This window comes from Ictidomys tridecemlineatus, chromosome 7 (assembly GCF_052094955.1).
Source record: "Ictidomys tridecemlineatus isolate mIctTri1 chromosome 7, mIctTri1.hap1, whole genome shotgun sequence".
Taxonomy (NCBI): Eukaryota; Metazoa; Chordata; class Mammalia; order Rodentia; family Sciuridae; genus Ictidomys; species Ictidomys tridecemlineatus.
In genome coordinates, this window is record NC_135483.1 from 128,099,227 (window position 1) to 128,977,357 (window position 878,131).

Below are 878,131 nucleotides of genomic sequence, written 5' to 3' on the forward strand. Positions count from 1 at the left end.
AGAGATGGTTAGGTGGTTTCAGTGGCCTGGAATCTGTTTAGGTGAAGCTTGACTTCTAAGATAAAAAAAGGGTTATTGAGGACCACAGTAAACTAGAATATGCATGGCTTTCCTTAAAGAATTCACATTCAAAATTGTACAATTATTTGCTGTCACAGGTTTGGTCAGTAGACCTCTGGCTTTCTGCCTCTGGAATGAATGATTATCAAGATATGATTAGACACAGTCCATGAATCCAGATCTTTTCTTTTAGGGAACTGCTTTTGATGTCCATCAGTGCAAGGTATTGATTTAGTGCCTCTCAACTCCAAGTTTACCCTTTTTGTTTGCTCTGGGAAAATTAAGCTGGGCCCTTTACTTTTCCTTTGCCAGTTGACACAATGTTAATCCAAGCCAATAGATGGTGATGTGGAGACATTGAAGGAGAAAGGGGTTTGTTCTCTGATTTGAGGGAGTTCTTGCAGTATGGGCAGCTTCTGTAGTGCTTAGCTCCTATAAGTGACCAGCTTTTCCAGCATCCAGCTCCTACAACCAGGATGACTTCTGAAACATCCAGCTCCCACCATGTGCCCAGTTTGCCTAGTGCCTAGCTCTTAACAGTGCACTGTGGACAGCAGCTTCCCTGGAACTCTTGGGACACCTACATAAGGAATTCTCTCTTGAGATATCTTTCTTTGCATAGCTTTCCCTGACACCCTACACAAAAGGTTTCCAACAAGTTCAGTGACAGGCATTAGTGACTTCTTTGTCATTCTGTAAGCTAGAGCCATACCCTCCAACAATGTCTTAGTTAGTTCAGGCTGCTATAAATAAGTATCATAGACACGTTGGCTTATAATCAACAGAAATTTATTTCTCACAGTTCTGGAGGCTAGAAGTCAAGATCAGGGTGCCTGCAAGATAGGATTCTGGTAAGGGCCCTCTTCCAGGTTGAGCACTGCTGGCTTTTGCTGCATCCTCACAGGGAAAAAAGAGTTGGAGAGCTTTTGGGGGATTAATCTCAATCCTGATGATTCCACTTTTATTACCTAATTACCTCCCAAAGGCCCTCCAAACAATGTCTTGATCTCAGTTTGGGGGAAGGAGCTCTGTCTCAAATGCTCTCTGTCAGCCTGAGGAGGAGTGGCTATATTCTTATATTTCTATTTCTATATTTAGAGTTCTCTTCATTTATTGCTAGCCAATTCCTTGTTACTCAAATCTATTCTTACAGTTAGATTTCACTATATTAAACTTTTTCCTATTCAAATCACCATGTGGGTTCTGTCTCATGAATGGATTCAAAATGAATTATCCTGGAGCTTTCAAATGTTTCCCCATTTATGTTGGTGTCATTTAGATGGAACATCCCCCACCCATTGCAGATAAGCCACCTCTACCCACCCTTACTCAGAAATCACACAAATTTTACAATATATGTTTATTCGCCTTCACTGAATAAACGTGATACCTGGGAACACAAAAAAAGTTACATGGTTTCCTCAGGATTGAAAAACTAGTTAATTATGGATCTAGAACCAGAACCCTGGTATCCTGACCCCCAGTCCAGACTTCTTTCTTCTCTGCCACATTAACATTATTTACTAAAATAATTAAGCAATTATTTAGATATGGCCTTACAAGATACTCTAAATATAAACATTTGACCTCAGGTTTGCTTCTCAGGTAGAGTGAGCAGGGGTTGGGGAAAGTGTGGAATTCAACATCAGAGAGAGATGGACTATTTACAAACTGGGTTATATGGGTTAAATGGACTAACATTGTAAAATTAAAGTATCTACATTATAAGGTTGCTATGAAGAAGAAACAGGATCACATACACGAAGACCCTATCATCATTAGGTAGACTGGGGGAATAAGCCCAAAAGGTTATTGAATCACACTAAATCTACTTGGTTTCACTCAATTATTTCCCCCCACTCACACTTTCCTGCCATACACATTTTAAGGAAAAAGTTGTGGTTTTTTTTTGTTCATTTTGCTTTTTTGTTGTTGTTTTTAAAGATCTCCCCACCCCCACCCAGTATTTTTTTTCCTTACCTCTCACTACTTCTATTTTCTACCAGCAAGTTTGGGTTTTGCAGAGTAATGTAGAATGAGTTTGAGTGAATCAGTCATCAAGAGAGGGTGACTTCCATGCTATCTTATTCATTCTTAGATCACATTACCAATGTGGACAGATGGAAAGCTAGATGTACTCGGAACATATCACAAGAGCCCATTTTCCTGTCTGTCAGGCACCAATGGCACAGGAACATACAGTCATCTCCTGTGATTAAAGTCTGAATCCCTGGGGCATAGATCCACACAGTCACGTGAATGTCCCTGGCCTTAGTCCATCAACTCTCCGGGAATCTCCCTTTTGGAACTCTATTATTGGATTAAGAGATTTGGGTTCAATGAACCTTAGTTACACAGTGTTTCACATTTATTTATTTGCATGTTTCATGAAGTGTGCAAAGATAATAAATGATATTAAGATAGTAATTGACATCCTTTATTGTATACTTATAAACCAGGTAGTTAATATATATTGTCTTATTTTATCTTCCCAACTCTCCTTGGCAGAAATTAAGGTTATTTCCATTTTACATGAAAAAAAAAACAAAAACAAAATTAAAGTGTATAAAGATGATGAGGTAGCCCAATGATACATGGTCTGGTTGGCTTAAAACACATTGCTGCTTTTAAGTGTGATTTGTTAGTCTGCCATTTTGAAACAAAACAGCATTCCCATTCTGTGGTAGAATTTTGCTTACTGTTTCCTACTGCTTCCAGAGCCAGGAATATGGCCTTTCTCTGAACACAGCTTACTTTCCATTTCTCCACATGCTGATTACACTCCAGAACAATGCATCATTTGCTATATTGTTGGCCTATCTTTCTATCTTGATGCTGTACTCTCTTATTAAAACTTATTAAAGCCATACTTCTCTTTGTTAGATGGCTCAGCTCAGCTCAGAACTGGCTAAACATTGAAAATAGTTTTTCTTTCAATAAACAGAATTATGACTTTTACCAAAAAACCAGCCTCTCTATTTTGCCCATCAGACTGTGCCCTCATTAGTGTGGGAATGAAGAAAGGATTAAGGCAAAAGTAGAGGATTAGAATTAGTTTGGAACATCTCTATTCCTTGTTCCCCTGACCTTCTTTTCACCCCAACTGACTCTGAAGAGAGGGGGGGGGGAAATGTCCAAAAATTCACATTTTTAAAAAAGAAAATCTTGTAGCATTTAAAAAGAATTCATTTGATGACAATTATGTTAGGATATTACAAAATAAAATTTAATGTTTAAAATTGTAGTGTGTCAAGACTGTGTCCGGTTCTAAATGGTGATTTGCAGTGTTGTTATATAACCAGATGAGTTACAGACATAAGATTCAAGAGTTATCAGCAAATAAAAGAATAGACACATTCTCATAAATTAAATCACAGAATATAGCAGAAATGTATGAAATGCTGAGTTTGGAAAAACATGATCATAAGTTCAAAAACTGCTCTTGTCAATGCTTTAGGGCTTAACCACAATATAGGCTATTTTAAATGCTTAACAAGGCTATTTTCAAGAAGATTTTGTGCCCCAGACCATATTCTTTGTATTGAATATTATTCTTTTCTCTCAGAATCAGGTCAGTTTAAAATATTCCCTTTCTAACTTTTTTGTAGTATTATTTTTGCTTATTAAACAGAGCACTTGCCAGCAACATGTACATTGAGCCACATGGACAACTTTCCTAACAAGCAGAAGGAGTATTTTGTAAAGATCAATATATGTGAGCTTTAAGGAATGAAAGGAGAGCAGGTTTCAGAAATGATGACTGTACACTCATGAGTCAATGTTATCGCAATCTGAAGGGGATCAGACTTGGACTAGGCCTTCCGGCCAAGGTGCTGGGGTTTTGCAAGACATGTACACATGACTCTGGCCTGCAGAAGGTGGTGGTTGAACTTTAAATCCCTGCCTTAAGCTAGGACCTTGGAAATTCTGTACCTTCAATGAAAGAGGATTAACTATCCCAATGATCTTAAAGTACAAAGAAAATCTGGTTTCATCAGGCAATGTGGGTAGAATAACAGTTTTTAGTGAGTAACTGATATAAAGTTGTCATGTGTGGTTGTAAAATGACAAGTTTGCTGCCCACACGGTGATGAAAAGTTGAGGACAAGACATCAGTGCAAAGCTGATCAGATACTTGCAGATATACTTGGAGCCTCTGGCAGAAGCAAATATAAAAGCACTGACTAGGGACAGTTTTATAAACTAGTGTATACTAGCTATAAAAACATATATGAGCTTGAAAATCAAAGTATACGTAAAATAAGGAAAGCATTCCTAATAAGAAAAATCAGAAGAAACAGGAAGACTGGCAACCCCAAGAACTTGGCATAACTAACCAATCTTGAAAAAAGTTATAAAATATTTATGTTTATGATGGTAACAGAGAGACAATGGAATAGAAACATGTACAAGAAATAGGGCACAACTTAAAAAGAATATGCACATTTGAGAAATTGACAACATATCTAAAAATGAGAAAAAAACAATATTGAAATAAAAATCTCAAAGTGTTGTTACATAACCAGATGAGTTATAGATGTAAGATTGAAGAGTTATCAGCAAAATAAAAGAATAGACACATTCTCATAAATTAAATCACAGAATATAGCAGAAGTGTTGGAAATGCTGAGTTTGGAAAAACATGGTCATAAGTTCAACAACTGCTCTTGTATAAGTTTCTTTTTTTAAAATACTTTTATTTTATTTATTCATTTTTTTTAATGTGGTGCTGAGGATTGAACCTAGTGCCCCGCATGTGCTAGACCAGCACTCTACTGCTGAGCCAAAGCTCTAGTCCCTCTTGTATAAGTTTCTATTGTTACTATAGTGCTGCTTCCATAGGACCCCAAGCATTTCTAACCCACATACCTGGGGTCAGCTGCAGCTGGCTAGATGGATTTGCTGTCCTTGGCTGGGCTTGCTCCCTTATTGGGGCTCTGATGGTTGTTGGCTGATCTAGGCTGGCTTCAGCTGGTGTGATTCTAGTACTCGACTCTGTTTCAGATGTTTCTCATTCTTCAGCAGACTGGCCTGGGCACATTATTATGATGACAGTTGAAGCATTTGAATATGGAGTCTCCCCCAAAGTATCATGTGTTAAAGGCTTGGTCCTCAGGCTGTGGCTCTACTGGGAGGAAGTGGAAACATTAGGAGGTGGGGCTTAGAGGAGGGGGCATGGCCTTGAAGTATTGGGACCCTGGTCCCTTTCTCTCTATTTGCTCCCCAGCTGCCATGAGGTAAGCAGCTTTGTCTGCTGTGTGTTCCTTGATACAGTGTTCTGTCCCGCTAGTGCGAGGCATGGGGCCAATCACCCATAGACTGAAACCTCTGAAACTGTGGGTCAAAGTAAACTTTTCCTCCTTTTAAGTTGTTGATCTCTGGTATTTTATCAAAGCTAATGAAAAGCTGACTAACACAAAGTGCAAGTGTATGAACAACAGTCAACGTACTCACATCTGTCTCATTTTCTTGATCAAAATAATAACATGGCTGAGCCAGACAGAAGGGGTAGGACAGGTTACCCAATTTATGACCATAGGGTCTTGTTCCATTGCATAGTTATATGGAATAAGACATGGATACAGAGAAGAGTGAAGAGTGAGGACATTTCTGTAATTTACCACAGATTAGTTAAGGAGGTGATAATCACACCTAGAAAAAGGGAGGAAAAGGATCTTGGAAAATGTCTTAGTTTGTAGCAAAGAGTCAGATAAAATATATGAAAGAGAAGTGGAGACATTGAAAAGAGGGACTGAAGTAGCCTGACAAACATCTAAGAGAAGTGCCAGAAGAAGATGGCATATTTAAGGAAGAAACAGAGTTTTCCAGAATTAACAACAGACATGATTTCTCATAATGTGGATTCACAAAGATTCCTAAGAAGACTCTATGTTTTTTTTTTAAAAGTTCACACCTCAACCAACATACTTAAGTACAATTTCAGAATATGAAGAGAAAATCTAAAAGCTACTAGGGGTAGAAGGCAGATTATTTACTACGATACATACAGGTAAATTAAAGCAAGATTTTCATCAGTAAGAATAGGTACCAGAAGTCAAGGAACGAACATGAGGAGTGAGAGAAAATAGTTGTCAATCCAGAACTCTATACCATGCCAAATAACCATTCAAAAAAAAAAAAAGACAAATTTTAGAGAAATTTTAGTTTCATGCTAAAGAATTATGATATGATATGCTTTAGCAAGAAAGAAGTTAAACCTAGGAGGAAAGAAGGAGATTTGAGAAACAATGCTAATCAAACATATTGGCAGATGTAGACAAATAAAATTATTATTAACTGTAAACAAAACAATAACCATAACAACTAATGGAAGGAAGCATTAAAACAGGATAGAGTTTCAAGTGTTCCAAACTCCTTTTGTTATGCAGGAGAAGAGTATAGATACTAATTGACCTTCAATTTTATATCAAGTATGCTTGCTAAAAATGTAAGGGTAACCATCAAAAGAATAGAAATAGAATATATAACATCCAAAATAACAAGGGGACGTGGGGTCTATATAGAACATAATCATTTTTGTAGAAGGTAGGAAAGAAGTGAAAAGAAGCAAAATAAGAATAAATGATTATATATATACTATATAATCACATTATTTATAAATATATTAAATGTAGATAAAAGACAGGTTTTTAAAAATCCACATATATTGTTTATCTGAAACATAGCAACATGGAAAATTTGGAGGAAAAGAACAATATATTCAATCAATGAAGGATCAATATCCAGCATATTTAATATGTAAATGAGCAAGATAAAGATGAAAGATCAAAAAGGAAAAATGGACAAATAATAGGAATATGTAAATCAGGAGAAGTAACCTGAAAAACTACCAAACAGATGTAAAAATTTCACTAGTAATCAGGGAAATGTAAAATATTCCATTAGTAATCAGGGATATGTAAAATAAGGCAAAGATGTACCATTTTGCAGCTACCACATTGACAAAATAATTATACAGATAATAATGCTAGATCTATTGGCAAGAATATGGGAAAATGGCATGTCGGGTGCTGTTGGCACAAGAGTAACTTGGTAAATTATTTTGTAGGGTACTGTAATAATACCTAATAAAATTGATTACATTTAAATGTATGACCATATGTTAGACAAAGTCATGTCCATACACAAGGCGAAATACATAACGAAATTTATAAGAACAAAAAAACTAGAAACAACATTTAAAAGGCAAGTTTTAAAAGATCACACACACACACTCACATACATATCAAGCATATCTAGTTAAAAACCTGAAATTTGACGTGTTCAAAGTCTGAACTTTTTTGAGCACTGATACAACAGTCTGCAAATGGAAAATTCTACATCTGACCTCTGATGGTTCAAGCTACACATACTTTTTATTAAGAATATGGTATAAAATTCCTTTCAGGCTAGGTGCATATGAAACATAAATAAGTTTTTTGTTCATCCTTGGGTCTCATACCCAAGATATCCCAAATATTCCACAATCTGAAGTGATTCTTGTACATTTTGAACAAGCAATAATCAATCTATAGTATGACATGTACATATGTTTTATTTAATGTATGTTATGTATTATCATAATATTATATGTATTGTCATATTTAATATATAATGTTATATTCCTAAATCTGCTTATGAATTATAAGTAGATATTTATAAGTAAATATTTTAAAATGTGCCCCAGAAAGATATCTACTAAATTTCTACTTTCAAAACAGTGATTTGCTTCAGGGACAAAATAAAGGTAATCTAAGGTAAGGAAGGTCAACAGGGCTTTAATGAAATCTTTCTTTAAAAAAAAATCTGTATTAAATGTGGTTAACAATTGTTAAATTTGTGTGGCTATTACTTAAACACTGACTATATCTGTACATTTCTTTGTGTTTGAAGTATTTAATAATTCAACATTTAAAATATAACAACTAACAAAAAGAAATCAGAGACAAGGACACCAACAATGAGCCCAAACAACAGAAAATAAAATGCAAACTCAAGAAGAATTCAGAAGAATCACACTGATGAAGAGTCATGACATAATTCAGGTGAAGCATGAACAGGAATGTGAAAGTGGCCCTGATTGTATAACCAAGGTTTCCTGCTTCTTTAGAAAGAAATTAATGTTTAACCAACATATTGTACTTCTTAGTGGTAAGAGAGCGCCATAAAACACACTCTTCTCTTTCACTCAGCTAAACACAAATTAGACTCAATCAGCTTTGAAATTTCATGATCTTGGGGCCCAGAATTCACCACTTCCACGAAGCATGAGTTATACTTCTGAGCCCCTCTTGGGCAGCAGTAATAATCCGGGTTGATTGTGAAAGGTTAGGACTGAACACTCCTTGAGTTCTAAGAAAATCTGCCCCCCTCCTTTCAGTGTGGGGTTTGCAGACTCACAGTGCTTCTTTCCAACAGTGGAGATGGATTTCCCCAATGTACTTCATATTCTGACTGGGGCACTTGCACCTTGTGCTGGGCTTCAGTCAAACAGGGGCTTCCATCAGCATGCCTGAGGTCACTGGAAGGTGAGCTGTAGGCAGTGAGGAAGCCAAGTGAGGCCTGCAGATGCAGCCTCCAGCCCTGTGCCTTTCCACTCTCTTTGCAGGGACTGCCCAGGAGCAGTCACATCTTCCTACAGGTAGCATGTTGAATTGGATCTAGTGTTTTGGGTAAAATCATAGAGAAATGGTAAGCCTGACAAGAATTAATCAGAAAGTGTGTGTAAGGAACATTTTAAAGGTCACTTTAAAATTTGGCAACAAGATGTTCTTGAAATCAGTTTGAGGACTTGACTGTTTTTTAATGGACCATTTTATTTATTGCCAGGGAACATACCCCCCCACCCCCGTGTGGCACAGCCATGCCCTCTTTTCCCATAAATGGATTAAATCACCAGGTAAAAATGTTGCAGAGGGATGCTCCTTTACCTGGGATACTACTTCGCCTTCCAGACCCAGATCAAACTCCCTTCTCTTGTGGACGCCATTCCTCTTGGATTCTTGTCTTCTTTATCAGACTCTAATATTCACCAGCGGTAGCAGTGGTGAAGTGGGAAAAATTGTCATGGCTTTGTAGCTGGGCACACCTGAATCTGTATTCCATTCTCATTGCAAGATCTCAGGCACTTCATTTAGTCTCTCCAGACTTCAATATCATCATCTGGAAATCAAAAAAAAATAATAACACTCCATCTTGCAGGGTTGTTGTGAAGATTAAATGAGATATAGTATGTGTACTGCTCAGTCCAAAGTCTGGTTCAGAGTAATTGTGAATTGATCACTTATGTTACTGACATTCTTCTCGCTCTTTCAATTACTTTTATTTGTCCTTCAGATTTCTTTTTTTTCCATGTTGTTTTTTTAATTTGGTGCATTATTGTTTACCTAATGATGAGATTTGTTGTTCAGATTTTTTATTCTAAGTTGGATATGTTTATATGGTTTCAAACTTATATGAATGTCTTTAATTTTTATTCCCTACTGGTATTGATTTAAAATATCGTGCTTTATTACCAATAAAGTAGCTTTCCTTGAAATTTTGTTTGCTACCCTATGCCTAATATTTCCTTTCACTACACAGCAAGGACAGAAAAATTCTCAAAATTGAAGTCAAGTATACTCAGAAGTCTAGCATTTTTTTTCTTGAGCTTCTCTGTTGACCAGGCCACTTGAGGCCCTACTGATCATTACTGGCATCTCAAAGTTGTCTGCTGACTCTGAATCACTGATGTTGGTGTTAAGATCAGTCATTAGGGAAGAGTAAACTTAAGATTTGGTCACACTATGGAGTCTCATTTTCAGTAAGAAGAGCAGCCAGAGGCCAGGGTAGTTTTAATTTAAGTTCTTTTCATTTGGATGTTGCCAGAAGAACAAATGTGAGAATACAGACTGTTCATGTCATTACTCAACTCTGAGCATTAACATTTGGCAATTACCAGATGCTTAACAATCACTGAGTGAAATGTATGGTGCCTCCCATGTGGAATCTGTCTGGAAACAGACTCCTGCAGGGATTGACAATAGTCAAGACCTCCCTATAAATACATTTTCACACAACTGGTAACTTGTTCTTTTATTTTTAACCATTGTCCAAAGATAAATTCCTGGTTATATATACTTTAGATTTTAGAAAACAGAATTCAGAAAAAAAATTAGTAAAATTTTGTAAATCAAGTAGTTATTTTCCTAAAGCAGATTTCCAGATTATAAAGATTTCAAATGACAGTGTGTCTTGGGAAAAAATGTCATTGCTTTGTATTTTTGAATCTTAGACACAGTTATAAAAACTTTTGCAACATGATTACAGTGTCTCACATATCCCTTGGGACTAAAAACCAAAGGTATCAGTCCTATGTGAGGATTGGGGGATGCTGGAGTCTTCCCCATGGCCTTAGGGTGAGTCAACCTTCCCTAGACCAACCCTTGAAGGAATTCACTCATGGCAAAGGCTCCACCTGCTGACCCTCTGCATGGCCCTGTTCAACGGTCTGACAGAGCATTGCATTTCAATAGAATGATGGATGAAAAAGTACCCAAAGAACAATACAAACACTGTGTCATAATGTTTGTACCAAGGGTACAACTCTTTATTGCTTACAATAGTAATGATGGAGATAATGCTTTTGAAATATATTACTAAACATCTTTTTCTTTCTGTATACTTGGCCTTTTTCATAGTCCACATTTCCACCTTCTGCTGGGGGATGGGAGTGGGAATCAGGAATCAGAATTCTTTGAATAGGAATTTGGATTCTTTGAATGGGAATTTTTAGTCCCTCATGAGGCAATATGAAGAAATATAAAGATTTTAAATAAGTTAATGCTTCTGTCAAAACCTAAGTCTCTGGTAGATTTGAACATGCAGATTGTTAGAAGGCATAGGGAATTCAGAATATGATATAAGGGAAGTTCATGGAAGGCAGGAGGAAAAGTACAAAGAGGATCTTACCTTCTAGCTGTGTGAGTGAGGGAGCAGGAGGACAGGGAGAAGTAAGCCAAGGCTTTGGTCACCATCTGCCTTGGGAGGTGAATTCAAGGGAGTGGTTTAGATGAGAACACAGGAGCTAGTGGCTGTAGCCTTCCATGCAGCCTAGGAGAGGCTGAATTAAGAGAACTCCATATTCACCTTTGGCCCACATCCAGCATGGTGGCTGTGAGGAGGAGTGCCAGTATCATGCTCCATTAAGACTAGATGGGTCTAACTACTTCTCAGAGGGGCCATTCAGAAACCCATAGACCATGCCCAGAGAGCCACAAATCACTCACAAAATACAGTGGACAATTCCTCAGCTGCTGCCTCACAATAGAGCCAAAGGATGGCAAAGGAACTGAGTTCAAGGACCCAAGGACTCAGAAGCCCTCCTCTTTGTCATTACCAAGAAATCAAGTAAGCCCTCCTTTCCCACCCCATTCAGTACATGTCACTCAGAGAGGAGTAGTGGACTGAAATAGGAAATTGGATAGATTGAGCATGTGTCTAAAAGAAAATGAGTGGTCTAGTGAGACTATTCAGTCAAGTAAAAAGATGCTATGAATTAGAAAATTTAAAGCTACCACCCTCTGCCTCGACATCCAATAGTGAGAAAGATTAAATAAATAATAGAAAATGAGATACATTTTCTTTACACTTGTGTGTAATAATGTCAAATTGAAACATGTCTGCACCATAAAGGAAAGAATTGTGTATTTTTTAGTAGTTCTCCTCTTCCATAAAGGATTTGAGGCAGCTTCAATCTGTATATCAGAAAACAAACACTTAAGGAAACAGAAAAGTTTTAGTTATTTGACATGAAGAAGAGAGTACTGAAGACATGCCTAATGCATTGGTTTCAACTGGAAGGTCAGTGTGGTAGGCGTGGCAACTTGTATCTTCTCTGTTCAAGGAATACCAATGCATTTGTAGAAGAAACCAGAGAAGTGAAAACTGTCTTATTTATGCCTTTATCCCTAGCATTTCTTATACTTCCTGGAGTATAGTGTATGATCAGGTAATATTTATTGGATGAATAAATGAAATCATAAATAAACTGCATAATGTCAGAATGGATAGCCTAAGACATTTTTAGAGCTGTTTTTCATAGTAATAGCATGAAAATGGCAAATCAGGAGACTCTGCTGTGGAAGGGGTAGGACCCTTTGTTTCTCCATCCATCCTGAAAGACCTAGAGTGCATTGCTACTTTGCTTCCCATGGGTTTTGAGGTTGGAGTAGGGATGCTTGCTGCATCCTCAGGTGAATCAGTACAATCTTTGCTGGGAGGCTTATGGAGAGATGTCCCAAGAGTTGAGACTCTGGTCTCAGGGAAGAACATGTTGGTCTGGGAGAAAGAGAAATATCCCCAAGACCTAGTTTCCAGGAGACAGGCCTATCCCTGTGGACTGAAGAAGAGGGTGATTGACATTTAGCCTGGAACTAGACTTTATATGCTTAAGTGTATACATTCACTGAGTGGGCTAAATGAAGTGGGAATCATTAAGCCACCTTTAAACTTGTGTTCCATTAACAACTTACTGTGTATGATGAATTAAGGATTTAAAAGATAAGCTCAGCAATGTCTCATGAGTCACATGATCAAACTACATTATTAAAAAGAGTTGAGATATCTATTCATTAAATGTAAAATTTTAAAATATATAGTAATTAGTAGAATCTTTATTGGGCCTTCTTAAACTTTTATTTTAATGATAGAAATCTCAAAATCTGAAAGCCACCAAGGTTCTATCTGAGATGTTCTGGTACAAATACTAGGAAACATAAACCATGCTGAGCTACTAATCATTCTCTAAATGCAATGATTTCTGTCAACTCTGTATTTTACACATTGTTCCCTGGGCCAGGAGCATGGGTCTCCCATATATGCCTCAGCCTTATGAGCAACAGTTTACATCTTTCCTCAAGATACACCCCAGGTGTCACACCTTCCCAGAAGCCTCCTGAATCCCCGGTCTTGCTTTGATGGCTCTGAGAGTTCACTGTGCCTGCTATTATTCTTTTTTTTTTGACAAAACAAACTTAAATTTTACTTTTTGTCAATGAGGAAATTGTTTCTTTGCTGACGAAACTAACTCTGAGTTAATTTGTTTTCCTTGATTTTTTTTATTCGTTTTTCAAAACATTACAAAGCTCATGATATATCATCTTTCATACATTTGACTCAATTGGGTTATGAACTCCCATTTTTACCCCAAATACAAATTGCAGAATCACATCGGTTACACACTCACATTTTTACATAATGGCATATTAGTGACTGTTGTATTCTGCTACCTTTCCTATCCCCTACTATCCTCCCTCCCCTCCCCTCCCATCTTCCCTCTCTACCTCCTCTGCTGTTGTTCAATTCTCTCCCCTTTTTTTCCCTCCCCCTTGCCCCTCATAACCTCTTATAATTTTGTGTATCATTGAAGGTCTCCTACCATTTCCATATGCTTTCCCTTCTCTCTCCCCGCATTCGTCTTTGTTTACTGTTAGTCTTTTCCTCATGCTCTTCCTTCCTGTTCTGTTCTTAGTTGCTCTCTTCATATCAAAGAAGACATTTGGCATTTGTTTTCTAGGGATTGGCTAGCTTCACTTAGCATAATCTGCTCTAATGCCATCCATTTCCCTGCAAATTCTATGATTTTGTCATTTCTTAGTGCTGCATAATACTCCATTGTGTATAGATGCCACATTTGTTTATCCATTTATCTATTGAAGGGCATCTAGGTTGGTTCCACAGTCTAGCTATTTTGAAATGTGCCGCTATAATCATTGTTGTAGCCGTATCCCTATAGTGCGCTCTTTTAAGGTCCTCAGGGAATAATCTGAGAAGGGCGATAGCTGGGTCAAGTGGTGGATCCATTCCCAGCTTTCCCAGGAATCTCCATACTGCTTTCCAAATTGGCCTCACCAATTTTGCAGTCCCACCAGCAATGTACAAGAGTACCCTTTTCCCCACATCCTCGCCAACACTTATTGTTGTTTGACTTCATAATGGCTGCCAATCTTACTGGAGTGAGATAGTATCTTAGGGTGGTTTTGATTTGCATTTCTCTGACTGCTAGAGATGGTGAGCATTTTTTCATGTACTTGTTGATTGATTGTATGTCCTCCTCTGAGAAGTGTCTGTTCAGGTCCTTGGCTGGGCACAAATCACGAGCCACTGAAGCAGGAACAAACTTTATTTTTTAACTGCAGGAAAAAACCTCACACATGCTCCTGGGGAATCCTCCCGAAAAGCCACGAGGCTCCTGCAGGAACCCCCAGCCGGAAATAGTTCCCCGGGAAATCACTCCTCCTGCACTTCGCAACCAACGGGAACACAAGGGGAATCCCGTGAGAACTCAAAATAGCGCAAGAAGTCCAAAAATAGCGCGAGAACGCAAACGTAGCGGCAGAGGCGGATAACGCCTCGCCTGTCAATCAATACTGTTGGCAAAATGCCCAGGAGCCATACAGACTCAGCTGTGGCTCTCAGCACCTTGGCCCATTTGTTGATTGGGTTATTTGTTATCTTATTGTTTATTTTTTTGAGTTCTTTGTATTTCTGGATATTAGGGCTCTATCTGAAGTGTGAGGGGTAAAAATTTGTTCCCAGGATGTAGGCTCTCTATTTACCTCTCTTATTGTTTCTCTTGCTGAGAAAAAACTTTTTAGCTTAAGTAAGTCCCATTTGTTTTTTCTTGTTATTAACTCTTGGGCTACGGGCGTCCTATTAAGGAATTTGGAGCCCGACTCCACAGTATGTAGATCGGAGCCAACTTTTTCTTCTATCAGATGCAGTGTCTCTGATTTGATATCTAGCTCCTTGATCCATTTTGAGTTAACTTTTGTGCATGGCGAGAAAAAGGGATTCAGTTTCATTTTGTTACATATGGATTTCCAATTTTCCCAGCATCATTTGTTGAAGATGCTATCCTTCCTCCATTGCATGTTTTTAGCCCCTTTATCAAATATAAGAAAGTTGTAATTTTGTGGATTGGTTTCTGTGTCCTCTATTCTGTACCATTGGTCCACCTGCCTGTTTTGGTACAAGTACCATGCTGTTTTTGTTACTATTGCTTTGTAGTACAGTTTGAACTCTGGTATTGCTATACCTCCAGATTCACACTTCCTGCTTAGAATTGCTCTTGCTATTCTGGGTCTTTTGTTTTTCCATATGAATTTCATGATTGCTTTATCTAATTCTACAAGAAATGCCATTGGGATTTTGATTGGCATGACATTAAACCTATAGAGAACTTTGGGTAATATCACCATTTTGATGATGTTAGATCTGCCTATCCATGAACAGGGTACATTTTTCCATCTTCTGAGATCTTCTATCTCTCTCTTTAGGGTTCTGTAGTTTTCATTGTATATATCTTTCACCTCTTTTGTTAGGTTGATTCCCAAGTATCTTATTTTCTCTGAGGATATTGTGAATGGAGTGGTTTTCCTCATTTCCATTTCTGAAGTTTTGTTGCTGATATACAGGAATGCCTTTGATTTATGCGTGTTGATTTTATATCCTGCCACTTTGCTGAATTCATTTATTAACTCTAGCAGTTTCTTTGTAGACCCTTTTGGGTCTGTTAAATATATTATCATCTCATCCGCAAATAGTGATAATTTAAGTTCTTCTTTTCCTATTTTTATGCCTTTAATTTCTTTTGTCTGTCTAATTGCTCTGGCTAGTATTTCAAGAACTAAATTGAATAGAAGTGGTGATACAGGGCATCCCTGTCTTGTCCCAGATTTTAGAGGGAATGTCTTCAGTTTTTCTCCATTTAGGATGATGCTAGCCTGAGGTCTAGCATATATAGTTTTTACAATGTTGAGGTAAGATCCTGTTATCCCTAGTTTTTCTAGTGTTTTGAACATAACGGGATGCTGTACTTTGTCAAATGCTTTTTCTGCATCTATCGAGATGATCATATGGTTCTTGTCTTTAAGTCTATTGATGTGGTGAAGAGCATTTATTGATTTCCGTATATTGAACCAGCCTTGCATCCCAGGGATGAATCCTACTTGATCATGGTGCAAATTTTTTTTGATATGCTTTTGTATTTGATTCGCCAGGATTTTATTGAGAATTTTTGCATCCAAGTTCATTTGAGATATTGGTCTGTAGTTTTCTTTCTTTGAAGTGTCTTTGTCTGGTTTCGGGATCAGGGTGATGTTGGCCTCATAGAATGAATATGGAAGAACTCCTTCTTTTTCTATTTCTTGAAATAGCTTGAAAAATATTGGTATTAATTCTTCTTTGAAGGTTTTGTAGAACTCCACTGTATACCCATCAGGTCTAGGGCTTTTTTTGGTTGGTAGTCTTTTGATGGCTTCTTCAATTTCTTCCTTTGTTATTGGTCTGTTTAAATTGTGTGTGTCTTCCTGACTCAATCTGGGCAGATCGTATGACTTAAGAAATTTATCAATATCTTCACTATCTTCTATTTTATTGGAATATAAGGTTTCAAAATACTTTCTAATTATCTTTGTATTTCTGTAGTGTCTGTTGTGATATTGCCTTTTTCATCCCGAATGTTAGTAATTTGAGTTCTCTCTCTTCTTCTCTTCATTAGCATGGGTAAGGGCCTGTCGATCTTATTTATTTTTTCAAAGAACCAACTTTTAGTTTTATCAATTTTTTCAATAGTTTTTTTTGTTTCAATTTTGTTGATTTCTGCTCTAATTTTAATTATTTCTCGTCTTCTGCTACAATTTGCTGTTGTTTTGCTCTTCCTTTTCTAGGTTTTTGAGGTGTAGTGTGAGTTCATTTATTTGTTGGTTTTTTCTTTTTTTGAGGAAAGAACTCCAAGAAATGAATTTCTCTCTTAAAACTGCTTTCATTGTGTCCCATAGATTCCGGTATGTTGTGTCTGTATTCTCATTTGTCTCTAAGAATTTTTTTTTATCTTCTCCTTTATGTCTTCTGAAACCCATTGATCATTCAGTAACATATTGTTCATTTTCCATGTGATGTAGGATTTTTCCTTCCTTCTTTTATCATTGATTTCCAGTTTCATTCCATTATGATCAGATATGGTGCATGGTATTATCTCCACGCCTTTATATTTACTAAGAGTTGCCCTATGGCATAATATATGGTCTATCTTTGAGTAGGATCCATGTGCTGCTGAGAAGAACGTGTATCCACTTGATGATGGTTGATATATTCTATATATGTCAGTTAAGTCTAGGTTATTGATTGTGCTGTTGAGTTCTATAGTTTCTTTATTCAGTTTTTGTCTAGAGGATCTGTCTAATGGCAAGAGCGGTGTGTTGAAGTCACCCATAATTATTGTGTTGTAGTCTATTTGACTCTTGAACTTGAGGAGAGTTTGTTTTATGAACATTGCAGCTCCATTGTTTGGTGCATACAAATTGATAATTGTTATGTCTTGTTGGTGGATGGTTCCTTTTAACAGTATATAGTGTCCTTTTTAATCCCTTTTGATTAACTTAGGTTTGAAGTTGATTTTATTTGATATGAGTATGGCCACTCCTGCTTGCTTCCGAGGGCCATGTGAGTGGTATGATTTTTTCCAACCTTTTACCTTCAGCCTGTGTATGTCTTTTCCCATCATGTGAGTCTCCTGAAGGCAGCATATTGTTGGATTTGTTTTTTTGATCCAGGTTACTAGCCTATGTCTCTTGATTGGTGAGTTTAAGCCATTAACATTTAAGGTTACACTTGAAATATGATTTGTACTTCCAGTCATGTTTATTTATTTATTTATTTTAGTTTGGCTAGTTTTTGCTTTTTGGTTATATCCTCCCTCTTTACTGAGATACCTCCCACTGTCAGGTGTGGGCACTATTTTTCAATTCCTCTTCTTGTAGTATTTTGCTCAAAATGCTTTGCAGTGCTGGTTTTCTGGCTGCAAATTCTTTTAGCTTTTGTTTATCGTGAAAGATTTTAATTTCATTGTCAAATCTGAAGGTTAATTTTGCTGGATACAGTATTCTTGGTTGGAATCCATTATTTTTCAGCATTTGAAATACATTGTTCCAGGATCTTCTCCCTTTCAAAGTCCGTGATGAAAAATCAGTCGTTAACCTAATTGGTTTACCCCTGAATGTAATCTGCCTCCTTTCTCTCGTAGCTTTTAATATTTTCTCCTTGTTCTGTATATTGTCTATCTTCATAATTATATGTTTTGGAGTTGGTCTATTATGGTTTTGTATGTTTGGGGTCCTGTAGGCTTCCAGGATTTGGCAATCCTTTCCATCTTTCATCTCTGGGAAGTTTTCTAGAATTATTTCATTTAATATGTTGTCCATTCCTTTGGTTTGAATCTCTATGCCTTCTTCTATCCTGATGACTCTCTAATTTGGTTTTTTTATGACATCCCATATCTCTTGAGTAGATTGCTCGTGGGATTTAAGCATCTTTTCTGTGTTGACTATATTCTTTTCAAGTTGATAAACTTTGTCTTCATTATCTGATGTTCTGACTTCTACTTGATCTGGTCTATTTGTGATATTCTCATTTGAGTTTTTAATTTGGTTTATAGTTTCCTGCATTTCTAGGATTACTGTTTGATTTTTTAAAGATCTCTATCTCCTGGTAAAGCTCGTTCTTTGCCATTTGAATTTGTTTAATTCATTTTCAAAATATACTTTTATTGCTTGGACTTGCTGTCTCATGTCTTCTCTAATATTTCTTTCCATCTGAGTTAGGTTTGCCTTGAGTTCTTTCCCTATCCATGTTTCTGATGCTTCTAGGTCCTCCTGTAGAATTAAGTTGTCCTGCATTGTTTGTACTCCTTTTTTCCCTTGTTTTTTTTTCATGATATTCACGTTACTTTCCAGCTCTATTTGATTGCTGTGTTTCTGCTCTCTTCTATAGATTTGTTTTGGTTTTGTATATCTCTGTTTTCTCTCCTTTGTGTTGGTAGACTATGCCTGCTAAAGTGGATTCCGCTGGGAAGAAATTCCGACGGCCGAGCTCCAGCTCTCTGCTGTGGCGGGCCCCAGGCTCCTTGCTGGGGTGTCCGAATGGGAGGGTGGAACTGGACTATCTCTGGCTGGTTTCAGCTCCCAGTCGCCAGCAGGCGGGCGGTCTCCAGCCGACCAGTCGCACAGGCAGCGGGCGGGTGATTGGTTGCCAGCGGGCGTGTGGTCTTCAGCTGCCCAGTCGCATGGGCAGGGGTCTGGCTGTCGCTGGCGGGCGGGCGATCTCTAGCCACCTAGTCGCGCGGTCAGTCGCTGGCGGGCGGGCTGTCTCCAGTCGCCCAGTCGGGCGGGCAGCCGGTGGGGGATTGGTTGCCGGAGGGCGTGTGGTCTCCAGCCACCCAGTCGCAGGGGCAGCTGGTGGGCTGTTGCCGGTGGGCGGGTGATCTCTAGCCTCCCAGTCGCCTGGTCGGTCACTGGTGGGCCGGCGTTCTCCAGCCGCCGAGTCACGCGGGCAGTGGGTGGACTTTCGCCTGAGGGTGTGTGGTCTCCAGCCGCCCAGTCTCGAGGGCCTGGCCTCTAGTCTCCTGGTTTCTCCTGCTAGTCCTGGTTTCTCCTGCTAGACCAGATTTCCCCTGAGTGATGCCTCTCGGCAGTTCAAACTGCACTCTGGGCCTGCCGTTAATTGGGTGTGGAGGGTGGCTATTGGGAACCCCGGTACTCTATTGTTTTGATTTTTTCCGCTTGCCTCTCCCCCAGCGCTGGCTAGACAGGTTTAGTTTTCGCTGCTGATGGGAGGGGAAGTTGAAGGTCAGGTGTCTCTAGTTTTCCGCGAGTCTTTATGTAGCCTCACTCTGATAATCCCTCCCCAGGAAGCCTGGGAGAGATTTTATGTGAATTCCCCGCTGTATGGGAGATGAGCTGAGTAACACACACCTGTTTTATTGTTGCAATCTGTCGAAGAGTGGCGATGGTTACTTTAGCTCTTCAAGATGGTGGCCGCTGGTTTCCTTGGTGGAGTTTCCGTTGTGGGGGATAGAACTATACTGCTTCCTTCCCCATCCCGAACTCAGCCCGGGGGTCAGTGAGGGCTCAGCCAGCAGGATTCCACAGAATCTGCAGCAACGTTTCTCCCTGCTTGCTGGTCGCTTCTTGGCGACGCCCCACCGTCTGCAGCCACGGGCCCTGCTATATTCTTTACTGCTCATCTTTCTTCCTTAATAGAATGTCAATTCCTTTAGAGCAGACACCACCCACCTCTTCTTATCCCAGGATTGGCACAGTTTGTCACATGGCAGATGCCCAGGCCCTTACATTAATATTCTGGGAAGTTCAAATTCCTAGTTCTGTCCCTCCTCAGAGTGGTAGGATCATTTTTTTAGGGGGTAAGTACAGTTCTAAGTCCATACGTGTAAGTCTCGCAGGCTCAGCAGAAATCATGCCACCTGGGGACAGACCTAGCACACCAGGACTCCAACATCAGAGCGGCAGAGGTGGAACTAAGTCAGATAGAAAATTGTCATGGAGCAAGAATACGAACATGCCGGCACAGTGGACGGAGGTGGTAAGTGAAGTGTCTCATCACAGGCCAGATGTGGCTCAGCATGGGTCACATGGGGCTGATGCAGGACCCTTCTGATCACAGGGCTGTTTTGAGTCATGGGTCTCTGCTGGCATAAGGATGTTTGTTTGCAAAATACCCAGAGGCTGGACCTGCATTGGCCTTGTGCACTCTTCTGTGCATTCTTTCTGAAAATAAAATCTTTCACCATTCCCATTAGGGTGACAGGCCTTTTGCAATAGAGTCAATTAAAAAAAATTGTCAAGAAACAAAATGCCACAAGAGTAAGATTGACTCTTCAGAAGATTGGGAACTGAGCTGGGTGCAGTAGCACACCCCTGTAATCTCAGCCAAAGGATAAGGCAGGAGGAGACTGCAAATTTGAGCCCTGCCTCAGCAATTTAGACCCTCTCTAAAAGAGAGAGAGAGAGAGAGAGAGAGAGAGAGAGAGAGAGAGAGAGAGAGAGAGAGAGAGAGAAAGAAAGGTGAGAAGGTTAAAGAAAATACTTTTAGACTCAGAAGACATTAATACTTGACTTTTACAGATTCTGCAAAACTGTTGTGAACGTCTTTCAAATGATGACCACTTTCAGGCCCAGGACAGTCTACACATCTTAGATATAGCATTACTTGGCACTGTCAGTGACCAAGGTTATCGGCCCAGAATCTGCACTGGAAACAGACATGTTAATTAGTCTAATTAGTTCACTGGGGTAATTAATTGCTTAACACTTACCTAATTATCTAACGTTTTCACCTGTCAGAGGCAGAGGCAAAATGCCAAATTGGAATTTGGTGGTCTTCCTCATTGCCCTAAAAATAACTGCAGAGATGTAGCCTGGAATACAAATGAAAGTGTACAGGTCCCAGTGGTAGTCAGTGGGCACAAGACTCAAAAATTGCCAGAGATTCTTGGGAAAGAGCAGCAGGTAGACCAGCTCGAGGTGATCCTGAGATAAGAGACAGGTATTATTATAAATGACAAAAAGGAATAAACTGTCCAGGCTACAAAGGCAAGATACATGTTCAGGCTTCATTTCCATTGTATTTGTCATTTCCTTTTCCAAGATAGGTTTCCTTAGGGACTTTTGGATATCCAGGGCAAAGTTAAAAAATGTCGATTTGGTAATGGCAGTGGCAAGATTTAGGCTACATTCATTATTCCCCAATATAGACTTCTCTATTCTCTTTCCTTCTCATTCTGAAAACTTTGTTGGCTAGCCAAGATGGACTGAAATAGGCTACCACAGAACTGGAGGAGTTTGCTAAGAAGGATTGTTATCAGGAAGTGGAGCAACATATAACTGGAGATCCCAGTTAGGGTGCAAGCATTCGGCTCCGGGTTGCTATGGGCATTCTTCAAGAGAAATTCAGGCATATTATGAAATGCCTCATACCTACTGCTATTTGGCATTTATAAACATTTTAGGTTTTGATTTGTTTGAAAGCCAAGAGACCTGTGTTCTTGAAGCTCTCACCAGCATAGAACTTGAGCTGACAGCCATGGGAGCCAAGAGAGAAAAAAACATCAGGATGAAGTTCTTCTATAGCCTTCCAGATTCCCTCATCCCAAGGAAAAGTGAGAAGCATCAACAGAGGTAGTGAATTCATAGGTTTCTTAACAGAGACTCTCTTTTCTGAAAATATTAGGCTATAATTTATTCGCCTGGATTGTCAGAGAACTGGTTTAGTGGATTTTAGAGACAACCTAGGATTTAACTAAGTGAGGAGGAACTGAGAAGCAAGTTTTGTTTAATTATCAGAACTTCTGTGTGAACTTGAATGGGCAAAGTTCAGATAAAGGGAGATTCTGAGGTCCCGACCTTGAATGTTTTCCCTGTGATCACCAAGAATGAAAACACATTGGCAAGGGGTAGGATGGGGATGGGAAAATGAAATGCTTGAGAATTGAAAGTTCTCACATGTACTGGACACATTTTAAAGATAATGTGGTGGGATTTTCATGAAAACTGAAAGAGGACTTGTATCTATATACAGTTATCTCAAAGTAAATAAGTCTGTGTACTATCCCAGACCCGTGTAGAGACCAAGGTCAGATGTAGTGGAAAGGTGCTCTGGTCAATAGTTAACAAACTAACCAAAAAGATAGGATGCTAAACCTTCGAAGGGAGCCTATCTTCTTGGGGAAGTGATATAGAACTGGACTATAGTATAAAAGGCTGTGTTAGGGAGGTTATTTTTTAATTAGTAAGAAAGTAAAATTCTAAGGGAAGAACTCATCAACAATTTCAGAAGGAACATAAGTTTTAAGGAACGACATTATCCTTACTTGGAGCTGAATAATTATCATTAGACCTATAATTTAAAAGCAAATCACACTCTTTCTCTTTCCTGATATCCATATAATACAAAGTATGGCTTCCATTTTACCTGCTTCCAATAGATCTATGGGACCTGACAGGAATACATATAATGGGTAAGTAATTTTTATTTTCTACTTATTTTGATCAGAGGGATATTCCTTGCATTTTATTTTAAACGCTCAGATGATGAATTATACAAATTATAATTATATAATTATAAATATATAATTATGTAAATTATATAAATATATAATTATATTCATTTCTTAAGTTTAGGCAATATATAGTTGGAATATAGCTCATAATACAAATCTAAATAAAAACCATGTAAATGTTCCTCACAGTGACATTTTCATTCCTTGGTTCTTGGTTGGGAGGAGGGAGGTCTAGATGGACAGAGAAATGCAGGTCATAAATGAAAAATATAAGTACATGCTGTCATAGGCAGTCACTGTGTTCAAAAACTTTCCCATGGGCACCTTGGTTTTGAAACCAGGCAGTGGCTTTGACTTGGGAATACTGCAGTTATGTTTCTAAGACTCACGAAGACACTTAAAGGAGGCATCTTGGAGGGAGAGCAAGAACTGCTAATCAAATTAAACTTTTGCAATAACTTTCTCACTCCTACTCCATAGACAGATTCTATAACCTCAGCCCATCACAGTGGTAGGAAGAGTAGATGCTTCCTCCTGTTGCCAAGATTTGGGGTGTCCATATATGCCCACATATGATTCATGGACTGATGATGCTTTGATTGAACCTGGGGTGTTTTACCAGTGAGCTACATCCCCAGCCCTTCCTATTTTTTGAGGCAGGTTGCTTGGGGCTTCTCACTTGTGATCCTCCTTTCTCAGCCATCTGACTTGCTAGGATTATAGGCTTATGGCACAGGGCCCAGCTCATGTATGAATATTAGGAGGTAATTCTAAATCATCGTGTCTTCTCTTTTACCTGAAATTTTCATTCTAATGTTTTCCTTACTCGTGCAAAAGCCATATCCTTATGAATACAAGAATAAACTAGGTATACATAAAAAAAGAGAGAGAAGGGCCGGGAGGGGGGAGAAAAAGAAAGAGAAAGTGGGGAGGAAGGAGTTACAGAAATATTCAGGAGTGAACGAATTCTAAGTTCTGCCTAGAATTCACTACAGAGTTCAGCCTTTAATTCCAGGACCATGTGCTGGATCTGAGATATAATTAAAGGGGCCTCCCTGTGCCTAAGGGTGATTTAACTGTGTGGCAGCACATTATGAAGTGATTTCATGTGCTTTGTGATGGACTTTACATAGAATTCACCTCTAAAATACCATGGATGTTATTCATCTGAAGGGTAGACATAAATCTGCCAAAGCTGCCTGCAAATTTAGCGCCAATTTCTGCCCCAGGTTAACAGAACATAATAGAGCATTAATCTTCATGAGGCTTAAGGAATTTTTGCAAGTTCCCTCTGATTTGCTGAGAGTTGTGTGCAATGTTTTGCCATCATGTCGGCATTTCAGAAAACAATCTACTTACTTAGCCCAAACAGCTCCTCCTGCCATCTTTATTTCCTCAGGGAAGCCATGGAGAGAGAGAAAAGGAAAAATTAGGAAGATGAAGGTAACAGAAAATGGAAAATTTCTTCCCAGCTAGCAGTTTTCTTTGGTGAACAATATTTAATACTGACCATGCTGTGTACTTGCCATGGTTTGCTAGTTTCATGTGTTATAACAACAACAACCAAAAATAAGAAAAGAAAAGAAAAGAAAAGAAAGGAAAAAAATTGAAGAGGAAATAGTACATGTAAGTGTACTTAGTAACAATTATATATTCTAAAGTATTGCAAAAGCCAGATTCATACTGGGTTGAATTTGACATGAAATCCCAAACAACTCTTTCTTTTAAAAATGTTTAAAAATTTATTTTTAATTAACAAACAAATAATAATTGCATAAAGTTATGGAGTACAATGTGAACTTTTAAAAGGTTTTTTTTTGTAGCTGTAGATGGACAGACTGCCTTTATTTTATTTATGTTTTATCTGGTGCTGAGGATCGAACCCAGTGCCTCACACATGCTAGGCAAGCACACCACAGAGCCACAACCCCAGCTCCATAGAGTTTTGATCTATATATTGTAGAAAAACTCAAGCTAGTTAACATATTCATCACCTCACCAACTCTGCAGTGAGAATGCTAAAAATCTATTTTAAAAGCAATTTTAATATATACATTATTATGAACTCTGATTACCATGTAGTGCAGTAGATAACTAAAACTTATTATACCATTCTGAAACTTTGTTCCCATGGATCAATATTTTTTCTTTTATCATCCTTCTCCCTACCCTCCAGTCTCTGGTAACCATCGTTTTCCTCTCTATTTCTATGAGTTAAAAATTTTTAGATTCCACATGTAAGAGAGATCAGATAGTATTTTTTCCCGTGTCTGTCCTCCGTTTCCATTCATGTTGTCACTAATGATAGAATTCCCTTCTTCTTAAAGGCTGACTAGTCTTTGTGGGTACGTGTGTACACTATATTTTCTTTATCCATGCATCCACCAAAGAACACTTAGGAAGATTCTCTAATTTGGTGGTTGTGAATAATGCTGAAATAAATATGAGTGTACAGATATCTCTTTGATATATTAAATTCATTTCCTTTAGACATACACTCAGTAGTATGATTGCTGGATCATATGGTAGTTCTATTTTTATTTTTTTGAGGCACCCCTCCCATACTGTTTTCCACAATGACTATACTAATTTACATTCCCACCAACAGCGTGTAAGGGTACCCTTTCCTCCACATCCTTTCCAACACTTGTTATCTTTGCTCTTTTGGAAGATAGCCAGAATTCTAACAGGTGTGAAGCAATATCTTGTTGTGACTTGACTTTGTATTTCCCCGATGATTAGTGGTTTGTTAACCATTTTTAAATGTACCTATTGGCCATTTGTATCTCTTTGGTAAATGTCTCCTGATGTCTAGTTTTATTGGGGCTCCCAGAAAAATTTCCAGAGTCTCACCTAGGGTCCACCTCTTGACTTTTAACTGATAGTACTGAAACTATGTGGATCACCTCCAAGAGAGGATGGTTTGCTGCTCAGAGTTAGGAATTTTTAGGAAATTGAGTCCCCTTAGTTTTGCCTCAATATTCTGCTCCCTTAACTTGTTTGAGTAGCTCTCAGCAAGCTTTCTTGTGAGGGTGTTGATGTTTTAGTGGCCAGGATGATTGGAGATTGTTTGTGCTACCTATAAGGTGTGACATCATCTTGAAATAGTAGTTTTTCTCAGGAGGATGTGATTATGGCTGGGGAGGCTTTAACATAGCAAACCTCCATCTTCTAGGTGATTTCCGTTAGATAGGCTCCCTGTGGTTTTCGGTCCTCCACTATCCTTTCCCTGCTCACCCCTTCATGGCTGACTGGCTACCTAACAAAAATCATAAGTGTTTCTACACACTGAAGACCTATCTGAAAAAAAAATAGAGGAAAATTATCCTATTTATGATTCTATCAAAACAAACAAAATAATTAGGAATAAATTTAACCAAGGATGTGAAAGACCTGTACACTGAAAACAATATCAAAGAAAGAAATGGAAGAAGACACAAATCCATGGAAGATATTCCATGTTTGTGGGTTGGAAGAATTAATATTGTTGAAATGTCCGTACTACCCAAAGTGATCTACAGATTCAGCGTAATTCCTATCAAAATTTCAATGTCATTTTTCACTGAAATATAACCAAGTATCCTAAAACTAACCTGTAATCAGAAGACACCAAAAAGTCAACAAGACTTTCCCTTTTTTGCTGATAGAGTGATTGATCATCTTAGAAGTGCTTTTCCATGAGCAAATGGAACAACAACAACAAAAAAATCTTCCATAGGACTCCCCCACCCTTGCCTCACCTGCCACCAAATTTTTTGATTGAGGAGTGATTACTGTTAGGAAGAACTTGACGTAAGCAACACCATTTTGAAACATATTCTCCATCTTGGAACAAGGGTCCTCTGACTCAGCCTGTGCTAAACCCCAAACAAAATCATAATAAAGGAAATTGTTATCTGGGGACAGAAATTCTGAAAAATACCTGGTTCCTTATGAAGGTGACACCACAAGGACCCTTCCTGAACAATCTCCTAGTAATGCAAAAATTTCTCCCCTTCCTCTTTGCCCTCTATCTACTCCAGGCTTTAAGTGAAGGAGGGGTCTCAGTCTCTACTGCCCCCCCCCATGGGTTTGTCCCAAATAAACCTGTGTTACTGTTGAGCTGCCTTCCCTTTCTATTTCCTTCATTTGGTTCTTTTCTTACAGTTAGATGTTAGATGTTGGGACCAATCATCAAAGAAATTAAAAGAATATCTAAATGAATGATCAATAGCATTATACTTATAGTATAAGAGAATATCATTAGTAACTGTGCTTGTTTAAGAATTTCTTCTTGAAGAAGGAAATATGGAGTAGGTCATGTATCTTTTAAAACACAAAAGCCCAGTTCTCTTTGATCAACTGAGTCAAAGATTCTAGAGATGGTGTTCAGATGTCAGTATTCCTTGGAGTTGCCCCAGTGATTCTGATAAGTAGCTAGAATTTAGAAGCATTAGGGTAGATGAATGCAAGTAATGATTTGTAGATTCATTTGGGAATCCAAAAGAAAATCTCTAGATCATGAAAATAGTTTTGGCGGAGTGAAATAGAAAGTGTAGTGGAATTTGGAAGAGAAAGTGGATGGCAGAGTTTCTCAAGTTTTAATGTGCATGTGAATAACTAGAGTTTGTTAAAATGCAGATTTTGATTGAGTAGGTCTAGGGTGGAATTTGAGCTTTTACATTTCTCACAAGCTCCTAGGCCATGATGCCCCTGCTGCTTTGTAGAACACACTTAGCATGAGGAGGGACTGTGCAAATGTTCTCTTGCCTCTCGAAAGAGAAGAAAAGAGGTGTCCTGTTTTGAGATTACAGGCTTGTCCTGAAGTAGTATAGCAATATCCTGGAATACTTCATTTTTCAAACAAGGAATGACCCACTAACTACTTAGGAATCTGTTACTTCTAACTTTTTGAGGAGAAAATTAATAGTATTTTGTTTCACTTCCTGAACAGTCAAATTTAAATTAATAAATAGGATTTGTTAAGACTTAGGGTTAAAGAAAGACATATAAGTCCATTTGTATCAAGGAATTTAGAATCTTTCTGGGAAAATAAAAAATTAACTATTACAACATGAAATGTCATCTAACAGCATTAGAATAAGCAAAAGCCTTAGTAGCACAACAAGGGAATAAAATACTGTTGATTGGGGAGGGAAGATACTTGGAAAAACCTTCATGGAAGAAATCATATTTCAATTGGAGTTTGAAGAATTATTAGTATTTTTTAAAATATTTATTTTTTAGTTGTAGTTGGACACAATACCTTTATTTCACTTATTTAGTTTTATGTGGTACTGAGGATCAAACCCTGGGTCTCGCACATGCAAGGTGAGTGCTCAACAGCTGAGCCACAACCCCCAGCCCCTGATTAGTATTTTGATAAGTGAAAAATGCAAGGGAAGGGAATAGGATGTTTCAGGAAGCAAGACTTACAAGATGAGTCTACATCCCATCATATGGCAAGACTTAAAATTACTTTCAGATCATCTAAATTAATTTCACCTTGTGAGCAGTGATTTTTAAAAAATCTCATTGGTGCTTTTAATGCACAATCAGGCTAAGAGTCACTGGAGGTGTGTAAAGTTGTAAGACTTGTTAAGGTATTTTAAAGTATTTGGAGAGAAATGGGAGGGAAAACCAGAGAAGTCTTAGTTAATTCTTGGCAAAAATGTCTTGATATGAGGTAGATAATTTGTCACGAATAATTAGAGTGGTATGTAATTATTACCCAAATAACCAAAGACTGTGAAGAGTGTGCTTTGTAAGTATGGATTAGACTGAATTAAGGTTCTTTCCATAGCAGCAGCTACTGTCTGGCATTCTGTGGTTTTTACCAAACAAGAGATGAAGGATTAGTGTGATAGGGGAAGGACTTTTGTGTTGGGGACCTGGCCTGAGGATGGCGTTGGTTGGAAAGGAATGGATGTCCTCAGCATGGTCAGTGGGGTTCTCAATGACGGTAATATTCAGGGTGTGTCCTTCAGACCAGGAACACAAGTGCCAATAAGGAGCTTGTTAGAAATGATGCATACATCCCAAACGTACTGCCATGAATTTCTGAAAGAGGCGATTTTTAGGCACGCTAAATTTTTAGAAGTACTGGTGTATGGAGCTAAAATAGGCTACGAGATTCATAGCTTACATACCTAAATATACTCAGACCCAGATATACACAAACTCTCCATGGAGAGTTGAGAAGGAGGCAAAGAAGGGTGCAGAGGTTAGAGACATAGCAGTAAGGATCAGCCCTCATCAGGGAAGATAGAAAGGTGGCCATGGGAGCATAGGTTACTGGCCTATGTGGAATGGGGTAATAATCATGCACAGGGAAGAAGCAGGGGCCTGGCAGCGACAGCTGGCTAGGAAGGATGGTGTAGGCAAAGCTGAGGCTGGGGTGTCACACTAGGAGTAGTGGGAATGAATAAGTAGCCACTGAGCCACACGCAGTAGTGAAATGATTGGTGGACACTAGGCCCTCCAGTACCGGTCCTTCCTGTAATGGTCCTTCTTTTATGGCAAGCTTGCCTTCCCAATGGCTCTTTTGTACCCTCTCCCATACTCTTTTTTGGGAAAATACTACTGGACAAATTGAATTTCTACATTGAAATGTTCTTCTTGTCTTACCTTTTGTCTTAAAGTTTCATTTACCTTCTTACAATATATTTATATTCTTTAGGGGTTTAAAACTTAGTATTTCACTTTTTCACTCCTATTTTTTCAAGAACTTTAGCCACACTTCTCCTGCATGCTTATCCTGAACATTCTTTTCTCAGTCAGCTCTAAGTCCTATTTTTCCAGAGTTATGTGCCTAGGCATTCTTTCTTTTACATCTGTGTTCAGTCTCTCCAAGAGCCTATTCATTTCTGTTTCCACCCATCATCCTACTACATTTATTTCTCTCTTAAATTGTCTAATGGGCAAAATACATTGACCCAAAATTAATAACCTCTCATGGGTCAGGCAGCTTAATGCTGCTTGGAGATCAGTAGCTTCTTTCTTAATCCAGAACAAGTTGATGGAGTAGCAACTGGGGATGTAGCTCAGTGGTAGGGACCTTGTCCGGCATGCCCAAGGCCCTGGGTTCAATCACCCAGCACCAATGAATAAATAAAATGAAAATGCAACAGGTTAATGGGGTAAAGAGGGGTGTCTATTCCACATGGCCATTGAGAGACCCATGGTTTCCACCTGAGCCAGGCCTGGAAATAGGGAAGTCACATCCACACACATTTCCTAGGTCAGAACAGTCTGGTGACTTATCTTACTGAGAAGGAAACTGAGAATATAATCTAATTTTCTTCTGTTTCCAGAAGGAAAAAGAATTGAGGTTTGACAAATGCATAGCATTCTTTGATAAATCTTTTCCTGATAGTTCTCACTAAAGCTGCTACCTTTTAGGTTCTCAACGTGAGAGGTTTAACACTGAGAGCTATGTTCATGCCTATCAGCTGTGTTGCAAATATTTAATTCAGGGCTCACATTAAGCTTACAAAGCAGTAATTTTCACTACCCATTTCATGGATGAGATAATGAAAGGACAAAGATAACTTACCCAAGTTTACACAATTAGTATGTTCAAGGTTGAGCTGGTACTGGGCCCAGGCAATCTGATTCCAGAGCCCAGTAGCTTATGTGACATATCCCCCAGAGAGAAAGAAGACCTAGAGGGTCAGAGTGAATGGAGCAGAGATGATTGTTTTATAATCCACCAGGTGTGTCAACTTCCACAATTATCTCATCATCTGTAAGTCTTGGCTTCTTCATTTGTAAATCTAATTACTAATTCACTTACCTACAGAGTAGTTATAGGATTAAATGAGTTAACTCATCTGTTATAGGCAGTCTTCATGCCATTGTACAATTTTAACACTTAGTTCTATGCCTGGCACATAGTAAGTGTAAGGCAAATACTAGCCATTGTTATTACTATTATTATACCACATTTTATTATAAAAGAAAGTCTGGGTCCAGCATTTGGGCTAGTGGCAATCTTAGATATAGTCTGAGATCCTTCTTTCTTTGTGTGCTTTTTCTCACCAATTTGTTTTACATCCTCTTTGTATATATGTGCTTTTTTTTTCTTACAGAAAAAGGTTGAAGAATCCTTAAACCTTTAAGAATCCTTATCTGGATTCTACGGATGAAGACATTCACTATCACCTGGATTTAGGAACAAAAACACACAATCTACCAGCAATGTGTGGGGGATGTAAAGGTAAACATATTTCTAATTCCTGAAAAAATGATTGAGTTTCCTCTGCTAATTTTTGTTGCTTTACCAAAATAAACTTTATCCCCTTGGCTAGAGAAATGTCAGAGGTCCCAATAGGAACCAAATCTGCACTGATTCTCTAAAACAGTTCAGAATGTGAACATCATGAATAATAATTTCCACCCCAATAAGGCATAAAGATTTTCAAACCCAATTTAATGAAAACATGACTATTTGGCTGCTCTGGTCTCTGGAGATAAATACAATTTTATTGATAATACTGTTGGGTGTTTAGAATTCATTATGTTTTAAAGGAGTCAGTTCACTTCTTAATGTCTACATTTATTGGTGAACCTCACTAATTCTTATTTTATTAAATTGAAAAGGAACTCACAAAAACTAACAGTACTGTATTACTCCACTTCATGAAAATAATCATTACTCAATATTTTATATTAAGATTTTTATTATTTCATAATAAAATTTTTCTTATACTACTGCCAGAAAAAATTATATTTCTGAAGTATTTGTTTTACCTTATGTACATTTTGATTATAAAGCAATTCATGTTTATTATTTTAAATTAGAAAATGTAAAAAAAATGATTTTTAAAAAAAACTATTCATAGTCCTACTACCTCAACACAGAAACCATCAACCCATTTTCTTTTCTTCCAATGCTTTTTAATGAGTATACTTTAAAATAGTTGTAATGACATAACCTTGCATCCTACAATTTTCATTTAATTTTGTCATTAATGTTTTCCTTTATTACATTTTCTTTGAAACACATTGTTCATGGAGGTGAAGTGGCTGTGCCACAAATTACATAACTTATTACCAACTTCTATGTTATTTTCCATTATAAAAAGAATCCAAATGGATATTTTTGTTTCTAAGAATTTTTCACACTTAAGATTGTTTAGAATGAGTCACAGAAATGGTCAAAGGGAATCAACTTTTAAAGAACATTTAACAATCCACCAGCAGAGAATTTTGTAGCTGTCAACTGATTTGTTTTCCACTCTTTTAGAAGTTAGAGCAATAAAAATAAGAGTTTTCACATCCTCTGTCTCACTAAATCTTCACATTAGCTCTTTGAGACAGGGTTTGCAGTTACTAACTAGCCTTATAGAACAAAGTAATTGAGTGCAGAGGGTTCAGAGGAGGTTAAAGTTAGACTATGGACCAGCTTCTTCTAGGTCCTGCTTTCGGGGTTCTTGCTCATCACACCAGAAGGACTTCTTAAGTTACAGTAAGTCAGAGAAGTCCATTCACTGGATCTGGAGGAAGGAGAGTAAGAGGAGGAGGAGGTTGGGTAGTAGAAGAAACAGAGGAGGAGGAGGTGGGAAGAAAAACTGTGAAGGAAGGAAAGAATAAAAGAAGGGAAGGCCCAGAATTACTATGCTTGTTATCAGAAGGTGCTAAGTAGCTTCCTCCCTTCATTTCTGCTAGGGAGTAAGATGTGAGCTTGTGGGTTGATTTATTGGTAGGGACTTGACCCTCCCTTTCTCCATTCCTCTTTAGAATGCTGTTCCTAGCCTTTGCATGGCCTCTGTTAATCTCTGCTTCATCTCTTCTTTCCCTATGGTTGTTTCTGATGTTCATGCTTTAAGAGTCACTGATGGAGCCTGCCCTTGGTTCTCCATAGCTGGATTTCACCTGAATTTAAATGTTAGGTTTAAGGTCTGTGCTTCACAATTGTTGTCCCGGGTGCTTATCGAGGGATGACTGATGAATAGAAAGCTCATCATAATTAATAAACTAAGGCACACATCTATTTAGCAAATTCAAGAGACTTAGGGTATGTTTTTGAGACAGAATGATCTATATGTACACACACAGGTTCCATCTCTGCTCTATCGCTTATGGAGTGAATTTCTGTGTCTCCAACTCTGCACAGATATACAAATGGTATACCATCCAATGCTCACAGCAACCGAGGTAATTATAGTTTCCATCTTACAGATGAGGAAACTGGGGCCCAAGCATCTTTGTAGTGTTATTCCTAATTATATTGATCTGTCAGTAATAGGCACAGCACAGCTGGTGAGTGAAAGAGCTGGATTAAATCCTAGGTTTCTCTCATAAAAAAGGAATTGTTCTTCCCATATTTTTTAAAGCCCTATTCTGTTACTTTCTAGAAAATCAGTGGGAGTCACAGTCTTATTTTAGACATGAAAATAAGGAGACTACCACACATTCACATGCATGTGCTCAGACAGGCAAAAGAAGTCTCATCTCTGTCACAATCCCAGGCATCAGGCCTTCCTTTCTCCAGCTCAGTAGCTTACTGGGTTCTCATCAGTACCTATTCTCACACTGTCAGAACTACCATCCAACCTTACATCTCTCCATCCACCTGATTGACGAACCTTCTATAGATGCTCTTTTGGATAAAATACATGCTCTTTTCAGAATCTTGTTTGTCCCTAGTGAGGGCAACTCTACCCATTGGGCCATTTTAACGGATAGGAGGCATGCATGCGCGTGTGTGTGTGTGTGTGTGTGTGTGTGTGTGTGTGTGTGTGTGTATGCATGTGTGTTTGGGGGAGATTGAGGAACAGGAAACAGTTCTAATGATCAAAACTTGCTATTGAACTGAAACCAGAATTTTGAGAAGTGGCAGGTGAAGTGAAGTCTGATTTATTTCCACAGATGCATTTCTCAGGAACTTGCCTTCTACCAGCTACATTCTTATCTTTAAATGAGGACATCCTGAGTTCAATTTCTTGACTCTCTTAGGTCCCAGGGAAGCAATCTTGGCTGAGAATAATCCATCAGTACCTGGAAACTCAGCCTTGTCCTCACAAAGATGACAATAATTATTAATAACATTGTCTTTAAAGGAAAGGAGAACTCTGGGTGTGTAACGTTTAAACAAAAGACTCTGACAATCACCCTACCTACTTCTTTCCTAGCCTCACTATATATATATATATATATATATATATTGAGAGAGAGAGAGAGAGAGAGAAAGAGAAAATATAGATATATATATTTTTTGGTATCAGGGATTGAACTCAGGAGCACTCAACCACTGGGCCACATGCCCAGTCCTATTTTGTATTTTATTTAGAGACAGGGTCTCTCTGAGTTACTTAGCACCTTGGCTTTTGCTGAGGCTAGCTTTGAACTTGAGATCCTCCTGCCTCAGCCTCCTGAGCCACTGGGATTATAGGTGTGCACCATCTCACCCCACTTTCTTTTCTTTTTTTTTTTCTGAAGGTTTGATAGTCCACAATCTCACCTGGCACAATTAATCTTACTTCTCACCCAGATTATGGTGCTTCTGGCTGTTGGATGGCCTTCCTCAAACTAGTGATTCTGGGACCCAGGCTCCTCCCCCCATCTATTGCTCTGTCATCTTCAAGGAGTGGCTTGCAGCCTCCCTGAGTGTCAACTCCCATCAGGCAGATGTCAGGAGGTGATATGTAGCATCACCTGTAGGATTTCTATGGGCTGGAGCTGGAAGTGACACTTATCACTTCTATTCATATCCTAGTGCCTGGAACTCAGGCAGCTTCTAATTGGAAAAGAGCCTAAAAAGTTAAAATCCAATGTGTGTCCAGGACGGAAGGAAAACAGTTTTGGTGATAGCTCTTTTAGTTTCTACCATATTCACTGGAAATAATCAAACAATTGAAAAATGTGATGGGGGGAACTTAGAAGTTATTTTTCAAACTCAACATCCAAATATATATTTTATAATGTCTTTGCAAATGTCTTTTATAAAACCACTAATTGGCACCCTTTACTGTATCCCTAGAAATTTCAAGTAATGTGGGAAATCTTTATTTTATAAGATTCTGAAATATGCATTTGGAAGGGATTTTATAGCCCTTTGTTAACATACAGAATATATAAACTACATTTATGTACTAGATTAATACAACATGACAAAATTAAGATACTGGGGATATTTGAAAGTGGGTTTGTCCTGGCAGTCATCAGGCAAAGAACTTGACATGCTTTTGCAATGCCTCTGATTTGCAATGCATTTCCATCTTCTTTGATAAAACCGGGACAAAATCATTTTGTTTATAACATAAATCACTGGAGGTCAATGTTGGTGGTCTTCAGCCACATTTTACTTCTCATTAAAGCAGACAGTCTGAAAATTGTGTCTAGAGGTAATGTTTAGTAAGTCTGATTTAGGAGTAAGGCTTCAAGAGCTAAGCTGCTTCTGTCTACGCGTATCATCTTTATGTCTCCAGAAATGTTCAGAAATCCCTGTTGATTGCAGCAGTATCTACAGTTCAAAGAAGAGCTCAAACCACAAGCTATTTTAACATCTGTTTCAGTTTTATGGTCAGTCTGAATAACTGTAATTTACATTCACAGGCACCACACAATGAAGTTATTTTCAAACTACGGTATCTTCTTCTTTTTAAAAAAATTTTAATGAGTCTTCTTATACTTAGATCTTCAGCCAACTCTTAGCTACCCATACCAACAGAGGACAAAATCCATGAATAATCAATAATAATTGAAAAAAACCCCAACAACTTAAACACTGGTTTTTATCCTCTTGCTACACTGTCCTGATGGCTGACTTCCATTGAAGTTCATTACTAGCTAAAGACCCCATCTGAAAAACTACTGAGAAGCCACAGAAAAGACAATAAGTATAGATAAGAAGCAGAGGGCTTAAATAAAAGGATAATTACATCCTGTAATTGAAAATGAGTGTATGTGGCCCAGGAATTATTGCTAAATGCAAACAGAATACATCATGCAATCAGACCACCCAATAGTTATAGACAATTGTCTCTACAGGCGGTGCCCACTGCATAACCTCAGTTAGGTATTTCATTAGACAGATCTTCTTTATCCCTAGAATGGATCTCCCCAGCCCTTCTTCAGTTCCTCTGCCCAATGCTGCCCACATCAGTCAGACATCACCAAATGCTTTTTCTTTACTAGAGAACTTGAAAAAGCTTCATTTGTACTAAACTCTGCAATACAGAAACAATGAACAAGCTCAAAAAGGAGGTCCAGGAAATTATTATATGATTTAAAAAATGATAGTAAGCATTTGTGGAACACTGAGAAGGTGCCTGGATTTGTGCAGTGTCCTTTGCAATATGCAATCCCATTTTCTCCTGACAAGCCCTGTGAGAGGTACTGTTTTTCCTATTTTGATGATGGTCTAAAGCGCAGAGAGAATACATACGTGACATTGACCAAATTATTTATTCAGTGATGGGCTGTGGTTCAAAGCAAGGTTTACCTAACCTTGAAGAGCAAGGCCTTGACCACCATGTTGCTTTCATTGTGTTCAAGTTTCTCAACATTGCACCACTGGGTGACGGTGTGCCTGATGCCCTCTATGGGCTCTCTGCTTTTGCCAGTCCTCTCTATTGCTGACCCTGGTACTGACTCAGCCAGCTGTTCATCCATACCACCAGCAAGCCACTCTGCTCCTCTCTCTGGCATCTACTGCTCCCATCCCTCAGGCTGAAGTATTTCTATCAGGTTATTGCAGAAGTAACTGAAGATTTCTTATTTTTTTTCTTAGAAACAACAAATTTATTTTGCACAGCTCTGGAACCTAAAAATTCAAGATTAAGGTGCTGGCAAATTCAGTATCTAGTGATAGCCCACTTCCTGATTACTAGATGGTGCTTTCTCATAATGTTCTATTTTTTTTCATTTTTAAAAATTTATTTGTTCCAATCAGTTATACATGACAGCAGAATGCTCTTCAATCCATTGTACACAAATGAAGCATAAATTTTCACCTTTCTGGTTGTACACAAAGTAGGGTCACACCATTTATGCAATCATACATGTACCTAGGGTAATTATGTCTGTTTCATTCCAACATCTTTCCTAACCCCATTCCCACTTCCCTCCTCCCTCCCCTTTAGCCAATCCAAAGTTCTTTCACTCAACCCATGCCCTCCCCACATTATGGATTAGCATCTACTTATGATTTTGTTAGCATATTTTACTAGATGTGACACCTTCAGTTTCAACCCATACCTAATTGAGAGACTGAAAAGTGAACAAAACAAAAACAGAATCACATCACTAGGGCAGAAGAGATACTGCAGTAATTTATAATAAGAAAGCTTATTCCATGATAACTCCTTCTCAATGAGAAGTTGAAAAATCTTGACGTGATTTGTTTAAAGCTTTAAGTTATCATAGTATATTTTATAATAAAAGCTTACGAATGGGGTTGTGGAATCAGAACACATGTAAAACTGGTAGTTCTCTTGTTGCCCTTTTACTACTTGTATTTCATGTCAACAGTACTTACCTAATAAGCATAAATCATGCTAATGTTCATCACTAGGATGTTTGCATAAACCTAACATGCATGTTGATGTTACTCTAAACAAAAACACCAGGAAATACCTCCTTAAACAATATCAACACTTACTTTAATTTTCTTTAATTTAGTACATAAAACTTTGCAACTGATTGCCTTCTTTACAGGTTAATGACACAAATTAATTCATAAGCATAACCCATGACATCTACACATGCTTTTAAGTAAATTAACTAAACAATAAATTTAAAACATTAGAGTTGAAAGAACCCATGGTTCTTATCCCAGTTACTATGGCAAGTATTTATTTTTATTAACAGTTTGTTTGCGTTGGTGGAAGCCCCAACAGGATGAGAGCATTTGCAATGTTTATGCACAAGGAGCTCAGACTGCAGGGAGATGGAGAAGACGTTAAAGACATCTGCACTGGAACAGACAGATATTGCATGTTCAAAACTGGTCCTGTGCTCTTCATCAGCCTAAGTGTGCAGTGGCTACCTGACACCAGGTCTCCCCAGGCTAGAGAACAATGTAGGAACTTTCTGAATATAGTTCTTTGCCCTCTGCTTTTCAGTATTGCACAATCAGCCAGGTGTCCAGGTATAACATTCTCTTCTGCCTTGGAAAAAGTCCTCAGGGCGGAGCAGAGCATTTAGTATCACTTCAGTTTATAATTATATTATTAGTTAATGAAGTTAAGGGAGGAAAAACCCCTCAAAGCACACATTTACCTCCTCTATTTTGTAACTAATACCCTTCCCTCCCCATCATTTTTTTCTCCTCTATTTCTTTTCCAGCTTTGCAAATGTTGAGTTTTCAGTGCATAGGAGCTAATTTTCAGGGTTGCTAAAGCAGGAATGCTTCATGCTATAGTAAGCGTGCTGAAAAGCTGCTGTTGCATTTCCACCGAGCTCTTGTGATGCTGTCCCCTCATTTAGAATATGTTAACAGATCTGGACAAACAAAATGTCCTAAGGCAAAATGACAGTGGAGTGATTTGAAGTTTTAGGGGATACACAGATCATTTCCCCTAAGTGGCCCATACTTAGGTGGGTGGCTCTACATGGGCACCCAGCCTACTTTTCTCAACTAGTCTGTCCCCATAGAGCTAAGTCCATCACTTCACTGAACATTGAAGTCCTCCTTAGGAGAAAGAAGGCGGTGCAGGGAGTAGGGGGAGAGTTATGCAGAGGTATGTCAGTTCTAAGGAGCTGAATTGTAAACATGTCTGCACCAAGGGACAGTCACATCCATTATCACTCAAAATACTCGTTGGTGCAGTGTGGGTGATCATGAATGGAAGTCCGGGGTAACAAAGAAGTATTTAATGAGAAAGGGGCAGCCAAGTTGATCTTCCCTGTAGGCAATAATGCCTGAAACCTGCTTCAGGCTCAAATGGCAGAATCCATTCATTTATTCACTTGTTCATTCAATAGACAATCATAGAATATCTGCATTCAAAGAAAGCCAAATATCCTTTAATCTTGGCAAATCTCATCTTGCTAATTTTTGCTGGTCTTTTAGATCAAAACTGTTCTTTTCTGGTACAGTAAATGGGGAAGGACAAAAAAGTAAGGTTTATTTAAAAATGTCAGTAAAGCTTCAGAATAAAGCATGAAAATAGCAAGAGACGAACTCTGCTTGCCTGTCAAAGAAAAAGATCTGAAATATGTATCACACCAAGGTCAGCCAATTAGAAATGAGTCTTACTAGGCAGGTAGGGGATTTTCAATAGAGACCCCTTTGAAAATTCCTCCTTTCCAGTAGCTGCTGAGGAGTGTGTGTGTGTGTGTGTGTGTGTGTGTGTGTGTGTGTGTGTGTGAGAGAGAGAGAGAGAGAGAGAGAGAGAGAGAGAGAGAGAGAGAGAGAACAACTTTAAGAGAAACACATAAGTACATTTGTCATTTTATCACCATGTTGCAAAATAAGTGATAATTATAAACTTACCAAGTGCTGGATTTAGAAGGAAACTAATAGATCAAACAACAATTTATATTCATAATTTATTTTTGAGGAAGATGATATTTAGACAATTTATTTATTAGTGACAAAACCCCCAAAGTGTTAATCTTTTTTTGTGGTTTTTTATTTTTTTATTGGTTGTTCAAAACATTACAAAGCTCTTGACATATCATATTTCATATGTTAGATTCAAGTGGGTTATGAACTCCCATTTTTACCCCAATTACAGATTGCAGAATCCCATCGATTACACATCCACATTTTTACATGATGTCATATTAGTGACTGTTGTATTCTGCTACCTTTCCTATCCTCTACTATCCCCCTCCCCTCCCATCTTCTCTCTCTACCCCATCTACTGTAATTCATTTCTCTCTTTGATTTTTTCCCCATTCCCCTCACCACCTCTTATATGTAATTTTGTATAACAATGAGGGTCTCCTTCAATTTCCATGCAATTTCCCTTTTCTCTCCCTTTCCCTCCCACCTCATGTCTCTGTTTAATGTTAGTCTTTTCCTCCTGCTCTTGCTCTCTGCTCTGTTCTTAGTTGCTCTCTTTATATCAAAGAAGACATTTGGCATTTGTTTTTTAGGGATTGGCTAGCTTCACTTAGCATATTCTGCTCTAATGCCATCCATTTCCCTGCAAATTCCATGATTTTGTCATTTTTTAGTGCTGAGTAATACTCCATTGTGTATAAATGACACATTTTTTTTTTATCCATTCATTTATTGAAGGGCATCTGGGTTGGTTCCACAGTCTAGCTATTGTGAATTGTGCTGCTATGAACATCGATGTGGTAGTATCCCTGTAGTACGCTCTTTTAAGGTCCTCAGGGAATAGTCCGAGAAGGGCAATAGCTGGGTCAAATGGTGGTTCCATTCTCAGCTTTCCCAGGAATCTCCATACAGCTTTCCAAGTTGGCTGCACCAATTTGCAGTCCCCCCAGCAATGTACAAGAGTACCCTTTCACCACATCCTCGGCAGCACTTGTTGTTGTTTGATTTCAAAATGGCTGCCAATCTTACTGGAGTGAGATGGTATCTTAGGGTGGTTTTGATTTGCATTTCTCTGACTGCTAGAGATGGTGAGCTTTATTTCATGTACTTGTTGATTGACTGTATATCCTCCTCTGAGAAGTGTCTGTTCAGGTCTTTGGCCCATTTGTTGATTGGGTTATTTGTTTTCTTATTGTTTAATATTTTGAGTTCTTTGTATACTCTGGATATTAGGGCTCTATCTGAAGTGTGAGGGATAAAAATTTGTTCCCAGGATGTAGGCTCCCTATTTACCTCTCTTATTGTTTCTCTTGCTGAGAAAAACTTTTTAGTTTGAGTAAGTCCCATTTGTTGATTCTAGTTATTAACTCTTGTGCTATGGGTGTCCTATTAAGGAATTTGGAGCCCAACCCAACAATATGTAGATCAGAGCCAACTTTTTCTTCTATCAGGTGCAGTGTCTCTGATTTGATATCAAGCTCCTTGATCCATTTTGAGTTAACTTTTGTGCATGGCGAGAGGAAGGGATTCAGTTTCATTTTGTTGCATATGGATTTCCAGTTTTCCCAGCACCTTTTGTTGAAGATGCTATCCTTCCTCCATTGCATGCTTTTAGCCCCTTTATCAAATATAAGATAGTTGTAATTTTGTGGATTGGACTCTGTGTCCTCAATTCTGTACCATTGGTCCACCTGCCTGTTTTGGTACCAGTACCATGCTGTTTTTGTTACTATTGTTCTGTAGTATAGTTCGAAATCTGACTCACACTTCCTGCTTAGAATTGCTTTTGCTATTCTGGGTCTTTTGTTTTCCCATATGAATTTCATAATTGCTTTATCTATTTCTACAAGAAATTCCCTTGGGATTTTGATTGGCATTGCATTGAACCTAAAGAGGACTTTGGGTAATATTGCCATTTTGATGATGTTAGTTCTTCCTATCCATGAACAGGGTATGTTTTTCCATCTTCTAAGGTCTTCTTCTATTTCTCTCTTTAGGGTTCTGTAGTTTTTATTGTATAAATCTTTAACCTCTTTTGTTAGGTTGATTCCCAAGTATTTTTTTTTTTTGAGGATATTGTGAATGGGGTGGTTGTCCTCATTTCCATTTCAGAAGATTTGTCGCTGATACACAGGAATGCCTTTGATTTATGTGTGTTGATTTTGTATCCTGCCACTTTGCTGAATTAATTTATTAACTCTAGTAGTTTCTTTGTAGACCCTTTTGGGTCTGTTAGATATAATATCATATCATCTGCAAATAGTGATAATTTAAGTTCTTCTTTTCCTATTTTTATGCCTTTAATTTCTTTCGTCTGTCTAATTGCTCTGGCCAGTGTTTCGAGAACTATATTGAATAGAAGTGGTGATAGAGGGCATCCCTGTCTTGTTCCAGATTTTAGAGGGAATGCCTTCGGTTTTTCTCCATTCAGAATAATGCTAGCCTGAGGCTTAGCATATATAGCTTTTACGATGTTGAGGTAAGATCCTGTTATCCCTAGTTTTTCTAGTATTTTGAACATAAAGGGATGTTGTACTTTGTCAAATGCTTTTTCTGCATCTATCGAGATGATCATGTGGTTCTTATTTTAAGTCTATTGATGTGGTGAATAACATTTATTGATTTCCATATATTGAACCAGCCTTGCATCCCAGGGATGAATCCTACTTGATCATGGTGCACAATTTTTTTGATATGCTTTTGTATTCGATTCGCCAGGATTTTATTGAGGATTTTTGCATCTATGTTCATTAGAGATATTGGTCTGTAGTTTTCTTCCTTTGAGGTGTCTTTGTCTGGTTTCGGGATCAGGGTGATGTTGGCCTCATAGAATGAATTTGGAAGATCTCCTTCTTTTTCTATTTCTTGAAATAACTTGAAAAGTATTGGTATTAATTCTTCTTTGAAGGTTTTGTAAAACTCTACTGTATATCCATCTGGCCCAGGGCTTTTCTTGGTTGGTAGTCTTTTGATGCCTTCTTCTATTTCCTCCTTTGTTATTGGTCTGTTTAAATTGTGTGTATCTTCCTGACTCAATCTGGGCAAATCATATGACTTAAGAAATTTATCAATATTTTCCCTATCTTCTATTTTATTGGAATATAGGGTTTCAAAATACTTTCTAATTATCTTCTGTATTTCTGTAGTGTCCGTTGTGATATTGCCTTTTTCATCCCATAAGTTAGAAATTTGAGTTCTCTCTCTTCTTCTCTTCGTTAGCATGGCTAAGGGTCTGTCAATCATTTATTTTTTCAAAGAACCAACTTTTAGTTTTATCAATTTTTTTAATTTTTTTTGTTTCAATTTCATTGATTTCCACTCTGATTTTAATTATTTCTTGCCTTCTACTACATTTGCTATTGTTTTGCTCTTCCTTTTCTAGGGTTTTGAGATGAAGTGTGAGTTCATTTATTTGCTGGTTTTTTCTTTTGTTGAGGAATGAACTCCAGGAAATGAATTTCCCTCTTAAAACTGCTTTCATTGTGTCCCATAGATTCCGATATGTTGTGTCTGTATTTTCATTTATCTCTAAGAATTTTTTGATTTCCTCCTTTATGTCTTCTGTAACCCATTGATCATTCAGTAACGTATTGTTCCTTTTCCAGGTGATGCAGGATTTTTCCTTCCTTCTTTTATCATTGATTTCCAGTTTCATTCCATTATGATCAGATAAGATGCATGGTATTATCTCCACCCCTTTATATTTACTAAAAGTTGCCCTATGGCATAATATATGATCTATCTTAGAAGGATCCATGTGCTGCTGAGAAGAACATGTATCCACTTGATAATGGTTGATATATTCTATATATGTCGGTTAAGTCTAGGTTATTAATTGTGTTATTGAGCTCTATAGTTTCTTTATTCAGCTTATGTCTGGTGGATCTGTCCAATGGAGAGAGCAGTGTGTTGAAGTCACCGATAATTATTGTGTTGTGGTCTATTTGACTCTTGAACTTGAGGAGAGTTTGTTTTATGAATGTTGCAGCACAATTGTTTGGTGCATACATATTGATAATTGTTATGTCTTGTTGGTGGATGGTTCCTTTTAACAGTATATAGTGGCCTTCTTTATCCCTTTTGATTAACTTAGGTTTGAAGTTGATTTTATTCGATATGAGTATGGCCACTCCTGCTTGCTTCCAAGGACTATGTGAGTGGTATGATTTTTCCCAGCCTTTCACTTTCAGCCTGTGTATGTTTTTTCCTATCATATGAGTCTCCTGAAGGCAGCATATTGTTGGATCTGTTTTTTGAATCCAGGTTACTAGCCTATGTCTCTTTATTGGTGAATTTAAGCCATTAACATTTAAGGTTACTATTGAAATATGATTTGTGCTTCCAGTCATGTTTATTTATTTATTTATTTTAGTTTGGCTCGTTTTTGCCTTTTTGGTTATATTTTTTGTTCTTCCTTTTACTGTGTTACCTCCCAATATTATTTTTGGGTGCTGTTTTTCAATTCCTCTTCTTGTAGTATTTTGCTCAGAATGCCTTGCAGAGCTGGTTTTCTGGTTGCGAATTCTTTTAACTTTTGTTTATCATGAAATATTTTAATTTCATTGTCAAATCTGAAGCTTAATTTTGCTCAATACAGTATTCTTGGTTGGAATCCATTATTTTTCAGTGTTTGAAATATGTTGTTCCAGGATCTTCTTGCTTTCAATGTCTGTGATGAAAAATCAGCCGTTTACCTAATTGGTTTACCCCTGAATGTAATCTGCCTTCTTTCTCTCATAGCTTTTAATATTCTCTCCTTGTTCTGTATGTTGGATATCTTCATAATTATGTGCCTTAGAGTTGGTCTATTTCGGTTTTGTATGTTTGGGGTCCTGTAGGCTTCCAGGATTTGGCAATCCATTCCATCTTTTATCTCTGGGAAGTTTTCTAGGATTATTTCATTCAATAGGTTGTTCATTCCTTTGGTTTGAACCTCTATCCCTTCTTCTATCCCAATGACTCTCAAGTTTGGTTTGTTTATGACATCCCATATTTCTTTGATAGATTGCTCGTGAGTTTTAAGCATCCTTTCTTTGGTGACTATATTCTTTTCAAGTTGATACACTTTGTCTTCATTATCTGATGTTCTGACTTCTATTTGATCTAGTCTATTTGTAATATTCTCGTTTGAGTTTTTAATTTGGTTTATGGTCTCCTGCATTTCTAGGATTACTGTTTGATTTTTTTTTTTAATCTCTATCTCCTGGTATAGCTCGTTCTTTGCCATTTGAATTTGCCTATTTAATTTGTTTTCAAAATATACTTTCATTGTTTGGACTTGCTGTCTAATGTCTTCTCAAAGATTCCGTTCCATCTGAGTTAGGTATGCCTTGAGTTCTTTCTCTCACCATTTTTCTGAGGCCTCTGGGTTCTCCTGAGAATTTAAGTTGCCCTGCATTGTTTGTAATCCTTTTTTCCCTTGTTTTTTCATGGTGCTCACGTTGCTTTCCAACTCTGTTTGACTGTTGTGTTTCTGTTTTCTTCTTTAAATTTGTTTTGGTTTTTATAGTTCCAATATCTCTCCTTTGTGTTCGGAGACAATGTTTAGAGATGTTGGATTTAATTGTGATTTAAGGTAAATTCATTAGTTTCATTAAAGGCCTACAGAATTTGATGACATGTATAGAATTGAGGTTTGAACTTAGGATTTTATGTTGAGGACGGGCGCTTTGATGGTATGGAGGTTAGTGTATGTTAGCTTCTTTGGGGGGTTGCTCAGATGGAGGCGGATATTAACAAGAGAATAGACTGAAGTACTTGGGGGTAGTTAAGGGCTTAGGCAGATTATGGACCGATTTGTAGAATTCATCTATTTGCATTTAGTAAGTTTTATGTAATCTGGGTGGTCATGCTTAAGAGGAAAGATGGGGAAAAGGTAAGGAAGCAAACCAAGAAAGAGAGAGGAAGAGAGGAAAGAAAGAGAAAAGAATAGAAAAGAAAAGAAATGGAAATGATAATAAAAAAATAATAATAAAATGCAGTAAAATAGAAATTACATTTAAAAAATAATAGTATAACTGTAGAAAAGAAAAAAAATAAAATTAGAAAAATAATAATAATAATTTTTAAAAAAGTGACACTGTTAGGCTTCTATTTTCTTCGCTTCCAGTAGGCGGTGCTGAGTCTTCCGGGCCAACATTTTGCCCTCTGGCTGTAGGAAACAGTCCATGTGAGGCCGCTCCCTCCTCCCCCCAATGGTGTCTCTCAAAATCTGTTAGCTTAGGTTAATTCCTGGTTTCTAGTCCTCTGGCTTCTCCTGTCAGCCAGGCCTTTCCCAGTGTGATACCTCTCAGCAGTTCAAACTGCACTCTGTGCCTGCAGTTTCCAGGACGTGGGGTGGCGGCTTTTGGGAACCAGCACCTTATTGTTTTGACTCCTTCCGCTAGCCCCTCCTCCTAGAGCTGGCGAAACAGGTTTCGTTTTCACCGCTGATGAAAGGGAGGAGTTGGGGGTCGGGTGCCCTTGCCTTTCCCCCACGCCTCTACTCACTCTCACTCTGTTAATCCGGCCCCCGGGAAGCCGGGGAGAGATTTTATGTGATTTCCTGGCTGTATGGGAGATAGACTAAATGTCACAGACCTGTTCTATCGCTAAATGAGCTGCGATCAGTCGAAAACAGGCGATGGTGACATCAGCTCTCCAAGATGGTGGCCACTGGCTTCCTCCGTGGTCTGACCGGTGTGGAGAACCGAACTAGACCACTTCCTTCCCCTGTCTCAAACCCAGAATTCAGCACTGAGCACAGTGAGGGCACAGCCAGCAGAAGCCCGCAGAATCCACAGCGCTGTATCTTTGTGTTGCTAGCTCACCATTTCCCGGCGCACGCCGCAGTCTCTAGCAGCGGGGCAATTTGCTGAATAAGCAGCTTGACCCTCCATGCGGACAAATGGCTCGCAGTTGAGCCCCAGTAACCGATCCTCGGGTGATGGAAATCCTTCCTCTAGGTTTTGGAGCACCCCAATCTTGCTGGAGATTCCTAACAAGATAGCTTTTAACTGTTCTAACTTGTCATTCTCCCACACAGTGACACGGTACACAGGGGTGATGCACTCCATTCGCTGCCATCTTTTCCTCCAATCTTTTTTTTTTAAAGAGAGAGAGAGAAAGAGAGAGAATTTTTTTTAATATTTAATTTTTTTTTTTAGTTTTTCGGCGGACATAACATCTTTATTTGTATGTGGTGCTGAGGATGGAACCTGGGCTGCATGCATGCCAGGCGAGCGTGCTACCGCTTGAGCCACATCCCCAGCCCCTGTGTTAATCTTGAATATTCAAATTGGTACAGAGTTGATTCCTGATCCGTCCTAGGAGGCTAATAAGCATTTTGAAGTTGGGGGCATATTGGGTGGATAACAAAAAATGGTGAACCCAGAGGTTCAAACTTCCCATAGTTTAATATTCTTGATGGTGAGAAGGAAGGAAGCCAAGTGAAAACACCGTAGACCTGGCTTCATTGGTTTTCCAAAGTCTTTGTGCCTCAGAGTAGAATACATAGAGGAATACATTTGACTCTCTGCTGTTATATTAGGAATAAAGTAGCCATCAAAATACAACTGTTTCAGTTTCTACAAATTACTAAATGGAAAATCTTTCTGGGGAGTTATTAGAGCACAGTATAACCATCAAGAGGCACTAAATCCTCTAGACTGTGTTAACCCTTATTCTAGTGACATTAATTCTACCACTCTAAATACTGAAGAAAACCAGGGCTTTGGTCATGATCTACAGCAATTTAAGCTCACCCACATGTTCAGAATAAGTTTCAGATTCTTAGGTGGGAATTAAATTCACAGCTCTCCCCAGGAACCCCTCAGAACTCAAACAGAATTGTGCCAAGTAAACGAGGCCACATGAGAACCATGAAATGGATTTCCTATTTCACTTACTGTGGTGGAGAAGGGCATGAACCCAAATTATGTTTCTTCTATATTAAGTCAATTGTGCAAAAAGCTCCTTACATAGGCTTATCAGAAAGCACTCAAGGGGGAGACGAGAAATTACAATGCCCTGACACACCTGTACACCACACCATTTCCCACTTCTGCTCTTGACAAGCAGGACTGGGCTCAGTTTAACTGGCAACAAGATGCCTCTCTCTGATCCTCACAGATGGACACATCCATCAGCATGTCAAGTAGGTGTCAGAGATGACTTACGTTTTCTTTAGCATTGGCAAAGTCTTAATGATTATGTAAGTTTATCTGAGGGTTGTTAACTTGTAATGAAGGAAGAAAATATGTCCTGTTCACGTATCCATTTGTGAGATGTATAACGACTTCCTCTTTTCTCTTAACAGTATGGCATTGGCATTCCCTCCATTTCTATTATGCTTCACGAATTCATCAAATTATTACATCATGCACGGTGCTGTGATGTCATCATTATCAGAATTGGTACATCAGGGGGAATAGGTGAGTTGGATTGATTTTTTTACCATTAAAACTGAGAGACTTTTATGTACATTCTCCCGTTCATTCAAAATACACCCACAAACTCAGATCCCAACAGAAACCCAGGTGGGACAAAAAGTGTCAGGAGACTGGGCTTGAGGTAATTGAAGGAAATTTATTGCATTTTTTTTTTCTCCATGGAAACCTGGAAAGAGAGATCCTATTGTTCACTGCCAAAATGATCTCTGATGTTCATATGGGAAAGAATGGAAGAATAGCTCACAATATGTGTTGAGGGTAGAGAGCAAGTTTTGAGACTGGCTCAGAAATTTTCTAAGTGACAGAAATAAGTGTTCTCCATTTTAAAAATTTCAAAGATATGCCTGTTTTATCAGCTAAATAAGCAGTAGGAAACAATGCATCTGGGATAACATTGTTCCTAAGGTCGCTCATAATTCTTGTGGGATACAAGGATCTGTCTGCATTATACCATCGTGACTATTGCAGTTGCTGTTTGATATTAATGAGTGTCTGTCTTGGACAAGACACTCTGGTGACCATCCAGCTCATAATCATGGTCATTTGTTCCATGGCAACATGACATGTACTGCAGACATTACCAAAATCTCAATGAAGGTTTATGAATGCTGTCAAATTAAACCAGTGCATTGGTGTGAACACCTTCATTTGGGAGTTATATCTTCATTAAGCACTCTTAGATTATAAATAACATCTATTTGTTTGTTTTATTTTAGGCAACATTGCATTTGGAGATGAAAGAGATATAGCTTATCTCTTTGCTGACATGATCACCCCTTAAGTGGGTGAACTCACCTTGGCAAGAAAAAGTACTTGGTTAAATAGTATTTTTTTTACCTTCTAGAGACTTTTACCATGACATAGATATTTTAGTGCATCTAAGCATTGAGTTGGCATGTGAATAACATCATTTTGGGTGTACACATTTCAATCTCCTTCTCAATTGCTTTCCTATTCTTAGGACATTGTAAACAAATCAAGAAACCACTTGTTTGTCTTATTTAAAAAGGATATGACCCATGAAAGCTCTATCTTCAGAGGCCACCTTGGGTTTGTAGCTGTGACTGCTACAGTGTTCTATAATTAATTCTACTTTGATTGATGTGGAATTTATACCACCCAGGACCAGGCTATGCTTCATAGTAGGGGCTGGAAAATTTTTTCTATAAATGTCTAGGTAATAAATATTTCAGACTTTCCACACAGAGTGGTTTCTATTGCAACTTCTGTGATCCATGTAATAGCTTGAAAACAGTGGAGGCCATTATGTAAATGAATGGGTCTGACCATGTTGTAACAAAACTTTATTTACAAAGACAGGTAGAATTCGGCCTGTAGACTAGAGTTTGCAGACCCTGTGCTCTATAACATCTCTATGGAAGCATTTACTCATGCAATAAATTTCAGCTGAGTACCAATAGTGTGATAAATTCAGTGTGAGACCTGGGGGACAGCAATGAACTGATATTATTCGTGTCTTTATAGACTTTATGTTCTATCAGAGAAACAGATAAACAAGTAGCTGTAAAAATGTGATGAGTGTTAAGACAGAGAGAGTTTAGGGCAGACTCAAGATGTCTCCTTATTCGAGCTCTAAATAGCAATCAGAATGAATCAAGAGCTGCGTCACATCTGGGCCTGGGAAATTCAATGTAATGTAACCTATAGTGTTGCCTCTTAGTTATTTATATTTATTTATTTTTTTATTTTCCTGCATGGATTCAGACCTGTTGAAGGACTTGAAGAATGAATTGGTGTCAGTGTGGTGAAAAGGTGTCAGGGAGGACATGAGTGCAGGGAGAGCAGTGGCTGGCAGAAACTGTTCCTGCAGTAAGCCCAAGTCCCCTGAACAAGCCAGATTGTAGCAATGTAAGGTCAGCCAAGTGGCCTAATTTACATGGAGTCAGGGAGGAGAGGGAGCGAATGTGATGAGAATCAGAAGGAAAAGAGGAGGGAGATGCCAAGAAATTATAGTAATCAAGGAGTTGCAGAGGAGATTAAATATCAAGTAGTCACATCACTTTATGAAAGCTACTTGCTGGCAGTCTCATTTAGTTTATTCCTGACCTAATTTATTCAAATTTTAGCCTGAAGGCTGGTACTAATTTGCATGTCCAAGAGTCATGTTTGTCTTGAAATCTAAACCCCATCACATTGTAAATGTGAATCTGGAAAGACAGCAAATGGAAATGCCTATTCTGAATGTTACTTAATTGCATTTGGAAAAGAAAATAATTTTAAAGATGAAAACAGGGAGGATCATTAGCCACCAACATTAATTAATGTTGGCAGAATAGGTTACATACTGTGTGTCACAAAAGTAAAAGCTAAATGGTATTCTTCTGTAATCACTTATTTATTCCCATATTTTAGGGATTGCACCAGGGTCTGTTGTCATAACAGATACAGCTGTAGATTCCTTCTTCCAGCCCCGGTTTGAGCAGGTTATTTTGGACAATGTTGTCACTCGGAGTACTGAACTTGACAAGGAATTGGCTGAAGAACTGTTCAACCGTAGCAAAGAAATTCCCAACTTCCCAACCCTCATTGGACATACAATGTGTACATGATTTTTATGAAGGTGAGAAGAATTTATAAACTGTGAAGGCAACAGGAAAATGTTAGCAACTTTTTGTTATTCAAGTCCATAATTTATATTAAAAATCCCACTTTATAAAATTAATAGCTGTGGATTTAAAAAGGAATGAAAACAGCCTTTTAACTTACCAAAGCATAGCAACATAAGGGCCTAATAAGCAGCAGAGAAATATGCAGAATTAATTTATACTGAGAGTGGGTTTAATCCTCCAAGAACAAATTGAATACTAAAATGCAATTAGTGATGTTCACAGAATCTTATCTCTTGTTCATGTCTTTAAGTTAAATTGGTGCCTCTAGGAGAAGGGAGATAGTCTGCTGCTTCTATGTTTCTGCCATTCACCCTTATCTCAAAAGGGATCTGGTATCTAGGCAAGAGTGGGGACCAAGAAATGGAAAGAAATGTCTGAGGGAACAAATCTTACAGGGATGGGGTGGTCTCACAGTGGTGCCTTTATCTCTCAGCCATGAGTAAAGGGTTCTCTCACCAAGTTTAGAGACAAATTGAAGGTCATTGCTAAGTAGCAGCTCTTGGTCTAAGGGGTGAAGGGTTAGGCAGAAGTCCTTTAAGGACAGACTTTGTTCATTCCAGAAGAAGGAATCTACAGGGTTGGTACCATGATGTGGAACGCATTCAAGAAATCTTGCAGTATAGTTAAATTTGTATCAACATCTTATGATTTCATTCTGAACCAGTTTTCCTTCTGTATTAGACCTCATACTGAATTTTTAAAAATCATTAATGGACATAGGTTGCATTGTTTATACATTTTTCTTCAGGTTATTAAAGGTGTTTCACTACATATTGGTTATAAATAGGAGTGGTGTTGGATCTGATAAGATTAAAGCCCTCTATCCTAAGCCTCTGGCTCACAGACCCTTCATCTGGAGGGTTATCCAGCAGTGTGTTTAAAACAGAGCTTGCAAATTGTGGCCTGTTGGAGTCAATGTTGTTTTTTTTTGGGGGGGGGAGGGGGCGGCTATGCAGTATTTTTTTAATGAATTTTAAATGAATTATTTTTCCAACATTTCTTCTTTCTAGAGATTTTATATGAGAATCCAGATGTTTAGCTTTTTGAAATAACATAAGATGGGGCTGGGGTTGTGGCTCAGCAGTAGAGTACTCACCTGGCATGTACAAGGCCCTGGGTACAATCCTCAGCACCACATAAAAATAAACAAATAAAATAAAGGTATTGTGTCCAACTACAACTAAGAAAAAAATTTTAAAAAGAAATAATATAAGGTAATAGAAAATAATATATGCATGGCAGCCCAAGCAAGCCCTGGCCCACATCTGGGGCCACGTGGACTGGTGACACTTCTGCCTTTGGACTAGGCAAACCGTCTCATTGACATTACCTGCCTGGCTTTTGTGGTGGATGAGTCTGAATCAGCTTAAAGAACGCTGTTAGAAGTGTTGTCAGCAGTGCTAGAGAGAAGAGAACAGGGAGAAGCAGACTTCCAGAGTGAAAGTGACATGAAAGAGAGAGAAGAGAGGGGGTAAAGAAAGCAAAGGGAGCCCAAAAGAAGACTGTGCAAATGATAGATGATGACAAAATATTATTAAGCTAGGCCTCCTGAGGAGTGTAGAGGGGAGAAGAGCTCTGTTTTGGGGGTATATCTACTTCCTTCTGTTCCCACTAGTTGACCCCAGTGAAACAAAGTGATCCATGAACACTGAGAGCAATCTGGAGCAGAAAAAGTGAGTGTAGAGGGGTAGCATGCAACCCAAGGGGAGTGTGAAGGGAGGAAAGTGGACCCCTAATTGCCTGCATCTGGCTGCTGCTGTCCCAATGGCCATATGGAGTGCTGCCGTATCCAAATCCCATCCAGGTCCTTGGGAGTCTCACTGAGGCATGAAGCCTCTTCTCTCCCAGCTCTTCTACCTGGCCATCTCCCCATCACTGGGGAAGCCTGAGACTTCTCTGGAAGGGCAGCTCTCTCAGCAAGACCCCAGTTCCTGAAGTCTCTAGGCCCGATGCTGGGTGCTAGGTCACTCAGGGGTTACTGGCCCCAGAACTGGGCACAGCTCTGGATGCTGTGTTCTTCATATGAGACTCAAGAGTCTCATATGAAGACACAGCCTTGCTCCATGGTGTCTTCTGTTGGGAAGACTCAGCAGCCAGGTTTATTGCACCTGGGGAGCAGGCTCAAGGGGTGGAGATACCTGAAGATGCTGTGGCCAACACCTCCTGACCATATTACTGCTCTGCTGGGCTATCAGGTCACTAAATGTTCTCCATTTTCTTTCAGGCCAAGGTCGACTAGACAGAGCACTGTGCTCCTTTTCTAAGGAAAAGAAGTTAGATTACTTGAAAAGAGCATAAAAAGCTGGTGTGAGGAACATTGAAATGGAATCTACAGTGTTTGCAGCCATGTGTGGTGTGTGTGCTCTAAAAGGTAAACTTTTCATTAATACTGAGGGTCCCAATCTTTTCTACTAAAGCTATTCTCATTCTTCAGAAGAAGAAACAGGGATCCAGCCATATATTATTTTGGGTTGAAAGGATGCCCTATAATTGTTTATAACTTATCTCAGAATGTTTTATGAGTGCACAGGACATTAATCTGATTATGCATCTGAGGAAACACCTCAAGGGTCAAAAAAAAACAAGTTGCCCCAAGGCATCAGCTCATTGGTGATAAAGCAGAAGTTTTGACAGTAAGTTCAGACTTTTTTTTTAATCTTGGAGGTGGATGCTGTTTCCTATTACAATTGAATCTATTGAGAGAGGATGCAAAATAAGTTATTCCTAAAATAATCCATCCATCATAATTTTAATTAGCATAGTCAGGGAAGGGTAGGAGAAGGTGACACTTTAGAAAATGTCACATGGACCTCACATGGGAAGCACATTCTGGTAAACATAAATCTAAGATCATAAGGAGCAGGCAGAGCATGCTGGAGGAACAAATTGGAGACCAGAGGGCCTGGAGGGGTGAGATCATGGAGAGTGAGTGGTAGTTTTTACTATGAGTGACACTGGAGCCACTGGAGGGCTTTGAATAGAGGAGTGAGCAGATCTGACCTGTGTTTTAGAAGGATCACCCTGGCTGCTGAGATAAAGACATACCAGAACCCAGCACAGAGCAGGGGCAGGAATGAGAAGACTGATGCTACAGGCTAGTGAGAGGTGACAGGTCAGGATGAAAGCTGTAGAGCAGGGAAGATGCAGTTAGGTTTTGGAAACATTTTGAAGATAAATCCAACAAGACGTGTTGATAATTTGATGCAAATTTTGGGAGAAAGGCAAGAACCAAGAATGTCCCCTAGGTTTATGACCTAAACACTAGGCTATAAACTATGGACAAAGTTACTATAATTTGGAAAGAAAATCAAGGTGAAGATGTGGGAGTAGTGACATCTAAATGGAGGCCAAGTAAGCAAAGGTACCTGTGAATCTAATGTTCAGGTGAGGGGTTTGACTGGAGGAATAAAAGTACAAGTTGACAAACAGCATATAAGTGGCACTAAAAGCCATGCAATGGATGAGATGACAAGGAGAACAACTGCAGACACAGCTGAGAGGGAGAGTCTCTATTAGAACATTAGAAATTGGCTGGGGAGTGTCCATAATGTTGGCAGTACATTGAAAGCACATGAAAGAGAATACAACAAGAAAAAGAAAATGGAAGCTGACCTCAAACCATTCATGGGAGGAGTTTTGGTGGTGAGCCATTTAGGGTGGGGCAGGTGGGCAGGTAGTGGAACAGTTGTGTATAAGGGAAATTTGCTGGGGGCTATTATCTATATATTTTATTCCAGGCTCTGATAGGGGTATCATGAGTTGGGGTGACATTATCATATATGGCTACTTCCTGCTGAGAAGGGGCAGAGTAGGATATCCTCCTGTCAGAGAGCTAGAAGAGGATAAGGAGGTGGGAGGTATGTTAGGCTCCTATACAGTCCTGGTGGTTGTGGCTTAAAGGGAGTGTAGAGGGAGGGAACTTTGACATTGTTGTGGGTGACTTCTTCATTATGGGGCTCAGGAGAATGACATTGTGAATGAAGGAGGAGAATGGTTTCTGCATGTTGTGGGGAGGTGGTCTGGGCTAGACAGGTCACCTTATCAAAAAGTTGCTTCAGTGTTAACAAAGCAGGGGAAAAGGTTATTACAAGAAAAATGAGTGTTAACAGGTTAAGAGGGAAAGAAGCCAGGCTGTTCACTGTTTTAGGTATTGGCTTCTTCTCATCTCTGTTGTTCATACTGATCCTGTAGTTGTTTAACCTTATCCCTTACCAGTCCTGATGGTTGACTTGGAAGCAAAATTCTTCCTCAAGGAAGAGGCAAAGGATACCTCATTCAGCAGTAATGAGATCTAGACCCTGATGGTGATTCTGCATGACCACAGATGCCAGGGAATTCAAGTGAATTTGTAAAGTTAGTACCAAATCAGCAACCTGTTCGATGTCTTCAATAAACTGTACTGACAGTTTTTTATAGTAATAAATAGAAGTTCCCAATCCTGCTGCTCCTGTGCCAATCTTGGCAGATATTTCTAGCCTTATGAGTAAGGGAATAAACTGAAGGGCTCTCTTGTGTCTGGTGTGCACTGTTATCAGGATAGGCAAACTTTGGTTGTTAGGTAAAACATCAATTTGAGGAGTAAGGAAGACCAACGTGCAGAGGCCAGTCTGAATTTTGGTAGGCAGGGGTAAATGTTAGCCTCATAAAGAAATTCCTCAGTATTTGAACAGTACCAGTTCTGTGGGGCTGACACAAGTATATGTCTTAAGTTCTATTACAAAAGATCATCGTCTTTTCTTTTAAATGATCAGGTATGACTATACTTTGGTTATAACTATTTTTCCTAGGTGTTTAAGACCAAGCTGATCAAATTGACCTTGTTCCTATCTCTTGTTAAGATTCAGCTGAGATCCCTCAGGGGGTCACTCTTGGGAACTTGTGAGTAGCCCCTTAGCTCCTTTAGTACCACCTGCCAGGTTGTGTCAGGGTCTCCTTGACCATATGGCTTCCCTTGGAAGCATTATCAAGGTCTCCCTTTTCCAATGACCCTCCTGTCTGCAGCATGTGCACTGGTTGGCTTTCTGTTCTCCAGAGTCTCATGGATGCCCTGATCAGGAGGTCACGTGGCTCAGAGTTGAAGAACCCTTAGAGAAGTTCCCTTGTTCTCTGGGTTCAAGTTGACTCAGAGGGCAAGAGCCAAATATTGGTTGTTTTTTTTCTTTCTTGGCCTTTTTACTTTCTTAACTTTAATATCCAAGCTTTATTCTTAAACTTCCAGCAAGCCAGTTTCAGCATAAAGTAAGAGTACTGGGTTTTAATTTTAATATCTATAACTTTACAGTCATTCAACCCTTTTATTTAATTGGGGTCAGTATTAGTACTGGAAGTTAGCCTTTCAACCTGTTTATCTATAGATGATGGCCTGCTATCTCAAATTAACTAAGGTTGTTATATTGAAAGTTGTATTTCTGTAAGGCACTAATGGACAACAGTTAAACAGTTTGTTACAAGGAAAATACAAAATGAAATTAACAAGAGTAAAAACATATTGAGTTTGTATAATAGCTAAGAACTAAGAAACATAATTTTTATAATCCCAAATCTTTACTTTAAACCTTAGTTTGAAGAAAAGCAGCTCAGTAAAATGCTCATCTAAATCTTCTACTTTATATACTTATGTACTTGGAATATATGAATACATTTAATATAGGGAGGACAGTAATAGCAGCATAATTACACTAATGTTTTTATATTGACCAAGTTTAGCTTTTAAAGAAAGATCCAGAATCTGTAATGTAATATAATACTGTAAAATAACAGTTGTTGTTTAGCTAGAATCTTACAAACCCTAATTACTTTAAGGCCAATTGCTCTAATGAATAAAACTTAACAAACATTAGCAATTATCCTGATAGGTAAGAGCAGATTAATATTTTATAAAATCTTTGTTACTTTAACCCATAGAGGATGACACAAGAAATTATCTTGATAGATAATAGCAGATTAATGTTTTTGTTACTTTAAACCATAGAGGATCAAACTTTGGTTTATATCAGTACATTAATAATTGACCTTAGGAAAAAGCCTTAAATGACTTTGTGCTAATTATACATATCTAACATAGTTACACAAACTTTTTGAAATTTACCCTCCACAAACCTTCTGCAACTTACTTAGACATTTTACAACTTTTTACTCTACCACACAAAGACTTTCTTATCCAGAAACATTAATTTTTCCTTCTACTTTCTATATTAAAATATATTTCCATGCCTAGAACATTCTTGTATCTATTTCCTAGCTTGTTCCCTTTTCTTAATTCACACTCTGAAACAACCCTTATGAAATTTCTAAATTTAGACAAATTATTCCACTTTGATAAGATGAAATACTTTGTTTTTATGGTACTTTAATTGAAGCCCAACTGGCTGAATCTTAACTCTTAGTAACCTTGTTTTCGGTGAAGAAGACAAAGCAATCTTAAACATTTTTCTATTTACCAATTTATGAAAACATACATAAAGTTTCAATATATCCCCTTATAGAATTTAAGAAGAGCACTTGATTTTATATTTAGTAGTTAGCACTTTAACTTCGTAAAGACTTGCATTACTAATTTTAAAGACATCTTTATTTTTATCTGTTTACCTAATTTAAATTGAACTTTTTAAGCCATGTGAACTCAAAGATATTTGGATCCATTTCTCATTTAAATTATAATTTCTGAGTGCTCATTTTTCTATAGCAATTTTGATACCATGTACATGATATGTGGACACAAGCATATATGTAGACAAAACAATACAACACACAAGTGTGCATATATAGACACAATAGACAGGAGATAGAGATCTTGTAGCTGTTTGTTGTAAGATGAAATTTTCCCAATGTTATTTGAGAGCTTATCCTTGAAAATTGTCCTCTGGGAAAAATCCTCTATAGTTAGATAAAATAAGACTGATCAGAAAATATATATTAATTTAGGCATACAGGATCAAATGTGAATTCACCATAAAATCATGAGCTCGAAAATATACAATTTTTTTTTAAAAATAAGAGATTTTAAAGAGAGAGAGAGAGAGAGAAAGAGACAGCTGTTATAAGATCAGGGTTCAGTTTTTGTCTCAGATTAGAGTTAGTTTAGATATTGGAAAGATGAGAGAGCCCTGAAATATGTAGGTAAAGAGTCTCAAGGTAAAAAAGACTTGACCATTTTATTTTGCTTCACTGTGTGGTCATGTTTAGGGAGGAACTTGTTAAGGAAGCATCATGGTAAGACAGCCAGCCATTTGGGTTCCACAAGTGGCCTGGATTTAAAAGAGACACTTTTGTTTTTTTCTTCAGTTTCTACCTTTCCTTCCTTGACCTCTGGCTGGGGCTTCACTCAGAATGGAGGATATTAACTTTTCGATAACTATTTTAATTTAAGGGAGGACATTTGCCAGCTAGTTTTGGCCTTAAATTTTCTTACATATTCCATTTTTCCCTTTGGTTTCTCTTACTCACAGGACCATTATTTCATATGATGCTCCTCAATTTGAAGTGGAAGGCAGGGCTATTAGTGCTCTTGTGATGTCTCCACTAGAGAAAATGAATCATTTGGATTCCTGAACTAGGATAGATGAGGGGTAGTTTTACTTTAATTACCTGAGACAGATTTTTCTGGTCTTGTTCCTGCCAGATGAGGGGAATACAGAAGAAAATGTGCTTTATGAGAGTCTAGAGAAGGCAGTCTAATTTTAAAGCTAGGGGAGCTCTATCTTGAGAATCTCCCAGTTTCAGGATCTAGTCACAAACGTCTCCTCCTTTAGGGAAACTTGGATTCCTCTTAGCAACATTATTTTGGGTCTGCATTTTTTTCTGCAGTGAACAGGTAGTTTGTTAAGGAATGTGACATATCCTGACCTCAGAGACCAGACAAGGCTGCAGGTAAATTACTTCTTTGAAAAGAAAGCATATGGGGGTCAACACAGTGGACCTATTTGATAGACTCATTATATATAACATTTAGCATGTTTTCTCCTCCCCACATCCTGTCTCTCTCTTCACCCCATCCTGCATATGTGATTAGTGGCCAAAAGGTGGGAAAGAACCTTCCCAGAGGTATCTCTCCACTTTTGTCCAAATGGGCAGGAAAGGAGCCACCCAGGAGGTACTTCATTAACAACAGTTCCCTGGAGGCAAGTATCCTTGGCAACAGGTGAAAGAGGAGGGGGAAGGGCCTTGGAGATATTAGCATTTTATTTCCTTCTGAATTAGCCCCCATCTTTCTGACCCAACCACTTATTATTAGCATTGGCTGTCTTTTTGTCCCTCAGCTTCAATCCCCCTTTTGAAAATGGAAATATTACTTTAAGAGAAAATGGACAACAACCGCTCTGGCTGCTTCAAGCTGGGAGAGGGTGATGTGAGGCAAGCTATTTGGGTTTTTCTTTTAGGAATGTCTGGATCAGTCAAGGGGTTCATGGAAAAAGTCTGGTTCATAAAGAACAGTTTGTAATGTTATCAACAGTTTGTAATGCTCCTATGAGAAAAACAAAAAGACATAAGTACTGGAATGAAATTAATACAAAATAAATGTTGCAGCATCTGGAACATGTCAATGAATATCATGAAGATAATAGAAACCATTAATCTCTCACTAGGAGGTGCAAGATCTAAGAAGTTGTTCCCAAAACAAGGCCAGTGAGGACAAAGCATTTATTGGGGAGTGTAAATCTTTAACATCGCTGGAGTTATCACAGCACTTAGTTTAATAATGTCATAGATGCCCCCTCATAAGATACAGTTAAGCTATCTAATGTCACCTGATTTTTACAAAATACCATTTTATTGGCATAATCTCTGTGGTTAGTATAGATTCCTTTATTTCTGTTATTTAGGCATTTCTTAGTAAAGTTAGTTAGGACTTTTATGTGCCACATTACATCTTTTAGGCCACTATGAGGGATAAATATTGGTGCTAGATAATCATACTAGAAGATACAGAAACACAGATAAAGTCTGCCTGTATAGGAGGTTAGGAAGATTTGTGGGTCTCAAATTGACTCAGAAAAAAATTTTGACTCTTGACAGTCTCTTTTGGTAGTTATCAGGAATCACTGTCTATGAAACTTTCCTTTATAGCCTCTAGCTTTACTTACTTTTGGTGGGAGTTCATCTGCTATTTCAGGGGTGGTAAATGAAGAAGGATGCTTAGGGTCCGAACCTGATCTAGGGGGCTCATGGAGTGGAGCATGTGTGAGAATTAATTGTAGAGGAGAGCAAGTTTGGTATAATGAGGGCCTTGAGCAAAGGTAAAAGAAACCTTGGAGGTAAGGAACCTCAGGCCATTGCCATTTCATTGGAGGAAATTGTCTAAGTCCTAGAGGATTTGGAGGCCAAGGGTCCTGAATTTCAAATTCAGGCCATTGACTTAGGTTGCCTAATTTAGATTGTGGCCAGATTGGTGGAGAACCCTAGGATCCAGATGAGCAGTGAGACAACCTAAGGGGGAGTCCTGTGGGAGCCCCCTTATTGGATAGGTTTGATTGGGGAGGCAGTCAAGATCAAGGCATCTCTTGATGTCTTCTGTCACCAGACAGAGTTCCACCAGAGAATGAGAGGTGTTCCCTCCTTCAGTTTCATTGGTGAAGGACCCCCAGGGTCTGGATGAGCCAAAAGGCTAGCATCTTGGGCAGGTTACCTTTGCAAGAGACTAGAAGGGATCTTACCTCTCCAAAGAATGAGAAGGCTGGTGTTGCATATGGGAACAAAATGGCAGAAAGTGGTCTCTGATCTGGAAGTCTGAATACATAAGAGGAGGAAGGAATTGGAGAGGGTAGGGTTAGAAGGAGGATGCCTCTAATATCAATAAAGGGTCCGAGACAGGTCCTTGCTCCATCCACGTGGCAGCAAGTCAGCAAAAATCTAGCCCAGGACTCGTGAAGGGCCTTCTTCTTTGAGCATAAGGTGGAAAGAGAAGGAGAGAAAAAAAAAGTCAGTATGAGAATTCAGCCATGCTAGCCATGACTAGGAGCTTCCCTGGACTCAGAGAGCCAGAGAAGTGCCAGACTGAGTATAAAGTGAAGAGGCGGTGGCAGAGGAAGAGGGAGAGGGAGGGAGGGAGTGGGGGATATATGAGAGGGAAATATGAAAAAGTGGTAGAGTTTCCTTAAGACAGGGAAGGGTAAAGACCCCCAAACTCTGGTTCCTGTGTTTCAGCACCAAAGAAAAGCACATGAAAGAGAATACAAAAAGAAAAAGAAAAGGGGAGGCAGAGCTCAGTGGACCAGAGATGCTTTATTAAGCAACAGAGGGGCACATTTCCTAAGGGAAAATGGTGATGGGCTCCAACAAGAGTCTGGGTTTCATAGGGTTTATCAGGGCTAGGTCATGGGAAGAGTTTTGGTGGTGGGCTCATTTAGGGTAGGGGAGCAGTTGAAGGGAAGTTTGCTGGGGCCTATTGTCCATATCCTTCATAAACCACAAGAGTGTACGTAGCCTTTGCTCCCCTGAGAATAAAATCTTTGAAGAAGTGAAGAATCACTGCAAAATAATGCTTCATTTTATCACAAGTGGATTTGAATTCTGATATAGACTATCAATTTTAATATAGACTTTATATGCAAAGTATGATAATATTTTTGGAATATATATTTTTAAAGTTATGGTTCATAAGAAGAGATTAGTTGTAAAACAATATATTTTACTCTTATCTCAGCATACATGTGCATGTAAATCCCTGTGCTATCTGCATGAAGAACAGCAAATGCAACTTTGTGCTCTTTGGAAGGTCATTGTTAATACCCCTTTTTGGGTAAGAGTGGAACAGCTTGATCTTGCCCGAGCTGCACTTCAATCAGCACACAGCCTGCAGGGACATGTGTATTTGGATATTTCTGCTTTCTATAGTGTAGAAAAGAGTGATCACTTGAGTCACATCTGTCTCCAACTAATATGTAAATGAGCCAAATCTGGTAACTGATTTAGTTAAAAATAAAATGCTAAATTACCAAATGTGGCCCAAGGCCTAAGTGTGGTGAGAACCATCAGTTCTTTCTTAGAAGGCATCTATTGGCAGCTAGGGAGAATTCAGGGCTTGTGAGCTCAAGGTGCGAGTCTTTTTCTCTTCAGAATGTTGCAGAAACTGGAGAGAAGTTATTCTGTTATGAGATTTGCTGCAAATTCTGTTTTTTGTTTGCTGCAAATCTTTGTGACCTCACTCTCCCTACCACCTGCCACCTGCAGGTGGCCCTCCTGGCTACTTTCCTCTACCTTTCAGTGGTTCCTGGCCTCCTGCTGCATTTTCTTTTTTGTTGCAACAGAAGCTGCTGGTAGCTGATTTCATCTCTCAAATAGCTCTCTTCCAGGCCACTGCTGCAGGCTTTTCATCCAGCAGACCCCTCTGGGCTGCCAACATTCACATTAAAGGTTGCATCTGCAACTCTGTAATTCGGTCATTCTTGGCAATATTTCTATCCGAATTTCTTCCTAGTGACAGGGGCTCTTTATCTCCCTCAGACATCACTGTTTTAAAAGGTGGATTCCTGGTAAGCTGCCCCTTGGAAGATCAGCCATCAAGTACACAGACAAAAGCCTCACGCATAAGTTACAATCATGTTCCCATCTTTCATTACCACTTCATAACATCCTTCCCCCACAGCAGTGAAGCTTGGAGCTGGCACCTGGCACCTTTTCATTTTAACCCATTTACAACCTACTCTGTGTGAGTCAGAAAATCTTACATTCACAAGCAGCTGCTAACACAGAGGAAGTTAGGGAGGGTGTATAGCAATGATAAGCAACATGGGAAGAGATATTTCACCTGGCACAAAAAAAGCCCAGAACCTGTGACTGCCTTTAACCTCCCAGGACACCCACCTACAACCTCCTCCTTGCCACTATTAGCAGTGGCCCACCCCAGACTGACTCTTTCAGCCTTCTCAGATGACCTTTTTATTTCTGTCTCTTTAATACGACCAAATGACTGCATAAACAAACAGAACTTGTACCAAGGTTCAAGCTATTAGTTTTAGCTTATCAATAACATTAAATATAAACAAGGGACTCCTAGGGACCCATAGTCCTAATTCAGAGGAATCACTCACAGAGCTTGGACCCATGGAGAAAAAAAGATCTTTCTGCACCCAGCATGGCGAGGTCTCAGGTGTGTGTGGATTGCCACTTTTTCTCTATACAGTTAACGTCAGACCTCGCCCCCTTGGGAAGCTTTGCGTCACTGCACAAACCCACTAACACTGTCATCCTGCTTCACTTCTGGGCATCACATTTACTATTACTGACTATATTTCTGATCTGTTTATATATTAACTTATACATTGCTTTTCGTATATTAATGCAGAAGGCTACGTATTTATTATCTCTCTCCATTGGGATGTAAGTGCCATAGAACAGGGACTTTGCTTGTCATTGCTATATTCTCAGCACTTAGAATAATGTCTTTCATATGTGCATTCAAAAACTCTTTGCTGAATGAATGAAAAGAAGTGCTATTAGATGCTCTTGGCCATACCAAATGTCTATAACAAACTGTATCCCTCATTGCCCAGATATATTAGTAGCTTGGCATTGTCTGAAACAGGAGTGCCTTCTAGTTTCCCCAAAGGTCAAGGTTTCCCTTTTCTATGAGGTCTACACAAATACCTCCTATGTTATATCTATGGGGTCTCTTGATAGGTGAGCAAACTCCCTGGAATAGGGCTACTAACATTGTAAGTCACTGTTGCTCTACTGATGTCATTATTCTGGACAAGAGAATTAGGAATCCAGTGCTCCCTTCACAAAGATTTGGGTGAAGAGAAATAGTGGAAATCACCGATGTTCTATGTCCGAAAGCTTACCCTACAGAATAATGTCAGAATATACAATGGAAACACTGTATAATGTGGAATAAATATATTATCATTTAATAAGATGCACAATCTGGTCCCTCTCTTAAAATAAAATGTACATTAATTAAGCCCCTAACATTCTGATTAAAGATAATAATCCTTTTGCATTGTGAATTTGAGATAGATATGATTTGTATCTGTTTTTCAAAGACATTGCTGCCTTTTGACACTTCCTTGTGTTTCATATAAAAAAATTATATGAAACCTAATATTTGTCTAAGATTGGGTTTTGCTTGAAATCCTCTTCAATCTCTTCAGTTGTTTGTAACTCACAGTGGCTTTCTTTAGTGTAAAAGAAGAATTCAGCGTTATTTCTTCTGACAGATACTTGTAACATTGGGGGATATATTCAGTCTCCATTATATTACTTTATAACTGTTCAATAAAAGGTAGAAGAAGCTGGACATTAATTTTGCTTTTAAATTCTTCTGTTGTTCCCAGCAGTGAAGGGTACTGAGCTCAGGAAACTGCACCATGATCATTGATAAAGTCAAAAAAGAGATATTAGAACAAAAATTAAAGATTCTAGTCAACTTGGAGCTAGAGTATTTTTAACCCTAAAATGGAGATAAATCAGGACTTTAAAAAATCATTCCACAAGGCAACCAACTGCAGCTCTTTTCACCTTCCCAAGAGAGAAGGAAACTGGCTGAGAGGTTAAATAACTTTCTAGCCTTCTCACCGCTGAGAAGCAGCTGAACTGAAATTTGAACACTGCCCCTGACGACTCAAACCTCTCTGCACTATGCTGTGCTCTTCTTGCCAGCAGCCTCCCAGGAGACCCAAGGTCCGTGGTCTCTGGACAGAAGAACCAAAATGTGCACCATTAAATACAATGGAAGTTTTTCTATTTTAAATGTTTTGAGCAGACATTTGTGATACTTCAGCAAGCAAACCCTTAGGGCTGAGCATATCCCAAGATTTAGTGTTGGAATCAAAATGTCAAACAGATATTTATCAAATAGTATGTATAGCCATTACTTTGCCAAGAAAATCAGTCTCTGTATCTGGAAAATCAAGTGTAAATAACAAGTAATTCACTTATTACTTTATTTGTGTTTTTAATTGACACAACAATTATACAAATTATGGGATACATGTGAAGTTTCCATGCATGTATCGTTGGTTTGATGATCAAATCAGCATAAATAGCATATCCATCAACTCAGATATTTAACATTTTTTGTGTGACACATTCAAAATCCTGTCTTTCAGGTATTTTTTTTACTTATCACTTTTTATAAAGATGAGATTTGAAAAATAACTTGCTTCTGCTTGTTTTGTAAGTTTGTATGTATTTTTCATCCTTGTCTATGGTTTGTTTGATTCACTTTAATTGTACTCTCCTATGTTATATCTTGTCCCCCTCTCCCGCCACTGCCAGCATATCACATGTTAGAGGCATCAGGGATGAAACCTAGGGGCACTTCACCACTGAGCCACATCTCCAGCCCTTTTAAAAAATTTATTTGGAGATAGGGTCTCGCTGAGTTGCTTAGGGCCTTGCTATGTTGCTGAGGCTGGCTTTGAACTTGCAATCCTCCTGTCACAGCCTCCAGATCTGCTGGGATTGCAGGTGATTACTTCTGTGCCTGGTTTACAGGTCCTTTAATGGTCATTGCTTCAACCTTCTGTTTGGCTGGTTTCACCTGTATCTAGCCTCTTCTCTGCTGTGACTCCCTTGTGGCTTCCTGGATTCCCCCTGCCAGGGGCCACCCCCACCCCCAGCACAACAGACTTCAATCACTGCCATCTTGAGTCATCTCTGGTTGAAAGTCCAGCATCCAGCAGAAACTCAAGGCCCCAAGGTTGCAGCTGGATCTCCTGGAGAAGACAGCATGGTCTTTGTACTGGCAAGATGTTGTGAAGTACATTAAGCAGAGTACGTGGACTTGTGTGAGACCTCTGAGGCCTAACCTCCTCCTTTCTCAGAGAATGAGATCAGACCTAGTGGATATAATTGAACTTCTTAATGAAACACAGTTAAACTGGAACAGAGATGAACTAGAACTGAGGTCTCTTGTCTATTTTCTGCCGTTCCCTCCATTAATCCATTGGATGTAAAAAGGTAGCATTAATTTACTGAAAGATGATTGATATCCACCTTTATCTGAGAAAGCATTAGTGGCAATTTTCAATTAAAGAAGAATATATAATAATCATTTAAACAATGGCAAAAGAATAAGAGACATTTACTTAAGGGAGCAGATGAGAGAGCATTGATACTAAAGATGCTACCTAGGAATATAATACGAAACTTAAATACTTAGATTTAGCTTTGAGTTTCCTAAAGGCCAAGGTTAAAATGAAAACATTCTGAGTTACACATGCTTCATTATATAAAGAAAGCACTTGAAGTCTCACAAAAATATTATCCAAATGTTAAATTTATGAAAATATTAAACGGTGAAATAATCAGCTATATTATAATAGGCAGTGTCCTTAGTAATACTTTTATAAAAATATAGGAAAATTCTTTATAGAGTAAATTGCAAAATTTTGCTTGTAACTAATTCAGTGATTCTTTGGGAACCTAAGGAATTAGGGTTCAGGTATGTACATTTATGATGACTTGATTTGGTTCAGGGTTAGAGTTTAAAGTCTTTAAAGCAGTAGTTTAAAAATGACAATGTATAAATAATTTATCTTGGGGAGATCTTCTTTTTATGTAGATTTACTGTCCCCTCCCAACCCAGCCCCTAATTCTGATTATTTATGTCTGGGAGGGAATCTCTACGATGAGTAATCTCTGGTTCTGAAGCAGGTGGCCAGTGGACTTCATTTTTTAAAATATATATTTTTTAGTTGTAGATGGATACAATACCTTTTATTTATTTTTATGTGGTGCTGAAGATCAAACCCAGTGCCTCACACATGCTAGGTGAGCGCTCTACCACTGAGCCACAACTCCAGCCCCAGTGGACTGCATTTTGAGAAGCACCAATGTAGAAGAGTTGTTGGTGTGTCCTTAGCATTGACCAGCCCATTTGAATATCAGTTTTCTCCACCTGGTTTGTGATAAGCAGCCAACAGCCTGAGATGATGTCTCAAGAGAGATCCAGGAAGTGCAAAGGCCATGGGTTGTTGATTCAACAATGATTCTGTGCTTTCTATGCCAGGAACAGAGGAAGTAAAGAATTCAAAGCCATGAGGAGCAGGAGGTGTGTGTGTGTTGTCCGGGTGAGAAGGGACTAGGGAGAGATCAGAAGAAGAGAAGCAGATAGAAAGGCCAGGCTGGGAGCTCCAATGTCAACCATTGCTGTTTTCTCATTTTTCCAAGTCCAACTCATTTGGCTTCTGCTGTATACACAGCTATCGGTGCCTGGCTCTGCTATCTTTGGTCATTATTTATGGGAAGACGTTCCTGGAAATCTGTTCTGAATCAGAGAAGTGGGGTGGAAGTAGCAGTTCATAGGGCTCTATGATTCCTAAGGCTTTTGTGGGGCCCCGGATACCCTGAAGCAATACATACAAATGTGTGTATAAGCATATGAATATTTTGTGTGGGGGAGGGGGAGGAAAGAGGTTCCAATTGAAACTTTAATTGGAGTTACAAAGACGCTATATATGATCTTAAAGTGGGCGTCCTGGGATCCCTGGCCCAGCTCAGGACTCATGAAGCTCTGAGTTCAGATCTGTGTACTCTTATTACATTCCATCCTCAGGTCAGTTACATGACAACCCTCTGGGTGACAGCTGGGTCATTAAGTGTCCCTTTCTCTCCAAGAAACACCCTTCACACCTAATCTGAGGATTATGGTAGCAAACCTGTCAGGAATAATTTTGATAAATTGTTTTGGATAATTAGTCCCTTTTAATTTCTCATGGAAATAGTAATTTTAGGTGACAAGATTATTATATGCTGCTTGTTAGCAGGCTCTCCAGGGTCAAGAAAACATCACCGAGACGGCTATTACGTGTTCTTTCCCATCTTTGGCATTACCCTTGAAATACAGAAAAGACATTCAGTAAAGTCTGCTCCCACTCTGTGGAAAGCACAGAGCACTGGTTTCCTTTTATCCTTCTGCCAAGTGAAGGATTAAAACAGGACTTTCAACTTTTCTCTGCTACTGCCAGCCCATGTCAGGCTTCACAGACTTGCTGATCATTAACTTGAAAAGCTGGGGGAAGTTTCTAACTCTTCCATTTGCTTGTTTACCTGTTCAGCCAAGTTGCTTTACAACTGAGTGGGTTTTGAATAAACAGGGTCCTGGGCGGTCAAATATTTGACTCAGCTCAAGTGGAATATTTTCATTGCTTTTCACTTCATTGAACATGAGGGTCAGTTTGACAGGTCAACGTGGGTTTGCCTAATGGTTCACCTTGTACCAATCCAGGAGAGCAGTAGATGGAAGGGAGAGAACTCTTCTCAGCAGTTTAGGAACCTGGGAACTGATTGGCTAATTATTTACCAGTTTCGTCGTAATGGGCCATTTGTCTGACCTTTCTAAATCCTCATTTCATCATCTGTCAAAAGAGTGAAAGAATACTGCCTAGCTCATGGCACAGCTGAGTGAATTACATGATAAATAAAAACTCAGTGCATAGCAAGAATTGAACCAAACAAAAGATACAGGGGTTGGGAGAAAATATCTGCACACCATGTATTTGAGAAGGGGTTAAGATCCAAAACACTTAAGGAATTCATACAACTTAATAGCAAGAAAACAAATAGCCTGATTTAAAAAATAGGCAAAAGGTCTGAATAGATATTTCTCAAAAGAAATTATACAAATCCTTAGCAAATCAATGAAAAAACAATGCTCAACACTTACTAATCACCCAGGAAATGTAAAATCAAACCACAAAGATAGGTCACTTTACACCCATTAGAATGGCTATTATCAAAAAGACAAAAGCTAAGAGTTGGTGAGGATGTGGAAAGAGGGGAGCCCTTGTATACTGTTGATTAAAATGTAAATTAATACATCCTCATTTTGAAAACCTTCATTAAGTTCTCCCAAAAAACTAAAAACAAAATTACCATATGATCTAGCAATCCTACACCTGAGTATATAACCAAAATAATTCAAATCAGTATGTGAAAGAGACATCTTCACTCCCAGGCATGCAGCATCTCTCACAATAGCAAAGATAGAGACTTGACCTAACTGTTCATCAACAGACTACTGGATGAAAAAAAATGTGGTAAAAATACAAAATAGAATACTATTCAGCCTTAGTAAAGAAGGAAATTTAGTTATTTGGGACAATATGAATGAACCTGGGAGATAGCATGTTAAGTGAAACAAGCCAGGCACAGAAAGACAAATACTGCATGATTTCATTTAAGGGGAAATTTAAATATTCAAACTCATAGTGGTGGATATTAGAATGGTGCTTATCAGAGGCTAAGAGTCTGATGGCAGGGGTGGTAAATGGCTAGCTATTGGTCAAAGGGTATGAAGTTTCAATTAGAGGAATACATTTTAGAGATCTCTTGCACAACATGTGAGTGCAGTTAACTAAAATATATTTGAAAATCTCCGAAAGAAATTTTAACTGTTCTCATCATGAAAAGAGATAAGTATATGTGAGGTAATGGGTATGTTAGCTTGATTGAATCTTTCTACAATGTATACATATATCAAAATATCACATCATATTCCTTAAATATGTATGATGATTTGTCAAATAAAAGTAAAATTCAAAAGATAGCATGTCCTATTATGATCCTGATATACTTCTCCCCAAATCAAATCTTACAAAGATGTCTTAAGTAGTAGAAGGGTAAGGAATAAATATCACACTCATGCCCAATTGTATCTTTACATCCTTAAAACTTGTTAATGTAGATATGTCTAATCCCATATATGCTGACATCATTTAAAAATGATCAGAGGCAAGAGGCAGATAGAAATTATTTCAATGTTATCAATTATGAGTGCTTAACATGGATGTCAATGTAGGTAACCACATTCCTTGAAATCAAGGAATTCCTTGATGTGAAACTGGAAGTAAGGAATTTTTATGCCTCCCATTATTTTTTTTCTCTCTAACTTTCCAATGAAACAAACCAAAGATACTGTTCTTGTGCCAACTTTAAAAAAATGAGAATTTTGTTCTTTTTGGAAAGTTTTTTTTGTTCTTTCTCTCCTAGTTTCTTATCTATCATAGAATTTTATTCCCATTCTTTAGAAATTAAATACTAATAAATTTGCTCTTTTATGGAGCTCTTATGTTTAAATGTTTCATTTTTCAAATTTCATAAGATTTTCTCAAATTTCATAAGGCCTACAGGCTGCACCTTGCTGTCTGTGAATTCATCTTCCCTTGCGGTCCTTCTGAATTTGACACTCACCTTTATTGACATTTCGTAGGTCGATGTTCTATATCTCTTCTCTATTTATTTTACTGTCCAGTAAGGGCTGAGGGAGAAAAAAATCAAACATTTCTTTAAGGTATAAGGGCTAGCTCTCCAGGTATATCCTCAAAGAAGAAATCTTCTCTAAGAACTGGAAATAGGTTCAAAAACTAGAGCCTATGTTATAGATGGCAAAGATCTCTCCTTGTTTTAACTTAAACCTGAAGCTTTCTGAGCTTTATCTAACTGTGAGGGAAAGCGGAAAGAGGAGTTTGCATGATATTTTCAATTAGCTTATGTAAATGAACTCTTTGGTGAGATTCCATAGAAATATGAACTATAAATATGAATTATATAGAAAACTAGAGGGTTTATCAGATTGTGTCTAATTACAGAGAAAACAACACAAACTCCATATACTCTGGATGGTGGCTTGCTAGGCTAATATTCCTGTAGAAAAGGTCAAATCATTCACTTCAGTAATCCTGTTACTTTCTCTACTAGCTGCTGAAGTGTCTGAGTGACCCTTCTTGACCGCTTGAATATGACCAGGTCAACTTGTCTCATGATGTTCTGATGGGATACCAGCAACGGCTTCAGCTCCTAATCTCAAACTTCATCAAAAAGCAACTTGGACTTTGTGACCAGATGTCATAAATTGCCAGTCCAACCCTCCCCAACTTTCAGTTGGTAGATCATGATTTTGAAGCCATGTTTTATTTGTAGCATTTTCCTACAGTTCTCATCCACACACTAAAATCATAATAGAGAGGTTTCATGATATCCCTTTATCTTAAAAATGAATTTATAGGAAGAGAAGTTAATACCACATTAAATGAAATTCAAATTCCATTTTAGAATAAGCTAACTAGATCAATCTAATAATTCAAATTTTTAAAAAATTCCTGGATTGTGACATTTGGAGTTTTATATGCAGCATTAATTAAGCTCACATCAAAATAGATCAGCCATTTGTAGATACAGTTACCAGTCACTCTGTTGCTGAATCTAATCCAGAAATTCATGTGAGAAAGTTGTCAGGCACTTCTAGGTGTTGGACCAGTGACAGAAATTTGATCATGCACATTCAAAATATTTACAGAAAAAAAGTATCAGTGTACTGTAGGTCTACACATACGAGTTATCCCTAAGGAAATATAACCATACTTCTTTTTTACCCCCGCACAATTTCAGTGCACCACAGAATAGGATTAGAGGTCCATATGTGCCTGCATTTGTGATTTATCACAGAACAACTCTGAATTACACATTTATTTTCAAATGAAATTTCTTGGTGATGCAAAGAAAGATCTTTTTTGTTCAGAAATCACAAGTGACTAAATTGCCTTCCAGCAATCTTTTTTTCTTTGAACGAAATGTGCTTTGAGGAGGCTGTGTGTGTATGTGTGTGTGTGTGTGTGTGTGTGTTTTGTTCATTTCAATATGAACCTGAGAAATTACTAACAACTAAATTTAAAGTTGAGTTTAAAATGTTAAAGTAATCCTTTTGTGTGGTTTTGAAGCAGGTCTTTTCTAGACCTCGAATAGACTTCCAACCCATTTGATCCTCTGGGATGCTCTGTGGGTCTCTATGAATTGAGACTCTCAGGCTGCACCTTGCTCTCTGTGAATTGATCCTGTCTGGGGCCTTTCTGAATTTGACATACTGGGGAGTTGGAAAGAATGGGTGGCGGATAGGTGGGGAATGGCTGGCAAACTTGTATAGAATGTAATGTTGTGTACATATATTTATATGGTTGAGACTAAAATAAATCTTAATTCCAACCACGGTATCTGGCTCCTGTAATCATTGTCCATCATTTGTAGCTGAATGGAGGTGTAGAGTGTGATTCCCTGTTGATAGTCAACAGGTTCTGGGCTGGTGGAGTTTGAATCGGTCTGATCCTGCAGGTGAAACAGTTTTCTCTCCTTAGCAACAACAATAAGCAAACCCCTAAAGGGTGCTTTGGTTTGTGAACTTCCTTTGGCAGTAGAGACTTTTGGAGTCCAACTTTTCCATATCCAAACAATTGACCGTCAAATACAAAGATCTAACTTTTATCTATCTGTTCCTGGGAAATCTTTACTGGGACAAGGGGAAGCTATGAGAGACGGGGGGAGGGACAGGCATGAAATATATTTTTCTTTTTAATTCTTTGTTAGGTGTGTGTGTGTGTGTGTGTGTGTGTGTGTGTGTGTGTGTGTGTGCATGTTTTAATCATTACAATCTCGTATCTCAGTAGAAACCTGAGACTCATTTGATAATTCTTTCTTCGTCATTCCCTATCAATCACCAAGTCCTACAAACTGGTTCTCCTAAGTCATTCCCCAGCCTCTCCACATTTTCCAGTTCCCTTGCACCTGCCCTGGTCCAGCCACAACGCTCTCTCTTCCACACCACTGAGGTGGCCTCACCCTGGAAAGCTATGTCTCCATTTGTAAAGTTCAGTTGATCTGCCATCTTGCTTCAAAGCCTTCACACTGGACTAACAAGAAATGCAAGGCTCTCAGCATAGCCCATGAGCTCTGTGCTCAGTGCTGGGCCCAGCTGGGCGCTCAGGCTCACACCTTCTTCTTCTCCTCCCTCTCCTTCTTTCTTCTCCTCTTCCTCCTCCTCCTCCTCCTCCTCCTCCTCCTCCCCCTCCTCCTCCTCCTCCTCCTCCTCCTCCTCCTTATCCTCCTCCTCCTTCTTCCTCTTTTTTTTTTTTGGCAACCCCTGACTCCTCAGTTGTGCTCAAGGCACAAAAGTAAAAGGGCACAGTCCTTCACAAAGGATTGCCCACAGAACCCTCAAATGGGAATATTCAGCTAAGGGGACAAGTGGAACTTGTTCATCTAGCTGTGAGCACTGGTTCAGCCACATCCAAGGAGAGAGAGGTCTTTTCCTGATTTGTCCAGCAATATTATATAGGATAATGAGGACTAGTTGTCAACATCCCTTCCCATATCAGAGTCTTTTGCTGTCTACTCTCCCTGCAGGGCCTCCCCTGAGCTCATGCACATGGTTGAATTATGTCGTGATTTAATCAATGCCTGATGCCTAGACTATAAAGGTCTTGAGGGCAAAGACTGCACCTGTTTTATTGACTGCTGTTCCCCCAAGAACCAACAGTGCCTGTGATATACTAGATGCTCAGTAAATACTTGTTAAATGATATTTCAGAGCACTTCCCTACTTCCCTTGTGAACCTCCCTTCATTATGAGCTGGGTGCAGGTGTCAATGGATTTGCTCCACAACACTGCGCTGTGGTTCTCAACACTGGGGCCCATTGGGATCACCAGAGAAGGCTTTCAAAAACATCTTTTGAGGCTTCACTTCAGACCAACTCAACAAGAGCCTCTGAGAGTGGGACTAGGAAGCTCTATTCTAAAATATATCTCAGGCTGGACTGAGAGCTGCTGATGCAGAAGAATAAATCCAGCAGATGGTCTTCCAGCTGAGCTGGATGAAAGTCTTCAGATGGTCCCTCCACTGGAATAGTTACAGAGAGGGAGAGCTTTCACTTCACTCTAATGCCTAATGCCAGGAATAGCATCTTCAGCATTTTATGTTCCCAGAAGCATGCACAGAGCCCAGCACATAGTAAGACTGGGGGGATTGATATATCTCACTATAATATACTCTATATCATATGGGATAAAGAGGACTTGTCCTCATTATCATATGGACATATGACATATATCCATGTATACGTATATATATCCATATATAGTTATATATACAGATATAGGGTCGTACATAATTTATATATAATGTTAATATTATAATAATTATCATATATATATATATATATAGGTTAGTGCTCTGAGATTTAAAAAAAACTAGAATGCCTTGAAGAAGACTTCTATACAAGAATGTGTTCTTCTGTTTGTAAATTCTTATGAACTTTCCAGTGCTTGCAACTTGAGAAACCCAGTGCTCATCCTATTTTGCTATCTGGCTGCTGGGCATCACATGTTTGATAGAATTGAAACTTGAATAAAAGACAGATAAATGGCCTCTGTTGCTTCCCTCCAAGCTATAAGTCCTGTCATCCTGTCATGAAAGGAAATTAGAATTGTCTGACACATACTGAGCTTCATAAAGCCACACTGTTTCACTTCAGGCTCCTGCACGCCCCTAGACACACCACGAGTGGATTTTTTTTTTTTTTTTTAAGATCTGATCTGCAATTTTCATCTCATGGTGAGAACTAAGTAAACTAATCTTTAATTGTTAAGGTCCCCCTTCAACTCTTTTAAAAACAAATGAACTATAATAGATCTATTTTTTCTTTCTTTGATTCTCTGATTTTCTCCATCTTTTAAGAATCCTAAAATGAGAGCAGTGACTCTGCAAAGTCTCCTAAAATGAATAATCTGAAAACCTTGTAATTTGCAATCTGCTTCATTATTCAGTCCACAATGATTTCCTCCTTTTCTGATGTGCTTTTCTATTCCTTCCAAACAGACGTCATTCAATCCAGAATCAATTTAACATTTATTTTTCTAAAAAGTGAGCATACCAATTTTCCCTTGAGAACAAAAGCCCACCATTAAACCACCTTTTCCCTGAAACTTTAATTATGCTTTAATAATTATTCTTGTAAGTATAGTTAAAAATTCATTAGGCAAACAACCTAGAAACCAATATCATATATTCTGTAAGGTATTGATCTAGAATCACCTTGCCAAAAGGCAGTAATTTCGGGTTGTGTCTATTTTCCTAAATATCTAAAAGTCCTTAGAAAATCTATTGCTTTCTATAATAGCTTAATTGTTAACATCTTAAACTCTGTCCCAGAGTTGCAGGAATTATCTGGGTCTTCTGATTTTTCTTCAACCCATTAGAACAAGAATAGATTCTTAAAAATCTAGATCATTCTTTTTATTTCCAAATAACTTTATTTTTTTATCTGTTTAAGTTCCTTTGCATTCACAATTCCTCCCAACATTACAGCTAACAAGAACAAATGATGAGGTGAAACACAGTGGAGCTCGGGTTCCACTCTGGGTAAATGATCAGCCATGAGCACCAGTTTCCTATTCAGACCTGCTGCCTTCACTAGGTCTTTGTACCTTCAGGGCTGTTGAAGGTTGGCAGAGGACTCAGGTCGTTTAGAACTGATTCCACGATTGGTTTCAGGTTGCAATACCACAGACCTAGTCCAAGTAAACAAGGAAATGATGGAACAAATATTCAGAAAGAACGTTTTATTTTTGTTTGTTTGTTTGATTTTTAAACTGGGAATTGAACCCAGGGGCACTTTACCACTGACATGCATCCCCAAACCCTTTTAACTTTTTGAGACCGAGTTTCATTAAGCTGCTCAAGGCCTCACTGAATTGCTGAGTGAAGTAGGCCATGAACTTGTGATCCTCCTGACTCAGCCTCCTGAGTTGCTGGGATTAACAGGTGTGCATCACCACAACCAACAAGAACCTATTTTCTGTAACTCACAAGGCTAGGTGTTGTGAGAGAGCAAGACAAAGTCACTTCCTTTAAGCGATTTATAGCCTAATAAAGTTGAGGCAATAAGACAAATATGTGAATGAGTACAATTCAAAAGACAATCTACGTTGGGTGCAGTGGCTCATACCTGTGATTCCAGAAACTTTGGGAGGCTGAGGAAGGAGGATTACAAGTTTGAAGGCAGGCTTGAGAACTTAATGAGACCCTGTCTCAAAATAAAAAATAAAAAGGGCTGAGTATGTAATTCAGTGGTAGAGCATCCCTGGGTTCAATCCCCAGTGCTGCAAAAACAACAAAAACAAAAGAAAACAGAATAATTTGATAGGCTTCAGAAGAAAGGTCGTGGAAGTAAAGGTGTTTTTTGGGGTTCAACAGAGAGAGGGTTCATATAGAGCTGGGAGGATGTGAAAGTGGTTTTGGACAGGTAGGTACTTGGAATGAGCTTAATTTAAGGGGCATAATTTTGATAAGACTCTGGGGAAGGTGTTGCCATCAAAGAAAAAGCACACACACACACACACACACACACACAAAAACAGAAATGAGAAAAACTGGGAACATGACAAGAATAGCAAAGAATCTTGGTTGGCTGGATCTGGAAAGGCCATTTGATTCCTAAAATCAGGTGAAGAACACTGGACCTTATTTGCAGGCAGTGGGAAGTCAGTGTGAGTGGAGAACAGGACAATTCAGAAAACTGTGGGGACTACACAGTGGACAGCTGAAAAGAGGATCAGTGGTAAGAGACGATGCCCCGGTATGGACCACCAAGATTGAACAGGCTGCCTCTCACAAGGTCCAAGGGGGTTGTGGGTGGAGGCGGATTCAAGATAAGAGGAGGCCTTCAAGTTCCTTACCCTTCAGTCAGCTCTCCGACTTGAGAAGGTCAATGGCTTCAAATTTTTGAATAAGTCAAGTGCTTACGCATTTCAGAATAAAAAATTCCTTCTCATGTGAGAATGAGGTATTTCCAAAATCTTTCTTTTGCGAAAAGGCTAAGGAGAGTCCACATGTGGCAGAGCTGGAGCAGAAGCTGTGGGAGACAGTGCCATGGAGGGATGCCAGCCATGAGCACAGCATAAATGCAGATAAAAAGTTCTTCAGCTCTGTGGTTAACACAAAATTATAGTTCTAAAAAAGAGTATGGGGGGGCTGGGGATGTGGCTCAAGCGGTAGCGCGCTCGCCTGGCATGCGTGTGGCCCGGGTTCGATCCTCAGCACCACATACCAACAAAGATGTTGTGTCCGCCGAGAACTAAAAAATAAATATTAAAAATTCTCTCTCTCTCTCTCTCTCTCTCTCTCTCTCTCTCTCTCTCTCTCTCTCTCTCTCCCCTCTCTCACTCTCTCTTTAAAAAAAAAAGAGTATGGGGGTAAAAGGCAATTCGTTAAAAATTCTGATATATGCTACCACTTGGGTGAACCTTGAGGACATTTTGTTAAGTGCAGTAAGCCAGACACAAAAGGACAAATGTCATGAAATTCCACTTCTATGAGACTCTAAGCACTATTGAATTCAGAGAGAAAGAAGGTAGATTAGTGGAACCAGGGGCCAAGGGGAAGAAGAATGGGGAGTTATTGTTGAATGAAGACAAATTTTCAGTGTGGAATGGTGAAAAAAAGTTCTGGAGATGCAAAGTAGTAACAATTGAGCGATATTGTGAATGTATTTAATGTCACTGAATTGTAATGTAAAAAGGCTTAAAATAGTTCAAGTTATGTACATTTTACTACAATAAAAAATAAAGGCCCAATATGGTCTTATTGTAGGTTTCACAGTATCAAATTCTAATTTATTTGTTTTTAGAGAGAAGAAGGGTTGCACCGTGTCCTGATCCTCATCCCTGTGGGTTGGCATTTCTACAAGGAGTAGTCACATGATCTGAGAGGGTTGCTTGGTGAGTGAGGAATCAGAGCAGAGGGTTGGGTACCAGCAGGGAGACTGTTTAGCCTACTGTTCTTTGTACAATATAGGAATACATCTGCCATGGAGGCTTCAGTGTTGGCAGCAGCCTGGCTGGGTATTCTCGTTCAAAGTAATGTAGCTGACTAAAGTTATCTGTCAAAGCAAAATTTATCAGAGTCAGGAATGCAGTGAGAAGATGTGACTACCACATCAGCAGCTATCAGAAAGAATGATTATATCTAAAATACTATAAAGGACAGAAGAAGAAAGCTGCCAGGGAATATTTCCACAGGACAAAGTCTGTGGGTTTAAAATGAAATTTTCCTGCATCAACTCACTAGGCATTACCCTTGGTATAAATGCTTTGGTGTCTCAATGACACTAGGAGGCCAAGTAATAATGCTATTTATCTTTCCAAGTTGTCATTTCATATGGGACTCTGTGGGATCAAATATACCTCCAGAGAAGAAAAGAAACTGGTGTGAGGTGGAGGAAGACAATAAGAAAAGGAATGGAAGGAAATATTGAGAGGTAAGGGAGACTCATAAGGAAGTTGTGAAATAGTATGATGAAAAGAAGGAAAAAAATGGACTGAGGTTTCTGCAAGATGGAGAGCTAACATACCCCTGAGTACTGCAAACATCAAGAAAAGCCGCATGAAATACTTTTGGAAGAGAATCAAAACTTACTAGAAAAAAAAAAAATAGGAAACTTAAAGCCAGAGTTGTGGTCTGAGCTTATCTCTGCTAGTTGGAAGCTTAGATTTAAAGCTCACGTAGTCACCAGGCCTCATGTTAGATGAGCTGCAGTGTTGGAACTGAGGCCCAACAGAAAAACTCTGCCCATCTGCACAGGCTACTCTAGTGAAATCAGCTTGTCTCTACCTGGCAATCAATTGTTTTTTTTTTTTTTAAATAATTCCCTAAGAATCCAAACTCTATGCCTTGATTCAGACTTAGTGTTTGAATTTTCATTAGGCTTTAGGAACCCTACTTTTATATAAATGCAGATAGGTAGAAATGACCCTGGTACTCCTGGATTAATAAATGCAAATCATATGGGGGGAACGACACATCCAAGGGGCCTGGATTCTCACAAAATCAGGAGTTTCGCTGAAGATAAGCTCATTATAGAAAATCATGGAATAAGCAGATAATTATTTTTGAGTGAGGCATAGTCAGGGGACACAAGATATAGGAGGATTAGATCAAATAACATGAATTACTAGAATGAGACTGTTATGGTTTACATATGAGGTGTCCCCCAAAGCTCACGGGTGAGATAATGTAAGAAAGTTTAGAGGTGAAATTATTGGGTTATAAAGTCTTGACCTAATCAGTGGATTAATCCCCTTATAGGGATTAACTGAGTGGTAACTGTAGGCAGGTTGGTTGTGGCTGGAGAAGGTAGGTCTTTGTTTTTTTTCTTTTTTTTCTTTTTTTTATTTAATTTTTTATTTTTTTATTGGTTGTTCACAACATTACAAAGCTCTTGACATATCATATTTCATACATTAGATTGAAGTGGGTTATGAACTCCCAATTTTACCCCAAATGTAGATTGCAGAATCACGTCGGTTACACATCCACAATTTTACATAGTGCCCAATCAGTAATTGTTGTATTCTGCTACCTTTCCTATCCCCTACTATCCCCCCTCCCCTCCCCTCCCATCTTCTCTCTCTACCCCATCTACTGTAATTCATTACTCTCCTTATATGTAATTTTGTATAGCAATGAGGGTCTCCCTTCATTTCCATGCAATTTCCCTTTACTCTTCCTTTCCCTCCCATCTCATGACTCTGTTTAATGTTAGTCTTTTCTTCCTGCTCTTCCTCCTTGCTCTGTTCATAGTTGCTCTCATTATATCAAAGAAGACATTTGGTATTTGTTTTTTAGGGATTGACTAGCTTCACTAAGCATAATCTGCTCTAGTGCCATCCATTTCCCTGCAAATTCTATGATTTTGTCATTTTTTATTGCTGCATAGTACTCCATTGTGTATAGATGCCACATTTTTTTTATCCATTCATCTATTGAAGGGCATCTGGGTTGGTTCCACAGTCTAGCTATTGTGAATTGTGCTGCTATGAACATCGATGTGGCAGCGTCCCTGTAGCATGCTCTTTTAAGGTCTTCAGGGAATAGCCCGAGAAGGGCAATAGCAGGGTCAAATGGTGGTTCCATTCCCAGCTTTCCCAGGAATCTCCAAACTGCTTTCCAAATTGGCCGCACCAATTTGCAGTCCCACCAGCAATGTACAAGAGTACCCTTTTCTCCACATCCTCGCCAGCACTTGTTGTTGTTTGACTTCATAGTGGCTGCCAATCTTACTGGAGTGAGATGGTATCTTAGGGTGGTTTTGATTTGCATTTCTCTGACCGCTAGAGATGGTGAGCATTTTTTCATGTACTTGTTGATTGATTGTATGTCCTCCTCTGAGAAGTGTCTGTTCAGATCCTTGGCCCATTTGTTGATTGGGTTGTTTGTTATCTTATTGTCTAATTTTTTGAGTTCTTTGTATACTCTGGATATTAGGGCTCTATCTGAAGTGTGAGGAGTAAAAATTTGTTCCCAGGATGTAGGCTCCCTATTTACCTCTCTTATTGTTTCTCTTGCTGAGAAAAAACTTTTTAGTTTAAGTAAATCCCATTTGTTGATTCTTGTTATTAATTCTTGTGCTATGGGTGTCCTATTAAGGAATTTGGAGCCCGATCCCACAATATGTAGATCGGAGCCAACTTTTTCTTCTATCAGACGCAGAGTCTCTGATTTGATATCAAGCTCCTTGATCCATTTAGAGTTAACTTTTGTGCATGGCGAGAGGAAGGGATTCAGTTTCATTTTTTTGCATATGGATTTCCAGTTTTCTCAACACCATTTGTTGAAGATGCTATCCTTCCTCCATTGCATGCTTTTAGCCCCTTTATCAAATATAAGATAGTTGTAGCTTTGTGGATTAGTCTCTGTGTCCTCTATTCTATACCATTGGTCCACCTGCCTGTTTTGGTACCAGTACCATGCTGTTTTTGTCACTATTGCTCTGTAATATAGTTTGAAATCTGGTATCGCTATACCGCCTGATTCACACTTCCTGCTTAAAATTGCTTTTGCTATTCTGGGTCTTTTATTTTTCCATATGAATTTCATTATTGCTTTATCTATTTCTACAAGAAATGCCATTGGGATTTTGATTGGCATTGCATTAAACCTATAGAGAACTTTTGGTAATATCGCCATTTTGATAATGTTAGTTCTGCCTATCCATGAACAGGGTATATTTTTCCATCTTCTAAGATCTTCTTCTACTTCTCTTTTTAGGGTTCTGTAGTTTTCATTGTATAAATCCTTCACCTCTTTTGTTAGGTTGATTCCCAAGTATTTTATTTTTTTGGAGGATATTGTGAATGGAGTGTTTTTCCTCATTTCCGTTTCAGAAGTTTTGTCGCTGATATACAGAAATGCCTTTGATTTGTGCATGTTAATTTTATATCCTGCCACTTTGCTGAATTCATTTATTAGTTCTAGTAGTTTCTTTGTAGACCCTTTTGGGTCTTCTAAGTATAGAATCATGTCATCTGCAAATAGTGATAATTTAAGTTCTTTTTTTCCTATTTTTATGCCTTTAATTTCTTTTGTCTGTCTAGTTGCTCTGGCAAGTGTTTCAAGAACTATATTGAATAGAAGTGGTGATAGAGGGCATCCCTGTCTTGTTCCAGATTTTAGAGGGAATGCCTTCAACTTTTGTCCATTCAGAATGATGCTAGCCTGAGGCTTAGCATAGATAGCTTTTACAATGTCAAGGTACTTTCCTGTTATCCCTAGTTTTTCAAGTGTTTTGAACATAAAGGGATGCTGTACTTTGTCGAATGCTTTCTCTGCGTCTATTGAGATGATCATATGGTTCTTATCTTTAAGTCTATTGATGTGGTGAATAACATTTATTGATTTCCGTATATTGAACCAGCCTTGCATACCAGGGATGAATCCTACTTGATCATGGTGCACAATTTTTTTGATGTGTTTTTGTATTCGATTCGCCAGAATTTTATTGAGGATTTTTGCATCTAGGTTCATTAGAGATATTGGTCTGTAGTTTTCTTTCTTTGAGGTGTCTTTGTCTGGTTTTGGAATCAGGGTGATGTTGGCCTCATAGAATGAATTTGGAAGGACTCCCTCTTTTTCTATTTCCTGAAATAACTTGAAAAGTATTGGTATTAATTCTTCTTTAAAGGTTTTGTAAAACTCCGCTGTATACCCATCCGGTCCTGGGCTTTTCTTGGTTGGTAGTCTTTTGATGGCTTCTTCAATTTCATCCATTGATATTGGTCTGTTCAAATTGTGTATATCCTCCTGACTCAGTCTGGGCAAATCATATGACTTAAGAAATTTATCGATGTCTTCACTATCTTCTATTTTATTGGAATATAGGTTTTCAAAATAATTTCTAATTGTCTTCTGTATTTCTGTAGCGTCTGTTGTGATATTGCCTTTTTCATCCCGTATGTTAGTAATTTGAGTTCTCTCTCTTCTTCTCTTTGTTAGCATGGCTAAGGGTCTGTTGATCTTATTTATTTTTTCAAAGAACCAACTTTTAGTTTTGTTAATTTTTTCAATAGTTTCTTTTGTTTCAATTTCATTAATTTCTGCTCTGATTTTAATAATTTCTTGCCTTCTGCTACATTTGCTGTTGTTTTGCTCTTCCTTTTCTAGGGCTTTGAGATGAAGTGTGAGCTCATTTATTTGTTGGTTTTTTCTTTTTTTGAGGAATGACCACCAGGCGATGAATTTTCCTCTTAAAACTGCTTTCATTGTGTCCCATAGATTCCGATATGTTGTGTCTGTATTTTCATTTATCTCTAAGAATTTTTTGATTTCCTCCTTTATGTCTTCTGTAACCCATTGATCATTCAGTAACATATTGTTCATTTTCCATGTGATGTAGGATTTTTCCTTCCTTCTTTTATCATTGATTTCCAGTTTCATTCCATTATGATCAGATAAAATGCATGGTATTATCTCCACCCCTTTATATTTACTGAGGGTTGCCCTGTGGCATAATATATGGTCTATTTTTGAGAAGGATCCATGTGCTGCTGAGAAAAAAGTATATCCATTTGATGATGGTTGATATATTCTATATATGTCAGTTAAGTCTAGGTTATTGATTGTGGTATTGAGTTCTATAGTTTCCTTATTCAACTTTTGTTTGGAGGATCTGTCCAATGGTGAGAGAGGTGTGTTGAAGTCACCCATAATTATTGTGTTGTGGTCTATTTGATTCTTGAACTTGAGGAGAATTTGTTTTATGAATGTCGCAGCGCCATTATTTGGTGCATAAATATTGATAATTGTTATGTCTTGTTGGTGAATGGTTCCTTTCAACAGTATATAATGTCCTTCTTTATCCCTTTTGATTAACTTAGTCTTGAAGTCGATTTTATTCTATAGGAGGATGGCCACCCCTGCTTGCTTACGAGGACTGTGTGCGTGGTATATTTTTTCCCATCCTTTCACCTTCAGCCTGTGTATGTCTTTTCCAATCAGATGTGTCTCCTGGAGGCAGCATATTGTTGGATTTGTTTTTTTAATCCATGATATCAGCCTATGTCGCTTTATTGGAGAGTTTAAGCCATTAACATTCAGAGTTACTATTGATATATGGTTTGTGCTTCCATCCATGTTTGATTATTTATCCTTTTTTTAAAAAAAAATTTAGTTTGTTTCTCCATGATTTTTTTCCCCTCTCCCTCTGTCTTTACCGAGGCAGTTCCCTCTGATGGTTTTGGTTATTGTTTTTCATTTCTTCCTCATGTAGTGTTTTGCTCAAAATGCTTTGCAATGCTGGTTTTCTGGCTGCAAATTCTTTTAACTTTTGTTTATCATGAAAGATTTTTATTTCGTTGTCATACCTGAAGCTTAATTTTGCTGGATACAGAATTCTTGGTTGGCATCCATTGTCTTTCAGTGTTTGAAATACATTGTTCCATGACCTTCTTGCTTTCAGTGTCTGTGATGAAAAATCCGTTGTTAACCTTATTGGTTTACCCCTGAATGTAATCTGTCTCCTTTCTCTTGTAGCTTTTAATATTTTCTCTCTGTTCTGTATATTGGATATCTTCATAACAATGTGTCTTGGCGTTGGTCTACTGTGATTTGGTGTGCTTGGTGTCCTGTATGCATCTTCAATTTGTATATCTGTTTCCTTTTTTATTTCTGGAAAGTTTTCTGTAATTATTTCATTCAGCAGGTTACTCATTCCCTTGGTTTGAATTTCTGTACCTTCTTCTATCCCGATGACTCGTAAGTTTGGTTTTTTTATGTTATCCCATAACTCTTGGATGTTTTTCTCGTGATTTTTTACCAGCCTTTCTGAGTTGGCTAGACTCTTTTCAAGATGAAATATTTTGTCTTCATTATCTGACATTCTGGCTTCTACTTGCTCCACTCTGTTAGTGATACTCTCAATTGAGTTTTTAATTTGGTTGATAGTTTCCTTTATTTCTAAGATTATGTTTTGATTCTTTTTTATAATCTCTATCTCCTCATAAAGGTGCTTAACTTCTTCTTTTATCTGTTTGTGTAATACATTCTCAATGTGTTCTTTCGCTGCTTGAATTTGCTGTCTCGTATCCTCTTTAAGGTTCCATTTCATCTGTCTAAGGTGTTCCTTGAGTTCTTTATATGACCATTTTTCTGATGACTCTAGGTCCTCCTGAATATTTAGGCTGTCCTGCATTGTTTGTACTCCTTTTCTTCCTTGCTTTTTGAAGCTGCTCATGTTACTTCTTGTTCTGTTTGACTGCTGAGTTACTGTTTACTCCTATAAATTTATTTGATGCTTGGGAGGAAAGGTATTAGAAGGGAAGAAGTCACTAAAGAGAATGAGAGTAAGCAGGTAGAATTCAAGGAAGGGGGGGTAAGATAATTGAAAAGAAATGAAAAGACAAAAGAAGAAAAAAATAGGAAATAAAAAAAGAAAAAAAATTTTTTAACTAATAAAAAAAATTAAAATTAAAATTGGAAGAAAAAAATTGTAAAAAAAATTAAAAAAACAAGAAAGAAAAATAAAAATGAAAGAAAACCCGAAATCAAAATTAAAAAAAAAAAAAAAACAATAAATGCAGTCTTAGAGTTTGATTAACTTCTCTTCCAGTAGGTGGCGCTGTGACCACCAGGCCAAGTTTCTCCTATCAATACGCGGAAACCAATCACTGTGCAGCAGCTCCTCCTCCCAGACTGGGCGAGTCTCCAATCCTGGGTGCCTAGGGCGTCCTCTTGTGTCTAGTCACTTCCCCACTTTTCCTCAAGTCAGGCCCCTCTCACGGGTGCCGCTCACCACAATACTGGGTACACGCCAGGTCTGCTGCTCCCGGGAGCCCTGTTGTCATGAATGACTGGGCACACTCTTCCAGTTTGCCAATCCCTCAGACCCTAAGTTTGTAGAGCTTGGGGCTGAGAATCCTCAGCGAATTTTACTGCCCCTCCGGTAGCCACACCCCCGGTAGCTGGTGCAAGAGACCTCAGCTGTCAGCACTGGTGGGAGCGGTAGTCCCGCGCTGCGGGTCCCGCGCCACCTCTAATTCCCTCGGTCTGGCTACCATGCTCACGGGAGAGCTGGGAGAGGCCCTTACAGGAGAGCTGGGATTGGCCCTTAAGGTTTCCCCGATGTGTGGAGAGGGAAGGGTAGCGAATTACACACCTGTAGCCGCAGGTTTCAATGAAGTAATCTCCTCCGCCGCAGTCTGATGATGTCAGTTGTCTGCCATGGTGGTATCTCTTGCAAATGGCGACAGTTCGTTTCCCTTTGCCGGGTGACCGATGCAACGGGTGGGTCCTTACTGTCTCTCCCAAGCCCCGTTTGAAACCTGTGGCCACTACCTATGAAGGCTCGGTTGACATTTACCTCCATAGGATCAGAAGGGCTGACCAGTTGTTTCAGCCGGATGGATTAGTGCTGAGTCACAGCTGTTTGTCTGCGGGAAGCAGGTGAACGGGAGCTTGAATTCAGCCGATCCAGGTTCAGTGTGTGTTCTGAGAGGCCCAGACTGCTCGTCCCAGATCCACGTCAGCTCAGCATTGCCTAGTGATCCTTGCCCTGAGGACACCAACATCTGCGCGCACCCTGCCAGTCCTTCCTTCTCACACCCTCTCTCTGCTTCTCGCTCGGGTTCCCTCGCCTCCTCTGGCGGCTGATTCTTTTCCCCACTACGAGGTCAGAAGGAGGGCTCCATCCTCCTCCCACTTCTCAAGGTAGGTCTTTGGATAGTACTGTCGGGATGTGTATTTTGTCAGTGGTGAGGGGAGCTCACTCTCTGCTTCCTTGTGATGCCATGTCCAGAACTGTTTTCCTCTGCCATACCTATCTGCCCTGATGCTCTACCTCACCTAAGGCTCAGAGCAATGGAACTGGCTGTCTATGGACTGAGACATTTCAAACCATTAGCACCAAATCAATTTTTTCTCCTCTAAAATTGTTCTTGCCAGGTATTTCAATTGTAGCAATGAAAAGCTGACTCAAACAGAGACTTAGAAGATGACTGCCAGAGAAAAACTTTAAAATTATCAAAATTGTAACAGAAGTAATTGAAACAAAAAAATATTGAAAAGACAAGGCTGCTATAGATGATGTTGATGATAATGAACACACAGTCTAACTACAGTACTGACCTCATGCCGAGAACTCTTCTGAATGCTTTGCAGATATTAAAGCATTTAATCTTCACAATAATGTTAGTCTTCATATATAATGATATATTACTATTTTCCTATTTTATAGATGAGGAAACTTGGGCACAGGTTAATTTATCTCCAAGTCACAGATATAATAAGTGACAGAGCTGGCATTTTACAAGGGCATTCTTCATCCAGAGTACAAGGTCTTAAGCACGTTACTAAACCAAGAATCAAATTTTATTTCCAATGGCACTTTGAATTTCAAAAGAATTTCAAATTTTAAAGTTAAAAAAATTAAAAAATTTGTAACTGTAAAGAAAACTGGCAGGTGAATTAAATAAGGCTAAAGAAAGAATTACTGGAGTGTATAATAGAACTAAAAGATATAATAGCACAAAAGAGAGAAATGGAAAGTATGAAAACAATAGTGAAAAACATAAAAAATAAAATGAGAAGATCCACCATATTCCTACGTTTCAGAGGAAAGATTAGAGAGAACTATAAAGAGGCAATAATCTAGATATAATGACTCAGAAATTTCCATAATTGGTAAAGACATGAATATCTAAGTCATATATGGAAATAGTATAGTGAAACTAAGAAAATTAAGAGAAAATGTTAAGAGTAAGCAAATGAGGAAAGGGAAAAATTCCCTACAAATGAACACTTTAATTGATAGCACAAATCTCAATAGCAAACATAGAATCTCAAATATTTTAAATCATGTAGAAGATAAGCCATTAGAGTCCTAATTAAAAATACTGCCAAGTTAAAATTATATAAACAGGGAGAATATCATTTAATGAGAGGTCAAAATAAGTTTTTTGAATAAACATAGAGTCCCCTACACTTAGATTCTCGCTGAAAGAATAACTGGTTGATGCATGAACTTCAGGAGCTGGAAATTGACTCAGAAGGATGAGTAGGGTGCAACAAGCAATGGTGAAAAAAAAAATTGGTAAACACTGAATAATCATTTTGGAGGATTAAAAACAAGTACCAGAAGACTTAAAAATGAAAAACTGAAGAGCAATCAGAGTTGAAGGATCCTAAGGATTCACCATCAACAGGAAGGAGTGCAAAGGTTTAGACTTGAGCATTTGTGTGTATGTCTTCATACAAAAAGAATTAAAGTTTACTTCACTAAAAGAAATAAAATTGAGGGGGCTGGGGATGTGGCTCAAGTGGTAGCGTGCTTGCCTGGCATGCATGCGGCCCGGGTTCGATCCTCAGCACCACATACAAAGATGTTGTGTCCGCCGAGAACTAAAAAAAAAAAAAAAAATATATATATATATATATATATATATATATATATATATATATATAAATTCTCTCTCTCTCTCTCTCTCTCTCTCTCTCTCTCTCTCTCTTTCTCTCCCCCACTCTCTCTTAAAAAAAAATAAAATAAAATTGAGCACTGAATTTCCTGGGGGAAGTGGGGGCAGGGAGAAGCTACAGGAAAACTTCATTAATATAATAAAAGAAAGAAAGAAAACAGAAGAAAGAGAAAGATTGGGAGTGGCATGGTCACTAAGAAATAGAACATAAGGTGGGTAGAAATAAATCTAAATGTACTGATAATCGCAGTAAAGGCAAATTGATGTAACTTATCAGCAAAAAGATTATTTCCAGCTATAATATATTTTTGGGAGAACTTCTAAAACGTGACAAAACAGAAGACTGACATTTAAGAGATAAAAAAAAGAGACCAAAAAGAGATAAAAACAAAAAGAGACTTATATTTAAAAAGAGTAGAGAAATCCTTCTGCCTCCCCCAAACAACTGGATTGGGGCAAATTACTCAATAATATTTAAAATGCCTTGTTAAAAGAAAAGTGATGTTGGCATCATCACAACACCTGATCTTAAATTACACTATAGAGCTATAGTAATAAAAATCAAAACAGACAATGGAGAAGACCACTGGAATAGAATAATAAAACCAAGAATCAATAAGTGGGATGCCATTGAATTAAAAATCTTCTGTACAGCAAAGGAAACAATTAAGAGAGTGAAGAGAGGGCCTACAGAATGGGAAAAATCTTTGCCAGTCACTCCTCTAACAAGGGATAAATATCCACAATATATAAATAATTCAAAAAACTTAATGCCAAAAAATCCTGAATAACCCAATTAATACATGGGCAAAAAAACTAAATAGAAACTTCTCTCAAAATAGGAAATATAAATGACCAACAAGTATGTGAAAAAAAAAAAGGTCAAGATCTCTAGCAATCAGGTAAATGTAAAACAAAACAGTTACACTAAGATTTCATTTCACTTGGTCAGAATGGCAACTATCAAGAACACAAATAATAATAAATGCTGGAGAGAATGTGGAAGAAAAGGAACCCTCCTACATCGCTGGTGGGACTGCCACTACTTAAAGCAGTGTGGAGACTCCTCAAAGAACTAGGGATGGAACCATCATATGGCCCAGCTATCCCACTCCTTGATACTTATTTCAAAAAACTAAGATCAGCATACTATAGCAAAACAGCCACTTCAGTGTTTATAGCAGCACAAGTCACAATAGCCGAATCAACTGGGTTGATTCCATAATAAATAACAAATGAATGCATCAAGAAAATGTGTAGAGTTCCACTCATCCATAAAGAAGAATGAAATAATTACTTTTTCTGGGAAACGATGAAAATGGAGAAAATTATACTAAATGAAATAAGGCAAACTTAGAAAATCAATAGCTGAATGTTTCCTTTTATATGTGGAAGTTAGAGCAAAATAAGGGAAAGAAGATGGCTGGGAAGGGGATTACATATCATAAAAGAAATGAGGTACATCTTTAGAGTAGAAGGAGAATAAGAGGGAGGGAGGAAAGAAGGGAAAGGGATAGAAATACAGAATGAATTTAACAATATCATGTTATATATAGGCACATATATATAAAAAACAGAATCTCTCTCTCTCTCTCTCTCTCTCTCTGTCACACACACACACACACACACACACACACACACACTCACACACACACACACACACACACACAAATAGCCAAACACAGTGGCACAATGCCTGTAATCTCAGTGACTTGGGAGGCTGAGGCAGGAGATCAGCAAATTCTAAGTCAGCCTCAGAAATCTGGATTTGGTGAGGCCCTAAGCAACTCAGTGAAACTGTCTCAAAAAAAGAAAGAAAGAAAGGAAGGAAGGAAGGAAGGAAGGAAGGAAGGAAGGAAGGAAGGAAGGAAGGAAGGAAGGAAGGAGGAATGAAGGAAGGAAGGAAGGAAGGAAGGAAGGAAGGAAGGAAGGAAGGAAGGAAGGAAGGAAGGAAAAGAAAAAGGGCTGGGGATGTGGCTCAGAGGTAAAGCGTCCCTGGTTTCAATCCCTGTACCAAAAATAAATAAACAAACAAACAAATAAATACAAATGAAAGGAAGATCAATAGAGGAGAGGGGAGAGAACAGGGAAGAGAGAAGGCAATGGGGATTGAAATAAAAATCCTTGCATGCATTATTTTGTGACAATGAACCCAAATACTATGTTTAATTACAATGCTCTAAAAATAAATTTTAAAAAGACTGTATTTCTGTATGCTAAAATAAATAAATAAAATAAAATGCCTTGTTAAGATCACAAGAAATTAACAGGAATCCTTAGGAAGAATCTAAAACCACAGAAGTAGATGAACATGAATGCAGAACCTAGTGTTTTGGTGCAGATTGCTGACACGTGTCTGGGAGCCAAATCCAGACCCACCTTCTGTTTCTGTAAAGTTTTCTTGGAATACAGCCAGATCCATGTTCTATGACTCTTTTCATGCTATAGTTGAATGGTTTTGACAGAGATCAGAGATTATATGAATATTGAAGGTGGAAATGTTTGCTATTTAGCCCTTTAGACACAGGTTTAGGGACTCCTGTCCTAGGAGCCCCAATATATGGGGATTAATGGCTGTCTGGGTGGCAGAGAAGTGTCATGCAGGGACAAAACCTAGGCTCCGAGTCTGGGGACAAGGAGGAAGAATGAGACTCCCCTCACAAGCCAGCACACTGGAAATGACTCGTTTTCTGTAGGAAGATGAAGAGAGTCTGGTTTTGTGAAAAGGGTACAGAAGGAAAGCTGACTTCCTGGAACCCTGCTCTAGATGGAGAGTGACTCTGAGATCGGCAGCCATTGCCTGGACTTTCGCTGCCTTCCATACCCACAATCCAGCCCCACTGACCAGAAGTCCGCTTCCCTGGCATTTTCTCAGCACTTTCCCGTTGTGTTCTAAATGAGGTGTTACCAGCACATGCCCTCTTCTTCTGTGCACGTTTTCATTCACTATGGTAGTATGTATGTACTCTTATGGGGTCAAAGTTATTTCTCCAAGAAATGATCATTGTTGCCCCCACCCGGGGACCCACTTCTATTCCAAGCAGCTCCAGAGGCTAAGCCAGGAGGATTTTGAGCTCAAAGCCACTGTAGCAAAGGCGAGGGGCTAAGCAACTCAGTGAGACTCTGTCTCTAAATAAAATGCAAAAAGGCTGGGGAAGTGGCTCAGTGGTCAAGTACCTCTGAGTTCCCCTGTACACCTCCCCCCTCCCCAAGGGAAAAAAAAAAAAAGAAAGAAAAGGAAACAATCATTGTTAATGACAGTATTCTGGTTACAAAGTCGCATATGTTCCGGGTGATCTGTTTCTAACCCGAGCAAGCTAGCTCACACTCCCCAGTAGCTGGGATCACAGGTATGCCCCATGGTGCCATTTTGCTCTGTTATTTTAAATACACAATAACATAGACTGCAGGATTTTAGGCACATGGTGATACACAAACCATTTTATTTTTTTAAGAGCTGAATGCAATGGAAACACCCAGATTCAGATGCTTCAGATTAAGTACTAATATTTCATTTAGTGATATGTTTGGATCAGCTTGTTAACAGAATGAGAATACTAAAAATGAATATTTTTTCCTAAATCTATATCCAACTGCCTTATACCTAGAACTTGTTCTTGTTCTTGGGAGCTCTGAGATTTGGGACAAGAACTAAACCATGACAGGAGGGCCTGGAATCTGACCATTGTTCACTTCATGCTGATGAACACATTGAAAAATAACAGATTGGTTGACAAATAAACATGACATGTATTTATGATGTACAACATGATATTTTGATATATGCATACACTGTAGATTGCCTAAATCAAGCTAATTAATATACCCATTAGTTACCTCATGTACACATCAGTGAGGGCATTTCAAATCTACTCTTTTAGCAATTTTTGATCACACAACACATTGTTATTAAGTAAAAAACTATTTCTAAATTGCTAGCTTCTAATAAGTACTTGATGGGTATAAAATTCACTCTTGTTGGAAGGGAGAGATTTTTCATTTTTCCCTGGATCACTCCTTCCCCACCTTATCATAATCCTTTCTCATAGTCTCAGAGGCTTCAATTAATCTTGTGGATTGCTGTAGGTTTGTCATAACTATTATTGTATGAACTTAAGGAAAGTTGCCTTCTCCATGCTTGGAGCAAAGCTTAGAGGGAGAGTAGCAACTGCTTAGGTGAAGCCACCCATGAGAGGGCAGAAGATGATCTGCAGGACTGGGGGCTGTGGATGGATCCACAGGGTAGTCTAGCTAAGGAGCTTCAACCAGAACACAGTTGTGTAGGTTCTCAACACATGCAAGGGAGACAACTGGTAAAAATATAGGGACAGGAATAGTAAACCACTTGTTTATAAAAAGATAATTAAATTTTTGTAGTCACAAGCTGGAAAGGTATTTAGTTTTTAATATACTAGATCTTGGGAAAGAAGTTTCAGTAGAATAGACCTTGGAAACAGTGGTTTAAGGAGATAGTCCTCCTGGGGAATTCACATTGTCACTTTGCTATCCACAGGCATTTGACATATATTCCACACAATGGAAAATATTTTCAGCAGGTATAAGGAACCTTCCCAGCACTTCTTAAATCACATATGATTCTATTTCCTGGGAAAACCCCAAAGATTCACCATTACTTGTAGTTAAGTCTCATCATTTTCTTTATATTGTCTTATATTTCTGACAACAGAAGGATGGCCAATTTGGTAAATCCTGAGTCCAAGAAGCAATAGAGTTGAGTGCTTAGACGCCTGGGTACCTGAGTTTAAATTTGGTTTTTATTAGCAGTACATTCTTGGCAAGGTAAGTCACCATGGTTTGCTGAATTGTCAAATGCAGCCAACAATAGTGTGCATCTCACAATGTCTTGTTGCAGTGTTGTCAAATTACTTCATACATGCAAAGCACCCAAACAGTGCCTCCTACATAGTTAGTGCTCTACACATGTTGGCTGTTGCTTTGGGGAGCTTTGACAAAGGACTGCATGTAGTCAGGGATCCATTGTTAAAGAGTTTTGATCAGATATCTGAATCTGCATAACAAACAACCTTCCAGCAACCTCTTGCTACCATTTTTCATCTTTCCATGAAATTTCCACCAGAATCAGATGGGTGGCTATTCTGCTGGTCTCACTTGGGGGTTTCTCATGAGGCTGAGATCCTAATCGCCAGGTGGCTGGGGCTGGAGTCATTTGGAGGTCTGAAAGTACAGGAATGTCCCTGATGACGTTGTTCCCTTGTCTGGTGCCTTAGTCTTCACATGGTTTCCTCACACAGTTCATCCTCCAGGGCTCTCCTATCCTACAGAGGGGAGATTAACTTTTCACTTGGTAATTGGATTCTAAAAACACAAAGTAGAAGCTGCAGAGTCTTTTTAAATGCTCATCTGTTCTTTATTTGCTATGGGTCTTGTGACTTCACAATAGAATGGATCAATGTGGGGTTCCCCTTACCATCTGACTCATATTAACCTCTGGAAACATCACCTTTATTTCTTTTGTGCCAATAAATGTTTAAGTATTAAATATCTTTTCACTGTCTAATGTTAAGGTTTAAAACAGTGGGCCATCATTCAAGGGTCTGTAGGCCTCTGTCTGAGAGGAATGGAGTTGGGTTGGAGGAGGACAGAAGTGAAACACACAGGTACCAACAGCGACTAGTCTGTAGCTTTGTGACACTTTGAGGGATACAAAAACAATGCAGAAAAAGGGAACATCTGCATAGTGTATTCCTCCTTTTGATGTGGGGATGACCAAGTTGGCGATAATGGTCCACAGCCCTCAGGGATTAAAATCTCTGCCAGGTATGAACACAGGGCTCCCAGAAATTTATTATCATCCCTTCTATGAGGTCCTACCATCACCCAGAAATAATTGTTACAACCACATAAAACCACATCACTTAGAACTGTCATCCATGCCTAGCTAACATCTGGATTCTGGGTCCTGATATTCTTAATGCATAAGATTCCACAACTTTCTGTCTATGCCCGCACTACAGGTTATGTGAAGAGGATGAGGAAGTTTTTCATTTCTCCATGTGGAGGTCTGTTGAATTGAATTACATCATAGATTGGGACTCTGCAAACAGAAAAAAATTAAATTATCCAGAAACACGGAAAAGCTCTGAGGCGTCCACTGGTCTCTGAAGTAACTGATAGGTTGATATAACTCTATCTCTTAAGCAACTATGACATTGATATAGTTTTTAGCAACTGTAGTATATTGACATAACAGTGTAGATAAGGAAATACTCTCTTCATCTGAGATTCAGATTCATCTGAATCTTTTTCTTTTATTTTTCTTTCTTTTTTTCAAGTAGCAGGTTCTTGATCCATGTAGATAGAAGTTCATGTACTGTGCTGGGATTTCCTTCAGCAAATTATTTATTTATACTTCTAAGTAAAATTTTATTTTAGTAAGTCTAAAAATGAGAAATATTTTTAACAATTTTCCTTAACTGAGTTACTTTCTAATACTTCAATAATAACCAAACGTTTTTGGCAGCATTTTGCTTTAAATGTACTGTGAAGGTAAGTATTTCAGATTAACACAACATTTATACTATGCAAATTGTTTTTGAAATTGTTTATAAATATTAGGGATTTTAAGCATATGTAGTGTTAAGTTATATTGATGTATCTGAGAAAACATGCAACATGCAAGGAAAATAACTACTCTTTCTCCACACTTACTTCCCCACATGTCAAATAATAAGTTCTTTGAGGGAAAAAAAGATATTTGATAAAATTGGTTAGACCCAGAGTGACATTAATGAAATATGATTTTTTTTGCAATAGAATGACTAGAGATAATAACAATGTACTATGTATCAAAGCAGCTAAAGTAATTTTAATGTTTTCATCACAAAGAAATATAAACATTTGAGGAAAGAGATATACTTTCCCTGATTACATGATGAAATATCACATGGTAACTCATAAATATGTACAACTATTATACATCAATAAAAAGTACAAAAATTGCATATAGAAGAAAATGACCAATTACAAAAAAATTACCTGAAGAATCATATCTCCTTGACAAAATGTAGACATCCAAATGTTATCAAGAAAAACTGGATTTGATAGAAATAGTGTCCAAAAAGCAAAACTCACAATGGCAGATGTTATAATTGTTAAAAGTTGACACGGACAAAAATCCAAAACAAATAAAAAAAATTTTTTTTAGGGGGGGGGGGAGAATACTGGTGATTGAACCCAGGATCACTTTACTAGTGAGCTACACCCCCAACCCTTTTAATTTTTAAATTTTGGGGGGTCCTGGGGATTGAAAACAGGGTCTCACATATGCTCGACAGGTTCTCTACTACTAAGCCACATTCCCAGAACCACAAATCAAATTTTATTGCAAAATTTAAACAGAAAAGGTATTTATACTAACAAAAGTAACTTCCTTAAATTATAAAAAAGTTTAAAACTAACCAAAATAATAATTAAAAAACCATGTATTTAAAAACAAACCTGAATCTGGTTAAGCCATAAAAAACAAAAAAGACCCAAATACTATTTAAGGTAGGAGCAAAAAGAAAAAAAGAATGCAGATCTTCATTAATGCAAAAAGAAAAATTACTGTACAGGTTTTGAATCATCTTCCTGGAGATTTAAAAAATATATATATGATAGGAGCAAGGTAGATCTGATGTCCCATCCCTCCCTAGGGATTGAAGAACATGCTTGATTCCATAAGGGATCATGATCCTGCTATTATAACCCAGTCCTGCAGTGAAATATCACATTGAATATCAGTAAAATATTGACTAGTATTCAGTGTCTTCTAAATGCTTAGTGTCTAAGTTCCTGGGAATTGGCTCCTCAGGATCTGTCTAGTACTTGGCATAATCTATCAAGTGTTCATCCTCAAATGCATCAGCAAGCATGTGGCCAGTTTTCCTAATAATCAATCAGGAGTCAAAAACTGTGGAATGATTGAATTTTGTTTTCTTCTTTGGTCAAATTTCAAAATTTCTGGAGTATGACTGAGGTCTTCAAAAAATCTTAGGTCCTTCTCATGACTTGTTCAGGCAAAAAAGATCATCTTAAAAAATTTCCATTTTTTCTCAAGTTTCCCTAAAAATGTTTTAACCTTCAAAATAGCTTCATATTTTACCTCTGTGTCCTTGATTTGAAATATAGTCAGCTACGGAGATAATGGAGCCATTTTATAAAGGTAACATAAATCCAAGGAAATATGGGCATAATTAAAAAAAATAACCAAATACATGCCAGATGTAGGAAGCTCCAGCTTTTTCATGATTTTAACAAATATTAGAACTGAACAAATAATAAAACTTTGGATATTGAAAAGTGGGCTGAAGTCTTTAACAGATGAGAATAATCTCAGAGTTAGCTCCTTCTTAGGGTATAAATCATTGCTATGAAAGCCAGTACTTTGCAATTAAGGTTATGTTAGAGAAAGAAACTGAATGTTCTTTTCCTACTTTCTGAAAACTGTGGAAATGGCAGCCTAGAGGATAGGCTGCAGAGGTGGGAGGATTTTTTACAAAGGTCATGACACTGGTTGGTATAATAGAGGAGATCAAAAAAAGACCAATATATCATTACATCCATAGGAGCAAAAAATGTAACCAGTGGTTACTTCAAGTATCAAAGCAAATTTTTGAAGGGTATTAAGTGATTTCTAGGAATGTCAGAGAATCATTGTTTGAAGCTCTTCAACCGGGAAATGGGCTTGACCAGGATCGACTCCACTGAAGACCCCCTGCTGCTCTGCTCCTCCCATGCAGCTCCACAAGTGCTAGATATCATAAACTATGCAATTCTTCTCCTCCAAAGCTGAAAGACCCCATTGCCTTTCCTGCCAGAAAATGGATTCTTGCTTTCCCACATAGATTTCTTACAAAATCTCAGATGAGTATCTCTAATAGGCAAACAAGAGATCAGAAGAAACTCAGGGAAATTGGGTCTCTGGCCCTGGGAGATAGCTGTTTAACAGGAGACAGTCACTAACCATGGAAATGGTGTGTGTGTGTGGGGGGCAATCACAAAGTACGATGAATGTCCTTCACCAGCAGTATGGTTCTACTGTTAGAGGTAGCAAGTCGGTAGGTCTTGATATAGATCAGATAGTGCAAGGAGAACAGCAGGCATCAGGAATGACTCCTGGATTTGATTTTATGTTTGCATAATGTGGTAGCTGAGGGTGTTATTACTGAGATGGAATAGGTTTAAGGAAGAGACATGTTTAGTGTAAGAAAGGCAGACATCCAAGAGTTGAGTTTGGGAGGATTCTGGGAAGATTGTAGCACACGTAGCATGGTTTTTGAATATCCTCAAATCAGCCTATAAAAAGAAAATAAGATAAAAAAGAAAAAAGTCAAAACCCTGTGGGAATCATTTCAAAATCAGGTGATGGGCTTCAGTGTGGCTCACTATAGAGCACTTGTCTAGTAGGCATGAGACCCTGGGTTCAATTCCCAGCAACACACACACACACACCAAAAAATGAGGGGCTCCAGAGACCAAGGCAGGAGAATACCAAGTGTGAGGCCAACTTATAGAGGCCCTAAGCAACTTAGCAATAAGCTGGCCCTTCCCCAAAACTCATCAAGAAAAAGGAGGTGGGGCTGTGGATGTGGCTCAGTGGTTAAGTGCCCCTGGATTCAATCCCTAGTACTAAAAAAACAAACAAAACCTGAATAAGAAAGCAAAACAACAACAAAAAGCTAGGTGAAAATGAACAGTTATACATGACAAAGGATAAATGTGTGAAGAGTAATCACTGACACCTCTAAAAACTGGTTTGTATCAATACTTTTACAAAAGGAATGCAAGAAAAGCAGGGGCATCTGATGGATTGAGTACCCTAAAATAGCCAAAAAGTACTCACTGGAAACTTCAATTTATGTATTTATTTATTTTTAATTTTTTTAAATTTTTATTGTTGGTTGTTCAAAACATTACATAATTCTTGATATATCATATTTCACACTTTGATTCAAGTGGGTTATGAACTCCCATTTTTACCCCATATACAGATTGCAGAATCACATCAGTTACACTTCCATTGATTTACATATTGCCACACTCATGTCTGTTGTATTCTGCTGCCTTTCCTATCCTCTACTATCCCCCCTCCCCTCCCCTCCCCTCTTCTCTCTCTATCCCCTCTACTGTAATTCATTTCTCCCCTTTGTATTATTTTTCCCTTTCCCCTCACTTCCTCTTGTATGTAATTTTGTATAACCCTGAGGGTCTCCTTCCATTTCCATGCAATTTCCCTTCTCTCTCCCTTTCCCTCCCACCTCTCATCCCTGTTTAATGTTAATCTTCTTCCCATGCTCTTCCTCCCTACTCTGTTCTTAGTTACTCTCCTTATATCAAAGAAGACATTTGGCATTTGTTTTTTAGGGATTGGCTAGCTTCACTTAGCATAATCTGCTCTAATGCCATCCATTTCCCTCCAAATTCTATGATTTTGTCATTTTTAATGCAGAGTAATACTCCATTGTGTATAAATGCCACATTTTTTTTTTATCAATTTGTCTATTGAAGGGCATCTAGGTTGGTTCCACAGTCTTGCTATTCCAACCAAGAACCGGAAACTTCAATTTAAACGGAACAAATCTGCATGGTCTAATCACGGGTGAGCACAAAGAGTTTGCACTGAAGTCTGAAAGAGCTGGAGAAGTGTGGGCCCCAAGAGCTCCCAAACTAACCAGTCAGAACTCACTTCTGGGATGGAGCTCCCATGTAAGAAGAGACTGCAGTAATAATAATAATAATAATTCAAATTAGCACTGAAACAACAGATTTTTTTTTTTAAAAAGAGAAGATCCATATAAAAGTAGGGGAGGACACATCTTCAGAAAATAAGCTGACAAATTCATTGAGAGTTGTACAAAATAAGAGAAAGCTCTGAAACCATGAAGTTAGAACTATCTTGAACCACAAGTTCAATGTCAAGTAAAGAAAGAAAAGGATCAAATCTTATGATTAACATCAGGAAACAGACCAAGAAGCAGAATAATATTCTTAAGATTAAAGGATGTACACCAGAAAGACATTACCACTACAAAATAGACTGAAATTATAACTTAAAAGATAAAATGAATCAGAAATCAAAAAGCTAAAAAAATATGAAAATGATACAAGATATGAAATAACACTAGTCGGAAATAGGAAAATTTTAAAATTAGTTAATATGTCTTAGGAAATATTATAAATAAAAGAAAAATATTTCAGAAATAAAGACAGCTAGAAGTAATGAATGAAAAATGCAATAGGTAATACATTAATAAAAATAAAGCAAGAACTCTGAAAATATTTAAAATAAAAGAGATCACAAAGAGCATTCTACTTTTGATAAAGAGTCTGTATTCTTATCATCCTCAATAAAATACTAACAAACTAAATTCAGCAGAATATTAAAAGGATTATATAGCATGAATAAGTGTTATTTATTTCTGGAATGAAAGGAATATTCAACTTATGAAAGTCAATCAACATAATAAATAATGTTAACAAAATACAGGGGGAAAACCCCCAAATTTTCATGTCTGTTGATGTAGGAATGAAATTTGGCAAAGTTCAATGTTGTTTCATGATTAAAAAAAAAAATTCAACAAACTAGGAGTAGAAGAAAACTTCTCCAATATATGAAGATGTTATATGAAAAAACTGAAAAATAACATATCAAATGCTGAATGGCTAAAATCTTCCCCTCTAAGATCAGTGATGAAACAGGGACATTCACTTTCTCTACTTCTGTTCAACATATAATGTAGCAGTGGTCCATTTTCTGCTTTGAATATAGTCCTTGCTGCTCTGCCATTGAGACTTATTTTTTTTAAAAAGCATGTCTCTTTCTGTTCCTCTCCCCATTATTAGAAGCTCTAGTCATCATAGCAATTAGGTAAGGAAAATAAACAAAGTCATATAAATTGGAAAGGAAGAAATAAAATGATTTCTGTTTGCAGATTGTTACCAAAAGCTGGATCCTCATCCCTGATGCCAATCCTATAACAAAGACGAGGTTTTGAGAAAAAGAAGTTTTATTGCTTTGCTAGCCAAGGAGAAACACAGAGGATTCTGACCCAGAGGCTATGATTCTGTTCATCAGGGGGAACAGGGAGTTTTTAAAGAGGTGATTCAAAGGCGACATCCCACGTGTTCTCTGCCTAGAGTTGCAATTCACTGGTTAATTTGGGAGATGATTATTTCTGAGATCTTCTGATGCCATTCCCAAGTCTGAATTACTTCTTTCCTGTGGTGGGTGTGTGCTCAAGGACAGATAACTCTGCCTAGGATGAGGAAGTCAAGTTTCCTCTGAGATTAGGGAGGTGTAGAGTGTAAGGAAGAAGAAGGAGAAAGGCAGAGAAAGAAACATGTCCCTTTTAAAAATAAGCTGCAGTGGCAGAGCAGCAAAGGCTATATTCAAACCATAAGGTGGACTACTGTTACAAGAACATAAGATATTATATGTAAAGAAAATATTTCACTAAAGCAATCCCTAAAGATTACACCAAAAACAAACAAAAAACCTGTTGTAACTAGTAAATAAATTCAGCAAGGTAACAAGATATAAAATCAACATGTTACTGAAAGCTGGGTTCTTGTCTCTGATGCCAATCCAATAACAAGGACACACTTTTGAGACAAGGGGAAAAGAAATTTTATTGCTTTGCTAGCAAACAAGAAACACAGGGGACTCCTATCCCAGAGACTGTGATTCTGTCCAACATGGGGGAAAGGAGGTTTTTAGAGGTAATTCAAAGGCTATATCCATATGTTCTCTGTCTGGAGTTGTAATTTACTTGTTAATTTGGAAGACAATCATTTTGGAGATCATTTGGTGCCATCCTCAAAGTTTGAATTACTTTATTTCTGCAGTGGGTGTGTGCTCAAGGATAGATAACTTTAAGGAAGGGAGAGGCATAGAGGAAGAGAAAGAAATACATCAGTTTTAAAAATAAGTCACGGTGTCAGAGCATGAAAGGCTATTCAAAGCATAAAGTAGACCACTGTTACAAACATACAAAAGTCTGTTGTGTTTCTGTACACTAATAGTAAATAATCTGAAAAGGAAATCAAGAAAACAGTCCATTTATAATAGTGTGAAAGAGAAAAAATACTTAAGAATTAACTAAGAAGGTGGAAGACTTGTACAATGAAGACTATAAAATATTGCTGAGAAAAATCAAGAAAACACAAACAAATGGAAAGATATTTCATGATCATGGCCTGAAAGACTTAATATTATTAAGATGTCCATACACCAGGCACCATGGCCCACACCTGTAATCCCAGCAGCTTCAGAAACTGAGACAGTAGGATGGCGAGTTCAAAGCTAGTCTCAGCAATGGAGAGGCACTAAGCAACTCAGGGAGACCCTGTCTCTAAATAAAATACAAAATAGGGCTGGGGATATGGCTCAGTGGTTGAGTACCCCTGAGTTCAATCCCCAATACACAACCCCCCTGCCAAAAAAAAAGTCCATGCTACTCAAAGCAATCTACAATGTAAACATAATCTCTATAAAAGTTCCAACAACATTTTTTTGCAGAAATTGAAAAATGTTCTTTCTAAAATTTATGTGGAATTCTAGGGGACCATGAATCATCAAAACAATCTTGAAAATGAAGAACAAAGCTAGAGGACTCACACTTCCTGATTTCAAAACATGTTACAAAGTTATATACTCAGTATGGTACTGGCATAATCATAGACATTTAGACCAATGGAATAGAATAGAGAGCCTGGAAATAAATCCTCATATATAGTCAAATGATTTTCCCATTCAATGGGAAAGGGAAGTCTTCATCAAACAGTGGTGGGAAACCTGGATATTCACATGTAATACAATAAAGCTGGACCCTTATCTTATATCATTTATAAAACTTAACATGGACCAAAGACCTGAATGTAAGTGCTTAACTATGGAAGAAACACAGGAGAAAGCTTCATGACATTGGATTTGTAAATAATTTCTTAGACATAACAACAAATCATAGGCAACAAATGAAATAAGTTGAACTTTATTAAAATTAAAACATTTGTACATCAAAGGACACCATCAACAGGATAAAAAGGAATAGAATTGCAGAAAATATTTGAAGATCACACATTTAATAAGAAATTAATATCCAGAATATGTAAAGCTTTTCTACAACTCAAGGACAACAATAACAACAAAACAAAAACCCAATTCAAAAAAATGGCGAAGAACTTGAATAAACATTATAAATAGTTTCTCTAAAAAATATTGGTAAATGACTAATAAACAGGTGAAAAGATCCTCAACATCTCTAATCATTAGGGAATGCAAATCAAAATCATAATTAGACACCAATCCACACTCACTAAGGTGGCTATTGTAGAAAACAAAAACCAGAAAATAACAAGTGTTATGATTGACATGGAGAAACTGGAATATTTGTGCATTATTGTTGAGATTCTAAAATGGCAAGCCTTCAGTAGAAAAAAGTATGGAAGTTCCCATAAAAATTATACATGTAATTTCATTCTTCTTTAAGGCTCAGTGAATTCCATTGTGTGTATATACCACATTTTTCTTACCCATTCATCTGTTGAAGGGCATCTAGGTTGGTTTCATAGCTTAGCTATTGTGAATTGAGTTGCTATAAATATTGATGTGGCTGTGTCACTATAGTCTGCCAATTTTAAGTCCTTTGGGTATAAACTAAGGACTGGGATAGCTGGGTCAAATGGTGGTTCCATAAATAGTTTTCTGAGGAATCTCCATACTGGTTTCCATAGTGGTTTCACCAACTTGCAATTCCACCAGCAATGTATGAGTACATCTTCCCTCTCACATCCTTGCCAACACTTATTATTGCTTGTATTCTTGATAGTTGCCATTCTGACTGGTATGAGATGAAATTTTAGAGTAGTTTAATTTGCATTTCTCTAATTGCTAGAGATGATGGACATTTTTTCATATGTTTGTTGATCAATTGTATTTCTTCTTCTGTGAAGTGTCTGTTCAGTTCCTTTGCCCATTTATTGATTGGGTTATTTGTTTTTTTGGTGTTAAAGTTTTTTACTTTTTTATTTATCGTGAAGATTAGTGCTCTATCTGAGGTGTGTGTGGTAAAGATTCTCTCCCATTCTGTAGGCTTGCTTTACATTATTGTTTCCTTTGCTGAGTATAAGTTTTTTTTAGTTTTGGAACTAGAAAATATCATGCTAAGTGAAATAAGCCAATCCCCAAAAATGAAAGGCTGAATGTTTTCTCTGATAAGCAGATGCTGATCCATATTAAGAGAGGAGTGGATAAGAAAAAATGAAGAAACTTTGGATTGTACAGAGGGGAGTGAGGGGAGGGATAGGGTAGTGGAGATGAGAAGGATGGTAGAATGAGACAGACATATTACCCTATATATGTGTGTGTGTGATTAGACTACTGGTGTGACTCAGTACCATGTAGAGCCAAGAAATGAGAAGTTATGCTCCATTTGTGTATATGTGTCAAAATGCATTCTACTGTCATATATAACTAATTATAACAAATAAAAATAATAAAAAATGATACATGTAAATAACTTATCATCCATCAATTTTATGCATGATATGTATTCAAAAGAATTTAAAGCAGAGATTTGAACAGATAGTTATACATCCTTGTTTGCAGCAGTATTATTCACAATAGCCACAGTTATAAACAACCCAAATGTCCAGCAGCAGAAGGATGAGCAAAAAACAATGTGGAATATACTTGCAGTGGAATATCATTCAACTTTAAAAAGGAATAAAATCTGATTTATACTACAACATGGATGTCACTTGAAAACATTAAAAATAATCCAGTCTCTCCCTCTCTCTCTCTCTCTCTCTCTCTCTCTCTCTCTCTCTCACACACACACACACACACACACACACACACACAGCCCCAAATCTACAAGATTCCAATTAAATGAGGTGCTTACAAGAGCTTACAAGAGGCAAATCCAAGAAAAAGAATCTAGAATAATAGTTACTAGAGGTTAGGGAAGAAGACAGGCAATTTCTGTGCAATGGGTACAGGCTAAATGTTCTGGAGAGAAATAGTGGTGATGTCATGCAATAATGTGAATGCTCTTAACACTGCTTAATTGTATACTTAACAATGGCTAAAATGGTAAATTTTATGTTACGGATGTTTATCACAATAAAAAATAAATACATGTGGGCTGGGGATATAGCTCAGTTGATAGAGTGCTTGCCTTGAATGCACAAGGCCCATTGCATATTCAATCCCCAGCATCACTAAAAAAAAAAAAGAAAAGAAAAGAAAATATCACAAAAGACAAAAAAGACTTTAGAAATTAACTATATCAAAAGATATTAAAGACACGTGACAATTAAAAGCAATGCTTGATTTTAGACTGAATCCTAATATGAGGGGGGAAATGCTACTAAAGATATTTATGGCTCAATTAATAAAGTTGGCATATGAAGAGTAAATTGGAAGAAAATATTATATCAATGTTAAATTTATCATATTTAAATATCCTGTGGTTATGTAAACTAGTATTCTTACCCATATTAAATCTGTGCATTGTCTTGGCCTGGCAACTTGCTATTAAATGACTCAGGGGAAAAGAAAAATTGCGTGTGTATAAGGAGAGCACAAAAATGATAAAAACAAATTGAATAAAATATTAAATAGTATATGAATCTGGGTAAAAGTTATAGTAGTCTTAGTCTTCAATTTCTGTGTAGGTTTGAAATATTTCTAAGCAAAGCTATTTAAGAGCATGGCAAAAATAAGGAAAGGGATCCAAAAGATTCAAGATAATGACAAATAGAGTCTATAGACAAAGAGAATCCCCAAAGCATAAGAGCATAATAAATATCTGGGGGAAAAGTAAAAAGTGAACATAACAAATATTAAAAACTATAACTTATGAACAATTTCTGGAATAAAATTGAACTCATATTATGAAAGGGAATACTCTTCACTGAATATATTGACCCAGAATGACCAACACTAATAGAAAGTCCAGTAAAACACTGCATTATAAAGAAGGTAGCAAAAAAAAAAATCCTTGATTTAGTGAGGCAAAAAGATCAAGCAATTATCAGGGAAAAGAAACAGCATTATAACCAGTCTTTTGACATTTTGTGCTAAAGAAAATGTAAATAAGGTATTTTATATCCACTAAAAACTGACTTTCAACTATAAAGACCTGAAACAAACTGTTATTGACATTTAAGGACTCAGAAAATATTGTTTCCATGAGTAATTCTTAAAGGGTCTTTTAGAAAACAGAATTCAGACAATCAAAATGACAAGTGAGGCACTGCTATAAAGCCTGGTGGTATCAGTAAATTATATTTCCTTATAAGATAAGGTTAATTAGGGCTAGAAGGGAGCATGTATAATATTAACGTAATTCCTGACAATATAGATACAATTAGAACAAAAGGGGGGAAAAGTGTATAATCAAAAAAATTTAGAGTTATTTTATTATCTTGGTATTTTATTTTGATATGTATATAAAATTTATGACAATGTAAATCAGTAATTATGTCATATTTTAACATTTTTATAAATGAGCACCAAAAATCTCACAAAAAAATAAATACAAATGTAAAGAGGAAGATGTCAAATAAAAACCCCACTGAATTTAAATTAGAAGTAACAGAATTAATGTAATATTTTAACATAATATTTTATCTTTATATTTTCATATATATGTGGGGTTGTTTTGTATCTGTGTACATATAGATATGTGCATGCATGTCTATTCTTCCAAAGCTTATTGAAAAGACCTAGAATATAAAACCAACCCAGTTGCAATATGTGCCCTTAGTATTCAGATTTTGGTCTTGAAATATCATTTCTTATCAAAAAGAACCAGAGATTTTTAGAGAAAAGACTGATTCCAGGTCAGAGTAGGAAATGTTTAAAATGAGCCTGGAACATATTATCATGACAAATAATGAATGTGACAGATTCAAGATGGCTGCAAAAATATCTTCTATTTCACATTACCTGGCATTGACATACACCTAGATAAGTGAAGCTCAGTTTTTAACATTTTGGCATATGGGAGAGCTCTAAGATTGCTTTGATAAATACAGCGAAAGAGACACTGGGCTAGCGTCTGCCTTTTAGTGTTTGCTCTTGGAAAGTTTCATCTTGGAACCAGCTACCATTCTATGAAAAACCAAAGCCATATGGAGAGTCACATGCATGGTCCATTTGAAACCTCAAGTGAGCTACTGAAAATGAGCATCTACTGCCAACCATGTGACTCTTCTGTCATTCAGTCAAGTTGAGCCTTTGGATGACTATAGCCTCAATTAGCAATTGAATGCAATATGAAGGACCCTGTGGTAGGCAGAAAAATATCCCCCAGAATTCCTAAACTCCAGAATCTGTGAATATGCTGTACATGGCAAAGGGTATTAAGGTTACAAATCACCTGACCTTAAAGTGGGGAGATTGTCCTGAGCTGTCAATGAGAACTCAGGTCATCAAGAATGCTTATCAGTGGAAAGGAGGCAGAAAAGGAGCATGGAGTGATGGAATGTGAAAAAGACTAGAGCTGCCTTGCTGGTTTTGAAGACAAAGAGGTCCCTGATCTAAGAACTATGAGAGGATTCTAGAAACAAGAGAAGGCAAAGAAACAGATTCTCCTCTGGAGTCTCCAGAAAAGAACATAGCCTGCCAACACCTCAGTTTTAACCCAGTGAGACTCATTTCTGATACTCTATGATAATAAAATTGAATTGCTTAAACCTTTAACTTTGTGGTAATTTGCAATAGTAGTATAGGGAATTAATATAGACCCCAAACCAGAACTATCCCATTGGGTCCATGGAATCATGAGAGATAATAAAAAAAATTATAGTTGTGAATCACTAAGTTTTGTTATATGGCAATAAACGACTGGATAGCAAGGAAGTAATCCAGTCTTTTAGATTTTCTTAATAGAAATCCTGAGCTATTGGGCAAGAAGAGGATAATTTGAGAATAAATAAGAATAACACTTTGGTAGATTAAAAGATCAAATACATGTCAATCTTTAACTTCACAAAGACACAACAAAATTGGTCACCTTGGGAGAATATCAGAAAACTAACTTACTATTTTGGAAACTGTTAAAAGAAAACATAAACACTTTGTCCACCTCTCTTTAATACTAGCAAATACTAGAAGAGGACATTTTTTTTCTTATTTTAATTTTGTTTTTTAAAATTTTCTTCATATAAGCTTCTCAACTAATATGAAGGAGTGATTAGAGAATTTTTATCATGTGATACATAAACAAGTAATAGGTATAATCATTGAGAAACATTCAAAAAGAGGTTCAAAGAGAAAATGTATATAGAAGAACACAACACTAAAATGAAGTGATCTTGGGGAGAAAAAGAAGCAAGGTGTTGAATTTTTTATCTGATAAACCTGTAGCCTCAACTAACAATTTATAGGCAAAGAACAGGAAGGATGGAGGAACATGTTAAACTATACCAAAAAGATAAAATGGACAAAATCTAGCAGGGGAAATTCTACATGTTAATATATTTGCTTCTTCAATAAATAAGTTGCAAGGGGTAAAAAAAGAATAGGTAAAAAGAATAGCCTATAGATTAAAAATTCCTCAAAAGACCTAATCTAAAAGTTAAAACTAAGGATTTTCCCTTGGGTGACAACAATAGAGATAGAGCTAATGAATCTCACCCTGGCGTACTTCCACATGTAGAGATAGACAGATGGAAAAGTCAGCCAAGGAGATGGAGTTGTGCCTAAAGAAGCAGGAGCAAAGCAGGTGGCATCACACAGTTCAAGAGAAGACAGTGTCCAGAGATGGGTTGTCACCTGAATGAAACGCTTTCATGAACTCAGTATGATGCAGACTGAAAAGTGGCCATTATTTGCCAATACGGAGTTTGGCAATATGGTGACCTAAGACTGGTGGCGGTGGAGGATGAGGGCAAAGCTAAATCAGAGTAAGTGACTGACTAAAGATGAGAAGAGGAGACATCAAACATCTACACGCAACTCTTCCAAGAAGCTTTTCAAGAAGAGGAGCAGAGAAATAGTGGGGTAGTTAGAACAATGTGGGCTTAAGGAAGATTTATTTTAAAACAGGGATTCATTTAAAAGTTAAGATTTGCACCAATGTATTTGTATGCTGAGGGCAAGCTTAAAGATATAAGAAAAAGAATAAAAAAGAGAAATTCTTGTAGAGGAGTTAAGGCAGCAGGAAACACAACATACATGGAAGCAGTGGTCTCTGGTAGAGGAAGGGCTGTTCCCTCTGGTAGAGGAAGCAAAAGGGAAATAGGGTCTTAGGTGAATCTGTGGATTTGTGATGCAAGGGGAGAGGAATTCCTACCAGACCTGGTACCTTCTTTCCTTTTACTTTGAAACAAGCCTACCATCCTCAGAGATGGATGGTAGAATCAGTGGGAGTTGAATCAGGCTATACAATTTATTAACCATAGGATTGAGGGTAGTGTTTTTTCAATAATTTTAGACTATTACTCACTAAGAAATACATTTTGTTATGACTCACTTCATACACACACACACACACACACACACGGATAATGGACATATAGACATCACATTTTACGGCACAATAATTAGCCCTTTCAGGTATAGATTATTTTTTTCTTTTCAAATTCAGTCAGGTAAACTAGATAGGCAAGAGTCAGAATGGATTGGAGTACAGGATTGGGGAGGGAGTAAACAAAGTGGATCCTATCCCATGTTAGGGCACTCACGAATCTCAAGTAGGGACCTCTGAAATTCATGTAAATTAGGGCTATTAAATCAGAAACTAACTAAAAAGATTCTTCCCAATGCACTTATATACTAAGAAATTATGATTTTAAGAATTTGTTTTCTTAATGTTTTTTAATTTTATTGAGAATCAATACTACTGATATAATAGTATAGAAAACAATTATATTAACTTTAAAAATGATTAGAAACATATATAATCACTACCTGGTTAAGCTATAAAGCATTTTCAGGAACTTGAAAATCTTCACCCCATCTCTCTATACCCCAGAGATAATCATTTTCTTGACTTTGATAATTATCTTGTTTTTATCTAGTATTTCACAACTTATGCATGATCCTAAACAATGTAGATTACTTTGGTATGTTTTTGTACTTTATGTAAATGGAAAGAAACATAATAGGTATGCTTTTGCACCTGGTACATTTCACTAAATATTATATACATGTTGATAGGTTTTTTTTTAAATTTTGTATTGCTATATGCAACTCCATAAGTGAATATAACACAATCTTTATATACATTATCTCGTGGCTGAACTTGTTTGGCTTGTTTTTGTCTGGGAATTGTACTTTATGTGTCCTTGCACATATCTCCAGGAGCTTCTCAGGTGTGTAGATCTAGGAGTAGTTCCAAGATCAAAGGGCATGAACACTTTCAACCTTACTAGGTAGGTTTGAACTTTTCCATTGCACACCAGGGGATGATTTCTGTTCTCATGTGTCATCACTACTCTGGACATTATGATATTTGTTGAGTTGCCAGTCTGATGGGTGTATATTGGTATTTCATGGGAGAAGTTAATGAGGATTTCTATGTTTTCATGTATTTATTAACCATTTGGATTTCAAAGTAGTGTATTTTGTTTCTTTTTTAAAATGCTGGTCAGGATTCACTAAACTAATGTCTTATTTTGAAAACAACAAATCTAGAGCATATTATTTTACCTTTCTGAATCTATTTCCTTACCTATAAAATCGAGATGACAATTTCATAATGTCATTATGATGATCAAATAAGATATCATGTGGGAAGCACATAATGGTGATGAGCATACTGTGTGTGCTCAGTGAGTGGTAAACTGTTACTAATATTATTTTTTAAATGGAAATAAAATTATTAGGGTCTGAGTCTGGGTGTAGTCAGTTGATAAACTGCTGCCCGGATCTCAGCTCAGGTTTCATGAAACCCACAGCATATCACTTCTTTACTTCTCTCAAAATGATAGTCATGCCTCCAGCTACTTATTCTTCCTTGTTGAGAAAGTGTAAAAATACTATTTACTTGGAATTTGAGAGTGATCCCTTGGACAACAGTATGGACATTAATGTTGGCAAGGATTCATGGACCCTGCTTGCCCTTGAAAAGGATATGCTCTGCTCCAGCAGGGTGTCTATGAACATATGGTCTGAGGCCCATGACAGCATACTGTGACCTTGAGAGATACCCTTAACATAAGCACCAAAGCCCACTACTCTCTGCTTCTTGTTAAAGACCCCTCTTTTATGAGCAGTTACTATGATGCAAAAGATTAGACTGAGAGGGTATTAGAATGAATTTTGGATTGTAGGTAAAAATTTTTCCCATATAATCTCTTGTGAAGGTTTAGTCTGACAAGCTACACTTTTTTAAATTATCCATTTATTCTCATGATGCTGGGGACAATCATGAAGAAAAAGATTCCACCAGTAAGACTGGATTTTGTTTCATTTTATTTTATTCTAGTAACTCACTAGAGACTGTAAACTCCTGGGCTTGAGGTGCCTGGGAAATAGCAGGAAGCTTTGACAGAGGGAAAAACATGAGCAGTATTCTAAATACAGCAATAGCAACTTTTAACAACACTGACTTGCTTGATGAAATAACTACTTTTTAGAAATAGTCAAAATTTTATGCTTGAGTTTTATTTGAAATGCTTCCTTTCTATAAAGTCATCTAGATATTTACTAGATAATTTGGAACTCTGACAGCATTCCAAGATCATAATTTTTAATGTATTCTTTCTAAATAATGACAATTTTTTTTTCTCCAAGCCAAAAGAGGTATTCCCATGCTTGAAATGCTATTTTAATTTCTAATTTATTCTTAAGGGCTAATTTGCAAAATGAAATTGTTTGGATGATTGGTTTGCAGTAAACATGGTGTACCAAATTGGTTTCTAAATTTAGAGAAAGGTTGAATCTCCTCTTATAATAATCAAGAAATAATAGAAGTATTAATGATAATAAAGCTTCCATAATTAAAAAGTCAGAAGTAACAAGCAGAAATGAACATTAGCAGGTAGCAGCTTCATTATTTATAATTCTCACAAATGGTTATTTTGAGTTCTTTTCATTGGATAACCCAACCTCCAAAATATAGTTTATTTAAATGGTAGTGTGATCTCTTGGACAACAGTGTGGATGTTATGTGCCATAATTAAGCTCCATAATCTTGGGGAATTTAGTACTATTAAATGTAACTTAAAGATACAGGAAACTGTAGAATTCTTAGAGCTATAAAAGAAAGGCAAAGTTGTTTTAATAGAAGCTGATTCCTATGTCTGATATTTTAAAAAAATTTAGAAAGTGGTAATTATTGTTATTCGTACAAATGTTCTCAAAGAAAAATATTATATACATATAACAGAATTTGAGTATGAGTTCTATATTTTAAATATAGTAGATTCCATGTCCCTTCTTGGAGGTTTCTGAGGACTGATTTTTGGTAAGACCTCTTTGGCGTACAATGTTTTATGAAGTCCAGCTTCACGAAGTGCTAACTCAAAGCGAAGTCGAGGGTCAGAAATTATCTGTAGAAATAAAATACAACTTAAGTGAATAAAAATCATTGAACTAAAACAAACTTTTATCACTTAGTTTCATATTTTCCAAAGTTGCATAATTTTTGTTACATGACTAAATGACCACGAATTTTGTGAATACTGTGAATACATTCTGATGATTTTTACTGAAAACATCCAAGTACTTTTTGCCATTGTCACTTTCCACTATGTTAGTTGTTTCCAACATAGACTGTATAGAATATTGTATTCTAGATTAGTCAAAATACATTACATTAAAATTATTAAAAGATGAGATAAAGAAACCAACTCTGAGTACTACAGAATCATTATTTATTGCTGACTGCAATATAAAATGCAGACAATCATTGATTAAAATAAATCTAAACCATAACCTTGTATATTTGTCTTTAAATAAACATTTTAATTTCCATATCATTTGGCATTATGCAAATTGTTTAAACACATGGCCACTACTTGAAAAACAAAATCAATAGAAACTTTCTTACAAGGCCAGATTTCTATTTCAAACAGAACTAGAAAATGACTCCATCAATCTGATTCTAAGTGGGAGTAGACATATGAGTAATTTCATTTCTGTTTTCATTTCTTGCTGTTTGGGCCTTATTCCTCTTCCCCTCATATGACTACTAAATGTCAACAGATACTACTTACAATGACAGGAAGATGGACACATATGGGTTTTACACAATGAGGCATTGCACCTGGATTTGAAGATGCCCTAGGAGATGAGATAATAAGCTATTGGAAGCAGGCCCTCCTTCAAAGAGTTCTTCAGTGAATGGGCATAATAAGAAGGTACACAGACAATTGCAGTTTGTGCAGCATGTGACAAATACTCTTAGAGTAGAAAAACATGGAGGTGCATCTCCTAGTGCTGGTGAATGAGGATAGTCTCAGATAAGAAGAAGCAATTGAACTAAACCTAAAGTTCAACTTTTCATAATGCAGAGTGGGAAGGAAGGAAGAGAAATCAAAACAGAAAGGAAAGAACAAGCAAACTTAGGTGAAATAGGTCAATTTGGGATGGGGTAATTTTTTGGCAGAGCACTAAGTACCATTAAGGAACACTGGAAAAGGACACTTTACAGACTAGAATTTCAAGTTAAAAGGCTTCAAGGCCATGCTGAGGAGTCTAAGTATCTAGTGGGGTTGTGTTTATTTTTGCTTTTAGTAGAAAAGTAATATAATTATTGTAGTTCCATAAGAAGGAGACTCTGACAGCAAGTTCAGCATGAATTAAATGGACAGGGAAAGAAGAGAGAGGGGTAGGTCAGTGGTCAGGAGTCTACTACAATTGTCTAGACCTGAAATAATAAATGCCTAAATGTGGCTGTTAGTAAGGAAGAACTATTAGAAACACTGTGAAAGAAGGAGATAATACAATTTGGTTACTGATCAGATATAGGTGTAGGGAAAATGATGAGTATAGGGTCAAGATTAATACAGAGATGTTTCTCAGAAACAATCACCTGCAGCCTTAGATCCTCTTCTGCCTCAACATATTCTGTCTACTCTCATCCATTCCCTATGATTCATGTTCAGACTGTGGCCTGTTGACTCCAAAATTATTTCCAGGATTTACCTTTTTATTCAGCTCCAGGGTAGTAAGGTCTAAATTTGTTTCATTATTCTATTTTTAATAGATAGTAAATAAAGAGGGGATCTCTCTCCTACCCAGACCTCCGTCTCCCTCTCCAGAGGCAGATAATCAGTTTCTTATAAAGGTGGACTAGACAGCTTGGCTTTAAACATAACATGAATGAAACAAATTCTCCTGCCAAAGTTTGTTTTCCTTCTGTAGTCTTACATGGTTCATAGCAGCACCATCCAAAGATTGTAATCCACTCATTTATTACAAGGTATCAGGCAATATTCTAGGCAGCTAATATTTATTATTTTTAATTCTCACAAAGTCTTTGCAATAAATTACTTTAGGATAAATAAGCATAAAGATGTTAAAGCTTACATAAGCACCCATCTAGTAAATAGTGGATGTAGATTTGAGTCCACAATGAGGGCTCTTAGCAATATTGCTTACTGTTTAGCTCATCATCCTTACTTTCTTTATCCCCTCCTTCTCCAAATCAGAGGCATTCATGGCCCTTTCACACCACTTCTAAGATGGTTCTCCAACCTTAAAAGGACCCCTTGCTCATTCTCAGCAATTTTCCAATCAGGACACAGGCTAAAAACATAAATCTGCTTATATAATTTACTCGCTTCAAAGTCTCATGTCTGTAGGTCAGATGCCTTAGCAGCAAGCCTTAGGTTTGTGCAGCTGCTCCTAATCCATGTTTCCAGTCTCATGTCTCAGCACTTGTCATGTACCCCATGCCATGTACCTTACACTGAAGACAAAGCAGCTGCCCTCCCCACTTTGGCAGCTGGTATTTGGAGATACTGTGAACCCTTATAAGTAATCCTCTCCCACAAACCTACTTTTTGTTCTTGTAAACCATCTCAAGCGAATTTTATTTTTGTTCCAAAAGATCCTTTGACCTAGATAGAGCTCAAGATTTCTCTCTGACACATTCTCCAACCTCTCAGTCAGGGTGAAATGCTCCTTTCTTCTCTTGCTGCAGTAACCCTCAGGCCTCCACTGTAGAGCTGATCTCACCCTCATGGCATGATTTCTGCACCTGCACTTTCCCTCCTAACTAGGGCTTCTGCTGACTTCCTGCAGGCTCAATCTATCTTTTCAAGATGTAGCCCAGAGCTACATCTTGCACAGAACCAGAAAATAGTCTGTTCCATAAATATTTGTCCAACTAGTAAATCAATGAATTATCCTTGTTTTTATTCTCTAGCAAAGTATGCAGCACAGAGTCAAGGCACAGTGGATTCATTTGATAATGGATGATGTTTCCTAGTTTTTAAATAATTAAATAAGTAGTTATCTTTTCTTCTTAGATTTTTGAAGTTAACAACTACTCTCTCCCTTAATTTCAGTTGTATTCACTTCTACTCTCCAACTTCCTCCCATTCTCCAACTTTAGTCCCTTTCAGGCACAGACTAAAATTCCAAAGTTCCTAGGAATGATTAAATAATCCCTCAATGGTTTTTCCACAGAAAATATTTTATTTATCAATTAGCTCTGATGAATTATCTTCTGTTTATTTTAATTTCTGAAAGCTTTCTTCTTTGTCTCATCAGTATCATTGGTTGTTTACTTATAAAATTTATGTTATGAATTTGTTTCTAAATTCTTAATGCAACATAGAAATATTTAAACAAAATAATATTAACATGACTTTCAAATGAAACTTTATAAAGTTGGTTGTTAAATGTAAAAACTAATTTTCAATTACAAATCTATAACATTTTCAGGTAAGTTGTTTCATTTATGGTCACCTATTAGTTATTTTAATATTAGAATTATGCAGTAATTATATGCTATCATTTAGATATAAATATTATGTTAATATGTGTACTATTCAAATGTAAATATTGAAAACAATTTGTAATCCCAAACACACACTTTGCAGTTCTTATCATCATCATGGCTTTTTCAGCAACTATGCTAATTTCCATAATTACCTGCTGTTCATTGTATGTATTTAATGTAAAGAGGGGCTTTTGAAGAATAAACTCTTCTTCAATTTCAACAGCCATTCTAGCTTTTGATGCCACTGTATCCGACATCATTCTAACAGGATCAAACTGAGCAACAACAGCAACCTGAAAGAAGAGAAGGCAGGCCAATTGGAATAAGATATAAGCTAAATATGTTATAAATGTTTAATGCTTATTAAAGTTAAGAAATTTTACTAAATCTAATTCTTGAAGGGGCAGAAAGAACATTAAAACTAGGCTGGTCCTAGAGGTCCACAGAGGAATTAAAACTTACATAAAGAAAAATATAGTAAGACCATGATATATATATATATTTGCTAATAATTAAATAATTATAATTATGATTCATTTCAGATAATTAATTCATCTTTCTGATGAAAGTCATAGGAAATTCTACATAAAAACCTACACAAATACCTTGAACGCAACCAAAAGTGAAAAAAATATTTATTTTTAACTGATAGCAACTTATTCCTATAGTAACAATAGCATGAAGCCTTCAAGAAAGTTTAATCTAATTAAGCTGAATCTAGAGCATATACCCAGTCAAGTGTGTTGGTAATATTGGGTGAGATGGGTGAATTCTACTGTATCAGGCTCCTAAGATGCCCAGAAACTGCTAGAAAACATTTTCTTCCTTCTACTCAAAAACTGCAGAGTTATTTTAACATAAATGTCCTTCTGCATGATAATTCAAAACCACATCTTAATAAAAAGAAGTCACTAATTTTGTAAATTACATGCACCATTAGTAATACCTGCCTGTTATTCTGAAAAGTTAAAAATTAGCATTAAGCAAATGGCATTTTTAGTGCCATTTAGAAACTGTACTGAAATAAGATTAAACATACTTTAATTATTATAGATTTCCTAGCTAAAATATCTTATAATTCTAAACACTTTTTATATTTAAAAAAACTTATTTTTTAGCTTTAGGTGGACAATATCTTTATTTTACATTTATGTGGTGCTGAGGATCAAACCCAGTGCCTCATGCATGCTAGACAAGCCTCTACCGCTAAACCACAACCCCAGCCTCAATAGTGATTACATTTAATGGGCATAGATATTTCTGTTTTCAAAGGGCTCACAGATGGAAGAAATTTTAGTCATGTGGAACCTGTAGTTATCAAAGTTGTATTTTGTATACAGAATGTGTTTAGTAATAGTGACTTTGAGTCTTGACCTCAGAAGACTATATTATCTGCTAATAATTGAAAATTTGAATTTGTCAGATCCAGAATGACCAGGGCTTACATTCCTATGCTTTGAATTTATCTCTCTAACCTATTTTATCAAGGAAGATGATGATTTAAGACTTTTGTGGGTTTACACTATCTCTACCTTGTCACTTAACTAGATCTTGTTGATTTCAACCCTGTTTGATATTTACTACATATATGATTTTGGAAAAAGCACCTAGCCTTTTCATCTCCTCAGTTTCTTCTTTGGTAGAATGGGGATATTAATAGTAGCTATATCATTTAATCTGTAGAGATTCGGCACATAAGAGTTTTTGGAAAAGGGTTTTACACTTAGTAAATTTGTTAATAAACTTGAACTCACATTACTACAAATCTATAAAGCAGGTACTATTATTTCCATTTTTCAGATGAGGATATGGGAGCCAAGGGAGATTAAGTAAATGACCTTACTATCCTCTGCCAGAGTCCCAACCCAAGTTGTCCTAGGTCAGAAGGGCACCAGAGGGCAAGTTCCTACCCATTATTCTGTATTACCTTCACTGACAGCAAAGAGGAACCAGACACCTCCCCTGGTAGCTAGAACATGGTGTCAACAAAGAATGTAGAGCTTATGCATTAAAACAATCATTTTAGGTTTAAATTTCTGAGAATTACTAAGTAAAACTTTTTCATCACATTTCCCAAGTTCTTATATTTCTGCTCTTTCCATCTCCTGTTTACTTTCATTTACTTTTGCTTAGTTTTTATTATACAAAGTAATGGGAGGTTTTTATTTCTACACACACACACACACACACACAATGTATTTTCAAAAAAAATGGCTTTTAACTTATTTGTTGACTGTGGAATATTTCCAAGCAAAGGTTCCTACCCCAAAGAAGATTATCTTGCTCTACCACATTTTTTTGAGGACAATAAAATCCTTTGAGTAGATGAAGTTTCACTGTTGCAAATGGGTACTATTCACCTAATAAACTAGAGGTGATATGGATGCTTTTAAATTCTGGGAAAGCTTTTTAAAAGGTGCTGATGAAGTTCTTTTAATATACTGAGAAAATGGAAATGGTTCAACATAAATCTAATTGCTCCCTGGAATGAAGATCAGTGTCCCAATTTGGAAAAGTTATGTTTGATAAAGCAGATGTCATGAACTAAGTCCTAGTAACAATGTAATTAAGAGCAGTTAGAAACATTAAAAAAAAAAACCATGAAAATTTTCAAATTAAAAGCACCTGTTTTCTAAGGGCTTCTAGGCGCCTCTCTCTCTCCTCTTCTTCATGTACTTCTTGAAGGGCCAGTTCCTTTTTCTCCATCAAATGCTTTTCCAATAATTGTTGTCTATATTTAACCCTTTAAAAATAATACAGGAAATTGATGAAATTATGTGCATGTATGAATATTTCATAACAACTCCCACTATTATGTATAATTATTTTGCACTAATAAAAAATGACAAAATAAAACTAGCACACAGGAATGCTGGGGAAGTATCACAGTAACTCTGGAGAACAGAGGTGCAGAGGCTTCTCAGAGGTGACATCATTCTCATGTTTTTATTTTACTCTGCGATTGATTTCTCATCTCCTAAGAACAAAAGACAGCATGTGAAATTTATAATGATTCTAATAACAACCAGAGAAATCCAGGAAAGCATGAGGTAAAATCCAGTTCACCTCGTTCCTCATTGAAACCATTTCATTACCTTCAACTACAGCTGTTGCAGCTGATCTTCCCTGAGATTTCTATAACATTTTAACACAATTTGAGATGTTAAAAGACTATACTACTGATTAAAAATACAGAGTTTTAGAAAGAAAAGTAAAATAAATTGCTATAGTAATGTGTGTAAATTATTTTGCTTACTGAAACTTAAACTAAATTTAATATACATTGTCACTCATTTTGTCAAAATGCCCTTTCTGAATGGTGTGTTAAGAAACTTAAAAAATTGCACTTTGACATCTGTAGATGGCAGCAAAAACATGACTTTCCCTTAGCATTATATTTCCACCCCCTTCATGTAATCAGATATTAAATCAGGACACATTTAAATACTGGTTTAATGCCACAAAGTCATTTGGTCATCCTCTGCTTCCTGCTTTTGGGCAGCCTCCTTTGCCATCTTCTTGCTCAAACATTTCTTCTACTGAATTACAGAGATGAGACTCATCTTTTTGAAAAAGTGAGTACCTGAATTCTGTGGGTAGCATTAGGCCATTGCTCTATGGTTTAGTCAACTTTTTTGCTGCTGCGACTGAAAGACCTGACACAAACAATTTTAGAGGAGGAAAAGTTTATTTGGAGGCTCACAGTTTCAGAGGTCTCAGGAATGGAGAGCTGGCTCCATTCCTGGAGGCCTGAGTCGAGCCAGAACATCATGGCTAAAGATTGGGGCAGAGAAAAGCAGCTCAAGACATCACATCAGGGGAGAGAGAGAGAGAGAGAGAGAGAGAGAGAGAGAGAGAGGGAGAGGGAGAGGGAGAGGGAGAGGGAGAGGGAGAGGGAGAGGGAGAGGGAGAGGGAGAGGGAGAGGGAGAGGGAGAGGGAGAGGGAGAGGGAGAGGGAGGGAGGGGGAGGGAGGGAGGGAGGGAAAGAGAGAGAGAGAGAGAGAGAGAGAGAGAGAGAGAGAGAGAGAGAGAGAGACTCCACTTGCCAGACACAAAATATATACCCCAAAGTCATGTCCCCAATGCACTCCATTAATCCCTATTAGAGATTAATGCACTGGTTGGGTTAAGGCTCTCCTAACTCAATCACTAAACCTCTCAGCCTTTTTGCATCACCTCACACATGAGCTTTTGAGGGATACCTCACATCACTCTGTCGTAAGTCCTTGATGGTTTTGTTTCTGATTTATTTGGGACATCATCACAAATGTCCTTTGCCCTTAGTGTGTACTCCTGCATTTCTATGGTGCTATCTTCACTAGAGCCTTTTTATTCTGGGTTCTGACATTTATTGAGTACTGGCTACCCTTCAGGTCTTAGGCCAAGTGCTTTATGCTTTATCTTATTGAGTCTTTGCAATAATTATACATTGTAGTACCATTATATAACATTTTACAGATAAATAGATGGAAGCACAGACAAATGATGTAACTTGTCTAAACTCTCATACCCAGTAAATGGCAGAGCCAGAAATCAAACCCTTAACAACTGGTCTCAGATCCCAAGCTTCTCCTTACCCTCGAACTCCCAGGCAATTACTATGTTCTCCTCCTCTTCTCTCCCACCACAATGACTTATGAATAACTACTGTGTGCCATATCCTGTGCCAGATAGCATGGTCATGCTGAAGAAAAAGATTCTGTTCTTAAGTTTATAGTTTAACACAGGGACAAGAAGATACGCCTACAAATAAGGCACATAGGACTTTAAGATAGGTTACAAATAAGGTCCATTGGGAATTTGGAGGAAAGTAAGATGACCAAACTTGCAGGGTTTTGAGAATAACGGATAGGTGTCAACAAGATCTTCATGGAGGGGACAGCATTTGAGCTGGATCTCAAAGATGAGGAGCTGGAGAAGCACCGAGGGGTGAGGGCAGAAGGAGGCCACTTCCCAGGCAGAGGAAGCAGGTGCAAGTGCTTGAGAGTGGCACCTCATTTGCCTCATCCTGGTCTCATGAGAAGGGCTCAGGGTTGCAAGAACACAATTAATGGATATGCAAAATAGACAGGTGCAGGGAAGTACTGTGACTGAACCTGGCATCACATAGTTTCCTTGGAAAGATATATTCCTGGGGAGGAATAATCCTTAAAACTGTTGCTCATGAAATTGGCACTGACAGAGAAGCATAGGGAGAAGAAGAAGGAAAACACTCAATGGAGATTTATTGAATACAAATCTAGCATAGGATTTAGAAGGAAAATCCTAAGAGGAGGGTCATGATCTTCCAGACCCCCACCCATATCAGGAGACAGTTCAGTCAAGACACAGATTAAAGGACCACAGACCAGACCTCTCCCTCTCCCCATGCCTCCATGTCATGAAAAGCTGTATTTTTCATTTTCTCCATTTTCACCAAGGCATGACATAACCTCCCTAATGAGGTTCTACTCAATTTAAGCACTGAGTACAAGCTAAGTGAATGACTGTGAAGGTTCAATTAAAAGATACCTTGGGATTTAGCAATTACCATATGCTAATTCTTGAAACCTTTGGAAAGTTTCTCTTCCTGAGGGATATATAGGTTGCTTCGTCTGCAACAAAGTTTTTGTCTGTTTTGTGGAAAAGTAATGGTTGTTCCTGCCAGGGGATCTTGACTAGTGAGGAAGAAACTACAAATGAGATTAAGACATTTATACCTGTGTCATGGGGAAGGCTGACTCACAGTTTACCTGGAGGCTCATTTGTTCATTTAACAGATATTTATTGAGCTGAGTGCCTGCCAGGCATCCAGTGCTGTGCTAGGCACTTGTAGTGCACTGGCAACACAGGAGATGGGCTCCTCTCCTCACAGGACTAGCAATCTAACAGGAGCTGCAGAGACCTACACAATTATAATACAGCAGGGCTTGTGATGTGTGGAACAATGAATGGGGCAGGGGCCATTGGGAGAGGCATCTTTTCCAGTCTTTGGGGCATCTGGAGGAGCATCTTAGAAGAAGAGCCCTTGAGACGTAAAAAAATAAAATAAAATAAAATATTCCTCACAGGGGTGGGGTGGGGAATAGAAAGAATGTACCAGGCAGAAAAAAATAGAGGTGAAAGCCTAGAGGCAAGAGAGTATGGTAAGCTTGAAGAACTGAACAAAATTTAGTATGACCAAAATTGAGCAATACAAGATGACAGGTGCCAAGAATTCTGGCTGGAGAGGCAAGAGGGGCTGGGTTCTGGGCACTTTGCAAGCATAAGGGCCTTTGATCAGGGAAATGTAACGATTAGAACAAATCTGTCTTGCAATATGGAGATGGATGGTAAGGAGGCATGAGAGAGTTATCCAGATAGAAGTTGACAGTTTTCTGATCTACAGCAAAAGGGGGGAACTGGTAGGAGGCTGAAAAAGACCTGGATTTTAAAGATGTAAAGAAAAATTTTGAAAATAGAAAAAGTTTAGTTTATTTGATAGAGGAAGAACTTAAGGATTCTGTCTTGCACAGTGGAAAATGTTGATCCTCCCTAAAACTGGGAACAAGGAAAAGAAGGAACTATGTTCATTTTAGACACAGAAAGAAATGCCTTCACTAAAGCAGGGCTGGAGGGATAGATGGCAAATCTTCATCAACAAAATGGAATTGAAGTCATGGGGAAAATGCCAGCATCAGGGATGAGAACCATGGGTCAGAAAAGTAGGCACAGGATTAATTCCTAAGGAAACAACACTTTAGAAAGGGACAGAAGAGGGAACTATTTGGAAGAACAGGAGGATAAATGTTCCTAAAAAGTAAGAAAAATGGCATCAACAACATCAAACGCTATAGAAATAGTCTAGAAATAATTATTGGGTTAAATGTCATTGACATGGCAGTCTGTAGAGTGGTGGCTGAAGAATCAGTGGGAGTAAGGAAGTAAGAGAGGCAGTGGAGACAAGCCCTTCAGTAGGATTGATATAGGTGGGGAGGAGATACACAAGATTGTGCTGTAGGAAGCACTGGGCTAACCAAGAGGTTCTGGCTCCAAGGTGATGCTCATACTCTAATGACCTTGAAGATTTACACTGGAAAATTTAAGGATAGAAGACACATTGAAATTCTTCATTTTTGCAGATGCAACAGCTTAACCTCAAACAACTCTTCAATTAAAAATGGGAAACTCTTTATGCTTCTTTTTTCTGCTCTGGATAGAAAAAATGTCTTTGCCAAAAGAGAAGTGATGCAGAAAAACTCTTGGGAGAAAGCCAAATACTCACATATTCATGGAGAAAGAAAACAGCAACACAGTGAAGTCAATCATTTGGAAAATTTTCCACATAAATACTTTTGGCCATTTGAGGTAGCAGCTTTTCTCCAAATTAAACTGTTGCTATGAAAGTCAATGTCAGGAAGTGGCTAAACTCAATAGTTTTTAAGTTGTGTACTGAATTCCCAAACAGAAACCTTGTGCTCATTTCTCAGTCTATTTTATGCTTCCTTAGTCAACAAAGGTTGAAAGTGCTGCAAAAGAGGCATTTCAACTTTTCTTGGGGGAGGAGAAGCATCATATTGTTCAAAAGCAACAGCTGCTGCAGAATCAGGCACAGCATTAACAATAATCTGAAAAGGATTTTATTTAAGCCTCTGGGCCTAAGTGTAGTTGGAGGGACAGTATGCTTTCATGTAGAAATGGAGAATTCACGTATCATTTAGGAGACTTTTTACATGGCTTCTGCACTCGAAGAAGTGAGTACACAAATGCAGATGATTTGAAAACACTTTGGAACTGTAGTATATGCCTCCTGTGGCTTCAGTAAAACTTCAGGAAGAACTGACTGAACTATTCAGTACAAAATCTAGACCTTCCTCCTATCTGGAATTACAAGTAAGACTACAGCAACCAAAGGGGGAAAAAGACTTCTCAAGAATGACCAGTAGCAAATACTATAATTAAAAATTTTTAAAAATAAGCAGTAAATAATATCAAGCATAAAGACATCTGAATTATAGTACTCTAATAGTATTGAATGGGTCTGAAATGTTTCAGGGAAGTGATTTGCCCCTCTGAATTAAAGGCTGTTTAGAAACATATTTGCTACTTAGTGTTGAAGTCATGAACTTCAAAATTGAAGTAGAAAGTGTTAAATAGTCACATGCCACAGGTGCTCCTGCCAGAGGCATCTTATGGAATGTGTTTCTACCTGTTATAAATCCATTTTTGGCTCATATCCCACTCAGCAGGTTGTTCTTCCTGCCAAGCAAGAGAGGGTAGCCTCAGGGTACCCTGACAGGGAACAATGTGCAGTTCAAAACAGGTGGGCCAGGTGCCAGTACCTCTCAAACAAAGAGAAGAAGAAATCTACCCAGAGAAAAGAAAGGAAATCACATAAGCAGGCATCAAAGAGCCGGGGCCCCAAACTCCTATATCTCCTAGACTCTATGCAGTGGGAATTCTAGCTGAAGGCATCACAGAGGCCAATTTCTGCAAATAGTAATGTGAATCTTGACACAAGACAGTGGCACCCTGGTACAGATGGGTATGGGGCAAGAACAAAGAGGACTCACAGAGCATCCACAGAACTAGGAACAGATGAACCCAAGCCAGCCCTGAACAGAGACCATTCTTTCAGCTCAGTGCACCTACTGGTTCCTTTGTGAAGCTATTGGAACCCCATTCTTTAACTGTTGGCTCCACTTGTTTTGGTTTAGATATGAAGTGTCCCCCAAAAAACTCATGTGTTAGACAATGCAAGAAAGTCTAGAGGTGAAATGATTGGGTAATGATTGCCTTAAAGTAATCAATGTATTAATCCACAAATAGATTGGGTGGAAACTGTACGCAGACAGGTTGTGATTGGAGGATAGGTCACTGGGATGTGGCTTTGGTGTACATATTTTGTCCCTGGTGAGCAGTCTCTCTGCTTCCTGATTGTTGTGTCTTCAGTTGCTTTCCTCCATCACACTTTTCTGCCCTGATGTTTTGTCTTATCTGGGGTTCAGAGAAATGGAGTCAGTTGTCTATGGATTGACACCTCTGAAACCATGAACACCAACAAAATTTTCATTCTCTGTGTTGTTCTTGTTAGGTCTTTTGGTCACAGTGATAAAATAGCTGACTAAAACACCATTGGTCAACATAAAATTATTAAATACCTACCAGGTGCCAAATACTGTTCTAGGTACTCAAAAATACAACAGTGGAGGGAGAAAACAGAAAAAAAGGTTTCCACCCTATTAAGTTTTACATAATTTGTGATTTGTTATGTATAAACATATCTAAATTAACATTCTGATAAAATGCATAAGGTTGTTATCATAAATTATTTTTTAATTGGTCACAAAGTCCTAAATTAGAAAAGCCCTTCTTGGATTCCTGTGGAGTGATGGGTCTCAACTGTGACTGTCATTAGAATCATTGGAACTTATAAAAAAACTTCTGATACCAGGGTCCCAGCCTCTACTAATTACATCAGACCCTGGTGGTAAGGCTCAACTACTGGCATTTGGCAGAAATTCCCCCAGATGATCCCATCTAGCATCCTATGCTGAGAATCAATGTTGCATACCTCAGTGGTTCCCAAACTGAAACTTATATTAGAATCACCTGGTAAGGTTGGGCTGCTAGGCCACCTCCAGAATTTCTGATTATAAATCACTGAGTGGGGGCTCCTCAGAGCTGCAATTAAGAAAAAAAAAACATTTTTTTCTAATTGTAGATGGATATAATACCTTTATTTTATTTATATATTTTTATGTGGTGGCTGAGGATCGAACCCCATGCTTCCCACATGCCAGACACGTGCACTACTGCTGAGTCACAACCCCAGCCCCTAGATCTGCATTTTTAACAAATGGTGTTTCCAGGTGGTGCTGATACTGCCTCTGGGGATCACAAAGATAAATATACAGATTAGAGGGATTTTACCTATTGTTATCAAGACCAAACCAGGTACAAATTAGACAGGGCTTATTTCTGTTTATGTGTGCCAAGTGTCACTGTTATATGCCTTGGGAGTGATCCAAAGCAGAAATTCCTCTTGGTGCTATTGTCACGAAAGAGCAGGACCTTACAACTCTGTCTTTCCCTACCCTTCTTGGTCCCATCCTGACCTTGGCTTTCTCGTGGATCAGCTCCCTGATAGGCAGTTGCAACAATGTCTGTTACTGAATCTCTTTCTTTCCCTCCAAAAGACAAAACATTCTTGCATCCCAATGACAGTTGAAAACCTCAGGCTACTGGCCCATTTTTAAAAAGGTCTATTCAGTAAAATCAAAGGAGGAGGAGATAACTGGAAGGCATTTCAGCCTTTAAAAGTAAGTATAAGCCACTTTGTTTGGGAAAAGTTTTGCAGTCACAAGGTGGATATTTTCTCACACTGGAAGTAAAGACCATAAATGAGAGTAAAGTACATTCTTGTATTGGCTGTAATCAGTTTCAAGCTAGCTGAGTTCACCTGAGCTCAAAGTGCAACAATGTGAAAGTCAGAGACTTAAACCTGAGTCCAGAGTTGAATGCAGGACAAGAAGTGAAAAGAAGGGCCCTGGAAGAATGTTGCAAATATATCCTAGAATTAGTACAAAACACAATTTATTGCCACCATTTATTTTTCTTTCTTTTTTGAAACATTCCTATTCCTTTCTGACTTTCTGTAACACTCTTTATATCCTTATATATCCTCAAATTTTCCTAGGCTACTCCTTGACAATATTTTATTCAGGTTACAGGTAATATGAGGTGTTATCTGCAGAGATTTAAAAACAATAATAAAACCTACTAAAAGCCTGCTTTAAAAAAATTATCATGCACCAGTAAGCCTGAACAATGTTAGTAATAAAATTCCCCCTTCACTGAAGCACACAATCCCACCTGACCACACTCTTACCTAATCCTTTCAAGTTTTTCTTAATTGAAAGCCATTGCTTCCCAGGTAACACTACTTCTATTGTAAACCCTTAAAGTAGAGGGTACCTGTGAATAGGAGGCTGCAATTTTTTGTCCCCATTGACAATTTTAGAAACGTTTTACTCATTGACTTTGGGATGATGCCATCATTTCTCTATCATGGTTCTTGGAATCGCTACTGGCTGCCCAGCTCATGTCCAACATTGACTGAAAATCATTCAAAACTTCATACAGTTCCTTGCTTCCAGCATTCGCCTCACCTGTGCTTCAACAATCCATTCCTAGACCAAACTTGGAGCATGGTGTCACTTAGAACTCTTATTCTGCCAAAATCTTAAACTAGGGATCCTGTTTTATGGCCAGTCTCTGGGGTCACTGCATTAACTTAGAAAGGCTAAGAAAGTCACTGCCCAACTCCAGGAAGCATCATTCTCATGAATAGCCTGCCAGCTTCCCATGTTCTCCCTCAATCTCACTCAACCAGCTTCAGCTTACCAATTTTCCAGTTTTTCAATATTTTCTATGTACCCTGTACAGACTAGTAAGTTTACTCTTGTGAAGTTTCCCATAAAGTTTCATTTTATCTCTACCTTTTCTCCCATGCCAGGACATTCAGTCAGGTTTGATTTCATTCTCTCTCTGGTTTTGGATCTCTGGATCTACCTTTTCAAATGCAGTGTCCTTAATTATCTTGCCTTCTTTTCTTTGCACACGCACCCTGCCAAAACCCAGGTCCTAAGTCTTTTTTGAATTTATTATTTTGTTCCCGGTTCCTCACTTCTCAATTTGTCCAAATCTCCCTGCAGTCCAATATTTAATAACTTATAATATGGATATAAAGATGTTAGCTTGAAATATCCATGGCAACAGTCATTTCAGCTAAAGACCTAAGGAAAGTACTCATAGAACACATAACTGAGCAATACAACTTTCTCAGACCACAAAATCTTTTGATCCTAGAAATTACATTTAAGTAAGTGACTGAGTGACTTGTCTTCGGAATTAGTAACTATAAACCACTTTGTAAGTTGAGGAATGTCTTCTAAAAATAATGACTTTAATATTAGGATAGATGATTTTTAAAAATCCTTTATTTATAACAATAATTGTACTATTATGGCCAAATCTAGATTTTAATAATTAAACCATATTATGATGGACATCTGATGTTTTTCATCTCTCTAGCATCAACCTAGTAACATCAAAACCCATTCATCTGCAGAATTGCCCCTCCTTAGTAGGTCTGTTGAGGAATTTGAGAACTTTTCTATCATGGTATTAAGGGTTTACTTATCACCAGGTATGATTAATAATATCACATTATAAATATAATCACAGAAGCTGGCCCTGAGTGAGCCACATGGCTTCAGGTGAGCCAATTAGAATCTGGGATTTATGTTTGGATACTAAAAAAGAAAATCTTTCTTTTCTTTCTGTGGTCAGTAAGCTAGAATGATATATAATTGAGCCTTGGAGTTGTTTGTAGCTATTTTTTCTCTTCTCTCCACTACCCAGTCCAGACACACAGAGGAAATCCATTTAGGCACAAGGACAGGCAAAGGACTGAGAGGAACCAGAAGATACCATTCGAATTCCTGAGCCAAACTTATTCCTGGGTCCCCATTCCTATGAATCAATCCAATCCCTTTCTGTCAAAGCTAGTTTGAATTAGATTTTGTCAGTTGCTTCTGAGGAATCCTGACTAGTAAGCATATCTTCTATGTATAATGGAATATGTATCATTTTATCCACACAACAGAAGGACATGTTACCTAGATGTTTCAAGTGGGAATCAGTTCATTTCTCAAATTGATGGCCCATGGAATGTTAATATTCCACAAGATGTTAACATGTGTGCCATGAGAAATGTGTTGAAGTAAGTTAGAGGGAAAATAAGTTAAACAAAGTGAAATAGACTTCTTTACAGCATATATTTCAGAATATTTATGATAATTTGATGGTATGCATAATGAATCTCTAAAAGGAGCAGATAAGCTTATTGCCCAAATTTATCTGATAACAGAAACCTTTGTCAATAAAGCCCAGTTTGGGGAATATTATTTGCCATTTTATGAGTTAGCAGGAATGTTCAAGTTAAAACACTAATGAGAGGGCTGGGGTTGTGTCTCAGTAGTACAGAGCTCACCTAGCACGTGTGAGTTGCTGGGTTCAATCCTTGGCACCACATAAAAATCAATCAATCAATCAATAAAGGTATTGTATCCAACTACAACTAAAAATATATATTATATATTTATAATATATATATATATATATTAAAAATGCTAATGGGCATAGATACATAACCCATTAATCCACATTATAGTTATTTGTTTTCAGGTCTTGCTTTTCTGCAATAGTATGCATTTCTCTAAGTATAGTGGCTATGACATAATCTCCTTTGTATTCCCAACAACTAAAAAAGTGCATAAATTATAGAAGATACACACCAAAAAATGAAAGAAAAACAAAACAAATGATGAATGAAATATAAAAGTGATGGAAAACATTCCATTGAATGTCTTAAGATGTAGGTAAATAACAGGACATAGGAGTTGACAAAACAAAAATTTAAAGATAAATTAAATATATAATCTTCCATTAAACCTACCTAACTAGTGGGCAATACTTTGTAAAATATCTAATCATTTGAGAAGTTGAAGGAGAAGTTGAACTACTGGAGAACACATCTGGTGGGTAGTTCCTTTGGACAATCAGGAACTACGAATGCTAAAGGCCCAGCTCAGAAACAACATCCATGGCACAGACTTGCTCTGACTGTGATTTCAGAGTGGCAGCCCAGGCAGGCATGGCATAATGGTTTTTAGGATTTTCTATTATGAACTCACAAAGGTCACCCAGCATTTATTTGCCTAATTACTTCCATATGTTCATTTTGTCAACACTTATATGTGAAGCACCACATAAGCAAATGTGTAACCACAATATTTCTGCAAAACAAAACAAAAACCCAGAGCAATTGAAAATACCTATCATGTAGACCAAGGCAGAGACTAAATCTAGATTTTCAATACAATATATGCAGGAACCTGCTACTTGCCATATGATTTCACTAAGAAAAGACACCTGCCATTTGACACTAATTGGGTAATTTATCCAGTGAAACTTGAACTCACAAGTGTGTGTAGACATAGTTTAACTTCACAATTAAAATGTATTACATTTTGTAAATCTTTAAGATGCTCAATTATAATTTTAATTGTTATGTGAAAAAGAATTCATGTTTCGGTTTACCTCACAGAAGCTTTCATTAAATTATTATGCCACTCTGGTTTGTAAAGAAGTGCTTTTAAAGATAAGAAAATGATAAGCACAGGTGATTAGGTTCTTTTTTTTTAAAGTTTTTTTCCCTGAAGAATTTTTATAAAATATATACAATTTCTGATGCCCCAAATTTCAAAAAGAACCTCTTCAGAATCACAAATACTGAATCATTTTGTCAGCATAGAACTTTTATAAACCATGCAAATAAAATACAAAACCATATTATCAAATCATAACATACCATTTGGTTTTATTGTTCTAACTTCTCATTGTGAGAGCTGATTTTAATGGGCTCCCATTCTCTAGAAATGGCTGTATTTTGATGAGGGAGCTGGTTCCCCTTCTTTCACAGTGGAGTTGCAGAGTGTGGCACTGAAACCACAAAAGCAACAAGTCCTCTCCCTCAAACAAATGATTTAAGTAAATAAGAATAACGAAACTTGGCTTTTGTGATACTGTTTGAAAATCCCTCTTAGACTCTCTTTTTTCCTTTCCAGGTCTCTCAGAACTTCTGTAGTCAGTGAACATCAAAAGGACCAAAGATTTGTAGAGTGATCCAGCTGCCTACGGCAATGAAGTCAACCCTGATTTTCTTTCAGCCTGGGAAATGCTCAGCCAAGAGCCTTCACAAACAGCCTCTTTAACATATGAGTTTAAAAAAAAAAATCAGTGTAGCAGAACAGTTACTTTCATAAACACCTTTGGGGGTTTTGCTTTCTTTAAAAGTAACCTTTCTAATGCCCCATCTAAGAACATTTTTAAATGTTTTCTTAAGCAAAAAATTTTGTTAGGCATTTACTTTTAAAAATGATAAAATATACTTGGCTACTGCATGTGACTTTTCTAGTACTTTTTTCCTTTGGCTCCCTTACATGCTGATTTAGTCCTGTTGCAGCTCGATTTTTTAGCTAGCTTCTTTGGTGATTCTGCCCTGCTGCGCCTCCCTTAGCTATCTCCTTTCTGTTTTAGAATCCAACGTTTGGGGTTGAGCCCTGGTATTATTGCTCCTTTTTTTCTTTAGAGATACACACCTCCTCCAACCAGTGCACTCTGGGGTCTTGCCCAGTGAACCTTGGCGTTTGGACATTGAAGAGGAGTAGCTGCAAAAGAAGCCTGTAAAAGAAGCAGGGGAAGGTATCTCAAACAAGTTGGTGACGTAAACAAAATAGATATCTAACTCTTAGGAAATTTTATTTTAATAAATCTTATAATAACCAAATACTGTCCTATTTCTGTACACCTGACAATGGGCATCAAGAGGTGGGCTGTGTCTCTATTCATATTCTGCATGGAGAGTAAAGAAACAGCATGAGAGCCTCCTTAGAAAAAAAAGCTGTCTCTAGTCACAAGGACTTCTCAATGGTCAGGCCCAGGAAACACAGACCTGGCTCTCCGATGGAGCCTAATCATGTAACTCTATGCAAGCAATAAGCCCTCAGGAAAGCTCACTTAGTCCATGTTAAGCTGATAAAGGAGTAATAATGTTGCCCCTCAAAAGTACATTATTACTGTAAATAAGCCTCTGGGTACTCTAATGACTGATAAACAAACAAACAATCCACTATTTCAATTTCTCTAAAAGCTATAAGTTGATGTCTGTAAAATTCTAATTTCTTAAAGGTATAGCCAACCTTTTTATGCTTTACTATTTTTTGCCTTGTGCAAGTAACACTTTCAAATGCCTGGTCCATATCCCATTTCACATATATGAAAGGCAACTGACATTTCTTTCCAAGTGACTCTTCATTATAATCTTTATTGTCCTTTCCCAGATGTCACAATTCCTATCTGCCAGATTCCCCATTATTTTAAAAGACAAGAGTATTTCCTAAGGACTCTTTTTGAATATACATCTTCCTCTGATATGTCTCTGGTTTCCCTAAAGATTGTCACAATCAACAAATCTGCCTTCTGCCTGGATCTTTGGTTTTGAAAATAATTTTATGACTTTAGACAGGCACAGACAATATTTCTCACTTATGTGAATTCTTCAAGCAGAAACATCTTGCTTGTACTGCCCTAATTCTAATCAAAAAGTGTTCACATGGGGAAATTGGCATAATTGTGGATAGAGACAAATCTTTCTGAAAATAGGCCAATTGCCACACATGACCAGAGGAAGACTCTATTCTGAGCCTAGTCTAACATAAAACAAGTTATGGAAGTCCTAGGAAGGTAGGGTTTACAGAGTAATACTCTGATTAAGTTGTACTAACAGCTCCCAGTATATATATATATATATATATATATATATATATATATATATATATATTTTTTTTTTTTTAAAAGCCTCATAAAACCTTGCTCTTTTAGAAACATTTAGAGATTTCAAGCCCACACATACTCAGCTAGTAATGATAATCTTTTCTCTGTTTGTGGGATTTGGAAGAGCTACAAAGAATAAAGAGCCACAATATTTTGACAAAATGATGTATTTTTGTCTAGGTATATTTGATGGGATCTTTTTGACTTTCCACCCTTCAATCAATAAAACATTATAAATGCAAGCATGTTGAAGTGTATAAGGGATTTATAGGAATACTATAGATAAATATACATACTGATTAGGTATATATATAAGAATTATATTTCTAAGATCATTTATTTGAATAAAAGATTGCAGTTTTAAAGGCAGCCTTATGTATATTATGAAGACAGATTCTCTATAAAAATAATTTATTGCTCAACTAATATTTAAACAATGTCATTCACATTGTTTATGTTCTGATTAAATGAGAAATCAAGCCAGTAATTTTTTAAAGTTTAATTAGGATTTACACTCCACCTGCTTCGAAATGAGATTTGAAATGATATATAGTATTAAACACAAGGTAATATAGCCACATTAGAAATCAAAGATACAAAACCAAGTAAAAAAGGAGATGTTTCCAAGCAACTGCCACAAGTTAATTGTCACAGCTGGGCCATGAATTTGCTTCTCCCAGGAGTCAGTACTTGCTCCCCAGGTGGGATTGCTGAAACCCTGCGCCTGTTCCACAATATGTTTCCAGACCTGTCTCACCAGCAGGGGTCCTGGATTAATTGTATTGTTGTATTTCTCAGAAAATGCTTGGTGAACTAGTTGCACTGGAATCTGCAAGTGCTTATTTTTAAAATTAGGCCTGGCCCAGTTTGTTTGGGGGGTAGGGTTCTGGAACCTGTATTTTCATATATCTGCCAAGTGATTTTTTTTTTTCTCAATAGCCTGGAAGCGACTGCCTTGCTGGGATTGATGCCTGTTGCACGGGAACTACAGAAAATACAGCATCAAGGAGATAGAGAATTATTCTAGTGACTAGTCCATTGGATGTTTTCTGCCTTGCCATTTTTTGCCCTGTGCTAGTAATACTTTCAAATGCCTGATCCATACCCCACTTGATTTTTTATTGTGGATGGTGCCATACACTTGGCCTTTTCTGACTGTAATATGACTCTATTTCCAGCATCCTATCTCCAGCTGCTCAGCCACTCTTTTACTCCATAGACTCCTGATGATTTGGGGTGTTCCATAATCTGATGATGATTGCTAAATTCACTTTGACAGGTCCACATATGCTACAATCTCTGCTTGTCTTGCCTGGGATCTGTTCATTCCATTGCTGGTCATGGCCATTTATGAGATTCTCCCTCGACCAGTGCCCCATATGGAACTACGTAGGAAAAACTTTCTGATCTTAGCTCTTCAATGCTTTCCAGTTTATTTGTTTTATTGGCTTATTCTCTGGATTTGAGGTACACATCTGATGTTTTTCCCACTTTCCAAATGCTCTCAGACCATAGTCTACTCCCCATGTTATTTTCCATTTTCCCTAATATATTCATTGACTTACTGGCTTTAGAGGTCTTAATGCGTTTGACAATTTCACTTGAAGGTACATCCAACAACTAAACTTAAGTTCATGGTCCTCATTTCTACAGTAAATTATCAATCCTCCAGGCATATCTTTGGGGATTTATCATTGTTTAACATTCATTTGCCATCACATGATTTTTCCTTTTGATTTGTTCTTGTTCCCAGAGAATTTTCACCTTTTTCCTCTTAAAATTTAGTATAATGTTCCCCAGCCTTTTAAAAAAATGTCTTATAAAATTCTTGTCAAAGGGCTGGGGTTGTAGTTCAGTTGTTGAGTGCTTGCCTGGCATGTGTGAGGCACTGGGTTCAATCCTCAGCACCACATTAAATAAATAAATTAAACAAAGATATTTAAAAAAAATCCTGTCAAAAATATTTGCTCCATCTGCGAGAAATGACTTTTATCCCTAGCTCAGAATGTCTCTATTGGGTGACAGACCACCCAGGGAAAAAAAAAATCATGTTCAATATGTTCTGAGCATTTTCTATGTTTACTTTGCTTCCAAAGCTTCTGCATGAACAAGAGGAGAGCATAGAAATACCCCTTCATACCCAGTCACTTAATTTTGATTATTCAAGACATCAAGATTTTTGGGACACCCACTTTTCTTCAAAATGATCATATAATCAAGGACAAATAGAGAGTAGCCGGTAAATGCAAGGAAGCTTAGGACCTCATTCTGAATTTTGGGAAAGGTTACAAGGGCAAGCAGCACAATTGATATGGCACATCAGATCTGCACACAGATGATTCCACAGCAATTCATAGAGCATCACAATGATCTCATGGGACTTAGTCATGTGGTTTCTTCTGTCTGTTGGGGTACTGGTAAATCCCCAGTTACATTCCAAAACCACCTCTTATCAGCTAGAAGAAATACACTGTTAAATTTTAGGATCTTTGCAAGCTTGTTGTTAAACCTGGTCATTATTTTTTCATGGTACATTATTAACCATTAAACTATACTAAATATGAAGGGAACATACACCTGAAACTCATTTCTTACTAATTATTTCACTATGTTTTACATTGTCTATGCTCCTGAAGTTTTATAGCTATTATATCTCTATGGTCAAAATAATACATAATGGTATACATCTCTTCTCAACTCCGTGTTCAGTAACATCAAGCTGGGAATTTGAAATAGGCTATAGTGGAAATATTTACATTACAGAAATTAGCATATGTTTTAAATCAGGATTTAACTCACCCCTTTCTCCCACCAAATGACAACTGTTAGATATTAACCAATGTACTATTGGTTGTGAACCCCCTTATAATTAGGATGGAAAAACACCCAAGTACATAATAGTTATTGATTAAATTTCCCATATTTACTAAAAACTTGCCCATTCCCCATAACCTACTCTCCTTTCAATATAGTCTAACATGTCTCAAGCCAACACAATAACCCAAATAAGCTTCATATCGATTTGTGTATTTATTAGCTCTTCTCTATAAGATAAAGTCAGAAATCCATTTATATAAATCTTATATTCAATTTTCTTTGCTCAAAATTCTTGCTCTTTTACCTACATTGTCTCTTAGGCTCTACTCTGCACATGTGTGTTTCTGTGTGTGTGTGAATATCTGTGTGTATTATATAGTAGTTGCATAGTTGCTTCTGGTTGTCGAACTTTAACTTAAAGTAAGTGTAATTTAAGCCCAGCTTAGTATCTCCTAAAACACTAGAAAGGATTATTATTAGAATCAATACTTGAATTCTTGGGAGGGAATTTGGGAGGAGGTCAGCAAACATTACTAAAGGATCAGAAGACTAACCAGGAAAATGTAAAGAAAATAAGACTCCTTATGTGGCTGTGATAAGGCTAATGGGAAACTGCAAGTGATCTTGGAGAACACTCGGAATTTTATACAGAGGAGTCATTGTTCTCCATTTTCACTCAAGATAAGTCAAGAGGGATTCAATTTACAGCACTTCTATCAAAAAAAAAAAAACTTGGGAAGAATTCAGTAAGAGAAAATTGTCTTGATTTTTTTTTCCTCTTTGTTTTAATCAACCATTTTAATCAAGAATCCTGTGGAAGTTTAATATGAAAGTAGAGAGTTTCTGTACTAAAAAGTCACCAAGAAATAGTCAACGGAAGATGGGACAGCTGAATTTCCTCTTTCATAGATATGGACTTGAGCTTTCTAAATATTCTCTAAAGTTCTAAGCTCAATTGAAAATCACATTTACTAAGGACATGCATAATTAAGGGACAAGGACATAAAGATCTCAGACATATGAAACCAAATCAGACCAAAGAAACATCCTGTCTATAATTATGTTTCTGAGAATGTCCATGAGGTTTCTTTGGAGAGCATGGGAGGGCCTCCTACAAACAACTTCCCCTTTTCACTCATGTGTGTCTAATTTCATTTTGAATCAATTTATGTATTAACATGTGCAACCTCCTATGGTAACTGTTAGCTACAACCATGCTAATGGTAGATGTAGTTTCTATAGAAAGTTCTTCTAGTATCCTGGAATCTGTTAATTCTCTCTGCTTGTAATAAAATCCTTTTGAAACAGGGTATAAAAAAGTACAATCATTAATTGTTTAATGCAAGTGGTTATGATGAGTTAATAAATTAAAGCAGTCATAATTTACCTTGTTCCAATCCCATAAGATTGAAGGCTTCCAAAGGACTTCCCCAACCTCTCCAAATTTTATTCTTCATCTAAATCACTAAATTAGTTTCATTTTCTTAAAGTTGCCAGGGATATATGGAAAGAGAATATTTCCCATTCCTGGAAAGCTTTTCTTTTCTTTCTTTTGCTTCCACCATGAAGACCCCTTCCACTGACCACCTGGTGTAAGCACTATTCCTATAGCATTTTGTGGTTGTTCTTACTAGGAATATCCAGATCTCCCACTGGCTTTTCAGATCCTTGAGAACAGAGACTATGTTTTTGGTCCAAAACTGTATCCCAAGTTAGTGGACATGCAATTATGATTATTAAATCTATAAATTAAATAGATTGATGGATTTAAAAATAGCATCACCACTGCATTTCCTTACTAAAGGTCAGTCTACCAACTCTGTCCCTCTACAACTTGATGGTTAATAATGCCTAACTTCATGTATATTACAATAATCATCATTTTCTGAGTCACACTAGGACCAGGAGCTTCTCCAAATGCAGATTCATGATAATTTTTACATATGTCAGCGCATGCCTTTGCTTTCTCTCCTTGTGGTACCTGGGTTTGTGTTGAAGTTTTGGCTGGTTACATTCAGGAAATACTTATAATATCTTTGAGCTTTCTATCTTTCTATCTATCTTTTTTTCTTTCTTGTTTTTTTCAAGTTAAAAATGATCATTTAGAACTATCACCATATAAGCATTGTTTGTGGGATAGGAAAATAAGAAATGGTGAACTGAGTTTAAATTTATCTTAGGTTTGATTCTGTATGTTACCAGCAGCACAAATTTTATCTTTTTGTTAAAGAGAACTGAAAAGTCAGTGTAAAATTCAAGAACATCTTCTCCCCTAAGGGATAAAAGCCAGAGAGAAAACTTCCATTGTGATGAGTAAAATCAAACAGACCTTGATTTTGAAATAGCTTAGTCCTCAAAAAAGATGACTTTTTAAGGAAGGAGACCACAACAAGAGTGAAAAACCAGAGACAGGGACCTTGAGACCGATAGAGATTAGTTGAGGGTAAAAGGTCAGCTCTCCAGTGCTATATATAGTCCTTAGAGGGAGAACAGAGAAGGGTCATGGCAGAAAGGTGTGAATTAAGAAAACATGTTTCTGGTTTTATTAGTTTAAGTATGTGATACTTTAAGCTTGGAAAGGAACTCTCTTGAAATTAGTTTCAATAAGTATATATGTTGATATTAATTTAAAACTAGTTTTTATTTTGTAAGGTATTTTAAATTATTTTTCTGTAATAGAATTTAGGTACTTTTAGATGACATTATATGAAGTAAATTGAAATTTTAAATTCTAACTCCTGTCTGATAGATAAAATGTAGGCACTTAAAAAGATTACTTTCTGATAATTATTAGTAAAAATAATTAGATTAGAACAGATTATCTGCATAGATTGTTATAAGGAACAAGTACATTTTCTTTTCCCTTGGTATAAAAAGGGTCAAATGATACAAATCTGCCACACTTGTTGTTGATGATAGTTAAAGATTGTGATTAAAGCATAGGCCTCTTTTTCTCTACCTTTCTCTTCATAAATTTACTTTCTTAATGATTTTCATCAAAAGCTCAGAGAAAATAATATTGATTTTTATGTTAGGAGGCTTTGGAAACCAACTCAAGAGGATTGAGATACTCTCAAATTGGTTATTCTGGTAGTGATCACAGACCATAGATTGAGGGGAGAGGATAATTTAAAAGATTCTGCATTTTGATAAAAAAAAAAATACCAACTACACAAAGACCTGGCTAGAGAAACAGAGTTCAGTGGTGGTTGTACAAGAAGGCTGATCACTATCTAGGTTCATGCACTGATACTGTTTTTATTGTTGTTATTTCACCTGGTTTATTGTAGTCTATACAGTTCCATTTTTCTCTATGCCACTGAAGTTTTAGGAGCATTTGAACAGGTATCTTTTTTATTTTTTTAAACCTTGATTTTTATGTGGTGCTGAGGATTGAACCCAGGGCCTCGCACATGCTAGGCAAGTGCTCTACTGCTGAGCCACAGCCCAGCCCCTTGAAGAAGGTGTCTTGTAGAATCTTTCTTGTTTTGGATTTGTTTGATTATTACCTCTTTGTATCCAATTATTAACTTTGGGTCCTCATTCTCCTGAATTCCCTATGTACAGTTAGCTCTCAGATAGGGGTTGACAAACTTCAAACTAGGGCCAAACCCAATCCAATGCTACATCCATTTGTTTACATATTGTCCATGTTGCTTTTGTGTAGGACTGAAGAGTTGAGCAGTTGTGACACAGAAAGTATGGTCCACAAAACCACAGTATTTACAGTCTCTCTCTTAAAAAAAGAATGTTGCCAATGCATAGATTAGAAAATTGATTGAATTCAAATAAGATATTTTGGAGCAAAGGTGATGTACCAGAATATTACACCATCTCAAGAGACATAAAGTCAGCTTGCTTCACTAATAGCAATGCTAAATTAGTACACTTAGTTAAGGTATCGATAGTCAGATGTCTTATTGTAAATATCTATTTTGTTTTGTTTTATTTTATTTTCATTTAGTAATTCATGGAGTGATTGTTAGCTCTTCGGAAATATTCTATTTTTCCCCATAATCCTTCAACCACCATACATTGATGATCTTTGTCTGAATTAATTACTACATTAAAAACAGAAATTTGTCATTTTCTGAATCTATTATTTCTTCAACATGTATTAGCTGACACAATAAAACAGCCTAGTACTACCTTTTAACTTCCTTGTTCCATCCTGGAATCAGTAATTTTCTTCTCTAATTAGCCCTGGTTCTTTCAAGTAGAAAATTATATTTAGAAATCAATATCTAGATACCAAGCATGTTCACCAACAGTAGATTACTAATTATTTCTAGGCCCTTCCAGTGTCATCCTCTATGGAGAGAAAATATTTAAAAAAGAAAACATTACAAGTTTTTGTTGATACTCTCATTTATATGTAATATTTTAGTTCAAATTGTTACTTAATATTGGTCTCTTTTCCTTCACACTTATATGCTTTATCCTACTGCAAATATAAAATATTTCAAAGACTCAATTCCTATGTTCCACTAATAATAAATCTAATGAGTGATGTTCAGGATTTCTTTGTAGAACTTTTTTCCCTTATAATACATTCAAGTATACAAAGTACTGTTTATAAAAGTTACTTGAAATAAATTTTTCCTCATATGATTATATTATCTTAGTTGGGAGAGGTTATAAAAATATTCTTATGATAATTAGGAAAACTTGGATATAGGATGGATGCTAAATTGTATTTTGGAATTATTGTTCACTTTCTTAGGCATCATAATGATATGATGGGTAAGTATATGATTTCCATATTCTTAGCTATTTCATGTCAAATAGTGGTAAAGTGTTTGGTTTCTGCAATTTTCAAATGGTATGGCAAAACAAAGTGTGTGGGGGCTGGGGTTGTAGCTCAGTGGTAGAGCACTTGCCTATTACCTGCAAGGCACTGGATTCAATCCTCAGAACTACAAAAAAGATAAATAAATGAAATAAAAGTATTGTGTCCATCTACAAAGGCAAAGAAAATAGGGCAAATGTTAAAAATTAGTAAATTGAGGTAGAAATTCTTTATACAATGCTATGACTCTTCTTTAATCTTGACATTCAAAATTAAAATTTATAGCAAAAGGAATGTTTGTTTTAAACTCACAGATAAATGTACCTTAATAAAGTGTTTTTTAAATTTAGATTTCAAAGAGTTGATAAATTCATCTTAATACAAATCATGCAGATATGTTTTGTAAACAGCCTATTGCTTATTTGGATAAACAAACCAGTGCACAATATTTTTCTTTTGTTAAAAAAAAGGTGAATGGAAAAAAGAAAACATGGCCATTAGTTCAATATGAATTTTTAAAAGTGATACCTACACATAAACATAAATGCTTTACCACTGACAATTAGCATAGATGTTAGGGGAGAAAAGCTTCTAATTTTGCTCTGTTTTGACAGAGGGGTCAGACCTTATCTGGAGCTTTGAGTGCTTTACTGTAGAAGTGAAAAGATAGGGATGCCATCAGATGAGAACAGTGCATAAGATTTAATGGAATTTTCAATTTATTGTCAATTCCAATGTTTAATGGAATTCTTAGATTCTCTTCATTCCAGTTCCATTTACCTAAAGGCTAGATAGAGCCTAAGTATATAAAAATATTTTGCTTTTAAGCAGCAGTATTAACATTCCTTCCTTCTTCTGCAGTGTTACTAGACATTGGGCCAGTAAACTTTTTTATTTCTGTAAAGGACCAAATAATAAACTTTTTAGAGTTGCAGTCCATGTAGTCTCTGTGGCATCTATTAAACTCTGCCATTGTGGCATACAAAAGCAGCCAGAGACAAATAAACAAGACTCTGTTCTATTAAAACTTTAATTATGAATCCAGAAGTCTTAATTCCAATAGTTTTCACAATATGCAAATTATTTTTATCTTCTTTTTGAAACACTTAAGGATGTAAAAACATTCTTAGCTTGTAGGCAATGCAAAAACCAGGCAGCGAGTCAGATACATACCAACCCAAAGAACCAAAGGGAAAAACTTATGGTTGAACTTTTGTGTTGGCTGCCTTTTAACTGCCTCACTTCATGTTAGTGAAGGAAAGGGGTTCCTTTAGACCATGTGACAGGTCTGAATAGCTCTACGCTCTTAAGCCATTGAGTAGATAGTAGGAATCTTATCCCTGACCTCTAGGATGAAGGAAATCCATGAGCTGCTCTACATGGGGAAGAGTAGTTCAGGTTTGCAAACAGTGTACTCAGAAGGAGTCTCATAATGTAGGTAACAATAACTGTGATTTTGGTCTATCAGCCCAAAATCCAGTAGGAGATGGAGAGAGGTGTCTCATTTGCTTCCTTTTACAAGTGAAGCCCCATCTACCACTGTCTGTGCTTTGGTACCTACATCTTGACAGATTCATCTCATGTTAATATCTCTGAACAATAAAATTGGCTTGTGTTAAGACTCAAACTTGTCTTATTTAAATAAATGTATATTCAATACTGACACAAGTAATTTCCCAAGGAACAACCTTTATTTGTAACGATTCAGACCTTTTACTCTACTTTCACAGCAATTCTGAACCATGACATGTATGAGTCAACATGGTGGGCTGCTTTGGCCACTAAGGGTCTTCTCCCCTAAACTCTTCTCCTCTATAAATGGCAGAAGAGTTTGAAAACATACTCCCTTTCAGGATAATTTGCAAAAGAAAGGCTTTATAGGTATGAAGGTAGACAAAGGTAATAAGAAACATGTAACTATCCTCAATATTTAAATGGTTGCCAAGAGAAAGAAGGTTTATATATGTTCTACATGGTCTCAAGCAAAAGAAGGAGGATCAATGCAGGAAAGCTCCTGGAGACAGATCTGGGCTTTTTATCACAAAGTAAAAAAATAAACAAGGACAAGAAAAATATCCTATAGTTGTCTACAGATAAAAATGTACTTCCAAAAAGACAGCACATTCAGCATCAAGAGATGCATGCATGCCTAGGACATATGAACACTTAGTGGAAAAGTAGCAGAAAAAAATTAAACATTAAAATGATTGAACAAGATGACTTTAAAGATCTATGACCTTTACTACTTAGGCCTGACAATTTTGAGATTGTGTTCTTTTCTTTTTTAAGAATAAAAAGTAAACATAAATCAGAAGAGTAAGGAAATTCCTTATTCTTCGAGTTTAACCAGAACCAAGATAAGTGTGCTTTATTCAACTATAGCAAAACCCTACCATTTTCCTAGCAGGGCTTGCCCTAACTATAACCTTTACTCCCCTTAATGAGTATTTATTAAGATTGAATTACCTACAATGTGCCAGATATGAAGATATGATGGCAAAGACACACATAAATTCCACTTTCTCAGAATTTACTGGAGAAAATAAAAATCAAGTGATAACAATAAAAATGGATGTTAAGATTGCACAGTTAAAGGGTACTGTGATGATTTTAAAACACAGTGACAAATTATTGATCCTCCTCCTATTGAGAGAGTGGATCTAAATCCCCTTCACTTGAGTCCAAATAGGCCTTATAACTATTCTGACCAGTAGATAAAATGGAAGTAACACTATGTGATTTACAAGGCTTGGTGATGAAAGCCCTGAGGCTTCTGCTTTTTTTGAAGAAAGGTGAGCTTCTGGACTCCTGAGGCATAATATGGGAAGTTCAGCTGGCCGGAGGCCAACATGATTTTAACAAACCATGCTTCATGGAAAGGATGCTTTGCTCCAGTTGACAGTTCTCAGAATTGTTGGTCACCTTTTCCATCACTGACAAATACATGGGGTAATCAACTAAATGGAAGGAAAAGAACATTTTGGCTCATAATTGAAGAGGTTTCAATCCATAGTTGCTTGGTCCTATTGCTCATTATGGTAGGTAGAGTGTGATAGGAAAGGCCTATTCACATCATGATATAGAGGAAGCAAAAATAAATAAATATATAAAAAGGAAAGGGCAGGGTCCCCATATCCCCTTTAAGGGGATAACACAGTGACTTCACTTTCTTCTACTGGGAACAACTTCTTAAAAGTTTGACTACCTCCTATTAGTGCCATGGGCTGGAGACCAAGCCTCCAATACTGACCTTTGGGGGACATTCAGAACCCAAACTGTAATACCAGCTGTGTCTCACCTAAATAAAACAAGTTACGGGACTATCTCCATTCCCCAGTCATTCAAAGCACCACCCCTCATAAACATTCAGGTCTTCCAAGTTGAGACTCCAGACTTTAGAAAACATAGAAACCTTCTCCATCCTTTATCCAAATTTATGATCCACTGAAACCATGGGCATAATAACATCATTGCTCTTTTTGCTAATAAGTTATGAGCTGGTTTGTAATGTGGCCACAACTTAAACATGTATCAAGAAGACCTAACCTCATCTAGAGATGAAAGAAGCCCTCTCTGAGGAAGTCACACTTGAGCAGAGATGTGAAGAATGCATATGAGTTAGTCACAAGAGGATTGGAGAAGAAAAGTCCATTTGAACACCCAGTGAAGGCAAGAGATCCTGGGGCCCTTGTAGAACTGGCGGAGTAGTCGGGAGATTTAAGAGTTAAGCTGAATCCAACCATGGTCATCCTATAAGTAACCTTAAGGCATCTGAATTTTAGCTTAAGTGTGAAGACAACCCACTGAAGGGTTTTCAGTATCCAAAAGGCACAACTGGATGTGTTTGCATTGAGAACAAGGCTGAGGAGTACAGCTGAAATTCAGAAGAGAGAGGACAGTGGCTTAATCAGGGTAACAGCGAAGAGCATCAACATTTAAAGAGCAAATTCACCAGATTTTATAAGCCCTTGGCTGTAGGAGTAAGGGATGGGAGAAGATGAGTCATCTGGGCCTCTGACTGGGCAGAGCGCCACACTAGTGGAAAAACTGGCTGGAGGGAGTGATGAGTACTTTCAGGTATGGGAAACTTGAAATGCTAGAGAGATAGCCATGTGGCAAAGCCCAGAAGACAGCTGGGTAAACACTCTAGATAAGGAGGAGGGTGTGGAGAGAAACTAACAGTGTATATTTTACTCCAAGTACTTCGTGTATGTCATTTCTCTTTATTCTGATAATAACCATGTGGGAGCTTTCAGAAGGGGAGCTAACTTGGTCATAGAATTAGGAAGTGGTAAGGTAGGGATTTCAATACAGATCCTCTTTCTCTATGTTCATACTGAAGGACACTGAACTCCCTTCCACATGGGGGGAAAAACACTCATAGTGCCAGGTGATATTGTTTAGATTTAGAAAGCAAAAAATCGGCATTTAGGAATGCTTCACCAATTGCTGGGTGGAGGTTGGAGGAGACATGAAAAGCCCACAGTTTTGAACAGAGACCAAAGCAAGAGAAAGTTGTATAGCTGGTCCAAACCACAGCATAGACAGCAACGCCACTAGTCTGTGTGACACAGTGGGCTCAGTGGTGCCTTAGTATATTCTCGATGACTACAATGTTTTGTACAGCATACCACAGTGGAGAAGGGGAAGTGTGTGTGTGTGTGTGTGTGTGTGTGTGTGTGTATGATCTAATAGTACAGACCCTCAGGAATGGTCATATCTTCTTTGAAAATTATGGTTTTTCTTTTAAGAATAATTATTGGCTCATATTGGACCCTGGTAATCATGATAACTGTTGATCAAGAACAATGTGCTAGGCATTGCAGTAAGTGCTTTCTATGTTTCATTGTTTTTGCTTCTCACCACAACCATGTGGGGTATTATTTTTGGCCTCTACTTTTTTTTTTTTTGTATTCAACAGTGGGATTCCTGACCTTCAAAGACACAAGGTGACATGACAATGAGACTCTGGCTACCCATAATGAACTAGGTTATCATCTGAGTCACCTGGCCATAAAGCCAGGAGTGCCCAGAAGCAGACTCATGAAAATGGAATGATCCTAAAAACATAGGTCATTCACCCAAACATGTGGTTCACACTTCAGCCTGTCCCTCTTGCCACACTGATATCCTTCCTCTCTCATGTGGTCATGGGGTATTCTCAATGATTAGTTGCTCTACACATATATTAGCTCCAGACAGAAGCAGACTGCTATGGTGAACCACCCTGCTCAGAGTACAATCAGAAAAATGAGAAATTATACCCCAATTGATTCAAATGTATGAATTGCCAAGATCATTGTAATGTCATGTGTAGCTAATAAAAAAAAAGAAATGGAAAAAAATTTCTCATGTAGGTAAAACTTCAAGTGGGCTATTTCAATTGCTTTAACTGAGGTAAAGAAATTAGTCACTGGCACATATTAGATACTCAATAAATTTTTCAGTAAGTGAATAAATCATGGATTAGTAACATTTTGCGGGTTGTAGCTAATGGTACTGATAATTTGATTAGGAACATTAAAGAAATAAAATTGGGGATTTGTCACAAGAAGACAGAAAGACTATGTGGATGGACATACTGGAATTGGTCCACCACATAGGAATATTGTGTGGGGTGGTTTTAAATAATTAGGAGGAAAAGATGACTTGCTATTTGTGCAGCAGTCTTCTTCCCTAGCAGCTTGGTACTTGCTCAAAGTAGTCATGATAAAATGCTCCTAGTTATGGGAACAGAAGCTATGCATTACTCAAGTACATTGATTTGCCCTTATCAAGGCTAATCTGGCTGCTGTCACCCTCAGACCTTGACAAGGTATAATACTCCAGGGGAATTAGCAGTGTTAGTTAGTTACAATATTATATTACACTCTTTCTATGATGAGAAATGCAAAAGGAGAAATTGGATTTTCTTTCTCTATACATCCTATTAATGCCATCTGTGTACTCACAAATTCATTCCCAAGGAACATCGCTACTTCCTCCCTTTGGTGTATAAGAAGTAAGGCATGGCTGAAGTGCAAGGATTCACTACATCACCCAGATGCTGCTGTCCTTATAAAACAGTAGAATGACCTATTAAAGACTGAGATACAGTCTGAGCTGGGAGACATTATTTGTTGTAAAACCACAGTTTTACAGGTTGTGGTTTTGTTCTGAAGTAGTGATCAATATATGACCCTGTTTCTCACAAAGCCAGGATATATACATAGCTGGACCAATAAATACATGTGAGAATGACGTTTTACATAATTAGTCCTAAAGAACCATTTAAAAATGTTCTGTTTCTATCCCTGAAATTCTAAATTCTTCTGATTTCAACTTCCAATTCTCCAGCAAGAAGACAGCAGTTATACTGAATTAGGAGCTGATGCAAGTACTTGCCCTTTGGGATTTACCATGTTACTAGGCAAACTGACAAAGAAAGTCACATTCCTAGTTGGAACAAGTGACCTACCAGAAGGAATAGGATGCTTTTATTTAACAGAGGTTGGAAAAATAGATAGAATTCAAAGAATTCCTAGGACACTTTCCAGAATTGCATGCCCAGTGTTATAAGTAACCCTGTACAAATGAGTCCCTTGGAAAGTAAAGTGGGAGTCAATCTATTGGGGAAAGAACCAGCCAAGATGTTGGCTAAAAGCAAAGCATAAGTGTAATGCATAGCGAAGAAGGGAGATTATATGTTTGAAATGTGATCTTGACCATTTACTGAAGCAAGGACAATTTACAGAAGGAATATTTTCACCCTGGATCTTGATGTGATATGTATAATACATTCACATACAGTAATTTTTTATCTACTTAGAATATATGTACTAATTTTCTATCTACTTAGAATAATACAAATTTCCTGTCTACTTTCTTCACCCTTGTGTTGTCATTAGTAGCAAACTTTCAAGTTTAGTCCTTAGGTTGCAGAATATTCAGATGGATCCCAATGAGACTAGAAGACAATTGGAGAAAAATATGTATGATCTTGCACTTGGAGTGGATGCTGTAACAAACTGTTCCCTTTGGGAATAGTTTGAGTATGCTTTGGGTGCTAGAAGTTAAAATTATATAGTGTTAGGTAAAAGATAATTTTTGGTTAAGTACAGAAAGAAGGGCATATGTTGATTTTTTCCAACTAAAGTTAAAGACTGGGGAAGGAATTCTCTTCTTTTTTCCCTCTTCTTGGCTTCTGAGCCCCTGTCCTCTTTTGAAGAAATCACCCCATAAGATGATGCCTGATGCTTGCTTTCCTAGCCTCCTTTGCAGCTGGAGTACAAGCATGTGACCTGAGTCAGCCTATCACATGCTTCACTTGGAAACAGGGCCTGTGGAGAAAGTATCATGACCAGGGAATGGCACCGTGGCAGAAATGCATTGCCAGTAGAAATGCCCACAGTTTGGAGATAGTAGAGCAGGAGGCAAGCCATGGTATCTAGTGGACAATGGTTGGACTTGCCAGAAAGGTTCTGTGGAGCAAATTAAGTTATAATCCTGACTCTTCAGTATCTTCCAAGCCTTAGTTATTCCTAACTATTTTCTAAGATTGGGTCTGCAGCATTACTTATGATTTGGTGAGTTAACCAAACATCTTTCATTTAAATCTCTTTACTACAAAATCCAACTGGAAATGATTTCTGTTGTTTGTGAAACAGAATCTTAGTTACAAAAAGGAGTAGTACATGTTTCCTAAGATTTCTCCCAGTTTTAAAATTATATGACTCTATAGAACACATAATAAAATACATTTTAAAAATACAGATTGTAAGCATGCTCCCCTCACTGACTTTATAATTCTTACTTAATATTGCTTTATAACTGAATGTGTGTGTGTGTGTGTGTGTGTGTCTTTTGGCAAAAGTAGTTTCAAAGAAAGGACAAAGTGTTTGACCCTCTGTTGTATCTACCACATCAATGGCATTTGTGAAAGTTGCCATTAGATTTTTCCTAATCCAGAAAAATTTGCAAACTAACTTTATTTAACTATATCTACAAAGTTTCTGCCTGCTTTGGCCTGCACCTTTGTAAAATCTTCATAAAGTATATGCTTACAGGGTCAATATTCCATTTTCTATAAGTGCTTAATGAAACCCCTTAGCTAAGGGATTAGTGATAAAGACATCAGTAAGTCCTGGAGTGGCTGCCTCCTCTCTATTTCACTCATGAAATACTGTTTGAGGCACTGGAGGACATAGAGACCCTTTGGGGTTAAGGATGACCAGCAAATCATTTACTTCTCCATATTATTGTAAATTTTGAATGAGAGAAAGTAAATAGAGTTTAAAAACAACCTAATGTACCATGAAAAACTTTTTAATATCTATAGCATTAATTGTGGATCAAAATAAACATCCTTGTCATTGGGGAAGAGAATTTGAGAAAATTGATCTCAAAAGACCACAGCATCTAGATGTCTGGTTTGGAATTACAGTATCTGTGGTTACTTTATTAAAACATCCATGTTAAAAAAATAATAGTTATTAAAGGGTTACAATAATGCCACTTATATTAAAATGCATCAAAAAATTTTTGAATATTTCCTTCTCTCTACCACATACACTTACACTCCCTTTTATGATATGAACAAGAGTCTGCAACAGACAGATCGATTTGGCAGATAGCAGAAACCCAGTAGACTTTTTAATGAGTCATGATTTCTAAAACCATAAGTCAATGTTTTGAACAATAAAATAAAAGCAAATGAAACTACTAAATAGAAGATACTCTTCAATTGCCCATGGTTTGGAAGGGACCACAGATACAGCCAGTCTTGCATACATTAGGAACTAAATCATCATCCAAGACCTCTACAATAACCCTCAGCTGTGCCATCTCTGCCCAGCTGGTGCTCCGTCTGCCCACTGGCATGAGCTTGCTTGATTTTCACATTAAAATGACTATATGTTGCTATGTCCATAAATTTTTTAGCTTCTCTCAAGTGTCAATCATACTTGCTAAGATCCACTGAAAAATTTCTATAATTTTATAGAAATAATCTGTTTCCATGCTCCAATATATACATGCACATACATACCATAGTTATCCTGATCAGCAGGTCATAAGTATTGACTTTATTATTATATTACTACTTTAGACAAAATTACTTCAATGGATTGGAAAATAGCATATTGGCTACCAACAAGGTCCCTTTCAGACTTTAAAATTAATGCTAATATGCAAAGCATTTCTAATACACAGCTAAAAGACAAAATAGATAGTTTTACTAAGAACTATATTTATTTAATGGCTCACAGTGATCCTTGATCTACATCATTTGGCACATCCACTTGAAATGGGGATTTGGTTGACAAGAATTTAATGAACAAGAGATTTTCCACCAATTTTGGGAAATCTCATGCTGAGAAACAAAACATAACAAATGTTGTAAAGTTGCTGATTAAGTCACATACTCTTTAAAAATCTCAAACATAAGAATGTTTCAAATGCCCTTAATGCCTTCTGATATAACATGCTGAAATTTGCACATTGTTGAGAAAAGACATGGAAAGTAGAGAGACACATCTGGTTTTACTACTTAGAAAAAGCAATAACTGTCAATTCCCTGATGTTGGCAGGCACCCCAAAACACACACTAGATTAGCAAAGACAATTTAGTGTTAGGAAGGCAGCTGGCGCTAGTTTCTTTCTTCCCAAATGGTCATCCACATCTTGAACTTTGAATGTTTTCTGTTTTACATTGCAGGAAGATGCTATTATTTGGTGGAAAAAAATGGCTAACAAGTAATTTTTTTTAACTCGCTTTTATACATTGGTTTTTAGAAAGGAATGTTTTCTCCATTAAACACACACACACACACACACACACACACACAGAGTCCTTGTAGAAAAATATGCAAAACTTCTACTTGAAGAGAATTTCTATATTGATAAACTCTTCCATGAATATACAGTTTCATTTACATAACTTCCTCGAATTATTTCAGTGAAGATATAGCATTTAGAAAAGAGAAATTATAGCCATTTCTATAAAATATGGACTCTTTCTCAAGAACCCTACAGATAATTCTTGGCCCCTAGTTAAGAAAATATGATAATAATTCTAGTACAATGATTCTCAAACTTCAAAATATCTGAGAAAGTTTTTTTTTAATGCTGGGGCCAGAATCCTACCCTCAGAATTATAGATTTAGTTAGGGTATGGCTTGAGCATCTGGACTTTCAAAAGCTTCCCTAGTTATTCTAATATAGCAAAGAATGAAAGAATAGCTGCACAGCTATTACATTAGCATTGGCTGATAATGTTTCTAGAACCTCAACCATCCAGCTGGGCACAGTGGCACATGCCTCTAATCCCAGCGATGTGGGAGGCTGAGGCAGGAGGATTGCAAGTTCAAAGCCAGCCTCACCAACTTGGTAAGGTCCTGAGCAACTTAGCGAGACCCTGACTCTTAATAAAATAGGGTTGGGGAGGTGGCCCAGTAGTTAAGTGCCCCTGGGTTTAATCCCTGGTTTTTGAAAAAATATAACAAAACCTCATCCATTTTTTTTATTTAGCCCAACTTCAGTTCTCTAGTTATAAAATGGTATCTAGAGGAATTATTTAGCTAAGTAAATTTGCTTTGAGAAAACTTTTCTTTAAATAATATAATACAACATTTGAAAATACTAACTTCATATCTTTATTTTCCCTGGAAATCATGGATTCCTGTAATAGAGAGGAGAGGTAGGTGAAGAGTTCCAATGCCAGCTCCATCACATCTATCCTGGTGGATCAAATTCTGATGATGGAATAGAAATACTGAAATATACATGGGAGAATCCAAGAATAAGGGACTAGTTCCCCGCTTTTCTGGTATAAAATGACCCCCAGGGAGGCCTAGCATTTAGCATGCATCATGTCCAACATGACAGTAACAGAGTGTGATATTTAGAGATGGCATGAGATTTTATTTCTGTGTGTGCATAAGATCCTATCAGAAATAAAAGCCCAATTCTGGGGAAACCATGGGCTAGCAAAACCTGGAAGAAGAAATAGAAACTTAGTTAAAAAGGGACTCTCAGGAGTACAGGCAATAGCAGGTAGCCAGTGGCAGCCTACATGGATCTGTATTTTAAAGCTAAGTAGGTCTGATTATGTTACTGGAAGGTTCTGTGAGGACCAAGGCCTATTTCAGTGACAAAAGAAAAATGGCAAGAATAGTAAAGGGTAGTTAAGACCCTGAAGAATGCAGAATGGTGAAAAAAGCAGTGTTTAAAATGTATATAAAGTCTGTTGTGTGTTCTATAAGGCAGGCAGAACCTACAGGTAGACCAGTCACCTAACCCTGCATAGCCAGGAGACTATGTCTTCATTCTCCAGTATGTGTCCACTGACCCCATGAGGATATTCTTCAGCTAAAATGTCACTAAACAAATTAAAATGTGCTAAAAGTATAAAATATACACCAAATTTCAAATGCATGGTATGAAAAAAATAAAATGTTTCATTAATAATATGTATGTTGATGTCCTATTAAAATGATAATGTTTCTGGAGAGTATAGTGGGTTAAATGAAATATGTTATTAAAGTCAATTCTACATTTTTATATTTTAGTGTGATTACCAGAAAATTTTAAATTACCTATGTGACTCACATAATATTTCTATTGAAGCACTGCCTATATCCTGGGAAAGGGGCAGATATTGAGGACACTAAGGAGAACCAAACCATGCAGGGAGATAAGCCACTTCACCCCTCTTCTTGGAGGAGGTTGCTTTATCTCCAATAGAGATTGTGGTTTGTACTTTACCCACAAAAGGCTGTTGTGAAACTAAAAATCTTGATATACTTTTAAAGGAAGTTTCCATCACTCTTCACTACGTTGAAGGAAGTGGGAGGCTCATAAGAGAAATGAAATTAGATGCTAAGAAACTAAGAAGCTACTATTCCTCCTACCTTTAGGAGTACTGTAAGTAAGGAATTGAGCTCAATACAAACTAAAGTCTTTTATAAAATCAATATCAAACTTTTCATAAATTTTGAACTCTGCTTTTTTTAAACCATCATGCATACATTAATATTAATTTTTCGCCAATAGAAAATAAATCCTACATTGCTTTGTGAAACATTTAAAAAATAGTTTTGAAGTGGAATACTCTTCAGCAATTAAAAGAAAAAAATAATAATGACACATGCTACAACATGGGTGAACTTCAAAAACATTATGCTAAGGAAAACAAGACAGATGCATTCCATTTATATGAAATGTCCAGAAAAGGCAAATTTATTGCAGGAGAAATAGATTAGTGGTTCTTTGGGGCTGGAAGTGGGATGAAGGACTAATGCAAATGGATAGGAAGTATCTTTTTGGGTGACAGAAATGATCTAAATGATTATAGCAATGGTTGTACAACTCATATATAAGTTTACTGAAAATTATTGAATTATAACTTAAAATGGGTATTTTGTTATAAATAAATTGTTCTTCAATAAGGAAAATTATTTAATGTTAAAAGTAACAGCATTTAGTAGCTTTCAGTAAGGCAGGATGCATTTTTGTACATTTTTATGCGAAGATATGGAAAGCTGAAAAGTAGAAGAAGTTGAAAATTATTAACAACTTTGGCTTTGGCAAGCACCCAAATAACTGCCAATTTATTGTTAGGACAGCAAAAATGAAATAAAACTATTTAGGAATTAGATAACAAAAACATCATTTCAAATTTTGTAGAACGTAGCCAAAGACTCACAGAAAAAAGTGAAACTATATCCAAACAAATCTATTAGAAAATAAAAAACATTGAAAACTCAAAAACTAAAGCTTTCAGCTTAAGAGGCCATAAAAACTCAATTATCTTCAAGGTTGTATTTCTTTCTTTGTCTTTCCTCAGACTCCATGTCCAATGAAAGAAGTCACCGAAGATGACTAATTTCTATACTTCATAACTATCTGTCAGCTCTTGTAACACCATTGCATCCCACTGCCTTTTCCTTAGGGCAGATTTTTTTCATAATTTACAGAAGGAATCTTATAACTGGCTTCTTAATCACCAATATCTACCTATTCCAAAATAATTTTGAAACTTTAACCAGAAAAACTCTGTGAAATTTTCTAAGGGATCTATGAGAAGAGGAGTAATAGAAAGCTATTTTGGAAGTATGTTCCTAGGTTGGAGATTAAATTTGATCTAAATAATCCGTGTCAGTTCTCCTTAAGAAAATTTCAGTGTAAAAGTCAATAGAGTTTTTAAAATGAAATTTGACATAAGAAAGCTATTTTTAAAAAGAACAATGAGTGAACACTTGTTCTATTAGATAGCAAAACAGAATGATTGAAACAACATGGTATCCATGTAGAAATATAAATATAGATCTGTTTTTATTTAATCAAGAGTCCATATGGCTATACAAATATAATTAGAAATATATAATAAAGTTGGCATTTCAAATCAGTGGGTAAGGATGAATCATTAAGTAATTGGTATTGAGATAGTTGGCTAACAATTTAGGGGTAAAAATATAAGTCAGACAGTTTGCTCATATCATTCATGAAAATAAATTCCAAATGACCAGAGAGCTGAGTTTTAAAAGAAGTATGAATAATATCTTTTCAAAGAATTAGGTTGATTTATTTACAGGTATACCATATATCATTTTGAAGTTTCTGCTTTATAAAAATGATTTTTTACTAGGGGTAGGAAGGGGGCATTATGTCCACTATTGCCTCTGCTTGCCACCCTACATGCCATAATTGAGAAAGGAAGCCTTTTACTATTTTATCTACTTGCAGTAGGGGCTTGTGTACTCTGTTGCCAGGAGGGTATACTATTTCTAGCTGGGACACAGACCTTATATGTTAGCAGCAATTAATAAATAGGAGTTAATAGTAAACAGACAATTTGTATAACATGATTTTTTCCACACATTGTTACACTGAATTTTGTCCCCTGAAGCCCCCACAAAATTTATATGTTGGAACCCTCATCCTCAATGTGATGGTATTTGAAGAAAAGGCCTTTGGGAAAGGATGGAGCCCTCATGAGGACATTAGTGCCCTTTTAAGAAAAAATTTCAGCTAACTTCTTGTCCACCTTCCCACCAGTGTTAGGACACAGTGAGATGACTGCCCTTTGCAGACCAGGAAGAGATCACTCATCAGAGTCCCACCCTGATCTTATATTTCTAGTTCCCAGAACTGTGAGAAAAATAAGTTTAAGTTGTTTGAGTCACCCAATCTATGACATTTTGTTATGAGAATCATAGCTGACTATCATGATGGTATTACATTTCATAACACAATGAGGATTTATTTTGATAATGTTGATTTTGCTTTTTATGTAAGTACATATAGATAGTATGTATGAATGTATATATGTGGGTTAAATAGCTGGTAATAGCAATAACTTCCAGAGAAGAGCTTGCATGAGGGTATTGGTCAAGCAATGCTTTAATGTAAATGTTTTAATTTTTATAAGAATTTTAATTTTTATAAGAATGTCTTCATTGTTATGTGTTTTATATAAAATATTTAAAATGTTTAAATATTTTGAGAAAAAATATATTATAGGTTTTTAATGTTGTAAGATAACTAATTAATAGGAATAACTTATATTTAATGAATATTTACTATGTTCTAGGTAGCTAAACTGAAATTACCATTTGATCCTTGCAAAAATTCTATGAAGTAGATCTGATTTATGTCTTAATTGTATAGCTGATGAAAATGAAGCTCAGAGACATTAATAAATTTACCCAAACATCAAATAGCCATAAAGGATACACACAGGATTCTAATGACAACTTAATTAGAAAGCCTTTCTTTCTAACCTCAATGGTATGGTGAGATATGAAAATAGAGAATTAGGAAATTAGCAGGCTAAGAGAAACATTAGCAAAACCAATTTCAATAATATGAAAATTACAAAAAAATTATAATTGATTGAGAAAGTAAAATACAATTAGTAAATAAAATGAATTGCTATATCTTTATTATCATGTTGAACCAAAGAAAATTGTTATGTCAACTATTTGGCCTACAAAATTGAAAATTTCATGTTGCCCAACCATCAGTTTATGAATATTATTTTCAAGAATCTTATTCTTGAAATTTAAAGATAGAAAGAGAAAGTAAATGACAGACATTCTGAAACCCTCAGTGCTATGTGTGTGTATTCTGAAGAATCTGGAATTTATTTCAAACCTTATTATTCTGATATGAAAAAAAAATGTGCCTACAGTTAAAATACCAAACATGAGTTTTGTGAATTATATTTCAATATGCCAAGAAAGTGTTTTAACAAATTAACCAAATAGTGCCAAAATGATTACAAAAGAACACAACTTCTGGTTACTGTCAGAAGTAAAATCTCACGGACTGAAGATCCACACTGGAGCTCAGGCCCCAGCCCAGGACCGCCTCTGCCAGCCCCGGTGGAAGCCCGGCCCAGGTTAGGCCCATCACCACCCCCTGGGCCCACCTGGGAGCACAGGCCTTAGCCCACCTCCATCTTGGGTCACTGCAGCCATCCCATAGTCCTCCACACATTAGCCTCTACCTTACAACAACAGAAAACTCATCTCAGAACAGGCAGTCCATTGAGGTACAGAGAATCTGCATGGTCATTATAAGATTATAGGGTAGAAACTTTAATACCTCAGATATGCACTGCAAGAAAGAAAGACACATAGAACATGGCGGCGGGCGCGAAGAGATCAAGTCTCTGACCTCTTCAGCTGTGCAGGCATAGGGAGTCGTAAACAGCCTAATTCTGTTTGCTCAGGATCACTAGGCAATGGTGAGCTGACATGGATCTGGGACGAGCAGTCTGGGCCTCTCAGAACACACACTGAACCCGGATCGGCTGAATTCAAGCTCCCGGTCGCCTGCTTCCCGCAGACAAACAGCTGTGACTCAGCACTAATCCATCCGGCTGAAACAACTGGTCAGCCCTTCTGATCCTACGGAGGTAAATGCCAACCGAGCCTTCATAGGTAGTGCCCACAGGTTTGAAACGGGGCTTGGGAGAGACAGTAAGGACCCACCCGTTGCATTGGTCACCCAGCAAAGGGAAACGAACTGTCGCCATTTGCAAGAGATACCACCATGGCAGACAACTGACGTCATCAGACTGCGGCGGAGGAGATTACTTCATTGAAACCTGCGGCTACAGGTGTGTAATTCCCTAGCCTTCCCTCTCCACACATCGGGGAAACCTTAAGGGCCAATCTCAGCTCTCCTGTAAGGGCCCCTCCCAGCTCTCCCGTGAGCACGGTAGCCAGACCGAGGGAATTAGAGGTGGTGCGGGACCCACGGCGAGGGACTACCACTCCAACCAGTGCTGACAGCTGAGGTGTCTTGCACCAGCTACCCGGGGTGTGGCTACCGGAGGGGCAGTAAAATTCGCTGAGGATTCTCAGCCCCAAGCTCTACAAACTTAGGGTCTGAGGGATTGGCAAACTGGAAGAGTGTGCCCAGTCATTCATGACAACAGGGCTCCCGGGAGCAGCAGACCTGGCGTGTACCCAGTATTGTGGTGAGCGGCACCCGTGAGAGGGGCCTGGCTAGAGGAAAAGTGGGGAAGTGACTAGACACAAGAGGACGCCCTAGGCACCCAGGATTGGAGACTCGCCCAGTCTGGGAGGAGGAGCTGCTGCACAGTGATTGGTTTCCGCGTATTGATAGGAGAAACTTGGCCTGGTGGTCACAGCGCCACCTACTGGAAGAGAAGTTAATCAAACTCTAAGACTGCATTTATTAGTTTTTTGGTTTTTTTTCTTTTTTTCTTTTTTTTTTTTAATTTTGATTTCGGGTTTTTTTTCATTTTCATTTTTCTTTCTTGTTTTATTAAATTTTTTTTACATTTTTTTTCTTCCAATTTTAATTTTAATTTTTTTCTTATTATTTAAAATTTTTTTTATTTCCTATTTTTTTCTTCTTTTGTCTTTTCATTTCTTTTCAATTATCTTACCCCCCCTTCCTTGAATTCTACCTGCTTACTCTCATTCTATTTAGTGACTTTTTCCCTTCCCTTCTAATACCTTTCCTCCCAAGCATCAAATAAATTTATAGGAGTAAACAGTAACTCAGCAGTCAAACAGAAGAAGAAGTAACATGAGCAGCTTCAAAAAGCAAGGAAGAAAAGGAGTACAAACAATGCAGGACAGCCTAAATATTCAGGAGGACCTAGAGTCATCAGAAAAATGGTCATATAAAGAACTCAAGGAACACCTTAGACAGATGGAATGGAACCTTAAAGAGGATACGAGACAGCAAATTCAAGCAGCGAAAGAACACATTGAGAATGTATTACACAAACAGATAAAAGAAGAAGTTAAGCACCTTTATCAGGAGATAGAGATTATAAAAAAGAATCAAACCATAATCTTAGAAATGAAGGAAACCATAAACCAAATTTAAAACTCAATTGAGAGTATCACTAACAGAGTGGAGCAAGTAGAAGCCAGAACGTCAGATAATGAAGACAAAATATTTCATCTTGAAAAGAGTCTAGCCAACTCAGAAAGGCTGGTAAAAAATCATGAGAAAAACATCCAAGAGTTATGGGATAACATAAAAAAACCAAACTTACGAGTCATTGGGATAGAAGAAGGTACAGAGATTCAAACCAAGGGAATGAATAACCTGCTGAATGAAATAATTACAGAAAACTTTCCAGAAATAAAAAAGGAAACAGATATACAAATTGAAGATGCATACAGGACACCGAGCACACAAAATCACAGTAGACCAACGCCAAGACACATTGTTATGAAGATATCCAATATACAGAACAAAGAGAAAATATTAAAAGCTACAAGAGAAAGGAGACAGATTACATTCAGGGGTAAACCAATAAGGTTAACAACGGATTTTTCATCACAGACACTGAAAGCAAGAAGGTCATGGAACAATGTATTTCAAAGACTGAAAGACAATGGATGCCAACCAAGAATTCTGTATCCAGCAAAATTAAGCTTCAGGTATGACAACGAAATAAAAATCTTTCATGATAAACAAAAGTTAAAAGAATTTGCAGCCAGAAAACCAGCATTGCAAAGCATTTTGAGCAAAACACTACACGAGGAAGAAATGAAAAACAATAACCAAAACCATCAGAGGGAAGTGCCTCGGTAAAGACAGAGGGCGAGGGGAAAAATAATCATGGAGAAACAAACTAAATTTTTTTTTAAAAAAGAGGATAATTAATCAAACATAGATGGAAGTACAAACCATATATCAATAGTAACTCTGAATGTTAATGGCTTAAACTCTCCAATAAAGCGACATAGGCTGATATCATGGATTAAAAAGACAAATCCAACAATATGCTGCATCCAGGAGACACATCTGATTGGAAAAGACATACACAGGCTGAAGGTGAAAGGATGGGAAAAAATATACCACGCACACGGTCCTCGTAAGCAAGCAGGGGTGGCCATCCTCCTATCGAATAAAATCGACTTCAAGACTAAGTTAATCAAAAGGGATAAAGAAGGACATTATATACTGTTGAAAGGAACCATTCACCAACAAGACATAACAATTATCAATATTTATGCACCAAATAATGGCGCTGCGACATTCATAAAACAAATTCTCCTCAAGTTCAAGAATCAAATAGACCACAACACAATAATTATGGGTGACTTCAACACACCTCTCTCACCATTGGACAGATCCTCCAAACAAAAGTTGAATAAGGAAACTATAGAACTCAATACCACAATCAATAACCTAGACTTAACTGACATATATAGAATATATCAACCATCATCAAATGGATATACTTTTTTCTCAGCAGCACATGGATCCTTCTCAAAAATAGACCATATATTATGCCACAGGGCAACCCTCAGTAAATATAAAGGGGTGGAGATAATACCATGCATTTTATCTGATCATAATGGAATGAAACTGGAAATCAATGATAAAAGAAGGAAGGAAAAATCCTACATCACATGGAAAATGAACAATATGTTACTGAATGATCAATGGGTTACAGAAGACATAAAGGAGGAAATCAAAAAATTCTTAGAGATAAATGAAAATACAGACACAACATATCGGAATCTATGGAACACAATGAAAGCAGTTTTAAGAGGAAAATTCATCGCCTGGTGGTCATTCCTCAAAAAAAGAAAAAAACAACAAATAAATGAGTTCACACTTCATCTCAAAGCCCTAGAAAAGGAAGAGCAAAACAACAGCAAATGTAGCAGAAGGCAAGAAATAATTAAAATCAGAGCGGAAATTAATGAAATTGAAACAAAAGAAACTATTGAAAAAATTAACAAAACTAAAAGTTGGTTCTTTGAAAAAATAAATAAGATCGACAGACCTTTAGCCATGCTAACAAAGAGAAGAAGAGAGAGAACTCAAATTACTAACATACGGGATGAAAAAGGCAACATCACAACAGATGCTACAGAAATACAGAAGACAATTAGAAATTATTTTGAAAACCTATATTCCAATAAAATAGAAGATAGTGAAGACATCGATAAATTTCTTAAGTCATATGATTTGCCCAGACTGAGTCAGGAGGATACACACAATTTGAACAGACCAATATCAATGGATGAAATTGAAGAAGCCATCAAAAGACTACCAACCAAGAAAAGCCCAGGACCGGATGGGTATACAGCGGAGTTTTACAAAACCTTTAAAGAAGAATTAATACCAATAATTTTCAAGTTATTTCAGGAAATAGAAAAAGAGGGAGCTCTTCCAAATTCATTCTATGAGGCCAACATCACCCTGATTCCGAAACCAGACAAAGACACCTCAAAGAAAGAAAACTACAGACCAATATCTCTAATGAACCTGGATGCAAAAATCCTCAATAAAATTCTGGCGAATCGAATACAAAAACACATCAAAAAAATTGTGCACCATGATCAAGTAGGATTCATCCCTGGTATGCAAGGCTGGTTCAATATACGGAAATCAATAAATGTTATTCACCACATCAATATACTTAAAGATAAGAACCATATGATCATCTCAATAGACGCAGAGAAAGCATTCGACAAAGTACAGCATCCCTTTATGTTCAAAACACTTGAAAAACTAGGGATAACAGGAACGTACCTTGACATTGTAAAAGCTATCTATGCTAAGCCCCAGGCTAGCATCATTCTGAATGGACAAAAGTTGAAGGCATTCCCTCTAAAATCTGGAACAAGACAGGGATGCCCTCTATCACCACTTCTATTCAATATAGTTCTCGAAACACTGGCCAGAGCAATTAGACAGACGAAAGAAATTAAAGGCATAAAAATAGGAAAAGAAGAACTTAAATTATCACTATTTGCAGATGACATGATTCTATACTTAGAAGACCCAAAAGGGTCTACAAAGAAACTACTAGAACTAATAAATGAATTCAGCAAAGTGGCAGGATATAAAATCAACACGCATAAATCAAAGGCATTTCTGTATATCAGCGACAAAACTTCTGAAACGGAAATGAGGAAAAACACTCCATTCACAATATCCTCCAAAAAAATAAAATACTTGGGAATCAACCTAACAAAAGAGGTGAAAGATTTATACAATGAAAACTACAGATCCCTAAAAGGAGAAGTAGAAGAAGATCTTAGAAGATGGAAAAATATACCCTGTTCATGGATAGGCAGAACTAACATTATCAAAATGGCGATATTACCAAAAGTTCTCTATAGGTTTAATGCAATGCCAATCAAAATCCCAATGGCATTTCTTGTAGAAATAGATAAAGCAATCATGAAATTCATATGGAAAAATAAAAGACCCAGAATAGCAAAAGCAATTTTAAGCAGGAAGTGTGAATCAGGCGGTATAGCGATACCAGATTTCAAACTATATTACAGAGCAATAGTGACAAAAACAGCATGGTACTGGTACCAAAACAGGCGGGTGGACCAATGGTATAGAATAGAGGACACAGAGACTAATCCACAAAGTTACAACTATCTTATATTTGATAAAGGGGCTAAAAGCATGCAATGGAGGAAGGATAGCATCTTCAACAAATGGTGTTGGGAAAACTGGAAATCCATATGCAAAAAAATGAAACTGAATCCCTTCCTCTCGCCATGCACAAAAGTTAACTCTAAATGGATCAAGGAGCTTGATATCAAATCAGAGACTCTGCATCTGATAGAAGAAAAAGTTGGCTCCGATCTACATATTGTGGGATCGGGCTCCAAATTCCTTAATAGGACACCCATAGCACAAGAGTTAATAACAAGAATCAACAAATGGGACTTACTTAAACTAAAAAGTTTTTTCTCAGCAAGAGAAACAATAAGAGAGGTAAATAGGGAGCCTACATCCTGGGAACAAATTTTTACTCCTCACACTTCAGATAGAGCCCTAATATCCAGAGTATACAAAGAACTCAAAAAATTAGACAATAAGATAACAAATAACCCAATCAACAAGTGGGCCAAGGATCTGAACAGACACTTCTCAGAGGAGGCCATACAATCAATCAAGAAGTACATGAAAAAATGCTCACCATCTCTAGCGGTCAGAGAAATGCAAATCAAAACCACCCTAAGATACCATCTCACTCCAGTAAGATTGGCAGCCACTATGAAGTCAAACAACAACAAGTGCTGGCGAGGATGTGGAGAAAAGGGTACTCTTGTACATTGCTGGTGGGACTGCAAATTGGTGCAGCCAATTTGGAAAGCAGTTTGGAGATTCCTGGGAAAGCTGGGAATGGAACCACCATTTGACCCTGCTATTGCCCTTCTCGGGCTATTCCCTGAAGACCTTAAAAGAGCATGCTACAGGGACGCTGCCACATCGATGTTCATAGCAGCACAATTCACAATAGCTAGACTGTGGAACCAACCCAGATGCCCTTCAATAGATGAATGGATAAAAAAAATGTGGCATCTATACACAATGGAGTACTATGCAGCAATAAAAAATGACAAAATCATAGAATTTGCAGGGAAATGGATGGCACTAGAGCAGATTATGCTTAGTGAAGCTAGTTAATCCCTAAAAAACAAATACCAAATGTCTTCTTTGATATAATGAGAGCAACTATGAACAGAGCAAGGAGGAAGAGCAGGAAGAAGAGACTAACATTAAACAGAGTCATGAGATGGGAGGGAAAGGAAGAGTAAAGGGAAATTGCATGGTAATGAAGGGAGACCCTCATTGCTATACAAAATTACATATAAGAGGTTGTGAGGGGAATGGGAAAATAAACAAGGAGAGAAATGAATTACAGTAGATGGGGTAGAGAGAGAAGATGGGAGGGGAGGGGAGGGGGGATAGTAGGGGATAGGAAAGGTAGCAGAATACAACAATTACTAATTGGGCATTATGTAAAATTGTGGATGTGTAACCGACGTGATTCTGCAATCTGCATTTGGGGTAAAATTGGGAGTTCATAACCCACTTCAATCTAATGTATGAAATATGATATGTCAAGAGCTTTGTAATGTTGTGAACAACCAATAAAAAAAATAAAAAATTAAATAAAAAAAAAAGAAAGAAAGACACATAGACAACAGGGAAAACAGTACCCCAAACAAACCAGGATACTACAATAATAGAACCCATGGATGGTGCAGTTGATGAAATGTCAGAGAAGTAGTTCAGAATATACATAATCAAAATGATCTGTGAATTAAAGAAAGACCTAAATGAGCAAATATAGGCAAAAATTGATCACTCCAACAAGGAGATAAGAGAAAAAATACAAGCAACCATTGATTTTACTAAAAAAAAAAAAGATAAGGGAGCAAACACAGGTAGCAAAAGATTACTTCAAGAAAGATAGGTTCTGAAAAAAAAAATCAGAAATCCTTGAAATGAAGGAAATAATAAACCAAACAAAAAACTCAATAGAAAGCATCACCAACAGGATAGATCACTTGGAAGACAGAATGTCAGATAATGAAAACAAAGTATACAATCTTGAAAATAAAGTAGACAGCACAGTGAAGATGATAATAAATCATGAGCAGAACATCCAAGAATTATAGAATACCACTAAAAGATCAATATAAGAATTATAGAGATAGAGGGAACCATAGAGATTCAAACCAAAGGAATACACAATCTCTTCAATGAAATAATATCAGAAAATTCCCAAACATGAAGAATGAATTGGAAAATCAAATACAAGAGGCTTACAGGACACCAAATGTACAAAATTACAACAGATCTACACCAAGGTATATAATAATGAAAATTCCTAGCATACAGAATAATGATAGAATCTTAAAGGCCACAAGAGAGAGGAATCAGATCACATCTAGGGTGAGATCAATTCATATCTCAGCAGATTTTTCAACTCAGACCCTGAAAGCCAGGAGATCATGGAACAACATATACCAAACCTCTGAAAGAAAATGGATGCCAACCAAGAATCTTATATGCAGCAAAATTAAGCTTCAGGCTTGAGATGAAATAAAAACTTTTATGATAAGCAAAAGTTAAAAGAATTCACAGTGAGAAAGCCTTCACTACAGAGCATCCTCAGCAAAATATTCCAGGAGGAGGAAATGAAAAACAACAATGAAAATTAGCAAAGGGAGAAACTTCAGTAAAGGTAAGGCCAATCAAAAACCAAGTCAAGTTAAAAACCAAAATAAACCAAAATGTCTGGGAACACAAATCACATTTTAATAATAACCCTGAATATGAATGGCCTAAACTCATTATTAAAAGACATAGACTGACAGATTGGATTAAAAAAGAAAGACCAACAATATGTTGCCTTCAAGAGACTCATCTCACAGGAAAAGACATCCACAGACTTAAGGTTAAAGGGTGGGAAAAAGTGTATCACTCACATGGACAAGCAGGGGTTTCCATCCTCATATCAGATAAAGTAGACTTCAAACCAAAGCTACTGAAAAAGGGATAAAGAAGGACATTTCATACTGCTTAAGAGATTCATACATCAACAAGGCATTATGATCATAAATATCTATGCCTCAAATAATGGGGCATCTATGTATGTCAAACAAACTCTTCTCAAATACAAGAACCAAATAGACCACCACACAATAATACTGGGTGACTTTAATATACCTCTCTCACCACTGGATAGATCTTTCAAACAAAAACTAAACAAAGAAACTATAGAGCTCAATAATTCAATCAATAAATTGGACTTACAGACATGTATAGAACATTCCATCCATTAATGAGCGAACATACTTTCTTCTCAGCAGCACAAGGATCCTTCTCTAAAATAGACAATATGTCATGCCACAAAGCAAGTGTTAGCAAATACAAAATAGAGATACTACCTTGCAGTCTATCGTACCATAATGGAATGAAATTAGAAATCAATGATAAAAGTAAAAAGAGAAGCTACTCTAACACCTGGAGACTAAACAATACAGTATTGGACAACACATGGATAACAGAAGACATCAGGGAGGACATAAAAAAATTCTAATTCATGGTGGGGTAGGGAGGGGGAGGAGCATGGGAGGAATAGATGAACTCTAGATAGGGCAGAGGGGTGGGATGGGAAGGGAGGGGCCATGGGGTTAGAAATGATGGTGAAATGTGATGGACACTATTGTCCAAAGTACGTATATGAAGACATGAATTGGTGTGAATATACTTTGTATACAACCAGAGATATGAAAAATTGTGCTCTATATGTGTAATGAGAATTATAATGCATTCTTCTGTCATACATATATAAAAAATGTTTTTAAATTCTTAGAGGTAAATGAGAATTCCAATATAACTTATCAAAATTTGTGGGACACTATGAAGGCAGTGCTAAAAGGAAAGTTCATTGCATTAAGCTCATTCATTCAATGAAGAAAAAGACAGCAAATAAACAACCTGACATTAGATCTCAAAACTGTAGAAAAAGAAGAACAAATCAACTCCAAAAGTAGTAGAAAAGAGGAAATAATTAAAATCAAGGCAGAAATAAATGAAATAGAAACAATTCAAAAAATTGACAAAAAGGAGGGAAAAGCTCAAATTACTAAAATTTGTGATGAAAAAGGAAATATCATGACAGACACTATTGAAATACAGAAAACAGTTAGAAACAATTTTGAAAATTTATACTCCAGTAAAAGAGAAAAACTTGAAGGCACCAACAAATTTCTAGAGGCATATGATCAACCCAAACTGAGACAAGAGGACATACACAATTTAAACACATCAATTTCAAGCAAGGAAATAGAAGACACCATTAAAAGGTCTGGGACCAGATGGATTCATAGCTGAGTTCTATAAAACCTGCAAAGAAGAATTAATACCAATACCTCAAATTATTCCATGAAGTAGAAATGGAAGGAACCCTTCCAAACTCATTCTACAAAACTAGTATCATCCTGATACCAAAACCAAGCAGAGACACATCAAGGAAAGAAAATTTCACACCAACATCCCTGATGAACATTGATGTAAAAATTCTCAATAAAATTCTGGCAAATTGAATACAAAACATATTTTTGAAAAATAGTGCACCATGATCAAGTGGGGTTCATTCCAGATATGCATGTATGGTTCAATATACAGAAATCAATAAATATAATTCATCACATCAATAGACTTAAAGATAAAAATCATATGATTATATCAATTGATTCAGAGAAAGCATTTGACAAAATACATCATCCTTTCATGTTCAAAACACTAGAAAAACTAGAGATAGTAGGAACATCCCTCAACATTGTAAAAGCTATCTATGCGAAATTACCCAAGGCCAACATCATTCTAGGTGGAGAAAAATTGGAAGCATTCCCTTTAAAAACTGGAATAAGACAGAGAGGCCCTCTTTCAATACTTCTATTTAACATAGTCCTTGAAATGCTAGTCAGAGTAATTAGACAGATGGAAGAAATTAAAGGGATATAAACAGGAAAAGAAGAACTCAAACTATTAGTATTTGCTGATGACATGATTCTATACTGAGAGGATCCAAAAAACTCTACCAGAGAACTTCTAGAGTTAATTAATGAATTTAGCAAAGTAGCAGGATATAAAATAAATACCTATTAATCAAATGCATTTCTATGCATCAGTGATGAATCCTCTGAAAGAGAAATTAGGAAAACTACCCTATTCACAATAGCATCCAAAAAATATTTGGGAATCAACAAAAGAGGTGGAAGACCTCTACAATGAAAACTAAAGAACACTAAAGAAATAAATTGAAGAAGACCTTAGAAGATGGAAAGATCCCCCATGCTCTTAGAGAGGCAAAATTAATATTGTCAAAATGGCCATACTACCAAAAGCACTAAACAGATTCAATTAAAATTCCATTGTCATTTCTTATAGAAATAGAAAAAGCAATCATGAAATTTATTTGGAAAAATAAGACCTAGAATAGCCAAAGCAATCCTTAGCAAGAAGAATAAAGCAGGACTCATCACAGTAGCAGACCTTAAACTATACTACAAAGCTGTAGTAACAAAAGAACCATGGTATTGGCACAAAAATAGACATGTAGACCAATGGTACAGAATAGAAGACACAGAGACAAACCCACATGAATACAGTAATCCAATAGTAGACAAAGGCACCAAAAATATACATTGGAGAGAAAACAGCCTCTTCAACAAATAGTGCTGGGAGAACTGGAAATCCATAAGCAGCAAAATGAAAATAAACGCTGTCTCTCACCATGCACAAAACTCAACTCAAAGTGGATCAAATATCTAGGAATTAGGCCAGAGAACCCGTGCCAAATAGAGGAAAATGTAGGCCCAAATCTTCATCATGTCAGATTAGGCCCCAACTTAACAAGATTCCTAAGTGCAAGAAATAAAATCAAGAATTAATAAATGGGATGGATTCAAACTAAAAAACTTCTTCTCAGCAAAAGAAAGAATCAATGAGGTGAAGAGAGAGGGTATATCTTGGGAAAAAATTTTTGCCACACACACTTCAAATAGAGCACTAATCTCCAGGATATCCAAAGATCTCAAAAAACTTAAAACCAAAAAAACAAACAACCCAATCTCTAAATGAGCTAAGGAGCTGAACAGACCCTTCTCAGAAGAGGATATATCAACAAATATATGAAAAAATGTCCAACATCTTTAGTAATCAGAGAAATGCAAATAAAAACTACTCTAAGATTTCATCTCACTCCAGTCAGGATGGCAGTTATCAAGAATATAGATAACAATAAATGTTGGCGAGGCTGTGGGGGAAAGGGCATGCTCATTCATTGCTGGTGGGACTGCATATTGGTGCAAGCAATCTGGAAAGCAGTATGGAGATTCCTTAGAAAACTTGGTATGGAACCCCCCTTTGACCCATCTATCCCACTCCCTGGTCTATACCTAAAGGACTTAAAATCAGCATACTATAGTAACACAAATCACATCAATATTTATAGTTTATTTCACAATAGTTAAAACTAGATGTCCTTCAATGGATGAATGGATAAAGAAATTGTTGTATATATACACAATGGAATATTACTTAGCATTAAAAGAGAAAAAAATCATGGCATTTTTAGGTAAATGGATGGAGTTGAAGACTATCATACTAAGTGAAGTAAGCCAATCCCCAAAAAACAAAGGCCATATATTCTCTCTGATAAGAGGATGCTGATCTATAATAGGGGGGGACATGGGAAAAATTGAGGAACTTTGATGGAGCAAAGGAAAGGGAGGAGTGGGGAGGGGGTATGGGAGTAGGAAAGATGATGGAATGAGATGGACATCATTACCCTTGGTACATATATGACTGCACATATGGTGCTATGCTATATCATGTGCAACCATAAAAATATAAAGTTGTGCTGCAATTGTTTACAATGAATCAAAATGCATTCTACTGTCACATATACCTAATTAAAATTTTTAAAAAGAACAAAAGTAGAAAACAGAAAAAAAAGAAGTAAAATCTATCAGCAAGTTTTACACACTGAACTCCATCTCCCTAAATCACAGAATGAGGACTATGTTTCTATCAACAATATGTCAGTTTTTCTGAGATTTATTAGTCAGATGTAATCTTGATATTTTAAAGTTCCTCCTCACTGATCTCTTATTGACCTGCAAGTACTGGATCCAAAAATTACCTGGATCTACAGAATTTTATCAGAGGAGTTAAACTTACAAATGATAGACCCTTTTAAGGGTCTAATCAACTCACTTAGCCTTCAGAAATTATCCAGTTCACTTTTACAGAGGACAAAAGATACCCTTGTGGAGGTTAAATGTCTGACTTTCCAAAGGTCAGACACTATTTAAAGAAGAGTTAAGAATAAACCCCTGGTCTATGGCTTCTAGTCCTTAGTACTTTTTGCTATGTTATGATATGGCTATTTTTTCCTGTTATGTAATGCAGATTAATCTGATCTTCTTTTTCTTCTTTTCAACTAAACTTCTGAATCAGCTAATCTTTATAATTACTGAGATAGGAAGTGAAAGGCTGAAATGACTCTGTAATCAAAGAAGCTCCCTGCCACGAAGGATGATCCTATTAGAAGCTTGTCCCCTAATGCTGGGACTCCACATCTGTCCTGCTTCCCACCCCTTTCAATTCCTGTGATGCTTTTCACTTTCCCAGATAGTCTTAGACTGTCCAGGCAGCCTTTAACCACTACCTTTGCCTTGCCCTTTAGTATTTAGCTGTTTGGAGGTTCTTGTCTTCTTTCTTATTTCTGAACCATACATGGCTCATCTTCTGGTATCCTCTTGTATCTTAGTTTGTACTTGTTTATCTTGTTTCTTATTAATTGCTTGACCTCATAACCTTGAGCCCTGGCTTTGTTTTATTCTTGGTTCTCTCAGTAGAAGACTAGACTCAACTCAAAAGTCTTGAATATTTGGAAAATAAAGTGATTTTCACCCAGAAAGTCCTTAGTAATAACTAGCATCTCTCTCTCTTCAGATTCATTCTGCCACCATAGTGATTGGAGTTTGAGATAACTTCACAAGAGTCACAGAGTAAATTTCCTAGAAACAGTGAACCTAATTGTATGAAGTGATCACGTCTCCCAAAGTATTATGTAAGTTCAAGAGAAACTTTTTATACAATTTGTTTTTCATAGAAGTTTGAGGTTCATGCCAAAATTAAGGAGAAACTACTAAGAGTTCTGAGCAATTTTTTATATAGTTTCTAATTTAGGTAAATGTATTAGGGAAACTTATTAAAGAAAATTCACTATGACTTATGCTATAAAACTAAAGGTCTGTCTTCAATTTATCATTTATGAAAAGATAACTAAGGAGCTAATTAAACTAGATAACTATGCCACTTATAGACTTATTAACTCTCCACTGGACAATGAAGTCCACCGTTCAATGCCTGCTGTGAGAAAATGCAGCTGGACCCCCTGTATCGCCTTTGTAGTTGGTAATTTATTAAACTGTGTTGGAAAGGGGTGCTGGCAGGACACTGAAAAAGGAAAAAGCTTTCCTTCACGATTTCAGTTGTCCCTACCATTCACTGGCCATCAGCACCCATATGGGCCACCCAATGTCATCTTTACTCTTGGAGCTCCAATGGAACCCATGCTCAGTTTCCCATCAAATTTCAGAAGTACCTCTATGATTAGATTTCCATTGAGTCTTTCAAGCCTCCCAATGGCCAGCTTCCAGCTTTGGTCTGCCTGTACCCCCAGGAGCACCGAAGAACTCCACCAACATGCAGTGGGCCATAAGCACAGAAACTACAATGAAGACTGAATTCTAACCATGGGGAGAGGGAGCCCAAATCCAACCTGTTTCTTCCATGGGAACTCTCCTTCAGTCCTTGGGTATTCTTAAGAGTTCTAATCTCTTAATACACTAGGGATTTTCCATCACAGCTTATAATTTTTCATATTAAGCTTCTCCTATTCAAATTGCCATGTTGTTTCTGCCTTCTAATTGACCCTGATTGATATAGTAATCTTGGAAATATAATTTTAATCTCTCAGTGTACTCATACATAAAATGAGGAAAATGGATTAGTTAATATCAAATATCTTTTCTAGCTATAAAATTACTTGATTCTAGGAAATTATTTATATGTGCCATGAAAAAAATATATTATGAACAATGAGCAGCACTTTATAGTTGTATATTGTTTTCCCAGCCTTATTAACAGTAAATGGGTCTCCCTTTTCATCAGAATAATGTTTTCCTCCTCCCGCATCAAAATGTTAATTCAGTATCATTTCACACATACAGTGGGCAACCCAATATCATAAATCCTCTGTGAGAGTTTTAACTAGGAAGCTAACTTGGAACAAAATGTAGACATAGAGGTTTGTGTATAAAATGAAAGTTTGAAGTACTTTATAGAAATAATTTTATCTGTTTACAAATATAAATTTTGAATGGATACATTAAATATTTAAAAAAATGCTCCCTCTGATATTGTTTATCCTAACACATTACAGAAGAATCCATTTACCACTCCCATCATCACACATTTAACATCTCCCTTTTACCTTTCTCTGTCTTTTTCTGACTGTTTAGCCATTAATTTCTTCAGTTCTTCTAGACGTTGAAGATCTCTCATTTCCATTTCTTGCCACTTCTGCTCTTTCTTAGCCCAGTATTTCCTTATCTATTGTATAAATGTTACATAAAATTTCAATGAGCAATAGATAATAACAAGGGAAAGCAATAACATTATCCATTGGTTCATATACCAAAGATTTAATTTAAATGGCATTTCATATTTTTTGTTTCTTATAACTGCCTGTAAAAATATTGGCAACAGAAAAATAAATTAAAACATGTTTTGAGAAACTTCATGGTTTAACAATTTCTGCAGTGAAAATGTAACTTGTGCTGAGCCCAAGGTTTTAATCTATGGCTAAAATAATCAAATTTCAGGGAACCACAATAAAAGAATGTTACTGCCTCTAAAGAATATGACCTACCTGTTACTCAAGAATATTTTTATCCTCTTATGATAATGCAGTCTTTAACAAATACAGCATTAGAACTATTTTTACTTTAAAAGCATGGTTTTATTTATGCTAATGGACAGCAGGATGTTGAAAGCATTATGCTTCTGGGGAAGTGGCAGGAGATGGGTAGGAGGAAGGAGGGAAAGAACAAATTAGCAGGGTTGTGGTAGTCCTGACTTATGTGGTAAAATAAAGGTCAAGCTTCTCAAGTTTAAAAAGGTGAGTGCATCCTTCTTCTCAGGCCTATTTTATTTCTCTTCTCTTGAAATGGAGGCAGAAGGACAAAACCAAGTGTATACATGTGCTATTTTCGGGGGACTAAAGCCGTGATTCAGGATTCCCCAGTGTGATGAGGCAATTTAAGTTAATGTTTATTTTGCAGAGGCCCTTTTTACCACTCTGATCTGCCATATTGTATCTGGATCAAGAGACTGGGTTTTTCTGGTGGAAAAGTGAGTGGTACCTCAATAATGAACACCAGCAGAAGTGGGTGTTATAGAGGCTGGATTAGCCTCACCCCCAATGTGGCATTTCCCCTTTTGAGAGATGGATATGAAAATCTATGTAGTTTTCTGGGTTGCCTTAGCACCCTGGTCTCAGATTCCCAGGAGATCCATAATAAGCCTCCTAAATTCCATGGCCAGAGCTATAGCAACACTTCAGCCACAATAGTGACATTGGTTCAGTGCTTAATGACAGTCTGGATAAGCTCCATATAAGGTGATATCCATTCCACAGATGACCAGGGTCTGAGTTTAGGGAGAATGGAGAGAAAGCTGGAAAGATACAGCACTAAAGACAGTGTGTGAGAGAGAGGGTAGAGATGAAAGAGAGGGGCATCCCTGACTGACAAAGTCTGTTCCAGAGTTCTAACTGGTAAGTGCCAGGGATTAATATCAAATATCAAATATCTTAATATAAAATATGAAGGTATTAACAATGATTATTTAATCTTCATCTGGGAATTAAAAGGGATCTTTTTTATTCTTTATGCTTTTCTGTATTACTTTATTTTACAGTGAGTATATCTTTCATTATCAGGAAAGAATAAAAATACTTCAAAAGTAAATTTGAAAAATAGATACTGAATTAAAGAACATTTTTCTCTGCCTTGCAACGTATCAATAATGTTTTCTTGCTCCCAGCATTGGCCATGGAGGAAAAGTCAGTGGTCCTTTTGCAGACATTAACTTGAACATAAGCAGACTGATACATGGTCACTGGGACTTTTGTGAATCTCAGGACAAATTGTTTCTATTCTTAACTCACTGGTACCCTCAGCCATTACTACAGTGTGAGTCCCTCCCCTCTTTCTTCTTCTCTCTCCTTTCTTCCCCCTGCTCTCCTTCCCCCTCTCTCAATTTACTCTTTCACAGTGCATCCTCCAGAACCCTCTGGAACCTTATATCATCATTCATAACATCTTCCACATCTTTAATCTTCAGAACATTACCTCCTTGTTTTGACTGAAATTCTCTTGAGTGAAGAATAGTCATATTCTGTTGCCCCATGTGCAGAAGGGCTTGGAATAGTTTGGACATTTTCCTCATTATAACTGCTATTTTTTAATTAACAAAACTCCATGATTTATTTAAAATTCTTTAGATTTTACCACATGTGCTTTTACTGTTCTAGAGTCTCATTATCTTATCATATTGATACTAGCATTTAAGAGCAAATTTGGCACCAGATTATATTTATACTCTCACTGCACTTGATTTTCTATTTTTTCATTTTTTAAAAAATTGTTATTTTTAGATATATATGACAGTAGGGTATTTTTTGACATATCATACATGGGGTGAGACCCTTTACAACTTTGATCCCATTCTTGTAGTTGAACATGATATGGAGTTACGCTGGTCATGTATTCACATATGAGCACAAGAAAGTTATATCCAATTCATTCTACTGTCTTTCTTATTCCCATTTCCCCCTCCCTTCCCTGCATTCCCCTTTGTCTAACCCAATGAACGTCTATACTTTCCCTTCCTACCCTCTCTTGTTAAGGGTTAGCATCCACATATTAGAGAGAACATTTGACCTTTGATTTTTGGGGGGACTGGTTTATTTCACTTAGTATGATATTCTCCAATTCTATCCATTTACCATCAAATGCCACCATTTCATTTTTTATAGCTGAGTAATAGTCCATTATGTATGTATACCACATTTTCTTTATCCATTCATCTGTTGAAGGACAACTAGGTTGATTCCATAGCTTGGCTATTGTGAATTGACCTGCTATAAATTTTGTTGTGACTGCATCACTGTAGTCTGTTGATTTTAGATTCTTTGAGTATATACCAAGGAGTGGGATAACTGGATCAATTGGTGGTTCCAGTCCAAGTTTTCTGAGAAATTTTTATACTACTTTCTATAGTGGTTGCACCAGTTTACAGTCCTACCAGCAACGTATGAGTGAACCTTTTTCTCCACACCCTCACCAACATTTATTGTTACTTGTATTCTTGAAAATTTCCAATCTGACTGCAGTGAGATGAAATCTCAGTGCAGTTTTTTATTGCATATCTCTACTTGTCTCTCTAACAAGAGATGTTAAATATTTTTTCATATATTTTTTTGATCATTTGTATTTCTTCTTCTTTGTAGTACCCATCTAGTTCCTTTGCCCATTTATTGATTGGGTTATTTATTATTTGGGTGGTAAGTTTTTTGAGTTCTTTGTGTATTCAGGAGATTATTGCTTTATATGAGGTATATATGGTAAAGATTTTCTCCCATTCTGTGGGCTCTATAACTGCTGTTTTTAGACCACTGTGATATTGTTCTCATGTATAATTCCTCTCCCTTTGATATTTACTCTATCTGGATATACCCTCATTTATCTGTCCTTATCACTGGTATGTGTGGTCTTCCAAGTCACTCTCAAATACCTATCAAGACTTCAGATGCCCAAGTCATAACCTCCTCTATGTTAGCTCCTCCTTCCACCTTCCTAGGAAACTTCAGCATCTTTCTGAATGTCCCTTCAACTTGTTATTCTCACACTTACATGACTTTGTCCATTCCAGGGACTCACCTCCTCCTCCTCTCCCAGAATTCTATTGTCACTGGAAACAGTTCCACCTGTTTAATCTTTAATTACAGCAATAGACTCTGTGACCAAAACTGAGCCCCCATCACATCATCTTCTGGGCTCTGGTTGAATAAAGCTATTTCTTTAGTTCAGCCCTCATCATAATGCTTTGCTAATTAGTACAATTTTTTCTCTTCCACTAAATTGCAGAAATTGGATTTATTTGTTGTGATACTTTTGAGAGCAATTAAATGTCTAGAACATAGCATGTATTTAGTAAATACTTGATTGGTGACACAATTGTAGAAACTGGTGTCAAATTTATGGCTTCATTAGAATAGTTAATGACATTCAGCATTGCTTTTATGAATTCCTGGTCAATTCTTCTCAATTTTTCATAGTGATATTTCAAAACATGTTCACTGTCTTTAGTTCTATACCTGCCTCTACTTCCTCACTTTTACCCAAGGAAACAGAAGCTTTAAAAGTAATTTCCTTGATGTCCTGCACATCAGAGGAAGAAGTGCCCTTCCTTCTGCTCAAGATAAATTCCTCATTACAACCACAGTCCCATTCCCAATTCCATCTTCTCAATAATCTTACTCTATCAACCATTCCCTCTCTTCATCCTCACCATCTTTTCTGCTTCCTTTTCTCTACACAGAATTAAGCACAAATATGCTCCATTAAAATTTTTAAAGGACATTCTTTAGAACCTCCAAGATTTTGGCACCACACTCTTCATTGTCACTTTTTTGGCCCAAGCATCTTAGAATGCTTACTGTTCTCCAATTTCAAATATATTATTTTATTCCTCACCCATGGTGCTCCTACCTCTACCTTCCACCCAGATTCATTGTTCTTACCAGTGATGTCCAAGGGATTAAATAAATAATCATTTCAATTCTTACTTTACTTGATGTCTCTGTGTATTCAGTTCTGTTAGCCCTTATCTAGAGTCTTAAAACAGTAATGACTTTGTCATTCATTTGTTCAACAAATATTTATTGAGCACATGCTTGAAGATGTTGTACTATGTACATGGGCTATGGTATTTAAAGAGAGAGAACCCTATGCTTCATTAAACTGGAGTTTTATTGAAAAAGAAGAGACAGTAACCAAGGAAATGAAGAATTATTACATGTGTCTTAACTCCTAAGAAGGAAAGAAGTAGGGTGATAATGCAGAATAATTTGGGTAGAATTAGTAGAAGGCATATTAAAATGTTTTCCACAAGACCTTTGGGTAAAACCCTGAAAGATAAGAGGAAGGCAGCCATGGAAAGAAATGGAGGGGAGAACTGCAGAGAGAAGAAACTGTGGGTGCAACAGCCTTGGGTGGGAAAGACCTCACACATTGCTGAGAATTGGGAAGAGGCCAGTACAATGGGAGTAGGCAGTGTGAAGACAAGAGGTAAGACTGGAGAGCTGCTGGGGGACTAGGCCAGTGGTTGGTAGTTAAAACAGGGAAGTCATTGTCAAGTTTAAAGCAAGAAATGACAAGATATGGCTTACATTTAAAAAAACAACTCTGCTAGTAAGTGGAAAATAGATACTAGAGGAACTAAAGAGAAACAAGGAGACCAGAAGGAAGGATATTTGGACTAAGATATAAAATGAAGTGTTCAGATTTGAGATGTGCTTGTGGGTGAAGTCAGAATGCTCATTCAGGGACTGGATAGATATGGAGATTGGAGGGCAAAGAATAAATAATGATGCCCAGGTTTTTGCTGGAGCAACTGGCTGGATGATGGTCTCAATAACTGAGAAGAAAGATGAAAGAATAACAGATTGGGAGAAGGGAGACACCCAGTTTTGAATATGTAACACTTGATTGCCTGTAACAGCTCTAAGTGGAGATGACAAGCAAACATCTGGAAGTATAAATGGGTGGCTCAGAGGGAGAATTCAGTGCTGGAGGCCTAAATTAAGTACCTACAGTTTTAAATGATAGCTGTTGCTACAGAACTAGATAAAATCCTAGGATGAAAACATAAATAAATAGAAGAGAGAAGGTGACCAAGCACCTTTATGCTTCTCTACTTTTTACATGGTTTTCTCTACTAGAATAATTTCACTTCTCTCCTCCACCTTCCAATCTTACTCTATTTTTTCCTCAGGTTTCTGTTTTCTTTAAGACCAGAATGAATGCCATCACATTCTTGAAACTTACTCTAAGTCCTTAAGGGAAAATGTTAGCTCCATTCTTGGTCCACCAATGATCCTTTGCTTATGATTTATTGCCCTTCTATCTTTGTCCTACTTCAAGTTTCTTGATTGTCTTTCATAAGATTCTGCCCTTGGACTGTGATTGATACACTGCGGCATTCACTACACGCCTGGAATTGCTCTGCCTTTCCTGGCTGCCTGGTAGATTCATCCTGTTCATTCCTTAAGACTCAGTTTGAGCACTCCTCCCCAGTCTTTCTCCTCCTTCTCCTCTAGGTAAGGTCAGACGTACCCTCTAGGTATTATTTGTGTTTCCTTGGCATGGCATTTCCCAAATGATCTGCACTACTTATCATTGTACTCCTAGCACTTTCTGTTGTTTCTGACATAGAATAGGGTTTCATGGGTCACTATTAGGTGAGTGGAAGCTTCTTCTGGTCCCAAGAATAGCAAAGTTGTGGATGGAAACCTGGCCAGCAGTTTTATTTGCAGGATGGTAAAGGCTGAATTAAGCACTTCCCTAAGGACAGTTCCATTCTCTTCTCATCAATTAATAGAAGCAGAGAGTATGGATCAAGAATTACTGGCTTTTCAAGCCTCAAATAAATGTCAATACTAAGGGTGTCCCTTTGGGGACAGATTCTATATGCACTGATTTTTAGACTTTTCGAGTGGTCCTTAAAACATTCCAGGAACAGGTGTTCAGAAAGTATAAATGATGAGTTGAATTCAAAGCTGGTCTCTCTTGACTACTACATGAGGTTTCTAAAAACAACAACAACTTTCATTTTCCCCATATCCTCTTATTGCCTCTGATTTGTATTGGATGCACAACATTCCTTTTCAAAGTGCCACATTTTGCTCATTTTGTTAAATTCACACTAGTAGAAGTGTAAATAAACTGAAGAAACTATTCTACATGTAGATCTATGTGCCAAAATAATACTATGCTACTTCCTGAGGGCTTAAGTTCACTTTTATACCATATTTCATAATCTTCCAATCTATTTCATAATCTTCCAAACAACTTGCTTCATAAACCCCCACTAATAAGTATGAAGTTCATGGCATGAAGGTATATCAAAGTTTAATTCTAAAAACCTTAGATTAATATTACACACCATTAAATTCAGCTTGAAATAAGAATTTCTTGTTTACACATGGAAGGCAGAAAGTTAAAGAATTATATTAGGAAAATAGGTGGCTTCTAATTGTGGGTTATCTCTGTCATGTTGAATCTTTGAACAAATAGACTTCTGTTCATTGTTCCCAGGTCTTTTCTCCAAAGCTCTAATAACTTTTTCAGCAGAAGGTCATAATACTTAACCAGACACACAAAAGAAATTATCTATCAAGCTTTAATATCCAGTTCAATTCTCGAATAAACCATTAAGAGACATTATATTTTTATCCCATTTTCTATATTGTAATTTATTTAGATAGTTCCTTGAAACTTAAAGATTTCCTTTCTGCTTTTTGCTAGAAATGTGAAACCCCAAATAAACAAAGTATCATTGTTATATGTAAAAACATAACAGGATATCTTAATAGAAAAAAAATACTCATTTTTAACTTAGATTTTTCCATTCCTTTAATTAAGAACAGTGTTGGTATCTATATCACATAAAATAACTACCAATTGAAATATGGCTCCTCTTTTTATATCATCCAAGATCACCTGTATTTTGCCACATAATTTTTGACATATTTTGTGAACTCCTGGAAGGTAAAGAAATTTCCTAATATTGTAGTAGATATTTGTATTTGGTGTCACATCTTGCAGAAGAGAGGTGCAAGATATACATTTGCTCAACTGATCCAATGAAAAAGAATACAGGAAGGTAGCATTGCTTAAAATACTTCTCTTATATCAGCTCATATAAATAACAAAGCACCTGAATAGAAAAATAACGTTGCAACTTTTCAATCAATGAGCCAATGTATTTAGTCATGGGGGCGGGGTGTGGACATTTAATCTCAACAGAGCCTGAAGAGCTAGCACTTCTGTGAGTCAAGTTGCTCATCAGAGCCACAATCAAGCTACTTTGTGCACACTTACTTCTCCCCTCAAAACCTTTCACTCAATGTTGTCTCTTCTATATTTTGTGGCACAGCAATTTCTGTGTGCCTCAGCCTTGGACTGGTTTAAGTTTCTGAATAAAAAGTTGACTTCAGTAGCATTTCTTTACAGGCATTCATTATGCAAAGATGGGAAAACTCCACATGGGCAAGACATCAAAGCCAGATCACTGGTTTTCAAAATAAAAAGAGAGGTTTCCACCATGAGATTAATAGATCTTTCAATCCACAATTCAGATTGTTCATATTGCAGCTACATATTAGGACCCTAAAATTAAAAATTTCAGCCAATATTTTCCAGGTTGATAAACAAGTTCATCCACTGCTATTAGGAGAGTAAATTGTCCTACCTTTTCTGAAGAAGAGTAAAAGAAGAATCAAACTAACAAAAGTCTTAAGGATTAAGAAACAAACTTTTAAGGACTAACAGTTGGAAATTTACAAAGATTTATATTCAGGTATACTCATCACACTTCTTGAAAAAGTGAAAAGATTGGAAACAATTTAAATATCCCACAATGTGAGACTGGGGAAAAATGTAATTCTGAAAAACACTATACAACCAACAAAAACTATGTGTAGGTAAAAAGGAAACTATGCAAGATATATTGATAAGTTGGAGAAAATCAGGTCAAAAATAATATACCTGCATGTGTAGGAAAAAAAGGGTGTAAGGTCATTGTTAATAATTTTCTTTTGTCAGTGGTTTAGGATCTGGGTTTTTACTTATTTTATATGCTTGTTTGTATTTTCTAAACTATCTATAATAAGACATAAAATTCTTCATAAATACAGAAGTATGTTTTTTTTTCAAAATCTGAGGAAGAAAGTCAATATTTAGGGGGGCACCTATGGACATAATATCATTCATTCCTAAGCTTTACAAACATCATTCCTGTATCAAGTCAAATGACAAAAAAACTATTTCATTTTTGTCACCTTTCATGTGGTACCACTTTCACTTTCTGTGAAAAGTTTCACAGAACCGTAATTTAATTTTATGCCCTAGGCCTTATCAAGGCTGATGCAATATCATATGAGGATTGACTTAGACTCATAAAACTTCTATGCCAAATGCCATCTATTGAATAGGTTGCTGCTAGCTCCTGGTATGCTGTATATCATTAGCAAATGTTTTTCAATTACAACACTCTTCTTTACTCTTGGTTTGCTGATGTAACTATATTCCCATCTCCTTAATTTCTTATCTCTCACTCTCTTACTGATTATCTATTTTAATGATTCCTAATAGCAAACAGATGGTGTGACCAAAATTAGGATAAATTGAGAATAATGTAATAAGAGAATAGTTGGAAAAGGAGGGTTACAATGCAGGGAAATCACAAAGAACTGTGTGGTACAGAGTTGATGTATCACTTACAGACCAGAGACAGAGAAGGCTGGTGGGAAAGTTCACCGAACGGGAGCTGAGAACTTTAGTGGACACAGCTGGTCAGCCCAACCCTACAGTACCAGGGTTTGGGGAAATAGCTCTCTTAATCTCACTCTCCTTCTTCACTCTGATCTGTGTTCCACTTCAGCTGAACCCAGAAGCCAGAGGCCAAGGGAGACACCCAGAGAAAACACTCTGAGCAGAGTAAAAAGCAGATAAACCCAAGAGAAGATATTCAGCATAATGGTGTGTTAATCACTCTCATTTAAATTAGTTTGGAAGTAGATAATATAGACATGCATAAATTAATAGCATCAGTTCATTTCAGGCAGTGTTCACTTTGGTCACTTAAGTGAGCATTTTTCCATAGCAGAGCTACCTACTCAAACTGGCAGTATGCTATTTTCTGCTATGATGCAGTTCTATTTCTTATAACAGGATGAACCAAGAAAGTGTCTGGGGTAAACACATTAGTTATCTCCCTGTTAATTGAAATGCCAGGTGCATTAAAAAATAACTGTCATGTCTTCTTTAGGAGGAACGTCTATTTTCAGTATGGGCATTGAAATATTACATAATGATTATGTCATATGTTGATACTGCTGAAATGAATTGCCTGTAAGCTTGTTTAATTTCTCTCTTTTTGCTATTCATTAAGGGAGTATATACACCAAGGATGTTTTATTTAAAACCTGAAGTGTCAGAAAGAGTGAAGAATGAAAACTAATCAAACCTCAGTCATTCAATCACGACTTCTTAGAGCTGAGGTGATTTTGTGACCACTTAATCCAAACCTTCACTTAACAACCGAGGAGGCAAAATCCCACTGAGCCTATGTAGCTTGCCCAATGTCATTCATCTTGCTAGGACCTCCTAGTTTGGCACATATTCCTCTATAATCCAACATCAAAGTTGTATGTTGTATAAACTTAGTAGTCGTATATAGTTGTTCATTAAACTCATCCATTCAATAAATATTTTTGGAATGCCTTGCACTAGGCACTGGAAATAAATGGAAAAGAGAAAGACAAATTCCCATTTTTCAACAGGTTTTATATTCTAGCAGAGGAAATGAAGATGGTTAATCAATCAATAAATAAATGTCAAGAGGTAACAAATGCTAAAGGAAAAATAATGAGGATAATAGATAATGACTGGGAAGGAAGATGCAATTTTAAGTTACATCATCAAGAATGTTCTTGCTGAGATGAGGTTTGTTGCAACACTGAATTATGGGAAGGAGTTTTGCAGACATCTGGGAGAGAAGGGTTGAGGAAGAGGAACAAGACAGAACAAAAGGCTAATGAGACGAGTGCGAGGTTGCTCAGCAGGAGGGAGTAGGTTGTGATGACGGGCAGAAGTGGGGGTGGGAAGTGGTAGGATATGAGATCCAAGAGGTAATGGTACAGTGTGAGGAGGCCGATCATGTAGCGCCTTCTCCATCAGAGTTAGGACTTCAGATGTTACTTCATGTGGGATGGGAAGCCATCCATGTGTTTTCAGCAAAGGATTGACATGACATGAAGTGAATTTTAGAAAGATCAGTCTAACTTCTGTGTAAAAATCAGATTGGAGGAAGAGTAAGACTAGAAAGGGAGGAAGAGAAATGAGTTAGGAGATTCAGAGGCTATTATAATAGTCTTGATTATATTTTAAAGGCAGAGCCTTCTATTCATGCCAAGAAGTAGGGGTGTTTGGCGGGGATAGAATCAAAGATGATAGCAAAGCTTTTGGCCTGATCACTGGGAAGACAGATTGCCATTTATTAAGAAAAGGAAGGAAGGGAAGGAGTAGGTTTGGAGGGAAAGGCAAGAACATAGTTTTGGCATATTAGATTTGAGACAGTTGGATATGTGAGTTTAGAGTTTAAGAGAGAAGTTTACCCCACAGATATTAATTTATTATAATAAACATATAAATGATATGTAGTTATATTGGATTAGTTGAGATTGCCTAGAAAATTGATGTTCTTAGAGAACTGTATCAGTTAAGTTTTTGTAGCTGTGACCAAAATACCTGATAGGAATAATTTAGCGAAGGCAAAGTTTATTTTAGCTCATGGTATCAGAGGTTCAGCCCATGGACAGGCAACTTTGTTGTTCTGGGCCCTGGTGAGGCAGAACATCAAGGAAGGTGGGCATAGTGAAAGAAAGCTGCTCACCTCATGGGAGCCAGGCAGGAGACAGAAAGAGAGAGACAGAGACAGAGAGAGACAGAGACAGAGGGAGGGAGGAACCAGGGACAAAATATATAATCATTAGGGCACACCACCAGTGACCCACTTCCTCCATCTGTACCTCACCTTCCTACAGTTACCACCAACTAATCCATTTACATTATTAATCCATCAAATGGATTAATCCACTGATTCGGTCACCTTATTAGCTCTCATAATCATTTCACCTCTGAATATTGCTACATTAACACAGGAACTTAGTAGGGATACCTTATAATGAAACCATAACAAGGACTGAGCCCCAAGGACACTAAAAACTTAGGAGATAGAGTGATGAGGAAGATCCATCCAGTTTGCTGGAAAAAAGACAACATTGAGAGGAAGACTGAAAATAAAAAGTGTTCAACGGTACTGATCATCAGAGAAATACAAATCAAATTCACCATGAAGTATCAATTTCCTCTGCTTAAAATGACCATTGTCAAAAAGACAAAAGATAACCACTACTGACAAGGATGTGGAGAAAAGTGAACCCTGTACACTGTTGGTGGGAATGTAAATTAGGACAGCCATTATGGAGAATAACATGAAGATTCTTCAAAGACAACTACCACATGATCCAGTAATTCTACTGGAGGGGATGTGTCCAAAGGAATTGAAAACCTGTATGTCAAAGAGACATCTGCAGTGCCGGGTTCAATACAGCCCTATTCACAACAACCAAGAAACGAAAACAACCTAAGTGTCCATCACCCGATGAATGGATAAAGAAAATGTGGCACATGCACACAATGGAATATTTGTTCAGCCATAAAAAAAGGGATGAAATCCTGTCATGTGTGACTACATGAATTGAACTAGAGGTCATTATGTTAAGTGAAACAACCCAGGCACAGAAAGATAAGTACTTCATGATCTCACTCATGTGTAATCTAATCATATAAGTTGAGAGCAGAATAGCAGTTAGCAGGAACTGGTGAGGGGTGCTAAAGAAAGGCTGATCAACAAGTTACTAAGTTGTAGTTCAATAGGGGTAAGAAGTGTTGGACTGCTATTGCTCAGTAGGGTGACTATAGATAACATGAAAATATGCATATATTTTAAAAGTTTAAAGAATTTTTAATGTTTTCACCACAAAGTAATAATAAATGTTTGAGGAGATAGATATGTTTACCCTGATTTGAACATTTCACAATGTATACATGTGCTAAAACATCACATTATGCCAAATAAATATGGACAATTTGATGTCGATTAAAGAAAATCAAGACAAATTTTAAAAAAACAGGAGGAGAGAGGTTGAAGATATTATATTTAGGCTATGGAATGATATCTTCTAAAGAGAGTGTGGGATCAAGGAAAAGTATTTTTTAGATGAAAGGCATAATAGCATATTTATAGAATATATCTTAGAAGAAGTAGGAGAAGAGAGAGGAGGGCGATTGGGACAAACTTGAATGGGATTGAGAGGATTGTATTCAGTGGACCAATGGAGTGGGCTGGCCTTACACAGGAACACAGACACTTCAACATTATAAAAGAAAGGGAGGTGGGGTCATGGGTATAAAGGCTCATAAGTTGGTGGATTTAATACTGGAAGCCTCTGGCAATTCTATTGTAAAAAGGATGTAGATATGTAAAGACCACATCAAAGTGATTTTTTTTCAATCTACTTAACAAAAAAAATGGTACTAAGGATGCAATGACAAAGGTGTTTTTATCTGTTTATAACAAACTTACTCTAGTGATCTGATTTCTTGTAAAGTGTTGAGGCACAGTGGTTCATTAACTCAGAGATTTCCTGGGAGAATATTAAGAGGTTTAAGGAAACAGACATAGTGAGCTATGTGCACCTTTAGAACATTAAAAAAAAATTGACTAGTGAGTAGGCAGGTACTATTAAAGATCTTTAAAATTATCAAGTAGCTATCAATTGGACAGTTCTAAGCAAACCAGGACAAGACTGAAATCATGAAAATGAGCCTAAAGCAAATAGCTTGAAATTGTGATTTTTCACAATGAATTAATTGTAAAATTAACAGCAAACAACAATCACAATGATAGACAGCATAGCACAGTATTTTAAATAATACACTATGGAGTCAGACTGCTTTGGTTCATATCCTAACTGTACCTCTTAATGTCTACATGACTTTTGAGAAATTCTGCGAGTTCTATGTGTCTCAATTTCTTCATTTATAAAATGGGGATCATATTATTATTTATCTCTGAGGGGGCTTAAGAAGATGAAATGAACATAGAGCAGTACCTTGCATATAGCAAGCACTGTTTAAGTCTTTGTTAATTATATCAAATGACTATGAATAATCAAACCTCACCTGGAGTTAATTTTTAAGTTTTCTTCTTCTAAAACTGCCTACTGGAAAATCTTTGCAGAAAAACAAATACATCTGGCTCTTGATCAGTTAGTCTTCTCCTTTTTTTTTTTTAAAATTCCTCCATCTGACATTTTCTTAAAATTATGACATAGCAAAAGATAGAAAGATTCCATCAGTATTTTCAGCTTTTAAAGACATTCTACTAGAAGCTTTCACTTTAAAAAGACAGTTGAAATGAGGGAAAGTATACTTCTTGGAAAACTATTGGTCCATCTTTGGGTTATCATCCTATTTTTCCTGTCACCTGTTGACATACTGAGAGTAAACTCTATGCTCAGAAGATTAGAATCAGTTAATTTAATAAGCTTGCCTTAAGGATCATTTCTAAATTTTAGTAAGAGAATAAGGAACACTATAAACATTTTCAAATTAGATGTTTCTTGATTTTTTTCTGTTGTATAATTGAACCTCGCATTCTACATTAAAGTCTGATTCCCCAGTTTACTTTTGAGTTCTGTTTACATAAAATATATACTATCATTTCCTTTTTACTATTATAATATCTTCATAATTTACTCATTCATTTCTTTTAAAGAGGGGGGAGAGAGAGAGAGAGAGAGAGAGGGAGAGAGAGAGAGAGAGAGAGAGAGAGAGAGAGAGAGAGAGAGAGAATGAGAATTTTTTTATTATTTGAGAATTGAACCTGGGCCGCACGCATGCCAGGCAAGCGCGCTACTGCTTGAGCCACAACCCCATTCCACTCATTCATTTTTTTTATTTCCTATATTTTGGGTATTTCATTAGATTTCCACATTAAAAAAACTAATACTTAAAAGAAAAACACTGGGGGGGTGTCTCAGTAGTAGCATTTGCCTAGCATGCATGAGGCCCTGGGTTTGATCCCCAGCACTACCAAGAAAGAAAAAAAAAAGGAAAAGAAAAGACTTCCTCAAGCTTTACAAGGTCACATATCTAGGAGTTAATAATAGAAAAAAAAACAAGATAGAGAGTAGGAAGTAGTCAATGGGTTGGCCCTCAGCCCTATAGGGACTTCAGCTCTAGTGGCAGGTGGTTCCTTTACAAAGAGATTTGCTTGCATTGAGAGATTTGAGTGAGTGGGCATTAGAACAGAGGTCAAGTTGAAGTTCAGGGGATCACAGACATGTTTCTAGGGTCCAAGAATATAACAGGGTTCTTGTATTTCATATTCTATTTTATGAAAATGTAAAAAGAAAAGTTGTAAGACAATTTTTTATTTTATGTATGTTATGTTATGTTGTATATAGTACTGGGGATGGATCCCAGGGAGGGCCTTGAGCATGCTAAGCAAGTGCTCTACCACTGAGCTACATCCCCAGCCCTGTAAGTCAATTTTAAAACAACTGAATGTCCCTCTGTTGCTAAATGCTGCCAGAGTGTTTTTATTTATGTTCATGTTTTAGTTGATACTTATAATATATTCCATAAACAGAGAATATTTACATTTTAAGTCATTTTTGACTAATTGGGATTCAGTTAGAAAACTCTTCCCCTCTTTCCTCCCCTCACTCCTGCATGAGCCCTCACTCATATCTATCTATCTGTCTATCTATCTATCTATCTATCTATCTATCTATCTATCTATCTATCTATCTATCTATCTCTATCTCAAAGGAGCCTTGGTCTCTGTTAAAAGACTGGGAAGAAATGTTGTGAGGGACAAGGACCTAGAATAAACAGAGGACCTGGGCCAGGAGCAAGAGGTACCTTCTCTGAAGAGCTGTTTTCCAGGCAGCACCTTGATTCTAAAGGTTCTTTTTTCTACTACCTAAAGCCCTCAAATCTATATCACCCCCCCCCTCCTCAACACAGAGGACTCAATGCAGATGAAAGTCAATCAGTCACAGGTATTTGAAGGAAATTGCAGGAGACAGTTCCATATCCTTCAGTACCTGCAGTGCACAAATGCATGCAATAGCAATTAAAGGTCTAAACAAAAAGAGGAAAATTAATAGAAAGAGGGCTGATGAGCCCTACTGGAGTCAGTCACGGCAAAAAGCCTATCCTCCAAGGTCTGAACTTTGACTAACTATGGCAAAACTAATAATTTCTATTAGCATAAGGTCATTCACAGTAGGAAGTAATCAGACCATCATAGGCCAGTGTGAGGATAGGTGCCCAAAGCATGATTTGATGATACAGGGACCAGGAAATAAGAGGAGATCTAGGCATTGAAGAGAATAAAGGCACTCTCCTAATGACTCAGAGCTCAGAGCTTCATCAACATCCCATGAAAGTGGCAGAAAGTTAATCTTAAAAATCATGCTATAATGCATGTGTATATATAGATACATATATAGTTATACATATATATTTATGTTCATATTTTAAATATATGCATATATGTATTTAATTTATTATATGTATTCATGATCAACTCTACATAATTCACTGTATTTTGTATTTTTAGCCTTTCTTTATTAACTCTTTTGTTGTGTGTATAAATTTTGAAACTAAAAGAAATCTTTCTGTATTATTAGTATAACCTTCTGTTTTAGTCAGATTTTTCACTGCTATGACTAAAGAACCTGACCAGAACAACTGTAAAGAAGGAAAGCTTTATTTGAGGGCTCACAGTTTCAGAGGCCTCAATCCATACACAGTTGGCTTTATTTCTCAAATCTCCAGGTGAAGCAGAACAATATGGCAGGAGGATGTGTCAAAGATATGTGGCTCACAGGGTGATCAGGAAGCAGAGAGAGAGAGTTTACCACTTGCCAGATACAAATATATATCTCAAAGCCAAACCCCAACTCCCACCTCTTCCAGCCACACCCTACCACTTCAGTTACCACTCAGTTAATTCCTATCAGAGGATTAATTCACTGTGGGTTAAGACTCTAACAACTCACTCATTTCTCCTCTGAACCTTCTTGCATTGTCTCACACATGATCTGTGGGGGAACACCTCACATCAAACCAAAACACCTTTTATTGACCTAAGGACTGCAAATTATCCCATGGCAGAGCAAGCCTTTAAAAAATTATCAAAAGAGGGACAATTTCTGTTTGAGTGTCCTCTTACAATAGCATAGTATATGAAGAATGAAGGACCGGGTATAATACTCATTACTTTAAAGGCACTTGGTGTATATTTACTGAATAAGTGAATGAATGAATGAATGATTACTAAGAACTATAGGCTGTACTAATGAATCAATAACCCTTTGGTTTAAAGTGAATAATTATAGATACCCATTCAGGCATTCTTTATGTTATGATTAGAAAAATATCATCTTATAAGAACTTTCAAACAGTTATACAGACTTTAGAATTAGAGTTATGTCCCTTTAGAGACAACTTCCTGCCAGATAAGAACAACTAAGTAAAGGTAAAAAGAGCTGTGCGTCCAGGACATTAGTTTTTGAATCAGCCTTAATACCATTGCTTTTAATTATTACCACTATCATCGCTACCTGCCTGTTATTCTCATGATATTTTTCTAATTACTTTCTACAGTACCATTCCACAGGGTGAACAATAATACCAAAAAATATTATAATCATATTTATATTTATTTTTAGGAGCCAGGCATGTGCTAACTGCTTCACCTGCATTATTTTACTTAGTTTTTTAATCTATATAAAATTGAAAAAAATTAAGAAAGATAATTTCATTTAAAGCCATACAATTAGCAAGTGCAGTACTGAACCCCAGCTCAGATCTGAGTGAGTGAAAAAGCCCATATGCTCAATAGCACCCTGAGCCATTTCCCACTTGCAATGGGCTCTCTCAGGTTGTGGCTTTCCCCATTTTCTACCCAGTTGTTATACTTTAGATGTTAGGTGTACCCCAAAAGCTCATGTGTGAAAAAATGCAAGAAGATTTAGAGGAGAAATGATTAGTTGTAAGAGCCTTAACCCATCCGTGAATTAACCTCTGATGGGAATTAACTGAGTAGTAACTGAAGGAGGGTAGTGTGTGGCTGGATGAGGTGGGTATTGAAGGCGTGACTTTAGGGTATATATTTTGTATCTGCTGAGTGGAATCTCTCTGTGCTTCCTAATCATCATGTTTGCCGATTCACTCTGCCACAGTCTTCCTCCACCATGTTCTACCTCACCTGGAGAATAGAGCTGTTTATCTGTGGACTGAGACCTCTGAAACTATGGGCTCTCAACTTTTCCTCCTTTAAAATTGTTCTTGTTAGGTCTTTTAGTCACAGCTGCAAAAAAGCTGACTAAAACACCAGTTTATAATTTTATTTATTTCTCTTTGATGTTGGATCTTCTTCATCTTTATTCTGATAACTGGATCCTCTTAGATCAACTCCAAGATCTCCATTTTCCACATTTCTTGGCTCCATTCCAATGAGGTTTTAATGTGCTATTTAGTTATAGTAATGAGGCCAGTATATGACTGAATAAAGATGTGTCTTTGAACTGTTCTCCTTCTTCAGTGAAATATCATTTTAGATATTTCAAAACTAGCCTGTACTCTTATTAGAGGGAATTCTTATCTTCCACTCCTCACATAGCTCCTCTCCTAAAAGTTTCACAGTCACTTCCCCTCATTTTGGCAAATTTGGAAAAGTGACTGAACATATGCAGTTCAACTTAGTCTCTTTTTAAAACATCATCTGTCTTTGGGAAGCAATATTACCTTTCCTACCTTGCAGTAAGTAACCAGCCTGTCTCCTTCCAGGGAGATATGAGTAATATCTCCCTGAACCCAGATGGGTGGGGTTGCTTAAATGGTGGAGGTATTAGGAATGTCAGGTGGCCACAGGTGCCAGTCATAGCCTTTAATACTCAAAGCCATAGCCTTTAATCAAATTCAGCCCTCTGGGCTCTTGATTTCACCCTTTGAATCCTTTTTTATTAATGGTAGTACAGGCCTGTGACTACATAGTTTTACAGTCTACTTCCTGCCAGTAGAATTCTGGTCCCATTAGCCTCCCTTCATATTGTACTCTCTCTCTGTTCTTTTCTTGAGAACCCAATAGGCCTTCTGTAGACTTTATGGGAATTGAATTCCCTATATTAGACAAAAGCCACACCCACAATCTTTTTGAGATTATCCTCTCACTCTTGGCCTCTGTTGGGGTAGCTGAGGAACATCACCCTTAAACTTCCTGGAGACTGTCTAGTTTGAAAAGACCCAGGAGAACCACCCTTAATCTCCTAGAAGGATCTTTTATGTAACTGAATAATCTGACATTTGATCTTTTTGAGGATATGGTAAAGGACTGTATGTTCATATATTCAATCTTTTATCTGTGACATCCTGTTGGCAATAATTTCTTCCCTCTTGGGTCTTTTCCCATCTGAATAGACTGAGGATATCACAAAGCATTAAGTCCAGATCCTTTTTGTTTAATAGTTCTTCTCTCAATTTCTCTCTCTCCTTTTAACTTTCAGCAGCAGAAAGAAGCCAGGTGGCACCTTCACCCTTGCAAATCTTCTTTTATCACTTGAGAAGTTCACTACTTATACATTTTTTTTTCCATCCAGTTTCAAGGTGCAATTTCCCCAAGCTTTCTGTCACTTTATAAACTATTATAGGATTACTATAATAGTAATAAACTATTATTAGGATTACTAATCCTGCTTCATCCAGCTTCCAATAAAATGGTCATCACTTCTTCCTGAACCTTCACCAGTCGTATGTTTAACACCTATATTGCTACTAATACCTATTCAAGGTAATCTAGTCTTTCTCTATCAACCTCAAAATGATATCTTTAAAATTATTCTAGCTTTTTTCTACTTTGCAATTTTAAAGCCACTTTCACATTTTAAGGTACTTGTTATGGCAACATTTCACTTCCAGATACCAAAAGCTATATTAGTTTTTTTTTGGAAGCTTCTATTATACAAAAATTATGACTAAAATGTGATTTTAAAACAACACTCATTTATTAGCTCAGAATTTTGTAAATCAGAATTGGTAGGCTCTCTGCTCATGGTATCACAAGACTGAAATCATGAATTTTGTCAAAACCAAGTTCTCATTTAGGGAAAAATTTGCTTCCAACATCATTCTTGTTTTTGCTAGAATTAAGTTCCTCTAGTCATAAGACTATGTTATAGCTTCCCATTTCTTTGCTGTCTGTCCAGGGACTTTTTCAGCTCTGAGAGGCCACTCACACCCCTTGCCATATGACTCCCTCAATCTTTTAGCCATCAGATCCCTGTGCTTCAAATCTCTGATTACCCTCCCTGAAACCAGCCAGAGAAAACTCTCTACTTTAAAGGGCTTATGTGATTGGGTCAGGCCCATTCTGATAATCTCCCTATTATATGGCCATCTGTGCCATATAATCTAATTGTGGGAATAAAATTCACAGTATTTACACTTCTGGTGATTATGCAGGGCATGTGTAGAGGCAGGGGAAGAGAATTTCATGTCCTATCTTAGAAGACTGCTTGTTAAAATGTTAGTAATTGGACTCCTAAAATCCCCCAAAATGCTAAAAAAGCAGTTTGAAATATGACATTTAAAAAAATTTATTACATTCCCACCTTTTTGACCCTACTCTTAATTTTTCATATCAGTATACTATTAAATTAAAAAATACTACAGAAGAGATTTTATGATTCCTTTGATAACTGCCCTCATCTGAACCCACAAATTCTCACACAGAAGAAATGCTTTGCTCTGAATTGAGAAGACACTGGATTCTCTTCTGGGCGTAGAGCTCCTGGAGTCTTCAGAGAAGCAGTACTTTCCTCCAGCCGGCATTCCTTTTGGGATAGCCTGTGCCCTTATTGTAGACTGCCTCTCCTCTTCCCCAATTATCTGCAGGATGCATGGAATTCAGACTGATTGCCAGATTCCCTGAAGATGTATGGGAACACTCAGTGTCAAGATTCCACTGAAGCCGGGTACTTTGGGTACTCCTGGTATGATTCTACAAGAGGCTGACAATTTACAAAATGACAGATCCCTCGCTAGAAACATTTCTAAGTTAATGTTCAAGATCACAGGCCCAGTGGTGGTATCCTGCCTTCCCTGAAAATTGCTCCCCACTCCTTGATTGTACAAAGTGGTGGTTTGCAGTGCTAGACTAAGAGCTGGATACAGTTTGCAAAGAATTCTGAAATGCTAGACCAGGAGAGAAATACGACTCTTTTTCACAGGATCCTTGTTAAAATCCCATTCAGGAGCTATGCTGGAACAACCATTGCCTTGGGTTCTATGAGACTCTAGATGAGTCATCATACAGCAACAAACTCTCCTGAAACTCTATGATGAAGAGCAATTTTTATGCTACTCAGACCACTCAAAGAGCCACATCTAGTGAAAATGTGGTGCAGGGACCAATATTATATATCAGACATTTTAAGGTCCACTAGCACAGGAATTTTGTTGTTTACAATAGTTCTCAGGGATCATTTATGAAAAGGCATTGTCTTCTGATTTTATCAGGACAATAATTTTTAAAAGTAGAGAGATGCGATGCTTATGAAAAATTATCAATATCATCTAACAACTTATGAATCAAAATTTTTCTTGAATCTTCAGATGAAACTGAAAACTGAGAATATTATATTCCATTTAGAGTTTTAAAACGCAGAGAAAAAAGTCTAAGGAGCTGGGCACCTACCAGGGTAAATTTTAACACTGAATACAAACTAAAATATTTTTACATTAAATGAGCCCTAAAAGACAAATTACTGGGAAGAAGAATTAAAAGAAAAATCCTGTCTTGTTTGGAAATCCTAAGGTGGGGTTTTACATAGGCATAGTTTCTCTATCTCCTTTGCTGCTTCCTTATGAGTACAAAAGGACAGGTAGGTGAACCAATGGGGGTGAGAGGGTTGGAGAAAAGAAAAGCAAGCTAACAAAGCAACATATCTAAAGTTAGAGGGAATTCCTGCTGGGATTATCTGCCAAGCTGCTGTTAAATGCTAAAGAACCAAAAGTTTCCTCCAACATATAAAAGAGTTCGAACAAAGAAAAATCTAAATTTGTAGTTAGTGTATATAAAGATAGCCAGCTCTTTTCATCAGGATATCTGTGTTAACATAGAAATCTCCTTTTTTACCTCAAATATATAGAAATTCTGGACAAAATATATTATATCTCACACACACACACACACACACACACACACACACACACACTCCCCAGTACTAAAAATAAAGATGGAACTCAAAGTCAGAGGAAGGAGAGGGAATTGAAGACAAAGGACTCTTAAAGAAAAGTAGGACCTAATAAAGATCTAAATGGCTGGTGGCTGTCCTTTGACAATTGTGGGACCTCTACAGAGAGAAGTCAGAGGCAAGCCAATTGCAAAGAACAGATGGCATATAAGACACAACCAGGGCTGGGGATGTGGCTCAAGCAGTAGCGTGCTCGCCTGGCATGCGTGCGGCCCAGGTTCAATCCTCAGCACCACATGAAAACAAAGATGTTGTGCCTGCCGATAACTAAAAAATAAATATTAAAAAAATCTCTCTTTAAAAAAAAAAAAAAGACACAACCAGACACAAAACAGGGACTAGCTAGATCATGATCCTTCCACAGGAGAATGACAAGGGGACAGAGGACCAAAGGGGTCAAATACAGAATTCTACACTGGTGTCATGCACAAGTTCTGTTGGATTCACACGTGGTTTGCAGCATAGTGTCTGTCCCAAGCCTAAAAGTCAATATAGAAACTGGTCCTGAACCAGTCAGCAAAAAGCATATGGCCTCTAGCACAGGCAAACATAAAAGGGATAATCTTAAACTTCTGTAAAACTATAGATGACACTGTAAACAAAATTAAAAGGCAACTGGGTGTGGTGGCATATGCCAGTAATCCCAATGACTCAGGAAGCTGAAGTAGGAGAATTGAAAGACTGAGGCCAGCCTCATCAACTGAGTAAGGCCCTAAGCAACTTATTTTTGAGACCCTATCTCAAAATAAAAAAAAAAAAGGACTGGGTTTGTGGCTCAGTGGTTAAGCACCCCTAGTATAAAAAAAAAAATTTAAAAGGCAGATGACCAATGGAAGAGAATATCTGTAATTCATATAACTGATAAGAAATTAATATCCAGAACTTATAAAGTACTTTTATTGATTAATATAGAAAATAAATAAAAACATGAAATTTACAGAGAAAAAACTGACTAGTAAGCATGAAATGATTTTCAATTTTATAAGTAATCATGAAAATACAAATTAAAATTTTAATAAGGTATGTTTCACATTTATCAGACTGGTAGAATTCAAAAATCAAGGTTGTATTTTTTCTTTTTTTTTTTTTAGTATCATGAACTGAGCTCAGAGGCACTCGACCACTAAGCCACATCTCCAGTGCTATGTTGTATTTTATTTAGAGACAGGGTCTCACCGAGTTGCTCAGCGCCTTGCTTTTGCTGAAGCTGGCTTTGAACCTGCAATCCTTTTGCCTCAGCTTCCAAAGCCCTTGGGATTACAGGCCTGTGCCACGACACCTGCGTAGTAGTAATAGCTTATAAAGTCAAAAAACTTATAAAATTAAAAATATGTAAATCCTACAACATAGCAATTTCCCTTTTAGATCTATCTTAGAGAAGGCCCTGAACACAGTTACTCATAGAATTGAAAGAGGTGGCTGCTATAGCATAGCACCTAAAACCCAAATTTTGCCAATTTAAATGTCAGCCACAAGGAGAATGGATAAATGGTAGTCTGTGCTGCTGTGGAATGCCAAATAGCAACAAAAAGAATAAACTAAGAATATGCATTAATATAGGTATATCTCAAAACAAGGATAAAAATAGTACATGTTGCAGAATGATATGGCATGATAGTATTCATGAAAAATTTAAATTCACAAACTCTATGTCAAAATATATTAAAATCAATATATGGCCTGGAAAGATAGAAATAAAATTAATGATTGTGATTACCTCTGGGGAGATAAAGAAGAGAAATGGTACTAAGTAAGACTTCAAAAAAAAAAAAGGACTTCAGCTTTATCTGAAATATCCAACTTAATTTAGATTTTTTTAAAAAAAATTTGAAGTGAAATGAAAAATATTAAAATTTTCAATGCTAGGATACTAATGTATTTATTTTTTCAGTCTCTGTACTTTAAAAATTTTATAAATATAAAAAATATTTTAAAAAGAAATTTAATAAAATAAACCATATGATTTGGTCCTATGAAATTTCTAAGGGTTTGAAAACAAACTTGGCTTATAGCTATACTCCATACCAATAAGAAAAACATTTTAATAGGACATTTCTTATAATATCCCTCATTATAAAGTGAAAGACAATAAAGAAATGCCCTGCATACCCCTTAGTAAAATATAACCAGGGGCTAAAAAATGCATTCTAGGTATGAAAACTTTTCAACATTTCTTCATGCTCATAGGCATAGGTTCATTTTTCATTCTAAAATATACAGTAGATATTTAAGCTTAATCTACATACATGAATAATGATACTGAAATTCTCTTCAGTCTTCATCCTTTCAGTTATAAGTACCTTCTTCTTTTAAGGTGTACTTGGATTAGCCCTTTCATCACCTTAGCCATTGTAATTGTTTTATTATTCCTTCCATTACTCCATTCGGTACAAGTGTGTGTTGTATGTGTGTGTGCACACATTCTCTTTCATCTTTCAAAATGCATTTCTTTTACTTCCAGCAATCTTATTTAGATACTGCAGAGAAGATAGTTAGCAATGTGCCTTCATCCTCTCTTACGTATCCATGACAACTATTCAACTCAAATCTAGTTTTTAACAATTAAATGCCCTTATGTACATTCTCAATACTTAAGTTAACATTTGTGTTTTCTTTATCTTTGTAAATCCCCAGAGAATGGAACTGAATCTAAATCTCCTTATATGACATTTAAGATGAAACTAAATGTACACTAATGCTTAGACACATCATTTGTGGCATGCTAATTCATAGAGAGGAAATGCCAGGAGAGGGATCCAGGTAGAAGACAAAACTACATGGATACATTTTTAAAATACTGTATATGGTAGGTAGCTTTTCATTGCTGTGACAAACACCTGAGAAAAACAACTTAGAGAAAGAAGGGTTTGTGTTGGTTAATGGTTTCAGAGGTTTCAGTCCATGGTCAGCCAACTCCATTGCTCTGGGACTGAAGTAAGACAGAATATCATGGCAGAAGGTCATGGTAGAAGAAAGCTGCTCAAGTCATGGCAGCTGGAAAGCTGGGGAGCACAGAGGGCAGAGATAATACATAGTTCCCAAAGACATGCCCCAGTGACCTACTTCCTCCCACCATGCCCCACTTGCCTAGAGTTTCAACCACCCTCCAGAAGTCTGTTAAGTTATAACAGATTAATCAATCTACTGACAAGGTCAGAGCCTTCATGAGCCAGTCATTTCCCAAAAGTCACACCTTTGAACATTGTTGCACTGGGGACCAAGTCTTCAACACATAAGTCTTTGGGGGAGAATTTGTGTCTAAACCATAACGCTGTGCTTTCATGATAATAAATAATCAGTAAGTTGCCCCAGAGGATATATAATTCATTTATGTTATTTGAAACATGATCGATTTTATGAGTTCCTATGGTACACACAATTATTTCTTTTAAACATCAACTCTGATAAAATCACCACACTCGATTCCATAGTAGTGGAAATTGAATTTACTTTTTAATTAAAAACACAACAACTGTGAAGTATATTTTTAGCAACTTTGTCAAATTACAATATAACCTTTATATGTGTGGTTTTCCATGATGCTGCTTCTACACTCAATTTGCTGATATAAAAGCATAAAATAAAGAACAATAATAACTATAGTATAAAATGCAGAAAAACTGTCTTATTGCCCCAAAATCCATAGTTCTTTTATCTACCACATATTCTACTTTGAAAGGAAAAAAATTTAGATAGGGACTTTACAGAGTTCATTAGTCACATAGCCCAAGATGTAAAAACAACAACAACAAAAAATAAATAAATAAATAAACAGAAAGTTTGCTAACCAGTAACTATGAATTAATTAGTTACTCTTAGCACTATAATCAGATTTTCAGAAGAAAGCATTTTTTTACATTATGCAGATAAAATCAATGCAGGTGAACTTTTTGAGTACTGATATGTGCTATTATTGGTGGAAACACACAGGTGTAGAGATTTCTTTTCATTGTATTGATCACAAATTAATTGCCTTTTTCTGAATTATTTCCACAGAGTCAGCAAACCCATAAAATTGATTAATAAATCTGATAAAATTTTTTTAAATTTATTTTTTGTTGCAACTGGACACAATATCTTTATTTTATTGATTTATTTTTATGTGGTGCTGAGGATCAAACAGAGGGCTTCCCACGAGCTAGGCAAGCATCTACCAATGAGCCACAATCCCAGCCCCAAATATGATAAAATTTTAACAAAAATATCTTCACTGAAACAGTATAATTTTTGTTGTGAAAACAAATACAAATACCTAAATGAATATATCATTCAAATACACACACACACATACACACACACATATATATATATATTGAAAAATTCAAACATAAAATATGATCTATCTTCCATATCTTCCCTTAAAAGTTATTAAGTTTCTTGGTAATTTTAAGATTGCTAAACAAATGTTCACTCAAAAGAATGATAACTTTGTATCAGTAAGCAAAAAGCTAAACTAACATATAATCAAAAAGTAAATTCTTGGCATTCAATGAATTATACCGTCCCTAATACAATATATTTCACCAACTACTGTTTAACAATTTTTTGCCACATAGCCATCAACCAAAATGCTACCTAAGCACCCTGCAAACTTTGTCATGAACCTCCTTAATTCAAGACTTGGCAGTAGTTACAAACTTCATCTTTTTTGTTTTTTCCTACAGCATCTCTTATAATCACAGGTACCTATACTTATGAAGGTCAACAAAGTGGGTTCTCTTCCATTCCCACAAATCTTTGATGCTCAAATAAACTAAAACAAAAACTCAACTAAACTCTAAAATGTTCTCAGAACTCTCTTTCAGAATTCCATTTCCAACATCAAGATTAATTAAAGCTCAATCAGGCAATTAAATATTCATTTTCCCTTTTATAGAAGACTTTGCCCTGATAGAAGATTTTATACCTTTTTCTTCTTCTCTTTTTTTTTCAACAATTCCTTCTTCTTCCATAGTTTCTCTTTCTCCTCTTCCTTTTCTCTTCTTCTGGAAGAAATTTCAATTTCCAGTCTTTCCAACTCTTCCTGGTGAGCTCGCCATTGGAAAACCTAAAATAGATAGAAACATTCAATTTCAATAACTATATATACTAAGGTGAATTAACATAAGGTTAGTTTCTATATCAAGCAGAAGTCAAATCCTGTCCAAATACACATTTAAATTCTGTGTGCATGTGAGTGTATCCATGTGTGTTCAAGATGTGTGCATGTTAGTGTTAAAAAGAAACAAACAAACAAACTCAAATCACCTCCTTCACAGATTCTTGATCTGGGTTTATGGAGTGAAGTATTAAAGGGTGTAATTTAACTCTAAAGGAACTGTGAGTTCCAAAAAGTAGTATGTAAAAATATGCTGTGTTTTGGTATGTGTGCTTTTCTGGAAACTAGGCCAAAAAAAATTCTGGAAACTAGGCTCTCAAAAATTCTAAAATGGTTCTGGGACCCTAGAAAGTTTTAACAACCCACTGATAAATTTCAGTTTCCTTATTTTATAATTATGAAAAACAAGTCTGAAATAAGGTGAAAAAAATTAGACATTAAAAAGAACTTCCTAAGTACTAATACATGCTATTAATAGAAGTATATTTGATATGGCGTTTTTGGTAGGGTTTTTGATAATATGTAAATATGTATCACATTATAAAGTACTTATAGTTTTTAATCCCCAAAGACAATCAACTGGACAAGTACACAACAAAGTATCCATAGGAATATTCATGGCAAAGGTGCTTAAAATAGAAAATTTGGCCAGATACATGGCACATGCCTATAATCCCAGTACCTTGGGAGGCTGAGGCAGAAAGATCCCAAGTTGAAATCCAGCCTCAGCAATTTAGTGAGGACCTAAATAACCTAGAGACCCTGTCTAAAAATAAAAAGGGCTGGGGATGTGACTCAGTGGTAAAGTGTACCTGAGTTCACTCCCTGGTACCAAAAACCAAAAAACAACATAAAAAAAATGGGCAAGACTCTAAATGTTGGGGCAGAGGAGGTAGCTTTCCTGGTTGCTCTGCAGCATGAAACCAAGAAAGCAAACAGGCAGCTTCTCAGCAAGGTAGGTGGGGAAAAAAAGGGCAGGGGCTTTATTGAAACTCAAACTAGACATTCAACACAGATCGGGAACTCAGGAGGTTGGGTATAACAAAACAAGGAAGAAATTCTCAGCCATGCAGCTGCTGCCACAACCAGGCTAGAAGCACCAGGCAGAGCAGTCCCTCTATAAGGAAAGTGGAGGGTTAAGGGAATTAATGAAACCTACCATTTTAGGAGACCTGAGGTATGTCTGGGTACAGATTATTTAGAAATCAAGGACATTGCCTTGCTGTATGAAATTAAAAGGCATGCTGCTCAATACCCTTTTGTGGGAAAGAAGCCACCATCTCTCCAGGTATGTGGAGGACAAAGAAATGAACCATTTTGGAGTCACAGCATGGGGACTAGCAGCTGAGGAAGCCAATTCCTGGCAAACCTGAGTTTGGTCCAAAATACCAGCCCAGTAAACATATGCTACACAACATAGAGTGTGCTTAAGTGACCAAGAGAATATCAAAGATGGAGAGAGGTTTACACAGGGTACAACTGGTAGTGAAAATGCACCCAGCTATATCCCTCCCCCTCCAATCTGGCTGCTGGCAGGACTGACTGGAAGAGATACATCTAGCCAGGGACTTGGAAGGGCAAGGGCAGGAGAGATTGAGTTTGGAGACTGAACTCCAAGACCAGGATGTGAGGTCCACAGGTGACATAAGGGACTATGAATTGGCTCCTCTACCACACAAGTGCAACCCAAGAGAGATCTCTGAGGTATAGTCTTCCAGTGGGATCAGCAATTACTGGGCCCTAGGGGTGTGCTGCTTTAAAATCTCCAGACTAAATGGCATTCAGCAAAGAACCCTGAGCCTAGCTAAGCCTAAACCCTGCCTCCAGGAATTCTGTTTGCAGGATTACTTCTCTTACTCTAGCAATCTGGAGGGTGGAGCATCATAATCCAGATGACCCACTTAAAACTTCTTATAAGAGAAGCTGAGAACCTGTTGAACTCAAATGGAAAAAGTTCTTTAACTTTTCATCCAGATCTTTTTCTCTTTCTTTTTGCTGTTTTCTTTTCTCTTTTCCATTTAATTATGACCTTAATGGGATGTGGACATTTTTACATACTCATATTTTTTCTCATTTCTAGCATTTTGGAGCCAGTATTTTTTTCACAGATCAGATTTTTGAGGACTAGGATGTTTGATTAGTATATTTTAGTTTTGTTTTGTATTATTTTATCTTTATTTTTTAAAATTTCTTAGTTGTAGATGAACACAATACCTTTATTTATTTTTATGTGTTGCTGAGGATTGAACCCAGTGCCTCACACAGGCTAGGCAAGCACTTTGCCACTGAGCCACAACCTCAGCCCCTTAATTTTTAATTTTTTAAAATTTTTACTTTATATACATTTTTTTCTTATATGTTTCTTTTGATTCTCTTTCTCTCTTTTCTTCTGTTAACAGTCAATCTCTATTGTTCCCTCCTTCACTCTTACTTTAAATTTTTACTTCTATTTTCTCTCCTCCTCCTTCATAATCATCATGTCCTATATAATTTCTGTTCTCTCCCTGTTTACCATTTGAAATTGTAAATCCATTTGTGAACTTGCTGTTCTTATTGTAGGCAATAACTGATCATATAATTGCTGTTTACTGTGATTATTAACATTATAGACATCATAGTGGGAACTATTTGGTTTAATGCTGCATATTGTTTTCATTGGTTGTTGCAATTACTTGTCTCCTCCTAAACAGTGAGGTACTAGAAAACTTCAGGGACATTATAAGTACACAGAGTGGAAACTCTACTGCCACAGATCCACACTGTTAAATAGACACACAAACAACATGAAAAAGCAAAGGAACAAATCACTCCAAACAAACTAAGATAGTTCAATAACAGAGTTCTTTGACACCACAGTGGGATAAATGTCAGAGGAGTTTAAAATGTGTATAGTTAAACTGATCTGTGAAGTAAAGGATGGCATAAGAAGTGAAATCAGACAGAAAATATGGAAGTGAAAGATCATTTCAATAAAGCAATAGAAATTCTGAAAAAAAAAAGCAGAAATCTTCAAAATGAAGGAATCAGTAAATCAAATTAAAATTTAATAGAAAGCATCACCAACAGGCTAGACCACTTGAAAGGCAAAACTTCAGGCAATGAAAATAAAATATAATCTTAAAAATAAAGTTGACCAGACAGAGAAGATGGTCAGAGAAGAACTATAAACAGAACTTCTAAGAAGTATAAGATAACCTGAAAAATCCAAATTTAAAATTCATTGGGATAAATGAAGATTCAGAGATATAAGGGAAAGGAATATACAACCTTTTCAATGAAATAATATTAGAAAATTTCCCACAACAAAAGAATGAAATGGAAAAAATCAAACAGAAGAGGCTTACAGGACTCCAAATATACAAAATTACAACAGACTCCACATCAAGGCCATTATTATGAGTATACCTAACATACAGAATAAGGATAGAATTTTAAAGGCTGCCAGAGAAAAATTACAGGTAAAATTTAGAGGGAAACCAATCCGGATCTCAGCTGATCTCTCAACTCAGACCCTCAAAACTAGGAGGTCTTGGAATAATATATATCAAACTATGAAAGAAAATGGATGCCAGCCAGGAAAATGGATGCCAGCAAAATTAAGCTTCAGAATTGATGACAAAAGAAAAACCTTCCATGTTAAATAAAAGTTAAAAGAATTCAAAATTGGACAGTCTGTACTACAAAACTTACCCAATAAGATATTTCATAAAGAAGACATGAAAAATAAAAGTGAAAAACAGCCAAGGGAGGAAATACACTAAAAACATAATGAATCAATGGAGAAAATATTTCAAATTAAAAACTAGAAATACATCAAAATGACAGGGAATAAAATCATATCTCAAAAATAACATTGAATGCATGGCCTAAACTCATCAATCAAAAGAAACAAACTGGCAGAATGGATTAAAAAACAAGACTCAACAATGTGCTGTCTCGAAGAGACTCACCTCATAGGCAAAGGCATCCACATACTGAAGGTGAAAGGATAGAAAAAAAAGATATCATTCACATTGATCTATTAAACAAATGGGTTTCTATTCTCATTCAAATAAAGTAGACTTCAAGCCAAAGTTAATCAGAAGGGACAAAGAAGTATATTTCATACTGCTTTAAATCAACAAAACATAATAATCATAAATATTTATGCCCAAACAATGGAGCACCTACATAATCTAACAAACCCTTCTCAATTTTAAAAGCATATAGACCATAGCACAATAATACTGGGTGACTTTAACAAACCTCTTTCATCACTAGATAGATCCTCCAAACAAAATCTAAATAAAGAAGCTATAGAACTAAAAAATACATAATAATTTAGACTTAACAGATACATATACAATATTTCATCCATCAATGACTAAATACAATTTCTTCTCAGCACATGGATCCTTCTATAATTTAGACTATACATTATCCTACCAAGCAACTCTTCCCAAATACAACAAAAAAATACAGATAATATCTTGCATCCTATCAGATCATAAAGGAATGAGATTAGAAATCAACAATAAAATTAAAAATAGAAACTATTCTTATACCTGAAAACTAAATATATGCTATTGAATGACCAATGAATAGTCGAAGAAATCGGGGATGAAATAAAAAAAATACCTAGAGATAAATAAGAATAGCAACACAATATATCAAAATCTCTGGGACACAATGAAGGCGATGCTAAGAGGAAAGTTCATTACATTGAGTTCATTCATTATAAGAATAGAAGTCAACAAATAAATAACCTAACATTACATCTTAAAGCCTTTGAAAAAGAACAAACCAAAACCAAAATCAGTAGAAAGCAGGAAATAGTTAAAATTAGACCTGAAATCAATGAAATTAAAACAAAAGAAACAATCCCAAAACATGACAAAACAAAAAGTTGGTTCTTTGAAAAAAAATCAATAAAATTGATAAACCCTTAGCCAAGCTAACAAAGAGAAAGAGAAAGAAAACTCAAGTTACTAAAATTCATGATGAAAAAAAAAATATCACAATGGACACTAACGGAGTATAGATGATAATACAGTACCTATTTTGAAAATTTATACTCTCATAAAACAGAAAAACTTGAAAACATTGACAAATTTCTAGAGACATATGATCTACCTAAATTGAATCAGGAGGACATAGAAAATTTAAACAGATCGATTTCAAACATTGAAATTGAAGATGCCATCAAAAGCCTACAAACAAAGAAAAGCCCAGGACCAGACCAATTCACAGCTGAGTTCTACTAAACCTTCAAAGAAGAAATAACACCAATCCTCTTTAAGTTATTCCATGAAATAAAAAAGGAGGGAAACTTTCCAAACTAATTCTACAAAGCTAGTGTCTGGTTTTGGTATCTGATACTAAAAAAATATGCATCAAAGAAAGAAAACTTCAGACCAATATTTCTGATGAATATAAATGCAAAAATTCTTAATAAAATAGTGGCAAATCACATGAAAAATTATTTTTTAAAAGACAGTGCATCATGATCAAGTGGGCTTCATCCCAGGGATATAATGTTGGTTCAAAATATGGAAATCAATAAATGTAATTTATCACATCAATAGATTTACAGATAAGAATAATAAGATTATCTCAATAGATGAAGAAAGAGCATTTGATAAAATTCGGCATCCACTCATGCTCAAAACACTAGAAAAACTAGAGATAGTAGGAACATCTCCTGCTCTCTATGCTAAGCCCAAGGCCAAAATCACTCTGAATGGAGAAAAATTGAAAGCATTCCCTCTAAAAACTGGAATAAGACAAGGATGCCCTCTTTCACCATTTTTATTCAGCATAGTCCTAGAAATTCTAGCCAGAGCAATTAGAAGAAAGAAATTAAAGAGATACAAATAGGAAAAGAAGAATTCAAATTATCCCTATTTGCCAATGACACAATGTTATATTTAGAAGATCCAAAAAAAGAAAACTTCTAGAATAAATGAATTCAGCAAAGTAGCAAGATATATAATGAACACCCATAAATCAATTGCATTTCTATATGTCAGAGATGAATTAACTGAAAGAGAAATTAGGAAAACTATACTATTGACAATAACCTCAAAAAACTGGGAATTAATCTAATAAAAGAGATGAAAGATCTCTACAATGAAAACTTTAGAACACTAAAGAAACAAATTGAAGAAGACCTTAGAAGATGGAAAGATCTCCCATGTTCTTGGGTAGGCAGAATTAATATTGTCAAAACTGTCATACTACCAAAAGTACTATACAGATTTACAGCAATTCCTATTAAGTTCAAATGATATTCTTCATACAAATAGAAAAAGCAGTCATGAAATTCATTTGGAAAAAGAAGAGTCCCAGAATAACCAAAGCAATCCTTAGTAAGAAGAGTGAAATAGGAGGCATCACAATACCAGATATAAAACTATATTACAGAGCAATTATAACAAAAATAGCATGGTATTGACACCAAAACAGAGTTGAAGACAAATGGTATAGAATAGAAGACACAGAGACAAACACACATAAATACAGTTATCTCATACTATACAAAGATGCCATAAACATAAATTGTTTATGTATGTTTATGTTTTTCAATAAATAGTGCTGGGATAACTAGAAATCCATATGTAATAAAATGAAATCAGACCCCTATCTCTTACCTGCATAAAACTCAACTCAAAGTGGATCAAGGACCTATGCATTAGGCCAGAGACTGTGTGCCTAATAGAAGAAAGAGTAGGCCCAAATCTCTATCATGTCTGCTTAGAAACTGAATTCCTCAGCAAGACTCCTAAAGCACAAGGATCAATAAAAGGGATGGCATCAAACTAAAAACCTTCTTCACAGTAAAGGAAACAATCAAGAATGTGAAGAGAGAGCTTACAGAATGGGAGAACATCTATCTTTACCACGTGTACCTCAGATAGAACACTAATCTCCAGGATATACAAAGAACTCAAAAACTTAGCACCAAAATAACAAATAACCTTATAGTAACTGGGCAAAGGAACTGAATAGACACTGCACAGAACAAATATGAATGTTCAACAAATATATAAAAATTGTTCAACATCAGCGTAGGAGGCCATCCTTGCACTTGATTTGAGTTACCTTCCTGGCTGGGTTAGAGGCGCTTAGACAAAGCTGTGTTAGAGCTTTCCCCACCCTTTCCCAGGTCCAAGGGCTTATCCGAGCAGAGGTATGCCTGGCCACTGCTCTGAAGACCCAATCTTCACCCCTGACCTTGGGATGATGCTCCCCTTAACCTTCATTGGATGGGATTTTCCCTGGAATTTTTTGTTCCCCAATAAAAGCCCTCTCTCTCACTAGTCTCTTCTGCAAACCTCTCTACCACATTAGGTGATTGGAGGCGGGAGCTAGGAGAAGCCGTCCCAGAGCTGGTATTAAAGGTAATAAGAGTCTTGTCTCTTTAATTTAATTTAATCGAACCTTCTTTCATGAAGCCAGCGCTGGTCACATGGCAGACATCACCAGCAATTAGAGAAATGCAAATTAAAACTACACTGAGATTTCATCTTACTCCAGTCAGAATGACAATTATCAAGAATACAAACAACAATAAATGTTGGCAAGGATCTGGGGGAAAAGGTATACATTGCTGGTGGGACTGCAAATTGGAGCAACCAATCTGGAAAGCAGTATGGAGATTCCTCAGAAAACTTGGGAAAAAACCCACCATTTTACCCAGTTATCCCACTCCTAGACATATGCCAAAGGACTTAAAATCAGCATACTATAGTGATGCAGCCACATCAATGATCATAGCAGCTCAATTCTCAATAGCTAAGCTATGAAACCATCCTAAGTGTCCTTCAATAGATGAATATATAAAGAAAATGTGGTACATATACACAATAAAATATTATTTAACCACAAAGAAGAATGAAATTATGGCATATGCCAATAAATGGATGAAACTGGAGACTATCATGCTAAGTGAAATAAGTCAATCCTAACCAAATGTTCTCTCTGATATGTAGATAATGACTCACAATAGGTGGGATAAAGGGAGGAGTGGAGGTTTACCAGATTGGACAGGGAGGGAAGGGGAGGAGGGACAGGGAATGGAAATGGGAAAGACAATGAATCAGACATAACTTTCCTGTGTTCATATATGAATACATGAGCAGTATAATCCTACATCATGTACAACCACAATAATGGGAAGCTATACTCCATGTATATATATGGATATGTCAAAATACATTCTACTGTCATGTATAACTAAAAACAACAACAAAAGAACATGCTTCTTAGTAGCCAATAGGTCAAAGAAGAAATCAAAATGAAGCTGAGAAAATATTTTGTACTAAATGATAATGAAAACACTATATCATCAAAACTTGTGGGATATAGGAAAAACCTATATAGTTTCAGAATGATGCATACAACAAAGATTAATATTAAAGCAAAAATTGGCAATTCATGAAGGTAGGAGGAAATACAGTAAAATAAACCATAAGAAAGTAGATGTAGAGAAATGGTTATAAAATTAATAAAATAAAAAATAATAAAGCTAAGTGCTTCTTGAAAACACTAATTAAATTGATCAACCTCTACCAAGTCTAATTAAGGAGAGGGTAGGAGAGAGAGAATATATATAACCACTATAAAATATATAAAAGGCATATTACTCTGACATATTGCCAAAATTCTATTAATAAATTATAATAATACATTTGAAAATTCAAAAGAAATTTCTTAGGAAAAAATGTACTTCCCAAAATTGAATCAAGAATAGTTAGATCTTAATATGACTATAATTGTTGAAGACACTAAATTCATACTTTTAAATAACCTCAAAAAGAAAAAAAAACAGTTAAGATGACTCTAGTACCAAATCTGCCATACATTCAAAATTCTAATATAATAAAAAATCTTCAAGAGAACAGAAAAAGGGGAACTAGTTCGCAATTCATCTTAGCATGTAGAATAGCCTTAATAACAAATCTGATGATGAAGTATGAGGACAGAAAATTATGTACATGTTGCTTATGAAAAAAGATGAGAAATTCTAATGTTAAGAACCTGAATTCAATAACATAAAATAGTTTGCTAAAACAGCTAATTCAAGACATCAGAAAAGAACAAACAAAGCCAGAGTTCAGGGATCAAGAAGCCAGAGGGGAGGGAAGCACAGTGAAGTGAGCTGGACATTCTCTGCAACTTTTTCTCCCGAGCACATTTGCTAATAATTGTATAGAACATAAAAGCCAAGAAGAATGCTGTGTCCTAGAGTTGTAGGCATTATCTCAGAAATGAAGAGAAAAAGTTGGATGGTCAAAACTACAAGAAAGTGAGCGGGCAAGATCCCAACACAAAGGGAAAATGTAGAAAACTGTGTCTGACATTCTACTGGGCCTTTGCATTTGAGGCATTTACACATCCCTAAGCTATATGGGAACACAATTTTGTTCATTTCATCCCAGGGTCACATTATCTTTTACTCCATTTTCAATTATGAAAGATGCTTACTACTGGGTATAAAACTGTGGTTCAAAAATTATTTTATTTTAGCTCTCTATTATCCTATATCTACTAGAAAAACTAAATATATTTTTAAAAATCCTCCTACAAAGAATAAGTTGGGTCCATTTTCTTCATGAGAACAAAAATAACTTGATTCAAAAACTGGCAAAACCATTTTAAAAGGTGGAAATGATCTACCACACTTTCATGAATATGGATGCAAAAATCCTTAATAAAATATTATCAAATGGAAAAAAAACCTCTAAATGTCTAGCGATAGGAGATGGTTTAAGTTAATTATGGTAATTTCATACATTTGTCATCTATTTCAATAAACACCATTGAAATAGATAACAAATGTCTATAGTTATTGACAAATAAAATGTACACAACATATTATGAGATGCAAAAAAGTAGATGCAAAACACATTTATAGTATAATCTCATTAACATAAAATGTTATCTATGCATGTATGCAAAGAAAAACATTTGAAAAGAGGTTTGCCAAAATGACAATATTGATTATCTCTGAATAAAATCATTTCATGGGATTTAAAAAATTTATTCTTTAAGTCTTTCTGTGATGGGTGACATTTTTTTAACAAGCATGTATTTTCTTTTTAAGCAAGAGACCAATAACATTAGAAAATTATAAACACTTATCTGGTCCATGTACACAATCTGGATGAGGACGCAGTGAGGAGGGCAATGCAAAAGTATGCAAAATTTTTGTTTAAAAAAGGAAAAAACTAGCCTTTCAATTAAATACCAAATTTTGTACATATTTGATATAAATACCATTCATATTTGGTGCAAACATCATTCATTAATTAACATATAAAATGAAAATTGGAAAAAGCAATGTTCTACAAATATGATTAAAAGGACTCCAAAGCTCTTTTATCATTAACTATATTCAAAATTTTAGTTTTCTACAAATGCATTTTGTAAATATATTTTGCCATGTTTATCAAAATAACCAAGGAAATTCCCACTCCTGGTTCTAGCACAGTTGTTTCCCTACCTACTGATTTCCCTAACAATCATACTTGCCTTCTTCTTTTGAAGCCTAGGCTTGCCAAACATCATCTGTGCCTTCTGGACAGAATACTTGTGTCCAAATCTTTCCTTTCTGTAGTCATCTTCCATGTGTAACTTACTACAGTTAAAATCAAACTGTCAGTAAGCTTTTTCCTGAACTCCAAAAGCATAGTTCTCTGTTCCCCTTTCTTTTGCCTCAAGGTGGTACATGGCCCTGTTGACCATTTCTTGTTTAAAAGCCTTTCCTTCAGTAGAATGAAACAGACATTATTATTACTATGTGTATATATGTGACTTCATGACCAATGTGATTCTGCAACCTGTATACTCAGAAAAATGAGAAATTATATCCCATCTGATTTAAATGCATGATATGTCAAGATCATTGTACTGTCATGTGTAATTAAATAAAACAAACAAAAAAAGCCTTTCCTTCCCAGGCCATGACATTGTTCCCCCCTGCTTCTTCACTGAAGGATAATGCTCTCTCCTTCCTGAGCCCTGTGAGCACCCTTTACTTCCAACTTGCACTTTTCTCTCTGTGTTATTATTTGATGTGCTCATCCTCTTTTATGAATTCACCATTTCTAACTATCTGTAAAATCTACATCATCAGGTCATTTTGTCTACAATAAAATCATATACAAATTCTTAAAGACCTGGCTATTTGTATAAGTACTTAATACAAGTGCTTTGATTTCCAAAATCAAACTGAACATCAATAATTTTGCTGCAGTTTCATATCAAGGCCTGTGTACTTGCTTCTCCTTCTCAAACATCCTGATCTGATCTGTGGAACTACAAGTCTCCCTGTATTATGGATTTCTTTTATTGCTATTCATCAATATGACTGTTTCTTTACATTTTACAACTTACTTGGAAGGAAGAGCACATGTTTCTTAAGCTCAAATGAGCTTTTATTTATGACAAATCAGTTTTCAAACTATTCAGCCATTTCACTCAGAATTTTTCTGTCAAATGTCTTTAGGATAAGACTATAAAATTCATGAAGGTAATGTCATTTGATCAATATAGTATCTAAATAATTTAACTTTCTCATTTCCAACCAATATTCCACTTTAAGATAGCTAATATCTGATCTGAAGGCTTATTTCTGTGTTCTTCCTTATATAGCCATTCTTTTTCTTGACTTCACAGAGTGATGCAAATATACTACCTCACTTGAAATGCCCTCAGATTCATCCTACTTCATAAAATGCTCATCTTCAGGTTATGGCCAAGTTCATGGTTCATATGAAACATTCTCAAACTTGTGCTCTTCTCTCTCATTTCACTGACTGCTTTCTAATTATTTGAACATGTTTCCAGTTAGAGCAGCATCCATGCATTTGTCCTACCCTTATGCTGTGCAGCAGAGTACTGGTGCTCAATAATTACTATTTAATTCATCAAAGAAAACATTTTAAATTAAATCTAATAAGTAAGATGATATATTAGTATTAGACTGTATCACTTTGCATAACCTAGTGAAATAATGTATGGTACTTAATAATCATCAATGGCTACTTAAAATTTCACATTAGCAGTTGATGGGAAACTTTCCGATGGATGGAGCAAGCATGTAGCAACTGAACACACTAAATAATCTCAGCATCACAGAGAAATAAACAGATATTTTGCTTCATGATGGAATCATATGGAATTCTCATGATTATTCTTGTCAATAAATAAATAAATAATGAGTCTGATTAAATCTCTAGACCTGCCTTTCAGGTTATAAGTGATTCAACTAATAGAGAATCATATTAAATATTAATATAGGAGAAAACAATCAGCAAAAGTGAAATTGAGATAGTTTAAAGGACTTTAACAAATTATAAGGGAAAAAAGAGGGAGGGACAACTAGGCTTGAAAGAGATTTGATATTAGGATTATATTTTAATTCTGATTTGAATAAATCAAATGTTCAAAGAAATTATGAAGTAATTGAGGTATTTACTGATTGGTTAGTTGACGCTTTTAAGGAAATATTGTTAAAGTTTCCAGGCATGATAATAGTGTGGTTATGCTACGAGTACTTTTAGTTTTAAAGATAAGAACCACCAGATCAATAAAAGTGGGATGACTAATTTATCTTCCAGTTTAGTGATTTAGTCTTCTCTGCCATTTGCAAGTCTAAAGGATGCTTCTCCTTTCCAGAAAAGATTGGGTTATTTTTTTTTAAAAGAATGCACACACAATAGAATCCTGAAACAGCTAAAGTTCATCGATCAAAAGTCAATAGGTAAAAATTTTTTTAAAAAAAGTCAATGAGCTTCTGGGTGCAATGGTGCACACCTGCAATCCCAGTGGCTCAGGAGGCTGAGACAGGAGGATCATGAGGTCAAAGCCAGCCTCAGCAAAAAGCAAGGCACTAAGCAACTCAGTGAGACCCTGTCTCTAAATAAAATACATAATAGGGCTGAGGATGTGGCTCAGTGTTCGAGTGCCCCTGAGTTCATTCCACAATACCAAAATATAAATAAATAAAAATTATCAATGGGTTGTAAAGTCCAGGTAACTTATATGAATCACACACACACACACACACACACACACAATGAAGGAAGAAAAAATGTTGGGTGGGGGTATATCTACAGCAAGGTGTCAGCCTTAAGAAACTCCAATTAATATTGGAATATAGGAATGGTGAGGAACCCACTAAAGTTTACCTGGTCAATACTTCTTATTATTTGTAATTATAATCATATACCTTCCCCAAATAAAATAGGAGTGTTGGAGCTGAAGTTGTAAGATCTTGACAATGGGAAGACTTCACTCTAGGAAGTCTTCTCTAACTCAGCAGGTACAGGTCAGCTGCGTCTTCTCTACTTGCCTAGCATCTTGTCCCGCTTCTATTACAACAATAGAAGTAGCAATCAGTATCTAAGCAATAAGGCAAAACTGGGCTTTCAGAATGCACAATGAATAAGGCAAAAGGGATGCCATTGAAAAAAAAAATCTCATCCAATGGATCCTCACAGAGATAGCCAAGGGATTTGGATAGTTCTCATGTGGAGAGAAAGATAACCAATTACCTTTTTTTCTGAGATGCCTAAGAATAGGAAAGCTGACAGGAAGGCAAGGGAATCAATGTTAGCACAATAGACCAAAAAGCACAGAAGACCTCTGAGTGAACCATGAGCAAAAAGAATAATAGACCAGAAGAACATTTTAGCAATTTTATTTTTAAAGATTTTCTAATTATATAGCTTTAAACAGAGCATGTGAACATAACTGTGCAACTATAACCATGAAAGAAAATCACCTCAGCGGTAGTCAGATGTAAATTTTAAGGAAAACATTATTTAAATTATTAGCTACAGGACATTTTTTCATGTCTTTAGTTAATGCTTTGTTTTATATTCCTGTCAAGTATACCATCTTTGAATGAGATCTTAACCTAACAGAGAACAAATAACATTGAAAATATACTCATCTAGTAAAAACAATAAATTGAGAGTTTAAAATGAAAATGGTTAGTAGCATTATAGGTACTCCTTGGTTTTAATGAAAATGGTTAAAGTTAAATTAATAAGTATAAACATTCTCAGAGGGAAAAAAGTATTAAAAATAAAGCTCATGAAAATTTCAAAGGTAATAATTGCAATTAACACCAAGTTAACAAAATGAACACAATTTTATATAAAAATTGAGGGCTTTGAAAAAATCTTGTCAATTTTTGTAAATCTTGTCAATCTTGTAAATATTGAATACCTGCTTTTTAGTCCCATCTCTGCCATCATTACTTTGACCAAATGGTTCATCCAGTTTTATCACATGTTAAAAGGGGAAGGACTGGGTCAGGTCACCTCTTTAATTCCTTTAAGTCCTATTATTCTGATTCTATTTCATATTTTCCTTATATAGAGAAATCACAATATAGGACATACTCTGTAATTTTCTTCTGTAAGCAAAATGAATTATAAATGAAATGTCAGTTTTCTGTGGTCTTTTAAACCATTATAGTCAAGTTGACATTAATATTATATTGTATCAGTCACGTTTGGAAGCATTGTGGATATGATTGTTTTATAGGAGTAATCAAAAGAAAAGCATTATCTGACCAGAACCTTCAACAACAATGATAATGCATTTAAAATAGCTATTTATGAGAGTTTCTTGTGTAGCAGATCTATGCTTTATTAAAGTATTAAATACATGGTGTGACGCTATCTAACCTCAAACAAGCAAATTTGTCTCCTTCACCCCTTCATCTGCTTAACATCTACTAATGCTGCTCCGGTCTAAGCTTAGATAGCAGTCACTCTAGGAAGTCTTCTCTAACTCAGCAGGTATAGGTCAGGTGCGTCTTCTCTACTTGCCTAGCATCTTCTCCCTTTTCTATTACAACATACATTCAATTATTTGGAATGCCTGTACTCACAATGGGCTACAAACTTCTTAAGGGCAGGGTCCAAATTTATTCATATGCTGTGTTTCCAGAGCCTAGTACAATATCTGAAATATACTGAGGATACAGTAAATATTTAGAAGATAGATAAGGCTCTGAGGCTATGTATGCTTGAAGTGAGATAGACAATATTTTCCTTCTGACTGCTATATAAGTCTTTTGAAAGAAAAATTCCCCACCATGTGTGTTGACACTTTCTGATTCCCCCATGATGAAGGAATCCTTGCTTTCCCAAGTCCTAGCTGTTTCAGTGCATCCCAAGTTTCAACTGTGCTTATTGGATAGGGAATATATCCAAAAACTATACCAGGATTTTCAATGATGAATTCAATATCTTTTAAGGTTGTTGTAAAAAGTAGCTAGCAAATCCCTTCCTGTGTCAATGTTACTGTAAGCTTCTAAATTCAATTTAGCTGAATAAACTTCAAATTTTCATTTTATTAAATCTTAACAATTTGATAGTCCTTAAATTTTTTCCCAAAATTTTCAATATTACCAATATTTTAAATCTTATGAGTTTCATTTATTTAAACTTTGCTTATGAAATAGACTACCTATGATCTTGCATGTTATTAAAGCTTTCTATTCTCTATTTTGCATTGTTGCTTAGCAGAAAGATTTGTTTTTTCCTCTTGGTTTCACAATTATCCCTTGGTTTCTTGGGTAACTTCACAAGTGTATTTTTATCACATCTCATTGATAACTGCTTTCCATTTTCTGTGGCTTTTTATTTGTCTTTTGTAGAATCTCAAAGATTAAGCACTATTATTATCTTGAATGTTCCATAACCATATCCTTTTCTTTTTGAATAAAATCTTACAATGTTTCTTTTGATTGAGTCCTGGAGGGCCTAACCTTAGTGTAAAATAAACTTCTAGAGGAAGAAACTAAATGCTAATAAGCAGAAAAATAATCAAAGTTATTTCTTCCTAAGGGGCAAAATGTACAAACCTATCAGTCAATCTTATTTATGAAGTTGACAAAACCAAATCGTCTAATAAAAAGAGTCAGAAATCTGGAGTAGGAGTCAGGAACTTACTTGCCTATTGGCTCTGAGGTCTTAGGAAGTCACTTTCTAGTTCTGGGCCTCAACTTTCCTTCTAATAATTAAGTGGACTAGGTTAGTTGTTTTATAAAAATTCATTAATAGACTATAAAATCAACTTTGTGGCTAGCATCTAGCATTTTTCATATAAGAGAAAATAAAAAATTAAGTGTATCTCATGCCAATATAGTAATACTGTTTCAAGAAATTTTTGTTTCTATTCCGTGTGTACCTGTTCTTTTGTGATGTAAAATACATTTCTCACTATAGGTCACAGAAAAAGAAGCTTGAAAAACATACCTGGAAGCTCTGTATAATCCCTCCCAATGCAAAGATTCTATATCTATGTGATCTAATGACTAAAGCTATTATGACACCATTGTTGAGCACAGTCTTTATTCCTTTTGCAATCAGCTCAGAAGCACAGTACAGATGACAGAAACCTAGTTGTGATATCATAAACCAGAGTTTGAGTCCTACCTCTATGACTTATTAATGGTGCTCCCTAGAGCATGCTGGTTAATCACTTAGGACTTCAGGTTTATGTCAAATGGGCTAATAACGATGCATACTTTACAGGGTTACTATGCAGATACCATTCTTTTGCACAAGCCAGAAACTCAGAAATCATCTGGACACAGCCTGTCCTTGACATTCCAACTCCTGTCACTTGTAACTCCTGACTGTACCTCTTCACCATCTCTTGGACCATTGCTTTTTTCCATCCAAGTCATCCACTTAATCCTACAAGAGGCCCCCTGCACTTATTCTCACCCACCTGCACCAATTCTTGCCCCCCTTTACTTACTGAAGACAGGATGATTATTTTCAAGACACTTCTCATTTCCTGCCCACATCCTTTGTTCTTGCCTGAAACTTTCAGTTATTTCTACTGCTCTTAGGGTGAAATCTAAACTCCAAGTCATGGACTATAAGGCCATCAGGGTTTATTCCTGCCCAGGTCTATAACCCCAGTGATCAGTCCCATACCAATTACCCACTCACTCTCTGCTCTCCAGTTGCCAATTACCCACTCACCCTCTGCTCTAATATCTTACAGATGTAACCTGTATAGGCCATATTCCCTCCAGGTACATGGTTGTTGTACATGCTATTGCTTTTGCTTGGAATACTCTCCCCCACCTCCCTACCTCCCTCACCCTTTTTTAAAAAATCAATATTTATTCAGCCTCAAAATCTCTCAAAGAAGTCTTACCCACTACTGCATGAGATAAAGCCCCTATATTAAGTGCCTGCATAACATCTTGTTTATTTTCCTTTGTGATACTTATCAAAGTTTGAAATTACATATTCAGTTTTGCAATTACTTGACCAGTGTCTGTTTTCCCACTAGACTGATTTCTTTGAAAATAAGGACCATATCTGATCAGCTCACTCTTGAATCTTCAGTGCTTTACTTACCACCTGGCACCTAATAGATGCTCCGTAGCTATGTTTGAATGAATGAGTAAATGAGGTAAGAAAGCAGAAGTACCACACAAATGTTATTTATGTACCATATTTCCTTCCATCTATCTTCTTACACAGAAACCTCTCTGGCCTTTTATTACAACATAGGCAAAAATCATTAAGGTTTCACACAGATGATGGGACCTTAATTCAGCTTTTGACAACTCTCTAGAAAGAAGGATTTCAAATGTTAGAGAACAGAAGTGCTGAAAACACATTAAGATTGTAACTTTAGGATACAAAATCTATGAAGGAGGTTGTATTAGTCAGCTTTCCAAGAGTGTAACAAAATGTCTTGAATCAATCAAGTTATAAGGAGGAAAAATGTATATTGACTCATAGTTTCAGAGGTTTCAGTACATGATTTCTGGGCCAAGTTGCTTTTGGTCCATAGTGAGGCAACACATCATTGCAAGGAGTATGAATGGAATGAGCTCCACACCTCGTAGCATCCAAGAATCAAAAAGAAAGAGACCAGTATTGCACAGTTTCCTTCAGGGTATATATACTCCCAGTGACCTAAAACATCCAGTTGGGTCCCACCTCTTCAAGGTTTTCACCACCTCCCAACAGTGCTCAGCAGAGGACTAAGTCTTTATTGGGGATATTTCAGTTCTAAATTATAGCATAGGTCTTGAAAAACGTTAGGCTTATACATGGATATAGCTATCTTCCCCAGTGGAAAGAGGGTCCTTTATAACTCCCATAGAAACTATCACAATGCCTAGCACACAGCAAAATGCTTATTAAAGGTATATTAAATATATCTAGCACTTCATTATTTTATATTAAAAAGTTTGCTCATAACAATTTCACATGCCATATTTTACTTCCAAACTCCATTATATATTTCATGTAGTCGAGATCAATCTTTATGCAATTTTTGTAATCCATAAACTCTTACCCCACCATGCTAAATCCAAAGAAGACATTCAGTAAAATTCATTCTTAAAGGTATCTGTGAACTAATAAATATTCTTTTAAAAAATTGAGTCAACTTTGTCCTGAGCCCTAAATTTAATTTCAATTTCAGGGATTTTTCCAAAAAGTCACCCAACCCAGATGCTATTCTCTTTTGATCCTATGATTATGAGCTTTCATATTTTGGACTATGGATGAAAGCAAAGTGCAAATAAAATACCTAACACATTTACCTAATAAGGCAGTTGCCTAATTAATGCAAGAGAAATGGATTACCAAGAAGAAAAGAAGTTATCTATAATCCTTTCCTATAATTAGGGGATTATTATATCTAGAGGGAGAGGGTGAGAGATGTATGTTATATAAGGTAAATAAACACTAGTAAATAGTCTTAAATTCACAGGTTTATGCTAGCCTAACCATCCACCTTGAAGCTCTGACATTCCCTTAGAGTTATTATTTTAATGAATCTCAAGAGAAATACTCATAGATCAGTAACCACTGGAACACTTTTTTTTTTAAATGAGAATGAGGCCATTTTGGAGCTATGAAATGGTGACTACCACTGAGAATGAAAATTAAAGAAAGTGATTATATAGTGTGATAAAAGTGATTACAGTTTATGGATTTCCTAACTTATAGGACCCAAATATGAAGCCTTCCAAATAGGAACCCTTTCTCTCAGTTTTTTCTAGATAGAGCACAAAGTCAACAGCAGATAATTTAAGAAACTTGGCAGTACTTTTAATCTCTTCACATGAAAATCTCATTATATCTCACCTATACAGGATGCCAAGAAGGGAAGTCAAACAGAGATCATATGGAGATTAACTGGGAAAAATCATAAAAGAAAATGACTTCCATTATCATCAACAGAGCCCTTTTAATTTGTGATGTTATTCAGCAACAAATATTTCAAACTAGTACATGGTGACAAATGCATACTGTCAAAATACTTTTTCTAGAAAGAATATTCTGGAAAATAAGAAGCAATATCTTTAAAACAAGAGAAAAAAATGAAGAAGTGGAACATAGAAGATAAAGGAACAATCATATGCATGTGAATGGAGCTCACTCAGATTATCCCAAAAAATGCTAATGGAAGTTACACTTATCAGTTGCCTGAGCATTTACTGGATGATAAATTCTGTTGTCTTGAACTTTTTCAAATAGACACTAAGAAAGACACAGGATGCTATAGCTGTGATATAATATGTTTATGGAAATAGGAAATTGTATTCTTTTTCATAGTTTTAGTAAACCTCTGAAATGAATGTTCTGAATAGATAAACACTAGAATAATGTGCATTATTTTGAATTCATTTGTTTTGAGATTTAGCCAGTTTATTTCTAAATGACAACTCCACTGAAGCTCATTTACACATTCTTCTAACTTCCTCAATCCTTTAATGACTTATTCTGCATGTGTTTCTCAAAGGAAAACTATGACCTCACACATAAAACTCCATACTATTCAGTCAAGGAGACAAATCTGTCCTAATCCATAAAATCATATTAAATATAACATAGAAAGCATGCTGGTGAATCTAATTGCTACTTACCCTAAGAGATTTAGAAATTTGAATTTGTCTTTCAAGTCTATGTTCTATTACATGTTACCTGCTTACTGATAATTACTCTCTGCTAGGAAAAAAGTACTGTCATAACACAGCTAATGTAACTGACCAGTAATTCTACATATCATTATGTACAAATGTCTTTGTTTTTTCAACATTTAAAATTACTTTGTCTTTTAAAAAGTCAGATGAGTTATATATCTCTTATGAGTCACACAGGCATAGGTTCTAATCCTTAAAATATTACCATTAGTATATAAATTAAGATATATTCCATGACATTAACAGGAAAATGTCTCAAACTTACAACTAAATAATTACATACTTTTAAGTTAGTAACATATATGAATTAACACCAATTGCATATTTTCATTGGATATAAGATCTCCATGTTTTTAAGAATGTCCTTTATGCACCCTCCAGTATTCTCAGAGTCCCCTTTTTGTTTCTTTCCTTGTCACTCAACCCACTAGTACTATAAATGTGCTCACAGCTCCCAAATCTATGTCCTCAAGTCCATACATCCAACCACATGTTAGAAAACTGACAGATCTCAAAAAGCAACACATTTAGGGCATTCATGATTCTTTCCTCAGATCCTATATTTCCTACCTGGGTTGATGTCCTCACAAGTCACCCAGTTGCACAAGCTAAGAGCCATTAAAAGCTCCCTTCTCTCCATTGCTTTTAACATCCTTTCACCAAATCCTATAAAGCTATTAAGTTGAGGTACACTCTTATCATCTCTTTCTGAATCTGACAATTCTTTTCCAACAGGTTCCCCATTTTCAGATTCAGACCATGTCAATCCATCCTTCATAATCATTCCTGGCAAATTCTTTCATGTTGCAAAATCTGATTGTATTGTTAGCCTGACTCAGGCCTTTCAATGACTCCCACTGTCTCCTGCAGAGGCCAGAGGAGCTCAAGGATCTGCAGAGACCAGGCAGATAATGAAAATAAGTAAAGGAGGTTGGATGTTACACAACAGGTGATGATTGACACAGTACCCAGATATGAACATATTTCACTTAAAGTCACCTAAGTGAGGCAGCTACTTTTCACTCCAGCTTGTTTTTGCCACATGGGAATGAATATAGGCCTTGAGTCGTCAGATACTGTAGTTGCTCAAGAGAAGCTGTATTTTCATGCCAACCCTCCAAAATTTTAATGTTGAAATATACCCACATTTTAAAAAATAAACACATAAATCTCTAACCTAATATTCAGCTTCTCCTTTACTGAATAAAGCCCAAACTCTTGGTACAACATACCAGGTTCCCTTTATCTGTCAAAGAATATTTCTTTCCTCTCCCTGAACACAAACTATGTCCTACCTATAGAAACTATACACAGTTCTTCAAAAATGCTATGTTATTGTCCATCCACCGACCCTGAAAATCTTTCATACTTCTGGAATGCCCTGTCATCCCTACCTACCTCTTATTTTAACAGCAAATTACTAGTCACCTTTCCAGATGGCTTAAGCATCTCTTTCTCTAAAAAGCCATACAAACCCAGCTGGACAAGACAACCATTTTGTCCTTGGTGTCACTTCCATGTCAGGAACATATAATTCTTCTAATTTAATCACACAGAATTGAAATGATTTGTTTTAGAGTTGCCTCCTCTATCAAACAATAGAGCAATATACAGGCAAGGCCTTTGTGTTTTTGAGCTTTTTTACAGCCCATACTCTGTTGAGTATGCCTTATCTAAAACTCTGAAATGCCCACAAATCCAAAATATTTTTGGTGCAGTCATGATACTACAAGTCAAGTATCAGGATGCCAGAATTTCACATCTGACCTCATGTGAGAGGTTACAGTCAAAATGAAAAGCAATTATGGTCATAATTATGGTCATAAACATTCAGTAATGAAACTAAATATGAGATAAGTGATTATGTAACTTTGCCAGTTTTTGAGGAAGTACTAACAATAGGAAAACAGATGGATTAAAGATCTTCATTGACATCTTTAAAAAATTAAGAATTTAACTTCATATAAAAACTTGAGCTTCAGAAAAAAAAAAGAAAGAAAGAAAAAGAAAACATTCTAATCTCCCTTTTCTCCCAGACTGGGCAGGTCTTCACTCACAATGCAATAGCTTCAGCTCTGTTTTTTGTCCCTATAATTTTGCCTTTTCCAGAATGTTATATAAAAGGAATTATATAGTATGTAGTCTTTTGGGTTGGCTTCTCTCACTCAGCATGATAAGTTTGAGATTCATCCATGTCATGGCATATATGATTTTTGAAAAGTATTTTGTGACGTTAATGTACCACAGATTGTTTATCCATTCATTAGTTGTAGGATATTTGGGCTGTTCTAGTTTTGGGCAATCACATGCAGGAACATTCACGTGCAGGATTTTGTGTAAACATGTTTTCATTTCACTTGGATAAATACTCAGTAGGACTGGTGGGTCATCTGGGAAGTTAGCTTTATTAGAAACTGCCTAGCTGTTTTTCCAAAATGGCCATTCTGCATTTCCACCAGCAGTGAGTCAGACTTTCAGTTGCTTCACATCTTCAACCTGTACTTGATTTTGTCAGATTGGGAGGGAGGGTTAGTTTTTTGGGAAGAGAGAGGAGATTTAAAGTCATTCTTACAGAATACAGTAGTACTTACTGTGGCTTTAATTTAACCTTTTTTAAATTACTTTTTCCTTTACTTCACTTTATTAACTGATGTATCAGACATCCGTGTTCTATCTCACATCCTCTTGACCAACCTCTTTCCCCTATAAGCTTTACTAAGGTATAATTTACAGATAAAATTCTGTTAATTTAAAGTATACAATGTGATAATTTGATACCTAATATTTTGTGAGATGATTACCATGATTAAGTTAGTTAACACCAAGTTGCCCTTTCTCTTTTTGTTTTGTGGTGAGAATAAGTGAATTTTCAGTATTCTCTTTTTTTGTTTTTAGAAATCCATTTGAATTATCTTGTCAGCAATTTTGTTTTGCATTATATTCATAAATGTTTTACTTGGGATTACAGTACTCATCTTAACATTTTAGTCTCTGTCCAGTTAACAATGTATCCTTTCACACAAATACAGGAATCTTGTAACTCTCCAACCTTCCCTCTGTACCACTTTTAATGTTATAGATTTATATTTGATATACCTAGGCAGGTTTCAATGTCCACAAAAAATGCTGTTATTTTAGTTTATTATAGGCTTATATGTTTCTTAAGTTAGTATAAAAGGATTTTTAAAAGGAGAGAGAGAGGGGCTGGGGCTGGGACTCAGTGGTAGTGTGCTTGCCTAGCATGCATGAGGCCCTGGGTTCGATCCTCAGCACCACATAAAAATAAATAAAGGTCCATTGACAATTTAAAAATATTAAAAAAAAAGGAGAGAGAGAGATAGTCCTTGCACTTAGCTACATATATGAAACATCTGCTGCTCTTTGAATTTTCTTAGTGTTTAAATTTGATTAGGCATCATTTGCCTTCAAATCAAGGAATTCATTTACAAATCTCTTCAGTAATTTAGTAACTAATTCTTTTACTTTAGTCTTATCTGAAAATCTTTATTTTCTTTTCATTCTTGAGGGACACTTTTCATTGACATATGCTTATGGATTAACTTTTTTTGTTTGTTGAGAGCTTCAAAAGTTTTCTCCCACTTTCTGTTTGATCTTTCCACTTTGCTTCTTCCAAAACTAGGCAAAAATATCACAAGAAAGAGAACAACGTCCAAAATTCTTCATGAACCTAGATTCAAAAATCTACACATTATGCTAAATCAAAAGCAAAAACATATATAAACCAATGTACATCTCTTCAGGCTGGTTTTATCATGGATAAATCAAGGTTGGTCTAATGTTGAGAAAATTAATAGAATAAAGTCAAAAGCCATATTTTTGTTTAAGGGATCCAAGAAAAGCATTCATCTGAATTCAACTTTATTCCATATAAAAATCTCTAGCATATTAAGAATCGAAGGGAATAAGCCAATCCCACAAAACTAAAGGCCGAATATCTTCTCTAATATAAGGAAGCTAATTCACAATAAGGCAGGGGTGGAGGGTGGACTAGAGAAGAATATCGTTAGATTAGGTAGAGGGAAGTGATGGGAGAGGAGGGAAGGGAATGTGGGGATAGGAAAGAGAGCAGAATGAAAGGAAAGATAGCAGAATGAATCAAGTATTCAATTCAATATTGACTGTAGTCACTATTCTGTACACTAGATACTTGAATTTATTTATCCTATAGCTAAAAGTTTATAACCTTGAACCAAAATCTCCCTCTCTTCCACCATAACCCTGCCTTTAGAACCATCTTTCCACTATCTGCTCCTGTGAGTTCAACATTTTTAGCTTCAACATATAAATGAGAACACATAGCATGTATATTTCTCTGTGTGACTTATTTCACTTTGCTTAATACCCACAAGGTTCATCCATGTTGTCACAAATGGCAAAATTTACTTCTTTTTATGGCTTAACAATATTTTATTATATGTTATATATTTCATTACATGATAGATAGATAGATAGATAGATAGATAGATAGATAGATAGATAGATAGATAGATAGATCTGAGAGTCTATCATGTTGATAGATAGATAGATCTGAGAGTCTAACATGTTGGTAGACGCTTGGGCTGTTTTCACATCTTGGCTATTGTGACTAATGCTGAAGTGAACAAGGGAGTACAGATATATCTCTCTGGTGCTGATTTCATTTCCTATAAATACTGTGAATGTTGGATCCCAAAGTATGTATGTATATATTTATTGGAACCTCCATACTGTTTTCCACAATAACTATATCAATTTACATTCCCATCAGCAGCATGTAGGGTTCCTTTCTCTCTGTTTCCTTGCTAGAACTTGTTATAGTAAGTCTTTCTGATAATAGCCATCCTCTTGAAATCTCATGATGATTTTCATCTGCCTTTTTCTCATGACTGAGCTCTTTTTCATGTCCCTGTTAGCTCTTAGCCAGTCCTTTGACTACAGGTGTCCCAGCAGCAACTCAACCTCACCTTACTTGTACCTTGTCTCTCTCATTCTCTGCCCCAGGTTTTCCCTGACCCCTGTTCCCATGTGAAATCTTTGCAAACACATTATGATGTATAATTAAACCTAGAAATGCAAGGACATTTATAACCTATTAGGCAACTCTTGACCAATACTAGATGGAAGACCAAGGTTACATATTCTTCCCTTCCACCTCTTGGAAGAATAGTTCTAAAGCACATTCTCTGTGGCTCCTTACAAGATACACAGTGGGAATGAACACAGCCTGAACATAATATCACTTACAGTGGCAATCAGCAAAATAGTGCATCCTTGGAATGGTTTTCCTTCCTTCCTTGTTTAACTCTTTCAAAGCCCCTGTTTTCCTTATTGTGATCAGCTTCCAAAATAAATTACCTGCACACAAGCTCCTGTCTTAAACTATGCTTTAGGAGATAACCAGACTAAGTTATCTTTGGAACAAAGCAGAACCTACCCTGATATTCTCTGTCAGAGAAAAACTTAAGTACACGTTCTTTTCTTTTTTGGTATTATATTAAGGTATTTCTTCAATCATAAGACCTTGTATTGTCTAACTGATAAACTTGTCTTGTCTAACTGATGAATTTCTAATACATAAGTATGTTCTTCAATTAGAATCATAAAAGATATGTGAATGCAGTACTTTAGATTTATTGTAAACCAAAAAAATATTAACTTGCTAGACAACATAAACATTTGATTATTCACTAAATTAATTTGTAAATTTGCACTTTTATCTTATTTGTACATTTTGTGATACAGCTTTATGGGAATAATATGAAAAACATCTGAAGCATTGTTTTAGTCAGATTTTTCATGGCTATGATTAAATGACCTAACCAGAACAATTGTAGAGAAGGAAAAGTTTATTTGAGGACACAGTTTCAGAGGTCTAAGTCCATAGAAGGCTGGCTCCATTCCTTGGGCTCGAGATGAGGCAGAACATCATGGCAGAAGAATGTAGTGGAGAGAAGCAGCTCACATGATGATCAAGAAGCAGAGAGAGAGGGACTCCACTCTCCAGATACAAAATATAACCCCATAGCCACACCCCCAATGAACCACTTCCTTCACCTACACCTGCCTCTAGTTACCACTCTGTTAATTCCATCAGGGATCAATTCACTGATTAGGTTAAGGCTATAACTGAATCATTTCTCCTCCAAAGCAGGCACTGTTGGGGGCTAATTTCCTATTTAAGAAACATTCTTAATTATTTTTGAAAATGTAAAAACTGAATTACTGATAGGTAAAAGCCACATATGCATTCCCTATTAGAAGATCACTTCTCGATTTTATTCAATGGTTATAAGTGTCATAAATAAATGCTAGGGAAACAACTCCTGAGAAAAATAAGCAATCTAGGTTGGATTTGATTTCAAATAAAAGGTATAAGAGAAAATTACAAATAACCACTTAATATTTATAATATTAAACATTGTGAACATTTATAACATAATCATCTTTGTAAAATTGATTCAGTCATTGCTTAAATATAATCATTATTGCCTTCACTTTCACCAACTAGTGAGAATAGGAAAGCAGATTTTTAGCTACTTTGGGGGTTTTATCTGCAGCTTACCAGGTTGTTCAGATAATAAATTATCATTATATGTAGAGCTTGCAATAAGTCTACTTTGTTATATGAAAACCAAATAAAATGTGACTACTGGATATTTTTATTTAGGGTTGTAGCTATCATTTAAATAATATCCTTAAAACCAAACTTTCAAATTTTGTCACAAAAGTAAATTATTCTTGTTTCTCTATCTCCTTAACCACTTTGAAAAAAATTAAAACTTTTAAGCATCTTATATCCTCTTTGCCTCCCTATAGTAAATTAAGTTATATTAATTCTTCCTTTGTTTTATTTCACCCTTCTTTTCCAGTTCCTCTCCTCTAATTCAAATAAAAAATGGAGGTCTGATACTCAGCTGGTTAATATCAGGACAAATTTTAAGTAAGCACTAAAAAGACATGAAAATTAAGACACCATTCTAAGGTTTTCATGAAATGAACAGTATGAATTTCCTGGAAAAGCTAAATGAGAGATCACTCAACTTCAGACTTAAGAATGTCTTGGAACAATCTCTGGGACAACAGCACATATGCTACAGGTAGAGGCCAATATATGGGTCTCCTAAGTGCTAGCTGGTCTCCTTGATGGAGGAAAAGGTTTTCAGTAATACCTGTCTATACCTCTGGTTGGAAGATAAAGTATAGTTCTTAAATGAATGAAATCCTAAAATATCCCTGAATGAAAATCAAAAAGGAAAAGTATGCAACTACTACCGATTCTTTGGTAATTCTTATCTTCATCTTAGATAGAAAACTCTATAATGTCTTCACTAAACATCAGGTACAAAACTCTACCTGGGCAAGGTAGACCCAAATCCCCACCCCCAAATCTTAAGAGTCTACTGCTCTGAAGAGAAGGTCACATGGAACTGTGCCAGAGTGAATACAGTGTCTTTTTACACAGGACAGAGCAGCCAAATGAGGCCTGATATGGGAAATTTATCTTCCTGGAGCTTCCAGCCAAGGCTCAAGGAGAACTGGCCTCGGATTGAGCACACCAACCTCCATGCTTCTGCTCATTCAGTGAGAAAGCTTTCAACAATGAAATTCAGAATGTATCTCTTCAACCTTAAAAACTCATCTCAGAAGTTGAATATTTCTATAAGTAGGTGAGGTGACAAATATGGTAATGAGTTTGACATAATTATTTTGAAGTATAGACTTATATCAACATCACACTGTGTTCCATGAACATATACAATTATTATTTGTCAATTTATAAAAAGAAGTCTTAAGTCACATAGAGATAAGGTGGATTTATGGATTTATTTTTTTTTCTTTTAATTTAAAATCATGATTTTGGAAGAGACTTGAAAATATGAGAAGTGAATGGTCAAAAAAATGCTTTATATACCACAAATTATTATTCTAAATGAGCATTTACAAAGCTGAGGAAGAAAATTCCAACTAAAGTTATATAAACCTGATATAGAACAAGGGGATGAAGATGAGTTAAAAGTCTGCATAATGGTGCTAACAGGTGTGATATATAGGAAACAACAGTGAAGAAAGTATTTAGTGAGATGGTAGTAAGTAACAATATATCCTTAGTGTTCCCAGACTTATTCAACTTATGGCTACAAATGACATCCCATTAGCACTGTGTACAAATGCTACTGCCTCATCATGCTCATCTCCTTCCACAATACAGTGTCTCCAAGTATTTCTAGTGTTTAACAAAGGTATGTTAACAAGTATGTCTGATGGGCATTTGCCTTTTTCTTAGTATATATCAGGGGAGAATCTGCCATCTCTATTTTGCATCCACTAAATCTCCACTCTCACAAGAACTCTCCATGAACACCTTCTCCCAGTGCTCACGAAGCAACCACACATTAAAGGTATAGGCAAGCCCTGCATTCCTTCTCTTCTTTCTGGGCCACAGTGATTTTGGGTTCCTCACAGAAGTGCATCACTCTAAATACTTCCTGATTGAAGGACTTGACACCATGCCTTTCCTCTCTCATTACTTCTCATTCATTTGTCTCAGGCACCTGAACACCTGAAGATATACATGATATGAGATTATAGACTCAATTTAAGCTTGCTATATTATATCCCCTGAAAACACTATATGTCCTGAAAATATTATAAATCCCTAGGAGAGGATCTCTACAGCTTCCTGGTCTTGCTCTGTACTCAGAGCCTAAGGCTGGGGGACCTCTATGGCTGTATCCTATGCTAGCCAGAATCTAGAATTCATCAAGTCTTGCAGGGACTTCAAGACTTTACTGGAATGTCACTAGATGTCATTAATCTCTGGATACCAATAAATTTCCCCTAGTCTAGGCTCTAGCTATTTAATATGTGGTCTGTGAACCAGGAGTATAAACATCACGTAAAAGCTTGTCAGAAATGCATAATCTCAGGCTCCACCTTGGAAGTTTTAAAAAGATTTCCAGATGATTCATGTTTACATTAAAGTATGGGATGTGTTACAGACTAAATTTCTATATTTTTACATTTTAGGAAATTACGTCACTGAGAACAATACTGTGCATGGAGTTGAATTATAAGTACAAACTCCTGGATCCACCTGCATCTGCAGTTGTCACAGTCACTGTGATTATGTACATAGTGCAAACAATTGACCATAGTGAGTTCTGGTAGTATCATGCCTAAACATTTACACATTGAAATATTTACTATTGTAGACTTTATTGTTTTATTTTTTTTATTTCTCACTTACATTATATTGACTATTTTCAAGTTGAATGTATAGGTCAACTGTGTTGTCTATGGATTTCATTTTGAGAGAATAGATGAGTTATTAGAGAGTATTCGTCACAAATAGGAGGCATTGAGTCTGAAGGAGTTGACAGCCACAACTAAAGGTCCCAAGAAGTCATTCCACAAGCCTTAAGCAAGGAAGTAACATGGTCAGATGGCTTGTTTCAGGTAGACCCTTCTAGTGACTGTTTGGAAGATGGTCTTAGAATCACAAGGCTCTGTTTAGGAATCATTATTGGCAACTGCTACTGTAGTATAAGTGAGTCTGACAAATGGCTGTAGAATAGAAGAAAATAGGATAAAGAGATTCTCAGGAGCAAAGATAAGAGGATTTCAAGAAAGGAAAAGTTCAGCAGAGTCAAATGGATTTAGACAAATTACATAAATTAGTAGACAGCTTAGCCACAAATGTGTGTCCACCTGGAAAAAAAAAAAACTCACTTTGCCTTGACGTGAGTACTGGAGGGAAAGAAGTAAGGAAAAAGAGAAAGTGGAAGAAAAAAACATTTTCACACGTTTTCTTTTATAGATTCTGGGAAATGGCATTGCAAAGAATCTGCAGAATAAATTCTAGTTCCAAATTATGTGCCAATAAGTTATGTCATTTCTGGTAAGCCAATTTTCTGTGACTCAATGATCTTATCTGTAACAGTGATAATAGTCTTCTCCTGTAAGATAATTTCCATGACAGAAAAATATATGTCAAAGTATTTTGCAAAATTAAGAAAGATATCTAATTTATGATTGTTATAGTGTTTGGGTTTAGACAATATTATGTTTCCATTCAGAGAGTGTGTATGCACAAGTGGGATCTATGAAATATGCTTCTAGTTAGAAATTAGGTCTTTCCTTTCAAAAAAAAAAAGAAGGAAGGAAGGGAGGAGGGAGGGGAGGCAAGAAGGGAAGGGAGGAGAGGGCAGGGGAGGGAAGGGAGAAAGAAAGGAAAGGAAAGAAAGAAACTTTTGCTATTAACACTTCTCTATGATTTTATGCTAGGGAATTTGTGTGAACAAGGGGCCTAAATATTCTGTGGCTTTTTGGAATATCTTTTTTCTTCAAATCCCTGTCAATCTCATTTTATAATCAAAGTATATTCTTTAGAGACCTTTGGTGACAGCTGGAAGTCAGAGTTACAGTTGGTTATATTTATTCAATGTATTTGGTAAAAGATTCTTGATGGGGAAAATTTAAATTAAAAAAAATCTCTGGAGAAATGATAATGGCTTTAGAAAAGTATAAGTAGTCATGATGACTCTGAAAAAGTACGTATTATGATGAGTGTGTCTCTTATAATGGAAATTTTAGAGAGGATCCCCTATGTAAATCATCAACAATATTTATCAGTACCCAAAGAAATTAGTGGCCTGAGCATTTTAAAGCTAAAGAATTGTCTTTATGCTTAAAGATTCCGGACAGGTTTTTCTTTCTTTTTTAAAGACTGCCCAATTTCTCCTACCACTCCAAAGTAAAACTTATTTTAGTTTAAAAAAAAAAAGTCTTAACATGTAAAATGGTAATGTTTAATTGTCAACTATTTATTTGACTTGAAGTTTTCAGGTCAGAATGAGACACTAGAAGTTCACTGTGTTTCCATTCAAAACTGCCTCATCATACTATTGATTTCAAGACTGGGCATGCAGTGTTACATTAAGTGAGCTGAAACTCCATATAGGCACACACAAACTGGCATTTCCCTTATCATTTATGAGAACTTTTCTCTCAGTCATTTGAACTTTCAATCACGTAAACTAAGAAGGTACCCAATACAGTCATTTATATATAGATAATGCGATACTGGAACAGAGTTTGAAAAGGTCTCTTTGCTCAGACTAAGCCCCATCATTTCAAATGTCACACATTTGTTCTAGAATATGTATGCTTTGTTAATATGGCAAATGGAAGAAGTATGAAACTTCATGCTAATTACCAGCCTATAAATACAAATTCCAAATGGCCCAGCTAACACTGGAAATTCACTCAAAGATGCAAATCCACTACAAAGATACTAAAATTGCATTTTACATGCAAATCATAGAATTCTAAAGCTAGAAATAATTTAGTCCAACTCTTTCACAGATAAAGAAATTGAGGTCATGGATATGTGTCCATATCCACACAGATAGATAATGCTAGGGCAGAAACTAGAATTCAAGAAACTATCTTAAGAATCAAAAATGTTCAATTATGGTTTGCAAATTAATATTACAAATATAGTAAATAATATATCTTTATTGAATAATATTCCCAGGATCACTGCCTGTAGTTGTATGAGGTAAAGGAATTCATAGCACAGCTCAACAGGGTGTTGCCATTTGCATAGATTAAAGTTGGGGAGTAGACAACATGAATGACTATCCACAGCAGGCTCGACTATTATATTACAAAAAAGTTCTTTGGGGTATTTCATGAGCTACTTTAAATCACCTTATATATCTTTGTGGTACTAATGACCATTTCTGATACCTATGGTTTACACCTACTGAGAATGTTCCAAATTAGGCTTAACTTTTGTCATAATCAAGGAGAATAATGATTGAGTTAAGTGTATCATTACCATTTTCCCCTCTAAGTCTTGAATAGGGAAAATAATGGCTAAGTGCTAGGAAATGTTTACTAAATGCCAAGGACTATGCCATGTGATTTGTACAGAAGGCCTTTTTCAATATAACATCACAGTGAGTTAGATCTTTTGTTTTCTTGATTTTTATATATAAAGAAACAAAGTTTTAGAGGGTTTAAGTAACTTGTTCAATGTTAACAAGTTCATAAGTGATTTGAATATGATATGAACCAAGTGTTCTGACTACCAACTCTGGCCCTATGCATTGCACACATTTTATATCTATGTATATGATACACACACACACACACACACACACACACACACACACACACATACACACACACACAACTACTTCTAGAAATAAAAGATCTAAAAGGATTGCCTTAACATAAAAGCTTTCTTTTTGGAATGAGGAGCAACTCTCCTATTCAATAATGTATTGAAGGTCCTAATGTGGAAAGGCCAGAAAAATTAAAAAGTATAATATTGAAAGAAAGAAGCAAAATTGTCATTCATAAATATTATATATAATATTCTATATATAGATAATCTGACATAATACATGGCTTATTAGAATTAATAATATATTAATATATTTTGAATATGCCAAATTTGTTTATAAAATCACTATAAATTATGTCTTCTAGAAAACTGGTTTGATAAAAATTTTTAAGTTACCATTTTCAATAGAATCAGAGAAATCTAGCCAAAAATATGTAGTGCCTTTGCAAAAAAATGATAAAACTTTATGAAGGAAATTAAAAGTAAAGAAGACATAAGTAAAACATATACCATTCTACTTATTTTGTAAAACTCTCCATTCTTGCAAAATGTAGGTGTTTTTATTGTAATATTCATCCTCAACAGGATTTTGTTTTCAGAACTTAGCAGTTTTAGAAATGTAATGCAAAGTTCTAAGAATTGATGAGACATTGGGAAGATAAACAAGGCAAGAAAACATGCTCTGTCACACATCAGCACTTATTACAAAGCTCTAATAATTAGAGCAGGACAATGTAGGCTGTGATTTACATGAGACAAATTAAACAAATGGAGGATCCAGAGAACCAGGCATTTATACTTGGCTTATGAAACAGATGGAACTCCAAGGCAGTGCGAAAGGACAGACCTCACAATAAGATACTGGGACAACTGATTATCCTTATGATAAAAAATAAAATTGGACCTTTACTAATACCATTAAAAAATCCAAAGTAGGTAATAGGCTTGAGTACCAAAGGCAAAATAATAAAGTCTTTAGGAGATTAAATGGAAAATAGATTCATAGTTTGAGGTTAGGAAAAGATTTATTTCCCAAAATATAAAAGCACAAACCAAAAAAGATAGATTGATAAATTTATTACATAAAAATTAAAAACAATTCTTAGTGAAAATATATTACTAAAAGAGAGAAAAGGAAAGATACAGAATGGGAAAATATATCTCTAAGACATATAACCCACAAAATATGATATTTAAAATCTTCAATGAACACATATAAATGGATAATAAAAAGATAGACAATTCAATAGAAAAAAATTGGCTGAAGACTTAGACAATTTTGCAAAGAAAAAATTAAAATAGTCTTTAAACATCTTAAAAAGGCCTTCAATTAGAAATCAGAGAACTGCAAAATCTTTGAATGGAACCACCACTTGACCCAGTTATACTCCTCCCTATATACCCAAAGGAATTCAAATCAGCATACTACAGTGATGCTGCCACATTAATGTTTATAGCAGCTCAATTCACAATAGTTAAGGCATGGAACCAACCTTATGCCCTTCAACAGATGAATGGATAAAGAAAATGTGGTACATATACACAATGGAATATTACTCATCCATAAAAAAAGAATGACTTTATGACTTTTTCTGGGAAATGGAGGGATCTGGAGATTACTAAGTAAAATAAACTAATCCCAAAAAACCTAAGGTGAAATATTCTCACTGATATGCAGATGCTAACACACAAGGGGGTGGTGAGGGGAATAATAAAAGTTCATCGGATTAGACAAAGGCAAATAAAGAGGGAAGGGAATGAGGGAGGATAGGAATAGGAAAAACAGTAGGATTAATTGTATATAACTTTCTTAGTTCATACGTAAATATACCATCCTAACTCCACATCATGTGCAACCATAAGAATGGGATCATAATTAGAATGTTATACTTTGTGTATGTATAATATGTCAAAATATACTCTACTATCATATATAACTAAAAAGAACAAATAAAAATGAAAAAAATCTGAAAACTGCAAATTAAAACTACAATGTAATACTATAACACATTCAAAAGATTGTAAAATATAAAGTTTGAAAATACTACCATTAGCAAGGATGTGAATAAAGGGAAGTTTTCATATAGAGATGGGATAACTATAAATTAGTACAACCTCTTTGGGAAAAAGAATGATAGTATCTCACAAATATGTACATATACAAAATTGATGAACAAGAAATCTCACTTTAGATATAGACCCTACAGAAATGTGTGTACAATGTATAAGAACATGTTACTAGGTTCCTTTAATATGAATAACCCAGCTGTCCATCAGCAGCAAAATGGATCAATAAGTTGTGGTATATGACACATAAAACCAAATATTGAGGGTAAAATGCCATAGGCACACAACAATATGCAATTGGATTTTATTCACAAAAATCTAAATACTAAATTATACTGTTCAAGAATGCATATCCAGTGAAAAATCCTAGGAAATTATTGTCACAAAAGTTTGGTTATAATATTCTGAGGGCAAGGGGTTGTGGGGAAGGTAGAGTGATAGGAAGTAGCTGAGAAAAAGGTAAAGCATGTTGTGGAATAGCCCAGAAGGGACATGCAAAATGCAGATAGGGAGGTTGTAGTATGGCCCAGAGTAGAGTAAGAAGCCAAGGGATGAAGAAGAGATGACTGGAGAGACCAAAACAAGCTGGGCAAGAAAGAAAGTTGACAGCTGGGAATTCCAGGCACAGAGCATACCCTACCATGGAGCAAAGGTGTTCTATATATGTGCATTACCCTGATCTCTAACCGGGCTTGCTACAAAAGCTTCCTAATGGGTCTGCTTGCTCTGCCCTTGCCCTTTAATCTCTTCTCAAACCAAGAGTCAGAGAGATCCTGGTGGACTGTTTGTCAGATCATGTGATCTTTGGTTTATTCCAACCACAGTGTTCTAATTGCTACTCCTCAAATATGGCAGAGCAGGGCCTTCACACTTGCTGCTCCTCTGCCTAGAGTACATTTCCCCTAAATACACAGTTTGCTCTCTCATCTCTTTCAGGATTTTATTCAACTTCCACCTTCTCAAAAATGTTTTTCATAGTCTACCTAAATTACTCTACTTTTCCTCCTTATGACTTTATATCTTTTACTTTGTTTAATATTTTTCTCCATAGTACTTATCACTCTCTTGCACTATATATTTTACTTACTCATCTTGTAAGTCATTCTAATTTACATTAGAAACTAAGCTCCATGACTGTTGGGATTTTGGACTTCTCTGTGCTTGACTCCCCAGTATTTAGAGGAAAAATGCTAGCATACACTTGGCACTCATTAGATATTTGTAGAATTAATGAATGAATCCACCTATCCATTCATCTATCGAATAACAAAAGCAGAAAACTTTTTGGTTCTTTCTTCTGCCTTACCCAGTTCTTCCATTTAATTTTCTTAATACTTCTCTTTCCCTTCCTTTCTATTTCTATTCTCATCACTCCAGTACAGACTACTGTCACCTTTTACTCAAACTATGACAATAGATAACTGACTGTTCTTTTGTCCCTCCAGTCCTCTATTCATAAAATTCATTCCTATTCCCACCACACTCAACTATCACACTGAACTTAAAACACATTCTCTTTTAATGACCCTTCATCTCAAATAGACTCAAACTCCAACTCTTTGACATCACACACAAAGCTCTGCAAGATTTAGCACACACCTACCTTTCTAGTGTTTTTCTCATTACTCTCTGAACCACAGTTTAAGAAGAAGAAACACCACACTACTTTTGTACTCTTTTTGATCTGTAGAAGATTGGCTCATCCATCCACCATGTCTGGAATATCCTCCCATTCTCATTTTACCAGCCTGACAAACAATACCCCTTAAGAGTTTAGGCAAATGGTTGCCTCTCCCTGTATTTATTACTGTTGATCCTTCCTGTAGACTACTACCTTCTTCTGTGCTCCCAAAACTTTTAAACATATCTCTTCTGTAGCATCTAATATACTGCACAATGACAAAGTACTTATGCATATGTCTTTTCTGCTGGAATCTGAAATCTTTGAGGATATTTAATTCATCTCTGAATGCCTACCAGCTGTCACAGTGTAGGTGTGCAAGATTAGTTGTTCAATGAATCTCCACATCATGTACAACCACAAGAGAGGAATCCAAATTAGAATAAGATATACTCCATGTTTGTATAATTATGTCAGAATATACTCTACTGTCATGTGTATGTAAAAACAGATTTTAAAAATCTAGTTGTTATAAGAGTAAATGATGAATTATGCTATTTAAAAAGAAAAATGATTTTTATAATAATCACTAAGTATAATAGTAACAAGCATCTTGTATAACTTTCAAATACTCAGACATTCAACATATGCCTTTTACAAATTCTACCTCTTCTGAAGGTAAAAGAAGAATTACTTTTAATATGCCTCTTATTGTCCTTTCATGCCCAGAAACTAAGTCTCTTTATTATTAATGTCTCAGATAGCAACATATCATTTTTCTCATGGAGGGGGATTCAACTTACTCACTTCACAAATCTGCGTATCTCGCCAACAAAAAAAGAACTAGCAAATCACTATAACCGTGTGAAATATTTGTTAAAATGAGACAATACAGGAGAAGCTTAGTACTCATTATTTTAGACATTTTTTAAAATGAGGATTTTCTCAAGAAGTCTGTGGTGAATCCATTTGGTTATATAGAATGAATCTGATAACAAAAGCCAAGGAGTCACTGTCCAGAGCATGAAATGCTGTTACATAGAAATGTACTTTGATATCATAAATATCAAAAGACTGTTATCAAAACAATATCACAGATATCAAAAGATAGACATCATAGATTATTATTCAATAAGTATCTTTAATTTCTTCCTTATTGCCCAGAGAGTTCCATGAAAATAAACAATAAACTAAAAGATATTCTCATCTGTCCATTTGCAAACTGCTCATCCTGAACTTGAAATTCTTTTCATTAAAGACTTCCTGGACCCTCTGGAGCTAAGAGCAAAGAATTAAGATTTCGTCTCTCTACCCAATTATCTCCTCACTCACTGCATAACGTTTCCTCAGTCCAACAATGCCAGGGTTAAAGGGCAAATTACAAAAACCAGATCTTCCCTCTGAGTTTCTAGTAGAAGAAAAAATAAATAAAAATAATGAGCTCTGGTGTTATGAAAACTATGGGGACTGACTCTAATAAACTTAGATAAGTTAATACCATGAACAGATGTACAATGTAATTTTTTAAAATCACAAATAACATCAAATCCAGAATTTGAAACACAAGATTAACAGAAAACCTAAATGAGGATACAAGATTCCTCCTTCATGGTGAGAGATAGAGGTTTAATTTTATTTTGTTACATGTAGATTTCCAGTTTCCCCAGCACCTCCTAAAGCACTTTTTGTAAAGCCAACTTGATACAAATATAACTTATTCAAGGGTATGCTGGTGTTTCATTACCCATTTTGATAGTGTCAATATTATGAAATAACTAGAAAAACTAGGGATAGTAGGAACATACCTCAACATTGTAAAAGCTATATATGCTAAAACCAAGGCCAGCATCATTCTAAATGGAGAAAAATTGAAAACATTCCCTCTAAAAACTGAAACAGGTCAAGAATGTCCTCTTTCACCATTTCTATTGAACATCATCCTTGAAACTTTAGCCAGAGCAATTAAACAAAAGAAAAAATTAAAGGAATACAAATAGGTAAAAAAGAACTCAAACTATTACTATTTGCTGGAGACATTATTATACATCTAGAAGATCCAAAAAATTCTACCAGAAAACTTCTAGAATAAATGAATTCAGCAAAGTATCAGGATATAAAATCAACACTCATAAATCAAACACATTCCTATACATCAGCGATGAATCCACTGAAAGAGAAATTAGGAAAATTACCCTATTCACAATAGCCTCAAAAAAAAAAAAACTGGAAATCAATCTAGCAAAAGTGGTGAAAGACCTCTACAATGAAAACTATAGAACACTAAAGAAAGAAGTTGAAGAAAAACTCAGAAGATGGAAAATCTCCCATGCTCCTGGGTAAGCAGAATTAATATTATCAAAATGGCCATACTACCAAAAGCATTATACAGATTTAATGCAATTCCTATTAAAACCCAATGGCATATAGAAATAGAAAAAGCAATCATAAAATTTATTTTGAAAAATAAGAGACACAGAATAGCTAAAGCAATCCTTAGCAAGAAAAGTGAAGCAAGAGGCATCATAATACTAGAACTTAACTAACAAAAATGGCATGGTATTGGCCCAAAATAGACTTGTAGACCAATGGTACAGAATAGAGGACACAGAGACAAACCCACATGAATACAGGTATGTCATACTAGACAAAGGTGCCAAAAACATTCACTGGAGAAACCATAGCCTATTCAACAAATGGTGCTGGCAAAACTGGAAATCTATAGGTAGCAAAATGAAATTAAACCTCTATCTCTCACCCTGCACAAAAATCAACTCAAAGTGGATCAAAGACTTAGGTACTAGAACAGAGACCTTGTGCCTAATAGAAGAAAAATTAGGCTCAAATTTTCACCATGTCAGCCTAGGATTTGACTTCCCTAACAAGACTCGTAAAATGCAAGAAGTAAAATCAAGAATCAATAAATGGGATAAATTTTAATTATAAAGCTTCTTCTTAGCAAAGGAAACAATCAATAACAAGAGATTGGGAGAAAATCTTTACCACACACACCTCAGATAGAGCACTAATCTTCTAAAAAATTCAAAAACCTTAACACCATAAAAACAAATAACCCAGTCAATAAATGGGCTAAGGAACTGAACAGACACTTCAGAAAAGAAATACAATTGATCAACAAATACATGAAAAAGTATTCAACTTTTTCATTGGAGAACTGCAAATTAAAACTACTCTAATATTTTAGTTCATTCTAGTCAGAATGGCAATCATCAAGAATACAGGCAACAATAAATATTGGTGAGGATGTTGAGACAAAGGTACACTCATACATTTCTGGTAGGACTGCAAATTGGTGCAATTACTATGGAAAGCAGTATGGAGATTCCTTGGAAAACTTGGAATGGAACCACCATTTGACACAGCTATCCCAATCCTCAGTTTATACTCAAAGGACTTAAAATTAGCATATTACAGTGATGCAGCCACATCAATGTTTATAGCAGCTCAATTCACAATATCTAAACTATGGAACCAAAGTAGGTGTCCTTCAATAGATGAATGGATAAAGAAAATGTGGTATACATACTCAATGGAATTTTACTCAGTTTTAAAGAAGAGTGAAATTATGACATTTGCCAGTAAATGGATGGAGCTGGAGAGTATCATGTTAAGCGAAATAAGCCAAATCCCAAAAAAACTAAAGTAAATGCAATATTGGTAATTTTCTTTGATGTGAGGATGCTGACTCATAATGGCAATGGAGGGGGAGCATTGGAGGAATGGAGAAACTTTAGATATGGCAAAGGGGAGGGAGGAGAAGGGAGGGATCAAGGGGGTAAGAATAATGGTGGAATGAGTTACACACCATTACCCTAAGTACATGTATGAAGACACGAATGATGTGAAAATATTTTGTGTACAATCAGTGACTTGAAAAATCGTGCTCTATATGTGTAATATGATATGAATTGCATTCTGCCATCATGTATAACAAATTAGAATAAATAAATAATAAAAATGAGAAATTATATCCCATATGTATGATATATCAAAGTGCATATTACATAAGGTGTAGTAAATGCAATATGGGTAATGAATACAGAAGGAACCATATGAGGGGGAAAGAGCACATTTACCTGCTGCTCTACATGGAAAGGGCAGATGGCTAGAGAAAGCTACACTGTTAATATGTCATTGTATATAATGTAAAAGGAGCCACCACACCTTACATGTATCTACATATTAGACTGCCATAAGATGTTGCTGAAATTCAATCATTTTGGACCTATTAAAACATCTATTTGAAGAAGGAAGACTATCAGTGTAGAGAAAGGGGTATAGGGGGAGAGAGGGTAGGAAAAGAGGAAGCCCTTGGGACTGAAAAGGAATAAATTATATTCCATGTATGTATGATTATGCCACAGTGAACCCTAATACCACATAAAACTATAATGTACCCAATTATAAAAATAATTGAAAAACATTTCATTGACTTTATAATTAACACATTAACTACACAGATTAACGGGATTCACTATGGTATTCTGCATATACATACATTGTTCATGATCATATTTTATCCACTCCCTTATACCCTCTTCTATTCTCCCCTCTTCCTCCATCCAGCCTCCTTCCCCGTCTCAAGTAATCCTTCTTTTACTTTTAGATCAGTTTTGTTTCCACTTATGAGTGAAAACATTCAACACTTCTCTTTCTGTGTCTGGCATAAACCAGAACATATAACAATATGTTCTCCAGTTCCATCAATTTACCTGCAAATGACAATTTAATTTTCCTTTATGGATGAATAATATACCATTTCGTATTAATACTATATTTTCTTTATCCATTCATCTGTTGATGAATACCTAGGCTAATTCCACAGCTTGGTATTGCAAATAATGCCACAATAAACATGGGTATACAAGTATCTCTTTAGTAGCTGACTTCATTTCCTTGGAAAATACACCCAAGACGGTAGTTGTATTTTTAGTTTTTTGAGGAACCTTCATCCTATTTTCTTAATGGCTAATAAATTTACATTGCCACCAACAGTGTATAAATGCTTGTTTTTCACCACATCCTCATTAGCATTTGTTATTTTTGTTTTCTGGAGTTTTTTTCTTGTTTGTTTTTATTTTTTATTTTTTGATAATAGCCATTCTAACTGAGATGAGAAGAAATCTCACTCTATTTTTGATTTGCATTTCCCTGATGGTTAATGATGTTGAGCACTTAAATATTTGTTCATTTATACTTTTTTTTCTTTTGAGAAGTGTCTTTTTAGATCACTTGTTCACTTATTAAATTCAATTTTTTGATTTTTGTTGTAAAGCTTTTAAAGTTTTTTATATATTCTGAGTGTTAACCCTCTGTCGGAGGTATAGCTGGCAGAGATTTTCTCTCATTCTGTAGATTGTTTCTTCATTCTGATGATTGTTTCCTTTGATGTACAAAAGCTTTTTAATTTGATGTGATCTTATTTGTCAACCCCTACTTGTGTTCTTGTGCAAGTATCTCAAAGTGTTTTTCCTATGTTTTCTAGGAGTTAGATTTTCAGGTCTGACATTAAGATCTTTGATCCATTTTGAGGTGATTTTTGTAGAGGGTGAGAGATAAGAGTCAAATTCCAATCCTCTAGGTCTAGACATTCAAATTTCCCAGCATTCAATTTCTCCCAGTTGAAGATGTTGATCTTTTTCCAATAGAAATGGCTTTTTGTTTAAAAAAAAAAAAAAAGCAGTTGTCTGAAGATGTATGGGTCTGTTTAGGATCCTTTACTCTGTTCCATTGGTTTATGTGGCTGTCTTTATGGCAATTCCATGTGGTATTTATTATTATGTTTTATGTTGTTATGTTTCTGTAGAATACTTTGAAATTAGGTGTTGTGATTTGCTCTTTTTTATGCAAGACTGCCTTGGCTATTCAGGGTCTTTTATGATGTCAGATGAATTTTAGGATTTTTTTTTTTTTGTCTAATTCTGTGGAGAATGTCATTGGTATTTTGGTGGGGACTGAATTGAATCTACAAATCACCTTGGTTAGTGTAGGCATTTAAATGATATTGATTCTTGCAATCCATGAACATGGGAGGACTTTCCATCTTCAATTTATTTCTTTAGTGCTTTGAAATTTTCATATACTTAAGTTTATTCCTAGGTATTTCATTTTTTGTGTTTGACTATTGTAAATGGGATTGTTTTCCTGATTTTTTTTCTCAGTGAGTTTATTATTGGTGTATAGAAAAGCTACTAATTTTTGTATGTTGATTTTGTATCCTGATGCTTTACTGAATATTTATAAGTTATAATAGCCTTTTAGGTATTTTTTATGTATGAATCATATTATCTGCAAACTTTGACTTTCTCCTTCCATACTTATATGCCTTTTATTTATTTATCTTGCCTAATTGTTCTGAATAAAATTTCTAGCACTATGTTGAAAAGAGTAGTCAGAGGGGACTCATTTGTTTAGCTTCTGGTCTTATAAGGAATGTTATCACTTTTTATCCATTCAGTGTGGGGTTGGCTATGGATTTATCATGTACAACCTAATTTGTTCACCATTTTTATCATGAAGGGATCATGAAGGAGTAGATATACTTAATTGGGTGATTGTGGGATCACCCAATTTATAAAACAAGCACCTAATTCTAAACATTCAGTAAATACAGATTTATAATCATCGCATCTTCTTGATGAACTGATCTCTTAATCTTTGCATAGTATTATTTGTCTCTTCTTATTTTTTTTGTCTTAAAGTCTATTTTGTGAGAATTAAGGTATATCTACTCCTGCTTGCATTTTGGATTCCATTTACATGGAATATCATTTTCCACCCTATCTTTTTTAGTCTCTGTGTGTCTACAGAGGAAGTTCATTCCTTGTAGGCAGCATATGTTTGGGTCTTGTTTCTTAATCCATTTACCAAATCTGTGCCTTTTAATTGGAAAATTAAGCCCATTTATATTCAGAGCTATTGTTTTCTTCTATTATTTTAAAAATATTCCTCTCTCATTCATCTTTGTGGTTGATGGTTTACCATATTGATAATGTTTGAATCTTTCCTGTTTCTCATTTGTATATTTATTCTTCTAGTCAGATTTATTATTTCACATGTATCATGATGGTAATTTTCTTTCTTCTACTTCAAAGTGTACAATTCTCTTAAGTGCCTTTTGTAAGGTTATGTACTTGACTTGAATTTCCTTAGTTTGTGACTATTTTGGAAGGTCTTTGTTTCTTCTCTGGAGAGAAAGATAAACTTACTATGTATAGTGATCCCAATTGGAAGTTATTTTCTCTCAGAACTTGAAATTCATCATTTCATGCCCTCTTGCCTCTTAGATTTCTGCTGAGAAATGAGCTATTGGTCTAATGGGTTTTCCTTTAAATGTGACTTGCTTGTCTTCTCTTGCAGATTTTAATATTCTTTCTTTTTCCTATTCTTGTGAATGTTTGGCTATAATGTGGAGAAGTTCTTTTCTGTTCATATATATTTGGGCTTCTAAAGGTCTTTTGTACCTGAATGCCCATGTTTTCCCTAAGATTGGGGTAATTTTCTGCCATTATTCATTGAATAGGTTTTCTATGCCCTTTACCTTTATTTCTTCTCCCTTGAGTTTGCCAATTATGTAGATATTTAGCTTTTTAATGGTGTCCCATAAATGTTGAATGCTTTCTTCATTCTTTTTTTCCTTTATTTCTATCTGAATATAACATTTTGAAAGATATTTTTAAGCTCTAATATTTTCTTCTCCTTGATCTAGACTTAACTTTTGTTAAGGTTTCCACTATGTTTTTTAACTTACTGAGCTTTTCATTTCTAAGATTTCTGTTTGATTCTTTTTCATTATCTTTATCTCTTTGCTGAATTTCTCATTCATATCCTGCATTGTCTTTCTTATTTTATTTAAGTGTTTGTCCACTTTTATTGAGCTTTTAGAAAAATCATTCTTTTGAATTCTTGATCAGGCATTTCATCTATTTCAAAATCTTTGAAATTTGTTACTAGAGAGTTATGAACCATAGAAGGTATAATTTCTTATTTCTTGAATTTCTGTCAAGATTTGCACATCTATTGAGATGATTATCTCTTCTGCTTTCATTTGATGTCCTTCTTAGTAAGCTGCTTTCTGGTGATGATGAGTATCAGTTGGGTAATGTTGAATATATTTCTAGCTGAACTTCATAATGTAATCTCATTGTAGCTTCCTTGGCTCTGATTTGTAGGTATTGGCACAGTGAATAACATATTAGAGTCAGAAAGCTCTACTATTTTGTAGACTTTGCAAGAGTGGGAACACTCTAATTAATGAGGCAGGTGTGGTACACAAGCAGAGTATATGAGATGCACCTTCTGTGATTATTTGTACAATGGTAACAGTAGACCTTATCAGGTGATGAGGATTTCCACAATTGCTGTTGATATTGACTCTATTACTTTAAAGCAATTCTGATACTGATTACTCCAGCCATAGTAAAGAGCCTGAAGATCTTACCCTCTAAATAAGAGGCAAGATTGTTGGCTTAGTCCCCTACCCCATCCCAATTCTTTCAGCTGTAGTTTCTACCAGGTACTGAGAGGAGTAAGTTGTGGTTGAAGCCGGTTGAAATTCTCCTAGCTAGGGTACTTTCCAGAACAACTTAGCATGGAATGTGGGCAGTACCAAGCATAGTTCCTCTCCAGAGTGCCTTAGGCTACATACCCCAGGAGTGGGACAAAAGTCAGGTCCTCAGATGCCTCTGAAGGCAATAGAAGTAGTGGAACCACAAAATTCTGTTTTGGGAGGGTAGCAGTGGGAACCATGTAGTTTGCCAAACTTGATCCTAGCGCCCTCAGTCATGGCACCTGTGCAAACCACATGTGACTGGTCATGATCCAAGTCTCAAGATAGCAGGTTCCCTGTCCTCTGATTCTAGAAGACCATCTCCTTAACCCCTGCCCCCTACATTCTAGTCCATATTCCAAACAGCATAGAACTTTCAGTAGGTTTGTGTCATTGTCACTATCCCAAGCTAAGGATGTCTTATGAGGCACTTCGGCAGTGCAGTGGAATAACTACACTCCAGAAATGGAATGTGCAGGGGTTTCTGACCCCCAGAGCAGTACAAATTCAGACAATAGGTCCCTTCTCAAGATGGTTACCTTCACTGGAAGGTACAATAAATTCCCTCTCCAAAGTCAGTCTGCAGTGCAGATCCTAGGTCTCTTATCTATTTAGGCTGTACTTATGCAAGGTTCTGGCTTATGAGCTGATTGAGCTCTCAGGGACAATTTCATCTTTACTCCTACAGAGGGGAGACTACTCCTTCCCCTGCCATTGAACCTCATGACAGGTGCTGGGGTTTATTGTTTCTCTTGATGTGCTATTGTCCCAGGTCTCTGGATTTTACCAGGTTTCTGTCTTACTGCCATTGAATCCCAGTGTTTTTCTATGGTCACTCATTACTATATGCAGCCACATACCTGTTACTTTGGTTCAACCCCAAGGAGAAGCAGAAATGTGCTGGGTGCCTCTGCTCTGCCATCTTTCCCTCTTATCTTTAAGACCAGATTTTTAAATTTTAGGCTCATTATGAGAATCTCCATCTATTTCACTGTGGTTTTATTTTGTATTTCTCAAATAATAAATGGCATTAAGCATCTTTTCATGTCTTATTTTCCAAATGTATTCTTTAGTGAAGTAGCCAAATATTTCTCTTTTTATTGGATTTTTTATTTTCTTATCATTAAGTTTTGACAAATCTTTATAAATTCTGGATCTGACTTCTTTATTAGACATAAAATTTGCAAATATTTCCTCCTAGTGGGTAGCCTGTGTTTTTGTAGTCTTATCTGTTTCTTTCAATTTATCAAATTTTTTCTTTTAATATCCAAAGTACATGTATGAAGACATAAATTGGTGTGAACATACTTTATATACAGAGATATGAAAAATTATGCTCTATATAAAAATAAGAATCTAATGCATTCCACTGTCATGTATTTAAAAAATAAAACCAATTAAATATTTAAAAAAGAAATAGTACAGTTCGTACCATATCTAAGAAATATTTTCCCAATCCAAATATATAAAAATTTTCTATATTCTCTTCCCTTTGTATTACAGTTTTCAGTTTTACATGTAGGTCTGTGGTCCATTTTGAGTATATTTTTATAAAGAGCATGAAGTATTTATTGAAGTTCATTCATTTTTGATCTGCATATTCAATGGTTCACACCATTTTTCCATAATACTTTCCTTTTTCCATGCAATTAATGTTATATCTTTGTTGAAAATGAACTGAACTGACTTGATGTTTAGATCTATTTCTGGATTCCCTATCCTGCTCCACTAGACACACTTAGAAATTCTTAAATAGCTATGTATTTTATTTTTGGCAGGTTTTTAAAAAATCCTGACTTTCCAACTCCAGGTTGTGACTTCCTCTCTTAAATTAATCAGTACTTGAGATTATGTATGGTTGCCTGATTTTTTTATTACATAAAGTCACTATAACATACTAATATCTATATTCCTGACTAAGTATCTTCATTTGAAAAACATCTTGTGAGATGTTGTTATGACTTGCCACTGAAATATAAGGCTCTCATTATGAAAAACATTTAAAAGCACAGCCTCTTTAAACTTTAGAAAACAATGCAGACAAATGTGATTTTAAAACTAAGATATTTTAAACATAGGGCTACTTGGAATATTTTACTTGGAACTAATATATATATATATATATATATTCATCAAGTCCCCACACCCTGTGGAATTTTAATTAGCTACCTGCCAAGGGGCACAAATAGTGTAATATAGCCATGTAGAGAAAATGCCATCTGCTGCTGTGACCAGAAAACACTCTGGCATTGATGCCTATGGTTCCTCAGAGCTCTCTTGACTCTTCTGTTGTTATATACATGGACAACCAAAGGGAATTCCTTTGTGAATTCCCCCAGCTCTGTGTCTATAGGGAAACTGGTGATGCAAGGGTTTCATTGCTAACACTGATTATATTGATGGTGCATAGCACAGTTGCCCACATAACACACTAACAAATATCTTAAACTGGCAGAAACTACTGAATCCTTGCCAATTCCTATGGCACACTGAATATTGAAGCTCTCCAATGTTTTTTTCCGTTCTCTGATCAAGGAAGCATCTTAAATGGGGATGTATAATGCCCAAGAAGTAACCTGCTGTGTCTCTCATTATCAAAGAAATATTCCAAGAGATGATGCCAGAAATATAAATTAAAGCAAATAACATCTATGGACATTGATAGATATTGTGTGATTAAAAGAACTCTCTCCTTGCATATGTTCACTTAGATCATTTGGCTGATGAACAAGGGTTTTTTTGGCCACTTCCACCTCAGGGTGCTCTGATACAGGGCCCTATGTACCAGAAGTATCAATTCCATTTTACATCAGAAAAGTGATGAGTTGTTATTGTTTCTGGCTCCTGCTAATTTTTAAACTGTAAATCAACAAGTGGGTCAGTTCAAATCAGATAGTAGGACCCAGACACCATCTGTATCAGAGCTTTTAGTTGTATACACAGAATCTATCCTAACTAACCACTAAGCTAGTTTAAGCAGAGAGCTACCAATTATAGGATTTCAGATGGCTCAGAAAATCTTTGTAAAGGTCAGAGAAGCAAACTCTAGACTAAGTGTCTAGAAACAATACTCAGAACCTTACACTATAGAGCTATTCCAGTAGAAACCACACTGCCTCTGGCACAACTGGGAAGTTGGTGCCAACACAGAGGACATGATGCTTTTTCTTATGATCACATCAGAAAATGGATCTTCATGCCATGTCTGTCTCTATACACCTCACTTTCTCTTTACCATTCACTCATGTGTCTAGGTGTGGTTTTCCTTGTATTTATCCAGCTTGGGGTTTGTTGAGATGCTTGAGCCTTTTTAAGTTTGAGGATAATATTTATTCAATATTGCTTATTTCATTCGCTCTGTCCTCTTTCTGTAGCTTTAATTATAATAAGCCTTCTTACCATGTTCCACATCTCTTATGCCCTCTATTTTACTTTTAATTTTACTTTTTTCTCTTATCATCTTCTGCTTGAATTATCTTCTATTGACCTGTCTTCAACATCACTAATCCTGTTTACTGCTGTGTCCTGTCTGCTATTAAAACCCTTCCAATGTACTCTTAACTTAGGTATTATATTTCATACTTCTACAATTTCCATTTGACCTATTTTTTATAATTCTAATTCTCTAATGGACTATTACACATTTTTCATCTATATTTTCTTTCATACTAATAATAAAGTTCTAGTCTTTTAAATAAAACATCTAAATAATTTCTGAGATTGTTTTATTCCTTATCAGTCATTTTTCCTATTTCTTTGGATATCTGGTAATCTTTATTATACGCTAGACATTGTGAATTATATATACAGGGTTTGGGTTATGTTATTTGTCTCTAAACAGTATTAAGTCTTAGTGGGGAAGACATTTAAATTATCAGGAAAATCTGGATTTTGTGGATGTATTATTTTGGCTATTTGTAGAGCAGATCTGTTTCAGTTTTGTCCATGATCTTAGAATACAGCCTATATCCCTAATGTATAGCCTTTGTGGGGGGCAGTGGCATCTAGCTGAATACCTAGAGTGTCAGGATCTCTCCCCTTTTGGCTGGGCTAGAACTCTAGTACTACACCTCCCCAGAATGGTGTCCTATGACCTCTGGAATCTCTATTCACTTCTCAGTTTTCTGGTTGCTGCTTTATGTTGGCCTTTTGGTATTTTGCCCCATGCATTCAGAGATTACCAGTTGGCAAAGCCCCCGAGGAGCATTTTTTTGTTTTTGGTTTTTTTTTTTTTGTTTTGTTTTGTTTTTTGGTGGGGGAGAGCGGGGAGGATACCAGGGATTGAACTCAGCGGCACTCAACCACTGAGCCACATTCCCAGCCCTAGTTTTTGTGTTTTATTTAGAGACAGACTCTCACTGAGCTGTTAAGTGCCTCCCCATTGCTGAAGCTGGCTTTGAACCCATGATACTCCTGCCTCAGTCTCTTGAGCCACTGGGATAACAGGCATTGGCCACCACACCTGGCTGAAGAGGAGGGGTATTTTTATGTACATTTTGGAGGTTATTTTCCTCCTCACCTCCCTACCCTCTTCCCTCAAATCCAAGCTGCCTTTGCAGTCCACTCTCCAATCTCTTTTTTCCTTCACCTAACAAGACTGTCATTTTCTGATCAACATCTTTGGCAATTAGAGAAATGTTAAAAAAAAACTATTCTAAGATTTCATCTTAACCCAGTCAGAATGGCAATCATCAAGAATACAAACAACAATAAATATGGGTGAGGATCAGGGGAAAGAGGTAGATTCATACATAGCTGGTGGGAATGCAAATTAGTGCAACCATATGAAAAGTAGTATGGAAATTCTTCAGAAAACTTAGAATGAAACCATCATTTGACCCAGGTATCCCACTCCTCACTTTATACCCAAAGGACTTAAAATCAGCATATTACAGTGATGCAGCCACATCAATGTTTATAGCAGCTCAACTTACAATAGCTAAACTATGGAACCAACCTAGGTGCCCTTCAATAGATGAATGAATAAAGAAAATGTGATATACATATTATATATATATATATATATGAATATTACTCGGCCTTAAAGAAGAATGAGATGATGGCATTTGCTGATAAATGGATGGAGCTGGAGAATACCATGCTAAGCAAAATTAGCCAATTCCAAAAAACCAAAGGCCAGATGTTTTCTCTGATATATGGGTAATAATTCACAATAAGGCAGTGCAGCTAAGAAAGAATACAGTTACTTTAGGTAGAGGGGAATGAAGGGAGGAGAGGGGTTATGGAGATAGAAGGATAGCAGAATGAATCAGACATTATTACCAATGTATATATGATGGGTAGGATTCAACGTGATGTAAAACCAGAAGATTAGAAATTATACTCCATTTATATATGATGTATCAAAGTGCATCCTACTGTCATGTATAACTAATTAGAACAAACAAAAAAAGTTCTTAAAAAAAGACTGTCATTTTCTGCTTATAACTTTCTACTTCATATTGAAAAATGACCTTATGAGGAAACCCATAATGAACATGAGGCTCTTTTTCAAAGCTTCTCTTCTTTTAAGGCTCTTATCCATGTGCTTGTTATCCAATGCCTGAAAACACTTTTTAAACATTTATTCCATTTTTATAGTTGATTACTATGTGAGAATGAGTCTAGTATCAGTTATTCATCATCACTAGAATTGGGACTCAGAAAATTCTACTTGATTAAAGTGCCACTCACATCTGACTTGTGGAACTCAAGTCCAATTTTGTTCTCCAACAGCAAAGGAGGCTAAAATCTGTGGAAAAGGACAATTATAGAAGGAACTAATAACATGAAATACTATCAAATGTGGAAAGGGAGTTCAAATGATACTTACTTTAAAACAGTGTCTTCTGCCTCAACATTATCTTATTTTCTATTAGGGTTTGTTGAATAGGTCATATAATCAGTGAGAGATGAGAACAAAGAGCACAAAAACAGGATAAAGTCGAGAAGGAAATTAAGTTCCTGGTGATTTTGTTCATGCTTGAAATATACCTGTGCTATAGATAAGCCAGGTTTCATTTTCAAAACCACATCTGATTTTTTAGCATATTTAATGCTCACAATTAAGACTTGTACCTCTCTTCTTAATGACTTTGCATATGATAAACTTATTCCCACAGCAAAATTCTTCATAAATAAAGTAGGAAGAAGGCAGCGAAAAGAGGACTATATCAGAAGGTATTGAGAAGAAGGAAAAAATGCCAAAGGCATTTTTCACACTTCCCTTTACAGTATTTACTGAGCACCTATCATGTTCCAAACTCTGAAAATTTTATTGTTGGGGAGGGTAAAGATGAATAAAATGGGTTCCTACTTTCAGTTGTGTTGGGGACATAGATTTGTTCAGTGAACTGTGATCATGATCACTGGCAAGCCAGATTTATATATGGGGGTTAGGGAGAACAAAGAATGCATTGAATCTAAACATGGATTAAGGAAGTCTTTCTGCAGCAGACATTTGAGCTGAATCATGAAGATAAGTAAGAATTATCCAGACAAAGGAAGGTAGGAAAGTCATCCTAGGTAAAGCCACAATAGCAGGAGCAAAGAGGCACAGAAGCAGGAAATACAGTGGTGCACTGAGCAGTGGTAGGGGAAGAGGATAGTGGATAAAAGGAATTCTACATTGTAAAGTGTGGATTGGAGTGTGCCCAGAAAAGAGTCTGAAAAGGGTAAGAGGGTCCAAGTTATTGAGGACCTGGAAAGCCATACTAAGCTTGGCCAATATTGTAAGCAAAGGGTACCACTGAGAAGTTATCAGGATTAATGTGAATTGCATTTGAGCATTCTGTCCACAATTATAGGGAAAGTTTTTAAAATATTAAAATGTGAGAAATAGCTATTACAGGGCTGAATAAACATTTGATGATACAATATTCATGAACAATAACCAGGGCCCAGTGATGAAAGGGGCAGAGAGCTGAGAGAAAAAGGTTTCTTAAGTTTTCAAATAGCTATTAGAGTGAGAGAGAATAGGAAGCTAAGTCTCAAGAAAGAAATACAAATTTCCTGCAGGAAAATGAAGATTTCCATTTTTGACACCGACTTTAAGGCATCTATAGACATTTAATATAATCACCATGTTGCTGAGTGTATGAAGTTCAACAGAAAGCTTTCCAGGGATAGTAAAAAATATTTGAGACTAATTAGCACTCTCAGGTAGGTAAAATCATGAGGCTATTTAGGGACTGACTGAAGTATACAGAGAGAACAACAAAAATGAGGACAGAAAACCTGGAAGATGCCAGCATTTTAGGAAAGGGAAACAATAAGAAATACACAGGCAGACTAAAAATCACTTAAGTCGTGGCAATAGGAATACTTCGATGGAATCTGAAGGAGTGAAGAATGTCAGAAATGGAGTGATGAACAGGGTGGAGAGGTACAGGAGGATCAGGATAAAGAGCACTGGTTGATTTATCTATTCTGGGTCTTTTATTTTTTCCACATAAATTTCATGATTGCTTTTTCTATTTCTATGAGGAATTCCATTGGGATTTTGATTGGAATCACATTAAACCTGTATTGTGCTTTTGGTAGTATGGTCATTTTCATAATATTAATTCTGCCTATCCAAGAGCAAGGTAGGTCTTTCCATCTTCTAAGGTCTTATTTGATTTCTTTCTTTAGGGTTCTGTAGTTTTTATTGTATAGATCTTTCACCTCTTTTGATAAGTTGACTCCTAAGTAATTTTTTTGAGGCTATTGTAAATGGGGTAGTTTGCCTCATTTCCCTTTCAGAGGAAATCTGTCACTGATGTACAGAAATGCCTTTGATTTATGGGTGTTAATTTTACATCCTGCTACTTTGCTGAATTCATTTACTAGTTCTAGAAGTTTTCTGGTGGAGCTTTTTGGGTCTTCTAGGTATAGAATCATACCATCAGCAGATAGTGTTAATTTAATTTCTTCTTTTCCTATGTGTATCCTTTTAATTTCTTTCATCTGTCTAATTGATCTGGCCAGTGTTTCAAGAACTATGTTAAATAGAAGTGCTGAAAGAAGGCATCCCTGTCTTATTTTAGTTTTTAGAGGAAATGCCTTCAATTTTTCTCCATTTAGAATGATGATGGCCTGGGACTTAGCATAGATAGCCTTTATGGTGTGGAGATATGTTCCTGTTATCCCTAGTTTTTCTAGGGTTTTGAACATGAAGGGATGCTATATTTTGTCAAATGCTTTTTCTGTGTCTATTGAGATGATCATATGATTCTTATCCTTAGCAGGAAGAATGAAGCAGGTGGCATCACTATTCCAGATCTTAAACTATACTACAGAGCAAGAGTAACAAAAACAGCATGGTATTGGCACCAAAATAGGCTGGTAGACCAATGGAACACAATAGAGGACACGAAGACTAACCCACAAAATTAAAATTATCTTATATTAGACAAAGGTGCCAAAAACATGCTTTGGAGAAAAGGTAGCTTTTTCAACAAATGGTGCTGGGAAAACTGGAAATCCATATGCAATAAAATGAAATTAAACCCCTATCTCTCATCATGTATAAAACTCAACTCAAAGTGGATCAAGGACTGAGGAATTAAACAGAGACTCTGCATCTAATAGAAGAAAAAATAGGCCCTAATCTTATCATGTGGGATTAGGCCCCAACTTCATTAATAAGACTCCTATAGTGCAAGAATTAAAAGTAAAAATCAATAAATGGGATGGACTCAAACTAAAATGTTTCTTCTCAGCAAAAGAAACAATCTGTGAGGTGAATAGAGAACCTACATCTTGGGAGCAAATTTTTCCCCTCACACATCAGATACAGCTCTAGTCTCTAGGGTATATAAAGAACTCAAAAAGCTAAATACCAAAAAAACAAATAACCCAGTCAATAATGGGCCAAGGACCTGAACAGACACTTCTCAGAAGAGGATATACAATCAATCAACAAATATATTTAAAAAGTTCATCATCTCTAGCAATTAGAGAAATGCAAATCAAAACTAATCTATGACATCATCTCACTCCAGTCAAAATGGCAGCTGCCAAGAATACAAACAACAATAAGTGTTGAGGAGAATGTGAGGAAAAAGACACACTCATATGTTGTTGTTGGGACTGCACATTGGTGCACCCACTCTGGAAAGAAGTATGAAGATTCCTTGAGAAACTCATTTGACCCAGCTATCCCTCTCCTTGGTCTATATCCAAAGGACAGCCACATCAACGTTTATAGCAGCACAATTCATAAGAGTTAAACTATGGAACCAACCTAGATGCCCTTCAGTAGAAGAATGGATTTAAAAATATGAGGCATAAATACACAATGGGATATTACTCAACTATAATAGAGAATAAAATTATGGCATTTGCAGGTAAATGGATGGCACAGGAGAAGATAATGCTAAGTGAAGTTATCCAATCCCCTAAAAAACAAATGCCAAATGTTTTCTCTGATATAAGGTGACGACTCATAGTGGAGTTGGGAGAGGGAACATGGGAGGAATAGATGAATTCTAGATAGGGTTCAAGGGTGGGAGGGGAAGGAAGGGGCAGGAGGTTAGTAAGGATGGTAGAATCTGATGGACATCATTATCTAAAGTACATGTATGAAGACACGAATTGGTGTGAACATACTTTATATACAGAGATATGAAAAAATTGTGCTGTATACATGTAATAAGAATTGTACTGTATTACACTGACATTTAAAAAAAATAAATAACATAATAGTCCTGGTTGAATTAAGTAATATGGATGTCCACTTGACCTTGAGAAGAGAGTTTTAGTGAGCTGGAGAGATAAGAGGAACTGGTAACATAGTAAGGTAGATGAATCTTTAAAAATGTTGATTTCATGTGGAAAGGCAAACATAGGGACTTCCCAGGAACAGAGGAGAGGATGACTTAAATCAAGGGAAATTTTCTTTGGGTAAGAAATGTTTAACCATGCTTATAGACAGAGGGAAACACTAAAAAGAGTTACAGATCAAATTAAGCAAAGTCGATAGTCAATAGAATCACGTGTCCAAAGTATTAGGTGGGTCAGAGTTTCAAACTATAGGGAGAAGGACTGAATTCAAACTGTCAGAGGAATCACATCCTGTGTCTACAAGAGGTCCAGGGGCTAGCAAGATGCAGAAAGACAGCATGTGAGAGGGAGGAATTAGGATTGTTCACCCCCCAATGACTTAATTTTCTTGATGAAGTAGGAGGTAATTGTCTCTGGAAGTCTGTGCATGGAGGTGTAAGGTAAGGGAGTGGTGACCATTCTACACAGTCATAATAGAAATAGTCAAATGAAGGACAGGACCAAGGTCTCTCATGTGGCATGGAGAATCCAGATGATGGTGACTTCCCTAGCAGCACTCAGCTACCCAGCACAGAAGCACAGTCACTTATGAGATGGCTCTGGTAATGAAGATGCCCAGCCCTGTTGCAGAAAGATAAGGATGCAAAGGAATTAATTATACAGCTAGCAGAGGGGTCTAGGCTGGACACAGGCAGAGACTATAGTCTGAGAAAATCTAGAGGGTCAACAAGCAGGTTTTGTTGGGAAGAATGAAGGTGCTACTTCTCTTTTGTCTCATTACTCTGGTGAGAGACGTAAATAACTCTTCTTTTTACAGCGACTGTTACTGACAGAAAATGTGAATTCTGTTTTATTTTACTTATTTCAAAATTCCTTTAACATTTTTCTGCAAAAACACAAATTATCTAAATCACTCCCTAAAAGACCTTTTAAATTCTAAGATTAATAATAAAATTATGGTTACATGTTTAATTAATGTTTATTATAGCTAGCATATTAGTTTTAGAAAGTCAAATTTATGATACAATGAAGCAATATTTTTTACATTCTGTGGGTCTAATATATAGCACATTGGTATCTAAAGTATAATAAATATATTTTATTATTTTGTAGAACTCTGTAATACAACCTTTGTAGGGCTGAGATAGTATTGAATTTCAAGATGAATGAGTCAGTATGAACCTTAGGCAAGTTACTTCATCTTTCAGGACTCAGCTTTCAGACGTGCAAAATGAAGTGTAGGGATAAATCCCCAACTCTTCTGGCACATTAAAAAATCATAATTAAAAAATAAGCATAATATAACATTTTAAATTACTGCAAATTTATAGATACAGTTCTTCCTTTAAGATGTATCTTTGGTCCCAACTACAATGTGAGCTTCAGCTCTTCATTAGGAACACAAATTCTGATGAAAACATTATCTCTGTAGGAAATAGAATCATTTTACCACAATTCTGTTCCAACTTCTTCACTTCCTACCTATATTTGTCTTTTAGAAGTTTATTCCCTAAAAATTCAGAAATATTTGTTCACCCTTGTCTCACTTCACTTTCTTTTATTATAACAAAGTATTTGAGGTTGGTAACTTATAGGTAAATAGTTTTATTTGTATCAAAATTCTAAAGCCTGAAGGGTCCAAACTGCATGGTGCCAGCATCTTGGCAAGGGCCTCCTGGCTGTGTGCCAACAGGGGATAGAAAGAGAAAGAGAACTGGCTGCCTGAAGAAAGGACCAAGAATGTGGGGTGGCTTCACTTTATAATAACATGGTCTTATGAGAGCTAGTTTCACTCTGTGAGACCAGCACTGATCCTTTCCAGGTAGTGACCCATGATCTAATTACCTTCTGCTAGGCCTCACCTCTGTAAGGTTCCACCGCTTCTCAGCATTACCACATGGGGTGAGGCTTCCAGGACATGAACATTTAGGAGGGAGGCACTCAAACTATATCCAAACCATAGCAATCCTCTGTGAATAAGCCTCTCTAAGCAGAGTCCACATTCTGTTGTGACATAGAGTCAGGCCTCTGATTTCAATAGGCAAACCCTCTGCAGCTACTTTTGCAAATTCTCTGATTGAATATACTATCAGAGAATGCATATAAAACATCTTTTAGAATGCTTGATATACAGGGAATATTATATAGGGTATGCCTGACACATGGACAGCATGAACTGTGGGGAATAATTAAAACACATTTTTGTCTCCCATTCAGATGGTTCTTCTGTCACCAGATGAAAAGTCAGACAAATATATAGGTCATTCTTGAGTTACACAGGGGCCTATGGTAAATATAAGACATAAAATATAGTCTTGATTCAAAATCAAAGTGTCCAATTCCAATAGTTTAGTCTATTCCTTTCTCTCTATTCAGAAGGTGAGTTCTCTTGATTCCCTAGATGCTTAGTCCATTAGGGCCCATAGGTGAGGAAGGAAAAGGGAAAGAGAGATAAAGGAATAACAAAGTTCTCATTTAACAGTGACTGATACTATTCTAAGCAAACCTTGCAGGTAGTTAATGCTGACTCTTACCCCTTAGCAATTTTGTAGCCTTTATTGCTAGTTGTATCCATCCTAGAATAATGTCCCTGATGTACATTTTCTTTAGTGAAAGAATGTGAGAGGATGCATCTCCCCCTCTCCCTCCACCCTTTGCCCTCCCTGTTTCCCATGAACTGAGCAGTTTTCCTCCATAGCACCTATCAGCCAGGATGCTCTTGGCAATGGAGTCAGACAACCATGGACTGAATCTTTGAAACCATGATTCAAAATGAACTTTTTCTCCTCTTGGTTGTTCTTGTCAGATATTTCAGTCCTTTTTTTCCACCTATAAGTTTCCCATTTATTGTTGTTCCACCTAACTGGGGGATCCATTCACCTCTGGAAGTAGCACAGTTGGGCAGAAAAATCTTAGGGAGGATATCTTTGACAATGACACCTTTCCACTAGCCAACAATTTCTTAAATATGGTACATAAAAAAGATGAATAGTATTCCAACAGGACTTTCCATCTTCCATTTAGGTTTAAGAAGTTGAAAAGAACGTTGCTCCCACTTTAACAGCAAAAATTTTAAGAGCTGAACTGCCTACATTAGGACTTATCTTAAGCCTGTCAGAGAGCAATAAACTAGCCTGACATTTAAGGGAAGACAGGCTTCAAGTAAAATTAATAAGTTTTGTAAATCCAAACACAACATTAAGATAAGCCATTGACTGGGAGAAAAAGAAAAAAGGAAACAAAACTTGTATATGGAATATGTAAAGAATACACAAATGAATAAGAAAAAAAGCAGATAACCCAAGGGGAAAATGGGCAAGACTTGAGCAGACAGACATTCCACAGAAGAAGATAACCAATTGGATAACACATGAAAAGATGTTTAATATTTCATTGTATATATATTTCACAGTTTATTTATATACTTTTCTGTTAACAGAAATTTTCATTATTTCCAGATACTTGTTGTTATGATAATAGTGCTATGAAAATTCTTGAACATGTCTTTTAGTGAACGTATGTTCTAAATGGAAATGAAAACCATAATGAGGTACCAGTACTCAGTCACTAAATAAACTAAAATTAAGGACTGCTAATACCAATACTGGTGAAGATGTGAATGAAATGAATCTGGTTGTAAATTTTTACAATAATTTTGGAAAACCTTGGCAATATTTTTCAAAGCTAAATGCACTGAAACTTTAAATTCAACAATTTTGCTCCTAAATATCTACCCAATAGAAATAAGCACATATGTTTACCAAAAGACATGTTCAAGAATTTTCATACCACTATTATCAAAACAACAAGTATATGAAAATTTCTATTAACAGAAAAGCATATAAACAAACTATGAAATATATATATACAATGAAATACTAAACAAGAAAGAAAAAATGATGGTAACATGAAACAAGAATGAAACACATCATGAGCACAAGAAGTATAAAGGCATATATACTCTAGGATTTGATTTATATGAAGTTCTGAACCAGACATAAATCTGTTGATGAGATCAAAAGAAAGGTTATGGGGGGGGTAGTATTTGCTAAGAAGAACCATGAGGGAGATTTCTGGCTTCAGGAAACATTCTATATATTAATCTTGGGTGTCTCCTTGGGGAGGTATGTGAATAAACTTTATCAAATAGCATAGTTAGGTACTATGCACTTTTCCACATATATGATTAACTTAATGCATTATAATATAAAGAAAACATTACCTATAGCATAGCTCCAGAGCTAATGATAATATGGGCAGAATGAATATAAACAGACAGGAGTATGAGGACTTGTCAGGGCCCCTTGATCCTGTGTGTTTCCCATAAGTCTACCACAGAGAAGAAAACCACTTTAGCTCTGGAGCCTGTAGTGGATTAGCCTTGATGCAGCTTCTCTTCTTTAGGTCCCAAATTTATACAGTGTAAAAAGAAATATCTTTTTGTTATAAAAACTGCAGAACAAGTATTTTTCTCAAATGTTTAAAAATAAAGATGCTTGTTTTTATATACTTTTGTTATAGTGTCATCTTTCAGGATGCTTTCTATCAAGAGAATAAAGCTTCCTGTGCTATCCTCAAACTACTGCATCATCTACTAACCAATAAAGATCTGAGAACTTTTACTAGACATATGCTATGCCTTGAAACAATTTTAATTTTTAATGGCCTCTGTTAACTTTTCAAGGATGGTTGTGTTAGTCAGCTTTTTGTCACTGTGACTAAAAATATCTGACAAGAACAACCAAGAGGAGAAAAAGTTCATTCTGAATCATGGTTTCAAAGATTCAGTCCATGGTTGTCTGACTCCATTGCCATGGGCCCAAAATGAGGCAGAGCATCCTGGCTGATAGGTTCTATGGAGGAAAACTGCTCAGTTCATGGGAAACAGGGAGGGCAAGGGGTAGAGGGAGAGAGGGAGATGCATCCTTTCACAGCATGCCCCTAGGGACCCATCTCTGCCAGCTACACCCCACCTGCCTAAGGTTTCTACCCTGTTAATCCATTCAAACTAAAATAGACTGATTGGGTTACAGCTCTCATAATCTAATCCTTTCATTTCTGAATATTCCTGCATTAACACAGGCACTTTGGGGGGACATCTTAAATCCAGACCATAATAAGGGCCATATCCACATCAGGCTTCCAGGACTCCAGCACTTGTGATGTCAGGATTGTAGCTGCTCCCAACACAGTAACCTCTCATTCTTTCAGTTTGCCACTGTGGTAGGTATTTCCCTGTGAGCATCAAACAGCAGCCCTTAATCCTTCCAACTATCAGGTTCACCCTTTAACTTGGAGCCATTCCAGAGGTCCTCTCACTGGGTCTAAGCAGGAAAAAAGTCACCTCATCCCCCACATTTTGTTGAGGGTTACATACAATCCACCAATCTTCCCCTAACATATTCCTCAGGAAACCTCTTTCCTCTTCCTATTTTGCATATCTCTGATATGAATGAGAAGTCTGAGAGTCTTTGAGCACTAGACAGTTTGTAACTGCACCGCATTTTCATCCCACACCTTACTCTGTTGCCCAGCATCTATAGTTAATGTTAGGTGTCTCCATCGAAATATCCTATTATAGTAATTTCAGATTGAACTTTATGAAATTGTTGATTATTGACTATTTTTGACCTAAAAGAATTGAAAATTAATATGGTCCAAACTAACAGTTTTATTCAGGATAGGCTTTTCAGAGAAACTGAACTTTAGGTTGGATTTGAACAAAAGGAAAAGTGGGTTCTCCAATGAATACCCAGAAAAATACTAAAACAGCTTCTGTGAGCACCTTACCTTAGCTTTCAGATCAGCACACAGGTCTTGTTGCTTTTTTCTGTCCTTAGCCAATATGCTCTCCATTTCATGAGCTGCACAGGCCTCAAGGAGGGTAAGTACTGCCTTCTGTATAAAGTCTTTCCTATTCTTATTCCAATTTTCTATCAAGATCCTTCGCTGCTCCCTAGCAAAGTGATATTGGTCACAGTGTTTCTCATGTTCTACCTGAAAAGATAATAGATGGTGAACTCTTATCATTGTTAAAATGAGCCTATGATGTATGTCATTGTTATAAAAGTGAATAGAATTAATTATAACCAATGATTTTTAAAAACTGGGACAAACATCTAAAGAGTAAACACAGTAACTAAGACTGGCAATTGAGAAAAAGGCATTCGATGTTTACAAGTCCTTTTATAAATCCTTACTTTCCTCATATAGAATGGGTTCAGACCAAGTGGTCTCTAAAGCAACTTTCACTTCTAAGTGGTATGATTCAGTGAGCAAAAAGCAAGACTCCCTCCATATATAATTTTAAATGCACCATTTTTTAAGTCAGTTGTTGGCATCGTTTAAAAATTATATCAAGTCTTTATGACAATGAAAAACATAAGCATAAAAATTGCTACAATAATCCTGAAGATTCAGTTTGCTTTTAATTATCAAAACATTCAGATGTTAGAATGACTAAACTTAATTATAGCAATGACATTTAGCCTTCTCATCCTACATTCTTGAGGGATATGACATTGTCACATTGTAACTAGGGACACTTTTGGCAGTGATTCTCAATCATGGAAAGTATCAGAGTATGGGGTTGGCAGCGGGGTGAAAGGGGGTACACAAAGAGCAGAAAAGAAGAGCCTGAGAGTTTAAAAAACTCCTGCAAGTGATTCTGAAGATCTCATACAAAGGTGTGTTTTCTGAACTAAAGCATCACTGATCTAAATAATTCTTTATTTTTTCAGTACAGACCACACCTTTGACATACTATTTAATTCCTAAGTGGTATGAGAAAAGAAGCCAGCAAGCAGGATAGAGTATGTCCCACCTAAAATAATACTTTAGGTATGGTTAAATAGACACATGATCAAACAGACTATGATCTCACTTAAACCAAGTATCAGCTACCAAAATGTGTTCTGAAAATGTCTTAGCTTTGTTAATAAGGTCAAAAATACATTTAACATCTGTCAAACATTAAGAAGGGAATGGTACACCATGCAGAAACATGGTCTAATCGATCCAATGTAGAATAAAAATGCAAAAATAATCATGTAAATTGTAGAAAAAATATAAAAATCTACAGGTAACAATGGCAGCTGGTCACAGAAGCAAATAAAATTGATTAGGAATAAAAGAAGATATAATTTAGTAAATTAAGAATGTAAAAAAATCCAGAGTTAATTATTTATTATGTAAGAGGTATCTGTTTTAGACCAGAATTTAAACAATTAATTGTTGAAATGTGGTGACAGGGAAAGAATAGGAAGAATGTGGGAAATAGTCACTCTAACTATGTGGACTTTACTTCAGTTTCTTAATGAGAAAATAAGAATAACAATAGTATTACTTTCACCCACTGCTATGTGTGTTAAAAGGAGTTTCCCTAAAACTGATGTACAGTAATTTCTATTCACATGTGAGTATTGCTGTTACTTGCTTAATTTAAAACAATAATAAAAGTACAGAGTATGTGATAATATTTTATAGCATTAAAAATCAAGAGCCTATACATGCTTGTTTACATATAATTTATAAGACAAGTCATTGTAAAATTAATTGATGATATGGTAACTTCTATTTTCTTGTCTTTGTGGGTTTTCCCATGAAAGAATGAAACAATAATTTTCCAATTCCTTCTCATGGAAATTTAAGTCATGTCTTTGAGTTCTGAATTCGGGGTCTGTGTGTTTTCTACCCACATAGAGGAACAGGCAGAGTTGCTGTGATGGGGAAGATACAGGTAAGTCACATCTCTCAGGGTGAGTGTTGGCATCCTTATGACTAGAGGGGCTAAGGTGTGGCAGACTTTGTGGATGCAAGGGCAAGCATTTAACCTTCAGGAAAGATCCAGACGTGGTGGAACCTCTGAGCGTAGGCAGGTACCTGTCTGTAAACCTGAGGATCAAACACTAGCGGAGCAGCCTGGGAGCCATGGTGAAAATTTCTGGGGCAAGTTGCCAGACAGGCCCTCACCTGCTTATGGACCATATAGTTTTGGGGGGAAAAATGACCTGCATAGACTTTTAACCTGTAGTTCAACTATTTTCTATAGAGTAGGAAAAACAATAAATTTTAGATTATTTTTACACACACACACACACACACATACACACACGTGCACACACACATATCTCCATAATCATTGACCCCTAAAACAATTTCAACTTGCACTCACCAAGTCATGCCTAGATTTGTGAGGAAAATATCTTTGTAACATATCGAGATACAGAGTCCTTCTGCCAAAGAGATCTCCAGGATACTGATCTAAAATAGCCTGGTAAATCCAGTGGTCTTCTTCACTTAGTTGGAAGTTTCTGAAAGAAACAAAAATGTGATAATATATAGTTTAGAAATTATGAACTTTAAAGGGATTTCAAATTGCTCAAACTATTAGCAACTAATAATAATTACATAAATGAGGCATTGATTCATTGATTAATTTGTGGTATTGAGTGTTAAACCTAAGGGCACTTTATCACTGAGCTACATTTCCAGCTCTTTTTAAATTGTTTTTGAGACAGGGTCTCACTAAGTTTTCCAGGTTGGCCTAGAACTTGGAATTCTCCTGCTTCAGCCTCCCAAGTTGCAGAGTTTATATGTGCACCCAGCCCAAATGAGGTATTTTTAAAATGTTAGCCAAATTTAATGACTGTGAAAGAAAAGTTTCTAATTTCTAATACATTGGATCCTTCAATGCTTTATTTGGTCTTTCCAAGAGTTCTAGGCATAGTTTGAACAAGTTAAAGAGAAATAATATTTTAAAAAATATTTATTCTATCATGCTTACAGTAATATTTAAAAATGATCAATCAATGAAATAAATATTGGTAAATACATTATTACACATACATATTAAAAAGGATTTTTCTTATTCAACAAAAGTCCTATGTCTAGACAAGATAAATACAAATGTAGACAGATTAATAATTACATAAAGGAAAATAAAGCCAGACTGAGAAAGATACTTATTTAAGATTTGAATTCAAAGGGAAGTCTATATCTTTTACTTTACCCTCTTATCTGCTAGCTTTCTTGGGAAATATTGGTAATGAAAAGATAACAAATGGTGTTGAATTTCAGATCATAAGGAAATCATTTACAAACAGGATCCCTGCACATTGCCTTCTCAATCATGTGTCCACTGTGCTCCAAAATACTTTATTCCTTTCAGAACACTCCTAGGCACTGGCTTAGTTCAATTTCTGTATAAAGTCATAGCAAAGTCCTACTCAAGGTGAAAAGGTTGCATTATCATTCTAAAGTCTAAATTAATGCCTCTTTATATTTTGAGTTTATTTGCATATTATTATCCCTGTTTAATAAATTAGAATAATCAAATTCAGATGCAATCAGAGGGAATATTAATAGCAACAAATATTTTCTTTGATCCACTATGGAAATTTGCCATTGTTTATTTCAATGGTCTTACACTTAAAAGTTAAGTTTGCAATCCAAAAGTTTTTTAATGTCTTTTTTCCCATGAAAAATATTTAACAATTTAAAACAGACTAAAACAACCCTTAAATCAGTGATACTAAGGGGAAACCCACTGTTCTCATATAAGGCTAAGCATTTCTATAAGGCATGCCATCATTCTAGTAAGTAGGAAAAATTGCTTTTCAAAGAAAAAAAATCTTCTCCACCTACTCTATAATGGGATAAAAAAGAGGGTTGGAGATGTTCTTTCAGTAAAAAGAATACTCTACAGTTCCTCAGTATGACATAATAATCTATTGCAAAGAAAGAATTTGAGAGGAATTCATTCATTGAACACAGCAAGTGTTTTGGTTCTGTCAGAATCAGTTCTGCATGTACAGACAGTCAAAGGCTTCTGCAAATAAAGCATTTGAAGCAGGAAAATTAAGCCAGGAGAAAGGTTGCCTGAGTGCACTTAGCATTCCAAACACCCTCAGATTTTCATGGACAATATCTCACGTCCTTTCTCAAGGAGCCCATTTGCACCCACTGTGACATGAATGCATTTTAACAGGAAAGTTAGCCAGATAAATTCTCCAATACTACACCATAAGCAACAGAATAAGAACAGAACTGAAGTCCACATCTTAGTTAATATTTTTAAACTGTCACTGTAATTAAAGGGCCTTGAACATGTTTTGAATTTCTACCTTTGTTTGATTACACATGTTGATGTGTGGGGGTGGTGTGTCCTCTGGAGGAAAATCGACTGAACCTAGGTCCAACAAGTTTCCTGTTCTTTTAAATTGTCATTCATCTATATAATGGAGGCGGTTGGTGCCATGCCCAGATTGCCTTAATTAGCTGGAATTCCCATCACCAACATGCTGTGAGTCTTGGCTGACAACTTATGGGTGAACTACCCTGGGTCCCCTGGGAGCTGCCTCACCCAAGAGGCTACCCTCCTACCTTCTTTTCCAGGCCAAGCACAATCAATGCCTGACACACCAGCCCATTTGCCTCCAGATGTGACCAACTCTGTGACACATTCTCCCTCCAGAGTCTCACTGCAGAAGCCAACAGAAGATCCAGTCTCCACTGAGACTTCCTCCTTGATTCCACATTTCCCCTTTCCTATTCTGCCTCCTTCACAAGCTTCTTCTGAGAGCACCCACCTTCCCCCACAAAAAAGACATTGTCCTAGAAATCTTTGTCTCAGTTTTGTTTCTATAGAATTCAGTCTAAGATAATCTACAATCTTACCCATAATTTTCCAAAAGAGTTAAAATCCTTTGGTAAATGAAGAAGTACTTTCAAACTAATTGCTTTGATGATCTCTCCTACTGAATGGTGGTACAAGATTGTGGCTGTCCTCAAAGAAAAAAATGCAATAGCAAACATTTACAAAGTGCTTTTCATATAAAAGCACACATTAAGCAGTGTACATTGCTATAAATAAATATAGCAGCAGGAGAATATGTGCAAATTTGAGTGCAGGAGACTCAGTGCATTTTTGTACGTTGTGTGAATGTATTAATTAGGTGCCATTTTTGTGCAACATTAAAAACCACTTAAACATACGAAATGACTATTAAACATTAAAACCAGATAATTCAAACCAAAATATGCCATGAACAGGGATGACATCCATTTTGACCTCCTTGTTGATTTGAGAAGCCTCATATCCCAACAGCTTTTTCTAGTTACCACAATTACGCAAATTGTAAGACATTTTTCAGTACATGTAGAATAAAAATGAAAAACATGCTGAAAGAAAATGACATATAAATACTCAACAATATTATTATTTTTAGAGTCGTTCCCAGAGCTGCAGGCTTAAATCTTGAGGCAAATATTTACATGGGCAATAATAATGGCAGAGCCGTGCATTTCCATTAGAATGCTGCTTATAAAGGAGGGAAAAACTCCCATCATTACATATATCCACTCCACATACTGAGACTTTGCACAGTAAAAATCCAAGAGAAATACTCATACACACAGCCTCTTCACAAAACGAAGCAGCCATTTTCTAGAAACATGGACTTTTAGTCTCTAACATAAAATCATATTCAATTTCTAAATTTAAATCTGGACACTTATTTTTCTGATCAATTCTTCTTTTCTTTTGGACAGAGAAGTCTGTATAAAATAACTTAGACCTAGGTTAGCTTTTATAGACCCAGGTTAGCTTTTATTTCCCAAAGTTCTTGTTGAATTTAACTCTTTTGTTAGTAATTATGATAATAAACTAGCTAAATTCCACAGATAGTAAAAAATAGAATCTAACCCCTCATCTATATTCTAAATTTGAAAAATGAACATAATTTTTTAAAGAAAAGAATTATCCTAAATTTTACAATTAAAACTATTTAGCAGTTATCTGTAATTTCTATTTCTTTTGGTCCATCCAAATTTTCTAAGTGCTTTTTAATTTTTATCTTTATCATAAAACACCAAGATTCTACTCTTTTCAGGCTTGTTGAGCACTTCAAATACTACAAGAAATTTTAGTCTGCAGAAGGGTAAGGCATTTACTACCCAGTCCCCACTAAGCCTCCCATCCCCAAATACTGAAGTCCACAGATACCATTGCACTATGATTTTCCAGGAAGTGAGACAAAACAGGTAATTCAGAAAAAAAAGGACAACCAGACTGATCATCTCTATAATTCTGCCTATTTGAGCCACTGCAAAAGGCCTAAATTGACTCCCAACTTAGCTACTAATTTTTACCATAGTCACATTTAAACCACTTTCCTTGGGTACTGGTCTCACAGCATCAAAAAACATTTGGAGGCAGACATGGAGCAAGAATAACAAAAAAAAATATTTACAGGTACTTTAATGACAGAAACAAATCTATAAACTAAGCCTTGTGTTTATAAACTACCTGAGAGCTGTTTATATTTTCTTCATGGGAAGGGAGCTTTCCAAGCAAAATGACAATTAGTGCCTTTGAAAGCTAGATGATGCAGTCATCAGCATCTTTGGACTGCCTGACTGGGAAATGGACACAATAAATCTGGCCTAAAGGAAAACTTATCTCTTAAAGTGTAACAATGTCAGGGGACACCAAGTGCTCCTCCACTAAATAACAAGATTGCAGAGAGTCACCAGTGGATTAATGTGGATGAAAGGTAATCCTGTCCCAATCCCTTTGTCTGGCTGCATCAGGTCTGATCCTGTGGAAAACACAACTCTACTTCACTTTTTAATATTGCCTTTCCAAAATAGACCCATCAAAACACTCAGTCTATTTAGTCTAATTAGTGAAATTGTCTCCTCACCCACCAACCACCCTATCCCATTCCCACTGCCTAAATGCACATCTTTGATTTTCAATCTGGTTTATAGGGGAGATTCTGGTCCCATACCCATTTCTAACCAACAAAATATGCTCCTGAAATTTCTTGGGTGTGTACATTCTCTTCCTAGGAGATCCATTCCCGTTTAGAAGTTCTCACCTCCAGGGTTCCTGGGTTCTACCTAATCTAGTGGTTCAGCTAGGAGCTGACAACCACATTAAAGTGGACTGTAGGGGGCATGGTCGAAATTCATTGAATTGAAAAATAAAAAATAATAGTGACCCATAAGGCAAAGCCAGAGCTTGTACCAGCGTCCAAATCCTCATTCTTCTGAGAGGTGACAGGAAGGAGAAAATATGGCATGGTTCTAAAAGTGATAGCTCCAAAATCTCTTATAGGAAGGTTTAGGAATGGGAATTTGACCAAAACAAGATTGCTAAGTGATTAATTTGGTGCAGACATCCATTTACATTTACATCCATTTACATCTATTCCCATTCCTCTAGCTAGTGTTTTTGTAAGTGCATGGACAAAAAAATCCAATATGGACAATAAAATGTAAAGTCAGTCTTCCAAGGAAAAGGATTCTAAGCTTTTGAAAGGAGCTACAAGAGGAAAGTTTCTTTGTGGTTGTGGATGTCAGATGCTATGTGGAACTGCTGTAGTCATCTGTTTATAAATCATATAACCAGCAAGAAGTCAGGGCAAGATAATGCCAGAAAAAAATAAGCCTATTATTCTTGGGCTTTCCTACCTCCAGACATCTTGCTAAATAAGGAATTGTTTTATTATTTAAGTCATTGTAAATTTGGTTAGGGATTTTCTTACAGCTAAAGATATTCTAATTGACAATTAACACAAGAAAGAAAAATTGCTTATTAAATGTACCATCCTAATATTGTTTTGGAAGGAAAATACCAGAAATGGATGTAAATATGAAAGAGAAGCAGAGCTAATTTGGCAAGATACCAGCATCTAGAGTACTAAATAAACATTCCTCAACTGATTTGGGGCAGAAAAATTTTTAACACTAATGGCCATTTTTAAGGCAAAACAAAAATGCCTCTAACTCAAATGAATAGAATCAGTGAAAACAAGATTATCTATGAATACATTATTTGCTCTATTTTTTTTTGTACCAGGGTTTGAAACCATGGATGCTTAACCGCTTAGCCTCATCCCTAGCTCTTTCTTTCTTTTCTTTTCTTTTTCTTTTTCTTTCTTTCTTTTTTTTTTAACCAGGGATTGAACCCAGGGGCATTTGACCACTGAACCACATCCCTAGCCCTATTTTATATTTTATTTAGAGACAGGGTCTCACTGAGTTGCTAAGCACCTCACTATTGCTGAGGCTGGCTTTGAACTAGCAATCCTCCTGCCTCAGCATGCGGAGCTGCTGGGATTACAGGCATGCACTATTGTGCCTGGCTATCCCTAGGACTTTTTGTGTTTTATTTGAGACAGGTCTTGCTAAATTGCTTAGGGCCTCACTAAATTGCTAAGGCTGGCTTTAAACGTACAAGCTCCTGGGATTATAGGCATGCACCACTGCTCTAGGCTTGTTCTATTTTTTTTTTTAAGTCCTTATATTGAGCCAAAATCTTTCCCCAAGTTACCATTTTATTCTTCACTTTTAAGGGGCACAAACATGTTTAAGTGCAGCAAAGTTTAATTGAATGAAGTGATTTTATATAGTTATTCTAACCAATTTTCCAGGTCCAAAGCAAGAATAATAAAACAGGCCTATTCTTGTGGGATTATATGAATAAAAATTTAATTAACCATAATCAAGGCTTTGGAAATTCAAATCACCAGATAAAAATGTTATAATATAACTTCAAATAAACTGTCAGTAATCATTAAGAAATTGTAAGAATAGATTGAAATATTAATCATTCTTTTTCTCGGTTTTATTTTTTTAGATGTTAACAATGTTCAACTTTATGTTCTTTTATAAGCATTGATATGGCAAATAAACATAAATTTGTGAATGCAGTAATTATAATTTCTTACATTACAGGTCCCACATAGTGTCAGTTCTAATGATTATGACTTCTTCAAAGGATTCTATCTTATCACAGTTAGACTTCAAGGTGTAAGTAGTATAGAAAACTTGTGATGTACAATTGACTTGATTATATAAAATACATGTTATAATTACTCTTGTCAAAGTTTTACAATCTTTACCATAGTGATTTTTTCTTATATTTGCTTACAGATATACATATTTTATTTTAATAACAAATTCAAATTATTATTCATGTTAAAGTAATAAGTGTCAACTGTTCTGGACACAAATCTGTCAAGCTGTGGTTTCCATTCCTTCCAATCGATTTTCTCAAGATAAATTTGAAAAATGTAAACTTTCCATAAATAACTTTCACCCTTCCATCCTATAAAACTCAGAATTTTCAGTTCTTTGAAATACTAAAAATGTAGCCTCCATAATCACCATTATACTCGACTGTAGCTGAAACAAATGTATTAAGAACACAAGTGTGACATACACTCTCATTCCCAGAAAGCAGTGTTCTTGGCCACCCACCCTTGGCCTTGGGAAGCAATCGGAAGCCACCCCTGGACACTGACTCAAAAGCTTAAAATAATTTTTGTAGCCTTAAGACACTAAAAAATTTTGTTTGTGGGCCCATTGGTGAGATCTGTCCTTTGTGAGACACTCAGATACTGACAACACCTGGATTTGCTACCAGGCATGGTGTATTACACCCACCTGGGCCCACTGAGGTGGCACCACCCCCATAAGACCTATAGAAACTGATGGGAACCCCAAACCTGTAGCTGGAAATACTGCACTTTGAGCTGCCAGAAAATCTACCCCACTTAAGAGTTACATCTCAACTGGCCGAACAAAATTTGGAAAATACCACAACCTCTGCAACCCAGGGCACTAAAATACCACCACATCTCAATGTTGATTAGCGCTGAAGAAGCTACATGGACATTACACAAAAGAATCTATCTGGAACACAGTCTGTCCAACCAACACTCCAGGACACATGCCCAGGAGAAATACATTTATTAAAAAAAAACTACCATATACACTTGGTTGAGGCAACTGAATTGCCAGATGTACAAATATCAACATACAGACACCAGAATCATGAAAAAAGTTAACATGATATGCCTTTTAAGGAGACAGTAACTCTCTAGCAATATACCTAAAAGAAAAGGAAATGAATGAACTGTCTGAAAAAAAATTTTTTGGAGTAATTTTAAGCAAATTTAATAAGATATAGGAAAATATAGATAGAAAAATTTAAAAATTAAGAAGGCAATTTATGACAAGAAGGGGAAATCCAGCAAAGAATAGAAATCATAATAAAAAAAACCAATCAGAAATATTGGAGCTAAAGATTTAATAAGTGAATATTTGAAATGCAGTGGAGTACCTCAATAGCAAAACAGATCAGGTAGAAGAAAGAATGTCTGAGATTAAAAACAGATCTTTTGAAATAGCCATGTCAAACTTAAAGAAAAAAAAGGAAAAAATTACCAAGAATGAAGAAATCTTTTGAGTTATGGGACACCAATAAATGAGAAAGCCTTGTATTATGGGTATTCTGGAAAGAGAAGAGAAAGTAAAAGTCATAGAAAACGTATTCAACAAGATAATAGCTAATTTTTTTTTCTAAAATTTGAGAAAGATACAGACAACCAGGTCCAGGAGGTTCAAAGAGTCCCCAATGAATTGGACCAAAAAGGATCCTCTATGAGGCTTATTATAGACTGTCAAAAGACAAGACAAAGAAAAAGTTATAGGGCTGGGAATGTGGCTCAGGCGGTAGCGCGCTCGTCTGGCATGCGTGCAGCCCGGGTTTGATCCTCAGCACCACATACCAACAAAGATGTTGTGTCCACCGAGAACTAAAAAATAAATTAAAAAAAAGAAAAAGTTATAAAAACAAGAGAAAATTATCAAATCACATGTAAAACAATCCTCATTTAGACTAACAGCAGACTTCCCAGTACAAACTAGCAGGAGGGAATGCAATGATATAGTCAAAGTTCTAAAAAACAACCAAACAAAAAATTACCAACCAAGAATAATATACCCAGAGAAGCTACACTTCAGAAATTAAGGAGAAATAAAGTCTTTCCAAGGTAAGGGAAAACTGAGGAAATTCACCACCATGCAATTGACCCTACAGAAAATGCTCTAAAGATGGTGAATTGAAGGAAGGGCACACTTTCCATTTGCTCAGTGGTTCAAGACTCAAGCAAGAGGAGTATTGCTTCTCAGTGAGGTGAGTGACCGCGTGAATTCACTGAAATTTAATACTAGACAGTAAAATAAGCATAAAGGCACAGAAATTCAGGAGCTTTGAACATAGAACAAAAAATAATACATTAGAGACACAACAGCTTTGCCTCCAGGGGCAGCATTAGTGCCACTGGTTCCCTATAGAGGAGAGGGATAAACACAGGCAGAAAGAAAGAAAAGCACTGTGAATATATTTGGCACAGGAGAACCTGAGGAACAAAGGGGAAGGCTGATCTGATCTGACTCACAGACAGTGTGGCAAGCTCATGATTGAAAAGTGCTCTGAATCTCCAACTAGCAATGGAGAGTTGAGGCAGAAACCATTTGCAAGTGGACTTGGGGCAGCTTGCAACTGTGGAAACTATGGAGTTTATAAAAACTATTGCAATACTTTCCTAGTAAATACTTGCCGTGGGGTCCAGAGTGTGCCTGGCCCAGTGTGACTGAAATAAGCCCAAAGAGGATTGTGTCTAAGGGGATCTAGGCTGGGGATACTAAGGAGATAGAGGCTTAAATTCTTTTTATTTCTAGTAGCTTATGCAACCAGCTGGGGAGAGGCCAGAAACTGCAGGCACTCCAAATCCAAACCTTGAAAGTCCACATCCACAATATGAGACCTGCAGAAGAATAGTTCCCCCAAGCTATCAGTGGAATTTTGGAGAGGTCTCTGAGATCAAGATCTCCTGCAGACATTGCATCTTCCCTGTAATAGGGGATGTGGATCTAATTTCTCTGGAGTAAATACTACTGGACAAAATTCCAAAGTTTGCTTAGGACTAAACCCCAACCACTGGAACTTCCCATTTAGATCTCTACATCAGTCCCACTCTAGGAGTACATCAACCTAGTCTGTACAGACAAAATTCTAACTGTCCCCCAGTCTATCCTACCTTATACTGTGAGACAGAAAGCTGAGAGTTACTACAATCAGATCTGGTTCCAGGCCACACCAGATTGCAACTTGGTGGGAAACAGAAAGAGGTCAGATTTAGGAATCCTAGCCCTCGAAGGTACATAACTCAAAATGAAACAGAAAGAAGGGCACCACAGGTAGGCAATAAACATCCATCCTGCCAACAGTTTTGGCCAGGTCAGTGGCAACAAGCCTTCATCTTTCACTAAGAATATTTTCCTATTGTTTTCTCTCTTTTCTTCCTTTTCCACTGTGTATATGTGTATGTTCTTGCTGTGCTGATAGGTTTGAGGATATATATACACATATTTATATTTATATAGTTTTTTAAAATTTTTATCATTTTTCTTTCACATGTTTGTTATTTAACCTTGTTTTGACTATGGAGGGATAGGGTCTTTTGCAGGTTTGTTTTGGTTTTATTTTTTATTTGTTTGTTCTTACCTTTATTTTGTTCCTCTTATTACTCCTTTCCTTTCTTTCCCCTCTAATAGTCAAATACTCGTGTTCTCTCTTCCCCTATTTTATCATTTTTCATTATTTTTTTACACATTCTTGTTTATAGGTATCATCTGCTACCTCTTTCCTGTTTCCTTTGTTCACTTTTTAAATACTTTAAACTTTCTCTTGCCTTTATACCACATTTCCTTTTCACTTAATAAACCATAACTTGGGCTGGGGATATAGCTTAGTTGGTAGAGTGCTTGCCTCACATGTACAAGGCCCTGGGTTCAATCCTCAGCACCTCACACAAAATAATAATAATAATAATAATAATAATAATAATAATAATAACAATAATAATAGTAATAATAACTGTAACTTTACCCTTTTAGTTTATATAATTTCTGCCCCCAACCGTTGTTGTTGTGGTTGTTTTAATATGGTCGATGGCACAGTTGACACCTACTGGTTTAATGCTAGATCTAGTATACAGCTGTTTATTATTGTTGCTGATGTTAAGTGCTGACTACCCCATTTCTCTTTGTGTGACATTAAGTGTTATAGATGTCCTTTAAGCATTGGACATTTATTTTAAGGCTGTATATTGGTTGCTACTATTGTACTATTATTGTTATTGCTTACTCCTGCTTTTACTAAAATGTGCTGGGAGATGATCAGGATACGACAAGTGCACAGAATACAGACCCTACTCCTATACTATGCCCACAATTCAGCCAAGTGACAGCAAACTTTGTTCCACAGACAAACCACAAACTAGTCACACTGAAGCTCCAACATTACTTTAACATATTAAATGCAGGAGAGGGGGGCAAGAAGATTCAAGATGGCAGATAGGAGGAAGGCTGTATTTTCACTTGTTCCTTGGCTTGGGATGCAAGCATCAGGAATATTGCGTCTCAGTGGGTGGATGAAAAAGGGAATTCACTAAAATACAATATGAGACTGTCAGAGTCTCTTGAGACTCAGAAATCTGGGTACATTGAACAAAGGACAAGAAAGAGTACACTGGAGCCAGACTGGTTGTGGCAGCAACGGTGGTGCCAGTTTACTGCAGAGGGTAGGGATAACACAAATAGAGAGACACAATGGACAACTTTGGCACAGAAAACCCTGTAGAACAGAAAAGCAGTCTGAACTTAGCTGAACCAAAAGCTGCAGAGTGATTTGGTGTTTTAAAAGTGCTCTGTGTATCTCAACAGGAAAAGTAGAAAGCTAGGGCACAGAGCCATGTTGAGGAGGACACACTAGAGCTGGCTGTTACGGGAGCCCAGAAGATCATAGCAAATACTGCTATATTATCCCAGCAAGAACTTTCAGTGTGGCCTTATGTGTCCTTAGCAGAATAAGATTGAAATAGGCACAGAGAAGGTATTACCAGTAGAATTCAAGTCAGAAATATGAGGTAAGCAATTTGCTTTCCCTTTGATTCTGGTGACTCACATGATCAGTGAAAGAGGGTCAGGGAATAGCTGAGTGTGATTACAATCAGGGATTGAGCCTGGGAAGGCTATGTTCATAGGTGATGGAGCACGTGAGATTTGTAGAGGTTCTTTTCCCAGGCCTGTGAGTACAATTCTGAAGAAGTTCTTGAGATCAAGGCTCCCAGCAGAGACTAGAATCTGCCCAGCCCTAGGGGTATGTGGACCTAATCTCTCTAGAGCAGATACCACCCAACAAGTCCTTAAGCCCCAATTAGAGCTGAGTACCAGTCATTGGAACTCCCTACTTAGAACTCTACAGTTGTATCAATCTGGCCTGTCCTTCTTAAACTGGTGAGAAGAGAAGCTGAAAGCTGTTTCAATAAGCTTAGGTTTTAGGTTACTCCACCAGCATCTTAGTGAGCAACACAAGCAGCTTTTGCTCTCTCTGAGAAGCACATAGTCCAAGAAGAAATGGAAAGGGCAGTCAGGCATAGATAATGATCATTAATACTTGTTGACAGTGTTGACCACCTCAATTGAGACCATTCTTTCATTTCCCATAAGAAATCTTTTCCTGTTTTCCTAGATATATAGGTATACAAATATAGAAAAACACATATTTCTTTTATCTCATTTTTAGGATTTTTCATGATTGTTGTTTTTCTGTGACTTGTTTTTTGAGGGTGAGTATTTTGTTCATTTTTGTATTTTTTAAAATTTTTGTTTTTCTTTTTCTCCTGCTAATAGCCAAATTCTGATATTTTCTCTCTCTACTTACTTTATTTCTTTTACCAATTTTTGTCCTCCTTTCTAGCAATCACTTGCTACTTCTATTCTGTTTTCTTGGTTTACATTTTGAACATCCTAAACTTTCTTTTATCTTATTATCATCTTTTATTTTGACTTAATGAATTGTACTTTTACTATCTTTCAGAACTATTTGGTTTGTACAAATATTGTCCCAGCTGTTCATGTTGTTGTAGTTATTAGTACTGTGTGTGGTATAGTTGATGCCTCCTGTTTATTTTAATGCCAAAAGTAGTTAATGTCTATTCATTATGTTTGCTATTAGCAATTGCTACTCCGCCATTTTTTATTTTGTGGTAATTAGTATTCTAGATATCATAGTAGGCACTGGGGATTTATTTTAATGCTATATATTATGTGTTTCTGTAGTTGCTGTTATTTGTTTCACTGTTTTCTATGGGATGCTGTGAATCTCCTAGGACACCACAAGTTTACAGGGTAGAGACTTGACTGCTGAGGTAATCCCAGCCTACAAACACCACATATTGCTCCACACACAAACTAGCCTTGCTCAAACTTCTATGATAATTTAATACAAACTAGTGACCAAGTCACAAGAAGGAATAGCTATGGGACATCTACTTCTGCAGCAAAAACAGAGGAAATTAACATAAAGATTATGGAAACCATACCTATAATGGGTCTCAATCTAGATTGTTCCCATACCCATTTAGAATGTATAGTTATTAAGTCAGAAGAGCAATCATGCAGGTGTAAACCACAAATACTGCTACTTACAGCACAATTACCAGATTTAGAAGAAGGACCCACATCTTCTGAGACCATTAGGAAAAGTAGAACAGGTCTGACTGCCCTTCTTTCCATTTCTTCTTGGAATATGTATCCCTTAAAGAGAGCAAGGGCTGTTTGTGTTGCTCATTAAGATGCTAACTGGAGTAATCTAAAACTAAAGCTTGTTGAAATAGCTTTCAACCTCTCTTCTCACCAGTATAAGTAGGAGAGAATGGTAAAAGTGAAGAAATTTGGAGATTCAGACATAATATATATTTGAAAATATATTAATCCTCACCAAAGAATGAGAAGGGAACCTATACTACAAAACCTACTTGGAAATACATTGAAAATCCACAACCTCATATCTACTAGAATGTTTTGGCAAGAGAAGGCTGTGCCCTAAAAAGGCCCAAACATAAGAGTAAAAGATAATTCCACCCAATAGATGCATAAAATCCAACACAGGAATTTGAGAAATATGAAAAACAAGGTAACATGATACTTTCTTAAGTTCATAATTTACCAGAAACTGACTTCAAAGATACTGATGTGGATGAAATACCAGATAAAAAATTTAAAACAATTATTTTTTAAATGATCATTTAATTCTAAGAGAACATAGAAAAACAACTGAATGAATCAGGAAAGTCAGTACAGTATTTGAATGATAAATAAGGTGATATTGAAAAAGAAATAAACAGAAATAAAAGAAATAACAAATTAAATGTTCACTTGAAAGTCAAATAGAGTAGGTGCGCTGAAGATAGAATCTAAGAGCTGGAAGAGAAAATAGTCTTTGAATACTTGGACAGTATTAAAGAAAAGAAAATAAGTAACTATGACATAAATATATAAGAACGTTGGGATGATATTAAAAGAAACATTTTAAGAATCATTGAAGAGGATTGTGACACGAAAAATAATGGTATGATAACTTCTTCAGGGAAAAAAAAGAAAAGAAAAATCTCCAAACTGAGAGAATTTGATGGGCATCCAGACATAGGAGGAATTCAGAACACAAAATAGAATAATTTGAAAAAGAATCTCTCCATGACACATTGAAATTACAATATACAAAGAACAAGGATAGGAGTAAAAAGGCTCATTAGGAAAAATATCAAGTCATGTTTAGAGTCAAGCTAATCAGAATTACTTATGATTTCTCAGCACAAACTCTAAAATTCAGGAAGGCTAGGAATAATATGTCCAAGTCCTGAAAAATCATTACCATCAATCAAAATTGCTTTATCAAGCAAATCTATCCTTCAGAATCAAAGCACAAATAAAAACCTTCCAAGAAAAGCAAAAGCTAAAAGAATTCATGACCAGTAGCCAACACTACAGAAAACCTGAAAGAAAAATTACACACAGAAAAAAAACAAAAAGAAATCCCAGAGCTGACAATTAGACAAGTTCATTTTTGAAGAGTAGCTAAGCAAATGAAAAACAGAAGCAAATTAAACATTATAAATAAGCAAATATGCAGGATTAATTAACATATTTCTATAACATTTAGTGTGATTAGTCTCAACTCTAAAAGACAAAGTCTGATAGAATGAATTTAACAAGACCCACTTATATGTAATTTTCAAGACACTCATTTTACAGGCAAAGACAGCCACATGCTAAAAGCAAAAGGATGGATATTGACATATCAAGCAAATGGAGCCTCCAAATGAGCAAGAGTAGCTACTGTCCTATCTAACAAATCAGATTCAAGCCAAAATTAAGCAGAAGAGACATACTGGTAAAGGAACAATCTAACAAAATGATATAATGACAGTAAATACCTATGCTTCAAAGATACATGCACCCAAATACAGAAAACTGACACTATTCGATTTAAAGATTCAGATTAACCTCACTACAACTTGGGAGGCTGAGATATGAGGATCACAAGTTTGAATCTAGCCTCAGAAACTTAGCAAGATCCTGAACAACTTAGTGAGACCCTGTCTCAAAATAAAAAATAAAAAGGGCTGGGAATGTGGCAGAATGGGTAAAGCATCCCTGGGTTCAATCTCTGGTACCAAAAAAAAAATACTAGGTGACTTCAACAAACTTCTTTCAGTAATAAACTCAGCAAAGACTCTTCACAGCTAAAAAATGTTATAAACCAAAATAGAACTAACACATATATAAAGAATATTTCATCCAACAACTGCTGAATTTACTTTTTCTCAGGTGCTCACTAAAACTTCTCCAAAATAGACCATATTTTAGGCAACAAAGCAACTCTCAACAAATTTAAAAAGTGAAACAATTCCTTGCATCTTATTTGATAACAATGAACATAAATTAGAACTCAACACCCACCAAAAAAACACAGACACTATGTAAATACATAAAGATTAAATAACATATTTTTGAATGATGAATACATAAAGAAAAAAATCAGAGGAGAAATTTAAAAATTTTTAGAATCAAATGAGAAGTATACAATATACTAGAATTTCTGGGCACTATAAATGTAGTTCTAAGAGAAAAGTTTATAGCAATGAGTGCCTATATAAGAAAATCAGAAAGACACCAAACTATACAATGATACATCTCAAGACCCTTCAAAAACGAGAACAAATCAACTCCAAACCAGTTGAAGGAAATAAATAATTAATGAAGTAGAGATTAATCAAACAATACAAATGATCAATTATACAAAGAGTTGGTTCTCTGAAAAGATAAACAACATTGATGATTCCTTAGCCAAACTAACCAAATAAAAGGAGAGAAGACCCAAATTAAGAAAATTATATCACAAAGAGGAAAATCATCACAGGTATCACAGCAATGGAGAGGATCATTAGTAACTATTTTTATTTCCAGTAGGAAAACCCTTAAAAAACATATACATTTCTAAAAACATATGACCTTCTAAAATTGAATCAAGAGGACATAGAAAACATAAACAGACTGGCAACTAGCAATGAAATACAAGGAGTGAGGCACTGGGTTCAATCCTCAGCAGCACATAAAAACAAATTTTTTTAAAAAAAAAAGATTAAATTTAATTTTTTTTAATATTTTTATTCTAATGTGTTATATATGACAGCAGAATGCATTACAATTCATATAACACATATAGAGTGCATTTTTTTTCATATCTCTGGTTGTATAAAAAGTATATTCACACTATTTATGTTTTCACACATGTTCTTAGGGTAATGATGTCCATCTCATTCCACTATCATTTTTACCCCCAGGCTCCCTCCCACTGCCTCCCATCCATTTGCCCTATCTAGAGTTCATCTAATCCTCCCATGCTCCCCATCCCAACCCCACTATGAATCAGCCTTTTTATATCAGAGAAAACATTTGGTATTTGTTATTTTGTAATTGGCTAACTTCATTTAGCATTACATTCTCCAACGCCATCCATTTACCTGCAAATACCATGATTTCATTCTATTTTATTGATGAGTAATATTTCATTGTGTGTGTATACCACAATTTCTTTTTCCATTTATCTACTGAAGGACATGTAGGTTGGTTCCACAGTTTAGCTATTGTGAATTGTGCTGCTATAAACTTTGATGTGACTGTGTCCCTGTAGAATGCAGTTCTTAAGTACTTTGGGTATAGAGGGAGGAGTGGGATAGCTGGGTCAAATTGTGGGTCCATTTCCAGTTTCCCAAGGAATCTCCATACTTCTTTCCAGAGCGGTTGCACCAATTTGCAGTCCCACCAACAATGAATGAATGGGCCTTTTTCCCCACATCCTCACCAACACTTATTGTTGTTTGTATTCTTGACAGCTGTCATTCAGACTGGAGTGAGATGATTTTATTTGATTTGCATTTCTCTTAATTGCTAGAAATGTTGAACATTTTTTCATATATTTGTTGATTGATTGTATATCATCTTCTGATAGGTGTCTGTTCAGTTCCTTGGCCACTTCATTGATTGGGTTTTTGGTATTTTGGTGTTTACCTTTTTGAGTTTTTGTATATTCTAGAGATTAGTGCTCTATCTGATGTGCAAGTGGTAAAAATTTGCTCCCAAGATGTAGGCTCTCTATTCACCTCACTGATCATTTCTTTTGCTGAGAAGAAGCTTTTTAGTTTGAATTCATCCCATTTATTGACTCTTGATTTTCCTTCTTGCACTATAGGAGTCTTAATAAAGAAGTTGGGGTCTAAGCCGACATGATGAAGATTTGGGCCTACTTCTTCTTCTAGGTCCTTCTCCTAGGTTCTTGATCCACTTTGAGTTGAGTTTTGTGAATAGTGAGAAATAGGGGTTTAATTTCATTTTGTTGCATATGGATTTCCAGTTTTCCTACCACCATTTGTTGAAGAAGCTATCTTTTCCCCAATGTATGTTTTTGGCACCTTTGTCTAATATAAGATAACTGTAATTATGTGAGTTAGTCTCTGTGTCCTCTACTCTGTACCATTTGGTCTACCAGTCTATTTTAGTGCCAATATCATGCTGTGTTTGTTACTATTGCTCTGTAGAATTGTTTAATTCTTGCTATGAATTGCTTTAGCTATTGTAGATCTCTTATTTTTTCAGATGAATTTCATGACTGCTTTTTTTTTATTTGTATGAGGAATGCATTAAATCTGTATAGTGCTTTTGGTAGTATGGTCATCTTGACAATATTAATTTTGCCTATACAAGAGCAAGGTAGATCTTTCCATCTTCTAAAGTCTTCTTTAACTTCTTTCTTTAGTGTTCTGTAGTTTTCATTGCAGAGGGCTTTCACCTCTTTTGTTATGTTGAATCACAAGGGTTTTTTTTTTTTTTGAGGCTATTGTAAATGGGGTAGTTTTTCTCATTTCCCTTTCAGAGAATTTGTCACTGATATACAGAAATGCCTTTGATTTATAGGTGTTGCTTTTTTATCTTGCTACCTTGCTGAATTAATTTACTAGTTCTAGAAGTTTTCTTGTGGAATTTTTGGGCGTTCTAGGTATAGAATCATATCGTCAGCAAATAGTGCTAATTTGAGTTCTTCTTTTCCTATCTATATCCTTTTAAATTCTTTCATCTGCCTAATTGCTCTGGCCAGTGTTTCAAGAACTATGTTAAAAAGAAATGGTAAAAAGGGGCATCCTTTTCTTGTTCCAGTTTTTAGAGGAAATTCCTTCAATTTTTTCTCCATTTAGAATGATGTTGGCCTGGGGCTTAGCATAGCTAGCTTTTACAATGTTGAGGTATGTTCCTGTTGTCCCTAGTTTTTCTAGTGTTTTCAACATGAAGGGGTGTGGTAATTTATCAAATGCTTTTTCTGCATCTATTGTGATGATCATATGATTCTTACATTTAAGTCTATTGATATGATGAATTACATTTATTGATTCATGTATGTTAAATCCCTGGGATGAACCCCACTTGATTGTGATGCACTATTTTTGATATGTTTTTGTATTCGATTTGCCAGTATTTTATTGAGAATTTTTGCATCTATATTCGTTAGAGATATTGGTCTGCAGTTTTCTTTCTTTGATGTGTTTTTGCCTGATTTTGGAATCAGGATGATACTGGCCTCATAGAATGAGTTTGGAAATGCTCCCTCATTTTCTATTTCACAAAATAGTTTAAAGAGTATACATATTAGTTCTTCTTTATAGGTCTTGAAGAACTCAGCTGTGTATCCATCTGGTCCTGGGCTTTTCTTGGTTGGGAGGCTTCTGATGGCATCTTCTATTTCATCACTTGAAATTGATCTGTTTAAATTGTGTATATCATCCTGATTCAATTTGGGCAAATCATATGACTCTAGAAATTTTTGATGCCTTCAATATTATCTATTTTATTAGAGCACAAGTTTTCAAAATAATTTCTAATTATCTTCTGTATTTCTATAGTGTCGGTTGTGATATTTCCTTTTTCATCATGTATGTTAGTAATTTGAGTTTTCTCTCTCCTTCTCTTTGTTAGCATGGCTAAGGGTTTATCAATTTTATTTATTTTTTCCAAGAACAAACTTTTTGTTTTGTCAATTTTTTTCAATTGTTTCTTTTGTTTCCATTTCATTGATTTCAGCTCTGATTTTAATTATTTCCTGTCTTCTACTACTTTTGTTGTTATTTTGTTCTTCTTTTTCTAAGACTTTGTGATATAGTGTTTTTAATTTTTAATTTTTTAAAAAAATTAGTAAACCATATCCAAAATGCATTAAGAATATTATAGAGCATGATCAAGTGAATGGCCATCCTCATAATTCCTATTCAATATAGTTCTTAAAACTTTCACCAGAGAAATCAGGCAGAAGGAAATTAAAGTAAAACAAATAGGAAAAGAAGTCAAGCTATCTCTGCTTACTTATGACATTATCACATACTTAGAAGACACTCCCCTCTCATCCCCCCCATAAAAACCAAAAAAAAAAAAACTCCTCCATAAGCTTTCTGGAGCTGATAAATTCAGCAAAGTTGCAGATTAAAAATCAACACATAAAAATCAATAGATATCTTAAACTCCAATAATTAATCAACTGAGAAATCAAGAAAGCTATTTCCTTTACAATAGCCTCAAAAAGAAAATAAATACTTGGGAATAAGTCTAACTATGGAGTTGAGACACCTTTACATTGAAAACTATAAAACAGTGAAGAGAAAAATTAAAGACCTTAGGAGATGAAAAAAACATGTTCATTTATAGGTACAATTTTTTTATACTTGATAACAATTATTTTATTTGTTTTAATTAGTTACACATGACAGTACAATGATCTTGACATATCATACATTTGAATCAGATGGGATATAATTTCTCATTTTTCTGAGTGTACAGGTTGCAGAATTACATTGGTCATACAGTCACGTATATACCTACAGCAATAATAATGTCTATTTTATTCTGTTGTCCTTCCATTCCCTCTTCCCCCCTCCCCTCCCATCACTTCTCTCTACCCAATATAATGTGACCCACTTCTTCTTCTTTTTTCTTTTTTTTCCCTCACATCGTCATACCTGTATTCTGTGTAGAAAATTACTTCTAGATAGGGAAGAGAGGTGGGAGGGAAAAGGAGGGAGAATGGGAATTGCATGGAAGAGGGAAGGAAATTCCCTTCATTATACAGAATATAGGTACAATTAATATTGTTAAAATGACCATATTACAAAAAAATCTACAGATTCAATTTGAAACAAAGCTATTAAAGCCACATAACAAAAAAGAAGTTATTATCTACAATTATTACCAATCCCCCAAACAAGTATACACACTGACACATCAATTTGGACAACCATGTTGAAATGTCTGAAAGGAAAATGGGAGATGGAGTGATGGAGGATGATGGTTGAGTTATATACCTAATGTTACTAATTGAACACTGGAAGATCAACTAAATATTCTCCTTTTTCTGAGAACTTCTCCATTTATTAATCACTCTTGGGATACAATCAGACCAGAAATAAAGTACCTGAGACTGGAAATACCCAGGCACTAAAACTTTCCAGCAATTCTGATTGTACATTTTCAGTGAAAAAATTCCACCTAGTAATTAAGGCTTCAAAGTTTAACGTGTTGTGCCCTCACAAAGTAAGTATATGTCAGTTATCTATGATGGTTCTTTCCTTTTCTTTCTTCCTTTCCTATTCATCAAGCTGGCCATATGTGTAAGCATTTGTTTATTTTAAATTAGGAAAAAACTTGCATGGAGCCACACACTGTCTCTTGAGTGTTGCCTTTTGATGTTGGCTTTTGCCCATTTCATTTTTATTAGCAATAGGGTACATGGTTTCCATTGAAACAAGGGAAGAGCCAGATTTATTATGCACCTATTTATTTCCCTTTTGGTAAAATTTCCACATGAGAATATTCAGAGAGCTATACTATGTGGGTAAATATGGGAAAAGAGAAAGAGAACATGAACAAGATTCTGATGATATATACACATGATAGCAATATGCAATGCCCTGATCACCAAATTTAAAAAGTGAACCAAATAATATAAAGCCTACTGGTGAAAATATAAATTGCTTTTACTTTTCTAGAAGGCAATTTAACAAAAATCTCAAAGCCCTTAGAATTTTTCATGCCCTTTCAGTCAGTGATTCTAGCACTAGGAACTCATTACAAGGGAATAATTTTCAGAATTATTCAAAATACCATGTCAAAGTGGTCTTTTCCAAGGCTTTTCTTTTTATGATTGCTACTGAGGATTGAATGTAGGGGTGCTTTACCATGAGCTATATCCTCAGTCCTTTTCTTTATCTTTGTTTTGTTTTGTTTTTTGTTTGTTTGTTTTGAGATAGGGTCTTAAACTTGTAATTCTGCCTAAGCCTCCTGAGTTGCTAGAATTACAATTATATACCACAGTGCCCAGCTCCCAATTAGTTTAAAGAAGCACATAATATAGAATAAAAAACAGTTCAATAACAGGAAATGGGTTAAATTTATGTGGTATAAAAACACATGGTAATAATATGCATCTAATAAAAAATATGTTGTAAAAGAAAATTTAATAGATGATCTAATGGATAGATGAAGCTTAGTAAGCACATATTGAAAAAAGGGAATAGCATAGAATATGATTCATAACAGGAAAACCATCATATATATAATAATTTTATAAACAACATACATATGTTTGAAATATACAAAATTTTATCAGAAGATATCTTTGGGTATTAGGAATTTATATTAACTTTCAGTTTCTTCTCTTTGCTTGCCTTTAATTTTTTAAAAAATATTTCTGAGTACTGGAAATTCATATTAAATTTCAGCTTCTCTTTGATTGCCCTTAATTTTTAAAAAATATTTTCTCTAATAATGTAATTTTTTGTATCAAGAGAAAAAAAATGAAATGTTCTGAAAGAATTTAGCTGAAAAAACATGAAACTATGGTTATTGGCACTGTAGATACAAAAGGTCAAAATTATTAAAATTATTGTGGATTTTAAATAGCATTCAGATTCAGATCTCATAAAATAATAGAATATTAATTATAAATGAACATTATAAAATTTAATATATCTATCAACAATAGAGCAGAAATTACTTGTTATTACTCTACAGCATTTTCCACATATTGACTTCAATCTGACATAGCTAAATGGAGCATCAGACAATTATGTCTCATCTATATGATTAATGCATCCAAATGTTAGGAAATTAAAGCCACAATCTCATCTGAGTCTAAAACAAGCAATTAAACTTGTCTTCATGTTACTAATGAAATACAGACCAAACAGAATCCAAATAGCTTTGCAAAAACAATGAATAAAGGAAGAGGTTCAATGGTATCAATTTTTTAAAAAATGTGTTATAGTAAATATGTACCTCCTTTAAAGCTGTGTTATATGAGGTTCCAGCTACTAACCACATGTGGGCTGAAACATGACTAGTCCAGAGGAAGATGTGTTTTAAGTATAAAATACAGAGCAGATTCCAAAGACTTGTACAGAAAGAGAGAGAGAGAGAATGTAAAATACCTCCTTAAAATTTTTAAAATATTGATTGTATGTTGAATTATAACATTTAGGAAATACTAAATTAAATAAAATGAATTTTAACATAAATTTCACCTTTTTATTCAAATTTTTAACATAGCTACTTAAAAATTACACACGATTCATGTTTCCATTACACGGCATTTATCCAGTATTCAAATTTGTTTATCAGCATCTTGACACATGTAAATTTTTTCTTTATTTGGTGGTACTGGGGATTGAACCCAGGGCCTTGTAATCGCTAGGCAAGCACTCTACCAACTAAGTTATATCCCTAGCCCCACATGTAAATTCTTGAAGCAACATGGTATAAGGGGAAAGCTTTCTATTCAAATGGGCACAAAAGACTCAATTCTGAACTATTTACCGGCTAAGAAACTGTAGTATCTTCATCTGTAAAATAGAGTTTTTTAAATAGCATAACTTAAAGATTAAAATCAGATGTACTTGTCATGTCATGAAGTAGACACTCATTGAATGTCAATTGTCTCCTCTTTAACCTTTAGCTTACATTTTTAAAAAGCCTATTTTTTTTCCTTTATAAAATAGAATGGGCAAAACTTTAATTATTTCACCACCTGAGGATAACTATCGTTATTATTTACTGGGGCAGATGTTTACATGTCTTTTTTGTGTGATTGTATCAATACAGATGTAATATTTTCAGAAGGAAAGAAAACAAAGAGAATACATGTTATTGGAACTATTTTGAGGCCTGCTTTTTAATTACATAGCAACATGTTGCAACTATCTGTATCACTGAAAATTATTTCAGATTAGAAATGTCAGTGTGGTATTATATGGTGAGCATATATCACACTTGATGCCGATTTCCTCTATTTGTTGACTATTAAAATAGTTTCAGAGATTTTGCTACCACTAAAAAAATAATAATTAATGTTAAACACTTTTGAAACCAAATATTTCACTCCTATTATTATTCCTTAATGCCACTTCTAAGGAGACAAATATAATTCCCATTTACAAAAATTTTTTGACATAGTATCAGACAGCTTTCCAAAAATTTATATGCCAATAATAGATAAAAATGCCCATTTCTTTCATACCATTTTAACCCTAAATATATTTATGTTTTACCATTTTACACGTAGGAATCTAAATATTGCTTTCATTTTCATTTTTTGATGAGAAAAGAATTTCATAAGATTCTTAGTCATTTGTATTTAGATTATCACCCAGAATTCCACAAACTGTCATCATGCTATCTATTCATCTTCCAACATCAGCATCATATTACTCGGTATCCCACCAGTTTCTATGGTACACAAATCATCTGTGCTTATTCCTCCTCTTTAGAACTAAAACCCAACCATCTTCAGCTCCAGGATATTATTCAGCAATTCCCCTCTCTTCTGTATCACCAAGGTTTATCACTTACTGGATTATTCTCATCAGCATCAAACATACCCTACTTCTCCCATTTAAAATCAAGAAAAAACTAATTAAAATTTAAAAAGGAAATAACATAATTGACTTTGATTCTCTTTTGTCCTTCACACAGAAAAACAATTGTCTATACACATTGTCTTCTATCTCTCTTCTCCTATTCACCCAAATCTGCTCCAATTAAGCATTTGCTTTTACTTTTTAATAAAAATGACCACCAAGGTTCTCCATTTAGAACCAACAGTTACTTATGATTCTCTTTTATTTAACTTATATGTAGCATTTATTCAGGAGTCACCAGCTCTGCTAATACTGTGGACCACTTCCTCTTTACCTGCCTTCCAAAACTCTTTTCTGGCTTACATCTCAGTGTCCTTTTTTGATTCTCTCTCTTCTCCTGGACACTGTAATATTGGCAGGTCCAAGGGATCCATTTTTGACCTTCTCTTTCCTCTCTTGACTACATCCCATCTCCTGCCAATGACTCACAAATATGTAATTCCAGTCCAGATCTCCTTCCTAAATGCCAAGCACACAAAGCCAACTGCCCCCACAAAATATCTTCATGGACACCTAACAGCACCCCAAACTCAATATGTCCAACCCAAAATAACTGATCTTCCCAACAGCCAAAGCCCACTTACTCATAGTCTTCCTTACCTCATTGAATGGCAACTCCATTGTTCTAGTTGCTCAACTCAAATAAGCAACTACATTGGACTATTCTGGCTCTCTCTTTTTCTCACATGACTCATGAAATCTTTCAGAAGATGGTGTTGATTCTACCTTTAAAATACATCAAAAGCTGACTATTTCTCACCACTTCTACTCCTCCACTCAGGCTACCACTGTCTTTCCTGGATTACTTTAATAATTTCCTAAATGTTCAGTCTTTTCTTGTGCTATACACTTCTCTATCGCAATCTATTTTAAACACAGCAACTGCCAAACTGCTTCTGCTACAACGTAAGCCAGGTTTTGCTACTGTTCACTTTGGCTCAACACCTTCCAGTAGTTTCCCATATCACTCAGAGTATAATCCAAAGTTTTAAAAAGATTTTAGAGCTACAGGCTCTAAATATCCTGTCTCTGAGGTTGGGGATATAGTTCAGTGCTTAACACTGAACTAAGCATGCACAAGTTCCTGGGTGTGATACCTGGCAACACACACACACACAAACAGCAAAAATAAATAAAGAACCTACTCCTCACTGTTACCTCTTTGACTCCATCTTCCACTACTCTCCTGTCTGTCACTCATTTCCTGCCAGGCAAATTCCCACCTTGGTAAATACTGAATAGGATGGATTTACTCCAAATATCTTCATGATGCAATCCTTCAACTTATTTCATGACTTCAATTCAATGTCACTTTCTCAACCAGGTCTATATCCAAAATATTGCAATCTGCCCTCTGCAACTCCAGCCCTTTCTGTCTTACCCTAATTTAGGTACTATGTTTACACTTTCACATTTTCCACTTGCTTCATGAGTATAGAGATTTTTATCTATGTTATGCCAATATATGCTTAATAAATAATTTTTGAGAATATGACTAAATACCCTCTTCTCCTTTGCCCCCTTTGCCTTTTGACTGCTCAGTGTTCAATGAATTTACAAACTGCCTTTATATATTAGGAATTTTAATATTTTGTATCTGATATGTTGCCAGTCTTTTCCTCTTTGGTGTTCAATCTTTGCCCTTGTCAACTTTTTTCCTTTAAAAATTCTTTGTTTTAGAACTTAAAATATATTCATAGGGTTCAAAATTCTAAAAGTACAAGAAAAGGGAAATACAATGAAAATTCTTCCTCACACCCCATCCTCCAGCACCTGGTTCCCCTCACCAAAAGCAATGAATGTTATCTCTCTTTGCACATTCTTTAAGACCTACAAGAGCAAATATAGGTGTGTGTGAGAGTGTGTATATGTCTATTTCCCCCCTTTCACACAATATGAATTGAAAATTATTTTGCTTGCTTAACTCTATACCTCACGTACCCTTGCATATTGTTCCAGATCAGCAAAGTTTTAAAACTTTTTTTACCAGTAGAATAATACATTGTATAGATGTATAAAAATCTATAAAACTAGCCTTTATTAAGGGTTTTGCTCAATCTTTTCTATTGCAATAAATAAATAAAATAAATCTGTTTATATACTTAAATATATTTTTATGATACATTCTTGAAATATAGAAACTATTCAGACAAAGGATATGTGCTGTGTGATTTAATAGGCTCCACCACACTACTTTATAGAAATAAATCATGTAATAACAAAGTTTGAAAATGAAAAATAACTAGGGATGGAAGGATTGTGATCCTAATGTAAACTATGGACCCTGGGTAATAATTGTATCAAATGATGGATGTTTTAAAGATTCAAACTATTAAAAACTCCAGTGTCACTCTGGCTTAAAGCAATAATCTAGATTAGTATCCCTTTTAAAGTGTGCACACGCTCTCTCCCACTGGTGTGCACATACATGCATGCAATCTGTGAGAATTTTCACAAAACATAATAGCTAGAACCAGAAGGGAAAATGACCATATCAAAATGAAGGTGGATCCTGACAAATCAAAATTGCAATTAATATTATAATTGAACATGTAATTCATTTTGCTAGTTAGAACAGTGTATTTATATGCAACACTGCTCACCAGTGTCAGAATACTGATGCCAAACACCTCTATCTTTATTCAAATTATTCTTTTACTCTCTTTCACCTCAAGGAAACTTATTCCTGAAAACTCATTAAGTTTTGATTGAAGCTTTATTATTCACTGCCAGCATATTCATATTTTCTTTAATTAATGTTTGCATGTAATTTTATTTAGTGAGGGTACATATGTATATGTCTCTTCCCCCAAATATTTCAAATTATCATAGTAAAACCATATTCTAAGTTAATATGTCTGCCTAATCTCCTACCAAGGAGCTTAACAGAGACCACTATACATTAAAGATTACTCAATAAATATTCAACAAGTAAAACACATAATCAATTATGCAAAATGTATTTTGGGTAATTATATGTAGCAAGAACCATTAAACTAGAATTTATGAACCTTATATTCCTCCCAAGTAGATTCCTACCATCCCGGAACATGCCATTTCACTATTTCCTTCATTGTTTTTACCTTCAAGTCAACTGAATCACTTAGAAGATGCGTTGTGTAGAAAGTACTAGATGCTATGGACACTAATATAGCTATAAGTTACTTTGATATAAAGAGGTTTATATTCTAATTATTTAATCTTCTTTTTTAGAATGTCCTCCCTATTTGCTTTCTGCTGATGCTAACTCTGCCCATTCTTCAAAGTCCATAGTGAACTTTAGATCCTTCATCAAGCTTTCCTGAGTAATTTTATCCTCAATGTTTCTTCCTTCTGCAGAAACTTTAGCAATGTGAAATATATTCAATGAATTTTCTACTTAATATTTAGTAATTTGAAGGAGCTGTGAATCCCAACTTTTTTGATTGTCATAGGATTACATATGAAGGAAGAACAGAAATTGAGTTAAGATTTTTAAAAAAGAATGAAAGTGTGGTGGGAAGAACAGATCTTACTATAAGGAAGCCATCTCAGGCTCCTGAAGAAAATATCTCCATATTTAGGATCTGCTAATCTAGAGATACCACAAACTCAGCCAGCTTTCTCATGAGGATAAGGTGCCATCTTGAAGGAAAAGTCACAGGCTTTTAAAGGACAAAGATTAACCTTCTTCAAGTCACAGCTAATCAGCCTATTCAGAATGCCTTTTCCCCACCAAACAAAAACACTGCACTTCTTTCCTAATGAGTTCTGAAATCTCTGTAACAAGGTTGGGATGGGGAACTGGGAGAGGATATTCATTTTATAATTAGAAACTTAATCTAAGTATATGGTTTAGCTAATACTTCACTGTGACTGAATTCCAATTAAAGGGTAATAAACTCATCAATCAACAAGTGTACATGATACATTATTAATTTATTTTTCAGCTTTATTGCCAGGTGGGAAGAAGAAAAACAAGGGAGAGAGGTAGAGAAGGAGGAGTTCCCAGAAGAACAATAGATGCTGATGGAGAGGAACACAGGAACATTGCCACAGAGGTGTAAAAAGGAAGCTAAGGTAAGGAAAGGCCCAGACTTCACCTTGGATGGGCTCTATTGTGCTGAGATAAGTAACAGATGTAACCCAAGAGTTTGGATTGGGGAGCTACCAAAGCACAGAACTCTACTTGGGAGGAATTAAAATTTTCCTTATTGTCTATTTCTAAACACCAGCAGTTTCATATAAAGATCTGTATTCTCAGCGATTAATTAGATATAGAAAATACACATATTTGTTATATTTATCACCTTCCATTTCAAAGTTAAGAACCTCTATTATTTTTAATTTCCTCCATGTGTCCTTTCTGTAGTTTTCCTTTCTTTTTAAATATAAATTCTTTAAGGAAAAAAATTGACACTGATATCATAGAAGGGAAAGCATTTTTTTTCTACAAAATGTCTCCCAGAGACATCATGTACAGACAGGACCTAAGACCAACAATCAATCCTACTCAGGGAAGCATATCTGGATTTCTCTCTTTATGTGAATTATAATATAGAAGACACTAGAGAAATTCAGCCAGAACTGAACTTCAAATTCCTGAAAATTACGTTTGCCACTCCAAAGAGAAACATCCTTCTCAAGATGCAACCAAAAGACTATTTCTTTTAAAAAAAATTGACATTTACAGGAAAAGTTTTTTAAAAATTTGAAAACATACTCTACGTCATCACAGGACAAAATCACAGTTAATTACAAGTAACATAATTTCATTAATATATTTTTAATTATAATCAATTATTAGTGCTAATTTGTAAATTTCCACTATAGAAGAGCTTTATATATTTAAATGAAAATTAATAGTCACTGAAAATTCCTATTTGAAAACTAACTTGTACAGGAAAGAAGGCTAAAAAGTAGATTATTGTCATCTTTTAACCTTATAAAAATCTTTAAAATCTTTATATCAAGATAATTATTTTGGGAAAACCCTCTCCATTCAACAAATAACCAATCTAAACATTTATTGTTAACTTCCCATCACATAGTAACTATGCAATAGTAAATCAGAAGTATAGCGACTATGAACAAAAATTAAAATTTAGTATAAAAAATCTACAGAATTCAAGTAGTTTTATCAAGTCACCTGTTTATATTTTCTAACTGTACATCAAAATCTTGAAGTTTCTTTTGATATTTCTCTGTAAAGTTATAGAACTCTTTGAGAATTGAAGATTTCAAATCAGGGTATGGACATTCCAAAGTTTCTAATTCCATGGGTAGTTCACTAAGATTAGTTTTCTCTTCTGAACAATAATCCAGTATCTGAAAACAAATTATGTGATTACTTTATTTAACATAAGTGACAAAATGATAGACAAATAAATTACTAGCTTCATCACACTTACTTTTATATTCCAGCCTGAAAGATCGCTTTCTATTTCCTGTTGCTCCAGTCTAAGTCTTTCAAAGACAGCTTTCAATTGTTTCTTCACAAAGTCAACCTAGAGGATGTGTTGTACAAGTAGTACTCACATTATTACAAGTTATCCAGTATTTTTATGTAAGGACACAAGAATTATTCTCAAAAGCCAAGAAATGATAGAAAGTTAGATAAGAGAAAATCCTTTTGAGGACCTGTTACAGAAAATCAGAGTTGCCCATATGGCAGTGCTCATCAGACAAATGAATCTCAATGAGACTTCCAGACACTTATCTCCCAAAAATTGAAGCTACCCCACACCCACATTTACATTTTATTAATTGTAAGGCAGAGAACAGAATTTTTTCTACTTAAATCATCCCTTCCTTTCCTTGTATCCTTGCCTATAGTCCGCAGTGAGGTATAGATTTAAAGTACTATTATTGCAGTATAAAACTACAGAATAACTGAAAAGTAGAGAGAGAAAAATCATTTTAAAACCTCATATTTAGCACAACAATAGATCTTATGCTGTACTGAGGGGGTGTGCAGTCAACAAACTAAGAATTACTTACTTAAGAAAGCAGTAACAGGAAGTAATATAAAAACAGGGTGCTGTGGTGGGAAGTGACAGTAGCTTCTCAGAGGAAAGACATTTAAGTCAAGAACTAAATGACAGAAAGTACCATCAACCAGATAGAGGAAACAGATGATGTAAAGTCCTTGAAATAGGAATGAGCCTGATAATGTGGGAGGCACAAAAAGATGGCCAGAATCTATGGTACTGAGTTTCTGTAGAAAGGTACAGATCAGGAAGGAGATGTGAATAAAGAAGCTGGAAGGGGGTCAGATGAGAAGGAAGACTTCAAGGGCAGAAGAAGCCTCTGGAATTTCAACATCAGAACAACTAGATCCCAGAATGCACTGGGAGGAAGGGCAAAAAGGAAAGCAAGGAGATCAGTTATGAGAAATGAGGGTTCCTGGGCAGATTCAGCACATGTTTAAGATATTGAATAACCTTTCTACTTAAATACACAATTCACATGTTTATTTCTTATTTCAAATTATTCTAGTAAGGGCAAAAATGAAATATTACATTATCAAAAACAAAGGTAACATACTGACCTCTTCCAGTACAGTCACTGAATTAAACTCCTTATGGGCATGTGAACTCTGTGAAATGTTATGTTGCCTATACTTTAGATCTGTTCTCAGCTGCAGAATAGGACTTATCACATTTTTAAGATATGTGCTCCATTGTTCTGATAACTCTTGTTCTGTAGTAAAAACAAGGTTGAATCGAGGAAATACATTATTATCTTAAGTTTCTTAAAGAACAAATGATAAGAGTGCTGATTTTTTTTTATTCATTTAGAAAAAACAACTCTTAAAATATTAAAAGAGCATGAAGTGAGTAGCTCATTTTCATTCTTCAAAATAAAATTTGCCTTTAAATATAGGATTTAAAAAGCTTACCAGAATTCATAATATCACAAAGATATTCATTTCCAATGTTCTCTTCATTGAGAAAAGATTTTATATCAGATTCCAATTTAAATCTGAAATAGACATATCTCAATCAATATTTTTACAGTTACTAACATACATATAAGTTTAAGAAATAAGTGGAAGCAATCTAATGTGCTTTTGTTCATCTATTAATTGATTCAGACCTTGTGCTAAATTCCTAACATGGACTGGGTACTTGCTAAGCTCAGGCAGAAGTAATAGCAAGAACAAAGGCAGCACACGAAGTCCCGGCACTACTTCATGGAGAGAGAACCAACACCAGGAAGCTACTAAAGGACACCAAAGGACACCAAGCTGACCTCACCTGCTCAGAGTGGTGTTTCAGAAAGATTCCCAAGGCAGCAAGATAGAGGAAGGACCTGGGGTGGGATGAGCAATAGAAATGGAAGATGAAAAGGAGATTAGGCAAAAACCAGACCAATAAGGAAGCTATTTTAAAAGTTCAGAAATGATAAGATTCTGAACAAAGGAAACTCGAGTAAAGCTTTATTTCATTTTTACATACTAATAAGAGTAATAAATCTTTATGACCTTTTACTGTGTTTTAAAAATACAGTCATTTTTAGAGTAAAATAATAACCAACCCTAACTGGGCATCTAAAAATACTATCTATATTCCTTGATTATGGCAGTCAATCAAACCTGCTTCAATCTATTATTATTATTAAAGAACAATACTAAAACATAAGAAAATAGCAACAATTGCAATACTTTCAAACAATGATAATTTTCATTTTTTGCAAATGAGTTTCTAGTCCTTGATTACGTTATTTTATGTAGTTGTGATAATAGTATATTTAACATTTTATATTGTGGGATTTTTCTTTGCTTAACACTTTTTTAAAGATATATCTAAGTGGTTTTATTATTTTCATGGCTGCATAGTATTTCATTTACACACACGTGTACACACACATACACACCATCACCTTCTACTATTAACTTACATGAGACAGGGGTTTTGTTTTTGTTTACATGTATAAAGAAGTTGTGCTATTATTGTAAGTGGCACCTCAATGTCTGTTTTCCCTGCAGGCAGTTTTTGTCAGAAATATTTTAAGATCACATTTGCAATTGTACATGTAGGATGGGTATGTTATGAAGTCAAACCAGATTTTTTTTTTCAGAAAAGAACTCTTTAACCAAAAATGTAGCACTAAAAAACCCATCCAGCTTATCTTATATTTTCAGAATCCAGAAAGCAATAATGGAGCATATAAATTGCCAGAAGAGGGAAGCTATGGATAATTTTTGGTGTTCTTAGGATCTGATTCTCTACCTAAAATCATCCTGGAAGGGTGAGGACCTGTACTTAAGGCTAAGAAATACCCTTTACCAGGCTGATCTGTCTGCAGGTGGTTGCACTGCATAGATTAATATATCATCTAGACATGATCACATAAAAATACAGGGTTCTTTGTGGTACCAGAATGAAACAAGGGAGTAAGTGCTCCTGGGAAAGTATATCAGAGTCCTCAAGGGATATAGTTTGAGTAAGCCCATTACATTTTAAATAAAATTTTATAAATTTAAATATTAAACATAATTTTTACATTTGTAAATCTTTTCTAGTGTCCTTAGTTCAGAATATTTTTAAGATTCATAGGCTTTGCCTTTTCTTTTCTTTCTTTTTTTTTTTTTTTTTTTTTTTTTGGCTAGCAAGTTTGTATCAATTAGATCACAGGAGGTATGAATGCAACCCTATGGGATAAAGAAAAAGTTGCTCATTTCCAAGGTCATGATGCACAGGAGACAGGTGCAAATCCTTGATCCACCCAAACTACCTTACTTATCTTCTGTAAATAATTTTAATCTTCTGAGACTCAAGAATTTCATAAACTGATACGCAGTGATACCTACATTGTAAGGATTAAATGAGATAAAGCATGTAAAGTACCTAACATATTTCCTAAAACATACTAAATTACCCAAGAAAAATTGAATGTCATTATTGGTCCTTATTTTCTGTAGGTCTGAGTTTCTCAAAAAGAGTATTCTGGTAAGACATAATAATATTTAATGGGGTTTGGATTTTGAAAGGTTGACAAACACTGATAAAGCTTAAACTATGGATTTGCTTGCAGTCCTTAAATTCTCCACAAATCTAGCCATTTCCCTTACATATCTCTTATTGATATTAGTTTTAAATTTACTGAATATGTAATGAAATTAGCCTACACTCTAGAATAACGCTGAAAATTATATTGGGATTCTTTTTGTTCAATTTTCAGTCCTTATAATGTTTTAAGACATTATGATCTTTATTACTAAAGTGTTCCTCACTTCCATCATCTTTGTGTCATTCCAAGTCAGCCAACAGAAACTTTCCATAATGATGTGTATATGTTTCTTCTATCTATCACAAGAATAGCTTAAGACACACAAAGGGAAATGTGGAACAGCCACGATTAAAAAACAAACACTTTTCCCAGTGTCTTCTTTTTAATTTGAACTTGCATCAGTGAACACCATAATTAAAGCTCCCTAATATTGGCTTTCCTTTTTATCCTATTTCAAGTTATGCAAATTTTCAAAACAATTTCCAATGGGCTCAAACATTTTCTCTCTACTAAAGGTGATTTTTTAAGGGTAAATGGGTCTGATATAGTTGTTTTTATAGGAGAAGTATGGTGATAAAGTCTATATAATTTTATTTTTGTGTTTTGAGTTATACTATAGTGTGAGACCTTTGCCAATCATGAACTTTTACCTCACATATAGGACTTGCTTGCTAGAATAAGAATCTCCTACCAACATGAAAAGCACCGAAGTCAAAAGTAAAGTTAGGGGTTGTGGCTCAGTGATAGAGTGCTTGCCTAGCATGTATGAGGCACTGAGCTCAAATTTCAACACCTCATATAGAAAAATAAATAAAATAAAGATCCATCAACAAATATATAAAAAAATATATTTTTAAAAAAGTAAAGTTAATGATATTGGGAAACTTGACTCAGAATAAGATCATGGAAATTATCTATTTTTATATAAAATAAATGCTTTATAATACATATTTAACAAACATACTTTATAAAATACCACCATTATTAAAGCAAGTACATATGCCTTAAGTGGAAGAGAAATACAACTGTTTTCTCCTTGCTTTTACTTTTGAAATTTATTTTTAAGAGATTACAATCAAGATCAAACATGACATTATTATTTTGTTTTAATTCTTCTTTAAGTAACTGCGGGAAATAATAACAAAAGTCAAATACCATAACTGAATTAAGTCATAATGCAACTATATCAAGAAAACCACCAACTAAGTCTTAGTTCATCTGTTTACCTAGGTACTGAAAGCATTTTACATATCTCCTGCTTATTCCACAACATACAGATGACTGTGATATGATATTTACCCTCCAGTAGCTTATCACCTTAGTGGAGAGACAAATGTGTACCCACACATTATAATGCAACCTGCTGAGTATGATATACATAAATGCAAGCAAGACAGTAGGTGTGCAAAAGAGAAATGGGCAGATGGAGACAATCCTTTTAATTTTCTACAGAATACAAAAGCCATTCCCTAGATTCCAGATTAGGCTGAGGAAATGAGAAGATTTTAATTTGACTCAAATTCAAACTATAAATCTAAATTTTCATTGTAATGGTTTAATTAACATGGAACATTATAGAAAATCTGATTGGGACAAGTGCAACTCCTAGTGAACCCTTCATGTTGTGGTGAAACTCCCCAAGTCCTTACCTGACTTTGTTTAGCCTTTGGTGTTCCTGCCACCACACTTGCTTGTGTTGTTTTATAAGCATTTGTTCTTTGGATGTCTTTGAAGTCTGCATTGCTTTTCTAATCTAGATTTAGAGGAAGAACAAAAGAGTAGATACTTCAAAGTTCCTTAAGATGTCTTTTCCACAACAGTAATGTTTAAATCTGAATGTTTTAAATTAAATATTTCTTTTCAGTCCTTGTTAGTACATCTTCTAACACACAATCCACCCCAAATAACTACTATATTAAAAAGTAAGGACAGGAAAAGAAAATGGTTTGGAACACTGGCCAATTTAAGAAGTGCTTTTAAAGTATAAAAAAGAAAGATAAAATTATTCTCTTTCCCATCCATACAATAAATAATACCTGAATTCATAAGCCTGAGAAACTTTTTTAAAAGTTTTCCATATATTTCTTCTATTTTTGGACACATCTTCCCTGCCAGGCATTGCCAGTATCATTATTCCCAATCTACATATGAGCACACTGGAGGTAAAAGAAGTTTTTAAAAAGACTATGTTTGGACTGGTTGTTGTTGATGTTTATTTTGTTTTTTTGTTACCAGGGAGTGAACCCAAGGATGCTTAACCACTGAACCACATCCCCAGTCCTTTTTATATTTTATTTTGAGATAGAGTCTCACTAAGTTGCTTAGGGCCTCGATAAATTGCTGAGGCTGGCTTTGGAATTTGCCATCCTCCTGCCAAAGCCTCCTAAGCCTCTAGGATTATGGGCAAGTGCCATTGTCCCAGACCATTTATTTATTTGTTTGTTTATTTATTTATTTATTTATTTACTTATTTAATTTGATAGAATGGGAAAGTCATCAGTAAATTGTAAAGAAGCTTGGCACTAGTCCCAGCCTTAGCACTTTCTAGAAATATGATATTGAACATATTTCACCTCTATGGCTTTATAAATTTTTAAAAATAATGTTTAGGCTAAATATTTATTTGAAGGTACTTATCAAAGAAACAGTAAAAACTCATGTAGCATGGAAACCTAAATTTTCAACTAAATTTCCTCCCCAAGTTCTATTGCTTTAAAGAACATAATTAGTACATTTGGGTTTTAGCTGCCAAGTGTGTCAGGACTGGATCTGTTGTTTTATAGCCATTCCAACTAACTCCCTGTTCTATTCCACATCACAAAGCAGCCTGTATTTCTCAGGAACCCATATCTGCTCGTCCCAGCTGGGTTCAGCCAAAGGCAGATGCTAGCTATTGGGAGAGTAAAAAGAGGGAGGAAAGGAGAAAAAAAAACATTACCTCCATCCTTGCCTTCACTACTCTCAAAGGGGTCTCAGGAGCACTTGCTCCTTCTCCACTGCTTCAACTTTTCTCTGCACAGTTCCACCATGGTTCCAAATATCTGTGATAATCTTAGCCCATGAAATATGATACAGCCTTCCTTCTTCTTTATGCCCCTCTGAACTAGGGATGGCAATGGTTTCCACTGGTTTTCGTCTCTCTATTGCCTCATAGTCCTCTGCTTCTTGGCTCCATCACCTTATAGCTAACTTCAACATTAAACTCCCCAGTACTCCAAATTCTTTCATAGTGTTTGTTTCCTGGTTAGACTCTTACTTATACTCATGTGTACTCTGAACTTGCATATTCCATATTAACATTTTTAAATCTGTACAAAAGGGCAAACCAGAAACTTGAAGAAATAAGCATATTTTATAAGTTCTGTGCATCTCAATACTATGTACTCTAATAGTTTTAAAGTATCAATAACAAAGATACAAAAACTTCAGAAGACAAGTTCCAAAAAGAAATCTTCATAATGCATGCTATTTCTAGGTCTTATTCACTGATTACTTTAACCTTGAGTATATCTTTCTGCTGTTCTAGTTTCTGATTCAAAATTAAGGATATAAGAAAACAAATTAACCCAAAGACTACTTTAAAAATACAAAGTCAAAGTCAAATCTTTTCCACCGAAGGTCTTAAGAATGCTACAAATATGACATTTTAGAAAAAATAAGTAGAGGACACTGCAGAAAAACATTCAACAGTCTTTATTATACCTAATGAAAAAAATTAAAATTAAATTCTGACACTGTAGCACTTGTGTGTGAATGCCTAAAACTTATTCCAACTATTAACCAGCAAAATTCCTAAAGTTTATTGTAATAGACACACATTTAAAATTAGATTTCTTTGACATATTTGGTCCATGTTGGACAAAAATAATTAAAACACACTGATGGAAGATGTGGACACATTTTTATAGCTTAATAAAAAAATCAATAGTGCTTCCTTCAGGCCCAGGGAAAGACCAATTAAATAGACTATAAAAGTCAAAATAAAGCTACTATTTTTTGCTAGACACTTCCAATATTTGTATAACATCCTAACTTTTTGTAAATCTACTCATTGATTCAATTTGTACCCTCAGGCCAAAAATGAAAAAAAAAATAAAGTCTTAACAAGAATAAAAAGATTTAAAGGTGTATCTTTATCAACAGATATTTCTAGATGATTGCAATTCATTTTACTAGACAATAAGCCAATGATGACTTGTGCAAAAATGCTGATGATTAAAAAAGAAATCCTTGAGAAAGCAACAAATGTGAGTGAGAACATGGAGGAAAAGGAACTATTACACTGTTGGAAGGAATGTGAACTAGTACAGCCACTAAGGAAAACAGTATGGAAGCATCTCAAAAAAAAAAAAAAAAACTAAACTAAAAATAGAACTACCACATGATCCAGCTATACAACTGGTAATATTTATACAAAGGAAATGAAGCCAGCATTTAAAAGAGATACCTGGTGCTACTCACAATAGCTAAGTTATGGAGTCAGCCTAGGTACCATACTGTCAACAGATGAATGAATAAAAAAAATGTGATATATGTATATAGGTATATACGTATGTATAAGTGAACTCCTTAGTATGTACACACACACACACACACACACAAACACACACACACAATAGAGTAATTATTCAGTCATGGAGAAGAATGGAATAATTCCATTTACAGGAAAATAGATGGAATTGGAGGACATCACATTAAACAAAATAAGCCAGACTCAGAAAGACAAGTATCACATGCTTTCTCTCATATGTGAAAACAAAATAAAAGAAGAAGGAGGAAAAATAGGAGGTAAGAAGAACGAAAGAAGAGAAGAAGAGAAATAGAAAAGAGACTATTGAAGAAGGGGAAAAGGTCAGGGAGGGTGGGAAGAAAGAGGAGGGCAAGCAGAGATAGTAGGAAGGATAGATATAATTAAAACACAATATATGCATGTATGAAAATATCACATTGAAATCCATTGGATTTTACAATTAATAATTAGTTAATGCATATAATAATACTGATAAGTAAAATAGCAATTATTTGAAAAAAAGTACAGAAAAATGAATTCATAAAAAAAATCAGGAACCGGAAGTCTCCTGTGTGTGGTTTATTATAATGACCCAAGATAATAAAACCCAAAATAGGCATCTTGGAATACTGAAAAAAACCCTTTGGACCAGAGACTAATCTTTATAAATAAACATCAGTAGCCAGTAATTTAAGTGTTAGTTAAACATATGCATAAATTTGCCAAATTCACTGGGATGTATATTCAAGATTTCTGCATTTTACTGTATGTGAATTATACCTCAATAAAGAACTACCAACATAAATATAAAGGAAAAACTATACTAAGATGCAACTTTTTATCTATCAGGCTGGAAAAATTCAATTTTTATGGGTACCTATTAGTTATATGTAACAGTGGGTTTCACTGTGTCATATTCGTATATGCACATAGCATATTTTGACCCACTTCCACTCCCTAGTACCTACTCTTATCCTTCTTTCCCTCTTCCCCTGCTGCCTTTCCTCTTCAATAATCATCTCCCTTCTACATTCATGTTATATTTTATATTTTCTAGATTGCATATATAAAATAAAATGTGCAATACTTGTCTTTTTGAGTCTGTATTATTTTTTAACATAATCTCTGATCCATCTATTTTCCTGGAAATGACCTGATTTTTGTTCTTCTTTATGTCTGAATAATATTTCATTGTGTATATACATTTTCTTTATATATTCTTTTATTGACAAGCACTTAGGCTGATTTTATAATTCAGTTATTGAGAATTGTGCTATAAAAAATATGGGTAGGCAGGGATTTCTATAGTATGTTGACTTTAATTCTTTTTGAATACATACTGAGGCTTAGTGTAGCTGGGTCATAGAGCAAATCTATTTTTAGTTAAAAATTCAAATATTTAACAAAACATTCTGTGGCTATTTGGAAGCAGGCTCTCTCATAATGCATTCCAAATAGTGGGAATATAAAATGACACAAGAACCACAGAAGGAAATTTGGATGTGTATCACAATATTTAACATGGATATACCTGGCTAACTAGCAATCTCACTTATAGAAAAATCTCTGAAACCCATATTTGTAAAACATAAAAAGATATATTTACAAAACTATTCTTTACAGCACCATTTAAAATTAAAAAATTGAAGAACAAAAATTCCATCAATAAGTATACTTGTCAAAGTACATTGAACCTGAATCTGATCAATTCTGTCACTATAATTACCAATTTTCTGAAAATACAAGAGAGAAAAACATGTTCAGTGACACCACCAGGATAGAATCAGCATAGCATAATTCAGACTGGGAGAAACTATAAAGAAAAACAATACGACATTTTCAAAAATCACAAATATACAACAGAATGGTGGGGGAAATCTTAAAAGTAAAAACTAATTTCAATAGATGAATTTTATTAGATGTTCATTTGAATAAACTTTAAGAAAAAGTTGAAGGCAGAGGAAGATGGCAGAATGGAGCTAAGCAGCGAATCCAGATCTCCTCAAAATAGAGAAAATAGGCAGCAAAAGGAAAAGCAGAATTGAGAAGTGGGTAACAAAATAAATGCTCTAAGATTCACTATTACAGTCTGCAACCTGGAGAGACTGGAAGATAGGTTACCAGAGTAGAAAACAAACTAAAAGTTCCCTAACCTTGAACCAAATCTGTGGAGGAGAAGAGGGGAGGAACATTAAAGAAGAAGGGAGTAGACATTCTCTTAAGGGCATCCACTTAAAAACTCTTGGAAAGACAAACAAAATTTAAAGTGTGATGGTAACAGCAGGGGCCTTAAAGTGCAAACAGCTTAAAACCAAATTGTGAAAAGAAAATTGAGTCGGGAGTCCACAGCTATCTCATGGACCCTCAGCTGATCAGTCGCCCTGTTAAATCAACCTGGAGTCTTCCCACACTCAGACAGCTAGCAGCAAATGAAACCAGAGGTAAATCTCCTGCAGTGGAACCTCTTAAGAATCTAACCAGAATTTCTAGAAGGACCATTACTTGCTGAAACCCACTCTGCGTCTCTCTCACTATGAACAAGGGAAACAAATACACTGGTAAGGATCTGTGCCAGTAAGTGTGCCTAGCCCCACTAAGCTCTGTGCAGTGACCAGTTGCTCAATTCAGACAGAGGCAACAACAAGGCAGCTTTGACCCTGAACAAAGGAAAGGGGAGTCACCAAGCCCTAACCACTGACACTGAGGGAAGGAACCATGGGAAGTCTAGAGAGAGTGCCTGGGATCATGGGGCCATACCAGAGGGATGCTGCCTGAATATCCAGTGATATAGAGACCCAAGAGGAAACTACCAGAGTCTATGCAGCAGGAATGGGCAAATTCCAGCCTTAACAGGTGTAGAGCCTGAACTGTGATCACAACTGGAAAGTGACAGGGCATTGTTTGGGCACCTGGAGACTTAGTAAGCATAGGAAATCAACACCTGCCATTCACAACCCGGGGCAGTGGAAACTAGAGTCCAGGTGAACACCAGAGGCCCTTCACTACAGCACTTCAGAAAGCACTGTCAGCCAGGGGAATACTTCTAAACCACAGAATAGCCACAGAAAACCCACAACCAGAGTTCCTGCACTCACAGACGGCCACCTTAACTACCACAAAATGGATCCAGTGGAGGGAAGCAGGTGTGTGGAAACCCACAGCAAACACAGGGCACTTCAGAGCCTGCATCATGAACTACTGCACACAACAGAAATAGCCAACTCACAACTCTTCACTCTCCAAGCTTCTGTGCCCCTGAAACTTCAGAGAGATCTATAGCCATAGACTGATGGACATCTGCTAAATGTCCAAACCCCAATGGAATCCAGACAAAAAATACAACAAGAATTTTTGTCACTATGACATAGTATTTAAACAATTCTAATATCTAATTTGATCATATAAATTACTCTTTGATATGAATAATTGTCAATCCAAGAGCCAAAATTGTGCCTTCAACTTATTTGAATGTATTTCATCTAATAGTTTAAATCATTAATTGGAATCAGTCTTCCTATCTTTGTTTTCTTAGCTCTAGTTTATATTTCTTTCTTTTATCCCCTGCTCATCCTCTTGCATTATCCACTACTGCTGCAAATACCACCCATTCATCTATTTCTCCTTTCTGCCTTGGTATAAATTCTCCTTTTATTGCACCCACTTCCTTCTCTCCCCACTTCCCTCCCTCTTTTTCCCTCTCCTATTTGTCCAATTTTTCTTCCTCCCCCTTTTAGCCCTCACTTAAGATTATAGTAGGTTTACTAAATTTAACAACTAATGTTTTGACCTATTGCAGAACTTTATTATAGGTTTATACCTATTTGAAGAAATGCAGAGAACAATTGCAACAAGTTTTTGTGTCTTGTAAGGTTGAATAGAACAAGGATTGGCCTGGAAGTGATTATTGTAAATAGGGCTCGTGAATCTCTTAAAATAGTGTTGATATTCGGATCAGAAGAGGTCAGAGATTGACTTAAAATATCATTTTCTGGATATTTACCAAACCAAGACTCTTAAGAAAAAGAAGTCAGAACTATACCAGTAGATGGGTAGATATAAAAACAATATGAAAAAAAAACAAGAGAAAAACCATAACAAACAGCCCATAATGATTCAACAACAGACTTTATTGACTCCACAATGGAGGAAATGTCAGAGAAGGAATTTAGAAAGTTCATAGTTAAACTGTTCTATGAGATAAAAGAAGATATAAAGCTGAAATCAGAGAATATACAAGAAGAAAAAGATCACTTCAATAAAGTAATAGAGATTCTGAAAAAGAATCAAACAGAAATTCTCAAAATGAAGGAATCAATAAACTAAATTACAAATTCAGTGCATTATCAAGAGATACTCAAAATAGCAGGTTAGAGAGGGTCACTTTCCTGTTGCTGTAAGGTGTGAAACCAAGAATACAGACATGCAGCTTTTTGGCAAGATGAGAAAGGGGAAACTTTCTTGAAATTTACTTTGGACATTCAAAGCAGATCAGGGACTCAGGTGGTTGGATATTACAAATTAAAGAAGAAATCCCTAGCACTGCTGCCACCAGCAGTGTGCTGCTGGATGTGATCTCCCCTTGTGCAAAAATAGTGGAGCCATACATCAATTAAAGGAACCCCATTTTTAGGAGGTCTGAGATGTGTCTAGATATGGAGAGATCAGAGATCAAAGACACTGACCAACTAATTTGAAAGGTGTTCTGCAAATATTATTGCATGGAAAAAAAGCTACATCTCTCCTAGATACCAGCAAAATCAGAGGAAGGAACCATTTTGCAGCTCCAGCATGGGGAATCCAAACCAGCATACTACAGGGACACAGCCACATCAATGTTTATAGAAGCACAATTCACAATAGCTAAACTGTGGAACCAACATAGATGCTCTTCAGTAGATGAATGGATAAAAAATGTGGCATTTATATACAATAGAATATTATTCAGCAATAAAAGAGAATAATATCATGGCATTTGCAGGTAATGGATGGAGTTGGAGAAGATAATGCTAAGTGAAGTTAGCCAATCCCAAAAAACCAAATGCTGAATGTTTTATATAAGAAGGCTGATTCATAGTGTGGTAGGGAGGGGGAGCATGGGAGGAATAGATGAACTCTAGATAGAGCAGAGGGGTGAGAGGGAAAAGGAGGGGGCAGGGGTTAGCAATGATGGTGGAATGTGATGGATATCATTATCCAAAGTACATGTATGAAGACACAAATGGGTGTGAATATACTTTGTATATAATCAGAGATATGAAAAAATGTGTTTGATATGTGTAATATGAATTGTAATGCATTTCACTGTCATTTATTTTTAAAAAATTAAAAATACCTATAAGTAAATATCACAAAGATCAGTAGAGGCAAGGGAACAGGAGGAGGGAAGAGAGGAGGGAAAGGGAAACTAAATTAGAACAAATTATATTCCATGCTTTTATAATAATGCCAAAATTGATTCTGTTTCATATATAACTACAAAGAACAAATCAAAAAGTTTGAGACAATCAGGCAAATTTAACATTCACTAGATATTTGAAATTATTGAGACATTAATATTTATATGTGTGTGGTACTATAGGGCTTTTTATGTTCTGGTATTTTAGATTTACATGCTGAGATATTTACAGATGAAATATTATGATGTCTAAAATTTGCTTAAAAACAATCTGGTGCAGGGGATTACAGAGAAAACAATAGCCAAAAGTTGATAATTATTGAAGCTAGATGATTCTATGTAGAGATAATAATACCATTTAAACTAATATTTCTTATTTATAATTTTTTATAAAGTTTAAAAAAGAATTAATAAAAGGAAACTTGGGCAAGAAGAAATATTCATTCTTGTTAAGAAAAGAATTCAACCAAAAATAATAATGAAGATCCCTTTTATACTTACTAAATTGGGAATGAATAGTTATCTACAGTGTATGAAAAATTGGTCTCGTTCTCAACCCAAATCTACTCTAGGGTTTTAGTCCAAATCTATTCTACGGCTTCAACCTTTGAAAGACTCAATGTTTGTGTTATGGTTGGATATGAGATGGACCCCAAAAGCACATGTGTGAGGCAATGCAGGAAGCATTAGAGGTGAAAAGATTGGGTGATGAGTGTTTTAACCTAATCAGTATATTAATCCCTTATTAGAGATTAACTGAGTGGTAACTGAAGGCAAATAGGATATGGCTGGAGGAGGTGGACATTAAGGATGTGTCTTTTAGGTATATATTTTGGATCTGGTAAGTGGAGTCTCTCTGTGCTTATTGATCATATCCTGAGCCACTTTCCTCTACCTTTCCACTAGGATGTTCTGCCTCACCTCAAACCCCAAGGAATGGAGAAGGCCATCTACAGACTGAGACCTCTGAAACCATGAGTCCCCCAAATAAACTTTTCTTTCTCTTATTGTTCTTGTCAGGTATTTTAGTCACAGCAGCAAAAAGGCTGACTAAAACAGTGCACCTCATTGTCTCATCTAGCATCCAAAAATTGATTGTGGTCAATGACACAGTGATTTTATAGATGACTATCAATTCTAATCAGTCCAACATTGTCAGTAATACAACAGGCAAATAGCTAATTATTCTAATATAACCTGAAACAACAGTCTCTCTCTGTGCTTTAAATTTCAACATTTTATCACTCCATCTTAATATATCTATGTTGCCAAAATAAAATGCTATAATAATTAATGTGATACAACTGTTAATTTTGTGCATTAAAAAATGTGCATATATAAAAAGGAAAATAGATTGATAGTTAATACAAGGATTAAGACAGAATATATTAGCTATGAACATTTGGATGAGTTACATTTTCTTTCTGAGTCAATACCTTTTATAAAAAGTTCAATAATAAAATAAGAAAGAATAACAGATAATATTGTAATTATAATTCTACTTAGTATAGACTGTTTGATACATTAGCATCCATAACATTAAAATATAAACTTCTAAGGGTTTTATTTAACTTCCAATTATTTAATTCCACTTAAGCCATGAATCTTTCAAGGAAGTGCTCTCATCTTAAAAATAAATTAAAAGCAGAAGGTCACTTGCTACCTGTAAGCTAAATGAGAAGGCTAAACTTGGAAAATCAGATATAACAACATTTCTAATTACATCTTTCTTAATCCAGATATAGTGAAAAACAAAAACTATATGAAGAAAAAAAGTGTTAGAACATTATGAGGTATCCAGGACACCTTTTGTTCTTCCTATCCACAAAGCAAAACAATAGAAAACACAAAGATGCTTTAAAGGAAAATTTCTTTTCATTATTAATCTATGAATAATAAAAAATCTAAACAAAAACTTATCAAAATGATTACTACTGACAGTGACTGAAGACAAGAAATTTTTGAGGTTTTCCAAGATATAAATCCATGTACAAAGTTTTCTAGAACATAATGGAATTAAAAAGCTTTTTCTGAATTATATTCCAGTATGAACAGAAAGCTAGTGATGCAATCTAAAATGCCAGTTGAAAGGAGCATCTGTTTAACTTCAAAAACATTCAATACTGTAGCCAGAGATGCAGTCTAGCAGCTGACAGTCACGAAAAATTAGTTCTTCCTAGGTTTTTGAAAACCACAATAAATAATTAAAAATTTTAAATATATTTACTCTTTGATAGTTAAGTCAAAGATATATTTATTTGCCTTGACAAAAAAAACTGACTTTAGACACTTAAACTTTCTACATTCAACCAAATGCCTTTTTTGGTACATCTCAGAGAGATAAATAGATGGATGAATAATATTAGGAATATACAGGTACATATTCCAACATTGAGAAAGGTATGAAGATTATGTGTTGGTATCAATAAAATTAAAACAATACCTTGGAAAAGAAATTTGGTAATAGATCTCAAAAACACTAAAAAAATTCATCATAACTTTTGGCTCAAACATCCCAATGATGGGAATTTATCCCATGGCAGTAGACCATTCTAAAATACTGAAAAATCTCTGTGCATGACGATTTTTGTAGTAGCAGGAAGACTAACATCACAAATATCAAGTCCTGGTAATGCATGCATCTTTTTCTATTTGGAATACAATGCTTGTCACTTCTGTATTTGCTTAGTTAATTATAATTGACCTTGAGCTTTCCTCAGAAAGACCTTTCCTAATCACCCAATCAGGATCAAATCCTTCATTATACATGGGTCAACGTGTTTTTATTGCAGTTTACACTTAATGTAATTTTATTTCCTGACTTACTTAATAAGCACTGTCATCCCTGTCCCAGCAGACAGTACACTCCATGAGGGTAAGGGTTGTGTTGTTCACTACTGTATTTTCAAGGTAATTGGTAGGCACATCAAAATATTTTTGACTGATATAACAAGATAACAAATAATACATAGATAATGTGATAAAATGTTAAGAGAAGAGCTATATAGAATTTCAGATCTGTGTTTATCACAAAAGAAAATAAAATATATATTAAATATTTATGTTTAATATGTATTTTATTTATATATGTGTTTATGTATGCAGTATGTGTACAACATCTCAGAATGGAAATCTAGTATGAAAATAGATTTATTAGGAAGATAGTTATGTGACTTTTTCTATTAAATTTATTTGTACTCGTAACATAATGTTATTTTAAATTTATATATAAATCAAACAAATATTACCTTAGTTTTTAAGTAGTCACCTTAGTTTGAAGAGATATTGCTCATGGATATATTTCCCTAGAATAGGTATCAAATATGCTTTTGGAATCATGGTTGCCTTTTTAAAAAGATATTAATGATAAAATGTCATACAAAACTAACAAATACAAAAACTTTAATTGCAAATGGAAACTTGTAAATTAATGTGCTGCTTCACCAAACCAGTTTTTCAAAGAATCCTAGCAATGAAAATAACATTTTTAGTGAATATTGCACAAGAAAAAATATACTTCATTAATAATCGTAACTATCCATGATCCTAAAATACTACATATAATTATTTGTACATAGACCCCCTTTCAAATTTAGTTCAGGTTGATGATTCCTAGGCCTGGAACATATATTTGAACAAAAAAATTCTAGAATATAGAGAATCTGTGGGCACATTTATATAATATTGGAAAGGAAACTTTAAATCAGTTAATAATCCATGGCTGAAACTTTCTAGCCAGCTTTACTTTTCAGATTAAGTTGGAAATTGTTGAAAGCTAATGAAATAACTATGTTTCCAAAGCAAATTTGAATTCAGTCCTCATAGGTTTGAACATTAAACAAGTAACGCATGTAAACTATATAACAGTGTCAGAGAACATTCAATAAATGTTAGCTGCTGTTCACTATTATTAATAGTTGGGAGACTCTAAAAACCATTTACACAGACACTTAGTTTTGCATTTGCAATGTAAATAATATTATACTTCTTTGTAATCAATTTTACCAAACTATAAAAACACATACACTTAAAACTTCTAACCTTTAGTTCTGTAGAAGCAGAAGCTAACTTTTTTGCTTCAGTTAAAGCCCGCAATTGTTGATAGTCTACTGGCTTGTACATGGTGCTTCTCATCCTATTTTTCATACGGCATACCAGATTATCTATTTTTTTATAAAAAGAGAAAAGAACAAAGAAAAGTATCATGTTATTAAAGGTTAAAATATAATTAACGGGAAAATGTGAACTTCAGATCTCATTTTAAAGTATTTTTAAAAGTATTATATATGTGTATAATATGTTACAATGTTCATAATATATTTTAACCTCTATTTTAAGGAACTCTTAGAATATAGCCACTATATTCCTTGCTCAATGTTACTTCAAAGAGCATTAAAAGAACAATTCTATATGTTAATATATTATGGACCATCAAATATTATAAGCCAAGTATGAGAAATGTTAAGTCACTCTTTTTATTTAAAATATGTTAAGGGGCTGGGGTTGTGGCTCAGTGGTAGAGCGCTTGCCTAGCACATGCAAGGCCCTGGGTTCAATCCTCAGCACTACATAAAAACAAATAAACAAAATAAAGGTATTGATAATTACAACTAAAAAATAAATATTTAAAAAAATAAAATGTGTTACGTACCAACTGTATCACATCTTTATTAATAAAATTACATATATAGTTTTCAAGTCATATATGCATTTCTAGATTTAATAAGTAGAAATAATTTAATTAAATTTGAAAAAAGGTTGAAATTAAAAACCAAATTTTAATAGGTCAAATAAGATCATAATCATGCAAAATATTTGGATATTCTATACTCAAATATATACAAGATCCTGGTTTAGTACATTAACCTTTTTTGATAAAGCAAAACATAAGTAGAAAATGCTCTAAATCCAACTAGCATAAAGTATAATAGTTTAGGTGATTCAAACAAAAAATGTACTCTCATCTCAAATATGTGAATAATCAATCTGTGCTACATAAATTAAGTAGGATTTACTTAAGAAATCATGGACTATATGACTGACTATAGGAAGTTACCAAGTGATTTCAGGACCCCAAGTGATTTCAGGACAAGTACAGAGGAGAGCAAATTTGTATTAGCCACTATGAAAGATTAAAATAAACCCTTATAAGGTCAATCATTCAATGTAATCAGAGAATGAGCTTTTACATATTGAAGATTTGGAAATAAACATGCCAATTTTATATTGTTTCAAAAGTGCATAGTCCACTGTAAATCATAAAACAGAGTTGAAAATTTAAAAAAATATATGAGCTAGCATTTCTCTGAATCATCATGAATGGTCAATCTCTATTATTCATGTTTTCCATATCTGTCAAGGAAACAAGAGTTTAAGTTTCGCAATTTTTTTTCCATTTTTTCTTTTATTAGTGAATTATACATAACAGTTGGAGTCATTTTGACAAAATCATACATGCATGGAATTCGACTTTCTCCATTTCAGTCCCTGGTGCCACTCACCTTACCTTCCCCTCCTCCCTCTGCCTATTCTGCTTCTTTTACTCTCTTGGTCTTCCTTTCACTTATTTATTTATTTTTGATCGATGCTTTATAGATATATATAAGATAGAATTCACTGTTGTATATTTATAAATGCATAGAGCATGATTTTTTCAAATTCATTTCACATTTCCTCCCCTTTTTCATCCCTTCTTCCTCCCTCAAGATCTCTTCTTTCTATTCTGTGTTATTTTAAAATGCTTCTAAAGATGTGTTAATTGAACTGCATTCAAAAGTGAAGCTCAGCCTGGTGTGGTGGTGCTCCCCTGTAATCCCAACAGCTCAGGAGGCTGAGGCAGGAAGATAGTGAGTTCAAAGCCAACCTCAGCAATTTATCGAGGCCCTAAGTAATTCAGTAAGACCTTGTCTCTAAGTAAAATATAAAAAAGGACTGGGGATGTGGCTCATTGGTTAAGTACCCTTGGATTCACTCCCCAGTACCAAAAAAGAAAAGGAAAAAAAAGTGAGGTCCAGAACTGGGTGTCACAACTCTTTTCTATTTCATTAAAATTTGCTTTCCCTACCCCTAGAAGCTCCCTTCACTAATGTTTTTCTTCTGTGCCATTCTTGCTCTTGGTCACTCCTTCTAATCTTTTCCTCCTTAATTCTCCTTTATTGGATTGTCTCAACTGATAACTATTTGGTGATTAGAAAACTGCGTATGTTTCATCTTGAGTTCCCGGGGAGAAAGAAACTATAAATTGAAGAATAAATTACTCACTACTGCTATTTCCAGTAACATAGCAGTACTTGTGGTGGATATGGAGATGAACCAGGAAGATTTCCCTCCCAGAAACGATTTGATGACTGGTTTGGGGGAGTGTGGCCTTCAGACAATGTCCAGCTGTCACCTCCTTTGGGGCTGGACTCAGGTATAGAGAACAGCCTAGTCCAAGGCATACCCTTTCTGGGACAGACAATACCCTTTGAGTGTGCAAGGCAGGGTATAAACAAAGTTGGGGCCAACATGGGACACTCTGATGGGAAACATTTGTTCAATAGCTTCCTGCTGGGTTAGTCTAAACATTGTTGGACCTGCCCTGGAGTTGACTTCTTCATCTGCCCAATCCTGCCTTCTCCTCCTTCCTTTCATAGGTATGGGTCCCTGATAAATATTTTACACCCCCAAATCTCCCTCAGCATTTATTTTCTGACAACCCAACCTGCAATATAACACTGAACTGAGGCAATATCTTTCTCGGAGCACATTGCCTCCAGGGCAAACAGATTGGTCAGGTGGCTCTTTAAATAACTGTACCCTCTATTCATAAAATTTTGTTCCATATCTACTAGACGGAACTACCCATATATAATGGTCTTTGCAATAACCTAAACCTTCTTTAATGAAAGAGAATGTAACAAAGATCCTTGGTTTTTGAAAACTCTGCTACAATACCATGGATTCTGTTAACCATATATTAGCTTTAGGAATACAGAGATAAATTCTGGTGTATAATTTCTACAGGGTCTCTTCTCAAGAAAGTCTTGTTTAAAACTTTAATAACATTGGCAATCCACCCTGGAGGCTGGTTTATACTCATAAGCAAACCTTATCCATTAAAATTATTCATCCAAAATACACAATCTATTCACTTTAACCACCTCTGTGTGACTCAAGCCACCTCCTGCTTGGGTTTAGAAGCAGTTCCACTTTGTATCTGCCAAGCCCATTCTCTACACAAGTAACCTCGTAGTGACTCTAATCTGACCTTACTTGAAGTCCTTCAATGGTTTCTCACTACCATTTTAAAATAGTCCCAAACTCTTCTATTTTTTTATTTTTTTACTTTTAGCCATATGTTTTTATTAATACTTACGTACATTTTATGCATGTATATAAACACTTCTCATTTACATATTTATAATTTTATACTTTTGCTCTTTCAAAACCCTCTAGTATAAATTTAAAACATTTTTGATTGGTACCTAGTACACAACTAAAATTAGATGACATAATATTCTCTTAGTTGACAAGTTTTCCTATCTGGGAGTAATAAATATCCTTCTAGATGAAGTCTTGGAACAAATAAGAACATACAACCATAATGATTAATTTACAGCTTTATAATATGAGTACTGCTTGATCACTGTGAAAAAAGAGAAAAATTGAAGAATAAATTGGTAATCACCTATATTTTTAGCAAAGAGATTATTTTACTTTTTTATTAGTTCATTTTAGTTATACATAATAATGAAGTTCATACTGGAATAATTGAACAAGCATGGAACAAAACTTGCACAATCAGTCCCTGGTAATTCCCCCTTCTCTCTCTTCCTTCCTCCCCTATTTCCTTTTCTCTGTTTTAATGATCTTACTTCTATTTATTTATAGGTTTTTAAAAATCAGTGCATAATAGATATACATAAAGGTGAAATTTACTGTGACACACACACACACACACATGAAAGTTTGGTCAAATTCATTCCACTGTTCTTGCCTTTTCCATTTCTCCTTTCACCCCCTCAATTCCTTATGGAGATTCCTCAGAAAACTTGGAATGGAACCACCATTTGACCCAGCTATCTCACTCCTCAGCCTACAGCCAAAGAACTTAAAAACAGCATACTACAGTAACACAGTTACATCAATATTTATAGCAGCTCAATTCACAATAACTAAACTGTGGAACCAACCTAGGTATCCTTCATTAGATGAATGGATGAAGAAACTGAGGTACATATATGCAATGGAATATTACCCAGCATTAAAAGAGAATAAAATTTTGGCATTTGCAGGTAAATGGATGGAGTTGGAGAACAGCATGCTAAGTAAAGTAAGCCAATCCCAAAAAACCAAAGGCCAAATGCTCTCTCCGATAAGAGGATGTCAATCCATAATGGGTGGGGGCAAAGGAAAAATGGAGGAACTTTGGGCAAAGAAGAGGGAAGGGTGGGAAGGGGGTATAGGGGCAGGAAAGATGGTGGAATGAGGTGGATATCATTACCCTAGGTACATGTATGACTTCATATATGGTGCAACACTACATCGTATACAACCAAAGAAGTGAAAAGGTGTGCTGCAATTATGTACAAAGAATCAAAATGCATTCTGCTGTCATACATATCTAATTAAAATTAATTAATTTTTTAAAAAGCACCCTAAAAATAAAGTCAATTTTCTTTTTATACTCCACTGATTACTGATCTCACTTCTATTCTTATGGAATCTGCCCACCCCACCCCAACTTTTTCTTTCTTTATTTCTTTCTTTTTCTTTTCCTCCTTAATTTGGTCTAGTTTTTATATATGAGAGAAAATATTAACCCCTGATTTTTTTGAGTCTGGCTTATTTCACTTAGCATGATGTGCTCCAGTTCCATCCATTTACCAGCAAATGCCATAATTTCAGTCTTCTTTATGGCTGAGTAAAACTCCATTTTGTGTATATACTGCATTGTTTTTTAATCCATTCATCTGTTGACAAGCACCTGAGCTAGTTCCATAGCTTGGTTATTGTGAATTGTGATGCTATAAATACTGATGTGACTGATATTAGATTTTTTGGAAATATACCAAGGAGTGCAATAACTGTTTTATACAGTGGTTTCATTCCTAGTTTTTTAAGGACTCTGCTTTCCAGAGTGGTTGCACTAATTCGTACCAACCAACAACTTATGAGTGTTATTTTTCCTCCACACGCTCTCTCAAACTTATTATTAGTATAGATCATTGCCATTCTGACTTTGGTGAGATTAAATCTCAATGTAATGATTTGCATTTCCCTGATTGCTAGAGATGTTGAATATTTTTTCAGATATTTATTGGTCATTTGTATTTCTTCTTTGAGAAATGTCTCTTTAGTTCTTTTGCCCTTTTGCTAATTAAGTTATTTGGCCAAACTCTTTTAAATGGATTATAAAATCTAGCAGATCTGAATTTGGTCATCTCTTCTTGCATCTGTTTTACATATTCCAAATACAGGTATCTATTTCTCAAATATGCCATTTCATTCTGAATCAAGGCCTTCCTTCTTGCCTTTCCCTCTGCCTTAAAGATATTTCCTACTTCTCTTTACCTGACTGGTTTCTGATCAGCTTTTAGCTCAACCAATGTGTCACCTCAAAGAGACCTAATCAGGCCTCTCCATATAAATAAGGAAGAACCTCATATTCCTTATCCTGTTCTTTTCTTTTCCATGAAAATTTGTATCAGTCTTCATATTTGCATATTTACTGGTTTGATGCCTAGTCCCATTCACAGACATGTGTACTCCATCTTATTTCTGATTATATCCCCAGTGCCTAGTATACAGTAAATATTCAATAAATATTATTTGAGGAAATAAATAAAAGGGGCTGGTAGTAGCTAGCTGTAGGTCTTCTAGCCACTCAGAAGAATGGCAATAGTTCCTAAGTATACACCATAATCTCCCTTCCTCCTACTATAACTTATCAATTTCTTTTCATTTGCTTTAATAGTATAACCTACAGACTGGAGTGGCAAATTTAAATGCCCTTAGGAACCATTAGATAAATTCAGTGAAAGAACTGAAAGGGGATACAAACCAAAAGAAATATTAGAAAAGAAGAAAAAAATAAGAGAATTCCATATCCAAAGATAGTCAAATACATTTGTTTTCTTTTTATGACATCACTACCAGACACATAAAGGAAGCCTCCAGAACAAATCTAGGTTGGTTTGTTAGTTTGGGCCTACTGCTGCTTGTCTGTTGTTTTCATAATTATTCCACCCATAGCTCAACTGTCCAAGTTTGCCATCTCTATCTAGTAGGAGACCTTACTAATTCTCTAGTTGATTTCAGTTTCATCTTTCCTCAGGGGATAATGCAGCTACTTTAGACCTAATTTTCCTTGGTGTTGAGATTCAGAGATTCAGGCTCTGAAACAAAATGGGGTTTTGCTTCTTCCCTTTCGGCTATCTTGGTTTGATACTCTGTCCACACATTCTCCTTGGCTTTCAGAAGAAAATCATGCAACCCAAATGATGTTTTTCACTATTTTTACAAAGTACAAATTTTAACTGTGGCCATAAGAATCTTATAGTAGAGGGCTGGGGTTATTGCAGTAGAGTACTTACCTAACACATGTGAGGCACTGGGTTCGATTCCCAACACCACTAAACAAACAAATAAATAAATAAATAAAGTTACTAAAAAGAAAGAATCTTACAGAAGAATTCATTCTTATAACCAAAGATGTAACCAAAACTTCATCTGTTTTCATGAACTTCAAAAATAGTTTGTTTCCAACTATACAGAAGATCATGTGGAAACTCTTCTTGACCAACATATTTGAATCTTTAAATATAGATAATGCTCACCTTCCAAGAATGTTGAGGGCCTCAACACTAAGGAATCATTAAACTGAGCTATTAAAAAACTGATTTAATTGCAGTATTTTTATGTCAGAAAACTGAATAAACATTCAGATTTAGAATTTGAAAAGTTCAGAAATAATTTACTTCGTCAAGCTTCTCATTTTAGCAACTGAGATGACTGAGGCTCAAAAAAATAACCAAAATCACATACCTAATCAGAATTACTACAGTTTCAAAATCTCATAATATAAAAATCTCTCAAAATGAAGGTTTATTTATTATCAACATAGTGACCAAGCCCAACCTGAACTGAAATCACTTGGTGCTTATTTAATGTTAGCATTCACATGTGCAAAATTTGTGCAAAAATCATAATATACTTAATTATGTAATACTGTTTCAGGCCCCACTGTGGTTTTAAATAATTTAGGGTATATTTTCTATAATACTATTCTAAAAATTTGAAAAACTCAAAATTAATTGGTTAATACACAGTTCATATAAGGGATTTTCTTTGTTGTTGTTGTTGTTCTTTTGGTACAGGGGATTGAACTCAGGGGCATTCAACAACTGAGCCACATCCCCGCCCTTGTTTGTATTTTTTATTTAGAGATAGGGTCTCACTGAGTTGCTTAGTACCTCGCGGATGCTGAGGCTGGCTTTGAACTCACAATCACCCTGCCTGAACCCCCTGAGCCTCTGGGATTACAGGTGTGCGCCACTGTACCTGACCATTTAAGGGATTTTGAAACTACTAAAACAAATACTTTCTGAGTCCAAACAAGTGCATATTATTTAAGCCATATCAATTTTATGCTTACCAATAAGAAATTCAAAGTGGCTACGTCAGCCCATTGTTTAGAAGGATTCAGGCTGAGTAACTTTTACTTGAACAGAATTTTTCTAGCTAAATAATTTAAGAGCACTTAACTTTGAAAATTATTTCACATTCACACTATATGACATTTTAGAAATTCCTTGAGTGTTATCAAAATGTTAAATTTTTAGATATATTCAACTACTGAAAATATTTTTTATAACTTTATTTATTTATTTATATGTTGTGCTGAGGATCTAACCCAAAGCTTCACACATGCTAGGCAAGTGCTCTACTGCTTAGCCACAACCCCAGCCCTGAAAATATTTTAAGATACATAGTTTCATGAGAAATTTCTTAAGAGTATAAGAAAAGCACTATGATACATAATGCAATGATAGCTTTCTGGGGGCTTAAAAGGTTAAAATATTTTAATATGAAATTTATTTGTGCAGATTTGGCAAAGAATCCAAACCTTTGTTAAAATAAACACAGCCTAAGTAGTCTCTACAGGGTAGATGAAAGATGACTTCTCTAAAAAATGAGAGGGAAAAATACCAAAGAGATCATTTATATAATGGGGCAGACTTTCACATTGTTAAAATTTATGTTATCCTTTAATACTCTGAGGAAGAAAAAGTTGTATTTAGGCTAAAAATTGGAAAATATAGGTAACTTGTTAATTTCAAACTAATTAGTTACATAGATATATGGATTAGTCAATCATTCCATGAGTTTTGTAAGATAATGGCAATTTTCTTTTTCTTCTTCCTTTCCCTTCTTCAAAATTTCAGGTATGAAAACTGTATTCTTTTTTTAGTGGTGTCTTAAATTATGCATAATAATGACATACATTGTGATACATTCTTGAATGCATAATGTATAATTTGGTTTGTCTCATTCCCCTATAATTGATGGGGATTCTACCAGTCCAAATAGCATAAGAATAATAATAATATGAAATATCTTTGATGTGTCAAATTATAACCTTTTTCATATGAAAGTTCTCATGACATTTTAAATGTTAGTTCAAATGTTATGGCCAAAGCCTAGTGTGAGCAGTATTTTTTCCTAACATCTAAAGTTCTCTTTTGAATTTTAAGCAGAATAGTGCATATTGTTTCCATTATGAAACATTATGCATTCTAGTTTGCATAAGATAAAATTGTTGTCCTGGAAAAACTTATGGAACCAAAAGATAAATGATTAAAACTAATAAAAATACTTAAACTGCTTAGCTACATAATAAATATTTTATAATCAATTCAAGCATAATGGGAAAAGATCTAATTCAAAAGAAGAGTCAAAACAAAGCAAGATATCTTGGAATAAACTGCACAAGAAGTTTATAGGACTTACGCTCCAAAGAAGTACAAAAGTGTATTAAAGGAAATAAAAGAACACTTGAACAGAGAGAAACAATTCTAATTCTGCATGCCAAATATTTAGTTGGCAATTTCTGGAGAGCAAGATTAAAGTTCATTTTTATTTCTTCTTTTTAAAATTTTAAAATTTTTCTTTTTTAAAGAAAGAAAAAAATGCATTTTAAAAAGTATTAAGTTGACACAGTGGTTATTTCACTATGTAATGGGAAAACTTCATTATGATTTCCTTATGTTAGCAGTTGGAAGAGAATCTGGATTTCATGACACCAAGAATCCTTTAAGACATGAACTTGTAAATATATGCAAATAGTTCTTCATACTGAAACACTGAGTTATTTCTCAACTGTCCTATTCCACTAAAAGACATGATATATTAAAATACATTTGTCAAGTTTTATAGAAATTTAACATGTTAACATTACAATATCCACAAGGTCATTTTTAATGCTTTGTGGGAAAATGAGTAAATATATCAATAAATTAAACTATTTTTTAAATTATAAAAGTACAGCTAAAATATCAAATTGTATAGAAAATTATATGGTAAAAGTTAAAATTTCTGGGCTGGGGTTGTGGATCAGTGGCAGAGCACTTGTTTTGCACATGTGAGGCATTGGGTTTGATCCTCAGACCCACATAAAAATAAGTAAACAAAATAAAGATATTGTGTCCATGTATAACTATAAATTTTAAACATATATATTTTTTAAAAATTAAAATTTCTTGTTCTTTTAGCTCTAATCGCAGTTGCATTTAGCCCTAGTAGTAATTTTCAATATTTAATTTTTTAAAAATTTGCTTTAATTAGTTATACATACAAGTAGAAAGCATTTTGACACATTGTACATGAATAGAGTAAAATTTCTCATTCTTCTGGTTGTACATGATGTAAAATCACATCAATTATGTAATCATACATGCATATAGGGCAATAATGTCTGAGTCATTCAATATTTTATTTTATATTCTTTCAAATTTTCTGGGCATATCCAAATACTTGCATAATTTTTATATAAATGAAATAATAATATATAGTTCTGAAACTTGATTTTCATTTAATAATATAACTTTACCATCTTTATTTTTTAAATTTTTAAAAATTTTTTAAATTTCTTACATACATGACAATAGAGCAATGCATTACAATCATAATTATCCATTCACAGCACAATTTTTTGTAACTCTGTATATAAAGTATGTTCACGCCAAATTATGCCATTATACATGAGCTCTCTTATTATTATTATTGTTATTATTATTATTGCATTACAATTCTTAATATACCTTTATATCACAATTTATCATATCTCTGTATATAAGATGTTGACAACAAATTCACATCTTCATACATGTATTTTGTATAATAATGTGGGTCTCCTTACCATCTTTATCAGATTATTTCTCATCCATGTTTGCACATTTAGCTATATAGTTAATAACTGTAAAATGGTATGTATTCATTATATTACTAGTACAAGAATTCAAAAAATAAGTTTTTAATTCTGGGGATACAAGAATGGCAATACAAGAATGACAAATCAATAAATATAATACATCACATTAATAGATCAAAGGACAAAAATCACATGATTATCCCAATAGAAAAAGAGAAAGCATATGATAATAATAATCAACATTTCTTCCTAATGATATCCTGAAAAAATTAGGCATAGAAGGTTCATACCTCAACATAATAAAGGCTGTATATGGCAAACTGATAGCCAACATCATAGAGAATGGGGAAAAACTGAAAGCATTTCTTCTAACATTGAAAACAGGAAAATAACATCCACTCTTGCCAATTTTTTATTCACTATAGTGCTAGAAATTTTAGCCAAAACTATTAGTTAAGAGGAGGATGCATTATCCTTGTTGACAGGAAAATCTAAGAGTCCACCAAAAGATTTTTAGAATTGATAAATAAATTCAGCAAAGTAGCAGGAATCAAAATTTGCATGCAAAAGTCAGAAGTTTCTCTACCTACTAATGATGAATTTGTTAAAGAAGAAATTATTAAAGCAATTCCTTTTATAATAGTCACAAAAAATAAAAGTTTCTAGGAACAAACTTAACCAAGGATGTAAAAAAATCTCTACAATGAAAATTATAAAACACCAAAGAAAGTGAAGAAATTTGAAGTTAGAAGGACCTTCAATGCTCATGAATTATAAGAATTAACATTAAAATGCCCTTAGTAGTCCAAGCAATATATAGAATCAATGCAATCCATATACATAACAATGACATTCTCTAGAACTAGAAAAAAAAATCCTAAAATTCACATGGAAGCACAAAAGATACTGAATACCCAAAGCAATTTGGGGCAAAAAGAAAAAAATCTGGAAACATTAAAATATCTGATTTCAAGATATAAATATTATACCACAGTGAAAAACACAGAATGGAATTTGCTAGAAATAGACAAATACACCTATGGAACAGAACAGAGAACACACATCTTTAGTCAACTGATTCTCAAAACAAAGGAGCCAAAAATATACATTGGAGGAAGCCTCTTCAACAAATGGTGCTAGGTCATTTGGATATTCTCATGCAAAAGAGTGAAGATTGACCTCTCTCACTTTTTACAAAATATCAACTGAAAATATATCAGAGACCTTAATATAAAAAGTAAAACTCTGAAACTATTCATTGAAAACAGGGGTAACCCTTCAAGATATTGGTATAGGCAATATTTTTTTCTGGATAGGATTCTAAAAGCACAGGAAACAAAAGCTAAAATTGAGAAATGAGATAACATCAAACTAAAATCTTCTGCATACCAAAGGAAACAATCAACAGATTAAAGAGATAATGTACAGAATGGGATAAAAACTTTGTCATGCATCAGGCAGAAGATATTAATATCCAGTATATATAAATAGCTCAAAAAACTTAACTCAATTAAGAAATAGGGAAATGATTTGAATAGACACTTCTCAAAAGAAGAAATGCAAATGGTGTTATGATTTGGATATGAGGTATCCCGCCAAATCTCCTGCATTCATGAAGAAATATTTGGAGGTGAAATTATTTAATTATGAGAGCTGTGACATAAACAGTGGATTAATCCATTTGATGAATTGATATTTTGAAAGGACTTTTGCACTGCGTGGTAACTATAGTAGGCAGAACATGGCAAAAGAAAGTAGGTCACTGGAATGTGCCCTACTTCTTTCTCTCTGCTTCCTGGCTACAGATCTGAGCAGCTTTACTCAGTCATGCCCTTCCACTATAATGTTCTGCCCCATCTTAGGCCCAGAACAATGAAATGGGCTGGCTATGGACTGAACCTCTGAAACATGAGCCCAAAATAAACTTTTCTTCCCTGAAGTTATTCTTATCAGCTATTTTGGTCACAGTGATATAAAGCTGACTAACACAAATGGTCAATAAACGAGTGGGGGGGAGAACCTCCTTATTGTCATTAGACATCAGAAAAATGCAAATCAAAACTATGAGATTCCATCTCACCATAGACAGAATGGCTACTATGAAACAAAACCAAAACCAAAACCAAAAAACAGTGGTAAGAACTTGATAAGAACCATAATTCACTGTTGGTGTAAATATGAATTACTATAGCCGCTATGGAAAATAATATATGAAGGTTCCTCAAAAAACTAAAATAAAAGTATCATATGTAGTTCTATCCTACTTTTGGGTATATATCTGAATGGAATTAAGTCAGCATACAAAAGAGAAACCTGCATACCCATGTTTATTGTGGCACTATTCACAATAGCCAAGTTATGGAATCAGATGAGGTACCTGTCAACAGATGAATGAATAAAGAATATACGGTGTGTGTGTGTGTGTGTGTGTGTGTGTGTGTGTGTGTGTATAATACTCATGTACTAATCAGCCATAAAGAAGAATGAAATGGTGTCATTTGAAGGAAAATGGATGGAACTGAAGGACAACTTGTTAAACAAAATAAGCCAGAAACAGAAATACAATTATTACAGGTTTTCTTTCATCTGTAGAAATAAACTTATAAAAATTAAATTAAGTGAAAAATACAAATAAAGTTACAGCTCAAACATAAAAAAATTTCTTAAAAATTATGCCCTTTCACTGCAAAACAAAATACCTAATCAGACAAAGACAATCTATAAAAATCTCTGCCCTTTTTATAATTCATATATTTTTGCTTATGAAGCAAATGCCAAAATATAGTCAACCTTTGTGAATGTCTCTATTTTTATGTCTACAATAGTTCAAGAAGAGAGCCTAAATTAATGTTGCCAATAAAATGATTCAAACACAAACCTACTTATTTGCTCTTCCAGTTTGGGTAGCAGAGTCAGGTAGAAATAAATGAGTCAACCAAAGCAAAGAACCTAGAAAAAGCCACTTTCTGTGGGACTTCAGAGTTCCAGAGAGTGGAGGTACTAAAATTGAGTCCCTCAGGCCTTAATTCTGTGACCTCAAAGCATTCCAAAAGTCCAAAACAAAAGGTATACATGCCTACTTAAAGCAATATATACTGTGTAAAATGTAAGACTTCCAAACATTTTTTGAGAAGACTAGATGAATTTACATAGCTTGTACTTGTAGAAATTCTGATCAGAAACCATGACTGGCAGTTTAAAATTTTGGCAAATCATCTTGCAAAAATTAAGTATTTATGAAAAAATTTAATTTTCTCATTAATTTTGTATCATATCAAAGGATTCATGAAGGCAATCTTCTGTTTGGAAAGTCTCGCCACTTTTCCTCCTCATTTGACTTTCTACTTTGTATATGCTTAAATATAAGGTTTTGTCAATGATCTATCCATTTGGGAATTGACTTTCCCATCTTATACACCTGCACTTCATGTAAGAGGTTCAACCTCCTGGTTCCTTATATTTCTAACCTCATTGTAAGTAGAAGTATATCATATAATTCATTCCTCTGAATCTTCTGAGTAGATTTTTGCAATTTTCTTTTTATGTACTCCCCTAGATCCTGCTATCATTACATAACTGCCTGAATGGATAATGCCTTAAAAACCCATATATGTCATAGAGCTCCATGAGTTACCAAATGGTTTCTCATTGCTTTCCAGGACAGAGTCCAAACTCAGCATAGGTGCAAAGACCTAGCCTTTTGGTTAGCCATTACTCCATACAAACACTTGACTAGTCCCAAACCCTTCACAGAATCCCTAATACACAATGCTGTGAAAAGAAAAATCATGCCCTAAAGATGTCCACAAAGGTCAGAATCTTTGAATATGTTATTTTACATAGCAAAGGAGAATTAAGGTTGCAGAGATAATTTTGGTTGCTATCTAATTAGCTGACCTAATATAGAGAGATTATCCTGGATTATCCATGTGAGCCTGTATAGGAGGGAGGCAGGAAGGTCATGATCAGAGAAGATGTACAACAGAAGCAGAGATCATGAAGAAAGATTTAAGGATACCTTTCTTCTTATTCTGGAAATGGTAAGAAAAGACCATGACCCAAAGAATGCAAGTAACCTCTAGACAATAACATGGGCAAGGAAACATATTCTCCCCTAGAGATGAAATTCAGCCCTGCTGACTCCTTGATGTTAGCTAGTGAGACCTATTTTGGACATCTGACCTCCAGAATTCTAAGATAATATATTTGTATTATTTAAGTCACTAAGTTTGCAGTCATTTGCTATTTAGCAATAAGGAATCTGACATCTCTTGCACAACTTCTTGCCTTTGCACACACACTATTACAAACATTTGGAATGCCTTTCCCTGCTTTCACCCCTCCACCCCCCCATACCTATGGCCAACACCTACTTATTTTTCAGTCTCATCCTAAATAAGCATCCTCCTAGGGCCTCTCCTAATTCAGATAGAAATGATTTCTCCCTCCATTGTGTTACTATTGTAACTTGTGTATAGCCATGAAATTGCTCTTATTTATTTGCACATTTGCGAAACGTCTACCATATACTAGATTTTATTCAAGTCTTTGAAGTAGACTTGCTACACCCAATCACTCCTTCCCTGAAACTAGTTATCTTCCTTCATAGTGCTTCTCAATATGTGGCATTATGCCATATATTACTATATATTTATTAAGTTGTTTATTGTTCACCTTTAAAACTCAGATATATGTTCCATGAAACCCAGACCTTTAATTGATTATTTGTAGTTCTCCAGAGTAGCTTTAATATAGTTGAGCATATATTAGATACTCCAAATAAATTTGTTGAAAAAAAAAAAGCCTTAAGTGATTGCATTATAGATCACAGTCCTGGCCCTAATTTATGGTAGAATTAGAAGCAAATACAGTATTCATCTCTTCTTCTCCAATTTTTAAATCTAGGCTGTATGAAACAAAAATTATTATGAACAGACTCCAAATCAAAACGGGCAGAAGATCAACATATATACAAAGTGAGGAAGGAAAAACTTGCCTACTTTATCTGATAAAATTTCAGTTCTGTTAGTTCTTATGAACTGGAGTTGACAGGTACTCCTGATTAGCTATTCAGCTGCCAGTCATAACACACAATCCATTTATATGGAAACATAGACAATATATCCATTTATTAGTAACCTAAGGATATCTAACTCATTTTACAATTCCAAGAGCATGAGATTATGCAGGACTTTTTTGCATGACAAAAACAGGTAATCTGGACTCATCACCAACATATATTGAGTGAATGAAGTGAGATGCACTATGATACAAACCATAAGATACCATTACATAAATGTTCATGGACACACAACAATACTTTGTATTATTCCATTCTCTCCTCCACTGCCCATCTCTCAATAAACCAAACTAAAGAGGATGGTGCATCTAGAGTTTATTACCAAAGGGACTTAGCTTTATCTGTAATATAGTCTTTATGTTTTTATGAAATGTATGCTTACATAATTAAGAGTAATAAATAAATTCCAAAGACTTTTTTCCAAAAATTTACTTCTAAATAATTATCTCTTATGTTGTAGAAAAAATGCCATGACTTCAGAGTTTATGTATAATTATCTAGAGGGTTGTGCTTGTGAGATCCCCAGAGCCTGTTCACCCTTCACAGCCATTTCTGAACTTGCCAAGCTCAGACCACTTTCTGCAGTGTCTATACCCTAGTGAGCTGCAACAGCCCTATGATGCATGGCCTGAAATATCCAGTTAACTTTATCTTTAATTTGAGTATAGTTATATAATTTTTACACAAATTTGTTGTGTTTGTATAGAAAAAAATTTTGACACCTTCTTTAACAAAATGATCAAAAATTCTTTACTTTTTCTTGTCACTAGTGGTCACAAATGCATTGCTCTTTCTCTTGATTATAAGCTTGTTCATTAAAAGAGAACTGTTGAAGCCAAAGGCAAAAAAGCAAGCTTATAAGATTAAACAATTAAATGAAAATTTGATGCGCCTTTCACTATTACTGTAGAAATTTTATTATTTCATGTTTGAAACTCACAGACATAGCTAAGTGCTAATATCCATTCTTGTTTCCTTCCTAATAAATCCCAGTTTTATTCAAGACCAAGAAATTGCTCTAAGTGACCATGCAATACAGTTCGAGACAATGAGATATAAGCAGAGATACGCTGGGCACTTAGGAATTTAAGACTTGTCTTCTCATATAGGCAATTCCTTTCCTCCCTGCCCCTCCTTCTTTCTTCCTGCCTGATATGTGGATATGAAACTAGACATGAAGAAGCCATCTATGACTATGTAGCAACTATTAGAATGAAAGGTACATAACTTAACAACCATGAGAAGGAAGGCAAGAGACATCTGGGACACTGATATCAATAATCTGCTATACCTTTCTTAGACTACTTCCCTCAGGACATGTTGTTATGAGAAAAATAAATCCCAAAGCTTCTGCAAGTCAGGTTCTGTAATTTTCAGCCAGACAAAATTCTCAACTGATATATACTGGAATAATATGAAACACTCAGGAGATTATGGTGCCTCTCCAATAAAGCAATAGAAAAAAATTTTTTCTAGAACAATACCCATCAATAAAGACATGAGATAAAATCCTAGAAATTATTACCTTCATTGCTCTTCAATAGTAGCATGGGAGAATTACACATCTAGCTAAATTTCCCATTTTAAAACTCCAATAGGGTTTCATTTGCAACTTCAACTTAACTGAAAGAAAGTAGGTAAAAATGTGTAGGTGGTTCTGGAAGAGGATTAAAAAAAAAACACACCCTCAAACTTCATTACACTATTAAAAAGTAACACACAGAAAAGAAGCAACAGAGAAGAGTATATCTGTGAGTTTGCAATACTCCAAAGAAAATAGCTTCTCCATAAAGGATCAATTATGCATGAAGCAGTTTCCTTCTAAAATGTTACACAAAAGGTCTTTTATTTCAATTTTAATAAAAAATAGCAATTTACCACACTTTATTAACAAAGATTATGAAACTCTTAATGACAGTGCCTGGAACATGCAAGCCACTAATATGTTTTGAATCAATGAAATAACTATAATAGGTAAGAGATTAATTCAGTTTGTGCTATTGCCAGTTAAGTTTGAAAAGACCTCTAGGCTAGGAAGTAAAAAATGATAGAGACTATTAAAGGAGTAAAGATGGTGTTTATAAGGAGGGAAAGAAAGAGTGGGGAAAAGCAAAGCAGAGTGAACAAGAGAAGAAGAAAACATAAAATTTCATTTCCTTCCTATTTCCTTTTCCAGATCCCTAGAGTTTGGATCAAAACACAAAGCATTCTCTCTCCCTATCCAGGCAGTATATTCTAGATCAGCAGCCCTGAAGTGCAGAGGAAGCAGACTGGATAATTTTGAAGAATCAATGTTGGTCTGAGGTAACAAATAACATTCACCCTGATCTACTTGTATCCAAGTGTTACACAGCACCCTGTAAATACACATACTCATTATGTGTTAAAAACATATTTAAAAAAATACTGGTCTGGGTAGGATCCAGTGAGAGGAGGTAATAACTCAGGATGAGCAGTTTTCTTAGGGAGAAGAAAGTCTGACATGAGAAGAGGTCCACAGTGGGGAGGAGAGTGAGAGGATGTCAGTCAGGCTTCACTCCTCTCAACTGTCATTCAACCTCATCATTCATGCAGGAGAGGAAGGGGCAATTCTTCACTGTCCTCATATTTCATGACCTCTTTGTAAAGGATCTGTATGGAATCATCTGAATGATAATTTCTAAGTCCTTTTACAAAACATCTCAGTAGTGTCTTATGAAATCTATGGAAGGTAGAGGAAAAATAAGACCTTTCTCCTAGAGAAGGACGGAAGGAAGAGAGAATTCTCCTCTTTGCAAAGAGAAGGGGTAAACAAAAGAGAGTGTTGGTGAGAGAGGAAAATTATCATGAACCACAGGATTAACAGTAAGGATTTGACTATATAGAATTTTGCCCTTAACTTTTAAAAATACCATCAAAATGGGCCAAGGATGTAGTTCAGAGGCAAGTGTTTGCCCTATCTGTGCTAGGATGCAAGAGGCCCTAGGTTAGATCCCTAGCATTGCAAAAAATAAAAAACAAAAACCCTATCAAAATGTTTTGCTTCAAAATATAATGGTTAGTAACATATAAAACAGTCAGTAATAGAAGAATACCTCTTGCTGGTGGCAATCAATGACACAAATGAAATAAGTAATTACAACATCTCTAACAATCAGATTTTTTTAAAGACCAGGAATTAAGAATTATGAAGGTAACAGTCAATTAATTCTCACACACATTGCTGGCTAACATACATAATCATTCTAGGTGACTATTTGGCAATGTGCCCAAATTCTTAACTTTTTTTTCATACCATTTGACCCAGTGACAATTTTAAGGATATAACCCCAAAAAGATGAACACAAAACATATATTTATAAAGATACTTATGACAGAATTATTTATTTGGAGAAAGGCTGGAAATGAATTTAAAATGAATGACAATATAGGATTGGTTAAATTCTATAATATCCATATAATGGGATATTTTTTAAAAGATAATACTGAAGAATAACGCATTATATTAGCTCAAAAAGAGGCCCTTCATAGTTTAGATGTGATGTCCCCCAAAAGTGCACATGAGAGACAATGCAAGAAGGTTCAAAGGAGAAATTATTGGGTTATAACCTTTACCTAATCAGTAGATTAACCCTTAGTGGTAACTAGAGGCAGGTAAGGTGTGGATGGAGGAAGTGGTTCACTGGGGCATGGCTATGGGATATACATTTTGTATCTGGAGCATGGAAAATCTCTCTCTCTCTCTCTCTCTCTCTCTCTCTCTCTCTCTCTCTCTCTCTCTCCTTCCTGATCATCATGTGGGATGCTTCCCTCTGCCAAATTCTTCCTCCAAGATGTTCGGCTTCACCTTAAGCACCGAGGAATGGAGTCTGCTCTATGGATTGAGACCTCTGAAACTGTGAACCCTCAAATAAACTTTTCCTTCTCTACAGTTGTTCTGGTCAGATCTTTCAGTGACAGCAATAAAAAAAAGAAGAAAAAAAGCTGACTAAAACAGGCTCATTTAAAATGTAATTGAAATCAAACAGTACATTCTCAAAACCAAAGTATACCTAAACTCTACAAGAGTGTTGGGTTTGAGGTCAGTCTGCAGAAGATTCCAGCTCTACTGCTTATAAACAAAGGGACCATCAGCAAACTATTTAAAGGGTGAAAAAGACTCAATATTGTAAAAATGTCAACTCCTTCTAATTGATTTATATAATCTCAACTGAAATCCTAGGAGGTTTGTGTGTGTGTGTGTGTGTGTGTGTGTGTGTGTGTGAAAATTGGCAAGCTGCTACAAAAATGGGTACATAAATGCAAAGGATGAAGAACAGTCAGGAGAATCCTGATGAAGAGAGCAATGCTGCAGGATTTACAGTACCATACACTGAGATCCATTATGAACCTACAGTAATGAAGACAGTGTGTCACTGGAACAATGATGGGCAAATAGGCCAATGAATGGTATAAAGGGACAAGAAAATACACACACACACACACACACACACACACACATATATATATGTATATATATATATACATATATATACCCACATATATAAAGTGTGTATGAATATGTTTAATAAATAATTGTAAAGTTACACATAAAAATGCAACAGAAATAACCTGAATTCAATGATTTTATTTGCTTCTTTTGGCTCTGTACTTATTCAACAGAAAATGTTATATTTTTACAAGTTCAAAAATAATTTCTCTCATTTTCAAACAATGAATGACCTACAGAAAAGTTTCAGAAACAGTATATAGAAATACATTTTTCAGAAAGAATTCCATTTCAGAGGAATTGCTTCCCTGATTGCCCATCACTCTGAATACTTGAGTGTATCTGTCCTACAAACAAGGACATTCTTTGATAAAACCACAAGATAACCATTAAAAACAAGAGATTTGGGGCTGGGGATGTGGCTCAAGCGGTAGCGCGCTCGCCTGGCATGCGTGCGGCACGGGTTCGATCTTCAGCACCACATACCAACAAAGGTGTTGTGTCCGCCGAGAACTAAAAAATAAATATTAAAAAAATTCTCTCTCTCTCTCTCTCTCTCTCTCTCTCTCTCTCTCTCTCTCCTCTCTCACTCTCTCTTTAAAAAAAAAAACAAGAGATTTAATGTTGATAATATTACCATAAAATATCCCAAGTTTTCCATAATGGGGATGGGGGGAGTATGGGAGGAATGGAGAAACTTTACATAGGGCCAATGGGATGGAGGGGAAGGGTGGGGGCGTGGGGGCAGGAAAGACGGTGGGATGAGAGGGACATCATTACCCTAAGTACATGTTTGACGACACTAATGGTGTGACTCTACTTTGTGTACATCCAGAGACATGAAAAATTGTGCTCTATATGTATAATATGAATTGAAATGTATTCTGCTGTTGTGTCTAATTTTAACAAATAAGAATGAAAAAAATCCAAGTTTGCTAATTGTTCCAATTATGTCCTTTAGAGCAAAAGTTCCAGTTCAGGACAAGTGTCACATTTAAATATCATGTCACTTTAGTCTCCTTCAGTCTGGAAATGGCCATGCAGTCTATCTTTGACTTTCATGATCCTTTCACTTTGAAGATTACATGCAAGTTATGTTTTTGTTTTGTACAACGTTCTTCAATCTAGGTTTGTTTGGTGTTTCTTCATTGATTATGCATCTGTGGCGGGAATATCAGAGAAATGATACTGTGTTTTTCTATTTGTCCATTACTGATGAGGTTCACTTAGAACATTCAATTAAAATAGAATCAGTCAAGTTTCCCCTTATAAAGTTACTCTTTTTTCCACTTGCAATAAGTATTTTTGTGGAGAGGTACTTTAAAAATAGTGAGGTTTAATTTATCACTAAACATACAATTTATGTATTCATTTATAATCTACACAGATTTATTTTATTCAACAGATTAAAATCTGTTCTAATATTTATTTTGAGGCTCAAATTACCCCAAATTTGGCAAGTGGGAACCCCATTAAGCTGGCTTCTATATCCTTTGTTTTATAAAATATTTGTTAGCTCATAGTTCTGTAGATCAGAAGTCCAGCACGGCATGATTAGGTCCTTTGCTCAGAGTAAGACAAGGTGAAATCAAGGTATCAACCAGATTGAGTTCTTGTCCAGAGAATTCAAGGAAACCTATTTGCAAGTTCATTCTTGTTGTCAGTAAAATTCAATTACTTGCAGCTACAGGACTGAGGTCCCTATTTACTTGCTTATTGTCAGTCAGGGACTGCTGTTAATGACTACAGGTTGCCTGCATCCATTACAATGTGATTTCTTCCATCTTCAAAACCAGCCTTGGATAATCACCAACATGTCAACTTCCTGTAATGCTTAGAATCTCTTTATTTCAAGTCTCTGGTCTCTAGACTCAAAAATAAAAATTTATTTTGATAAGATTGGGTCCACCAAAATAATCTTCCTTAAGGTCAACTATCAGGAGCCTTAATTACATCTTCCAATCTCTTGTTATATAATGTAACATAGTCACAAGAAGAGGTAGCTCCACATAGTCACACTTGTGGGAGTAATAAAGTGTGTGTGTGCAGTATGGGGAAGGCAATCTTGGAGGTCATCTTAGAAATCTGCATATTACATATAGAAAGTGATAGTATAGTGTTTTGAACATAGTAAGCACAATGTATGTGTTAATTATCATTATTACTTATTACCTGAAAAATTTAAAGAAATCTTAAAAATAACAATGCCACAGTTAAGGTAAAATAATAGTCAGTTAATACCAATAAAGAAATGTACATTGATAGAACTTTTTTGGCCAGTCAACCTGGCAATATGTATCGAAAACCCAGTGCTAGGAGTTTATCCTAATGATATAATCAGAGGTACACAAAATATGTACAAGAAGATATTAATTATAGTGTGATTTATAATAAATATATTTTAAAAACTCATTAATTTCATTTAGGAGAAAGACTAAATGATATGGCATAGGTATTCCACAAAATATTACAAAGCCTTAAAAAGAAAAACAAAATACAGACAAAAATACATGGTTGTAAAACATTGAATGAAAGGAGACATACTCATGTTATAAATAAAAGAATTACAAAATTGCTTATCTAGTCATATAAAATTTTTGTACAAACACTAAATGAAAATCTTTCCTTTATCTCTTTTGATCTACATAATAGTTAAACTTCTATATTAAAGGAGTTCTTCACCTCATCACATTGCCACATGTCAAACAGGGCTTCTGGCAACTTCTTAGGGAGCTCTAGCATTCTTCCTGGAGTTTGAGGTTGACGTTTGGCAAGATAGGGTCACTTGAAAAGGAAAGGAACATAACCTGTCACCATCTGTCTGATCATGCCCATCTGCCAAAACCAGGGCATCCTGTAAAGGGAGGTTTTGCATTGTCTCTCTGTTTTTCTGGGGTTTTGATCCAAACCCTTAAAGGAAATATGATGTAGTCTGGCTTCTCACTCCTATGCATTGCCCCTTGTAACAAATTGACTAAATTATACTCAGACAAGATTTTAGAATATAACTTTCATTTCACTTTTGCTACTATATTAGTCCACTTTTGCATCACTAGGACTGAAATACCTGAAAAGACCAATTTAAAGGAAGAACAGCTTATTTCAGCTAACTTCATAACTCTGAGCCTGGGGTAAGGCAGAACATCATGGCAGAAGGATGTGGCAGAGGAAAACAGCTCAGGACATGACAACCAGGAAGCATAGAGAAAGCTCCACTCACAAGGGACATAATATAAACCCCAAAGGCACACCCCCAATGACCTCCTTCCTCCAGCAATACCTTATATGCATACACTTATCACCCAGTTGATCCATATAAGTGGATTAATCCACTCATTAGGTTTCAACTCTCATAATCTAATTATTTTACCTCTGAACTCTCTTGCATTGTCTCACACATGAGCTTTTGGGGGACATCTCACATCTAAACCATAAAAGCTATACTATGAGGCATCCCATCTGGTAAAATAGATGTATTATGGGGGAAAGGAGAAGAAGAAGTTAATTACCAAGAAAGCACTATGATGCATATTATAACATTATAGCTATGAGCCCCATTTTACAGTGAGAAAGATGAAGCTCAAAAGAGTTAAATAACTTATTCAAGGATGCAGGTTTAGGAAATGATAAAACTAGGTTTTAAAGCAATTAGCTTTATCCTTTTCACCATGCCAGTGATTTTTGACTGGTATGGTGATGAGTTTCTAATTACGTATTTCTTTTAAAAACTTCACAAGAAACATTAAAACCTATGCCAGCCAGGTGTGGTGGTTCAACCTATAATCACAGAAAATCAGAAGACTGCAGCAGAAGAATCTAAAGTTCAAGGCCAGCCTCAGTAATTTAGTGAGACCCTCTCTTAAAAAGAAGAAAAAGGAGAAGGAGAAGGAGAAAAGGGCTGGGGATATAGTTCAGTGGTAGAGTGCCTCTGTGTTCAATCCCCAGTATTAAAAAAAAAAAAAAAGACTTACTGCCCTACACATTACTGTGTCCCTATACATGAAGGCAAACTGACCATATGCAATGTAGTTACAGTAAAGATTACAGCTCCAGCCTTCTAGAGTTTAAATTTCAAATCAATACATGCACTTTTAACTTGAAATCCAGTTAAATGTTCAAGTTGAACTACAAGTTCAGGTTGCTCTTTCAAGTCACAGAGAAATTATCATCTCTCCATAGATCCTAATACCAAGGTTCATTTCTTCTATCTCTCATTATTCTCTGTCACAATTCTTGATTTTAAAAAATCAATGTCTAGATCTTTAACATCTCCAAATTGTCCACTTTTTCTCCAGGATTTATACTCCCATTCTTTCCATAAACTGTACCTTCACCCATACTGTACTATTCAATCTGCATTCACCTTTAATTCTACCCATCTCTAGTTCTAACAATTTTCCCCATTCTTGTTCCAGTTTTTGCCAATTGGTCTCTGATAAACAACTCAAACCTATAGTTTATTCCAGATATGTGAAAGTATCTATGCAAGGGAGGGAAAAGAAAAACAAAACACATATGTGGTCATAGAGTTCTGTGTCCTACTGAAATCTTTCTTGGAACACTTCCTTACTTTCCAGCACAAAATGATTTTTCAAGCTCATCTTGTGTTTTGCTGATCGCAGTCCTAGATCAGCAAGTTTTCCACGGAACTCATGTTCCTTAGAGAATGGCATTTAAAAAGAGAGATGTGGGCACTCCAAGTCATGGCTATTGGGAAATAACGACTCCTTGGCTCACCCAGTAGATAAAGGTAGGAAGTACATACACAGGTGCATGTAGTAATGTCTATGAATGCACAGTGGTATCTCCAATTGTATTACAGCACTATAGGATTCATTCTAGATTTTTCCTTTCTATATTCATAACTCCTTTCTGCAAGAGTGAAAAACCTGATTCCCATTACTGTTATATCTTTTATTTGGTCAGCTTTCAGTATATAATCAATATCCCATCTCTAATACCACCCCTCTTCTACACAAATGCCTCCCTTGTTCCAATCAATAATCCACAGCAGATGCCCTCCTGCTGTCACCCATATAGGCTTCAGTAATCCATGGCATACTGTACTCTTCCAAACAGACTCCTTTATCACTCTGAATCCCCACTCTTCCCCCTGCCCCACTGCATAGATATGCCTCCCTCTCCATTTGAGCTTCAAAACCCCACATCCTGCTGTGCCTCCATGTTGATGCCTTCTCACCCTAGGCAATGACACATTGCACCAGTTTACCTCATTCACAGTGCCCCCCATCTCACTTGAGTTCTGGCACTTCTACCAGGCTTACCCTACACATAGATACTCTCCTGACTCTGGTTGGTCTCTGACATTAGTATGGATCAGTCTTCCTAAATAAATGTCCTTTTTTCCAGTTTTTGGTTTTAACATCATGTTCTAGGCCACTGTAGTCTCCTCCTCTGTCCAGTGTAAAGATCAGCCCCCACCCCAGCTAATGTGTTTAGGACTAATTGTTGAGGTAAGGTGGAAAAGACAATGGAAACTGGGAAAAGGAAACATTTTTTTTTCTTTCTACATAATGCACGTCTATAGAAGTCTTCTGAGTTGCTGCTATGATGCTTAAATAGTTTCCTATTAGCAACTATAAACATGTTTGATATTTAGATTAGTTTCTTCAATAAGTAGTTATACCCCTTTCTGAAGTCTTTTTATTCTTAGAAATAAAATATATATCCATCAAATTAAAGAAAGCAACTACTTTTTATGTGATCATAAATATGGATAACCAATTACAAAGGAAGGGAATAGTACCCCTATGCCTACCAGGCAGAAAAAATAGAGAACCAAAAGTATGGAAGCCTTTGAATAGCTGAAGTTAGAGTACATAATTCAAAACCCAGCTTGAGGCCTTTGGCAGGTTCCTTGATTTCTTTATGTCTATGCTTTTCTCTATCTTAAAAATAAGTAAAATAGTGGTTTTCCTAGAGTTATTGTAAAGATTTTAGCAAATAAATAATGTACAACCATTTATTAGAATATACCTGGTGTCAAAAATATCATCAACAATATTAGTTATTAACCTTGCAAAAAGGGTATCATAGATGCTTCAAACATGTTCAAAGATTCTATGATCAATATACCTTGGCTTGATAAACAATATATTAAAATATAGACAATGTACTTAGTGATCATTTGGCATCGATGTCATTATAAATCCATATATGCAAAAATAGACTTGAAAATTTTGGGATTTATTTTAGACCAAATATTTGTACTCTTCCTTAAAGACTACATTTGAAATAAACATACAAAAATAGTAAAATTCTCATAGCATACTTGTAAATTTCCTAGCATAACTCATTGGTCTTTGGTATGAGAAATTCCCTACAAAACATTTTTTATTCTTTCTACAACTTGAGTCAATGTAAACATACTAAATAGTCCTCAATGAATTTTATTTTAGTCAGAACTTCTTTCAATTACTTTAAATAAAAAGAACCTAGAACAAAAAATAGAAAATTTATATATGATAGGATTTATGCTGATCTACAGAGGAACATGAAAAGATTGTGATAGTTAATTGAACTGAGTACAAATCAACTTTAATTCTCAAAAAATAATTATCTTTTTTTTTAAAAAAGCCAGATCATTATTCTTTCAAAGGCATTTATTCATGTCTTTATAAACTAAAGCAAAACCTTTTCATTTTAAAATAATTTCACCATAGATCTATGTGAAGAATGTTCTGTAGGATCATAGCCTTGTCTATATATTTCCATGAATATTTTTATTAGAATTTACCCTGCTCTTTGAATTTATTTGAAATTATTTTCTCAAGATTCATAATTTATTTCCAAGGTAGGCATGGTTGTATACATCTGTAGTCCCAGCTAACCGGGAAGCTAAAGCAAGAGGTTCACTTAAGCCCAGCTATGGAAGCAGCCTTGACAACCTGGCAAGATGCCATCTAAAAAAAAAAATCAGAACAAGTTTCTCACATTTTCTAATTCAGCATAAAAGATTAAGGAATAGTGAAGGTGAAATGTCTACTCTAAAAATGGGCTTGCACCTCCTTTGGTTATAATGAAATAATGCTATTGTCAAAGCTGACTTGGGTCAGACTTTGCTATGGCAGGTGGAGATGTAGGAGACTTAATAGACTGTCCAGAGAGTGAAAGAAAAGATCATTCTCATGCTTCAATACATATGCACCATTTTAGTGGATCAAGGTCATTTCTTATCACTTGTATCAGAGAAAATTCAAGGTGTCTGATGATTGAAGGTGTCCCATTTTACAAAAGAAGTTATTTTAAGAACTTCTACCCTATATATATAAATGCTGTTGGGACTACAGTAGACATCAAATAACTGCCTCTAGTCCTTAAGTGAAAGTCTTTTAAAAGTACAGGGAAGGTGGGGTTTGGCAGCACATGCCTACAATCCTAGCTACTTGGGAAGCTTAACGAGGAGGATTTAAGTTCAAGGCAGAGCCTGGACAATTTAGCAAGACCCTGACTCAAAATCAAAAATAAAAAGAGCTGGTGTGTAGCTCTATGTTAGAGCACCATTGGGTTCAATACCCAGTAACATACATGTGCACATGCACAGACACACGTGCACGCACACACACATGCTCACACATACATACATACAAGTATAAGAAAGATATGAAGCAGCCATGGTTTACATAATCTTGACACATGCATATGGTTCAATTTCTTCCAGACAGAAATCTGGAAAAGGATTCTATAGACAGAGGAGTGTTCACTTATGACCAGAAGACTAAGGACCAAAAGATCTATCATGACACAAAAAATGGAAAGCTCAGGACCAAATAGGCCTGGAAGAGAGTCAAGAATGGAAAAGACTGGGCATAGAGTACAAGTTCAAAACTGAAGAAATGAGGCTGAGGAGGAACAGATGAGGATAAAACTGGGAGGCTAAGAACAGGGTGGTTGAGTTGCAAACTAACAAGAGGAGAAATCTTTCAAACCCATTTTAATAGCCAAACTCTTGTAAACAAAATCCCTCCTCCAAGATGTTAAACATGAAGCCAAAGAAAGCTTACAGTGAACCTTTATCCAGTGACTAAAGTTCCAAGATATAAAGCTTCACAGCTGTCATAAGCCACATCTCCCAATAAAAGAAACTCATCTTCAGTGATCATGAAGCTAACATGCTGACAGATGGAGATGGTAGTTTTTGTTGTTGTTTGTTTTTCTGAGACCCAGGCTGAATCCTGCCCTTTTCCTGATATCTTTTGTTCCACCGTTTTGGTATTACTGAGCCCATACATTTTTCTTTTGCTTAAAGCATTGCCATAACTAACAATCCCGACACTCAAGAGATGTATAACATTTGGAAGAAAGTAATTCCATGTTTGCAGAACCCCTCAGCATCTCCACAGAGTACCAAGTTTTCCCAGATCAGAAATTGGAAGCCATTGCTCCCAATTAATAGTTATTATTTGAGACTTATCTTTATGGGCAGAGAGAGGTGTAATACGTGGCTGGTGTCAAGGGTGAATTTACATACACTTATTCATTTGATAAATATTTATTGGAGTCTTATTATTGCTGTACACTATTCTAAGTATGGGGGCAACAAAAGTGATTACCAGAGACATGTTTCCTGCCTTCATGATACTTACCATCCAGTCACGTTTTGTGCTCACAGGCAGTATATTAATCAGCTTTTAGGTGTGACAAAATACCAAAGAAAATCAACCAGGAGGAAATATTTACTTTAGCTCAATTTTAGAGATTTCAGTACATGGTCAATTGGCCCCATCACTATAGCCCATGGTCGAGCAATAGGGGTAGAAAGGATAAATCCATGGTAGAAAGGATAAATCAGGGCAAAACTGCTCATCTCATTCTCATGGCATGAAAGAAAGAGAGAGAGAGAGAGAGAGAGAGAGAGAGAATTCAAAGACAAGATACATCCTTCAAAGACACTCACATAGGGACCAGGGTCCTACATCCTCCAACTAGGCCCACCTCCTAAGTCTCAACCACCTCCCAATACACCACCAGCTGAGCACCAAGCCTTCATTCCATGAGTGTTTAAAGGTCATTCCATATCTAAAAAATAACATTCTGCTCCTAGTCCTCAAAGGTTCATTCCCATCTCACAACATAAAATGAATTCAGTTCATCTCCAAGTATCCTCAAAATCTTAACAGCTCCTGCATTGCTCAAAAGTCAAAGTCCAAAGTCTCTGCTGAGACTCAAGGAAACTCTCTGCTCTGAACCCTTACCAAAATCAAGAGAAAAAATTACATGCTTCAACACACAATGGTAGGACAGGCACAGAGTAAACATTCTTACTCCAGAATGGAGGAATAGGACATAGAAAGCAAAGATGGGACCAAAAGAAAAGTGAAACCCCTCACAGCAAACATTAAATCCTACAGTTACATGTGCAGCATCTAGGGAATATGATGGCAAAAGGTGGACTCCAAAGGGCTTGGGCATCCCCACCCCATAGTCTTGCTGGCTGTAGCCTATATTCCTTTCTCTTGAACTGGCTTTTCTCATTGCCTGCCACTTTCATCTGCAGAAGTTCTACTTTCCTGGCATCTCAAATTGCCTGGATTCTTCAGTATAGCCTTAGCTTCACTCATCACCTTCTTAGAGGCTGCCACAGGGACTTTGACCATGCCACACAATGCTTAGCCTCCCAGGCTTTCCTTTGGAATCTCAGTGGAAGCCTAGGTGACACCTAACTCTTGCATTCTGCATACCTACAAAGCCAATACCACATGGATAATGTCAAGGTCTGCTACCAGTGGGAACAGTAGCTGGGCCACTTGAATCACAGCCATAGTGGCCTCTGAGTATCCAGATGACTAACATGGTGAAATAATTTCTGAAGGAACAACTTCTTAGGTGAACCTGTGGGATCAGGGTGCCTGTTCTCCTTTCAAAACAAAGTTTGTAAAACAAGTTTATACATTTACACCCTTGAGCCTGAGATGGATGGGGTCTGTTCAACTTCTGAGATGCTTTTAAGGCATTGTTACTATTGTCCCAGTGCAAATTATATGGCTTCTTTTTAATGGCACTAATCTCTTCAGCAAACAAACCTTCTAAGGCCCCAATTTTACATGTATCTTTTCTGGCCAAATGCAAGTTTTTAAAAAATCTTTCTGCTCTGTTTTTGGTTCCCAATTTTCATTGTAAATTTGGCTAAAAGCAGCAATACCTATTTGACTGCCTGAATGCTTTGATACCTTTCAATTTATTCCACCAGATCAATTAGTACATTACCTTTAAATTTAGCCTCAAGCAAAGTCTCAGGATATGAATAAAATGTAGACAAGTTCTTTGCCAAATTGTAACATGAATGGCCTTCAGTATCATTCCCAATGGAGTCCTTACTCTCATCTGAAACCTTACAAGCACAGTCTTTATTTTCTATATTCCTATCAGCTCTCTGGTCTTTGAAGTTCACATCAAAATTGTCTGTTAAGCTCTGCTTATAGTATTCTAAGGCTTCTCTAGCTTGCATCTCCAAATCTTTCCAAATTATTTCCATAAATCAGTTGAAAAAGCTTCTAGATCGCATGACTAAGGTATAGTCACAGCAACACTACCACTTCTTGGTACCAATTTTATGTTAGTTAGCTTTTCATCATTATGGCAAAAAAGCACAGAAAATCAAGTTAAGGAGAAAGGATTTATTTTGGTTCATGGTTTCAGAGGTTTCAGTCCTTGGTTACTTGGCCTCATCTCTGAGTCATGGTAGAAGGGAGGGCCAGAGCCAAGCTGCTCATGTTATGGGGATTAGAAAGCAGAGGGAGAGAGAGAGACCAGAGAAAAGATACAGCCTTCAAAGACATTCCCCCAGTGATTCACCTCTTTCAACTAGGCCTACCTCCTAAAGTCTCCACACCTCCTAATCACTCTACCAGCTGGGATTCAACCTCTTCTGCCACATGAGCTTTTAGGGGACATTCAGATCCAAACTATATCAGGCAGTGAATTGCAGAAAGACAAGCTCCATTTGTTACTGATGGTTGCTTTTCTTTCCCAACAATGCAATCAAAAATATTTGTGTTCAAAATGGATATTCTATATTTATCATGAACATTTAATTAAAAAGCCAATATTATTTGTAAAATGCCTACATTACCAGTCTAAAATATATTAGGTCTGCTTATAATTACCATAAAATCTTAGTGAACGTTTCATTGAGATGACATAGATGAATTGAACAAGTAATGAGACTTTATTTTATATTACTAGTTACTGAAATTGGTTTGCTCTTTTTAGAAAATAGGAAAATATTTTTCTTTACTTCTGGAAACACAAATTTATTGCTAGTCCATGTTGCTTTTTTTAGCACTTAACATTATATATTAATAAAAATGATTAAAGGATCTCTGTATTAGGAAATCAGAATTTCCAAGGATAACTATAATAAAACAATCAAGTCCTAAGGTAAAATTTTTAGTGCAATATCATAATGTGAATTTAAAATATTCTTCTTTACCTATATTGAAGGATGAAGCCTAGCCTTGCAGAATTATATAAGTAAAGTTGTAATCATTCATCAGAAAATACCTTTGGGACTGTGATCACAGAGATATAAGTAAAATCATTCAGAAATTCAAGTGAGCATTTTAGGCAACAGAGCTTCCATGGTAAAAAGGACAAAACCTGGAGGTATAAGGGGATAAGACCTGGATGAGGATCTGAGAAGGGTGCAGTTTGGGGATGAAATCAAAAGGAGGAGGATTCTTCTCTTTAACTGGCAGCATTTCTCTTTCCCCAAGAGATAGGAAGTGATGGACTCACCAATCGAATTTATTGTGAAATTAAAAAATTTCACTGTATTCTCAGACAGAAATTCACTTTCTAGAACTGGGGATATAATCCAGTGGTAGAGTACTTGCCTACCATGCATAAAGGCCCTTTGTTCAATCCCTGGCACTGAAAATGAAAAAACAAAAACAATATTACTTCCTCTTTGATGTTGACTCCTCACCTATAGTTAGAGGTTGCACTGAATGTAGTTTTTCTGAAGAGCATTCACCTTCCTGCATTGGTTCTTCCATTATTATTATTTTTTTGTTGTTTTTTTGGTTCAGGCAGGTACTAGGGATTGAACTCAGGGGCACTCAACCATTGAGCCATATGTCCATCCCCATCACTATTTAGTATTTTATTTAGAGAAGGGATCTCACCGAGTTGCTTAGCACCTCACTTTTGCTAAGGCTGGCTTTGAAATCATGATCCTCCTATCTCAGCCTCTCGAAGCCATTGGGATTATATGCATGCACCCCTGTACTGGCCTTGATTTTTTTAATTCATTCAATATTTATTGAGCATATGTTATGTTCCAGTCATTGTGCTGGTGCTGCAAAGATGAAGACAACACAGTCTGTATCTTCCAAAAGCTGTAGCAGGCATAGACATATGGTGTCTAAACTCACTGTAGTATCCTCTAAGTATTTTTATTACATAGCATCGCCAATAAACTTTTTAGCATGTTCTGTCAATAATAAATATTTATTGCATACAAATTATAATTTTTATTACTATATAATTTTCATCTACTATATCAGAGCAACATAAAACCTTAAGATAATGTTCGTATACAGCAATAGTTGAAATGATATTAGTGATTTTAAATCTTCCACAAGACATAAATAGACTGCTATTGCCTTTGCTTTTACCTGTAATGGCTCTGACATTAGGCAGACTGGATATCATCAAAAACACCACATACCACACTTCTGCTGAGGAATTCCTCACAGAAGCTTAGAACAGTCAGCTCTCAATTTTCTTTATCACTTGTTCTGTTCACATTCCAAGTATTATTTATAATTCCAGGATTCTTTATGGCACTTGTCCATCTTAAGGAAGTAATTTCAGTTAAAAAAAAACACTTAACCTGTAAGTCCTCTTAAAATCAAAAGAAAGTAACTATAACATTTCATAAAATGCTGAATAGAGAAAATGTATGAGAGGAAATCTGGACTAATGGGGAAATGGAATGAAGGTGCCACAATGAATTCATGCATGAAAGATTATTGTACCTCAAAATTGTAATAAATATAAATAGAAGATCTAGCACTGTTTGGATGCATCTTTGTAGCACCAGCACAATGACTCCACATTGAAGAACACTGGTCTATAGAGTGAGTCAGAGGTTATAATATTGGAAATACATATAATATGTTATGGGAACACACCAGACAGACAGCCTAATTCTACATGGGGCCAAAGACCAAAGGAGGAAAAAGATAGGGTAGGTGATATGAAAGGTAGGTCTTGAAAAGTAGACTAGTTTGGGCATAGTGAGAGGGAGGATTTTAGAAAACACAGATATTTAAATCTGGGGAACACAATATCTTGATGTGTGGGGGGTAGTAAAAGAAAGCAATTCTGTGTTACTGCAGATTAGGAACCAGTGGACAGTCTTAGAAACAGAGGAAAAATGGAAAAAAGAAGATTGACAGAAATCTGCTGTTGCCAAAACACTGATGACTTCAATTTAGAAAAAGGGCAGCCAAAATTAAATAGATGAGCTGACAAGAGAGCACATCACAAAGGTGGACAGATTTTTAAAGAGAAATCATTGAGGAGCATGACATATTAAAAGATATTGCTTTATCCAGGCATGGTGGCTCATGCCTATAATGCTAGCTAACAAAGAGGCTAAAACAGGAAGATCACAAGTTCAAGGCCAGCATGAGCAACAGTGAAACCTTTCACGACATTAAAAAAATGTTAAAAAGGACTGGGACTTTACCCAGTGATAGAGTGCTTGCCCAGCATGTACAATCCCCAGTACCTCAAGAACACACAAAAGACATTGTTGTAGGCCATTTTGGGGAGAATTAAATAAATTTCTAAGAATATCATGGAGAGCAGACATTTTTAAAAATCCTTTCCTAGTACACAAACGTCTTTTCTAGTACAGATAGATGGATAATACAAATGGAATAATTTCAAAATGGTCTATTTTTTATTGCTATAACTGAATACCACAGACTGTTTAATTTGTAAAGAATACAGGTTTATTTAACTCATGGTTCTAGAGGCTGGGAAGTCCAAGAGCATGGCACCAGCATCTGCTTATCTTCTGGTAAGGACCTTCTTGTTGGATCGTGACATGATGCAGGGCATTACTTGATGACGCATAGCAAGCTTGACAGAAAGATTTTTTTTAAGTTGTAGTTGGACACAATACCTTTATTTTATTTTTATGTGGTGCTGAGAATCAAACACAGTGCCCCGAGTGTGCTGGGAGAACGCTCCACCGCTGAACCCCAGCCCCAGCCCAGGGAAGATGTTTTCGTAACAAAGTCATTCCAGTGCTAGTCCACTCATGAGGACTAAGCCCTCATGACCTATCACTTCCCACAGGTCCCACCTCTCAATACTGCTGCATTTGGACAGTTTTAAACTTATGAACTTTTGGAGGACACATTCAAACCATAGCACAAAACTAATTTGATTTTAAAGGATGTGATTATCCTTTGGCTTTTAATGACCAGAAAACTTTCTAAATTCCTAGATACTGCTATTCCTCTGTAGACCTCTAATTCTTCAATGACTATTGAAGGGACTCCGAGATCCGAGACACGTGTACAAGGTTTAAATAGATGAATTGGTATCATTAAGTCTTATTTCACTAAAAAACACTATCAACCAGTTTTGAGTATTTACAGAGGGTAAATTTTAGATATTATAAACTAATACACACAAATATTCAAAAACTATTTCGGTATTCCTAGGAATTTTTAAATTGCAAGAAGACAATATATTACAGTTAAGACAAAGTAGCAATTTTCACTGATAAGTATTAAGGGAATTGAGTTGAGAATTCCAAGTAGCAACTGAATCAAACATATTTATTTATTTATTTTGCCATACTGATTTCCAAAATGAAAGAAAAGGAGAAGAAAATTGAACTCTTCCAGGATTACCCAAAAATTGGGAGGTAGTTTTCATGTTGCAAGAAGGCATGAGCAAATTCTACAGGGGTTGGCACAGTAAACATTAAGTGGATGTTTTGGGTAAAGCTGTTTAATAAAATATTTAGTACTAAGGCTTAACAGATGTCTGGGAACTCAGCATTTTGAATCACTCTGAATTCTTTCAAGTTCTTATTCTCCTTTGTAGGAACCCCACCCTTCTTCAGGCTCCAGGAGTTGGGAGAAGATCAAGGAAAAGTCTCCAAGGAGAGGATTTCAAGAACTAGTCAACCTTCAAGGACATGTCTATCTTTCATGTGTTACATCTACCCTCAGCAGGGCCCCACTCCATGAGGTACAGATTTTCACTCTTCCCTACCTTATTCTTACCTATCTCATTCTTCTACAACCTGTCAACTAATAATTTTTTATTCAGCCTGCTCTAACAATAATGTTATTTGCTTTTCTTCTAAAATGAGTTATCCTATTACAACACATTCAAATAAAACATTACAAAGTCCATCTTAGTCCTACCCTTAGAGGCAGCCATTTATGATTATTATCTTTTTCCTCATCCATTATTGGTTGGGTGTGTTCTTTCATTAAAACAAAAAATACCCACTAATTTTTAAAGATTATATTTTTATTTTTGAAGTATAAAAATGTTCAGATTTCTATTCACAGCAAAAATGCTGCATTCTGATATCATAAATATAAAAAGAATAAAAGGATCAAGAATAATAATATGACTTGATGTACTTGAGGGGAAAAGGTAAGAGTAGTTAACAAGCTTGTGTGCCTGGTTTCCTTCTCCCACAGCAGCCAGAAACCTGCCTATAGCACAAGGGGACTTTCCCAAGTTACACAGTCCAACAACCTCATCTGAGCCATAATTCTTACCTCAGAATAGCCCTGCTTCCTCCCCACTGTCGAGGAAAACCACCATGATCCCAGCTGGGTTTTTTGAAGGATATAATCTAACTAACTTCATGTTAATATGGGAATGAAGGAAATACTGTAGCATGGACCTTTCCAGGAGAATTTAAGGGGTAGAATTTTAGTTGGGATGATAAAGTAAAAGGGAAGCATTTCTAGGAGTGTGCAGAGATCATTTTAATTAAGGAAATCATCCCTACAGAAACTGAAAATCACACTGAGCAACACAGAAAAACTACCCTTAAGTCCAAGAGAATTTTAGCATAACAAAAACTTCATTGTACTATTACTTTGTAAGGTAGCAATGCTGAGCAGGAAGATGGAGGGCTTTGAAACAATGAATATCTTGATTCAAATTGCACCTGCCCCCTTACAAGAGAAATGTCTTTAGCAAATTGTTCCTGTTGTTGTTTCACCTCTTAGATCTTTCCCCTCATATGTTAATCTGGACTGCTATGGAAATTAAAATTAATTAAATAGCATATAAACAATATTTGACACACAGGAGTCATGTGGAATAGGATCATTGTTATTTATGTTATTTCTTTCAGTCGTTATAAACATTTTAAAAACTGGGATTTTCTCAGAGTGTTCTGTTAAGCAATAGTTAATGGAGTGTCTAAGAATGGCTCAACTACTAATCACCATCTCTTATCATACTATGGCATCACTCACTGAAATAGCTAGACATTGCAAAAACATTTCCCTTGAAAGAGGTACTTTAACCTTCATGGTGTTTTGTCTATGTTTTTAAAATATTTGCATTAGGTACTAACATTTAATAATCAGGAAATATCACATAAAATCCATAGTTCCATCTCTTCAAAATTCATATTTTAAAAAGGTTATTCCTTTATGAGAATGAATGCTAAAGTAGCAACTTTCCTTTTCAGATAGGACATGCATTCTCCAATAACCCACAGTCCCCACAATACATCACCCAGCACTGAGGAAAAGTGTCAGTTGCCATTGATCATCCAGCTTGTACTGTTGTCTTTACAACTCTGGCCCTCTCCACTAGTTTTTCATTTCTGACCTGAATCCCATAGAATTCTGGAATTCTGCATTCCAGAATTTATAGCAGTATATTCAAGTTCTGAAGTCAGACATGCCTGACTTCAAACACTGATTGCCCAGATTACTAGTTTTGTGACTTTAGGCAAGTACTTCACTTTTACAGGTCCACCAACTCAACAAGAGAAATAGCTAATAGATTTATTTTGTGGAGTTATTGAGAGGTTTAAAAATATAATGTATGTAAAAAACTTTATCATATGTGATTGTAAAAAGTGGAAATAAGTGTTAACTATTACTATGTTGATAATGACGAGTACTACAACTACTATTGCTGCTGCTAGTTCTACAGTTCTACCACTGCAAATGCTAAATATTACCAAAATATTCCTATTATTAGTTGAAAAGGGTGAATCCTCAAGGGCAAATGGTTGTCTTCAATCTTGTCTCTGCTTTCTTAAACTGGAAATTAAGGTTCACTTGGAAAGCCTAAAGAATATGGAACTTTTCAAAAGTGGGACAGAGCAGCTCTTATATGCTGATGACCACAAGTACAGGGAGGTAGGCTACAGAAAAGAAATGAGAAAGCTCCCACTTCCAAGGTAGAAATCCACCCACCAGCCAGACCCACAGTCAAGCCCCAGTGGAAAAGGGAAGAATCTGTCTCAAAATCCCTGTAAGAAATATGTTTCAGATAAACCAACCCAGCAGGAAAAACTAGAGTGAGCAGAAGATAAGGAACCTAAGGACCTAAAGTCAGAAAGCTTCAGAGGGGCTTGGGAGGTGTCCACATGGTGATGCTGACTTGGATAAGGCAAATCCCTTCTCTGTGGGATGAAGGTTGAAGCAGAATGGAGGCACAGAGGAAATGGTGTGCAAACTGTGGCCAGAGCAGAATAGCCCAGACTTTAGCTAGAGAACTCAAAGACTAGAAGAGCAAAATGATCCTGTAGACAGTGAGAATTCCACCATGTGTAACAGCACACAGTCCAAAATTACTTCTCCTTGGTGTTTCCACAAAGTGAAGAAAAACAACTGGACTATGTACCTAATAACCCCAAGCCAGGACATGGATCACCAGCACAACAACTAACATCTATCTTTTACAAAGTACTTTCAGAGTTATTACATGATACCACACTAGCCATATGAGGTATTGCACTCCTATTTTACAGATAAAGAATGAAAAGATTATGTCAATTATTTAAAGGCACAGAACCATTTAAATGGTGTGGAGTTCTAGGCTTACTTCTGAAATCAAATATTTTGTACTGTTCATCACACCATGTTCAGAACTTGCTCTTTGTTCACCACACAGTTTCAAAGTTTGGTTTTTCCTGAATAATTTCCTTAAAGTAGTTCTGTTTTGTTGTTTGGTTTTTACTTTTAAAGCAGTTCTGCCACAGATAGTGGAAAAGGTATATCCATACCTGGATCAGCATAGCCAAGGAGATCAATTTCCTTAGGGTATCAAGCATAGAGTTACCAACAGTTCTACCACAGAACAGAGTAACCCCAATTCCAGTGCTACTAGCCCAGCCCCCAGATCACTATTGTTGAGGACTGTTATGTGTTACATTTCCATGAGAGATTTATAATAGCTTTACCCAAAATATCGTCCTTCTCTCAATGGATATATTAATCTTATATTATTCTGGTAGAAATGAAGGATTACAGTCAAGAAGAGACTATAAAAAAAAGTTGTAAAAAATATAACTTAAAGAAATATTCTCTGCCAGGATTTAGAAGTTACCTATTTAGATAATACAATTTTGCCAAGGTCTTTTCAGCTAATATTATGTTTCAACACAGATTAAAAAGTAAAATGTACTATCTCAAACTAGGTAATATCTTTTTTGGGGGGTGGGGGTGTCATGTGATTTTGCTTTAAAAGATTTTCCAGAGCTGAGAATAGAACATGTCTCTAAGGCTTCCAGTCTACTGAGCTAAACAATGTGGCTTCTTCATTTTAAAATGGTCTGTTTTGAAATGAACGAATCTTAACACTTCATCAAGCTAAGAAAAGAAACAAAAGAAGAAAAAAAGAAAACAGTCTCACAGACCAGAGAAAAAGCTGGGGTAGGTCTGAAGATGCAGAAGCTGAAGTTGCTCTTAAGACTGCCAAGCTGAATTAAATCAATTGATTCAATATTTTTTAATCAAACAGAAGGGCCACACATAATTTTTTTCTTTCTTGTTCTGACCCAAAGCCTGTGCTTCAAAGTAGCATAATAAAATTTCTGTTGAATTCAATGATATAGAATAAATTAAGAGATGTTAATATTTCATGATAGAGATTTTTAGAGATCAGTTTGCAAGATTATAAGACTAGATAGTGTACATCTAGATAGCAGATACCTTAACAAACCATACCTACACATATCTTCTCTCCAGAAGGCACAGAGGACTGATTTCAGCTACTGCAGGCAGGCATATACCCGCAACACACAGAAAATATCTACTATATCAGCCATACTGAAAGTGCATATTTTTAGAACTACTGACCTTTATCAGAATTGAACAATGAAGTTGTTCACAAACCTGACAGAGAGCAGCTTTTCCAAAGTGAAACAGTGAACCACTGTCCCTAATACACCCATCAAATTAAACAATCAAAAATGGCATTTAGTACAAAATTTACAAAGGCATTGTAAAACAACACTGCCCAAGATTATTGGTCCTATATAAAAAAACAAACAGACAAAAAAACCACACATATATACAAAACACTGTTTTATCTTCGTATGTAATTAAAAAATAGGAAAAGAATTTTTTTATTTATTTAGCAGATGAATGGGCTAAATAAATTTAAGGGAATCAAAAGAAATTTAGTGGTCCCAACTCCTCAAGCTGTTGCCAACCCAATCTGGTATTGGTGGCCACAAACTCATCCCTCATGAGACAATAGATGTTCAAATAGTTAGTGTGTGGATCCAACTGGCTTGAAAACAAACCCTAGCTCCTTAGTTACTAGCTTCATGACTTTGGGTAAACTACTTAACCTCTCAGTTCCCATTGCCTTTTATAATATACATATGTATGTGTATAATGCTAGTTGCTTAATAGAAAAATTATGCTATGTAAAGTCATAAAAGAAACTACATATGTAAAGCACTTAACATAGTGCCTGATAAAAGGAAATACCCCCATAAAACTTAGCCATTTGCCAGGCATGGTGGCACACACCTGTAATTCTAGCTACTTGGGAAGCTGAGGAAACAGGATTACTAGTTTGAGGCTAGCCTCAGAAATTTAGCAAGACTATTTCTCAACATAAATTTTTTTTTAAAGAACTGGAGATACAGCTTAGTGATAGAGTGCTTGCCTGGCATGCACAATGCCAAGGGTTTAATTACCAATTACTCATCCCCCTTCAAAAAACATGTAACCATAATCATCATTGAGCACTTTCATACAGTAACCACAGAGCAATCCAAGGTACTTCTGAGCTTAAAAGGGAGCTCTATTAGCAATATATTAGCCAGGATGGAAGATCACACTATTTTAGTCTGTGCAGCACAGTCTGGTGATGGAATACTAGGACCAGAAGCAAGGTCCCAGTGATAGGAAACATGCAACACAAAATCATATCAGTAAATGAGGATACCTACCCACCCCTAAAGGGAAATATGAGCAATGAGAAGTAGGGCCCTTGTGAGTCCAAAACGTCCAATTCTATAATCAGTTGATGATATGATGACACCAGAGACAACTATTAGTATAAAACTTTTTTCAACGTTCTAAATTCACACAGGTCAAATTCTTGCAGCATCCCCTGACATAAGTCTTTGAAAGTATAACTTTCTTAAATCTGTATTTTCATAAAATATCCTCCACTATTTCTTCTTAGATGAATTCATAGTTTCCTATGTGATGTTTTAAAAATAAGTTTTATGCTAGACTTAAATTAATTTAAAAATTAGAAAAAAAGAATACAATAGTTACCCACATTCTCAAAATAAGAGACAGTAACTTGAATAGTGCACCAGAACATTCATTCACCAGAGAGTACCAGGTTTCCTCTCAGATGTCCTTAATTCAAGCACTGTATTTCCAGAAAACTACTCAATCCATTCTGAAAACTTGTAAAGTTCCAATCCATTAATGTTTATTTAAAAGCACTCTGTTGTGGCACACAAATACTTTCTTGTATTTTTATTTTTTTTGTTCTTTTTAGATATACATGACAGTAGAATATATTTTGACATATTATACATACAAGGAGTATAACATACTCTAATTAGAATCCCATTCTTGTGGTTGTACATAATATGGAACTTCACTGGACATGTATTCATTCATATATGAATATAAGAAAGTTATGTATGATTCATTCTACTATTTTTTCTGTTCCCATCCTCCACCTTTCCCTTTCTTCCCCTTTGTCTAATCCAATAAACATCTATATTCCCAATCCCTTTATTTCATGTTAGCATTCACATATAAGAGAGAATATTCAGTGTTGGTTTTGGGAGATTGGCTCATTTCACTCAGCATAATAGTTTCCAGTTTCATCTATTTATCAGGAAATGACATAATTTCATTCTTCTTTATGGATGAGTAATATTCCATTGTGTATATGTGTGTGTATATATATATACACATATGTGTGTATATATATATATATATATATACACACACATATGTACATATACATTGTGTGTGTATCTCACATTTTCTTTGTATATCATCTGTTGAAAAGCACCTAGGTTGGTTCCATGGCTTAGCTATTATAAATTGAGCTACTATAAACATTGATGTGACTGAGTCACTGTAGTATGTTGATTTTAAGTCTTGTGGGTATAAACTGAAGAGTGGGATAGCTGGGTCAAATGGTGGTTCCATTCCAAGTTTTCTGAGGAATCTCCATATTGCTTTCCAGAGTGGTGGCACCAATTTTCAGTCCTACCAGCAATGTATGAGTGAATGTTTTTCTGCACATCCTCACCTAAATTTATTGTTACTTGCATTCTTGATAATTATCATTCTGACTAGAGTGAGATGAAATCTCAGTGTAATTTTAATTTACATTTCTCTAATTGCTAGAGATGTGGAACATTTTTATATATTTTTTGACCATTTTTGCTTCTTCTGTGAAGGTCCTGTTCAGTTCCTTTGCCCATTTATTGATTTCGGTATTAATTTTTTTTGAGTACTTTGTAAATTGTTAATATTAATGATCTATCTGGAGAGCAGGTGGCAAAGATTTTCTACCATTATTTAGGCTCTCTCTTCTTGTTTTGCTCTTGATTGCTTCCTTTGCAGTAAAGAAGCTTTTTAGTTTGATATCATCTCATTTATTAATTCTTCATTTTACTTCTTAAGCTTTAGAAGTCTTACTGAGGCAATCAGTTCCTAACCCAACATAATGTAGAGATGCGCCTACTTTTTCTTCTAGTAAGCATAGGGACCCTGGTCTAATGTCTATGTCTTTGACCCACTCCATGTTGAGTTTTGTGCTGGATGAGAGATGAGAGATACGGGTTCAATTTCATTCAACTACATGTGGACTTCCAGTTTTCCCAGCACCATTTGTTGAAGAGGCTATATTTTCTCCAATGTATGTTTATGGCACCTTTGTCTAGTATGAAATATCTGTATTTATGTGGGTTTGTCTCTGTGTCTTCTATTCTGTGCCATTGGTCTTCATGTGTGTTTTGGTGACAATGTTTTGGTATATATATATACAACGGAATATTATTCAGCCATAAAAATAACAAAATCTTGCCATTTGCAACAACATAGTCAGAAATGAAATAAATAATTCAGGCATAGAAAGATAAATATCACAATCTCACTCATATGTGTAATATTAAAAATTGCTGAAAATCGAGAGTAGAATGGTGGTTACCAGAGTCTGGGGACAGTTGTGGGGTGGGAAGGAAAGCAGGAGGTTAATCAATGGATACTAAGTTATAGTTGAATAGGAGTAAGTAGTTCTGGTGTGCTATTGCAGGGTGACTACAGATTACAATAATCGATATTTCAAAAAGCTAAAAGAAAAGATTTTGAATGTTTTCACCATGAAGAAATGGTACATGTTTAAGGAGACACATATGTTTATCTTGATTTAAACCATTATGCAATGTTTGCACATATCAAAACATCACTGGGTATCCTATAAATATGTACAATGTTATAATGTATCAGTTAAAAATAAACTTAATTTAAATTAAAAAATAAAAATATCTTAATTTTAATGAATTTTGTGATCCTGTGAGTATACATATATATATAGAAGACTAAATAAATTATCTTTGCAAATAATTAAGTTGCCAACTAAAAAAATTAGCCAACAACAAGATTAAAAATGTAGTGTAGGGAAATTTTTTTAAATTTTGGCTGTTTTGGAAAGGAGAGAAAAAAACCACGTTTGTTTCATAAAGAAATACCAAAGAGATTAACTAGAAACTATTAATGATGGCTCCACATAGGTCCAAGAAGAATAGGATAAAGTGATCACAAGACTTCTTGTATATATTCTTCTTATATATCATCTTAATTTTTGATATTTAGCATTACAAATTTAAAATTTTTTAAACTGTCTATTTTAAAAAAATAAAAAGACCTACAGAGACTGCTTTAATCCTAAAACTGAACAGAATCTAAATATAGGGAAAATAAAGTACTCTTTATTTTATTTATAAAATACTTCTTATAACTACACATTTTATTAATGTAAATATATGACATTCACTATATCTAACTAAAGGAAATGATCCAGACTTAATTAATTAAAGACAATCCAAATTGATACAAATAAAAGTATGAACACAGTTTACATTTGATCAGCAATATCTTTTGCCAAGATTCTCACGACTTTGCAAGAGGAAAAACAAGAGCAAAAGTTAGAAAAAAATGTTAGAAATATGTGATAAATTATTTTAATTATTTACATGAATAAAATGTGATAGATGTTTGGCTAATTAGCTTTTAGCATTGAAGAAGAGTTTGATAAAATTGAATCATGGTTTTAAAATTTTTCAAACAAATTAATTACATATTTTGTTACAGTAGATACACAAAAGAAATTGTTTATATTCATCGCATTTATTGGATGGTACATTGGTTGGGTATTGGTTGGGTATTGTGATAGTTTTAAGTAATTTATATGGAAGAATGGCCAGAATTCATCAATCTATGAAACATACATATGTATGTATATAAATTGTATGTGCATATTTGTGAAAGAGAAAAAAATATGGTGACTTTTGGAAATTCTTCTATGATTATTAGGGCAAACATGAACATATAATAGTTTCTGGATGTGAGAGTCAACTGGCTGAAACATCTACCTCCTTACTGATTGGTAGCGTTGTTGTGATGTGGCTGGCTGGACCAGCATCACCTTCCTCTTTGATCTCTCCCCATATATCTTTCCTAAATCTGTCTGCTCTATGACCTTCCTACCACAGCACACTTTCACTTGGATAGTCTGAATCCTCGAAACAAATCATAATATTGTAGAAGTTTTAGCTTGTAAGGGACCTGAAAAGCCCTTACATAGATTCAAAGGCTCTGTTCATCCTCTCTACAGCTTGAAGATTAAATAAAAATTCTATCCTTTTAACAGAATTGATTTAGTCAGATTTGCATTTCTAAAACAAAGCACCTCAGAAATTGACTTACAAGAGAAAGAATATATTTTTCTCATGCTTCTGGATGTTCCACGTTGGGATTGGCCCCATTGCTTTGGGCCCCTAGTGATGCTGTCAGATGGCAGTGGCAGGGAGTATATGGTGGAGTAAGCACTTACATTATGAGCCAGGAAGCAGAGACTGAGACTAGGATCCCAAACTCCTTGCAATGGCAGGCCCCCAATAATCTAAGGACCTCCCATAATGCCCTCCTTTAAGTTTAGGGCATTATCAATACTGTCAATACTGCCACCCTGGAGACCACACTTTTAACCTATGAGCCTTGGGGAAAACTCATCTAAACCATAACAAGGGCTAACACATAAGGATGACACTGAGGAGAAGTAAGTGCTAAAATGCCAACTGTGCTCTGCTTTCTCTACCACATGCCTTTGGGAGGGGCAGGAGGATCTGTTTGTTTTATGTTTGTTTTGTTTTTTTTAAATTCCAACAAAAGTGTCTGTGAGCTAGTATGACACCTGAGCCATAATATGGCATAGGGTGAAAAACTAGCCCTTTTGGTTTCTCTTATACTCTTCCCCTCACAGTAAGGCCATAAAATACTACAATATACACATTCAGGAAGTCATTTTAAAGTACACACTCTTGAGGATACAGCCAGGTAGACAAATTACATTTCCACAGAGTAATCAATGAGCCCAGTTTTATCTAGATTGATAAAAAGTGTTCTCTCTCTGGAACTTTGCTGTCTCCCTCAGTCTTTCTCTACTTCAATTTTCTCTGTACCCCCCTCCACTCCCCTTTCTTCCCCACTCAATATTTCTTTCTTCTTTCTACTCCTCTGACCTCATCCCTAAGACCTTGAAGAAAATGAAATTCTTTCTGCCTGGGATTTTGATGCAATACTCAAATGTGGGTTGAAGCAGCTCTCTCTGTGGCCATCTGCCACCCAAGCTGTTTACATCCTTCCCTGAGTTCTCATTTTTGCATTGAGGGAGGGATCGAGGGCATATGCTGCCAGTTTCCCTGGAGTCACCCACTTGACTCCAGTCTGCCCTATGTTTTTTGCTTCTGGCTTCTAGTCACCTCACCTCCTTCCCCCAGGCATCTTCTTTCTTAGAGTCACCCTACCCCAAGTTATCTTTGCCTATTTACTACTTTACCAACAAACTGTCAACATTTTGCCCTTTCTAGAGATATCATCCCTCAAAACTCGAGTTGTATCAAAATACATGAAAAATTTTTAAAAATGGACATATAAGTAAAAGAACAGGGAAATTATGTCCTATGTAACTAAAATTACACACAGAATACTGAAAAGTTATTAAATTTTTGGAAGCATAGCATCTTATAGAGAAAAAAAAGAAGTTAAGGATAAAGTTAATATACCTACATATAGAGCAAAATTAAAAATAAAATGGGCCACAACTAAAGATTAGTTTTTAAACTGGTCCATGGCTGGAGTCCATTGTCATATGTCATGGTTTGTAGAAGCCTTGTAATTAGATGCAAAAATTTTGTGTGCTAATTTTCCTAGGAAGATTACACAGATTTCATCAACTTCTCAGAGGGAATCTGTGACCCAAATAAGGTTAAGATATTAAAAGAGAGTCAGTGACTAAAATATCAAAAGAAACTTGCTCTAAGTAACTGATAAAATTATCTAATATTCAGTCTTCATACAAGTATTAAATTCTATGTTCAAATATATGAAAAAATTTCACTTATTGGAGGGAGTAGCTGGTGGGTCCAAGTAAGGTTTTCAAGTTCTATTCAAATCACCTTACACAGGATTTTAAAGTGTGAAAGTATGTGTTAAGCTTTATTGAAGTACAATTAACAAATAAAAATTATAAGTAATGAAGTTACACAATGGAATATTTATGTATTTCCATATAATATGAAATAATTACCACAATAAAGCTAATTAATGTATCCATAAATGCACATAACCATTATATTTCTGTTTTTTATGATGACAGCACTTAAGATATCTTTTTAGTTAAGCCTATGCAACTTAGTGAGACCCTGCCTCAAAAAATTAAAAGGGCTGGAAATGTATTTCAGTGCTAGTTGTAAAGCACCCAAGGTTAAGGAAGAAAAAGTATATATATACACACACACAAAATTATCTTAGCAAATTTCAAATATATAATACAATATTGTTAACTACAGCCACATTGTTATATATCAGATCTCTAGAATTATTCATCTTGCATAACCAAAACTTTGTACTTTTTGATTGATGTCTCCCCATTTTGTCCTTCCCTATCCTCCGGCAACCACTGACACGCTTTCCGCTTCCATGAGTTCAACTATTTGAGATTCCACATAGACATGAATTTTCCAGTACTTATCTTTCTGTGCCTGGCATATTTCAATTAGCATAATGTCCTCCAGTTTCATTCATATAGTTGCAAAAGAAAAGACAAGATTTCTTTTTTTAAGGATGAAAATATTTCATTACATATATGTGTATATAACACATCTTTCTTATACATTCATTTATTCACAGACATTAATTAGGTTGTTTACATATCCTAGCTATTATGAACAATGTGGTAATGAAGTGATTTTATTTCTCTTGGCTATATATCCAGAAGTGGGTGTGCTAGATCATAAAGCAGTTCTATTTTTAATTTCCACAATAGGATACCAAATTACACTCCCACAAACAATGGATAAGGATTCTCTTTTTTCAACATCATGGCCAACATTTATCTTGACTTTTTGATAAAAGGCATTCAAATAGGTCTGAGGTGATATCTCCTTGTGATTTTAATTTGCATTTCTCTGAAAATAAGTAATGGTGAGCACCTTCTCATATACCTGCCAGTCATTTATTTGTATGTCTTCTTTTGAAAAATGTCTATCAGGTCATTTGCTCATTTCCAAGTTAGGTTATTTAATTCTTTGCTATTGTATATGTACTTTATGTATTTTGGTTATTAATACCCAATCAGGTATATGACTTGTAAGCATTTTCTCTTTTTCATTTTGTTAACTTTTTTCTTTGCTGTTTTGGCATTGTATCCAAGAACTCATTACCCAGACAATGTCAAGAACTTTTTTCCCTGTTTTCTTCTAGGCATTCTATAGTTTCAGGTCTTACATTTACCTCTAATTCATTTTGAGTTGATTTTTATATATTGTGTGAGATCAAGATCCCAATTCATTCTTCTACATGTAGATACTCAGTTTTTCCAGCACTGTTTTTTTAAAGAGGTTATCCTTTTCCCATTGTGTGTGCTTTTGGTAACTTTGTGGAAGATCAATCAACCATAGATGCATAGATTTATTTCTGGGATTTCCATTCTGTACTATTGGTCTTTCTGTCTGTTTTTATTCCAGAATTATACCATTTGGATTACTTAGTTTTGTCATATTTGAAATTAGGAAGTAATATCAGTGCTTTCAGGTTCCTTTGTTCTTGCCCAAGACTGTTTTTACCACTTGGGGTCTTTTGAGACTCCACATGCAATTTAGAATTTTTTATTTCACTTAATTAAAAAGTCACTGAGATTTTGATAGAGATTGCGATGACTATGTAGATCACATATGGTAGTATAAATATTAAACAATATTGATTCTTCCATTTAATAAGGATGTCTTTCTACTAATCTGTGACTTCTTTAATTTTCTTCATTAGTGTTTTATAATTTCCAGTATGTGTCTTTCATCTCATTGGCTATTTATTCCTAAGTATTTTATTCTATTTGTCAAAACTGTACTTATGATTTTTTAAAATTTTTTCTTCTTGACTAGTTCATTGTGTATAGAAACATCACTGATTTTCATGTGTTAGTTTTTATGTCCTGCAACTTTACTGCACTCATATGTTAGTTCTAAAATTTTGTTGTTTTTTTTCTATTAGAGCTTTATAGTTATACATAAGAGTTGGGTTCATCCTGACAAAGTCATGCATATTTGGAAATAAATTTCAGTTCATGATCTGCCTTTTCCCTTCCATTTTTCCTTGCCATCCTCCTTTTCCTCTCTCATTCTCCTTCATTTATTCTATCAGACTTCTTTGTTCTTGTCAATTTATATTTGATTGGTTCTTTATGTTATCCTATCCTTCCCTCCCCTCCCCTTTCTTTAACTTCACTTTGGCTTCTGCATATGAGAGAAAATATTCAACCTTTGAATTTCTGATTTCACTTAGCATGATATCTCTGTCTCCTTCCATTTACTTACTGGCAAATGCCATAATTTTATTCTTTGAATATATATATATATATATATAAAGCCTGGCACCCAGGTTAGAGGGGTCTCCCCCTCTAATAAATCAAAATTTATTAAGCCATTCACCTGTTTAGGGGCATCTGGGTTGATTTAATAATTTAGCTGTTGTGAATTGTGCTGCTACATAAATCTTCATGTGCTGTATCACTGTATTATGACAATTGTAGATCTTTTGGGAAAATACTAAGGAGTGGGATAACTGGGTCATCCCTAGTTTTTTGAGGAATCTCCATACTGCTTTCTAGAGTGTTTGAACTAGTGTGCAGTCCCAACAATGTAAAACTGTAACCTTTTCCCCACAACCTCACCAGCATTTATTGTTATTCATATTCTTTTTTGAAGTTTTATTTTGTTTTAGTTACACATAACTGTAGAATCCATTTTAATAAGATTATACAATCATGGAATATATCTTATTCAGACCCCAGTACCTTTCCAACCCCTTCCCTTTACTGACCTCTTGTTCTCTTCCCTCTTACAGAAGTGAGATGAAATCTGATTGTAGTTTTGAGTCACATTTCCCTGATTACTAGAAATGCTGAACATTTTTCGTATTTTGTTGACCATTTGTGTTTCTTCTTTTGAGAAGTTTATGTTTACTTCTTTTGCCCACTTGTTAATTGGGTTATTTGCTTTTATAATGTTAAGTTTTTTGAGTTCTTTGTATATTCTGAATATTAATCCTCTAACTGGCCAAGATTTTCTCCCATTCTATAGACTCTATCTTCATGCTCTTAATCATGTCCTTTATTATGCAGAAGCTTTTTAGTTTAATGGTACCCCACATATTGATTCTTGGTTTTATTTCTTGTGCTTTGGGGGTCTTGTTAAGGAAGTCCATCCCAGCAACTAAATGATGGAGTTTTGACTGTATTTTTCTTCTAGCAGTTGTAAAATTCCTAAGTCTGATTCCTAAGTCTTTAATCCTTTTCAATTTGAATTTTGTGCAAGGTAAGAGTAGTCTAATTTCATTTTTCTACATGTAGCTATACAGTTTTCCCAGCACCATTTGTTTAAAAGGCTCTCTTTTCACCAAGGTATACTTTTAGCACCTTTATCAAATATCAGAAGACTGTATGTATGTGGATTTGTCCCTGTGTCTTCTATTCCATTCTATTGGTCGTCATATCTATTTTTATGTCCATATCATGATGTTTGTTATTTGTTACTACTGCTATGTAGTATAATTTGTTACTATTGCTCTGTAGAATAATTTCATATTAGGCACTGTGATGATTCCTGCTTCACTTTTCTTGTTTAGTATTGCTTTGACTATTCTGGTTTGCTTAGCGTTCCAAATAAATTTAAGAATTCTTTTCACTAATTCTGTGAGGATTGTCTTTGGTATTGTGATGTGGATTGCACTGAATATGTATATTACTTTTGGTAATATGGCCACTTTGACTATATTGATTCTGCCAATCCAAGAACATAGGATGTCTTTCCATCATCTAAGATCGTCTTCAACTTCTTTCTTTAGTGTCCTATAATTGATATTGTAGAGTCCTTTTACCCCCTTGGTTAGATTAATTCCCAAGTATCATTTTTTTAAGGTTATGTGAATGGGGTTTTTTATTGTGTTTTTTTTTTCATTTCTTCCTTAGCTGAATCACTGTTATAGTATAGGAAAGCTATTGATTTACGGCTGTTGATATTGTATCCTGCTACTTTTCTAAACCCATTTATAAGCTCTAGAAGCCTTTTAGTAGAGTTTTTTGGGTCTTCCAGATAGAGAGGATCATATTGTCAGCAAACTGAGATAGTTTGACTATTTCATTCCCTATTTGTATCCCTTTGATTTCCTTTTATTGCCTGATTGCTCCGGCTAATGTTTCAAGTACTATATTGAATAGAAGTAGGGTAGGGAGAGTGGTCAGCCATGTCTTGTCCTTGAATGTAGAGCAAATGCTTTTAGTTTTTCTCCATTTAGTATGATGTTGGCTTTGAGTTTGTCATAAATGGCCTTTACAAAGTTGACTTATACTCCTTAGACCCCTAGCTTCTCCAGCATTTTTAAAATGAATGGATGTTGGATTTTATCAAAAGCCTTTTATGTATTTATTGAGATGATCATGTGATTTTTGTCTTTAATTCTGTTTAAGTGGTGAATTATATTTATTTATTTGCATATTTAGAACCAACCTTGCATACCTGAAATGAAACCAACTTGATCATGGTGTATTATCATTTTATGTATTTTTAATGAGCTCTGCTAATATTTTATTAAAGATTTTTGCATCCATGTTCATCAGGGAAACTTTGTGTAATTTTATCTCCCTGATACATCTTTGTCTGTTTTTTTATAGTGGCTTCATAGAAAGTATTTAGGATTCTTCCCTCCTGTTCAATTCCATGGAATAGTTTGAGAAAGACCAATGTTAATTCTTCTGTAAAGGTCTGGGAGATCTCAGGTGAGAATCCACCAGGTTCTGGGCTTTTCTTTTTATAAGGCTTTTGACTGATGCTTCAATTGTACTACATGATATTGGTCTGTTTAGGTTTTCCATATATTCCCAATTAAATTTGGGCAGGTCATATGTGTGTAGAAATTTGATGATGTCTTCCAGATTTTCCAGTTTATTGGCATATACATTTTCAAAACAGGTTGTGATAATCCTCTGGATTTCAGAAGAGTCTGTGGTGATATCTCCTTTTTTCATCTCTGATCTTACTGATTTGCTTCTTCTCACTCTTTCTTTTTTTAAAATTTTTTAAGTTGTAGATGGACACAGTACCTTTATTTTATTATTTTATTTATTTATGTGGTGCTGAGGATTGAACCCAGTGCCCAACACACGAAAGGGAAGCTCACTAGCCTTGAGCCACAACATCAGCCCCCTCACTCTTTCTTTTGGTTAGTTTGGCTAAAGGTTTGTTGTTTTTATATTTTCAAAGAACTGACTGTTGCATTGATTTTGTGTACTGTTTTCTCATTCTCAACTTCATTGATTTCAGATCTGATCTTAATTATTTTCTCTCTTCTACTGGTTTTGGGGTTAATTTGTTTTCTTTCTCTAATGAATTAAGCTGAAGCTTAATTGTGGGATCTCTCTAAATTTTTAATGTAGGCACTCAGAGCTATAAATTTTCCTCTTTGAGCTGTTTTCAAACAGTTTTGAACTGTCCCAGAGATTTTGATATGTTGTATCTCTGTTCTCATTCATTTCTAAGAATTTCTTGATTTCCTTCTCATTTCTTCTTTGATCCATTCTTCATCTAAGAGAGTATTATTCAATTTCAATGTGCTTATGTGGTTTCTATTATTTTTCTTGCTTTTGATATCTAGCTTAATTCCATTATGTTCTCACAGAATACAAATATTTTATCAATTTTTAAAGAATTCCTTTGTGGTCTAGAATATGATCCATTTTGGAAAAAGTTTCATGTGCAGCTGAGAAGAAGGTAAATTCAGTTGTTTTGGGGTGGACTACTCTGTAGATGACCATTACATCCATTTAATTTACTGTGTTGTTTAGGTTGGAGTTAACTTTATTAATTTTATGTTTTTATGACCTATCGGTGATAAAGGCATGTTGAAATCACCGAGTATTATTGTTTTTTGGTCTGTGTGGGATTTAATATCATAAGAGTATTTTTCCACATAATTGAGTGTGTTGACATTTGGGACATAAATGTTTGCTATCATTATACATTCTTGTTGGATTATTTTCTTTACTAGGTTTATAGTGGAATTCTTTATCTCTTCTCATTAATTTTGTTTGGAATGTGCTTTGTCAGATATGAGAATGGTTATTTCTACTTGTTTTCAGACTCCATTTGCATGAAATATTTTTTTCCATTCTTTTACCTTCAACATTTGAGTGTCTTTGCCTATAAGGTACACCTTTTACAAATAGCATGTAGTTGGATTTTCTTTTTTGATCCGTTCTGATAATATATGGATTTCCTGACATTTTTTGATCCATTTGCTATATTTAATTGTTTTGATTTTCATTTAGTTGGTTTTTCTTCTAGTGATTTTCATCTACTTATGGACTTTGAGTGTTGTTTTTAAGTTCCTCTGTATGTAATATATCTTAGAGTAGTCTTTGTAGTGCTGGTTTAGTGGTCATGAATACTTTTACATTTTATTCTATTATATTTTATTCTTGTTATGGAAAGTTTTAATTTTACCATTGACTTTGCAAGAGAGCTTTGCTGCATATACATATCTTGGCTGGCAATTTCTTTCTTTAAGAGTTGGGAAGAGCTCATTCTAGACCCTGTTTAATTTTAGGGTCTGAGCTGAGAAATCAGAAGTGAGAGTTATTGATTTGCCTTTAAATATGATCTGATGTTTCTCTCTTGTGAATTTTAATATTCTTTCTTTACTTTATATGTAAAGGTCTTGGAGAACTCAGGTGAGAATCCTGAGTTATGATATGCATCAGAAAGGTTATTTGACTAGGCCTATATAGGGTCTCGCATGCTCCTACATGTGGAAGTCTATCTTGTTTCTGATATCGAAAAAGTTTTCAGTAATATAACATTGAAAATGCTCTTTATGCCTTTAGCCTGTATCACCATGTTCTCTTCTATTCCAATGATTCTCAGGTTTGATTTTTTTAAAGTAGACCTAGAGTTCTTGTGTATTCTGGTCATATAATATTATTCTTTTCCCTTCACTGCCTTCTGTGTACCCCAAAATCGTACATCCTGTCTTCAGTGTCTGAAGTTCTATCTTCAAGGGCTAAGATTCTATTTTTTTACACAATTTAATCTGTTAGTAATGCTCTCAAATGAGTTTCATTTTTATTAATTGTGTCTTTAATTTGTAGTAGTTCTGTTTCATTTCTTACCACTATTTCTATTTCTTTAGAAAAGTGGACTTTCATCTCCTATATTTGCTCTCTTAATTCCTTCCTTAGAGCTTTAGTTCATTGAACATTTTAATAATCATTTCTATGATGATTATTTTAATAACATTTTTATAAGCTTTCTCTGGGTTTTATCCACCTCACTATCAATGGGATCCATTAAGAAATTGTGAATTTGGGGGAGAGATTTGTTTGACTGTTTTCTATGTTTCAAGAGATCTTCATCTTGTGTATCTACCTCTTATTTTACATATGTTCTTTTGTGTGTAATTATCTTATTTTGGGGGGGGCTTTACTCTTTTTTTGATGTATGTATAGATGAAAAGGTGTGGAACCTGGGTTTCCTCTCTGATTGTTTCTTGGGTCCTTGTTATTGATGTGTGTCTTTTGTCTCCTCACTTCTTTGAGTTGGAATAATGCCAGGGAATGCTGAGTTCATCAATAGTCTTTAGTCTGTGAACAATTAGTGTCCCTATATATTCCCAGCACCTCATGGAATGGAGCAAAATAAATAAGAAAACAACCATTGCAAAAAACAAACAATACACAGTGTTAAAGTAAATACCCCATTCCTACTATGACATCTTCAATATTAATTGCCTCCTATAAAGAGGAATGGTAGATTCAGCAATTGTCAACAGCAAAAACAATAACTATGAACTAAACAGCAGATGTCAAATATATCATTCATAGCAGTAATGATTATATTAGCATTAATAGTGAGACAGGAGTTATCTAATTCTGAAAGATGATAAAAATACAGTTATTTAGGGGAAAAGAAAATGTGTTAAGAAGTTAGAAAAGACTACAATTTCAAAAACTGTACAAAATGAATGCAAAAGAGATGTAGCAGGTGATGTTTTTATAAAAGGAGGGGGGAAATAAAATAAGCAGGATATTGGGAGAGAGGGAAAGAAAACAATAGAATTTGGTGGTTAGCAGGAGACTATAGGAGAAAAAAAAAAGAGAAATAAACAAAAATAATACAAAATATACAATCCCAAAAAAGTGAACTCACAAAAGACAATGCTAGGAGAAAAAATCACATTAAAAATGCTAAAATGAGAGAAAAAGATACAAATAAGTCTATGTATATATGTCCCTGAATCAATCAGCACAACCAGAATTAAAACATGTGCCTCCATACTTCCACACACATATACACACATAGAAGGAATAAAAATAATAAAATTAAAAAATTAAAATTTAAAAACAATTTTAAATCCAATATCTTTTTAATTTTTGTTCTAATTTATTATATATGGCAGAATAATGCATTACATGCATAGAGCACAATTTTTCATATCTCTGCTTGTATACAAAGTATATTCACACCATTCATATCTTCATACATCTACTTTGGTACATCCAATAATCTTAGTGAAGACTGAAGGAAACTTCTCCACTGAAGTGGTCAAAATAATTGACCAGTTTGGGTGGTCACTGCCTATGTCCAATATTCATTCTTTCCAATTCTTCTTCAGTTATGTACTGGTAGAAAAAATGGTGTGGGTAGTTTACCCTTTCTTTTTTTTCTCTCTCTCTCTCTGAGCTCCTTGAAGCTATTTGATATAAGACTCAACTTTCCTTCTCATTTGTAGGAAGTGGGATGGGTTGTCAGTCAGCATTTAGTTCATTGGGACCAGTTCAGTGAACTGCCAGGGTACAGTTTCTACAGTGTTCTGTAAGGGAAGTTCCAGCAGGAGACACTGAGGCCAAATGAAGCTTCAGAGTCAGCCTTTTTTGCAGAGACTAGACTGACCTGCCTCTAGAGCTAGACAGTTGCTAATCTCTTCTGCAGGTCTGGTTCTCCGAAGCCTCCCAAGAAATCCAATTGTGGGGCAAGGGGGCCAATCTTCCCCTCACTGATGTCAAAGAGCACAGCCTTCCTGGGCTTAAGTATATTCAACCCCACCAGCTCAGAATCCCAGCCCACTTCAGCTAGTCACATGAGCTGTCAGACACGAAGGAGAGGTGAGCCAGCCTCCTCCTTGCATTTTTTAATCAAATCTCCCTGAGTACAGTCTATTCTACACCTGTCTCATTCACATTCTGTCAGGCCATATGTAGATGATTTGATAGATGCCTGCTATGATATTGGGACTGTGTGTGTGTGTGTGTGTGTGTGTGTGTGTGACTGATCTCCTGAGTCCTACTTCCACAGTTGCCACCATGGAGTGCTCACCCCAAGATGGCTCCCATCTCAGCTCTCTGCAGTGATTTGAGATACAGAGCATGCTTTTCAAGCACCAGTGTGCTATGCAGTCTCTGTATCACCTAAGATTAGGCAGCATTTGTTTTGTTGTTGTTTTGGTTTTTTGTGTTTGGTTTTTTTTTTTTTTTTTTTTTGGTACAGGGGATTGAACCTAGGGGTGTTTAAACACTGAGCCATATCCTCAGCCCGTTTTTTTTATTTTTAAGACAGGGTCTCACTAAGTTGCTGAGGCTGGCTTTGAACTGGTAATCCTCCTAGCTCAGCCTCCCAAACCACCAATTACAGATTTGCCTGGCTAGGCAGCATTTTTTATCTCAGATTTCTCCATACTAAAACTGTGAGCCCTCTCCCTTTACCTGTGGTAAATCCATGCCTGAGGCACCTATGGGGTCACCATGTCAGCTCTGATCTATTCTTTTTTCTTTGTTTATTTTACCAAAATTTCTGAGTTTCCAAACTGCTTTGAGTGTCCAATATTAAATTTTAGAGAAATCTCTCATTCACCCACCTCACTGAGAAGGAGTACACTTTGGTCCCAGGCCATGGCTCAGCTTGGAATTCAACTTTCCTCTTCTCCACCACCTTTTGTCTCCTCCTGTTACTGTTGTTTTAGAGTCTTTGGGATTTATGACATATATGATATATCATATAAATGGCAATTCACTAATTTAGAAATTCTATTTAGAAATTCACTAATAACCTATGGCATTCCCTTAAAATGTGAGAAAAAAAATTCTTTTGAAATTGTTTGTCTTTGATTTTTACCAAAGTACAACGTGCAATATTATCAAACTACTTGGATTTCATTGGGCTTCTTAAATCTAGATTTCCCCACCACCCATCAGATTTGGGAAGTTTTCAGTCATTGGTTCTTTAAGTAAGTTTTCTGCCATATTCTGTATCTCTTCTCCTTCTGCTATTTCCACAAATCATATTTTGGCTCATTTAAAGATGCTTTTTTTAGTTGTTCAAAACATTACAAAGCTCTTGACATATCTTATTTCATATATTTGATTCAAGTGGGTTATGAACTCCCATTTTTACCCCGTATACAGACTGCAGAATCACATTAGTTATACATCCACGTTTTTACATACTGCCATACTAGTGTCTGTTGTATTCTGCTGCCTTTCCTATCCTCTACTATCCCCCCTCCCCTTCCCTCCAAAGATGTTTTTTTTAAATATCTTTGTGTGTGTGTGTGTGTGTGTGTGTGTGTGTGTGGACACAATATCTTTATTTTGTTTTTATGTGGTGCTGAGAATCGAACCCAGTGCCTCATGCATGCTAGGCGAGCACCCTACCACTTGAGCCACATCCCCAGCCTCTCTAAAGATGTTTTATAAATCCTGAAGACTTGGGTTTTTTTAAAAATTTTTCCCCCCTTGGTTAATTTCAAATGAACTGTCTTCAATTTCACTTATTATTTTTTTTTCTGATTGAGTTTACAGTTGAGGTTCTCTATTCCATTTTTTATTTCATTCATTGTATTCTTTAACTCAAGAATTTGTTTGGGTTGGGTATGTGGTGCATGCCTGTAATCCCAGCAAAAAGCATTACAAATTTGAGGTCAGCCTCAGAAACTTCATTGGGTCCTAAGCAACTTAGTGAAACCCCATCTCAAAATAAAAAAATAAAAAGGACTGGGGATTGGCTTAGTGATTAAGTGCCCCTAGGTTCAACCCCTAGTACTAAAAAATAAAATAAAAAGAAAGACAAAGAAAAGAAAAAGAAAGAAGAATTCTTTTATTTGGTTCTTTATGATTCCTATCTCTTTGTTGAGCTCACTCTGTTCATGTATTAGTCTCCTGATTTCATTGAATTATCTGTGTTTATTTGTAACTACATCAACATTTTAAGAACAATTATTTTGAATATTAACAGGCACTTAGTAGATCTCTATTACTTTGGACTTAATTACAGGAAACTGCCTTTCTTAAGTGGTATCCCTGGTTTTTATTGTTGTTCCTTGTAGTCTTGTGTTGGTATCTGCACATTTGAAGAAGTTAACTCTTCTGTATTTTACCAACTGGCTTCATCTGCAAGTGGCTATGAAGATGCTGACTGGATGGGTTGTGAAGCAGTGTTAGATTTGGGGGTGCACTTTAGTAACAAGACTGGGTTACAGGTATATATCAGTGATGGGACTTGGAAGAATAGAGTGCCATGAACTCTGAGGGGTATAATAAAGGCAGTTATGTGTCTGGAGGACACAGCAGTGTAGGCTTTGGGAAGTTGTCACCTTGAGTCTTATTGATAAAGACTGCAGGGCTCCTTGGCTATAAAAGCTGTAGGAGTCCATGATGATGAAAACTGCTAGGGTCCTTTTGCTTTCCATTTCACTGTGGAAGGAAGTTGCAGCCAAAGGAATTTCTTTTGGTACTGAGCTATGGTAGTCTAGGGGATTGGATGATTGTAGGGAAAATGTTTCCAACATTTTTCTATGTACCCATCCTCAGTTGTTGTGATCCCTGAATTGCTATAGTCTTTTAAGATATATTATAATGTTCTCCCAGAGCTACTTTAATTTATGTATAGTATATCAGTGTCATTGTGAAGGACAAGTTTTAGGACTTCCTAATCTGCCATCTTGCTGACATCACTCTCATGAAGGAATTCTTCAAAGCATCAAATTTTCAAAATTAAAGGGAGACCAGTAGAGAAGAGGAAAAATATCAAGTGGTAGGAGAAAGAGAGGTAAAGGGGAAATACTGGGGAGTAAGATTGGCCAAAATATTATTATATTGTGTATATGTGTGAATATGTAACAATGAATCCCATAATTTTTATAATTATAATGTATCAATAAAAATAAGAAATTAAAGAATTATTTCCTACTCTTATGATTTAAATCACTTGAAATGCTTTTATTTTATTTTTATTTATGTCTGGCTTTTATTCATTATCATTTTAATTATACACACTTATGGGGTAAAGTGTGATAATTTGATATGCTTATTAAACATGTAATGATAAAAACAGGGTAGTTAGCATTTAAGGATGTTCATATTTTAAAAAGATTTCTGTCTCAGAAATTTTTTAAAAGGATTGGGGATATAGCTCAGTGGTAAAACATCCCTGGGTTAAATTTCCCACCAAAAACTCCTAGGTTCCATCCCAGAAATATTTAATCAGGATTTTTAGAAGGGAATAGTCAGGAATTTTTTTAATGTTTATTCTTGTTAGTAGAAAAAAAACTTCATGGAATTTTTCCAAAGTTGCTATTAATTGATATCCTTGTCCATCACACAGAAACAAACTTTTAAAAAAGGAAACAAGAAATCCATGCCTTAAGTTTAATAAAGCTATCATCCACTTAAACTTGTATTTCTTTGTGAAATATTTATTAATACAAACAATTGAGAAATTATAATAGTTTAAAACATTTTATCTTTATAATAATACAGAAAATAAATATTAAAGTTTATTTTATATTTCACATGTGGCCACACATAAAGGTTTAACTATACAATTTTCCCAAACCAGGTATTTGAATGCATTTACTGAAAAGTTTTCTGGGAAATGCATTTTAGTTTAAATATTTGATGAATTATTATGTCTAAATTATGAAGAAATTTTAAAAGAATCTTTTCAAAAAAGAAAAATGTTAAAAGAAGCAGCAGAGGATCCAGTAGTCTCTCTTAAACATCAGTTCATTAAACAGTTTTCACATAAAAGTAATGCTTTTCTAATCTTTTAAACATCAAATCATCCCAAGGATATTATTTATAATGGTCACTTTTAATGTGCTAGTTTAACAAGTATACTCTAGTGACATGTTATAAAACATGTATATGTTTTATAAAACAATGTACTTGGAGGAACCTCTTTTAAAGTATTTCATTTTTGTAATTAATGTAAAGTAAAATCATAATCCACTCAGTTTCACAAATATTTGTTTAGTATCTACTATAATACTGGCTCTAGGTTAGCTATTAAGAATGAAGTAGAAAGTAAGTCACAGATGCTACGCTCAAGGAGTTATCCTGCTCTCTATTTTTCTCCTGAACCGAGCTGTGAAGTATAAAAGTCACCATAGATGATATGTAATCTAAATATATGGTTCCAGTAAAATTTTATTTACATAAATAGGCTGCTGATCAGATTTGCCTTTGGGCTATAGTTTGGTACCACTGAACTAAATAGTTCATGAGTGCTTGTAATCTTTCAAATTTTTGTCATATCTGCTTTAATAACAACTTGTAGGCTAGGAATTGTTAAAAGTAGATATACTGAAGAGATAGGAACTTAAAGGAGAATTACAGAAACATTAGTCTGACAGAAATCAAAGTTGTTAAAGGAAGAGAAGTGGGATCACCCCAATAAAAGTGAGTCAATAAATGCCAAGCTGTATTTAAATCTATTAAAACAGTTATTCAATGACAATGAAAATAAAAATAAACTATTTTATTATATATTATACTATATTATGGAATAATTCATTTCTATATGAAATCACCTTTTTAGCCATAACTTTAAAAAACAGATGTGTTAATGAATCAAGCATAAAACCTAATATATTTAATTTATAAATAATGTTTAATCGTTTTTTAAAAATAAGTACAAAGAAAAAATTAACATATCTTCAAATCTTATTCAACCAGAGACACTACTTTTTTGCCAAATAATTTTTCAAATATGTTAGAAGAGCTCTATATGCAAAGGATTTTTCTGCAGCTTAAAGGATCAAAACTTCATCCATTCATTTACTTCCTAAGTTCTAGACATTAGAAGGGCTCAAGTAGGGAATACTGTATTGCTCACAGTCCTATAGCTTCTCACCATGATAATAATGTGTGCCAGGTACTATATGAGGAGCTTTCAGGAGATCATCTTACTGAATCCTCCCCATAATGCTAGAAGGTATGCAATGATATTATTATGCTCATGTTAGAAATGAGGAATTTTAGGCACAGAAAGTGAAGTGATTTACCCATGTTCAAGCAACTAATCAGTTCCAGAATGACAGATTTCTGTCTATCATCTATGCTCAAAATCTTTAGCATGTCTCCAAAGGGAAAATAGGTACATTTACACTCTATGGTGTAATCCTGCAGCCAGTATTCTAATACTCCTTACTTTCATTGTGATAAGCATAAATTTTTTAAAAACTATGACTGTCTCTACTAATCATGGATAAATAATGGTAATAGTCCCACAGTTTTTAATGATTTGGTAAATAACTTCTGTTTACTGATTTATGATAATAAACTTGAGCCCATCTTTTAGGTTCTTAGGGCACAACTATTTAGATGTGAGAGTAGACAGTAGTTCTAAACCTTCTTTAGGACCCAAACATTTGAAAAATATGACAAAATACAGACTTCCCCAAAAAAGAATACACATAAATATAGCAAGGTGGCTGAAAATGCATCATGAACAAACGTGACAGACCTCACTTTTGACCTCTTAGATACATCACAGCATTTACAGCAAAACCACCTTTCCTCCAGGACAGCTCAGATCCAATAGCTGACCCAGGAAGGAATACTAGTGCCACTGTCTGCTTGACACACCATGCTGCCAATAGGCAATTGTTGCTGGTGACACTACTCTGCCTAAATAAGGCTTCGTTTGAAATAATTTGCAGTTCAGGGCTCTACTTACTTTCTTTCTTTCTTTCTTTTTAGAGAGAGAGAGAGAATTTTAATATTTATTTATTTATTTTTTAGTTTTTGATGGACACAACATCTTTGTTTGTATGTGGTGCTGATGATCTAACCCGGGCCACATGCATGCCAGGCGAGCACACTACTGCTTGAGCTGCATCCCAGCCCTCAAGGCTCTACTTTCTCATACTCTCTCTCCCTATATTCTATAAGCATGTCCTGTTCTGATTTAGATCTGTAATATCCTCCAAAGGCTCATGAGTTGAGGGCTTGTATCCACTACAATGAATTCAAAGGAGGGTTTGGGGAAGTAAGGTATCATGAGGTCTCTGATCTCATTAGTGGATTAATCTGTTGATAACTGATGGAAATACTTGGAGGTAGTGGATGATATAGGAGTAGAACCTGGTTGCATGTGGTGGGCCCTTGGGGGTGTGCACTTTGTGAGTATGTTTTGTCCTAGGCCTTCCACTCTCTCTCTGCTCTGCATATTGACTACAAAAAGGTTAACAGTATTCCTCTGCCATGTCCTTTCACCATAATGCTTCTTTTTTGTTACAGGCCTAAAAGCAATGGAACAAGCTGTAATCTCTGAAATCTGAAATCTCTCAAACTGTAAGCAAAAATAAATCTTTCTCCCTTCAAGTAGTTTATGTATTTTAGGTACAGCAGAGAAAAGTTGACAAACACATTTCCCCATATATTGACATGTCTAATCCTACCTTAATGTCAATTTTTTGGAGGACAAGCAATGATATTCACAGTTGTGTAAAACTGTACATCTCTACAGAGAATTGGTATAGACCTGAAGTCCATATTTGGTTCCCTTAGGTTATAAGAATATCAAGTTAGGAACCTCACAGAGCTACAATAAAAAATAGATAGGTACTATGTCAACATTTGTACCATCATGCTCTTAAAGAAATGTAAATTTGATTTAAAAGCCATCAATAGGAGATTAAAGATGGTACATACAATAGCAACCTCCCAACAGTAAATTAAAACAGCAGTTCTGCAGTGCAAACTAAGGTATGAATACCGTGAAAATATGCAGTAGGCAACCTAGAGAGCTAACAAAGAGGTGAAAAATAAAAATAGCAGTTTCTAGAATAGAAAGAGAATTAATAAAAGTAATAGATGGTGCCAGCATCCTGTGATCATTGACTCAGTGGGGAAGGGGAAGCTCCCCTCCAATGAGATGAAAAGGATTTCTCCCACCAAGTTTAAGAAAAGTAGAAGCTACTGTTCAGCAGAGTCACATCCTATGCATAAAATAAACTCATAAATAGCAAGGGAAACCATGATTTGAGAAATCCCCACCATCCCCCGGTGGTGGAATTCCTGCATAATAAATTAGATATCCCTAAAATTTAACTTTATCTTTCATTTTGTACTCTCTGTTTTTCTCTTTTATTTGTCCCCTTTCTTCCTTTTTTCTAATTTGACTGGCTCTTGTATACTTGCTTTTTTGAATATCCAAGACTAAATAGCCACTTAGGCTCTAATTATTCACTGGATAGGTGAGGGCCCATGATATGAATCTGTTTGGGCATAAAGGAAAGACTAAAACAAAGATTGGGAGAAACTCAGGATAGCCACAGCACCAGATTTTTTGTTTTGTTTTGTTTTGGTTCACACAGTAGAGAAGAACAAAGAAAGTCTACATTAGAAAATGGCGGTCTGAGCTCTGGAATAAGAAGCGTGGCTGAAATGGGGGGATTGGAGTTGATCAAGGTCAGATGGAAAGTAGGGGCTTAAGAAGGAGCTGGAGGATAGAATGACATCCCACATTATCTCTATTCTCAGAAAAGAGGTCTTACAGAGCTGGGCAGGTAAGGATGGGTAGAGCTTATTATACAAAGTTCCCTAACAAGTTCAACTGGTTTGGGTCACAGCTGAGAACAACCAACCACCAGGATACCAGCATCACATAAGCTTCCTATAGGGGATTCTAAATTCAAAACCTTGGAAAGAAAGGTCTCTGTTTTAAAATTCTCCTCAAGTAAAAGAAAAAAGAATTTCTCTAGGATGAATATTGCATAAACTGCTTGATATCAAATGATTCTCAGTGTCTTGCCACATGTTTTGTCAAAATTCATCTAATTTTATGTATTTTATCAATTAAATGGATCATTTCTGTAAAACTATTTTCTTCTCTTCCATCTCTATTCCCTTCCCTTCTCCTTCATGCTTTATAATCATCTAATTTTAACTTGTTTCTATTTCTTCCCCCACTCTTTCTTCTTTCATTTTTTCATTCTCTTTTATTTTTATATTTATTATACCTTGTTCCAATGCAATTGAACACACTAACATTAATGCTTAATCTTCTCAGTATATTCTAAATCAGTTCTTACCCATATTCCCTTTTGGTCAATAGAGCTGTTATAACCTGTATACTATATTGATATATGATTTGCTCTTAAATTAGCACTTTCCCTGGTGATTACTTTTTCCTTTTGAAGAAGTACTAGGGATTGAAATTAACACTTTGGTTATGCTGACCAGATATGCTTAAGTCCCCAACCTAGGGCTTATTACTAAGAGATAATTACTCACTAAAAAACTCCCATATAAAATAGGAAGATGAAATCTATTTAAAAGATGTGCAAAAATTCAGATGAGATGAAGAAAAAGATTCAAAGGATGTTTAAAAAAATTATAACTCCACCAATAACTGAAGCCACAGATATTGATGTAGATAAAATTGCAAAAAAAGAATTTGAAAAATTGATGGTTAAAATAATTAGTGAACTAAAAGAAAAAAACTAAGGGAGAAAATATGGGAAGTGAAAGAGCATTTCAGTGAAAGAATAAAGATTCTGAAAAAGAAGCAAATACAAAAAAAAAAAACCAGAGAGAAACAAAAAGAAACACCAGAAATGAAATATTCAATGAAACAAAAAATTCAACTGAAAGTCTCACCAATGTTTGATTATGTAAAAGATATACTTTCATGCATTGAAGACAAGATGTGAGAAATTGAAAATGTATCAACAAAAAAGAGAAAAAAGAAGAAATAATCTAAAAATACATGAAATCCAAGACATTAAGATACCAAATATAAGAATCATTGAAATTGAAGAGGATAACAAGACACAGGTAAGTGTTTAGATAACATTTTCAGTAAAATAACTTTTGAAAATTGCCAAATCTTGGGAATGAGTTGTAAATCAAAATATAGGATGTTTTCAGAAGATCCACAAGAACCTCCACACAAAAGTTATTAAAATGCACAACATTCTTTGAATCTATTTCTACACTTCCAGTCCTAATCAGGAGCCCCAGGTTTCTCTGCTACACAGAAGCTGAAAGAACACTAAGGGGGAACACTAAGAATCCTGAAAGCCAGAAAATGGAAATAACTTTAGATACTTCCACATTCAAAATCCATTCCAGGGCACAGATGGAAGGTGAAAGGACTTCTCATTTATCAATGACTTCACTGTCCTTGTAGGTACCAAGCCCAAGCTCACCGATCTCTCCATTACCCACTTGGCTCTAACAAACATCCTCATGCTCCTCCACAAAGGACTTCTTATAGCGACAAACATTTGGGAAATGCAGATATTCCAAGTGACTTCAAATGCAAGTTTCAGGTTCTCCTCAAACAGCTCCCCAGAACAAAAGGCCACTCACACTATTCTGAAGCTGATCTGCTGCTTTGCTGTCCTGTACTCTGTAGACTTTATGCTTTCACTGGCCATAGACATGACATGGAGAAATGACCCCATCCTGCTGTGTCTCCAGATGCTTGTGGCCAATGGCTATGCCACAGTCAGTTCTTTTATGATAATTAGTGTTGACACTCAAAAAAAAAAAAGATTTAAACCATATGGGGTAGGAAACATCAGTTTGTGAGAAAACTTACCTAAAGCATTTTTTTTTTTACTCTAATTAGAACAATTCTACCTACTTTGCAAATTTTGATCTTTGAAAGATATTGTTAGTTGTAGGGTTCTGTGATTGGGATTGGGGTCTCTGATAAACTTGTGATTGTCGCATGTTTGGTGGCTAGGAAGTTTCTGTGCAAAGGCACAGAGTGTCTGGCTGCTAGGAAGTTTCTGTGCAAAGATGCAGAATGCTTGGCTGCTGGGAAATTTTTGTGTAAAGACATGAGATGCCTGGCCACTGTAGCAATGTCCTTCACAAGGAAGCTCTGTGAATCTTACCAGACTCGACTTGATCTTAGGCACATAACTCCTGGGAATAAAGGAACTTGCTTGCTAGATAACTATAATGTTTCACCAAGCTTCAGTGTTCCTGGATGTGCCTGCTTAATATAACTTTAGTCAATGGATTTTCTGAAGAGCTGCACAAAGCTCCTGATATTGCATATTGTAACTGTGAATGTAACTTCAGAATAAGCAACTTTACTGATACTCTAAACAGTAATGTAGTTATGGTACTAATGACTAATGTAACCTATTGGTATAAATAAACATGGCTGCTTAGACAAGCAGCTACATTTTTCCTGTAATAAATAAATAAATAAATAAATAAAATGCATGACATACAAAACAAAAATAGGGGTTTAAAAACTCAAGAGAAGAATGTCATGTCATATTTAGCAGTAACCCAATCATAATTACTTCTGATTTCTCATCAGAAACTCTAAAAATCAGGAGGGTTTGGAGTGATATGCATTCAAAGTCCTAAAAGAAAATATCTGCCAAACAAGATTACTCTATCCAACAAAGTTATCCTTCATAATTGTATAAAAAATAAAAATCTTCCAAGGTAAACATAAGCTAAAAGAATTTATGACTACTTAGCCAGAAGTACAGAAAATTGATAAAGAAATACTACATACAAAAGAAGTTGGAATCAAATGGTAGAGCTCCCAAATGAATGAGACTCACCAGAAGAGTAGAGCAAAGCATGTGAGAATTAGGACTAAATTAATCATAGAATTAACTAAAATGACAGGAAGTAATTAACATCTCTGTAAAAACAATGAACCTAAATTGTTTTTAGGTGAACTCTCCAATTCAAGACATAAAGTTTCAGTTGCATTTAAAAACAAAACCCAACATTATGTTGTTTGTAAGAAACTCACCTTATAGGCAAAAACAGGATGAAAATGAAAGAATGGAAAAAGACTTTCCATGCAAATGGAGACCAAAACCAAGCAGGAGTGGCTAATCTTATACTCAACAAATCAGACTACAAGCCGAAACAGAGAAGGTCACTTCATATTGGTATATCTTTTTCAACAAGAAGATAGAAATATTAGTAAATATTTATGCCCCAAACATTAGTGCAACTAATTATATATAATAAACATTTGACTACAATACAATATTACCAAGTAATATCAGACTACAATACAATAATACCAAGTAATTTTGTCATATTTCCTTCACCTTGGCTAGGTCATCTGGACATAAACTCAGGAAAGACTGTACTGACTTATATTGTGTGAATATACTAATATGTAAAAATGAATACCACTGTTATGTATAATTATATTGCATCAAAAGTTTTTTATTTTTTCTAATTAATTATTAATGATAGTAGAATGCATTTGGACGCATCATACATAAATAAACTATAACTTCTCATATTTCTAATTATACATGATATAGAATCACACCAGTCATGTAGTCATATATGCACATAGCGTAATAATATCTGATTCATTCTACTATCCTTCCTATCACTATGCCCCCTCCCCTCCCTTCACTCTCTTCTGCCTAATCCAAAGTACCTCTATTTTTTTAGCCCTCTCCCTTACTATTAATTACCATCCACATATCAGACAAAAGATTCAGTCTTTGGTTTGGGGGGATGGGCTTATTTTGCTTAGCATGATATTCTCCAGCTCCATCCATTTACCTGCAAATGCCATAATTTTATTCTTCTTTAAGGCAGAGTAACATTCCATTGTGTATATATACCACATTTGCTTTATTCATTCATCTGTTGAAGGGCACCTAGGTTGGTTTCATAGTTTGACAATTGTGAATTGAGCTGCTATAAATATTGATGTTGCTGTATCACTGTAGTAGGCTGACTTTAAGACCTTTGGGTGTAATCAAGAAGTGGGATAGCTGGGTCAAATGGTGGTTCCATTCCAAGTTTTCTAAGGAATCTCCATACTGCTTTCCAGAGTGGTTGCACCAATTTTCAATCCTAGCAATGTCACCAGCAGTGTATGAGTGTACGTTTTTCCCCACATCCTCACTAACATTTATTGTTGCTTGCATTCTTGATAATTGTTATTCTGACTGGAGTGACAGGAAATTTTAGTAATTTTGAATGTATTTCTCTAATTCTAGAGATATTGAACATTTTTTCATATATTTTTTGACCACCCATATTTCTTCTTCTGTGAAGTGCCTGTTCATTTCCTTAGCCCCCTTTTAACCATACGATTTATTTTTATTTTTTTAGTCCTACATGTAAGCAGAATGTATTTTGACATATAATACATACATGGAATGTACATACATCAATCATATTATCTATTCTATTCTGCTGCCCTTCCTATCCTCCCTACTCCTCCCCTCCTCTCCCATCCTTTCTCTCTATCCAATCTAATGTGACACTCTTTTTTTTCTTTTTCTAATCACAACATCATATATGTATTCTGTATAACAATGAGGTTCTCCTTCCATCTTCCGTGCAACTCCCCTTCTCCCTCTTTTTCCCTCCCACCTCTCTTCCCTATTTAGTTGTAGTCTTCTTCTCATGCTCTTTCTCCCTATCCCATTTTGAGTCACCCCTCTTATATCAGAGAAGACATTCAGCATTTGTTTTTTAGGGATTGGCTAACTTCACTTAGCATAATCTGCTCTAATGCCATCTATTTGCCTGCAAATGCCATGATCTTGTGATTTTTTAGTGCTGAGTAATATTCCATTGTGTATAAATGCCACATTTTTTAATCCATTCATCTACTGAAGGGCATCTAGGTTGGTTCCACATTCTAGCTATTGTGAATTATGCTGCTATAAACATTGATGTGGCTGTGTCTCTGTAGTATGCTCTTTTTATGTCTTTTGGGTATAGTCCGAGAAGGAGAATAGCTGGGTCCAATGGTGGTTCCATTCCCAGCTCTCCAAGGAATCTCCATACTGTTTTCCAAATTGGCTGCACCAATTTGCAGTCCCACCAGCAATGAAGGAGTATACCTTTTTCCCCGCATCCTCGCCAGCACTTATTGTTGTTTGACTTCAGAATGGCTGCCAATCTACTGGAGTGAGATGGTATCTTAGGGTGGTTTTGATTTGCATTTCTCTGACTGCTAGTGATGGTGAGCATTTTTTCATGTACTTATTGATTGATTGTTTGTCCTCCTCTGAGAAGTGTCTGTTCAGGTCCTTGGCCCATTTATTGATTGGGTTATTTGTTATCTTATTGTTTAATTTTCTGAGTTCTTTGTATATTCTGGATATTAGGGCTCTATCTGAAGTGTGAGGAGTAAAAATTTGTTCCCAGGATGTAGGTTCCCTATTTACCTCTCTTATTGTTTCTCTTGCTGAGAAAAAACTTTTTAGTTTAAGTAAGTCCCATTTGTTGATTCTAGTAATTAACTCTTGTGCTATGGGTGTCCTATTAAGGAATTTGGAGACTGAACCCACAATATGTAGATCGGAGCCAACTTTTTCTTCTATCAGGCGCAGAGTCTCTGATTTGATATCAAGCTCTTTGATCCATTTTGAGTTAACTTTTGTGCATGGGAGAGAAAGGTATTCAGCTTCATTTTGTTGCATATGGATTTCCAGTTTTCCCAGCACCATTTATTGAAGATGCTATCCTTCCTCCATTGCATGCTTTTAGCCCCTTTATCAAATATAAGAAAGTTGTAATTTTGTGGATTGGTCTCTGTGTCCTCTATTCTGTACCATTGGTCCACCTGCCTGTTTTTGTACCAGTACCATGCTGTTTTTGTTACTATTTCTCTGTAGTACAGTTTGAAATCTGTTATCGCTATACCTCCCGATTCACACTTCCTACTTAGAATTGCTTTTGCTATTCTGGGTCTAATTGCTCTGGCTAGTATTTCAAGAACTCAATTGAATAGAAATGGTGATAGAGGGCATCCCTGTGTTGTTCCAGATTTTAGAGGGAATGCCTTCAGTTTTTCTCCATTTAGAATGATGCTAGTCTGAGGCTTAGCATATATAGCTAAGTTCCTGTTATCCCTAGTTTTTCTAGAGTTTTGAACATAAAGAGATGCTGTACTTTGTCGAATGCTTTTTCTGCATCTATCAAGATGATCATATGGTTCTTATCTTTAAGTCTAATGATGTGGTGAATAACATTTATTGATTTCCGTATATTGAACCATCCTTGCATCCCAGGGATGAATCCTACTTGATCATGATGCACAATTTTTTTTATATGTTTTTCTATCCTATTTGCCAGAATTTTATTGAGGATTTTTGCATCTAGGTTCATGAGAGATATTGGTCTGTAGTTTTCTTTCTTTGAGGTGTCTTTGTCTGGTTTAGGAATCAGGGTGATGTTGGTCTCGTAGAATGAATTTGGAAGTTCTCCCTCTTTTTCTATTTCCTGAAATAGCTTGAAAAGTGTTGGTATTAGATCTTCTTTAAAGGTTTTGTAAAACTCTGCTGTATTCCCATCCGGTCCTGGGCTTTTCTTGGTTGGTAGTCTTTTGATGGCTTCTTCTATTTCCTCAATTGATATTGGTCTGTTCAGGTTGTCTATATCCTCCTGACTCAATCTGGGCAGATCATATGACTTAAGAAATTTATCGATATCTTCACGATCTTCTATTTTATTGGAATATAGGGTTTCAAAATACTTTCTAATTATCTTCTGTATTTCTGTAGTGTCTGTTGTGATATTGCCTTTTTTATCCCGTATGTTAGTAATGTGAGTTTTCTTGCTTCTTCTCTTCGTTAGCATGGCTAAGGGTCTGCTGATCTTATTTATTTTTTCAAAGAACCAATTTTTAATTTTATCAATTTTTCAATGATTTTTTTTGTTTCAATTTCATTGGTTTCTGCTCTGATTTTAATTATTTCTTGCATTCTACTTCATTTGCTGTTGTTTTTCTCTTCCTTTTCTAGGGTTTTGAGATGAAGTGTGAGTTCATTTATTTGCTGTTTTTTTCTTTTTTTCAGGAATGAACTCCAGGAAACAAAGTTCCCTCTTAAAACTGCTTTCATTGTGTCCCATAGATTCCAATATGTTGTGTCTATATTGTCATTTATCTCTAAGAATTTTTTGATATCCTCCTTTATGTCTTCTGTAACCCATTGACCATTCAGTAACATATTGTTCATTTTCCAGGTGATGCAGGATTTTTCCTTCCTTCTTTTATCATTGATTTCCAGTTTCATTCCATTATGATCAGATATGGTGCATGGTATTATCTCCACAATTTATATTTACTAAAAGTTGCCATATGACATAATATATGGTCTATCTTTGAGTAAGATCCATGTGCTGCTGAGAAGAACGTGTATCCACTTGATGATGGTTAATATATTCTATATATGTCAGTTAAGTCTAGGTTATTGATTGTGTTATTGAGTTCTATAGTTTTTTTATTCAGCTTTTGTCTGGAGGATCTGTCTAATGGCGAGAGCGGTGTGTTGAAGTCACCCATAATTATTGTGTTGTGGTCTACTTGACTCTTGAACTTGAGGAGAGTTTGTTTTATGAACGTTGTAGCATCATTGTTTGGTGCATACAAATTGATAATTGTTATGTCTTCTTGGTGGATGGTTCCTTTTAACAGTATATAGTGTCCTTCTTTATCCCTTTTGATTATCTTAGGTTTGACGTTGATTTTATTCGATATGAGTATGGCCACTCCTGCTTGCTTCCAAGGGACATGTGAGTAGTATGATTTTTCCCAACCTTTCACCTTCAGCCTGTGTATGTCTTTTCCTATCATATGAGTCTCCTGAAGGCAGCATATTGTTGGGTTTGTTTTTTTTAATCCAGGTTACTAGCCTATGTCTCTTGATTTGTGAATTTAAGCCATTAACATTTAAGGTTACAATTGAAATATGATTTGTACTTCCAGTCATGTTTATTTATTTATTTATTTTAGTTTGGCTAGTTTTTCCTCTTTGGTTACTTTTCTCCCCTTTACTGAGATACCTCCCACTGTTAGTTTTGGGTGCTATTTTTCAATTCCTCTTCTTGTAGTATTTTGCTCAAAATGCTTTGCAGTGCTGGTTTTCTGGCTGCGAATTCATTTAGCTTTTGTTTATCGTGAAATATTTTAATTTCATTGTCAAATCTGAAGCTTAATTTTGCTGGATACAGTATTCTTGGTTAGAATCCATTATTTTTCAGTGTTTGAAATATGTTGTTCCAGGATCTTCTCAATTTCAAAGTCTGTGATGAAAAAATCAGCCATTAACCTAATTGGTTTACCCCTGAATGTAATCTGCCTCCTTTCTCTCATAGCTTTTAATATTCTCTCCTTGTTCTGTATGTTGGATATCTTCATAATTATGTGTCTTAGAGTTGGTCTATTACAGTTTTGAATGTTTGGGGTCCTGTAGGCTTCCAGGATTTGGCAATCCATTCCATCTTTCATATCTGGGAAGTTTTCTGGGATTATTTCATTCAATATATTGTTCATTCCTTTGGTTTGAACCCCTATTCCTTCTTCTATCCCAATGATTCTCAAGTTTGGTTTTTTTATGATATCCCATATCTCTTGGATAGATTGCTCGTGAATTTAAAGCATCCTTTCTGTATTGACTATATTCTTTCCAAATTGATAAACTTTGTCTTCATTATCTGATGTTCTGGCTTCTACTTGATCTAGTCTATTTGTAATATTCTCCTTTGAGTTTTTATTTGGTTTATGGTTCCCTGCATTTCTAGGATTACTGTTTGATTTTTTTTTTTTTTTGGATCTATATCTCCTGGTAGAGTTCCTTCTTTGCAATTTGAATTTGCTTACACAATTTGTTTTCAAAGTGTTCTTTCATTATTTTGACTTGCTGTCTCATGACTTCTCTAAGATTCCATTCCATCTGAGTCAGGTATGCCTTGAGTTCTTTCTCTGTCCATATTTCTGATGCCTCTAGGTTCTCCTGTAGATTACGGTTGTCCTGCATTGTTTGTAATCCTTTTTTTCCCTTGTTTTTTCATGTTGTTCACGTTACTTTCCAACTCTGTTTAACTGCTGTGTTTCTGTTTTCTCCTATAAATTTGTTTTGGTTTTGTATATCTCTGTGGTCTCTCCTTTGTGGTGGGAGACTATGCCTAGAAATGTTGGGCTTTATTGTACTTTAAAGTGGATTCATTCAATTCATAAAAGGCTTCCGAATTCTGTATGCATATAGTGATCTGTTGTTTGGTCTTAGTCATTCAATTCATAAAAGGCTTCCGAATTCTGTATGCATATAGTGATCTGTTGTTTGGTCTTAGGACTTTATGTTTAGGTTAGGTGCTATGATGGTATGAGGGTTAGTATGTCTTGGCTACTGTGGAAGATTGCTCTACTGAAGGGAGATATTAACAGGCATTTGGATCAGCATGTTTGGTAGTATCTAGGTATTTAGGAGTCATATAGGCAGCCTCAAAACATTCACCCACTTGCATTTAGACAATTACACTTAATGGAAAACATAATGCTAGGGATGAAAGTTTGGGGGTAAGGAAAGGAAGGTGCTCTTAAAAAGAAAGAAGGAGAGAGAGATAGATAGATTAGAGGAGAATGGAAAGAACAATAAAACTTGAAATGGGAAAGAAAGAAGGAAAAGGGGAGAAAAGAAAAAAGAGAGAAAAAAAAATGAAGTCTTAGAGATCCATTTTCTTCTCTTCCAGTAGGCGGAGCTGTGCCCTCCAAGCAAGCCAAGCTTCTGCCCTCTAAGTGCCGACAGCAATCCCTGTAAGGCAGCTCCTGGGAGTCTCTCAATCCTGCTAATGTGGATTCTGCTGGGAAGGAATTTCGTTGGCAGAACTCTGGTGACGTCACCTCTCTGTTATGACGGGCCCCATCCTCCTTGCCGGAGTGTCCGAAGGGAGGGGTGGGACTGGTCTGTCTCTGGTTGGTTTTAGTTACTGGTTCGCTATTTCATGAAGGCTTGGCTAGAGACCTCATCCTAGAGTCCCTGCGCCACTCCTGCTGAGCTGCGCCTCGGAGGCTAGCTGCCCAGTAGCAGGGGCCACGGGCGGGCGGCCAACGGTCACCGAGTCACGCGTCAATTTATGTTTTTGGCATTATTATCAAGGATCAGATAACTGTATCTGTGTGAGTTAATTTCTGCATCTTAACTTTTATTCCATTCTTATACATTTCTTTTTTTTTTTAATGCAAGTACCATGCTGTTTTTTTAAACATGGCTCTGTAGTATAATTTGAAGTCAGGAACTGTGATTCCTCTGGTATTGCACTTTTTGCTCAGTATTTCCTTGGCTATTGTGGTTCTTTTATTCCATATAAAATTTAGAACTGTCTTTTCTAGTTCTATAAAGAATGCTATTGATATCTTGATGAGGATTTTATTGAATATGCATATTTCTCTTGGTTATATGGCTCTTTTAAGAATATTAATTCTGCTTCTGAAAGAACATAGGAGATTTTTTCATCTTCTAGTGTCTTATTCAGTTTCTTTCTTTGGTTTTGACAATTATCATTGTGGTGGTCTTTCACCACCTTTGTTAGATGTATTACTAGGTATTTTATTTTTATTGAAGTTATTGTGAATAAAATTGTCTTCCTGATTGTTTGAGCAGATTAAGTATTGGTGTTTATAAAAGCTATCAAGTTGTATACATTAATTTCATATTCTGATACTTTGATGAATTTGTTTATTATTTTGAATCTTCTGACAGATTTTTTATATTTAAATATAGGTCCATATTATCTTCAAACAATGATAATTTGACTTCTTTCCTTCCTCCTTGTAGCTCTTATATTTCCTCTCTTGCCTAATTTCTTTAGCTAAAATTTAAGTACTATTTTGAGTAGGAGTGGTGAGAGCAGACATCTTGTGGTGTTGCTGATTTTAGAGGAAACACTTTCATTTTTTCCCATTTATTATGATGTTGGCTTTGGGATTGTCATATATACCCTTTATGAGGCTTAGGTAAGTTTCTTTTTATCCCTAATTTCTTTACTGTATTTAATATGAGTGGGTACTGGATTTTGTCAAAACTTTTTCTGCATCTATTGAAATTATAATGTGATTTTTATTCCTTTTTTAATATTTTTTAGTTGTAGTTTACACAATACCTTTATTTTATTTATTTATTTATATGTGGTGCTGAGAATTAAATACAGGTCCTCACACATGCAAGACAAGCGCTCTAACGCTCAGCCACAACCCCAGCCCCCAAATATATATATATATTAAGATCAGAGCCATAATCAATGATACAGTGGGGGAAAACATAATACAAAGAATCAATGAAGTAAAGAGCTGGCTCTTTGAAAAGATCAAGAAGATCGCTAAGCCCTTTACCAATTAAACCAAAAGAAAGAAAGAAGACCTGAAGTAATAAAATTAGATATGAAAAATGAGAAATCACCACAGACATCACAACACCAGAGGATAATTATATATATATATATATATATATATATATATATATATATATATAGAGAGAGAGAGAGAGAGAGAGAGAGAGAGAGAATATTTATTTTTTAGGTGTAGATGGACACAACACAATGCCTTTTTTTTTATGTGGTGCTAAGAATCGAACCTGGGTCGTGCTCGTGCTACGCGAGCACTCTACCACTGAGCCACAATCCCAGCCCTGTGATTTTTTAATTCTTATTTCTATTTATATAATAAATTACATTTACTAATGTGTGTACTTGGAATAATCCTTGCATCCCTGTAGTAAAACCCAAATTGATCATGGTGTATGATCTTCTTACCTTGTTTTTGAATATAAATTACTAATATTTTATTAAGAATTCTTTTACATCTATGTTTATCTAGGATATTTGTATATAGTTTTCTTTCATTGATGTGTCTGTTTCTGGTTTTGGTATTAGGGTGATACTGGCTTTGTAGAATGAACTTGGGAGTATTCCCCTTTTCCATTTTATGTAATAATTTGAGAAGCATTGACATTAATTCTTTAAATGTAGAATTCTGGTAGAAGTCAGTTGGGAATCCATTTGGTCCTGGACTTTTCCTCGTTGGAAGATTTTTTTTATTATTATTGCTTGAATCTCATTGCTTGTTATTGGTCTGCTTAGGTATTATATATCCTCTTGGTTCAATTTTGGTTACCCTAGATTTTCCAATTAATTGGAATATTATTTTTCAAAATAGTCTCTAATTATCCTCTGGTGTTGTGATGTCTGTGGTGATTTCTCATTTTTCATATCTAATTTTATTACTTCAAACACAAATGACCAATAAACTTATTTTAAAATGTTCACCATTTTTAGCAATCAGGAAAATGTAAATCAAAGCTATGCGGACATTTCACTTCATTACATTTGGGATGGGAAACATTAAGAATAAAAAATAAATAAATGCTTGTAATAATACAGAAAAAATGGAACACTTAAAGACTTGTTGGTTTGGAAATTATTTCTATGTAACTTTTTAAACTTTATATATGACAGCAGAATGCATTACAATTCTTATTACATATATAAAGCATAATTTTTCATATCTCTGGTTGTATACATAGTATATTCACACCAATTGGTTTCTTCATATATTTACTTTGGATAGTAATGTATCAATTGACCCACCTTTTACTGTTCCTCGCTCCTTCCTTATGATAACCACTATTCTATTCTTTACTTCTGTAAAATCAACTATTTTAGATTTGACACGAGTGGAGTAATGTGGTTTTTGTCTTTCTGTAACTATCTTATTTCGTTTAACATAATAACCTATGGTTCCATCCATATTCTCACATGAGACAGGACTTAACACTTTTCATGGCTTAATATTATTCCATGTGTGTGTATATGGACCATATTTTCTTTATTTATTCATTCATTATATCATTTGCTGGACTAAAATTATTTCCATTAATTTGCTATGGTGAATAGTGCTGCAATAATATGGCAGTGTAGATGTCTCTTTGACATACTAACTTCATTTTCTTTAGATAAATATCTAATAATGGGATTGCTTTATCATATTATACTTTTATTTTTAATTTTTTGAGAAACTTCCATCCATTTTCAGTTCATTTTTGTGTATAGTGAGAGATGAAGATCTAGTTTCAAAATGCACATAAATATCCAAATTTCCCAGCACTATTTATTGAACACCGTCTTTTAAACAATGTGTGTTTTGAGCACCTTTGGTGAAGATCATTTCGCTTTCCATATGTGCATTTACTTTAAGGTTTTATATTCTGCTACATTGGTACATGTGTCTGTTTTCATGCCTATACTATGTTTTTAAAATTACCATAGCTTTGCAGCATGTTTTGAAGTCAGTTAGCATAATGTCATCTGTTTTCAGGGGTGGGGGGTATTTATATTTTTGTTTGTTTTCCCTTCCCCTCAAGGCTGCTTTGACTAATCATGTTTTTTTGTGATTCCAAACAAAAGAAGGGTTTTTTTTTTTTGTACCAGGTATTGCACTAGGGGCATGTAACCACTGAGTCACATCCCCAGCCCTTTTTATATTTTATTTTGAGAAAAGATTCACTAAGTTGCTTAAGGCCTCACTAAGTTGCTAGTGCTGGCTTTGTACTTGCAATCCTCCTGCCTCTGCCTTCCACTGGGAAGTGGAAGGTTTGCACCATTACACCTGGCTCCATACAAATTTTAAGATGATTTTTTCCTAGTTCTATGGAGAATGTCATTGGTATTGCATTGAATCCACAGATCATTTGGGGTAATATGCATATTTTAATATTATCAATTCTTCTAAACAATTTCTTTCATCAATATTTTATATTCTCCTTTGTAGATATTGTTCATATCTTTGGTTAGATATATTCCTAGGTAATATTTTTTAGCTATTGTAAATGGAATTAGTTTCTTCTTTTTTTCAGATGAATTGCTCTTGACATTTAAGAAATGTTGGTGATTTTTGTATTTGATTTTGGTTCCCTGCAACTTTGCTAAATTTGTTTATAATTTTCTAGTCGATGTTTTGGTTGAGTCTTTTGGATTTTGTATATATAAGACTATGTCATCTGCAAACAATGACAATTTAACTTCTTCCATTTCAATTCGGATGCCCCTGATTTCTATCTCTTGCCATACTTTTCTGGCAAAGACTTCCAGGATTAGACTGGATGAAAGTGGCAAAATTCAAACCTTTATATTATTCCAGATCTTAGAAATCTTTCAGGTTTTTCTGATTCCATATGAGGTTAGCTATGGAATTCTTATACAAGACCTTTAGATTTTAGGTATGATCTTTCTTGTTTTAGTCAGCTTTTTCACTGCTAAGCCCCTAAAACCTGGCAAGAACAATTTTAAAGGAGGAGGAGTTTATTTGGGGCTCACAATTTCAGAGGTCTCAGTCCACAGATGGCCAATTCCATTCCTCAGAGCCCTAGCTGAGGCAGGACATCATAGCAGAAAAGTGTGATGGAGAAAAGCAGCTCAAGACATGGAACCAGGAAGCAGAGAGACACAGTGACAGCTCCACTCTACATGGTCAAAATATATATCCCAAAGGCATGCCCCCAATGACCCACCTCCTTCAGGCATACCCTATCTGCCTATAGTTACCACCCTATTAATCTCTATCAGGAGATTAGTGCACTGATTAGGTTGAACTCTTACAACAAAATCAATTAACCTCTAAACTTTCTTGAATTGTCTTATACATAAGCTTTTGGAGGTTACCTAATATCTAAACCATAACATTTCTATAATTCATTTGCTCAGTTTTTATCATGAAGGGACATTAATTTTATCAAATGCTTTTCTGCATCTACTGAAATGATCAGATAGTTTTTGTCCTTCAATCTGTTAATGTTATGTACAACATTTATTGATTTGCATATATCGAACCATCCATGCTTCCCTGAAATGAATCCCACTTAAACATGGTGACTACTCATTTTAATGTGCTGTTAGATTCAATTTGCTAGTATTTTTGCATCTATGTTGATCAGTAATGTTTGTCTATAGATTTATTCTTTGTTATGTCCTTGCTAGTCTTGCTATCTGGGTAATGCTTGCTTTGTAGAACAACCTCAGAAGAATTTCCTCCTATTTAATTATGTTTTTAAATAATTTGAAAAGAAATAGTATTCATTTTTATTTTTTTTTTATTTTTTTTTATTTTTATTTTTTTTAAAAGAGAGAGTGAGAGAGGAGAGAGAGAGAGAGAGAGAGAGAGAGAGAGAGAGAGAGAGAGAGAGAGAATTTTTTTAATATTTATTTTTTAGTCTCGGCGGACACAACATCTTTGTTGGTATGTGGTGCTGAGGATCGAACCCGGGCCGCACGCATGCCAGGCGAGCGCGCTACCGCTTGAGCCACATCCCCAGCCCATGGTATTCATTTTTAAAAACTGTTTGGTAGAACTCAGCAGTGAAGCTATCTTGTGCTAGGCTCATATTTGATTGGCACTCTTTTATTACTGACTCAGTTTCATTATTTATTTGGGGGTCTATTCGGGTTCTCTATTTCTTCATGGTTCAATTTTTCTAAAGGTGTATGTATATATCTGAAATTTGTCCATTTATTTTAGGTTATCAGGGGCTGGGTTTGTGGCTCAGTGGTAGAGTACTTGCCTGGCATGCATGAGACACTGGGTTATATACATGTCACCACATAAAAATAAACAAATAAAATAAATGTAATGTGTCCATCTACAACTAAAAAATATTTTTAAAAGGATATTTTAGGTTATCAATTTGTTGTTATATAATTAGTGTTTAGGATAGTCTTTTTTGATCCTTTGTATTTCTGTGGTTTCACTTGTAATGTCTCCTCTTTTTTATTTCTCATTTTGGTTTTTTGTTTTGTTTTGTATTGGTACTGCTAGGGATTGAAACTAGTGACTTATGCATATAGGCAAACACTCTGCCACTGAGATACATACCCAGTACTTTGTCTCTGATCTTTATTATTTCTTTCCTTCTATTAATAGATTTAGATTGTTATTGTTTTTCTAATTACTTGAAGTATGATGGGTTGTTTATATGACATCATTTTTTGATGTAGGTATTGACTGCTATATAATGTCTCCTTAGTACTCTTTTTCTTGTATCATATTGATTATTATATATTAAGTTTCCATTTTCATTTACTTCGAAAAATTTACAAATTTTTCTTCATAATTTCTTCATTGTGCTATTGGCTCCTCTGAAGCATATTGCTTAATTCTCATGTATCTGTATAGTTTCCAAAGTTGTTATTAATTTTAGTTTTATTGCATGTAGTCAGAAAAGATAATCTGATTTTAGTTTTTTAAAATATTTATTTTATTTATTTATTTTAGTTTTAGGTGGACACAATGTCTTTATTTTTTATTTTTATGTGGTGTTGAGAATCGAACCCAGCACCCCGCACATGCCAGGCAAATGTGCTACCACTTGAGTCACATCCCCAGCCTGATTTTAGTTTTTTTTAAATTTGTTTATACTTAGGGCCATAGTCTTCTAATTTATAAAATAGAATTAATAGTGCTTATATACTTATTTTGCATATTAGTGATACTCTGAAATACTGAACATAGAACTATGGACATCTGAGAAAATAAATGGCAGTTAAATTGGAGAATGAAATTGCATTGACAATGTAAGGCTATGGTGATCAGGAGTATGTGTGTAAATAGGGTTAATTATCAGAACTATATCTATAAACACATTTCCCCCATAGGAAAGAGGATACTATTTTTAACTTTTTAAAAACACACAATCTGTTCACTTGAAGGCCAAAATATTTTGAAATTAGGCCTTTTTCCCCTCTAAAAAGACAAATTGCAAATGTAAACTAGAAGGAAAATCTTTTAACCATATTAAAAATACGTAAATAATAATTTTCCCTCACAATGAAAGTATAAATAACACATCATTCAGAATATATAATATGATGGCACACTGGGTAATAATTCATAAAGTTGTCAACAAATCCTATTTTAAATCGATTATGCTCATGATTCTCTTTTTTAGAGGTAATCATTCACATGTCCATTTACAAAATATTTATGTAGTGTCTAGTGATGAGGACATGAATCTGATTTCTACTAAGGGACAAAAAGGCACAAGGTACTAACATGAGCTAAAATCTACAGGAGTTAACTTGGAAAATGTGTGAAAGGATACTCTAAAAAAAAAAAAAAACCAGAATTGCATCTTCTGAAATTCTATGGCAAAAAGAAAGGGGACATCTACCAAGAACTGAAAGTAAGTCAGTATGGCTGGAAGAGAGTCAGGGGCACTCCAGTAAGAAAAGAGACAGGAGAGGTATTCAAAGGCCAAAATGTGGAATATTTGAGGCTTTGTTAAGGGTTAGAATCTTTATCATAAAATTAATGAGAGTCTATGAAGGAAACTTAAGGAAGTGAATGGCATGCTCAGATCTACATTTTAGAAGGCTACACTAGTCCAAGGTATTGAGAACAAATTTGGATAATATTAGAAGAGATATAGAGAGGCTTCTTAAAACACTATTACAGTGACTCAGGGAGATATGGTGTTTAATTTGGACTAATTAAGTGGTAATGATGAGACACGGAGGGAGTCAAAAGATTTTAAAAGGTAAAATTACATGACTTGCTGATGAAAAAAATATACAAGGAGGCAATGTCAGAGATTGAAGAGGAATAACAGAAAGGAAACTGTCAAGTTCTTCCCCTGGTTTCTGATCAGCACAATGAGATGGGCAGAGATATAACTTACTGGAAAATGCAACACTGAAAGGCAAGGCAAGACCTGAGGGCAGGTGTTAGGGCAAGAAAGAAGATTATAATTTCATTAACTTGATTTTTAGTTGCCTTAAAGACATACAGGAAAGCAGGAGGAAACAGCATGTAGGAGATGTTTAGGCTAGGGAGAGAGGTTTGAAGTTCCTTCCTGATTTTATTTGCCTTTTTGTTTGAATCTGTGAGCAATTTACCACAAGCTACACTCTCACCCCTTTTATCTATCTATCTATCTATCTATCTATCTATCTATCTATCTATCTATCTATCTATTTTAGAGACAGTGTTTCATTATGTTGCCAACTTGCAATCCCTCTGCTCCAGCCTACTGAGTAGTTGAGATTACAGGAGTATGCCACCTTGTTTGGTTGCCTTCCTGATTTTAATGTTCAAGGTGAGATTTATCAGGGAGAAAATATGAGGTAAGGAGAAAAGGGTACTTAAAACACTAAGCCTAAAAAATTTCCAATATGTTATGCCTAAGAAGGGGATGATGAGCGGAAAAGGAGATTTAAGAGAAATGATGACTTGGCCCCATTACTTTGGGCCTATGGTGGTACAGTATGTCACAGCAGAAACATGGTGGAGGAGCCCTGTACACCTTGTGGCAGGAAAGCAAAGAGAGAGAGGAGGAGGAAATGCCAATGTCCCAATATCCCCTTCAATGTGAAAATATCTCTGATACATATATTTTAAAAAATCTTGTAAGCAGGGCATACCATGGATTTTAATAGATCAATAATAAGAATTTTAAAGGACAAATGATTTAATAGATGTTTCACAATGAAAATTATACAAATTCCTAATAAGTGCTAATGCTCAGCATCTTTATTTGTCAGGGAAATGCAAATTAAAGCACTGCATATACATTAGAATAGCTAAAATTTAAATACTGACAATATCTAGTGTTGGCAAGAATGTGGAATAACTGGAACTTCATACATTGCTGGTAAGAATGTAGAGTCACTTTATAAGATGGGCAGCTTTTTAAATAAACATAAAATTATTAGGGTCCAGTAATTCTAAAAGAAACAAAAATATACACATCCACAAATACTTGTATATAAAAATTCACAGATTATTCATAATATCCAAAAACTGAAATAACTCAAATGTCTGTCAATAGGTAGATAAAGAAATAAATGCATAAATAAAGAAACAAATGCATATAATGAAATACCACTCAAAAAAAAAGAATAAATTAATGTTGTGAATTTACAATATGGGTAAATATCAAGTCCCTATGGTAAATAAAGGAAATCAGACTTTAAAAGATTACATGTTGTATGATTCAATTTTATAAAACAAATCTAATCTGTAAAAAGAAAAAAAAAGCAGTTGCTTGGGAAGGCGCAGTTTGGGAAATTTTTGAAGGTGATAGAAGTGATTCTATTGGTACCTCCAAGAGTGACTCATTTGTCAACACTCATCAAACTGAAATTTTAAAATAGGTAAGTTTTTGTGTACTTGTATACCCAATAACATTGATTTAAAAATCATACACTTCATCTCCACCTTTCAGGGCAATTTAGAAAGAGAAGAAATGAAAAAGTAAAAATGATAAAGACCCATAAGAAAACAATAATTCCGAAATTGAAAACTCAATTCTCATATTCTATAGTATTTATGAGTACAGACTCCTGTCAGATTACCTGGGTTCAAATTTCAGTTCTGCCATTTAGTAGCAGAATAATTTTGGATGAGGTATGTAATTTATCTGTCATAATTTACTACAAAAGTGGAAATAATAATAGCAAATTCACCTCATCATATTTACAGGGACTAAATGAAATAATACATATGAACTGTTAGAACTATGTTAGGCATATAGTAAATACTAGGTAAATATTCGCTCCTGTTGTCTAAATTGCAATGACAACAAATACAGTAGTTGGCCACTCATGTCATTTACATGATAGATGTTTAATAGCCAATTTTTTAAAAAAGGAGCATACTTAATACTGAAAAACATTATCTAGGCTACATGAGTAGACAGACCAATGATTTCATGGAAAGAGAACTTAAAACACCCTCTGAAGTACAATTATAATCTCAGGATCAATTGCTTAGTGCCTGCTTGGACAAGCTAGGGATATTTTCAACAACTCTTCTTCTGGGTCTTTTGAAAAATAAGTGAATACTCTAAAGGAACAATACACAGAAAGTAAAATTAAAAGATCCTCTGAACTGGCTACATTAATAATAAGACTTAATATCATACCCCAAATTTTTAAATAAATCATAAATATGTAATCAAAAGACTGAAAAATGAGGTAGAATGTGCTTGCCAGAAATATTCTAAAAAGTCTATTTCTTACATTGCCATGTAGTTTTTATATGATTTTATTCTTATTTATATTTGAAATAAATGTTTGCTGAAGATGTTTTATTAAAAAGTCAAATTCTTTGCTATATGATATCCCATGACTCAGGAATTATAATTTATATTTTTGTTGATATATTCTTTCTCTCCCCCACTCCCTCTTGCTTTAAATTTGAAAAAGTACATGTACTAATTAAAATCTTGTCCATATTCTTTAGTATTATGTTTTCTTTACATTCCTAGAAGAGTGAAAAGGAAAGTAAAACATTTAGTGATTTATCCAGATTTATATCTCCCATGTTAATCAGGTCTGTGAAGTATTACAATACTGTAAATACTACAGAATTTTGGTTTCTAACCATGAAAATCTTAATGTGCCTTGTTTTTTATGAGACATATTTGTCATGGCCATTTCTTAGAACATTAGGTATAATGTCACTTTCTAATAAAAATGGATAAGCACTTCCCCCCCTACCTTTTAAAACCACCTTATAGTTAAATATTGACACTTAAATACTTTTTGTACCCACTTGAGAATCATGCTATTAGATTTGGTTAACTTTTTCTTATAAAATAGCAAGTGTTATATTTTTAAAAACTTGCTTTTTAAAATGAAGAATGAAAAAAGAGCCCTGCTGTCAAAAACAAAGATTTGTTAAAAGTAGTGTACAAAATAAATAACTGGGTTTTGTTAATCAGTGGTTAAATATGGTTTGAAAGAACTAAGAACATCTTGCTTCCCTCAGATTTCTAGAAAAGAAATGTTTCCATCAATTAACATTCTTTGCTAAGAGCAGCTTTTCCAGTGTTGTTTTACAAATGGAATAATATATAAATAGGCTGTCCAAAGGACCATTCTTGTTCTTTCTTCTTTGCTGTCTTAGAGTATAATAATTATACACACAGTTCAGAAGCATGGTAGAATACAAAAAAAATCATGTTTCAAGCAGAAAATTTACTTTGGAGAAAGTGTTGCTATAGGTAGCCCTTCAAATTAAAGAATCATCAAACACAAATCATTGCTAGTCTTCTTTTTCATTGTACTTTTGCCAATATTTACATTCCAGGATGATATCAGGGAAGGAAATAGCAAGAAATAGGGAATAAAGTATTGTTTCAAAAGGCCCAGAACTATAAAAACACACCAATCCACACTTCCCCTGCCCCAAGTGCTACTTCCCTGTGATGGTTTTATCCTCTGTTCCAGCCTGGGCTAAGTGATTACTATTGCATAAAAGACTCCAGGAATTACTAGATGCCAGATACCATCCTAAGAACTTTTCCTATGTTGATTATTTAATCCTCACAATGTTTGGATAACACAGTTGTTCCCATTTTGCAGTTGAGGAAACTGAGTTCCAAGATGATACAACAGAGTGGCTGAGCCAGATGCTAACCCAAGTGAGTCTGGCCCCAGAACTCACCCACATAATCTCTCCATTCTACTCTCTGCCAATGATGAGAAACAACTCACAGGTTGTGGCTGCTCAATAGTCATAGAAATAGACCTCTGTCACTACTTTTTTAGCAAATAGCTGCTCCCTTGTTAAGATAAGGGCAAATTCCTTCAGGGAGGGAAAGGAAGGCAAGATATAAACAGGAGTAAATGGGGCAGGCATACCTCAAAAAGAAAGAAAGAAAGAAAGAAAGAAAGAAAGAAAGAAAGGAAGGAAGGAAGGAAGGAAGGAAGGAAGGAAGGAAGGAAGGAAGGAAGGAAGGAAAAGAAAAGAAAAGAAAAAAGAAAAAGAGAGAGTGAAGGAAGAAGTTTATACAAATCAAAGGTAGGTTATGGAAAAATAGAAAATAAAGAGGGTAACAAAACTAAGATTTAGGGACTATAGTAAACTGATGAACATGTTCAGTAAATTTCCTTCTAAAGAAAAGTAAAATCAAAGTTTAGAGTGAAGTTATGAAGTATTTAATTTTATATATAATTACCCTAGGCCCAGAAGGACTTTCAATCTGATGGAAACATTTAACAGATCAGTAAACAAAGGTCAAAAACATTAAATGCTATATTTAAGAACCAAGGAATCAGCTAGATTAGGCAAGGATAGAACCAAGCTAAAACTCCTGACTTTGAGCTCACTACTCTTCCTTCAACACGATTTGTCAGCTTTTAAAACAAAGAAGTGGTAGTTAGTAGGTTGCAACTTGATTTTAAAAACAACAACAACAACCACAAAAACTACAACACACCCATACTGAAGACTAAATAGAAAATGCCTCAAGCTATCACCTTATTAATGGTCAATATTGCTGAGAGTCAGTATAGATAAAATATTTGACTGCAAGGAGAATTCTTGGTATAATTGCTTAATTGTTCCCTCCAAATTTAATCCTTCCAAAATTTTCGAAATATACATTACTTTAATGTTGGGAAATATAGTCACATACTTGTGCACGCATGCACACACACACACATACACACACAAAGAGCAAACACAGTGAAATGACTATATCTTATTGTCACAAGCTGTCTGTGGGCTGTGTGTGGACTGCCGCACATAGTAGCCTCTGGAGGGGTTAAGTCTGGCATTCTGAACTCCCCATGGCACCCCGCAAAGGGACTGACTGGTTGATGCAAGTGAATTTCCCCCTTGGGCTCTGCCTAAGATCTCACACAGTACTTGAGATGGGTGTGCCCTGCCAAGATGTCAATCAACCTGCTGACTGCAAGACATTAAGCAAGACTCTTCCCTTGAAACCTTATTCCTGCAGTTGATGTGGGAAGGGGTATATATTTCCCAAAGATAAACTTAAAATAACCCTTTTTACTCTAAACTTTTAAAATTTGGATTCATCAGGGCTTAGTGCTGCAGAAAGGCATATGTGTCCAAAAAATGTACATAAGCCCTAGGTACTTTGGAAGGATATTCTAACAGGACAATGGAAAGATCCTGCCCCAGTGATTGTCTGGAGTTGGGGGTCTGTTTGTGTGTTTCCACAGGGAGAAGAGCAGCTGATTTGGATTCCAGAGAGACTAACTAAAGCGATTTCTACAGACCAAAAAGAAGATGATTTGGCTCAAATCCATAACAGCTGATATCCAGAACTCCAGATTGGCTATCCTTACATCTGCAACAGTGGTTCTCCCACACCTGGAAGCTAATGAAACCAGGATGCTTTATTTATTTATTATTGCCCTTTCCCACATAATGAAATTCTATTTTATTTTTTGAACTCATACAGACCTAGGTTAATGTTTTGCTGACCAGTTCTATTTTTTGACTATGGAGTTTTTAAACATTGCAATGGAGATTTCACCTGTAAAAAGTTATAAGGCCTTTACTATTATGTTATGTTTTGTATGTATTATATTATGTGTGCACACTTGTGTTTTGTGTTGTATGTTTGTATGTGCATATGTCCATATATCATATATGATGAGCGCTCATGAAAAAAAGGATCCAAATATTTTTTTTTCTTTTTCTTATTCACATGATTTAAATGGTTTAATTTAAATTGGGTAAACAGCTGTTGAGGATTGTTTTAATATGTGAACAAAAAAGGAGGTTAACAGATCTGTTTGTTTACTTTCACTCTTCCTTTTCATTATATGTAATAATTCTGTTCAGGATAATGTAAATTGTTCAGAAAATTGTTTTCTTTTAGTGCCTGCTGGAATGTTACATAATTTTTTCTTTAGCCATTATTGCCAGAATTCCTATCTTCATCCCAGTGCTGATAAAGACAAAGATAAAACCAATCTACAGCTTCTGCAATAGCTATCACTGAACTGCTTGCAGAACTTGCCTGGACTATGTATCACTTGTATGCATTGTGAACTATCTGTTGGTGCAGCGACTTGTGGTACTGTTGGGGTATTTTTGCTGATGGTGTCATCAGTGGTACAATTTTTCCAAAAGGAGCCTTCAGTTGGCTTGGTATATCCTCCTCCCTTCTGCTTGTTAAGCTAAAATTTGGGAGCCAACAGAGGTGAGGCAAAGAACCTCACCCCCTGCTGGTACAAAGGCCTATCCACAGGTGTGGCTGTACACTGGACCAGTAGTCAATGATGGGTAAGATCCAATTGCAATGGTTCCAACCTAAGACAGGAGGCTGACACCTTGAGGTCAGCTCATCTGATGATGGGTAAGGACCATATGTAGTATTGGACAACCTAAGGCAGGCACGGTCCCTAAGCCACATGCTTATTGTTTAATTAAACAGAGAGGGGGATCCCTGTACGAGCTAGCACAATTCACGAGCCACAAATTCACAAATTCACGTTTCTGTCAAGCAGAAACGAACTTTATTTTTAGAACACACGCAGCACCACACCAGTTCTTCAGGAATTTCCTCAGAGCCCAACTGCCACCACTGGCTTCCAGTGAGGCTCTCAACCTCCACTCCTCCCGCTCTTGAGGCCGATTGGCTGGGTCGTGTGGGCGGAGCCAAAAGAGTCCCCCAATGAGCAGCTCCGTGGTCTGAAAGGGCAGGGAAACAGCCCAATGAGCATCACTGCAGAGGAGCCAATCAGCTAGAAGTTTTCTGGGGCTGCTGTGAGCCAATCAGCTGGAAGTTTGCTGGGACCACTTTGGCTGTGACTCTCAACATTGATGTACCCCCTTAAATAAACTACCAGAGCCATTTTGTCTTCTGTCTAGTTCCAGAACCCATGTGAACTAGATCTATCAGAGGCTTCGTTTTTTGTAAATATTTCTGAATATTTTTGCTTTGTTATTTACTAATTATTTGAAGTTGTAAGTCTTAGGGTGGCTTGGATTATCCTGGGCAGGAATAAGGACCCTTTAATGAGATGATGGCCAGAGTTCCCCCCTCCCCAATATCTTACTGATTTTTTTATCAGATAAATTAATTAGGTTGGGTGGAAACAGTCTTACACTGGGAGTTATTTTGGCAAATTTTAATGTTAATTTATAATCTCTAAAATCCTTTGTATAATTTCAGAAAGATAATAATTGAAAAGATTAGATGAAATATTGAAGTGTGTTTGACCAATGAAATTGATATATCACCTAAAACAAGCCAATGGAAAGATTGTTTCTAATTACTTCAAACAAGGCGGGGATTTATAAGCAGTTGATAAAATATCAATGATTACATTATCCATGGTATAGCAAATTATGTTAGTTAACAAAAACCGTTTACCTATATGAACAAATAGAAGGAAAAAAGCTGATGTTAAGTATATATTACTAGGCCTTTACTGAGATAAATTCAGTGGTAACATTCTCATACTAAAATTTCAGGAGTTTACATGGTTTACAGTTTTTAAGTTAATAATGTTTATGAGAAATATGGAAGTACATAAAACCTCATTTTCATTAATGTAGGGAAAGGAAATAAAAAAATAAAGTTACTTTTACAAGGTTACATAGAAAATCCTTGAAGACCTTTATTTTCAAAAGCAGGATTTCTATTGACCATAAAATGTATTAATTTTGTCAAATTCTTGACATTAAAACAGTTTCCCTAGATTTCTTTCTGTTGTATTTTTTATTATGTTTCACTTTCAAAACATTTTTTGTGTTTGAAGAATACTAGTATTCTCAGTAGCACTGGAGACATTATTAATTATCCTCAGGTGAATCACAATGGTGATCAGTGTCTCTGGAAATTTTAGAAATTCAACTGTGATTTATTGGAGGTAAATCATCTAAGGGTTTTTTTAGACAAAGAAAAGAGCAAAATACTATTAGAATACACTATTCTAAAAACTTATTTTGAAGTACCTGAGTTGGAGAAAAGAAAAAATTTAAAAAACAACAACAACAAAAAGAAAAAAACAGAAGAAGGAAAATGGTGGGGGGATGCAGGCAGCAACCTCTGGTCTCTCCATACCCCAGAAAGGAATCAATGAAAGAACAATAGGCCAGAGATGTAGGTGAGAGAATAAATACTCTAAAACTCAATATTGGACAGAGACTTGTAGGGGCTTGGAGTTTGGGTTATTGGAACAGGAAATAAGGACAGAATTCCTTGACTCCAAACCCTGACCAGGCTGGGGTCAGGGGGACAGGTAACAGAGAAAAGAGGGAGTGGAAAAGCACATAAACTTACTTTCTTATCAACATCTAGAAAGAAAAGCAGACCAAGTAAAATATGGCCATAACAGCAAAGATAGTGAAGGAGATCAAGCAGTTTAACCAAAATTGTGAAGTGAAAGTTGTGCAGGGTATGGCAGCCATTTTGTAGCCCCACATCTAGTCAACTTTCCTAGAGAAATTAAATCAACATGGCTTCTCCCCACCTTTAGACAGCAACAAATAAAACCAGAGGGAATACTTCTAAAATGGGTTGTCTCAGTAATCTGTCCAAGGAATTTGTACAGGGATGGCTGCTAGCTGAAAGTTACTGAAAACCTTTCCCCCTTACCACAGACAAGGGGAGTGGGGTAAAGCTGGCTCCCAGAGCTAATCACCTCTGGGAATGAGCCCTGACCCAGGGGCTCAACACAGCTTCTAGGGGAGTTTAGACAAACACAGGCCAGCTGACATCCCACTCCTATCAAAGTGATTGGTAAAATCCTGGTGATCTGCACTAGCAAGGATGGAGGCTTTTGTGCCACAGATAGCCCACAGAGGACCTGCAGCACAAGCTCCATAGTTTTGGATGGCTATGAGGTGCTTGAATAGTACCACCTCAGGAGATCCTAGCAGTGTGGAACTGATGAATGAGATTCACAGCCCTGGACAGTGAAAGCTCAGATGCAAGTGAGATAGTCAATTCTATTCCAGTCAGCAGAAGGAAGTGGCCCTTGGATTAACAACCATAGGCAGTAGCAGTCTTATCAAACAATTCCCTGTAACAAGAACAGTATCACTGTGATTTTATATATATATATATTCATTCCACAGATGCCCCAGGGAGAGCCTACACCCATGAGCCACATGGTTACAGGCAGTTACCTGCTTAGATAGCACTTTTCTAGAGAAGACCCAGTGGAGGGAAGCAAGAAACTTCAATTCACAACTGCAAACAGTGGGAGCTCCACAGACACCAAACTCTATCAGAGTTAGAAGAATGGTACCCTGGCAATCTACATCAGTCATGGAGAAGGTTTCTGAACAACACATCACCTGCAGAGGGCCTGCCATCATAGATGCTACACTTGCAGATAGTCACCAGGCTCTATACCACTTTAAAGAGAGCCCCGTGGAGGACAGCAGGTACACAGCATCCCACAACAGCCCACAGGACAACCCTGAGTTCTGGATCCTATGCTCCCATATCTAGTAGAAATAGCCAGCAGACATAGCACAGCACCTTTTGAAAAGGGGGTCAGGGGCCCTGGGCTGACCAGTAAGAACCGGCTAGTAAGAAATTCATTGCAATCTTAGAAGTACCTCTGTGCCCCAGCACTTCTAAGAGGATCCAAAAATGAAGAGTGTTGTACATCTCCTAAAGGTCCCAAATGGTGATGAAATCCAAACCAGGAAGTCTCAATGAGAAATTTTTCTACTTTAACATAGATTATAATAAATAGCTATAACATCAATTTTGATTTTAAATATATTACTCTTTATTTTCAATCTACAGTTGTTTCCCTAGTATTTGATACTGTGCCCTCAACTCATTTAATTGTATTTTTTTTAATGTTTGAAAGCATTAACTGAAATCATTTTATCTTTCTTTTCCCAGCTCAGGTTGACACTTGCTCCTCTTAGCCCCACTGTTGCACTTAATTACCTGTCACTGCCTCAAATCTTCCCCCTTCATCTTATCCATCTTTTTCTTCTTCTTACCTTGGTTTGTATTATTATTCTTCTCTCTTAGTTTCTTTTGCCCATATTTTCCTCTCCCTTTCTGCCCCTTTATAATAATAATTTGACTATCTTGAATAACAAAATTTTCAACCTATTCTGGAACATTATTACCTGAATTAGAGGAAATGTGGAGAACATTTTCAACAAGTTTTGTGTTGAGAGCCACAGCCAAAGGGCCCCCAGCAAACTTCCAGCTGCCAGCAAACTTCCAGCTGCCGGCTGATGATTGGCTCACAGCAATGGCACCTCTCCACAGGTGTGGCTGTATACTGGACCAGTAGTCAATGACGGGTAAGATCCAATTACAATGGTACCAACCTAAGACAGGAGGCTGACGCCCTGAGGTCAGCTCATCCAATGACGGGTAAGGACCATATGTAGTATTAGACAACCTAAGCCAGGCACGGTCCCTAAGCCACATGCTTATTGTTTAAACAGAGAGGGGGAGATGTTGAGAGCCACAGCCAAAGGGGCCCCAGCAAACTTCCAGCTGCCAGCAAACTTCCAGCTGCTGGCTGATGATTGGCTCACAGCGGCCCCAGCAACATCTAGCTGATTGGCTCCTCTGCGGTGATGCTCATTGGGCTGTTTCCCTGCCCTTTCAGACCATGAAGCTGCTCATTGGGGGACTTCTTTGGCTCTGCCCACGCGACCCAGCCAATCGGCCTCAAGAGCAGGAGGATTGTGGGAGGTGGAGAGGCTGGTGTTGGGGTAAGAGGCTTGTGGGAAGCCGGTGGTGGCAGTTGGGCTCTGAGGGTTTTTTCCTGAGGAGCTGTTTTGTTTGGCATGTGTGGTTCTAAAAATAAAGTTAGTTTCTTTTGACAAGTGGCTCCTGAATTGTGCCCAGCCAGACTGCAGCAGTTTTGTTTTTCAAAAAGCGATTAGTGCATGTCTGTTCTTAAAAGTGATGGTAGTAAATAGGGTTTAGTGTCTTCTCTCAAAGTAGTGATGATACTGGGAATAGCATGAGACAAAAATTGAATGAGAATATCAATACTTGGATATTTGCCCAATCAGGGCTCTGAAGAAAAAGAAACTCACAAAATAGTACCTCGCATAAAAGTAGAAGCAATAATCATCCTAGAAGATTAACAGACCTTATAAAAAAGCAAGGGAACAAACCACTACAAATAGCCCACAACATTTCAATGCAATTATTTAATTGCATTGGCACCACAGTGGAGGAAATGTTAGAGAAAGAATAGCTCATAGTTAAAATGTTCAATGAACTAAAAGATGATATAAGGAATAAATTTAGAGGAAAAAGCATAGGAAATGAAAGATCACTTCAATAAAGAGAGATTATTAAAAAGAATCAAACAGAAATCCTGGAAATAAAAGAATCAATAAATCTAATCTATTGGTGATGCATTAGAAAGCATCACCAATAGATTAGACCACTTAGACCACTTTGAAAACAAATACTGAGACCTTGAAAACAAAGCAGATTATCTTAAAAATAAAGTGGGCAATAAAGATATTAAAAGATTATAACCATTATATTCAAGAAATATCAAAAAACATTAGGAGACCAAATCTGAGAATCATAGGCATAGACAGAGGCACTGAAATAAAAACTAAAGGAATGAACATTCTTTTCAATGAAATAATATTCGAAAATTATTGAAACCTTAGGAATGAAATGGAAATTGAAATGCAAGATACATATAGAACCCAAATAGTCAAGATAAAAAGGTCATCTCCAAGACACATTATAATTAAAATTCCAAAGAAACAGAATAAAAATGTAACTATAAACATTTTGAGAGAAAAATAGCAGGTGACATTGATAGGTAAGTCAGTTTGAACTTCAGCTGATTTCTCAGCCTACACGCTAAAAGCCAGGAAGGCTTGAAATAATACATATTAAGCCATGAAAGAAAACAAATGCAAATCAAGATAACTATTTCTAGAAAACTATTCTTCAGAACTGAAGATGAAATAAAAACCTTCCACAATAAGGAGAAAATAAAAGATATATAACCACTAAGCCTGCACTATAAAACCTACTTAATGAAAATTTCATACAGAAAAAATGAAAAACAAAAATAAAAATTAGCATAGAGATGAATCATACTATAACAGTTAATTAAAGGAGAATCAAATCTGAATTAATCATTAAAAATAAATCAAAATGAGAGGAAATAAAAAACATTTCTCTATATGAAAAATGAATGTAAGTGGTCTAAACTCTCTGATCAAAAAGCATAGATTGGCAGATTTAAAAACAATACCCAACCATGTGCTATTTATAAGAGACTCACCTTACAGGCAAAAATCTTCACAGACTGAAGGTAAAAGGATAGAAATATATATATCTTGCAAGTGGAAACTGAAAGCAAGCAGAAGTAGCTACTCTCAGACAAAGTAGACTTCAAGCCACAAGTAATCAAAAGAGACAAAGGTCACTTAATATTGGTTAAGGGAAATTATTCATCAACAACATATTTAATGATTATAAATATTTATATTTCAAACATTGATGCACCTATATTCATTTTAAAAAACCTTCCCAATATTAAGAATCAAATAGATGACAATACATAACATTGGGTAATTTTAACACACCTCTCTCACCAATATACAGGTCATCCAGACACACACTAAGTAAATATTCTTTAGAATAAAAAAAACACTATTAATAAAATGGATCTAATAGACATTTATAGAATAAGTTATCTATCTATAACTTTCTTCTCAGCAGCACAATGGAATTTCTCTAAAATAGATCATATTTTAGGGCAGACGGCAACTCCTATAAAATACAAAAAAATGCAGACAATTTCTTGCATCAAGATTTAAAAAAGAAAGCATTTATATACTTTTATATAAGTACTTATATCCCCCTCTGATAGGACCTCCTGAGGCGTGCCATCCAAGCACCTCACAACCATCTGAAAGCATTTTAACACCTTCAGATTAAATAATATATTTTTGAATGAGAAATGGATCACAGAAGAAATCAGGGGGAAAAATTCTTAGAAACAAATTACAAGAGATACAACATATCAAATTCTGTGGGAAAGTATGAAGGCAGTTATAAAAGGAGAGTTTACTGCAATGAGTCCACATATTAAAAAATAGAAAGAAAACAAATTAAAAAATCTAACATTAAACCTCAAGGCCCTACAAAAGAACAAATTAATTCTAAAATCAATATAAGACAGGAAATTATTAAGATCAGAGCCAAAGTTAATGAAATTCAGAATTAAAAAAAATAAAAAAGACCAATGCAGCAAAGAGTTGGTTCTTTGAAAAGATAAATAAGGTTAATAAACCATTAGTTAAGTTAACCAAAAGAAAGACAAAAGACCCAAACTAACAAAATTAGAGATGAGAAAGGTGCTATCACTAAAGATACTTCTGAAACACAGAAGATCATTAAAAACTATTTTGAAAATTTATACTCCAACAAACTAGAAAATCTAGAATACATTGATATATTTCTAGATATATATGATCCACCCAAAGTAAACAATGAGGTTACACAAAGCATAAACAGACCAATATCAAGCAATGAGACTGAAGGAACAACAAAAAAACCTTCCAGTAAAGAAAAGCTCAGGTCCAGATGGATTCTAAGCAAAATTCTACCATGTAATTAATGACAATATTTCTCAGATTATTCCATGAAAAGGAAGTGAACACTGTCAAGTTCATTGTATGAAATCAGTATCATCCTGACACCAAACCCAGACAGAGGTACATCAAGAAAATAAAAATAAAGATCAATGTCCCTGATGAACATAGATGCAAAAATCCTTTTAAAAAATACTGGTAAACCGCACTCAAGATACATTTAGAAGATAGTACAGTATGATCAATTGGGTTTCATCCCAGGGGTACAAGGATAGTTCAACACTAACAAATCAACAAATGTAATTCATCACATAAATAGAGTTAAAAATAAGAATCATATGATCATCTCAATGGGTGCAGGAAAGGATTCAACAAAGTGTAGCACCCATTCATGTTTAAAATGCTTGAGAAGGTAGAAGGAGCTTACCTCAGCATTGTAAAGGCTATATGTGATAAATTTAAGGCCAATATTATATTGACTGGTGAAAAACTGAAAGCATTTCCTTTAAAATCAGGAACAAGAAAAGAATGTCCACACTCACCATTCCTATTCAACATAGTTCTTCAAACTACAGCCAGAGCAATTAGGCAAGAGAAGAAAATTAAAAGGATATAAATAGGAAAAGATGTCAAATTTTCTCCATTTGCTCATGATAGGATCCTATATTTAGAACAAAAAAAAAACTCCACCAGAAGACTTCTAGAGCTGATAAATTTAGCAAATCAGTAAGATACCATATCAGTATACATAAATCAATTTCTTTTTTGTACTCCAATATTATGAATCTGCTGAGGAAAAAAATCAGGAAAACTATCTCACTTAACAATAACACAAAAACAAACAAACAAAAATTTAACCAAGGAGGTTAAAGATCTCAGCACTGAAAACTATATAAAACTGAAGAAAGAAACTAAAAAATACCTTAGAATATGGAAAGACCTCCTATTTGGATAGGCAGAATTAATATTGTCAAAATGGCAAAACTATGAGAAAGTTATACAGATCAGTGCAATCCCTATTAAAATACTAATGACATCTTCACATATCTAGAAAAAAACAGTCCTAAAATTCATTTGGAGGAATAAGAGACCAAGAATATCCAAAGCAATCCTGAGCAAGAAGAGGAATGCTGTAGACATCAAAATACCAGACCTCAAATTATACTATGAGCTATAGTAATAAAAACAGCAAGGTATTGGCACCAAAACAAACATGAAGACCAATGGAATAGAAGACACAGAGACAAACCCACATAGTTAAAGTCATCTGATATTCAACAAAGGTGCCAAAAAGTGTTGGATAAAAGATAGTCTTTTTAATGAATGGTGCTAGGAAAACTGGATACCCATATGTAGAAGAATGAAATTAAATTTCTCTCTCTAACCCTACACAAAAGTCAACTCAAAGTGGATCAAAGTCTTAGGAATTAGACTAGAAACTGCAACTGGTATAAGACAATGTAGCTCAACATTCTAACATATTGGAGCAGGTACCATATTCCTTAAAAAGACTCCTGAAGTATAAGAAATAAAACCAAGAACCAAAAAAAAAGTAGGATAGCATCAAATTAAAAAGCTTCTGCATGAAAATAGTAATGATTAAGAGCATGAAGAGAGAGCCTACAGAATGGGAAAATATTTTTTGCCACCTGATCCTTACATGGAGGATTAATGTCTAGAATATAAAAAGATCTCAAAAAAATCACCAATTCCAGAATCCCAATAACCCAATTAATAAATGGGCCAAAGTACTAAAGACACTTCTCAAAAGAAGAAATACAAATGATCAAAAAACATATGGAAAAACATGTTAAACACCTCTGGCATTCGGGAAAATGCAAATCAAAATTAAATTGAGATTTCATCTTCCTCCAGCCAGAAAATTGTAATTATCAAGAATACAAATAATAAATGCTGCCAAGGATGTGGGAAAAGTTTTACTCATTCTTTGTTGGTGGGACTGCAAATTAGTACAACCACTCTGGAAAGCAGTATGGAGATTCCTCAAAAATACTAGAAAAAGGACTATCATATAACCCAGATATTCCACTCCCCAGTATATAGATCCAAAAGATCTGAAACCAGTAAACTATTGGGGTAGAGTCACAACAATGTTTATAGCAGTGTAATTCAAAATAACCAAGTTATGGAACCAACACAGATGCCTGTCAACAGATTAATGAATAAAGAAAATGTGGAAAATATAAATAATGGATGATTTAATCAGCTTTGTATCACCAAATTAATTTTGGTCAGAACAAAAGTCTTTAAAAGAGCAATTTAGAGAAGGAAAAGTTGATTTAGTGCTCAAGATTTTAGAGGTCTTGGTCTATACTCAGTTGATACTATGCTCTGAACCCAAGATTGAGCAGAATATTGTAGAAGTGGAAGGGTGTGGAGAAGGAAAGTAGTTCAGGACATAGCATTCAGAAAGCAGAGGAGTGGGGAGTCAGCAGAAAAAGAGAGAGAGCACATCCTGGCTCTGCTCACCAGGGACAAAATATAAGCCCCAAAGGCACACCCCCAGTGACTTACCTCCTCCAGTCACACCCTACCTGCCTATGGTTACTGCTCTTAATTCATATCAGTGGATCAATCCAGTGATTAGGTAAAGGCTCTTATAACCCAGTCATTTGACCTCTTAATTTTCTTGCATTTTCTCATACCTGAGCTTTTGGGGAACACCTCATATCTATACCACAACAATGAAGCTTTATTCAGCTATAACGAAGAATAAAAGTATGGCATTTTCTGGTAAATGAATGGAACTGGAGAACATCATGCTAAGTGAAATAAGCCAGACTTCAGAAAGTCAAGGATCAGATGTCTTCTCTCATATGTGGAAGCTAAACAAAACTAAGGAATAAAAAGTGGGGAAGGAAAAAAAAAAAGTGGGGAAGGGAGACTCACAAAAAATAGATAGGATGAATAGAGAAAGGGGATTGAAGGGAGAATGGACCAGGAAAGGGCATAACAGTGAAGTGGAATTGATTAAGCTATCCTATATACATATATGAATATATCACAGTGAATTTCACCTTTATGTATGTTGATAAAGCACTAATTAAAAAGAAAACTATAAATAAGCGGAAGAAAGACCCATAGAGTAGAGGAGGGGAACAGAAGGAGGGAGGAGGAATGAAAGGGGAAGTACTGGTGAGTAAATTAGAGCAAATTATATTCCATGCTTGTATGATTATTTCAAAATAAACACCAATATTATGTAAAACTATGTAAAACAATAACACACTAATAAAAACAAAAAAATAACAACAAGCAAACAAAAGGGAAATAATAAACACAGGGATTGAGCCTATGTTGCTCTACCATTAAGCTACATTTCTAGCCCTCTTTTTAAAAATACTTTTTAGTTGTTGATGTACCTTTTATTTTTATTTACTTATATGTGATACTGAGGCTTAAACCCAGTGTCTCATACATGCTAGGCAAGTACTCTACCACTGAGCCCCAACCCTAGCCCCAACCCAGCCCTCTTAATTATATTGATTTTGATATGTTGCCAAGGTGAGTCTCAAAATGCTCAGCTTCCCAAGTGGTTGGCATTAGAGGCCTGAGCTCAATGCCTGGTCAGAATGAACATTTTATTTGAATTATTCCACTAAAACCAAAGTCTCCAAAAATAAGCACACACCTCTATTGCTAAACTACTAAATATTGAGCACGTTTCCAAAATTATTTATTTTAAATTCTTTTTATAATGTTTTATACTATTGTGTTTTGCAGTAATGGGGATTGAACCAAGGGTCTCGAACATTCTAGGCAAGAACTTTACCACTAAGCTGTGTCTCTAGCCCTTTCTAATTTTTTTTTTTTTTTTTGGAGACAGTTATTACTTATTTGCCCAGGCTGCCTTCAGCCTTAAAATCCTCCTGTCACTGGTCTCAGCTATTTTAAATTCTTTAAGTTTAATATTGTACTAACATTAAATAAATTATAAAACACAAGTACAGAAAAATCCATACATATAAGGAAAAGATATGCAGTATTGACAGATTATATTGATAATTCTAACAAATTTTACTGAGAGTTATGTGATAGAAAATGTTTTATTTCTTGAAATTATGGTATAATACCAGGTAATAGGAGAATTCTAAGCCTAAGGTCAGTTTATTCCTATATTTGCCTTTAATGAACATAATAGCTAAAATAGACACCAGAAATAGATACGAAAGAAGTAAAAAATTGGCTTCATGTACCCAATTAAGATACTCAAAATTTAATTCCCTTCACCAATTATGCAAGGTTATAGGTTAGACTCTTTTTTCCTAGTAAATTTCTGATTTCCCTGATGTTATTCAGTTTTCTGTGCATTTTTAAAAAATGTTTTATAAATGAGGTGTAACTTCAGTGAAATGTCATTTGGAAGATTTTCAATCATGACATATGATTGTTCCAAGTTTATTAAGTGTTCATATATAAGAGTTTTAAAATGTTTGTGTCATTTTTAAAAAAGTTTTATTCACAATATCTTTAGTAAGGTATTAATTTCCATTCCATAAAAATGCATCTATTAGGGGCGGGTTGTGGCTCAGTAGTAGAGCGCTTGCCCAGCATGTGTGAGGCACTGGGTTTGATTCTCAGCACTGTATATAAATAAAAAATAAAGGACCATCAATGATTAAAAAGATTTTTTTAAATGCAACTCTTGTAACTACAGTTATTTTTAAGAAATAGGGTTGTGCAACTATTACCATCATCCAGTTTTAGGATATTTCCATCAAGATATAGGTAAACCTCCAAAACATTATGCTTTAGAAAGAAAAGCTAAAGACAAAAGATTCCGTGTTGCATGATAACATTTATATGAAACCTCAAAGATGGGAAAAATATGGAGAGGGAAAGCACATCAGAGATTACAGTGGGCTGGGATGGGAGGACTGAATGCAAGGAATTACAACTCAATGTTTTCTCTTGCATTTGTAGTTCATAATTTTATAGCTGAATAGTGTTCCATTGTACTACATTTTGTTTTTTTCAATCATCAATTGATAAACTTTTAAATTATTTCCAGTTTTGGCTATTATTAATAATACTATTTTTCATAAAAATTTTTGTGTGGATATACAATATATTAAAGTAGAATAGCAGGGTCATCTGGTAAGTTTTATTTATAAGAAATTGCCAAGTGGTTTTCTAAAAATAATATTTTTATGTAGTTTAACCAATCAGCAATTTATAAGAGTTTTTTCATAATCTTGTCATCACATAGTATTTTCAATCTTTTGCCTTATACCCATTCTAACGGTAGTCTAGTGGTATTATATTATGGTTTTAATTTGAATTTACCTAATGATTAATGATAATGAGCAAGCTTTTGTGTGCTTACTAATCTTTCATATACCTTACTAGTAAACATTAATGATAACAATTTTCCCATTTTTAATTGAACTTCTTAACTTCTTTTTTTATATTTAGAAGTTCTTTATGTATCTAGATATATGTCTTTTATCAGATTATATGGATTCAAATTTATTGTCCCAGTCTCAAGAATTGTCTCTTCATTTTCTTACTGATATCTTGGTGTATTTGAAGAACAAAACTTTTTAATAAAATCCAGTTATTTTTTTTCTTCTTTTATGGATCATGATTTTAATGTCATAATTAAGAACTGTGTGCCAAAAGCAAGGTCACAGGAATTTTCTGTTCTTTTAAGAAGTCTCATAATTTTAGCTCTTATATATAGTCTATAAAATATATTTAGTTAAATTTTCTCTGTGTAGTGTGATGTAAGAGTCTAAGTTGATTATTCTGTATATGGATATCCAATTATCCCAGTAGCACTTCAAGAAAAAAAACAATCATCATTGATCTGCTTGACATCTTTATTGAAAAGTAATTGACCATAAATATAAGGTCTAATCGTTGGACCTTCTAGTCATTAATCTACATGGTTATTGTTATTCCCATACTACATTCTATTATTGTACCTTTATAGCAAGTTTTGAAATTAGATATTGTAATTATTCTTTATTCTTTTTACAAAATCAAGAACCAATAAATGGAATGAATTCAAACTAAAAAACTTCTCAGCAAATTAAACAATCAGTAATGTAAAGGAAGAGCCTATAGAATAGGAGAAAATCTTACCACATGCACCTCTGGTAGAGCATTAATCTCCAGAATCTCCAGAATATACAAAGAACTCAAAACCTTAACACCAAATATATATATATATATATATATATATATATATATATATATATATACACGCACATATCCCAATCAACATCTCCATCCCAATCAACAAATGGGCTAAGGAACTGGCCAGGCACTTCACAGAAGAAGAAATACAAATGGTCAAAAAAATATGTGAAAAAATGTTTAATATCTCTAGCAATTAGAGAAATGTAAATCAAAAGCCACTCTAACAATTATCTCACTTTAGTCAAAATGGCAATTATCAAGAATGAAAGCAACAATAACTATTGGCGAAAAAGGGAAAAGGGTACACTCATGCATTATTAGTGGGACTGCAAATTGGTGCAACCACTCTGGAAAGCAGTATGGAGATTCTTCAGAAAACTTGGAATGGAGCCACCATTTGACCCAGCTATCCCCACTCTATGGTTTGTACCCAAAGGACTTAAAATCAGCCTACTTCAATGATGCAGCAACATCAATGTTTATAGCAGCTGAACTTACAATAGCTAAACTATGGAACCAATCTAGGTGTCCTCCAACAGATGATTTGGATAAAGAAAATATGATACACACACACACACACACACACACACACACACACACACACAATGGAATGTTACTTAGCCTTAAGGAAGAATAAAATTATGGCATTTGCAGGTAAATGGATGGAGCTAGAGAATATCATGCTAAGCAAATGAATGGGTGTTAGATCTTGTCAATTGCTTTTGTGGATCTATTGATAACTTCATTTTAAATTTTATTTAAAAATTACTAAACTATAGGAAAATGTGACAGCTCTTGATTTCTGGCTCCTGACAAGATGCTGTATTAGCAATTGGTGTTGACTTGCCCTTCCAGCCAATCTCAAAGGTACATGAAGTTGTAACCAGCCAAGTGAAGGCCCTGTGACAATAAAATTATCTGTTACATAAAGGAAACAGTGGCCCAGGGAGGTAAAAAGAGCCAAGCCCCATGGCTAAAGGATAGAGTGGGAAGAGAGCTTTTGCGTGTGACTTATTTCCTCTTCCCTTCTGTTCTAATAAGTATATTTTAACTCATTGAAGACAGTAGTTGTGGAGTTAAGAAAATGATGTTGTGGTTTTATTTTTGTTTGTTTTTTACTTTCTGAGGATTTATCTTAGAAAAACTTCAATCTTAGCATTTTATAGAAGTGGTTTAGCTTTGGTAATAATTTGAGATCACTTACTTTCTGAGAATTTATCTTTGAAAAACTTCAATCTTAGCATTTTATAGTAGTGGTTTAGGTTTGGTAATAATTTGAGATCACTTAATGTGTAATGATCATTTGATGTCCCAGGTTGGTATCAAGTAAAGAGATGTGTATTAATCAGCTTTCCACTAGCATAAAGAATATCTGAGATAATCAACTTAAAGTGCGGAAAGATTGATTTTGGCTCATGGCTTCGGATGCTTCAGTCCACAGGGACTAAACTCCACTCTCTTTGAGGCTGTGGCAAGGCAAGTTATCAGTGGGGAACATGTGGTAGAGCAAGCTGCTTACTTCAAGTTGACCAGGAAGCAAAGAGAGAGGAAGACAAAGAGATCAGAATCCCACAGTCTCTTTCAAAGCTTGCCTCCAATGATCTGAGACATCTCACTGAGCCCCACTCCTTGAAGTTTCTACCACCTCCCAATAGTGCCACTCTGGGAAACAAGCCTTAAACACAAGGCCCTGATCTAAACCATAGCAATCTGCTTTCCAAATGGAAACTGCTAACTTACCAGGTGTCTTGCATCTGTCTCACAACTTTTTTTGCATTGAGTTAGACTCAAAGCTGGTAGTCATATGAGTTTTTTCAGTACTTATCATACTTCCAAAATAGGTTCATTTATAATGACTGTTAATCTTCATTTTTGAAGAACAATTTTAATAGACATTGAATCCATGATTGAAAGAATTTTTTCCCCCAGCATTTTCAATATCTCATTTCACCACCCTTTAATCTCTTTCTGATGAGAAGTCAGCTGTTAATTTTATTATGGTTTCCTTGTGTAAGAATTATTATTCCCTTGATAACTCATTGTTTTCCTATCTTTGTCTTTCAACAATCCAAATAAGATGTTTCTAGTTGAGGTTCTCTTTTGAGTTCATTCTATTTTGGGTTTGCTGAGTTTCTTCAATCTGTGGATTCAATTTTTGTCACATTTTTTGGATTCTTAGGACACTGTTTCTTCAAATATATTTTTCAATGACTTCTTACCCCCCTTCTTTTCTTCTGACACTCCAAGTATGTGCAATAAATACACTTTAATCCTGTCTCACAAGTCTCTAGGGCTCTATTAATTTTTCTTCAATCTTTTTTTCTTTCAGCTCTTTAGATTGGATAGCCTCCATGACTCCTTATTTTGCAATCTCAGATGTGCTATGCAATCACATACTGGATTTTTACAGTTTTTATTATATTTTTCAATATAGAAATTCTAAAATTTTCTATTTGGCTTTTTTTTGCATAGTGTTTCTTTTTCTATTGAAATGATCTATTTGTTATTTTTCCCTTTAAATTTTACAGCATATTCATAGTAGTCATTTTGAGTTAGTTGCCTACTAAATCCAACAAGAGGCCCACTCAGTTCATATTTTCCTAAATTTGGGTCACACTGTCATGGGTGGGTTTCAACCCACCAAAATACCTAAGAGGTTTTCTAAGTTGCTGGAACTTAATTTCAGGATCTTTTCACCTGTAGTGAGGTCAGTGATGTCTCTGATAAATTTTGTAATTTTTATTTTTATCCTGTCTCCAAAACAATTTATATAAATGTGTACTATAAATATAAATTCTAATATTTTCTTCTTTACCAATGATGTGGCAAAATGGTTCTACCTTGAAAAAGCCATCAGATTACTTATTTTCTCAAAGTTATTTCTTACCCCTAACATATTTTTTTACATCTTTAAAGCTTATTTATTGAGAATTTACAATGTCCCAAATCACACAGGTTCTCTATTTTCACAAGAAAATCTGAGGGTCATTTATGTTGTAACATAAAATGGTGGTACCTCACAGTACTTGCCTCTGAATACTCTGACACATTTTAGTTATTCACCATTACATTCTCAGAACCTAGCACAGATCCTTACACATACTAAGGACTAAAGAACATCTGTAGAATAATAAAACTTGATGTCCTTTTCCAATCTGGTGAGAAATCTACCACAAAAGCATGAAGATAGATTACCTCATTTATTGTGATGATAGGTCAGGACAGCCTCTCCTCACACTCCAATTTCTCAAGGCACTTGAGTAGACATATCTGAGAAATTCAGCATTAGCTTCCTGAAGCAGCCTACTGCAGGAAGACAATTGCAATCCATTCTTGTCCCTAACTTAAAAGGAGGAAAACCGAGAATTGAAGAATACAGAACTTTGAAGTGAAAGTGTGGGAAGGATAGACACTACACTAAATGAAGCTTTTCTTCCAACAAAGGTTGGCAATACTTAGTAATTGATAGATAATTTATTTCTATTCTTTGATTATAAAAAATTAGACTCTTATCCTTCATAGTCAAACAAGATGGTCATAATATATGTTTTCTTTTGTTGCAAAATATTTGCATATTATTTAGTGAAGAAATAGGGAAACTCACTAAAGGGAAACCAGAAAAAGAACATGGTAAGGGTGATGAAAAAAATAGAGATTTTTATGGAACAATAATTTTTTTAAGAAAATGAAGCTTATTTAAATATGGTTACATGGGAAGAATAGTATAGATGAGGAAAAGCCCTGTCGCTCTCCTAAGTTCAGTGCTAGAACTCTATGAGTTAGATTTACAAAGGAAAGATTAACAAGAGGAAAAAAATGGACTCAGGCACACAGGAATTCACAAAGCACTGCAAGTCAGGAAGGCAGTTATAATATGAGACTTATATACCATCTTAACAAAGGGGATAAAGTGTGAAAACAAAGATGAGACAAAGGAAAGGGGCTCAAGACTTCTTGCAAAGAGTCAAAGGTTAACTCATAGAAAAGTGACAATAAAGTGTTGTTTAATAAGGGTTGTTATAAGAATTCACTCAGGTGATGGGACTGTCTTTGAAATAATTCTCTTCCTAGTAATAGAGAGAGAAAAACCTTTACAATTGGAAATTTATGCTATACAGTACTCCACTATCCATAGTTTCACTTTCTACGGTTCCAGTAACACACAGTTAACTGTGGTCTGAAAATATTAAATGGAACATTCCAAAAATAAATAATTCATAAGTTTTAAATCACATGCCATTCTGAGTAACATGATAAAATCTTAAGCCTTCCTGTTCCAAAAAGAAACTGATGATCTTCCTTCTAATATGTCATCAGAAGGTCAGTGGTAGCCTAATGCTACTTTACAATGCTTATATCATTCATCTCACTTAATTTCATCATAATAGGCATTGTATCATGTTACACACCACAGGAAGAGGAGTGAACACACCACAATAAGATATTTTGAGAAAAAAAGATCACATTCACATAATTTTCGTTACAGTATAGTTATAATATTGTATTTTATTATTGGTTATTACTTTTAATCTCTTATGGTGTCTAATTTATAAATTAAACTTCATCATAGCTACATATGTTTTGGAAACATACTACTATATGTAGAATTTTGCTCTATCCTTAGTTACAGGCATCCACTGTGGGTATTGAAGCATGTCCGCTAGGGAAAAGGTGAAGTGTTATACAAGGGAAACTCAAGATCTGCCTTTAGACAGAAAGCAGGAAAGGAAAATGTCTTTTCCTTCATCTACTGTTGCTCAATTGAATGCAGCTTGAATTAATCTTTATGATAAAGTGGCATATTTTGAGGTAGCAAATTGTAGTTCCTCTTTAGCAGAAGCCCAGAAAACATCAGGACCAAGGCAACTCACCTGTTCTCTCAATTCCAAACTGCCAGAAGAATCTGATTGGTACCATTACACGTTACAGGTCAATGGTTAGCCAATGCATTGGCTACATTTGGATCAGGTCCCCAGAGCAGGGGTGTTATGACCAGGATACGTGGTCACAGGTCATGCTGAGACGCCTTCTTCAAGGACTGGGGATATAGGCACTAGAAAACATACCTATTACACATGCCATATGTCTATTATATGTACCAGATGTTTCATGACTTCTGGATTTATGAAATATAAAATTTTCATGATTATACTATGTTCTAAGAAACAGAGCAACCTAGATGCTTTGAGTAGATAAAAAGAAATAATGATCTTTATTTAAAGTGCTTGCAAATCTGACTTTCAATTACTTTCCCTAATACACAAGAGTTTTACAGACTTAGCTATGAATATGTCAAAGCACACATAGACAGTCTTTTTCACACACTCTTTCTCATAATCTGGTACCTTTCTGAGACCTTTCTGTTTTTGGAGGTTACATGGCAAAAACCTCTACTCTGCTCTGCCATAATTTACCTCATTTTTCCACAGTGGATGTCCAATCTCATCTTTTTTTCTAATTATTTCTCAATATTATTGCTTCCAATTTCTCAATGTTAGAAGTTAATTTTTTCCAAGGACTAATAAATGACTTATTGAATATTGGCTTTCCTTAGTATGGAAAGTATACTTCAGTAATATAAGGCACTGTGAGGTACACACTCATGATTATGATGAGTCTCAGCCTCTAGGAGAGAAGGATCATACACAAGTAACTACAGCAGGGGGTAGAGAAGTCATATGCCACAGTAATATACTAAGGCAGAAATCAGTCTCTCTAGAGATGACAGGATCAGGAAACTTTAAGACCTTGAAAGTAACTATTGGGCTAGGTCTTTAAGGTAGGGGGAGGATGTGAATATTCAGAGAATGGGGAAAGGGCATAGACAATCCTGAAGCTACCTGAGTGGAACTATTATTAAGCCTTAGGAACCCTCTTCAGGAACATCTTACATCACTGCTCTGCTCTCTCTCCCTCATTTGCCACCTACTTCTGTTTTAATATTCCTCTTTTTAAAAAATGAAATTATCACCATTATTGTAGTTTTTATCTTCACTCAGCCCACTCCTCCATAGATAGCTAAATATGAGAAGAGTTTTCCTGCTTTCAGTTTTCTTATTCCTTGCTATCCTTAAAATGTTTTTTTAAAGGAATTTATCTCAAATTATTATGTACTAATATGAAAACAACAAACATTGGAAAGTTTAAAAGTTTCCATAATCTTTGAAAGGATCAGGTTGACTTCTTTCTGAGGTGGTAATTGAAAAGTTCCTTAGATTTCTGCTGTTTACTATGGTTCTTGAGGTGGAGTCTCTCAACTGCTTCAGTCTTCCTCTTGCTACCACAACCTCCCAGCACTTGGACACCAAGTGCAATGGATGACAGGTTTAAAACTTTCTCTGAAGACCAACATTAAACAAGGATGAGAGGTTGGAGGGAAAGGGAGAGAGAAGGGAAATTGCATGGAAATGGAAGGAGACCCTAAGGGTTATACAAAATTACATACAAGAGGAAGTGAGGGGAAAGGGAAAAATAATACAAGGGGGAGGAATGAATTACAGTAGAGGGGGTAGAGAGAGAAGAGGGGAGGGGAGGGGAGGGGAGGGGGGATCGTAGAGGATAGGAAAGGCAGCAGAATACAACAGAAATGAGTATGTCAATATGTAAATCAATGGAAGTGTAACTGATGTGATTCTGCAATCTGTATATGGGGTAAAAATGGGAGTTCATAACCCACTTGAATCAAAGTGTGAAATATGATATATCAAGAACTATGTAATATTTTGAACAACCAACAATAAAAAAAACTTTTTCTGCCCAAGTGAGTCATTAGCATTTCTAACGTATCCTCAGCAGAGGTGACAATGGTTTCTATCATTCCCTGGAAACCTGCAATTAGGGCATGCAACTTGTAAGCAAAGGTTTGTTTTTTTTTTTTTTTTTGTATAAAATAACTGAACTGGCAAAATGAGCTGGGATTTTGAGGAGAAAGATCACAATCTTCCAAAATCATTTTGAGTTAGAAATTTGGGGATACAGAGAAAGAAAGATATATTTAGTCTCAAAAGAGAAGTATACATGACCCATAGGAGTGCAGGAAGCAACTATGAACTATTGGAATGCAAAACAAGCAATTCCTGAGCATCCCAGCCCATGTTCTTGGCCCATGTCCTTGCCCATAAAAATAACATGATGTGAAGGCAATGGGCAAGCAAAAGGAAAACTGGTAAAAACTGCACAACTCTACTCTAACTCTGCCTCTAGTCCAGCCCTTAGGTATTGTCCCTCTAGAAATATCAATATCCCAGCCCAATGGATTGCTTCTCACTCTCAAAATGTCCCACATTCTCCCTTGAATATGTATTCCTTGCTTTATGGCCAAAGTTTCTCACCTTAGAGACAGCCCACATTTTCCTTTGAATGTGTCTCTGCTTTCCTAAATAAATCTCTCTGTGCTTCTGATGCATCCTTAAATTAATTTCTGTGATGGTTTTCCAAGAATGCCACTGGTCGTGTTCCCCTGTGGATACTCCTTCAATCTCCTCTGGTGACAAATTTAGTTGTGTTCAAGGGCCAAAATATAAGGATGAAAAAGTAGATGCCTCAAGAAATCCCCTTTATATTGTTTCTTGATAAAAGGAAAGACTACTAGATGAAGATAGAGGTAGGGTAAAAAGAAGATGGTTTTCTAGAAGCCCAGATGTTTGGAAGGATTAACAAAATCTTTGGAGAAGAGAGTGTAAAACATATATAAAATAGAAGTTATAATCAGCAAAATCCTCGTGGAGAGAGTGTGGTCTACGTTTAGGAGCACAAATGGAGTATGAGTTTAAAAGAGAAGTATGAACACTCCTTCTTAGTCAAGGCTGAAAGTGGTGAAAAAGAATGAAAATTGAGACTGAGGCTTAGGAAAGCTAAGGTGAGGAAACCCATGCTGGATCCTCCCAGTCAACTATACAACAAGATCATTTTCAGAATTTGGAGGAGCCCAAGTACAATGGGGGCTTGAGGAGAGCTGAAATGGGAGATCTGGGAGATGTGCCCTGGTTTATATCCCTGATGAAGAAAGAAACTTGGAGAATCAGTGAAGAGCCAGGCATTTGAATAAAATCAGTTTGTAGTGGAATGGAGTGATTTCTTAGCCTTATCCAGAGGTGCCTAGTAATGTAGGAGCAAGTTCAAAAGAAAACTTTGAATTAAATATAACAAGAAAAAATTAATGTTAACAACTTATTTTATGGGACATTATTCCTGTTGAAGTTTAGTAACATTTTAATCATTATGAACATGAAATATACAATACAAAAATAGTAGTCACATGCATATTTTAAGGAAAATACAAAAAAAAAAGAATACTGGAGTAAAAAAAACACAACTAGCTCTATTTTTCTTCTTTCCATGTTCATCTAAGGCATGAAAAATTAATATTCATTTTTTCTTTCAAACACACCAATCTTTATTCAATGTTATTGAAAAAATTAGAACCAAATCATTGGTATTTTCACAGAATATTTAAAAAGTCTTATTTGTAAACATTTACAATGTACTTTTCCCATTCTCCTCTAAACATACACACACATCAAAAAAGTCCAAAGAAGTCAAAAGCAGCTAATTTCCATGATGGCAAAGCATGAGACAGCACTTCCTGGCCCTTGCTAGTCCTTTCCTAATTCTGAAAATATTTAGGGGGAGCACTGACACGTTCACTTGTTTTATTCCTCAGTTTAACCTTTCACTGGATTGTCAAGTTTTTACTACAAAATTTTGGGACTCATTTTTCCAATCAAGGTACCATATTAGCATTTCTCAGGTTACATTTTTATAATCCTCAGTTACAGTAAGATAAAAACCAATAGCAAAGAGTATCATCCAACTTAAAATTCAGAACAGTAGGTAGACATATGTAGCTTGCACACACATTAATCTGTTTCCCTCAACAAAATATTTGTAATTTCCAAAATCCTATCAGCTTTTTCACACAATATGGTCCCTCTAATTTGAGGGGCAGTAACATAAACATAGCTTATTTTTCTAACAAAATCACCAAAAGAAAGGAGCATAAGAATACTAGTGACTACATACTATAGTGATATCGTGTTTAAAAGCTTAATATATTCATGAAGTCCTGCTTTAAAAGGTGGAATCTAAATAGGAAAGTAGTTGATCAAAAACAACTGGTATTAATATACTAGCAGAGTGATTTTAATGAATGAACACTCATCATTAAAGTTCAAGATTGTGCACTGATTCTATGCCTTGTTTCATTTCTTTATCAAATTTAGAGTTAATCTGGAAAGTAGTTAGGAAAAAACAGATTGTGCACTGATTCTATGCCTTGTTTCATTTCTTTATCAAATTTAGAGTTAATCTGGAAAGTAGTTAGGAAAAAACCCCATCAACTGTAACCTATTTTCTTTTCTTTTCATAAAATCATTAGAATGCATGAAGGATTGACTGTCACCTATATCCTTCTCCAGCTAGTAACCTCTTTAAGTCAAAGAGCATGCACCTGTCAACCTTATAGTGCAGAATGCACATACAATGGTGTTTAATAAATACTAGTTCCTGGAGGGGATGAGAGGTTTGCTTTGGGAAGCAAGGAACACACTGTTCTGCGTTGATCAATTGGCGTCTATCATTCAATTGCTAAAATATCATGCAAAGGAAATCCTCATTGAGTCTCTTTTGGGAAGGGCTTATAGGTTTGAAGAGTCAAAAATCTGAGGCCTTAGGGAAGGGGGAGTGGCTGAGAACAAATCTAAATAGAATTCAAGTGGCTCAGTGACGTCAGGAGGAAGCAGAGATTTAAAGGACGGGGTGCAAACTCACCTGGAGAAGCAGAAGCTGCACAGATGTCAAAAGTCAAAGGGCCTAGCCTTGCCGGCTCTTCAGAAGCTGGTAAAGTGAAACGCCCACTACTGGGCTCTCACAGTCAAGTATAAGTCTAGGGGCTCAACTGTTCATGCCTTTGACGCCAGAGGGAAACCCTACCATGTACAATTGGGTTGACAAAGCAAACCTGCCCCAGATTTCAGAGCCGGCGTTCGGGAATCCCCTAGTACTTCTTTCCCTCACCCTCTCTGGCGCCAGAGGCCAGAGACTGGTTCATCTTCACTCCCCACCTTCTCCAGGCCCTCTGGCTCTTAACAGCATCGGTCTCTATGGCGACCTGAAACCGCAGTTTCCATTGGCAGGTTCAATATGAGGGCCGGGCCAATGGGGAGGGTCAGCCTTTTTCTTCCGACCAATGGGGCTGTCGGGGAGCTTGTCCGGAGACGGCGGCGTGCTGACGTTCCCGGGAGCCTGGGGCTGGCCGGGCAGGCGGGCTAGCGGCTGGGCGGGCGGCGGCTGCGGCCTCTGGGCAGTAGAGGGGGCTCCGGGGCTGAGTCCGAGTCGACGCCGGCCGCGGAGGCGGCACCATGGGCACCGGGTAGAGGGACAAGTTGGCCACCGCCGCCACCGGGGGTGGTGGGAGAGCCTCTCCGGGGGAGGGGGCGGGTGGGGGAGGGAGGGGCGGGCAATCACACGGCCGCGGCACTTTTTTAATTTTTTCGGGTGCCGCAGCGGCTACCCTTCGGCGTGGATGTCCCAGATCCCTGGAGCGACGACGGCCGCTGCCTAACCTGGAAAGTAAGTGTGCGGGCTCGCGGGAGGGCGCGGAGACTCCTGCGCACGAGACCCCTGGCCCTTGGTCCCTTGCGCCCTAACCAGGACCTGCTCGCTGAAGGGACAGGCGTCTCCCTCCCGTTACTCGGTCCCCACCGACTCGCGGCCGCCTCGGCTTTCCTGCCCCGCCTCGTGTTCTTGCCCGCACTCGCCTGCCTGCTCCCCTCCCCCCGGCAGGCGCACAAGTTTCACCCTCCATTTGCTTTTCCCCGCGAATACTCTTCCCGGGTCTCCCCTACGCGGTGCGCTCGACCCCTCCCCACGTTTGCCTTTTCGGATTCTAAGCCCCCAGCCCCAAACTTAAGCGCCGTGCGGAGCTCTTCTGGACGTTTACCCGGCGGATTCCCTACTACCTCCCGCCTGGCACGCTGCCCCGCGTCCCCAACACCCTGGGGCGTTCGCCTCCCTCAGCCCTTCGGATGGTCTGTCCGCCCCTCCAGCCCTAGAACCCGCATCCTGGCTCTTCTCTTCCTCCCACGCCCCTGCTGGCCTCACTGTCTCGTGTCTGCCCCCTTAGCCCTTCACTCCCGCGGGTCTACCACACTCCTTTCGGTTCGGTGCGCCCCTCTCTCCTCGTGGCTCGTCCTCACGCTCCACCCCTCCCAGTTCCCCAGCCCCAAACCTCCGGGCTGCCCTCCTGCGCCGTCGCTTCCTCCTCTCCCTGCTAGGAGTTGAAGCGGAGCTACTGCACCCCCTTGGCGAATCTCGTGTCCCTGCCCCTGTCGGGGCTGCCCGGCCCTCTCCTCTCCTCTTTCCCCCTAACCGGGAAGTGAGGGGGCGTGCGGCGGGCCCGGTATTTGGCTGTGTGTTGGCTGAGTGCGACAAACCTCGAGCGCGGGCAGTGGAGGCGCCGCGGCGGCCGTGGCCGCTCGGGGCGCAGCAGTAGTCAGGTGTGTGTGTCCGGGGTGGAGGCGGGGGGGGGGGGGTGACGCGCGTTGCCAGCTCCTAGGCTGGCGACAGATTGTGCCGGAATGCGAGGAATGCACCAGGGGCAGAGTCCATACTGCCCGCCAGGGCTTCACTAGCGCCTTCCCGGCCCAGCTCTCACCGCGCAGCCAGAGGTCACAGGAGCATCTTCGGAGCTGGTGAGCCTCCTTTCACTCCTCTCCTCCCTTCGCTTCTCTCCATGCGGCAGAAAGGGCGGCGGAGGGGGAAGCGCTGTAGTTTCTTTGGGCTCCAGCTAGCCTTTCGTCTTTTTTTTTTTTTTTTTCTGCATTGATCTCCAGGACGGTGAATTTGGGGCCCGTGGCGGTGTAGCCAAGGTTATTGATCATTGCACAAGGCTCTTTGCAAGTTTGGTTTTCATGGTTTGGATAGCGTTTGGTTTTTACCAGGGTTTCCTGAAAACCTGCAGAAACAGGGGGTCGAAGGTTCTTGGAGTAATGGGCTGCAGCCAACACATGTTTAGCTTCATTCAAAAAAAAAAAAAAAAGCCTGTTAGTGCTCATGGATGAGAATGTACTGCAAGAGAGATCTTGAATGCATCACTTTGCTGTCATAAGAATTGTAATTTTTTTCCTTGTCATACTGGGCTGTGTTTAGACCTTGTATAATACATTATGAATAGAAACAGAGAAGCAGTGTTTGGTCAGCGATGGGACAGATAGAACTGTCTGGTACAGTTAAATTCGGGATTCGGGGCGTGTCAGTTACCATTGCAAGTGACACAGGAACACCACAAATCATGTATATTTCAAGATGTAATTTATTCGTAGAGGTACCAGTTATTTCTTTTTTTCTGGGTTTGACAAGGGAAAAAAATCTCTGCAGCCTTAAAACTTTTAGAAAATGGTAATTATTTATTTACAAAATCAGTCATGGTCAGTGTGCATTTTTAGTCAAATTTTGTTTTCTTAAGCAAAATTTTGACAGAAAATACTTTTATAGAATTGGGCTTTGATTCTTTTTTTTAAGAAAGTGAAAGAATGCTTTCTCTCTATTTTAAATATAGTATATTGCAAGTATATTGCTATAGAAGTATTTTCATTTCTGGTGCCCATGAAACATGAAAATGACAACATGAAAATGAGAGTAACCCATGTCTGAATTAAGTGTTTCTGGATGTGGAAAATCATACTATGTGTACTTTTCTTTGACACAGTTTGCTTTGGAGGTTGCATTTACTGTAAAGCCTCTCTGCACCTGGTTATTTTGTATCAGATTCAAGTAAAAGAAGTCAGTTGTCCAATCAGTCAGCTGTCTTCCAACCACTACTTTGTGTGACTCAAGGACATTGAAACATATGAGAGCTTTTTAGTTAAGGAACCAAGGGAAAGATTGTTGTCTTTTGGTTACTACATTGTTTTTAGAGGTTCAATTTATGTCCAGTAACACTGTGGAGGATATTGGAAGGTGTTTGTAAATGCTAACAGGAAAACTTTTATTATGTAACAACATCATATTACAGCAGAATTTAACCCTTGCCTATTTGATTTGATGTCAAGATTGGAAAGTAAAAGCATATTTAGTTTCTATGTTCCATGAGAAATTGAATAACCTGGGCTCGTGTGTGTGTGTGTATATATGTATACACACACATTTGATTGTGCAAAAAAATTTACCTGCTTCAGTTAGAAATACATTCTGCTTGTTATCAATGTTTAAAGAGAGGAATCTTTTAAACTAATGATTTTTCATAATTGAAAATAATATGAATTATGTTTTGACCAAAGTACATGCCCTCTCTATTCCCCACTGTTATATAAGGAGAAGGTACTACATTTGGTGTCTTATATGTTATACTGAAGAGTCTAAATCAGAGAAATTAAGTATTAATTTTAACTCATTTAAACTGTTTTTGGAAGAAGAGGAGGAGAAAGAAGATATGGAAAGCATAGGAAGTAGAGGCAGCTAGTATTCAAAATCATATACATCTTTTATTGTTGCATTTACAGACTGAATAAACCTATCAATTTCTGTGTATAATCCTGACAATATGAATTTAAAGATCCTACTGCCAAATTCAGTTAAATAAAACTTTAGCAACTGAATGACCTTGAATATTTAGATTGTATCAAATCACAACTGCAATTTTCTTTCACTTCTGATCCATACAAAGTGGCAAAGTAAATTTAATTTAAAAATTTGAAATTCATTTAATTTCTAAAAATTCAGTTATTGCCCACTTATAAACTGAATAACTGCCATATTTTAAATCAGGGAACCATCTGGTATAAGCCAGCTTCTTATCTGACTCTTAGAAATATTAAGATATTTTCAGAATGTTCTAAATTCTTATGTTTTTTTTAATACTTCAATTGAGAGGTAATTCCCTTCCTTGCTTAATTCTGAAGTGGACAGTATACCTTCATTTTTAATTAGAAGATAAAGTAGAAGTTATGATTGGTTATTAGCACATAAATATACATGGAGTTGTATGCCCCTTTGGGAAGATGCCTTCACACTTTCAGCATACTGGGAGATAATAAGTCTCCAGTGTATTAAATGATTCTGTAGTGCCCATTCTGCACTGAAGGGGGAGGAAGAACCTGAAACATAACACCAGTGGACTAGTATGTGTGGAGAATTAAATAACTATTTCATGGCCAGACTTTAATTACACATAGCTGTAAACACAGAGAAAGGACATAAAATGTGAAGATGGACAGAGATGCAAGTATTCATGTACTACAAGGAAGCAATGATTGCAGTCAGCAGGTCAGTTTGATGGCCAAGAGTAAGAAATAACAGGTTCTTTCACGGTAAAGGACTAAGAGCAACAGTTTAGGTGCTGGCTTCTTTCACAACATTCAGATCGTTCTCACATTGTCACTTATTAATAATCCAGAATTATCTTAATCTTATGGGACTAAGTTACCATTACTAAATTTAGGGTGTTACATGATGGTATTATTCAATTAAACTTAGAAATGCTTCAGACATTCCATTCATCATTGGCCTAAATTGTTTTTCTTTTCATAACTTAGATTTAGTTTCATTTGATGTACCGATAAATGTTGGCTGCATTGCTGATCATCTTATTATTCATAGTCTTGATAACATAATTTATTATGATTCATATAATGATTCATTGCAGATGATAAAATATCATTAGGTATTGGATTATAAAAATTTAGTACTATAAAATAAATAAAATATGGAAATGTCTGAATTTTTAGTCATGTCATGTGCAGCATTTTTCAGGAACTGAATAATGCCTGAAAATTGAGTGGGTGCCAGTCCCTGTAGACAGATTTTTGTATCATACAGTTTTCACAGAGTCCAAAACTCATGATACAGTGTATGGTGGGTGGTGGCCAGGAAACCAGTTTGTTAATCTGGCTCTTGCCTAATCTGGATGCCTCTATACCAACAACAACATATCTGTCTGCTTAGAAGAAAAAACAGAAGCCCCTTTTCATGGCCTAAGTCCATTTACACAAAATACGAATGCTTGTGTCTAGTGTTCCACGTTGAATTTAGAGTGTGTGTGGGTGTTGTCATAAAAAAATCATATTACATATTAAAACCAGAGAACTTGGACTGTTAGAGTACTATGCAGGCTTTTGGGTCCTGGCCTGAAACTTAGATTGCAGATTATAGAAGTCCATAATCTATTTACAACAGAGTTTTGGAACACTGAACTAGTGATTTTTAAAATTTTGGTCCATGATAAGCTTTTCCCTAAATTTCAAACATGAGAGAGGCAAAAATCTCCCTGAACCAAAAATTAGGAGTGTGCCAGTAACCCTCACTACCTTGACAAACCATTTGTTATTTGGGCAATAGTGTCCTCCTTTAGAGATGAAGAATTTGGATTACATTGATCTTAATTACATTTCAGCTCAAGTTTTTGGAAGTTCTCAGAGTTTGCTTCATTTTTTTTGTTGTTGTTGTTTTTTAAAGAGAGAGTGAGAGAGGAGAGAGAGAGAGAGAATTTTTAATATTTATTTTTTAGTTCTCGGCGGACACAACATCTTTGTTGGTATGTGGTGCTGAGGATCGAACCCGGGCCGCACGCATGCCAGGCGAGCGCGCTACCACTTGAGCCACATCCCCAGCCCTTCATTTTTGTTTTTGTTGTTGTTGTTTTGGAGGGGAGGAGTTTAGAAAAAAGTTTCCTAAGCAATCTTGTTTCCTCTCAGAGTCCAAATCACAGCAACAAGGAAGTTGAGTTTTTGTTTTGAGACTTTTGAACATCCTTCACATTCATCATAAATAGATTGCATTTATTATTGCCATTGTTATTGTTGTTTTTAACAATATCATTTTGGGAAGTGAGGGGGAAAAGATAAAGCATGTGATATTTTTAAGGTCTTGCTCTCTACCTCCATCCCAGTTCAAGATTAACTGTAGTAATTTAGGCCAGGAAAAGTCATTGGAATCACATCTTAACACTTTTTATGAGGCTCATGAAAAGTGTCATTAGGTAGTGATGTGTCAGGGCTAGCAGTCAAGACTGTCATGGTTCAAATCTGGCACTACAGTTAATCTCTCTATCTCAGTTTGTTATTGTATAAAGTGAAATGACCAATGTACCCACCTTCTATGGTAATTTTGAAGATTAAATTAATTAATACATGTAAAGTGCTTACAAAAGGGCCTGGCTCAAGGATAGCACTTAAAACATTTGTTACTTTTATTCTTCCATCATGGTACTTTATGGTGATTTCTACAGCATTGTCTACTATGTGTCAGGCAAATTATTGACTTGCTTTCTGTGGACTCAATCAAAACGATTATGGATTAAAACAGGATGTTTTAAGGGGGAAAAGTACTGAAAAAATATTATAAGCTTTATAGTTTGTAAGAGATTGTAAGAAAGAGAATCCAGCAAAATAATTATGGACCTTCTTAAACTAGAAAGTTATAGCTTTTTGTGATAGGTATTAGAGAGGAATTAAACACAACTAATCAAAAGGTTGGAGTAAGTTTGGGAAAACACATCTTAATAAGCTGTTATGTTTATAAGATAAAGACTAATAATATTACATTACAGAAGATAGAAGGGAAATATTTGCAAATTTAAAATACCTTTTATATATGTACACACACAAATATATGACTATTGCATTTGTAATTCTCTATAGTAGTCATTTTACACAACGTCTGTTCTGGTCAATACATGAACAAAGTGTTAGAAAGTGTTAATCATTTCATAATTAATCCATTTGTCCAAATGCATCTTTAAAAAAAAACACATTTATTTTTTAGGTGAAGGTGGTCACAATACCTTTATTTTATTTTTATGTGGTACTGAGGATCGAACCCAGTGAAGACTAGAAAAGAGGAAGGCAGTTTGGAAGACTCTTGATGTAAACCAAAAGACAGTGGTTTTATTCATGTCAAGAGGCTGCAGTTCTAGTCCTAGCTTTGCCACTAAGTAGGTGTGTGTCCCATGAACAAGTCACTTCACTCCTCTGGGCTTTAGCTTGCCTATTTATAAAAGGAAGGAGTTGGACTAGATACTCTCTAGAGTACTTCTGGTGCTTATATTTCACAGCTCTTAGAACATCAAGCATTTTCTTTCTGTTATATATTTTTCTCAACAAGAATATACTGTCTTCTCAAGAATTTATTGCAATTTACCCCCTCGGATAGGGGGAGAAAATTGAAGTTGTATACCTGAAATTCCTAGAAATATAAGTGTTCAAGCCACGCAAACATGAGACCTGGCTGAGTCAGTGGCTCCATATCTGTTGCCTGACAGTCATGTGAAGTATTGAAGGGCAGTGACCCTGGGGGCTTAACCAGGCAGTAGGCAGCAGGAGTTGAGCAACAGGCTCTAATGAATATACCACATCTTAGTTCATCATAGTCCCTACCCTTTGGGACTCATTTGTTATAACAACCAATCCCCTGTGCATATTGAAATCTTCACCCTGATTAAGAATAAATTTTCCAGAAATTGGATAAAAACAGAAGCGAACTTAGGGTAGTAGTTAAAGGGGACTAGTGTTGTTAAAATGAGAAAGAACCACTTAACATTTGTTCAAATGATTTGATTTGTCCTCAAGGAAATCAAACCACCAAAACAGAGTTGTTCCTCTGAAAGGATATATTCTATGAATACTTTGTTCATAGGAATTCACTGATCTATATCTCATACAATGTAGGTACTTTTCCACTCTCAATTTTTACATACAGGCAATCTACCAGTGTTCAGAAATTGTGGTAGATTTCAACAAGGTGACCTTACTTTTAAGCTTGGATTTCCATTCTTTCTTAAAAAGAAAAAGCAGTTTGAAAATTTACTGAAGAGAGGGTCTCCTAGAATCCTGCTCTTCTCCACAAAAGGAGAAAAAAATTCTTCTAGAACTTCAATATATATACATCTATGAAACAATAATTTAGCCAGGTGCTAAGATGTATACGTGTAATCCAAGTGACTTGGGAGGCTAAGGCAGGGGAATCATAAGTTCCAGGCCAGCGTGGGCAACTTAGTGAGGCTAATTTCAAAAATGAAAAACAAAAAGGTCTAGAGATGTGGCTTGATGATAGAACACTCCTGGGTTCAATCTCTATTACTAAAAAAATAAATAAATAAAAAATGAAAAGAACCCACAGTAGTTTCAAAGTATTGAGATTGACTATTTTCCTTGCTAATGAGATGAGTACACTATTTTCAAAGAATCAAGTATACTGTTAATGAATGCAATATTAAATGAATTCTCAGTGTCATGATCAAAGTGAACAGGCTCTTCTTCTGTTTCCATACCTTCATGAGGATCATAAACCTTCATATAAAATGGAAACCAGTAATAATAATTTTGCAGGGAAGTGGATCATGTTTTCTGACACCTGTACCCTGGATTCACAGGGAAACAAGGACTGGTCTAATTAGAAGTATCTTATTCCTGAGTACCACCAGCATCTAAGTGAGAGGAGTATAAACAATTGATGCTTTAGATATTTTGGAGTCCTACTGTGTGAAGTACTGGTGTGCTGTTTCGTGTATCTCTTATTTTAAAAGATAGCTCATATTAAAAATTATTCATTTTAGCTTATTTTAACCAACAATCGTTTAATATCCTGCTCTATTACCAAACTATGCTAGGTCCCATGGCCAAAAAGATGGTTTACCCCAGGCAGTGTTACAGTCTGGGTTGCATTCAGTAATGGAATCTCTACCTTTAAGGAAGCCATGAAAAATTTTACAGTCTGATTGGGAAAGATTAGACACATGAACTCTGTAGAGATTGTCCTAGAAACTTTGTTATATAAATAAACCTGTAAAATCATTCTATAACTGTTTATGGATGAGCTGTAAAATGACAAGGTTTTAGCTTATTCTGCTACTTGCTTTGGTATTTGTTTCTTGATAAATTATTCAAATCTAGAGAGACAATTGTGATAGCCACTGTCATTGGCTGTCTTTGTAAAAATCGTGTATCTGAAAAGGTGCTTTCTACTACTGATAAGGTAGTGACTCTTAGAACACTTTACCATATAGCCCATATAAAATGTTCATAATGAAAATACATTATTTATAAGGAGTTATGATTTATGCATCAAGACTTGCCTTTTTAGTGAGTTCTTGTTTTATTTTATATAAAATAAAAACTATAAGTAGGCAGCACTTTAGTTTATTGTGTTTTGTGCTTTTATTCTGTATGCAATTTTGTGCCTTTATAAGTCCAAACTTGTTAATGAAAATATTTCCACCCATTGTTATGGATAAACAGAATGTTTTGAAAATCTCTTGTGACATTTGCTAGAATAAATGGACTCATTGAATCTTACCTTGAATACCAAACTAATGCAGTGATGGGAATTTTCTACTTATTGTCAATTTGTCAATGATTGAATAAGCAGCAAAGTCCATTTTAAGAAGGTACTGGAATAAGGAATCAGAAAGCCCAGCTAAACTTACACAAGAACTGCTATTATTTTGAGATCTATGATAAACAACTCAGTTGTCTAACTCAAATTGTTAATAGATGGAAAATATCAGTCTGAAATTTATAGTGTATTATAAAGTGTCAGTCTCTCAAAATATTGTTCAGAATTTTGAGTTGTTTTTTTTTTTTTAAAGAGAGAGTGAGAGAGAGAGAGAGAGAGAGAATTTTTAATATTTATTTTTTAGTTCTTGGCGGACACAACATCTTTGTTGGTATGTGGTGCTGAGGATTGAACCCGGGCCGCACGCATGCCAGGCGAGCGCGCTACCACTTGAGCCACATCCCCAGCCCAGTTTTTTATAAAAACAATGTCCATTATCCTGTGGTATAATGAGAATCTACCAGTTCCATGGGAAAATTGTACTCCTTGAAGCTACTCAACAGCAGGAACTTAGGTAGTTCTGCATGGCTTAATCTTAACCCCTAGTCATTCAAGAATTATCAAATGAGCTTTGAAACACCTTCACATACTACATTTGAATATAACTTCTCTGCCTGCTACTCATTCATCCTCTGTCCTTTTGTAAATTTCCTTTGTAAACTGGTCTGAGACCCTTAAGGATTTATTTTATGTTTCATGGGAAAAGCCTCATTTTTCCTTTTAAAAAATTTCCTTTGTAAATCATTTTGCTAGATACATAATTCATTGTATTAAATTACCCAGCAAAACATTAATTAGAAGATTTCAAAAAGATCAATTTATATTAATTTTAACCTTAATTATCTAGATTATATCCTAGTAAAATCAATTTACATAATATTCTCTATAAGTAGGCAGCACTGAGGCCAGCTTTACCAGGCTTTAAAAGTGTTACATTGAAAGTTTGGAGAGTCTTTGAACATGTGATATTGAGCAAACTTCTGATTTCGTTTCCTTTTGTGAATTGGTATAGGTTGAGTATCTTAGCCAAAATGCTTGGGACCAGACCAGAGTGTTTAAATTTCAGAGTTTTTTCTGGAATTTTCAGTATTTGCATAGAATTTATCAGGTAAACATCCCTGATCTGAAAATGCAAACTCAGAAATGTTGCAAAATCCATAATTGTTGAGTCTCATGTTAGCACTTTAAAAATTCTGGATTTTGGGCTGGGCATGGTAGCACACTCCTGTAATCCCAGGGGCTCAGGAGGCTAAGACAGGAGCATCACGAGTTCAAAGCCAAACTCAGCCATGGTGAGGCACTAAGCAACTCAGTGAGACCCTGTCTCTAAATAAAATACAAAATAGGGCTGGGAATGTGGATCAGTGGTTGAATGCCCCTGAGTTCAACCCCCACCTCCCTACCCCCCATAGAATTCCTGTAACAATACTATAATTGTAATTGTTAGGTCTGGCACAATGGCACACACCTGTGATCATCCTCCTGCAAACAGGAGGTTGAGGCAGGGGGATCTTTCGATTGAGGCTCACCTTGGCAACTTAGGAAGAACTTGTCTCAAAATAAAAGGGAAAAGTGGTGTAGCTCAGTGGTAGAGTGCCCGTGGATGAGAAACAGATGTTGAAATCATATCTGGCCTAAGTAAAATTTTTATAGTTATAATTTGATTAGTTTTTAATTAATCTCTTTTCTACTTTGAATGTCAAACATGTTTGTTTTCATAGTTTAAAATGCCATCTGATTATTTAATTGGCTTTATACTTTGTCCTGTATTACTCGTGTTTATTCAGAAATTTTTTTATTAATATTTTAATCTTCAGAAATTATAACTAAGAAGATAAATGTTGACCCTACACACATTCCTAAAATGTTTCTATACAATAACATTTCTTTAATACTGAGCTTTTAAGGATTTGATCCTTTCCCCATACTTGCATATATAACTTTTAATTTTACAGAAATAGGGTCTTCCTCAAAGGATGTATATTTCCTGAAAGCTTTTCTGTAGGTACCTAGCATGTCTTTCTCTACATGGTGAGCCCTTGTTTGGTTTTGTTGTTGTTTTGTTTTGTTTTCTTCAGGATCTAACTCAATGATCCTTCCTAAGTGAAGCCTCTCTGGCCCCTGTCTCCCCTCTATTTCAGATTCAAACCTTTTCTCCCTGTACTTTCCATATATAACCTTGTTATGAGCACTTGTCACTTTGTGTTCCAGTTGTTTTTTTGTTTGTTTCCTGGCTATGTTGTGAGCCTTGTCCAAGTTAGAACTGTGTCACTGTCATCGTTATAGTTCTCTTACCTAGCAATATTTCTGATGTAGTAAGCACCAGATGCTTGCTCTCAGCCAATGAATAATTAAATACTTTGTGTACAACCTTAGTTAACTCTCTCCTTTAACCTTAAATGTCTTCCCATTGTTTAGTCTGCAGGATCACATGCAAATTCCTTATCTACCATTTAAGGCCTCTCATTATCAATTCAAATTAATCTCCTTTCTGAAACTTCCTCTTCAGCAAAAGTAATCTCTATCCTCTGCTTCCTGCCTAGCCTGACTGTGCTCAAATCTTTGTAGTCCTCTAAGACCTAAACCAAATCTTTCCTCTTCTGTGTGATCTCAGACCACTGTGGTCAACAGTAATTTCTCTTTTTTCCAAATGTCTTTACTTGTTCTTTGGTTTTTAATGATAAACTCTCTATGGTAGTTTTCTGTTTTTGTATTAGACTTTTAATTTCCACTGGTTAACTTTTCTTTTGGCTGTTTCCTTCAAGTAGATTCTATTTTCTTGAGGGGAGGGTTATTAGTCATGTACATTTTCTAAACAAGAGGACATATTTCATGTTGAAATCACTTAAGAATTAGGTTTGTGTCTGCTGATAATGTTGGTGACATTGGAAAGCAAGGTCAACACCTAATTCAGGAATATTGAGATGTATTCAAAAAGGTAGTCTCTCAGTTGTCCTCTTCATTTGCTAAGCACCTGTTATGTGCTAGTCTCTGCTATGTATCATTCAGTTCTTTTGGAGACTCATGCCAAATAAGTAATATTAAGTAGAGTTTTGCTTACCTTTTTGTGTATTTGTGTGTGTGTGTGTGTGTGTGTGTGTGTGTGTGTAGTACTATCCCACATTGAAAGGAATGATAATTATAACTAAGAAAACAAATATAATTTTAGTTCTTGAATTTTTTGTTGTAAAAATCAAAGCATGATTCTGAAGCTACAGAGTTATGTTGTCCAATATGGTACTTCTGGCCTTGTGGGCTATTTAAATTAAAAATGCAGTTCTTTATTTGTACTGTCCAGATTTTAATGGTGAATTATTATATGTTGCAAAAAGTTCTATCAGAAGTGATATAGAGAATAAGTGAGGTCAGTCATAAGTAAAATAATAAAATTACAGATGCTTTTAGAGTAACCAAGCTTTATAGTTTGAAAGCATTTCTGCAATATTCCAGTAACTGTAAAGTAGTGCTACTTTCATTTCATAAACAAGGATATTCTATATAAAAGTCACAACAGCAAAAGATAAAAAGGTATTAAAATATACTGTAAGTTCTTTTCAGTTGTTTTAAGTTGTTATTTAGCAGTAAGAAAGAGTGAAAACTTTTTGGTTACTGACATCACCTCTGATACCTAATGAGTAGAGTTTTCACTTACATAAGCACCTCCCACTTTCCAGACACCAACTCAATATCCTGCAATTCATTCCTGACACTAAGTACATATAAAATTGGAGTCACTACTATAGAAGTTCCAAGGGTCTTAGTCGTACTTGTATCATGAACCAGAGACTAAAACCAAGTCTTAGGAAAAAAGATGCTCCTATGGCCTTTATCACTCAGAAAGTTATGAGGTTTTGGAAGCTATGTTCCAGGACTGGGGTCAGAGGCCAAATCTACATTTCTTGTTACAAAACAGGTAGGTAGTCAATACTCTATTAATGGATTGTGGAAAACACTTGACATAAAAATGTGTACTGTTATTCTTGCTTTTGCTTAAAAATATCAAAGTTTTTTGGTATTTTCAATGGAATTCAGTGAATTCTAGTCAATAACCATTGATTACTGAGGCCCTGGGCTAGGTGTGGGAGGGAATGCTCAGTTCCTTAGTTTCTAATATTTCTGGTATATAATAGCCTAGAAGTGATGTGACAATTGAAAGCAAGTCTCAGAGCTCCCAGAAATGTCATAACTGATTACAGAAAGATTTGTCTTCATCTGTGTACCAACTTGAAGTTTGCCAATCTCTTACTTTTCTTACACTCTTCTTGGTGCTGAGACCTGTAAGAGTAGCAAAGATGTAAAAGGCAGGAAGTTGTCATCACAAACTTTTGTCCATGATTCTGGAATGAAGAAGGAAAATAATTGTTCTGAACATCTTTGATTTGTTTCTTTGGTTCAGATATTAAAACCAAAAACTGCCTGTACACATAGAAAACTTGGTATACAGAATAGGGTAATCAACATAAGAAATATAATTCATTTAGCACTTGAGTATCACCTTGTTCATCACCACAGGAAAATCAAAGCAGAGTTCTCCCCCTCCTCTAATGTTCTCCTTTTAATACTTTTTTTTTTTGAGAGAGAGAGAGAGAGAGAGAGGAATTTTTTTTTAATATTTATTTTTTTACTTTTTGGCGGACACAACATCTTTGTTTGTATGTGGTTCTGAGAATCGAACCCGGGCCGCACGCATGCCAGGCGAGCACGCTACCGCTTGAGCCACATCCCCAGCCCTCCTTTTAATACCTTTAATCTACATATCATAATATGCTAGATATAATATGAGTTGTCTTAAATGGATATGTTTTAACTTTTAAGATTCTAACGTTTAAAATATAACAGATCTGTGCTTTAGTCTATGATCTTATTTTTCACTTCCCCACTCCGCTTTTTTTAAAATTTGGTGATTGACCTACCCCATAGGAAAAGTGTAGGATGTGATGAGTGTGCGGGTCCTTTCCCTTTCCCTGACTCAACTCTGGTGTAAAGACATTAGAGCTCATAGAATCAGCTTGAAGATAGTTTTGTATTCTATCTTTTTAGACTCATTTTAAGTTCCAGTTTTGTTTTAAATTTCTTAGAATTTTTGGAGCAGAAAAAGAGCTAAGGAAGAAGGCTTTTTTTTTTTTCACTTTCTACCTTTTAGAAGCTATTTGATAAATATTAAAATTTTGGCTTTGTGTAGAGTGAGACTGAATAATTTAGGCATGTTTAATTTTTCAATAATCAGAAGTGTTTAATGTCTTTGTTAAACTCAATGGAGTATCTAAAAAAAGAATTACTTTTCAATGACTAAGTCTTCCTTTCTTTGAAATAATGCTTAGTTCAATAAATGGCAGTTAATAGAAGAAAGAAATTATCCTGATTTTGTAACTGTGAATGATATTGGAAAAATATTAAAACAGGCATTCATTGATATTTAGGTTGGATGCTGCTACTTATGTCAAATCAACTAGAAGAAGAGATGAATCTTATTTCCAGTTTGTCTTCTCTCATATGTGTGGCAAGCCTCTGTTACTGCAGTGATGTGCACAATTTGAAATAAAGCACAATCCTTTATGTCAGCACTTGAAGGCCTTTTTTTGGACAATGAGCAAAATGTTAGACATTTCACTGTGAATAGCTCTCATGATCCAGAAAATACGAGCAGACAACTTAATTGTTCTTGATTGTAAAAATTAATTCTGATACTAAATTTAATCCAGAGATCTATTCATGTAGGGTTTCCCCTGTTTTTAAACAAAAATTAAACTTGCATGCCTAAGCATTTACACTGATGTAACATAACACTGAGAAAAGAAAGTCATGCTAAGTGATTTATAACCTATCTCCTTACTCTGATTTCTGTAATTGTATTCCCTGACTTTCCCAAAACCATTCATTACCATGCTCAAATCTTTGTACCTTAAAAACTTTTTTTCCACTAAATCTCTATTTTGACCATAATTCTCCAAGACCTTGAGATTTCTCTACTAGTGGTAGTTCCAGCGTGTTGAGAAAGCTCTTAGGCTAGGCTTGCTGAAGGGAAGGATCAGGGTTTTAAAGTTGTGTATGTAACAAGCATGTTGTTTTCAAATTAGAGTGTTAAAAAATGGGATGGTCTAGGCATTCTGATAAAAATTTTCACTGGCCATAGGTTTTCACCAGTGCCCCAAGGGAGTCAAGGTTGTTTTGTTTTTGTTTTTTCCCCTCCCTCAGCAGTTTAAAGCTTTTGTTCCATAATAAGAGATGGGAGAGGAAAATCCAGGCAGAATTTCTTGCCTTTCCCACATTGGCTGTTGTCCCCTTCCACAGGCCTGTACCTACTGGAAGCATTCATAAGACTCTGGCCAGTCTTTAAATTTTAATTAAGTAACATTTATTTTTGTAATACTGGGAATTGAACCCAGGGGTGCCCTACCACTGATCTTTATCCCCAGCCTTTTTTTTTTTTTTTTTTTTTTTTATGAGACAGGGTTTTGCAGAGTTGCCCAGTCTAGTCTCAAACTTGGGACCTTCCCGTTTCAGCCTACAAAGTCACTGGGATGATATGTATTTACTACTGCAACTGGCTTCTAACCAGTCTTTCTTATTAGCATCTTCGCAAGCCCTTGTAGAAGGCCCTTCAATTGGGTATGAGTTCACCTCTGTCTGTGGTCCTGTGGGGTTCTATATTTTCTTGCTTGGCCACGTTATAGCTCAGTTGTTATAGCATCATGCATCACGTACCTAGGTAAACAAGTTCAAACTTGGAGGTGCATCCAGGTTTCAGGTTATTTAGTTATACTGAGATTTTAACATTTTGATTAGAAGAAGAAAATTGAATTGGCAGACTGTGTGTTTTTGTTCTTGTTGTCTTCAGAGTGGAGCTTCAGATCTTTTCTACTTTTTACCAGAAAAATTGTTATTTATTTTTATAGCTGCTTTGAAGAAACTCGCCTTTCCACTTGTAATTCCAAGAACCTCTTACTCCACTTTTAAAATCTCTTTGTTAAAGTTCTTTTTATTTTTTGATATCCTGTCTGTGTGCTATCTGCTCACTAAATTGCCTTTAAAGTCTGTGAAACTGACTTCATATCTCAGTCTTCAGCTTTCACCTCAGAAGGGGTGCACAATAAAAGTAGATATCATAATTTGCATTTTAATCTTTTTCTTGTTTTTAAATTTTGAGTTCCTTCCTTCCTTCCTTCCTTCCTTCCTTCCTTCCTCCCTCCCTCCCTCCCTCCCTCCCTCCCTTAATGAGTGGGAAAGACCTCACAGAATATTCTGTCTGTGCCCTGTTCGCATCCCTTGGCACATCTAGAGACCCAACAGCTTCCTTCTGTCAGCCCTAAACTTCTAATTAACTGAAGACTTCCCCAACTCCTGAGTTGGGACAGGTCAGAATTGCTAAGGGGTTGTTCCTCCTAGGAACTATGAAACTATGCTTCAATCAATAGCATAACTTTTTTATCCTCTTCTTTGCTACATCTCAGAGATGTGTCCTCTGCAGACTTCGCATCAGGAATAAGTTCCATTTGTCTCACATGTCCACCGCCCAAATGAGTTCCTTGCCTTTGTCTCTGTCTTTCGGTCTGATTCTGAGGGAATACCAACCCAATATAGATAGTTTTCATTCACACAAATATCCTGACATTTGAAATAGTACTACATATTAGGGACATTTCACAAAATCAAAGAGATGAGCGTCTGATTGGGGGGGGGTGTTATAGTTTTTATCAGATTTTCAAATTATTCTTTGCCTCTCTCCTTTCCCCACAGTTAGTGTGTATTGTAATAGGGAAAAAGAAATATGTTTTTAAAATTTTTAACTGAAGACATTCAAATTACTGGTTCTCTGGATCTTTTTAGATATGATCAGAAAATTATTGGGGTAGTATGGGTATGTGAGGGATCATTTCTCAGTAATTGGATTTTATTTATTTATTTATTTTGGCAGTGCTAGGGAAGCATTCTACCACTGTGCTATATGCCAGCCTCAGTGACAGGATTTTAAGATATGAATTAGGGCTTACATTTACCTTACTGGTTATCGTCATCCACATGCACAGTGAAAAATGTGCTGTAATATCATATAATCCTTCTAGTGCATTTCTGAATTGGGGGCTCATCCCATGAAGCTTTTAATTGAAATAAAATATTCTTAATGTCAGATTAGGGAAGTGCTACTTTACATTTAGAAAATATCACTTTTTTTCGTAATCATAATATCGCCTCTTTTGCCTAAAAATCTTTTAATGCAGGGAAGCAAAAAAGAAGGGGGGAGGGGGAAAGAAGAAGAGGGAGAAAAGGAGAAGAAAACCCACTTAATGGTTTGCCTGCTCTCAAAAGTGACCACTTTTGGCATTTTGTTGCATATACTTCCAGGAGGCTTTTGTTTTTTAAACATGTATATATTTTAAAGAATTTGAATAAAAAAAATCATTGTATTCTTATCTCATTAAATGTTTTTCTAAAACAACTATTTAGGGGCTGGGGATGTGGCTCAATTGGTAGCGCGCTCGCCTGGCATGCGTGCAGCCCGGGTTCGATCCTCAGCACCACATACAGACAAAGATGTTGTGTCCGCCAATAACTAAAATAAATAAATAAATTCTCTCTCTCTCTCCCTCCCCCTCTCCTCTCTCTTTAAAAAAAAAAAAAAAAAAAAAACTTAAACCATTGGTTTAAATTTAAAAAAAAAAAAAAACTATTTAAAACATTTATATGGAATCTATTATGTGGGTGTTCTATGATTTATTTAATCCATCCCTTAAAATTAGACATTGGCTATGACTTCTGATTTTGTAAATAATGAAATTCATCTTCTAATTTATGACTGCATTAAGATTAAGCCACAGATATCATGACTGCATTTATTTGAGAATAATACAGCTGATAGAATCAAAAGTTTTATTTAGTGAAAGATGTTAGAGATCACTATCTGCAGCTTCTTTCTTTCATGGGTACAGAATATGAAATCTGGAGAGGGGATCAATCAGGTTCATGGTCATGCTTGTATTCACAGGCTTGGGTCTTTTCCTCAGAGCTTGTGCAGGTTTGTATATGCACAATTGCTATTCTTTGTGGGAAGTCTTTGCAGGCTTAGCTTCCCAGACTCCTGATGAGTCCTTCCTGTGAGGATTGCTGGATCACCCTCTATAGGCCACATCTCTCTTTCACTTAATATAATCAGTTTACTGCTCCAGCGGTCGACTTGCCTTAGGTTATTGTGGAGAAGCTACTTGGGAGGTATGACTTGAGGTTGAGTGGCAGAAAACAATAATACATTTTTTTGTGTGATTTGTGGTATGATATTATTTTTGTCATCTAGTCTCTAAGTGAAGTCTGAGTTTTAAAGCCAAGTGGGACCTTAATCTTGGCCTGAAACCAAAACCTGATACCATGTTACAGTCCCCCAAGTATTATGCAGGTTGCAAAAGAAATATTGATCTTCTTGAGAGTTAACATATTTTTCTGACATTTCATTGGTTGATTTTCGTGTTTGATTTTTAGGTGTGTTGAATTCCTTTTAGCTTTCTTTGTAATTTCTTTATATGTATGTGCACATGCTTTTAAATTCTAGGAAAGGACTCAAAACAACATTCTACACCCAAGTCTTATGGAATCCAGATGTAGCTCACGATTTGACATTCAAATGTCTATTTTTAAAAAAGGAATAGAAAATATTTTACATATTCAAAATTACCATTTTCTTAAAAGTGAATAAAAGACAGTTTACCTGAAAGACTTAAATGTTCAGTGAAAGATAAAGCAAGTAATTATTTCCTAAATTAGTCCTTCTCGTTGAATCATCAAAGCATTCAAATAGCCTTCTGTTTGTTTTTGGACTTCATATATTGATGAAATGACCTAATCTCGGAAAATATTCCTGCATCTTGTTAAATAGCTGGCTTTAGTACTGGAAGTGTTGGTCTGGATGTGCATTGTGATGTCAATAAGTAAATATGAGAAGCTAAACTAAAGATACTGTTAGCCAAATCTTAGGCTCTAGAAGAAGCATAGAACAAACTGGTGAGGTAGCAATAAATGATGCACTAAAGAAATTTGTGTCAATCAAGGCTCCATGGCTCAAGAGGCTGAGGTAGGAGGATCACGAGTTCAAAGCCAGCCTCAGTAACTTAGTGAGGCACTAAGCAACTCCCTATCTCTAAGTAAAATATAGAAAAGGGCTGGGGATGTGGCTTAGTGGTTATGTTCCCCTGAGTTCAATCCCTGATACCAAAAAAAGAAAAAGAAATTTGATTCAAAATTTATCTTTTATTGATGTGGTTCAAGGAGTTTGTTGCTTCAAGTATTCTATCATATAGTTATTTTATTTGTATCTACAAATTAAACTTGGAGGAAGAAAAAGGACTGTCCATGCTACCTAGCTAGTCAGTTAAAAAAAAAAAAAAGAAACAAAACTCTCAAGTAATACAGTCAAAACTTACCATTTTGGTGTTAATAAGGAACAGAATATTCACTCCAGTGAAATGTGGAGTTGGATACATCACAAGATTAATGAAGTCACCAAAGCAAACCTGCCAAGCTAGCTAGCCAAAAATTCCAGGAGTCTAGGTGAAAATTTGATTGTATTGCATATAAATATTTTACTTATGAATTCACATTGCCAAAATTTATGTAGTTGTGGGGTACTTTATTCCAGTTTTACTATAATTTGTTCTTTTTGTAAAGTCTTTCCTTCCTTGGTACCAGAGTTGTACCTACCCTTAATTTGTTGATGACCAGAACAAATTCAGGATAGGAACCAGTTGATCTTAAGTAATATGCCAAAGTAAAAAAGTACAGCTATGATCAGTAATTATGTTTAAAAAAACTTAAGTGCTGGTTAAATATCTCTGATTTAGGAATACTCACAATGGCAACACCTTTAGGTTTTATTTAAGTCCTAATATGAAACCACTTGATTTGGCCCAGACCTGCTCAAAACCCCTTAGATGTCTGCATGCATACTCCTGTGCCTAAAAAATGAAACACACATGGGAGCTAAGCACATTATATTAGCTTTAAATTTGTAATCTTTCTTCCATTAACTGTATCAAGGAGAGGAAGAAAACTTGTTGACAGCAATATATAGTGACCAGTTGTTCTAAGGCCATAGGAAACCCTCTCAAAATTGCAGGTCCAGAATGATTGTGTAGCAGTGCATCCTGGGCAAGATACCTTTTTCCCCATCAGCTAATATAGATGAGACTATGAGTCCCCCCCGACCCCAAAATAAAAATAAACCAGAAAATGATCTAGGCCATCCCAGCTGGAGGTATGCTTTTTACAAATAATGAATTTGAAGAAAATGATGCCAAAGGGAATAAACTACTTTACTGCAGCAGAAATATCAGCTCCTGCACCACTAAAGTATGAATTATGGCCTGACTTCTTTGAAAGTCAAATAACAGAGGATATTTAAAGAGTAGGGAAGTATCAGACTTATGATGACGTTCCTTGAAATTCTACTGTTGTATTAATTAACGGTGATTAGGAAGAAGTCTAATTTCTTGGCAATAATTTCCTGATTTAAAAAATGCTTAAGCAAGCCCCCTGCCAGCTAAGCTATAAGGATTGACTTTTAGGAATGCAAATAAATTAGTTGATAACTATAATACTTCAGAGATAAAGTTTATTTCCTCATCTTTTTGATCTAAAGAGAAATTTGTAGTTCAGGATAAAAACATTTCCAGTATCCTAAAATAGACTGGCAAAGTCTTAAATTTGCAGTTTTGTTTTTGAAAGGGTGTGGTTCGAAGCTTAATCTTAACCTCTTGTTATGCTGCAAATATGAGGCTGCTGAAAAGAAGTTATAGCTTTATCCTAGATTATAAAGAAATCATTATTTAGATTATATTTTAGGGAAGCATTCATAAAAATTTCTTCTGAATCTTAAAAGTAATTACATTAAGATATACAGTATGTGTCTTTCTTTTGGTGAGTAATGTATTATGGGATACTTACAAGCAGATGACATGCTATGACTTTGACTTTCAGAGCTTAATAAGTGCTTTGGTCTGTGCTGACAATATTCATGGTCTTTACATTGCTTGTGTGGAAAGACATTGAAGGACATTAACACGTTCTAGAAGTGTTATACTAGGTGCTGTATTAATCAAGATAAATGGAATCATCAGAAGGCATGCCATCTGCCTATTGTCCAATGTTGTAGCTTGGCAGTGGATCATATTTTTATATTAAATAGCTTTCTGAATATTTTGATTGAACTACCTAAATTATTAGGAATGACAAAGCTTAATCAACAATGTGAAGCACAGATAAGATGTGAAATATCTACACAATATTTTGGTGGTTATTCAAAAACATAACTTGAAACTTTAGGGTAAATGATATTGATGATCACTAATAATAACAGAATTTTCTGTTTAGAGTTTTTGTAGCATATTATGGGAAAATACAGAGAATAATGTAATAAATGGCCATGGAACTACTCTTCCAATTTTTAAGATCTTATTTTGCCAAATATACTTAAGGTTTCTAAATTTGGTGTTTCTGTTCTTTTGTTATATTTTTATTTTTAATATATATGTATGTTACTGTAAGAATGGGCTTTTAAATGCTGAAAATCTTTGTTATGGTTATGATTTCCTGTTGTCTTCCCAGTGTTAGAGTTAGTAAATTCCACCCACTAAGTACATTCATGGAAAGGACTTGTTCTCATTCCATTTCTAGGCTGGGCTGCCAAGCCTGCATTCTCCAGGAGGTTTCTATTATTTTTATTTTTCCATTAATAGGAGGCAATTAAACAGTGTCATGTTTTTTCAACTTTTTCAGTTATCCAACAATTTAGATACTAAATATTAAATTTGGGATTATTTTAAAATCTTATTTTTTCTTAATATGTCCTTAATATGCATCTATAGGCAGATTATCATTTTTGTACCCAAAATGAGAGTCATGTTCTTATCAATTAGGAAATGAATTCAACTAATAGCAACTGTATTAAGGGGGAAAAAATCTTCATTTAGCTTACCACATGTAATAATTCTATTCTCTGTCTTTAATAGAAATGAATGAGTCTCTATGTGACACAGATATGCAAACCGTTTCCTGATCATGGGATAGAAGCATATTTCTAAAGCATTTATAATTCTTCCTTGAATTTGATTCAAATTTTATATTTCAGTATTCTTATTGCCTTATTCTTTAGCCCTATTTTTATTTGTAAATTCAAGAAGAAAAATTCCAGCTCATTTTTCATGTTTCTTTGACTTACTGTTGAAATCCAGAGCTTAACCATAACTTTATTCTGCCCTAGGATGAGTTGGGGCTGCTAATGTGGTTTAGTCTTTAAATCATTTGTCAGCTGAGGAAGATTTCAGAAGAGGAAAGACTCAGTCTTTACAAACTTTGGCTCTGAACTATGAATGTTTCACACAAAGTGCCGAATTACCAACCTATCTCATATCTGTAGGTCAGGAGTGTATGGACTAGCTTATTCCACTTGGAAATTAGTGCCAGTCAGAGATTTTAATGTTTTAATACTTTTTTTTTGAGAGAGAGAATTTTTAATATTTATTTTTTAGTTTTCGGCGGATACATCATCTTTGTTTTTTTTTTTTTGTATGTGGTGCTGAGGATTGAATCCAGGCCGCATGCATGCCAGGCAAGTATACTACCACTTGAGCCACATCCCCAGCCCGATTTTTTTTTTTCTTAAAAATTTTTCTCCTATATAGAATTTTAGTTTGCAGATATCTCTCTTTACAGAAAATCCACTTACTAAAATGCCAGGTATTTCTTTGAAGGAAAAGAAAAAAACACACAGAAGATATTTAACAAATTTCTTGTGTGTGTGTGTGTGTGTGTGTGTGTGTGTGTGTGTGAAATTAACACACTTTTAAAGAATTTTGATTAATAGTTGAATTAATTTTTACAAATGGGATAGAATTCACATACCTAAATTCACTCTTCCAAAGAATACAATTCAGTGATTTTTAGTGCTTCCAAAGTTGTGCAGTCATCATCCTTAATTCCAGAACATTTTCATCATTTCTTTAAAAAATCCTGTGCCTATGTAACAGTCTTTTACTGTTTCCTTCTCCCCTTGGCAACCTCTAATCCACTTTTTTTCCCTCTATGGATTTGTCTATATAGGACATTTCATATAAATAAAATTATATAAAATATGACTTTTTGTGTCTGGCTGCTTTTACTTGAATCAACATTTCATTTCCTTTTATGTCTGATTAATATTCTATTGTATAGATATATCAGATTGCTTATCAATTCATCAGCTATGGGCTATGGGTTGCTTCTATAGTTTTCAGGTCTGGGTATATGACTAGAAGTAGAGTAACTGGGCCATATGGTAACTTTAACTTTTTTTTTTTTTTTTTTTTTTGAGAAACTACCATACTGTTTCCAAAGCAGCTGCACAGTTTTACTTTCCCACTAGCAATGTGTGAGGAGTCCAGTCCTCCACATTCTCACCTACACTTAGTTGTCTGTCTTTAATTATAGCTTTTCTAATTAGTATTAAGTGGTAAGTTACTGTAGTTTTGATTCACATTTCCCTAATGACTAGAGTTAAACAGCTTTGCATGTGCTTACTGATCATTTACATGTCTTCTTTATAGAAATATCTATTAGATCCATGGCCCATTTTTAATTGGCTTATTTCAAGTGCTATTACAACGATTACTTTCGGAGAGAGAAAATTTTGTAAAATATATGGAGAATTGACTGCCATATAACACATGAAAACAGCAAAACTGGTTATACAAATGAACATTATCCATCATATGTATTATTGAAATGGTGCTAAATTAGCTTATAGCTTTAGCGTTGATTTTAAAACATCGTTGTTAATTTTAGTGATGTTTTATTATATTGTACTTAGAGTAATACTGGTAAAGTTTATCAAGTTGTTAACTCGTCTATCATGCCTTCATTATCTGTATTATCTAAGATATATGCTAGTCACATGGGCTATTTAAATTTAAATTAATTAAAATTAAAAAGTCAGTTTCTCAGTCCCACTAGCTACATTTCAAGTGCTCAGTTCCCACACATGACTGATACTTACTTGTATAGGAGAGAGAGCAAGTGTGCATTTCCATCATCACAGAAAATTCAATTGGATTGGACAGTACACCTGTACATGTTCTTCCTGTTAAAATCTTTCTCTCCTGTGTATTCCATGTGCCTTTAATATTTGTAGTAATAGCCTTTTTTGTCTATTTTTTTTTTTAAGTGGTATTGGGCATTGAATCCAGGGCCTTGAACCTGCTAGGTAAGGGCTCTACTACTAAGCTACATCTTACTACTTGTGGTGTCATTTGCGATGTAAGGTTTTTGTTCTTGTTGCTGTTTTTCTCACAAAAAGATTGACTTATTTCTTTAATTTTCTACAACCTATCTTAAGTTCCTTGGAATCTTACTTGCAGATTAACAGTGCAAAGGGAGAGAATTTAATTCTGGAGGTTTGTGGTATAGTGGTTCTTAGCCTATGTACAAATCTTTGGTTGGTTTTTAATTAGCTTTTTTCCACCCAATGTGGATATATTGAATATTCATATCAAGGTCTTAAAATTTGGAAATCAAAAATAATCATTTGGCCCATTCATAATTATCACCAACTGTCGGTTTATTAGTATATCCTTAGAAAAATCAGTATTTTGAGTTTGGGATGTTGCTGTCTTTTGGAAAATAAAAGTAAGTATTAGGAACTTGTAATTGGTGGGTTTTTTTTCTTGTTCAATTTTTACTCTCAAGTTTTGTCCTCTATTATTTGTTCTATTCCTAATTTAATACTTTTTTTTTTTCAGTCTCCCTAAGTTCTGTTGCCATTTTGGAAATTCTTGGTCATTTCTCTACTTTTTCCTTTCTATGTTATAAACAGATTGCTCTTCTGTTTTTGTGTGTGTGTGTTTTCCATTTCCTCCATCATTCTGTTCCATTATTGAGGTTTATATCTTCAGCTTTTAGTACATAATTTCTGATTATTTCATATAAATTTCATGAGTCAGTATAGTCATCTATACATGAATTAACTCTAGCTAGGTATTGGTGACAAAATATGTAATATAAGCTTATAAAGACCATGGGTGCGTTAAGTTGGAAAGCAAGTAGCTTTTTTTTTTTTCTTTTTGATGCATTTGAGATGAGAGTTGGGCAATCTACTGCCTACAAAAGTGATGTCTCTATTTTTGAAATATTTTCAACTTTTTTAAAGCTGTTACCTCTATAAAGGAAATTCTAAGGAGCATAAGCTTTACTTAAATTATTATTTTTTAACTCTTGGATTTTTTAATGTTTTATTATAACTGGTTGAACCTGGAATTATGTTCTGTTGTAAGAAAATGAGTAGGTTAATTTAGAAGACAGAGGAATTAACGTGTAATTTGAAAGGTATTGGTTTTTACTACAGTTCATTTGCAAAGCATTTTAAAACCTGCTAGCAATATGAGTTTTCTTTATCCATCTATTGTCAACCTAATGAATCTGTGCCATATGTATATGTTCTTTCGTGTAAGCATAACAGGAACATGAATAGTTGCACATTTTCAAAGCCTCTTGAATCTGAGCTAATTCTTCTTTACTTGCTTTTATGAACTGAAGCATTCAATTCATAAATTCTTGGTAAATTTTCAAGATGTTTATGGTTCAAGGTTAACATTTTGTCTTACTGTATATTCTCTATTCTTAGACTTTTTCTTTCACTTGTACACTCTGAACTTTTAAAGACTAAAATGCTTGATTCATCTTGGATATGCACCCATGTGCCATTCTCAAAGAAGTGCTTACCTAATGAGGCTTCTGGTTTATTTCCTATGATAAAAGTGTTGATAATTGACCTTTATACCAAGTGGCATTTTAGAAAGTTGTAATAAATAGACTATCTGCCTTTATTACTGGATTGTTAGTCGTGAATCTATTCTTTATAGATGTGGTTTCAGGTAAGTATGGTAAACAGAAGATTGCCTTGTTCGGTAAACACTAAAAACTGCTAATATGCATGGTGTTAGCCTGCCTCATATATACTTTTCAAACGGGAGTACTTATGTTAGGAAAAATTCTAATGGTGGCAATCAGAATAGAAGATACTAAGATTTTGTTGTAACCCATATAGTCTAGGACATCTCACACTTCACCTCATTGTACCTCACCCTGTTCTCTCCAACTACCAGGTCTTTGAAAACAGGAAAAAGCCATTTGATTAGATTAGGTCACTTCCTTACCTAAGTGACTTACTGTTGCTTTGTGATAAAAAACTGAAAATACCCAATCATGGCTTCATGGCCTTATGTGACTTGCCTTTCTCTATAAGCAGAGGTTTCAAAGTGACAGCTTGGCCTGTAACCAAGTCCAGATATCCAGTTTCTTTTCAACTAATAGCCAGTGTTTATTGAAAGCTTTCTGTACATCAAGTGCTACTCCACACATCTTATGTAAATTAACTCATTGAGTCACAACAACTCTATGAGCCAGGTTTTATTAGCCCCGTTTTACAGATGAGAATGAAAAATATGTAACAAGTGTATGTTAGTCAAATTTTGCAACCTAAATACCTAACAAGAAAAAATGACCATACTACCAATAGCACTATACAGATTCCAATCAAAATCCCAATGACATTCCTTATAGAAATAGAAAAAGCAATCATAAAATTTATATGGAAAAATAAATAAGAGACCCAGAATAGCCAAAGCAATCCTTAGCAAGAAAAGTGAAGCTGGTGGCATTACTATTCTAGACCTTAAACTATACTACAGAGCAATAGTAACAAAAATAGCATGGTATTGGCACCAAAATAGTCCTGTCAACCAATGGTACAGATTATAGGACACAGAGTCCAACCCACATAACTACAGTTATATTAGACAAAGGCACCAATAATGTACACTGGAAAAAAGATAGCTTCTTCAACAAATGGTTGGGAAAATTGGAAATCCACATGTAACAAAATGAAATTAAACCTCTATCTCTCACCCTAAACAAAATTTAACTCAAAAGTGGACCAAGGACCTAGGAATTAAACTTTATACCTAATGGAAGAAAAAGTAGGCCTAAATCTCCATCATGTCAGGTTAGGCCCCAACTTTCTTTCTTTTTTTTTTTCCCAACTTTCTTAATAAGACTCCTATAGTGCAAGAATTAAAACCAAGAATCAGTAAATGTGATGGATTCAAACTAAAAAGCTTCTTAGCAAAAGAAACACTCAGTGAGGTGAATAGAGAACTTACAGAATGGGAGGAAATGTTTGCTACAAGCACATCAAATAGAGCACTAATCTCTAGGATATATAAAGCACTCAAAAACCTTAATGCCAAAAAAGCAAATAATCCAACCATAAAAGGGCCCAGGAACTGAACAGACAATTCTCGGAAGAAGATATACAATCAATCAACAAATATATGAAAAAATGTTCAACAATTAGAGAATTAGCAATTAGAGAAATGGAAATCAAAACTACTTTAAGATATCATCTCACTCCAGTAAAAATGGCAGCTATCAAAAATACAAATAACAATAAGTGTTGGTGAGGATGTGGGGGAAAAGGCACACTAATACATTGCTAGTGGGACTGCAAACTGGTGCAGCCAATATTGAAAGCAGTATGGAGATTCCTTGGAAAACTGGGAATGGAACCACCATTTGACCCAGCAGTCCCATTCCTCGGTTTAAACACGAAGGACTTAAAAACATTATACTACAGGGACACAGCCATATCAATGTTTATTGCAGCAAAATTCACAATAACTAAATTATGGAACCAACCTAGATGCCCTTCAGTAGATGCATGGATAGAGAAACTTTGGTATATATACACAGTGGAACATTACTTTGGCATTAAAAGGGAATAAAATCATGGCATTTACAGGTAAACTGATGGAGTTGGAGAATATAATGCTAATTGAAGTAAGCCAATCCCCAAAAACCAAAGGCAGAATGTTTTCTTTGATATGAGAATGCTGACTCATAATGGCGATGGGTGGCAGAGCATGGGAAGAATGAAAAAACTTTAGATAGGGCAAAGAGGAGGGCAGGGAAGGGAGGGGGCAAAGGAGTAGGAATGTGGGTAGATGAGTTAGATACCATTACCCTAAGTACATATATTAAGACACAAATGTTGTGAAAATACTTTGTGTACAATCAGTGACTTGAAAAATCGTGTTCTATATGTGCAATATGAAATGAACTGCATTCTGCCATCATGTATAACAAGTTAGAATAAATAAATAATTTAAATTTAAAAATACCTGACAAGAAGGAGAAGAGAAGGAAAAGTTTGTTAGGGGGTCACAGTTCAGAGATCTCGATTCATAGACAGCCAACTCCATTGCTCTGGGTCCAACATTAGGCAGAACATCAAGGCAGAAGGGCATGGCGGAGGAAAGCAGCTCATGACATGGCAACAAGGAAGCAGAGAGTTCTGCTTACCAGAAAAAAAATATGTACCCCACAGGCATGCCCCCAGTGATCCATCCTCCAGCTACACCCTATATGTCCATTGTTAGCACCCAGTTAATGCATTCAATTAATTAATACACTGATTAGTTTAAGGCTCTCACAGCCCAATGGTTTCATCTCTAAACTTTTGGGGGATACGTCATCTAAACCATAACAAAAACTTGTCATCCAGACAAATAGCTAGGAAGAGAAAGCACTGGCATCTCATTGCAGCTGTTCAGTCCTACACCCCATGCTCTTCACTACCTGCTGTCTGAGATAGGTTCACCATGTAACCCATAAGGTCACTATTCTTAATTTCACATTTGTTTGTAGAATTATCTGAAATTTGTCTCCCCAACAAGATTGTAAGCTGCATGGAGGAAGAACTATGCCATTGCATTTTCAGACCCCATTACAAGCATCTGACATTTATTAGGTTTTAGTGTATTTTTGTTGAATGAAAGAATGAATAAAAGTTCAGGATACAATCCATCACTGAAGTTGGACTTTAAACCAATATTTCCCCCAAGCCCCTCACTCTTTCGCTTTCTGGGAATTGAACCCAGGGCCTTGTGTAATAAGCTTCATTCCAGCCCTTTTATTTTTTGAGATAGGTTCCCACTAAATTGCCCAAGGTAGTCCTCCTGTCCTAGCTATTCTAGTAGCAGTGCCATCCAGAATCTTTTTATAATCAAAATTTGACCTTTTAGCTCATGATCATCTTAAAATGAGAGAATTAAAGTTTCTATATGTGTGTGGATTCTAATTAAAAAAAAAACAACTTTGTAATGCCTAAAGATTGGTTTCTGTAGGTTTGTTTTGGTCACAAGTATGAGAATAGGTGTTGATTAACTTACATGTAGTAACATTCATCTTTAGTGTCAATAATTGAAGTACAGTGATATGTAATCAAATTGAAGTTACTTTTAAATAACCTGTTATTTTAATTCATTTAGAGCAGTTTTGAACAGGATACATATTTGTTACTATAAGGAAATACACATCCTGCTTTTAGCACATTGAATTTATTTTTATTTCAATATGTATACTCATTAATAGTGGAATTCACACTAAAAGAATTTTAAAAATGGAATTTTATAAGGAGAATTTGATTTTAAAACATTTAGTAATTTGTAATCATGGTTAAATTATTTTGAACAAACTTTGCAGTTCAATTTCTTTTTCTTTCTTTTTTTGGTACCAGGGATTGAACTCAGGGACACAACCACTGAGCCACATCCCCAACCCTATTTTGTATTTTATTTAGAGACAGGATCTCACTGATTTGCTTAATGCCTCAGTTTTTGCTGAGGATGATTTCGAATTCACAATCCTCCTGTCTTAGCCTCCCAAGCCGCTGGGATTTCAGGAGTGTGCCACAGCACCAAGCCACAGTTGAGTTTCTAACTTCTTATTTTTGTGATAGCTATAGTTAAAATTAGTTTCTTCCTATTTGAATATATGTAGTTTTTATATAATAAAAAATTTTTATTATTATATTAAATTGTATGAAGTATGGAAACAATATTAATTATGTCATACAAAGTAGAATTTTTTTCCTTGAGGTTATTATTACAGTAATAAATCATGGTGAAGTGCAGTAATTTAAACAGAATATTACTGAACATTTTCCACTGTATCAAATCTAATGGGTTTTTTTGGAAAGCTAATAGTTTGGTGGCAGTGTGGTACTGAGTTTTAGGTGAAACTAAAGATTTGAAGAACAGAGTTTTGAAGGACTGTGACCCATAGAGCCTACAAATACTATCTAGCTCTTTGAGCAGTGCTTCAGTTGTGTAAGATCAAGTGATATATGGTATAGGGTGGTGTACAGAACAGTGTGACCCATATTCTTGCTTTTCAGTTAGCTTTTTATGACTAAGGCAGAGAAAGGACTAAATAAAGTATAAATTACTACTAACAGCTACATAGTAAACTGAATTTGGGAAGCAGAAATTTATTTGAAATATGTACAGATACATATTATCTGCAACAGGCTATTGCCATGAAATATAGAATAAGAGCAACTGAAATTCATTCTCCCTTGCTTGGGATGGTCTCTCTTGTGCATGAACACAAAGTCTCTCTAGGCTGTGTTGGAGATAATAAAAGATGTGAGCATTCCAGGAGCAGTGGTGCATGCCTTGGGAGGCCAAGACAGGAGGATCATGAGTTTAAAACCAGCCTTAGCAATGGGCAAGGAGCTAAGCAACTCAGTGAGCTCCTGTCTCTGAATAAAATCCAAAATAGGATTGGAGATATGGCTCATTGCCCCTTGAGTTCAATCCCCAGTACCCCCGTACCCCTTCCCCCACCAAAAAAAAAAAAAAAGATGTGAGCACACAATGATAGTCTTTGTAGGCTGAATAATATTGTTTGGGTTCTGGCCATTTTAGTCATAGCTAAGCATGCAGAAAATAGATTGTGGTCAGAATTATGGAAACATTTTAAACACAAAGGAGAACATTTTCTATGACTTCATAATCTTGTTCGCAGCCCTGTGATATATTCCTTGTGAAATGTGTTGCATCAACATCCTTATATAAGGTATATTTATAAACAGGTACTTGACAAAGAATGCAGAGAATGAAGTGACTGGAATACAGAGTTTGTCACCTTATGAGTCAGCCTATAGTAGTGATTTTTACACTAACCTGTCAGCTTTGTATGGCAGCTAAAAGTATTTGCAAGTGACATACTGGATCCTGAAGGCTCTAAATAAGATGTTTCTAACTGACACAAAGCTTTTTTAACAGCATGTTTGTGTAAACCATATAGTAGTTCTGTATATTTCTTCATTTGGCAATGTCTTTGTCTTAATCTTTGGAAATAGCTAAATATTATAATTCTTATGAATTTTATACACAAGAAAGAGTAAAAAGAAGTCTGTAACTTGCTAAGCTTTTGTAACTAGCAAGTGACAATCTGAATCCAAACAGTTTCCACTGTAAAGACAAAAGGCCTGTTTGACCATTGCCAGTGTTCTAAGCTAAGGAGAGTCATGTGTGAAATACTTATAAGTTTAAAGTTTGTGTTTGTTCAGATATGCTGTTTATATAATTGTTCAAGTGCCGAAAGAACTTGAATGATTAGAATAGCTTTTACAAATACTATCCCACACTGTTTTCTTGATGCCGTTTTGAATTCTACTCTAAGTAAGGATGTCATACTATAGTTCTACACAGCACAGTCCTGGATTGAAGCACATGGTATTAAATGGGCAAATGAGTGGAAAACAAATTTGGCAGGTTCTTGCATCTTGTAAGAGAAGCTCTTTGGAGGAATAAATATGGTAATGAAATAAGGCATGTAAAATCAGTTTAGTAGTAAATTCCCAAGATGTGTCTAAATCACAAATGATATGGATTTGCTTCTTCACTTGTAGACTCATTCACTTTTGAATCCAGGCTATGAGATTACACCATATGCTAGGTAGACCTTCTTTTTTTTTTTTTTTTTTTTTTTACTTTTTCCTTCCACATCCACAAATTTTTCACTGCTACCTACAAATTATTTATAACCATTTTGTGGTCCTATTTCTGTACCACATGTAACTTAAATTTCACATTCTCATGAAAGCCGCTTATTTAAAAAATGGTGGGAAGGGGTTATAAGGTACAGATCAGATATGAAAGGTTAATTTATCGAGCATTTGTTAACCCACTCTTACTGGGAACATCCTTTTCTTTAGCACAGCTTATTTGTATTAGAATTTCTTCACCACCTCCTCAGCATTTTCTTCATTTCTTTCAGCAGTGACTTTCCATTTGTTCTTTTTTTTTTTTTTTAAGGTGGTGCTGGGGATTGAACCCAGGGTCTTGTGCATACGAGGCAGGTACTCTATCAACTGAGCTATATCCCCAGCCCCATTTGTTCTTATTCTGATGTATAACTACATTCCCCTATATGCCATTTGCTCTTCCCATACATTTTATTTTAACACTAATATTGTCCTAACAGTTTTTCATCTGGTGGGGAAGCATTCCTAAAGCAGAGGTCATCACCAACCCTGTGTTGGATATTCAACACTCAATGTCTTCCTTCTGTCCAAGTATCCTTTTACAACTAGGCAGCTTTTAAGATAGCCTCTAGTGATCCCACCCCCAGAATTCATGCCTTTGTGAAGTAACTGTCCTTTTGAGCATTGCTTATATTTATTTTTCACTTCTAATGGATTGAATATTTCTTTAGGATGTGGAAATTTCACACTTCCAAATAGCAATGTTATCAGTCTGTTGATGTTACCAGTATTATCAATGTTATCAATGATTCTTTTTTTAAAAAAATTTTTTTGGTTGTATATGGACACAATCTTTATTGTATTTATTTTTATGTGGTACTGAGGATTGAACCCAGTGCCTCACACGTGCTAGGTAAGTGCTTTACCATTAAGCCACAGCTGCAGCCCCTATCAATGATTCTTAATGGCTTTCTGGTGAAAGAATTTAGAATCCTTACCCTTAGTCAGGCGAAGCTCTTGAATCCTTTCAAGAACTGTCCAAATAGTGTCTGGAAATGGGAACAGGTATGTGAAGCAGTATAACTTGAGGAAGGCATATTATCTTTCTTAGCCATTATTTTTTCATCTCTACAATGAATGAAGTTGAACTTGACGGTTTTGATGAAACTCTTCAATTCACATTCATAGATCTAGAAATTAATTAGTTAATTAATTAATTTTGCATTTTGGTATGCAAGTTTTATTTAAAATAAAAAACCATCTAGATACTTTTTCTTTCAGAAATCATGTTGTAGGTATAATATTTATATTATATCCTAAATATTCTGATATTATTTTTCTGGATATTAGCATATATGAACTGTTTTTTAAAGTTTAACTTTAAAACTGCTTTTTAAGTTTAAAGGGGGAATATGGATTCCTAAGGTCTCATGATGATGATCTCCATAACCATGGGCATAACCACTGTGTGTTACCCACCCCCCCCCAAACACACACTGACTTTGAAAAAAACAACTAACAATATGAGTAATTCTTCAGTGCTTAGTCATCGTTAGGGAAACAATTAGAGTTATTCTCAAATCGCCTTTTAAAACAGATATTAGTGATTCTTGAAAGATTTACTTAAGATATTTTTATTCAGTTTAAAGGTGTGCAACTCATTAATACCAGGTGGCAGCTACCTAGTACTTTTTGAGGGGTGAAATTGAGATACATGTAGCCAAGATATGTAAATTTAGCTTCTGAACAGTTGTACCAGTAGGATTGCAAATGCAATGAAAATATTGATGCCAGAGGATTTGGAGTGTCCATCTTTATTTTCTCCTAGGCATCCTGTGTCTATCCAATAACAAAGTCACCAAATTAAATTTTAAGAAACTCTCCAGAGGAAAAACAAATGTAATATCTATAAGAAAAGACATATACACACACACAAACACAATCGAATTTTTGGAAAGTATTAAAAGATACATAAGGAGATATATTTTTCTAAAAGCCCATAACAAATCTTCATTTGTAATGCTGTATTTTTAAAAAATGCTGTTGGACTTCAAATGGTGAGAATAACATTTGTCATAGATGGCTGAAGTTTGGAAGTGGGCAATAGTAAGCTGGGATAAGCAGGAAATTTTCTGAAGAAATGCAAATAGAGTTCCTCAGAAGTTTTTGTGGGGAATAATTTTAAACATCTGTCTAAGCTGTCCTGAGGTGTGTGTGAGTCTCTGGATTTTCAAGAGTTAATATCCTGAAGACTAATGAAATCTCAGTTTCCTTGTTTCTCCTTGTCTGCATTCTCCTTACTCTCTTCACATGGCTGGTCTTTATTTTGTAGCCTTTTTTTTTTTTTTTTCCATAACCTTTGGTGGTGGAAGGCAGATACAGGGGATGAGAATAAAGTCTAATTAAACCATATTATTCTGATATGGTTAGTGTTTTTATTTGTTCTATATACTCTGTATGATACATGTCTTGTATTATGAAAATTATTATATAAATGTTACTATTCTCATTCAGTAAATATTTTCCACTCAGCTATTTATGTTGAAAATCTGTTCCTGCTGCTGTGTCAGCATTAGTTTGTTGATTATTACCATGATTCAGTATTTCATAATATACATCCATCCAGTTGTATGTCTCCACTCTTTCTGTGAAGGGTATTTAGACTGTTTCCATGTCCCATTACCACAAAGAAGGCTTCCATATCTTCTGGGACCTATGTGACATTTTTTTTTGGAAATATGCCTAGTATCAGAATTGCTGGCTCATAGACTTTGAGTACTCTTTATTAAACTGTGCCCCATGTTCTCCAGAATGACAGTACCATCTGTATGCCCCCATAACCTTGTTTGGCATGGTTCAGATTGCAGTGCTGGGGATCACTCCAAGGACTTTGTACTGGCTAAGCAAGAGGTAAGCAGTCTATCACTGTTTTGGTCAGCTTTTTCGCTGCTGTGACTAAAGGGTCCTACCACACAATTATGGAGGAGGAAAAGTTTATTTGAGGGCTCACAGTTTCAGAGGCTTTAGTCCATAGAAGGCCGCCTCCATTCCTCAGGGTTCAAGCTGAACATCCTGGTGGAGTGAAGCAGCTTACTTCATGACAAGGTAGCAGAGAGAGAGAGAGAGACTCCATGCTCCAGATATAAAATATATACCCCATAGCCATGCCCCTAATTAATTACTTCTTCCAGCCTCACCCCACCTGCCTCCAGGCACCACCCAGTTAATACCATCAGGTAAAATTTACTGATTAGGTTAAGACTCACAGCCCAATTATTTCTCCTGAACCTTCTTGCATTGCCTCACATGTGAACTTTTGGGGACACCTCACATTCGACCCATAACAACCACTGAGCTAGCTTCCCATTTTCTTCTTTTAACTTTATAGCTTCACCTTTACAATTCAGCTTCCTTTCACATGGAGTCCATATCATGTCACTACCCTGATTAAAAGTCTTAAGTAGCCCCAGTTGCCTACAGAGAGAGTCCAGAATGCTAACAGGGCATGGTAAACCTCTCAAGATCTCTCACCTTTTTTCTGTTTTGAGGTATTCATACTATTACTTGTTCATTTTTGTGCTCCCAATATGCTGAATTTATTATTTTCTAAAAACACCTTCTAACAGATAAGTGAGTATTGTGACTTAATTCAGAAAGTATTTTTCCTACTTGAATTATTTTAAAGCCAATAAAGAAGTATTTCTTATTAATATTTAGTAGAAAAACTTCTATTTAAATTACACATTTTCACTGTTTCAGAATTCGAACAATACAGAAAATTGAAAAGAAATGGAAAATTCCAAATCCTAACCTTTTCCATACCTTTCTTTTCTCCTTTTGTAAAATCATTCAGGAAAGGGTGTGAGAGGGGAGATGTCAGATATCTCAAAGCCAGGGCCAGGTCCCTAACCAAATAAGTCAGAATTGCTGGGGTAGAACCCAGGCATTGGTATTTTTAATGATTTACTAGGTGTTTTATTCAGCTTTTCTATTGCTGGTACTGAAAGACAGGAATAGTTTTAGGAAAGGAAAAGTTTATTTGGGACTAAAGGTTTCAGAGATTTCGGCCCATGGATGGCCAGCTCCATTATTCTGTGCCAAAGGTATGGCTGAATATCATGGTAGAAGGGCATGGCAGAGGAAAGCAGCTCAGGACATCGTATCAGGAAGCAGAGAGCTCTACTCACCAAGAATAAAATATGTATCCCAAAGTCATGTCCCAAATGATCCACCTCCTCCAGCTATATATATATATATATATATATATATATATATATATATATATATATATATATATATATATATATATATATATATATATCCTAATAGTCTATAGTTAACACCTAGTTAATCCCTTTTAGGGGATCGATGCACTGATTTAAGTTAAAATTCTCATAAACCAAACATTGCACCTCTAAACTTTTCTTGTATTGTCTCACATATGAGCTTTTGGGGATACCTCATATCTAAATCATAACACTAGGTGACTCTAAAAATGTAGCCAAATTTAGAAATAACTGGCTCTTTAAAATACCTCAAAAAAATAAAAATGGATCATACCAACATTTTGTGCAGCATCTTGCTTTTCCCCCCAAAGTACTTGCTAAATGATATTTAAAACCCTATCTTTAGTTTAAAATTTAACTCTAAGAAAAAAATCCATTTATTTTGAAAATGTTATCATCCAACATGAAAGCCCTATTAATCAACTTGATAAGCATTCTGAATTATTTTAAACTGAGTTCATTTGAATAATGTAACTTTTGACCTACACATAATAGTAGTATAGAATTCTTCCCTTTTTATAGTAGGATTCAGAGTTCACCAAAACTCATAATGCATGTTCTGAGACCTTGTGGGTGCTGTGTTTTCATTGTGCCAAGTGGTAAAATGAAGTCAGTTGTTCCATAGAAACTAAGGTTTATAAAAATTAGAAGCCCTCCTCCCCCCAAAAAATCATTTATTCAAAGTTAAGTATTCTGTCTCTCTCTCAATGGAAAATCACCCTTTTTTCCTGTCTGGTCACTACTTTTTGAACATTTTCTGTCTTCTCAGATTTTAATAGTAACCATCAACATGCCTTCACTCCCAGAGGACAGTCCTACTATTGGTGCTCTTTCTGTTCCCTTTCCTCCTGCTCAGCGTCTGTCCATCCCTGCTTCTCCACTCCCTGCAGGAGATGTGCTCCTGAAACCACTCTTGATCTGCTAACAAAGATCTCTTAGGGCTCTTCTGGCCCAGCAGCATATGGCTCCATGGACTACCCACTCCCTAGTGAAATTCCTTTCCTTTCCTCCCTTGCCTGTTAGAATACTATGTTTCTCTGTCTCCTTTTATCTTTCTGACTTTTACTACTTCAATTTTATTTCCAGCTAACCACTTTCCTCCTTCTTATTTTCTTAAATTGTTTCTTTTTTCTTTGTATAAAAATGTTATACATGCTTACAGTAGAAAATGTGGAATAATATAAAAAAAATTTACTACTTATAAATAGCATTTTAGCCTTGTTTTTCTGTGAAAAAAAGGATTAATACTGCATATCTTTATACATGGCTTTTAATTCCCCACCCCACCTCATAATACATATTATCCAAGCTGTTCATGTTTAGCATTGGTTACTGTTTCTAATTTTAAGTAATGTTGAGAGACATTTAATAGTCCCTTGACCCCCTTGCCTCATTTTTTTCAAGTAACATTTACTTACATTTATTTTATATATTTCTTAATGATATTCATCTCCCTATTTCAAAATAATATGATCACACTCTTTGTTCCATCATGAGTTTTAAGACTTCATTTACTTATTGTGTTACATGATAGGGGTTTCTGCCTTTTACCCCTTTCTTCTCTTCCCATTTCCCTGATACTAACATATCACAATTCTTTATTAAATCACTAGTCATTGTCTGCATTGCTTTGACTATGGACATATAATCACCAATAAGCCAAGTAATCTCTTTGCTTTTTTTTTCTTTTTTTTTTTTTAAGTACAAGTGCTTTTTCCCCAAAGAAAATAGTTGTCTCATTTTCCCATTTCCATCATTTTGCTTCATTCTATAGCTGAATCTTCCTAGATCCTGTTTCATTCTCCTAGTACCATTTTTCTGTGTGGTAAACCTAGCAGATAATCAGTGAGTTCCAGTTTTTCCCTTGACTCACACTTTTGGAGCTAGCCCTCTGCTTTCCTGTTCCAGGCTGTGCTGGTTGCTCCCTAGGCCTGCTGCTCAGTGTCACCACACCTAAGTAACCCTCACCAAACACTGAGGGATCCCTGATATTCTCCCACACATTAGGAGAGAAAGTCAGTGATACAATGATGTTACCAAATGGATTTGAGAAGGTCCTAGGAGCTCTTCTAATGCCTGTGGTTATCTAACTCTTGCTTCATGATGGCAGTGAACATGGTTGGTCCTGAACTCTGATAGGTGAGTGCCTGCTTATTTTACAAAACACTCTTCTCCTTAATGTTCCAGGATATGAGTCCTTTCTGCTAGTCTATATCTGACTGTTGCTTACCTCCTTTCTTGCCTCACTCCACTCACTCCATGTAGAACCCTCTCTCAGTCGCCTTTCACTCCCTGGCATGATTATTGATGGACCTGCTAATTTTTCTTGGTCTTTGGCAAGGAAAAGAATGGAATCTAGGGATGTAAAATTTATTTAAAATGGCAGTGATGTTTTTAGACTTATCAGAAAGTAGGCAGTCTTGCCCATTATAAAAATCAAATCATGGGTTTTTTTTTTTTTTTTTTTTTTTTTTTAATCTAAGAACTTAAAACACTTAACTGATGAACAGGGGAAAGTTGTTTGCACTTAGTGTATTTCTCATTATACTTCAACGAAGACACTCATCATTATGCTACTTAAGACATTTTACTCATTTGCCACTTGAGGACAAGAGGATGTATATTTTCATTATGTGCATTCTGAAAATCATTTCACCTCAACATTACACTTTTTAAAATTTTGAAATAGGGAATGGATTGTGTGTAAAATAAGAAAAAATTATTTAAAAAATCCTAAAAAGTGTGACCTTTAATCAATCTTACCTGAAGTTTAGTTGAAATATCAACTGTGCCAAAAATGTACTATGAACTAGAAAGTTGCAATGTTCTGAATAAGTAATCCAAACTATATCTTATTTATTTGAAAGTAAATGAGTAAATTATAAATCTGATATGTCAGAAGTGGTGATTAATAATATTGAGAATGATTTGGAATAAAATATATGAACTAGGCAATCATGGATGGTAAAAACACTTTAAATATGGTAATATATCACTTTCATTATTCAATTATATATTTTTTACATTTTTAATATTTAATTTCCTAAACCAATTGCAAAGACTTTTTCGAGATACTCAACATTTTATTATAGATAAAAATGTATCTAATAGTTCTTTTGATTTGTAGGTAAAGAGTTACAATTCTTAAAATTTTTAGTTTTGCTATTGCTTGTTAAACAAATTTGGTAAGATATTTTAGTTTTGAGTCTTTTCTTACCAGTGAAGTAATAATAATTTCTCCTAGTAGTGTTTTTCAAAACTTGAGTTAGATGAAATAAATGTCCTATGTATTGTCTTATGTATATTTTTTGAAGTTCTGCTTATTAGGGGTTGAAGAAAACTATTAAGGCAATGAGATAACATTTTTTTTCACAGATCAGACTTACTGGAAAGAATGATAGACTCTCATGTGGATGAGGCTTAGTGGGTTGGACTCTTGTTGCCAAAATTCTTCTGGATAGAAAATTGACACTAGGCATCGAAGGCCTTAAGAAAATCCCAAAATTTTCAATTGGCTTATGACTTCTAGTGAATTGTAAGGAAATACTCAAGTAGACAAAGATCTTCTGCTAAATTGTTTATAGTATTAAAAATTATAATTTTGAATATTCAATTAACACATCATATATAATATACTTTTATATATATCCAGTAATCATAGCCATTCTTAAGGATATGTTTACATGCAGGTATTTTTAATGTTTCATTATGGTGAATAAGGATTCATTGAAACACATTTATTTTTCTTTTTTTTTTTTATTATTTTGGGGGGAGGGTTCTAGGGATCAAATTCAGGGCCTTTTTCATGCTAAGTATATGCTGTACCACTGAGCTCTATCCCAGGCCCCAAACAAATAATTTTGAAAGGACTACAGTAGTATAATAAGTTTACTGTTCTGTGCTAGGCTACATTTGTGTTTATAGGTTTTTGAATGGTCTTCCTTTTTTCCCTGGACTCTGCCTTGTTTATATCTCCAAGTTCCCTTCTCTCTTTCCTGCTGTCCCTATTTCTCTTTAGTTCCTTTGCCTCCTCTTGCCTAGTGCTAGATAGAAATCACATGGAGAAAATAAATACTGATTGAGCAAGAGTTATAGTCTTTTAATCTCTTTTTTGTTTTTTCTCTAATTTTTTAGTCTGGGATTATAGAAATAGTGTCGCAGTCCTCTTGAAACTGACAGGGAATGTGGTGGTTAAGAGCTCCAGTGTCAGATGGTCCTGGCCGTGGGCCCAGATGTGTCACTTATTAGCTGTGTGACCTTAGGCAAGTTATTTACCTTTTCTGGCTTTGTGTTCTCAATTGTGAAACAAGTATTCCGTGTAATTAGTTTTCCCTTCAAGTTTAGGCAGTGTAGGGTTGTAAAGTGCTCCACATTGCCTGACTCAAGAGAATATTCAACATATTGTTGCTGATGTTGCTGTTATAGCATTTACAATTCAAAGTCAAAGGTGGAGCTCAGACATCTGATTTCAAATACTGTTTCAACATTTAAAATCACAGTTAACATTTACTATCAGTGTACACTCAAAATCTCTCTCTCTCTCTCTCTCTCTCTCATACACACACACACACACACACACACACACACACACACCAATAGATAGATAGCTGGATAGATTAAAAAATAAACAGAAGTCGTATAGGGTAGAACTCAGGTTTATATGGTGTTTTTAGGTATTATGAACTTTGATATGGAGTGTTGTAGGAAAATAATGAGGGAAGGTTCCCCCCACCCCATTCTAAGTCTTTGCTCCAGAATAAACCAGAAAATACAAACAAAAATGGATAATAGCCTTAATGCTTTGTGAGGATGGGCAGAAAAGAGTGGGGGGGGCTAATAAGTTGTGTAGCGTTTTATACATTTTAAAATGAATCTGAATATAAAATTAGAATTATATGGTGATTTGAAAAAAGAAAAAAAAACCTATCCAAGCATAAAAAGTATTTTAACAATCTTTTATTCTTACTGTGCACTCTGTATTTTGGTACTTTGTTTCAAATTAGTGTTGTGAAATACTTTTAAAAGGTGAACTATTTTTTCTTTCTTTTTTTTAATGTTGTTAAATGTAATTTTGTTTCTTCAGCTTCATTTTTCTTTCCAGCATTCCTTTAGTGATATTCATTAGGAAACTAGTATACTGTGCTGACTGATGCTTGCCTAATAGTCACCTTCTCCAGGATATTTCTTCTCAATATCTGCAGTATTAAACAGTGCAGACAAGTTGGTAGAAAGGACAGTTTTCAGCTGTTCATAGAACCTTGACTCTACTCTTGCTCCATTCATTCAGATAATACCAGCAACCCTGTTCCGGCATTGGGATTGATTGATTGATTGATTGATTGATTGATTGATTTTAAACCTTCCAGGGTTAAGAGACTTTTTGGTGATCTAGTCAATTCTGGTTCTGCTGACCAGGCTCAGCTTTCTGTAGCACAGCCTGTGGCCACAGAAAAGAGTAGGACTGGTCCATCAGCTCATTGTTCTTGGATTCAAAACAAGTGTACATGCTTACAGGAAGGTCAGTAAAGCACCCTACATGAAATAGTCTACTGAAGGGGTGCTTTCTGGGGTCCAGAATAATCACTTTATAATTTGAGCAGTTTACTATGTGGTTAAGGGGGAAAGCTTATGAAGCTTTTTTTTGGCGGGGTGGGGGTTCTACTGAGGATTGAACCTAGGGGTGCTTTACCACTGAGTTATATCCCCAGCCCTTTTTTATTTTTTATTTTGAGACAGATTCTCACTGTATTGCTTAGGGCCTTGCTAAGCTGTTGAGCCTGGTCTCAAACTTGAATTCTCCTACTTCAGCCTCCTAAGTCACTAGGATTACAGGCATGCACAATCATGCCTGGCTTGTGAAGTTCAAGTACATAAGACTAAATGGTCCATTACACTTTTTTTTTTAAGATTAAATAAATTGACCCCTTTTACAACAGCTCTGTAGAGGGTGTACTTCAGCCAACCCAGGGCATTGTCCATTCATACAAAGCAAAACCCAGAGCAAGCCCAATAGCCTGCCCCATCTGACAACTTCTATCAGTGAAGTAATACCAGTGACCTACCTTGCTTGTTTACCTAGCTTGTTCTTAGAAGAAGATAGTTCTTGTGACCCAGTTTTGTCTCTAGTTACAGAGAAACTGTAACACTACTGAGTTTTGGCCCAATAAAATTTAGCTCACATGCTTGCATTTGAGTTAGAATAGCGAGGTCAGTGTTCTGACATTCCTAAAGGATAATTGGGCATATGTATCCTGGCCTGGAGGAACATTTGTATCTATGTGGGTGGCAGAGCAGAAGACCACTGACCCTTACTATATATTGAAATCTTGGTGGACTGGCTTCATTACAGTGTGTTCTAAATCATACCATTGTACATGTTCTTCATCTACCCAGATAGAAATGAGGTTATTTTTTTTTTGGGGGGGGGTAGGGGAATGGCAATACTTGAACTGAATTTTTTAAAAAAATGTCCCTGCCCATAGATTAGTTATAGATTTCTTAAATAAAATGAATGATATTAGAGCACACAGAATATAGCTATAGGGGGTTTAGAGAGTAGGATGCATGAATTAGTCTCACCTCTCTAGACTTGAATTTGCAACTTCTGATTCCTTTATGATGCAGAACAGCATATATCAAAAGGTGAGGCAGTAATTTCCCAGAAATGTTAGAAAGTTCTAATTAGTATACTACTGCTAGAGAAAGCAGTCATGAAAATCATCTTCAATGGTAAGTGGTTCGCACTTTTATGGACAGTATAAAGTAATTTAGTGTATTTTACATTCATGAATAATCAGGGCAGGCTAATCTTGCATGTTTGTTTCCTAATTATTTTTAGCACTCCCATTGTTTCTCTTTCTTTGGCGAGGAGCTGGAACGTCCTAACCGCAGTGTAGCGCACACCATGGAACAGTAGCAAATGTTAAGGCCCTAGTCTATTCAGTTGCTTTTGTAGAGAAAGCAATCATTCAGATAACTGCCAGTAATGACAACCTTGTTGATTATATCAGTCAAGATCTATTATTAAGCATGCAGACAATTTCATTTTTGCCTTACAAATATGTTTTTATTTTTTGATAAACATGTATAATAGTAACATATAAAGATAACCCTTCCTCAATAAAACCTGGTTCTATAAAGAAAAGGCACAAAAGCTCTTCATGTTTATAGATAGTTTGTTTCCCTGAGCAACAGAAAATGCAGTGCTTATTTAACTTAACAGCAGTACCACAGGGGGAAAAATATAAGCCTACAGATGGTAAGGGTATCCATGTTTTCTGGTTGTTTTTTCATGAGGTACCTCCAACTCCGAGTTAACTGCAACCACAGAGTCAATGACATCATGGATGAGACTGAGAGAGCTCTCCCACATTGCTGGACCAGACCATGGACTACTTTTGTAGAGTTGGCCGCTTTGGACCTTGAATGTGGGAAATAATTCAGAGAGATGCAGATATCTACGAGAGGAAATGGGCTAGTGAGAAAGTACTCATGTTCTGAGCTTCTATGATAATTGTACTTATAAGAGCTATCGGTCCCTATTTCAGGGGGGTTATGATATACTCAAAATCTTCATTAGCCTCCCTGTTTATACTCTGCTGTTTGATGTCGCCTCTAACTTGGAGTCATTTTGTAGAGCTGTTACTTTGAGACCTCAGAAATCCAGGGAAATTTAGCATGGCTGCTAAACCTGAGCACAGAAGGGCTTTAGATTCAACTTGGCAAGGATGGCAAGCATCTTAGAATCTCCCTAAAGAAAGGTTGAGCTCAGCAGCACTTTGTGAATACTGTACTCTTTTGGCAGGTTTCCCTGTTTTGTTGTACCAGACCTTATTGCTGGACTGTGGACTCTGGTGTATTAACTGACTTCTGAGATGCATTAACAAAAAAGGCTAATATTACCAATATTCACTTAATAAAAACAAAACAACAACAACAAACCCCAACATTTACTGTTGCCTTGTAGCTCTCTCCTTTTGGCCTCTGGATATCCACTGACATCACTTAAAATGAACCATTTAATTTCTGATAGCTACATGCCAAGTTGGTTTACGTACTTCTGTTTCTCAGCATTCCACAGATGCCACACTGCTCAAAGCTGTGCTTTAATGCATCTTAACAGATTTTCCTTCCCTGTCCTGCACAGTCTCCCTGTTTGAGGTTCTCATGGAGTAGCTGCTTGTACTCTCCACTGACACGCATCCATGGCACTTGATTAGCCCACCAAGCTAAACTGCAGCAAGTGTCACTGCAGTGCCAGTGGGTTGGCCGTGCTCCAGAACTTTTCACTCCTGCCTCTACCTGATGCTAAGTGTTTTGTAGAAGAGGGAGATTAAAGCACTTAAGTGAGGGCGGAACCAAGTTTCATAGATCAGTGAAAGGTGCATGATTATTATTTCAGTTGCCCTAAAATGTACCTGTTTTGATTCATTTTTGCACTGTTTCAGCCAATGTATAACATCACTATGTAGATGTTTGCCTGGGTTAAGTTTTCTTGTCTAAGACAGGTTGTGACTTAAATCTTCCCATTTAGTTTTTAGACCTTAGTATACTTATAGCTACAGAATCATTTATAAAATCAGAGGGCTTTCCACAATGGATACCTTAAGAGTCTGATTACGTTGGGCAGTGTCTGGACAATGTTTATAAAGCACATTTGATGATGTTTAGATTTTTTTTTTTTGAAGGTAGAAACACTTAACTACATAAAATAGAGTAAAAGGGGAAAGCTGTTTATTTGACTTTGCTTTACTGCTTTCATGATGAAGAGTAGACCATCCACTTGGATTTGAAAGATTAATATCATGAAAATCTCAAGCCCCTACTACCAGTCAGCAAACATGTTTTAGAAACTGTTACAACCTGGCTTAGCTGATTGGTGTAAACTTAACAGAACTCTTGAAGATGATGCCTGGAAATAAGGTAATGGACACAGTAGTGACCCCCAGATCCATTAGCACCTATATTTCTTTTTTGCAGCATAGGGTCCATAAGTCTCTGGTTCTGATCTCTTCTGAGACTATTGCTAGTGGAGGAGGGTTCCCCAAAAAGCTTGTAAAGCAGCTTTAAGAGAAGTCTTTATTTCCAAGTTAGTGTCCTGGGCTAGAAACCTTAGTTTGAATTGTCTTTCAATCCCCTTAAGCACTAAAACTCAAATGACAAGATTGCCTCTTTCAGTTCTTACCTCTGCCTTTTTCCAGGGCACATACCTGTGTTCAAGGGAAGTGTCTTCTCTTCACCCCTCACCTTCCTCTCAGGTCCAGCTCCACTTAGATTACTAAAGTCACTTCAGAGTTGAACTCCCTCCTACCACCTGATGTCTTTGCAGTTCTGCAGCCCGACTAATCTCTTGTAAAACATAAGAACTCATCGGTTAGGGAAATTACCAAATACCCTTGGCCCACATAGACACACAAAGTGAGTCAGTCAACTAGTTGGGTTCACTCACATGCTAATAGGAGCTATGGTGTTGCAGAATGTTTGCTTACATTGGTACAACTTCTGTAATATGTTAGAGATGGCTTTTATAAGAATAAAAGTCATTCATAAAAGCATAGTAAACTCTTTATGTTTTAAAATAAACTTTTGGCACAAATCCTTGAGACTTTCTGTTCTGTGGTCTTGTATTTATATATTTAAGAATACTGTGGGAATTCTTGGTAATACATGTTAAAGTCCTTAGGCCTGTCATGTAACTCAGCTTTTCTATCCACATCTGTTTTGTATAAATCCTGTTAGAATCTCCCCTTGTAGGAATTCTTAAGCCTAATTAAAAGTTGGAGCCATAACACATGTGAAGGAATTGAAAAAGCTCCTGGAAATGACATATGTCAGATGATGTAAGCAATGTTCAAGTGTTGACTCTACTTGCTATGCTTCTAATATTTCATGGACATGTTGTTAACTCATGGAAGATCTAGCAAAAGGAATTTCAGTAATGCTTTATCTTTATAAATTGTTTCATATTTAATTGATGGCTGACTCTTAACACTTCAGTGTGTGATTTCCTTGTCTCATTTTGCTTCTCATTTCTTCCCTGAGGAGTCAGAAATATTTTGATAATTTTTAAGCAAATACTTTAATGTCTAAGACATTAAACTTGTTAGGAAAATTAAAGCCTATAGGTAATTTTATAAGGCAAAGAATGTCTTTGTAAAATGAAATATTGTGATATAAATTTATATTTTATCAAATCCTTTACTTTTTTAAAGAATATTTTTAGTTATAGATGGAACAGTACCTTTATTTTGTTTATTTAGTTTTATGTGGTGCTGGGGATCAAACCCAGGGACTCACACATGCTATGCAAGCTCTCTACCACTGAGCTACAACACAGCCCTCAGATTGTTTTTTTAAAGTGAGGATACACTTTTAGTTTTGAAATGTTACTTCCAAAAATTAAGATCTTCCGTTGTTCATTGAAATTTTGTTAAAACTTTATATATTCTAAAACCGTCTTCTTTGTAATTGGTAATTTTAACACCCAGTCAGAGATTATTATGCCATTCATTTTCTTGAAACTATTTAATCAAACTCAGTAGATTAAATATTTTTGAGTTAATTATTGACAGCCTAAAAGAGCAGTATTATTTGCGTTGTTAAGAAGAAATTATCATGCTCTCTTTGGCAGCATGTATGCTAAAATTGGAACCATACAGAGAAGATTAGCGTGGTCCCTGCACAAGAATGAGACACAAATCTGTGAAGCATTCCATAGTTTTGTACATAGAAAAGAAAGTTTAGGCCCAACTCTCCATCATGTCCATTTAAGAACTGACTTCTGCAACAAGACTCCTAAAGCTCAAGGAATAAAATCAAGAATCAATAAATAGGAGAGTGTCCAACTAAAAGGCCTCTTTACACCAAAGGAAAAAAATTAAGAATATGAAGAGAGAACCTACAGAATGGGAGTAAACCTTTGCCACCTGTAACTCAGAACATTAATCTCTAGGATATATAAAGAACTCAAAACTCTTTTAACAAAAACCCAAATAACCCAATCAATAAATGGGCAAAGGAACTGAATAGGACTTCACAGAAGAAATAATATGAATGGTCAACAAATATATGAGAAAAATGTTTGACATCTCTACCAATTAGAGAAGCGCAAATAAAAATTACTGAGATTTCATCTCACTCCAGTCAGAATAGCATTTTTCAAGAATATAAGCAATAATTAATGTTGGTGAGGATGTGGGGAAAGGGGGACACTCATACATTGTTGGTGAGACTGCAAATTGTTGCAACCACTATGGAAAGCAGCATGAAAATTTCTCAGAAAACAAAGAGTAGAATCGCCATTTGACCTGATTATACAACTCCTTGGTGCATATCCAAAGGAGTTAAAATCAGCATACTATAGTGATTCAGCCACATCAATGTTTATAACAGCTCTACTCACAATACCTAAACTATGGAACCAACCAAAGTGCCCTTCAACATATGAATGGGTAAAGAAAATGTGATACTATATACACAATGGACTATTACTCAGCCATAAAAAAGAATGACTTTGTGACTTTTGCTGGTAAATGAATGAATCTAGAAACTATCATGCTAAGTGAAATAAGCCACACTCCCCCCCCCCCCAAAAAAAAACAAAGGCCAAATGTTCTTTCTGATGTGGATACTAACACACAACAAGGGGGATGACAGGAAAAATACAACTTTGGAGTAGAGAAAGGGGAATGAAGGGAACAGGGGAGATAGGAATAGGAAAGACAGTGGAATGAATCAGACATAACTTCACTGTGTTCATATAGGAATACACCACAGTGAAACTCCAGATGTATAATCACAAGAATAGGATTCTAATTAGAATATTATACTCCATGTATGTATAATACGTCAAAATATACTTTCATGTATATCTAAAAAGAACAATTTTTTTAAGAGAGAGAAAGAGAATTTTTTTAATATTTATTTTTTAGTTCTCGGCAGACACAACATCTTTGTTTGTATGTGGTGCTGAGGATCGAACACAGGCCGCACGCATGCCAGGCGAGCATGCTACCGCTTGAGCCACATCCCCAGCCCCAAAAGAACAAATTTTGAAAAGAAGAAATTATCTACCATTTTTATTATAGAATTTTCTACAAATATGAACATAAACTTACTTTCATCTTTACATATACAGTTATAAAAGCACTTGTTTAATTGTATTACTAAATGATTTTTATTTAGGATAGTGATTCTCAGCCTTCAGTGTGTATCAGAATCACCTGGATAGATTGTTAAAATTCAGATTATTGGGCCCTGTTCTTAGAGTTTCTGATTCAGTAGGTGTGGGCTGTTGATGATATTGCCAGATCACACTTTGAGAATCATTGGTTTAGGATTTTTGGTAAACAGAAAAATAAATTTAAATAATTTTTTTTAATTAGAGCATTATAACTATACATAGTAGTTGGGTTCATTTTGACAGAATTTTATATACATAGAATTTGATTTCAATCCCTATCTCCTTTTCCTTTCCCTCTTCTCTCCTCCTGTGCTCCTTCCTCTGTTCTACTGATCTTCCTTTCACTCATTCATTTATTTATTTTTGTTTGGTACTTTCTACATATACAGAAAGGTGAAATTCCGTGTGGTATATTGATATATGCTGTTAAATTTATTTCATATTTCCTCCTCTTCCCCCTCTCAATCTTCTTCCACTTTACTGATCCCAATATCTTTGTGATGTCCTCCCTATTTCCTGCTTTCTTTTCTTTATTTTGTTGTAGCTCTCACATATGAGAGAAAATTTCTGTCCTGATTTTCTAAGTGTGTCTTATTGCACTTAGCATGATGTGTTCCATTTCCTACATGTACCAGCAAATGCCATAATTTTATTCTTTATGGGTGAATAAAATTCTGTTGTGCATACGTATTACTTTGTTTGATTCATTCACCTATCGACAGACATCTGGGCTCATTCCATAAGCTGACTATTGTAAATTGTGCTATTATAAACATTGAAATGGCTGTATTGCTATAGTATACTGACTTTAGTTCTTTTGGATATATATTGAGTAGTGGGGTAGCTGAATCATATTGTGGTTCTATTCCTAATTTTTTGAGGACTTTTTACTGCTTTCCTGAGAGTTGTACTAATTTGCATTCCCTTCAACAATGCATGCATGCACCTTTTTTTCCCACATCCTCACCAGCATTTATTAATATTTGTATTCTTGATAATTGTCATGTTTTGAATGGAGTGAGTTAAAATCTCAGTATAGTTTTATTTGCATTTCCCTGATTGCTAGATATATTGAACATTTTGTCATATGTGTGTTAGCCATTTGTATTTCTTCTTTTGAGAAGTATCTGTTTAGTTATTTTCCCCATTTGATTGGGCTATTTATTTATTTGGTGTTAGGGGTTTTTTTTATTTCCTTATATATTCTGAGTATTAATACCCTATCAGAGGAGCAGCTGGCAAAGATTTTTCAACCATTCTGTAGGCTCTCTCTTCATGCAGTTAAACTTTTTCTTTGCTGTACAGAAGCTTTTTAATTTAATGGCATCCTATGTATAAATTTTTGGTATTATTTCTTGAGCTTTTAGGGGTCCTGTTAAGGAAATCAGTGTCCGTACCTTTGAGATGGAGTTTTCACTGTGTTTTCATCTAGCAATTTCAAGATTTATGATCAAATACCTAGGTCTTTGGTCCTGTTTGATTTGACTTGTGTGCAGGGTTGAGAGATGGGTATCTAATTTCATTTTTCCATATATGGATATGCAATTTTCCCAGCTCCATTTGTTTAGAAGGCTTTCTTTTCTCCAACATATATTTTTGGCATCTTTGTCAAGTATCAAATGGGTATAAGTATGTAGTTTTCTCTCTGTCTTCTATTCTGTTCCATTGGTCTTTGTGTCTATTTTGATGCCAATACCATGCTGTATTTATTACTGTAGCTCCATAATATAATTTAAGCTTGGGTATTGTGATACCAGGAGCATTGCTCTTCTTGCTCAGGATTACTTTAGTTACTTTGGGTCTCTTATTCTTCCAAATGAATTTAAGGACTTTTTTTTTCTATTTCTGTGAAAAATGTCATTGATATTTCAATGGGGATTCCATTGAATAATGTATATTGCCTTTCATAGTATGGCCATTTTGACAGTATTAATTATCCCTGTTCAAGTGCATGGAAGTCTTTCCATCTTCGAAGATCTTTAGGGTTTTCAGTTTTCTATAAATTTCATTGTAGAGATCGTTCTCCTCCTTGCTTAGATTTATTTCCATATTTTTTTCAGGTTATTGGGAAAGGATGGTTTCTTAGCAAAATATCTGTCAGAGTATTGGGAAGCTATTGATTTAGGTATGTTGATTTTGTATTCTGTTAGTTTGCTGAATTCATTTATCAGATGCAAAAGTCATCTGGTAGAGGAAATTTTATGGTTTTTTGAGTCTTATAGATATAAGATAATATCATCAGCAGAGATACTTTTACTTTTCCTATTTGTAAGCCCTTTAATTTCCTTCTATTGCCTGATTGCTGTGGTTAGAGTTTCGAGAATCTCATTGAGTTTAAGTATTGAGAGTGAACAACCTTGTCTTCTTCCTGATCTTAACTGAAATGTTTTCAGTTTTTCCTCATTTGGTATGATATATTGACTTTGGATTAGTCCTAAATAGCTTTTGTAAAGTGAAGGTAAGTTTCTTGTAGTCCTAGTTTACCTAGCCTTTTTAAACATGAATGTCTGCTGTTATGAGAGGCCTTTTCTGCATCTACTGAGATGATCATATGGTTCTTGTCCCTAATTCTATTTAATTGGTGAATTATAATTAATGATTTGCATATGTTTAGCCAATCTTGTGTCTCTGGGATGAAACTCACTTCTCACTTTATCTTGGTGTATTATCTTCTTCATGTGTTTTTGAATGTGGTTTGCTAATATTTTATTAAGATTTTTGCATCTACTACATCTTCGTTGCATTGATTCTTTGTGTTTTTTAAATTCTGAATTTCATTAATTTTGGCTCTGATCTTAATTAATTATTTCCTGTCTTCTGATTTTGGAATTAGTTTGTTTTTCCTTTCTTAAGATCTTGAGGTAGAGCATAAGCTTATTTATTTGGAATTTCTCTACATTTTTTTAAATGTAGACACTTGGTGCTATAAATTTTCCTTGTACAACTTATTTCATATTATTCCAGAGATTTTGATAGATTGTATCTCTGTTCTCATTTGTATCTAAAAATTTCTCAATTTCTTCTCTAACTTTTCTGTGATCCATTCTTCATTTAAAAGATTATTGTCCAATCTTGTGTGTTTATGTGGTTTCTAATATTTTCTTGCTATTGATTTCTAACAGGATTATATTAAATTATATCCTTTAAAAAATTTATTTATTTACATAATTATTTTGTATTTACTAAGATTTAACATTGTAACCTAGAATATATTTCATTCTGGAGAAGATTCCTTGAGCAAAAGATTCCATTACCAAAAGAAGGTAAATTCACCTATTTTGGGTAAATTATTCTGTAGATGTTCATTAGGTCCATTTGATTTTATAGTATTATTTAAATTAGTAATATCTTTATAGATTTTATGTCTGAATTATCTGTACTGATGATTAGAGTGTGGTGAAATCACCCAGTATTATTGCACTGGGGTCTGTCTGGGATTTCCTGTCAAGAAGTGTGTTGTTATTTATTCAGTTAGGACCATATTTGTTTGCTATTGTTATATCTTCTCATTGGATTGTTCCCTTTACCTGGATGTAGTAGCCTTCTTTGTCTCTTTAGAATTCATGCTTGAAATTTACTTGTCAGATAGGAGAATAGTTACTCCTATTTGTTTTCAGACTCAATTTGCATGGAATTTTTTTTTTCTATTCTTACCATCAGCCTTTGAGTGCTTTTGCCTATGAGATGCATCTTTTACAAATACCACATAGTTGGATCTTCTCTTTTTTTCCATTCTGATAATCTGTGTCTTTTAACTGGGATATTGAGACCATTTACATTAAATATTATGATGTATGTGTGTTTGTGGTTTCCTGCCATTTTGATCTATTTGCAGTAATTAATTCTGTCATGATTTTCATTTAGTTGATTACTTTTTTAATGATCTGCATCTACTTGGGGACTTTGGGTGTTGTTTTTAAGTTCCTCTGTGTGCAGTATATCTTAAAGAGTATTCTTTGTAGTGCTGGCCTTAGTGGTCATGATTTTTTTTTTTTTTTTTACTTTATCCTTGTCATGGGAAGTTTTTATTTCCTCAATGATTTTGAAAGAGTTTGACTGGCATTTGCTTTCTTTTAATGTCTGGATAGCTCATTCTAGATTCTCCTTGATTTTACAATCTGAGTTGAGAAGTCAGAGGTGAGCCTTATTGGTTTGGTTTTAAATGTGACCTGACTTTTTTTTCTTACAGGTTTTAATATTCTTTCCTTATTTTCTATGTTAATCATTTTGATCTTGACATGTGCTGGAGAATTTCTTTTCTGATCTGTCTGTTTGGGGTTCTGCATGCTTCTATATGTTGATGTCTATTTTATTTCTGATATGGGGAAAGTTTTCTGTTACCATTTCATTGAAAATGATCTTTATACCTTTACCCTGTATCTCCATGTTCTCATCTATCCCAGAGTTCTTATATCTGGTCATGGTCGTTTAATTTTTTCTTTTACTGCATACTGAGTGTTTAAATTCCTATACACTGTCTTCACTGTCTGACATTCTGTTTTCTTAGCATTCTAACCTGTTGGTGATGCTTTAAAGTGAATTTTTAATTTTGTTCATGTGTCTTTCATTTCCAGGAGTTTTGATTGGTATTTTTTCAATATCTCTGTTTCTTCATTGAAATGGCCTTTTGTCTTCGTTATCTGCTTTCTTTATTCATTCCTTGGGTCTTTGTTTAATTCCCTGAACATTTTTATAATCATTTTTTAAAATAATCTTTCTCTGAAATTTCATCTTCTTCCATATTCTTTGTTGGGTGATTCTGAATTTGGTGGGGGAGGGAATTCTTTGCCTGTTTTCTCATGTTTTCAGAGATCTTGGACTTTTGCATCAATTGAGATGGGCTCCCCTTCTTTTTTTTTATATATGTGTCTTTTTGTGTGTTGTTTCCTTTTGTATTCTCTGACTACCCTCTGTTTTTGATATATAAGTAGATGTCCATGGGTGTGGCCTGAGGAATCTCTTTGGTTGTTCCCCCTTGTGGCCTATTTGTTGGTATGGAGTTTTTCTCCCCAGTTCTGTGTAATATTAATTAATGTTGAGCCTCAAGTGAGGAGAGATTCGATGTAACTTAGTTGAGTTGTGGGTATTGCCCTGCAGCAGGATCTCTGTGAACTTGAAGAGTCACAATCACTTTTCTCTTATAGGAAGGGGACAGCCAGGAATCACAGTAATGTTAGCAACAGATAGTCAGCCTTAAGATAAATTTCCAATGTCTACTTTGACATCTGTAACACTATTTGCCACCCACATAATATTGGTAAGATCAGTATTTAAGAACAGTATCAACAATTAAAACTGGAACTGGATCAGGCATTAGATGGTAAGTATCTGTTATGTCTTCTACTGTATTAATAATCACAATAACATGAATGGGCTAGGAATTTCATAAACTGCATAAAGGAAGGGAAGAGAAAGTTTGAATTAGTTAAAAAGTTATCATGGGAGAGACAGAAGATAGGTAGCAGATGTCAACTGTTAAGGAAAGAATAAATAATTAACTAAAAGTAATTAACAAAAGAAAGGAGGAGGAAAAGGAAAATTTGACTGTCTATGGGGGAAGATATTGATTAAGGGGCAATAATAGGGACGGAAAACAAGGCGCAAACAAGCAAATGTAAGATCAAAACAACTCAAACCCACATATAATTATACCTCGTATGTCAAACCAAGACCAAATAATAAACAGGTGCAGAGCAAAGCAGTTAAAGTGAAACTAAAATTATATGAAAATATATATGCGTATTTTTGAACCTGTTGGCACAGAACTTACACACCTACACACACATAAAATACAAAAAATGTCTTGCAGAATGGAAAATATTAAAAATAAGAAAATATAATTGAATAATGTTTGAAAAAACTTTGAAGATTTTTTAAGTCTAAATAGTTATACATGACAGTAGAATCCATTTTGATACATCATAAATAAATGGAGTATAACTTCTCATTCTTCTGCTTGTACATGATGTGGAATTACACTGGTCATGTAGTAATTTTAAAAAAAGAAAATATTTTTTAAATGGGTGTACTATGGAGATAAAGAAATAATAAGAAAAGATAAGAACAAAAGAAAAAAGGAAAAAATCATAATGAGAAATAAAAAGGCTTATTTCCCTCTTGGTAGGGATGGATTTTCATTCTTAATTTTTTACTTTGCCACCCTTGGGTCAAGGACTGAGTGTTGTTAAGTGCAATGTCTTTGTGTTCCTCACTAACTTCCAGCCATTGTGGCTAGGGGCCACAGCTGGTTATAGTAGATCTGGGCTTTTAATCTCCCAATATATGGTGGGAAAAACTGGGGTGTGCTGAGAAATTGTGTATTCCTATATCGGGGCTGGCACAGGGTTCAAAATTAGAAGTTCCAGTAGTTGGGATTTAGTACTGACTGAACTTTGGAACTCTGTTGGTGAGTATTTGAGATTTGATCCATGCCTCCTTTTGCTGGGAAAATGCTGGTCTCTACAGGATGTCTGGATCTCCAGGGCCTCTGGTAAAATCCACTTTTAGGGTATAGGGACTCCACAGGTCTCACCTTCACTGCTATGAATATGAAATACTGGGTATCTACACTAGAATGCAGACGCTCCTCTGTGGCCTCTATAGGTGTTTTCCCTAGAGCGCTTATGAAGCACCAGCAACAAAGGGAGCTTTCTTCCCTTAGTATCCAGAACTTGTGTGATCCAGGTACAGTTTTCTTTGTGCCTATTTTTGTCACTCTGGTTCAGGCACACACAGGGGATCATAAGAGGCAACTACTGGCAACTTTCTTTATGAGGTCCCAGTCTCCTGTGTCTGCTCACTGCTGCACAATGCTTATAGATGATTCCTGCACTGGTGGCCAGTTTCAGTGCCCACAAAGGCTTTCAATGCCAGCGATCCTGTTTCCTGCTGAGCCATCCATCCCTGGGTCCAGCACTTTTTTGGGGGGAGGGGTTGGTTTTCACTGAACCACTTCCCCCGGGGATTCATTCTGTCCATTGTTTAGCTTTCCTCTCTAATCCACAGGTTTCTCCAAGCCAATTTTTATTTTTAATCCACCAGCCAGGCTGTCTTCTCTCTTTGCTTGCACTCCCCATTCCCCTCAGCCATTACAGCCAAGCTGGCACATCTCTAAAGTATTAATTATATTTTGTTCAAAGTTTCTGAATTTCTGTGTTCACAGGGTTTCTTTTACAGTCCAGTATTAAGTTTCAATGAGTTCCCTTAGTTACCCACCTTGTTGAGGACAGTTTCCCTAGTTTATAAGTCTGGTGCTAAGTAATAACTGGGAAATACATCCTTTCTCTAATCTGCCATCTTCTTCAGGAACATAAATAGTAATTTATTGTGCTTTTCAAATGTAATGAGTTTAAGATATAAGAGCACAGGAAAAGTTTACTATAGATTTTATAGTTAACAAATCATATTTAAGTTCATTTTAAACCATATTAGCTTTCTTGCTGTTTGGGGGATATGGCATTTTACTTACTTGATTTGAATTTATATACTTCTAACAGTATGACTGGTATAACTTGGCAGATGACCCAATGTACATTTGCTAATTTCTTTAATAATTTGAGAGGTGGCAAATTTGGCTTCCCCAATGACTTTTATACTGTCAACTTTGTATTAAAATTAGGAAATCAATATAAACAGGTTCCTGTAAAGTACCTGATACTGAGGGATGCTTAGTAAATGTTGGAATGAATAAGCAAAGAAACAACTTACTTTCTCCTAATGTAATTCATTTACTCTTTAAAAACTTGACTGATCCTACATTAAATATCCAAGAGTTGTCTGATGTATTGATCTTTACCATTTCTGCATTTCTCATGCTTATAATCATGAAAGATCATGATCTCCCTGATAGTTTAGCCCTTCTACCAGCAAGAATAGGAGTCAAATTAAACATAAAATTAAGCCTTCACTCTTGTTATTAGTAGCACATAATTAGTTACTAGAATAGTAACTTAAAGTCTCTTCTGGAATGAACTGGGTTCACTTATTCAAGTTGGCCTTATGATCTTCTAAATGTCTTTATAATTTTAATTAAGAAAGCTTTGCCACCTTATCTGAATTATAAGCATATAGTAAATTAGATACTACTTTTATACACTTGTTATAAATTCAAAGGAATTTCCAATTCTTTGTTATATTCTAACAAAGTTTATTATGAAAGTTTTAAAAATATTAAATATTTTCATAATGTATTTTCCAGCAATTTCAGTGATCTCTCATTTTTGTTTTTAATGGCTGTCCTCTTTATTGAAACAGGTAAGGGTTATAATAGATTGCCAAGTTACCATTTGTATAGTACGTCTTAACAAAAATTCTTCTTCCATGGTAGAAAGTGTACTAAAGAGTTTAATAGTCTTTGCAGGTAGAATTTAAGAGAAAGCTCCATTCCTGACATGTTCCTGACTAGCATGATTTAAGTTATAAAATAGTTTTATACTATTCCTGCTTACTTGACAAAGAATGAATTTGATAACTATTTTGAATGGTTTCAGACCCAGGTTCTTTGTAAGCCAGACAGGTTTAGGAAGACCATGAATTCAGCTCTGAGTTTGAGCATCTGAGAGGGCTCTCTGTTGATATCTAAGAGACATGAAAATCAAAACTGAGCTCAGGGTTCAAGAATCAGATTTTTTTTTAACGGATAACCTAGAAGTGATCATCAAAGCCTTAAGATTCTACCTACTCCATAAACACAGGCCAACCAGGAAAACCAAACACAACCCCTTAGGAACTCCTGGAGTTCAGTGGGGATAAGAATCAATGCTGAGCCAACATCATGTGGCCAGGGCTTTACAGAGGACCAGGTTTTTCCTCCTGTAGTGTGCTGCCTGGAACTACTATAGCTTTTGATAAACCAGTGAACAAAGTCTCTTCTGTACTCATGTAGTTTATATTCAAGGTGAGGGGTGATGAGACAAATATATCAGGTGGCAATAAGTGCTTTAAGTTGAGTGAGGAAAAAGGAGTGAGTGTTTGTTATACTGGCCAGGAGGGAGTTGGTGAGGGAGGAGTTCAAGGAAGATTTCTCAGGTAAGTTGACTCAGCAGCCTGAGGTAAGAAACAAAGAGCTGGGACAAGGGACATGCCACAACCTGGAATAGCAACTGCAAATGCAATTGGAAGGAGGAACAGAGTGCTGCTGTTTCTGGAAGGTGCAAGAGGTAGGGCCTGAAGGCCCACCTCTCTGCCAGCAGATACTCTTCAGAGGAAAACTTCTGAGTACTCTGGTACACATTTTCAAGTTCTAATAGCACTCATTTTGAAACATTGAGTAAAACATTTGGAAAATAATAAGTGTGCTAGTCAGCCGTCCGTAACTGTGACCAGATACCTGAGAGAGCCAACTGAAAGCAGGAAAAGTTTATTTTGGCTCATGGTTTTAGAGATTTCAGTCCATAGTCAGCTGGCTCCATTGCTTTTAGACCTGAGTGAGGCAGAAACATCCTGGTGGAAGGGTGTGGCAGAGGAAAGCCTTCACCTATGGAAGCCAGGAAGCAGAGAGGGGGCAGAATGAGGCATAGTCTTCAAGGACACGCCCCCAAGGACACACTCCCTTCAGCTAGATTCTACCATCTACCTTTCTATCACTTCCCAATAGTCCATTCATCTATGAATCCTTCTATGGAATAATATATTAATGAGGTCAAAGTCCTTATGATCTATCACTTCCCCAAACCCCACCTCTAATCATTACTGTATCAGGAGCAAGTATTCAACACATGAGCCTTTGGGGAATATTCCAGATCCAAACCATAATATTAAGCCTGAAATTTTTCCTTCAAGCTATACTATAAAACGTGAATTCTGAAAATATTGATTGTGAAATGTGAAGAAAGTACTTTTGAATTACATAGGAACTGATTCATATTTCTTTTAGAATTGTACTGTTTTGGTCAGCCATTTAATTGAGAGTCCTGCCTTAAGAAGCGTACTCCCAAGAGAAAGACAGTGGGCAGGTAGTATCTCAGCTCAGAGCTTCCAATCACCTTGCTGTACAGTGTGACCCTTGACATTTTGGGCCTCCTCCAAGCTTTGGGAAGCCTCAGCACTGGTTGTGGTTAAGACAAAGGTAGCCCAGGAGGAGCAACTCCTGTGTTTGTATGTTGTTATGTGTTGATGTTCCTTTCAATATTATTTAGAAAAAAAAGGGTTCAGAAAATGAGGAATTTGGAAAACCACTCAACTAGATAATCTTCAAGGTTCTTCCCATTTCTAGAGTTCTTTGAAGCTATTGTTTTTATTAGAAATCTTAAGTATATGTTGCTACCATATAATTTAACCACAAAAATATTTAGATAGGTGTCAGTAACCTCAGGGCTTTTGAAAAGTGCTTTTGGATTATTAATGTATTCAGTACCAAGCCTCCTCCTTTTTCTTTTCTTTTTCTTTTTTTTTTTGTGCAAGAGATTGAACCCAGGGTTGCTTAACCACTGAGCCACATCTCCAGACCTTTTTTTATATTTTATTTAGAGACAAGGTCTCACTGAGTTTATGGGCCTCACTAAGTTGCTGAGGCTGGCTTTGAACTTGTGATCCTCCTGCCTCAGCCTCACAAACTGCTGGGATTACAGGTGTGCATCACTGCGTCCTGTGGTTTTCTTGGCAATAGGCTTTCTACTAGGTTTAAATACTGTTGGCTCTTTGTTGTTTTTAAAATATGCTAAAGAAATAACAAAATTACCTCTTAAAAATTTACTTAAGTATCTTTAAAATAAAAAATGACAAGTATCTTTATTTTCAACCTTTTAGTAAAACTTTGTTAATTGAAATATTCTAACATCCTGAAGAGAATCAGAAAGGAACATTAGAATGAAACTTTTTCCTCTTTCCTCTGACTAATGTGTTTATGTGAAATTTTGCCAAGAAGTTCCTGTAGATGTAATTTCACCTTGTGTACTTTTAGGATGATGGGCCAGCCAACTGCTGGTTAAAATGTTTTATTTTTCACTAGGGAAGATATATCAAAAGTGGTTAAGAAAAGAACTGCTAAGAGTTTTCTAAAAGTACTATGTTTATTTAGTGGCCATTCTTGATAATTGCACCCACTTTACAGGGCATGTTCTTTTTAGATTGCTGCCACCACTTCTGAATAACAGTATGGGATTATGGACAAAAGGGGTGGGAAACAATCAATTGAATTCCCAGGTGATCATAAAGTCTGCTCCATCTGGCCACTGACTGACTCCTGTTCTTTCTTTGGCTTTGAAAGTCAACTTCACGTACTTATCACCTGGGCGTGTCTACATTTTGTATATTTATCTTGCTCCACGTATTTTGCAGTGGTTTAGATCTGTGGATCCATAAATGATTAGTACCACTTACCAAATCAAGAAACATGGATTAAATGCAGAGAGAGACCTGATTGTTTCTCAGCATTTCTTGTATGATTGACCACTGTAAAGTATGAAGATAAGTTTATGCTGTTAATGGGATGGCTTTGTTGTGATGTAATTTCAGTGACTGCCTGTGGCAGTTATATGTCAAAGGTAAGTTGAAAGCCACATGGTTTATCACAGTGGTGAAGATCAACTGAGTGCCATGAAACCGGGACTCAGTCATGGATGGCAACATGAAACTATTCCAACTAATTCTTTCTGATGTGTTTCACCTGATACTTTCCAGCTCAATCCCTTGCTTAACTTTCCCTTCTTGTAAAATTTTACTCCTTGGAAGAATGAATTGCAGGCCTTGACAGAGACATAGACTTTGGCTTCTTAGTTTAGTATTTTTCAGTTCTTTTGTGACCATCAGTTTTCTGGCATTAACATTGATGCCCTGTTCAAACTTCTTTTGTTTCTCTCATAGATCTCAAAAGAGCAGAGGAAGTACATTGTTTTAAGCAGTCTGATAAGATAGTATTTGGGACCTTGGGATGCATAGAACTCCTTGAATGTGGAATACTGTGTGGGAAAAGCTCTAAATCTTCACTGCTGATTGCATTTAGACTGATATGAGCCTGTTGCTCTTCATAGTAAGCTTCTGTCCATAACTGAATATTTCTACATGTATCCTTTATAGTGGACTTTATCTCTGGTTATTGTGGCTCTGCCATAGGGTGCTTGTTGCCTTTCTTCTATTTATTTATTTTAAATATTTTTTTTAATATTTATTTTTTAGTTCTCGGCGGACACAACATCTTTGTTTGTATGTGGTGCTGAGGATCGAACCCGGGCCGCACGCATGCCAGGCGAGCGCGCTACCACTTGAGCCACATCCCCAGCCCCGCCTTTCTTCTTTAATAGGTTCTGTGTTGGCTTTTTGGCTGCTGTGACCATTTCGGGGCTCACAGTTTGAGAGGTCTTAGTCTAAAGATGACTGATTCTGTTGCTCTGGCTGCCAGGTGAGGCAGACATCATGGCAGAAGGGTGTGGTGAAGGAAAGCACATGAGGACATGGAACCGAGCAGGACAGAGAGAGCTCTGCAACAAGGACAAAATATAAACTCCAAGGGCAGGCCCTCATTCACCTAGCTCCTCCAGCCACACCTCACCTGCTTACAGTTACCATCCAGTTAATTCCTATCAGGGGATTAATGCACCCATTAGGTTATGACTTTGATAACCCAATAATTTCACCTTTAAACTTTCTTGCATCATCTCACACATGAGCTTTTGGGGGCATACCTCCTACATAAACCATAACAGAGATGTTCAGTTTACCCCTAAAGAGCATTTCATCTCTTAGCCATTCTATATAAGAAATGGAAAGTAGAAATGAAGATGCCCCCAACAAAAAGTCAGAAAACACTACATGTCCTAGACCATAGCTAATTCCCATGGAAAATTCTAGCATAGTTTTGTTAAAATAGATTTTTAATTGGTGTATAGGTAGAAAATTGATATTGAGAGATCTAGCTGCACTTCAAGTAGCAGTGTGACTCAGAAAGAGGAGAGAATCGAATCGTTGGGCTGTATAAGAAACAGATTGTCTTTTCAGGTTCTTTTTGTACTCTATCAAAGTGCCAGCTTGCTCTCACTTCACCAAACATGAAAATAAATGTCCTCTTTATTATGGTACCTCTGATATCAAGATTATATATATTGCTATGTTTATTATGAGTTGTGAACATACATGCTTCTGTTTGGACAGATGGTACTTTTGATACAATCTTTACAATCCCAGTAAGCTGATTGGACATCAAAATTTTATACTCATCCCATTACCTTAATTGTGGGGAGGTGCTAGGGTGATTGTGGAAAGTCATCTGACATGTGTTCTCTTACTTTGCACTGCCAGGGTTCTAAATATTTATTAATTGTTATTTATTTATACTTGGTAACACTATACTTTATTGGTGCATATTCTGCTTTTACAGGGTATTAGGTAAATTTTCTATAATACCTAAATGGAATCTGTCAGTGAATTTCAAATTATAGTTTATGCTGTTCAGATTAATTAGTAAGCCCTTCTCCTAAGAAATAAAATGGCACAAAAAATGTGTTAGGGACCTTCACAATATGTTAAACTTAAAATATTTACTTTTTGAAATATAATTATGTCACATTAATTTCTATTCTAATTATGAATTCATAATCAAATCAGTTTGATAGTTTTCTTTGCACTAGGAATAGATGAGCTATTAAGCAAAAATTTCAAAATAACAAAATTATAAGAGATGTAAACATAGTTAAATCATGGAGGTATTTTAGGTATTTTCCCACACTCTTAGAATCACTAATGGTGTATTTAATGTATTGATTAAGTCAGGGCACAGTTATCTGTATTTTTAGTGGCAGCAATAAAAAATACATCTATAAAATAAAAAGTAATGTAGTCTTTGTTTTCTTGCTGATTTACCCCAGTCAGGTCATGTTTCATATATTGAGACATACTCAAGACTTTTCTAACAACAGTTTTCCAGATGGTTGCTAGAAATATACCTATGATTCACAGGATAATGTTGAAAACACTCTTTAGTTACATGTTGAGCAGGTGAGAATTTAGAAATACTGGTATAATGAAGTTGTGACATAAGTAGCCTTATCTTCTGGTAAAGGAATGTCGCTTCCTTGACTTGTGGTTATTTTCAAAAATTCTTCCTTTAAGGGACTCAAAACCCTTTCCCAAAAAGAAACAAGTTACCCAACTAGGAAGATTAAAGATGAAATATGATTCTTTCTGACATTTTTAGTGCCAACTAATGAACAAAAGACTTCTTTAAGGGAGCAGGTTGTTCAGTGGTTCTTTGTGTCTGAATATGAGCTATGTAATACATTAAACATTTTCCCGAAAGTGCAGTAGTGTAGTGCCAGTTTCTATTTTCAGTTCTTCAAGTAGTAAAATCAGTACTGTCAGCAAGCATTTTATTAAAAGCCTCAGCACATGTGTTACACTATAGAAAATACAGACATATAAGACAGGGATCCTAGTCTCAATGAACTTTAATATAAGTAGATGATGGTTATGTGGTGATGGTTGTTTTGTTTGTTTTGCAGTACTGGGGATTGAACCCAGAATCACTCCACTACTGAGCTATATATATCCCTAGCCCTTTTAATTTTGACACAGGGTCTTGCTAAGTTGTTCAGAAAGGACTTGAACTCTGCTTCCCCCTGCCTTCACATCTCTAGTTGCCAATTTTACAGGCACACCACCCAACTAATAGTGCCTTCTTAAGAACAATGCACCAAGCCAGTGGATTCATAGTAATCTCAGCAGCTCAGGAGGTGGAGGCAGAGGCAGAAGGATCGCAAGTTTAAAGCCAGACTCAGCAACAAAGTGAGGTCCTAAGCAACTTAGTAAGACCCTGTCCCAAAATAAAAAGTGGGGAAAAAAATGATAACATAAATAAAAATTAAAAACAGGCTGGGGGATGTGTCTCAGTGATTAAAGGCTGCTGGGTTCATTTCCTGGTTCCAAATAAATAAATAAGAACAAGGCACATATATTCTGTGTATGTAAAGGAAAAAGTGGCTTGGTGATTCAGGTGTCAGGTAATGAGGAATCACACTGGCTTGTGGACTTGAAATGAAAGCAAGAGCAGGACTGGAAAACAATAGGGTGGAGGGATTGAGTCCAATCCCCAGCCTAAGCATCTCAGGAGACATGAGAGCAGCCCTACTGATTTCTTTAGTGATCTCTCTACTACTATTCCTGCTCTACTGTTCTCTAGCCATTCTTCTTCCTCTTCCCCTTCGTGTAGAGGATCAAACTTAGGACCTTGCACATGCTAAGCAAATGCACTACAACAGAGTTATACCTCCATTCTCTTTCACCATTCTTGATTCTTGATTAATCCACCTCTTTTTTTTTTTTTTTTTTTTTTGCGAGGGTGGGGGAGCAGAGGGTGGTATTGAGGATTGAACTCCCAGGCCTTTTTGTTTTATATTTCATAGCAGGATCTAAGTTGTTTAAGACCTTGCTGAGGCTGGTCTAGAACTCATGATTCTCCTGCCTCGGCCTCCTGAATTGCTAGAATTATAGATGTGTTCCACCACATCCAGCCTCATCCAAGTCTTGCTCAATTCTTGTTCTGAAAAACCACAAAGTGGTACAGGAAGGCCTCTGTAGCCAGAGTCAGATAAAGGAAGAGCTCTTCGAGAAATGTGGACACAAAGAGCATACAAAGGCCTGCAAAACTCATGTTAGAGTTTTCTGAGACTGTTAACAGTCAGGACAGAGCCATTCCCCAAGGCCTTTAAGTTGACATATTTTATTTTCTGTACATGTTATAGTATGTTGATGAAAAGAGTGATTTTGGGTTAATTTAAGATACACAATTTTATTTAAATGCTATAATTTATCAGAGCTTCAAAACAAATATTCTACCCTTTTGAAGAATTGAATAAATTGGAGAGTTTGCTTTAACCTTGAAAAAATTTGATGTATTATTTATCTGAATTACATTTGCTCAGTTAACTGTGTCATTTGACTGAATTTTATTTTAGAAATTACTGACAAATTGTATTAGAGAGATGAGACGAGATTTGAAGGGGACAAAACCAACCAATACTTAGAAAGATATTTCTAAAGTGAAAACTTTTTGTTTTGCAATTTTAATTTTTATACAAACCATTTATCTGTCTATGACATGCCATTTAATCTTTATGGATGAGATAGGAGCACATGCAAACTCAAGCTAACCATAAAAGTATTTCATTCTGAGTCAGTTGTTCCATTGGGTGTTTAGGTGGGAAAAAATCGTCAGTAAAGCATATTTAGTCATAAAATAAGTAGTATTAAAAACCAGTAAAAAAAAAGTGTGATTAATGATTATTTTAAAATATTCTATTTCTTGCCTAGAGAGAAATTTTTCTGGTTGCTTATGGAAAATTCGAAGAAAATCCTATACCTATATTACTATGTATGCATTTGTATACATTTATGCTTTTGGGGTGACCATACTAGAAATACAAAATACATAATTTAATAAGAAGTATTTATTTAGAATGGAATTATTTAAAAACAAAACAGGGATGATTGCATAGGTCTTCTCTGGATATTGTATGTGAAATACTGAACTATGTTAACCTGGTTCATGATTTTGAAATTATTCTTACTTTTTTTGGCGGGGAGGGGATACCAGGGATTGAACTCAGGGGCACTCAGCCACATCCCCAGTTCTATTTTGTATTTTATTTAGAGACAGGGTCTCACCTCGCTAAATTGCTGAGGCTGGCTTTGAACTCACGATCCTCCTGCCTCCATCCCCAAGCCACTGGGATTTTAGGTGTGGGCTACCATGTCTGGCTTTTATTTGTACTTTTGATGAAACTTACATGCACTGTGAAAGCAAAAATTTTAAACAGATTTTTAGACATAAATGATATTCCAAAATTAAGACATCATTCTGTAAAAGGTGATTTAAACCAGTTTATATTGAAAGAATAGAATTAAATTCATGGGCTTAGTGGCAGTGTAACACCTGAGCATAGCCATTGCAGAGTAATAGTGTAGATTCAAGGATTGTAGGCATGTACAGGAGTGAAACAGATTCCAACTGACAAGCTCTAATATGCCCATGTGCACAGAGCACCACTGTCACCCTTATACATTTTTTAATATGTATATTGCTGTTTTCAGCATCTTCTGGAGTGACTAACCATTCATTTGTATGGGCTTTGTGTTAACCCTTTCTTAAATATCTAGGATTATTCAGCTGGATTTTTGTGTGGAGAGAACAACTAGCTGTAGCAACAAGGCCTTCCCAGCATCACATCACAAACTTTGAAGTCACTGCAGTCCTGAGGCTGCCTTCAGTTATATAGTTCTAAGAATTAGGAGTAATACATAAACCAGACACTTCTTTCTTAATGCAGAATTACCACAATATCATGTTTGCTAAAGAGGCTTCCTCTGAATCAGGGTAACATGTGCTCTGGTGAATCCAGAATCTTGTTAAAGGTGAAGAGATAGCTTCAAGAGAGGTTTCATCTCAGGACTGTCTCTGCACCAACAGCTGAATATTGTTCTTGTAGTCTCCCATTTTTGTTTCCTCAGATGGAGTGGGAATCATGGTTTTCCTTTCTTGTGCTGTATACTGACCACACCCTTCTCCAGTTTTGATGCCAGTCACCCATGATGGATCATAGTTCCTTGATTATAATTTCTAGATCTCTTGGTGGAGGGGTGCATTTACTGATTTCCTAGTTTATTTCATTCATGTATAAGCTTACCCTTATTTTATTGATTTTTCTGGAGGACTCTGCCTGTCATTTTTCTTTCCAGGTTAAAGGCATTTCCAGATTGCATCTGAATGTACCCTATGAGGAAATTGAGGCAAGGAGAGTGGTGATGTTCAAGTACTCCTTTATAATCTGCTCAAGGATTACTTGGACCTGGACAGTGAAAAATAAAATTTTCTAGCATTATATTTATCATTTTATTCCCAAGGGACTTGGCACAGGCACAAGAAGGATAGAATAATAATTTCTTTTCTCATACAGGTTCTAAATGATTTTTTTAAATAAAAGTATTCTTTTCCCTACAGTTAATTCATATCTCTTCACTAGGATTTCTCCAATACTCTTCTACCTTGACCCTGTCTTTTACTCTCTTTAACACCTCCTTACCAATGTTATCTAACTCTAGGTGACCTTAGCACATTGACTGAGTCGGTGGTTCCTGTTTTGGTTTAATTCTTTGCCTCAACATTCATCATCCTCTTAGGTAATTTTAAAGGCTGTGTAGATAACTCATTTCTGTACCTGTCTTTATGGTTTCTTTATCTTCTATCTTCTGAGTTTTCTGCCTCTTTTCATCATTTTCTTCTCCTGCTTTCATCACCCAGTTTTAGACTCTTTTAGGCAGTCTCTGAATATTGGCTCACTGTGAGATTTTATGACTTTGTGTTTTTATAGTAACCCTCATCTTCTCTGATGACCCTCTTCTCCCATATGAAGCTTATCTCTCCTGTCACTTTCATTGTGGTATGTTTCATGCATTTTTACTATTACATTTATCACATTATTTTTACTTTTTTTCCCCTGCTAAGCTGTGAGCTCTTTCAGCATCTTAATGGTCTTGAAACCTAACACTGTCTAGTGTTTCAATGAAAACACAGATATGTTGTCATTCTTTTTAAATATTTTTATTAGTTGTCGATAGACCTTTATTCTATTTACTTATTTATATGCAGTGCTGAGAATTAAATCCAGTGCCTCACACATGCTAAGCAAGCGCTCTGCCACTGAGCCACAACCCCAGCCCTGATATGTTGTCTTTCTTTCTCAATTTGTTTTTGTGCTTCCATTGAACAGACACTTATTGAATGCATACTTTGTGTTTCAGCACTTTTCTAGGTGTTGAGAATATGGTGGCAATCCAGATGGAAATAATTCCTGCCCTCGCTGGTTGGTGGAGTACAGAAAAGTAAATAGGATAATATAGTAAAGTCCATGGCTTGCCCCGTCTGTGAGCAAAATTTTAGAAGTTATTTCTGTAATGGTTGGTATTTTTTTCTTATGCTTTCTTCAGAAAGCTGTTTGGACATTTTAAGTATGAAACTGTATTTGGCTCCTTGAAAACAAAACATGGTATTAAGCACGCAGAGTTTGAAACTGAATGAAAGAGCCTGAAATATAACCATTATTCTTCAGAATTTACCTTGCTGCAGACAGGAGTAAAAAAGGATGTTATTAAAATTGTTTATCTACGGTATTTTTTAAAATACCTTTTTCTAATTTAGGTTTTCCTCCTTTACTCTAAAGAGCTACTTTTAAAAACTACAAATCATTACATGCAGAATTGCATAAATCAATATTATGTAAAAAAGAAAAAAATCTTTAAACTTGTATAGTGTTTTTCATGATGCTCCAATTCAAAACTGTCACTTTTTGACAGTTTTTACTAAACACCTTATAGATTAATATCTGTACTAGACATGTTTTAGGCAAATTGTTATATATCCCAGTTGGGGAATTAATCTGTATACAATCAAAACACCAGTGTGTACCATATACCTAGTTTAATTCCACATGAATGTTCATGAAAAATGTATGAAAAAATAATTGAAACCTGCAGCCAGCCTGAAACAGGCTGGCTTCTTTTATTAGAAGAATCATTCATTCTTAGTTACATACTAAGTTTTCAAGAAACTAGTAATCATCATACAGCCAAAACACAATTTCATGCTTAATTTTGTTAGAATCTTTACTGAAAAGAGTTTAAATTATTCTGTACAATATTCTTTAAAGTACTTAATTGGTATTTTTGTTTTAATAGCCTGACATCAATGGAAAAGCGAAAGACCAAATTTTAGTTGTGAAGGATGGAACAGTACCTCTTTCTAGCAATATTTGCTTATCTATGATGATTGTTGTATTGCAGGATTCCCTGAAGTATGTTACTCAGAATGTTGATAGATGATCCTCAGGAAAAGGTGGGGGTCTGTGATCAAGTAAGTGTTGAGAAACTGGAGGTATAGCTGAGTGGAAAAGTGCTTGCCTAATAGGTATGAGGTCTTGTATTTGATCTCCTGCACCACAAAAACCAAAATTAAAACAAATAACAAATACGTGTTGAGATGTTGGCTTAGATGAAACTAAACAGGCTTCTTTAGTTTCAGGATTTCTTGGAGACTTTACAAAGTTCTAAATGAGTACTTCTCAAACTTTCTTAAAGTGTAAACAAAACATCAGAAATCTTATTCTCAAGAAAAGTCTAAGGCAGGCTTGAAATTCTTCATTTAGTTCCAAGGTGCTATCAGTGTAGCTGATAGGCAGATCACACTTAGAATACCAAGATGCTTAGAGATTTTCAAGAGGAAGCATGGTCTGTAACTTTTCCCAGAGTTATCGACCATAGGCGCTTCATTTTGAGATGCAAGAAATGATCCATGGAGCATGCTTCAAAAGTTTTATATTTTAGAGATGATGAGCGTTTTTCATATATTTGTTGATTAATTTTATATGAAAAAATGCTCATCATTTCTAAAGTATAAAATCAAAACTACTCTAAGATATCATATCATTCCAGTCAGAATGGCAGCTATTATGAAGACAAACAACAACAAGTGTTGGCGAGGATGTGAGGGAAAAGGTACACTCATACATTGCTGGTGGGACTGCAAATTGTTGCAGCCAATTTGGAAAGCAGTATGGAGATTCCTTGGATATCTGGGAATGGAACCACCATTTGACTCAGCTATTCCTCTTCTCAGTCTATACCCAAAGGACTTAAAACCAGCGTACTACAGGAACACAGCCACATCAATGTTTATAGCAGCACAATTCACAAGAGCTAAACTGTGGAGCCAACTTAGATGTCCTTCAGTGAATGAATGGATTAAAAAAAACGTGGCACTTATAACAATGGAATATTACTCAGCATTAAAAAAGAATATACACAATGGAATATTACTCAGCATTAAAAAAAGAAGAAAATCATGGCATTTGCAGGTAAATGGATGGAGTTGGAGAAGAAAATGCTAAGTGAAGTCAGCCAGTCCCCCCCAAAAAAATGCTGAATGTTTTTTTTGATATAATGGGGGTGACTCATAATGGGGTAGGGAGGAAGAGCATGGGAGGATTAGATTAATTCCAAATAGGGAAGAGGGGTGGGAAGGGAAGGGAGGGGGAAGAGGATTAACAAGGATGGTGGAATGTGATGGTCATCATTATACAAAGTACATGTATGAAGACTTGAATTGGGTGTCAACATATCGGATATACAAACAGAAATATGAAAATTGTGCTATACATGTGTATTAAGAATTGTAATGCAAAAAAAGTATATGTATAATGGCATAAATTGACATGAACATACTTTATATACAGAGCTACAAAAAATTGTGCTCTATATGTGTAATAAGGATTGTAATGCATTCCACTGTTGTCTTGTATTTAAAAAAATAATAAAATCAATAAAAAAAGAATTTTATATTTTAAATTGAATCTTTAAGGTTACAAATTAATTAATTTATAATTTAAATAGAAGTCTAATGAAGAACTTCTAGGTTATGATTGGCCAGACTGCCTAGTACCTCTCAAGACTCTGAAAAGCCATTTAGCTACTAAAAAGAAAACCATGTAGAAAGAAAAGCCAATGTCATGAGCTAAAATGATAGCCACCACATAAGATAGTAAGTCGTTACTGTATATGTACTTTTCTTTAATAGACCTCTGAATGTTACTAAATGCCCAAGTCCTTCATTGAACAATTTTACTTTACTAATTCACGTATCAGTTACCATATTTCTAAATCCCCATGTGCTTTACTAGTGATTTCATTAGTCTTTAATCTTTGTTAACCATAGTATTTGATATAAAAAACTAATAACAAAAGCAAATCTTTTACTTGGAACAGATTGAGGTTTGATATGGTTTACCATAGCTTTAATTGCAAATGATATAAAAGAATAGGGAGATTTTTTGAAATCTAAAATTTTGAACTAAAAAAGCTTAATAAAATTAATATAGGTGGACTTTTCTCCATTTGGATCCTTCTGCACCAACTGGAATAGTATCCTCATTTACGTATCCCCAATTGAAAACATTTTTGAGCACCTGCCTTCTTTTTCACTAGTTGCATTTATTATAGTTATTTTTTAATTTGCCTTGTCTTACCTCTTAGTATATGAATTGGATTAGAAATTAATGTCTTGTTCATCTTTATACTTTAACACCTAGTTTATAGTGCGGTACATAAGAAGAAGATTGTGAATGCATTAAATAAATGATATCTTTGTAATAAAATTCAATATATAAATTTTAATTTTTTATTCTTATGATATTTTGAATAATATGCTATTTTTTTCTTTGTCTTCATCTTCTCTCTTGGAGATTGTATGGGATAGCATTACTTATTCAAGATGTAACAGGCCATCCTAAATCTTGTTGTTCAAATAGCAGCAACTGTTTTATTTCTCACCCTTCTTAATTGGTAATAAGATTGCTGTGCTGGTCTTGCCCAGGCTCATTGAGGTGGCTGCAGTCACCTGGCAACTCAGTCAGGATATGACTATCCAGGATGGCTTGTCATATATTCTGAGATTTGGGCTGGAATGAGTAGAATCACTGTACTTCTGTCTCTATGGTGTCTTTAATCCTGATGTCCCTCATAGCAGAGTGAGCTCAGAGTTCCAAAAGAGGAAGCTGCCAGGCTCTTAAGAGCATATTTGCCACATCCTGTGGTCAGAGCTTATCACATGAACAGCCCAGATGCAAGGGAGGGTGGTAGGTGCTGCCTCTTTTGAGTGGATCTGCAAAATCACAGTCTAACCTAGAGTTATTTTATTTCTTTTTCTCCCCCTAAGTTAAATAAGGACATTGGTATAATTTTACTTTCGTTGGTACCTCATTGCTCTGATTGATAGCAGAAGTGGAATTAATTTAGATGTAATCTTCATTTTTCCTGAATTGTTTGCTTAGTGCTATTTCTTGGCTCCTAAACCTTACTCTATCATATGGTAAGATTTCTTTAAAGAGTATGGAAACAAATTCTGATTATTGTTATTGTCCTCAAATGCCATGATTTTGTCTTCATATATGAATCATGATTTTTGGTGGATATTTGGAAGCAATATCTTCTATCTGTATCTGTATCTACTGTAAATTCTTGAGATGTATTGCCAATCCAATTCTCAGTCTTTGTTTCCTCTGTAATAACCTGTACAATCTTTTCTTTATCTTTGGAACCTGGAGATTTCCATGAGTTAGTCTGGTATGTTTCATTCACTTTATTTACTTGTTGTCCCATTTTAAATTAAAGTTTCTTTTTAATGCTGGGTAACTCGCATATCATTTCAATACACCTTTTAGTATTCTCCATTTTTTTTCTTTTTTTTAATTGGTGAATTTTATTTATTTATCGATATATGATAGCAGAATGCATTACAATTCCTATTACATATATAGAGCACAACTTTTCATATCTCTGGTTGTATACATAGTATATTCACATCAATTTGTGTCTTATTACCTGTACTTTGAATGATAATGATCATTGCATTCCACCATCATTAATTACCCCATGCCCTCTTCCTTCCCCTCCAGTCCCTCTGCCCTATCTAGAGTTCCTCTATTCCTCCCATGCTCCCTCTCCCTGTCCACCATGAATCAGCCTCCTTATATCAAAGAAAACATTTGGCATTTTGGTTTTTGGGATTGGCTAACTTCACTTAGCATTATCTTCTCTTAACTCCATCCATTTAACTGCAAATGCAAATCCTTTTTTCTCTTTTACAAGTAGGTAAATGTTACTCCTGGACCTAATCTCTAGTCTCCAAACTAGTCCCCACCTCCCATCCCTCCGTCTCTCTTTCCCTGATAAAATTACTTACAAATTTACAAATCAAAATATTTAAATACTATGCATATATTATTCTAGAATTACTATGTAGTTGGCATATAGCTCCCTTCTCTACAAATTCTTTCCAAAAAAAATGCAATTTTTAGATGAACTGCATGATTAGGTTAACTACCAATCATCCTAAATAGTTGCAGTTTTTCATACTGCATCTATTTTCAGGACGTCTCAAAAATATAACTGTAAAAACTTTATCTAGTGTTCCTTTTATAATTCTAGACTAAATTCCATATGGTCCTGAAGATATTAAACTTTCAGGCACATTCTTAATTTCCCAGTACTGTACTTCATTATTTTCTTCTGTAATATCTTGTTCCCATTTCATTATAAATAATTCAAAGAGAAGCTTCTCTTTGCTACGTAATGATAATAGTTTTTTTCTGGTTTTTCTTTTAAAATATTTGGTTCATTTAATGTTTATTTAAACTTTTCAATTATCCTATATCCTATATCATTAGTGTCTAAAGATTTTAAATTAAATTTAGGTATTTTCACATATTTTTTGCACTTTACTTTTTCTTAGTTTGTTCCTAAACTTAGTATTTTATTTTATGAATTTTGAAATTGTGATTCTTACCAATATAACATTTTCCTGGGTGTTGTAAATGAAGTTACAAGATGTATTTTATACTCCAGATTACAAACTCGAAAGAGGAAGGGGAAAAAATATGTAGAAACCAGCTTTTTTTGCTGAATTAAACAAAATATTCTTAGTGTATTTTGTCCAAAAATTTTCAATAAGAAGAGTAGAAGGGAGTAAATAGAGGAAAATAACAGTATTTGGTTGATCTCTTATTTCAGAGATTTAGCACAAAGATGACTTGTGAATTAGTATCATTTGCAATAAAAGGGATTACATATATTGAGTATTTAGTTGCCCATATATTGCATGCATAACCTGCAAAGAGAGACTTCAGTGATCATATGAGAGTGTATGTGACCTTAAAGTCTTGAGCATTAAAATTGCCTATTAATCAGTGGTAGTTCAATATAAAGTAGACATAAGTGCAACTGTGGACATGAACACTCACCCTATCATACTAACAGTTCCACACAAAAACTTCTTTACTTAAAATTATAATGAAGACACACAACTGTTCAAATCACCTTCCTCCAAAAAGTGTTTGAAGAGGTACAAAAGAATGCAGCCCAAGGATGTGATAAAAAGAGAAGAAGTTTGAGAGCAGAGATATGCATAACCACACATTTAAGAGTTGGTCACAGATTCATCTGAGCTTTCTGCAGCCAAATAAAGAGAGAAACAGAGCCAGTGCTATGATTTCTACCATTTCCTCAGGAAAAGCATAGCTTCCTGCTTTTCAGGTGCCTGTTTACAGAGACAGTATGATGCAGAAGTCAACATTCTGAAGAATCCTGAGGAACATTCACAAGAATCAGAATATAGAAGTTGTTTTAGTGCCAGACTCAAAATTTAGAAGCCTCAGAGTTTCCTGTGTCTAACACACTCAGAATCAGCATCCCTTCTGTACTCTTCCTGCTATATAACCATTCACACCTGGAATGAAGAGCTCTTGTGCTGAGGAATGTGCCACATTCAAAGGCAATCACTTCTTGAATTTCCAACATTTGACCCTTAGATCCAAAAGAAAAGACCTTCCTGAGTTTTCCCTTATGGTTTCTTTAATTTCAATTCAAAGTAATATAATCATTGTAATATAATAATATGTCATAAAGAAAGCAGTTATGTAGGATGATACACATTGTTAAAATAGTCATTCACTTTTAGTCTAGGTTTTGGGATTGTAACTTAAAGAATTTAACTATGTTTATCCATGGCAGTTCTTCAGAGGTTTATAAAATTTACTTCTCTATACAGACCACCTCTTTTTGAGTCTGTCCATCCTATATCTCCTAAAAAGCTTTGAACTCATAAGGAACACAACCTACATCGTTCATTCATTTCATTGCTATTCTTGTGCCTGGAAATAATGATTTAATCCTTTCAACACCCACCTCAATCCTTCTTGAATGGATCCAGTCTCCATTCCTGTGAATGTGCTACTCACAGCTGGAAGTGAATCTATCCCAAGCAGCCTGAGGAGGGTTGTACACTCACTTGTCTTATTCCAATCATCTTAAATACTTCAATCAGGACAGTATAAGATCACCTTAGCTTATGGCAGTTGTTCATTCATTTTGTCCTTGTACCGCAAGTGCCCACATTCCCCCTTCCACCCCAAGGTCCTGTTGAGCTAACCTAAACACAAAACCCTTTATTTATCCTGTTGTTTTTATCATTTGAGGCAGCTCATTACTACAGCATAGCAATATATGTTTTGTGTTTTGATTTTTATCATCTGATAAATTCAGTATTCTTTTAGTTATTCAAGAATTTCAGCATGTTCTATGTATTATTATTTATATTATGATTGAAGTTTTGGTTAGAATTGGGTCAAGGTCAGAACTCAAGCATTACATTAAAAACCACCATAAGGTGATATATTTCATTTAGTTATTTGTAGACTTTGGGAGTCAGCAGTTGCCCTTATTTCAGGCCCATTTCTATGTTAATTATAGTATCTTGGGGGCCTTCTAATATGGTACATGCTTCACTGGAGTTTAAACACACTGCATTTCCATGGTTACACTGCCAAAGACAGAAATTAGACCAGCTTAACACGACTTTTCCTTGGTGTGCCTCTTTTTGTTTCTCACAAATCACTCTTGGATAACATCCTTTATAAAAATCTCACCCAAGATCTTGTCTAGCTCTAGAGCTTCTAATGTGAAGAGTCTACCTTCTCTTTTTCTAAATACAGCCATGGCATTTTCTCCTTGATTTTTTTTGGCATATCTTCTGTTCTCTGTAGTTTTTTGCGGAGCCCCCCAAAATGTTTTGGCAGTCTTCTTGTAAATTTTCTCAGGTCTCCAGAATGTGATCAGTCATGTCAGGCTTGTTGAAGTCTCTGTGCTCTATACTCATTGCTTCTTTCCTTATAAATGGAAAGAGTAATAATGTCATTCTGTGACTTTAGTCATTATGAATATTCACCTCTGGGCTTGGTAAAAAGTAGATTCAACTGCTCTGTTTAGATTTACTTTATTCCTTCCAAATCATTAAATAATATATGATTGAAGAACTACAGGAAAATAGACAGGAAACCTTAATAGGCTGATAACTTGTCAGCATTGTGGTCTCTCCCTGTTCCTTGTTGGTTGTGGTTTTTGGGGACTCTTCCAGGAACAGGTGTGTGTCTCCTCCTCATTAATGGATGAGTACTGCTGTCCTCACTTTTCACCCAGTGAATGTTTGTAATCATCAGTGATATATTCCAGTCTTCGAGGAATCAGAATAAAATATCCCCATCTAAGAAAATATCCTCTTTTCTTGAATTTCTTAACATATAGCAGTTTTCTTTACAAATTTGTACACTCTTTGAACCTCTTTCTATTGATTTTAGTGTTATATCATTTGCATCATGCTCCTTTGCCCTGAACTGTTTCTTATTTTGCTACATCAGCTAGATGATGAGCCATAACTGCCTTTTGCCTGTGTCCCCTATAACTCTGCATTGCACATAGGCAGAGTGGTACTCAAAAAATGTTCATCTCCTTTCTTCTTGAGTAATCAGCTCATCAAAGTAAATATTATGAAATTATGTAAAATAACTGACATAATTACAAAAACACATTTTTCTGTTTCTTAAATAGTATGGTTCCTCCTATTTGTAGTAAGAATAAATAATTACTTTCCCAAAGATGTTTCTGCTTCTTTTCTCAAATTCTCTTTGTTCACTGAATATTTTTTCTTTTTTTAACATAAATAAATTTTAAAAATTAATTTAAAAAGACAGCAGAATGCATGACAATTCATATTACACATATACAGCATCTCTGATTGTATAAAAGTATATTCACACCAATGTATCTCTGATTGTATAAAAGTATATTCACACCAGTTCGTGTCTTCATACATGTATTTTGGATTATGATAACCATCACATTCCACCATTATTTCTAACCCCATGCCCCCTCCCCTCCCACCCCTCTACCCTATCTAGAGTTCATCTATTCCTCCCATGTTCCCCCTCCCTACCCCACTATGAATCAGCCTCCTTATATCAGAAAAAAACATTCGGCATTTGGTTTGGGGGGATTGGCTAACTTTATTATCTCCTCTGACTCCATCCATTTACCTGCAAATGACATGATTTTATTCTTTTATTGCTGAGTAATATTCCATTGTGTATATGTGCCACATTTTTATCCATTCATCCACCCAATGGCATCTAGGTTGGTTTCACAATTTAGTTACTGTGAATTGTGCTTCTATAAACATTGATGTGGCTGTATCCCTGTAGTATGCTGTTTTTAAGTCTTTTGAGTATAGACCAAGGAGAGAGATAGCTGGGTCAAATGTTAGTTCCATTCCCAATTTTCCAAGGAATCGCCATACTGCTTTCCATATTTTTTATATATTTATTTTTTAGTTGTAGTTGGACACATTCCTTTATTTATTTAGTTTTATGTGGTGCTGAGGATCAAACCCAAGGCCTTGCAAGTGCTAGGCAAGTGATTTACTACTGAGCCACAATCCCAGCCCTCACTGAATTTTTTCTTCTCTTTTTTATCACATATTAGTTGCTTCATTATATTATACTTTTGACACTTATAATTTTTGGTTTCTAGCATTATTTGTTTCCCTGTTGCATGGTAACAATTCTGTTCTTTGCAACCATCTGCTGATTTTAAGGTGTGTGATTATTTTCAGTGGCATAAAACACTTTCTCATCTTTACTTACCTTGAATGCTAATCTAGTATATTTATGTGTGGCATTTGTTTTTTAAAGTAGTAGACCTCATATCTTAACAGCTGATGAATTACAGGAGGGAATTTTGTTTGGTTGTTATTGTAAGTAAACATACCACATAAACTAAAAACTAAAGATTGACATAAAATTATTCTATTTTGTTGCATAAAAAGTTTGTAAGCCCATTTTTATCAGAGAAGAAAGTATGGTTCAGAGGGGTGGTAACTTGTTCTAGGGCTCCTAGGTTTTGATCCTAGACCCACTGACTTCAAACCTGAAGCTCTTCCTGCCATTCCTACATGAGAAAATCCTCCTCCTTGCAGATTGGGGCCCACTTGGGCCTTGTATTACATAAAACTGGGAGTTAGAGAATTCACTGAATAGAATAGGCACAAGAACTCTCCATGAGTCTAGCATCCGGGGAAATGCACAAATAAGCTCATTAGACCTGTTTTCCATTTTTACACCTATTAACATGGCAAGAATAAAACAACCACTAGTGGAACCTAGAACCAAGATCCTCCCCACCAACCTGGGAGCTAGGGACCTTTGGTGATATGCATATCTTGTCTTTTACTTATAGGCTATGACTTTGAAAATGGATATAGCAGGCTGATATTGAAATTTGAGAGTATGGGGGGAAAATCCCAGATCAAACTAGAATTGAACACTATGGAAATTAGTGATAAAAAATTAAGATAGTAGAGTAATTTTTAGAACTATGAAGAAAATTGAGAAAAATATTCATGGCCTCAGATGTCCCTCTAGCAGTATATGGTGTAACAAACACATCTAAACAGATAGGGTCTTCAGGGCATCCTCCTACTTGATGGTATTTACCTAATGACTGGAATGAAAAAGTGTCATCCTTCATTCATATATTCATTTATTCAGCAAAGATTGAGGATCTATTGCATATGCCAGGCAATAGACTAATCTCATGGTATGATATAGACTGTGCTCTCATGGAGACAGTTGTAAAGGCTGACATGTAAACAAGTTATTGTAACATTTTTGGCATTTTATATGGGTGTATTTTTCTGCTCTTTTTCAAAATTGCAAAATGCCCGTATCAGGTATAACTAAGTCTCCTTGCAAATACACTGCTCTCAGTGAAGTGCTATCTTAGGAAAGATGTTCTATCTCCTACTAAGAACCTATTCTGTCACAAGTTATGGACCTTGAAAACAGGTTATCCTTTCAACACCATCTCCGTAATCATTGTCATCTTTAGATAATCACACTCCTCTAAGGAAACCAAGTTAGCTCTAAGACCCCACCAAAGGTGTCTTTCATTTTGTTTAAATTCTGCATATTTTTATTTATTTATTTTTAAACCTTTCCCAATTTTAAATTCCTTTTTTGTGCTACATACATAGGCATAAGCCTCTTCTGTAATTAATAAAACATTTTTTTCTTCTGTCATTTAATGTTTGTAGATGTCTTACTTTGTGTTACTAGTTCTTTGAAAACTGATTCTACTAGCAACCTAGAGTGTTTGTTATTTAGTTTCTTGATATTCATATTTATTTATTATCTGTTAAAAAATTAAGACATTTAACCAAATTTTGACAACTTACTCTCTGTAATATATTTTTAATAAGCCTTCCTCCCCAACCCTTTTGTGTCATTTTCTACTAAATGTTGTTTAAACATTGTCTAAATACTTTTTATTATTATCATTATTTATTTGATTCTTTTTTGTTTTTGTATCACTAAGCTATACTTTGGCTTTGGATGTTACCTTTCAGAAATCCAAATGCTGTAAGGAACTGTGATCATTGCTGTAGAAGTCCACTGTTGTTCTTAGGAACCATCTGTAAATCCTCTGTCCATGCAGGAGTCCAGGAGAAAGTGTTAACCCTTTACCTGCTTGGTTGCAGGAGGAATGCCAGCTCCTGAGCAGGCCTCATTGGTGGAGGAGGGGCAACCACAGACCCACCAGGAAGCTGCCTCCACTGGCCCAGGCATGGAACCCGAGACCACAGCCACCACTATTCTAGCTTCCGTGAAGGAGCAGGTACATGCTTTTATTAAAAGTTACAATTATTTCTTCAGTGCCTTTAAAAATTAATCTTTGGATATGTTTTAAATTTGTCTAACGACCTTGACACCTTCACGTTTTCTAATTATAAGGTGTTTACATCCCTGAGTACATTGGGATGACTGGCATGTAGAGCCGCTCCAGGTGCCAGTCAGAATCGGAACATGCAGGATACTTGTGCGTCTGCAAGTAAGGACAATATTGATGGTGATTGGTGTCTCTGTCTCCCCCACATTGCAGAGTATGTGCATGCACGCAAAATTGTGTAAAGCATATTTCATAATGCTGACTTTTCTATCAGGACTCTGGCATTCTGAGGCCTGTCATACTTATCCTTAGATATTTTGAGCATTTTAACATAGGTATTAGGGTTGTCTCTGTGATTTTTGGATAAAAGCTGTATTTGTGTGTTTGTCTGAATCCAAGTATATTCATTTTGTGAGCTAATGTTCTAAAACTTGTCAAACTGTGGCAATTTGCTTCAATGTCATGTTTATGTCCTCTTTTTTAAGGAACTAATTCTCTGTTTCCTTTAAACCCAAGTAACCATAAACATTAGGTCTTATCTGTAGTGCTTAGAGAAATTGGAATTCTGGAATTTAATTGCCTAATATTTAAAATCTTTATAAAGTAAATGCAAATTTAAAGTTCTAGGGGTAGTTTTCTTTTCTGCTCCTTCCCTCCAATAAAAAATTAAATGCCCCCCTCCCGTGAATTTAGCTGAAATAATATAATATTGGTCTTTTAAAAAATGTTATGATTAAATCACTGGGTGCTTTAATCTAAATGTGTATTTTCTGGAATTTTTTTTTTAAAGCAGTATCATAGCTCAAATGACTAGTGATGGCTGAGAGTGAAGAAATAATTAATACCTTGCTATTTTACCATTTGCCATGGCTTAAATTAGGAATGTGGTGTAAAAGATTACTCTAAACCTATGACATGCATCTGACATTAGAACTGTTTTTTAAGAAAAATCATTTCACAACTTATTCTAACAGTAAAATGTGAAAATGGAAAATGTTTCCATTTTTTTGCTGGAATTAAAGTTTTTAAACCTTCCACATTTAAACACAAGAAAAGCACAGTCAGTATGGTTTTCTACTTTCACCAAACTATGGAATGTCTAAGCTTCTGTCACTATTAGGGGAGAGAAAAGGACTTTCCTCCTGTAATACTCAATAATTGTAAAGAGTTGACGTAGGGATCTAGATCTCTAAGACGTAAAAGTTCTGATTTATGTGCAGCATATAATATGTTCTGAAGAAACATGATGATAAATTTATCAAAATGCCCAAAACTGACTTAAAACTAGAAACTGTGCAATAAACATAGCAATGGGAATTTGGTATTTGTGCCTTAGACCAGATGCCTGCAAATTGAAGAAAATATGGAAGCCTGTTAGAATTTTTGGCACTAGAAATCCTTGATGGCCTCAGATGACTTTTAAATTTTATCTTTTATCAGTAAATAGTATCTGAATGAATGTTTTATGATCGATAGCAAGGATTCCTGTTCCTCAAGTTAGCAAAACATATTGCAAGTATTTGGGTTATTCATTAAAAGACTTATCATATATTTCTCAGATAATTTACTTAGTGGAAGGATATACTCTAGTCTTTGCTTCTTTTCCTGCCCTGAGGAATTTGAGTCCATGAATATGCATTTGCAGTTTTCTTACTTAATTTCTTTAAAAAATTATCAATGCTCATTACCCAGGATTTCATTCATTCCACCAAAAACATCATGTCAGTCTCTTGTTCTGAGAAACACTCCTGATTTTATAGGGCTAACTTCAGCTTCCATCTGATTTTTTTGGCATCAAACAACATATAATTGGATCAAAACTTCTTAATACTTTCCTGAAATATGCCACTCCCTATCATCTGCTTAATGAGACAGAACACAGAAAAGTAATATATAAGGAAGCTAATTACAATATATTTTATAAAATATTCATCAGAGTGACATTCTTAGGCTATAATTTATACTCAACTATGATGATTAATGTTGATAATGTTATGTATCAAAAGAGCAATATTCTTAGATGGGGTACATAATTACTGGAAATCCTTACTGTTGTGCCGTGTTCATAGCTGTGGAATGATGGTATCAGCTCTGCAGATCTCAAAGGACAAACCTGGTTTCATAGCAGCACTGTCTCAGGAATGCTGTTTCACTGGGGTACAGAAACAAGGGATCCTTTCAGGGCAACAAGGCAGATGGACTGGTTTTTTATCCTGGATTCTATGTTCACTTTATAATCTTGAGATGATTTCTTAACTTCTCTGTGCTTAGTAGACTCATTTATAAAAATGAGAATGGATTTTTAAAAAATTGGGGATGAATAATAACAGTTATAAAGGATATTTAATCAACATGTAAAATGTTTATAGTAGCACCAACATCTAATAAGGCCTAATGTTACCATCATCATCATCATCTCTACATAAGAAGAAAAGGTTCTTATTCGGTGGAGCTCGTTATTCTACTTTTAGGCATATCTGTCTGGAATTCAGTGAGCTTTCTTTCGGATATTTGTATCAGAAGACCAAAAACACCTTTCTGAACTTTGAACAATGATTGTGCTGTGTATTTTACTCATATGCAGCATTAAACTTTCAAAAATTCACTATACTGGTCTTACAAATTAGAATAGTTTTATGTATATAGAGAATGTGAAAATAATTTTTTTTAATATGCCAATTTATTGCAACCTCAAACTTAACATCAAGGCACTTGGTTACAGAATTGCAAAATAAGATCTTTTATCACCAGGTTGGGGATATAGCTTAATTGGTAGAGTGCTTGCCTGGCAAGCACAAGGCCCTGGGTTTCTAATCCCCAGTACCAGCAAGGGGGGGGGGTTCTTTTTCAAACAAAGAGCATCCAAGCCACTAAGATAGTTCACATGTACTCCCAGGGTAATAAGGCAGGAAATGGCAAACAACAGGTAGCAGTCTTTCTATAAGTAGTCTGTTAAACATCTGAAATTGGATTTAGGGTGTCATAAAATATTGATATTTTCCTCCACTGGCCAAGCTTTACCTAGGATCCTCCAGTGCCAGAAAGTGTTCCTGCTTCTTAGCATCATGTTGAAATTCATAGTCTCCTCCTTTTAAGAAGTTATAGCCTTTCACATTGATGTCATTCACTTAGATACATACCTATGCAGGTACAGAAAGAGTCCTTAGTCTTTGACAGACAGAAATAACCCACTTCTGTTCAAGACTACTTTTTTAATGAAGCCATATTTACCCTAGCCTGTAGTCACATCTCTACTGATCTTCTTTGGCACTTTATACCACTGCTGTGACTTTTAATTGTATGCTTCTTTGGCTTCATATAATTGGCTTCCTAAGGGCAGAGCCATGTTTTACATTATTTTATACCCATTTACAGGTTTCTTCTCTCCTACCATGTTGAATGTATTAGTCCTGCAATAAATGATTGTTCAAGGAGAAAATGGAAGAGTAATACTATCAAATTGCCTTATCTCCAGTTCCTTGCCCCCCCCCTTTAATAATGGAACCTGTAGAGATGGGGTTGTGGCTCAGTGATCGATCAAGTGCTTGCCTAGCACATATGAGGCCCTGGGTTCAATTCTTAGCACCACATAAAAAATAAATGAATAAAATAAAGCTATTAAAAATTACCTCAATAAAAATAATAATACTGTAACCTGTAGCCACAACTATAGAAACATTGTCAGCACAAGAGTCTCACAGACAGCACCTAGACAACTCATTACTCAGCTGTACATTCTTGTTTTTAAGACAATTTAAACTTTAGTATATCCATACTAATCCAGAAATTAAATCCAGTCTCTACATAGAGCAAAGTAAAATTTATTTCATATTAGTGCTCAAATAATGGTGTAGATGTTAAATGCTTATCTCCCATCTCTGCAAATTAGCTGAGTTATGTACAGGGAATAAAAGGAGGCAGTTATCTTAGTGATGTCCCCAGTGCTATGTTTACAGAGTGATATGGGTAGCTGCTGAAGAAATGCTAAGGATCATTCTTTAAGAGAAACAAAATGTCCACCCACGGAAAAACAAAGTAATGGGATCCTTGGTCTTGAGGCTAAAATTACAGGAAAGGTCCATTGAACTCCAGCCACCAGTTGGCTGTAATGAGGATCATCACTTGGCAGCTTCTGCAGTTATTTAACTCCCAATAAGAATCCAGGAGTCCATGATGATTACAGATATAGGAAAGGTGGAATGTTTGTTTCTTGATAGTTTTCAGGTATCTAGCAAACTTGATACTCCTGTGCTTAGCTTAACATCTTATACGTAGTAATTAGATAAATATTTCCAAATCTGGTACCCTCAAAGGGCCCCACCTCCTTCTATGAAAATGTTAGACTAAAATAATTAAATCATCCTTGCAATGCCTAGTACATCTTTGGCTGGGGAGGAATTATAATTTGGCAAAATATTGGCTACTCATCCAGAGACTTGCTCCTGCCCCCCTGCAGCTGAGTCAGAAACACCAGAGTACTCACTTCACAGGCACGAGGAAGCAGTGGGCCAAGGCTAGGCCAAGGGGTAGAGTACATTGTACTTTTATAACTGATAGTATATGATCTCTTGATTCTAGAATAATCTTTAAAAGAGGACCACATGGCCAATCACAGATAGGATTAACGAGTATATTTCATATTTCTATATAGGGCGCAGGTAATGTTTATTAGAATTTTTTCATATTCTGTCATAAAGTGGCTTGAATGACTGAGATCTATTTGAACATGGCCTTACTCTTCAGGCACTGCCATTTCACTGTTCTCTCAGAAACATATTCTCTTATTTTTGGTTCATGATTTAAGAGTCTTGGAATCCATATTTAAGGTTGAGGCCAATCCAGATAGCCTGAAATGATAAGCCAAGAATATAATTTGGTAAACATGCTAAAATTTTGTGTAATTCTGTTACTCTGTTGAGGTCCCACATTTGATTCTGTTTGTGTCTTTTGTTGTCTTTGATGAGTGTAGTATGTTCCTAATTTGTGGGTATCTCAAAGAGGATACCACGTTTTAAGATAATATTTTCTGGCTTTTGTAGAAATTGTAATTCTACCTTCACTGCTGTCATATTGATTTAAGTGATATTTAAATATCAAAGAATGAAATGAGAGCCAGAGATCCTTAAGTTTTGAGGATTAAAGAAAGAAAATTTGGAGTCCAACTGTGTCCTATTGATATTACTTCATTTTTACATGGATATCTTAGCTTCAGTAATTATACACCCTTCCTGTATGGCAGAATGCCCAGAACTGAACAAATTCCAGTATAATTATTTACTTTATTCCTCTGAAACTGAAACAACTCAACTGTTAGGCACCTGCCTTTGCAACTTCCTTTTATTCTACCCCTACGTTTATTTACAATGAAATAGTCCTCTCAGCACACCCCAATCATATGCAAAAGACAAATTTTTACTTCATCTGTAAATAAGCATAGTTTTTGGCTTAATTAAAAGCATCATTCTGTAATAGGTCTAAAATTTCTAACATTTCCTGTTATTAACTTAGTTATTGTTTTCTATTGGTAATTAAATTATCCTGGCAGTTGTAATTATTGTGTAACTTATAGTGGAGTCTTCCATGCATGAAATGCAGCATCAAACACAAGGTAAGATTTGATTTTCTTTTAGTGATTTTTGTGGGGTGATCTCATTTTATAGCTTTATTTCCTTAATATTAGAGAAATGAGGTTCAAAATGAGGTCAAATTCTAGCATTTTATGATATTAGTTAGCTCGTTCATATTCAAGAATTCTAAACTTCTATTCTTGACTCTGAAGAGATTAGTCCTCGTAAGTTGCATGTATATGACTGAAATATAACATTTATTTATTTTGTGATAAAGATACAGAGCATCCTGTCCCTCAGGTATATCTCTGGGCTTAAAGAATAATCTTTCAAACTAGCTAACAGAAAGCTTGTATATTTTTACTTTGGCACACGTTTTCTGGTGATCTGATGAGTGGTCAGCTAGTCTAGTTTCCTAGTCTTACATGACTCGGAATAACTGATCATTTCTTCTGTTGATTCCATTGTAAACATCTTTTTAGGTGTATTGACATTGTAAGGTTGTTGTTTGGATTTAGTTTTTGTTTTGAAAGAACTCTTGAGGGATTTGAACAGATTCTACCTGGTTGTACACATATAGCTAGATCATACATGTAAATTGAAATACATAGGAGATGCCTCATAATACTTACTGGTAAATGAACTAAAAATAAAAACGTAAGCATACTCACTACCCTCTATACGAAGCTTAACTTTGTTTTTAATTAATAAAAAAAAAATATTTAGTGACAGCCTGCTGTGAGTAAAGCATTTGCACTTTATCAAGGAAGGAGTTGGGAAGGGCTGGTAAGAAGGCATATAAAGATGATCATCTTCATATAGTTTCTATCCTCAGAAGAATGCATAGGCACAAAATTTATTATATATTTCACTTGAGAGTAATTGACCCATGACCAATATACCTTAATTGAACTATAAGATCCAAAAATATTTTGCCCCTTTTATATTTAAGTGGGCTACATATATGCATTATGTAAATTTGTTAACTTAGGCATTTTTAACTTTAATTTTACCATTGACTTAGTATTACCTTTCATTTACATTTGAAAGTAATAGAATATTTTTTCCTTTGTTAATATTTAAAGCGAACTCTGACTTTGCATGTTTAAAATTATAATTTTCTGTTGAATAACCCACTTCACAATTTTTGTTCAGAGTTAAATTATTAATATATGGAATAATTTTTCCCCTGTACATGCACACTTTCTGCTATTAAATTTGAAATGACTGACTGCTGAGTTGGTGAGATTAAATATATGACAGGATCCTTCAGCATAAAATTCTCTGCTCTGCATGATCGTTCTTTTTAGAATCACTTCTGGAGAGAAATATTTAGAAACATACTTTTCCCTTCAGGTGTATCCCTAAAGTTATTCCACAGCTATCACAAAAATAGGTTTTCTGGTGCCTGTCTTCATGTTTCAGTTTCTGAACTGTCATTTTTGTCATTTTGCAGAAACAGATCCATGTGATCTTATTTTATCAACATATGTTTCCAAAGCGATCAGTTCTGCTTGTACTTCAGCAAAATACTTTAGGTCATGATTATTTCATTTCAGGCATTCCTAAGAAAAATCATTTAAAATGTTGTTTTTTTTAGGTAGTTCAAAGACAAATCTATGTCTTAACTTACAGAATTTTAAGAGTTTTTGTACACGTAAACCTTTATAATATAGGCATTACACATATATAAATGGTCAGCAAGCAAATTGAAAGAACACATTGGAATTTGAGTCAGTGCTATGTATGTTATATATAATCATAAGTAATTATATAATTATATTCTATATAATCATTTCAGATGGAAATGACTATCAAAAATAAACATCTTTGATACTCAAAGGCAAACACTTATTATACAATGATATGTGTGTAATCATATTTCAAATATGAAAATAGCTATCATAAATTTGAAGACAGTATTCTTAAAATTGAAATATCTTTGTCTCTTAAAAGAATATTTAATTTTCCTCTAATAATTGGCGTTTATTGTTTAAATATGTAGACTATTAAGCTAGTATTTTCATTTGTAGATATTTATATATAAAAATTCCCACAGTGCAGCATGATTTTAGAGTGATTTTTTTCTAAGATCACTCTTAAAGCCTTAGTCAACAACAGGTTTCTTGCCCACCTTTGATGGCCTTCCAGTAAGCTATTCTAAAGGAAGTAACTCTTAGTATTTTGTCCATGTTTAGCATCTCTGCCTTCTATTATTGATTTAGAAATAACTTTTCATCACAGAATTGACATAAGTATGATTTCTTCCCTTTTCAAAATATATACATAAATTGCCCTTTTTTAAAAAAATTAAGCCCTTTTTGCTCAAATATGGACTAAATTAATGTCCCCTATTTTTCATTCTGGACTTTTAACTACCTCATATGTCACCTGCTTCAAAGATATAACTGTAGGAAGTAGGAGAAACATACTTGAGTTTTCCCATTGTACTATTATTCTCTTATATATTTCTTAGTAAAGAGAATAATGTATTTAAAAATGTATATATAGTGTAAGCTCTTAACAGCAGAATCTTGATTTTCTGTTTATTTCAGTTAGCAAAGAGTAATGAAAAAGTGAATTCTTATTATTTTTTTTAAAATATCTTATTGATTTCTTCTGTTGGCATCCTTCTAAGCTGATCTATTAGAAGATTGGAAGGTTTATAGGTAAGAATATAAAACTTTTGTTTGTACTGTGGGTAATGAATAGAATGCTGTTAAACTAAATTTATTTCATTTGCATTCCAGAATTGGGCAAACATTTTATTGATGTGAAACTTATTTTGTCTGATTGAATAATTTTTAATCTTTTTTAAAATAAAAAATAACTATTTAACCCATAATCTTTTAAAGGTCCAGAATAGCCAAAGCAATATTGAGCTATAAAACCCAAAAAACAAACAAATAAACAAAAATAATGCTGGAGACATCACAATAACTGATTTCAAAATATACTACAGACATGGAACATAATATTGGCAAAAAGACAGAAACAGACCAATGGAATACAGAAATCAGAAATAAACTGATGCATCTACATACATCTGATTCGTCACAAAGGCACCAAAAACATCTTGGAGAAAAGAGAGCCTCTTCAACAAATGTTGCTAGAAAAACTAGAGATTCATGTCTACAAAATTGACACTATATCCATCTCTCTCATAGTGCAGAAGAATCAACTAAAAATGGATTAAACACCTTACTGTGAGAACTAAACTACTAAAGGATAACATAAGGGAAACACTGCAAGATAATACTGGCACAGTCAACACTTCTTCCTGAATAGGACTCCAGTAACTGAAGAAGAATTGACAAAAGAGATCATATCGAATTAAAAAGCTTCTGCACAGGGAAGGAAGTGAGCGAATAGACAACTTACAGAATGAAAGAATGTCTTTGCCAGCTATGCATCTGAAGAGGATTTTTTTTAAAGGCAATTTATTCAGTACTGTACATTTGTAACATTTTGGCCTGAAATCTCTTTTGTTTTTATTTTTTTATTTATATAAGGCAGTGGAATGCATTACAATTCTTATTACACATATAGAGCTCAATTTTTTCATATCTCTTGTTGTATACAAAGTACATTCACACCAATTTGTGTCTTCATACATGTACTTTGGATAATAGTGATCCTCACATCTACCATCATTAATAACCCCATGACCTCTCCCTTCCCCTCCAAAACCTCAGCCCCATCTAGAGTACATCTATTCCTCCTATGCTCCCTTTCCCTATCCTACTATGAATCAGCCTCCTTATATCAAAGAAAACATTTGACATTTGGTTTTTTGGGGTTGGCGAACTTAACATTATCTTCTCTAACTCCATCTACTTACCTTCAAATGCCATGATTTTATTCTCTTTTATTGCTGAGTAATATTCCATTGTGACATTCCTCATAGAAATAGAAAAAGCAATCATGGAATTTATCTGGAAAAATAGTAGACCCACAATAGCTAAAGCACTCCTTAGCAGGAAGAGTGAAGCAGGTGGCATCACTATACCAGACCTTAAGCTATACTACAGAGCAGTAGTAACAAAAACAGCATGGTATTGGCACCAAAACAGGCTGATAGACCAATGGTGCAGAATACAGGACACAGAGACTAACCCACATATCTTATTTAGATAAAGGTGCCAAGAACATGCTTTGGAGAAAAGATAGCCTCTTCAACAAAAGGTGCTGGGAAAACTGGAAATCCATATGCAACAAAATGAAATTAAACCCCTATCTCTCACCATTCACAAAACTCAACTCAAAATGGATCAAGGATTTAGGAATAAAACCAGAAACCCTGTGTCTAGTAGAAGAAAAAGTAGGCCCTTATCTCTATTATGTGGGATTAGGCCCCAACTTCCTTAATAAGACTCCTGTGGCGCAAGAATTAAAATCAAGAATAAATAAATCGGATGGATCAAACTAAAATGTTTCTTCTGAGCAAAAGAAACAATCTGTGAGGTGAATAGAAAGCCTACATCTTGGGAGCAAATTTTTACCCCTCACACATCAGATAGAAGGCTAATATCTAGGGTATATAAAGAACTCAAAAAGCTAAGCACCAAAAACAAATAACCCAATCAATAAATGGGCCAAGGACCTGCACAAACACTTCTCAGAAGAGGACATACAATCAATCAACAAATATATGAAAAAAAAATATTCATCATCTCTAGCAATTGAGAAATGCAAATCAAAACTAAGATATCATCTCACTCCAGACAGAATGGCAGCAATTATGAAGACAAACAACAATAAGTGTTGGAGAGGATATGGGGAAAAAGGTACACTCATATATTGCTGATGGGACTGCAAATTGATGCAGCCAATATGGAAAGCAGTATGGAGATTCCTTGCAAAACTGGGAATGAAACCACCATTTGACTCAGCTATCCCTCTCCTCAGTCTATACCCAGAGGACTTAAACACAGCATACTACAAGGACACAGCCACATCAATGTTTATAGCAGCACAATTCACAATAGCTAAACTGTGGAACCAACCTAGTTGCCCTTCAATAGATGAATGGATTAAAAAATGTGGCATGTATACACAATGGAATATTACTGATAGAGGATTTATATCTAGAATACATTAAGAACTCAAAACAAAAAACTAATCAATTTTTTTTAAAAAAATGGGTGGATTATCTGACCTTATACTTTCAAAAAAAGTATAAATGGCCAATAAATGTATGAAAAAAATGCTCACCATCTTTACCTATTACTGAAATGCAAATCAGAATCGCACTAAAATTCAATTTCACCCCAATCAGTTACGGGGGGAGAAAAACAAATTGCTGGCAAGAATATGGAGAAAAAGGAATGCTTAATCACTATTAGGAATGTAAAGTAACATAACAACTATGGAAAACAGAATACAATTTCCTTAAGAAACAAAAACCAGATCTACCATATGGTCCAATTCTTCTATCTCCTGGGTATATACCCAAAGGAAAGGAAGAAAGCATACAAAAGAGATACCTGTATATATTTTTTGGCATTATTCATCATTACCAAGTTATGGAATCAACCAAAGTACCTATCAACTATGTATGCATAATATGTGTAATGGATAAAGAAGGGTGAAATCTTGTCATTTTCAAGCAAATGAATGCTAACAAAATAAGCAAGACTCAGAAAAACAAGTATGGTATATTTTTGGTCATATGTGGAAATAAATTGAAAACAAAAATGACCTGAAAGTAGATGAGGGATTCTTAGGGTAGGAAAAGGGGAGCTGGAGTGGGGGATAGAAAAGGACAGTTGATATTATCAAAGCATGATATATGCATGTGTGGAAATGCCACAGTGAAACCCATTCAATTTGTATAATTATTGTGTATTTCTAATTATATAAAATAATTTATTTACTTCCCCTTAAAAATCTGTGAAGATTTATTGGGAGGGGAAAAAAAGAAAAGAAAAAGAAAGAAAAAAACCTATAGAATTTTACCCTAATGTCAGAGTTGAAGAGTGTTTCTTTCACTGTAAGATTACTAGAAAAGAATTTAAAATATTCAGTGGGTTATCTGTGCCAGGTTTGCTGTTGTGAGAACTCAGAACCTGCATTGTTTGAAATGTAATTAGATTGTTGTGTTTTTTTTTCTCTACACATCACTGCTATTTTCTAAATATTTGATTTGTGTCTTCTACTGTTTCTATAAGAAACAAATGAAATATTTAGAAAATCTTTGGATATGTCAACAACATATAAGATCAGTGAATAGAAAGTCAGTAGGAAACCAATAGCTAACATTTATTTAGTACTTACTATGTGCCAAACATTGTGCTTCAGACTTTAGGTGGAAGATTTTCTATATTTCTTATCACAGCTTTTTGTGTTAATATAGTGAAAAAATGGTTTTATGTGCCACTTAACATCTGGCCCCCATTTTTTTGTTGTTGTTTTTCTGTGCATTTTCCCAACTTATTAGACTTTATGAGAAAATACATAGTCCTGAGCTATACAGTATCCCATTCAGTAAGTTATATTTATCCTTAAATTATCCCTAATGGTTTTAGTTGTTTATAATTAAAAACTCTGCATTACACAGATACATGGGGAAACTGAAGCTCAGAAAAGTAACTTACCCAAACTATATAGTTCATAAATAGGATATCTGGGATTCATATTCAAATGGTCATACTCGAAAGTTGCATATGAAACAAATTCTGCGTTAGAGTCAATAAAGAGAAAGAATGGATATAGAGAAAAACTGGATCATTGGTGGTGACAAGCATATTTGAATAGTTCTGCAAAATGGGGGATAGAATAGAAATCCTGATAAATGCTACTGGACATGGATCAGACCTTAGAAAGCAGGTTTAATGGAAACACTGTGAATCTTTTTGAGAAGGATTTTGAGGTATTTAGAACAAAAGCAATATTTAAATATAATTTTAAAACAGAATTTTCTGAGCAGAAAATAAAACCCTGAGTAAACAGATTTAAAGAGGTCATCCCATTGTAGGCATCCCCTCTGAAAAAGAGAACTGTCTAGGAATTAACTTGATAAATTTCTCTTTACAAAGATAATAGGAGATAAACTCTACAAGAATCCCCATAAAAGAAATCAGAAGATCAAATCTAGCTTTGGTGAAACAGCAAATTCCAGAAGAGATTAGAACAATGTGTCTATGCAGTTTTAAAGGAAAGAAAAAATGCTTCTTATCTAAGAATTTATATCCAGCGAAATTGTCTTTAGTGTGTAAAAGATTAGAAAGATATTCTCAGGGGCTGGGGATATGGCTCAAGCAGTAACGTGCTCGCCTGGCATGTGCGGGGCTGGGTTCTATCCTCAGCACCACATTTAAAAAATATAGATGTTGTGTCCACCGAAAACTGAAAAATAAACATTAAAAATTATCTCTTTCTCTCTTCTCTCTCTCTCTCTCTCTTTCTCTCTCTCTCTCTTTCTCTCTCTCTCTCTCTCTCTCTCTCTCTCTCTAAAAAAAAAAAAAAAAAAGATATTCTCAGATGTTCAACGGCCTAAGAAATATATTCATCCTTGTGCCCTGGTACCTTTATGGTATTTAAAGTTTTGTTCCCTTCAGAGTTTAAATTTAAGACTTAGGAATGAAAAATTCCTCATATATAGTAATAATTCCAAACCACAAATCAAGGGTTATTGGGTGTTATATTTTACAATTTTCTCCTACTTCTCATGGTCTTCAATCTATATACTCTGATAATTACTGTTTAGTGATTGTTGCTATTGGCCATTAGTATTGTTCTGATTAGTATTGCTTTTCATAGTAGTATCTAATCTCCTTACACGTTTTGGACTCTGTACATGGCAAATTCCCAGTCAGTGCACTCTTTCCCTTGAGAATTAAATGGCATTTTTCATTATTTATGACTTAAGATTATTTAATGTCTTGTGCCATGGTTTGTTAGCTTACTGAATTTGCAAAGACAGAAAAAGAAAAAAAGAAATGTGCACTTTAAGCTAGGACCATATTCATTCACATGTTGTCATCATTCTTGAACCTGTGAATATTGTTTTAATTGTGCCTAAAATATCAACATTAGTAATATGATATTATTTCTGTTAAAGTATGTACTGAGAAAAAGTCTTGGGAGGAAATTCCCAGTGATGTTTCTAACTACAAAGGTTAAGAATTTTGTCCCAACCAAAGGAAAAGTAAGCAACCGCAGTGTGGTAGGTACCTGTGTATGAATAGATGAATGTGATCTATGTAGATGATTTCAAATCAGGGGAGAAAACAGTAACTAAAAGGGAGTTATTTGACATCAACTGACAATTGAGAAAAGAAAAAATATAAGTAACATATATGCATATGAAATAATGTTCTACTTCCCTAGTAATCTCAGGAATAAAAGCTGAAATATTGAGAATGCATTTGCCTATCATATTGTCAACTATGAAATCAAATACAAAGAGTGAATATAATGATATTGCCAGTTTTATGCAGTATTGGTGAAGGTGAACTGGCCCAACTATTTTAGAAGGCGCTTTAATGATACACATGTAGTAAAGGCTTTAAAAAATTGTTGTGTATAATCTAGTGTTCTAGGAGTCCAATCTAAGAAAATATTGGATTTTAATCTTAAAGAAAGAAAGGAAGGAAGGAAAATCAATCCTTCCTTCCTTCCTTCCTTCCTTCCTTCCCTCCCTCCCTCCCTCCCTCCCTTCCCCGGGAATGCTTTCCACTGAGCTACATTCCCAGTGATTTTATTTTTTACTTTGAGATGCTTGGGGCTTTGTAAGTTGCTGATGCTGGCCTCGAACTTGCTATCATCCTGCCAAGACACTGGATCTATAGGCATGTACCACCAGTTAAAATCATATTTCCTAAAGAATTTTTAATAATAGGCGAATACAAATACAGATAAAAATGAAGCATGTAACTATAAGTATGGAATGTTCAAAATTTTGCTATAGAAATGAATATTCATGTATATATGCCCCAAACACAGGCATACAATAATAAAACAGAAAAAGACATACCTATAACACAATATCATCAGATGCTTCCCCCCTGTATTTTCCAGTTTTCATGTAAAAACATTCTATGTTTAACAAGAATTAAAGCCACAAGTCAAAATCACTAGTGGGGGAAAAAGTCTTCATTAAAATAATAATTTAGAGCTACTATGAGCTAAGGTTGGTTGACAGGAAAGGAAAGAAATAAGTGTATATGGTAGAAAACTTGTTAGATGAATTGTGATTGAGAAACTTGATTGTCTTGCTTAGAAATATTGAAAATTTATTACAACTGTGATAGTAGTTTTCAGATCTGGAAGAAAATATAGCATAGTGGTAAACACAGAAGCTTCCACCTCCACCCCTGCTGAGGTGTGTGACCTTAAGAAGTTACTTGAGTTTCCTCATTTGTAAAATAAGGATAAGGATTCCAATCCCACTAAATAGTAAGTGTTCAACAATCACTTGTTGTTATTCCTATGATGACAGGGATGTAGAAAGGTAGTGAAAACAGCATGTTCCAGCCCAGAGCAACTTGGGAGGGACCTGGATCCAGACTGAGGAGTAGTCAGGCAGAGGGCTCAGGATGACTTGGCCCATGGAAGGTTTAGAGGGAGATAAGAGATTCTATCATATGACGAATGGCCTTTATGCCATCAAGGTGTCTCATAAACTGATTGGAAAGATCAATGTTTATCTGAACCTATGGCATATGGATTGTATCATCTTAAAATAATTCTACAAATACAATTATTTTCATATATCTTTACAGAATATATATTCAGAAATTCCATTAAGAACTTCCTCGGAGTTATCGTTATCAATTACCTTGAAGGGAATTACACAAAATGTCATTAAGAGAAGGAAGATGCATGGGCTGGGGTTGTGGCCCATGCATCTTGGCTCAGTGGTAGACTGCTCACCTAGCATGTGTGAGCCACTGGATTTGATCCTCAGCACCACATAAAAAGGAAATAAAGATATTGTGTCCACCTACAACTAAAAAATAAATATTAAAGAAGGAAGATGCAGAGAAGTATATAAAATAATACATATTTGGGGCTGGGGTTGTGGCTCAGTGGTAGAGCACTTGCTGGTTCTACCATTGGGTTCAATCCTCAGCACCACATAAAAATAAATAAAATAAAGGTATTGTGTCTGTCTACAGCTAAAAAATATTTTTAAAAAAATACCACATATTTTGGTCTGCCATACTTCAAGATATATACTCCAAGGGTGTTTTCCACCATAATCCAGAGAGTAGAAAGATGTTTGGTACTAGTTAGCTTTCCATACTTGTTAAATGTGTATTTGTTGAAAATATTTGAAATGAGTGTTATGGAAAATATTCTCACAGTAAACTGACATTAATTACCCTAAGAGAGATGAGGGAGTAACAACCCTCATCTCCCCAAAATAGTGAGGTTGAATATTCAAGAAGATTTTACATAGGAATATATCATAAGAAAACACTTAGATGAGTGTTTTTATGCCCTTCAGTAGATGAGTGGATAAAGAAAATGTGGTATATATACACAATGGAATATTATTCAGCATTAAAAGAGAATAAAATCATAGCATTTGTAGATAAACGGATGGAGCTGGACAATATAATGCTAAGTCAATCCCCCCAAAAAACCAAATGCCAAATGATTTCTCTGATTTAAGGATACTGATCCATAATATGTTGGAGGGTGGGTGGGAGGATTAAATGAACTATAGATAGGGCAAAGGGGAAAAGGTAGGAAAGACAGTGGAATGTGATGGTCACCATTGCCTGTGTGAAGACATGAAGGGTATGACTCGACTCTGTGTACAACCAGAGATGTGAAAAAATTGTGTTCTATTTGTGTAATATGAATTGTAATGCATTCTTTTGTCATATTATAACAAATTAAAATTAAAAAATAAAAGTTACTTTAAGCCATGTATTTGATAGCTTATACCTGATACATTTTCCTTTGCTATTAGATTAATTTGCATAAAATTAGTACCCAAAAGCAATTTGTTCAAACATGGATCTTTTCTATTTCTAAAGTAAAATAATGGTCTTTATAACTTGAACAGACCACACCATTCTTGGGCTTCTTCTGTAGACATCAATCCAACAGCTTGCTAACAGCAGATTGGCTGGACTTTGAAATGATGTCACCTCTTTTTTTGAAGTGGTAGAGGCATCTGTACTGACAGGATTATATTTTAAAGTTTTTAATGCTTCCAGCAATCTTTCATTGAAAATGTAGCCTTAATGAGTCATGTTGAAGCCTGAAGAAATACTGATGTTTTACAAAGAAGGCAAAGAGTTTGTCACTGCTATGATGGCACATTACCCCACACCACCACCAATCTATTCTTGCCTTCTGTAACCTGGATGCAATCCAAAGCAAACTATAATCACTTGCACTCATTTATTAGAACTGGCAGAGCTCACATTGGTATACTCTAAGTGTTTTCTTATGATATATTCCTATGTAAAATAAGGTAAATGTGGCAATTAGGACTCACTTATTTTAGAGCTAGCACTATGCAAAAAAAAAAAAAAAAAAGAATGTGAAGCCATTTCTAGTACAGTTGTATTTAAGAAAGAGTCCAGCTTCAAAGCTTTTAATTCAAGCAGACTAGAAATGCTGATAAAATAGAATAGATTGGTCACACGATGCAAGATCTAGTTACTATTTTGTGGCTATTTTAATGAGCTGTTTGCCCTAAATTTGCTTTAAAACATCTTGAGAAAACTGTCAATTAGCACAGTAACTTTTTATTACTTTACCAGATTCGTATTGGCAAGTTGGAAGGGTTTGCATTCCTTCCACCAAACCCAACAAATGTTAAACCTGAAAGCCAACCAAATGATTGACTGAGGAGACTGAGCCAAGAAAACAGCTCCTTCTCAGTCCCTTCAGCCGGACATCCTCGAAAGTAGTACTGGGTAGATCACTCTATCAACCCAATGATGCCTTACAGCCAACCAACCCTCAAGACCCTATAGAAAGGGCACACAGATCCCTGGGATCTTTAGTGTGTCCTAGAACATCAGTGTACCATAGTGGATATTTCTGTTACTTTTGTTAATATTTATAGTGATAATTTGATAGACCTGACCCATCAGTGATCCTTACATTGCTTATTCTACTTTTCTAAAAATTAAGTAAAATTTGTAAATGCATGTTCATATGGTAGGAAGAATGCAGGCATTATTTTCAAACTGCTATGGAATCAAGTGCAGACTCCTACTAATAACTTTAGGATTTTCAGTGCAGTCTTTAATCTCCCATAGCCTATTTCCAACTCTGTAAAATTAACTTAATAATGCCTAGTTCAAAGATTGTGATGAAGATAGAGTTATGTCATCCATTTAAAAATGCTAATAAAGTGTTTGATTCTTAATAGGTAGTTGAGTCCTTTTTCAGGAGCATAGCTATCTCATTTATTGGGTGTTTCATGAATATTGAAGTTTTATCATTCTTTGGGGATTTTAGTGATAAAACTGGCATTCAAATCTAATTGCCCCTGAAATTGCTATAGCAAAAGGAAGCCACAAGCCCTGCATGGAGTATTATTTACTCTGTTGCTCTTTATTTCCTGCCTAGCATTAAGTTTATTTTCATCTTCATCTGCCAGAGATCTTTTTTTTTAAAAGAGAGAGTGAGAGAGGAGAGAGAGAGATAGAGAGAGAATTTTTAATATTTATTTTTTAGTTCTCGGCGGACACAACATCTTTGTTGGTATGTGGTGCTGAGGATCGAACCCGGGCCGCACGCATGCCAGGCGAGCGCGCTACCGCTTGAGCCACATCCCCAGCCCTGCCAGAGATCTTTAATTCCCATTCTCCCAATTTTGTTTTGTGAGTTAAGATGACCCCCTTTTTTCTTGTTATAACCTGCCTTATGGTTCCTTCTTACCTGAAATGCACTGAACATTCTGCAGTCAAAGACAATCCAGTGTGATCATTCTGAAGGAGCAGTCTGCTGGTTCTGAGAAACCATGAATTGTTTGCTACTATGAGTAGTGGCTGAATACAGGGTTAGGTTTGGATCACAGTGCAGGGTGGTACACTGAAACGATTCCTTATGCTCTAGGTACTGAAATCCTCATTCGATGGTGATATTCTATTTGGAACTCTACAAATAATATTCCCAGTTTATTTTATTGAAGTCTATTCACTTACTTACATAAGCTTGGCAAGAGGAATGATTGCTTGTGAGTTTTTAATATTTTTAGTTTTAATATTATCCCCAAAATGTTCCATAACATGTTCAGTAAGCCTTACTCATCTGTATGTCGAGAATGCATAGATGGTAGAAATAAGAAGACAGTATAAATAAAATTAATACCAAACTCTGATTGCACTGAGCATTCCTGGCTTATTTGTTCTCAATGGTACTGACATTGTGGTTTTAAATTTTCTTTAATTAAATTGAATTGTTTTGAGATGGGGTCTCATTAAGTTGCCCAGGATGACCTCAAACTCACAATCCTTCCAGTTCAGCCTCCCCTATAGCTGTCACTTCAGGCATACACCGTTGTGCCTGGTTCTGTCGTACCTCTTTAGTGAGTACTTATATGCCATGAGTTCATATTCCAAGCACAAATTAATTGATAGTTCTTAATTATTGCTAATATTAAGGGAATACTACTCTGTGTGGCATCAAGTACACATCATACTATGTATGCATCACTTAATTTAGTCCTCCCAACAGTCCTATAAATTCGTGGGTATTTTACCCATTTTACACATGAAGAAGCTGAGGGTGAGAGAGTCTATGAAACTTAAGTCTACAAGAATGCAAATAACATCAAACAACATGTATATTTGTTTCTAAAATGGGGTCTGCTGCATAATAGATATTTAGTTGAAATTTGTTGGATGACTGAACCTGAACATCTGGTTAGACTCTAAGGATTACCAAGGGCTTCAATTCCAGGAGGTTGGCTGACCCTAAAGCCTACAGATTAAATTTATTTCATTTTCCTGCTCCCTCTCCTCCCTCCTCACACCTGTATTAGACAGTTTTAGAAAAATAAAAGGATATAGAGGAAATGGTACTAAGCCCTCCAAATGAATAAGCCAGTGAAGATCCTTAGAACCTGATAAAGGTGTTCAGAATATATTTTGTTTAGAAGAGCATCACTGAGCAGCTGCTTCAGAGCTTTAGAATAAGAGATGAAACAGCCAAGGCACTAAAACAGCTCTGTCTTAAATCTGTGCGTTAATTAGGCTTCAGGTTTTGCATCTGTTAATAGTGACAAATCCAAATACTATGGCTTAAACAAGATGGAAATATATTTCTTTATCATGAAACAGTTCAGAGAGCAGCAGTCCAGAGCTAGCCAGGGCAGCTTTGCTGTGTGGTTGCCCTCTTTGAGCAGACATAGATTCCAATTCTCATTAGGTCCCAACAGCAGGTGAGTGGGGGGGGGGGGGGGAGAAGAACCATGTGATCATCCACATTCCTTTGGGAAAGTATAGGTAGAAGGGACTTGTTTCTCACATGCAGGGATCTTGGCCCTGTGGCCACAACAGGCTGCCCCAGAAGCTGAGAATTGCATCTTGCTTAAGCAGTCAAGTGTTCAGCCTACATGACCTTAAACAAGATGCAGTTTCTGCCAGTCTGTTTTGAGTGCTGTATTTGAGTGCTCTGGCACTTGAGCCTTGGTGCTCTCCTCTGCTTTTCTATCTGCTTCCTGTGTCCTTTCAATTAGTTTTAGGCTGTGCTGGGCTGTTCTGGATGCTCTATAATGGCCCATAAAGGAACAGACTCAGAATCATTATTCAGATTCTTACATTTCTTAGAACATGATTTTGTTTAATGTATATAATAAAGAGGTGCTGTGGAGGATAGAATAAAATTTTATTTCCTTGTGTTCTCAGTAAGTTTTTATTTTAAAGCATTTCTTTTCAGGTTCATTTTTCTCTCTAGGTCTTAAGATACTGATTTTTTAGGATGTTACAAATATTAATTTTCAAAAAATCTTTGTAATGAACTTTTCATATTATTGTTACCTTTTAAAATAATAGTGGAAGTTACTAAGTATTTGTAGCATGAGTAATTAATGTTGTTATGAGATCCTGAATGTCTTGTTTTTATTTCTTCTTAGTTTCTGCATTTGGAATATTTATTATATTACTCCAAAATTTTTAAATTTAAATTTATTTTCAAAGATTATTAGGTTTCTCTCCAGAGTACTAAGAATCTCAAATTATGTAAGCACGTCAAACACATTTTTCCCAATTGCTGAAAAATTTTTCCATTTCATTTTATAATTGAAAATGAGCAAATTTCAAAGTATACTCTCAACTAAAGCATTCCTTTTTTATTTTTTTAGGTTGACAGAAAAAGTTTTCTAATATCAAACATTCTGATCCATAGAGTAGGAAAGTTATCTATCATGTTAAATGTTTTATTCTCAGTACCTAGTAGAGTACTTAGTATGTGAGAAGGATAGTAATCAAGTATATGTTGACTAAATTATTTAATTTTTTAAATCTAAAACATTTTCAAGCACTTAAAGAGATTGTGACTGTAGTCAGTATCTCTCAGATACTCAGTTCATCAGCCATAAACATAAAATTAAGTACACCCATGTACATGTAAACACACAAACAGGTGTATATCTGTGTACAAGTCAGGTCTTTGAAACACACCAAAGCTACCCTGAAATGGCTCTGAAAAACTACAACAATCCTATATTTTACCTTTTACTTCCTAACCCCTCAATCTTATTTACTCTATTATGAAATATATAATTTAGTTGTTTCTGTGTATTTTGAAAGGTATTTTAGATGTGTACATTTGGTTAAGCAGGGCGGGTGAGAAGAGGAAAGAAAGAAAAAAGAAGAGGAACAGCAATAGTACCAACTGAAGACTATGTGTCTGGGATGAGTCAGAACAATTGAAACATGCACCTATGGACTGATAGTTCCTCCATATGATTATGAATGTTCATGGTGGTAGTATCAGTCAAGAAATATCTATGCATTCCATATATTCTATTTAATTAGAAAAAAGCATACTTCAGTAGTATTTGAAATTAGAAAATAAATTGGCATTTGAAGAATAAGTTTTGGATATTTGAAAATTTTAATCATATTAAACAGCTTTTTATTAGAAAATGACAGTGAAATGAAAAATTATTAAATAGCAAAAAGGATCAAGTAACCAGTTTTTTTAAAAGTAATTCATCAAAAGGTCATAACTGGTTTGAGGGAATAGCACTAAATGACCAGATTAGTCCCACCCATCTATCCTATGTATTATTTCATAACATTCTGAATTAAAATTAAGGGTTAGACAATCAGAGAGGCACTGTAGAATTTTGTCATTAGAATAAATAATTTTGTGTTATAATAAGGGAAGAATAGAAATTCAGTGTATTAGACAAAAGGGAATGAAGGGAAGGAAGGAGGAATGGGAATAGGAAAGATGGTAGAATGAATCTGACATAACTTTCCTATGTTCATATATGAATATACCCCCCAGTGAAACTCCACATCATGTATAACTACAAGAATGGGATCCTAATTAGAAAAAGTTATACCTATGCATGTTTAATATGCCAAAATACACTCTACTATCATATAAATATAAAAAATAAAATAAAATTTCAAAAAAAAAGAGAATAAATGCTGTTTACTGAACACTTGCTTTGGGCTTCACTGTGCTGGTGATAACACGCATACCTCATGTAATTTCTCATCACCTTGCAATTTAGGAATTTTGAGGATTATCCCATTTTAAATATGAGGAACTGAGGTATAAATGGGTTAAATAGCTGTTATTGGTCTCATAATTCATAAACAATTAGAAGGAATTCTCCCCTCCCCTAGCACACCCCCCTCCACTACTCCCCAAGTCACCACTAGTCACAGAGCTCATATGCAAAACCACTTCCTAGTGAGAATAAGTGACTAGTTGACTACTGGCTGCGTAAAATTGCTATGATGTTACAATCAGAAGAATGAGAATGAAGTTATTTCTATTTGGGGAGTATTATTACATAATGTTCTGCATTAAAATTAAGAGTTAGACAGTCAGTAAATGGGCAAAAGAACTTTAGTTTCTCAAGAAGAACCACAAATGGCAAAAAAAAAAAAACATGAAAAATATTTTCAGCATTTCTAGCAATCGAGGATATGCAAATCAAAACTAAACTGTCAAATAATAATAAACAACTGTAGAATGTGGGGCAAAAGGTTGATGGGAATGGGACTGCAAATTAGTACAACCACTCTGTAAAGCAGTATGGCAATTCCTCAAAAAATTCTGACTGGAACCATCAAATGGCCCAGAATCCCACTCGGTATTATTCCAAAAGAACCGAAATCAGCATACTATGGTGATACATTTTCATCAATGTTTATAGCAACACAATTCATAATAGCCAAGTTATTAAACCAGCCCAGATGCCCATTAGTGGATTAATGGATTAAGAAAATGTGACATATATACACAATGGAATTTTACTCAACCATGAAGAACAATGAAATTTGCTGGTAAATGGATAGAACTGAAGAACTCCATGCTGAGTAAAAATAAGTCAGGCTTGGAAAATGAAGGGTAGAATGTTTTCGATCATATGAGGAAGCTAGAGCAAAATAAGGGAAGGGGCTTGTTTATCAAATATATAGGGCCGATCAGTAGAATAGAAGAAAGAGTTCAAGAGGGAGGAACGGGAAAGAGGAGGACATGAGAAATTAATTTGACAAAATTACACTGCAAATTACATTTGACAAATTGTATACATATGTGTGAATTCCACCTTTATGCATATACAAAGCACCAATCAAAAATAAATATACAAGTGAAAGGAAGACCAAGAGGAAGGAGAATGAGGGGGCACAAAGGAAAACAGTGGAACCATATATTGAAATGGAATAAATTAAACTCCATGCATGTATGATTTTGTCAAAATGAACCCATCAATTATGTATAAGTATAATGAATTAATAAAAGAAATAAGAGAGTTAATTTAGACCTCAAATACTTTCAAATTAGAAATCAAAAGGAATTAAAGACAGCATACTACTGGGACACAGCCACATCAATGTTTATAGCAGCACAATTCACAGTTGCTAAACTGTGGGACCAACCTTGATGCCCTTCTATAGATGAATGGATTTTTTAAAAATGTGGCATATATACACAATGGAATATTACTCAGCAATAAAAGAGAATAAAATTATGGCATTTGCAGGTAAGTGGATGGCGTTGGGGAAGAAAATGCTGAGTTTTGGGGTAAAAATGGGAGTTCATAACCAACTTGAATCTAATGTATGAAACATGATATGTCAAGAGCTTTGTAATGTTTTGAACAACTCATAATAAAAAAAAAGAAATATAACCTAAAAAAAAAAAAGAAAGAAAAGAAAATGCTGAGTGTAGTTAGCCAATCCCAAAAAACCAAATGCCGAATGTTTTCTCTGATACAAGGTGACTGACTCATACTGGGGTAGGGAGGGGTCAGTAATGATGGTGGAATGTGATGGACACTATTATCCAAGTACATGTATGAAGACACGAATTGGAGTGAACATACTTTATATACAAACAAAGGTATGAAAAATTGTGCTCTATATGTGTAATAAGAATTGTAATGCATTCTGCTGTCATGTATTTAAAAAATAAAATAAATTAAAAACAAAAAAAGAAGAAATCAAACTTAAGGGACTGGAGTTGTGGTTTAGTGGTAGAGCGCTTGCCTCACATGTGAGGTCCTGGGTTTGATCCTCAGCACTACACATAAATAAACAAATAAAATGAGGGTATTGTGTCCTTCTACAATTAAAAATATATTTTTTAAAAATTTATTTCTCTCCTCCATAAATGTCTTTCTTCCACCCCCTCCCAAACTCAACAAGATAATTCCCAGGTATATTTATTTCATTCCATTGATATGTAGGCTGCATAAAAAATATTGTGAGAATACTGTGCACTGATTAATAGATGTGGTATGAGTTAGACATGCCACTAGACACCAAAAGATCCTGTACTGTGTTCTCATTCAGTCATTCATTCAATTCATTATATGCAGAGCATATCTTTGCTGGCTCCAGTCCATCGATTATCCATATAGATCCCGTGATGCATTCATGTTCAGGCTGTTGGGTCTTCAAGGGGGTAGAAACCATGTCAGGAGAGACCTCTTTAACTTCCGGTGGAAATAGGGAACTTTGGCAGTAAGGAGACTTTTAAGGAAGCTAGAGCTTAATGAATGGAAGTCCACTGTCCACCCAGAGACCTCTATCCCCAAAGGCCTCTTATTCAGAGATTAGAATCTGGTTCTCTCCATGTGAACACACAGTGCCTTTGGACATAGAATCAACATTTGTAGTCTTGAGCTCAATGTGTAAAAAAGAGCATGTCTAGCTTAGGTCGTCCACATTTATTTTGGAGCCACTGAGAATAAGACAGCTGGGCATTATTTTTTATCAGCACTCGATAGCTCAGGAGGAAGTCTTTCATTTCTTCTTCCTTAGGGGGCTCAGCTTTTTAACCAGGCAGTTAGGGCTCTGCTCTCTCACCCTGTAGTCCCTTGCTTTAACAGCTGTTTAATACCGTAGAGTACTAATAAAATCTCATGAGCCTAAAGGTTTTCATATAACAGAGTACAATGATTATGAGGTGTAAGCAGTTGTAGCAAGTTAGGGATTTCCTATTAATGCCTGCATTTAGTTTATAATCTTATTTAAACCTACTTCTCATAGCTTTTAATCATATCCATGAATAAGAACAACCATTCGCTATATATACGTATATATAGGGTCATGCTCATTTGAAACCTGATACCATACTTTTTTCTAGTTGTAAACACATGAGTTTTCACAAGTGCAATGCATAATTTAATTAGCTTAATGCTTTTGAAAACTCTTTGAAGGTAAATTTCCTACATAAATACCAAGAATTATGATTGCTTCCTTTGTGTAATTTCTAGGACTCAATATCTCTGGTATAGGTTTAGTTTCTCATAATCAATCAAGGAAAGTTTATATGAAATGCCTTTGACAGTATTTAAAAATTAGAAGTATATTTTTGGTTGAGATTGATACTGAATTAGTCTTACTGGTTTGAATCTTAAAAAATATGAAGCATAGATTCAGGTGCAGCTGATAATTGTTCACTCAGTTATACCTGCAGTACGTATCAATATTTGGACATTGCCCTTCAAACTGTCTGCATTATACTGTCAGATTATTTTCAAAATGTATGCTGAATTTGTATCACTATTCTGGGTTTTACTTGAAACTTTTTTATAGGAATCTATATAATATGCTTTAAATTATATTAAAAAGAACAAGAAAATTCTAAAATATGAACCCTTTTTAGATTCCTTTGCCATATGAAGTTCTTTTTTTTATTTTGTCCTATAGTTTTCTTTTGTTCAAATACCAGTTTTCTTCAGATTTTCATTTCTTTCTTTTTGCAAGGTTATGAAAACTGTGTCTTCTATAACTGCATTCAGAGACGTCTACAAACAGGAAATGCTCAGAAAAAGATAGTTTGGTGGCAAAAACAGTAGGCACTGCATATTTAAACCTGATGCTTTGGGGATCTTCCTTTTTAGAGCAGTCAGAAGATATTTGGGGGTTTGGTTGTCATTCTCAGAATACAGGAAATAAAAGTGAAATTTTGGTTGAGAAAAGTAGCAGCAAGGGCATAAGCCAAGAAATGTACTAGTAGGCAGCCCAAGGGAGGAATCAAATTCAGACTAATTTCACTTTTTGAGAAAAAAAGATTTCTTCTCAGACATTGCAGCTCAGAATTGAGAATAGCAAAGGAAAACAGCATGGGAGCATTGAGGTTGGCACAGGTTATGGGTAAAGAGCAGAGAAAGATGATTTACACAAAGATGGAAAAAAACTTGATCTGGAACTGTGCAGTAATGACCAATGTGTCAAAGTTCTGGGAGGAAAAATAAGAAACAAGTTGGATTCATAATACACAAGTCAAATGGCAGCTGCTTTTTTGTTTTTGTTTTTGTTTTTGTTTTCAGTGTTTATTCTGTTACTGGACCTGGGTGATTTTATAAAAGACCCTTGACTTCTTGTCATACAGTGTTCCTACTGACTAGGTAGCCAGGTGGAGGGGTCCAGGTGGCATGGCTGTTCAGAGAATGGCCTTTGGAGTTTGACTTATCTGGTTTGAACTTTGAACCCCATTTTAAAACAATAAATTAGGGTAGTAACTTATGTAGCAAATATGTCTCAATAACTTTAGCAAGAGAACTACTTGCGAAATGCAAATATGTTTTAAGTGTTTTGATGGAGAAAATCAGACTATTATAAAGGAAAGAACCCTTAAGTATATCTTAATATATATAGTCATGTAATATTACTTTTAAACCAAAATCAGCAGTGATATTATAAGTCTAAATTATTTGAAAAGTATTACCAAATCTAATTCAACAATATGTAAAGTGGTAACTCTTTCTATAACCAAGTGTGATTTGTTTGAAGATAAAAGATTGGCTTAATGTTTGAAAAATAAACAATATAATTCATATTCAAATTAATAAAGGAGAAAATCCATGCAATTATCTCAGTAGATAAATAAAAAGCATAAATAAAATTCAATACTTACTCATGATGCAGTCTCTCAACAAATTAGGGTAAAACGTGTCTATGGAAAATTTATAACAATCTTAAAGATGAAAGACTGAATGCTTTCCTTCTAAAATTTTAGCCAGTCCGCTAAGAAAAGAAATAGAAGGCACACATTTTAAAGAAAAAGTAAAACTTCTTTTCCCTTAGGGTACGTGATTGTATGTATAGAAATCTCTAAAGCAGAAGTAGCAAACTTTAGACTACAGTTGAAATTCATTCAACTATGTTTCCTATGATGATTTTTACATTTTATTTTTCTCATTCTTATCAGGTGGTACAACCATTTGGGAAAACAGTTTGGAAATGCCTTGTAAAGTTAAATGGGCTTTCCCTCTGACCCAGTAGTTCTCCTGCATATAACTTAAGAATGAATGAAAGAAGTGTTTGTGTCCACACAAACATTTGTCTATGAATATTCATAGCACCATTATTTACAAATACCAGTCAAACTAGAAACCACTTAATTGTCTATCATGAATTGAATGAAAATGTTGAGAGCCACAGCCGAAGGGGCCCACAAATTATATCCATAGTGCTCTACAAGAAAAAGGAAACCAAACCATTGCTACACATAAGAACATGGTATATTTCGAAAATATCCTGAGTGAAAGAAATCAGACATATTATATTACACACTGCATTATTTCATAAATATAAAATTTAGAACAAGAAAACTCTTAACGACAGAAAGCAAATCCATGATTGCTAGGGAACAGGGAGAGAAAGAAAACTGGAAAGGAGCTAAAGCATTTGGGATTCGGGAGGTGTCTGAAGCATTCTAAATGTAATTGGAGTTGTGGTTTATTATTGTGAACATTTAATAATACCCATTAAACTCTAAACCTATAAAATGGGTGCATTTTATTGCATGTAAGTTATGTGAAATTGACTTTAAAAGTAAAAAATACTGTTGTCTTTAAAAATCCCAATAAGATGTGGCTTAAACTAGACTGTGGTCTTCTGTGGAGCAACTCTTGGGTAGACTGACACTCTTTTTTTATTTAAAAAAAAAAAAAAAAAAACTCCAGCATATACTTTCATACTAGGCACCAAAAAAATATTTGGAAAGCAATCATTGAATGAAGATGGGAACAACACAGCACAATAGTCTAGGAGTAGAGGAACAAAGCTCCTGGAGTTTAGCCAGCAAAGCTCAAGGGCAAGTTATATGCCAAGTTCAAGTCTATGCCAAGGCTGACGGAAGCTGTTGGACATAAAAATTTTTGTTTTAGAGTTGTTCAACTTAACATTTATTTTTCTCTTGGAGAGGAATGTGTGCAATACAATCCACTCTAGCTAGAATTACAGATAAAGTCTTTTGAATGGTGGACAGGGATTCAGATGATTAACTGTCTGGAGTATTTTATGTAGGAAATGATTTTATTGAAATAACCTAAAGAGTCCATGTTAGTAGTTTTAATAAAGTCAAGCCTGACTCATCCGAGGACCAGGATTAAAGAAATAGCATTTTATGCTTCAGGAGTATTTTAAGATTGGAATAGTTATATTCATATTTACTTATGAAGAAACAGAATTGGTGGATAAGTAAAGTTTTAATCCTGTGGGAAAATTTAGAATTTTTATTTGGCTTCTCTGTGTTAACTGAAGAAATTGCTTTAGATTATACAGCTCCATAAATGTTAAGTTTCCAGTATTGCCAAATGGTACTTTTACAGGGAAGGATCATGTTTTATTTTACAAGTAAAAGATAAATTTGAATCAATATATTCTTTTTAATCTTTTTAAATTTTATTTACAATATTTCTCAAGGTTTCATTGGCCTGGTACCTTATTCCCAGTAAAGGATGAATGCTTTGGTTGACCCTCTCCCCATGGGAATAGAATTCTCCTCTCACCTTTTTCTTATTTCAGCTACTCTAGGGACTGCTGGGCCTAAGGTAATTAGTAACTAGTGCCTCTCTGAATTCATCCATATTTTATTTTATTTTTTACCCTAATAACTCATTGACTCATCTTTAAGGTGAAGGTTCATGCGTTTGGTTTTGTGGGCTTATTTACAACAACAGGTGTGGTTAACTTAAGGGATGCATTATTATATTCTTACCTATAATACCTCTGAAAACAACATATGTGTATCCTTGAAGCGAGAAGGAGATTAATCCTTGCTTCTACCCCATTCATCACCTACATTTTTTCTATAGATTTCTATCTGTTTGTTAGTGATTAATTGACATGCCAAATCTGGTGTTCTGGCAGATGGGACTACTTCCTACTGGTAGAAATGGTGTTGGTCTAGCCTCCTCTGGAAGCCTTACTCTCAGGTAAAAGGACCCAGATTAGATCTTCTTGGAGTGTGATCACCTTCCTCAGAATCATTCCAGTATGACTTCCTGTGAAAAAATAACTCCAAAATGATGGAATTGGACAGAGGGTACCTGTCAATCACCATAATAATAATTGTTTTAAGGCAAAATCCCTAATGGATTCTACAACTAGTGGGTAAGTATGATAAGAAACAGGATATTTATATAGTATATTTAAAATTCTCAGAATTTGTCCTCACAAGTAATTATTAATTATAAAGAGAAAAATAGACCAAGTGATTGAAATTAAACTAACTGGGCAAATGAGGATCATGTACCTTCTGCTCTGTCTCCCCCTTTAGTATACCATAGATGAATTTGAATAAGCTGAACTCTGAGTCTAATTTCTTTTCTGCTGGTCTTTTCTGCTTATAAAATGCCCTAATCATTATCTCTGGATCTTGCTTTCCCAGATGAGCAAAAACTTTCAGATCGTGCTACATGCCATGGTATTTCATTACTTTGTGACTAGTATATTTCTACATCCTGGAAAAATATAGATACCTTCATTCTTATCTAGGTAGATCACTTGCCTAGCTATTTGGCTCTCTATTCAAGTAGTAACTTTTTTAAAGTTATTTTTTTAATTTTTATAGTTGTAGATAGACAGAATGCCTTATTTCTTTATATTTATGTGGCGCTAAGGTCTGAACCCAGTGCCTCACATGTGCTAGGCAAGCACTCTACCACTGAGCTACAGCCCCAGCCCATTTTTTAAAAGTTTTGAACTGCATGAGTTTTTTGGTTCCTTGATGGTGCTCATGAACATATAGTCACCCCAGAGAAGTCTACATATACCTACATGACAGAGGCCCCATGGCAAAGTTAGTGTACAGTGCTTAAAAACCTACATGGCGTGTACTACAACTCACTGACAACTACCCCTATATTGCCATCAGACTGCCATGTCTCCTGGGATATGTTGGTGACTATCAACACTTGATCCACTTGCTTAATGAATTGGCTCAGTTAACATCAGTGCTTTCAGTGGTCTAGTGCTCAGTGTGAGATTCTGAAGTCACCAGGTGTTAGCTCCCTATGTCTAGAAAGAGTGAAGTCCATGTGTCATCTTCATTTCGTGGTTGGCCCTTACATGTAAGATGTTGACAGAATAACCAGAGATTACTTCAGACACCATTTTGCTTTACATGGGTAGAAACATGTTACATTTTCCTTTAAAATTTATTTTAAGGAAAAAATTTGGAATCAAAAGCAGGCAACTTTTCCTCTCATTTATTCTGTATTCATCAGAGAGAGAAGGTAGAAATTCATTGAACTACATAAGCCAATATGGTCAGTTTGGAAAGTGTCATTGGTATTCTAACACTCATTCTATATTTATGCACAAAAATGTCAAAGTTTTCTTTTAATGAAGATATAATAAGCTAATTTTATTAATACCTTTCTCTCCATTTTTGCTCACGTTCTATGAATTTATAGAGACAAAACATCTACTTTTTGAAAAATATTTAAGATTATGCCTAATAAATACGTAGTTGTGGCTTTTAAGTCATTAGAAGTATTCATCCTCATGTAAATAGCTTTTTACCTCAGAGCAGTGTCACCAATGGTAATGGTGTTGTCCAACGTCAAAGAGGACAACACATGTATCTCCTCGAGCAGAGATGGAGGATCAGAAACTCATTCTCTTTGCCTCTGCTCTAAACCAAGAAACAACAAATGTAAATGATCACTCATGGAAAAAATGTTTGTTCTGCCAGGGACAAGTTAAATTAAACAATCTACTAGTATGGCAAAATGTAGTCAGTTTGTAATATTCATAAAGGTAGATTAGTGTGTCAATCTATAGCAATATTGCCAGAATTATAAAAACAACATCTGTAGGTTAAAATATTATAACTTAATAAAAAAGAGTATGTGAATATGTGTGTTAGTGTCTTCCATGCAAGTTTACTGAAGTATAATTTACATACAATAAAATTTACCCCTAAGGTACATAATTCTGTGGACTTCTATATATGAATATAGTCATATAACCACAATTAATAAATATAAAACAATTCTATCATCCTAGGAAATGGTTTATAAAGAATTTTTCAGGGCTGGGGATGTGGCTCAAGCGGTAGCGCGCTCTCCTGGCATGCGTGCGGCCCAGGTTCTATCCTCAGCACCACATACAAACAAAGATGTTGTGTCTGCCGAAAACTAAAAAATAAGTATTTAAAAATCTCTCTCTCTCTCTCTCTCTCTCTCTTTCTTTCTCTCTCCTTCTCCCCCCCCCCACCCCTTTAAAAAAAAAAAGAATTTTTTAAAGGTTGATAGTAAGTCCTTGGACAACACAAGCACTCTGCTGCTGAGGCTGACTCTGATAGGATAATCTCTAATCCTGCCCAGATGGCACTGGGACCTATTCAATATTGGCTTCTTTCTGATTTGATAGACGCATGGAGTCTGTCTACTTCTCAAACCCAGTACAGAATTCCTTTAGCTCTTTGTCAGTAAAAAACTGTTCAAAACTGCTCTTATTAAAGTTCTATAACTGGATTTTTAAGTTTATGCAGGATTGGACCTTCCTGTTTTAGGTACTTAACATTGGTTACTTTGGTGGTAGTTTGCTAGGTTTGAAAATGAGAACTTTTAGAAAAAGCTTATAAACTTCTCAGAAACAAATGGGTTGCCCTTCAGTAAATTCACTGGTTGGGCAACCTACTAGTGATGCACATAACAGAAACAGATTTGATTGCTTTGTTGCTTATCTATTCTTTTTATTATTAAAATGACTTCAAAATAATAGGCATGAATCACCATTTTTAGAGGAATATTTTACAAATACAGTCATTTAGTTGTCATTATTTATCCTTTTCACTATTCAGTACTAATGATCCTTCTCTAATGTACTGATTTGCTTTCTGGCTTAAATGGAAAAGAACCATTTCCTTTCTTTCTGTTTTCTTTTTTTTTTTTTTTTAGGCAGGGGGAAGGGTGTTACCCGGGATTAAACCTAGGGGCACCTGACCACCAAAACACATCCCCAACCTTTTTCATTTTTTATTTTGGTACTCACTAAGTTGCTCAGGGCCTTGCTAAGTTGCTAAGGCTGGCTTTGAACTTGTAATCCTCCTGCCTCAGCCTCCTGAGCCACCATGCCCAGCCCATTTCCTTTGTTAGTGGTAGGATTCCCTTATGCCTGTGGTCTCTGAGTCAACTTTACAGAAGAAATGAACACTGTTAATGAACATAGTTTTATTTGACCATTACAGAGTCTGTTCACTTGTTGGAGAGAAGGCATTGATTCATTTAGAATTACTAGTGTCTCTCTGCATCTTCCCTTTTTTCCACTAGTGAACAATTTAACATCAACTTTTTGACTGTGAAGTCATTCCCAAGATCACTGATCATGTTGGCAGGGACTTAGCTGCCTGCTGCTCTACTGAAATCATCTCAGCTAGTATTTTCTCGTCTGGAATTTTATCACTTTGCCCTTCCCTACCCCAAAGAGTGAAAATGTAAACTGAACATCATCACATTTTAAATGAGAGATATCAGCTATGTATTTACCCTAATTTCTAAGGGAAAGAAATATACTCCTAAAGAGTAATTTCATAAAATACAGGGACATCTGTTCCTAAAATCTCTTTACTTTCTGCAGAAGTGTTTTTTTAAATCTTGACACTATTTATATTTGTTAATTTACCGTTGCTTACTCTACTTGGTGTGCTATCAACCTCATTTTAAAATTATGTTTGCTGAGTTAATTATACTTATTTGTAAATGGAAAGATCAGAATAAATATTTCACATTAACATAATAGCTTGAGAAAAGTAATTTATCAACATTTTATTGCAATATTAAGTAACAAATGGTCGCTTTGAAAGAGCCATATTGACATTTGTTTATAGACATGATAGACTTCTAGTAAGTTAATATACTGTGCTTCTGTATCATGATTTTGGTAGGCAGACTAATGCTCTCCTCCCCAAAGGTATATGATCCTAATACCTGGAGACTATAAATTTTATCATGGAGATCTTTATGGATGTAATTAAGTTACAGACCTTGAGATGGGAGATTATCCTGGATGATAATTGTTCATCCAGGATGATCCAGTTTTAAATGCCATCACAAATAACTGTATATCAGAGATGTAGAGGAGGATTTGTCACAGAGAGAAGACACTGTGAAGGTGGAGGCAAAGTGGAGTGATGTGGCCATAAGCCAGAAAATACCAGCCATCTAAAGGACCTGTCAGGGGCAAAGAAAAGATTTTTTCCTACAGCTTCTAAAATGAATATAGTCCAGCTTACATCTTGGTTTAATCCAGTGAAACTGATTTCAGTTTATAGTTTCTAGAACTCTGAGAGAATGAATGTTTGTTGTTTTATCCACCAGATTTGTAGTAATTTGTTCTAGCAGCCATAGGAGACTAACACAGATTTTTCAGTGCTGGGAAGTGGAATACTACTGTAACAAATATCTGACAATGTGGAATTGACTTCGGGATTGGATCATGGATAAAAGCTTGAGGAAATTTAAGGCACATGATGTGGAACGCCTAAATTCCTTTAGTGTTGGTGGAAGTGTGACTATTAAAGGTAGCTCTTGTCAGGGATCAGAAAGAAACGAGAATACATAATTGGCAACTGGAAGTAAGACCATCTTTATTATATAATGGTAAAAATTTAGTTGAACTTTCTCCTACAGTTGTATGGAAAGCATGAAAGAGAGGGACTTTAATATTTAGCTAAGGAGAGTTCCAAGCAAAGTGTTGACAGTGTGGACTGGTTTCTTCTTGGCTGCTTACTAAAATGCAAGAGGAAAGACATAAATTGAAGAGAAAATTAAAGCAGAAATATACAACAACTTGATGATTTGAGAAATTCTCAAACTATCAAGTTTGCAATATCTACACTAAAATATCCACACTAAAATTAGGATAGTTTGCTTTGAGGAAAGCAGACTTCAGAGAGAAAGCAGCATGCATTACTATACAACCTTTGACTAGTGCTGAATGGATTACACGTAAGACTAATGAGTCTCCTCAACTGGTTCAATAGAACTAGGAATGCAAATGGAATTATCCAGAAAGATCTCTGGAGGACTGTCATAACAGCACAAATACACAGGAGACTCACAAGATTCCTCAATATTATATCAGCAGAAATACTGCCATCTTTAATTGAAAGGGACAGAGACAGGATGAAATATAAGAAGTCTTTTGCACTTCTAAAATCCTACAAGCAGAAAACACAAGTATAAAAGAACTACTAGTTGCAAATATGTGCTACCCTCTTAGAAAAAGAATAAATGACTCCACAGATCAAACCTTGAATCCAGAATGTTTTGAAACTTTTCCCTGTTGGATTTTGAAATTACTTGGGCTATATGATACTTTTCCTGCTTCCATTTTCTTTCTTTTGGAATGAGACTATCATAACTATAACCTATGCCTGTCTCAACATTGTTTTAGAAGATGAATACTTACCTTTTAGTTTTATAGATGAACAGATGGAGAAGAACTTGCCCCTAGGATGGGTCATACTCAAAAGAGTTTTCACCCTATCTAATTTAGATATTTATACAATGAGATTTGACACTTTAATGCTTTAATGGGTCAAAGCTTTGGGGAGTGTTGGAATAGGTTGCATTATTTTACACAGGGGATAGATGTGAATCTTTGGAAGTCAGAGAGAGGATGAACTTGGGATGCAGAATAATACTGCCCCATTCCCACCCAAAAAAAAAAAAAAAAAACAGCTTCTTCTCCTTGAGCCATTTGTCAATATTACTTTATTTGGAAAAAGGATCTTGAGATTGAGAAATTATCAAGGTGAACCCTAAATGACATGATGAGAGAGGCAGAGAGATGTGACACACAGTGAAAAGGCAGAGCGCAGGTGTAACAGGAACTAGTGTAATGAAGCCACAACCAAGGAGAGCAGCAGCTTTCAGAATTGAGAGAGGCCAGGAGCTTCCACAGAGAGTGCTGCCCACCAACACCTTGATTTTTGCCCAATGAAATGGGTTTCGGCTTTCTGGCTTTCAAAACTGTGAGATGCAGAAAAATTTAAATCATAGTCCCTATCCTTATGGGGTTATAAGACTTTTCAATCAGGTAAGTGACATTGAAGCCCAGACAAGAAGAATGAATATTCTTGTCTTCACTTGTCCACTGCTGTCTCTGTGCTGAGGAAAGAATGAGCATGTTCCTTGAACTGAAAAGAAGCCCATGGGATTCTATCATCAGAATATATCCAAAATCCAACTGCTTTTTATCCCCATCACCAACAATCTGACATTCCCTTTAATCTAGACGAGCACAAGAGTCTCCTAATTGTTCTTCCTGTTTTTTCCCTTTTCCATTTATTGTATGTTCTCAACGGAGGGAATGATGTAAAAAGGGAAGGTAACCAGGGCACTCTTCTATTCAAGCCTTCCAGTGACCTCCTCAGAGAAAAAGTCATTGTCCTTGCAGTGCTCTCTCAAGGTCTCTATGCCCAGGCAGGAGTTCTCTATGCCTCCTTTCTCTCTTCCCCATTCACTGTTTCAGCTGCACTGTTTTTTTTTTGTTGTTGTTGTTGTTGTTTTGGGTTTTGTTTTGTTTTTTTTAAGTTTAATCAGGCTGGACACTTTCCTTGGCCTCTGCACCTGCTCTTCCCCTATTTCTGCCCATCACAATTTCTCACTTTCTTCCGGTCAAGATGCATTTGGTCATCTGCAGAGTACTATCTGAGCACTATAAGTGTAATATGGAAGCAGGTAGGAGTGGCTGGTCTTGGCTGTCTTGTAAGAACATTCAGAGTGGAGGGGTTTTTCCGGCTCCAAAGCCTGATAACCTACAGATATCCTCTGATCATCCTCAGGAGCAAAGCCCCTCTAATGCTATTCCAGGTTGTAATCACCTGCACTTAAGGTCTGACACACCCAGGGACAGGTGACTGCCAACTCACCTCTTGAACCTAGAGCACCCACCATCCCTGCACTTGAGCCCAACAGGACACTGTGTTCATCCTTGTTCATCCATTCCCCCCTGACATTCACAAGCTTATGGCCTGTACTAGAAACTTAGAGGACAATCTCCATGCCTCACATTGTCGTTACTTCATTCATCACCAGAGGTCCATGTATCCTGTTAACTGCCCACCTCTTAGCACATATCTTCTCTTTTTAGCCTGTGTCCAATCTGATGCCCCTGTTCCCCATGCTCCCTCTCAAGAGTTTTCTCCCATGTCTTCTGGAGTAGCCTCATCTCTGACCAGCTACTGCCATATTCTCAACCTCATTTCTTTCCTTCTCCATTACTTGCCTTAACAACAGTCTGGCTGTCTCCTGAGAGGACCCTTATCTCCCTTTCAGCTCTCTTTAGGGGCATCTGGTTATTCTCTTAACCTCTAGGGTTCCTAGGCTTACTCAGTAGAGTCCGTATTCTTGCTCCACACTTGTCATATACACCCATGTTGCACAAGCCCCTGAAACTTCCTTGGCTTCCTCTATACCGTCATTCACCTTTTGGTTACTTACCTTTATTCACTCATTCATTGAAGATTCAGCTTACAGCTCACGTTGCCCTTTTCTAGTTCAAATCTCTAAGTGGCTTTAGAATACACCTCGACGGTCCCCATCTCTGGTAGGGTAGTCCCCTTGCTTTTTCATCTCAAGTGTCTTTTTTCTTTTTTAAAATCTTTTTTTCTTTCTTTTTTTTTTTTTTTTTTTAATGTGGCACTGAGGATTGAACCTAGGGCCTCATGCAGGCAAGGCAAATGCTTTACCACTGAGCTACAACTCCAGCCTATGACTTTTTTCTTTAAACATTACATTCTTAGCTCACAAACGCCTTCCTTCAGTTCACTTTCTTGATACTCGTGCCAAAATAATTCTACATCTTTATTAAATTAAAAATTCCTGTGTTTTGGTCTGGACACTTTTTTCTATACCAACCTAGAAAGTTGGCCAGCCCTATCCTTGATATGTCAAACTCATCTATCTGGTACAAGAATAGGAACATGGGTTTCCCCGTGAGAAAAATCAGAATGCCCTATAGGAAAAAGATAAAATGGTGCTAGTTGGCAAAGACTAATGGGCACTACATAATTACTTGCCATGTTGCATGTTTCAATTGTATTTTGACTTTGCTCTTTTACATAAAATAAGGTTCCAAATATTTCTGATTGCATGAATAGATTCTAAGGAATTCAGCTCTTTTCAAAAGTCACGGTCAATTCATTAAACATAAGTACATGTTTTATTTAGTGAAATGATACTTTCTTATTGTTCTCTGGATAGTTCAAGAAGTTTCTCTGGCTTCGAGGCCAAATGCAACATAAGCAAAAATGACCTATGTAAATATTAATGACCCATACCAATCTTATGTATATTTTAAGTGCTTATAAAATAATTAAAAGTTTGAGATTGTTCAGTTCTTTTTTTTTTTTTCTCTCTCTCTCTGTAGCCTGTCTTTGGATTTGTAACTGAGCCAACTGCCCCCTTTCCCAGCAGGCTTCACAACCATCACCTTCCACATAGAGCAGATGTATATTAAGGAAATATAACTGAATTTAATAACAAAGCAAAATGTAATTAGAAAGGCAAATCTACTACAAAAGCAAACCATGCATTGTAAATCCAAATGTAAATAATTTGGATTAGAGACACACCACTGGGCATCTTTATTAACAGAAATGAGACTGGTTGTATAAAAATAACTTCACATAAATGCTTCTCTGTTCTTTGATCTAAATACTTCTAAAATCTATTACACAGTTCCTGGCCAAATGTGAGAAATATTGGTTAAATATGCTGTATGTGGACATCAAGATGGATGGTAATAATCTCACTCATCTGGATTTGCCTTACTTGATTGTCTGGTGACTATAATGGGTTTTGCCCATGCCACCTATATCTTCACCTGATTTTACCTATGTTTTGATATAATTTGTAGGGTAGCTGATATTTGGAGTTACACAATCCACAGAAAGAAAGTGCTGTTTTTTATTCTGTGGCCTATATTCTGTTTGGTTCCAATGTACCATCCCAACTGAGCTAATACCTACTCTGAGACTGAGGCTGATTTTTTTTTCTTTTCTGTAGCTTATTTTGGCACTATTGATCTAACTCAAGATACTCCCAATCAAATCCTAAGAACAGTACATTTACATTCTCATAATCAAAATGGAAGATTAAAGAAGTATTTTTGAACTGGAACAAGGATTTAACATTTATCAGGGATTGAGGGTGATGCCTTATTTATCCATTACTATACTGTGGCCTTGGCAAGTCCTGAAATGGTTTAAAAATGTTTCCCTTGTTTACTAAATAAAAGAGAAATGGTCTACCAACAATTAAACACATCCCAATGCGAATGTATGTGTGAAAAATATCTTTACACAGGGTAGTTTATTTTTTAAAGTTCTTTCAATACACTCATGACTTACAATTTAGCTTAACAGCTCAGTGTGTTGTAATCAAGAGTGTGAATAGGCAATCAAATACTTCTGTGAAACTCTCTTCCCCCAAGGATGCATGGCAGGCCTGTTGCTATGGTGCAGTCTCACCTGGGACTTGTTCAGCTTCTTTCTCAATCAGATATATTGACAATAATGAGCTTCAAAACAGAATTCATAAAACTCAGAGAAATCCAGGTAGGTAAATGGACCAATGTTGCTCTTCCCCCTCCTTCTCCTTCTTTTATTTTCCCTTGCATTTATTTATCTTATTTGTGATCCTGACAGTCCCAAGGCCCACTGAAGGGATTCCTGTCTTACTGTAAAAGTGAGCTGGATGTCTTAGAAGGCAGTTTAATGTAAAGGGAGATTGTGGAGATGACAGGCACTAGACACTTGCAAACTTTATTCTCACATCTACAGCTGCTTCCCTGGGACTTTGGAAACTGTGTTAGTTGTCAAAACATCACTATTTTGTAGTGCCATCATGTTTAGATAATATCAAAGAAAGCCAATGAGTCACCATTGTTAGATTGAAGGAGATGATCGTGTCAGAGTGAAATAAGCCAGGTAAGCTTATCCAAGTGCTGGTGTTGTTCCTCATGCTGCATAGTAGTGATGGTCTGCTCAATTGATCACTTAGGGTTGTATTGTTTTTAAGAGATGATTTCTTCCTTTCTCCACCTTGAAATCAATTTTATTGCCACACTCTGGAGGTCATGGTATAAGGCTGAAAGAGTGATAAAGAGCTCTGGAATCACTCCTCATGACTTTGTCTCTGCTTTGCCATCTACCAGGGTTATAACCTTTGACATTCATGATCTATATTTCTAAAATGAGAATGATAGTATATTTCTCATGGGGCAGTTGTCAAAATTAAATAGCATATAAAGTCACTTATTAGGCATTGGTTGTACTCACCATTTATGGTTAAGTGTGATACTATTGTCATTATGCTTCATTAATTGAACCTGTGTTGGATATGGATTATTGAGAACCCAGGACAAAATATAAGGGAATGTTTTAGTCATCTTTTGCATCCCTATGACCAAAATACCTGACAAAAATAACTTAGAGGAAGAAAAAGTTTATCTGGGGTTCAGAGTCTCAGAGGTCTCAGCCCATAGTGCTCCATTGCACTGGGCCCACGGTGAGGCAGCACATCATGGGGTAAAGACTTAGTGGAGAAAAGCTGCCCAGCACATAGAGAGGTCAGGCACCAAAGAAAGAGGGAGTAGGGAAGGGGCCTCAGGGAAGATGCACGCTTCTAGGGCATTCCTCCTACCTGCTCCAGCAACCACCCACCTGCCTATAGTTACCTCCCAGCCCCAGCCCGTTCAAACTAAGAAGGACTCATTAGGTTACAGCTTTCATAATCCAACCGTTTCACCTTCCTGCATTAATACAGGAGCTTTCGGCCTATATCTCATTTTCCAAACTTAAGAGAATCATTAAAATTTGACTTAAATCTTAAAATTTAAGACATATGGGGCAGTTGTAGAAATTAAATAAATAGCACATAAAGTTGCTTTTTAGGCATTCGTTGTAGTGAACTAGAAAACATTAAAGTTATACTCTCTGTAAGTGGAAGTGTGCATGAGTGTACATGCAAAGTTTCTGGACTAAAGTCATCATCTTCACCAGAATATATTAGTGAAGCCAGAGGAAAAGACAATTGTAGAGAAAATGTTGCTAAAATTCAGCTAAATCTGTGCCATTCTGATACACTGTATTGTTCAGACTCATTTATTATGTGCTGATGGGAATAATACTAAGATTTGCCAAACCCTTATTTTTACACACTGTTTGATACTCAAAACAGTAATATTAAAGTGCTTTGATTTAATTGTAATATATTAGTTTATTTTAAAAGATAAGTGTTGCAGGATTATATTTAAAGTTAGACTGTAGGCTTGGCTTCAAAGAGAGGGATTGATAGATGAGGACCTATTACCTTTGTGTATGGAATGTGATAGGAGATGGAGTTATCCAAAGTGATGCTTGGGTTTGAAGGGGATAACAGGTCACAGTGTGCTAGAATTTGTAAGAATAAACCTCACTATTTTGGGGTGTCCTCATGTTCAGATAATATCCTCTCAAGATAGCTGTGGGTCATTCCAAACAAAAGATCCATTAAGTAACTGGACTCATGAACTTAGAGCTTGGTCAGGAAGATGTGTGCTAAAGTTATTGAAATGAGACTCACAACCACATCATTGTTACCTGAAGGCATGAGAGCAGCAGAGATTTGACCAACCAGGGCTTAAATAAGCTTTAGAGATTTGAGTCCTCATTCTGTCCCCTCCCCTGCATGCCACATGACTCTGGTATCAGTTTTAACCCCAATGCCTCTGTTTCTTCTGAATAATAAATATAACAGTTCCTACCTTGTAGACAAGTTTCTGAGAGGCCACTGTGTCACTCAATGAGATTTAATAGCTTAGAATAGTATATGACACATAGTACAAGCTTAATTGATGTCCACTGATGGTGTCATTGTTGCTGAAATCACCTATGGATATTTTATAGAATGAATAGAATACCAGAAACACTACTATTTATGGGAGGTGGGAAAGAAACATTCCATTAAGGAAATATAATGCATTAACGTCCCGTTAAGGGGACCAAAATATATTAGTGAAGCCAGAGGAAAAGACAATGTCAAGCAGGAGGGAGTCACTATTAATCAGTGAAGGATGCAGGAAGGTCAAAGTAGCTGGAGAACAGAGTACCCATTGGCTTTAGCCATCCAAAGACAGATCACTGATGACCCTGGGCAGAACAGTTAGTGAAAAGGTTAAAATAAGAGCCACATGGTAAAAAGGTGAAGAGAAAATGAGATCTGAGTAAGTTGAACCATTATAGGAAGTGTGTCTGAAAAGGAAAGCAAAAAAGATCTGGTTAAAGTAAAAGGACTAGGGAATTGGGTCACTGTCAAAAGAGTGATGTGATGATTGGACTGAATAAAGGGAATATGTAAAGAGAAGATAAAACTGTTGGAGGTTCAGGGAGGTGGATGGTACTGTAGACTGTAGGAGCTAAGAGTAATTTAGAGGGGAGGGGAGGGGGGATAGTACGGGATAGGAAAGGTAGCAAAATACAACAATTACTAATTGGGCATTATGTAAAACTGTGGATGTATAACCGATGTGATTCTGCAATCTGCATTTGGGGTAAAATTGAGAGTTCATAACCCACTTCAATCTAATGTATGAAATATGATATGTCAAGAGCTTTGTAATGTTGTGAACAACCAATAAAAAAAAATTAAAAAAAAAAAAAAATAAAAAATAAAAAAAAAATAAATAAAAAAAAAAAAAGAGTAATTTAGAAGGTCACCCAACAAATGAATGTTGGAGGCATCAGTGCTTCAGTAGAAGTAACTCAGTTGACTTTGGAAACTGCAGCTCCTCCTGAATGAATGGGAAGATTTTGGAAGGAGCTGATCAAAACCACATTAGTGGGGTTGGGGATGTGGCTTAAGCAGTAGCACATCGATCCTCAGCACCACATAAAAATAAAATAAAGATGATGTGTCCGCTGAAAACTAAAAATAAATATTAAAATTCCCTCTCTCTCTCTCTCTCTCTCTCTCTCTCTCTCTCTCTCTCTTAAAAAAACCCACACACATTAGTGGCACTGCTATACTGATTAGTTGGCTCTCCTCTTACCTTCTGTGGGAAATGGCACAGACCCTCATGAATGGGATGCCTTTTCTCTGTTGTGGAGTTAAGGCTCCACTGGGAATTACAGGGATCCTGCCTGGTGAAAGCATGGGCCCTCCGTGGTTCTTGGCCTGTTTAACCCATCCAGTCTTCTCCTCTAAAAGGGCCTAAAAGAATTGGGATCACCCCATAGCCTGCCCTGGGGTGATCCTTTATTCAGTCCTTTTATTCATCCACTTGGTATAGTCAGAGGTTGTATGTCTCCATGGTAAACTGTGTTGTCCTTTTATTCCTTGGACCCAATCTTCTCTATGTTCACAGAACCCAGGAAACATGGTCCCAGGAGTTAAAGCTGACAGAACCTCTGAGGAGACCACCAGCCAGTGTGCTGGCCTCTGCTTACATGAGCCTTGGGCCTTGCAAAGCAGCACTGACTGAACCTACTTCTCTGCTGAGAACTTGACCAGACATTTGGTTCAGAGGTAGCATCTCTTGCCGTATTTACCTCCTGCTTCAAGGAGAGATGGTCATGAATATCAGATTGACCTTTTCCTGTCTGTTACCTGGTGATATGAGTTGTCAGCAGGAAGACTATTTACAAGAGTAACTTTGGGAAAAAAAGGCAAAAGTTTTTTTGTGTGTTTTACTATTTCATAAAATAGACATAGGAAGGAATTTCTGAGTAATATGATGGGAAATATTGAATAAAGGCTTTGGATTGCCTTAAGTCAGTATCCAAATATTAAAAGAAAAGCTTACAGATTTATCCACCGTCCTTCCATTGCTGATTGGAATTGATATTTTGATATCCTCAAGTTGGCTATATAAAGAAATCACATGTTTAAACTTTGGTGAGGGTCATGAGAGCCCATAATTTTATATAGATTACTTGTTTGGGAGTTTAAAAAATTGAAAATCCAGGGTCATGGCAGTACAAGAAGCAACCATTCTGCTTTCAGACATTTGTCTTGAATGGTGCTCCAGCCACTACATTCTTCTTGTGAATTCATGTATAAAATTGAATTCTCTTGATATGAGGATAAAGAGGAGAGAACAACAACAGCAGCAACAACAAAAATAATGGCAAAAGTAGGGCCATTGAAAACAATATCACCAGAAGATGAAAGAGGTAAATGATTAACTGAATGGTATAATAACATTGTAGAATGCTAAAATATTAGTAAAAATGGAACATAAGACATTATAATACAAATTATTTCACTTTTTTCCCCCTCTGCTCAAAAATTGAAAATCTATCCCTAAATTTTGACAAGTGAACTTCTTAAGGGAAATACTTTGAAATAATTGTTTACTTTCTAATGCCTAAGTCTTTTAACACCTTCAGAGTTTATACAGCATTTAACATTTTAATCACACCTTCACGCCAGCTCCTCTTTTATTATTCCATTTAACAAACAACTGAACTAGGGTTTACAGACGTTAAAGTGACTTGTACAATGTTTTACAGCTAGTAAATGACAGAGACTAGATTGAGATCCAGGTTGGTCCCAGACTCCTGTAATCCTTCTGTTTTTTTCTTCTAGTCTATCTTATTATATGCTCCTAAGTGTTAAACAACCTTTTAAACTCTTGAACAGGTGTTGGCAAACTAAGTATGGTCTCCTACCTGTTTTTATGGCCTGCAAATTAGAAATATTTTGTGCATTTTTAATAGCTTAAAATAATCAAAAAAGAATTTTTCAGGTGTTGGATAACATCAGAAAATTAGGTGGAATTCCAATTTTATTAGCCCTAAGTAAAACAAGTATTCATTTATGTGACTACCTATGCCTACTTTGGCACTCCCAGGACAAAGGTGATTAGTTGTGACAGAGACTTATCATCCACAAAGCCTAAAATATCTACTTTCTTACTAGCCTTTTATAGAAACTGTTTGCTAACCCTTACTTCAGAATACTAGAAAAGGAACCTATGATTAGAAGTTCTGTATAGGAGTTAATAGTTCTTGATAGTTCCATACCTTAGGTCTTGTGATGGTTCTAACAGCAGTTGAGACAGATGTTGTTTGCTGTACACCAGTGAGGAAATGAAGACCAGGCCATGTAGTCTCATCAACACCACACAATTTTTCAGGTTTACCAACTTTTTAGGCATTTAATTTTGTTTGGCCTTTTAAAATGGAAATATACTTTGACCTTTCAGCTTTAATATTTTAATTTAGTTCTGCACAGTTTCAAGGAGAAACTCCATATCAAATTTAGACCACTTTGCTCCCAGGACCCCCAAGTAAACTTCCAGGGTTTCACTCATTGCGCTTTGCTCAGATGATGACATACATACACTGGCGTTCCTCAGTCTCTCCTTCTTCCTTTCCTTTGTCTATCTCCTGTCTCTACCACTGTGCCTGGCCCATATAAACACTCCAGTCTGAAATGAATGAATGATTGAATGTGTAATCAACTCAGTCTTTTAAGTTACAAAAGGGAAAGTGAAATTGCTCATTTTTTCCTGACACGTGAGATCTGTCACTGCTAAATTCTATGGAAGTTTATCCTGTCTCAACAAAGAAAGAAGCCAAGAGGAAAAGCTAGATAGAAAGCTGAATTCCAAGATATATTTGTTGCACAATTGGCTTAAATTTTATATTAAGTTTTAGGTTTTTAAAAATATGCACAGAAGCCACCCAAGTATCTACTGCTAGATAAATGGGTAAAAAAAATGTGGTACGTATGTACAATGAAATATTATTCATCCTTAATAAGGAAGAAAACTTTGAAATGCTATAATATGAATGAACTTTAAGGAATGAAATAAGCCAATCCCAAAAGGACAGATACTGTATTTATCATTTATGTATGCTACTTAGAGTACTCAAGTTCATATAGACAGAAAATAGAACAGTCTTTGCCAGGGACTGGGTGGAGGGGGAAATTAGAATAATGAATATGAAGTTTCAGTTGGGAAGATGAAAAAGTTCAGGAGATTGATAGTGATGATAGTTTCACCACAGTGTGAATGCATTTAATGCCAGTGAACCTAAAAATTGTTAAACTGCTAAATTTTATATTATTGTATAATTTTAGCCCGGTGAAAATTAACATATCTTCAGTTACTACTTTAAAAAATCATGTCTAGTGTAAGTACCTAATCAAAATTCTATATGATAATTTAATGCCTACCCTTTCAAACTCTTATTAGTTTACCAAATGAAAATGTTACCATGTGATTTTAGTATCTAAGTGATTTAGTCCTAACATAATGCAAAACTTAAGGTTAAGTGGGTCCTTTTCCATGTTTGATTTTTTTACATAACATTAATATGTTTTTCTTTTCTTCTTTTAAGCAGTTCATAAAAGAAAATTAATTAAAACAAGAATAAGCTTAAAAGCATTATTCTGAAGATATTAATTCTTTATTATAGCATCCTGTCGAGTTCCAAGAGAAATATATGCAGTGTAGTCTATTAAGTCAATCAGTCTATTAGGCAGCATATGCTTTCAGCTAAGATATTTATTACTATTATATATTTTACATCCTTCATGAAAATTAATTCTTAAAACACTCTTTTCTTCAATTGGTCAGAATTGGAGCATTTAAATAATAGTAAAAGTTGGAGTCCTACTGTGGTTTACAGGAACAAACAAATCATTCTAATGTATTTACAAAAAAAATGGTGACAAATAATTGTCCAATGTGGGCAAATTGAAATATCCACAAAGAGGTATAAAATAAAAAGTAATCTATTATACAAATATCCAGTCCCTTTCCTCAAAGTTAAAACCTTTGCAAAATTAAAATTTTTCCACATATATCAAGAATTTTTTTTTTCTACATACTGCAGCATATGTCAGTCTTTTTGAAACTAATTGCCTGGCTTTATTTTTCAGCATAATCTTGGAGATTATTTCATATCATCTCATATAGATTTACTTCAATTCTTCTAGCAATTATATGGAGTCCTGACATATATATATATGCAATACATTTGAGTTTCTAATTGATGGACATTAAGTTATTTCCTATTTCATGTGATTGGTTTTATGTACTTTTCCAAGTATGTAACTTCCTCAGCATTGGAACTGATGAGCCAATAAGTAAGGGTTGGCTCACAGAACCCAGGAAGCATGGTGTGTGTGTGTGTGTGTGTGTGTGTGTGTGTGTGTGTGTGTGTGTGTGTGTTTAAATACAGAAAATATAACCAAGAGCCTTGCATGTGCTAAGCAAGTACCCTACCACTATTATACACCAACCCTTTTTATTTTAAGACTGAGTCTCACCAAATTGCCCAGGCTGACCTTAAATTTATCATCTTCCTGCCTCAACTTCCGAAGTAGCTGGGATTACAGGTGTGCACCACTATACCTGGCAGGTTTTATTAATATTTTTAAGACTGAAGCCTTTCTTCCTATGGTCACCAATATGATATACTTTTAAATCTGGCATGTGTTATTAGTTGTTAGAATGAGCCATTAAAAGTTTGAACATTATAGAACCCCATTAGGGTACTTTAATGCTTTAATACCTTCAAAAAGGCAAAAATATCAGTTTTTGTCTCAGTTCTCTCTCAGACTACTTTTTTCAAGAATTGGTCTTTCTCCCAAATAGGGTCTATCCTGACAGATGCAAATAATACTTTATTTCCTTGGTTCTGTCATTCTTTCTTTCTGATTTTTGGAATAATATTTTAATTAAAGACTACTTTATGGTAGTTGCAACAGTTGAAACAGATAAATATTATAATATAAAAATATAAATAATGTCTTCATTTTTTCATTTTCCTGCCCTCCTAGGGTAACCAGTCTTACAGTCTGTCTCCTATCCTGGTTTCCTCCATGCTCAAACAAATTTATACAGGTTTGCTGTTTTTCACTTTGTTGTTTTAATCAGCTCCTCAGTTGGCCTTTTCATTGAATAAGGGAATTTTTGAGGCAGAAGATAAAGGTTAAATTCATTTCATTTTTTAAAATAACTCTAGTATGGAGATGCCACAGTTAGAATATTGTCAAGTGAATACTTTATGCATACATTACTTTTATCTTTTTAAGTCTAGATATTCAAAAGTAAGATAACAAGGTCATGATGAATAAATATTTTTAATTTTAATAGATATTACTGGATAAATCTTGTGGTAAATATAACCAATCACAGTCCAGTGAACGGTCAGTGCCCATATTTCTCTCTCTGTCATTTGATTTTGTTGTCATTGTTGTTCTTTTGGGAGTTTGTCTGTTTTTTTGTTGTTGTTGTTTGTTTGTTTATTTGTTTCTTTTTTTGGCAGTGCTAGGCATTGAATACTGAGTCACATGCATGCCAGGCAAGCACTTCGAATCTGAACAACCTTGCTCCCACTCTTCATTTGACTTTCTTTATATGCTATTCTGGATATGAAGGTTTTGGGGTTTTGTTTTGTTTGTTTTGGTAATATTTTTTAGTTGTCAATGGATATTGTTTTAAAATAAATAAAAATAAATAAAAATATTTATTGGTGCTGAGAATCAAACCCAGGGCCTCACACATGCCAGACAAGTGCTCTATCACTGAAGTTTTATTTTTATATAGTTAAATATGCCTCTTTCCCCATATGATTTTGGGTTTTTATTTTAAAAGGGTCTCTATCAATCTAAGGTTATAAAAATATTCTTCTAGGTCATCTTTGTATAAATTTGTATTTTTGTTTTTACATTCATTATATACATTGCACATTATATAAACATTGCATATGTATGTCTCTGTGTGGTTCAAAGTTGTAAAGTAGCTTTGTTTTCAATTGTTATACCAGCAATTCTTTTCCCAGTAAATGCACTTTCACATTTGTCATTAGTAAGATCCATTGTATACTTGATCTGCTCTTTACCTCATATTAAATTCCAGGAGTTAATTTGATTTGGGAAGAAAGTTTTGAGGTAATAAAGTCAATCACATTTCTAAATGTAAACTTCAGGAACAGAACATGAAACAACCTTAATTTTTTATCTTCTTATAATAGAAAGGGTGAGAATTTAGTATTCCAGTCCTAGTTCCTTACTTGCTAATTATGTAAACTTGAGCGAATCATTTATTTTGCCTCTTGTAACCTCACCCTAGAATTGCTCCACTCAAAAATGGCCTGTGCTTCTTAAGAATAGAGGAAATATAGAGAGAGTGCCTAACCCACAGTTGGCATTTATTCATCATTGTTATTAATTTTATGAGTTAACAAGAAAGAAAAGAGACATTTGACATCAAATTGTACCTGTTCCAAACATGAGACAAATATATTTCTTTATAAATAAGCATTTATTTTATGTAAGAGAAAACAATCTCAATATGATAATTTTAAAAATTCTTTCAGACAAGTAAATTAAACCAGAATATATTCAAATATGGTACTTCTTATCCTAAGAGTTCTGTGTCTCCTTTTTTCTCCCTTATTGTAATCCATGTAGACTTTACACAAGTAAAAAGCAGCATTACTTGTCTATTTATTTATTTATTTGAAGGGAATGTTGCCAGGATTTGAACACAGTGAGTCAGACATTCTGAGTACTCTACTACTGTCACACCCATAGCCCAAACTTGTCTCGTTTTTTAGCTTAACTATAGAATATATAGATACTTAATAAAGGTAACAAAGATTAAGTTAAAATTGCTTTTATATATGGCTAACAAATGGAAGAAGCCAAATATTCAAGGAGAAAGCAGGAGATCAGAGAAACAGAGGAACATCAAATATGGAAATACCAGTATTAGAGCACCTTTAGACCCCAAGGCTGAAATAGCCATCATTCTGGATATAGATGTATTGACCTTGGACTCAACTTGTAGCTAAATATGCCTTAGTTCTATCCTAAAGCCTTATTGGTCTTTGTGAGCTAAATATGAATAGCTTATGGTTATCAATAGCATATTGATCTTAACCTTATTTCTCAAGAAGCCTAGGCTAATTTCTGGAAGATTAGAGAGAAATTATAATGTTATTGAAACCATACATACAAAATGAAAAATTAAAAGGTTAAGAAGATTTAAAAAAAATAATTCTGACGCTGCTTGAGCCAGGTAGCAAGCATTCACAAGGAACCAGTTAATTGACTAAGGTACAACTAGTCAATGTGCATTCATTGATTCTAATTCTAATTCTAATAACACTCATACAAATGACACACACTTTAGCCTAAAATATCTGCAGAACATAACAATCATAAAAGCAAACCTAGTATAGTCATAACAAAAGTCTGCCTAAGCTCTAATTCATATAGTAGATTTGTTCCTCCACTAGATTCATTTTCTTTCATGTTATATTTCATAAAGTTACTAGTCAAACCTTAAATGAATCATTTTTTTAAACTAGTCTCATATTTCCTAATGATATTTGTTGGATCTGTTGAATAAAGGAAGATTAAATTTGGCCTTGTTTTGCTTACTATTTTTATATTTTTTGCTGTGCATGCAGTAACTAGTTCACATAGAAGTGGAAATTAGCCACTTATTCTTCTTAGTTTTCCATTTCAGCAAATAATGACTTATGTGCATTTTTATTATGTACTATGCAATCAATTAACCCCCAAATAAGCATCTAACATTAGGTGGCTTGCATCATTGGTCTTAATAATAATTTTGAAGTATATAAAACCAGATAAATTTTAATGTTGTCATTGTTATTTTTCATAATTTTTTAATGTGATTAAAGTAATAATTAATCAAATATTCAAGGCATTGCATTTTAGAGAAAGTATCAGTATGTTTTTGACATTAATTCTACCAAAATACTTCCATAATAGAAAATGATAGAAATAGTTGTCAATGACAACTGCAGCAGACACTGATTCCAGATATTCATGTTCATTGTTGATTGACTTTTTCTCTCTATTTCACTACTAGGACTTCCCCAAATATAAGGAATTTTAAAAATAAATTATGAAAACCTCCACCAGCAGAAGTTTTAGCTAGCATTGTTTATATTTACATACATGTACTCATGTATTTTTTATAATACACACACACATATATGCACACATTTTACTCTTTAGGAAAAAAGGCAAATAAAAGAAGACATTGCTATTTCAACAATTGGAAATATCATTATACTTTTACTTTTCGAAAATGGCTTGTCAAACCAGGAAGACTCCTTTTTTCTGATGGACAGAAGAGGATACATGAGAGATTTGAGGAATGAGGGAGGTGAAGACAAGTAAAAACAATGAGGAAGCAGGGGAGGCAGTGGCATGGGAGTAAGTCTATTAACAGCAGGAAGCCACAGTGACACTGAATGATGCACACATTGATTTTTTAAAAAATAATTTGCCCATGCCAAATAATATGAAATTCTAATAGAGCTGATTTGTTAAAAGAACAATCAACATAATGTTGGGAAACTCACAACTAGTCCTATCTCTGCCTCCACATCTATGACTTTAAATAAAAATAGAACATTCTTTTATACCATGGATTTTTATTTTATTTTATTTACCAATGGCCTTTTTGTTTTTGTTTTGTACCAGGGATTAAACCCAGGGGTGCTTAACCACTAATCCATATGCCCTTTTTTATTTTATTTAGAGAGAGAGTCTCACTGAGTTGCTTAGGGCCTTGCTAAGTTCATAAAGCTAGTTTTGAACTCACTATCCTCCTGCCTCAGCCTCCTGAATGGCAGGATTATAAGTGTGCATCACCACACTCAGATCTTTACCTGTGTTTTAAGGATATAATTATTCTTACATTTGAAATGCTCTAAGAACGTTAAAAAGATCATCCATAATATATTATCCCTGTCTTTGTATAAAAATAACTTGTAAATCAATACATTTAAAAATATCTACAATGATTTCTGACATACTAAATAAAACAGTACATAAAAGTCATCTTGAATGAATTTAGAGGATTTTCTTTTTTCATTTTTCAGAGAATTAGATGGGTACTGAGATGACTGAAATACAGATTCTGTTCTTTAAGAAAAATCCAACTTAGTAAATTGAGTTGATTTCATGGGTGAACACTCTACCTAAGGGCTGAATAATAGGTACTTATTCATAGGAAGGTAATGTTTCCCATGGCTGGAACAAATGAGGAAAAGCCTTGAATGGCATGTATAGGAAACAGCAAACAGTTCAGTATAAATACATGAACAGGAGTGAAAAGAAACCTAAATAAATATATACACATACATACACACACATATATTTATAATTTTTTTAAGGTCCATACTACATGAAGAGTCTTAAAATAGGCTGATTGACTTTTTAGAAATTTACTGTGGGGTGTGGTGGGAAGGGCACAGTGCTTAACACCATGGAATTAGGAGTCAAAATGAGGTTATTTCAGATCTAAGTTTTGAATGTCCATAGTCAAATCATTTCTCAATGAAAAGAGGGTAACTTTTACCACCTTGCAGGCTGACTGTGGGAGATGACAACGTAATTCATATGAAACACTTAGTATAGAACTTGGAGCGTAGTAAAGGATGTCTTACCAATGAGTAGTATTATAGTCCTGCAAATGTATCTGGAAGAAATGAGGAAAGCAGAGACATGTCCCATCACCACCATCATGGGGAGTAGACTTAGAGAGGGACCGTGGCCATAGTCTGAAGCTGATGTGAGCCTGAATGAGGGTAGTGACAGTTGGAATGGCAAAGCAGGGAATGGATTCAACCAGTGCTAGAGAGGAAGAGTTGCGTGATTGGAGAACCATTTAGTATGAGAAAGGGAGGTAATGATAAGAACACTGTTTATAGCAGGAAGCCACAGTGACACTGAATGATGCACACAATGACCGAAAGGATTGTGTTCCATTAGGACAGTGGATCTCAAACTTTTTCATGGTTGAGAATTTCCTGGAGAACCTGATTCTTTTCAAGCACAGGTTGCTGGACCACATCCCTTCTGAATCTCAGAAGTTTACAAGTGGTACTGATGCAGCTGGCTCAAAATCCCAATTTGAGAACTGTTGCAATGGAGAAATAGAAAACTTAGGAGGTGGAAGAGGTATAATTCAAATGTGAGAAGCAATGGGCATAGCATTGGTGTTGTAATAGTGTGTGTTCCTCATGCCTTTAACACGGTGCCACATTGGCAGTTTTCATTTGAAGGTTAGCTCTTCACAGTGCCCTGCCCTTTATAAATATCCAGTCTCAGAAAAGTGGTTAAAATTTTGATTTTAAAATGTCCAATTTTAAAATATTTTTAATGTATAGTACCTCATAGTAATCTTCAGTTCAGCCATCCCTAACAAATTTCAATATTGTCCAAGTTATATTCCTGAAGTAGTACTGTTTTTTGAAGAAGAAAAAGTGTGTGAAGTTTCAGCAAATCAAAGAAGGTGCTGGGTTAAACAGAAGTAAGCTGATTTCCTACTGGTAAATTAATCAGAACTTATAATATGCTAGGGTCAATGTGAGTCTCCAAGGTAATGGGAACTTCTGGGCAGCACTTTCAGAACCCACTTGACTTAGAATTCCTTTCTCCCTTGGGAAGACCAGTGAACATCCGTGGGTGTATTAGCTTTTCAATTTTTTTTACTTCTAATTTCCTTTAAACAAAGGAAATTTGTCAGTATAGAGGGGTAGACTTTATGCCTAGTATTCCTACAATTAATTATGTATTTGATTAGAGACTACCAAGTAGAAATAATAATGGTTTGTCAATGACTAAGTAAATTATGATAAATAGTCAGTATATATGATCAACTCTACAAGACTAGCTGGTGTATTAAGGCCAAGAAGGCTAAGGACTCTTTGTAAATATGGCTACTTTGGTTTTAGTTCTGCTGAGATTAGAGATGATATTTTGGATGTTTTTGAGAATATCCTAGTAGTTTGGTTTTGGGTTTTGTTGGGTTTTCGGTGCTGAGGATTAAATTTAGAGCCTCATACGTATCAGGCAAGCACTATACCACGGAATATATCACCAGCTCATTTTAAAAACAGTTCCCCTTGCCTGGCTCAAGACCCTGGAAGATTTGGACATGATATATAATGTACTCATCTATTGAATGTGGAAAACAGAGGTAAATGCCATAATATATCATGAGAGCAGGACATATCCTGTCCAATCTCCTGACTCTTAAAAAGGTAGCATATTCTTTAGTGATATAAAACTCTCAATGTAATAAGGCAGAAAAGCAAATCAATGGTTGAAGTAACAACACTTTCTTAACCACTGATTCCATCACATAATGACTGTGTCAGTGTTCTTTGTTAAATATAACCAGTCCTCAGTACTTTTCTCCTAAAAATTTTTAATTTGTATTAGTAAAAATGTAAAAGCATTCGAAACCAGAATTTCAGTGACTTCAATGACTAGAATGGTACTATATCTTCAAAAAGAACCAATTAAATTTTTTAAAAAATCATTAGAAGAGGGCTGGGGTTATAGCTTAGTGGTGGAGCGCTTGCTTGACACATGTGAGTCACTGAGTTCAGTCCTCAGCACCATATGAAAATAAATAAATAAATAAAAAGTATGTAAAAAATCATTAGAAGAGATAATATAGGTCAAATGAGAAGGAAACAAATTGAAAAAATCCTGAGATTAAGAAGGTGTGTTTTTAAATGAACATAATTTCGGGGTGGGAATGAAGATCAGTCGTACAGCACTTGGCTACTTGTGAGAGGCCCTGGGTTATATCTCCAAAAAAGAAGAAAGAAAGAAAGCAAAAACGAGAATGATTTATTTGAATATCAACTGAAAAGAAATATTAAAGATTTTAAAAAGAGAGAAAAGCAAAAGCCTGGTGAAGCAGGAAGGCATGGAAAGACTAGCCTTAGACAAGAAGAGGACTCTCCCTCCACAAAGCCTGGAAGAAAACTGAGGATTAATGTGAATGGGGGGACAGAAAGTTGGGGCCGGCTGTTTTTCTTAGTTGTTGGCATCATAGTAGCAGTAACTGTTGTAGCTATTCCTAAATTAATGAATCAGTTAGACTAACTGAAGTAAATACGGGGTAGTGATGCAGATGAGCATCTGTAGCTGGATGGCTCTCATCTTAAGCATAATGAATTTTTGCACATATTTTGAAAAATAATGGTCTTTGCCAGTTAGGAAAAAGAACATGACTGACTAATATTAAGAATGTAAGAGGAAATATGATTACCAATCTTGCTGAAAATGAGGACAATTATTTAATACAAAGTGACAGCGAGGAATATTGTAGACAACTTTGTGCTAACAAGTGGAGGGAGCCAGGAGCCAGGAGGATGTCACCTCTCGTCAAAGGACATGGGAATTCAGTTACCTAATTCTGATGCTTCAAGAAACCAGAGGAAGGGGACAGTAAGTAGCCTTGTGCCTCGATGTACAGAATCCCTAGTATTTCTATTTCAAAGAAATACTGCAGTCACCTATTTAAGGCCTCATTTAAGACAGAGGAAAATGGAAGTTTAGGTAAAGGTAAACCTTAATTGGAAGGGAAAACAAGGTGGAAAAATAGAGATTTCATTCTAAATGAGCATGCAAGAAAAATGGATAAGGAAAAGCACCAGCTAGAAGTCTCAGAAATGGAAAAAATCTCATCTTTGAGGGACAGGAGGGTGGGGCGGGGTAAAAACAAAAAGTACAGTGAGATAAACTCCAAACAGCACATGGAAAAATAATGAACTGAAGGAAATACTGAGAAATATCCCCTGAATACAGCTCAGAGAAATCAAAATACAAAAAAGCCATATTGTACATTCAGTATTTCTACGTACTTTTATCCCTGAATGACACTAAGCATACTGATAAAATATTTGTATTTTACTTTTTTTTGAAAGCAGAGCTAAACTAGAAACAAAGGAATTTAGAGAAATCAAAACTAAAAGAAGAGTAAGAATCCTCAGCTAAGTAAGCAGTAAACCTGACTTTCACCCTGGAGACACCTGCCAAATCTAGATAATCTTGAGCATGCCCTTGGCTGGTTATGTGCTATGTGTGTCTCAGGGCTACAAATGGTGGACAGTCTACTGAGATTCCTTACCCAAGGCTAAAACTTCACACAACTACATTAGTTTAAAGGTAATGAGAAACCATTTCCACTGAAGTTTAGAAAAAGCCTGGATTTCTGGCAGTAGGGAGAAATTTCCCTCTGAAAGTTTGATACCTGTGAACATAAATGACCAATAAACCTAAGAAAAGATGTTGGAAATCAGGAAATACAAAGTAAAACATAAGCAAGTTAGACTGTAAACAAAGAAGGGCAGGGAGTTTTAAGCTTCCAAATGTAAGTTAAGGTCAGTGAGAATGAGACTGAGGAGAAATTGGAGCTCCGCTACATGGCTAGCTGAAATATAGGTACAAGACTTTGAAAAGTAATCTGACAACTATTTTCAAGGAAAATTAAAGATGTGCATACATTTCAACCCTGTAATTCTATTTCTGGGTCTCTACTCTGGAGAAGTCTGGCTTATGTGCCCAAGATGGTTTATATAAGAATGTTTATTTTATAGAGTGCTTATAATTGCATAAGCAATTGGAAACAATCCAAAAGTTTATAAGAGCAGAACATAAATACATTGTTCTATGATCATAAAATGGAATACTTTTAAGCAATGCTAAAGCTACATTATTGATATAGGTAAATCTCAAAATCATATAGCAGTAAAACAATCTGCAAATCTGTGAACAGTTTACCATTTACAAAAAAATGTGAATATAAAAAACAATGCTATATATCATGTGTGACTAAGTATATAGTAGTAATATAAAAAAAGTCATGAGTATAATAAACACCAAATTCAGAGTAATGATATATTCTGGGGAGGGAAGAAGAGAGAAGATTAGGATTCAGGAGAGAACAACCAAGCCACCTCATTGTTTTTTAAAATTACATTGTAATATTGTATTTCTCAAGAAATCAGAAGCAAATATAGCAAAGTATTAAGATTTGCTAGAGGTGATTTGCTATTTGTTATTTCAGTTTCAGAAAAGTTCATTGTACTATTGTCAATACCTTTTCTGTATACTTGAAATATCTCACAATATTTTAAAACAGAGAGTGGGAGTAAGAGAAAAATTCTGTCATTAATTTAAAAAAAAGAACACAAGACAGCTTGGGTTTTTATTGAGATAAAATTTTGTGTGCACAAAATTTATCATGAATCAATACCTGTGGAGGAAAGGGGATGGAAAAGCAGGATTGGACAGGGAAGAATATCAAATACTCTCCAGGCTAGCAAAGCATTAGCCATGCCTACAGGAAACCCTGGGGCTACCTGAGACTAATCTTCTATTCTTACCTCAGTTAGTGCTGGAGGAAGGATATTCCCTTGGGGAAAGGGGATTCTTTGCATTCCTGAAGGAGCCAACTGCCTCAGGCCAAATATTGGCAACTGGGGCAGCAAGTCCTTCTTTGAGCTCCTTGGGTGGGTCTGTCATGAAAGTGAAGTTTTGTTTTCTTTTTTCCCTTCACTCTCTCTAAAATAATATTTATCATTATATTAACCTGAGAGATATGTCGTAAATACAAAGGAGAGTTTCATAGCACATATGAGTAGATTATAATCCTATAGCATATTAATAGCCTTGACACTTCTTTTTAAGAATGTGGTCTGAAGAAATTGTCATATACTAAATCATTAGCAAGCAATTTTAACATTAATTTCCTTGCTTTTCTCAGAAGAGAACAAATATAAGATACCCCTATAATTTAGATGCCCCGTTTTAGATACTGATTTCAGAATTAGCTGTCACAGTCTATGTTTAGAGGGTAAAATATAAAAATTTAAAATTTATAGATGATATCTCTGCATAATCATCTTAATGAGTGTTATTTTGGAAATCGTTAAATGTGTTTTTATGTGACTATGTAATGCTGTCTTCCTCATCAGTCAAAGAAACCAATAGAGACAGAATTGTCAAATATTTATATCCTACTCATTCATCTTGGTGCCAGTCACACATGGGTGTTCAGCTTATATTCTGTAGGGACAGCAGTCATCATTTTACATCAAAGCCCACAAATATAATGAAAAGTTTAATGTAAATATTCACAGGTTTAGGTAGTATTTCCATGCCTAAGAGCTTCCTGATAGTCTGCTTTTGGCACTTCAGTGAAGTCCTACTTGTGACAAGTGTGGACATACAGTAAGTAAGGACATAGTGATATTCATTTTTAAGGGCTCTATGAGGGATACATTGTGAACTTAGTTGATAAGAATGTCAAAGGAATTGCTCATTTTAAATAGAAAATACAGCATGAGTACAGAGGCTTGCCTAGCAACTCATTAGGTGTAAACAGTTTTTATAGGTGTCATTCAAGGTTCCTATTTGCAAGAAATAGAGGTGGACATGGCTAATTAAGGATAAAAGGGGAAGAAAGGAAAAAAAAAGTGGTTATTAGTAAATTCCAACACTTGTATTGGAGAACAAGGCTTGAGACTTAACTTCCAGGAACAGTATCCAAATCTGTGCCACAAATTTGGTCAGATAAGGAAACAACTGATAACTGCCACTACCTTTGGAAGTGATTTCTGTGTAAGGAACTTGACCTTGAGATCTAATAAAGGGAATGCTGCAGGAGGCAGAACAAAGAAAAGGAGCTTCCTGTTTTCTGGAATCAGTCTCTGAGCTGACATCTGAGTCACAGTCTGGCATGAGTGTATCTTCTAGACTGAGCCAAAGTTGCTTATCTGTGCTTCAGAGGAAAAGGACTATGGGAAACTGTGTCCCACCTCTGCCTTCAAGCAGAAATTCTCCCAACCATTTCCTTAAATGGTTGTTGAAAAGATTAGCATAAGCAGCCACAAACATGATTTTATAACATCTACTACCATTGAATTGTTTTTTTCCTATGTTCGTATTTGAAATATACTTTCATCCTACCCTGGTATGGTAACTTCTGGCTATCCCAAAATGATATAACATGCCCACCCTCAGTCCTAGAATACAGAGTAACCAGAGTACAACGATAATGTGATAGCTTGAGGAGTATTTGGGGATTTATACACAGTCCATCTTGGCCCAGTATGATAGAAGCAACCACTCTTGTGGGAAAAGATGTACATAATAAGTAATTGAATAAAATAAATGAAAGAATGGAAATCTATCACAAAAACTATGCTATTTAAGAGAAAAGAAATCAAGAAAATACACTATTTAAGAGCAAAGAAGTTATGTCAGGTAAGCATGATACTACTAAGTTACTGACTATTGTTCAGTTTATAGCCATATGTTCTTTTGTTGTTTAGCATTTATTAACAGCCAGCAGTCTAGGTATTGTTAGGCAGAGGCAGGCATTGTCCCACTTATCTATTATGATCATATTGTATAGCAATATTGAGCTAAATACTACCCATCTATATCCTTTCTAAAATGCCTCCACTATTGGGTTCATTAGAAAAGGATTTTCAATAGCAGATAAGGAGTTCAGGGACTATTTATTAAAACTCATTCTAAGAATAGCTTGTGGAATTTACAAAGCCAATGCTATCAAGTAATTGCACATGTCGCCTAATACCACAAAGAGTCAATAAAGTCAATTAAATTTTTATACAAACATTCATATCTAGTCATAAATAATATTTTAGGTAGTTTTATTTCTAATTGGTTTTTAGGTTTATTTGAGTGTTCACCTACCTGGTATTTTGCTCTAGCAATCATTGTCAAATTTGAACTACTTAACAATTTGTTTTGAATAGCTTGTAAAGCATTAATATGACACAGGGGTTCTTGAAGTATTCTTCAAGATGCTATTTGTGGCTTAAAGCTTTTGAAATATATTTGATTTGATCTTTGGATATTTTATAGCATAACATGTTTTCTATTTATTAAAATCCCATTGAACTAACAATAAGAAAAGGACAAAGTTAAAACATTTTCTCTTATAATAGAACTTGTTCACCTTCATGATGTAGCATAGATTGAAGAATATAATTTCTTTTGACAAATTTTCTAGCTTCTTAGTACAATTTTGAATTCCACGTTATAGCCCAGTCTTTTTCACTTTTCTGTCTCACCTCTCTCCTTTCACACAATGGCACATGAATGCATTTGTGAAAGCAGCAAAATTCTCTTGGTTATGTCGTAGATAAATATAGCAAGATTTTTTCTGTGGGATTGAAAGGATATTTTTCCTTAGTTAAATGGCTTTGTATCAAACATGGTAAAGTGATTCTCTTCCTGGAGATTTACATTTTTTTTTAATGCTGTGCTGACATGCAATACAGTATAAGGGATATAAAAATTAGCCATTGAAGATGAAGAGCTTTTATTGGTTGGAGTGCCTCTGATGTAAACACTTCAAGTAAGGTCTCTGCAAACATTAAATTTAATATGGCACTGCAGCAGAAAATATTGTTTTAAAGATCTGATTAGAACCACAAACAAAAAAAGCAAATAAAAATATACGTTTCCAACATCAAATAAAAGCTGCAACTCTATTGCCTTTAAATTTAAAATAACCACAAATCATTAGATTATTTAAACCATCCAAAGCTTGCACTTCAAAGAGCCACACTACAGCTTTATGTTATGGGTACGTTCCTGTGTTTCCTGTGACATACGCCAATTCATGTGTCTTCCTGAGCAGCCAACCTCATCACCTTATATGCCTTTTATTTCCTTGACTCACCAGGAGCTTCAGTTTCAACGACTCACCCGAGAACTGGAAGTGGAAAGGCAGATTGTTGCCAGTCAACTAGAAAGATGTAGGCTTGGAGCAGAATCACCGAGCATCGCCAGCACCAGGTACAGGGCCAAGGGCCCTATCTTTTGTACTCTCAAGTGACATGTCTTACTAAGTTGCCCTGCATGCAGTAGATGATTCTGTTAGCGTTGTCCCGGTTAACTTGCCTTCCTAAATTTGACACAAAAGTTGTCAATACATTTTAATTTTGAGAATCCTCTTGTAATATTGATTACCCTTCAGCCCCATGCTTAAAGTGCTATGTATAGCATTGGTAAGCTTCTGTAGCAAAAGAAACTGTGCTTCCTTCAGAAATTTGATTTCTCCTCTATAACTACAGTGGATGGATGTTACTCCGTTAATTGCTAGCTATTTGGTAAGCTAATTGACTGGAATTTTGAAAACTTGGTATGGATTTTTTTAAACTGAGAAAAATTTCTAAAAATGATTTAGTCAACTTTTTAAAATGCTGTATATTCAGATATACTAAATACAAAATAAATATATACTTGAACATTTAATCATGATTATTATTTTTGTATAAATGACCTCTTCTGCTATCTAAGAACATCATTATTATAAAAATAAATACCATATACTCCAAATGGGTTAAGTCGCTGTTTATCTATAGATTTCTTTCTTAGTTATATATTCCTAGAAAGCCTACTATGAAATACTTCATTACTTATGTTTTTGAGCTTGGTATGTTTATACTTAGGTGGGTATGCCTATAATAACTTGTCTCTTCAGTTATTTTTAGTCACATAATGGTTCTACTTCTCAGCATCTCCTGTTAGTCATAGACAATTCTTTTTTTGCTGAATAGAATATGGTCTATAGTTTCACTTTTCCAGTGATTGTTGGTATGAATTTTAGACATAAGGCTGATAAATTATATACACATGAATTTTTCATCTCAGAGCATACAAGTAAAGTCAATAAAAACCTTTAAAAATAAATATAAAATTGTGATCTTTTTTAAAAATTCAAGCATGTTTTTATAGTAAAAAATCATAAACAAGGTGTAAAATTTCAAATTATAAATTTCTAATTCTACCTTTATAATATCCAGTTAAATAATTTATCAAGGAAGTAAAAATTGTGGAAACAAATTAGTTTTGACTCTATTCAATATTTTTAAAAAGTTATGTATATATTGAGCACCCAAAAGGGAAATTCACAAACTCAATAATATTCCCCAAAAATATAGACCAATTTTGTTTAGAAAAGTAGAATTTTATATTCATGGAAAAATTAAATAACATTTGAAGAATGCAGTATGGCTAGGTAAACAGAGTTTCTCTTGCTATACCAATTAAAAAAAAATACTTAAGGGAATGGCAAAAGAGAAGGGAACTCTCTAAATACTAAAAATAGAAAGGGAACTGAAAACCAGAACCAGAAGTATTTGAGCCACCTTTGCAGGAAGCCTGAGAACACTGCTTATACCTCAAAATGAGTCCTCGAATTGGTTTTAACATCCATACAGAGCCCAAGGAGTAAGGTTTAAAGTGTGTTCAGGATGGCCCCTTTGAATTTAAGATGGCTGCATTTAGCCAGGACCTTTAAAGGACCACACTCTTGGCAAACCCAAACTGATACAATATGTGGATTTGGGGTCCAGATATAACTGTCCCCATCTGAGGAAACTAACACCACTAAAATTGAGCTCACAAACAGATGTTATAAAACACAAATCAATAAAACCCTAGGCTGACATCAGCACTATGACAGAATTGGGCTTTCCAATATATCTCCTGACAAAAGCATTCGTTTGAATAACTATCCACACTTGAAAATAACCGCATAAAAGCTAAGGAATCCAGGTGAGAGATTACAGCCCTTGAGTATGCACAGAAGTAAGAAAAGATGAAGAGGGTAGGAAAGACAGTTTTGCACTGTGCTTTGTTCATTACATACTTTTGGACTAATTCTAATCTTATAAAAGATTGTATTAAAACACTTCTCTTCAAAAAAAAAAAAAAATCTTGGCAAAGAGTAAGAATCCATAGAAGTAGGGTGTGATTTCAAACTCCAAAACCTAGACACTGGTATAGAAATTCTGTAAGATGTGCAGAATAAGATATATACAAAGGATGTTCAGTGCAGCTTTATTTCCTAAAGTAAAAATATTACAAAGAACATTGTTGTCCATCAGGATGAAAATAGGAAACAAACTGTGGTTAAGTAAACTCTACAACAATTAAAATGAAATAACTGGATTTGCATGTAGCACCATGGGGATATTTTTAAAACAAACTTCTGATTGAAAATTGCAAGTTGCAGAAGAGGAGAAATAGGAGAATATCATCTGAACATTTTTAAAACAGTTTTATAATTATTCAACAATACTTGGAATCATTTATAAGTGAATTCATGTGGAATAAAACCACTAAAAACATTTTGGATTGATACCAATTTAAGAGAGTAGTGATGTCTGTAGGAAGGGGGAAGATATCAGGAATTAGGCTTTGGCTGAATCTGTAAAGTTTTATTTAACACAGCCATCTGTAGCAAAAAATGAAAAAAAAAAGATGTTAACATCTGTTAAATGGGCGGGGGGTGAGGGGTGTAGATGCCTGGCTATTAGATTATCTCCTGTGCTTTTCTTTAAGCTTTAAAATAAGTTAATGGTTATGTAGTTCAATTAACTAATTCCATAGATTCCTAAAAATCTATAAAATACATGTTATGGGCAATAGTTACTGTCATTGGTATTGTGTGCTTTGTATCTAGTTCCTAGTGCCTATTGTCATATCTGGGATGTTGCTGAGACTTACTTAGTGAATTTTGGACAAATGAATGGGTCCTGTAGAAATGAGAGCAGGGTTATAAGACAGGTTGTTCTGAAGCATGTTTAGGATATGTGCTGAAAGGATCTAGTAGCTTATGAGGTTGGAAAAGTAAAGCTATACTATTTGATTATGGAGACCTTCATCAGGTCTTTAAAGGAGATCTACAGAAAGTTGTTAGTAGTGATTGTGGATTTATTTGAAGCAAGTGTTTCTTTCTTGACTGTGCTATGTGCAAAACATAATGAAGAGAGGCCAGACAGTCAAATAGGAACCTATTATGGAATCTTAAGAGTTATGAGTAGTTTTCCTCATTTAGAGAACTCTAGTTGTAAAGGTAATTGATCCACATGGGTTACCCTACTCCCATGTCATGTGATTCCCATGTGTTCTGATATCCCAGCTAAATGCCAACACTTCCTAAAAGCCTTGCCCCAAGTTCCCCTAGGAAAATCATCTCTTTCATCTGAATGCCTGTTTCTCTATGCCATAGCTCATCTATGAAATGGTGAGAGCCACCCCACCCCCACAATCCTGGCACAGTGCCTAGAGCTCAGTGGGCATTCAGCCAAAAGATTAGTGGAAGGATGGTGAGCCGAAATGAAGTCCAGAGGTTTTGAGCTCATCAAAGGATGCTTTTCCTTTAGGTTGTCCCCTTGGTGTCTTTAAATTTCTACCTACCCTTTCTCATATCTGCCCTTTTCATACTTTTCAGGGTGCTTTCCAGAGGACCTTAAGAAAACTACTGACATAGTTATTCTGCTCTGTGATCACCAGGTCTATATGCTGGCAAGGAGCCCATTAGAAAATAGTGTGGTAGTAGAGGGAGCAAAGGCATTTTACTGTGTCACTGGAGACACACCCCTTTGTGTCTTCCAGCTCCACTAACTGTTCTCTTGGAACCAGAACCAAGAATGTAAATAGAAATTATCTCTCACACTCATCTCCTCTTTCCATCAGCCATTTCTGTTTTGCCCAAAATACAAATGAAATTGCTACTTATGTCCCTGAAGCTTACTATTGGACATTATCCATTTTTTAATTTTTTTAATTGTTTCAATCAGTTATACATGATAGTAGAATGCACTTTGATACATCCTATATAATGGAGCATAATTTCTCATTCTTCTGGTTATACATGATATAGGATCCGACTGGTGGGCTAAGGCATTTGTTCTGAACACACTAAATATACTGTAGTTATATATATATATTTCACCTCACTTGTATATTGGGAATACCTTTTAAAATGTTAAAAATAAAACACAGAAATTAAGGGAAAAAGAAGATAAAGTTCAAAAAAAATAAGATGCAGTCTAGGTTAAAATAGTACCAAAAGAGAGAAAGTGCTAATGAACTCTACAATTTAACTATCTCTGAGTTGTTCAGGAGGTTCTCTCATTCCTGGGACCAAGACTTGAATTGTTTTCCCAGTGTGTCCCCATTAAGAAATCACTGTTTGATGAAGTAAGCAGTGTCCTAGGTGGTCTCTTTCCAATAAATTACAAAAATAGGTCCAGAGGGCTTTTTCTCATTGCTAAATAGAATATAAAGGTATGGAATACCACCTTAGCTTAAAGTTATTCTCCAGTAGGCCAATCTGAAATTTATCTTAGCTCAGGATGATGCTCAGCATATGTAGATGAATGGATCAATTTCAGTTCTGCTAAGCAGGCAGACTACCATGATAGCTTCTATCTTCAGAGCCCCTGAGAGTCCTGGATGGTATTGTGCACTGAGATGTGAGGTGTCCTATATTGCAGGTCACTGTGCAAGTATATGGTATATGCACTATAACAACACAAATAACTTCAGCTTAGGCTCCTTAAAGGGAAATGTGCCCTTTAAACCTTATGTTTCCCATGGACTAGGCAGCAGTCTTCAAATCCAATGTTTGATGCACATGGGATTTTTTTCTTTTTCACCATGCAATATCATCATTTGGATATTGTTCTCACACTAATTGGGTTTAGATTTAACTGGGTGGAATAACAGTAAAAGGATCCAGTAACACAATGAAAGACCACCTGGACCCTGTGCCCCTCTTCTCACCCTGTAACTTCCTTTGCCCTTCTCTGCTCCCAAGGTCAAAGAAGGACATGGGGTAGCCAAGACCATATTTTTAATCTGTACTTAATGACTTTGGAATTAAATAATGATCATCTTAATTTTTAAAGTGCAAGAAAATAGAGATTCTACCACCAAGAGATAACTACTATATTTTTAAGTTAGCTATACTAAAGTTAGAATAAAATTCACCCCTTTATAGCATAGTTTTATGATTTTTTTTTTTTGACTAACACTTTTGGTATACAGTTATAACTACCACTACTAGCATAGAGAACATTTTTATGAACCGCCAAAACTGAGACAACCACTTTTAACAATTTACTACATGCCTTTCTCTTTAAATTTTTCTTTAAGGTAAATCCCCCTTGTAACTTTTTATCTTGTTGCTGAAGTTCCTCTTTGACCTCCAAGCCTAGTACTTAAACAAGGAATTCCCAAGGCAGTAAATAGCCTTGGGCCTAATTGGATGCTAATTTTGCAGCATTTGGAGATTACTACAGCCTTCCAAGGGTAAGAGCAATATAGGTAGAAAACTTGACCAGGAGAACATTACAAGATGAATTCAGCCTTCAAGTATATGAGGTACAGCCTGTGTTCAGCTTTCCTGCAAGCAGAGAAAATATCCTAGCTGTTCATCTTGTTGGGGTAATAAAGATGTGAAAGGACAGGAAAATATAGTTAAAATTCAAAATTCAGAACATCAAAATATCATCTTAGAATTCCAGAAGCTATCTCCAAAATTTAAAAACTATGCTTAGTGAGAGACATGGAATCCTACCATTGTCCAGAATTTCATCTTAGCTTCTGTTCATTTTTAAATTACTTCTAGATAACTTAGATGATGAAAGAGTATATTTCTTTGAAGGCCATAAATTTGATCCAAATATTTTCTCATGCAAATCAGAGCTTGTTCATGTATATTAAGATGAAGCACTAAACTTTTGTTACAATTAAAGTTTTTAAAAAGGATATTTAAAAAGTGAATCCTTTAATAATTATATATCATAGTAATGGCAACTTTTGGACATAAAGCAGTTTTAATTTTTTGTTTTGGCTATTTGTACATATTTGTAAATTCAATTATCTTATTTGGAAGCAGATGGTCTCTTTACTTTGTTCTTTGATGTTTGCTTGGTATTTGAAAGCTACTGTGGACACAGAGAAATCCTGTCCATATCAATTGAATGAGAGAAGAAATGAGGAGCAATGTTGAAATTACCTCATCCTCTCCCTAAGATTATCTTTTTCTTTTCAGTTAGCTTGAAGCTCTGCTAAAATGGAATTCTTTATGGTTTTAGAAAAGGTCATACAATTTTGACAAATAGTCTTATATCAGCACTTAAGAACTTTTTTTTTCCCCCAATAAAAAGATTCAATTCCCCACACCCATTTCAGGTTTCTTTTTTTTTTTTTAGTGTTTTGGTTTTTTTTACACTTTATCAGGTCATCTGCTGGTGCCCATCAGGCCTCCACTGATAATTCTAAAAATGTTTTAGTACTGACAGTGGTAAAAAGTTTTTTTCATGGTTCAAATCTTTTCTTCAGTGAATATTTTTAAGTCACTGTGAAATAAATCTCAAATAATGCATTCTTTAAAATGAGTCTTTGAAAAGATTGAATGTTTTTATCCCTTAACAGTTTTTACTTATTTAATTTACCACTTCAGAAAAATGTCTGATAAAGTCTGTCCCTTTGACTTTTAGTGCTCCACTAGCCAAAACCTGATGGATTTTTTTTATTATTATTATTATTAAAAAAGTTTTATCAATTTATTTCACATTCATTAAAATTCATACTTCTGAAGTAGACAGTTCAGTGTTTTTTAATATATTTATGTGGAGTTGTAAAAAAATACCACTTTCTAATTTTAGAACATTTTTATCACTTCAAAAAGAAACTGTCTTACACAGTAGCTTTCTTTCCCTTTCAGGGCCTCAGAACCACTGATTTACTTTCTATGTGGATATGCCTGTTCCGAACATTTCATATACATGGTATTTGACAATATGTGGTTTTTTGGGTCACTTCTTGTACTTAGCAGAATATTTTCAAGGTTCATGCATGTTGCAGCTTGCATTTTATTTCAAAATAATATTTCATTGTGTGGATGCAACATTTTGTTTATCATTCATCTTTAATTATTGTAAAGACTTCACTGTTTCTTAGGCTTTGATCTGGTTTGGTTTGGCTTGGTTTGGTGTCCCCCCACTCTGTGGTGCTGGGATTGAACGCCAACCAGCCCATGCCAACTGTCATCCCACTTTTTCTGTTGTTGGTTGGTTTTTTTTTTTTTTTCTTTTAGACAGTCTTGCTGAGTTGCCTTGGCTAGCATGGAACTGGACATCCTCCTGCCTCAGCCTTCAGGGTCATGGGAATCACAGGCATGCATCATCTGTCTTAGATTTTAAGAGGGCTCCAAGCATTCCTAGACTGGGGTGTATAGAGAACATAAGGGAGATTCCCTTCAGCCTGCCTACCCATCATCCTTCTGTCTCACATGGGTTTGCCTTCTTTCCTTTCTCCTTAGCTTTCTGTTTTACTAAGTCCTTGTTTATTGTTAAACTATTTGTCAGTGTCGATTTATTTTTATTTTTAAGTGCATGGTAAGTATTTGGGAGTCCTATGGTGTTCATCGCAATAAATTTCCTTTTGTAGTGTGAAATTTGGTCACTACTAACTTATTTTTTTAAGAGAGAGAGAGAATTTTTTAATATTTTTTTTTTTTTTAGTTTTCGGTGGACACAACATCTTTATTTTATTTTTATGTGGCGCTGAGGATCAAACCTAGCGATGCTGGGTGAGCGTGCTACTGCTTGAGCCACATCCCCAGTCCCATTACTAACTTTCTTAATGGTCAAATGAAAGATCCCTGACTTCATCTCCAATTCAGACTAAATGCAAAATAAACTAATACTTCAGTAAAATTATCAGAAACACTCTTTGAATTCTCCACAGTGAATATTTATTAAATGGTTTTTCTTCTGAGCAAATTAAGTAACATTGAATTTTTATGGTGCAACTCTTATCGTAAACACAGTGAAGAGTTTTACATCTGAAATACAGAAAACTGGACCATGGATGACATGCAGCTTTGCATAACTTATTTATCTGGATCATATGCTTAGCACAGTTTTTCCAGAAGCCTGTATTAGTATTAGTAATAGTATTAGTACTAGTACTAGTATTAGTATTAGTATTACTGGTAATGGGAATTACACCCAAGGATGCTCTACCACTGAGCTATTTCCCCAGTCCTTTTTATTTTTCATTTTGAGGTAGGATTTTGCTACCTTGCTGAGGCTGGACTCAAACTTATGATCCTCCTTTCTTACCCTTGTGAGTCACTAACAGGCATGCACCACCACATCTGGTTTTTAGAAGGCATGGTCACCAGCCAGTTTCATCTGGGAAATATATTTCCACGAGGAAACTATTCCTACATATTTGATTAAACTTGAATAATCAAGACTTAGGGTAAGACTGTGAGCACAGAATAATTCAGACAGTACTCCTTTAGACTAACATTTTAAAACTAAGAATGTGATCATGTAGAAGTTGGATGAATGTTAAACCAAATACTTTTTATGAATAATAGAATCTTTTGGAGACTAGAACATTATAATAAAGGATTTTAATCATAGTGAATAAATATTCCAAAATGAATTAGCTATCTCTTAGAGCATTTTAAAATCTTAAATGGGTGATTTGATTGGGAGGAAAAAAAAAAGGTCAACTTTATAGTTAGCATCAAAGTTTCAGTTTATTATAAAACTGTTATAGTATGTTTGGTTGAATATGGAGGCAAATCATTTGTATTAACTATTCTAATTAATGAAGAGGAAAATACTTGTTAAAATTTAGAGGCCCATGCATCTAAAATATATATGGCATGCCATTATTTAATTATATTTTAAAGAACCATTTTAATTAGAATAACATTATTCGATTTTCTCCTATTTTTCATAGTTCACATCCTATAATTACTATTCTTAAATTATTTAACAGTAATAAATGACTGAATTAAAACAAGAATTATGTTACTACCCTCCACTCTTAATCGTTAGATTTTTAAGGTATGTATATATTATCATTAAAATATATTAAGAACTTTACTAAAGTAAGGCATTCAAGATATTTCAAGATATTTTTTGATAAAATTTACCTTTACTGCTTTATAAAATTACTAATTATTTTTACCATATCAAAATAGCAGCGATACCAAGCACAATGCTGCACGCTTGTAATCCCAGCGGCTCCGGAGGCTAAGACAGGAGGATCGCAAGATCAAAGCCAGCCTTAGCAAAATCAAAGTGTTAAGACACTCAAGGGAGACCCTGTCTCTAAATAAAATACAAAATAGGGCTCAGTGGTTGAATGCCCCTGAGTTCAATCCCCCGTATCAAAAAAAAAAAAGAACAGCAAGGATGCTTTTAAATCCTAAATTTTTTTAAAGTAGTCACAGCCTAGAATTAAAGCTATAAAGATTCATTATTTGGCTTCTTTTTTGCAAAACAAATATTGTATGTAAAATTCAGATCTTCTTTGCACCAGTCTTCTTTTTCTCTAGATAACCATCAGAGTGTAGTGTTAAATATATGTATGGTTGATAAATATGCATATATTTATATGTATATGTATTTCATACATCCATTACTAATATTTTGTGTTGCTTTGTAAGCATACAAGTGGAATAGTCTATGAATCATTGTGTACCTTGAGTTTTTTATGTCTATCCATTATTGATACATATGTAGATCTAGTTTATTTTTAAACTGCTATAACACCTCTGTCATCCACTATTAAACTATTTAGCTATTCCAAATTAAAATTTTACAGTATTATGAGAGATAATGATAATAAACATTACTTGTTTTTTTAAAAAAGAGAGAGAGAGAATTAATATTTATTTTTTAGTTTTCGGTGGACACAACAACATCTTTGTATATGGTGCTGAGGATCGAACCTGGGCTGCAGGCATGCCAGGCGAGCCCGCTACGGCTTGAGCCACATCCCCAGCCCCATAAACATTACTTATATGTAATGATCAAACCAGAGTGATTGACATACATCTGTCATCTCAGACATTGTGTTGGGAATATCCAAAGTACTTTCTACTAGCCATTTTGAAATATTCAACTAATGGTTATCAATCATAGTTATCCTACTGTGGTATAGAACATTAGAAATTATTCCTCCTACCCAACTGTACCCTTGTTCCCATTAACCACTCTCTCTTCTTCCGTGCCTTCCCCTAACCATCCCAAGCTCTCATACTTTGAGATAAACTTTTTTATGTGGTAACCACTCTCTCCTACTTTGAGATAAACTTTTTAGCTCCCACATTTAAGTGAGAACATGAGATATTTGTCTTACTTTGCCTGACTCATTTTATTTAACATATTATTCTCCAGTTCCATCCATGTTAACAATGATCTTCTTGCATATGTCTCTTGGTTCACACATATATGATGCTGGAAAATGCATTTTTAGAAATGGAGTGTTTATGTAATAATGAATGTGTGTTTTTAATTTGTCTAGATCTTGCTCAGTTTTTTTTTGAAATAGTTCAGCAATGCACCCTCTTGAACATTGTATAAATTTCAAAGTCACTCTCCTTCTTCTTCCCTCCCTCCATTATTATTCCTCCCCTACCTCTTCCTCCCTCTCCATTCTTTGTCTCTCTTGCTCAAAATTTAATACTGAGAAGGATCTTGATTTTTGCAAATCTAATGTTTTATCTCATTCTACTTTGCATTTTTTATTAGTTAGTGGAGCTGAGCATCTTTTTGTATGCAATGACCCATTTGAGTTTTCTCTTCTATTTATATTCTTTGCTCATTTTTCTAATGAATAATTTGGCCTATTCTTTTTAGTTCTATCATTAGTTTTAGGGTATTTTTTTTTCCTTTTTTTTCCATTAACTAAATTAATTTTGGAATGTATTTTTTAAATGGATAGAGGTTCTAGTACAATATAGCACAAAGTATCCATATTGATCAATTTTTAGAATATGAATGTTTTAGTATTATGATAGGTTTATAGAAGAAAAAACCTTCTATATATGCTATATAGTCATGGATCCCAAATTACCCTAACATGCAACTTAATGATACTAACATTATTTTCTGTTTCCACATTTCTTTTAACGACTCTGCATTTATTTTTTCTGCAAATATTTATATCTTTCCAAATACACTCAACAAATATTTATGCCTTTTCTTTTTTTCTAGAAATATAAAGATGCAAAAGGTTAGTAATTTCCATTATAGCAGGAGGAGACTTGTCTACAAGATGACATGGTGCCTTTGTAGCAGCATAAAATACATTCCTGTTTGATGCAGAGTTCTGTATTGACCAGATTGTATTGGCTATCCTGGCCTTGTCCCAGGAGGTATCATATTGGTGTCTTTGATTATCATATTTGTAGCTAAAAAATGCTTCTTTATAATTAAATAGTAGGAAAAGAAAAATAGCTACTGAGCATTTATTACATAATTGACATAAAAGTCCCTAACCTCCCGCCACACCTCTACCACCACTATTTTGTCTCCTGTCTGGAAACACTGACAACTGTTTTTATTCTTGGTTAATCCCAAACATGGTACAAGAAGTCATGTACATATTAATTCAAAAATCCTGGAAAACATCCTTAAAAATATATATCATTACTAATGCACTTTCTTCAGTTAATTATTACAGAGAAAAGTTTGGGATTCCTTCATTTAATCACTTGAATCTTCATAATGAAATAAAAGAAGGTTTGAATTAAACTCACATTCTCATTACCATTTGGCAGGTTAAGAGCAGAAAGAGTGATGTGTATGATGGGATGTTTCCTTAACCCTTCAGAGAACTACTGAATATAGCTCTAAACCAATGATAGATGAAAAAGGAAATTGAAAATGTGATTATCTGCCTAAAGTGAGAGCCATCCATTAGTGCATTTTCAGCAGTTAATCAACTAGCTGTAAAAACGAACATGGCATGTCTGCCTAGGGAGAAGGAAAAAACCTGAGAAGTTTGCCAGACTTGGTGGTGTCTGAATTGTTATTAGAGCTTTCCTCCCTGAGGCTTCATGATCTATTTAATAACAAATCAATCTAATCTGTTTTTGCATAGATTTTTTTTCACTCTACTCTTATGTTACTCCACAATTAAATGGGGAGAAAAACACTCTATAACTGAAGAAGAGAAAATCCTCTAGACAGATTTTTAAATATTAAAAAAATCTTACATTAAAAACTACACATACTAACCACCATCAACTAGTTTTGATACACTGTGGTCTGCATTAAGAACTGCTTATAATTTAAGGATGGGGTGTGGGATGTATATGTATGTTTATTTATTCTAGCATCTTTTTAATTGGAGAAGAACAAATAATAGCCAATTATTTTAGAATTCTGTGATGTATAGTCTTTGCTGCAATCTAAGTTAATTATAGGTTGACCTTCCCTAGCTTTAGTTAGATTATCAATAATGATGCTATTTGAGCCACAGAGAAATTTGAAGTAAAATTACCAACCATAATACGATTACTGGTGCTTAAGAAGTACAAAATATGGATGTATATCTATTTTCTGAGCAGCATTAACAATAGCATTTTGTTGTATGTGTTTTAAGTGTTACATATCAAGATGTAATATTTCAGTAAAAACTTAATTTAAATAATAAGTGAAACAATGTTATGTTTCTTACAAGTGTAATTGCAAAGGCAAAAAGTATATTATTGAATAAAGTAGCAAATTAAAAATAAGATACACAGAAAAACAATTGACATGTATATTAATATCTTATTCTACAAATTTGCTTAATCTGAGTTTAGGAACTTTTTGATTATTCTTCTTGATTTTCTACATAAACAATTATGCCATCTAAAAAAAAGTAAAATAATAAAGTCTAGAAGTCAGAATGTTGTGTGATTGCCACCAATGATGAAATAAATAATCTAAACCAATGATCATGGCTGTTAAAATGACCAGATAAGATAGGTGGTGTAAAGTTTGCGATGAATGTATCAGCCTGATTCACCATCTGTCTTATGTTGACATCACAAAAATGGAGACAGTCAGAGATTAATGATCTTCAAGTTTGATGCAATGGAAAATACATATTATTACCTATGATGTATTCTTGCCAAAAAAAAATTTGCTAAAGCATCTAATATCACCCATGATGTATCCTTGCCAATAAATTGCTCAAGCATCTAGATATTAATATTAGTTTATGGGAAATACAGGAAACAGAGGAACATGTCAAATGACAGTATGTGGATGCATGAATTAGATTCACGCTTCCAGGAATTCTACAATACAAATGAAATAATTTTAAATAGGAAGAGAATAATGCTGGAAGTTTAAAATACATTAAGAGATTTTTAGAGACAAGCAACCATTTACAACAGGTGGACCTTGTTTGGTCCTGATTCAAGCAAACCAACTGTTTTTAAAAGTTGAAATAGGAAATTTGAATATTGACTAGGTGTTTATTGGTGTTTAGAATATTTTGTTAGTTTTTTGGTGTGTAATGCTATTATGGTTATGTTCTTTTTAAAGTATCTATATTTAGAGATGCATTTAAAGTGTTTATTACTGAAGTAATAAGATGGGTTTGCTTCAAACTAATCTAGTAATGTAGAGAAAATCATTATGATGGTGAAGATAGATAAGTTTCATCACATGGTCACTTTTGTTAAAGCTGGGTAATAATACATAAAGTTCATTATACTGCTTCTATTGTATGTGTTTTAAATGTTACATAACTGATTTAGTTTTAAAAATTAAAGACAACTTTTTTCATTTTTCATAAAAGTATTATTATTTCTTCAAATTACAGGATTTTAATTTAAAATCTGATATTCTTTTCAAAAGATTAAATAAAGAAGACCATTCATTAGCCCTGATTTTTAAATTGTATAGGTCATGAATTTACACAGTATGTTCCAAATCCTCCACGATACCTTTTCCATCAATACCACTGGTTCATTGTGGCAGTGAATGAAGAAGTGGGGAAAAAGGGAGAAGAAAGATTAAGCGACTCAACAGTCTTCTCTGTCATGTTACGAATTCTTACTCCTCTGGATTTATATTTCTAACAAGAGGGATACAGGACACTAAGAAATTTAAGAGAGTCCTGACCAGCCAATCACCTTGTCAGTTTGCCATGGAGGGTACCTGTTCATTCACTGATCAGTGTTTATGAACCTACCCCCCACACACTATATTTCAGTACTGTTTTTAGGTACCGATTTTATAAGACTTTTCCTTGATCTTTCATTATAAATCATTCTATCTATTCTTTCTAATAAGCATTTTTCGGTTTCATTCCCCAATTTGATAATTTAAAATTCTACACATTTGGTGGGGGTTTGCACGGGTGTAGTAAAGAAGAAAAGGAAACTAGGGTGGGTAAGGGTATGTGGGACAAATTAGGAATCTATGAGAGTTTTTCAGAAGGGATCCAAAACATTCTAAAACACTCCCCTAGCTTTCAAATGTCTTTCTTGCACAGAAATGCAGCATGTGTTTTCCCAAATATTGACTGTATCCTTATGGATCTGTTCCTTTTTGTGGACAGTTATTGATGATCCTAGATCTGTACGCTATTCCTCTTGTGAATTCACTCCTGCTTTAGCACTAAAACAGCTTCTTATGGTACTTATCTGTGCATAAAGAGCTGAAAATGCTATTATAATAAAAATAGGTTTTTTTTAATTTCCAGAAAGAAAAGCAGAAATTTAAGAAATTTATATTTTCTTTTTGTTTTCATAATTGGAATGATTTTTTCTTAGAAATTAACTTCATTCTTCATAAAAGTTAAAAATAAATCCTTATTCAATGTAAGCAGTGGCAGAAAATGAATATCATTCTTTAGATACACACTAAATTTGATAGTATCTTTATATGAGTAGCAAAAAATCACATGTGAATAAATCATATGCTTTTGCATATCTAAATTTATCCAGTAAAAATATTTAATCAAAAATTAAGGCTTAGAACATGATCTATATGTGTAAGAAAAATTCCTGCATGTGATTTTCATGATTCTATCTACTCTGTTAAAAAGTGAGAGGGTTTCCTCTATGCATTTTCAGACCTTAATCTGGATAATAAACAAACGTCTCCCAAGGGCCATTTAAATTATCAAGTAAATTTAAAAAGCTAAAGTGAAAGTTAAAAAAAAAATAGGCTTAATATTCCTTTTAAAAATAATTTTTTTCATAGAGTTTTCAAAGCTTTTTAAATCCTAAGTAATGTACAAAATTAAATTTTATGTATCATAAACCAGACGATTTGAAATTATGAAGAATGAGGATTAGATACTGGGGTGTATCTTATTATAGATCTATACAACTTAGTCCTGTGTTAGTGTTCTGCTCAATCTCATGGAGTAGAAAAAATAGGAACTTTTTCCTACTCCTCACTAGCTTCAGCTTTATTTAAAATTATAATATTTAAATTGTTTTATTCATTTCTGAAAAAAAAAGAGTATGTTTATGTGTTCTTTTTCTTTTATATTTTTGAAAGTTATCTCTTTAGTTTCTTCACCTTTGGAGGGTTCTGGAAGATTAGAAATGAGAAACACAGTAGCATTTTGGCAGACCCTGGGCACATATAATTCCCAGTTGTTTTCACTCTTTCAAATGTCAAGTGAGATGTTAGAAAAACCCTTGTTCTCTGCCTTCTACTTTGGCTAGTAAGAGCACCTGTTGTGGAGTGGGCCTCAACAGAAGTCCTGCTTCCTGTGTAATTTATAAGGATGCCAGAGGGGATGTTTGTCTCATTTTTGTCTAGTACTGCATCCTCTTTGATCTTTCCCCTTCCCATATGGTCTTCAGAATCTTTTATTCATAAATTCGAAGTACTGACACAAAATGCTTTTGTCAAAAAACATTTATCATCTTCTGAGATGTATTTACCACTAGTCCCCATGAAGGTTACTTGATGTGTATTTCCTGTTCCCTTTATGTTTTCACTATGCATCAAATGAGCAGTTTTCTCTTTAGAAGATAGGTCATAATGTTATTTATTTACATTTTAACTTTCCCTGGAATGCATTTTAGACAGGTGTTATAGGGGTTCAAAAATATTGTAGAGTCACATCAAGGAAAGCTGAAATGAAAAAATCATAAAAACAAAATAGGGTCAGGAATAGACCAAAAATACTCACCTCGGTGAATGGTCATGCATCTTACTCAAGCTTGCAAGCAACCAGTGGAAACCAAGATTACACCTATGTGCCATTCTTTGCTGTCTCTGTGCTCGGGATTTCTTTAAAGACTAAAATTGTAAAAGTACATTCTAAGAGAATGGTCAAGTTTGTCAGGTAACATGTGTATCAGAAATATGTGTATCAGACATGATCTTTGACCTTTCTGGCAATCCAGACATTCAGATCTGTCTTCCCACAGCTGTCCAGTTTGTTCATTCTGTTGTTCACACTCTCCACTGGATTTGCAGTGGACACAGATCAATGCAAATCAATATCTGCAGCAACTCAAGGTTTGTGTCCTCTTGCTGTTGTGTCAGCAGCTGCTGTATTCTATATGAAGGACACCATCTTCAATTCTTGTGCTCTGTGTTTTCTATAACCTCAGTATCACCCTCAGATCATATAAATAATTATGAAAAGAGACCCTTTGCCCTGTGTCATTTGTTATGTCTCTTGGTCCAAATTATAAGTTTGTGCCATTGTTAAGGGCAAAGTCATAACACACACAAAAATAACTAAACTACAATTACAGGTCTCCTGTCATGTTTTCACTTTTCCTGACAGCTGAGATCTCGGAAATAGCCTTTGGAAGAAAGGGGAAGAATGGCTATCCAGATGAAAAGCTAGAGAAAATGGATAAAAAGTCCTTTGCTAGGAAGACAGACATCAACCTCTATCCAAACAGAAAATTGCCCAAGATCTGACTGCATGGTGAAGAGAAATCCAGTCAGTAAAAAACCATGAATTTGGGGGAAGAGTTTTTATTCTTGTTAGGTTGGTGAAGAGGTTCCCAAAATGTAGTTAAATACCAAGAATAGCGTTTGGAGTATTATTGCCAAGAAATCCTACTGCCTAGGCTAGTGCTTCTCAGAGCCCCTTAAGGACAGTAATGTGGTAGGTAGATACATCCATTGGCCTTTCAACTCCCCTCTTCTTTAATCAAGCAAAGCAGTTTACTTTCATTGCCTGTTTTTTCTACTGACCTTTGTGTTTTAGAATTTCCTAATTAGTCTAGTGGAACAATAAGGAGCTATCCACACCTGTCTTGGGAAGAATAATCATGATATATATATATATTTTTTTTAATTTGGTCTACCTATTGTAGTTGTTCTGATAGTCAGTCTACAATGTAAAGGATTTCTTAGTCAATCCTTGTCTAACTAAAAGCAATAGATGAGCTCCCTATTTTCCAAATATAGAAAAAACAAAAATAGTTATGATATTTACCTATTGGTGGTAATATGAGTTCTTAGAACATCAGAAGAAGGTTTGTAGGTATTAGGGAGCCCTCTATTCCACCTCAGTCTGCCAGTCCCCACTTCTCACCATGCCAAATAATTATTAATATAAAATGAACTCATGACATTCTTGTTGAGGGTTAGGGCAAGGAGAAATTGCAGTGGATGATTTAATTAAGTAGAGCATTTTCCAAGGATATTCCTGTTATAATAGGAAGTGACAAAATGAAGGTAAATTGTATTAGACTATACACTTCAGTAGGTATATAATACAGGTATATTGTTTGTTACTTGGCACCTGCATAAGCCATTCTGGAATTCCAGAAATTCTGAAAGAATTTCCAGACTATGTTCCTGCATGTTCTACCCCAAAAATAGTATTGGAAGTGTGAAGCAGCTTGGTGTGTGAAGCAAACACAAGTACTTGGAATCGGCTAGAATGCAGGTTTGTGTGGGAAAGGGTAAACTAGGAGCCAGTTGGTGGAAGACCTTCTGTGCCATCTGAGATGTTTGAATCTTTGCCACACTAAGGTGTTTGCATTTTAACCTCTAAGATGTTGTGTGTTAGCAGCAAGATAATGACATTAGATTTGAGTTTTTGAAAAATCACTGCAGCAGTATCAGGAAGAGACCCTGAAAGGAAGAGAAATTAAAGCCAGGAAGATGAGTGAGGGAAAAGAGTGAAAGAATGATCCAGCCAAAACTCCCTGAGAGGGTGAAGGCCCAGCTCATGTCAGTGCTTATAGAGATGAATTCAAAGCATGTGTGTTTTGACTAGTAGCCATGTGCCAGACACTGCCTTTGCTTCTGGTGACATATCTGTGAACATTGTAGACTTTGATGCCCTTGCAGAGCTTACACACTGTTAGAGAAAACCAATAGTAAAATGATTCTTGCTCCTCATTTAAATGACCAGGGGGTAATAACTGAAGAGGAATCACACTGGGGGAAAGAATCTTAATGTGTCCAGGATGCAGTTGAGGAGTGAGGCTTGGGCTCATTCTGAGGACCTGTTTGTGTTTCTTAGTTTTATGATAATAATAATACCAGTGAGGATTTTAAGTTGCAAACAATAGAATTCTCTCTGCCCTGTTTAAGCAGGTAGTGGGTGTCAACTCATAGAATTTCTAGTAAGGCCCAAGAGCGAGATTCTGAATCTGGATGTCCAGGAACTGTGTCCACTGCAAATTTTCAACATACCACTATGTTCTTCTCACTTGACCTCTCTGGCTACAGGGGAGTATGCAAGTAAGGCAAGTTTCCTAACTCATAATAGTACAAACTATCAGAATAAGGAGGATTTTCAAACACACTGTACCTCTGTAAATGGCCATTTATATCTGTGAATGAAAAAGAATTTCACAAGTCTGTGGAATTTTATACTACTTACTACATTATGACAAATGCATAATGCCTTCCTTAAAACTAAACTAATACTTTAGATTAAAATAAATTGCTTTGATTTGTTAATTTGCTAATTTTTGTTGTTCATTGTCCGATCAGACAGTCCCAAACTTATGAATAGATTTCATTCTAAAGGTTGTCAATAATTATTAGAAATTATGAATATATCTTCCCATAGAAACAAAGTTATCCCGGATGATCAGTGCTTGTATTTTTAAATGTGTTCCATATTTCAATGGAAGCTCCTAGAGCAAAAGCTGTTTGGCATCTTCAGAAGTAAAACGGAACCAGGGTGGAGTCACTTGTGGGCACAGTGCCTGAAGATACATTGACATTCAGTATAAGTTGGAGAAGTATTTCTAGGAATAGATATTTAAAGAGAAAGAAAGAAAAAACAAACTAACAGGAAATAAGCCTACATTCCTAACTCAAAGCTGTCTCTGCTGTTTCTAACATGGATCTACCTCTAATTGTTCTTTACAAAAAAAAAGTGGGTTGCATTTAGTGACTTGAAAGAACATTTTAAAATTCCATGTATTTATTCTTCAATCCCTGAATCCCAAAGTAGAGAACAATTTGAGAATCGTTTGAAGTAAGTAGTTCAAAAGGGAAATAGACTGTTCTGAGTAACATATAATGAGCAGTTATTACACAGCATTGTAGAATTTCATGTGAAGGTAATTGGGCAGAATTATATGCTCTTCAGAATATACCAGGAACTTTCTGCTTATATTTCATCCTTATTATTATTAGTTTCTTTTCCTAATGGTTTGTATCTTTTACCTTAAAAAGTATAGAGAAAACCGGGCATAGTGGAGCATGCCTGTAATCCCAGTGGCTCAGGAAGTTATGACAGAAGAAATGTGAACTCAAAGCCAGCCTCAGCAATGGCAAGGTGCTAAGCAACTCAGTGAGATCCTGTCTCTAAATAAAATACAAAATAGGGCTAAGGATGTGGCTCAGTTGTTGAGTGCCCTGGAGCTCAATTCCCAGAACCAAAAAAAAAAAAAAAAACAGTATAGGGAAAATTAACTTTAACCAAACCTTCTCATTTTTCTTCACTTAGGATTAACTTATATTGTGGTGATCAAAAGCCTTTTCAATTTGTATTGTAACAATATATACATTAAGCTATTCCTGTGTGCCAGGTAGTGTATTAGAACTTAATATAGAGAGGTGAGCAAAATAGCCACAGCCCCTGCCCAATTTGAGCAATTAGCCAGAATTATATTCTTTGACTTACAGTTTCAAAGACAAAAAATCTTGTAAAGATAGTTCATTAAATTCTGTAAGTTTCAAACTCAATAATTAATAAACTTTCATGATAGTCCCTAGACATTTGAAGCATATTAATGACATTTCTGGGTGGCATTTGATGTACCATGTATTTTAATGTTGACATAAAGCATAATTGTTTTGAAAGGAACACAGTTGAATAGCAGTCTTAGTGCTTAGAAAACTAATTTAGATAATAGAGTTAAGTAATAAAAACAAATTCAAGAGAATTGAAATTAAATGTAGGGAACTACTTTTGAAGCCAAAGACAGTGGTGACCTACTCTCAGGAGCAAGACAAATATGCCATTACTGATATTTGACCAAATTTTTCTTTTCTTCACCCATCAGTCCCTTTTGAAATCAGTTAAGATTACATCTGATAAAAGAACATCAGTGGAGCTCTGGAGAAGATTAACATTAACTGATTGACTCCATTCATTGGGAACATGTCCCCCTGCCTGCAGCTAGCTCAAGGTCCTAGAATGTGAGCTGCTGTGCCTGTGATGAAGAAAAGGCAAATCACACCCAAAATTGAAGTACAGGCAGTTGTGACTTAATCTAGGGTTTTCAACTAGCAAGAGTTCCATTAACCCTTTAAATGACTTGGGGAAAGGGTTAATAGAAATATAGCACAGAAAGGACTTTTCCCTTCATCTAATCCAAGTCCTTTGTTTTATATGGTAGGTCCTTTGTTTTATATGGTAGATCCTTAAGCCCAGAGGAACACATCTATTTTGTAAATTTAATAACAACTCCAAAAATACTTAAAAATATATTAGTTTGTTCTGGTTTCAGGGGGAAAAAATTAAACAAATGTTTAAAAAGAAAAATATTCTCCTTTTCTTACCCCTCATATTGGTTGGGTTTTTTTTAAATTTTTACAGAATTCTTTTTAAGCGCATTGTATAACTATATATGTATAATGCAAAAAATAGGATCATACCTGTTTTGCTGTACACTGACTGGAATCAGACCATTCTGGGTTTGATTCTAGCATTTCTAGATGCCACCATGTGTTTTATTTGTAAAATAAATACAATGATGTACCTCTTCATAAGGTGGTCGTGAATAATTTAAAGCCCATAACATACATGAAGTGGAGATGATGTATTTGAAGTACTTAATCTACTTAACAAATCCTTAATAATCCAGCCTGTTGTTGCTGTGTTCTAATCCACTGTCCCTCTCATGCCATAATGATTAGGTCAGGGCTGGGAGAAATAGGCACACCAAAATGCTTTTATGTTCAAAATTTCAAATACATATGCTATAAGCAAAGGAAAATACATAACTAAAGTTTTATCCTGACTTATAAGATTTTATTTTTTAATGTAAAGTTCTGTGAAATTCTTTAATTTTATAAGGCAACATTTGCTTCAAAACTGACCCCATTGACTTTTATGTTAATTGTAGTGTCTAATGGTTTCCTTTGGAAATAAATAAAATAAATGAACTTCTTAAATAGCCATTTGGGGTTCTTAAAGTATATATGTTGTATCTAAAATTTTCATGTTATCACAAAAATAGGACAGTACATCATTTCAGTACCATGAATATCACATGTAGTTGTGACGTTTTGTCTTATTCAAGAAAAATAATGGGCCTTAATTTCAAAGTAAAAATAGTTTGTCCCAAATTGATATGGAAGAGTAAGTACTTTGTAAAAATTAATTTACTTAGAGGAGTGTTTTTAAAATTTTTATTTGAAGTTTTTATACTTTTATATAATTGAATGTGAAAATTAACATGTTTATATGCTAAACAAGTCCACAGTTAAATTTATAACAAGGAAAATAAAGATTCCATCTTTTCCTTCTTTTTCTGTAGCTCAACTGAGAAGTCATTTCCTTGGAGATCAACAGGTATGATTTTTTTGTTGTTATATAAAAGTATTTTTATGTTTTACATATACACACAAAAGCAATTACTTAGCCTGCTCTTTAATTTACTATCTGCTTGTAAAGTAAGCCAAGCAAATTCGTTGATAATAATAGTGTTGAGCTACTTTGATTTAAAGTAGTAATTCTTAATATTTGTAACATAAAATTTAACATAATTGAATACATTTGTGTATGTCAATTATAAAATTAAAGGCTTATATAGCACCATTTTTAATATCAACCCTACATCTAAAAATTTTATTTTCAATCATAAGGAAACAGAGGATGACTTTGGAGAATAGGATATTGTATAATCTGAGAAAGATGGCAAATCGTTTATACAAATCAGGTCTTTTGTTTTATAGTATTTCTCATACTCAGAGAAAAGTTGTTTGAAATGTTCATTTTCTTTGTGTAACCCCATATAAAATATCTGGTAACTTCTAATTTGGACTAAATATAGTCTGGCAGGTTTTAACCTCTTTTATTATTTTTTTAATCTTAAATTCACCACATACAAAAGATAAATTATCTCTCTATATCTTGAATATTTGATGTCTTATTAATTTTTATTGAATAAATGTTTATTGAGCACTCTCATCATGTGCTGGTTACTATGTCAGATAGTGATGGCTTGTGTCTTCCTCTCCTCCTTAAAGAGTAGACCTTGATATCTAAACACTTTGGCAGTTTCCAAACAGTTGAATTGAGAGAAACTTAGATCACCAAATGCCTAGCATCTCAGTTTATCTGCATTTTTTGTTTGTAGTACATACAAGATACTCTGCTGTTTTACAAAGAAGTTAGTCCCAATATACTGTTTATTCAAATTGTTGATACGGTAGAGACATGTGAAAAGCTATCTGAGACTTATAAATAACAGTTTAGCATAACACAGACCATGAAATAATCCATGGTTAACTGCCAAATAAGTATTGTGTGGGGAACATTGGTAGAAATAGACCACTTCTGAAATAGCTCTGCAAAGACGATGGGCCTGGAGTGCCCCTGGTCTTCGCAGGTGGCCACACTGTGGAGAAGGCATTGTCACTGGACAGCAGACAATAGAAATAGAAGTGTCATGTGGGAACTTTTAAAATTGGTTTGGGAGATGGTTAGAGGTGCAAAGTGTGATTGGGTCAGATTGTAGAAATTTTAAATTCCAAGGACCTTTATTCAGTGATCATAAGGAGACCCTGAAACTCTTTTAAGCAAAATTCACATAATTTAAGCATTCCTTGTGAGAAGCAGAACTAGGAACTGGAGGGAGGAAAAACTAGTGATTAGAAAGAACAAGTGAAAGCTTATTTGGTATGTGAGACCATGTGGAGGAGGTGATTCCTCAGGATATAGAGGTTGTGTAGTTTGGAGTTGCATAGACAGTAATAACAGTCTATGCAAATTAGTGGTACCTTTGAAACAACTGGAAGAATCAGAATCGAGAGCCAATTTTACAGGATGGTCTGGATGTGTGGATTTGAGCTAATGAAAGGAGAGCAATTTAGAGCATTCTACAAACATTTATAAATGTGATTACTAAAGAAAGCCCTTAACCAAATGAGAAGAAAATTACTTCTATTAAACTGATGGTTCCTTGTGAATTGATACTTTATTATGTGGTTCAGACATAGGTCAGAGTGCTGTAGGTAAGGACCAGCTGAATTAGAGAGCAAGGCTGAAATCCAGGGTGTATGTAGGGAAAAAGCTGCCTCTTTTTCTTCTTTGGAGGTATTGAGAGAATGGTCTGAAATCCAACAGAGCCTGACAGAGGGAGTTAGGTGAGATGCACAGTTTTTTCATACTTTGTCACAGTATGTAAGATCATTGCTGAGGGCAGGAACCATGTCTTCCCTGTTCAACAAAATGTTCCAAGGGCTTTGTGCGTAGTAGGCCTTAGGCAGTTCACCCAAGTGAATGAATACATGCATACATGAATGCATAACAAAGTCTGTTTCACCCCGTCAGGAATATTTGTGTTATATTAGGTTCACAACTAAATTCTAATCTCTTAGAAAGTGTCCCTTTTTTTCTTTCTGCGTCGATGCCTAAAAAACACCCAATCCTCCTCAAGTATTAAAGAAATACTTGAGGTAAATAATTTAATTTAGTAGCAAAATATATATTTTGGAAGAAATATATACACACAATTTTTTTTTAAGTTTTTTTAAACTCCCCAAGAAGTTTTTTTGGTTTTTAACTTGACTTATAATGCACTTAAAACTTTTATAGCCTAGCATGACATTTACCATAGTATTGCAGATCTTTTTATTGATAATTTGACACATGTGATGCAAATTTAGTTTGTTTTCCTTATATCTTTTTTCTATTTTTCTTTTTATTATAATAATTTTATTGAGGTATAATTCTCATGCCATATTGTTACCCATTTAAACTGAATACTTCTGTGTTTTTAATATATTTACAGAAATGTGCATCAAGTATCACAATAAATTTTAGAACATTTTCATTACTCTTAAAAGAAACCACATACCAATTTGAGATATTTCTGGTAAATGGAATCACATGAGTGGCTCTTTATCTATCGATTGACAAACATCCAGATTGTTTCTCTTTGGACTATTACAAATAATGCTGCTGTGAACATGTTTCCATTTCTCCTAAGTATATATCTAACCGTCAAATTGATGATCAGATGGCAACTCTGTGTTCCTTTTTTTAAGCAGCTACCTGATTGGTTTTCCAGAGCTACATCATTTTACATTTCCACCAGTAACATAAGAGTTATGATTTCTCTCCACATCCTCTCCAACACTTGTTGTTATCTTTTTCATTACAGCCATTCTAATGGGTGTGAAGTAGTGTCTCGTTGTGGTTTTGATTTATATTTTCCTGATGGTTGGCATGCCTTTTTTTCTGTGGTTAATTTTTAGTTTCAGTTCTTTTAGCAGTGGTAGAGGAGGACACAAACCTTGTATCTTAACCTTATCGGCTGCCTTCACTTCAACTTTTTTTATTTCTAAAAATAATTTTACTCCTAATTCTAAATGTAATAGAGAGAGATTGATTCATCAAAAGATATTTAGAAAATACAGAAAAGTATAAAAAAGAGTTACTTAAAAATCAGCCTTATTATTAGTCTTTCTGTGCATATAAACATGTTACACATTTTGGTTTTTTTTTTTTCTTTTAAGCAAAATTGAGAATATACTGTGTATGCAGTACTTTTCTGCTTTTTTCATATGACATTATATCCTAAATGTCTACCTTTTAATATAAAATTCTTATATAAGTTCATCTTTAATTCTGCACAATTTATCCCAGAAATACATCTTGAGAGCCTTAAACAATCATATACCTTACAAAATAGGCGGGAAAATACCATAGAGGAAAATTTTAAATATGTACCATATTTATGCCTATCCCTATTATTGGACTATTGGGTTGTTTCTGATTTTTTCACTGTTATAGATAACTGTGGCAAACATCCCTAGATATAAAACTACTTTGATTTACCTCGGGCTAGATTTTTAGGAAGAAAATTATTTAAGTCATGGCAATATTGTTAAGGCTATTGCTATATGTAATCAAGTTGCTCTCCTGAAAGATCATATTAATTTTCCCCCCTTCCAGAGTATCAATATGAGATTGATACTCTATAGTCCCTCATTAGTGTCATCAATCGTTAGTTAACTAGAATATGTAAAAGTATCCTACAGATTGCCCTTTTCTTTTCTGTTGGAGGGTTAGTGTTTGATTTATAGGAGTCCTTTGTAGCTCAGGAAGAACAGCTATGTCTATCACACAGGGTTTAGTTGGAAAAACAGAACCCATGCTAAGTAGTTCAACATGGGAATTTGATCCAGAGGACTTATAATTGGACAGTGTGGGCTGGAAGTTCTGAGAGATTTACAGGGTGATAAGGCAGCCAAGAAATGAAGGATGCCCAGGAACTACCACCATCCCCACAGCTTAGGCAAAAGGACAAGTGTTTTTGTTGTTCCTGGAGTAGCAGTAGAGTTGGGGGTGGGGGTGGGACAGGGGTAGTTGTCCAACATTAGGAAGGAGATACAGTGCCAGCCAGAAAGGCTACCTAAAGTGGATCTGGAGAAGCATCTTGCTTCTCCATGAAGCACTCCTTCTACCCACAGCAATCTGTGCACTAACTCGGCTGAGCTGGAGAGGTCAATTGTAGGTTTTTAACTACCAAAAGCTAGGCAGGCACTGTGTATAATTATGTGTTGGTTTACAGTACAGAGAAAATGAGCTTTGATTATGAAGACATGTGATAGGGGCTGAAATATCTGGGGCTTTGACATCCTTTCTACCCACTTGTTGACTAAGCTGCAATCATTTGACCAATATCTTCAGGATTTTTGTCATAGTAAAGTAGCAATTACACTATTATGTGCATAGTATATTCTTTAAATTACAAATAACCTTTTTTTTTGTTTTTTTTAACTCTTCATTACTGTAGTAGTCTGCAGTCCGATTACTAATCTATTAAATATATAGAAAATATACTTATTATATATAAGCTTTAAATATATTTTAAATTAAATAGGTAGCAATTAAGTGCTATACACCTGTCTTGACGTAGTTGTGTCTGCAGTTGGCCCCTGGTAATTGCATATGTTGTTATTGTTCTCAGGACACAATCTCCACACTTAGGAGATACATTTTCTTTCTTTTCTTTTGAGGGCAGGGGAGAGAGTATTATCTTCCAAACAGAGCAATCACAACTGGTCTTTCCTGATATTTTAACTGAATTGTTAGTTATGTGTTTTCTTACATTTGTCTGCCTTTCAGCCATAGATACTTAATGGCATCTAAATTGTAACCATGACAATAAGCTATAGTTACAAGGGTAGAAAAAGTGAAAATTGATTTTATGAATAAAAGAGTAAATCTGATTTCTTTCACGTTTCTTTTTCTAGTAGATATAAATGCACTTGACAAGTTAGTGATTGGGATAAAATCACAGTTTTACTGCTACTTCTTACTGTAAAGCTTATTGTTTTGTGCATGCAGAGATAGAAAATGTTCTATGAAAATCATCTTTGTATGAAATGAGGCAGTCCTATTCAGAATGAGCAGGGGTGGTTTAAATGGGAAAAATAATTAAATAAATTTAAAAGGTCTTCAGTTTACTCTGATTTGGCAAGCTTTTGACAAAGCCATGTCTTTATTCATTTTCTTGGTTTCCTATGTAAGAAAGGACTACACAAAAGGAATTGGGATTGAAGATCTGTTATTGTTCTCATTTTTCTTTATATTTTGGACATTTGCTTGCAGACAGTTTCACTGCCTTTTCTTCTCCCATTTTTAAGGTTTTACAAATTTGATTTGAAAAGCTTAAGCCTTTAAAAGCCTTACAGCAAGAAGGCAAATTGTTAGCAAGGTGCAGGTTTGGTGCCTCCTGCCCCGGAGAGATCACTGCCTACTCAGGTGTCTTTCGAGATGTTGTATTCTGTTGAATGGTGAAAACTGAGCCCAGCTGCTGAATTTTGTTTTTATAAAGCTAGCTTACTGCAGCAGCAATTTGTGAGGAAGAACTTAGAATGCCTTAGGCAGAGAAGATTTCCATTTCTTTATAATTCACTTCAGGAGAGTCTAGCTTGCTTGTTTTTTTGTGGATAGTGGTTGGTTTTAACTTGTGCTAGAGAAGTTAGGCTGTTTGAAAATAAAAATCCAAAGTTTTTAAATAGTTCCTAAAAAGTGAAGAAGACCTGCCAGCTCTACCAGACATTTTTACTTTCTCGGGTCTTGTATTACTTTCCTAGAAGTAATAAAATTGTTTTGTTGCATTTGTGCTGGATCATTATCTTGCCTTGTGCCTTCTCTCTCTTCCTTATTCTGCATTTTCTAGCTTACCTGTGTCACATATTTGCTTTCTAAAACATAAATGTACATCTTATTTTCTTTCATGAGGAGAAAAGTTGATTGTTTTGTGTCTCAGCTTTGTCTTTTCCTTAGCCTCTCATGTCTAATAGCTTCATGTATTCTGCTGGAACAGGAGTTCAGAGGGAATGTCCTCTTGTGCTCCAGTCTGTTTCTGTTTTATTGCTGTGTCATTTTTCATTGTTCACTTCTTCATATCTCTTAACATGTTATATATTTGTATCATATCATACTCTTTCAAAGTTTGAGGCATCTTTTAAGAAAATACATAATGAAATAGAAAATAGACATCATAATCCTTGAAAATGTATACTAGAATAATAGGTAAAGGACTGAGGGAAGCAGGAATGCAGATGCATGCATATAAAATCCTCTGTGGTAGAAAATACTATGTGAAATGTCTTTCATGAAAAAAAAAAGCTGGATTTAGCACTCTCAAGAAGAAAAAAAACCCACCAATTTAGTCATAAAAATAGCTATAACAGTGTGTGCTAACCATCAGAAAGAAGCTATATGTTGACGCCAAAGATTGGAGTCCTTTTTTTCAAAATGATCATTGGTAGTTACTTAAGTCCTCCAGCCACATCCTGTGAAGTGAAATTTGCTACAAGTCACAATTTCACAGTTTTTCTGTTCCAAGAAAAAAAAAAAATACTAGCATCTGGGAGGTTGCCAATTTCAGAACTTTTCTGTGAAGTGCAAGGGAGGGAAATCAGCCTCAGAATCACCCCTCCTCTTCCAGAGATTAGACCAGGAGCATCCCACATTGCAGAGCTGGCTGGAAGGCACTGGTGTGTTCCCATCAGCGGCAGGTCCAACCCATTGTTTTTAACACTGACATGGTCTCTAGAAGAAAAAATTGATGAATGTTAAATGATGAGGCACTGGTGGTCATAGGCAAGAAATTCAAGAGGCCAACAAAGATTGGAGTCTCTAACAGTAAGCAACAAGTTAGCAGAGAGGATAATGAAAGTGGGGGAGTTTTCTGCTTGGCCTAGAAGGCATTAGAGATTAATAGATCATCCTGGATGAAAAGGCAAGAAAACATGAGTTTTCATGTTTAACAATAAATATGGAAAGAAAGACAATTGTAGTAAAATAGATATTTTAAACTAATTATTTAACCTTTAGAGTGTGACAGTCATTTATTGTGTGACATGTATGGAAATGTCATGATTTTATTTTATTTTTTTAAAGAGAGAGTGAGAGAGGAGAGAGAGAGAGAGACAGAGAGAGAGAGAGACAGAGACAGAGAGAGAGAGAATTTTTAGTATTTATTTTTTAGTTCTCGGCAGACACAACATCTTTGTTGGTATGTGGTGCTGAGGATCGAACCCAGGCCGCTTGCATGCCAGGCGAGCGCGCTACCGCTTGAGCCACATCCCCAGCCCGAAATGTCATGATTTTAACATGCTGTTTATTTAAATCATTACCATGCAGTTTACATTGACATTAGTAGTTAATGTATACTACTAAATTTAAGAGTACAGCAGTAGGTTTTACATTTTGTTTGTGTATTTAAATTTTGTTTCTGAAATGTACACAAGTTTCTGCCACCAGGGTGAGCTTAAAAACACAAACACAAGTAGTAAAGATAAAAGATAGATGAGAGACTAGACTTAAGTCAATTTATCTTTCTTTTTTCCTCCATCTGGAGCAAGTAATTTGCAACACAAAAAATCATCAGCATGTCATGAGACATGAACTTAAATGGGAACACTTTATGCCTCAGTAAAAATAAATGTACTGAGTTTATAAAGGAGATACAATAGGAAGTTGTGTTGTATTGTATATTATAACCCAAGAGCTATTAGATCAGCAATCATATATAAAGAACTACTGTGACACTATTTTATTGAAGATCTGAGATTTTATGATTTATTATGGCTGAAAACTGTACATGTGATAAAATTTTATCAAATATTCCCCCCCTGTTTCTCTTCTAAATACCAGGAGGATAAGAATTTCTTCTAAAACTTGGAGTCCCAAGTTTTTCAAATGTCCCTTATTTTTTGTGGGCCTGTTATAGTCACATAAGTCATGCCTGGTGGTCTTCGTGCCACACACATGGAACCAAAGATCCAGACTGCTACCATTAAGGTTGTTCTTACCCTTTTAGTATTTTATGATGAAAGTAAGATACTCTTGTTTGGTTTTTTTGTTTGTTTTTAACTTAAAAGCCTAGAAGCAATTGAAGTAAATGGTAAAAATTTGCTTCATTCTTATACCTTCCCCTACCATGACCATGCCCTCCACTTCTAGAAACACACACACACACACACACACAATGTATAAGAGAAGTCTTGAATAAAATACAAACTGTGAATACAAGTGTATGTATGCATGTGCATGTGTGTGTAAACATGTACACACATTTGGTTTTGCTTTGCTTTAACGTAAATGAGCATGCATTACACATTCTTCTGTGACTTAAGTTTTCTTCCCTTAACAGGATTGTAAAACTGTGTGTTTCTATGTGAGTATATAAAGATGTGCTTCCTCCTTTTTAATGCTTGAGTACTATCCATTATTTTGAAATTTTATATATAAACATTATAAGTAGATATTTTAGGTTTTTCTCCAAGTTTTCCCTTTACATACAATGATAAAGATTTTTTCTGCTTATCTGAGTGTTTCTGTCAAGTAGATGCTTCTAAGTACATACAACTGCTGGGCAACAGTATGTGTGCATGCATGTATGTGTATGTGTTTTCACCGTACCTTTATTTTATTTATTTATATGTGGTGCTGAGAATTGAACCCAGTTCCTCAGACATGCTAGGCAAGTACTCTATCAGTGAGCTATAGCCCCAGCTCAGTGTCTGTATTTTTATGTTGGTAGTCAGTTTGCCCATCCAAAAATGCTTAATGATCCATACCCCTACTGATACCAACTATTATTCCACTTTGTGCTTTCTATGTTACCAGGGTACAAAAATATATAAATCTTTCTGGAATGGTGGTACACACATATAATACCAGCTACTCAAGAGGCTAAGGCTGGAGGATCACAAGTTCAAGGACAACCTTGGCAGCTTGGCCAGACTATGTCTCAAAATAAAAAATGAAGGAGGACTGGGGGTATAGCTCAGTGATAGAAGTCTGTGAGTTCAATATCTCTCTCTCTCTCTCTCTCTCTCTCTCTCTCTCTCTCTCTCTCTCTCTCTCTCACACACACACACACACACACACACACACACACACATAAATACTTGAAGTTTTAATGTTATTAAACTTTTAAAAAATAAGTTATTTCAAATTTCCCTATATCATTAGGTTTGTGGACAGATAAAACAGAATAAAATAATTCAAAGAAATCATTATAAAATATTCATTAAATTTTAACATTCCATGAAAACTTCAGCATAATCCAGACCACCACTCTGTTATTTGATCAGTACTTATAAAGACTAGAAATCAACCATATCTTAGAATTCAATAAAATTGTCATAATGTTTCTTTAATTTTTTTATTCTCTCTTCATATCTGGCTCAGAAGAATCAAATATATTTTTCTATCAATAAAAAAAGCAGTAGCCACTAGGCATGGTGCACACATACCTGTAATCCCAGTGGCTCAGGAGGCTGAGGCAGGAGAATTGTGAGTTCAAAGCCAGCCTCAGCAAAAGCGAGGCATTGAGCAACTCATTGAGACCCTGTCTCTAAATAAAATACTAAATAGATCTAGGGATGTGGCTCAATGGTCAAGTGCCCCTGAGTTCAGTCCCCAGTGCCCAAAAAAAAATAGCAATAGTCACTATCAAAACAAGCAGAAATCAAACTTCTTAATCATCATCATTGGAGGTAATTAGAGCACAACATCTCACTATCTCACTCCAGAGGTTCCCAAACTTTTTGGTACCTTAAAACCTTAGAGTTGCCAGTGAAGTTGTTTTTCTTTTGGAGAGCGGGGGTCTAAGGAGGTGCTTGTGGCAATACCAGGAATTGAACCCAGGGGCACTTTATCACCAAGCCACATCCCCAGCCCTCTCTTTTTTTTTATTATTATTATTATTATTATTATTATTATTATTATTATTATTATTATTATTATTATTATTTTCAGAGTCTTACTGAGTTGCTAAGAGCCTCCTTAAATTGCTGCAACTGCTTTTGAACTTGAGGTTCTCCTGCCTCAATCCCCTAAGTCACTGGAATTACAGGCATGTGCCACCATGCCCAGTACTAGTACAGCTATTTAACCCTTGATTCTCAGGTCTCACCCTCCCAATTAAATTCAAGAGTTTAGAGTGAAAACCAGGCAAAGATAGTCTTTAAGTAGACCCCCAGGATTAGGATGCAAATTTTGGAAATCACTGTCTTATCCTAAAACCTAGTAATTAAAAAAAAATTAAGTTTACCTTATCTGTCCTAGATAGATTGATGTTATGCCCCATAACCAAATAACTGTATCATCACTAATCATCTAAAACATGCCATAAAAACTCTTACTGATAAATATAGAAAGAATAGTAAAATTAGAAAAAATCACCAATTATCAAGTCTTAGTGAGGTAATCACTTTAAGCAAAGACCATAGGTGGATGCTAAATCCTGAAGGTTCTGAGCCCTAGCTGCACATTAGAATTGCCTCCTGAATTTTTTTAAATCCCAATATTCTGGCTACAATTTAGACTAATTGAAGTGGACTCTTTGGGTGTGGGACTCAGGCAGCAATAGGTTTTAAATTAAATTTCATCCTTCAACCCAGCTGATTGCAGTGTGCAGCTAAAGTTGAGAACCACTGCATTAAAAGAAGGGGTGACGGTGAAACTAATAGTAGAAGGATCACACTGCCGTTACCTGAACTAGCTGATTGATCTTGGCAACCCTGAAAGTTTTGCTATTATATGGTATAAAGTATGAGCACTAGCCATACGGTGTTCTGACCAAAAGGTTTGACCTGAAAGATTTTATCTCTTTCTGCTTAAAGAGATATTGAAGCTAGAGGAATATGTAAATGCACCATGAAAAAAAGATTAGACAACTTCCAAATATGAAGGAGCTTACAAGTTTATTGCTATGGTTCCCTCAGTGAATCAAGAATATGAAAATGAAGGAGCAGCAACCCCAGTCTAGATTAAGGGATGTAAGTAACCATTGTACTCAAAAACAATCAGAGAACCTTATTTCAGCCTGACTGATGCAAGCCAACCAAAAACATATTTCTCAGACATCAGAAAAATTTGAATATGAAGTCATTATATAGTGTTATGAAATAATTAAGGTTTTACAATATATTTTATAGAGGCACATATGGAAATATTTACAGTTGAAATGAGCTCATATGATGGGTCTGTTTTAAAATTCTGTAACAGAAGAAAGGAAAAAGATAAATGGAGCATAAAACTTGGGCATGATATTGATAAATATTAAACCTGGGGGTGGTTTGTACATTTTTTATTTTATTTGTGTATATATTTACATATATATTTTTGTGTGTGTTTGAAAACTTTTAATTTTAAGCAACTTAAGTAGAAATTTTTTAATAAACACTTGAAACATTAAAGTGGAATATCAGATGACAAGCGAAAGCCAGCCAAATTTTGACCACATTCTGAAGGGTTATTCCTGACAAAATAGTAAAAAAAAAAAAATCAGCTATGAAATGGATGACATGAGTTTCTGAACCAGTAGATACTATTTGTGTTTCCATTTACTTAGGTTTTTGTTAAGTGAACTTTTATCAAGCAAAATTACTTGTACAGTCAGCTCTTGCATCTACAAATTCAGTCAACTGAAGATGGAAAATATTTTAACATCATATTGTTGTTGATGCTACTGTGTATTTAGGCCTACAATGGCTACATCTGTATTGACTGTGTGTAGACTTTTTTTCTTGCTGTCATTCCCTAAACGATACTGTATAACAATGATTTATATAATGTTTATATTGTATTAGGTATTATAAGTTATCTAGAGATGATTTAAAGTATATAAGGGGATTATATAGTTACAAATGCTGCATCTTTTTATATAAAGGACTTGAGTATCCATAGATTTTTATATTTGGGGCAGTCCTAGAACCAGCGCCCCATGGTTACTAAATACAAAAGAACCAATGAATAGGATTAGAGGTCAGCCTTTCTAGTTCAAAATTACAAATTCATCACTATGATTGTACATGGGCCACAACCAAGAATAGTAACATTTTGCTTTAGCAAACATGTATCTAACTAATCCTGAGCCAGTTGTACAATATGTGAACATATCACAAAAGTATAAAATGGAGTGAGAGAACACTTTGTATGAAAATGAGACGTCGAGTTTTAGTCTTTAACATTCTGTTTGACACAGAAGTGTTAAATAAATATTTAAATTTTTTCATGCTTTTAGAGCTATGGGAAGAAATGTTATATTAACTATTTAAAATACAATATAAACTGTCAAGTCTGAAAACTCTTCTTTTTCCTTCACCACTTCCTCATCACACTGAGCCTTAATTGTTCAGTTTACTTTGGGAAACAGGAATGTCTACCATCTATATTTCAGACATCATTCTTATGCTACAGTTAGTTTAACTTTATCTTCTTAAAGTTTACCTAAAAGATAACCAAGAGATAAATATAGAAAAGTTCTTTTTTCTTTTGCTATTTCAAAAGGACCATTTTTTAAATAGTGTTCATCATCCTTTACAGGTTCATGTAGAGTATTTTTAAGAAGGTTTTTTTGCATGGAAATGGAGAAGGTTTTTGTTTGTTTTGCCTTTTTACAAAAGAATATAGTGTCTTATAGTTCTCATTTTCAGATATTCTCATATCTGTATTGGTAACATTTTTTCCCCAAAAGTTATAAAATGTATCTTTGAAAAATAAAATATTCTGGAGTGGCTTTTGAGAACTTAATTGTATTTTCCACAGGCTACTGACTTTTCAGATTACAGTGAATTTTTTATTTAGTCTCTTTTCCAACTTTTGATGTGGAAAACACAAGCCCTGTGGCCATTTATGAACAATACCTGTTAAACTTGGTTGTGGAAAATTTACACATCTGGTCTATTTCTTTTTATATTTCTTAATTCGTTGCTTTTTCTTTTATAGATATAAAGTATAAATTTTCTATGGTATATGTGACATGTGTATTTAGACTAAAAATATGTAATAAACACTCATTTTGATAACATGACTACCTGTAGAAATTCCTATCCCGGTTTCTTTTTTCTGGAATTATTATTGATGGTTTTGTATTCTTGAATAGAATTTAGAAATATAAATATATTTATGAATAAGACCTCTTTCTAGTGATATACAAAACTAAAATACATTTCAGGTTTGTTATTGTAGAAATCAAAGCACTGCTTTATCAGTTTATACAAAGTTTACTTAAAGTAGAACATTGAATCCATGCAGACAAGCTTTTAACAGTGAATTTCAAGAGCATACTAGCTGATTTTTAAAGTGAACCAGAAAATACTTCATTAATGGTTTCTATTTCCCAAGCCTTTTCATGTAACATTTTCTATTCATCTACTACATTTTCTAGATGAGTGAAGTTTTGGAGCCATTATTAATATTTAAAAGATAATATACATAAAAACTTCACTCAAAGTGGATCAAGGACCTAGGAATTAAACCAAAGACCTTGTGCCTAATAGTAGACCCAAACCTTCACATGTCATATTAGGCCCTGACTTCCTTAATAAGACTTCTATAGTGCAAGAATTAAAATCAAGGATCAATAAATGGGATGGATTCAAACTAAAAAGCTTCTTGTTGACAAAAGAAACAATCAGTGAGATAAATAGACTACAGAATGGGAGCAAACTTTTACCACACATACAGCAGATAGAGCACTAATCTCTAGGATATATCAAGAACTCAAAAATCTTAACATCAAAAAAAAAAAAACCACAAATAACCCAATCAATAAATGGACCAAAGAACTGAACAGACAATTCTCAGAAGATGATATACAATCAATTAACAAACATGAAGAAATGTCCAAAATCTCTAGCTATTAGAGAAATGCAAATCAAAACTACTCTAAGATTTCATCTCACTCCAGTCAGAATGGCAGCTATTAAGAATACAAACAATAATAAGTATTGGTGAGGATGTGGGGGGAAAGGGCACACTCATACATAGCTGGTGGGGCTGCAAATTGGCACTGCCCATATAGAAAGCAGTGTGGAGATTCCTTGGAAAACTGGGAATGGAACCACCATTTGCCCCAGCTATCCCACTCCTTGGTCTATACCTTAAGGACTTAAAAACAGCACCCCACAGGAACACAGCACAATTCATGTAGCTAAATTCTGGAATCAACCTAGATACCCTTCAGTAGATGAATAGATAAGGAAAATGTGATATATATACACAATGGAATATACCCAGCATTAAAAGAGAATAAAATCATGGCATTTGCAGGTAACAAATGGATGTAGTTGGAGAAGATAATGCTAAGTGAAGTAAGCCAATCCCAAAAAACCAAATGCCGAATGTTTTCTCTATATAAGTATGCTGATTCATAATGGGGGTCGGGGGTGGAGCATGGGAGGAATGGAGGAATTTTAGATAGGGCAAGGGGGAAGGAAGGAAAAGGAGGGGCCACGGGGGTAGGAAAGACAGTGGAATGAGATGGACATCATTACCCTAAGTACATGTATTTCAGACACAAATAGTGTGACTCTACTTTGTGTACAACCAGAGACATGAAAATTGTGCTCTATATGTGTAATATGAACTGAATTGCATTCTGCTGTCATATATAACAAATTAGAATAAATTAAAAAATAATATAAATATTCATAAGACCCAAGAACCTAGATATACTCAAGAGAATCAAACTAGAAATAGTTTCAAGAAACATGGTTTTCTGCCCTTTCTCTCTAGACTTTATTTCCATTAAAATTCAATTCTTAGATATCATTTGTATATAGTAGTTTATAATCTGAGTCAACCAACTCTTAAGTATCTGTAATGTTCCTAAAATATCAGTCAGCATCCATTTTTTTCCTCTGAACCAAAGAACTTTTGGTGCTTTATATTTCTATTACCATATTTACATTTTTACTCTGAAATAATGGTTTCCAATGACCTCATTCCCTCTGATAATTAGTTTTTCAGCTGTAGAAATACATCTTATGTTTCACAGAAGGTGCTGAAGAGGAAAAATCTTTGCACTGCCATATCCCAGATCCTCTTTCAGAATTAAGCCCACAGCTCTCCTTCTTACTGATAGGAAGCACCAGCATATTTCTACACCTCTGTGCACAATGGACTCCCTCAGTCAAAACAGGAAGTTCTCATGAATTGTTGTCTCTGGGTATGATCACCTAACCTAAACTCACAGCCCAGAGAGTTAAAAGAAACTGTCAGAATTATCATATGCCTTAACATTGTATGACACACTTTCCCAAGATTCCTACCAGAACCCACATTACACCATCTCTACATAAGAGCAAATCTCTAAACTCCATAGCAACTCACAAATAAGGAGAACCCAGTATGAAGTTATGGCATGCTGGACTGTGAAAGACTAGTTACCAGGTTGTATATACTAAAAATCTCCTAACTGATCTCTAGGTTCCTGTTTCCATGGTGATTTTACACAGTGCAGACCTTTCTCTTGACACAGTATAAACAGCAAGACACACAGATTAACAAAGCAGAGCCATTTTAATAACTTCAGATTCTTTACTCAGGACTTTTATTATTCCTTACTTGCTCATATTTTTCTTAGATATAACCTTCTACTTTTCCTTATTAATCATCTTTTAAAATAATATTGGAGCATTCAGATAAAATATAACAGGCACAAATGACCCTGGTTCCATAGTCTCCCATCTTAGACACAGATGGGGATTTCATTCCATCTTGAAGCATGTTCAAGTTCTATATTTTTAAATATACATTTTCTTGGTAGATACTAATCAATGTTTGAAAATCCCCCACAATATATTTTTGATGTCCTCGAAAACATGTTTGTGATGTTTTTTAAAGTAACATGTGTTCTTCAGTACATAGATTAAAGAAGCAGCATTCACATCCTATTTGACATTTTTACTTATTAAAATTATCTCTCAGATTCTTGTCCCAATCGTGTTAAATCACAGTGTGTCAGCTATTTAATTATAGGTTCCAGCATTAGTCATGAAATGGTTAATCACATTCTATATGTCTATGTGTTCTCTGGTATTTTTGGCTAGTGTTTTCTTCATTCCACATAACAGATGTTTTAAAAAACATTCATTTTAAAGTAGAATCACATGAGTAAGACATAATGGGTAAATGTGACCCTTGCCTTTCTACAATCAGGAATATTTTATACAGAAATTAGGAAATGAGTCCTCTCTTTATCTAAGATATGTGGTTCTATGGACATGCATTTATACATATGTATGTATAAAATTTATGAATTACAGGTTATCAAAGAAATAAAGTAAATAATAGTAAAACTTTTGAAAGCCATTTAACTTCTTTTAATTATTTAGAAGACATTTCAGGATCTTTTTGTCTCTGTAGATATTCATTATTGTTTGGACTTCACTGTGCAAGTAGAAAAGTGACTCAGCCTATAGAAATTGGTTGATTTATACTTCATTTTAAATAAATCTCTTTTGTCACATTTTTACAACTCTAATGTATACATTTACTTTTTTTTTTTAAAGGGAGAGTGAGAGAGGAGACAGAGAGAGGAGAGAGAGAGATTTTTTTTTTTTAAAGAGAGAGTGAGAGAGAGAGAGAGAATTTTTTTTTAATATCTATTTTTTAGTTCTCGGCGGACACAACATCTTTGTTGGTATGTGGTGCTGAGGATTGAACCCGGGCCGCACGCACGCCAGGCGAGCGCGCTACCACTTGAGCCACATCCCCAGCCCCTATACATTTACTTTTGACATTGGACATAAAACCTATACTCTATTCTCTAAACCCAGTCATTTAAAACTTCAAGTTAGATACTAGGTACATAAGCATTTAGTATTTTAGTGTTCTAGATACCATCTCAGTGTCTGTTTAAATACTCTGTTTCTTAGGGCATATTATTTTCAAATATATGAAAGAGAGTCAGGTGATAACATTTGGAAGTAACATGTCTATATATTTTTAGGTTAATGTTTGTTTAATTTTTGTAATTTTGGAAATACTAATACTGTTTAAGTTTCACAATTATGGTAATACCAGTGTAGAATAACAAATTTTGTAAGGTTATTTATTTTAGCTTCTCATAAAAAAAAAAAAGAGTTTGAATGAACACATTTACTTGCAACAATTGTGTTTGGTTTCTGAGAAAATATTTCATTGGTTGAAAAGACATAGTTGCTCAGGTATAATTTTTTAGGGTGTATATTCTTTTTTCCTGTTTAATACCTCTGAATAGTTGTGGGTTCTTTTCTTTTCTTTCTTTTTTTTTAGGGCAGCCTTTTGGTTTCCATGGTGATAATTTTTCAGATCCTGACACTGCATTCCACCTGGCATTTCCAAGCCAAACCCCTTGATGTGTTGATGTCACAGGTTTTATCTTGCATTAAAACTAAAATTGAGCGCTGTTTGAATATCTCTTTGTTTTAAAGACAGTGCATTTTCCCGTGTTTGTGAAGTTTTAAGGCTGTCACGGTCTATCTAATTTGTTGCCAATTCATATTGCTATTCCTGTGTTCCCTTCCTGGGTGAAATAAAGGTAAACTGCTCTGCTGCGTAGGCCTAATGCTGTCAGCTCCTCTACAGTTATCCCAGGCTTTCCAATTCCCTGTGAATCTTCTAGCATAGTATATTCTATGTCTTTTACCTATTCTTTAACAAAACTCCTTTAGGAATTGCTGTGTATGAATGTTTAGAACTCTGGAAACTTATAAGATTTACAAATGAAGCAGATCACTTTCCAGTATTAGCCTGACAGTGACTCAGATCATGTTTCAGCATGTACCAGGGAAACCTCATACAGTCTATAATCTTCATTGAAATTCCAGTCTTGAGAATTCATAACCATCACAGAACTCTCCCACCTAGTAGTATACTGTCAAATTATGTATCAGGAGACAGGTCTTTAAGGACATGTACTGAGAATGTCAGCACATCTTTCCAGAGGCTGGGAAACAAAACCTACTTGAGCTTGAATATGACTTCAAGTTAGAGATTTAGAATGCAGTGGGATTTCCCAGTTCTCCCTTAAACCTCACATTCACCTTCCAAACTCGCTTGCAACGTCTACAAATTTTACTTTGCTTACATAGCAAATATACAATAAGGTAAAGCTAAGCACAGTACTAAGCATGAATCAGTAAGCAATAAAGAGAAGCTGCTATTTACTGGGAATATGTTTCTTCGACAAATATTTACTGAGCACCTGCTGAGTTCAATGTACTGAGGTTACAATAGTAAACAAACCAGACAAAAGACTCTGCCCTCCTTAAGTTTATATTCCATTGGAGAAGGATGATAAGTGCTATGCCCAAAGGAAAAACTGGCTTCCTGTGGTAAATGGATGCTGTTTGGATATTAATTCCTATTGGATTTTTTTCCTATATCCCTTTCCCTCAAGTGCACATGTATGCACATATGTGTGTGCACATATGCACACTTTTTTCTCATAACTGCATTCCTTGAGCCTAGTTTATAACAGGGCCCTAGGAAAGAAAGAAGAAAAGCCAAGGAGAAAGACTAATAAAGATATTGAAATCCTTAGGATTGTTGTATGTTGAGCTAAGAGTAGAATATGGACTTATTTAACATCTTTGAAATAAGAATGAAGCAGTATTCCTGGAAAAAAAAAATCTGTTAACACCATAAAGGTTGAATTTGAGGAAAGACTTTATTCGTGGGAAATTTTTTTTTTTTTTTTAGATCCTGGAGAAAAGAGGATATTTGAGTGGAATTGGGAAAGGGCAGCATGATCTACAACATCCAAGTTTATAGCATAAAAATCTTGAATTAGAATGGGGAAGGGGATAGACTGAGTTTAAGTGGTTTGTTGTTCTTGTTGTTGTTGTTCCCAAGTTCAATATGACAAATGGTAAAGTTGAAAATAAAATGAGATAATGGAAGAGATGGGTTTGGTTAAGGGAAAACAGTGATAAGATTAGACTTGTCTTTATTCATCTAGGAAAGACCAATGGAATAAATTCGATGTGTAAGAAGTTAAAGTTTCTGTTATTTGCAACTCTGAAAACTTTATAAAATTCCTTTGCTTGTAAATAACATGAAATATAAAAGTCTATCCTACCTTCAGAGATTTCTTCACCAAGCCCCATAAAGTGATCACTATAAAACGATTTATTTTGAAAGTTTGGGTGCAGTGGCCCATGCCTACAATTCCATCTACTCAGGATGCTAAAGCAGGAGGATCACAACTTTAAGGCCACACTGGGCAACTTAGGAGACTCTGTCTCAAAGTAAAATGAAAGTTCTGGGGATGTGGTTCCATGGTCAAGCACTTGGTTAAACCCTGAGTTTAATCCTCAGTACAATAAAGGGAGCAGGGGAAGTTACAGAGAACCTTTTTCAAAAATACTTGGTCATCATTTTCATTTTCTCTTAATGTTCTTGGAGGAAGACATCTGAGAGATGTGTTTTCTAAGAGGGAACAAAGATCACTTTGCACATTTTGATTTAACACAGTGCAAAGGTGAATTTGGACTTGTAATAAGACAAACATTTATGAAATTCAACAAAATATTATCATAAGGGGCTGGGGACATGGCTCAAGTGATAGCACACTTGCTTGGCATGCGTGTGGCCCGGGTTGGATCCTCAGCACCACATACAAAAAAAAAAAAAAACAAAGATGTTGTGTCCGCCGAAAATCTAAAAAATAAATATTAAAATTCTCTCTCTCTCTCTCTCTCTCTTTCTCTCTCTCTCTCTTAAAGAAAAATATTATCATAAGCTCGTTATGTGGGACATTCATATAGATAGGAATTAAAATGACTGAGCTATTTAAGGTAAAAAAATTTATGTACCAACAAATTATAAAATGCTGTTGACAGATATCTGAACCTTTTAAAATAAGTTCTTATATAATAATTATCATTACAGTTAGCTGATTAAACTTATCTACTTACAGATGTGCCAAATACTGGTGTAAGCAAACCTAGAGTTTCTGACACTGTCCACCCCAACAACTATCTCATCAGGACAGAGCCAGAACAAGGGACCCTCTACTCACCAGAACAGACATCTCTCCATGAAAGTGAGGGTCTGTTGTATTATCTTTTAAGTATTAGATTTGCTTTCAACATTTTCTTTTTGAAAATGAACATCAGAACTGTATAATAAAGATATTCTGGTTTCATTTCTGCAGGATCTTTGGGTAACTCAAGAAGTTCAACACAAATGAATTCTTATTCTGACAGTGGATACCAGGAAGCAGGGAGTTTCCACAACAACCAGAACTTGAGCAAGGCAGATAATAGACAGCAACATTCATTCATAGGATCAAACAATAACCATTTGGTGAGGAATTCAAGAGCTGAAGGACAAACATTGGTTCAGGTAAGCCAAACATATCAAGAGCCTTATAAATAAGTACCCTCCTAGCTGAATACCTTTTACAGCTTTCCCTTACTAAAAGTAATGCTGATACATGCAATTTTTAATTTATAGAATGGATAAAGTAGCAAAATCATTTTATACTATTTGAGTTACAGTGTTAAGGAATTTTTAAGCTTAAAAATCTATAAGTGTTTTTTCCAGTTAATTAGCTCCTATTAATGAATTCTAAAACATTCATAGGCAAGATAGAGTAATTCTTCTATATATAAGTTTGGCTTGAGAAGTCCAGAGGGACCGTTAAAAGAACTGGATGGAATGTTGTAGTTTGCAACATGTAGTTTGCACACATTTTAACTTTCCAATTATTCCCTAATTTAAAATTCTATCTTTATTGCCTTTATTTACCAAACTCCACATATTACCTCCTCTCCATAGCTATTACCATTCCAAAATTGTGAACTCACACACATTAGAGGTCTTAGAGCAGGTGTTTCAGCAGACCAGTTGCTTATGGCACCTGGAGACAAAGTACACATCCGCTTATAACATCCAAGGGTGTACAGAGTCCTTATCTCATCCTGCTTCTTTTCTTATTGTTACAATGAAATGTGGATGGGGTTGACAGCATCTGGACTTTAGCAATCACTCAGGAGATAACCAAGCAGCCTGGTCCTGGGTTTATCATCTGGAGTCCTATTTTCATTTCTCAGTCTGCTTTCCTTCTTCCCACGCCTGTTCCTCTCAGCCATTTCTTCAGTCCAGCTACAATTTTTCTTCATTGTTACACAGCAGCAGGAAAGGTATCTGATGCCCTTTGTGTTTATAGGAGTCTACAGATTAATAGTAAAATGATCCATGGCAGAAATGTTCATTTTCTATTTTGGTCTTTTCCAGCTGAATAGGCCAAGATCCAACAGAGACTTTGAGCATTCTTCCCACTGGAATAGATAGGAGGGTGCCTTTATTGCATCCCTTTAAGTCTATCAGCTAAAGCCAAGCACTCATAGATCAGAGGAGGTAAAAAGAAAATAGAAGCTACTCTTGAGCTAAAGGAATAAACAAATGTGGCTAGAGCACCTGTGCAGCCAAGCTGTTCTTTGAAGTAAATTCACAGAGGAGAGCACTGTGCCTAGACTCAATCCAAACATTCATTTATTCCTTGTCAAAAGAACACATTCGTGTTATTAGCAGGGCCAACCCATAATGATTAACCATTTATAAACACTCCTCTAGCTACATTTAGAATGATGTCTTCAAAAAATTCTTTCTGTTTTATAAAAATGCATAACCTTGGCCAAACTTTGATTCACAGGGAATTAAGTAAGTATATTTCTCCAGTGATTCTTCATACTCATGAGTTATTCATGGCACTTGGAACAAAATGTCCTATGTATTGTGAAAAATGCATAGGCAAAAGGGTAAAAAACAATGTAAAGACAAGAACAAAAAGAATATTAAATGTCTTTATATTTCTTTTTACTAATTTTAGGATTCACATTAAAATCACAAAAAAAAAAAAAAAAGACAAAGTAGAAGAAATGCACAGTGAAGAAAATTAAGATCTAAGATCTAGCTCTAAAGCATAAAGTGGAAAAGAAATTTGGGTGCCTAAAATAAATAGTGAATTCACATTCTGTAGTGAGCTGTGTGCATTTTTTCTGTAATGACAATGAACACAAAACCCTGGATAAACCCGTTCTCTTTTCTCCCCCCTCTCATCAGCCATCAGTAGCCAATCGGGCCATGAGAAGAGTTAGTTCAGTTCCATCTAGAGCACAGTCTCCTTCTTATGTTATCAGCACAGGCGTGTCTCCTTCAAGGGGGTCACTGAGAACTTCTCTGGGTAGTGGATTTGGCTCTCCGTCAGTGACCGACTCCAGACCTCTGAACCCCAGTACATATTCCTCCACCACGTTACCTGCTCAGCGGGCAGCCTCTCCGTACTCACAGAGACCCGCCTCCCCAACAGCTGTGCGGCGGATTGGGTCAGTCACTTCCCGACAGACCTCCAATCCCAACGGACCAGCCCCTCAATACCAAACTACCGCCAGAGTGGGGTCCCCACTGACCCTGACGGATGCACAGACTCGAGTAGCTTCCCCATCCCAAGGCCAGGTGGGGTCATCGTCCCCCAAACGCTCAGGGATGACCGCAGTACCGCAGCATCTGGGACCTTCACTGCAAAGGACTGTTCATGACATGGAGCAATTTGGACAACAGCAGTACGACATTTACGAGCGGATGGTTCCACCTCGACCAGACAGTCTGACGGGTGAGTAAGAGGTAGCAGCATTACATAAAGCCCAGGGAATCATTCCTGCAACTACCACTGATACAGAATGCTAATGTGGAAAAAAAAAAAAAACCTCTTGTTTTTATTTGATAATTTTTATACTATAAATTTCAGGTTAACTTGTGTTTCAGGCTCTAATCCTTAATGCATGAAATCATATACATTTATATCAGCAGAAATCTTTTGCAAATGTGTACATTTTCCCCTTAAAATATTAAAGCTTAAAATGTACTTATTTTGCATTTTAGAATTGGTTGGAATTATAAGCGGTATATTGATATTTTTATGACAGATTTTTCACTAGCCAGACCTATCCCTACATATACCTATAAGCTGTGTTAAAATGTTATCAGAATATCTTTTTAAATTTTAAATTTTTCCCTTAGAAACACTGTACAGTGTGGGCTAGAATATGGATTTCACTCCCTGCTGCCCTGATTTGGGCAACTCAACAGGAAATGTACAGAGCTTTTATGAATTGTGTTAAATGCTATTCCAGTTAAATCAGAAAGGCACAGGACCTTGATTTTATACCTGTACTCTTTAGGGGTTTTTTTTACAAAGAATTTCCCATATACTATGAAAACTATTCTTTTTAATGCACTGAATTTTGTCTTTAGTGTTGTCAAATATATTTTAAATCTTTAGTGTTGTCAAATATATTTTAAAGTAATAAATACACAATGGTAAAAATGAAAAATAAACAGGAAAATATGAAATGAAAGGTGGAAGTCTCAATCTCCTCCTTCACCCTCACCCACCACATCAACCAGTTTATGTGTCTTCCAGGATGTTTACATACATAAATATATACATTACATATGAACATGAATATACATTGTGTTGTATTTTCTTTATACTGATGGGATTCTGTAATATATGTCTTTTATTCCTTGTTCTTTTTGCTTAATCCATTTATCCCATTGTCTCAGTTGTGGAATACCTCTTGAAAAAAAAATTGAGCAGCAACTATACCACTTATGGTAAATTTGAAATAATTATTATTTTTAGGGGCCTGTTCTTTTGAGAAAAGAAATAGGTGAATGATTACAGCATTTGAGAAAAATATATATTTAAGTATATGAAAATATATACAAGCTCTATATTATGATTTCTAATCTATTGTAATGTACCTGAGTGGATTTCATTGAAATGTTTGTAGAATTGAAAACCTGGGACTAAATGGGTTGACAGGTCTGAGAATTCTATCTCATTCTTTCTTGATAGATGCATAGAACTCCTTTCTTGTATATGTATAACTTAATCAGTTTCCTATTAATGGGCTTTTAGCTTCTTTGTCATTCTTAGTTGTTAGACATAATGCAACATACACTCTTCTTCCCGCATGTTTTGCATAGATACTAGGATAAGTATGGGTTCCATTTCTTGAGGTAGAATTGTTTCTTCAAAATATGGGCATATTTTTACCTTGAGAGAGTGTTGAATTGCCTTCTGAGAAGGTTGCCTGAACTTGTATTTTCATAGGTAATTTGAGTGTACCTGTTTCCCTACACCTTCACTAGCTCTGCATACTGTCCAGGATGTTCATCTTTACCGATCTGGTAGATAAAGAGGATGTTGTAAATGGCCTGTATTGGCTCTGACTGAAGCGGGATATTCCATGTGTTTGTCAGCCATTTTATTTCATCTTTTCTTAAAACCACAGGCTCAGAACAATCTCTTTTCTGTTTTTGTAATTTGTAAAAACTTTTTTATAGTTGACATAAATTGTCCCCTTGTAATATGCTTCTCAAGCATTTTTTTCTATTTTTGCTGAGGCCTTTTTGGGGTTTGGGGGTTTTGTTGTTGTTGTTTTTTATATACTTATAAGAATTTCTAATACTTTTTTTTTTACTTTTATTTCCTAATTCTTTACATGATAAAATCAGTATCTTTTTTTCTTACACCATCTAAGAAATGTGAAGCCTTTTTGAGATTCTTTTAATTGAACAATCTGCAAGAAGAATTTATATTGAACTTACATTTGAGCTCAGAGAAATTCCTAGTGCTGTAACCACCTCTTTTCTATTCTACCACCAGAGGAGTGTGGTTAGCTTAGATGTTTTCCACAAAGAATGCCTCTGAAAAGAATGCAGCAAAAGCATGTAGTAATCATTTATAAAATTCTACCTCCCAAGGAGACCTTAAAAGATAAATAGTTCTGAGGACTTCCATATTCCCCCCGTGTATGTGTAGAAGGGCCATGCTGAAAGACCTGCTTATAGGAGAGTGATGCAGAGACCTGGGCAAGAAGCCAGCACATAAAGACATAAATACATTCTCCACATTTAACAATGGGGGGGGTATCTTTAAAAGACCTATTTTCTGACATAAAGGTGAGATTAAACTCTAGACTTCAAGGAAAGAAAAAAATACACTAGATAGATAGAGAATATAAAAAGTGAAAAAAATTAAATAACTGTATGTGTGTATATAGTTCACATTCTGTAGTGAACTCTTTGCATTTTTTCTGTAATCACAGTGGACACAAACCCCTTGAGGAACCCATTCTCTTCTCCCCATTCTCATTACACTTCAACATATAAATTAGACCTAGCCCCTTACTTAGTTTTTCTAGAAATAACTATAGTCTTTTAAAGAAGCAAAGAGTTTTTTCAAGAGGTCCTAGAGAAGTTTTGCTTCCTGCCACCTGCCTGTTCCTAACATAAATCCTAATTTGTGAATTGCTTTCTTATATTCTAATTTCAGAAAATGATGTGCCTGCCATTATATTTGCAGTCATTCTTTATTTCAAAGAATTAATAGCCTGATAATTGATACACCTAAAGCAGTATTGTACAATAAATTCAGGGACTTGAATATTTGTTGATTATAATTTAAATGATTATACAATACATATAAAAACTTACTTCCCAAAAAATTGACATATGTCCTAAAATACTCATTTGGGGATAATCATAGCATATTAAGAGTTTTAAGGAAAGAAAGAATGTTTCAAAATAAATTTATGTTTATTTCTGATATTTTATATATAAAGGTTTGAAATCACATGGAATATGTACAATGTAATTGGTAAATTAATATGTATTAGTGAGATTGCAAATAGAAATAGTGGGTTGAGTAAATAATATTGTAGAGTATCAGTGTTTGCCATTATTTGGAAGGAGGGAGAAATAGGTTATTAAAAATTAATTCATAGAAATGTTTATGGAAAAGTATTTCTAAAACAAATTGTACAACATAATTACTTTTATCTTAGTTTCAGTGAAACCAAGTTACAGTGGGCTTTCTAAACATATTCATTTTACTTAATTTAATAAAGGGGCTATGTCATTTTTTAAATGCTCATCTACTGGTCTGTGTATGTTTTAAAGACATGAGCATGTAAACAAAAATAGTCGTTATGTTATGTTATTTAGAGTGATTTTAGTACCAAGAAAGTGCTACATCTCAGTATAATTTTGACTTGTTTCTCATTACAGCTTGTCACACATACTAATTTTATTAATAATGCTATAATAAGCAAATATTTGCTGATAACTTTTTATACTTGTAAATGGTGAAGAGCTGATTTTGACTGGGTGCAGTGGCATCTGTCTGTAATCCCAGTGACTCAAGAGGCTGGGCCTGGAGGATTGCAAGTTTCTAGGCCAGCCTCGGTGATTTAGGAAAGTCCTCAGTAACTTAGTGGGATCTATCTCAAAATAAAAAGGTCTGGAATGTAGCTCAATGGTAGAACACTCCTATTTTCAATCACCAGTATCCCCTACCCCCCCCCAAAAAAAAATATTCATTTTGTTACTTTTCCTATGAAATCAGAGTAAATGTTCACGGTATTTTTCACATAACATGGATTCCTTTGAAGAATTCAGCCTGGTGTCCTTACAGAGTGAGTATACAGCATTCTGAGAAAGATGCAGAAAGCTTTGTTCTTACTTCACATCAGAGTGTGCTGGTGGGAGCTCAGGGGCTGCTGAACATCTGGTCCTAGGCTTGCCTCTGCCCAAGTGTGAATGATGTTCAGTCTTCACTAAATCAAGAGTATTTGTAGAGCTGGGGATGGAACTTAGTGGTAGAGTGCTCACCTAGTAAGCAGGAGGCCCTGGGTTCAATTCCCAGCACTATCACCAAAAAAAAGTATTGATGGCTCTATGGAGTATTCCAGTCACCCATCATACTGATGGAATTGCCAAGGACTAGATACATTCACCCATCCACTTTATGTCATCATTAACAAAAACATTTCCTACACTTTTGTCTGAGATCCTCATGAGCTTCATAAGGAAATAGAGCTTATTCATTGCTGAAAAGAATGTAAAATGTGCCAGTGAAGAAAAAGCTAAAATCTTTGAAATTCAGACAGTTTTGTAGCCTCAATTACTATGTCATCTCTAGAGGTATATCCGCTTCCATGACCTTCCCTGGCGGGCTAACCTTCCTGATGTTTTGAAGGGTCCAGTGGAGCCTAATGCTTCTCATACACTGCTTGTCATTGGTCCTTGAGGCATGGCCATGTCAGTGTGGGGGGTGTATGACAACACTGCCCTGTGGCTCCCTACAGCCCCAGGGAAGTAGCTCTCTGCTGGGAGTGGATCACATTTCCCTTCAGGCTCTGTTTTCTCAGTTGTGAAATGAGAAGGTCTGGCTGGATAATATCCTAGTTATGAGATCTTTCAAAACTGTGATCTTCATTTTAGCAAGTCGGAACCAGTGCTAAAATCAACATTGTTTCATTTAATTTCTTCCCATGTCACATTGCTATCCAGGGTAGGTAATAATCATTCACTTTAGAGACTCTAAGTATTTATTAACTTCCTTGCCACTCCTCACTAAGCAACATATAATTATCACTCATATTCAGGCCCATTTGCTTTTAATTGTGATTTGATTAACTAAGCTAACAGGATGAGAACGATTCTATCTTTTTATAATTAGTTACTATGTTAATTATTTGCCATCTTTTTTAAAGCAAATGTGTGCTAACTGACTTCAGATATGTTTGTAATGTTTATATTTTCTCTTGCTTATATTTGGGTTATAACCTTAGTTGGTATTCTAACTTAAGTAACAAATGTGCTCACTAATACTGAAAAATCACCAACTGTTGAGCATCATAATATAGAATACACTGATTTACTTGTTTACAAAAAGAATGTTCGTTTTTGAAATCTACCTTTTCATCATGAGTTCCTTATGTAAACATTAGCCATTAGCAGTTTTAATCAGAATACTTTAAATGACTTAAAACTACTGATTTTATACATTTTCTTTATACTAGAGAGAAGCTTAACAAGAATCTGTATGTGGGTTCCTTTAAAAACAACAGATTTTGGTTTGGTTTCATTTGGTTTTGTTAAAAAAGTAAAAAAGATTCTTTTCAGTTCATAAGCCTGATAATTAGGTCTTCACACTGTGGAGATGTGCCTCCCTCTAAAGCTCGTCATGATGTCAGCACATTACCTATCTGACGTGAAGGAGAAAAAAAAGAAAATGATAGCAAATAGTAAAATAATATTCCTAATAACAAATGTTTTTAGTTTACTGATAATACTCAAATCTTATATCGTAAAATTTCCAATATTTTCCTATAAAAGTCATCTGTGAATTAGTAGAGGTGTATGTCAAAACAGTGCCTAAGCATCCACCGTTTTTACAGTAAGTACTTTATATAAACACTCTATTAGGTTACACGTAGAGGTATGAGATTCAGTGTACCCTGCCTCCTAAGAGCCCATCTTGCATTTAGTAAGATGGAGCAGTCTACAGGGCTGGATAAAAGGGTGTGAACCACTATTGGGTCATTTAACGATGGGATGCATACTGAAAGATGTGTCTATCCATTTTGTCACTGTTTGAACATCATAGAATGTACTTACACAAATGAAGATAGCCACAAAGTCACTAGGAAGTATGATCTGTGGGAGCACCATAGTATTTGGTCCATCATTGACTAAAACATCCTTATGCAGCATATGATTGTATATTTTTAAATGAATATTATATAATAATAAGAAGCATTCTTTATTTGATCACCATTATAGAATAGATTACTGTTGGGGAGTGAATTTCACAGTATCAAATCATTTAATTTTTTTTTTTAATAGAAACATTGCCAAGAAAACTAGTACATACACACATACACAGACCATACCTTGGCATCCCTCTTCTGTAAAACTTAATGGTTTTGATGTTTAGATTTACCACTTGGTCCTGTTGGTTAGGATTTTAATTAGAGCTTGGGTTCTTAACCTCATCATGATTTTCTTGGCTATTAATTGAGTTCATTATCCCACCCCTAGGCCTACGGAGTTCCTATGCTAGTCAGCACAGTCAGCTTGGGCAAGACCTTCGTTCTGCTGTGTCTCCTGACTTGCACATCACTCCTATTTATGAGGGGAGGACCTATTACAGCCCAGTGTACCGAAGCCCAAACCATGGAACCGTGGAGCTCCAAGGATCACAGACAGCGCTCTATCGCACAGGCTCAGGTGGCTTCCTTATTTCACTGGCCCAATAGTAGAAGGGTTTTACTGAGATTGGGATTCCAGTAATGTTGTTACATTACTTATGTGACAACTAAATGTTGCTCATTTAGTTGTCACATAAGTAATGAAACAGAAGTTTATTTCATATCTTTGTATAATCTAATGAACATTGAGATTATACTGTTAATTCAGGAATAAATTTGTAAAGGTACAAATCTGATTCTCCTTGGATTAGAATCATGTTGGAAACAGAAAGGAAAGCCTTTGCTGAAATATTTCTTTGTCATTTTGTTGCCTGAAACAAGTATCGAGAATCCATACAGGACTGACTTGGTTGTCTTTGATTTAGCACAGATGGAGCCCAAGTGTATTTGGCATTACCCTTTTTCAGATGTTGGATTTCCTCTGAATACTTAAATATGAAATGTGAAAAAGATATCTCTTTTCATGGACTCCAACTGGTACAGGATGTAGTAGAAGCACGTATAAAAACAGGGAGCTGGGGCATTGCACCCTCACATCCCAGCCTTTATATTCATTCCACCCCATAACAACTGATGAATCAGAAGCTATAGTTCATGGTGGTGTGAGCTGCCAGATCATACTACAGGGCTGGTTTGTGGAATCTTTAAAAAAAAAAAAAGAATAATAATATGCTTAATAATATGCACGTGCACACACACACACACACACACAAAAAAAAAAAAAACTCCTGCATCAGTGATATCAAGGGCTTACCTTAAGACAACTACCTCCCAGAATTTCAAAACAAAGACGACTGTATTTGAATTGGTTCTTGACCAGAAACTGACAGCTTAGTCCACTGAGAGGTTTTTCTTCTAGTAGAATGTACCAATTTTTACTAGATGTTAGTAAGAAATATATTACTTATTTTTATGTTCTATAAGTAGGGAATTTCTATAATAGAATTAAGAAACAGGGCTGGAGTTGTAGCTCAGTGGTCAAGTGCTTACCTTGCATGCATGACGCCCTGAGTCTGGCCCCCAGCACCACATAAAAATAAACTAATAAAAATAAAGATATTGTGTCCATCTACAACTAAAAAAAACTTTTATAAAAAAGAAACTGTTAAAATATTTGTAATGCCAGGAAAAAGTATGTATACAATCATTGGAGTGATACCTGTTGCAATAATTAGTACAGAAATGTTAAACACAGTGGACATTGTTTTTATATATATCATCATGCATTAATTTATGAGAGTATCTATAGAATAATTGATATATCAGTCTTTATTGTGAAATAGATTTTCCCATTTTATCAAGATCTATAGGTCTAGAAATAAAGTGTATATCAAAACAAGTAACCTGTGTACACTAAGTATTGAAAAGTTTGATGGTTTCAGTTATTTACAAAGTTAAATATAAGATGTTGTTATTTATCACTAAAATGAAAGTAATGACTTTTGCTTTTATCATTTATTTTTGAGATTAATTTTTTGTATTTCTCTTGGACTTTTAAGTTACTGAATCTTAATAAACATGTTAAGATCTATTATATAAGCAGATTTATAGTTTCATATTGTTCTTTCCTGCTAATAAAATTACCATAATATTGTTCATATATTAAAAATTAAGTCCCTTTTTTAGTGTTAGTGAGCTAGATTTGTAAAAATCTAAAAGTAAACAATTTATACAATTGCCTAAAACTGTAATCCTTCTTAAATTTAAAAAATGTTTTACCTTTTAAAAGTCTGACCTCATGCCATGCATGGTGGTACATTCCTGTGACCACTCAGGAAGCAGAGACAGGAAGATCCCAAGTTTAAGGCTGGCTCCAGCAACTTAGTGAGACCCTATCTCAAAAAAAACATAAAAAACAGTCTGGGAATGTAGCTCAGTGGTTAAGCACCCCTGAGTTCAATTTCCAGTGCTGTGGGAGGGAAAAAAAAAGGATGACCTCATGGAGAACACACTAATCTTTTTCAAAATGTTGACTTTTTGTTAGGTGTTGGAAATCTACAAAGGACATCCAGCCAACGGAGTACCCTTACATACCAAAGAAATAATTATACTCTAAACACAACAGCTACCTATGCGGAGCCCTACAGGCCAATACAATACCGAGTACAAGAGTGCAATTACAACAGGCTTCAGCATGCAGCGCCAGCTGATGATGGTACCACCAGATCCCCGTCAATAGACAGCATCCAGAAAGACCCCAGGCAAGTACCAGTCGGGGTCTCCAGAGTGCTACAGTATAACAGGAGTTAGCCGTTCTTTCACTCTGACATTTTAGGTTATCATGTCTGTTATATCAGTATTTCTTATCTGTAATACATCCAGTTGTGTTCCAGCGGGGTAAGGTCAGTGAGGCTAATTTCATTTTAAAGACAGATTACCTCTTTCCATGCTTTAATTATAAGTTATGGAATGCACAGATCTATGGGAGTATCTGCAGCATTCATCATTCAAACACTTGAGCCAGACAACTACCTAGAATTAAACAAAAGACTTTGAAGGATCATTTCATCCCTGTTCCTTTATCCTGACTGACTTCTTAAACAAAGACTTCAGAAAATTTATGTTATTCTAAACTGTGAAAGACCAATATGGTGTATATTTTTAATCATATTGGTCAGTGCTATAGATGTTTCATTAACTAGGTCCTTTGAAAAGCTTTTTGACATTTTAGAAGAAAATAGCTTACAAGAAATTGTCATGTACTAAGCAAAAAATATTTGACAAATAATAGATGTTTCCTTTTTTTTTTTAACTTTGGCTATGTAGACAATATTTTTTAAGGTAAGTGTGAGTCCTTTAGTACTTGATTAATTTTGAAAAACTGGCCTCATCTTTAATGAAAGTCATTTACTATATTCAGGAAATAAATCAGTATATTTCAAAATTAAAAGAATTTTCATTTCTGAAAAAATGAAAGTGTTACCAAGTTTTATGCAGCTTTGGTGTTATTTTAAGGCATGTATTAGCAAGATTTCATTCACACTTCATCCACAAAAATAGTTGTTTTACTGGAAAATTAATATAATTATCAGTTCATTCTTAGCAGCCTACCAGCTAATCCAAATGAATGTGAATTAAAATGAATGAGGTTTTGGTCCTTAAAACAAAATAACTAAAGGTATTATAGAGTTGAATGGAAAGACCACTACACTAAAACCACCTCACCTAATCACTTTTATGTCCAAAATTCTTTGAGGTTTATACATACATTTGGTTTTTCTATTCCTGTTTGCTACCTTTTTGTCATTTTAAGAATTTTTTAAAAATAATTTTTCTAATAGCACCTCCTATATAATTGTTATTAATACTCTTACATTATTTCATTTTTTAAAATCTTCAAAAGACTAGGGCTCCTAAATAGATGCAGAAATTCCCTAAAGGGTTTTGAATTATAATTTTGGCCATACCTTGGCTGGACCTGCAGAGAAAATAAATAGCTGCCTACAAAAGCAATGAAGTGTGATTAGAGCTTTGAGTTTAGTATATGCCCCTGAAGACTTCAGTTTTGACCTCTACTAGGAGATGATTGACTATAAACAAGAATTTCATGTATGATAATATACTTCAGCTATTCATGGTATGATAATTTCATAGTCTAATGCATAAAACTGTTATGGCTAGCTTTGATTATGTGAAAGCTTTCTGATAATGTGTTTCATAAGATGAATAAATGATTATTTTATAATAATAGGTACATTTATTCCAGCTGAAACTGGAATTCAGGTAAATTTGAGGTTCAAATACTTAAACCAAAATAAAAAGTTCATGACAACTGTTATTTTAAATAATACTTTTATTCACTATCAACTTTTCTTTTCCATTAATGCTAAATAATAATTAGTCTGAAAAATTCTCTGTAGGACTAAAGAAGTTATTGATGTTTACTATGTAAAAGGAAATCTGTGAGGTTTCATTTGTAGTAGTCTACTTAGAAGCCAGATTTATTAGTAGTACAAATGATGCCTTTAGTATAAAAGTATTTCCTATGGAAAGTGGCAGTGATTTTTCAGAATGACAGCATTCCCTGTCCTCCTTCTGAGCACAGCCCATTATGTGACATTCAACAGTATATTTCCGTTTACTATCCCCTTGACTTTTATATTAGCACATATTTTACTTCTGCATACATTATAAACCTAAAATATACAGTGTTATTTTTACTAAAAATAATTGTCTTTTAAAGGGAAATAAAAATGATGGTCACTTATATTCACCCACCTTTTTACTATTTAGAATTCTCTATAAATTCAAGTTTCCAGTTCAGCTAATTTTGCTTCAGTCTGGACAATCACCTGTAGTCTTCCTCATGTTAAGTGCATGTCTACTTGCAAAAAATTATCTCAGCTTTAGTGTATCTGAAAATGTTTTTATTTCACTCATTATTACATCTTTAAAAGATGTTTCACTGTATATAAAGTTTGGGATTTACAAGTATAGATTTTTTTTTTTTCCTTTCAGTGCTCTAAAAGATGTTATTCTTTGTCTTTAGACCTCCGTTATTTCTGGTGAGAAATCACACCATTTATATCATTCTCATGTAATGGGTCTTCTATCTTCAGTTTTCTATTGCTTTCAGCAGTTTTACTTTGATGGGTTTAAGTTTAACCTGCTTGGGCTTCATTGAGATTCTTGAAATGTAGTTTGGTAATTTTCAGACATTATTTCTTTAAATTTGTTTTCCACCCCAAACTCTCTCCTTCTGGGACCCCAGTTACACATATAAGATTACTTTGTTATTTCACAAATTAATTAAGCTCTGTTCTTTAGTTAAAAAAAAAATCATCATCATCATCATTTTTTCTCTATATTTTTCTAATTGGTTATTTATTATTGATCTGTCTTCAAATTTATTGTGCTTTCTTTCTGCAGTCTCCAATCTGTTAAGCCTATCCAGTGATTTTTTTTTCATTTCAGACACTTGAATTTTATTCTTTTTGTTTTGATTTTTGATTAGCATGTATTAATTGAACTTATTAATGGGAGTCCGTGTGTTTGTTTTAAGTCAGCCTAGTTCTGTTTTCATACTTTCCATGTCTCTGATGAGATTCTCCAGTTATTCACACCTTATACACATCTCTTTCTTTAAGTCTTTGGGCACATTTATGTTATTATTTTTAGTTCCTCCTCTTATAATTCCAACATGTGGGTTGTCCCTGGTTATTTTTCTATTGAATATATATATATATATATCATATATCTCTGTTTTTTCTCATGCCTAGTAATTTAGATTATATGCTAACTGTTGTGGCTGATACATTATAGAGAATCTGGATTATATTGTCTTCTGTTAGAAAGCTAAATTTTGTTGTGGCAGATAACTAAATTACTAGGAAATCTTTTTGAATCTGTCAAAATTAGTTTTGTTCCTTGTCAGGTCTGTTTCAGTTTCATTTTAGCCCTACAGTGTATTCCTTATTGATTTTTATTCCTCACACTTGGCCTTTATAAATTTTTTTAACTAAAAAAACTAATATACTTAATATACTTTCAGCTCTCAGTCATGCAGCAACCCTCCGTACCAGATATGTTCCTGTGCTCTGCCCACACACTGTCCAGTGTTCAGCTAAGGACTTGTGGATGGTTCCCACACAGACTTGTAGAGTCATCTCTGCATATTCCCTTCTTGCCAGTACTCTGCTCTGCATAGTGTAACTACCTGGGCATCATCAAATTCTGGCATTTCCCCCTCACCTTATTGAGTCCGTCATGTACTATTTGGACTCAGCCTCCTCTACCATGCCCCAGAAAGTGCCACTAGGCAGAAAGCCAAGCATGTATATATGGGATTGGTGGGTTGTTTCCCTCCTCAAGAATTTCATTGCTGCCTATTGTTCAGAGCCTAAAAACAGTTTCATCACACATTTACCTTGGTTTTATCATTGTTTATGGTAAAGCAAAATCCAGAACCAGTTAGGTATCGTGGCTGAAAACAGAAGTCTAGGCTTAGGTTTTAATGAAGCAAATCCTATCAGGCATCAGTACCATCCAACCAGCACACAAAACCATAGCAGTTTTTCCAGTGTCAATTTGCTGAACTTAAAGGTTAGAATTGATGTCAACCAAGCCTAATTGTTCTGCTCTAGCTAGAAGCTCTTTTGTGTTATCTGGCCCCCATAGCTCCCAGGAATGTCAGGAAATATTGACCACTGTACCATTTAAAGAGGACAGAAATGTATATTTGTAATCATTGTCAGTCATCAAGGAAAATTAAACCACACTCCTTGTATTGTTAATTACAGTATAGATTTAAATAATAGGTTTTATATAGATTTTCATCAAAAATGGTTAACAGAGTTTCAGTGCAAAAAAGGAAAAGTATTATATAGAATTCTCCTATTTAGAAAAGCTCATTTTTCAGGGATAATGGATGTTAATAAAACACCTGTTATAATTCAAAACATATAAGATATTTTAATATACACCATCATATTTCATTGTCACAGCCAACCTATGAATAAGTAGGAATAATAGTTTTTTGTACCTATTTTATATATGAGGAAACTGAAACTCCAAATAATGAACTAGTTTTTGTTTTTTGGTTTTTTTTGTGTCTTTGGTTTTTGGTACTGAGGGTTGAATCCAGTGGCTCTTAACCAATGAACCACTTCCCCAGCCCTTTTTTATCTTTTATTTAGAGACAGGTTCTCACTGAGTTGTTAGGGCCTCGCTAAGTAGCTGAAGCTGGCTTTGAACTCATGATACTCCTGCCTCAGCCTCCCAAAGCCCCTTGGATTACAGGCGTGCACTACCACACCCGGCCTAGTTTTCAAAATAACAGTAACTGAACGGTCCATAATGTAAACCCAGGCAACCTAACTTTAAATTCTTTGTTTGGGTTTTTTGTTTTGTTTTCAGGTGCATGATTCTGCCTCTTTAGGCATTTGCTGTATTTTTAATGTCTATTAATGATGGTATCATTCAGCCTGTCTCCCAAACCAGAAATCTCCAGCTCACTCCTGACTTTAATTTTTAAATTATCTGGCTACTTTGGAAAGAATGAATTGGGGAAGGGGTGCTATTTGAAGCAGATAGAACATGCAGAAGACTTAAAACCAAGTAATCTAGGAAAAATGGAAAGAATGGATTGATTGGTTTATATTAAATATTTCAGAGACAAGTCAACAAAGCCAACTGATTAATTGGATGAGGAAGATAAAATAAGGAAAGGAAAAGAATCAAAGATGGCTCTGTTTTAAGCAACTGTGGATTCCTGTGTGTACAGTGAATAGTTTCCTTACTGCTAGTTTTTCTGGATTCTAATACATTCTCTGCTTGGCCACCAAAGTTATCTTCCATATAAATGTGCTCGTGTCTCATCTTCTCATTCTCCTGATTCAAACCTCCATTACCCTTCTGTTCTTTGTGTGTGGAGTTATATATATTTAGACTACCTGGATTTTACTAAACTTCCATCACTTAATTACTAATCCCTAGTTCCTTGTTTGTTTCTAATGATACTTAGTAGTACTTACCTCATGAGTCAACAGTATAAGTAAAGGTAAATGAGATGAGTATAAAATCCTTGACGCAATACCTGATGCAAGTAAGCTCAACTAATGGAAACTGCTTGTTATTATTAAAAGTAAAATTTTTAGTTTGGCATGACTGGCCCTGTATATAAAAGCATGCCTTATTAAATATATATAACCCCAGAACCTACTATGGCACTCATAGTGAGAATTCACTAAATATTTGTTGGGATGGATGGTCTAAATGTATGTGTGCAGGAATGTAATGACCTGGCCCTTTACAGTGGATTAGCAGATTAATGCTTTGAGGCCTTTCCAGACCAAGTAAAACTCCAGGGCTTTAAAAACTAGGCAATAAACTATCATTGGGATGTTAATTTTAAAGTTTTACTCATGCTAATTAATTTTTTGATTAACAGTTAACAACATCCCTTAGTGAAAGTCTGCCTATTTGCTGTTCTATGAACCATTTTCTAAAAACCTGGTCTTGACATATATAAGCATCATTCATGTACAATAAGGATCCCAAAGTGTAGACCAGTCAAGTAGCATCAGAAAAATTTGATAATGTGATGTCACCTTAAAAAAGCAAAGTATAGGGCTGGGGATGTGGCTCAAGTGGTAACGCACTTGCCTAGCATATGTGAGGCACTGGCTTCGATTCTCAGCACCACAAAAAAATGAAATAAAGATATTGTGTCCACTTAAAACTAAATATATATATATATTTTAAAAAGCAGAGTATAAAAGAATGTGTAAATAGTATGATCATAATACTCCCTATATTAAAAAAAAAAAAGTGGTTTAGCATAGTGGTTGAGGAACAGGCTCAGAAGGGCAACTTCCCAAGTCCAGATGTTGCTGTACTGTTAACCAGCTATGTGATCCACTACTTAGCCTTTCTTCCTCAACTTCATATCTATGAGGTTGCTGTAAAAATAAGTGAATTAATATGTATAAAATACCTAGAATAGTACCTGACAAAATAGGTACTCATGACATATTAAGTGCTATCTAATAATAATCCAGTTTTTTAGAAAAAAAAAAAATATATGTGCTTTACCCACATATGGGCATGTATGCACACATATAGAGAAAAAAAGACCAGAAAATGTCAACACTGGGTTTTTTGTTTTGTTTTCTGGATTCAGGATTACTGATAAAATATTTTTTTCCTTTTTCAATTGTTTGTATTTCTGTTTTATAATCAAGAGTACCTGTTAATTTTAAGTTTTCCAAGAATCACTGTGCCCATAGTGTTTGTGTTTTGTATGCTGACACCAGCTCTGTCCTTTCCACAGTCTCTCTCCTCAGGCATATCATCTCACTTAGCTCAAGTGCAGTTGTTTACATGAGCCTTGCTTCTTTAGATTTCTTACATAGATAGAAAGATGTAAAATTAGAATCAGGAGGAGGAACACTGAGTGGAAGTTACTGATATTAAGAATTTTCTTTGTTCCCCTGAATTTCTTTCTGAGTGTCTGCATGTTATAATTTCTTTAAAATCATAAGCATCTAGGCCTCTGTATTTCATTGAGAGAAAGAGGTAGGGTTGGGGAATTAGACATGTATATATATATATTAGGATTCTTTTTTTTTTTTTTTAACACAATGCCTTTATTTTTATGTGGTGCTGAGGATCGAACCCAGGTCCCGCCCGTGCTAGGCGAACGCTCGATTGCTGAGCCACAATCCCAGCCACAATTTTAGGATTCTTGAAGCTTCCAGTTTTTGTCTCGGTTGGAGCTTTTTTCCCCATAGCAAATATTTTCAATGTGTTAATACTACATAGACCTTCTATTCTGAAGCCATGTTTTTCTCTTGTAGGGAGTTTGCCTGGCGCGATCCTGAGTTGCCTGAAGTCATTCACATGCTGCAGCACCAGTTCCCGTCTGTCCAGGCAAATGCAGCAGCCTACCTGCAGCACCTATGCTTTGGAGACAACAAAGTGAAGATGGAGGTACCATACTCAGTGCCGAGGATGACTTGGGGAAGATAGTGCTTTTCTGCTTAGCAGCCAGATGCTTGCATATTTAAGAAATTACCAGGGGTCAGAGAGGTAGCTCAGGGATAGAGTATATGCTTAGCATGCACAAGGCTCTGGGTTCTGTCTCTTGTACCACCAAAAAGAAAAAAAAAAAAAAAAAAAATTATCAGATGCTTTGTGAAGAGACATTTTGATTCTATATACTCTTTTACTTCCTTTTTTTTTAATGTTTTTTAGTTGTAGATGGGCACAATATCTTTGTTTATTTATCTTTCTTTATGTGGTGCTGAAGATTGAACCCAGTACCTCACCTGTGTGAGGCAAGCGCTCTACCACTGAGCTACCTCCCCAGCCCCCTCTTTTACTTCTTAACTATGCATTTCAGTTCCTGGAGCACTTTCAGCCTTGTTGAATCATGCATCCACTTCATTAGCTTATTTATAAAATATGAGCAAAAATCAATTTAACCTGCATTGTAGAAATATTTTTTCAAATCTATTAGATAAAAATTATAAAACTCATGAAAGTAGTGAGCTCATATATTTCTTGAGATCTAGTCAAGATCAGTGGCAATTGAAATTAAGTTAAAAGGATTTATAAACTTTATGCTAAACATGTGAATATTTTACTTCAGATTTTGAAGTTTTGGATATTTATAGAAGCACAGCAAGTTACTGGATATTGGTCAGTGTTCTGTTACATGTTCTGTTACATGTTCTGTTCTGAACCCAGGAAAGGAACATTGTCCTAGAGAGCATCCTCAGAATTTACAAAAGATATGCTATTTAGAATAGAAAGTAACCTTCTGAAATTATCTCTCCATAACAGACTTATTTGATCACTACTCAATCACATGTCACTTAGGCCTGGTAACTAACATTTTTCATTCTAGGTGTATAGACTAGGGGGAATCAAGCATCTGGTTGACCTTTTGGACCACAGAGTTTTGGAAGTTCAGAAGAATGCTTGTGGTGCCCTCCGAAACCTTGTTTTTGGCAAGTCCACAGATGAAAATAAAATAGCAATGAAGAATGTTGGTGGAATACCTGCCTTGTTGAGGCTGTTGAGAAAATCTATTGATGCAGAAGTGCGGGAGCTTGTTACAGGTAGGTATAGAATGTGATGTTTTCCTAGAGAAGATATTGAAAACAATCTAGGCTATGCCTTTTAATATTATATATATGCATATATACTCACAACAGTGAAGAAGGCTTGGTATGAGTTAATCTAATGATTCAGAAGGCATTTACAGTGCTATAGGGTCATTTCTATTAGTATCAGTTATTGAACTTATTAATTCATATGTATCAGCTAACAGATGTCTTGTTCATAGAGGGATGACTACATCAATTTTTATTATGTATTCTATAGTAAACCTACTTATTTTAAATAGACTGGCTCTCCTTTATTATGAAAATAAAATACACTTATTGGATTGGCCCCCTTCCACTTCAGTTCATCCAGTGCCTGAATGCCTGTTTACATTCCTAGTCACTTTGCTAGGCCCCAGGGATATAAGGGGAATAAAGCCCAATCCCTGTCCTCACATAGCACTCAGCCTGGGTGGTTTTGTGGGTTTCAGAGGAAATGTGGCTAAATGCTATGCTCAGAGAGCACAGGAGGCACAGAGGATAGGTAGGAAAGTTCCCAGGATAATATGAAATCTAAGTTGACCTAAAGGAAGAGGAACATTAGCAGGGTAAACAGGAGGGATATATTCAGGCACAAACAGAGATTGAGACCCAACATAGGATTCATCTACTCCTCCAACCAGCAGGAGGGGGATGCTATATTATAAAACTTTTTGGAAACAAATAAGGCTGGTAAGAGATGAGAGCCTATTTTAAGGAACTTTGAGGAGGCACTTACTTGTCAATGAGGACATTATAGCTTGGCATGGTCAGCTTAGGCTTTTACTTGGGTTCTTTCAGCAGGGTTAGAAAGTAGAGGATTGATTCCAAGGGTACTAGCCTATGCCTAGGAGACCTATAAGAAGGTTGCCAGTCTGGTGGTATAGGGAGGGGCAAGAAAGAGAAGAGGGGATGGTTAGAAAAATATTTCATGGTGGAGTGGGGGAAGACAGGGAGGAGAGAGTGACCCTGTCTTGGGAGATTGGACTTTGCAGGGTCAACAATCGTATTCAGGAGTACATGAGGTTGAGATAGAGGAATGATTCTGCAGGGAGAGCAATTAATGACAGTATTGCTTATTGTAGAAAACTCAGGAGAAATACCAAGTATGTAATGGCAGAAGAATGGTTAAATAAATTGCAGTACCCTCGTACAGTGAAACCACATACAAGAGTAAAATCCACACATTAGAGCTCTATATAGAATCACAGATAAAGCTTGAAACATTTCCAGAATTATAGCTGCGATATGATGCTGTTGGAATAAAATTTTAAAATATGTAGATTGAGACTATGCATTATTTTTTAAAATAAGCACATGAAATAAAGTTAAAATTTCTAATTGGAATTATAAAAAGATTCATGAAAGCAATTACCTCTGCAAGATGGAGAGCAGAAAATGGGTAGGGAATATATTCCAACACTGTTTTTTTTTAGAGAAATCTGAAACAAGACAAAATGTTAATATTTGATAAATCTAGATGGTGGTGGATACTTGGGTATTTGTTTCATATTTGCTATGCAGTTTTTCATGCTTGAGATGTTTAATTTCAAATTTTTAACGTTTCTTCAAAATTAATCCCTTTCCCTGCTGGCTTCCACTATGAAATCAAAGTTGTAGGTTTTGTCAGATATAATTCAATAACACTTGAGAATGTAGCAAACCATCTTGCATGTAATATCTAAGAGCAATCAATTTTCTTGTAAGATATAAATGTTCAGAATACAGCATTAATATTTCTTTACTCCCAATAAGGCATGAAATTTACATACTAAACATAAGATATACTTTATCTGTAATCTTAAACTTTGAAATGGACTGTCTGCCTTTATGTAGACCTACCCCTCATGCCCAAAAAAAAAAAAAAAAAAAAATTGCTCATTCATATGTATGTGTACATAGAATGAAAAAGATAACAAGCTAAATAGGATTAATAACAAAGAATACAGTTACATGCATCCTAGAACTCAATACAGTCAACTCTATTTATGCCCAAAAATTCACCTGAAGCTGACTATTCAGGAGACAATGTTACTTGCAGTATGTGAGTGCTTTCTTTCTTTTTTGTTATTTATTTTCCCCTTACTTTGAACTTAGTGTATAATGTCCAAGTACCTTCCCACAGTAACACACTTGTGTGGTCACAAAGCTGCAGAATGATGTGTATGAGCTCCTTGAGTGATCAGCAATGTGCTGGGGACAGCCTGATATTAGAAACACAGCTTCTACCCAAATTTGGGTCTCTTTTCATTGGCTAGCAATTTATTTCATGGTTTGGTCCTTATATCCCTAATGTGCAGCTTTTTTATTTCTCTAGCAAAATAAGATTTTTTCTGGATATTTGTTTCTGAGTTTTTTCCTGTGGGATAAACTATTACATTGCCCTTCCTGGGGCGAGCTCAAAGAGTTTGTAAGATTCAGTGTTGAATAGGAAAAAGGGTATGTGAAAGTTTGGTGATTTTTTTTTCTCCCATTTAAAAATAAATCAAATTTATTTGGAAAAAAAAAAAACCTGGACAGCAATATGAAGGGCTCTTATGTACCAATTTATCTGGGTCACACTCTGGACTTGAGTGCTAATTTGAATGCTTCTCTCCATATTTCATCACTCCATCACTCCTGTGTACATTACTATAGTTGTTGAGAGCCCAAGATGTTTTAGACATGGATCCTGACCTTGGAGAGAGGATATGAGTGTTTCTAATTTCAAAAGAATTATATCTCCAATAGATGGTGTTCCATCCAATGTAATACTATGAACTGAACAACTACTGATATTTCTTTTGTGGACATGTCTGCCAGTAGATTTCAGACTTTAAGAAGTATTTTTTATGATAATCAAAGAGAGTAGGGAAAATTAAAAATTGCTTTTTAATTTTCCCAACTCTCTTTCACCAAAAATACTTTCACCACAAATAATTTATTTTTATATGTAGACTGATTGCTCATGAAATTTTTTCTTTCAGAACATTGAAATAGGATTGGTCAATGTGTAAACACATCATTCAGCTGTCATATGTAAAGAAGTTGAACCAGAGGCCTGAGTTTGATTTCTATGTAAACACTGCCTTGCTAATATTAAACTACAAAGTCACAACATAAATCTGGCAGAGTTGCTTCTGTGTGTGCACATGCAGGCACCCTGTATGTATCTGTATGTAATTTTTAGTCAAAGACTTATAGAGACAACAAAATTATTCATTCAGATTTCTCAGCCCTAAAATTTAATGTTATCAAACTTAACTGATGTTCGGTAATAATTTAAGAATAAGAAAATAAATCCCTATTATGTTTTTAAACACAGAAACGTCAGAAGCTCCTTGAGTTCTTTCATTAGCATTTCCTCAAGTCAAATATTCATAGACTGGCTTTAAGTTGTAGAATCACAAGATACAAGGGGACCTCAAAATTTGTTCATCCAATCAGCCATCCAATGAGTAAATCCCTGCACAGCTTCCATACAAGTGCCCATCATGTATTTGAATCCACTTGGACAGGGACTCATTACTTCTTGGGGATAAGGCTGAGCAGCAGCATTGTCCAGAAAGCAATAAGACATTCTATATGATTTGAGAAAGTAAGGAAGACAACGTATCAGAAGCTTATTTTGCCTAGGAACCGCCCTGCAAGAAGACCAGTGCAGCCATACATCCTGCCACCCAGACTCCTTCTAACAAGAACAGTGTACCCCCATACTCAGTAAAGCACATCTTTCTCCAACATGGCCGCACAGTGATTGTGTGGCCATGTCACTCACCAGTCCTATCAGCTACCTATTTCCTATAAAACCCTTTTGAAAACAAAATATCATCAGAATTTCAGTATTCTTCCAATGATATTCACAAGTGCCATGGTCCTGGCCAACCTTGCACAATACCAGGCCTTTGTAAGTGTGGTCTCAAAGGTCTTCAGTAAAAGCCGCATTCAACTCTAAATCATGTATAATTAAGTAATCTGAACTTTTGTCTTCAAATTGTTATATAATTTGAAGAAATTGCTATCCCTTGGAAATCAGGTATTCTATTATCCTAATATTAAGTAATTCAACCCAGTTATTAATCCAAAATCTTTTTATCCTCATCTTCTTTGTTTCAGTTTGTATTTAAGTGAAGAGATTTTAGCTATTCTTTTTTAAAATATGTCTTGCCTTTGCTTTCAATGTAATAACTGCCCAGGGCTATATTTTTTGCCTCAGCTTTATTTTCAAGAGGGAAAAAATACTTTTTGCCAATTATATTTTCCCAAGATAGTATGGCTGTCATTTTTAATTAAAATAGTTCTCTAGTAAGTAACATGATTCTTATGTTTTCTTCATTGTATTGAACATTTTCCAGGTTGAAACCTAATGAGCTTTTCTTTAAGTAATTGCTGATATATGTGGGTGCTTGGAGTGATTTTTTTTTTTTCATTCCAAAGGGACTCTTTACATGATGGTGCTTAAACATGAAAGCTGAATGAAGTATGATTGTTCCCCAGTTGAGTTATAAAATAAATGTCTTGTAGGTTATAAACTATGGATTAAAAGTGGGAACATCTTGTCACTAAAAGAGATGTTGAATTCATTTGTTAAGATTGTTAAATAGTGTTTCTAAGGTAGAAAGTATGAAAATCTAGTTATTGAACATTCTGAAAGCATCATCTTTTTAAAATATAGAAATTGCAGATACTGCCCAGAAACTGCAGACCTGCTTTAATGCATCAGATGTTCCAAAACTATCACACTTTGATTTCTTCCTAACACTAATGTTAAATAAGAAAAAGTAGCCTTTGTTCCTCAATAATAATAGATTTCATTCATATAACTTCTGTACTCATATTCCTTACAATTTAGAAAGTGATTATTCACCCATATGGCTAAGTAAAATATGTCCACAGTATTTATTTTGAAACTTTGGGCTTCCTGCAGTAGATTCCAGACACTGTATAGAACATATTTCCTTCCTGATCATTAGCTCCATATTTTTATTTAAATCATAAGTTAATAATAAAATGATAGTTATCACTAAGGAAGGTGAAGATGAACCAATAGATGGTATGAAGAGCAGGAGCTTAGAGGACATAACACTCAGCCTTTTGAACTATTACTTGCCATCACATCACAGGATGAAACACTACTAAACCTTGACCTAATTAATCTACCTCCTGAATAATCATTTATTCTCTGGTCCAGAGAAGAGGCAGCTGTTTCTTCCTGTGCTGTTTTTAGTGGACCATTAGAACTGGTAGGAGTTGCATAATACATTTATTATTTTCAGAAATCTAGCTGCATTCCCTCCCACTTCCCAGCCAAAATCAGTAATAGTCCTCATTACTTGGTCTACTTTATAAAACAATAACAACAGAATTCCTAGATTCATTGAATCCTCCCACTTCCAGAACATTTCAAACTATAAAAATTGATAATGAGAAAATGACAATTTTTTTAAATATTCAATTGGTAATAAATCAAAAGACCAACTCTTAATTTATAGAACCCTGAATTGGGAAGGACCCTAAATAACTCTGTTCTACATTCTCCCATCCCTTTTAGATTATAGAGGAGAAACAGTCCAGAGAGGTTGGATAGGTGAATCTTCAGGCTGAGTTCCTAATGTGCAGGCTGGCATTGGTTCTGCCCACTCTGGCCATCCTGGCCACCGAGAATCACTGAACAGGAGCTAATCTGGGGGTTTAAATGCCTTTTCAAACGTCATTTCCATGGTGCTTTCAAATTATCACCAAAAAGAGAATGAAAACACCCTTAACTCTGAATTTTACCTGGTATTAAATAGAATATTCTTGGGCTTCACACCAGTTCGATCACGTCCAATTAGTGATCAGGTAACCTCATATTCTGAGTAGGTGTCAGAGTGCTGGGCAAACTGAGGTAGTCAAGAGAGGAGGCTCCAAGGTCACATATAGAACTTGGGTGGATAGTCAGCCAGACATGGTGACATGCACCTGTAATTCCAGCCACTACTTGGGAGGCTGAAACAGGATGATCCAGAATGGGAGCCCAGCCTGAGCAACACAGCAAGACCCTGTATCAGAAAAGATGAAAAGCGGGCTGGGGATATAGCTCAGTTGGTAGAGTGCTTGCCTCATATGCACAAGGCCCTGGGTTCAGTCGCCAGCACCACACCAAAAAAAAAAAAAAAAAGAAAACTTGCATAGTCCGTCATCAATCAGAGTAGAATTTCTCAGCAAAAGGAAGGTCCCATAATCATGGGCTCCCTTGGTAGACAGTCTGCAAGTGCATGGAAGGTGATGGCACATGGAGAAAATTTGAACCGAAGATGTCCAGGAGACCAGGCCAGGTCCCTCCAATTCTTTATGCTTTCTGAGTCTGTCGGTTGTCCTGCAGCTTATGACTTGAGGCTCTTTTGTCTCAGAGCTTCTGCTGACACTAACTAGGTTGAAGATTTAGCAGAGTTACAGATGAATAAGTATGTTCCTGGGACATGTAAGTCAGCTATGGAATATGTGACTCCAGTGACTTTCTGGGGTAAATCTCTTTGATAGTATGAATGACCTAATTCTTTGTCAGACACTGAAGAAACATACAGAATGACAAGGGTGGAAGGGGCCACTGCCCTAACTGCCACTTCTGCCTCAGAACAATACACCCATTTCTTTTTATGTAACCTGTTCCCTTTTACTAACTTCTCTAACAGAAGGATCATCCTTTATGTCCCTTATGGGCAATTCTCAGTCAACATTTCTGAATTGTAAGCCTATTTATTTTCTATAGAAATGCCTTTCCCGGGACCATAGGACTGCATAGCCACATTGTATCATTAATCCTCTCAACATACCCAGAAAGTAGTAAAATTACCTAGAAAAAGAAAAAAACACATTGAAATGCAAACATGATTCTGTAAATGGATCTCTGGAAATTGATAGATCTTTTCAACAGTGCTATGATCCACCTTTGTGCCTGCAAAAATCACAGAAACCCAGGCTAGCACTTTTGTTCTCTAAAGACACTAAAGATCTATCACTCATGTCCTTCATTTGGGGAAAAATTTCTACAGTAGGAGTGAGCCCCTTCAAATCTATTGTGTCATTTGGGACCACACTGTACATTGTGGTGTAGCCCCTGACATCAGTTTCATACAACTGCCTCTAGGAGGCTTTCTTCCCATACCACCTGAGCATTCTCTCACCTCTGCTGCTGAAACATGAAGTGGTGACACCCTCTTGCCACCCACCTGAGCCCAAATGAGCCTTCCCATGACTGATGAGGGTTACACATCTGCTATGTGTAGAAATTCCCACAGAGCACCAGGGTGAGTGAGGCAGGACCCGCCATGCTGTCTGGGCCAACAGGACTACCTTCTGCCCAGGAGTCCAGCCAGTGGGGGATGCATCCAGCAGACCTAATGGGCCAGGTAGAAGGAAGCCATGCTCCATGCCTATAAGCTAGGAACTGTACTACACATTCAGTGACTCGGGGGGCCACTGGATATGTTTCAGGAACCTCTGCTGAGCTGTGAATGAGTATATACAATCATTACTTATTTTTCCTCAGAATTTATCCAGAGGAAAGAATTTTACTGTAATTGAAGATAGTACTTTTGTCCCACTCTTATAATAATTGTCTTCCCATTGTTTCAATTTCATTTCAGTTGTATAGTTTATTGTGGCATCATGGTCCTAGTAGAAAGCTTGAGCAATTAGCCTGAAGCCACAAATGGCAGACATTTTTTATAGCACTGCTCTCTCCCCACTACTATCCCCTCGACTCTCATTTCTGTAAGCAGCACTATATTTTCACACATATGCAAGCTATTGGCTCTTCTTCAACACCAGCCTCAGCTTGCATCAGGCTCCAGATTCTCACTAAGCACTCCTTCTCCTCTTGAGCCTTCCCTTCACCTCCTTACTTTTTCCAGCCCTCATCACCTCCCTAACTACTATTTAGGAACATAGGTCCTGCCCCTCCTAGGCTATTAGCCTCACCATTATCCCAGGGGTAACACCTCTGCTGGCATTTGAAATCTCCCCACCCACCAGTCCCATCTACAGTCCCTGTGCCCATCTTCCAGACTTGTCCCCTCCTTAAGCGTTCCATTCCTGCTCCTCCCCCAGAGATATGATCTGCCTCAAAGGGCTCTCCCACTCCACCCTGCTTCTGTGAGATCTCTTTCCTTCAACTCAAACATGGTGGTTCTCCAAACAGAAGCTCCCATACTTTGAAAATTGTCCAGGATGAGGAAGCACAGTGTAGTGAGTGTGGGATTTGGACCCCACAGGAGAAAGCTGGGCCTCCTCTCTGAGGGCCCCTGCCTGCTCCTAGCATATACCTCCATTATTTCCTAGACATTCTCCAGCTAAAAACTCAGGATCTGACAAAATCACATATCCTGTTCTCTTTATAGTACCTGCTTCTTTGTGTTTTCATGAGGAGCTATGTAGCCTACCTGGCCCACACAGGACATTCAGACCTTGTGTGTGTTTGTCATAAGGCTCTGGGAGCAGGTGCCTCACCTCTGTCTTGTTCAGAGGCTGGCATCAAACAAGCAAGGATCTTTACCAGCTCTGTCCAACCGAGGTATAATGTAACTTATGTAATTCTAAATTTTCTAGTAGCCACGGTAAGAAAGAAGGGAGGGAGTGAAATTTACTTTAGTAATATATTTAATTTGGCCCAGTGGTTCAAAAGAATGATGTCAACTTCGAGTCTATATAAAAATTAGTAATAAGATACTTTTTAATGTAAAACATGTTGCATCTTCATATGTGTATTTTATACAACTCAATTTGTATAATTCATATGTTCAATAGACACATGTGGCTGGTAGTTGCCATATTGGATGGCACAGATCTATACAAGTCAAATATTCCTTATCTAAAATGCTGGGGGTGGAAAGACTTGAGATTTCAGAGTTTTTCAAGATTTTGAATATTTTCATAGAATTTACTGGCGGAGCATCCATAATCTGAAATTGAATTTTAGAGCACTTCATATTTTTAGATTACAGATGCTCAATCTGTATGGTGCCTTGTTAGAGGTAACATAAATCTAAAAGATATAAGGTGCGTAGATTTAAGGCTACACAGGGAAGCAGGTAACTATGTTGTAACAGGATATAGGTACCATAACATCTTGACATTACTCTTCCCCCCACCAAAAAAAAGTCACAAGTTAACAGAGGTTTATAAAGTCTCCACCTGATATAAGGGGAGAACTTCAGGGGCAGCTACAAAGAGAAGAAATAAGAGATGCATTTTTGCTAGATCTGTGTTTGCCAAAGATTATCTAGGAAATAGTGGAGGCCCATGCTAGGAGCAGGCAAGGGCCCTTAGAGCAGAAGTCCAGCTTCCTATCTTGTTATTAACAGTGTGGGTTTGGGCTGAGGTTGTGGCTCAGTGGTAGAGCACTTGCCTCACATGCATGAGGCACTTTATTTATACTATCAATAAATAAATAGATGGACACAATATCTATCCTATCTATAACTAAAAAAAAAAAAAATTAAGAAAAAAAAAGAAAACAGTGTGGGTTTACTAGATGCCCATACACCCTGATCCTCAAATGTATTCTGAAGTCCTGATACTACTAATTTAGTGATATTAATATTTCTACCCCTATTTTTTAAGATTGCTTCTAATCTTGGGTATGTATAACACCAGCATGTTCCACAAGCCCATGGATGCCAAGTTGCTAGGAGAGGATCAGCATCCATACCAGGCAGAACTGGAGCATTGTCGTTGTAGCTGACATTATTCTAGGATGGTGGGGCCAGGTCCTCCCTATCTGTTATCTCTTTTAATATTCTTCATACCCCTGGGCTGGGGATGTGGCTCAAGTGGTAGCACGCTCGCCTAGCATGCGTGAGGCACTGAGTTCGATTCTCAGCACCACATAAATATAGAATAAAGATATTGTGTCCACCTAAAAAAAAACTAAAAAATAAATATTTTTTAAAAATATTCTTCATACCCCTAAGGCTGGGTTAATGTTGTGGTTCCAATATAAGGTGTCCCCCAGAAGCTCACGTGAGATAATACAAGAGGTTTGGGAGGTGAAATGATTGGATTATGATACCCTTAACACAATCAGTAAACGTCCTCTGACAGGAATCTAACTGGGTAGTAACTGAAGGCAGGTAGGTTATGGCTGGAGAAGGCATACCCCTGGAGGCATGCCTTTGGGGTTTATATTTTGTCCTTGTTGAGCAGAACTCTCTCTGCTTCCTGATCATGTCCTGAGCCGCTGTCCTCTACCACACTCTTCTGCCATGATGTTCTACCTCACCTCAAGCCCTGAGGAATGAATTTGACCATCTATGGACTGAGGCCTCAGAAACTGTGAGCCCCTAAATAAAGTTTTCCTCTTCTAATTGTTCTTATCAGGTCTTTTGGTCATAGAAGTTTGAAAAAATAAATAAACTGACTAAAACAGGTAGTTTTACTTACCTTGTAAGCATCTTGTGAAGGAGCATGACATCAAGAATAGACAGATTGCAGCTGAGCTGAATCATGAAAAGCAATGAAAGGATGTTTCTAGTTATATTTGAACACACTGATACTCTTGGATTTTCTTTTTTTGCAATGTCTACAAACATTTGTTTTTTAATTAGGAAATGGGGCATAAATCAAATGCTATATATAAATGAATGGTTTAAGATTGTCTTTTATATCAGAAAGAAAACAAGTATGTCAGCTATTGTGTATTTATACTATCAGAGAAATCACGCTTTACAAATTTTGTTTGATTGGTTTTTAATGTCCTTTAAGAAATGCATTTTTCAAATAGTTGCTATTATTTTAATTAATCAGTAAAGCCAGCTTCTAATTTGACTATATAATTATCAGTTGGCCATTAGAATAGCAATAAAGCTAGTTTTAAACATTAGCTCTTTCAAAATTCTGCAGCGTAGGATTTATGTGAAATGGTATTTTAATTACTTTATTCATTCTTTGTGGGAAAAATGAACTTTCATCTCTTGTGGCAGAACTTCATTGTGCTTATTGGTTACTCGTAATTATGTGTGCTTTTTCTTATGATAGAGAATAAACAGTGTTTTCTACAATAATATGCATGAAATTCCTAATGTTTTCTAAATTAGTTTGTGTGTGTGTGTGTGTATATATATATATTTTCTTAGTCCTCACAACAAATAGCTAATTGCTTTGAAATAAATAAAACCTCAAGTCTTCTAAACCAAACTATAGTTTATTTTTAACTTTTTCTTCAGGAACTAGAAGTAATCAAGTGTGCCACTTAATATTTTTGAAGCAAATTTTGCATTAGGATATCAGAGCCAGAGGTTTATCATGTTGATGGAGAATGCTAATCCCACAGCTCTCTATTTTCTCATAAATCTTGCTACATTTGAGAGTTGGCACATTTTCTATTCATTACTTATGGCCCTAGCAAGATTGTTCCTGACCCATTAAATGAACCCATAGACAAACTAAATGGAGAGGACATTGTTTCATTACTATTTTAGTGAGGTGGTGCACACACAGGTATTATTAACTGGTCTTAAGACTGGTGCTTCTTACTTTGAGTTGCAAAGCCAAATAATTATCTCATATCTAAGATTTTTATGTTTAATTGGACATTTCATGCCCAGTATTTGTTGATCAGAACTTGTTGCCTTGGATTTTCATAATCTTATTTTAGAAATAGAAAGTGGGGGAGGGGAGCAATGTATTCAGTTTCTTTGATGTAAGAAATAGCTAGTTAAAACAACACCGTATGTCATCATTCTGTATTACGTATAAAGTGCAAGGTTAGAGGATAATATGACACATTTCACAGGATGACGAAACTGCTTTTATGTGGGTCCCTTGAATGCCAAAAGTACTTAGCAAAAATGGAATATTTCCATTTTTCTGGTCAGGAATAACTTTCAACTTTTTTCTTTCTTTTTTTTTTTAAATTGCAGAAATGAAAACCTGTATTTCAGTGGCAGACTTGTTTTATGATCAATAAGTCATCTAGTTGACCAGATGATAAGCCTAATCAATTAGCAAGGGTTTCATGTTTTTAAACAACACTGTTTCTTTCTCTTTTGCTGTTTGGGGAATGGGGATTCTGGCATGTTGTAATAACCCTTATCTCTGATTCTGGGAGATGAAGCAGCTATGGGATTCTCCTATCCCCACAGCTGAGATGGTGGTCTCAGTGGGAAAGGCAAGTACAACTATGCCAACTATCCATTAAAGATCCAGAACATTGTTTTGACCCTCTTCCTGCAGTTACAGACCTTAAAGACAGTCCTGAAAACTCATTTTTAAGAAAAGGTACAAAGGGGAGATAATATAATACCTGTGAGCTATGTCTGACAGAATGTAAAGTGAATACATCAATAGATATTTTTGAGCACCTTTTATGTGTCCTATTATATGTTCTATTATATGTATAATAGAACATAAAGGAGGAACTGATAACCAGGTAGATCCTTATTATACTCGCCTAATGAAATTTTAATTTAAATTAAGTTTAGAAATATAAGTGCTCATCATCCTTATAAAAAATTAACATGTAGAATGTCAATCCTACAAAACAATCAAACAGGAAAGTTAATTCATTTGGAGCATCTTGAATCTAAGGCATTATATGTAAATCACAGGGCCTAGCACAGAATAAAACCATAGTAAATGGTGTCACTTTTATATATTGATTTATGAATGTTTATTCTGTGACTAATATCAAGTTTACACAATGGCTAATAGTAAACTGTGTAGAATGACATATAACTGTACTAATCATTCTGAACTCCTGGGAAGAAGAAGCAGCAAAACAAACTAGTCCCAACACAGAAAATCAAAGGAATTCTCAAATGTGGGAAATATCCTCTTGCAGAATAAGGTCTTAAAAGTAGTCAAGAATGAAGGCAGAAACAATAAAATCAAGTTTTCCTGCCAATGGTCAGAGAATTTCTTAGCATGGACCCCAGAATCCAACACAAAGACAGACCACCGCTCTTCTTAGTTATAATGTCACCTAAGGTTTGTGACATAGGCTGTTTGATTTTTTTGTAGCGATACATAATTGGCCCTCTGTATCTGCAAATTCTGCATCCAGAGAGGCAACAAACTATGGATCAAAAATATTTCGGAAACCAATAAAACTTTAAATAAAGCAATAAAAAATGCAAATAGAAAATATAACAACTCTTTGCATAGCATTTGCATTGTATTGGGTATTGTAAGGTATCTAGAAGTGACTTAAAGTATATGGGAGAGGGCATAGATTATATAGAAATTCTGTACTTTCCATTTTATCTAAAGGACTGTAGCATCTGTACATTTTGATATCTGCAGGGGGCCTGGAACCAATTTCCCCTGGATAATGAGGGGCAACTACATCCTTATAGCCTCTAATATTATGGGCTTTACTTTCCATAAACCTTGCCTTGCAGTTAACTTGACTGGAATGCATTTATTCTGTGAAGCAGAACATAACTTATTGGAAAACGAAGCTGGCTTCCATGAGTTGAATTTTGTGAAGGGAGGAATTTGAAAGGCTTTGATAGAAAAAGAATTGCATCAATGGCATTAGAAACCACATGTTATAAAATTGTCAGCAGGGAATGTTGGGAAATGACACTTTCCCCATCGATGGTGTGGGCCACATGCTGTCACTGTGGCTGGCTCACGCCTTCTTATAGTCCCCATTGGTACCCTGAGTTGAGTACACTTGGCCTCTTTAGCAGAAAATATTAAAGCCAGATTTATGGCTACCCTGCTAGTCCTCTCCCCACTTTTCTTTTTTCCCTTCTGTCTAAATCTCCTGACCCCACCCCACTCACATCCCATCCCCACCCATCTTGAAGGAAGAACCAGGGTGGTCCTAACTAGAGACTGATGTCCTGACTCTGGTTATGATGGGATAGGAGAAAATCCTTTCAGGGTGAGAGGAGACAAGGGAAACCAAATTAATGAGGTACAGAAGTCAAAACCAAGTAAAAGAAGAGAAGAGTAAGCACGGGTGCAGAGCAGAATCCAGGACCCAGGACAGAGCACATATATCAGCCACTGTTATTGACAATTACCTCCACAGCCTGGGGCAAGCAAGGGAAGGGATGCCCCTCTCAGTGTATAATCAGGGTTCAGTTCTAGCCCTTTGCTTCCACCTCTCCTTCTTTCACAGAGGAAAAAGCTCCTATCTACTCTCTCATAGCCTCCTCCTATACAACATGTCCAGAGAAGGCTGAGCAGGCAGTTTCCTGGCTGGCTGCGTGGGTCATGATATGCTGGAGCAGCAGTTTTTGGTCTTGTCTATTGCCCAACACTCTAGATCAGTCACAAACCTGACACGCTCCCGTGGATACAGCAGATTTTGCCTGCTCCTTCCTCTGCACAGGGCCCCGAGTGTTTTAGTGTTGATAGTTCTGAAAGCACTGTGAAGACTTACAAGCAGCTTGCCAAGTGTATATCAGGAATACGGGACTCTGAGAGACTTTCATGCACAGAACACCAGCTTCACCATCTCTCCTCCACCCCCTTCCCTCAGGAAAAAGCATTGATGTGAAAATGGTATTAGGAAAGATGTCATTTCAGACTTGCTCTAATTTCTATAAGCATAATTATTCAAAAATGTGCTATAACAATAATTTAACTCACCTCACAGTTGACGCAGAAATGAAGACCCTCTAATGTGCTTAGCATTAGATAAATAACAATCTAAACACTACATTTAAGTTCTCTTGTCCTGGAAATCTTGGTATGGATTACAATATGGATGATTTTTTATTTATTGGTAGTTTCACCTCTCTAAAAAGGAATGACAGTTACTTGTGCTCCTAAAACACATAATAATAAATATCTCAAAGAGGAGATAAAAATGTTTAAACTTTATCTAAATAAGGAAGATGAAACAAATGTAACAACTCTCCTTGCTAGTAAAGTTACTGCAAGCACTATATTTATAAAGCTTGAGTTTCCTGGTAGCAAAAATAAAATAAAAAGATGCGACCGATGATGAGAAACATGCCAGTCTTCAGTCTTCCAAGAAAAAGGAATTTTTTTTCAAGTCACATAGCTGCTGCATGTAAGGGTATTGCAATAAAGAACAGTTTTACAAAAACCACAGGTGCATTATAAGATGCCAGAAACTCATGTGTGTTCACTCAACACTTATTAGAGGTCCATCCCCAGGCTGGCTGCAGATATGGGCTTATAAATTAGGTTTGGGACAGACTGAATTCCTATCAATTAGGGCTAATATGTTTATTTTATTCCTAAAGCTGCAGAATCTCTAATGGTCTGATTTTTGAAAATTCATTTTAGGAGTTCTTTGGAATTTATCCTCATGTGATGCCGTCAAGATGACAATCATCAGAGATGCCCTCTCAACCTTAACAAACACTGTGATCGTTCCACATTCTGGGTGGAATAACTCTTCTTTTGATGATGATCATAAAATTAAATTTCAGACTTCACTAGTTCTGCGTAACACGACAGGTTGCCTGAGGTAAAGTCTTTATTTCTTCCTTCCAATTAATTCTGTGATTAAATTATGTGTGCCCTAGGTAAATCGATTGTAGGAGGACTTTGCTAATATCTAAATTTCAGTTTTGTTTCATGGTTGAGGCCACTGGACTTTCTTATTCCGTAAGAAAAACATTATGCTCACAGACTTGTGGACTTAAAGAAGTTGTCTTACAAAGAACTCTTCTATGAATTATTCAGAAAGGCCTTTTCAGTCTGAGCTTACTACCAAAATTCTAGTGTCTTTCACTTTCATAGCATTTTTCTAGTTATCATGTTCCGATTGCTGGTGTGTTTGCAGCCTTCTTTTTGTTTAAATGCAAAATATGATAAAGCCTTTTGCTTTTAATTGGGGTAAAGATTTGTGTAACTTTTGAACAATGTTGATTTTGAATTTTATAAATAATTGAAATAAGCCCACATACTATTTGTTTAAGTCTTTACCTTTAGCATTTAAAAGCAATAAGCCTCTTTTAATTGTATGTAGTGAGACTCATCATTTACCATTAATACCCATCAGATCACATTCGGCCCTTTTCTCAGACTAACAGTACCCCCAGGAACTTGAGACAGAAGTCTTGAGCAGAGTGGCAGGTTGTGACAGGGAGAATGGCCTCTGGCCTCAGGCAGCTTGACTTCCCACTCAACTTCTACATCTTTAGAATAAAGATGACATATCCATCTCAGACTCCTGAAGGAAGTGTCAGAGAGTGAACCCTCAGCAAATGCCGCTCAACATTCAAACCATTCAAACAGCTTGAGGAGGGCGGTGCTGCTGCTCCATAGCCTTCAGCATTGGGAGAGGTGGCTATCAGCCCCCTTGGGGCAGGTGGGGAGAGACTTGGGGGAGGATCCCAGGTGAGTCACCTGGCCTACTAGACACCAGAGGAAGCAGCACCTAATCCTCTCTAGCACTTGAATCCGGGGAGGTTTGATTCTTATCAGCCAGCCCAAGACAGGGCACGCCATTGGGCTATCACATGGTTCAGGGCTGTAAACACTTGGAGAATGTCATCTGTGTGAAAAGACAGACTAGGCCCCTGCCCTGATAGAACCATGGTCTACTGAGGAAGCCAGACAATAAGAAACCATCAGTGGGCATTATTTAAAAAAAAAAAAAGAGGGTGATTAAAGGGTTATGGGATGTTACTTTGATGGTCATGAGGTGAAATTTAACCTACACCTGAAATACCATGGGAGTTACTCCTTTGAGTAATTAGGAGTTAGGAAGACAAGGGTTATAGTCCAAAAAAGGGATTAATGTAAAGGCTCTGGGGCAGGAATGAGCTTACAGTGGTCACTTGGTGAGCAAAGGACAGACTTGTTCCAGATCATGTCAAATTTTGTAATAGAGGAAGAATTTTGTATTTTATTCTAAGTACCATGAGAAGCCATGAGAGGGTGTTCACACAGGAAGTGATATAACTGGTTCTGGCTATGATGAGGAAGACTGAGCAGAGGTGAAGAGAGGAAGGTGAGACTGTTGCAGTAGTTCAGCAAATGATAAGAGTGGCCTGGACCAGGGGCTAAAGAGAGGTAGCCAGGATGGGGTTATTTTGTTGAGAGCTGACAAGACGTGCTAATGGATTAAATATAAGGGATGAGGAAATGGGAAGAAAGAAGGATAATTCCTAGACCTTTGGCTGGATCCACTGGAAATATAGAAGTGCTGTTCAGATGAGGGGAGGAGAAAAGAAAGGTTGGAGGGGTGAGCAGTTGGGAGTTTAGCCCATGTCCATTTTGAAAGTTGAATTAGCTATGATAATATTAAAAAAAAAAGTTAGATATGTGAGTTGGGAGTTTTAGATAGGTCAGGGCCAAAGGTGGCCCTGGGTCATAGATTGTATTAAAGTCACAGAGCAGAAGAAAGCAAGAAGGAGGGTGCAAAGATAATGAGTTAGGAAAGGGTCCAAAGTAGAGCCTGGGAAGGAACCATGGGCAGAAGACACCTATAAGGAAAGGCAGCAAGATAGAGATAAACCAGAAGGATCCCAGAAGACCTTAAAGGAGGGGAAGAGTCAGTGTTAAGTGCCTCAAAGAGATGATGCATGGTCAGAGCCGAAGAAGGACCACAGATGACATTGTCATTCTGGCCTTGGGAAAACAAAGATGAAAGGAAAAGGCATTCTAAATACCCCTTTTCTCGTCCAAGTTTTGTTTAAATTCTCAATTTATTTAAGTTCAAAGTTAGCCTAGAACCTTTATTAATGGGACATAAAATAGACTCTTGTAATTTGCTATCAATATTTTTGTGTGTGCATATTGCTAGGAATTGAGTCCAGTGCCTCGTACATGCTAGGCAAGCACTCTACCACTGAGCTAAATCCCCAGCCCTTTTTATTTTGAGGCAGGGTCTCACTAAGTTGCTGAGGTTAGCTGTGAACTTGCCTGAGCCTCCCAAGTAGCTAGAATACAGGCATGTGCCACTGCACCTGGCTTGATATCAATTTTGGAAGACAAATCAATATAAAAACAATTTCACTATGGATGAGATCCAAAATAATTTTCAGCATTTTTTTATAATTGAAAAGATGAGAAAAGTTTTAACATAAGAAAATATCCATTTTAACTTGACATTTTTGTACAAGAAATTATGTATTTCCTCTGTTGATTCAATAAACATTTTAATGACTACCTAGTGTATGCAAATACAGTACAGTAGGCTTGGGAATTGCAAGAGTCTACAGGCTTAGGAGGGGAGAACAGGTCTAAAACTAACTACCACTGTAACATGGATCAATTAACCCTTGTATGGGTGAGGTATTTTTCTAATCACTCTACATGTAGCAATTCATTTTTGCCTCACAATGGTTCTTTGAGATAGGTATTTTTATTTTCCTCTTTTTACATATATGGAAGATAGTCCCCTTGTTATGATGTTAGGGGTGAGAAAGTGACCTGTCAAGAGAGCAATAGTTAAAGTTCATATGCTGGTGTTTCCCCCTATTTGTTTGGATAATGGTGAAACAGCCATTGTTGAGCTTTGGGGATGTTAAAATACAAGCTCCAGAATGTCTCCTCATACCAAATCTGAATGGCTGCCATGGTCCATTCTCTCTGATGATTAAGGTAAGGCTTTGTGCCTAATGAGTAAGTTGTTCCTCTCAGCAGCTCCCACGTCTCCACCCACTTAGGAACCTCAGCTCTGCCGGAGAGGAAGCACGGAAGCAAATGCGATCCTGTGAGGGGCTGGTGGACTCCTTGTTGTATGTGATCCACACGTGCGTGAATACATCTGATTACGACAGCAAGGTCAGTGTCTGCCTAGCCACATGAGGGCACAGTGGCAGGTGACAACAGTTTATTAGTGCCATTATTCGCATGCCATGGATTCTTTTTGAAATTCTGAATTCAGTCTTCCTAGCATGAGCCCATTATTAGCACTCCTCCTGAAGTTAGTCTCTACATCAAAGATTGAGTCTGTCTAAAAATTACAAGTTGACAGGAAAAAGGACTCAACACCATAAGAAAATAGCCCTACAACAATGACCAGAGTGACCCTGTGTAGTAAGGGACATAGCACAGGTCCTGGCCTACTCTCTGGTTCTCCTAGGTTCACTCTCCAGGAATGGTCCCTGCTACTTTTTCTTCCAATTCTGTATACCCTGCTGTTCAAAGCAGATCAACCTGTACCTGAGCATCTACTGAGCAAAAGTTCCTAGTCGAGGCACTATGATCCCCCATCCTCCTGCCCTCCTTGCCCCACTACAGTCATACCCCCACCCCAGCACCCATTTTTGGTGCACCACTTCATATTCTCTTACTTCCCCGTCCTGCTGGTCCATGTTCCCAGACCCTTACCCTTCCCCTTCTGTTTCTCCATCCCTGCCCAAGTTTAGGGCATTCTGCTTGTCATTTGTCAGCTGTGACAACCAACCAGGATATGCTCCAGGGCCTAAGGAAGGTGGGAAGAAACAGGAAGGCAGAACTAAAAGTGTCAGGAATTCAGAGGTGCTTCACCTGCATGGTGTCAGGATGGCCTGGATTAGGAGTGGTCATTGGTAGGTCTTGTTGAGAAGAGATGAATCTGAAAAAGAAAAGAAATACGATGACTGGTAGGTTCAAGGAGAAGGTGGGGGAGAAGTTCAAGGTGACAGTCAGGTGTTTATTTGAGCCTGTTGGACCAAAAGATCTGCAGTTGAAATTGAAAGGGTAAGCAGTTTGCAAGGGAAGCCTGCCAGGTAGACAGATGTGGAACTTGACTTTAGACACTCTTGAGTTAAAGTGGCAGTTGGCCACCCAACAGACTTTAAGGGACCAAAGACCATGTACAGAAGGCAAAATGCTGACATAAAGAAAGCACTGAATGTTCCCCAGAGAGAGAGGGAGGTAGAAGGTTGAGGCAGAGAGAGATGGGACAAGCAGGCAGGGATGGTCCCAAGGCAGGCAGTAGGTAACACCTGCTGTCACATTGAGGATTTGCAGTGGTGATAGATGAGGATCTGGCATCTTGACTGGTCTGGCACTGCAGGAGCCAACACAGAAGCACAAGCCAGGGCCTTATACATGTGAATCAGCATAAATTCCAGCCCTCAGTTGTACCCTCAGTACAACTCTGAACTGAGAGCCACCCTCAGGGGCTCTGCACCTGGCCATCTGGATATCCCCGTGGAACCCTAAATCATAATTCTTTCTCTGGAGTGTTTCAGGTTTCCATAAATAAAAAAGTCCTTTCATATTTTCCATTTATTTCCTATCAGTAGCATTCAGTACAGAAGCGTTTTGTGTGCTGTTTTTAATTATCCGCCCCACTGGATTTCAGACAGTGGAGAACTGCGTGTGCACCCTGAGGAACTTGTCCTATCGGCTGGAGCTGGAGGTCCCTCAGGCCCGGCTGCTCGGACTGAATGAGTTGGATGACCTACTAGGAAAAGAGTCTCCCAGCAAAGACTCTGAGCCAAGCTGCTGGGGGAAAAAGAAGAAAAAGAAAAAGAGAACTCCACAAGAGGATCAAGTTAGCAGCATTTTATTTGATATGAAATTCCAAAGTTTTGTTGTTGTTGTTGTTGTTGTTGTTGTTTGAGGTTTTTTGTTGTTATTTTGTTTTATACTGTTTTTATTCTTTTTCTTGAGAGTGAGAAATCCCATATTTAGCAAGGGACTGAACAAATGCTACATAGTAAAGCTCAGTTTAGCAAGGATGCATGTTTTCAGGTTTGGAAGATCATGTCCATTTTACTTCACTTAACATGTGCTGCTTGTCTTCCAGTGGGATGGAGTTGGTCCTATCCCAGGACTGTCAAAGTCCCCCAAAGGAGTTGAGATGCTGTGGCATCCATCAGTGGTAAAACCATATCTGACTCTTCTGGCAGAAAGTTCCAACCCAGCCACCTTGGAAGGCTCTGCTGGATCTCTTCAGAACCTCTCTGCTGGCAACTGGAAGGTAGGATGTCTTCCACTTTTCCACACTTGTTTCTGTCCTCATGGTCAGATCAGACATGGTGGTGAAATGGACCTGCTTGTTTAGAGTTTGTCTGTGAAAGGGAGAGAAGAAAGAAAGGAGACAAGCAGTTGCTCTGGGGATCCAAAGATGAATGTCACCATTTCTCAAGAATCTGAAGGTTTGCCTTCAGGAAAACATAGCCTGTCAATAATGGGTAAAATCCAAGGATCTGTGCTGTGGGATCTTGCAAGAGGGCATCCAGTGCAGCCTAGGAGAGAAGGGAGAATGAGAAAAAGAGGCAAGCAAGGAGGTAGAAGTGGCTTCCTGAGGGACAATGCTGCCCATAGTGGATCTTTAAGGATAAGTAAAAAATTAAAGCAATGCACTGCAAATTGGTGCAACCACTCTAGAAAGCAGTATGGAGATTCCTTTAAAAACTTAGAGTGGAACCACCATTCAACCCAGCCATCCCACTCCTCAGTTTGTACCCAAAGGACTTAAAATTGGTGTACTGTAGTGATGCAGACACATCAATGTTTATAGCAGCTCAATTCACAGTAGCTAAACTGTGGAATCAACCTAGATGCCCTTCAATAGGTGAATGGATAAAGAAACTGTGTTTTTTATATATATATATATATATATATATATATAGAGAGAGAGAGAGAGAGAGAGAGAGATCTATATCTATCTATCTATATATATATATAGAGAGAGAGAGAGATATCTATATATATATATATATATATATATATATATATATATATATATATATATATATACACACACAACAAACTAATATCCAACCTTAAAAGAGAATAAAATTATGGCATTTGCAGGTAAATGGATGGAGTTGGAGAATATCATGCTAAGTGAAGTAAGCCAATCTCCAAAAATGCAAGGCCAAATGTTCTCCCTGATAAGTGGATGCTGATCCATAATGGGGGCAGGGTGGGGTGGGTGGGAAGAATGAAGGGACTTTGATTGGGCAAAGGGGAGGGAGGAGAAGGGAGAGGACATGGGGGTAGGAAAGATGTTGGAATGAGACAGACATCATTACCCTAGGTACATGTTTGATAGCATATATGGTACAACTCTACATCGTATGCTACCAGGGAAATGAAAAGCTATGTTCCATTTGTGTACAATGAACTGAAATGCATTCTGCTGTCATGTATAACTAATAAGAACAAATTTAAAAATCTATAGTGAAAAAAAGAATTGAAGCCATAGAGTCTGAGGTTGGGAGTATAGAAGGAGGAGTGACGCAGATAAAGGAGAAAATGGGAAAAAGGCCTGAAGGGAGTAAAGGACAGCATGGGGGATATTGAAGTCTAGTCCTTGAGGCAAAGGGAATAGAACGTGGAATGGAACATGTGGCAGCCCCGTACCACATCAGATTCGGAGCTGGAACCTGACCTACAGACAAAAAGGGCCCTGAAAGTGTTTAAGCTGATGTGGACACTGTTTTACCACACAAGTTAGAAGGTCAACTGAAGAAAGAGAAAAGTAGAGAGGTTGGGATTCCCTTTGGAAGTCAGTTTGGCATCCCAGTGAGAAATGATGAGCTTAGTCCAGAGAGAGACTCCGTGTGGCTCCTCTCTCAGATGCTTACAGAGCATACAGATCTAAGAGTTTCCATGTCTCCTTATGCATGCATGACTTTATGAAAATTAAAGGTGGCTTCCTATTGTTAACCATCATAAGCAAGTTCATGAAACTTTCTAAATGTCATCTAAAAACTTCCTGACAAGTGTATTTTAATAGAATTATTATAATGCTTATTTTTACTGCATTTCACCATCACCACCCAAAATGAAACTCTTTTAGCCAGTGGATTATCCATGATAGTAAAACACATTGACAGACATACAGGTGACTGCTATACTGAATATACACAAATATTTATTGTCTAATTCGAACTCAGCCAATGTGGATATTTAATTGTTGCTCCTAATTAGAGTGTTAATAACAGTGTTGAACACTGGTTCTGAATCCTAGCCTCTGTTATGAGTTGCTGCCTAGGGTCTCATGTCCTCAGTTTCCTCATCTATAAGCAGTAATATTAATACTTACCTAATGAGGTGGTTGTGAGGGTTACGTGAGGTAATACATGTGGAGGACAAAGGACCATTTCTGGCACATAAATATTTGGAAATATCCATACTGGAGACCAATATTCACTTCTAGTTTCTGAGATCAAAGGATCACTTGATGCTAATAAAAAATGACAGTAATTAAAATGTAAGTGACTTGAGTTTTTTAGAATTTAATTTCTGGTATCACTCAGTGAACGAAAGTCAGGTGATGAGTTCATTTTAAATACAAACATGGTATTTAAGTGATTTCATAATATCAGAGGTAGTCAAAATATTGGACCCTCATTAAGACAAAAAGATAATCATGGCCACAGACATCATCAAGTCAGAAGGTGTTCAGGGAGCAGGGATGACTACTAGTACCTGGATGAGTGGGTGGTCTCCAAGTGAGACAGAAGGAGTTGGCTTTGCAGGTTTCAGAGAAAGTTGATAAAACTGCCTGAGTGCTTTAGCCTATAGCAAGTCCTGTGCTGTCTTTCCCCCCTGTAGAGTTCATTTGATTTAGAAACTAAGAGTATCATTTCATATGAAGAATATCAATGAGATCTTTGAAAGGCATTTCTTCCTCTTATTTGTACTGTTAAGATAATCTATTCTATTGGTATTCAAGAGGCTGGGTGTCAATCACATATTTTAATGTTCAAAATAATACAAAGGTCTGGTGGATCTTTGTCCTCATATCTTGGCCACAGCAGGAAACTCTTAGATGTTTCATGAGCAACATCTTTCAATTATCCTGATTTTAAAGGATGATTTGCATTGGTAAAAGTGTCAATTAAAGCTCAAAGCTCAAAACAATATTAAAGATTCATTTTCTAATGTTACTTTTTTTTTACTTGCTTCACTGATGACTTAGCATTCATTTCCAATTCATGTGGCTCACAAATTTTACTCATTGTACTGAGTTGCCTTGTAGTAACAAAAGAATTCCTTGACTGCGAGTTTTTTTTAAAAAGCAGCAGCTAACTAATCTTGAATGAGAATGCATTTTGCACACAAATATACATACTCTTTGCCTGTATATATGAATTATGATGCTGGTCATTTCTGGAGAATTCCCTTTCTTCTGAGACAAGGGACTTTTCTAAGCAATCTCTGATAGGTTACTGAAATCTAAATATTGTCACAAGGAATACAGAAAAATAAATGACCTGATGGAGACAGGCTGTCCTTTAACGTGTGTTGACAGGTTACTGTCTCTGCCATCCTATTTATAGCCTCTGGACCTGGCATGAGGCCAAACTGCAAAGAAAACATGCAGTCCTTCCTTAATCATGTTTATGTATCTGAGATAGAAAGTAATCACTGCCTTCTCTGTTCTGCACAAAAATATCTGACAGATGGTGGTTTGAGATTTTCAGGCTTTGGGATTTCTTTTTAAATCAGTCATCACAGCCTATCTTTTTCTCCCAAACTATGTTTTTTTCTTTACTGGCACCACAGATTTAATCTCTAATCTGAAAGAAAACATTTAATCTATTATTTCATCTTTTGAATACATCTTTTTTTATGACAGTGATGTGCGAGTGGGTCTCCATTTTTATATTATTTATTACCTTGTTTTGCTCACTAGTTTGCAGCATACATCCGGGCAGCTGTCCGAAAAGAAAAAGGGCTCCCCATCCTTGTGGAACTTCTGAGAATGGATAACGATAGAGTTGTCTCATCTGTGGCAACTGCCTTGAGGAATATGGCACTAGACGTTCGCAACAAGGAGCTCATAGGTATGTTCTGGTGATAAGGTACACTGCAAAGGAGAGCAACTACAATATTTGCAAAACTCTTCTTTCAATTTATAAATAAGTGCTATTTGAAGTTATTACAACTGAGCCCTAGTCCCCAGTCTCTTGGCATTTTGGGTACCCTGATTTGTGACCATTCTTTTTTAGAAGGAGACAGGCACATTAATTAAACATTGATCGAAGAAGGTAAATTTCCAGAAAAGCCAGCAATTTCAGTTGTACCTTATAACACTGTTTGATGGATGTGGTGTGCCTTATTTCCCAAAAGAAGTCCATTTCCTGAGCAACAAAAAAAAAAAAATATATATATATATATATATATATATATATGATTCTACCTTTCCTAGCACTGATAACAGCTATTTCACCAACACTATCATGTTTTAAATTTAATTAAAAAAGGAAATTGTATCAACATTTTTGTAGCTTTTCCCTCTCAGGACAGAATCATTGTCCTAAGGCCATTTCCACTCCAGGGCAGGATCAGAACTAGGATAAGGAAAGCAAGGCGCCTAGGGCATAAAATTTTAGGAGGCCTTCACCCTTGGACTCACACAAGGATAGGGTTGGCAAATGCATAAAATCAACTAGAGTGCCTCCATAATGTTTGTACCCTAGGTAGCTTGCTTGTCTCCAGGGCATTGCCGCTTCCCAAGCAAAGTATGGGTTAAAGAAAAGCTCAGGGACCCTCCAAAGACCTGAGCTCTTGGATCTCTGCTGCTAACGACCATGTAATCCAGTGTCCCATAACCCCACCCAGGCTCAATTCCTGCATCTAGATTGGAAATGAAAGGAATTCTTCCTCAGCCAATCTCTGAAAGGAGTGGACAATACCTGCTGTTCCAAACAAGGGCCCAAGGTGAAGAAGAAAGGAGAAGGGGGTATAAGGACAGTCACCTACAAATGGGCAAGTCCGTACCAGCCCTATAGCTGACAACAGAGAAGGGTGGAGAACAGAGCAAGATTGTGTGTGTATTCATGTAAATCTATGTTCAGTTTACACTGGAATACATGCCATGACAGAGAGAGGAAGAGAGAACAAAGACAATATATACCTTAAAGAATAAATCGGACATAACTTTCCCATGTTCATATATGACTACACCACCAGTGAAACTCCACATCATGTACACCCACAAGAATGGGGTCTTAATTAGAATACGTTCTACTCCATGTATGTATAACATGTCAACACTCTATTGTCATGTATATCTAAAAAGGACAAGTAAAAATTAAAAAATAAAGAATTGCTGTGAGACTTAAATGTGGTGACTTAAAGGGAAGCCCTTCACACAGTGCCAAGCAGGACTGCCCATAACAACCTCTTTTAACACAACCACACCCAATTCAGTCCCCACAGAGAAAAGGGGAAGCCTCTCCATACTCTGTTCCTAGACCAGCATGTTCCTGAGTCTAGATGTGCTGTTCCTCTGAGTTCCACATTTGCTTGAGAGAAAACTAGAAGAACAATTTTTTTAATTGTTTTTGTTACCTCTGTATTCTTTAAATTTCTTATAAGAAACATGTATAATTTAGGACTTCCTAATACTAAAACATAAATGGTTGGCACATACATCTGTGCCTATCTTCTGCTGCACCTGAGAGAAGACCCAGGCCTTACATCAGGCAAGGAGCCAGTACCACCAAGTGCATGGTCTTCTGGGAAGAAGGAATTTAGAGTCCTGGCCTTCTCAAAATTTTCCCCCTGTTTTCTGTTAGTAACCCATTTTCAACTTTCACTCACATTTCATCTCTTGTGAGAGCATGTTGCCTACCCTCTTGAATGATTCCATGAACCACTTTTTCTTGTTTGCTTCAACTGAGTCATTTCTATGAGATCTGGAGCCCCCCTCCAGATTCAGTATTTTGCTCTTCTATACCCAGCACTTCTGTTCCTCAGACTATCACCTTTTTTGAGCCCTTCACTCTCTCCTCTTGTCCATCAGGAGCACTAGCAACGGACTTTACACACAGCATATATTTTTTATTCTTATTTTTCAAAGTTTTGTCACTCCACAAAAGTTACCGCATACTAAACTGAGTTGGACCCACCCCTCTGTCTGAAGCTACAGGTTTTGAGGGAAACATCAGGTTTAGTCACTCACGGGAGGAATGAGCTATAAGCCTCAAGAGTGCAATTTAAAGCTACTCCTTAACAAAATGACAAGTTACATGTCATGCACCTTTTGGTCATTTGTGAGCATTCACAGTCACCAATGCTAAATTATCACCTGTGCTCAGGTCCCACATTTATCTTCTGGCCTTCCAGTGTCATGACTGTTTTTCCACTCTTCATAACAATGCTGCCGAGAATAAGCCAGAGCTTCCCTCTGACGTGCTGGAATTACAGTCTATAGCTACAGCTGTCTTCTTTACCACTGTTTATAAATAGGTCTTTGATGAAAATCCCATTTTGCATCCACTCAATTATTAGCATGGGGGGAAAGGACTAAGAAAATATTTACTTGAGCTTTAGTTAATTTCTTTTGTTTGTAGTGCATTTATTCCAGTTTGTCAGATGGTAATTGAAATTGAAAAAGCTAGAGATAATCACTTTTGGAGAGGAGTAAGAAAAATTCAGTGTTTATAAAGAATTGCTTCAGTAGCTATGAAACTCCCCTAGCCTTGTCTTATCAAGTACCTTATTATTATTACATTACTCCTAGGAGATAATATATGTATAATTATAAGAAATTTTTATTTGTGTCTTCCTTTAAAGAGACTAAAATGTTATTGCCAGCTGATATACACCATCAGCTTGATAAAAATATGTAACTATGCCCAGTTCACAAGTTAAGAACCTGAAAGACTTAATAAAAAGTATTATTTGGCAACTCTATTTGACCCAGGTTCAAAGAGAAGTTTTTAAAAGCTTCCAGGGGAAATTGAGGTGTTTTTGATGCGTTAGAATTCAATCCACAATAAAATTTACTATCATAATTCCTTCATTACTCACTCTTACTGAAAATAGTTAAATTAAAGCAACTTGGTTAGTCTACCCAATTTTATGCGTTGATTTATATTTTCTTTCAGCAACTGACAGTAATGTTTTATTAACCAATCATTTTTTCAAGTGACACTGCAGTAAATGTTAACTTTCCTTTACAATTACATTTGTGCTTTTCTTCTTTGCTGTGGGTACTGCTTTTTTCTTTTCTCTATGCCTCCTTTTGAAAGTGGTTCTTTTTAAGAGCCCGCACACTATCCAAATCTTTCAAGAAACAACACAACCTTGCACCTTTTGAATTTAGAACTTAATCTTTTGCATTTTTGGCAGGTAAATATGCCATGCGAGACCTGGTCAACCGGCTTCCAGGTGGCAACGGCCCCAGCATACTGTCCGATGAGACCATGGCTGCCATCTGCTGTGCTCTGCATGAGGTCACCAGCAAAAACATGGAGAATGCCAAAGCCCTGGCCGACTCCGGGGGCATAGAAAAGCTGGTGAACATAACCAAAGGCAGAGGAGATAGGCAAGTCTGCAGGGGAAGGGGCCTGCATGGGGCTGTCAATCCTGGGTTTGCTTTGTGATAAGGGCTTTTGTTGAAGATATGTTCCTGTTGGAAAGGACTTATTTCTGCATTTCTTACATGCTGATAAGCTAAGCAGTCTCCAGCAGTTAAAACCTATTATATTAGGAGATTTTTTTTTCTATCACATGTCCCCTTTTCTAATTTTTACTTCATTGCAACACTCCTAATCCTGCATATTTTTTTTTTTTTTTTTTGGTCTCTGCCATAGTCTGCTTGAGCTACTATAACAAAATATCAAGGACTCGGGGGTGAGGGGTGCTTATAAACAGCAGACGTGTATTTCTCCCAGTTCTGGAGGCTTGGAAGTCCAAGATCAAGGAAGTCTACTAGAGAAAGACCAGGAGTTTGCTCTGGATTTTCACGTTTGAGATGTCTATTAGATATCTGAGTTGGGTGTGTCATCAGCAGTAGATTATACCAAGGTCACCAGCAAAAACATGGAGAATGCCAAAGCCCTGGCCGACTCCAGGGGCATAGAAAAGCTGGTGAACATAACCAAAGGCAGAGGAGACAGGCTCTCCAAAAATATGGAGAGCTGAGAGCAGGGTTGAGGCTCTGGTTGGAAATATAAATTTGGGAATCAGCAGTGTCTAAATTATTTATTTAGAGAAGTAAAATAAGATGCAACCACTAAGGAAATAAACAAAAAAGAGAAGAGGTTTGAGGGCTGATATCCCTCATGCTTAGAGGTAAAGGAGATGAGGACTCAGTAAACAAGCCCAGGAAAGAGTAGACAGAATGTTCAGAAGAAAACCAGGAGCATGTGTTGTCTTAGAAACCAAGTGAAGGAGGTGTTACACAGATGAGCAAGGGTCAAGTGACCCTGCTTGGTCGGGCAGGTTGAGGTCTGAGCTGACCACTTGTATAACAATGTGGAAGCTTTGGTTTAAGAGAAGATGGGATGAAGGGAACTGGAGATGTGAATACATAGATCTTTCAAAAAGTCAAACTGCAAAGGAGAAAAAAGAAACTTCCTTGCTGTCCTCAAGTTTGATGATGCAAGTTTCTACTCATAGAATATGTACTTGAAAATACCCAGCCTGTCTGCATCGAGGTATAAACCAGGCATGGTCCTGCCTTGTCGAGTGTTACAACTGTTGTCCTCACAGGCAAGTAAGGGGACTGCCTCTCAGGCCACCGTCCTGGCTGCCTGTCACTTAAAAGACAAGGAGATAAACAGCAGCAGTGGTAGGACCCAGCTAAGAGTGGGATGGTTGTAAACTGAGGTTTCCAAAATCTGTCTCCCAGAGGTCATCTTGGGTGCCTAAAATTTCATCTCTGTTCATTTCCTGGAGGTAGTGCCTTGTTCTGTGTTATTAGTGAAAAGTTTTAAAAGGCTTTGTTTGAGCTAGTTTGGTTTACCTAGTTCCACTCTTAACTAGTCAGAAACCTGAGAGGAAGGAGTGGAGGTGGATACAGGTGAGTTCAGATGTGCACCACTAGCAAGAACAGAGCCCCTGAAACCCAGGAATTTACCTGTTCTCAGCCCTCACCTAAGCCCTCAGAACCTCAGCAACTTACTTTATACCATCAGGAAACTTACTTTATACCGTCAGGAGCAAAGGAAGTGACTTATAGCCTATGCACCTCTTTTTCCTCCACTTCCTTCATCTTTAATTGGGAAGGAAATCAGATTTTGTACCTAGTATATACATTTGAAGTCAGACTTTCAGTGTTAAAATGAATTCCAAAACCAGAATTGGATTCTCCTCAGGTCAGACTCCCCAGGTGTTGTCCCTGAGCACACCCCTCCCATGGTGATCCGAGCCTCAGCTGAGGCGAGAAACTGCCTTTTCTTCTTCATTTACTGTGAGGTCACTGATTGAGAGCAGTGGCTCCCAAGGTGAATTCAATGACCAGGGCAGGCATTGCTTAGAAAGAGCACCAGCAATTAGAAAATGTCTTTGAGAGTAAGCAGTAACCATGGGATTGAACTCGGGGTGCAGTAACCTGCAATAAGCACTGGCCATATTTTCCACATTGAACATTAGAACTCATATATTTGTCTACAAAGTCATAAATGACATGAGGCAATGAAAGTATGCAGCTGAAGGCCTAATAATGAAGAGGGAAAATTAATTTGGGAGGGTCACAGATACAGGATATATGGTCACAGTCACATTGATATATAAAAAAAAAAAACAGGGAAGCCAGTGAGGTCAGTGACCTTTGATAGAGATGTGGAAGGGCCAGGCAGGTGGTGCATGCCTGTAATCCCAGCAGCGTTGGGGCAGACACCTCAAGAGACCCTCACTTAGGCTTATCCTGGCCTCAGCCTCTCACCACAGAGCTGACTGCCTGAGAACCACACTTTGGCTCTTGCAAGCTCTAGTCAGCCCCAGGCTTGATGAACTCCTGGGCACGATCACATATTCATTCCCAGGGCAGCCTCTGTCTCTGTGATCTCTGTGACCTCTTAGCCACTGGTTTACAGCCTCAGTCTCTCCAAGTGCAGGCTGAGGCCATGCTGCCCACATTCATTAATGTCCTTACTCTCTCCCTAGGTCCTCTCTGAAAGTGGTGAAGGCAGCAGCCCAGGTCTTGAATACATTATGGCAATATCGGGACCTCCGGAGCATTTATAAAAAGGTAAGCTACAAGAATAGCTCTGGGATAATTAGCATTCAGCAGAGCACACATTCATAATCATTTATTGTAATGAAATGTCATTATTCATTTGAGAGGTTTCTTTTTCTCCTTTCACTCCACAGGATGGGTGGAATCAGAACCATTTTATTACACCTGTGTCGACATTAGAGCGAGACCGATTCAAATCACATCCTTCCTTGTCCACGACCAACCAACAGATGTCACCCATCATTCAGTCAGGTCAGTGCGTAAACTGTACTCCATTGTGAGAGCATTTGTGCAGCAGAACATTGTTTCCCCACCAGGGAAGGCTGAACGTGAGCTGACTAAGCCTGTCACCTCTGACACTGCACATCAAGTGGAAAGCCTTCTTTGGGAATTACACACGGTTATAAACAATAAACCCACTTTCTTCCTTCCATTGGAAAACTGTATACAAGTTAACATCAGCTGCAGTATATAAAAGAATCCCAGTGTCTGTCCCCATACCAAGATTTCACTTTACTAGGTTTGAGAAGGGGCCTGGAATCTACATTTGGCCAGCTGGTCAGGTACCTGGAAACCGCACACTTGGAGGCACAGAGGCACACTGGGGGAGACCTGAAAATGGCCACCCTGACTGCCTACTGGCCTCAAATTTGGAATCAACTCCAAAGTGATTCTTTAGTTTTTTGGTAAAACCTCTTAGAAACAGAGTCCTTGAACAAGATCTTTTGGTTTGCAGTCTGGAGAGGCCCCTGGTTCGCTGGCTGCATTACCCACCCCCAGCACCACAGCCACGGGAGCAGGCCTCACAAAATGGCTTTGTAGGCATTCCTTTTGGCTTTTAGGTTGATAATCTTGGCAACCATATCACCTACCTATCTATACTGTTAAACTTGGTGGTAAGAATGTTTTGAGATTCAGACTAAATTTTTTTTACATGCAAGAGAAGGTTATTACTACCAAGCCAAGTCAATCCTATAAATTTAATTCTTAACTAAATGAAATAGGGAAAGTAATAAGTATCTTATTTTATTTGGCTTTAAATCACCATTCTGACTTATAAATATTATCTGCTGTAGTCAACTATGCTGCTGCTGACAGTCTTATTGCTCATGTGGACAAATATGGACAAAAAGATTAATATACATGCCTGGTGGAGCTTGCACATAATTGGATGTCCCCAGTTGTACTGGGAATCTTTTAGCATTATCTGTGCCTACTAAGTATGGTGGATATTTATAACTTAGTTTTAAAATTGTGAGTTTTCTTCAGAGAGTCCTATGGCTGGTTTTTAACATCCTTGCTGAGCCTGAGGCTGTCTTTTATGAAAATGTTCAGAATCCCTTAGGGACTTAGGAATAGGGATGCCAGCGGAACCAAGAGACTTTGACCACTTAATAAAAGCATGTGTACAAGCAAAGAATCATTTTCAACAAATCAGCACACAGTTACTAAGCAGTGAACTTGTTTTATGGACCTCTTAAGTATCTGTGCTAGAAGTGTTGACTAGCCGCTGTGCCAGTCCCTAGGTAACCCTTTGAACTTTGTTCAGAGGCAGGGTATATTTTGCTGGTTTTTATCCAGTTATTCTAAGGACTGACCATCAATCCCATAGCACTACTGTGGGAGCTGCTTATGGACACTTCCAATGCCTCGCTTATATATTGTGAGAGGGAAGCAGGTCTTTTTCTGTCCTGACACCCCCTAGAAGGTGAACCAGATGAGTAGCACAGAGATTCTGCCTTTGCATGCTCCCCTGTACTCAGCACAGAGTAGCCCTGTGTCAGTGAGGAGATGGCTCAGCAAAGTCAGTTTTCCACTTAAAGCATTCGCACTTACCAGACCCTGGTGCTAAGATTTGGGCGCTGTGTCAAGGGAATAGATAGCCACTCTAATTTGTAATTAACTTCCATGCAAGTGAGATTTTTTTTTTTTATGAGAAAAAGAAAATATATGTATGTGAAATGTTTCTCTTCCATCTCTGACAAAATGTCCAAAGGAGCACCATTGGGTAGATGCATTATTAAGTGTTTGGCCCAAACTGAGCCTTGTAAGGAGGGCTTAGCACCGTGACCTTCGTGACCAGTACTGAGCTTGCATGATTTCCCTGATGGCAGATGACCAAAAAGAGATTTATAAATTTTATGGACTGGGCATTTTTAATCAAACACATTGAGAGATGGAGATATTTTGAAATAATTAGAAATCAAACATGCCATAAAGCCTCTGTTTCCTGAAGAGCGGTACATAAAAGATAATAGGTGGGTGTTTTACTAGCAACCGAACTGCAGTCATAAAATAGCACATGTTAACTCTTGCATGGCCAGCAGGTTACTCCGATCACTGAGTTCCAAAGGGCTGATGGAGTCACTGAGGGCAGACCCGAATGGCCTGTGTGCTGCACCTCTCCAGCTGGGCCACTTCCTCTGCAGCTGGGGAGCAGTCGGGGGTTGACCTTGCTGACTCTGCAGGGGCAGACTTGGAGGCTGTGTTCTTGGTGGTTGGTGCTTAGTGCTCGGGTCTGGCTGTTCCTCAACTCCCAGCACCTCTAAGAGCTGACTTCTAGCACCAGCTGTGTGGCATTTCTAATTACTGACCTTTGTTTTTCTGGAAAGGATTTCCAGAGACGCTGACAGTCTGATTTCTCTCTTTCCCCCTTTCTCTCTCCCTGCTCCTTTGCCTCTCCCTTCAGTCGGCAGCACCTCTTCCTCACCAGCACTGTTAGGAATCAGAGACCCTCGCTCTGAATACGATAGGACCCAGCCACCTATGCAGTATTACAATAGCCAAGGGGATGCCACACATAAAGGCCTGTACCCTGGTAAGACGCCAGCTGGGTGTGTGATGCAGTACCTTGAAAAGCCGTGTTTCTGGGCACTTGAGCAGTGCTCTGGGAAGTAGCCTGTGCTTGCATTGAGACGGTCCCCCAGCAGAAACCAGTCTCTTCTTTCTTACTTTCAGATGTTGCCTTTTCCAATTGTTTATATAAAATGAGCTAATATAGTTATACAGTGGCCACGAATAAAAGGAGGGCTAGATCCAAGTATATCACTTGGCTGCCCAGAGGGACAATCCCTTCACTCCATTCCTTCCCTGCTTGAGCAGTCTCTCTCCATGTCCCTCATGCATCAGATCCCTGGGCTCTGTGTGGTTTTGCAGAGGCCACTTCTAGAATGGCTCATCTCTTTTAAACCAGAAAAGAGAATGGAGATCAATTCCATTTACATTTTCATGGAAAAGACTAAATTTGAATGACTTTGCATAATGTATAATGTGATTCTCCTCAGAATGATTGTTTTTTTAAGAATAACCAAAATAATGTTACATAGTGTTAATATTTTTATCTATTCAGAAAGATGTGCATAAAATTTATTTTAAAGGATGCTAGCCTAAAGGCTACCAAGATTTCATATTACCCCCATTCTCAACTATCTAGCAAACTATTACTACAGAGGCTTCAAATAAGTCAGTATCAGCAATCCCCCCCACCAAAAAAAGTATTCTTTTCTCAAAAAACCTATTTATTAAAAAGGAATAAATAAAAGCTGTTGGCAACTTAACCACTGCTGGGGGAACAATCTCAGTTATGCTGTTGTCTTTGAAATTGTGATTTCACAGGACTGTTTACTAATCGGCTATTGTTACCATGGCAATTAATAGCTCAGAAAATTGCAGATGCTACATTTCAAATACCAAGCTCTGTGCAAAAGGAAATGCACAAACTGAAGTGCATGGCTGCTTCAGATTTGCAGCGGCCTGCTGTATTTTAAAGATCTCCTCTTTAGCATGCACACCCTTCTGTATTTCCTTGCTTGCTTCAATAAACTAATTTGCCTCAAGTATGTTTCATTTTCCTCATTAAAAAATAAAAATCTTTGCTAGCCTTAACAATAATTGAAGAGTAACCAATTACATCATCAGGAGTCTTCCACGGACTCTTAAGAACAATTATCTAATTACCAAGTTCTTTTCATTTTACAACATACTTAACTATGGCAAACACAAGATTGTGCCTCCATGTGGCCCCACAGCTGAGAACCGCCCCTGCCTGCTCTTCCCAGAACCTGGGGTTTTTCAGTCTCAGTTATTTAAAGGCCTGGGGCTTGTTCCAATGTGTATTACCCTCCCTCTCTGATCCATGGCTCTAGTTCAGAGTCCTGGCAGAGTGGCTCTCCTCAGCTCAAGGAGTTGTGCTGCTGCTCAAAACCCACTGGGGAAATCCCTCCAAGTCTGAGCAGAGCTCCAGAAGGACCCCTTTTTGATGGGCTGTGCATCAATGTTGCTTTTTGCTGAAACACACATGCGGCCTATTTTTGCTCTTAACCTGGGTAAGCAATAGTCAAGCTACTTCCAGAGAGCCCAAGCTGCTACCCCTCAGTTTGTGCTGTCGCTGGGGAAGGCAGGCCCTGTGGGGGACAGCATCAGCCCTACTGTGGGGACACTGCACAGCCTAATGGACCAGAGTAATGAGCACTAGTTTTAATTTCATAAAATATTTTCTTACAGGCTCCAGCAAACCTTCACCAATTTACATCAGTTCCTATTCCTCACCAGCAAGAGAACAAAATAGACGGCTACAGGTGAATTTGCAATATCATTTGTATAGAAGGCCGATTAATAGTAACACAGTAAGGGGCCCATCTGGGTTGATTTCTCAGAGCTGAGCCAGCACAGCAGGACCCAAGGAGTTTTCCCCGGGATTTCACTCCTTTAAATAAAGCACTTATGCAGTAGCCTCATGTTCTTGAGTATCCATGTGGGTCCTGCTGAGACCACCATGCCACTGATGGAAACAGCTGAGACGTCTTTAGTTCATATTCTTTGCCCAACAATTGTCCCTTTCCTACTCTTTTTTATTGTTGTTATTGTTAAGCTCTAGAACCTCTCCCATCCTCTCGGTGAGTAAAGGTTGGTAAGCACACTCTACTCTCATCTCAGTGTTCTCTTTTTGTATACTTCATTTTCCATCTTCATGACTTCCTCCCTGTCCATACTCCATGATTTTAAAACTCTGAGATTTTGGCCTTGAGGTCAGAGTGGACTCAGACATGGCTGGGGAGTACAGCCATCCTAAGGGGGGTACCATGGTTGTAACACACCAAGGTTGTGCTCAGAAGGGACCTGTAATCAGTTTCAGGGTTTTCCTGAGTCTGTGGTCCACCTGGGCCATCTGATCTTTCTACTTACCCTCTAATAACACAAAGCACTTGGAGTTTCCCAAGATACAACTGTATCTATCCTTTGGGTAAGGATGTTCTAAGACCCCTCTCCACTCCTTTATCTTTTCTTTGTAGATTAAAGAAAAACAACTTCCCAAATTACTCATATTTATGCTAGTTTTTTGTTTGTTTGTTTGTTTTGTTTTTGAGGTAGGTTCTTGCTTGCTGTGATCCTCCCAAGTTGCTGGGCTACAGGTGTGCACTTTATGCCTGAATTAGGTGATAATTTTTTTTAGTCAGGATAAAATAGCCTCACAATCATAACTGAACTTTAAAAGGAGATGATAGCATTAGCTCCTGGTAAGTAGATTTTAGCTCAGTAAACCTTATAAGGTTAGAATGAATTTAATTCCAGAATATGATGTTGATACTATGTAGTAAATTTGTTACATTTTACTAAGTGGGGGCATTTAGACATAATAAAAAAGACAAATAGAACCATGATGTTAAGAATCAATGTGAGGTTAAAGCTATAACAGCATAAAAGGAAATGGGGCATGAGTATACTATGTGGGCACACAGGAGTGCAGAGCCTTGCTTTCTTTAGATGTATTTATTAGCTCCAACTTAGGGAAGGCTTTTCCTCCAGAATCGTAGTTACTCACATATCCCTTCCTTGAGATTGCTTATTCCTTTAATAGCACAATTTACAACAGAGTTTCCAAAGTGTGACTGTTGTTCCCCAAACCACATATGTTGTTTAAAATTGAAGGATACACTCAAGCTTCATCTCTGAGGTAAATGCTTTAAAAGACGATTCTATAAACTGTTCAGTTATCTAAGGCCAAAAATCTAAGTCCCAACTAAATTGATGGTATGTTAAAGATTCCCTGGGTAAAAGCCAACATGGAGACCTTCCTCTTCCTTTATCTGATGGTGACAGGCCTCTGTACAGCAGGATGCAGAACAGGGCCTCCAGTAAGGAGGAGAGGTAGCGCAGGCCACCTGCCACTAGGTTCTTGGGCTTTCCTGAGGCACCCACTTCTCTAGAGACCTTGGACAGGACTGGGGCAAACTCAGCCAGCCTACCTGCCAATGCAGTTTAACATCCATAATGCCCTCCACCTGCAGCAACTTCTAATCATAAGCCCAGGAATGTTTCTTTAAAAATGTAAAGCAGGAAGCCCACGTGAATTTTCTTTAAATGTATGCTTTTAAATATTGCTTTCACTCATTTGCCTTTCCATTTTGTCAACAGCATCAACAGCTGTATTATAGTCAAGATGACTCCAACAGAAAGAACTTTGATGCATACAGATTGTATTTACAGTCTCCTCATAGCTATGAAGATCCTTATTTTGATGACCGAGTTCATTTTCCAGCTTCTACTGATTACTCCACACAGTATGGACTGAAATCGACCACAAATTACGTAGACTTTTATTCCACCAAACGACCTTCTTACAGAGCAGAACAGTACCCAGGGTCCCCAGATTCATGGGTGTAGCATCAAGACGCTCAGCAGAGAACTCTTTCTTTCTAACCTTGTTTGGATTGAGGTGAAAAGTCCGTCTTGCTGATTTGATGATGAAATGTGAAAGTGAAATGGAAGGAATGAGTGAAGAGCATTTTTTTTTCTTTTTTGAGGAATTTTCAGGGAAGTGAGGAAACTCTTGGGAAAGAACTTTCTAAGCTCTATTTAGGTGTTAGATCTAATTACTTGTAGATTCTATAGTCTGGTGAAGGTGTGGGTGATGTGATGAGAGGTTTGAGAAATGGGTGAAATGAGATGGGGGAATGTGTAGGTCAAATCAAATTAAAGATGATTTTTTTAATGTGAATAAAGTTATGTTCTGATAGTTTGTACAGAAGAAAATAAAATGGATGCCCTTCATGTTTTATTGCTATTACTAAATGTCAAGATTGTATGCTATTATGTCTTGTAAATTTCTTTTGTTGGTGTAAATATGGAAATGCCACATTGGTTAAGTGCCATCATTTGTAATGCAGTGTGTCATTTGAAAAGAGATTTGAAGAAACTGACAGCATAGAAAACAAATGGGAAACCCAAGGAACTGATAAGAATTAGAAACCAACTCCAACACCCTGTGTTTTCACAGTGAGTAGTGTACTTGGGAAGCACAAAGTCCAGTCTGCAGAGCAGCTCCATGCCCATTCCCTGCCTCTTTCATAGGACACTTCACTGCCATTTTCTATGCACATGAAAGAAAAATAAATGTGGAAATTTCATCCTTGGAAATGTGTTCCCTTTCCTTTTTTTATTCTCTGGATGTAACGTGGAAAAGCAGATTTAATAAACACTGTGTGAGATGGATCGCACCAAAGAATGGAGCTACGAACATTCCTCCTCCTTTATCTGAGTATGTTTACTTCTTTGGATCTGTTTTGAATCTAATGCTCTAGTTTTATCACTTATTTTACAGAGTGTTACATGTATTTAACACCACTTTTCACCTAAGAGAAATTACATCTGGCAGCCTAGCCATAACTAAGTTGGCAAAGGCTCCTTTTGGCATCATTTTAAAGAACTCGGTAATTACATAAGAACAGTGGTTGGGCATTTACTTGGTTGGCATCAATGTAGTAAGCCAAAACCAATTCTAAATAATTATTTCACTGAGTAATTCCATCAGAAACAGTAATTCCTAGATTAGAGATGGGGCAGAGGAAGTCCCACAGACATGGTAGGCAAGGGGTCTTGATGGTACTTTATAACATGGCTTGTGAATTTTTCTCCATCTGTGGAGATAATAGGGGGGCCCACAATCTGAAGCCCTCTTGGGTCTTGTAACTTTTTTCCTTGAGCCCTAAGTGCCCAGATCCTTCCCAGAAAAGTAGGGAAACAACCCATATGGTAAGTCCAACCCAGAGGTGTGGACTTAGTATACCCTGCAAGCATGATAAAATGATAAGACTAAACCATTTTTGAAGCTAAGAAAAGAGACCTGAGTGGGGGAAATACTTTCATGAAAGGAAAAGCCCAAGATTAGACTCCAAAGCAGAATGGAAATACGAGTGAAAGCCAGAAGATTCCTGAAGCCTACAGACAAGGAGGCTTTTCTGAGGTATGGACTTTCCAAGAGAATACCTGAGCAGCTGGCACCATCAGAATGGCAGAGCTCAGGAAACAGCCCTCTAGATGGGAAAGTCACTGAATTTTCCCAAGGAACTGACACCATGACTTTCAGATGTCATCTCCATTTGAGCTTTGCTTCACTCACTTCCCTGAACCTAATGTTTTGGTGTCTGAGTTAAAGTGAAGGCCCTCACTGGATAAGTCAAGAAAACAAGAATCTGGAGCCTCTTGAGCTGATAAACAGTAACAGTGTCTTTTAGTGACCCCATTGTGGCTGGCAGCATTTCAAAAGAGATCCAAATTCGGGTTGCAGAGAACTCACTTAGACCTCCAATGAGACCTTCTAATAGAGCCCAAAGGCCTGTTTAGGAGGACTGGGCAGAAGATCTGATGCCCTTTAAAGCTAACTTGTGACTGTAGAAAGGAAACTGCAGAGAGCCTGAATGATGGAAAACTGCCTTCATTGATCAAAAAGCTAAGCCCACTCCCTCCAAGCTGTGGAAATAAACAAGCCCTTCTAAAACAATATTGATATTTTGTTGCTGCTCTAATGTTACTAAGTAGCATACCAATTTAACCCTCAAGAAGAATCTATGGTTCTGAATACCCAGGACCAGTCCACTTCCTTTCCAGAAGGGTCGGGTTGAATTGAACCAGTGTTGGTAAGCTAGACCAGGGCTGCTTCACCCAGACAGCACCTTAGAATTATCTGATCAACTTTGATGACTAAGGAGATCCAGGCTTCATTCGACCAATCAAAACCATCAAGGGTGGGATCCAAACATCACATCAGTGTTCTTAAAAAGCTCCCTGGGTGATGGCTCAGTGCAGTCAGGCAAGAGCCCCTCACTACCATCTTGCCAGGTGATCTGGAACTTGGAGTATGGAGAGGGACAGATTTGGAGTGTTATCATCAGATGTAAAGTGCTCATCTTTCACTTCTACACACTTGTGTAAAGTTTTGATCTTTAAAGCCCAGGGACATTTTGTACCTATTAGAACTAGTGACCACAGTCTCAGAAATCTTCTATCACTAATCCCTGCCACTGTTTGGCTGTCTGCTGATTGCTGATTCTTGCACTGAAATACCGCACAGTTCACTTTATTGTGCACGCACCATGTGCTGAGAGCATTGCATATGATATCATTTAACCCCCACAGCAAATGGAGAAGATCTGAATTTATTCCTTTGTGCAGACCAAAAGCAAACTTGGAGAGTAACCTGCTAAGGATCACAGAGCCAGCGGGGGCTGAGGCAGTGAGCAACAATGTCAGAGCCACAGTGTCAGCCTAAGCCGCAGTGTCAAGGAATTCTTCAAATTCAGTCATTTGAGTTCCAACCAAACTATTATTTACTAAGCATTTTTCACTATTTTCTTAAAAATTTCCAATGAAAACTCTATCACTAGCCTTAATTAAAAAGGAACCATAAAAATAAACATTTGCTTATTAAAGTAAAAAGTCTGTGTTATGTGTTAGCAAACTTCGTCTCATCTACCACCATTGGCATCACATTTTGAGTCCTGATGACTGAAATCAGACTGAGAATCCCCATGTGAGCCCTGTCTGTTAATATAGGCTTATTAAAACTTGTCACTAGGCAATCCTCTCATTCTGAGGCCTCAGCAGTATCCTTAAGGCACACTTATGCAAATATGTCAGATGGTCATTTTGTTTCCATGATCAGACTGGCTGACAATGAAAACAACATTTGAAAGCTTGGCCCTTGCTGTTCGCTTACTAGGTATTTTAAATAGCATTGCTCATGATAGCAATATTCATAATAGCCAAAAAGTGGAAACAACCCACAAAAGTGTCCAACTTATTCATGAAATGGAGTACTAGTCCACAAGAAAAAGAATGAGCCTCAGATACCGTGACATGGATAGATCCCAAAATATGCTGCTCAGAAGAAGAAAAGAGTTTACAAAAAAATACATACTGGGTGATTCTTATTCAAGAACAGAAAAATAAACACCATTTGGGGATGGTAGAAATATTCCATATCTTGATTGGGGTGGTATTACATAGGTGTATACATGTATCAAAGCATCAAAATGTACTAATAGGATCTGCACTTCACTCCATATACAATTTACTCCAATAAAAAAGTAACAGTTACTTCTAAAAGGAATATAATGTTTGTTTTTAAAACCTAGAACCAAAAATCCAATTTATTTCAAATCTATCAAAATACCCACAGAGTAGTTTCACACACAAAAGGTTTTAGCACAAAATTTCTTTGTAGTTACATACACAAGTTCATTTAAAAGCTGAAAACTTACCAAGTTAAGTTTAAACAGAATTCTGGGAAGTATATATTTGAAAAGCATTATATGGGAATGTCCTTTTGAACAACTATCACTGTGTTGACAAGAAAGTAAGTTAAGAAGGAAAACTCAGGCTCATGTTTAAATGTGTTGCCAAGAGAAAAGTGTGCACCCTTCTCACTTAATGATCCAAAGAGATGTGTAAATAAACAGCTCACCCACAGCAGCACTCCCCAGGCCACAGGGAAGGAAGGAGTGTGGGAGCCAAGCCCTTTCAGCAAAGTACCAGAGAGGTGTTACAAAAACAAACAGGTCATTGAAATCAGAGACAGAACAGCTAATGGGGTTTTTTTGAACTCTACAAAGGCAGGACAGACTTTGAATTCAAAGGAGAACTTTGCTGCAGGTCAAGGAGATCCTCTGCTGGAGACAAAGCAGTTTTTCTGTTAATTAATGTGCAGTGGAAAGTGCAGGGTGGGAGAGCCAAGGAGGGGAAGGAGGTTTGGAATTCCATGCAGTTCCACCCCTGATAGACCAGAGCCAGGGCTGGTCTGGGCCTCAAAACCACATGCAGCCATGGGCTGCCACCCTTCCAGAAGAACATCTCTCAGCTGGGGCTGTCCATGTGTCTCTCTAGGTCTTCGCTTTGTCTCCATCCTTATTACCCCAGGAAAAGTAATTTGCTGCTGACTCCCGAGATGGCTTGGCCTGGCTTGTCTTTATGAATGCCCTTATTCAGGACAATCCTTCAAGACTGCAGACACAAAAAGGAAATTTTTAGCTAGCAAATTATGACTTGAATTGTGTCTGTTTTAGTGCCTTTCCCTGTTTTAATGTCAGCAGCTTCGCTGGAAGCAGCTGGCATGTCCCCTAAGTGGCTGTTTGTGCCTATTGCTGTTGCCTAATTCTAACTTGAAATCACTAAAAAGCATTTTGTGCTGTCATAATCATTTGCATAAGCCATAACTAGCTCTTTCATTATTAAACTCCCATCCAACGGTTGGGGGAATTTTGATAAAGACTTAATGATGTGATGGGCTATTTCGCCCTCCGATCGTGTCCCAGTGATTCCAGAGCTGACTGATGCATTGTCTCAGAAAATAAAAATGGACACAACTTTTGCTGGGTCAAAGGTGTATATCTAACATCAATGGGAAAATATCCAATTCTTCCTCCAGGAGTCCCTCATAACTGTTAATTAATTTACTCCCCAGGAGGCAGCACCCCTAAATTGTGTCTTTATATCCTGGCAATGGAATATAATGTGTTTGGCTTCCAATGCTTTGATAAGCTGCCATCCACTGGGTACTAATCTAATAAAATGACTTCCAGAGGGATGAAGTCCCTCTAGGGGTCTCTTTAGGATTCTTCAGAGTCTGGGACTTTATCAGCCTAATCCTAGGGCGCTCTCATTCCTTTCCAGGGGTGAGAATGAGTGTGGTGAGGTGCCCAGGCTCCTGGGGACTAGAGAAAAGCATTCAATCAGATAGCTCTGCACTGGAAATAATGGTCATAGAAGGGGATCCAGTCATTATAGAAATGGTTTTGCAAAAAGAATGCATTTGAAGCTTTCATAATATTTTCAAATATTTTGTGAAGACAAGCCAAGGGGCATATTCTTTATCTGAATGATTTCATATATGTGTCTACCAGAATCACTGTGATTATGGCTGGCCTCTGTGACCAGAAGTCTCCTTCTTTTCTCTAACTGGCCAAAGATAATGGCATATTTAGTCAGTTTGCAAATAATGAGGCTCCTCTTTTTTTTTTTTTTTTACTTTTCTTTCATCTCTATCGTTTTTAATCATTTCTTTGATAATTAATATTTCTATATAAAAAGCTATCAGAGGAAAGTTAGGGTGGCATTGAAACTCATTAGGCCTGTCACAATGTCATATTTTAATTGGACAACAGCTGACACTAAACCACTTTGAGCTTCATCTGAGACCACATCACTGTAGGGAAGGAACCTCACTGAGTGTGAAGGTTTGCATCTTCAATGTCCCCCAAAGGCCTGTATGCTGAAGACTTGGTCACCAGCCTGAGGTGCTATTAGCAGATGGTGGAACTTAAGAGGGGGGCCTACCAGAAGGGAACTAGGCCATGGTGGTGTTCTCCTGAATGGGATCCTGGAACCCCATTAATTTCCTTTCTGTCTGTCCTTCCCAGGCACCATGAGGTGAGCCGCTCTGATCCACCATGCACTCCCACCATGATGTTCTGCCTCACCACAGGCCCCGAAACAACAAACCAAGTGAGTATGGACTGAAACTCAGCCAAAACAAACCCTTCCTCCTTTAAGTAGATAGATCTCAGATATTTGTCACAGTGACACAAAGCTGACAATCTCAACTAAGGAATTGTGTTCTGCTGGCAATATCAAAGTCCCCCAAATTTTGGCTTCAACAGAAGAAGCTGTAAAGGGCTTTCTTTGTGTCTCTTTTCCACCATATATAAAGAGGGGGCCAGACAAATGGTGTCACAAATATCTTCATGTGCCAAAGCTCTATCCTGCTGCCTCAGAGGGACTCTTATTCTCATGGCTTTGAACTGGTTGCAGGATCTCCAACCATCACATACTCATTCCTCAATAAGGAGAATAGAGTTTAGAAAGTGGAACTTACCAAGTGAGTCAACCCACTTAAAAGAGCTTTCCTAGAATTTTACCCATATATATCATTTGCCACCCTATCTATAAGGTAGGCTAGAAAACGTCTTTAACCTGGGTCTATTGCCACCTCTATTATACATAAGTTCTGTTAGTAAGGAAAATGAAGGAATGGACAGGGGGAAGAAACTCTCGGTCTCTGCCCAGGATAGACAGATGATGCTGTAGGTGCTCACTACACTTCCGTTACTTTGGTTTCTGTTACAATATTCTAAGTACCTGGGAAATCTGGAAGCCGATGAGTCTTCCTTTGCCCCCAAGAATTTGGAACACACTGAGCCAATCAAAGTGGAAAATGGCTACCAAGTCTGGGTTGGTCGGTCAAGGAAAGCCTCATAGGGTAAAAGGGACTTGAGCTAAACTGGGGGTTCATTTTAAGGAAAGGTGCCAGGAATATAGACAAAACCAGGAAACCTCGGGACAGGAAGAAGGTTGCATAGAAGAGGCAGAAAGGAAGGCGCTCCTCCTGCTGGTGAGTACAAAACAAACGACCGCCCTTTGAGCACTACTAATGATAATAATAATCATTTGCTTTAAGCATTCACTACTGAGATATTAGGTGTCAAGAACTGTTATATGCTTTAACCACATTATCCCATTTAATCTTCACAAAAATCCTGAAACGATGTACAAGAGAAGAGAAATTGTCCTTGGAAATGTAAGTGGCCCAAGGTCACATCAATCGGGAATTGAGTTCTGTATCTGAGAGGTTGTTAGCCCTTTCCAGCCTCCCCGCCCCCCAAGCAGAAAAGCAGTTCCCCGAGGCCTCATCGTGTAATCTATGCTTCTGCTGAAGTAAACCTTGTGGCAGTCCCTCTCCCAGCCAGAAATCCCCCTCCAGCTTTGTACCAGCTTCCCAGCCTAATTAGGCTCGAAGAATGCAAACTAGTTTCCATGTTTGTTTGAGCAAAGATAACTAGGAAAATACCATATTGGCTCAAGTCAAAGTTGGTGATTTTTAAAAAGAAAATTATCAAGTCGCCCGTCACAAATTAGGCACCAAGTATAGAGAGATCCACAGCAAAAGACTTCACAGAATCAAATGAACCCAGAAGAGGTGCCCTTCCCTGCTTGGGCCAACCCCACTGCCTGCCAGATCAGCCTCAGAGAGCAGCTCAGCCCTGGTATATAGTTTGGATTTGAATGTCCTGGCAAAGGCCCAGTCCCCAGACTGTGGTGCTCTTCAGGAGGTGTTGGAAACTCTAGGAGGTGGGACCTAGAGGAAGGAAGCAGGTCATGAAGGGTGTCTCCTTAAAAGGGATATTGGAACTCCAGCCACTTCCTGTCGAGGTAAATAGGTGTCTTCCACCAGGCACTCCGGCCACGAGGTGCTGTGCTGCTGCAGGCCCAAAGCAACAGAACCAAGCAGCTGTGGACTGAAACCTCTGAAACCGTGAGGCATAAATGAGCCTTTTCCCTTACTAAGTTGATTACCTCAGCCACTTGGTCACAGTGGTGGAAAGCTGACTAGCACAGCTGGGGGACAGTTAGCCTGTGCAGGAAGCCAGGCAGGTCAGCCTGGGAAGGGGGCTGTCGGCCTCCCCTGTGGAGAATGGCCATTTCCAAGCAACAGACTACTCACAGCCCTGAGTGACTCAGAAAAATAGGAACCTCAGACCTTCTGGAAGATTTGGAAGGAAACCGTTCAGCTTTCTCTTCATCCTGTATTCCTTCCTGCCCTTCAAGGACAAAAGAGGAGTCATCTGATGATACTAGGAAAAGCAAAGCAAGCTTCAAGCTCTGCTACTCAGACTGAGGCCAGAGCATCAGACCCTCTCCAGATGGGATCTGCAGGCTGCTCTGTACTCCAGGGAGGCCTGGGGTCTTAGTTGAGTGAGTTCCATTCACCTAGGTATCTGTGCATGCATGACCTTTGCTCCAGTTCAAGCTACCATTTCCAAATCCACCTCACAAGCAAGAAAGGTGATTTTAATACAATGACCTCAAGTCCCTCTATCTCAGAGAGAAGAGGCCTAGGACCAAGCATACACAAACAGCCAACTGACTGCCTCTCCATCACACAGAGAAGAGCTGAGTCCCAACACGGATTTGCCCCCTGCCCGGGAGTACACAAGGAGCTGGGGGATTGTCCTCAATGCCGCAGGGCAGGAATATACTGAGGAGGAATTCCCCTCTAATTGACTTCAATCACCCCAATGAACAAGCTTCCAGGGAGCTCTGCGGAGAACACTGCCGAACCCAAGGTTGAGACTGGATTTCCTACTTCTCTCTCATCCCCAGATGGGATGTGAGACACCACCTCCACACCACATGGCTGAGCCAACTTATGCACCCAATCAGAGGCCAGAGGGGCAAATAGAGAAACCTGGGTGGAGGGTCTCCTCACAGGGACAGCTCAATCCAGTGTGGGACTGCCATCAAAGGCAAAGTGCTACCATCCATTTACTACTCCAATTAGAGGTGAGGAAGCCCAGCAAAGGGAGGTTAGGAAACTCACCCCAAGTGACAGTGGCAGAGTATCAGGTTGTCCCCTATCAGATTAGCAGCTGCTCTTCTGCTGAGGAGCATAGGCTCCATTCCATAGCCTTGTGCCATCCCGACCTTATGAGCCAAGTGGAAACTCTATCCCAGAACCGTCTGTGTGACAGGTAACACCTTTCCTGAGCTTCCATCTCCTAGCTGTGGGCAGCTCTGCTTTCATCCCCAGATCCCATGTTTCTCACCAGATCTAGAAAGCCTATCCCCAGGTCTGCCCTAGGCTTCAAAAATCACCTCTCTATCCCCCTGCTTCATAACTCTCCATCAGATTGGGGTCCATGCTAGCCCCCACCAAACCCATACTTACTCATCCCAGAGTACAGGGCACAACCACACTCTTGGTCCCCTGCTGGAGCGGCCCTGAGAATCCATTGCGGAGCCACAGTCTCATCCCTGGGAGAACAGCTCATCTTTTTGCTGAATAAAGCACAAAGTGAGTTCCTTACAACATTAGCCCTAAGTTGTCCCTAACAGAAGTTTTATGGTCAAATAAGTTTGGAAAATGCCATGTAGTATAGTTCCCTCAGAGATTCACAATACCTTTAAAGTTCACATTGAAGGCTCTGAGAAGACTTGCAAATAAATACTGAATTAAAAATCTGAAATATGGGTAGGTAAAGTATTTTTCCCCACTCACAGGTGAAGAGTCTTTTCTCCTTACATAGTCTATACAACTACAATTAAAATATATCTTTCTAGACCACAACATCCCCTTAAATTCAAAATAGCATAACTAAAATCTGGATCCACTTACTTATTTTGTATTGGTCCAGAGCGGGCACATAATGTGGCCCAGAGTCACTGATGCTAATGACGTGTGGTGCTTTACACACTCAGTAACTTCTGTGGTCCTCAAACTTTTTGGTCTTAAGACCCCTAAATAACACTAAGAACACCCCTGAATAACATTAAGAACCTCAGAGAATAGTTCTTTATAGGTGAGACATCTCTGCTGAAAAATAACTGTTTTCAAAAAAAATCAGAAAAGGCACTTTTTAAAATATTTTTGCTAGTTTCCTTCACATCTGGCTTTAAGAAGATAGCAGGATCCTCATGCAGATCCTGCTTCTGCAGTCACTCTGTTGTGACATCGTGTCATATTGTCCCCAGAACGCACCACTGTGTGCCTGTGAGAGAAAGAGGGAAAATGCAAGTTAGTGTTACGAAAATAGTTTTGGCCTTATGGAGCCCCAAAAGGGGTCTCCAGGACCCCAGGGGTCCCCTGTACCACTGCTTCTGATGATTGACCCGGTTCCTTTCTACTCTGCATACACCTGAGAAAGGTAGAGGCATGGGTGTGCTTCCCTGCTCCTGAGGCTGATCCGTCCCCCATGTAGGAGATCCAGATCTCTGTGAGCCCTGGGGTGGGGCCATCTGGAGGTCCTCCCAGCAGTCAACCTCCATGGCAGGGCCTGGTGAGGCTCCTCCTCTGCCCTCCCCACCCATGTCCTCCCCCACCCCCGTCATGGCCCAGCAGAGTAGGGTCAGCTCCTATGGTCTTGGCTCAGAGGATTTTAAAGAGTTTTGATGTATAGAATTTCATTAAAGCCATAAAGTCCCCAAGATAGTCATTGTCCAAACATAGATATTGCTTTCATTTGTAAGCCGCCTAATTCCTGCAAAAAAAAAAAAAAAGTGGATTTAAACTTTATCTATAATCCATGCTCTGTTCTCCTGCAGGGTTTCACTGGGTCCATGATAGGAGGGAACTAAGAAGATCTATCTTTTGTTCTTCTTCACACATAGGAGAAGATAAAACCCATCTTTCATCTTTGCCCTGGAGAGGTTTGAAGTCCAGACACAAAAGGAACATGGAGATAGGAAACACCAGCTCTGAAAATCTGAGTGTAAAGGCTACATGCTGCCGACTTCCTCCACGTGGGACCCCCCACCCTGGCCTCCTTCCTAAGACCCAGTGAGAGATGGGTCCAGAGGAGCAGGACATGCGTGGAGAGATGCCAGGGAAACAGTCAGAGTTTATGAGTTGTCTGCCTTGGGCCAAAATGAGAGAGAAGGAAACCCTGAGCATCCTGCTTCGTTCCACAGCAGTAGCCATGGCACTGTTCCCTGGCAAGGACCTGTGTTATGAGGCTTAGGTTAGAAAGTCTCCTTCTGGAGTTGGACAGGTAGAACATAGATCCTGGCTTAGCCACTAACTAGCATGGCAGGGTGACCTGAGGCAACACGCGTGGCCCCTCTGAGTCTCAGTTTCATCATCTATAAAACGAGTGATTCTAGGATTTGCTGAGATAGTGCATGTTAAGCACTCAACATAGCACTTCCAGTTAAAAACTCATGCTCTGCAAAAGACAATGTTAACAGGACCTGCAGACAAATCATGGATTGGGAGAAAATAATTGCAAATGACTCATATAATTATGAATTGTTGGGTTGAGGTTGTAGCTCAGTGGTAGAGCGCTTTCCAGCACATGTGAGGCACTGGGTTCAAGCCTCAACACCACATAAAAATAAACTTAAAAGAATAAAGGTATTGTGTCCACCTACAACTAAAAATCTTTTTTAAAAAACTGTTATTAAAGTATACAAGGAATTCTTAAAACTCAAAAGCAAGAAAATAGCCTGATTAAAAATGGGCAAAATCCCAAAAGCAAACACCTTACCCAGAAAATATCTATAGATGGTAGCATATGGAAAGATGCCAACATCATACATGATTGGGAAAATGCAAATTAAAACAATGAGATTCCCACTACATACCTATTAGAATGGCCAAAATCCCTAACACTGACAATACCAAATGCCAACGAGGACATGGAGCAACAGGAACTCTCATTCATTGCTGGTGGGAGTGTAAAGGGTACAATGACTTTAAAAAATATTTGTGAAGTTTCTTACAAAACTGACAGGGTGACAGAGCAAGATGGTGATTGAGTAACATCCTCCAGTAATTCTCTCTCCACAGATACACCAAGTTGAATAGTTATTCACACCCTAAACTATCTTCACAAGAGCCATGGAAGGCCGGGCACAGTGATGCACACCTGTAATCCCAGCAGCTCGGGAGGCTGAGGAAGGAGGATCACAAGATCAAAGCCAGCCTCAGCAATTTAGTGATGACTAGTCTCAAAATAAAGAAAAGGACTGAGGTTGTAGCTCAGTGGTGAAACACCCCTGAGTTTAATCCCCAGGATTAAAAAAAAATGAGCCAAGGAAACCAGATAAAAGACTATAGTGCCCACTTAGAGTATAACAAAACAAAAAGATGAACTAAAAAAGGCAGGAGTAGTTACCCCCATAACCTCGCCCCCAACTTCAAGAGCCCATGACAGAAAGATGCTTCCTGCCTTAGGGTGGTGAGAGGTTTGAAGTCCCCCATGCAGGAGATCCAGAATTTAGTCCAGGACTCAGACTTAAAACCCAGTCTGGTTAAACTCAGTGCTAGACAAAGCCCTGTAATCCCCAGTGCCAGCCCAATGACCTCCAACTGAAGCCTCAAGAATTGTGTTAGGGGCTGGGATTGTGGCTCAGCGGTAGAGTGCTCACCTAGCATGGGCAGGACCCAGGTTCAATCCTCAGCACCACATAGAAATAAAGGCATTGTATTGTGTCCATCCACACCTAAAAAAAAAAAATGTTTTAAAAAAAAAAAGAATTGTGTTAGGCCAAGAGGCTGACTGTAGCCACTATTCCTTCTCCAACGTTGGGCAGCAGAGCGGGAAGCAGGACTCTACCCATCAGAGAGAAGGACACAAAAGCTAGCACAGGGCTCTATCTCAGAACCCAGTGCCAGCTCCACCATGAGAGACCCAGCACTAAGTGGAAACTGAAAGCTTGTGCACAGGTCAGAGGTCACAGATGGAGACTTCAGGCAAGTCCTGGCATCAAGTGGAGACCTATACACTGGTGGAGAGACCTGAGTTTCAGTTTTATCATTTCCAGCCTTGGGGGGACCTAGGGCATACCCACCTTTCTCCTAAGACTGTGCAGGCTAATGAGTCAATGATACACAGGTGCACCCAGCTTAGATTCAGCCTTGGTGGCATCTACCAATCATCCCCTGGGCTGCTATTGTCAGGCTAGTACTCACAGCTGGGGCTCTAGAAGAGCCCCTGCACCAGGCAGAGATCTGTGGCCTAGTTAGACAGACTCAGATTTGGGCCTGCCTCACTGCCAGCAGCAGTATGGGCCCCAGTGCACCCCTGAAAATGTGCAGGTCTTTACAACAGTGAGACTCAAGTGTAACCCAGCCTACTGTCAGTCTAAGTGGCCAAGGGACTGCCTTCACCAACACTGCCCCAACCTCGGGCAGCACAGTGTGTTATAAGACCCCGTTAGCTGTGGATCAGAAAGGATAGTACGCATAAAACTTTGCCCTGGAATTTAGCACTGGGCTCATGAAACCTGCAGTGGGCAGAGCCTAATGACCTCGTCCCCATTTCTACCTGCAGATGGAGCCTCTAAAACAGCTCCAGTGCCAGGGCAAGGCATGCAGCCCCAGTAACAGACTTATAATCTACCCAGCCTTACCTGTGAATGGTTGCAGCAGTCACAGGGCCATGAGTCCACCTCTGCAAGAGGCAGTCCATAGCAGTGTGGGTCTTGATCCTAGACCAATGACCTACTGGTCTTGGTGGACTATGGGATAAGGGTGTGACATAGCTTAGAGGCATTGGTGGTCATAGCCTGGGGCTGGTCCATCCATTAGGACTGTGTCATAGCTTAGCAAAAAAATCCTACAGTGCCTAACCACAGGCAGATGAGACATCTGGGTGTATCCTAATCTCAAGAAAAGGCTTATGGGGACAGACTACTTTTCTAAGTACTCTCCTTTTTTTTTTTTTTCTGAACAGAACACCAATAGTATATTTGGGACAAACCTGGGCTCCAGTTGCCTTATGTACTGAATCAGCAAAAACACACCAACAACATAGTCTGGGAAAATCTGTACCTGGACACCATCCATTGCTGAAATAACGGAAGTGATTACACACTCAGAGAAAATGAACAGCTTGCTTAGAATTTCTGGAAAGACAGGTACAAACAAAGCCAGATTAGGAAGAATAGAATAAATACCTAATCCTTCTCTACTCAGGTGTCTCGCCTGCCAACAAGCATCAAGAGTTTTCAGGAAACTAATCTCAAAAAAAAAAAAAAATGATCTCATGTAACACTCAAAAGACACTGACCAGAAAGCAATCAGTCCAGGAGAACTCTTAGAAAATTAAAATAGCTATTTTAAGGAAACTTGATGAGCTTGAAGAAAACACAGAGAAATGTTCCAATACTCTAGTAGAGTAACTTAACAAAAGAGATGGAATCAATTTAAAAAGTCAAATAGAAAGTCTCAAGGTGAAAAATGCACTCAGTGAAATTAAAAATGTGATAGAAGGCATCAACTGCAGAATAGATCAAACAAGAATTGGTGAGCTCAAAGACAGGCTACTTCAAAATACACAGTAGGAGGAAAAAAAAGAAAGAATGAAGAAAACATTTTAGGATGTACTAAAAGAGCAAATATTTGGGTTATTGGGCTCCCCCCCCAAAAAAAAAAGAACTTGAGATACCAAAGGAGTAGAAAGCTTATTAAAAGAAAGAATAACAGAAAAGTTTCCAAGCTTAGAGAAGGACACAAAAATTCAAACAGGTAGGTCAAAGGTCACCAGTCAAATTTAACCCAAGACATCTTATAAACAAAGCTCTCAAAGATGAAAGAAAAAGAGAAGATTCTCCAGGTGCAAGAGAAAAGAAACAAATAACAGATAACACTTGTCAACAGATTTCTCAGCAGAAACCTTACAGGGCAAGAGAGAGTGGCAAGAGATTTTCACAGTTTGGACAGAAAATGCTATCAATTGAAAATACTGTACTTAGTAAAGCTATCTTTTAGAAATGAAAGGAGATAAAGACATTTCCAGACAAACAAAGTTGAAAGATTACATTTCCATCAGACCTGTTCTAAAAGAAATGCTTAAAGAAAATCTTCAAACTGAAAGAAAAAGATGATGTCAATGAGTAAGAAGAAAATATGGGAAGGTATAAACTCATTGGTAAGAATAACAACACAAACAAATTTCAAATGCTCTAACAGAGTAAGTATAGTATCTTAAATCATTGATTAGTATGCAGACTAAAAAGTTAAAGAGTTAAAAGTAATAACTATGCTGATATATTAAGAAATAGGCAATATAGAAAGATGTATAATAGGATATTGAAAATTCAAAATATGAAGAAGAATGGAGTAGAATTGTAGAGTTTTCTATTAGTATGTTTTCTCTAGTTTTTTGGTTTGGTTGGTTCTGGTTTTTGTTTCATTTTGTTCATAGTAATGAAGCCAAACCCAGAGGTGCTCTACCACTGAGCTATATCCCCACCCTTATTTTTTATTTTGAGACAGGGTCCCTCTAAGTTTCCAAGGCTGGCCTTGAATTTGTGATCAGATATCCTGTCTCGGCCTTCCAAATAGCTGGGACTACAGGCATGTGCCACCATGCCTGGTTGTTTGTTTGTTTCTGTTCTTATATTTATGATCATTTTAAGTTGGTATCCTTTCAGAATAGCTAGTTATAATTGAAAGATGTTTTCTGTAAGCCTCATAACCACGGACAACTATATGCTAACAAATCAGATAATGTAGAAGAAATAGACAAATTCCTAGACACATAGCAAGAGTGACTCAAGAAGACTAAATCATGAAGAAATAGAAAGCCTGAACAGGCCACCAACAAGGATGAGATTGAATCAGTAATAAAAAGCCTCCAATCATAGAAAAAACAAGGAACAGATGGATTCGTTGCTGAATACTACCAAATTTTTAAGGATAAATAACACCAACTCTTCTTAAGTTATTCCAAAAAATAAAAGAGAAAGAAATTCTTCCCAATATATTCTACAAGGTCGGCATTACCCTGATGCCAAAAGCAGATAAGGACACAGAGCAATATCCTTGATGAGCACAGATTCAAAAATCCTCAACAAAATACTAGCAAACTGAATCCAACAGCACATTAAAAAGATTATTCACCATGATCAAGTAGGATTCATCCCAGGGATAAAGGATGGCTATTATATGCAAATCAATAACTATGATTTACATCAACAGAAAGGACAAAAGCGATGTGAGGATCTCAATGGATGCAGAAAATGCATTTGATAAAGTTCAACATTTCTTCATGATAAAAAATGCTGAGCAAATTAGGTATAAAATAAATGTTCCTCTGCATAATGAAAGTCATTTGTCATAAGCCTGCAGTTAACATTATACTGAATGGGGAAAGGTGAAAGATCTCCAACCTTCATCACTTTTATTCTATATAGTTCTGGAAGTCCTCACCAGAGCAAGGCATCTAAGTAGGAAAAGAAATAGTCAAAATGTCATTATTTGCAGATGACATGATCTTATTATATACACCAAACCCCCCCAAAATCCACTAAAAGACCCTATTAGAACTAATAAATGAATTTAGCAGGATGCAAAATCAACACACAAAAAGCAGTAGTGTTGCTATATACCAATAGCAGATTATCTGAAACAGAAATCAAGAAAGCAATTCCATTTATAATAGCTACAAAAAAAAAAAAAGAAGCCAGGCATGGTAGAACATATCTGTAATCCCAGCTACTTAGGATGCTGAGGCAGGATGTTCACAAAGTCAAAGATTACATGGACAACTTAGTAAGTAAGACCCTGTCTCAAAAATAAAACAAAAAAGGTCTGGAGATATTGCTCCGTGTAGAGCACTTGCCCTACAAGGCCCTGGGTTCAAACTCTCATGCCAAAAATAAAAATAAAAACAAAATGCCTAGGAATACATTTAACCAAAATTGTGAAATACATTTACAATGAAAATTGTAAAACACTTATGAAAAAAAATTTAGGAGGACACAAAAGAATGGAAAGACATCCATGTTCTTGGATTGGAAGAATCTATATTGTTAAAATGTCCATACTACCCAAAGTGACTTACAGGTTCAATATAATCCCAATAAAAAAAATACCAATGATGTTTTTCATAGAACTATAAAAAAATCCTAAAACTTATATGAAAACAGAGAGAGAGAGAGAGAGAGAGAGAGAACAAAGCAGGAGGCTTTACATTATCTGAGTTCAAAGAATAGAACAAAGTTGTAGTAATCAAAACAGCACAGTATTGGTACCAAAACCAACACTTGGACAAATGGAACAGTATAGAGAGCCTAGAAATAAATCTACACATTCACAGTCAACTGAGTTTTGACAAAGGGACTAAGAACATCCATTGGACAAAGGACAGTCTTCAATAAATGGAGCTGGGAAACCTGGATGTGTACGTGCAAAAGAATAAAATGAGACCCCTATCTCTCACCAGTCACAAAAATCAACTCAAAATGAATTAAAGACTTACATGTAAGACATGAAACTACTAGACAAAAACATAGGGGAAACCCTTCAGGATTTTGGAAACAGCACGGATTTTTTGGACAAAACTTCAGAAGCATAGGAAATGAAAGCAAAAGCAAAAGTAGACAAATGGACTTACTTCCAACTAAAAAGCATTTGCACAGCAAAGGAAACAATCAACAGAGTAAAAAGACAACCTATAGAATGGGTATAAGTATTTTTAGTGTATACATCTGACACTGGGGTTGATATTTAATATATAGAAGGAACTCCAAAAACTCAAGAGAAAAAAAAAAAACTTAAGATGAGCATTAGATCTGAATAGACATTTCTCAAAAGAAGACATGCAAATTACCAACAGCTACATTAAAAATGCTCACATCATTAATCATGAAGGAAATGCTAACCAAAACCATAATGAGATATCACCTCACCCCAGTAAGAATGTCTGTTACTGAAAATACTAAAGATAACAAGTGCTATCTGGGGAATATAAAGAGAAAAAGGAACTCTTGCATACTGTTGGTGAAAATGTAAATTAGTGCATCCATTATGAAAAACAGCATGGAGGTTTCTCAAAAGCTTAAAAATAGAACTACAATATGATCCAGCAACCTCACTATAAGCGATATATACAAAGGTTATCAAATCAGCATGTTGAAGAGACAACTGCACTCCCATGTTTATTGCAGCATATTCACAATGGCCAACAAATGTAAATAACCTAAGTGTTCATCAGCTGATGAATGCATAAAGAAAATATGTGTACACATATTTTATTATTTAGCCATTAAAAAGAATAAAATCCTGTCATTTGCAGCAACATGAAAGAAACTGGAGATCATCGTGTTAAGTGTTAAGTGAAATAAGCCTGACACAGGAAAACAAGCATCCTATGCTCTCACTCATATCTTTAAAAAAGAAAAGAAAGGAAGAGAAATATAAAAATGAAAGGAAAGAAGAGAGGGAGGGAAGAGGAAAGAAAAAGAGAAATAAAGAAAGCAATTTATCTCATAGAACTTGAGAATTGAATGGAGGTTATCAGAGAGTGCGGAGAGGAGGGAGGGAGGGGGATGGGGAGAGGCTGATCAATGATTACTAAGGTACAAATAGGAGCAAGAATTCTGCATAGTAGGGTGACTAGAGATAATGGTAATGTCTTTTGCTTTTCAAAAATCTAGAAGAATTTTGAAAGTTTTCACCCTAAAGAAATGACAAACACTTGAGGACATAAATGTTTAACCAAATTTAAATATTGTACAATATAGATGTAATGAAACATTACATGTACCCCATTAATATGTATAATTTTTATATTTTGAGTACCTATTAAAAGGAAATTTTTTTTAAAAAAGTAATATTATGAGCAGTAAACAAATAATTACTAGTGATAAATATGGTATATGTGGAAGAATGTAAAAACTCTAATGTTTCCAATAAAGAATTGAATAGCAGCAGTTTGCTAACTATATCACCTTAATTAGAATTTGATGATTTACATAGAGCACTAAGGCTTTATTATGTCATTTTTTCTTATGCAACACACACAATGTGACACTAAGAACATCTACCTTCATAAAAATGTATTAATTAAATAAAATTTTAAATAAAAATAAATTATATCTTTAATATTCCCAGTTGTAGATGAGAGGCAAATGTTTTTGAAATATTATATGCAAAACACAAATGTTTTATAATTATATATAAAAATATAACTTTTTGAAAACTCACATTCAGTTCAGGATTTAGAAAATTCCCAAAGATGGATGGATTTTAGTATCAAGTTACATAATGCACAAGGAAATAAACTTCCATAAGTAGAGTCAACCAAAACTACAAACAAGAAAACCAAACCCAAAATCATCTGATGCCATTATCAGATGAAAATTCCAAATAATTATTTAATATTCTTAAAGAAATAAAAAATAATAATGAGCCAGGCGCAGTGGTGCACAACTGTAATCCCAGTGGTTGGAGGCTGAGGCAGGAGAATCTCGTGTTCAAAGCTAGCCTCAGCAAAAGTAAGGTGCTAAGCAACTCAGTGAGACCCTGTCTCCAAATAAAATTCAAAATGTGGCTCAGTGGTCCAGTGTCCCTGAGTTCAATCCCTGGTACCCCCCAAAATTAATGAACATGGAACAAGATGTTTTTAAAATGACTGCTCATGTTCATAAAAGATCCAAATAGATTTTTTTAGATATAAAAATTTATATAAACAAAATCAATTAAAAATTATGCAGCTTATTGAAGGTGAGACATGAATTAGTGAACTGGACAGTGGTTTAGGGGGAGGGTTCTTTTTTTGGCACCAGGGATTGATCCCAGGGTCTCATCCTCATCCCTTTTTTATCTTTTATTTAGAGACAGGGTCTCACTGAGTTGCTTAGAGTCTCACTAGGTTGCTGAGGCTGGCTTTGAACTAGCAATCTTCCAGCCTCAGCCTCCCAAGCAGCTGGGCTTACAGGCACGCACCACTGTGCCTGGCTGGACAGTAGTTTTAAAGAGATTACCCAGCATGCAGCCAAGAGAAAGCAGAAAAATGGAAAAAATGTAAATTAATTGTTCCAAAATCTTGACAGTACCCAGAAATTAAGTCAAGCATTGGTTACATCTGTATTTCAGGCATCTCTCCTATAACATTTACAGACTGTGTTCTGCCCCAGGGGCTCTCTCTTCACCACCACCTTTCAGAACCATACTTTGATTAGACTGTAATGATCACTCCAGAATACAGTTCAGATGCATCTGAAACAGAAAAAAGAAAAAGAATACAGGATGTTAATAGAATCAAGAAAGGGAGAAATGATGCCTGTCACCATTAGGATCTGATACTTCAGGATGCAAGTATCTATCACAATCCAGCCATCTAAGGAGAAGGATCGACAATTTTTTTATTTCTGTTCTATTTCCTGAGCCTTTTCACAACAGACCTCCGGCCTGCTCTCTGAAGCACTCTCTCTCTGCCCCAGGCCACAGTTCTGCACACCTTGGCAGCCCTCAGTCTCAAGAGCTGGGGGTTTTGAGTTTACACAGCAAGAGATGTGGAGAGGCTCCTCCTGGGACCTGAGCAGCCCTGGGGTGAACAGCAGTTGCTGAGGGTAATGGGTCCTGAGTGATGATGGCTCCTGTGTTCTGTAACAGATGGAAAGATATGTGTGTTTATATGTGTATAAGAGAAAGCAAGCCAGAGCCTGTGTGTGTGTGTGTGTGTGTGTGTGTGTGTGTGTGTGTGTTGTGTGTGTGTGTGTGATGTGGGGCAGGAACCCCTTTGCCAACTCTGAAGTCAGAACTACACTGGGCTTTGGCAAGCCCTCCCACCCAGGATGAGAGGACTCTCCATTGTTGCCTGGACACCAGACCCTGAGGAATGGCAGAGATGTACCAATTACTGCCAGGCAATGGGGGCGGGTGACGCTGTGCTGTCACACTCTGCTGACTCATTTTGATGCATGTCTTCCCCACCCAAAGAACCAGGCATGGAAAGAAACACACATGAAAATCAAGACAGCTCTATTCTGGCCATTTTTGTAGATCTTCCAGGTGTCTCGATTTCCTCTCTCCTGTGTTCTCCCAGCTCCCATTGAAATGTGGACAACATCGAGGGCTGGGATTATCTGTGGTTCCCATTAGTTGCACGCCAGTGACTACTGTCACTACAAATAAAAAAAAGTTGGCCTCACCTGAAGGATGAATGAGTGGACTCTTTAGGAAAGAAAATGAATGATGTCAAGATTAAAGGAGAACAATCAATAGATGTGTAAATCCTGTTTTAACTGGACAGTCTTCCGGCAGAGCACTATGGCGCCTCAGAGTAATTGGGCTAGACTTGTACTCAGCAGTCCTCTCCCGTCTCCCAGTCCTCCACAGATGTCCCCAAGAGCCAAATTCAGCCCAAGGTGTGTGACTCCCTAACCCAGCCACAGAAACTATGGCTCTAGGAACTGATTTCTAATGTTCCCCTAGGAGAGTCCCTGCTGAGACCACAGGAAAAGTCTACCTTGGATTCTACAGCCTGCACATATTCTCTCTCTCTCTCTCTCTCTCTCTCTCTCTCTCTCTCTCTCTCTCTCTCTCTCTCTCTCTCTCTCTCTCTCTCTCTCTCTCTCTCTTCCAGGTATTCTTTGCAGATAGTGAGCTACAAAATGTGTCCAGGAGACAGAGGGAGATATCAGTGGGAGGAGAAGATACAACCAATGGTGTCATCAAATCAATATTATTACCCATCTCCTGCCAGTCTGGGGAGCAACCCAAAAGGCAAAAACCTAAATGTTTTCCTTGGTTCTGATTCTTCAGAGCAGTCGTCTCCATGGTCACGAGCTCTCTGCCTAATGCAGTGGTTCTCCACCAGGGAGCTGATTTGTCTCTCCAGGGGTCATCTAACAACTCTGCAAATGTTTTTAGCGTGACAACTGGAATGGGGTTGCTACTAGCATTTAGAAGGTAGAGAGACCAGGGATATTGTTGAACATCCCACAATGCACAGGACAGTCCCTCCCACAAAAATAATTATCTAACCCCAAATGTCGACAGTAACCTGGCCAAAGTTACAGACCTCATGCTAATGTTCCTGTCAGTAAATTTTCCTCAAGGACCTTGCAGATCCATTTCCTAGGGCTACCATAACACACTGGGTGACTGAAAACTGAAATCTGTTCTCTCACAGCTCTACAGGTTAGATGCTCAAATTCAAGGGGCCAACAGAGCTATGCTCCTTTCCAAGGCTTTAGCGGGGGTCCTTTTCTGCCTCTTGAATCTTCTGGTGGCCCCACACTTTCCTTGGCTTGCAGCAGCAGACTCCATCTTTGCCTTTGTCATCTTTGGAGTGCTGGGGATGAGCCCAGGGCCACTCATGCCAGGCAAGTGCTCTACCACAGCCCTCTGCCCCTGCCTTCACATGGCCGCCTTCCCTGTGAGTCTCTCTGTGTCCTCTCCTCTTTTTATAAAAACCCCAGTTCCTGGATATGGAACAACCTTAAATTCAGGACAATTTCATTTCAAGATCCATAACTAGTTACATCTGGGAAAATCCCTATTTCTAAACAAGGTCACTTTGGGGGGTTCTGAGCAAACATGAATTTTCAACCCACCACACCCTGGAAAAGAATGACCTAGCTGGGAGTAGTCAGTGTTAGAAAATACAAAAAAAAAAAAAAAAACAACAATGGCCACTCTAACTCCTAAATATTCTGCAGCTGCATAAAAGTGAAAATAAAGAAGGGAAATCTGGCAATTTGTAGCCCTCCACTACCAATTTTAGAGGCCAAAAAGGTAGGTCCTTCCCCTTCTATGTATTCCTCAGGCACAGAACCTCTTTTTTTTTTTAAATTTTTTTTAGCTGTTGATGAACCTTTCTTTTATTTGCTTATTTATATGTGGTGCTGGGAATCAAACGTAGTTCCTCACATGTAGGAGGCAAGCGCTCTACCGCTGAGCTACAACTCCAGCCCTGAGAGCCTGTTTTCCTACTGAGAAGCACAGAAAAATGCAACCCAAAGGAATACCGGGGGCCTATGTGGAGGCTGTGACGTCCGTAGCAGTTCTACAGCATGGCCCCAGACTCGTTGGCACACCTGCCCCTGAAATGTGGAGGCTGTGTCTTCTTCCCTTGAATCTCACAGCTTGCATCTGCTTCAACCAAGAGTAGATGGGAAATGACACTATGACCTTCGAGACTGGGCCACAGGCCTTCTGCATTGTTCACTGGGGCTCAGTGTAAGGAGTCCCACCAACCAAGACACCATGGTAGAGAGAACTCAGGGAGGGGCCCAGGAGGGGGAGGAGAGAAGAATGACTCACAAGCCTCTTGCCCCCAGCATTCAAATAATCTCAGTTCAGATGCCAGACACGTGAGGAAACCCCTGGATAATCCCATCCCTTAGCATTTACGCCTTCCAGTTCATGTCCCAGACACCATGGAGTAGGGACAAGCCATCCTTGTTATAGGACCTCTCCAAATTCCTGACCTGCAGGCATCTTAAAATGGTTGACAAAAGAGTAAGTTCCTCGTATTTTCTTGTGCCCACTCCTCCTCTCTCTTTCAACCTCCATAATAGCAAACAACCCCACAGAAGGAAAAAAAAAAAACAAACTAGATCAAGGGCAGCTTCTATTTCTCCCAGTCCTGTCCTAAGCACTGTGCTGAGTGCTTTCTCAGCGTGGCGTCATTTATACTCACAATTGCCCACAGAAGTGGCTGTTGTTCTCCCAACCTAGGGATAAGGAGGCCATGGCTCATGAAGTTAAACAGCATGAGGAGCCGAGCCTGCCCTGGAAGCCCATCATGTGTGAATCCTGGCCCTCGCTCCCAGGCATAGGGCTGTCTTGCCTTTGAGCACAGCGTGCGTGTCCCGAGCAAGCCCCTAGACAGTCTTCATACAAATTAAATTTCCTGGAAGTTTGTGTTCTTGAAAAAAACCAAATTAAAGCACTGTTGAAAGGGGCACAGCAACTTAGGAAGGATTAATCATATCAAAACACCCCTGGGCATGTTTTACCCCAAGATGGCACAGGCAGTGTTCATTTGGTTCCCTTATGTGGATATTTTCTTTTAAATTCACAGCAAGTGTTCGCCTCGACAGTGAGAGACTTTGCAAGGTACAAGGTCCTGTTTCCAACTCTATCTATCCTTTGTGGGAAAGCAGCTTGGCAGTGGGCAAACCATGGGGTTGCTGTTGCCACAAAATTCTTTCTATACCTCCTGGGGTTTTCTGCTCAGATCTCCTGACATCCGTTTGTCCAGAAGGAAAACAAAAGTAGCTTTTCATGTGACTTGTAAAATTAAAAAGTTGAAGAAACAACTTTATATTTACCGCGCACAACCCTTTTGACTTGTGGTTTCTGATATGGCATTTAAGGAACTTAGAAGTTGCCACTCCATCCTAACAATTAAAAAGCAGAATACAGAGAACCACAACACAGAAACCGAAATCCATGAACAGAAATCCCCATGGGAACTTGTGCTCGGGTAGAAGACCCTCAACTGTAATCAATGGGTTGCTGGAGGCTTGGTGTAGATGAGTCTGTGGGTTAAAGACTTTGGGCGTCCCAGTCTCAGGGAGCCCCCACACTTTGATGAGTTCTATTTCCAAAAGCACTACCAGGTTCTCACAGTGAAAATGAGAGAAAAATCCCCTCGTGATCCCCGCACAAGGAACCATATTTGAAATACACAAAAGGACTGTGTTCTTAATGAGGCCTGCCCTCAGGAGAAACCACTGTACTAGAGCCTAACCTGCCTGGAGAAAGGGGAACCCAAGTTCAGCTCCCTCAAGGGCGAAGGTAAATACTTGGCCAGGGCCCCTCTAGACTTCCTGTCCCACTAAGGCAGGGGCTGGGGAGTATGAGAAGCACTTGTGAAGAAGAAGCCTGGGGCACAGGCTCACCAAAAGACTTGGGCAAATCCTAGGACTGTAGACTACCTCCCCTCCCATAACTTACCATAACATTACTGAGTTCCTTTTACCCAATTGTCCCTGGTGAGAGAAGTGCTCTCTCTGCCTCCTGGCCACCATGTCCTGAGAGGCTTTCCTCTACCACGCCCTTCCGCCATGATATTCTGCATCACTTCAGACCCAGGGTTCTGGAGTCAGCTGACCATGAACTTAGGCTCTGAAAGTCTGAGTCAAAATAAATTTTTCCTCCTCTAAATTGCTCTTGTCAGGTTCTTTGATCACAGCAATGCAAAGTTGGCTATAACACCGGTGCACAATGTCTGGATTTTAACAGAAATTACAAAGCATACTAAGAAATGCAATTTGAAAAAAGAATCATCAGAACCTGACTCAGGTATGACAAGGATGTTGGAATTATCAGACCAAGAGTTTTACATTGCTGTGATTAATATGTTAAGTACACTAATGGGAACAGTAGCAACAGGCAAACACAGGTGGGTGCTATAAGTCGAGATGAAAATTCTTTTTTTATTTTTATTTTTTAAAATTTTTTTACTGGTTGTTCAAAACATTACAAAGCTCCTGACATATCATCTTTCATACATTTGATTCAAGTGGGTTATGAACTCCCATTTTTACCCCAAATACAAATTGCAGAATCACATCGGTTACACATCCACATTTTTACATAATGCCATGTTAGTGACTGTTGTATTCTGCTACCTTTCCTATCCCCTACTATCCCCCCTCCCCTCCCCTCCCATCTTCCCTTTGAGATGAAAATTCTAAAAAATAAATTCAAAAGAAAGGCTAGAAATAAAAAATACTATAACAGAAATGGAGAATGCCTTTGGTGAACACAGTTGAGGGAAAAATTAATGAAACTGATGATATGTCTGTAAAAATTTGCACAACTGAGAAGCAAAGAGAAAAAATACTGAACAAAATATCCAATGACTGTGGGATAACTGCAAAAGAGGTAACGTGCACATACTGGGATTATGAGAAAGGAAAGAAAGAAAGAACAGAAGAACTATGTGAAACAGCAATGCCTGACTGAGACTTTCCCATAATTAATATCAGTGAACCATAGATTCAGGAAGCTCAGAGAATACTAATCAAAACACATGCTAAAATACTACACCCAAGAATATCATATTCAAACAGCAGGAAGTGAAGGATAAAGAAACAACCTTTTACAATTATGAATAATAAATGCTACCGTGGTGAGGACATATAATTGAGACAACAAAAATAAGGTTGAAAAATCCATCCCAACTGTAATCGCTGGTAGCATTTTGATGGTTTAACTTTCCAGATTTTTTTTTCTGACAAACTAGGAGGATAATTACAAGGAAATACCAGTACACACCTATTAGAACAACTAAAACCCCAAAGACTGACAGCACCAAATGCTGATGATGCTCCTGCACAATAGAAAATTTTGTTTACTGCTGGTAGAAATGCAAAATGATGTAGATAACCTGGAAGTTTCTTACAAAGCTAAACATAAAATCCAGCAATCACACTCTGAGAAATTTATCCAAATGAGGTGAAAAATTATTTTCACAGAAAACTTTCAGGGGGGATTTTAGGGTAGTGAGAGTGTTCTATATAATACTCTAATGATGGCTACATGACTTTATGTAGTGCTGAAAACACATAGAACAGCACAAAGAATAGACACTAACATAAACCATGGATATGGATTGTAACAATTGTACCATAGTAATCCAAGAAACTAGTAGGGAAACTGTGGTGGATTTGGGGAGAAGATGCATATGATAATTTTATAAACCTAAAACTGCTGTAAAATTAAAGCTTATTACTTTGAAATAAAATGGGATGGTATTGATGCACTCTTTGATAACCTGCTTTTCTCATTCACCAAATTATAAGTACATTTGCAGTCATCAAAAATCATTTTAATATTTCATTAAATTAATGTACCTTAATTTTCTCAGCTAATGTTTTTCAGTGAATATATGGAGTTTTAAAAACAATTCACTTCAAATGAACTTCTGCCCATTATCTGTTACTTCTGAAGGAGAATCATTTTTAATATACTGCCTAAACTTCCACTATTTCCTGAGTTCACATAACCAAGCAGTCCCATTTAGAGAGACATACTTCTTCTCCAGAATGGAATAAAATTTTGGCAGTGAATCACATTACTAATTAACTTTATGCTGCAGTACATGCAAACAGTGGTTTCTGGACAATGTTGTCCAACCAGTGCCAGAGTATGGGATCCTGACCTGAATCTGTGCTTTTCAGATTACTCCTGGTGGATGATTCTGTGAAGTTTCCACTTGCAAGCTGTCATCTGCCCCCCACAACATCTCTTAAGATACAGTTATCTCCTTTTTTAAAAAAAAAAAAAAGCCTCTTTTTAAAAAATCTTTATTTTGTTTATTTATTTTTATGTGGTGCTGAGGATCAAACCCAGGGTCTCACACCCACATCTTGCAAATTCACCACTCCTCCACTGCACTACAGTCCTCCAAAGACATCTAAAATGCTTTGGGATCCTTTGCAAGTTGCCCTGGAGACAACCACGTGCCCTGTGTGTCACTCCTGTCAAGCAGATGAAGGAGAATTTAATGTCTGTCTGCTCTTCTCTTCATGTAGAATGGCTTAAGTTTTACTCTGTTTTTAATTGACACATAATGGTCAAACACATTTATGATACACAGTGTGCTCTTTTGATACATATATAATCATAATGATGAATCAGAACATAATGTCTTCTAAATTAAACACTTTACATGTAGATATTTACAGATTTAAATGTAGTTATAAGAAATAATAGCAATAGCATGTATCCTTTACCCAATTTCCCCCAATGGAAAAATCTTACAAAACTATCCTACAGTTACAACCAGACATTGATATTGATGGCCAAGATACAGAACATTTCCATCATCATGACACATCCTCAAGTTCCCTTTGTAGCCAGATCCAATTCTGCCCCCAAACTCTTTTTTTTTGTTGTTTTGTTTTGTTCTGGGGATTGTACTCAAGGATGTTTTACCCATGAGTTACATCCCAGTCCTATTTATTTTTTATTTAGATACAGGGCTTCATTAAATTGCAAAGGCTAGCCAAACATGCAATTCTCCTGCCTCAGTCAACAAGTATGTGCCAACCTCACCTCCTTTCTAACTCTTAACATCCACTAATCTGTTCTCTGTTTCTATAAATTTTGTAATTTCAAGAATGTAATGTAAACAGAGTCATACAGTAGAAAACTTTTGAGACTGCCTTTTTCTGTTCATTCAATATCTGAAGATTAATCCAGGTTGTTCCATGTATGACTTTTCATTACTGAGTGGTGTTCCACAGTTTATTTAATTATTCATCCATTAGAGGACATCAGGTCATTTCCAATTGGGGGCTACTGCAAATAAAACTTCTACAAATATTTCTATTAAAGTTTTTATGTAAATATAAGTCTTCATTCTTCTGGGATGAAATGCCGAAGAGTATAATTGTTCTCAAGTTTGTTGTGCTATAGTTCCATGTTTAGATAGATAGCTCTAACAAACTGTCAACTGCTTTCCAAAGTGGCTGTGCCATTTTACACTCCCACCAGCAGACTCCATGCCCTCTCCACATTTCTCCACATCTGTTGTTGCTGCTACTTTTTACATTAGTCAATCATAAATGTAGATTAGATCCTGTCAACTGAGGTTGTGGAGTTTTTTATTCTTGGTTTTCTGTCTATTGTATCAATTGTTGAGAGAGACATGCCGAGTTCTCCAGCCATAGTGTGAGTTTTCCTTCTTCTCCTGTTCATTCAAGTAGTGATTGCTTTACATATTTTACAGCTCTGTTATTTGGTGCATATACACTTAGAATTACCATGTTCTATGACAAATTGACCCTTTTATCATTTTATAATGTCCCTCTGCATCTCTGATAATTTTCTTTGTATTGACATCTACTTTAATATTAATATAGTAGATTGGACTTTCTTTTGATGAATGCCTGTGTAATATATCCTTTCCTGTTTACGTTTTTGCCACTTCAACCATTTTACATTGTTGTACAACCATCACCACCATCCACCTCCAGAATTTTTTTTATCTTCCCAAACTAAAACTCTGTACCCTTGAAATCATAGATGTCTGTTTTCCCCTTTACTCAGCCCCTGGCAGTCACCATTCTACTTCCTGTCTCTATGAATTGGATTACTGTGGGTACCTCAGGTAAGGGAAACCATGCAGTATTTGTGTTTTTGTTACTGGCTTAGTTCACCCAGCATTATGTTCTCAAATTTCATCCATGTGGGAGCGAGTGTCAGAATTTCTTTCCTTTATAAGGATGAATATTATTCCATTGTATGTATATGCCATATTTATTTGTCCTTTCATCCATTGATGGGCACATGGTTTGCTTCCACCTTTTGTCCGTTGTAAATAATACTATTATGAAAATGGATGTACAAATATCTGTTCAAATTCTTTTGGGACTATAACCAGAAATAGAATTGCCGGATCATATGACACTATCACGTTTGATTGAGCAACCACTGTTATTTTCCATTACGGTCGCACCATTTCACATTACCATTATCTGTTCAAAAGAGCTGCAATTCCTTCACATTTTTGCCAATATTTGTGAATATCTGATGTGTGTGTGTTCCCTGATAATTGCCATCTTCATGGGTGTAGAGTGGTTTGATCCTTTTACTTTCAACCTGCCTTTATCATTATACTTGAAGTGAGGTTTTTTATAGACAACATACAGTGTTATGGTTTCGATTTTGTATCCCCTAAAAAGTTCCCATGGGAGACAATGCAAGAAGGTTTGGAGGAGAAATGATTGGGCTATATCCTTAACTAATCAGTAAATTAATCCTTGATGGATTAACTGAGTGGGAATTGGAGGCAGATGGGGGGTGGCTGGAGAAAGCCGTTCATTGGAGGCGTGGCTATGGGGTATATATTTTGTATCTGGAGAGTGAAGCCTCTCTCTCTACATTCTGATCTTCATGTTGTGAGCTGCTTTCCTCCACCGCACTCTCCCACCATGATGTTCAGCCTCATCTTGAGCCTTGAGGAATGGAGCCTGCCTTCTATGGACTAAGACCTCTGAAACCATGAGCCCTTCAACTTTTCCTCCTTTAAAATTGTCTGGTCAGATCTTTTAGTCACAACAGCAAAAAAGCTGACTAAAATATAGTTAGGTGATAGTTTTTGATTCACTTGTGAAACCTCTGTCTTTTAATTGATATTTTTAGACCACTTTTGGTTAATGGGATTGTTAATGTTAGGGGCTGTCTGCTTTTTAATTTTTTTTTCTGTTTTCAATTTCTTTTTCTCCCCCCACCCCGCCCTTCTAGTGAATTATTTGAATGTTTTATAGAATTCCATTTAGATTCATCTATAGTTTTGTAGTGTATCTCTTGGTATAATTTTTTAGTGATTGTTCTAGGTACCACATTATACATACATAATTTATCACAATCTATTGGTGTTATTTTAGCAGCTTGAAATATAGAAACCTTACTTCCCCTTTGATTACTTTACACTCCTCTGTTTTTCAATATCACTACCTTAAATACTTTCTCTATGTACATTTAAACCACCTTAGACAGTATTGTGATTTTTGCTTCAACCATCAAACATAATTCAGAAAACTCAAGAGGAGAGGTAAGGCCTATTGTAATTACCCATATTTTTGCTCACCAGGTTCTGTCTTTCTTCCTGATATTCCGAATTTCCTTCTTTTTGTCCATTTTTCCTTCTGCATAAAAAGTTCTTTTTCCCCCCCTTTTTAAAGGATATGTTTGCTTGCAACAAATTCTATTAGTTTCCTTCATCTCAAAGTGTCTGGATGCTCTCAGATATTTTACTTGTCATTAGCTTTCAGAAATTATTATATATGTTTTGGTGTTTCTTTCTTTGGGTTTATCCTATTTAATATTTGCTCAGTTTCTGGAATCTATAGCTTTTTATTGCTTGGTAAACTTAGGAATTTTCCAGTAATTGTTTTTTAAACACATCTTTATTCCAACCATCTTTTCCCTCTCTTCCTGGAACTTCAGTGATATCAATTAGATCTTTTGTTATAGTTCCACAGAAGCTGTATTCATTTTTTGGAGTTTTCCCCCAGTCTGTTTTCTCTGTGTTGCTCAGATGGGGTCATGACTATTGTCTATCTCCAGCATACTCTTTCTTTCCTTTGCCCCCTCCATTCTATTGTCGAGTCCATCCATTGAGTTTTAAATTTTTGCATTTTATATAAAAAAATTCCATTTCATTCTTTATATAATCGATGCCATTGTTGAGATTATCTATTTCTTTGCTTAAGCTTTCTATTTTTTCTTTTGTTTCGAGCATGTTGATAATTACTAGTTGAAGCATTTTTATCATGGATGTATTAGAAGCATCATCAAATGATCCCAACATCTCTGTTGGGATCATCTGTGTTGATTCCCCCAATTGTCTTTTCTTATTCAGTTTGAGATTTTCTTATTTTTGGAGTATAATGGGTAATTTTCAATTGAAACCTGGGTGTCTTCATGTTATTTTTTGCTTTACCTGGCTTTTTTTGATACCATTCAAGCAGGGAGAAAGGGATTGTTCTGTCTTGTTATTGCTCTGTGAAGGTAGAATCCTTGGTTCCCCACTTAGCCTCCATTGACACAGGGGAATAGGAGGGCTCCTGACATCATTTCTACTGGCCCCATTGTGGGTATGGCCTCATGACCACTATACATTGGTGAAAGTCCTAACTCTCCACTAGGTCTCCCCTAACACCACCACAGCAAGGGGTGGGTGTGGGGAAGAGCATACATTATCAGCCTTGGCTAGGGTGGAAGTTCAGTCTTGCTTTGTGATTCACACTAATACTGTGGGGCAGTTGGGTGCACACTGCCAACCAACAAGAGTTAAAGTCCCAGCTCCCTGCTTGGTCTTCTCTGATGCAGGGCTGCTGGAGTGTTGGAGCTCCTCATTATGGCAGTATGAGGGCAGAAGTCAGGGCTCCCTGATGGCCTTTGGTAGCGAGGGTGGAGATGAGCCAGATTTTTTTCTGTGGTTCTGACTGTAGTAAAGCTGTTGTTGTCTAAAAGTTTGTGTATTGCAAGGCTACCCTTTCTCAGTTCTTTGGAGAAACAGCAGACTTTTGTAAGAACCTTCTTGTATGCATTAATTGCTGTTCCCAGGGTGCTGGCCTCTTTAGCTGAAAGTCTTAAATATATGCAGTAAAAAGAAAGCCCAGAGATCTCATCACTGTGTCATTCCTCAGGTTCAGAGTTCTTAGCCAGTCTGACTTCTATCTTTCAGAGTCATCTTTCATTTGTTTTATATATAATTCCCATGGTTATAAGTTTTAAGGAGGAATAGAGAAAAGTATATCTTACTCCATCTTCCCAGAAGTCTGAGAAAATGACTTTTAGCAGGAGAATTTTTTAAAATGAGGTTGATATCAAGAACAGCATAATCTTGTTTAGTCAAAGTCAATCAATACTATAGATATTTTGTATAGCCAAAGGCATAAGAATGAACAAAAGCATTTTGCACTTTGTTCTGTAGCTGTGACATGTGAAAATTATTCCTCTGTGATCAAAAGTGTCAGAAAAGCTGCATTTGATCCCCTCTTGAGACTCTGAAAGAAATTATAGTTAATGCTCTGAGAAGATCTGTAGTATTAAGAATGTATTTAACTTTTTAATCTAGTGTTTCCAAAAATTTAACCAAACATGAAACATGCTTTTCTATAATATCTAATAATATCCTGTAATAATGTGCACTTTGGAAATACTGAGCTGCATAATCCAGAGAATTAGCTCAGGGCCCAGTCTCTGCAAGGGATGGAACTGGCATTTTACTATAGCAGCTGTCCTCCTAGGTCCCCAATAGGGTAAGATAGGCACAGTAGAGTGCTGGGGGGGAATACAGTCATCCTTCTTTTTATTTTATTTTTTTTTCTTTTAACTCTGTACACACTTCTACAAGGTAGGAAAGTATCACTGTCTCCATTTTCCAGGTGACTGGCAGAGGTAAGAAATGTAAGGAAATACTCTTAGAAGAACCAGATCTAGAACTACAGTCTTCAGACTTAAAAAGCCTTCCATAATTATTGAGTCCTTGAAATTACAGACTAGAGCCCTCTCTTGCCAGAGCCAGTGCAGTCTGAACTTCTGGGTCTGCCTTCTAGGATCCTGACTCTTCTCTGGACCTCCATACCTAAAAGACACCTGAGGAGCTTCTAAAACATTGCTTTCTGCTCACCTCCTTACACAGGGCTCTGCCAGGGATGGCCTTCCTGCTTTCCAGAAAGCTTTGTTCCACAGAAAACAAGTGCTGTTTTCCAGAAACAAAGCCTCCAGGGAGGTGAAGGGAAGCTAGAATCCTAAATACAGGATGAGGATCAAAATTGCTCCCTGACCCTTATTTCCTTCTCAGCCATCACAGCCCACTGTGCGACTCAAGAGAGGAAGTGGCTGGGACTTCAGAAAGTGGACTTACTAAGAAGAAAAAGGCAGCATGCCCCCACTCCAAGGACTACACAATAGAGACTTGTCTGCCATGTTGCTTCAGGGAATAGGGAGAAGGAAATGACCACTCTTATTTGGAGGAAGGTTCAGAATGAGGGCAAAGTTAGCACATAAAATGAGGCATAGGGTGATGCTGTAAAAATGAAAATTTGTTCCAGAGAAGAACTCCTTCTGAAAGATATTCATCTGCCTCCATGGTTATGTCACAGCCCCCGTTCTCTCTACAAATGGAGAGAGGAGGGAAATTCTTTGGAAAGGAAAGAGAGAACAGGAATTTCGTGGTTAACATCACTGGACTTTCCAGAAAATGGAATTTATTGTGGCCCTGCAATTAGTTCTTCCTTCCTGTTTAGCAATTCTTCTTGCTATTAAAGGTATTAACTAAGTCATTACATTCTTAAATAATTCCCCCACTAGCCAGGCCTGGTTACTGCAATAGAAGTCATTGATGGCCACTCTTAAATCCTAGCTATAAACCCTAAGAGGGAAAATAGGGTCAGTTGTTTATGCTTTAGCTTAGATTCATGTTTCCAGCTTGACCAGATAGGCCTAAGGAATCAGATGTGGTCATATTGGAGTCATATTGGATTGGGAGGGATATCAGAAGTAAGAGTATGTTTTGGGAGAGACTCAAAAGTCTCTGTGGTCAGTCTGGGGCCAGCAGGAGAGCCCTGAGTCCTTGGGGCAGGCCCTGGAGTCACGGTGAGATGAAAGCAGAATTGTGAAGTCAGGTGAAGTCACCTCCCCCAGCAGCGCTGGATCATGCTGGGCGGCAGCTGATCCTGCATAAACACTGCCCTTGGGTGGGGCCCAGAGGAAGGAACAAGGAGCGGCCCAGGAGCCTGTCTAGACCCCGCCATCGCCACCTAGCGGCATGCAGGGGTAATTGCAGCACTTTCGAGGCAACTTCCTCCTTGGGCTTGATCGCGCTTCCAAGGCCACCTTCAGCTCTAACTTCTCGTGATTTAAAAAGGAGGGGAGGGCATCTTTAATTTTTATATGCCTATCTTTCTATTATATATTCATCTCAACCGATTATAGAAATGTATGAAGTGAAAAGTGAAACCCACTCCACGGAGATCATTGCTACCACTCCACCCCCACCCCGCCCACCCCTGCAGACCCAGGGTTTCATTTCCAGACAATTGGAGCAAAGAGTTTAAGATCTTGAACTCCAGAACCAAATGACCCATGTCAAATCCATGCTCTGTTCCTTCCCAGCTGTGAGGCCTTGAACTCAGCTGTCCCAGCCTGCCTGTTTCCTCATCTGTAAAACTAGGCCAATCATAGTATCTGTGATTCTGTGAATTATCACAAAGGAACCTGACCGTGTCTGACATGAGGTCCACGCACGCTTGCTGTTTGTATTGCCTCTGATCTCTGCTTACAGTAAGGGAACAGTAAACATAGCAGACGTGGGTGCTGCCTTCAAGGTAAATTCAACTCCTTGAATATCCTTAACCTACTTGTTTGTTTTGTGCATCCCTGTGCAGACATTTCACAGAAGGAAAGAGATGCTGTTTGGAGCAGACGATGGAGAAGGAGCCACCCAGAACTGTATACATAGCAGTGTGCTGTTCCTTCAATGATGTGAATCCTCAAAAGGAAGCTGGAAGACCTGTTTTAAATGAATGACTTAAAGAGGCATTAGGAAAGGGGGGAAAAGTAAGCAAAGACAAAACTGAATTTCGTATTAATAATGATGTGTGTTTTTTAAAAATCTGTTTCATGCAGATATTCCCAATCGGGCATTATTTGGCACTGAATATTTTATAGCAGAAGAATGTTTTGTGTCTGAAAGAGCTAACAAAATTTTTCTGCCCCCATGGCACTGTCTCAGATGGATTATGTTCTGCCTTCTTCACCCACATCCCAAATTAGCCAATGATATTTCCAGGCTCCCAGCAGCGTTCTCACCTGAATGCATCCTATGGGGCCTCTTCAGTACATGATCTCAACAACTCAGCCCTGAGCTGATAATTTGGTGTCCTGTAACCTCAGATTTCTAGTCACTCCAATTAGCCAGGCCCTACAGAGGCTTTCCCTCCTATCTCTGAATTCTGGTTGCTCCTTCCTCTGGTTGCTCATATTACAGAGGGTCATGGGGCTGGAGAAACCAGGGGCTGGTTGGAGTCAGAACCTCACCTAACTTCCATAAGGGCTCAGCATCCTCATCTACAAAGTGTCCTAATACTAGTATGAGCCTCAGAGGCTTTTGGCAAAGTTTAAGCAAGATGATATAAATAAAATGCCTAGCATCATATCTGATACCTGATGATTTTTTTTTAATTCTTGTAAAATTTAACAATTCCACTTGTTACTTCCCATTAGAATACATGTTAGTCAGGCTGTCAGAATGCAAACTTGTAGATTGCAAACTTCTTAGTGGTCAGAATTATGTCTTTTCCATCTGATTTTCTGTGGTTCTAGACTCCAGAACAGCAATAGTGTATAGTAGGTAGCCAGGGTATCCATTATGTACTGCCACAATTATGCTATGAAGCAAACCAAACTTAATATAGTAATCTCCCTAGTGCATGATTCAGCAATGAGGCTGTTTAAACCCAGCTCTGCTGGGTGGTTCTTCTGGTCTTGGCTGAGCTCAGCTATGGGTCGTAAATTACCAGCTCTGCTTCTGGGGATGAAGGCAAATGGGGGAGGGATAGGGCGTGTGCCTCTCATCAGCTATGTCTGAGCCAGTTTACCAGTACCCAAGCCTGACAGGTTTCCTACAGAGAGTGGAAAAGCAAAAAGCCAGACAAATCTGGCACATTGTCACAAAATCTGGCACAGCAGGTCACAAAGCCAGCTGAGGTTCAGGGGAGGGAAAGACTTCATTTCCTACAGGGAAGGACATCTTTTTAAAGGGCATGGATTCAGAGGGACTGAATTGTCACCAATTTTGTAATTTACCACACCAATTTTTTTTTTTAAATAAAGGAGGTTAGTTAGGGAGAGAGAAATGAACCAAAAGGGCAATAAGAAAAAAAAGTCCAATTTATGTCCTCACATTCATGGGCAATGACACTTATACTCTAAGTTGCTCAATACCAGCAATATGAAAATTGACCTCTCAAACCATTAAGTAGTTGAAAGTTCTCTAAGGTGTAGTAAAGAGAATATGTGCCAATTGGGGGACAAATCAAGACACTCCTCTCCTGGTGTCTAGGGAAGGCAGACGAGCCTGGATTTATGGAGGACACTCAGCCTCCTGACAGCAGGATAATTACAGACTCCAGCATCATTAATCAGCAATCCGCTGATAGCCAAGGGAGTCTATAAACCTCTAACTTGCTCCATTCCAAAATTGATTTGACTGAAAAACAATTATTCAAATTCCACATATCTGAGCATTTGGTTTAGGAGAAAGTAGAAAAAAAATATATTAAAGAGAAGTTTGTGTTTTTTTATTAATCACCAGCTCCGAGCATCTTTTATTAGCCTTTTAGTAAAGTAATGAACCTTCTGTTGCAACACACACACACACACACACACACACACACACACACACACACACCCCTTCTATCAGAGATAATGTCACCAAGGATTCTACAGAATCTCAGACAATTCAATTCAAGGATGAACCAAAGGGCCCACTGACCTAAAAGATATGTTGCAAAGACACATGCATACAGCTAGGTGTCTTTCATGAAGCCAGTTTCCCAGATAGGTTCAGTAAGTCTCTACCTTCATGTAACCATCTTTTCCACAGGTTCTCCATCCTCTGGGTCACCTTTCCCTTCACAGCAAATACAATGACACCAGTGCTAAGACAAGTCCCCATTGTACTTAATGTGGGAAGTCCAGCATCCTCCAGTGCTTCTGTGGACTTCCAGGGGCAGGGACTCACATTCTTCTGGTCAGTGCTTGTTTACAGTCTGCTGCCTCCGTGTACCCCACTTTCTGCAGTGCCCATTTCTTCTCTTTCTTAAGGTGGTCTACTATGGCACAAAACCTCTTTTCCTTTTTTCCTGAAAAGTTCTCTGTACATGAGCCACCTGTAACAGATTTTACTGAAGGTTTTGTGGCTGAAGTGGGCTGTTACAGATAGATGAACCCTAGACCCTCTGGACCACTGGGCCATCTGTTGGCCTGATCTATCCTCTCATTTTCCCTTCCTGCTGGATGCCAACAAAACCTCAACATTTCTTCATTCCCAGAATCAATTTAGCCTTCCTTTCTTTTGTCCTTACCCATCTAGTTTAGGCCCAGTATCCTCTCCTCTCAGCAGCAGCAGGTATCTGTCATTGTTTCCCAAGCAAATGTTCAGTGTGCCCCTTAAGAACAACTCTTTCTTTCAAACCAAGAAAAATAATGCACTCAGAAATAACTTCTGAGATAACAAGTGTGTTCTATCATCAGTTCTATTGTCTGAATGCAGTTTGAAAGCTCAGAGGGACCTGTCGCACCCAATGCCTAACACTCATACCAAGAGAGTCATCCCATCAGGTGAAGGGTTTATATCCAGAAGCATAATCAATCATTGTATCTGGGAGAAGTAACCCACCAGTTCTCAAATTAAAAGTTCTCAAACTTTTGTATATATGCAAATCTTCTGGTGCACATGTAAAAATACAACTTCCCTGGTAGAATCCTGAGACAATTGATTCTGAAGACTTAAGTAGAGCCTAAGAATTTGAATTTTTATTTATTTATATATTAATTGTTTTTATTTGGGGGGGGGGGTGGGTACCAGGAATTGAATCCAAAGGTGCTTAACCATGCATCACACCCCCAGCCCTATTTATTTATTGGTACAAAGGATTGAACTCAAGGGCACTTAACCACTAAGCCACATCCCCAGCTCTTTTTTGTATTTTATTTAAAGACAGGATCTCACTGAGTTGCTTAGGGCCTTACTAAATTGCTGAGGCTGGTTTTGAACTCACAATCCCCCTGCCTCAGCCTCCAAGACTGCTGGGATTATAGGTGTGCATCACCCCACCCAGCTTTATGTTTTTTCTTTTGAGACAGGGTCTCGTTAAGTTTCTTAGGGCTTTGCTAAGTGGCTGAGGCTGGCCTCAAAACTTATGATCTTGGGCTGGGGTTATGGCTCAGTGGTAGAGCGCTTGCCTAGCATGTGTGAGGCATTGGGTTTGATCCTCAGCACCACATAAAAATGAAATAAAGATATTGTGTGTACACCTACAACTAAAAAACATTTTTTTAAAAAAACCAACTTGCGATCTTCCTGCCTCAGTCTCCAAGTTGCTGGTATTATAGGCATGTGCCACCAAATCAGGCAGAAATTTGCATTTTTTAAAACGTGTCCCACCTCCACCTCTTTCCCAGGCAATTCTGAATAAGGATCACCTGCCCTAAGGTGCAAAATGAATGATGGGAATCAGATTAACAACTCTTTTAGTTTCCTAGGGTTTCTATAAACAAATCACCACAAATTTGCAGTGGTTATTCACAATGGCTAAAAGGTGGAAGTGACCCCAAAGTTCATCAACAGACGAGTGGATAAACACAATGTGATATATCTAGACAATGGAATATTATTCAGCCTTAGCCCATTATGTCCCATCTCCCTATGTAAAATAGAAATTTTGAGACTTAAGCAGTTAAAGCAGAAGAAAATTCTGATACATACAATAACATGGACAAACCTTGAGGACATTATGCTAAGTGAAACAAGCCAGAGACAAAGGAGTAGATATTGAGTGACTCCGTTTAAACAAGGTACCTAGAATAGTCAGATTCATAGAGATAGAGAACATAACATTAATTACCAGGAGATGGAGGGGAGAAGAGGAAAGGATGGAGAGTTTAGCTTAGGGATGAAGAAAGTCTAGAGATGAATGGTGAAAATACACAAAATACAAAAAAAAAAAATACAAATGAGCTTCATGCCACCTAATGATATTTTAAAAAATGAGTAATATGGTAAATTTTATATTATGCATATTTTAACATAATAATATTTTAAAACAAGCCCCAGAAATTTATTCTCCCACAGTTCTGGAGGTTAGATGTTAAAAACCAATATCACTGGGCACCATCAAGCGTCAGCAGGGCCTGCCTTCTCCAGAAGCTCCAGGGGAGATTCCTTCCTTGCCTCTTGCAACTCTGATAGCCTCAAGAATTCTTGGTTTGTAGACACATCACTATAATCCCTGCCCCCATCTTTACATCACCTTCTCCGCTCTGTGTGAAATCTCCCTCTGCCTCCCTCCTGTAAGGACATTTAGGATAGATTCACCCAGATAATCCAGGATAAGCTCCCATCAATCACATCTGCTTAGTCCTTTTTCACCATACAAGTAAGTCACTGGTCTTATGAAATACGATGTAGGCTTCCTATGCAGACCATTATTTGGCCTGTTATGCCATTTGTCAGGGTTCCCAAGAAATGGGGCCAAGAAGCAGGGAAGAGAACCAGAGAGTCAAGAGCTGGGATTTTGGCCATGGGGAAGCAGGTCCAGAGGAAGACAAGGTATCCTGCTCAGGTGAGGGCAGTCCTTTGTAACTTCCTGGTATTAGGGGTGCTTCCCCAATTTAGGGAACAGTCTAGCTCAAAATGAGGCCACTTGTCAGGGAAGAGGGTGGCAAAAATGCAGCCAATGTGCCAAGGTCCCTGCCCAGCCTCACAAATATTCCATGGCTGACCTGATGGGAACCCAGGTACACCCAGCATCTCAAGCTGTGGGACAGGAGGCCAAGCTGGATGTGACTACATCCCCCCATGTGGGTCCTGTTGACATGCACATGTGGGTCCCACTGACAGCAACCCACATCTGAAGAAGGAACAAAGAGTCAAGTTTAGTTCCTACTTGGTGCCAAGCACAGGGTCAGGTATTCCCCATCCTTAGTATCTAATCCCCACCCAGCTCCAGGAGGGTCACATCAGGGCTGCTTCCCAAATGAGGCACCCACTGCTCAGAAAGGAGAAGCAATTTGCTCACAATTATGTGTGTCCACATTCTGAGTCCTGGGAGTTCTGTTAAGGTGAAGGGCTCCAATTGGAATTGGACAAACCTGAGGTCACTTCTTGGTCCTGCGTGCACTGGCTATTGATCTGGGACACCATCTCACTGCTCCTATTCCCTCATCTCTACACCAAGAAGCAATATAGTGGCATGGTCTACCTGATAGGGTAGGGTTAAATATGAGGATAAACACAGATCTGAGCAAGAGTTTGGCACCAAAAACACTCAGATAACTAATATTAACATTCCCAGTCCTGCTCAGTTGCAGGGGCATGGTTTGTGCCAGCCAGTCCCCTCCCTCCCTTGCCAGGTAGGGCAAGCACAGGAGGGATACTGAGCAGGGCCTGGCAAGAAAGGGGAATTATAAACAAAGGCACTCTTGGGTTTGGAACAACTGGACTCTGCTAGTTCCTGCCCCTTCTCCTCCATAGTGAGTCCACCATTAACCCTCCACAAAGCAGAGAGCAGGGAAGCCCCAATATAATTCCCCGTTTGTCCTCTACCACCAAGGCTGACATGAGTCTCAATGGGCTTGAAGGACTGTGTTGTTCTGCTTGCTCAGAGCCTCTCAGCAAGCCTAGCCTCATGCCCAGTGCCAGCTGCAGCCATGGGGCTGGCAGCCAGACTGCAAAAAGCAGGGGTGACCCCATCCATGCCCTTGGCTGGCTAGGGGATTCTGCCTAGACAAGAAGTCCTTTCACAGCTGTGAATCTAATTGCAGGACAGGCCTGTGGTTGTGCAAGTTGTTTAAAAGAGCTTTAGAAAACACAACTGGTCCAATAATCGCCCAACTAACATTGACTCTGGAGGTCACAAAGCCCTGGACGTCCACAGGGAAACCACTGTGGCCCTGCCTGAGGCATCTGAAGTCTGGTAGTGGGCGGATAAGGGAAGTTGCACTTCACCCTCACACAGGAAGGAGGGAATCTGCTCTTCATTGAGTGCTATTATATACCAACCTCTGTCCTCCCCATCACAGATGAGGGGCAGAGCCCTATAAAATGCCCTGTGACTCTGTCCCAAGGCCTCACTGAATTTGGCCCAAATGAACATTCTCCCCTCAGAAACAAAGCTACCTGCTCCAACTTGGTATCTATGGTTCTCACTCTGAGTCCCCTAACTTACTTTTGTTTCTCTCCCCAGACCTTCAGAGAGGGCGGTAGGAAGAGATCCAGGCTCCCCAAGAGCTCCTTTGCTGCAAGCACATTCCTGTGTGCCTGGCCCAGATGTGAATGGCCAGTGCACACTGGCCCAGCACTCACCTCCCAGCTCACAGCAGCTTGTTCTCTCTATTTATCAAAATTTTATGCATCTTAATGCTCATCCTTTAAAAATAAAAAGTCCTGCAGACATAGCAATATGCCCTAGGCCTGTTTTATCTTTGACATCAGGAACAAAACAGAATAAAAAAGCACTGGGCAAACTTTCTTCACTTTTATTAGAATTTTCTTAACTTCTTCAGACTATGGAGCTGCAAAGGGCCTTGAGAATGTGAAGCCAATTCTTAGTTTTATAAATTAGGATTTGGAGCAAGGTTACCTCCCAAGATCTGCAGCTAGGACTGGAGTTGTAAATCACCTGAAAACTCCCTGCTCACACCCATCACACATCATTCCTGCTCGCAGGATGACAGTCTCCATCGCAGGGTGCACAACTGCAGTCTTCTCAGAAGGACTCTCCTTCAATGAGGATGTCAGCCTTCATTTGGGGAAGAGGGAGTTTGCAGAATGGACTCCGGGGCCTGGGCTGGATAAAGGTGATACCTGGAAGAGGGTCAGGAGGCAAAACAGAAGTCACAAACATACCAACTGGAATAGCTTCACAGATACTGGCAGAGAGGGGAACCCAGATTCCAGCCCTGGGGTGACTCCAGACTTAGCTTTGAGGTTGGGAGGGACTCGGAGATGGGACCCTCCACTCCCACAGGGCTGCAGTCATGACAATGGCTAAATGCCACTGTGTCTCTGGTTTCCCTGTTCTTATGAAATTGGATAGCTGTCCAAGTTCTCAACTCTACCAAGTTCAGAATCTGCTTTTTTTTTTCCCCCTATTAATATGGAGTAGAAACTTATCATCTGGATCAAGATTAATTGTTTTAAAAATCAACATAAGCAGGTCTATTTTTGTATGTTTAATGATATGAATAAGAACTGTTCCTCCCAAGCCACCCAAGGTTCTTCCCACCAAAGAAGTTGTTTACTCATGCAGACAAACTTTGTTAAAATACACACACACACACACACACACACACACACACACACACACACATATGCTGGGCCAGTGTGCATATGTTTTGTTTTTTTTTTTCAACCTATCTGTGTTTTCCCCTTTCTGGTTTGGCCTGTGTAGGTAAAATAAGAAACTGAAAATTTAACTAATTTTGTAAATCCATCTAGCTCCATAATAAGCTACAAATCCTGCACTGGGAAGGGATAGGTTAGTCAATAGTCTTCATAGGTGGCCCTACTACTCTGGGCCTCAGTTTCTCCAATTATAAAAATTGATAGAAGATGGAGAGATTTATCTAATGAAGCTTGACGTTCAAGGGCCCCACTTTCACAAGAAATTTCAAGGCTTGTAAGTAGTATATTTATAATTTTTTTTAAAGAAGGCACCCAAATTGCATATGCCTAAGACTGTAAAACCTGATCCATCCCCAGATGGTATCATTAAGCTAATTCAGAGGCACTAAAGATTTACAACATTTTGAAGAAGAAAAAAACACTCCTTAAAAGACTGAAAACCATGCTTCCTTATCAGTTTTTGAAACTTTTTTTTTAAACCAATACTAAAGAGTTGGAGATGTTGGTAACAGCAGCAGCTAACACCAGATATTCATTAACATGATTCTATTGAAAAGCTACAGAGCTTTCAGTTACAATGGTGTCTATTATTAATGAAGAGATAAGGAGTTTCCACTGTGAAAAATAAAACTAAGCTCATACAAAATTCAATGTAGCTAATTTGAATTGAAAGTTGCAAAGCAGGAGGAAGCCAGGAAGGGTAGAGAAAAGAAGTAGGAAAGACTATGAAGCAGAGAAGTATTGGGAGACTGGTCTCTAGAGGGAAAAAAAAATACCATCCCCTTATCTTGGGGCCTCTGCACACTATGAAGAAGACACTACCTGACCCCAGCTAATGTTCTATATAGCAACTGAGAACAAAATAGAGAACAGACCCCCTTCTTTGCTAAAAAATTACAATGATGTGGTATAAGAGGATTCAATCATTCATTGTTCATTCAACAAATATTTTCATTATTTGTAGCTTCATGCTGGGGACATAATGATGAGCAAAGTAGACATAGCCCCTGTGTCCAGTCTGGAGGGAATGCGGCCTTGCAGAGGCTAGTGCCATTTAGTGTGATATGTGTTTTAGCGATGGAGGCAGAGGATATTAGGGGAACACAAAGAGGGGCATCTAATCTACTCAGGATCCAGAAAATCATGTGAGACCTGCAAAATGAGTAGGCATCCACTAGAAAAAGGAATGAGACATGTGTTTTTGGCAGAACAGAAAGGGAAGCCGTGTTCTGAAGCACCATGGACTGTGTGTGTTGGTGTCGAGGGAGGAGGGTAGAGGAGGCATTATTTAAGCAGCTGCTAGGTCATATGGGTTTTGAAAGCCTTGGTTAAAAAGTATGGACTTCACCTCAAATGACAGGAGACTGACTATGATAATGCCCAGATGGTGTAGGGGACTTTCTGCAAGATTGGGAATAAGGAGAGCCAGCTAGGGAGCCACAGCAATTGAGGCAAAAGATGATCATAATCCAAACAGAAAACACAACCACGTATGAAGGGATGGACATGTATTCAAAAATTATTTAAGAGGCACAATAGACATGCTTTGATAGTTGGTTAGAAATGAGGTGTGAGGTGCCCAAGGAATCTAGGATGACCTCAGATACATCTGACTTGAACAGTTGGGCGGCCAGATGGTAGGACCATTTGTGACTCCAGGAGGAGCCTGTTCAGTGCTTGCGAACTGAATCGCCATTAGGCTAAAAGGAGGCTTCAGATTCCACAGCAGAAGGTCAAGTTGAAATGCCCAAGAAAGATGGACTTACTACAATATTGAGGTCAGGAGAGAGGAAGAAAAAGCAAGAGGTTGAGGAGTTCAGCTGAAGAGATGTTCAGATGAGAAAAGCAGGCTACAAAACCATATGTACACTAAGATACACACATACGCACAGAATGTGGACAAGGAAGAGATGGAGATGTCTCCATCAATGTTGTAGTTAATTTCTTAGATCACTGGTGACTTGCTGTTTTTTTGTTTGTTTGTTTGTTTTGTTTTGTTTTGTTTTGTTTTCTGCTTGACTGTATTTGAGAAATTAAAGATTACACAATAAGTGTGAGGTATTTTGTAATAAAAAATTATTTTTTGAAAAGTGGTTATGTAAGTGAGTGAGACATTATGAAAGGCTAAAGGCAATCATAGCCAGGTGGGCATAGTGGTGCACATTTAAAATCCCAGCTACTGGGAAGGTGGAGGCAGGACAATCACAAATTCATAATTTAACTTAAAGAACTTAACTGAAAAGGGACTAAAAGAGGTAAGATGATTTGCTGCCTCACAAACTTGGTTGGAATCATTTGCAATGTTTAAAATATACTGGGCCTAAATCCCATCTCCAGAGATTCTGATTCAATTGGCAAAAGGTGTTGTCTGAGCCCCGGAGATATTTTTTTTGAATGTTCCCCAGGTGATTTTAATGGCAGCAAAGATGGAAAACCACTTAAGTAATTATGAGAAGTAAGAAGGATAACGTTTTAGACTGGCAGCCTGAGTTAATGAAAAATAAGCAAGAATCTTAAGAAGGTTCTCGTGGTCAGGCCCTGAAGCACAGTCTAAGATTATTCATGAGACAGCATCCCAAGGCTGGGCCTGGGGTTCATCACACAGCATGCTCTCAAATGACCGGTAAAGTGAGCTGAACTCAAACTAACATAAATAAATAAATAATAAAGGAGCTCCAAGAAACTCTGCAAAAAAAAAAAAAAAAAAATGGACATTTTACAGGGAAAGAAAATCTGAGATCCTGGAAGGTTCTCCATAGTTCAGAACAGGTGGGAAATGTTAACGTATTCAAGGCAAGCAGCTTCCACATCCCTAGGTGTTAACTCAGCAAAGGGCAGCAACTCAGCTGAACACCTTCAATGCATGAAAGACAGCACATGGATTATTCACTAACATGAAGAAATGATTTTCAAACAATCTGTCATCAGAGTGTTAGCAGTGGTTGTCCATGCCAAACTGCAGTTTTCCTGGCAGGATCACCCTTCCAGGGACACTGGAGATGATGCTACCTTTGAATTCAGTTTCCTCCACAGTCTAGCCTTGATTTCTCAGGTAAGGTATCTCATTGTCCTGACCTCACACTCTGCATCTGTGAAAGAATACTGCTACTTTTTTTCGTAGGTTTCCCAGATTTAAATACTCAATAATTTGTGAAAGCAGATAATTAGGCTTTTCAACATTTCCTGATTGCTAGAGTTTGAAATAGGAAGAGAGACTACAGAGCTGTTAAAGTCAGCTTGGGTGTGGGTGGTGGCTCAGTGGGAGAGCTTTTGTTTCGTGGGGTTGAGGCCCTGTGCTCCATCTCCAGCACTGCAAAAGAAAACATCTGTACGGGTCTTCTTGTCTCTCTTTCTTTTCGCCTGTCATCTTCTTTTAATCTCAAAGGAAGGTGGCTATAGAGTAGAATACTTCTTAGTAAATTAATGGCATAGAGTAGGTGGGCCTTTGAAAAACATAAAAATTTAAGAAGCAGAATCAATGAGCTCAAAATTTTATGTAAAATATCTTGATGTTAATAATCTGCAGAATGTTGACAATAGTTATTAAAATGGAAACTCTACAGAAAGACTAATGGCAATCATAGCCAGGTGGGCATAATGGTGCACACTTAAAATCCCAGCTACTGGGAAGGTGGAGGCAGGACAATCACAAATTCCAGGATAACCTGAGATATTTAGCAAGACCCTGTCTCAAAATAAAAAGGGCTGGGGATGTAGCTCGGTGGTAGAACTCTTGCCTAGCACAAAGGTAGGCCCTAGGTTTGATCCCCAGTGTGAAAAGAAAAGAAAAAATAATTGTAGTGATATGGAGAGAGGGGTTGCTTATATTTCATTAAACCTGAAGTGCCTTTATTATAAGGTACACCATTTTATACATGATTAAGGGAAAGAGACATTCCTAAACTATGACACGATGCTTTCTTTACTCATATATTTTTTCCTTATTGAGAGAACTTTTAGATTTATTTAAACATCTGTTGTTACATGTACCACTCTTGTATGTATCTAAAAAAGGAAACAAGCAAAATGAATTGGTTAAGGTGTTTCTCAAAACTTTGTCATTCCTGTTTTTCTGAATCACTTTTTTGTCATCGATACCCACATTCTTTACACAGTGATGTCTCTAGGCTTTCGGATGAATTGATGACATGCTCTCATTTTCTCCTGTATTTTCTTATGAGCCTTTGACATTTCTCTTTGCACCCTTTTTTTTGCCTAGTGTGTGATAGACAATGTCTTCACTATATCTTGATAACAAAACATAAATCAGCTTTACCTACTTGTGGCCGTCTTCCCTTCTTAAGTCCTGTAAAGCCTTGCTTCTCAAACTTCTGTGTTCATACAAATCACTTGGGAATCTCGTTACAGCAACTATAAGTCTGGGCTAGAGTTGCAATTCTGCCTTTCTCACAAGCTCCCAGATGAGGCCAATAGTGCTGGTCCCAGACCGACTTTAGGTAGCAAAGCTATAAAGCAATTGATCCAAGTGGTTGCTTTTTTTTGCAAAGAAATATGGGAGTGTGATTATTCCTCCAACAAATGTTTGTTTTGCTAATATCAAATTTATGCCCTGTTCCTCTGTTTCCAGTACTCTTCTGTGTGTGCAATAATTTTTCATTTCAATGCCAAATTGTAGTATAATCTTTTTGAAATCGCTTAAATAGCAATGAACTCAAGATGCATAGCATTAGGAATGCACATAATTCATTGAAGTGATGGCAGAGTGCAGAGTTAGGGCCAAGTTAAGGCTGCACAGTCAACGATGCACCCCAAGGCCAACTGTAATGCACAACCGACTACAAGCTGCACCCCAATGTCAGATGCTAAAAAAACAGAAAATATATGGCTTCAGATCAAGGCAATACGGAGAAGCTGTTGCAAATCTCTGTACTATTTTAGCTTCTGCTCTTTGCAGTTTTTTTTTTTCTTTTTCTATTTAAGAAAGTGCTGAAATCAGCATTAGGAAGTATGAGTGAAAGCAACAATAACTCTAGCGTGCTTCTCACTCTCTTTACTTTTAACCTTTCGGCTTCACCTTTGTGAGTACAACACACAGGATGAAGCCTCTCAGGGTGAGCACCAGGGATTGTGTTTACAGATGACTTCCCAGCAGGCAGAGACACCTGAGCACTTCTTGCAAATTCCTAGCTCTGACCCAGCTGACTGAAGCAGCATCTCTGGGCCCCATCCAGGAAACCCTTCAAGTCCCCCAGGAGAGGCTGAGGCCACTCAAGATTGAGATCCACTGGTTTAGGGTCTTTGGACCTTCCAACAGGATTTAATTCCCTCGTCTTTCATTAGAAGGCACTTACCATGTAGCCAACACTGCCAGGTGTTATGGGGTCCCAGCAGCACTCCTCCCCACCTAACGGAGCTTACACTCCAAATAGGATAAAAGAAAGAGAACACTATGGGCACTCAGAAGGGGGGAGGAAGAGGGTTATTTTCAGTAGATATGATTTAAAATGGTTTTTGGAAGAAGGTGGGAAATGTGCACAGACTGGGAGTGAGAAAATGTGCTTCAGGCAGGTGGCAGAGCATAAGCAAGGGCCAGGAGGTCAGCATGAAGGAGTCCTGTGCCACGGACAGTAGGCCAGGTGTTCTAAAGAGATAGTTCAGGTAATAGAATCAGAAAATAGATGCTTAGAAAGTTAACTGAGAGTAAAGTGATGCCCCAGGAGAATTTGCCATTTTGTATCAATCCTTCCATCATTTGATTGGAGCTAATTTGTTGTTTTACTTACTTCGCTGCTTCTTTTTCTTCCCTCTTCAAGTTCAGAGAGAAGAGACCCAGAGCCTGTGGTTTTTCATCAGGGCCTCAGGACACATCCCAATCTTTTCCTTGGTGCAGGCTTTCCTAAATGTACTTCTAAAGGGCCTCCTCTGTCCAACTCCCCTGCCGTCAGCTGGTGCACAAGGAGAAATGCAAGCTCGTTGCAATAGTAATCTGAGCGAAACACAACTAGAGAGGAAATTTTGCTGCTCTGTTGCAAATAGCATATGGTACATCCCAAAAGCCAAAAGAAATGATTTTTTAATCATCTGCTGTTCAGGATTATCCACGCTCCCTTTCCTTAGCGTGGATAATTGAAGGTTGGCTGTATTTGGATTTCAAAGTACTTTGGACTTTATTGAAAACCAAGGTGCCCAGTTGGCTCCCTGCCCCCAGTGGGTATCCATGCCTGTAATTAAATTGATCTGCAAAGGGAGGGCAAGGAGGTGCCTCTGACGTGAGTAGTTACCAGAGAAAGTCAATTGACATGTTTGTGTGTTGCACATGTGTCCCACATGTGGGAACAAAATGATAGCAACTGCTTTCCTTCAGGAGAAGCTCCTTGTGCTGTGGCCCTATAGTGCTCTTCTCTCTGGATATTTCAGATCTGCCCTCCAAACAAGGCTGCACACCTTTTAGAGTAAGACCTTACTATGGCTCCCGTGGGTCTCACAGTGATGCAAGCAGAGACATTAGAGGGGATTTGTTTTTTAGTTGGGCAAAAATTAGCCAACACATGTACACACACATTCTGGGCGCTGAAATTTTAAGTCAAGGGAACCAATGAATTTAGCATAGTTAGAAAAAAACATTTTTTTTTCCCATGCAGGTGTGTGCAATTTGTGTATGAGAAGAAAAGTGGGCAGCCTCTTCAAGGATCCGTGGGCTCAGGAGCAGAAAGTGTGTTATTTCAAACAGAGCTCTCCCTAGATTCAGGGGACAGATGAGGTAAAAAGAAAAGGCATGAGGCAGCCCTTCACCTGGATGTGTTTTCCATCTAGGCAAGAAGGAAGAACATTTTTAAAATAAAAACATAGGGGTCTGGGGTTGTGGCTCAACGGGAAGGTGCCGCAGTCTGGCTGGGCACAAATCACGAGCCACAGAAGCAGGAACAAACTTTATTTCTGAACTCCACCAGCACACTCCACACACGCTCCCTGGGAACTCTCTCCAATGCCACGCAGCTCCTCCAGGAACCACCAACCAGAAATCCCTCCTCCGGCACTTCCCCAACCAATGCGAACTCTTCAGGAATCCCCTGGAGAGCTCAACTGGAACTCAATGGGAACTCCGAGAGAACTCAAAAGTCATCATTTTAATAGCTTGCTGGCGTCACCTCTCAACCACTACTTCTGAGCAAAAATGCCATGCATCATCCCAACTTGGCTGTGGCCCTCAACCGGAAGGCGCTTGCCTAGCATATGGGAGATGCTGGGTTTGATCCTCAGTACCACATAAAAATAAATAAATAAATGAAATAAAGGTATTGTGTCCAACTACAACTAAAAAAATTAAAAAATAAAATAAAAATAAAAACTTAGGAACACACACAAAGCAAGCAGTTGAGGATGTTCTCTGCAGCTGCAGGGGCTCCTTATGGATTGGAGGGTGGAGATATTGGGAGTGGGTGAGGGGCCAGGTTGTCACTGGTTGGGCTGCTGGCTAAGCAAACTTGGGGCCCATGGAATCAAAGCATAGATATGTCAGAGCAGGACTGGAACCCTGTTCTGGCTGGCCAGCTCAGGAGATGCATCAACTAAAGCGTCTTGGGCACTGTCAATGACTTACCTGCACCGTATTCCTCCCAATTGCCAGTGGCCATAGACAGTGTTATTCTGCCCCACAGAGCCAAACTCAGTCCCCTGTTGAAAAGCAGAAGCTGGATGTGAGCATCATGTTTGGCCCCACTTTTTCTTTGCTGCGGACAGGACACACACACACCCCTTATCACTATCCCCCAAATCAAGCCTTAGCAGCCTCTCCCCACCATGCCCCCACCATGCTCCCCACCATCAGCATCCTGCTGCAGCCACACCCACATCTGGTTTGCCATCTGGCCCCAGCTGGCCTAGGAGAAAGGGCCAGAATCCAGGAAGGCACAGCACATGTGCTGTGGCCAGGCCTGCCTCTCGCTCTCGCTTTTCCAGCTCCTCAACCCACTTTCCTGCCGCACCCCTGAGATACTGCTCCACTTACCTTTATCATGTCACATGCTCCCATCAAGATTCCCTGCACTTTCCTGGAGCTTATTACTGAATATTTATGCCTCTCCACTGTCCCTTGGCACCACACAAACACTGAGAGACGGCAACCCTGCACAGCCAGCTGGCTCGCCACTGAAATGAGAATGAGCGTCTGGGCAGGAAGGATAGCCATCCAAGGCGTCATTTTGTGCCCTCCTTGGAGAGGACAGCCCTGCCATTTTCATGATTAAACCCACTAACCCCTCCCACCAGCCTCTGCGACAGCTTCTCCTGACAATAGTAGTTACTGATTAAAGAGAAGCTGGGTTATTTTTCTTAGAAGATAATTAAAACCAAACACACAGAGATAGAGAGTTCTGTCCACTGCAGTGTTCTTGATGGGAATTACAGATTGCTCAACCCATCTTTGTTGTGACACCAGGCATCCCTGGTCACCTAGGAGATGGTCCAGGGATATGTGCTAAGTCCAAGCAAGTGCGCATGTCATAGAGGTGCAGCCACTATGGTCTTGCCCTTCACTGAGCATATGTATTGAGTCCCCTGGAGCATCAGGCACTGTGCGGGTCCCTGAGTGCAGAAGCAATATGTTCCCAGGCTCCTTCTGCACAGGGACCCGGCCAGTATGCATGGAGTGGCTGAAGGAAGGATTCAGGAAGTCCCCTCTCAGGCTGCTATATGATGGTTGGTTCTGCTCCAGACAAGGAGCCATCCATCAGCCTCCAAGGCACTCACTGTCCCTCTGGTTTGGGAACGGTGAACTGTCTGTTGGCAGTTTTCCCACAGGAATAGCAAATCTGTGCTTCAAATAAAGGTTCCTCTTAAAATAATAATAATAATAATAATAATAAGGCACTACCCTGGTGTATGAAAAACATATGAAAAATGTGTGCCTGACTAGTGAGTGCACCCTGGATGGCTCAAGGATTTCTGCATGGAAGGATGTGGAGGCAGCGACTTGATCAGAAATATTCTGGCCAGGTCTCTGCTCATTGAGCACACTGGTTATTTGGGAGATGCCGTTGGAAGCTTGGAGGTTAGACTCTCTCCCATTGCTTCCAGCAGTCTTTGGCAGCATCCCAAATTGAGCGTTTGTTTTGTGAACAAAGACAGCACAAGAAATCAGAGGAACCACTTTCTGGTTTTGACTCTAATCAGCTGGGGGACTTTGCACCATTCCAGAATTCTTCTAAGCCTCAGGATTCTCATCTGTAAAGAAGTTGGGATTGGGCCACATCATCTGTAGGCCTTTGGGAAGCAAAATAAATTGGAGATACAGTCCCTAAACCAGAAAAAGCTAATGATGGTGAACATATAGCACCAAAAGGAAAAATTGTACCTAACTGTAAATGGTGGAAGTAATGGAAAGTTCTTGCATTTTGTCCACAGGCATCTATCACCACTACTTCTGGCAACAGCCCCAACACATTGCTTAAGCATTGTCTAATTAATCCTCACATAACACCAAAGTAGCTCTGCTTCCATGTTTCCCAGATGACTGCATAAGGGAAAAAAATTGAGTGACTTAGCCAAGGTGATAGTCCGTAAGGGTCATATGAAGGCTAAACTTAAGGTGATCTGATCCCAATGCTGCCTTCAGTATTCTACCCCCAGGGCCCCCAGAGACTTTTCTCTGGGGAAGGCAGCAGCCTGGCTGACTTGATAGAGCCTGGGTTAGGGATGGTTAGCCTGAAGGCAGAGCGACCTGTCATTTGCGCTCTTTCTATTTATACAGGACTTTTTCTTCAAAGTACTCCACCTGTTTCTGCAAAATTACTATTACAAACCTTTACCAGGCAAGTCAAGAAGAGACAAGACGCACAATGACAACAGATGTTCTCCAGCCTGAGGAACTGACGAGCGTCCTGCTTCATCAATTGATGGGGCTGTCAGGGCCTAGGATTCACAGTGCGGGCCTCTGTGATTTTTCTGCAAGAAGTCATGTGGTGCCTCACAGATGTTTAATTCTTACTGTCCATTGGCCACAGCAATAGGGTACAAGGTGATGAAGCTCGTTATGTTGTAAAGAGTGGCGAACATCTTGCCCTGGTCCCTTGGGCTCCTCTCCTGTGAGATCCACTGAGGAAGGCTTTTCTGAGCTGCATTCAGTCTCAGTTGCCTCCTCAACCCTGCCCCAAGGTGGGGCTTCATTTCTCTGAGCTGGGCTCACACAGACCTAAGTCCACCTCCTGGGCCTGAGGTCTTTCTGGAAGCCAGCTGCTGACTGTCCAGGATTTTGTTCTCAGGAATGAGCCATGTGTTCTCACTAGGCTAAGGCTTCCAAACGGCATCCAGCGGGTTAGTGGTAGAGGATGCAGGGAAAGACCCAGGGATGCCTTGGCTCCCCTGCAAGCCCTCGGCTCTTAGTGAGGGGTGATGCTCCATTCATCCATGGTGGTATGCTCAATAGCCCACCAGGAACCCTTTCTAGGCCTGGGTTGATGTCTTCCGCACCTCCCTGTCAGGCCATGGGGTTGCTATCTCACACCGGCCTACTCTGCACTCCTCCACCCGGACATGCAAAAATCCTTTGGATGGCCCTGCAGAATGGAACTTGGGAAACTACTCAGCGTGGAGTCTGAACTTAGCTACAAAAGATGAAATGACAGTATTCATCTGGTACAAGTATTGACTACCTTAAGCTGTTCTCAGACAAATAGTGTCTGGACATGCCAGATTTTGTCTAGCTTTTGGCAGCACCCCTTAGGCTTGTACTAAATGACCATCTGGCTCCTGACCTCTCAGGATCAGAATTCCCATAACTCCTTGGTCTTCAAGGAGGGAGGCGCATCAGAACCAGGGAGTCCTGTGGGACAGGACCACACCCCAAAGTCTTTAATTAAAGGAAGGTTCTGCAGAATCAAGCATCTCAGGTTATCTCAGTTAACAACAAAGACAGTTTCACTCCACTGCAGACTGTCGGCTAGGAGTTCTCAGCTGAACATCAGTGGACAACATATACTGCACAGCCAAAAGCAGCAAGAGACCAATGCTTCTCCCTGTTGTCTCCATTTTCTCCTTCACTGAGATGGAGAATCCCCTCATCATCTCTCTCTAGGATGGTCAAGTTCTCACCACCTGAGAACAAAGCAGCCACTGGCATCTATAGGTGCCATTCATGGCCAGGTGACCACAGTGTTTGGCCAGTCTGCAGTGATGCCCAGCACACCCCCACTTCTGTGTTTGGCTCTGTGACAGCCATACTTCAGTAGCAGCTACCACCCTGAACCAGAAGGACTCTATGCTATTGAACAGGGACCCCTCTCAGATCCAGTGAGATCAGGGTCAGGGTGGATATCTTTGGGAACAGCCTGGCTCTTGCAGGAAGAAAGTCATGCATCTATTCTCCCTTGGACTAATTAGCTCAAAGAAAGCAATGATAATCTTGCTATACAATGTTGTTTGAGGTACCAGATATGAGTGCCATAATCAATATCTGACACTTTTTAAGCACTATTCTGAACATACTTGGCTATTAACGAATTAATCCCATTACAACTTTTTCAGGTAGATACTAAAATTATGACCACTTTACAATTAATTGAGGCACAGAATTTGTATGTAATTTGTCTGTGATTACATGTCAAGGAAGTAGAAGAGCAGAAAAGTAAGCCCTATTGTGGCCTGCTTCCAGAGGTCTCTGTAGCTTGGACATGAGAACAGGGTACCAGATGGAACTGAAGTTCTGACAGACAAGTCAGTGCTCAGGGATCTGTCCAGTTGGACAGCAGTGGTGACAAGGGCACCAGCTGCCTAATAGGATGGCTAGGGTAGTCAGGACCTCTGGGGTCAAGGTTTTCCTAACTGAGGTCATAGATATGTGATTGGGTGACATAAAAGTACCACCAGAGTGTTCTAAACAGGTGAACCTGGTAAAGCAGAGAGAAAACCCACCAGCCATGGATACCTGAAGTGTTGGGGTAACTTTAACTTCTGCTTCCCATCTTCTCTCTTCACATACACACAACAAAAACACACCTGCAAACACAAGCACACCACAAACACCACACAAACACACCTGCAAATAAGACAGCAGGAGAGAGGGATCAGAATCCAGCTCCAAGGAGCATTCCTGTCAGCCATCTCCTGCTCCAGGGCTGCTGGATTGGTCTTAGGGGATCCCTGGTGCCTCTCACCTCTCCTTCAGCCAGGGATCTGGACACCTGGAGAGCAGGCATTGAAAGCATAGAGGAGAACCAAACAAAACCTGCCTGATATGACTGAAGTTGGCATTGTCTGTGTGTAATTCATAAGTGTGCTCTCACCGTAAGGCAAAAGCCACCCACCTTCTCTAACTGTGTGCATCTATTGGTGACAGCCCAACCTTGCTGAGACCTTCTGTAAGGGAATGAACTGGGTGCATTTTTAGGAGTCACTGCTCCTGCTGTAACAAGTGGGGACTGGGAGACATTGAATGGTTCTGCTCAAGCAGAAGAGCAGAGGGTAAGGGCAGAGGGCAGCTAAGGGAGGACAGAGGGAGGCAGGGTTTAAAGGAGGTTCAGAATAGGGAAGAGGTCAATGCTTCCCAGGAGGCTGAAAAGGTGGAGGCATAGCTACTCCTTTGGGTGGCCAGGGAGCAGTGGTAAAAAGGCAGCCTGACCCTTGGATGATGATGAGTAAAGCAGAGAACAGGAACTTCTCTAGGAACCAGGCCATGCAGGGCCTGAGATGGAAGTAGGTAGACTCAGCTGACCGAGCAAGGAATCAGAAACTGGGGAAAGAACTCTGAGGAAGAGCAGTGTCCTGGGCTGGACAAACACATCTGAGTCAGCACTTACTGAGAAGGAGATGAGAAGAAAAATGGAAGACAGTATTTCTGAGTCTCCACCCCAGAAGGGGGTTGTTAAGGGAGGCTCCAGTCTCAATACGACATGCAAATACCCCTTCCACAAACATACAGCGTGCGCACACACGCGCGCACGCGCACACACACACACACACACACACACACACAACACACACCCCTCCTGCAAAGAAGCAACATATATGTATGCAAACAGATGGTCACACACATGCACAAACACCATATCTGACTATGACCACATTCTTGAGGCCTGATTCTGGAACTGTGCCACCGTCTTACAAGGAATTTTAAAATTGCAGTGGCTATGTTCTGTTGAATCAAGTCCAATAAGGCTTCCTTGTTCTATTCTCCATTGAATGCTGGTGTAGTGAGGTTTTAGCTATTAGAATCACAAGCCATCTCAAATGATCATCTAGTACCTAAGGGAACAGGCCGGATCCCACCCAAGTCTTCCTCAGTGACTTGGTCACCTCATGAAAATTCTCTCCCTCAAAATCTCAGGAGAGTTGATGAGGTCTTCTTAGTGGGGGAAATGGTGCCAGCTACAGAGATTTATAACCAGACTTGTAATCTTCCACTATTTGTTTATATTTATTTATCAGCACTTCAAGCATGGATTTTTATTGGAATCTATCACTTTAGATTCAACACCGGTCTTCTTGCAGATCCACTCCCTCATCATGGGAGAGAGAGCCACTATGGGGCTTGTATGTGCAGAGTATAAACTCTACGGGGGCAGGCCAGGCACATTGCGTATTTTAAAAGAGAAATTAAAAGTGCAACAATCCAACAGTAATTGGCCCAAAAGTTCAGAAAAGCACTCAAACCCCAAAGTGTCTGTCACCTGCAGACCTCATCTCCTACAACCCATGTCCTTCATGTCTTTATGTACAATGTATTCAGTTCAGAATTATCCCAGTGGCCCTAGTACCACTAAGGACATGGACTGGCAAACTTTGGTCCTTTATTTGGAGAAAAATCAAACCCACTAATCAGCAAATGCATCCAGGACAGCGAAAGTAGTGGAGAGTGGAGAGGAGAGAAAAAGCTCTCTCTGCAGCTTTCATCGTCTAACAACTCAGCCATTAAGCCAAGCATCGAAAAACACAATTTCCACAAGTTCTTGGCTTTTGATGTAAACTGTTTCTTCTAGCAGGGCAAAGATGAAAGTTCTTGAAGGCAGCATTGTTTTAGTGTTGCTGTCTAGCACTTCAGTAGGAGTGCAACATGGATTGTCACAATCCATGTGATGCTTTACTGAGTGGGCACCTTCCACCTCCCCAGGCCTCTCCTCTGGTGCCATTGTCAAGGGGAGCAGGGAAAGACGATCACTTTTAGCCATGACCTTTCTGCTAGGAAATCTCTTAGTTGATCAGTGCCTGATATGTTTAATGTGATATTTGCTGGATGACCTTCATTAACTGCTAAGGTCAAGTGCACTGTTGGAGGAGAGAGCCAGGAGACATGGTAAGAGTGGTAAGGAGACCGTCAAAGAAAACAGAATTTCAGTCCTCCCCTGGATGTGAACTGAATCCAGAAGAATTGAAAACAAGTCTCCAGGGCAATGACCACAGCATCCTGACACTAAAACTGCTGGTTCACCTGTAGATGTGTAGTAAACAGAGATGAGGTCTGGCTGCCTGGAGGCTCAGTTTCCTCAGCCTCTGGGAGGAGCCAGAGTATTTGGGAAAAGGCATGGAACTCAGCAATTCTGTCTAGGAGTTTCCCACCCTTTCTTAAAAACAAAACAAAACAAAAAAAACCAAAAAACCCCAACTCTTGTGGTGTTTCCTGCAGGCCCAACCAGGAAATAGAGAGGACCCCCAAATGTAACTGCCAGTGAATTTTTTAAAGTCTGCACATGATTTGCAAGTGCCTAGAAAACCAGGCTATCAGAGCATTCTCAGGTAGTATCCAAGTTAAAATATTATTCTTGTGACCTCAAAGTGTCATTTCTTGGGTCTTGTCTTTATAGGCTCTCCCCCAGATCCTTTGCCATGGAGATCTAGTTCATGTGAAAAAGAAACAGACTAAAACAAAAAAGCACATGCCTGGGGCCCAAAGCTTCTGCATTTCCCTCCTGACTCTGCTTCTTACTAGCCAGGTGACTCTGGGCACGGTACCAAGGTTCTCTTAGCCCAGGTTTCATTGTCAGCAGGAGATAATCATTTGGAGTTCTTGGAACTACACGTCACAGAAAACAAGGGATTTGACTGGCTGGCAGCTGAACCCTGAGGCTGACAGTAGCTCAGCCCGAAACTCCTGATCCCTTTTTCTTTGTGTGTCTTGGCTCATGGAAACAGCTGTAGCAGTTCCAAGTCTATATCCATCCACAGCAAGGTTGGTAGAAAGAGAAACCTTCTCCTCTAGTAACTCTCTCTTAAAAGAGAAAGCAAACGTGCTTTCCAGAAGCCTGTACCGACCTCTCCTTGTTTCCCATTGACCCAAAGGAGTCACATGTCATTTTTATACTAATTGCTGTGGCAAGAATGCCACACTCCCATTGGCCCTGAGCTGGGTTTCTCAGCCAGAGATGACAATTAAGCCCACCACAAAGCTGGGGTCAGAATCCTGTTACTAGGACTTCTGAAGGCTGAGGGCAAGGGCAGCAAAAGTAGTACATGAATCTATTGCTTGGGTAGGCAGCAATTCCAGCAGAGTATCCAACTCATAGAAGTGGTAAGAATTAAATGAGATGTGTAAAATTACTTAGCCCAGTCTTGAATCTCAATAAGAGTTTCTCAAAGGTGGGAGCTTGGAGAAAATATAGGAGATGAAGTAAATCCAGAAATGAGTCCCTTGCATATCTGAGGGCTGCAATTTAGAAGGTGTGCTCTGGATAAGTTCTATTCCAATGACTAGACCATAACCTCACCCTAAAGGCAAATATTTAATGTATTACAGTTAGAACATCCTCACAATCCTTCCAAATTCTGGAGTAGGAATCAGAAGACCATTTACTCCCTGAAAGACACAATATGTCTGAGCCTTCATTGCCTCCTGTTAATTCACTCGTAGTTATTTGCTAAATTATAAATGACCTTATATCATTTCCCCAGACGCCCCCAATGTCACAGTGCTGTCCAGTAGAATTTCTCTGCAATAATGGAAATCTTTTGTACTGTCCAAAACGATAGCCACTGGCCACACATGGCTATTGAGCACTTGAAATGTGGCAAGCATGACTAAGGAGTTAAATTTTTAATCTTACTTGTAATTTGAATTTACACAGCAGTACTATATGGAACAGAGCAGCACTAGACCATATCTTCCCAAGGGCTGAGACAGAAGTTTCTGCCTTTGCCAAAGCTCTGAGCCAAGCATAGAGCCCTTGGCAGGTTCTCCCTAAATGCATCTGATCAACTGGTCAAGTGATCCTAGTTTGCACAGAATCCTGAATAGCCCTGTTAAGTGAAGGTGAAGTGACTGAGCCTTAGCAGCCATGTGGTATAGCAGAGAGACTCACAATTAAGCAGGGTGCTGAGAGCAGTGCTGCTTGCTCCGTTCTCTGCTACAATGGACTGTCACATTATCCAGGTTATGGTGGAGCTTGTCTTTGCATGTCTGCAGATATACATGTTAATTGTTTGTGTAAGTGACAATGGCCCGGGAAAGGGGAGAGGAGCTCACCCTCCTCCTCTTCCCAAGTGCATGGCTCCATCCTGTCTCCTCCCTCTCTTGGCACTTATTAAGATGAGATAGGCTTAAAACTAGGAAGTTAAACCCCTCTCCAAGAGCTCAGGGCCTTTTTGTATCCCTGCCTGACAGCTGAGAGAATCACCCCTTCTTCCATTGTGTTCAGCAAATGCCAACGCTGACGTTTTCTGGGGAGTGACAACAGCCAGGTCTGGCCTTTTCTCCTCATGTCAACTCTGTCCTGGTGAGAAGGCCAGACCAATGGGTCCACAGCACCCTCAGGTAGATGTGACGCCTCCCCTCCTCAAGATGATCAACGTCCTGTCATTTTAAAATGGACCCAGAGGTTGGATTTAGGGGCTGTCTTTCAGCTGGGATGGGGAGTAGCATCCGTAGGAAATGCTCTGCTTCTGAGCCCAGCCTTGAAGCTCAATTAACTGATGAAATCGCTTCCTCTTCTCTGGCATTTATTACGGTCTGGGCACCACCTAGGGGCCACTGTCTGAAATTCAGACTCTGAATTCCAGCAATCAGCCTCTTTTTTTTCTCATCAAACAAAAGATCTCAGAAAACCCTTCCTTGCTGAGTAGACTCCACTTTGCACCTCCCTCCCCAAGGTGGCTTCCTATGATCCCACACCTTCCTCTCATGCATCCCTGGGCCTGAGGGAAGCCTGCACAGTCAGAAGCCTTTCCATGGGTTCCAGCCTTTCCTGGTTGTCTTCACACTTAAGGAAGACACTGAAGAAAGATGGTGAAACTTCCTGCTCCTGTCCCAGAGCTATAGGAGCTCCCACAGCGCTGGGAGAGGCTTGCAGGCACCTGAGCGGCATTTCTGCCCAGGTTTTTCCCATTAGTCCTGAGAAACTGATGTGACTCCATTTTTGAGAAACCAGCCTCTGTCTCAGAGCAAAGCCTGTCCAAGGAAGGGAGTGTGACCCTTGTCCTTGGAAAAACCCACAGAGCACTCCTAAGTACATACCCACCCTGCTGAGTGTTTGTCTTCAAATAACAGGATAGATCTGTGGCGCCAGGTGTCCCTGACTCAGTCAGGCTAGGTGAGGACCCATAGCAACCCCTAGCAACCACCAATCAGCATGAGAGAGGGAAAATACCTGGGATGCCAGATGACCCCCCACTAGTTTATGGTGGTTGATAACATGTTGGGAAATCATGTAGTTTAGCACGTACACCCCTCGTGGCTTAAACAAATCAGTTCAAAGGAATCCCCCTCTTGTACTAACCAATCACCCCAACTCAACTTGTTCCCACCAGTGAATGTGCTAATCAATGTTAAGAATTGTTGTTTGATTTTCCCACGGTATAAAATGATTTGCTGTGTGATGTTGTGATGCATAGAGTATCCAAAAAAAACCTATAAAATCTCACTAAACAAAAGACCGGGGCTCACTTCCTGGGACCACTGCATCAGGAATGGTTGTGAGTCCAGGCTCAAGCTTGCAATAAAGACTCTTGTGTGATTACATCAGATTCGGCTCCTTGGAGGGTCCCACGAATTGGAGTCCCACGAATTTGGCATTATAGTCCCATTTACCCAGGACTAAAGAACCAGTCTATTCTATCCTCCAACCAGGACCATGTCTCTACTACACAGCTTGCCCCAGGGAAAGACCCCATACTAGAGGAACCAGACCAAATATTTGATTGTCATTATTATTGTGCTAGTTTTTTATTGTGACAAAATATATATAATATAAAGTTTATTTATTTATTTTTTCGTGAGGCTGGGTTAACCATCTTTAAGCATACAGCACAATGGCAGTAAGTTCACAAGGCTGAATAGCACTCACCGCTATCCATTCCCAGAACTTTTCCATCATTCCAAACAAAGCCTCCATCCCCATGAACCACTAACTGCCCATTTCTTGCTGCCCCCAGTCCTTGGTAACCGCTATTCTATTTTCTGTCTCTATGAATTTGCCTATTCTTGATACCTCATATAACTTGAATCACAATGTTTGTTCTTTTGGTGTCTGATTTAGTCAAGAGTTTTTCGTTGTGGCTAATTTACTTAAGCAAAATGGACCTGGCTTTTCTGTTTTCTCTGAAGCAGAAATGGAAAAATCAGCACAATAGATTTCGACTATACCCAGCCTTACCAACCAGCTCTAGCCATGATGTCTGGTGGGGTGTGTCATGGTTGTGTGGAAAGAAGGAGCTGGGCTCCCTGAAAGGGTAAAGTTTCTAAGCTGGAAAGCTTGAATGTAAAAGATCAGGTATTATTAAGTTCCTCTGTTACACCCAGATTCCTGAGATAGTTAAAACAACGCCCTACTGGCCATTTAGCCTAGGGCCCTGTGCAGTTCGTCACAGGGCCGGAACCAATCAGTTTGAATGTGTAACCCGCTTACGAATGACCAATCACCCCCGCCCGACCTGTTCCCGCCAATGAATGTGCCAATCACGTCTCAGAGTTGTTGTTCAGTTTCCCCACGCCTCATGATGATTTGTTCTGATGTATGCAAAGCCCACCGCCCTCTCCAAAAAGTGTACTTAAGCTCTGCTTGACCTTGGCTCTGGGCTCTGGGCTGCTCTCCCTCCTTGAGTGAGCACAGAGTCCCAGCGCGCTGGAATGGATCCCCAATAAATATCCCCTTTTGCCAATTGCATGGAGTCAGTCTCTTGGGTGGTCTCTCCCTCCGACGTTTCGCCAGACCCTTACACTCCTGTGTCTCAAAACAAGGAAGAGTGCCCTGTTTTAGGCCTAGGTGAATCAGGCCCTGGCTATTGAACGTCCCTTTGAAGCAAGAACAAAGATCAGGCTGTCAATGTAGATAGATAATTGGGTGTGGGGGTCGAGGAGATAGGACTGGAAAGATGGAAGCTGATTCAAAAGAAAATGGATTAATACCTTCAGGACACATCCCCCTCACTCATGGCCAAAGTCACCTGCTTCTGGGGTTTAGAATGTTAATACCTTCAGGACACTTCCCCCCCCCCCCTAACCAATGATCAAAATGTCACATGCCTCCCAGGAGACTCTCTCCCAGCAGGAAATTATTAATGAGTATTCCCTGGGCAGCTCCCCCTGAATTGCCCCTCTCCTGCCTTTTCACCACATGGGCAGGATAAAGGGAAGGGACATGAGAAGTAAGAAACCTGGAAATTATAAAAAAAGGAAAAGATTCACCCCCGTCTCGTGGGCACCCAGCTCTGGGCCCCCTTCTCTGCAGAGAAGTTTGTGTTACTATTCTTTCAATAAAATTTGTTTTGTACACTTTCCTTGACATTTCCCAGATGTTCAGTCTTCACATCCAGGGAAGTGGGACTCGGAACTCGTCGTCACCTGTAACCGGCAGTTACAGTTTCCCTGGCCCAGTTTTAAAACCATCTAGAGAAGATCGCCACTGTGAAATATGAGGAGAGGAGCTGCCTCTGCACAGAGGTGGGTGTGTAAAAAGAAGACCTGGCCCTGGATGCAGGGGAGGGACAGGCAGGAAGCCACTGTGAGCTTCTGGACATGCTGGTGTGTGGTTTCTGGTTTGTGTGTCTGGATATAACCTGGGACCTCAAGGGAGTGTATATTTCTCCCTGCATCCAAAGAACTGACTGTGGTCTTTGCAGTCTTTTTCTTATTGCACCACGGAATGGACCCTTTGGTAGAAATGGCTATTGCTATGTGTGTAGGTTTCAGTTGTTTTTTTTATATTATGAAATCATAATTCTGAAAATGCCACTTCCTGAGGAAAGGGGGTTTGGAGCACTGGAGTAGGTCATGGTCATAGTAACAACTAGCATTTATGCAGCACTAGATGTTTCATAAGGCATTTTTCATAGACATGATTTCATTTCTCAGCCCAGAGAACAGAAGAAAGCAGGCGAGTTCATAGTGAGTAGCACCAGGAAAAAAAGAGACACCATTTATTGGTTTCAAGAAAATGATGATGATCTCAGATCTGAATTTGGGATTCAAACCTGAGACATCTCCTTGGCTGAAAATGGGGACTCAGAAGGAGTTCCCTCCAGAACAAGAAAACATCAGAGAAAAGCCTATTTAACAAGGAACTCTAGGAAACTGAGATGTGCAAGATCCAGGCTCCTCATGCGGATCTCCAGGCCAAGGCTTCTTAATCACTAAGTGGGAAACACTGGGTTGGTTAACATTAACTTGCCCCCTGACAAGACTTCTCAGTGATTTTAAAATGCCAGTGTGCGTTGTAACTCACCAACATGGGTCTGGGGTATCCAGTATAGGATTTCTCACACATATTTGATAATGTAATAGTGTTTGAGACCAATGTTTCTTAGGACACACATTGGAAAATGCAGATTAAGAAGTGGTATAGGTGGTCCCTGGACCCTCAAGATAGCAGGACCACTTCAGTGGATGAATGGATTAAAAAAATGTGGCATTTATATACAATAGAATATTACTCAGCAATAAAAAAGAATAAGATCATGGCATTTGCAGGGAAATGGATGGCATTAGAGAAGATTATGCTAAGTGAAGTTAGCCAATCCCCAAAAAACAAATGCCGAATGTCTTCTCTGATATAAGGGGGATGACTCAAAATGCAGTTGGGAGCAAGGGAGGAAGATTACCTCTAGATAGGGAATAAGGGTGAGAGGGAAAGGGAGGGAGAAAGGGAATAGCATGGATGGTGAAAGGAGACCCTTATCATTATACAAAATACACGTATGAAGATGTGAATTTGGTGTCAATATACCTTATATGTAATCAGAGATATGATAAATTATTGTATAATGGTGTATTAAGAATTGTAATTCAAAAAATTAATTAATTAAAAAAAAATAGCAGGACCACTAAAGGGCACATACAAAGAACTTTCCAGAAGGATGAAGATGGCTGAAGATCTAAGCAGAATGGTGTGAAGCCCAGAGAAGAAGAACAGCAGCAGCACAGGGCTGACTCCTGGAATGGGTTGGGGACAAGTCTGAAGGCAGACAGCCAGCTACATCATAGTCTGGCCGCTTCCAGTGGGGTCAGTTCAGCACCTGCCTTTCCACTTCCACTGACTTAGCAGCTAAGAGGTCAGGGAAGGCTCAGGTCCCTCCAAATGCATAGGGAGTCTCAAACTGGTCAGATGTCATCAGGCGGGAATGCAAGGATACCTCAAATCACTTAGTTTACTGGAATGAACAGTACGGACAAGGTTTGGAATTCAGCCCCCATTACTTTTCAGATGGGTTTACTTGAGTGGGGTTTAATTTTTATCAGGTATAAACATGAAGACTGTCAACTTTTTGTTTTCCAAACCCCTTAAATCAGAATCATGATGAGAGCTACTTAGGACTGCTTTCAGCGTACTAAGCTCTCAGTTTCCACCGGACACTCTCACAAGACATCAGGAGAAGTTTTATTACTCTATTTTATTGGTGAGGGACCTGCATCTTAGAAATGTTAGTTGCCCGGTCATTGGTCATACAGCTGGTAGGCAACAGAGACCATTGTTAATCCAAGGAATCTGGCTCTAGAAGCTCAGCACTTAACTGTGAGACATTACTGCCTTGTATGTATGCCAACAAGAAGCCAAGACTTATCCCCAGCCTCCTGTTCAGCTAGGTGCCTTAGATGAAGCCTAAGTTGTCAGGTGTAGAGCCTGGGAAGGATACTTACTACCTTGCTAGCTGGGCCTGGTGGCACACATCTGTAATCCCAGCCATTCAGGAGGGTGAGGCAGGAGGATCACCAGTTTGAGGGCAACCTCAGCAGTTTAGCAAGATTCTATCTCAAAACAATAAATAAATAACTAAATAAACAAACAAACAAATAGGGCTAGGTATGTAGCTCAGTGGTGGAGGACCTCTGGGTTCAATCCCCTGTACCAAGAAGAAGGAAAAAAAACCTTACTGCAAACCATACCTGTTGACCCTTTCCTGCTTCCTCTTGCCTAAAGTTTGATGGTGATAGCTAGAGTTTCAGCAGCCATCTTGGCCTTGAGGTGTCCTTGAGGACCATTCTTCACTGCTAAGGTTAACAAAGCAGGAAGATAGAAATCTGGGTTTTTAACAACCATGGAACAACATGCCTACTACGGACTACATACCTCCAGAGACACATTAGCCTGTATAATATCTGACGCACTGTTGTTCCAGTTTTCTGTTCTGTTTAGATGAAGTTAGTATTAACAGATGTACCACACTGTATTTCACATTGCTTTCTGGATTTGGTTTATAGCAGCCCCCCCACCAACAACCCTGCTATGAATAATTTCCTCCATTAAGCTCTGGTTCCCTTCCACACCCCATTCCCCAGGGACAGACGTTTCCGCCTGTCTGACTCAAGTCTAAAGTCCCAATGACCTTTTCCACACCCACCCAGCCTCTCCCTTTCTGTATCTAATAATTAATACCATAACCCCTATCTGGGCTTTGTATTCCTTTTGACACAATTCAAAATAATATTAGGAATCTTTTATACTAAAAACTATTTGGGGACGGGGCATGATTTGGTGTAAGAAGCACTGGCCTGCTACAAGGCTGAAAGGGAGAAGGGTAGGAGCTGTCTCCCTCTACGTGTGCCACAGACCACTGACTCAGCCATCAGGACTTTCCCATTTTACAGGAAGCAGATGGCACTTTCATGGACTTTAAGGAACACACACTAAAATCAGTGTGCCCCTTAGTGGTGGAAGGCACAGTCACAGAAAGGAAAGTGACGTTCACAAATCCCTCCTAGATCAGTTCCTGTAGAAACTTTGCTTCTTTGCTTTCCCCCAACCCCTGCCCCAAAGCAAAAACAAAAGGAGACACGGGTCCTTGACATTCTAGATGAAGCAAGTCTTGATTGGATAACACCACAGTGTCACCTACTTTGACCTGAGGAAAACAATAAAATGGAGCATGTCTAGATTCAATAAGTATTGAATCTAGAAGGAAGGGGAAGGAAAAAAGGCAATGAAAGACCCCTCAGGAAACTGGCAAAGTTCTCTCCTGTGACAGATATTCATTATAAGAGTTTTCACCATGTTTAGTAATGACTGAAACTAGACACTTATTTTATGTTGTGCATTTAGGTTATATTTAACGTAAAAGATTAAAAGGTAGGAGAGGTCACCTCTTCCCACCTGTAGATAGTGTTATCTCGAATTCGGGACCCCCAAAAGACCACCAGAGACCAAGATGGATGTAAACAGCAAAGAGATGTTTATTGCGAGCTAGCTCAGTCCTCCACGCGCTCAATTGGTGATGCTGAGAGGCCCCAAGCCCGGGGTTTGCAGCAGTTTTATACATTCTTTGGAGAAGGCAGGGACCCCCACATACATCATAGTATCTCTTGGGAAATCATCACACACCGAGGGAAAAATCAAATAACAACTTTAAAACATGATTAGCACATTCACTGGTGGGAACAAGTTGGGTAGGGGTGATTGGTCAGTACAAAAGGGGTATTCATTTGAACTGATTGGTTTAAGCCAAGAGGGGTGTACATGCTGAACTACATGGTTTTCCAACACGTTATCAACCACCATAAACTACTGGGAGGGTCATCTGGCATCCCAGGTATTTCCCTGTCTCATGCTGATTGGTGGCTGCTGGGGGTTGCTATGGATCCCCACCTAGCCTGACTGAGTCAGGGACACCTGACGCAGCAGATCTCTCCTGTTATTTGTAGATAAACAACTTAGCAGGGTGGAAATGTGCCTAGGAGTGCTAGGTGGGTTTTTCCAAGGACAAAGGTCATGTCCTTTCCTTGGACAGGCTTTGCTCTGAGGTAGAGGCTGGTTTTTCAATAGCAGAGGGACACTCTCTCTGTCTTCCACCCCATCATCAAGGAAGCAATAGCAGCTCAAAAGAAAAGAAGATGGAAGTATCCTATTTTTGCAGATTTAAATTTGACAATAATATTGTTCACCTTTTGAGTTCCTACTCCTGCTGGTTAGAGTTAAAAAGTATTCCCGTGTGTGCATATTATTTCTTTCCTAATTTTAAAGTGACCCCATGGGACAGTTACTTTCATAAATCTCATTTTACAGATGAGGAAAATTAGGCACAGATTGGTGAGATAACTTGCATTTAGTCAGTGTCCAGGTCAGAATTCAAATAAGGCAGTTTGTATTTTGCTAAAAGTCCATTTGACAGGAGGATGAGGGGGACATACTAGAGTGATCATGCTGGGGACTTCAGGGTTTCTTAGGACTTTCTTAGGACATGGGACCTCCAATGCAAAAACTGAAAGAGTACCAGGCAAACTGAGGCAGTTCGTCATCCTAGATGGGCTCTTCCTGCATATCCCAGGTACAGGAAGAATCTCCTCCAGAGCAAAACTCAGATGACAGTAGATCTTTATGATGATCTCTATGCAACAAATCCCCATCAGTGCACACAAAGAAGAAAAGACTCATAGCTCCTGGCTTGGCTGGAGGGGCCTTCCTAGGATTGAGTCAGCTTCCTAATACAGAAGGTTCAATTCATCCTGACACCTAGAAAATAAAATTCAGTGGTAGCCTGGGAATGGTTTGAATGAGAACCCAAAAATTTATGTTTCTTTATATAGGGCCATAAATCTCCGCTGAATCTCCCATTAGTCTAGACCATGTTTAATTCTGTCAGGCACTCTGAGACACAACCATGGTCTTAGCAGACAAGGATGTGCACACTGCTATAATCCCCTGCTGTAGAACAGGGCTTGAGGCTCCACAAATGTCACACATACCCCTGCAGCAGACTTGGGCATTCAGCTCCCTGTGGCAGGGCTTATGATTCAGTAGACAACACACAATTTGCCACCAGCACTATTTTTTCTAGTCAGTAATGAACAGGAGAGGCAGACATGGAACTGTAGAGTCACAAAGGTGGAAGGGTCATGGTGGAGATACGTAGTAGGGACCTGTGGAGAGGAGTTTGATGCTACAGTCAGGGTATGGGGAGGACATTAAAAATGACGATCTAACTACATTTCATTCTTATTTTTCACTCCTTGATATTCATTCAACAAACATTCATCATGCATTTTGTGGATGTGTATTCTAGGCACTCCTTAGCTGTGGAAGCCCTATTGCAATCTCTGCCTCCATCTTCACGTGGTCTTCTCCCTGCATGTCTGTCTTCACATCTTCACATGGACACCCTCCTGTGGACACCAGACATACTGGAGCAAAGTCCCTTCAACTAACTTCATCCCCACGAACCCCATTTCCACATAAGACTACATTCTGAGGTACTGAGGGTCAGGATTTCAACATACCATTTTTAGGAGGACACAATGCAACCCATAACAGACGTTGGTCAAGTGTTTTAGTTTTCTTATCTTGCAAAAGGGAGATAACAACAGTACCAACCTCTGAAGATCAGTGAGTGCCTAATAATATAAATACATAAAACTGAATTATCAAACTCTCAAAATAGTGCCTTGGATACAGCAGTCACCATTTAAGAAGTTGCCATTGTTTCTTTTGGATGTTGGTTATAAACCACTGTGTGAATTTCACACACACACACACACCCCCCGACATTTTAAAGATTGCCGTAAATGTGCCTGATCTATTGCTGGCACAAAGGAACGCCAACACGGTCTCCAAGCCTCTGTGACTGAGCCCTGCTGACCAGCTGGCCTCCTCGATCCCAGGTGAATTTCTTTTAGTTGTCTGAGAAGGCGATCACACGTGTTCCCAGCTTCGGGAACACGTGTGATCCTACCCCAGTCATCTGGGAAACTCTGACTTTACCCATCCAAACAGTACCTCCTCCAGTTTGTCCCCCTGACCACCAGCATTGAGTTACTGCCTTCGGTTCTCCCTGCACAGCAGGTGTACACTGCTACGTTGTTCCTGAAGTCTGGCCATTAATAACTCTGAGCCCTAACCCACTCCAGGGCCTGGAAAGCACTCTTGCTGCCTTCCCCACAGCTAACTCTCCCTTTTTCCTTCCAAAGGGACCCTGATTTTTCTTTGGTATCAACTACTTCAGAAGAATAAGGGACAGATATCTTAGGAAGAATCGTGCTTCATTGGTCTCAATCATGGAAATCCACTCACCTTCTCAGGACTGATGGAGGGATGGGCATCATCCTTAGTGGTAAAGGAGACATGAGGGAAGGGCTGCTGGGGTGGCTTCTGGGATAGTTTCAGGAAAATTCCAGAGTCACAGGAGAGGAAAGAGCCCATGCTTTTCTCTCAGTGAGTGGAATGGCAGCTGTACCAAAGCCATAATAATGGTCACAAGGACAAATGTCACCCTGCTGAGTACGGCAGAGCTGAACTATGGAGACAACCTGAGTTCTTGATGATTTTGCTAAGATTCTGCGTTAAGCAGCACTGGCACTGTGCCTTACAGGACTTCTTGTGATGAGATATCTTTTCACTATGCTGCCTGTATAATACTACCATTACCTGTGTGGTGATAATATCTCACTGCAGAGATATTGTTTTCCTGATTGTTTATTTATGTAAAGTTTTCTGCCTCTTGCCGATGCACATAACCTAACTGATATAAGCACTCAGGAAATACTTTTGAACGAATAAGTCTGTAGACTAAAAAAACACAGTAAAAAGCAAAAAGAGAAACAAGAACTAAAAGGTTGACCGTCTACTGCAAGCCAGGCACGAGAGGCTTCTTTTATGTACATTATAATACAAAATCTTCACAACAAACACATGGCCATAGAAATTGGACCTATTTGAGAGATAAGGAAACTGAAGCTCAGAAAAGTTCATGTCTCCTATCCAAGGTCGTGGCCCTAGTAAGTGCTGAAGCTGAGCAGTGTTTAATTACTATTTTATGAGGACTCACTTCAGCATTTCGTTCAGATGTTTCATTTATAGCATAGGATTTTATTATTTTGTTTGTTTTGTCTTACTTCCGCTTCCTATTGAATTTTCACCTGCTGGCCAGTGAAATTAGGATTCTAATGTAGACCTTATCCTGCTCTCTCCTAACTTTTGATCCATACTGTGTTTACTTTCCTCTCATAACTTCTCAATGTCATCACTGTCTCTATACCATACCTCTGAGATCAGAGTCCAGGAGCTTTCTGAAGAGTCCCTCCCAAGGGTCAGAGCACATGTCCCTGGTCTCCCTCAATCTCCCCATCGCCCATCAAGTTCATATGGGAGCTTCTCCAGGTTAACTTACAAGAAGGCCCCATCTTGGCAGGAAGCCTGGGTGTGGGAGATAAATCCCAGTATGTCTAATTACAAAATATTTCCACTACACCACGAGACCCAAACAGACATGTGTAGCCAACAAGTATATTCTCTTTAGTGATCTTAGCAAGAATAAAACGAGTTTGTGCAGCTTTCTGCAGCTCTTTTCTCTTCCCCTTGGTGGGGTGAGACATGGGAACTGAGAACACAGTCCTTCCTCCACCCGCCAGTATGTCTGTTTCTTGCAGTCAGCATTTTGCAGAGGAATGTTATAAAAAACGTCTTAGCAGCATCCAGGGAATTTCAAGTGATTTATTCCTGTTTCTGAGGGAAAACAAACAAATGAACAAACAAAAACTGTCCTTTTATGCAGCAAAACCCCAGGAATTGGCTGTAGAAAGGATCTTGTGAGCTGAAATTGTGTGCCCTCTAGTGGTCATCTATAGGAAGTCCCACCCAGAAGATCATTTCCACTGAAAACAGAAGGAACCAGGCAGAGAATGTGGGAGACAAACATTTTTGAGAATGTCTTGAATGAGTAACAAGCTGTAATGGTACAAAGACACCTGCTTTTCACCTTTTATTGAAAGAACCAAATATAGGTCATGGGTGTAAAAACAGACATCCAAGCTCACAAATCCTGGCAGGCTTTATTGAAGCTACCCTGGAATTAGCCTCCCAGCACTGAGCCCCAAAGGCTTGGATGGGTTCCCAACACAAAGGTGCTGAGCTAGAGAAAAGTCACTCACCAGAATTCCTCCTGGGAAGGGAAGGCCGTTTCTGATGGGAAAATATTTGGTAGAAAGCTGAGACGTGTGTGGACAGAATCGTCTGTACAGATCACAAGAAGAGTTTGTAGTTTATTGCTGGCTGGGAAAGGGAAGATGAAAAGGATGGAAGAGAAAGCCAGTTGAGAAAAGGCCCCTGATCCTCCTGGATGTGTGAGCTTGCCCAGGACGGGCCCTACCTCCACCCCACCAAGTCTCCATTACACTCACATGTGTGAAGGGATCCTCAGGGGCACCTCAGAGAGGAACTGAGCTCTGTGTCAGGGTTGATGCAAGGTTCACAGCAGCGTGTAGCACAGGGGTGGGGCAGCCTAGAGAAGAACGAGGAGATAAACCCAGGAATTCACAGGTGTCAAGGAAGGGAGTGGCTATAACTAGATAGGGCCACATTTAGCCAGATCTTTGTGGGGGAGGGAAATGTTAGCTGACAAAGTCGCTCTGAGATAAGCATGACTAAAATAGATGTTGGGGATGGGTGTGGCTCAGTGGTAGAGCACCTTGCTTAGCATGCCCAAGACTCTGGGTTCAATTCCCAGCCCTGCAAAAAAAAAAAAAAAAAAAAAAAGGGGGGGGGTTCTCAAGGGGTGCAAAGGAAAGACAGAAAAAAACAGGCCCAAATGAGCAATCCAAAGTTCAGACACTTGTCCCATGGAACATATCGAGTTAGAAGCAGATCTAAGACTCAAACCCAGGTCTTCCGTTACAAATTGCAAATTCTTCCTATCTCCTACGCTGTCTCTCCCAAGCAGAGAGCTCTTTTTTTTTCTTGTTTTTATTTTTATTTTTTTATGGTGAAATAACTACAACTGAGAAAAGCTCATAGTTAAATACTTCCCTCTGACCTAATCTACTGCCTTTCTATCGCTACTAGAGAAACCAGTATTATAAGAGCCCTAAAACTGCCAACACATCGGAAAAAATATTTAGCTCTTTGTCTAAGGATGGGACCCAACTGACCAAATAAAACCCAAATAAACAGCAAATAACAACTCCTCCTCAGATCTTTCATGTGTGTCTGGAAACAAATTTTATATTCTTTGCCATTGAGACTTCTTTCTCCCAAAATAATGGAGTCTGTGGCTTCGCAGTGTATGGACACATTGAGAGCTGGGTAAGGTTTTATTTTTCTTGGCTTTGCTGGTGCCGAGCACCTTTTTGGCACCTTTTGGTAAAAGGGACATAGGCAAATGTCCTTAGATCAGCAGCAGGAGGACAGACTTGTGCTTTTCCAATTTTGCAGCAAGAGACCACATAAATTAAAAGAAAGGGCTTAGTCACACAGGGACACACGTTTCCCCATCATTAGCCTACAGCACAGCATGTCAGAGGCACAGTTTACCCAGAAGTGTTACATTTATTGCAGGATGATTCATTCAGATACCACCAAATGTCTTCTCCATGATCCACATTTTTCACTTTATCGTGCCTGAAAAAAAAAAAAGACAATTTAGAGTCATTTGCCTTGTTTCTTAAATCAAAGAAAGACTTGGATTTACACAGCTTCTTTTCTCCAAAAAGCCCAACATACTTGTCCATCTGCTATCTCATTTGTCTCCAGTTCTTCCTTGTAAAGTCAATTGAGTGTTATGCTGGTGAAACAGACCGGGAAGGTGACAGAGTAGGTAGGCTTATACCTACTCACCACAAGGGGGAGCCCACGCACCCTCCTATGTACTCCTTTCCACCACAGACACCTATTGCCCACCTAAGTGGCCAGAACGGTTTCTAAAGGTATGAGACCTCTGTCTACAAGTAGCCCCAGCCTGGAACTGTGAGTCTAACAATGAACAGACACAAGAGGCCAGAGAGTTACAATATAATGTTAAGAGCAATGCTGCAGGGGTGGCCTGGGCATGAGTGTAGAGAATCAGAAATGGGCACAAAAGGAAAGTATGAAAGGCTTTTAAAACTAAAGCTTCAGCATAAATTGTAGTAAGTGAAATAATTGGAAAAAAACAGCTTTTTTTCAGCACAGAGATTGAACCCAGGAATGCTTTACCACTGAAAGACATTCCCAGTCATTTTTATTTACATATTTTTTATTTTGAGACAAGGTCTTGCTAAGTTGCCCAGGCTAGCCTTGAACTTGTGATCCTTCTGCCTCTGTCTACTGGGTCACTTGGATTACTGGCATGCACCACTGCACCTAGCTGGAAAAATAGCATTAAATCCTTTTTGATTATTAGTCAAATTAACTAAATCAGACTTTCCACTCACCAAAATGACTATACCTTATATATTTTTTACATTTGATCAACAAATTGGGCTGAAAAGGATTAAACTTTTTTTAACCTCAAAAATCACAAAATAAACAGGAAAAAGCCCTCCCTCAAAAAAGTAAAACTTCAGATAACATTTGTTAGAAGGATGTGGAGAAACTGGAACCCCCACATGTTGTTGATGTGAATTGTCAAACTGCTTCTCACTGCTACAGTGAGAAGCAGTTTGACAATTCCTTAAAAGGTTAAATCTAGAAAAACCATACAACCCAGAAAATCCTCTTCTAGGTAGGTATTCAAAAAAAAACTTAAAAAAAATTCCCTGCATATGTGTGTTTATAGCAGAACTATTTATAAGAGTCAAAAGGCAGAAACACCTCCTTGGTGGAAGAAGAGTTAAACACATTGTGGAATGCACATAATGTGGAATATTATTCAGCCATAAAAGGACTAAAGCACTGCTATACATGACCACTTGGATGGACAGAAAGCATCATGTTAAGTGAAAGAAGCTAGACATAAAAGTTTGCATATTGTATATGAACTAATCAGAAAGTGCAAATCTATAGAGGCAGGACTCAGATTGGTGGGCTAAAAGGGAGAGTGTTAGCCAGGGGAGCTATTGCTTAGTGAGTGTGGGTTCTTATTTGGGGATGAGGGAAATTTGGGACTAGATAGAGATGGTGGCAGCATTATATTGTGAATGTGCTACATGCCGTGGAATTCTTCATTTTAGAGTGGCTGGTTTTATGTTATGTGAATTTCACCTCAATAAATGAAAAAAAAAAAAAAAGTAAAGCTTTAGCCAAGAAGTTCCTGGGAACCAGAGGACAGCAGGGTTTTGACAGGTGCCCTCAAGGAGGTATTTGAGTCAGAGAGCAACACATGTAAGAGGGAAGCAGCACAAGGTGGGCAATGTCAGTGCTGCGTGGGGGGACTCGTGGGGACCTAAGATAGGAGAGGGCTCTACCATGGGCAGAGGCAGTCATCCTTGCCAGGGACCCTCTCAATCCTTTAAGCTATTGTCTGGGACACAGGTTCTTTACATTCATTATGCCATTGACTGCTACATGTGTCTTTGTTAACAAAAATAGTGAAATAATATAATCAAGTGACAGTCTAATCCTTATGCTACAGTGGTTAAGTATAATTGATGTTTTGAGTTATTGCAGCAGCTCGAAAATAATCTTAAAATATCCGTGACTTCTCTTGCTGAAGAAGTCACAGTCATTGTGACTTAATAATAACCTATTATGGTAGATTATTGCCTACATTCGTGATTAAAGGAAATGCTAAATTTCAGGTACAGGTTTGTAAAAAATAAAGATAGATTTTTTTGCAGACCCCAGTTTCGGAACCCCTGTATTTCAACCTGGAAGAGAAGTTGCAGGGCAGTAGCTAAAACTCACCTTACACCGCTGTTGTCTGGCAAAAGGAACTGAGAAAGGGAAAAAGATGGAAGGCCAAATCGGCTGAGATCTGTTCTCAGTAAGGATGGAGACAGTGATTAGGAGAGATGCCAGGCAGCTGAAGGAAGGTAATATCAAAGGTATGGGTAGGAGGGCCTAGGCAGTGTCAGCAGGAGGGAGCCAGCTAGGTGGCACTTAGGTTTCCCACATGCCAACGTGGATGAATGGGAGCATGGTGGTGTCTGAGGTTTTCTTCCCATAGAACTGGTCAAGCAAGTGGCGCTCAGGGAGTTTCACCTTCTACCTCCTAAGTAGGGTTTTATTCTTAAGTCAAGCAGCTCTGTTGCAGGGTATATTGGGGGGAAAACTCTCCAGAAATTGCTTACCACACACAGAGTAGAGAGAAAATCCCACTCAATGTGCTTTGCCTCTTCATTGTACCCCAAAAGCCATAAGGCAAGGGCACTCCTTCTTTAAAGAATCCCATTTCCCTGTAGAGACCACAGGAGGCACCGGGAAGGAGCGGTTATTAGATTGACGCCTTATTCTCCATCCATACCCCACCTGGATCTTTGAAACAGCCTCCTCAGCGGGCCCCCAACCCCTATTCCCCACCATAATCCTTCTGCATATTGTAATTAGGGAATTCTTAAAATAAAATTGGATTACTCCACCCTACCCAAAAGCCTTCGCTCTTCAACTTAGCCTTCAAGTCCTGACATTTCTTGGCTCTGGTGGCCCTTCAGCCTCCTCATTAGCCATGCCTGTCATCACACTTGACCCTCAACGGGACTGGGTCTACTGAATTTGCAGTTTCCAAAATATGCCAGGCTCTCTTACCTCTAGACTCTTCTCTGCTATCACCAAATGAGGGCAGGGACTGAGTCATGTTTATATAAGTATAGTCTCAGTGCCAGGAGTGAGCTAGTGCTTGTTTGTTAAATAGATTAACATTTGACTGCAAATCAACACTGAATGCAGTGGAATCTAGCTGTGTAGGTCTTGTATTAATCTGCTCCGACTGCTATCATAAGTGGATGGCTTAAACAACAGAAATGCATATTCTTACCATTATGGAGGCTGGAAGTCCAAGATCAAAGTGTCTGCAGGTTTGGTTTCTCCTGAGGCCTCTCTTCTTAGCTACCAAACACCTACCTTCTTGTCTCACATGGCCTTGTCTCTGAGAGCATAACTTTCATTCTTCCTCTTCCTGAAAGGCCACAAGTCATATTAGCTGAAGGCCCCACCCTAACAGCCTCATTTTAACCTAATCACCTTGTTAAAGACCATGTCTCCAAATTCAGTCACATTTTGAGATACTGGGGGTAGGCCATCTGTAGCCAGGAAGAGAGCCCAATCTTGATCTAGGCTTCCCACCTCTTAGAAATGGGGGAAAATATATTCCTGTTGCTTAAGCACCCAATCTATAGAATTTTGTTAATACAAACTTGAAAGAAATGCCAAATCCCAGATCCTGCCCCAACCCTACTAACTGAGAACCCATATTTTAATAAAGGTTGGTTTGCATGCACACTGCTATTTGGGAAGTACTCTCCTAGAACACCTGTTGTCTTAAAATTCTAGTCCACTCTTTTTTTTTCTTTAAAGAGAGAGAGAGAGAGAGAGAGAGAGAGAGAGAGAGAGAGAGAGAATTTTAATATATATTTTTTTTTTTTTAGTTTTCAGTGGACACATCTTTGTTTTTTGTTTTATTTGTATATGGTGCTGAGGATCGAACCTGGGCCGCATGCATGCCAGGCGAGCGCACTACTGCTTGAGCCACATCCCCAGCCCCTAGTCCACTCTAAATAAAATAAGATGGGTACTCATGAACTTCAGCTTATACAAGAGATAAAAGAGAGATAAAAGACAAATTGACTGAAATATATTTTAATGAGAAGTATAGGGAAGTACTAACCTAACACCAAAACATGCAACTGGAGTGGATACCTGATGTTCTTGTCTGTCCAGTGCTTGTCTTTCTGTTGAGAAATGTCCCACCCTATGTCATCCCTGCAGGGCTAGCTATTCACAATGCTCCATGTGACCCAAGCCTGGCCAGTCATGGTGCTTCATCAGCCTGTCATTATAATTTGTTAGAGCATCTAAACTCACAGTTCCAAACAGACCTGCAGTTAAGAGTTAGTGTACAGATTCTAAAAGGAAGGTCTCTTTCTTTTGGATCATACTATAGAGTCATGGGCTTAGAGCAGCCAGCCTTCAGTAGAAAAAAAAATGAAACCAAAATGCAAAGAAAATGAGAGATGAGAAATGGGAAGCGTACTCTGATGGCATTGTCGGGGGCCCTCAAATCCAGCTATACCCTCAGATTTACCACTTGTTTTAATATAATTTGTGGCTAAGCTAGCTAGAGATGGGTTTTTATTACTCGCAACCAATATGATCAGGTATTAAGACAGTTTTCCTCAGAAACTGTGTTTGTGATAAAGCAATATTCAACCCAAAGTTTGATCAGTCTGGTACCCATCTACTTTAGTATTATGTTCTAGGCAGGCATCACGTTGAGTGCCAGGGATACCTAGGTGAAGAAGGTGCACCCCTGCCTTCATCCCAACAGTCTAGAAACTGAGGCTGATGGAGATTCCCAGATGTAAGCAAACCCTGCTATGCAAGGTGGCCAGTGCTGCCATGGAGCTCTGAACAAGAAGTCGTGGGAGGGTGGCAGAAGCCCAGAGAACAGGCGAAGGCTTGACAAAGGAGTTAGCATTTGTGCTGGGGGTGTAGCTCGGTGGCAGAGCACCTGCTTAGCATACATAATACTCTGAGTTCAATACTCACCACCCCCAAAACGAGTTGGCATTTGAGTACACCCTCAACACAATTTGATTCTGAGCATGGTATTCCAAGCTGAGGAATCAGCATGGGTAAAACACTCAAGGTTTATGACCTGGCAAGAGCCCTGGATATGGACTGCAGAGGTGAGGCCAAGAGAATTGGGAGAGGTGCAAGAGTAGAGGACAGGTGAATGATATAGTGAAAAGACCTTGGCCAGCCAAGGAGTCAGACTGAATCTGGAGCGGCAGTGAGCTAATAATGTGTGTTTCTGGGCAGAGAAGCCTTCTGAGCACATTTGTAATTTAATAAGATCCCTCAGGAGATTAAACGGGATCATTAAAGCTATGAACCCCTGGATGGCAGGAATGTCCCTGGTACATGGTAGTATTTAATAAATATTTATGGAATAGGCAGACAGTGACAGTATTGACAGAGGCAGGAGCAGTGGGAAGGGAAGGGGGACATTCTGAGACACTTTATAGTCAGAATCAATAGATTTTCATACAATTAAAAGAAAGGAAAGCATTAGGAATGACAGGGCAGTTTCCCTCTTCAGTGATCTGATGAGTGAAATAACAGATTACCAGATTATCAGGTAAGGATAATAGCCTCACTTTAGAACGTATTTTCTTTGAGGAACCAGGGAATCCAGGATAACCCGTTTGGAACAGAGTTGCCCTAACACACTAGGCCCTCAAAAGAGGTTGGAGCAAAGGGAGGAAATTGAGAAGTCATCATCACAGAGAAGCAGTTCAGAAGAGAGGGTGCTAGTCAGGAGAATCCACCTCTGCAGTGACAGAAAGTGTTCAAATCTGTAACACAAAGGAGTGCATAACACTCAAGGGTCTTTATAACCTTTATGTACCATAGCAAAGCTCCCCACACTTCCAGACCCCCAAAATAAAAGTGGCAAAATTCTCTGCACTGTAGGTAGGGATAGAACAACCACAATTCCAACAATTTGACCCCTTTAGCACATCTGGGCCACAAACAGATCATAAGCAGCTGACATTGGACCTTCCATAAGGAGGAATGGCAACATCGTCCACTAAACCAGGCAACCAGGCAGCATTTGAAGTGCATCTGCCAAACCCAGGATAATCACTGAGCCAGGAGGCCTTCCGGTCTTTCCATTTTCCTGCCAATCTGGCCATGCACTGACTCTGCCTTGCCAGAAGCCCATGCCTGCACCTCCACGGGCACCTGATAAGATGCCACAGTCCTTGTGGTAGACATTCACAATGAGTTAGGGAGGGCACAGACAGTGCTGGCCAGGGAGCCACAGCCCAGGGTCAGCTATACTCTGGTTGAGTTGAGCTTCAGAATGTGTACCTACCAGAAAGCTGATTACTTTTCTTGTTGTCATACTTCCCTCTTTAAAACAAAACTGAATTATTATAGCAGATACCTTTCTATATTAAGAAAAGCAGATAGCATAACAGTCACAGTATGCATAATAGAACCTACCTGGGTCCCCTTGACTCCTGCCAAAGTGCATGAGAGGACAGAGGAGAGGCCTTCTAGTTCTTTCACTTTTCGGCCAATCTGGCCCCACACTGACTCATCCTTGCCAGAAGCCCATGCTTCTTGGGAGAGAGAGAGTATACAGAATATGTCTGAAATAATACACACCCAACACTGGGAATGAGGAGGGGAATGGGGAGTTTTCACTTTTTACCTTCCCACATATTTTTAATTTTTTTAAAATAAGAAACTAGTTGATTTTCAAATGAAACCTTGAAAATTGCTAATTTTCAAAAAGCCTTGAAGATTTGAATCAATCAAAGAAGGACGGACCAATACTTCATTCCAAGGTCCGTGAACCAACACACATCATAGAACACCGTGGAGCCAATAGGTACCTCTTCACCAAGTCAGGACAAGTTTCTAAGGACTGGCTGAACAAGAAGGCAGCCTCCTGGCTCCAGAGTCCCTCCCTGTCAGCCTCCCTTCTTACCCAGTCAGGTAAGAACTTGTCTGTAGCATACGTGCAAAAGGGAGCCACCACAACCCTAAACGTGGGAGTCACTGGCTGCAAAGACATGGGTAAAACAAGGCCAGCCCTGGATTACTCATCACAAGCTCATGGAGAATTTGATACTCTTTGCCCAGACTCCCTCAAGTTTATCCTATTTGATCTAGGCTGCCATGGAGCTGATGACAGGCCAACGATCAAGTCTAAAGCTGGCTTGTCCCTGGGTTGAAGGCAGGTGGACACATGTTCTGGCCTGGCTTTCTTCCCTCCATGAGACAGGGATTCCTGGCTGATGGAGGTGCCCTCCCTGTCAGCCTGGGGAAAGAAAGGCCATCGGGGGCACAAATACTGAGAGCCTCTGCAGTTAAATAAGAAGCAACCAAGAAGCACAGGGATAACTAGTTCAGATAAACACTTCGTAGAGGCAGAGGTAAAGGATTCCCATCAGAGAATGAAGATATTGAGTAAAATTTCTTTTAACAAAACATAAAAATCAAATTGGAAAACAACATACTCCATGTTATATTTTTTATGCTCTTTAAATATCAGGAAATTGAATGGATGTCAGTGCTGGGCAGCCCAAACAGAAGAGGTGACTGTTACATCCCCAAAAGGTCAGCTGCAAAAAACCTACCCACCCTAGGCAGGAGGAGACTGGTACCTCGGAAGCTGGAGAACCTTCCTCTCTGCCTACCCCTCTCCGCATTACCACCATGATCACAGAAGGGTACGCTTCCTACTTCTATAATTGCCACCCTACCTTGTTCTCACCCGCACCCCTCCTCCTCCTCCACCTATTCTTTTATTTTTGTATATATATTTGCTTAAAATCAGTGGATTTTGGACCAGATCCAGGCAAGAGAAGGGCTTTTTTATAACTAGTTTATGTTCTCTAGCTCTGAGATATGCTGCAGTCTGGAGCAGAGTGAGAAATAGCATCTGCATAAAGAGAAATTAGAAATATTATTCTAGCAAGTTAAGTTGTTTTCTTTCTCTGGGAGCAAGGCTGAGGTACATCTGGCCTCTAGCCCTCTATTCTCAGGCTTCACCAAGAAAACAAGGTACAGACCACCAAAAACAAGACCAACCAATCCACACATGTCACAGTGCAGACGCCACAATTCAAATCACCTGCAATGGCAAATTTATAAAACTTCTGTAAGATGCATGTGCCATCAAAAATGAGATCACTGTCAGAGAAGCCAACAGCTATTCTAACCCCTGTCACATTTAAGATGCATCAAAAAGACTTATCAAAGATGTGAAGAAATTGGAATCCCTGTGCATTTCTTGTGGGAATGGAGAGTGGTGCAGTCACTGTGGAAAACAGCACAGCAATTCCTTACAAGTCATGCAATCATTCTGTGCTGCAGCAACTCCACTTCTGGGTACATGCCCAGAAGTAAAAGCAAGCTGCAGACACCATCCTCACACCCATGCTGATAGCAGTATGGTTCACAATAGCCAGAAGGCAGAAATAACTCAGTGTCCATTAAAGGATGAACCAATAAAGGAAATGTAGTATCTACATAAAGGGGATGTACAGATTTGAAAAGGAAGGAAATTGTGAGGCATGCTACAGCATGGCCTAATCTTGAAGACATTAGGCCAAGTAAAATAAGCCAGTCATAAAAAGACAAAAACAGTGTGATCACACTTATATGAGGTACCTAGAGTAGTCCAATTCATAGAAACAGAAAGTGGAAGTGTAGTTTCCAAGAATGAAGGGAAGGAATAATAGGTACAGTTTCATGGGTATACAGTTTAACTCTTGGAGGATTTAGAAGTTCTAAAGATGGATGTTGGTGACGGTTACACAATGGCACAAGTGAATGTACTTAGTGCCACTCAACTATACACCTAAGAACAGCCAACATGGTAAATTTTTTATGCTATGCGTATTTGGTAATAATAATAATGTTTTGTATCTGGCCACAGAGAGCAGCATTAAGTCCGATATATGTTCATCCACATCTAAGTAGGTTCTTTTCTACCTTGGAAGTTGGTTTGTTTTTCTGGTTATGGAACCAAAGATCAGTCAGTTTTCCTTGATAGTATCACTGGTTCAGATTTTCCATCCTGAGCATCACCCTATCCTGTGCTCAGAAGCTCGTCTCCCCTGGTCTCCCTTGGCCACAGAGCAATGTCAGCAACCTCTGCTCAACTGGCAGAGTCAGAGCTGGCTTTGGTGGACCTTGTCCCTCTATGTTTTAATTCTGAAGGTCCATCCTGATTCCTGATGCAGGTCCATCCTACATCCTGAGGGTTGTATCAAACCTCACCACCATTGTCATTAAAACCCCTTAAGCATGCCAGCATGTATGTAGAGAATGAACCAAAGACTCATCTCCTGTGTCCTGGAGGATAGTATCCCAAGGATCACAGTGTGTTCATGGGGGCAGAATTTATTTCCCAGGATGAATTTTCAAAATTCTTAGTGGAAGAAGTCCTGCTCATATAGATTTAGAAATATAACTCAAGATAGTAATCTCCCATTTTCTAGCTCAGCCCCTGCAGATGAAAAAAAATTCAAAATTAAGCAGAATATTTCTACTCTCTTCCTTAAAATCCAGGTATCTGTGGAGACTTTGGAATCTCAACTTTTGGGCCAAGCAAACTTATTAGAAAATTATTTTAAGATAAGTATTTAAAGATAGATTAGTAAATAAAAACATTATCCATCTAGTTATAGATATGCCCATATGTAGACCAAGTACTTTTATAAGCATGATCTGATTTGACCTTCTCAAGGATCTTGGGATATAGGCAGAATCATCAGGCCTCTCCCTTCTAAAAGAGGAAAGTAAGGACCAGAGAGGTTGTGTGGGGACCAAAGTTAAAGCTGACCAATTAATGAAACCACAACTCACTCCAAATCTATGTCTTGCCCTACTACACCATGGGATCAAACAATCAAAGACTGTAACCACCTTTACTTCCTACTATGCATGAAACCCTGAGCTGACCCTATGGTACCAAACTTAGTCCCTGCCCTCTCTGGAAAGTTTAGTGAAAAAGGAAGAAAGCATTCAAAATGAAGTGGCCCATGCCAATCACCAAATATTCCCTATCAGCAGTAAACACTGAAAAGTCCCCATTGCTTCTTAGGACATGAGTGGCAGATTCTGAATCTTGAAGGACTGAGACCTTGGCAAGACCTATGAAAAGAGTTTGAGAAATTCAAAACCCTCCAAAACAAGCTGTACTCCTATGAATGGTCTGAACCCCTTCTGGGCACTGACTGAATTGGTCTCTGTCAGTTGTTTTGTGTGACGTGTCTACACTTGGGTTTTCCCCCATGCTATCCCATGATAGACCCCCAACAATGACTTGCCTGTTTTCCAAAGCTTGCTATAGCTCAGATATGCTGACAAACCTGGCGTAGGGCTTTAGATATCTTTGCTATAGATTCTGCTGATTTGGTCACACACCCAGCCTTGCCTTCCATAATCACCTCTTCCTCTGTAGCTTCTGTTCCCTCTCTCCAGGAATACTGGTACACACCCGTCTCTGTAACTTAGATAAAGACTATTCAAAGTTTACTTCAGCTGACAAGTATTTATTAAGCACTTAATATGTGCAAAACATTTATGATCTTTGAGTTTGAGCAATCCGTAACCATCAATCTCATTAATAATTAGCCAGTCATTTATGTCTGTGATTTACCGTACATGTAGGTGGAGTAGGTGGCCAATGGAAACTTCCAAAGGCTTCCCCAAATTATCTTTCTATCAGAATGCCCAATTTGGAACCTGCAGAGACATCTGGGAAACCGAACACACCCAACTGCCACCATTAAAGAAGCTCTCTCTGACAGAGTACTTTTGTACCCATTAGTAGTGTTGCACTATTAGCTGAAGGAAGGTCTCAGAGGGACACTAGAAAGAATCATTTATATGGGAGCAGAGAAAATGGAAAGTAGGAAGCTCCAAGTATTGGCCAATCAAAACTGGTCTAAGGAATAAAAAACACTGAGTGACCTTGGGCAACTGAAACTTAATGAGGGACACCAAACATCAGGGAAGGGAGTGTCTAAAAAGGGAAAATAAAGCTGAAGGAGTAGTCCTCCTCCTTGGTTTCGGCTGACCCTGAGCATAGCTAATGGAAGGTTTTAGAGGAAGAGACAACTCCTCTCAGGGCCTCCCAATCTACTCTGAGCCAGGAGGGAGCAGATATAGTGGTGCAACTAAAAGTCTTCCATATACTCTCCAAAGCCACATGAATTCCCTGAAAATCAAAACTAAAGAGCCTTCTTATCTGGAGCTCTCAACCTAATGCTCCCCTGAGGCCTGTACTTTGTAAAAAGGACAAAGCTGTCCATACTTTAGATTCCACAGCCCCTTAGACTCTTCTGGCTAGAATAAAATCCTGCTCCAGTTTTCTAATCCATCCAATTTACTGACCAAATTATTTTTTTGCATAACATGAAATCTGTGACTAGCCTTCCCTTGGTGGTCTGCCATATTGTTAATATGTCATAAAACAGCTGAGATTAAACTATAATGGAGCTAAGGGAAATAATCTGTAATGAACATTAATAAGCACCAAGTGTGAAACAATTAGTGAGATTGTTTCTTGGATAAATCGCCTTTGTAAATGGTGTGGGATACTCTCTGATCCACAGATAAGAGTCCTCTGTTCTTGATATTCTGTCAAATTCAGGAAAGCGTTCAATGTTTGACTAATTCTCCCAGACATTTTTCCCTTGTAGCTACTCAAGATCAAAATTCTATATTTAGGGATTTTAAGGGCAAAATCATACAGCTATTCCATACTTATAAACTATAACGTTTGTTTTACAAATGTTTTAGTTTTCTTATGACTTTCTCTTTTTGCACTTGTGAATATATGAACCAGGTCATCTGTGGACTCATTCATATTAGAATTTGCTTAAATGTACCAGCTTTGATTTTTTTTTCCTTTTTTTTTTTTTTTTTTTTTGCTATTTGACTGTGGGAATGTGTATTACATCAACTTGGTTTAACTGGAACTATGTTTGTCAGAACTCCCTTATAGTTCTGGGGTAGACTTGGCAAAAAGAGGAATCTGTACAAGATTTGGAAGTTTGGAAGGTAGATAAGGTAGGTGTCAAGTAGCCATTATTCTCTAAAGGTGACAGAGAAGTGTCAACATCTTCCAAGCATATCGTCATTGTTTTCTGCTATGTGTTCAACTTTCCCCAACTGCCCAAACTACTGACCAGCAGCATCACACGGCTCATGACCAGATTCTTGGCCACAGACCTACAGAAGCAATATTTTATAGAGATAAAAACTCTCAAACAACTTTCCTTATGTCCTACTCTGGCAACTGGGTGTATCTGGTTTTTCAGATTCCCCTGCAAGTTCCAAATTATCTACAATGGGGGTACATTAGCAACTCTTCTCTGATCTTCTAAATCCTTCTTTCAGACCCTTACATCCCCAGCTTCTCCCATAACTATATAATAATTTTTTTTTCTCTATAGCCCTCCCTGTACTTTCACTTCCTTAATTAAACCCTGACTAATTCCCTTGCCTTACCACCTTGGGAGCAGTCAACCAGCAAAAGAAATTTCACACTAGAGTCAAGAGTTGGCCTCATACTTCTTATTCCTATAGAAAGGCACACAAAGCTAAACTTAAACATTTACTTATAATTCTCAGAATGAATGAGGTGAACCATGTAGGGCAATATTCTATGTATATTCTTTTTATTGTGACACAAAATGGTCTTATACAAGGGCTAAGAAGTTATTAGTTTTAAATTATTCCTTCGAATTTCAGAGATGGTGTTAAGTGGGATGAATGTCAATTTTCTGCAAGTGTTGCTATCTCAATTTTACTTGCTAGTTCACAATAGTGCACAAAGAAAAAAAATTGGAAGCCATGGTTACCATGCTGTTTAAATGATAAAGCTCCCATCTTTAATCTTGAGCTAGGCACAACAACAACGTAGTAATCATAAATTTTTTCACCTTCTGAAAATATATTACACAAGAGATCACCCAAGCAGTGCGACTTCCTTTATTATTCACATATTTCACCCTCTTACATACCCTCAAGGGTTTCATCTCAGTCTGTGCCAAGGGCAGCTTCTGATTATCTCCATGAGCTGCAACCTATTCTTGTTTGCCTCCTTGCTTTCTCTGCACTTTCTTAGTTGCCCAAGGGACCATCCTGAGCCCCCAGATCTCTCATCTATTGTGACTTGAGATTATTCTGCAGTGTGGCATTACTTATGGCAAGAGGACTCACACATAGCATCACATATAATGCCAGAAAGGCTCCCACATGGGAAAGGAAAAATGGTAATCTAAGAAAACCTAGTGAGTCACCAGAGAGGCATCTGCCCATGGTAGAGATATGTATGCTATCCAGTGGACAAAGAAGCTACAGTAAAAATGTCACCAGGCAACAGGAAACCTAAGGGAACTTAGTCCTGACTCCTCAGTCCTGACTCTGCACTACTTTGCTATGTGGCCATGGGCCAATTACATCTGTTAGGACAGAAAGTGCTAGTTCCCCCTATATACACTTTCCCTCCTAGAGTGTCCACAGTTTATGTGAGCACTGAACAGCCAGGAATAAAGACTTCATTTCCCAGTCTCCTTTGCCAGTAAGCATAGACATGTGACTAAATTATGGCCAATGTCATTTTATCCATATCAGCTTTCCCACAGCTATGGTCTCCTTCGTCACATATCCTTCCTCCTTGCCTCTCCTGACTCCATGCTCAGACTCAAAATAAGCACATACTTGCCAGGTACACACCTGTAATCCCAGCAACTATGAAGGCTGAGGCAGGAGAATTACAGGTTCAAAGCCAGCCTCAGCGATTTAGCGAGACTCCTAAGAAACTCAGCGAAACCCTGTCTCAAAAAAATAAAAAGGGCTGAGGATGCGGCTCAGTGGTGAAACACTCCTGGGTTCAATCCCCAGTATCAAAAAAGAAAAAAAAGTTCTTCTCCTTTTCATCAGAGAAGATGTCCACAAGTCAGCTACCCCTTCACCCAAATGCATGAACTATCTCTCTGTCCATGTCGACCTATACAAGAACCCCTGTACTCCAAGCATTTTCCTGTCTTTACTGAACCTCTATGAGTCCCATTAAGGAGTCAAATCAAGCAGCACATTAGATATATATCATTTCCCTGCACTTCTCTCTGAATTGGGCCCCAAAAGGGTTGTTTATTATGGGAAAGGTTTCTCCCCAAGTCTTCTCCCTCCTTTACCCTCTGTCTTATTCCCCACTCTCTGATCTGTGCAGAGGATTTGAGCTCAATTCTCACTTGAGGTCCATTTGTGCATAGCTCCTGTCTCTAGGCCCAAACTCTCCAAGATGCTTAACCAAACAGAGACCTGTGGACAGAAAACCTCTTGGGAGGCAATTTACCCAGTGTCTCCTGTGGCCTGACCACCCCTCCAACTTTCACAGATACAAGCTTAACACATGTATCTGTTCCTTCAAATGTAAAGCCCTTTTCAAGGGGCTGTTCACCAGCAGCTAAGAGAATGTCCCTGCATGTACCACAAACCTTGTCCAGGGGGATCCTCAGCTTGCCCACTCAATTCCTGGTTTGTTCCCATCATGGACTCATTGAAAAGAAAGAAATGCTTTCCTTTTGCTTTGCTTTTTCATTAAGAATACAATTTCTGGTGAGCCTAATCTAAAACAGTTCCATGAATGCACTTAAAGGCACATATATATTATCCTTCTAGGAAAATCCACTTTTTGAAAAGGACTTTAATGTTTGCTGCTAAAGAAATTAAATGAGCACTAAACAAAATGGACTTATTTTCTCTTTTCTTTTTTTTTTTTTTTCTTCTTGCAGTACTGGGGATTGAACCCAGGGCCTCACACATTGGAGGCAAGAGCTCTACCACAGAGCTTCCACCCCAGCCCCAGGATGGTCATTATTAACTTTACTTCATCTTGGTGTTAGTCATGGTTCTCCAGAGAGATGAGGAGGTGGGGCCCACACTGGCATAAATCCCAGAATTGAGGGCCCAAGAACCAGAAGCTCTGAGGTCTGAGGTGGGAGAAGATGGAGGTCCTAGCTCAAGAAGAGGGAGAAAAATTTGCCCTTTCTCTACCTTTCTGTTCTGTTCAGGCCTCCAAAGGATTGGCTGGTGCCCATCCACTTTGATAAGGGTAGATCGTTTTTTACCAGACTAATTCAAATTCTAATCTCTTCCAGAAGCACCTCACAGACACACCTAGAAACAATTTTTACCAGTTATCTCAACATTCCTTAATGCAGCCCAGTTGCACATAAAACTGACCCTCATACTTGAGGAATTGAATCAAATTGAGAGAGTCTGACCTTTATCTCTGGGCCTTAAGCTACACACATAATTCCCAGAAAAGCCCATTAACCTCAAGAGCATACAGAAAATGGTAGAATGCTTCAGAAGGTCACAAAGGTAAGAAGAACATTCTGTTTGCCAAGGACGGTCCTGACGTAACTATTAACAGAAACCTTTTCATTCTCAAAAAATGTTTCCTTTTAGATAATAATCTATTTGATCACCCTCAGCAAGGCACCTACAGTCTGGTGGCTATCGTAGTGGCTGGTCCTATAGGGTTTGACAGTGTACCTATAGACTTTGTACAGGTTGTACCTATAGGGTTTGAAAGTGTAAGCTCTGTAATCCAGCTGCTTTGGTTCAAATTCTTGTTCCCATACCAGAATACCCAAATTAGTTAGGGTCTTAGTTCCAAGTAACAGAAACTGAGTCTGGCTGATTTAAGAAGGAAAGGAATTTATTTAAAGGATCGGGGTGGCTCATCCAACATTACCAGGAAAGCTGGAGAACCATGCTTAGAGACTTGTCTTTTATGAGACTACCCAAAGTCACAATGTAGAAGTGGCCTGGCAGTGGAAATTCTATTGAGATGTTACACATCTCTGCATCCCCATCCACCATGCACTGGAGCTCCTGAGTTTCTGATTTAACCATCTGGGAATATTCTATTATAATATTTATATGAACATGAGTTAATGAGCACAGGGCTCTTCTGTGAGGCTATTAACCATCTCTATAGATAAAGAAAAAAAGAGTAGTATAAAAATTCTCTATTTGATCTGAAAATATGAGAGGGACATGCTCAGACTTTATTTAGCAAAGCAATTTGTACTCACAAAAATCATTAATCCACCCTTAAATCTGTCCCCATGGCGGACTCTGCTATACTGTGACTGCTTTTTGATTTATATTGGGCAATTTTTTACAGACATTGTCCAGTCCTCAGGATAATCATGACCTGGAATTGCACATTAGCCACTGACCTTGCTAAATCAGCAGATCATTATCTCAGAGTTCTGTACCTTTTAGCTCTCTGGAGAGGTTGTGGGCAGAGAAACCTGGTCCCCAGCTCCATTCAGATTTACCCTACTGGTTTGGCAATGATGTGCAGGCAAATAAATCCATGGGAAGACCAAGCAGGAGTCAGCATAAAATGGAGTGGCAGATGCTGTCCAGGCTGGTCTCTCCAAAGCTGGCATTCCCATCTCCAGTGAACAACCGAGATACCATCCATGTTTGCCAAAGTCCAGAATTAGAAAGCTGAGCCTGGCTACTGTTGTCCAAAGAATTTAATGGATAATGACTAGATTTGAAAGTGATCCAAATGCTTCAGCACTCAAGCATGCCACTGGTAGAGGAGGTTTTCACTGTGGTAAAATTTTCTGTTGTAATTACAAACTACTAACGAAATGTATTTAAAATTTTGTAAATAATGGGCAAGTCCAGACCTCCACTTTTATTCCACAGTCAGGTGCTGTGAGAAAATAGTGACAATTATTTCTTCAGGATTTCCATATGTTTGAGACTGTGAGATGCTTATGAAACCAGAAAGGAAGGCAAGGCAGGAAGCCAAGCCACTTCACCTACCTGGACCTCAGTTCCTCTGGCATATGGTACCGGTTTGGTATGCTTCTTTCCCCTGAACCTTGAAATTTTACAGAAAATAAATCTTGAATTGATCATAAAAATGATGACAGTAGGGCTATTTCTGCTAAAAGAAAGGCTGAACATATTTTTAAAATCAAACAAACTATATAGTTTATACATAAATACAAGTAAAAAAATGATTGAATGGGAAAAAAGATTTGTGTTCAGTATAGCTAAAGTCCATGAATAAATCGGATATTGACCTCATGGGGCTTCAGCCAGCTTGAAAAGTGACTTGGTGCAAATTAAAGGGAAAAAAAAGTTTGGGTTACTGAAGCCGTGGGGATCACAGTTCTGTATTGAGGCAGAAGAAGGCCTGGGGTGCATGGTTTGGAGGGTATTACTGGGAGTTTATCCTTCAGTGGGTTGAGCAGGTGCCTGGGCTTATTTCACAGCTTGAGTCTCATCTCAGTTTCTTTCTTTCTTTCTTTCTTTTTTTTTTTTTCTTTTTTTGGTGCTAGGGATTGAATCCAGGACCTTGTGCATGCAAGGCAGGCAGGCACTCTACCAACTGAGCTATATCCCCAGCCCTGAGTCTCGTCTCAGTTTCTTGATGAGCTTTCCTTATGCTTCACTGAGAGTAGAGTATGAAGTTATAAAGACAGTGGGACTACTATTGGTTGAATTACATCCTCCCAAAAGAAGTTGATGTCCTAACCCCCAGTACCTATAAATTTGACCTTATTTGGAAATAGAGTTTGCTGGTGATCAAGTTAAAACAAGACCATTGGTATGGGCCCTAATCAAAATGGCAGTGTCCTTATAAAAAAGGAAAATCTGAACATAAGCAGACCCACCCAGAGGAAAGATGATATGAAGAGACAAGGAGACGATGTCCATCTACAAGCCAAGAACTCCTGAGGCTGTCAGAAGCTATAAGAGGGGCTTGAACAGATCATTCCCTACCACCTTCAAGAGAGTATGACCCTGCCAAAATCTTGATTTTTAAGATTTCTGGGCTCCAGAATTGTGAGACAACAAGTTGCTGTTGTTTAAGCCACCCAGTTTGTTGTGCACTCTGTTATGGAAGTCCTGGAAAAATTAATATAGGGACTAAACTGAAAGATTGAATACGAAGGCAAAATCCCTGAGCATGACCTTGGCCAGAGATCAAGATTCAAAAGAAGTCACCATTTGTCCAAAGCTGTCTCCGGAGGCTATGGAAACCATTAAACTGAGACAAAGATGAACCTAGGGTAAGGTTGGGGAACTGCAAACCGAGATGGAGGTACACTCTGGAGGGAAGGTAAAGGATACACAAAGAACTGTGGGGAATCCTGGGACTATGGGCTCTAGGCCTGGGGCGGGGGCAGTTACCAGCAGATACCACATTAGCAGCAGAGCAGTAAGACTAATATGTAGAGCCTGGGCATACAGAAGGAAGGCAAGGATTGGGGTTAGGAAATTTATGTTCAGAGCCAAAAAGCTTGAGCCATTAGAAGGTAGAAAAAAGGAGCTTTTAGCTGCTGTCAGAGCAACTATGTTGAAGGAAAACAAGAATAAACAATTCTGCAAAACTAAAAATGTGATAATACTACATAATTTACCTCTATAAAAATAAATAAGACGAAATTTTTCAAAAAGTTAATTAGTGGTCATTATCAGTGGGTTTGGTTTCAATTCTATATACAGAAAGCAAAAGAATATTTGAGGCTTCGAGAGAATTTTCAACTCAGGCCAGACAGGGATACCCCGTGTCTGATTGCAGCACACCAAGAATTTAATTGGTTCCTTTAGGCAACATTTCTGAATGTTTTCTATTTCCTAGAGATAAACATCAAGCCATAAATCTCATGTTTGACCCAAGGGGAACCCAAGGCAGTTGCCAGTTCAGAAAAGACAGTCAGATGGCCTAGGAGTGAATTTATTGGGTCTCATGTTACATTTGCAAAACAACCAGAACTGAACTGAGCCTGCAAGTGAAATGGAAATCAGTGTTTCAGAACAGAAATAGAATAATGCATGAACTCTAGCACTCTTTATCACATCTGAGTAGAGGTAACGGCTCTGGGGTTTTGTTTCTGTGTGTCATTCTTGACTTACCCACACATAAATGAACTGGCTAGCTGAGGTATAATCAGAGAGTCCCAAATGGATCCATTTTCCTAGACAGTTTCAAATCATCTCATAACTGTGTTCAGTTTAAATATGCTTTCTTTATAACCAATGACAGGAATGTTACATTCCTCTGTCACACAAAATGTGAATATTATCCAGGCCTCCAAATGCACAAAAGACTGCCCAGATCTTTATTATACTGAACTCTCCAAATCAAGAAAACTTGGTGTTATTTTTCCTTCTGGAGAAAATTGTCTCTGACTGTGACAAGAAGAAACCATAAATATGGCACATACTAACAACAAAAAACATCTATAAAATCATTGGAAGTATAAATGATGAGAATGCTATTTTTTCACTTTGTTTTCCATAGAAGTTGAGATTAACTGGTGTGTATGTGGCATTTATCTTACATTAGATGTGAAATGCTTCTCTATCATTCCATGCAAATAATCTTTGAAGTGATTTGCCTGGAACTTTTATTATTTCCTAGAGATCTTAAGGAAGGTCAAAGGTCATTTAAAAATGTCATTAGACATTGTTTTACCAAATTAAAAAGAGCTCTACAAAAAGTGCAATGACTGTGTAGGGTGACTGAATCATCCAGTGGTGAGACTTTTAATCAATAACCAGATTCAACTATGAATCAATCTGATATTGGTAATAAAAATGGTTAAAATATTTAATTTAGAGTTTTTTTTTTTAAATCTGATATAGTCTGCCATGTAGACACTAAGAAGTAGAAACACAGAATGCACACAAACAACCAGTTATGGATTGGATCTGGAATGTCCCCCAAAGGCTCATGTGTTGAAGTCTTGGTTTCCAATCCAACAAAGATTAGAGGTGGGCTTTTGGAAATTGATTGGATCATGAGGGTTGTAGCCTCATCAATGAGCTAATCCATTAATGGATTTATATCTGAATCAACCATTGGAAGATGGTAGAAACATTAAGAGGTGGGACCTAGTTAAAGGGAATGAGCCATTGCAGGGATACCCTTGGATAATATGTATCCTTCCTCCCCATCTCTTCCCAGCCATGAAGTGAGCAGCTTTGCTCTCTCATGCCCTTCTGCCAGGATGTTCTACCTCACCGCAGGTCCCAAAACAATAAAACCAGCTAACCTCAAATCATGAACCAAAATAAATATGTTCACCTCAAGTTGCTTCTCAGGCATTTTGTCACTGTAACAAAAAGTTGCCTAGCATACAACCCAACCAATGAAAATATTGAATTAGAAAGGCTTCACCTAATAAGAAATATAGTGATCAAGTGGCAACTCTCAACATCTGATGAGGATTTATAATGTCCTCAGCAAGGTACTAAGGCTTTATGTGTACCATTTCCTTTATCTTTACACTTCTTTGAGGTTGATATTGTCATTTATATTTTAGACTTAAGAAAATGGAGGCTTAGAGAAGTGCTTGGCAAACATCTCTCTCAAGAACCATAAAGGGTCTGAGATTTTTACCCTACTTTCGAGGTCATGAAATAATGCCTTCCACAGTTTTATGCATGCTAGCAGAAGATATGAGACTCCTGGTTCAGAGACAATGGACTTTATCTTCATGGCACAACAGACAGTATGAGCTTCATGTACACATCAGTTTCCTAGTTTGGGTGACCAACTATCCCAGTTCATCCAGGACTGTTTCAGTTTTAACATGGGAAGTAGACCATGGCAAACCAGGATAGTTAGTCACTCTGGATTCCCTTTTTTAAATTTTTCTTTCTTCTTTTTTTTATTATTAGTTGTTCAAAACATTACATAGCTCTTGACATATCATATTTCATACATTTGATTCAAGTGGGTTATGAACTCCCATTTTTACCCCGTATACAGATTGTAGAATCACATCGGTTATACATCCATGTTTTTACATACTGCCATACTAGACTCTGTTGTATTCTGCTGCCTTTCCTATCCTCTACTATCCCCCCTTCCTTCCCTTCCCCTCCCATCTTCTCTCTCTACCACATCTACTGTAATTCATTTCTCTCCCTTGTTTTTTTCCCTTTCCCCTCACTTCCTCTTATATGTAATTTTGTATAACGATGAGGGTCTCCTTCCATTTCCATGCAATTTCCCTTCTCTCTCCCTTTCCCTCCCACCTCTCGTCCCTGTTTAATGTTAATCTTCTTCTCATGCTCTTCCTCCCTGCTCTGTTCTTAGTTGCTCTCCTTATATCAAAGAAGACATTTGGCATCTGTGGCTAAGTCCCCTAAAGGCAACAAGGAGCAGCTCTGGTAGACAATATACACAGTGGTCCTGCATCACAGGAATCCAAGCTTAGACAACCCCAATCTAAATAGGAGGCTACAATAAATTCACCCAACTTTTGTACCCAAAGGAGACATAATTTTATTATCTTGGATAGTAAAAAAAAAAAAAAATCTGTACACTACCCTAAAAAAAGACGTAATTTTCTTCTAAGACTTTCCACTATAAAAAAAAATCCTTGAAAAAACTATCTGATAGAAAAGCTGTCATAGTAAGTGAAGAAATGAGAGAAATTAATTGAAAATTATCTCCCCACACTTAAAGCTGGCTAGTAAGTGGTGAAAATAGTATTTAAATCCAGACCCTTCAGATATGAAACCCTTGCACTATCCTGCATTTTAAATTATTATGCTCAGATGTATAAAATTAAAGGCAAATAAGGAGAGCTTTTTTTTCTTTTAGTTGGAGCTTCGAACTCTCAGACGATCCCATGTTTTAAAAAATATAACTACCTATATACACTTATGGAATAGAAACTTGGAGGTATTGTAGAATAATGCTGTAATCCAAAATAAAGTTAAATGAGCTAATTGGGATAATTGACTTCTAAGCATTCTTCCTGACCTGAAGATCTATCACTTTCTTTCTATATTATTACTACTTGCTGTTTTCTTTCCACTTGTAATGAACACATTATACAAAATGCTGTTCTTCTGCCTCAATTTTTAATGCAGGCAGAATTCAAGCAAAAAGGCTTGGGTGTACATTTTAGTTCCAGAGTAATATTATAAACATGTTCCACTATCGAATAAAAAACAATTAAAATTATTGCATAGGAACATTTCACAAATGTCTATTATTTTGTACAATGTTGACCAAAGCATAAGACAGGTGTGACATTTTTTAGGCAACAAAGTTTAAAGTCTATTTTTTCTGTTAATATTCAGATCAAATTTCCTTTCCCTTTTGTGTTTAACCCAAGGTGCTAACATGAGCGGATATTACAGCATGTTAAAAGGTAATTTTGATTTCCTTTCTAGGTACAGCTAGTTCTTTTATCTATTTCTCTTGAAAAGATAAAAAAAGATGAAATGCAGAAACAAATAAGCAAACACAGAACAAAAGATGTGCGATAAGAGAGTTTCTATATTGCCTGAATGAAAGGTTGCTTTAAGGATATTGTGGCCAAGTAAGTGCACAATAGTTATAAGCAAAGTATGAAAAAAATTGATAGAAACAGCCCATCCTTTAGAGAGAATCCGAGAATAAGATGCCCTTTGGACCTGATCACACTAGACCAAAACAACATAGATGATCTTGTCCTCCACTTATAGTGACTATTCTGGAGTCATCAGGCTGCTTAGGGACAGTAAAGATTAAAAATCAGGATCCAGAACTATTTTTTGTTAATTCAGAAAGTTTGTGGGGGTGAGTCAAGATGCACCTAGAGGAAGGCTGCATTCCTAGTTGCCCCAGGGCTTGGAATTCAAGCAGCAGTAGTACTGCTTCTCTGTGAGGTGAGTGAAAGAGAGATTTCACTAAAACTTAATATTGGATAGTCAGAGTGTCTTAGAGACTTGGAAATCTGGGTACATTAAACAAAGAAAAAAGACTACATTAGAGCCAAGGCAGTTGTGTTGCCTGCAGCAGTAGTAGCAGCAGTAGCAGTGCTGGTTCAGCACAGAGAGAGGGCAAACACAGAGAGAAACACAGTAGACAGATTTAGTATGGAAAAACCTGAGATCAGATTTGCAGGCTACCCCTAGCTGATTCAGAGGCTGCACTGGGCACTGGTGCTTGAAAAGTGTCCTGTGTTTCCCAGATGGCTACAGAGAACTGAAGCAGGAGGCGTCTTGAGGTGGCCACACTATAGCTGCTGATGCCAGAGCTGGGAGATCTGAGCGAACACAGCTAGCTACATGGTCCTGGAAAGTGCCTGCCACATGATCTAGGGTGTACCTAACAGAATGGGAGTGAAACAGGTATAGAGAATATTTTAACAAGGGGGATTTAAGTTGGAAAAGTGAAGGGAAGCCCAACTCACTTCCCCTTTGAGTCTGGCAGCTCATGTGATCAGCTAAAGCATATGGGGAATCTGAACAAACAGATGTGAATACACTCAGGCACTGAGGCTGGGAAGCCTGGAAAGGTTGGATTTGTGGGCAGTAGAGGGGTGAAGGATTGTTCCTGCCTGATCCACAAGTAGAATCCTTAGGAGGCTCTCCAGATCCAGACTCCAAGAAGATCAGCAATTGCCAGGCCCAATTGATCTCACCTCCAGAGCAGAAAGCCCCTGAGGCCAGATTAGACCTAAACTCCACCTATTAGGACTCAACTCATAATACTCTGCAATGCATTGATCTGCTCTGTGCAGACAAAACTCCAACTGACAGCACTTCCCATCCCATCCTACCTCATATTGGAGAAAAGAGAAGTTGAGAATTATATGAACAAGCTCCAGTCTTAGGTCACTCCAATTGGCAGCTTGGTGAGCTCTCAGTACATAACACAAGAAGAAATAGAAAGAAACAGTCAGGCATAGACAGTGTCCATCTATTCTTGTTAGCTATTTTGATCCCCTCAGTGGAAACAATTCCTTAATTTTTCTTTAAGAATCTTTTTTCTTTTGTTTATTTGTGTGTGTGTGTGTTGCTGTGCTAATTTGATCATGAATATAAACATATTTCTTTTTTCCCTCATTTTTAACATGTTTTAAATTTGTAGTTATTTTTCCTTGCCTTGTCTTTTGAGGATTAGGGTTTTTGATTAGTATATTTTGATTTGGTTTTGTGTTGATTTTTCATTTGTCTGTTTCTCTTTCTCTCTTTTCTTCTACTAACAGTAAAATTTTATTGTTCTCTTTTTCATTCTCCCTTTACTTTGTTATCTCAATTTTTTCTTCTCCTTCCTTATAATCATCTATTCTATATTCTCTGTTCAATTTTTAAAATTATTAGAAGTCTTTTCTACCTTCCTATCACATTTTCTTTTCTTTATCCCTGAAGAACTTAGATGAAAAAATACTTACAAAATACTAGTAAATCATGTTCAACAATATATTAAGAAGATTGTACATCATGGACAGTTGGTTTCATTTCAGACATGCAAGGATGGTTTAATATATGCAAATCAATAAATGTAATCCATCACATTAACAGAATTAAGGACAAACATCACTTAGTATTCTCAATAAATGCAGAGAGGACCATTCACAAAATTCAGCACCCATTCATCATAAAAACACTGAAGAAACTAGAGATAGAAAGAACATACTTCAACATGATAAAGGCTGTATATGAAAAATTTAAAGCTAATATCATAATAATTGGGGAAAACTGAAAGCATTTCCTTTAAAATCTGGGACAAAACAAGGATGTCCTCTCCATTGCTCCGATTTAATAAGTACTAGTAATTCTAGCCAGAGCAATTAGGCAAAAGAAAGAACTAAAAGGGATAAAAACAGGAAGAAGTCAAAGTTATTACTGTTTGCAGATGATATGATCCTATACCTACAAGGTCCAAAAACCTCCACTGAAAGACTGCTAGAGCTAATAAATCTGGCAAAGTACCAACTTACAAAATCAACAAGCAAAAATCAAAAGCTTTCCTATATACTAACAACTAATCTTCTGAGAAAGAAATCAGGAAAAAAATTCATTCACAATAGCCTCAAAAAAATACCTAGGAATTAATCTAACCAAGGAAGTGAAAGACCTCTTTAATGAAAACGATAGATCATTGAAGAAAGAAATTGAAGAAGACCTTAGAAGATGGAAAGACCTCCCATGTTCATGGATATGCAGAATTAACATTGTTAAAATGGCCTTGGTACCAAAAGCAATGTAGAGATTCAATGCAATCCCCATGAAAATACCAAAGACATTCTTCATAGAACTAGAAAAAATAGTCCTAAAATTCACTTGGAAAAATAAAAGACCCAGGAGAGCCAAAGCAATTTTAAGCCAAAAAAAAAAAAAATGCCTGACTTCAAATTATACTATAGAGCTACAGTAACGAAAACTGCATATTACTGGCCAACATGTACATACACAAATGGTAGAGAATAAAAGACACAGAGGCAAACCCATACAGTTATAGTCATCTGATTCTTGACAAAGGTGCCAAAAACATACATAAGAGAAAAGACAGACTTTTTATTTTTATTTTTATTTTTTTTTTATTAAAGAGAGAGAGAGAGAGAATTTTTTTTAATATTTATTTTCTAGTTCTCGGCGGACACAACATCTTTGTTGGTATGTGGTGCTGAGGATGGAACCCGGGCCGCACGCATGCCAGGCGAGCGTGCTACTGCTTGAGCCACTTCCCCAGCTCCAAGACAGACTTTTTAACAAATGGTGCTGGGACATTTCATTGTTCATATGTAGAAGAATGAAAGTAGACCCTTATTTCTTATCCTGCAAAGAATCTACTCAAAACAAATCAAAGACCTTGGAATTAGACCAGAAACTATGCAATCTAGAAGAAAACATGTAGTCAACACTCCAACTTTCAGGCCCAGGCAACAACTTTCTCAATAGGACCCCTAAAACTCATGAAGCAATGCCAAAAGGTAATAAATTGGACAACATCAAATTTTAAAAACTTCTTCACAGCAAAGGAAACAATAAGGAATTTTGAAGAGAGAACCCACAGAATGGTGTTCTGAAGTTCTACTCTTCTGACAAAGAATTAATATCTAGAATATGCAAAGAGCTCAAAACACTTTACACCAAAACATCAAATAACCTAATTAATAAATGGGCAAATGAATTAAACAGATGCTTATCAAAAGAAGAAACATAAATATATGAAAAAATGTTCAACATCATTATCAACTAGGGAAATGCAAATCAAAACTACCCTGAGATTTCATCTCTTTCTTGTAAGGATGGCTGGTATGACATTATTCATCAAGAATGCAAATAATAATAAATGCTGGAGAGGATGTGGAGAAAAAGGAACATTTTTACACTATTGGTGCAACTCATAATTAGTCCAACCTCTATGAAAATCAGTATGGAGGCTCCTCAAAAGACAAGGCATGGACCCCCCCATATGGCCCAGCTATACCACTTCTTGTTATTTATCCTGAAGAATTAAAATCATGCTAGTATATCAATATATGCATACCCATGTTTATAGCAGCACAATTCACAATAACCAAACTATGGAACTAGCCTAGGTGTTAATCAACAGATGGATAAATAAAGAAAATGTGGTATACATACACAATGGAGTTGTTTTCAGCTATAAATAAAGATGAAATTATGTCATTTGCAGGAAAATGGATGAAACTAGAAGCCATTGTGTTAACCTTCTAAGTTTCACTTATTTTTTTTAAGGGTCATATGCAGAAGTTAGAGAAGAAAAAGGAAAACAAAGATGGGTCTCCTAAAAATCAAAGATATTGATATTGGTCAACTTATATTGTTATATTGTGTGCATGTACAAATATGTAACAACAAATCCCATCAATATGCACAACTCTAATGCAACAAGAAAAAATGTGGGGGGAAAAATTTGGTGGAAATCATAATCTTTCTTGTCAAAGGCCTGTAGGAGCCAAACAATCAACCTCAATGCACTAAAAGGAAGTAACTCCATAGTGAATGGTGTGGCCATTCACAACCTATAGATTATTTGTCCCACTTAAAGATATTTAAATTCAATTTCAGCAAAACTGCCCAAATACACTCTAATTTGGGGGCAGTCTGAAGGTCAATTTTCAATTCCCGCCTCCCGTGCTACCTCAGACATGAAGCTATTTGCTGGAATTTTATCATCAGTAAGGAAATCCCCATCCAGAAGTTTGGCTAATATATTTGATTAAGAAAAGTGGACATAGGAATGGCTTATCAAATACAGTTTGGCTGAGGAGATCTCCCAAAACTTGGACTCCACCAGATAGAAAACAGTGAAAAGGGTGCTTAGAATGGAGCTGAGTTCTCTCCAAATGAGTCAGGATCTGGCATGGGAGGGGGAAAAAAAAAACCCAGAATGCATTTGGATTTTGTACAAAAAGTCAATAAAAGTTGATTTTCAGCAGCCTTTTTATTTTAGAAGAAATACTCTTTTGAGACCTAAAGACTCTGTTTTCCACTGCCCAGCACAGAGCATGCAGATCCGCTGGCTGGGGAGCACAGGCACATAGCCTATTGACATTTCCACTTCTAAATTGAATGGGCTTCAGCAAAGGATATTGCTGCTTTTCTGAAGCATTTCCTGCTGGCTCTAAAGCACAGAAAGTTGGCATTTTTAAAGGACCCAGGATTCGGTGTACATTTGCTCTTGAAGTCAGCTCCCCTCCCGCTTCTCACCCTGCAGTCCTCCACCCAGTTTTCATTTAACACAAGGTATTCTATGCATATTCTTTTTAAATGCTCTCCCTTCTGTCCAGTTTTTTATGTTCCCATCTTTGCCTTCTGCCATAGCGGATTTCTGACCCTTTCCATAGGCATTCCACTGGCTTATGACTTCTTTTCTTGGCACTGCTGTTTTCATGGAATATATACGGATGGCAAAGGAGATCCCTTAAAGGGACTGTTGATCACAACTGCTTGCCATTTTAATCTTCCGGGTGCATCAGGAAAATTCTTGGGTGATCTGAACAGGTGTCCCTCTTTTTCTGAAGTGGAGCTCTAGAAGGTACAGCAGCCAGCTTTCGGGCTGACTCCTACTTGCTTCACACAATTAAAACACCTCCCACCAGCGTCCATCCTGGTATTCTCAGCATTGTCAATCACATGCATTTATTTTATGCCAACTACATGAATTGTGATCTGAATAACAAACAGATCCTATTCTCAGAGGTCCCAATTCTGAAAAGGTAGACATGTATGCAAAGATTAAAATACTGATGTTGCAAGTTAGCCTGTGCTAGAATCCATCGAAGAGTTAAAGTCAAGACTCCAGACCAAAGGTTTTATTCTGATTTGCATCTAAAAATCCATGACTTACCATTTCTATCTACACACAGACACAGATTTCAAATAGCTTATAACCCCATGCACTAAACTGTCCCCTACCCCGGCTTCCCCACGAGGTGCTGAAGATGAAACCCAGGACCTCCTGCATGGGCATGCACTCTTACGACGGAGCTAAACCCCAATCCCAAGAACTGTTGTCTTAAATTTCTTTATTCAGTTGTGATCATATGTGAGGAATGAATTGTTTTTTTATCATTATCTCCTTAAATTTTTTTTTCTTTCAGAAATCATATTTTTGGGTGAGATAATCCATTAAATCTATTATTAATGTAAAAATATAAATTACATGTGTCTGGGCATACTTTTTTTCAGTACTGGGAATTGAAACCAGAAGTTCTACACCCCTGAGCTACATCCCCAATAAGATATTTTGAGACACTATCTTACTAAGTTGCCCAGACTGGCCTCAAACTTAAGATCCTCCTGCCTCAGCCTCCCTAATAGCTAGAATTACAGACATGCACCATCATGACCAGCTCGTATGTACCGTTTTGTTAAACTCTGCCACCAATGCTATTCAAGAGTAGATTTTATTTTTAGAAAGTGTATATTCCTATCACAACTTCTATACAACAGTTGAAGTCAAATTCTACAAGACCTGTCAGAGTCTTCAGGTTTTCATTGATTTTTCAATTTCTAAAGCACATTCATTGTTTATGCAACCAGAACCACATGTACCCACAATACAATATCCAAGAGGGAACAGAGCACCATGCATCCTTTCCGTGCCTGTCTGTTCCCCAACCCACACAAGTACATGTCTTTTACTTGAAGACAAATTATTGTAGTTTCTTTTACACCCACAGAGAAGGGAGGCCCAACGACGACCATCTGCAGAAACCTTCCAAGGACAGACTTCCTTTGTAATATCATTAGTTTATCACTTTGGATTATCACTTAGGATTTCAGATATCACTTAGGATGTGTTGGGGGGGTGGTTAAAATACAATTAGCTAGTAGGATGCACAGAATAGTAGGATGAAACATGACTATTCACAGTTGTACTTCTATTCCTTTATTCGAATCACAAAGAATTATCCCTTACCCTAAATGTCCATGAAGTTGTATTTATTACACTTAAGCATGTAAGCTCCTTAAGCAATTGCAGTTATTGTCGAATGCTTTAGGAAAGCAATCTTCCACTGAGAAACCACTTGTGTTATAGTCTTTGGAGAAATGGAGTTTCTAAAGCAATACAAAACACAGAAACTTGATTCCCTTTAAATGGGTTTTTCTTAAGATTCTATGGGTCAATCCGGATCCCAGATCCTATGAGAGTTTGTTCATCCATCCCACAAAGCATTATGCATGGGGAGTGAGGTGGTTTCAGGACCACATCAAAGACTGATGGGACATGGAAGGCAGGAGCTGGGGAATGTGGAAGAAAGAGGAAACAAAAACTCAGATGCACAGACAATAGAGAATACAAGAGGCATTTAGAAATGAAAAGACCCAGGTGACCACACAGCTGAGGCCTCAGACATCAAGACCTCCTGGAAAGATGTTTTCCAAGCCCTATAAACATTCACTAGCATCTTAGAGGCAGCTGGCAGAAACATTTTTAAAAATGAAACATAATAAGCAAGATGAAAAAATAATTCTTCTGAATTATATGAAAAGGAAAGGGAAGAAGAAAATACCTGAAATTCAAACACGTTATGACACAGTGAGCCATTAAGTTGGTCTCACAAACATATCATGGCAAATGCTAAACTGGGGGCAGAAGGGAAGTTGAACCAAAAGGATGAAGCTGTGTCTGTGAGTCTTTCACTGTGTGAAATGTGAAAGCCAGCTCCCCTTGTTGTATATACTCTCCTCCCCAAAATGAAATTGCACGTTTCTCCTTTGGCACTTCATTTTCTATGGAAAGACAAAATTAGTGTTCTTTATCTGACAGTGTTCTCTAAAAACAGAATGTCAGCCACAGTGACAGATCGACCTCAACATTACACAAAGACAACCTGACTTCGGGTGCCTCTTGATGTGATTCAACAGGAAGTTCACAATAACACCCCTGAAGTACACCCTTGCCAAAGAAAATAAACCAAACGTGAATCTGATCAAGCCTCCAGATCTAAACACCAGTTTGCAGGAAATTAGAAAGATCAGGAAAATGTTTTTATGGAACATGATACATCCAACAAGATTCAGTGGCAAGTTCTATAGGACTGAAGACCCAATGTCTCCTGTGAATAATTGCAAAAAAATAAAAAAGAAAGAAAGAAAAAGAAAAAGAAGAACTTAAAAAACTGGGGATTGTATTTCAATGGTAGAGCTCTTGCCTAGTTGTGTGAGGCCCTCAGTTCAATCTCCAGTACTTCCAAAAATGTTCTTTCTAAAAAAAAAATTTAAGTGCCAGGCACGGTGGCACAAGACTATGATCAGGACACTGAAGCAGGAGGATCAGGAGTTCAAAGCCAGCCTCAGTAAAAGCAAGACAGTAAGCAATTTAGTGAGACCCTGTCTCTAAATAAAAATGGAAAAAAATAGGGCTGGGGTGTTCAAGTGCCTCTGAGTTCAATCCTCAGTACCCTCCAAAAAAGAACTTGAGTGAGGGGCACCTACATATCTAAAAAAGACAATGTGGGTTGGGGATACAACTCAATAGTAGAATACATGTTTAGAATGTACAAAGTCCCCATCACTGGAAAAAAATAGGCAAAAAAGAATGAACAGATCTATCAAACAAATGTACCCATTTGTTTGGATTCTGGTGCGAACAAACCATCTGTAACCAAAAATTTTGAGATAAGCAGGCCAATTCAAATACTGACTAAATATTTGGTGATATTAAACAAGGACCGTTAATTTTGCTTAGAAGACCCAATAACAATACTTTAAAACAATAACAATCATTATAGCAAAATTGCATAACACCAGAGATTTTTGCATCCAAGGGGTTTAGAGGTAAAGCAAAAAGATTATATGTAATAAGATGGCCATGGGTGATAATTGCTGAAGCTGGGAAATTAGTGCATAGGGGTCTTTTATGTCTCCACTTCTGTATGTGTTTGAAATGTAAATAATTTTAAAAAGTTTTTATTTAGTGAGTATGCAACAGAATTAGAAAGAACTAAACCTCTACTAAAGAAGACTTCTGGCATGTACATCAATAATTTATATCTTTTTTCACTTACACAAGAAAATTATCAGGGGCTGGAGTTGTGGCTCAGCGGTAGAACACCTGTCTAGCATGTGTGAGGCAGTGGAGTTGATCCTCAGCACCACATATAAATTAATAAATAAAATAAAGGTCCATCAACATCTGAGAAATTATTTTAAAAAAAGAAGATTATCAAAAGGGTTGCTTGTCACACTGACTATGGTATATGAAGAGCTTCTAAAAAGTAATAATTAAATGACCAAAATACCAACAATAGATATTATTTATGAATAAATGACTCATAACAAAGAAATACAAATGTGTCTTAAAAGTTATTCAGCCTTATTCATACCAAAAGAAATTCAGACAAAAAATAAAATTAAATGCTTGTATTTCACAAATTGTCTTGACAAAGAGCAAAAGATGGTATATTAGCAAAGCTCTGAAGGAAAGGCATTCATTGATTCTCCTTGGAATTTCTCTCCAACATCTATGGAGACCCAATTGTAATGTCACTTTTGCAAATATATACATCTTTTCTTCCAGCAATCAACTTCTAGGAATTTATTTTATAGACACCCTGGCACACACAGGCAAAATTGCATTTGTACAAGATTTTAAGATTATTTGGAATAAAAAATTACTGGAAACAACTTACACCTTCATCAGAAAGGCAATGATACAGTAAATTCTGATCCATCCATAAGATGGAAGATTATCAATCACTAAATAAGAGCAAAGCTGTTATATGTAATGAGAGAACTATCTCTAAGATATTCTACAGGTGGAAAAAGGTGAGGTATACAATAAGAAATGCACACATTACCAAATGTGTCATAACAAGGAAAAATTATAAAAACTTCTCCTAAATGTCTGAAATATCTTAGGAAATCTGATAACTTTAATTGAAGAGAACTGGAGGTAGAGAGGGTGATCAGGGGAAGTGAAGAAGGACATAGATTTTTACTATAAATCCTTTGGTATCTTTTAAGTTTAAAATCCTATGAATCTATTACCTGTTCAAAAAATAAAATGTAGGGCTGGGGCTGTAGCTCAGTGGCAGAATACTTCTTTTGCACACGAGAGGCTCTGGGTTCTATCCTTAGCACCACATAAAAATAAACTAATAAAATAAAGGCATGCTATCCATCTACAACTAAAAAAATATTAAAATAACAAAATAAATGTGAAAATCTTCAGAGATGTTAAGTTAGATGACTAATCTGTAGATTTACCATACAGCTTTGCCAAAACAGAAATACACTGTAAGTATCTGAATAAATGAATGAATAGGAGGTTTTTCCAATAGTAGGGTGGGACTTCAGAGAAACGGCAATCGTCACATCAGTCCCAGAAGAGATCTCCAGACTCAGAAAGTACCCTTTGGCTCCAGACCACCAAAAACAGCAATTCCTTTACAAGCAATTGCGTCTTGGTCTCTTAAGCCCAAGGACAAAGAGAATATTTTTACCATAAAGTCATCCCATAAAACCCCTATACCCCACCTAATGCACATTTAATGGAAAGAGGAGAAAATAATGAACAGGGGCTGGGGATGTGGCTCAAGTGGTAGCCTGGCATGCGTGTGGCCTGGGTTCGATCCTCAGCACCACATACAAACAAAGATGTTGTGTCGGCCAAAAACTAAAAAATAAATATTAAAAAAAATTCTCTCTCTCTCTCTCTCTCTCACAAAAAAAAAGAAAAGAATGAACAAAATCTAAAGAGCAAACACAGTGAAAATGCATACATATGTACACATATATACACTTACATATACTCTATATATATGTATATGTATATATGTATGTGTATACATATATTTGTATGTATTGGGTATATACATATGTTTGCATATGTATACATACATACATGTATATATAATACATATAGGCATATATATGTATACACATACACACACACAAAATACAATTCCCAGCTCTAGTTTTTCCTTTAAAAGGAAAGGCAGAATAGGATAACTCCTTAACAAGGGGACAGGGAAGTCTTCAGATGCTGGTCCACAACAGGCTGATGCCTGGCAACCTTTCAAGGCTTCTCTCTCTCCCCCAGCCCCAACCCCCTGGTGTGGCTACAGTTGGAACCCTTTCAAAGTCCCTGACGCCTAAGCCCCTCTCACACATGGCAGGGGCACACATCCCTGTGATGTATAACATTATTAGATCTGCTGCTCAGAGTGTGCCATTCCTTGTCTGTCTTGCTAATGGTGATTCCCAGTGTGACTTTTCAAATGCTTGATGGGTATTTCAAACTCTTGGCCAATAATGAAAATTGGACAAAAAAAAAGGATTAATAGCAGCTTTTGATCATTTCTCTATCATCCTTTTTGTTTGACAGCTAATTTGCTTCTCTATTGTCTCCTTTTTTGGCCTTTTCCCACCTATACAGTGGGTTAAGTAAATTTTATTTTTGTAGGAGATGGAGAATGTAGAAAAATGTAGAAATTAGTGTTTTCACTAATCTTCTCACTGAATTTCTATAAACAAGTGAACAATTATTATCTTCTAATTAAAATTATATCCCTCTTGACTTTAATGCCCACCACTAAAACTTCAAGGCCCCAAGACAAGGAAAAACATGATCTTCATTGTTTATCCTGTTATCAAGATTGGCTAACTTCAAGGCAGTATTTATATGCCATTCCTACACACAGACTTGTTTTGTTGCTGGGGAAATCCCCCATATGCAAAGGTGTTGCAGTTATATACATCCCCAAATTTTTAGTGCATTCTTTGTTTCAGATCCTGCAAATGGAGAAAAAAAACGAAAAATTTTTGCTTAAGAATTCCAGGAATTAAAATCAGTAAGTGAGGTGGCCCCAAATTCAAAAGCTTCTTCACAGCAAAGGGAACGCTTAAGAGCATAAGAGCGAACCTACAGAATGGGAGAAAATCTTTGCTGGCTAGTCTTCCAACAGGGAATTAATGTTCAGAACACATAAAGAACTTAAAAAACTTAACACTAAAATAATAATAATAATAATAATAACTCAGCTGATAAAAGGGCAAATGACCTAAACATTTTTCAAAAGAAGAAATATAAATGGCCAACAAATATTTGAAAAATATTCAACATCCTTAGCAATCAGGGAAATACAAATCAAAACTATACTGAGATTTCATCTCACTCCAGTTAGAATGGCAATCATCAAGAATCCAAATAACAATAATTGCTGGCCAGGATGTGGGGGAACGCACTAACACACTGTTGGTCATACTGCAACCACTTTGGAAAACAGTATGGAGATTCTTCAAAATATGATGATTGAAACTACAGTATGCCCCAATTATTCCATACGTTGGTATTTATTCAGAAGAACTAAAATCAGCATAATGATACTTGCATACCAATGTTTGTAACAGTACAATTCACAATAGCCAAGTTATGGAACCAGTGTAAGTACCTGTCAACAGATAAATGAATAAGGAAAATGTGATATATATATATATACACAATGGGGTTATACTCAACCGTGTGCCATTTGCTGGTAAATGGATGGAACTAGAGAATATCATGCTAAGTAAACCAGAATCAGAAAGCGAAGGGTCAAATGATTTCTTTTATCTGCAGAAGCTAGAAAGAAATAAGGAAGTTTTAAAAGGGGGATCTCATGAAAATAGAAGAGACAGCAGTGGAATAGAGAAAGGGAATCAAAGAGGAGAGAGAAGAAATGGGAAAGGGGAGTAAATGTGGAATGAAGATGACCAAATTATGCTATGTGCATATATATCACAATAAATTTTACTTTTGTGTATAAATACAATGCAACATTTAAAAAAAAACAATAAATAAATGTAAGGAAGTCCTGTAGAGCAGAGGAAGTTGTCAGGATAGTGGGGAAGGGAAAGAAGAGGTACTAGAGATTGAAATGGAGCAGATTATGTTATATGCATCTAGCAATATGTCAGAATGAACCCCACTATAGTCATGTGTAACTATAATGCACTAATAAAACAATTATTTTTAAAAAAGAATACAAGAATTAGCAGGACTCGGTGACACACACCTGAATGCAGCTACTCGGGAGGCTGAGACACGAAGCTCACAAGTTTAAGGCCAGCCAGGGCAACTTAGTAAAATCCTGTCTCAAAAATAAAAGCATCAGAAGGGCTAGGAGTGTCACTCAGTGGTAGAGCACTTGCTTAGGAGTTTTAAATGTCCCTGGAAGAAAGCAAAATGCCAGTGTTTGGAGAGAGAAGAAAGACATACTATATCTTAAAAGTAAACAAAAGAAGTTGATAAATATAGGCAGGCCCTAGAAGCTCAGGCATCTTACAAAACAGGGCCAATACCCTTGAAGGGAATTTCCCTCTTAACCACCCCAACACAAGACAGTCACCACCCTCCCAGCTGACTTTCTTGACAATGACTTCCAACACACACGTTTCATCCTTTCAGAACTGGGCTTTAGATACAGCATGTAACTTGTGTTAAAAGCAAAAATAATAATAATGAGATGCACACTGCAAAAATATGAGCACATGAGGGAAGCAATGTTTCCTAATATACAAAGTAAAAGAAGAAAGTATTACCCTGAAAGTGAAATATAATTAATTTTAATAGCGTTATGTTATCCTTTTATTTAAAAGACAGAAAGCTATCTGGCGACCTCACCATCGTGAGAATCCATTTTACTAGGCTTTTAGCATTACGAAGCACAACTCCAAAGCTTTGGTCCTAGCAGAAACCAGTCTCCCATTGCAGTTAACTAGCCTGTTGCCTCTTTTAAGGGAGGTTTATAAACCCATTTAAAGGGTAATAACACATTGCCTTCCTTCAGGGAAACTTTCATCCTGATGAAGTTCTAGCACATCCCCAAAGTAAATAATCCAAGTTCCACAGAACTGAGTGCAAAAAGCAGGCCTGGATTTTTGATGACAAACTCCAGCCTGAGGAGCTTCCTGACAGTACCCCACAGCAGTCAGAATTAGGGCACTGGTCCCTAACTTCCCCAGATGGGGAAGAAAGGCTATAGGAGGCCACCCAGGAGGTAAGACACACTGGCCTTCCCTTCTGCCCCTTTTTCTGGTATTTTTATAGCTAAACATGTGGTTTGCCTCTTTGTAGGTTATGCCACTCTTTTACAGATCCCCTTTTACAGTCCTATTATAGCTTTTAGATATTTTCCACTTGCGGGTAAAGGAAAAACAAGCAGTCATGTTACCTATTACAGAGTAAATAGCCTGCATCTAAAATGATTGGGATCAGAAGTATTTGCTTCACTTTTTTTTCAGATTTTGAAATATTTGCATATACATAAATGAAATATCTTGAGGACAGTATCCAGTCTAAACAAAATTCACTTTTGTTTCATTAGCACAGCTTGAAAGTAACTTTAAACAATATTTTTAATAATTGTGTGCATGAAACAAAGTTGATAGATATAGAACCACCAGAGTCAGGAGTAGGATTTTTCATTTGTGTCATGTGGGCCCCTCAAAATGTTTCAGACCTTGAAGCATTTTATATTCCAGACTTTGGGATAAGGAATGTCCACCTGAAGCCTCTGACGCTTGTGGGAAATGTTTGGGTTGGGAAGAGATGGGGTGCCCTGTAGATTCTCACATTTCTTGGGTTACTTTATCATCACCTCCTGGATACTTTCACTCTCATTACCTCCAAGTTGGAATTCAAGAACACATATCCTAAGAAGTGTTTTCAAGGGCTGTGAGAACAAAGCTTTCCATGATGAAGAAAGCTCTGGAAATGTTGGCTTCTAAATTCCCTGTGGAGGTTCACAACATATACCCATGTGTTGAAGGCTCTGCCTGTGAATGACATTAAACAGGATTCCTTGTCACATCAATTAGCATTGATGTTAAATCAACTAGCATTTACCCAAACACCATCTCCTTCCGATCTCATTCCTTCACATCTGTGGGCTGTCCTTGGTACAGATTCTACCAAGTGCTTGCCCTTTAATTTTCTCCTTGTTTTCTGCACCTTGCAGATTTAGAGGATAGTCAATGAGACCAGGGCAACAAACATAGGTGTAGGATTTATGCCATGGATCTGTACTGGCTGATACCATAACCACAAGCCACCCGTCATTATTTATATTTGTATTTAAATTAATTGAAACTATATTTGACTGGCAATGGTTCAACTTAGAATTTTCCAACTTTATGAGGGTGTGAGAGCATACTCATCCAATAATTCTGCTTTTTGCCTTCAATACAGTATTTGATAAATTGCATGAGCTACTCACTGCTTTATTACAAAATAGGCTTTGTGTCTGGTACTTCTGCCAACTGTAGGCTAATACAAGTGATCTGAGTACATTTAAGATAAGTTACGATGCTCAGTAGTTTAGGCGTGTTAAATGCATTTTCAATTCATGGTATTTTCAACTTACAATGGATTTATCAAGACACCCCCCCACCCACTGTAAGTCAATGAACATCAATATTTAATATTGAATAAAATTAAAGACTCAGTTTCTCAGTTGCATCCATATTTCAAGTGCTCAAATCAATATGTCCTTGTGGCTACCATATTGGCCAGAACAAACATAGAACATTTCCATTATCACAGAAATTTCTGTTGAATAACACAATAAACCTTACAAGCCACAGAAGGAATTCTCTCAGCCTTCTCATTTCATGTTTTACATCCCCCTGTGAGACTGTGAGAGCAGTGAAATCAAGGAGGGGGTGTTGTCATCTCTGAACCCAAGCTCCTAATCGGAGGCCCCGCAGGGAGGGCTGCTCACAAAATATTTGCTGGAAGATATGAATGTTCCCTTCTCTTTGCTCCTGTGGCATGTACCCACTTCTGTCACAACACTTCAGCATACTTTTCTCCACCCTCCAAAAAATCTTTAGTGTTTATTGATTTTAAAAAGTAATATAGAATAACTAAAAGATGATCAAAAAAATCAACCCATAATAATCCCACCTGGATATGACCACTCAGCATTTTGGAGTACACTATCTCCATTCATTTGTTTAACAAAGAGATGTTTTGTTGTTTATTGATGAATATTTTGCATGCAATAAAATTCAATATTTTCATATGATGTATGTAAAATGATTCAGGTTATCACCTCTATAATTGACACAAAGTAGTTTCATCACCTCGGAAAGGTCCCCATCTGCTCCTTTGTAGTTTCAACTCTCTCCCCACCCACCTCTGTCACTGATAAGAGTTCTGTTCCTGTACTTTCAACTTTATAAGAACACAGTAAGTAGGGTTTGGGTTTTGTGTTGTTGTTGTCGTTCGAATACTGGGGATCAAAACCAAGGCTTCTACCACTGAGCTATACCCCCAGCCTTTTTTGTTTTGTTTTGTTTTGTTTTTTAGTTTGGCCTCTGTCAGTTAGCATAACTCTTTTGAGATTCATCCATGTCAGTCATTTTTATTGCTCAATTGTATTCTATTATATGGATATACCACAATCTGTTTATTCAGCCTATGGTTGATACACTTTTGGGTTGCTTCTTACTTTGTCAGTTAAATAAATAGAGCTGTTATAAATATTTGTACAGTGTGTGTATGTCTGTGTGTGTGTGTGTGTGTCTGTGTGTGTGTGTATACACGCACAAGTATTTTCTTTTCTCTTGGGAAAACTCATAGTAATTGGATTATTAGTCAGACTATATACACTAAGTGTATGATGAATTTTATAAACTGAGTTCTACGTTTTTGTCTTCTTACCAGCAGTTTGAAAGTTACCGTTGCTCCAACATCTTCACCAGCATTTTGTATTTTCCTTTTTATTTCCTAGTTGAAGCCTTCTAGAGAATATGTAATAGCATTTCACTGTGGTTTTAATTTGCATTTTCCTTATGATTAATGATGCTGAACATCTTTTTGTGTGCTTATTTGTTGTCAACACCCCCACCTGTGAAGTTGTGTTTGACCTTTTTGCTCATTTTTAAATTGGGTTGTTTGCTTTCTTACTATTGGGTTGTAAAAATTCTTTATATATTCCAGATGCTGGTACTTTGTCAGAATTGTTCTCTAAAATATTTTCTCTCACTTATAGCTTGTGTTCATTTCCTTAATGATGTTTCTTGAAGAGCAATTTTTAACTAAAGAATTAAGAGCCTAAGTTCCTGTCATATGCTAAACTTTGGCCCTGGAGATACAACAAGGTCTAAGATTTTAATAATTTTTCCTTTTTATTTTTTGACAAAATTTGGATCTTGTGGTTTCTGACCTACTTTTCTACCATCTTATCATTCATATTTTCACATGTTAAATATCATTTGAAAACATCTGTAATATGTACTACAAAGTGCTCACATGGCTTTATCTTAACTTATATAACCACCCCTCTCTGTATTTTGGCATGTTTATGTTGATTCCCCTCAAACAAAAAAAGAGTCCCACAATTCAAGAGGCTGAGGCAGGAGGATCACAAGTTCAAGGCTACCTTCAGCAACTTAGCAAGACCCTATCTCAAAATAAAATAAAATTTAAAAAGAACTGGGGTTGTAACTCAGTGGTAGGTGCACTGCTGGGTTCAATCTCCAGTACTAGCACCAAAAAAAAAAAAAAAAAACTGAAGAGAAAGAAATACAAAATTACACTCCAGAAACCTCTGTACACATCTCCAATTATTTTCTAAGTACAAACGCTTATAATTACCAAGACTGAAACAAAGGCATGGCACTTGCTTATAATCATCTCTTCAGAAGAACCACAGATGTCTTGAAGCAAAGATCTTGTCTTGCCCTGATTGTCATGCCAGCATATAACAAAGAGCCTGTCACATTGTAGGTGCACTGTACTTACTGGAGGAAGGAATAGAAAGAAAAAGAATTCACCAAAACACCCTCTGCCCTTCTTCCTGTGAAAGAAAATGAGAGCTTCGTGCCTTCTGTAGCTATCTACTAGCCTTCCCAGATGAAGGAAAGAAAAGCATTTTCTTCAAAGAGAAAACTTGCCAAGCAGATGCAGGTTGCCAAAGAGCTGGGTGACAAATCCTGTTGCTGCTCAGCAATGCCCTTAAGGGGCCCCACCCCCTCCCCGTATAAAGCTGGGGTGCTGTGGGGCAGACGCAGTTGGCACTTGGCCTCCAGAGCACCAGCAAGGCACTGGCAGGAGCTATGGCAAACGAAATGCAAGAAGTACAAGTTCTGTTGTCCCCGCTGAAAGGGGGCCATCCTCCTGCAGGTAGGCCCCCACCTTTCTCTTCTGCAGATGCTGCAGCTGCTGCCCCCTCCCATCAATGCTCAACTGGAGCACCCCAGGAGAGCAGAAGTTCTCAATCCACCCACTATGGCTTTCACTTCCTGCCACTTGATTTCCTCCTATGCTTTTGATCCTCAGCTTGTGCATAAAACCACCTGGTGATTTGTCAGACCCCCCCCCCCATTGAATCAAAACCTACAAATCTAGGGGAGTATAAGGCATTCTGTGGTACTCATGGACAGGAATAGTTAGGGAAGGTGAACCTTCCCAGTTATAGGTTAACTGTGACCCATCCACACCTGGATGATTTACTACTATGGAAACTTTGCTCCTTAGAAGTTACAGTTCTCAGACTCAGTCTCCCCAAGATGCCTGTGCCTCATCTGACTGCATACCCAGGCAAACCAGCTTCCACACACAGGACAGCAACCACATCTTTCCCTCCTCAGGCTTTAGGGCTGGGAAGTGTCAGCAGGGATGTACTTTGCCTGTCAACAAGCTGAGAAGCACTTTTTAATAAGCACACAAGGATTGAGGGTGGAGGGTGCTAACTGGAAAAGGTAGCTATCAAGGTGTTTTGCAAAGTACCCAGAGTTGTCTTTTTTTTTTTTAACTTATGCTATTTATATCAACACCCTGGAATATAGAAAATGGTTTTATTGTACTTAACCATATGTTCATATAGATTGGCTGGGATGTACAGGTCTATTTTTAGTTGGTTTTTTGTTCTTTCAGCTCCTTAAGAAAGACCTTAAAAGCTTGGTCACTTTGTGATTGCTTTCTCTATTTTCAAAATCTAGTTATTGGTATAATTCTTTGGTACCTCCAAGCCCAGGTTATTTCAATTATCTTTGCTGCAGAGGGTGATGGTAGGTATAACCTTTGCAAAGAATCCAAATCAGACACAGGTTAGGGGGGGTGGCACATGTCTGTAATCTCAGCCACCTAGGAGGCTAAGGCAAAAGGAGTGCAAGTTCAAAGCCAGTTTTAGCAACTTAGTGATACCCTGTCTCAAAATAAAAAAGGGCTAAGGATGTGGTTCAGTAGTTATGCAGTTATGGGTTCAAACCCCAGTACAAAAAAAAAAAAAAAAAAAAAAAAAGCAAATACAGTTCAACATGTTCTGGTGGACAGCCCAACTGGAAAGTCAAAATCCTTGTTATGGCCTTCCAATACTAGACACCATGCCCTGATCTCCTTTGGCAGACTACTGCCATTTTATATTTGTAATTGAATTTAGCAATATTTAACATTACGTTTAAAGGTAATGATGCTAACTAATGATCCAGGAACTATATATGCAAATTATTGGAAGAGAAACTCATTACATAGATAACAACAAAAAATAAAGAGACCCCATTCTCTTCTCACCACTTCAACCTTATAAAAATGGTTCAGCTGAAACCTGATTTGCTAAACTACATTTATGCACAAAGAACATAGAGATAAACTTAACTAAAGGAAAGTTTGAATGAAACCACCGGGAACTTTCTGTCCCCACCACTAATGATTGCTAATTACTCTGTATACATAGCACACCATGACTCCATCAAGCATGTCACAATGCCTCTGGCATGACAATTAATTATTATGAACTGTGACACTACAGATAAGAGGTTTTGGATAATTAGAATGGAGATGAAGGCAGACTTTTGCTTCCCCACTGAGCACAAGAGAACAAAGAAGCCTCATCCTTCAGCCGGTCTCTCACTATGTATTTTAAATCTAAACCGGTTTGCGATAGTGCAAAATTTTATTTATGGAACAAAAATAATTAGGTGCCAAAATCCCATTAAATCTTCACCTGATTTTTTTAAGCAGGAAGTCAGCGCGATACGATGAGAAAGGTATATCAGGGCTTTTGGAATCAGACCTGAGTTCAAACTTTGCTTTCATTCCACACCTCTGAGTCTCCATGTTCTCATCTCTGAAAGAGAGGTAATAAACAACATCAATCTGATAGGATTGGCGTGATGATTAAAAGAGTTTATGTAAAGTACCTGGCCCAAGAAGATTGACCCCTTTGAAATGGAGGCTTGGTAAAACACATTGCAGTCAGCAGAAATGATCATTCCCAATTTCAAAACAGCCTGATGTCAAAGCTGCATTAGGCACTCCTATAGTAGTCAGGAAGAAAGAAATAGCAGCGGAACAGATCCTTGTGGCTGTCCCATCATAGTTAAAAATGAAGCCACTCAGAAGTCAGCCAGCTGTAACTCTCCCACCTACATGTGGAGTGCCTACCAGTTTATCTTTCATGTATATGAATATAATATATTGCGGCTCTGTTAGCCCTGATTATACATTTATGCTGTGAAACAGACTACATTAAACTTGAGGTGGCCTGGGTTGCAGGAAGCATGCTTTGAATTTCCAGCTTTTTTGATTTGCCTCGCTCTTAGTTTTATAAGCACCCCATTATAAGAACAGCAGTACCAAAAATGTGTGAGTTGGAGGTAGCCATGGGAAGCCAGATACATGATGAATAGAAAGAATAGCAGTTGGTGAGTTTGTCCTATATTCACTACACTTTTTAATTTGATTTAAGCCAAATGAATCAGAGCTATCAGAAGGATCTCCAATGAATCTTTAGAGCAAAGTTTTCTAGTTCATTAAAGAAAGCAGAAAGTTTAGAGGCAGGGGGTACCATCCAGTGTGAAACTAATGCAGAACCTGGGGAATGACCATACTGCCTAAGGACTGGTATCATTTTTTAAAAACAAGCAAACAAAAGTCTTGATTCTCTCTATTCCATCTGCTCAACTTGTAGACGTTGGAGAGGCACAGATCTGTGAGGTTAGAAGAGAGGGGTTACAAGCCCCACTGCCCCCAAACATCACAGAGAAGAGAGGTCTGATGGCTGCAATGAGACTACTGCCATTTGCTCAAAGCTAATGTTGCACCCAGCACAGCACAGCAACTGCCAGACATGTGGTGGATGATGTTTCACAGAGGATCAAACAAAATCAGCAAGATTGAGTAACTTGACCAAAGCCACACAGCTGGGGGGCAATGAAGCTAGGATTGGAAAATAAACCAGGCCTCATGCCAAATTCCTCTTGCTCTAAAGTTCTCTCTCTTTGCTCACAGCTTTCTCTTGAGGGTTTTTGGGGCCTTGATTGGCAACCAAAAATTTGCTGATGAATCAACTGTGAATGCAAAGTAAACATTTTGCAAACATCTACCTTTCAATTAAAATCTGCAAATGAAAGTTCTCAGTCCCAAGACAGAGTTTGCATAGAGCTTTGTGTCGTTCCACTTTTTTGCATACATTCATCATGGATTAGTGAAGGAAAAGCCCAATTTTTCTCCCAGGCTTGTTCTGAGCTTAGCTACTATCAAAAACTGTGCAAAATTGGAAAATTATTATATAGAATTTAAAACTGCAAGGTCTAATTTCAAAAGTTATAAACTGCCAAATCTACCATAAAAGTACAATTCTTACACAGAGATGGGAAAGAAAAACTTGAATATACCCAAGTAAATTTAGGTGTCCTAATGAAATCATCTAAAAGAGTAACTCTCCTACCTTTTTTTTTTGCCTTTAGTTCATTTTAGCTTGGGAAAGAACATAAAGTCTTACCTTAAGTATTTATATTCACATCTGTACTTAAATCATGTTAAAATGTTCAGTCAATTTCATATTTTACCTTACCCAATTCTACTTGGTCTTCCATAAATGTTCAAAAGACAATGTAGTCTCAAACATGGAGTCACATAAATGATGACAAATTTAAACGAATTGATTTGGATACAGTGAGACCTTGAAAAAAATCCCTTGAGTCGGACTTATCTGGTATATGGGAATTGGACCAGCATGTGATGGTGTGGGATTGTAAATGCTGGTTCATCCTGATCTGGGGAGACCAGTGTGACCAGTGTTCCCAGCACAGATTTGAAGATGACCCTCCCACAAACAAGCTCCACCTGGTTCCGACGCCCCTTGTAGACAGGGCCTCAACCTGTATTTCATTCAGTGCATCCATCCTCAGTGTGGGGATATGGTCTGCTGCCTCCTTCTTCGGTACATGTGTGACAAGGGAGATTCCCTCCCAGAATAAGGTAGGTATAGGAACTTTGTTCTAGAAATCCAAGGTCTGGTTTTCTAATGCTTCTAAATCATTAAGTGAGCACTCCCAAGTCTGTAACAGAGGATGCAAAGACTGCTGAATAGGAGGAGGAATCTGTTGGGGAGGATTTTTAATTCCTCCCCTCAAGTGTCTATTCTATTGTTCTTAAGAATGAAGCACTCTCTGGTTTGTGTTTCCTTAATGTCTTTTGGTATTTATTTCTCTAAGTGCCCTGTGTTGTTTCTGAAGGAAGGCACGTGATAGATTTTATTTTGTAGGTAGATGGGAAAAGTTTGAATCATGATAAAGATTTTATAATAAAAATCATCTAGTTTGACTTCTGCCAAATTCTCCAGAATTCTCCTAAGGTGTTCATGTCAGGAGGACATCTTGCTCTCAACTTTAATACACTGAGGGGCAAGAAATATTATACCAGGTGATATCTTTCATACTGAATAACACAAACAGTTACCTATGGCCAGACCCTATCTTTCTGGCAATTTCATTATTTGGTCTTCATTCACCCCTCTGGAACAACACAAAGTAATCTAAGTAATAATAACTACTAATTATTAAGTGCCTACCATGTACCAGGTGCTTATATCACCTCTATTGTCTAGAGCTGTAAGTATTATTCCTTTTTGAGAGACACTGAAACTGAGCCTAAGCAGAGTTTTAAATATTTCACTCAAGGTCACTGCACTCATTGGTTTTTCATTACTGTTATGAAATACATGAGACAGGCTAACTTTATAAATGAAAGAGTTTCATTTAACTCACAGTTCTGGTAATTCAAGGGCTTGACCAGGATTAGCTCTGCTGTGGAGAGGACCTTATGGTAGGTGTCAGGAGCACCTGTAAGAGGGAGAAATCACATCACCAAACAGCAAGTAAGAGAAACTAGGATCTCTTTCAAGTGCACCCTCTCAGTGAACCTAAGGACAGCCCCTGGGTCCCACCTCTTAAAGGTATTACCTCCCAATATTGCACACCAAGGACCAAACGCTCAGCAAGTAGACCCTTAGGACAAACTCAAACCATATATTCAAGCCATAACAGTCACATAGCTTGGGAGTAGAACTGTCTGACACTACATGATATTTCCTCACCGGGAAACTACTCTTCAGCCCCAACATGGCAGCCCTTTTGATCTTTGAAGATGATAACCTAAGCTCCCTTGAGCCTTTGCTTCTTCAGGAGTGATTTTACTGGATTCCCTAGTTCCTCATGGGACACAGTTCCCTTCACTTTGGTCCATCTCCTCTGAAGACCCTCAGACCATCAATGTCTTTCCAACTGAATGAGTTTCAAACAAACTCAGTATTACAAAGGCCTTCTCATTCTGAGCTTCTGCTTATTTTAACATAATAATTTTGCTTCTATGGTTGGTGATAATTATCAGTCCAGGCAGAAGAAAATGTGTAGAAACAATAGCATCAGGGAAAACAAAAGGAACGCTAACAAGAAAATCATTACAGAGCACCATATTTGAAAACCACTTGTCAGGGGAAGAATGGAAAGCACTGTTGGGGGAGTACTGAAACCTGAGCCCAGACCTCTGATTTGATTCTTGCTGGCAGAATAGACAATGGTGCAGTGAAGGGGCTGAGGCACCCCCTTGAACATTCTTCCTGAGAAAGCCCACCCTCTGGTTTACTTCACCTGTGCTCCAGGCTGTTCAGAAAATGCGTTTCCATGTAATCTCACTTCTATTGCTGATGACTTTGTATGCTTCTTTTTAAATTTTTTGTTTTTGTATTCTTAAAAAATTTAAAGCAGATTTTTCTTTTCCAAAATGAATCTAACATTATAAAATTCTACAAAGGGGCTTATATAATCCATTTTTTTTTATAAAATATGGCGATTTCAGTGATTAAGTAGAGTTTATTCCGTGAATACAAGTATGGGTCAATAGTAAGGTATTCATTGATGTAACAACTACATTAAGGGGAAAACTCATATGATCATATCCATGAATTCTGAAAGGCATTTGAGAAAATTCAAGATCTAGTCCTTATTTTAGGTCCAATAAAATAATAATAAAAGGATAGTTTCTGCTGGGCACCTATAATCCTAGCAGCTCAGGAGGCTGAAGCAGGAGGATTACGGGTTCAAAGCCAGCCTCAGCAACAACAAGGTGCTAAGCAACTCAGTGAGACCCTGTCTCTAAATAAAATACAAAATAGGACTGGGGATGTGACTCAGTAGTGGCGTGTCTCTGAGTTCAGTCCCTGGTACCAAAAAGAAAATATATTTCCTTAATATCTTGACATATATTTACACAGGGAAAGAGAGTATGAGCAACCAAAGTACACAATATGTTTAAAGAGAAAACATTAAAAGCAATCCCTTAAAAATTAAAAAGGCAATTTGGGAATGTAATTCAGTTGCAGAGCCCTTGTCAAGTGTGTACAAGGCTCTAGATTTGATCACCAGCACTGGAAAAAAAGGTAGCGGGTGAAGGCAAAGATATCCACCATTGTCAATATTTAACATTATTCTAAAGGAGGCAATATTATCCTTTGCAGACTATATAATTTTTAAAAATCTGAACAACCTGAAAGAATCTACAAAAAAAACTATGATGAGCAATAAGAGACTTCAGTAAATCCTGTGTATAAAATCAAAAACTTTAAAATAATAACAATCTGTTAGAGTAATAATGGAAAAATAGACCTCCATTTATAATAGCAGCAATAATAATAAAATTAATAAAATAATAAAATGCTTAGACAATGGAGCTAATCATAAACAAGTCACTGAGGAACTCCTGAGAGGATGTGAACAATGGAAAAAAAAAACATTATGTTCTTAAACAGAGAGCTACCAGAAATGTAATATGAATTTTCCCTTTCCAAAAAAAAAATATATCATCAAGATTATTTATTGAGAATGGGCAAACTATTTCTAAAGTTCTTATGAAAAATGAGTATGAATAACTAATAAAATTCTTTAAAGGAAATGTAACAGGAAGGGATTAACAGTTAAGTAGTGAGATACAAACTGGTACATCCTCCATGATGGGCAATTTGGCAAGATTTAGCAAAATTCCAAATGCACATATTCCTCAGAGCTATCTGGATCACTTCTCAGAATTTATCCCACTGGTAAACTTGTGCTGATGCAGAAGTATGTGTATAGAAGGATAGGCACCACAGTATTCTAGTGACAACAATGGATTAGAAACATAAGTCCAACATTCCCAAATTGGCTAAGTAAACACAGAACATTCATATAATGGGATTCTTTTAAAAATGTGTTAAAAGGAAAGATACTCAAGGACTGGGGATGTAGTTCAGTGGTAGAGCACTTCCCTAGCATGCTCCAGGGCTTGGGTTTGATCCTTAGTAACTCAAGGAAAAAATTTGACACACAGAGAAAGATATATTAATGGTTATTTATGCTCAAGTGGAAAAAAATGAAGAGGCTGCAGAACAAGGTGTGTCTTATGCTACCATTTTTTAAAAAAATAATACATAAAATATCTGTGGATAAAGACATAAGAAACTTGCAACATGAGCAGTATCTAGGGAGATGATCTGTGAGGTTGGGAAATAATGGTAAGAGGGAGATCACAGACCTTTTCAAGACTTTTGCATTGTGTCTTCTATATGTATCACATAACCGAAAGTAATTAAATAATAATTTCTAAATAACAGTGATGAAGCCAAATCACTAGGGCATTGAGAAATAGGAGAGGTTCTCTTTATTTTTCACTTTATTGGAACTAGTCACAGAAAATTGCCCATGTGGCATTTCCATAAAAAGAATTAACAAGTTCAAACAAATCAATGTCCATTTAGCTATTTCTCATTTGAGCTTGTCAGATTTTAGATGTGCAAATTTCCTGGGAACTGAGAAAAGTATTTGCTTTGACTTGCAATCTGAAATGGGTTGTTCATTTCCAAAAGTTGATTCCATTCGACATTGTTAAACACTTGAATTGCTGTTAGGTCATCTGTAGCCTAATTAACACTAATTGATCTCTTGAATGGCAGGATTATTAATGCAGTTTAATTACTCATTAGAACCTCTGAATGAGGCCAATGTGGAGGTTTGGGGTCTGGGCTGGAAGGTGAGGAGTATTCAGTGGAATTTTAAGCACCTCTGTTGAATTAAATGCCTGTTAGCACTGTGAGTTCTGACTTTTGGCACATCCCTCAGAATCTGACTTTTGAAAGCTTTGGTTGGGAAAAAAAAATGCAAGCCATGCAAAAGCTTTAATCTCATAGGAAAACCAAGGGTCACATTGTATTGTTAGTTGCTATCACAAAGAATGTAATTGGTTTGATAACAAGAAAAAATGTTTTTCAGTGAAATGCCTAAGGGAGTATATTGTTATTCTCCTCCCCAAAACTAAGGTGTAACCTTCTGCTTTTTCAACCTCAGTTCCACTTCTTTGAGCATAAACAAGCAGACCTCAGCCCTTCCTCTGCCCCCACCTTTTATCCCCAGAAAATATTTTTTTCTTTTTATTTTGTTGTTTTATATGAAAATTTAGAACTTTAATAAATAAGTTCAAAAATATTTTCAAGTCTAAATCCATACCTTGAATAACAAAGCTGTTCTAACTTTCATGTTGATGCTTGTTTATAGTCAAAGCTGGAAGGATGCGAATTCCCAAAAAACAAGAAATGGGTGTCTTGGAGAGACATTCCAAAAAAACAGGATTGGAGAAAACAAGGTAGGGGTTGATAATTTCTTCTGCCTCCAGAAGTAGTTTTAGGGCAATCCTCTATGCACTTGAAGGCAGCCAGTTAGAGTAGGGTGGGTGTCATGATTGATGGTGACTTGGGCAGTAGGGTGACTACCAAATGAAGACTCTCTTCTGGGCTCCCTGAATGACCTACCATCCATCCTCCTCCTCTCAGCAGCCAGCCCAGCTGCCTCCTACTGACTTTTTAAGGTGTCCAAGCTTGACACACACATCCCTTTACCCTATTTTCAGATTAGCCTTTAAAATGTCACTAGGCTGGCCTATTTTCATGACATGCTTTCTACTGAAGGAAATCTCCTGAATTAAAAATAAATGGCTATTTTTGTTTTGAATTCACCTCTCAATTATTTAAGCAACTAATGGCCGATATATCTGGCATAGCTGGAAGGCATATAGATTCTGAGGCTTGTCTGCCCTGGCTTTTTCCACCTTGACCTTGACATAATACACTATTCCCAGAACCCAGCAGAGAGGGGTGGGCTGAATCCCAAGCACAATCAGCCCAACCACTCTACATCTTGTTAAGGAAAATGAGTACATTTCAAAAAGAAATAAATTGGCTCCTCCAAGTATCTCAGTGATGGGTGCTTCAGAGACTTAATTTTAAAATGTTTTCTATAGATCGGTTGATGAGTGATTCAAACAGAGTTAATGGAATGACGTTCAAGGCACTGCCCTCCATATCAGAAAGAGAATATGGAGGAAGTATACTGGATTTCTTTGGCCCTTTTCATATAAAATTGTTTTCGAATCAATTTTCAAGGTTCCCTCCCCCCCAGTTTATAGGAAGGAATTATTTTAGGATCTCTGCCACATTAGAATGAAATACTGATTTGCTCCCATTAGCAACAAGCCATTTGTTTTCTTGATTTCAGAAAATAACCATCATCTGAGGAAAGTGAAGCCCTAAGTTCTTAAAACTGTGGAGGGAAGCATGCTCATTATTTATCTTCTGACCCAACATCTAAAACAGGTCCTAGAATAGTGAGTGCCTGCTGTAAATGATACCAGACAGTTGTTGAATCACAAGCTAGTTGACTTAGGGAGCCTATTCTGTTTCTAAGGCCTGATTCAAGCATAAGCCTTGATTATTGTGACACTGGTTCTCAGGCCTGAGCCAGGAGCTCAAGCACTGAAGAAGCTGGGCAGGCAACCTGTAGAAAGGTCTTTTCTCTGCACCTCAGAAAATGGAAATTTAGTATTCATTCTAACATCAGTTGAACAATTCAGGCAGAGGAATTGGTTACCGAGTAATAAAGTAGTGATTGGAACCTTTTTAAAAATTCATTTGTTTTGTAGTAGTCATTGAAAGATGGGAATTGGATTACTACAGACTTAAACAGCAAGAGGACTCTCTATGTTGCCCTAATTACCATGGACAGATTCTGGTTATGGGAGGCTTATAGAATGGGGGAAGCATTTTAAAGAAAAATAAGGGACTCTTAGAAATATGAACTGGCTAGGCCTCCTCCCAGGTGCCTTGGAGGAAGCCTGTATATTGACAGACCCAGATTCATCAGCTGCATTTACTCCCCGTAAATCCTTTCTGCTATTCACATGTCCTACACAGGCATGTACACCAGATAGGAGAGTCCCATTTTCACAGACAAACACTTTTCCTACATCTTCTTGTAGAATAACTTTTTAAATTATCATTATTGTTTTTAGTTGTTGATGGACCTTTACTTAATTTATTTATATGCAGTGCTGAAAATCAAAACCAGTACCTCACACATGCTAGGCATGAATTCTGCCACTGAGCTACAATCCCAGCCCCAAGAATAGCTTTGTTTTAAATATTTTTTAAAATATATTTTATTCATTTATTTATATGCAGTGCTGAGAACTGAACCCATTGCCTCACACATGCTAGGCAAGTGCTCTACCGCTGAGCCACAATCCCAGTCCCCCAGAACAGCTTTTTTCTTTTTTTAAATATAGAAAATAAATTGTTTAAGAACCATCAGTGTCCATTTTCTAATAACTTCTAGTAACCAACACAAGTCATCCAGATGAGCAAACACAGACTTCCCTTCCAGACATTATGCTTCAGACTCAGCCTGATTGAAACCCTCCCACAAAATAACTTGGCCTGAGAGAAAGAAGCCAGACACAGAAGAGTATGTGCTATAGATGGTTCATTTTATGAAACACAAAAACAGTCAGAACTAATCTCTGGAGCTGTAAGTCAAGGTAGGTGTTATCCTTAGGGGCAGTTGGTTTGACTAGTGTTTATAGTCTGTTAATATTCACCAGGCTATATACTTACAACATATGCATTTTTCTGTGTGCATATTATATTTGAATGAAAAGCTAACAAACAATTATAATATTAACTTGGACCACAAAGTTTATTGCAGCACGTGGGTATACAGAGGCAGAATGTGTGTCTTCTAGATGTCGCCAAGTCAAACAAACAGCCATCCATATAAATCATTTAGCTCTTCAGTGCAAAAATTTTAAATCCTGATTGAAGTTTCCTTTCATCTTCACAGCGCCATTGCAAATGTTGCCAAAATACAGACGCTGGCAGCCCTGAATGACACACTGGACAAGGTGAGTGTGCATAAGGTGAACCACGTGATACTCCAACCTGGTATTTGCCCAATGTGAGCCAGCCCATGACCACTGAGGTTTTTCCCAGCCTAGTGGTTTTTGATGTTCTTGTGGGGAAAAAAATCTCCTCTTTGTGAGAGGAACATAAAATGGTTAGAGTGAGAAAAGCTATTTCTCCCAAATTCCTAAATAAAACATTTCAAAAAATAAGGAACTAAAGTGAAAATCATGAAGCTGAATGTGCAACACTTTCTCATGCCAAATATTTCTGGAAAACATTGGCATGTTTTTATAAAAGATAACCCGTGTATTGGGAATTCAGCAGTTTTTGATCTTCCTCCCATCTTGGCATCCCCCCATGGAAATATTTGATTTTAGGGTCAGGTGGGTAGTGAAGGGTTACTTGGTTTAGGGCTGGAGGAAGGCTGAGTATATCCAGTAAGGTCTGTTAATAAAAACAGTTGATCACTACCATTTTTACTTCTATATCCTGAATTTCTTCTAAGTAGCTCAAGAAACTCAGAAAAACCTCACCAGGTAGATAGCAATTTGGTTTGTTGGATTCAACTGTTTGTTTGTTCCTAAATGTTGTCAGTAAGCTTAGTGGGGACCTTTATTCTACGTCTAAGAGGCAGGTACATTATATTCAAGGTAATAAAGGACTATTCTTTCTGCTACTACACTTTAATTGAAGGGAAAGGCCCGGGTAGCTTCTGTAGAAGAAAGACTTGCTGTGATAGGGAAGTTGAAAACTTCCCCCCACATATCTGAGGTTTGATCACGTAGTCTGAAATAAATCAGTATAGGCAGATTAACAGAGAAAATGTTATATACAATTATGTACAATGTTATAGCATGCATAAGGGCATCACAGGGGGAGAAAGTGAGTATCCAAGACCCCAGTGAGGCTTAGAAACTCATGCACCTGCTGCATAGGGAAAAGGGAGATGGAAATGTGGGCAATTTCAAATGAGAATAAATAATTTTTAGGGGAGATGAATGGGTCTGAAGAACAGAGAACAGCTTATAACAAAGTCTGTCAGGGCTCTGGATGTGGCATGAGCTCTAATCTTCCTTCCTGCAATATGCATCAATCTCCACTGGATGATAAGACAACTGGGGAAGGGATTCACAACTGAGAACTTTCTGGAAGATCAATGCTATAGAAAGTCAGGGGAGCCTCAGAGAAATCTCCCTGCATTAGCTACTTTCTAGGTTCCTTGAGTCTGAGTAACCAACATGCTAAAGGGCCATACTTTCAGATATTGTTTTGCCAAAATCAGGGGATAGAAACTGTGCACCTGGCCTCAGGGGTCTCCATTTGGTGCCTTTGGCCACTCACTATCAGCTCAGCCTTGAACAGATTACTTATCCTGTGCCTCAGTTTCCTCCTTAGTAAAGTGGCAGTAAAAAAGAGCATATAACTTGCAAGTTTGTTGTGTAGAATAAGTGAGTTCACACACATGAATCTTTTAGAAGAGTGCTAGGCACAGAGTAAGCTCTGCACCCTCTGTTAGGATTAGTAGCACTTGTTTTATGGCAGTGAAATGAAAAAGAATGTCAAAAATACATGATGTCACAGGTAAGATTGTATAGAGCAAGATTTTGATGCTGAGCTATAGCCATAGTGTTCTAACATGAGAGGGCTTTATTCTTCCAATCAGAGATGCAGGGAGGCCGTAGGTGATTCTGCTACCTGGCTTCAGAAGCAGGTCTGATGGAGGATGCCCTGTCAGGGTAACAAAAGCTGCATGCACCTGCATCTCATTCTCATGTTGCTGAACCTCATCCTTAGGGTATCAGAATGTCTCCTGGCCTACAATATAAGGCAGAGTCTATATTGTACTTTTATAGATATTTATGCTAAAGTCTATAACATAGAGGGTTCTTTCTCTTTCCATAAAAAGTATCACTGCTGGCCCAGGTAAGGTGGTGCATGTCTGTAATCCCAGTGATTCTAGAGTCAGGAAGACTAGACAGGAGGATGACAAGTTCAAAGCCAGCCTTAGCCATTTAGCAAGGTCGTAAGCAATTTAGCAAGACTCTGTCTCATTTAAAAAAAAAAAAAAAAGTAAAAAGCTCTAGAGATGTAGCTCAGTAGTAAAGCAGCCATAGGTTCAGTCCACAGTACTTAAAAAAAAAGTATTACTTCTTTGTTTCAAAGATGGAAGGCAGGAGAATCACAAGTTCAAGTCAACCTAGGCAACTTAGCAAGACACCATATCAAAATAAAATAAAAATAGTTGGGGATGTAGCTCCGTGGTAGAGTGCTCACCTAACATGTGCAAGGCTCTGGGGTCAGTCCCCACCACTGAAAGGAAAGATAAAAATAAAATCCTCTCCCCCAGATAATAATAATAACCAAATTGTATTTAGAGAACAATGAGATGGTATGCTATTAAAAATGCTTTTAAAGCAACTATACTTATTTTAAAAATCCAAACTTGGCCACTCAGCTCAGTGCTAACTGGAGCAGGATGATAGCTCAAACTGTGCAGATCTCTGGTTAGGAGAGCAGGTCTGGCATCAGCCACAACCTGCTTGATTCCTGTGCTGGCTCTGTCACTAACATCAGTGTGGCCTTGGGCAAATGGAATGTGATTAATAGTATCTACTTCATAGGAATATTATGAGAATAAAAGGAAGTCATATAATACATGCAAAGTAAGTACTTCATACAGTCAGCCCTCAGTAAGTTGGCTTCTATTCCCAGGCATGCATCTAGCCTTCCATCACTTGGAGCCCCAGGCACAGGATAAGGAACAAACATGTGGAACAAAAATAAGTTCCAAGAGTATCATAAGTGACTGGCTTTAATGTGGAAGTGGGTGTGCTAAGTAAAGAAAGAAAAATCTCCCCTGAATCCATAATTCAGCCTGAAGCTTAACAGGATTTCATAATACAACTCCCTCAACCTGGGGTTGAGATGGGCTGACCACTAGATCTGCTGAGATCAGTGGTTGTCAGGGTCTGGGGTTGAGGAAGGGACCAGCTGCAAAGGAGGGAGAGAATTTTGGGAGGTGATGGAATAGTCCTGCGTGTGGTGGTGGTCAAGGATTGTATGCACTTATCAAAATTCATAAAGTGGTACGTTAGTATGGGTAAATATTGTGAGTAAATTATGCCTTGATTTTTAAAACTGAAAAAAGATACTACCTAAACTATTTTGGCTGATACAAAAATATAAAAGATATAAAAGATAAGGAGATAGAAATATAGATCTAAATCTTTTGATAGATTTCACCTTCATGATAGTGCTTTCCCCCTATAATATATATAATCATGGAGACCTAACAATATAAATTGGCCAGAAGAAATACAAGAGCAGAATTGAGGACGCCTGAATTTATTAACATTCATTTACACCCTCAGCTACAATTATGTCTATTCCCAAGCAACCATGTTATTCCTTATTTCTATTTTAAGAATGTAAGAGTCTAAAACAACCCCTATCCATAAGATGGCATCAATCATTCAGTTATGACAAGAAATCTCTACCTGTACTCTATTCATCTCTGAATATCTTACTTTCAAATCAACTTAAGGTTTAGGAGATTTGGGAGATTTAAAGTAATCCCCAAAGGGCTGGAATTGTACAAATCTAAGAGGGGAACAGCCTAAACTTCCTTCCCACAATTTTCCCACTGCACCTTCCACATAAGACTTTTTTCTTCCAACCAGCTACACTTCTTCCCTCCCCACCTCTCCAACCACCCATTCCCCACCTCTCTATCCCTAAACCATAAGAGGATTCAGGTCCCCCACTGGCTGACCACATGGTGTGATATTCCTACAGAAAAAGGGTTCTGGAACCTGAAATCTCCCTGGTCTGAAAAATCTGGGAGACCTAGTCTTAGACTAAGTTGTACTACTTAGAAGTTATTTAACCTTTTAGATGTCATGTGTCTCCTCTGAGATATATAGTTGCTCATTTGCTTAAAAAAAAAAAAGAAAAGAAAGAAAGAAAAAAAGTAGGGCTAGAAGTGAAAGAGAATGATACTGCCAAATATATTAATTCTCTGAACAGTCATGGAAATTAAATTTGGCAATAGCTGTGTCGCTTCTAATCACGTAAAAGTATCCAGTTAAAACCTTAGTAATGGAGGGGGGTTATAGCATGGAGGTGGAAGTTTGGTAAAAGTTTGGGTTACTTTTTTCAAGTTGCCAGACTTTGAGTCACCACCCCAAAGTCAGTGAGAGGCATGTGAAATGGGATCCTGGGGGAGAGAAAACTATCAAAGACATCTGCAAATTTAAAAAGGTTCTTCTTGTTCTGTAGATTAACATCACCGTAGGAGTATCCTTGAATTTCATTGACATGAGCTGAATGTTTTGTTTTAAGCACTTTGCTTAACAGAGTGTGGAAATTTAAGTGCCAACATTGGAGTTGGAAGTTAACACCCTGGAAAGATGAATGGGAGAGCGGCAGTCTGCTCCTACTACCCAATGTCAGGCTCTAAAACAAAACCTGCTGCTGATTTTCTTACATCTAGAATTTCCTTCACAGCTCCAGTCATAAAAACCTTTATCACACTTCCTTTGATTTTTGTGCAAAACTAAAAATATGGGCCCTGAGGTCACAGCTCCCCACAATGAAGGTAAATTCTCAACATGGGAGTTTCTCTTAATCTGCTTTTCAAGTTCAATATGTTGCCCCTGTGATGAAGCCACAGCAAGGCAGAGTCCTCACACATACAGAGCCCTGGGATTCTTCCTCTTCTGGGGTTCTATTAGATTTCTTGCCCTAATGAATCAAACATGAAACACCTTTCGTTCTGCAAACACTATCATTCTACAAAGGCTAATGAAGAAAATTCCAGTTAATTTGCCAGTCTAAACCAAGCCAGCTGGTTGTAGGTTGTACTCTGGAAAATGAAGTCTACTTATGTCTAACTCAGACTTGAAAACCAAACCTTCCTATCTCTATTGATACAAAATCTACAGAAAAGATTTATGCTTTCAGGGAATGAACATTTTATTTACAGTTTCATCAATTTTGATGTAAGATGCTTTATGGATAAATATAAATATAATGGATAAATATACAGACTCTCTACCCACAGCACAAAAGCCTTCTACATTAGGATATCCCTGGTGGATAGGGTCAAGGAATGAAAAAGAGAATTTGAATCTCCTGTTATATTTTCAAGAGTTGTTGTAAAACTCTCTTATTGGATCCCAAAAACCTCTACGCTTGTGACTTAATAATTATGAGCACCTTCTCTCCACCCCCCACACTTTCTCTCTCTCTTATTTATTTGTGTGTGTGTGTGTGTGTGTGTGTGTGTGCGCGCGCGCACACGCGCGTGCAAGGGAAGGACTGGAGATTGAACCCAGGGTGCTCTACATCCCCAGCCCTTTCTTTTTATTTTGAGACAGGATCTCACTGAATTGCCCAAGCTGGCCTCAGACTCCAGAATAGATGGGACTATAGGCATGCACCACCATGCCCTACCTATAGGCAGTTTCTCTAAGACTCTTATCTTTAGCAAAATTATTTCCACTTCTAAATTCTTTTGATTTTTACTTTTTTCCAAAAACTTTTCCAAACCAATTCACAGATGGCCAACAGGCCCTAGAGGCTGCCTTGGTCATCCAGGCATCCTAACCTGTGGCACTGCCCTTCTGAGAAGCAGTTGAGTTAAGCAATGCTTCTAGAACTTCAGTTAAATGCCTTTGTTAAAATATAATCCTTAACTCTCATGCACCACTGATGGTAGTGTAAAAATGGGACCAACACTGAGGATCATACATTTAATAAAACCGGATTGCCATAGGAGCCAACATTTCCACTTCTAGGTATACAATTAAAAGCTGAAAGTGGGGACTTGAACAGATATTTGCATACCAGTGCTCATAGCAGTATTACTTGCAATAACCAAAAAGTGGAAACAACTCCCCAAGTTTCTGTGGATGGTGAATGGATAAATATACAGGCACTGAAATTTAATTCAGCCTTTAAAAAGAAGGAAATTTGCATACATACTTTAACATGGATGAATCTGGAAGATATTTTATGCTAAGGAAAATAAGTCAGAAACAAAAAGGAAGTTGCCAGGTACTTGGGACAGGAAGTTGCTTAATGGGTACCAATCTGTGATGATAAAAGAGTTCTGGAGATAAATGGTGGTGATGGTGGCACAATAATGTGAATGTATTTAATGCCACCAAACTGTCCATACAATTTAAAAATGGTTAGAATGGTCAATTTTATGTAGTATTTTACTACGATTTTTTTGGGGAGGGGAGCAGATCCAAGAGATTGAACTCAGGGCACTCAAGCCACATCCCCAGCCCTATTTTGTATTTTATTTAGAGGAAGTGTCTCACCAAGCTACTTAGTGCCTAGTTTTTTGCTGAGGCTGACTTTGAACTCACAATCCTCCTTCCTCAGCCTCCCAAGCCACTGGGATTACAGGCATGCACCACTGCACCTGGCTTACAATTTTTTTAATTTAATTTATTTTTGTACCAGAAATTGAACCCAGGAGCATTTAACCACTGAGCCACATCACCACCCCTTTTTATTTTTTTTATCTTGAGCCAGGGTCTTGATAAGTTGCTGAGGCTGGCTTTGAACTTGTGGTCCTCCTACCTTAGCCTCTTGAGCCACTAGGATTACAGGAATGGCTACCATGCCCAATCAATAATTTTTTAACATGACCAAAAACAGTGTAACCTGTAAATTGTAGAGATCATCTTGGAGATTACCAAATAACAAGACTGAATTAAGCAGCAAGTGAGTTCTAACACACTCTCCTCCCTTCTCCTTTCCTTTCATACTTCCACCTGTCATCTTTCATACCTAAAGAACCACAATTGACATGTGGCTTTATCCCTTTCAGCCCCAACTTGCCTTGCCCCACCTCACCTTGGCTAATTGCCCAGATCTCTGTTATATGAAGCTGTTTTTTTTTTACTTTTTTCTCACCCCTCTTTTACCTTACATTTGACCTTAATTGTCAAATTGTTCTTCCCACCTGGAATCTCTTGAAAGTGAGTTAAAGCTAAGCTGAAATAACCCAGTTTGAGACTAAAGACACCCAGTCTGGAAGCATACTACTGAAGTTGGTGACTTCTTAAATCTCCTCTCATTCTAATGTTAAAAGAAATACAAAACACTCTGCCCTTACCACGCTGCAAAATGCATGTCTTGTGCACTGACGATAACTCATCTGACAAAAAGGAAAAAGTTCCTAATGCCTTTTCAGACTCTGAAGCAACATTTGTGACTAATACCTCAATTACTGAGTTCCAATCTGCTAGAATGTCAGCAGGGACCATCCTTGGGCTTAATTATTATACAACTTGTACCTGCTTATGGTAAAAGAAAAATAAATAGAAAAATACTGATAAGACAAAGGAAAAGACAGAGTTGCCCATGATTCTACCCCCTTAGCAGTAACCATTATTAACAATTCAGTGTATATTCTTCCAGTATATTTAATTTTTTAAGACCAAGAAGAAAGGCCTTCTTAGAGTCAAGTTTCACATAAAAGGGACATCTGTGGGCCTATAGCTTGGGCAGGGATATTTGAGATGAGATGTAAGACACATGTGTTTTCCCTGGCTTAGACGAGCCCAAACAAACCATAAACAATGTGATGCTTGAGGTCAGGAACAGTTTATCTCCCCCTTTTATTTAATTAGAGTGTCAAGGAAAATGCATCTAAGCTCTATAGTTATAGTTATAAGTTAAATTCCTAGCAAGCTGATGCACCCCTTCCTTGCTGGCTAAAGGGATGTCCTTAAAGTACTTGCTTTAGTCAGCTTTTTTGCTGCTGTCACCAGAAGACACGACCAGAACAATCATAGAGGAGGAAGAGTTTATTTAGGGCCTCACAGTTTCAGAGGTCTCAGTCAATAGACAGCCAGCTCCATTCTTCTGGACTCAAAGTGAGGTAGAACATCATGGCAGAAGAGTATGGCAAAGGGAAGCCGCTCACATGCTGATCAGAAAGCAGAGAGACTCTACTTGGCAGATACAAAATATATACCCCAAAGGCACGCGCCCAGTGACCCACCTCCTCCCGCCACACCCTACCTGCCTTCACTCACCACTCAATTAATCCTATCAGGGGATTAATTCACTAATTGAGTTAAGACTCATAATCATTTCTCCTCTAAACCATCTTGCCTTATCTCACACATGAGCTTTTGGGGGATACCTGACATCCAACTATAACAGCACTTTTATGTTGAATTGATGGACTTGGAAACCAAAAACTGGAATGGACCCAAAAGATTACTGGGTCCAAATTCTCCTCCTAGGAAAACTACCGGTGAGGTGCATAGCAACTCTGGGCATCCTTCCCATTTTAGGTTGTCCTTAATGTGAATTCCAAAAGGTCTCTTTGTTTCATAGGAAATTGTTCATGTTGTCAGAATATCTCAGTCTGTGTTAATTTGAATCCATTTAAGCCTGTTTCCTCATAGATGTCTTCCATGGAGATGACTAATAAGGACTTTGGTTACCTGAATCTAGTACGTCATTCCTTGGTCTTCTCTTCATGAAGCAGTTTAGAATGGACTACATGGAATGGCCAAAGTCATGCCATTTTTAACCTTATAAACAGCAATTTCATGCTTTGACCTAATAAATAACCATAACTCTTCTTAACTTCTTTCATAGACTCTTTATTTCTGATTTTTTTGATAATGGAACCCCCTGCCAGGACCTTTTTCAATGTTCTGGAAGCCTTCTTATGATACTAACCCATATATAAAAGCTAGTGTCCAAATAATTGTTAATATTACAAAGCACCAATGCAAATATAATTAATCATTTCTATTTTTTAAACTGTTACTTCAAGACATAAATATAAGTGAACATGTATTATATAGTCTCACATATCATATATTTTATAATTTTAAAAATTCAAGACAAGTTAAAGAGGGAAAAACCACTTTAACATGTTTCCATGGATCCAGGATGGAAATGGTATGGAAAAAAAGAAGTATCATATAACAAATCAACAAAACTGTGAAATTCCCAACCCGCTTGTATTGCTTTCTATGACTTTAATATTTCATGACCAAATATGTCTAATATGATATTTTTTCTTCCCTTCTCACCTTTAGCTCAACCATAAATTTCCAGCCACAGTGCACATGGCACATCAAAAACCCACACCTGCTCTGGTGAAGGTCACTCCACTGAAAAAGATCTACATTATTCAGCAGCCTCGGAAATGTTAAGCTAGGACATGGGACGTAAAATACATCCACCTGGCCACCTGCTGCCACCATGAAACAGCTTAGGAAAAAAGGACCAAAATTGTCCATAGGCCTAGTGCACTTGCTTGGTAAAGAAAACAAGTTTTGTATCTTTCCTTTTGACTTTAGATAATAAAGCATCCAAAACTAGAAATCTGATGCATTCTTGTGACTCTTTTTGGTGCATGTCAGGATCCCATGGATATTTACACATATAATTCCATAGAGTAAGTAAAGAATCCAGAACACTCAACTATTCCACTCCACTACTACCACTGCCCTGGGTCAGTGCTGTCCTCCTGGTGACTGACCCCAAGTTGTTCCAATCACACTGAGTTTTCCTTGCCGGAAAAGTCTAGTGTGGAGCACTCTGAGCTTTGCAAGGGCCAATGTTTTATGTAATCTTAGGTGTGATTCTTAATCTGTATGTTTTAGGATATTCAAATTGTCTCTTGAAGTGAAATGTCTTTTCCTTTGTCCAATTCCCCACATAAATACAGCTTGTTTTGAAGATTTAGTAAGAAAAAATGAAAAAAGTTAAATTGATTATAAGCACATTTTTCTTCTGCCAAGCAAAGATGAAATGTAAAACTATAGTTTCCACAGATTTGCTGACAGTCTCCCCAAAAGTTAATGCTCTAGAATTAAGAAGGAGATTCTGGTACTGCGCAGCATTGCTGTTGAACTGTGGGAGTTGATTTTTTTGAGTTGGGATGGAAAAGGAAGTATTGCTATTGCTGAGCCTGCGCTAGCTCTCCTACCCTGCCATCGCAGACACACACGTGCACACACATGCACACACACACACAAACTTCAAACACTTCATGTCTTCACATGTGAACAGCCAAGGGCATCCTCAGATGATGGTAGGGAATAGCCCTATTCTTTCTCCACTTTCTTTCTCCTCAGAGGTTAGCTGTCACTCACTATTCCGCCATTCTGTACCCTGAGTTGATCATGATATCCAGCAACAAGCTCCTCTCTTTACCCAAGGAAAGGGATCAGCACTGGAGCTCATCCTTCTGCAGGTTGACAACCCTTAGAGTCAGTCTGGTGCCAAGTCATTCTCTGATTCCTGGAAATCCAAAGATATCTGCCTGAAGACCAGTTTTCATACAGATGCATCCTCTCTCTTCTGAGGCATTGTTTGGTTCAGTAATAAGAGAATTATTTGAGACAATATAAAGCTTTTAGGTAAAGCCAGCATAAATCCATAAGACAGTCCTAACCACCCCACTTTGGCCTAGCCCAGCTCCCAGACCTCTGCAGCTACTGTCAGGATACTTCTGTTGCAAGGAAAGTGCACAGAAGTTCAAGATTAATTCCCAAGGGGACAGAAGTCTGGGTTAAGATTTAGGAGACTGAGTTCCACTTCTGACCCTGACTAATTCTGAAACCTTAAGCAAGACACTCATCCTTCTGAAGCTTGTCAAATAGCCACAACACCCAACTCCCTATTGAGCCTCCCTGTGCTGCAAACCCCCCAAGATGAAAAAAAAAAATGACCACTGAGATTTATAAAAGCTATTTAAAGAGGAGTAGTGAAAGCAAGATAGAAGCTGCCAGAGTGAGAGGAGTAGGAGGTGAACTGCAGGAGATGGTATAAGCTGAGCCTAAAATAGAAAAGTCTGAGGAATGCTGAAGAATTGGGACTGGAGGGAGGCAAGGAGAACACACAAGGGGGATAAGAGAAATGAGACACTAAGAATGGCACTGCTCATTCCATTAGGTTGAGATGCAGGACAGCCCCCACAGGATTAAGAAGAGAAGTGCTCAACTCCCTCTTGTCTAAAGATGAAGGATGTACTGCCATGAAAAGAAGATGCTCACAGGCAGACTATGTTGTAAGGTCCCGAGCATTAATTTAGGTCCACAACTGCAGTCATTTAAATCACCAAGCCACAGGAAGCAAGAAGTTTGATGTGAAGCCCAGCGTGGTGGTGCACACCTGTAATCCCAGTGGATGGGGGGATGGGGGACTGAGATAGGAGGATCGAGAGTTCAAAGCCAAACTCAGTAACTATGAGGTGATGACCAACTCAGTGTGACCCTGTCTCTAAATAAAATACAAAATAGGGCTGGGGATGTGGCTCAGTGGTCAAGTGCCCTTGAGTTCAATCCCCGGTACCCCCCACCCCAAAAAAGAAGAAAATTGGTGTGAGTTTCAAGTCTGAAAGAAAACCAGAATCATCACGAAGACTGTATCAGAAGAAAAAAGACCAGGCCCATGAAAGAATTCTGTTGTGACATAGCTACATAGGCAGAAAGCCACAGGGGCTAGTCCCTCTCCCCATCGAGGAACAAAGCCCTGCATGGATGTGCTGTGACTTCACTCAAGAGCTCTTTGTGGCATGTCACAGTCCCAGAAAAATTCATGGCAATGGGGAAGGATGTACAGAGGCTGGAGATTCACTGGCATATACTCTTCTTCAGCTCATTTCAGTTCAATTTAAAAAATCTCTATGCGGGCTAGGGATGTGGTAGCGCTCCCGCCTGGCATGCGTGCGGCACTGGGTTCAATCCTCAGCACCACATACAAATAAAGATGTTGTATATTCTCTCTCTCTCTCTCTCTCTCTCTCTCTCTCTCTCTCTCTCCCTCCCTCCCTCCCTCCTTTCTCTCTTTAAAAAAAAAAATCTCTAGGCAAGCTGTGTATGGTGGTGCATACCTATAATCCCCATTGCTCAGGAGGCTGAGACAGAAGGATTGCAAGTTCAAAGCCAGGCTCAGCAACTTAGTGAGACCTTGTCCCAAAATAAAATATAAAAAGGACTGGGGATGTGGCTTGGTGGTAAAGCACCCTTGGGTTCAATCCCCAGTATCAAAAATAAATAAATAAATAAAAATTTTTAGAAAACTCAATGCAAAGTTTAGTGGTGAACACTTATAATCACAGTGACTCAGAAGGCTGAGGCAGGAGGATCGCAAGTTTGAAGCCAGTCTCAGCAACTTAGTGAGAACCTGTCTCAACATAAAAAAACGGGCTAGGGATGTATCTCAGTGGTAGAGCACCCCTTGGTTCCATCCCAGTACCCCCTCCCCCACCCTTACAAAAAAAAAAACTATATGATAGGCACTGGGATATAAAGATAAGTAAGACACAATCCCTTCCACCAGGATCTCTTAAACCAAAGGGAACATAGGCATGCCAACAAATTCACAGAAGAAACTTTCCACATGGCTAGGAGGAGGTGATATGAATTGGGCTTAAGAAATCACCTGAGGGTCACGTTCAGTCAAAGAAATAATGTAGCTGTGGAAATCAATCATAAACAGGCTTGAGTTAAGCTTTTTATTATGAAATTTTCAAACATACATAAAGGTTGGGTCAATATAATTATTGAGCCCTGAGGGTTTCAACCATGTGCCAAATCATATTTTAGCCAAGCATCTAGGTATATTACCTCCAAAAGATAATCCCTGCTGTGTTCTCTCTCCCTCCCTCCATTACCTTTCTGTCTCTCTCTCTCTCTCTCTCTTTGCTCTCCCTCTTGCTTTGTCTGTAAATTGAATATTCACAAATATTGTGGAGCAAAAGGGAGTAAGCTACCAAGAGTCTTTCACCATAAGATGGAGGCTCTCATTACTATGCTAGCTACAAAGTCAAAGCAAACAAACAAGACAAACAGCTGAGCCTGTATCACGTGGGGACAGCGCTGTTGAGAAATCAGAGCCCCAAGAACTGGAACTCCAGGTGGAATAGGAAGATGTCAAGGCAAATGCAAAGTTGCTCTGGGTAACCGAGATATAGGAAGGAAACACAAGAGGAAATTAGTTCTTGCAAAGGGAAAGGATGTAGAGAAGGTAGGGGAATAGCTATTCCTGAGGCCACTCCAAAAACAAAAAAATAAAAAATGGGACAAGAGAGGAACAAAGAGGATAAATTGAAGGCAGGAAAAGCTAAAGCCTATATATCCAACAAATATTTGCTGGAGTCCTCCTTTGTGATAGTCTTTCTTCAAAAGGAACCCAAGTCCAATTTGGCACATATTGTATTTTAAAATGAATGTCCAGATGTCAACTGGAGTCATTACTTCCCTTCAGAATAGGAAAGACTGGCTCAAACCCCCATCACTTGCTGTCCCCGTGCCCTACTATCTTTTATAGGATTTCCCTAAAAGCCTACTCCAGAGAGAGGTAAACATCACCAAAGGTTTGGTAGGAAGTTTACAACACAGTAAGGAGACAACTGCTAATAGAATATTCGAGTAGGATCCCTGGTTCTGCTGTGTGTCCTTCCACCACCTCCTGCCCCGGGGGGATTGGGTCCCTGCTCATCTCATGCTGGCCACCCTCATCTTATCGCAGCTTCCCCTCATCAACTCTTCCTTGCCTCACGTTTCTCCTCTTCCTGTGCCCAAGTCAGCCATTCAGCCGTTTCTCTGATTATACTGACTCCTAAGTCAAGGAGCTGCTTCACTCCAAAACAGCCTCCCCAACCCCAACAGCCTAACAGCTGTCAGGATGCCAATGGACGGATGAAGGATGGATTAATTAACTAGAGAAAATGAAGTGACAGAGAACCTGAGCTAAGAAAAATGAGAAGCAAACGGAAAAAGAAGAGAAATTCAAAAGAAATGTTGAACACCTGAAAGAAAAATACACAATCACAGAAAAAAAAAATTGGGCAATCAGAGCTTCAACTAAAAATCCATAACACAGATAGAATTTAAAAATGGTTTAATATAGAGTATTTTAAGAAGTCTTCACCAAAAAAATCCTGAAAGATGGTAGCTATTATTATCCCATTTTACACATGAGAAAAATAACCCTCTAGGAAGTTAAGATATAAAGCATCATGGAATAGCTTAAGTGGAAGGATTTCTCTAGGAATGTCTTAATTCTAAATCTAGAGCTGCCTCTGCTGCCCCGTGGGAACACAGGCTGGACAGGAAGCTTAGAATTCTTTCTCTTGAGAGGATCTCGGTATAAATCTGACTTAAGAAATGGAGCTGAATTTGAAGAGAGAAATCTACGTGTGAAAGGACTGGGACTAACCAAATTCCTTAACAGGGCAAGAGCCATGCATGCATATTCAGATCCTCAAAATTTTGTAGAAAATTGCACAGTACAATGTGGAAACTTGAAAGACCATTGAAGTAAACCAGGCTGGGAGAAAAGATCAAAGTATAGATATGAGCCCTGTTGTGGTTTCCATGTTAAGTGTATCCCAAAAGCTCATGTGTCAGACAATGCAAGAAAGTTTAGAGGTTCAATGATTGGGTTATGAGAACTTTAACCTAATCAGGGTTTTAATTCCTGATAGGGATTAACTGGGTGGTGACTGTAGGTGGTTAGGGTGTGGCTGGAGGAGGTAGGTCCCTGGGGGCATTCCCTTGGGGTTTATATTTTGTCCTGATTGAGCAGAACTAACTCTCTCTAATACTCTCACTCTCTCTCTTTTCCCCCACCCCACTTCCTGGAGCCATGTCCCCAGCTACTGTCCTTTGGTATACTCTTCCACCACAATGTTCTGCCTCACTCATACCCTGAGGGATGGGTCAGCCATCTATGGACTGAGACCTCTTAAACCATGAGCCCCAAATAAGCTTCTCTTGCTTAAAATTGTTCTTGTCAGGTCTTTTGGTCACAGCACTGAAAAAGCTGACTAAAACAGTACTCTCAAAAGAGAAGCGGAGCATAAAAGGGAATTTGGCACAGGATGCCTTTCCTGTGTACAGAGGAAGTCATGAAGCCGGGGGGGAAGGTCAAGTGTGTTGGGAAAAGAGCTGGGGCGTGGGACAAAAAAGGTGTCCTCAGCATTGCAGCATTCAGACCCTACCAGAAGGTGTAGTGGCAGAGATTTGACTGTTTTCTACAGGGACTTTCCAAATCCATCAATAATTACATAAGCGTATTTTGAATAACCTAGATGTCCACCTGAAAAGCAGCACAAGGCAGGACCTCAGATACAAGTCTGCACTGGTGTTTTGAACCCCACGAGGTTAACAGTGCTGCCAGTGTAATCATCAGAGATCTATGAGAAGAGGAAAACTTACTTAACACCTAAATGTTCCTCGTGAACACATTTCACAACACTTTGACAAGAGAAAAATGAGAGAGACTTGAGTCATCATAGGCTTGCCAGAGCCAAGAAACTATCTATATTAGCCAGAATCATACCTATGTTAAACTAGCAATTTTTTATAAAGAAAATAATTTGGGTCAACACTGTGGACCCAGAAAATTTTTTTCCTTTTGTTTTTAAGAGGGTATGTTAATGATTCAAACTTAAGAACAGTTAGAGACAGGGATATTTATTTAGCTGCCTGTGCAAGCCATTTGAAAATTGCTATGGTTTGAATATGAGGTATCCCCCCAAAAGCTCAGGAGACAATGAAGAAATGTTCAGGGTAAAATTATTCGATTATGAGATCTGTAATTTTACCAGTGAATTAGTCCATTAATCCACTTGACAAATACTACTGTATTGGGTGGTATCTCTAGGCAGATAAGGTATGGTTGGAGGAAATAGACCACTGTGGACATGCCTTTGGGGTTTATGTTTTATCCCTGGAGACTTGCTTTCTCCACTTCCTGGCTACCATTGGCTGAGCAATTTTCCTCCACCATGAAGTCTACCTCGCATCAGGCTCAGGCATTGGAGTTGTCTGATTTTGGAACTGAGACCTCTTAAACCATGATCCCCAAATAAACTTTTCCTCCTCAAAGTTTTTCAGCAATGAAAAGCTGACTAACACAAATATATTAGGTTGAGGGATCATCAGCAAAAGTGCTAAAGGTCATAAAATGTAAAGTGGAAGACTATATCATTTCTATTCGTGCATTGGTAGAAATTAAAAATAACTTCTTAAAACAGGAAATTGGGTAAAGAAGTGAAGAATAGAAATTCTGCTCCCCTTTAAAGATTTCAAAATAATGAAACATTTTTTAAAACGTCATAAAAAGAGCTTTCCAGAGAAAGATAGCTCGAGGCTTTCGAGAATAAAATAGATATTGCTACAGAAGTGTTTAAGGAAGAGCACAGACAAAATGGAGGTGAAGACACGGGAGCAGAAATAGTGAAATCAAAGACAGATGAAACAGGATGGAGGCGAAGAGGACAGAGAAAGGTCACGCAAGAACAAAGCTCTCCTCTTTGCCAGCTGAGGTCCAGGAGAGGAGAGAGGATTATTGCAAGATTAAAATGGACAGTAAGAAGGCACCAAAATACAGGCCAGAGATAATGAAAGGGTTTAGCCAAATGCATCAAGTGCAGGGATAGATGGAGCCCTGAGCTTGGCTGAGGGCTGAGGAAGAAACAAGCAATCTAACAGCAGAAATTGCAGGTCAAGTGGTTCTAAGTGAGCCAGGTTTTGAAGCAAGGAAACACCCCCAGGTCTGGCGGACAAGCTGCTCAGTTTTCCCAGGCTTTTAAGAGCTGAGCACACTGCTGTTTTCAATGGTAGACGCTAAAGAGGAAGGTGAAGTATCCTGTACAGTGAGCTTGCAAAATATTTTCCAAAGTAAAAGAGGCAGGTGGGGGCGGGACGGTAGACATTGGGGACTAGACACTGCTATCTTTACAAGCGTGTAGTAGGAGACTTTTCTAGAAGATTTTCCACAACATAGCAGAGTGACAGATCAGGTAAAAATAAACAATAAATAAAGTTATCTGGACTGGTGTGAAATGACTGAAAAATACCAGGTGCTTAGCAGGGATAAGACTAAGGGAGGAGTAGGGGAGAAGGATGGTGCTAAGGCCACACAGAAATCTGTAAAAAAAAAAAAAAAAAATAGCATCTTTGCCATGCCTCCACGGATTAGCTACTTACTTCACGTCCCTTCCTTATAGCTCAAAAACACGCTACAGGAAGTAGTAGCACTTCTGGAGTAGCCACAACTGAAGTAGCACTAATCAGTCTATTTTTACTGTGCAAAAATGAAGAAGAAATATAGTTTTGTGTGAAATCTCCTGCTTCCTTTTGAATATTAGTGTTACTGTGCACTATGCAGACCAAAGGATTTTCACCTACCTGTTTTCTTTGGCCCATGAACCACTATTTTATACAAGTCAAGATGCTTACCTCAAGTCTACACAACAACCCTAAGTTCCTGATGACCTCAAGGAGGTGAGAGTAGGAGAGTAGGATTTGCCTCTCTCATAGTGGAGGTGTGGGCAAAGAAGTAATGATAAGAAGAGTTCATCAAGAAATAGAATAGAGAGATGAAAGGGAATGGCTTGCTTTAAGCAGAGGCAAGGAAGTACCATTCTGAAGGTTTAGACCAGACCTGACAAAACAGAATATGAGGTCATAAAAATAAAAAACAGGAAAATCTGGTGATATTGATGGTATGGATGGATGGGTACAATAGTAGCCATCTTTTGTGGAGAATATACTATGTGCCAGAGGCTAACCGCTGTATCTAATCTCTAATATTTATAACAGCCAATTTAACACATGCTGAAGAATTGTTCAGACGGGTTATGACCCACGCTCCCAAGCCCCTGGGCCTGCCTTTATGCTTTTCTCCTTTGACTGGAAATCCTTCCATGACTCTTTTTTGGCCTAGATATTTATGGCAACATTATTTTTAATATTTAAGAATCAACAAATGGGGCTGGGGTTGTGGCTCAGAGGTAGAACACTGGCCTAGTATGTGTGAGGCTCTGGGTTTGATCCTTAGCACCATATAAAAATAAAATGAAGATATTGTGTCCACTCATAACTAAAAAATAAATATTAAAAAAAGAATAAACAAATGGCCAAGTAATTCTACTCCTAGGCATATATCCAGGAAACAGAAACACACTTTCACACACACACACACACACACACACACACACACACACACACACACAAAATGGCACACAAATATTTTAATAGCATTTAATAAACTGAAATAACAAAATTTGGAAACATCTCAGACATCTATCAACTGATGAGTATGTACACAAGCTGTAATACCTTCATACATTGTAATATTATTTGACAATAAAAATAAAAGAAGGGGCTGAGGACATAGCTCAGTGATAGAACATGCTTAACATGTGCAAGGCCTTGGATTTGATCCTCAACACCAAAGTAATCAAACAAACAAACAAAACAACAGAGTTCTGGGGTTTAGCTCAGTGGTGGAGTGTTTGCCTTAGCATGTGTGAGGCTCTGTCCACAAAAAAGTAAATATAAAACACAACACAAAAACAGATAAAGTACTGATCCATACCACAGCCTGGATGAATGTTGAAAATAGCCAAATCTGTAGAGATAGAAAATCAATTGGTGGTTTCCTGGATGGGGTATAGAGAATTGGAGACATTATTTTAAAACTTAAATGGTATAGAATTTCTTTGGAGGTGATGAAGATGTTCTTAAATGGACTGTACGATAGTTACACAACTTGGAAAACACTAAAAACCATTGGAATATATTCTTAAATAGATAAAATTATATGACATAACAATCATCTTGAAAAAACTGTTACAAAAAAAAAAGATATAGGAGAAAATTGGTTTTAAAACATGAGTCATATGTCATTAAACACAGAAAGAAAAATAAAGGTTGGCACTGGACAGGAGATGTACCTCAATGGTGGAGTGCTCGGTCAGCATGCCCAAGGCCCTAGGCTTGATCCCTGGCATCACAAATGAAATAAAATAAAGGTTGGCACTGGTTTTATATCCTAGCTTTCCCACCAACCCAAACTGAGGCCCAATTCCTAGGTCAATACTCTCTGTGTGGGGGACCCAGTGATGACCTTAGACTAGGCAGGCCCCTGAAAGACATTCTTAGAGCCTAGACCAGAGCTAACAGTAATAGTAGGTGGCAGGCATCCCATGAACACATCACACACAGTATGTCAGTTACTTCCATCACAGCCCACGAGAAAGGTATTATTGCCATTCCCATGAAGGATGAGGAAATACTTAGTTAGACTGCATCATTCTAAAGAGTTATTATATGGCAGGATCTCTAAGCAAACCCGGACAGGCAGACGTCACAGCCAGGACTTCACAACGAGTCTTTGTGGGTCAGAGGGTTCCTAACAGTGGGCCCCACATTTTCATACACTCTAACCACCAACAGTAATACTTATACCATTTCTGTGGCACATACCAAGTACAGGACTCACACGCTTTTGTACCCATTGTAAATTGGCACTAACTTTCTGAAGGAAACAGGATATATTTATCAAAAATTATTAAAAGGGGGACATATTTTTCATACAGCAATTACATTTCTAAAAATGTATCCTACAAAAATCACTGAACAAATATACACACACACACACACACACACACACACACACACACAAAGATTTTCACCAAGGTATTGTACTTACAACAATAGCTAAACAAAAGCGGGGGAGAGTAGTGTTTTTGGTTTTACCCCACAAAAAAAATCCCCATTTATATCCACAAAGGATTGGCTAAAATTAGAAAAAGTATGTTCTGTGGAGAGGAATTGAAGAGAGCAGAGGAGAAATGGAGAAATAGGGAGTTGAAGGGCAGAACCAGGTCACAAGTCCCAGCCTAGGCTGACATGTGTCACTGTTACACCCTTGGGACCATCAAAGTCTTCCCAGGGTTTGTAGAGCAGTATCTACTAATGAAAGGACCATTCTTTAATGTCTTTTACTCAAAATAAGTTTGCTACCATTCATGTATTTGTACAATGTTTCTGAAATATTTTTGAACAACTAGATTTGGGACTATATAATTGTATCTTGAAGTTACAACAGCTACAGGAGACTCTGGGTCTCTGAGGCAGCTCAGGAGGGGCAAAGCCAGCACTTTTCCCTTCCTTAGAACTTCCAGGATTACCCTCACCTCCATATTTATCCTCTCTCTCTAAAAGGAACAAGCTCGGGGGAAGTGGGGACAAGCAGCAGATCCGGAATCTGACCACATTTACCACAGTTGCAGATGGAAACAAACAAATGGATTTGAAACAAGATGCTATTTATATTTTAAAATTACTTCTAAGCAAGGAGTATTTGATGACTCTTCTCCCAATTCCATTACAGAACTATAATGGGAACCGGTACAACTTTTTCATTTAGGACTTCAGGGAAGTTGTAAAAAATGAATGGCTTGATCTGCAGGAAAGAGAAGAGGGGAAAAAAATGTTCTGCAAACTGATAAACGGACACTCTCGGATTGTTTGATGAGTTCCACCGTGACAATTAAGTGATGGCATTTATGATGATAGGTGGCTCAGTGGCCATTCAGTGCAATATAAAAGCTAAGGTGGGTCTTATGTTTGGAAAACATTTGTTCCCACAAAAGACGCTCTTGTTCGTATTATGTCACCATAAATTTATGAAGTTGATGACTGACAATGGTTATAATCTTAGGAAATATATACTGAAAGTTTTAGAGGTGAAAGACCATGAACCTTCAATGGCTCTAACACAAAATTAGTTATAGAGCCAGTTGTGGTGGCCCATGCCTGTAATCCCAGCTTCTTGGGAGGCTAAGCCAGGAGGATCACAAGTTCAAGGCCAGCCTGAGCAACTTAGTAAGACTCAATCTCAAAATAATTTTAAAGGATAAGAGCTAAGGATGTAGCTTAGTGATCAAATGCTTGCCTAGCATGTAGGACACCCTGGTTCAATCCCTAGTAAAGCAAAAGGAAAAATAAAATAAAAATAAATGGTTGTACATAGAGAAATAGAGTGGCCATCATATGGGATAAAATGTTGACAATAGGTGAATCTGGTAAAATGCACACAGATCTTTTTTGTGCTACTTTTATTTTTATATTTTTAAAATTTGAAATCATTTCTAACAAGTATTAAAATCAAAAAAAGACCCTCAAGGCCTGAAACTAAAAATACACTGATGCTTCTCAAATTGTGACATGGCACACTGGGAATATTACTGACTTATACCTGATATTATTTTATTTTCTTATTGTTATTTTAAATTGGTAATACAATTATCCAATTCAAACCCTGAATACTATAATTAGGTATGTACTGAGAACTGTCACTCTTCCCTATTCCCATCTGCTTTGTTACCTCTCACGTACTACAGGTAACCATATTTATTCACTGCCGATTTTTCTAGTGATAATTTGTGCAAATATTAGCAATGCGAGCATGTACTATTTACCCTTTTCTTACACAAAATGGAGCATGCTGCATAAACATTCTGTGCTTTGCTTTGGTCAGCAGTACATCCTGTGGATCTTGTCATTCTGCTGTCACTTTAGGATGCCATCCTGTCTACAAAGAGATAAACATACTAGCTGCTTCTCTTCATTTACGAAGAAACTACATCTTACCCCAATATTTGGCTATGGGCTAAAATAACTGTGCTTTACTTACATTTCACAGATAGCTAGAAAAGTCAACTTCTAGGGTTGTCGAAGATCAAATTCAAATGTCTAGACATTTTAAAAAATATTCTAATATTCAGCATCAAGGAAAACTAAAACTTCAAATGTTGTTAAAAGAACACTGAGAAGATGAACTAACCAAAGTTTACTTAAATTCTCATTATTCTTTTTTTTAATTTTTAGACTACATTTGTTTTGTATTCCTACTCTTTGTTATACATCGCTGCAGTGCAGAACTATCAGAGAAGACTGAGTTTAAAAAAGAAAAGTTTTGCCGTATGCATTGGGAGGATGCATAATCCCAGAGACTTGGGAGGATGAGAAAGGATTGCAAAGTTCGAGGCCAGCCTTGGCAATTTAGTGAGATCCTATGTCAAAATAAAAAAATTAAAATGGCTGGGGATATAGCTCAGTGATAGAGCACTCCTTAATGCAATCTCCAATACTGGCAAAAAAAAAAAGTTTCTATATTCTTGAAACATTATAACTAAATGAAATACTTGTTTAAAAAAAATAGTGGGTAATTTAATTTAGTTCAGTTCAACATTCACTGAGCCTTGTGCAAACCACAGAGCTTTTAAAGATGAAGGCAACATTGGTCCCGGCCTTAAGGTCTTTTAATGTTGGCTGCTGTGGTTATACAAGAAGGTGCAAAACAGTCCAGGAAGACCAAGGAAGGAGGCTCAGCCCTGCTCATTAGAAAAAATGAGGTACAGCACAAAGAACAGAAAAAGGAGAACAGGGGCAGCAGAAGTGAAGGTCATGAATTCCACGAAGACATGAGTACCCCGTGTGGTAGGGAAATGGCAAATGCCTTAATGTTCCAAGGCAGGGAACCCCAGATGTGGTTACAAAAGGGAGAGGCTGGTGTGGCCTGCCAGGGATTGCACTTGACTCTGAGCAGGGGTTGCAAGAGGGAGCTTGGTCAGGTTTGCCTCTTAGAAGGCTCTTCTTGCCTTTGATGCAGAGGAGGGGATAAATCCATAGGCAGAGAGTCATAGGGACAAAGAGGAGGAGGCATACATGGGACAAGGTTGGGGGGTCAACACAGCAGATTGCATGATTGTTTGCTGTGGATGGGAGAAGACTAGGAAGATCCTTGGTTCTAATTTGTGTGCCTCCAGGAATGGTAGTTCCAGTAAGTGAAGCCAAAATGCACAGAAGTTCTGCTTGGGTCATGGTGAATTTGGGGATAGTAAGCAAATACAGCTATGGTTCTGATGTGCAGAGCAGAGTTCTGGTTTGAAAAATGGAAATGTGAGCATTATATTTACTTCCTATTGCTGCTATAACAAATTCCCACAAATTTAGCGGCTTAAAACAACATAAATTTATTGTCTCACAGTTTTGGAGGTCAAAAGTCTAAAATCTGTCTCACTGTCTAAATCCAGATGTCAGCAGGACTGTCTTGTGGAGGCTATAGGGGAGAGTACTGCTTTTGCCTTTTTCTGCTTCTAAAGGCTGCCTGCATTCCTAAGATCCCAGTCCTACCTCCACCTTCAAAGCCAGCAGTGTGTCTTATTCCCAGAGTGACATTGATTTATTCTGCTGTTAACTCTCTCTCTCTGCCTCTCTTTTATGAGGACCCTTGTGATTACACTGGGTCCACACAGATAATCCAAGACAACCCCACATCAAGACTTGGTCACATCTGCAAATTCCCTTTTGCCACATAAGACAACATTCACAGTCCCAGCAATTAGGATCCAGATTTGTTATTCAGCCTACTACATTCATGGCTGTCATAAAGATAGTGAGAGCAGGAGCATTTGACGGAGTGGCTGTGTATGGAGACAAGAGCATTAGATCAAGAATGCAGCCTTGTGAACACCAAAGTTGAAAGAGGAGACATCGGGAGAAGGAACCCAAAGGAGATGGAATAGAAAGTCTCTATCCATCTTTGTACCAGGAAAGGGTACCAAGAGCAAGGTGCTGTCTTGCGGGTGGAGAATGGAGAGCTTCAGGGAGGAGGGAGTGGTCAGCAGCAGAGGAAGTTGAGGAAGCCATCTAGAGGTCCAGGCATCTTGTCCACAGAGGCATCAGTAGAGTACAAGGGTGGAAAACAGGTGGCAGACAATGGCAGTAATGTGCAATGAGGAGAAGCAGAGCAGCCTTTCAACAAGTTGGCTGAGAAAAGAGGGAGGGATGGCATCCAGGAGGAAACGCAGACTCAGCGTGGAAAGCTCTTTTGTTTGATTCTGCTTTGAGTCTGAGAAGTTGTGAGTCTGGGAGCGTGCCTGTGGTCTCCAGTGAACGAGTTCTTGGATTAGGAGAGGCCAGAGGTTTCTACAGGAGAGGGAATCCCTGATAGAACAAGGTCCCCAGAGAGGCGATGCACAGGAATGCAAGAGCACAGATAAACAAATCTTAAAATAGGCCTATCCTTTGATGCAGGAATCTACCTCACTGAGAAAAATCACATCAAAAACAACTTACCAAAATGCTCACATAGGAGAAAAAAAATGCATACGATTGCTCAAAGGCAAAGAGATATGTACAAGAGTGTCCAAGGCAGTATTGCCTATAATACAGAAAAGTTAAAACAACTTCTGTGCCTCTCAGCAAAGGATTAGTTAAGCTCTGGATTTAAGAGTGGCTTTAAGATCTTAGAATGGAAAGATCTTCATACACAAGGCATGATTTTCAGACATTATAAAGGAAAGAGTTATAGAATTGATCATAAGAACATACAGCACTCTCTACACAAAGGTTGGAAAATATTTTATATGTGTATATAGTATATGAAATTTTATATATATATATATATATATATAAAATATGTTTTTGTTTTTGCAATACTGGATTTGGAACCCAAAGGCCTTTCTTTTACCACTGCTATATCCCCAACCCTTTTTTAAATTTTAGAACAGGGTTTCATTTAGTTGCTGAGTCTGACCTCTAACTTGCAATCCTCCTGCCTCAGCCTCCAGGCTTGCTGGAAGGCTGAAAAAAAAAAACACATTTGGGTTTACCTTATATATAAAAAATTCCTTAAAAAACAAATATATGTATATATTTAGTTGTAGATGGACTCAATACCTTTATTTTATTTATTTATATTTATGTGGTGCTGAGGATCAAACCCAGGGCCTCACTCATGCTAGGCAAGCCACTCTGCCACTGAGCTACAACCCCAACCTTACAAATTCATTTTAAAAAGCAACCTGGTAGACGAATGGACACAAGCTAAAAACTGGTATGTCATAGAAGACAAAAATCAAATAGCTAAGACATATATTTCTTCATTAGAGATGAAGAGATATGATTCATTTCATTAGAGATGAGAGATATGCAAATAAGATGTCATCATTTTACTGATAATATGGACAAAAATTAGAAAGATTGATATCTGTTGTTGGTATGGCAATGGAGAAAAAAGATGCAGGTTGGTGGAGTTTAAATATAAACAACACTATTAAAGAACAATTTAGAGGTATATATCAAAATTTAAAGATATTGTTGACTCAGCAATTCCAACAATCTATCCACACATACATAATGATGAGCAAATACATGTTTTACTTATTCATACTTTTTACTTGCCAGGAATAGTGAAAAATTGAGCATGATCTGAATGTCCACTAAGAGAAGAACAGTTAAATATATTAGGCAGCAAATACTTAATGGAATATTGGGTCACTATTCCAAAAAAAAAAAAACTTAGATCTAGATGAAATAAATTATATAAAAGTGGATTTATAATATTTAAATAAACAAAAAAAAAATGGGGGCTGGAGTTGTAGCTCAGTGATAGAGCATTTACCTAACATGTGTGAGGCACTGGGTTCAATCCTCAGCAACACATAAACATAAAATAAATAAAATAAAGGTATTGTGTCCACCTATAACTAAAAAAAAATATTAAAAGAAAAAGGAAATGGTATGGCCAAAAAGTATGATATCATTGGAAATGGAACAAAGTCCACCTCTATTTACTAGAGAAAATAAAGATTTAGTGATATATTGACATCGATGAATCTCAAATACATTATGCTGAATGAGAGAAGCCACATTCAAAAGGCTACATACTGTATAATTCCATTGACTATGTTAGTGATCTTCCCATTGTTATGGCAAAATACTTGAGAACACTGACTTATCAGAAGGAAAGATTTATTTTGGCTCATGGCAGAAATTTTGGTCTGTGGTCTCTTGGCAGTATTTTCTTTGCGCCTGTGGCATGGAAGTACAAAATGATGGAGTGAGGAGCATGTGGCAGAGAAAACTGTTCATCCTATGGTGATCGGGAAGCAAAAAGAGAGAGGAAGTAGCTGGGGTCACAATTTATGCTTCAAGCACATGCCCCTAATGACCTAACTTCCTCCCAGTAGGCCCCACCTCTTAAAGGTTCCACCACCTCCCAACTGCATCAGTGCTAGCAATCAGGCCTTTAACACGTGAGTTTTGGGGGACATTTAAGATCCACACAGTAACAGTGACCCAGGAGAAAAATCAAAACTACAGAAACAGAAAACAGATCAATAGTTTTCAGGGCTGGGCATCAGGGAAGGGATGTCCATAAAGGGACACAGAGGAAGTTTTTTGTGATGATAGAGAGATTTCATCTCTCAATTGTGGTGATGGTAACACAACAGCACACATTTTTACCAATTCATATAACTGTACACTGCAAAGGGTGAGTGTTATTAAATGTGAATTTTGCTTCTATAAATCTGACTTTTAAAAAAGTTTGTAAAGATTCCAAGTAAGCTGTTAATAATGTGAGCAGGAGTATAAGAAGGGAAGAATATTTCACATTGTACACTTCTGTATAATTTGGATTTCTTTCAGTGAGTGTATGCTACTTTTGTAATTTTTAAAAAGATTTTAATAAATATGATATATTCAATCCATGAACAGCCACTAGAAGACAGTAGATTTATATATACTACCACAAAAGGCATTCACAATCATTGTCAAATAAAAAAGATAAGTTGTACAGCAATATGCAATCATTATTTGGGGAAAATATGATAAAATTGTGTATATGCAGCTGAGCACGGTGGCACACACCCCTAATCCCAGCAGCTTGGGAGGCTGAGACAGGAGGATCATGAATTCAAAGCCAGCCTCAGCAAAAAGAAAAGCAAAGTACTGAGCAACTCCGTGAGACCCTGACTCTAAATAAAATACAAAATAGGGGTGGGGATGTGGCTCAGTGGGGGAGTGCTTCTGAGTTCAATCCCTGGTACCCCCACCAAAAAAAAATCATGTGTATGCATGTGTTTAGAAGGGTGTGTCCATGTGAACATAAATTGGGATGATATCTACCAACATTTAACAGTATTTACTTTGGAGAGTGGTATTTTTGTAGATTTGTAGAGGCAATGACTTTTTCTTTAACTTTGGTTGAATGGTTATAAAACTATATTATTTCTAAAATTATATTCTAAAAAGTTTTAAAATAAGTCACTAAATACCAAAAGGAAGACCATCCCAATCTCTGAGAGTGAGGCAAGATTTCTACAGATATACGAAAGTTTGTAGGTTGAACAGTTAGACAATTCAGTAATGAAGGCCTTCATTTTCTCCAAAAATAGGTCATCTGATGAGAGTTTTGTGGAGTGGGTGTCAGAGAAGGTAGGGAGTTTCAGGAAGATGCAAAGATGTGGAGTAAGTCACAAGAGGAAGGCCACTGAGGCCAAGTGTGGGGTGCTACAGGACCCATGTGCATGGCAGCCAGCAGGGGGCGCCAGAAAACTGAAGCAGGAGGATTATCCAAGGTGAGTCCTGGTGACTCCCACAGCCCAGTATGACTGCTGTAGGAAAAAGCAGAAATACAACTTTTTAGACTGAAAATTGAAAACATTGGCGACTAGTTAAATGCTGTTTCACACACTGTCCAGATCAAACAAAACCCGACTGCCCGTGGCTGAGGTGGGGAGTGAGGGAGGTGGAGGGCAGGGCACACTTATTTATCCTGAAACTTTCTATTTTTTTATTCCTCTTTTTTTTTTCAAAGCCAGCCTCAGCAAAAAGAAAAGCAAGATGCTAAGCAACTCAGTGAGACCCTGACTCTAAATAAAATACAAAATAGGGGTGGGGATGTAGCTCAGTGGGTGAGTGCCCCAGAGTTCAATCCCTGGTACCCCCACCAAAAAAAAAAATTGTGTATATGCATATGTTTAGGATCCACATCTTTAACTCATGAAGCTTGTTTCAGGGGGAAGTGAGATACAGTTCATAACAAGATTTAAAAAAAAATAAGTCATTCTTATGGTTTGGATTTGAAGTATCCCCCCAAGACTTGTGTTCTGAAGGCTTGATCCCCAATGTAGCAGTGTCCAGAGGTGGGACTTTTAGGAAGTGATGGGATCATAAGGGCTCTGACCTTATTAGTGGATTAATCTATTCATTGCTGAATGAATTATTGGGAGGTGGTGGAAACTGTGGGCAGGTGGAACATGTTTGGAGGAAGCAGGTCACTAGGTGTGTGCCCTTGGGGACTATATCTTGTCCTGGCCCTTTTGTATTTTCTCTTTCTCCCTCTCCATCCCCTGCTTTCTGTGCTGAGCAACTTTTCTCTGCCATACCCTTCTCCCATGAGCCTTACCTCAGGCTGAGAGCAATAGAATCAGCCAACCATGGACTGGAACTAGAGCCAAAATAAATCATTCCTCCTCTAAGTTGTTTTTCTCAGCTATTTGTCACAGCAACGAAAAGCTGACTAATACAGTCACTGATCAGATGTGATGTATGAAATAGACCTTTTAAAAAGAACAAAGCAGAAAAAGCAGTACTTTTGAAACTCGCGCTTTCAATGGCAAAAGCCAGGTTCTTGAAAGAGAAAGGCATTTTCTGCATTCTAAAATATTCTTCTTAAATATCTAGAAGAGGGGCTGGGGATATAAGCAGTGGTAAAGTGCTTGCCTCTCGTGCACAATGCCTGGGTTTGATCACCAGTACTACAGGAAAAAAAACACAGTTGTAAGGCCCTTTCTACATTTAGTTCATACACAAGTGTAAGGCCCTTTCTACGTGCTTCTTTAATATCTACCTCAAGGGGCTGGGGATGTGGCTCAAGGCGTGCTGGCGTGGCCGGGTTCATCCCAGCACCACATACCAACGGGATGTTGTGTCCGCCGAGAACTAAAAAAAAAACTAAAAAATAGGTATCTCTCTCTCTCTCTCTCTCTCTCTCTCTCTCTCTCTCTCTCTCTCTCTCTCTCTCTCGCGCCCCCCCCTAAAAAAAGAGAGAGAAGGGAGGAGTATTAGATAGGAGAGTGATTCCCACATGCCACAGACAGGTCTGAAGGTGGGGCTACACCCCATTTCCCTCCAGAATCCCCAGGAGGAAGACCCTCTTCCACGCCCCTTGCCAGCCTTGGGCAGTGACTTCGAGCACCAGCCTCAGTAGGACAGATCTTGGCAGAACAAAGGTGTCGGCCAGCCTCTCGTTTCACAAGCCTCTCTGGTTCTCAAGGGGCCTGGAGGCTTCCAGAATTTTCCACAGGCCTCAGAGGAGATGGAGAAGATGAGCCGGCAAGCCAGAGGGCCACTGTGGTGAGAGATGAAATGATCCCCGAGTCGAGGCCTTCAAGGTGTGATCTGGGTCAGGGCAGGCAGAGCTTCGGGAGCTGCCGTGGGCTGTGCCCCCACTTCACCAGAACAAGCAGAAAGACACCTCAGGTGATTCTGAGACACCTGGGGCTTGCAGCACAACTTAGCCAGTGCCAGGTTTTACTCAGCAGGGCACTGGGAGAACAGGTGTGCAGTGGACATGAGAATACTTGTAAAAGAATGATTCCAGGCCAGGTGTGGTGGTGCACACCTGTAATCCCAGTGGCCTGGGAGGCAGAGGCAGGAGGATCGAGAGTTCAAAGCCAGACTCAGCAATTTAGCAAGGCACTAAGCAACTCAGTGAGAGTTTGTCTCTAAATAAAACACAAAATAGAGCTGGGGATGTGGCTCAATGACTGAGTGCCCCTGAATTCAATCCCCCACCCCCAGAAAAAAAAAAAAAGAAAAAAAATGATTCTAGTTGCCTAGTGAACAGACATGGAGTATGGCCATAAAAGGCCCCCAAAAAATGAAAAAGAAATTGATATTATATTGCTCCTGCTACCTATCTAAACTCCCCCCTACAAACACTAAAGTAGTTACCATGAGAAACAAAGCAGAAAGTGAACTTCCTTACACTCTTTTAATTCCCCTGGGATAAAGGCACCATAATTTCTTCAGTATTGGGGTATCCAACTTGGCTCTGATTTTCAAGGGAGTCCTAACAGGGGGTGCTGCCACCTGGGAAGAAATGCAGGAGTCAAGAGTTTAAGGTCTCCATGGGATTGGAGAGCAGTCATGGAGACAGATGACTGAGGAAGATTGTGGTCAGAGCCTCCTAGAGGACAGGTCCTGTTCTGTGGCCATGGAAGTGGATGGTTATGCAGAACCAGAGAAGAGCTCAAGATTGTTGAGAAGACCATTCAGGATGCAGTGGGTGCATGCTGAAAGGGGGACCATGAAGCCAGGAGCAGGGTCGCATGCCTGTAATCGCAGCGGCTCAGGAGGCTGAGGCAGGAGGATCATGAATTCAAAGCCAGCCTCAGCAACAGCAAGATGCTAAGCAACTCAGTGAGACCCTGTCTCTGAATAAAACACAAAATAGAGCTGAAGATGTGGCTCAGTGGTCAAGTGCCCCTGAGTCAATCCCTAACCGCCCCCCCCAAAAAAAAGAAAGAGAAACCGTTTGTCAGGTCCCATGGTCTTGAGTGAAAGCTGGAGAAACTTGGGGTGCTGAGCAGAGGCTGGATTCGATCTGTTTACTTAACGGAACCTGCTGGTCGCATATTCCTCGTTGAGCTTCATGTAATGTAGCCCCCTATAGGCACGTTACATTGAGCTGTGAGTTGACGCTTCATGATGTAATGAAATTTTGTAAAGCATACTAAACAATACACAATAGCTGTTTTTTCTCACATTTGTCACACTGTAGCAAAACTAGGATCCACATGCACGAATGTTCAGTCCGCACTGCACTGTTTCCTGTTAAACACACAGAAAAATTAAATTTCTCCTTCCCAATTATTCATCTGACAAAAGGAAATAGGTTAGCCTTTGAAGATTTTGTTTGTAGGCCGTTGAAGGGAGACACAAGCTGCCAGGGGAGCCTGTTTTGTGCATTTTTACTTGACAATCTAAGTGAGGATGCAGAGAAAGCTTTTTATTTGACATAAATGTCTTTTTTTTTTTTCAAATCAGAGAAAAAAATTACCCAGAAACGATTTTTTTTTTTAAACTTGTTTTCATTTTCCCTGTGCCAAACTACATTTTCCTGAGACAAAACAGACCTTCCAGGGAATCCAGACTCAGGGCTCAGGATATCTAATTCTGAGTGAATTAACATTTTTCCTACTGAGGACAGTGTAACAGGCTATATATGAATTCACATTGACTCCTTGCTAATCTTTAGTTTTACAACAAGTTCAACTGTCTTTTCTCCTCAATGATTTAAGTATCTGGTACTAAGCTTTCCTTTCAAATAAACTAGGAGTCTGGCTTTATTCTATTTGAAGTTTGTAGCTAAATATTTATCCGTGTTCTAAGGAAAGAGGTAGAAATCACATTGATTGTGGCAGAATATGTCTCTGCAGACATGAGCAGGAAGTGTTGGAGATGATGACAGGTATTGCCGTTGTCAGTACTCAAGGCCACCAAGTAAAGGTGGTGCCCACCTCATTTTCTTTCTTTCTTTCTTTTTTTGTTTTAAACCAGAGATTGAACCCAGGGGCTCCTAACCACTGAACAACGTCCCCGACCCTTTTTTTATATTTTACTTAGAGACAGTCTCATTGAGTTGCTTACGGCTTGCTAAATTGCTGAGGCTGGCTTTCAACTCATGAGCCTCCTGCCTCAGCCTCCTGAGTCACTGGGATTATAGGTGTACACCACCGTGCCCATCTTCATTTTCTCTAATGTTTATTTTGCTTTGCTGATTGAGATTTCACAAGATCTGAGACTGCATTGGAGCCAGTCTAGAAATTTACAGGATAAGTGAAGCCCTTGAAAACAAGCAATGTGTCCTCTGTATAACAGAGTAAGTGCAGAACTAAACACAAAGAGAGAAAGGGGGAAAATTTAGTGAGGAAATTGTGGATATTACAGAAATCCTTCTTATTTCATTTGGATTCTTGTCCAGCATGCATACACATCTAGAACACATATCAATGTGCTGAGATTGCAAACTGTCAACAGTATCTCATGGAAGATCTTGCCAGAACTGCTTTCCTGTCTCCTTGGAATCTTTGAAAATGGCAGGGAGACTCTTCAGGTAAAGTTCTAAGAGCTTTGCAAGAGTCTGCTGAGTAGGATGGTTTCTATCACACTTTAAACCAGGTATAAAACATAGACTGACTCATGGTTCTGGAGATCAGACATCCAAAATGGGTCTTACCAGTTAAAATCAAGGTGCTGTCAGGTCCATGTTCCTATCTGGAGGTTAGAAAAAAAAAATCCACTTTTTTGCCTTTTCTAGCTTCTAGAAGCTGGTTGCATCCTTGCATCTTTACAATACCACTCCAACTTTTACTGTTAGTCTCTCTTCTTTTTCTGACTCTGACCCTCTTGTCTCCCCCTTACAAGAACTTTGTGAATACATTGGGTCCACCTGGCTAACAGGACATTTGCTCCAACTCAAGATCTTTAATTAACCAAGTCTCTTTGTCATGGGAGGTAGAATAATCCCAGGCTTCAGAGATTAGGAGACAGACATGGTTCAGTCTGCCACACTAGGACCAGTCACGTTCCTCAAACCTAGGCTCATCCTGCTCTTCAATCTCCACAGCAAATTTAACCTGGGCCATGGTCTTGGCTCCAGGTTTCTGAAACACTCCATATTCAATGCACTTCTGTAGACTCTTCCCCAGTTCACAGACTGCTTCTGGCGGTAAACCATCAGAGCAGGCCAGGACACAACTGAGCAAAGGTATGGAAGAGCTCTCAAGTCTGCAAAGTAATCTCAACCCACATGTTAGGGATATGGTGAATAAGCATGATAATGATAGAATCAAAATATAATTTTATTTCTGTCTCCCACTGTCTTTTTAAAGCATATCCATGGAAGGGATGACCCTGCCACTGATTCCATTAGCATATCTCAGTGGGGGACTGTTAGCATTTCAAGCAGGACAATTCTGAGGGTACTAGGAAGGCTAATATCCAGGGCCCTGGCCCTCCTAATACCAGCAACACCCTTCCCACTAGTCTTTGTGACAATCAAAACACACTCCCACACATTTCCAGTGATCCCTGAGGAGATGACATTGCCAGAAAATTCAGGCAGGCCTATGGCTTATCTGTGCACTCTCAGGTCCTCAAAGAACAATTGTTTTATGATCCCTTTGCTCACACCATAGGTTCCACTCAGTCATTGGAATGCCTAGTTCAATGCAAAACTCCAAACTCGGATTTAGGGCTGCTGCTAGGGACACCTGCATCAGGGAAGGAGACCATCCATTGACTTCTCCATCACTCAGCTTCTCTGTCCCCAGCTTTCTAACTGGCATGAGCAACATCAGGGAAAAGGGAGTCAGCGCAGTATACAGGTTTCCTGCTGATGGCTTGACACTAGGGAATGAGGTTTGCTGCCTCGGGAATTCTTGTTGACATTTGCTTGCCATTGCAGCTGCGTAAGGAGGTCAGGTCTTAAAACATGGATTAGAAATCTAAGAGGAATTAATGCCTTTTCTCACGGGACTGGGTTCGTTATGAAAGATGGAGCTACTATGAAGCAAACCCACCCTTTTGTTTGGTCCCTTCTGCATGCAACCACTTGTCCTTCCCATTTCAGTCATGTTGTGACCTAGCATGAGGCCTTCACCAAATGTGGCCTCCAGATCTTGGATTTCCAACCTCCAGAACTATGAACTAAATTAACCTCTATTCTTTATAAATTTCTGTCTCCGATATTTTGTTATAGCAGCAGAAAGGGGCCTGAGATACTTGGTGTCTACTGACTTTTTCTTTAGTGGGACCTTTGGGATCTTTTCAGAGATTCCCTCACTGGCATGCCCTAGCACAATTCTCAGGAGGTACGGATACATTCCATCCTCAAGGTCATGCCCTCCAATCCCTGGCTTCCTGGCAATCCTTCATGTACAAGTACACGCATGCACACATGCACATAGAGGGCTCACCCCGCACTGGGGTGAGGAGGTCAAATACCAGGAAACACTTCTTCATTCTGCACATGATGGTCCAGACCTCACTTAGGAGTGTCACCTGTATCATAGCTTGGTAACCAACTGGAACTTCCATTTCAACCTCCTCTTGTTGTTAAGAATGAAGATGAAAATTTCAAAGTAAATAACAGCACTGGTCCTTCAGTGGCTGAGCACCTCTGGGTCCCCGAGTTTCCACAGTATCGCCAGCTACACTGGGCTTATTTCTCAGGCCTCATGTTGAAGATAGGACTTGAAATCTCCTTTGTCTGGAAGAGTGTTCAAGAAAGGGTTAGTTTGGGGGCTTTCTTTTTCTTCCTCCCATAAGAACTCTCTGTTCTTCTCTTTTCTGCTAATTCTTAAAGCTGCGAACCCTGCTTCTCTTTGTATCCCAGACCCTTCAAAACGGAGGTCTGGGGGCCACATGTAACTTGTCTTCTGTGCTGTTTCAACTTTAAGGATTGAAGCCCAGAGGAGCAAATGATTCAAAGGTGATGAAAGTATAATGACCTGCTTCACAATAACAGCACTTCACAACTTACAGCGCATTCCTCGACATGTATTTTTGCCTTTGATCCTTATGAGGCAAGTCCTATTTTCAGATGAAATAAGTGAAGCCCAGACAGGAAAGGAAGGGGAAACCAGCATTTAACAAGTGCTATTATATGCCGGTGGTGTTTTTATACATATATTGTTTCAATGTTCACAGTGAACATATAAGGTAGATTTTATTATCATTCCAGGATACCAAGGCTCAAAAAGGGTGAGTAATTTACCCAAAGTTGCACAGTTGGTCAATGTGCCTTCAAGAGACATGTTCTTTTTGCCATGCCATACATTTAGCTGTATCTCCTGAACTAGAACTTGATTAGTTACTAGTAAAATGATCTGTTTTTTGCCTTATACCAGAAAAAAGAAGTTTTAAGGTATTTTTTTTATCTGTTTTCTTGAATTTTAATGCCAGCAGAGGCCAGATGGCTAAAAGGAGTAGACTTTTATGGTTCCCAATATCGGCATTTAAGGGTGAATGAAAAGGAACAAGAATTTGAGAAAATAGCTATGCAAGGCATGGCACGTCTCTGTAAAATGAGTATTCTGGGACCAATCAAGCCAAGATAAACACTGAATCATTTCAAGTGAGACAAACACAATCTCCTAGTCTCTACATTGCTCATTAAGAGCCCAGAGCACAGAGCTCCCCAGGCTGGTGGTGTCAGGTTAAACTCTGGAGCTCCCTGGTAAACATTTCCAGAGACCTCCCTCTGCCCTTTGTCAACCACACAGTAAACAACTCTCCGGGCCCCAAGGCGCCTTCTTTTGCAGACCTGCTGCTGGGCAGGGCTTTCTCTCTTAAACTCTGGTTTTAGGAAGCTCTATGATCAGCTCCCCCTGTTGCAGGTTGTGGTCCTCCACACTCAGGTCCCTTCACACTCGGGTTTCCACGAGCTCCTTTGTACCAGACCTTTTGCAGCTCTCAACTTTTGTGCCACTGTGCTCCTCATAATGCACTGTGTTTTCATCGCCCTGTGCACCTTCAACGATCACTACTACCAGGCTTTCTCAATCACTGAGTCACAGCAAAGAACTATATAACGCAAGTTCAAATGATGACGTTTACTGGACACAGGGGGTTGTTTTGAGAACAGAGAGTATAACCATTTGGCAGTGGTGATGTGCTACCCATACAAGAGCACACAAAGTAGGGGAGACTGGCCACCACTCTTCAGAGGGTCCTCTCTAAGAGGAGGAGATGCTTAATATAAGAAAATAAATGTGGAGAATTTAAAAGGGGCTGGGGGCAGGGCCAAGAGTGTAGCTCAGTGGTCCAGCACTTGCCTAGCATGCGCAAAGCCCTGGGTTCCACCCCTAGCATTGTAAGCAAACAAACAAGAACAAAAATACTACTACTAATAATAATAATAATGATAATAATAATAATAATAAAATAAGAAAATGACAAGGCAACCCGCAAATCCATAAACTTTCCTACCTCCCTGAGCTCTATATCTTTATAACTTCACTTCAGGTTATGGCACCAATAATTCCATAGCTGTTCAGTGCAAATATAATGAACTCCTTTCCTTTTGGACAATTGATAATGCAGTCAAGCATCCCAGAAGCATGGTGAGAACTCACCCCTGTGCCTGTCCACTATCAAAATGGCTGAAGTGCAGATTTTAGGTTCCTGGAAGCAGGTACCCGCTGTGCAGGGATGGAGGCTCCCTCTGCCTGAGTGAGGCTCTCTCAGGTTGTCAGGAAAGAAGGCTGAGGGTCCTGCCTTCGAGCATAGGGTTTATGATTAAACAAAGAAAAAAATCCAAAAGCTGATCTGCAGCTGAAGCCACAGGCTCTGAAGTCTGCCAAATAATTCAATCTGACTCTCCTACTCTCCAGCAGTATGGAATGATTAACCTCACTCAGCCTTTGTTTTGTCATCTATAAGATGGAAAGATCAACAGCCAACTTATAAAATTATTTGAGATAAAATGAAATAATGCTGGTGAGCCATTTACTATTGTGGCTGGTGCTCAAGACAATGTCAATTCTTTCATCAAGAAAACACTAGTAAGGGGCTGAGAGTGGAGTTCAGTGGTCAAATGTGTGCTTGGCTTGAGCAAGGTCCTGAGCTTAATCTCCAAAACCAATGCAAAAAAAAAAAATCTTTAAGCATCATTAAGAAAATAAATAAGCAGCTGGGTACCATGATGCACTCCTATAATCCCAGCTACTTGGGAGGCTGAGGCAGTTGTATAGCAAGTGTTATGGCTTAAATGTGAAGTGTCCCCCCAAAAGCTCACGTGTGAAACAATGCAAGAAGGTTCAGAGGAGGAATGATTGGGTTGTGATAGTCTTAACCCAAACAGTAACTAAATTCCCTGACAGGGATTAACTGAGTGTTTACTCAAGTGGGAGGGTGTGGCTAGAGGAGGTGGGAACTAAGGGTGTGGCTTTAGGGTACATATTTGTATCTGGTAAGTGGAGACCTCTCTCTCTGCTCTCTGATCACCCTGTGAGCTGGTTCCCTCTGCCACACTCTTCCACCATGATGTCCTGCCTCACCTTGAACCCTTAGGAATGGAGCCAGCAACTTATGCTCTGAGATCTCTGAAACCATGAGCCCTCAGATAAACTTTTCCCCCTCTACTATTGTCCTGGTTGAGTCCTTTAGTCACAGCAGCAAAAAAAAAAAAAAAAAAGCTGGCTAAAACAGCAAGTCTGAGGCCAATCTGGGTAACTTAGCAAGACCCTGCCTCAAATAGAAAATAAAAAGGACTGGGGCTGGGGTTGTGGCTCAGTGGCACAGCACTTGCCTCGCACATGTGAGGCACTGGGTTCAATCCTCAGCACCACATAAAAATGAATAAATGAAATAAAGATATTGCATCCATCTATAACTTAAAAAAATATTTATAAAAAAGAAAAAGAAAAGAAAAAGGGCTGGAGTTATAACTGAATGGTAAAGTGCTCCTGGGTCTCACCCCTAGTACTGAAAAGAAAGGAAGAAAGAGTTTAAATGAATAGGCATACAACAAACTGAAAAAACTATTTTTGGCATGTTTATGTGAAAACTGACCTATGGCCAGAATATGTAAAGAATTGTTACAAATCAATGATAAAAACATGGGCCACCTAATTTTTTAAAAATAGGCAAAACAGTTGGACAGATACTTTTCAAAAGTAAAAATGCAAATGGATAATGGCACATGAAAAGGTGCTCATTATCATTAATCATCAAGAAAACGCACATTAAAGCGACAATGAGATACCATTTTACACTAAGAGAATGACTAAAATCAGACTGATGCATTGGGTTCTGAGGTACAAGCCTGTAATCCCAGCCACCCAGGGTCATTGTCAGTTTGAGGACAGCCTGGCAGCTTAGCAACACCCTGTCTTAAAGAACACAAAGGGCTGTATTTGTAGCTAAGTGGTTACAGTGCCACTGGATTCAATCTCCAGTAGAGAGGTTGGGGGAACACGATTGATGGCACTATTGGCAATGTTAGGAGCAACTAGAAATCCCGTACACACTAGTAGGACTGTAAAATTGTATATTCACTTTGGTAAACAGTCCGGCAGTTTTTCACAAATTTAAGCATACATTAACCTTGTGACCCAGAAATTATACTACTTAGTATTTGTCCAAGAAAATTAACATATATTTTCCCCAAAAGACTTGCTGGTGAATAATTACACAGCCCAGAATTAGAAACAATTCAAATGTTCATCAATCAGAGAAAAGATAAACAAATTGTAGCACATCCCTACAATGGAATACTATTTAGCCATAAGAAGTAGCCAGCTCTGGAGAATTGCCACAACACAGGTGACTCTCCAAACTACTATGTTGAACCAAGGAGGCTAGACACACAAAACAACATTGTATGTGAAGCATAGAAAATAGACACATTAATTTGGAAAGGGCACAAGAGAACTTTCTGGTATCCTGAAAATGGCTGAGGCAGTTATATTGCAAGTATTATGGCTTGGATGCTTTGGTTAGAGGTTACATGAGTGGATACAATTTTCAAATTTCATAGAACTGTACATTTATGATCCATTCAGGGCTGAGCCTATAGCTCGTGGTACAGCGCTTGCCTAGCATGTTGGGATTTGATCCCAAGCACCACATATACACAAATATCCACATATTATTGTGTTAAATTGTCCAGCAATATAAAATATCCTGTGCTGCCTAATTTTCTTTTGTCATTATTACAATGAATTATCAGCAACACCATAGACCTTGTGGAGAGCTGGGACAGGCTTTATTGCTGATCAGGACACCCTAGCAGCTCCCTAACTCCAATATCGTGTGGTCCCATCAGAACTGAGCATCAGTTGTTCCCTGGTCTAGAGACTCTTGCATATTCTCATGATTGAATTTTCTCTCAACTCCCCAGTGATCTCTCCTACTGCCTGTGTCTTTAGTTCTCTTGGTTGCTATTGTGTTTTTTCTTTCACTCCCACAGGAAAGGCAATGGAGCTAGTTAGCATTCTCTGGTAGCCCTACTCCTTTTGGGCACTCTTTCTGGACTGATCTGTCGTGTCCAGCCACATCAGAAGCCTCTGCTGTCCTTATTTAGAACAGACAGTTGCCTCATCAGAACCCCATTTCTGTGTCAATCTGCATGGCCAGGCTGACAGGGTCTTGTGACAGTCTTTGTGACAACTTGGTCAGAAGGCAGGAACTCAAGGGCTGTGTGGGTGGTTGGGCACTTGAGTCATTACAGGGACCTGTAGTTCTGCCACAGAGAAGCAATGCCCTGGCCCCCAGCCATCCGCTTATAAGTCTCTGGCCCTGCCCTTGGGGCACATCACTACAGCAGGGAGGATCAAATGCATGTGGCTCATACCCATACTAACACTCTAAGACTTGGACATCTTACTGTTAAGGCCACAAAGTTGCCAGAACTATACAGTTCATAGACACTTCATATTGACTGTTAACTTCCCAAAGAACACCAGAAAAACCTATTGATCAAGCAAGACTAAAGGAGAACCTCACCCTGACAGTCTTCACCCTGTAAATGATGAGAAAGTAAAGCAGCTACTTCCAGGCTTTAGGGTCCAGGCTGAGAGATTTTCCGGCAGATCTTGCAGGGGGAGGCCCTGTTTGGAATGAGGCTTTGCGTTTATGGACTCAGTGAATTAAGGGTATTGGCAGGTGGTGGTGAGGTCTTAATGTGCAAACACTCTCTTTGACTGACAAGCCATTTTTATCTGGTTCCTAGTCTTATTTTCCAGGAGTAAGAATTTCCTGGGCTGAGGCTCTAGCTCAGAGGCAGAGCACTTGACTTCGCACATGTAGGGCATTGGGTTCAATCTTCAGTCCCACATAAAAATAAACAAATAAAATAAAGGCATTCTGTCCATCTACAACTACAAAAAAAAATTTTTTTTAAATTTGCTGCAGCAAACAGTGAACTTACTTTCGCATGATCCCGGCAATGTTTCTTATTTGTTTGTTTGTTTGTTTTAAATATTTTTAGCTGTAGATGGACACACTACTTTATTTCCTTTATTTATTTTTACGTGGTGCTGAGGATCAAACCCAGTGCCTTCCACGTGCTAAGCAAGCACTCTACCACTGAGCCACAATCCCAGCCCCCAGCATTGTTTAATGCAAGGACCCAGAATGCTATTTCTCAGTTCCTGCTGATTCTTTGAAAAACTTTAAAACAATTTCTCACATATTCTACTTTAATCTTCCACCTTCCAATTTATCAATTACAAAACAAAGCGTTGGCGTTGAGTCACAGCTACTGGAGACCTTGGGCAGCAAGAGCAGGTTGTGATGGGGTGGCCATGATTTTTAAAATTCCTATGAGACTATAGGACACTCTTTTAATATTTCTCTCTTAATTTTCATTCGATCATGATCCAATGCTCTCCTCTATCTCCTCATTTGTAAAATAGGGATAATTCTACCTCATGGATCTGTGATGGGAATTAAATGGCTTATGTTACAGTAAAGAACTTGGAACTAATCATTTCTTTTCTCCAGCCCAGATGCTGCAGCAGTCTGTTGAACCATCAACATGTGTTGGCGAGGCTCACTGTGGCACTTGCCCAGGTTTTTTCCAGCCCCCTCACCTTTACCCTCAGTAACCAGGTCCACCAGTGTAGCCATGGTAGTTATTTAAAATATTGGGAAGGCTGGGGTTGTGGCTCAGTGGTAGAGCGCTCACCTAGCATGTGCGAGACCCTGGGTTTGATCCTCAGCACCACATAAAATAAATAAAATAAAGGTATTGTGTTCAACCAACTACAACTAAAAAATAAATATTAAAAAAATAGATAAAATAAAATAAAACATTGAAAAACTTTCCATGCAGGTGTGTGAGCCCCTCGTCCCACCACCACTACCATCACTTCCTGGGACACTCAATTTTCTGTTAGGTCCTGGAGATTAAAACCTTGATTTTGTTTACACAAAGGGACCCCAAGACCCTGCTCAGGGGCTCTCCGCCTCCACTGCCTCTGCCGTTGATCCCAGCCCTCACACCCACTCACCTCCTCCCTCTCCCAATATTGACCTGTCCAGACATGGCAGTTTGGATATGGTTTGTCCCCATCAAACTCGTGTTAAAATTTGACTCTCAGTGTAGTGGGAGGGGAATCCTTTAAGAGGTGATGAGTTCACAGGGAACCACCTCAAACAGGTTAATGCCATCTCACAGTAGTTCTCACTCTGGTAGGGTTGGATGAGTTACCAGGAGAGTGGGTTGTGACAAAGTGAGCTGACCCCTGACACTCTGTTACACACATTCTCCTCTTTGCACAAAGTCACTAGTCCATCCATTTGTTTTCTTTTCTTTTTTAAAATTTTTTTTAGTTGTTGATGGAACTTTATTTATTTATTAATTTATATGTGGTGTTGAGAATCGAACCCAGGGCCTCACCCATGCCAGGCAAGCACTCTACCACTGAGTCACAACCTCAGCTCCATTTGTTTTCTATTATAAGGTAAAGTATCACATTGGCCGTCCTCAGATGTGGTCACCGTATCTTGGACTTTCCAGCCTTCAAAATCATGAGCCACCATAAACCTCTCTTCTTCAGAAATTACTGAGTTTCAGGCATTTTTAAAATAGCAACAGAAAAGGAGCTAAAACATTAGATAATAATGTGCCACTTCAAAAAAAATGGTGGGGTTGTGGCTCAGTGGTAGAGTGCTTGCCTTGCACATGTGGGACCCTGGGTTTGATCCTCAGCACCTCATAAAAATAAATAAGTGAAATAAATAAATAAGTGAAATAAATAACTAAAAATTAAATATTAAAAACAAGCAATGTAGTTAATGGGCCTCTATACAGTACAAAGTGAAGTTCTCCAGTTACCTACTTAAGTTCCACTCCATTTAAGAATCACTTGCTGGACCCTGCATTATGCTGATATGGGGGCTGTCTGACCAGGAACTCTCCCCAAATGCTCAGCTAGAAAATATCCCCAGCTGGTTAAGGGTAAGGCTACATTAGCCCAGAGGGCTAGGGTCCTCTCAGCTCAGCCTCCAGAGTGAAGCTGACCCCCAGCCACAGGCCCTCTGCCTGCCTGTTCCTCAGATGTGGGCAACATCAGCTCACTCTGATGTGGTTACAGCTGCCTCCAGATTGCAACCTTTTTCTCCTCCACTGGCAATCTTCTTGGCTTTCTACCTGAATGCTCAGCTTCTCCTGCTTTCCTCAGACTTAGGGGCAGTGTGTTTCTGCTGGAAGGGATGAAGAGACATTCTGTGTTTTCCTCACCTCCTGCTAGAGGGACACACTGCACGTGGAAGCCCCATAGGCATCTCACACTCAGACCCCCAGTCCCAGGGTGGGCGTGGGGAAGGGCGCTCGCCTGGTTCTGAGCCTTCCCCGTTGCTACGAATGTCAGAGGCAGAAGTTCTGCTGGCTCAGGAGTGGGAGGAGGCGCAGCCTGTGTGTGAAGGAACAGATGGCTGCAGGGGGGTAGGCTGAGCAGCTCTCCACCCCCTGCCTGGCTTGTCCTGGCAAGTTCATTCCCTGAGGTAGCACAACATGGGTATTGCAACAGCCATCTTCCTGGTGTCCCCCACCTCCACTCTCCCACTGCCATTTGTCCTCCATATTCCCTCCTCAGGCTCTCCTCTGCACAAGGTCCATAAGTCTAATACAGCAGCTTGCAGGTTTTACTATAATTTATGTTTACGTATCTCCCTCCTCCACTAGACTATAAGACTCTCAAGTACCAAGTCCCTGTCATGGTTGATACTCAATATATTTAGTGAATAAATGAGTGAAAAGTCAAATTCATAATACTCATAGTTTCTTCTTAAGCCTTTATATGCTTCTCAATATTATCAATATTCTCGTGCTTCCCTCTGTCCCCTTTCCATCCTCCCTTCCTGGGGCGCAGGGTATATAGAAACAGAAATTATGTTAACTATGACTTGGAGTGCCCCTGTCTCTGGAATCCTCTAGGTCCCCTTTAAAATGCCTTTCTCCACCCTTTGAATATCCTCTCCACCTCCAGGTGCTCAGGAGGAGGACAAAGCCAAAGCTGACTACTAGTATGTGACTCTGGGCATCCTGGAACATCTCCAGACTGCTATGTCTCATCCAAGAAATGACAGCCTGGAACCAGACGATGCCAAAGGTTCTCTGTAGATCCCATGATCTATAAGTTGTGAAGAAGAAATCGGAATTCCAGGCATTCCCAAACAACAGGAAAGTTAATTCTGAATAAAGGGCCTCTTCAGGACTCCAGATGATAGGAAACTGTTTATCTGTGAGTAAGGCCGGCCCCTCAGCAACCTCTTCCCTTCCTGACACATCACCTCCCACCACTTCTGACTCAAAGCTCCCTCTTGGGTTGCCAGCTGGGCATTTTGGCAATTTTGCATTTGGTTGATTAGCTTTGATGGGACGGCATCCTCAACCGCCAGCACTTAACCCACCATATCAAAAACTGCTTACTTTTCCCCATCTCTTGGGCTACCACTCACACCCCAGACTGTTGGTAGAGCCTCCCAGAGGCAATGAAGCCCAGGCACTTGTACTTTGTGGGAGCCTCTGCTGGGGATTCTTGGAATGACTGTCTAGGTCATGTGTTGCACAATCCTGGGGAGCGCCCTCTATACCAAGGTTGTCGCAGACTTAAACACCCATGAAACTAACTGTCTGGCAAGTGGCAACAAAGCATCCAAGGAAAAGGAATCTTTTTTCTTACTGGCACAAAGGTTCTCTGTGGGTTAGCTGCAGTGCTAATTCCAACTACTCAGGAGACTGGGCAGCTTAATGTAGGGAACTCTGACTCAAAAATAAATCAATAAGACTAGAGATGGAGCTCAGTGGTAGAGTACCCCTGGATTCAATTCCTGGGTTCAATACCAGTATTGAAGAAAAGGAAGCTATGCCAAATAGGGTTATGCAAATAGTGGTGAATCATCAATGTTTCCATGTAATAAACTGACTTTTTTTTTAGTTGTGGCAAAATATACATAATATAAAATTAACTATTTTAACCATTTTTCGGAATGTAATTCAGTAGTGTTAAATACATTTATATTGTTGTGCAACCAATTTTCTGAACTCTCTTCATCTTATAAAACTGAATCTCTGCACCAATTAAACCACAGCTCTGCAGTCTCCCCTCCTCCCACCCCTGGGAAACCACCACTCTACTTCCTGTCTCTGTGAATTTGACTATTGTAGATACCTCATGTAAGTGAAATCACACAGAATTTGTCTTCTTCTGTATCTGGTTTATTTTACTTAGCATAATGTCTTCTAGGTTCGTCCCTGTTGCCGCATTTATCAGAATTTCTTTCCTTTTTAAGGCTAAATAATATTCCATTGTGTTTATGTACCACATTTTATTTATCCAGTCATATGTAGATGGACAATTGGGCTGATTCTACCTTTTGGCTATTGTGAATAATACTGGTATGGATATGTATGTAAAAAGTAATATTTTTAGGCCATGAAATTAAAAAACATTTCATGACGAATAACTCCTTTTCGATCTTCCAAAGTGTCTCATTTCATCTTGTGGATGCAAGGCTAGAGGCACATGGCCCTCACGGTCCTGCTGTTTCCCACCACACTGCCATGGGTCCTTTGTATATGTTTCTTCTATCAGGTCTCCCTAGCATAAATGGCAACCAGAATAATTCTAACAACAGAATTATTTTCTCAAATTATCATAATGTTATGGATAATAATAATAAACTGAAAATCGATGCAAACAGTGATCACTTTTTATTGAACTTTGCATATGTTAATAACTGAAGGTGTACACAGTCACACAGCTTATGGTCTGCATTAACATGACTTTACCTTCCTATGAAAGTATTTCTGAAAGAGTAAAGTTGAATTTACTGAAAAGTGGAGTAATCCAAATAATAGACTTTGTCTTCAGCAGGGTGTCATTTTCTTGCAGTCCTGGAGCCTCATAAGTCTAAGATTGAGGTGCACCCAGATTTAGTCTTTGAGGTTCTTCCTCCTGGCTTGCAGACAGCTGCCTCTGTGACCTCACATGCCCTTTCCTGGGTACATGCACACAGAACAAGAGAAGCTCTGGTGTCTAGTCCTCTTTCCACAAGGACACCAATCCCAATGTGGGGCTCCAGCCACATGACCTCATCTAAACCTAATATGTCCTAAGGCCCATCTCCAAATACCATCATGTTGGAGACTAGGACTTCAACAAGTGCATTTTTGGAGATGCACCCATTCAGTTCATAATACAGAATAAATAGCATCTCCTCAAAGCAATAGAGAGCTCAACTGCAATTATAAAATAATCATTTGTTTGTTTGTTTTTGTTTTTTGTTCTGTTTTGCAGGGCTGGGGATTGAACTCAGGGCTTCACTTACACGGGCCAAGCACTCTGCCACAGAGCTATGCCCCCAACCTGATCATTTACTTTCTGAAGATTCACTTCAAAATCCCAACTTCACTGTACTCAAGTAGTACCAAACTCTTATATCATGAACTTTGTCCAGTCACCTTAAGCCAGACCCCTGGAACTTCAAAAATATCCCCACCTGTGACTTCCCTGCCACTCAGATTTATCAAGCTAAGTGGCCTCTATCAGGCATCAGCAACCAGCAACATAATAAATTTTAAAAATAAAAACATAAATATTATAGGATTGAAAAAAGAAACGAGGAATGGGTTGACATTTTTTAAATACATTAAGTTTTTAAGGCAAAAACTTATATATATATATATATGTCTGTTACAGTAATAAATAACATTTCAGTTTCTAGCTTCAAGCCTTAACTTCTGAAAATTTATGAAGAACTATCAAAATAAACCTCCACATGTTTAACAGATACTATCTTCACTCATTCAAACAAAGTGTGCTTTTAATTATTTTAATTTTGAAATGCTTCTTTTCAATGAGACAATACATATATAAATAGTTAAGAAAAAATTAAGCATCGGGGTGAGATTGGAAGATTCATAAAAAATCCCATTTCACCATGAATCAGAGATTGTAATACTGTCCATGTTGTTATTTCAGGATAAATTGCGATAGTTTTCTAATGTCTCTGCAGTCAAAAAAAGTCCCCTTGAGCATCTTCTCCAGGAAATTCATCATAAATTTCTTTGGCATTTAGTTAAAACTTCTAAAATTTTTCTTTTGCAAGAGTCAAAGAAAATGGCTAAATGATAGTAAATGTTGATTGTATTTGTTCCTTTCCTTTAGAATGAGTGTCCTGTTGGGGAAAAGAATCCAGGCATTCAAACATTGTTATATCGATTTCTTTTTGCAATGAAACACCAGCATCTTTTGTTGTTTCTCCTGACATTTTTCTCTGAAATGTCCATTTCCTTTAGCTTTGTTTTTGCAGTTTATGGTGTTCTCCACAATTTCTACGTGCCATGCTTCAGTAAACCATTCTCAATCTTTGTATTTCACAGGACATTGTTCTAGGTTGATTCTGGCTGTTTACAAATATATTGTGTGGTCACAGAATGAGAATAACTCAGGCTCTGTCTCTTTTGTCTTTTCAATTTCTGTGTTCTCATTGATCACTTTGAATCTACTGTGAGGACTCAGGTATGGAAAAAATGTGCCTAAACCCAGGTCTAATCATTCACACGTAGATCAAGAACTTACTCCTGAAACAAAAGCTTGCAGCTGAGTCTGCATGCATTCTCACTGCCATGACAGAAGGCACCATGAAAGGAAAAGTACTGAAAATATGCTAATTGGAAACATGTATCTTATTAAAACAGGAAAGAAAACATAGTCATTGTTTAGAACATACTTTTTTTTCAGGGAGAATGATTTTATCACTATCATTATTTAGAATTACTGGCTGGTGATGATAATGAAAAGCAGGCTACCTTCTAGTTGGTTTTATCCTTATTTTTAAATTCCCATCAGACAATGCACCCATTATTGCCTGCACAAGGAGACTGTTCTCACTGCCTGCTGTCACCAGCAGCCACTTCTTGAAGTCAGTGAGGGAAAGAGGGGGAATCAGAGACAAAGGTGACTGTGGTGAACCCTATTACAGAACTTCCTCCTGGTAAACACAATCCTCCGGGTCTCTACCTCTTTGGAAAGGGAACCCTCTGCCCAATTCAGGAGAATATGCTAGTTCACCTAAGACTTTGAGTTAATTCACTTCTCCTTGCCTGGGGTTGTTTTCCAAGTGGGTATTTGTTGAAATTCTAGTCAAAGAAGTTTGAAGGAGAATCTAACTAGGAGTTTCCAGATCCATCAATGCACTTCAGACATTGTCTACGTCTAATAAGACACACATGCATATGTACATGTGAGCATATGAATGTGCATGGATATGCATGTGTGTATGTATGTGCATATATACATACACATATATATGCCTTAGATGTATACATCTACCATTGAAATTAATAAATATGAACATACACATTCATATAAAACAGGTACTTAATTCATAGCAGCTTTTAGCCTTTATGTATTTTTATCAGTCAAAAGGTACAGAAAACAGAAATACTATCACACACAGGTTCATTATTACCTTTATGTTTAAAAGGAGTGCTCTTTAAGACCTTTTGTTTCTTTGTCATCAAACAGCTGTTGCATCAGAATTTTATACCAACCAGTAGAGGGCAGTACAGTCCAACAAAAAGCCCAACCATCCAGTCAGCTGCAGCATATTTGAGATTCTGATAACAGCCGCTTAATTAGTAGAAACAATTTAGGCAAAAGAATTCAGTCTCCATATTTTAAAAACTCCAATGAGAAATTTGCATATTCTAACCGGTAGACAACCTTGAACATTGTTAGAAGTCTAGGATCAGAGTAACTAGGTTTAAATCTCATCTCCTTCATAGCAGCATGATCTTGGGAAAGTTTTTTTAACCTCCCTGTTTTCTTCTCTGTAAAATGATGGTAATCATAGTATCTATAACTATTTAATTAGAACCCTAACCACATAGCATAGAGTGAGCATATTCTGTGTTAGCTCTTACTAAAGGTTGAACACACTGGAGTTACACTTCCTGGTTTCAAATACTGGCTTCAACAAGCTGTTTAACTATTTAGCCTAGATTCGGGCACATCACTTTCCTTAGCCTCAGTTTATTCCTCTGTAAAATATCAACCCTATGATGACTGCTTGAAGAATAAATGTTCGTACATATGTAGCACGGTGCCTGGCATGTAGTAAAATGATACATATGCTTCTTGTATTATATTTAATACTTTCTATAATTACTAATGATATTAGTAGACTTATAATGAAAACTTGGCACTGATATATGCACCACTTACTGTCTACCTGGAGGCAGATTTGAGAAGCAATAACACGAAGTGTGTTTTCTGGCTCCTGGCCACAGCCTGACCAACTACTTTTCCAAGGTTTTGCCGCTATCTGAATACCAAAATGAAAAGTCATGCAATTAAGTGGAGAATTTTATCTGTGTCAATAGACAATGTGTGTAATTTGTGTCTCTTTAACATTTTCTTTCTTTAAGGAAGTAGATCTTTCAGCTGGATCATTCAAAAGCTTCAAGTTTCTGCTGTAAGGTGGCATTCGAGGTGTTATCCCTTCTTTATTTCTGGATGGACATTTTCAGATCAAAGCAAGCACATGCTTTCTCCCTAAGCTGCCCTCTGCTGCTGGGTCTTGTCACTGAGTGGAGATGGCTTGGCACCAACCCTGGGCTTACCTCCTCCTATCTGTAGGAGAAGCTATCTTTTAAAAAAAAATCATACCTATTTCAAAATGATATAAAAACATCTGTCATTTTACATGTTTTATAATATCTTCCAGAAGAGTTAGATAGTGTTGAAATGTTGCTTACCATGTAGTCTCTTTCCATAATAAAAACAAGTTTTTTTAAATATTTGTAACAAAACAAATTGATGTCATGAGCTTACTGACATTTTGGGGAATTAAAAGTTTGCATAATGCATGCCTCTTATGCCTGTCCCACACATCCCACAGTCACCAGCCAGTTGGGTCAAATCTTGGCCATGGATTTATTTCCCTGTAGGTTTTACTCAATTTCCCCCCTCTGATCTGCAAATCCACTGGACACTACGGCTGCTCAAATCAACCCCATTCTGGACCCAATTTCAGAGGGTAGTACCACCAAAAACAGCAAATGACAGGGTTGGTTTACTGTAAGCCCTGGATGGCTTCCTGAGGACAAATTCCCCCGGAGAGCCAAAGAATCTGTTTTCCCAGTCATCTGTTTTCACCAAATTAAGACTTGCCCAAAAAAAAAAAAAAAAAAAAAAAAAGTCAGAACTTCTGTAGCTGGAAGACGGGTGTTCCAGTGTGATCATGTCTGCCCTTTAATGTGAAAACTGAAGCACTTTGTAAAACCTGAAAACAGTTCAAGACATTAAAAAAGACCTCTCCCACACACACACCAAAACAGGAATTTCCATGTACTGTAGAAACCATTCAGAGGCCAAACGTCACATCCTGATGAATATAATAGGGTCTTGCAGCCCCCTCTGATTTGAACACAACTCTCTTTGACTTAGAACTGACATTTCCAAACTGGCTGCAAGAATGATTTGTCTCCCAAACAAAGCAGGCTGCATTTGTTCTGGTAGAATGGCTTCTCTTCTTTGTCTCTGGATAATTTGATACAGCAGTCATTCATTCATTCAAGGGTGACTCTCATTCGAAATATTTCTCAATGAGACTATTTAAAAAATATGTTTTAATCCAGAGCTTTCATAACTTCCAATAAGGCCTCTTTCAGCCTCTAGCCTTATCATTGTTCACTTAATAGAATTGACAAAAATAGATTTTTTAAAAATTTCTTTTTTGTAGTTTTAGATGGACCGAATGCCTTTATTTTATTTGCTTATGTTTATACGGTGCTGAGGATAGAACCCAGTGCCTTACGCATGCTAGGCAAGCACTCTGCCACTGAGCTACAGCCTCAGCCCCCAAAAATAGATCTTTTGAAATAAAAATTCTCACAATAAATTTCAACCTAAAACTAATTATTTTTCCCTAAAACTTTGTTTGGCTTCTGTATATGCCCTTCATATCTACAATTTTAAACTAGAGATTTTCTAATTGCTTCAAGATATTTTTTTTTCTATTTAAAATGACAGATTATGAGCCTAAGACTTGCAAGGGAAGGGTGGTCACTCAAATAAAAGGGGCATCTACATGACTAAGGTCATTTCAAAAGGAATAAGAAATCTCTGAGTGTTGTTTCAAATGGAGCTGTGGAAAACCAGAGCTGCGGGTGTGTTATTTTCTCTCCTGGGTAAAGCATCCCATCAGGGCCAGACACCTTCCTACCCACCTTTTCCCGTCCATTGCACTTCCTGGCTCCTCAGGTCAGAATCCCTATAAATTTCAGGGCCTGCCATTTTCCCAGGGCAGAGGTGAGGCCTGGGAGAAGAGGTGACTGCAGAGTCACATCTTCATGGAGTCAAACAAAGCAGATCTGTCAGGTTTACATCTTGGACCTATGAATCTTCTTCCTGGTGGTTCCCACATCTCTTTAAATAAACAATGTCAAAGAAAAAATATTATAGTCTCTACTTGCAGCAGTTCTGAACACAACCTGTGCAGGGGAGGTGAAGGGGGGGCGGGCATGGGCCTGGGCTGAGCTCTGACTTGGCTTTCACTGTCACTTCTTCCTAGAAAACAACCAACTCACAGGGTACCACACCTATGTGTGCTTCAAAAAGAGCCCAGATTGAAAGTTCTCTCTACCAAAGGTAAGATGCAAGTTAAATTCAGAACTGACCAGAAGACAGTCACGTTGTTGGTTGTTGTTCACCTTCAAATTCATATGTTTTAGCATAGCAATCGGGTTTAAAAGATTAATCGGTATTTAAAGTCAGTGTAGCCCTTTAAGATATGACTAAGAGAATAATGAGACTGTTAAATATCAAAGAGGTTATTACTAAACCCTAAATTTCCCCTTGAGTGAGATGTGAATGATCAAATTCAGAAACACTTCTTTTGATAGAGCTAAATGCTAACCCTCTCTCCTCCTGAGATTTTGCTCTTCACTTGATCGAATTAACTGAGGGTGAACAATGATCAAAAGAAAACTTAAGAGGAGTTAACTTCGTAAATTGCTGGTGAGACTAAAACACATATCAGAAAAATCTTTTTTTAGTCAGATAAAGATCAGAAGCAAAAGGCACAGATATAAGCATGAGACATCTGCTACAAAATAAATAGAAGGAAAACAGATACAGGAAGGCTTTGGAGAGGGGTTAAGAAAGTCACAGTCAGCAGAGAACCTTGCAGAGTCAAAAAGCTGCTCACTGACCCTTTTGTGTACCTTTCTTGGCAGGTAGATCCTGAATTATGAAGATGGATAATCTTCACACAGCAGTGTGTAAAGTTTTGTTTCTTGTCTTTCATTCTTTTTTTCTTTTTCTTTTCTATGTGTGTGTGTGCACGTGCATGCAATAGTGGAAACTGAACCCAGGGGCTACCACCAAGCTATATCCCCACTTTTCATTTATTTTATTCCTCCTTCGCTACCCCTACCCCTTTTTTCCCCATAGGATGTTGCTAAATTGCCCAGGTCAGTCTCAAACCTGTGATCCTCCTGCCTCAGCCTCCAAAGTCATTGGGATACATATGTGCACCACTTTTCTTTTTTATAAAGAGTGTTTAAATGAGCCATTGAATGGAGTGAGATGAGCAGAGGAAGCTCACCTATGATTTAAGAAGGCCATGTTTTAAGAAATAGTAATCTGAAGAATCTCTTCTGGAATATATAACAGCATACAAAACAAAAAGATCTATATACAAGATTATTGACTGTAGTGTTGCCTGCAAAGAAATGACTGGATTTGATCTCCCCAAAAAATTATTGAAAATAATTCAAATTTTTATCAATAGGAACTAGTTAAATAAATGATATGCCTTGTTCCTTCAATAGAACAACATGTAACTGTTAAAAATAAATAAAGAAAATCCAAGGTTGCTATCCAGTGTAAGAATGGGGAAAAGATAAGAATATATATTTGTATTCACATTTAAAAACTTTGGAAAGAAACAGGAAATTATTACTAGTGGTCTCATACTGGAGCAGAAAAAGTGGGTTAATAGGTCTTCATGGACACATCCGGATGAAGGACTTTTTAAATCATTTTGGGTTTTCAACGGTGTGACTGTATTTATATGGATGAGACTGGGAATTGATCCAGGGGCACACCACCACTGATCTACCATGGAGCTACACCCCCAACTCTTTTTTATTATGGACTGGGCATTTTTGTTATTTTTTGAGACAGGGTCTTGCTAAGTTGATCCCCCACAAAAAAATTATTGAAAATATTTCAAATGTTTATCAATAGGAACTGGTTGAATATATGCCTTGTCCCTTCGATAGAACAATATGTAACTGTAAAAAAAAATCCTCCTGTGTCAACCTGCCAAGTTGTTGAAATTATAGGTATATGCCATTGCGCCTGGCCAGAATTTTTTTAATTTTTTTTTTTTAGTTGTAGATGGACACAATATCTTTATTTATTTTTATGTGGTGTTAAAGATTGAGCCCCGTGCCTCACACTTGCTAGGCAAGCACTCTACCACTGAGCCACAACCCCAGCCCCCCAAATTTTTATTTAAGGTAATCATTCAGTTCAATAATAAAATAAACTACTCAGTTTTTTTTTTAAATGGACAACTAATTTGTACACACCAAAAAAAAAGATGTGGGTAGGAAATATGCATATGAAAATGTTCGAAACATCATTAGTCATTAGGTAAATGCAAATTAAAATCAGAATGGCTCAAATTAAAAAAATCAAAGGCACCAAGTGCCTTTGCATCAGGAGGATGCATCTAGAATCCATACATTACAGGGAAGAATACAAAATAGAACAATGATTCAGTAAAACAGCCTCCATTTTTTATAAAGTTTAACTGACAATTCCAAAATTACCCAGCAATCATAATGAAACAACACTCATATACACACACAACAAACCTGTACACAGCGTTTATAGAAGCTCTAATCATGTCACCAAAAATTGGATACAACCCAAATGTCTACCAATTTTATTGATAATTTGGATAAACAATTTTGTTACTGAAAAACTATTTAGCAATAACAAGGAAGGAACTACTGATACATGCAGCAATAGGAATGCATTTCAAATGCATGGTGCTAAATGAAAGACCAGCCTATATAGTATATGATTCCACTTTAGATGTGAAAGGGGTAGTACTTTAAGATTGAAACAGATCAGTTGCCGGGGCTCTGGGTGGAGAAAGGTTTGTCCACAACAAATGTGTGTTTGCTAAAGTTCACAGAATTGTGTACCTACAAATGGTGAATTAACAGTATGCCAAATTAAAACCCAACAAACCTGATTTTTAAAAAATAATAATAAGCAGAAAATATGGTCAAGCTTCAGTTTTGGAAGGTCACTCTGATTCTTTGTAGTAAGAGGACTGCAGAGAACAAAAACAGAAGCTGTTAGATACGTGATCAGACTTATCTCCAGATAACCAGCCCAGGGTGGTGATGGGGAAGATGAGGAGGAGTAGATATATATTTTGGAGTGAAAAAGCTGTCCCTTGGTATCTGAGGGTCACTGGTTCCAGAACCACCCACAGATACCAAAATCCATGGATGCTCAAGTCCCTTATATAAAGGAGCATAGTATTTGCATATAAGTAGATACAACCTCTGCTATACTTTAAATCATATCTAGATTACTTATAATACCTAATATAATATAAATGCTATATAAAAAGTTCTTGTATTGCATTATTTTGGTATTGATGACAAGAAAAAAACTTGCATATATTCAGAACAGATGCAAATTTTTTCCTGAATAATTTTGATTTATGGTTGGTTGAATCCATGGATGCAGAAACACAGATTTGAAGGACCAATGGTGATTGAGAAGATTTGCTAATGCACTGAATGTGAGTCAAGGGAGATCTAGAAATGACAAAGTTGTCTCTAAGAATTTTTTTTAATACCTTGTATCACTTGAGGCAGGTATAGAGCAAAGAACATCAAATAGTTCTTTTCCTGATTCCACCATGAGTTACCTGTAGAACCTCCATAACCCCCCAAATTACATGTAACCTTTTTTTTTAAAAGAGTGAGTGAGAGAGACAGAGAATTTTAATATTTATTTTTTAGTTTTCGGCAGACACAACATCTTTGTTTGTATGTGGTGGGCGAGCACACTACCACTTGAGCCACATCACCAACCCTACATGTAACCTTGGTAGCATCATTAAACATATTCTAAGGACTGGAATATTAATATAAACACTGGAAAACATGAGACAGAGAATCATTTTGTTATTTGTCTTAGAAACTAAAGAACAAATAATTACTCTGGTCAAGATCTCAGATAAGACAGGCTACCTTGAGGAAGGAGCTTCCCACACCAGAAGAGAAACAACAAGAAGATGAGGCTCTAATATTTGCATTTTCTTGACAACATAAAACATCCTGAGATGGAAAGAGGAGGAGAAAGCATGTGAAATATATCCCATTTATTAATAATATATCATTATGATTTCCTTTTGTATTTTTTTATCCATAAAGTTCATTTCCTACGCTTGCCTATGCATTTGCAGTCCTGACTGTGGACTGACAAGTGGTTACTTGTGAGCGTGGAAACTCCTGGCCACATCATTTACAATCTTCCCTGGTCTAGAGCAGGGCAGTTGCCTTTGGTCACCTCAACTCAGGGCCATTTAGTCAAGGTAGCTAAACCCAATCTTGGAATGTCACGTGAAATCTCCAGATTTGTACTTGTGAGACTTTTGTAATGATGATGAAGACCACAAAGAACTGCAATAATAGAGGCTGGTGATGTAACTCAGAGGTCAGGCACAAGCTTAGCATTGTGAGGTCCTAGGATTGATCCCAACACTGAAAAAGGGGGAGAAAAAAACAGCTGTAATAATAGAGTTCAAAGCGGTTGGGCACACGCATGCGCACACACATGCACATTCTGGTTATAAAAGTAACATTCAAAGGCTATTATAAAACACTTTAGAAAAACCCTCCCCAATTCCATTTCCCAAATAGCTACTGTTAGCTTTTGGTTTTATATTCCTCCAGATTGTCTTCTGCATAACTACAAATTTATTTTAAGAGCATTACTTATACAAAAATAATTTTAAAGAAATTCAAGCCAAGATATACATATGTATATATATGATATTAATACTTTAATTCTGATTAAGAAGAGGAAATTACATGAGAGGATATATCTAAATATCTCTAAAGGATATATCTAAATAATTCATTCACTTCTAAAATATTAATCTACAGCTGTTTCCTTTGATGGTTATTAAGAGAATGTAAAAGTTCACATAAAAGAGTAAAATAAGATTACAGAATTAATCTATTTCTATATAATGATTCTTAGTAATATATCAAAAAGGCTGAATATATTTATTTATGGCAAAAAAAAGTTTACTCTGAAAGAAATGCTTTCTAAATAATATAATACAGTATATACCCTAATGTACCTGGCCATTTGAATTGTTCCAGTATTTGAATCAAGGAAAAATTATAACTAATAGCTAGTAAATAATTAATATCAAGATATCTTACTTGTTTAGGTTCAACCTTATTCAAGAAAGATTAAGCCAGGCATGGTGGTGCACGCCTGTAATCCTAACTACTAACAAGGCTGAGGCAGGAAGATCCTAAAATTCCAGAACAGCGTTGGCAACTTAGCCCATCTCAAAATAAAAAATAAAAAGGGCTGGGGATGTAGCTTAGGGGTACAGCACTTCTGAGTTCAACCCCCAGTACTTGCTAGTGGAGCGGAGGACCCCCAGAGGGCAAGCTTTGCCCCTTCCACTATATGAGCACATAGAAGAAGTCAACAGTCAGCAACCTGGAAGAGGGTCTTCACCAGAACCCAACTGCACTGGCACCTTGGTCTCACCTTTCAACCTCCAAAACTGAAAATGAATGTTATTTAAGCCACTCAGCAGTCTGAACTAAGAAGGATAATATCTATTTAGTTCTACTATGGAAGATAAGGAGTTAGTATACCTTTTACCCAGTCCTACACACACACACACACACACACCCCACACACATAAAACCTTCCCCCTCCCTGTATGTTTTAATCATCATTTTATATTCAATAAATATTTGGGCTTTCAAATATAATAATGATATAAATATTATAAGTAAGCAATCCCTTGTTTACATTTATATTTTTTATACCTTTATTTTATTTATTTATATGTGGTGCTGAGGATCAAACCCAGAGCCTCGCATGTGCTAAGCAAGTGCTCTACCGCTGAGCCACAACCGCAGCCCCTTACATTTCTTTTTTTAACATTTATTTTTTAGTTGTACACAATACTTTTATTTTATTCATTTATTTATTTTTTATGTGGTGAGGATTCAACCCAGGGTCTCACACAACGTGCTAGGCGAGCGCTCTCCCTCTGAGCCCCAGCCCCAGCCCTACATGTACATTTCTTTTATACAACTATTTTTGTTTTCTCCTATAGTTAAATGTCACTATAGGTTTTTGTTTTTATTTTTGCATGTGCTCACACACACACGTGTGTGTGTGTGTGTGTGTGTGTGTGTGTGTGTTTACTTCATTTCTTTTCCTGAAAACATGGTCAAGCACTTTGAGTATTCTAACAGTTTGTTTTCTTTTCTATGTTTGTTTCTTTCCTTCTTTCCTTCTCCCCTGTCCCTACCTCCATTCTCTCGTTCCCTCTTTCACTGTCTCTCCCATCTTTTTGTTCCTGTCTGGACTGGCTGACCTGTGGAACTGCTACATTCTGTCATCCCACCTCTCTTCACCCCCATGCTAGAGAGTCAACTTTAATACTCAGATCTTCTTCCTTTTGATTTATTCCTCTCTTTTGGTAGCACACATGCTTCAGAAGCTTCTTGGGGGAGTGCAGAGCTAGTGTGGGGGCATGCAGTTGTCATCCCAACTCTTTAAGAGGCTGAGGCAAAAGGACCAGTTGAGCCCAGGAGCTCAAGACCAGCTTAGTATCATAGCAAAACTCCATCTCAGGAAGGAAGGAATTAAGAAACAAATGAAGATATAATACCTTTATTTTATTTATGTTTATGTGGTGCTGAGGATCAAACACAGGGCCTTGCATGTGCTAGGCGAGCGCTCTACCACTGAGCCACAACCTCAGCCCTAGTTCATTTTCATTTCTCATTTTCAAATGGACCCTTCAACAAGAAGTCACATCCTTCATCCTGGGAAATATTCCTGCATTATAATCTATGATGATTAGTCTTATATGACAACTTGACTGGGCCATGGGATGCCCAGATATTTTGTTTAACATTATTCAGGTTGTGTCTGTGATGAGAGTAACATTGAATTGCCAGACTGACTAAAGTAGATTGCCCTCCCCTGTGTGGGTGGCCCTCATTCAGTCCATTCACTGAAAGCCTAACTAGACCAAAAGCAGACTGTGTAAAATTTGCTTTTCTTCCCTGCCTCTGGACTGGAACTTACAACATCATCTCTCCTGCTTTTTGGAACAGACTGGAACTACACCATGGACTCTCCTGGGTCTCCAGATTGCTACCTGCAGATCTTGGGACTTCTCAGTCTCCATAATCACAAGAGCCAATTCTAGTATATATATTCTTAGTAGTTCTATTACTCTGGAAAACTCATACTACTACAGCATTTTTCACAAATTCTTTTGTCTTCTTTCTGAAATTCTTATGTATTAGATGTTGAACCCCTTGAACTGTCCTGATTTTCTTTTCTGTGCTCTTCTTTTAAAAAAAATTTTTTTTGTAGTTGTAAGTGGACAGAATGCTTTTATTTTGTTTATTTTTATGTGGTGCTGATGATCGAACCCAGTGCCTCACACATGCTAGGCAAGCGCTCTGCCACTGAGCTACAGCCCCATATATTTTCTTCTTTGTCAGCTTTTTTTTTAGTTCTACTTTTGTGAGATTCTTCAACTTTGCCTACCAACCCATTCATTGAATTTTTCTCCTTAAAATATTTTAATTTGTAAGCTATTTCTAGTTTTTTGGTAATTCCTTTGTCTTAGCATCCTATGTTTATTTCATGGATGCAATGTCATAACTTTTTGAGAATATTAATAGTAAGAAGGTTTTTCCCTGATCTTTGCATTGTGTTTGTTTCTTCTGAGTTCCCTTTTTTTCTGCTTGCTTTGTTTCTGTTTTTTTGTTTATCTTGTTTTTCATATAAGAGGTTCCTCAAAATTCTGCCCATACAGATTTAAAAGTGAGGGTCTCAAAGACAGATTAGAAGCTCTGAGTAGGCTAACAGGGCTTGTTGACCAGTGAGTTTCACTGTAGCGTGATCAGATGGGACTGGGACATTTTGCTGATGACTCTAAGAGTGAGTATAACTTATTTTGTTGGAACTTCTCCAAAGAATTATCCAGTCTCCTGAGGGGTCTGAGCCTTCCTGCCAGCAGTCTCAGGGCTGAGAAGGGGAGAAAACTGGGGTGTCACCAGGTGACATGTAGTCTTTCATTCTGTCTCCCTGTTTTCTGTCCAGGGCCTCACCCCCACCTTCAGCTGTGCCTGTTGTCCCTGAGATCAGAGTCTTCAGCATAATCTCCCCAGGGATCAAATCTCCAATTTCCTACTGGGGTTGGGGGAATATAATCATTGTGGGTAAAAGTTTAAGGAATCTAACTATTCTTTATACCAATGTGCAGCTGATTTTCCCTAGTTTTTTCCCATTTCTTATTCATCCTTCGAAGCTACATGGTGTCCTTATGTTTGGAGAGTGTTAGGTATTCTGAGCCATGAATGTTTGCTTTTCATTGGTAATGACTCTGCAGAACCATAAGCTCTGGTTCTTGTGGTTCTAATTCAGTTTCCACTTTAGCTTTCAGAAATCTGATATTTCTAAGCCGCTATTGCCCTTCTTCTAATTGTGCTTCATTGTCTCTTTATGGCTTCACTGTCCTTTTGGTGAGATTTTAGGAGAAAGCATAAATGAACCAAAAGCTCAAGTTGTAAAGGATACACAAAAATCCTTTACAATGCAAAAGTGTGGAGAGCAAAAATTTACAGCGCACTTTACACACATTTACTCTATCTCCCTACCCTCAGGGAATCACCAGTGATCTGCTACACACCGCCTCCCAGTCTATGCTTGATGATGACATGTCACAAATTACTTGATACTATGTTTTCTCATTCTGGTCTTGATTTTGTTAAGTGACAAATTGTCTTGGAATAATTTCCATATACATACATATAGGCCTGTTTCATTATTTGCAATGTCGATAGAGTATTCAATAGTATGAATTTATCATGGTTGATTTAAACATTTGACTTCTCTTTAAAATTTTCTAGGGGCTGGGGATGTGGCTCAAGCGGTAGCGCGCTCGCCTGGCATGCATGCGGCCCGGGTTGGATCCTCAGCACCACATACAAACAAAGATGTTGTGTCCGCCGGAAACTGAAAAATAGACATTAAAATTCTCTCTCTCTCTCTCTTTAAAAAAAAATTCCTAAAACATATACACCCATACACATATGTATATATGCCCATATAAACATTTTTGAAAGTTTATTAAGTCAGTAAATTAAGTGACTGGGATGTCATAAATATCAAACAAGTGCATACATACAAGGAAGACAGAAAAAAAATGCAAAATTCATAGAAATCTTTATTGTAGAGTTAGGTCCAATAATGCATGAGTAAAATCATATCCAAGGTCTCCAAAATAAGCAATGTTAGGATTCACCTCCCATTGAAGATGTGTCACAGAAGCTAATGCATCATTGAAGTTATGCCACCTATAGCCATGGAGTTACATAAGTCAATAGCTCTATAGTTCTATTTGCAATTTATAGTTTTCAAAATACCACATTCTCTCTACTAGTCAGGACCACTGTGTGTCAATCAGAGACCTGACAAGAAACAGGAGGAACTTTAATAATGGGACCATTTTTAGTAGTGTGTCAGGGTTAAAGGAAACCAGAATGGAATGTCAAGGCACTCTGGGACTGGCCACAGGGAGAACTATTCCCACCCCAAGGCCCCAGTGTTAGAAGAAGAAAGCAGTTACTAGGCACAGAGTAATTCTAGCTGTGCAAGAGGGCTCCTGCAGGGGCTGTGGACTTCATAGAGGGCCACAGCCAACTTTTAGCATCCAGGAAGAGAAGGAGCTCTCTGGGTACAGTGGCACATGCCTATTATCCCAGCTACTCTGGAGGGTGAGGCAGGAAGAATGCAAGATTGAGGCCAGCCTCAGCAACTTAGTGAGATCCTTTTTTAATTAAAAAAGGGAGTGGCTGGAGATGTAGTTGAGTCGTATAGCCCCCCTGGGTTAAATCCCCAGAACCACACACACACACACACACACACACACACACAGAAAATAGGGAAGGAGCCAGGGGAAAAAGCCTGAACTTATTCTTCATATTGTATTTTTATTTGTTAAACCCAGCAACCCTATGTGGGGAAGAGTAGAGACCCCAACTGAAGGAGAAATGGAGAATATTCTTCTAACATGAAGGAGGTACATCAGTGTCCACTGGGTTCATTAGTGGCTATGCATGTGAACCTCAGGACAAAGCCATTCACTAAGAACCACAGATGATGCATTTATTTCATCGTGGCAGTGAATTGATTAAGTTTGCTTTGAAAATTGTCCACACCTTGGCTTCTAATTCCAATGTATACAGAAAAGAGACTGCACATAAAGAGTCCAAAGGCAGACATGGTGGCGTACACCTGAGATGCCAGTAACTTGGGAGACTAGAAGATTGCAAGTTCAGAGCCAGCCTCAGCAACTTAGTGAGACACTGTCTCAAAATAAAATAAAAAAGGTTAGGGATGTGGTCAACAGCTTGTATAATATGTGTGGCAAAAAAAAAAAAAAAAACTCAGTAAAAAATAAAAAGCAAACTTTAGAGGGAAAAATGTTCCTGCCACCATCCATTAGTATTTAGTTTCTATACTATTCCAAATGGGTTCTTCAGGAGCCAAGAAGAGCTGAACGGAATGTCTGTGTCCAGGCCTTAGACAAAAAATCTCATTATGGCCAGAGGTTAAACTGACCAGAGAGCAGTACAGGAATGACTCGAGCAAAGACCGAGAACCATCCTTGTGTTCATGATAAATATTAACTTAAGACAAACAATGTGCATAAAAGAATATGGATGGGGTTGATAAGGAGGCAGAGTTTTTCAAATATCAATATGGTTAAACAATATTCTGTAATTCCAAAGCAGCAATCTGCTGTAAGAGTAAAATTTATTTTAATTTACAAACAAATAGACAAAAATTGGAGACAAAATGTCTACAGCTACTGTTCCTTAAAATAACAAATCTAATTGGGAAAGGAAGACCTCAGAGGAAGTCCTGAGCTTTTATAGGTTTGGAAAATATTTTTCCCTAAAAAAATTGCTTTAAATTAAATTCATCTCATTTCCACAGTTCATCTGTTTGGTATAACAACATGATATTTTTTAAAGGTTTAACATGTCACACTTTTTATTAAGAAATATGTTTTTTGAAAAAGCACTGAAAAGGAAAAATGATTAAATTTCTTCCATTTGGCTCAACAGCTGTAAGAGAGTTTGAACTCATTTCAAGTGAGGGGCTACTGTTCCCAAATCCAAGCCTGGGGTTTCCAAATAGTGCTAAACGGCACATCTTGGCACCTGGGATAGATCATTTTTAATGCATCCCTCCATATATAACAAATCATCTTCAGTTTCATAGGAAATGAAATGAATAACAGCTAAAAAAAAGAGAAAAATGTTTCTTTTATTGAACTTCTATATATAATTGTCAATTAAAACAAATAAAACAGGGCTGGGGTTGTAGTTCAGTGATGGAGCACTTGCCTAGCATGTGTGAGGCACTGGGTTCGATCCTCAGCACCACATAAAAATAAATAAAAACAAAGGTATTGTGTACATCTATGACTAAAAAAACTTTTTAAAATAAATAAATAAAACAGGGCTGGTGCTGTGAGTGGTAAAGCACATACTTATCATGCAGGAGGCTGTGGGTTTAATCTTCAACACGAGAATAAATAAATACGTTATTTAATTAATATTACAATATCAAAAAAGTAATTAGTTCTGCTTAATTATGTGTTTTTAATTAAAAAGGAGGAAGCTTAGAACAAATGTTTAACACCACAAAATGTGCAAAGGGGAAGCGCAAGGATTTTTGCCGTGGTTATACAAATCTACACGTGATGATATTGTATAGAACCACAAACACACAAACACACAAATGAGGGCCTGTGAAGCTGTTGTAGTTTGATGAAATTTGTGGACTGTACCCACGTCGGTTCCCTGGCTTGAATGCTCTGCTGTAGTTATGTAATACATCCTCACTGGGGAAACTGCATGAAAATGCTGTGATCACTCTGTATTGTTTTTGCAACATCCTGTGAGTCTATAATTGTTTCAAAATGACAAGATTTTTTTTAAAGGTTCCACATTGTGTGATTCCATGTATTTGATACTCGAAAAAAGTCAAAAGGATAACAACAAATCAGTGGTGGCCAGGGGTGGAGCCAGGGCAAGACTACTAAGGGGCAACCCAGGAGGAGTTCTTGGGTCATGGAACAGTTCTGTGTACTGATTGTGGTTCTGACTATAGGAATCTGTACATGTGTAAAATCCATAAAGCTATATATAAGCATAATGATAATGGTATAGTATTTTAATTTTTATAAAATTTTGTCATCATGAATATATTTTTTTTAAAGTTTTGAAAGCTTGGCAATCAAACTTTCATTTAAATTGGGGGATATTGGGCAAGTTAATCTATTTTCTTATGTATAAAATAGTAATAATGCTATCCACCCAATGATAATATATATGAAGGCCTTAGCACATTGCCCAGCACTGAAAAAAGCACTAAGTGAAGAGAACCATTTATTTCTATTTAATACTAAGCGGGTTCATTCTTCAAGGAAATTCAGAATAAGTAAAAGAGATTCCCACTGGGTATCTCCAGGGAAAAACTGTGTTGTCTAGAATATACCTTTGCTCTATCTGAGTCCAGCCTTTCACTACTTTGAGCTATTTTATAACTCTGCAATTTGCAAATTGCAAGCCTGTAATTTGCTATAACTGATAGTAATCCAAAATGATTCTAGCCTATTGTCATGCAAATAAATTCTGTGGTGGAAATGTGGCATGGTGGTTTCAATCGACCTCTTACGCCCCTCAATTTTTCACCTCAGTGAAAAAAAACTCAGTTTTGTGTCTCTTTGCAAATTTATTTCAACTTTTCTTTACTCCATATAAAATCGTAGCTCTTTTGACTCCTTTGAACTGGTTGTAATCTATTTCTAGTTTCTTCAGTAAATAATGAACTAAGTAAAATCTTTGACATATGTTCATTTTATATCTCCACAAGCGTCATGATTTTTCCTTTTTTGAAAACCATCCTTTAACAATTTTATAACTGGAAAATGCTCAGAGTCGATGTGAAATTGCAATAAAAGAAATCTGCATAACATCTTAGACGCTTAGTCATTTTGGCTGTTTTGAATTATCTGGGATTTTAATGTCTAATAAAAATAGTCCTAATCATCAAATGCAGTTTTTGTCACCCTTACTTTAATGCTCCATACACAGTGGGTCCTCAATATATTTGCTGAAGGAATGAAGTGCACTGATAATTCACTAAGCTGGCTCAATCAGATGGAAAGACTAACTTTTGTACTCATGGCTGAGGCAAATATCCACCAACATCTTTATATTCATATATATATATATATGATTGTTCTGAAGTGTATCAGTCAGGAAAGGTTAGATGATAACAAACAAGTCAGTGACTTAACACATCCAAAGTAAATTTTTCACTCTTGTTCACTCTAGATTGAAAGAGAGTTCTAACCACTGTCACTCAGTGACCCAGGTTATAGAGATTCCATCTCCACACTGACTTCCGCAGCCACCACAGTGGAAAGGAGGCCTGAGGAATCAATACTGGCTTTTAAAGTTTCCACCCAGAAATGATACGTGTCACTTCTACTCACATTTCACTGGACAAAGCAAATCACATGGTCTCACCTCTAAAGGAGGAGGGAAGTACTGCCCTATCCTGTACCAGGAGGAAAGAGCATTAACGATTACACAGTAATAAAACAAACACAGAGATGAGTGGACCCACAGTGGGCTTCTGAAGAAATTGCTGATTTAAATTGTAGAGCTGTTGGAAATGTACGATACCCCGTCTCCCCTCACAAAAACTTTCCTCCCACCGCTGCTCCAAGGTTTACAGAAAGGAAAGGAAACTCTCCTTCTTATCATCAGATAACCACTGGAACTGACCAGATCCAGGTAAGGAGAGCCAGTGGATGCTAGTTCAAGAAAAGAAGTAATCTGAGTGTCTTAGGAAAAATGTAATACTTAGAATTTTTAAAAGAAAAAAAATAGGGCTGAGGTTGTGGCTCAATGGTAGAGTGCTTGCCTAGCACATGTGAGTCACTGGGTTTGATCCTCAGCACCACATTAAGAAAGAAAAAGGAAATAAAATGAAAGTATTGTGTCTATCTGCAACTTAAAAATGAAAAGAAAAAGAAGCCCCAAGTGAGGAAACAAAAGAAAAAATTTTAAATATCTGTAATTGGATGAGGCTGAGGTTCTTCAAAAAAGCAGGCGGATGGGTTAACTCCAGTGTCTAGCTGATAATACACTGTGGGGGTCACCACAGAGCCCCAGTTCATTTCTCTGTGCTCCTTGGTGAAGGCAGAATGATTATGCCCTGGCACAGGCTTAAAACAGGAAGAATGAAGGTTTTAAATCACTGTTTTATAGAAGGAAACCCATAGTCTGCACCAGAGGACTCAAAAAACCCAGGAAGTAAAGTGTAGCCAACTGCTGCCTGGAGGGGCGGGGGCGGGGCTGGGGAGCCTGTACCTGGATCCCGACCAAGTCTGTTACAAATTTATTTGATTGAGAATTTTACTTTGAAAAGAATACTTCACGGGACCTTTGGGAGCTGTCAAACTCTGCCCCGGGGCAGAAGATTAACTGCTCTGTGGACCAGCAGGGAGAAGCCTAGTAAATCAGAGGCCCCTTGTTTGTGGGTGTGCAGACTTACAGGTGGCAATGTAGCAGGCAAGGCCTCTCTGCAGGCGCCTGGGGGACTTCACAGTTTATGGCTCAGAACGAACAGTGTGAATGGAAAAAAGCATCTGAGTCCATTCTCTAAACGGCTGATTGAAAAACAGACTTGAGTGAGCCCACAAAAGAAAAAGTTTCCTTGAATTATCTATCTTCTGGACGGATCCCCAGGAAATGGTGGCCTATGGGAGGGGAGCAGTGCTTTTGTGTCTTCTTGAGAGGGCAGTCAAGTGAAGAGCAGGACTCTGGAAACTTGACTCTGCCCTGGAGTGGCTGTGTGTGTGTGTGTATGTGTGTGTGTGTGTGTGTGTGTGTGTGTGTCTTTAAATCATCTCAACTGTAAAATGGAGGTTGTGAGGATCGAGTCAATTATATGGAAAGCAGAACGATGAAGATACTAAGCACTACACAAATACTGGCTTTTATCACTGGGTGCATTTGCATGTATTTCCTATAGAGAAAATATCTGTAAATGTTTTCCTACAGTATTGGAAATATTTTCTTTTTTTGTGGCACTGAAGGTTGAAGAAGTAGAGATATTTTAACAAAGCAAATAATCATAGTCTCTCTCCTTTCTGGGATTTAATTTTTATAAGTTTCCCTTATATTTATATACAACAGTCATCACCCTTCCTCCCTCCCTCCAGCTCCCTTCCTTGCATTTCTTTTTGAAATGTAAACAGCAATATGATGGCCTGGAAGGGTGAAGGATCACTTCCAACAGTGGTCTCCCAGAGCCCCGTTCTTTACTTCCAACTGACTGCTCCCCAGAGAGCTTACCAACTACAGTAGAAATTAAATAAAATAATAAATGAAATGAATAATAAATAATATCCACTATTCCGCAATAGTCCCCCATATCATAGGCACCCCAAAAGAAAGGAAATTGCTCTTTTCTTATATTTTAATTTGCGGGGGGGGGGGGGGGAGTACCGGGGATTGAACTCAGAGAGTACCAGGGATTGAACTCAGGGGTACAGAACCACTAAGCCAATCCTATTTTGAATTTTATTTAGAGACAGGGTTTCACTGAGTTGCTTAGCACCTCACTTTTGCTGAAGCTGGCTTGGAAGTCATGATCCTCCTGCCTCAGTCTTCTGAGCCACTGAGATTACAGGTGTGCAACACCATGTCCAGTTCCTGTATTTTAGTTTGCAATTAGTAACAGCAAGGAAATATGCCTTCCCAAATGTATGCCTAAAGGCACTCTCCTTAAAATAATAATAATAATAATAATAATTTTTTTCAGAGCAGTTTTAGATTTATGGCAAAACTGAGCAGAAAGTAGAGTTTCCATGTAACCCTCACCCCCTCACACACACGACTCCATAAGCAAAGCATCCTTCACCAGAGCACTATGCTCATTACACTCAATGAAACTACACTGATGTGTCCTTGTCCCCCAAGGTCCATAACTTGCATTAGGATTCCCACTGTGCACCCACAACGTACAGCAATAACTGATCTCTTCCCTGTCTCCACAATTGTGACTTTTCCAGAATACATCATAACAGTCTGTCGCCATTTCAGATTGGGTTCTCTAACTTGGTCTCCTCTGGTCTTCTCACAACGTGATAGCTCATCACTTTTCTAATGTTTTATTTATGTATTTAACCAAAGATATGGTCTCACTATGTCACCCAGGCTGGCCTCAAACTCCTGGGCTCAAAGTTCCTTCTGCCTCAACCTCCAAGTAACTAGAACTACAATCATGTATCACCAGGCCTTGCTACTTTATTTTGTGCTGAATAATATTCCATTGTCTGGATATAATGCAGTTTACATATTTATTCTCTGACTAAAGGACATCTTGGTTACTTTCAAATTTTGGCAATTATGAATGAAGATGCTATAAGTAACTGTGTATGATTTCAATCATTTTAAATTTATTAAAATGTGTTTTATGGCACAGAATGTGGTTTGTCATAGTTAATGGTCCATATGAGTTTAAGAAGCACGTACAATCTGCTGTTGTTCAATGAAGTAGGCTATAGATGTCAGTTGTATCCAGTTGATCGATGGTGCTCTGAAGTTCAACCATGCTCTAACTGATTTTCTGCCTACAGGAATCATCCAATTCTGATAGAGGGAAGTTAAAATCTTCAACTGTAAAAATGAATTTATCCATTTATTCTTGCAGTTCTATTGGTTATTGTCTTGTGTATTTTGATGTTGTTTTTAGGCTCACACATTAAAATTGCTTTATCTTCTGGGAGTATTTATTCTATTATCACCATGTAATGTTGTTCTTCATCTCAGATTATTTTTCTTGATCTGTCTGCAATTAATATATCTACCTTCACTTTCTTTAGATTAGTGTTAGTATCGTACATTTCTCCATCCCTTGACTTCTAATCCATGTGTCTCCATATTAAAGGTGGGTTTCCTGTAGATAACATGTAGTTGGTATTGTTTTTTGTTCCACTCTGACAATCTCTATTTGTTGTCCTTGTTCTTTGTTTCTGTCTTCTACACATTTTCTGCTTTTTGTGGTTTGATATGAGCATGTTATACGGTTCCATTTCCTCTTTCTCTCTTTCTCACCCACTCAGGTTTTGGTTTGTTTGTTTTGTTGCAGGGCCAGGGATCAAACCCAGGACCCTGTGCATACTAGGCAAGTGTGCTCTACCATTGAGCTATCCATATCTGCAGCCCGTCCTTCACATTGTGTTGTTATTGTTCTTGTGCAGATAAAGCAAAGGTGTTCTATACAACACAGTTTTTTCCTGGAAATACCCAGCGGGAATCTCTTTTACTTCTTCTAAATTTCCTTGTAGAATGAATCTCCTAGGTATTAAATAGAAATAAATGATGCTATTCATTTAGTGCTTTTTTATATTATCATTAGGTGGATAGCATTATTACTGTTTTCTAGATAAGAAAATATATTAATTTGCCCAATATCCCCCAATTTAAAAGAAATGAATTACCTCCTTAGATAACTGACTGTTTTGTTCTTGTCTATGATATTCCTGAATATACAAGAAAGATGCTGTGGCTCTATTCAAGCTGTGAATTTAGAAGTTCCATGACACTATTTTCACTTTTTCAAAAACCTGCATTGTCTAATATGGTCCCCAACTACATATGCCTACCAAATACCTTAATTTAAATAAGTGTATCCCAAATTGAGATGTGCTGTTGACTCTAAAATATATTCCAGGTTTTTGTTTATTTGTTTTATACTGGGGATTGAATCCAGGGGCACTTAACCACTGAGTCACATCCCAGCCCTTTTTATTTTTTATTTTGAGACAGGTTCTCACTAAGTTACTTAATACCTTGCTAAATTGCTGAGGCTCGTCTGGAACTTGTGATCCCCTTCCTCAGCCTTCTGAGTTACTGGGATTATAGGTGTGGGCCTGGCCACATTCCAGATTTTGAAAATTTGATACAAAGAATGCAAAGTATGCTGTTAGAAATTTTTATGTTGTTTACATGCTAAAAATGATAATATTTTGGATATATTGGGTTAAATAAAATGTACCATTAAAATTAATTTCACCTTTCTCTCTACTTTCTTTAATTTCTACTAGAAAACTGAAAATTACACATGTAGCTCAAATATGTCTCTACTAAACAACATGCTGTCAGAAGGAGTTCTGCTATTTATCAATTCTATAAGCTCTGAATGGAGATCAGCCAGGTGGAAGGTCATGTCTCAACTCCGTTCTTGGGAACGTGCACTAGTGTCTCGTTTTCTTCCTTTTCTTCCACTCTTTCCATATTTTCTTAGGGGGTAGGTAATCCTGCTCTTCAGACAACCTTCCAAATCTGTTCTTTATACCCCACCTGAACTTTTGAAAGTCAAAAGCCAAGAATTTGTCTTGAGTTCTACTATGTTATTCTTACATGGAGGCAGTCCAGACATAAAATACCCTCACTGCTTCCAGAATGGGAAGATACTACTAGAGAAGCAGGAAGTTTGAATGAAAGCTGTATCCGTTACTATACCAAAACATCACCCAATACCCATCATTCTATAAGCATGTTTTCCACTATAAATCTGTGTCAAATACTATGGTAGGAGCTGGGATACCAAGATACATAACACTTGGGTCTTGTCCCAAAACATAGGCCTAAAGCATGATTTAAGTAAGCAGGTGCAATGAAATGTTAATGACATTGTTGCTACAATCTGTTCAAGACACAGTAGGGTATAAGAAAAGCCCTAGACTGGTCAATTCTGCAAAGGGGTAGAGATGAGCAACCAGGAAACTCAAGTGAAAGCACTGTGGAAACTGAAAAATGCTGTAGAAATCAAACACTTTATTGTGCCCTGTGTTTGTGCCTAGGAGTCACTTAAACTTTCTGAGCTCCAGTTTCTAGACTAAGAATAATGTGGACATTTTGACCCGTAATTTTTTTTTTTTTTTGTACTGGAAATTGAATTTAGAGGCACTCTACCATGGAGCTACATCCCTACCCCTTTTTCTTTTTTAAGGCAGGGTCTTGCAAGTTGCCCAGGCTGATCTTGAACTTATAATCTTCCTGTGTCAGCCTTCACGTAGCCAGAATTTCAGATGTGCAGTATGGTACCCACATCCAGCCCCAATTTAAAAAAAAAAAATTTTTTTTAGTTGTTGATGGACCTTTATTTTATTTGTTTACCTGTAGTGCTGAGAATCGAACCCACATGCCTGGCAAGTGCTCTACCACTGAGCTACCACCCCAGCCCTCCAGCCCCAATTTTTAATATAATGAATGACTACTATCTCATCATCAGGATTTTTTTTTAAACTAGTGATCTATACTGGTTCTATTTTCTCCTGATTCATTGAATCCAGCCATTGTAACTTGGCTTACACCCCATTGTCCAAAGGTCTCCAATAGCTTCCTACTTTCTAAAGCCAATGATCTCCACTTAATTCTCATCTGACTTGACTTCTCTACAGCATAACAGGTCTTAAAATTTTTGAAAATTGTCTTTTAAATTATAGAAGTAAATTACCTGTTCTACAAAATATTCTACAAAGGGCTGGGGTTGCGGCTCAGAGGTGGAGTGCTTGCCTAGCATGTGTGAGGCACTGGGTTCCATCCTCAGCACCGCATAAAAATAAAATAAAGGTATTGTGTCCACTTACAACTAAAAAATAAATAAGAAAAAAAGCATCTATGATGCCACAAAATAATACAACTAAAACTTTTTTTGACATATTTCCTGCTTGACTTTTTACTCAGGCATATTTTTATATCCTTATGGCATCAATGTGTATCAAGCTGGAGATTCACTACCTCCTTGAAATCCTCTTTATGTCCTGGTTTTTCCATAATTCACCCATCTCACAAATTTGAAAATATGAAAAGGAACCCTGTTTCTGATTAAATCAGTTCCACAGAAAGTGACTACACTAATGTGCAGAAAATGTTCCTAAAGTGCTTGTTAAAATTCAGAAGACTGGACACAAATCTACCTCCTCACAAACATCCTATTTCATTAGGCTCAGTCCCATTTCCTGACTTCTGTAGCATATGGTCCAAAGACCACACGAAGAAACCTACTGCGTACAATCCCTATCCCTCCACTGCAACCAACTACAAAAACCAGAAAACTCCAACTGGTGCCTCCTAATCATCATTCCACAGCAGTGGTCTAAATATCTGCATATTCTTTAAGCCCTCTGAGTGATTCTGATGAGCTGCTGCTATAACCACACTACTCCATTTGCATTTTCCTGAACACAGGATTCATTTTCAAGTCTCAGAGGTTTTGTTTGTGCCTTTCCTTTTTCCTACATTTCCAGTCCTCCTCAAATTCATCCTTACAGTCCAGGTCAAAACCCTCACAGAGGCTTCTCTTCTTACCTCATGTATTTTTCAATGCCACCCACAAATTAGTCATTTAAATGTCTGCATCTTCAGGCTGGGTGATGAGCTACTTGTATGCAAGTGTAGTGGATGTACTGTTTTAGTTATCTATTCCTGAGTAACAAATTACCTAAAAACTTATTAACTTAGAACAAAAATAAATATTTATGAATTCATAGCTTCTGTGGTTCAGGGATTTGGAATCAGCTTAACTGGGTGGTTCAGTTTCAAAGTTTCTCATCAAGTTACAGTCAAGATAGGAAGGGGCTGGAGTTGTAGCTCAGTGGAAGAGTGCTTATCTAGTATGTGTGAGGTTCTGGGTTTAATCTCAGCACCACATATAAATAAATAAAATAAAGGTCCATTGGCAACTAAAAAACTATTTTTTAAAAAATGAAGATCAGGACTACAGTGATCTGAAGGTTTGACTCAGGCTGGAAAGTGCTCTTTCAAGATGGCAGACGCAAATAGTTGGCAAATTGGTATAAGCTATGAGCAGATGACTTCACTTCTTCTTCATAGACCTGCTTGATGTTTTTTACAATATGGTGGCTTACTTCCTGTAGAGCATAGAGCAAGTAATACAAGAGAAAAATAATGACCTAGCCTTGGAGGTCACACATTCTCACTTCAGCAGTATTCTATGGATCATACAAGTTAGTCATGACTCAATAAAGGAGAGGCTAATAAAAGAATTAAATGGTTTTTTTTTTTAATGTAAATGTTAGGGCTGGGGTATGTAGTTCAGTGGTACAGCACTTGTCTAGCATGCACAAAGCCCTGGGTTCAATTCCCAGTGTCATTTTTTAAAAAAAGGGATTAAGTTTTTAAATTTCCTTTTATTTTAAGTTGGATTAGTATAATCAGCAACCAAGTTAGCCCCAACAAATCAGCAGAATCAGTATCTTATTCCTCATGAATTCCCTAGTACTGTAACACATTGCCTAACAACATTTTGGTCAATGATATACCACATATATGACAGTGGTCCCTAAAAATTTATATGGTCTAGAAGCCAGGCACAGTGGCACATGCCTTTAATCCCAGTGGCTTGGGAGGCTGAGGCAGAAGGAACTCGAGTTCAAAGCCAGCCTCAGCAATTTAGCAAAACCCTACGCAAATCAGTGAGACTTTGTCCCTAAAATAAAATATAAAATAGGGCTATGGATGTGGATCAATGTGTAAGTACCCCTGTGTTCAATCCCCAGTAACCCCCACAAAAAGATTATATGACTATGTGATATTCAAGTGCCAAGAATTGGCAACTTGCAGAGAAACTAAATTACAAGAACACTAAAAATGTTTTTGGTTTTTTTTTGCAGTGGGGCGGCTTGGTACCGGGGATTAAACTCTGGGGCATTTGACCACTGAGTCACATCCCCAGCCCTATTTGTATTTTATTTAGAGATAGGGGCTCACTGAGTTGCTTAGCACCTTGCTTTTGCTGAGTCTGTCTTTGAGCTCACAGTCTTCCTGCCTCAGCCTCTCAAGCTACTGTGATTATAGGCATGCACCACCTAAAATCGTGCCTAGCTATAAGAACCCTAAAAATGTTAGAACCTCCAAAATTTGGGTACATGGAAGCCCCCAAAATCATTATATTAGTCTACTGTGCAAAGAATCATCTTCCTAAAGTTCTGTGTGGTGTGATTGAATACAGAGATGGGTCAAACAAGCAGGACCACTGTGAATGAGCAACATGTTGCTCAGTGAAAGGAAAATAGAAAGATAACCTGTGAGTGGACCTCCAAATACTTGACATACAGTATATGGGTAAAATACTGTTGCAGGAATTAGAGTAAATGGATGAATGACATTTATAGAATGATGGATATGGGCTGGTGGTTTCTGTCCCTTTTAAGAACCATTCTGAGAGAGGAACTCACAAAGAAAAGAGCAGATTTACAACTTCACATGAAGAGTTCAGCAAATAACTGTGCTAATAATTAGATTATCCCATCTTTCGCCCTGGCTGAGGGCCTGAGAGCAGCAGAGAAAAACATGAATGTTTTGCTGTGACTTAGGTCAACAACTTTATACATGTAAATGGTTCTTCTAGTATAAGGGATTATAGGGAGCTATTAAAGAAGACCAAATATAGAAGAGAGGCAAGTTGCCTGCCTTTTTCTTTAAAGCCTCCTGAAACTCAGCAGCTTTGTCACGTCTAGGAAAACTGTTATACACATCATCAACCAAGTGACAGGTCTTTATTTTTAATTCATCACAGAAACCCTGCTGCCCAAATGATGCTTGACAGAAAAATCTCTTGTTGGTAAGGGGGCTTTTCAGAAGCCAAGGAAAACCTTAGAATTCCTTAGTTTTCCCTCGGGTTCTTCTGGCAAGTTCAGTTTTGTTTAACCCTATAGACTCCTGTGGAGGTTCCCAGCCACATACCCACTGCTATTTTTCAGAAAGGAAACCTGATATCTAAGACAGGTACAGCCTAGATTCCAGAGTCAGACTGCCTGGATTAAAATCATTACCCCCAATTACTGGATCTGAGTGATACACGCCAGGTCACATTTTGTGCCTCAATTTCCTCATCAGTAAGATAGGGATAATAATATGCTAATAATACCTCCTCATAGAGTTGTGGTTGAAAACAGTGCCTGGTGTACAGTAAGCCCTATATCATTTTTATACTATTGCTATTATCATTAAATAGATAAAATCATACTTCTATGAATCTTCCTTGAGTCTTCATCATTGAAGATTCTTTTCCTATTTGGCCCTCTTTGGTCTTCTTTCCTTTTCCCTCATTAAGTACATTTTATGGTAACTATTTGTAGATCAAAAGTTAACTGGTCCAAGCAAGTTTGGTGACGCACAATTGTCAGTGTCTTTGTGGGACCTCTGACAATTCAGATCACTCAAGCTTGGCCTTCTCTACCACCAGAGTCCACTGGGTGAGGAAGCCAAAAAAGTGAGTCTTGATCTGAATTCCACATTCCAACAGGGATGAGCAAACAGGCCCAGGAATCAGGCAAACTGTCCTTGCAAGCTCCATGTGTTTGAGGCTCTCTGGCCACACCCTTGCATGAAATAGTCACTCAAACCAGACACACCATTTGTCAAAGCGGGATCCAGCAGACCAGGTGACTGCATCCTGGACTAAGTGTCAGGCACAATACTAAACACAAACCCAGGCCGAGAACACCATTCTGGGCATATCCAAAACCAGCACACCATTCATATAAGAGTGAGGTGACTATGCAGGTCACGTACCTTAACAACCATGCATCTCACCAGCAAAACAGTATTTCTAACATCTATTCTGCTAAATACTAAATTTTCCCTTAGAAATTCGGACAGGAGTAGTTGAAAGAACTATAGTAATGAGAGATTCCAAGTCCAAGATCCTGATTAGAGCCTTTGACTGCTAACAACCCACCCCCTGCAGTATAGATTCCCCATTAGAAATGTTAATTAACAATTCCTAGGGTGAGTGTTAAAACTTAACTTTTAAAGCCCACATACATATCTTGCTGTCTGAAGTATTTAAATTATGATAATAACTGCCTCATGTTGGTAAAACCCTCAAATCACTTGATTTTTTTCTTGGCTTAGGTGCAGCCTACCTATTAATTTTGATTTTTAAAAACATTCATAGGTTTCTCATTAAAAATGAATAATTAAAATAACATCAGCTGAAAAATGCTGTTTGCAAGGAACCTTCACAGCTCTTGATTTTATAATCATTGAAAAAATGTGTTTTCAGATGCGTGGGTGGTTTGGAAGTAATTCTGCATGTGACTCAGGCACATCAGAGGTGACACTAAGTAGAAATCCTTTGATACCAAGTTTATCAGTGAGAAATGGTGCTCAAAGAATAGATTTTTAATGAAACAAGTGGAATTTCAAAATTTAAGTTCCAATGTATGGACGTTGACATAGAAAATCTTTTTTTTTTTTTTTTTAATGTTTGCTGGCTCTAGAAAATAAATCTTTGGTTTCTGGTACAACATCTGTGTAGCCAATGCTAAAACAGAGTTCATAGGCATGTTTATTTAGGACACACCTCACCTCTTTGCTTTTGCAATTGAGCTCAAAGTAGGTCACAGCAGGCAAAATATTAGAAGAAAATATAGATATTTATTTTTAGTGTCCTCGATGGTACATAAGTTTGGCTCCAGTTAATTGCAAAAAGTTTGGCAAGAGAGCACAACATTTCTTGCTGGGCAAGTGAGAGAAGGCCAAAGGGAAGAAAGAGTAAGAAGGAAAGCTGTCGAAGATAGCCTGTGTCTAGTCGGAAGTGGATGGTGTGTCACTGAGCTTCTGAACTGGAGTGTTCGTTTTTGTTTTTTGGTTTTGTGCTATTAGGGGAAATGAAGAAACCCTGATATTAATGAATAGCCATTCAATGGAGTGTAAGCATGAAACTGTGCAACCAGATTCCTCCCGGGGAATCCCTGCTTTGCTCTGGGTAGTGGGCTTCCTTAATATCTTTATATGTCCAACCAATTCCATAACTTCCCAGTCCCATTTGTAATGCTCAATTCTATTCATTTTCTTCTATTCACTTTTATTTAAATTCCAATCAGACAGACAAAACATCAATGTCAGATGATTCAAAGCGTTCTTCTCCTCCCACCCATCCCAGTACAAGTCAGTCTGGTTGGGCCAGGGAGAGAGACATGCCTATTCCAGCATGGCCATCTTTTCCCTGTTTCCCAAAGGATTAGCCTAGGTGTGGAGGATGGAATGAGAAGTGGGATCTCTTTACCTAACTCTTCTAGACAGGGCTGGCAGTGAGCACTGGGTGTACACTGCTTCCCCTATAACTCCTGCAGACATTCCTCACCCTCTGTAACTGCCTATGTTGTTAGCAACTCCCCCATCCCTACGGTGTTTGGGGACTTTCCCTGATACTGCCCTGACCAGCTCAAACGCTCAAGGACACATCCATTATCACTGAAAACAGTTTCAACACCTTCTTCCTGAGGCTGATCCAGACACATCCTTTGCTGACTTACATTCACTAAAAATTTTCAGCTTCATTCTCCCAGCTCTCACATTTTCTAGACTCCTTTAAGAATCAAGGTTCAACTCTGGGGAAGTCAACAAACATAGTTTTTTTTTGTTTTTGTTTTTAAATTTTTATTATGGGAAATTTATCAAGCATAAACCAAAGTAAAAAGAAGAATATGATAAACTGGCATGTGCCTACTGCTCAGCTTAACAGTTATCAACTTATGGCCAATCTTGTTTGTCTGTGTCCCTGCCTACTTCCCCTTCCAGGGAACCAAAGTATGCCAGCAATTTTTGTTATTTTAAACATAGCTGCAATACCATCAACACTCCTAAAAAAATGAATAGCAAATTCTTGGTTATTATTAAATGTCCAATATGTATTCAAATTTCTCCAGTTTGCCTCATAAATCAGGATCCTGATATGGTTCATATGCTGTATTTGAAGCATCACTTGGATGACTCAGAGTACATTATGTTATGCCATGGGAGCAGAAAACCCCCAAATCACAGTGGCCTACAACAGCCTGTCTTATTTCCTGCTCACGTGAATTTCCATTGTGAGTCACCTCCACATCCTCTTCACTCCTGGACATGGACTAAAGAACTAGTCCCTGTTTGGGATATGCCCGCTTCCTGGCAGATGGAAATGAGGAATGCTTGAAACACATAATGACTTTTAAAGCTCCTGCCCAGAATTAGCACCATCACATCTGCTCACAGTTCACAGGCAAATCACATGATCAGATCTGAGGCCAGGGGAGAGAATGGAAGTATAATTGTCCCACAGGAGATAGCAGCCAACGTTGGGATTAATACAACCTATATGCCTCTCAAGTCTCTTCATTTAAAAATTCCCCTTCTCAGTGTTTCTTATTTCAATTTATTAGTCAAAGAAATTGGGTCATTTGTGCTATATAGGATATCCTAGATTCTGGATTTTGCTAATTGCATCCCTGTGTTATGTTTGTTTAGCATGTTCCTCTGTCACTTCTAGTTCTTCTAAACTCAAAATGAAATATAGAAGCATAATGGGATTCAGGAAAATATTAGGACTACTAGATACTTGTTTTGCCATGTGATATCATTCAAAAATCAAATTTTTGCTAGGCACAGTGGTACACACCAATCCTAGCTACTCAGGAGTCTGAGGGAGGAGGAGCACAAGTGAGGCCAGCCTCAGTAACTTAACAAGATCCTATCTCAAAATAAAAAAAAAATTTTAAAAGGCTGGGGCTGTAACTCAGTAGCAGAGCACAATACCACCAATACCGTCAGCAATACCATCAACACTCCTAAAAAATGAATAGCTAATTCTTGGTTCTCATTAAATGTCCAATATGTATTCAAATTTCTCCAGTTGCCTCATTAATCAGGATCCTGACAAGGTTCATATGCTGTATTTGAAGCATCACTTGGGTGACTCAGAGTACATTGTGTTATGTTATGCCCATACATTATGGATTCATTACACAGTACCACACACACAAAAAAAAGAATTAAAACTTTTGGCAAGGATACTTTCTAGGTGGCCATGTGGATTGTATCAGTTATTTCTTGCTGTGTAACCTATCATCTTCAAGGTTGATATCTTAAAACAGCAATAGTTCTGTATTACCTCATAGTTTCTGTGAGTCAGGAATTCAGACAGAGCACCGAAAGATAATTTGTCTCTACTTTATGATTTCTGGGGTTTAATTGGAAAACTCAAAGACTGGGGGACTGAATCATGTGACTATTTGACTAAAACCAAAGGTTCTGTGTCCCAGGTGGCCTATCACTTGGTTAACAAGTTGGTGTTAGTCCTTTTCATGTAGACCTGTTCACTGGACTACTTGAGCATCCTCACAACATGGTAGCTGATTTCCCTCAAAGAAATTGACCCAAAAGACAGAAGTAGTATCTTTTATGACCTAATTTTACAATTAATACACTGACACTTCCACTGGGCACAAAATCAGCCCTTAACCAATAAGAGAAATGTCTACAGAAATTCATGAATACCAGGAGAGAAGGTTCATTGGGAGTAATCCTGGAGGCTGGCCCTTATACACAGCAAATAGTTTTTTATGTCAAAAAAGAAAAGAAGGAACAATCTATCTGAAGTTCTGTGGGACAGTGGTTTCTATAAATTTCAGATATCATAATTCCATAGAATTCAGGAGAAAAAGTAGAAGTTCCTAAATAGAACTACTAGATCTTTTTTTTTTTTGCTATGTAAAGTCATATGAAAAGAGCAATCTGTTAATTCTACTGCCATTATTATTTCTTTTCATAAAAAATTTTATTTGTAGATGGATACAATACCTTTATTTTATTTTTATGTGGTGCTGAAGATCAAACCCAGTGCCTCCCATGTGCAAGGCAAGCACTCTACCACTGAGCCACACTCCCAGGCTTATTTTTTCATTTTTTTAAAAAAGCCTTTTTTTTCTTTCACACAGAGCCACCTTTCCTCATAATGAAGAATCCTTTTATTATCTTCTTAAGAAACTGAGTCCCACTGGGCATAGTGATGCACACTTGTAATCCTAGCTATTTGAAAGACCAAGACAGAAGGATCACAAGTTCAAGGACAGCCTGGGCAATTTTTCAAGACCCAGTCTCAAAGTAAGAAGTTGTTTTTTAAAGGGCCAGGGGTACAGCTCTGTGGTAGTCTGTTCCAAACATGCATGAGGCTCTGGGTTCAATCCCAGTCACAAAAAGAGAAGAGAGAGAGAGAGAGAGAGAGAGAGAGAGAGAGAGAGAGAGAGAGAGAGAGAACGCACGTGTGCACGTGAGAGCAAGAGAGGTATGAAGTCTCTCTCTGTTGCCCAGGCTGGCCCTGAACTCCAGGACTCAGGCAGTCTTTCTGCCTTAACCTCTCACTAGCTGGTTCTATAGGCCCACACCCCTGCACCTGACCAAAAAAAAAAAAAAAAATCCTTGTTTTATTTGCAGACCAAGGAAAAACTCTCCTAAACTGCTGGTAGAAAGGTATATGGTGAATCCACTTGGAAAACATTCTGTAGTGAAATTGAATATTCACATACTCTATTGTCCAGCATGTCCACTCCTAGTTATATTCCCTAAAGAAATGTTTAAGCAAAAGAAAGAAATAAGAGAAAAGAAATGTGTAAACATAACTAGATGTAATGGCACACACCTGTAATCCCAGCTACTCAAGAGGTTGAGGAAAGAGGATCACAAGTTTGAGGCCAATCTGGGCAACTTAATGACACCCTATCTCAAAAATGAAAAGGTCTAGGGATTGTAGCTGAGTGGCAGAGTACTTGCCTAGCATGCGCAAGACAGAAGAGGAAAAAAAGGAAAGAAAGAAAAAGGAACGTGTAAACACATATACACACATGCCAGGAGTCGTGCACAAGAATATTCATGGCAGTATGCAAGTAATGGCCTTGAGCTGGAAGCAGTCCAAATGTCCATCAATAGTAGCACAGACAGATAAACTGATGTATATTCATACTGTGTGATTCCATTTGTATAAAGTCTCCAAACAAGCAATACTAAAGAATAGTACTTCAGGATGCTTTTTTAGATGAAAAAAAAAAAGTTAAACAAGAGAACAAGAACTTAGTTATTAGAAAGGTCAAGTTGCATTTACCCTTGGATGGTGGAACAATTTTCCAAATCTGAAGGAACCCAGGGTGGCGACTGCTAAAGTGCAGGCAATGTTTTCTGTATTGATCTTAGTGGTAGCTATAAAGATATTGAGTTCATTAAGATGCATATTTTATATATTTTTTCCTGTGTGTGTATTATATTTCATAATAAAAAGGGAGCTTTTTAAAAGGAAAAAAATAATCTTTTGAATTAAACATTTTAGCTTTAGGGAATGTTTTTTCAAAAAAAAAAAAAAAAGACCATCTGTCCTTTCTCAGTTTTATCATCTCTCTCCTGGCCCTTTCTCCATATAAGTTGTCAGGGTATCAGCAAGATCTCTGTTAGTTCCATCATTGACAGCCTTCACACTAAAGCCTGTCACATGTCCCTGACTCAGTAGAACAGGAGCAATGTGGTCACACACACACACACACACACACACACACACACACTTATACACACACTCACTTATACACACTGTCCTAGAATTTCCCTCCCAATGCTTCAGGGATTCATTCCTCTTCCAGAGATGATAAGAAGAGGGAAGGAATAGCCCCTTCTCAAGAACTCTGAACTACTCCGGAAGGTCCCCATTTTTTTCTTTTCTTTTGGGGGGTACCAGAGATTGAACTGAGGGAAGCTTGAACACTGATCCATATCCTCAGCCCTATTTTGTGTTTTATTTAGAGACAGAGTCTCACTGAGTTGCTTAGCGCCTGGCTATTGCTGAGGCTGGCTTTGAATTTGCCATCCTCCTATCTCAGCCTCCAGAGCTGCTGGGATTACCAGTGTGCGCTGCTGCGTCCATCTAAGTCCCCACTTCTTGATCCTAGGTCTTCAGGGTATGAACATGGTAGAGTTGCTGGCTCTTCTGACGGCATTCTAGGAAGCCCTGTTGGCAGCTCCAATGCCTCGGAGTGCCCAGGACTAAGAATGTGTGATGTTCAGTGCTTTAGTACTCAGAAGTATCCTTAATAGCCCACGTTGGTACTGGGCACATAATAGCACCTCTGTCAAGGGAGCATTTATTTTATGCCAGGGACTCTGCTAGTTGTTTCATGTACATTATATATAGTGGTTTTTTAAAATATTTTTTTTAGTTGTTGATGGACCTTCATTTTATTCATTTATTTATATATGGTGCTGAGGATTAAACCCAGTGCCTCACACATGCTAAGCAAGCACTTTATCACTAAACCACAACCACAGTCCATTGTACAGTGTTTTTGCAATATTTTATTTCACCCCCACAACAATCTTATGAAAAAGTTGGGGAAAATCTAATTATTTCCACTTTTCAAAGAGGCCATCAAGGCTTCTAAGGCTGAGAGTTCTGTCTAAAGTTACTGTAAAGGGCTGACCACACGTCTGAATGCTTGCCTTCCCCAAGTTCCCTGGCAGTGAAGTCACCCTGAATGCTTCCTCAGACAGGGTTTGCCTTGATGGTGTCTCCTGGTTCACCCTCCCCTCTACTGGCTGATTGTGCCAGAGGTAAAAAAAAAAAAAAAAAATAGGGGCTGGGGTTGTGGCTCAGCGATAGAGCGCTCGCCTCACACTTGCAAGGCCCTGGGTTCAATCCTCAGCACCACATAAAAATAAATAAATAAATAAATAAAATAAAGTTATTATGTCCAGCTACAACAACAAAAAGTAAATATTTAAAAACAAACAAACAAACAAAACCTGACTCAAGGGTAGCCAAGGTATAAGCCATAGGGCCATAGAGTGGCCTGGTGCAAAATCCCTGTCAAACAGGAATGATGGTGATTAGGTAGATGTTTCAGTTATCTTGGAAATGTTTTGTGGATATTATAGGATTGATGTCATTATTAACAAGAAAGGCTAAAACTCACCAGAGATGAGAAGGTCCTGCAGAGATACAATAAGGCAGTAGAAATCATCAAGAACCAGAGGGGATGGGTGTGGTGGCATATTCCTATAATCTCAGTGGCTCAGGAGGCTGAGGCAGGAGGATCCCGAGTTCAAATGCAGCTTCAGCAACTTGCAAGGCCCTAAGCAACTTAGCAAAATCCTTTCTCTAAATAAAACATAAAAAGGACTGGGGATGTGTTTGAGCACCTCTGGGTTCAATCTCCAGTGTGGAAAAAAAAAAAAAAAAAGACAGGATGTGAGAGTAAGAGAAGTGCCTAAAACTACCAGAGTGTACAAATAGAAGGTGAAGTGTTTAAATGGCATTGGCAGAAATTTCAGACAACATGTTCCCACAGTAGCAAGGTATAGCATTCCAGCTGCTGAGTAGGTTTAATCCAGTCCCTGTAATTTGGTCCCCTCTCATTTTTGTTACAGTTTGAGAAACTGAGCAGAATATAAGGGTTGTGATCAAGAAAGACTGAGCCTACTGGCTGTGAACATTATAACTTATTTGATTACAAGAGGTGAACCTGTTTTTCAAAAGTACTGATAGGAAAGTAACAGAGAAAAAATAAGAAAGAACCAACCTGTTACCAATCTGCTGAGAATTTTTTTGCTCAAATTGCATAGAAATCATGAATAGGCACAAAGCAGCTCTCTTAGAGTTAGCAGCTCTAAACTTTGGAGGCCAACAGCTTTCCCCTCTTAGTGTTAGTGGTCCTCCTCATACTGTTATCCTGCAGCTGGAGCCCATAGTTGCTGGAAACTCTCTGGAACTCTTCCAGGAGCTGGAGCTAGTGGCTCCTGGCAGTTCTCCATTGCTCTCCAAGACTCCCTCCTTTCTTTGACTGTTCATTGCCCTTGATGATACCAGTAGCCTTTAGTGTTCACAGCTTTTAGTGCAAACAGCTCAGGCTGCTATTCTAGAGGTAGAAATAATGAATAGGCAAAATATAACCATCCAAAAGAGGTTTTATTACACCTTAGATTGCAGTATAAAGGGAAGCAGCGGGGAAGCTTTTTATGTAGACAAAAGCACATGTGCAGCATCCTGACAGCTAACTGCAGATTTTCTGCTTAGTCATGGATAGAGGAAGGGCTCTGTGAGGATGAGATTTGAGACAGCTAAAGTGGTTACAGAAGGATGATCACCCAGAGGGGCTGTGTGGCGGTATAATCTGGGATGGACCTGTGGCTGAAGCTTGCCACAGCCAAAGCAAAATGTTCCTAAGAAGTTGTGGGGTGTCTGATGTAGCCATAGCCAGTTGTGAGGCATTTGGGGGCAGGCATGGTTGTCAAAAATGGAAGATTAAAAAGTACTTCTTAGAAAGTTTTGGGACCTTCTCTTCTGTCTCAAACACAGAAGTCTATCATTTCATTAATAAGGTAGAGAGATTATAAAAACAAGACAAAATAAGCCAGGTGTGATGGTGCACAATTGAAATCCCAGCCACTCAGGAGGCTGTGGCAGGAGGATTGTAAATTTGAGGCCAATCTCAGCAAATTATCAAGACTGTATTTCAAAATAAAATTAAAAGGACTCAGGATGTAGCTTAGATGTTAGAGATAGAATGTTTCTGGGTTTGATTCCCCAGTGCTAAAAAACCAAAGAAAACAAGCGCACGCCCACACACACACACACACACACACACACACACACACACACACAAAGGTGAAGAGGGGGAAAAACAGAATGGAAGAAATTATCAAAGAAATAATAGAAGAAAAATTTCCATAACTAGATAATAAACATTTTCAGAATGCAATAAGTGAAACTAACAAAAAAAAAAAAAACATGACATGTCTTCATATAACCCCAGAAATCAGGGGAAAAGACAAATGCCTAAAAGCTTCAACAAAGAAGACAGGTGACACAAAAAGGACTAGATAATAGAATGGTATCAGATTTTTCTAAATCACTTTCTAAGAATTTTGTAAAAAAAAATATGTAGAAAACCTATGTTTATTACACATGTAATATAAACACATACATACATAAATATATCACCATTTGTACATACATACAAAAAGGGCCAGAAAATTATATAACAGTATATTAACCTTGCTTACCTTTAAATAATAGAAGCACTGTGTTTTATTTGTGTGTGTTTGTTTTGTGGTGCTGGGGATCGAACCCAGTGCCTTGAGACTGCTAAGCAAGTGCTTTGCCAATGAGCTACAGCAGCCCTTGCCCTGTGGTGGAATCCTTCAGAACTCCTCTCTCTGAAAGGTGATTCCCAATTTCATTCCTCCTGAAAGTGAGTTGAACTGAATGTGTTCATCATAAAAGATAGTCAGTTTCCTCATTGCTTTGTCTTTCGGTTCACTCACTGGGGAAAGTTAGCTTCCATGTTAGGAAGATACCCAAGCAGGGATGGGGAAGTCCATGTGGTGCATAAGTGAGGCCTCCTGTCCAGCCCTCCCGTGCTAGACATGTGAGTGTGCCCTTGGCAGTGACACTTCCAGTCCCAGCCAAGGTGACGCTAGCCTCTCTGGCATCATGACTGCCACCTGTGAGATATTCTGGGACAAGATCACCCAACTAAGCCACTCTGGATTCCTGTCCCATAGAATGTGAAATAACACATGTTTAATTGTTTTAAGCTATTAAGTTTTGAGGATAGTTTATTAAATGAGTATGAACAGGAGAAAGGTGGGGAAAAACATTTTACTCTTAAAATTTTTATATTGTTCTTCATTTTTACAATTAGCATTTGTAGTTGTGTGTGTGTGTGTGTGTGTGTGTGTGTATCAAACCAGATACTCATGTATGCTGAGTAAATATTCTACCTCCGAGCTATACCTCCAGTCCAGCATTTGTAGTTTAAAATTTAAAAATCAAAGTTAAAAGAGCAGGAGCAAACTATTTCTTAAGGTCTTTAAATCATTTATTGGTGCATTATAATTATAAACAATGGTTACATATTCATACATGCACACAACATAACAATATAATTTGACCCATATCCTTCCCCAGGTGGGTGATGAGGATAAACTTTAAGAAAAAGTACTAGCTCTTTATTTGTTGGACCTAGAAAGATTTGGAAAAAAAAATCCTTTCACTCACTAGTAATAGTGTCTGCATATAGAGAGAAACAGGCCAAAAGTGTCTATCTAGTGTTCTTAGTGATATAAACTTAAGATATGACCAGTCATCGATCATTATTATGTTTTTCTGTCTGAACATTACTCAGCCATCCCTGACTTACAGAGGAGGAAACCACAGAAGGGCATTTCTCTCTGTTGCACAAATGTTTACAGTTATGTTCACAAAGGACAAAGAACCCCTTTCTGACTTTTTCCCCTTAGAGAACCAGTATTTCAACTTGCAGTATTGATTAATGATAATGCCACTAGTTCAGCCATCAGTTAAGGAAGTTATAGCGCTTACCATCTGCTCCTTTTGCATCCCCTCCAAAACCTTCTTCTGGTTGCACCCACTAGAACTTCAGCATTTGTCTTTTTGTTTTTAAAGTTTAGTTGTAGATGGACACAATATCTCTGTTTTATTTCTGTATGTGGTGCTGAGGATCAAACCCAGTGCCCCATGCATTCGAGGCAAGCACTCTACCACTGAGCCACAACCCCAGCCCAGCATTTATCTTTTGCTCATATCATTTCTTCTTTAACCCAATTATTTTATCTCTGTACTCCTTAGGCAAACCCAACCAGTCAATCTAGTCAGATGGCAGAGAAATATGGTTGGTTGAATGACCTCCCCAGTTTACAGCAACATTTAATTCCCATTGAACTAATGGTACCAGGGGACTGATGTCTGTGTTTTTAGCATATATTCCCATTATCTCTTCCTCTCCACTGAAAAAAACATTCTTTAGCTCTTACTCAAGTTAAAAGCCCTAGAGTTCTTTTGAGTATTATACGTGCTGTTATATGGATTTTATCCATGGGCCAGATTTTGTTTAAAGTGAATCTTAATCTTGACTGTTACATGAACTAAGCATCTGCAATTTTCCATATGTAATAATACCATCAAGGGAGGGAAGAGTGTAAGAGAAGAAGGAGGAAAATGTGAAAAAGAGAATGTTAGGCTATGGCAAAGGAATCTAGACGGAGACTGAAATGTCTGAAAAGTTAAAGCAATTGTTCTCCTTGAATTACATCATCAACCCAAGTCAGGGTGCTTAGGGACATTTCAGTCACGGTCATTCCAGTTAACCTCCCAAGTAGTATAAAAACTTCTCACAACCTGTTCTTGTTCATTTTTAGCATCCACGCTTCATTGCTATTCAGAGAGGAACCTGACACCTATTTGACACACTTAAAATGTGTTAGCAAAACAATTCTCCCCAACATCCCCCTAGTCCCCTTGGTTAACCCAGAGTCACTACTACGATTTTGCCATATTATAGTCAAGTTCTACCCTGTTTTGATTATGGAAAGCAAGGCTTTGGGGTATGGACTCTTTTATGGATGCATTTGGATTTTAGCAGGCAAATAGGGTGACATAAAGTACAAATAAACTGGCTCTGAAATTCCCTTGCTTTTGTGGATTTATTTGGGCCTTTGATGTCTTTTTTTGTTTCTTTGTTGGAATGTTTCAAATATGCACTTAAGTCACCCATAGAAAAGGCTGCTAATGTAAATGGACAAGTGTTTGGAATGGGCTGTCATCTTAACCTTCCCAGAGATGCAAAACCCATAAAAACACAAAGGGTCAATTAGAATTACCTCTTCTGTTTCTTCTTTTAAATATGAGAGGTTGGAGGGTTCAGATTGCCCCTTCCTTCTTTTGTCTCTATTTATTCAGGTGACTTAAATTTGGGCTGTTAAAAGCGGGAAGGGTTGACCCTCAACTCTAGGACATTCTTCTTAAAATTGAGTTTTGACTTCCAGGCCCAACTGATTATTTTAAGAATACTATTCGAGTCTTTGATAGTCTATCTTCACAGCAATTTTCATTTTTAAAGAATCTATAGGAATGTAGAAATATGTAATCTGAAATGCTTGAACTCATATTGTAAATGGTCTTTTTAAATTTAAAAACTATTTTATCACAGGGCCTGGATGCATAGTTCAGTGGTAAATATGCTTAGTGCTTGTGCTAGTGAAAAACCAGCCTCTACCTCAGCAAAGCCTGTCCAAGGAAGGGGGCTGGACCCTTGTCCTTGGAAAGATGCACAGAGCACTCCTAGGCACATACCCACCTGCTGAGTTGTTTATCTACAAATAACAGGAGAGATCTGCAGCACCAGGTGTCCCTGACTCAGTCAGGCTAGGTGAGGACCCATAGCAACCTCCTAGCAACCACCAATCAGCATGAGACAGGGAAATATCTGGGATGCCAGGTGACCCTCCCAATAGTTTATGATAGTTGATAACATGTTGGGAAACCATGTGGTTCAGCACGTACTCCCCTCATGGCTTAAACCAATCAGTTCAAACAAATCCCCTTTTTTTACTAGCCAATCACCCTTACCCAACTTGTTCCCGCCAGTGAATGTGTTAATCGTGTTTTAGAGTTGTTTTATGGTTTTCCCTCGGTGTGTGATGATTTGCTAAGAGATGCTGTGATGTATGTGGAGTCCCTGCCTTCCCCAAAGAGTGTATAAAACTGCTGCAAACCCTAGGCTCAGGGCCTCTCAGAGTCACCAGTTGCTGTGTGTGCGTGCGGAGGACCGAGCTAGCTGGCAATAAACACCTCTTTGCTGCTTACATCCATCTTGGTCTCTGGTGGTCTTTTGGGGGTCCCGAATTCGACCATAACACTAGGATTCAATCCCCAACACTAAATAAATAAAGAAAGAAAATAAAAAAAGAAAAATGGAAAAGCAGAGGGAAAAAATCATCTATAATCTAACAAACACACAAATATTGCCAAGATAGACCTTTTTTTTTCTTTTTCTAGTACTGGGGTTTAAACCTAGGGCCTCATGCATGCTAGACAAGCACACTACCATTGAGCTACATCCCTCAGCCCTTTTAAACTTTGAGACAAGGTCTCACTAAATTGCTGAGGCTGCCCTTGAACTTGCAATCTTCCTGCCTCAGTCTCCTGAGTTGCTGGCTTTACACGTGAGCACCACCATGATGCCCAGCTTAAAACAGAGCCTGAGGTGGGAGGATCACATGTTTGAGACCAGCCTCAGTAATTTATTAAGACTCTCTCTCTAAATAAAAAATAAAAAGGACTATAAATAAACAGGATGGGGGCATAGCTCAGTAATAGAGTACCCCAGGGTTCAAAACCAAACTGAACAAAAAAGACCTATTTTAATAGGTTTAATAGGCCTCATCCTTCAGAGTTAGATGGAGCATTGATCCATGCAAGTACCTTCATATTGGAACGTTGAAGCTAGTGTATACTAGAACCAAAAGTTGTGAAAGTTGACAGATCTGCAGAAGCATGTTGGGGCACAATTTTCACTGAAGACAGAATTATATTCCTTTAGGTTTATAAAGTTTATCATTTGTTTTAGAATATAATTAGAGAAATCAAAATTTAACTATATTGTATCAACAATATAGTTAATTTTGAAGAATTTTTGGTTGAACACATAAGGTCTTACTGTTAACTATGTAATAAAAACAAGTCACAGTCTAAAAACTATTTTAAGGTTCATCCTTTCCTTGCTGAAAACTATATCCTTCACAGAAGCAGGTCAGAGCTCTGCCTGAGACTTCTAGACAGAAGCCATCTCTCTGCCATGCTTGAGTGCACCCTTCACTTCAAAATGTGAGTCCCTGTCAAAATTAGTGTATTCAGAGCAACAGTAAAAAAAAAAACAAAAAAAAATAATGCTTTTAATGAATTTATCAAAATTTCCACACTCTTCAGGGATTAAAGGTAAGAATTATTTAGTGGCCAAGAGAGCTCTCTATAGTAACTGGGTGTCATCCTGGGTAATAGGAAACATTCTGAAGTGATCCCTTGAAGGTTCTTAAGGAACAGAAATAGAATACTGCTACCTTTCACTATTACGTCTGTCTTATCCACTTGGCATCACTAGTATCCCTTCTCCATGATTCACTTTAGTTATTTTTGCTTCTGGTTGTGTGATGATCTCTATTGGATCCTTGGCTATGCTAATTCAGTTGGTCACCTCATTACACTAATGGAACAAGAGATATAGTCCCTTGGTTCTGTGGAGGACTACTTCTTAAAATAAACCCCTTTCTCCACTTTCTATCCCCCTACTCCGCTCCACCTCCCCAAAGTTGTGAGGTGAATTTTCCAGTAGGAAGCCAGGGGAATGATGGAAAAAGCATAGATCTTGGAATCTAAATGAAACTGAAATCAAATCTGTATATTAGGTAGAACTCTTGTTCAAATTGCCTGACCTGCTCAAGCCTCAGCTTTCGAATCTAAAAATTGAAGTTAAACTATATCAAATTTTTATCATAAGAATTAGATAACATAAGCGATACAAAAACCAATTAGCCCATGAGAGGCACTCAGTAATGCTACTTCTCTTATAGCCACTAGCGCTATTTCCCACCCTTTCTGGTGCTACCCTCCTGGCACATAGGTGGATTACACTTCATGGCCCACTTTTGGTTCTTGGTGCCCTGGGACTGGTTACAGCTAATGAAAAGTGAGCAAAAGCCATAAATACTTGAAACTGCCAGAGCCAGTTTCCTTGAGACAAAGTGACTGGCAATGTTCAAGATGGTGGCTGCTCTCTCAAGTATGGTTCAGTAGCTGTAATGAGGAACATGTCCCAGCTGACAAACGAGGATGAAAGGAATGCAAAAAAGACACATTTTTCTTTTCAGCCACTGAGATTTTGGTATTGTTCCTCCTGCAACATAACCCAGTCCATCCTGATACTTTCCTCTTCTTCAACAACCAATTATAAGAATGGAGTGGAAGGGGAAATAATTTAATTAGTAGTTTGAGGAGATGTTTCTCTGATTTTACCCTGGTCATATGGGAAAGTCACATTTCTAGACTAAAGCTAGAAATAGCATTTCTGGTTCTGGGGATGGATCCATGTTTCACTCCAAACAGAGTAGCTTGGGGAAGCAGAGATATGAGGGCAAGCTATTTATGGTGTCATTTACTAACCTCTGGGAAATTTTGAGAAGCCTTTTGGGCTTTTATGTGTTTTCAATTTACTCTTGGGTAACTTAGTGACATTTGATTCTCCCCACTCCCACCACCAATCTTATTTAGAAAGCATTATAACGTTCTTGAGTACCAAGGAAACGAACTATATTTGTAAATAAAAATCAAAGAAAGCATCTCTTGGAAATGAACATTTCTTTCCCCCAAATAAAATTTAATTTTTGGAATAAAAACCAAGAGAGTTAAAATATTTAAATATCCTATTCTCTTACTCCTCATAATTTTACTAGCTATGTCAATAAAGTTATCTCCCTAGAGGGTTAGTTGAAGGTAGCCTAGCAGCAATAAAACACTATTCTAGAATGTCAAAATCCATTTCAACTAATGTTATTACAACCATGTCTCAGAATTAACATTTACCAGTCCTAGTTAATAACTGATAATTTTTTGTACAATATTTATCATAACTAAATTTCAGAACAATAACATGAAACTTGTTGTTCTCAATGCAAAGACAAATGGCATAATCATGAGACTTTATAGAAGAATAAAAGGTAATCTTTATGGGCTGGGTTGTAGCTCAGTGGTAGAGTGCCTGCCTAGCATGCATGAGGTACTCCTCAGCACCACATAAAAATAAATAATTAAAACAAAGGTATTGTGTCCACCTTCAATTAAAAAAAATATTTAAAAGGTAATCTTTATAAGGTATTATGATTGGCAGGGGGTATGTTGAGTGCTTAGATCCAGATTGCATCCTGCTGCAGGTAGGAAACGTAACCATGGTGGCTTTGCTAACTGGAGTCCATTTTTCTCAAGTAACAAGATGTGTGGACATGGGTAGTCTACTCCTGGCAAAGCTGCTTAGGAATGAGCCACCTCCTAGTTGCAAGGTGGCTGTTTTACTTCCAGGCATCCCCATTTCAGACAGAATAGAAAAGGAAACAAAAACAATATAATATGCATGTCTGTCCCTTTTTCATCAGAATCTGCTTTCCTGAAAGCCTCTCCCCAGGGAATCATGGTGTCACTGTAGCTGTAAAGGAGCCTGCAGAGGGGGATATATTTTAGCTGGGCACTTTGCCACCCCAAACAAAATCATATTTCTATTAATAAAAAAAAAGAATAGAATGCATCTTGGATAGGCAACTAACAACAACCTCCAGTGGACTATAAGTGCATGATTCTCTGATTTTTTTTTTCAATAAATCTCTGAAACATTTACTGTTATTTCCCTGATTTCTATATTAAGAAACTGAGGCCTAACATTTACCTAGGGTCACAGAGATACGAGGTGGCAAAACTGAATTTGTAGTTAGGCCCCCCTTTGGAAAATGATTCTCCAGGAATCACAAGAGGCAAGGATGAAAAGTTAAGCAAGTTAGGAGATTGGTTCTCCTTCAAATATTCCAACTGCCTAATGCATTGCACAGAGAGCCAAGCCAGGGCATGGCCAAGGTCTCCTGGGCACACTGCCAGCAGGTCCCCATGGGAGGTGGTTAGGCTGCCATTCCTTCCCCACTGTAACCACACACTCTAATAGTCCTCAGGCAGCTGTGACATGCACCTGGGTTAACTTGCTAGTGAAGCAGAGTTCATGAGTCCAAAACACTTGGCACATCAAAGGTTCTGAGAAGAGACTTTGGTTGGGGGAGGGGTGGACCAAAGGTGTGGCCTTTCTGTCTTCTGTTAGGGTCTGTCTTCCAGGGATGAGACGCTTCAGGCTGGAGGAGAGAATCAAGTTATTTTAAAGCAATAAATATTTACAAAATTTCAAATAGTCAACAAAATGCCAGGGGTTTTGTACTCACTCTGTTATCTTTATTCATTGTTTTAGTTCACTTTAATAGCTCCTGGACCTCTAGTAAAATATATGAAGTATAGCAACACAGAAGAAAGACTTGGCGCGGGGCAAGAGAGCAGCGGCACTGGGAGCCAGCCAGTGTTCTCAGGTTGTAAAATAAAATCTCTAGACCAATTGGACACTGGCCCCAGGCCATGGCAGTGATTAATGCCAGAGTTGTAAAAAGTGCTATGTGGGAATGGTTAGCCATGTTGCATTGTATGTGTATGAGCTGTTTTTTGCTTCAAAACAGTTTAATATGAAACACATAATTTTCAGTTGTTTTTGGAGTCTAAAAATAAAATTAAAGACTCATTTACTTTTCTCTTTTAATTAAGGACTTAAGCAACTTTGTAGAAGAAAGAAAGCCTAAGTAACATTATACTCCAGCCAGTTACATCACTCCAAGTCTTCCCTGATCTTTGTTAATATACCTTTGTACGTCTTTACACAGGTGTGATTAGTGTAGTAGACATACAATTCTGGGTTCTACTTTTTCACTTGAACTTATTGCATGTGGACATTTTCATACTTATTTGAAGCATATGTTTTGGAGTTTCCTTAAAGCTATAGAGTATTCTGTTACATTAGTCTGCCCTGGCTTACATAGTCATCTCCCTATTGTTAGACATACAGGTTATTTTCAAGGTTTTGCTGTTATGAATGATGCTACTTTCAACCTTTTTTTTTGCATACCCTTTTTTTTTTTGCTTTTAGGTTATTTCTGAAGATTATGTTCTCCAAAAGTGGCATTACTTAATCAATAGAAGAATTTATTGTCCATCACTGTGTTCTGACTTACAGTGTCATCAACAACGTATAAATACACTTGCTTTTCCACATCATTAGAAGTGTCATTTACTTATCTATTGTCTTTTAGCACCTCACCTACCCCACATACAGAGCTGGGGCTAGGAGTCTGAAAACTACATTTCCCAGGTTTCCTTTCTGGCTGACTGCCTGTTAGGTACTGCCAGTAACCCGCAGAGCCAGAAGCAATGGAGTATGCCCATAATCCCAGATACTCCAGGGGCTGAGGCAGGATGATCAGAAGTTTGAGGGCAGCCTGGGCAATATAGTGAGACTCTGTCTTGAAATTTGAGGCAGAGCCTGGTGGTAGAGCAGTTGCCTAGCTTGTGTGAGACTTCAGGTTTGATAACCAGTGCCACACACACAAAATAAATAAATAAATATATAAATAAATAAATGGAAATTGCTAGTGAAAGTAGATTTAAAAAAAAACTATAAACATTTCTTTTTTAAAAAATTTCATTTTATTTATTTATTTTGTATGTGGTTCTGAGGATCAAACCCAGTGCCTCATCCATGTTAGGCAAGTGTTCTACCACTGAGCTACAGCCCCAGTCCCCTATAAACATTTCATTAGCAAATATAATTGATTTATATATTTAAATCTCATTTTTGGATCTTTATTCAATTTTGCTGGCTTATTTTCCTGTTCTAACAAATATTGTATCGGGTTGCCTGGTGAAAGTCAATGTCCTATAAGAGAAAGAGAGATAAAAAGATATGTCAATATCCTCTAAGAGAAAAAGAAATAAAAAGAGAGAGAGAAAGAGAGATTTGATACAGATGAAAGGAAAGATGCAGACCCAGGGAGACAAGACCCTATGAAGATGGAGAGACTGGAGTTACAGTACCACAAACCAAGAAATGCCTAAAAGCAATCAGAAGCTGGAAGGGGCAAGGAAAGATTCTTCTCAGAGCCTTCTGGGGATCAAGGAGCACAGCCCTATTCATACCTTCAGTTTGAACTTAGAACTTCCAGCCTTTGAGAAAATAAACTTCCGTTGTTTTAAGCCACCCAATTTGTGATAATTTGTTGCAGCAGCCACAAAAACTAATACAAATATTATGTAATTTCAATATTGCTAAAGATTATGCTTTTCCTTCATTCCATTTGTAGTATTTAAAGTATTACAGTAAAAGGGGAAAAGATCACACAAATGTTGCCATTAGAATTGGATCTCAAAGAGGCTGAGGCTGTGGCTCAGCCATAGCGAACTTGCCTTGCATGTGTGAGGCACTGGGTTTGATTCTCAGCACCATCTATAAGTAAATAAAATAAAGGTCTATCAACAACTAAGAAAATATTTTTAAAAATTGGGTCTCAGATGCTTTTTTACTTGTATCCATTTCTTATTTGTTCCCACCCTTTTTAGATGAGATTCATTGCAGGTTGTTCTGTTTGTTTGTTTATTAATTTGAGATAAGTTCTCACTAAGTTGCTTAGGGTTCTAAGTTGCTGAGGCTGGCCTTGAACTTGGGATCTTTCAGTCTCAACTTCCCAAGTATATGCTACCCCACCCAGCTCCTGTTCTATTCTTTTCTGTTCTATTTTACTGATGGTTCTAATAAATCTTATAATTAGATCTCTGTGCCATTCACATTCAGTGGAAAAAACTTATTAGCATCTTATTTAGTCAAGACTCTTAAAATTAATTTATCTTTGCAAGTCTTTCTTCTAATCCTTTTCATTTTAAATCCATCTATTACCTCTTCTCTTGACCTTCTTTTATATCCTGTTATACCAGTGATTCCCAACCTTTTTTTTTTTTTTTAAATATGGCTTTAAAAAAAAGAAAACTATTTGTCCTGGGGATTGAACCAATGGCCTTTGGTGCTTTACCACTGAGATACATCTTCAGCCCTTTTTAATTTTTAATTTTGAAGGGTAAGTGGTTTCAAACTTGAGATCCTCTTGCCTCTGCCTCCAAAGTTGCTGGGATTACAGGAATGCATCGTGGCTCCCAGAAAATCTTGTGGGTTTTTTGTTTAGTTGGTTGTTTTTGTTTTAATCACCAAAAACAATCCATATTTGCCAGATGTAGAAATTTGTTGGTTTCCTTTTCCAGGTGTAGCCCTTATGTCTCAAAGCAAACAGTCAACCCTTGCACAAATACCAGAACAGACTTCACTAACTTAATTGGCATGTTCCACACACACACACGCACACCTACTGTCTACTGTGACTAATTTAGAAGTGGATGTTGGATAGCAGATGATCCAGTCAAGGTGACTTCAGGACTCTTGCTTAGAATATTGGAACAGAAATATGGTTTTCTCCTACTGGGTGTAAACAAGGAGGCACAGAGCCCAGTTACATTTGCCAGTTGCCACATTACATTCACAAGGGGTATCAGTGTCAGGATGTAGGATGGTATTAACATTGTACATGGCTGAGCAGAGGATGGAAAGAAAATGGATCCTCCATGACCTTGCTGAATATCATTCCATTTTTAAGCTCACTCTACTTGTGGCTTTGCCACTTCAGTGAGCCAATTATACTCTATTGTTGCATAAGTCTACTTGAGCTTTCTTTCTGATTGTAGCATTATCTGGTATATCAAACAATAGTTAGCTGGGCACGGTGGCTTATGCCTATAATCCCAGCAGTTGGGGAAGCTGAGGCAATCGCCAGTTCAAAGCCAGCCTCATCAACAGCGAGGTGCTAAGCAACTCAGTGAGACACTGTCTCTAAATAAAATACAAAATAGATCTGGGGATGTGGCTCAGTGGTCCAGTGCCGAGTGCCCCTGAGTTCAATCCCTGGTACCAAACAACAACAACAACAATGATTAGTCATTTTTATTAAGACATGTAAATTTGAATTTTTGATCATAATAATCGTTGCGATTTGTTGTGTCCTATATGCCATGCATTGCAAAATAGTTAAAAATCATCATTAAAGTATTTCAGGGACTGAGGGAAAATGGCATAGAGGGACACCCAGAAGCAACACAATTTCTACAAACAACTTCACATTTAATCTAAGCACTTTAATTCATGAAATATCCTTCAGCTGTACATCACTTCAGGGAAATTCTTGGAAGCATTAAAGGGCCTTTATTCGTGTAACCTCATACTTTCCACTGTCCTGCAGCTTCATCTCAGTGCCTCATTTGAGAAGCAAACACAAATTCCTCTGTCACATTCAGAGCAATTTGGCCTTTGTCACAGATGCCTTGCCACTTGTAACTCAGGACTGTAGGGTCTCATCTTCTTCCCTAAACAATGTTTTCCCAATAAAGACACCTTCCTGAGAGGAATTCTTATGCTAGCTCTCAAGATAACTGCTTTCAGGTTGGGCATAATGGTGTACACCTGTAACTCCAACTATCAGGGAGGTTGAGGCAGGAGGAACACAAGTTCAAGACCAGCCTTGGCAAACTTAAGGAGACCTTGTTCAAAATAAAAAAATGAAAAAGGGCTAAGATGTAGCTCAATAGTAGAGAACTTATGCATGGAATCCTGGGTTCCATCCCCAATACAAAAAAAAAAAAAAAAAAAAAAGCCTAGCAGGCCAGGTGCAGTGGTGCACACCTGTAAGCCCAGTAATTCCAGATTCGGGGCAGGAGGATAGCAAATTCAAGACCAGCCTCAGCAATTTAGTGAAATCTCATCTCAAAAATGAAATATAAAAAGGACCCAGATTTCCCACTCCTTGGTCTATACCCAAAGGACTTTAAAACAGCATACTACAGGGACACAGCCACATCAATGTTTATAGCAGCACAATTTACAATAATTAAACTGTGGAACCAACCTAGATGCTCTTCAGTAGATGAGTGGATAAAGAAAATGTGGTATATATACACAATGGAATATTATTCAGCAATAAAAGAGAATAAAATCATGGCATTTGCAGGTAAATGGATGGAGTTGGAGAATATAATGCTAAGTGAAGTTAGCCAATACCAAAAAACCAAATGCCAAATCTTTTCTCTGATTTAAGGCTGCTGATTCATGATGATGTGGTGGTGCAGGGGCAGGGGCATGGGAGGATTAGATGAACTCTAGATAGGGCAAAGCGGAGGGAGGGCAAGGGAGGGAGTATGGGGGTAGGAAAGATGGTGGAATGAGATGGACATCATTACCCTAAGTATATGTATGAAAACATGGATGGTGTGACTGTACTTTGTGTACAACTAGAGATATGAAAAATTATGCTCTATATGTGTAATGTGAATTGTGATGCATATATAACAAATTAAAATTTAAAAATAAAAAAATTTTAAAAAAGACTGGGGATGTAGCTCAGTGCTAAAGTGCTCCTGTATTCAATCACCACTAGATGGAAAAAAAAAGATAACCATTTTAACTTGGGGTGCAGAAGAAGTTAATCACTTTTCAAGGGCAAAAGGAAAGGAAGAACTGGGTTGTTCTGGCTTTTAAGCCACTCTGCCATTATTTATTGTAAAGACCATTTTTCTCAGGGATCTCTTTGGATGTTATGTTTTAATCAACATCTTGAAACAGACTTGGCTTTTGATATATTTGTCATTCTGAGTGATGATACACAGGATACACAGGACTTTTTTTTTTTTCTTCTCAGCATGGTTTTTCCTACTATGTTTTCAGCTTCCTGACTTTTTTTTTTTTTTTCATTGCTGGGAAGTGATCTACTGAACTATATATCCCCAGCCCAACCATCTAATTTTAAAAAATTAAACTTGTTATTTTGATATTATTTTCAATATATACACAGTTGTATACAATTATGTAGTGAGATCATTTTACTCTATATCAAATACCATCTTGCAAAGACACAGTACACTACCACAAGGATAGTGATAGTCCAGTCAAGAAATAGAATATTTCCATCATAATAAGGATCCCTGCTACTGCCATTTTTTTTAGTTGTAGATGGACATAACACCTTCATTTTATTTATTTATTTTTATGTGGTGCTGAGGATTGAACCCAGTGCCTCACATGTGCTAGGCAGTGCTCCATCACTGAGCTACAGCCCTAGCCCTGCTGTTGCCCTTTTGTAATCAACCTCCCTCAGTCCTCCTTAGAGTTCCCCGAATCAGTGACTTGTGGCAACCACTACTCTCTTCTGTTTCTTTGATTTTATAATTTCAAGAAGGTCATTTAAATGGATCATACAGTATGTAAGCTTTTGAAACTGGCTTTTTTCATTCATCATAATTCCCTGAAGTTAAATACATGTTGTGTTCGTCAAAAGCTCATTTCTTTTATTGCTGAATAATATTCCGTGGTCAGCAGGTATCACAGTTTGTTTGATCATTTGTCTGTTGAAGGCTTTCTGGGTTGTTTCCAGTTGTCAGCTAAAGCTGTTATGAACTTTTAATGTAAAAATCTTCATGTGATCTGGACATGGTGGTGCATACCCAGCAACTTAGGAGTCTGAGACAGCAGGATCACAAGTTTCAGGCCATCCTCAACAAATTAGGGAGGCCCTAAGCAACTTAGTGAGACTTTGTCTCAAAATTAACAAACAATAACAATTTTAAAAAACCCAAATAAATAAATAAAAAGGAGCTGGGAATGTGGCTCAGAGGTAAAGCACCAATGAGTTCAATCTCCAGTACCAAAACAAACAACGACAAAACATGTGAACACAAGTCTTCATTCTCCCAGGGTCAATGTCCACAATTGCTGGTTCCTAGGTAGTTTTTAGGTTTTGGTTTTAGCTTTTTTTTTTTTTTCCCTCCCTAAACTCAAACCATTTTCCAAAGAGTCAGTGTCATTTTATATTCCCACCAACAATGTATAGTGATCTAATTTCTCTGATTTTAAATAATCAGTAAAATATAGTTTCACAGATTAGACTTCCCCAATTGCTATGACAATTCTTTGCCCAACAAGATGTAGGCCTCTAATATCCCTGTTGACTCCTGGGGTCAGGTAGAGGTTGTGGTGAATTAGAAAGAAGATGAAGAGGCAAAGAGGACACTATCTTACTTTAACCCCCAGTGACTGCTGTCTTATTTTGGGTTGCTGACATCTTGTTTTAACCTGTTTCTATTGTAATTGTATCAGTAATCTCCTTCCCTTCAGGTGGTCTTTTCAAAGGCACTGAAAACCGTGAAGAGGCACTAGATTAGCTGTGAAAGCAAAAAGAGGTTTAAGAAGAGCTTGGAAATCACTGAAAGGTAGCAGGGCTTTAGCTACAGCTCACTGAATAGTCCAATCAATCTCTACTAAGTAGCTGGTTTTTAGAGCAAACGCTTTAGGTAAGGGGTGGCTCTCTAATGAAGCCTGGTGGTTTAATTTCTCCTGATAATTACACAGTGTCCTATTTTCTCTTAGGCAGCCATGACTCCTGCAAAAGCCACTGAAACAGACATGACACAGGAAGATAAAGAGGAGTAGAAGTTTACAGTTCAACAGTTTCTGCCCTAAATCTAAAATGATCAGATCTTTAATACACTGTTAGACCGAAAATACTTCTAATTATTGTATTAAAATCCCAAGACTAGTTTTAAAAACAGCCTTCTAAATGGGGGAATCCTTTTTACCCACACCTTTTGGCTTAGAAATAAGTGCTGTCTATTCTATGTTGCCCTTTAATGTACAATTCTATCAAATAGATTATCTTCTCATTGATAATACCAATAGTCCTCATCCATTTGTGGATTAGGTTGTGAATTGTCAAGGTGGAAAAAGCAAACTGGGCTTTAAAGTTTTTATTCTGGCTAAGCTTTCCATATTTATGCCCCCCCACCCCAACCAAATCTTTGATTAGGTTCTAAATTCTTAATTTGCATTTCTTTGAATAAATATGCAGCTGCAAAACATTTTTTTTTCTTTTCATGGTACTAGGGATTGAATTTAGGGCACTCGACCATTGAGCCACATCCTGAGCCCCGTTTTGTATTTTATTTAGAGACAGGGTCTCTCTGAATTGCTTAGCACCTTGCCTTTGCTGAGGCTGGCTTTGAACTCACGATCCTCCCAAGCTGCTGGGATTGCAAAGCAGTTTTGTTTAGCACTTGGTCACAAATGTTTGTAGGGATTGACGTTCATAATCTCACTAGTGTTTAGTCCATGCTGTTTTAGAGAATTGATAGGATCATCACTAATAAATAACTAATAAGATTGTAGTGGCACTTGCAAAGAATCTCAGCAATAATTTTTTAGAGGAAACATTTCCTTTACATTAATAATTGACATAATTAGGAATTTTCATATGTGGATTTGCATGAAGTAAGGCACACTTGTAGAGGATATACTACAGGTATTCCTCTTTAACATTAACACAGGAGAAAATATTTATCTCAGTAGATGATTCCTGACTGCTACTGTTGGAGACAAGAACCTCCAATTTGCTCCAGATGAAAATCTGACAGCTTCACTGGAGTTATTATCTATTATTAAATCATCTTTAAGTCAGTCTTCCCCAGAGTACAAGATGGGGCATTCTGGACAGCTCTGATCAAATCTTTATTCAAACCAAAGTGGTCCCAGGTAAACAGGGAAGGGAAACAGCTTATGTTTATTAAATAAAAAATTAACTTTTGCAGAATATTTTCTAATTTATTAAGTGTTTTTTTTGCCTTATTTCATTTAATCTTCCAATAAAACTTTGAGGCAGGGATTCTATGCTATCCTCCTTGTTTCATAGGTTAGGAGGACTTCAAGTCTCACAAAGATCAAATGAATCCCCAGTAATCTCAAGCAGTGCCCAAGTCAGAGCTGGAGCCTGATTTCATCACTTCAGTGCTTCTTCTTGCAAAGCATGCCAAAAAGAGGGAAGCAACACTCCTAAGAAGGAGAATATTAAAATGCATCTTTATACTCAAATAGTCCATTTCTTTTTCAGCTATCTTAACACAGATTCAACATTTTTTGGAGGGATTACTACCTGATAGATTAATTTTACCGTTCCTGAAGAGGGTAAAATCCTGTTTCCCGGTGAAGACCACTTTGCCACATGATAGTTCAACTAAATGTATCTTTAAAACATTCGTCAAATTGCCAGGCACGGAGGCGCATGCCTGTAGTCTCAGCTAATTGGGAGTCGGAGGCGGGAGGGTGACAAGTTCGAGGCTAGCCTGGACAATCTCCAAAACAAAACAATAAATAAAATATTAAACGGCATGCCATCTTAACCTAGATTCTCCCAGGAATTTAGCTATTCCCATATTCTTATGAAGAAATATAACCCTTTGAATCTGTCTCCCTGCTTTCTTCCCTCAGCAGATTCCTTATCAGTTTCAATAATTCACTGCCTAGCCCATATTGGATGAGTTTTTACAATATTGGCAGGCCATGTGCTAGACCTGTGGTGGGTTTATATGTCCCATGAGTCCTTTAATTTAACAGCTTCACTAACTGCATAGCAATGGCTTTCCGTGTGCCTGGATGAATGTCTGCCATTAGCCCACATCTGACCATGGTATTGGTATACTGTGTGTGACCATGGATCGTTACACATGCAGGGACTGTGGAGGGGTATGTGATTTTATTGCTTTTCCCAAGTGATTTCTAACTATACTCAATTTATTTTATTGTTCTCTGTATCTTTAAAAATTATTTTCTTCCCCCAAATGTAAAAAGGTAAAGGAAGAACCAAAGGAGAATGAATTCTATAAACACAAAAAATTTCCTCCAAAGAAGTAAAAACACGTTTTTGTGCTGAATTATTTTGAGTATGGATTCCCTTCCTTTCCTTAGTTCCTTTTTTGGTGTTGCCTTAGTTTTTGTATTTAATTACTACATTGTTTCAAACATTTCACTTTTTAACTATACTACTCACTGGCTATGATCCTAACTTAAACTTGATTTAAAATCAAGTAATGGGGCTGGGTAGCTCACCTAGTATGTATTGAGACCATGGGTTCAATCCCTAACACTACAAAAAAAGGAAAAAAATACTTAGAAATCCAGACAAGGGAAAAAGCATACTAACATCCCCAGGCACATTCTTCTCTCACTTTCTTCATCCTATTGCCCTGGTCTGTAACTTATACTGTACAGTAATCAGTTAATTATTTCCTGTTTTATTTCACTCTCTTGAGAAAAGCTTTGTTGGCAGAATTAAAAATGGAATCTAGTTTTATTGTGTGTGTGTGTTTGAGGAATGCACACAGCATATAATGTTCATGTGATCTGTATTTCCTTTTTAAATTTTTTTCTAGCTGATATAAACAGAAATGTAATAAATGAGCTTTTAAAATTGAGATGAGCAGATTCCCTCAGAATAAAAGCAAGAGGTGAGAGGTGCTCCACCCCAAATA

General features: G+C 36.9%; 4 protein-coding genes, 3 long non-coding RNA genes and 2 other non-coding genes across 22 annotated transcripts in view; 7 read left to right on the forward strand and 2 right to left on the reverse strand.

The window, feature by feature from the left end:
• LOC144365326 (uncharacterized) overlaps positions 1 to 2,293 on the reverse strand; it is a 2,421-nt gene extending 128 nt beyond the window's left edge. Inside the window, exons 1-2 of the long non-coding RNA XR_013423635.1 lie at positions 2,041 to 2,293; positions 1 to 55 (exon numbers count right to left, since the gene is read on the reverse strand). The exon at positions 1 to 55 is cut by the window's left edge and continues 128 nt beyond it. This is a non-coding gene — a long non-coding RNA (uncharacterized LOC144365326). The remainder of the gene's footprint in view (positions 56 to 2,040) is intronic.
• A 20,548-nt stretch (positions 2,294 to 22,841) lies between these two features.
• Upp2 (uridine phosphorylase 2) lies at positions 22,842 to 70,325 on the forward strand. The gene is given in 10 exon segments (XM_005315778.3): positions 22,842 to 22,912; positions 31,024 to 31,135; positions 31,137 to 31,151; positions 37,748 to 37,912; positions 47,686 to 47,800; positions 50,192 to 50,384; positions 50,386 to 50,399; positions 52,673 to 52,819; positions 66,437 to 66,452; positions 70,107 to 70,325. Coding segments are annotated over 10 exon segments (975 nt in total). The 5' UTR covers positions 22,842 to 22,850; the 3' UTR covers positions 70,243 to 70,325.
• A 30,630-nt stretch (positions 70,326 to 100,955) lies between these two features.
• On the reverse strand, positions 100,956 to 415,699 carry Ccdc148 (coiled-coil domain containing 148). Of its 6 annotated transcripts, XM_078017449.1 has the most exons (16): positions 414,985 to 415,699; positions 397,737 to 397,804; positions 310,952 to 310,990; positions 304,416 to 304,537; positions 292,119 to 292,222; positions 288,356 to 288,438; positions 288,005 to 288,156; positions 286,866 to 286,961; positions 286,604 to 286,782; positions 257,436 to 257,574; positions 255,053 to 255,259; positions 194,950 to 195,090; positions 168,234 to 168,352; positions 116,512 to 116,629; positions 114,039 to 114,179; positions 100,956 to 110,485 (listed from the first exon to the last, which is right to left on the reverse strand). In XM_078017449.1, the coding sequence occupies exons 4-16, from the start codon at positions 304,518 to 304,520 to the stop codon at positions 110,339 to 110,341; spliced, it is 1,731 nt and encodes a 576-aa protein (XP_077873575.1). In that variant the 5' UTR covers positions 304,521 to 304,537; positions 310,952 to 310,990; positions 397,737 to 397,804; positions 414,985 to 415,699; the 3' UTR covers positions 100,956 to 110,338. The 6 variants fall into 6 exon arrangements, with proteins under 6 accessions (XP_077873575.1, XP_040150262.1, XP_040150263.1 ...); XM_040294328.2 differs by lacking the exon at positions 397,737 to 397,804; XM_040294329.2 differs by lacking the exons at positions 310,952 to 310,990; positions 397,737 to 397,804.
• Positions 117,307 to 132,239, forward strand: LOC120893041 (uncharacterized). The gene is made up of 3 exons (XR_005737965.2): positions 117,307 to 117,461; positions 128,538 to 129,174; positions 131,245 to 132,239. It is a non-coding gene; the product is annotated as an uncharacterized LOC120893041 (long non-coding RNA).
• On the forward strand, positions 318,723 to 323,777 carry LOC144365544 (uncharacterized). Its single transcript, XR_013424090.1, has 3 exons — positions 318,723 to 318,827; positions 322,044 to 322,171; positions 323,680 to 323,777. It is a non-coding gene; the product is annotated as an uncharacterized LOC144365544 (long non-coding RNA).
• On the forward strand, positions 415,654 to 654,123 carry Pkp4 (plakophilin 4). Of its 9 annotated transcripts, none has more exons than XM_078017439.1 (22): positions 415,654 to 415,785; positions 494,250 to 494,386; positions 554,427 to 554,539; positions 576,297 to 576,331; positions 596,208 to 596,339; positions 596,445 to 596,635; positions 598,358 to 598,907; positions 605,189 to 605,377; positions 607,343 to 607,563; positions 614,659 to 614,787; positions 615,707 to 615,920; positions 631,173 to 631,356; positions 634,508 to 634,625; positions 636,136 to 636,327; positions 636,583 to 636,756; positions 640,429 to 640,579; positions 643,875 to 644,070; positions 646,635 to 646,719; positions 646,842 to 646,959; positions 649,397 to 649,525; positions 651,211 to 651,284; positions 653,122 to 654,123. In XM_078017439.1, exons 2-22 carry the CDS (start codon positions 494,255 to 494,257, stop codon positions 653,368 to 653,370), a joined length of 3,576 nt encoding a protein of 1,191 aa, XP_077873565.1. In that variant the 5' UTR covers positions 415,654 to 415,785; positions 494,250 to 494,254; the 3' UTR covers positions 653,371 to 654,123. The 9 variants fall into 9 exon arrangements, with proteins under 9 accessions (XP_077873565.1, XP_077873568.1, XP_077873569.1 ...); XM_078017442.1 differs by having other exon boundaries at positions 596,208 to 596,333; XM_078017440.1 differs by lacking the exon at positions 415,654 to 415,785 and adding an exon at positions 416,759 to 416,906.
• LOC120883877 (U6 spliceosomal RNA) lies at positions 462,286 to 462,392 on the forward strand. The gene has a single exon (XR_005726056.2). It is a non-coding gene; the product is annotated as a U6 spliceosomal RNA (small nuclear RNA).
• On the forward strand, positions 604,260 to 604,359 carry LOC120883841 (small nucleolar RNA U13). Its single transcript, XR_005726029.2, has one exon. It is a non-coding gene; the product is annotated as a small nucleolar RNA U13 (small nucleolar RNA).
• Positions 654,124 to 765,865: 111,742 nt separating the features above from the next.
• Dapl1 (death associated protein like 1) lies at positions 765,866 to 786,711 on the forward strand. Its single transcript, XM_005315775.5, has 4 exons — positions 765,866 to 765,980; positions 774,665 to 774,752; positions 777,281 to 777,341; positions 786,423 to 786,711. Exons 1-4 carry the CDS (start codon positions 765,914 to 765,916, stop codon positions 786,537 to 786,539), a joined length of 333 nt encoding a protein of 110 aa, XP_005315832.1. The 5' UTR covers positions 765,866 to 765,913; the 3' UTR covers positions 786,540 to 786,711.
• The last annotated feature ends 91,420 nt before the right edge of the window (positions 786,712 to 878,131 follow it).

Coding starts and splice junctions, on each gene's coding strand:
- Ccdc148 (XM_040294329.2), bottom strand. CDS start 304,520: ATGAAAAATAGGATGAGAAGCACCATGTACAAGCCAGTAGACTATCAA. Junction 257,575..286,603: donor CAGTTAGAAAATATAAACAG/GTGACTTGATAA, acceptor TGTTTCTTTCAG/AAACTTCCAACTAAGTGAAG. Junction 114,180..116,511: donor TAGAAGCCCTTAGAAAACAG/GTGCTTTTAATT, acceptor CTCTTCTTTCAG/GTTGCTGTTGTTGCTCAGTT.
- Pkp4 (XM_078017439.1), top strand. CDS start 494,255: ATGCCAGCTCCTGAGCAGGCCTCATTGGTGGAGGAGGGGCAACCACAG. Junction 607,564..614,658: donor TCCAGAAAGACCCCAGGCAA/GTACCAGTCGGG, acceptor TCTTGTAGGGAG/TTTGCCTGGCGCGATCCTGA. Junction 646,720..646,841: donor TCCGGAGCATTTATAAAAAG/GTAAGCTACAAG, acceptor TTCACTCCACAG/GATGGGTGGAATCAGAACCA.
- Dapl1 (XM_005315775.5), top strand. CDS start 765,914: ATGGCAAACGAAATGCAAGAAGTACAAGTTCTGTTGTCCCCGCTGAAA. Junction 765,981..774,664: donor AGGGGGCCATCCTCCTGCAG/GTAGGCCCCCAC, acceptor GCTTGTTTATAG/TCAAAGCTGGAAGGATGCGA. Junction 774,753..777,280: donor ACAGGATTGGAGAAAACAAG/GTAGGGGTTGAT, acceptor TCATCTTCACAG/CGCCATTGCAAATGTTGCCA.